Source organism: Microcaecilia unicolor, chromosome 3 (genome assembly GCF_901765095.1).
Source record: "Microcaecilia unicolor chromosome 3, aMicUni1.1, whole genome shotgun sequence".
Classification (NCBI taxonomy): Eukaryota; Metazoa; Chordata; class Amphibia; order Gymnophiona; family Siphonopidae; genus Microcaecilia; species Microcaecilia unicolor.
Genome location: NC_044033.1, coordinates 149,634,899 through 150,766,471, shown reverse-complemented (window position 1 = coordinate 150,766,471; position 1,131,573 = coordinate 149,634,899). Strand labels below are relative to the sequence as shown.

General features: G+C 43.7%; 2 protein-coding genes across 2 annotated transcripts; one reads left to right on the top strand and one right to left on the bottom strand.

Moving 5' to 3' along the window:
• Window positions 1–67,434: 67,434 nt before the first annotated feature.
• HNRNPU (heterogeneous nuclear ribonucleoprotein U) lies at window positions 67,435–158,121 on the bottom strand. Its single transcript, XM_030196462.1, has 14 exons — window positions 157,145–158,121; window positions 156,138–156,246; window positions 155,960–156,033; window positions 149,353–149,492; window positions 148,339–148,438; window positions 147,396–147,508; window positions 131,952–132,215; window positions 125,351–125,470; window positions 125,084–125,212; window positions 92,461–92,629; window positions 91,687–91,959; window positions 86,560–86,741; window positions 84,320–84,394; window positions 67,435–70,857 (listed from the first exon to the last, which is right to left on the bottom strand). The coding sequence occupies exons 1-14, from the start codon at window positions 157,752–157,754 to the stop codon at window positions 70,804–70,806; spliced, it is 2,412 nt and encodes an 803-aa protein (XP_030052322.1). The 5' UTR covers window positions 157,755–158,121; the 3' UTR covers window positions 67,435–70,803.
• A 112,133-nt stretch (window positions 158,122–270,254) lies between these two features.
• Window positions 270,255–1,070,188, top strand: KIF26B (kinesin family member 26B). The gene is made up of 15 exons (XM_030196461.1): window positions 270,255–270,317; window positions 270,903–271,307; window positions 495,760–496,296; window positions 566,751–566,917; window positions 748,159–748,342; window positions 900,261–900,467; window positions 914,238–914,331; window positions 922,008–922,270; window positions 946,918–947,101; window positions 950,351–950,510; window positions 979,138–979,300; window positions 994,715–998,117; window positions 1,049,665–1,049,867; window positions 1,064,202–1,064,352; window positions 1,069,940–1,070,188. The coding sequence occupies exons 1-15, from the start codon at window positions 270,255–270,257 to the stop codon at window positions 1,070,086–1,070,088; spliced, it is 6,333 nt and encodes a 2,110-aa protein (XP_030052321.1). The 3' UTR covers window positions 1,070,089–1,070,188.
• The last annotated feature ends 61,385 nt before the right edge of the window (window positions 1,070,189–1,131,573 follow it).

Genomic DNA, 1,131,573 nt, shown 5'->3' with positions numbered 1-1,131,573 from the left:
AACTGGCAAGACACTCAAACACACCTCATGGACTTCATCTCGAACACATGTATCTCTACTTCAAACCTTATCATAATAGGTGATATTAACCTGCACTTGGAAGATCTTACCTTAACAAGCACCCAAGAATGCAAAGAATTCCTACAAGTATGGGATCTTCACGTACCAAATGCACAACCAACACACACCAGACATTATCGCATATAAATTCGATCCAGACTTAAACCTTATACTAGCAGATACAAAATGGATACCCACACTGTGGTCAGACCACTATAGAGCATACATCTCCCTCCAATGGTGAACGAAAACCACAATCAAAAAAACAAGAACGAAAAACCTACACCACGCGAGGAAAAATAGACCCGGTAATATTCTGGCAACAGGTCTACTATAACGGATTGACAACAAAGGCAGACACAACCAAATTCCTCCTCGATTGGGACGATAAATGCAGAACAATATTAGACAACATTGCCCCAATTCAAACTAGAACCTCACACAGAAAGAACTTCATACCGTGGTTCAACGAAGAATTGAAAAAAAACACAAGTTAGGAAACTAGAACGTGCATGGAATAAAAAGAAAGACGATCCCACACTTAATGCTTGGAAACAACTCCGAAGAAAATATAAATACACTATAAGACAAACCAAAAGACTATGCTACAAAACTGAAATTGGACCAAATTACAAGGACACACACAAACTCTTCCAACTCGTGAATAAACTACTAGGCACCACACCAGTCACGAACAACAGCAAAGACACACCAGGAGCTGATAACCTCGCGAAGTACTTCAAAGAGAAAATAGTACAACTGCGACTTAAAATACCTGTCTGCCCCATCAAATACGCTGTACTCCTAGACTATCTAGACCCAGACCCTGGAGTATACCCAGCAGATAGGATTTAGACCTCGAGATACTATCGGAAGATCTCCTCTCCCAAACGCTTAAAAGATTCGCCAAATCTCATTGCAAACTAGATATATGCCCAAATAACCTTATGAAATCGGCCCCCCAACACTTTATAACAGATCTAATGAAACACGTGAATTTTATGCTACAAAATGGACTCTTCCCAAAGGAGAAAGGAAACATTCTACTCACCCCCATACCCAAAGATGCAAAGAAAAATGCGAGTGAATTAACCAACTATAGACCAGTAGCATCCATTCCCTTAATAACCAAAATAACAGAAGGGATGGTAACCAAACAACTCACAGACTATATAAACAAGTTCTCAATACTACACAACTCCCAGTCAGGATTTCGTTCTAATCACAGTACAGAAACAGTACTAGTCAAGCTCATGACTAAATTCAAACAAACGATTGCAACCGGCAAGAATATATTACTTCTACAATTCGACATGTCAAGTGCCTTCGACATGGTGGATCAGGGAATCCTACTACACATCCTTGAATACTCTGGTATCGGAGGCAACGTTCTTAATTGGTTTAAAGGATTCTTAACCACACGCCCATATCAAGTGACATCAAATTCGATTACATCAGCCATATGGACACCTGAATGTGGAGTTCCACAGGGATCTCCCCTCTCACCGACTATATTTAACCTAATGATGACACCCTTGGCCAAACTACTATCAAACCAAAACCTCAACCCATACATTTACGCTGATGATGTAACAATCTACATCCCATTCAAACAAGACCTAAAAGAAATGTCCAATGACATCAACCAAAGTCTACATATAATGCTTTCCTGGGCAGATGCCTTTCAGTTAAAACTCAATGCAGATAAAACCCAATGCCTAATACTCACCTCTATCAGAACCCATTCTAAGAGTGGTCGAGTCCAGGTACCAGTGCTATAATGTAGAGAACTTATTCCTAGAAACTGTGACTATTCCTGCCTTCTGCCGATCTGGTAAACAGAAGTCTGAATCAATGCATGACTGGTAGTTTAGAACAGACTAAAAGTACTGTTATACACAAACTGAAGGATAAAAGTTTTTACCTTTTCTGAGAGAAAGGACATTCGCTGGGTAAGTGAACGTTATTTTTCACTGTGCTTTGGTGATTTAAAGATTGGCGATGAGAGGAATTGTAAGTTTTTTGGTAAAGACAATTTGAATTTATAGCAAACTTTATTAACTAGTTTCCATGAGAGGATCATGTGATGTACTGAGAGCAGCGGCTGCGTTGTAGTTGTGCTCCGGGGCCCCCGCTCCTCCCTTTCATAATTACGGCAAAAATCGCCTTCTGGAAAACGGTCGCAGAATGCGCAGAGGCACGGGAAAGTGCATGGAACAGTATTTGGTCTCGATGCCGGCAGGAAGCTCAAGAAAAAGCGTCAAAGTGGAAAAAGGAAAAACCTCGCCGTCAAGCACAGAACCAAAGTTGGTGGAAGCCACACCGGGGCCTCAATTTGAGTTCTTAGAAAAACAGTTGGCGCAAATCTCAGCGGCGGTAGGATCTGCATTAGAGCTGAGGTTCGAAGCACTGGCAGGCCAACTGGGAAAAATGAACTCAGTGATATCAGAGATCTCAAAATGCACACTTGAGCTGGAGAAATGAGTGTCCGATATAGAAGATACATGGAATCAAAACGAACCCACACTTAAGGAAGTGGTGAAAAAGCTCAACTTTCAAAGCGAAAAATTGAATATTTAGAAAATAGAGCACGGTGCTCAAATGTCAGAATTGTGGGTTTTCCGGAATCTGTTGTGGAGAGAAGCTTAGGACCACTGCTGGAAAAATGACTGCAAAAAGAATTCGCCTTATCAGACAGCAATAGAGCGCTCTGCATAGACCACAAGCAGAAAAGGCTAAGCCGAGAGTGATAATAATAAAAATTCACAATTATACTCGTAAAGAAGAAATAATGCGTGGATTCAAGGCAAAGCGAGATTCACTAACATATGAAGGCAATAAAATATTGATTTTTCTGGACTACTCAGCGGGAGTGCAGGAGAAAAGAAAGCAGTTCCACCCGTTGTACACCACGCTGGCTGAGAAGAAGATCCGCTTTATATTAACTTATCCAGCGGTATTAAAGATTCAGAAGGATGGAAAATGGAATGTTTTTGATTGTCAATCTGGCCATGGCTTTCATCAACCAAGAGCTGGGAGGGCAGCATGAACCCCCCCCCCCCCCGATAAGTTTTGCTTGCCTGGAATTTTGATAGGATTAAGTAAATGCTGAGGACAATGGATTGTCAATTTAAGAACACTACTGGCAGATGGCAAAGTGAGATGGCTTGAACTATAGTGTGGAATGTTTGGGGGGGGGGAGCGGGGGCTCTAGCATGTATGTGATCTACCGAGATGAACGTAGGCTCGTCATGTAATGTTAATGGGTTGGGGGGGGGGGACAGTAGGGCCAGGGGGGCTGTGGGCATGGGGAGGAAGGGGAAGGCTCGGGGGTGGAGTTTGAAGAGACAAGTTTTTTGGGCAAGGGTAGTTTGGGAAGGGGATGTGGGGAGCGGGTTGGCAAGCTGTTGACCTGTGGATTTAGTTGAGAACAACTCCCTAGTTTCTTATTTTTAAGGTTATATGGTCGTAGCTCTCACGCAACAAGGAGACGGGGAGCAGCAGTGGGATGAGTTTGGGGGAAGGGCTGGGCCCCCAGACTCGGATAAATTAATAATAACCCGTGTTGAGTTTCAAATAAGGAGACATCTCAATGTAAAATTGTAACATGAAATGTGGGAGGTATCTCCTCCCCAATAAAACGCAAAAAAAACGCTCTATCAACCTTAAGTCTGTTCAAATGTGTCAATGACTTAAGGTTGATAGAGCCTGTCTCCAGGAGATGAGATTGACAGACGAGGAACATAAGAAGTTGCAGAGGATGTGGGTGGGATGGGTTGAATGGGTGTCCTTGGGAGCAAGAAGAGGGAGAGTAGCAATCCTTTTTCGGAAGTCTGGTCTATTCGACAGAAAAGACTTTACAAGATGAGAAAGGGCAATTTTTACTGATCAAGCTGTGTTGGCAGGGGAGGGAGGTCTATTTACTATCTGTATATGCACCCACCCCACATGCCCCTGGGTTTTTCCCGGATCTTTTGAAAAAATTGATGCCTTACCAGGATAAACAGTTAGTAATCGTAGGCGACATGAATGCATTGATGGATCCGGAGATGGACTGCACAGGGGGTAGGAATCTGGGGGTAGTGGGCGGGGGGAAGAGGGGGATCTTATCTTCTTTTGCAACTTCCCTGGGGTTAATTGATGTATGGAGGTCGTTACACCCAGAGGAAAGGGATTATTCTCATAGATCTCGGGCAAGACTGGATTATATCTTATATTCAAACATTTTTATTGAAGTTTCAGCATAAACAAAATAAAGCCTTCAGATACAATCAATCAATCTCAAAAACTTGCTTTATCCACACCACAAAAAATCAATTGACACCAGAATGTTTCTCCTCACCCCCACCCCTCACCAAAGCCAACTTCCCATAAATGCCCCCCACCCCCTCCCTCCCTATTCAGACACACAAACTCGCTGACATGTCAGCGTATTCAAAATAAGGCTTCTGCCTCTAAATGACAGAGTTCAAATAGGGGTTCCACACTTTCAAAAAACCTGTCCTACGTTTAAAGGAGCCTTTTGCTTTCCGAGCCTCCCAAGACAGCAACTGATGCACCATATTGCACCAATGCCAAAATTCAGGTGGGGCATCAGAGGTACAGGTCTGTAAAATACACTTCCTTGCCAATAAGCAAAGTTTACAAATCAACATTCTATGTACCACTACAGATCCACTAAAGCCCCCCGGGCAGTCCAACACTAATTGAAGAGGAGATTCAGCCACCCTACAGGACAAAATTAGCGATAAGTAGTCAATAATCTGACGCCAGAATCTCCGTATCTCCACACAGCCCCAAAACACATGAAAGAAAGTATTGTCCACTGTTTTACACTTGAGGTATTTCTGCAACGCTATACCTCCTGCCCGAAAAAGCTGTGCCTGCGAAAAATAAGCTCTATAGTAAACCTGAAAAGAACACTCCCTATAGACCTCACTGCTAGTTAGGCGGGGGATGCTCTTAATAGAAGCCAAAAAATCCCATAGACTTTAGATGTTTCTGCTCTATTGGAACAGTCACAAGAAGATATTGGATACTATTTTACTGGTGTCTTTTGTTTTCCTTTTGGATAAAGAGGCTTTATTAAGACAATACTTAAGACAAATTTCTTCTGTTATATCTATGGGCGAGAATATTCAGATTTTTCTGGATGTAACCAGAACCACACAAGAAAGGAGGAAGAAATTGGGGGCTAAATTTCAGTTAAGATTTCCGTGTAAATGTGTTGTATTTTTTGAAAATAAGACATACCATTTTTTTGATTCAATACAACTTAGATCCTTTTTAAATGCAAGAGTTCCAAAACCCCCTCAGGTATCTAACATAGGACTTTGATTTATGAGATGTAACATTCTTGACGCCTTATTTTCCTAAAATATATGTTTCTTTGTGAGATATCCTTATCCTCTATATAAGGTTTATGTATATTCAGTCTCCCACGTTAGAGGACTATGTAATAAGGAAATTATTTTCTTTTTATGAATTTTCCATAATGATATGTATATTTCTTTGAAATTTCTTATATTTCTTGACAAAGTTCAGCTTTGGGTATGTAAATTGGAAAAGATATAAATAAAGAATTTTTAAAAAATCCCATGTGTCCAGCCAACCTCCCACATCCCTTTCCCAGTTGCATTTAATACGCTTTATACCTTTGGTGCCCCAGAATTGCCATAAGGCCCTATACAAATCAGATATCGTGGGGGCATCCTCAGCGACCATCTCAAAAAAAGTTCCTCAACCTGTCCCCCCCCCTCTAGCTCCCAGGGCTTCTGACGACAGAGACCGAAAGTAGTGCTTGACCTGACAGTATGCAAAGGTGTCTCCCCATCTAATGTGTTCTTGTGCCTTTAATTGGTCCAGGGGTTTCAACTGTCCTCCCTGTCCAAGAGATGTTCCAAAGTTTTTAATCCTACTACTACTACTTAACATTTCTAAAGTGCTAATCCCACCTGTTCCCATTGGCCAAAGACTGGGTTATCCAATTCTGGGGGGAAAGCAGGATTCCCTGTAATGGGCAACAGCTCCGTAACCTGTGGATCCCCCCTAATCCTTCCAACAAAAAACCGCCATACTTCTCTAAGAGGGCTTAGAAGCACGCTGTCTCTAAAGAGGCCCGGGATCTGCGACCTCTCCACATGGAGCAGCACCGTCAAGTTATGTGGAGCAAAATATGCCATCTTGAGTGCAAGAGGAGTGAAAAAATTTGAAAGGTACACCCAATCACGAACGTGTCTTAACATGCATTATTATAAAGTTTCATATTCGGAAGACCCAGCTCCCCTTGCGCCCAATTACCCATCAAGTATGAGAAACGTAATTTTGCTTTCTTTTTGGCCCAGCAGAATCGTGAAACAAGATGATTGAAGCAGTGCAAATCTTTTTCTAATAACCTCAAGGGCAACGTTTGGAGCACGTAAAGCCACTAGGAAAAATTACCATGTGTACTAAACAAATACGCCCTATCAGAGGCAATGGCAACGTCTGCCACTTCTCCAATTGTTGCTGAGTTTGTAGTAACATCTGAGTCACATTAAGTCAGTTTAGCTCCTTAGTCTTTACAGATAGGAGTACCCCCAGATATTTAAAAGATTGATCCGCCCACCGCACAGGAAACTGCCCAGACCACGAATTCTTCATCTCCAACAGACTAGCCAAAGCTGATTTATCTAAATTTAGCTTGAATCCCTCAAAATCTCCGAATTCTTGAAAAGACTCTTAATAGGGCTCCCAAGGAAGCCTGCGGATCGGTGAGTACAACTAAAAGGTCATCTGCAAACGCAGCTAGCTTGAAACTTCCCCCCCCCCCCAATCTCCACCCCTAATATCCACATTAGAATAAATCTCCCGAATAAGAGGATCCAAGTAGAGAACAAAAAGGAGTGGAGACAGGGGGCAACCCTGCCATGTTCCACAACTGATCAAAAAATCTGTAGACCTATGGCCATTGACCATTTACCTTGGCCTGAGGAGATGCATACAACATTCTGATCACGTCTACAAACCACTCCTCAAAGCCATATGCACCCAGGGTAGCAAACAAAAACTCCCATCGAACACGGTCAAAAGCCTTTTTGGCGTCAAAGCTGATCATTATAGCAGGTTTCTGATGCTGGTTCACCCACTCTAGGGAAGTTAATATTTGTCTTAAGATTCCTTGTGACTGAACAATTCTTAACAAACCCCACTTGAGATTCATGAATGACATGAGGCAGTACCCGACCCAACCTATTAACCAAAATCTTTGCAAACAACTTCACTTCATAATTTAGTAATGATATCGGACGATACGAGGCTGGCGCAGTAGCATCCCGGCCCGGTTTGGGCAGAACTATAATTTGCGCTACATTCAAATGCTGAGGCATCTTATCTTCCGCTACCCAAGTGTTGAATATTTTTGTTAAATGTTCAACAATGCTTCCCCCAATATTTTATAAAACTCGGCTCGGAGCCCTCCGGCCCGGGAGCCTTACCCAACGGACTGGTGTTAATTGCCCCATATACCTCATCTGATTGAATAGGTGCGCATAAAGTTGCCTTAGCTACCTGTGAAATCCTCGGGAGGTCCAGACTCTCTAGGTACAGGCGCCCAGGGAGGTCGCCCGTCTCCTGTGCAGTATATAAAGTTTGCTAAAAAGATTTGAAAACCTCACTTATTGCTACATTGGAGTGCACTAACTTCCCCGTGGGGTCTTTAATTGATGGCACTGTCCTAGACGCCTGTTTCCTTGCAATCAAACGGGCCAGCAATCTCCCATTTTTATTTCCATGTTTGTAAAGTTGATATCTGTAAAAGCACTGCGATTTAACCGCACGTTCTTGAATTAAGGAATTCAAGGCTGTTTGTGTAGACAGAAGTTCACCTTTAAGAGCGGCCGACGAGTGCTCCCCAAACCTCTGTCTCAATTTCACAATCTCTTTTTCCAAACGTAAAATTCCCTATCCCTGACCTTCCTTTTGTGACTGGCATAACTGATTGAGCCTCGTAAAACCGCCTTAGCAGCTTTCCAGAATAAGACTGCATCGGACTCCAAAGCCTGGTTAAACTGAATGTACTCCACCCAGCTATCCAACAGAGTCTCCCTAAACCTCACATCAGTAAATAAAGCACAGGGAAAAGCCCAGACAGACCATGAAAGCCCCTGTCCTCCAGGCTCCCAATCTAGCCACACCGCCGCATGATCCGAAATCAAATATGGACCTATCTGGACATCCACTATGTCATTAAATAGTGCCCGAGAGGTCAGGAGATAATTTATCCTGGATTGCGTTCCATGTGCACGCGACAAATGTGTGTAGTCTTTCTCCGAAGGATGCAATACCCTCCACACATCTAACAGATCCAGCAAAGAACTAAATTGTGGAAGACCTTTAACAGACCTGGAGCTCATCCCACTTGGAGGATCAGATTTATCTAGTTGTGAATCCCACACCATGTTAAAATCTCCCCCTACGATTATAGGAATAGTGTCCTCCTTACAAAGAATGTCAACCAATTTCTTATAAAATGCAAAGTCCAATTGATTAGGATCGTATATACTACCCACTTTTACTTCTCTGCGGGCTATCATGGCTTGGCAAAATACAAAGCGCCTCCCTGGGTCGTTCACCACCTTCACAATATGCGTGACCACCCCTTTACGGAATAACAAGGCAACTCCTCCTTTCTTACCCACCGCTGAAGTGGCAACACACTCCCCCACCCACCACGATACCAATTTGGCATGCTCCACTTCGGAGAGGTGAGTTTCTTGCAGAATTGCCACATCGGCTCTAAGACGTTGGAGATACTGCAAGACTTTAGATCATTTAATGCCCCCTACATTCCATGTTACTACCCTAATCATCTTACCCATCATAAGAATGAGCTACCCATAAGAAAGCTAAATCCCTAAAAGAGAGAGGCCACCCCAGCCTGCAGCCCCTCTCCTGTCTCCTTGAAGCTCCACCTAATCTTCCCGTAATCTGTCAGTGTCAACCTATTCCATATAAGCCCGAACCCGTGTGTCACCTCAATCTCCTCCCCATCAACCCCCCCCCCCGGGCCGAAGCCCTCCCCTCCCCTCTCCCCCTACCCCCAAGGCATTCCCTAAAGGAGTCATGCTACCAACGCCTCCCCCTCCCTATCAATCTACCATGCCTATTCCATGCATATCTCTCCCAGGTCTACCTTATCCCCATGACTAAAATTACCCCCTCTTCCCAGCAAACTGACAAAAAGTGCGTGACATGCACTGTAAGAGAAACAAACAACAAACAGAGAATACTTCTTGTGTGCAACAAAAATAAAGGAACAACAACAGTACTTCTATTATCTGTGACCACATAATCCATGCTCCAAGTAATCAAACCGTTGTCAAGGGAGCCTCCTTATGATCTTAGCAGAGTCTAGCAGATGCTGCTCCTTATTCAAGCAAAACCAAACCTAAGCTTGCTATAACATCCAAGTTGCAGACAGCAACTACTAAAAAAAAACTACAAACAGCACAAAATACAGCAGCTAGACTAATATAGGGAACTGATTCGAAAGCGCAAGACCACACGCAACGCAATTGAGGGTGTGAGAACATCTCACCCTACACTTTCCAAGATGTCAAGGCCTAAAACAGAAATCCTCATACAACCAGCTTCACATACATCTGACCCAAGATATGGAACACAATCCCAAAAGTCCTAAAATATAAGGCTAACTACACAACCTTCCAAAAACACCTGAAAGTCTACTTCTGAAAGTCCAGCTGAACAACTACCCACATCTAGAATCCTGACCACTAACAGTGACTGAATAGATATGTCAACTCTTAACATCAATGTAAAATGATTTAATGGTTGTAAACTATAAGCCACATTGAACAGACAACTAGTTTGGAAAATGTGGGGTACAAATGCAAAAAATAAATTTTCAGTAGGCACTTCTAAATGTAGTGCTTGTAGATGCCAAAGTCTATATAATCAAGCTTTGAAATCAACCTTGCAGAGGTTTCAGATAACCCCCAATGAAGATGTATGAGATAGTTACATAAAATTGAAACAGTTCATGCAAATATCGGTCATATATTCATTGTGAATATCCTGAAAACTCAACCAGCTGGGAGTCCGTGAGAACACATTGAAAACTATTGGAATAAATGAACTAGAGTGGGTTCAGGTAGAATAAAACCAATGTCAGAGACATCCTCCATATATTAACTATACAGAATAACTACTGCACAAATCAACAGAAAATAGGCCCATAAAGGCAGCTGATATTTTGACAGAGCTGGAGTGGACATTAAAGATGGCCAAGAAATAGTGTAGTGCTACAGACAGATGTGAAATATTTTGACTCAAGATTAACACTTGTTTCCAGCCAAGGCCAGTGTAAGGGTATTGGGAGCCTTAAACAAATATAGCTTTTTTTGTTCCCCTCAGTTAACTTTCAGGTCTCTAAGCTTGTCTTCTTGCTCACTATTTTGATAAACTCAACAATCATGATCCTTCCACGACAACCCTGTAAAAATGCATAATTGGTTATCATACTTTTTAACGTATTAAACTTTGTTTTGTATATACATACACATAATGATAGCAATTACCAAAAGCCATTGATCTGGATGAATAGGCTATTTGGAAATTTCCCACTGTCTCTACAAGTAAAAGTATGCATTGGTGGTTCGTTGAGTTATGTGACTGCCAGGAACTATTGTTTTGCTTTGACTGCAGCTGCTCTCTCTCTCTCCCACTCAGCCTTCCACCCTAGGTAACTACCTAGATTTGCCTAATTGTTAAACCTGCCTCATTTTTTGAAAAAGGCTTCAATTAATGGTCCACCACAGGAAGTATAATATAAAAATTATATAAAATTTGAACCATTTGAAAATAACCCACCTTTGCGTCTCTAAACATGAATTTGAGAATTTCTACACAATGGGCAGAATTTGTCTTGGTAAGAAATATGCTTATATTGATTTTTAAAGAAAGTGTACTGAAGCTGCAGTTAGTGAAATTTTCCTCAAATTTCCACATCTTTCTTTAGCAAACTTCAATGAAGTAAAACCATGGGCAAAAAGGTTTCAATTTTAGTTTCTGGATGTAAAAAATAACTCAAATTAGCAAGAAAAAAAAATGTATGCATAAAATTAAGATAATTGGTCATTTGCTCGTAACATTGTGTAAATGGAAAGCCAAAGGGAACCTAGTGAAAATTAAAAAAACAAAAGCCTCAATCCCCCAGGAGAGTCCTAGACTTTTTAACAAACCTCTGTGGAGTTTCTATCAGCTTAAGCCCAACTGAAAAAACAACAGTGAAAACCAACTCTACAACAGAGAAAAGGCCAGCATTAAACCTACAATATCTCCAACAATATACGTGGACTGTCCATTAAACACAATCATAAATATAAAAAAACTACAGTTCCCCACAAAAGTTCAATATGAAGCTTGAATGAAACGGAAGATGGTATGTAGCTAAATTTACTAGCATCTCTGCATCACTTCCTCACATGTTGGCAAAAATACAGTGGCAGCAATTATAAAACTGTAATTTGTCGTTTTCAAAGCTTCTTCAAACCCCGACAAGGGTTTCATTCAAGCCTAATGAACTTCTGTGGGGAATTGTAGGTTTTTTGATATCTAGCATTATGTTTAATGGCCAGTCCATGTGTATTGTTGGGGATTTTGTAAGGCCAATGCTGCTTTTTTTTTTAATGATGGTTTCTTCTCTCTGTTGTAGAAGAGTTTTCCACCGTTGTTTTTTCAGCTGGGCTTAAGCCGATAATAGAAACCCTGTAGAGGTTTGTTAAAAAGTCTAGGACCCTTTGGGATTGAGGCTTTTGTTTTTTTTTTAATTTTCACTATGTTCCCTTTGGCTTTCCATCTACACAATGTTATGAGCAAATGACCAGTTATCTTAGTGCAGTTATAGGTTTGCTCTCCAAAGGTTATAGGGTCTAACAATGCATGAATTTCATGTCATACTCTATAAATCCAATATATTTTCTCATTTAAAGTGAGTCAAGCTGAAGCAGGATTCTACTGTGCGTCACAAATAAGAATTTTATGTTAAAAGCATTTGTCGATTTTAGGAATCAACTCAGCACTATCTATTTTTGTTCATTAAAAGTTTTGATTCTAGTCCACAAAAGATTAAGAAAATAGATTTGCAAAAGGACCTAATGTGACAGACTTTTTTAAGCCAATATAGTTCTGCCCTGCAATTGCCCTAAGTTTTAGCACTGAGGCACTGGCATCAGATGCTATTGTATAAAGAAAATCAAAAGTAGTGAAATGCCAACTCCTATTTATAGCGAAGTCCTTTTGCAAAAGAAATGTTTAACCTCAACACATTTGTTTCACACATGATATAAAACAAAGCCACTTAAACTGGCAAGGATTACTTCTTACTGGTTGCAGCCTAGTCACAAGAAACTACTGTTAAACTTAACCTGGAACGTGGAGAATGCACTTATCCACTAATTCTATAAACTTGCGTGCATATTTTAATGCATAGCACAAAATTACAGATGCAGGTTATGGAAAAATGACAGCTACACATGTTAATTAGCAAATTAATTGCTAATTTGCACTAACCAATAAGAACACAATAGTCATACTGGGTCAGACCAATGATCCATCTAGCCCAGTATCTTTAAATAAAAAAAAAAAATTATATTCAGGGGAGAGCAGCCCCATCACCATTACTCCTGCACCGGATCATGTGCTCCACTAAGGACTAGTCTAGAATTATTCCTCCTTTTGTTGGCTCCTGTACCAGCTGCTCCATAAAGTAGCTTTTGATTTTGTCAAGGAATTACCTCACTAGCATAAGTACATAAGTATTGCCATACTGGGAAAGACCAAAGGTCCATCAAGCCCTGCATCCTGTTTCCAACAGTGGCCAATCCAGGTCACAAATACCTGGCAAGATCCTCAAAGTAGTACACTTTATGCTGCTTATCCCAGAAATATTTTCCCCAAGTCCAATTTAATAATGGTCTATGAACTTTTCCTTCAGGAAACTGTCCAAACCTTTTAAAAACTCTGCTAAGCTAACCACCTTTACCACATTTTCTGGCACCTAATTCCAGAGTTGAATTACATGTTAAGTGAAGACACATTTTCTCAGATTCGTTTTAAATTTACTACTTTGTAGCTTCATCGCATGCCCCCTAGTCCTAGTATTTTTGAAAAGCGTAAACAGACGCTTCACGTCTACCCGTTCCACTCCACTCATTTTATAGACCTCTATCATATCTCCCCTCAGCCGCCTTTTCTCCAAGCTGAAGAGCCCCAGCCGCTTTAGCCTTTCCTCATAGGGAAGTCGTCCCATCCCCTTTATCATTTTTATCGCCCTTCTCTGCACCTTTTCCAATTCCACTATATCCTTTTTGAGATGCGGTGACCAGAATTGAACACAATATTCGAGGTGCAGTCGCACTATGGAGCGATACAAAGGCATTATAATGTCCTCATTTTTGTTTTCCATTCCTTTCCTAATAATACCTAACATTCTATTTGCTTTTTTAGCCAGCACAGCATACTGAGCAGAAGGTTTCTACGTATCAACGACAACACCTAGATCCCTTTCTTGGTCGGTGACGCCTAACATGGAACCTTGCATGATGTAGTTATAATTTGGGTTCCTCTTTCCCACATGCATCACTTTGCACTTGCTCACATTAAACGTCATCTGCCATTTAGATGTCCAGTCTCCCAGTCTTGTAAGGTCCTCTTGTAATTTTTCACAATCCTCCCACGATTTAACTACTTTGAATAAATGTGTCATCAGCAAGTTTAATTACCTCAGTAGTTAACCCCATCTCTAGGTCATTTATAAATATGTTAAACAGCAGCGGTCCCAGCACAGATCCCTGGTGAACCCAACTACCCTTCTCCATTGAGAATATTGACCATTTAACACTACTTTGGTTTTCTATCTTTTAACCAGTTTTTAATCCACAATAGCATGCCCTGTTATGTTTACCCAGTCAATATCAGGGTAATTGAAATCACCTATTATTATTGTGTTGCCCCAGTTTGTTAGCCTCCCTAATTTCTGATAACATTTCTACATCTGTGTGTTCATCGTGGCCAGGTGGACATTAGAATATTATGTTTGCTCCCAGTGTCCCTCAGTTCTTAAATTCTCAAATCCAACCCTTCATTTCAATAATTTGTATCTCTTAGTGTCCTCAGTTGTGCACATTACCAAGATTACTGAATGGCAATGGTTCCTGCACACCTTTCTTCATCGGTACACTTTAGCCACCATTTTTTTTTTAACTTATTTAGCACTATTCTTCACTTTTCTATTTTTTAATTATCAATACTCACCTTTGAAAAATACATCAAACTCAGGGGTTGATGTTACTGCCCGACATGCATGTTTCGCCCTTAACAGGGCTGCTTCAAGGACTGCCCCCCCTTTGCCATTTAGCGCCAGCTCTGCTCTACATTTAAAGGATCTTCCCCTTGCAAAGATGAAGAAAGGTGTGCAGGAACCATTGTCATTCAGTAATCTTGGTAATGTGCACAACTGAGGACACTAAGAGATAAAAATTATTGAAATGAAGGGTTGGATTTGAGAATTTAAGAACTGAGGGACTGTGGGAGCAAACATAATATTTTAATGCGAGTTGTTTGAAGCTCCACAGTGATTATACAGAGAAGGAAGCCACTGTGATTGTTTCATACAGGTGGACATTAGTACACGTCTATCACTATCCTTTTCCCCTTTACACATGGAATTTCAATCCATAGGGATTCCAAGATGTGTTTTGTTTCCTGCAGAATTTTCAATCTATTTGATTCAAGGCTCTCCTTAACATATAATGCTACCCCTCCACCAAATTGATCCACCCAAAGAATTGAAGCGGTGCAAAGAAAAGTTACGAGAATGGTATGGCATTTGCGATACAAGACGTACGAGAGACTTGCTGACCTGAACATGTATACCTTGGAGGAAAGGAGAAACAGGGATGATATGATACTGACGTTCAAATATTTGAAAGGTATTAATCCGCAAACGAACCTTTTCCGGAAATGCGAAGGCGGTAGAACGAGAGGACATGAAATAAGATTGAAGAGGGTAGACTCAAGAAAAATGTCAGGAAGTATTTTTTTCACGGAGAGAGTAGTGGATGCTTGGAATGCCCTCCCGCGGAAGGTGGTGGAGATGAAAACAGTAACGGAATTCAAACATGCGTGGGATAAACATAAAGGAATCCTGTTCAGAAGGAATGGATCCTCAGGAGCTTAGCTGAGATTGGGTGGCAGAGCTGGTAGTGGGAAGCGGGGATAGTGCTGGGCAGACTTATAAGGTCTGTGCCAGCGCCAGTGGTGGGAGGCAGGGCTGGTGGTTGGGAGGCGGGGCAGACTTATACAGTTTGTGCCCTGAAAAAGACAGGTACAAATCAAGGTAAGGTATACACAAAAAGTGGCACACATGAGTTTATCTTGTTGGACGGACTGGATAGACCGTGCAGGTCTTTTTCTGCCATCATCTACTATGTTACTATTGCTTTGTTGTTCCTATACACATCTTGCACAGCAGTTGCCAGTGTTAATTTGCAATCTTTTTGTCTGCTTTTTAAAGACACCTGGTCTACTATGGTCTCTATTGTAACCTCGCTATTGGGATTCCATCTTCCGTTTTGGTGACATCTTTGAAAGATACCTTGTTCTGAACCATGTGCGTTTGAACGACCGTCAGCCTACAGAATTTCTAAAATGGTGCTCAATGGATTACTTCAGTTTTAGAGGGTAGATGACAGCAGGTTAGGGTTGGATCCTCAATATCTGCTCCTTTTCCTTTTTGGTACTGGGTTGTATTGAATTTGCTGAGGAATGGGTAACCACTGCTTTATTTTGTTTTATTTTTTAGAAGGGATTAGTCTCGTATCTTTTAGCATGACAAATGAGGCGTACGGCTGTATTTTGAAGAGTTGATTTTTTTCAACGCTGTCCAGGTAAGTCCAGCAAAGATGATATTGCAGTAGTCTGTTTTAGAAATCAGTAAAGATAGGACCCAGCTGTGAAAAGAATCGTGATCCAGAAACTTACACACACATCTCAACTGTCTAGTAACAAAAAAAGCCAGAATAGAGAAGGGAGGAAATCAGTGGCGTGGGCGGGGCGGTGGGGGCGGTCCGCCCCGGGTGTCAGCGGGTGGGGGGTGCTCCGCTCCCACTGCTCCTCTTTCCTTTAAAAAAAATTTGTAACGAGGAGTTGCAGGCAGGCAGCGCCTCACGTCTGCCCTGCTTGTAAAAGAAGAAGTAAATCCATTCTCCTCGATGTCGAGCACTGAGTCCCGCCCTCCTCTGAGGTAACTTCCTAATTCCGTGAGGGCGGGGCGGGACTCAGTGAAGGAAGGCTCGACGTAGAGGAGAATGGATTTACTTCTTCTTTTACAACAAGCAGGGCAGACGCGAGGCGCTGCCTGCCTGCAACTCCTCACAAATTATTTTTTAAAGGCAGGGTGGGAGCAGAAGAAGCTGGTTGGTGGGTCAGGTTGGGTGCCCAGATGGGAGAAGGGAAGCCTAGATGGGAGAAGGGGAACTCAGATGGGAGAAGGGGAGCCCAGAAGGGAGAAGGGGATGGGTGGGGTGCCGAGATGGGAAGCCCAGATGGGAGAAGGGGATGAGTGGGGAGCCCAGATGGGAGGATGGGGTGGGGGCTCTCAGATGGGAGAAGGGGGCTGGAACTGGGGTCTGAGAAGAGGCCATGCCTGGAGCTGCTGGGAAAATGGGGCATGCCTGGGTCAGGTGGGAGAATGGGTCTGGGGCTGAAAAGGGGGGCCCTAATGCAAGGTATGTGGATGAAGAGGGCTGAAAAGGAGGGTAGGTGGGATAAGGGGGCTTGTAGTGGGACTGGGGGCTGAAAAGGGGCAGGGGCTGAAACCGTGGGGACTGGGGGCTGAAAAGGAGATGGAGAAGTGGCTGGGGCTGAAAGCTCAGGACTGGTGAGAGAAAAGGGCTGGGGTTGAAACTGGGGGCTGAAAAGGGGACAGTGAGAAGTGGTTGGGGGCTGAAAAAAGGGGCAAAGGGGACAGATCCTGGATGGAAGGGGGAGTGAGAGGGAGGGCAGACCCTGGATGGATGGGAGAGGGAGGGCAAATGGTGGATTGAAGGGGCAGAGAGAAAGGGCAGACAGTGAATGGAAGGGGGAGAGAGAGAGAGGGAAGGAAGGGGCAGAGATAGAGGGCAGATGTAGATGGAAGGAGCAGGGAGAGAGGGCGGACATTGGATGGAGGAAACAGCAGAGAGGGCAGACACTGGATGGCAGAGAGAGAACAAAGACATGCTGGATGGAAGGAAGACAGTGGAAAGCAGAAACCAGAGACAAACTGTAAATAAAATATATATTTTTATTTTTTGTGCTTTAGGATAAAGTAGTATTGTAGCTGTGTTAAATGTTTATAATAGAAAATGTAAACAAGGTAATCTTTTTATTGGACTAATTTTAATACATTTTGGCTAACTTTCGGAGAACAAAACCCCTTTCCTCAGGTCAGGATAGGATACTGTAAGCACTATACTGTATTGACCTGAGGAAGGGTGTTTTGGCCTCTGAAAGCTAAATGTATTAGTCCAATAAAGCGAATGCTACATACCTGTAGAAGGTATTCTCCGAGGACAGCAGGCTGATTGTTCTCACTGATGGGTTGACGTCCTCGGCAGCCCCCTTCATCGGAAAGCTTACTAGCAAAGGCCTTTGCTAGTCCTCGCGCGCCCATGCGCACCGCGCATGCGCGGCCGTCTTCCCGCCCGAAACCGGCTCGAGCCGGCCAGTCCAGTATGTAGCAAGACAATACACTTCAAGGGAAGACTCAACTCCAAAGGGGAGGCGGGCGGGTTTGTGAGAACAATCAGCCTGCTGTCCTCGGAGAATACCTTCTACAGGTATGTAGCATTCGCTTTCTCCGAGGACAAGCAGGCTGCTTGTTCTCACTGATGGGGTATCCCTAGCCCCCAGGCTCACTCAAAACAACAACCATGGTCAATTGGGCCTCGCAACGGCGAGGACATAACTGAGATTGACCTAAAAAATTTACCAACTAACTGAGAGTGCAGCCTGGAACAGAACAAACAGGGCCCTCGGGGGGTGGAGTTGGATCCTAAAGCCCAAACAGGTTCTGAAGAACTGACTGCCCGAACCGACTGTCGCGTCGGGTATCCTGCTGCAGGCAGTAATGAGATGTGAATGTGTGGACAGATGACCACGTCGCAGCTTTGCAAATTTCTTCAATGGAGGCTGACTTCAAGTGGGCTACCGACGCAGCCATGGCTCTAACATTATGAGCCGTGACATGACCCTCAAGAGCCAGCCCCGCCTGGGCGTAAGTGAAGGAAATGCAATCTGCTAGCCAATTGGATATGGTGCGTTTCCCTACAGCCACTCCCCTCCTATTGGGGTCAAAAGAAACAAACAATTGGGCGGACTGTCTGGTGGGCTGTGTCCGCTCCAGGTAGAAGGCCAATGCTCTCTTGCAGTCCAATGTGTGCAGCTGACGTTCAGCAGGGCAGGAATGAGGACGGGGAAAAAATGTTGGCAAGACAATTGACTGGTTCAGATGGAACTCCGACACAACCTTCGGCAGGAACTTAGGGTGAGTGCGGAGGACTACTCTGTTATGATGAAATTTGGTGTACGGGGCCTGGGCTACCAGGGCCTGAAGCTCACTGACTCTACGAGCTGAAGTAACTGCCACCAAGAAAATGACCTTCCAGGTCAAGTACTTCAGATGGCAGGAATTCAGTGGCTCAAAAGGAGGTTTCATCAGCTGGGTGAGAACGACATTGAGATCCCATGACACTGTAGGAGGCTTGACAGGGGGCTTTGACAAAAGCAAACCTCTCATGAAGCGAACAACTAAAGGCTGTCCTGAGATCGGCTTACCTTCCACACGGTAATGGTATGCACTGATTGCACTAAGGTGAACCCTTACAGAGTTGGTCTTGAGACCAGACTCAGACAAGTGCAGAAGGTATTCAAGCAGGGTCTGTGTAGGACAAGAGCGAGGATCTAGGGCCTTGCTGTCACACCAGACGGCAAACCTCCTCCAATGGAAGAAGTAACTTCTCTTAGTGGAGTCTTTCCTGGAAGCAAGCAAGATGCGGGAGACACCCTCTGACAGACCCAAAGAGGCAAAGTCTACGCCCTCAACATCCAGGCCGTGAGAGCCAGAGACTGGAGGTTGGGATGCAGAAGCGCCCCCTCGTCCTGTGTGATGAGGGTCGGAAAACACTCCAATCTCCACGGTTCTTCGGAGGATAACTCCAGAAGAAGGGGGAACCAGATCTGACGCGGCCAAAAAGGAGCAATCAGAATCATGGTGCCTCGGTCTTGCTTGAGTTTCAACAAAGTCCTCCCCACCAGAGGGATGGGAGGATAAGCATACAGCAGGCCCTCCCCCCAATCCAGGAGGAAGGCATCCGATGCTAGTCTGCCGGGGGCCTGAAGCCTGGAACAGAACTGAGGGACTTTGTGGTTCACTCGAGATGCGAAGAGATCCACCAAGGGGGTGCCCCACGCTTGGAAGATCTGGCGCACCACTCTGGAGTTGAGCGACCACTCGTGAGGTTGCATAATCCGGCTCAGTCTGTCGGCCAGACTGTTGTTTACGCCTGCCAGATATGTGGCTTGGAGCACCATGCCGAGACGGCGGGCCCAGAGCCACATGCTGACGGCTTCCTGACACAGGGGGCGAGATCCGGTGCCCCCCTGCTTGTTGACATAGTACATGGCAACCTGGTTGTCTGTCTGAATTTGGATAATTTGGTGGGACAGCCGATCTCTGAAAGCCTTCAGAGCGTTCCAGATCGCTCGCAACTCCAGAAGATTGATCTGTAGATCGCGTTCTTGGAGGGACCAACTTCCTTGGGTGTGAAGCCCATCGACATGAGCTCCCCATCCCAGGAGAGACGCATCCGTGGTCAGCACTTTTTCTGGCTGAGGAATTTGGAAGGGACGTCCCAGAGTCAAATTGGAGCAAATCGTCCACCAATACAGGGATTTGAGAAAACTCGTGGACAAGTGGATCACGTCCTCTAGACCCCCAGCGGCCTGATACCACTGGGAGGCTAGGGTCCATTGAGCAGATCTCATGTGGAGGCGGGCCATGGGAGTCACATGAACTGTGGAGGCCATGTGGCCCAGCAATCTCAACATCTGCCGAGCTGTGATCTGCTGGGACGCACGCACCCGCGAGACGAGGGACAACAAGTTGTTGGCTCTCGCCTCTGGAAGATAGGCGCGAGCTGTCCGAGAATCCAGCAGGGCTCCTATGAATTCGAGTTTCTGCACTGGGAGAAGATGGGACTTTGGGTAATTTATCACAAACCCCAGTAGCTCCAGGAGGCGAATAGTCATCTGCATGGACTGCAGGGCTCCTGCCTCGGATGTGTTCTTCACCAGCCAATCGTCGAGATATGGGAACACGTGCACCCCCAGCCTGCGAAGTGCCGCTGCTACCACAGCTAGGCACTTTGTGAACACCCTGGGCGCAGAGGCGAGCCCAAAGGGTAGCACACAGTACTGGAAGTGGCGTGTGCCCAACTGAAATCGCAGATACTGTCTGTGAGCTGGCAGTATCGGGATGTGTGTGTAGGCATCCTTCAAGTCCAGAGAGCATAGCCAATCGTTTTGCTGAATCATGGGGAGAAGGGTGCCCAGGGAAAGCATCCTGAACTTTTCTTTTACGAGATATTTGTTCAGGTCTAGGATGGGACGCATCCCCCCTGTTTTCTTTTCCACAAGGAAGTACCTGGAATAGAATCCCAGCCCTTCTTGCCCGGATGGCACGGGCTCGACCGCATTGGCGCTGAGAAGGGCGGAGAGTTCCTCTGCAAGTACCTGCTTGTGCTGGAAGCTGTAAGACTGAGCTCCCGGTGGACAATTTGGAGGTTTTGAGGCCAAATTGAGGGTGTATCCCTGCCGGACTATTTGGAGAACCCACTGATCGGAGGTTATGAGAGGCCACCTTTGGTGAAAAGCTTTCAACCTCCCTCCGACTGGCAGGTCGCCCGGCACTGACACTTGGATGTCGGCTATGCTCTGCTGGAGCCAGTCAAAAGCTCGCCCCTTGCTTTTGCTGGGGAGCCGCGGGGCCTTGCTGAGGCGCACGCTGCTGACGAGAGCGAGCGTGCTGGGGCTTAGCCTGGGCCGCAGGCTGTCGGGAAGGAGGATTGTACCTACGCTTACCAGAAGCATAGGGACCAGTCTTCCTTCCCCCGAAAAATCGTCTACCTGTAGAGGTAGAGGTTGAAGGCTGCCGGCGGGAGAACTTGTCGAATGCGGTGTCCCGCTGGTGGAGAGACTCTACCACCTGCTCGACTTTTTCTCCAAAAATGTTGTCCGCACGGCAAGGCGAGTCCGCAATCCGCTGCTGGAGTCTATTCTCCAGGTCGGCGGCACGCAGCCATGAGAGCCTGCGCATCACCACACCTTGAGCAGCGGCCCTGGACGCAACATCAAAAGTGTCATAAACTCCTCTGGCCAGGAATTTTCTGCACGCCTTCAGCTGCCTGACCACCTCCTGAAAAGGCTTGGCTTGCTCAGGGGGAAGAGCATCAACCAAGCCCGCCAACTGCCGCACATTGTTCCGCATGTGTATGCTCGTGTAGAGCTGGTAAGACTGGATCTTGGCCACGAGCATAGAAGAATGGTAGGCCTTCCTCCCAAAGGAGTCTAAGGTTCTAGGGTCTTTGCCCGGGGGCGTCGAAGCATGCTCCCTAGAACTCTTAGCCTTCTTTAGGGCCAGATCCACAACTCCAGAGTCATGAGGCAACTGAGTGCGCATCAGCTCTGGGTCCCCATGGATCCGGTACTGGGACTCAATCTTCTTGGGAATGTGGGGATTACTTAGTGGCTTGGTCCAGTTCGCAAGCAATGTCTTTTTTAGGACATGGTGCAAGGGAACAGTGGACGCTTCCTTAGGTGGAGAAGGATAGTCCAGGAGCTCAAACATTTCAGCCCTGGGCTCGTCCTCCACAACCACCGGGAAGGGGATGGCCGAAGACATCTCCCGGACAAAGGAAGCAAAAGACAGACTCTCGGGAGGAGAAAGCTGTCTCTCAGGAGAGGGAGTGGGATCAGAAGGAAGACCCTCAGACTCCTCGTCAGAGAAATATCTGGGGTCCTCCTCTTCCTCCCACGAGGCCTCACCCTCGGTGTCAGACACAAGTTCACGAACCTGCGTCTGCAACCTCGCCCTACTCGACTCGGTGGAACCCCGTCCACGGTGGGGGCGTCGAGAGGTAGACTCCCTCGCCCGCATCGGCGAAGCTCCCTCCGCCGACGTAGTCGGGGAGCCTTCCTGGGAGGTGGCCGCTGTCGGCACCGCACGCGGTACCGACGTCGGGGACCTCAACCTGGGCGATGGGCCAGCCGGCGCCACGCTCGACGGTACCGGAGGCGCAAGCACCGCCGGTACCGGAGGGGTAGGGCGCAACAGCTCTCCCAGAATCTCTGGGAGAACGGCCCGGAGGCTCTTGTTTAGAGCGGCTGCAGAGAAAGGCTGAGAGGTCGATGCAGGCGTCGACGTCAGAACCTGTTCCGGGCGAGGAGGCTGTTCCGGGCTGTCCAGAGTGGAGCGCATCGACACCTCCTGAACAGAGGGTGAGCGGTCCTCTCGGTGCCGATGCCTGCTGGGTGCCGAATCCCTCGGCGACCCAGAGCTCTCGGTGCCGACATGGGGAGGAGACCGGTGTCGATGCTTCTTCGACTTCTTCCGAAGCATGTCACCGGAGCTCCCCGGCACCGACGAGGAGGACGTAGAATCCATCCGTCGCTTCCTCGGGGCCGAGACCGAAGAGGGTCGATCCCGGGGGGGCTGTACCGCAGGAGCCCTCAGGGTAGGAGGAGACCCACCCGAAGGCTCACCGCCACCAGCAGGGGAATGGACAGCCCTCACCTGCACTCCTGACGATGCACCTCCGTCCGACGACATCAGCAGACGAAGTCTCGGTACCACCGACGTCGATGCAGTCGCCCGATGCCTCGGCGCCGATGCAGAGGTCCGATGCCTCGATGCAGTCGATGGAGCGGCAGCCAAGGAAGATGGTCCGGACGCTGACGACGTCGATGCACTCGATGCCTCCGGTGCCGATGCCGACGAAGAGCCCGAGAACAAAACGTTCCACTGGGCTAATCTCGCTACCTGAGTCCGCCTTTGTAACAGGGAACACAGACTGCAGTTCTGAGGGCGGTGCTGGGCCCCTAGACACTGAAGACACGCAGAGTGCCTATCAGTGAGCGAGATTACCCGGGCGCACTGGGTGCACTTCTTGAAGCCGCTGGAAGGCTTCGATGTCATGGGCGGAAAAATCACGCCGGCGAAATCAAAAGCCGAAATGGCGAAAATTGAAGCACCAAAATTTAGAGGGAGAAAAATCTCGACCGAGGCCAAAAGAGGCCTACCCCGACAACGAAAGAAAACTTACGGGGCAAAAACTGAGAAATACGGGAAGGGCAGAAAACCCGAAAGGGTCTTCCGGAACACTACCGGAGTGCTTCCCAAACTTTTTCAAGGAAAAAACAGCAAAAAACACGTCGAAAAGGACGCGCGAGGTCGACTCTCTGGGGCACGAACGGCGTAACACGACCGTACTGAGCGCGGACGAAAGAAGACTGGCCGGCTCGAGCCGGTTTCGGGCGGGAAGACGGCCGCGCATGCGCGGTGCGCATGGGCGCGCGAGGACTAGCAAAGGCCTTTGCTAGTAAACTTTCCGATGGAGGGGGCTGCCGAGGACGTCAACCCATCAGTGAGAAAAAGCAGCCTGCTTGTCCTCGGAGAAAATGGTATTTTTTTATTTTCTATATTTGTTTTATTTCTATTTGTTAATTTGTAAAGTGGTGATTGGTTCAAATTTACATCTACTGTCTTTATATTTTGCACAGTACTATGGGACATTTTCTGTTTCTGTGGTGTTGCATTGTAAGCAGAATCTGGCACCTTGGGGGTTCAGTTTAATTTTTGTCTAAGTAGAAAGTTTATGATTACTTATTCTATAGTGGATTAGGGTGTTTCTGTGTTTGTGAAAAAGACATGGCTTTCAATTGGCATTGACTGTGCAGGATCGACGATCTGTACTATTCTGTCTGGTTTTGTTTTACAATAGGTGAATTGATATTCTAGTGCTCACTGTAGTGTTTAAGATGCTTTCCTTTTCCTTGTGTGACTCATACAAATTACTGTTTATGGTATGGTAGAATTGCTCTATAGGTCCTGAGTGTTTTGTATTCTCGGTATGCCTAGTACTGGATTTGGGGGGGGGGGGGGGGGGGGGGGGGGGGGGGGGGGGGGGGGGTTAAAAAATGACCGGCCCCGGGTGTCAACTACCCTAGCTACGCCACTGGGAAATATGAAAGGTGAATGAAAGCTGAGAATCCAAAACTTTACACCTAAATATTGAAAGGATTGAACTAGGGTAATATTAGTGCCTAAAAGATGAAGATCAGGCATGGAACTAGCGGGAAAACTGGTGATCCAACAAGTGATTGTCCTGTTTGGATTTAGGTCCATCTGATGAGTGGCCAACCGGTGAGCAAGTGCACAATATACGAGGGACTTTGGATGACAGTAGCTAGGGGATCGAGAAATAAGTTGAATAGCAAGGGATATAATGTGGACCCTTGAGGAACACTACAGTAAGTTAATGTAGAGGAAAAGGATGCCACTTTGAAAGATTGATTAGGTAAAAAGGAAGAAAACCAGTTTAGAACAGTTCCAGAAACGCCCAATGATTGGTGAGCTAATAAGAGGGAATGATCAATAAGGTCTAATGCGGTAGAGAGATCAAGGGAAATGAGTAATGTACAACGGTTATTATCCAAATGAGAATGTATCTCACTGAAGACAGTTTTGGTACTGTAATGACTACAATAGCCCTATTGCCATGGGACAAGTGCCAGAGTTCTCAGCGAACGTGAAGAGCTGTTGAAATACAGTTTTCAAGAATTTTGGAGAGAAAACAGGTTAGAAACAGGACGATAATTGCAGGGATCAGCAGAGTCTGAGGAGGTCTTCTTTAGGATAGGACGAACAATAGCAGTTTTCCAGACATTGGAAAAATGACCACAGGAAAGATTGAGATTAATGATAGACAATATGGAAGGGAGAAGAGCTATAGAATGGCAGGTAATCTATGCGGATGGAAGAGGATCAAGCTCTAAGTAGAGCTTTATGTAACTGATTACTCGGGTTAGAGAAGTCAATGTTAGCAGCTGAAACAAACTCCATGAGAAGGAGCCAGAGGCCGTAACCAAATGAGGGGGGTGGAGGCTGGGGAGACAGAGGTAGAGAGCATTGGGAATGTAATGAATTTTTGAGTAGAGATTTTAGTGCAAAAGTATTGGGCCAGAGCATCCGATGAGGGTCTAAGGAGTGATGTTGATGTATTAGGAGAAACAGGGACTTATTGATGGTGAAAAGATCTTTGGCAGGACAAGAAGCAGTTTTAATATGATGGATATAATAGGCGGCTTTAGCCTTATTCAAGAGAAAATTAAATTCTCTGTGGCACAGTTGACAGTTTAAGTCTATCAGGGGATTTGCACTTAATCTAGAGTCTTTTAGCTCTGTGAACCTGACACTTCAGGAAGTGTAGGTCTGATCGATACTAAGGCTTAACAACCCAAGATGGAATGGGTCAAAGGGAAAGGGAGAGGGCAATTGAACCGAATGCATTGGAGAGAGAAGAGTGTAAACAATCAGTTTGAGCATCAAGAGATCTACTTGACCAATCAGTGGGTAGCAAGAAAAGGAGGAGGAGGATAGGGTAGCAGGGTCAATATATCTGAATGATATAAAGAGTCAGCTTTAGAAATGCTAGGAATGGCAGAGTGAAAGGTTACTGTGAAAATAATGGTTTAATGGTCAGGCAAGACAAAAGAAGAGATTAGCGCTAAAGATGAGTAAATTGAGGAGGGAAAGGATCAGATCAAGTAGGAAAAGGAACCCATTGGTGAAGCTCTCTTAGAAATGATAGGAAACAGGAGCATGGATATACAGGGGCTTAGACATGCACATTAAAGCCTCTTGAGAATGGAGATTGGAATATTTAATGGACACTTCAGTAATATATTGTAAAAAGAGATCCCATAAATCCGAAGGTGAGGGAGGACAGTAGCACAATAGAAACTTAACTGGAGAACAATTGTTCAGAATATGGGAAGGAGATTGAAATCTCAACAACTGGAACACAAGGAAAAATAGCCTCCCCCACCCCAATTTAGAAGCTCTGGTGGAGATGAAGTCAAACCCAGGTGGTAAGGATTCGATGAGGTAGTGTTCTTCTCCCGGTTTCAACCAAGTTTCAATAAGAAAAAGTAACTTGGATTCTAAAAGAAAGTCCTTAAGCAAAGCAGTGTTTGATCTTAGAGCACAACAGTTAAGTAAGGCAACTGAAAAAGACAAGTTGGTGTAAGAAGTAGGCATGATTTTAATCTAAGGCAATATAACTGCAGTGACCAATAAGGCCCGTTAATCAAGGGATGGTGTCCGCATAGCACAGGAATATTGCAGGCCTCCAATAGTTGACCGGCGAGGGGAACTTCAGCTAAGTAGCTAAATGCCAAGAAAGCTAGAAATAGGAGCCCAACAGCAAAACGAAAAATGGGAGCCATTACTGTGGAACAGGGCCCCTGTTTGTCCATTGTACTATATTTTGCAATGAGAAAAGCCTTGCCCCAGGTCCTTGTGCATGCACTCATGGTGTGTGCCGCTGCAGCACTGCTTTCCAGGAGTCAAACACAGTTTATGTTTAAGTGTCATGATGCAGTAGGCGGAGCTAAGGCAGTCGAGGCCCCTTTTACCAAGATGAGGCAAAAGGGGGCCTATGCTGGGATCGGCATTTTTTTGATGCGCGTGCCAAAGCTCCCCTTTTACCAAAGTGGGTAAAAGGTAGGTCTTGCTTTTCTGCAGGAAATGGCTGCCCAGCACTGCCCGATTACCGCTGGGTACACACCGGCGCTATAAAAAGACATTTATTTTTATAGCACCGATATGACAGCATGCTAGGGATGGGAAATACTGACAGGCTGCTGCATTAGCCTGGCACTACTTCCTTTTTAGCGAGCGGTAAGCCCGCATTGGGTTTACCGACGCTTTGCAAAAGGTGCCCTCAATTCGGTAGCAAGTAAAACATACACTGCAATCAACAACATTTCAGACAGATGGCAGATATGAGCACAGGCAGTCAGCGACAGCTATTTGGGGAGGCTACAGTGGATGGGGCTAAGGTGAGTTTATGGGGCACAGCTAGGGTAGGGTATATGGCAGAGTGCAATGGAATGGAGCAAATTAAAATCTTGAGTGGGGGGGAGCAGTGCCTATGTCAGCAGTAAAATTACAGTGGGACACTTTTGAACACAGTAAGGATGGAGTCCTCCACTTTGTGGCTCTGGTGCAGCTGTATCTGCTGTCTCCCCAGCACTGCTTACTGATAATTATGTGCCAAAAAAAAAAATCAAAATAATGCACCAAAATAATACATTTGCAGTATTCTAGAAATACACACAAATACTTTAACACTTGGCTCCCAGTCAGCCATAGCTCCTTAGTCTAGTATTCTTCCTATTGGCCATATGAACAAATACGTTCAGCAACACTTAACAGAAATCTTGTGGTTAATGGCAACTATAAAATGATTTGCCTATCATGGTTTTTTAAAATTTGTTTTTGTAGGTTGCTAAATGGCGACTAGGCTTTAGATCTTCTGGCCTTTAGTTTATTGTTGAGTTACCAAACATGTTTGGAATGCTTATATGTATTAACTGTACCTAACACTATAGCAGCAATCTGAGAACTAGGGAAGCCAGAGTTAAAATCCCCCTTCCGCTCCTTGAGTCATTTAACCTTCTACTGTCTTAGGTACTGATTTTAAGCCCTTCGGAGATAGGAAAATACCTACTGAAGTTGAAAATAACTCACACTGATCTACAACTTAAAGAAACATGAGCTAAATCCAAAATACTGTACTAGTCATACTGTGCAGTAATACAAAAACCTACACAATCAGTCAAGACCTATAAAGCAATTCTACCATAACAGTATTAACTTCTAGTAGTCATACAAGGGCGCCTCTCAGAAAAGGCAGCAATGTAAACATTGCAGTGGACACCAGAACATCAATACACCTATTGAGAAATTAAACAAGCTGGATTAGTACAGATCAATCCTGCATATTCAGAGCCAACAGAAAACCCTCTTTTTCACACATGAACACAAGTAGACCCTCATCAAGTATAAATAGCCATAAAGTAAAACTGGAAATAAGTAGACAAAAACTGAACCCCCAAGAAGCCAGACTCACATTCTCCTCTGTACATCCTCAAGGATTCTGTCAATGGGCACTTTCACAACTTCCTTGAGTAGGTCAAGGAATAGGAGGATGTCCAATGTTTCTGTCCTGAATTCCTCCTCTTGCCTAAATTAAATGGAACAGTTTCTGCCATTTCTCTAATAAAGTAAATGAAGGAAAGTTCTTCAGGTAGAGACTTTCTCCTTTCAATATGGTGGAGATGGATCTGATGGTAAACCAAGTCCTCCTCTTCAGAAAATCTATCTGGCTTAGAGTTCCAGGAGTGCTCAGTTTTAGGACAGGTCTGGAAAACCAGTCACAGCAAAATCAAATGACTTGATTGTGAAAACACTCCCTAGCCAGTTAAGGCCCAAGCGAGCCTAGTGAGCCATAGGAAAAATACAAGAAAACTTAAAAGTGTGGCTAAAAACCCTAATGACCTCTACCGAAACAATCACAGCCCCACACAGGAGCAACATGACATATTGAACAGAAACAGACTGGCTAGGTCCTATGCGACAGCAGCAGGTCAGAAAGCATATGCATGTGTAGCGCAATGCTCTTACTCTACAACTTTTTGAAGTATTTGCACAACATCCTTTGGATGACATCACCCAATTGTAAGAATGCCTTAATTTTCCCTGTGCATGGGAGGGTGTTGAGGGAAGGGCAAGTTGGTTCTCTTATCACGAATGTAAAGAGCAGAATGGTGTACTGGGTGATAGTTGGGTGGAAATATAGTATAGAAAGCCTAAGTGTATACCCCTTTAGATTAGAAAGATTTTAAATTGGATCTGGAAGGTTATTGGCAATAGTGCAACTTCTGGAGGTCAGGTGTAATATGGTCTTCTCCTGGCACCTGTGGAGTCTTGCTGCTGTGTTTTGGATATTCTGGAGCCTATGGGTGAACTGCTGTGGAGTCCATGGTAAAAACAATTCCCAAACCTGGTCCTGGAGGCACCCCAGCCAGTCAGGTTTTCAGGATACCCACAATGAATATCTCACAAATCTCTCATATGAATATTCATTATGGATATCTTAAAAACATGGACTTGCTGGGGTGCCTCCAGGATCAGGCTTGGGAACAACTGATATAGGGTACCACCTAGCTAATTCTTTTTTTGTGCATATGAGGCCTGAACCAAACCCATGGCTTCTATTACAAGGCACTGTGGACTTGTCACGTAACATTTTCTGCCATACAGAAGTGTGGGAAAAGTCAAGGATAGGGTTTACTTTCCTATAGTGTACTGATTTCAGGTGGCCTGAAGCTTCTCGCCTTTATCTGAGGATTAGCCATGAATGACAAAACATGGCATTCTTCTACAACATGTTATAATAGACTTATAACCCGCCAATTCCTTCAATTAAGCTTCTAAGTGGGATACAAAAAAAGATGCTGAAAAACATTTATCAGGAATTACAAGAACCAGTAGTTAGAAAACAAATGTATTTCCACCATTTTACAAAAAGGAGAAATAACTTATTACAGTACAAATTTCTACAGGAAGATCGTTTCACAGGTGAACAGCAAGAATGAGAAAAATGCTTTAAACCTTACATTTCTAACAGATGGAAAGGCCAACAGCATATAGTTACAAATCCTAGTTTATGCAATAGAACTTAATAATAAATGGAAATAGTCCTTCTGGACAACATCTAGTACCCACATGGGGTGCGTAATTTAGTCCTGTCAACTAAATGGTCAGAAAATGTAGATATTAGCGGGGTCACTTAATTAATATGACTCAATCCATTCTATAATGCACAAACATTTACTTCCTTTTTCTTCATGGTTTATTTATTCAAAAAAATGTTCATAGTAGCACTAAAAAAATCATTCTCATTTCTTCATATAACAAAATATCATCAAATAAGAAGAGAAGCTTGACTTGACTTTGTCTTCACTCAAGTTAATTTTTGGCACTTACCTTTTCAAACACAGCTAGACACAGATGCTACCACCCAACGTTTGTGCGTTATATAGGCAAAATACTGGTAAGCCAGAAACGCGTGACTGTACAACAACCTGGTCACTTCATTTGTGGTCAATGTAAGTTTTGCAAATATGCCATACAAATGAATCAAATCAAGATACCTGGTTCCAATAGAACGTTTGCTTTAAGACATCATTCAGATTGTAATAATGCCAATGTTGTTTACTGCATCGTATGTCCATGCAATCTGTACTACATAGGACAGACTAGACGAAGTATCAAATTACAAATTGGTGAACATTAGTAATTTGCGACACCATAGAGAAGCTCCACTTCCCATTGGATGGAATACAAGCATACAGAACATGATCTTAAATACACTGTGCTATTACAAGTAGAATTACCCAATGGTGGTAATATCTCCGAGGCTTTAATTATAAAGGAAGGCCTTATATATAGGTGGAACACTGTAAATCCTAACGGCTTAAACCGTGAGGTATAATGGTTATAATGAAATGACTCATAATATATTACCATATGCAAATATTGTAGTGGTAATAAAGTAATGATGTGTTGGCGTATTACGTCTCACGTTAAGGTGGGGCTACAAGCTATTTAAACTCTCGGTTCATTTAGAACTTAGTTGACAGAGTAGAATTTGGAGATCCCACAGGGTAAGTGGCCGCTTTATGGTTTTATAATGGTCCTATTATCATCGTTTTCTTATTTACAAGTAATGTATGTATACACATTTGGTTGTAATTTTTGATTGGATATAAGCTTTAGTTTCTTTGCTATGTGATTTTTGTCATTCCTCCTGATGAAGATCTGTTGAAACTCAGCTGGAACTATTAGTGAAAGATTAGTGAAGCAGCTAGAGTCAAGGATTAACAATATGGGACCATATAGAATTGCCTTTGTTTTGATACTACACTTTTTGGTGTTTGTTTTTGATTTTCACGATTTATGGATATCGGCTTTGATGGGAGAAATATTTTTTGAACTGAGTATGGATCCATCTTCATGCAACTGGCGCTCTCTTATACGTTGAAAAAGCTTACAGATAAGTACTCATATATAACGGGTTACTTAATGAGCTTATGCCAATCGGCAGACATTAACAGCACTTAACTAGTGATTTTATCACCTAGCTCTAGTCATTATGTCTTTGTAACATCTGTTTATTATCTTAGATTTATTATGTATACCATGAATAACATATCCAAATATATTTACCATCGGTAATTTTTATTAGCCTTATAACAATTGATATAACCAACAATATATGTAGTTCATTCTACATTAATTGCAATTGAAATTACTTAGGTAAGACTTTGGTGATTAATGCTTTGTTAGAGACAACATGTCTGTCTTTATATAATGAGAACGCTAAGGGTACGATGATGGTTCTCTACTCAGCCAGTCACGTTTAACTATGACTGATGTGTGAACTGAGCACTTAATATAGTAACACATTTATTCAATATATATGTTTTTTAATTTTATGATTTAGATGTATTATACAAAATAAGACTATATCATTTTGGAAAGTAATTAAATTTTAACTGCCAGACCCTCAACCATTCTTCTAACTTTTGGATATCTCTTCTCATTGTTTCTACTCCCTCCAGGGTATCCACTCTATTGGCTATCTTCATGTCATCCACAAAAAGGCTAATCTTTCCTTCCAACCCTTCAGCAATCTCTCTCACAAGTATATTAAACAGAATAGGCCCAGCACCGACCCCTGAGGAACATCTAGTGCATGTCCTTCATCCAGTTCTTTGGTCACCCAGCCAACGAAATCATTCATTTGGCAGGATTTTCCTTTGATAAAGCCATGTTGCCTCAGATCCTGCGACCTGTTGGATTCTAGAGTTAATTCCTTTCCTTCAGCAGCGAAACCATTATTTTTCTTACCACCGACACGAGGTATACCAGCCTGTACTTTCCCACGTCTTCTGTGAAGAGTTACCGCATCTGCACCATGGAACCTCTCCCATCTCTAAAGATCTATTAAGTAAATCCTTAAGAAGGGTTGTCAGGATTTCTCTGAGCACCCTGAGTATCCCATCCGGCCCCATAGTTTTGTCCACATTCAGATTTTTAAGCTGTTTATAAACGCTTTCTTCTGTGAATGGCACAATATCTACTCCATTCCCTGATATACCCTCAGCAGTTGACTGTGGTCCTTCAGCAGGATTTTCTTCCATGAATACTGAAGTATTTGTTTAGCATGTTCACTTTATTCTCATCACTTTCCATATAACTATTCTCAGGATCTTTCAGTCTTCCAATTCCATTCCTAGCTTTTCTCCTTTTGCCAATATATCTGAAAAAGGTCTCATCTCCTTTTTACATCTTTGGCCACCCAATTACCTAGGTGGTTTCCAGAATTACATACACATTAACTTCCCCAATGCCATTATGGTTTTCCTGGAGGTGACTTTCTGAATTTCCTTGCTTCCCTTAGTCACCCCCACTCTCTAGTTTAAACGTCTAGAAACATACCATCTTAATTTCTCCCCAAGGAACCTTTTTCCTGCCACAGAAAGATGTAGCCTATTACTACATCTCTCACACCCTCCCCCCCCCCCCCCCCCGCATCTGGTGTGTCCATCTCAGCGTGTTTACTTCCCCCTGCCCCACCTCTCAATGCTGCAGCGGGTCACAGAGGCAGCACTGAAAGCTGCTCTGTCCAGTGGAGCCTTTCATCTGCAGCATCCCACCTCTGATGCAACTTTCTGTGAGCAGGACACAGCAAAGGAAATGGCTCTCTGACAAACAGCAGCTTTTGGCACTGCCTCAACCTGCCACAGCATTTGGCGCTGCCTCTGCCATGACCTGCCACAGCATTTACAGGAGTGGCTGGGGTAGATACACACATACCAAGCTGAAGAGACACCAGACCCAGGACATTGGGGGGGGGGGGGGGGGGGGGAGTGCAACTTCAAGTGGCCACTACCATTGGCTAGCCCTGGGCATTTTACCAGGCTCATTCAATGGTACCTACACCCCTATTAAGGTCCCCTAAGTTGTTCAGAAGGGTTCTGAGTTTTTAAGAAGCTAAGTAGCTGGCCATATACAGGGACTGGTTGTACATGGGAAATAAAGAGCTCTTAGTTATAATCACTGTGCAAGTAACAGTTTCAAAGGGAAATTACAATTTACAAAAAAGCTGGCTCTAAGATGGCAGGAGAGAAAAGTTGGCCTGGATCCTACATTGGCAAAGGATGGGAGTTTGGGGTCTAGTGTCTAAAAGGCTGTTTAACTTGACGGGCAGAACATTTTAGAATTTCAGGCTATACCCAGTATCTTATCAGGGAAAGATTCATGTGCACACAGAAGTATATTGTGTTATTTTTTTAGCTTCTATTAAAGGGGAAAGGGAAAGCTGATGGATTTGATATATCCAAGTTTATTAAAAATGTTCAGAAATAGGGGAAAAAGACTAATAGACCAGACAACATACAATTGGGGGGGGGGGGGGGGGGGGGGGGAGAGAACTACAATCTTCAAAAAAAAAAAAAAAGGGGGGGGGGGTTAAAACAAAAAGTAGAATAGCTTCTGTTGAATGATCAACTTTGGGAGTATGCGTCTTGGAATAAAAGTTTTGAGGCAAGATTTAAATTGGGCTAACAGGAGAGCATTCCACAGTTTGAGGCCCTGTATTGAAAGTATTGTATGACGAGAGTGTTCATGATGAATTTCTCTATAAGTTTGTAGAAGACTATTATGATGTACCGATTGAAGATCATGCAATGGAATGTAGGGGGTTAAATGGGCAAGATAGCGAAGATACATACCTGTAGCAAGTGTTCGAGGACAGCAAGCGATTGTTCTTGCAACTGGGTTGGTGTCCACGGCGGCCCCAGGAACGGAAATCTTCCCTAGCAACAAAAGTTTGCTAGAGCCTTCGAGCGCGCGCACCGTGCATGCACGGCCATCTTCCCACCCGTCACGCGAGAGCCCTGATTAGTTAAATAAAAAGGAGAAGGACAACTCCAAAAGGGGAGGTGGGAGGGTATGTGAGAACAATCAGCTTGCTGTCCTCGGAGAACACCTGCTACAGGTACATATCTTCGCTTTCTCCGAGGACAAGCAGGCTGCTTGTTCTCACGACTGGGTATCACTAGCACCCAGGCTCACTCAAAACAACAAAGAAAGGTCAGTTGGGCCTCGCAACAGCGAGGACATTACATAGATTGACCTACGAACCAGAACATCTGAGAGTGCAGCCTGGAACACAATAAAAATGGGCCTAGGGGGGTGGAGTTGGATTCTAAACCACGAACAGATTCTGCAGCACCGACTGCCCGAACCGACTGTCACGTCGGGTAACCTGCTAAAGGCAGTTGTGAGATGTGAATGTGTGGATTGATGACGGAGGACTACTCTATTATGGTGAAACTTAAGATAAGCAGCCTGTATTACCAAGGCTTGAAGCTCACTGACTCTACGAGCTGAAATAACAGCCACCAAGAAAATGACCTTCCAGGTCAAATACTTCAGATGGCAGGAATGCAATGGCTCAAAAGGAGGCTTCATCAGCTGGGTGAGAACGACATTGAGATCCCATGACATTGGTGAAGGTTTGACAGGGGGCTTTGACAGAAGCAAACCTCTCATTAAGTGAACAACTAAAGGCTGTCCAGACTGCAGGGGCGTAGCTACGGGTGGGCCTAGGCCCACCCAACCTCCGCTAAGGCCCACCCAGTTTCTTTGACCGCCAATCACAGCTGCAGTCACATCACATGCAGATGTGCAAGGCAGCCTCCGGGAGTCGGTCCACCAGCAAACAAGCAGCACAGCAGCAGCTCTCCCGCAGCGCCTCCGAGCCCTATCTTTATTCTATTGGGAGTCCGTCAGCGTTGGGAGTCAGGCATTGGGGCGGGCCAACCGGGACCTGCTTTGGCAGATGACGTGGCCGCGGCCGCACGGCGAACTTCAGGATCCGCCATCCCTAGCTCGTGGTCAATTCTGCAGTGCAGTGTGATGATGCCGATGCCTGCCCAGTGACCCCACGGCCCGCGTCAACCAGTCTCCCTCCATGCTATCATAACTAAGCACAGCATTGAGCTCCAGGACTGCGGGCTGGTGAAAACCTGCTGCTGCAAAGGGCAAGATCGGAGCGGTAAGCAGTGCTGGAGAAATCGGGCACACTGTAGGAATTAGATTGGTGATCTTGGGCCTCCTCTCCAGGCTGCACTTTGCACCAGGTGATCTTGGGCTTCATCGGGGGTGGTATTGGTAGACCTCTGCAGGGACGCTCAAACCCAGGTAAAAGTTGTTTTGTGTAATGCAGGTGGGCTTTTGAGTGGGGGTGGGCTCTGTCTGCATTGCCCAGGTTAAAAAATAAAGTTTTGTATTTAATACATTGTGGGTTTTTGGGTGGAGGTGGGCTCTGCAGTATCCAGGATGTAAAAAAAAAAAAAAAAAAAAAGTGTTTAATGCTAGTGTGCTTCTTGGTGGGGGAGGGGGTAGGGAAGAGTAGGGTTGATGCCAGACAATGGGGTACGGGATAGGGTAGGGCTGGCACTAGTTACAGGGAGGGGTGGGGGTAGGAAAGGTTAGAGCTGATTCTGGGTTATATGGATGTGGGCGTAAGGGAAGGGTAGGGCTGATGTTAGGCTACAGGGATGAATGGCGGGGGGTAGGGATAATTTCAAATTTTTGGTCCTTTATTCTGTAATTGATCAGGGTTGATCTGTGTTCTGCATGTGACTGATAGATTCTACTGGCATGTGGTTAGTGTCGGGATCTATATCAGTCTGACTTGTCTGGCACTGCTTCCTTTTTAAAGATACTGTCATTGGTATTTGTGAGTTCAGAATTGTTGTTGTTAAGGTTTGCAGCATAGGCTCTGAGAAGCTTCTTCGCAGAATTTAGTGTTACTTCAGTATCTGGTAGTGAAGGAACTTTGTGTTGCTATTATTGAGGTGCTCCCAGAAGTTGAATATATTTTTCCTATGGAAAGCTGTAAGAGGAAACGTTTTGTATGCTACAGATTCCACAATAGGTGGGGAAAAAAATCTTGATATTGACAGTGTGATTTTGCTTATTTCATCAGTGAGAAAGCTGGGCTTTGCTTCATGCAGTTTCTGATGTGTTGAAGTGTAGACTAAGGTTAACATTTGTGAAAAATGTAAATGTATTAACATGTGTAAATGAATTGATATTGAAATGAAAGTAAATTCTGTTGACAGCAGTTTATATTTCCCTTGCTTCCCTTTAAAAAAAATAAAATAAAGGAGAAATTAGATCTTACCTGCTAATTTGCTTTCCTTTAGTCCCTCCGGACCGGACCAGGATTGGACTGTTGGGTTGTGCCCGCCTACCAGCAGGTGGAGACTGAGAAAAAACTCTGACTCTAGAGAGCCAATAGGAGCCCTGGCCATGTGACCTTAGCCTCAGTATTTGAATAACAAAGCAGGAAAGAAAGAAAGAACTTCTGTGCCTTATGGAATCCTAGCAGCCACAAATTCCTCGGCAAAACCGAGTACTAGAGCTCACCAGCAACTCTCACCAGAGAAGTGGTATGGCCCATTTGTATTAGAGCTCGCCAGCAACTCTCACCAGAGAAGTGGCATGGCCCATTCATATTAGAGCTCACCAGCAACTCTCACCAGAGAAGTGGTATGACTCACTTAAGGTTTCATATATATTCCATCAACTGAGCTCACCAGCAACTCTCGGCAGAGAAGTGGTATGACATATTTAAGGCTTTATATATATTTCAGCAACTGAACTCACCAGCAACTCTCACCAGAGAAGTGGTATGACATATTTAAGGCTTTATATATATTCCAGCAACTGAACTCACCAGCAACTCTCACCAGAGAAGTGGTATGACATATTTAAGGCTTTATATATATTCCAGCAACTGAACTCACCAGCAACTCTCACCAGAGAAGTGGTATGACATATTTAAGGCTTTATATATATTCCAGCAACTGAACTCACCAGCAACCACCAGAGAAGTGGTATGGACCACGCAAAGTCTTTTTTTTTTTTAAACATTCCACGTGTGGTAAAGGAACGAATACACTTCCAAACTTAATAAAAGAATCTAAAGAGTTGACAGAACATGGAAGGGGCCTGGTCCGGTCCGGAGGGACTAAAGGAAAGCAAATTAGCAGGTAAGATCTAATTTCTCCTTCCTTAGCATCCCTCCGGACCGGACCAGGATTGGACTGTTGGGAAGTACCAAAGCAGTAATCTTACGGGAGGGACAGACATTGAGAATGTGGTAGAGTCCCTGAAGACACCCAAACTAGGATGAATACGAAGCCAAAGCTTGACGATCCAAGAACTGCCAATAAACTAAATAGAATGACTACAAAGCAAAAAAGCTGAAGCTGAAAAGTCCAAGCGACGCTGAACATTGTCCCCTACCGCATCAGTGCAGCGCAAAGGACAGAGAGACTCGAGAAAAAAACGACTGAAAGAAGGATGACAAAGGTAGAAGCAGAGCCGCCTGGCAACAAAAAACTGCAATGAATCTACCTCAGCTGAGAAAGTGGAAACCGAAATCCTGAAGTACAATACTCCAGATATTGTAGACTATTGCTGACCTAGCAACAGATTGGAAGTATGTAAAGCCTGTCAGTGAGAAAGTACCTGATCACTAGAAGCTAAATAGGTAAAAACAAGAATGCAGTTAAATACTATGCAGAAGAAGAAGGTACCTAAATCCTTGCTGCAAACTAGACTGAAGGTCCAAATAAACTGACAGCCGCTGCAGTTACCCAACATGAAAAAAAAAAAAAAACATATCTCAGAGCGCAATTCAACTGAGAGAGAAAGAATCATCTGTAGCTGTTGCCTCTGCAAGCCAATCACCTGAGACTCTTGTTCTAGACCCCAATTAGTGAAAACGGGAATAAATCAACAGTAGACACTTGTTAGTACCTTTCAACTGTTAGAAACATATAGAAGTCCATAAAACACTACACAGTTCCAGGAACAACATGTATAGAATGTTTGTACGTTTAGGAATCTAGCCAGGTGCTCATGGTCTGGATTGGCCATGGACAGAAAGGTGGGCTCAATAGGACCTTTGAGCTTTTCCCAGTGTGGAATTACATATGTACTTATGTAGTAGAACTATAAATATACATATATATTTTCACAGATGCAGCCATCAAAAAACTGCTCACTGTGTATATGCTCCCGGCATACCTGCAGGAAGAATGCTCAATCTCAACCACCAGACCCAAGTGCTGCACTAGTGAGAATACAGAGGCCAACTGAGCGGAGGGATTCCATCAGAGATAAATATCTGGATACGAGAGGGCATCTATCTCTGCCGCTGACAAGTCTTTTTAGCAAGAGAGTAAGCGAGGCACATGGAAGGTCAGAGCGAAAAGAAATAGTTGTAGAACTGGGACCTCCCCTTAAGGTACTATCCACTGAGAACTCTTTTTTTTTTTTTTTTTCTTCAATGGTCACGAAATTGACAGAGTGAAAAGCTGCCCAAAAAAGACTACCGAGACTCCAAAGCGAATGAAGAAAAAATTCCTTCTTGGGAGCTAGAAAGTAAAATTTTACTCTGCAAAATAGAGCAAGGTAATGGCCGAAGGCCCAAGAACATCCAGAGAAAACAGAAAGTGGGACGCTTGTAGAGAAGACAAAAACAGTCTGCGCCAACTTGACTAAACAATGAGAGAAAAAATAGAAACATGCTATGAAATCTAATGAGATCACACGAGAGCTCAAAAGAGATCTCAAATGAGAGACCTGGCTACATGCACCCCATAACCTAGGGTGTGCCCGAAATGCACCACCCGTTGCTTGACCTGACAACTCTGCCAATAAGACTGTCTGTAATGAACCAGACATCTATGGAAAGGATGAAACGACGAGATGTAGTTTCATGAGCGCCGCTGCTGCTACGACCATAACTTAAGAAAAAAGTGCGCGGAGCCGACGCGAGACCGAAGAGCAGGGCAAGAAAACTGGTAATGAGGACCTTATCATCCTCGTATCACGGACATTACTCCTCCTATACTGAGATGAACTAAGATGTACCGACCCACATCCATAAGAAATGAATGTGGTACTTGCAACCTGGATTGACCACAACTGAGAACAGGATGCTGGGCTTAATGGACTCTTAGACTTTCCCCGTATGACCATACTCATATACTAATAGCAAAAATGCACAGGAAGTGAAAGAATCCCCTTCCAATTGAAAGGAAGGTCTGGAATGAGGACATATAGAATGAAAGTGAAAGGATCACCATATGTTGAGCGTGGACTGAGACACACTGGCCTTTAATTTTACCGGATCTCCCCAAACCTCGTATCATGTCATGCCTCCTTCCTCACTGAGATGTACAGAGATGAACAGATGCACACTCACGAGATATGAATGTGGTATTTGCAATCTGGATTGACCCCATCTGAAAACAGGATGGGGACTCTTGGCCTTTCCCATTATGGCAACACTTATGCCCTTATGGCAAAAAATGCACAGAAAATGAGTGAATCTCCTTCCAAGAGAAAAAAACTCTGGAGAGAGGAAGAATAAAATGAAAATGAAAAGGAATAGACTTGGAAAATACCTATTAAGGAAAAGGTGGTGAATTTGTGCCACAGGAGACAAGACTGTACCTGACGTCAAGAAAGCTTGAAACAAGACCCTAAAATCTGTAAGGAAGAGAAAGGGATAGCAGATGTTATGGATGGTCATACTGGACAAAACCAGAATGTTTACCATGTGCCCAGGCTGAATAGATAGAGGAAACAAAAATACAAGTAGATGGCATGAGGACCTCCCACTATCCTTAAGTGGGAGAAAATGCAAATTGACCTGATAACTTTACTCCCTAAGTGGACATATATCTTGTAAGTCCTAGAAGAAAACTAAGATAACACATGAGAAACTCCAAGACAGCTGGAAAGTAGAGAAGATGTGAATAAAACATGCCTTCTAAAGCATCTAAGAAAACTGGGTGCTCAGTAGACAGGACTGAGTCTCCTAGAATATGAGAACCATCTGAACCATGTAGCCTATGCAGCTGTCATCTGCTATGCCAAAGAGAACGCATAGCCATGAAAGAAAATTGCTGAAAGGAAGTAAGACCTTATGTCCAGAATTGCAAAGTATGCAACAATTGAGTATCAGACAATGTATTTCATTGCACATGGCATCTGAACCATATAGCCTACGCTCTAGAGAACGTTTGTTAAGATCTTAAAACACTGTATAAGAACATAGCCACAGAGGAAAATTTCCTGAAAGGAATTAAGATCTTATGTCCAGCATTGTAAAGTACCAAACAATGGCACCTGAACCAGATAGCCTATGCCATAGAAAATGTTTGTTAAGTTCTTAAAACACTGTATAACATCATAGCCATGAAGGGAAATGCTTGAAAGGAACTAAGATATTATGGCCAGATTTGTAAAGTACTAATCAATTGACTATTAGACAATGTAGTCCTATTCACCAGGAAATGAGAAAGACACAGAGTGACACACACTGGACCTCCATAAAAACTGCGCTAGACAATAGCAAAGACCTTTCCTCCAAACATCACACACAAGGGAAAGGAATAGGAAATTGGTTATTTTGGAGCTGAGATATAATTTAATTCGCCCCATTGTCTAAAACAGAGAATTCCCAACTGAGCTGCACTTTAATTCACAACATTGCTAGCAACCAAAAAGTCCCCGACGGAGAAAAAACAGAGGGAAAAACAAAATGAGCGCCATTCGCATCGTAACATTTCGGGGTTTTTTTTTTTTTTTTTTTAATAGCTTGAAAAATACATGTAAAAATTAATTGCGGGGAAAATATACTACCAATCGCCCCAACTACCGGAGAAACAATATCTCCTTTTCATTGCACAAACAGCCAAACACAGTAAAAGCAGAAAAACGCTGCCGCATCAAGGGAAATTGCAGCTGCAGGCAAAACAATGGCGGCCAAGCGCGCCAAAATGAGAAGAATAAAGTTCAGGGGAGAAAACCACTGACCAGACCGACGAAGAAGCAGGAAATCCGTGCCGCTGAAAAACAGATAACCTCCGATGCTGCACAAAACATGGTTTAGCCTCTGGCCCGACAGGAACCGTCAATACAGCTCCCAAGCTATACAGACCTGTCCAAGAGCGAGCACGCGCTTAACAGTTCGCGCCTCTTTTTTTTTTTTTTTTTTACAACTACCGCCGCTAACAACGCCGGATAGCAGAGGAAAAATAATGAAGATAACAAAAAACCGATTAAAGTCACAGACACTGACTTTTCACTTTTTTTTTTTTTTTTTTAAATAGCTCCGCCAGAAAAGAAAATAAAGACTCTTCAAACAGAATAAGACAGAAGAGCTACCTGCTCGTTATAAGCCTGGGGAAAGCAAAAACTACTTCCTTTAAAATCCTTTCAATTGAATTAATTCTTTTAATTTTCCTTTACTTGATTTAATTCTTTAAAAACAGCTGACTATTAAAAGTGGCTGCCTCTCCCAAAGACGGTACACCTTTCCAGAGAAAGGGACGGCCCTTCCCTGCTAAGCCAGGGAGATGGGGAGGAAGGGGGGTGGACTCGAGACACCCGAGTTTAACACCCCAGAGGCTGTCAAAGAAAGAAAAGAAACCCTGTCAAGCCTCTAATTACGATTCCAGGCACAGAAGAAGTATTATAAATATATCTGTGATATCTTATAGAAAAAAAGAGAGAGAGAGACTAATGGGCTCACTTCCTACCTGCTGAGAGACTGAGAAAATACTGAGGCTAAGGTCACATGGCCAGGGCTCCTATTGGCTCTCTAGAGTCAGAGTTTTTTCTCAGTCTCCACCTGCTGGTAGGCGGGCACAACCCAACAGTCCAATCCTGGTCCGGTCCGGAGGGATGCTAAGGAATTATATTTGGGCTTTTTTTTAGTTCTGCCACAGACTGCAAATTTCAGTGTGCCATCAACGTGAACATTTGCTATAAAGCAAAGTTTGAAGGATATGTGCCATTGCTATAATTATTTTGCAGGGTATTTTCATTATAGTAGACTGGTCAAGTTTAAGTTATGGGATAATGTTAACTATATTTTAAAATGTCAGTGTTTCCATTAAGTATGTATGTGGTTTATTAGAAATTCGTCATCACGTGTACTCTAAGGCATTATTTAGTACTATCCCAAGAAACATACCTATATACAGATCCCCTGACATTCACTGTTAAACCTAGATATTCAATTCCAGCCATTTCCGGCGTCTGGCATAGAATATCCAGTTTCATTTTTGACTGTGGCAACTTAACTAGTTAAAAGTCAATATTCAGTGTTAACCCATTAAGTGCTTAGCGATTAAAGATAGGCCTGCTATTTATGCGGCCTAACCGCTAAACATACTTGGTTTGGCACTGAATACTCGTGTCTAGCCAGCTATGTTGCATGATATAGCCAGTTAGTGGCTAGCCGCTAAACGTGGATATTCAGCAGGAGACGACAGGTTATCTCCTGCTGAATATCCATGGTTATGTGCTAAAATGCTATTTAACTGGCCAGGAGCTGTTCCTGGCTGGTTAAATAATTTTGAATATCAGGCCCATAGTGCCCACCCATATTAGCTTTGGGCCCACCCAAAATGTCAGGTCTGGCTATGCCACTGGTCCAGAGATCGGCTTACCTTCCACACGAGAATGAAAAGCACTAATTGTGCTAAGGTGAACTCGTACGGAGTTGGTCTTGAGACCAGACTCTGATAAGTGTAGAATTTATTCAAGCAGGGTCTGTGTAGGACAAGAGTGAGGATCTAAGGCCTTGCTATCACACCAGACAGCAAACCTCCTCCATTTGAAAAAGTAACACTTCATGGAATCTTTCCTGGAAGCAAGCAAAACCCAGGAGACACCCTCAGAGAGACCCAAGGAAGCGAAATCTAAGCTCTCAACATCCAGGCCTCGAGAGCCAGAGACTGGAGGTTGGGATGCAGAAGCGCCCCCTTGTTCTGAGGGTTGCAAAACACTCCAATCTCCATGGTTCTTCGGAGGACAACTCCAGAAGAAGAGGGAACCAAATCTGACACGGCCAGAAGGGAGCAATCAGAATCATGGTTCCACGGTCTTGCTTGAGTTTCAGCAAAGTCTTCCCCACCAGAGGTATGGGAGGATATGCGTATAGAAGACCCTTTCCCCAATGAAGGAGAAAGGCATCAGACACTAGTCTGTCGTGGGCCTGAAGTCTGGAACAGAACTGGGAAACCTTGTGATTGATCTGAGTGGCAAAAAGATCCACGCCCGAGTTGAGCGACCACTCGTGGGGTTGCATAATTCTGCTCAATCTGTTGGCCAGACTGTTGTTTACACCTGCCAGATAAGTGGCTTCGAGAAACATGCCGTAATGGCGAGTCCAAAGCCACATCCTGACCGAGATCCGGTGCCCCCCTGCTTGTTGATGTAGTACATGGCAACCTGATTGTCTGATATCTGTCTGATATTTGGATGATTTGATTGGACAGACGATCCCTGAAAGCCTTTAGAGCGTTCCAGACAGCTCGTAACTCCAGATTGATCTGAAGACCCTTTTCTTGGTAAGATCAAATTCCCCGAGTGTGAAGCCCATCAACATGAGCCCCCCACTCCAGAAGGGATGCATCCGTTGTCAGCACTTTTTGTGGCTGAGGAATTTGAAATGGACGTCCCAAGGTCAAATTGTCCACCATTGAAGGGAATTGTGAAAATCGGTGGACAGCTGGATTGCATCCTCTAGATCCCCCACAGCTTGATACCACTGGGAAGCTAGGGTCCATTGAGCTGATCTCATGTGAAGACGGGCCATGGGTGTCACATGAACTGTGGAGGCCATATGGCCTAGAAGATTCAACATCTGCCGAGCTGTGATCTGCTGAGACGCTCTGGCCATGGAAACCAGAGACAGAAGAGTGTCTGCTCTCGTCTCGGGAAGGTAGGAGTGAGCCGTCTGTGAGTTCAGCAGAGCTCCTATGAATTCTAGCTTTTGAACTGGAAGATGAGACTTTGGGTAATTTCTAACAAACCTGAGTAGCTGCAGGAGTTGAATAGTCATCTACATGGACTGTAGAGCTCCTTTCTCGGAGGTGTTCTTCACCAGCCAATCGTCGAGATAAGGGAACACATGCACTCCCAGTCCGAGTAGCGACGCTGCAATTGCTGCCAGGCATTTTGTAAAAATCCTGGGAGCAGATGCCAGACCAAAAGGCAGCACACAATACTGGAAGTGCTGTACTCCCAGACTGAATCGAAGATACCTCCTGTGAGCTTGAAGTATCGGGATGTGTGTATAAGCATCCTTTAAGTCCAGAGAGCATAGCCAATCGTTTTTCTGAATCATGGGAAGAAGGGTGCCCAGGGAAACCATCCTGAACTTTTCTTGGACCAGGAATTTGGTCAGGGCCCTTAGGTCTACAATGGGACGCATCCCCCATTTTCTTTTGCACAAGGAAGTACCTGGAATAGAATCCCAGCCCTTCTTGCCTTGGTGGAACGGGCTCAACCGCATTGGCGCTGAGAAGGTCGGAGAGTTCCTCTGCAAGTACCTGCCTGTGTTGGAAGCTGAAGGACTGAGCTCCCAGTGGACAATTTGGAGGTGTGGAGATCAAATTGAGGGAGTATCCTAGCCAGACTATTTGAAGAACCCACCGATCGGAGGTTATGAGAGGCCACCGTTGGTGAAAAAAGTTTAATCTCCCTCCGACCTGCAGATCGTCGGGCACGGACACTTTTATGGTGGCTATGCTCAGCTGAAGCCAGTCAAAAGCCTGTCCCTTGCTTTTGCTGGGGAGCTACAGGGGCCTGCCTTGGCGCATGCTGTTGACGTGAACGAGCACGCTGGGGATGAGCCTGAGAGGGCTGTCGAGGAGGATTGTACCTACACCTATTATAGGCATAGGGAGCATTCTTCCTTCCCCGGAAAAATCGTCTACCAGTTGAGATAGAAGCAGAAGGCGCCCGGCGGGAGAGGTTGTCCATAGTGGTTTCCCGCTGCGTGATCTGATCGACCACCTGCTCATCAAAAAAGTTATCCCCCCGGCAAGGGACATCCACAATCCGCTGCTGGACTCGATTCTCCAGGTCAGAGGCACTCAGCCATGAGAGCCTGCGCATAACTATACCTTGGGCAGCGGATCTGGATGCAACATCAAAAGAATCGTAAGCACCCCTGGACAGGAATTTACGACACGCCTTCTGCTGCCTGACCACCTCCTGAAAAGGCCTGGCCTGCTCCGGAGGGAGCTTATCGACCAAGTCCGCCAGTTGCTTCACCGTGTTCCTCAAGTGGATGCTCGTGTAGAGCTGGTAGGATTGAATCTTGGCCACGAGCATAGAGGACTAGTAGGCCTTTCTCACAAAAGAATCCAGGGTTCTAGAGTCTCATCCTGGGGGCGCCGAGGCAAAATCTCTAGAACTCCTGGCTCTCTTGAGAGCGGAATCCACAACCATAGAGTCGTGAGGTAACTGCAACTTCATCAACTCAGGTTCTCTGTGAATCCGATATTGGGACTCAGCTTTCTTGGGGATGGTGGGATTACTTAGCGGTTTCATCCAGTTCCTTAGAAGTGTCTCCTTAAGGACATTATGCAAAGGAACCATGGATGACTCCTTAGATGGCGAAGGATAGTCAAGGACCTCTAGCATCTCAGTCCTGGGCTCATCCTCAGAAACCACGGAGAAGGAAATAGCCACAGACATTTCCCGGACAAATGAAAAGAAAGGAAGGCTCTCCAGGGGAGAAAGCTTTCTTTCTGGAGAAGGAGTAGGATAAGAGGGAAGACCATAAGACTCCTCAGAAGAGAAATACCTGGGATCTTGCCCTTCATCCCAAGAGGCATCCTCATCGGTATCGGACAAGAGTTCCTTAACTGCAGTCCGAAACCGGGCCCGTCTCGACGCTGAGGAACCATGTCCTCGATGGCGATGTCCAGAAGCCGACTCCCATGCCGGCGGCGATGAAGCTTCCTCCAGCGATGTCGACGGGGAGTTGATCTGGGTGGCAGCTGACGCTAATGCCACAGGCGGTACCGGCGTTGGAGACCTCACCACAGGCATAGAGCCAGCTGCCGCTTCCATCGATGGAGCCGAGGGTGTTACCGGAGCAGACTGACGCAGCAACCCTTCCAGAAGACCTGGAAGAATGGCTCGGATGCGCTCGTCTAAAGTCGTTGTTGAGCAAGCCTGTGGGGTCGGTGCAGGAACCGGCGTCAGAACCCATGGAGGTTGAGGAGGCAGTACCGGGCTATCAGGAGACTGAAGCACAGACACCTCTTGTATGGAGGGCGAGTGACTCTCTCTGTGTCGGTGCTTCACGGGTGCCGAATCCTTCGACGACCCGGAGCTCCTGGTACTGTGCTTGGAAGGAGACCGATGACGATGCTTCTTCGCCTTCGCTCGATGCACTTCATCGACACTCCTTGGACGACGTGGAATCCACACGTCTCCTCGGGGTCGGGTCCAAGAGTGGTCGGTCCTGGTGCACCTGTACAGCAGGAGTCTTCGAGACAGGTGGAGACCCACTTGACAGCTCACTGCTCCCAGCGTGTGATGGTCTCCGGATAGCTATTACCTGCACTTCAGATGTCGATGCCTTCCCCGGTGCCGACCGACGCCGCCGACCTCAGTACCGCTGTCGACGCCGAGGAACCGGATGAAGCTCCGAAAAGTCGGTCCCGAAGAGCTTGTCTCGACGCTTGTGTCCGCTTTTTCAAGCTAAGACACAACTTACATGCGTCTGGACGATGGTCGGGCCCAAGGCACTGAAGACACCATGCGTGGGGGTCAGTACCTGAGATCGTCCAGTTGCACCGAGTACACTTCTTGAAGCTGCTGGGAGTCCTCGATGACATGGACAGAAAAATAGCAATGGCGAAGTCAAAATTCTCAATGGTGCCCAAAGTAAAGGGCACAAAAATGAGAAGCTGCGACGGAAGCGAAAGAAAACTTGCACGGCTAAAAACTAGGGGAAAAAAAGTTTTTTGTTTTTTTTTAGTTTTAACGGGAACAGGGTTAAGGAAGAGACTAAGAAGGAAGGCAAGAAAAAAAACGCCGAAAAAACGAATGCTTTTCAGGCCAGACGGAGAGAGACTGCAAGCAGTCACTCCCCAACCGCGGAACAAACTAATCGGGGCTCTCGCGTGGCGGTAAGATGGCCGCAAGCTCGAAGGCTCTAGCAAACTTTTGTTTCTAGGGAAGATTTCCGTTCCTGGGGCCGCCGTGTCCTCGGAGAAAAGAGGTTTCTTCAGTGTTACGGGTCTTAAAAACAGCAGAATTTTGTGTGACCCAGTATGATATAGGAAGCCAGTAAGCAATTTTGAGATAAGGTGTTACATGATCAAATATAAGGCCATTGATAAGTTTTATTGCTGTGTGTTGAATTAATCAAGGCTGGAGATGATCTTTGATGCGAATGCCCATATATAGAGAGAATTACAGTAACCTAGTTCGGTGATAGAGTGCACTAGCATATTTAATGCAGGAGGGTGTATTAATGGCTGGCTGGCTGGATCTAATTAACCTAAGCTTATAGAAATAATATTGCACCACCTGAACTATTTGATGTGGAAAAGTGAGTTTGGCATCCAAACGAAAGCCTAGTATTCGTGTAGTCTGCACTTGAGAAACAGGAAACATATTATCAAGAGGTACCGGAGAGGGTAAAATGGCTTGGTCCTGATCAGTAAGTAGTACAGTGCACTCCATTTAAGTGCACGTCGGATAAGTGCATGCTCTGTTTAACTGCATGCTGTACTTCGGTCCCGTTTTTGGTGCCAATATTTATGGGGACAAACTTCGGTTTAGCGCACTACTGATAAGTGCAAGATTCGCTTACATGCAAGGTTTAAGACCGCTCCTCTGCAGGAAAGACTCCGCATAAGCGCATGCACGGAATATGGATGCCAACTGGCGCATGACAACCAACGAGATTTCAAATTTACCGCCCCTTTAGCTGCCACAGGCAGAATAAGCGAAAGAATGTTGTTGTACACTGGGGTCGTCGTGGCGGTGGAACTGTAAGACTAACACTGACTGAACGAATAGAGGTTCTTAAAAAATTAGAAAACAAAGTCAAGAATCTATTGCTAAAGAATATGGTGTAAATCCCAGTCAAATTTCACGTTATCTTGAAGCAGAAAGACCAGCTTCTGGAAGACTGGCAAAACAATACAAATCCACAACAGAAATGAAATTGGGCAGGAAAAGCTGAGGCGGTAGAAGATGCTCTTCTTCGGTGGTTTTCTCGAGTCAGGAGCAATTTCCTGTCAGTGGTCCACTGCTTATGGAGAAAGCTAGCCAGCTTGCTGAAAGTCTTGGACTAACTGAATTCAAAGCCACTGTTGGATGGTTGGAAAGATGGAAGGAGAGGAACAACATAAAATTCAAGAAACAGCATGGTGAGAAACAAGATGCTGATGACTTTGGTGCTGAAAATTGGGTTGTTTCAGTTCTTCCTACTATCTTGAACGAGTTTGCACCTCGTGACATTTTCAATGCTGACAAAAACGGTCTCTACTAGCAAGCGATTCCTGATGGAACACTTGCATTCAAACATGCCAAATCTACTGGAGGTAAAACGTCAAAGGACCGACTGATGATCCTCCTTTGCTGCAATATGGATGGGAGTGAGAAGGTGGAACTCCTCGTTATTGGAAAGAGCAAACAGCCCCGTTGCTTCAAGGAAGTTAAGCAACCTCCTGTGTCATACGAGGCTAACGCAAATTCAAGGATGACTGGGGAAATTTGAAAGCAGTGGCTAAAGAAGTTAGACACTAGAATGTGGGCACAAAGGTGTCAGATTTTCCTGCTTTGTGATAATTGTGCTGCACACAAGGATGATGTCAGGCTAACGTCAAGGTGGTCTTCCTGCCACCAAACACTACCTCTCTGATCCTATGGATCAGGGTATAATAGCCAATTTCAAACATTATTAGGCTCTTGTGCTACGTCGTCTGATGAGCGTTATGGATGACCAGACTGGAAAGGATAAACGTGCTGTACCTTTGTGGCTACATTCAAAGTGGTTTACATATTTATATACAGGTACTTGTTTTGTACCTGGAGCAATGGAGGGTTAAGTGACTTCCCAGAGTCACAAAGAGCTACAATGGTAATCAAACCCAGGTCCCCTGGTTCTCAGGCCACCACACTAACCATCAGGCAACTCCTTGTGGAAGCCTGGAGTCTGGCCTTAGCCTTGGTCATTCTCACCACTGCCCCAGTGAGTGAGCAGCTAGAGAGGCTTGAGTGTGTCTTCATGGCCAGAGGAAGGTGCTCCAGCTGTGGTAACATAATATACATGTTATCGTATCTCCCCTTTAACCACCTTTCTTCCAGACACATTTAAATACCTCAGTGGCATAAATGCACAGAAGGTAAGTCTCTTCAGCTGAAAGAAAGTTCTGGAATGAGGAGGCATAGGATGAAAATGAAGGGAGATAGACTCAGGAACAATCTAAGGAAGTATTTCTTTAAGGAAAAGGTGATGGATCAAGATGGAAGGAGCCAAGATGGTGGCAGATACCCAACGCTCTGTGCTGTCCTACCTTGATGCTGACATTTTTCTTCTGTTTTTCCTGTCTTCAATGCCTCATACTAAGAGAAGTGGGTCGTCAGGACTGTACTCCCACTGATGGCTGTAATACCCCCGATCCAGCCCAGTATTGATGAGTTCATCATCAGACCCTCAAAGCCATTTACCAGGAGTGTTGGTTCCGCGTTGGAGATGGGCGGAGGAGCATCCTCTCCATTGGAACATGAAATATTATCTCCACCATGTCCAGCAGTATGAACGATGCTCTTCGGTGAAGAACCCATTGACAATGGTCCAGCGACGGACACACCTGGTGAGGGTGGAACGTCGAAGGGAGAGCTGGAAGTTTCAGTTGGAGGTCTGTCAGAGACTCCTGTGGCAGTTGACTTTAGAGCCTATCTGGAAGGTGCAAGCTGAGTTTCACAGTGGAGAAAACTTCAGCAGAGGTAACTGCCTTGGTGACCAAGTTAGATACTATGAATAAAAACGGAGAATTAAAATAGATTATGCAGTTCAATTGGATCAGATCCGGCTACAAGTGAAGGGTTTGCAAGAGTTTAAGAATGCTACAATTGTGGACAAATTAGCTGTTCAGAGACGGATCGAACAATTAGAAAATCATAATAGAAGGCTGAATTTTCCTAAGACATTGGTCTCCAATCCCTGGATCATTAAAAAAAAATATTTAAGTTTTCCTCTGAAGTTTTGCCTCCTGTTAATCAGATTTATTATCTTACTGCAGAGAATGTCCAGGGTGAGGTGGTAGCCCGAGTGCTGGATCCATTGTTGGACTCAATACATCAAGCTATATTAGAAGAACCTAACACAAATTACAGAAAGAGTACAACCATTAGTGTCCATGGCGTTTGAACAAGAGCTGAAGTATTATGAAACTGTATTTTAGGCACTCTCAAGATCCTTTGTTTGGGGTCTAAAATATGGATATATCTGTATGTTGCAAATATTACCCAAGAAAGGAGAAAGGCTTTCCTTGCAATGCATCAAGAAGTGAAAGACTTGGGTTCATCTTTTCTGTTAGCATTTCCACGTAAATGTAGAATTGTATATGTTCAATTGAAGTATGTTTTGTCTCTGAACAGCTGTGTTCCTTTCTGGACTTGAAAAAGATCTTTTGCTTGTTTAGACTTATACTCAAAAGTATTTTCTGTTAAATCTTGCCTTTTGACTTGTTACTGTCATTTCTGTACTATATCTTTTATGGGTTTCTCTCTCATTATTGTGGTCTAAGGAAGATTACTATATACTTCTGATTGTTTGCTATGGTGTTATTAATCTGTATTTCTGATTCAACAGAAATCTTGTAATATATATATATATATATATGGTGATGGATGCATAGAATGGCCTTTTAAGTGATGGAAGCCTATTTGAATTCAGTAAAGTATGGGACAAGCACATAAGGGAGAGGAAGAGAAGAGATAATATGGATGGGCACATGCCTAAATTATGGGTTCTAGCGAGCAATTCTCAAATGCCACCATGCCCAACTTATCTTGTTCACAGATAATACAGCTGCATAGGAATGGGGATCGCAGGAGTACCACGAGAATGGAAGCTGCTATGGGATTCCTGTGGAAGTGTAGTCAAAATCTATGGTAACTCCAGAATTAGGCTTGGAACGTATAGAGAGAAGCAGTGGAGTGCCAGAATAAGGCTTGGAATGCCCAGAGAGGCAGCCAGAACACCAGAATGCTTGGAACACTCAGTTGAATAATGAATATGACCCAAAAAACCCCCACAGGAGGCTGCTGGAGTTGGGAGGAAACAGAGGGCTGCGAGCAAGTAAATAATAGTGTTGGCTCCTGCAGGTAAAGGTGAGGATGGAATGGATCTTAGCTAGTATGGGTGGGTATGGGTTAGATTCCATTGGGGATGGGTGAAATTTCTGTCTCCGTGCAACTCTCTAACAGAGAACTTTTGTTTCAGGTTAAGTAAACTCACCTTTCTGATGTCATAAGGTGTATGCTAGTTGCTCGTCTTCACTCTCACTTAGCTGCAAACAGCTTCAACTGTAATGTGCTAGTGGGAGGGACTGTCTGGCTGATTTATCCCAGTGTTCACAGGAAGCTCCTGTTATAGGTAAATAACTTCACTTTCTCTATGGACAAGCAAGATATAATCAACCATACACATAGGCAACTCCCAAGCTGAGGGAGAGAAGCAAGTGGTATACAGATTGTTAGATAGCCCTTGCAACCCACATGTCATCAGAGACCTTCTGAAACAGGACCAAAATCCATATTCGGTCTTGATTCAGTTTCAGCCAAAAATGCTGGTACATTTTTGGCTGAAACCAACACTCATTCTGTGCCCATGGTATGTGCTCCCTCTCCCCCGAACAGAAGCAGACTCCTTTCCTCAAGATTGGGCTCACCTTGCTCACTCCTTCCTTCTCTCTCCCCCCACAAACAGTAGTGGGCTCAGCTCCCTCTGCCCCCAGCCTACCTAAGAGTCCAGCTCAGTGGAGTGGCAGGAAAGTTAAGTCAGGTCATCCCTCTGACACCTATGAAAGAATGCAATAGCGATAACAGCAACTCTGTATATTTTTTAATCTCACCTCCTCCCAGTTCCTCAGGACTTAACATATCTGGGGTTGGGGGATTGGCTCATCTCTGAACCCACCACTGCCCCTGGACACCTACCTTAAGCCACTGCCCCCAAATCTCTCTGCAGATACCCCCATGATGCATTTAACACCACCCTCCTTGATTACACACACCTCTCATCCTGCCCTGATACCCTATCTACAGCTGCCCCTCATGTACACACACTCCTGCTGTACCCAGTATAAACAAGCACTCACGCCCCAGCCCAGAATCTAATTAACATCCTACACACTCCCCTAATTATCCCAGCTACCACCTTTATATGCCACATGTACCCTCTCACCCTATCTACATCCTTTATATAACACTGCTGTCCCAGATACCCCTCAATACCCCATACCCCATAACCTGCTGTGACTGGAGCTCAATGAGAGACCCTCTGCTATCTTAAGCAATATATGTTATAAGGAGGCTCCATCTTAATTTTGTTCCACCTGGCCCATTCATTTCTAGCTATACCACTACTGATGCATGTTCACTCAATTGAAAACATGAAGGTGAGTATCCTAGTTATTTCAAAAACAATGCTGATAAAGAGTTCACAAAACAGACATATTGTGCACTTTTCTTAGTGCATGTTATATGTACATAGTGCACTTTCCCCAATAGCACACCCATGCACACAGATAGCACTCTTAACGACATTCATTTCCAATCAGAAAAAAAAAGTAAAAACATGAGTGAAAAATTTCTGGGTGCCCATCCTTACTGATAGAAGGCAAGACGCAGAAATTGGGACAGATCAAAATAACCGTATTAGAGCAGGGATAACCACAGCGATTCTCTATGTTATATGTCTGTAGCCAAAATGTGCACTGCCTCTGGTTTATTTTGCCAAGGAGTACAGGATATGTACTGTAGCAAAGACATGTCTAAGCTGGAAAAGGATTGATCAACTGGGTGAGTAGAACACAATGGTCCTATGAAACTGGGAGCATATTAGATTGTAGTCTGCATTTTCATTTCAAAGTGCAATGAGCCCAACATCTATGAATTCTATTGAGGCTGGTGGACACTGATGTATCATCTTGGTAAGAAGATGCAGACCAAGTTGGTGTTTAGCCTAGAAGCAACTGGTAACAAAAGGTGTGTTGTGCAGGAAAGGCAGAAAAATAATTCTTTAAAGTGAGAAAATGGGCAATGTGTACACTGCCTTGGGTGAATTTCTTTCAAAAATGCAGTAAATAAATCCTAAATCCTTACTGAAGTTAGGGGTAAAATAGCAAACCTCTGAGGAACTGGGTCAGCTCCTCTAGTGCTCATTGGTTCAGAACGGGAAGTATATTTGCTGTGGCCAGAATGGAATACTATAAGGCTCAATAGCAAACCTCTGAAGAACTGGGTCAGCTCCTCTAGTGCTCATTGGTTCCGAACGGGACGTATATTTGCTGTGGCCAGAATGGAATACTATAAGGCTCAATCTATCTGCATTCCACCTCAAGCTGTGAACTGTGCATACAACAAATGGGAAACAAAAGCAGAATATGAATGCACTGCTTTTCAGCAGGCCTGTGGGAACAGAGAGCTTATTGCAGCTCAGTTTTGAGTTTCATTCTGCCCTTTAAGGACACCGGAAGGCTGTCCCACATAAGCCAAAAGATCCTGTTTCTTCCAGATTGTTCAAAGATTGACCCTTTGGTTGGCAGTCTGTAAGAGGACAAACCTCCTGATTATGCAGAAGCCAAAGACTATGAAGGCATAAATCACAAAGCATTGGATGTATGCCCAGATGAGGGATGGGTTCCAGAGGGTGTATAGAGAAAGAAAACAGTCCACACTGTGGTTGATAAACTTACTTGAGGTGGCAGGGCTTGAAGCCATGAAAGTCAAACATGAGAAGTATTGAGCACTGGAGATTTTTACATGAACACCAATAAAATCTAGTGAATGGGTAGAATAAAGGGAAGAGCTGAAATTGACATTTTACTTCTGATTTATTGCAAATCTAGAATTAAAATCCAAATATCTTACAAAAGTTATAACACTATAGAAGTCAAATTGGTAGGGGAATACTTGACTCAATTTCCAGTATTGTGGCAGTCAGCAAGACAGAAGTATACACAGGTTTCTGTCCACTGAGGAACATGCCATAGATACACAGCTAGTGTTAGGGAAGGCTCAAACTCAGTACTGGGAGTGACAGAGGATTCTACATTGGTGTCACTTACCGGATTGCCATACATTTACAATGAGCTAGCCAAACCAAAGCAATGGGGCTAGATGAATCCAAGGGTACTGAAGGAACTTGGGAAAAAAAAGTCTGGTGGCTCCTGTCCCCTCATGCTAGACCACAATAAATGACCCTCAGTCAAGTCCAAGAGGTTCTTAGGGGAATTGGGATGGTTGGGAGGAGACTGGATCGAGGTGCCTATGGCAGGTGATCAGAACAGAAAGGGGGTTGATGACTAGATAGATCACCTTATGTGGGCCCTGACTGAATACTGGTTGTGCTCCATAGTGCCAGTGATGGATGTCCAACGCCAGCGCCCGGATAGCCTGGCATTGGATACGTGTGTAATTTAGCTGGTGGTAGTCAGTGCTATAAAAAATGCTGACCATCATTAGTTAAATACTGACAGTTGATTTTCTTGAATTCACCATCTAAGTCTTCCAAGTTCTTTAATATGAGTGTCCAACAAGAATATCCATTACAAGCTCCACAGATATTTAATAGACACCTCAGCTCTTCTGAAAGATGTGACAGAGGATCTAAATGTAGCTTTGAGGATGTGCTTAGAGCACGGTCACCAAACTCATAAGAGTCATCTCCCCCTCATATCTGATTATCTTAAGGTGGTCAAACAGATAGAAAAAAGCCATAGCAAAAGCCTGAAGGATGCGTTGTGCATAGGGAAAGGAATGGCTGTTCAGTGCCCCAAACTCACAGGTACTACTTTGGGCCCGTTAGGTCAGTGCCTTAATGGGTTATGGTAATTTCCTTAAATCTTACCACCAATTTCTTTTTCTTAAAAGGGAAAGATATCCATTATAGCTGGAGAGATGGAGGAGGAACAACACACAAGAACACTTGCAGATGGCCAGAAGGCCTTGTAGGGTCTTTGTTTTCATCTTTTTTCACACACATAAGAACTGCCATACTGGCTGAGATCAAAGGTCCATCAAACTCATGTATATAATTTTCAGCAGTGGCCCATCCAGACCACAAGTACCAGGCAAAAAGTTGCTAGATTCCATGCTTTTTACCTGAGATAAGCAAAGGCTTTCTCCTGGTCTACCTTAATATCAAAGACAACTTCTAGGAATTTGTCCAAACTTTAAAAATTAAAAAAAACAAACCCCATACTCAGCTACTCTGCCAAAACAGGAATTGTCACTGGAGATTGAGCATGAAAAGCCTCTTAACATTGCTCGTCTCAGGACTGGGGTTTCCCATCATGTCAGATTGGGGGAGTTCCCCAGGAACCCCATATTAACGAAACACCTCTAAGTGCAGCCTTCTAAATGCTTCTGACCACTGCCATCTTACCCCCCCCCCCATTTCTCATAATCTGTAGGCAATTTCACTTCAAATAATTTAGTGTTATCTGCAACATTTAGTGACCTTACTTTGTTCCCATTTCTGACTCTAGAGAGCCAATAAGAGCCCTGGCCATCTAAACCTAGACTCAGTATCTTGCTAACAAAGCAGAAAAAAAAGAAAGAACTACATTCTGTGCCACTACTAAAGTACTAGAACAACATGTTTGACTAGACACAGCACCGTGTCACACATTCACTGGGGCATATGTCAAACCATGCCCCATCCTGTTTACGCACAAAGCAGCTCCGTCCCCAAACCAATAAACATAACCAACAACAAACAGGAGAACCATTAACTACTCTTCAGTACTACTCACAATGAAAACGGAAGGGACCTGGGCCGGAGGGACTAAAGGAAAGCAAATTAGCAGGTAAGATCTAATTTCTCCTTTCTTAGCGTCCCTCCGGACCGACCCAGGATTGGACTGATGGGAAGTAACAAAGCTGTGCGCTTAAGGGAGAGATCCCAGAAAGCCGACCGTGAGAACCCTTGCTCCAAAAACCGCTTCATGACACTGGACATCTAGTCTGTAATGCTTAGAGAAAAAAAATGCAAGGAAGACCAAGTCACTGCCCTACAAATGTCCAAGAGAAGCACAAAAAGACCCACAAAAAAACCACTCTGCCAGCTGCTTGTCCCCTCGTAGAGTGGACCTTGACTCCATCTGGTACTGGCTTCCCAGAAAAATGGTAAGCAGAAGCTATCGTCTCCTTAAGCCACCTAGAAATAGTGGGCTTAGAAGCTGCTAAACCCTCACAGGAGACTCCAATAAGCAGAAACAGATGGTCTGAGAGTCAGAATTCCTCCGTAACCTTTAAATAGTGCTTAAGAACTCTCTTAACGTCCAGAGTCCGTAACCTCCGCTGGACTTCCGAACCTGAGGAAGAGCCTAAGACCAGCAAAACCAGACTGGGAGAGATGAAACTAAGGGACTCAAAAACACCCACTCTTCTAACTCCAAAAATGGCAATCTATAGAAGGGTTGCAATTCTGACACTCATCTAGCCGAAGCTATAGCTACCAAATTGCAAACATACATACCTGTAGCAGGTATTCTCTGAGGACAGCAGGCTGATTGTTCTCACATGTGGGTCGATGTCCGCGTCAGCCTGGGAATTAGTACATAAGTAATGCCATACTGGGAAAAGACCAAGGGTCCATCGAGCCCAGCATCCTGTCCACGACAGCGGCCAATCCAGGCCAAGGGCACCTGGCAAGCTTCCCAAATGTACAAACATTCTATACATGTTATTCCTGGAATTGTGGATTTTTCAAAGTCCGTTTAGTAGTGGTTTATGGACTTGTCCTTTAGGAAACCGTCCAACCCCTTTTTAAACTCTGCTAAGCTAACCGCCTTCACCACTTTCTCCGGCAACGAATTCCAGAGTTTAATTACATGTTGGGTGAAGAAACATTTTCTCCGATTTGTTTTAAATTTACTACACTGTAGTTTCATCGCATGCCCCCTAGTCCTAATATGTTTGGAAAGCGTGAACAGACGCTTCACATCCACCTGTTCCACACCACTCATTATTTTATATACCTCTATCATGTCTCCCCTCAGCCGTCTCTTCTCCAAGCTGAAAAGGTCGGTGGGTTTGTGAGAACGATCAGCCTGCTGTCCTCAGAGAATACCTGCTACAGGTATAAACCATAAACAACTAAGAGTGCAGCCTGGAACAGAAAAATGGGCCTGGGGGGTGCAGTTGGATTCAACAGATTCTGCAGCACCAACTGCCACGTCAGGTATCCTGATGGAGGCAGTAGTGAGATGTGAATGTGTGGACTGATGACCACGTTGCATCCTTGCAAATCTCCTCAATGGAGGCTGTGCCACTAACGCAGCCATGGCGCTAACATTATAAGCCGTGACATGGCCCTCAAGAGGCAGCCCAGCTTGGGCGTAAGTGAAGGAAATGCAATCTGCTAGTCAATTGGAAATGGTGCGTTTCCTCGACAGCCACTCCCTTTCTGTTGGGGTCGAAAGAAACATTTGGGCGGACTGTCTGAAGGGGCTTGTCCGCTCCACATAGAAGGCCAATGCTCTCTTGCAGTCTGATGTGTGTAACTGACGTTTAGCAGGGCGGGTAAGAGGACGGGGAAAAATGTTGGCAAGACAATTGACTGGTTCAGATGGAACTCCAACACCACCTTCGGCAAGAACTTAGGGTGAGTGCGGAGAACTACTCTGTTATGATGAAATTTAGTATAGGGAGCATGGGCTACCAAGGCTTGAAGCTCACTGACTATGAGCTGAAGTTAACAGCCACCAAGAAAATGACCTTCCAGGTCAAATACTTCAGATGGCAGGAATCCAGAGGCTTAAAAGGAGGTTTCATCAGGTGGGTGAGGACGACATTGAGATCCCATGACACTGGTGGAGGTTTGACAGGGGGCTTTGACAAAAGCAAACCTCTCATGAAGCAAACAACTAAAGGCTGTCCAGAGATAGGCTGACCCTCTACATGTTGATGATAAGCACTAATCGCACTAAGGTGAACCCTTACGGAGTTGGTCTTGAGTCCAGACTCTGACAAGTGTAGAATGTATTCAAGCAGGGTCTGTGTAGGACAAGAAAGAGGATCTAGAGTCTTGCTGTCACACTAGACGGCAAACCTCCTCCATTTGAAAGAGTAACACTTTGCTTGAGTTTCAGCAGTCTTTCCCACTAGAGGTATGGGAGGATACGCATACAGAAGGCCTGCCCCCCAATGTTTGAAAAAGGCATCTGACGCTAGTCTGTCGTGGGCCTGAAGTCTGGAACAGAACTGAGGGACCTTGTGTTGATCTGAGTGGCAAAAAGATCTACTGAGGGGGTGCCCCATGCTCAGAAGATCTTGCGGACTACACCCATGTTCAGAGACCACACGCGAGGTTGCATTATCCTACTCAACCTGTTGGCCAGACTGTTTACGCCTGCTAGATAAGTAGCTTGGAGAGACATGCCATGACGGCGTGCCCAAAACCACATCTGGATGGCTTGCTGACACAGAGGGCGAGATCCGGTGCCCCCCTGCTTGTTGGTGTAGTACATGGCAACCTGATTGTCTGTCTGAATTAAGATTACTTGGACAGCTGATCTCTGAAAGCTTTTAGAGCGTTCCAGATCACTCTTGATTCCAGGAGGTTGATCTGCAGACCTTTTTCCTGAAAGCACCAGGCTCCCTGAGTGTGGAGCCCATCTACATGAGCTCTCCACCCCAGGAGAGATGCAGCCGTCGTCAGCACTTTCTCTGGCTGAGGAACTTGGAATGGTCGCCCCATGGTCAAATTGGATCGAATCGTCCACCACTGAAGAGAATTCCGAAAGCTAGTGGACAGTTGGACTACATCCTCTAGATCCCCGCAGATTGAAACCACTGGGAAGCTAGGGTGCATTGAGCTGATCTCGTATGTAAATGTGCCATGGGCATTACATGAACTGTGGAGGCCATGTGCCCCAAAAGTCTCAACATCTGCCAAGCAGTGACCTGGTGAGCCGCTCAAACCATGGACACCATGGACTGAAGGTTGTCTGCCCTTGCCTTGGGAAGATAAGCTCGAGCTGTCTGAGTGTTCAACAGGGCTCCAATGAATTCCAATTTTTGGACTGGGGTGAGATGGGACTTGGGATAATTTATGATGAACCCCTGTAGCTCTAGCACCTGAATAGTCATTCAAAAGGACTCCAGAGCACCCTCCTTCGAGGTGCTCTTCACCAGCCAATCATCAAGATAAGGAAAGACATGCACTCCCAGTCTGCATAGTGACGCTGCGACTACAGTTAGGCATTTGGTAAACACTCTGGGCGCAGATGCCAGGCCAAAAGGCAGTACACGATACTGAAATTGCAGTGTTCCCAGCTGAAATCGAAGATGCTTCCTGTGAGCTGGAAGTATTGAGATGTGGGTATAAGCATCCTTTAAGTCCAGAGAGCATAGCCAATCGTTTTCCTGAATCATGAGAAGGGTGCCGAGGGAAACCATCCTGAACTTTTCTCGGACTAGAAATTTGTTCAGGGCTCTTAGGTCTAGGATGGGACGCATCCCCCCCCCGTTTTCTATTGCACAAGGAAGTACCTGGAATAGGATTCCCAGTCCTGCTTCCCCTGGTGGAATGGGTTCGACCGCTTAGGCCTGTAGAAGGGCGGAGAGTTCCTCTGCAAGTACCTGTTTGTGCTGGGAACTGTAAGAATGAGCTCCCGGTGGACAATTTGGAGGTTTGGATTCCAGATTGAGGGTGTACCCCGACTGGACTATTTGAAGAACCCACCGGTCGGAGGTTATGAGAGGTCACCTTTGGTGAAAAAATATCAACCTCCCCCCAACCGGCAAGTCGTCTGGCACAAACACTTTTTCTGAGGCTATGCTGAACTGGAACCAGTCAAAAGCCTGTCCCTTGCTTTTGCTGGGGAGCCGCAGAGGCCTTAGGTGCACGCTGTTGACGAGAACGAGCGAGCTGGGACTGAGCCTAGACAGGCTGCCGAGAAGCAGGAGTGTATCTACGCCTAACATAGGAATAGGGAGCACTCCTCTTCCCTCCAAAAAACCTCCTAGATGAGGAGATAGTAGCAGAAGACGCCTGGCGGGAGAATCCATAGCATCATTATGCTTTTTGAGCTGGTCAACCAGATCCTCTACTTCCTCACCAAAACGGTTATCCGTCCCCCCCCCCCCCCCTCGGCAAGGAACATCCGCCATCTGCTGCTGGACTGAATGATCCAGGTCAGAGACACGCAGCCATGAGAGTCTGCACATCACTATACGTTGGGCAACAATCCTAGATGTTACATCAAAAGTGTCGAATGTACCCCTGGCCAGGAATTTGCGACACGCCTTCTGTTGCCTGACCACCTGGCGAAAAGGCTCTGCCTGCTCTGGAGGGAGCGCATCAACCGAGTTCCGCTAGTGGATGCTCGTGAAGAGCTGGTATGTCTGGATTTTGGTAGCGGGCATAGTGGCCTAATACGCCTTCCCTCCTAAGTCCAAGGTTCTGCCTGGGGGCGCCGAGGCATAGCCCCTAGTACCCTTGGCCCTTTTGAGAGCGGAGCCCACCACCATGGAATTGTGAGGTAGCTGAGACTTCATCAATCCATGTTCCCCGTGGATCCGATATTGGGATTCAGTTGTTTTTGGGATCACGGGGTTAGACAGAGGGAACGACCAGTTTCGCATAAGAACTTCCTTCAGTACATTTATGCTAAGGAGGCGTTGTAGCCTCTCTAGGTGAAGAAGGATAATCCAGGACCTCGAGCATCTCAGCCCTGGGCTAATCCTCAACCACAATAGGGAAGGGAATAGCTGCAGCCATTTCCCGGACAAAGCAGGTAAAAGATAGACTCTCTGGTGGAGACAGTCTCTTTTCTGGTGGAGGGGAAGGTTCAGAAGGAATCCCATAGAACACATCAGATGAAAAGTATCTGGGATCCTCCTCTTCCTCCCACAAACGATCATCTTCAGTATCAGACAAGACATCTCTCAGAGCAGTCTGAAACTGAGCCTGCCTCGACACCCACCTGGACTCCGGTGAAGCTTCCTCCACCGACGTCGGAGAGTCGACACCAATGCCTCAGGCGGCACCGAAGTCGACACAGTTCCTTATAGAAGGTTTGTGAACAAATTGAATGGACTGAAGTTAGAGCCCAAAGTGGTGGACTGGACTAGAAATTGGTTGAGTGACAGATGGTAAGAGGGTGGTAATGGATGGAATTCATTCGAGGAAGAAAGGTGGTAAGCAGAGTGACACAAGGATCGGTACTAGAGCTAATTCTATTTGACGTAGATACAGAAAAGTTGGCTGAGGGGTGATATGATAGAAGTCTACAAGATGAGTGGAGTAGAGCGGAGAGATGTGAAGCGATTGTTTACACTTTCAAACAACAACAAAACCAGGGGACACAAGATGAAGCTAGAATATGGTAGATTTAAAACAAATAGGAGAAAGTTTTTCTTGTGACTCTGGGCAAGTCACTTAACCCTCCATTGTCCCATGTAAGCCGCATTGAGCCTGCCATGTGTGGGAAAGCGAGGGGTACAAATGTAACAAAAAAAAATGTATACCTGACCTTGATTTGTATTTACCATTTTCAGGTCACAGACCGTAGAAGTCTGCCCAGTACTAGCCTCGCCTCCCAACCACGGTGCTGCCACCCAATCTCCGCTAAGCTTCTGAAGATCCATTCCTTCTGAACAGGATTCCTTTATGTTTATCCCACGCATTTTTGAATTCCGTTACTGTTTTCATCTCCACCACCTCCCGCGGAAGGGCACTCCAAGTATCCATCACTCTCTCCGTGAAAAAATACTTTGTGACATTTTTCTTGAGTCCGCCCCCCCCCCCCCCCCCCCCATTTCATGTCCTCTAGTTCTACCGCCTTCCTGTCTCCAGAACAGATTAGTCTGCGGATTAACAATACCTTTCAAATATTTGAACGTCTGTATCATATCACCCGTTTCTCCTTTCCTCCAAGGTATACATGTTCAGGTCGGCAAGTCTCTCCTCATACGTGTTGTAACGCAAATCCCATACCATTTTTGAAAAGCACCGGTGACAATTGTTTTGGCTAATTCTATTCAACATGTTTGCAACATCGCTGAAGGGAAAGGGAAATGGGACTTGATATACCACCTTTCTGAGGTTTTTGCAACTACATTCAAAGCAGTTTACATATATTCAGGTACTTATTTTGTACCAGGGGCAATGGAGGGTTAAGTGACTTGCCCAGAGTCACAAGGAGCTGCAGTGAGAATCTAACTCAGATCCCCAGGATCAAAGTCCACTGCACTAGCCTTTTTGTGGATGACAAAAAGATTAGCAACAGAGTGGACACCCTGGAGGAAGTGGACAACATGAAGTAATACCTCAATGTCTTTATAGGAAAGGGCAAAGTCACCAACAGACCAGGGGGGGAGGGGGGGGAAGAGGAAAGCTGCCACAGGGCAGAGAAAGCTGACAATTCACACTTTGTGGTGATAAGAGAAGATTAGATTTGAGCCAAGTGGAGACCTATTTCAAACAATCATTAAAAAGAGAGACAGAAAGCGAAGGATCAGTAATGCAGCAAAGTCTTTGGACATTATCAGCATTAACAGAATGGTGTACAACCACCATGATCTAGGATGCGAGAAGCTAGACTAGGTGAGGGACCTTGGGGTGATCGTGACAGAGGATCTTAAGGCAGTGAAATAGTGTGACAAGGGTGACTGTAGCCTAAAGGATGCTAGGCTGCTACCAACACCACCATGGCTCTGATTTTATGAGCCATCATGACAACCTGCAAGAGTCAGGCCAGCCCAAGCATAAGAAAAAGATATACAATTCGCCAGCCAATTGGAAATAGCATGTTTCCCAATGGCTAATCCCATCCCGTTGGGAACAAAAGATACAAAAAGTTGAGAACTGTCTGTGAGGCTTAGTCCATTCCCAACAGAAAGCAAATGTTCGCCTGAAGTACAAGGTGTGCAGTGTGCTCTTGCCAGGTTAGCTTGAGGCCTAAAAAGAATGTTAGCAGAACTGACTGGTTGATATGGAAATCTGATAAAACCTTAGGCAAGAATTTAGGGTGGGTACGGAGGACCACCTGGTTGTGGTGAAGCTTAGTATTGGATGCAGTCACCACCAAGGCCTGAAGCTCACTGACTATGAGCTGAAGTTACAGTCACTAAAAAGATGACCTTCCAGGTCAAATACTTTTGAGAACAAGAAATCAAGCGGCTCAAAAGGAGTTTCATCAGCTGGATGAGGATGACGTTAAGATCCCAGGACACAGGTGGAGGTTTGTGAGAGGACTTTGTTAACAAACCCCGCATGAACCAAGCCACTAAGGACTGCAGAGATAGGCTTATCAATTCATTGATAAGCACCGAGATGAACCCTGACAGAGTTGATCTTGAGACCTGACACAGAAGTGAAGGAATATTCAAGGAGGGATGGTAAAGGGCAAGAAACAGGATCTAGGGACCTGCCTGCACACCAGACTGCAAACCTCTTCCATTTGAAAGAACACCTCCTGTTCATGGAGTCTTTCCTGGAAGCTAGCAAAAATACCTTCAGCAAGACAAGGAAGCAAACTAATCTCTCAACAACCAGGCTTTGAGAGACAGAGACTGGAGTGTATAAGGGATCCCTCATTTTGCATTATGAGGACCAGGAAACACTCCAGTGTCAATGACCTCCACATTGCCAGGCAGACTTCTACGGTCTGTACCCCAAAACCGGTAGGGAGACCAAGAATAAGTATACTGGTTTTTAATCATGAAGTGGAACTGTGCTGAGTGCAAGATTCAACTCTGGCCACCTTGTCAGACGGGTTGGATGGACTGTGCAGGTCTTTATCTGCCGATATTTACTATATTCTAACAGAGGAAGGAAAGCAGAGATACACACCATCCCACTCAAGAGCTCATACATGAAACCTCTGCTCTCACTGACCCAACAGAAATCTGTCCTTACTGGTATTTTTAATTCTTGTTCCTGGTGAGAAAGAGAGCTCAAATGCCATTCTTCTGCTCACCTGTCTACCTGAAACTATCAAGGCTGCACCGTCTACTGGAGACTGCACTAACTGGTTGAGGGATGCACAGAGTTACTATAGGTTCACATTAAAGTCATTAGTTCTCTTTCTCCATCTGCTGGTAGGAGTGTGTAATCCCAAGTGTCTGGGATTGGTCTGGAGGGATAAGAAAGAAGTTGGAGTTGTTGCCGCTATGACATTTCAAACATTTCCCCCCTTTATGATCAATGCTCAAACCTTTTTTTTTTGTCCACCTTGAAAAATTTCTTTTGACTGTAACAAGCCTTTTACTTTACCTTTTAATCATGCCAGCTGCCTTTTGGCTTTCATTCAAACCTTTAATATGTGAAATAGTCTGGGCTTCCCAACATTTTTTTTAAACTATCCACCTAACGTACACTTGACCTTTGGAACCACTCCATTTAGGATTAACTATTTGCTTCATTTTATTATTCTCCTTTTTGAAAGAAAAGTGAAGATACTTGCCTGTAGCAGGTATTCTCTGAGGACAGCAGGCTGATTGTTCTCACACGTGGGTCAATGTCTGCGTCGGCCTGGGAACCGAAGTTTTGCAAGAGCAAAAAATAATCAAACTTTTGCCACACTGACTTCCCGCCCGCCACGTGAGCGTGTCTCCTCAGTTAAATGAAAAAGGTAATAACTCCAAAGAAAATAAAAAGGGGAAATCTTTTTTTTTTTTAATGAAGCAAAAAAAAAAAAAAAAAAGAAAGAAAGCAAAAAACGAAGACTTTTCCTGGGTCTTGAGGAGCACAGGAGAAACCCGCCACACCTCGTCACGGAAAAAGAAAAACTGCGGAGACGCACATGCGCGCCAATCACTAGCAAAAGTTTATTTTTTTTTGTTCTTGCAAAACGCTGGTTCCTGGCCCAACACAGACGTCCACCCACATGTGAGAACAAGCAGCTTGTTTGTCCCTCTTGAGAATATGGGAGCATAGATTTCTAGTCCTTCTAGTTAAGTCAAATTTGATCATGTTATGTAACTTCTCTATCATGTCAAATTCTGTGTTCCACCAAGGACTAGGTCTAAAATAGTTCTCCTCGCCCCCTCAATTTTGTCAGTTTCTGAACCAGCTGCTTATTTAGTCTTGGAACTTTGGACTTCCTAGATGCATCTTTCTCTGGTCTCCAGAAATTATTTCTGAACTGGTTCTGTGTGTGGCTGCATAGAGAAAAAAAAAAAATCACTTCTGCCTCTATTGCATCAGGTACAAATTTAGAGTAAGTCACATGGAGTTCAGGATCAGTCAACTTTAACTTAAATTTGTAACCTGCCTTTCCTTTAAAGACTACAATGAAAGTTGGATCTAAAATTCAAAATTATACACATCTAGGTTCATTAGCAAGACAATTTACAGCCCTGATTTCACTAGCATTCAGCTGTCCCTGCTCATTTTTCTATTTACAACAGTACTATAGATCCGACTGGACTTTTATTCTAACTTCTAAACCACTATCACCACCCTGTGCCTGTCCCACATTCTCTTAAATTTCAACCTTTATTCTTTGCCTCCAATTTTTCTCAGGTCACAGCTTATGCAAACATGTATGTAACTTCAATACAAATGAAAATCTTTCAATTATCAAAGTTTCCCCCTCCCTCCCCCCCCCCCCAAGTAAAATAGTTTGCTAAATTTTTTGTTGTATGAAATTATTTACCATTTGTCTTCTGTCTCAACCACCACATCTAGACTCTTCACTCCCAGGGATGCCTCTTGTCTTCTTATCTCCACTGGCTGTCGATGTTTTCATTGACTCCTTCCCTCAAATCATATCTGTTCCTTTTTCAGTCTGCTCACCCCAACCAATCTTTCCTTCTCTTTTCCCCCCCTGTCAACTATCCAAAATTCAAATCCTTGCTCAAAAACATTACTCTTTACTGAGATCTGTGGTACAGAAACATGAATCCTCTCTCCTAATCCATCCCCAATTCTCTTCCCTTCTGATTTTGCTTTTAAGTTTGTTAATTGCCTAGAAGCCATAGCTGGTCTTTCACAGTATTATCAAGTCATAATATGAAAGATAGTTTATTTACAGATGAACTATTCTTTACCCCCCCCAACCCCAAAAAAACTTCCATCTCCGTGACCACCTATAGTTAGGCACCTACAATATTTTATGTACCACTCTGCATGCCTTCAATAATGGTAGCACTAGGTTGGGGAAAAGGGCAGCAATAGGAGAAATGGTAGCTGAAAACATCAAACTGCAGCTGAAAGGAGTCAAGAAGGATGGCACCAGAGGAAGCTCTGGCAGCCAGAAGCATGCTAGATAGTGGTGGCCAGATGCCACAGCATCATGGAAAACTGCAGACTTTGACAGAAATCTGTCAGTGGCCTGATTACCAAACAGTATACGATACACCTCCATGATATTCTCCTACCACCGGCCAGCCTAAGGGTGTGATAATCTGTGGTTCTTGAACAGGTTGGGAGGCGGGGCTAGTACTGGGCAGACTTCTACAGTCTGTGACCAGAAAATGATACAAATCAAGGTCAGGTATACATATAAAGTAGCGCATATGAGTTTATCTTGTTGGGCAGACTGGATGGACTGTACAGGTCTTTTTCTGCCGTCACCTACTATGTTATGTTACTAGAAAGCTTTGAAATTCAGTTCAATGTTAAAGTAGAATTGGCTTAAGTATACAAACTAGCCTGGGTAAGGGTAAATACAGTATCTTTATCCCTCAAAAACCTGAAAGAAGATGGTAGAAAATAATTGCTGTTTCAAATTATTTGCTAACAAAAATAAACATGACCCAGTATACTATCCTAATCAAAAGAGACAGGGGTGGGAGAAGACCATCTTCTTGTAATAATGCTGTATGCTGGTGGATACTTGGGAGAAGGATAGAACTATGAACAGCTTAAGGTAGGAAAATAATATTGTAGATGCAGAGCAGTGCCTGAAATACAGTTTTGATTGCTCTGCTAACCCAAGACTAAGGATAAATCATTAAAGCTTCTTGGTCAGCAATAGTTCTGATAGTCTACAAACTTTATTGAACAATTTAGGGAATTCCATATTGCAATAGTTTTATGCTGGGATCACATTCCCAAAGCAAGAAATTGCATTAACCACTTAAGCAACAGGAGCTCCAGACCATCAGCATATTAAGCTTTTTTTTTTTCTCCGACAATACTACAAGACCTAAAAATGCAGTTTAATATACTTAAAAAAAGCATTCTCTTACAGCGCTTAGAACCTTGAAGCAGACTTGGATGGGATACAAAGAGCTATGAAAAAGTTTAATGGAAGCAAAAAGGAAAAGTGAGGCTTCAAAAAGGTATTAAGTTTGAATTTAAAATCTACATTTTAAATATGAAAAGTATCAGACTCAAGATGGTGCACGTCTTTCGTTCATATTTGAAGTATGCAATGCAATCCAAATTACCCAAACATAACCAGAACATTTTTTTTGTAATTTTAAAAAGCACTCTTGCTTTCCTTCCTAGCAGTTATCCTGGCTTCTAATTAGCAAAGTCCTTTAGATAATGATACTTTCCTTACCTCAGTGACTTTATAAAATGCCATTTCTAGATAAAATTGCATGGAGATTACACGCTGTTCATTACAGTTTTCATTTTTAATCTTGCAGTGGATAAACATTTACTATAAACCTGCTGCAGCTTTTATTCACATTGAGGAGATTGTGACAACTGAGTTTCATGTTATCCCTGGAATAACTCCCACTTATAAGGAGATAGTTTTACTTAATTATCCAGGGATGGCCAACGATAGATTAAATGTAAGCCATTTTGGAGCCAAATTCTGTGGGGAACATATCTTAGAAAACAACAAATGGTCTGGCTTTTAGGACATCCATAATGATTATTCATTGGATCTGCATACAATGGTCCAAACACAAGGCTAGCCTGCATAGACTATTACCCTGAAAACAAGCCCTCTTTGCAGCTTTCAGTACATACAGAAACAGACAATATCAAAACTAGCAATCTTGAACTGAGTATCGAAGGCGCCATGTGTGAGAATACTATTACTTGGAATTTTGCTCCTGGAATAAAAACTAAATTCCACATACAGCAGTGTATAAGACAAATTACAAATAAGCTGCATGACTCCAAAAGTTCTGAACAGAAATCAAGCTCCCCAAATCCTATGTTACAAAACTGTTTATCTGCTCAGTGGAACTTTGGGGGTGTGTGTCTAAATACAGCCCTGAAATGGAAACAAATCATTTTCATGATTCCTTCCTACATGCTAAGAATTTTTTTTTTTTTTTTTTTTGGGGGGGGGGGGGGGGGGGGGGGGGGGCACAGGATGTCTGAATCTGCCCTCATCATCAATAACCAATAAGTATCTGTTACCATTGTTTTTCTTTTTGTTACTTTTGCTTTAATTTGCTTTATTCAAAACACTTCTATAGTAATTTATATCAATAATCAAGATTTAAAAATCAAGTGTTTTCCCTTTTTAAGCAAGCTAGTAGTTAAGGTCCCCCCCCCCCTTCAGATTCCAAGCAAATTGAAATGCAAACAGGGAAATACCATTTTATGCAGTTACCAAAGAGAGGTGAAAAAGTGATGGAAAGAGGACAAAATAAGAATTTAAGGATCATCCACTGATTTAATGAAATTTCCAACTTTTCTGTTGGTGTCTGCTACAGGCATCATAGCTTTCAGTTTAGGAAAGTGTGCCACAAATGAAACTCAGCCTGCACAAAGTGGCCTGTTAAGTTGCGTTCTCTACAGTACAGACTCCACAACTATTTTCTGCACTCTCCCTTATGTACGAGTTATTATGAACAGGAAAAAAGGTGGCTTATTGGGATCTAAAAAGAAAAACCTCAACCCACATTTGCCACATCCCCAAACCAATAAAATCTAAACACCAATGGCAGGAGAGAATAGTGTAGACAGACCTTTGAGAAGGTAAAAAGAAATAGGACCCTACTAAAGTACCACATTTATTCCCCTTCTTTCAAAACGAGAGGGGTGGGTGGGAATCACTCAATTACAGAAAATCTTGTACCATATCTATTTTAATTCCTGTGAAAGTTATTAAATTTTTCACAAGATACAGAAATGCCAAAAGATCAAGAAGCCAGGACAACTACAGTGGAAAGAAATATGGCTTTTTTCAGATAGGCAACAGCTAAATCAACTTAAGTGCCCAACCTATGGGCCAAAAATATCAAATGTACATGTCTGCATTTGCCAAACTTTATACATCAACATATTTCTCACTGCTGAAGTTTGTGCAGTCCAATAAACTAAGGTTTTAACAGCAGTAACTTTCAGACAGGTTACAGATTTCCTCCCTTTCATCTTAACTTTGAGGGATTGTGCATCATGCTAAGAATCCCAGAACACAGAATAAAATGAAATGTTTATTGCCACTGAAGGTCTAAGCTTAATCTCCACCCAACTCCTGTTAAAATCAGCAGGCAGAGGAGATATCCATTCAAGAACCAACATGATTTAAAAAAAAAAAAAAAATACTAGATAAGAAATGAGTCACTCACAATATTAGTTTACAAAGATGGTAGAGAATTACAAGCACACTAGGTATATGCTATTTTCTTTTAGAGGGGAAAGGGATTACATACACACACAGCTAACTTCATATAGATCCCATTAGACAACTGGATTTACAACAATTTTTTTCTTCTTTTTTTTTTTTCCTAATAAGAAACAGGCCAAGTCAGCCTTTTTCTTTTCAGAATCAAAATGCATAACAAATGGAGAAAATTATGGTGTTGCAACCTTCACAAGTTTCAGTATCCACAGATTAACCCAACCAAGATGCTCTAGCAAGCTCAATTTACACCCCCGCTCCTAGAATTGTTACAGCCCCCCCCCCCCCCCACACTATTTATTGCCAGGCTCTGCAAGGCTCCCAAGAACTATGCAGGAAGGACAGTAGATCATGTAAGCAGTACGCACACAAGAAATTCTAAAATATTCAAGATCATTCCAGAGCTGACTGCCAACATGATCACCATTATTGTAACGGGCTATTTTGTATTGCGAACTTGAGGAGTAAAATCCCTCAATAAAAAGGACACCAAATACAAAGCAACATCATTTACTTTTAGTTATGGTAAGAAAGGGGAAGAGAGAAAGATCACATTTTACAGATAAAAGGTAGAACCCTGAAATACTGACATTCTCTTATCGTGCATGATGCCGAGGTTCTCTTATGATTTCATTTTAAAACTGCAATTAAAAATGTACAAAAAAGGAAAACTGAAATCAACCCGGGGGGAACCTGCAGGCACTTCCTCTTGTGGAATGTTTTAAAAAGTTAGCCTACTAAAGAAAACAGTCGACTTCTTGTGAAGGTTTTGAAGAGAAAAATGTATCAGTTCATTTATATTTGAGTATTTCAGTAATAGCCTTGGTGATACTGCTGGTTCCATGGCTTCTGACCCCAAAATTGCTGTGAATAAAAAAGGAGAAAGAAAGAAAAAAAAAAAGATTAAAATTCTGAACGTTTAACTTTGATTTTCTGGAGGAAAAAGCATCACCTAACCCATGGTCAGGTGAAAACTGGCTCCTCCTGCTATATAAAACATTAACATCTTTTTAAAAACACTAATGGGCCCTACGGCAGATAACTCAAGCTAATCTTTAGTAAAGAACCATATAGTAAGTTATAAGTTTCTCACTAGAGAGCAATCTAGTATGTTCTATGCATTAGCATTACTACATTACTACAAATTGCAACTGACCACCACACATTTTTGCTCACATTTTTTATGAAAATAGAATACAGCCACACTTATTGGTGATATCAGGATACATCCATGAGGTGGTCATCTGCTCTCCCACAGCCCTCAAAACCCTAAGTGGTTTTCATGGACATGAATGCTGATTCCCACACTGATACAGCTCTACCCACCAGTCAGTACAGCGAATGATACATACCTGTAGCAGGTGTTCTCCGAGGACAGCAGGCTGTTCTCACGACTGGGTTGAAGTCCACGGCAGCCCCTCAAACCGGAAGAAAATCTCGCGGGAGGTCCCGCACGCGGGGCACGCCCACCACGCATGCGCGGCCATCTTCCCGCCCGTGCGCGACCGCTCCCGCTCAGTTAAATAAGCAAAGAAATGAGGAAAAAAACACAACTCCAAAGGGGAGGAGGGAGGGTAGGTGAGAACAATCAGCCTGCTGTCCTCGGAGAACACCTGCTACAGATATGAATCATTCGCTTTCTCCGAGGACAAGCAGGCTGCTTGTTCTCACGACTGGGGTATCCCTAGCTCTCAGGCTCACTCAAAACAACAAACAGGGTCAATTGGGCCTCGCAACGGCAAGGACATAACAGAAATTGACCTACGAAGAACAACTAACAGAGTGCAGCCTGAACAGAATAAAAACTGGGCCCAAGAGGGTGGAGTTGGATTCAAACCCCAAAACAGTTTCTGCAGCACCGACTGCCCGAACCGACTGTCGCGTCAGGTATCCTGCTGGAGGCAGTAATGTGATGTGAATGTGTGGACAGATGACCACATTGCAGCCTTGCAAATCTCTTCAATAGTGGCTGACTTCAAGTGGGCCACTGAAGCTGCCATGGCTCGAACACTATGAGCCGTGACATGACCCTCAAGAGTCAGCCCAGCCTGGGCGTAAGTGAAGGAAATGCAATCTGCTAGCCAATTGGAAATGGTGCGTTTCCCGACAGCAACCCCCTTCCTATTGGGGTCGAAAGAAAAACAATTGGGCAGACTGTCTGTGGGGCTGTGTCCGCTCCAGGTAGAAGGCCAATGCTCTCTTGCAGTCCAATGCGTGCAAATGACGTTCAGCAGGGCGGGTATGAGGCCTGGGAAAGAATGTTGGCAAGACAACTGACTGGTTAAGATGGAACTCTGACACTACCTTTGGCAGAAACAGGGTGAGTGTGGAGGACTGCTCTGTTATGATGAAATTTTGTATAAGGAGCATGAGCTACCAGGGCTTGAAGCTCACCGACTACGAGCTGAAGTGACTGCCACCAAGAAAATGACCTTCCAGATCAAGCAGTTCAGAGGCTCAAAAGGAGGTTTCATCAGCTGGGTGAGGACAACGTTGAGATCCCATGACACTGCAGGAGGCTTGACAGGGGGTTTTGACAGAAGCAATCCTCTCATGAATCGAACGACTAAAGGCTCTCCAGAGATGGCTTTTCCCTCTACACGATGATGGTAAGCACTAATTGCACTAAGGTGATTCCTTACTGAGTTGCTCTTGAGATCCGACTCTGACAAGTGTAGAAGGTATTCAAGCAGGGTCTGCGCAGGACAAGAACGAGGTTCTAGGGCCTTGCTCTCACACCAAACGACAAACCTCCTCCATTTGAAAAGGTAACTCTTTTTAGTGGAATCCTTCCTAGAGGCAAGCAAGACACGGGAGACCCCCTCAGAGAGACCCAATGAAGCAAAATCTACGCCCTCAACATCCAGGCCGTGAGAGCCAGAGACTGAAGGTTGGGGTGCAGAAGTGCTCTGTCGGTCTGCGAAATGAGGGTTGGAAAACACTCCAATCTCCACGGTTCTTCGGAGGACAACTCCAGAAGAAGAGGGAACCAGATCTGACGGGGCCAAAAGGGTGCAATCAGAATCATGGTGCCGCTGTCTTGCTTGAGCTTCAGTAAGGTCTTCCACACCAAAGGTATGGGAGGATATGCATACAGGAGGCCCTTCCCCCAATGGAGGAGAAAGGCATCAGACGCTAGTCTGCCGTGTGCCTGAAGTCTGGAACAGAACTGAGGCAGCTTGTGATTGGTCTGGGAGGCGAAAAGGTCCACCGAGGGAGTGCCCCACTCTTGGAAGAGCTTGCGTACCAACCTGGAATGGAGCAACCACTCGTGCGGTTGCATGAGTCTGCTCAGCCTGTCGGTCAGACTGTTGTTTACGCCTGCTAGGTATGTGGCTTGGAGAAGCATGCCGTGCTGGCCTGCCAGCGCCACATCCTGACGGCTTCCTGACACAGGGGGCGAGATCCGGTACCCCCCTGCTTGTTGATGAACAACATTGCAACCTGATTGTCTGTCCGAATTTGGATAATTTGGAAGGACAAACGATCCCTGAAGGCTTCCAGCGCGTTCCAGACCAGTCGGAGCTCTAGGAGATTGATCTGAAGACCTGCTTCCTGGAGGGACCACACCCCTTAGGTGTGGAGCCCATCGACATGAGCTCCCCACCCCAGGAGAGATGCATCCGTCGACAGCACTTTTTGCGGCTGAGGAATTTGGAACGGGCGTTCCAAGGTCAAATTGGTCCAAATCGTCCACCAGCGCAGCGAACTGCGACAACTGGTGGGCAGGCGGATAGCATCTTCTAGGTTCCCCGTGGCTTGGCACCACTGGGAAGCTAGGGTCAACTGAACCGGCCTCATGTGAAGACGAGCCATAGAAGTCACATGGACTGTAGAGGCCATATGGCCCAGGAGTCTCAACATCTGCCGAGCTGTGATCTGCTGGGACGTTCTGGCCTGGGAGGCGAGGGACAGAAGGTTCTGAGCCCTCGCCTCGGGAAGGTAGGCATGACCCATCTGTGAATTCAGCAGAACTCCTATGAATTCGAGAGATTGGAATGGCTGGAGATGGGACTTCGGGTAATTTATTACAAACCCCAGCAGCTCCAGAAGTTGACTAGTGCACTGCATGGACCGAAGAGCTTCCGCCTCTGAGGTGCTCTTCACCAGCCAATCGTCGAGATACGGGAACACGTGCACCCCCAGCTTGCAAAGGTACGCCACAACCACCACGAGACACTTCATGAATACCCATGGTGCAGAGGCGAGCCCAAAGGGCAGCACACAATACTGGAAGTGACGTGTCCACAGACGGAATCGCAGATACTGTGAGCTGGCAGTATCGGGATGTGAGTATAAGCATTCATTAAATCCAGGGAACATAGTCAATCGTCTTTCTGAATCATGGGGAGAAGGGTGCCCAAGGAAAGCATCCTGAACTTTTCTCGGACCAGATACTTGTTCAGGCCTCTCAGGTCTAGGATGGGGTGCATCCCCCCTGTTTTCTTTTCCACAAGGAAGTACCTGGAATAGAATCCCTGCCCTTCCTGCCCGGGTGGCAAGGGCTAGACCGCATTGGCGCTGAGAAGGGCGGAGAGTTCCTCTGCAAGTACCTGCCTGTGGTGGGAGCTGAAGGATTGAGCTCCCGGTGGGCAATTTGGTGGAGTGGAGATCAAATTCAGGGTGTATCCGCACCGCACTATTTGGAGAACCTGCTGGTCGGAGGTTATGAGAGGCCACCTTTGATGAAAAACTGTCAACCTCCCACCGGCTACTTTGATGGCAGCTATGTTCCCATGGATCCAGTCAAAAGCCCGTCCCCTGCTTTTGCTGTGGAGCTGCAGGGGGCTGCTTAGGCGCACGCTGTTGACGGGAACGAGCGCGCTGGGACTGTCCCTGAGGCCTTTGGCCCAGCTGGTTGTACCTATGCTTGCTGTAAGCGTAGGGTGAAGCCTGCCGGGCCCGGGAAAAACGTCCACCTGTGTAGGGGGATGCTGAAGGCGCCCGGTGGGAGAGCTTGTCGAGAGTGGTTTCCCGCTGGTGCAGTTGGTCCACCAACTGCTCGACCTTTTCGCCGAAAATGTTATCCCCCCGGCTAGGGACATCCGCCAGTCGTTGCTGAGTCCAGTTATCCAGGTCAGAGGCACGCAGCCATGAGAGTCTGCACATCACTATACCCTGGGCCGCGGCTCTGGATGCCACATCACAGGTGTCATAAATACCCCTGGACAGGAATTTTCTGCATGCCTTCAACTGCCTGACCACCTCCTGAAAAGGCCAGGACAGCTACGGCGGGAGCTTGTCAACCAGGTCCGCCAGTTGCCGCACATTGTTCCACATGTGGATGCTCGTGTAGAGCTGGTATGACTGGATTCTGGTCACGAGCATGGAAGAATGGTAGGCCTTCCTCCCAAATGAGTCCAGAGTGCGAGACTCCCGACCTGGGGGCACCGAGGCGGTATCCCTCGAACTCCTTGCCCTTTTGAGAGCAGAGTCCACGACCGCTGAGTCATGTGGCAGCTGAGGCCGCATCAACTCTGGGTCTGTGTGAACTCTGTATTGGGGCTCCGCTTTCTTAGACATGTCCCGGACAAAAGGGGCAAAGGAGAGGCTCTCTGGAGGTGAGAGCTTCCTCTCCGGTGAAGGCGTGGGGTCGGAGGGAAGACCCGCAGACTCCTCGGAGGAGAAATATCTGGGATCCTCCTCGGTGTTGGACATGAGCTCTCTGAGCTCAGACCGCAACCGGGCCCGTCTCGACCTCGAGGAACCACGTCCTCGTTGATGGTACCGAGAGGTGGACTCCTGCGCTGGTGGGGACGAAACTCCATTGGCGTCGACTGGGATTCCACCTGAGTGGCGGTCGAGACAGGTGCTGCAAGCGGTACCGGTGTCAACGACCGCATCACGGGTCAAGAGCCAGCCGGCGCTTCCATCAACGGCACCACGGGCGCAAGCACCCCCGGTGTCGGCACGTCCTGGCGCACCAGCCCCTCCAGGATACCTGGGAGGATGGCTTGAAGGCACTCGTCTAGGCCCGCTGTCGGGAAAGGCTGGGGGGCCGGTGCGGGTGTCGGTGCTCGAAGCTGCCCGGGTCCAGGAGACGGTACCGGGGTACCCGACGACCTGCGCATCGACACGTCTTCAATAGAGGGGGAGCTCTCCTCTCGGCGTGGGCGCTTCCTAGGGATCAAATCGTCCCTCGACGTCCCTAAGCTGCCCGTGCCATGCGCCGTGGGCGACCGATGACGGTGCTTCTTCGCAACTTTCTTTCTTTGCCCGTCATAGGCGCTCCGCGGCACGGACGAGAAGGAGGTGGAGTCTCCGCGCCCTCTGGGGGTCGGATCCGACAGGGTTCGGTCCCGATGGCCCTGGGCAGCGGGAGCAGCTGAGGCGGACTGCCCACTCGGTTGCTCACCGCCACCGGCAGGTCGTCGGGCCAAGGGAACCTGTACTCCTGGAGTCGGTGCCATAGTCGGCGTCGAAGACGTCGGTACCGATACCGAAGTCCCAGCAGTCGACACAGATGCCGCCGACGTCGAAGGGCCGGCGCAAGTTCCAAAAAGACGGTCCCAAAGAACTTGCCTCACCACCTGTGTCCGCTTTTTCAAGCCGAGACACAAGGTGCACGCCTTGGAATTATGCTCCGAACCGAGGCACTGGAGATACCTAGTGTGAAGATCAGTCTGCGAGATCTGCCGGTTGCACCGACCACACTTCTTGAATCCGCTCAGGACCTTCGAGGACATAGACGGAAAAATCGCGTCGGCGAGGTCAAAACCGTCAATGGTGGAATCGTGTCGAGATGCAGGCTCCAACTTAGACTCTGGTGAAGCTTCCGCCATCAACGTCAAGGGGCCCATGTGTGGCTGTGGACGCAGGTACTGCAAATAGTGTCAGTGACCTCATTGCAGGCTGAGGGTCCTGCGAGGCAGATGGAAGAGGCATAGTTGGCACAAGCACCCTTGATACCAATGCACTCTGCTGTAGAAGCCCTGCCTAAGCCATTTTCCATATAAAATAAATGGAAGAAGGTAAAATTATGTATAATCATACCTGATAATTTTCTTTCCATTAATCATAGCTGATCAATCCATAGACTGGTGGGTTGTGTCCATCTACCAGCAGGTGGAGATAGAGAGCAAACTTTTGCCTCCCTATATGTGGTCATGTGCTGCCGGAAACTCCTCAGTATGTCGATATCAAAGCTCCATCCGCAGGACTCAGCACTTAGAGAATTACACCCACGAAGGGACACTCTGCCCAGCTCACCACCGCCGAAACGGGGGAGGGGAATTAACCCAGCTCATCCCCACACAAGTGGGGGAGGGGAATCCGTCCAGCTCATCCCCGCGGAGCGGGGGAGGGACACCACACCCGCCGATGCGGGGGGATCTGGCTTATCCTGCAACCGCAACCGCGGGAGGAGCTGACTGACCCTAACACCGCCGAAGCGGGAGGGGTACAAAGCTGCCCTACAGCCGCACGAAGCGGGAGGGAGTGCCGGCAGAATTTATGTCTCAATCCAGCCCCGTAAAACGGAGGGGAGAGGAATGCAGCAGCTCACTGTAACACAAACTCGTCTCAACTCTTGAAGAATCCAAGTGAAAGAAGAACTTGAACACGAAGTCCTCCTGAAGTAACTGAAGGCTAAACTTGAACCTAAAATTCAACCAGAATATAAACAGTACAGATATCTGGGAGGGGCTATGGATTGATCAGCTATGATTAATGGAAAGAAAATTATCAGGTATGATTATACATAATTTTACCTTCCATATCATCAAGCTGATCAATCCATAGACTGGTGGGATGTACCGAAGCAGTACTCACCCAGGGCGGGACATAGAAATCCCTGACCTCAACACTGAAGCTCCAAACCGGGCCTCCGCCCGTGCAGCCACAGTCAAACGGTAATGCTTGGAGAATGTATGAGCCGAAGCCCCGTTGCCGCCTTGCATATCTCTTCCAAGGAGACGGATCCGGCCTCTGCCATCGAGGCCGCCTGAGCTCTCGTGGAGTGAGCCTTCAGCTGGATAGGCGGCACCTTCCCCGCGGCCACATAAGCCGCTGCAATGGCTTCCTTGACCCATCTTGCCACTGTAGGCTTAGCAGCCTGCAGACCCTTACGAGGACCTGCAAACAGGACAAACAGATGATCCGATTTCCGGAAATCATTGGTCACTTCCAAGTATCTGATGATGACTCGTCTCACATCCAGATATTCAAGAGCGGAGTACTCCTCTGGGTAGTCCTCCCTACGAAAGGAAGGGAGACAGAGCTGCTGATTCACATGGAAGCGAGAAACAATCTTGGGCAGGAAGGAAGGCACTGTGCGAATAGTCACTCCTGCCTCAGTGAACTGCAGAAAAGGCTCTCGACATGAGAGCGCCTGGAGCTCGGAAACTCTTCCGGCTGAAGTGATAGCCACCAAAAAGACTGCTTTCAACGTCAGGTCTTTCAGAGATGCCCTCGACAAGGGTTCAACAGGCGGCTTCTGCAATGCTCTTATCACCAGGTTGAGATTCCACGCAGGCACCACTGAGTGCAGAGGAGGGCGCAGGTGATTAACTCCCTTGAGAAAGCGCACCACATCTGGCTGCGAAGCCAGGGAAGCACCCTTCAGGCGGCCCCTGAAGCAAGCCAGAGCCGCTACCTGGACTTTAAGGGAACTGAGCGACAGGCCTTTCTCCAGACCTTCTTGCAGGAACGCCAACACTGAAGAAATTGGAGCAGTGAAGGGAGAAAGTGAGCCTGCTTCACACCATGCTGCAAAGATACGCCAAACCCTGGCGTAAGCAGTAGAAGTAGAGCGCTTCCTCGCTCTCAGCATAGTGGCGATGACCTTGTCTGAGAAGCCCTTCTTCCTCAGACGCTGCCGCTCAATAGCCAGGCCGTAAGACCAAAGGGAGAGGGATCCTCCATCACCACGGGACCCTGATGTAACAGGCCCTGCTCCACTGACAGCCGCAGAGGATCGTCGACTGAGAGCCTGATCAAGTCCGCATACCAGGGACGTCTGGGCCAATCCGGACCCACCAGGATTACCCTGCCGGGATGCTTTGCCACCCGGTCTAGCACCCTGCCCAACATGGGCCAGGGCGGGAACACATAGAGGAGCTCTTGTGTCGGCCACTGTTGGAGAAGAGCATCTACTCCCAGGGATCGAGGGTCCCGTCCTCTGCTGAAAAAGCGCGGCACTTGGCAATTGGCCGATGACGCCATCAGATCTAGGCTCGGCTGGCCCCAGCGCTTCGTGATGTCCAAGAACGCCTGAGCAGATAGTTGCCACTCTCCGGGCTCCAAGGTATGGCGACTGAGAAAGTCCGCCTTGACATTCATGACTCCGGCAATGTGGGCCGCTGAAAGCTGCTCCAGGTTCGCTTCCGCCCACTGGCAAAGACTCATAGCCTCCTTGGCTAGAGGGGCGCTCTTGGTACCTCCCTGGCGGTTGATATAGGCCACAGCCGTGGCATTGTCCGACAAGACCCGTACAGGCTACAACACCAGTACCGGGATGAACTCCAATAACACCAACCGAATGGCTCTGAGTTCCAGGAGGTTGATAGACCACTTGCCTCTGCAGGAGACTAGAGCCCCTGCGCTGTCCTTCCCAAGCAGTGGGCTCCCCAGCCCATCAAAGAGGCGTCTGTCGTGACGACAATCCACTCCGGGGTCACCAGAGGCAATCCTGCAGACAACTTGTCTGTCTGCGTCCACCAGCTCAGCGCCTTGCGCACTGCTGGGTCCACGGAAAGGCGCACAGCATAATCCTCCGACATCGGAGTCCAGCGCAGCAGCAGAGATAGCTGTAGTGGTCTCATATGAGCCCTGGCCCAGGGCACTACTTCCATCGTGGCCGTCATAGAGCCCAACAGCTGCACGTAGTCCCAAGCCCGAATAGGAGAGGCTACTAGGAACTAGTCCACCTGAGCCTGAAGCTTGACAATCCGATTGTCTGGCAGGAACACTCTGCCCACTTGGGTGTCGAATCGAACTCCCAGATACTCCAGGGACTGAGTCGGGCGCAGCTGGCTCTTCTTCCAGTTGATGATCCATCCCAGGGAGCTCACCAGAGCAACTACCCGGTCCATAGCTTTGCCGCACTCTGCATAAGAGGGGGCTCGGATCAACCAGACGTCCAGATAAGGATGGACTTGTACTCCTTCCTTTAGCAGGAAGGCCGCTATGACCCCCATTACTTTGGAAAAGGTCCGCGGAGCAGTAGCCAACCCGAAAGGGAGGGCTCTGAACTGGAAGTGTCGTCTCAGGACTGTAAAACGCAGAAAGCGTTGGAGAGGAGGCCAGATGGGAATATGCAGGTACGCTTCCTTGATGTCCAAGGAAGCCAAGAACTCTCCTGCCTTCACTGCCGCTATAACAGAGCGGAGAGTCTCCATGCGAAAGTGCCTCACTTTCCAGGCCCGATTGACCCCTTTGAGGTCGAGGATAGGCCGGACAGAACCTCCTTTCTTTGGAACCACAAAGTAAATGGAGTAACGTCCCTTGCCAATCTGATTTTTTTTTTTTTTTTTTTGGCACCGGAACGACCGCACCCAGGCGGATCAGGTTGTCCAAGGTCTGCTGCACTGCCACAGCTTGACCGGAGACTTGCAGGGAGAGAGTACAAACCCGTCTCTTAAGGGTTGGCAGAACTCTAGCTTGTAGCCGTCTCTGATGACTTCCAGCACCCACGCGTCTGAAGTTATAGTGGTCCACTCGCCCAGAAACGAGGACAGCCGTCCTCCAATCTGCACTGGGGCGTGGACCAAGGCCCCGTCATTGGGTACGAGACCCTGGGGGAGGACCGGAGGGAGCACCTCCGGGACGGCGGTCTCTGCGAAAGGAATGCTGCTTGGGGGAGAAATTCCTCTTGAAGGAAGAGGGGGCAGAGGAACCCGACTTGCCCGGGCGGTACCGACGGGCTTCCAGCAACCGTCCTCTGGAGGTACCGGGACGAGTACTAGCCCGAGCCCTGACCTCTGGTAATTTCTTGCCCTTAGACGTGCCGAGATCGGTCACGATTTTGTCCAGCTCGACCCCAAAGAGCAGCTTGCCTTTAAAAGGCAATCTAGCCAGGCGGGATTTAGAGGCGTGGTCAGCAGACCAATGTTTCAGCCAAAGCCACCGCCGCGCAGAGACTGTCTGAGCCATGCCCTTAGCTGAGGCTCTCAAGACATCATACAGCAAGTCTGCCAAATAGGCTAAGCCCGATTCCAGGGCCGGCCAATCAGCCCTCAAGGAAAGATCCGAGGGGGAAGCCCGCTGCACCATAGTCAGGCACGCCCTGGCCACATAGGAGCCGCAAACTGAGGCCTGCAAACTTAACGCAGCTGCCTCAAAGGACGACCTTAAGGCCGCCTCCAATCTTCTGTCTTGGGCGTCCTTTAGGGCCGTGCCACCTTCCACCGGCAACGCCGTTTTCTTAGTCACCGCAGTGATTAAAGAATCCACGGTAGGCCACAGATAGGCCTCACGTTCACTCACAGCCAAAGGATAGAGGCGGGACATAGCCCTAGCCACTTTAAGGCTCGTTTCCGGGACATCCCATTGAGCCGCAATTAAGGTGTGTATGGCATCATGCACGTGGAAGGATCTAGGCGGGCGCTACGTCCCCAGCATAATGGCAGAGCCAACAGGGGCTGAGGGAGAGACGTCCTCCGGAGAGGAAATCTTTAAAGTGTCCATGGCCTGTAACAACAGGTTGGGCAAATCCTCTGGGCTAAAAAGCCGCGCTGCAGAGGGGTCATCCGCTCCATCCGAGCGGGGATCTATCTCCTCCAAGGAATCCGCAAAGGACCGTTGGGAGACCTCAGACACGCTGCCCTCATCTACATCGGAGGAGACAAAGTCCTCCAAGGCCTGGAAATCAATCCGAGGGCGTTTACCTCTGGGAACCTCAACCTCTTTATCAGAAGAGGGAGCAGGGGCAGCGTTTTGCATGAGGAAGCCTGATGCAGCAGCAAAACAAACTCGGGGGAGAAACCCCCCAGACAGTGCACTTCCGCAGCCTGGGCAACAGCCCTAGACGCACTCTCAACCGGCGCTCGCAATAGTGGGGGAGAGACATGCTGCGCATCCAAAATGGCGTCCGGCGCGAAACTCCGTGAAGGAGCCGCGCGGGAAGAACGGCGCTTAACTTTAGCCGCTTTGTGCCGTCGCCCAAATTAAGGGCGTTCATGGCATTAATGTCTCCAACCTCAAGGGCGGCCCACGAAGAAGCCGTCCGAGCCGCGTGGCCGGCCAAGATGGCGGAGGCGAGGAGCGGGGGATGGGCGTTTATGGCGGGAAAAAAACGCCACGCCGGAGGAACGACCGGGACATTCATCGGTCACTAAACTGTCACCCATCAAGGGCGAATCAGGTTGTAAAACCCCCGCATCCCCTCTAGAAGCGCTCCAGCGATCCGGGGAGCGACCCTTTGCGCCCTCGCCCTCCGACGCCATATGCCACGAGGAGAAGAATCGGGGAACCCCCTGCCCGCTATAAAAGGTAAAATTACCTGCTTGCCGCTCCGAGCTGTAACGAACTGGTGTCCCAGTGAGTAGCTGCAATGAACGTTTAAAGAAACGTCGAATTAAACGCCTTTAAAGACGTTTAAAATTTTTTTTTTTTTTTTTTTTTTTTTAAACGGAGCCAGCGGGAGGGGGGAGAAAAGGAGGGACCTGGCACCACCAGGTTTGCACTTGCTCAAAAGAGCCCTCAACCCCAGGCCTCAACAAAACCTAAGGATTAGGCTTGGAGGCCTAGCCAGAGCTGCTGCTGTGTGTGACCACCACCTGCTGAGATAGAGAACATACTGAGGAGTTTCCGGCAGCACATGACCACATATAGGGAGGCAAAAGTTTGCTCTCTATCTCCACCTGCTGGTAGATGGACACAACCCACCAGTCTATGGATTGATCAGCTTGATGATATGGAATGGAGATTTTTTTCTTTTATATGGTTTATAAAGGGGCTGATGGAAAGCCAGCTAGACCCTCTTCAGAAGATACCTCTGGCTCAACTAAAATCCCAGGAGCACTCAGAGCCTGACCCTGAAAAATACTCAAGAGAGAGATCCAAGTCTTTGCTCGTTATCATCTACTGACATCGGTGTCAGGCATTTAGATGAGTGTGTCAAGATGCAGAGGATCTCCAATTCCAGGATTCCATACGAAGGCCCTTTTGGGTTTCCATATCAATTACTCACAAACAGGCAGTGCATAAGTCTGACAGGGTAGATCTCTTCTCATATCCACAGACAATGATGAAGCTACAGCACTACACTGAACAAAGCAGCGCCCTATATGCTCATCAATTCTCCTGAGTTACTTCTTGAAAGTTACCACTGCCAAATGTGTGGGTAATACAGGAGGAGCAACCACGTCCACCTGAGTCACTGGACTATCAGATGCTAGGTCCCCAGGTCAGCTGTTGCACCTCCTCTGATCAGTGTATAAACAATCCACATGTTTTCTTTTTTTTTTTTTTTTTGGGGGGGGGGGGGGGGTACTCTGTCAACACCAGTGACACTGGTGATCTGATGCTTAGAGAACTATGATCTGAGGCACAATCACAAAGACCCCTCCTTGGACATGTGAACAATTCACAGTAAGGAGGATCCCAGGCAAGCCCAGGCATTGCAGATACCAATTATGAGTATCTGTGATGGGACAGGGTACTGTTGCACTAAACACACTTCTTAAAGCCTCTAGGTCTTTTTTTCTGGAACATAAACAATTCTGAAAAAGACCCCAACTGGTAGCCCAAAGTCCTCCCATGAGGCCTACTATGGGCTGAGCATGAAAAATAAAGGAAACAAATACAGATGAGAACCTACAGCACCACCAGGATTGGCACTGCATGACAGTGACAGGAATGGGGGTGGGGAAGCTTATAAAACCTGATAAAGCCCAAACCACACACGAGCCCCAGTGATGTACGACTGACTGGGTCAGTAGAAAGATTGAGATTGTCACTTTGTGAGAACAGCAGGCACGAACTGTGTGCATGTGCAGTGAGGCGGCTCAAAAGCTTTGAGTAGCTTCCTATGCAAGCTCTACTGGTGACATCACCCATGCAGTGAAGACTTGCTAGCTTGTCTGTCCGCTGATAATACCAGCAACAAAAGGCAATGTTCCTGGCACACAAAGGTCTCCAAATTATATGCAATTTTTTCCACTGTACAATTTTCACACGTCAGGTAGTTAGTATTACAGCCACCCCAACCTGAGGCACTACTTTTAATACAGCAGTCTTTAAAACACTGCATAAAAGTATACACATCATATTTTTCCATACAGAAACTGATTAGTGGTACGTGCATAATTATTCACTGCACCAAATAAGATGACCAGTGCCATATCTAAACCTTGATTTGAAGCAAAGAATATCTGAATGTACTTACACCCGGCTGCTGCCACTGGCTGTAGCCCTGAGAGTGATTTTTGTAGCCACGATTATTTCCCCTTCCTCTAAAATTCTGCAGAAAGAAAGCTTGCAGTAAGGTTTTTGTGGGGGTAGGGGACATCACAACCTGGACAAAATCTAGAAATTATGTACACAAACGCTTACAAAAGTCATGTCCTGCAGTCCTTTCACAAGGGATTGCAGAGCTCTTGTATTAAGAATACTTATTAAATTCTCTCCTAGTAGTGACAAAGTGGGCACCTTCCCTTCAAGCATCTACTGGATGTTACTGAAGGTGTTGCAAGATAAACAATCTTATTCACATAGGCCTTTGGTGTCTTGCAGTTATTCACAGGAGGTGTGGAGGAATGTTCTTTTCTGTATATTATGACAGGGTACTATACCGAGGCTTTTACACACACTCAGAAAAGGAGATTGTGCATTTGATGTGTGTTATATCTGTGTTACTTTTGTGAGGTGCCTAGATGTTTTGACGAGTTGTTTAAAAAATTAAAGGCCTTCAGTTAACCAAAAAACACTACACAACTGAAAAGTGCTCTTGACTGGACTGCTCACTGCAGAAACTGAGACAGGCATGCAGATTTTACAGAACACTATAGCATTTGCATATGGGGGGGATTAAAAAATAATCAGGCTTTTGATCAATTATATAAAGTTTGGGTGAGCAAAGTTAAAATTCTCTTGCAGACTTACTTCTACCAGGTCAAAATATGTACATGTTCTGAAGTAGCATGGATATGCTTTTAACTGGTTAAAAACAGAAATCAAACAAAATAAAACATGGAAAAGAAAATAAGATCATACCTTTTTTATTAGACATAACTTTACATTTCTTGATTAACTTTCGAAGGTTGCCCTTCTTCCTCAGATCGGAAATAAGCAAATGTGGTAGCAGATAGTATATATGAGAGAAACATCAAAGCATTACTTTGACTGTCTGACAGAGTGGGGGGGTGGGGGTATGCATGGGGACATCAAAGCATTTCATTGATATTCTAACAGAATGGGTGTTGGTAGGTGAGAGGAAGGTAATTAACAGAGAAATACAGCTTTATATTTTATAATGAGTTAGAAAACCCAGATTCTTATTAAGTCCTACTTGTTGGGTGTCAAAATATTCAATCATTCTTATTTCAAAGGTCTTACGTTCCTGTATTGTTTTAAAATTACCTTTCAGTATTCTTACTGAAGTGGAGGAGTGGCCTAGTGGTTAGGGTGGTGGACTTTGGTCCTGGGGAACTGAGTTCGAGTCCCACTTCAGGCACAGGCAGCTCCTTGTGACTCTGGGCAAGTCACTTAACCCTCCATTGCCCCATGTAAGCCGCATTGAGCCTGCCATGAGTGGGAAAGCGCAGGGTACAAATGTAACAACAACAACAACAAAAAAATCACTGGTGCCGTGTTCTGGTCTTGTGAAGTGTTGGCCCACAGGGGTGGGGGCCTGACTGGCACCGGCTATTTTCATGTGATGTCAAACTGTCAGACTGTCAAAGTAATGCTTTGATGTTTCTCTCATATATACTATCTGCTACCACATTTGCTTATTTCCGATCTGAGGAAGAAGGGCAACCTTCGAAAGCTAATCAAGAAATGTATTAAGTTATGTCCAATAAAAAAGGTGGTATCTTATTTTCTTTTCCATGTTTTATTTTGTTTGATTTCTGTTGATAACCTTGGACTAACACGGCTACCACACCTCTCAACTGGTTAAAAAGAATTAGCATACAGGGCTTCCTAATTTTAGGGTACTATCTACAGACACAGGTTTTTAGCCATCAATGAAAACCTTGAAATTCCTGGTACGGAACTATCCAAACAAGCTCAAAAGGCTTCATACAAGCTCAACCACAGAATAATAGTACACCACATCAATAATCTGGCTAAGAGTGAAACTGGAGAGTAATTACCAATTTTGACTGAATTATGTTTGCAGAGTCTTAACAGTAGTTAGTGAAGGGCTTACTGGTCTACCCAATCCACCTAACTGCAAAACCTACTGGGTAGACAAACCCTATCCAACTTTTGGCTATTTTCTCCCCCCCCCCCCCCCCCCAAAAAAAAAAAAAAAATGCATTATTAAGTCTACTTTAGGCATACTTAAATTCTGCCGGTCACTTGATACTACTATATTTGCTGGTCTGTTAGTGTGTGGAAAATTTCTCCTACTGTATCATACCAAATACTTACAAGGTTATCTGGAAATATTCATTCCATTACCTGGTTATAGTTCCCCCTGCTGGGCATGCCACCTCGACTGTAATTTCCTCGGTTGGAATAGCCACCTCTGCTCGGATAAACAGGACCGCGAGGATATGGATAACCAATTGCACCCCCACCAGATCCACCTCCTCGCTGTGGCATGCTTCCCCGCCTGTTGTATCCACCACGGTTTGCTGGAACTGAAGGGAAAGAATATTAATCAGATTACAGCTCATCTATGCCAATAATTTTATCTATAGCATTCAAATATATTACCTTGGAATAAAGTGCAATATTAAAAAAAAAAAAATAGAGTAGTGAGCAAAGCAGTCAGGATAGCAAAGGACCAACCGAAAAAAAAAAAAAAGGACAAGACTGTTCTTAAAATATATGTTATTTGGAGGAAGAATTGCACAAAATGGGACTAAGGACTCAAAGAATATGCAAAAGCTGACGAGGAGAGCACCGAATTTTCAGTTCATGGCACCCTTCGTGTCCGAGCAATTTTTCGTGGCACCCCCCCCCCCCCCCCCAGCCACACAGGTCTCCATCTTTTTCTCTGCACAAATATAACAGTGCTAGGGTGTCCCTATAACTAGCCCCTCCAAATGACACACTGATTATGACTTGCAAATTATTACTCTACCTATGAAAAGTTATTCCATTATTATACTTCCTCTTTGTACATCTGTATGCTGCACAAGCCAGCATATTTAAAAATATAAGCAAGATCAAATAAAAAATGCTACCAACAATAAAGAATGACAACTCGGATGCAGCAGCTCATAGGTTGCTTGCTTTTTTGGGGGGAAACAGGGACTGACCTATTGGCTTCTCAACTTTTTGACTTCATCCAGTCTCCTGTTTTCATCCAATCTCCTTGGCAGTCGACTCTGTGAGCACCAAATGCCGCCTGCTCCGTCTCCAGTGGCCACAAAAAAAAAAAAAAAAAAAAACCCCCACCACCACGGGACCTTAGCAGCCTTCAGGCATGTGCTTTGGATCTGCTGGTCCTCTGTCCCTGCTGACGTCAACTTCCAGTTCTGGGGGCAGAGGACCGACAGAACTGACAGCACATGCCTGAAAGTTGCTGCAGCCCTGCATTTTTTTTTTTTTTTCTGCCGCTGCTGCGCACAGGCAGGATGAAGATTGGGGTTTGCACAGCACCCCAGGAGTTTGCTGCGGCGCACCAGGGTGCCACAGTGCACAATTTGGGAAACGTGGCTTAACCTCAGTGTTTGAAGGTAAAATTATGTATCATACCTGATAATTTTCTTTCCATTAATCATAGCAGATCAATCCATAGACTGGTGGGTTGTGTCCATCTACCAGCAGGTGGAGATAGAGAGCAATCTTTTGCCTCCCTATATGTGGTCATGTGCTGCCGGAAACTCCTCAGTATGTCGATATCAAAGCTCCATCCGCAGGACTCAGCACTTAGAGAATTACACCCACAAAGGGACACTCTGCCCAGCTCACCACCGCCGAAGCGGGGGAGGGGAATCCGTCCAGCTCATCCCTGCGGAGCGGGGGAGGGACACCACACCCGCCGATGTGGGGGGGGGGGGGGGGATTTGGCTTATCCTGCTACCGCAACCGCAGGAGGAGCTGGCTTACCCCAAACACCGCCGAAGCGGGAGGGATACAAAGCTACCCTACTGCCGCCCGAAGCGGGAGGGATACAAAGCTACCCTACTGCCGCCCGAAGCGGGAGGGAGCGCCGGCATAATTTAGTTATCAATCCAGCCACCGTCGAAACGGGGGAAGAGGAATGCAGCAGCTCACTGTAACTCAGAATCGTCTCAACTCGAGGAAAATCCAATTGGAAAAACTTGAACACGAAATTCTCCTGAACGGGAACTGAAGAATAAACTGGAACCTGAAAAAATATAACCAGAACAAAGAACAATACAGATATCTGGGAGGGACTATGGATTGATCTGCTATGATTAATGGAAAGAAAATTATCAGGTATGATACATAATTTTACCTTCCATTTCATCAAGCAGATCAATCCATAGAGTGGTGGGATGTACCGAAGCAGTACTCACCCAGGGCGAGACATGGAAATCCCTGAACGCAACACCGAAGCTCCAAACTGGGAAAGGAACGGGAGGCTCTCCGAATCCCCTTAACCAAGGGATCTACCTGGGGTCCCTCCGCAGAGGGAGTGGCCACCGGAGCAAACTTCAAAGTAGAGATCACCTGATCAATGAGCTCTAACTCCTCCTCCTTATGAAAAATGCGAACCACTGAAGAATCTTCCCCAGGCCTTAGCCCATCCTGATCCTCAGAATCATCTAAGAGATCCTCCTCTCCTGGGTCACTCCAAACCTCTGACCCAGGCAGAGAAAGTATCTCCATAGGCTCCGAAATATCCACCCGCGGGCGCTTAACTCCCACTGAGCTAGCAGCCTCCGGGGAACAAACAGCCTGAGAGGGGCCAGCTCTCCAGGCATTATAAAGAGACCAAACAAACTCAGGGGGGAACCAGACCCCCCCCCCCCCCGACGCTGCTGAAGCCCCAACACTTCCTGCAGTCTCTGCGACGGACCTAGGTCCATCGCGTGATCCGCGGCTAAACTAGGCGCGCTTCCCACTACACACAGGTCCCCCAGCACGGAATACTTCCCGCCAAAAATGGCTCCGTCGAGGCCGACCGGGGACGCGCAGCCAAAATGGCCGCGTTTTCCGGCAAAATTGGCCCTGCCGTTGCCGGCCCAGAATGTGCGGTCAAATCGACGCCCAACAGCTCCGCCGACTCAGGGGAAAGCACGGGGGGGTAAGAGCGCTGACAACATAGACTCCCCACAAAATTTACATTGGCCACCTATCACTTCAATGCCGCGCTTCGTGCAAAACCAACACCTCACCGGCTTAGACATAATGGCCGCGAACAGTGCAAAACCAACACCTCACCGGCTTAGACATAATGGCCGCGAACAGTGCAAAACCAACACCTCACCGGCTTAGACATAATGGCCGCGAACACAATAAAAACGAACAGTTGCTTTGTGCTCTGACAGACTAATAGGCAAAACCGCCTAAGGCAAGAACGCCCTTGAAGACGTTTTATCTCTGGCCTGCCACAAGCACGGCCAAAAATAGCCGCCTTTTAAAAACGTTTTATTTTATTTTTAAACCTCGCTGATGCCTAAACGCCTCAAGGGTACAGAACGAGGTCTGTAGCCGAGGTCAAGCAGTCCTCCAGAGGAAGAGCACAGTGGGAGGGACCCGGCCACCCGGGTGAGACACCCACAGGGAATAAGAAGCCCCTTAGGACTTACACCCTTGTAATAGAGATCCAAGTGTGGGTTCTCTAACATTTACAACCCAACCTAGAAACCCCAAACGGGCCTACCAGACTGAGTACAGTGCACAGGCCGCACACATCTACCCTCTGCTGAGACTGAGAAAATACTGGTTAGTAGAAGGTCTGCACAGGCTACTTGTATAAGAAGTTTTAGTGTTCTCAGTCTCCCTCTGCTGGTAGGAGTGCATAACCCAAGCGTCTTGAACGGTCTGGAGGATTGCTGAGGAACATGATCGTTTGGGTATAGATCCTGGGGGGCTTTGGATGCCTTAGGATCCTTGGAAGAGAAGAGGAGGGGTGATCCCATTTTAAGTAATAGGCTGTGTATAAGGACAACTTCTAAGGAGGAAATCTGCTCAGAGATGGGGTCCTGAAACTTCCCCTGGCCTCTCCATCACTGTACTGTGACCTCTGGAGTCAAGACTGAAGGGATTAATGCACCATGTAGGCACCCAGATCTAGATCAGTGCCAATTCCATGCTTTCTGCAGTTCAGGGGCTCCCCCTCCAGCTACCCTCTCAAAAGGACCTAGCACTGGAGAAATTCTCCCATTACTGGTAGTCTAATATGCCTGTGGCCTCCTTCCTCATGATCCGCAACTACTTCTCCATGCAGCTGACAACAAAGCTTGTTTTGTCTGGAGCTTTCCCCAACAACCCCAATGCAGATGAGACAGTGCTTCCTATCCTAAGCCAGTGCTGTAGCTCTTAAAATGTCTGCAAAAGTGTACAGGATTACTTTGACCAAGATCATTTTTGTCTTGTAGTACTATCTTTGATCCTGAGTTTATTATAATAGACTAGCCGTTAAGCCCGTAAAAACGGGCGAGTATTGCAGCCCTCCTCTCTCCCCTGGCCTCACCCCGTCCACCGATCCTCCCCCCCATATCCAGCGACCCTCCTCTTTCCCTTGGCCTCCCTCCCCCCCCATGTCCAGCAACCCTCCTCTGTGCCCTGCTCTCACCCCAAGTCCAGCAACCATGGCCTCTCCCCCCCCCGCCCTCCCCCCATGTCCAGCTACCCTCATCGCCGCCACTCCCTCCCCCCTCCGTGCCGGGCCCCCTGCATTGACCTGACAGCGCCTCTCACCTCCATGTGAAAGTGCTACAGGCAGCAGCAGATCACTCTACTGTTGCCTGCAGTGCTTCCACAAGGAGGTGAGAGGCGCTGTCAGGTCAGTGCAGGGGGGAAGCGGTGGCGGGGATGGGGGTTGTTTCGCGCAATGTTTTTCCAGTCGGCGGCAGCCGACAATTCGACTCCTTTTCCTTCTCTGTTCCGCCCTCTGACGTCATGACGCGAAGGCGGGACAGAGAGGGAAGTCTGTACTGCCGCGCATTTGCAAGTGAGTACTGTCACTTGCCGTTTATATGTTTGATTACTGTAATATAATCTATTTAGGATCTTCTAAACAATTGCTGAAAATCTTTATACTATTCAAAATGTAGCATATGTCCAAGCTTTTCATTACAAAAAAAAAAAAACAAAAAAAAAAAAAAAAAACAGGACAGTATTTCCTTGTATTACAGAAAGCTTCACTGGCTCCTCATTAAAAGGTATATATTTGTATACTTCAAAGCTCATTTCAAGTCTGAATGGGGTTTTGCAAGGACCATACTCCCATTTTAGCAAAAATTCAGTGACCAAGTAAGGGCAGTTCCTCCCCCCCACCCAACTACACTGATCTACTTATGAAAAGTTACAAATAAACCAGAACATAGCATAGAGGTGAGGGCAGATGTAGCTGATTTAATTACTATTAGAAAACCCTCCATATGCTTTCCTAGTATTACCATTTCAAGGCTACCGTATTCAAGGTACCGCAACCAAGCTTACCTCCACCTCGGAAGTTGCCTCCTCGCATATTGTATCCTCCACCACCACGACCTCTGTGTCCGCTACTGCCGCCGCCACCACCTCTGTTGAACTGATTTTTGCCGCTTTTCTTATTATTTTTTTTGGAACCTGTGTTCTGTTTCTTTTCTGGAGGAAGGGCCTTTTTGCTCTCCTCCTTGTACTGCTCCAAGAGTTTCTGGGCTTCATCCTTCTGCAGCTCCACATAAATGATTTCATCAAAGCATTCCCCTGCATCAGGAAGCGTGAAGTTCCCTGTGTACGAGAAGGAGTAAGACAAGTCAGGACTCACAGACAGGCAGTTTCCCTTACTAACAAGAGCACAGAATCAGATGCTAGATATGGAAACTAGAGATTCTTTAAGCAAATGTTGAATATAATCACAAGACAGGCAAGCCCTTAATGTAAAGCAGAGGGACAACATATACTTATGCTGCACAACCCTGGAGGGCCCTAGCTTCTAACAAATGTACGCAGTTCTGGCATGAAATACAGATTGCTTTGAGTTAGACAGCATGTATACTACTAGGCTGCAAGCATAAAGATAGGAAGAGCATACGGCAAAGAACAGAAAATGTTGAAAGTCTCCATAACTACAGGCTACCAACAGGCACTAGTCTCTCTCATGCTCAGATAAGCCCCCCCCCCCCCCCCCATAACTGTTGGATATAAAATAGATAAGTGTAGGTGGAGGGGGGGGGGGGGGGGGGACAGACACTGCACAGACATTTTAGATCTCAACCTGAGGATGCAAACCTTTCATTTTGAGAACAGCATGCTCAGGGAGATCCTTTCCTTCCACTTCTGCCTTCTTCTGTGTCCGCAACTTGTACTCCTCATCTGTTGGGCACACCACAACTGCTTTGCGCTGGAAGCCTGCAAACAGGCACATTTTTCTCCTCTGAGCAGCTGCAGAAACATTAGTCTGACGAAATAAAAGAACATCTCAGTGATGCTTTCAAACATTTTTTCATATAAAACATCCTTTTTACCAGACTAACCATTTATAGCTCCCTAAAGAGTCAGCCTAGCAGATTAAAACAAGTTTAACAGAACCCAGCTGCCTTAGGTCTGAATAAGATTATTTCTTAGAGGCTCCAACACATCATTTACTTGAAATACTTGGAACCAGACAGCTAATGAAGCCCAAATTCTGGTACAAAATGCTGCAGTCAGGTTATAGTGCCTTCATAGTCAAAATTCCTGTTTTCCAGTTCTACATTGGTAACTATTCATATGATACTGTGTACAGTAAATTATACATAACCTATTAAGTTCAAGAGTTAATGATGGGCTGTAGTTGGGGTGAGGTTCAAGGTTCTGGACTTTGCTTGTCATAATATTATATTAATAGAGGGTGGGGTGGGAAGGGGGGAACTTGTTAAAAGATTTATAGTCCGCATAGTTCTCTATATGAATCTTTGTGTAAGATGTGGTTATTCTGACTTGTTAATAAAAATGTTGAAATAAAAAGGGATATGGGAGGAAGGGGTGGGGGGAGAAAAGGTAAAATTATGTATCATACCTGATAATTTTCTTTCCATTAATCATAGCAGATCAATCCATAGACTGGTGGGTTGTGTCCATCTACCAGCAGGTGGAGACAGAGAGCAATCTTTTGCCTCCCTATATGTGGTCACGTGCTGCCGGAAATTCCTCAGTATGTCGATATCAAAGCTCCCTCCGTAGGACTCAGCACTTAGAGAATTACACCCACAAAGGGACACTCTGCCCAGCTCACCACCGCCGAAGCGGGGGAGGGGAATCCGTCCAGCTCATCCCCGCGAAGCGGGGGAGGGACACCACACCCGCTGATGCGGGGGGATCTGGCTTATCCTGCTACCGCAACCGCGGGAGGAGCTGGCTTACCCAAACACCACCGAAGCGGGAGGGATACAAAGCTAGCCTACTGCCGCCCGAAGCGGGAGGGAGTGCCGGCATAATTTAGTTATCAATCCAGCCACCGCCGAAATGGGGGGAGAGGAAGCAGCAGCTCACTGTAACACAAAATCGTTTCAATTCAAGGAAAATCCAATTGGAAGAACTTGAACACGAAGTCCTCCGAACAGGAACTAAAGATTAAACTTGAACCTGAAATATAACCAGAACAAAACAATACAGATGTCTGGGAGGGGCTATGGATTGATCTGCTATGATTAATGGAAAGAAAATTATCAGGTATGATATATAATCTTACCTTCCATTTCATCAAGCAGATAAATCCATAGACTGGTGGGATGTACCAAAGCAGTACTCACCCAGGGCGGGACATGGAAATCCCTGAACTGAAGCTCCAAACTGGGCCTCAGCCCGAACAGCCACATCCAAGCGGTAATGTTGTGAGAAGGTATGAGCCAACGCCCAAGTTTCCGCTCTACAAATCTCTTCCAAGGAGACGGATCTGGACTCTGCCATTGATGCCGTCTGTGCTCTAGTAGAGTGCGCCTTCAGCTGAACAGGCGGAAGCTTCCCTGCAGCGACATAAGCTGCCGCAATCGTCTCCTTGACTCAACGTGCCACAGTAGGCTTAGATGCCTGCAGACCCTTACGAGGGCCTGCGAACAGCACAAAGAGGTGATCCGACTTCCGGAAGTCATTGGTCACTTCGAAGTATCTGATGATGACACGTCTCACATCCAGACATTTGAGAGCAGGGTACTCCTCTGGGTAAACCTCCCTATGAAAGGAGGGTAGACAAAGCTGCTGATTCACATGGAAGCGAGACACAATCTTGGGCAGAAAGGAAGGCACTGGGCGAATCGACACTCCTGCCTCAGTGAACCGCAGGAACGGCTCTCAACACGAGAGTGCCTGGAACTTGGAAACTCTTCTGGCTGAAGAGATAGCCACCAAAAAGACCGCTTTCAACGTCAGGTCCTTCAGCGATGCCCTCGACAAGGGCTCAAAGGGCGGCTTCTGCAAGGCCCGTAGCACCAGATTGAGATTCCACATAGGCACTATCGAGTGCAGAGGAGGGCGCAGGTGATTAACTCCTTTGAGGAAGCGCACCACATCTGGCTGCGAAGCCAGGGAAGCACCCTTCAAACGGCTCCTGAAGCAAGCTAGAGCCGCCACCTGGACTTTCAGTGAACTGAGCGACAGGCCTTTCTCCAGACCCTCTTGCAGGACCGCCAACACTGAAGATATTGGAGCAGTGAAGGGCAATAGAGAGCCTGCCTCGCACCACGATACAAAGGTACGCCAAACTCTGGCGTAAATAGTAGAAGTAGAGCGCTTCCTTGCTCTCAGCATAGTGGCGATGACCTTGTCTGAGAAGCCCTTCTTCCTCAGCCGCTTCCGCTCAAGAGCCAGGCCGTAAGACCAAAGTAGGAGGGATCCTCCATCACCATGGGACCCTGATGCAAAAGGCCCCGCTCCGCTGGCAGCCTTAGAGGGCCATCCACTGAGAGCCTGATTAAGTCCGCATACCAGGGGCGTCTGGGCCAATCCGGACCCACCAGGATCACCCGGCCCGGATGCTTTGCCACCCGGCCTAGCACCCTGCCCATCATGGGCCAGGGCAGGAACATGTAGAGAAGCTCCTGTGCCGGCCACTGCTGGAGAACAGCATCGACGCCCAGAGATCGAGGGTCCCGTCCTCTGCTGAAGAACCGTGGCACTTGGCAATTGGCCGAGGACGCCATCAGATCCAGGCTCGGCTGGCCCCAGCGCTTCGTGATGTCCAAGAACGCCCGAGCCGACAGCTGCCACTCTCCGGGATCCAAAGTATGGAGACTGAAAAAGTGCGCCTTGACATTCATGACTCCCGCAATGTGGGCTGCCGACAACTGTTCCAGATTCGCTTCCGCCCACAGGCATAGCTTCATGGCCTCCTTGGCTAGAGGGACGCTCCTGGTACCTCCCTGGCGATTGACATAGGCCACAGCCGTGGCATTGTCCGTCAGGACCCGTACTGGCCTCAGCACCAGGACTGGGAGAAACTCTAGAAGCGCCAACCGAATGGCCCGGAGTTCCAGGAGGTTGATAGACCACTTCGCCTCCACAGGAGACCAGAGCCCCTGCGCTGTCCTTCCCAGGCAGTGGGCTCCCCAGCCCGTCAAACAGGCGTCCGTCGTGACAACAACCCACTCCGGGGTCGTGAGAAGCATTCCTGCGGACAGCTTGTCTGGCCTCAGCCACCAACTCAGCGCCTTGCGCACCGCTGGATCCAAGGGAAGGCGTACAGCGTAATCCTCCGAAACTGGAGTCCACCGCCGCAGAAGAGAGTGCTATAGTGGTCTCATATGGGCCCTGGCCCAGGGCACTACCTCCATCGTGGCCGTCATGGAGCCCAACAGCTGCACATAGTCCCAAGCCAGAAGTGTAGAGGATGCTAGGAACTGGTCCACCTGGGTCCAAAGCTTGACGCTCCGGTTGTCTGGCAGGAACACTCTGCCCACTTGGGTGTCGAATCGAACTCCCAGATACTCCAGGGACTGAGTCGGGCGCAGCTGATTTTTCTCCCAGTTGACGATCCATCCCAGGGAGCCCAGAAGAACAATAACCCTGTCCATAGCTCTCCCACACTCTGCATAAGAGGGGGCTCTGATCAGCCAGTCGTCCAGATAGGGATGGACCTGCACTCCTTCCTTGCGGAGGTAAGCCGCAATGACCACCATTACTTTGGAGAAGGTCCGCGGAGCAGTAGCCAACCCGAACGGGAGGGCTCTGAACTGGAAGTGGCGGCCCAGGACTGCAAAGCGCAGGAAGCGCTGATGAGGCAGCCAGATGGGAATACGTAAGTAAGCTTCCTTGATGTCCAAGGATGCCAGGAATGCTCCTTTTTTCACCGCAGCTATTACGGAGCGGAGAGTCTCCATCCAGAAGTGCCGTATTTTCAAGGCCCAATTGACTCCCTTGAGATTGAGAATAGGCCAAACAGAACCTCCCTTCTTTGGCACCACAAAGTAAATGGAGTAACGTCCCTTGCCATGTTGATCTATTGGCACTGGGACCACCGCGCCCAATCAGGTTGTCCAAAGTCTGCTGCACTGCCGCTGCTTTGACTGGAGACTTGCAGGGAGAGTTCACAAACCCGTCGCTCAAGGGCCGGCAGAACTCCAACTTGTAGCCATCTCTGATGACTTCCAGAACCCAAGCGTCTGAAGTTACCCTGGTCCACTCTCCCAGAAACGAGGATAGCTGTCCTCCTATCTGCTCTGGGCATTGGACCAGGGCCCTGTCATTGGGTACGGGACCCTGGGGGAGGGCCGGAGGACGAACCTCCGGGACGGTGGTCCCTGCGAAAGGAATGCTGCTTGGGGGAGAAGTTCCGCTTGAAGGAAGAGGAGGAAGAGGAGGTCGACTTGCCTGGGTGATACCGACGGGCTTCCTGAAATTGGCCCTTGGAGGAATCAGGGCGAGCACTGCCGGCCCACGCCCTGACCTCCGGAATCCTCTTGCCCTTAGATGTGCCGAGCTCCATCACAATCCTGTCCAGTTGCAGCTTGCCTTTAAAAGGCAACTTGACTATGCGAGATTTTGAGGCATGGTCAGCCGACCAGTGCTTAAGCCAGAGCCACAGCCGGGCAGAGACTGTCTGAGCCATACCTTTAGCCGAGGCTCTCAAGACATCATACAGCAAGTCTGCCAAGTAGGCCAAGCCTGACTCCAGGGCCGGCCAGTCCGCCCTCAAGGAAGAATCCAAGGGGGAAGCCCGCTGCAAAACAGACAGGCACGCCCTGGCCACATAGGAGCCACAAACCGAGGCTTGCAAACTCAGGGCGGCCGCCTCAAAGGCCAACTTTAAGGCTGCCTCCAATCTCCTGTCCTGAGCATCCTTCAGGGCAGTGCCACCTTCCACCGGCAGAGCCGTTTTCTTAGTCACCGCAGTGACTGTAGGCCAGAGAAAGGCTTCCCGTTCCCCCTCAGGCAGAGGATACAGACAGGACATAGCCCTGACTACTTTAAGGCTCGCTTCAGGGGAATCCCATTGAGCCGAAATTAAAGTCTGCATGGCTTCATGAACGTGGAAGGTTCTAGGCGGGCGCTTAGTTTCCAGCAAAATGGCTGAGCCAGCTGAGGCTGAGAGAGGGCCTTCCTCCGAAGAGGAAATTTTCAAAATGCTCATGGCCTGCACTAACAGGTTGGGCAAATCCTCTGAGCGAAAAAGCCGTGCTGCAGAGGGGTCATCCGCTCCATCCGAGCGAGGATCAGTCTCCTCCAAAGAATCCCCTAAGGACCTTTGGGAGAACTCAGATACGCTGCCCTCATCCACATCAGAGTCCCCTAGGGCCTGGAGATCCACCCGAGGGCGCTTGATCATGGAGGCCTCATCACCCTTATCAGACAGGGGAGCAGGGGCAGCGTTTTGCATAAGAAAAGCCTGATGCAGCAGCAAAATGAACTCAGGGGAGAAACCCCCCAGTCTGTGCACTTCTGCAGCCTGGGCCATGGCCCTAGAGGCACTCTCAACCTGCACTCCCAAGAGCGGGGGAGAGGCAAGCTGTGCATCCAAAATGGCGTCCGGCGCGACATTCTGCGAAGAAGCCGCGCAGGAAGAATGGCGCTTTAATTTCACCGCCTTCTTACTATCGCCCAAGTGAAGGGCGACCATAGGATTAACGTCTCCCACCTCGAGGGCGGCCCAAGAAGAAGCCGTCCGAGCAGCGTGGCCGGCCAAACCCGGGAGGGCGGCCAGCGGAGGAAAAACCGGGGAACTCTCCTGACTCCGAAAAGGGGCCCAAAAAATGCGACTCTGCCTTCGAACCCCCCGCTTCCCTGCTAGACGCGTGCACGCGATCCGGGGAGTGTCTTTTCACGCCCTTGCCCTCCGACGCCATAAGCCACGAGGAGACCGTTCGGGGAACCCCCTGCCCACTATAAAAGGTAAAATTACCTACTTCTCGCTCCGAGCTGCAACGAATTGGTGTCCCAGTGAGCAGCTGCAAGACGCCCTTTTTGGACGTTTAAAAAATACTTTTTTTTTTTTTTGTTCAACGGAGCCAGCGGGAGGGGGGAGAAAAGGAGGGACCTGGCACCACCAGGTTTGCACTTGCTCAGGAAGAGCCCTCAACCCCAGGTACTCAACAAAACCTAAATGAATAGGCTTGGAGACCTAGCCAGAGCTGCTGCTGTGTGTGTGACCACCACCTGCTGAGATAGAGAACATACTGAGGAGGTTCCAGCAGCACATGACCACATATAGGGAGGCAAAAGATTGCTCTCTATCTCCACCTGCTGGTAGATGGAAACAACCCACCAGTCTATGGATTGATCTGCTTGATGAAATGGAATTAAAGTTTGACAACGGATGATTTTATTTGCATATATTATGCTTGTATTGAGTTTTTCCACACAGTATTACTCGACATTTGATAGCATGCATTGTTGTGTTTTCTCGTCAATAGAAAACATGATAAATTAAGTTCAAGAGTTAAATTTGGATTTTTTTACCTACTTCTCCAAATAATGTTCAAGGCAATTTACAGCATTACTAGAAAATAAGTACAATACCCCTACCCAAGAAAGCTTATACTCTAAGGGGCCCTTTTACAAAAATGGCCTACAGTAGTGTAGACGCATGTTTTAGGCGCGCACAGAATCATTATCAGCGCACCTGTAAAAAATGCCTTTTTAAAACTTTTTTGCTGAAAAAGGTTCAGCAAAATGAAAATTTGTGCGCGTCCATTTTGGGTCTGAGACCTTACCTCCAGCCACTGACCTAGCTGTAATGGTCTAGGTGCGCACATGCACACCAGAAAATAAAAATATTTTCCAGCGTACATAGTGGACACACGTCAAAAATGAAACTACCACAAAGGCAACATGGTAGCCGGGCGGTAACTCAAAATTGACATGTGCTGGGCACGCGTAGGTGCCTACACAGCTTAGTAAAAGGGCCCTTTAGTACAGTACCTAAGGCATTGTTATAGCCACCAAAGAAGCAGTTCAACCCAGCCCTCACAATTACAACCTTCAACTCATTGATGACAACTGGTTTGGCTGTCTCTCTTATATATATATACATACACACCAAAAATCATAAGAGGGTGTCATGAAAGGAATAAGAGAATTGCCTCCTCTGCTGAAAATGTTTTGCCTGTTTTAGAGTCTGAAACATCTCCTGGCCCATCCGCTCACCACCTCTTCTACCTGGAGATACACTGGTGGGCTCTCCCACATTTGGTCAGAAATTAAGCAGAGATTCAATTTTGGTATCATGGAAATCTCTGATCACCCAACTTCCACACTGGTAAAAGATGAACTACTTGGGAGCATCCCCAAATCTGTACAGGTCAAAAAGGTATGTGGCTGGGAGTGAAGGCTTTATGTTTTCTGCCTCTCTCTCATTCATGGTAATCACCTGACTGGTGAACAATTTTTTTAAACCAGTGTGCTTCCTGAGGAGAGAGCTCTCTTCTACCTCCTAGGAAAGTCCCCACTTTTGAATTGTTGAGGGAGGCTTATTTCAATGACGGACAATACATGCTTGTGGTGTAGATATGCAAATTCTTGAGAGTAGTCCAAATTTGTAGCTTTAGAGAGAGCAGTGCAATCCTATACACTGACCCACAAGTTAAGCACAGGGTGAGAGTTTTAGAGACGAGCCCCCCCCCCCCCCCCCCAAAGAAAAATAACCTCCAAAACCACTGATAATTTAGGCAATTTATTCAACTTTATGGTTTCTTAATTTTTCTTTTGGACTAACAAAATTTTTGTAAGCTATTTTCTTGATGTACTTCAGTTCCCATCCCCAACTACCTTCCCTCGGTCAACACAACTGAGCTCTGAAAGGAAGGTTCGGAGTCGGAGGGTTGTATTACGTGGTACAGGGAAAAAATTAATTTAACTGACATATTGGTGTTCACTATTAAAGAAAACAATGAACAAGCCACTCCTGTAGCAACCTCAGATGTAGGGGCCTCCAAGTGTTTTCTGGTCTGTACCGAACTATTTGTCAGGTTGGGTAAGAATTTCTATAGTTGAATCCTTGTTTTAAATGATTTTTCTTGTTTCCCCGAGTGTTCTGAGGTAGAACCTAAGTCTTTTTAACCACAACAATTAAGGTACCATAGCAAGTAACAAGACCTCCTTAGAAAGTCAACTGGGGACTTTTGTATACTCCTGTTTACTTTACATGTGTCTGCATTAGTTCATAGGGCTTTCTAGGATGTGCTTATTTCTTTATTGGTTTATTTTGTATTTTATGCTCAAATCTCCTTTTGTGAATTACAGGATGACTTCCTGTTTTACGTTGGCTACTAACTAGTTGTATGCTTTTCCATTTTCCTCTTCAACCGTCACTGTTTCTTGTGTTTCAAGCTTCAAATAATAATAATAATAAAAGGTGCATGTTAGGCCTTCATCAGATCTCCTCTACAGAAGAGCCAAAATGAATGAACAGACCCTCAGAACACTGCATCCTCTAAAACTGAATCCACAGAGGCTTCTCAACTTAGATCTCCTTGGCATCAAAGGTTGCAAATACCAATTGTTGAGAAGACTTCTAATGAAGATGGAATCTCTCAACTGCCAACATCATAAAAAAGAATAGAGTGGTCTTCCAAAAATGTGGTCTCTTGAAGGGAAGCTAAGTAGATCCTTGCCTATAATCTTCCTTTTGGTGAAAAACACAGAGTGTTACCTGTAGAGGAGGTTCTCTGCAGACAGCAGCCACACTCCATGATACCATCACTGATGGAGCCTTCTGTGCCAGAGTTTTCCACTGGCTCAAAGAAGTCTGGTGTTCATCAAAGCTGATGTGGGAGCAGTTTAGTGAAGGTATTTTTGTGGGGATTGTGGGAGGATGAGTGTGGTTGCAATCCCCTGCTGTCCTCGGAGAAACTCCATTATAGGTAAGCAACTCCACTTTTTCCACAAACAGGGAAGATGAAGGATGTAGGCATACTCCATGGCGAGTCCCAAGCTAAGTGCCACAATTTCTGGTTCTCTCTGTGGCCCTAGAGATGTACTGGACGGGGGAATTGTCTAAGAATTAGCTTCAAAAAGGTTTCATAGGACTGTATGTCTCAATGCTGCATCTTGTGCCCAAGACAGATTAAGACTGCAGTACTTCATGAAGGTATGAGTTGAAGCCCAAGTATCAGCCCTCTAAATGTCTGCAATGGAAGCAGATCAGAGACTAGTAATAGAAGCAGATTGTGCTCTGAGCCGATATGCTCCAGATGCACTCTGGTGATGGAAAAAACACACTAGAGACTAGCAGAAGGAAAACATTCTGAAATCCATCTGGACAGAATTCGACTGGAAGTTGCCTAGAATCATTAGGATTTTATTTTACAAAACTTGTAAAGTCTTGTACATATCCCTTTGTAGCTTAGAAATAAAACAGAGTACACCTATAATCCAGAGACTGGAGGGATACCTCTGCCTGAATAGAGTGAGGTGGATGAAGTTAGTAGTATTATAGAGTCAGGTGGAATTTTGAAACCATTTTGGGCAGAAACTCTGGATAAGTATATAGTATATAGATCCACTCTGTGGTGGAGAAACTCAGTGAAGGATGGGTAGTGAACAAACCTACAATCCACTGATTCTCCTTACTGTGATTATAGTGGAAACAGAAAAATGTAAGCAGATACAAGCTCATTCGGGCTATCCAGTCTGCCCATCCATGCCATCTACTCTCCCTACCCTTAGAGATCCTATATACTTGTCCCAAGCTCTCTTGAATGCTGTTTGTCTCCACTACTTCCATTGGGAGGCTGGCCACAAATTCGCCATTTTTTCCGTGTTCAAGTTACACTTCTGAGTCTACTCCCTTTCACCTTAACCCTATGCTCCCTCATTCCAGAGCTTCCTTTCAATTGAAAAGTCTCTCGTCTTCTATGTATTTATGCCACATAGATATTTAAAAGTCCATTGTATCTCCCCTCTCCCACCTTTCTTCCAACGCATACATATTGAGAACTTTTAGTCTGTCCCATACGTTTTATGTCAAAGACCACTGACAATTTTAGTAGATGCCCACTGGACCGACTATCCTGTTTATATCTTTTTGAAGGTGTGGTCTCCAGAACTGTACACAATATTCTAAATGAGGTCTCACCAGAAAGTCTTATACAGGAGCATCATACCTCCTCCTTTTTCCTACTGGCCATTCCTCTCCCTATGCAGGGAAATAGACTTCTAGCTTTTGCCATCGCCTTTTCTACCTGATTGGCCACCTTAAGGTCACCACATACTGCTTTCCAGGTGAAATCTGGACGAAGCTGACAGATTCAAATGCAGCTTTCATAAGTTTGGATAAAACACTGAGGTCCCAACCTGGTGGTGAAAGCTTGACAGTCTGATGCTCATTAAATCTCTTGTGACAGGGTGGCTTTTTTTTTTTTTTTTTTGGGGGGGGGGGGGGGGGGGGGGGGGGGAGATAGGCCAAGCCCACCAGAAACTGAAGTAATCTTGAATTCTGAGTTTTACAGGGTGGATTTAGTTCCGCCACAGCTTCCTTTAAGAGACAAAGGAATCAGGGGGTTTTCAAGCCTGTGAATTTTTAATATTTTCATGCAGTGCATCTCTCGTTTGGCCAGCAGATGCGTGTTTGTTCTGTTTTAAGGCTGGTCATGGGAAGACTTTTTTTTTTTTTTTTAGCTTCAGCCCTGAGGAAAAAGTATTCTGCCAGGTAGTAACGAAGTGTTTAGATAACTGAATAAGGATCAGTATTAAAGATATCTGTTATTGCTGCTTGTTTTTCCACCTGTTTTATATCATTCACTTTCTATTTTTTTTTATAATAAACTGTTGCCCTGGACTAAGAATCCTGGTGGTTTGTGTTTTGTGTCTGTGGGTGCTTTCTAGGAACTGTGGGACCCCTGAGAGTGTGGCCCTAGTGTCCTTAGAAATCACCGGGAAATGAGTGAGACACTCACCCAGAGGCAAGATCCCGTCGGTGGGAGGAGGGTGCTAGTACAGATCACATGCCCAGGTTCAGGTGGGCCTGAGCAGTGCTGGGGAGAGACCATCCAAGGTGGCAGTGAGGATAACCCCAGATGGGTGCTAGGCAATTCATGACAACAGCTCAAAGTTTGGCAACTTGCATCTGCTTTACTTCTCACACTTCAAGCAGTCCATCTTCCAAGCCCAACAAAATCAAATACACTGAGTAAGAAACTGGACCCTCTAGTACTGTCATCTCTACAAGATTTCGGAGAACACAGATGATGGAGCTGTATTTTCATTTGGATATTTTGACTGTACCAGAAGGGAATGGCCCAAAATATAGGGAGACAAGGTTTGAATTACACTGTGGATGGCGGAGTAAGGCTCCAAGTTCGAGAATGACAGTTACCTTTTGTTTATATGGTATCTAGAATCCCTATCTACGCCGTCCTTGCATGGAGGCATTTGTAGTTACAGTTATGTCTGGCAATAGCATTTTTAATGGGCAGCCTCTGGGCACATTCGATCAATGAAACCACTACTGTAAGGGAGCTGATAAGCTGCCTGCCAGAGCTATTTGTTGAGGGATTGGTAGTGCTGGTTCCAATGGAACTTGAAATGTTACTGTAGCAGATGCATATGTAATCTAGCTAGTGTAACTACATGAACTGTTCCGTTATATGGCTTAACAGCTGGAGAAAAGAATGAGCTAAACAACCATTGCTTTGATGGCTGGAAGTTGAAATGTGCATGAACTGTCCTCTGAGAGGTATGCCCTGGCTAGAGTCGTGTCCAAGTGGGCACCAACAAACTGCAACACTTGTTTGGGAATGAGGGTAGACCTTTTTTGATGAGTAAACCTAGAGCATGCAGCACGTTGATGGTGGCTTCTACAGTATGCTGAGCACGTTTGGAAGGTGCAGAGATAATCCATTAGTCGACATACAGGTAAACAAAGCGTCCATCCTTATTGAGAGTAGAACTGATTATGAGACATGGTGAAACCTCGGGGTGCTGAGGAAAGGTCAAAGGGAAGGACCTTGTACTACTACTACTATTTAGCATTTCTATAGCGCTACAAGGCATACGCAGCGCTGCACAAACGTAGAAGACAGACAGTCCCTGCTCAAAGAGCTTACAATCTAATAGACAAAAAAATAAAGTAAGCAAGCAAATCAAATCAATTAATGTGAACGGGAAGGAAGAGAGTAGGGTAGGTGGAGGCGAGTAGTTACAAGTGGTTACGAGTCAAAAGCAATGTTAAAGAGGTGGGCTTTCAGTCTACATTTAAAGGTGGCCAAGGATGGGGCAAGACGTAGGGGCTCAGGAAGTTTATTCCAGGCGTAGGGTGCAGCGAGACAGAAGGTGCGAAGTCTGGAGTTGGCAGTAGTGGAGAAGGGAACAGATAAGAAGGATTTATCCATGGAGCGGAGTGCACGGGAAGGGGTGTAGGGAAGGACGAGTGTGGAGAGATACTGGGGAGCAGCAGAGTGAGTACATTTATAGGTTAGTAGAAGAAGTTTGAACAGGATGCGAAAACGGATAGGGAGCCAGTGAAGGGTCGAGGAGAGGGGTAGTATGAGTAAAGCGACCCTGGCAGAAGATGAGACGGGCAGCAGAGTTTTGAACCGACTGGAGAGGGGAGAGGTGACTAAGTGGGAGGCCAGCAAAGAGCAGATTGCAGTAGTCTAAACGAGAGGTGACAAGAAGAGTGTTGAAAAATTGAGGTAATTACAGAAACTCGGATGAACTGTCATAAATCCAATGAAGCAAGTAAATTATTGCAGTTTAGTAACAGAAGGATCATGGCTAAATGAGTTTATTTTGATTTTCTCCTTTTTATAAGTGAGATTGCAAAGATCAAGGATGGTCAGTTCTCTTTTTTTTTGTTTTTGGAAGTCAGGAAGGATCTTGAATAGAAACCTCAAACTTTCCTGCATTGGTTCAAATTAGTAATTTCATTTCTTTCATTAATAAGATTACATGAAGGGTTGGGTTGACAGATTCAATTACTTTGAAAGGCCCAGTTGTGGCAGTATCTTGGAAAAACTGAGTTTGTACCCGTGCACTATGATGCCAAGAACCCACAGTCTGAAGTTGCGGCTTGCCATTAGGGGAAAAAAAAAAAAAAAAGAACTGAAGTTTTTCACCCACAGGAATTGAATAAAAAAAGCTGTAGAAAGTTTAGCAGCAGTTGCTGCTGGGAGTGCTTGGAGTTTACATTCTCTGGGATGTTATTTTTGGTTACACGTTTGAGTAGACTTTCTGTGAACAGGTGGCCGAGAGTAAAGTTGCTATTGCCTTCTGGGGTAGAATTACTGCAAACATTGATACTGGCAGTTTTCTATATATATTCTGTTCCTTCTGAGGTTGTGGTCAGGAGGATGGCAAGAGAGTTCCTGAAGTATGGAACAAATGTTTTATTTGGAATACTGTATCCTTGACCTCACCAAATAGATGTCTCCCTCATAAGGGCATCAGTTTGTCCAGGACATCAGAGATCCAGAACTTGTAACAAAGCAGTTTGTTGTGCAGTAATGGCAGAGGCAGTGGCTCAGGCTGTAGTATCATTAAACAACAGACATGTATTATATAAGAGGGTTACATTAATTCTATTTGGATTGTGCCACGTACTTCTGACCTCGACTGGCCACTGTTGGCAACAGGATACTGGTCTAGATGGACGACTAGTCTGACTCAGTATGGCTATTCTTATGGAATTATGTGGTCCTGGGGAAATTGTATTTATTTCACTTGTATCCCACATTTTACCACCTATTTGCTGGCTCAATGTTACAAAGACCTGTTGTGGCATCGCCATATAGGATGAAGTATACATTTGATGTTACAAAGAAGTATACATTTGATATTACAAAGTGGAGGAGTGGCCTAGTGGTTAGGGTGGTGGACTTTGGTCCTGGGGAACTGAGTTCGATTCTCACTTCAGGCACAAGCAGCTCCTTGTAACTCTGGGCAAGTCACTTAACCCTCCACTGCCTCATGTAAAAGCCGCATTGAGCCTGCCATGAGTGGGAAAGCACGGGGTACAAATGTAACAAAACAAAAAAAAGTATACATTTGGTGTTAAAGAAGTCAAGGAAGACAAAATAATTTGATCAAGTATTTGTAGAGAGATACATTCTGCTTAAAGTTGGAAAGGTATTATTATGGTTATCTATGGGTTCTCGTGATAGGCTTTGTCATAGAGGTATGTCTTCAGAGATTTGCGGAAGTTAATTTGTTGATTGCTCTCAGGTGAGTTGGAAGTGCATTCCATAGCTGTGTGCCCATATAAGAAAAGCTGGTCGCATGAGATAGTTTGTATTTTAATCCTTTACAACTGGGGAAGTGTAGGTTGAGAAAGGTGCGGGAAGATTTTTTTGCATTTCTGGGTGGTAGGTTCATTAGGTCTAGCATGTAGGTCGGGGTAGGTCGGGGCATCTCCGCTGCAGCACTGCACGTTGATGTCAAACTGATGAACAAACTATTTTCAGTGTTAGTTAATGCTGTCGAGTCCAAAGTTTTATGGTCTTTCCCTGGTGGACCGGATACTTGGACCTTCAAATTATTACAGTGTTTTAATACTGCTTCAGAGTTGGTGCTGACCATGCCCAGGTGCAGGGAAAAAAAAAAAAAAAACATTTAAAAGTTCTAAATGTCTTGACAGTGGCGTAACGAAGACAGGGATCTTTCAGACAGACATGCTGTAGCATTTCATTAATTCGCATGGCTATAACTTCTTTGGTAACACTGAAACACTAAAGTATGGAGTGAAAAGTCCTTCCTGTTACCTGGGATTTGTACGGGCCCTAGAGAGAGTTCTGGAAATATTCTGCACAAATCTGGGGTATGAAAATTCTTCAGATGGTCCTCTCAATATCCGTCTTACCATGGAGAAAGTGGAGGTTCTGGACTAGACGTTGCCAATACCAAATGATGTCCCTGCTATGTGAGCAAGAAACTATGAAGGGAAGGAACTTATCTTGTTTTAACATAATGGTCTGAGACCATTCCTGAGGGTTGTCCTCTGAAATAACTGGCTGTGCATAAAGCTGCTGTTGGGATAAATGAGGTGGTGAGCAATTTATGCTTCTTCTGGGGTGTGCTGGTGGGAGAGAGCTGTGCGTCTGTAGGAGCTCTTTTGTTGTCACTGAAACTTTTCCCTCCGTTTGTCAAGCTGGGCAGGTTTGAGGGAGGTAGGTTTTTAATTTTTTTGCATTTTCCTCAAGTCTGAGTGCTGTGACCGATTCTGCCAGCCCACTCCTGAGTAAAGAGATTAAAAGTCGCCAGGGGTGTGGATGGCGCGACTGTCCTGAAACCGCAGGCTTTGCATTCCAGAACTCCCAATTGCTGCCTGCAAGGGAACTGCTTGTGGCTCTGCAGTCATATTCGTACATTTGCTTGTTTCTGCAACCCTTGATAAAGATGCCTGTGACAAGAAAGCACCTGCAACTGAACTTCCAGCAGAGTTAGAAGCAAAATTGAAAGTGAAACCAGCAAAGTTTGGAGTATTTGGGAAGTCAATATTTTTTTTTTTTAAAAAGGTAAGATTCATCTGTAGTTCTCCCTTTGTTTTTATCTTTGAAATGCTAATAAGGCTCAAGGGGATGTGAGGAGCACTGTTAGACATTAATGACTGGCTGGTGGAAGAGGCTAAAAAAAAAAAACAAAACAGGTTTCTTGAGTTATAGAAAAGCTGTCACATACAAGGCTCCATCAGTGATGTCACCACGAAGTGCGCCTGCACCCCCCCTCCCCCCCCCCCCCCCCCCCCCCCCCCCCGCTGGTCTGAAGGAGAACTTGCTCTTCTTGATGTTTTCCCAAGCTGACCTGAGGAGTCCTCTCTATTCTTGTCAAAGGTTGGTTAACTTCCCCCAGTACACGAGGGCTAAGAGGATTCCCAGGACATTTTTATCAGCTAATAGTATTGTCATCTCCCGGATTGTCTTATCCAAGGCCAGTGATGGCGAACCTTTCAGAGACCGAGTGCCTAAACAGCAACCCAAAATCTAATTATTTATCGCAAAGTGCCAACAGGGCAATTTAACTCATTATGGATGGGGTCACCACATGACTCCACCCCTATGACGGCCACACCCCTTACACCAGCCATGGCGTATATAAACAGACATCATTGAAAATATACTAGGATAGGAGAAAAAAAAACAATTTTTTCATTATAAATCATTTCTGTAAGCTGTTACAGCTTCAGTATGCAAAATAAGACAGCAGATGTAAACTGGACATATTCCAAACATTAAAATACTACTTATTTCTAAAGCGCTACTAGACGTACGCAGCGCTAAAATACAAATAAAATGATTTTTTTCTACCTTTGTTGTCTGGTGATTTTGTTTTTCTATCCATATTGGTCCTGTTCTCTTAACTCCGTTTCCAGGCTTCCTTTCCATTTATTTCTTTACTTTCCTCCTTTCTTCTTCATTTCTTGCCCTCCATCCATGTGCAGTTTTTCTCCTCCCTGCCCTCCCCTCCATCCACCCATGTCCAGCCACCCTTCTCCCCCCCCCCCCGCCCACCCTCCCTCCCAGCGGCAGGCCTTCCCATCCAGCACCAGGCCTTCTTCCTTCCTACCACCAGGCCTGCCACCCACCCAGGCCACCCAGCACCAGGACGGCCTGCCTGCCTCCCTCCCACCCAGCAGCAGGCACTCCTCCCGCCCACCCGGCACCAGCCCGCCCTCCATCCCTCCCTCCGAGCACGAAATGAGGGCAGGACCAGAGCTTGAGAGACGGAAGGCTGAAGGAGGCGCGCCAAGCCAGCAGCACGCTTTTCGCTGCTACTGCTGACGCTGCCTTAACTCCCGACAAGGGAAGGCAAATTTCAGGCTCGGAGGGAGGGATGGAGGCCGGGCGGGCTGGTGCCAGGTGGGAGGAAGGTCTGGTGTCGGGATGGTCGACGGAGGGCTGGAACTAGCTGAGGCGACGGCCGGCTCTGCGTGCCCTCTCTGGCACGCGTGCCATAGGTTCGCCATCATTGTCCTAGGCTAACATCAAGGAATGCCAAAGCAGACAGCCAATTCTGTCCCTGGCCTAAAGTATGTACTGACCTTTTCCTCCGCCACACAAAAATGCCACCTCAAATCTACAACACTTGCAGCATTGAAGAAAATTAAATGAAAAAGCAACTCGCCTTGGTACTTCGACACACCAGAGAAAGGGCATTGTGACAGGGAACATACACAAGAGCAAAGTGTGGGAAATGTATACCTAAAGTACCATATACACCGTTTATGCTCTGGAAAACGAGTCTGCAGCAGAACTGTATCCAGATATGTGTGTGTGACAGAACTTCTTCCTCCCTCTTTCCCCCTCCCCCCCTACTGTGAGGCAAATTGGGGAAGAATAAAAAAGTCACTTCCGAAAATTATTACCTACCCCAATAGTCCTGTTTTGACTTGCTCTATATAGCTGTTAACAGAAGACTAAGAATCTTTCCGGTTGTAGGGTGTAGAGAATGACACAGGGACCAGCGGTAACCACGGGGATGGGGACAGAGCCCATGGGGATGGGGCGGAGCCAGAGCACGAGGAGACAAGGACAAACTGTCCCCGAGTCATTCTCTACTATGAAGAACTGTTATTTTTTAATCTGTGGATGAATAATAAGTCAACAATCTCACGATTCATTCTAGCACTCTTGTCTTCCACAGTCCTTCCTGAAATTGAAAATGTCTTCTCAGAAGATGTGCTAGTAGCAGGAATGCACATAATCCTCCATGCAAATTTTGCCAGTGTGGCCAGCAATTTTGCATGTTTTTCCAAAAATGAAAACATCGCCTGCATCACTCGAACATAAATAACAGTCCAATTCATTAACAGCCTTAGGGAGACTACCACTACCCCATTAGATTGAGGAAAGCTTAAATATGTCAGATCCAGGAAAGCACATCCCAAAACCATTTGTTGATAAACTGGAATACTTCCTAGGACCATGAGAAATCTCCTTTCACACAGTTGAACTGTTACAGGAACTTCTATCCTGATTGTCTTGAGTAGATAGTACTATGCCTCTGACCCCTTTCTGACAGAGTAACTGGCCACCAAACACGTAGTGAATCAGCTCAACAGAGTCACTGTTGTAGTCAATCTTCTCGGTGAAACAGAAGCACCTATAGCTAGTTTCATATGACCCAGTAACAAAGGACTCTGGCATTGTCATGAAGATATAAACTAAATATTATATGAGGAAGAGAATCAAAATCTTCAAAACGATCACAAAACCATAGGATTCTCTATTTAGTGCTTCGTGGCTGGTGAATGGTAAATAAAAGTGTATTTTATTCCAAAATTACCAGAGGAAAAAGCCTCAAGAAGCTCACAGCTAGATGCCTCGGGAGCAGGGCGGCTTCATCATCGGCAAAAAACCTCCGTTTAATAGAAATTCAAAATCTCAATAATAATTCAAAGTTAAATGTTTTTCAGCACTTCTCTTAGAGAATATTAGTGTGTAATAGCTTATGGTACTTAGCTGAGCATTTTCTTCCCGCCACATGCCAACCGTGACCTACGATGGCCAGCATTTCGTCTAGCTACATTAGGGTCAGATGGTCGATATTTCAACAGCATTCATAATTAACTGCACTTAAGGAGGCTCGAGCCAGGAGCTTCTTGAGGCCAGAGAATCCTGTGGTTTTGTGATTGCCATGAAGGTAACCAAATCTTTATATGGAGGAATACTATGAAACTTTTAAGGAGATTACAGCTACTCCCGAACACAGCAGATAGATTAACTTTTAAGTTGAATACATTCGAAAGCGTTTCTCCACTCCTTAAAAATATTACACTGGCTTCTGAGGGCCTCTCGTATAAAGTTTAAAATTTCTTATATGGCTTTTAAATCTTTGATAGGTCAATTATCTTTTGCTTTTCTCAGGTAGGTCTTCTTGTGTAGTTCATATTTACACTTTAATGTTTCCAAGTGTTAGAGGTGCGCGCTTGAAAAGTTACTTGACCAATTGTTAAATATTTGGTTGTAAAGATCTGGAATGATAATCCCTGCCAGATTAGGTCTGTCTGTTATTTAGGAAGTACTTGAAGACTTTTATATACTCAGAAATTGATACTGTAATTTTCTTTTGTGTTTTGCTTTGTACTTCCATCTGAATGTGATGTTTTCTTCTCTTGTAGTTCGCAATGAATGCAAGTGAAATACGGCGAAATATAACCTTTGAATGGAATCTAAGCTGTCCACAGCAAGGGGAACACTCATGGACCACCTTCCTGAGAAAAAAACAAGGCGACGGTATCTGGACTTACCTGCTAATTTTCTTTCCTCGCGTCCAACCAGACCAGTTCAGAACATATGGGTTTGTACACATCAGCCAGTAGATGGGAGACTGATGAGCTGTAAGCTCAATGCTATAAAAAGAATCATGCAGCCACAGCTCAAATATTACAGCCAATGTAGACAAAAACTAATCCAGAAAAATGAAGAAAACAGAAAGATGTGCTTCCTATTATAGAGCCTAAGTTATAACCAAAAAGCATCACATCTCCATGGAGACAAAAAAGGAAAGAAAAAGCTTGTTAAAAAAAACAAACAAAAAAAAACCCTTCCTCCGGTAGCAGAGTGGGTCTCTAGACTGATCTGGTTGAAGAAAAAAACATTAAGTTTAAGTTTCTCAATTTTTGATATACCGCCTCTTTTGAAGTGCAAATTGAGGCAGTTGGCAAATGTCTTATGAAACAATTGCTTGTGACTGTGCCTAAGACATGGCCATCCCTTTAGTTGGAGTGCAAAAAGTCAGGTTTTTTTTGTTGTTTTTTTTTTTTGGGGGGGGGGGGGGGGGGGGGTGTTGAGCAGGACTCCATGCCCTTTAATACAGGCAGAAACAATTGTGTCTTTTAGCCAAATAAGCTATAGTTATCTTTTGTGGCTGTTTCCCCTTTCTTAGGCCTACCAAAAAGTGAAGATACTCACCTGTAGATACTCACAGGTATTCTCCAAGGACAGCAGGCTGATAATCCTCACAAGTGGGTTGGCGATCCATGCTGGCCCGGGAACCGGCATTCCAAATAGTAAAACACTTGCTAGAGCCTTCTGAGCGTGATGTGCATCCAACTGCACTTGCGCAGAGTGCCTTCCTGTTCGCCTTACTCCTCAGTTCAGTTAAGGGTAAAAGATAGAGAAGACAACTCCAAGGGGAGGTGGGAGGGTGGGTATGTGAGGATTATCAGCCTGCTGTCCTCGGATAATACCCGCTACAAGGTATCTTCACTTTCTCAGAGGACAAGCAGACAATCATTCTCACAAGTGGGGTATTCCTAGCACCCAGACTCACTCAAAATAATAAACAGTGGTCAACTGGGCCTCGCAACAGTGAGGACATAACATATATTAACCTGAAACTATATACAAACTAGCTGAGAGTGCAGACTGGAATAGAATAAAACGGGCCTAGATGAGTGGAGTTGGATTCTATACCCCAAACCGACTCTGCAACACCGACTGCTGTGTTGGATATCCTGCTCAAGGCAGTAATGAGATGTGAATGTGTGGACTGAAGACCACGTTGCAGCTTTGAAATCTCTTCAATGGAGGCTGACAAAGTGGGCCACCGAAGCAGCCATGACATGGCCCCACAGAGTCAACACAGCTTGGGCATAAGCAAAGAAAATGCAATCTGCTAGCCAACTGGAGATGGTGCATTTTCCGATGGTGACTCCCCTCCTTTTGGGATTGAAAAACGAACTGGGCGGACTGTCTGAAGGGCTTCGTCTGCTCCATGTAAAAGGCCAATGCTCTCTTGCAGCCCAAGGCTTTGACTTCTGCAGCAAAAAGGCTTTATACATCTGAACAACAAATTCTGGTGGGAAACCCTGCCCCAAGGCCCTCGAGAGCATTGAAAGAGGAAAACCTGCTTGCTCCAAGCTAGGAGGCTGAAGAGCAACAGGTCTGACATTTGAGACCACCTGAGGCAAAATGGTGGCATTTTGCATTGGCACACCTGAACCGCGCCCAAATCTCCCGCTGCCTCATACGCGGCCGGTGCTGCTGAAACAATCCTGGAGAGACCAGCTTCTAAAGGCGTATCCTTATCAACTGTGGTGCAGCCTGCAGATCCCCAACGCCAATGCGCCACAGACGGAGCAGCACTTCAGTTTTTCGGCCATGGCGCTAATGAAGAACGGCGGTGCGGTTTTTTTCAATCCAGAGCCGCAACGACCACAACTGACTAAAACTGAGGCGGACCTAGAGCTACCTTGCTCAATGTCACCTACAAACAGTGCTCAAGCTGTGTTTTTTTTTTTTTTTTTAACAAAACAGCAGCTGCCTCTCCCAAAACCTACACACACTTCCCCTGAAAAGGTGAAGCATGGCTAACAACCTGCAGGTCTGCAAAGGCAGGGAGATCAAAGGAGGATGGGGGGAGGGACACAGCCACCCGAGTATCTCAGCCTCCAGACACGAGACACCGGGGCACAGAAAAAAGTCAAACTAACTTTTTTTTTTTAATAGAGAAGAAAGGGGGTCACGTGACGCCATGGTGCAGGGCAGACGTTGGTAAGCTCAGCTCTGTGCACACTTATCCCAAAATTCGGCTATATTGACGAGCCCACGGAAAAGAAAGGCACAGTTTTGATCCTATAAGCTGGGGGAACTGACCCGCGATCGGAGAGTAAGAGAGAGGAAGCAGAATGGCGGCAAAATCAGTCAGAAAGGAGCGAGATAAACTCAAACAGGCTGACAACAAAATGGCCGACCAGCGTGATCTCGGAGAACTGACAGTAGGCTCTGTATGGATGACGGAGATCACAGCCGAGGTTACTGCGGCAGTTGAGGCGGCCTTGGATAAGAAATTACAACAACTTTATGATCGAACAGAAGAAGCTCATGAGCGCATCGATAGCATGAGCTTGGAGCTGGACGAAGGGTTGCAGCAAGTATCGGAGATCGAGGAGGCAGCAGAGGCACAGAAGGAGATCACTGCGAAAATGGAGAGGCGTGTGCAGAACCTGGAGGCCAAGCTTGACGAGTTGGAGAATCGCAGTAGGCGAAATAATATGAGGTTAGTAGGGCTACCAGAGTCGCTGCTGTACAAAGACTTACCTACATTCTTAGAGGGGTGGCTGCCACAGTCCCAGCACATAGAAGACAAACTACATCATTTCTGTGTGGAGAGGGCCCATAGAGTAGGGCCTCCACGTCAATCAGAGGCCAGGCCACGAGTGGTGATATTTAAAATCCTCAATTTCTGACATAAGCAAGCAATATTGTATGCGATACGTGGCGGAGGCACCCTTACATATCAAAGTAAGAAAATCCTATGCTTTCAGGATTATTCTCAACAGGTGCAAGCGCTGAGGAAAACATTCACGCCATTGTGCACGGACCTGTTCCAGAAGAAGATAAAGTTTGAACTCCTATATCCAGCAAAGCTGCGTATCTCCATTAACGGAGTTACAAAATTCTTTGATAAAGTGGAGGCAGCCAAAGAATATGTACAGCAACAAGGGATTGCGCCGGATACTTCATAAAAGAGAAAGAAACCACAGGGCCCAGAGGTGGGAGGACTAAACTATTGGATATTGCGGGTCTTTGAGTTGAAAGTCTATTATTGAGAGCTGGAAAGAGAGACCTCAAGTTTGAAAAACAAGCAGATAGAGCTGATATGGACCGATAAGCTATGTGCTGAGTGACACACCAGCGTGAGCATGGGCCAGATAGTAGGCACTAAGCGCATATTTGAAACCGCAGTGAGTTTTGTGGGCGTCCTGAGCACCAGATGGAGGCCTGTGGCTGAAAGAGCATATGGGATAATGTAAGCTTCTGAGTTTAACATTTCTTTTCTGCTTTATACAGTTGGAGGTATACACAGAACCCTGATCCAGAGAATCCATCTTCTCCTCCGAGGGAAAGACAGATAAAGCTTGATATAGTAGCTGAGATATTTTAGTTGTGCATATATCAACGTGAATTGGAGAGAGAGAGACCCAAAGAATGAAAGACTACTGTTGGAGAGACTGGGTGGATGAGATGGATTTTGAGCATGTCTCCGGAGTGAGCACGAGCCTGATAGGAGACCATATGCAAGTGTGGGAATCTGCTGATCGTATAGCGGCTGCTATGAATGATCTTCAGCTGGAGCCCTGAGAATGCAAGAGCATACTGGATCATACAAATTTCTGAGTTATAAGTTTGGTTTTACCTACTTGGTGTTATATATAGACTAATGTACCCAAAATTGGCTTCTGTCTTCCGAGAGGGAGACAGACAGCTAAAGACTAGTATGATTGTTGATTTGTGTTAGATATGAATAATATGTTGGGGATAGGAAGGGGAGTGGATGGGTAGGAGATGTTGAATGGGAGAGTGTGGGTGTTATATCGTGACTAGTTTTTGGAACGGGAGGGGTGAGGGACAGGGAGGGATAGGGAAGGGTAGGCCCTGGGTAGTCGAATCTCAACTGGCAATACAGTGTACACAGATGGGTGTGAGACAGCGAATTAATGAGAATTTGTGGGGAAGAACAGCGGGAGTGGCGCTGCTGGGACGCCGGGCCTGCTGGTCACTAGATGTAGTATATTTGACAATGCCAGCACCAGTAGATATAACGTAATGGGACTTAAAGTTTACTCCTGGAATGTGGGGGGTATATCTTCTCCTATAAAAAAGAAAGAAAATACTTCATAGCCTCAAAAAGAAAGGGGCCGATATAGCGCTCCTACAAGACACACATTTAACGGCCCAGGAGCATGCAAAGCTTCAAACCTGGTGGGTGGGGACCATGCTAGAAGCCCCAGCGGTGGGGAAAAAAGCAGGGGTGGTGATTCTATTTCATAAATCTCTTCAGGTGGAGGTAGAAAAATTATGTCTTGATGAGGAATGGAGATACATACTGGCACAGGTAAAGGTGAATGGTGGTACATGTCTAATAGGGAATGTATATGCTCCTAACGTTTACAATAAACAATTTTATCAGACCCTGATAAGTAAGATTCAGCAGTTTAATATCCAGCATAAGATAATAGGGGGGGGGACTTTAATGTGGTAGCGGATCATAACATGGATAGATCCCATACTAGTGCGGGAATGGCAGTGGAAGCTAATAAAGGCATAAACCTGATATGTGGAGCATTGGGGGTGGTAGATGTGTGGAGGTTACTACATCCAAACACCAAAGATTATACACATTATTCTAGAGCCCATCACACACAATCACGAATCGATTATTTACTGATTGATGAAGAGAGTTTTGCAGGGATCTTGGAGGCCGGCATTGATCCTACGATATCAGATCATGCGGCTATATATATATATCAAATATAGGGATCAGAACCTACAGAGCAGACAGTTTAGATGGATATTCCCATTGGATCTGTATTATGATCCAGAATTTTGGACATATATCAGGGGGAAATGGAAAGAATATACAATTCATAATGCAACCCATGTAAACACACCGATCTTATACTGGGAAGCGGGGAAGGCTGTCTTAAGGGGCGCGATAATAGCGTTTAGTGCCAGGAAGAAGAAACGGAGGAATAAAGCGATCATAAGACTGGGGAAACAGTTAGTACATTTAAGGAGGGCATATGGGCAACATTCTGAGGATCATGTCCGGGAACAACTCTTGGCCACACAAGTGTCCTTGAATGAGTTGCTGCATCAGCGAGCAAGTAAATCCGGATGGCTTTAGGGCCGAACTATATAAAATATTAATGCTAGACATAGGAGAACCCCTTGTTAATGCTTTCAATACCTCTGTTGAACTGGGGGAGCTCCCGCAGTCCTTGCGACTTGCGGATGTTATGGTTTTTCTGAAACCAGAGAAGGATCCGGCATTACCTGACTCCTATAGACCAATATCATTAATTAGCTGCGAGGCTAAATTATTGGCGAAGATACTAGCATCGAGATTGGCTAGAGTATTACCTAGGATAATGGCAACCCCTCAAGTCGGGTTTGTTCAGGGGAGACAGAGTGCGAAAAATATTAGGATGATTTTAGCCACGATGGAAAGGATGCGTAGGGAAGGAGAGGATTCATTATTAATAAGTTTCGATGCCGAAAAGGCATTCGATAGGGTTGAGTGGGAATTTCTGTTTGCCTCAATGCGAGCGTATGGATTTGAGGGATATTTCACTCAAGCGACCTCAATATTGTATAAAAATCCGGCAGCGAGAGTGTTGGTTAATGGGTCATACTCTCGAAGTTTTGTGATTAACCGAGGAACTAGACAGGGATGCCCCCTATCCCCTTTACTTTTTGCCATCACATTGGATCCCTTGATTTGGGAAATCTTAGGGAACCCAGAGGTTGAAGGAGTGAAATTGGGTAGCAGAGAATTTAAGATTTCGGCCTTTGCGGACAATATTTTAGTCCATCTGGCTAGACCGGAGCAGTCGTTGCCGGTGTTGATGGGAGGTCTTTGCCGAATACGGGGCATTTTCAGGCTTTAAATTGAAAACCCAAAAGTCGGAGGGATTGCCCACTTCCAATAAAGTAAGGGAGCAATGGAGGGGTGAGTTCCCGTTGAGGTGGGCGGATAAGGAGTTTAAATATCTGGGAATCACTCTAACTGGGGATTTGAGCCGCTTATATAGAAGGAATGTGGATGAACTGTTACATCATACGAAAATTCAGTTGGCTTTGTGGGAGGGATTGCCTTTATCGTTGAGCGGTAGGGTAGGCTTGTTTGCCATGATGATTTTTCCGAAATGGCTCTATGTTATGCGACAGCTTCCAATTCTATTACTAACTAAAGATCTTAAGAAACTCCGTAGAATGGTGTCCCGGTTCTGATTGTAAGCTCTTTGAGCAGGGATTGTCCTTCTATGTTAAATTGTACAGCGCTGCGTAACCCTAGTAGCGCTTTAGAAATGTTAAGTAGTAGTAGTGCTGGGAAGGGAAGAAGGCCAAAGTTAAGTTGGAATATCTGTATGGAAGAAGAGTAGAGGGGGGCCTCGGATTTCCTGACATCAAACAATATAATTGGGCCTGTTTGTCGAGACATCTAGCGGATTGGATATTAGAAACCGAAGAGTATACAGCATGGACCTATGAGAGAGAATTGTTTTGGCCGTATCATCCATATTATATATTACATGCTAAGAGTGAAGTGCTACCTAAGGGATGGAGTCAACATATACTATTACAACCTATGAGACATACATGGCAGTATATATTAAAACGTTTGAATAAGAATCCACATAGTACGGATATGCTTCCACTAGCGGGGAATGCAGAATTTGGGCAAGGGGGGAACCAAAAGAGGTTAATTAGCTGGGCACAGGAAGGTGTAGTGTTGGTGGCGGATGTGATACAGGAATCGGGGGAGATTATTACTCGGGAGGCCTTAGTGGATATGGTGGGAACAGAGCACGTGAGTTGGTATGACTATTTCCAGCTACACAGTTATATATCGCACTTGACAGAGGCAGGTATGATAGAGGAATATATGCCTTATTGTCGAACTTATTTTTGCCTCCGGGCAGAGAACAGACCTCGATGTTTATACTTTATAAACAGCTGGGTATGATCTCTGTGCAGCGAGATTATGGAGAGGTGGCTTGGAGGTGGTCTGCGGATATGAGGGTGGAGGTCAGTAGTGGTGACATTGTCCAATTTCTGAAGGAGATTGCATATAAAGTGACTAGTGCTCGACATCGGGAGATACAATTTAGAATAATCTTGAGAGGCTATTTCTCCCCCATACAGGCATACTATACTGGCAATATACAAGAGCCAAAGTGTATCAAATGTAATTTCCAGAGAGCTTCCTTATATCATATGTTGTGGGAATGTCCTGAAATTAGGAAGTTTTGGGGTAAAATTATGGGATTCTGTGAGACATTGATACATAAAAAGATAAGTTTGCTGTCACGAAGCATAGTGTTAGGATTGGGTGGGAGTGGGAGGGATTTGCGACACATGGAGAGATTATTCATCTATAAGGCTATTCTGATTGGGAAACAAAGTATATTACAATACTAGTAAAAGAGGCCCGTTTCAGAGCAAATGAAACGGGCGCTAGCAAGGTTTTCGTCGCCACCCCCCTCCCTCCCTGGCCAATCCCTTCGTTGTTCTGCCATTGCTCTGCCCCCAACGTCATGACGTTTGATGCGAGGGCGGGGCCCGGAGCAATCTCCACCCCGCCTCCCTCTCTGCCAACCCCTTTCATTGTTCTGCCATTGCTGCGCCCTCGAGGGCGGGGCCCGGAGCGATTTTGGTGGCTTCACCACCACGAACCTTCGAACCTTTTTGAAGGAAGTCAGGGCTTGGCTTCACTGACGTCAGTGTCCTCAGAACGTTGAGGGTGAGTTTTATTATAGTAGATTGGACCCAGGATGTGGGGCCCTCATACTGGCTATGGAGAAATATGTTGCGTTCTCTGGCGACGATGGAGGCACATAGTGTGCACAGTAGTCCTAGAAGTAGACGACGCTTTTGGGAGATTTGGGAACCATAAGTGCAGGCGCACTCAAGTAGAGCTCGTAGCTTATTGGTTAACTCACTCACTCACGCGATAGATTGGTGCTGGTTGAGGTGGGGTAAGATTAATGAATTCACCTGTGTGGGAGGGCAGGGGGGGAGTGGGGGTTTCAAAGCTCAAAGTACCATAATGAAAGAAGCTGAATCAATAAGGGAGGGAGGAGTGGGGGGGGGGGGGTTGAGGAAGGGGAGGGGGGGAATAAAGTTCAATATGGTTTGTATTCAACAGTTGCTAGCACTTTGGAATGTTTAGAAGTATCTGAAATGATGATGTAACTATGTTCTATAAATGTTTGTGTGATCTTTAATAAAAATGATTAAACAAATAGAGAAGAAAGTAATAAAAGAGAATAAGTGAAAGGGCTCACCACCTTCCACCTGCTGGAGACTGATAATACCGAGTCTAGTTACAGTTAGCCAGGGCTCTTATTGGATCTCTCTAGAGTCAGAGTTTTCAGTCTCCTCCTGCTGGAAGGCGTGCACAACCCATCAGTTGCATTCTGGGCCGGTCCAGAGGAACGCTAAGGAAAGACTGCATTAGCTACCAATCCAGTACTGGCTACACCTGATTACCGACAAAGATTTGTGGTACATATGGCATTGGGATTGTACTCAGTCAAGTGAATAGCAGAAGGGAGGAGAACACCATCGTGTATCTGAGTCACAAGCTCCTTGACAGACAGGTAGCCTATACCACTATTGAAAAAGTATGTCTGGTCTTAGTGTGGGGCCCTCAAGACGTTACAACCATATCTGTATGGGCAAGATTTTACTGTCATCACAGATCACAATCCATTGTTCTGGTTAAGTGTCTCAGGAGAAAATGGGAAGCTACTACGGTGAAGCCTGTCCTTGCAAATGTACAACTTCACCATTCAACACAGGAAAGGCAGTGAACATGGTAACGCTGATGGCCTCTCCAGACAGGAAGAGCTAGAATCACCCTGACACTGGACTATTTAGTTATTTTGATAAAAATTTGTAGCTGTAATCGCAATTGGAGTGGAGGAGTGGCCTAGTGGTTAGGGTGGTGGACTTTGGTCCTGGGGAACTGAGTTCAATTCCCAGCACAGGCAGCTCCTTGTGACTCTGGGCAAGTCACTTAACTCTCCATTGCCTACCGCATTGAGCCTGCCATGAGTGGGAAAGCGGCTCCTTGTGATTGAGCAATGGAGGATTAAGTGACTTGCCCAGTCTCACAAATTGAAGTTTTTTTTTTTTGGGGGGGGGGGGGGGGGGGGGGGTAGAATAACAACGTATAAATTGTAATTCAAAAGCAGCCCTAGGTATTGGTCTTTTTGTTTAATGTATAATGAGCGAATTATGTTTCCTAGCGTTGGACTTCTTGTCTGTACCTTTTTTTGGGATGTATTAAAAAAAAAAAAAAGTGGATAAAGGGGAACCACCAGTAGATATAGTGTATCTGGATTTTCAGAAAGCTTTTGACGAAGTCCATCATGAGAGACTCCTGAAAAAAATTAAAAAGCCATGGGATAGAAGGCAATGTTCTGTTGTGGACTGGGAACTGGTCAAAAGATAGAAAACAACCAATTCTCTAAATGGAGGAAGGTGAATAGTAGAGTGCTGCAAGGATCTGAACTGGGACTGTTGCACCTGCTGTTATACTGGTGATGTCACCACAACTTGTTGTATTTTTCTCCACCTGTTGGTGCAGGGGCATAACCCGGCTGTCTGGACTGGTCTATCAGGATGAAGAGGACATTTCAAATTACAGTTTAGTCTATATTTTTCAAGTGAGTTCAAGATTTATTGAATGTTAACTTGTGGAACAGTACACATTCAATACAGAGAAGTTTACTCTAGCAGTTATGAAGTTTCATAACAATTACAGCTAATTTTTTTTTTTTTTTTTTGCAATTTTAAAAACAATTGTGTGACTCCTAAAGAACTGGGTTAAATAAACACAGAAATTGATTTTTTCAGATCAAGGTATTTTCTCAACCAATATGGGAATGTTGAGTTCTGAGAAGAGAAGGCACAAAAATACAAAACTAAATTAAAGACTTAAGCAAGAAGAATAACTACAGAATTTAAAACAATATACTCAACATTGCAATTAAGTTCCTGTATTACATCATTTTTTACATTTTCTGCTGTCTGCTAGTTTCCACGCTACAACTCTACCACAAACTATTCTCTTGAGGAGCAAAGCAGGGCTGTCCCACCAGCTGATCTGGACCTGGGGCTCCAATGTGACACCTAAGACTTTTGCAAATGTCAAATGTGAGTTTGCGCCTACGAACAACCTCTAGGGTAGTCGCCATCTGAGCAACTAGGCTTTGAAAGGAGCACTGAGTAGTACTGAGGCCGATATGATAAGAGTCATTTACTAGTGGACTGTTGGCATTTCAAAGCCCATTAAGGAATTAGAGTGGTCATTTGCCAACTCTTGCCCGAAGTGCCACGTCCAGAGTGAAGCCAAGAAACTGGAAATAACTCCAGGCTCTCAGGGCCTGCTGAGCACAGAACTCCCTATTCTGACCAAGCAGCTTCTCTGTGTGCTCCTAGGTTAAGGAAGACTGCTCTTCGTTTCATGTTCAAACTGTCATCTTTTCATCTGGAATCTAGCCCCCAATGCTGCCTGATCAGAAAGAAGAAAACTTACACCGATAGTTCCCATTCCCCCAGGAGTACCTGCTGAGAAGTCCACCTAAAGGTTGAGACTGCCAGCTATATTAGCTATTGAGAGGTTGGCCAGTCTCTACACCGACTGAAAGACAGATTTCAGGACTAGTAGTGCTCCGTATGTCCCCTTGCTTATTGATGTACACAACTGCAGTCAAGTTGTGAGTACTTAAAACTGTTCATTTGTAACCCAACGATACCCTGATCAACTAATCATCCAGATATGGATGCATACCAATATCTCCTTGAGCAGGAATGACGCCACAAGCACCATCAACTTGAAAAAGGTTTGAAGCACCATGGTCAGATCAAATTGCATTTTCTGAACTTTGAAAATTCTGCCCCAAGATCACAAAGCAAAGAAACCGTTAATGAGGAAGCCATATTGGAATATAAAGGTAGTCATCCTTCAGGCCAAGAGCTGTAAGAAACTACCCTGCTGTAACAAAGGACCTCCATGCAGAAATGATTGGAACCTTCTCTGATCACTTCCAAGATCCAATGATCTGAAGTAAATTATGGTCTACTCCTTGAGAAAGGTGGCCAGCTGACCTATTTGCTTAACAGATTGGACTAGGGGATACATTATTCCGTTCCAAGGGGCACTGAAATGTTTCTCCCTCGCCCCCAATTCTCTCCTTTCCTGTCCCCAAGAAAGAAGGACTGAAGCAAGAAAGGTGAAAGGTGCCACATCGTCTCACAGACCTAGCCCACTATGAGCCAACTTACCAAAGTCCCTAGCCAGCGTCCAGTTGTTCAAAACAGAAAATTTCCCCTAAAGCAGTGGTTCCCAATCTTTCTCGGTTTATAGTACCCTTAGGTGTAATTGTTTCATGGCAACCCTAGGTCACACATTTTCTCTCAGGTCTCCCCCCCCTCCACCCCCCTGTGGCAGCGGCATGGTGTCCTACCTTTGCTGGTCGGAATGTACAAGCCCTGCTAGCTTAAGTGGTCTCCTGCCTAGGAATGTACGAGCCCTGCTAACTTAAGTAGTCTCTTTCCTGGGAACCATGCTGCCTACCTGAAGTCAAAGGCATGCTTCAGCCACCAACACCAGCACTCCCATGGCACGTTTGGGAGAGCCAGTGGCAGCAACTAAGTATGCCAACTTCCTCAGGCAGCATGGGACTTGGGGCTCAGGCAGTGGACCAGTCAGCTGGTGGGGCTTGGGCACCCCCCCCCCCCTCCAAGCCATTCCATGGGTGCCACAATTTTGAAGGTGGTTTTAAAATATGCCACAGCTCTCCTCAAGTTCACTGTGGCACCCTGCACAGTTTGAGAACGGCTACCCTAAAGGGAAATTTGCGAGACAAACCTTAGATGTTGCATTAGTCATCCAATTCCTCAGCCGCTGCAGCCTCCTGGCAGTGATCACAGATGACATACTCCTTGTTGAGGCCCTGACCAAATTGTACAGAGCATCGGCTGCATAGGTTAGACATGACTATGGCTCCCATGGAAACAACATTTTAAGCCTTCCAAGATCCGAGGTACAAAGTTGCTGCATCCAGTAGAGACGAGCTCTAGCCACACAGGAACTGTAAACTGATATGGATGTCTTATGATCCTGGACATTCTTCAGCACTGTGCCACCTTCCACTGGCACCAGTCTTCTTGTGATCGCTGTAACTAAGGCAGTCTTCTTTCCTTCTCTTGAGACACCAATGGATGCAACTTATTCATAGCCCAGCCCACATGAAGACTCCCATACATGGTGCCCCACTCTGTCAAGAATAAGGTCTGCAGTTTCTCACGCAAAGGAAAAGCAAGATGATTTTCCTAGTGCCCACCAGGATTGGGAGCTCCTTCTGAGCTGGCATAAGGGCAGGGTTTGAGCAACTTAGCAGTCAAGCAAGCTCTTTTTACAAAAGAGCCTAACCACTGTGCCCATCAGCACCTCTTCCAAAGGCTTCTGAACAGCCAAACGTTTGGAACACCATAACTGAGCCGCCTCAGTCACTCAGGCCCTCGGGGGACAGAGACCTGCAAGGGGAAGGGGAGCCCACCTTGCCTCCAAAACTTGTGCAGTTGAAAGGCTCTGTAGAGGAGCAGTATAAAGTCTGACTCAAATGGTCAATCATTACCCTAGTGCCACTACTGCATTCCCTGCATGCCCCAGCACCTCCTTGTACACAGCTGGGCACGAGTAACCAGGACCAGCCAGTATTGTAACTGCATGCCTACAAACTGGCTGCTATACACAAGCTCCCAGGCCCCAGCTCCCTTTGTCTAGCAAATCAACCGGGCAACCACCTCCAAGTTAGGACCGCACGTCTCCAACTTCCCAAAGGCACTGCCCCATTCAAGATACTCACACAGGACCATCCTTCATCTGCTGGAGATAAACCTGCATTCTCTACCTCAAACCACTGGTCTTGGATTGATCTGGTGAGGATGCTAAAGGAATTTAACTATCCCCTCTAGTGTGTGGTTTTTACCTGATCCAGGATAAAGTTCCGCTTTTTACGAGCAGCAATCTCAATGAATTTGCCAAGACACTGTGGGGCTCTCTGCAGCAGTGTGTTCAGTTTTCCAGTTTCAGCCATCTGCTTCTTGAAGCCAGCCACCTACAGATGCAAAAAAGATTAAAAGATTAATTTAAATACCTCCTACATATGGATTTAGTTCAAACCCAAACAAAACATCTAATGAATGTTTTTTTGAACCAAAGTGCACTTTTAACAGTGGGAAGTTCCATTACATACCATCATTTTGTCCATGATGGTATTTGTGCCAAGAATATTGTATTTTCCAGGATTTTCTGCTGCATGTTTGGAAACCCATGTTGTTTTTCCTGCTCCAGGCAAACCAACCATCATCACAACCTGTTGCAAAACAGTGGAAGGAAGGGATAAAAGAAACTAATAAGACCCCCATGCAAATCTGCTATTTGCTCAACACTCAAAACGCCCTTATCGTTGAGTTACTTTAAGACTAAACTAGTCAAAATCTTTCTAAAAGCTTGCAGGCATCATATTTTAGGCATCTTTGCACTAAGTATAGCAGGAACCTATATGGATATCATGTTCATCCATCCATCCATCTATAACCTCATTACAAGCAAAATGATAGGAAGCAGAGGCTTGTGCTTTGGTGTGATTTAAGAATGTGTACTAGTTACAATTATAGTATTATACAGCGGTCACTTTGGTAAAACTCTATAGCTACAGACTTAGTGGGAGGATACAAAAAAGTGAAAAACAACAGAAGGACGAAGCTAAAAAAGAAATGTATAACAACAATCTTCCACCCTGGACCAAAGGGAATGCCAAATGGGAAATTCTGCACAGGAAATGTGCCCAAAATGATTCAAAGTATGGCATAAGCTCCCAACAATGCTGTCCATGTGATTGCTATACCTATGCTGATCTTCCATGAGTGTAAACATATGAAGATACCAGTAAATGACACTGCCTTGGGTAACTGCAGCAGCTCTTGCACTAGGATCCTTGTCATTGGATGCGATTGTGTTGACATTAAGTAGCATACACCATGCTACATGAACTGTTATCTGAATATGTTTTCTGTTGGCGATGACTTCTGTCAATGTCCAACTGATCTTCTCGCATACATCCTTGGGTGAATTTCTTCAAAAAGGCAGTAAATAAATCCAAATAAATCTCTGAAATGGCACCATTATACACATGCCTGCAGCACTCCATATAGCAGAGTGACCACGTTAGTAGTACTATCCCTAGTGGGCTGCAGCATTACCTAATGTTGGAAGTGGAAATGTACAGAGCTCCATAGACCTGAGATAAAAGAAATTCAACTAAAAACTATGGAAACTGCTAGAGTGGTTATTTGCAATATACAGTATTTAAAATTGCAAAACCTCTGGTTAATAATGTTTCTTGTGCATACTTCCTGTGGTCTCATGAGCCACATAAAATTCAATAGTGGGCCTCAGGTTGACCACTCCTGCCATAGAGCAACCACGTCAACTAAGAACAGCAATATCCTTCAAAAAGCAACAGTGGAAACAGAGGATAAGATATACTAAAGACGCTGTCTTTTAAACAAGATTGTTAAAGAAACAAATAGACGAACAGCATTTATTCCCAAACTGAAATATACAAAAGGAAAATTAGGTTCTTACCTTGGTAATTTTCTTTCCTTTAGTCATAGCAGATGAAGCCATTACGTATGGGTTGTGTCCATCAACCAGCAGGGGGAGATAGAGAGCACTCAACTTTTCACAGTGCCTCATGGCCAGCCAGCTCCACTGCATCTTCAGTATTTGAAGCTTCCAAAGCAGTAAGGCAAACCGCAATGGGAATAACATGAACTTTACTCACAGCGAACGATAGCCCCTTAACAAGGGCATGAACTCAAAAGGAGGGAATGAACACATCCTCCTGGAGGGAATAAACTCATCCTCCAAAACAAACTGGAGGGAATGGACTCATTCTCCTATAAGTGAACATGAATCCTGAAGACTGTTTTCCAACTTTCTCCCAAGGAAGGAACTTCAGGAAACAAGAACAGAACCTGAAACAGATTCACAGCATACAATCATATAGGGAGGGCTCATGGCTTCATCTGCTATGACTAAAGGAAAGAAAATTACCACGGTAAGAACCTAATTTTCCCTTCCTTGTCATCAAGCAGATGAAGCCATTACGTATGGGATGTAACAAAGCAATCCCTATATAGGGTGGGAACAGGTCACACCACACGCTAGCACTTGTGCTCCAAAACGCACATCCCTCCTAGCAGCCACATCCAGCCTGTAATGTCGGGCAAAAGAGAGCTTAGAAGCCCATGTTGCTGCACTGCATATCTCTTGACGAGAGAGTGCTCCAGTTTCAGCCCAAGAGAAAGAAATCGCTCTGGTAGAATGCGCCTTAAAGGCTACAGGCGGAGACCGGCCGGCAAGCAGATAAGCTGAAAAGATAGTTTCTTTGAGCCAGCGGGCAATAGTGGCTTTAGACGCTGGAGACCCTCTGCGAGGACCTGATAGCAAAACAAACAGATGATCATAGATCCTGAAAGAGATAGTAACTTGCAGATACTGCAGCAGAATCCTGCGCACATCCAACAGCTGCAACTGCCCAAAAGATTCTGGAAACTCCTCCTTATCAAAGGAGGGCAAGAAAATAGGCTGGTTTAGGTGAAACGCTGAAACCACCTTAGGCATGAAGGAAGGCACGGTCCGAACCGTGACCCCTGACTCTGAGAATTGCAGAAATGGGTCTCTACAGGACCGCGCCTGGAGCTCTGACACCTGTCTCGCCGAGGTAATGGCCACTAAAAAGACGGCCTGCAAAAAGTCCAGAATCGGCGAGACAGGAGCCCGCATGGGTGTGATCGCTTTTGAAGCACACCAAGACTCAAACTGGCACCAAATCCTGGCATAAGCCACGGAAGTGGAACGCAGGAGAGTGGAAATGACTGTGTTTGAATAGCCTTTGTCCCTCAATTGCGCCCTCTCAATCGCCAGGCCATAAGACCAAAGCGGCAGGCGTCCTCCATGGCTACCAGGCCCTGTGACAACAGGTTCGGTACCAGAGGTAAATGAAGGGGAGCCTCCACTAGCATCTGTCGGAGGTCCGCACACCAAGGCCTCCTGGGCCAATCCGGGGCGATGAGGACCACTTCTCCTGAGTGCAGCCGAATCCGCAGGAGCACTCGCCCTATCAAGGGCCATGGAGGGAACACATACAGTAGGCCCGGAGGCCAGGGCTGAGTCAAGGCATCCAACCCCACCGAGCGAGGATCTCTCCGTCTGCTGAAGAAGCACGGGACTTTGGCATTTGAACTTGTCGCCATAAGATCCATCACGGGCTTGCCCCATTTGGCACATATCTGCAGGAATACTTTGTCTGCTAGTTCCCATTCTGCTGGATCGATCTGATGCCTGCTTAGATAATCGGCTTGCACGTTGCTCTGACCTGCAATGTGAGCTGCCGACAGAAACTGAAGATGTAGCTCGGCCCAGTGGCAAATCTGTTCGGCCTGTGCTCTGCACGGAGTGCCGCCTTGTCGATTTATGTAGGCCACTGCTGTCGTGTTGTCCGACATCACTCTGACAGCCAATCCTTCCAGGGTCACTTGAAAGGCCAGAAGCGCCTGAAACACCGCTTTCAACTCCAGGCGGTTGATGGACCACTCCGACTCCTCGGGTGTCCATAGACCCTGGGCATGCTTCCCCTTGCAATGTGCGCCCCAGCTCTTCAGGCTGGCATCTGTCACTACTAGACACCAATCGGGGAGCGCCATCGGCATTCCTCGCCGCAGCATGCTGTCTGAGAGCCACCACTCCATGCTGAGTCGGGCCGCAGGGAGCCAAGAAAGTCTACATTGATAATCCTGAGAAACTGGAGACCATCTTTGAAGTAGGTGCGCTCTCGCCCAGGGCACCACTTCCAATGTGGCTGTCATCGATCCCAGCAGCTGGACAATGTCCCAAGCTCGCGGGCGGGGCATCCTCAGGAGCAGACGGACCTGATTCTGAAGCTTGCACCGCCTTAGCTCGGGTAGGTATACATAGCCCGAGTCTGTGTCGAACCTGGCCCCCAAATATTCTACAGATTACAAGGGGGTCAGGTGACTTTTGGCCATATTGACGACCCAGCCTAGAGATTGACGTACTGAGACCACTCTGGCTGTAGCTTGATAGCTCTCTGTTACAGAGTCTGCTCTGATGAGCCAGTCGTCTAGGTACGGGTGAACCCTGATACCTTCTCGCCTGAGCAAAACAGCTACTACCACCATTACCTTCGAAAAGGTTCGGGGAGCTGTGGCGAGGCCAAAAGGCAAGGCACGGAACTGGAAATTTTTTCCCAATATCGCAAACCTCAGAAACATCTGGTGCAGGGGCCAAATTGGTATGTGCAAGTAAGCTTATTTCAGGTCTAGAGATGTGAGAAACTCTCCTGGCTGTACCGCAGGAATGACGGAGCGCAGGGTTTCCATGTGGAAATGCCGCACTCTCAGGGACTTGTTTAATTCTTTTAAGTCCAGAATAGGGCGAAAAGACCCTCCTTTTCGCGGCACCACAAAGTAGATGGAGTATCGGCCGTAGCCGTGTTCGGCGGAAGGTACCGGGACATGGCCCCTAACTGAATCAGACCTTGCAAAGTCTCCTCTACCGCCGCCCGTTTGGCGGGAGAACCGCATCGGGACTCCACAAACACGTCTCTTACTGGGGCATTGAATTCTATTCTGTAGCCATCTCTGATCAGGTCCAGAACCCACTGATCTGAGGAAATATTGGCCCACTTCTCGGCAAAGAGGGAAAGACGTCCTCCGATGACAGGAAGCGAGGAGGGGGCCGGTGCGGAACGCTTGTCCAAGCGAAGGGAGTTCCTCTGCTGAAAAACGGGCACGAGAAGTGAACCCAGCAGAACGCCCCGGGCGGTACCTTCTAGCTTCACGGAAGCGAGGTCTATAAGAGGAGTGGACCGCCTGGCCCTTGGAGGAAGGCCTCGGCCTATTTTCGGGCAAGCGCTGGGGTTTAGGATCTCCCAGGCCTTTAACAATTTTTTTTCCCAACTCCTCACCAAATAAAAGGCCTTGAAAGGGCAACTTCACCAACCTTTGCTTAGAGGCCATGTCCGCTGCCCAATGTCGTAGCAAAATAAGACGGCGAGCCGCCACTGCTACTGCCATTTGTTTAGCCAAAGCTCTGACAATATCATAAAGGGCATCAGCCAAAAAGGACAAGGCCGACTCCAGCCGCGGAGCCACATCCGAGAAGGGCTCCGCTCCATCTCCGGGCTGTTCCACTGCCTGTTGCAACCACGCCAGGCAGGCTCTAGCAGCATAACAACTGCATGCAGACGCCCGAACAGTAAGATCTGCAATTTCAAAGGACCGTTTAAGCGCTGCTTCAAGCCTACGGTCTTGTATATCCTTCAGGGCAACTCCTCCTTCCACAGGGAGGGTAGTTCTCTTTGTCACCGCAGTGACTAGGGCATCTACTTTAGTCATTGCAAAGTGAGCCAAATGCTCCTCACGCAGAGGGTATAATTGCCCCATAGCCCTGGAAACTTTCAAAGGTCCCTCGGGGTCAGCCCACTGAGCGGAAATAAGCTCTTGGAGTCATGCAAAGGAAAGGCTCAAGCAGGCTTTTTGGTACTAGCCATCCTAGGATTCTCAGAGGAGGCCGTGCCACTGTCAGGCTCTTCAATAGAAAGGACCTGTAGGGGGGGGGGGGGAGTTGCACCACAATCTGAAGGGAATTAGCCCTTCTACGCTTTTCGTTATGCCAATTATCAGGGAAAATAGCCTCAGCGGGCAGTCCCAGGCCAGAATCCATCGGGGGGGGGGGGGGGGGGGGAAACAATAGAAGGGGCCTCAGATGACCCTTGAGGGAGAGCTCTTCTCAGCATGTATGCTTTATGCAATAACAACACAAAATCAGGGGAGAAAAACTCGCCCTGGGCACCCAGATCCCATCCGGGGCTAGCCGCTCCCTGAACAGCCTCAATTCGAGGTCCCCCCCCCCCCCCCCGGGCTCAGGGCGTCTCTACGGAGGCCGCGCCATGCGGAGAATTCAAAATGGCGTCCGCTGCCAGCTCTGAGCGGGAAGAATCATCGCTCGCCATGCTCGGGCCGACTCTTACACCTGTTCAGCACGATTTACAGAGCCCAGCTGCTGATTTGTGCTTGCCACACACCAGGAACAGCGCTTTACATTCTCTGCAGCCATCGCCGAAAACGGTGGTAAAATTCAAAATGGCGGTTTCGCGCCAAAAACGCCCCGATCGCGGGCCCACCCCGAAGGAGTTAGAAAACACTCTTACCTCAACGGACCGAGTATCACAGCTCCGGTCCCATAGAAGAATCAAAGGAAAACCTCTGTTCCATTTTTTTTTTTTAAATGCTGTGAGGAAAGCAGGGGTAATAAGAACTCCGGAGGCTCAGATGAGTGGGAAAGGCAGGGAAAGGCGAACCAATGTGCCTGCATCCACTGGGTGGGAAAGGACAGGGAAAAGCAAGCTAATATGTCCACATCCACGGGGGCATGGGTAAGGCAGGGAAAGGGCTAACCTATGTGCCTTCAAAGTGAAGCTGCTATAGCCTCTAACACCCCGGCTAACAACTGGCAAGCCAGGAGCTACCCCCAGGCAGATTTCTGATGGAGCTCGAAGAAGCTGCAGCCACCCTGCTTGTTGAGATAGAGAATACTGAAGAGGCAGTTGAGCTGGCTGGCCATGAGGCACTGTGAAAAGTTGAGTGCTCTCTATCTCCCCCTGCTGGTTGATGGATACAACCCATACGTAATGGCTTCATCTGCTTGATGACAAGGAACAGTGTTTATTCCCAAAAATTAAGAAACTTCATTTCCATGACAATTACCTCACATTCCTTCTTCTGCTCAGGTCCCTTTGGGCCTCTGATCCGATCCTCCAGTGGAACCTTCTGAATGAACGTGTAGGCTTCAGGTACCGGAAAATATGGCTGTGCCATCTGACCAAAGTTAAATTCCACTGCGCAGTTGTGGCAGAGTACATGTGGATAAAGAACCTGATCAGTCAGGGTCTCCTTGCTGATCTTGAAGGCAACACCCAGATCTTGTCCATTCTTTGCATAGGAAAGTTCAATTTCATCATCTTCAAAGTTCTGAAAAATATAAAGCAAAAAGCGACCATTAACCGCTCACATTCACTACTGTTACAAATCAGGTTCTTCAAAATATAAATAAAATCAATTTACCGCTCAAACACGAACTACAAAAATGTGGAAATGTTATTTCTTTTTTTTAATTTTATTTATTCAGTTTCATCAAACATTTCAAGAAAACATCTTGGTAGGAAAAGCTACATAAAAAGAAAAATTAAACATATATCTATTAAGAAATTATTAATACTCAAGTCCATAAATTGGAAATCCAAGATTCAGGAATACAAGGAGAATCAAAAAAATAAATTCAGGAAATTAATTTAAATTAAAGCAAGTTCCATTGAGGTGTATTACTTATTCCTTTAGCGTTTATCCTTTTTTACCGAAGTTATAAGAGCTGATGCATGCGCGGGCTCTGTAAACACATATTTCTTCCCATCAAGTCTTACTATACATTTGCAGGGGTACCTTAAAAAAAAGGTGCCCCCCAAATGTATTATTTCAGACTTAAGGAGCAAGAATTGTTTCCTCCGTCTCCTTGTCTCCTTAGAGACATCAGGAAATAATAATATCTTATAACCCAAAAAGGGTTTTTCTCTATTGCGAAAGAAAAGACGGAAGATCCAATTTTTATCCGGTAACAACGCAACGGTAGCAACCAGAGTCGCTGTCGTTGCTAATTCGGAATCAGAAGTCTCAAGCAAAAGAGATACATCTATTGGGGTTTCAGGAATTTGATTCAGTTCTTTTCCTGGGACATAATAAACAGAAGTAAATGGTGGTAAATTCTGGTCTGATATATTCAAAATATCTCGCAAGTATCTCTAACATATCAAGAGGAGGTACTGTCTTTATCTTGGGAAAGTTTACAAATCTTAAATTATGACTTTTAGTATAGTTATCAAATATTTCCATTTTTTTTCTAAGATTAGTCAAGTCATTTGCCATCAGAGGTTGTAATGTTTCCAATTTTATAATCCTTTGATCAACCTTTTCGGCTTTACTATCCATTTCTTTAGTCTTTTCCTCCATCTTTCTTAAGTCTTTCTCTAATAAGTTCACTTTTGGAACAGTTTCATTTGCCTGTTTCAAGAAAGAATGTCCCAAGGCAGAAACTAAATCCCATAGTTTATCTAAAGTTACCTCCTTTGGTTTGACAATTAATTCCTTAGGCATTTCAAACCTCTCAGATGCCATCACATGGATCTCGCTCTGTCCTTCGGTACTTCTCCTCGCATTCCACGGCGGTAGCGTTTCTCCAACTTGCGATGAAAGCGAGTCCTCCACTCGAAGTTCTTCCGGGTCCACCCCACTTTCGTTGGGAGACCCCGTCGAGTCAGCAAGAAAGGAGCTTGCTCCAACCGGCTGGGGAGGCGGAGTCCGCATAGCGGGGCTGAGAGTGGTATCTAATCCAGGGGAGACCGAGTCTCCTAACACGCCAGACATCCCTACTGGCAGCGTCCCGCTTTCCAAAGCAACTCTCTGCGGTCGAACAAAGCGGTCGATAGGACCAGGTAAGGAGGGAGTAGGTAGCGGGGCTCTGGCTGTCACTCTCCCCCTTCGTTTAGGCATTATAGAAGCAACTATGAAACGCGACTCACAGCGCCTCAATAGACTGCGGCCATCTTGGATCTATTCTATCGAAATGTTATTTCTTAATGTTTTGGCAGAATTTGTCAAAATTCACCTATGTTTATATGGAACAGCATGGAGAGAATGCAAAATCACATTTTATTACCATCAGGCTAATTTGGCTGGGTCTAATATTGTACCATCAATGACTCTAGTTTTAAGCACACAAGAAGAAAAACCACACCTTTCTTCTAAAGGCTCCAGATGGTACAACAGGCAGCAGCTTGTCTACTTCGTGCCAGTATTTATATGCTTATCTGTCCCAGTTGTAGTAGGAATGCAGTTTGAAAAACTCATCTCAACCTCTACAGCTTGGAAAGGGCTGAGATTCTCATACATTGCTACTTAAAGCTGTATTCTATTCACTTGCTTTGATCTATCAAAGGGGCCATCTCTGGCTGAGATAGCATTATCACGAGCATGTCCGATGTCTTTTCGCTCCATTAAAAAAAGATTCTTTCCATCCCATTGTAATGTTGAAAATAAACTATAAAGAGCCTTGGAGAAGAAGGGTGGCAAAACTAACACCAAAAATGTAAAATGCAACATATCAAATTAAGTATACAGGTATATAGTTAAAAAAAAAAAAAAATAGTAAGAAAATGACTAGATGAGGAGTACCAAAGATAAACCATTCCCTCCATATGGGCCAATGTAATTCACTCACCACGGTTAAGAAATTGGACCTTTCAAAATACATTCCTTGTCTCCCAGTCCGACAGAGGTACAAACCATATGCATAACAACCTGCACAGAGGGCTAGAATTCCACAAGACACATTCTGTTTACATCCCCAACCCCGCCAAAATACCCCTGCCATCATCATCTTTCTCTGTCTGCTGGGCTGGCTCTTAATGATTCAACTGTGTATATAATTTCTTTATTGCAAATTCTACCTTGAAACCTAGAAAACTAAACCACATAGCTTCTCTAGTAATTAGTGTGACACCTAAGAACCAAATTATGCAATTTGCTACTAGTTGCTATGTGTGTGGCCCCCTAAAGGTAGAGAAGTGTGACAAATAGCTACCTGTGGTTGAACTGTAGAATCCAGTCTTTGAAATCTATTGAAAATGACTATTGGTTAGATATTTTATTTTTCATTCCAAACCAACAGAATACTCAATTCTTATCACCCCTTCTCCAGTTCAGATACAAACAGCAACATAAACATTTTAAAGTACAGAATCAGAATGTGGAGTGAAGGACAGCACCATCTGGCTATTAAGGGGTACAAGTTCACAGCTCTCTGCAGTTAGCCCTAGAACATACCTCAACAATGGCTGCTGGCAGCGCAACTGCAGGATGTTGGTACTGACTTGGAGGCGTAATTTCAAAGCACAGCCTTACAAAGTTACTATGGAACTCTGTAAGGCTAAGTGCTTTGAAAATAAGCCCCATAGTAACATAGTAAGGGAAAATTAGGTTCTTACCTTGGTAATTTTCTTTCCTTTAGTCACAGCAGATGAATCCATTAACTGATGGGTTGTATCTGCCTACCAGCAGGTGGAGAGAGAGAGAACACTGAAAAACCAGAGTGACCCTTAGACGGCTAGCCCCATCTGCCTTCAGTATTTGAAATTTCCAAAGCAGAGTGAATCATAAAGTTAGAACAACATAAAACTTCCCTCACAGCGAACAAACGCCCCAGAACAGGAGCAATAATCACACAAAGGAGGGACGATCTCAACCTCCTGTAATAAAACAGCATGTAGAAATTCTGAAAACTAGTTTCCAACTTCTCTCAATGAGATATACATCTGCATGAAAGAACTGAACAAACAACAACAAAGTCAGCCAGCCAGGGAGGGATCATGGATTCATCTGCTGTGACTAAAGGAAAGAAAATTACCAAGGTAAGAACTTAATTTTCCCTTCCTTGTCATCAGCAGATGAATCCATTAACTGATGGGATGTACAAAAGCAATCCCTACTTAGGGTGGGAACAGGCCACACCACGAGCCAATACTTGAGCTCCAAAAACAGCGTCCTGCTTCGCTGCAACATCCAGCCTGCAATGCTGGGCAAAAGAGAGCTGAGAAGCCCAAGTAGCCGCACTACAGATCTCTTGAAGAGAGAGTGCACCCGTTTCAGCCCACGAGGAGGAGATGGCTCTCGTGGAATGCGCGTTAAATGCTTCAGGCGGAGACCGACCTGAAAGCAGATATGCAGCAAAACTGACTTCCTTGAGCCAATGGGCTATAGTGGCCTTAGACGCTGGACCTCCACGCCGAGGACCTGACAACAAGACAAAAAGGTGATCAGAGGTCCTGAAGTCATTTGACATCTGTAGATACTGCAACAGAGCCCTGCGGACATCCAAAAGATGTAATTGTCCAAAGGAATCCGGAAAATCTTCCCTAGAAAAGAAAGGAAGAAAAATGGGCTGGTTCAGGTGAAACGCTGAAACCACTTTAGGCAGGGAGGGCCCTGTATGTACCGTTACTCCAGACTCGGAATTGTAGAAAAGGGTCCCAACAGGACAGCGCCTGAAGCTCAGACACACGCTGGAGAGCCTTCAACACCAACCCCAGGTTCCAGGCCGGACAAGGCGACTGCACTGGAGGGCAGAGCCGCAGCACCCCTCTGAGAAAATCGGGCAATGTCTGGATGAGCAGCAAGGGATAAGCCCGAGACTTTCCCACGAAAGCATGCCAATGCTGCCACTTGAACCCGCAGGGAATTGTAAGCCAAACCTTTTTGTAAGCCATCCTGGAAAAAGTCCAGCATCGGCGAGACTGTAGCTCGCGTGGGTGTGATCACCTTTGAAACACACCACGCCTCAAACGTGCGTCAGATCCAAGCATAAGCTGCGGAGGTGGACTGGTTGCGGGCCTGCAAGAGAGTGGAAATGACCTTGTAGCCCTTGTCTCTCAATTGCGCCCTCTCAAGAGCCAGGCCATAAGACCAAAATCGGCAGGGATCCCCCATAGACACCGGACCTTGAACCAACAGGTTCGGCACCAGAGGCAAATGAAACGGTGTCTCCACCGTCATCCGACGGAGATCTGCATACCACGGATGCCTTGGCCAGTCCGGAGCAATGAGAATCATCAATCCCCGGTGTAGTCGAATCCAAAAGAGGACTCGCCCTATCAAGGGCCTAGGAGGGAACACATACAGGACACGGTTGAGCCAGTGCATCCAACCCCGCCGAGTGAGGATCTCTCATTCTGCTGAAAAAGCGAGGGACTTTGGCGTTTGCACTTGACGCCATTAGATCCATTCCGGGTGTCTCCCATTTGGCACAAATCTGAAGAAAAACTTCTGCCAGTTCCCATTCCGCCGGGTTGATTTGCTGCCTGCTGAGAAAATCGGCTTGCACGTTGCTCTGACCTGCTATGTGAGCTGCTGACAGAAGCTGCAAGTGGAGCTTGGCCCAGTGGCAAATCTGAGCGGCCTCCGCGGCCAGGGCCCTGCACTGAGTGCCGCCCTAGCGATTTATGTAGGCCACCACTGTCGTGTTGTCTGACAGAACCCGGACAGCAAGCCCCTTCAGAGTCTTGCGGAAGGCCATAAGAGCCTGGAATATCGCTCTCCGTTCCAAGCGATTGATGGACCACCCCGCTTTCACGATTGTCCACTGACCCTGAGCATAGCTTCCCTGGCAATGCGCTCCTCAGCCCAAAAGGCTGGCATCCGTTATCACCAGGCACCAAGAAGGAAGCGCAAGCGGCATTCCTTGGTGTAGCATCCTGTCGGAGAGCCACCACTCCATAATGAGCCGGGCCGCAGGGAGTCACGTTAGTCTGTAGTGATATTCCTGGGAAATTGGAGACCGTTGTTGAAGCAGGGCAACTGCAGTGGCCTCATATGTGCTCTCGCCCATGGAACCACCTCGAAGGTGGCCGTCATCGACCCCAGCAGCTGGGCAAAGTCCCAAGCTCGTGGGCGAGGCATCCGCAGGAGACAGACCTGATTCTGAAGCTTGCACCACCTTTGGTCGGGGAGAAAGACAAACCCCGAAGCAGTGTCGAACCTGACTCCCAAATACTCGAGGGACAGAGGGGGTCAGGTGACTTTTGGGTATATTGACCACCTAGCCTAGAGTCTGCAGGACTGTAACCACTCTGGCTGTGACAAGACGACTTTCGTCTGCCGAATCCGCTCTGATGAGCCAGTCGTCGAGATAAGGGTGAACTCTGATACCCTCTCACCTGAGACAGGCAGCTACCACCACCATTACCTTGGAAAAGATACGGGGAGTTGTAGCTAGGCCGAAAGGCAAGGCCTGAAACTGGAAATGTCCCAACACCGCAAACCGGAGAAACTGCTGATGCGGGGGCCAAATACGCTTCTTTTAAGTCCAGAGACATGAGAAACTCTCCTGGCTGTACCGCCGCAATGCGAAAGTGTCGTACTTTTAGGGTCTCGTTGACTCTTCGAAAGTCAAGGATCGGTCTGAAAGACCTGCCTCTTCGAGGCACCACAAAATAAATGGAATAGCGGCTGCAGCCACGTTCGGCGGGAGGCACCGGGATAACCACTTCGAGGTGCAGCAAGACTTACAAGGTCTCCTCTACCGTCGCCTGTTTGATGGAGTGCCGCATCGGGACTCCACAAACACGTCTCTCACCAGGACACCGAATTCCAATTGGTAACCTTCTCTGATCAGGTCCAGGATCCACTGATCCGAGGTAATCTTGGTCCACTCCTTGAGAAAGAGGGAAAGCCGTCCTCTTACTGCAGGAATCAAGGAGTGGACCGGCATCCCATCATTGTGGAGGGTGCCCCTGAACTCCTGGCCGAGACCCAGCCGCTGCAGAGCGTTTGTCCAAGTGAAAGGAATTCCTCTGCTGAAAATGGGCACGTTGAGAAAACCCAGCAGAGCGCCCCGGCCAATACCTTCGAGCTTCACGGAAGCGAGGTCTGGAAGAGGAGGGAACCGCCTGACCCTTGGAAGAAGGCCTCAGGTAACCGCTGGGGCTTAGAGTCCCCCAGGTCTTTAACAATCTTCTCCAATTCCTCTCCAAATAACAGGAGGCCCCGAAAGGGTAACCTCACCAGCCTTTGCTTAGAGGCCATGTCAGCCGCCTAATGCCGCTGCCAAAGGCCGCGGCGGGCAGAAACTGCCACAGACATCTGCTTAGCCGAAGCTCTGACCAGATCATAAAGGGCGTCAGCCAAAAATGACAGGGCTGACTCCATCCGTGGGGCAACCTCAGAGAGGGACCCCGCACCATCCGCGGGCTGTTCCACCGCCTGTTGTAACCAGGAAAGACAGTCCCGGGCTGTGTAAGAACTGCAAATAGACTCCCTTAAGGCAAGGCCCTATATTTCAAAGGACCGCTTCAGCACGGATTCAAGCCGCCGGTCCTGCATGTCTTTCAAAGTGACACCTCCCTCTACTGGGAGAGTGGTCTTTTTAGTCACAGCCATGATCAGCGTGTCCACTTTAGGCATCCCAAACAGGCACCCTCATCTGGATCATCAGTCCATGAGGGCCTGCCAGATCCCTCAGACTCCCCACAGCCTGACCACGGGGGGGGGGGGGGGGGGGGGGGGGGGGGGGGGGGGGGGGGGGGGGGGGGGGGAGAGACGCGCCACTTTCAGACAGGGAGTTTACCCATCTATGTTTAGCATCCTTCCAACACTCAGGGGAAGAAAACATCTATAGCCATCCCCGGGGCATCAACACCTGCAGGGGATCCAGAATGCAACGCAGTGTCAGACACCTGCGGCAGAGTTCTTTTCAGCATGAAGACCTTATGCATTAGTAGCACAATCTCAGGGGAGAAAAACTCACCCTGACTCTCCAACCCGAATTAGGAGAAACGGAGGTAGGAGCTCCTCTAGCAGCCTCTAAACGAGGTGTCCCCCTGCACTCAGACTCCTCCGCAACAGCGAGGGTCGAGACATGCGGTGCTTCCAAAATGGCGCCCGCTGCCAGCTCCATCGAGTGGGAAGAATCATCGCTCGCCATGCTCGTACTAGCGCGAGCGTCTAAGGAGCACGTTTTGCACAGCCCCGCTGCTGACCTGCGTTTACCACAACGGGAACAGCGTTTAACTCCTTCAGCAGCCATCGCCCGACTGGGCGGAAATATAGCAATAAAATGGCGGCTTCGCGCCAAACTTACCCCGCTCGGAACACTGTCCGCAGGAACCTCCCTAGAGGAGCTGGGCACCACTCTCACCTCAGAAGACAGAGTCAACGAGCTCCGGTCAAGGTGCACAGAACCAGAATCTCTGGAGAAAACCTCAGAAATAAAAATGCTGTACAAGCGCGCACTTTTTTTTTTTTTTTTTTTTTTAACGCTGTAAGGAAAGTTGGAGGCAGGCAGCAACAGAGGGACTCCGGGAGGAATGGGTAAGGCAGGGAAAGGGCGAACCTATATGCACCACCGGCCACAACACCCCTGCTCAACTGGCAAAGCACAGGAGCCACCCCAGGCAGAAATCCAGGAGCTGATCAAGCTATGTCCACACCTGCTGGGAGATAGAGGAATACTGAATGCAGATGGGGCTAGCCTTCCCATGGTCACTGTGGTTTTTCAGTGTTCTCTATCTCCACCTGCTGGTAGGCGGATACAACCCATCAGTTAATGGATTCATCTGCTGCTGATGACAAGGAAATGATGGCAGATAAAGACCTGTACGGTCCATCCAGTCTGCCCAACAAGATGGACTCATTTACATGGTATGTGATACTTTATTTGTATACCCGAGTTTGATTTGTCCTTTCTCGGGGCACAGACCGTAGAAGTCTGCCCAGCACTGTTCTTTTACTAAGTTCTGACGCTAACGTTGAAGCCCCTTAAAATTTACACTCGTCCAGCCCTACCTATTTAGTCACGATCACAGCATAGACCGTAGAAGTCTGCCCAGCTCCCATTTTATTTCCCAATTACCTGCATCGCCACCCAATCTCCGCTAAGATTCCGCAGAACAGTGAGTGTTGAGCACTAACAGCACTGTGGAAAACGGCATAAAGAAAATAAAAGCCGCTGGTGCTGTAAGAGTAGAAGGTACCAGCATCAAAAGGCACAGAGGATCAAGTGTATTAAATATACTGCCCTTAAGTAACCTTTCATGGCCATTTACAAAAACTGTACAAGGTGTTATAAGAATATAAATGGTGTCACGAAATGCCTACAACCCACCTAGGAGGTTAACCCCGCACCATCTGAAGAGTCTGTCCCAGCATTGTTCAGGTCTGCTACCACCTGCGCACGTGTGCTACACTGACATACCCTTCCACCCTGCCTGCTGGGTTCCACTTGCCTCTGGGCTAGTCTCCCACTCAAGTTATTCCCCGGTGATTTCTAGGTTATTGGGGCCACAGTTCCCAGAAACACCCACAGACCAAAACACAAATCACAAGGATTCTTAGTTCAAGACAGCCGAGTTAATAATAAACTAAAAGTTTGTAAGGAAATTGAACAGTGAACCATATAAAACAGATGGAAAGGTTAACAGGCAATAACAGGTAACTGAATATGGATCAATTATAAAACTAAGTGGTACCTGTGAAGTTCAGGAAAAAATAGCTGCTCACAGGTTATGAAATATAACTGCTCAAAGGGCCTCAGTAAAAGAGCTCTCTCTCTTTCTACTTCCAAACCGAGACTAAAAAATTAACTCACAGCTTAGGCGGGAAAAAGGAAACTGTCAGTTCTGTAAAAACTTTACAAAGACAGTCACCTTCTGCTGACCAAACAAGGGAAATGCACTTCATAAAACAATACAGGTCATAGGTTTCGACCCCCCCCCCCCCACCCCCCCCCCCCCCCCCCCCCCCCCGTTTCGCCACTGATGGTGGAAATACGTTTGTAGCTGGGACTGACAAAAACCACTGCATGGCAGATCCAGCAATGACATCCCCGAGGATCCCCCGAGCCTGGCTCCTGGAACACTTGAGACAGGAATTAGGGTAAACGTCTTTAAACCACCTTTGAATTTCTGAAAGGATCCTTCTAAATGTAGATGAGTAGGAAGAGCATTTCATAATGAAGGGCTCATAACACTAAAGATTTTTTTTCTGATTAAGTCATAGTATAACTATTGCAATGAGGGAACTGCAAGACAGTTGGACTGTTAAGATCTGAAGTTTCTGTGCTTTTATATTTAGCAAATCCTGAAACTTTTATCCCATGTCTTTATAAAACTGTAGAATCCATTAGTGCTATATCAGGTTACTCTGTAAATTGGACAAAAACCAAATGCCCTTGAATTGTTTTTTGTCATAGATCACATATCTACCTATTAGATGGTGCCCAGATCAAATTACATATTTAGATATTCATATTTTTCCTAAGTGAGAGGGTGGGGTCCGGAGCCTTAGACTTGTATTTGGGAAGCCGCTGACCCTTAGCAAATCAGGCAGAATTGCCAAGCCAGACTCTAAAACAGGCAAAGACCCCACAAGGTCTTCTGTAGATGAAGCCTTTTGAATCCACGAAAGGCAAGCACTAGCAGCCTACTGAGGTTTGAAGATACAAAGTTGCTACCGCGTAAGCCATTTTCAGGGAAAATTCCAACTTACAATTCTGAGGGTCCTTAAGTGATGTGCCACCTTCCACTGGCAAGGCAGTCTTTTTTTGTGACCGCCGTGATTAGCAAGTCCACCGTGGGTAACCAAAAGGACTTCAACTCATCTGCTGGCAGCTGGTATAGGTGCACCATAGCCCGTAAACCAGCATCTGGTACATCCCAATGGGTCGAAATGAGAACTTTCATGGCCTCATGAATATGAAAAGGTTTTGGAGGCCTTTTTGTACCAGACATGATAACAAGGGCAGACCACGGGTTCCAGTGCAGAATCTGGGGAAGAAATGTTAAGAACCTCCAGCAAATGGATAATGAGAGCCTGAAGCTCTTCCTTCCAGAACAGGCAAGCCACAGTGGGATCATCCCCTTCTTCTGGGAGTTCACTCTTCTAGCAACTCAAGAATCCTCAAGTACGGACCCTCCTAAACCATGTTCATCATCAGCCTCAGAGAGTGCTGAAACCTCATTGACATCTCTGAACCTCCAGCTGCGGCCACTTAGGTAAACAGGGTTGCAGGACTACCAGTGACCTTTCGGAGGAGGACCCTGCAGAAACCTGAGAAAACCCAGACTGCTTTAGCAAAAAGGCTTTGTGAATTAAAAAGCACAAACTTGGGAGAAAAAGGATCAGAGGTCATGTCTCCCACCTGTATACCCTGTGTTAACTCTAAAGCCAACTCTGCCATGGAGTGTTGCTTAGCCAAGCAGCGCCCCCATCAGGAATTCAAAGGCCTGCTGAGCAGACGAAAAAATGGCGCTAGGAGCGCAAACCATCAGGCCTGACGTTCCCACCAAAAGCATGTCAGACAGTTCCCAATTCGGCCGAAGCAGGCTTGTCAGATGATTCCAGTGCTGTTGGTCCCGACATGCTAAGCGCATAACTCTCAGGTCCCAGATGCTGCTCTCCAGTTCCCACACTGGTAGAGGGACATAACCTAGACGTCTCTGGATTATCTGTGGCACACTATAGAAAAGAACTTTTTTTTTTTTTTTTTTTTAATGGGATGGGAAATGGCCACACAGTAAAACTGAACCCAGCGCGTGCCTAAAACCAGTCTGAGCCCTTACCACCACCCATGGATCTAGCGGGTAAGGGCTCACGCGCGGTGACTGGTCAGCTCACACCAACAGCCGATTACCGCTAGAAACGATGTGTGTCCGAGGAAATAAACAATCCAGGCTTTATGGGTGTGTGGCAAATCTGAAAATACCGTCGGGGGGGGGGGGGGGGGGCACGATATCCAGGCAGTAGTCTCACTAGCGCACTGCACACATGTAGAGCCTAATGCGCCTTTGTAAGAGGGCCCCTAATCTTTTGTTTAAATATATTAACTATTTAAATCATTTTAAACCTTACATCTTATGATTGCTTTGGTTTTTACATTTTTGATTGACTGTATGCCTATTTATGCTGTTCACTGCTCTGGGCTTCTTAGAAAAACAATACTTAAGTGGTCTGGGTTGGACCAGAGTTTCTTCCTGCTACTGATACCTGAAGTTTAATAAAGACTAGACTCCTTACTCCAAAGAAAGAAATGTTCCAAAAATCTAGAACATGAACCTCCGCCAGCAGTCCAAGAGGACCCATTTGACCACTGCCTTCCTTAATATTTTTAAATATCCTTTCTCCATCCTCAACATTCTTTTGGCTTCAATCAGGTCCAACCTGGGATTTCATTCATTTATAAAATATTAGATGCTGCCTCATTCTGAAAGGTATTCATCGTGGTTTACAAAAAAGCAGATCAAACAACTTCCCAAAATTTTTCCGTTTATACTCCCAACTCATTTCAGTTACTGAAATAATCCTTGCTAAAGGGCCATGTAGGAAGGCCCCTTAACGTCCTCTAAAAGCTTTCTGCCAACTCTAAACTATGCAGTTTTATTCAGATACCAAACAGCCAAGTTTGAGCAGTGTACACCTAGACTCCCTTGCTATTTTTGAGACTAAAAGTGCAGGAGTTCAAGCAACATACAACTCCAACTCATGCAGTTGCAAAACAAAACAGCTGTAGAGGTAATAGGAAGGAATTAAACTAGCTGGGTTAGAGGGGTAGGGAATGTGGACCATATGGTGAGAAACTGGCAGATGAACCAATGGAGATAAAGGGAAGAATGAGGGAACAAACTTTTAGTTGCACCACATGCTCACTGCGCACCCAGTCCATTTGCATCAAAAAGGGCCTGGCCCAGTTCAGCAAAACACACTGGATGGAAATCCCCTGCCCTCAGGATGCCAACATCTTGGCTCAGAAACTTTTAAGTACAAACAATGAATTTTTGAATAATTTCCTTGGTTCCCAGAATTCTGTCCTTGCCCATGATTCTATGGATTTCTTAATGCAAATACACTTTTGAACAAGGTGGTGTAGTATTTTCAGGAATCTCTAAATCTTCCATAAGAGTTTCCACATTTCACAAATGTAAATTGACTGCCTTTGCTGTATTTTTTGAGAACTTCAACTTTTCCCCTCTAATTTGTGCAAATGGGCATTATTAAAGATATCTTTACATTGCTTTTCATTCTCATTCATTTGCATTGTCAACCCCCCCCCCCCCCCCCCCCCCCCCAAATAAGAACTAAATATACCACAGGAATTGATTTGGCTAATTTAGCAGACATTCTGTAGTCTTCTGAGACACAAGCTTTTGTGACTTCAAACTTAGGGGCCCTTTTACAAAGGCATGGTAGGCTGTGCCAAAACGAGACCACTGCCAGGCTAGCATGCCCCCCCCCCCCCCCCCCCCCCCGCGGTAATTTCGGATTTGGTGCGCCCATACTGCAGAGACAAATGATTATTTTTTAAAATTTCCTCTGCATGAGGTTTTTCCGGTGTCAATCAGCAGTTGGTGCATGCTGACCTATCACCATGCGTGTAGCACGTGAGCACTTACTGCTAGATTAATGGGTGGCATTAAGGGCTCAGGCCATACATAGGCGTGCTCCGATTTCAATTTTACTGCAGGCCCTTTTCCTGGGCCATTGGGAGGGGGGGGGGGGGGAGTTATTTTCCCAGACACGGTAAGAATTGGCCCAGTGAGCACCAAAAACACTACCACAGGCCATTTTTTGCCGGTAGTTGACAAGGTGTCTGTGCGGTCACCAAGCTACAGTGCCTGTAGATGGCATGGCTCTCTGGGATATCCAGGATCGCCGGTTGGATGCTCTCCTCCCGGCACCTTGAGCAAGGACCTGTCAGCATCCGGGACTGGGTAAAGGTGAACCATGGATCTGGCTGGGCGAAAGGGAGAGTCTGGCACATCCCACTGAACCTGAATGATATCCCGAAAGTCCTGATGTATAGTAAAGGTCCTCCCAGAGGACCTGATACCTTTAACCAGATACTCTGGTACCAAGGGCTGCTCATCTTCAAAGTGAAGAGTGGAGGCCACCAAGGAAATGAGTTCCTGAAGATCTTCCTTATGGAAGATCCGGACAACTGATGGATCCTCACCTAGAGATTAGGTCAGGTGTCTGTGCCTGCCTCAGAGGAGACCTGACAGGCCTTCCTCCTCCTCCTCCAGGAAGGACATATCCAAGTCCAGATCTGAGCGAAGGTCCTCCTCTGGATCCCAGGCAACCCTAGATCTCTTAGCATACACTAACTGCTTGGATAAATGATCCCCCACAGAAGCCACCCCAGCACCTGAGATTTTCAATAACACCACCACCCGGTACATCTGCAGGACAAAACCAGGGGGGAACCATCCTCCTGCACCCCTCCAGAATATACCAGGGACAGTGCAGCAGTACTGGATGCCTGTAAGGAAACTGGAACCACCTGGTCCTGAGCAGAACTTGGTGACAAGATGATGGATTTCCCCACCAAAACTGAGGGCCCTGATAACTCAAGGCTGAAAGCGAGGGTGCTGACTGAGGCACAGAAGCAGAGGGGGCCGCTGCTGAGTCTACCGTACAATAGTTACAAACTCCCAGCACACAGACGCCACGCCGCTGGCAGACTGCACAGCGCTTCAGTTTCTCTGCCATAACGCTGCAGTTTTCTTTTTTAAACCGCTCTACCATGGTAAAGAGCAGGGACAGGAAATCCAAAGTGCACCGTTCCAGACACCTAAAGAGCTGACCTGCTCGTTTGTCGAGGGGAAAGCAAGAGATAAAAAACAGCACAGGAGTTTAAAGCATAGCTGCCGCTCCCTGAAGCTACAACACCTTCCCACCAAAAGGGTGGGGGGACAGGAACCCCAGAGTAACACCCTGAGGCCTGGAAAATTCCTCTAGCACCCAAAGCCTCCAAATACCGTTCCTCGGTGCACACAAGACAAGGGCTGCTATTTTTTTATCATCTCATAGAGAGAGAGGGAGAGAGAGACTGATTAAGGGCTCACCTTCTTCCATCTGCTGGAATACTGAATCTAGGGTCACCTAGCCAGGGCTCTTACTGGTCCTCTAGAGTCAGAAGTTCTTAGTCTCCAGCTGCTGGAAGGAGTGCATGACCCATGAGTCCAATCCTAGGCCAGTCCGGAAGGACGCTAAGGAAAGGCTCGTTATAGTAAAGATTTAGCTGGGAAGTGGGTTTGTCTTTTCTCTCTCATTAAATATTCCTTACAGTTCTCCTGTAATGATCCTTGGAATCCTCTATTGTTGTGGATTACAAGGAGCTTTTGAGATTGGATTTTCCATAGTTAATTTATTATTGAACATTGTGATCTTAACTTTCTATACAAATGTTATACTTGAGGGCTCATTTTCAAAGACGACTTACAAAGTTCCATAGGTTGATATGTAACTTCATAAGTCTAAGTGCTCTGAAAAATACACCTCTTGATATGTTAAAAATAGCATAAATAAATTTTTATTTAAAACCCATAGCTGATGTGAAATGAAAGCTGAAAGCATATACTTCCTCATAACTTATACTACACCACCATGCATTATACAATACCTTCCCCCTTTAGCAAGGAAGCCTCATAACAGTAAACTTCACCACCAATTTCTAAGTACGATCAACTTGAACAAGTTGATCAGTTGAAGTATTCTTGCCAAACAGGTTCTGTAAAATTTGGGAATTTTATTTTTTAATGAGGAAAAAAAACTTACAGCAAAACATGCGATGACATCGTTTTCATCAAACTTCTCACCATAGTCCTCAGTTTCACAGTTGCTTACTTTTATCCCTTTCATGGAGTAACCATATGAATTTGGCTCCTCACCTAGTTAAAAACAAAAAAAATGTATTGCAAAGCTTTTCAAAGCCAATTTGGAATCGGATTTGGAACTCTTCTTTGCTGTTCTGCATGTTACCTGAACTTTTCCAGCGACTATCCCCACTGGGGTTTTGTCTTGGGATAAGCTAGTGAACTCAGATCTAGCTTTGGGACGCTCTACCATATAAAAATCAGCACACCATCTCAAAACAGTTTTACAGGACTAAAGCTCTTGCTACTTTTTCTATTGCTAACACTGTTTTTTATTTCCAAATCTGTTACCCATACTGGGTTTTTTTCTCACTTAACATTAAAAAGCTGGCAGTTTTCCTTTATCACACACATCCCAGTTTTAAAAACTCTTCCCATCAGCCTACATTCAAATAGTTCCCTTCTTTCATTTAGCACATATGCAGCTCTTACACAGTGTATTCATAACTGAGCACTGCTATATAGAAGACACTACCAAAATATGTTCACATTTCTCTTCAGGAATAAAAATAACTAGCTACTGAACAACCTTTTTGAAGAAACTGACAACTACATTAGATGAATAAACCCTGTGTATTCTATTTAACTTATACCCTCCTGTCTCCTAAACCAAGGCTCTAATTGGAAGCACTACAAGGTACCGACAATCTAGAGAAACAAGATCAATACTTAGTACTAGATGCAAGAGAAATTGTGTGGTCCTAAAAGATAAATTTAAGGAATTACCTTTTCTGGGTATGAATGTGGGGGATGGGCCAGTGAATAGCAGTTATTAATAAGAAAACAATTGGACACTTTAAAGCACCAACTCCTTCCCAGTGGTTTCTTGACTACAACTCACTTACCCAACAGCATTCCGCTGGTACTCATGGACCAGCCCACACGCACCTCATGGATGTCAATATCTTTTGTGTACAAATGTTTGACTGGTATCTTCTCTGTAACCTGTTTTAAACAGAAGCAGCACAGACCAAATCAAATAATTAGAATTCAAGCAAAGTGAATTGTGATTGTGGCACCAATTGTTTTCTGAAAATCTTCAATGGGTTTTAAGTTTGTTATCTTGCATTCATGGCTGGTGTTACAGAAACACTGCATAATTTCTACCATTTTACTGTAAGATTTGTAAAAAACAATTAATGTATGTCTTAATACACAAATTCTCCCGTAATAAAGAATCTGAAGTCTGGGATCTAGTCTGAATATTCTCCAGAACAGATGTGTTCTGGAGGCTGAAGTACTTGTACTAGTTGGAACGAAGTACTTTCAAGTGCAGAGAGAAGATGGCAAGGACTACTGAAAGAAAATATATCACCTAACTACAATAAACAAATTTGGAGAGAAAGCCTCAGATAAAGCTACTTTCCTTTTGTCTACATAGCTGTTATCATGGTAACACAGCAACTTCGCTACACAGGAAATTTAAACACTGGGACCAGAGGCTATTCAAGAAAAAAATGCACACATTTCAAGCTTTTTCTGCCCCATCCCTCGTGTTGGCAACCCTTTTTTAAAATCTGCTGCAAACAAAGCAAGAGACCAGAATGCACAAAGTATTTACTCTGCCAAAGTTCTGCTTATTACTCTGAGCATGGCTGTTAGCTGGGCAGGAGTATGGCACTACACTAAAACCAACTCCATCAACCCAGAGGTTTCATTCAATCGGGTACAGGGAAAGAATTATTCAGAACCAAGTACTGCCATCAACAAGCTAGTCAGAGAATGCTCCAGCTGCAGTGACACAGCAGGATGCTATCACCCATGTTACTATAGAATACATGAGGATTAGGCTTTAAAAACTCAAGTTTGCCCAACCCTCTCAGTAGGTATTATATATATACTATATAAAACAGACCAACCTTCATCTCAAAGCAGACTTTGCCTTTAGAAACCCCGTAGGAAGCCCTTCCTCCAGCCCACAGGAAGGCAAAGCTTTCCATGGTAAGAGAAGATGCACTTAAACGATCTCTTGAGATTTTGAAGTGAAGATCGCAGTTATCTGTCAAGACAAACATGACAGATTATTTCGGCTCTAGTTTTCCCAAGCAGATGTCTGAATTGGATTAAGCAGAAGTTAGGTGGGCCCAAATACAGGTTTCACTATATTTAAATAACTGCTCTTGTCACCAGTGGACATTTATGGCCCAGCAGTGTTCTTAAGGTGAAACTTGGTCATCTGCTAGGCAGAGGAAATCCAGGCATTTAAAAAGGGCTCACAGCCAATACACAGAGTTCAGACAAAGACTGCAATAAGTTTGGTGCTTAAAGCACACTATCTGTTAAAGGAAGAAAAAAAGTAGACATTTAAGCATAATGCTTTCTTTACCTCAAATTTTGACTGGCAGTACTTGATTTACACAAAAGTTAATTTTTTTGTTTGCTTTTTAATTTCATGAAGTCCTCTTGTGTTTGTTTGCTGCATCATAGTACTTACATTATGTCGTCATCTTTTTTTGCCATTATTTTTTCCCATCGATGAGGTTATGTATATAAAATTTACATACCTGCTTTCTCTTGTTTCTCGATGCATGATTCCACAGTTAAAACAATTAACACTGTAGTATAACTTGGGGGGGGGGGGGGAAGCATATATGGCCAAACAGACTAAGGGAAAATATCAGAAGGGGGGGGGGAAATAGATGTGTACCTACATGGCCCCATCTATGTTTAATCAAAAATATTTATGCCTCCTCTCCGATATAAGCCATATATATACTCAGTGAACATGCATTTTGGCTCTAATTATGTGCACTGCAAAGACTACATTAACCTAAAGACATTTTTGTACAGCAAGTTATATATCCAGGTCAGACTGGCAACTTAGTAACAGGGCTGTGCACTATCATGTGCAGGCCCAGAGTTAAACTCCTGGGTCAGCTGAGTCTGGAAATATTGTATTCACAGCACATCTAGTAGATGACTACGGGCTAAAGAAAGGCTAAGGATGGAGTCCTCTTGAATAACTCCAATCCAAAGAATAATCACTTCAATGACAGTACTAAAGGAGGGGAAGGGGATATAAATAGAGTGGAAAAATGTCCTGATAGTGGCAAGTGATGATTCATAGCCAGAGGCTGGTTATAACAGCTACAAACTTAAAAAAAAAAAAAACCACACAAGATCGAAATGGATATCAAGACAAATTTTCTCTCACTCTAGCATAAACTGGCTAAAATAGTCCATAGTAACAATAATGCCTAACCCATATTTGCAACCTAAAGCAAGCAACAAAGCGACTAAAGTATATGAAAGTTAAGTATAAAAATATTAAAATTTCACATCTACCCCCAAGTCAACCCCAATACTTTCTCCTAAATCAGAACCCCAGTATCAAACTCCATGTTCATCTTCTGGGCCTTCAGAGATGTCCCGTACTAATTCACAAGCATAAACACACCATGCCCTCACTTCAGCCTTTCAACTTAGTCTAAGCAAAGAGGGAAAGACTTGGATGAATAAAAGGAAAAGAGCAGATCAGAGTACTGTACAGTAAGAGGGATGGTACAATAAAAGGCATTAACTTTAAACTGTGATCACACACAGGAGAATTATACAATGAAGCAGAAGAGTTCAATAACCACAACAGTTTTAATTTAAATAAAAAAAATTGTCTGGAACCAAATCAAAGCTTAGCTCTACGGGCAATATGTACCTTAAAATAAATAAAATCATAAAAGCCATTTCATCAAATGAAAACTGATAGGTTAAGCCTTCTGGGAGCCCCACAGTGAAATTCTTCAATTTTTATACTGTAAAGAAATCTCAAGTTGTTGCAGAGGCTGGCAACATTTTGCATGCTGAAAAAAATCTTTGTTTCTAGTATTGGTACTATGGTTAAAGAAATGCTAACCAAAAACTATTAATCAAGTGGTCAGCACTGATGTATCCAGCTAATGCATGCAGACTCCACAGTAGTCTAAGATTATTTGTTTATAGTGCACATTACACTTTCTGTGTGTGTGTGCGCACTGCAACCACATGCCTGGCACACACTGAACCAATAGACTAAAGCAGAAAATCAGAAAGAGCCAATTATAATTAACCTTATAATATGTAAACTGCATTTGATGTACACAACTATATACAAAGTTTCTAAAACATAATCACTCTCTATTCACCTATGTATTTTTTCTAATCAGCTAGTCTGAATTTGTAACTTCAAAACACTGATTGTGTTTCCTGTTACTAAACCCCCCCAAACAATGTCACACTACCCCCCCCCCCTTTCCCATGCAACGAAAGGTATTTCCTACCAAACACATCCAATTTGAATTTCCTATTCAAAACAGAGCACCAATGGGGATCATTCTATATAATAATGATGTTAATCAGGACCTTGTGCTATGATGATGGCACAGTTTATAATCTCTGTGACCCAGAATTTAATCTTTCCCACCTTACGTTGAGAATGGACTTGCTCTAGTTAACTTCACTGTACAGTGTTTTGAATCTGGCTATACGCTAGCCAGCCTTAAAAACCATGAAATCAAAAGGGAAGATAAATTTGAGCCTCATGGAAATCAGGGTTAAAAAAAACCAAATACATGCATTTGACTTCTATTTTGAAGAGGTCTTGTTACTCATGAAATGGCTTGTGCAACATTGTAAAGACAATATTTGACTCCACATATTTCAGTCAGTCTACAGAGACCCATTATATTACCACTGTGATAGGAGTCCACAGAGACACAATTAAAGTGGCAAAATAAACACAGAAATAACACCATTAAAATGTTAAACCATGTTTTAAAGTATCCTTGTTAAAATCGCAATAAACGGGGTGGAGTGTTAAGATGGCGGCTGCTAGCTGAACGGTTATTTACCTGCTAAACATGGGAAAGAGGAAAGGTGGCCAGCTGACTCAGCTTCCTCAGTCTAGACCCCAAACTGCGAGAGGCCCAATTGACCATCATGTTCTTCAACCCGGGACATAAAATTTGAGGTTCAAGTGGCACCTTGCTTGAATCCGCACCAGGAATGAGAGACTTGGGCTGTTCTCTGGGGCACAGCATCTTGCGTAACCCAGACTCGCGAGTTTTAGTGGGCCCTCTGCTTCAGAGTTTTGAAATAGGAAAATGAAACTTTGAATCTGGTGAGGATTAGAGACCCCCAGAAGTATTGGAACCACTTCAACTCAATTCACAAGCTGAAGAAAGGGAAGTAGTTCCACCGGTTTTGCATTCTGAGACTTCCAATATAGAGACTGTGTCCAGACAGAGCCAGAGAGGATTAGTTATCTCCACTATGTTTCAAACTAAACCTGCTATGGTGACTATGAACACTCTCTGGGAAGCTACAGCGGGTATAGGAAATGTGTTCACACTGCAGTTTAATGAATTGTCTCCATCTGCTCAAACCTTGCAGTCTAGTTTAAGGTCATAAAATGGAGCTTCAACAAAATTTACTCTAGATTGTTTTGTTTTAGTTTTTTTTTTTTGTGGGAGGGGGGGGCATGACTTGTTTTCAAGTGGGTGACACTCCTACCCCTTTACCAACTGGAAAAAAAAAAAAAAGGAGAGACCCTGGTTATGGCTGAAACTCTGGATACCTTTAAAAACTATTCCAATTGAGGCGAGCAGTTGCAGGTATGTAAGACTATGAGGCTCTATCTAGTGGGGGGGGGGGGGGCTTTATTTGCTTCAACACGAGCTTAGAACAGTAAATAAAGCAGCAGAGATCACTGACCACTTCATTACTGTGGTAAAGAGACTGCAAAATACAAAAGAAGTCACCAAATTCACAAAAAAAGGAGAAGAATTCACAAGAAAACCATGTTAGGTCAAGCAAGGGATGAGTATTCACTCAGTTCATGCGAAAAACCACCAAAAAAAGTGGGGGCAAGCAAGTCTTGACTTGATCGACTTACCAACTAGAACACATCAAAATCAACTCAAACATACCTAAACCTACACTACCCAAGCTGCAAAGGCCTCAAATACAAATCAATTTACGCGTCCAGCTTCTCCTACAAAAGCACACAACTCTAGAACACATTACCAAAAGCCTTGAAAACGGCGTACGAGCACCTTATCTTCCAGAAATTACTAAAAACTAACCTATTCAAAAAAAGCATACTCCGTTGATCCAACCTAAATACCCGATCTCTGCGACACATCAAAATTAAAGTACGTAATGGTCATAATCCAACTCCTCCCCTCACATTTTCCAAACCGTGGCTGCGCCAAACAAACTTTATCTTACCACAGTATCACCTTGTATTTGTTCACCGGTGCCGGCAAATGCCTCCAGGTACTATTAGGCATATTTTCAAAGCACTTAGCCTTCCAAAGTTCCATAGGTTTCTATGGAACTTTGGAAGGTTAAGTGCTTTGAAAATATGCCTCTATGTAAGCCACATTGAGCCAACAAATATGTGGGAAAATGTGGGATACAAATGTAACAAATAAATAAATGTAGGTTATATGGATTTCTGATCAATAAATCCATCACTAGAGGCATTTTTAACACCAGGGGGAAACTATGCAAGAAACAGTGAATGAATATAGGTACTAACTACCGAGGCAGCATTTTTAAGTTTTAATATCACAATTGCTTCACATTCCCTGAGAATGTCAGCAGACCTGGCCTACTTCAGTTCTATTGGGGGTCACTAGGCACATGTTTGAATGAAATTAGATGAACAATTCAAAAGTTATAGTTCTGAAAGAATGACAAAAGACAAGATACATCAGACTTCATATATACACTGATTAAAATGCTCAACAATTCAGTGTATGAAAAAAAAAGTGACCTAAAATCTCCAATAGGTTCCTAATGGAGAACCAATTGTTTAGAAACCATTAATCATGTGCATGGTTTATAATCACTAAATTTTAGTAGCTTTACTATATATATTTATTAAAATACAAAATATGCATATTCACACTTTTTATAAAAGTGGTTCGTGCATATACCTCATACTTGTATTATCTTTGCTCTGGCCTCATATCAAGCCACAAACTTTCCACAAATACTGCAAGTGTTCCAGAACTAGAACTTATTTCCACACGCTGACTTATTTACTAGACACCTCCAAGTTGACCATTCCTATTTTCCAGTTAACTACTAGAACTTACATTGACCCAACTACACATTGAAAACTAATTGTGAAGATGTTTTCTCAGACTTTGCAATCTAGTTTCAAATGTGCCATTCTCAACCATGTAATGCTAATTGTAATAAAATCACAAGCTTTTCTATAATTAAGATAATACAAAACAGCATAGCCCTTCAGACCCTCAGGGATTGGCAGTTACAAGAGAACCATCAGGACTTCCCCAGCCAATTAATCTAATCACACTGCTTAGGCACTAGGTCATAATTAATAGTGGTTTTCCCCAAAAACAAATTATACACCTTACTAACTGAAGTATTCTAACACAAAGAGGTCTGGTTTCAGAAGAAAGTTATAGTAAGTGATGGCTATTATTTTTTTTAAAGATGTTACACAAACTACATCATAAGATACTTTGCAGTGGACATGGTTTACAATCAATTAAAATCAATTAATTTCATGCAATTGTAATTTTTACACAATTATGAGCCATATAAAACTAATAGTAGCTGTAGGTATTATCAATTTTTCCCCCACTGGACAGAGGGTGGCCTTCCTTAATAAAATATTTAAAGGCCAAGACAAAATATCCTAATGATGATAGAAAAAATACACAAAAATATTCTATTTAAAGAGCACCAAACATTCTATTTAGACTAGCAGAGAATGATGTGTGCTGATGTCACTTAAAGTGACAATATACCATCTGAAAACATTTCATCACTGATCAAATATGAGTATGTCCTTTCTTGCCTTGATTAGAGAAAGAACTTAAGACATCCACTCTTTCCCTGCTGTGGGTCCATTGATCAAGTCAACTTTTATAGCAAGCACAAAAGGTATCAAGAGAAATATTAAAATAACCAGTTTCAATACTTAAGTGAAGATTGAAATTAATAATACAAGCAGTAATGATGGCTTGCCATGCATAAGGTTTAGCACTCCATATATGAGCTTCCTGTGATAAAAACAAAGCAAGCTGTGAGCTCCAAGTTTGTGAAAGAGCAAAATTACTGAGCATCATATGACTGATAGCTTAGAAAATTAATCCTGAAATCCAGTATTTATGCAAGAATTCTACTTCAGTTTTATACAATTACTCTCAAAAGCAATAAACTGGCAGTCTTCCCAATGACTCAAACTATATTACCCTATTAAGAAGTGACTAATAGACAATTATTCTCAACTATATATATGCAGCAAAAGTGAAATATGAACTAGACATCCATTTTCAATCTGAGGTCATACAACTATATGGTTATTTTCCCTCCTCTCATTATCTACAAAATACTTATATGGTCTACAAATATTTGACATTTTGCTTTAGCGATAGGCCACCCCCCCTTAAAGATAAATACCTATATTCATGCTATAAGAAAGCACTCAAATGTTGAAAATTAAGTACAACTTACAAGTATCAAGACAAACCACTGTATCATCCAAATGCTCATCCTCCTCTTCAACTGGTGGTTGAGGAGATTTGGCCCTACAATTTAATAAAAAACAAAAAAAATTAAGCCTAAACTAAAAAAAAAAAAATAATAATAATAATAAATATATTTTTTAAATAAAGTGGTAAAAAGTAATTACCTGCTATACTTATTTTCTTCAATATATTCAAAATAGCCACGGCCATGATCCTCACGTGGTCTCTTAACGCCCCTTTTCTTCTCTCCTGCCTTCTGTTCTCCCTTTCCATCTATGATAAAAATAGCAGTTTCTCAAAAGAAGGCAGATGAACTCTCAAACAGTACAGTTCAGAACCAACCACAGCGAAAGGTCCAAGCTAAGATATAAGTTTCAATTCATGTGCTGAAGCCTTCTCTTCAGACCTAGCTCAAACTGCACACAAAGTTGCCGAGGTAAAAAATCTCCTATATTTGCATAAACATAGATTAATAAAATAGTTTTCCGTACCGTACACCCAAAGACAAAAGCCACCTGCATCAAGGCATTCTATTCCCCGCGCGCGCGCAACTTTAAAACTACCGACAATTTTAAACAAAGCATGACACCTGCAGGCAGTAGGGTTTGGCAGCTCAAAACGCGCCAGGCCCTGCACATGGCGCGCGGCTCCGACAGAATTCCGAATCCGAACGCGCCCCAATTCCCTCCCCCTTATTTATTATTATCGTTCGAACCTTCCCAGGAACGTTCTAGTGACGTCACAGTCTTTAAAACCTCCTTGCCCCACACAATATACCCGTAAGACACAAAAGTCGCGCGCCCTCCCAGAGTTAATCCTCTCACTCCAACTAAAGGTGCTTGAAAAACCGGGTCTGTATCTGCTTTGAGCGCCTACAAACTGCACCTAACCTGTATGCTCCTATTTCGGTGTTTACAGACAACATTCTCTCGCTTTTCATCGACTCTAAAAGAAACCCACTCTATAATCACTGATCGAACAAGTTTCAAGACTACAACTATAAAAAAAAACCGATACAAAAAATTAAAAACCAGACAACAAAGGCCACTGCCAATGGCGGCGGAAGCGCGCTCTCTTCGCTGCTTAACATCCCGCCCCTCCCCCACACATACGGCGCCATTAAACTCAGTATGATTTAAAAACAAATCTGACGGAGAAGATCGCCTCTTACCTTCCGCAGATTTCGAGCTGCCTCCTGCTTCCGCTTTACGATCCTTCTGTAGCCCTCTCTTGTCTCCGTGCTTTGCTGAACTGCCTCCCGGGCGCTGCCCGCCGTGCCCGTTTTCATCCCCTATATCATCGTCCTCTTCATCCTCTTCACCCACAGGGATACCCTCGTCCTCTTCCTCCTCACCCTCTTGGAAGCCCTGGTCATCGCCATTCTCATCCTCCATCGCCTGATCGGCCGTTCCCTCGCCACCGCTCGCGGCCTCCTGGGCTCCCGCCTTTGGCCGGGCCCCATTCTCTCCCCCGCAGGTCGCCGCCTCCTCCCCTAGATCCATCTGCTCCCCGCCACCGGTAGCGGCCTCCTCTTCTTCCTCCTCTTCACCCGCAGCAGTCTCTTCTTCCTCCTCAAAACCTCCCTCCGCGGACTCGCCGCCGGCGCCTTCCACCGACTCCCCGGCCCCGTTGCCTGGTCCTCCGGCCTGCTCCTCGTCGAGCGCGGCCTGTAGCCTTTCCATGAGATCGGCCTTCAGCCCTTTGTCAGAAAGACGCCGTTTTTTGAGCTCCTCTTTGAGCTCAGACACTTTCAGCTTTTTTACGCTCAAAGGCGAACTCATTTTGATTTTTGTATATTTTCTCTTCGGTTCTGATAATCGATTGTTTCGTATCGTTCCTCGTTGGATCCTTTTTGCGGCCCACAAGTATGACGGCACAAATGAGAACAGGCGCGTCGCGTGCTCTCCGGATGAAAAAAAAAATCAGGTAAAATAAAAATAGGTACGGTGGACACACAAAAAGCCAAAAAAATTAAAATAAAATAAAATCGAACTGGACGGTTGGATTCGCTGGCTCGCGGAACCCCTCCTGCCTGCCTCTCTCAGCGCGCGCTGTTTGCCTCACCGCGAGGGTCTCCAAGCTCGCACTGCAGAGCGGACCCGCCTGGAGTCGACGAACTGCGCCAATTCCTTTCAGCGGGATTGAGACGTAGAAAGGGAGGGGAGCGTCTCGGGAGCACGCACGCACGCACACAACGAGGCAGCACCATTGAGTTGAGTGGGCGGGCAGATGGCGAGCTTCCGGCATCATGACTACCACGCATATGCAAAAGAGAAAAATATTCGCTTCCTGGATTTGGCCTGAAAAGAAGGCGGTAAAATAAAATCCCCCTTCATTTCACGCCGTGTAGTTCTGTAATACAAATCTGCCTTAGACGGCCAAACTCTTTAAAAGTACAGGGGACCAAAATTGGTTAATGGACTTTTTATTTATTTGTTTTGTGTGCTGGACCAGAGTTTAAACCAGTTTTAACAATAGGTAGAACTGAAACAGTAAGGATGGGGTATCCCAGAGAAAGGCGATGCAAGTAAGGGAATAATCAGATACGCTCAGGACACATAAACAGTCTCAAGGAATACTAGAGATATAGAAACTGATATGCAAGATATCAGATATGCACTTTTGCCAAAACTGACATATTCTAATTAAGAATACAATATTTTTCTACCTTTATTGCCTGAGCATTTTTTTTTCTTCATTTGCTTTGGTCCCAGTCAGTGTCTCTTCTGCCTTTTTTTTAATTCTCTTGCCAGAATTTCTTGGCCACTTGACATGTCTTCTCACTCCATGCCCACCATCCATGTTCCCTCTGTGTCCCTTATTTGTCCTATTTAGCAGTATGCCTTGTAACGCTATAGAAATTATAAATAGTAGTAGTACTCCTCACATGTTCCTCATCTACCTTCTCAATGTCCCTACCCCCCCCCCCCACCCCATATTAAGCATTGCCCTTCTGTGTCCCTATCCCATCCCATAGGTCCAGCATCTCACCATCTCTTGTTCAGCGTATCCCCTTTCTCCTCCCCTCTTACACGTGCCCCACCCTGGGCCAGCATCTCTCCCCTGGCCCCCCTTCTAGCCCAGCATTTTTCTCTATCTCCTTCCATAGGTCCAGTGTCTCACCATCTCTTCTCCCACATCCCCTGGTCTGCTCTCTTTTCCCTCACCAAGTGTATTGCATCTCTCCTTTTCCCTTCATCCTGCAGATCTGGCCATCTCTCCCTTTTCCCTTAATCCCCTGCCACAAGTCTGGGTTCTGTCTCTCCTTTAATCAGAAAAGGTGGGACCAAACAGCAAGATGGACCTGGCCAGCTGGAAGCAGCGTGCCTTCAGCGCAGCCTGCGGTTCACTGCTTATTGAGGACCGTGGGAAGAGGGAGGAGAGATGTTGCTGGCTGGACCCGCAGAAGGGAAGAAAGGAAGGAAGGGAAGAAGAGCTCAGCTGCCTTACTGCAGGGACAGGGAATGGGGAGCTTGAGACAGCAAAAAAGCAGCTTTTGTGGTGCTGGTTTTAAGTGTCTGTCGGCAGCCGGCCTGGCCAGGCTGGAAACTGGCCAGTTGACAACCATAACTGCCCAGGTATTGGAAAGTGTGACCCAGCTGGGTGTTTTGGGCTCTTTGTTGTAATATTCTTTGGTAGGGAGTCTGGGTTGTGTGGTACTTTGGTAGTAACAGAAAGTACCCCTGCCTCAGTAGCGCAATTCACATCTTTTTCCACAGCAGGGGACTTGTTACTCTGTTGAACATGTCTGGAGGTTCTTCTCTCTGATTGATTGGTCAAAAATTGAGGTGAAGGAAGCTATTAGAGTTAGAAGAACATCCTTCAGAAAATGGAAGAAGGATCCAACTGAAAATAATAGGCAACTTCATAAGGAATGGCAAGTGAAATGTAAAATGCTGATAATGAAGCAAAGAGAGACTCTGAAAAGAAGATTGCATTGGAGGCAAAAACACATAATAACGTTTTAGGTATATTAGAAGCAAGAAGCCGATAAAAAGTTCAGTTGGACCACTAGATGACCAAGGGATAAAAGGGACACTCAGGGAAAACAGGGCCCTAGCAGATATTCTTCACTTCAGCCTTCACTGAAGAAGATGTGAGGGGCATACCAGTGCCAGAAATGGTATTCAATGCTGATGAGTCAGAGAAGTTGAAACAAATTTCTGTAATCCTGGAAGTACTAGCAGAAATTACTAATGAACTTGCAGAACTATTGTTAGTAATATGTAATTTATCTTTAAAATCAAGCATGGTACTGGAAGATTGGAGGGTGGCCACTGTAACGCCAATTAAAAAAAAAAAGTAACAGAGGTGATCTGTGAATTATAGATGGGTGAGGCTGATATCGATGCAGGGCAAAATGGTAGAGACTATTATATAGAACAAAATTACTAAGCATATGTATAGGCATGGATTAATGAGACAAAACCAACATGAATTTAGTCAAGGGAAATCTTGCCTCACCAATCTGCTATATTTCCTTGAAGGGGTGAACAAACATGTAGATAAAATGAGCCAGCCAATATTGTGTATCTGGCTTCAAAAGTACCCCATGGATGACGCCCAAGAAAATTGGAAAGTCATGGGATAGGAGGTAGTGTCTTATTGTGGATTAAGAGATAGGAAACAGACAGTAGGGTTAATGGTCAATATTCTCAGTGGAGAAGGGTAGATAGTGGCAGAGGCGTAGCCAGGTTTTGACATCAAGAGGAGCAAACGTTTGTAAATTAGGCGCTAGAAGTGATTTATAGTAGTAGTACTAGTCAGTGTCGGACAGGTGGCAGTGCCGGTATTGTCGCTTAGGTGCAGTGACTGTGGCCGGCAATGATTAACACAGGCTGCTTCTACTGCATCCCACCTACAAGGAACCTGGAAGTTACATCAGGAGACAGGAGGTAGCAGAGGTCCCAGGACTGGCCAGAAAAGGCAGCCTGTCTTTTTATTTCCAGCTCTTGAAATTTGTATTAATTTTATAATGATACAGGGAAGAGAAATGAAAAGTACAAGGAATAATCAAATAGTCAAATCAAAGAATATCAATATACTAGTAAAAAAGGCCCGTTTCTGTTTGAAAGGAAACAGGCGCTAGCAAGGTTTTCCTCTGAGTGTGTATGTTTGAGAGAGTGTATGTGAGATTGACTGTGTGAGAGAGGCTTCTGTTCCTGCTGCTGTGCATTCCCCGTGTTGTGCTGATTCGCTGCTCCCTGTATTGTGACTCCGCACCTCTCCCTTCTACTGGCCAATCTGGTGTGGGTTGTGTGACGTCACTATTATCTACTCCAACTCCAGACCACCTCCAAGGGATCCACGGTCCCAGGCAGCTTCAGAATGTTGGAGGTGAGAATTATTATATAGGATATGTAATAGAGGAGAGAAAGGTAGGAAGGTAAAGGGGGGGATTAGGGGAAAGCAATATTATAAATAAATTCAAAACAGAACCTGCAATTTACATGGGAATTTATAAATTAATAATTACAATTAGAAAGGACCAAAAGGATAGGTTCAAAAAATTACAATCAAATATTACGGCGAGCTCTTGTTTAAAGAAAGATAAATTGTAAAAGGCAACCACACTTTGTCAAAATATAAGGAATTTCTAACTTTGATGGCTAAAGATAAGTCAAATTTGTGAATTTGTAAAACAAAATGCCACCAAAAGTGAGAGTTAAGAAAGGAATTATCCTTCCAATTTGCCAAAACCATTTTTAGACCTATAGCAATTAACGTATCATACAATTTGGAGGAATATTTATCTAAAACCTTTTCAATAACAAGCAAACCAAATATGATTTTACTGATTGAAAGCGTTTCAGATAAATGAAAAATATTAGAAATCATACACCAAATATTCCAAAATTTGAAAGTTTTAGAACAATTAAAAACAATATGATTGAAGGTTCCTATAGCTGATTTACAAGACCAGCACAAGTTATTATCCAAGAGACCAGCAGTTTTCATCTTATGAGGAGTCCATAATGACCTGTGATGAAGAAAGAAAAGAGATTGCAAATAATTTGCAGATGCTATAGGTCTACAGATTTTGGCCCAGAACAAACTCCACTGCTGATCTGTCAAGTGGTATTTCAGCTCAGATTCCCATATAGCTCTTAGACTACATTTACCACTGTAAAGTTAAGTATTCATAAACTTGTATAACTTGGAGACAACTACTACTACTACTATTCAGCATTTATAACAACATGACCTTTTGATGTGATTGAAAAGACAAAATCAAAGAGAGAAAGGGCAGCCAGTCGTAAGGATGATAAATAAGTCTGCATGGAGTCAAAACAATGCTTCAACTGAATCCAACAGAAATATTGGGTAGAGTGCAGGTTGAACTGAGTTTGAAGTCCTGAGAACGGTTTCAATTTGTTATTTGATAAAAAACATCTTCAACAGACCAAATGTTACTGTGAAACCATTCTTTCCATTGGAGAGGATGGTTATTTATGTGAATATTAGGGTTATACCATAAGGATGACTTCAATGAAGTGTCAGATGGAATGACCATAAGATTATCTAGTTTTAGTAAAGATGAAAACACAGAGGAAATCAAGGGATCTTGTTTTAATTTGTCCATAAGCGTTAAAGGCAGATGTGAGCTAAGATCTAGGGGATACCATTTACTTTTTTCAATTTGTAACCATGAAGGGGGGAATAGGCCAGATCACTTACTAACCACTTGGAGGCTTGCTGTAATATGAAGGCTCTATGATAAGTGAGGAAATCTGGGAATAAAACCCCAAATTTCTCTTTAGTTGATTTAAGAGTAGTAAGAGCAATTTTCGGAGTTTTCCCAGACCACAAGAACTTACTTAAAATTTTGTCAATACTTTTATAAAAGCAAGGGGGAAATAAAATAGATAACATACTTAAAACAGTTGGTCCTGGACGCCGCGGGTGTGTCGGAGGGGCTGATCGGAGGGCGATCCATCAGCGAACGCAGACTTGCCGCTGTGAACTTGGGGGGAGCTGCCACTGAGGGACGTGAACTGTTTTTTTTTAAATGCCTATAATTTGCATCTTATATTAAGATATTACATCTAGAACTGTAATCTGCCTCACTCATCCCATAGCATGATATTGTATTTAGAACTGCAATCTGCTTTAAATGCCTGTATTTTGCATCTTGAACTGTAATATGCCTATCTTTAACCTCATAGCATTATATTGCATCCATAACTGTAATCTGCTTTAAATGCCGATAATTTGCATCTCATAACATGATACTATATCTAGAACTATAATTTGCTTTAAACCGCTTTTTAAAATCAACATCTCACAGCATGATACTGCTTATAGAACTGTAACTTGCCTTTCTTAAACCTTAAAGCAATGGTATTAAGATTTGATAACCGATTTGATATCATCTAATGCTCTAAACTACATAAACTAATACACAAACTAATACTGATATGAATTCCAGTAAACTATTCCTAACTATCTACTGCCTCACCCTAATCCAACACACAATCATAATCCCTAGTATAGACAACAATAGTCCCACAACTCACAAACCACCCACACAACCCATAAACAACATGCTTATTCAAAAAATAAAAAAAGGCCACGAAAAACCTACTATCCACGGACACCATCAACAGAAAGAAAAGAAAGAACTTAACAAACTCACATATCAAGAAGACAGACAACTGATAAAAATTACCACTACCTCGAACCCAACTGAACACCACCAACTAATACAAATAGGCTACATCAATGCCAGATCGGCAGTTAATAAAACCACAACTACAGTGGTGGAAATAAGTATTTGATCCCTTGCTGATTTTGTAAGTTTGCCCACTGACAAAGACATGAGCAGCCCATAATTGAAGGGTAGGTTATTGGTAACAGTGAGAGATAGCACATCACAAATTAAATCCGGAAAATCACATTGTGGAAAGTATATGAATTTATTTGCATTCTGCAGAGGGAAATAAGTATTTGATCCCCCACCAACCAGTAAGAGATCTGGCCCCTACAGACCAGGTAGATGCTCCAAATCAACTCATTACCTGCATGACAGACAGCTGTCGGCAATGGTCACCTGTATGAAAGACACCTGTCCACAGACTCAGTGAATCAGTCAGACTCTAACCTCTACAAAATGGCCAAGAGCAAGGAGCTGTCTAAGGATGTCAGGGACAAGATCATACACCTGCACAAGGCTGGAATGGGCTACAAAACCATCAGTAAGACGCTGGGCGAGAAGGAGACAACTGTTGGTGCCATAGTAAGAAAATGGAAGAAGTACAAAATGACTGTCAATCGACAAAGATCTGGGGCTCCACGCAAAATCTCACCTCGTGGGGTATCCTTGATCATGAGGAAGGTTAGAAATCAGCCTACAACTACAAGGGGGGAACTTGTCAATGATCTCAAGGCAGCTGGGACCACTGTCACCACGAAAACCATTGGTAACACATTACGACATAACGGATTGCAATCCTGCAGTGCCCGCAAGGTCCCCCTGCTCCGGAAGGCACATGTGACGGCCCGTCTGAAGTTTGCCAGTGAACACCTGGATGATGCCGAGAGTGATTGGGAGAAGGTGCTGTGGTCAGATGAGACAAAAATTGAGCTCTTTGGCATGAACTCAACTCGCCGTGTTTGGAGGAAGAGAAATGCTGCCTATGACCCAAAGAACACCGTCCCCACTGTCAAGCATGGAGGTGGAAATGTTATGTTTTGGGGGTGTTTCTCTGCTAAGGGCACAGGACTACTTCACCGCATCAATGGGAGAATGGATGGGGCCATGTACCGTACAATTCTGAGTGACAACCTCCTTCCCTCCGCCAGGGCCTTAAAAATGGGTCGTGGCTGGGTCTTCCAGCACGACAATGACCCAAAACATACAGCCAAGGCAACAAAGGAGTGGCTCAGGAAGAAGCACATTAGGGTCATGGAGTGACCTAGCCAGTCACCAGACCTTAATCCCATTGAAAACTTATGGAGGGAGCTGAAGCTGCGAGTTGCCAAGCGACAGCCCAGAACTCTTAATGATTTAGAGATGATCTGCAAAGAGGAGTGGACCAAAATTCCTCCTGACATGTGTGCAAACCTCATCATCAACTACAGAAGACGTCTGACCGCTGTGCTTGCCAACAAGGGTTTTGCCACCAAGTATTAGGTCTTGTTTGCCAGAGGGATTAAATACTTATTTCCCTCTGCAGAATGCAAATAAATTCATATACTTTCCACAATGTGATTTTCCGGATTTAATTTGTGATGTGCTATCTCTCACTGTTACCAATAACCTACCCTTCAATTATGGGCTGCTCATGTCTTTGTCAGTGGGCAAACTTACAAAATCAGCAAGGGATCAAATACTTATTTCCACCACTGTATAACCGACTGGATTACTGATGAACATCTTGATTTCCTACTTATTAGCGAAACTTGGATCCATGACTCCAAAGATCCAATAATCCTAGAGCTCTGCCCCCCAGGATACAAAATTACCCACTGGACGAGAGAAGGAAAAAGAGGAGGAGGTATAACAATAATTTATAAATCTCAATTCACAGTCGCAACAACAGCAGAATCTATGCTTCCCCAACTTGAAATAGCTTCAGTCAGAATCAACCACCCCAAACTACGTGATCACCTAATCCTATTCTACAGACCCCCGGGCAACTGGCAAGACTCACAAACACACTTTATGGATTTCATATCGAATACCTGCATTTCCATCCAGGACCTTCTCATAGCAGGAGACATTAATCTTCATCTTGAAGACACCAACTCAAGCAATGTACGTGAATGCAAGGAATTCCTCCAACTACGGGAGCTTCACTGGCCAAGCATGCAACCCACCATAACAAAGGACACACATTAGATATTATCACCCACAAATTCTCAGCAGAACATAATCTCACACTTATAAACACAAAGTGGACAGCCACGCCATGGTCCGATCACTACAAAGCAAACCTCTCCCTCCGCTGGAGAACAAAAAAGACACAACAAAAAAAACCTACACTACGAGAGGCAAAATAGACTCACCAACATTCTGGCAGCAATTTTATACCGACGAATGGACAACGCCTACAGACTCACCCCAATTTCTCCAAGAATGGGATAACAGATGTAGAACAGTACTAGACAACATAGCCCCATTGCAAACCAGAACCTCACATAGAAAAAACTCAATACCATGGTTTAACGAAGAATTGAAAGAACTAAAAACACAGGTCAGAAGATTAGAACGAGCATGGAGCAAGAAAAAACGACAAACATACACTCAAAGACTGGAAACAGCTACAAAGAAAATACAAATACACTATTAGACAAACTAAAAGAATGTACTACAAAACCAAAATAGGGATTGAAAGAGTGAATATGATCCATTGTGCAAAGGTGGGAGCAGGGACTTCAAACCAGTGAGTTTGACATCAGTAATGGCTTGATACTTAAACAAAAAAATCTTATCTTGGTGGACACCAGGAGAAGATCCTGACAAATATACTTGATTAATCACTTTTGTGAGATCCAGTAACCATTGCCTATCTATCTGCACTTCAGTGAAGCTTTTGACTATTGCAAATATACAAAATTAATGTGTAAGGTGATTGATGTGGGAGTGGTGCAAATGATTTTACATAAATTAGGCGCTTGAGGAGCAGGACAGAGTGTGATGGTTAATGAAGGCAAGGTGATCAGTGAGGTTCCCTTGAGCTCACATTAGGTTTTAATGTTCAGATTTTGTGGTACTGATGTTGGCAGTTCCTAGCCACTTTTAATAATTTGATGCTCTTTGGTGTATAGTTGGTTAGTGTGCCAGAAATAAACCTTGATCAACAGACAGTGGGATTTGTTGTTAAAGAAAGCAATTGGCAGTATTTTCCCCTTGATAGAGATTCATTCATTTATTTTGGCCAGAAGGTCAATTTTCAGATATTTCAAGCCTTTCCCATGGCGATATCGTGTCAAAGTTGGTCCATGATCGATCTGCTGGGCTTTCCTTGGGTTTTGGATTTAGACATTCAAGGATGCTTGTGTACTCAGTTGTGTTGGTGGGTATCATGAGTCGGAGCTTTATAATTTTTTCATTGAAGTAGTTCGCAAGATTGGTTGCGGATGGGGTTTCTATGTTGTTAGAGGTAACCGGTGTAGTATTTAGGATTTTGTTTACGAGTGAGAAGAGTTTGTGTGTATTTTTGTAGTTTGGTCCTATTTTGGTTTTGTAGTACATTCTTTTAGTTTGTCTAATAGTGTATTTGTATTTTCTTTGTAGCTGTTTCCAGTCTTTGAGTGTATGTTTGTCTTTTTTTCTTGTTCCATGCTCGTTCTAATCTTCTGACCTGTGTTTTTAGTTCTTTCAATTCTTCGTTAAACCATGGTATTGAGTTTTTTCTATGTGAGGTTCTGGTTTGCAGTGGGGCTATGTTGTCTAGTACTGTTCTACATCTGTTATCCCATTCTTGGAGAAATTGGGGTGAGTCTGTAGGCGTTGTCCATTCGTCGGTATAAAATTGCTGCCAGAATGTTGGTGAGTCTATTTTGCCTCTCGTAGTGTAGGTTTTTTTTGTTGTGTCTTTTTTGTTCTCCAGCGGAGGGAGAGGTTTGCTTTGTAGTGATCGGACCATGGCGTGGCTGTCCACTTTGTGTTTATAAATGAAATCACCAACGAAATCAACCAAAGCCTCCAAATCATGCACTCCTGGACAGATGCATTCCAGCTGAAACTCAATGCAGAAAAAAAACACAGTGTCTTATACTTACCTCACAACACAACAAAAACAACTACTCCACCATAACCACACCATACTGCTCTCTCCCCGTTGCACAAAATCTGAAAATTCTTGGAGTTACCATTGAGCGAAACCTCACACTCAATGCTCACGTGAAGAACACAACGAAAAAGATGTTCCACTCCATGTGGAAACTCAAAAGAGTAAAACCTTTCTTCCCGAGATACATATTCCGTACCCTAGTACAGTCACGGTAATAAGTCATCTGGACTACTGCAACGCACTGTACGCTGGCTACAAAGAACAGACTATCAAAAAACTCCAAACAGCCCTGAATACCGCCGCCAGACTCATATTTGGAAAAACCAAATACGAAAGTGCAAAACCCCTAAGAGAGAAACTTCACTGGCTCCCACTCAAGGAACGCATTGTGTTCAAGATCTGCACAATTGTACACAAAATCATTCATGCACACGCCCCGATCTACATGCTAAACCTCGTGGACTTGCCCCCCAGGAACGCCATGAGATCATCCTGCAAATTTCTCAACCTGCACTTCCCCAGCTATAAAGGACTAAAATACAAGCTGATACACGCCACCACCTTCTCTTACATGAGCACACAGCTGTGGAATGCATTACCTACAGCCCTGAAAGCTATTGACGAAATAACCAACTTCCGCAAATCTTTGAAGACACAGCTCTTCAACAAGGCCTACAAAGAGAACCCATAACCTCACAAAACTACCTCACCAATCCTTCTAATTATTAAAGTCCACCTTCCATACTATCCTGCCTAACACCTTCCTTTTCTTTTCTCTTCTCTTATTTAATCTCTATACAATACTAATAGTGTATCTGATATCATGGAAGGACTATGTCATAACAAACTCTGTAAGCCACATTGAGCCTGCAAATAGGTGGGAAAATGTGGGATACAAATACAATAAATAAATAAAATAAAATGAACATAATTTTTGGGGAGATCATCATTTTATTGACTCCAGCTGATCCCACCAGGACAGGTAAAGAGGAGACCAGGTTTTAAGGAGGGTCTGAACCATGTCCAGTATTTTTGTAATTAGTTTCCATGGTATCCTTTAGGGAAGAAGCAAGGTCTATTCCTAGGTGTCTTATTTTACAGGATGACCAGGTAAGACCAAATGGAGCTATCATATCAGGAGTAGCTAATATATTAAAAGGAAGGACTTCCGTTTTTTGGATATTAATTTTATATCATGAAAAAGATGCATACAAATAAACTAATTAAAAAAAATGAGGTACAGAATATTCAGGGTTAGACAAAAAAAGCATAATATCATCAGCATAAGCTGAAATTTTAAATTCTAGGGATGAAAATTTGATTCCTAATATATCCCTGGAGGAAAGAACAGCTAATAATAACAGTTCTAAAGCTATATTAAACAATAAAGGGGAAAGGGGACACCCTTGCCTAGTACCTCTGTGAAGAAAAACTATTTCAGAAATGGTGTTATTAACAAGAATACCAGCTGTTGGGTTGTTGTATAAAATTTTAACCTAGTTAATGAAGTGTAAAGGGGCCCCAAACCACTGTAACGTGTGGAAAAGGAACCACCAGTCTACTCTGTCAAAAGTTTTTTCAGCGTCTATTGACACAGCAATAACGGGATCCTGATTTAACTTAGCCTGGAGTGATATATGGTGAAAGAGACGGGCATTATCCGAAATAAGTCTATTAGGCATAAAGCCCACTTGGTTAGGATGGATAATTGTGGAAACAACTTTAGATAGCCTTTTGGTTAGAATTTTTGCAAAGATTTTGTAATCCACATTTAATAACGAAATGGGCCTGTAATTGCACACTTGTGTTGAGTCTTTATTTGGTTTAGGCAGAACCGTAATAATAGCTTAATTGAATCTGCTAGGAAAATTAATGTTTCTTTCTAACTCCTTATAGAGCATTATTAAAGGGTTCACCAAGTCATTAGTCACTAGGATATCTTCTTAACTACAAGTAAAAGTAAACCTTTTTGTTCTCTGGATAACCTCAAGCTGGAAGGGCAAGATGAGTGTCCTGACCCGTTGACTGACAACCAGGGGGATGGGGCACAGACTATAAACAGAATTGACTTATGAACACAGAAGGTCTGAGAAGGATTAACACTACTCCTACAGATCTGGACACTCTCAAACAGTGTAAGGCCCAAAGACAGTGTAGTCCCTCAGAGTATACAATGTTATCGTAGCTCATAGGAGCCGACTCTGTGGGTGCTGCGGGTGCTTGAGCATCCCCAATATTGAGAAAATTCCTTGTATGTGTCCAAGGAAGGGTTATTTCCACAGGGCTTAGCACCCCCAATAATTTTGGAAAGTTGGCTCCTATGTCGTAGCTCACCCATTGTAACAGAAGAATATTGAGGATGTAGGACAGTATCTACAGATCACCTTAAAAGGTTCATTCCCAGTGGTACCAGTGGAGAAGTAAAGCAATCCACACCACACAACCTGATGAGCATTACACACATGTAGCATCTGGAGACCACACAAGACAGCGTTGTGATGAGCTTCACCCAAGGACTGTTAGACACAAATCAGATTCTCAGCAGTCCTTGGACAGTGGTTACAAAGTCTGGTCCAGAAGTACCCCTTTCCAGTCAGGTACTATTAAAATGCATGAAAGAGATTGCTGTTTAATGGACGCAGTGTATACAAATCAGGTTTAAGCATATATCTGGGAAAACAGACTGGCAAGGGGTACTCATAAGTACATAAGTATTGCCACACTGGGACAGACCAAAGGTCCATCAAGCCCAGCATCCTGTTTCCAACAGTGGCCAATCCAGGTCACAAATACCTGACAAGATCCCAAAAAAGTTCAATACATTTTATGCTGCTTAAATGGCGCATAGTGACAGCGGAGGTGCTAATATGGAACGCTAATATATTGATGAGCTCCAGCCTTAAAAGTCGGCATACAGCGTTTGGAGCCTTCAAAGCTAAGCTGATTTTGTGCATTATTTGCTAACTTATTGCAGTGATGTTTATTTTTTGATCAGTAGTACACGATAGTTTTTTATGCCTGATAATTAATAGCTTTAATAGTGGATAATAAATAATATAATATCCAGGCCTAAATATATGACAGTTATAGGGTACTACTGGTTGGCTGGGGGTGTTCGATGATTACGAATTTATACAAACTTGTGAGTTACAATACAAGTTGACGGATCTATAGTGTCCGAAAATGTTATGAGACACCCATACCACCCAACAGATACATTATGCAATAATTGCTTTTGTCCGTTATAAGTTGTGTATTTTTACAATATAATTTTTGGACAAAGCATAGCCATTACATTTGTATATTTTCTTATACATTTGTATATTTTTGTATTATCCCAGAAATAAGCAGTGGATTTTCCCCAAGTCATTTTAATTCCACTATATCTTTTTTGAGATGCGGTGATCAGAATTGAACACAATATTCAAGGTGCGGTTGCAACATGGACCAATACAAAGGCATTATAGCATCCTCATTTTTGTTTTCCATTCCTCTCCTGGTAATACCTAACATTCTATTTGCTTTTTTAGCCACCGCAGCACACTGAGCAGAGGATTTAAACATTTCATCAACGACGACGCCTAGATGCCTTTCTTGGTCGGTGATTCCTAACGTGGCACCCTGCATTATGTAGCTATAATTCGGGTTCCCCAACCCCACCCCAAACAGGCAAAACATTTTTCCTTGAGCCATCCACAGGCAGCACTTCTGATGAAATGGAGACCCCCCCCCCCTCCTCTCCGCCGAAAAAAGACAGACTCTAGAAGCAAGAAAGAAACAGAAGTCGGGGAAGTTTGAATCACAGAAGTATGATGAGAACACGACAGAGGGATGACTCACTGTGATTATCGGATTATCAACTTTCAGCAGTGGAAGAGAGGGTGTTATCTAAGAGTCGTTTGTCCCTTCTTCTAGACATTAGTCCTTTCAATATCATGTGGATTTTGAAAAGTTTATATGGTCTCTCCAGCTAAAATTATTCTTTACAGGTTATTCGGACTCCAAAGGGGCATTTTCAGACTGTGTTGCTAAAAGCTTGTGGGTTTCTCTGGGTCCAGTTAATCCTGCCTTAATTATTTTCAAGCAGTTGGTTCTTCGAGATGTGGAATGGTTGAGAGTCTTTGCGTGATAAAGGAAGAATGAATATGACTAAGGAAGAACCGTGTGATACAGAAGTTAAGTAGGGAATCTTCAATTGTAATTCATAAGGCGGATAAAGGAGGAGCCATAGTAGCGCTAAACAGGACATATTATCTTCAAGAAATTCATCGGCAATGGCAGGTGTGAATACGTATTTTTCTTTTAAAAAAAGCCATTTTTTTGTGTTTTATGCATCTAGTTATTCCTGTTCTTTACACAGTTCCGAATATTCATAAATGTTTGCATGCTTCTCCTGGTAGGCCTATTGTTTCATCTAGAAGTTCTCTGTTAAAGAGTGTGTAAATATTCAGATTTCTTTCTGTACCCTCTTGTCCAACTTATCCCCTCATAAAGATACATCTCACTTTTTACAGATTTTGGCTGGACAGCATGTAAATGATGCTACTCTGTTAGTAACATTAGGTGTTCATTCTCTATATACGTCTATTCCCCAACAAGAAGTTTTAGATACTGTGGAAATTACATTGGAAGCACATTCACATCCTCATGTGGTTCCTACTGGATTTTTGCTCAAACTCATCAAAATTGCTTTGTTTAACAATCAATTCATTTTTGATGATGAATTATATCTTCAAAAATCAGGTATTGTGTTGGGGGCTTCTTTTGTGTCTTGTATAGCCAATATTTTTATGGGTCAGTTTGAAGATCATTGTCAGGGGCATTTTCAAAAGAGAAGGACGCCCATCTTCTGACACAAATCGGGAGATGGGCGTCCTTCTCTCAGGGTCGCCCAAATCGGCATAAAGCCGATTTTGGGCGTCCTCAACTGCTTTCCATTGTGGGGACGACCAAAGTTCCCGGGGGTGTGTCGTCAGTGTACTGAAGGCGGGACGGGGGCATGGTTAAGAGATGGGCGTCCTCAGCCAATAATGGAAAAAAGAAGGGCGTCCCTCACGAGCATTTGGCCGATTTTACTTGGTCTCTTTTTTTTCACAACCAAGCCTCGAAAAGGTGCCCGAACTGACCAGATGACCACTGGAGGGAATCAGGGATAACCTTCCCTTACTCCCCCATTGGTCACCAACCCCCTCCCACCCAAAAAAAAAGTATTAAAAAAACATTTTTTCCAGCCTCAAATGTCATACCCAGCTCTATCACAGCAGTATGCAGGTCCCTGGAGCAGTTTTTAGTGGGTGCAGTGCACTTCAGGCAGGCAGACCCAGGCCCATCCCCCCTACTTTAATTGGTCCCATTTTCTTCACAACCAAGCCTTGAAAAGGTGCCCCCCTTCATCCCTAAGGGCTATGGTAGTGGTGTACAGTTGTGAGGAGTGGGTTTGGGGGGGGCTCAGCACCCAAGGTAATTTCTGAAATCCACTGCAGTGCCCCCTAGGGTGCCTGGTTGGTGTCCTGGCATGTGAGGGGGACCAGTGCACTACGAATGCTGGCTCCTCCCACGACCAAATGCCTTGAATTTGGTCGTTTTTGAGATGGGCGTTTCCATTATCGCCGAAAACCGGGGACGACCATCTCTAAGGTCGACGATCTCAACATTTAGGTTGACCATCTCTAAGGTCGACCTAAATGTTGAGATTTGGGCGTCCCCGACCGTATTATTAATATGAAAGATGGACATCTATCTTATTTTGATAATACGGGTTTCCCCGCCCCTTCGCCGGAACATCCTTAGAGATGGACGCCCTTAGAGATGGTTGTCCCCATTCGATTATGCCCCTCTATGTGTACACTTTTCCCAATTTTGTTAACGTCCAATTCTGGGGTAGATACATTGACGATATCTTTGTACTGTGGATGAACTTCAAGGATTTGTTCAATTTCTCAATTGTTGTCATGTTACTATCAAGTTTGAGTGTAAGCATCATCTTGATTACATTAATTGTTTGGATGTGCTGGTGAAAAAGGAGCTAGGGGTGCTCATAACTGATGTATATGTTAAATCCACTGATAGAAACCCTCTGTTGTCTTATAACAGCATGCATCCTAGCCGTCTTAAAAATAGCCTTACAGGAGAATTTGTGTCATTTACTATGTTATGTTACTATCCTGCTTATTTTCGAAGGAGAAGGGCGGCCATCTTCCGACACAAATCGGGAGATGACCGCCCTTCTATTAGTGACCAAATCAGCATAAGCGAAAGCCAATTTTGGCCACCCTCAACTGCTGTCCATCGCAGGGCCGGCCAAAGTTCAAGGGGGCGTGTCGATAGTGTACCGAAGGCGGAACAGGGCGTGGTTAAGACATGGCCGTCCTCAGCCGATAATGGAAAAAAGAAGGACGGCCCTGACGAGCATTTGGCCGACTTTACTTGGTCCCTTTTTGTTCACGACCAAGCCTTGAAAAGGTGCCCGAACTGACCAGATGACCATCGGAGGGAATCGGGGATCACCTCCCCTTACTCCCCCAGTGGTCACCAACCCCCTCCCACCCCAAAAAAATTTTTTTTAAATATTTTTTGCCATCCTCTATGCCAGCCTCAAATGTCATACCCAGCTCCATCACAGCACTATGCAGGTCCCTGAAGCAGTTATTAGTGGGTACTGCAGTGCACTTCAGCCAGGCGGACCCAGACCCATCCCCCTGCCTGTTACACTTGTGGTGGTAAATGAGAGCCCTCCAAAACCCACCAGAAACCCACTGTACCCACATGTAGGTGCCCCCCTTTACCCTTTAAGGGCTATGGTACTGTTGTACAGTTGTGGGGAGTGGGGTTTTTTTGGGGGGGGGGTTGGGGGGCTCAGCACCCAAGGTAAGGGAGCAATTTGTGAAGTCCACTGCAGGCCCCCTAGGGTGCCCGGTTGGTGTCCTGGCATGTCAGGGGGGATCAGTGCACTAGGATTGCTGGCTCCTCCCACTACCAAATGGCTTGGATTTCGTCGTTTTTGAGATGGCCGGCCTCGGTTTCCATTATTGGCGAAAACCGAGGCTGGCCATCTCTAAGTCTGGCCATCTCAATATTTTGGTCGGCCTAAATGTTGAGATTTGGCTGGCCCCAACAGTATTATCGAAACAAAAGATGGACGCCCATCTTGTTCGATAATACGGTTGGCTCTGCCCCTTCCCGGGGCCATCCCCGGAGATGGGCGCCCCCGTTCAATTACTTACCAATATAAACATTCTTCTGAACTGTTGAAAAGAAGATTTAAGGATAAAGGATATTCTGAAAAACTTATTAAACAATCTTTCAAACGGGCTTTATATAACCATCGAGAGACTTTGTTGGAGTCACATAAAAAAGGGAAGGAGAGTTCTACTGTGGTTCTTTGCATTTTAAGATATTCAAATAGCTCACCTCAAATGGCTGCTATCATTAGAAAGCATTGGATTGCTATGCAGACAACTGAAGATTTTCATGATCAACATCTCATGATATCATATGCTCTCAACAACAATTTACAAGATAAATTAAGTTTCTCCGATGTGTGGACAGGTCAACAATGAGTGGAAGGACAACATAAAAAATGTGGACATTGTTCCATTTGCTCAGTAACTATTGAAAGTTCTTCTTTCACTTTGAGAAATGGTATGAAATTTACATTAAGATGTAGCACTACTTGTGATTCAATAAATGTTGTTTATATTTTCCATTGCTCTTGTGATCTTTTGTATATTGGACATACTACACGCAAATTTAAAACTAGGGTGATTGAACATTGTATATCACAAATTAAATTTGAAGCTCCTATGGTGAAACATTGCTATCAATATAAACATCAATTTGATCATTTGAGGTGTATGGTGATTGATCAAGTTAGTCTGGGTAATAGAAGGGGGGATATAAAAAAAAAATTCTATGGTGTAAAGAGCAGCAATGGATTTACAAGTTGAACACTATAGAACCAAATGGACTTAACAGAAATATTGAATGGAATACTTATTTTTGAGGTGTTCTTTATAACCGGGTGTTTGCCCCAGTTTACATAGTGATTGGGCTCCCCCAGGTGTTTGCTGGTTTGCTTTTGATTGGTCAACTGGTGGGGCAGACTCTTTAAATCGCTGGCATCTGTATCTTCCTGGCGCCATCTTTAAGCCAGCGATGGCAATGGATAATTGTTTTGCTTAAGTAAAACAGTTTTTCCTTCCTGATGCAACACGGAAATTAGCGAAAAAAACGCTCTTGTTGGAGGAAGATGTGATGATTTTGACCAAGATGTTCCTTCAATGTGCTGCCTTAAATGGCTGAAGTTTGATCTGAGACTGCAAGGATAACTGCCTGATACTTCCGGAGTGACAGTTCCACTAAAACTTCTATGACAGCTACAGCTAAGTTTTATTTTTTTTGAGGGGCTGGCCATGCTCTTTTGGGTGTTTTGTTTTTTTATTTTGGCTTTTACAATACAGGTGGCTGACCTGGGGGGTTCCTGCTTGATCTTTATTTAGATGCATTTAGTTTTTGCCATTTTTGTAACTATTATTCTTGTATGATCATTCACTTCTTCCTCATTTGTGGTTGAAAAAAGGTTTGTTAAATCACCTGATTTTCTCCTTTATAAGGAGTTTTTGCAGTTGATTATTTTTTTCCTTTTTTCTTATCTTTGGGACCAATGATATTACCTTACTTCCATTTATGATAGTGGATTATGTTAATACTTTGAGTATTCATCCCTATTGGGAGTTTTGAGGTCTTGTTTGTTTAAATCTGTATGATGTATTTCCTTGTTGAAACTTTGGGGGCGCAGGTGGATGAGATACAAAATATTTTTTCAAACTTTTTTGGATAGCTTGAAGAATAATCTGAATCATAGTTACCTGATGCTAGGGTTCACCTTAGGAATCAGCACCCAAGAAAAAGATCTAAGTGTTGTAGACAATTTGCTGAAATCTTCTGCCCAGTGTGCAGTGGCAGCCAAAAAAAGCAAACAGGATGGTAGGAATTATTAGGAAAGGAATGGAAAATAAGACCAAGAATATTATAATTCCACTGTATCATTCCATGGTGCAACCTCACCTTGAATATCGCCTTCAATGCTGGTCACCGTATCTCAAAAATTATATAGCAGAATTAGAAAAGGTTCAAAGAGTTACAAAAATGATAAACGGGATGAAACTCCTCTCCTATGAAGAAAGGCTAAAGAGATTAGGCCTCTTCAGCTTGGAGCAGAGCTGAGGGGGGATATGACTGAGGTCTACAAAATCTTGAGTCCATAGTCTGTTATTGAGTTGGTCATGGGGGAAGCCACTGTTTGCCTTGGGACTGGTAGCATAGAATATTGCTACTATTTAGATTTCTGCCAGGTACTTGTGACCTGGATTGGCCACTGTTGGAAGCAGGATACTGGGCTAGATGGACCATTGGTCTGACCCAATATGGCTATTCTTATGTTCTTATGAAAGCCAGACTATCTGGGTCAAAACTGATTACAACAATGACTGGAGGAAAGCATTGCTTGTTCTTGGTCATAAGAGCATAAGCAGTGACAGCCCAAAGGTCTATTAAGTCCAATAAACCGTTTCCAACAGTGGCCAATCCAGGACACAAGTACTTCACAAGATCCAAAAACAGTAAAAACAGATTTTATGATGCTTATCCCATGTCCATCTTAAAAATGGTTTCTTTTAGGAAATGTCCAAACCTTTTTTAAACCCTGCTAACCTAACTCATTTTACCACATTCTCTGGCAGTGAATTCCAGAGTTTAATTACACACTGAGTGAAGAAATACTTTGTCAGATTTGTTTTAAATTTACTACTTAGTAGCTTTGTTGCATGCCCCCCTAGTCCTTATATTTTTAGAAAGAGTAAACAAGTAATTCACCTCTACCCATTCCACTCCACTCAGTATTTTATAGACCTCTATTATATCTCCCCTCAGCCATCTCTTCTTCATGCTGAAGAGCCCTAGCTGCTTCAGCCTTTCCTCATAGGGAAGACGTCACATCCCCTTTATCATTTTCATCGCCCTTCTCTGTACCTTTTCTAATTTCTCTATATCTTTTTCGAGATGCGATGACCAGCATCGAAGTGCGGCCACACCATGGAGTGAAACAAAAGTATTATAATATTCTCATTTTTGTTTTCCATTCCTTTTCTAATAATTCCTAACATTCTATTTGCTATCTTACCCGCCACTGCACACTGAGCAGAGGCTTTCAATGTATCATCAGCGATGACACCTAGAAGGGTATAATTGAATGGGGCGCCCAAGTTTTCCTGAGGTCATCCTCGCAGGTCGTCCCCGCAAAGGGGTGGGGAAACCCATATTATCGTCCATCTTTCGTTTCGATAATACGGTCGGTGTAATGGAAATCAAGATCATTATATATATATATATATATATATATATAGTGCTTACTTTGTTATAGAGTTACATGCTGTAGAATAATAGAAGTGTATCAGACCTTACTGCACAATATAATCACTGAGAAGAAACGTCAAATATATGTCATGCTTATAATTCACTAGGTTGTTAGCAAAGAAGTAGGCCGGAATCATCTCAGGAGTTTGGAATGTTTTAATTAACTGAGAGAATGAAGGAGGTGTAGCTGAAAGGGCAAGGAAAGGAATCATTATATTTTCTTTCTTCATGTTGTTAACCAGAACTATAGCACCTGGTGATTGTGAGATAACAGTATTCCTGGCTATTTAAGGTTACATTGAATCAATACTGACAGACTGCGGACTGAGTTTTCCTTATGCTCAGTGGTTTCCCTGCATGTAGGATTGATTTACAAATAAAGATCTTTATATGATTGAACCCAGAGTTCTGCGAGTTTCTTCGGTAAGAGGAAAATTTCCATAACAGTCGGGGACGCCCAAATCTCAACATTTAGGTCGACCTTAGAGATGGTCGTCCCTGATTTTCGCCAATAATGGAAACCGAGGACGCCCACCTCAGAAACAACCAAATCCAAGCCATTTGGTCGTTTTTGAGATGGGCGTCCTCGGTTTCCATTATGGCCGAAAATCATGGATGACCATCTCTAAGGTCAACCATCTCAACATTTAAGTTGACCATCTCAACATTTATGTCGACCATCTCTTAGGTTGACCTAAATGTTGAGATTTGGGCATCCCTGACCGTATTATCGAAACGAAAGATGGACACCCATCTTGTTTTGATAATATGGGATGCCCTGACCCTTCGCGGGGACATCTTCAGAGATGGATGCCCATAGAGATGGGCGTCCCCGTTCAAAAATGCCCCTCCACGTGTCATCAGCAAATGTAATTACTTCATTAGTTATTCCCATCTATAGATCAAGTATAAATATGTTATAAAGCAGTGGTCCCAGTACAGATCCCTGATTCGCCCCACTATCCAGTGGCATAGCTAGGGGGTGCGCAGGGGGAGCAGTTGCTCCCCCAAATGGATTTAAAAAATGGTGCCTATGCAGTTACTGGCATGGTTGGCACACTGCAGCAAGGATTAAAAAAAATTGCAGTAACTTTCTCTCCTCCCTTTCCGTCCCTTCTCATCCCACCATTCCATCAAGTCCCCAAGACCACTTTCTGTTCTCCCTCTTCCACCCCCCACCTCCCCTCCCAGATTGTCAAGCCTACTCTTTAGCAGCCCCTGCAGCAATAACACGCTGCCTTGTTTGAGCGAGCCGGTGTTGGATCCTTCCCTATGCTTGCGTGATGCACCCTTGCGTAAACAGGAAGTACTTCTTTGCGTTGAGGCGCAGATCCAACACCGGCTCAGGCAAGCAGCATGTTATCACTGTAGGGAACAGCTAAACAGAGCAGGCTTGACAGTTCCAGCAGCAGCGTCAGCAGCATCAGCAGCACTGGAAAGAGAGAGAGGAAACAGGGTGCTGCACTTGGGGAGGGGGATAGATGGCGGCAGAGAGAGAGAGAGGGAAAACAGAGCAGGCTTGACAGTTCAGGCGGCAGCAGCAGCAGCAGCAGCGGAGAGAGCGTAGCTCTCTGCTCATGAAGGGGGGATTACTGTAGATCTCATTAAACTGTTATTTAAGGGGGCCCTTTTACAAAGGCGCAGGAGGGCTAACATGCAGGTTTGGTGTGCCAAATTGGCACTACAGCTAGGCTAGCGCATGTGCCTGATGGTAATTCCAAATTTGCCACACACCGAATCCCACAGTAGAATAATGTTCTACCTTCTACCACAGGGGACATTCCCATTGGTAATAGGCAGCTGATGGACGCTGCACAGTTACCACACAGGTAGCACACGAGCCCTTACTGCTATGCCAATGAGTGGCATTAAAGGGTCAGGCCATAAATAGACATGCACTTGCTTTAATTTGGCAGCATGTTCATTTCCCAGCCCATTAATAAAAAAACCTTTTTTCCAGACACAGTAATGAAATAGCCGAGTGCATGTCCAAAATACACGCCCACACTACCACAGGCCACTTTTTACCACGCCTTTGTAAAAGGACCCCTAACTGAGCTCTGTAGTACATAAGTATTGCCATACTGGGAAAGATCAAAGGTCCATCGAGCCCAGCATCCTGTTTCCAACAGTGGCCAATCCAGGTCACAGATACCCGGCAATATCCCAAAAATGTACAAAACATTTTATACTGCTTATCCCAGAAAGTGGATTTTCCCCAGGTCCATTTAACAACAGTCTATGAACTTTTCCTTTAGGAAGCCGTACAAACCTTTTTTAAACTCCGCTAAGCTAACTGCCTTTACCAAATTCTCTGGCAACGAATTCCAGAGTTTAATTACACGTTGAGTGAAGAAAAGTTTTCTCCGATTTGTTTTAAATGTACTACATTGTAGCTTCATCACATGCCCCCTAGTCCTAGAATTTTTGGAAAGCGAGAACAGACGCTTCACATCTACCCGTTCAACTGCATTCATTATTTTATAGACCTCTATCATTTCTTCCCTCAGCCGCCTTTTCTCCAAGTTGAAGAGCCCTAGCCGCTTTAGCCTTTCCTCATAGGGAACTCGTCCCATCCCCTTTATCATTTTCGTCGCCCTTCTCTGCACTTTTTCTAATTCCACTCTTTTTTGAGATGCGGCGACCAGAATTGAACACAATATTCGAGGTGTGGTCGCACCATGGAGCGATACAAAGGCATTATAACTTCCTCATTTTTGTTTTCCATTCCTTTCCTAATAAAACTTAACATTCTATTTGCTTTCTTAGGCGCAGCAGCACACTGAGCAGAAGGTTTCAACGTATCATCAACGACGATACCTAGATCCCTTTCTTGGTCCATGACTCCTAACGTGGAACCTTGCATGACATAGCTATAGTTCGGGTTTCTCTTTCCCACATGCATCACTTTGCACTTGCTCACATTAAGAGGCAGATGCACTAAACGTTTTTCATCGTTAAATGAGCCCTCGGGGAAGAATTTCCGATCCTTTCCATGCACTTAAGCCTATTTTCCAACGACAGTAGCAGCTAACGAAAACGGAATGGAGATGAGCAATTAGTGTGAAAACCCCATTGAAACGACATGCACTAACCTTTTCCGATTGCCTTTACGCAGGAAAAAGGCAGGAAAACTAACGAGAGGTCTGGACCTCTCGTTAGGACAGCTCTGTGCCAGGAAAAAGTGTTAAGTGAAAAAATAAACAAACTTTGAGCCAATCCCAGCGCATTAGCAGAGCTAAAAGCGCTGTGATTGGTCCAAAGGACCTCAGAAAACACATAAAAAAATAAAACTAAAAAAAGGATCGGGAGGGGGCAAGGGCGCTCATCAGGAGCGTCCTGTATGGACGGCCTTGCCCCCCCCCCCGCCGCTGCTCCCCACTTTCCGCCGCTCCCCCCACCCCGAAAAAGCAAAATTGTAGCAGCCCCTGCCCCCCTCCCTTCCTCACTACTCTCAGCTCCGCCTCCCGACATCCTCCGTCTGTGCCCCGCCCCCTTTGGGGGTCGTCGCCGCCATTCCCCTTCTCCATCGGGCCCCCCTCCCTCTTACCGGGCCCGTGCAGCGCCTCTCTCCTATGTCCGAAGGCGCTGCACGGGCAAGAAGAACGCTGAATCAGCTGATGCCTGCCTTCGCGATGGCGCGTCTTTCTCCTGCTGCGCCCGCCCCTGTCTGACGTCAGTGTTACTGACGTCAGACAGGGGCGGGCCCAGGAGGAGAAAGACGCTCTATCGCGAAGGCAGGCATCAGCTGATTCAGCGTTCTTCTTGCCCGTGCAGCGCCTTCGGACAGAGGAGAGAGGCGCTGCACGGGCCCGGTAAGAGGGAGGGGGGCCCGATGGAGAAGGGGAATGGCGGCGACGACCCCCAAAGGGGGCGGGGCACAGACGGAGGATGTCGGGAGGCGGAGCTGAGAGTAGTGAGGAAGGGAGGGGGGCAGGGGCTGCTACAATTTTGCTTTTTCGGGGTGGGGGGAGCGGCGGAAAGTGGGGAGCAGCGGCGGGGGGGGGGGGCAAGGCCGTCCGTACAGGACGCTCCTGATGAGCGCCCTTGCCCCCTCCCGATCCTTTTTTTAGTTTTATTTTTTTATGTGTCAATTCAATTTGCCATGTGCTTGTGATTTGACTGTTTGTGGCATGCGCAGAGCAGCTAACATAACGCTTGGCTGCTCTGCGCATGATTTGGGGGCCGATTAACGATGTGTATTGTGATTCTTTGATACATTGTACATTTCAATACCGATTCCAGCATGTGTGACTTTTTTTTTTGGTGCATTTTTCGTTATTTTAAAATCGTTAGGGACTTTAACGATTTTGATTTTTTTACGTTTGGTTGCTGCATCTGCCTCTAAATGTCATCTGCCATTTAGATGCCCAGTCTCCCAGTCTCGTAAGGTCCACTTGTAATTTTTCACAATCCTCCCGCGATTTAATGACTTTGAATAACTTTGTGTCATCAGCAAATGTAATTACCTCACTAGTTACTCCCATCTCTATGTCATTTATAAATATGTTAAAAAGCAGCGGTCCCAGCACAGAGCCCTGGGGAACCCCACTAACTACCCTTCTCCATTGAGAATACTGACCAGTTTTTAATCCACAATAGAACACTACCTCCTATCCCATGACTCTCCAATTTCCTCTGGAGTCTTTCATGAGGTGCTTTGTCAAACACCTTCTGAAAATCCAGATACACAATATCAACTGGCTCACCTTTATCCACATGTTTGTTCATCCCTTCAAAGAAATGTAGTAGATTGATGAGGCAAGATTTCCCTTCACTAAATCCATGTAGACTTTGAGGCTTATTTTCGAAAGAGAAAAACGCCCAAATTCTGACCTAAATCGGGAGATGGACGTCTTTCTCTTGTGGGTGCCCAAATCGGTATAATCAAAAGCCGATTTTGGGCGTTTCAAAACTGCACTCCGTCGCGGGAACGCATAAAGTTGACGGGGGCGTGTCGGAGGCGTGGTGAAGGCGGGACTGAGGTGTGGTTATCGGCTGAGCAGAGATGTGCGTGCTCGGCCGATAATGGAAAAAAGAAAGGCGTTTTCAGAGAGAATTTAGGTCACTTTTGTTGGACCCGTTTTTTTTCACGAACAGGTCCCAAAAAAGTGCCCTAAATGACCAGATGACCACCGGAGGGAACCGGGGATGACCTCCCCTGACTCCCCCAGTGGTCACTAACCCCCTCCCACAAAAAAAACCCCGAATGTTAAACACTTTTTTCCCAACTTGTAAGCAAGCCTCAAATGTCATCCCCAGCTCCATGACAGCAGTATGCAGGTCCCCGAAGTAATTTTAGTTTAGTTAGTGCTGTGCGGGACCCATGCAGAGAGGAAAAATCGGAAGAAAAAAAAAAAAACAAGCAAGTGCAGTCAGGGACGTCTAAATTACCAGGATAGTAAAAGGGGGAATCGAACCAGCAACCTTCTGATTACAAGCTCAGTGCTCTAGCCAGTGCACCACTGATTAGACGTCCTTCCCTTTCCATTAAGTCCCTCCAAGTTTCTGTCAGCCAATCACCGCTGTTTAGCTGACACAGATGTCAGCTAAATGAGCTGTGATTGGCTGACAGAAACTTGGAGAGACTTAATGGAAAGGGAAGGATGTCTAATCAGTGGTGCACTGGCTAGAGCACTGAGCTTGTAATCAAAAGGTTGCTGGTTTGATTCCCCCTTTTACTATCTTTTAATTTGGACGTCCCTGACTGCACTTGCTTGCTTGTTTTTTTTTTCTTCCGATTTTTCCTCTCTGCATGGGTCCCGCGCAGCACCAACTAAAGTAAAATTGTTCTGGGGACCTGCATACTACTGTCATGGAGCTAGGTATGATATTTGAGGCTGGCATAGAGGCATCTCAGGGGGACCAGTGCACGACGAATGCTGGCCCCTCCCACGACCAAATGCCTTGGATTTGGTCATTTTTGAGCTGGGACGCTTCGGTTTCAATTATCGCTAAAAAACAAAAACGCCCAGCTCAAAAAACGCCCCAATCCAATGTATTTTCGAAAAAAAAAAGATGGACGTCCATTTTTTTCGAAAATACAGTTCGGCCCGCCCCTTCACGGACCCGTTCTCGGAGATGGACGTTTTTACAAATGGGCGTTCGCGTTCGATTATGCCCCTCTTTGTCTCATTAATCCATGCTTTTGAATATGCTCTGTAATTTTGTTCTTAATAATAGTCTCTACCATTTTGCCCGGCACCGTCGTCAGCCTCACCGGTCTCCTCTGGAACCTTTTTTAAAAATCGGCATTACATTGGCCACCCTCCAATCTTCCGGTACCACGCTCGATTTTAAGGATAAAGTACATATTTCTAACAATATCTCTGCAAGCTCATTTTTCAGTTCTATCAGTACTCTGGGATGAATACCATCCGGCCCAGGAGATTTGCTACTCTTCAGTTTGTAGAACTGCCCCATTACATCCTCCAGGTTTACAGAGAATTCATTAAGTTTCTCTGACTCGTCAGCTTCAAATACCATTTCTGGCACTGGTATCCCACCCAAATCTTCCTCGGTGAAGACCGAAGCAAAGAATTAATTTAATCTCTCCACTACGGCTTTGTCTTCCCTGATCGCCCCTTTTACTCCTTGGTCATCTAGCGGTCCAACTGATTATTTTGCCGGCTTCCTGCTTTTAATATACCTACAAAAAATTTTACTATGTGTTTTTGCCTCCAATGCAATCTTTTTTTCGAAGTCCCTCTTAGCTTTCCTTATCAGCGCTTTGCATTTGACTTGACATTCCTTATGCCGTTTCTTATTATTTTCAGTCGGTTCCTTCTTCAGCATGGAGAAAAGACGGCTGAGGGGAGATATGATAGAGATCTATAAAATAATGAGTGGAGTGGAACGGGTACACATGAATCATTTGTTTACTCTTTCCAAAAATACTACGACTAGGGGCATGAAATGAAGCTACAAAGTAGTAAATTTAAAATGAATCAGAGAAAATATTTCTTCATTCAACGTGTAATTAAACTTTGGAATTTGTTGCTGGAGAATGTGGTAAAGGCGGTTAGCTTAGTGGGGTTTTAAACAGGTTTGGTCGACTTCCTAAAGGAAAAGTCCATAGACCATTATTAAAATGGATTTGGGGAAAATCTACTGCTTATTTCTAGAATAAGCAGCATAGAATGTATTGCACTGCTTTGGGATCTTGCCAGTTACTTGTGACCTGGATTGGCCACTATTAGAAACAGGATGCTGGGCTTGATGGACCTTCGGTCTGCCCCAGTACAGAAAGATGACCCTGAGCTTTCTAATCTGAGGCAGCGATTGCAAGACACCCCAGAGAACATATACCAGCACACTCCCTTTCTCACACTCACTGTACAGAAAGACATGCTGTATGTGAGGAGGGAGGAAGGCTTAGTTATAGCTAATCCCAGAGCTCAAGGTAAAGATTGGATGCATTGGGTTCATGGGACACCCTGAAACTGAGGAAATGCTGTCTATCCTGAATATGTTGGTATGGTGGCCAGAAATTAAACATGATATACAGGATCTTGTTTCCTTCTGTGTAGTCTGTGCCTCATTTGGGAGACAACCTAAAAAGAGAAGGGGACAGTTCATGAGAGCACCTCCACATGGCCCATTTGAGAGGTTAAAGATAGATCATGTGGGCCCTCTTCCTTGAACAGCTAGGAAGAATAGAGTTTTGCTCATTGTTGTGGATTCCATTTCCTTTTCTCATTGGGTAGAAGTGTTCTCAGTACCAGATCAAACCACCAGGACCACAGCTGAAGTCCTAATTATGCAATTTTTTTACACATTGGGAAATTCCTAAGACTGTTGCTTCTGATAGTGTTCCTGCTTTTATTTCCCAGCTGATCAAGGAATTGTTTGATTTTCTAGGTATAGAATAGCAATTGCACATTTTGTACTATCCACAGGTGGCAGGGCAGGTAGAAAGAATGAATCAAATGAACAAAGCCCATATCAGACTTATGCTGAATCTGAATGGGAAAAGCTGGGATCAGGTACTTCCCATGGTCCTTATGCGTATCAGAGCTAATATCTGTAAATCTACAGGTGTTGCTCCCTATGAAGCCTTAATGGGAAGGTCAATGCCATGGTGGGAAAACCTGCTACATCCTTTTCTTCCAGAGGACCAGACAGTAATTCTTGCAAATGAGTGGATGAAATTCCCGGAAGAGCATCTAAAAGTAATACAGACCACTGTGCGGGCTAACACAGAGAAATCTAGTGATTATTTGCAGGAGGTACTTGCAAAAAGCTCTGATTTAAGGCCTCTCAAGGTTGGGAGTAAGGTCATGCTGCTAAAGCCCAGACCAAACCTCCCCTTTGGAACAGTAAAGTGGGATGGACCATACTTAGTTACTGATGCCCCAGGCTCTAGCCTATACCAAATCCTAATGCCAGATAACCAGCAGTGTTGGAAACACATCACTTAGTTGAAGCCACATGGGTAATATGTGTTTTTCAGTCTCATCTTTTGGGTGATGGTAACTATCCAGCTTATTTTCAAAAGAGAAGGCCGGCAATCTTCTGACACAAATCGGGAGATGGCCAGCCATCTCTCAAATCCGGCGAAATTGGCATAATCGAAAGCCGATTTTGGCCGGCCTCAACTGCAGTCCGTCGCAGAGCTGGCCAAGCTTCAAGGGGGCGTGTCAGCAGGGTACAGAAGGCGGGACGGGGCGTGCTTAAGAGATGGCCGGCTTCGCCTGATAATGGAAAAAAGAAAGCCGACCCTGATGCAGGGGCATAGCCAGACACCCAATTTTGGGTGGGCCTGGGCCCAAGATGGGTGGGCAGAAGAACCCCACACCATCCCACAGGTGATTTGGTCTCTCCTTCTCTCACCTGCATGCCATATATTCTCTCAAACATCTCCCCTCTCCCACAAACCTTTTAAATAGCAGATTTTCACTGGCAGCGAGCAGCAACTAATACACACTGCTCATGTTGGCCCCACAGCCTTCTCACTGACGCAACTTCCTGTTTCTGCATAGGCGGGAATAAGGCTGTGGGGCCGGAGTGAGCGGTATGTGTCAGTCGCTGCTTGCTGCAGATGAAAATGTGTGCAGAAGGGACAGATTTTGGGAGTTTTTAGCTGTCGGGGCTTGGGAATCCCTACCAGCCACATCATAGGTGTGCTGCTACAGGTTGGGCCTGAGCCCAAAGTGGGTGGGCCTGGGCCCATCCGGGCCCACCCTTGGCTACGCCACTGCCCTGACGAGCATTTGGCCGACTTTACTTGGTCCCTTTTTTTTCACGACCAAGCCTCAAAAAGGTGCCCCAACTGACCAGATGACCACCAGAGGGAATGGGGGATGACCTCCCCTTACTCCCCCCAGTGATCACCAAACCCCTCCCACCCAAAAATAAAAATAAAAAACATTTTTTGCAGCTTCTATGCCAGCCTCAAATGTCATACCCAGCTCCATCACAGCAGTATGCAGGTCTCTGGAGCAGTTTTAGTGGGTACAGTGCACTTCAGCCAGGCGGACCTAGGTCCATCCCCCTTACCTGTTACACTTGTGGTGGTAAGTGTTGATCCCTCCAAATCCCTCCAAAACCCACTGTACCCACATGTAGGTGCCCCCCTGCACCCCTAAGGGCTATGGTAGTGGTGTACAGTTGTAGGTAGTGGGTTTGGGGGGGGCTCAGCACCCAAGGTAAGAGAGGTATGCATCTGGGAGCTATTTTTTTTTATTTTTAGAAGTGCCCCCTAGGGTGCCCTGTTGGTGTCCTGGCATGTCAGGGGGACCAGTGCACTACAAATGCTGGCTCCTCCCACGACCAAATGCCTTGGATTTGGCCGGGTTTGAGATGGCCGGCATTAGTTTCCATTATGGGCGAAAACCGATGCCGGCCATCTCAAACCCGGCCATCTTTGACATTTGGCCGGCCCCAACCGTATTATCTTTTTCGATAATACAGTTCGGGACCGTTGTTTGCGGCGCCAGCCTTCTAGATGGCCGGCGCCATTCAATTATGCCCCTCCGCATTATTTACTTTTGCTGTATAGTTCAGGAGTCCTATACAGGTCTTTAATAGTTATGTCAATAAGCATTGAATATTATTTCTGTTGTTGTATTATATAAGTAGTGAGCATTAGTTTATTTGTTTCATTGTAATAGCCAGTTAAGCTTTTATGTCATGGTTTGCTTTTGGTCTTGTCTCTGCTCTCCTTTACCCAAATCTCATTACAGTAACTATCATCCGAATATGCACAATTGGTTGGGCCAACTCCACAGATGGGGTATATCACTATCAAGAAATACCCCCACCTTTTCCTGAGGGAGAAGACCTCGTTATCCTGACTTTCTGTTCTGTACAGGAAAAGCCGGAGTGCTATTCATTAAACATCACTCAAGCACAGTGGGAACCACCAGTTTCCACTTCTCTAGATAGAACACACGAATTGAACCCACCCCCAGAGCAGTACTTTCTAGGTCCTCCTGTTTTGATTCTGTATAATATTTCCTGTCAGGATAAAGGTACCTGGGAGATTACTTACACATGGGTTCAGAGTAATCAACAGCACATCACTGAGACATCTTTCTTTTTTGATGTATCTTGCTTACCTACCACCCTTCCTCCCACCTCGCCCACCACCTCGGCTCCTCTTATACTTTACCTCTCCGATATCAATCCGTTTCAGAAAAGAAAGCCTTTTCAGATTAAATATAATGCACCACATGATGTTTTATATGATGTAGAATGCCACTTTCTCACGTGGCATCTATTTCCTAAATTGTTTCTAGTTACTCACAAATATCCAAATTGCTCTCAGTTTGTTGCTAACCACATACACATGCTCAACACTTGGTTTGATATGCAGTCAGTTAAACCTCAAGCCAAACAATCCTGACACAAGCGTGAATTATTGGATACAATTTTAGATGGCACAGGGACAGCACTGGGTGCCTTTAATGCAATTAATATAGAGGTGCTCCATAATAAGATGGGAGCCACATCTCAATATGCCTCTGCTGGTTTTACCTCACAATGTATTATTCATCAAGCATCGTCTAAACTGTCCAATGTAATTGTAGATACTTTTGCTTCTATATCACCCATTATAGAACTGAAAATTGTGACCTTAGCACATGAAGAATATAGGTTGGGAAGGAATATTTCATGGGCTATGACCTGTGATCAAGTACAGATCAAGCTTATTACTATCTTAAAAGAAATTCTGATCACTTCTAAGTTAGGCCACTGGCCACCATCCCTTCTTCAGATGGCTAGCACCAAATTGTCTGAATTTGCTATAGCTCACCTTGATTTGTGGATGTCACGGTTGTGGCCGTGCCCTTATGTTCAGACCTACTGTTTCTCTGTATCTAGCTCTGTGGCCTCTTCAGTCTGCCTTTTTTTCCTGTTGTTGTTCTTCCTGTAAGCCATGCCTCGCTTTGGTGTCCCTAAAGCCAAGCCTTGCTTTGGTCTCCCTGCTTCTGCTTCATTTCCTACATGTGACATCATCAACCTACTCCTTTATAAGGACCCAGGGAGCTTTCCTGCGTTGCCTTTGCAACAGGTCTATTTTCCTTTTTCTTGTTGCACTGTTGCTTGATTCTGAAGGAACTGGTCTTCTTGTTAAACTGTGTCTCTGGGCACAGCCCTGAGCCCTGTGTGAGTGGTTTTGGTTTGAATCTGTATGGATTACTTTCCTGTTAGGTTTGCTCTCAAACAAAGCCCTCTTTTGTTTCTCTGTGTGTGTTGTTCTGCTTTAAACCTGTATGGATTACTAGCCTGTTAACTTTATTTCCAAGCAAAGCCCTGTTCTGTTTTTCTGTGTGTGGTTCTGGTTTCAACCTGAATAGATTCCTTTCTTGTTATCTAGGCTCTCTAGCTTAAACCTGTTTTGTTTCCTTGTGTGGTTTCCCTTGTTACCTTTAATTGTTCAGAGAGCCGGTTGTTGCCTTCCCAGCTGCTTTTCTTGATTACCTTGCTTCTGTGCAGCTGGGTGTACTCTGTCTCTGCCTGCCTGCCTTTCCTTTCCTGGCTGAGTTCTGGTAAGACCATTGGTTGTTTTTCCCTTTGTTTACTTTAAACCTTTGACTGCAGTGTAAGCCCTGCTTCTTTCTGATGTGTTTTAGAAGCAGCCCTTCCCTTTAGCCTGCTTTAACTCTATGTCTGCTGTGTATGTCTCCTGATTCTTGTGAGCATTGCTCCTTGTCTGATCTGTGTATGTAAAGGCAGCTTTCCCTGTTTCCTTACTTTTCCCTTTGTCTCAAGTGTCTGTTATTTAACTCTGTGGCACAGCCTTGTATATTCCTATAAGCAGCTTCCCTTGTGTGTTGTGTGGCCAGCCTTGTGTATTCTTATGAGTGGTTTTCCTTTACTTTTGAGTCCTGTATGTATCCTTATGAGTGGATTCCCTTTACCCTTGAGTGCTGTATGGTACAGCCTAGAGTGTTCCTTTGAGTGGATTCCCTTTACCCTTGAGTGCTGCATGGTACAGCCTAGAGTGTTCCTATGAGTGGATTCCCTTTACCCTTGAGTACTGTATGGTACAGCCTAGAGTATTCCTATGAGTGGCTTCCCTTTTCCCTGAGTGCTGTATGGTACAGCCTAGAGTGTATTCCTATAGTTGGCTCCCCTTTTCCCTTGAGTGCCATGTGGCACAGCCTAGTGTATTCCTATGAGTGGCTTCCCTTTTTTCCTTGAGTGCCTAGTGGCACACCCTTGAGTCTTCCTTTGAGTGGCTTCCCTTTTCCCTGAGTGCTGTATGGTATAACTTAGAGTGTTCGTTCATGAGTGGCTTCCCTTTTCCATGAGTGCTATATGGTACAGCCTAGAGTGTATTATTATAGTTGGCTCCCCTTTACCCTTGAGTGCTGCATGGCCAGCCTTGTGTATTTTTATGAGTGGCTTCCCTTTTCCCTTGAATGCTGTGTGGCACAGCCTAGTGTATTCCTATGAGTGGCTTCCCTTTTTCCCTTGAGTGCCTGGTGGCACACCCTTGAGTATTCTTTTAAGTGGCTTCCCTCTATCCCTGAATGCTGTATGGTACAGCTAGAGTGTTCCTTCATGAGTAGCTTCCCTTATCCTTGAGTGCCATGTGGTACAGTCTTGTGTATTCCTGTGAGTAGCTTCCCTTTTTCCCTTGAGTGCCTAGTGGCACACCTTTGAGTATTTCTTTGAGTGGCTCCCCTCTTCCCTGAGTACTGTATGGTATAGCTTAGAGTGTTCCTTCATGAGTGGTTTCCCTTATCCTTGAGTTCTGTATGGCATAGCCGAGTGTTCCTTTGTGTGGCCTTGTCTTGAGTTTTTCCTGTGTGATTTCTGTTTGAGTGGGTGGTTCTTCTGTTTAGATGGGACTATTAGCCCAGCCCTGTGCTACCTCTCTGTATGATTTCTGTTTGACTTGGTTAAGATTATTCATTTATAGCTGTGGATCTAGCACAGCCCTGAGTGTCCTCTCTGTTTGGCTCTGTTTGTGCTTGAGTAAGTGGTTCTTCTGTTTAGTTGGGACTACTAGCCCAGCCCTGTGCTACCTCTCTGTGTAATGTCTGTTTGACTTGGTTAGGACCATTCATTTATAGCTAGGGTTCTAAGCCCAGTCCTTTGCTGCCTTCCTGTGTGATTTTCTTACCTTTTACTTGTGGTTTCTACCATGTGAGTCTGTGGGGTTGTCTTTTCCCCTTCAGTTTCTTTGTGCCTGTGTGTAGACTTCAGAAAAAGTTCCAAGGTGCATAGCTCCCTTACCTTGTGTGATGAGCCCCCCACCCCAAAACCCACTACCCACAACTGTACACCACTACCATAACCCTTAGGGATGAAGGGGGCACCTAGATGTGGGTACAGTGGGTTTGTGGTGGGTTTTGGAGGGCTCACATTTACCACCACAAGTTTAACAGGTAGGGGGGGTGGGCCTGGGTCCGCCTGCCTGAAGTGCACTGCAGGGTTTCCTGAGGGCACTGCAGTAGACTTCAGAAATTGCTCCAAGGTGCATAGCTCCCTTACCTTGGGTGCTGAGCCCCCCAACCCCCCCCCCCCCCCCCCACAAAACCCACTCCCCACAACTGTACAACACTACCATAGCCCTAAAGGCTGAAGGGGGGCACCTACATGTGGGTACAGTGGGTTTCTGGTGGATTTTGAAGGGCTCACATTTACCACCACAAGTGTAACAGGTAGGGGGAGGATGGGCCTGGGTCCACCTACCTGAAGTGCACTGCACCTACTAAAACTGCTCTAAGGACCTGCATACTGCTGTCAGGGAGCAGGGCATGACATTTGAGGCTGGCAAAAAATATTTAAAAAGTTTTGTTGTTTAGTGTGGGAGGGGGTTAGTGACCAACTGGGGGAGTAAGGGGAGGTCATCCCCAATTCCCTCCGGTGGTCATCTGGTCAGTTCGGGCACCTTTTTGAGGTTTGGTCGTAAGAAAAAATGGACCAAGTAAAGTCGCCCAAGTGCTCGTTAGGGACGCCCTTCTTTTTTCCATTATCGGTCGAGGACGCCCATGTGTTAGGCATGCCCCAGTCCTGCTTTCGCTATGCTTCCGACATGTCCTCATGAACTTTGGTCATCCCCGCAACAGAAAGCAGTTGAGGACGCCCAAAATCAGCCTTCGATTATGCTGATTTGTGCGACCCTGGGAGAAGGACGCCCATCTCCCGATTTGTGTCGAAAGATGGGCACCCTTCTCTTTCGAAAATAAGCCTGATAGTGTAAAAATAGCATATGTGATATGCAATGTAACATGGAAAGAAATTGCACCAGATAGGTATGTGGTGGAAAAGCAAAGTGAACCTTCCTGGCAAACAGGCAGTCACTAGCATATGTGTAACCTAACAGAAAAGAAAAATAAATACTTAGAAAAACCAGGGGGGACAAAAACAACATGGGTAAAGGCATATATGTGTTAAAAATTGAGTCTGTTTGAGATACCTAAGAAGGACAGGTGTACTGAATAGATATGTGTCCCTAAACTGTACCTGTATTGATGATAGGTATTCATAATAAATGCAGAAAGGCAAATTTGTATGTCCTGTATCACGTTTGGAGTTTGAATTTGGAATTTCAGGTTTTATATTGAACCATGGTTTTATTTCTTTGCTATAGCATCAAACTAATACTGGTAACCATTCAAAAATTAAAATGCCCAAAGGCAAAAATAAGTTTGTGAATTCATGAATCCTTTGACATAAAAACCATGTTGTAAATGAAAACTAGATTGGATGGTCTGAAAGGAAAAAAAAAAAAAAAACAAAGCATGAGGGAAAAATTATGTTTTACTATCCAGAACAAAAAGGCAAATATCACAAGTCAAAAAGCCAAAATCAGCATCCCCAAAGGTTCATATGTACATATGAATATGAAAAGTAGTATAAATAGTATTGCTGAAAGGTCATCAATTCATGATTAGATTGATCAGTATGTTAGTGTATTAAACACAGGTGACTAATTCCCAGGATTAACAGATGTTAGTAAGTTAAACACTTCCTCCCCCCTTTATGGTTCAGGTTCAGGTTTATTACATTTGATTAACTGCCCTAGGAAGCAAAGTCCATCAAGGCGGGGTACGTACAAAAAAAATAATACAAAATACATAACAGTAAAGAACTCCAACATCATGATAGGAAAGAAAAGAAACTAAAAAGTATTGTCTGCTACTGTGGCTCCAGGTCCCGGCCCATAGCCCCCCAACAGCGAATCCAGCTTAACTCACAAATAAACAGGCTATGAATCAGCAAAAAAAGCTTCCTGGAAAAAAATAAGTCCTAAGTAACTTCTTAAAGGTAGGCAGGGATGCTTCAAAATGCATAAATATTGGAAGCTGGTTCCAAGGCTCTGGAATGAACCTAATTAGAAAGTGAGCAGATCAAGAAACTGGCATAGAAGTGAATCATCAACCAAAAATGGAGAGCTAAATCTTGAATATACCATGTCTAAAATATGTCCAGCACTGTGTATAGGAAATAGAAGATGTTGTTATAGGCCAAGGTCTGAAAGTAGAGTTGAGAAATGCTTATCCTGTGGATGTGAGGGATTGTCAAAATGCAAATGAAAATCATGAAGTATTAACAAGTTACGATCTTGAATCGTGGAGTCAAATACCAGTCAATATTTAGCTCGCAGTGGTCCCAGCTGATATTCAGCTAGGGCCCACATAAGCTCCAGCGACCAGTTTATTTTGAATTAGCCCTGGATATTCAATGCTGGGACATGTCTGGACACCAGCAGTGAATATCTAGGGCTAATTTAAAATAAGCTGGCTGCTGGAACTTATGTGGGTGCTGGCTGAATATCAGCTGGGAGCGGCATAAGAGTAAACAGGTGCCTCGGCCCCTCTGATTCCCCCTTTCTCTCCCCTAGTCCCAATCATAGTCCCAGCCCGAATCCCCATTCCCGCAGGCTCCCACTAAGCCTACCTGGAATCTCTCTGGTGATCTAGGGGGTTGTACAGGCAGGATCGATGCCAGTTCACTTCTGTCTGTTGCGAGTCTGGCCTCAAAATGGTCACTGCGACCCCTAGCATCAGGCTTATGGTACTGACTGCCAATATGGTTTATGATTTATTTATTTGATATACCGCTATTTCATGCAAAGCACAGCAAAATGGTTTACAATAAAAATCATAAAAAAGGAAACGTAAAAGAAAGGAAGACCATTTGCAATTGGGAAAAAAATGTAAAAACAAATATGCAAACAATCTAAAACCAGACACACAGAAACCATACATTCTCCAATAGTCAGATCATGTCAATCAATCAGTCTTTACTTATTTTAACAAACAAGGCACACTACCCAACAGCATCTCCAGGCTTAAGAGAAAATAATATTAAACAGTAGCTGAAATAAATGAGTTTTCAAAGCTGACCTAAATTTTAGGAATGACAATTCTAAACGTAAAGGAGCAGGAAGCGCAATCAAAAGGGCAAGGGCAGTACAATAAAAAGCATGATGTGTAGTGGAATCCAATCGAGCCATGAATACGGATGGAATATGCAGGTGCTGATCATTAATAGACCAGGGCAACATCGGTGGCACATACGGGGTAATAGCTGAGGACAGGTATGATGGAATTCATCTAAGTAAAATTTTATGTGGCAAGACAAGTATTTTATATTGTACATGGTAAGAAATTGGAAGCTGATGAAACCTAATGAATAATGGAGTAATATCATTTGACTTAAGGGCAAAAGCACTCATAAAGCTGTGTTTGGTACAGAATGTAAACATTTTAAAAGAGTTTGTGATATACCAGATTAGACAATATTGCAATAATCCAACTCGGAGACAAAAAAGGCATTAAAAAAACGTCATTTGTGAAGACAATAGCGAACTGCATGGAACTGACGCAGAATAAAAAAACAGGATTTAACCAAAACTAAAAGTTAGGATTCAAAACTCTCAATATTGATCAAGTATAATACCAAGCTATTAGAACTGTGTAGTTCAGTGGTTCCCAAATATTTTCAGTTCACGGCACCCTTTGTGCCCCAGCAATTTCTCGTGGCACCCCCCATCTTTGCCCACCCCGGCCACACAGGTCTCTGCCCCCTCCCGCCACACAGTCTCCATCTTTTTTGTGGACAAATATAACAGTGCTAGGGTGTCCCTATTACCAGCCCATCCAAATGACACACCGACTACGACTTACAACAAATTATTACTCTAGTTATGAAAAGTTATTCCATTATTACATCCTCTTTGTACATATAAGTGAGATTAAATAAAAAATGCTACCAACAATAAAGAATGTACACAAGTACATAAGTATTGCCATACTGGGAAAGACCAAAAGTCCATCAAGCCCAGCATCCTGTTTCCAACAGTGGCCAATCCAGATCACAAATACCTGGCAAGATCCCAAAAAAGTAAAAAAACATTTTATACTGCTTATCCCAGAAATAGTGGATTTTCCCAAAGTCCATTTAATAATGGTCTATGGACTTTTCCTTTAGAAAGCCGTCCAAACCTTTTTTAAACTCCGCTAAGCTAACCACCTTTACCACAATCTCTGACAATGAATTCCAGAGTTTAATTACACGTTGAGTGAAGAAATATTTTCTCAGATTAGTTTTAAATTTACTACATTGTATGTTCATCGCATGCACCCTAGTCCTAGTATTTTTGGAAAGCATAAACAGACGCTTCACATCTACCTGTTCAACTGCACTCATTATTTTATAGACCTCTTTCATATCTCTCCTCAGCTGCCTTTTCTCCAAGCTGAAGAGCCCTAGCCGCTTTAGCCTTTCCTCATAGGGAAGTTGTCCCATCCCCTTTATCATTTTCGTCGTCCTTCTCTGCACCTTTTCTAATTCCACTACATCTTTTTTGAGATTTGGCGACCAGAATTGAACACAATATTCAAGGCGCAGTCGCACCATGGAGTGATACAAAGGCATTATAACATCCTCATTTTTGTTTTCCATTCCTTTCCTAATAATACCTAACATTCAATTTGCTTTCTTAGCCACAGCAGCACACTGAGCAGAAGGTTTCAACATATCATCAACGACGACACCTAGATCCCTTTCTTGGTCCGTGACTCCTAACGTGGAACCTTGCATGACAAAGCTATAATTCAGGTTCCTCTTTCCCACATGCATCACTTTGCACTTGCTCACATTAAACGTCATCAGCCATTTAGACGCCCAGTCTCCCAGTCTCGTAAGGTCCTCTTGTAATTTTTCACAATCCTCGGATGCAGCAGCTCATAGGTTGCTTACTTTTTTTGGGAAACAGGGACTGACCTATTGGTTTCAACTTTTTTACTTCTTCCCTTCTCCTGTTTTCATCCAACTTCCTTGGCAGTCGCCTCTGTGAGTCCCAAACGTGGTCTGCTCCCTGTCCCCAGTGGCCACAACAAAAACAACAAAACAAATTAAAAAAAACAAGTGTGGGGCCGCAGCTGCCTTCATGCATGTGCTGTCGGCTCTGCTGGTCCTCCGCCCCTGCTGACGTCAACTTCCAGTTCCGGGGGCACAGGACCAGCAGAACTGACAGCACACGCTTGAAGGCTGCTGCAGCCTTGCACTTGGTTTTTTTTTTGTTGTTGTTGTTTTTCTGCCACTGCTGAACACTGTCTGAAGTAGCGATTCGGGCAGGATGGAGGTTGGGATTTGCCACAGCACCCCAGAGAGTTCGCTGCGGTGCACCAGGGAGCCACAGCGCACAGTTTGGGAAACTCTGGTTTAGGCGGTCAACATTTGGAAGTGTTACCAGAGGCTACGATAAAACCGCCACTCTGCTTGTAGTCTCACGGAATAAGTGTGAAGCTCGAATTTCGATAACTCCTTCATTTAGTATATCCAACATTGAAGTAGAGGTGACTCTATGGAGGACCAGTGTTGAAACACCATTTTTTATCCAGCAGGAGGGCCTGATAGGTGAATTTTTGAGCTGCTGGTGACAGACCCTGGTCCACCTAAAGCTGTGTATCTCCCAATAGGAGTGCCAAGTAGTTGAATATTTTTACTGCTGTAATTGTCTATTGTTTATGTTTGACTTATTCTTGCTGTATGTCGCCTTGAGTGAATTCTTTCATAAAGGTGGTAAATAAATCCTAAGAAATAAAGTATCCTCGTTCCATAATGTTGGACATTCCAAAAAAGTGTGCATAAGGGTACCTGGAGAGATCGGGCACTTTACACAGGGACCCTTTTACTAAGCCACATAGGTGCATATGTGCATCCTATACGCGTCAGTTTGGAGTTACCGCCTGGCTACAGCGTGGCCCAGGCGGTAATTTTGTGTTTTACGCGCGTCTGCTACATGTGCTGGAAAATAATTTATATTTTCCTGCGTGTGGTAGAAACTGGGCGGTAATCATCATTCTACTCGCACAGACAATTACCACACAGTTAACATTTGAGACCTTACCGCTAAGTCAACGGGTGGCGCTAAAGTCTCAGACCCAAAATGGACGTGCCCCAATTTTTATTTTACTGCACAACCATTTTTGGCAAAAATAGAACAGAGGCCTTTTTACAGGTGTGCTGAAAAATGGATCTGCGCACGTCCAAAACACGCGCCTACACTAGCGCAGCCCATTTTTTCAGCACACCTTAGTAAAAGGACCCCACAGTTAGAATCAGTCCAGAGCCTCACATTCACCCCCTTAGCTCTAAACATATATGCTCTGTGAATAATTTTGTATTGCATTTCCTGCAAAGAAGATGATTTCACATTTGCATATATATTATTTATTTATTTGTGACATTTGAGTTCAATGTGGCTTACAATGAAGAGTATAGGATACACAATAAAGAATAATGGTTAAGAAAGTAATTTATTGTAAGAATCCAGTTTTACAATACAGTATCATAACAATGGATATTTAACATTTAGAAAATCTATTATGAATGAGAAATTGTACATGAAGCAAAGAGAAAGTTAATGGTAAATAGAGTAATAACCAATTCAGGTAATAATTAGTTGTTTGAGATATTGCTGTTCTTTGTGAGGGTTTGTTTGAATAGGAACGATTTGAGGATTTTGCAGAATCTAGCATATTCCGGTATATTTCTTATTTTGGGTGGTAAGGAAATTATTATTAATATTATTATTATGAAAGAATTTAGTTAAATTAACCAGTGATACCTCTATTTGATGCTCTCTGCCCAATCATATGTCAGAGAGGCCAGGTGAGCATCACCAGAGAAGGTACAAAGCCTATACCAGACTGACAGCTTATTCAGATGTGGTTGGACAGTGAAAAAAATTGTGTTTTATACAAATAATTAAAAACAAAGGTTGAAAGAAATTAAGAAGCAGCTTTTCTAGTAATTATGAAGCACAAAGGAGGGTATTCTGCAATCCTGAATATATTCACTCTACCACAAGATACATGTCATTGTGTGTGCTTTAAAATGCAATAAAAGCACATTTTGGGGGAGCAACATTTTTAATGTTTTGGCGCCACATAGTGGTGAATGGATGTTTTTCCAGGGAGATTTTAAATCCCTTGCATAGACTGAGGTAGATTAGCAGGATTCCAGCACATAAAACTATTTGGATACATTATCCATATACTGTAATTGTATTCAGATTTTCAACCTGTCTAAGAAAATGATTATAAAAGGCCTAGGCACCATTTTTCTGTGTAAGGAGTGGAGGGGTAGCTTAGTGGTTAGAACAGTTGGCTTCCCATCCAGGGGAGCCTTGTTCAAATCCCTCTGCTGTTCCTTGTGAGCTTGGGCAAGTTACTTAACTTTATGTTGTTTCAGGTACAAAATTTCCAGGGACATGAAAATACCCATTGTAGCTGAATGAAACTCACCTTGAGGTATGAGCAAACTCCAAATAAATAAAGGGCAGATTTACACACATAAACTGGACTATACAGTATGTATAAGTAGCAATTATTTGAAGTATATGTTTGCTGAAATTTAAAGGAAGTGTATTTTGTGCTTGTTTTGAGTAGTCCTTAAAATGTATACATGTATTCCATGTTTTAGAATGGCAATACACATATAGTTCCAAAAATTTTCCCTTTGGGATTTACACTTGCTCTGAGCCATTCATAACCCTCAGATATCAGGGCTGGATTTAAGAGTTTGGCCCCATAGGCAGGACCAGACAGCAAATCCCAGAGAGGAGACGGAATGGGAGGTGCCAGAAGAGGAGCAGAGGATGACCATAGTGGCACTGTAGCCCCCCTTTGAAGCAGCAGGTGCAAGCTCCTCTTTGGCCCAGGTATTTCATTACTTTAAAATCTGGCCCCCTTAGGCAGCTGCCTGTGTTGCCCATGCCAACTAACTTATTTTGACTTGGAATTTGGAGGAGAGCTTGAAGGAATTGTACTCACCTCTCTGGCATTGAAAGCCACCTGCTTATGCCAAAACTTTCCGAATTCAGCTGCTTAATCACCTCCCCATAGACATGCAGGTATACAAAATCTGCCACTTATACATATGGGGCTTGATTTTATAAAAGGATGTCAATGTGAGAAGTCCAAAAAGTTGCCTCTTTTAAGCCTGTGTGACCTTATAGCCCCAAAAGTGCACAAAGGCTGATGCACAAATTTACACCTGCTCCTAAGAAGATGTAAAGGTGTGCATGCACATTATTTTCTAAAACCAAACCTGCAGCACCCCATTAAATAGCTGGCAGGGATGCCAAAGCCTCACAAGCAAAAGAAATTAGGTGCCCAAGTTGCTCCCCTCTTCCTTGTGTTGCTGCTGTAATGCGGAAGTTCACGCAAGAACTGAGCATGCTCGGGGAGTCCCGGAGTTGGCGGCTGGAGGCACGTCGCCAAATTCTGCATTACAGCAGCAGCACAAGGAGGAGGGGAGTGGTTCAGGCACCTAATTCCTTTGGCTGGTGGGGCTTCATCATCCTATCAGCAAAGGTATTTTTAGCATATAGGGGGTGGGAAGGAAAGAATGTGTTGTCCCCCCATTCCACCCTTGGGCCCCCCAAAATCAGAGGGCTGGCTATACCCCTGCTATATGATTGTATTCAGTGTTTTATTTTAGGCCTGAGAAAGATAGGGAAGGAGATCTTTGAATCCAGATGTGTTGATCCCCATGGGTAGGGAGGTAGACCACGTAAAGTAGTTGGCAGAGGCAGTGGAAGAGGAACAGCAGCAGTGTGGGAAGCCATTCAGTACAGTAGGAATGCTGTCACATGGTTCCTACTGGGAAAGAGGTCAGGCATAAGGACCCCTCTAAATCAGTGGTCCTGGCCCATGATCCTTGAAGTAGCTGGATGCCAGGAGAGGACACAGAAAGAAGTGAGAGGTGCAGGAACATTTGCAGCAGTATCATAGCAGACCTGCCAAGTCTCTTGCTTTCAGCGGGAGACTCCTGCTTTTGCAGGTCATTTCCCACACTCCCGCCGAGGAGCCAGGATCTCCCATTGAGCGGACTCCCCTTCCAGTGGTAGCAGGAGAGGCCATCCTAAAACCAGCGTTAGCAAGAAATGATTTTTTAGGAAGACCTCTTTTGATGCAGCTGGTGCTGCTGTGGGCAAGGATGGGCGGAGTTGTGGGTGGGGCAGAATTGTGGGAGGAGGAGGGTAGTTTATGGTGGGGCAGGGCAGGCCCTAAATCTCCCGCATAGGAGGTTGGCCCCTTTGGCAGCCCTGTCATAGTGAGGCCAAGAGTGTGCTAAGAGCTGCTCTAGAGCTATGGGGGTGGCAAAACAGCCATTGCAGGAAGTAGTGACCATAGGGAAAGCCACAGAGGCCAGCAGACAATGGCATCTGGTAGTAAAAGGCCATTACAACCATAATGAAGAGGAATAACAGCAGGGGGAGCAGGGCAGGGCTAGCGTAGAAGGAAGATGTCCAGCATTATCAAGAGCCCTGGAGGAAAACGGAGCACAGTACTGAACATCCTCACTCAGCTCAACTGAGTGGCGGAGTGGCCTACTGGTTAGAGCACTGGTCTTGACTTCCAGAGGTGTTGTGAGGTTAAGTGTTGTGAAAACTTCTAAGATTCTAGGTGTGGTCTTGGATTCAACTTTGACTATGGAGCCACAGATTACTGGTTTGATAAGAAAAGCTTACTTTAAATTGAAACAATTGAGAATGTTAAGATCTTATTTCTTACAAGACCATTTTAGAATTATTGTTCAACTGACTATTTTATCTTTATTAGAATATGGTAATTCATTATATTTGGGTTTGTCTCCCCGGCAACTTTCAAGAAGTCAGATCCAAAATTCAGCAGCTAGATTAATATTTTAAAAGACTCGAATGGATCAAATAACTCTGTTGTTAAGTACTTTACACTGGCTGCCTGTTCAACTTTGAATTATTTTAAAAATATTTTGGTTTGTTTTTACGTTTTTGGATGGTACAGGCCCTAAAGGTGGAATTCAGTTAGTAAGCTTGTAAAAAGTCTAGGACTAGCAATAGGGCTTGCAAATATTTGCTGTTAGCATTTCTATCTACAAAAGGTGTTCGGTTTAAAGCTGCGTTTTCTCAATTTCTCTTTTTCTCAGCTATCCATTATTTGAGTAATCTCCCTTCAAAGTTGTGCTCTATAAGTAATTATTTACTTTTTTGAAAAGCTTTGAAGACTTATTTGTTTTCTAGGTTGAGTGAGATGTAATTTTTCTTGTAATTTGTTTTTTTCATATATATACATACTGTTCAAGATGTGAATTACTGGTTGATTGTATCAGTCACTTTTTTTTATATGACCGTAACTCACCTTGAATCTTGATTAAGAGAGTTGGTGAGTAATAAGTCCTTGATAACATTGCATAGCGTATATGGTTCTTCAAGCAGTAACTGAAAAAATAAGGGTAAAATAGGCTGCATTCAAGAAATACAGAAGAACTTAATTAGAGGATCACAGAGAAGATTACCGGATTAAACTAAAAAAAGTGAAAAGGGAAATACGGCTAGTGAAAGCACAGGCAGAAGAAAAAATAACTAAAGATATAAAGAGAGGTGACGACCTTTTTCAGCTATATTGGAGAAAGGAGAAAGCTAGGAATGAACTTGTAAGACTGAAAGATGCTGAGCATAGCTATGTGATGAGGATAAAGCAAATACTTCTCTTAGGTGTTCACAGAAGAAAATCCTGGAGAAAAATTGAGGCCAGCTGCAGAAGGCGGATATGCAGAGGATATTGCACTGTTCACAGATGAAAACATTTATAAACAACTTGAAAATCTGAAAGTGGACATAACTATGGGGCCAGATGGGATATATACCAGGATGCACAGGGAGCTCAGAGAAATCCTGGTGGGACCTCTTAAGGATTTATGTAATAGATCTTTAGAGACGGGAGAGGGTCCATGGGATTGGAGATAAGTAGATGTGGTCTTTCTTCAAAATAGCGGGGACAGGGAAGAAGTGGGAAACTACAGGCCGGTAAGCCATACGTCAGTGGTAGGAAAAATAATGGAGTCGCTGCTGAAGGAAAAGATAGCTAACTTTCTAGAATCCAACGAGTTGCAGGATCCAAGGCGACGTGGCTTTACCAAAGGAAAATTCTGCCAAATGAATCTGATTTGGTTTCTTTGACTGGGTGACCAAAGAACTGGATAAAGGACATGCGCTTGACGTAATCTACTTATATTTCAGCATAGCCTTTGATATGGTTCCTCACAGAAGACTCTTGAATAAGCTGAGAGGGCTGAACTTAGGACCCAAAGTGGTGAACTGGATTGGAAACTGGTTGACTAACAGATGACAGAGGGTGGTAGTAAATAGAATCTACTCGGAGGAAAATAAGTGAGTAGCGGAGTGCCTCATGAGTAGTGAGTAGTGGGGCTGATTCTGTTTAATATATTTGTGAGAGCATTGCTAAATGGTTAGAAGGAAAGGTTTGTTTTTTGCTGATGACACGAAGATAGCCAGTAGAGTGAATACCACAGAGGGAGTAGAAACCAAGAGACGAGATCTCCAAAAATTAGAAGAATGGTCAAAGGTCTGGCAGTTAAAATGTAATGCAAAGAAGTGCAGAGTGGTGTACTTGGGGTGCAGAAATCCAAGGAGATGTATGAGATAGGAGGAAAGAGATTGATAAGCACAGCTTAGGAGAGGGATCTTGGTTTGATGGTGTCTTCGGATCTCAAGGTGATGAAACAATATGACAAGGCAGTGGCCGCGTCCAGAAAGATGCTAGGGTATATAGAGAGGGGTATAACCAGCAGAAGAAAGGAGATGTTGATGCCCCTGTACAAGCCATTGGTGAGGCCCCACTTTGTGTTCAGTTTTGGAGGCCGTATCTTGCTAAGGATGTAAAAGACTTGAAGCGGTTCAGAGAAAAGCAACAAAAATGGTATGAGGTTGGCGCCACAAGACGTGTGAGGAGAGACTTAATGACCTGAAGATGTATAGTCTGGAAGAAAGGAGAGACAGAGATGATATGATATAGACATTTAAAGGTATCCCTTTTCGGAGGAGGAAAGATGGTAGAACTAGAGAACATGAATTTAGATTTCAGTGGGGCCATCTCAGGAATAACGCCTGGAAGTACATTTTCATAGAGAAGGTGATAGATACCTGGAATGCCCTCCCACAGGAGGTGGTGAGATGAAAATAGTAGCAGAATTAAAAAATTGCATGGGAAGAACACAAAGAAATCCTGTATGGAAGGCATGGAACCCAACAAGCTTAGTGGTGATTAGATGGCAACACCAGTAACTCTGTGCTCAAATCATGGCTGGACAGATAGGACAATGCCAGACAGATTTCTATGCCCTGATTGTGGCTGGAGAGATATGAATGGGCTGGAGTGGGCTTTGATGACAGCTTCAGTAGTTGGAAAGTAAGGCTAGTGCCAGGAGATCAATAGTCTGTGCCCTGAAAATGGCAAGGAGAAATCAAGATCAAGTATGCATATGTAATATCACATCATACCTTATGCTATGAGTTTATCTTGTTGGGCAGACTGGATGGACTGTACAGGTCTTTATCTGCCATCATCTACTATGTTACTATGGGGCTCATTTTCGAAAGAGAAAAACATCCAAAAAGTGTCACAAAGCACCATTTGGAAGTTTTTCTTCTCAAAACGTCCATATCTGTATTTTTGAAACCTATTTTGCAGACGTTTATCTATGCAATTTGTCTACAGTGCGTCCAAATCACAAAGGGCCATGTCGGGGAAGTTTTGAAGGTGGGATTAGGGCATTCCTAACACTTTGATGTTTTACAGCATAATGGAACAAAACAAAAACATCCAGGACTAAAACAAAGATGTTTTGGTCTACACCTGTTTTCAGAATGAATAATACACAAAAAGGTGCCCTAAATGACCAGATGACCACTGGAAGGAATCAGGGGTGACCCCCCCAATACCCGCCAGTGGTCACTGACACCATCCCACCCCCCCAAAAAATGTGAATAAATATATGACTTACCAGCCTCTATGATAGCCTCAGATGTTACAGTCAGGTCTATTAGAGCAGCATGCAGGTCCCTGGAGTAGTGTAGTGGTTGGTGCAGTGCACTATGGAATGGAGACCCCAGGTCCCTACCCCCCTCTACTTGTCACACTTGTGGAAACTGTGACCCCTCCCAAAGTTACCAAAACCCTACTATACCCACATATAGGTGCCTTCTTCACCTGTTGTAGTGGTGTAAAGTGGGGGACAGTGTGTTTTGGGTGGGTTTTTGAGGGCTTATGGGACAAGATAAGGGAGCAAAGGTGAGATGTGCACCTGGGAACATTTTCATGAAGGGCACAGTAGCGTGCCCCATTGCTCTCCTGGGATGTCTGGGGGTCCAGTCTACTAAAAATGCTGGCACCTTCTACATCCCAAAGGCATGAATCTCTACGTTTTGTACTTTTGTTTTTCAAAAATGGACCAAAAAACCCCCAAACGTCCAAAGTACAAAACCTTATTTGAAACAGTATTTTCTGAAGAACAAAAAAATGGACATTTTGCTTTTTCAAAAATGACTTTCTTTCCTATTTGGATTTTGGACGTTTTGTGCAAAATATCCAAAGTTGGACTTAGACGCCATATCAAAAATGCCCCTCCACGTTACTATGGGGCTCATTTTCGAAACCGAAAAACATCCAAAAAGCGGCACAAAGCGGCATTTGTACGTTTTATTTGCCCAAACATCCACATATCTATTTTTATAACACATTTTAAAGACTTTTTCTATGCTGTTCATCTGCAGTGCTTCCAAATCACAAGGAGACATGTTGGAGGCGGGATTTGGGCGTTCCTAACACTTGGACGTTTTTCTTCCATAACGGAACAAAGCAAAAAATCCAGGGCTAAAAGTTAGACATTTTGGGTTAGAACTGTTTTAATAACAACTACAGTAAGTCACAAAAAGGTACCCCAAATGACCAATTGGAGGGATTAAGGCAAGACCCCCTCCCACCCCCAAAAGCAGGGCCGTGCCGATGCGGTAAGCGAGGTAAGCGCCGCAGGGGGGCGCCCACCTCTGGAGGGCGCCGCCGCGGTGCTTACCCTCGCCCCGGCCCAATCGTGGACTTCCCTGCTGCCCTCACAAGCGTAGCGCTTTTGTGAGGCAGCTCGGGCTCTCCCTCCTTCCTTACTTGGTTCCCGCTCTGGCTCCCCGATCGGCGGCAGCCCCCCCCCGCGTGTTTTAACCTTTACTCTCCGACGTGGGAGCGATGTCAATCAATGAAGAACGTAGAACAGACTCGCTTCCAACTTCTCTCTTCACAGTGTCCCGCCTTCAGCGTCAGCGATGATGCACTTCCTGTTCCCGCGAGGGCGGGACACTGTGTGAAGAGAGAAGCTGGAAGCGAGTCTGTTCTACGTTCTTCATTGATTGACATCGCTCCCACGTCGGAGAGTAAAGGTTAAAACACGCGGGGGGGGGGGGGGGCTGCCGCCGAAGGGGGAGCCAGGCCAGAGCGGGAACCAAGGAAGGAAGGAGGGAGAGCCAGAGCTGCCTCGCAAAAACGCTGCAGCCTGCCACATGTAGGGGGGAGGGCAGGGGAGAGGAGAATTGTTGGCCATGTATGGATGCAGGGCAGGGAGAGAGAAGAAATCACTGGACAGGAGGGGAGAGGGGAGAGCAGGGGAGAGAATTGCTGACATGGATGGATGGAGGGGAGGGCAGGGAAGAGAGGAGAATTGCTGGGCATAGATCGAGGGGACAGGGGAGAGAGGAAATTATCTGGAGATAGATGGAGGAGAGGGCAGGGGAGAACGGAGAGTTCCTGGACATGGATGGATGGAGGGGAGGGCAAGGGAGAGAGGAGAATTCTGGACATGGATGATTGGAGATGGGAAGATGGGATCCTGAGATGGGAAGGCGGTAGAACAAGAGGACATGAAATGAGATTGAAGGGGGGCAGACTCAAAAAAGATGTCAGGAACCAAGTGTTCTTGTAATAATTTGTTAAAACTTATAAATAAAATAATTAAAAAAAAAAAAAAGATGTCAGGAAGTATTTTTTCACGGAGAGGGTGGTGGACGCTTGGAATGCCCTCCCGTGGGAGGTGGTGGAGATGAAAACGGTAACGGAATTCAAACATGCGTGGGATATGCATAAAGGAATCCTGTGCAGCAGAAATGGATCCTCAGAAGCTTAGCTGAAATTGGGTTGCGGAGCAGGTGGGGGGAAGAGGGGTTGGTGGTTGGGAGGCTAGGATAGGGGAGGGCAGACTTATACGGTCTGTACCAGAGCCGGTGATGGGAGACGGGACTGGTGGTTGGGAGGCGGGAAATACTGCTGGGCAGACTTATACGGTCTGTGCCCTGAAAAAGACAGGTACAAATTCAAGATAAACTCATATCTTGGGCAGACTAGATGGACCATGCAGGTCTTTTTCTGCCGTCATCTACTATGTTACTATGGATGGATGGATGAATGGGGACAGGGGAGAGAGGAAATTTTCTGGAGATGGATGGAGGAGAGGGCAGGGGAGAACGGAGAGTTCCTGGACATGGATGGATGGATGGAGGGGAGGGCAAGGGAGAGAGGAGAATTCTGGACATGGATGGATGAATGGGGACAGGGGAGAGAGGAAATTTGCAGGATATGGGTGGATGGATGGAGGAGAGGGAAGGGGAGAATGGAGAGTTGTTGGACATGGATGGATGGAGGGGAGGGACGTCAGGAAGGAGATGCACATGGATGGAGGGGAGGGAAGAGAGGAGAAATGCTGGACATGGATGGAGTGGAGGGCAGGGAAGAGAGGAGAAATGTTGGACAAGGATGGAGGGAAGGAAAGATAAAGGAAGGAGATGCACACGGATGGAGTGGAAGGGAGAGAGGAGAAATGCTGGACATGGATGGAGGGAAGAGAAGACAAAGGTTGTAGATGCACATGGATGGAGGGGAGTGAGGAGAAATGCTTTATATGGATGGAGGGGAAATTGCTGAATTTAAAGGCTGGATTGGAACACTTTGAGGGCAGATGTTGAAACTGGAGAAAGGATAGGGTGGTAGACAGGACGCATAAGGACACAGAAAGATGGTGGACATGATGAGAGAAAAAAATATCAAATGGAAAGAAGACACTGGGACCAAAGCTAATAGAAAAACTAAATGCTCTGACAGCAAAGGTAGAAAACATTTTTTATTCAAAATTTATTAATTGGAATATGTCAGCTTTTGGAAATGTACATCTGTGATATTTTGCATGTAAGTTTCAATGTTTCTAGTATTGCTGCATGCTGAGTCTGACTTCTTGTATTTTGCCTTCATATCTGTTAAGCCATGTGTTTTTCATGTGTGATCAAGATGCAGTATTCTGCTAGCGTGAAGTATTTGCAGCCCTTTTTGTTTTATTTTGGTTTCACTAGGTTGTGTACTGGTGTTTTAGAGCCCGGTGTAATTATAGTGCTGCCTTTCCACACATAAAGGTTGTAGCTCGTTCTGTCCTTGGAATTAGTGCTGTTATGGTTTGGTAAGGCTATGAGTGTGTTTTGCACAAGTTTGTATATAGTGTTTTGCAGTGGAGAGATTGTGTGTTGGCCTTACTAAGTTGGCACCAAAACACCAGAAAGGGTGTACAGCGTAAATCATGACACACTACCTCTTGAAGGATCTACACATGGTCGTTAATAAAAGGAGCTCATTGTGAACACTAGCCACCCTAAAAGGGTGTTTTTTGGCTCTACACGTATCATGATATTATGATCCCTTGTTTCATATTGTTGACGGTCTGCATGTTCCGTATGGTGGTATATTGGTGTATTAGGGTCTTCCCAGTGTAATATTTATGGTACAGTAAGGTTCTGAGTGTGTTTTTGCACAAAGTTGTGCATAGTGTTTTGCAGTTGAGCGATTGTGTTTAGTATATGCTTTGAGCAACCACTTTATTCTTTGACATATGATACATATCTAATATCTAAATTTAATAAAAGGTATTAACTGTGACTTTTATTTTTACTTATTCTTTTTCTGTGTGTTGTCAAACACTTATGGAGGTAAGCTCCGCCCCTGGCCCACCCCTAACCCCGCCCCCTTTAGCCTCCCCAAACAGTTGGGCCACCGACCGCCTATGGCAGGCATGGATGGGAGGGCAGCAGCAGGGCCCAGGGAGAGGACAAATTGCTGGAAGTGGAGGGGAGAGAGGAGGATTGCTAGCTATGGATGCAGCAGGGAAGGGCAGAGAGGGACAAGGATGGACATGGGGGCCCAGGGAGAGGACAATTTGCTGGAAATGGAGGGGAGGGGAGAGAGGAGGATTGCTGGCTATGGATGGAGGAGGGAAGGGCAGAGAGGGACAAGGATGGACATGGGGGCCCAGGGAGAGGACAAATTGCTGGAAATGGAGGGGAGGGGAGAGAGGAGGATTGCTAGCTATGGATGGAGGAGGGAAGGGCAGAGAGGGACAAGAATGGACATGGATGGGAGGGCAGGACCCAGGGAGAGAGAAGAAATTGCTGGAAATGGATATAGAGCAAGAAATGAAGAAGAAAGGAGGAAAGTAAAGAAATAAATTAGCCCTGGAAATGGAGTTAAGAGGACAGATAGCAGCAGACTCAGATACTGGGCCAGCATGATCGGAAAAAGAAAGTCACCAGACAACAAAGGTAGAAAAAAATCATTTTATTTTCATTTTAGCGTTTGGAATATGTCCACTTTGAGAATTTACATCTGCTATCTTATTTTGCAATGTATAGCAATTTGTTTCTAAGAATATTGCTGACAATTCCTGTCAGTGTGGCAAGTGGTGAGCGATCATTTTCACCGGGGGGGGGGGGGGGGGGGGGCGCCAACTGATAGTCTGCAGGGGGGCGCCAGAGACCCTAGGCACGGCCCTGCCCAAAAGATGTGAAAGAAACAGAATATACCAGCCTCTATGACAGCTTCAGATATGGCCAGCCCTATTAGAGCAGCAAGCAGGTCCCTGGAGTAGCCTAGTGGTCAGTGCAGAGCACTGTAGAGAATGTGATCCAGGCCCATAACCCAATTTTAACTGTTTCACTTGTGGTGCAAAGTGTGAGCCTTCCAAAGCCCACCAAAAACCTACTGTACCTATATATAGGTGACACTTGCAGGTAAAAGAGCTATTGTAATGGTATACGGTTGGGTACAGTAGGGTTTTGATGGCTCACCATACAGGTTAACAGTGAGATGTGTATCTGGGACCTTTTTTTTTTTTTTTTTTAAATATCTTTATTATTAGAAGAAAAGACATGTAACATTTGAACATCACATTCCGGCTCAATGAAGCCAACTATTTCCAATATTTCCAATATCTAGCAGCCGATAATAACCTATGAATACAATGAATACATTGACTACATGTGTCAGCTAACAAACCTTATTGTATAACCTTAACATAATACAACTTTCAAAATGAGGCCATCTGGGACCTTTTATGTGAAGTCCACTGCAGTGCCCCCTAGGGAGCCCCACTGCTCTGCTAGGATGTCTGTGTGACCAGTCTTTTAAGAATACTGGATCCTCTTGCATTCTAATGGCTTGATTTTGTATGCTTTTCAGTTGGACTTTGTTTTTTCAAAAATGGTCCAAAAAGATAGACATACTGGGGCCAATATTGAGACCTGGAAGGGAGCCTGGTTAACTCCCATGGCCGACAGTGAAACAGGAATTTCAATATCGGGGCCATATCCAGTGACCGGCATTGAATTCTGGGTTTCTTTTTGGCCTCTAAAACATAGCTGGTTAAGCTGATATTCATCAGCTGACTGGCTACGTTATAGCGGCCAAATATAGGCCTGCTATTTACAGAGATCTATGCTGAATATTAGTGCTGAATATTAGAACCAGTGGCGTACCAAGGGGGGGGGGGCGGTGGGGGAGTCCGCCCCGGGTGCACGCCGCTGAGGGGGGTGCCGCGGCACGCGCCTGCTCCTCCGCGTTCGCTAAACTTCGTTCGTTCACTGCAGCTCCCTCTGCCCCGGAACAGGTGCTGCAACGTCAGACTCCGAACTGGATTCAACGAATCAGCAGCGTTACTTACAGCATGGCCATGGAGGAGTTGGAGGAAGACGAAATATGAAGACTGCGGGTTGGACCTCGGCTGGCGGGGGTTGGGGCCCCCCGCCAGCAAAAGTAAGCAGCGGGGGAGGGTTGATGGCAGGGAGGGGGGCCAGGGCGAAATCTGCGGGGGCCCAGGCCCCTGTGGCCCCACACAGATACGCCCCTGCTCTGAAGTACACTGCGCTCCTTGTCTCCAGCTCTGTACCATGTACAATGACATCTGTGGGTTGTCTGCAAATGCCATTCCTCACCATCTGTTTGCTGTCCTCACCTTCTGTTTGCTGGGTCTGCACATGTGAGGCTATGTAAATGAATGTTGCAAAACAAAGGTGGGTTATTTTTACCAATACACTTCCTCCACTTTTGCTATGCAGGTGATGACAGCAAGTCTGATGCAGAAGCTGGTCCAAGTGGCCACCAGCACCAGCACACTGAAGGGCAGATAGAGCAGCAAACCAGTGGGGCTGGAGGTGTGACTGCACAGGAAACCATGCAAGAACAGTCACATGGGATGGAATCACAGGACACAGCAGCAGGAGAGGATCTCCCTCCCCCACCCACAGCCTTTGCCGATGTTGCCACAGAGGAAGAAGCGGCAGAAAGGGAGGCACATCATGAGCAGAGACCATGCAGCCAGAGGAGGCAGCTGCTGCGCCTTGCAACCCAATTGCTGGGCCACAATGTGCAGCTTGAGGATTACTGGTGCCAGAAATTGGAGCTGCAAAGGGAAGGGGTACAGGCCCAACAGGAAGCAGTACAGCAGCTCCAACGGCTGAAGCAGAGCATCGAGGGCCTATGTCATGACCTCCAAGCGCATACTAGAGCCCTGATGCAGCAACAAGTGCTGACTGCAACCAGTGCACAGCAACCACTGTCAAAGCAGAGGAGGTTGAGATCCTCAGCCCCTCCCCCCCATCCACTGGTCCATCAGCACACAAGAGACCAGCAGCCACCACAGCAGCTCCCATTCTAGGTCCTGTGCCCAGGTTGCAGGGCAAAACAGAGACCACAAGGTGGCCGGACTTCCAGAGGCTGCCTTGTTGACACAGAGGACAGTGGGACCTCATCAGGCGAGGAGTCTCAACAGAGTTCCCCAGCAGCACCAACAGCTGGACTGTCAGTAGCTGCTCAGGAACACGGTGGGAAGGGTAGGAGGCCAGGGGAGGGGGAGGGGAAAGTAGGCAAGAGTATATTTGATGAGACATGCTGGGGGTGGGGGAGTGCTGGGAGGTGGGAGGAGGGAGTGCGAGGGTTGGAGGGAGGGGAATATGCACAGAGCGAGTGATAGTGGTGGGAGGGTGCACGGTGGTAGTGGTGTGTAACTAGTATGTGATTGCAATAAATGTTTACTTACTGTCACAGAAAACTTGTCTCAATGATTCTTTGCCTGGCTCAGACCCTCAGCTGGTGGGCACTCTGCTCTGTGGCCGGGAGGTGGAGGGGGTTCCTCATCATCTTGATCTGGGGCCTGCTGCTCTGGTTGCTGTGGCTCCTCTGGGAGGGCCTGTCCTCTGCGCAGGGCCAAATTATGTAGCATGCAGCAGGCCATAAAGATCTTAGCCACCTTTTGGGGGCTGTACAGGAGCTCCCCTCCAGAACGATGTAGACATCGGAACCTGTTTATCAGCTGTCCAAAGGTGCGCTCTATGATGCCACGTGTGGTCCAATGTCTGCTGTTGTAGTTCTCCTCCGGCCCTGTTTGTGGATGCACTATGGGGGTCATGAGCCAACTCCGCTGTGGGTAGCCTCTGTCACCTTTGGGGAGAAGCAGGATGAGAAAGATGAGTGTGTATTGTTTGGAGTGGGTACCTTGTGGAGGAAAGCAAAAAGGTTGTCCTAACTTTGGGTCTCTTTTACTAAACCATACTAACGATTCCCACACAGAGATGCTGACAAAAGGCCGTTCAAAATGAATGGACTTTGTCGGCATTGCCATGCTGGGAATCACTAGAGTGGTTTAGTAAAAGGGGCCCTTTATGCACTAAAGTTAGCCGGACGCTGGTTTGAATATTGGCTGATGCCCAGTTAACTGCCAGGTGACTGCTGATATCTGGATATTCAATGCCAGGAGCTGCTCATACTTTGACATTGAATATCTGGGTCAGTGAAGCTGTGGGCTGGATATCAGGCCCAGTATTCTTATCTCTTATGAATTATACTCCAGTCCAGTGTGTACAGGTACAATTATGATAACCACAATGCCTCAGTGTGAATCTGTGTTGCCTATAGGTCATCATGGAGAGCTAATTATTTACTGAATTCTATAGCCTTACTTAATTTTTGTAACTTACTAATTCAAATTAATCAAATGTGTGTCACTTTCATTTATATTTGTAATTCTAGCCACAATGGCATGTGCAGTTTTACATAATCAGAAGCAGAGGGCAATATTCAGCTGAAGGTGGATGGACACAATCACTAGAATGCACCAGCAACTGTGATTAAAGAATTTTTACCATCTTACTTGGCGCACATAGAGCAGGTTACTACAAATGTCAAATCTGCTACCTCCTGTAATCAGCTACAGGTTCTGACCCGGTGGATTAAGCCTGTGAATTCTGCACTGCACTTGAACCTTCTTGTTCATGTGTAGGTGATGGTATGGCAGTGAATGGCAATTGTACTGCTTCAGAGTCCAACACCAGTGGTCACTCAGTCAGGTTGTGTGGTGAAGCTTGCATACAGAGCTGATCTATAAAAACTGTTACAGCTGATCTATGAAAATTGTTAGAGATATGGCTGTTTGTTTACAGCAAGGTGAATGAGCAAAAACAATGCCATGCTGGCTATCGTTGCAAGAACAGCCATTTTCTAAAAAACAAAAGTTGCCAGATCGGGTGTTTCCCCTTCCACTTCAGCCACAATGGGGAAAAAGGAAGCAATTTCAAAAAGGTTCTGGGTCAGTGACAAAAGGTTCTGGGTCACACACTTGGCAAAAATCCACTATTGGTACTAAGGTTTATTGTTTAGACCAACGCTCAGGTCCCACATATACCCACAATTGAACAATGGTACATTAAATTAAAAATGAAAAATAAATAAAGATGTGTTCATAGAGGATGTATATCACCTTGTGAGTGCACAGCCAGAGAAACAGTGCCTCACTTTAGTGAAATCATAATCCACCAAAATTCTTTTGAGTATTTTAATGGTACTAGGGATGTGCATTCATTTGAAATGACATGGGTGATATGAATGACATTTCTTCATGTCGTTTTTAAGCTGAAACCACACCATTGCGTACCAGGGTGCCCTATTGCTCAAAAATGTGCACTCTTTCTCGCTAATGCACATTGTTTATTATTAAGCACAATAAGAACAGTGCATTTATTTGAGTGAAAGGACACACTATTGAACAACTGGGTGTACTATTGTGCACTAGTGTGCACTACTGATAACATTGCCCCCTCTCCCCATATGTAAAAATCTGAAAAAAATAAAAAGTCCTATAAATGACATGAGACACTAAACAGAACAAACAAATTTTGCTCTGCACACTCCTAAACAGTAGAAGAAATTAAGAGAGAGAGAGAAAAAAAAAGAAATACAGTAGAATCAGTGGAGTAGCCAGCAGGGCCGTGCCTAGGGTCTCTGGTGCCCCCCTGCAGACTATCAGTTGGCGTCCCCCCCCCCCCCCCGTGAAAATGATCGCTCACCACTTGCCACACTGACAGGAATTGTCAGCAATATTCTTAGAAACAAATTGCTATACATTGCAAAATAAGATAGCAGATGTAAATTCTCAAAGTGGACATATTCCAAACACTAAAATGAAAATAAAATGATTTTTTTCTACCTTTGTTGTCTGGTGACTTTCTTTTTCTGATCATGCTGGTCCAGTATCTGATTCTGCTGCTATCTGTCCTCTTAACTCCGTTTCCAGGGCTTCCTTTCCATTTATTTCTTTCCTTTCCTCCTTTCTTCTTCATTTCTGGTCCTCAGCTTCTGGCTATTTTCTTCATCCATGTGCAGTTTTTCTCCTCTCTTCCTTTTCCCTCATTTCATCTCCTTCATCTCTCTTCCCTCCCCTCTATGTCCAGCAATTTCTCCTCTCTCCCTGAGCCCTGCCCTCCCATCCATGCCCCTCTGTCCCCTGCCCTCTCCATTCATTCCTATTCAGCAATTCCCCTCTCTCCCTGAGCCCTGCCCTCCCATCCACGCTCCTCTGTCCCCTGCCCCCTCCATTCATCCCTATCCAGCAATTCCCCTCTCTCCCTGAGCCCTGCCCTCCCATCCATGCTCCTCTGTCCCCTGCCCCCTCCATTCATCCCTATCCAGCAATTCCCCTCTCCCTTCCATGAACCCTGCCCTCGCATCCATGCTCCTCTCTCCCCTGCCCTCCCGCTCCCATGTCCCACTCCCAACATCCCTTTCCTTTTTTTTCTTTTAAATTTACCTTCGTCCGGCAGCGCAGCTGCAGTGTCAGTGAAGGAGGCGGCACTCCCGATGTGTCTAGCCTTCCCTTCGCTCAGTGTCCCGCCTTCTTCTGATGTCATTTCCTTGCCGTTAAGTTCTGCTGGTAACAGTAAAAGTTCTGGTTTACTTGAGCCAGTCCTGCCACAGGGTGGACTAAGTGCCTGCCTAAGGTGGCAGAATTTGTGTGGTGGTACGGTGACACACAAAAGGAGACTCAGTGCAGCATAGGGCTTTCAAACAGAGGCTCACGCTCAAATGCTGCCACGGCCTCCCCCTATGCCAGTGCTGAGTTTCATTGCTGGAGGACAAAGCAGGGTGATAGGGTGGCTACAGTGGAAGCAACTGAAAAGATGAGAGTTTGGTCACCTTGGGGAAGACAGAAAGGGATGGGGAGATGCTGGCCACCTGTGGATAGGGAAAGAGGGGGTAAAGAGGGAAAAGAGAGATGTGAGACAACTTGGGAGGGAAAGGGTAGATGCTGGAAAACTTTGTAGGCAACGGAAGGGGAGATACTGGACTATGGGGTATGGGGGTGGGAAACTGAGCCACCCTGGAGGGAGGGCACTTGATTGAAGGAATGTTTAGGGCATCAGATACCCTTGGGCTGGTTCTATGTTTGCTAAACTATTTCCATTGTCACCTTTGTTTTGTTTTTTTCTTATTAGATTATTTTAAACATTTCTGTGATTTTGGCTGTCTTATTCCTTTCCTTTTTCTCTTTTCTGTTATCTGTCCTTCTATGGAGCGAGTTTCAGAAATCTTAGATGCTATTTACACATATAAAAATTGGGCTAGACCAGGGGTTTTAACCCAGTCCTTGGGACATACTTAGCCAATCAGGTTTTCAGAATACCCACAACGAATATGCATGAGATGGAGTTGCATACAATGGAGGTAGTAGGCAAATTTATCTCATTCACATTCATTGTGGATATCCTGAAAATTTGACTGGCTGGGTGTGTCCTGAGGAATGGGTTGAGAACCCCTGGGCTAGACCTATAAATAGCAGTTTTAGAACAGGTGCAATAGGGATGTAATTAAAACATATTCTTAGGGGGTCTTCAAGGCAGTGGCGTAGGAAGGGGGGGTGGTGGGGCGGTCCGCTCCGGGTGCATGCCGCTGGGGGGGTGTCGGCTCCGCTGCTTCCTGTTCCGGGGCAGAGAGAGCAGGGAACCAGCGGAGCCCATGCAGCTCCCAGCGACATGCACTCGGAGCGGCCCTCCAACCCGTCCCCTTTCCTACGCCAGTGGTAAGAATGCGCTCCGGGGGGGGGGTGCGCGTGCCGAGGTGGGTGCCGTGCTGCACCGGGGGGGGGGTGCGCAACGGCGACCCGCCCCGGGTGTCAGCCACCCTCGCTACGGCACTGCTTCAAGGTATATGTGTATGCTGTATTTTAAAACTGTAATACAAATATGTCTTGAAAGATTCACCTTTCAACATTTACTCCTGTCTAAAGTCGCTCATAACCCCCTGTGGGGGTGTGGAAACAGATAAACTCGCCGCTCTTATTCAAAACTATTTTTCATGGGGATGGGGAAAGATTGACTTTTGAAGGATGGCTCCCTAATTAGCCGCTCTTATACATGCAGGTTAACAAAATCTGCTCACAGCCGATATTCAGCGCTATTTAACAGGCCAGGAACGGCTCCTGGTCGACTAAATAGTACTTAAACTTAGCCAAGATTGGGTGGTGGAGCTGGTGGTGGGAGGCGGGGCTAGTGGTTGGGAGGTGGGGCTAGTGCTGGCAGACTTCTACGGTCTGTGCCCTGAAAATGACAGATACAAATCAAGGTAAGGTATACACAAAAAGTAGCACATATGAGTTTATCTTGTTGGGCAGACTGGATGGACCGTGCAGGTCTTTTTCTGCCGTCATCTACTATGTTACTATCAGGCTTATTTTCGAATGAGATCGCCGGCGATCTTCCGACACAAATCGGGAGATGGCCGGCCATCTCCTAAAACCGGCCGAATCGGTATAATCGAAAGCTGATTTTTGGACACACTCGTCGGCATTCTGTCACGGAGGCGGCCAAACTTCAAGGGGGTGTGTCGGCAGGGTAGCAAAGGTGGGACGTGGGCGTGCTTATGAGATGGCCAGCTTCAGCTGATAATGGAAATAAGAAAAACGGCGATGACAAGCATTTGGCCGGTTTTACTTGGTCTATTTATTTTCACGACCAAGTCTCAAAAAGGTGCCCAAACTGACCAGATGACCACTGGAAGGAATCAGGGATGACCTCCCCATACTCCCCCAGTGGTCACCAACCCCCTCCCACCGAAAAAAAAAACTTTAAAACATTTTTTTGCCAGCCTCTATGCCAGCCAGCTCCATGACAGCAGTATGCAGGTCCCTGGAGCAGATTTAAAGCCAGGTGCACTAAACTGCACAGAAGAGTCCTTCCCTTACCGATCCCTTAGCGAATCGGTAAGGGAAGGGCAAGCATGAAGGAAATCACATGCAAATGAGCTGCTCATTTGCACATGAATTTCCTTCCCTAGGAGGGGAAGCCAGTGGGCCAGCTCATAAAAAAAAAGGATCTTGCTGATCAGTTATGTTATGACTTACTTGTTTTGGAGTGCTGTATTTTGTGATACTGTTTTGAGAAATGTTCAATAAAGACCATACAAATGAAAAAAGTCCCTGCTGTGTATTTTCCCTTGATGGCCATCCCTGATGTGCACATCCCCATCTGTTTTTGTTCATAGCTTTTTTACTAGTAACAGTGGGATTTGAACCAGCCACCACTGCATTACAAGACCAGTGATGTAACCACTTGGCCACAGCTCCACTTACTTGGATGTCCCTCCCTTTTGATTATGCCCCTCCAGGTCTCTCTCAGCCACTCACAGACAGCTAAACGTGCTGTGATTGGCTGAGAGAGACCTGAAGGGGTATAATCAAAAGGGAGGGACATCCAACTAAATGGAGCTGTGGCCAAATGGTTACATCACTAGTCTTGTAATGCAGAGGTGGCTGGTTCAAATCCCACTGTTACTAGTTAAAAAGCTATGAACAAAAAGAGCTTTGATTTCCCTGTTTGGGGAGAAAGATGGCAATTAAGGGAAGTGCACGTTCATTTGCATGCGATTTCCTTTATGCATGCCCTTCCCTTACTGATTTGCTAAGAGATCGGTAAGGGAAGGACTCTTCTGTGCAGTTTAGTGCACCTGGCTTTAAATCTGCTCCAGGGACCTGCATACTGCTGTCATGGAGCTGGCTGGCAAAAAATGTTTGGCCACCTCCACGACGGAATGCCGGCAAGTGTGTCCAAAAATTGGCTTTCGATTATGCCGGTTTTAGGAGATGGCCGGCCATCTCCCGATTTGTGCCTGCAATTGTGGGAAACTGTGGGGTATAAATGAACCATAAATAAATCCCCCGATTTGTGTCGGAAGATCGCCGGCGATCTCTTTCAAAAATAAGCCTGAATATTCAGCATGAGATAGCCGGTTATTGCTGCTGAATATTAGGGGCCCTTTTACTAAGTTGCGTTGGCTCCTACACATGCCCAACATGTGTCAATTTGGAGTTATCACGCGGTTACCATGTGGCCCGTGCGGTAATTTCATTTTTTACGCGTGCCAGAAAATATATTTTATTTTCTGGTACACAGTGAAAATCGGGCGGTAACTCTGACGACAAGCGTAGGCGATTACTGCACAGTTAACGCAAGAGACCTTACCATTAAGTCAATGGCTGGTGGTAAGGTCTCAGACCCAAAATGGACATGTGCCAATTTTTATTTTGCCATTTTCGGCAAAAATTTTAAAAAGGCATTTTTTACAGGTGTGCTGAAAAATGGATCTGTGCGCGCCCAAAACCCGTGCCTACACTACTGTAGGCCATTTTCAGCACACCTTAGTAAAAGGACCCCTTAGTGGCTAACTGGCTATATCGAACGATAGAACTGGCTAGCCACGAATATTCAGTGCTTCTCCAGTTAAGTTTAGTGGCTAAAGTGGACCGCCTAAATAGCAGTCCTATATTTGGCTGCTGTAAATTTAACCAGCCAGCACTGAATATTAACTTAACTGGTTAAGTTTAAACCGGCCAAAAAAAACCCCTGGATATTCAATGCCGGTCGCCAGAAACGGCCCGACATTGAATATGTTATATTATGTTATCTGAGATTTGTCTCTCGCCAATTCTCCAATTTAGGATTCAAGGTGAGTTACAGGGATCTAACAATAAGAAGCTGAATAACAAACACTAGGAAGTACAGAGAATAAAATTAAGTGTGTAACATTCTAATGATTATTATTATGGTTTTTTCCCCTTCTTTAAAACACTACGAGTCGAGTAAACAAATATGTTTTTAAAGCTTTACGAAACTGAAGATAATTCCTCATAACACGTATTTCTCTAGGCAAATTGTTTTAATAGAGAATAGCTAGAAAAAATGATTGGGTAAACATTGCTTTAAATCGCACTTTTTGAATATCTGGCCTCGGTGCCGATTGCAGGACTTAACTGTCCTGACTCCTGCGAGCTGAATATCGGCAGGTACATATATGTATAGAGAGAGGTCAGCAGAAAGGAAATTTGGGCTATGAGCTTTCAACACGCTGCTGTTGCTGGGAGACATTTGCAGAGTGGCGACAGTGCTGTAACATGCTCTAGTCTCTTATTCTCCCCAGTGCTAGGGAAGGAAAAAAGTGCCCATTGCAAAATCTGTGCAGCCAGTCAGCTCAGTTCTGTGCTGCCACTCCAGTGAAGCTGCTGCCATGTGTAACTGCACATAAGTACATAAGTAATGCCACACTGGGAAAGACCAAGGGTCCATCGAGCCCAGCATCCTGTCCACAACAGCAGCCAATCCAGGCCAAGGGCACCTGGCAAGCTTCACAAACTTACATTCTATACATGTTATTCCTGGAATTGTGGATTTTTCCCAAGTCCATTTAGTAGTGGTTTATGGACTTGTCCTTTAGGAAACCGTCTAACCCCTTTTTAAACTCTGCTAAGCTAACCGCCTTCACCACGTTCTCCGGCAACGAATTCCAGAGTTTAATTATGTGTTGGGTGAAGAAATATTTTCTCCGATTTGTTTTGAATTTACTACACTGTAGTTTCATCACATGCCCCCTAGTCCTAGTATTTTTGGAAAGTGTGAACAGACGCTTCACGTCCACCTGTTCCATTCCACTCATTATTTTATATACCTCTATCATGTCTCCCCTCAGCCGTCTCTTCTCCAAGCTGAAAAGCCCTAGCCTCCTTAGTCTTTCTTCATAGGGAAGTCGTCCCATCCCCGCTATCATTTTAGTTGCCCTTCGTCGCACCTTTTCCAATTCCCCCTCTCAGCGGCTCTGGGTTCTGTAATAGGTGACCCCTCAACCAGAGTTATGAATCTGATAATGAATGTATATACAGTGGGGGAAATAAGTATTTGATCCCTTGCTGATTTTGTAAGTTTGCCCACTGACAAAGACATGAGCAGCCCATAATTGAAGGGTAGGTTATTGGTAACAGTGAGAGATAGCACATCACAAATTAAATCCGGAAAATCACATTGTGGAAAGTATATGAATTTATTTGCATTCTGCAGAGGGAAATAAGTATTTGATCCCCCACCAACCAGTAAGAGATCTGGCCCCTACAGACCAGGTAGATGCTCCAAATCAACTCGTTACCTGCATGACAGACAGCTGTCGGCAATGGTCACCTGTATGAAAGACACCTGTCCACAGACTCAGTGAATCAGTCAGACTCTAACCTCTACAAAATGGCCAAGAGCAAGGAGCTGTCTAAGGATGTCAGGGACAAGATCATACACCTGCACAAGGCTGGAATGGGCTACAAAACCATCAGTAAGACGCTGGGCGAGAAGGAGACAACTGTTGGTGCCATAGTAAGAAAATGGAAGAAGTACAAAATGACTGTCAATCGACAAAGATCTGGGGCTCCACGCAAAATCTCACCTCGTGGGGTATCCTTGATCATGAGGAAGGTTAGAAATCAGCCTACAACTACAAGGGGGGAACTTGTCAATGATCTCAAGGCAGCTGGGACCACTGTCACCACGAAAACCATTGGTAACACATTACGACATAACGGATTGCAATCCTGCAGTGCCCGCAAGGTCCCCCTGCTCCGGAAGGCACATGTGACGGCCCGTCTGAAGTTTGCCAGTGAACACCTGGATGATGCCGAGAGTGATTGGGAGAAGGTGCTGTGGTCAGATGAGACAAAAATTGAGCTCTTTGGCATGAACTCAACTCGCCGTGTTTGGAGGAAGAGAAATGCTGCCTATGACCCAAAGAACACCGTCCCCACTGTCAAGCATGGAGGTGGAAATGTTATGTTTTGGGGGTGTTTCTCTGCTAAGGGCACAGGACTACTTCACCGCATCAATGGGAGAATGGATGGGGCCATGTACCGTACAATTCTGAGTGACAACCTCCTTCCCTCCGCCAGGGCCTTAAAAATGGGTCGTGGCTGGGTCTTCCAGCACGACAATGACCCAAAACATACAGCCAAGGCAACAAAGGAGTGGCTCAGGAAGAAGCACATTAGGGTCATGGAGTGGCCTAGCCAGTCACCAGACCTTAATCCCATTGAAAACTTATGGAGGGAGCTGAAGCTGCGAGTTGCCAAGCGACAGCCCAGAACTCTTAATGATTTAGAGATGATCTGCAAAGAGGAGTGGACCAAAATTCCTCCTGACATGTGTGCAAACCTCATCATCAACTACAGAAGACGTCTGACCGCTGTGCTTGCCAACAAGGGTTTTGCCACCAAGTATTAGGTCTTGTTTGCCAGAGGGATTAAATACTTATTTCCCTCTGCAGAATGCAAATAAATTCATATACTTTCCACAATGTGATTTTCCGGATTTAATTTGTGATGTGCTATCTCTCACTGTTACCAATAACCTACCCTTCAATTATGGGCTGCTCATGTCTTTGTCAGTGGGCAAACTTACAAAATCAGCAAGGGATCAAATACTTATTTCCCCCACTGTAAAAAAAAAAAGATCAGTTCCAAACAAATGCATGCATTCTTTCTTTCTTTTTTTGCTAAAAAAATTAACTTTATAATTTACTTTCTGGCAGTAGAGGGAATAATGAAAAATGATTGCAGGGGCAATAAAAAGGCCACTGCAGGGACATTTTCCTAGGCTTTTCTTTTAGTAAATTATTTGGCGTTTATCATGTAGACATGTGCATTAGACTGAGACCTCCAAGTGTATTTTGCAAGGGGAAAGGGGGAGGGGCTGTCAGGAGCTAAGCAGAAGCCAGTCAAAAGTCCCAGTTCAGGCTTCTTGCACCATCGCTGCACATCTGCACATCTCGTAAATTTACTTTATCCTCCCCCATCTTATTATTTTTGAAGCATTAATGAAACAAATCAAGCTGTCATTTGAATGCTTACTATGGAATATTTAAGTGCATAATCTTGGAAGACAGATAAGTTATACATGATGCTTAAAGTGTCTCACGCAATGCCTTCTAAGTCAGAAAGTTTCTGCTCCAGTAGTTTCCTTTGAGACCATAAGCTCTCCGGGGACAGGGAAATAATTGGCATGCCTGAATGTCACTCACCTTGAGCTATTCCTGAAAAGTCTTGAGCTAAATCTCATGTTCCACTCCATCTTTAGCAGTGATACATTTTATAATGGGTTTTTAATAAAGAATTACATCTTTCAAGAACCCTATTCTACCTGTGGTAATTCCATTGCCCCAGGTTCAAAATAAATACCTGCACATAATATGTAAACTGATTTGATTATAACCACAGAAAAGCAGTATATCATCCCTCTTTCTCTTGTTCTTTGTCCTTACACTATAATTGGAAAGCTTCTGATGTTAGCAGCCCTACAGAACAGGAGAAAGAGGGCGTGCCCAGGGCCACAGAGAGGGAAGAGGATGGGGGGGGGGGGGGAAGATTCCTCAGGCCAAGCCTCCAAGGGGGAGGGGCCCGCTGCCGGCAAGGTTTCAGATCTGTCTCTCTCCTGCTCCTGTGTGCCAGGAACCCAGGTGATTGCTATAATCCACTACCGTATACAGTTCAAGCTTCTCCTATTGACCTTCAAGTGCACTCAATCTGCTGCCCCCCATTACCTCTCTACCCTCCTCTCCCCGTATGTTCCCACCCGTAACCTCCGCTCTCAGGACAAATCACTCCTATCTGTACCCTTCTCCACCACCGCTAACTCCAGACTCCGCCCCTTCTGCCTCGCAGCACCTTATGCCTGGAACAGACTTCCTGAGCCCATACGCCATGCGCCCTCCCTGCCCATCTTCAAGTCCTTACTCAAGGCCCATCTCTTCTCCCTTGCTTTTGGCGCCTAACCACCTTCCCCATTCCTGTTACCTACACTGACTACGTAGTCTGTTACCATTAGATTGTAAGCTCTCTTGAGCAGGGACTGTCCCTCCCCGTGTTTAAACTTGTACAGCGCTGCGTAACCCTGGCAGCGCTATAGAAATGCTAAGTAGTAGTAGTAGTAGTAGTACTATAACCCGGGTCCCGGCACACAGAAGCAAGAGATGACAGACCGTCGAGGGAGGAGCAGACACAGGAAGATAAGGGGGTGGGGATGGCGCTCCAAGTGTGGGGAGCAGCCTGAGTGGGGGGGTGGGGGGGTGGGGGGGAGGGAGTAGTGCAGCAGCGGGCCCGGGTAAAGGGTGCGGTCCTGCCCTGGGCCCCCCACTTCATAGGGATGCCTTTTCATTTTTATGTGCATCAAAGGAGTGGTTTTCTATATTATTTTACAGGTGGAAAAGGACCATACTAAAATAGCACAAGGATATACATTTACAAAAAGCAGGAGCAAGGAAAGATTGTGTTCTCTTTTATACAATTTGCACATAGACATTCATTGAGGGTGTAGTTCGTTGGGGGGGGGGGGGGGGGGGGGGGGAGCAAAAGCAGAGTTGTGATGTGTGTGCATTTTATTAAGGATTAGATTAGATTCTATGGGCCCGATATTCAGACCATGGGAGTTAGCCTGGCTAACTTCCATAGTCGGTGCTGAGCTTGAATATTCGATGCTGGCCTGTTTCCGGTGACTGGCATTGAATATCCATTTTATTTTGTCCAGTTCCAAGTTAGCCAGTCAAACTTTAACCATACTGTTATTATGTACGTTATACTTTACCCTACATTTTGCATATCCAATATGTATTAATTATTTTCTTTACTTCTAACTTTCTTGATATCTTATGTACCTTAATTATAACAATACTCTGTTCCGTTAATGGCGATTGTCATTGCGGCATAATGTATGCCACATTGAGCCTGCAAAGAGGTGGGAAAATGTGGGATTCAAATGCAGCAAATAAATAAATAAAATAAATAAACTGATATTCAGCACTGGCCGGTTAAATTTGAACCGGCCACAGATAGCTCTGGTATTTACATGGTCAAATATGGCCGCCAAACTTGAGCTGAAAATCGGCGGACAGCCGGTTATATCGTATGATATAACCGACTAGCCGCTAGCCGTTAACCATGAACTTTCAGTGAGTCATGGCCAGCCATGTCCCGCTGAAAATTCGTGGATAGCTAGGTGCTGATCCGAGCCGGTTAAATGAAGCTCCTTGTGACTCTGGGCAAGTCACTTAACCCTCCATTGCCCCTGGTACAAAATTGTTGGAATAATGTATTGTATTTTACATGCATTGCCTGTCACCAATTTTTTCTCTGTGATTACTCTGTGACCTCTGATGTGAATTACTTAGAGAGGTCACAGCTATGCAACTTCCTGTGGGGGTTAGGCACAGCACATGGAGCTCATGTTCTCTCCTAACCTGAGAGGATCTATGGTGGTGTGAGCATCCATTACCATCTAAGCACATGGAAAGAGCTGATAATCCAAATGTATAGTATTATGTATATATAAGCCTGTCTGAATATAATCTAACAACAAACTGTGAGTAAACAGATGTTTTGTTACTTCAACTTTAAAGTGACTCAGCAGTGAATTATTCAGGGGTGTATGAGAGAGATGAAGAAAGAAATTAACATTTCTAAAGCTGAAGCTGTGTGTATAAAATCTGCTAATTATTTACTACAAATAATCCAACAAAAGGGTTATGGGCCCAGGGCCAGGAATTGAAAAAGAAGAGAAATATTACCAGGCAGTAAAAAAGCCACATTTTTCTCTTAAGTTTTAAAAGAAAGATTCAGTCTGTCTCTCTCTCCCCCCACACACCAAACAGCAGGCAAGGCTAAGAAAATGGCTGAGGGAGGAAATTCACCATTTTTCTACTCTCTCAAGGTGCCTAAATTAACTGAATTTAATTATCAGCAGTGGGAACTAAGATTCATATGTCTCCTTCAAGCAAAGAAACTAAATATATGCTTAGACCAAAACAGAACAGCTGAAAATATGGCTGAATGGGACAATGCAAACTATTATGTGAAGTGCATGTTTTTGGAAGCTCTCTCAGAGAAACAAGCCATATTAGTGGAGGGAAAAGATACACCAAAGGACATTTTATATAAACTGAGAACTATGTATGCAACTACATATGCAAAACAGCAACCAATTTGGTTAGCAGAGTTGAATGAAACCAAATTAAGGGATAAAAGTAAATGTAATGATCACATTATGCATCTTATGTCTTCATTTCAAAAGCTAGAACTTTCTGGAATTCCCATGTGTGATGCATTGAAAAGAGCATTTCTTTTTACCTCACTATCAAAGAAGTTTGATGTTTTTAGGTCTGTAAATGAAGCCATTGAAGGGCAATCTTTTGAACAGGCAGCATCAAAACTAAGGCAGGAATGCATAATAAATGATTCTGAGGAGATGTGTTCTCAAAGCAAGTCAGAGAGAAATGAAACAAATTTCTTGGCAAAGAACAGAGGAAGGCGGAGCTATGGGAAAACTCCACCCAAGGGCAAGCTGATTTGCTATTCATGTGGAAAGGAGGGACATGTATCTAAATGGTGTAAGGAAACACAAAACACTCCCTCTAGCTCACCTAAGCCAATGGAACTAAAGAATTTTCCAAGCAGAAAATGTATGAAAGACAATGATAAACATAAGGGCTTTCTAATGGCAGAAAAATCTTTGACTATGGTAAATAATAATTCAAATGAAAGTACTTGGATTTTGGATTCGGGGAGCACATGCCATTTAACCAATTGTAAGGATTTCTTTCAGGAAGTGTGTCCAGAAGAAGGTATTCTTAAAACTGCAAACGCAGGGACTACTCAGATCCAAGCAAAAGGCATTGGATTCTTAAAATGCAAAGTGTCTAATGAAGTTAAAGAAATTCCTGTAAGTGATGTCTTGTATATTCCCCAAGCAGTTTGCAATATGCTTAGTGTATCTACATTAGATAAGAAGGGATTTGTGATTCATTTTGAAAACAGTAAGTGCACAATCTCTAAAAATGATGAAGTGTATGCTGAAGCTTTTATGCATAATGATGTTTATAAACTGAGCATTTCAGGTGAAGCCTCACATCTGGCGCAAGTAAGGAAGAATGATGGTAAATGTAGTCTGGAAATCTGGCACCGCCGCCTGGGACATCGTGATTTTAAGGTGATCCAGGATCTTCACAGTGGGCAACTAGCCACCGACATTCAGATAAGTGCAGATGCTGGTAAAATGGAGAAATGCATAGACTGTGTTACTCAAAAAGGTGTGAGACCCTCATTTCCTGCATACACAGGAAATAGGAGTAATAAAGTGCTGGACTTAATACACAGTGACTTATGTGGACCGTTTAATATCCCATCATTGGGAAATAACAGATTTGTGCTAATATTCTTGGATGATTTCTCTAGATACTGTGTGGCCTATTTGCTGAAAGAAAAAAGTCAAGTCACAGACATGCTGAAGAAATACGTAGCCATGGTGAGCAATAAATTTGAAAGAAAACCAAAGGTTCTTCAGACCGACAATGGTGGTGAGTTCACTTCACAAAGCATGCGCACATTTCTAGAACAAGAAGGCATTCAGCATATCACAACAGTAGCTTATACACCAGAGCAAAATTCTGTTGCAGAGAGAAAATTTAGGTCACTTGTGGAAATGACCAGATGTATGCTGTCAGATAGCAATCTCCCTAAAAGACTATGGGGGGAAGCCATTCTCACAGCAGTGTACCTACAAAACAGAATGCCAACTAAAGGCGCTGAGCGCACACCACATGAGACATGGCATGGTAGGAAGCCAAACCTGTCACACATAAGAACATTTGGAAGTACAGCATATGCTCATGTACCAAAGCAAAGAAGGCATAAGCTGGATTCCACAACAGAAAGGGGCATTTTAGTTGGCTATGCTCCAGGACACAAAGGATATAGAATTTTGAATCTGAAAACTGGCATTGTTGGCATAAGACATGTTACATATTTTGATGAAAACAAAAGGGTTGATAAAGGCTGGATTATCCCAGATGAGCCTTATCATCCAGAATATGAAACTAGAACCATAATAGACATGCCAGTGTATATAAATGCCATACCAAGGCAGATGTCTGAAAGCAACTCATCTGTATCTAACGAGGAACAGGCAGAGGAAGCAGACACAGAAAGGATCATTGCAGGAGACAGTACAGTTGGAGAAGGGGAATCAATTGGAGAAGGACTCTCAGATTTAGAGGATGCGGAAAGGTCAGACCAACCTGTTGTCAGACGCTCATCCAGGGAAAACAAAGGTGTTCCACCCCCAAGACTGTCTTACCTAACAAAGTCAGCAGAAGCTCAAGAGCCCTTAACATGGGATGAGATTGAGAAAATGCCAGCAGAAGAAGCTGCTGAATGGCGTAAAGCTGCACAAGAAGAAATTGATGCATTGGATAAAAATAATACTTGGATTCTGACAAAATTACCTCCTGGCAAGAAAGCTATAGGATGCAAATGGGTATTCAAGTTAAAAAGGAATGCACAAGGAAAAGTGGAAAGGTATAAAGCCAGATTAGTGGCAAAGGGATATCTTCAAAAATATGGAGAAGATTTTGATGAAGTGTTTGCACCTGTAGTGAAACACACGACAATTAGAACACTTCTGAGCATTGCAGTCTCAAAAGGCATGCAAGTCAACCACATTGATGTGAAAACAGCGTTTCTTCATGGAGATATAACTGAAGACTTGTACATGGAACAACCAACAGGTTTCATAAATACAAAACAAAGACAGCTAGTGTGTAAATTAAACAAAGGTCTTTATGGATTAAAGCAAAGTGCAAAATGTTGGAATGACAAATTGCATGAAATATTGACAAATTTAGGATTTAAGCAAGGTGAAGCAGATAAATGCTTGTACACTAGGTGCAGAAATGGACAATATGCATACATTTTAGCTTTTGTTGATGATCTGCTCATTGCAAGCGAAAGTGAGCAAGAGTACAAGGACATTGTAAAATATTTAAACCAGAATGTTGAGATAAAAGAACTTGGTAATGTGTCATACTATCTTGGTATAGAAATTGAGAAACAAAATGATGGTTCTTATCTTCTAAGCCAGAAGCAGAAAATAAATGAGCTTATTGAAAGTTTAGGTATGCAAGATGCCCAAGTTGTAAGCACTCCCATGATCACTGATTTTCTGAAGGATGAAACAGTAAGAGAACCTTTACCAGATAACATCCAATATAGATCAGCCATAGGTAAGCTTTTATATCTAACTACCACATACAGGGCTGATATAGCAAATGCAGTAGGAATTTTGAGCAGAAGGGTCAGCTCACCTACCAAATCAGATTGGACTGCTGTTAAAAGGATGGTAAGGTATTTAAAAGGTACCATTGATTGTAAATTAAAGATTTCAGCCAATAGTAATCCAAAACTAATATGTTACTGTGATTCAGATTGGGCAGGGGATCATTCTGATTATAAATCCACAAGTGGATATGTGTTTATGTATGGAAATGTACAAATTTCTTGGGCCAGTCATAAACAAAGTATTGTGAGTCTGTCTTCTACAGAAGCTGAATATGTGGCCGTATCGGAAGCATGCAGAGAACTGATGTGGATTGAAAAACTTTTGCTGGATTTTGGAATAGCTGAACAGAGACCAATCCAGATAATGGAAGATAATCAGAGCTGCATCCGACTGTCACAGAATGACAAGGTTCAGTCACGCACCAAGCACATCGCAACGAAATACCACAACGTGCGAGAGTTGGCGAAAGAAGGGGTCATCAGTCTACACTATTGTCACACCAGTGAGATGACAGCTGACATCATGACCAAACCGTTACCCAGAGAACATTTTGTGAATCTGCGTATAAAGCTTGGACTTTGTATGAATAAATAATTGCATGACAGTTATGCATGAGAAGGGGTTTGTTGGAATAATGTATTGTATTTTACATGCATTGCCTGTCACCAATTTTTTCTCTGTGATTACTCTGTGACCTCTGATGTGAATTACTTAGAGAGGTCACAGCTATGCAACTTCCTGTGGGGGTTAGGCACAGCACATGGAGCTCATGTTCTCTCCTAACCTGAGAGGATCTATGGTGGTGTGAGCATCCATTACCATCTAAGCACATGGAAAGAGCTGATAATCCAAATGTATAGTATTATGTATATATAAGCCTGTCTGAATATAATCTAACAACAAACTGTGAGTAAACAGATGTTTTGTTACTTCAACTTTAAAGTGACTCAGCAGTGAATTATTCAGGGGTGTATGAGAGAGATGAAGAAAGAAATTAACATTTCTAAAGCTGAAGCTGTGTGTATAAAATCTGCTAATTATTTACTACAAATAATCCAACAAAAATAAATACCTGAATATATGTAAACCGCTTTGAATGTAGTTGCAAAAACCTCAGAAAGGCGGTATATCAAGTCCCATTTCCCTTTCCCTATTTGAGATTCCGGAATGTTGCTACTATTTGAGATTCTACATGGAATGTTGCTGTTCCACTAGCAACATTCCATGTAGAAGCCTGCCCTTGCAGATCAGCAATGCGGCCGCGCAGGCTTCTGTTTCTGTGAGTCTGACGTCCTGCACGTATGTGCAGGACGTCAGACTCACAGAAACAGAAGCCTGCACGGCCGCATTGCTGATCTGCAAGGGCAGGCTTCTACATGGACTGTTGCTAGTGGAGGAGTAGCCTAGTGGTTAGTGCAGTGGACTTTGATCCTGGTGAACTGAGTTCAATTCCCACTGCAGCTCCTTGTGACTCTGGGCAAGTCACTTAACCCTCCATTGCCCCTGGTACAAAAATAAGTACCTGAGTATATGTAAACTGCTTTGAATGCAGTTGCAAAAACCTCAGAAAGGCAGGTATATCAAGTCCCATTTCCCTTTCCCTTTTGAATATCAGGGGGTACATATATGGAGCCGAAGAAATTGGCATGGAAAAAAACACGCTTAGCGTTATTTTATAATCCATGCCTAATGTTAGGCACAGTTTATAGAATACATGTAGTGCCTGGACCCGTGACTACATTTAAGTATGACCATTTATGCCAACTAAAACCTGGTATAAATGCATGTGCCTAACTTTATTTATTTATTGGGATTTATTAACTGCCTTTATGAAGAGATTCACCCAAGGTGGTGAACAGCAGGTATAGTTTAACATAAACCTTAACAATTTTGTTAACAGCATAACACTAGTAAAATAACCAAGAATAAGCATAAATACAATAAATAAGGTAAACTAGAAAACAGTAAATTGAAACCTAATACTACCATGAAACAGTATCAAAAGTATACACATTTAACAGCACTGGCATTCAAATACCAGAGATATAATACAATGTTAACATAACACTAATAATGCACCTAATAGACATGCATTATAACACACAGACACCTATTTCTCTCCTCTCCTGGTGCTGACCCCCCCCCCCCCCACCCCAGCATACAGGTCCAGCATCCCACCCCCTCCTGCATTTATCTTTACATTTATCTGGCTCTTCAAGGGGTCTCCAGGAGCGATTCCCACATGCTACATGAAACTGACGCTGATACCTTCCCTCTGCTACTTTATGGCAAGGTGAAATAGGATAGGCAGGGGAGAGAAAGCAATACTGGACAACAGACATGAGTAAAAAATTCTGATCATGATAAAAAAAATGTAATCGCAGCTAACATTTAAAAAAAATTAATTGCATTAATAGTGCACTAAATGCTCACCCCTATACCTAACATTAAAAAAAACCCTTTATTTAGGAAAAGCTAAATAAAACATTATAAATAGAAACATGTGTAACCCCCGGCCTCCTATGGTACCCTGTGCCAACTTATGCTTGCAGGAGGTAGGCCGGAAGACACATCCAAATGTAGGAGGCGTATGAATAGGCAAGAAGTACCTGGGATCCTCTTCTGATTCCTATGAGCGCTCTTCGTCGGTGTTGGAGAGCACCTCCCTGAGGGATATCCGAGATCGAGACCACCTTAATGTCCTCGAGAACAGTGTAGATTGGAGTGTTTTCCGACCCTCATCACTCAGAATGAGGGGTCACTTCTTCATCCCAACCTCCAGTCTCTGGCTCTCATGGCCTGGATGTTGAGAGCCTAGAATTCGCTTCCTTGGGTCTTTTGGAGGGTGTCTCCCAGGTCTTGCTGGCTTCCAGGAAAGATTCCACTAAGAGATGTTATTCTTTTAAATGGAGGAGGTACCGGGTCTGTCTGTTTTTGCTAAGGACAAGGCTATTACAGAAGCTTATTTTCTACACCATGACTGTCTGTTTAGACAAGATCGCTCGATTTTGAAGCTTTTATTGACATACTGAGGCATTGGACCTATACATCTTGCCCATTTTATAATCAAATCCTGACCCCTGAGGCAGGCATTGTTGAACGCCGAAACACGGCCCGTGTCGGGTCATCTCTCAATAAAAGACTCTTGTTGTCTCGGTCTTGAAGGCCCAGTGTTGCTTTTTTTGTTTGTATACTTTCTAAGTATGCTGTATACCCTTTCTGGTTAGTTTGTAAAACAAAATATGAACATACACTCAACACATGGAAACAAACACAAAGAAAATACAAATACGCAATAAGACAGACAAAAAGATCATACTACAAAACTAAAATAGGGACTGATTACAAAGACACTAAGAAATTATACCAACTCGTGAACAAACTCCTAAACACCAACCTGGTCATTACTACGAATTCAGACATCCCATCTGCAGACAAACTTGCCAAGTATTTCAATGAAAAAATTGTAAACCTACGCAACACACTACCCCAGGACAACACAGACATCAAAACCTTCCTTAACGAATTGGACCCAACCACTGGAGAATACCCGGCTGACTGGACTTGGCTAAACCTCACCCTCCTTACTGTTGAAACAGTCACCCAAGCGATTAGCAGGTTCTCCAACACTCACTGCAAACTAGATACCTGTCCCAGCTACCTAATGAAGTCGGCCCCTGACCACTTCATAGCAGACCTCACAGCCCACCTAAATTACATGCTTCAGCAGGGTCTCTTCCCCAAGGAAAATGGCAATATCATACTCACCCCGATACCAAAAGACACCAAAAAAACCCCAAATGAAATCACCAACTACCGCCCAGTAGCATCGATCCCGTTGGTAATCAAACTGATGGAAAGCATGGTAACCAAACAACTTACAGACTACATAAACAAATTCTCAATATTACACGAACCACAGAGGTTTCCGCTCCCTCCATAGCACGGAAACATATTTAGCTGGACCAAGGGCTTCCTAACCACAAGAACATATCAAGTAAAATCAAACTCCAGCATATCATCACCGTGGAAAGCAGACTGTGGAGTACCACAAGGATCATCGCTATCACCGACCCTCTTCAACCTAATGATGACCCCATTAGCCAAGACCTTATCCAACCAAGACCTTAATCCTTTCATATATGCAGACGATGTCATAATTTACATTCCTTACAAAACCAAATTGACAGAAATCACCAACAAAATCAATCTCAGCTTGAACATCATGGACTCATGGGCAAATGCATTTCAACTAACACTCAATAAAGAAAACCCCCCACTGTCTCATCCTCTCATCCCAACACAACGCAGACAACCCCACAAATATCAACACCCCAGACTACACCCTCCCTATCTCAAACAGCCTGAAAATCCTCGGCGTTACGGTGGACCGTAACCTAACGCTAGAGAGCCAAGTGGCATCCACAACAAAGAAAATGTTCCACTCCATGTGGAAACTCAAACGCTTGAAACAATTCTTCCTGAGGGAAACATTTTGCAACCTGATACAAACAATGGTACTAAGCCACGTAGACTACTGTAATGGAATTTATGCAGGATGCAAAGAACAAACCTTAAAGAAACTTCAGACCGCACAAAACACGGCAGCTAGGCTCATATTTGGAAAAATGCGATTTGAAAATACAAAACCCCTCCGTGAAAAGCTATACTGGCTCCCAATCAAAGAACGCATTGCGTTCAAAATCTGCACCCTGGTTCACAAAATCATCTATGGTGAAGCCCCGGGATACATGACAGACCTGATCGACCTACCATCTAGAAACACATCCAAATCAACACGAACATTCCTAAACCTGCAATACCCAAGCTGCAAAGGACTTAAATACAAATCAACTTACACATCCAGTTTCTCCTACATAAGCATGCAACTGTGGAATGCACTACCAAAATCCTTGAAAGGAGTGGCCTAGTGGTTAGGGTGGTGGACTTTGGTCCTAAGGAACTGAGTTCAATTCCCACTTCAGGCACAGGCAGCTCCTTGTGACTCTGGGCAAGTCACTTAACCCTCCATTGCCCCATCTAAGCCGCATTGAGCCTACAATGAGTGGGAGAGTGGGAAAGTGTGGGGTACAAATGTAACAAAAATAAAATCAACGTATGACCACCTAAACTTCTAGAAATCAATAAAAACTAACCTCTTTAAAAAGGCATACCCTACTGATCCAACTTAAATGCCTGACCTCTGCAACACAACCAATCTAAATTGCATAACGGACATAATCCAACTCTTCCGTTTACGATCCCTAATGTGGCTGTGCCACATGAACTTTATCCTATCATAACATCACATTGTATTTGTTCACACCGGAGTCTGCAAACGCCTCTCCGGTACTATGTAAGCCACATTGAGCCTGCAAATAGGTGGGATACAAATAAAAATATAAGGTCTCTCTCTCTCTCTTCTCCTCTGTGAAATGCAGCAGCTCACATGTGTTCATTGAAATGCTGGTCCTTTGTAAAAGTAGTATGGCACCAATAACATCAGAACCAATAACTCCAGAACAAATTCCCTTGTTAGGCTGGCGCCACTTACATTTATGCCATTGTGGTCAAGAGTCTGCTATTTTAGGAGGACTTGTTTTCAGCTTTTCCCAAGACGTTTGCACAGTTTTTGCTGGCATACCGCAGCGGATGGACAGCTAAGATCACCCCTGCCTGAGGCGAAGAGGATCGGCAGAGACCAGATCTGTAATGTTACTTAAATTGCTGCCTGCAAGTAGGGATACTGAGCTGATTTTCCAGGGTTAGTGCAGGAGCTCCACTCCCTCAAGTCTTCTCAGGCAGGAAGCATTACGTGACCCCCCACAGTCATTTTAAGGAGAGTTATGGGGAAGTTTTTTTGCAAGAGCCTCAAATTTAGCACAAATACAAAATTCACTTTTCACACTTTTTTGTGTGTTTGTTTGTTTGCTAGTCCTTAAATTAGGCCATTGAACTTTATATGAATCCCCATTTACTCCAAAACCACGTGGAGAGGCATAATCGAATGGGGCGCCCAAGTTTTCCTGAGGGAGTCCTCGAAAGACATCCTGCGAAGGGGCGGGGAAACCCGTATTATCGAAACAAGATGGGTGGCCATCTTTCGTTTCGATAATACGGTTGGGGATTCCCAAATCTCAACATTTAGGTCGACCTTAGAGATGGTCAACATCAATGTTGAGATGGTCGACCTTAGAGATGGTCGTCCCCGGTTTTCGGCGATAATGGAAACCGAGGATGCCCATCTCAAAAACGACCAAATCCAAGTCATTTGGTCTTGGGAGGAGCCAGCATTCATAGTGCACTGGTCCCCCTGACATGCCAGGACACCAACCGGGCACCCTAGGGGGCACAGCAGTGGACTAACTGATGCACTAACTGAATGGAAAAAGGCATGCAGTGGTCACTAACCACCTTCCACCCTGAAAAAAACAACTTAAAAAACTTTTGTCTTTTTTTTAGAGTATGGGTGAAGGACATCCTTCGCTATGCCTCCGTCCCTGTGATGGCAGTTGAGGACGTCCAAAATGTGGATGTTTCTGTGAGAAGGACATCCATGCCTTTGCTATGCCTCTGACACCCACTTTATTTATTTAGATTTTGGATCACAAGTAGCAGCACTGGGATTTGAATTGGCCACCTCTGGATTGCAAGACCAGTGCTCTAACCACTAGGCCACTTCTCCACCCCACTCCCTTGAAATTTGGCTGTCCCTGTGGGGGGGGGGGGGGGCAGTTGAAGACATCCAAAATGTTTGAAAGAAGGACATCCACGCCTTCGTTATGCCTCTGCTGACACAGGGACCCCCCAGGGACCTGCATACTGCCCCCCCCCAAAGGGACAGCCAAATTTCAAGGGTGTGGAGTGGACTGGAGGAGTGGCCTAGTGGTTAGAGCACTGGTTTTGCAATCCAGAGGTGATCAGTTCAAATCCTACTGCTGCTACGTATAATCCAAATAAATAAAGGGGGCATAGCAAAGGCATGGACATCCTTCTCACAGAAACATCCAGATTTTGGACTTCCTCAACTGCCATTGCAGGGATGGAGGCATAGCGAAGGACATTCTTCACCCATACTCTAAAAAAAAAAATATACAAAAGTTTTTAAAGTTGTTTTTTTCGGGGTGGGAGGTAGTTAGTGACCACTGGGGAAGTTAGGGGAGGTCGTCCCCGATTCCTTCCTGTGGTCATCTGGTCATTTAGAGCACATTTTTGTGGCTTGGTCATAAAAAAAAAGGACCAAGTAAAATCGGCCAAGTGTTCGTCAGGGACGCCCTTTTTTTTTCCATTATCGCTTGAGGACGCCAATCTGTTAGGCAAGCCCCAGTCCCGCCTTCGCTACGCCTCTGACACGCCCCCGGGAACTTTGGTCATCCCCGCGACGGGAAGTAGTTGGTTATGCTGATTTGGGCGACCCTGAGAGGACGCCCATCTCCCGATTTGCGTCAAAAGATGGGCGCCCTTCTCTTTCGAAAATAAGCCTGATAATGACCTCTCTCAGAGCAAGCAAAAAGAACATATAGTATTTCCTTGTAGGTTGAGATCCTGGTTTCATTTGCACTTGTGATTAAGAGCTTGTAAATATTTAAGCATTTGCTGCAGTGCTACTAATGGTTTCCCATTTAATTAAGCCTCAGGTCTTTCTTATTACTTTACTAATTCGTGATAAAATACAGATTTTACATGACACTAATGATTAATTAAGCTTCATTTCATTAGTGTGCAGTGAAATCAAACAGCAAAGATTTAATGTTATTTTTTTCCTAACGTGAGGCAAATTTAAAACTATTGAAACAGAACATCAGAATGGAGTCTGTGCGTCCTACATGTAGGGCTGGTTAAGGGTAGGGGCCAGGGCAAGAATCAACTGAAAACTTTGGAAACAGATTTGAACTGGAACCTAGGAATTCCTAAATTGTCTTAAAACAAAGATCCATCTAGCCCAACGAAAGTACATAAGTACATAAGTAATGCCACACTGGGAAAAGACCAAGGGTCCATCGAGCCCAGCATCCTGTCCACGACAGCGGCCAATCCAGGCCAAGGGCACCTGGCAAGCTTCCCAAATGTACAAACATTCTATACATGTTATTCCTGGAATTGTGGATTTTTCCCAAGTCCATTTAGTAGTGGTTTATGGACTTGTCCTTTAGGAAACCGTCTAACCCCTTTTTAAACTCTGCTAAGCTAACCGCCTTCACCAAGTTCTCTGGCAACAAATTCCAGAGTTTAATTATGCGTTGGGTGAAGAAAGATTTTCTCCGGTTTGTTTTAAATTTACTACACTGTAGTTTCATCGCATGCCCCCTAGTCCTAGTATTTTTGGAAAGCGTGAACAGACGCTTCACATCCACCTGTTCCACTCCACTCATTATTTTATATGCCTCTATCATGTCTCCCCTCAGCCGTCTCTTCTCCAAACTGAAAAGCCCTAGCCTCCTTAGTCTTTCTTCATAGGGAAGTCGTCCCATCCCCCCTATCATTTTAGTTGCCCTTCGCTGCACCTTTTCCAATTCTACTATATCTTTCTTGAGATGTGGCGACCAGAATTGAACACAATACTCAAGGTGCGATCGCACCATGGAGCGATACAACGGCATTATAACATCCTCACACCTGTTTTCCATACCTTTCCTAATAATACCCAACATTCTATTAGCTTTCCTAGCCGCAGCAGTACACTGAGCAGAAGGTTTCAATGTATTATCGACGACGACACCCAGATCCCTTTCTTGGTCCGTAACTCCTAACGTGGAACCTTGCATGACGTAGCTATAATTTGGGTTCTTTTTTCCCCACATGCATCACCTTACACTTGCTCACATTAAACGTCATCTACCATTTAGCCGCCCAGTCTCGTAAGGTCCTTCTGTAATTTTTCCACAATCCTGTCGCGAGTTAACGACTTTGAATAACTTTGTGTCATCAGCATATTTAATTACCTCGCTAGTTACTCCCAGCGCTAAATCATTTATAAATATATTAAAAAGCAGTGAGGAACCCCAATAGCTACCCTTCTCCATTGTGAATACTGCCCATTTAATCCCACTCTCTGTTTCCTATCCTTCAGCCAGTTTTTAATCCACAATAGGACATTTCCTCCTATCCCATGACCCTCCAATTTCCTCTGTAGCCTTTCATGAGGTACCTTGTCAAACACCTTTTGAAAATCCAGGTACACAATATCAACCGGCAATCAGAGAGTGCTTAGAAAAATTGGATAATATTTTTTTTTATTTAAAAATATTTATATTTTGCTTAATCCACAGTTCCTAGCAGATTACAAAAGTAACATACATAATTAAAATAACCGAATACGGGAGGAAGTGACGTCACAGTGCCGAATGGCCACTTGAACTGAGAGCTCCCGCACCCTCCTACCTTTAAAGGCTTGATTTGCCCTCATTAATACATTGTCTGGCTTCCTTTTCGAGCTGTGTCAAAAGTAAGCAGAATCGGAGCCACTATGAGTAAAAATTCGACACAACCCCGTAAAGATTCTGAGCGCCAAGTTTCTAGGCAACCTAGCAGAGGCCCACAGCACCACATGTCTCCGGCTCCTCTCTCGCAATCTGACTCTGACTCGGTGGTGTCTCAGTCGGAGGCGCGCCCCATTGCTGTATCGCGGGAGATGCCAAAGGAGCTGGTAAAATTCCTACAGGCGATAAGAGAGGAGTTTAAATCCTCTAAGGATGAAATACTCAAACGTATGGCGATATTAAGTACTGATTTGCGTGAGCTGGGTGGTCGCGTGGAGGATCTGGAAGGTCGAGTGGAAGAGCAGGCTGAGCAATTTACATAGTTTCAAAGATGGAGCTGGTCTCTTCTCACTATTCTGACCTCCAGTTTAAAGTGGATGATTTGGAGAATCGGGGGAGAAGGAGCAACCTTTGCTTCCGTGGCGTTCCTGACAGTGATGATGTGGAGAATGTTCCAACAGTTGTCTGGGTCATCTGTGAAAAGTTACTGGGTAAAGACTCTTCTATAGAGCCAATTGAGATTGAAAGAGCGCACAGGGCTTTTGGGAAGCCACTGGACAATAGACCGTGAGATATTATTGCAAAGTGACACATGGGAGGATTCCAAGATGGCTGCTAGCACCTAGACGTGTTTGTACCTCGCTATTCCTTGCAAAGTAATGCCGAAAAGACGAGGGAGAGTGTCAGCTCGAGCTTCCCTGATTCCTTCCTTCTTATCTTCGGGCCCGATGGACCTTTTCGTGAGGCCCCGAGGACAAGCCATGGTGGTTGGGAGCGGTCCCGTTGGAGCCGCTGGCGTTGCTGAGGAGGTTTTGGCAGCTCCTGGGTTCGATGTCACGCTGAGCCCCGACCCACGAGCGCCCCCTCCGCAGCCACAGATGACCAGCTCCCCCTCTCTGAGATCGACGGGGCCCCCGCCACGTAGTGAAGAGGGCATGCCGTCAAGAGAAGCCCAGGAACAACTAGAAAGGGGGATTCAACTGGATTCCCTCTCCAGGAACCAGACTGAGACCGAGGAGGTACATATTCCTGCTTTAGGAATCGTAGAGCAAAGAGGGACAGAGCGGTGCAAGGAGCCAGAACGTGGAGATATACCTCTCCTGCAGAAACCGGCAGAGGTAACTTTAGAATCCCTTTGGGATTTGATTTCTAATTCAATACAAACTTCTACATGCCAACATGAGGTACTAACTAAAAAGATAACAGAAATGGAAAAAAGATTTGAAGAAATAGAAGAAGATGTGAAATCTTTGGCAACTCGTGTAGAATTTGTTGAAAAGAATGTAGCTAATTTGACAAATTTACAAACGGATATGCTGTGCCTGATAAGCAGTGGCTCTTTAAGATGTTTTTCAAAAACAAGGATAAGTTATTCTTGGGACTGAAAATCAACTTGTTTCCTGATGTTTCATGAGAGACCCAGAAAAGGCAGAAATAATTCGTTACTGAAACCGGCTGTTCTCCAGATGGGACGTGTATTTTACCTAAGATTTCCCTGTAAATGTATCATAAGATACAATTCACTTAAATATGTTTTTATGGAGCCTTCACATTTCACATCATTTGTTGCCTCAAAAAGGGTTGAGATAGCTCAAATATAAGAAAAAAATTGTTTGTCCTTAGTTCTAGGTGCATATCCTTGAATTTGATTTCCTTCTTTCTCCTCAATCCTATATAATAAAATGCACCTCCAACGTTCTGAAGCCGAGAAAGTGAAGCCTTCAAGCCTTGAAGCATTCCTGCAACGTTCCGGAACTACGTGTCGTCAATTGAGGAGATGGAGCCTTACAGAGCGTACGAATGCTTCAAGGCTTGAAGGCTTCACTTTCTTGGCTTCAGAACGTTAGAGGTGCGTTTTATTATATAGGATGTGCTTGGTGCTTTTCTGTAGCACATGGGGGGAACTTAATATATGCTGATCAAAGTGGAGGAGTGGCTGGAGGGGGGCAGGGCAGATAGGACAATCGCTGGGTGGCAGGAGGTGGGTGCAGGGGAGATAGGAGAATCGCTGGGTGGCTGGAGGGGGGGCAGGGGAGAGAGGAGATTCGCTGGGTGGCTGGAGGGGGGGCAAGGGAAAAAGGAGAATCGCTGGGTGGCTGGAGGGGGGCAGGGGACACAGGAGAATCGCTGGGTGGCTGGAGGGGGGGGCAGGGGAGATAGGACAATTGCTGGGTGGCTGGAGGGGGGCAGGGGAGAGAGGAGAATCGCTGGGTGGCTGTAGGGGGGGCAGGGAACAGTGGAGACTCGCTGGGTGGCTGGAGGGGAAGCAGGGGACAGAGGAGACTCGCTGGGTGGCTGGAGGGGGGCAGGGGACAGAGGAGACTCGGTGGGTGGCTGGAGGGGGGCAAGGGAAAAAGCAGAATCGCTGGATGGCTGGAGGGGGAGCAGGGGACAGAGGAGAATCTCTGGGTGGCTGGAGGGGGGACAGAGGAGACACACTCGCACCCAGCAGTCTCACTCTCTCTCTGTCACACACACACACTCGCACATTCACTTTCTCTCTCTCACACACAGTCAATCTCACACATACTTTCTCAAACATACACACTCCGAGGAAAACCTTGCTAGCGCCCGTTTCATTTGTGTCAGAAACGGGCCTGTTTTACTAGTTTGATTATATTGAAATCCAATATTATGTGGACTTGAGTATCATTATTGGGTTATAAATAGTTCTTGTATAATTTTCTTTAGATGCTGTTCTTGATCAAGTGTGGATTCTTGATAATGTAATGTGAAAAGATTAAAAAAAAAAGATATTATTGCAAAGTTTGCTTCCTCTGCTGTCAGAGAGCGCTTGTTGAAAAGTGCCCATTAAATACCGTTTGTTGACTATAATGAAGCTAAAGTCCAGATTTTCCAGGACCTTTCTGCATTTACGCTGTCCCAGCAGCGTCTTATTAAGCCAGCTTTGGAAGTTCTAGCCAGGAGGAAGATCTCCTATAGGTGGGCCTTTCCTTTTGACCTGCACTTCACCCTAAGTGGAAAATTGCATCGAATCCGCCATCTTAAGCATGGAAGATTTTACACGAGGCGGGGTTGTCCCCGACAGCGGTTCCACCGGTGGAGATAGCTTCCTCTACAAAAGACCGTCTGTAAAAATGGAAGCGGGTTGCACCTAAGTCAAGGATCACCTCACATAATGTTTGACCTTTTCTTTTGGACTGCAAGAGGTTTTGAGTGTTTTGCTAAAAAGGGGGGTTTTGCAACTATCTTTAGTTGATTACAGATGCTTGCATGGGGGGTTTGATGTGTGTGGTACAGGGGTAGGATGCTTGGAGTGGGGGTGGTTGGGCAGGTTTGTTGGGTGCTGTGGTATCTTTTCTCCTCTTTACCCATTCTGGTCTCCTCTGAGGCCATTGTCTGGTGAGGGATGGGAGGAGGGGTTGGGTGGGGGGAGAGGGTGAGGGGAGTACTGATACAGAGTGAGAGTGTGCGAGGGGTTGTCTGGGGTGGGAGGGAGTGTCTGTTGTGTGATGTCAGGTGATGTATGTTCTGGAGGGAGTTGGGTTTTTTTGTTGTTGTTTTTTCTCTTTCCAACCTGTTCAGGAATGTTTGGTTTCCAAGACGTCCCAAGAGTTACAACAGAGATGTGAGCTGAATTTTCCATGAGTGTTGATTTAAAATTTTGGACATATAATGTCAAGGGCCTGAACTCACCCCAAAAGCGTCAAAAGCTATTTAGGGAATTGTTGTTTCATAAACCTCAAGTGGTATTTCTACAGGAAACCCATTTAAAGAGGGAACATGAGAAATTTCTGTCTCATCCTCATTACCCATATGTTTACTGTGCTTCTGCTTCTGATGCATCTAAAAAACGTGGGGTTGCAATTCTGCTTCATTCTTCCTTGCAGGTTCAGGTATTGAAAACTAGGCGTGATCCTGCTGGAAGAGTTTTGCTTTTGCATTTATTATTAAATAATCTGGCTTTTTCTTTGGCCTCTGTTTATGCTCCCAATGAATCACAGGACACATTTTTTGACAGGCTTGGTAAAGTTGTTCTTTCTGATCCCTATGGTAAAATGGTACTGGGAGGTGACTTTAACGCATCTTTTAACCCGACATTGGATAGATCTGGCTCTGTGTCAGGTATGGATATCAAGAACTTGAAAGCGCTGATTGGACTCACAAGAGTCTTAGCTACGTGCGATATGTGGCTTTTACATCATCCGAGGGAACCGGACCATTCCTTTTATTCTCATTCTCACGATTCGTATTCCTACATTGCTCTTTTATTAATTTATATTTCTTTGGTACAGGGGGGAGGTCTCTCAGGTATTGGGCCTATTACCATATCAGATCACGCTCCGACCTGGGTTCAACTTTCGTCTCTTTGTGAGGAAGATAAGGATAGGAGGTGGATCTTAAATACAACTTTGCTGAGGGACGATAAGATTTTAGCTGGATATAGAACACTCTTACGGGAATATCTTAACATTGATTTGAATTCGGGTCCTTCTTTGGGGATCGTTTGGGACACTTTAAAGGCGGTAACGAGAGGATTTTTATTACAAAAGGCAAGTTCACAGGCTCGGGCTAGGCATATGGAAGTAGCGAATTGTATTTCCTAGTTGACTCATTTAGAAGACCTTTATAAATCTTCTCACTCGGTCTCCATCTTGAGGCAGATTCAGGCCCTCCGCTTAAGATTAGATAATATTTATTCGGATCAGTTGCAATTTCTCAGGGGTCAACAACAACAAGCTCACTATTGGGCTCGTTTTCGAAAGAGAAGGACACCCATCTTTTGACATAAATCGGAAGATGGACGTCCTTCTCCCAGGGTCGTCCAAACCGGTATAATCGAAAGCCAATTTTGGATGTCCCCAACTGCACTCCGTCACAGGGACAGCCAAAGTTCAAAGGGGCGTGTCGGAGGCGTAGCAAAGGTGGGACTTGGGCATGCCTAACACTTGGACATCCTTGAGCCATAATGGAAAAAACAAGGACATCCCTGACAAGCACTTGGATGTTTTCACCCGGACCTATTTTTCTTACGACTAAGGCTCATAAAGGTGCCCAAACTGACCAGATGACCACCGAAGAGAGTCAGGGATGACCTCCCCTTACTCCCCCAGTGGTCCTAACCCACCACCCTCAAAAAACATCTTTAAAAATATTTTGTGCCAGCCTCTATGCCAGCCTCAGATGTCATACTCAGGTCCATGACAGCAGTATGCAGGCAGGGCCATGCCAACACGGTAAGCGGGGTAAGCGCCGCAGGGAGTTGCCTGCCTTCAAGGGCGCTGCGCCGTCGAGTTGTATTTTTAAAAAAAACCTTACTTCTCCGCTCCATCCCCGATTCCCCGGCGCTTTAAATTTACCTCGCTCCGCCTCCGACGTCTGTGCAGCATCAGTGAAAGCGCTGCCTGTCTGACGTCTCTCCACCAGCCTTCCCTTCGCTCGTTCGTTCCCTCTGTGTCCTGCCTTCTTCTGATGTCATTTCCTTGAGGGCGGGACACAGAGGGAACGAATGAGCGAAGGGAAGGCTGGTGGAGAGACGTCAGACAGGCAGCGATTTCACTGATGCTGTGCAGACGTCGGAGGTGGAGTGAGGTAAATTTAAATCACCGGGGAATCGGGGATGGAGCAGAGGAGGCTCAGGCTGACTGAGAAGTATGCTCAGAGCCTCCTTTGCAGGCCAAACCCAGCCATTTCATCCATCGCGCCCCAGACGGCAGCTTGGGGGAGCAGCGCTCGGCACTTTGGCATTGCCCAGCTCTTCCACGCGCCCTGGAGCCAGGCAGGTCTGGGGGGGGCGCGCACGCCAACTGATAGTCTGCAGGGGGGCGCCAGAGACCCTAGGCACGGTCCTGTATGCAGGTCCCTGGAGCAGTTTTAGTGGGTAAGTGCACTTCAGACAGGCAGACCCAGCCCCATCCCCCCCACCTGTTACGTTTGTGGAGGAAACAGGAGCCCTCCAAAACCCACCAGAAACCCACTGTACCCACATCTAAGTGCCCCCCTTCACCTTTAAGGGCTATGGTAGTGGTGTACAGTTGTGGGTAGTGGTTTTGGGGGAGGGGATGGGGCAGTGGCGTAGCTACGTGGGGCCTGAGGGGGCCTGGGCCCCAGTAGATTTGGCCCTGGCCCCCCTGCTGACGATCCCCTTGAACCCCCCTCCCGCCACCAACTCTCCCATGCTGTCGCCGCCTGCCCCGCCGCCGCATCAGGTACCTTTTTTGCTGGCGGGGGTCCCCGAACCCCGCCAGCTGAACAGAGTCTTCTTCAGCGCCGGAGTAGCGCCTTTGTTCAATGAAGTTCCTGCGATCAGCTGTTTCAACGCCTTACGTCATTGCACCGTGCATGTAGCCCCGTGCAGGACGTAAGGCATCGAAACAGCTGATCGCAGGAACTTCGGCGAACGAAGGCGCTACTCCAGCGCTGAAGAAGACTCTCTTCGGCTGGCAGGGTTCGGGGACCCCCGCCAGCAAAAAAGGGATCTGATGCGGCGGCGGGGCGGGCGGCGACAGCGTCGGAGAGTTGGTGGCAGGAGGGGGGTTAAAGGGGATTGTCGGCAGGCCGGCAGGGGGGGTCCAATGTGGCGGTGGCTCGGGGGGGGGGGGCGGCGGCAGGGGGGGCAGCTAAACAGTGCCCCTCACCTCGGGCTCTGGTCCCCCCTCCCGGCGAGGTCTGGCTACGCCCCTTGTTGGAGGGCTCAGCACACAAGGTAAGGGAGCTATGTACCTGGGAGCAATTTATGAAGCCCACTGCAGTGCCCCCTAGGGTGTCCAGTTGGTGTCCTGGCATGTCAGGGGGACCAGTGTACTAGAAATGCTGGCTCCTCCCATGACCAAATGGACGTCCTTGGTTTTGAAAATCGCTGAAAATCAGAGATGACCATGTCTAGGGATGTCCATCTCTAAGGACGACCAAATTTAAGGATTTGGACGTCCCTGACGGTATTTTTGAAACAAAAGATGGACGTCCATCTTGTTTCGAAAATACGGGTTTCCCTGCCCCTGGATCGGGATGTTTTGCAAGGACGTCCAAATCTTCTGTAATACCCTATCAATCCTAGGAAACCCCGTAACTGTTTATTTGTACAGGGAAGGGGAAATTCCTGAATACTTTTAATTTTGTCCAAGAGGGGCCTTACCTCTCCCTGCCCCACCTCATATCCCAAGTATTTTACCCTATGTTGGGCAAAGTGGCATTTTTTTTGGATTTAGGGTTAACCCTGCCTCCCTGAAGGATTTTAGGAGAGCCCGAACACGCGCTATATGGGTGCCCCAGTCTCGGCTATGGATTACGACGTCATCCATGTAAGCGGCCGTGTAATCCTGGTGGGGCCTTAGTACCCAGTCCAACAGGCATTGACAACTAGCCACCGCCAAGTTCAATCCAAAAGGTAACCGGGTAAACTGATATAGTCCTAACGGGGTACTGAATGCTGTCTTGGGCCGGGCTTCCCTCATGAGGGGTATCTGCCAATACCCCTTGGTCAAATCTAAGGTGGTGAGAAATCTATTTATTTATTTATTACATTTGTATCCCGCACTTTCCCACTAAAAGCAGGCTCAATGCGGCTTACATAGCAATAGGTAACACAGAATTTTGTTATGTAAAGTAGGAAATTAAGTATAACATAATAGAAGGATGGATGGGTAGTAATAGGATGGGTAGGTAGGTAGGTAGGTAGAGACAGGTGATAGAGAGACGAGGGTAAGGTGGGAGATAGAGTCTAGGTCAATGTCATTTTCTCTTCAGTATATGTAAGGTAGATGGGTTCATGAGATGAATCTGGGTCTTTTGGGTAGGCTTGTTTGAATAGATGGGTTTTTAGTGCTTTTCTGAATGGTAGGTGGTCATGGATTGCTCGGATAGGTCTAGGGAGAGCGTTCCATAGACGGCTGCCCAGGAAGGAAAAATTGGATCCATAATAAGTTTTGTACTTGAGACCTTTACAGCTGGGGTAGTGCAGGTTGAGGTACTTTCGTGAGGATATTTAACAGTTCATCAATACAAGGCATGGGATAAGCATCGGCCTGTGAGATAGTGTTAAGCTGATGGAAGTCAATACAGAACCTTCATGACCCATCAGCCTTGGGCACTAGCACTACCGGACTGGACCAGGGACTGTTGGACTCCTCTATGACCCCAAATTCTAACATCTCTTGCACTTGCCTAGTTACCTCCTGCTTTTTCTGTGAGGAAAGCCTATAGGACCTCTGACTCACGACTTTCCCCTCCACTGTTATAATGTCGTGTTCCAAGAGGCCGGTCTGCCTGGGGCATGGGGTTAATACATCTTCAAACTCCCCCATTAACTTCCTTATTTCCTGTTGTTGGGCCCGATCCCAGTGGGGACTAATCCCTGGAGCCTCTGGCTTAAAAATATCTATTATTTGCGGCCCCAATTCTTCCTCTGGTTCTTCCCCAGGACTAACCATAAATCCTTCTCTTTCAATCCAGGGTTTCATGAGATTAACATGGAAGGTCTGCACCTTTCCCCTATCGCTAGCCAAGGTATATGTGAAGGGACCCTGCCTCCCCTTTTCAGTCCAAGGACCCCTCCACCTAGTGTCAAATTTATGGGGTGACTCTGACACCAATATTAAAACCTTTTCCCCCCTCCTTAAACTCTCTCCACTGAGTCCCCTTATCATAATATTCCTTCTGATACTCTTGGCTACGTTTGTGAATATTCTCTCAACCTGTTTAACCGTCCCTTCAGATCATACAGGTAGGACACTACTGATTTATCCCCGGGCTCTGGGGCCACCCACTGCTCCTTTAAAATGTCCAGGACTCCTCAGGGTGCATTTTGAACATCTTTGTTCGAGTGGCCATCACCGCCATCTGTTTATTTCCTTTCCTTCTTACTTTCTCCGTTAGAGTTTCGATTTTTAACATTGAAGGCCCTTCACCTCCCTAGTTTTCTATGAGTAGAATCATAGTATTTATGACTTAGAAAAAACTTGAAAACATTTCTGTTCAAGAATGCTTTTGACAAATAATATAGGGAAGCAACTGAATTGTCCATTATAATATGGTGTAATTTTCCTCTACTTTATGGCTTTTCTATGTTATTTTATTTCACTTACTTTATATGAATTTTTAACCACTGTGATGTTATTTTCTAACAGAGGTATAGCACATCAATTCATGAATGGGCTAAACTCAACAAACTTCGCCCGAACCCAAGTAAAACCAAGCTTCTCTGGGTCCCTAACACAAGTGGATACATACCTGACATCAAAATCTCTTTTGGGAAGTACGAACTAGAGACTTGCACAGCAACGGGGTTCGCAGTTCTGAAGGGTTTCCGTGGAGATGGAAGCTACTGGCGTGTGCATGTGGCAACCTCTCAGCACAGTGCCAGTGAATCAGATACAAGTCTTACATGTGTGCACCAGTGTTCCAAGTTCCAACTTCTGTTCCTTCCTTGCCTGAAGTGCTGCGGCTTGAACCCAGAGAGAGCTGACCGGAATTTTTTTTAAATGTACCATTAAATTCTTGCAGGAATGGTGAGGACAGGTTAAACTCTTGCTGGGACGGGTGGGGACGGGGAAGATTTCTGTCACTATGCAACTCTCTAGTACGTACGCCCCCTCAAATCACAAGTCAAGAACCTTGGAATACAATCAGATTCAACCCTTACTCTGATTCCCCAAATCCAAGTAGCCTTCAAGAGCTGCTTCTACTACTTGCGACAGCTACGCTGCCTCTCTCCTTACATCCAGAAGGTAAATCTTATCCTAGTTCTGCATGCCATGATAACATCAAGATTGGATTACCACAATGCATTATACAACGGTCTGACTGCAAACGGCTCGCACCAGCTCCAATTGATTCAGAATGCTGCAGCACAACTCATGGAAGGTTGCAAGCGATGTGACCACATCACACCATTTTTGCAAAAACTGTTGGCTACCAGTACAATACAGGGCTACATTTAAAACTATGTTTGATCTTCAAGGCCCTTAAACGAAATGGCCCTGAGTACTTGAAAAATAGGATGATCCTCTACACACCACCAAGGACACTAAGGTCCTCTCAAGGACTATCACTAACCACACCCTCTCTAAAAGACATTACACGATGTGAAACCTGCAAGCGAGCCTTCTCCAGAGCAGGGGCGTAGCCAGCCTTCCGTGGGGGAGGGGTCCAGAGCCCGGGGGGAGGGGGCACATTTTAGCCCTCCCCCGGTGCCGCCCCCCCACCGCCGACATTGCCGCACCCCCTCCCGCCGCGAACCCGCCGCCGCTGCAGCCTACCTTTACTTTTGCTGGCGGGGGATCCCACTCCCCGCCAGCCGACGTCTTCTTCTCAGTCGCTTCCTGCTCTTCAATTTGTTTGCTGACGTCCTGCACGTTGTACGTGCAGGACGTCAGACTCAGAGAACAGAACTGTTCTCTGAGTCTGACGTCCCGCACGTACAATTACGTGCAGGACGTCAGCAAACAAATTGAAGAGCAGGAAGGACTGAGAAGACGTCGGCTGGCGGGGAGTGGGATCCCCCGCCAGCAAAAGTAAAGGTAGGCGGCGGCGGGGGCGGGTTCGCCGGGAGGGGGTCCTGGGGTGAATCTGCGGGGGCCCCGGCCCCCTCAGGCCCCACGTAGCTACGCCACTGCTCCAGAGTAGCCCCACACTCTGGAATGCACTGCCTGAAAGTCTCCACTTAACACAAGACTATCTCTACTTCAGGAAGCAGGTGAAAGCTTGGCTCTTCGACCAGGCCTTTAATGGAATAAGTAACTAATTTGTTAGTCTCACTCACACACACAAGGAGTGACTAGGGCTGCACATACTACAGCAGGACATGTTTATCCACTCCTACCCTAGCTGAGTTAATATTTAACCATCTCTCTGACCTTAAGTGCACCTTTGTTTAAATTAGTCACCTTACTTTCTAACTCTTCTTACTCTCTTACCTATCTATATGTTCCTTCTTTGCTTATACCCTTCACTGTCAATTAAAATGTTCTATTACGTGTTGTGTTGACATTGTATACTATGCCATACTTTGTATTGTTATTTGAATATTTTTACTGCTGTAATTGTCAATTGCTCATGTTTGATTTATTCTTACTGTACACCGCCTTGAGTGAATGCCTTAAAAAAGGCAGTAAATAAATCATAATAAATAAATAAATAAATAAATAAATAAATAAATAATAAACTAGAGAGTTGCATGGGGTCAGAAATTTCACCCATCCTTATTCATCCTCAATGGAATCTAACCCATACCCAATTGTACCCATTAAGATCCATTCCATCCTCACCCATCCCCACAATTAATCTCTTCCATCCCCACCTGTACCCACAGAAGTCAATGCTATTATTTACTTACTTGCAGCCCTCTGTTTCCTCCCAACCCCAACAGATTCCTGTGGGGGTTTTTTTGGATGGTATTTACTACTCAACCAATCAGTGTTCCAAGCCTCAGTCTGGTGTTCCAGCTGCCACTCTGAGCATTCCAAGCCTCATTCTGGCACTCCAACTGCCTCTCTCCATACGTTCCAAGCCTCATTCTGGTGCTCCAATTGCCTCTCTCAGTGCAATCCAAGTTAATTCTGTAGTTACCAGAGATTTTGACTACACTCTCATGGGAATCCCATGACAACTTCTTCCATTCCCGCGGGAATCCTGTGGCAACTTCTTCCATCCCTGTGGGAATCTAGCAGGTTCCATGGGATTCCCGCAATCCCTATTCCCATGCAGCTCTCTAAGCTATATCAAGGTGGTTTACAATAGGTCTAGAACAGGGGTTCTCAACAAAGTCCTTGGGACACAACCAGCCAGTCATGTTTTCAGACTATCCACAATGAATATGTGTGAGATAAATTTGCATGCACTGCCTCAATTGTATGCAAATTTATTTTGTGCATATTCATTGTGGATATCATAAAAAACAGACTGGCTTGGTGTGTCCCAAGGACTGGGTTGAGAACCCCTGGTCTAGAAGGTTAATACCAGAAAAATACAAGCCAAGCTCTATCAACACTGCAAAAGAAAATATAATCAAATTAAAGAAAGTATGGCACTGACATTTCCAGAAACCTGCTCACTATAAGGCAAATATACATGGCTGAATGATTAAAATGCATATATGGATCAGGCTCATAGCTAGTGAAAGTTAATGCGTTTACAATTTGTAAATGAACAGAAGGTGTTTTCAGATCACAAATCAGACTACTACAGGTTCCCCCTTTCCTCTGCCTAAGAAAAGCTAATTATCAGGCTTCCTTTTTTTCTGATTCAACAAAGGAAACCTACCAGACTTTCTTACATGGCTTAGTGAACAGTAAAGGTATTCTGTGGTTTCCAAGCAAGCAGGGAGCACTGGCTTTAAACTAGCATATGGCAGACTTACAGAAGCGTGTAATGATTACTGGCCTACAACAACTATGATATGTGTGTTTTTTTTAATTCAGAGAAGAAATTATATTCTATGTTCTGGAGGCCTTCTGTTTTCTATCTGAACTTATACAGTATATCCATCCAGTTTTGACATATAGATTGATGCCCTATAAATATCTGTAATTTGGGTTTATTTGGCTCCTTTCATACAGACAGGATCCCAAAGCTCCTTATAATTTAACATTTCAGAAATGTACACAAAGCAACTTCTATAGTGGGAGGCATATGCACCCGGCACCTGGCCTTCAGGAAAGTCAGTAAAGAGAAGTTAGGTGAGAAGGAGCAATATATTAAGGGCATGTTTCTTAGCCAATTAAAATTATGTAAACCAAAGGTAAGCTCATGCAAAGAGCTAGTGTTATCCAAATTTGTATCCCAGACCTTGCTCTGACTCTCAGTCCCTCAAGAACAGACCTAAACCTTTTCCCTTCTCCTAGCAAGACTTCCCTCAATAGATTCATGTCTGACAGTGGATGAAAATATTTTCATTGCACTGCGATCAGGATAAATTAGAGAAAAGAGAACAGTAGTATTTACTAAATGGCCTTGAACACTTCTTGGGTCAAACCAAGAGCAAAGTGGTATCAAAAGAATGAGGTAATTCATGAGTATTAGATCTCGCCAGGCGGCCGCACTTACCAGGGAATATCTGATAATATGTAATGGGTCTTAAGTGGTAACGTGGAATGTGGGGGGTATATCCTCGCCGATTAAAAGGCAGAAAGTGCTTCAAGCACTTCATAAGCAACAGACATCAATTGCACTGCTTCAGGAAACACACTTAACAGCCAAGGAGCATGAAAAACTTTGTCGCTGGTGGGTGGGCTCATACTATGGATCCCCGGCGCAAGGGAAAAAAGCAGGGGTCATAATATTAATTAAGAAGGGAGTCCAAGTCATTACACATAAGACTATAGCGGACAAAGAAGGCAGATACGTATTGGCACACGTAACGATAGAGAGACAACCAGTAGTTATATGCAACGTGTATGCTCCCAATACATACAATAAGGCATTTTACAAAAAACTTTTACATCACTTAACGAGTTTTGAGGGAATTCCCATGCTGATAGGAGGGGATTTCAATGAAGTAGGAGACCCGACACTGGATAGATCTCAAGGGGGTAAAAAAAGATCAAGCGCGGAATCTAGGGGAATAAGTGTGTTGAGCGAAGTCCTAGAACTGGTGGATGTGTGGCGCACTCTGCACCCCTTAGAGCGAGATTACACTCATTTATCTCGTGCACATGCCACTATGTCACGGATTGATTATATTTTTACTTCTCGCACACTATTCACAAAAATCAGGGAGGCAGAAATAGGACCCATAACAATTTCAGATCATGCAATGGTAAAAGTTAAATGGGATATATTAGATGGAAGCCCTGGTCAGTTTCAATGGAAATTCCCTATTAGGCTCTATAAAGATCAGGGATTTCGGGAATTTATACTAACTAAATACAAGCAGTTTCAAGACACTAATCAGGAACACATGATAACCCCAATACTATACTGGGATACAGCTAAGGCTGTACTGAGAGGTGAGATCATTGCATATGCAAGTCATCAGAAGCGGGCACGGGAGAAGGAACTGATTAGGTTAGAAAAGGAAATAACACGGACAAGACAGGAGTACGGACGCCAACATGACATAACACTAAAAGCTAAACTTCTAGAATTGCAGCAAACATTAAATGAAAGGCTCCACAATCAGGCCCAACGAAACCAAATGTATTTTAGATATCATTTATACAAACATGCAAATAGAAGCGGAAGGATGTTGGCCAGATTAGCAAATCCTAGACAAGGCAATTATAAAATAAACACCTTGTATTCCTCAAAAGGAACTTTAGAAAATAACGATGTTCTTATTAATAAAATTATGCAGGAATATTATCAGAAGTTGTATGCTCCTCCGGACCCACCCCCGATGGATGGTGAGATCTATTTGGCGGGGCAAGAGCTTCCGCAGATAGATACAAACAATCTGGAGATGTTGAACGCACCCATAACGACAGATGAGGTGTCATGGGCCATACAGCAAGGGCCATTGGGGAAGGCCCCAGGGCCGGATGGCTATAGAGGGGAATTTTACAAAATACTGAAAGATGAAGTCGTACTTCCCCTGACTTCAATGTTTAATGTCATAGTGCAGGAGAGGCAATTGCCTCTCTCACTGAGAACAGCGCAGATAATAGTACTCCCCAAACCAGGACGGGATACACAGAAGCCTGAATCTTATAGACCAATATCATTATTAAATTATGAAGCCAAACTACTCGCTAAAGTGTTAGCAAACCGCCTTTCTCGAATACTTCCAGATATCATTGAGGAATCACAGGTGGGATTTGTACAGGGTAGGACGATCACTAAAAACATGAGGAAAATATTGGTCACCTTGGAGGCGGTGTCTAAGCAGGCCACTCCATCGATATTAGTCAGTTTTGACGCCGAAAAGGCATTCGACAGAGTGGTTTGGGATTTTTTATTCAAAACTCTAGATGCTTACGGCATACGGGGATTCTTTCAGGAAGCGATTGGGGCATTGTACTATCTCCCACAAGCCCAAGTATGGGTAAATGGAATCCTGTCACCTCCCTTTGCCATACACAGGGGAACGAGGCAGGGATGTCCTTTGTCACCTCTACTGTTTGTATTAACATTAGACCCACTGATTAGAGATATTCAACAGACACCGGACGTGCAAGGGGTACGGATTGGAACAGGAACATTTAAAATAGCAGCTTTTGCTGATGATTTACTAGCACACGTCATCCACCCTGAAACATCAATGAAGGCCCTCTTAGAATGTATGACAGAATATGGGGACTTCTCTGGCTTTAAGCTTAATCTGGAGAAGTCTGAAGTGTTACAGAGGGAGGGAGTCCAACTAGGAGAATGGCATGAACAAACACCACTGAAATGGGCGGAGGAATCCTTTAGATATCTAGGAATACAACTAGCGATGGACACTGATGCGCTTTATAAACTTAATATAGACAAATTATTACAGGATACCAGAGGCACTCTTGAGAAATGGAACCATCTGCCCATCTCGTTAATGGGAAGAATAAATTTATTTAAAATGGTTATATTCCCGAGATGGCTTTATATTTTACAGGTGCTGCCAATATATATCCTTGGGAAAGATTTAAACAAGCTAAATAGGATGTGTCGGAAATTTCTGTGGGGGGGAAGGAAGTCCAAATTCCGATTTGAACATCTGTATGATGGATGGGAGCAAGGAGGATTAGGATTCCCTTGTATAAGAAGATATAACCAGGCGTGTCTTTTGAGACACCTCAGGGATTGGACACTTAATATGAATCAACATACGCCACTTAGTTGGGAATGCACATTATTTAAGCCTTGGCACTTGAATTTCCTTCTTCAGGCGAGGACAAAGAGTTTGCCGTCTGAGTGCAGGAAAAGTGTATTACTGCAACCATTGCGACGTATTTGGCAACATCTCATGCGATCCTGGAAACAAGACCCCAATATAAGTGATCAACTTCCGTTAAAAGGGAACAGGGATTTCCCCCCGGGATTAGAGAAAGGGTTATTTGAAAGATGGCAGGCATCAGGAATTACACTGCTGGAGCATTTGAGGAATGAGGAAGGGGGATTATATGGATTTCAGGACATGCAGCAGAGGTTTTCAATTACTAATAAAGATTACTATACATATAGACAATTACACCATTATTGGTTTAGTTTGGACCCAGCAGCCTTGGATGTGAGGGTGGGACAAAGGCTGCGTGAATTTCTGAGGGGAGATGCAAATGGACAGGTCTCAATATCAAGTATGCATAGAGCTTTAATGAGGCTCAATCCACCTCGAGTATATGACAAGCTTAAGGACTCATGGAGTAAAGATTTGGGGTATGAGCTGAAAGGCATAAATTTTGGTAAATTGATTAAGGACATACCCAAACAAGTGAGTGGGGCGGAGTTGCAGGAGAGTCAATATAGGATTATACTTCGAGGCTACATAACGCAATCACAAGCAGCAAAGGCCGGATGGTTATCAGATGCCCAATGTCCAAAGTGTAGTAAAGAGAAGAGCACTTTTATGCACACATTTTGGAGATGTAATAAAATTAAATCCTATTGGAAAGCAATACAAAATTATCTTGAAAAAATATCGGGGCAAAGGATGTTCCCCTCCTGGAGAGGGGTACTTTTGAATAAAAATAATGCATATGGAATTTCAGATAAAAATTTGGAGTTACTCTTCTGTAAGGCATACGCAGTGGGGAAGAAATGTATACTCAGGCACTGGACTCAGGCGGAGCCACCCTCAGTGTGGCTCTGGAGGAATAGATTACATGAGCTAATGCTTTGGGAGGCCAGATCGGCATTAAACAGTCCAAAGAGAAGGAAGCATTTTATAACAATATGGAACCCATACTTACAAAATATTTCTCATAAAGCAAGAAGTGCAGTGCTAAATAAATTGGGTAAACCCTAATTTGAGAAACACGTGGTCGAAATATACTCCTTGCATAATTAGGAGCAGATTCACGATGGATGTTGAAAGAGGACTCCATGAAGTAAGGAGCTAAGAGTAGAGGCGTTGAAGGGGGAGGGAGGGAGGGAGGGAGGGGGAGGGACATGATGGCAGGGGAGTTATCGTTAAATAAAATTGATGGTCACTGATGGAACAAGTACGAAGTGTATAAGTAAATATGCTGTATTGTTATGACTTTCATATGTTTGTTTTCTACAACATTGTTTATTAATATATGATCATCAATAAAAACCGTTTAAATATAAATACATTCATCTTGTTTCAAGAAGAAAGAGTAGTAGCATGAGCCCAACACTTTTTCAAAAATACAAAACACATTTTAGAAATTGTTTGTGCCCATCTTGCTCATTGAAACTTGCAAAGCGTTCAAATAAAAGTGAATGGATACCCAGCGATCAGGCTGTACCTAGATGTCAGGGGTGGACTGAGAGTGGTCTGGGCCCCTGGGCACTGAGGATGGTCTGGGCCCCCCGCTTGGCTGCTGCCCTACACACCCCCTACCATTGCACTGCTGCCCCCCTACCACTGCAGCCACAGCCCCCAGTGCCCTGGTCCTACCTGAAGGGTGATCCAGTGGTCTCTGCGGGAGGGAAGGGGGGCGGACCATGTTCTTTCCTGCCTGCTGTGCTGCCACTATTCCCCCACCTGCTGGCGCCACTGTGTTTTCAAAATAGTGGCCAAGACTTCCTGCGGTAGTCTCACGGGTCTCAACAGACTCACAAGACTTCTGCAGAGAGTCTCGGCCACCATTTTTAAAGTACGGTGGTGCCAGGCCGTGGGAATAGCAGCAGCACAATGGGCATGAAAGAACATGTCCCCCCCCCCCCCCCCACAGAGGCCACTAGATCACCAGCGGTGCGCCTTTAAAGGTAGGACCGGGGAGGGCTGTAGTGTGCGGCGAACATCCGGGCAGAGCCTCTGGGCCCCCTAGAGTCTCTGGGCCCTCAAGCAGTGCCCCAGTTGCCCGAATGGTCAGTCCACCCCTGCTAGATGTTCAGTGCCCACCAATATCCAGATACTGGCACTAACTATCCAAGTATTTAAAAACCATAACTGTCTGAGTTTAAATCAAACACTGACTGCACAGCCTAATATGGGGGGTGGGGGCAGATCTATAGCACTGGACTGATCCTTGTCACAGTTGGAACTTAGTCAAAGTTCTTTACCTTTGGTTCTGACTTTTCACCTGGTTTTAGTAAAGGACAATTTTCTAAGCTATCTATCCTTTTACAAAGCCAGTGCGGTAATGCCGACACAGCCCATTACCGCACGGCAGCCGCTAGTGCGGCTTAGTAAAAGGGAGGTAACGCTAAAATGTGGCCGGTGCTAGTGTCAGCATGTTGGTTTTTTGCTTGCTGCAGCCACATTTAGCATGGCGGTAAAATGGCTGCCTCACCATATTTTCTTGTAATGGCCACGAGCTAATTTCCCCATTAGTGTGTGGCCATTACCAAGGGCTCCCATGCTAATTGGATAGCATGCAGATTAGTGCAGGCATGCCTGCTCTCCGCCCATGGGCACACCTCCATTGATGGAAAATATATATTTTTAGTGCAGGATTAGCATGTGCTGAGCGGGAAACTACTGCGGGACGCCTCAGCACATCTCATGGTAGTGCCTTTTTAGCGCATGGTAGGCCCGTGTTAGGCCTACTGCACCTTAGTAAAAGGGCCCCCTAGTGTGTCATGTCGGATATCTGTCCCTATCAGCCTAGTTAAAACAAGCAAAGGTTTCCTCAGCAAGCATACTTTAGCCTGATGAGAGGGGATATCTTTACCTGGGGCAGGAAGGGAAACAGCACACATACCTGACACTTTCTAAAGTATGTGTTATTTTACTGAAGCTTTCCATGATTGTTTTAAAGTGGTCTGGTCCCCTATCTATAAGGTATTCAGCATCTAGCAGGCTGGTGGAATACCTTAAGGAAGGAGTGCTCTGTGTCATAAGTTTTAAGTATGTCTTTTGTATTTTTTGGGGGTCAATTTATCCTTCCCAATATGGTGGTTCACCCACCAATACCCAGGAAGAAATAAATCACCCAAGGCTGCATCAGTTAGGAGTTTAAGTAGATACCTTAGTTCTTATCAAGTATTTGAACAATTAGATCAGTGATATCTCACTGTGAGTACAGAACATTGCTATACAAAAGTACTGCTATATCTGAGACTCCAAAGAATATAGGAGCAATCAAATACTTTTATTTATTATTCTCCAAGTATATGTACAATCAATTGCTTATGGGAGTACAGTACCACAGCTACACATAGGTGTTCTCTGTTTCGGAGTCTCTAATGTTTTATTTAGGGTCTTTTTCGCCCTCACCCCAAATTACCAGCTAAAGCCAATTTACAGATATAAAAGACTCTACTTATGAGAAAGCAATAAGATTACTTGCCAATGCAGATACAATTGATTGGTTTCTCATGAGAGAGAGCAGCCCTGCTTGCACAAAGGTACTGGCTGTGACTGTCTCTCTCCATTGAAGTAAGAAGTACAATCATTTTTATATGTCCATTCAGGATACAGATAATATGACAGTAAGCGCACCTTATTGGATCTATGCTAATGTCATAGTTAACACTGATTGGGTATGGTAATGAGTTGATTAGTATTTACTGGAAAAGCTAACAATAGACTAGCTGTTCCTGGAAGACTAAGTCATCTTCCTGAGGAGTTATCTTGTTCTGTTTTTCACTAAAACATCTGTGACCACAATGCTGCTAAATGATGTTACTCTGTTTTTCCACTTATGCCCGTTCCTCATTCTGCTGCACAACAGATCATGAGTTCTGCAATCACACTGAAGTTCAGGTTAAAGTCATGGGCCTGTAAGGTTTTCTCTCATTTTAGATCCTGAACCAAAGTCAGGCCTTGAACCAAAGCTCATAGCTGTAATGATAATAGACATTTTACTTAAGGATTCATTTACCACTTATGCTGCTTGAACACGAGAAGCGCAAAACATTTAACAGATAAGGTTTTCCAAGGTTAAAGCCTGTTTTACAAGTGGAAAAATCCTTTTATAAAGTTGCACAGTTGTATATGTGACCTTCCCTTGAAAACTGACTCTTTTGCAGGCAGAAGGTGAGAGGGTTTCAGGGAGTCACTAAGACAACAGAGGCTGGGACAGCCAGCCTGGTAAGAGATTTTGGGAAGGGCCAGTCCATGGGGGCAGGGCCAAGAAGTAATAAAAGGCATTGCGTGGACAAAATTCTGGTCTTTGGTAACCCACCCCCATCGAGACCCATTGTACCAAGGGGGAAGTCCTGGGAACCAAAGCAGGAGGATTTTGCAGTGTGTGGTGATTTAAGCCCTTGCTACAGAACAGCGGGTGCTTGTAGAGGCTGAGTTCCTGAACTGGGAACAAAAAAGAGTGCTTGGGGAAAAAGATACCCCAGGTAGGAGGAGTGGGAGCAGGAGTGCCTCACTTCTGACAGGACTTTCATTGCATGTGTAAATGACCCTTGTTCAGGGATGGGACAGAGAATAACTGAAGAGATTATGTGGAGATGCTCTGCTCTCCTAGTGTCCCCATCTTTCCCTTTTTATAACATTGCCCTGTGTCCCCATCTTCCCCCTTTTTCCAGCATTACCTATTTGTCTCCATCTCACCCTTTTTCACCAGTCCCCATATCCAGGGCTATTCCCCCTTTCCAGTGGTACCCCTCTGTGTGCTGTCTCCTCTCCCCTTTCCAGTAGCACCCCTTTGTGTCTCTATCTGCTCCCCCTCTTTTCAGTGGTGTCCCTGTTTCCTCCCCCCTTTCCAATAGTCCCCTCTGTGTCCCTATCCCCCTCCTTTTCAGTAGAGTCCGTCACCCCCCCCTTTTCAGTAGTGCTCCCGTGTCCCTATTTCTTCTTTTTCCAGCACTGCCTCTTTGCATTCCAACGTCCCTACCCTATCCCTGTCCACTATTGACTCTCTGTGTCCTTCTCCCTCCCTGTCCAGCATTTAATATATCCTTTTCTCTCCCCATGCTAACCTTCTTCCCCATCTCTTTCAGCATTCCCCATCCTTCTTGGGGCCACATATCTCCCTGGCCTGCTCCCATGGTCCATCCTCTGGCAGCTCTTTCTCCCTTCTCCACCTCCCGCCCCCCCTGTCTTTTGCCTGCTCTTTCCTGTCCACGTGGTTGTTTTTTTTAATGCCCTCAAGTCTTTTCCGGCATTGGCGATTGACACAGTCAGCCTTCTGCCAGCATCAGAACCTCTCCTCAGGCACGTCCCACCTCTGCGGAAAACAGGAAGTTTCATTAGAGTAGGCGGGACACGCCTGAGGAGAGGCCCCGATGCTGGCAGAAAACTGACTGTGTCAATCGCCGGTGCCAGAGAAGACTTCAGGGCAGTAAAAACGAAAACACGGACGGGAGAGAGCAGGCAGATGAGAGAGGTAAAGATGCAAGACTTGCGCACCATTTTTCTAAAAGTCTGATTGGGAGAGCGATCGCTCCCCCTGCACCCCCCCTACCTATGCCACTGATTTAGATGTATATGAACTGAATGTTTGAGACCAAGGATATATGAGGGAAACTATATAATACAGAGGTGCAGCCAAGGCCCTTGGTAATCACAAAGAAATCAGCTTTTCTGAGTAATTAGGCTATGCAAATTAATCTGGTGTCTTAGGCCAAATGTACGAAGGTACATTTGATCAGTATTCATTGTGGTATTCACTGGTGGCCCTCAAGGACCAGGGCTTGAGTGGGCAGGTCTGATCTAATGACCCTCTCCAACAGGAAGAAAGAAGAGCAACTAAGCAAAACAGCAGAACTGCTAGGTGTTGACCAGCAGAGGGCTCTCTACTGGCTGATCGATTCAGTACAGCTGTGGCCTTTCTTTCAGAGCAGAAAGGCAGAAGGGTACCTAAAGTTAGGCCTCAGGATGCTGGGAACTAAGCATAAATTCGATTCTGTTATTGAATACTAGCATAAGTTGGCATTATAGCAGCTAACTCTAGTTATGAGCACTTACGGCTTGTGAAAGGCTGGTGTAAATGCTTACGCCTACATGCTGACAGTTACACATATAACTCTTGCGGTATCCTATAAACTTAGCGTGTAATTGCTTCGCATGACCCCTGCCCTGCCCATGCCCCTCCCAGGTCCATGCCCACTTGCAGCTGTCCGTTATAGAAATTAAACATTAACTGGCCGCTATTTAGCACTATTTAAGCGGCCAGGTTAAATAGCGCTAAGCTGGCTAAGCGCTAATATTCAGCGTGAGATAGCCGGTCATCTCTGTTGAATATTAGCACTTAGCGCATAGGGCCTTATTCTATAAAGGTTATGCTCTTAAATTTACATTCATAGATTTAGGAGCGTAATTTATACTCCTAAATGTATGCTAAATCTGTAAGTGTAATAGGCCCTAAATTAGGAGCATAAATTTAGGAGAGTAAATTTAGGAGCATAACCTTTATAGAATAAGGCCCATAGCAGCTAACTGCCTATACCATGTGATATAATTGGCTAGCTGCAAATATTCAGCACTTGGCTGGCTAAAATCAGGCCACCCAAAGAGCAGACCTATCTTTGGCCACTATAAACTTAACTGGTCAGCGCTGAATATTGACTTGGCCAGTTAAGTTTAAGCCAGGCAAAAAAACAAAAAAGCAGATATTCAATGCTGGTCACTGGAAGGCCTGGCATTGAATATCTGGGGTCCGTGTCGATCATGGCACTTAGCTGGCCTGCCTCCCGCAGGCTGAATATCAGCCAGTAAGTTTATAGAATAATTCATTGCCACGCAACCTGAAAACGATCCACGAGCAAAAAACCTTCCGCAAACTACTGAAGACCCACCTCTTTGAGGAAATTTACGGAAAGAACCAAAACACATAAAACCGCACTCACTGTTCAACAATGCATCACTACAGCCACTATGAATTCCCATCCCCTACCTCACCTTCTCATCCCCCGCAAACTTACCACACTCATACCTTACTCACAGAAAATGTATACCAAATGCTTGCCTGTTACTATATACCGCCCCTCCTGTTTCCCGCTGGTTCCCTCCAATGTATCGCCCCTTTTAGTTTCCCGTTCTTTCCTTCCAATGTCTCAATGATCTTTTCCATTTATATTCCTTGCTACAAGACTTGTCTCGCATAACGCTTCATAATGTAATCCATAACTGAGCTGTAACAAAATGTACTTCCAGTTTTCACAACGTATTGTAAGCCACACTGAACCCGCAAAAAGGTGGGAAAATGTGGGGTACAAATGCAATAAATAATAATAATAATTTATTTATTTATGTATTTATGTATTTATTTGTTACATTTGTATCCCACATTTTCCCACCTCTATGAAGGCTCAATGTGGCTTACATAGTACTGTAAACGGCGTTAACCGATTCCGGTATGAACAAATACAAGGTGTGAACAATTACAAGGTGATTTTATGGTAGAATGAGGTACATGTATGCTAGAGACAATTGGGGAGAACTTCTTAGAGAGGGAGAGGAAGAGTTAGGATATGTCCATTACGGTCTTTGGTTACAATAGTTACATGTATAACACCAAATTAGTGCTAATTAGTGTTTAATGCCAATTATTGGCACTTATTGCCAATTTAGCACCAATTAAATAAATAATTAAGTTATGTCTATAACTGGGCATGCCATTTAGAGAATTGGGGGAAAATGCACAGACATGAACAAAAGCCCTTATTTCTTTTTGTCTACCATGAGTTCCTCACACTGTAACAGACCTTTGCTTGCTAACCATATAACCAGCAAAGGTGAAAATTAAGTGGTCTTAAAAGTTCATATCCTATCAGGACAGGATTTACCTATTTGTCTTTGATATACTAATATGGTTGCCATGTTAGTCCACTTTAAAGGCTAATACATAGAAATAAACAAAATATGAAAAAAAAAGAGAAGAAAAATAAGACGGTGCCCTTTTTATTGAACTAACAATGCATTTATGACTAGCTTTCAAAGGCCAAGCTTTCTTCCTGAGGTCAGGAAGCTAGTCAGAAATGTATTAAGTTAGTCCAATAGAACAGATATAATCTTTTGGCTTAACTTGGGCACACACAGATCCATTTTTTAGTGCACCTGCAAAAAATGCCTTTTTTAAATTTTTGATGAAAATGGACGTGCGGCAAAATAAAAATTGGCACGCGTCCATTTTGGGTCTGAGACCTTACCGCCATCCATTGCCTTAGCGGTAAGGTCTCGCACGTTAACCGGGCAGTAATGACCTACGCACACCAAATGTCACTTGGCGCTTGTAGCAGATATGCACCAGAAAATAAAAATTATTTTTCAGATGCGCATATCAGACGCACACCAAAAATGAAATTACTGCAAGGGCCACGCGGTAGCCAGGCAGTAACTCCAAATTGGCGCATGTTGAGTGTGCATAGATGCTTTCGTGGCTTAGTAAAAGGGCCCCCTATGCTTGCTGTTGTTTAGAGGAATCTTATTGATTGTGTTGATATGATGAATATTCTCTGGATTTTCCTCCCCTTTTTTTGAATTGTGGCTTTATTTTTATTAACCTATTTAGCACACTTAGGTGCAGGAGTGGGGAAGGAGAACAAGTGAGCAGAGAGAGAATTTCCCTCTAAGGAGGTAGGATTATTAGAAGCAGTGGTGTAGCTACAGGTGGGCCTGGTTGGGCCGGGTTACTTCCTGTTCTGGGGCAGAGGGAGCATGGAACGAGTGAAGCCGACAGGCGCGCAGCACCCCCCTAGCAGGTAAAAATGTGCACCTGGGGGGGTGTCCTTTCGCCGGGGGGGTGGGGGGTCGCACTGCACCCGGGGGGGGGGGGGGGGCGCATCGGCGATCCGCCCTGGGTGTCAGCCACCCTTGGAACGCCACTGGGCCCACCCACTTAGGGTTCAGGCCCACCCAACAGTACCACACGTTTAGTGATAGCTGGTGGGGATCCCAAGCTCTGCCAGCTGAAGTCTTCCCCCTGATGGTAATGAAAATGCTACTCTCCATGATACTGGCATCTGCGCATGCTCAGTTTTCAGTGCATGCCTGCTGCAGACTGCCAAGGTGGAAAGAAGTGTTTTCTTGCCAGTTGAGATATTTTTGGGGGGGAGGGGGGCGAGAGAACACTTGGTGCCCACCCACGCCTTGCCTAGGCCCACCCAAAATCTGTTGTCTGACTACGCCCTTGATTAGCAGTGATGGCAGTGTGTGTGTGTGTGGGGGGGGGGGGGGGGGGGGAGAGGGGGGTCTTCAAACATGTGCTGTGTGCTGGGCGAAAGAGGTGCCTCTTTGTTCCAGTGTCATTTTGCCAAACAGCTTCTGTGCCAGTGCCCACAAATTCTTCCTCCTTAAAGGCACAGGGGTGGGAGGGCAGTGATTCTAATGAACCCCTCTGCTTTTAAGGAACAAGCCAGACAGCTGTGTTGCCATTTAGACTGAGTGGTGCTTGTGAGAAAATGCCATTGGGTCAGAGGAGAAGGAGGTGCCCCTTTCAGTCCAACTCCCTGAGTTACCTGTCTACATCACCTAGTGGGGAATTCTGGCTGACTACCAATATACTTGCCTTAAAAATGAGGTTTATTTCTGTCAACAGGAGTCTGAAGCTTGTGCACAGTTTCAGGGCCTATATAAAAGACAAGCAAATCTGCTATTCTTCAGCAGGGTTTGATTGTTATCATGAAAAAAAATTGTGCTTACTTTCTCTGATGATAAACTTGTCAAAGGCACACTACCTTTTTAGTAAAATGTCTCAAATACTAATAAAGCTTCCACTTAATCATCCAAAGAGTGATCAAATTAACCACTGTTTAGGGAATTAGTATTTATAGAGGAAAAGGCCTCAGATGCTGCTGGATATATTGTACTTTTTTTTTATATCTTTGTAGGAGCCATGTCAAGCATCCAACTCCACTCAGTTGAACTCTTATCATTGGCTTAAAAAAACTCTGTTTTTATACTATTCCTTTTATTTATCCCACTTATTTTTTCTTTTCTTTTTTTTTTTCCATTTCATTATCAAAGCACTAGTATAAAAGGCCCGTTTCGGTAGGCAATGAAATGGGCGCTAGCAAGGTAATCCCCCCCCCCTGCAGTGTCCCTCCTGTCTCCCCTGCAGCTACCCATCTGGTCACAGGAAACCCTCCCCACCAACCCTCCTCTCCCCCTGCAGCCATCCATGTCCAGCGACCTTCCTCTTCCCCTGCAGCCATCCATGTCCAGCGACCTTCCTCTCCCCCTGCAGCCACCCATGTCCAGCGACCCTCCCCTCCCCCTGCCCCCCTGCAGTCACCCATGTCCAGTGACCCTCCCCCTCGGCGCATCACCCAAGTCCCTCCGCCCCGGTGCATCACCCAAGCCCCTACCCCCCCCTTCGGGCACATCAACCCCCTCGCCACCCGCAGCTGCCAATACTAATGCTGTCTGGCTGCTGCTGTGTCTCCTGTTGAGCAGCAGCAGCCGGTACAAAAAGAAAAAAGCCAAGAAAAGATTTTAAACCTGAAACACGGCTCTGTAGACAGCCATCTGGCATTGGCTGTCGTCTCTGCAGCCGCTCCTCCTCTCCCCTCTGACGTCACTGTGCTCCTCTGGGGTCTTCCTGCAGGGGCAGTGACGTGGAGGGGAGAGGAGGAGCGGCTGCAGAGACGACAGCCAATGCCAGATGGCTGTCTACGGAGCCGTGTTTCAGGTTTAAAATCTTTTTTTGGCTTTTTTCTTTTTGTACCGGCCGCTGCTGCTCCACAGGAGAAGCAGCAGCGGCCGGACAGCGTTAGTATTGGCGGCTGCAGGTGGCGAGGGGGTTGATGTGCCTGAGACGGGGGGGGGGGGGGGGGGGTAGGGGCTTTGGTGATGCGCCAGGGGGAGGGTCTTGGGTGATGCATCGGGGGGGGGGGGGTAGGGGCTTGGGTGTTGCACCGGGGCGGAGGGGCTTGGGTGTTGCGCCGAGGGGGGGCACTGAGAGCTGATTCTTAGGCAGGGGGAGGAGTAGAGTTACATCACTGACATCAGTGCGTTCTAAGCTGCCTAGCAGACCACCTCCGAGGGAGCCACGGTCCCAGGCACATTAGAATGTTGGATGTGAGAATTATTATATAAGATTATAAGATTCCCCAAACATTCTTGCATTAAGGATTGGTCTGACCGCAGGAAGTGGAACAATTATCTTTCATATGGACTGTCCCAACGGGGACTGGTTTCACTCATGCTTCTTCAGGGGAAGTCCAATAATCACTCACTCTCTACAATATATATAAAAAATACAGTTGTTACTATAAATTCTTAATCAAACTGCTTAGACACTCATCTTCACAACTGACGTACAGGTCATAATTACTGCCCACTTGTTCCAGCCCCACTGCAATTTAGAAAATGGTAGCTGCCTTTTAAACTGAAGCTGAGGCATGCGTAGTAGAGAATCTCAGAAAAAAGTTGACAACTCAGTCTTATTCCTTAACCCTTCCAGTTCTAGTGATTTCAAATTAAAAATCCATCTCTGTTCCCTTTGGGTGAGTGTTTTATCTGCATCACTTCAGCTCTTTGTAGGTAATACTCTTGTCAATAACCACGCATTGAAAATCCTCTATAGTGTGTTGGAACTTTATACAGTGTGTTGTTAAAGGGGCAGTCAAATTTTTATGTTGTATGCTGAATCTATGTTCGTTCATCCCGATGTGAAATACGTACTGTTTTCCCCACGTAAACTTTCTTACATGGACACTGGAGAATATAAATCACATAATCTGATCTGCAATCTGTGCAATACTTTAAAATGTACTTCTTTTCATCAATGGGGTTCATGAATACTGTGCATTATTTCTTAATATCACATGATTTGCAACACCCACATTTCCCATGTTTTCCTATACAAACCATTCCATCTTCTACTGGTAATGTGGTGGGGCTTAAAATCTCCTTCAAATTAAACCCGCGGGAATACACCACCCGTACAATGGAGAAGGGTAGTTAGTGGGGTTCCTCAGGGGTCTGTGCTAGGACCGCTGCTTTTTAATATATTTATAAATGATTTAGAGATGGGAGTAACTCCCGAGGTAATTAAATTTGCTGATGACACAAAGTTATTCAAAGTCGTTAACTCGCTACAGGATTGTGAAAAATTACAGAAGGACCTTTCGAGACTGGGAGACTGGGCGGCTAAATGGCAGATGTTGTTTAATGTGAGCAAGTGCAAGGTGATGCTTGTGGGAAAAAAGAACCCGAATTATAGCTACGTCATGCAAGGTTCCACGTTAGGAGTTACGGACCAAGAAAGGGATCTGGGTGTCGTCGTCGATAATACACTGAAACCTTCTGCTCAGTGTGCTGCTGCGGCTCGGAAAGCGAATAGAATGTTGGGTATTATTAGGAAAGGTATGGAAAACAGGTGTGAGGATGTTATAATGACGTTATATCGCTCCATGGTGCGACCACACCTTGAGTATTGTGTTCAATTCTGGTCGCCGCATCTCAAGAAAGATATAGTGGAATTGGAAAAGGTGCAGCGAAGGGCGACTAAAATGATAGCGGGGATGGGATGACTTCCCTATGAAGAAAGATTAAGGAGGCTAGGGCTATTCAGCTTGGAGAAGAGACGGCTGAGGGGAGACATGATAGAGGTATATAAAATAATGAGTGGAGTGGAACAGGTGGATGTGATGCGTCTGTTCACACTTTCCAAAAATACTAGGACTAGGGGGCATGTGATGAAACTACAGTGTAGTAAATTTAAAACAAATCGGAGAAAATGTTTCTTCACCCAACGCGTAATTAAACTCTGGAATTCGTTGCCAGAGAATGTGGTGAAGGCGGTTAGCTTGGCACAGTTTTAAAAAGGGTAGACGGTTTCCTAAAGGACAAGTCCATAAACCACTACTAAATGTACTTGGGAAAAATCCACAATTCCAGGAATAACATGTATAGAATGTTTGTACATTTGGGAAGCTTGCCAGGTGCCCTTGGCCTGGATTGGCCATTGTCATGGACAGGATGCTGGGCTCGATGGACCCTTGGTCTTTTCCCAGTGTGGCATTACTTATGTACTTATGTAATATACTCTCTTTAAATACTGTATGTGTTTGTATAATTGCCCAATGTTTTTTCATGATCTTTGCCACCTCTTCCCCCATTCACAAATTTTAAAACACAAATATCAGTTTTGTCAGAGACGGTTTTTGGTCTAGTTGTCTGTAATAATAAACTTCTATCATTATACCAGGCTCTAGTGTATGCTTTCTGAAGGTTTTTCTTTGGATGTCCTCTTTGCTGTAAGTCTCAGCTCTTTTGATTACTGTTTAAAACTCAGGAATCATTGCACATATTCTTCTGTACCTCAAAAATTGGGAGTATGGTAGGCTCTCCTTCAGCCTTCTATAATGACAACTCCCATGCTGTAACATGGTGGTGCGATCTGTTGGTGCAAATGTGTTTCTGAAATGACCAGATGTGTTGTGTTTTAAGAATTTTACTTTTTTAGATCGTAAACTCTCTGTTATTGTTGCCAGAGAATGTGGTAAAAGCAGTTAGCTTAGCGGGGTTTAAAAAGGTTTGGATAACTTCCTGAAAGAAAAGTCCATAAGCCATTAAGATAGACTTGGAGAAAATCCACTACTTATTTCTAGGATAAGCAGCATAAAATGTATTGTATTGGTTTGGGATCTTGCCAGGTACTTGAAACCTCAATTGGCCACAGTTTGAAACAGGTTGCTGGGGGGGGGCGGGGGAATCCACTACTTATTTATAGGATAAGCAGCATAAAATGTATTGTACTGTTCTGGGATCTTGCCAGGTACGCACTTATAACCTGGGTTGGCCACTGTTGGAAACAGGATGCTGGGCTTGATGGCTCTTCGGTCTGTCCCAGTATGGCAAAGCTTATGTTCTTATATTTTCTCGGAGGCGAGAGGGGATGAGGAAGAGGATGAAATGTCGCATAGTTGGGAAACCCAGAGATCAGTTAACAAGATGCCAAAACAATATAATGGCAGTTCATCAGCTCTGTAACTACTGACCAGCAGAGGGCGCCAGCTCACCACAAACACTCCCTACACCGGGGGTGTTTAGGAATGCGGCTCGTTGCTTTTCCAAATAACAGATGAACAAGGGTTTATTTATTTATTTAACTGGTATTATTAGTATTGGGCCCCATTAACGTGTTTCTTTTTCATCTAAGTGCATTCATGCACACGGTACTTGCAATTAGATGAATTCAGGATTGTTCTCCCTTTTGTTCTATGGAGTAAACGTTGAACGCAAATGGCTTAAGAAGCAGTCAGGTGGCCAAGCAGAACTGGCACACCTCAGGGGGGCACACGGACACCTTTCACGCTACAAGAAGTGCGGCATTTAATTACAGCCCAAGTGACACAGACCTACCTGCCTTGTGCTGTTTTGAGCCGGAGATGGCGACTCAGTAGATCAATCAAGCCCCCAGCAACGTATTCCTTTTGTTTGGTTGTGGGTTTTTTTTTGTGTTGTTTTGTTGTGTTGACGTGCAATATACAGCTGTATAAAGTCGGGGAATATTTGTTTTGGGATGTTTTATATTAAAAATGAATAAGAAATAGGTAACCTCTCCCCCTTTGCCAGTGAGAAGCCTCCGAATAAGGAGGTAGAAAGGATGAAGGTGTCCATAGCTCTGCCTCTCAGGGGGCATGCAGGGCTCCTTGAAGTGCAGAGGGAGGGGGGCAGTGGCACAACTGGCATCCATTCTGCTGTAGAGCCCAGATCTTGCCCGGAATGGGCAGTAACAACGTGGTTCTATAACCCTCCTCTCTTCCCTTCTCCACCACGGCTTTCGAGCTCTGTATTAACCCCAGGGTCGCCACTTGTCAAGGACACCAGCAGTTCTGAGCCACTCGCTGGAGTAAATATGCTTTAAACCCCATATGGAAAGAGGGGACACGTATGCGACCACCGACCAATAATGTGGCCGTAGATGTTTTCCTATACGTAGATTTTAAGGGGTGGGGTGTGTGGGTCCTTGGAGCCTGTTTCTTACCCACCCCCACCGGTGGTTCCGTGGCTACCAAAGGAATTATACCTCCGGTCGATGGGAATCATAATGGGGGAAAAAAGAGAGAAGCATCTCCTATTATTTTACAGCGTGGGGGAGGGGAAGCAGTGCAGCATCGCACATGAAACCCTTAAAGAGGTTTTTCTCTTTCACCTTTGCCCTGACAGAGATCTGAAATGCTACCGACCGAAAAACCTCTATGTGCGCGTGTGTGCAAGGCATTGAAAACCAAAGATTAAAAAATAGAATAATAACAATAATTCTAATTGTGAATGGTTAAGGTGGCTCACAGCCTCTGCTTGGAAAGGCTGCCGTGGGGACCTTTATATATACCTTTTCCCAGCTGTCAAGCACAGCTCTGTCTCAGGATATTGGCTCCAAGTGACCACTGGCTCCTCCTAGAGACTAGATGCTGATATATATTTTTTAAAATTTTTTTTTTCGGGGTAATTTTTTTTTCTTCATTCAGTGTAAACCTTGGTGAAGGAAGCAAGTTACCAGTACCACAGCGCCACTGGCAGAGGCGGGGAGAAGTCTCCACTTCTAGGAGCCGCGCAGCTCTGTTTTTTTTTTTTTTTTGCGATATATCTCTGTTCCTTGGGATTTCTTTTTTGCCCCCCCCCCCTCCCCTGGATTTTAAGTTGTTGGGAGAAATAAGATGCTGATGCCTGCTTGAACGGTGCTATCATGTTTCTGCTCGGGATGGTACTGTTACAGTGAAAAGAAAAAGGAACGTGCGGGAAAGATGATGTGAACGAGAAAATTGATGGTATTTCTTCAGGAGCTCGAGGGTTTTTCCCCCCCCCCCCTTTTTAAATAAATTCTTCGTTCTGGGGAGGAAAAAAAAATACACTGCCAAGAGTTTATCCAGCGGATGGCACGGATTTGACGGAAAACATAAATTGTATCTTGGATTTTAAAGTGCAACATAAAGAGAAGAATATTCCTCTTGGCAATTGCCATGAATTCCGTGGCTGGGAATAAAGAGCGAAATGCAGTGACCAACAGAAGCCGTAAATGTGGGGTAAGAGCGGTCTGAAATATTGTGGTGGGGGACATTCCTGCATCCTTGCTCGTTCTGTCTCTGTTGCACAGCCCACAAATAGTACAGAATCAAAGTGCGTGTGAACATTTTTCACAGCTCCCTCACCACCAATTTACAAATTTGCTATGTTACAAAATTGATTTTCCTTCTCGGTTATGGCCAGCGCTTCAACAGATCCCCTAAACTTTATTTATGTTCCGCAATCGCACTGTTCTCCCCTCCTTTCTGTGGACAAGTTCCTCCCGGAATCTGCTCCGAGGTTGCCGGCGTCTGAACCGGGAGATCGTTGTGTAAAGCGATTTTAGACTAGATTAACATCACCTAGTGGTTTTTTTTTTTATTATTATTTCCTGTAATACCCTGCTGCTTTTAAATGCATAAGGCTCTGTAGCACGCGTGAACTGGATGCATAGAGCGGCTGTATTTTGCAAGAAAGGAAAATGAAGCTTGGCGCGGTAAGGAAGAGATTGAGGGGTTCGATCCGCAGCTCGGGTTTTGCGCATCGGCTTTGTTACACGAATTTGCACCGACCCTTAAATTTGTGCATCTTCTTCTGTCTTTCAGGTGAACGAGGCGTGCTCCCCCACCAAGCCCGCCGCCGCCTTCTCACCGGAGATCTGGTACCGCAAGGCATATGAGGAGTCCCGGGCCGGCAGCCGCCCTGCCCCCGAGGGAGCCGGCTCGGTACCTGGCTCCTCGGGCACCCCATCCCCAGGCTCGGGCACCTCCTCGCCCGGCTCGCTGGCGGGATCACCGGCTGGACCCGCCTCCCCAGGCATCGGCACCAGCTCCCCGGGCTCTCTGGGAGGCTCCCCGGGCTTCGGCACCGGCTCGCCAGGCTCGGGCAGCGGCGGCGGCTCGTCCCCGGGCTCCGATCGCGGCGTGTGCTGCGAGAACTGCACCGCCCGCCTGGTGGAGCTAAAGAGGCAGGCGCTGAAACTGCTCCTACCGGGGCCATTCTCCAGCAAGGTTGGTACACGTTTATTTCCACACGAGCCCAGATTTATACGTTCCCTATCGAGCACCATTGTTTGGTACTTATATGTGTAATGTTTGGAAGGAGGAACTTCTACTTCCTATGCCCCTTGCCCCAGAATGACATTTTTGCTGTGATGGTCGAGCTAAGAGACCTCGGAGCGAAATTATGCTGAAAGCTGTGGGAAATGTGAGCGATTGGGGGAAGTGGGGGAGCAGTGAACAGGAGTAACTAACGTTGATTCTACGGGCTAGCAAACTGGTGCCAAGTGTGGAACAGGCATGCAAGCTTCAGGATATCCGGGCGGTGGCAAAATAATAATAATAATATTTCATTGTTCAGGTTCTAGGCGGCGAATCCAGCTGCAGAGTGCTAGAGATGTGTGCAAACTTGGAAAGTTTTAAAAGCTAACAGGGAGAGAGGCATGCAGGGATCGCTAAAGTAAAAAAACAAACAAACCCCAGTGCAGATAGGTTCCAGCAGTGTGGCAGAGCCATGTCAAGCTCTGTTCGATGCAAATCAAGGCCAAGATTAAGGCATCACGGCCGGGAATTGAGGGGGAGGGGTTCAGGCAAAGCAACGCAGGTGGGTGAAAGTGAAATGAAAACGAGGCTGAGGCTTTGCAATAATTATTGCTGCCAACAGAGGGGAGAGAAGGGGCAGAGGAGCAATGTTAACGGGGGCAGTGCCAGTTGCACTGGTGCCGCGGTGGGGGTGGAGGATGTTGTGGATGCATTTTTCTGGTGGTATGATATCAGATCGCCAAATCCCTCCCTAACCCAGGCACCTTGTACAGGAAGTGTACACTGAGCATTCTGTTTACTAAACCAAGGCACGTGTGAGCTCTCTACAGCCAGAATTGCTCAGTATAGCAAAGGTGGAAGAGAGGATGCCTATTGCCTACAATTTTCAGTATCACGTCTGTCTCTCTGCTTATTATTTTGTTGCATTTCTTTTTCGGGGCTGTCGTTTCTCCCTTCCTCTCATTCCAGTGTATTTGGAAATGTTGACATGCCTACTAGATGATCCAAAATGTTTCCAAGGCAGAAATATTTCAAGAGCAGGCGAGAAATAATGTGTCTTTGAAAAGCTGATATGAAGGGCACCATTTCCCTGACTTTAGGGCCTGTATTTTTTGTTGAAACAGGTCCTTCTGCCCTCTCTTGCGCTTTCCCAGAACTAGCAGTGCATGGTGGGAATTGAAGCCCAGACTGTGTGTCAGATTGTTGTGTTTTCACGTTTTTGCCGATTATTTTATGGCCGTTCTGATGCACTCTGCATAGGTCAGTGCAGATAAAGGAATACATGAAATGATTTTCTGCTTCTGGGGATTTGCATGCTTGGCAAACTGGGTGGGCTTGGATTAGGCAAGAATGTCTCTAGCTTACCCCTTCAGCTTACTCCTTCTGAACAATGTGGCTCATAAAGTATTAATATTAAAGAGAAAGACAATCTGTGCATCATGTTACTGAACAAATAACCTGCAGCACTCCAAAACGTGGCAGTAATACTGATAGACCTTGGGAGTGTGAGGAGTACAATCTTAAAAAAAAGATTAACAGAAGAAATGCCATTGATGTAGGTTCATATATTTTACTTCCTGTACCTTAGTATGCTGTAAGGTTGTACTTAATTGCAAAGATGCGTGTATGTGATATTAAATGCACAGTACAAGGCAGGCATTGATCCCCCTGGACTCTATATAGTGCCCCTAAGGATCCGTGTCAAAATCCAAGTGTATTCTGTAACAACGCATGTAACTTAATTGGCTTAACAAGACAATCAGCATTGTTAACAGCACTTAACAAGCAATAATGAGCACTAATTTTCAATAATTAGAATTTATGTGCACAACTCCGTAAGAGTATTCTGTAATGCACTTTGTCTAAATTTTAATGCACACGAGGCAAAAAGGAGCATGGTTACGGCCGGGGAAATGGGCATTTCGTAGGCATTTCAAAATTTACATGTGTTGTTATAGAATATGGCCCTCTGCGCCTCAATCTACACGCTGGGATTTGTGCCACATTTTTTGTTGGTGTAAATGGAGGCACGTAGTTTTAGGCGCTAGGATATCAACTAAACATATTCTGTATACTGCACCTAAATCTAGGTGCCAGTTATAGAATATGCTTAGGTGGAAATGTTTTCCGCACGGATTTTGTAGGCGCCATATATAGAATCTGGCCATTAATGTGCAATGTTTTATTTACACCATGTGTATTAGAGTGGCGTAGCCATGGGTGGGCTTGGGTGGGCCAGGGCCCACCCTATTTGGACTCTGGCCCACCCAAAATTGTGCACTCTTGCTATGGCTTGCAGAGGTCCTCAAACCCCGTCAGCTGAAGATTTCCTCCTTCTCAGGCAGCCAGTGCTCTTTCAAACGGCAGCTGGCAGCACTTGCCTTGAGCTGAAACCAACACCAGCCCCTCTTCACATGCTTAGTTTTTATGCATGCACAGCCTGCTGGCCATGGCATCAGCTCAAGGAAAGTGCTGCTGGCTTGTTTGGAAGAGTGCTGACTGTCTGAATAGGAGGGGATCTACAAACCCCGCCAGCTGAAGATTTTCTCCTGCTCAGGTATTTAATATTGTGGGCTTGCAGGTGGAGGGAGGGATGAAGAGCAGAGCAGAGGGGGGGGGGGGGCTAGGGACAGGGGGGAGGGCATGAATTCCATGCCCACCCACCTTGGACTCAGGCCCACCCAAAAATTGGCTGTCTGGCTACGCCCTGTATTAGCTTATATAATGCAGAGCCTGCTGGTGGTGGCATGCCTGTACTGTGTTGTATCATTTCTGGGTGCTGCTTTTTGTCTGCCTTCCCTATTTCCCTCCCTCTCTCTCAACATTTTCAGCAGAGCCTTCTTTCTAAAATAACTATTATTCCAAATCTCCTTCCCTTGACTCTTCCCTTGTAGAATTCCAACCTTTTTCATTTGTGTCCTTTAAAACCTTTCAGTAATGCCTCAGAATCTGGGATAGAATGACGCCTTTAGGTTTCAGAATCTGTGTTCTTTTCCTTCTCACAGTTAATGCCTTTTTACCCCTGCTGTGAACTCAGATATTTTCTGGGTACTCAGAAAGGAGTTTATCCCACCCTCTGTCCATGAGCAGAAAATGTTGTGAATGGCAAGCACCCAAAGGACATGGTCCTTTTCTGCAGCTAATGTATCTGAGACTCGAGTTGTAAATCTGTGGAATGGTGAGCTGGTCCCTGGACTGAATGCAGAGAAGTGTCAACGGCATAGGATTCCTTCATGGCAATCCTATGAAGTGTGGTAGAGCCGTGGACAGAATATTCTAAGGCAGGGGTTCTCAACCCAGTCTTCGGGACACACTAGGCCAGTCAGGTTTTCAGGATATCTATAATGAATATGTATGAATAAATTTGCATACGATAGAGGCAGTGCATACAAATTCATCTCATGCATATTCATTGTGGACAGTCTAAATGAATGGCTATATTTTACTCATGGGGGTCCTTTGGCTATATGCTCATGGGGGGTCCTTTAACCAAGCTGTGCTAGAAAGCAGCTGGCACTGCAATTAGCACGTGGGTTCGCCGCACGCTCCAGCCACTTTATAGCGTGGCTGAAAAATGGCCACGGTCATTTTTTTAATGTCCACATGCTAATTTCTCCATTAGTGCATGGACATTATCACATTATTTAGGAGGCAGTAAGGGCTCCCGCACTACTCCTGCGCTAATTGTGTAGTCCACGGTAATGTGCCTGCGCTATCTAATTAGCGCTGGCATGCCTACTCTCAGCCCCCAGACATGCCTGCGATGGCAAAAAATATAAAATATATTTTTTACTGCAGGAGTAGCGCGCTGATGGCCAAAGTACCACATTCCACGGTAGTGTCCTTTTACCGTGCGGTAGGCCCGCATTAGGCCTACCACACCCTAGTAAAAGGACCCCATGATTTGCTGTTGAATGTCAGTAAAGTCAGCAGCTATGTGGATTTCATGGGCAAATAAGCCTTTGATGTTTGTCCCTAAAATTCAAGGGTTTTCATTGCCTCTTCTGGATGAAATAAAGCTTTAGGCTTTTTTACTGTGACAAGTCTCTTAATTTTATTTATTTTTTTATTTGTTTCATTTGTATCCCACATTTTCCCACCTATTTGCAGGCTCAGTGTGGCTTACATGGTACCGCAACGGCGTTCGCTAGTTGTGGTGTGAACAAATACAGGTGTTATTGTGGTAAAAGAAGGTTCGTGTTTGGTAGATACATTGGGGAAGTTAGGGAGGGGGGATGAGGGTTCTCAGATCAGTAATGTAGTCAGTTGAAATTGATCAAACAATTAAGACCTTTTCTTTCTAAATCAAACCTGGTTATGGTTGTCTGTGCATTGGTCACTAGTCGATTAGCCTACTGTATTCACTGTATCAGGGTTTGTCCAAGAATAGGTTTCAATTTGGTTGGCGGATCGTATTACACCTATTTTGGCTGGGCTACATTGGTTACTGATTTTAGCCAGGATTTCTTTTAAATTATTATGTTTAGTCTTCAAAGCTTTTCGTTTGGGTCAACTAGAATATCTGTCAGATAAGCTGGTTAAGTACGTGCTTTACTACTACTACTACTACTTAACATTTCTAGAGCGCTACTAGGGTTACGCAGAGCTGTACAGTTTAACAAAAAAGGACAGTCCCTGTTCCAAGGAGCTTACAATCTAATGGGCGAAATGTCAAGTTGCTGTGTTCTTCACAGTAAAAGTTATTACATCTTCCATCTTTGAGTCAAGTAAGACTAACTACTACCAAAAACGGGGCTTTTTGTTACATTGGCTCCTGTCTCTGGAATTCTTTCCCTGCTGAATTTCATGTGGTTTCTAATTATCTTATTTTTGAAAACCTGGTTGTTTCAAGTGAATTGTAGTTTTTCTGTGTTTAGATTCAAGAGATTTATACTTTCTATATGTTTTGATTTTTGATTTTGGAATTACTTTGAAACTGATGATCACTTTTACAATATTTCTGTTATATGGTATTTAATTATAATTAGTTGGTTATGAGTTTTAGGTGATTGTGCTGTTTTATGTGGGTTATTTAAAATTTTTATTGTACGTCATTTAATATATTTTTTGTAATTACATTTTTATGATATTGTGTTGTATAGCTTAAAATTTTTATTGTAAACTGCTTAAACACATTTCATGTAATTAGCTATATATCAAATACATCAAATTTAATCAAATCAAATTTCTCTTCATTTCTCCCTCATTTTTTGCATCAAAGGTATCCAGCTACAATTCTGGAAGGCTCCCGAGTATGCATGAGATATATTTGCATATAGTGGAGGAAGTGCATGCAAAATCTCTCTCATGAATATTAATAAGGGATAGCCTTTCAATTGCAGTTTGGCACCCTAGCTGTGCATCTTTCTCTTAGCACCTTGCATTCCATTCCTTCTCCCTTCATCAGCATTGCTTCTCACATCTTTTAGCTCTCTGACCTCTCTACTCCATTTTCTTATTTATGTATTTATTTGTTGCATTTGTATCCCACATTATCCCACATTTTCCCACCAATTTGCAGGCTCAATGTGGCTTACATAGTACCGTGATGGCGAATGCAAATTCCGGTATGAGACATACCCTCCCGCTTTTTTCTCTCTCCTGTCCCCTCTGCCTCCTTTTCCTGTTCCTCCATCTTCACATCGTTCCCTCATCTCTCTGCCTGTCCCATTCTTATCCCTTGTCTTCAGTTTTTCCTTCTTTAGCTTTTCATAGTTATAGTTGTGGTTTGCTGTATATCTGCTCAAGCTGTACACTACCCTGATGCCCTTGCAAGAAGCAGTATATCAAATATTGATAAATAAATATTGGGTGCCCTACGCAAACGTTCAGCTTATGCCACCCCCCTTCCCAATTAAATCTCAGGTCAATCATGATCATATATGTAGATACATTCCTAACAAGGGCAATTTCCAAAAGTCATTTACCTGGATAAATGAGATATTTGAAAACTTGCTCATACTTCACACACCCATTAGAGTTTTACATTCACTACACGATAGTCACTTATTTGTTCCCCCTGTAGGATGGGCCCGATTTTGAGTCCACACAGCAATCTGCTTTTTTCTTCCTCGGACCTTCCCTTTGGAATACACTTTCTAGGAAACTTCACATGGAGACTCCTTTCCTAAATTCGAAGCTACCCTGAAAATGCTTCTTTTTTGTTTGGCCTTCCCAGTATTTGCGGTTGTTAAGTTTCAACATTTTTTATTAAAGGCAATTCAAAACCAAGTTACACAATTTGCCACAAAATACATAACAGTACAACATAAACCAGATTCAGTAACAGCTCTATATTTATATATTCCCACCTCAGAATATGTCTAAACCCCATCCAACTTCCCACCCACCCCAACGTCCCTGCCCCTCCCCTGTGATCCCTATAGCCCTTAAAGCTCCCCCCCCCCCCCCCGTATTTGCGGTTGTTAATGGCAGACTGCAATATGGTACTCACACTGCCTTTCCTTTGACCTCCCTGCTGCAGTCCCTGATTTGCTCTGCCTTCTCTTGCCATTTTTGCTCCTGGTCCCAATATCCTTTTAATTCTTACTGTTTGGTCTCTTTCCTATTATTCATTGGTGGTAATTTCTTCTTTCTCATTTTAATTTGCTTTTCATTTGTTGTAAACTTCTTTGCTGTGCTTAATGAAAGGCGATATATCAAGTCCAATAAACCTAACGCTGCCAATTGGATCCAGATTTGGAGGTGGCTTTCCAAGTGGTAGCTGTTTAAGCTCCCTTGCGTTGTCTGATGTGGTAATCAGTGGGCGGAGCTTGATTCCACACCCAGAGCTAAGTTGACACAGAGAAACAATGGGCAGAGCGTGCTCCCACGCCACGAGAAAATATGAAAGAACAGTTCCAGTAAAAATTAAAACAAACCACAGCACAGGCAAGTTCAGCGCAACCAGTGATGTTGTAACAGGAGCTGTAGACCTGTGGTTTAAGCTCCTCACGGCGTCTGACTTAGTAGTCAGTGGGCGGAGCTTGCTCCCACGTCCAGAGCTATTTTTATGTGGTTCACCATATGCAGTTAAGTGCTGAATATTGCCCGTAACGACATAAGTGTTAGCTGGCTGCATATGCTTGAATATTCAGAGCTGGTGTCTAGACATGGCACGGCATTGAATATCCGGTAATAAAGCCGCCACAGGCCAAAAAAATGCTCACCGCTGCCAGATGAATATCTACCTTTTAGAAAGCAAATGGTTCAGATTGCATATTTTAGTCTTAACCAATTTTATTAACAATAAAAATATACACTGCAATAGAGCGGAGTAAATCTGTTTTCGTTAGGTTGTAACTGCTTTAGAAATACTTCCAGTGGAATGAGAGCTATAATGAATCTTCCTTGGTGCTTCAGCATGCTTCGGGGTGATGGAATCTCATTTCTGCCCAGAAAAGAGTGGCCAATCTGAATGGTGACTTGATTCACTGTGCAAACATTCCCAGTACCTAATCATTTTGTTCTAACTCATTGCAAGGCAGATGGGATTATTTATTTATTTATTTATTTGCAAACACTTGATACACCGCAAATTAAGCCTATACAGGCAATTAAGCAGTTTACAACAATTAAAAACAAATTCTTTCTGCAACTGCTGGTGGGGAAAGGAAAGAGTCATTGAATCAGAAGAAGGAAAAAATCTATGAAACAGATGAAAAGGCATTAGAGAAAAGGAAGGTTTTTAAAATAGCTTTGAATGATGGAAGGGACATATCAAGATCTGGGGCGTAAATAGCTAAAGGCAGTCTCATGGGAAAGGGATAAATGCAAAGCTGTTGGTGAAGGGACACAGAGTAAATTGCCTGAAGACAATCGGAGGGTACGAGAAGGAGAGTATGGGATCAGGAGCCTGTGTAGGTATGCTGGAGCAGAGAGGTTCTGACACTTAAAGATCAACATAAGAAATTTATATATGATGCGATAAGAAACTGGGAGCCAATGTTCAAGATGAAGGAGAGGGGTAACATGGTCAAAATGGGCACAATGAATACATTTTCCTGAGGTAGATTATATCAGTTGGAGCCGTTTAAAAGAGCGTAGCGGAAGACCGGCATATAGGGAATTGCAGTAATCGAGCCTAGAAATTACCAGCTCAAAAAGAAGAGAACGGATAGATGTTGGAGATAAAAAAGGCCGAACTGAACGAATATGTGTAAGTGAAAAAAATGAGGATTTAGTTACACTATCAATCTGATTTTTAAAAGTCTATTTAGAATCAAAAACTACTCCTAAAATTTGAATAGACTCCTTGTAGACAAGTGGAGCATTATCCAAGGTAGGTGGAGTGGGAATAGGTGAATTTGGATTAAAAAAAAAACAGAAGAAGAAATTAGATTTTTAAATGGCTTGGGGCAGTCATTTGTCAGCTCTTGGAAGGATTAACTCCATTAAAGTTCGGACAACTACATCTGTTCTTTAAATTCTGTCACAGGCCACTGTGCTAGTGTTGGGCGTAACTAATTTTCAGTGTGCAACGGTATCCTGTCTTTGGCAAGCGCTAGGCCTTTGGGTTCCTACTTTTTGGCAGATAGAATTATAGGCGCTTAGAATGGCTTAGATGAGTTGAAACGATAAAGGAGAGAGTTGAGGGAAACATAGCACAACGCAACTTCAGCTTTGGGATGCTTCAGAATAGAATTCAGGGTCACGTGTGGTGCAGTCAGATATTGCTGTGTAAGACCTTCTTGCTCATAAAACTGAGTAGAGTGTGAAAAGAGATCTCTGTTGTTCCTGCAGTCTGGGGCTAGTAATACCAAGCTGAATTGCTTGCTCAGCATTGATAAGGTAAAAAGCAGCTTTGATAAACTGCGGATGAGCATTTGACAGGCTTCAGTAAGGTACAGGAATCTTTCATTTTCAACTGAAAATAAGTCGCAGGACAGAGAGTCTTGATACTGAAGCTGGAGGGAGGTTCAGAGGAAATACTTGTTTATTGAGAAGAGTGGTGAGGCCTGGAATTACTTATTGGCAGAGATAACAGTTAACAATGTGGTGACAGAATTCAAGCATGTTTGGTACAGATACAGGAAAAGACGCAAGGTCAAGGGAGATAACTGGAGAATGAACTGGATCTACTGTGACATAATAAGCAAGGCCAGTTAAGTAAACTGGATGGGCCAAGTGGTCCTTATTTTTGGATAGTTACTAATGTATACTGGATGAGTGGCCTAGTGGTCAGAGCACTCTAAGAGTGTCTGGTTCAAATTCCACTGCTGGTTCTTGTGATCTTGGGCAAGTCACTTAACCCTCCATTATCTCAGGTACAAGAATTAGATTGTAAGCCCTCCAGGGACAAGGTAATACCTGCTGTACCTGAATGTAACTCACCGTGAGCTACTATTGAGAAAGGTGGGAGCAAAATCCAAATTAATAATGACAGTAGATCAGATGCAAGGAAGTGTGAAAAGACTAGGACTGACCATTCCGGACTAAATCCTTAAAGTCAGAATAGTTTAGTAACCCTATAAGTAGACTATATTTGGTTGGGACCAGGGCTAGGACTAGAATCCTTCAGGAGGCCATACATAACTTCAGACTCTTTAATAAGCCAGTCCACTCCAAAAGCTGTTTACTGAAAAGCCTTTCAAACAAACAAGTACATTATGGCAGAGGCAACAATAATTATTATATCTCTGATGCTTGATACCCTTAACTCAGAGAACGTCCAAAGTCTTTTCTCTTTTAATCCTACTACTATAGGTAGCAGGTCAGTGCAGTTCAGTATTAGCTCCACTTACAGTTACATTATATTACATTACATTACATCTCGGTTCTTGTAGTAAACAATAACCTATGTAGATCTATGCAGAAAACAAGCAAGAAGACTGGGACAATCCAAAATCATTAAGGAGACTTTTCATGTCGGCAGGAGAAGTCTGGATTATACCAGTGGAACACTTTGGTTGAAAATGAAAATCACGTGGAGTTAAGTACTTATTTTTATCCCCATTTAGGAAATTGAGCATAATATATAAAAAATGTATTAAAAAAATATATACTAAATTGCAAAGTTGGATCGATGACGATTACATGCCCACCCAGCCCAAGTTTGGCTCAAGTATAATGCCAATGTGGTGGTAGTATGCGGCTCTGACTGATCCAATGGTAACTTTCTACTACAGATTGTGAAAATATGTGATATTGTTGGGAGCTGGGTGTTTTGTTATTGATATATTGCTACTCCCTCCTTTAAGAAGCAATTTGGGTGCTGAAGGTATTGAGATAGATTATCAGGCATGTTTTAACATAATTTCCTGGATTGTCCAAGTCTTCTTGCTTGTTTTCTGCACAACGACCGTCTACCATTCAGAAAAATGTTGAAGACCTATCTCTTCAAGAAAGCTTACCCTAATGACCCAACTTAACTTTTTAAGCCCACCCACATGATTCTTGCCCCGACGATTATTATACCTTTGACCATGTCTCACAATCTCCTTATGCTCATTCCTCAATCTCTTCCTGTCCATCCTTTCTACTCCTTACCCATCCCAATCTCTTCTCCTTTTGCTCATCCTATCTTTGTTTACCTCTCCATGCTCAATTTACATATCCTCAAAACCCCACTACTACTATGTTTACTACAACTTGTAACATTCTCCTGCAAGGCTTTGTAATTCTATTTACTATGTAAGCTGCATTGAACCTGCTATGTGTGGGAAAGCGCGGGATACAAATGTAATTAATAATAATAATAATAACTTGAGTAGGGTCTGTGATTACACAATGGACGGGGTGAAGAAGACAACGGAGCATACTTTAAGGGCCAAGCGGTCATATGCCAAAGGCCACTATGCTCTGAAAGGAAAGCCTGCAGGCTGTCTTTGTACTCCAGCCAAATGGTGTTATACCTGTTGTCCAAAAGACCAGTAATAAATCTAAAATCCAAGACCAAATCCGCTGCCGCAGGATCCCACCCTTTGCGATCTGCTTGGGGCGGTCCTTAATTGATCTATTTTACTATATTTCACACTTTGTAACTGCTTACCCCGGGGTCTGCAACTACCTCTCCGGAACTATGTAAGCCACATTGAGCCAACAGATGGGTGGGGAAATGTGGGATACTAATGTAACAAACAAACAAATCAATAAATAAATATTATATCTGAATGGAATATGCATTCGTTAGTATGCCTTCGATTTGTTAATGCAAACTAAATTTATTTATTTATTGGGGTTTATTAACTGTCTTTATGAAGAGATTCACCCAAGGCAGTGTACAGCAGGTTACAGTTTAACATAAAACTTACAGTTTTGTTAAGCATTTAATAGTAAAAATGGCCAAATATAAACATGAATACTATAAATGAGGTAAACTTGAGAACAGCAAATTGGAACCTAATAATAGGAATACAATGAAACAGTATAAAAAATATACACATTTAACAGCACTGAAATTCAAATAACAGAGATATTATTCAATCTAATCAGCACGCATTAGAACATTCAATAACTACAATTAATGCATATCGATTAGAGCATGTTAAAAAGTTCTAATGCACATTACAGAATTAACCAAAAGCCCGCTGTTCTCTGTTGGTCATTGTATCTGTATTGGGAGTGGAGGAGTAGCATAATGGTTAGTGCAGAGGGCTGAGTACCCAGGAAGCTGCGTTCATTTCCCATTGCAGCGCTTGTGACCCTGGGCAAGTCACTTAACCCTCTATTGCTCCAGGTACAAATCCTAGTTTGTGAGTCCACTAGGGACAGAGAAAGTGTCTGAATGCAATATGTAAACTGATTGTACCCCAGAAAGGCATTATTTAATAGTAATGATGTGTAGAGCTCAGCTGTTGATGGAAGCCTCTGTTTTCCTTTTTCCTCTCCTAATTCACACCAGGCCACTGAAATAACAGTTTTCTGTCTTGTTTTGCTTGCTTAACTCTCTCCTCTGGGGAGAGTCTCCCTTGTTTCTGTTTGCTCAATGGAGGTGTGAAAAGGTTTTAAAGAGGATCTCAAGGGGTCTTTAGTGCCCTGCAGTGAAAGAAGGAAACATCTGGCTCTTGAAAAGAATGTTCTGTTGTTGGATTGGATTGGATTAGATTTATTTTTTTTTATATACTGCAAAATTACCTTACTGTTAAAGCAGTCTACAATCAACAATTTCAAGGAATTTTTTTTACATACGTACAATACCATTAAAATAAAATCTCCAGCATCTCAATTAAAAATACCGTTGAAATAACAGGCTAAGAATAGGTTTGCTTTGATCACACCCCTCATTCAGCTGTCTAACCTGGTAGGTGATCCTCAGATCTTCATTCCATTGGCCACTCCCTCACAGACTGTGCACATCTCTTGGCTGTCAGGATTGGTGAGTTATTGTTTTGAGATTTTTAGTGTTTATTGGTTGTATTGTAACATTTTCTTTGCCCTTTGCTGCATTGAGCTATTTGGAAAGATGGCATACAAATTAAATATATTCATTAATGAATGAATATTTTATACATGCACTGGACTTTGCCTGTTCATATGTCTAGAATGTGTTTATTTTTGTTTTTAACTCAGCAGTTTCTTCCTACTCCCTTCTGCTTTCAGCTCAGTCAGAACCCAGATTGGGATTTGGCAACATTAACCTTCATTTGCAGCTATCTAAGGATTATTTTCCTCCTGTTTTATATATTCTCCTAACTTGCTTTAGTCCAGTCACTGTGATGACAGCCCTTGGCTTGAAGCCATACACCAGGGCTCCTTCTGGAACCTGGCATTTATTGCTCCTCACCTCCCTCCCCTACAGGAATTGTGAATGCTTCAGTTAGGTAGGTACAGTACATTTTTTCTAGTTGTCTGGGAGCATAGCAGCAGGACTTTTGCAGTGAAACTGCTACTGCCGCCCCAGCTTGGCAGTGCTAATGTATTTTATACAGTGGGTTGCAAAACATTCTCAGCCCTGTCAGCCCTGCCACGGCGGATACTTTTTTTCTTCCACTTAAGAAAATAAGCATGAAATATCTGATAATTGCCATCAATCATATTCCTAGCAGTTCCAGAAAATATAAACTAGTATGCCTGATCTGAGCACACTTCCTTTCATTCCACCATGCCTTCTTTCCTTTGCTCCCCTTATTTAAGTACCTGGTTCAGCTTCTAAGACAGATAGGGGTGTTCATACCATGCTTAGCTCCCTGCCCCGAGTGACCACTTACTATGCACGTACAGTGAGCACAGAAACTTGAACAATGACAGCAGATAAAAACCAGGGCCGACAAAGTGGGCTACTCTCCAAGGTGTCAAGCTCAGGGGATGCCAGTGCGTATTGCAGGGGAGGGGTGCCAGTATTCTGCCCCACTGTTGCTGCTGCGGAAGTAGGAGCTATTGAAGTCTGTCCAAGTCTGCTAGGATGGGAAACACAATAGAGGAGACTGTAGTCTGCAGGCAGCCCAAGGCTGAGTATGTTAGCAGCTGCCCCTCTGTCCAGTTTGTTTCCTTTTGAAGATGTGGGACCCAATATTCAAAAGGAACCAGGCAGGAGAGACTCCTGCTGATTAAACCATGCTGAGCGGACTGACCGCTGATATTCAGTGGCAGTTAACTGGGCAGTGCTGCTGAATATCAAACTGGCCACGTCAAAACAAGCAGTGGAGGGGCAGTTTGAGGATGGAGTTGGGGAGGAACCGAGAGTTGTGCAAGTGCTGGTGATATTCAGGACTGGTGTCTGCATAGGTAATGATCAGATAGGACCATGCAAAAGGCCGTTCTAATTTTTATTGCTTAACTATGTGGGTGCTGGCTCCAAATATTGGCCGGCATCCACATAACTTATAGATAGTGGCCTGAAGATTCTTCTGTTCTCTCCTCCCTCTCTCACCTGAAGAAGAGCATACCCACCCTCCTAACCCCTCCATGAGCAAAGAGCCCTTCCTTGTCATACAACTTGATTATATCCTTCTCTCAATCCCCTCCCTCCACAGGAGCCTGGCCCTTTCCTGACCCCCCCCAAAAAAAGAAACCCTCATCTAGACCCTTCTATGTCTCTCCCTCCCCATGAAGAGCTCCCCATGCCCTTGGGGCCTACCTTATTGTCCCTTGTGATCTAGCGGCTAAGTTGAGAAGGAGAAAACTCCAGTCCCTCCTGCTGATGTCAGCTCTGGGTGCTAAATGGCGGCCATGACTTCTAGTGGTGGTGACCTTATATGGAAGGCTGGCCCTAGCAGTAATACTGCAAGGCTACAACTAGAGGTCACAGCCACCATTTTTGCACCCAGTCCACATTGCCAGAAGTGATGGGATTCACTGCTGCCTACCCTATCCCCCTAGACCATCTGGGATGTAAGGTGGACCCAAGGGGGCCTACAGGGGAATGGGGGAAGCTTCACGAGGGGGGAGTCATGATGGCGGAGTCCACAAAGGTGGGTTCTTGGTGGTGGGGGTGGGTGGGAAGGGGCCAGGGTCTTATTGGGAAGGGGGTTGAGAATGGGGTAAAATCTTGTTGGGAGGGTGGGGAAGGGCCCCATGCTCTTGGAGGGGTTGGGACGGGAGATTGTAATTGGGGAAAGGGGCAGCACGGACAGCTCCTCTTTTGTGGGTCCTAGCTGAATATGGGCTGGAACCCCCCCAATAAGTATCAGCGGCCAGCACACATCCAGTCTTACCCAAATACTCAGTGCTGGTGCCCGGATATGGCCTGGCATTGAATATCTGGTTCTAGTTATATGCCCCAGTAGCCTAATAAGGTTCGCCCCAAAACGCTTCATAACAGACCTTACGTCACACCTGAACTACATGCTGCAACACGGACTTTTCCCCAAGGACAAAGGAAATATATTACTTACACCCATACCCAAAGACTTAAAGAAAAAATTAAATGACACAACCAACTATAGACCAGAAGCATCCATCCCCCTGATAGTAAAACTAATGGAAAGTATGGTAACCAAACAACTCACCAATTACCTAAACAAATTCACAATACTACATGAATCACAGTCAGGATTTCGATCCAACCATAGCACTGAAACAGTGCTAACCACTCTCATAACCAAATTTAAACAACTAATTGCAACTGGAAACAATGTGCTACTCCTACAATTCAATATGTCCAGCGTGTTCGACATGGTCAACCACCAAATACTCTCGAACATCCTAGACTACTTCGGGATCGGAGGAAATGTACTAAGATGGTTTAAAGGCTTCTTAACAGCAAGAACTTATCAAGTGATTTCAAACTCAAAAACGTCAACACCATGGAAACCTGAATGCGGAGTATCAAAAGGATCACCGCTATCACCAACCCTTTTTAACTTAATGATGACACCTTTAGCCAAATCGCTATCAACCAAGGACTCAACCCGTACATCTGTGCAGACGATGTCATGATATACATCCCGTTCAAACAAGACATAACCGAAATCACAAATGAAATCACACACAGCCTCCAAATAATGAACTCATGGGCGGACGCATTCCAACTAAAGCTAAACGCAGAAAAAACACAATGTCTCATCCTGTCCTCACAATACAACATAATCAAACCCAATACCATAAACACCCCATATTACACCCTTCTGGTCTCAGACAGCCTGAAAATTCTGGAAGCCACAATTGACCGATATCTCACATTCGAAGACCATGCGAAAAATACAGCAAAGAAAATTTTCTACTCAATGTGGAAACTTAAAAGAATTAAACCTTTTTTCTCAAGGGAAGTATTCCGCAGCCTAGTACAATCAATGGTGCTAAGTCATCTAGACTACTGCAATGCCATTTATGCCGGATGCAAAGAACAAATCATTAAGAAGCTTCAAACCGCTCAAAACACAGCAGCCAGACTCATATTTGGGAAAGCGAAATATGAAAGCGCCAAACCCCTAAGAGAAAAACTACACTGGCTCCCACTAAAATAACGAATTGCATTCAAAGTTTGCACCCTGGTCCACAAAATCATTCACGGGGAAGGTCCGGCCTATATGTCAGACCTTATAGACTTGCCTATTAGGAATGCAAAAAGATCATCACGCACATTCCTCAATCTCCATTATCCTAACTGTAAAGGGCTAAAATATAAATCCACATATGTGACCAGTTTCTCATACATCAGCACGCAGCTATGGAACGCACTACCGAAGGCCATAAAAACAACACAAGACATAACCATCTTCCGAAGGCTACTGAAAACAGATCTTTTCAAGAAGGGTTACCATAAACATCCATCTTAAATATGATATAATAACGCCATACACGATCTATACAAAACCGAACTCTTATCACATGACTGAACAACCTCTTTGATATTAATGATCAAGCAAAACCACGTTAAACCTTATGTTGAACAGGGTCTCTCTCTAGTTGACGACCTAATGTATGTCACAATCCAATTTATTACTCAGGAACCTTCATGCAATACCATAAATTATTCTTCTTTACCATGTATGTATGCACATGGTATATATATATACCATGTTCCATATACGTTATGTTCCATGTATGTTATCATGTATGTATGCACCTTAACGCATACCATTTGTAACTCTGTTACCCAGAAATGGCAACCGCCATAACGGCAAATGTATGTATGCACCTGAACGCAATACCACTTGTAATTATGTTACCCAGAAATGGCAACTGCCATTACGGCAAATGTAAGCCACATTGAGCCTGCAAATTGGTGGGAAAATGTGGGATACAAATGCTACAAATAAATAAATAGTTTAGCTAGCAACAGTCAGCACTACTGCTGACCACTGCCAGCTGAATATTGACAGGGTGATTTTTAGAATTCTGCATGATACTCCAAATGAGGTCTCACCAGGGACTTAGCACAGAAACATTATCGCCTTTGCCTTCGTGCTGGCCATTTCTCTTCTTAAATAAACAAGCAAGCATCCCTATGACTTTTTCTGTTGCCTTATCTTCCTGTTAGGCCACATTAAGATTGTCAGATACAATCATGTGCACAAAAGAACTTCATCTCCTATACTGTACTGCTTTTACAGCATGCATGGCCCTGCATTTTTTAGTATTAAATCTTAGTTGCCAAACGCATGTTTGACTAGATCACTCTTCATGTTCACCACACCATCCAAAGTGTCTATATTGTTGGAAGCCTTTACCAGTAACCCTTCTTCCAAATAAGCATCAGAGTGAGTTATTTTACAGTCAGCATTTTTAGGACTGGTTTGTAAAGTCAGGGCCCCGGACCAGCAAACTGGGAGGCTGAAAAGCATTGCAGTCGCTTAACTCAGCACTCTCCCCTCATCCAGTAAGCCAGGTTTCTATCTTCTGAACCACAGGGTTTACTTTGGATGATGCAGAAAAAAAACATGGAACAAGTGCTCAACATCAACTGTTTACAGGTATGAATTTGTACTGGAGAGAGCAGGATCCAGGATCTATGTGTACATTTATGTGGATGATATAACTGTACTTGTTCCCATTCAGTCATCATTTGAAATTTCTAAAGGAATTCTTAACAGTGGTATTCAGTTAATAAGTGAATGGATGACGTAAAGTCACTTAAAATTAAATACATATAAAAGAAAATTCATGTTAATTAGTAGACAAATTAATCCTTTGTTAGGGAACTATATTTAAACTTGGTACTCAAGAGTATATTTTGTCATCAGTTATCAGAATATTAGGAATACTGGTTGATTGTCACTGGATTCTCAAATCAATTCTGTTGTTAACAAGTCCTTCTTTCTAATGAAGAAATGATGACACATTCGAAAGTTCTTTGATATGTTTCAGTTTCGGTTCTTGGTTCAATCACTTTTATTATCGCAAATTAATTATTGCAATATTATTTATTTAAACTATTCAAGAAATGCTCTTAAGCTTCAAATGACTCAAACTGCAGCAGTGAGACATATATTCATTATTTAGATGTGATCATGTATCTAGTTTTTATTTGAAGCTGGGATAGTATTTAAATTTTATTGTTTCCTTTTATGTGGTGATGCTCTATCTTATATATATGCCTTGTTTGAATTTTCCCCTGAATTATTAATATGTTTGCATATCCAAGCCTTAGAGGGTTAAGATTCTTTCGTCTGTTTGAATCCTCTTTTTCTTTTCAGACTGGAAAATTCTGGAAGATTCTTCCACCTGAGCTGTGTTATAGGTTAAGGGTTTATTGCTCATTTGTGATTTATTGTTCTGATCATGTATATGTACTGGGCTATACCTGGTTAATCTTGTAATTGTGATCCACGTTGAACTGGTCTGGTGTATGTGGAATACAAGAATAAATGCTATGCTATTAGTAGAATAACTATAACTTTTGCACCTGTCAGACTTGTGAGTTCTTGTACCAAGTAGAGCGCTGCTGAGCCCGGTACTCGAACCAGGTTCTGCTTGGTAGCTGGACAACCCCATTCCCTAGAGGTTGAGCCCCTAGGTGCGGGCGGCCTGCAGGACTTAAGAGATGGAGCTGGAAGCGGGGTGGTGAACATATCGTCCAGGCAGACAGCAGGTCAAGAGAGTAATCCACACACAGGCAAAGTCAATAGGCAGGCAGCAGGTCAAGAGAGTAATCCAGGCACAGGTAAAGTCAATAGGCAGGCAGCAGGTCAAGAGACTAATCCAGGCACAAGTAAAGTCAGTAGGCAGGCAGCAGGTCAAGAGAGTAATCCAGGTACAGGCAAAGTCAGTAGGCAGACAGCAGGCAAGAGAGTAATCCAGGCACAGGTAAAGTCAATAGGCAGACAGCAGGCAAGAGAGTAATCCAGGTACAGGCAAAGTCAGCAACGAGGGGCAAACTACTGAGCAAGTAATACCTACCAAAGTAGAAGCCGAAGCATGGAGTCCAAGAAGAGCTCAGCTGATAAAGTGCTGGCGTCTGACATCAGCAGGGACTGGCAGGGAGAAGGAGCACAGCCATAGGACAAGAGCAGGGGAAGGAGGAACCGGAAGACCAATAGGAGAGAAGCAAGGGAAGCCAGGCACAAAGAGAGCAGACCCAGGTGCATGGAAGCGAAGCAATCCAGGAGCCTGCAGCCAGAGAAGAACTACACACACATGGCTCAGGGCTTTGCCAGTCAAGTGTGCGTGTCGACGGGACCCCGTGCAGCCCGAGGACGCCGCTTGCGTTGAGGTAGGGGACATGACAGCACCCAAATGTAAGCGCCATTTGCACACTAAAATTATAGAATATAGCACTTATGCAGGTAAGGGTACACTCAACACACATATTCATTCATTCATTTATTCATTCATTCAATTAAGTATTTATATACTGCTTAGACCTAAGCGGTTTACAGTTTAATTTTACAGGTACTGGGTCTGACCCTAGTGGGCTCACAATCTAAGTTGTTCATTGTACTTGTGTTGTACCTGGGGCAGCGGAGGGTTAGGTGACTTGCCCAGGGTCACACAGAGCTGCAGAGGGAATTGAACCTGGTTCCCCAGGATCTCAACCCACTGCTGACCATCTGGCAGCAGTGGGAATACGAACCCAGTTCCCCAGGTCTGCAACCCGCTGCATTAACCATTAGGCCACTCCTCCACTCCACTCCTCCACTGCGTATACTGCGCTAGTCTGTAAAAGACGTGTGAAATTTGCTTTGCAAGTAAATGTAATGGAGGCATTCATGAGGGAGGGACATGGGCAGGGCATGGGAGAGACCAACATTTATGTATGTAACTTGCATAATACCGAATCTTGGTGAAGAGATGCCATTATAGAATTTGTGTTCAGCTTGCTGCATCTAGCTTGTGGTGCTCATTTATAGAATTGTCCCCCAGTCTTTTAGTAGGCGTTCTGCTGAACTATCTATCCTGGTAGAGGTTAGTTGCAAAAATCCTTATACCGTTTGTTGTCCTCTGGACCCTGTTTCCAGAGAGGTGCTGCTTTGCTGTAAATATCTCTCAGGTAATGGTCTCTTTGAGCGTGCAGTGGAGTGGTCCCTTCCTCTCTGGGAACTCACCTACTGAGAAGCTCAGTCCTGGCAGATCATCTATTCTAGAATAATGCTTTCATGCCTTCTCTCCTGTTGTCCTGTGAAGGCAGTGTTGTTGACTGGCCTCCATTTCATTTCCTGGAATCAGGCCCCGACGATCAATTTCCCTGTGCTGTTCCAAACAGCACAGGGAAATAACACTATTATGATCGAAGCTAATAGCATGCAAATTTATGCATGCTATTAGCTTCAATCATGGGGGTACTTCTGTGGGAGGTCCGGGCTGTCAACCCCCCCCCCCCAAAAAAAAACCCCCAAACATAACAGACAGAGAGGACTAGAGGGCTGCAGCAGCAGCACCCTTCTTTAGCACACTGTCCGCTGAGCATCGGGGAGGAATAGTTAAATTTTTTTTTTGTTACATTTGTACCCCGTGCTTTCTCACTCATGGCAAGCTCAATGCGGCCTACATGGGGCAATGGAGGGTTAAGTGACTTGCCCAGAGTCACAAGGACCTGCCTGTGCCTGAAGTGGGAATCAAACTCAGTTCCTCAGGACCAAAGTCCACCACCCGAACCACTAGGCCACTCCTCCACTCTAATGCTCTGTTTAGTATGTATTTGCATGCTACTTGCGGTCAGAGCCGGTGAGCTCATTTCACGTGCAGCTTGTGGTCAGAGCCTTCAAGCTTGTTTCACTGCTCGCCAGCTCTGATCACGGGGTGGAGGCAAACATGGATGCTAGTACGGCGCTAATAGCCTCTAGCACCTTCGTTTGCTTGTGATCATCGGGGCGTCATTGCAGCAGCATTAAGAAGTTCTGTTGTTGTTTCTACATTCCTTTTCTTCCCCTGTGCACTGACTGGGCTTAATTAATTAGGGTTTATTTACTGCCTTTTTGAAGGAATTCACTCAAGGCGGTGTACAATAAGAATAAATCAAACATGAGCAATAGACAATTATAGCAGTAAAAATATTCAAATAACAATACAAAGTATGGCGTGGAGGGGCATTTTCGATATGACGTCTAAGTCCAACTTTTTACAAAAAACATCCAAAATCTGAATAGGAAAGAAGATCATTTAAAAAAAAAAAAGAAAAACGTCTATCTTTTGTTTTCGAAAATACTGTTTTGAATAAGGTTTTGTGATTTGGACGTTTTGTTTTTTGGTCCATTTTCAAACAAAAAACATCCCAAGTGCAAAACACACAAAATCAAGCCATTGGAATGTAGGAGGAGCCATCATTTTTAGTAGACTGGTCCCTCAGACACCCCAGGAAAGCAATAGGGCACCCTAGGGGGCACTGCATTTGACTTATATAATGTATCCAGGTACACATCTCAGCATTGCTCCCCTATCTTGTCTGCTGAGCTCCCCAAAACCCACTACCCCCAACTGTACACCAGTACCATAGCCCTTACTGGTGAAGGGGGCACCTACAGGTATATGTGGGTACAGTGGGTTTCTGGTGAGTTTTGGAGGGCGTTTCCTCCACAAGTGTAATAGGGAGAGGTATGGGCCTGGGTCCATCTGTCTGCAGTGCACTGCACCCACCACTAGACTATTCCAGGGACCTGCATGCTGTTCTAGTGGACCTGAGTATAACATCTGAGGTTGGCATAGAGGCTGGCAAGTAATGTTTTTAATCAAATTTTTTGGGGGTGGGAGGTTGTTAGTGACCACTGGGGGAGTAAGGGGAAGTCATCCTTGATTCCCTACAGTGGTCATCTGGTCATTTAGGGCACCTTTTTGTGCCTTATTCATTATAAAAACAGGTCTAGCTCAAAATGTCTTAGTGTTAGTCTTAGACGGTTTTGTTCTGTTTCGTTATGGCTGGAAAACATCTAAGTGTTAGGAACGTCCAAATCCCACCCTTAACACGCCCCTGACACGCCCCTTGTGATTTGAATGCACTTCTGACGGACTTCATAGAAAAACATCTAAAAATTGGTTTTGAAAATACCAATTTGGACGTTTTTGTGAGAAAAAGGTCCAAATGCAGATTTATGCCACGTTTTGGACGTTTTTCTCTTTTGAAAATAAGCCCAATAGAATGTCAACACAATACGTAATAGAACATTTTAATTGACAGTGAAGGGTATAAGCAAAGGTGGAACTTATAGATAGGTAAGAGAGTAAGAGAAGAAGATGACTAATTTAAAGAAAGGTGCACATGAGGTCAGAGAGATGGTTAAATATAATCTCAGCTAGGGTAAGAGTGGTGCAGTCAGTGTTGGTTCAAGGGTTGTTCTACCCTCAGCCAGCTTTTGCTTTGCAGCATCACCTCCCCTCCCAGAGCCAACTTTTGCTTTCTGGTGTCCTCTGCTTGCCTACTCACATTAGCCCTTTAAACAGTGGCAGGGGCTTGCTATTTTGCTCTTGATGCTACACTCGCCTCCCTGCATGACAGCCAGCACTGCTGCAGGTTTAAATGCAAGAAATGGAAAGTACTTGGTCTTGTGTTTAAACCTGCGGCAGTGCCGGCGGCTGTGCAGAGAAGAAGCACAGTAGAACAGCAAAGCACGCTTTCACTGATGTGAAGGATGAGCTGGTGAGGCAAGCTTTTGGTTCTCTTGAGCTCTGGTGCCCTGAGCCAGTGCCTCACCCGATTCACACCTTAAGTTGGCCCTGGGCGCAGTGGCTGGGGAGCAAGAGCACTAAGGCAAGAGAGCCAGCCCTCTGATCTGGAACCTATAAGATCTTTCCAAAGTCAAACCTTCAGCAGGTGCTATTTTTGATAGAGGCACTAGAGGTCCCTGCAGTGTAGTTTCTAGCAGACAGACTTAAGTGCCCTCTACACTAATTAGGACGCTATTTACTAAGCAGAGAGAAAGTTGAGTGTTTGTTGGAGGAGTAGGGAGGTGGAGAGAATTGGGAGGGAAAGGGTTATCTGTGCCCAGTGGTGTACCAAGGGGGGGGGGCGGTCCACCCCGGGTGCACGCCACTGGGGGGGGGGGTGCCGCGTGTCTGTCGACTTCACTCGTTCCCTGCTCCCTCTGCCCCGGAACGGGTTACTTCCTGTTCCGGAGCAGAGGGAGCATGGAACGAGTGAAGTCGATAGGCGTGCAGCACCCCCCCCAGCAGGTAAAGATGCACCAGGGGGGGGGGGGTTGTTTCACCAGGAAAAGGTGTCCGTTGTTTCGCCGCTGGGGGGGGGGTGCCGTGCGTCTGTTGGCAACGCTCGTTCCCTGCTCCCTCTGCTCCGGAACAGGAAGTAACGCGCTCTGGGGCAGAGGGAGCAGGGAACGAGTGTTGCCGACAGACGCGCGGCACCCCCCCAGCAGGTAAAGATGCACCCGGGGGGGGGTGTCCGTCATTTCACCGGAGGGGGGGTCGCACTGCACCCGGGGGGCGCTGCACCCAGGGGAGGGTGCATCGGCGATCCGCCCCGGGTGTCAGCGGCCCTAGGAATGCCACTGTCTGTGCCGTGCCTGAAAGGGACAGAGAGAGAAAGAGAGAGCTTGTGTGTGTGTGGTGGGACCTAGTCAGGGGAGGAATAGGTAGAAGAGAGAAAGTTGGTTGCCTGGAAAAAGGGATACAGAGAGAATTACAGAGAGGGTGTTTCCAGCCCGAAGAGGCTAAAAGAGAAGGCTGGAAGACTTGCTGCAGGAAGGGGGATGGGGGGGAGAAGGCAGGGGTTGGAGTTTGAAGTAGTAGGGCAGAGTGAGAGGGGTTTGAGAATGGAAGAATGGAGGTCATTCCTAAAGGGGGCAGAGACAAATGCCTGGGGCACGGGGAATTGATTAGATTGTAAGCTTTCTCGAGCAGGGACTGTCTCTTCATGTTCAAGTGTACAGCGCTGCGTACGTCTAGTACCGCTATAGAAATGATAAGTAGTAGTAATAGAGATCCAGAAAAATCTTGCTTGAAGGCAGGGTGGGAGAGAATGGGCTGGTTTGAGCCTTGTGAAGCCCAGAGAAAACTGGTGAGAGATTGAGCTAGGGGATAGAGAGAAGTTGGATAACACAGAAAACTGGCAGGTCAGCTGGCAGGGGTCAACCTGGAGAGGAGAGGATACATCATGTTTAGGGAAGTGTTCAAGGCAAAGAGGGGAGAGAACTGGGGAGGTACAAGCCTGGTGGATGAAATAGCTGGGTTGGATGATCAAAACTGGGAGGGAGAAAGTGATTTGGGAAGAAGGGACCATGTCTTATGATTGGAAAACTCTAAAAAAAAAAAAAAAAAAAAAAGAGAAAAATTATGTATCTTTGAGTAATAAATCTTTTCTTTATTGCATTTAAGTTATTATCCAGATAGTGATCATATTGTGTTTGAACAAATAAAGTCTGTAGAAGTTTAAAGTATTTTGCTGAAAAATTTGATCGGTTTATATTCAGCTGGCGACAGTCACCATATGTTTGAATGCTGGCCATTGCTGGATGAATTATGCCGAGATTTTCTGTGCCAGCCGTAATATCTGGGTATTTTTGTAGTTTTCCAGGAGTTTCCTGGGCATTTCCCATATCTGGCGATGGTACCTGGATAACTGCCCTATTAACGTAGGACTGCCTTTTTGCTATCCTAAATTAACTGGATAGTTATTTGAGTACTGCTGTTGAATATCAGCATTGCCCATGTAATTCCTAGCTCTGGACCGCCTTGGCCTAACCAGAGAGTGCCACGGCAGTCAGAGCGAATATTCAGTGGTGCTGTGAATAGTAGTTGTTGGGCCAGCCAACATGGCTTAACCAGGCAGCAGCTTTGAATATTCACCCCTAAACCATTTTGTGCAGAATTCCTCCAAGAATATTACTTCCACTCTTCTGAAGAGGAATCACACCTGCCTTTCTCCAGTCCTTTAGAACTACTCCTGACTAAAGCAGGGTTGAAAAGGGCAGAAACTAAAACAATTATGTGTAACTGGCCCGCTTCTGAGGAAAAAGTAGGATTGTTCCCGAAATGTAGTTGTGGATTAGGAATTGGTTATTGGACATCAAACAGAGGGTAGGGTTAAATGACCATTTTTCTCAATGGAGGAGGGTAAATAGTGGAGTGTCGCAGGGATAGGTACTGAGAACGGTGCTGTTTAACATATTTATAAGTGATCTGGAAATCGGAATGACAAGTGAGGTAATTAAATTTGCAGATGACACAAAACTATTCAAAGTTCTTAAAACACATGAGGGCGGTTAAAAATTGCAGGAAGACCTTAGAAAACTGGAAGACTGGACATCCAAATGGCAGATGAAATTTAATGTGGACAAATGCAAAGTGATGCACATTGGGAAGAATAATCTGAATCATAGTTACCTGATGCTAGGGACAACTTTGGGAGTCAACACCCAAGAAAAAGATCTAGGTGTCGTAGAAAATATACTGAAATCTTCTGCCCAGAATGTGGTGGCGGCCAAAAAAGCAAACAGGATGCTAGGAATTATTAGAAAAGGGAATCTAAATAAGACCAAGAATACCATACTGCCTCTGTATCACTCCGTGGTGCAACCTCACCTTGAGTATTGTGTTGAATTCTGGTCGCTGTATCTCAAAAAACATATAGCGGAATTAGAAAAGGTTCAAAGAAAAGCAACCAAGATGATAAAGGGGATATAATTTCTCCCATAAGAGGAAAAGCTAAAGAGGTTAGGGCTCTTCAGCTTGGAAAAAATTCAGCTGAGGGGGGATATGATTGAGGTCTACAAAATCCTGAGTGGTGTAGAACAGGTAAAATTGAATCGATTTTTTACTTTTTCAAAAAGTACAAGGACACTCAATGACGTTACATGGAAATACCTTTAAAACAAATAGAAGAAAATATTTTTTCACTCATTGAATAGTTAAGTGTTGGAACTCATTGCCAGAGGATGTGGTAACAGCAGTTAGCGTATCTGGGTTTAAATGTTTGGACAAGTTCCTGGAGGAAAAGTCCATAGTCTGCTATTGATTTAAACATTGGGAAGCCATTGCTTGCCCTACGATTGGTTGCATGAAATCTTGCTACTCTTTGGGCTTCTGCTAGGTACTTGTGACTTGGGTTGGCCATGTTGGAAACAGGATACTGGGCTAGATTGTCCACTGGTGTGATCCAGTATGGCTATTCTTACATTCTTATGTTAGTTTTTAAAGGAGAAAGGAAAATTGTTCACTTTTGCCTTCTACTGCTCCCTAGGTGATTGTCAGCAAGATACATAGCTTTATTATTCTTACAGTTATTCAAGTATTTATTACCTAAAGACAATCCCCCCGATATTCAGCTGGCAGCACTGACCCCAGATATTCAGTGCTGGGCTGTTTCCAGTGACCGACATTGAATATCTGGGGTTTTTTTTTTTTTTTGGCCTGCAGTAGCTTAACCAGCTATGTGAATATTCAGCGCTGGATGGTTACATTAATAATAGGCAAAGATAGGACTGCTATTTATGTGGTCCGATTTGCCCACTAAACTTAGCCAGTCAGCACTTTTGCAGAATATTGCAGTCGCTGTGGTCTGGATTCTATATATGGCGCCTGAAAATTCCACACAGAAAAAAATATGCCTAGGTATATTCTGTAAAGTACGCCTATGTTTTAAAGAATAGGCTTAAATTTTCATGCGGTATATAAAATTACGCGGAGTGCCTCTCCACCCGGCAAATTTATCCCCAGGCTATTTATGCCATGTTTTATTTGGCATAAATCCCGACGCCTAAATTAGGCATAGAACGAATGTATTCTAAATCAACACGCATAGATTTTAGAAGTGCCTACGCTCCGTACCTGGTCATGCCCCCTTTTCAACTATGCGACTTAGAATTTCAAGGCACCATGTTACAGAATACACTAAGTTGTGTGTGTAAATTTTAATGCCAATTAGCGCTGATAATTGCTTGTTACTAATTGCTTGTTAACATCCAATTAACAGTGCTTATTAGCTAGTTAAAGAATTAAGATACACGCATTGTTATAGAATACATTTTGATTTACGAGTTGAAATTAAGGTGCGATATATAGAATCCAGAGGTATGCTCTAAGTGCTAAATATTCAGTGGAGATTACCGGCTATCTTGCGTTAAATATTAGCATGTAGCTGGTCGGTTAAATAGCGCTGAATATCGGACCCAATAGAGTTACTCTGTCCATGACTTCAAAACCCAAAATATCTAAACCTGCATCCCACATCCTTGGCTATTTCTCATGTTCTGAAAACTTACGATTCTTGAAACGATAGCCAACTGTAATGTTTTCTTATGCTTTTATCGTTCATTAACTTAGCAGGAAAGCCTGCTCATGAGTTGTGTTAGTCACTCACAGTCTCGGATTTCAGGCATTGTTAGCCTGAAGAAAGGTTTTAATGGAGGTCAAGTCAGCTAATAAAGAGGGACATGCAATTAGAAGGGCCTTGGGCAGAGACGGATTGCTGGTTGCCTGGGCAGGCCAGGGCTAGGAGAAAGACGGTCACTCCTTTAGCTCTCACAGCTGGTTTTATAAGCTCTCATTGCAAGAAGGGCAGTAAAATGAAAGACAAAGGCACTCCTTTAGTACTTCTAATAAGGGAATCTTCATTTATGGAGAAAGAAGCCTGTATATTAGGGCATAACAGTAGATGAAGTACAATGCGCCAGCCTCTTGAGGATGTGCTACTGAAAATTTTATTTTTTTAAAAATTATTTCCTTGCAAGTTAGATCTAAAGAATATTTTTGTCGCTGTGGTGGTTTTCATGTGGCTTATTTCAAGTGGAGGCCATGTTATTTTCCCCAGTCTGTCTGACAAAAATTAAGTAATAATATAACAAACATATGATTTGGAGGCATATTTTCAAAACACTTAACAAAGTGCAATAGTAACCTCATAAAATTGCCCACTCACTTCTGGGGGTAACAGCACCTGGGTTGGTAAAGTGGTTGAGTAGGGGCGGGGTTAGGTCAGGGAAGGGAAAATCCTCAGCTTCCATTTTGAAAGTCAAATGTAGACCTTCTGCATGTCAAGAATGGTGTCCTGTTTCCTCAAACAACTTGATTTTCAAAGGTGCTTTCAGATCTGTGGGTACAGTCTACATGTGAACCTGCAAGCACCAGGGGCTATTTAAAAATTGCCCTCAAAGTGTGGAAAAAAAGAGAATATTTTACAAAACAGTGATTATAAAATAAGATAAAATTGCACACTTCCAAAAGGATAATAATATGGACAATTTCTCAGTTATCCCTGATCAGATTGCATTTCTGGCCTGGTGTTGGGAAGCAGGATATTTTGCTACTAGGAGGGAAAGTGACAGAGATTCAGGATGGCTGCTTCCAGCAGATTTGCTTGAAGGGTGAGTTTCTTGCAATAGCTGTAGTTTCTCCTCTGCATTGTTTTGTGGGAGCGCATTGATTTTCTCTGTCTGCTTTGGGAAATCTTCAGCACAGCTATGGCAGACACAGGATAGTAATGATGGCTGGTCCTGTAGGTAAAGGAGTTCTCAGTCTCAATCCAAAGAGGAAAAAAATGGAGACAAAAAGAACCAAAATGGTATTGCTGAGAGGGTGGGCATTTGCTAGATAAGAATATGAGGCTCATGCAGTTATTAATGTTAACTAGGTCTCTTTTCTTAATGCATAAGCATATGCAGAAATGCAATGTACCATATGTAATTGTGCTTTCAGGGGCAATTTTTGTGTTTTCTGGTTGTTTCAGCTAATTTGTAAGGGAGTATTCCTTTGAAAATCCAATCTGCGAGGTATGTGGACTTTGCAACTGTTGTTTGTGCTGGTCAAGTCCAGGGGGAGAAGATACATAGAGATATATTTAAAAAGCAAATTTCCTTCATGTATTGACTCACTTCCCTCCGGGAATGCCCCTTTTCCCAGCAGGTAAAAGTACAATCCCCTGGATTCTATATTGCGTGACCAAAATTGCATGCACAAATCCAGTCATATTCTGGATTTACATGTGCAATTTAATTACTTAACAAGCCAATCATCGCCTATAATTACCAATTAACAAGCAATTATTGACACTAGAAGCACTGCGTACGTCCGGTAGCGCTATAGAAATGATAAGTAGTAGTAGTAATTAGAATTTATGCACACAACTTGCTAAACATATTCTGTAAAGTACTGCATGTAAATTCTAAGGCACATAGCTGAAAAGGGGGCATGGCCATAGGCGTGGAAAGGGTGGGTCATGGGCGTTCCAAAAATCTACCCACAGGGTTATAAAATATACCTGCTCCGCACCTAAGTTAGGTGCCAGTATTTACACCATGTTTTACTTGGCGTGCATGGATGCACCTAACATTAGGTTCATGCATAGCCGCTAGGCATATTCTATAAACCTGCTAGGCATTCACACAACTAAACTTTAGTTTTCAGTTTCGGCCTAAACCAGGTGATGGGTTTCAGCTGCAGTTTCAATTTTGGCCAAAAGCTTTCAGACAGTTTCGGTATCACTGCCCTGGAGTAATTTTATAATTGCCCTTTTATGTGCATAGAAAGGCCTTTATGCACAAAAATTCCTTTATAAAATTTCCCCTACTGTACCTTGTACATTTTTCCCATTCTGATTTCTAAAAATATAATAAAAAATGCATCAGAATAGGAGTTTATTTCATGGATCTGCAGAGCTTTCTTCTTGAGCAGACTACAAAAGATTTACAGAGTGCTTTAGCATCATGTTGAAAGTATTAATGTTCTGGCCTTGCAAAGTGTTTGTATGTCTTGCTATCCAGACACCTAAACCTACACCAACCTTCATAAGGAAGACACATGGTTTACTGGAACAAGTCAACAGATAACAGACCACTTACTGCAGTGGTTTCCAAACTATGGGTCTGGACCTCAGATGGGATCAGAAAATTGTCATTTGGGGTCATGAAATGGTGTATACAAGTCAAAGAAAAATTGGAGGAGTGTGGCCTCATCAGCCATGAAAACGGAATTATTACAGTTCCTGCTTCCTGTGCACGTGCATAAGATGATTGGCAGTGTCCTTTTGCTCTGCATGGGCTCACAGGCTGGGATTGCCACACGGTCACTGGCCTGTGAAGTTGAACCGGGCATGAGCGGATCCAGCCAAGGAGAGGATTGGCCCAGAGTAAAGGCAATGAGCAGCTGAGCAGGAAAGAAACCTGCCCTGCCCCCACCCTATTCCCATTCTTCTAGTGGAGTGGACAGGTGCCAGCACTGAAGGGCTGGGAAAGAAAAAAAAGAGAAGGAAGAGTAAGTGGGACTACAGTACAGATAGAGGTGAAGCAAGAGAAGATGGGGGCTGCAGACCGCAAGGTGCAGATGGTGGGACATCCCCTCCATTCAATCTGTCCTCCACTTTCACTCATCCCCCCCCTTACTTTGGACACATATACATCATACACATTCCCCCACACACATACCGATGCCATTCATTCTGACAAGCATGGAGGAGAGCAGAATTTGGTCAACATCTGAGGTCACATGAATTTTCAAGTGCTAAAATAGGGTCACATTAGAGAAAAGCTTGGGAAGCACTGATTTCCTGCATCCATTCTGGAGGGGATGAAGAAGGATGATAAGAATCAAACTGAGAGCTCTGGATCTGCTTGGGACTGTTCTAGAGAGTTGGGAATATGAAGCAAAAAGAAGGTACTCTAATGAAGAGAGGAGAAGACAGATCTGGAGCTGCTCATCAGAGCCAGAATGAAGACTTCTGCTTTCTCTTCTTTCCTGCACACAAGGGGAGGGGGGTAGGCATACCTAGAAGCAGAAGGCCATTCAAACTGAGGCAGACCTAAGCAGGTCTCTCCCAATGAAGAAGAAAGAAATCACATGCAAAGGGGTATAGTTATAACTAACAGGAAGTAAAGCAACTGGTAGTTCAGGATACACACTGGACTACAAATACAAAACAATATAATATGGACACACAACTGTTGGGGCAGAACAATTAAGTTTGGGCCTTGCCTCAGAACCAGGTTCACAAGTGTTCAAATGAAAAGGCTGGCTTACCTCAGCCAGGTCATAGTAGCTAGATGTACATAGTGAAGATGTGTGCTGGAGATCACTTCTTCCTTCCCCCCCCCCCCCCCCCCCCGGCCTCCTTAACCCCAGTCTGGCTCTGCCTTTTATAGTTCCTGGTTCCTGGCCTTTTGGCTCCACCCCTCCCATCTCACTTCAACTCTGGGTGGGACTAAGGGTTTTAAGGTGGCTTGCAGTACCCGAGGGATCATCATTAAGGGAGAGGGGCAGTGCTCTATATAACCCCTCACACTGCCATTGACTTGGCGTGCCAGTATTCTATAATGGAATCTTGGCGCCAAGAAGCCGTTGTAGAATTTGCTGTAAGTGCATTGCATTGGAGTTCCTAAATCTTGGTACCAATTTGTAGAATTGCCAATTTAGAGCTTAGCACTGGTTTTCTGCATGAAGCTCATAGATCAGGCGTATAAATCTAGGCAAATGAGTGGCAGGCCTAAATTGATAAGCATAGGGGGCAATTGTGTAAAGTAGCACCTAGAGGTAGGGGTCAATTATGTGCATCAAAGGTGCCATGAAATTGACAGGTGCCTATCCAGCTTATTTTCGAAAGAGAAAGACGCCCATATTTTGACCCAAATCGGGAGATGGGTGTCCGTTTCCCGTGGGCGCCCAAATCGGTATAATCGAAACCCGATTTTTGACGTCCTTAACTGCAGTCCGTCACGGAGATGAACAGAGATCACGGGGCGTGCCGGAGGCGTGGCAAAGGCGGGACTGGGGTGTGGTTATTGGCCGAGGAGAGATGGGCGTCTTTAGCTGATAATCGAAACAAGAAGGGCGTTTTTTATGAGAATTTGGTCCGCTTTATTTGGACCCTTTTTTTTCAGGTCCAAGTCCCAAAAAAGTGCCCCAACTGACCAGATGACCACCGGAGGGAATTGGGGATCACCTCCCCTGACTCCCCCAGTGGTCACTAACCCCCTCCCACAAAAAAAACCCCACTTTAAAAACTTTTTTTCCCCAATCTGTATGCCAGCCTCAAATGCCGTACCCACCTCCATAACAGCAGAATGTGTTCTATCCTCTGACAGCCTTTCCCTGGTTCTGATGTGGGTCTCGGGTGAGTGTGACACCTTTTGGGCACTGCAGAGTCACATCAGCAATGCATTGTGGTGGGTGTAGGGTATTGGGCTCCGTGAGTCCACTAACTTGTGTTAAATGCTCACGATGTTGGTAGTTGGTAGGCTCTACTCCCATGGTGCTTTTCCCTCTGCTTACTTGTTCAGAGTGTGCCCTGTTTTGTTTCCGGTAGTCCATGAGGTAGTGGCCATTTGTGTAAGACACTTTTAGATCCCTTTCATGTGTTAGCCACATTACAGAACTTAGTTCTTACCTTGAATGTTGCTGAAAGAGGGCATAGTACACCATTCTGCCAGCTCGGACCTACTGCTAATCTCAGTAGCAGCAAGACTCGTTGCCAGTGGGGCACAACCTCTGATCTGCAGTTAACAGTGAGTAAACGTGCTTGTTCAAATAAAGGACGTTTTCAGCGAGATTAGTCTTCAGGTGTGAACTGCTGTGCCAAGGTTATACAGCAGCAACAAGTCCTGTCCCTGGAGCACTTTTTATTGGGTACTGTAGTGCACTTCAGGCAGGCAGACCTAGGCTCACCCCCCACCCCCACCTGTAACACTTGTGGTAAATGGGAGGCCTCTAAAACCCACTGTACCTACATGTAGTTGCCCCCTTCACCCCTAAGAGCTATGGTAGTGTTGTACATTTGTCCCTCCCACGACCAAATGGCTTGGATTAGGACGTTTCTGAGCTGGGCGTTTTTAGTTTCCATTATCGCAAAAAAAAACAAAAAACGCCCATCTCAGAAAGGACCAAATCCATGGCATTTGGTCCGTCCAAACCGTATTTTCGAAACGAAAGATGGACGCCCATCTTTTTCGAAAATACGGTCTGTCCTGCCTCTTCACATACCCGTTTTCGGACATAGATGCCCATGGAGATGGGCGTTTGCGTTCGATTATGCCCCTCCATGTGCACTAGGCACTATTCTATCAGGTAGTGCCTAACTGCAAGGAGGATGTACAAGTGGGCAGAGCATGGGTGGCCTTGGACGTATCTCCCAGTTATGCATGTAGTCGATAGAATACTATATAAACTACTTGACTCATCTAGGCATGCCAACTTATACTTGCTATTGACATGGCATAAAAGGTTGCGCAATCTTGGTGCCAAGTTGCCATTATAGAATTGACATAAAGCACATGGCATTGGGGTATCTAGACTGAAGCGCCATTTATATAATTGCCTTTATTACTTTTAAGTCCTATATTAAGATGAATTTTCAACTGAAAATGTATGCTCATAAGTTTGGCTTACAATAGGGCATAAATTTGGGAGCATAAAATTAGGAGCTCAGCTTTATTTGAAAAAGAGTCCCTAAATTTATAAAATACATGCATACAGATCTAGATGCATAATTTGTGTGCTTTTGGGGAGGGTTTTGGGTGGCTATTTTTAAAAGCACATAAGTGCCTACGTTGCCTTTATAAAATAGGGATAAAATATCAGCATTTTTGGATTTTCCACATAGGCATTACTCTCTCATCCCCTGATATTCAACCGGTAGCAGGCTCCGTGGTTAGATGCCGCCATCGCCGTCACCCCTGAATATTCAGTTCCAGGCCATAACCGGTGACGGCATTGAATATCTGGTTTCAGTCTTGTCCACAGCAACTTAACCAGTAAAGCCAATATCCAGCGCTAACCGGTCAAGTGCTTAGTTGTTAAAGATAGGCTGCATAAATAGCAGGCCTATCTTACTGGCTAAACTTAGCCGGTTAACGCTGACTATTCGCGCGACATAGCCAGTTAGTGGCTAGCTGCTAAGCGCTAATATTCAGTGGTAATAACGGCTATCTCGTGCTGAATATTAGCGGTTAGTCAGCTAAGTGCAATTTAACCGGGTAGGAGCAGTTCCTGGCCAGTAAAATAGAGCTGAATATTGGGCCTTCAATGTGTTAAATTTATATATTTATTAAAACAGAAACCTCCACACTGCCTGTGTTCTTGGTGGTGCTGATTATTGCTAAAACAAAAACAACAGCAAAAATAGGCTGGTGGTTTTGTTGAAGTGATTCCTAGGCTCTGCAGAAATGTCTGGACATGTTACATGTAAGTAACTTACAGAAAAAGAAAGCAGGTTGAACTCATTCTTCATTCATTCATATAATCAGCAGAGAGAATTAAATTCCCACTCCCCCATCCTGAAAATATGCACCATTAGAAGACAAAAAGGCATTTAAGCATCCAAGTATCAGGTAGAGAGACTGAAGAAAGACCATTCCTGTGCCTCAACTCAGCATGTATTCTGTAAGAGGCTGGTGTTAAGGGCCTAGTGTGGTAATTCAGACCATGACATTGATAAATGGCTTCCCTCCAACAAACAGCCTGAGCAAGTTCTCAGACTGAGATTTCCCAGCATTCTCTGGTCCACTGGGTGAATAAAATCTTTGCTGAGCCATTAGTTTCCCAGCTACACATAAGATGAAGGAAGAGAGAATTAATGATTTTGAAGTACATCTTGGTTTGCTGTAGCATACTGTGTGTGTGTGTGTGTGTGTGTGTGTGTGTCCATATATATTTATTGTAAGGTCTCCACCATCGGGAGACTCTTGCAAAAGTCTCCTGCACCAGGAGACTCTTGAGTCCCTCAGCCCTTTAGCTGAGCTGTGTGCTGTAATCCATTGCTAAAGAGCACACGGCAATCCACAAGGTCAGATCATTATACTTTATTGTAATCCCTTTGTGTCAGCTGCTCCTCAAAAGGTAGTTCCCACCACAGCATTTCTCAAGAAGCATAGCAGTTCAACAGCAAAGTATTTAAAACAAAACAAAAAAAACCCAAAAGGTTCCAAAATCTCAGCAGTTCATATAAAGCAGTTATGCAAAGCAATTCTTCAAACAAAGTAGCTCCAAAAAGGGCTCAAACTCTCAACAGTTCATGTATAGCAGGTATGCAAAGTAATTCTCCAAACACGGTAGCTCAAAAAGGTTCAAACTCCCCAGCAGTTCATGTAAGCAGTTATGCAAAACAGTTCCCCAAACACAGCAGTCCAGAAAGGGTTCAAACTCCCAGCAGTTCATGTATAGCAGTTATTCCCAAAACCACCACTCCTCCTCTCTCCCTTTCAAAAGAAATCAACCTAGGGAGAATGGCAAGGGTCCCTCCCCAACCAGGCCAGCAATATACCCTGACCACCACCTGCATGATGACCCTTCTGTGGTAAACCTGTTCTCTCAGCTCCTCTCGTGGGATAGTCACCTCTTCCCTTCTTCTACCAGGCTCTCCTCTCAAGCAGCCCTCTCCTGTGTCACCTCCTTTCCTTCCAGTTTAGTCAGAGCAGCAATCTCCATCAGCCCCTCTTGCTCTAGTTCCTCCCCCTTTTCTTCCCCTTGCCAATCCATAGGTTCCTCCCCACCCCCATTGCTCAGCTGCTCTCCATTTGCTTGATTGGGCAGGTTCAGAACTCCTTCCCTCATCCTGGCTCTCTGGGTCAGGTTTTTCCAACTCCCTTCTCTTGCCCTTCTTCTGACCTCTTCTGGGGGCTGTTGGGGATTGAAGTCCCTGTTTCTACCATGGGACCTACTCAGGGGCTGCTGGGAATTGTAGTCTTTTCCTTTTCTTTAATCCCCCAGGGGAAAAGATTCCTTCCTTTCTGTACCCAGTCTCCCTCCCTCTCGAGCCTCCTCGTTCCTCCCTGTGCCTTCATTCTCCCTCTCACCCTCATATTCCTCACAATATTTTGAGAGAAAGTGCTGCTTTTTAATTCTGGGTACAGGTGATGACATCCCTCTATTGACCAGCAACTAGAAAGTGCAACAGTCATTTGCAATAACATAAATGTAATGAGTAAAAAGGTAAAGCATCATGGATTTGATATACCGCTTTTCTGTGGTGGTTTACATGTATTATATGCATGTACATTCTCGTCCCTAGTGGACTCACAATCTAAGTGGGCCTTTTTCAAAGGCATGCTAGCGTTTTTACAGTGGCGTACCGGGGGGGGGGGGCGGTGGGGGCGGTCCGCCCCGGGTGCACGCCGCTGGGGGGTGCCGCAGCGCGCGCCTGCTCTGAGTTCGCTAAACTTCTTTGCTCGTTCGCTGCAGCTCCCTCTGCCCCGGAACAGGTTACTTCCTGTTCCGGGGTAGAGGGAGCTGTAGCGAATGAGCAAAGAAGTTTAGCGAACTCGGAGCAGGCGCGCACCACGGCACCCCCCCCTTCCAGCGGCGTGCACCCGGGGGGGGGGGGAATTGTAATTTAGTGGGGGGGCGCGCTGGACCCGGGGGGGGGGGGCGCATCGGCGCTCCGCCCCGGGTGCCATCCAGGCAAGGAACGCCACTGCGTTTTTATATATTCGTATGGGCATCTCTAGCGTTTAGTGCACACTAAAAATACTACTGCACCTTTGTAAAAGACCCCCTCAGTTTTGAATCTGGAACAGTGGGAGGATTAATGCTCTTCATTTTCTCATATCTCTCTCTACACCCCTCCTCGAAAACTCCACTTGTCGAATACGTCACTCTTATCTGTGCCCGTTTCCTGCACCCCCAACTCCAGGTTCCATTCTTTCCACTTTGTTGCACCATAGGTCTGGAATAAACGTTCTGAGTTGGTGCATCAAGCTCTCTTTCTGGCCATGCTGAAATTTAGCATTTTGAGGCTGCTTTTAAACCTTAACCTCTTGTTGTCCTGTTCATTCCTATTGTATTTGAAACTAATTCCCCTAATATTGAAGCTCCCTAAGTTCTAGCCCCACTGTTTGCTAAAGCTTTAGCTCCAGTTATCTGCAGCAGGGCCCATTTTATTCCTATGGGCCTGCTGCAGATAACTCAAGCTAGCAATTCCCTAACTCTCTTATTTCTTCTGTTTGTCTCTCTTGACCACATTGTAAGTGCATGGAGCAGGGACTATCTCTTATTTGTATGTGTATGCTGCTGTGTATGTCACGTAGCACCATAGGAACAATAAACAGTAGCAGCAGTAGTATCCTATATAATAAAACTCACCCTCAACGTTCTGAGGACACTGATGTCACTGTCACTTCCTTCGGGTTCGAAGGGTTCGTGGTGGTGAAGCCACCGAAATCACTGTGTCTGGGCCCCACCCTCGTGTCAAACGTGATGACATTGAGGGCGGAGCAGTGGCATCAAAGATCGAGGGCGGAGCAATGGCGTCAGTGGATGAAGGTGGTGTGCGTTGACGAGGTGCGGATCAATGGCGGTCAGTAGCTTCACAACGCCGAAGGGGTGGGTAGGGAGGGGGGGGGTTCGGGAGGAAAACCTTGCTAGGGCCCGTTTCATTAGCTCCAGAAACGGGCATGTTTTACTAGTTACTAACTAAAACACTGAGGGGGTAATGTTGAGCTGGTGGTGGTCAAGTGTTTTTTAAAATGCTGACCGCCCTCACCAAAATCATGCCTGGATATTCAATGCCTTAAATATCCAGGTATGTGTGGATGGATGGCATTTAACCGGATAAGTGCTGGTATTCAGCCATTAACCAGATACGTTAAATAAACTGAACAAGGACAGGACTGCTGTGCCAGCTCTGCCCGCCCCCAAACTGCCCACACAATAGCACGATTCAGCTTTAGCAGTTAGAGAGGAGATATTCAGCGGCACTGTCCAGGTAGGTGCTGCTGAATATTATTGTGAAGACCAGTCAGGATCAGGGCTGGCCCAAGGCAAGATGCCGCCTGAGGCATTCTCCCCCCCTGGGCATTTTACCTGATCATGGTGACTTTCCAAACCCAGCAGTGACGGCGATTCCCATACGCTGCCCTGCCACTGCCTGCACCCGCCTCTTCCCTTTACTATGGCTGCCTGAGCAAAACAGGAAATTACTTCAGGTGACTGCAGTAAAGGGATGAGGCGGGTGCTGGAGGTGGCAGGTCAGGGTATGGGAATCGCTGCCACTGCCGGGCTTGGCAAGTCACTGTGACCAGGTAAAATGCTGCAAAGCCATCCTCCTCCCCTCCCCCCACCCCCGAGATGCTGCTCCTATAGAGTGCCGCCTGCGGCCTCAGGTGGCCTAATGCTTGGGCTGCCTCTGGTGAGGATGAGTTAACCAGGTAAGAGCCTCTGTTAACTGGATACCTCACTTTGAACATTGACCCCTGACCTTTATTTATAGAATACTGGTTTATATCTTTTTAGTCATTAGCTCATAATAACAGAGTTTGCTAGAATCATTTTTGTAAGATACTGACAGAGTAAGATTAAATATAACTTGGACACTTCTATTCAGTGGTGTGTCATCGCTTTTTTATTTGACTGTTATCCCTGTTGCTCTTTCAACCTAGAGCACCAGAACTCCAGAAAGTAACTGTTCCAGGAACTAGTTAATGTACTGAGTTGTAATTTTCACTGAGGTACTGCCATTTAGTCATGAAAAGTAATGTAAAGTTATATAATTAAAGCAGCTTCTAATTTACCCCCCCCCCCCCCTTTACAAAGCCATGCTAGCGGCTGCCGGTGTGGTAATGCCGACACAGCCCATTCACAGTCAGTGGGCTGTCTTGGCATTACCACACGACAACCGTTAGCGCAGCTTTGTAAAGGGGGGGGGGGGGGTTGTTTAGTGAAGCTGAATTTTAGCTAAGTAGATCTTGACAGGCCAAAATTCAAAGGACTCTGAGCACCTGACCTAAACACCTAAAATGTGGTGACATTTCAGCTAAAATTAGATGCCTGAGTTTCAGGCTGCAAATTTGCATAACAGGGGTTATGATAAACATCTTTCTTCTGTCTTCTATTCTATATCATATAGCCAGAAGTTATGGTTGTAGTTTATTGGAAGGCTTTACCAGCGGGTCTGAAACAAAAAGCTAATTACTTTCAGGTTAGGAGGAAGTTGAAGACATATCTCTTTAAGAGATTTTGTTTTAATTGCTTGTTTTTTTTTACTGTTTATATGTTAGGAATCTTTTTATTGTTACATCTTAGCATATTGTACTACTTTTTTTTTATTTGTAGTCCACATTAAACCAAATTGGTTGTGTAATTGAATTAGTATTATATTGTAAATGAATACTGATATTGATGTATGCGTGTGCGCACATAGGACAAAATTCTATATACGGTGCTGAAAAAAATGAGCTCTAAGCACTATGTAAATGGCGCCCCGAATTGGATACCATTTATAGAATAGCGCCTACCTCCGGGATCTGCGCCCAACTTTTATGAGCGAGGATTTACACCAGATGAAACCTGGTGTAAATCCCTATGCCTAAATTAGGCGCTGATCGGGTGTATTCTGTAACAGTGCGTGCAAATTCTCAGAACACCCGTGACTTGTCCATGTCTCTCCCATGGCCATGCCCCCTTTTCAGATGTACGCACTGGAATTTACGCTTGCATCTTTATAGAATACACCTAGCAGGATTCACGTGTACATTTTAATAGTTGACAATTAATGCTGATAATTGAATATTAGCACCCAATTATTGGCGCTAATTGGTTTGTTATTCATTTAAATTGCATGTGGAATTGGGCTCGCACCCAAATTTCTGCATGCAGTTTTGAGCACCCTGCATAGAATTCAGGGGAGAGGGGCAATTCTCAAAAGTTGCCTGAAGTTAGACACCGAGGTGCGGTGCACAGAGTGTGGATATTAGCAGGAGTCTGCAATTATATGCCTAATTCTAGGGGCAAGCACTTAGCCAAATGGCTGATATAAATGCTTTGCGCCTAACTGTAGGCAGTTAGCTGTATAACTGCAAGTTAGTCACTCAGGGGCGCTTTTACAAAGGCACACTGAAAAATGGCCTGCGGTAGTGTAGACATGTGTTTTGGGCGCGCGCAGAATCATTTTCAGCGCACCTGTAAAAAATGCCTTAAAAAAGGTTTTGCCAAAGATGGACGTGTGGCAAAATGAAAACTGCCGCGCGTCCATTTTGGATCTGAGACCTTACCACAAGCCATTGACCTAGCAGTAAGATCTCATGCGGTAACTGGGCAGTAATGATCTACACGTGTAAAATGCCGATTACCGCCCGCACGCCAGAAAGTAAAAATATTTTCTGGCGCGTGTATCGGACGTGCATCAAAAATGAAATTACCACAAGGGCCACATGGTAGCCAAGCGGTAACTGAAAATTGACATTTGTTGGGTGCGTGTAGGCGCCTACGTGGCTTAGTAAAAGGGCCCCCTAGTTAATAGCTGGGTTATAAATGAAGTAATTTAAAAAATAAATATTCTATTTTTTTTAGGTATTTTCTATACCACCTTCCTCAAGTCACATCAAATTGGTTTGCAAAACTAAAAGCAGCAAAGAATTAGGAAAGGAATTCCATTATCAGATAGGACAGCGAGAACTCTAAGCAGAAAAAAAAGGATTAATTAATATTAGGTACATTTTCCGAGCTCCATCGGGCCATCCGTAGACCCATTGATTATGTTGAAAAAGCTTGCTGAAATAAATGTGCTTGCAGAGCGCTTTTAAACTTTACTCTTGAGGCTTTGGCACGCAGATGTTGAGGCAAAGAGTTCCATAATACAGGGATGAGATTAAAAAAAATGCAGACTGATGAGTAGAATCAAACCATGCCTGGGACACAGATGGTAGAGTAAGAAGAAGCTCTGATTGTTTATTGTTTATAAAACATGCTTGTCATACTGCAAATTTCTGTTACCAGCCTAAAATTCAGAGATGAAGAAAAGAATTCCATTAAAACAGGAAAGCAAATACTTATGCAAGCAATCTAAAACTCGGAGGGAAAGAAAATAAAAGCTATTGCTTCATTCCCAGGTGACTCAGAAACCAATCAACAATCAATAGCTTAACTAATTGAAAGCCAATTCGTAATAATAAGTTTTAAGATGGGACTTAAATTTTGAGAAGGATAATTCTGAACCAGTGGCGTTCCGTGGTTGCCTGACACCCAGGGCGGATCGCCACTGCTCACCCCCCCTCTCCCCCCGGGTGCAAGGCAACACGGCACAGCACCCCCCACCCCACACAGTCCCCACTTGCCTTCCAAGTTCCAGCTCCATCCACCCCAGCGTGGCGGCGCCGCCTCCATCCCCCCAACGCAGTCCCCACCTGCCAACCAGGTTCCAACTCTGTCCACCCCAGCGTGGCGCCTCGCATCTGCAGCGCTGCTGTAAAAAGAAGAAAATCGCCTCGTCGTCGGCCCTTCCCTCACTGTGTCCCACCCTCTGACATAACTTTCTATTTCCTCGAGGGCGGGATACAGTGAGGGAAGGGCCGACGAGGCGATTTTCTTCTTTTTACAGCAGCACTGCAGATGCGAGGCGCCACGCTGGGGTGGACGGAGCTGGAACCTGGCTGGCAGGTGGGTACTGCGTCGGGGGGGGAGGCGGTGCCACGCTGGGGGTGGACGGAGCTGGAACCTGGTTGGCAGGTGGGGACTGCGTCGGGGGGGGGGGTGTGTGGAGGCAGTTCCATGCCAAGGGAGGGGGGGTGTGGATGGACGGAGCGGAGCACCCCCCCACCCGTTGACACCCAGGGCGGACCGCCCCCACCGCCCCGTCCTTGCTACGCCACTGTTCTGAACGAATGTAAGACGGAAGAGCATTCCATAGTTTTGGGGCCAAAAAGAAGAACACTGAGTTCTCATGGATTCATAAATTGCTTTTCTAGGCGCCGGTGGAACCAGCCTGTGAGAATCAATAGATCGGAGTGCTTGAGCAGGAGTGTATGGAATGACCATAGTTGAGAGATATGCAGGAGTGTTCAAGTGATATGTTTTAAAGACTAAACAAAGAATCTTGAATTCAATACAATAATGGACACGTAACCAATGTGAGGTGCGTAATAGAGGAATAACATGATCACATTTTGGGGCATTAATAAGAAGGCGAGCAGCAATATTTTGAAGTGCTTGGAAATGGGAACGGGACATGATATACCGCCTTTCCGTGGTTTTTGAAGTGCCTGGATCTGTTTCCCACTCCTGTTTTCCTGTGAGATTCTGGTGTTTTTTCCACATCTGTGATTTGTCTGCAAGCTTAGTATATGGAATCTCTGCTCTACTCTTGTAATGTGTTACAAGAGTTCTTTGACCAAATTGGGGGCCAAAGCACATGCTCTTTGGGAACCCAGCACATGCAAAGTTATCTTATGCATGTTCATTGTGAATTTTCTGAAAACAGAAAGAGATGAATTTCTGCTGACTTTCAGGTAAGCAGAACTCAGAGGCAGAGTTTCTGCAATGGCAGTCCCTCCTCTGACTCCAGTAAGACTCTTCTTCCAGTTAGCTGAGAAAATCTCCTTTTCCAAGATCACCCATGGTCCACTCCTTTCAGTTCCCAGCAGTTTTAACAAGGAACCCAAGAAATCTCCCTAGTCTTGAAGGACTAGGCACCTGAGCTTGGATCCTAGCCATCTTCTCAGGACACAAGATGGACAAAAAGCACACAAGCCAGCGTGGACTCATGAATTTTGTACCTCTTTCAAGATGCCTCCCAGCGGGGAAAGTACCAAAGAATCAGTAACCACCCACTCTTTCTTATATCATCACTCACCTTGGATTCTGTGTAGGTCAGTCAAATTTGAGTGTGGATCACGAATTCTCACATAAACTAATTAGCCAATTAGGTGTTAGCAATCAATTATTGCAGTTAACAAACATGTAATTAACAGTAATTAGGAGTTACCTGCAGATTTGCCCTATGCCCTCTATAATAGGCCTAAATTTCATAGCATGCAACTCCTAAGGGGGTGTGGTCAGCTACTCCAAAGTGGGCATGGTCATAGGAGGAGCATGGGTGGGTCGGAGGGTTTCCGGGATTTAGGCACACATTTATAGAATACTTGGATTTGCGTGCCTAACTGACTGGTTGAGCGCGAGCATTTACACCAGCTTTTGGCAGTCATAAATTCTAGCACCCTTTACAGAATACTAGCTTAGCATGTCTCATCCCCATGCCTCACTTTGGGTGCCATTTATTGAATTTAGATAACCACCTTGTTTTTCAGCTGGATTCTGGAGGCAGAAGGAGAAGATACACAGAGTCAGTGGAAGAGGGGAGTCCTGGGCATCCCTTAATTCACAGTGCAGTGCTCTAACCACTAAACCATGATTCTTCCTTTCCAAACGTTTTTACCCAACAACTTTATTGCTCTACAGTTCAATCCACTTTGCTTTTAGTAAAACTAAATTTTTGAAAATGACTGTCATTTATGCGAGTGTGCTTGTGAGTTATTAACCCAGCACAGCTAAAAAGGTTCAACAACTACACTACCAGAAAGTGAACTGTTCAGTCTGATGAAAAGTTCCTTCAAATCAGTGGCGTAGGAAGGGGGGGGGGGGGCGGTGGGGCGGGTGTCGGTGCCGCTGGTTACCTGCTCTCTCTGCCCCGGAACAGGTTACTTCCTGTTCCGGGGCAGAGAAAGCAGGGAACCAACGGAGCTGACGCAGCTCCCAGAGACGACGTGCACTCGGCGGGGCGGAGCGCCAGCGGTAGTGATGCACTCCGGGGGGGGGGGGTTGAGTGCGCTGAGGGGGGTGCCGCCCTGCACCCGGGGGGGGGGGGGGTACGCAGCGGCGACCCGCCCCGGGTCTCAGCTGGCCTCGCTACGCCACTGCTTCAAATCAGGCCAGGTTGCAATATTACTGATGTCTTCTGACTGGGTCTCCAGGTTATGATCAAGGGAATCTCTGAAACACTTGACTTCCATTTAGCAAAGAGTACTTTATCTTCGTTATTGTCATAATCTGCATTAGAAGTAGTACTGTCTAATGAATCACTTGCTTCTTCATCATTATCTTCATTATCATCAGCATGCTGTCCAATTACAAAGAAGGCTTTCACAAAGTTGGAATCATTGTTGTTCTAACAATTTTTTGTCTGATGGCAAACTCTGTTTGACTATCTTAGAGAATTGATGCAAGAACATCAAATGTGTGGCAACCCTTCAGTCTTAAGGCCAGACAAGAGATTTTCTCCCTAAAGACTCTTATCAATCCAGTGGACAGTTACCCCAGTGTAAAATTTCCCATGGGATGACGAACAGTCTGTTGTGGTAGAGACATGTCTGTTCACCAAGAATTGCAACCAGCTTCAGTTTCATCTCCACTTTAAAGAGACCTAACTCATCACTGTTCTGTTTGGCTGGAGACAACGCCACTGTTCTTATAGGTTATATTCACTGAGCAGCAAAATTTGAGATGAGATGATCAGTGTTTGCATGACAAATTTTGCAATAGTAAAATCCTGTTCTCAGTTTTTCTGTTTCATTTGGTTTACTGAGGAATCATCATTAACATCTCCCTTCCGCTTTTACTTTTTACTGCAAGTATCAGATGTAACTGAGTAAAAGTAGTAAAAATTGGCAAAATTATTACTTTAGTAAAAGTACAAGTAGCAAATGTTAACTTGTATTTATTTACAAGTAAAAGTAACAAAACGTTTACTTAAGTACAGTAACTAGTTACATTTACTTAGTTACTAGACAACACTGAATACTGGGAAGCAGACTATGGATTATTCTGGGGAGATATTTTCTTTAAAAGTTCCTTTGCAGATAGACAGGAGACCATTTGGCTTGGGGGTAGCAGACAATTTTGTCTCAGTACCACTTTGGAGGACTGGATCTCTCATGGTTACATTCTGCCTCCTCTTGGGATAAGGTGGGATGGTGTATCCTTCCAACATCTGACAATAGTTGCTGCAGCACAAATACCCACAATTCAGTAGCTGTCCTCATCTTCCTGCCATCAGAGCTCATCCACCTCATACAAATCATGGGGCCACTCTGCTGAGTTTTCAGGATATCCATAGTAAATATGTAGAAAATACATCTTCATCTATTTCAGACCCAGTATATACAAATTCAGAGATGCCAAGAGGTAACAACAGTAGGAGATTTTGACCCCACCTGTTAACCCAGTTCATGCGCAGACCCATTCTGTGCCCCAACTCCACTCCCTCTGTAACTCTTGTTTGCCGGTAGTGTGAGCAGGTTCAAATCTTCATAGCTAATACTTCCTGCCTGTTAATGCACAGTGAAAAGTGTCAGCTGTGAAATTTTGAAGTTATTTGTGTTCAAGTATAGAAAGAGAAAATGTTATGACTCCTTAGTCCCCTGTGTTCTGTGGGAGATTTCTGAGTTTGGGTGGCAGATGGCCTTCCATCCAAAACGGGAGTCTCTCACTCAACATGAGAAACTTGTCAGGTCTGCAGATTTGTCTTGTGCAGGGATGGACTGAGGGTGGTCTGGGCCCCCGGGCACTGAGGGTGGTCTGGTCCCCCAGCCCGGCTGCTGTCCAACACCCCCTAAAGCCGCTGCAGCCGATGGCCCCGCTGCCCCGGTCCTACCTGAGGAGTCCTGGTGGTCTGGTGGCCTCTGTAGGGGGGGGGGATGTTCTTTCCTGCCCACTGCGCAGCCACTGTTCCCCACCTGCCGGCACTGCCATGTTCTCAAAATGGTGGCTGAGACTTCCCACGGCAGTTTCGCGGGTCTCGACAATCTCGCGAGACTTCTGCAGGGAGTCTTGGCCGCCATTTTTTAAAATATGGTGGTGCTGGGTGGGGGAGGAGGGAATAGCAGCAGCCCAGTGGGCCGGGCACGAAAGAACATGTTCCCCCCTGTAGAGGCCACTAGATCACCAATGGTAATCTGGGCATCCGGGCAGAGCCTCTCAGCCCTTGGGCACTGCCCGGTTGCCAGAACGGTCAGTCCGCCCTTGATCTTGTGAATAGTCACAGTGGATATTCTAAAAAACTGACTAACTGAGGTTACTTTGACAAGCCCTGCCATGGAAAAATGAACTTAGGTAACTACCTCATCCTGCCATAGTTTTGGATGCATGGAATTGTAAGTCTGATTTCCCCAAGAAAATCCACCCCCAATCAGGCCGTGGCAGTCAATGTTTTTGAAAGTGCTGATCACCATGGGCTGAATTAGGCCCGGATATTCAGTGCAGGCCTACTCTGAGTACCAGCACTGAATATCAAGTCTTCAGCCATGCCTGGAGTTTATCAGTTATCTGAGGATTGGCATTGAATATCTGCGGTGCTTGGATAATATCTGGGTCTGCTCATACTCCACCCCTGGATGTCCCTGGCACAAACTGGAGCTTGCTGTGGCAGTTAAATGCTACCAAATATGGGCTCCCAACCTAAAGAATGTGGTTTAACTGGGCAGGAGTGTCTTTTGCCTGCTAAACCATTCTGAATATCTCGTGAAGTAGTAACCGTAATATGAACTCAGAATGTTCACTATAACAGAGTAGCATCAGCTGTGTTGAGCTTCTCTTTTACCTTAGACGATTCGTATATAGGCTGGCAGTACTGTGTAAAAGACATGGGTTCAGTTCTTGAGCCAGGTCTTCTATTCTCTGGACCCACTGTGTCTACAAATGGCTCAGAAGTGGTGTTTAGAGCTCCTGAGGGGAGGAGTTTCTATTGTTTTGCAAAATGGTGACTCTTAGTGGCTTCATTTGAGACCTACCTGGAATTGCAAGGTTCTGGAAGGAGCCCTGGTGCATGGCCTTCAGATGAGGACTGCCAGTATGGTCCTCTGTAGCTGTGGTTCCAATAGATCTGGAAGCCCAAAGGAGCAAGAGGAAACTGTTGATTCCTTCCCTTTCCCCCACCAAAAAAGAAATATCCACATGGATTGTCACCTCTTTGCAATAAGAACTTTAATCAGCAGTTCAATTTGTGTGGCCAATATATTCTAAATAATACTGCTGTGGCTTGGACAATACTTTGTCATACTACACTGACATAGATTTTTCAAATGTTTTTGATGTTCTCAGAGAATATCCTATATTCACAGCCATCTTTTGGGGAAGGGGTACAGGGGGTCTTCAACTGCTGTATTAGACTTATCCCTGACATTATTTTCTGTTTCTTTAGCACACTGGCAGAGCAGCACCTGCAGTGGCCCATGCCTCACAAGTGCTATGAAGTACACTGGCCCCTCATTCTCTCCTTGGTATCTGGTGCCTGGCCCAGCACTCCCATAGAGCTAGTCCTGCATATGGACTGTGCATACTTATGTTATACTTAGCCCACATAGCCCCCAAAGTCTATGAGAACAACAGGACTACAGGTCCATAAATCTGGGGAGGAGAAGGGGGAGGGTGAAACCAGGGGTTAGTGGAACATATTTTTGGTTGGAGGGGCCAAACAAACTTCTCCAGATCTACCCCCAAACTCTCCAGTTGATGATGCTGTATTAGGCAAAATATTGTTGGGGGCCAAGGGCCCTGTGGTCTACCCCATTGTGCTGCCTATTATTTTAGTCGTTTTCTTATGGTAGAGCTCTCCAGTCATCTACCAACTTTTGACATTACCTGACTCTTCTTCCCCCTCTCCCTCTCTAAGTTCCCCCCAACTGCTTCCTACCATACATATACCTCATTATACCTCAACATCACTTTGTATTCATTCATACTATGTATTTGTTCAGACCGTAATTGGCTAACGCCGTTCACGGTTATATGTAAGCCACATTGAGCCTGCAAAAGGTGGGAAAATGTGGGATACAAATGTAATAAATAAATAAATAAAATTTATTCTCTTTAAGGGATCAGTAAGTTTGGATGTCAGAGCTGTGCCTGCTGGCTTCCAAGTTATGATTGTGCAGGAAAAAAGGAGCCCAGAGTCAACAGAAGGTCATCAGAGAACAAAGGCAGCAATCCATTGCAGACCTAATTAATAGGCAAGTGTGCCAGGAAATGACAGGCCATTCAAGGAACTGACACTCATTCCCCTAATAGGCCTAGTTCATGTTTTGTCACAGTTCTCCTTTTCCCCCCTCCCTTGTCCTCCCCAGTCATACTGTGGCAGCTATCATCTTGTGTCTTAGGCTTTGTGTTTTCTTTTTATGGGTCTCCTCCTAGGTGTGGATCGAGTGCTGTCTCCCTTCCCAGCTTATCTAACTGCACCTTGAATTTCATTTTTCTTTGCTCATTTCAGTGCAGTTTGAATATTTTTCCAAGGCAAAATCATACATGAATTTATAATAACTATGGGGGTAACATTCAGCCCACAGCGCTTCCAGCTAACCCTGGATATTCAATACCAGGGCATGCACAGCTTCTGACATTGAATATCGGAGTATGTGCACTTGCCCAGAAATTAACCAGGTACCAGGGGCTGCCCAAGGCAATCTACTGCCTGAGGCAGGGATGAGATGACACCCCAGCCCCCCCGGGCATCTAGCACCCCTCCTCAAGACTCACACTCTTTCTGACAACTCTTTCCCTTCCCTGGCTACGATCTGGCATCTCCCTTTCCTTCCTTCCTCCCCGTCCCTAATCCTACCTTCTTTTTTTTTTGTTGTTTTCAAAAGTCGTCATCAGCAGTGATTCCCATACGATGCCCTGCTACCAGCACAGGCGTCTCCTCTGTACTTCAGCTCGCCTCTGAGGAAAAAGGAAGTTACATAAGCGAGGTGACCCATAATACAGAGGAAACGCCAGTGCCGGTGGCAGGGCAGTGTCTGGGGATCGCTGCTGCTGCTGCCAACTTTTGAAAAACACAAAAAGGCTGCAGGCTGGGAAGGGGAGTTGAGGAAGGAACTGGGGAAAGAAGCTGCTCCATAAAAAGTGCCGCCTGAGGCCCCAGCCTCAGTTGGCCCAATGCTAGGGCCGCCACTATTGGGTACCAACTAATATTCAGACCGGAGATCAGGTAGCTTATTGCTTAAAGATAGGGCAGCCTTTTTTTGTGTTGTAACTTTATGTGCTTACTTAACCGATTAGCGGAGATATTCAGCAGCACTGCCCGGTTAAGTGCTTCTGAATATTGGCAGCCCACCAATTCGGTGGCATTTAACCATTCTGGAGCCTCTCCTGTCTGGTTAAACCCTGTAGAATATGGTAAATATTGACCCCTATATGTAAGTAAAAATAACATAGGGGCCCTTTTACAAAGTAGTGGTAGGGCTACTGCGTGAATAGCATGTGCAGAATCAGCAATACCGTGGGGCGTCCTGACATGCCAGGACACCAACCGGGCACCCTAGGGGACACTGCAGTTGACTTCATAAATTGCTCCCAGGTACATAGCTCCCTTACCTTGTGTGCTGAGCGCCCAAGCCCCCCCCCCAAACCTACTACCCACAACTGTACACCACTACCATAACCCTTATGGGTGAAGGGGGGCACCTAGATGTGGGTACAGTGGGTTTTGGAGGGCTCGCTGTTTCCTCCACAAATGTAACAGGTAGGGGGGTGGGCCTGGGTCCGCCTACCTGAAGTGCACTGCACCCAATAAAACTGCTCCAGGTACCTGCATACTGCTGTGATGGAGCTGAGTATGACATCTGAGGCTGGCACGACATATTTTTAAAGATGTTTTGTTGAGGGTGGAGGGGGTTAGTGACCACTGGGGGAGTAAGGGAAAGTCATCCCCGATTCTCTCCGGTTGTCATCTGGTCATTTCGGGCACCTCTTTGTGCCTTCGTTGTAAGAAAAACACGACCAGGCAAAGTCGTCCAAATGTTCGTCAGGGACGTCCTTGTTTCTTTCGATTATGGGTTGAGGACGTCCTAGTATTAGGCACGCCCAAGTCTCGCCTTCGCTATGCCTCCGATACGCCCCCTTGAACTTTGGCCGTCCAAAATCAGCTTTCGATTATACCGATTTGTACGACCCTGTGAGAAGGACACCCATCTTCCGATTTATATCAAAATATGAGCGTCCTCTTTCGAAAATGAGCCCAATAGTATACTGCTTACAATTTCAACACAATATGTAATAGAACATTTTAATTGACAGTGTAGGGTATAAGCAAAGATGGAACATATAGATAGGTAGGAGAGTAAGTGAATAAGGTGACTAATTTAAAGAAACGTGCACATGAGATCAGAGAGATGATTAAATATTATCTCAGCTATGGTAGGAGTGGATAAATATGTCCTGCTGCAGTATGAGCAGCCCATGTCACTCCTTGTGTGTGTGAGTGAGACTTCCATTAAAGGCCTGGTTGAAGAGCTAAGCTTTCACCTGTTTCCTGAAGTAGAGATAGTCTTGTGTTAAGTAGAGCCTTTCAGGGAGTGCATCCCAGACTATGGGGGCTACTCTGGAGAAGTTTCGCTTGTGGGTATCACATCGTGTAATGTCTTTTGGAGAGGGTGTGGTTAGGGATACTCCTTGGGAGGATCTTAGTGTCCTTAGAGGTAAGAGCAGTCAGTCCTGACAAAGGCTTCCAGAAACTGAAGGAACACTGGGCAGCGTCCTCACAGGGGCTTAATCTGTGATGCCACCCACATGTGAGAACTTATGCTCTGCTGTCTTTGGAGAACACTTGCTATAGGTGAGTAAATTTGCTATAGGCATACATGCCAGACATGTATCTATGTAGCATTTTGTAATTACATGTATATATGCATGGATTATCAGAGTAGCCTAATGGTCAGTGCAGTGGATTGGGAACCTGGAGAACTGCATTCAGTTCCCACTGTGGCTGCTTGTGAGTCTGGGCAGGTCACTTAACCCTCCATTGCCCCAGGTACAAAATCAAACTTAAATTGTAAGCCCAGTTGGGACAAAGAAAGTATCTGCATATAATAAATGTCAACCATTTTAGTTATACGACACAAAGTCAGTATCTCAAATCCATGACCCTTTGTATATTTTACAGATGGACAGGGGGCACATTTGTGTATGTAACATATAGAATACTATAAGTTACAGGTGTAACATTGGCACTTAGGTGCACATACTTATGCCAACTCTATAGCTGGTGTAAGTGCTTGTGTTAAATACATACATGCATATATACTTGCTTATGGTTGTATTCTATAAAGGAATGTAGGCGTCTACTTTCCTTTATAGAAATTGGTGCTCATTTTCAAAGCAGATGGACGTCTTAAAATGCGTAAAAAATGTAACATCCAAATCCTGATTTTGGACTTTTCATACAACAATTCACATAGATCATAAGGGCACATGTTGTGGGCGTGTTTTGGACGGGACTAGGGAGGACCCAAAAGTAGGACATCCAACATGGATTTTCGAATGGGAAGAAATGACCATGTCTAAAAAGAAGGTCGTTTTTTATCCAGACATGTTTCAGTCACATCCAAGTTACAAAAAGTCACTCTAATTGAGCACTGACCAATGGAGGGATTAAGACATGACCCCTCCTTAATCTCCCAGTGGTTGCTGCCCCTGTCCCCTGAAAGTGAAACTGGAAAGGAAAACCAGGCTCTGTGTCATAAGAACATATGCATATAAGTGTTGCCATATTGGGACAGACCAAAGTTCCTTCAAGCCCAGTATCCATCCTGTTTCTAACAGTAGCCAATCAAGGTGACAAGTACCTGGTAAGATCCCAAAACAGAGACAGTATTTCTAGGATAAGCAGCATAAAATCTAACAAATTCTGTGGAAGTAGAGTATTCATTCAGAGTAATACTGATGGCTACATGTCACTTATCTGTATCTGCTGGTGTGCTCTCATTCCTTGACAGTTGCCTGTTTCGCTGGTATTGCTTTGTGAAGGGGGAGTCATAGCACCTGACCTGCAATGATACATTTAGTGCAGAAAATCAACAAACTTCTAAGCCTATATGTTGTAACAAATACTCTCTCACCAATAAACCCTTAGCTTACCGTTTCACTTTTCTATTGCCTTCTTATCGCCATTGATTCAAGTTACAATATGGCGACGGCGTCTTTTTAACCACATTTGAACCGGAAACAGCTGATTACACTACGTACTTCCTTCTTTCTAATCGTCATCAAAAGAAACACCCCCAATGTAAATATGTGTTTAACCCCTCTGGTTCTAGGGTATTCAGGTGATAAATCCAATACGTCTCTCTCTGTAATAATCTCCTATTGTGATCACCTCCTCTAGATGTCAGGCATATGCGATCTATCACCATGCACTGTAAACTGTCAATGGAATGGCAATTCCGTACGCAATGCTGGACTAACGGTGCTCCTATATGCTGAGCTAATATTCTTGACCGATGTTCAGTCATCCTCGCATGCAAAGGTCTGGTTGATATTCCTATATAGACTTTGTTGCATGGACATCATATGTAATATATCACACCCTCAGTCCTACATGTGGTATAATGCCTTAACTTGTATAGCCGACCATTGTGTGTGTGAAGCTATCTGCCTCTTGTGTTAGGTTGCATGTTTTGCAATGTGCTTTTTTACATTTGAAATGTCCAATTAATGATGTTAAATTCATTGCTGCTTCTTCTGGTAATTGTGCCGGACTTAATATCTCAAGTTCTTTGATCTTGAAAAAGCCGTTCTTAAATGGTGCTCGGCAAACAGTGGGTAGGACTTCATAACATCCCAGTGTTGCCTTATAATGTGAGCTACAGCTTCTCCTCCCGGGGCAAATCTCATTACAATGTCATCATAGGATCCTCATCAGCTTCTCTTTGCCGTGCTTGTAATAGAAGATCCCTGTTGTTGTACTTTGCCCTACGATATGCTCGCTTCAAACCTTTTCGCGGATAGTTCCTTTGTATTAGTTTCTCACTAAATTGTTGTGCATGCGTTTTGTATTCGTCAGGTGATGTACAGATCCTTTTAAAACGGAGAAACTGAAAAAGGGAGACTCTCCCACAACACTTTTGGGTGGCAACTGCCAAACTCCAACAAAGTATTCTTGTCTGTTGATTTCATAAATACTTTAGTGGTAAACTCACGGTGTATTAGTTATACTTCAACATCAAGAAAGTGGAACTCATTGCCGGAGAAGGTAGTGACGGCAGCTGGCCTTGCTGAGTTTAAAGGGGGTCTGGACAGATTCCTGAAGGAAAAGTCCATTGATCGTTATTAAATTTTGGGATTTTGCCAGGTTCTTGGGGCCTGGATTGGCCGCTGTTGGAGATGGAGTGCTGGGCTTGATAGACCTTTGGTCTTTTCCCAGCGTGGCAGTGCTTATGTACTTATGTACTTATAAGACCATGACAAAGTGAATTGTATTTTAGGGTGGCATCGATTGAGCCATACATGAAAATCTTTCAACTCTGCTAGGCTGCCCATCCATAATGAAAAGACATCATCTATGTAACGACGCCAGATAACTCTCTTGGATTGAAATGGACTTTGTCGCATCCATCAATCTGCCATTTTCCTGCTGTTCTTCTTCCTGTTAGCCAAGCCTCACTTTGGTGTCCCTGCTTCTGCTTTATTTCCTACTTGTTACATCATCAACCTATTCCTTTATAAGGACCCGGGGAACTTTCCTGCGCTGCCTTTGCAACTGGTCTATTTTCCCTTTTCTTGTTGTACTGTTTGATTCTGGGGGAACTGGTCTTCTTGTTAACTGTGCCTCTGGGCACAGCCCTGAGCCCTGTGTGTGTGCTTTTGGTCTGAACCTGTATGGTTTACTTTCCTGTTGGGTTTGCTCTCAAGCAAAACCCTGTTCTGTTTCCCTGTGGGTGTGGTTCTGGTTTGAAGTGGCAAGAGTGGACAGCTCTTCCATTTAGCCGGGACTACTAGCTCAGCCCTGAGCTACCTCTGTGTGATTTTTGCTTGACTTGATTAGGACTATTCGTTTATAGCTGTGGTTTTAAGCATAGGAATGAACCTCCCTGTGTGGTTTTCCTAACTTTTACTTGTGATTTCTCCTATGTGAGTCTAATTGGGGTTGTCCTTTCCCCTTCAGTTTCTTTGTGTCTGTGTGTAGGGTCTTTTGACCCCTTGTTTGTGGCTTTGTTTAGTGCAGTGTGTGTGCACTGCTTGAGTAGTACTTGCTCATGACATTCCGTTCTGTTTCTTTTCCCATCCCTCTGGTATGAGTGGGTTCCAGTTCAGCCTTGTGGCCCGTATGCTTGGACTCTGTTATGGGTGGGTTCCAGTTCATCCTTGGGGCCCGTATGAGTGTCCTTCCTTTGTTTCTGGTTCCTGCTTTTGTTAAGTTCCGTTCCTGATTTTCACTTTAGCCAGGCTCTGGTTTCATCTTGTCTTGAGTGTGCGCTGTCTATTTGCCATGTCTGGTATCTTGTCTGTATTCAGTGCCTGGTTCGCCTCTGCTCTGCGCCTCCCCAGAGGACTTGTCTGCTGAAGCCCAAGGGCTCACCATCCCGGGTTCCATGTCAACAACTGCACTTGCAGGAAATGGATTATTCAGTCTGATAAAAAGATCCTTTAAAATCAGGCCAGGTTGCAATATTACTGATGTCTTCTGACTGAGTCTGCAGATTTTGAGCGAGGGAATCTCTGAAACAGTTGACTTTCGTGTAGCAAATAATACTTTATCATCATTATTGTCATTATCATCTGCATTAGAAGTAGTGCTGTCTAATTCATCACTTGAATCTTCATATTTATATTCATTGTCATGCTGTCCAATTACAAAGAAGGCTTTCACAAAGTTGAAATCATTGTACTGGTTGTTCTATCAAATTTTTGTCTGATGGCAAACTCTGTTTCAATATCTTTGAGAACTGATGCAAGAATGTCAAATGTATGGGAACCCTTCAGTTTTAAGGCTAGACAAGCAGACTTCCTCTCTAAAACTGTCAATCCAGTGAACAGTCTCCCCAAGGTAAAATTTTCCATCTTATGACCAGCAGTCTGTTGTGGTAGAGACATATGTCTATTTACCAGGAATTCCTTCCTGGTTCAGCTTCATCTCTACTTCAAAGTGACCCAACTCATTACTGCTCTGTTTGGCTGGAGACCAGTAATCAGTTCAACAACCACAGGCAACTCTACTGTCCTTATAGACAGTATTCACTGAACAGCATCATTTAAGATGAGATGATCCACTGTTTGTGTGATGAGGTTTGCAATAGCATAATCCTGTTCCCGGATTTGCTGTTTCACTTGGTTTACTGAGGAATCATTATTTACATATTACTTCTGCTTTTACTTTTTACTTTTAACTGGAAGCATCAGAAGTAACTGAGTAAATATTAGCAAAATTATTACTTCAGTAAAAGTAACAAAAACTTATACTTAAGTACAGTAACTATTTACATTGACTTAGTACTATACAACAATGCTGGGCACATGTACATAGGCACAGAGTTATATAATTACCTCCTATGGGAGTAATTTTATAAGCAGGCATCTGTTTATAGGTACAAAGTGTGCACCTCACAAGGGTTATTTTAGATATTAACATATGCACATAAATGACCCCTTAGAAAATCATGACTAATATAAAAGTTTGCAAGATCCTCAATGGCAATAAACAAAATCTTGATTATTCTTGTTTGCCTCCGTAGATTTATTGTTATGAATGTTTCATTCTTGTGTATTTGTTTATTACAAATACTAGGTATTAGCAGTTTACAATAAACTTTGAGAGTAAAGAGAGGGAGGCAGGGTAGGACGGGAAGGGGGGTCAGAGTGGGTGCTAAAGGCAGAGGAAAGTTGGAGGGGCAGGATCAAAGAGGAAGCAGATCCTTAGAAGCCTGGACAAGGAGTTATTCAAAAACCAGATGGAATAGCCATGTTCTGACTGCTTTCTTGAATTTAGAATGAGAAGATTCCAGGCGGACGTCCCATGGGAGAGAGTTCCAAAGATACAGTCCTAAGTAGGAGAAAGCAGAATCCCTGGAGATATTGAGCTGGAGGTTGAGGGGGTGTGGTGAGGGTGGGAATGGGGAAAGGAGTGCAGTCTGAGAGGATCAAAGAGAATGACTAGGGACAAAAAGGACTAAAAGAATCGCCAGATAAGGAGGTTTACCAGTGAAGAGTATCTAGTGCACCAACATAAGGACTTTAACCTTATTATGGGTCATGACAGGGTCTTGTAGAATAATAATTTTTGTTGTAAATCTCGAGCATCGGTTTTGAAATCAATATGTTTACTAATGAACATTTTCAGTTCTTTGTATTTATTTAAAAGCATTTCTATACCATCTGTTTATATTCAAAACGGCTCACAATGTTACGCAATAACAAGAGAATTCTGTTACGGCCATATGAAAATAAATAGATCTACATGTTCATAAATATCATGAATAGAATTCACCCAAGGAAATGACAGATCTTAATACAATTGATTAATGTTCTCATATTTGCAGAAGCCAAATACTGCAAACCAACTTGGGATTTTGTACATTGTTACCTACACTACAAAACATCTCTTTCATCGTCCTTTTCAGATCTAGTTTTCATTTAGTAAACCCAACCATATGGGTTGTAGCCTTAGAAATGGGAATAGTTAACCTAGGACAGGGATTTTCAACCCAATCATTGGGTCACAACCAGCCAGTCAGGTTTTCAGAGTACCCATAATGAATATGCGTGAGATAAACTCACTTATAGTATTTTGGAAGCTCTGCTATTTCAGACATATCAGAAAATATTTTACATTTGATCACTTTAAAAGAAAAACTCAAGCTCTTATCCTCTCACAGTTAGATTATTATAATGTATTATATTCAGGATGTTCAGATAAACTATTAAAGTGTCTTCAGTCTTTGCAGAACACCACAGTAAAATTGATTTGTAATGCTCTATTGATCCAGCTTCATTAGCTGAGAATAGAGGCATGTATCAGCTTTAAGATATATACTTTAGTCCCCAGAATTCTGTTCTGGAACGCTCCATTATACATGACAGACACAATTGATAGGCCATATTTATATAAAATTTCCCATTCCTGAGATGAACTCTTATTCAGTTCCATTCAGCATAGAATTTAAAATACAAACATATTTTTTAAATTCAGTGTTTCTCTATCAGGTGGCAAAATATTACCACAAATCATTAGATTAGAATCAAATTATATCAAGTTTTGTTGCAAATTAAAAACTTTTTTTAATTTCAAAATTTTTGAATATTCGTCCCTAGCTCAGTGGCTCCCAAACCTGGTCTTGGAGGCAGCCCAGCCAGTCTAGTTTTCAGGATATCCACTTGAGGAAAAATTTGCATGTGGTGGAGGCAGTGCATACAAATCTCTCTCATGAATATTCATCGTGGGTATCCTGAAAACCTGACTGGCTTGGGAACCACTGCCCTTGTTGGTTAATAACTTAGCATGATATCCGCCAGGATGATATGCAATTGTAACATCTCAGAAATGACTAGTATCTTGTTGATCTGCGATGAACCAAATTTTGACACGGTATACAAATAACTGTCTTGTATTGTAAAAAATTGCATGCAAATCTATCTCATGCGTATTTATTGTGGGTATCCTAAAAACCTGACTGGTTTAGTGTGTCCCGAGGTTTGGGCTAGGAAGCCCTAACCTAGGGAAACAATACCAAACCATTTAATGATTGGGCTCCTGAGGCTGTACTTTTGGAATTTGTATCTGTGATGTTCAGTGTCTACCACTTGATTCACCTTCATTGGAAGGCAGTTACTCTCCCAAGCAAGTTGTTCACCTGTATAGAATTATCCTGTAACGTGTATCATCTTTTTTTCTTACAGTTCCTCACACTGCAGAGGCATTGCCTTCTTACAAAATCTTCAGTCAATAGAGATCCAGCAGATTAAGAAATATGTGCATATATTTAATTTTCTCATATCCTTCCTCATGTACATAAGTCATTTTATTTCTGTTTTTGATAGGTAATAATGCAGTGGAGGCTATTGTAGAAGGGTTGTGGGGCTTTTACACGTGTAAACAGTGGCATTTATAGATGTAAAATGACTAATGTGTAAATAACTAATTTACCCCCCTGTTTACTAAGCTGTGCGCTAATGCCGATACAGCCCATTCACTTTGAATGGGCTATGTTGGCATGGCCACGCAGCAGCCTTTAGCACTTTGTAAACAGGGGAGTTAAAAGCTGCTGTTTATACATGCAGACCCACAGAATTCATAGCTTCCAAGGGGGCACATTGTGAGTGTGTTTTGGATGGGCCAGAAAATTACATAGTAAATGACGGCAGATAAAGACCTGTACAGTTCATCTAGTCTGCCCAGCAAGATAAACTCATTTTACATGGTATGTGATACTTTATATGTATACCCGAGTTTGATTTGTCTTTGCCATTCTCAGGGCACAGACCGTAGAAGTCTGCCCAGTGTGTTCATGTACTAAAAGATATGAAGCTAACATCGAAGCCCCTTAAAATTTACACTCCAGCCCACATCCATGGCACAATCAGGGCGTAGACCATAGAAGTCTGCCCAGCGCTGGTTTTCCTTCCCAATTACCGGCGTTGCCAACCAATTTCTGCTAGATTCATGGATCCATTCCTTCTAAACAGGATTCCTTTGTATTTATCCCAGGCATGTTTGAATTCCATTACCATTTTCATCTCCACCACCTCCCATGGGAGGGCATTCCATGTATCCACCACCCTTTCCATGAAAAAAAACTTCCTGACATTACTCCTGAGTCTGCCTCCCTTAATTCATGTCCTCTGGTTCTACTGCCTTCCCATCTCTGGAAAAGGTTTGTTTGTGGATTAATACCTTTCAAATATTTGAATGTCTGTATCATGTCACCCCTGTTTCTCCTTTTCTCCAAGGTATACATGTTCAGGTCAGCAAGCTTCTCCTTGTACGGTTTGCAGTGCAAATCCCATACCATTTTTGTAGCTTTCCTTTGCACCGCTTCCAGTCTTTTTACATCTTTTGCAAGATATGGCCTCCAAAACTGAACACAATACTCCAAGTGGGGCCTCACCTTCGACTTGTAGAGGGGCATCAACACCTCCTTTCTTCTGCTGGTTATACCCCTCTCTACTCAGCATAGCATCCATCTGGCCACGGCTGTCGCCTTGTCACATTGTTTCTTCACCTTCAGATCCTCGGACACCAACACCTCAAGGTCTCTCTCCTGAATCAAGCCTACTAATCTCTCTCCTCCTATTTGGTATTTCTCTTTTGGGTTTCTGCACCCCAAGTGCATCACTTTGCACTTCTTGGCATTAAATTTTAACTTCCAGGCCCTCAACCATTCTTCTAGTGTTTGGAGATCCCTTCTCATTGTTTCTACTCCCTCCAGGGTATCCACTTTATTGGCTATCTTCGTGTCATCTGCAAAAAGGCAAACCTTTCCTTTTAACCCTTCAGCAATATCTCCCACAAATATATTAAACAGAATCAACCCCCAGCATCGGCCCCTGAGGAACTCCACTGCTCACCTTCCTTTCCTCCAAGCGGATTCCATTTACCACCACCCTCTGCCACATGTCGGTCAACCAGTTTCCTATCCAGTTCACCACTTTTTGTCCTATGTTTAACCCTTTCAGCTTATTCATGAGTCTTCTGTGGGGGACCTTATTGTAAAGGGTTGGAAAAAAATAAATATATATAAAATAAGAGTGTGTCCCCTTTAAAAGGGGTTTTACCTGGGTGTGTGTGCTGAGGGTTAGAGCTAGGGAGAAGGTTCTAAAGTGACATCACTGGGAGAACAGCTGAGCAAGCTGGCCTGATTGCCTTGGCAACGGCTTGCTGGGCAGTTGGGTGGTAGTTTTGATGCTGAGCAGACCTGCGGTGAGGTCTCTGATCAGCTGTTAAGGGGGATAACCGTTCAGAAAGTGATTAAGAGAAATTTAAGAGTGGTCTGTGTGGTAAGAGTGTGTCTTTAGGTAGTTAATTCAATTTTAAAAGCCTCTCGCGTTGTTTTATGGCTTTTAAAGTGGTGACTGAAGCTGAGCGCTAAGGTGAAAGCTTTTAAAATTACAAGCATTACCAGTTTGGTAACCTGAATAGGCTTGTGCATGTAATAATTGATCACACTAGTCGCACATGACTAAAGTGACAGTTTAAGTACACAGTCCTTGCTGTCAAGCTTAAATAGGGTTTTTGTGAATGACTTAGGAGAGAAAAACCCTGCATATGCTAAATTAAATTACTTTGGGAAGAGGAAAAGTAATTATTTTGTTTAAAAGTTTCAGAGAATTTAGAGCTGTTGTGAGAAGTTTTGGACAGAGGATTTTAAGACCTCTGGTGGTGTTTATTACTCAGTAAGTTCTGTCATAAAGAACTTGTTTTCCTGAGACCATTTAAAACTCTGGGATCATTATTTGGGGAGGGAGTAGAACAGGGATAATTAATTATATTTTTCTTTACTTGGGGAGCTAGTTAGGGGAATAAGTTGCACAATTATATAGGGAAAGGAGTTTAAAATTATAGCAAAAGAGGAATTGATTTGAGGAATTAGGCAGGTATAGGGTTTTGCCTTTTTGATTTTTTTTATAAGCATAGAGTAGTAGGTACTCAAGAGTTCCGGGTTCCTGCTTCCTGGTAACGCTGAACCAAAATACTGGCAACCTCAAAACAACAAGTGCACCAACGTTAAAGAAAGACCAAAGTTAACCCCATGCAAGAAAGGTCTACAAAACAGCTAAGTACAAACACCTACAGTGATTGAGAGAATAAAATCACTTACCTGAAGGTAGCTCAGTGTATGCATATCCACGTGGAGGAGGTTATATCCTTAAAGAGAAAAATGGAGAAAAAAGAATCAATTTCTTCATTAGGAATTTCTGTTTAAAGTAAATTTTTAGGAGTATAGAACTTAAACAACTGTATTACTTATCTGACTTGTGTTGTGAAAGTTGTTAGTGAGTCTATTTATTGAAGATGTATATATTTTCTGAAAATGAGAAAACAATATTTTAATGCAATTGAACAGCTGTCTTAGTAATGAAAATTATTACAACTTTATATTGAAATTTTAAAGAAACATTTTGCACAATAAATTATTTAAATTTCAAGTTTAGTGTGCCATAATGTCATCACTTAGTAAAACTTGAACCATCATCAAGGAAAATTCATTTACTAACATCTTAAGTTGCACACTATATCAAATATAGAATTTCCTTAATTTTTATCTGTATTTCCTCAATTGGTGAGTGTTGAGTGTGGGGCGGGGCCTTTAAACCGTGATTGTATACTCTTACCATCTGCTCTAAACCTCACCCATAGGGGATCTACAAATGGCGTCACGGACACAGGATATCTGAACATTCTAATTCAGAATGTTCTATTTCTGAACATTCTGATTTTGAATATTTTATGGTTGAACATTATAATTCAAGTTTTTTTTCTTAGAGGGAGCAAAAGGTCATATTTGCCCTTGTTCCTGGAGGGTGGTGGTGTTTTTTAAAAATTCATAGGTGTGTGAAACCCTGTTTTCCTTGGAGAGATTGTTGTGAGCCAGGACCATGGAAGACTGGAGATCCGAGATGGAGAGCCTACGCCAACGGTTGGGAGAGCAAGAGAGACTGACTCGAGAACAAGCAGAAGTAATCCGGACATTTCGGGGAGGTCATGGGGACGCTAGTACTTCGCGTCCAGAAGAAAGTATGCGGTACCCTGCTTTGTACATACCTCGAGACAAGCGAATTTTGGATTTTTCGGGACAGCCTCTGAAAGTGGGGGAACCAACCGTGGAAGAGTGGATAAAGATGACCAAATCAGCTTTGAAAATTTTGAGAGTGCCACCCGAAGACCAGTGGGAAGTGGTCCAAGATCACTTAAAAGGAGCAGCAAGTGATGTTATGAAATTGTATGCCGGAGATCAGAGACATGTAGAGGATATGTTTCAAAGACTGTTGAAGGAATTTGGAGACCGAGCGCCCTTGAATTTAAGAAAACATGAGTTTTATGGTAGGAAACAGCTACCCGGGGAGTCGGTGCGTGCCTTTGGCTGTGATCTGTTTGAACGGATGAACAGAATTTTGGCCCGGAAGCCACAGGCAATCCTGGATGTGGAGGAGGCCCTCAAAGATCAGTTAATAATGGGATTAAAAAGCGATAGTCTGCATCGGGAGATGAAGAGAAAGAACAAAGAAAATCCAGGTTTCACTTTCCAAGAACTACTTGCAGCTGCTATTGAGGGAGCTGAGGAGGAAGAGAGAATTTTTGGGGATGGAGATCGGGATAGGTTACGAATGTTGTCAAGAAGAAATGAGGGGATGGTGAGAGCCACTGCAGTGGAAGCGGACCAGACACTGTTGGCTATTCAACAGTTGACCCAGGCAGTTGATAAGATGGGTAGGAATTTAAGCCTACAGCAACAGGAGTTTTTTCAAGTGATACAAGATAGGGAGGAAGATACCAGGCGAGAATCTTCGAGGTGGAGAAGAAACGATAATCGCCAGAGTGGGAACTATGGATCTTCAGATTGGAGAGGATCCCGAAGAAATAATAGAGAAGACATAATTTGCTTCAAGTGTAACGAGCCGGGACATATTAGCCGGTTTTGTCAAAGTGAGAAAATAGTGGGAAATAAAAAAGAAAAAATGACAAATAATCAGGAAGATGACGAAGAGACAAGTCGTACCGTAGTACGAAAGGTAGAGAAAAAAACGGAGACGAGAGCGGAGTCCCCGAGACCTTCCACTTCCAGAGGGGGAGTGAAAGTGGTGGTTATAGATGAAACATCCTCTATAGATGGATTAAAGGAAAATGCAGTGGGCCCTAAGCCCATAATGGAGGTATGGATCGGTGGGGTTCCAGTTCGCTGTCTAATCGACACCGGATCCGCGGTGACCACTTTAACGGCCACTTTCTTCTACCAGAACTTGGCAGAAGGGAAGCGGTTGAAGGATGCGGCCTGGATAACCTTGACTGCAGCGAATGGGTTAGAAATTCCCGTCGTTGGATGTCTGGAGGTGGATGTGGAGTGCTTTGGGCAGAGGATCCCACAAACGGGAATTTTCATCATTCGGGATGACCCTTGGGATGCGCAGTCCGGAGAGGAAAAGATACCCGGGATCATTGGAACCAATGTTTTGCAACATATTAAGGGTTGGCTGCAAGACATGACCTGCTTAAGCTCAAAAGGGGAAAAAAGGTTGAATGGAAAAAATTATGAAAGGGGTAGACTAGTAGATGATGCAAAAATGGTAGATGTAGATGCAATTAATCTGAAAGACTTTTTGGAATCTGAAAGAGATCATAAGGAGAAAATTCAGTTGACTTCTCCTCAGACATATACAGATCTGGGAAGTATGCAGGAAAAGTACCAGCAATTAGAGAAAAGAAATACAGAATTAAATAAACAAGAAATTAAACTGGAGGATTTGCAGAATAAATTACAATCTGTTCAACACTCCCTTCAAGAGAAGAACAGAGAGGAGGAAATAAAGAAGGAAGGAATTGAACATTTGAGGAAGGAACTGGAAGATAGCTCTGCTCAAGTGAAAACTCTAACAATAGATCTGCAGAGGAAAGCTGAAGAGTATACAGATTTGAAGGAGAAACTGGCTGATGCCAAAAAGCAAATTCAGCAAGTTGAAAAAGAGGTCTCCACAATGCGGGAAGAGACAAAATTACTGACTAACAAAGTTAATGAATATGAGAAAAGCAAAGAATGGATGTCTCAGGAACTTGATATTAGGCAGCGAACAATTCAGCAACTTAAAAGGGAACAACTGGCTAATGAGAAAGTAGAAGAAGTTTCAAAGCTATACCATGACGCATGTGAAGGCCTACATGAAAAAGAAAAGAAAGTTGAAGACAAGCGGTTGACACTAATAGAACAGGAACATTGGCCTAGTTCACTCAACACCCATTATTTAAAATGGGATAAAGCATGTCAAATAGCTCCGCAATCCATGGCTAAAAATGGAGAGATGAGGAAAAAATATTATGACAGGCGGGCGGCAGGCTCTCAGCTACGGTTAGGTGACAGAGTCCTGTTGAAGGTTGGGAGGTACTCAGGAAGACATGAGATCCAAAATGATTGGGAAGATGCAATTTATGAAGTAATACAATTGGATGGAAATGTGGTTGGGATCAAAAATGAGCACAATACTAATGTCAAAAGGGTGCACAGGGATCAGCTAAGGAAAATGCCTCTGCCTATTGAAAGTTTTTCGGAGGAATCGGATTTGGTTTGTGAAGAAGAAGGTGTGGATGAAATAAAGGAACAGCCCAATTGTATCTACTTGCTGGTGGAAGAACAAGAAAATCCAGTCCTAGATCCTGACATCAGAGAAGTGTCTGTTGAAGGAGTTCCTGGTCCTGAAGATCGACAAGCGGTTTCTGGCTCGCGTCGATTTCTTAGAGAAAACAGGGGAGTACCACCACAATACTTAAGGGAAAATTTTTATTTATATTAACTCACCATGAAGTTGTGTGATATAATATGTTATTGTAGATAGAGACAAATGTCGGGACGACATTTATGTTGGGGCGGAGATGTGTAAAGGGTTGGAAAAAAATAAATATATATAAAATAAGAGTGTGTCCCCTTTAAAAGGGGTTTTACCTGGGTGTGTGTGCTGAGGGTTAGAGCTAGGGAGAAGGTTCTAAAGTGACATCACTGGGAGAACAGCTGAGCAAGCTGGCCTGATTGCCTTGGCAACGGCTTGCTGGGCAGTTGGGTGGTAGTTTTGATGCTGAGCAGACCTGCGGTGAGGTCTCTGATCAGCTGTTAAGGGGGATAACCGTTCAGAAAGTGATTAAGAGAAATTTAAGAGTGGTCTGTGTGGTAAGAGTGTGTCTTTAGGTAGTTAATTCAATTTTAAAAGCCTCTCGCGTTGTTTTATGGCTTTTAAAGTGGTGACTGAAGCTGAGCGCTAAGGTGAAAGCTTTTAAAATTACAAGCATTACCAGTTTGGTAACCTGAATAGGCTTGTGCATGTAATAATTGATCACACTAGTCGCACATGACTAAAGTGACAGTTTAAGTACACAGTCCTTGCTGTCAAGCTTAAATAGGGTTTTTGTGAATGACTTAGGAGAGAAAAACCCTGCATATGCTAAATTAAATTACTTTGGGAAGAGGAAAAGTAATTATTTTGTTTAAAAGTTTCAGAGAATTTAGAGCTGTTGTGAGAAGTTTTGGACAGAGGATTTTAAGACCTCTGGTGGTGTTTATTACTCAGTAAGTTCTGTCATAAAGAACTTGTTTTCCTGAGACCATTTAAAACTCTGGGATCATTATTTGGGGAGGGAGTAGAACAGGGATAATTAATTATATTTTTCTTTACTTGGGGAGCTAGTTAGGGGAATAAGTTGCACAATTATATAGGGAAAGGAGTTTAAAATTATAGCAAAAGAGGAATTGATTTGAGGAATTAGGCAGGTATAGGGTTTTGCCTTTTTGATTTTTTTTATAAGCATAGAGTAGTAGGTACTCAAGAGTTCCGGGTTCCTGCTTCCTGGTAACGCTGAACCAAAATACTGGCAACCTCAAAACAACAAGTGCACCAACGTTAAAGAAAGACCAAAGTTAACCCCATGCAAGAAAGGTCTACAAAACAGCTAAGTACAAACACCTACAGTGATTGAGAGAATAAAATCACTTACCTGAAGGTAGCTCAGTGTATGCATATCCACGTGGAGGAGGTTATATCCTTAAAGAGAAAAATGGAGAAAAAAGAATCAATTTCTTCATTAGGAATTTCTGTTTAAAGTAAATTTTTAGGAGTATAGAACTTAAACAACTGTATTACTTATCTGACTTGTGTTGTGAAAGTTGTTAGTGAGTCTATTTATTGAAGATGTATATATTTTCTGAAAATGAGAAAACAATATTTTAATGCAATTGAACAGCTGTCTTAGTAATGAAAATTATTACAACTTTATATTGAAATTTTAAAGAAACATTTTGCACAATAAATTATTTAAATTTCAAGTTTAGTGTGCCATAATGTCATCACTTAGTAAAACTTGAACCATCATCAAGGAAAATTCATTTACTAACATCTTAAGTTGCACACTATATCAAATATAGAATTTCCTTAATTTTTATCTGTATTTCCTCAATTGGTGAGTGTTGAGTGTGGGGCGGGGCCTTTAAACCGTGATTGTATACTCTTACCATCTGCTCTAAACCTCACCCATAGGGGATCTACATTATCAAAGGCTTTGCTGAAATCCAAGTAGATTACATCTAGCGCACATCCTTCATCCAGTTCTTAGGTCACCCACCCAAAGAAGTCAATAAGATTCATTTGGCAGGATTTTCCTTTGGTAAACCAAGTTGCCTCGGGTCCTGTAACCCATTGGCTTCTAGAAAGTTAACTGTCCTTTCTTTCAGCAGTGACTCCATTATTTTTCCTACCACCAACGTGAGACTTACCAGTCTGTAGTTTCCCACTTCTTCCCTGTCTCAACTTTTGTGAAGAGGAACCACATCCACTCATCTCCAATCTCACAGAACTTCAAAAGCAATACATGCATTCTTTAAAATTTCTGGCTGTTAGCACTTACACTTGCTCCAAAGCAGGTATGAGTGTCATCAAACCATTTATTTGAACCTAGGATTTGCACTAGTGATTAAGAGGGCACTTGTACTTACTTCTTCTGTGTTTAAAACAAAGATATTTTTTTTCACTTGATTCCTTAATTGGTTCTTCCTGGATGTGTAATAAATAAAATGTCCAACCATAGACCTCAGCAGTGCCCCTCACCCAATCATTACTTTACACCAGCAAGACTTATGCACCCACCTCCTCATTGGTCACATGGTATAAATCTCATACCATGTGACCAATGAGGAAGTGGGTGTGTAAGTCTCGCTTTTGTAAAGTAATGATCTAGTGAGGTTCACTGCTGAGGTCTTGGTTGAATTGTTTTATGTCAGAGGCTGAAGGTAAGTGGTGATAATTGAGGGCCTCTGAAAAGTGTTTTTGTGGCATATTTGAGAGTTTTATAAAATGTGACACATGCAATAGCACTTTCATATTCAAAACGCTATTCTGTTGTATTCACTAGGATTTAGAGACCACTAAATCCCAAAAAGGTTCAAAGCAACGTACAATCATAACATATGCCTAAGCAAAGTCATACAAAATTTCAGCAAAGTTAACAAATAATATTCTGAGTGATGCTGCTTTGTTTTTGAACTTCTTTCTTTAAAAAATGGCTGTTCCTGCTGGATTTGCTAGCACATGCATACATATTTCCTGGTGTGTTTTTACATATTTTACAAAAGGCTCAATGTTTAGGGGGGGGGGGAGTTATGAATGTGGGCTACTGTTAGGATGTGCTATGTTAGCACAGGGTTCCATTTTATGGGGCCATTGTAGAAGTCATGGTGGCCATTTTGAGGCTGGAGCTGCAACAGGCAGTAAGACTACCTGGAATATAACAGGTAAGCCTGGGGGGGAGGGCTACGGGAGATCAGGAGGTGTGAGCCTTTTTGGGAGGGCTCCTCTTTGGGGGACAGGAAAGGGGGTAGGGGAGAGATGGGGAATTGGAAAGGGTGAAGGCTCCTGCTTCACCTTGTGTGTGTCCCGGCTGATTTTCAGCTTGGGCCCTCATAAGTGTCTTATGTGGGTCGTGGCTGAATATTGGCCGGAATCCTCATAAGTTCCATTGGGAAGCACATGCTGACAGGGCCTTGGATGTTAAATGCTGGTGCCTGGAAGTGGCCCAGCACTGAATATCCAGGCCTAATTCTGCCCATGCTCATTGCTACCAGCTGAATACTGACTGGTAAGTTTGTACCTGAGGCAAAGCAGGGTTAAGTGACTTGGCCAAGATGACAGGGAACCATACTGGGATTTCAACACTGGCTTGCCTGGTTCTTAGCCTGTGGTTCTAACCATAAATCTACTTCAGCACTCCAGATTACAAATCTACAAGCAGGGCCGTGCCAATGCGGTAAGCCAGGTAAGCAATGCAGGGGGGCGCCTGCCTTCGAGGGGCGCTGCTGCCCTGCGGTCCCTGCCTTCCACTCACTTGCAAAATCTTTTAGCTGAAGTTGCGATCGCCCCTGCCCTAAAACCGGAAGTGAAAGCAACAGCATTATTCACTGAGGCAGGCAGGCTCTTCAAGTTATTTTAAAGAATGCAACCAAATTGCTATATATGCTGTGGTTTGTGGCTAATTCCTCACTCAGGGTGAGCTTCAGAGCTTGAACCGCATTCAAATTAAAGACAACCTGAAATTTTAAAAGTGCTAAAAATAAGTTTTAAAAGTATTTGTATTAAATCTAATTGCAGAATTCAGGTGCTGGGACTCTGTACTTGGTTGTCATGTGCTCAGATTTGTTTAAATCGTATGCAAATTAGTCCGTTTTTGGGAGGTTCTCATTTGCATATTTATGAATAAAAAATGATGGAAGTGTTTACAGCCTTAATGTTAGGGCATGGCTCTGATCAAAAGTGTGAAGTTTGGTCCAAAAACGAAGGGTTTATCTAGTGTTTTTCACTAAAAATTCCCATTACAGTGTCTGTATGTTAATCTGCATTCAAATAGAGCTCTCTGATTGGATGATCAGCTTTTGTTAGAAATCTGCCCGGAAGGGAACAGAGTGAGACAGCAACTGACTGTCGGTTTGGCCAAGAGAGACATGCAGCTGTGAGTTCCTGTGTGTGTTGACTGAAATTATAAAAGACTGCCAGATTATGTGGTAAATGAGAAAATATGAATGAAAAGAGGTTGGTGGAGATTGAAGTTTGAGATTTCTCTAGTGAAAAAGGATCTGAATATTTCAGGATTACTTGAAGTTTATGAAGAATAGAAAAGGGTGAATTTCAGTTTAAGAGTGTTTAAATCCTATAAGCTATATAAAGGCTAGGTAGATTTAAGTGACTGTAAGCAAGGAAACCTTAATATTTAATCTGAAATAAATATTTGATCTGAGATAGTTGATCAGAGACAAATGTTTGATCTGAATTATATCCTTTGTTGCAAAGGAGATTAGAAAAAGAATCTTTGGAAACTAAGAGGACTTTGCTCACATTTTGAATTAGCATTCCTATTTTGAGTTGGAAATCTTTGAAGTGTTATGAAAATACATTTTGCTTTAATGAAATTGCTAAACTTTAGAGTCAGAGCCTTATCAATGAGGGATACATACAGTGCTATTTTTTTCCTGAGGTCCAGCTTACTTGCCTGCTCCCTTCTGTTCCTGCTTTGCTAGACGGAGGGGGTGGGGGCGCCAACTGATAGTCTGCAGGGGGGCACCAGAGACCCTAGGCACGGCCCTGTCTACAAGCTCATTATCAAAGGGACATTTTGCATGGAGTTTTATTTTGAAAATATTTCCATGGATTCAGATGGCAGATATGAAAGTACTCACAAACAACGGGATGCAGTATTTTAATGGAGAGCCGAAACTAACGGACTGCTATGTTTTTGTATGCATAAGATGCTTTTAAAGTTAAGAAAAAAAAGTACCCACAAACTTCTTTGCAGCAGATGGAAAGTGGAAAACAAGTACAGTGATTATATAATAAAATTCACCTTTCCAGTTGTTGAGGGGTTAGTGGGGGAGAGGGTGAGGGGGGAAGGGTGGGGGGAATAGGGGGGATAAAAGGGTTATAAGCATAATGTTAAAATAAAAATTAAATTGTTGCATTGTCATGTGCTGGAGCCAATGGCTCGTTGTTATGTTTGAGATGTTATTTTGTTGCAGGAATTGAGATAGGAATTTGTGATGCTTCAGGAGTCAGACAGCACACACCAGAATGAGAGAGTAATCTTCTTTATTTGCCAGCAAACAAAGCAGGACATCAGTTCTAGCTCTCTTCTCTTCTCTTAGCTCTTTATGTCTTTCTCTCAGCTCTCTGGGTCTTTCTCTCAGCTCTCTGTGTCTTTCTCTCAGCTCTCTGTGTCTTTCTCTCCTTCTTCTGTCTGTTCCTTCTGTCCTTCTCTTTCTTCTGAGCTCCTTCTGACGTAAACTGCTTCTGCTCCCACTTAAATAGGGTCCTAAGCCCTCCTCCTAGCCTAGCCCCCTTTACTCCCAATTGGTTAAGAAACTGATTGGCTACCTTGCCTCAACCAATCATTACTTTTGAAATATCAGTTACATAGGTTCCAGACATCCTAAACTGACCTGTGACCTGGGGCCCCTCAAGCCAGACATTTGGTCTCCAGTCTCTTACATTCCTCATTATGATTGATGTCTCATCTATAGCTTAGACTGGATTCCCTTAGAGACCAAGAGGCCCCATCTAACATTGGTTATTCTCATATCCCTAGTCTGGTTCATACTAACTGCTAACTAAACTCTGGCATTCATTAAAGAGGTCAAAAGTCAGTCTTACTTAATAGCATACATATCAGGCTATTGCTTCCAAGACCATTTCTGCATTTTACCTATAATTAATCAAGGAGAAGAGAGCTGACTAGTTCTGACCTTTTTCACCTATCAGCTCCATACACAGAACTAGCTAAGACCATAGTTAATTCAAAACACATGTTGATCTCCTCACTGCAGCCTTAAACAGCAGACAAAGGATCATTTTAAAAGTAACACAGAGTTGAACAAACATCCTACATAGAAATTACAGAGAATAAAACATATTCTAAAATAAGCATTCTTATAAGACATATCCTAAATATAAACAGAACTTCTAAATACTAATCTATTGCCTCTCTCTAAATAGTATTTTCTATCTTGTAAACTACAATATATCTAGCTCATTCCTTTGTTCAGTCATAATAGTTTACAGCTGTGCCAGCTAGCATTGGCAATTCACAAGGGACAGAGTTGCATTTCTCACTGACCTTTCCTAACCTTAGCTCGGCAGCTAGACATTGAAATAATATGAAACATCTGGCATACCTTCACTTCAGTTGCAAAGTAAAAAGCTGATTTTGAAATAGGAATTCAAACACCACTTTTAAACCCCAGATTTTAACAGTTAATATCACTTCTTATATATATAATTTCTTTGTCCACTGCCTCATTCCCCCCTTTGAGACTAAAATCAGCTTATGCAGAGATAAGTCTCACATCTCAAACTCTGGAGACTATAGTGATCCTAACTAGGAATAGACTTGTGAATTACCATTACCCTACTTGTTAAGGTCCGACGGCATACTGCCGAAGCACATGAGGCCAGGAAACAAAACAAAAACCCTGCTAAAACTAAGACTATTAGGGAAATGAACAAGGGACGTATCCAGGAGGTCAATGACCACCACCAGGAGGTAAGGTCTAATCCTCCTCGGTAATCCTCCACATTAAGGCTGGCCAACTGTAGGACTTTATCCATGGCATGCCTAACTACATGCGTCCTATTTATGACAATAGTACAGCACTCTGAAGAATTTAGCACTGTGCAGAGGCCACCCTGAGCTGCAAAGAGATAATCAAGACCCATACGGTTATACCGAGAAACTATACTTAATTCATTAATTTGATCCTGCAATGCATTGACTACCACGTTCAGCTCATGAACTAAAACATGGAGTAGGGATTGAAGTCTCCGGGTAGCCATACCTAGTTCAGTAATACCCGCTACCGGGCCTCCAATTGGAATCCAGGCCGTGGCAGAAAGGGCTACAAGTCTCTTTTTAGTCAGAGGATAAGTAGAATTAATATACTGGAGGGCTAATTCAATCGCCTCATCCTCTGTGGCAACGGAGGAAGGTAAGGACAAAGCCTCCCGCTTAGAGCGGTGCGGGGATAGTGGCTTAAGAGGAATAACTTTAGGAAAATAATTCAAGGTTACCAATACACAAAAATCATATGTGGAGGGAAGAATCATGTGGAGGACATTATCACAGAGCCAGTAATGACCAAGGAGAGGGCGACGAAAGTTCCCAATAAATGTAGGCACAGGATGGAGATTAGGATGCCCATAATGCGAGCCCCTATCCCAGGGGGAACGAAGAAGAAATGGAGACTTTGCACACCATAGGTGCCAATCCCCAATTGTAACAGACCGCTCATATGATGCAACCCCTTCATCCCCCGGGGACTTATGAAAGTAGAAAATAGGATGGGACACTATAGTCTTCTCAGTAGTATAGTTAGGAGCCAGATAATCACCTTGGTCATAATCTACAGGTATGGTAGTAGGGCACATAGGAGTACCTGGAGAAACTACCCACACAGGTTCCTCCTTCTCTAGGAGAACATTAGTATAGTTACAGGGAATGGGAAGAACAGTTGAGATGCTTCTTGTTAAACAAAACACTCCAGAAGCTGGATAGGGAGACGTAAAAACTGGCCTTAGAGAAGAGTCAGAGGGGGAAGTAGCATTATAAAAGGACCACCAAGTATAATCCTGGCTCCAAGGGCCTGAACTCGAAAAGTAGGGAGGTATAAGAGCTGGGAGTTGCACAGGGACAGGAACAGCTGGGACATCTGTAGTATAAGGAGAAAATCGGGAACACACAATACAAGGGGAAGTAATCTTTGCCTGGCTAATTAGTTCCTGGACAGAGTGTAACCAAAGGTTGGAGCGAGTTGGGGTATTAGGAACAAGGAGGCAAGGAGTAGAAAACAACAAAAGCATCCAAACTACTAACATTTTCTTTCTTCCTAATCTAAAACAAATACAGCAAACTAATTAAGCAATAATATTTCAACAGTCTGTGCTAATCACAGATTACTCTCATATAATGTTCTCAGTCTTTGAGTTCTTATACCAGTTGGGATAGACCCTCAACTGATAAGGATCAAGCTTTCAAATTCCAAGAAAGCCAGAATCCGGCAAGAAAGAGTCTCAGTATGAAGCCGAAGTTCAGCCGCTCCTGCAGTATGCAGTTGACCCTTCTTTTCAGCTAGTAGATTCTTTGGTTCGGGTCAGGCGCAACTTCAATGGCTCCGCTGGATCTCTTTCTGCTCTCCACTGTCTAGGCTCCGTCTGATCCGTGCTGGGCTCAGTCTGGTCAGCAGACTTAATTCGAGACCAATGGACCCATGGAGTTATCCCTGCGACCTTCACAGCTGCAGGGGTAGAAAGCAAAACAGTAAAAGGTCCTTTCCATCGGGGCCCCAAAGGCTGGAGCTTCCAGTCTTTCACCCAAACTCTATCCCCTGGCAGGAAGGAATGTACCTGAGCCTGGAAGGGGACAGGGTTTATTTCTCTCACATAAGACTGAAGCTCAGAAATGATCTTACCCAAGAGGGCTACCTGCTCCTGCACCTGGGCAGACCCTAAAATCCCTATGTCTCCCTTAATTCCCTGTAAAATGGCTGGGGGCTTCCCATACACAATTTCAAAGGGAGAGAGGGCTGTTCCTTTAGTTGGGGTGCATCGGAGGCGGAAGAGGGCTAGTGGCAGTGCCTGTGGCCATTTCAGTTGGGTTTCCTGACAAATCTTTGCTAGGCTATTTTTCAAGGTTCTGTTTGCTCGCTCAACCTGCCCTGAACTCTGGGGACGATAGGCACAATGCAATTTCCAGGTAATGCGCAATGCGCGGGACAGGGCCTGAAGTGTAGCTTCAACAAAGGCGGGACCATTATCTGAACCTATGGCAAGGGGCAGTCCATACCTGGGGATGACATCCCTAAGGAGAGCTCGAGCTACTTCTGTGGCTTTCTCAGTGACTGTAGGATATGCTTCCACCCACCCAGAAAAGGTACAGACCATGACTAAGAGGTATCGGAACCTACCACTCCTGGGCATTTCTGTGAAGTCTATAACTAGGGACTCAAAGGGTGTTAGACCTCTAGACTGAACTCCTGGTGGAATACGGGGTCCCTGACGAGCATTATTCTGGGCACAGAGAGTACATCGGGCAGAGGCAGTGGCAACCAGACTATCCAATCCTTCCAGCACCACTACTCGACTGAGTAGACGGGCTAGTGCTGTTTTCCCTAAGTGTGATAGGTCATGAGCTTGAGACACTACAGGCCAAGCTAGGTGGCGTGGCACCAGAACTCTGGTATCAGGGAGATGTAACCAGCCATCAGGTCTCCTTACTGCACCTTCTTCTTGAGCCCATTTCTCTTCCATTTGGGTATACATAGGTGTCCATTCTTGCAATCGGATTTGGAACAGGGGGGTCACAATACTTGCTGGGGGTCCTCGAGCAGCTTCCTTGGCCACCCGATCAGCATGGCGATTCCCTCGGGCCACTGGAGTATCTATTCTTTGGTGTCCCCTGCAATGAATGACAGCTACCTTCTTAGGGGCCCACACAGCCTCTAGCAGCTGAAGTATTTCAGGTCCATACTTAACAGGTTGGCCTGCAGCATTTATGAGTCCCTTTTCCTTATACAAAGCTCCATGAGCATGTAGGGTTGTGAAAGCATACTTAGAATCAGTATAAATGTTGGTCACCAGTCCTGCTGCTAGCTCCAGAGCTCGTATGAGGGCCACAAGTTCTGCTTTCTGAGCTGAAGTTCCTTGGGGCAGGGCTCTTGCTTCTATCACCTTGTCCTCTGTCACCACAGCATAGCCTGCCAATCGCTTGGAGTTCTCCACATAACTGCTTCCATCTGTGAAATAAATTACATCTGGGTCCCTCCACGGAACATCTTTAAGATCTGGTCGACTGGAGTACACTTCATCCATGGTTTGGATACAGTCATGATCCGGTGGTCCCTCAGATGCTGGCAAAAGAGTGGCGGGATTGAATGTAGCCACTGTTTCCAGGTGTATCCGTGGATTCTCACACAAGCTAGCTTGGTACTTAACCATGCGGTTATTTGTAAACCAGTGGTTGCCCTTATACTCCATGAGGGTAAGAACTGCGTGGGGGACTTTAACAACCAGTTCTTGCCCCAAGGTCAACTTATCAGCTTCCTGGACCAGTAAGGCTGTTGCTGCAATGGCCCTCATGCAGGCTGGCCATCCTTTAGCCACTCCATCCAGCTGTTTAGACAGGTATGCAACAGGCCTCTGCCAGGATCCCATCATCTGGGTCAGCACACCCAGAGCAACCCCCTGTCGCTCATGGACATACAGTGAGAAAGGTTTCTCCACATCAGGAAGGCCTAACGCAGGGGCTTGGAGTAGGGCTTTCTTTATGGCAATGAAGGATTGTTGAGCAGTAGGTCCCCATTCAAATGGTTCCTTTTCACCCCCCTTTGTGGCTTGGTAAAGGGGTTTCGCCATCAATGCAAAATTTGGAATCCAAATTCTGCAGAATCCAGCTGCTCCCAGAAATTCCCTAACTTCTCTTCTGGACTTGGGTTGGGGGATTGCAGCTACCGCTTGCTTCCTACTAGCATCCAGTCTCCGACTTCCCTGGGAAATACAGAAGCCCAGATACTTCACTTCTGACTGACAGAGTTGGGCCTTTGAGCGTGAGACCTTATAGCCTGCATCCAAGAGTAGCTCCAGCAATTCTCTAGTAGCCTCAAAACACTCTTCCTGGGTCACTGCTGCAATCAGGAGGTCATCTACATACTGGAGTAAAACTCGCCTGGAAGGCTCAGATTTAAAAGTCTTAAGGTCTTGTCCTAGGGCTGTCCCAAAAATGGTGGGGGAATTCTTGAACCCCTGTGGCAGGCGAGTCCATGTATACTGAAGCTTCCTTCCTGTTACTGGGTTTTCCCATTGAAAGGCAAAAAGCAATTGACTGGCGGGGGCCACCCGAATACAAAAGAAGGCATCTTTTAGGTCTAGTGTCGTGAAATGGGTAGCTCCAGAAGGTATCAATCCTAGCAGGACATATGGATTAGGCACTACAGGATGTAATGAAATAGTGGATTTGTTGACCACTCGTAAGTCTTGGACTGGCCGGTAGTCCTCAGTCCCTGGCTTTTGAACTGGCAATAGTGGCGTATTCCATGGAGACTGGCAAGGTCGAATAATTCCATGGGATAACAGACGATTCAAATGTGCTTGAATCCCTTCCAGAGCCTTTCTGGGAATTGGGTATTGGCGAAGATGGATTGGCCGGGCACTTGGAAGTAAGTCTACATGTACAGGAGGAATATTTCGGGCCAACCCTGGGGGATTATCTTCTGCCCATACCCCACTGACCTGAAAGCTGTCTGCCAGGGGTAGGTCAACTTGGCCATGCGACTGATGCAGCCGCCATTCTTCTTCAAGAGGGCAGCAGAAACTCAGTATACCCTTAGGGCTGGATGTTGGGGGCCGAAAGGAGACTGAAGTCTGGCCATCAGAGTCAAAGGAAATTTGGGCCCTAAGCTTGGACAGCAGGTCTCGACCTAACAAAGGGATTGGACAGTCTGGCATATACAAGAATTCATGAGTGACTATGTGTGAGCCTAATTGGCATCTACGGGTTGTCAGAAAGGGCCTCCGGTTCTGCACCCCCGTGGCTCCCACCACTCGGACAGTTTTTCCAGACACAGGCGCTAATCGCTCTGTCACAACAGAATGTTCAGCTCCTGTATCAATCATGAATGGAATTGAGCGGCTCCCTATAGTTAGCTTGACCATAGGTTCCTGGGAGCCCAGTTTGTAGGAACCCGGTCTGTCCTATTCGTCCCATTCTGCCATCTCGGCTATCCCGATGATGTCAGATTCAGGAGGCTCATATCTTCCCTCTCGAACTCGGCCTCGGCTTCCTCGATCTCCTGGTCCCCTTCTCAGTCCCTGGCGCCTCTGGGGGCATTCATCTTTCCAGTGCCCTCTTTCCTTACAATAGGCACACTGATCCCTCTCCAATCTTGGTCTGGGATTCTCCCCCCTTGGCCGGGATTGATTGAAGGAATCTCGGGCCCTGGCTGGTGGTCCGGGGTCCCACTTTGGCTTCCCATTAGCTAGAAGTCGACCTCGGTTAAGGGTGGAATTAGTAATGGCTGCCGCTAAAAGGTCGGCCTTCTTCTGCATCTTCCGGTCAGCCTCTCGGCGCACCTCCTGATCTCTATTAATGAAAACCTTGGTTGCGATCTCAATTAGCTGGGTGGTATTCATCCCTGCGAATCCCTCCTGACGCTGCAACTTCTTCCGGATATCTGGCATACTCTGGGCCACCAATGCGCTATTCACCATTCTCTGGTTTTCTTGGGCTTCAGGGTCAAATGGGGTGTATGTTCTGTAGGCTTCAATTAGTCGCTCTAGAAAGGCCCCAGGGGATTCAGTTGCCCCTTGGAGAATTTCAGAGACCTTTGCCAGATTAATGGGCCTCTTTATGCCTTTCCTCATACCTTCCAGTAAGTCCCGGCAATAGCCAGACAACAGTTCATAGTGCTGCCCATCATTTGGATCCCAAGCTGGAGCTGCGCGAGGAAACCGAGCTCTAACCCACCCCTCTAGGTCCGGTGTCCTCTCGGGAGCACGCTCTCGCGTGATGGCCTCAGCATTTTGCAAAATCTTCCGCCTCTCCTCAGTTGTGAAGAGGGTCAGGAGAAGTTGTTGACAATCAGTCCAGGTTGGGTTATGGGTGGCCATAATGCTAGTCACTAGGTCCACCACTGCCTGAGGCTTTTCAGTATAAGAGGGGTAATGCGTCTTCCAATTCAGGAGATCGGTGGTTGTGAAGGGTACATACTGGTAGGCCTGTGCCTGTATAACCTGACCCTGATTATTAGGATCCGGTCGAGTGGTAGTTACCTGACGAAGTGGCAGAACTCTCGAGGAAGTGGGGATGGAACCTGAGGTAGAGCTAGGAGCTACCCTCCTATCATGCTCAAAAGTGATTGCAGCAGGTCTAACCCATTCAATGGAGGTGTGTTGAACCCCTGAGGGATGGGGAGGGGTACTCATAGACTGAGAGGTGGTCACAGGTGAGTCAGTCCATTGAAAGGGATGCCGGGCCCCTAATGAGTGGGTAGGGGTACTAGAGGGAGAGGCTGGGCTGTCAGGAGTTGAGGAGTCAGGGAGTGGAGCCCAAAGTGGGTCTACAGAGGTTAACAGGGGAGGATGTGGCACAGAAGGGTAGAGGCCAGGTGAAAAGTCCAACCTAGGGTGTGGCAGGTTTGGCACAGGAGGGGAAGAACTATCCGGAGAAGCCTGTGCTGGAGAGGCTTGGGCTGGGCGGCGTGGATCTCTGGGGGTGGCACGGAACCCCAACAATGGGCCATAAGGTGGTGGCTCAAGGTCTGAGGGGTCATCAGAGAGTATGGGTTTCTCAGACAGGGTAGGGGCGGAAGCCACCGATTGGGTGGTAAGCTTCCTGGGGCTCTTTCCCTCTTCTAGTTTAGATTTTCTAATCTTTCTTTGAACACGGCCTAACATGAATTTTACTGGGGATCCCATATAAGTTTTCAACCAGGAGGGAGGGTCAGTCACAAGGCTGTCCCAGGAATCTATATAAGGGAGTTGTTCAGAATATTCTGGTTCTCCTACAACTATGCTGTAGACCTTCCGGATTACTTCAATATCTAAGCTGCCACTAGGGGGCCACCCCACTCCCATAGATGGCCACTCAACTTCACACAAGGTTCTTAAAGTACCTGAGCTTAAAGTCTGTCCATAGTCATTAATTAAAAAGCCTTTCTTGAAATTTCTAAGCATACAATCTAGGGGGGTAACAATTTGTCTAGATGATGTCCCACCCATAATGCTTACAGTTACAACACACAAAAAGGGAGGGAATTTTTGAGAATGCAGTAAGGGGTCTGCACTCTCGAGACACTAGGTAGACAGACAACAATCGCTTCCTTCCGTTGCTGACCAATTGAACTCGCGTTAATTGGAAATGCAGCTATAAGAAGTCCGCACTCATTTAATCATTCACTCATCACACATTCCATACAGAAAATCCCACCCAACAATTTCAGATTTCTCAGATACAGATAAGCTCAAGCGTTTTCGCTTCTAGTCCCCGCGACTAGAAGGTACTAGGGCCTTTGCTGAGAATTGATCAGATTCTCCTTCCTCAATTTTCTTGAGGGGCTGGTTTACAATTTCCTAGCTAGGATTACAATACAAAATACAGAATACAAAATACATACCCGGCGAATGTTCTCCAGTCAGTTGGGTGCTGGGATTAATGCAGGATTCATCCCACCGCTGCCACCAAGAATTGTTGCAGGAATTGAGATAGGAATTTGTGATGCTTCAGGAGTCAGACAGCACACACCAGAATGAGAGAGTAATCTTCTTTATTTGCCAGCAAACAAAGCAGGACATCAGTTCTAGCTCTCTTCTCTTCTCTTAGCTCTTTATGTCTTTCTCTCAGCTCTCTGGGTCTTTCTCTCAGCTCTCTGTGTCTTTCTCTCAGCTCTCTGTGTCTTTCTCTCCTTCTTCTGTCTGTTCCTTCTGTCCTTCTCTTTCTTCTGAGCTCCTTCTGACGTAAACTGCTTCTGCTCCCACTTAAATAGGGTCCTAAGCCCTCCTCCTAGCCTAGCCCCCTTTACTCCCAATTGGTTAAGAAACTGATTGGCTACCTTGCCTCAACCAATCATTACTTTTGAAATATCAGTTACATAGGTTCCAGACATCCTAAACTGACCTGTGACCTGGGGCCCCTCAAGCCAGACATTTGGTCTCCAGTCTCTTACATTCCTCATTATGATTGATGTCTCATCTATAGCTTAGACTGGATTCCCTTAGAGACCAAGAGGCCCCATCTAACATTGGTTATTCTCATATCCCTAGTCTGGTTCATACTAACTGCTAACTAAACTCTGGCATTCATTAAAGAGGTCAAAAGTCAGTCTTACTTAATAGCATACATATCAGGCTATTGCTTCCAAGACCATTTCTGCATTTTACCTATAATTAATCAAGGAGAAGAGAGCTGACTAGTTCTGACCTTTTTCACCTATCAGCTCCATACACAGAACTAGCTAAGACCATAGTTAATTCAAAACACATGTTGATCTCCTCACTGCAGCCTTAAACAGCAGACAAAGGATCATTTTAAAAGTAACACAGAGTTGAACAAACATCCTACATAGAAATTACAGAGAATAAAACATATTCTAAAATAAGCATTCTTATAAGACATATCCTAAATATAAACAGAACTTCTAAATACTAATCTATTGCCTCTCTCTAAATAGTATTTTCTATCTTGTAAACTACAATATATCTAGCTCATTCCTTTGTTCAGTCATAATAGTTTACAGCTGTGCCAGCTAGCATTGGCAATTCACAAGGGACAGAGTTGCATTTCTCACTGACCTTTCCTAACCTTAGCTCGGCAGCTAGACATTGAAATAATATGAAACATCTGGCATACCTTCACTTCAGTTGCAAAGTAAAAAGCTGATTTTGAAATAGGAATTCAAACACCACTTTTAAACCCCAGATTTTAACAGTTAATATCACTTCTTATATATATAATTTCTTTGTCCACTGCCTCAATTTCAATAAAAATTCAAAGTTAAAAAAAAATTCACCTTTTCTTTGTACAATAAAATTCATCTTTCCTTTCCCCCATCTGACACTGCCCCTTCCTCCACAGGTTGAAAGTACATGTGCAGTGAAACTACATATAATTTTACTGACATTGAGTGTGATGGCCAGTTTTCAAAAGCTCTGTTAATTGAGCTAAACAGGAATATACCTGAATACAGTGTCCTTGAAAATTCTTTCCTGTCTCAAATTATTACCTTTTGTTTCATTTTTTGAAAAAGCCATCCTTCTATTTTATCTATCAAGAATTCACATAAAGGCAGAATACAAATATGAATAAAGAGAAAACATTTCAGTCTCCCTGTGTGCTTCCCTTTCCATATGACCCTGTGTCCCTACCTCCCTTCCCCCACTTAAAAGCCTCTCTATCTGTCTCTGTCACTGGCTCTCTTTCCACTTTTCTCTCTCTGTCTGACTTTCTCTCCAGTTACCATTTCTAACCAACCTCTAAGATCTGGCTCACAAATTGTGGAAATTTTCAGCCCCTTTCATTTACTAAGGTATTAGTGTGAAAAGATCTAAGACCTAAAATTACAGGTCATTTACCACATTTCTCCCTTCTTGCCTCTGGGTATGTTCTTATAAGCATCCAGGTGGCTGAAATGCCTTGCAGGGCTCAGTTTCCCAGTGATCATGAGAACAGTTGTTAAGGGCGGAGGAGGAATGGAACATTATTTTATAGCACAGCTGCAGAGATTTGCATTTAGGACCTTGAAAGGAAGATTTAATTGAATAGCCAAGGAACACTTTCTGTCATTAACTCCCTTGCTAGAAATCCATGTCTTGCAGCTCTAAGCAAAGATGCCATGAAGAAACAGACAGGAAGAAAGAGAATGAGGTAGAACAAGAAACAGAAATAGTGCAAAAAAAAAAATAGACTAATTTTCAAGAAGATGGAAGTCTTTGCCTAGAAGGTCATTGTTCGATAGAACACAGGGGGAAAAGTGTTATTGGACACAGTAAGACACATTAATCGTATTCATGTGAGCTCCTTGTCACAAGTTAATCACCATTTCTCTTTTCTTCTTATTGTAGACATGCATCATGTTGGTAGTAGATGAAACAAGAATTTATCAGGAGCACATGGCTTTCTGGCATGAATGAGAGAAGGAGGGAGATCAGCTCTAAAGGGCTTATTCTCAAGAACTGCTTATAAAAGGTGTTTTTAGAGAAGAGAATCTTAATAAAAATCAATATCTACTACTATAATCCAGGCAAATTTACATTAAATATGTGTTAGATAATTCGTTTTTTTAAAATTAGGGTCCATTTGAAGCAAGGTGGTTTGGATGCTCACAATTCAGAAATTATTTACATTTAATAATGGCATAGATTATGCCCAAGTAGCCTTTGCATTGTGAGTGTGTGTGTGTGTGTGGACCAAGACAGGGAGCCAAGACCAGAAAGGGTCCGGTAACTTTAATCTTCTGCTGAGTCTGCCCCTGGCTTACCTCTTTCTCCCTTTGCACCCATCTTCATTCCTTGACCCACAGCTCCGAACCTAATTGCTCTTTCTGCCACAAAACCAACACTAGTTCATCTTCTCTTCCACTCATGCAATTCATATCTCAGCTTGCTGAAACACATAGCCCTTTGTATCCATGAGCCGATGTATGAACCATGTGGATGAAAGAGAAGAGGCACTGGCATCAGCTTCACAGCAGAAAAAAATGCTCAGGTTAGGAGTTTTGGGTTGTAAAAAGTAGAGGCACGCCATCGGTGGATGTAGCAAGAAGATTACAGCTGGGAAGGAAAGCCTGGATACCACTCAGGAGAACACAGACTCTATGACTGGATGGGGACTTTGGATTGGGGGGGGGGGGGAGACAGCAAGGAATCTCAGAGGAGAGAGTTAGCAACAAACGTGAGAGCAGAGATTCCCAGATTTGGGTGGAGGGGTTGGACAACAGGAATTCCCAGCAGACTGGGCATTGTTAAGGGAGATTGTTTGGATTTAGGATATGTTTTCAGAAGTTGAGTACCTCAGATTATATTGAGGTTCTTCTCTGTGTTGAATATATTCAAGATTTCATACTCCAATAGAGAAACTGTTTGAATGATGCTATTAAATAATTATTATAATGAATGTGGGGAAAGGGTCACTTAATCCTCTATTGCCTCAGGTACAAATTTAAATGGTTAGCCCTTCAGGGACAGAAAAATGCCTACTGTATTTGAATATAACTCACCTTGAGCTACTCCTGAAAAGGGTGTGAGCTAAATCCAAGGATAAGAGCGAGAAGATCTCAGATCTTCCCAAGAGACCTCCACCCCTTCTGCTCCTAGATCAAAGGGAGATAAATAACTCCTTCTGCTCCAGGGGCCTTCTACAATATTTTTGCTCGAGAACCCAGAATTTGTTATGCCTCTGAATTTTAAGATCACACTGGAATGGGAATAGTGAATCACTTTGGTAGATCAATTTACCTTCCTAAGATCTGGTATAATCCTCCTCCTTTCTTCCCCTGTCAACAAGAAAGCCCATTTCATTCTGTTGACCAGTGAGAGAAGGAAAGCCTTAGGCTCATGCATATCCAATGGGAATGCAAATGAGAAGAAATCTGTAGACGCTTTTCAGGCATGGAGAATATTTGAGTATTAGAGGCTGAGAGTGGGAAGAAAGGGAAGGGTGCCTCCTTCTCAACCCAACATTATACTTCTGTCAGTGGGAGAAGGGAAAACACAAGAGCTTCCTCTAGATCAGCTTGCCTGGGGAGATGTCTCCTTCCCATCTCTGTTCAAATTATTTTCCTATACCTTTTCTGATTTCTTGTGCAATTTTTATTTAAGTTAGTTGCCCTTATTTCTATCTAACTCCTGTTACTCTATCTGTCTATATGTTTCACATCTGCTTACACTCTATGCTGTCTATTAAGATATTTTATTATTTATTATGTTGACAATATAAGTAGCATACTATGACAATGTATATTGTTATTTGAGTATGTTTACTGCTATGATTGTATATTGCCTATGTTCAGCTCATTCTTACTGTACACCACCTTGAGTGAATTTCCTCAAAAAGGTAATAAATAAATCCCTAATCATAAATACACATATACTTCCAATGCTAATATGGTTGCCACTATCAAGAGCATATTATTCCTATTTTATCCAGCCTTCATGAGCTGCCAATATATGGAGCATCAAGTTCAAAAGTGATTATGATAATATTTAGGGGGGAAGTTATCAACGTGGGGCTACCATTATTTTACTACGTCATGCTATTTTAGTACACAGTCTCATTGCATAAAATGGACCCTGTGATAACATAGCACAACTTATGGTAAAATAATCCATCTTAATGGTAGCCCATGTTGATAAGTTTCCCCTTAGGGTACTAAGGCAAGCCTGACCACATTATCTACAACTTGGTTATACAAGAATAATATCCCACTTGTTCCCTTCAATACAAACATAAGGCCTTACTTTTGTTCTACCTCCAAAGTCATTAATGATACTCACTTAAGGGCTTTTTCAATGGCTTGTCTAATTCTCTGAAATTTGATTCTGCTGGAACTTTTACCTCAAATTTATTTGACATTTTGTAAAACAAATTAAGGCCTAGTTTTTTTTGCATAGGCTCTTAACTATTTTTTTTTGTTTTTAATATCTAAAGGGACCTTTTTACAATGCTGTGGTAGAACTACTGTGATGTTAATGCATGCCACTCCGGCACTACTGCCAGCCCACTGCGGGAGCCAGCGGTAGTACAGCTCCCACCACGTGCCATTTTGAGCACGACAGAAATATTTTTAATTTTTACTGCCGGGTTAGCGTGTAACCCTTAGGAAGCGGTAGGCCTCCCTAGGAAATGGCCATGCAGTAAGCTTGTACTTACTGCACAGCCATTTCCTTTTTTAAAAATAAAAACCTGCTGCAGAAAAAGGAGTCAGCGCATGGCAAATCCATGTGCCAGCACCAACGCCAATGCAGAGCCCGTTTTACTGCCCTAAGGGGGTCTTTTACTAAGCAGCAGTAAGTCCAACGTGGGCTTATCGCTTGCTAAACTGGAAGTACCACTGGGCTACCGTAGCACCCTGGTAGTAGTTCCCACCCCCCAGCGCATGCCAGTTCCAGCGCCACAAGATTTTTTAAATTTTTGTAGTGCTGGTGTTTACCTAGTGCGGGCAGTTCCGCACGCTGCCTGTTACCACCGGGTTAGCGCGGGAGCCCTTACCACCACCTCAATGGGTGGCGGTAAATGCTCCCCCCACAAAATGGCTGCATGGCCAGTGCTTCACTTACCACACAGCCATTTCTTTAAAAAAAACCCAGCCTTCTACCCACTGCATTAATGGGTGCCTCAGCGCATGTCCAAAACACACGCTGATGCCAGTGCAAGCTCCCTTTTGCCACAGCTTAGTAAAATGACCCCTAAATGTCTCACTAAATTTATGTACAAAACTTATAAATCACCATAGATCAAGGTGGGATAAAATCAAACATTTACAATAAATACAAACATGAAAATGTACAAACTCAGAAGAAACAGATAGCCTTTGGTTAATTTTTAACAAAAATAAACACTTCTAAATAAATAGGCCTTTAAAAACCTACAAAAAAATCACCAACATCATCTACGTTACGGAATGCAACTGGTAGCATGTTCCACAGGGAAGGCTCATAACAAGAAAATGCTCATGGACAGGTTAGAGTAAGCCTTCCATCGACTAAGGGAGCCAAAGTGTACGCAGACTGGGAACATGCATGTAATGGCTGAAGAAGTGAGAATAAAGACAAGAACATAAGCACAATATCTATATAATAAAACTCACCCTCAACATTCTGAAGACACTGACGTCACTGAAGCCAAGCCACTGACGTCACTTCCTTTATGAAGGGTTCGTGGTAGTGAAGCCACCGAAATCACCAAGTCTCTGGGCCCCGCCCTCACATCAAACGTGATGACGTCGAGGGCGGAGCAGTGGCGTCACACATAGAGGGCGGAGCAATGGCGTCAGTGGCTTCAGAACGAAGGAGGTGATAAAGGTGCGTTGACGAGGTGCGGAGCAATGGCGTCAGTGGCTTCACAACGACGAAGGGGTAGGGAGAGGGAGGGGGGTTGGGGAGGAAAACCTTGCTAGCGCCCGTTTCATTTGCTCCAGAAAATGGGCCTTTTTTACTAGTATTGTATATGTTGCTCAAAAGACAACTGTATCAGAAGCCGTATCAGAGCTGGGGTGATATGATCTGAGTGAGCCATGACCAATATAAGCCTTTAGTTGGTGGTCTGAATATCACTACTAACAGGTAAAATACCGGCTCTACCCAAGTTCTGCCCATGGACTGCCTCGGATAGCGCAAGGTGGTTTGTGTTGATATTCATTGGCGTTGTCAAGTTAAATGCCGCTGAATATCAACAAATAGGCATACTTTGATTATTGACCTGTTAGATTTTAAGCCCTCTGGGGAGATTAAAATACCTAGTGTACCCGAATATAACTTACTTTGAACTACAATCGAAAAAGGCATGAGAGGAAAGTTGAATCTACATCCTCTTGACCTAGGGAATTGTTCTCTATCGTAAGTAAAGAGGTGTGCCGTGTTAGTCCACTCTTAAAGGTGATCAATAGAAATCAAACAAAATAAAACATGATTAGCTTTCAACTACCCATACCCATCCTGTTAGACTATCAATGAAATGAAATGCTTTGATGTACCCAACCCCCACCTTGCTAGACTGCCATTGAAATGCTTTGAAGCTTCACTTATATATACTATCAACTAACACATTTGCTTATTTCCGAACTGACGAAGAAGGGCAACCTTCGAAAGCTAATCAAGAAATGTATTAAGTTATGTCCAATAAAAAAGGTATCATCTTATTTTCTTTTCCATGTTTTATTTTGTTTGATTTCTATTGATTCTCTATCGTAGAAAGGATATTGCTACCTCCTCAAGCTTTACCTTCAGCTTTGCCATCAGGCTAATAATTCTCTAATAGTTTTCAAAAGAAGGTGGAAACTATTGTCTTGTCATTGGACCATATTGATTTATCAAAGGTAGAGCCTTCTGTTGATGATTCTTTAAAGTGAGCAGAACGTGATGAAATTACTCCAAATAAAAGTTTTTGAAGTAATCACTAAATAATTCATCTTAATTCATCTAGCAGTTTGTTCCGCTGCCATGATGAAATCTATTTGTAATGATATTGCACTTTTTGTTCCTTCAATGGCGAATAAGTCTTTCCATGAAGGTGTTGTCCCCAAGTGCCTTAAACAGGCTGTGGTCAGGCCCTTGTGAAAGGATCCTTCATTAGAACCTAAAAATATAGAATATTATAAACCAATATTTTCTGTATCTTTTCTAGCAAACGTTTTGGAAAAGTTTGTTCTTGAGGAATTGCAGAAATTTGTTGATGATCATGGATCGTTGGAACAATTTCAGTTTGGATTTAGATATAAACATAATGCTGAGACTCTGCAGATTTCTGTTTTTGACTGTATTTTTAATCTTACAGATACAGAAACATGTACATCTTTAGCTGATCAAAACCATCAGCTACTTAATTGGCAAATTATTTCAGTACTAAAATTACCACTATTAGTGATCTTTTCAATTGTAGTAGTTTAGATCAGGATTTGTTTGGGGAGATTATTCCAGTTTCAACTCCAGTAGATAAAATTTGGAAAGAATTTTCTATTATTCCATGGCCCCTAGTAAATACTTTGTTTAAATATTCTACTTCATACTGCAGATTGGATCCTTCTGCTCCTTATATTATGAAAACAGCATCTAGAAAATTTAAAATGTTGTTACTGAATTAGTTATAGTCATCTTTAGAATCTGGGATCTTTCCTTCATTCTTAGGAGAAATCATTGTTACTGCCATTGTTATGAACATCAAGGAGTCTAGCCAATTGATAACGAATTATAGACTCATTGCTTCCATCCCTTTATTGTGTAAGCTTATGGAAGGAGTAGTGGCTTCTCAGCTTTCTATTTGGATCAATGTAATAATATATTACATCTTTCTCAATCAGGGTTTAGGTCAAACTTTAGCACCAAGACCGTTATTGGTTCGCTCTTAGATAATATTCGTAAAGTCTTATTGGACCTTCACTAACATGTATAATTAATCATAGAATTTCTTGAAAAGGTATGTCTTTAGTCCTTTTCTGAACTGAAAATGGTTTGTGATGCTTCGTGTGACCTTGGGAATTGAGTTCTACCATTTAGAACCCAGGTAACTAAATCTAGCTACAGTATATAGATGGTTTTGTAAATTGCGTATCTTCATTTGGGCAAGTGGAGTAGTAGGTAATATCTTGCTTCTGGGCTTGCATTTCTAGGTGATAGTTCGATTAGGTCTGACATGTACTCTGGGGCCATGATGAACAGTATTTTGAAAATGAGGATGCTAGTTTTGAATAATAGCCTGGCCTTGATCGGGAGCAAGTGTAGCATTACAAGCAATGGGGTTGCTGTTTCATATTTTGACTTTTTGAAGATCAGCCTTGTTGCTGTATTTTGAATAGTTTACAGTGATTTCAGTGTGTTTCTTTGCACCCCTATGTATGCTGCATTACAATATTCGAGTTGTGGTAATATCAGCGATTGTGCTTTCAGACAAAATGATTCTCTAGGAAAATAGTCTCTAATTCTTCGCAGTTTCCATAGAGTTTTAAAGCATTTTGATGTGACTGCCGAAACTTGACTTTCAAGAGATAAATGTTTATCATGAATGATTCCTAGTATTTTTAGTTGTGTTTCAATTTGGTACGTTTGTTGATCGATTTAGAATTTTTGGTAGGAAGTGTGATTGTGCGGGTTAGTTAGAACCAGGAATTTGGTTTTAGTTTGTAAACCGGTTTGCCCTGTTTGCCAGTTAAAGCGGTATAGCAAGTTTGAATAAATTAATAAAGAAGACGCAAAGGGACAGTCTTCAAGGTCTAAACATGGAAGGGCAGGAAAGAGGAAATATGATAGAGACATTTCTATACCTCCAAGTAATAAATACACAGGAAACAAGCCTCTTTCAATGGAAAAGAGGTTTTGGAATGAGGTTAAAAGTAGAGTCAGGGGTAATCTAAGGAAATACAATATTTCTTAACAGAAAGAGTAGTGAATGCATGGAATGGCCTCCCAGCAGGGAAGATACTAACAAAGAGAGTATTAGAGTTCAAGAAAGGATGGGGACAAGCCCCAAGGACTTTTGTGGTAGAGGAAAGGATTGTAAATCTGAGCAGGAGGTGTGGATGGCAGACTGGAAGTGCCATATCATTACAAACTGAACCTATCCCTAAATTGGCGAAAGAAGGGCTCAAATCATACACCAGAACAAACAACTTACACTACAAGAGGGCAAATAGATCCACAAATATTTTGGCAAAAGATATATGACATTGAATGGACAACACAAACTGACTCCATACACTATCTCAACCACTGGGAGGCTAGATGCAGAAGCGTACTAAACGAAATAGCACCCTTAAAGCCAAGAATATCAAAAAGACAAAACTCGATACCATGGTTCAATGATGAATTAAAAAAACTCAAAACACAATCCAGAAAACTTGAACGAGCATGGAAAAAAAACAAAAAATGAACATACACTCAATGCATGGAAACAAATACATAGAAAGTACAAATATGCAATTAGACAAACCAAAAGGTCCTACTACAAGACTAAACTAGGACCAGATAACAAAGATCTTAAGAAACTATCGTAAATAAGTTACTAGACACCACCCCTGTCACTACATCCAACACAGACATCCCATCCGCAGACAAACTGGCTACCTACTTCAAGGACAAAATAACAAAATTACGCAGCACTCTTCCTCATCACAACACCAACATCGAAAACTTCTTCAACAACCTAGACCTAATCTAGGGCGGATACCCAGCCGACTGTATCTGGTCTACATTCAATCTACTCACCATTGAATCAGTTACACAAGCGACTCATAGATTTGCCAACACCCACTGCAAACTGGACACATGCCCCAGTCATTTACTTAAATCCACTCCCAGCCGATTCATAGAAGACCTCACATCCCACCTAAACTTCATGCTACAACAAGGTTTCTTCCCTGAGGAATATGGTAACATCCTACTTACCCCAATACCAAAAGACACTAAGAAAAAACAAATGATCTCACCAACTACCGCCCAGTTGCGTCCATCCCTCTAGTAGTAAAATTGATGGAGAGCTTGGTGACCAAACAGCTTACGGAATACCTGGACAAGCACTCAATGCTACACGACTCACAATCAGGATTCCGCTCCCACCATAGTACCAAAACTGTCCTAGTCACTCTGCTGGCCAAATTCAAACAGGAAATAGCCATAGGTAAAAGCATACTTCTCCAATTCGACATGTCGAGCGCATTCAACATGGTAAACCATAACATACTACTAAGACTCCTTGGCCACTTTGGGATTGTTGGAAACGTACTCAATTGGATCAAGGGCTTTCTAACCACCAGAACGTACCAAGTAAAATCAAATTCAAACATTTCACCACCGTGGAAAGCAGCCTGTGGAGTACCTCAAGGATCACCATTATCACCAATACTATTCAACATGATGATGATCCCACTGGCAAAGACCTTATCCAATCAAGGCCTTAACCCATTCATCTATGCAGATGTTACAATCTACATTCCCTTCAAACATGCCTTGACTGAAATAACCAGTGAAATCAACGATGGCCTGAGTATCATGGACTCCTGGGCAAACTCATTCCAACAGAAACTGAACACTGAAAAAACACATTGCCTTATCCTCTCATCTCAACATAACAACTACAAACCCGCAACCACAAACACCTCAGGACACATACTCCCTATTTCAGACAGCCTAAAGATACTCGGAGTCACAAACGACCGCAACCTCACTCTCGAGAGCCAAGTAAAAACCGTAATAAAGAAAATATTCTACTCAATGTGGAAACTCAGACGAATAAAACCTTTCTTCCCGAGGGATACCTTTGGTAAACTAATACAATCAATGGTCCTAAACCATGCAGATTACTGCAACGGAATCTATGCGGGATATAAAGAACAACTCACAAGAAAACTCCAGACTGCCCAAAACACAGCAGCCAGACTGATATATGGTAAAACACGATTCGAAAGCGCTAAACTCCTTCGAGAAAAGCTGCACTGGCTCCCAATCAAAGAACGGACCATCTTCAAAATCTGCACTTTGGTTCACAAAATCTACGGTGTAGTCCCAGGATACATGACAGACGTCATAGATCTTCCAACCAGAAACAGACTCGGATCAGCACTATCATACCTAAAACTACATTACCCAAACTGTAAAGGGCTAAAATACAAAACAACCTATGCATCTAGCTTCTCCTACATAAGCGCACAACTTTGGAATGGACTCCCATATGCAATGAAAATAATACATGACCACCTAAACTTCAGGAAATCATTAAAAATCCACCTCTTCAAAAAAGCTTATCCCACCGACTCAACATAAATCTTCACAACCAGCAACACAACATAACCAACGATCATATTGGACAACTTACTTTCCTCTTTCCCCTCGACCCCATGACACCTGATTCACTTCTACCTCATTAGTCCACAACACAATCGTATATTTGTTATCAACCGAAATGGCAAATGCCGTTACGATACCTTGTAAGCCACATTGAGCCTGCAAATAGGTGGGAAAATGTGGGGTATAAATGTAATAAATAAATAAATAAATAGATATGGTTGTTATCAATTGTCAATTGTTCTGTTTTTCTTTCCTAGTTGTCTCTGTCTCTTTTCCTTTTCTTCTCCTCATCCTCTTTCTCCCTCCATATCGTCTCTCTCTTCCCAAGAGGGACAGGGTGAGGAGAAAGAAAAAAGGAGAGGCCCAGAGATAGGAGATGACAAAGGAGAAAAGCAGCGAGGATGAGAGACTGGGTGGTAAACTGCATGAGAATAAATGCAGGGGGGAATGGAAGCCAAAGATGAAACATGGGAGAGAGGAAAAACTTCAGGAGAAGATAGCTGGGAAGAGAAAAAATGATAAGGATTAGAGCAGGGGTTCTCACCCCAGTCCTCGGGACATACCTAGCCAGTCAGGTTTTCAGGATACCCACAATGAATATGCATGAGATAAATTTGCATACAGTGGAGGCAATGCATGCAAATTCATCTCTTGCATATTCATGATTGGTTTGGTGTGTCCCAGGGCTGGGTTGAGAACCCCTGGATTAGAGGGATAGAGGAGGAGTCAGGTGTGAAGGGAAAGGGAAAGCAATAGAAAGTAAAAAAAAAAAAGAACAATGAAAACTGAAATGGATAAAAGAATGAGGAGAATAAAAAAAGATGCAGACACACCAGATAGGTTATAAAAGTAGTTTATGTAATGCAAAGTAATTTTACATAATAAATCACGTACATTTAATGCAAATTCTTGGAAGCAAACTGCTGAGTTTCAGGAGAATGTTAGCCATTCAATTTTTGAACTTTTGCTGCAGATTTTTCCCATGAGCTGCTGCAGGATGTTTGAAAAAAAAAAAAATGATTTAACTAATGAGTTTGCTATTTGAAATAAATAATTCTAGACGGCTGTCTGTAGTTGTGTTCCTGAGGGCCAGTGCCTTTGTTTAGCTGTGAATTCTGCCAGGAGAATCCACTTCAAGTTCACCCCAAAGCCCCTTTTCTTTCATAATGAAGTATTTTTGTTCTAGTCAGTGTTGGGTAGTGAAAGACATGTTCCGAGTCAAATCTATGATCTAGAGAGTCTTGGGGTAGGGTAGGATTGCCAAGTGAAAGAGGATAGACAGCTTGAAGAGAAGGCTACACCAAAAGTGCATTGCTGACAGGAGTATCCCAGGGGAATGGTGATTTAAATGGAAGTAATTGGGAAGTGTAGTCTGGTGAATTTTTTTTAGGCTATATGTTTCCATTAAGCTTTAAGTAAATACTGCAGTAGGCAAATTTCAGGGTGTCCTGAATATTCAGGTAAAAGACTAAAAAAAAACCCAAACAAACATTTTAGGCCCCACTTCAGAATGAACTTCATCCATGTAAACCAAATTAAGAAATGCAATACCCCTGAAACTTATACTCTCAACACTATTTTCAATTACAAAGCTCACACTAGTTTGAAAACTCAGGATTTAATATTCAAATAAAGCTGAGCTCCAAAATTTAGAATCCTAAGTTAGGCTTCTAAATTTATGCCCTACATTTAGCCAAGTTTATGAGCCTAAGGGCCCAATATTTACTTTGGGTTAAGGCCCTCTAAAATTGCTAAACCAGGCATCTGCTGCTGTGGCAGACAGGGATCCCCAAGCCCTGCCAGCCAGTCCTCTACTGGCTGCCTGGCGGTTGACAACACTTCTGTGGGCTACCATCCCTGTGCTGGATCCCCTCCCCCCAATGCGTACTCAGTTTCACAATATTGGGTGTGCATGGGGGTGGGGGCCAGTGTGATAGTGGTTTCCTATGGGGGGTGCTATTGGTTGCTGTGCTGCCGGTGGAGGACCTCTTCAGCTGGTGGGGCCTTAGGATCCCCCCCAGCAGCTTCAGGTATTTCAGGTCATGGGGGAGGGGAGCATAGAGAGCCAGGAGGGGGCAAAATTTTGTGCCCCTCCCATTGGGCAAAGGTCCCCACAAAATTATGGTCTGGCTACATGGCTGCTACAAGCTATCCAAAATACAATTATTTGATTAATTAAGAGAGCCTGAAAATTTCCACATGTGACACCATTGCTTAAAGAGGCACATTGGCTGCCTTGTATGTATAGGATGAAATTGAAGATAGCTTTGGCCCACAAAACATTCTATTCAGGTTTGCCACAACACTTTAGTAGAATGCTTATTCCCTACTATTCTAGAAGGACTTTACAGTCATAGTCCCAAAACCAGTTGGTAATTCCAACAAAGGCTCGAGCTAGAATAGATTTTTGGCACCATCACTGTGGAATTCACTCCCTCAGGAATTGTGGACTAAGGTGAGATTACAACACTTTAAAAAGGTCTGAAGGTATAGATAGATAGATAGATAGATAATTTATTTAGATTAGCTTTTTTTGATCATAATAACAAATTCTCTTCGCTCAAACCCTCGACGTCTCTTTGCCACACTGAACTCTCTCCTCAAAGTGCCTTCACCTCCAACCCCCCCCTTCATTTCCCCCCCCAGACTGGCTGAGTTCTTTCATGATAAGGTTCACAAGATTAAACTTCAATTCTCAACCAGGTCACCTCCACCTCTCCTTCCCTTAGTCCATTCTCTCAACCCTCCAACCCCTGCCTCCTTTTCTTCCTTTTCTGAAATCACTGAAGAGGAAACTACACATCTTATTTCCTCCTCGAAACTAACTACCTGTTCATCTGATCCTATTCCCACCCATCTACTTAACACTATCTCTCCTACTGTCATCCCTTTTATCTGTCATATCCTCGATCTTTCACTGTCCACTGCGACTGTTCCTGATGCCTTCAAACATGCTGTAGTCACACCACTTCTTAAAAAACCTTCATTGGACCCTACCTGTCCTTCCAACTATCACCCCATCTCCCTCCTCCCTTTCCTATCCAAGATACTTGAACGCTGTTCACCACCATTGCCTTGACTTTCTTTCATCTCAAGCTATTCTTGATCCACTTCAATCTGGCTTTTGCCCCCTTCATTCAAATGAAACAGCTCTTGCTAAAGTCTCCAATGATCTGTTCCTGGCCAGATCCAAAGGTCTCTATTCTATCCTCATCCTTCTCAATCTATCTGCTGCTTTTGACACTGTTAATCACAGCCTACTCCTTGATACACTGTCCTCACTTGGATTTCAGGGCTCTGTTCTTTCCTGATTTTCTTCTTATCTCTCCCAGCGTACCTTTAGTGTATACTCTAGTGGATCCTCCTCTACTTCTATCTCACTGTCAGTTGGTGTACCTCAGGGATCTGTCCTTGGACCTCTTCTTTTCTCCATCTATACTTCTTCCCTTGGTACTCTGAATCTCATCCCATGGTTTTCAGTATCATCTTTACGCTGATGACTCCCAGATCTACCTGTCCACACCAGAAATCTCAGCCGAAATCCAGGCTAAAGTATCAGCCTGCCTGTCTGACATTGCTGCCTGGATGTCTCAGCGGCATCTGAAACTAAACATGACCAAGACTGAGCTTCTTATCTTTCCCCCTAAACCAACCTCTCCTCCTCCCCCATTCTCTATTTCTGTGGATAACACTCTCATCCTTCCTGTCTCATCAGCTCGTAACCTTGGTGTCATCTTCGACTCCTCCCGCTCCTTCTCTGCACATATTCAACAGACTGCTAAAACCTGTTGTTTCTTTCTCTATAATATCACCAAAATTCGCCCTTTCCTTTCTGAGCACACTACCAGAACCCTCATCTACACTCTTATCACCTCTCGCTTAGACTATTGCAACTTGCTTCTCACAGGCCTCCCACTTAGCCATCTCTCTCCTCTTCAGTCTGTTCAAAATTCTGCTGCACGACTAATATTCCGCCAGTGTCGTTATGCTCATATTAGCCCTCTCCTCAAGTCACTTCACTGGCTTCCTATCCATTTCCGCATACAGTTCAAACTCCTCTTATTGACCTACTAGTAAAAGAGGCCCGTTTCTGAGCAAATGAAATGGGCGCTAGCAAGGTTTTCGTCGCCAACACCCCCCCTCCCTCCCTCTCTGGCCAACCCCTTCGTTGTTCTGCCATTGCTCCGCCCACAACGTCATGACGTTTGACGCGAGGGCGGGGCCCGGAGCGATTCCCCCCCCCGCCTCCCTCCTTACCTCTTCGTTGTTCTGCCATAGCTCCGCCCTCGAGGGCGGGGCCCGGAGCGATTTTGGTGGCTTCACCACCACGAACCTTCGAACCTTTTTGAAGGAAGTCACAGCTTGGCTTCACTGACGTCAGTGTCCTCAGAACGTTGAGGGTGAGTTTTATTATAGTAGATAAGTGCATTCACTCTGTAGCTCGTCAGTACCTCTCCACTCTCATCTCTCCCTACATTCCTCCCCGGGAACTCCGTTCACTGGGTAAATCTCTCTTATCTGCACCCTTCTCCTTCAAAGCTAACTCCAGACTCCGTTCCTTTTATCTTGCTGCACCATATGCCTGGAATAGACTTCCTGAGCCGGTCCGTCAAGCTGCATCTCTGGCCGTCTTCAAATCTAAGCTGCTTTTAACTCCTAACCCTTATTCACTTGTTCAGAACCCTTATTTTATCATCCTCACTTTAATATTCCCTTATCTCTTGTTTGTCCTGTTTGTCTGTCCTAATTAGATTGGAAGCTCTGTCGAGCAGAGACTGTCTCTTCATGTTCAAATTTACAGCTCTGCGTAAGTCTAGTAGCGCTTTAGAAATGATAAGTAGTAGTAGTAGTAATCTTCATTGAACCAAATGATGGGTAATAGTGGAATATAAGTATTGTATTGCATTGTATTAATTATCAAAATATTTGGAGGGGAGGGGGAAGAGAGTATTTGGACTGGCACTGGTGTGTATTATATATATTCAGCCACTCGTATACATATAGTCAGCAGTTGTTTATTGAAGTGTGGGAAGCATTTACTGCACAAATTAGCATACAGTAAAAGTTACTGCATGGTGGTGTAACATTTACCATACACTACAACATTTACTGCACACCGATTCTCATGGAAACTGCTTGCTGCATTAGGAGGTGGGAAAGGTCTGTGGGCAGTGCTTGTAGCTGGCATACAGTAAGTTGCTGTGTGCTATCACTGCTGCAGATAGCATGGGTGCACATGCCACTTTTTCAAGAGGGGACATTGTACCCCTGTGCTATTGGCTGTTGGATACATGGCCGCTGCTTTTAAAAAATCCTGATCCCTCCAGCAGCATCCCAAATACCCCCCCTCTCCACACCCCTCCCCACATCCCCAAGCAACAAAGTGATTATCCCCTCCCTCCTGAGCAGCATGGTGACACCCCTCTCAAGCAGCATGGTGAACTACTTCCCACCCACCTGACCCCTTTCTGGAACTTACCAGGGATGTTCCTTGTGGATTAGTGGTGATACAGAATAGATCCCCATTACCTGCCTGAGTTCAAAATGGAAGATCTGACCCTTAATGGTAGTGGTGCCAAATAAGAAGATACAAAAGGGGGAAAGGGAAGGGGACTTGATATACTGCCTTTCTGTGGTTACAATCAAAGTGGTTTACATAGTATATACAGGTACTTATTTATAGCTGGAGCAATGGAGGGTTAAGTGACTTGCCCAGAGTCACAAGGAGCTGCAATGGGACTTGAACCCAGTTCCCTAGGATCTAGGCTACTTCTCCACTCCTCCACTCAGTGAATGAGAGAATAAACATAAAAATCAAGATTACAAAAAGCTCAGAACTACACCCTGGAATGTGTATTTGGGATGCACTGAAGTGTCCAATCCCTGACGCTTCAGATCTGGGCTGTTTAAGATGATGTACCTTAATGGTCCTACTCACCTCACTGAGAAAAGACCAGCCCTCAAACTCCTCTGAGTCTCTTCCCCTCTCCAAACTCCTCTATTTCAGCAGTATCTGTAAATTCAAGCCTAACAAGCTCAGGGATTGCAGCACTCCCTGCCATGTATGACCTGACTGGCCATCAGAAAAGCCCCTTGGGGCTCATGCATCCTCTCCTTCTTCACTGGACTCCTGTGGTGTTCACAGCTAGACACTTGACCCTGAATTCAGCAGGGGTATTTATTCTTCCCTGCAAAAGCATTGAAGGAGACACCTCCTGACTGATGAATATAAAATCCGCCCAACTTCCATGACTTTGTATTACAGGCAGGTCAGATCAGAAGCAGGGACTCTGTGTGAGCATAGAGGGCACATTGTGGTGGTTCAGCTACAAAGAGGAAATCGTTCTTTAATCCAGTCTCTGCCTGATGCTTCCCAGTCCTTGAAAAGGACAAAGTACAGAAGTCTGCTCAAGACAGACGTAAAATGTAACTCCTTCCAGATGTTGGCTTTGGCAGTAACTTTAAAACCTATTCATGTGCATGAAACAGAGGTTTATGGGTAGAAATGGTTTGTTATACAATTGCCTGGCGTATATATAGCAAAAGTATGCGTGTAATATCCTTTCCTGTGCACTTGTAACCATGACAAGCAGAAGCAGTCTGGGGGCCAGGTTTGTGGCAGGGTTTGGACATGCACATATGTGTGGATTTTCAACAGTTTGCGTTATCAGTTGTCTAAAAACTTCTGTGATAGCAGTTGTGAACATGGGTGTAGTTCTGGTGGAATACTTTTCAAAGGGAAAGTATGTATATATTTTCCTTTTGAAAACTGATGTCACTTGAGCACATCCTTGCTGCACAAGTTAACTAAATAGCTCTTTCATTCGCTTAATGGCATTCACAGAGATGTCGTGGCACAACAAAAACTGTTGTATAAATATTAAAGGTTGAAAAAAATGGGCCCTCAGTCTCAATATGGATGATTAAGGCACTCACCGGTGCTCTATACAATGACAGCAATTGCAGGAATCAATTAGGGATCCTGCTTGCTGAAACATTAATCGTCATAATTTACATCCCAGAGTTCCACTATAACAAAATTCCAGACCGCACTCTGTGATACATAAAATATAAAACTGGTTCTCAAACTCTGTACCCAACCTATATAAGGAAACGCAAAACATGCAAAATATTTAAATTCAAACATTCAGAACAAACTGACTCAAATAGCAGATATAGTCCCATAGTAGTCAGAAAAAAAAAGTATTAACAAATAGGTATAACTCAAACGTGTCAGGCGTTGGTTGGCCCACAAGGAATTTGGATGTTTTTGGGGACTCTTTATAGTAGATAAATTGTTTATCAGTGGACTCCTGAAGAAGAAGTGAAATGAGGTTTGTTGGGTCCTTCTTATTTCGCAACGTATTTGGATTGGCCCCTGCACATTGGACAGTGTTTGCAGATAAGTCTTTTTTGGACTACTATGGGACTATCTGCTATTTGAGTCAGTTTGTTCTGAACGTGTGAATTTGAATTTTGTATATTTTACGTTTCCTTATATAGGTTGGGCACAGCGTTTGAGCACCAGTTTTATATTTTATGCATCACAGAGTGCGGTCTGGCATTTTTGTTATAGTGGAATGCTGGGATGTAAATTATGACGAATAATGTTTCAGCGAGCAAGATCCTTAATTGAGTCCTGCAATTGCTATCATTGTATAGAGCACCAGTGCACAAGTACATAAGTATTGCTATACTGGGAAAGACCAAAGGTCCATCGAGCCCAGCATCCTGTTTCCAACAGTGGCCAATCCAGGTCACAGATACCTAGGAAGATCCCAAAAATGTACAAAATATTTTATACTGCTTATCCCAGAAATAGTGGATTTTCCCCAAGTGCATTTAATAACGGTCTATGGACTTTTCCTTTAGGAACCTGTCCAAACCTTTTTTAAACTCTGCTAAGCTAACCGCCTTTACCACATTCTCTGGCAACAAATTCCAGAGTTTAATTACACGTTGAGTGAAGAAACATTTTCTCCAATTCGTTTTAAATTTACTACATTGTAGCTTCATTGCATGCCCCCTAGTCCTAGTGTTTTTGGAAAACGTGAACAGACGCTTCATATCTACCCGTTCCACTCCACTCATTTTGTAGACCTCTATCATATCTCCCCTCAGCCGCCTTTTCTCCAAGCTGAAGAGCCCTAGCCACTTTAGCCTTTCCTCATAGGGAGTCGTCCCATCCCCTTTATCCTTTTCGACTCCCTTCTCTGCACCTTTTCTAATTCCACTATATCTTTTTTGAGATGCGGCGACCAAAATTGAACACAATATTCAAGGTGCGGTCGCACCATGGAGTGATACAAAGGCATTATAATGTCCTCATTTTTGTTTTCCATTCCTTTCCTAATAATACCTAACATTCTATTTGCTTTCTTAGGCGCAGCAGCACACTGAGCAGAAGGTTTCAACGTATCATCAACGACGACACCTAGATCCCTTTCTTGGTCCGTGACTCCAAACGTGGAACCTTGCATGACGTAGCTATAATTCGGGTTCCTCTTTCCCACATGCATCATTTTGCACTTGCTCACATTAAACGTCATCTGCCATTTAGTCACCCAGTCTCCCAGTGAGTGCCTTAATTGTCCATACTGATACTGAGGGTCCACTTTTTCAACCTTCAATATTTATACAACAGTTTTTGTTCTGCCATAGTGTCGTCTCTTGTGTATGTCATTAAGCGACTGGAAAAGCTATTTAGTTATTTGATTGCTGCACAAGTTAGACAGCCTGCTACAAAGTCACTCTCCCTGTGTGCTTACTTATTCTGATTCATTGTGAATCTGGAGCCTTTGAGTGTTTAACACATCAGACATTTTGTAGTCAAATTCTTTGGTTGAAGCAGTAACTCAATTTTTTTTTTTGGGGGGGGGGGGAGGGTGTTCAGGTTCAACAGAGACTTTCAGATAACATTGCAAGTTCTGTTCTAATTCAGGGAAAAAGCAAGTTTGCTCTGGTATTTGGTTCAGGTTCAGTTTGACTCCTTAGTGTGCAGGACAACCTTTTAGGAAATCCTACATTAGATGTGACCTAGAAAAGTGCAGTAACCACTAGATGGCCTCATCGTGTGGCCTGTGTCCTATTTTCATTAAATCATGCAAGGAAGGGGAGAGAAATCCCCCATACATGCCAGAACTGTCTCTTTTGTGTTTTCTTGGACTACAAAGATAGCTTTCGGCAATTTGACCTTATGCTTCCTCTTGCAAGCCCTCCTAGATAACACTAGGCACTTCATTACCGGTTCAATAGTAGCTCACCGTCCCTAAAGTCATAGTTGTGTTCACAGTCAAAAGGTTTCAGACCTCTTGAGTACTGTGGAATCAAACAATTTAATGGTAAATTAATTTTCATTCTCTAGCCTCAAGCCACCATAGGTGCCAGCATTTCAAAATGATTTGGAGTGCCACAGACACAATGCACATTATCCCTTCCTGGACACAAATGAAATTCTTGCTCAGCACCCATTGCACCTACAGAACTGACTCCTGTACATACAACTAAACTTTATTAGTGAACGAACCAACAATTTTATTTCAAAGAGAGAGAGAGAGAAAGTCATCAATGAAAATAATCAAATTATTTTTACTGTAAGACATCACTGACTGAACAATGTTCAGGCTTTAGGATGGGCAGAGGAATGTAATACACTTTGTTAAGGAGCTGTCAGTGCATTTTGAAACTTATTTAAAGATATATTTATCTATTGTTACTAAAAGATTTCTCTTCCTATGATTGTTGAAATGTGTTTGTGTGTCAAGCGTTTCTCTCTGCAGTTAGGTTTCTTCTGCTGCTTTACTTTCATGATTTGGTCTCTTTGTGCTCTCAGTCCCCGTCCTAGGATGGAATTTTGTAGTTATTCACAGTGGGACTGTGGCATTCCTGAATAAAACAGGCAGGTGCCACTTTCTCTTTAAAGAAAACTATTTCATTAAGCTGCAAGGAAAGAATGAACTGAAGGAGACCATGAGTTTGGCACTGTAGGATTAGTTTCCAAATTCACAATCTGATTTGGCTGTCTCTGTTCAAGATGTTAGGGACTTAGCGAGAGAGCTGTGAAAAATATTCCTATTTTTAACAAGTGTTTATGAATGTGTTATTTATTGTAGAAGTTTTGTCCCTTGGGTTCACAAAGGAGAAAACATTTTCTGGCAACCAAAGACCTGCTCGTTAGGGGAGCAGACATTTTGTGGTGGAACCCACATACCCAGTGAACTTAGGCAGCATTTAAAAAACAACATGTTTGTACCTGTGTGCGGAAGGTCTCCCCTCAGCTGTAACTGAGTACTTGCTTATTAAAGCCACCCTTTCTGTCCCTTGTAGGTGGTCTAGTTAGATAAGCTTAGCTGAATTAAACAGCTGTTGTGACCAAAGGAGCACGCTAAGAATCAAGTATAGCATAGTGTGATTGCTGTGTTAGTCCATAGAAACATAGAAAAACGAAGGCAGATAAAGACCATGTGGCCTATTCAGTCTGCTCATCCAATGCATCTACCATCCTTTCCTCTTTCTTAGAGATCCTATATACTTGTCCAGTGGTTCTCAACCCTGTCCTCGGGACACACCTAGCCAGTCAGGTTTTTAGGATTTCCGCAATGAATATGCATAAGATAAAATTTGCATGAACTACCTCCATTCTATGCAAATCTATCTCATGCATATTCATTGTAGATATCCTGCAAATCTGACTGGTTAGATGTGTCCTGAGGACTGGGTTGAGAACTCCTGCACTAGTCCCAAGCTTTCTTGAATTCAGATACAGTTTTCATCTTCACTACATCCACCGGGATACTGTTCTATGAATTCATCACCCTTTCCATGAAGAAATATTTCCTCAGGCTAAACCAGCTATGTTTTTAGAGGACAAAGAACCCCAGAAAGTCAATGCTGGTCACCGGATACAGCCCTGGCATTGAATTTCTGGGTTTGCCGCTGGTGAATTAGCCAGGCTCCCTTCTATGGTCTCAATATCAGTCCGTTTGAGTCTGTCTCCAACGCTTTATGATGGAGACCACTGACCATTTTAGTAGCCACCCTCTGAGCCAACTCCATCCTATTATTTACTTATTGAAGGTGCAGTCTCCAGAATTCTACAGAATATTCCAAATGAGGTCTCACCAGGCATCATCACCTCCTTTTTCCTACTAGCCATTGCCTTTTCTACCTGTTTGACTACCTTAAGATCATCACATAAGTCCCTCTCCTCTTTCATGCACAAAAGTTCTTTGCCTCCTAAACTGTACCAATCCCTCAAGTTTTTGCAACCCAAATGTATGAACCTGCATTTTTTAGCATCAAGTCTTAGCTGCCAAATTCTAGACCATTCTTCAAATTTTGCTAGGTCTTTCATCATGTTATCCATACCATCAGGGGTATCTACCTTATTGCAGATTTTCATATGCAAAGAGGCAAACCTTACCAGACAACCCTTCAGCAATATTGTTTACAAAAATGTTAAAAAGAACCAGCCCAAGAACTAACCTTGGCAGCACACCGCTGGCTACATCCCTTTCCTCAGAATGAGCTCCCTTTACCACTGCCCTCTGTTGCCTTCCATTCAACCAGTTCCTAATGCAGTTAGTTACTTTAGGGCCATATCAAGGGCACTCAGTTTGTTTATGTCAAAGGCATTGCTAAAATCTAAGTATACCACATCTAGAGTCCTCCCTCAATCCAACTCTTTGGTCACCCAGTCAAAGAAATTAATCAGATTTGTCCAGGGGCGTATCTGAGGTTCGGCGGTAGGGGAGGCAGGGGCTAGAGTGAGGGGGCACATTATAGCCCCCCCCCCCCGGCCGCCGCCCCCCTACCGCCGTCAACCCTCCCCTACCGCCGTCAACCCTCCCCCGCCTACCGCCGTCACCTACCCCCGCCGAGGTCCGCTTCCTCCGGTCTGGTGCCTTTAAAAGTATTACTTCAGCTGGCGGGGGACCCCCAACCCCCGCCAGCCCAGCCGAGGTCTTGTTTTAAGAAGTTCTTCCATCCTCGTGCTATTGAAAACTGCCTGCCTGCATCCCTTCCAGTTTCGGACTGAGTCTGACGTCGCAGACGTGGGTTTTGGAGGGCTCGCTGTTTCCTCCACAAATGTAACAGGTAGGGGAGGGATGGGCCTGGGTCCACCTGCCTGAAGTGCACTGCACCCACTAAAACTGCTCCAGGGACCTGCATACTGCTCCGATGGACCCGAGTATGACATTTCAGGCTGGCATAGAGGATGGCAATCAATATTTTTAAAGATGTTTTTTGAGGGTGGGAGGGGGTTAGTGACCACTGGGTGAGTATTAGTAAGGGGAGGTCATCTCCGATTCCCTCTGGTGGTCATCTGGTCAGTTTGGGCACCTTTTTGTGCCTTGGTTGTAGGAAAAACTGGACCAGGTAAAGCCATCCAAATGCTCGTCAGGGACGCCCTTTTTTCCATTATTGGTCGAGGACACCCACGTGTTAGGCACGCCCAAGTCCCGCCATCGCTACGCTTCCGACACGCCCCCGTGAACTTTGGTCATCCCTGCGATGGAAAGCAGTTCGGGACGCCCAAATCAGCTTTCAATTATGCCGATTTGGGCGACCCTGTGAGAAGGACGCCCATCTTCCGATTTGTGTCGAAAGATGGGCGTCCTTCTCTTTCGAAAATGAGCCTGAAAGAGGAACAAACTTATCAATGAATAGGCAGCACTCTAAACATTACACCAGGCCCTAGAAATCCAATAGACCATCTAGTGAAGAAAAAAAAAAAAAAAAAGAACATGACTGCTATAGATCTCTACACGGAAACTACATGCTAGCAGAATAATGCACCTTGGTCACAAGCACAAAATACAGACAAAACCTCAACAAATATGAGACAAGGGACCACACATCAGTACTAGAGATATGAAGGCAAGAAACTCTGAACTGGTCCAATGGTGAAGCTGGCCCTGACCTCATTGAAGTTTGAAAAATTTAAGATAATATTAATAGCTTTGATTCTTAGCCAAGTGGACTACTTCTATGTGCAAGATGCTCAGATCTATTGATGAAGAAGTTGCAAACATTGCAAAAAAATAGACTTAAGACTGATGTACTCTGCTAATAAAGTTGATAAAGTTACATCTTTGAATATTAAGGTACATTGGATGCCAATATAAGCTTGAATTGTTTTTAAAGTTTGCAAATTAGTATTTAAGATTTTTTTTATGGGCAATCACCTCAATATGGGGTCCTTTTAATAAGGCACGTTAGAAAGTAGTCAGTGCTGCAGTTAGCTTGTGGGTTTGCACGTGCTCCGGCCACTTTCTAGCAAGGCAGAAAAATAGCTGCAAGCAGTTATTTTTAAATGGCCATTCGCTAATTTCCCCATTAACATGTGACCATTATTGCTGGGAGCCCTTACCACCATCTATTTAGAAGGTTGTAAGGGCTCCCATGTGACTCCTGCACTAATTGGGTAGCACACGGTAATGTGCCCAAGCTACCTAATTAGCGCAGTCATGCCTACTCACCGCCCCCAGACACCTCCTGTGGCAAAAAATTTTAAAATATTTTTTACTGCAGGAGTAATGAACGCTGTTGCCCAAATTACTGTGGGACGTCTTAGCGCATCCCACGGTAGTGTCCTTTTATCTTGCAGTAGGCCCACAGTAGGTCTACTGCGTTTTAGTAAAAGGGCCTCTAGAGGAGCTGCCCGACCATTAGGCCACTTGAGGCGGGGGCCTCAGGCGGCACTCTTTAGGAGTAGCGTCTCGGGGGGGGGGGGGCGGTTTCGTGGTGTTTTTACCTGGTTATAGTGACTTTTGAAGCCTGGCAGTGGCAGTGATTCCCTGCCTCCACCGACACCAGCCTCTTCCCTTTACTGCAGCCACCTGAAGTAACTTCTTGTTTGGTCATGCAGCCTCAGGAAAGGGAAGAGATGGGTGCCAGCAGCGGCAGGGCAGGGTATGGGAATCGCTGTCGCTGCCGGGCTTCGAAAGTCACCGTGACCAGGTAAAACGCCGGGAAAGGATGGCATTTCAGCATCTCAACTGGGGGGGGGGGGGGGGGGGGTGGCATTCAAATTCCAGTGTGTAAAGCTCCCGGCCACTGGGTGATTCAGAAATGCAGCCCTCTGCTGACCGGAGGAGTCTCACTTGCCAGTCTCCTCAGAGTTCCCTTGGCTCCCAAGCCCAGCTATGTATTGCAATTGGCCAAGCAAACTGCTCAGCCACAGACAGTTCTAACCAAAGCAGTTCCAAACCACCAGTGGTACATCCTGGGTAACTCCAGCAAACACAGCACAGAAGTAAACAGTTCAGAACAAAGTACTTTCCTTTATAATCCCCCCTCAGGATATTCTTGAACTAAGTCCTCTTGAGGCTCCCTAGCACTTGGCTTCAAGACAGTTTGTTAAGACACATGCCCTTTCCTGCTCTCTACCGGGCCTCAATGGCCCTGAGCTCCTGAGCAGGACTCCAGCTGGTCTTCTGCCAGTCACTGGCACGCACCCACCTCTATATCCTGGGCTCCTTTCTTACTCAGGGTGACTGCTCTGACATGCCTTCCTCCTGCTGGATATCCTTCCCTGTTATGTCCACCGTGCCCCGGTCACTCCTCTGGTTCACGGACAGTGACCCACCGCATTTCCCTGGAACTATAATTCGTATTCTCCAGCCTTCATCAATATGCAAATTAGGCAGTCCTCAAATGCAGATTCAATTTATTAGTGCCTGGATTCAGTCTTGTGGGGAACAACTTCTTTCCAGTTATTCATTTGTAAGTACACTCACTGAGCCCCCCTTTACTTTTGGGAGACAGAGGTCTCGGTGTAAAACAGCCACCACCCCTGGATAGGACTTTCTTCACTCTCGTTGACCTTACAGTCCTATCCTCCACCCCATGGCTGTTAGTTCATTTTAAACACTTCGCAAGTCTATCAACACATGGCCTGGTTCACAAGTCCATCCATCACATGGCCTGGTAAGTACCTTCACTTTGAGGGTCTCCTTCTTGCTCTCTCTTCCCCCCTTCCAGGTACTCCTCCAGCAGGCTTCCCAGGCCCCAGGTTCAGGGTTGCCAGGTAGAAATTTTTTTTCCAGCCCAATCCGGGCCAGAAACCAGCCCAAAACCCGCCCAAACACAAACCCCGCCCCTGACACCCCCACCCCCGCGTCACCGCCCCCGCCGTCACCGGCCCCGCCTCCCACGTCATCGGGCCCGCCTCCCCGTCATCAGCCCCGCCTCCCACGTCATCGGGCCCGCCTCCCCGTCATCAGCCCCGCCTCCCCGTCATCGGCCCCGCCTCCCACGTCATCGGCCCCGCCTCTCACGTCATCGGCCCCGCCTCCCACGTCATCGGCCCCGCCCAAAACGTCACTAACCCCGCCCAAAAACGTCACTAACCCCGCCCCCCGCGGCCGAAAAAAATCAAAAAGCCGCCCAAAAAGCCGCCCGGAAGCCTTAAAAACCGCCCAAAAAACCGCAACCCGCCGCGGGCAAAAATTTCCCGCGGCGGGGCGCGGAAAACCGCCCAATTGGGCGGTAAAACCGCCCACCTGGCAACACTGCCCAGGTTCCCCTCTCTTCTCCCTTTTAGCTTCTCTGGAGGTACTGTTTATATAGGGCTTCTAATAGCCCACCCCACCCCTTCTGGGCCCCTCCTCCCAGTTCTAGAAGAGTCCAGAGCCTTCTGGGTGCCCTTCTCTTAACAGGGAACCTATGCTGCAGATACTCCCTTGTCCCCATGTTCAGGCCTTAGCTGGAGCTCCCTCTGCTGGCCCCTTCAGGTCATTACCCTGATGTCCCCATTGGAGCTCCCCCTAGGGACCATAGGGCATTTTCCCCATTTCTTGTAGGAGAGCGCCCTCTAGCGGCCTTCTCAGGGTAGGTCAGTCCCTGTGTTTATCACAGGTGGCATCTTGCCTTGGACCCCTATCGGGCTTATTTTCGAAAAAGAAGGAAGCCCACCTTTCGACACAAATCGGAAGATGGACATCCTTCTCACAGGGTCGTCCAAATCAGTATAATTGAAAGCCAATTTTGGACGTCCCCAACTGCTTTCCATCGCAGGGACAGCCAAAGTTCACGGGGGCGTATTGGAGGTGTAGCGAAGGCGGGATGGGTGTGCCTAACACTAGGACGTCCTTGACCCATAATCGAAAGAAATAAGGACGTCCCTGATGAACACTTGGACGACTTTACCTGGTCGTGTTTTTCTTATGACCAATGCACAAAAAGGTGGCCGAACTGACCGGATGACCACCGGAGAGAATTGGGGATGGCCTCCCCTTACTCCCCCAGTGGTCACTAACCCCCTCCCACCCTCAAAAAACATCTTTAAAAATATTTTGTGTCAGCCTCTATGCCAGCCTCAGATGTCATACTCAGGTCGATCACAGTAGTATGCAGGTCCCAGGAGCAGTTTTAGTGGGTGCAGTGCACTTCAGCCAGGCGGACCCAGGCCCCCTACCTGTTACATTTGTGGAGGAAACAGCGAGCTCTCCAAAACCCACCACAAATCCACTGTACCCATATATAGGTGCCCTCCTTCACCCGTAAGGGCTATGGTAGTGGTGTACAGTTGTGGGTAGTGGGGTTTTTTGGGGGGAGGGGGGTTGGGTGGCTCAGCACACACGGTAAGGGAATTATGTACCTGGGAGCAATTTATGAAGTCCACTGCAGTGCCCCCTAGGGTGCCTGGTTGGTGTCCTGGCATGTGGGGGACCAGTGCAATTGAAATGCTGGCTCCTCCCACGACCAAATGAGTTGCATTTGGTCGTTTCTGAGATGGACGTCCTTGGTTTCCATTATCGCTGAAAATCAGAAACAACGAAGTCTAGGGTCGACCAAATCTAGGGACGACCAAATTTAAGGATTTGGACGTCCTTGACCGTATTATTGAAACAAAAGATGGACGTCCATCTTGTTTTGAAAATACAGGTTTCCCCGAGCCTGGATCATGATGTTCTGCGAGGACGTCCAAATCAAAACAAGGACGTCCCTTTCGATTATGCCCCTCCACGTGACAACATTGGTGGCGTGGTCACCTTTTCAGGGCTCACTACGATCTAAAAATCAAATTCTCTTGCATTTTCCATAGACTAAGGGAGTGAGATATAAAATTTGTAGCAATAATCCATTTATATCAGGCCACAAAGATGTGAAACAATCTTCCAGAGAGTCTTCGAATTATAACTGATTATTTATGCTTTAGAAAGCACCTTAAGACTTGGCTGTTTAGAAAGTTTTGTATTGTAAGAACTGATCGAATAACACTAAGTTGTGTATATGGAGTGGAGTAGTGGCCTAGTGGTTAGAGCACCAGTCTTGCAATCCAGAGGTGGCCTGTTCAAATCCTACTGCTGTTCCTTGTGATCCTGGGCAAGTCACTTAACCCTCCATTTCCTCAGGTACAAACTTAGATTGTGAGCTCTCCTGGAAGCTGTAACAGAAAATTGGGTAGCAGAGACAGTGTTTGTCCATAACTCTGAAGTGCCATTCCTATAGATGCTCTGCTTTTTTTTTTTTTCTTTAACATGAGGAATGGCTAGAATAATTCCTTTGTCTTTAGTGATCCCAAACAACTCTTAGAATTTGTGGTGTCTATGGAGGACTTGACTGTAGAGGCATGACTTCCTGCAGATGATGATTGGGGGGGGGGGGGGGGTATTTTTTATTGTTAAAGCAGCCTGTGGCCTTTGATTGTTTTTGGCATTTTCTCCTTTTATACATATTATCCATTTTTCCCGTACATCTTGGTCTTATTATATGGTTGATAATGTTTCATTTATAATGAAAAAAAAATGAGGAATGGATGTTTGGAGTCAGCCTGGTGGCTATTCTTACTAACACATATATGCATATACCTACCTCAGAGAAGGCATAAATGTGTACATGTACAAGGGTTAAATGAAAAGTAATGCCTCCACCTCAATAACTTTTGTTTAAACGAAGATATTGTAATGAATACAGAAACAAAACAAATGCTGAATCATACTCTTAATTTACTTTTCTACATATTTCTGCCAATGGACTTCACATCTGGTCTCTTCAACCAGTTATTCACGGTCCTTTTTACATCTGCATTCAAGAACAGATGCCCCCGAAGGTATTTCTTTAATTTTGGAAAAAGATGGAAATGGTTAGACTGTGAGACCCATTTTTGCAATTGCCTCTGTGCAACAAAATTTCCTTCTTGTGCTTCTAAACTCTTCCCAATTATTCTTTCAAAGTTTTCAGGGTTGCAATATATAACATTTTTAATGATCCTCTGATTGTTCATTCCAAGTGCATTAACCTTACTCATGTGAGACACTGTGATGGGTCATCGACTTTGTTTTTGATCACACAAATCAGCCCTTTCAGGTCCACAGTCTTTACATTTTCTGGCCCAGTGACACACAATATTCACATCAACACAGTCACTACCATAAACAAGCTGCATGTGGTGGTGAATTTCAACTGGAGGGATTCCTTCCACAGTCAGAAATTCTATCACGGCACATTGCTTACAACGCACCAAGTTGTCACTGCGTGCTTCCATTTCATAAGCAATAGCAGAACAGCTTCTTCACACAGGCACTTCCACCAAGTGAGATGAAGGAAGAGTTTCAGAGAACAAGTGAGTATGTGGAGTGAGTCAGTGCTGCCATCTGTTGATGAATTATGAAAGTGGAGTCATTACTTTTCATCTACCTGTTCCTCTGTTTTTTTATTTCCTTGCTCCCTCTACTAGGAATTCCCCTGCTCCCTTTATTCGATCTGACTTATCATTTAATAAGATTAAAATCTTGCTAAAAAACTCATCTGTTTGAAACAGCTTTTAAATCTCCACTGTGATTTTTGAGTTTCAAGGTTGGGTCTGACTATCCCAGGGACCCAGTTTATGTTCCCAGATCTTTCACAGATGTGTATTGTGAAAATGATGAGGCTACTGTGATAATGAAGCTCCCACCTCAGGCTCCCAGATCCCTCTTTCACTCAGGGTGAGCTGGTTCTCAATATGCAGATTTATGCAAATTAATCTACCACCCTTTTCTGCTCAGGGTGACCTGCTTCTCAAAAAGCAAACATAGTCAGGTTTCACCAATCAGGCTATTTTCATACACATCTTTATTCCAGCCTCTGGGGCACACTTCTTTCAGCTTAAAACACTTTCACAAGCTTAAACAGTTCTTCCAGCTTAACCATTTCATTTTTCTTACTCAGTGCAATCTTCCTTTAACATTTCTTCTTGCACAGTTCAACATTCATAGATTTCTTCCCCCTGAGCCCTCTCACACAGACCTTTGGGCTCAGTATTAACTCAGTCCCCGGACACAGAGTCCCCGGACACCCAGTCTTTTCCCCTGGGACACACAGTACCTCTTCACTGTTCTGAACACACAGTCTTTTCAGCTGGGACACACAGTACCTCTTCAGAACACACAGTTCTACTACCTGGTTATCTAGGGCCTTCTTACCCCAGCCAGCTTCCTTGCTTTGCACACAGTTCACCACCAGCCTAAAGGGCTCAGCCAGTACTTCACATGGGGAGCGGGCGCTCCAGCTCCCTTCTTCAGCTGCTAGCTCTCCTTTCTCCCCCTCACCACCCAGGTGGGGTATTAAGTAGTTAATGGCCAAACAGGACCCAGCCCATAACCTGCTGCACCTGTTTCCACCTCCAGGACTCTCCCCGGTCCTAGCGACCTCCAGCTATACCTCCCCTTTCGAGACTCACCCAGCCCTTCTCCCTGGACATTTTAGGGGTACAGCGCCCTCTAGGGGCCTAACCAGGGTAGGATAGCCTCTTCCTTATCACAGTATGTATGATTCTGGTTGATTGGTCTTTGCTTTCCTGTCTTATTATGGTGTTATTTTCTATTTTAATTAATTATACATTTTTATACTGCAAGCCGCTATGACCTGCCATTCACAAATATGGAGACATTAAGCTTTTTAATAAACATAAGAACATAAGAATAGCTATACTAAGTCAGGCCAATGGTCCATCTAGCCCAGAATTCTATTTCCATCAGTGGCCAAGCCAGAAACCCAAATCAAGGCAACATTCAATGCTACCAATCCCAGGGTGAGCAGTGTCTTCCCCATGTCTCAATAGCAGACTATGGACTTTTCCTCCAGGCACTTGTCCAAACCATTTTTAAAACCAGATACGCTAACCGCTGTTACCATATCCTGTGGCAAGAAGTTCCAGAGCTTAACTATTCGTTGAGTGAAAAATGTTTCCTCCTATTTGTTTTAAAAGTATTTCCATGTAATTTCATTGAGTGAACCCTAGTCTTTGTACTTTTTGAACGAGTGAAAAATCGATTCACTTCTGCTCATTCTACACTACTCAGGATTTTGTAAACTTCAATGATATCTCCCCTCGGCCATCTCTTTTCCAAGCTGAAGAGCCATATCCTCTTTAGCTTTTCCTTATATGAGAGGAGTTCCATGCCCTTTATCAGTTTCGTCACTCTTCTTTGAACCTTTCCAAATTCTGCTATATCTTTTTTGAGATACAGTGAGCAGAATCGAATGCAATAAAGGTGAGGTCTCACCATGGAACAATACAGAGGCATGATAGTATTCTTGGTCTTATTTATCATCCCTTTCGTAATAATTCCTAGCACCCTATTTGCTTTTTTTTTTTGGCTGCCGCCACACACTGGACAAAAGATTTCAGCATATTGTCTACAATGACAACTAAATCTTTTTCTTGGGTGCCGACTCCCAAGATGGACCCTAGCATCAGGTAACTATGATTTGGATTTTTCTTCCTAACGTGCATCATTTTGCATTTGTCCACATTAAATTTCACTTGCTATTTGGATGCCCAGTCTTCCAATTTGCTATGGTCTTCCTGCAAACAATTCCTAATTCATCACAGAACTTTGTCTCCTATCCCATGACTCTTTAATTTTCTCAGGAGTCTCTCATGAGGAACTTTATCAAAAGCTTTCTGAAAATCTAAATACGCTACATCAACCACCTCATCTTTATCGACATGTTTATTCACGCCTTCAAAGAAATGAAGCAAATTGGTGAGGCAAGACTTCCCTTGGCTGAATGCATGCTGACTCTGTTCCATTAAACCATGTTTATCTGTGTGTTCCATAATTTTATTCTATTTTGCCTGGCACTGACATCAGGCTTACCAGTCTGTAATTTCCTGGATCACCCCTGGAACCCTATTTAAAAATTGGTTCTATGGACAATTTTAATGACAGGTTAGAGATAACTAACAGCAGATCAGCATTTTCATGTTTGAATTCGTTCAGTACCCTAGGGTGCATGCCATCTAGTCCAGGTGGTTTACTACTCTTTAATTTGTCAATTTGGCTTAGTACATCTTCCAGGTTCACAGATATTTCTTTCAGTTCCTCCGCATTATCACCCTTGAAAACCATGTCTGGTGCTGGTAGATCTCTTACATCTTCTTCCGTAAAGACCGAAGCAAATAATTCATTCAGTTTCTCCGCTATAGCCTTGGTCTCCCTGAGTGCCCCTTTTGCTACTTTGTGATCTAATGGTTCCACAGATTGCCTCACAGGCTTTCTGCTTCTGATGTACCTGAAAAAACTGTCACTTTGAGTTTATGTTCCGCGACAAGTTTATCTTCATATTGTATTTTAGCCTTCTTAAACAATGCTTTGCATCTAACTTGCCAGTGCCTATGATGCTTCTTATTTTCTTCATTCAGATCCTTTTTCAATTCTTTGAAGGGTGTTCTTTTGTCTCTAATAACCTCTTTCACTTCACTGTTTAACCATGCTGGCTGTCATTTGCTGTTCTTTATACCTTTGTAAATACATGGAATTCATCTGGTCTGGGCTTCCAAGGTGGTATTTTTAAACAATGTCCATGCTTGATTTAAAGTCCTAACCATTTAAGTCGATCCTTTTAACATCTTTTTTAACCATTTTCCTCATTTTTTCTTAGTCGTCCACAGTGCTTTTTTTGTAGGAAAAAAGGTACTGGTACTCATTATGGGTAACCTTAGGGGCAGGGTCACTATCTATGGCTCTGCCCCTACGGTGGCCACACCCACAGTAGCCATACCTCTTTTACCAGCCAAGACACATATAAACAGGCATCTTTGAAAATTTTACACCAGTATAGGAGAAGAAAAATAACTTGTAATTTTTCTTCATTATAAATAATTTCTGTAAACTGTAACAGCTCCAGTATACCCAAAATGACACAAACCAAATTAGCACACAGACCAGGAATTAGGAAAACAGTCTTGCCAAATCTGAAACACAATATGTTGTCAAAATCTCAGAACCACAAATAGATCCCTATTCAGACACTACCTTGCAGAACAGAGATAACCTCTCTTCAAATTCTTTAAAAATTAACCTGAAATTCTAAGAAGCTAGACTCTGCATGCAGCACAATACCAGGAAAACAAAGAAACATGATTCCTCCTATACAGTGCAAAATAAAACAGCAGATGTAAATTCTCAAATTGGACATATTCTAAACACTAAAATGAAAATAAAATGATTTTTCTATCTTTGTTTACTGGTGACTTTGTTTTTGTGATCATGTTGGTCCCAGTCTCTGATTCTGCTGCTCTCTATCTGTTCTCTTAACTCTGTTTCCAGGGCTTCCTTTCCATTTATTTCTTTACTTTCCTCCTTTCTTCTTCATTTCTTGCTCTATGTCCATAAGTAAAGGCTGCGGACCTGATTAGAGGAGGTATACAGTCAATCCACCTTTTGCCTATTTTCTTCATCCATGTGCAGTTTTTCTCCTCTTTTCCCTTTCCCTCATCTCTATCCATGTGCATCTTCTTCTTTTCTCTTCCCTCCCCTCCAGCCATGTCCAGCATTTCTCTTCTCTCCCCTGCCCACCCTTCCATCCATCCATGTCCAGCATTTCTCTTCTGTCCCCTGTCCTCCCCTCCATTCATCCATGTCCAGCAATCCTCTTTCCCCTGCTCTTCCCTCCATCCATGTCCAGCAATTCTACTCTCTCCCATGTCCTCCCCTCCATCCATGTCCAGTGATTCTCCTCTCTCCCCTCCATCCATCCATCCATCCATCCATCCATCCATCCATCCATATCTATCAATTTTCCTTGCTCCCCAGCCCTCCCCTCCATCCATGTCCAGAAATTCTCCTCTCTCCCCTGCTCTCCTCTCCATCCATGCCCAGCAATCTTCCTCTCTCCCCTGCTCTCCTCTCCATCCATGTCCAGCAAACCTCCTCTCTCCCCTGCCCTCCCCTCCATCTATCCATGTCCAGCAATTCTCCTCTCCCCTGCCCTCCCCTCTATCCATCCATGTCCAACAGTTGTCCTGTCTCTCCTACTTTCCTCTTGTCTCCATCCATGTCCAGTGATTCTCTTCTCTCCTCTGCCCTCCCCTTCATGGCCAGTGATTCTCCTCTCTCTCCTGCCATCCTTTCCCATCCATGTCCAACAATTCTCCTCTCCCCCCATCCTCTCCTTCCATCCATGACCAGCAATTCTCCTTTCTCCCCTGCCCTCCCCCTCCATCCATACCCAGCGATTCTCCTCTCCCCCTGTCCTCCCCTCCCATCCATGTCCAGTGATTCTTCTCTCCCTCATCCTATCTTCTCCTCCCATCCATGTCCAGCGATTCTCATTTCTTCCTTGCCCTTCCCTCCCATCCATGTCCAACGATTCTCCTCTCCCTCTGCCCTTCCTCCTTCTCCCATTGCCTACATGCTTGAGAGTCCGGTCTGGCAGTAATCAGCCAATACAAGACCCAGCACCAGCACTGAGGAGCCTTCGTGCCCAATGCCATGCACTCAGGAAGGCCTTGTTAGTTCTGCGTCAGAGAGGCGGTACCTACAAGGCCTGCCACGAGTGGATAGACTAGAACTAAGGCTGAATGTGCTGGTGCTGGGCCTTGCTTGTACTGAGTGATTGCAGGCCCAGACTCTCAAGCAGGCAGTGAGAGGAAATGGGGACAGTGAATGGGAGGTAAATAAAGGTGCCTGTACGCTGTACCAGTGCGTACTGGCACAAAAAAAAGCACTGGTTGCCCATTCAAAAACTAAATTCTGCTACAATAGATTTCTTTTGTGACTTCACAACAGATATTAGCTCAAATTTTATCATGTTATGATCAGTGTTTCCCTGCGAACCCAATACCGTTATCTCTCGTACTATGCCCTGCATTCCACTAGATCTAAAATAGCTTCCCCTCTTGTCGGTTCCTGATTCAGTTGCTCCAAGAAGCAGTCATTTATTATGTCAAGGAATTTTACTTCCCTATCACTCTCTGATGTAATATTTACCCAATCAAACAAAAAAGGAATTAAAATCCTTTGTAAAATTATACAAACAAAAAAGGCATGGAAGGAGCCAAACCCACAGAGTCAGGATGTAAAAAAAGCTCAGTTTATTAAAAAGAACAGTCTTCTAGAAACAATATCCAATACAGGTGTACATAAGCAATAGTGTACAGCAGGTACTTCAGGATGAGGAAAACCCAACACTGCAGTGTTTCGACAAGGAATTGCCTTCATCAGGGGTCCTAATATAAAGTATAGTAATACATATGGAGGGGCATAATCGAACAGCGCCGGCCAAATAGCTGGCCGGCCATCTATGTGGCTGGTGTCGTAAAGGGGCGGAGCAAACCGTATTATCGAAAAAGATGGCCGGCCATCTTTTCCTTCGATAATATGGTTGGCACCGGCTAAATCTCAACATTTAGGTCAAATGTTGAGATTGCTGGGTTTAGAGATAGCCGGGTTCGGTTTTCAGCCGTAATGGAAACCGGGCCCGGCCATTTCAAACCCGGCGAAATGCAAGCCTTTTGGTCGAGGGAGGAGCCAGCAATTATAGTGCACTGGTCCCCCTGGCATGCCAGGACACCAACCGGGCACCCTAGGCGGCACTGCAGTGGACTTCACAAATTGCTCCCAGGTGTATAGCTCCCTTATCTTGGGTGGTGAGCCCCTCAAATCCCCCCCAAACCCACTCTCCACAACTCTACACCATTACCATAGCCCTAAGGGGTGAAGGGGGGACCTACATGTGGGTACAGTGGGTTTTGGGGTTTTTTGGAGGGCTCAACATTTATCACCACAAGTGTAACAGGTAGGGGGGGATGGGCCTGGGTCCACCTGCTTGAAGTGCATTGCACCCACTAAAAACTGCTCCAGGGACCTGCATACTGCTGTCAGGGAGCTGGGTATGACATTTCAGGCTGGCATAGAGGCTGGCAAAAACATGTTTTATTTTAATTTTGTTTGGGTGGGAGGGGGTAGGTGACCACTGGGGGAGTAAGGGGAGGTGATCCCCGATTCCCTCCAGTGGTAATCTGGTCAGTGGGGCACTTTTTTGAGGCTTGGTCTTAAAAATAAATGGACCAAGTGCAGCCGGCGAAATGCTCATCTGAGTCGACCATCTTTTTTCCATTATGGGGCGAAGCCAGCCATCTCATAACCAGGCCCCCTCCCCGCCCCCATCCCGCCTTCTGTACCCTGCCTTGAAGGTTGGGCGGCTCCGCGACAGAAAGCAGTTGGTGCCGGCCAAATTGGCTTTTGATTATACCGATTTGGCCGGGATCAGGAGATTGCCAGCCATCTCCCAATTTGTGTTGGAAGATGGCCGACGATCTCTTTCGAAAATGAGCTGGATACTGCACCAGACCATTGCAGAAACCATAAATGCTGAGTATTTGGTTTATGGGATGTTGTTTCTTCAAAGATTTTTAGCTTTCTAGTGACGTTTCTGCAGTGATAGAGAGGAAGGGATAATAGAGATTAGTAGTTGATATGAATGGGTAGACTGAATAGGCTATATGGTCTTTATCTGCTGTCATCCTTTGTGTTTCTATCATTTTAACAAAACTGTAACACAGGCGGTGGATTGCAGGTAGCTTTTACAGGCCCTGAGAGGAATAGTGGGAGTGTCAGCTGTCACTCAAGGGCAGTACCTACAACTTTTCTCAAGTGTGTACTTGAAGTTGTGGTAGGTTCTAAAGGAGGTCACAGTCTCTGCAGTCTCTGCAGAGAGCTGTTACTGCAATGGCTGAGCCACATGTATAGAGGAGAAAGGGAGTAAAACGTGGAGATTCTTCCACCCCATTTGGGTTAGTTTTTGATGGAGCTGAAAGTCTAATGCTTTTAGAGTTGTAAATGAAGATATATTTTACGTTCAGTATCCTGCCTCAAATCCATTTAGATAGAAACAGTAAATAAATACAATTTTAAGACACATTAAATTACATTAAAACAGCAGAAAGAAGCTATTGAGCATTAAAAATACATGGAATTTATACTGCTGTTCTTACAGAAATGCATTCTTAATCTACAGCGATAGTAACTTAGAAAGGATATAGGACTAGAGGAGCAAGAGGATAAAGGAATAAATCAAGGTTGGTTAGTCATGGTGGTTTTAAGATTACCTTGGATGGATGAGAACCTAGTGTTGAGAAGACAAAACCATCCAAAGTGGCATGAACACCACAAGGGTGATTTTATAACAGATCATTTAGGCTGAGAGGGGATGAAGGTGTTTATTTTATAAAGCTATATAGACACCTATGTGTATCATTATCAAATTGTTCCAGCAAAGCTGTAGAAATTGCACGTGTGTACAAATTATGCATGCAAATTTTGACGCCATCGTGCTTCACTCAAAACCTTCCCCTGAACATGCCTACACCCCAACTGCATAAAAATACAACTGTTCTTACTGTGCATACTTTGATATGTAGGGTAATTCCTCCCCCCTAATTCTATAAAGTTGCACTCCCAAATACGTGATTAGCGTGTGAAATTGTGGGTGGAATTTATAGAATAGGATCAGTCATGCATGTAACTTAATTAGCTAATGAGTTGCTAATTGGCTTTAATAACTAATTATTGGCAATAATTGTCCTAAATTAGCAGTTACATGCATAACCTCCCCTAGTCGGTATTGTGTAACACAAGTGTGCAAAATCCAGTATGTACAAATGCAAGGGGGCATGGACCTGGAAGGGATAGGTGGGTCAGGGGTGTGCCTAACAATTATATGCGCAGGTTATAGAATACTTGCATTTACTCACCTAACTGCCTACAGTTAGGCGCAAGCATTACCCCCAAGGCTGGCTTAACTATTGGAGTAGGAAAGGCTCTGGGCCAGGGTGCCGGCAATTTAAAGGAGCCAAAATACCAGGCTCTGACCTCACCTGGTGTACAGTTTAAACCTTTTCTCCCCCCCCCCCCCCACACACACTTCTGGTCTGTCCCCTCTATTTTTTCCCCTCCCTTTTTTCCGGCACTGCTTCCTCACCTTGCACTCCCCTGCGGTCCAGTAAAGTTTATGTCGGTCGCTGGTGGCAGCAGCAGCAGCAGCATGACAGGCTACCTTTAGTCAGCCCTGGGTCTTCCCTCTGCCACATCCTGCCTCCTCTGATGCAGTTTCCTGTGGGCGGGCTTGGCAGCAAGGTTTCCAATTGGGCGGTTTTCCCGCCCAATTGGGCTGTTTTCCGCAACCCGCGGCGGGAAATTTTTGTCCGCCGCGGGTCGCGGTTTTTTGGGCTGGTTTTTGGGCTTTTTGGGTGGTTTTTGTGCGGTTTTTTCGGGCCGGTTTGGGTGGGGCTAGTGACGTTTTGGGTGGGGCTAGTGATGTTTTGGGCGAGGCCAGTGATGGAGGAGGTGGGGCCGGTGATGGCGGAGGCGGGGCTGATGACGGCGTGGGCAGGGTTGATGACGGTGGGGGTGGGGTGTGAACTTTTTGGGCGGGTTTCAGGGCCAAGTACCTGGCAACACTGCTTGGCAGAGGTAAGATCTAGGGACTGGCCAAAGACAGGCTGACATGCTGCTGCTGCTGCTGCCACCAGTTACCGATGTAAACGTTACAGGACCGCGGGGGAATGAGAGAGGTGAGCTGGTAGCGTTGGACCCTCGGGGGGGGGGGGGGGATAGAGGAGGGGGAAAGAGAGGCTCGACTGGGGAGGGGAAGAGATACCGAACCAAGGGAGGGAGAGAAGCTGAACCTGTTGGAGAGAAGGGGAAAGAGGGAGGGGGTGCTGGAAGCAATGGGGTGGGGGGGGGGGGGGGGGTTGGCACTGCCAAAGCAAGTTGTCTCAGGGCGTCACTATCCTTTAAGCCAGACCTTCTTACCGCAGCCATTGAGCTGGTGTAAGTGCTTGTGCCTGAATTTAGACACGTAAATGAGGACTTATGCTAGTATTCTAGGTTGCACGCACAATTGCTGTTATAGGATCCGCGCACAGCGTGCAGCATCACAATACCCAACTTTAGGTAACCTTTTGAGAATTATTCTTTTTATGTGCATATACTGTCATACCTTCTGTACCTGAATATAACTTGCCTTGAGCTACAGCTAAAAAAAGGTGTGAGCCAAATCCTAATTAAGAAAGAAAGAAAGAAATGTGCTCTCTAGTTTCTGTAATTATCAATCTGCCAAATTTATCTGAATATATATGAGAACTGGGTAGGTGTAAATGGCTAGTTTGAGAGGAGAAGGCTTCTACAGATGTTAAGAAAACCATCTTCCGACAAATAATTCTTAGTTCACACCATAGAGGATGACTGGTTTCCAGAAGCTACAGGGACTTTGAGGTGTAATTCTCCACTCACCCTCACCCTTGCTGCTCTGTCTTTCTGATTTAACTTGTATTGTTACTATATATTTTAGGAGTAAACTGCTTAGCTATGTTAAATTTATTTGTGATATATAAGTAGAGAGGTGGTAGCCGTGTTAGTCCACTCTTAAAGGTTATCAATAGAAATCAAACAAAACAAAACATGGAAAAGAAAATAAGATGATACCTTTTTTATTGGACATAACTTAATATATTTCTTGATTAGCTTTCGAAGGTTGCCCTCTCATATATACTATCTGCTACCTCATTTGCTTATTTCCAATCTGAGGAAGAAGGGATTTCTATTGATAACCTTTGTGATATATGAAATGAATAAACCATAAACCACCTGAAGGGGAGGAGTAACCTAGTGGTTGGAGCACTGGGCTGACAATAAGGGAAGCCCAGTTCAAATCTTACTGCTGCTCAGTGGCGTAGCAGGGGGGGCTGCCACCCGGGGCGGGGCGGTTCGCCGTTGCACCCCCCCCCCCGGGTGCAGCACGATGACACCACCCCGACCAGCTCCCGCACCCTACCTTTAAAAAGAATATTGGGAGGCGAGGCGCAGCGCCTCGCGCCTGCCCTGCACTTAAATGAAATGTGGACCGTCGGGCCTCTTCTCTTGCTCTGTCTGTCCTGCCTTTGCGGAAATAGGAAGTTGCGTCAGCGGAGGGCGGGACAGATAGAGCGAGGGAAGACCCGACGGTCCACATTTCTTTTACGTGCAGGGCAGGCGCGAGGCGCTGCGCCTCGCCTCCCGATATTCTTTTTAAAGGTAGGGTGCGGGAGCTGGTCGGGGGGGGGGTGTCGATTCGCCGAGGGGGGGAGCTGGCAGGGAGCACCCCCCCCCCCAAGCTGACACCCGGGGCGGACTGCCCCTCCCGCCCCCCCTTGCTACGCCACTGCTGCTGCTCCTTGTGATCTTGGGCAAGTCACTTAAACCTCCGTTGCCTCAGGTACCAATTTAGATTGTAAACCCTCTGGGGTCATGGATATATGTAATGGCCTGAATGTAACTCACCTTGAGCGGCCATTGAAAAAAGGTGTGTCCTAAATCTAAATAATAAAAAATAAAAACGCTCAAGAACAAGAGGTCTCAAGGCAGGGTGTAACATAAGGTAATGCCTCTTCACAAGAAAGGGTAGTAGATGGTAGAAAATAGTCACCACAGGAGAGAAGGTGGAGGCCAAGAGAGCATGGGATAAGATGATTCTTGCTTGAGAAAAAATGAGAGCAAAGCTTTAGAGCAGGAAGACTGCCTGGTATTGCTTTCTGAAAAAGACAGATCAGATGGCCCTTGTGGTCCATGTCTGTTCTTTTTTTCTCAGTTTCTGTGTAATCAAGGCTAGCCATAAAGGTTAGTGAAGGATAAAGATGCAAATTTTCCTTCTTGTGAATTCCTTCCTAGCATGGCGTTTTCATCTTACGTGGTATGATATCTCCCTGTGACGATGCAGAGAAAATTGCTATGTGTCAAGCTAGAAGCTTTGAAATGTTGTCACAATTTGTGTTATAATTACATGCTGAAGTGGGTGGTAAGGGGTTCTTTCTTGGCCAGCGATAATGATTGCACATAATTGCAGTAAACAATTTGGATTTTATTAATGAGATGCTCCAAACAAGATCATGTGGCCTATTGTCTGTTTTAAATGCCAGTTCATAAGAATGAGTGTTTATAATTCTCAGTTATTTTCCCCCTTTTATACTGTAATGACTCTTGTCTATAATTGCTACTGCTGCTTGAAGCAAAAGATGATGCTTCCAGTAGGTGTCATATATCACTGTCAGAAATTACTGAGGTAAGCCAAAACAGTGTAGTATGGTATTGCTTAACTTCTGTGCTGTGGTGGCTAGGTGGCATGCTTCTAAGAACATAAAAATGTACTGGGTTACAGGGAAGCTGGGGGGCGGAGGGGGGGAGGTGGAGGAGGGCAAGATTCCCCAGACCTGGCCTCCAAGGAGGGCCCGGTGCCTGCAATCAAAAGAGACTGCTCTGCTGGCCACAGGTCCTTCTTCCTGCCATGTTCTGCCTACGTGAAAACAGGAAGTTACTTCACAAGAGGTGGGATGCGGCAGGAAGAAGGACCTGTAGCTGGCAGAGCACTCTTGCTGACTGCTGTGGGAGGGGGGAGGTGGTGGTGGCAGGGGAAGCAGCGGTGGCAGGGGAGCGGTGGCAGCAAAGGGGGCTGTGGCTACGGCAGGGGAAGGGATAGCAGTGGGGGAGGGGCAGTGGCTGTGGGGCCCTGACAGTTGTTTGCCCTGGGCCCAGCTTTGTCTCTCAGCAGCACCTGCTGGATCAGACCGAAGAGCCACTGCCCAGTATTCTGTTTCTAGCAGTGGCCAATCCAAGTCACAAGTACCTGGCAGGATTCCAAAAAAATAGCAAGTTTCCATGCCATGTACCCAGGGATAATCAGTGGCTTTCCCCTAAGCCTATTCTGAGAATGGTTAGAGGGACACTCAAAGAAGTTACATGGTACTACTTTTAAAATGAACAGGAAGAAATATTGCCAGAGGATGTGGTATCAGCAGTTAGTGTATTAGGGTTTAAAAAAGGTTTGGGCAAGTTCTTGGTGCAAAAGTCCATAGTCTGCTACTGAGACAGACATGGGGAAATCCACTGCTTATCCCTGGGATCAATAGCATGAATGTTCCTACTATTTGGGATTCTGTCAGGTACTTGTGACCTAAATTGGCCACTGCTGGAAGCAGGATACTGGGCTAGATGAACCATTGGTCTGACCCAGTATGGCTATGCTTATGTTCTTATGATTCTTTCAGAAAAGTTTCCAAACCTTTCTTAAACCCAACAATGCTAACTGCTTTGACCACATCTTAGGCAACAAGTTCCTGAGCTTAACTGCAAAAATTTTCTCAGATTTGATTTCAATGTACTACTTAGTAAGTTCATGACATGTCCCCTAGTTTTTGTACGTTTAGAACAATATATTAGGAGGGAGTATCAGGTCTCAACGCGGCCGCTGGCTGATCTGCAAGGCTTCGTTCTGTTTCTGTGAGTCTGACGTCCTGCATGTTGTACGTGCAGGACCTCAGACTCACAGAAACAGAACGAAGCCTTGTGCTGGAAGAAGAGGACCTCGGCTGGCAAGGGTTGGGGTCCCCCGCTAGCAAAGGTAGGCGACGGCGGTGGCGGGGGAGGGTTGGTGGCGGGAGGGGGGGTCGAGAGGGTCATCGGCAGGGGGGTCTAGGGCTAAATCTACTGGGGCCCAGGCCACTGTGGCCCCACGTAGCTATGCCACTGCATGGAACCAAACAAGCTTAGTGGTAATTAGATGGAAACACCAGTAATTGGGAAGCAAAGCCAGTGCTGGGCAAACTTCTGTGGTCTGTGCCCTAATCATGGTTGGACAGATAGGCCAGTGCCAGGCAGACTTCTATGGTCTACTACTACTACTATTTAACATTTCTAAAGCGCTACCAGGGTTGCGCAGTGCTGTACAATTAACAAAGAAGGACAGTCCCTGCTCAAAGGAGCTTACAATCTAAAGGACAAAAAGTGCAGTCAATCAGGATTGAGGCAGTCTAGATTTCCTGGATAGAGGTACAATGGTTAGGTGCCAAAAGCGACATTGAAGAGGTGGGCTTTGAGCAAGGATTTGAAGATGGGTAGGGAGGGGGCTTGGCGTATGGGCTCAGGGAGTTTATTCCAAGCATAGGGTGAGGTGAGGCAGAAAGGGCGGAGTCTGGAGTTGGCGGTGGTGGAGAAGGGTACTGAGAGGAGGGATTTGTCCTGTGAGCGGAGGTTACGGGTAGGAGCGTAAGGGGAGATGAGGGTAGAGAGGTAGTGCTGGAGATTAAATAAAAAAAGATGTACATTTTAAGGATTTTACATAAATGCACAAACCATTTTTTTTATTTCCCTAATTTGTTTTGGCGCTCTGACAAATGCTGCAGTTTTTCTGCCCTCTGCCTTTCAATTCATTTGTTTCACACTGTTCAAAAAGTAAGAAATGATGTGTGAAAGCAAAAATTTCAACCACAAAGCATATTCTACAGATCTGTGGTACCAGCTGGCATCCACGTTTGTTTTCCCGCTAGCCACACATGGTTGGGCAGCTAATGTCTTGCATTTGAGAAAATATATGACCCATCAAAGAAGTGACTCTTTAATCTTTTCTGAGCAATGAAATAGCTGGGGGCTATAACACAATATACATTCACTGGCCTCTTATTGTCTGCTTGTTTTTCTTTAAACAAGGTGGGACATAATGGAGAATTCTAACGAGTGACTACCAGAAGCCAAGGACAGGTGGAAATTCCAGGGATTGTTCCGGACTTCATTGTTACCTCACATCTCTGGCTTAAGAAGAGCCCTATCTGCTTTTTCCTATTTGTCTCACATCTTTGCTTCTGGCAGAGTGTCATTCCCTTATGTACTTGGAATGTGCAGATGAAGGGTTGGGATGTTTGATGTCACTGATAATTCTCATCATTTGTATTATATAGTTTAGTGAGAGATTAGAACCGTAGAAACTTAGGGCTTCTTTTACAAAGCTGCGCTACCGATTCTTGGTGCGGCAAATGAGAGGAAGCCTATTCAATTCCTATGGGCTTCCTCTCATTTGCTGCGCAGGAATCACTAGCACGGCTTTGTAAAAGAAGCCCTTAGGGCCCTGTTTACTAAGCTGCACTGTAGGTGCGCTAGCGTTTTTATTGCGCGCTAAGGCTAGAAACAACCATATGTTTCTATGAGTGTCTCTAGCGTTAGCATGCACTAATTTTTAGCACGCACTAAAAACGCTAGTGCACCTTAGTAAACAGGTCCCTAAGATTGTTGTGTGAGATTCAGATCATTTCTGGTGCAGTGAGCTGTTTGCACACATAAAGAAAATTATTGTTTCATTTACTAATATGCGTTATTTTAAATGCATAGGAGTTAATAGTGAACTGGCATGGTCACTGCTGGCACCAGTACTTAAATACAGAACTACTACTACTACTATTTAGCATTTCTGTAGCGCTACAAAGCGTATGCAGCGCTGCACAAACAGTCTCGATTATCCGACCTTCTCTAATCTGACCATCTGGCATATCTGACAGATCTTCCTGGTGATGTCATCACGTTGCCATAAAGAAGTGCACAGGTTCCCTTCCTATTTTCCGGATTCACAAGCTGCAAGGAAGCCACGTTTGATGTGATACTGTGCTTCTTTGCAAGTGAACCATGCTTTGCAGCTGATATTCCTTCGTGCATACGAATACCCGATGCCTGGTCTTCGGGAAAATATATTTTCCGTGCATTTTTTAATGGGTTACCATTGTTTTCCATTTTATTCGACTTTTCATTTATCCGACTATGGCTTGGTCCTGTTTATGTTGGATAATCAAGACTGTGCTGTACATATATTCAGTTCTGCTATCCATATAGGTAGTGAAAAATGAAGAGATAAAGACACATTTCATAATTAACTGTGAGATGTGCATTTCTTTTTTTTCTGTGAACATTGGACATTTAAGGGCCCTTTTACCAAGCTACGCTAAATGGGGCCCTGTGCTAGCGCCACGGCCCCTTTTTCTGCAGTGGGTAAAAAGCCTAAAAAAAAGAAATGACCCTGTGGTAAGTTTGCACTTGCCATGCAGCCATTTTGGAGAGAGCACTTACCGCCACTCATTGAGGTGGCGGTAAGGGCTCCTGCGCTAACCCGGCAGTAACTGGGCAGCAGGCGGCACTGCCCGATTACCGCCAGGTAACCCACTTCTGAAATATTTTCCAATATTTCCACTAGTGTCGGAAATGCTGCATGCTGGGATTGGAACTATCGTCGGCGTCCACGTTGGGCCGGCTGTAGTTTCGGATTGCTGCGTGGCAACCTTTAGTAAAAGGACCCCATGGGTGGGTGCAATTAAAAGTTATATATCTAGGGAATTCTATATATGGTGCCTAACATTATGCGCTATTTCTATGTCGATTTTCGGCACAGAAAAGTGTTTAAATGGAAGCAAGGTGCCAAAATGGACCAAAATGGCAGATCTGTGCAGAACTACACGTGCCCGGTTATAGCATAGCACCTAAGTGATTCTGCACGGAATTGAAAAGGAGGTTTAACGATTGGAGGGACGTGGGTGGTTCAGGGGCATTCTCTAGAAATGCATGCAACGTTACAGAATTAGGGGGATCTGTGCCTAATTTGTGCACTGGGATTTACACCTGGTTTCAGTTGATGTAATCATCGCACTTAAAATTGGGCATGGATTCCAGCGCTACTCAGGGTACCCATCCTTAATGATAATTCTTTGCCACCATATACTGAATCTAGCCCTATCCCCGGGATTCTATGTATGGAGCCTGAAAATCCATGCTGAAACCAAAGCGAATTCTATAACAGGAGGGTGTGCTGACCTGGCAGTAGTCTCATTTGGGTGCAAGCTGAACGCACGTAGAGCATACTGTGGCTTAGTAAAAGGGCCCCTAATTTTCTTTTTTTAAACTTGTTGGAACATATGAATTCTTCCACCCAAAGAACTTCACCACAACTTATGAAAAACACTTTTCAACTAACATCAAATGTGGTTTAAACTCCTTGTGTTACATCTAAATTCACACACCAATGAGGAAGATAAACTATGCTATGATGCTAGAGCCGGATGAGCAATAATAAAGAGGAACGAAGTGGAAGAGAGAAGCAATGAAAGTGGATGGATGTTTTTAGAGCTAGTGATGAACTGAAGTTCTGCTGGTGACTATATTTTACTAAAGAAGGAAGTACCGCAGACATACAGAGGCTTTTCCTCATTGGTATATAAGAATTGCCATACTAAATCAGACTAAAGGTTCATCTAATCCAGTATCCTGTTTCCAAGAGTGGCCAATCTAGGTTCTAAGTACCTGACAGAATCCAAAAAGTAACAAGATTCCATGCTTCTTATCCCCAGGGATCAGCAGAGGCTTTCCCCAGGTCTACCTTAATGGCTTCTGGATTTTACCTCCAGAAATTTGCTCTAAAGTTTTTTTAAACATGGTTTTTACCACATCCTCTGGCAATGAGTTCCAGAGCTTAACCATGCATTGAGTGAAAAATGGGTTTCTCTGATTTATTTTAAATGTACTACTAGATAGCTTTATAATTTGTTCCCTAGCCTTTGAACTCATTGAAAAAGTTATGCAGTTATATAGCTGACTATTCCTGTGTTTTTAACACCAGGTACATTGGTCTCGTGACCCATGTACTTGTTGAGATCCATTTAAATTTTGTGACCCTCGTACTACTGAACAGTTACTGCCAGAGCAAGATACTGGAAGAGGTAAGGAAGTGGAAGGAAGATGTTTCTCTTTTAAACAGCGTTGATAAGTTCTATGTCAAAAGGTAACTATATTAGCAGTTTATTTCTTACTAAATAAGGATTTGCTGACTTTCTTTAAATAAGCCAGAATTTTTTCTACATTCAGCAGTTCTCATATTTTATTTCATTTTAAACCTTCTGCTTTTGCATATTTTTCTTTATTACGATGACACATGAGTTCTGAATCAGGGCTTTTTTGATTTTATCATATGGATTACTAGCTCTGTCCTCTTTTGGTAGGATATTTAGGGTTTCTTTTTGGGGTAGTGTCTTCAAATGGCTTCATTTTCTGCATAACTATGTTCAGACTCAATTTCAGCAAGACCTAATGTTTATAACATATCAACAAGCTGAAAATTTTTTTCAAGTCTCTTGTGTGTTAGTAAAACCTCTTTTCCATTGGTATAACTATCGTCAGTCCTAGTACCAGTGCTTTTCAACCTTGCACATATGTATAGTAAATTGATTATTTGAAGGAAAAGACCTCTAAAGTATCAGATTGACAGCAAGTATGTCTTCAATGTCAACTCTTATTGGACTCCATTCTTATCATTGGTCACAAAAACCTCCAAAAAGATTTTTATAATTATTTTGTGGTATTATTTGTTGTATATTAATGTATATATCATACACTAAATCTCATCCACAAAGTAATTAAACAAAGAGACACTTAGCTCTCTAATACTCAACGGGTCTCTCCGTTTCACTTTTTCAAACAAGCTTCTTCAGGGGGACTAAATGCTCCAAGTATTTGAAATGATATGTATAGTAATAATCTATAAGTGTCCTCATTATATACTTTTCAAATAACCACAAGAGAGAAATGAACTTACTTTTTTCTTCCACTCGATACTCAACATGTCGCCTACTGACTACAGAACGCTGGCCTTTTCCCTGAACTGGAAGTGGAAGTGGAGCTCTGCAAATAATCATACAATAGTCGGCAAATCATAATGAGCCTCATTAAAATATATTGACTGATGGAACTGTCTTTAAAATAAACAACATATAGTTCAGAAAAAATGTGTACCAAATCACAAATTAAATCATGCCATCCTAAGCCAGAATACCTGGAACGTGATTTCAGTCTCTCGCATATACCGCTAATGTTTGTCATAATATTTGCATTGTGTCAAAGAGATCTTCCTTCTGGAGTTTATAAGATTTCACGTATATATAAGCAACTTATCCAGGTGTTCTTAAAAATACCTCCCAATAATTTTTCTGTATCTTTCTGCCACACTATTTGAAGATCTTCTCTTTCTCCACTCGATGCACAGAATATTACTACTACTAATCATTTCTATAGCTCTACTAGGCACTGAGACCTGTATTATCAGTTATCAATGCTGCTCTCATGTTTTCTCCTTTACCATAATTTCTGGTTTTCTTGCATCGAGCTTTTCATTGATTGGAATTTGAATGTCCACAAAACCTCTTCATTTTCTGTAATTCTTTTAGGATCCTGATCCTAATGCTGTTCTGGTACAGCAATGTTGTAATATTTACAAAAAGTTTCCAGTGGGTGAGACACACTAACTTATTGTGCTTTTCTGTGTGCAAACCTAGGGATTCCACTGAGGATACTCTGAGAGCTCCCATACAATAGCCAAGAGAATGAGAACATACATTTTGGGGGGGCCAGAGAGTGGAGACAGTTTGCCTAAGGATCTGTTCTGGGATTAGTGCTTTTTATCATATTTATAAATTAGGGCTATTCTTTAATCACAGTTAACTCAGTGATTAATGCATTAAATCATTAATTGCGATTAAAAAAAACTAATCACATAGCAGTGTCTCCTGTCTCCTCTAAACATCTCTTCTGCTCTCTTCCACTACCAACCCCTGTCCTCAGTGCAATCCAACAACTTTCCCCCCATCCATGATTCAACATCACCTTCCTCTACCATGCCAGTCTATCTTAAAGGTGGTCTTTTGTTGAACCTTGCCAGTAGCAGTGTTGCACATATGCTGCCTGCTGGCTGATCCAAAGCTTTCCCTCTGACCTGCCCCACCTAGGCAGAAACAGGAAGTGGTGTCAAAGGAGGCAGGATGGGCCAGAGGAAAAGCTTCAGAATAGGCCACAGGCAGCATATGTGGAACAGTTCCACTTCCAGGACCAGCAGACGACCACCTTTAAGGTAGACCAGCAGAGGTATTGAGAGCTTGGGCAGATGCTGAACCTTGGATTGGGGGGGGTGGGGTGAGGTAGGGGAGAAGTGAGAGCTGCAGACCTGCAAGCAGAGCTGGAGGGGTTATTGATGGAAGCTATGACAGAGGCAGGGAGCTCCGGAAGCCACAAGAAGAGCTTGATGCTGCTTATCACCAAGTTTGTGTCACTGTTCATGGGAATGAAGTGGAGGGAGGGGACATACTGAACAATGGAAGGAAGGAGAGAAAGAGAGAGAGAGAGAGAGGGAGATCCCTGGAAAGAGAGATAATGGACCTTGGGGAAGAGGAGAGGGAGGGAAGGATGCAAAAGGGAGAGATGTTGGATCTGGGGGTGGAAAGGAGGGAGAGTATCAGTCCTTTAGGGAAGGGGGTGGGATTTGATATACCTCATTTCTGTGGTTACAATCAAAGCGGTTTACATATTATATATAGGTAACTTATTTTGTAGCTGGAACAAGGGAAGGTTAAAGTGACTTGCCCAGAGTCACAAGGAGTGGCAGTGGGAAATAAATAAATAAAATACCTTTAATAGTATGATTAAAAATTTTAATCAAAATGCAACCCTTTAAAAAATGATCTGGAAATGGAATCGATGAATGAGGTAATCAAAATGCAGATGACACAAAACTATTCAAAGATGTTAAATCACATGCAGACTGTGTGAAATTGCAGGAGGACCTTGGGAGGCTGAAAGACAGGACATCCAAATGACAGATGAAATTTAATGTGGATAGCGGCAAAGTGATGCACATGAGGAAAAATAACCCAAACATTTACTACATGATGATGCTAGGTTCCACATTAGGAACTGACAATACATTGAAATCTAATGCTCAGTGTATGATGGCAGCCAAAAAAGCAAACAAAATGTTAAGAAGTACTAGGAAAGGAATAGAGAATAAAACAGAGGATATTATAATACCTCTGTATTGCTGCATGGTGAGACCACATTCTGAGTATTGAATATTGTGCATTTGTGGTCACTGCATCTCAAAAAAGATGTAGTGGAACTGGAAAAGGTATAAAGAGGGATTACCAAAATGATTGAGGGGATGGAATGTCTCTCATATGAGGTTAGGACTCTTCAGCTTGGAGGAGAGACGGCTGAGGGCAGATATGATAGAGGTCTGTAAAATCCTGAATGGAGTGGAACAAGTATGTGAAAGAGTGGGAAGGGGTGGGGGGGGGAAAGGAGGGGAGGGTGAAAAAGTTAAAATATGTTACCGTGACTTCATATGTTGGATAGAGTTGAATTGATGACATGTTAAGTTTACTGTTTTTACTTGCAAACTGTATCTGTATTTGAAGATATTGTTTTGAATAAAAAGATTTAAACATAAAAGTTTGCTATACTGCCCTTTCTGTCAAACAGGTCAAGACGGGTCACAATATAAAAACAATTAAACAATAAAAATAAAAGGAAGGAAAAAGGAAATCCATTAAAAATAAGACATAAGAACATAAGCATTACCATACTGGGTCTGACCAAAAGTCCATCGAGCTCAGTATCCTGTTTCCAACAATGGCCAATCCAGATCACAAGTACATGGCAAGATCCCAAAAGAGTAGCTTATCCCAGGAATGAGTAGTGGATTTTCCCAAGTCCATTTTAATAATGGCTTATGGCTAACAGTTTTTACCACATTCTCTGGCAACAAATTCCCGAGTTTATTTACACATTGAGTGAAGAAATATTTTCTCTAATTCATTTAAAATTTACTACTTTGTAGCTTCTTTGTGTGCCCCCTAGTCCTTGTATTTTTGGAAAGAGTAAACAAATAATTCATGTCCACCCTTTCCACTCCACTTAGTATTTTATAGACCTCTTTCTTATCCTTCCTCAGCCGTTTCTTCTCCAAGCTGAAGAGCCCTAGCCACTTTAGCTTTTCCTCTCGGGGAAGTCATCCCTTCCCCTTTACCATTTTCATCACCATTCTCTGTACCTTTTCTAATTCCACTATATCTTTTTTGAGATGCAATGACCAAAATTGCACAGAATTTTCTAGGTGCGATTGCACCATGAAGTGATAAAAAGGCGTTATAATATTCTCAGTTTTTTTTCTCCATTCCTTTCTTAATAATTCCTAACATTCTATTTGTTTTCTCAGCTGCGGTTTCACAGAGCCATACAAACAGAAATAGTAGTGATATAAACAGATGTTTTCAGGTCAACTGACTCCCAAAGACAGAGCAAAAGTCTAATGTAAATAAGTAAGTATTTAGTAGGACTTGAATTTTTTAAAAAGTTAATTCCTTCTGAAGGAAAACCAGAAGTGCATTGCACCATAAAGGATAGACAAAGAAAAAAAAAGGATTGACGGGTAGATTCTAAATGGGCTCGGGTAGAAGATGAGAGAACGTTGTTTGTGAATGGATTGTAGTGAATACCCAGAGACATGTTGAATGATTTATGGGGACAAATAGGGAAGAAAACCTTAATGTAATGCATGAGGGCTCAATGTGAGTATCTTAAATTGGAAACAGTAGCAAATAGGAAGCCAGAATAACCTAGTGAGAATAAGAGAGATGTGATCAAATTTCCTTGCCCTACAAAAGAACCTGGCTGTCGTATTCAGTAGATGTTTGATCTGGTATTGAGGAATGCCAGCGTATACAACATTATAATAATTTAAACATGAACGTAATCAAGAAAAGATGATAATTGTCAAAATCAAAGAATTGACGAACAGAACAAAGATGTCTGAGAACCAGGAAGACAGACTGCAGAACTGAAGAGAAGAGCTTTGAAAGATAGTTCGGAGTCAAAAGTAACTCAGATATTTAAATGTTAACTGTTTGAATAAGGAAATACTAAGGACAATTGAAGGGGCCTTAACAGTGGCGTAGGAAGGGGGGGCGGTCCGCCCCGGGTGCACGCCGCTGGGGGGGTGTCGACTCTGCTGGTTCACTGCTTTCTCTGCCCTGGAAAAGGTTACTTCCTGTTCCGGGGGCAGAGAGAGCAGGGAACCAGCGGAGCCGACACAGCTCCCAGCGACGTGCACTCGGGGCGGAGTGGCCCTCCTGCCCGCCCTCTTTGGTAAGAATGCACTCCAGGGGGGGTGTGCTCGCGCGCCAAGGGGGGTGCGCCGTGCTGCACCCGGGGGAGGGGGTGCACAGCGGCGAACTGCCCCGGGTGTCAGCCGCCCTCGCTACGGCACTGGGCCTTAAATGTCCAGTCAACCAACAGGTAGTGGTTTTGCTGAAATCAAGGACTAATCTGGTTAGCAGAAGAGGTGATGATGTGTGAATAGTAAGCTTTTTTGGCAACCTTTAAGTGAAAGTTGAGAGCCTTTTTGGCACTCACTGCATAAATGAAGAAGATCTGTGTTTCCACCAAAGGTGTTCCGCTCTTCTAGCCTGTCGTTTAAGATGTCTAAGGCCTTCATGATACCATTTGTTTTTCCTAGAATGAGAGCCAGAAAAAGTTTGGATAGTGACAATGTCATCCAGTAAAGCTGTTAGGTTCAAATTCCACTGCAGCTCCTTGTGATTTTGGGCAAGTCATTTAACCTCCATTGCCTCAGGTACAAACTTAAGCCCTCCAGGGACAAAAAACTGAATGTACACCACTTCGATGACTTGCAGGTATTCATATAGGAAAGTTAAAATAAATTAAAAGGGTCAGCAGGCTTGACTTCCTGCCCCTCCTATTCCTACTTCCACCTTTAAAAATTCCTTCTGATTACCCTTGTCCAAGGCACCCTGAGCCAGCCAAGATGACCCTGGCCTAGGTACCATAGGTCAAAGCATCTCAATCCAGCACACCTCAAGCCAGGGTACCTCTGGCCCTGAACCAGAGGGCCTCCTCTAGACTGCCTTCCTCCAGACCAGCTACACTTGCAGATCCAGAGATGTGAAAGAGGTGCTACTGTATTGATAGTGGTTGTAGTACATTTATATACAGAGGTTTAAAAGAACAGAAAAAAATCTCTAGGAAATACTAAAGCTTTGTATTTATCATTCAACACTATGAGCAGTAAAGGCATGGGTTACGCACAGAGGATCTCTATTTCCACTCAAAGCAAAACTTCCACACTACAGAAGGCTGGGGGAGGGGGGTTTAGGGGGATAACCTGCATGGATGGGTTATGCTGGTGGTGCAGATGTGTGTATTGGATGCGTTCAGGTTCATTTTTCAGCGCACCTGCAAAAAAGGCCTTTTTTTTTGTCCGGAATGGACGTTCAGCAAAATGAAAATTGGCGCACGTCCATTTTGGGCCTCAGTCCTTACCGCCACCCATTGACTAAGCGGTAAGGTCTCACGTGCTATGTGTGTGTAATCGTCAGTGCAAGTACAATGCTGATCATCGCCTGGTTAGCGCCGCACGCCGGAAATTTTCCGGCATGTGTAAAAAATGAAATTACTGCCCAGGCCACATCGTAGCCGGGCTGTAGTTCTGAATTGGCGTGCGTTGGGCGTGTGTAGGCGCCTATGTGGCTGGTAGTGGCACAGCCATGGGTGGGCCTGGGAGCACCTTTGTTATGGCTGGCGGAGATCCCCGCCAGCTAGAAGTGGTCCTCTGGTTCTCTGACGGCCAGAACAGGTCTTTCTCCTACTTGCTGCAGCTGATGGCTTTGCCCACGCGTTGCTGCAATTCCGTGCCGCCTTCCCCGCACATGCTTGGTTTTTGTGCATGTGCAAAAACTGAGTATATGCAGGAAAGGATAGGCTGGCACAGCAGCAGCGTGTAGACACTGCCGCTGACTTCAGCAGGTAGGATAAAGACCTAGTGGGGGGGTGGGGTGCTGTTTCACTATCTAATTTTCAATAGTGAGGGACAGGCAAGCTCTGTAGGACTCCAGGGAACCTCTCAGGCACACCCAAAATATCATATCTGGCTATGCCTCTGGTACCTGGGTAATAAACTGGGCACAGTTAGCATTGTATGCACTCCCACTTGTCTGGTTAGTTATCTGGACACCAGCACTGAATGTCGGAGGTCCTTGGATAAATTCAAGTCCGCCCCGACTCTGTCCCAAGACCACTCTGGAATAGGGTTACCATACATCCTCTTTAAAGAGGACATGTCCTCCTTTTGGACTTCAACACAATGAAATAAAAGTGGACTTCTTCAGATATTTCCTCTGGGTTTTTTTTTTAATTTTTAGAAAAATATTCTCTTTTTCTTTTATGTGCCTTACGTATTTTATTTATTTTTGTTACATTTGTACCCTGTGCTTTCCCACTCATGGTAGGCTCAATGTGGCTTACATGGGGCAATGGAGTGTTGTGACTTGCCCAGAGTCACAAGGAGCTGCCTGTGCCTGAAGTGGGAATTGAACTCAGTCCACCACCCTAAGCACTAGGCCACTCCTCCACTTACAACCAGCACACCTACCCATATAATGGGCAGGGGCGTAGCCAGACACCCACATTTGGGTGGGCCTGGGCCCAAGATGGGTGGGCAGAAGAGCTCCATGTAAGCCGCATTGAGCTCCATGTAAGCCCATGTAAGCTGCATTGAGCCTGCTATGAGTGGGAAAGTGCGGGGTACAAATGTAAAAAAAAAAGAAAAAAAAGATGGGTGGGCAGAAGAGCTCCGCCCTGTCCCATAAGTGATTTGGTCTCTCACTCTCTTGCCTGCATGCCATATGGTCTCTCAAACATCCCCCCTACCCCGCATGCCTTTTAAATAGCAGATTTTCACCAGCAGCGAGCAGCAACTAATACACACTGCTCGTGTTGGCCCCACAGTCTTCCCTCTGATGCAACTTCCTGTTTCCGCATAGGCGGGGAATACATCAGAGGGAAGGCTGGTATGCAGGAGGGACAGTTGTTTGGAGTTTTCGGCTGGTGGGGCTTGGGGATCCCTGCCAGACACATCATAGGTGTGCTGCTACTGAGTGGGCCTGAGCCCAAAGTGAGTGGACCTAGGCCCATCCAGGCCCACCCTTGGCTACGCCACTGATAATGAGTGAAACCATCTCTGTCCTATCAGTCAGTCTGGACAGATGACAGTGTTAAAGAAATAGAAAGACATTGCTGATCTTCTCTCTGTTTCCCTGCCAAAGCTGTTGAGGGATACCCGCTATTCTGATAAGTATGTTTGGGCTCAGGCTCAGACTCTGTCATACTCAAATCCGGAAGTTTTTGAAAAGTAGATTATTGTCTACTGCTATACTGTAAGTCAGTTGCTGTTTGATGCTTGTTCATTAACTATGATTAAATATTTCTTTAGCAAAAGTAGCGACCATTTTTTTGTGTCCTCATTTTTATCTCCGCAAATATGGTAACCCTACCCTGGAATTAACTGGCAAGAGCCATGGCAGTCAAGGATAATATTAAGTGGCACTCCCCAGTTAATTGCTGCTGAATTTTAATATTTAGGCTAGGGAAAGCTGTGTAACCAGGCAGGAGCCTCTACTTCCTGATTAAATCACTCTGAATATTGACCCCTTACTTTTCAAAGTTTGAAAAATACTGATGGATTGACATTATTATCAGCACATCTGTAAATTTGGTTCACTTTAGAGGATCATTTTCAAAGCCATGTCCACAGTTAAAGCAGTGCATTACCCTTGGACATGAGCATTTATAAGCAGAACCAGTGCAAAGCTGGTGGGCATCCTAGGCAAACCTCCTATCTTGCACCCTCCTCCTCATTAACTCTCAGGCATTAACTCCCCTAGCCTTCAATCCTCCTCCCCAAATTTTAATAATTAAACTTGACAAACATGTTCATCACACAAACATCACCTAAAAATGAAGATTAAAGTATGTGTTGATGGTTCTTTCAGTTTGTGTGGCTGTTAGGATCTATTGTTTTGATTAGACTGCAGCTGTTCTTTGGTTTCTCCCACGAAGCTGCTGCCCTAGGCAACTGCCTAGTCGTGCTTAATGGCTAGGTTGGCCCTGTTTATAAAATTGCCTGTCCAAAATGTGGGTAAAGGGATGTGCACAGTTCTATTTTGCACATACTTTTTCCCTCTGTTGGCAGGAGGGCGGGAGGTATGCCAAAGTGCTGGGTTTCAGTCAAATTTGGAACATGTTTTACTACTACTACTACTACTATTTAGCATTTCTATAGCGCTACAAGGCATACGCAGCGCTGCACAAACATAGAAGAAAGACAGTCCCTGCTCAAAGAGCTTACAATCTAATAGACAAAAAATAAAGTAAGCAAATCAAATCAATTAATGTGAACGGGAAGGAAGAGAGGAGGGTAGGTGGAGGCGAGTGGTTACAAGTGGTTACGAGTCAAAAGCAATGTTAAAGAGGTGGGCTTTCAGTCTAGATTTAAAGGTGGCCAAGGATGGGGCAAGACGTAGGGGCTCAGGAAGTTTATTCCAGGCGTAGGGTGCAGCGAGACAGAAGGCGCGAAGTCTGGAGTTGGCAGTAGTGGAGAAGGGAACAGATAAGAAGGATTTATCCATGGAGCGGAGTGCACGGGAAGGGGTGTAGGGAAGGACGAGTGTGGAGAGATACTGGGGAGCAGCAGAGTGAATACATTTATAGGTTAGTAGAAGAAGTTTGAACAGGATGCGAAAACGGATAGGGAGCCAGTGAAGGGTCTTGAGGAGAGGGGTAGTATGAGTAAAGTGACCCTGGCGGAAGATGAGACGGGCAGCAGAGTTTTGAACCGACTGGAGAGGGGAGAGGTGACTAAGTGGGAGGCCAGCAAGAAGCAGATTGCAGTAGTCTAAACGAGAGGTGACAAGGGTGTGGATGAGGGTTTTGGTAGAGTGCTCGGAAAGAAAGGGGCGGATTTTACGGATGTTGTAAAGAAAGAAACGACAGGTCTTGGCGGTCTGCTGGATATGAGCAGAGAAGGAGAGAGAAGAGTCAAAGATGACCCCAAGGTTTCGAGCTGAGGAGACAGGGAGAATGAGAGAGCCATCAACAGAAATAGAAAACGGGGGGAGTGGGGAGGTGGGTTTGGGGGGGAAAATGAGAAGCTCGGTTTTGGTCATATTTAATTTCAGGTGGCGTTGAGACATCCAGGCAGCAATGTCAGACAAGCACGCTGAAACTTTGGTTTGGATGCAAGGTGAGATATCAGGGGTAGAAAGGTAGATTTGGGAGTCATCAGCATAGAGATGGTAGGAAATGCCATGGGATGAGATTAATGAACCAAGGGAAGAAGTGTAGATAGAAAAGAGGAGGGGACCAAGAACAGAACCCTGAGGTACGCCGACAGGCAGAGGGATAGAAGTAGAAGAGGATCCACCAGAGTGAACACTAAAGGTGCGGAGGGAGAGGTAGGAAGAGAACCAGGAAAGGACAGAGCCCTGGAATCCAAGTGAGGACAGGGTTTTAACTCAGAAAATGCATGTGCACAAGTCAGTAGGGGTAAATGATTGTGAGTGCTTTTCTAGCATAATTTTCAAAGTGGAAGTAGTGGCAAGAAAAGTGCGTGTGTACTTTTCACCCACATAGGTCAATGACCCGTTAGTGTTTTCTCTAATTCTTTGCCTCCCTGAAGCCTTGTGCATATGCAGCACTATGTAGCCATCTCAGACAGTGTCAAAAATGCACCAAAGCCCTTTAGCTAACATTTCTAGGCTGTGTAATAGGACACGAAGAAAAACAAACAAAGTCAAAGGCAGAAGGAGCAGGCAGCATGTCCACCACAATGGAGAACAGAGGTGGCAGATCCTCCTAATGGGGTGGGATAAAGTTACAACTTCATTCATGCCTAACTATGAGAAAAGTGGTGTGGTAGCTGTGTTAGCCCACTTTTAAAGGTAATAAATAGAAATAAAAAGCATAAAAAAAGAAAATAAGATGAAACCTTCTTTATTGGCTAACTTTACATATTTTGAATAGCTTTCAAAGGTAACCCTTCTTTCTTATCTGAAGAAGAAGGATTACCTTTGAAAGCTAATCAACAAGTGTATTAAGTTAGTCCAGTAAAAAAGGTATATCATATTTTCTTTTCTGTGTTTTAATTTATTTATACGTGTAACTATGAAATGGCAAAAGACTGAAGTCCACTGCACTTCCATATGTCACCAAAGATAAGAGATGCACATGGCATGCATCGTTGACCGTACCGATTTTCACCCTTCCAATCATATTTGCAAAATATACCTGTGCTTGTCTTTGAATATGTAAAATGAAGCTGCCCATTTAATAATTTCATTATGCCTGATTCCAGATAAATGGAATCAAGTGTGACAAGTTGCTCTATAATTCTGGAGTGCATTAACATTCAAATGATTTTAGAGGTGTCTGGTAGTACCAGTGCATTTTTTCTAGCGAAAAAGGTGCCGGTACTCAAATGCCAGGCCACCCTTCGGGGGTGGGATGATCATTGAGGGACCCACCCCACAATAGCCAGGCCCCCTGCAACCAGTCACAGAATCTATGACAAGGCAGAATTGGTGTGTAGAGTCTGATCTCTTTCATTAAAACTTGGGAACTATGAGTCAATTTTAGCAGACAATGGAAAAGGTGCCAGTACTCAGTACCCCTAAGTACCCCCAGTACTCAGTACCCCTAAGTACCCCCTCAAAAAAAGCCCTGGGTAGTACAGTCTACTGTACAATACGAACGAGCATACCAGCAATTGCCTGACCACATGTTTCTGTTCTATGATGTTAGGAAGAGCCATGTACCAAGCCGGACTCTCGTTTGATACATAGATCACTTCTGTTCTTGTGTAATGTACCCATTGATGTTTTCTGTACTGACACATAAATTCCTGCCTTGTGAGCACTGGGCACTTTTCACCTTGTCATACAACTTATACTTTGAATAGAGTCATCTTTCAAGATGAAATGATCTATCAAGTCCAGTCATTTTATATATCTGCCCATGTGGTAGTCTTTCAGTTTGAAAATTATCCTAGGAAAACATTCACACACACTTATCCCTGCTGACTTGTGTGGATGTTTTATTTAAGTCATGTGCTGTGTTGCTAACATTTGTTTTAATTAGAGAGGTCATTTTAGGACCATCTACACATCTAAATACTGACATTTGTACGAGCAGATTGCCTGACTACATGAAACTATATATATTTTGGTCATATAGCAAATACCAGCCAATTGTTTATTTAGTCTAGGGGGATCCAGTGACATTTTGAAGTCTGATGTTCTATGTTTTTGTAAGGCATCAGAAGAACTGACCTTGAGATGCGCTTTGGAGAGGGTAGAGCTAACCTGTAGGGAAGGTTGGAGGAGACTCCGGTGACCCTTTCATGACTTGACTGTCAGAAAGACAAATCTTTCCTTTCTCTAAAAGTCATTCTCCATTTATCACTCCTGGTTTATGGTGAGAATGTGACAACCCCTGAGCGGTAGCATCCAAGCACTGCTATGCATGAAAAGAAAGTGTTTGTTTGTCAAGTCACTTATAGAAAAATATCAGCAATCTGAACTTCCTACTGGACTCTTCTTGATTTTTTTTTGTTAATGAAGGAATAGAAATATGTTTTGCAAAACCCACATTTTTAGAAGTCTGCTTTTAAATTAACAGGTGTAAATTTTTAGTGGTGGATCTGACTTCAAAATTACATGCATAATTCTGAATGTGCATATGACAACCTAGTTTTCAAAAACAACATTCTTACAGAAATTACGTGTGATTATTGAGTTGTTACGAGACTAAATAAAGACACTGTCCCTGATATTCAAAGCTATTTAACCGGGCAGGAGAGGATCCTCATGGTACTCACTAGTACCATGATGCTGCTGCTATAAGTCGCAGCAGCCATTTTGTAAAAGGAGCCGCGACAGGCGGGAGCAAGTGGACATTGCTTCTGCCCCACTAGATCACCAGGACAATTCAAAGTTGGCCTGGGGGGAGGGGCTACAGGGGTGGGAAGTGGACAGGGGGGATCAGTTGGTCCTTCTTGATGTCAGGGGTGGGCAGGAGGGGGGACAGGATCGTGGAAGAGGGAGGGGGAATCGGAGAAGCAGAGGGCACCCACATACAGGTACTAACCAATATTCAGCTGGGGTATCCATGAGAGTCTTATTCGGGTCCTGGCTGAATATTGGTTGGGACCCACATAACCTCCAGCAACCATCACAAATATAATTAGCTTCTGATATTCAATACTGGTGTCAAGATATGGCCTGGCATTGAATATCTGGGGCTAATTTTGCCCATGGTAGTCAGCCTTTTAAAAAAGGCTAAACATTGTGGGCTGAATATTAACTGGATTAACTTTACTGGTTACAATACTGTGCTTAAAGTTAGGTAAACAAACACCACACAGCGAAGATGATACAAAAATGGGAGCTAGATGATGCACAGGGTAGTAAAACTTTATTCAAAAACATCCAAGACTCAACACAAGTCGTGTTTCGGCCCATATGGTCTGCTTCAGGAGTCTTCTATAGGATGTTGTGACACTTCGCTGTGTGGTGTTTGTCCTTGAGACTGCAAGGGTCCTTTTTGGATCTTCTGCTGTATTATCAGCTTAAAGTTAGGTACACACCATTTTATAAAGATGTTTTTTTGCATGTAAAGCCTATTTTACATGAGGAAAAGATAATTTATAGAATCGCATGGCTGCTTACACATAGCGGTAAAATAACACATACTTATACATGCAACATGTGTAGGCAAGCTAGAGGGTGTAGCTTGGGTGGAAAAGGGGCAGAAATACAATGTTCCTGTGTATTTTATAAAATATGTGACTACTGACAAACAAGGCAATTCTATAACTAGGTGCCTTCATTTAAGTGCCCCACGGCCCCATGGTAGGAGCCTGTTCTGTAATGGAACCTAGGCACTTAGGGCTCCTTTTACTAAGCTACGATAGAAGAAGGCCTGTGCTAGCATCAGCATGTGTTTTTGGCGCAATACTAAGGCCCCTTTTTCCCACAGCGAGTAAAAGGCGGTCCATTTTTGAGGAAAAGAAATGGCCTTGTAGTAAGTGAACCACTTACTGCACAGCCATTTTGGTAGGAAACCCTAACCGCCACCCATTGAGATGGCGGTAGGGGCTCCCGCGGTAACCGGGCAGCGTGTGGTGCTGCTCAGTTGCCACTGGTTAAGTTCTGGCACTACAAAAATCTAAAAAATTCATTCATGTAGCGCCAGAAATGGCACACACTGGGTGTGGGAACTACTGCCAAGCCCTTGCAGTAAAAGGGACCCTTACCCTATGCTGTCTATTAAAATGTTTTATTGTGTATTCTGATGACATTGTAATGTAGCATACTAAGCCATACTTTGTATGGTTTGAATATTTTCACTGCAGACATTGTAGCTTATGTTTGAGTTCTTGCTGTACACCACTTTGAGTGAATTCCTTCAAAAAGGCGGTAAATAAATCCTAATAAATAGATAGATAGATAGATAGATAGATAGATAGATAGCATTGCAGAATACAAGCGTAAGCCAGTATTGGCTTGTCTCACATTTAAGCGCCTTGGAATGTTTTTGAGCTCACGTAGAGGGACATTGTAACCTGCTTGGTTAAAGTTTTTTGGCTTTTTCTTTATTTTTTTGAGCAGTAGTTTTTTTTCTCCTAGTTGAGTTTTGTGCTTCTGCTCCTTTTAACAAACGACTTTTGAGACCAGTGATAGTAACTTACTTCTATTGGGGATTTGATTACCCCAGAGATTTGAGATCTCCTTTGTTTAATATTTAGCTTGTTTGACAGCTGGCTGCAATCTTCCTTTGTGTGCTTCAGCAAAAATTAATATTTATTGTTTTTGGATTTTTGACATTTTGCTTCCCTGTTTAGGTTTTATTTTTCTATTAGGTGTTTAATACTTATATTGCAGCAATTCAGGAAATATTTTTACCCTTTAAGATGTAAAGGGTCTCATTTTCAAAAGAGAAATACATCTCCAAAACGGCATAAAAAGTGCTTTAAATGGCGAGATGACCACTGGAGGGATTAAGGCATGACCCCCCCCCCCTTACGCCCCAGTGGTCACTGACCCCCTCCCACCCCTCAAAGATGTGAAAGAAACAGTACATACCAGCCTCAATGACAACTTCAGATGTTATGGCCAGTCCTATTGGAGCAGCAAGCAGGTCCATGGAGTAGTCTAGTGGTCGGTGCTGTGCATATATCCCACTCTAACTGGTACACTTGTTGTGGAAAGTGTGAGCCCTCCAAAACTCACCAAAAACCTACTGTACCTACATATAGGTGACACCTGCAGGCATAAGGGCTATTGTAGTGGTGTACAGTTGGATACAGTAGGTTTATGGTGGGTTTGGAGGGCCCCTCATACAGTTTAAGAGAGTAACAATGAGATGTGTACCTGGGCCCTTTTATGAAGGCCACTACAGCAACCCCTTGGGTGCGTCATTGCTCTGCTGGGATGTCTGTGTGGCCAGTCTACTAAGAATGCTGGCCACCTATACATCCCAATGGCTTATTTTTGTACATTTTTCCCTTGGACTTTTTTTTTTTTTCAAAAATGGTCCTAAAAGATAGATGCACTGAGCACAAAATGCCTAGCCAATGGCCATTTAAAAAAAAAATAAATGTTGGACACTTTTCTGGTTTGAAAATGGCCATGTTCACTACTAGATGTTTGGACATTTTTCGTAAAATGTCCAAAATTGGATTTAGATGCCATATCAAAAATGCCCCTCAAAGTATTGTGAAAGTACCTGCTTTTTCTCTGGGTACTATTTCTCAATAAATAATTCACTTAGGGTTCTATTTACTAATGTGTGTTAAAAGTAAATACATGAGAGTTGCCCTACTGAGTCAGATGAAGGGTCCATCAAGCCCAGGGTCCTGTTTCCAACAGAGGCCACTCCAGGTTACAAGTACCTGACAGAGTCCCAACAAGTATCAAGATTCCATGACACTGATCTCAGGGATAAATAGAAGCTTTCCCCATGTCTATCCTAATAGCATATTCCCCCAGGATGTGTTCAAACCTTTTCTAAACCCAGCTACATTAACTGGTTTTACCACTTGCTTTAGCAAAGAGTTCCAGAGCTTAAACTATAAGCTGAGACAAAAAAAATATTTTTTCCTATTTACCAAATCCCAACCCTCCCACCCATATTTGTTTGTTGTATTCCCAGAGATGCCTTTTCCACGACAGATCTTTTTGATCATTCCTGTGTACAATTGGGTTGGGGCTGTAGGTGGAAGATGAGGCATTATCTGGCTGCTGTGTCAACCTTGCTGTCCATTTTTATCAGATCTGAACAATATAACTCTGTAACAACAGTCATCAAGCTGTGTTATTTCGATATTTTACATTGCATTGTCACAGCTTGGTTGAGGGCCCCTGAGCCTCAGTGGCTAGAAAGTGTAACAATATCCTGGTTACACATTACAAAGCCACAGTTCACCAGGAAGAGCAGCTGGCCTGAAGACGAGCAGATAGAGTGCCAAGCTGGTTGGCATCACTTTGCTGGCCTGGGGATCAGGGGCATAGCCAGACACAATTTTTGGGCAGGCCTGAGCCCTGAGTTGGTGGGCACAGCAACCCCACCCCCACTGCCCCTCCCCCTCCAGACAGGCAGAAACCCGAACCTGGATTTTGGACAGGTTTTGGTGCTGAATCTGAAACAGAAATTCAGTTGGCCTCTATTGCCAGCACTGACATAATTTTTGGCTCCTCCTTGACTCTGTCCCTGCAATGCCCCACTCCTGCCCACTTGCAACATGGCCAGTTAGTGCTGATATTCAGCGGCACTGCCCAGTTACATGCCACTGGATATTGGCAGATAGCTGGCCACAAGCAATTCAACTAGGCAGGAGTGTTAAATCACGTTGAATATTGACCAGGAAGTGTTTAGTTCCTTGGTGAGATGAGTCATGTCTTCGGTTAAGGGTGACATCTAGTGGCCAGATTCAGAAAGAGCCCAGCTACATGGACCTCAGCTGAGGACTGACATTTGCAATGACCAGACTAAGTGGCCCTTTTGCAATGCTGTGGTAGAGGTACCGCGGCATTGTCACGCACCAATCTGGCACTACCACCGGCCTACCATGGTAGCCGACGGTAGTGCCGCCCTCAGTGTGCCCCATTTCCTCTGCAACAGGAAATATTTTTTTTAGCGCGGGGTTAGCGCAGAGCCTTTACCGCCTCTGTAAGGGCTCTTCCTGGATATGGCCATGCGGAAAAGTGTGTACTCATTGCACAGCCATTTCCTTTTTTTTGCCTTGGGGCCTTGGCACGCAGCAAATCCATGTGTCAGCGCTACCACAGGGCCCCCTTTTTCCACAGTTTGGTAAAAGGGGCCCCAAGTGTGTTTGGGAGAGGGAAGTGTGTTTATGTCAAATAGGGTCTCTCTATAGTCGATGACCTAATGTATGTTACAACCCAATTTATTACTCAGGAACCTTCTTGCAATGCCATAATGTATTCTTCTTTACCATGTATGTACGCACATACATGGTAACCTCTGCTCACAAGTCAAATCCCTCCTCTCAGTACCCTTCTCCACCACCGCCAACTTCAGGCTCCGCCCTTTCTGGCTCGCCTCACCCTATGCTTGGAATAAACTCCCTGAGCCCATACGTCAAGCCCCCTCCCTGCCCATCTTCAAATCCTTACTCAAAGCCCACCTCTTCGATGTCGCCTTTGGCACATAACCATTATACCTCCATTATACCTCTCTACCTCCATTGAGGAAATCTAGACAACCCCAACTTGACATTTCGTCCTTTAGATTGTAAGCTCCTTTCAGCAGGGACTGTCCTTCTGTGTTAAACTGTTCAGCGCTGCGTAACCCTAGTAGCGCTCTAGAAATGTTAAGTAGTAGTATATATATACACCATGATCTGTTCCATATATATTATGTTCCATGTATGTTACCATGAATGTATGCACCTTAACGCAATACCATCTGTAATCCTGTTAACCGGAAATGGCAACCACCATTACGGCAAATGTAAGCCACATTGAGCCTGCGAATTGGTGGGAAAATGTGGGATACAAATGCTACAAATAAATAAATATAAGTAGAAGCTGTAACTGATAGTTCATGGCACCAGATCCCAGCTCTGCCTCTGACTGAGCTGGAAGTACAAAGCAACAGGAGGAAGCTGCCAGGTGAAAAACAAATAATCCAGCAACTAGATGACTGCTTTGGCTGCGTAGGAACCACTAGAGGAAAAGCTTATTGCTTGTCATAAAAAGGAACTTAATTTAAGTAGGGCTACTCTAGCATGGATTGGGACAGAGAACTGGGGGAGGAGGAGGGGAAAAGTACCTGGATAGGGGAGAGTGGATAATACAGTAAGCCTGCATTACAGCCATCCACTGAATCTTAGCCCACAGCTGCCTAACATAAAAATTTGGATCCCCAATGTTAGAAGCAAATATCAGTAGATTATAGCATAAGACTCCCAGCGTCTTTTATAACAGTAATCTTAATAGGATGTAATTTTTGTGGACCTTTAGAAGGTGAATGTGACTGAAAATGTAATAATCATCTTCAGTCCTAGCATAGGTGTAGTTTGACTGTTCCATGGGGGGGGGGGGGGGGGGGGGGGGGGGGGGGGGGGGGGGCAAAATGTGGGCTATGACACATTACCATATTGATTTGCATATATACATCTCATACATATTCATTATGGTTATCTAAAAAAAATAGACTGGATAGGAACCCAATTTATTGGACAGTGAAGAGTTTTTTCACTGAAATGAGCCATCACCAAGGGAAATTTGTCTCATGGTGCCCCCACTCACATCCCCAAGGGTAGTGCACACTATCCCTCTCCCCTTCACCTCACACACTTCCCTAGAACATCAATACACCTAGTGGGAAAACAGAACAAGTTGGACTATCTATTACAAATCCATAGGCGGAAAATATACCCTAGCAAAAACACAACACAGAATGGTCTCGACAACCCAACCACCCGACCTTCTATCTCCCCACAACAGCACAAAAGAGGCTCGGCAACCCCACTACCGACCTTCTATCTCCCTACAACAGCATAAAAGGGGTCAGGGATCCTACCACTTCTACCCCTCCCCCCCCCACACAGAGCACCTATATTTAGGTACCTGATAAGAGTCAATTCTATAAAGGAAGGTAGGCACCTCAGGGGCGTAGCCAGACAACAGATTTTGGGTGGGCCTAGCCAAGAAGTGGGTGGGCACCAAGTGTTGTTCCCCCCCCCCCCCCAACCACCACCAAAATAATATCTCAACTGATGGGAAAACGTTTCTTTCCACCTTGGCAGTCTGAAGCAGGCATGCGCTGAAAAATGAGCATGCTCAGGTGCCTGTAGCGTGGAGAGTAGCTGGCCAAGCTTGGAATCCCCACCAGCTACCGCTAAACGTGTGCTGCTTTTGGGTGGGCCTGAGCCTGTGGCTACACCACTGAGGCACCTATTTTCCTTCACAGATTAGGCTCCTAACAGGTACCTAAGTATAAAGTGCCCTATTATAAATTTCCCTTAAATTATCCCTTCCAAACCCTCTTTTCTCCCTGAAAATTGTACACAACAGTTTCCACATTTTCTTGCTCCTCATGCTGATCTCCACTTTCATCCTCCAATCCATCATAGGCAGTTAATGATTCAACTGTTTGGGGAGGTTCAGATGGGTGGGACTAAGGTAGTGGGATGGGATGGGGTAAGTTAAAATCCTTAGGGTGTGTGTGTTGGGGGGGGGGGGGAAACTCCTACATCAACAGTAAAGGTACAGTAGGGGCATTTTTGAACACAGCAAGGAAGGGCCCTTTAAGGTCTCTCTGGTGCAGAGCCAACAGCTGCCACCCCCAATTATTTCTCTTACTGATAATATGCACACTGAATACCACTCCAGGAGTGCCGAAAAGAAGAAATCTAAATGTACAGCAAAATAATACAGAACAACACCACAGTAAACAGCACAACAACACAGTGAGGGAAGTACATATTAAACAGAATAGTATTTGCAGTATTCTGGTAATACACGCAGGTAAATATATGCAATCAATTCTAACTCACCGGTCCAGCATCTTCCTGTTGGCCATGTGAACAGTAATGTTCTGCAGCACTGTAACAGAAATCCTGTGGCTTCCAGCAACCATAAACTGATTTGCCTAGTACATTACCAAATAGCCACCAGGTTTCAGATCTGCCAACCTTTAGTTTATTGTTGGGTTACCAAACATATTTGGATAAAGTATCATCTGTATTAGTTGTACCTAATGGTTAGAGCAGCAGGTTGCCAAATAGGGAAGCCAGGGTTTAAATCCCATTGCTACTCCTTGATTTTGTGGATAAGTCACAACACTCCATTGCCCCAGGTACATATTTAGACTGCAAGCCCCCACCCCAGGAAAAGGAAATGTCTACTGTACCTGAATTTAACTTGCCTTGAGCTACTAGTGAGAAAGGCGTAATCTAAGTTCAAATCCAAAATCTACTATTAGACATATTTTAAAGTAATACAAAACCCTACAAATGTCACTAATTTCTAGGAGTCACACAAGAAGGGCCTACCTAAGAAAAGCTGCACTAGAACATCAATACACCTACTGGAAAACTAAACAAGCCAGATTAGTATAGATTGATCCTGCATATGTATTCAATGCTAGCAGAATACCTGGTCTGTTCCACACAAGCAGAACGCAGGTAAACCCTCACCAAATATAGAATAGGTAACTACAGACTAAAACCAGAAATATGTAGACAAAAATTAAACTGAACTCCCAAGCAGCCAGACTTTGCACACAATACACCAGAAAAACAGAAGTGTTTTCCCTCATACTGTGCAAAATATAAAGACAGCAGGTGTAAATTTCAAAACCTGACATATTCTATATACTTTATTACAAATTAAGGGGTCCATTTACTAAGGTGCACTAATTGATATAGCACATGCTAAATCCTAAGCTGACCATTTTATACATATGGGCTTCTTAGCATTAAGCACACGCTAATCATTAGTGGGTGCTAAATCTATTAGCGTGTAGTAAAATGATCCCAAAGCATGGCATATTGTCCGAACCAGAAGAAGGTGGTTTAGTCTTTTGAAAGCTAACTGAAAAATGTATTCACTTAGTCCAGTAGAAAACCATTACCTTATTTTCCACTTTGCACTGTTTATAATATGCTAGTTTTTAAATTAGCACATAAGCACCGCCATACTGGGAAAAGACCAAGGGTCCATCAAGCCCAGCATCCTGTCTCCGACAGCAGCCAATCCAGGCTTCAAGAACCAGCAAAACCCCATGTGGAGGGGCATAATCGAAATGGACGCCCAAGATTTCCTGGGGATGTCCTCGCAGGACGGCTCCAGCAAGGGGCAGGGAAACCCGTATTATCGAAACAAGATGGGCGTCCATCTTTTGTTTTGATAATACGATCAGGGACGCCCAAATCAGCAAATTTAGGTCGACCTTAGAGATGGTCGTCTCCAGGACTTGGTCGTTTCTGATTTTCAGCGATAATGGAAAGCGAGGATGCCCATCTCAGAAACGACCAAATCCGAGCCATTTGGTTGTGGGAGGAGCCAGCATTCGTAGTGCACTGGTCCCCCCGACATGCCAGGACACCAACCGGGCACCCTAGGGGGCACTGCAGTGGACTTCATAAATTGCTCCCAGGTACATAGCTCCCTTACCTTCAGCGAGATGCACTAACTGAACAGAAAAAGCTCTTCCCTTACTGATCTCTTAGCGATTCGTAAAGGAACGGGCATGCATGAAGGAAATCGCATGCAAATGAGCTGCTCGCTGTTAGCTCATTTGCACATGATTTCCTTCCTAAGGAGGGGAAGCCAGTGCAGAACAGCCAAGCATTATGCGTGGCTGCTCTGCACATGCCAAAGACGGCTTCATACATGCAGACAAGCTGCATGTATAATAGCAGTCTACAGCCTTAAATAAATTGCCATCTACAACCTTAGAAAAACACAAGTCCAGGTGTAAAGGTCCAAGTGCTCGTTAGAGATGTCTTTTTTTTTATTTTTTAGAATATGGGTGAAGGACGTCCTTTGCTATGCCTCCGTCCCTGCGATGGCATTTGAGGACGTCCAAAATGTGAATGTTTCTGTGAAAAGGATGTCCATGCCTTTGCTATGCCTCTGACATCCCCTTTATTTATTTGGATTTTGTATCACAGGTAGCAGCAGTAGGATTTGAACCAGCCACCTCTGGATTGCAAGACCAGTGCTCTAACCACTAGACCACTCCTCCACTCTGCTTCTTTGAAATTTGGCCATCCCTATGGGGTGGGGCAGTTCAAGACATCCAAAATGTTTGAAAGAAGGACGTCCACGTCTTTGCTATGCCTCCGCTGACACACACATACCTCCCCCCCCCCCCCCCCCAAGGGACCTGCATACTGCTGCAATGGACCTGAGTATGACATTTCAGGCTGGAAAAAAAAGTTTTTAAAGTTGTTTTTTTCAGGGTGGGAGGGGGTTAGTGACTACTGGGGGAGTCAGGGGATGTCATCCCCGATTCCCTCTGATGGTCATCTGGTCAGTTCGGGCACCTTTTTGAGGCTTGGTCGTAACAAAAAATGGACCAAGTCGGCCAAGTGCTCATCAGGGACGCCCTTCTTTTTTCCATTATCGCTCGAGGACGCCCATCTGTTAGGCACGCCCCAGTCCCGCCTTCGCTACGCTTTTGACATGGCCCCGGGAACTTTGGTCGTCCTCGTGACGGGAAGCAGTTGAGTACGCCCAAAATCAGCTTTAGATTATGCCGATTTGGGCGACCCTGAGAGAAGGATGCCCATCTCCCGATTTGTGTCGAAAGATGGGCGCCCTTCTCTTTTGAAAATAAGCCTGTTAGTGTTTCTAATTGTGTTGATTCCAGTCTCTGGTTTCTGCTTACTCTCTTGCCAGGGTTTCCTTTTCCATTTGTCAATTTTTCTCTCTCCTTCTGTCTTCAATTTCTTCATTACATCCATATCCAGCAATGATCTTTTCCTTCCAGTTTCTTCCATTTATTTTTCTGCCTTTCTGTCCAGATTTCATTATTACTAACCTGTCTTCAATTTCTCTCTTTTTACTGCATCTACCTACAAGTTTCCATCTCTTTCTCTTAACCCTGTTCCCTTCCTCATATTCCCCAGACTTTCACTAACTCTGTCCTCTCCTTCTTCCGTCCTCTCTCCCCCTATACCATCCTGTTTCCTTCCATCCCCTCTTTCCCCTATTCTATCCAGCATCTTCTCCCTCTCTCTTCCATCTAGTTTCTCCTCCCTCTCTCTCTTCCCCTTTCATCCAGCGTCTCCACTCCCTCTCCCTCCCTTCCTCCTGGCTCTCACCTCCCCCTTCCTCCTGTCTCTCACCTCCTCCTTCCATCTAGCATCTCCCACCTCCTTGTTCCATCCAACATCTCCCATATCTCATCCCCTTCCATCCAGTGTCTCCCCTTTCCCCTTCCATCTAGTGTCTCCCACCTCTCTCCCCCTTTGCAGCATCTCCCATCTCTCTTTCATTCCTTTCCATCGTCTTTCCTCTTCCCCCTTCCATTCAGCATGTCCCCCCTCTCTCTCCCCTTTGCAGCATCTTCCATCTCTCTCATTCCTTTCCATCCAGTGTCTCCCCTCCCCCTTTCCTCCAGCCATCTCCTCCTCTATCTCCCCCTTCGCAGCATCTCCCATCTCTCTAATTCTTTTCCATTCAGTATCGCCCCTTCTCTCACCCTTCCATTGCCCCCCTTCTATTCACTGTCTCCCCCTCTCTATCCTCTTCCATTCAGTGTCTATCCAGGCTTTCCCCATTCCATCCAGTGTCTCTCCCTTCCATCTAGAATGTCCTCTCTCACTCAGGTGCAAAACTACTAGCTTCTCCTCCTGGCTGCTGCTGTGGCAGCCTGGAGGAACCATGAGTTTCCATGCTCTACCCTGCCATTCTGTTCCCTGCCTTTTGCTTACTCTTTCCACCCCCCACCCCCTGCACCTGATGCAGGTACAAAACAAAATAAAAACATGCGTGGGGCTGAGCTTCTGCCCACGTGCTGCCGGCTTCCTTCCTCCTCCTCTCTCCTGAAACAGGAACTTACACTATGAGGTGGGTGAGGGAGGAGGAGGGAAGCTGGCAGTGGCGCGAACAGCATGAGTACTGTCACATGCATATTTTCATTATACTTTGCCAAGGAGTGAGGGAGGGGAAGGGGAAAGAGGAGAGAGAGTGAGCGAGAGGCAGGGAAGGAAAGGGAAGAGCACGGAAGCTTGCGGTTCCTCCAGGTTGCCAGAGCAACGACCAGGAGGAGAAGCTAGTGGTGAGTGTTTGCTTTTGTCCCTACCCCTGCCCGGGTAGGGGCAGCTCACTTGGGAGGGCAATGCCCCCTCACCCCCCAAACTATGCCCTTCCTAGTTTTATCCTTATCCATTTATAGAAATTTAAATTCATTCAATAAACTTCAGTGTAACATTATCTTCTCAAAAAACCTTAAAGTCGCTTAGCTTAGATAGTTCAGGAGAACAAGAGAACAACTGCCGACATGAATCATGTTTCGACAATGCTACATCAGGGAAGATAGTCACTCTCAATGCGTCTGCAAAATGTTCATCATAGCGGCTGCAAGAAGCAAATATGCATATTAGTGTTATGTTAAGAAAAGTGTATGCTCTCAGAAATAAACATTGTAACCCCACAATAATATGCAGCTGTTTTCTACATCTAAAATTCAATGTCTCCCTTTCTGCCACTGCATAAACGAGGACTGGCTCATGCACTGATAGGAAGAGAGACATTAGAAAGAAAAACTGCCTGCCAGACTCCATGTCCTCTCTCCCCTCCAACACCCCAAAACAATCCTCAGTGTTCTAGTGGACTTGATACCCAAAAATAAGTCCTTGGTCTTGTGCTTCTGTCCTCTTTCACGGGTCCCTCATGACCAGAGCCTTCCCTTGACACAAAAAATAATCCCTGATGGTCTAGTGGACCCAACTCTCTTCCCTGACATCCAAAAATAAATCCCTGGCGATCTAGTGGACTTCCCTCCCCTCCCCTGGACTCCCTGATCCCTCCCATCCACCAGTGAAAATTGCAAGGCAGAAACGATATTCACTCACTCCTGCTTCTGTTACTGCCATCTCCTAAAATGGCAGCACTTGACCTTCAGCAGTGTTTTTACATTGATTTTCCTCTGATAATCCTGCATTAATCTTTCTATCTGCCTCTGAGAGAATATAGATATATAGAAGCTTGGAATAGTGACAAGCAGCTCCAGCTAATAACTCCTTTAAGACCAAGGATCTTGTGTTCATGTAAGTGTCCTAGGTGACTGGACAGAGAAAAATAAAACAAGGGAAGAAGTGACGTCACGTCCAGGAATGGCGGTGTAAAAACAGAGCTCCCACCTAACAGCCTTAAAGTAGCAATAAAATTTAGCAATCCACGCCGAATCGGGGCCTGAAAATCTCGTCCAGAAGAGCAGAGAGAGTGCTAGAGTGGGGTATGCCCGCTGTGAGAAATAAAATACCCAATTTATCAGCGTTTGCATATCAACAGCGGGGACAAACCGCGATGATGCAGGATGAGGAAAATGGCGCCCGCAAGGCTAGCTCGGGCCAGAAAACTTTAGAGCAATTAAACGGTGAACTCATGAGAGAGGGACCAGAAACTAATCAAGAGGTATGGTCCAAATTAAGTGCCTGGTTTCAAGAGATTAAGGCCGACATTAAGGAAATGCGCCAGGACTTCACGCAGCTGGGCGCGGAACTTAGAAAAGAAGTCTCAGAATTGGGCAGCTGTGTTGCAGAGGTAGAAAATGGCATGGAGGAGCATGGCATGGAGGAGAATAGGAGCAGGCGCTCCAATATATGCATCCGCGGGGTGCCTGAATTACCAGAATTTATTGACTGTGAAGCAGTGGTACAGGGGATAGCAGCGCAGCTCTTATACACAGCAGCGGAACCATGTACCCAGACATCCATTCGCATAGAGCGGGCGCATCGGGCTCTGGGGATGAGGAGATCCAATCAACCTAAGGACATTGTGGCCTGTTTCACAGAGTTTAAACTGAAAGAAGCAGTGATGAAAAAAGCAAGGGCAGCAAGTCCAATTACGTGGAACAGTTACCCCATTGAAATCTATCAAGATCTCTCAGCAACAACTCTTAAAAGGAGAAGTGAACTGTGTCCCCTAACTGCTCAATTGAGGGAGGAGGGGATTGCGTATAAATGGCAATATCCGTTTGCACTAACATTTTATCAAGAAGGTCAGCAGCGACGAGTGACATCGTTAGAGGAGGCCCAGGAATACTTGCACCACTCCGCAGAAGATGAGGCGAGGAAGCCGCGAGAACCAGCGGAGAAGGCGCACAGCAACAAGCCGAAATGGCAGAGAGTTTCGCATGGTAGGGGTCGCTTGAGGAGGCAACTTTCTGGAAAGCAGGCGCCATTCCAAACTGGAAAATGAGTGGATAAGGATCATTTGGGATTTGGAACAGGTGGAGCCCAGGGCCTTGAACAGTGAGTGCTGAGTGGGCTAATAACTTGGATGTGGTCTAGTAGAAAAGGCTGGTAGTGAGACGGAGACATAGTAACATAACATAGTAGATGACGGCAGAAAAAGACCTGCACGGTCCATCCAATCTGCCCAACAAAATAAACTCATATGTGTATACCTTACCTTGAATTGTACCTGCCTTTTTCAGGGCACAGACCGTACAAGTCTGCCCAGCAGTATTTCCCGCCTCCCAACCACCACTCCCGCCTCCCATCTCCGGCTCTGGCACAGACCGTATAAGTCTGCTCTCCACTATCCTCGCCTCCCAACTACCAACCTCTCTTCCCCCACCTGCTCCGCCACCCAATTTTGGCTAAGCTTCTGAGGATCCATTCCTACTGCACAGGATTCCTTTATGCACATCCCACGCATGTTTGAATTCCGTTACCGTTTTCATCTCCACCACCTCCCGTGGGAGGGCATTCCAAGCATCCACCACCCTCTCCGTGAAAAAATACTTTCTGACATCTTTTTTGAGTCTGCCCCCCTTCAATCTCATTTCATGTCCTCTTGTTCTACCGCCTTCCCATCTCCGGAAAAGATTTTTTTGCGGATTAATACCTTTCAAGGAGACGTCACTTTCTCTTCTTCAAAAGACATGTCGAAAAATGGTAATTGGGCATGTCTTAGATTGTTATGAGAGGGATGGGGGGGGGGAGAGGGATAGGGGGAGTGGGCTACATATTTGGTGGTGGCTGACTAAATTGAAGCGTGGAAAATGGTTGTCACAGTATGTTTAAATGCATTACACTGAATGTTAAAGGCCTTAACTCCCCAGTGAAGTGTAAGCGAATGTTTAAAGATATGGTACGGCTAAAAGCTGATGTGATCATGTTGCAGGAGACTCATTTAAAAAAGTGTCATGAAAAGTTGATATTCCATAAGAGGTACCCAACAGTAATACAGGCAACTAGTGCGCTACCACAAAAAAAGAGGGGAGTACTGATGGCCTTTTCAGATGCACATCCATGGCAAATAATTAAAAGCGTAGCAGACAAGGGAGGGCGATATTTATGTTTCAACTTTTTTATTGATGGTTACAAAAAACCAACACAACCATTGCATTTAACGTACAACAATGCTAGATACAAACTGCGCTCCCCCCAAAATGGAAAGCGTATTTACAAAACTGCAAAAACAGAAAAGTCCACATTCTCCCATCAATCATTTTCTCCCATTTCCCCCCTCCTTCCCTCCCTCCCCCTTCCCGTACCAACCCCCACCTCCCTGCCCCCCTCCCTATCCAGTTTGCAAAACTCCCCCCCCCTTTACCTTATGATCTGTATGACTTTTACTCTGATAGTCCCTGGATCTACCCTACCCCCCTCCCCATAGAACCTCCCTCAGTGGAGCAATGTGTGAGATATTCACGGGAGGGCGATATTTATTGGTAACAACTGCTCTTTATGGTAAGCATTACACCTTTCTCATGATATATGCTCCCAATGAAGGGCAGGGAGTATTCCTAGGGGACATAGAGCAAATAATACAGCATCATGCATTGGGTTGCCTGGTGATGGGGGGAGATTTTAACCTAACAGTGAATCTGTCTTTAGATAACTCAGCGGGGCAAGTGGGCTATGCTAAAAAGGACAGAATAGCTTTGGGAAACTTTATGGCGAGATGGGGACTGATACACCTTTGGCGACTGACCCACATGCAGGAGAAGGACTACACTTTTTTCTCACCAACACACAAATCTTACTGTAGGATAGATCTATGGTTGGGGGATGGGATGATAGCTGGGGCTCTGCAAAAGGTACATATTGAACCGCGAACGTGGTTGGATCATGCTCCGGTGGTGCTGGAATTAAGGGCTGAAAGGAGGCCAATAGGGCCGCGTTATTGGCGTCTGGATGAGGCACTCTTGAGGGAGCCCAAAAATATACCGGTGATTGAGAAATATTTAAGGGATTATATAGAATTCAATGATGTAGGGGGGATTCACCCAGCAAGCTTGTGGGAGGGTTTAAAGGTGGTTATGCGGGGACAGTTAATAGCGTTGCGGTTCATTTACTACTACTACTTATCATTTCTATAGCGCTACTAGACGTACGCAGCGCTGTACACGTGAACATGAAGAGACAGTCCCTGCTCGACAGAGCTTACAATCTAATTAGGACAGACAAACAGGACAAACAAGAGATAAGGGAATATTAAGGTGAGGATGATAAAATAAGGGTTCTGAACAAGTGAATAAGGGTTAGGAAAAAGCAGCATCATTTGGATAAGGTAAGGGAGGAGAGGGAAGAGAGGAAGTGAGAAGAACATGGATGGAGGGAAGAAGAGAGGAGAAATGCTGGACGTGGATGGAGGGGAGGGAAGAATAGGAAGGATAAGCATACTGACAGAGATGAGGGAAAGGAAAAAGAGGAGAAAAACTGCACATGGATGGAGAAAATAGGCAAAAACTGGATCCACTCTATACCTCCTCCAGTCGTCTACGCAGGACCCATCTTTTACCTATGGATGTAGAGCAAGAAATGAAGGAGGAAAGTAAAGAAATAAATGGAAAGGAAGCCCTGGAAACGGAGTAGGACCTGCTAAGGGAAGACTGATGGTGCATCCCCAGGTCTCTATCTGATTGTAGAATTAGAAAGATTTATTGTCCTCTATGCTTCAGCACTACCTACCACCCTTGGGAACACCTCAGTGCAGGGTTTTTGTATTACATAGGTTGCTGTGCTACTTGAATTGCTGTCTGTTATCTACATGTTCCCTTTACACTGCAAATTACTCTTCAGTGCCACACAAAAGAGGCTAGCATGGTATTGCACATTGACCTCTGACCCTCAGGTTGCACATTAGTGCTATAATTATACCACAAACCAGCATCAAAGTGATTTCCAGATGTTTTATATTTTGACAAGCTCAGCTCTGCAGTCTACTTTTGTAAACAACATCAAAGGGAACAGACTAAAGTAGAAGGAAAACAAAGCAGAATTTGGAGGCCTAATGTCCATGGTAAGGAGCTGAGAGTGTGAGGAGTCCGAAATGGGAAGGCTAGGGAGAGAAGAAGAGAGCACAGGGTTTTTTTTATTGAGCCTTTTTATTGCTCTTACCTTTTAACTGTTACCCTACCCCCTGCTTTCTTAGATGAACAAGGTTAATAAACACCTTTAGCAATGGGATCTGCAGTTGAGTGGAAGCATAAAGACCAACATGAAACAACTTCAGACAGTGTACTCTACGAATCGGTCCAGTTTAAGTTTATAGAGGTGCAATTTTTTTATACTGCTCACACTGCTGCAAAGTCCTTGGGTTCTTTTTGCTCATGGTCTTCACACCATTTTCAGAGTGAATGAATACCTGTAGTTTCGTTTGAAAAATGTCTAAGGAAAAGTACCTGCAGACACCTGCTTTTCCTGTAGGTACTCTTTTCTGACTAAAACAACACATGTAGTTGTTAATTGTAGAGCACCTCTGCTGGATGCTGGTGAAAGTGTATGTTTTATGGAACAAGTTATTTGTCATTGTATGTGAGGTGGGCAGTTCCCAGATAGTCCTTTTCAGTGCGTTTTTTCTAGTGAAAAAGGTGCCAGTACTCAAATGCCAGGCCGCCCTTCAGGGGTGGGGTGATCACTGAGAGACCCAACCCACAATAGCCAGGCCCCCTGCAACCAGTCACAAAATCTATGACAAGGCAGAATTGGTGTGTAGAGCCTGAGCTCTTTCATTAAAACTGGGAGACCACGAGTCAATTTTAGCAGACAATGGAAAAGGTGCCGGTACTCAAAACCCCCAGGTACCCCTAGTCCTTTTACACCTGTAAATAATTATTTATATAGGTAAATGGGAAAGGGAAGGGGAAAGGGAAATGGGACCTTTCTGTGGTTTTTGAAATTACATTCAAAGCAGTTTACATAGTATATACAGGTACTTATTTGTACGTGGGCAATAGAGGATTATGTAACTTGCCCAGAGTCACAAGGAGCTGCAGTGGGAATTGAACCCAGATTCTCAGGATTAAAGTCCGCTGCACTAACCAAATGCTTTTGGAAATTACCTTCATAATGTTTTCCAAATAAATATGTGCAAGAGCGACTTAAAAATGCAATCATTTTTGGCAGTTCAAAAATAGCCCTATTAACTAAAGGGTCAATATTTAAAAGGAATTAACATTAAACCCCGCTAAGTGGTCAAGCAGTCAATATTCAGCGGCACTTAACCGGGCAGTATCGCCAAATATCAATACTAAGCAGCCATATCAAAACTGGGCATTGGCAGAGCTGCCAAGGAGTCCCAATTTTTAAGAGGGAGATTTTAGTACACGCCCCCAGGCTCCAACCACTATATGGCTCCGCCCCCCTGACACACCTCAATCCCACAGCTATTTCAGAAAATATTTTATTTAATAGCCTAATACCCTTTTCAATTTGCGTTCAGAGGACAAAACTTTCTGCCTCTGGTCAGGTCAGGATAGTATAATGCTGTTATGGTATCCTCTCCTGACCTGAGGAAGGAAGTGCTGGTCGCTGAAGGCTAATCAAAAGTGTTTTAAAAAATCAGTGAAGTTATCACCTTATTTTCTATTTTGTGTTTTATTTGCATTTATTAACCTTCGTTATCACAGATACCACATTACTTTATCCTAAATTAAAAATAAAATTATTTTCTGTACCTTTGTTGTCTGTCCATTTACTTTTTCTAGTTGTATTGGTCCCAGTCTCTTGATTCTGCATTCCTTTGTCCTCTCTTAACTCTCTTGCCAGGGTTTCCTGTCCATTTGTCATTTTTCTCTCCTTTTTCTTTGTTTTTTACAATTTATTTTTCTGCCTCGCTCTCTGCCCAGATTTAATTCATTCTTACTATCCATTGTTTAATTTCCCCTTTTTTACTTCATCTACCTATGGCTTTTCATTTTTTCCTCACTTTTGTTCTCCCCATACCCCTTCCTCTTATTCTCAGGTCTTTCACTAACTCTATCCTCACTCCCTTTCCATCCAACATCTCCCCTCTTTCTCTCCCATCCTTTCAGTGTCTTCCCCTCTTTCTCTGCATCCTTCCATCCAGCGTCTCCTCTTTCTCTCCCAAACCTTCCATCCAGCACCTTCCCTCTTTCTCTCCTACCCTTCCATCCAGAGTCATCCCTCTTTCTCCATCCTTCCACCCATTACCCTCTTTCATTCCTTCCATCCATTGTCTCCCTCTATCTCCCCTTTCTTCTAGACAGTTCTCTCTCTCTCTCTACCTTTTTCCATTCAGCATGTCCTCTCTCTTTCCCCATCCTTCCAGTGTCTTTTCTCTTTCTTTCTCTCCTTACCCTTCCATCCAGCATCTTCTCTCTTTCTGCCCCCTCCTTCCAGCATTTTCCCGCTTTCTCCCTCCTTGCATCCAGCATTTCTCCATCTGACCAGCTAGGGTCTCCCCTAGTTTCTCCCCAGCAGCTTCTCTTTCTTGCCCTTTTCCATGCCCCTTCTTTCTCTCCCCACCTTTCCACTCATCTCTCTCTCTCTGTACCCCTCTTCCATCCAGCGACTTCCCTCTTTCTTCCCCCTCCTTCTAGCATTTTTCCTCCAACTCCCTCCTTTCATCCTGCATTTCTCCTCTTTCTCTCTCCATCTGACCAGCCAGGGTCTCCCCCCTTGCTCCCCTTCTTTCTCCTCAGCAGCCTGTCTCTCCCCTGCTCTTTTCCATGCCCCCTCTTTCTCTCCCCATCTCTCTCTGGCTCTCTCTCTGTACCCTCCAGCGTGCTCACTCTTCTTTCTTTCTCTCCCCTCTGCTCTTTCTGGACACCCTTTCCCCTTCCCATTCTAGCCATGTGTCCTCCCTTCAGCCCTCTTTGCAGCAGTGCAGCACTGTCGGCTGTAGAGAGAAGTGGCGGCTCGGAACGGTGCTTGTTTTTGTTCCTGTCTCTGCAGCGGTGGAATTCAGCGGGAGAATTGGCAGGTCTGCATTGGAGTGGCGGTGTGGAGGCAGAGTTATGGAGGAGCTGGGAGTTGTGTGGTTGCTGATAATATTCAATGCCAGTACCCACATAGCTAAGTGACCAGGTAGGACAGCCTTTTGTGTGGTCCTATCTTTGGTTGCTTATCTATGCGGGTGCCTGAATATTGACTGATACCCACATAACTTCAGGTCACAGCCTGCATCCTCACTGTGTTCTCCTCCCTCCCAACACCCCCAAATAAGATCCGACCCCAGCCAAACTTCCCTGACAAGATAATGCCCCCACATGACCTGACCCCCCCTAAGAAGAGAAGCTCCCCTCCTGTCCTCCCCCAACAAGAAAAGCCCACCTCCCACCATCCAGCAGGCCCCCTCCTCAGGACTACCCTAACATCACTGGTGTTCTAGTGGGTGGTCCAGACAGGACTGAACCCCACTCACTCCTGCCCCTGGTGGCTCTGGCTGCAAAATTACAGCAGCAACATCTAGTGGTAGTTTCATGGTACTACTGCTAGATTAGCCTTCCACCACTGGCTGAGTATTGACTGGTAAATATTTTTCTCCGCATTTTATTTTTTGAGTCACCCTAGCCACTGGTAATTACCTAGATTGCGAGACAGGCTTGGGTCACAAATGTTAATTGCAATCTTTTGTCCTATCTTGAAAGAAAACATTCATTTTTGTCTTTTTTATAATGTATTTTATTTGTAATTATTTCTTGCTGAATTGCAATTATCCTTTCAGCGAATTACAATAGCATAAAAATATTGGAAAGCAGAAAAGAAAAGCAGACACACATGGTGAAATAAAACAAAATTTATTCAGCACAGATACATAAAATCAGCATACAACTTTCCTCTAAGCGCCCCTCATTGACAAGGGCTGTGTCAGGGGCTTAACATAAAACCAGCAGAAACAGTCCGACATTGTCCCTGTCTGTTTAGTACAGTGTAGTACAAAGAAGAAAGCTCCCAAGCAGTGAGCTGTCTTTCCCAAGCAGCTGCAGCTTGACCCACAATTTGCATTTGTGAGTACCCTATGTATCAGGCTGCAGCTGCTTTATGTTAAGCCCCTGATGCAGCCCTTGAGAGGGTGAAACATGGCCATGTTGGGCATAACTACATAAGTACATAAGTATTGCCATACTGGGAAATACCAAAGGTCCATCAAGCCCAGCATCCTGTTTCCAACAGTGACCAATCCAGGTCACAAATACCCGGCAAGATCCCCCCAAAATACAAAACATTTTATACTGCTTATCCCAGAAATAGTGGATTTTCCCCAAGTCCATTTAATAATGGTCTACGGACTTTTCCTTTAGGAAGCCGTCCAAACCTTTTTAAAACTCTGCTAAGCTAACCGCCTTTACTACATTCTCTGGCAACAAATTCCAGACTTTAATTACACGTTGAGTGAAGAAATTTTTTCTCCGATTCGTTTTAAATTTACTACATTGTAGCTTCATCGCATGCCCCCTAGTCCTAGTATTTTTGGAAACCGTAAACAGACGCTTCACATCTACCCGTTCCACTCCACTCATTATTTTATGGACCTCTATCATATCTCCCCTCAGCTGCCTTTTCTCCAAGCTGAAGAGCCCTAGCCGCTTTAGCTTTTCCTCATAGGGAAGTCGTCCCATCCCCTTTATCATTTTTGTCGCCCTTCTCTGCACCTTTTCTAATTCCACTATATCTTTTTTGAGATGCGGCGATCAGAATTGAACACAATATTCGAGGTGTGGTCGCACCATGGAGCGATACAAAGGCATTATAACATCCTCATTTTTGTTTTCCATTCCTTTCCTAATAATACCTAACATTCTATTGCTTTCTAGCCGCAGCAGCACACTGAGCAGAAGGTTTCAATGTATCATCAACGATGACACCTAGATCCCTTTCTTGGTCTGTGACTCTTAACGTGGAACCTTGCATGACATAGCTGTAATTCGTGTTCCTCTTTCCCACATGCATCACTTTGCACTTGCTCACATTAAACGTCATCCGCCATTTAGACGCCCAGTCTCCCAGGCTCGTAAGGTCCGCTTGTAATTTTTCACAATCCTCCCGCAATTTAACGACTTTGAATAACTTTGTGTCATCAGTAAATTTATTACCTCACTAGTTACTCCCATCTCTAGGTCATTTATAAATATGTTAAAAAGCAGCGGTCCCAGCACAGACCCCTGGGGACCCCACTAACTACCTCCATCGAGAATACTGACGATTTAACCCTACTCTCTGTTTTCTGTCTTTTAACCAGTTTTTAATCCACAATAGAACACTACCTCCTATCCCATGACTCTCCAATTTCCTCTCTAGTCTTTCATGAGGTACTTTGTCACACGCCTTCTGAAAATCCAGATACACAATATCAACCGGCTCACCTTTATCTACATGTTTGTTCACCCCTTCAAAGAAATGTAGTAGATTGGTGAGGCAAGATTTCCCTTCACTAAATCCATGTTGACTTTGTCGCATTAATCCATGCTTTTGAATATGCTCTGTAATTTTGTTCTTAATAATAGTCTCTACCATTTTGCCCGGCACCGACGTCAGACTCACCGGTCTATAATTTCCCGGATCTCCTCTGGAACCTTTTTTAAAAATTGGTACCACGCTCAATTTTAAGAGCGGTTAGGGAAAAGTTGTATACTGTTTTTGTGTATCTGTGCTGAATAAATTTTGTTTTATTTCACATGTGGGTCTACTTTTCTTTTCTGCTGCTCTGGATTTTGCAGACCATTTGCTGGTGTGCTTTTTAAAAATATAGGGGGTAATTTTAACAGGGTGCCTAGATTAGTAGGGCTGGAAGGTGCCTATTTTTTGGTCTGTTTTAGAAAGGTACATAGACACTTATGTGTCATTATAAAATATTAGCACAAATCTTGTAGAAATCATGTCTATATACAAGATGCAAACCTCATGCCTGCTCGAGAGCAGGTTTAATTGCCAACATGTATTTTACATGGGGCGGACTGACCATTCGGGCAACTGGGCAGTGCCTGAGGGCCCAGAGGCTCTTGGGGGCCCAGAGGCTCTGTCCGGTTGCCTGCCGCCACCACCACTGCACATTGCAGCCCTCCATAGGTCTACCTTGAAGTGGCCTTTGCGGGGCAGGTAAGAATCCCACCCTTTCCTGCCCATTGCTGCTACTCTGAATGGTGGACTCGGAAAATTACTGCGGTAATTCTCAGCAGCCATTTTGAAAAACACGGTGGCACCGTTGCTGCCAGGCATAATAGCAATAGTGGGCAGGAAAGAGTGGGTTTTCTTTCTGCCCCCAAAGAAGCTACTAGACCACCAGGCCTGTCAAGGCAGTGTTACGGGAGGAGGGCAGTGACCTTTACTGCCCGGGGGCCCCGACCACTGTCAGTCTGCTCCTGAATTTACACGTGTGCACATGTTTTACAAAGTACATGCGTAAATCATGACTATGCCCGTGCGTCATCCCGAGTCTTCCCCAAAACATGACTGCACTCGATGTGCATACTGCATCTGATCTTGCCATCGCATGTACTTTATGGTGGGATAATTTAATTATGAGGCATTATATTTATGTATATTGACATATACATGTGAAAATGACTTCATAAAATTACCTCCATAATGCAGATCCAAGGTTAAAATACCTTCATCCATAAAATCATGACACCCAGAGATGGCAGTTTTGAGGGGTTTGCTCTTAAGCCGTTTTTCTGGGTCCCTTAAATGGTTTGTTGTCTTGCTGCTAAGCCTTAGTCTCCCTACTAATTTTGGGCATGAAGAAGGATAGAGTGAGGTAGTTCATCTTTGTATCTCCTATGCCAGCAATAGGATCCATGCATGCTCATGTTTGGCTGATAGAAGGTGGAATTTGCTTTGACAGAAACAAGTGAACACCTTTTTAGCTGGATAGGCCAGACAAACTCATCTCTGGGCTCACCCCCAAGCTCTCTAATTCCTGATGCTGTGTTGACCAAAACATTTGTAGGTTCATGTCCCTAGTGGTCCAACCCATTCCACTGCCTATGAGCTCAGAGACATCCTTAGGAGGAACAAGAGTGGGGAGGTGGGCTACATCTTCCTGCTGTTCCTTGAACCTTGATATTATGCTTTTCACTGGAACAGGAAAGGCCACGGGACCTGCTGTCTCTATAGTGGTTTCCAAGAACTGTGTCTTCTGAAGAGGTGACTGCTTTGCATGGTGTGGGGTGAACCCATAGAGCTGTATTCATCTTGCAGTCATGGGAAAATGGATGCATATTTTTGGAGATGCCACCCTTGGGGTGTATTCAGGAGAGGACAGAAGTTTTAGATGAAGTAGACATCATTGTGTGGAAGCTAACATTAAGACTGCGGCAGCTAGGGAGCAATTCTGATACTGGGTGCCTCCATTTAGGCACCTCAGGGACATGTGGTAGGAGCCTGTTCTATAACCACTGTTCCCTCTAAGCTGGGCAGGAGTCCTTCCAACTGCATTGCTGCCAGTGGAGGGCAGTGCTTCAGTATTGTCTTTCATCACTAGGGACTGGCAGGTTCCCTGGAGCTCTGCAGAGCTTGTCTATCTCTCACTATTGAAAATGTGATAATGAAATAGCTCACCCCACTGGCAGGACTGTAGGTGGAGGACAACCATTCAGCTTAGAGAGAACAGTGCCTATAACGACATTTGGGATTAAGAGAGCTGGCATAAGTGCAGCTGCCTAAATGTGGAAGGGACACACTTATGTGCCCATGCTCTATCCCTGTGTATGCCTCCTGCCTCCCTTGCATTTACATGCTATGTAAGTTAGGCACATCCAGGGGCGTAGCCAGACTTCGGCGGGAGGGGAGTCCAGAGCCTGAGGTGAGGGGGTACATTTTAGCCCCCCCCGGCGCCGCCGACCCCCCCCCCCCTGCCATTGCTGACCGCCGGCGCCACCACCAACTTTGACCCCCCCCCCTGTCGACGACCCTCCCCCGCCGCTGCCATCACCTACCTTTGCTGGCGGGGCACCCCAACCCCAGCCAGTCGAGGCCCTCTTCTTCCAGCGCAAGGCTTCGTTCTGTTTCTGAGTCTGATGTCCTGCACGTACACGTGCAGGACATCAGACTCAGAAACAGAACAAAACCTTTCGCTGGAAGAGGACCTCGGCTGGCGGAGGTTGGGGTCCCCCGCCAGCAAAGGTAGGCGATGGCGACGGCGGGTTGGCGGCGGGAGGGGGGGTTGAGAGGGTCACCGGCAAGGGGGTCCAGGGCCAAATCTACGGGGGCCCAGGCCCCCGTGACCCCACCTAGCTATGCCACTGGGCACATAGGTACCATGTTGGCATTGTCACAGTTAAAGGTACACGTGTAGTTCTGGTAATTCTAGACATTTATCTGTACAAGGGGCACATAAGTGCTGGAGCCTTGATTATAGAATTGGCCTTTTATAGGTTTACAGAAAGTGTTAACTTGAAGCATCTAAGCTGAAATGGTGTTATATCCCCCTTATTCCAGGTAATGTGATTTCAGAAGATATTTGTTTGTTTATTTATGACTTGATATACTGCCTTGTCTGACGAACAGAGAAAGGCCATTATTAAAAGGGACAAATATTAATCAAACATGAGAGGGAAGAATTTTGTCTCAATTGAAACTATTTATTACAGGCCATATTGGCTTTATTGATAAATCTTTATTGGAAGTTAAGTCTCCAGTGATGTCTCAAAGCTGAAATGACACTTCTGTTAAGACTGATACAATTATATCACAAAAAGTGGAAAGACTCAAAAGCCATGTGAGGAGGAGCAGTCTGAAATGTGTTAATTCTCCCTGTTTCACTAACATAGACCTTTTACTGATGTTTAAATTTACTTCAGGGAGGTATTAAAAATTCCAAATGAAGCATTTCCTCCTGTGATTATAACTTTCTAGCTGCCTGTGACAGGGTGGATGAAGGGTTACAGGAATCAACAAAAGAATGGGGAATTCTGAATACTTTAAATCTTGCTCCAATTTTAGAAACCTCTGTCATTCTCATCTAAGCCATTTCTTATTTTCATTCTGAAATTAAATGATCCTCTAGTTTCCATACATTTGCAACCAGTGATTCCATAAAATTGGTCCTATACACAAAGCATACATCTAATAGTAGCTTTTCTACTGGATTTCTCTGCTGGGTGTGGTGGGGCAGGGGGAGAAGATACTAATCTGTAAAATGATATTGGTAGGAAAGAAATGCATCTTATACTCCTGGACTGCCTCTGATCCTCCTTTGAATTGGCATTGGATTGGATTAGATTTTGGGCCCTGTTTACTATGCTGGTTGTTTCTAGCGCACACTAAAAATTCTAGTGCACCTTAGTAAACAGGACCCTTAATAATTTGATATACTGCCAAGTACATCAGTGCCGAAGTGGTTTACAATAACCAAAACACCTTATACAAAATTTCAATAATACAATCAAGAGCAATCATACATTCCTGATTTTAAAACAAAGAAAAACTCTTCCAACTTGTCGGTCTGACATAAGTTCCATGAAAATACTATCCGTCTTATAATCCTTCCTTGTTTATAATATTGCTGAAACAAAAGGGTCTTCAAGAATTTGCGAAAAGCATAGTAAGAAGACATTTCCTGAAGACCATCCATCCAAAAATTCCATTAAAAAAAAGAAAAAGAAAAAGCATGCTTTCTAGTAGAGGCTAACTTTACAGTGTCAAGACCCGGCAAATTGCAGCAGTCCTTTTGAGAAGAACTAATGCTCTCAACGGTAAATACCTAAATATTTTCTAGAAAGGTACACCTGACAATTCAAATACAAAGCTTTAAAAACAAAACAGAATACCTTAAACTCAATATGCTTTAACACAGGCAACCAATGCAATGCATTTGAAGAGCTCGAGTTCATACTCTGGCCCAACTGAAAACGACTGGGGCTAAAAGTTATCTCTCTCTATCTGGGGTCTGTATTTGCAATCTTTATCTCCAGTGGCAAGAAGCCTCATGCTGAAGAAGCTATAATTACAATACATTGGTAAATGGAAAGGAAGAAGAGTCAATTTCCTTATGGGGGGGGGGGGGGGGGGGGGGGAGAGGGCTAAATCTGGGTTATATAGAAGTTGGTATTGAGACTAAAGAGTGTGAATATATTATTTGTGGAACTGAAGCTTTAAATACCATTGTTAAGAATATTTAGCATAGAAAGGGAGGGGTCAATATTCAACTGGGGGCTGACCAATAGCGTTATGCTTAGAGATTCAATGCCAGGCCATGTCCAGGCTGCGCCATTGAATTACTGGGTTTCCAGAGCTAGCTACACCACAGCCAGTTAAGGGGATCTTTTACAAAGAGACAGTAAGCCCAAAGTGGGCTTACCGTATGCTAATCTGGAGCTACCGCTGGTTCAAAGCGGACACAGGCAGTAGTTAGGGAAAATTGCCCCATAATGTTTAGCATGGTGCTAACCCGGCGGTAATCGGGCAATGCTGCGCGCTACCCAGTTACTGCCAGGTTAGTACAGGAGCCCTTACTGTCACCTCAATGTGTGGCAGTAAATGCTCCTCCCCAGATGGCCACATGGTAAGAGCAATTTTAGTTCTTAGAAAGTTGTACTTGGATAAAATATATTAAAAAAAATCAAAGGTGAGTACTCAGATCAAATAAATATATGTTAGTGGAAAAGATCAAGCATCACCCATATTGCAGTTCTTGTACATCAGTTGGGGACCAGATTGTGACTGAAATGGTTGTGAAGTATATCATTTTTGAAGTTAAAATGATATACAAGTAGTTTTAGAATGGAGGGTGCTTGACCTTTCTAGTACCTTATTCTCTTTAATAATTTGATTTTATGTGCTTTTTAGTTGCAAAGGGGATGGGAATTAAATAAGAAAATTGAGAGACAGACTACCAGACCACAAATGTAGCCGTTTCACTTTCTGATGAAGGAACATGGTCAATGTTTAGGCTCCTGTGCTTGGGTTTCAGAGTGCATAAGGCTCTTAGGGCCCTGTTTACTAAGCTGCGCTGTAGGCGCGCTAACGATTTTAGCACATGCTAATGCTAGAGACACCCATATATTTCTATGGGTGTCTCTAGTGTTAGCACACGCTAATTTTTAGCATGCGCTAAAAACGCTAGCGCACCTTAGTAAACAGGGCCCTTAATTTGCCATATACTGAACTTAGTTGTTATAAATAATGGCCAGGTTAACCACATGGAGAGGCCAGCCTGTGTTGGAGAGGACAGTCTGTGTTGTTGTTTTCTAGGCCTCTCCATGCTTGGCTTCTCTATCAAAACCTTTGTTGAGTCTGGATGCCTGCCAAGCTCAGCAGCAAGCCTTGGAAGCAGTTTAGCTCCAAGCAAGATTTTTTTTTTCCTTTTCAGGGGTTCTTTACTATTCTGTCCTTTTATGTTTGGTAAGATAATTACCGTGTTTGCTTCTTTCCCTTTAACATTGGTTTTAAAGCATTTCTCTTTGTGCTCCTGTTTACATTTCCCTTTTCTTTATTTGACCTTTCCCCTCCCCTCCTGGCTGAGATTCTATAGCCTTCTTGGCCCTTCCGTCACCCCGCACCCACCAGATGAATTATTGCAAACCTATTCAGGGGCAGACTGAGAGGAATATGGGCCCCTGGGCAATAAGGGTCATGGAGCCCCACCCCCCAAATCCCATCCGATAGAGATTACTGTGTTCAATATCTGTTGTAATATTTCCATCCGAATGTAGAAATATAAAAAGTCTTTAAATCATACTAGCAGTGCATCCGGGGGTATACATTTGAATGATGTTTTACTACCTAAATGCTACTGAGGCTCTAGGGACAGTGGTTCTCAACCTTTTTTTTCAGTTAGAACACACCTGATGGACGATGCTCACATATGTGACACACCACATACATGACCCTCACAGCTCTTTGGTCTGACACAGCATAGCAGCTCTTATGAGTTAAATGTAACGTGCTTTGCATCCACAAAATCCAATTTTCCCCCAACCAGATGCAGATCACAACTAGGAAATTTCTCCATGGAAGTCACCATACAAAAAAACCCATTCTGATTCTTATGTCATCTGAGCAATGGCAACATATTCTGTCCATTACCAAGCACATTGCAAAACCATACAAAACCCCTCCTCTGCCTTCAGGTCCCACATCTCTCTCCCTTTCTCTCTCTCCCTCCCCTCTGCCTCCGGGTCACACATCTCTCTCTCTCCCCCTCCCCCTCCCCAGATTCCAACATCTCTCTTCCCTTCCATCCTCCACAAATGCAATATCTCTCTCTCTCTTTCTCGCTCTCTCCATCCCTGAATCCTACATCTCTTTCCCCTCTCCCCTCAGGTCCATTGTCTTTGCTGCCCTCCCCTTCTCTCCCCAGATTACATCTTTGCCCCTCATCCCCCGATTCACAATCTCGACCCCTCCTTCTGCCCTCGACTCCACCATCTTTGCCCTCCTCCATCTCTGCATTTTTGACACCACATCTCTGCCTCTCCTTCTCTAGGGTCTAACACCTCTTTCTCTCTTTCTCCCTCCTTTCAATCCTGGATCCAACAACAGCTTCCTGAGGCCAACATCTTCCCCTCTTTTCCCTCTGTTCCCGGGCCAGGCATTCCCCTGTCTCTGAACCCCCCCCCCCCCCCCGCCCCGTGTACCTCAAAGTATCCTTTTCTCCATGCAGGGACCACAGCAGCTATATAGGCCTTCTGCCGCTGATCCTGGAACTTCTCTCTTCCAAGGCCTGCACCCTTCTAACGTAACTTTCTGCTTCTGCAAGGGCATGTCATGGCAGAGAGAGAGGGGGAGTCCCGAACCTGAGGAAAGAGGGAAGAGAGGGATGTCAAACATGTAGGGAAAAGTACTGGGCCCCCTACTGTCCTGGGCCCTTGAGCACTGTTCAGTTGTCCGAATGGTCAGTCCACCCCAAACCTACTATGGCTTCATCTCTAGATTCTCTATGACAGTGCTCATCAATCTTTTTGTGACCATGATCCCATAATAGTGTCCAAATAAAACTGTGTGATGCACCCACAGAGAACTCACCAAGGTCGTGACCTATTCCATTTGGTGTCTTGACCCACAGTTTGGGAAGCTCTGCTCTATGATGTTCCTGGCATGAAAAAGGATGTATCTTTAACAGTGCTGCTGTTTTGACCAGTAATAGGGGGATGGAAGGTAGAAAACAGTCTATGAACCCATCTTGTTGTTGTCATCCATGGCTAAGCATTAGAAATCTGGCTTACCAGCTTTCACTCCTTACCAGTAGATGTCACTACATTAGTTAGACTTCAGCACATCTAGAGATGTTCTAAGCCGCTAGCAAATTGTTTTGCAGATTGAAATGACTGCCTTAGCCAATAACAGTCAACACTATTTTTTCCGAGCACTCTACCAAAACCCTCATCCATACCCTTGTCACCTCTCGTTTAGACTACGCATCTGCTTCTTGCTGGCCTCCCACTTAGTCACCTCTCCCCTCTCCAATCGGTTCAAAACTCTGCTGCCCGTCTCGTCTTCCGCCAGGGCGCTTTACTCATACTACCCCCTCTCCTCAAGTCGCTTCACTGGCTCCCTATCCGTTTTTGCAATCCTGTTCAACTTCTTCTACTAACCTATAAATGTACTCACGTCTGCCTGCTCCCAGTATCTCTCCCACACTCGTCCTTTCCCTACACCCCTTTCCCGTGCATCATCCGCTCCATGGATAAATCCTTCTTATCGTTCCCCCTTCTCCACTACTGCCAACTCCAGACTTCGGGCCTTCTGTCTCGCTGCACCCTACGCTTGAATAAACTTCCTGAGCCCCTACGTCTTGCCCCATCCTTGGCCACCTTTAAATGTAGACTGAAAGCCCACCTCTTTAACATTGCTTTTGACTCGTAACCACTTGTAACCACTCGCCTCCACCTTCCCTCCTCTCCTCCTTCCTGTACACATTAATTGATTTGATTTACTTACTTTATTTTTTGTCTATTAGATTGTAAGCTCTTTGAGCAGGGACTGTCTTTCTTCTATGTTTGTGCAGCGCTGCGTACGCCTTGTAGCGCTATAGAAATGCTAAATAGTAGTAGTAGTAACTGAAAAGAAGGGTTTTATGGATACAAGTGAGGAAGCCTTTTTCTAGTGGCAAGTTCTTTGAAGCAGTGTGACAATTTAAACCAGACAACAAACTGATAGAAGAGATGAGAATAAAAATTCCAAAAGAGAGGCAAAGGGTTGTGGAATGAAGGGAAAGCATAAACTAGTTTGTTTTCTTCTTTCTGTATGTACATGAGGCAGCAATTTTTCAGTCACTCTATGGTGAATGTTATAGTTTGGAGAGCCAGGGAAATTGAGGGAGAAAGTTATCAACATGGGCTACCATCAAGACATGTTATTTTACTGTTAACTCCAGTTGTTAGTAACTAGATCTTATTGTATAAAATGGAAGCTGTGCTAAAATAGCATAAGTTAGTGGTAAACTAACATATTTTATTTATTTATTTATTTATGGCATTTGTATCCCACATTATCCCACCTCTTTGCAGGGCTCAATGTGGCTTAAAATTCGTCATGGATACTGGAAATAGCAGTGAATATACATTTGGTTTACAGAGGGTTTTGTGTTACATGGAGGTGAAATATATCTTAATGGTAGTCCACATTGATAACTATGCCCCTGAATCAGGGATAGCATTAGAAGATAGTTATTCATAGAAGAAATGGTAGATGCATGGAATGGTCTCCAAGAAGGTCTGGGAAAAGCAAAGGAGTGAAGGGATAGTCAGAGATCAATTAGGTCTATGTAATTGCATAAGGAGATAAAGTGGTTACTCACCTGTAGCTCCTAGAGAGCTTAGCTGAGATTGGGTGGCAGAGCCGGTGGCGGGAGGCGGAGATGGTGCTGGGCAACTATACGGTCTGTACCAGAGCCGGTGGTGGGAGGCGGGACTGGTGGTTGGGAGGGTGGGGATAGTGCTCGGCAGACTTATACGGTCTGTGCCCTGGAAAAGGACAGGTACAAGTCAGGTAAGGTACACAAAAAGTAGCACCTGTGAGTTTATCTTGTTGGGCAGACTGGATGGACCTTGCAGGTCTTTTTCTGCCATCATCTACTATGTTACTATCCAGCTTATAATCGAAAGTAATTCGCCGGCTATTTCCCGACACAAATCGGGATATGGCTGGCGATTTTGTAAAAGCGGCGGAAAAGCGTATAATCGAAAGCTACATTTGTGATAGATTCGCCGCTTTCCCTTCGCCTCGCCGGCGAAAGTTCAAAGGGTTTGTTGCGGCGAAGCGAAGGCGGGACATGGCAGGCTTGGGGCGTGGCTCACCAGATGGCAGCTTTCGGGCTGGATAATGGAAAATTAAACCCGGCGATAGCAGTATTTCACCGGGTTTACTTGGTCCTTTATTTTCACGACCAAGGGCCTCAAAAAAAGGTGCCCCAACTGACCAGATGACCACCGGAGGGAATGGGGGATGACCCTCCCCTTACTCCCCCAGTGTCACCAACCCCCTCCCACACTAACAATATTAAAATACAAACCTTTTTTCCAGCCTGTATGCCAGCCTCAAATGTCATACCCAGCACCCTGACAGCAGTATGCAGGTCCCTGGAACAGTTGTTGTTGGTTGCAGTGGACTGCAGAAAGGCAGAGCCAGGCCCATCCCCCCCCCACCTGTTCCACTTGTGGTGGGTAATGTTTGAGCCCTCCCAAACCCCCCAAAACCCACTGTACCCACCTGTAGGTGCCGCTCCTTCAGGACCCCTTAGAGCTAGGGTAATGGTGCACACTTGTGGGCAGTGGGTTTTGGGGGGGGGGATTTGGGGGACTCAGCACACAAGGGAAGGGTGCTATGCACCTGGAAGCTAATTTGGTTGTTTATAAAAGATGTTTAGAAGTGCCCCTAGGGTGCCTGGTTGGTGGTCCTGGCATGTGAGGGGGGACCATTGCACTACAAATGCTGGCTCCTCCCACGGCCAAATGCCTTGGATTCGCGGGGTTTGAGAGTTGCCGGCAGTTTTTTTCCATTATCGCGGAAAAACAAAGCTGGCAATCTCAAACCCGCGAAATCCAAGGCTTTTCGCCGGCCCCACACCGTATTATCGAAAAAAAAGATGGTCGGGGACATCTTATTTGAAAATACGGTTCCAGCCAGCTGTTTGCGGCCGCCGCCAAAATAGATCGTGACGTTCGATTATTCCCCTCTATGTTACTATGTTCTCCAGAAGTCTTTGGAAGTAGCCTACTAACACATGCGTGCATCTCCCCACTCACTGTCGTTGCACGAACAAATCAGTCTAATACAGAGCTGATAGAATTCATCTCCAAGAGGAGGTGGGTGGGGCAGTAAGAATCAGAAGCATAGCCAGGTTGAGGGTGTGGGGAGAGTGGAGAGTGGAGAGTGGACAGCTGATGGCGCTGGCACGTATTTTAAACATGACAGATTGTGTGAAAAATAGGCCGCTTTCCTGGCAACCCACCTAACTAAGCCTCTGGTAAGAATATTCATCCTGTTGTCCTTCAAGGACACCTACTATAGGTGAGTAACTTTGCTTTCTCCGAGGACAAACAGGATGATGATATTCTTACTGATGAGAATACCTAGCTACCAGGCTGTCATCAAAGAAAAAGAGGAACACAACTGAGATCTGCAATAAGCAAGACCCTTGATAAAACAGAATAACTACTACTACTTACTACTACTTAACATTTCTAAAGCGCTACTAGGGTTACGCAGCGCTGTACAATTTTAACATGGAAGGACAGTCTCTGCTCAAGGAGCTTACAATCTTTTGACAGCCTGGAACAGAAACAAATGGGCCTAGGTGAAGTTGGATTCTAGACCCAAATAAATTCTGAAGGACTCTCTGACCAAAATGTCTGTCGCATCAGCAATAGTGAGATGTGAATCAGTTGGACTGAAGTCCATGTTGCAGCTCTGCAGATTTTTTCTATGGAGGCTGACGCAGCCATGGCTCTGACATTATGAGTTGTGACATGGCCCTCTAGAGTCAGACCAGCCTGGGCATAAGTAAAGGAAATGCTGTCTGCCTGCCAATTCAAAAGAGTACGTTTACTAATGGTAGCCCCCATCATGTTGCGGTCAAAGGAAATGAAGAGATGGGTGGACTTTCTATGGGCTTTAGTCCACTCCAGATAAGAGATCAAATCTCTCTTGCAGTTCAAAGTGTGCAGTGCACTTTCACAAGGATGGGCATGTAAGTCTAGGAAAAATGATGGTAGAACAAGTGACTGGTTAAGGTGGAATTCTGACACTACCTTAGAAAGGAACTTAAGATGTATGCACAAAACCATTCTGCTGTTGTAATATTTAATCTAAGGTCAGTGGGTGGCAGTAAGTGCTCAGGCGGTAAATAGCTGCACACTACTTTTCATTTTAGTGCACGGCCATTTACCGCCCCACTAAAAAAAGCCTTTTTTCCCAGCCACGGTAAAAAATGGCCTAGTGCGCTCCAAATTCACGCGTCCAGACTACGGCAGGCCTCTTTCTACTGCTACTACTACTACTATTTAACATTTCTAGAGCGCTACAAAGTGTACGCAGCGCTGTACAAACACAGAAGAAAGACAGTCCCTGCTCAAAGAGCTTACAATCTAATAGACAAAAAGTAAAGCATTTAAATTTAAAATATTTAAGCAGTCAAGCACAAGAGAACAGTCACAGAAGGACTGAAGATGTTGAAGGGTGGTCAGAGTGATTAGGTGTAACTCTGGTTGGAGTAGTGCAACTACTGCAGCTTAGTAAAAGGGCCCCTGAGTTGGCTTATCTCTGATCCACAGTTTGCAATTTGGAATAAAGCTGTGCTGCCGGATGGAGGGTACCTTGGTCATCAATGTTACTGCTGTGTTTTTACTTTGTAGCTAATGCCTTTACTTTTTCTGCTGTGCCTATTCTGTGATTTCTGCAGTTTCATGGAGGAGTGGCTTGGAATGTTTGTCTGGCAGGGTTATGCATGCTGCGAGATAAAATATTCTTCAAAGCTCAGGGTGCAGTGGATCCATATTTAGAATACTCCTGTGAATGTATCTTTATGCTGATCGAGCACTCAAAGATGGGTCTCAGGAACATTTTAATTTTTTCTATTTTTAGATGCTACCCAAGTTGTGCTGTTAGTACAAGCCTGCCCCTGCAAAGGCCCTGAGAACGTCAGATAAATTTTGTAGGAGTCAGCTTTGTTCAACAAGCTTTTTCTTATTTTGCTCTTTCAACATAATCTGAAAAAAATGTAAAAACGTTACATTGCTGTGAAGGAGGGGACACACACCTAATATAACCGATTAACACTGACAAGAAACTTTTGACCTTGGTGTAAATCAGAACACATGTGAAAATAAACCCCTTGCATTTGAATCTCTAGAAAATGCTGTTCAGGATCAATAACTTGATACACCTTCTTTTATTTTATTTTTTTACTTTCCCTCCAATCCGTTATCATTTAAATCTTATCCCTGCCTTCCTCCTTCTTCCGTTCTCTCTTATATGAAGATTTGTTGTAAGCATATTCATTGTGGTGATCTTGAAAACCCAACTAGATAGGTATGCCTTTAGGAGAGGGCTGAGAAGCAGTGCCCAAAGGACTAAATTATAAAACACTAGTAAAAAAGGCCCGTTTCTGTAGGCAAGGAAACGGGCCTTAGGCAGGCAATTCCTCCCCCCCCCCCCCCCCGTGCTACGGCCCCCTCGAACCCCCCCCTTCCACGAACCTGTCGTCCCCCCCCCGTGCGAGCGAAAACTGCCGCCACCCGCCGCCGGTTGTTCTCCCTTCCTGTAGGTTCTTCAATCATCTTGTCTGGAAGTTCTTCTGCGTGCGTCTGACGTCAGACACGCATGCGTCTGACGTCAGATGCACGGAGTTAAACTTTCTGAGAAGATGATTGAGGAACCCACCCGAAGGTAGTGCACAACAGCGGCGGGAGGGGGGGGGGGTGCGGTTTCGGCATTCCAGGGGGGGGGGATCGACAGGTTCGCGGGAGGGGGTGGGTTTCGAGGGGGGCGTAGCGCGGGGGGTGACAGCTGATTCCGAGGCAGTAGGAGGAGTAGGGAAACACGCGCAGCGTGTTTCCCTACTCCTCCCCTTGCCTCGGAATCAGCTGTGTTGACGTCAGTGACGTCCGTGCGTGTCTGCCTCGCAGACCACTTGCAGCCAGGGAGCCACGGTCCCAAGCATAGAACGTTGGAGGTGAGAATTATTATATAGGATATCGTGCATCTAACTTCCCCTACCTGGGATCCCAACTCTGGAACGCTGTACCCAGATACATTTGATCAACTAGTGAGTACCTTCCCTTTAGGAAACTATTGAAAACCCATCTATTCAAACAGATTTACCCGAACGACTTGATCTACCATAAGCAAACATAAGCAACCCATCCATTTCCGGTTCATCTTATCATTAACAACAATGACTTAGAAATCACCTCCTACCAATCTTCTTACCCTCCATACTCTTCCCCTACCTCTTCTTTATCGCTCTACTTCCTTACCTATCCCTATCCTTTCTCTCATACCTCTTTTATCCCATTTACCCTTGTTCATTTGTACTACAACATACCTCCTTTGTTGATTCTGGTACTACAGATTGTATTCTCTTGTTACTATGTAAGCCGCATTGAGCCTGCGATGAGTGGGAAAGCGCGGGATACAAATGTAATAAATAAATAAATAAATGTCCACTACATTTCTATGAAGTTTGCCTATAGTTTATTCACTTTCTATACTGCCTTTACTGATTGGCAGGCACTTTACACAAATAAATAAAAGGAAACACATATTATCATATAGGAAAGATCCTAACACAGAGAGCACATTTTTATTCATCTTACAGGAGTCCGTGAAGCAGACCAAAGGTAAACAGGGCCACAACTTCTTTTGCTCTTGTTCCCGACATCTTCACGCTGACTCTCCACTGTCCCCTGAGGACTGCTTTTGTTGTAGCTCTCTGTCACGGAGGATATCTTTGCTCCAGGGCCGCCGAGAGCCAGAGCCGGGCCCGGGACAAGGCCGCCCCCGGGCCCCCCCACCACCCGAGGCCCCCCCTCCACTCGCGGCCGGGCCCTGCACTAACCTTAAACGCCTCCTTTCAGCACGTTTGCAGCAAGCAGCAGCAGGGCAGACCTCTCCTTCCTTCCGTGCCCCGCCCTCACGGACGTTACGTCAGGTGAGGGCAGGACACGGAAGGAAGGAGTGGCCTGCCCTGCTGCTGCTTGCTGCGAACCGTGGTGAAAGGAGGCGTTTAGGGTTAAGGTTAGTGCTGGGAGCGACAGAGGGAGGGCGGGTCGGACTGTGGTGTCGCCGGGCCCCCTCCGGAGACCCGGGCCTGGGGACTTTTGCCCCCCTGTCCCCCCCTCTCGGCGGCCCTGCTTTGCTCCCACAACAGTGTGGGGCTGCTATTCTCCTGTTGCAGGTTTCATCTCCCTTTTTTCTCCTCTGTCCCACTCCTTTTTTCATTCTCGGATACTGTACTGATGATCCTTGTGACTCTTATACCTCAAAGCTCCTCGTCATAACCACCTTATTCATCTAAGAATTCATTACATTTCACTCACGAGAGTATCTCTTGGCTTGATCTTACGCGAAGGGACAGCGAGGTGGTGAAGTATATTGCTTTCAGTACATGCTCTGTATTATAAAATACAGCTGTACTTACTGTGCTAGACTTCGTGACCCCTGACGCAGGCGCTGGGCGCCGAAACACGGACCGTGTCGGGTCCATTCAAGGATTGTCTTATCTAAACCCATGATTAAAGGTTTCATTTTTCCCCTCTTCTTGAAGGCCCCTGGTACTTTTGTGTTTTGTTTTTTGGACTTTTGTTTGTACTTTGCTCCCTCTCTTTGCTACACATTCTAAAGAGAAAATTAGCACATGACCACTAATGTTGGAAATAGGAAAAAAATCGTCCATTTACACACTGGTAAAAATGGCTTTAGGGGTTCTTTTAAGCAAGCTGCAGTAAAAAGTGGACTGCTCTAGTTGGGGGCACGTGAAATTGGCGTGTGCTGGGCTATTTTTACCGTGCCGGGTAAAAAGAACTTTTAAAATGGGACGATAAATGGCTATGTGCTAATATGCAAAATAGCATGTGTCTGTTTATTGCCTGAGCCCTTACTGCCACCTATTTACTTGGTGGTAAGGGTTCACACGCTACTTGTGCTGTACTCAGGCAGTGCACGGCAATGTGACCATGCTGCCAATTACTGCAAGGAACACCCTCCTAGTAGAAAATAGAAAATTATTTTCTACCGTGGAAAACAGCGTGCACCAACTAAAAAACTACCACCGGGCGCCTCTGCTACCCCAGTGGTAGGGTCGATTTGGCATGCACTACCTACACGGTAGCCCTACCGTAACATAGTAAAAGAAGGACCCCATGGAGGCGCATTTTAAAAGCATTTAGACCAGGAGCATAGCCAGACTTCGGCAGGAGGGGGGTCCAGAGCTTGAGGTGAGGGGGCACATTTTAGCCCCCCCCACCACTGCCGCTGCTGCCTCCACCAGCACCAACTTTGACCCTCCCCTGCTGACAACCCTCTTGACCCCCCTCCTGCCACCAACCCTCTTGACCCCCCTCCTGCCACCAACCCTCCCCTGCTGCCGCCGCCTACCTTTGCTAGCGGGGGACCCCAACCCCCGCCAGCCGAGGTCCTCCTCTTCTGGTGCAAGGCTTCGTTCTGTTTCTGAGTCTGACGTCCTGCATGTACAACTTGCAGGACGTCAGGCTCAGAAACTGAACGAAGCCTTGCGCCGGAAGAAGAAGACCTCGGCTGGCGGGGGTTGGGGTCCCCTGCCAGCAAAGGTAAGCGACGGCGGGTTGGCGGCGGGAGGGGGGGTCGAGAGGGTCGTCAGCAGGGGGGGCCCAGGCCCCCGTGGCTCCACATAGCTACGCCACTGATTTAGACTTACAAAGTTCTTTAGTAACCTTTGGAACTTTGTAAGTCTAAGTGTTTTGAAAATGAGCCGTCCCTTAGTGTGCTGAAATGACACCCGAAAGCACACACTAAGGCCATTTTTTACTGCAACTTAGTAAAAGGGCTCCTAAGTAAATAAATAAATAAAATTATCAAAGGGAAGTCACCTGTTAGAAAAAGGTTTATGATAACACCAAGGCCTGTGTTTCAGTTCTTTGAGCCTCTGCATTTGCTGCTGTGCCTTCTAGGGTCTGTGCCTATGGGAAAAAAAGTTTAGTAAAATTGGCTCCTTGGTTTGGCCAAGGATTGTAGAATTCCATGCTTTGGCAAGCGCTGTACGGGAAAACTAACCTGTTCACACTGAAAATGTTCATACAAAGGGTACTATTATGGTATAAATATAAAATAATAATTAAAAAAGGATACTATTGTGGTGTAATGTCACACAAATGCCAAGATCAGAATGATTAGCTGTAGGCTGAACTTCACAGCTCTGCAGGTCTAATCCAGCCTTCCTGTAACAAATTAGATACACCGGCATGCTCTTCTCCCTTAGGATAGGACAACTAGAAGAGAATTATTTGGATGTGTCAAGTTCCGCTGTACAGGTCTCTGCTTCCTGAGGTCAAACTGCCCCATAGGCTGTATTACAGTAATTTACACTGTGTGAATTGCAGATGAGATGGGATTTTTTTCCCAAGATTTTCATTTGTTTGTATGTGACACCACTAAAGAACATTGTGCTTTTTGTGCTACTCTGTGTATAAACCTGAGTTTATATTAAATGGTTTTAGCATGTTTCGATTCACAGCATTAGTCTTTTTGCCAGGAATATTTTGTTCGTTGGGATACCTTATATTAAATCAAGGAAGTGAAAGACGTAGTAGTACATGAACTTTTCAGAGCCTGTAAGCCAATTTTCAATTTTTTTTAAATGAGGCACACAAACTTTTTCTCTTTTCTTTTAATAATACAAGCATACACTTGTGATAAAAGTATATAAGTAAATTAAAAATAAAAATAACTCTAATAAAGAAACAAAGCAGAAACTATGTTAAATAAGAAACCCCAGGAGGAGTACAACTAAAATGGTAAAAGAGAGAGAGAGAAAGAGAAGAGGAGAAGGAGACATCCTGGCAGGGTCATTATGGCAGACCTAGTCCCCTAATTTCTCAGTTTTCTAGGTACTAGCAGAAGCACTTTGCTCCAGCAAATATCTAGAACCTAGGGGAAGCCTAGATGGTGGTAGCTATTACCTGGTTCTGAGTCTTTGCTCTTTCATCTAGTTCATGAAAGTGATGTGGAAGAGTAACTTTTATGTTTCCCTGAGGAACCACGGACTGTAGTCCCTTCTGGCCCAAAGGATCACATTGTTCAGTCCAGGACTGCCCAGGAATTTTTGGGATTGATGCTGACAGGTAATGCCAGAGCCAGGTGGCATGATGCAATTTGTAGGGTCTTGAACTATCATTAAGCTCAAGCCTTTCCACTCCTACTGAATAAGAGCATTCCCCCATATGCCCTTTCTGCTGTGCAAGAAATGGGCTGAGGGAGCAATCATAGCAAAAATTCTTGGTTTGAGTGGTGGGATTGTGGTGACTGTGAACCTGCTTGTGGCAGTGGAGGTCTTCGCTGCCTTCGTGTCCTGCTGATAGGATCAGCTTGCCAGTCAGCTGTTTTCGACAAAGATTGCGAGTGGCCAGTTGTAGAGTCCTGCTTACCTACCTTCCTGTGTCTCAGCGAGTCAAGACCTAATTTTGGACTACTTAATTTTTATTCTTTTTGCTCTCTTCTCTCTGCCTACTTTTCTGATTACTTATTTGTTTAAATATTGTATTTGTATACCGCTGGTCTGGCGATCGCCATTCCAGTCTAATGTAAGCTACTTTGAGCCCACATTCTGTGGGAAAAGGTGGGGTAAAAATGCACTAAATAAATAAATAAAGGATGATTGGATCAGCAATGGAGGGCAGTACCATGATGGAGGGGAGGAGGCCTACCTACCTTACTGTCTTGGAAGGTACTGTGGCTGATTTTCCCCCTGGAGTTTTCCCAGGAAGGTATGGATTCATCTCAGATAACATTTTCCTCTGGTCCTTTTAAACTGAACCATCCAAATACATTTTCCTTATTAATTTGGGAGGTAACCTAAGCCCTGGATGCAGCACTGAGCCCACAGATTCAGATTAAACTTTCTGCACATGAGCAGAAGATTTCTCATTTACAGGAATGATTAGTGCAACAGATGGAACAGCAGGCTGAGTCCTAAGGAGGGAAAATTTCTTACTGCAGTAAACTCCACTGTGATAAAGGATGTTACGGCTTTTTGGAGTGAAGTTGTACATCTGGTGAACAGCATTAGAAGTTGTAATTTTTGTCTTCTCAATTTTTCAAAATCGCTAGAGGTTTCACCTAAAGATATGATTCAAAGATATCTATCTGCAGTCTTAAAAGTAACGCCAGAGTTAATGTCTCCTATAACTTAGGTGTATTATTTACCATCTGGCAGCAGAGTAGAGTCTCAGCCTCAGAAAGAATAACCTGTTATGGATACTTTTAGATCAAGGTTTCTCAACCCAGTCCTCAGGGAACCTCAAGCCAGCCTATTTTTTAAGATATTCACAATGAATATGTATAAGATATATTTGCATATAAAGAAGGCAGTGCATGCAAATGGGTTTTCCCGAGGATTGAGTTGAGAAACCCTGATTAGATGTTTCTTCAAGGTTGGAAACTGCAGATGTGGTAATAGGGTTGCCAACTTTTTGAGAAAGAAAACCCCTGCCTCACTCCATGCCCCTCCCATATCCATTCTCATGCCCCATTCCAAGTCTCTTGCCACACCTATTTTTACACATTTTCCCGCCCTGTTCGCACTAGGTTTGCCATCTCAGAAGAATAAAACTGCCACATGTGCATATGTTCTGTGATTATTTAATAAACTTTACATAACAGAGCTCTAATAACCGAACCCAGCATGAAACACCTTCCAGACCTACGTACAAAACTTGTTATAATAAAGCAGCACTAATGTCCAAGACTCAAATAGCAATAACTTTACCTATAAAAAAGGCAGCACCCTAGAATACCAATATACTTCTTGCTAGAAAAACAGAACAAGTAAGACTGCTATAGATTTCTCCACAGAAACTAAACACTAGCACAGGGGGTTTCAACCCAGTCCTTGAGGGACACCCAGCAAGTTGTGGTTTTCAGGATAACCCCGAGGACTGGGTTGAAAACCTCTACACTAGCAGAATGCCACACTTGGTCACACACAAAACACAGACAAACCCACAACAAATATGAAACAAGGGAGCACACATCAGTAATAGAAATGTGAAGGCAAAACACTGAACTGGAAACATGAATAAGTCAGATTCTGCATGCACATAAGTACTAGAGAAATAAAAATTGAAATACAAGATATCAGAGATACCCATTTGCCAAAGCTGACATATTCTAATTAAGAAATTAAAAATAAAAAATATTTTTCTATCTTTGTTGTTCGAGCATTTAATTTTCGATTTATTTTGGTCCCAGTGTCTCTTTTCTGCTTTTCACTGTTTTATCCTTAAATTTATTGCCACACTTTCCTGTCCATTTGACATTTCTTCTCTCTCCATGTTCACCATCATTCTGTGTCCCCTATCCATCTTGTCAAGCATCTTCTTTCTATGTGCCTGTCTCTGTCCTCCCCCCATATTCAGCATTTGGCTTCTCAGTGTCCCTGTTTCTCTCCCTGTGTCCAGCACTACCCCTCTGTCTTCCTGTCCCTGTGTTTCCTCCATGCCTAGCATCTTTTCTCTGTATCCCTGTCCCTCTCCTTGTCCAACTTTTCCTCATAGTCCAGCAGCTCTCCCTCTCTCTTTCTCTCTCCCCCTACCCGATCAAGTCTCTGTTACTCTTCTCTACTCCTTCCCCCAGGGTCCAGTATCTCTCTCCCTTTCTTCCTCCTCTCCTCCCAGATTAGTATCTCTTCTCCCTCTTCTCTGTCCCTTCCTTCCATAAATGTAACATCTTTCCTCCCCTTTCTTGGGTCTGGCATCTCTCGTAGAAACATTTAGGCAGATAAAGCCTATCCAGTCTGCCTAGCCATGCCATCTACTCTCTCTATCACTCCCTTAGAGAACCTATATACTTGTTCCAAGCTTTCCTCAATTCAGATACTACTTTTGTCTCCACCACTTCCATTGGGAGGCCATTCCTCAAATTCGCCACCCTTCTATTAAGAAATATTTCCTCAGGTTACTTCTGAGTCTGTCCCCTTTCACCTTCATCCTATTCCCCCTCATTACAGAGCTTCCTTTCAATTGAAAGAGACTTACCTCATGGTTTTTATGCCGCATAGGTATTAAATGTCTGTCATATCTCCCTCTCCCACTTTCTTCCAAAGTATACATATTGAGATTGTCTGTCCCCATACACTTTATATGAAGACCACTGACCAGTTTATTAGCTGCCCTCGGGACCAACTCCATCCTGTTTTATCTTTTGAAGGTGCAGTCTCCAGAATTGTACGCAATATTTTAAATGAGGTCTCACCAAAGTCTTAAACAGGGCATTATCACCTCCTTTTTCCTACTAGCCATTCCTCCCCTATGCACCTAAGTATCCTTCTAGCTGTGCCATGGACTTTTCTACCTGTTTGGCTACCATAAGATAATCACATACAATCACACCCAAGTCCTGCTCCTCTTACCTGATAAAAGTTCTTCACCCCTAAACTGTATTGTTTCCTCGGGCTTTTTGCCAGCCCCAATGCATGGTCCTGCATTTTTTGGCATTAAATCTTAGTTGCCAAATTCCAGACCATTCCTCTAGCTTTGCTAAGTCCTTATTCATGTTATCCACACCAGCAGGGGTATCTACTCTATTGCTGATTTTGGTATCACCTGTATAGGCAAACCTTACCAGACAGCCCATCAGTAATATTGGTTTCCAAAAATGTTAAAAAGAACCAGCCAAGAACCGAACCTTGCAGCACACCACTGGTAACATGCTTTTCCTCAGAATAACCACCATTACCACTACTACCCTCTGTTGCCTTCCATTCAATCAGTTCCTAACCCAGTCAGTCACTTTAGAGCCCATACCGAGAGCACTTATTAGTTGTCTATGTGGAACTGTGTCAAAGGCTTTGCTAAAATCTAAATATACCACATCTAGTGCTCTCTCTTGATCCAACTCTCTGGTAACCCAGTCAAAAACAATTTAATCAGATTTGTTGCCTTGGGTCCTGTAATCCATTGGATTCCAAAAACTTTACTATTCTCTGTTTTAAAAGCATTTCCATTAGTTTACTTACTACAGAGGTCAGACTTACTGGCCTGTAGTTCCCAACCTCTTCCTTACTTCCGCTTGGTGGAGGGATCACACCTGCTCTTCTTCCAGTCCTCTGGGACCAATCCCTGCCCTAGAGAAGCATGGAAAGATCAGTCAGCAGAGCTGCTAGAATGCCCCTAACTTCCTTCAGTACCCTCAGATGTATGCTATCCAGTCCCATCACTTTGTCCACCTTTAATTTAGCCAGCTCCTCACAGTCCTCCGAAAATTGTTCAGGTTCTACCACTCCTCCATTCCTATTTGTAACATCGTAACATAGTAAGTGAGATTATGTACTTGATCACATAGGAGCCGACTCTGTGGGTGCTGCGGGTGCTTCAGCACCCCCAAAATTAAGAAGATTCCTTGTGTGTATCCAAGGAAGAGTTATTTCCACTGGGCTTAGCACCCCCAATAATTTTGAAAAGTTGGCTTCTATGCTGATCATGGCCTTTCTTTGGCTTTGCTGGGACACAGACCATAGAAGTCCACCTGGATCTGTCCTTATGTTAAAACTACTGGAGTTGCCGTGGAAGCCCATTCCAGCCTATTTGAATCTGTCATGCCATTCGCGGGACGCAGGCCATAAAAGTCTGCCTGGCACTGTTCTCAAATTCCAAATTACTGGAGTTTCCGTCAAAGCCCTCTCCAGCTCATCTTAAAATGGATTGCTATATGTGGGGACAAGCCAGTCCAGCACTGGTCTTAGATTTTACGTGGGGTTAGTGCATCTGCCTCTCAGCGAAGCTATTATAACAATAGTATTCCCCAACTTCCACTTCCCCCTGGAGCTGCATTTTCAAGGTTTTCTACCTTACGTGATAGAGCTTCCTTATCCTGCACCAAAGTTCCCTGTACAATAGATAGCTGTTGGGGACTGATGTTCTAAGACTATGACCCTCCCAGCTAGCACTTGAGTGATCACATTCCTTCAGTTATAATCTACAGCAGTGATGGCTAAAGAAGCCACTGTCTTCTCCACAGAAGCAACCACAGTCCACACACTGTCCAGAGTCACAGGAGAACTAATAAAGTTGTTCTAGCTACAAAGGTTTCTAAAGCCACTCTTACCTCAGATGATGTTGATGCCCGGCATTGCATATCTAGGAGTAATACTGGCCATGGCAGTCGGTGCTTTATTGACCGGTCTGTGTTTGTTGAAAAAAAGTACCTGCAGAAAAACTAGCTGCATGTGTGTGTGTGGATTTATCCTTAGGTAATTTCAAAGTGAAAGTACATGTGTGCAGTGCTGCCCTTTTAGAAATGGGCGCAAAATTTAATACCCACGGACCTTTCAGCAATGATGGCAGTATGAAAATCGCTCTTTACAGTTAAAAGGCCAGTTCAGAAATCCTGCAGATTGGGTAAAAAAAAAAAAGCAACCTGCCAACAGCTGAACAGCTGCGCACAAGCCAGTGATAATACACTCATAATGCCAGAAATGCAGAGTTTTGACCACTAAATACTCGCCCACAGTTCCATGCAAGCCAGTAATAACACATTCATAATTCCAGAGTTAGAGAACTTTAACCACTAACCAGCTAACCCGTACCACATGCCATAACACATTTATAATGGCAGAAAGAGAAGCTCTACTACTACTCAATCATTTCTATGGCGGTATTGCTGTACACATTATATACAGGTCCTTCTCTGTCCCTAGGGGGCCTCACAATCTAAGTTTTTTGTTTTGTACCTGGGCAATAAACGGTTAAGTGACTTGCCCAAGGTCACAAGGAGCTGCAGTGGGAATTGAACCCAGGTTACCAGGGATCAAAGCCCACTGCATTATTAGGCCACTCCTCCCAGGTGGGAGAAGCTTGCCTCTCTTAGCAGCCAAGGTGGGACACTTGGAAATATCCAGCAGATCCTAACGGGGAAATCTATTCCATGTTGTTCAATCCCAAAAGTAGAATTGGCGATCTCCAGGTCTACCTGGTTAGTATTGTTAATGGACTGGCCCTCCAAAAACTAGCCAAATCTTTTAAAAATCCAGTTTGACTACATGCACTGACAACAAGCTCTACAGACAAAAACATCTCTTAAATTTATATTAAATCTATTATGTGGAATGTCTCCTAGTCCTAATACAAAATGGTAAGTAACTATTCCCTAACTTATTTACACTAGTCAAGATTTTATAAACCTCTATCTTGACTCTTCTCCAAGCTGAAGAGCCCAAACCTGTGTAGCATTTCCTTCTTATATCACTTTTATTGCCCTTTTCTGCCACCTTCTGTAATTATGCTATATTTTGATCTGGGGCAACCAGAACTACACACCAGGGCTAGGTTCATATATGGGTCTGAAAATTCCATGTGGAAAAAAAAAATACCCCTAAGCGTATTCTCTAAAGTATGCCTAAATTATAGAATAGGCTTAAATTTCCACAGGGTATATAAAATATGCCGACATTTAGGCCATCTTTTACTTGGTGTAAATCCCAATGTCTAAATTAGGTGCAGAGCAGGTGTATTCTATAATGTGCATAGATTTTAGAAAACGCCCATAACCATGCCCTCTTTTCAACTATGCAACTTGGAATTTACGCTCACCATGATACAGAATACACTTAGCGAGTTCTGCGCGTAAATCTTAATTAATGCCAAATAGTGCTGATAATTGCTTGTTAACATCCAATTGACAGTGCTGATTAGCTAGTTTAACCAGTTAGTTATGTTCATTGTTATAGAATGTGCTTCGATTTCCAGGTGAAATAAGGCGCAATTTATAGAATTTTCAGGGAATGTGATCATACTATAGAATTATACAGGGGCATCATTGCATACTTCAAATACCTCTCTAATCTATTAAGATATTTACAGTGCAAGTCCCATCCCACTGTGCAATTAAATAACTATTGTAACACCCCAGGTTGTAGTAATGTTGCCTAGGCAGCTACCTAGTGTGGCCCTGAGTGATGGTGCCAGGTACGCAAACAAATTTAGGAGCAAAGCCAGGTCTGGATTACTCCAGGAGGCTGATTAAATAGTTCAGACTTTTAGAAAACTCCACTTAATAATTCAGTCAACTCCGTGTGCTGTTCTGAACCAAAGATTTAGCTTACTCATTGAAGTCAATTATACAAGAAATATTCAAGTTCAAATGTGGCAGAGGCAGATAGCAACAACCTGAACTGTATCCAGACTTATGTACAAGTTATCTTATGGTTCACTTCTGTTCCCAACAGCATTTACTCTCTTTATAGTTTCTACCATTGAGGCCCTGATACTCAGAAGCAGGGGCGTAGCTACTTGGGGCCACGGGGGCATGGGCTCCTGTAGATTTGGCCCTGCCCCCCCCCCCGTCAGCAACCCCTTTGACCTCCCCTCCTGCCGCCAATCCTCCCCCGCTGCCGCCACCGTCGGGTACCTTTGCTGGCAGGGGTCCCCAACCCCCGCCAGCCAAAATCCTCTTCTCCGGTGCGGCCGCGTTGCTGATCTGCAAGGGCAGGCTTCTTTTTCTGTGAGTCTGACGACCTGCATGTACAAACGTACACGACGGTGGCGGGGGATGGTCGGCGGCAGCGGGAAGAGGGGGTTCAAAGGGTTGGCGCCGGGGGGGGGTCAAAGGTGGTGGCGACGTGGGGGGGGGGGTCAAAAATGGTGGGGGGGTTGGCGGCAATGAGGGGGGCTAAAATGTGCCCCCTCACCTCGGCTCTGACCCCCCTCCCGCCGAAGTCTGTCTGCGCCCCTGCTGAGAAGCAAATACAGGCGCTAGAGGCTACTAGTGCCTGTGTTTGCTGGCGCACATGCACAGACGCCCCATACCGCTGGGAAATAACGAGCTTGCCCCACACTAGCACAAATAGCAAGCAAATGTGATTTAAATTAAATCTTTTCCTATTCCCTGCAATGTTCAGAGCGCAGCGCCCTGAAGAAGGGCACCCATACTGCAGAAAACCTAATGCCAGCTTGGAACTGGCATTAGGGATTCTGAAGAGAGGAGTCAAGCTCCGATTGGACAATCTACTGGGGAGGAGGCGTGGTGGTGGCGGTTGTAGCAGGCAGTGGGGAGGTGGTATCATATCAGAATCCAAAAGGACTCCAAAGTATTGAACCAGGGTCACAAACTTTACAGAAGAATTACAGAGCACAGATTCAAGAGTCTCAAACGAGGTGTTATTAACTACTAGCATATCAGTAGTAATCCATTCTCTTTCATTCCACTCAGCAATTCAAGAAAAATGTCATTGCAACTGTTCTACAGCTTGGAAAAGGGAAATGCAAACCTGAAAAGTAACATCCTGACTCCTGAAAGTGAAACCCACAGAAGCTTGGCTGCCTCCTGATATATGCACATGTGTTGGGCATGTCCTCCCCCCCACCCCCCCCCACCTTCCCAATGCTCAGCGCTAACACTGCATATAAAATTTGCATGTCATTAGCACTGAGCATTCCGAAGTTCTTTTGGCTCACTGTAATGGCAGTATTTTCCAGTGCTGTTTTGTACAGCACCAGAGTTTTGAGCATCTGGACCAAAGCACAGTTCTCCTTTGCTTCACTCCTGCTGTGGGAGCTGACAGGCAGATTCTCTGATTAGATTAATTTATAATTCTGGCAGCAAAAACAACCGTGAGCCCTAGGGAGTTTGAGATCTGATGTTAAGTCCTCGTTAGGAATCTGTTATAAATGATAGGGAGAACTTGCAGAGATGACAATGTTCTATCCTTCAGCCTTAGAACAGTACTAAAGCACAGGGATTTGTGGCCCAGGGTGCCTTGCTTGAATTCACAAGTGCAACCCAGTTTCCCTATCGCCTCCTTATGATGAAGAAGGGTTAGATAGTGGGGTTCCTTAGCTCTGTGCTGGGACCGCTGCTTTTAACATATTTATAAATGATTTAGAGATGGGAGAACTAGTGAGGTATTACATTTGCTAACAACACAAGTTATTCAAAGTTTGTTAAATCGCGAGAGGATTGTGACAATTACAAGAGGACCTTACGAGACTGGGAGAACGGGGCATCTAAATGACAGATGACGTTTAATGTGACAAGTGCAAAGTTGATGCATGTGGGAAAGAGGAACCTGAATTAGTAGCTACGTATGCAAGGTTCCACGTTAGGAGTCACCAAGAAAGGGATCTCAGCGTCGTTGTTGATGATACGTTGAAATGCTCTGCTCAATGTGCTGCTGTGGCTAACAAAGCAAATAGTAATGTTAGGGTATTATTAGGAAAGGAATGGAAAAACAAAAGTTGAGGATGTTATAGATGCCTTTGTATTGGTCCTGGTGTGACCACACCTCGAATATTGTGTTCATTCTGGTCACCACATCTCAAAAAAAGATATTGTGGAATTAGAAAAGGTGCAGAGAAGGGCAATGAAAATGATAAAGGGGGGTTGGGGACGACTTCCCTATAGGAAAGGCTTGAAGCGTCTAGGGCTCTTCAGCTTGGAGAAGAACGGCTGAGGGGAGATATGATAGAGGTCTATAAAATAATGAGTGAAGTGGAACGGGTTAGACGTGAATCGTTTTGTTTATCTTTCCAAAATACTAGACCTAGGGGGCATTCGATGAAGCTACAAGTGGTAAATTATAATCCAATCGGAGAAAATATTCCTTCACTCAATATGTATAAACTCTGGAATCTGTTACCAGAAAATGTGGTAAAGATAGTTAGCTTAGCGGGGTTTAAAAGGGTCTGGGCGGCTTCCTAAAGGAAAAGTCCATAACTATTATTAATTGACTTGGGAAAAATCCACTGCTTATTTCTTGGATAAGCATCATTTATACTTATACTTTGCTCACACCTGAATCATAAGATGTATTGAGCTTTTCTGGGATCTTTTCCAGGTATTTTGACCTGGATTGGCCACTGTTGGGAAACAGGATACTGGGCTTGATGGACCTTTGCTCTGTCCCAGTGTGGCAATACTTTGTACTTATGATTACGAGGGGATGCAGAGGGGGCCTTCACCCTCTTGCCTCCAGCATAAGGGCATAAACTTTCCAAGGTTATGGGTCCCCGCAACTTCTATTCCATTCTTTATGCTTAATGATGTACTGCTGTGGGGTGTTACAAGCAAAAGGCAAGCTTGGGAATGGTAAACTAGAGGACATGAGCTGAGGGTGCAGAGTGGTAGACTTAGGAGTAATGTCAGTAAATTCTTTTTCACGGAGAGGGTGGTTGATTCCTGGAATGCCCTCCTGAGGGAGGTGGTAGAGGACAAAAACAGTGATGGAATTCAAAAGAGCGTGGGATGAACACAGAGGAACTCTATCTAGAAAATATATGGTATAAAACAATAATAAAAAGTTTGGATAGGCTGGAAAGGGGCTTCAATGGCAACTCAGTAGCTGGAACTGAGGACAGTGCTAGGCAGACATTTACAGTCTGTTTCCCGCAAATGACAAGATGTATTCGGATTCGGCTTTGATGGCAACCTCCAGTAGGTGGAACATAAGGACAGAGTCGGGTTGCACTTCTACAGTCTATGTCCCTGTAACACCAAAGAAAGACGGTGATAAAGTGTATAATATCACATACATTGTTGATTAATCATGAATTGATAACAAGTGTTGACTGTTGGGCAGACTGGATGGACTGTTCAGGTCTTTATCTGCCGTCACTTACTATATTATATGTTGCTATATCTTTGGGTTCTATTTTGATAAGACTTGGCTGGAAGGCTCTCCCTAGTTGATAAATGGTCAGCGGCCAAGAGGTATAAAACCTAAGACATTGCTCCTATATGGAGTCTCTGTTTTATAGTTGTGGAGAATTTTGCTGACCCCAGAGCCTCCTACAGTATATACTGGACACTCCTTTTGTTCTACCTCTTTGTTTATTATTTTAGCCCTCTCTGGAAAAGGGTCAGACACTGTACTGTCACACACTGTTTGCCTGCTTGCAGATGATGGCAGTAAAATGTTTTTATTCTATTGGTGATTTAAAGTAGGGACACTGTGAATCTGTTTCAAACAGTGAACATTGCCAGATTCCCAAAGACCTACACTATTGTTTCAGAAAGAAAAATATTGCCATCTTTCTTCATCCTTGGATCATCTTGCCATCTTACCTTTGCTGTCTTCTGAGTCAGCTCTGCCTGCTTCTTCTAATGGATGTTTCTTGTGTGATACAGTGAAAGGAATTTTCCACTGGCAGTGTCAAAATCCGATACTTGGCCAGGGGCTGTTGAGAACACTGGGATTTGAATTGATGACCCAGAGACATCCGGGGTAGAGAAGCAGAAAGAGAGTACACAGTGTATATATGACTTTTATTTCATTGCTTCTCAACCCTCACCTGGAAGCATACCTAGCCAGTCGAGTTTTCAGGATTATCACAATGAATATGCATAAGATAAATTTGCATATAGCTGAGACCCATGGTACAAATCTGTCTCGTGCGTATTTGTTGTGGTGATCCTGAAAACGTGACTGGCAAGGTATGCCAGTGCAAAACACTATTCTAAGGGAATTTCCAAGACACACATAGAAGAATGTGGTATCAGTAATGAGAAGTATATAAAGCCAACCATCATCCTAGAGGCACGATAGAAGTCTTGCAATGGTTTTCTGCTCTAGACTTACTGGTATATGCTGGAAGAGAGGAGGGATAGAGGAGATATGATAGAAACATTTAACTATCTTAGGGGCATTAATGTACAGGAAAAGAACCTTTTTCAAATGAAGGAAAACTCTGGAATGAGGGCGCATACGATGAAGTTAAGGGAAAATAGGCTTAGGAGGAATCTAAGGAAGTATTCATTTGTGGAAAGGGTGGTGGACGAATGGTATGGCCTCCCGGTGGAGGTTGTGGAGACAAGAACTTTGTCAGAGTTTAAGAAAGCATGGGACAAGCATGTGGGATCCCTTAGGAAAAGGAGGAGTTAAGGGTTATGGAGGATGGACAGACTCGATGGGCCTTTTGGTCTTATCTGCTGTCATATTTCTATGTTTCTGTGTTCCTGACCCCTCGCTGTTGGACTCTTTGCCTTGATTCCTAGGTGCTGAACTTTCTGCCTTAGCTAGAAGTTATTCTGGCTAATATCAAGGTGACATAATGTGAATTAGATCCTTAGATGTCCTTTTTAGTATTATAATAATAATTTTTAAAAAATCAAGAGGTAGGCTATAATGAGGGGCATAATCGAATGTCCGCCGGCGATCTATTTTGGTGGCGGCGCAACAGCTGGCCGGAACCGTATTTTTGAAAAAGATGGCTGGCCATCTTTTTTTTCGATATTACTGTTTAGCCCGGCCAAATGCCAGAGTTCGCCGGGATTGAGATCACCGGTTTTGTTTTTCAGCGATAATGGAAAAAACTGCCCGGCCATCTCAAACCCGGCGAAATGCAAGGCATTTGGTCATGGGAGGCGCCAACATTTGTAGTGCACTGGCCCCCCTGACATGCCAGGACACCAACTGGGCACCCTAGGGGTCAGTGCGGTGGACTTCAGAAAATGCTCCCAAATGCATAGCTCCCTTACTTTGGGTGCTGAGCCCCCCAACCCCCCCCCCCCCAAAACCCACTACCCACAAATGTACAACACTACCGTAGCTCTTAGGGGTGAAGGGGGCAACTACATGTGGGTACAGTGGGTTTTGGAGGGCTCCCATTTACCAGAACAAGTGTTACAGGTAGGGGGGGATGGGCCTGGGTCCGCCTGCCTTAAGTGCACTGCGGTACCCACTAAAAGTGCTCCATGGACCTGCATACATGCAGGCCTCTAGGACTTGTTGCTGCTGTATAACCTTGGCACACCAGTTGACACCTGAAGACTAATCTCTTTGAAAAAGTCCTTTATTTGAAAAAGCATGTTTACTCACAGTTAACTGCAGATCAGAGGTTGTGCCCCACTGGCAAAGAGTCTCCCTGGTACTGAAATTAGCAGTAGGTCAGAGCTGGCAGAATGGTGTACAATGCCCTCTTTCAGCAACATTCAAGGTAATAACTAAGTTCTATAACATGGGTAACACATGAAAGGGATCTAAAAGTGGCTGACAAAAATGGCCACTACCTCATGGACTACCGGAAACAAAACTGGACACACTCTGACCCAGTTAGCAGGGGGAAAAGCACCATGGGAGTAGAGCCCACTACCCTACACCCACCACAATGCATGCTGATGTGACTCTGCAGTGCACCTAACAGAAAAGGTGTCACACTCAACCCGAGAGCCACATCAGAACCAGGGAAAGGCTGTCAGAGGATAGAACACATTCTGCTGTCATGGAGGTGGGTATGGCATTTGAGGCTGGCAAAAAGGTTTTTAGTTTTATTGTTTTAGTGTGGGAGGGGGTTGGTGACCACTGGGGGAGTATGGGAGGTCATCCCCGATTCCTTCCGGTGTTCATCTGGTCAGTTGGGGCACCTTTTTGAGGCTTGGTCGTGAAAATTAAAGGACCAAGTAAACCCAGCGAAATACTGCTGAACGCCGCTTTTTTTTTCCATTATCCGCGAAAGCTGACCATCTGGTAGCCACGCCCATGCCCGCCCATGTCCCACCTTCGCTATGCCGCTGACACGCCCCCTTGAACTTTCACCGGTGAGGCGACGGGAAAGCGGCGATGCTGTCAAAAAAGCCACTTTCGATTATACTGATTTGGCCGCTTTTGCGAGATCGCCGGCCATCTCCCGATTTATGTCCGGCGATCACTTTAGAAAATAAGCTTGTATAATGCTTATTTTTTTAAAGGGTGTCTATCCAATGTCATTTAAATAGACAGTTATTAGACAACTACTAAAGAAACCCTTTGGTATTAGATCACTACATACCTTCTTTTTAAAGGAAAAATGGTTGGAAATGTAGCAGCTGGGGGGGGAGGGGGGAGACCCAAGGTGGCCACCATTGGGCTGACCCTGTTTGTGCTAATTTCCTGTAACTGATGATGGGCAAGTGGAGGGAAAAGAATAAGCAGAGCTTGTTGAATACCCAGAACTCAGCCCAAACCTTGATGCTTTGTTATGCAGTCCTGATGATATCTTTGGGAGCAGAGGGAGGTCTTCTGATCCTTGAGGAAGGTGTCTCACAAGTTTTCCAGCCGGTACTCCTCCCCAGCCTGCTGACACGAGCTCCCCTCTAATGGTAAGGAAGTTGATGCCCAACACCACAATGCAGAGAGTTGTTGAGTCAGTGGGGCAGACCCTGACACAGAGAGAGTATTGTTGGGTGTGGTTTAAGCACTTCAGGTTTTTCCTGGAAGAGAGCCTAGGGAAACACTTCTAGGGCTGCTATTAGTGCTTATGGAAGTTCCAGATGGATCTTTGGGCAGGTCTGTGATCCCATGAATAGGAGTATTTTTCCATCTGAACCTCTTATATTGGAAGCAGTTTGGCAGGTGATTACAAAGTGAATAAGAATTTCTCAAGTAGAGAAGAATTTAGAAGGTATATCATCTAAAATAACTGAAATAGAAACTGGCTGTATGACTTTCAACTGCTGTGAAAGATCTGGGAAGAAAATTAACTGTAGTACAAGAAGTGAAAATCAAAATGTCGTAGGACTTTTGGAACCACACCGAAGTATGAACAAATGAAAATAATATGAGGAGGTTTAATTTAAGATTTCTGAATTTTCCGTGGATGTCTCATATGTAACCTACAGACCTTTTAAAGAAATATATGGGATATTTATTAAAATTCCTTCAAAAACTTTTCTTCCTCTAAATAAAGTATTCTATCTACCTTATAAAATGCGGCAAGTCACAGAAACGATTACTGGGACTCAAAGAAGTAAAGCGGGAAATACGGCTACGAAAGCACAGGCAGAAGAAAAAATGGCTAAAAGATGTAAAGAGAGTGACAAGGCCTTTTTCAGATATATTGGGGAAAGAAGGAAAGCTAGGAATTGACTTGTAAGACTGAAAGATCCTGAGAACAGCTATATGGAGAGAAGGACCACAGTCAGATGCCATGGGTTTATCTGGGAATGGAGTGGATATTGAACTGTTCACAGAAGAAAACATCTATAAACTACTTGAAAATTTGAAAGTGGGCAAAGCTATGGGGCTGGATGGAATACATCCCAGGATACTAAGAGAACTCAGAGAAATCTTGGCAGGACCTCTTAAGGATTTATTTAATAGTTCTTTAGAGTCGGGAGAGGTTGCATGTGATTGGAGATGAGTTGATGTGATCCCTCTTCACAAAAGCAGAGACAGGGAAGAAGTGGGAAACTACAGGCTGGTAAGCCTCCAGTCAGTGGTAGGAAAAATAATGGAGTTGCTGCCGAAGGAAAAGATAGCTAACTTTCTAGAATCCAAAAGGTTGCAGGATCCAAGGCAACATGGGTTTACCAAAGGAAAATCCTGCCAAACAAATATGATGATTTCTTTGACTGGTTCACCAACGAACTTGATAAAGGACACTTGCTAGATGTAATCTACTTGTATTTCAGCAAAACCTTTGATACGGGTTCTCACAGAAGACTCTCGAATAAGCTGAGAGGTCTGAACTTACGACCCAAAGTGATGAAGTGGATTGGAAACTAACAACTTATAGCAGCAGCTTCAGAGAGCATTTTCCATCTCACAGATAGGCTGCAGAGAATACCTTCTCCTGCTTTAGACTTAATCCCGCCCACCTTACCCCTCTACCCACCCACCCCTAGAGTGACATGTCTTATATAACCTCCCTATCAACCCACTCATTACTTTCACCTCACCCATTTCTATTCTTCTATCACCTTCTCCCACTACTCCAACCAGAGTTACACCTAATTACACTGACCACCCTTCAACATCTTCAGTCCTTCTGTGACTGTTCTCTTGTGCTTGACTGCTTAAATATTTTAAATTTAAATGCTTTACTTTTTGTCTATTAGATTGTAAGCTCTTTGAGCAGGGACTGTCTTTCTTCTGTGTTTGTACAGCGCTGCGTACACTTTGTAGCGCTCTAGAAATGTTAAATAGTAGTAGTAGTAGTAGAAATTGATTGACTGACAGGTGACAGAGGGTGGTAATAAATAGAATTTGCTTGGAGGAAAGGAAGGTGAGTAGTGGAGTCCCTCAGGGGTTGGTACTGGGGCCGAATCTAGTTAATATTTGTGAGACATTGCTGAAGGGTTAGAAGGAAAAGCTGGCCTTTTTGTGGATAACACAAAGATAGCCAATAGAGTGGGTATCTCAGAGGGAGTAGAAACCATGAAAAGAGATCTCCAAAAATTAGGTCAAAGGTCTGGCAGTTAAATTTAATGTGAAGTGCAGAGTGATGCACTTGGGGTGCAGAAATCCAAAGATGATGTATGAGATAGTAGGAGAGAGATTGATAAGCAGGAGAGGGACCTTGGAGTGATGCTGTCTGAGGATCTCAAGGTGATGAAACAATGTGACAAGGCGGTGGCCATGGCCAGAAGGATGCTAGGTTGCATGGACAGGGGTAAGACCTGCAGAAGAAAGTAGGTGCTGATGCTCCTGTACAAGTCGTTGGTGAGGCCCCACTTGGAGCATTTTGTTCAGTTTTGGAGGCTGCATCTTGCTAAGGACATAAAAAGACTTGAAGCGGTTTAGAGAAAAGCGATGAAAATGGTATGGGGTTTGCACCACAAGATGTATGAGGAGAGACTTAATGACCTGAAGATGTACATCTTGGAGGAAAGGAGAGACAGGAGTGATATGATACAAACATTCAAATATTTGAAAGGTATCAAAATACAACCAAACTGTTTCCAGAGATGGTGATGTGGTAGAACTAGAGGATATGAATTTAGATTGTAGGGGGGGCCAACTCAGGAATAAAGTCAGGCAGTACTTTTTCATGGAGAGGGTGGTAGATACCTAGAATGCTCTCCCATGGGAGGTGGTGGAGATGAAAACATTAACAGAATTCAAAAATGCATGGGAGAAACACAAAGGAATCCTGTATGGAAGGCATAGAACCAAACAAGCTTAGTAGTGATTAGCAACCAGTAGTTGAGAAGCAAAGCCTTTTACAGTCTGTGCCCTAATCATGGCTGGACAGATAGGCCAATGCTGGACGGACATCTATGGTCTGTGTCCCAATCATGGCTGGAGATATTTGGATGGGCTGGAATGGGCTTCAATGACAGCTTCAATAGTTTGAGATAAGGCTACTGCCAGGCAGACTGTTATAGTCTGTGCCCTGAAAATGGCAAGGACAAATCAAGATCAAGTATGCATATTTAGTATCACATCATACGTTATTCTATGAGTTTATCTTGTTGGGCAGACTGGATGAACCATACAAGTCTCTATCTGCTGTCATCTACTATGTTACTGTGGGGCACATTTTCAAAGCACTTAGACTTACAAAGTTCCATAAGTTACTATCGGGCTCATTTTCGAAAGAGAAGGACACCTATCTTTCGACTTAAATCGGAAGATGGGCGTCCTTCTCACAGGGTCGTCCAAATCGGTATAATCGAAAGCCGATTTTGGAAGTCCCCAACTGCTTTCTGTCGCAGGCGTGGCCAAAGTTCAAGGGGGCATATTGGAGGCGTAGCGAAGGCGGGACTTGGGCGTGCCTAACATTAGGACGTCCTTGACCCATAATCGAAAGAAACAAGGATGTCCCTGACAAACACTTGGACGACTTTACCTAGTTGTGTTTTTCTTACGACCAAGGCACAAAAAGGTGCCTGAAATGACCAGATGACCACCGGAGAGAATCTGGGATGACCTCCCCTTACTCCCCCAGTGGTCACTAACCCCCTCCCAGCCAAACCAGGGGCCCAGAGCCAATTTGGGGGACCCAGGCCCCTGTGCCCCCCCCCCCCCCCCGTAGCTACGCCACTGCAGGAGATACCAATTCAACTACAGCAGTTCACCAGACAAACACAAAGCAGCAGTAGAAGACATATAAAAGCTTTAATGCACAAATAAAATCACTTTAAAGTTTTTGTACTTCTACTTCTGTTTTGCATTAGCTTGGTGGTCTGCTGTCCTTGCTGGTCATAGCGTCGCAGATCCCTGACACCAATTTATGGTCATTGGTTTTGGTGTGGTGTTGGTTTTGGTGTGGTGTGAGGGGGAAGAGATTGACACTTTCCAGATAAATAATGGATATGTTTTAGTGTATTTTAGGATTGTGGTGTTAGTATTTCATTGAAATATTATGCTGACAAGTCAGAGTTGCCATTGGGTAATTCAGCTAAACTCCTAAGTGTTTATTCTGTTGTGTATATTTTCTGCCAGCTCATTAGAACAAGCAGTCTTTGTTTAGGCTTTTGTTATTTTTACTGTTTTCTTTACTTTCAATCCCCCCAAGGATATTTTCTTAATCTGTTGGACTGCAAAACAGTATGTGTGCTGCTGTTACACTAGAAATTATGCCAAACAACAAAACACTGCTTCAGCATGGTTACCCAGATGTTAGCTTATGTACGAATGCAAATAACATCCCATTACTCTGGAAATTAAGCCAGCACAGTGGTTTCCGACATTGTTTGTTCATTTTCTAGCTTTGACACACTAACGGGAACCACCACAGGTAAAGACCTCACTGCAAATTCCAGACCGAAATGACATCTACTCTTCATTTTAGTGCTGATGTGTGCGTACAGAGTTTGTTAAAATAATTCACAAGCTATCAGATTTATTCCCTTGCTGTGGGATTTTATTTTTCTCCCCTGAGAGCGCATTCCCTGTGAATCAGCTGTAGGTTCAGGTTTGGTTGTCAACAAGCTGTTTGTTAGGGTCACATTTCACCAGTCCTGCTTTCAACACATTGAATTTCCGGACTTCCAGTTCTGTCTTTTTTTTTTTTTTTAAGAGAAATTGGAGCTACAAGTCCCCACAGAGACTATGGATTAAAATTGGGACTTCTTGGCCTGCCTCTTGTACCATGGATCTTGCTAACAGTTTTGGTACAGACTTATTCTGTGGGTCCTATGAGAATAGTATACACTGTACAGAGTACTTTGTTCTCCGTAATATTCTTGTACTGATGTCCATCAGAATATTGTTAGCAGCATCAGTTTGTGGGAAAATGTGAAATTTTTGAATCACACAAAAAGGCAAATCCATGTAGATATTCTGCCTGGCTGCTGGTTCTTTCTGTATGATACAGACGATTTGCATGGTCCAGTTAGTGAGTCTTCCAAAACCCATGAAGAACCTAGAGGGGCATAATTGAAAGGGGCACCCAAGTTTTCCTGAGGACGTCCTCGCAGGACGTCCCGGCGAAGGGGCGTGGAAACCTGTATTATCAAAACAAGATGGGCATCCACCTTTCGTTTCGATAATACTGTCGGGGACGCCCAAATCTCGAAATTTAGGTCATCCTTAGAGAAGGTCATCCCCAATTTTCGGCGATAATGGAAACCGAGTACACCCATCTCAGAAACAACCAAATCCAAGCCATCTGGTCGTGGGAGGAGCCAGCGTTCGTAGTGCACTGGTCCCCCTGACATGCCAGGACACCAACTGGGCACCCTAGGGGGCACTGCAGTGGACTTCAGAAATTGCTCCTGGGTGCATAGCTCCCTTACCTTGTGTGCTGAGCCCCCCCAACCCCCCCCAAACCCACTGTCAACAACTGTACACCACTACCATAGCCCTAAGGGGTGAAGGGGGACACCTACATGTGGGTACAGTGGGTTTTGAAGGACTCACATTTACCACCACAAGTGTAACAGGTAGGGGGTATGGGCCTGGGTCCGCCTGCCTGAAGAACACTGCACCCACTAAAACTGCTCCAGGGTCCTGCATACTGCAGTCATGGAGCTGGGTATGACATTTGAGGCTGGCATAGAGGCTGGCAAAAAATATTTAAAATGTTTTTTTTTAGAGTGGGAGGGGGTTGGTGACCACTGGGGGAGTAAGGGGAAGTCATCCCCGATTCCCTCTGATGGTCATCTGGTCAGTTCGGGGACCTTTTTGAGGCTTGGTCGTAACAAGAAATTGGACCAAGTAAAGTCCCCCAAGTGCTCATCAGGGGTGCCCTTCTTTTTTACATTATCGGTCAAGGATGCCCATGTTTTAGGCACGCCCCAGTCTCGCCTTCGCTACGCTTCCGACACCCCCCCGTGAACTTTGCTCATCCCCACTACGGAAAGCAGTTGAGGACACCCAAAATCGGCTTTCGATTATGCTGATTTGGGCGACCCTGGGAGAAGGACGCCCATCTCCTGATTTGTGTTGAAAGATGGGCGCCCTTTTCTTTCGAAAATAAGCCTGCTAGTGTACCAACTGTACACCACTACAGTAGCCCTCATGCCTGTGGGTGCCACCTATATGTAGGCACAGTAGTTTTTTTTGTAGGTTTTTGAGGGCTCACACTTTCTACCACAAGTGTACCAGTTAGAAAGGAATATGATCCTGGGTCCTCTTCTCTACATTGCATTGCACTGACCACTAGACTACAGGGACCTGCTTGTTGCTCTAATAGGACTGGCCATAACATCTGAAGCTGTCATAGAGGCTTGTATGTATTGTTTCTTTCACATCATGGGGGTGGTGTCATGGTTGTGTCCAGGTTCCTGGCTCGCAGACAACCTCGGTCCCCGGGGATTAGACCTGGGGAATGCTGCGAATGGATGGTTTACCGTTTTCCATGTTTCAGAGATATGCTGGTCCGGTCCGGATCTTCCAGCCCTCCAGATTGTTTTGGGGAGTTTTTTGGAACTAAGCAGTACCCGTACCTGGTGAACTCCCTTGTGGGCTGCCTTTATTAACCACCTGGAAGGTCCCTAGTTGCCTTGCAGCAGAGGTCCTCGGAGGAGTTTCCTTTGGTGGAAGTCGTTTGCAGTGCTGCTGAGTTTTTCTTGTTTTAGGTTTTGACCCTGCTTGTTTACTGACTTACTCTACTGTCTGCTGCCTGCCCAGACCCGGTTCCTGGCTTTCTGCTGCTGGCTGCCTGCCCTGCTCCAGCTGGGTTCCCGGTCCGTTTATCCTGCTGGTCCCTGCAATTCTGCTTTCCTGCCCAGTCCGGTAAATCCTGTGCGACCGCCCGCACTCTGGGGCTCAACCCTGAGGAACGGTGGTTAGGTGCAGGTGAAGTTGGGACTATTTCCGGTCCAGCTGGTGCCAGCCTCAGCTGCCTCGGCGGCAGCCTCATTCTGCAAGTTCCAGTCCGGTGTACCAGGAAGTCTGTTCTGCCTGTCCTGCGTTTGGGTGATTCTCCTGCCGCTGCTGCTCCTTGGCAGTGGCCCAAGGGCTCACTAACCTAGAAGTACCGTAGAAGCGTGACAGGTGGGAGGGGGTCAGTGACTACTGGGACAGTAATGGGGGGGGGGGGGGTGCATGCCTTAATCCCTCCAGTGGTCATCTCATCATTTAGGGCACCTTTTTGTGACATAGTCGTTATTGAAAGAGGTCTAGCTCAAAACATCTAGGTTTTAGCCCTGGACATTTTTGCTTGTTCTGTTATGGCAGAAAAATATCCAAAAACGCCCAAATCCCACCCCTAACACGCCCCCCTTGTGATTTGGATGCACTGCAGAGAATAATGCCTCAAATCCGGAGAAAAACATCCAAATGCTACTTTATGCTGTTTTTCAGATGTTTTTTCTCTTTTGAAAATGAGTCCCCATAGGAACAAGTTCTTGAATAGTTGCACGGTTTGAGGGGAATCGGCACTGCATATGTCTAGTAGCGCTATAGAAATGATAAGTAGTAGTAATAATTTTGTAACAGGGTGCCTTATATTAGCACTCAGAGGGTGGCTGGTTGGAGCCTTACCCATAAAGGCTCATAGATACCTACATTCCTGCAGCTCCTTGTGACTCTGGGCAAGTCACTTAACCCTCCATTGTCCCTGGTACAAATAAGTATGTAAACCGCTTTGAATATAGTTGCAAAAACCACAGAAAGGCGGTATATCAAGTCCCATTTCCCCCTCCCCCTTTATAGAATATGTCTAACTAGGTATATATGTGGTTAACATTTAAACTCAAGCAGGTGCTCCGTAGAGCTGGTGTAAGTGTTAGTACTTAAAAGCTGGAGGTACACACACAAATGATAGTATTCTATAATTTACCTGTGTATATGTATGCCTCGCCCATGCTGTGCCCATGTGTTTATTTATTTATTTTATTTGTTAGGATTTTTTTTACAGCCTTTTGGAAGGAATTTATTCAAGACGGTGTACAGCAAGAAGAAATCAAACCTAAGCAATAGACCATTACAGCAGTAAGGGGGGAAAGGGAAATGGGGACTTGATGTACTGCCTTTCTGAGGTTTTTGCTACTACATTCAAAGCAGTTTACATATATTCAGGTACTTATTTTGTACCAGGGGTAATGGAAGGTTAGATGACTTGCCCAGAGTCACAGGTAGCTGCAGTGGGAATTGAACTCAGTTCCCCAGGATCAAAGTCCACTGCACTAACCACTAGGCTACTCCTCCACCCCTTTACAAATACATGCTATGGGCTATTCTATATATGTCACCTGAAAGTTCAGTGCGAAAAAAAATACACCTAGGTGTATTCTCTAACGTACACCTACATTTTATAGAATAGGCTTATATTCCATGTGGTATATAGAATTACGCCGAGCAGCTCTCCACGCAACCAAATTTAGTCGCAGCCATTTAGGCCATGTTTTACTTGGCATAAATTCCAATGCCTAAATTAGGCACAGAGTGGGTGTATTCTATAACAACGTGCAAAGATTTTAGAAACACCCATGACCCACTCATTCCATGCCTGCTTTTCAACTATGCGACAGAATTTAGGCGCAGCACATTACAGAATATGCTTAGAAAGTAGTGCACATAAATTCCAATTAGTGCTGATAATTGTTTGGTAACATCCAATTAACAGCACTGATTAGCTAGTTAATCAATTAAGTTACATGCATTTTTATAGAATACGCTTTGATTTCCACACGGAAATTAAGGTGCGATATATAGAATTCCGAGGTATGTAAATTAAATGGGTGTATACGGAAGAACACTTAGTTGAAATTTTGGGATTTACATATAAGTATGCATGTAAATGTCATTATTCTAAACATTTATGGGCTCGATATTCAGCCAGCGGTTGGCAACGTGTTTGCTGTCTGCCGCTGGCATTAAACCCGTTAAACCTGTTTGTTAACAGACCTTGGTTGTAGGTGGTCCTGCAACTGATACACATAGACTTGGTTATTTACCTTCAATACCTGTACAGTGAAGCCATATTATTACAATTCACAGGGACTCCTGAAGCAGGCCTCTGTGGCCGAAACACGATTTGTGTTGAGTCCATTATACTTTGAATAAAGCTTCAGATGTGAACACTTTGAGTCCGTTGGACATTTTGTTTTACATCATCTTTGGTGTCACCTTCACTGTGTTTGCTTGCTTGTATTGACCTGTGTGAAGGTCTTTTGTTCTTCTGTGCTTGTCGATTGAACCCAAATATTCAATGCCGGGTCATTTCTAGTGACTGGCATTGAATATCCGGATTTATTTCGGCTGCTTAAAAGTTAACCGACTATGCTGATATTCAGTGTTAACCAGTTAACTTTTTAATGGTCAAAGATAGACCTGCTATTTAAGTGGCCTCTTTTGACCACGCAACTTTGCCAGTTTTGTGGAGAATATCAGCGCCTAACCAGATATGTCACATGATATAGCCAGTTAGCAGCATGCCGCTAATCAGGATATTCAGCGGGAGATAATTGGTTATCTCCCGCTGAATATCCATGCTTAGGCGCTTGAATGCTATTTAACTGGCCAGTTTTGAATATTGGGGGTATGTGTGTAATTGGTGCATACATTTTAGTACATATGTTCATTTATTTATTTTATTTTATTTTATTTTATTTATGGCATTTGTACCCCGCATTCCCCCAGATTCTATATATGGTGCCTAGATTCCGCGTGGACATACGCATGCAACTTAATTGGCGTAATAAGGTAGTCAGCGTTTTAACAGCACTTAACAAGCAATAACAAGCACTAATTGGCAATAATTACAATTTATTTGCGAAAATTGCTAAGCATATTCTATAAACATCTGTGCCTAAATTGCAAAGTGCACAGTTCAAAATAAGGAGCTTGTTTATGGGCATATTTATGGGCGTTTGTGGGCGTTCCAAAATTTCTGCGCATCATTACAGAATGCGGGTCAGTGCACCTAAATCTACGTGCATAGATTTACACCAGGTTTTTATTGGCATAAATGGATGCATGTAGATATAGGCGCTATGGTATCAACTAAGCGTGTTCTATATACTGTACCTAAACCTTATAGAATATGCTTAGTTCCACACAGATTTTTTAGGCGCTATATATAGAATCTGGCCCATTATCCCAAACAAGTTCGGTTTCAATCAGGCTTACATCAAACTTTTAAAGCAAATTACAATAAGAGAACTATAATGAAAATACAAAACAATAATAGGTAAAAACATCCAAGCAGTATGATGACTCATTTTGAAATAACAAATTAACTAAGGTGTACTTTTACAAAGCTGCAGTAAAAAGTGGCCTGCGGTAGTGTGGGGGCTGTTTTTGGAACACGCTGGGTCACTTTTTACTGCAGCTTTGTAAAAGTACACCTTAGTTAATTTGTTATTTCAAAATGAGTCATCATACTGCTTGGATGTTTTTACCTATTATTGTTTTGTGTTTTCATTAAAGGCCATTTTGTAATGGGCCAGGAAATGGGCATGCGCAAAAATTAAAACTAGCACGTGCTTATTTGCGGCCTGAGCCTTTACTTCCAGCCATTGACCTGGCAGTAAGGGCTCATGTGCTACCCACGCGGTAACCATGTAGCACACACCAATGTGACAGTGCTACCGATTACCGCTGGGAACGCCTCCCACTGTAGAAAATAGAAAAATATTTTCTACCGTGGGCTTCAGCACTCACCAAACTTGGAATTACCACCGGGCGCATGCGCTATAGTCAGGTAAATGACCATGCAGAATTTGATTAGCAAGTACACACAGTTTAAAGGTAATTGGAAGCCAGTGCAATTTGATTAAAAGAGGAGCTGACTCGAGGGGCTTTAAATACAAGACGAGCTGCAGTATTTTGAGCTGTTTGAACTTTTTTTATTAGAGAGACTTTTGTAGAGTTGCCCCCTTTATACCTAGGTCTTGCCTTAGGATGTAGTGTGTGACAATAGTAGATTGGCCTAGTTGCTCAGTTATCAAGTGATGTGTATTGCCATTTGAAAGGACCCTAATTTGAATCCCACGTTGGGTCTTTTGCTCCCCAGGGTTGTTATGGCAGCAGTGTTCACAGCCCATGTGGAGGATGGGAAGAAAGTCTTGCTCACTGCTTTAGGGTGACCATTTATTTATTTGTAACACTTGTACCCCACATTTCCCCACTTATTTGCAGACTCAATGTGGCTTACATAGTACCATAGAGGCGATCGCCAATAACGGTATGAACAAATACAAAGTAAAGTTGTGGTAGAGTAAAGTTCATGCAAAGTTACTTTACTTTGAGTAGCCAGATTCAGGGTCCATGATTGTTGAATTCCAGAAGAGGCTATAGTGTATGCAGGGCCGGTGTTGGTGGGGAAGGGGGGGAGAGAGCAAACAGAGCAGCTGCCCTCGGCCCCACAGCTCCAAGGGGGCCCGCGGTCCAGGCATCTATTCCCCTTCTCCCCACCACAGTCCATCTCTTCCTCCCTTCCTGAACTTTAAAAATGTATTTCCCTTAGAGGAGCCCTGTACTGCAGCCATTGTCACCCGCAGCAGTGGGACTCAAACCCAGTTCCCTAGGATCAAAGTCTGCTCCCCTAACCACTAACCCTAACTACCTCTCCACTCTGTCAAGCTACGCCTTTTGGAATGGTTTTGTTCTTTCTCAAAAAATTAGAGTGCCCATTCTTCATTCCCTGTCCTTTCCTGCCCTCTAAACTTTCTATACATTGTAGTTCCTAATAAAGTTATCAGAATAGGTTTGGGAATAAAGTCTACCCAATGCACTCTGTGGATTGACGTACAGTATAAAATTAAAACATTACGGTACAGTTTACTAAACATTTGCTGCATTAGAATCACCTTGTAGTCTAGACTTTTATGCACGTTTATGGTCTGCAATTGGGTCCTTAGGAGGGGAGTTATCAAGCTTTGATAGGGCTTTATGCCATGTTATTGCTCCTTAATGCGACTTAAAGGGCCCTGACATAGCTTGACTGGTAGTATCACAGATTACATAGTGATGAGATACAAATGCATGGAAAGCCGCTCATTACTATGTAATGGAAGTCGTGTTATGGTTCCAAAATCATGGTAAAAAAACACCTCAGCCAAAATGTAGGGTTATTTTACTGGGCTGGGAGCATTAGGCCTTAAATCTGTGGCCCAGTCTTAAAGGGGCTGCAGGGCTGCTGTTAATCCCCCCATCACTCCCCCTGTAGCCCCCCCTCCCTGAAGCTTTGAGGCCTGATGCTCCCGGGCACATAGAAAAACACTGCTTGCGAGGTAGCTGAATTCCATAGTAAATCAAAGTGCGGTAAAAGTCCTCCCCCCCACTCCCAGCTTTAATGTTGAAAACGTTTAATGAAACTATTTGTGTACAGAAAAGGTCAGCAGTGTTTCCCCCCTCCTCTTTCATTGATCTTTGTTGAACACAACAATTTGCAGTGTCTACTTTCAAACAAAAATGAAGAATGATGCTCTTCCATAGCTTCTTGTTCTTCCACTGCCATTGCTATGTAATTACGATGCTGACCATTCTTGAGGTGGCATTTTATTGCAATGCATCTTTGCTTCCCTTAGCTAGATTAGAGGAAACTGGCCGTTTTAGAGGTATTTCTTTCATCTTTGGGAATTCTAATGACCCTGTTCATTAAAGGTGATCTGCTAGTGCATGCCCTTATATAACTGCTTAAGGCATGCTTCAGTTAAAGATGTGTTCACCCGGATCTGAGTATCAGAAACAATATAAACTGTTACCTATTTGAACCTGGGGGGTGGGGGGGGGGGATGCAACAGGGAAATACAAAATAAAATTTTATAAATTATTGCCTCTGGCTAGTTGATTTACTAATGTGTTTGTGTCGGTATAGATGTTTTCCACTCATTTTTTATCAGTTTATATTGTATTCAGAATTCTTGTATCTGTTATTTTGTTGTTGCATTGTGATAAATCAGTTACTTTTATGTGTATTTTTGTTCCAGATCCCTGATGCCAAAACATGGTCAGTGTTGGGTCTAGTAATAAAAGACTCTTGACTTTCCCATGCTTGAAAGGCCCTTGGTGCTTTCTCTGCATTTGAATTGTTGTGTGCACTTTGAACCCTCTCTTCTGCTGCTTTGCGCGTTATCTGCCACAAGACTCAAGGGAATAAAACGGGTCCTGTGTCAGATGCCACGTGCCGTTCGTTCGTATATGAACCCTCCATATTATTTATGTTTCAGTCTTGTTGTAGTCAGTGCTGGAGTAGCAGTAACCTTGGGAGCTGGACTTTCCCCCCCAATTAAAGGCAATCTCCTCCTCCACTGCAACATATTTAGATATGAGTTGAGTTAGCTCACTCCTTTCCAGTACTAGTTCAACGTTTACAGTAGGTATTTTCCTGTCCCCAGAGGGATTACAATATAAGGGCCCAATATTCAATGGATTTACGCTCCCCACTTTGAAAGTTATGATCCTACATTGGCCTCTGTGAAAGTTTAATAGGGCTGAGTGCCTAAATTTATACTCAAAAGTTCACTAAACTTCTAAATTTTGGAGTATAAAAAGGGTTGTAAGGGAGAGCTTAATACTGTATTGATGTTCATCACTCATAAAGTAGGCTCATAAATATAGGCAAATGAATGGCAGTCCTACATCTCTCCTAATTTAAGATGAATTTCTATCTGAACACTTAGAGAGGCATTTTTGATTTGACGTCCAAATCTGATTTTGGACGTTTTGCAAAAAAGTCCAAAAATCCAGTGGCAAAATAGGGGCCCTTTTACTAAGCTGTGGTGAAAGAGGCCCCGTGCTAGTGGCAGTGGCCATATTTACCATGCGCCAGGGCATCTTTTACTGCAGCAGGTGAAAATAGCTAAAAATGAAAAGGTCGTGCAGTAAGTTTACACTTGCTGCATGCGATTTCATGGGGCAGCAGTGGCATACCAAGGGGGGGGTGGGGTGGTGGGGATGGTGCACACCGCTGGAGGGTGCCGCGGCGCGCGCCTGCTCCTCCGAGTTCGCTAAACTTCGTTCGCTGCAGCTTCCTCTGCCTCGGAACAGGTTACTTCCTGTTCTGGGGCAGAGGGAGCTGCAGCGAACGAACAAAGTTTAGCGAAGTCAGAGGAGCAGGCGCGTGCCGCGGCACCCCCCCCCAGTGGTGTGCACCCGGGGGGGTGTCATTTCACCGGAGGGGGGGAGGTGTCATCTAGCGGGGGGGGGGGCGCATTCGCCGCTCCGCCCCGTGTGCCATCCAGGCCAGGAACGCCACTGGGGGGGGAGCACTTACCACCACTACTACTACTACTATTTAGCATTTCTATAGCGCTACAAGGCATACGCAGCGCTGCACAAAGATAGAAGAAAGACAGTCCCTGCTCAAAGAGCTTACAATCTAATAGACAAAAAATAAATAAAGTAAGCAAATCAAATCAATTAATGTGAACGGGAAGGAAGAGAGGAGGGTAGGTGGAGGCGAGTGGTTACAAGTGGTTACGAGTCAAAAGCAATGTTAAAGAGGTGGGCTTTCAGTCTAGATTTAAAGGTGGCCAAGGATGGGGCAAGACGTAGGAGCTCAGGAAGTTTATTCCAGGCGTAGGATGCAGCGAGACAGAAGGCGCGAAGTCTGGAGTTGGCAGTAGTGGAGAAGGGAACAGATAAGAAGGATTTATCCATGGAGCGGAGTGCACGGGAAGGGGGGTGTAGGGAAGGACGAGTGTGGAGAGATACTGGGGAGCAGCAGAGTGAATACATTTATAGGTTAGTAGAAGAAGTTTGAACAGGATGCGAAAACGGATAGGGAGCCAGTGAAGGGTCTTGAGGAGAGGGGTAGTATGAGTAAAGCGACCCTGGCGGAAGATGAGACGGGCAGCAGAGTTTTGAACCGACTGGAGAGGGGAGAGGTGACTAAGTGGGAGGCCAGCAAGAAGCAGATTGCAGTAGTCTAAACGAGAGGTGACAAGGGTGTGGACGAGGGTTTTGGTAGAGTGCTCGGAAAGAAAGGGGCGGATTTTACGGATGTTGTAAAGAAAGAAACGACAGGTCTTGGCGGTCTGCTGGATATGAGCAGAGAAGGAGAGAGAAGAGTCAAAGATGACCCCAAGGTTTCGAGCTGAGGAAACAGGGAGAATGAGAGAGCCATCAACAGAAATAGAAAACGGGGGGAGCGGGGAGGTGGGTTTGGGGGGGGGGGGGAAATGAGAAGCTCGGTTTTGGTCATATTTAATTTCAGGTGGCGTTGAGACATCCAGGCAGCAATGTCAGACAAGCACGCTGAAACTTTGGTTTGGATGCAAGGTGAGATATCAGGGGTAGAAAGGTAGATTTGGGAGTCATCAGCATAGAGATGGTAGGAAAAGCCATGGGATGAGATTAATGAACCAAGGGAAGAAGTGTAGATAGAAAAGAGGAGGGGACCAAGAACAGAACCCTGAGGTACGCCGACAGGCAGAGGGATAGAAGTAGAAGAGGATCCACCGAGTGAACACTAAAGGTGCGGAGGGAGAGGTAGGAAGAGAACCAGGAAAGGACAGAGCCCTGGAATCCAAGTGAGGACAGGGTATCGAGAAGTATGCTGTGATCGACAGTGTCAAAAGCAGCGGAAAGATCAAGAAGAATGAGGATGGAATATTGACCTCTGGATTTAGCCAGTAATAGGTCATTGGAGTCTTTAGTAAGCGCAGTTTCGGTTGAGTGGAGAGGGCGAAAACCAGATTGTAATGGGTCAAGAATAGCATGTGAGGAGAGAAAATCAAGGCAGCGGCGGTGAACAGCACGCTCAAGTAATTTGGAGAGAAAAGGAAGGAGGGAGATGGGTCGGTAATTAGAGGGACAAGTAGGGTCAAGTGAAGGCTTCTTAAGGAGAGGTGTGACCACAGCATGTTTAAAGGCAGCAGGGACAGTCGCAGTGGAAAGTGAGAGGTTGAGAATGTGACAGATAAAAGGAATAAGAGTAGGAGAGATGGCATTAAGAAGGTGGGTGGGAATGGGATCAGAGGAACAGGTGGTACACCGTTAAGGTAGCTGTAAGGGCTCCTGTGCTAACCCAGTGGCAACCGGGCTGCATGCAACGTTGCCTGATTACCACCGGGTAACCCCCTGTGGAAATAGTTTTTCAATATTTCCGCTAGCGCCATAAATGGCACATAGAACCAGAAAAATATCTATCTTTTTGGTTTGAAAATCACCCTGTTTTAGATGTTTTTGTCCTCGGTGCATCTTTCTTTTAGGCCCATTTCAAACAAAAACGTCCAAGGGAAAAACTCACAAAAACAAGCCATTGGGTTGTCTGGGGGCCAGCAGTCCTACTAGATTGGCTACACAGACATCCCAGCAGAGCCGTCGGGCAGGCTAGAGACACTGCAGTGAAATTCACATAAAAGGCCGAGGTACACATCACATCATAACCCCGTTACATTGTAAGGTGAGCCCTCCAGGAATAGGTATTTTGTAGTTTTTGGGGCACTCACAATTTCCAGCACAAGTGTTCCAGTAAGAGTGGGATATGGGCCTGGGTCCCCTTCTCTACAATCCACTGCACTGACCACAGGCTATTCCAGGGACCTGCTTGCTGCTCTAAGAGGATTATTCATTATATCTGTAGCTGTCATGCAGCCTGGTATGTACTGTCACTTTCACCTCTTAGGGGGGTGGGAGGGGGTCAGTGACCTCTGGGAAATTAAGGGAGGGTCACGCCTTTATCCCTGCAGTGGTCATCTGGTCAGTTTAAGCACTTTTGTGGCACTTAAGTCATTATCGAAACAGGTCTAGCTAAAAAGTCCTATTTTTTGCTAAGGACATTTTAACAATGTTCCATTATCGCAGAAAAACATCCAAATTGTAGGCCCGCCCTAGTCCCGCCCAACACATGCTTCCCCCTTGAAATTTAGCCGAACTGCATAGAAAACATCTTAAAAATGAGTTTCAAAAATAGTGATTTGAACACTTTTTTTTAAATGAAAAAATGTCCAGCTGCTGCTTTGTGCTGTCTTTTTGGACATTTTTCTGTTTCAAAAATGAGCCCCACAGGCTCCTAAGTTTGGCTGAAAATAGGGTACAAACTTAGGAGCTCAGCTCTTTTGAATACCAGGCCCTAAGTTTGTACCTGGGACAGTGAAGAGTTAAGGGACTTGCACAAAGAGAGTCAGTGGGTTTTGAACCCTGACTTCCCTAGCCCTCAGCTTACCAGTGGCGTACCAAGGGGGGCGGTGGGGGCGGTCCGCCCCGGGTGCACGCTGCTGGGGGGGGGGTGCCGCACGCCTGTTGGCCGAGTCCGCTTGTTCCCTCCCTGTTACTTCCTGTTCCGGGGCAGAGGGAGCAGCAGGGAATGAGCGGACTCAGAGCCGACAGGTGCACGGCACCCCCCCCCCCCAGCAGGTAAGAATGCACCCGGGGGGGGGGGGGTCGCGCTGCACCGGGGGGGGGGGGGGTGCGCATTGGCGATCTGCCCCGGGTGTCAGCCAGCCTAGGAATGCCACTGCAGCTTACTGCTTTAAGTGCTAGGCTACTCCTTTATGCCTTAACAAGATACATAGTGGAAAAAATATCCATTTTGATGAGATATATATGTATATTGATTGTGAACCATCTATTTCTTATATAATTTGATTGTGACTCCTTAAGCAGGCGGCTGTGTTCACCAAAACACAGACAGTGTCAGGTCCATATTTTCTGGTGTTTTCAATAAAGAACTTTGAAATTCATCTCCCTGGTTGGTCGTCATTTGTGTCATCCTCTACTACTTCTTGGTTCCAATTGAAAAGTTTTGACATGCATTAAAAAATGTTTATTAGCATGAACCTATGAAACAAACTTATAAAATCCAAAAAGCCAAAAATTAATCAAAAATTTTCCCTGATTTAGTAACATCTGTTGGATTGCAATTGAAGGGAAGATGGTGCTGATAGGAGATTTCAACCAGGAAGATATTGATCAGAGCATCCCTGTTGTTGAAACAGAAGTTGAAAGGGATCCTTAGCTCTTTACAAACAATAATTGGCAAGAACCTATTAATGCTGAAATTCATACATGGGCAAAAAGTTTCTTATGCCACACAGTAAGTGGCCAAAAGAGCTCCAACGATCACCAGACATGCAGTCTGTTTAATATAAAAGCAGAGGAGATGTTCTGTCAGTATGAGAGATTTTAAGAGTAGGACCAGGATGTAAAAGGGAAAGAGAAGATAAAAAGTCAGGAGGTATAAATCGAAAATGCTTCATTGCTGCATTCAGTTAAATTCTTGAGCTGGAGCCCTTTCAACTAGGCAGACTGCAACTTTTACAGAGTACAGCTGCTAAAATGATCTTTTGGTGTAGTAACTATGACAGGGTCACTTCATTATTAACAGATTTGCACTTGAATGCTAGGATTGTTTATACGGTCTCTTGTTTGGTTTTTAAAGCTTTACACAGTTTAGCATCAGTTTTTTAAAAAAATATGATCTGTTTTATTGTTCTTCATCACGATCTTAAGGTTTAAAATCAATAATATTATTTTTCCACTGATCTATTGCCTCACGTCTAAAAGAAACTATGAAACATCTTATTCCTATCAGGCCGCTTTTTATTGGAAATCCTTCCCAATTGATTTAAGACATGAGAATTCTTATGTACAATTTCGTAAAAACCTTAAAACTGTTTTGTTTAACCAATATTTACTGGTCAAATTAGGTAAAAAATATATTTTTAATTGAATATTCATTTTATGTTTCTTTTATTGATATTTTGTATCTGTTCATTTTGATGTTTCTTGTAAACTGCTTTGGAACCTTGGGAATTTAGTGGTATAGAGGTGTCGGATTAGATTAGATTCATTTTGCCCTGCCATCTCCTCCTTCATTATGCCATCTGGAGGCACAGAAGGAGCAGAACTCACATAACTGATGGGAAGCACTTCAGAATTAGAACAATATGATGGCTTGCCTTTTTTCTACTCCCACCCCCACCCTCGTTCCTGTCTTCTTTCTATTCTGCAGGATCCTCAGCTCATCTGAAACCCATGTAAGGGTGTATTTCTGATTTGAGAGCTTGGTTAGGTCACTGGATGTCCTTTCTTCCTTGTTTTTCCTTGTCAGAGTCACTTTGGGAATATTTAGGAGAGATTTGTAATCTTAGCCTTCATCAGACCACACAAGTCAAGCGGTTCATGCCCTCATGGACTTGTCAGTGGTTGGCCTTCTCAGGGCTAATCAATATTAGAGCTGCAAGGTTAGCCCACGCTTGGAAATCAGCACTACAGGGCCAGCAGAACCATGCTGCTTAGTACTGAGAATCCATTACATGGTTATTTCTTGTTCTGATTTGCAGGGACTGTGTCTGAGAATGGAGACTTGGAAGGGGGGGGGGGGGGACTGGTTTGGGAAGTGGCTGACTGGCCTCACTCAACACTGAATGTATTCATTGAGCCCCTGCTGAGAAGACTTTTCAGCTGAGACCATTCACATCCTGTAGTAACCAGACAGGTTAGGGACTTCTGTTTTTTGGAATGGCTGGGGGAGACAGGAAAAGGAACTGGATACTGCAACAACCAGTTTTAGGATATTTTATGAAATGCTTTTAAAAAATTCAGTTAACTGTGAAGCTTTTAACATATTTGAAGAAGCTGAACTATATCAATTCTAGAGCCTTCCAGCAAATTGTCAAAAAGCCGTTGTCTATTTTTTAGGTATTGAAATGAATATAAACTGTAAAAGTACTCTACCCCTGGTTCCTTCTTTTCCACGTTTCGTCTTCTTTGTAAGCTTCTATCTTTCAACTTATACAGTCTCTCCCTACCTCCTTCTTTAATTTCTCACATTGTCCATCTCCTATTCCCTCCTTCCTCTCTCAAGCTATTCTCTCTCCCTCTGCTCTCACACTTTTGTTTCTTAAATCTTTGTCCTTTCATTGTCTTCTTTTTTTCCCCACCTTTCTGCCTCTCACCTTCTCCTTTACCTCCCTCTTCCCTTCTCTCCCCCCATTTTCCTTTCACCAACTCTTTATCTTCCCCAGCTAGCAGGAAGGCAAGGGCACCTTAGGTAATCTCCATGTCACCTCTTCTGCCGAGTTTAATTTGCTTAGTTTGAGCTACAGGGTCCCTGCAGCTTTTGCCCAACAGATGAAACTATGTGAAACTGAGCCACTGAAAGTGGGGGAGGGGTGTGTGCGAGGGATCAGTGCTTACACTTGCCCACTTCCCCCCCCCCCCCCCGGATTCTATATAGTGTGACTTAAGTTGTGTACGCAAATCCAGTTGTATTCTGGATTTGCGCTTGCAATTTAATTACTTAACAAGCCAATCAGCGCTGATTACTGCCACTTAACAAGCAAAATTATTGATACTTATTGGAGTTAATTAGAATTTAAACGCAGAAGTGTCTAAGCATATTCTGTAGCATGATATGCGTAAATTCTGAGTTGTATAGTTGAAAGGGGCGTAGCCATGGGTGTGGAATGGGTGGGTCATGTACATTTCTAAAATCTATGCAGGTTGTTATGGAATACACCTGATACGTGTGTAATTTAGGCGTCGGCATTTACACCAAGTTTTACGTAGCGTAACTGCCCATGACTAAATGTAGTCACACAGAGAGGTGCTTGGTGTATTCTATAAACCATGCAGAAATGTAGGCCTATTCTATATAGTATGCCTACATTTAGGCGTACTTTATAGAATATACCTAGGCATATGTTGTTTCGGTGCCCATTTTTTAGATGTGATATATATAGAATCTAGTCCCTTGTGGGGGATTTTATATATGGTGTTCCTTTGCCTATACTTAGGCATCCAAAGGGCACCTATCTGACATCTATTCTATAAAGAAAAGTATATGCCTACTTTCTTTTATAGAGTACTAGCATAACCAGGTATATGTGCACATATGCAGTTCAGAATGAGCATTTAGAGCAGGTGTAAATGTTTGCACCTAAATGCCGGAGATACGCGGATAACTCTTCTATAAGTTAGGCTCATAACTGTGAGTCCCACCTATTCTCTGTGAAGACTCCTCCTGTGTACATGCATTGCCATACTGGGACAGACCGAAGGTCCTTCAAGCCCAATATGCTGTTTCCAACAGTGGCCAATCCAGGTCATTAGTAACTGGCAAGATCCCAAAAGAGTAAAACAGATTTTATGTTGCTTATCCTAGTAATAAGCAGTGGATTTTCCCAAGTCCTTCTTAATAATGGCTTATGGACTTTTCTTTTAGGAAATTATCCAAACCCTGCTAAGCTAACTGCTTTTACCACATTCTCTGGCAATGAATTCCAGAGTTTATACACACTATGGAAGATATGTGTATATTTTCAGAATAGCACTTAGGCCTCTACTTGCTGGGGGGGGGGGGAGATGGGTCGGGGGGCTTATTTTTTTAACAAAGCAAAAAAAGGTTATCGGGGTCGTGGCCCGATATTCAGCTGTGGCTGCATAACTCTTATGCAGCCTCAGTTGAATATTGGCCGGACCCGTATAACCTCTGAGAGGCCAGGCTGCCCAAAGTTATCCCCCAGCTCTGACAACTGGAGACAGCCTGGCTATCTCCCGCAGTCTGAATATCAGGCCCATAGTTTATAGAATATTGTAAATTACGCAAGTCACTTGGTGCATCTAAGCACGCCAACTTACGCCTGCCATTGGCATGGCATAAGAGGGTGCACCTAAACAGAAGCCCACCAATACTGATTTATACTAGCATTCTATAATGGAATCTTGTTGCCAAGGTGACATTATAGAATTGATGCTAAGTTCAGGACGTTGGGCCTCCTAGACTGAGGTACCGATATATAGAATTGCCCCGGTAACCTCCAGTCCCAGTACTGATGTCGAGCTCATGAGGCTGTAGTTTCCTGGATCATTCCTAGATCCTTTTTTAAAACTGGCATGATATTGGCCACCTTCCAAGCCTTAGCTGTTGTAGCCATTTGAAGTGATAGGTTATAGATTACTAGTAACAAGTTAGCAATTTCATGTTTGAGCTCTTTCAGGACTCTGGGATAAATTCTAGAGATGTACCGAATAGCATATTTTACTATTCAGCCGAATACAGATAATGAAAAATATTATTTAGCTGAATACGAATACTGAATACGAAGAATGGGCGTTGAGCTTTAACATAACAAAGAATAAAAGAAGCAATGTGAAATCAAAGATCAAGTGTTTATTTCAGTAGGATTTAGCATGGTAGAGCCCTGGTTTATTTGTATTTGAATTTAAATCACTATTCGGCTGAGTACAAATAATGTATTTGGGGCACTATTCAGGGCCGAATGGAATCGAATACAAATATTTGGTACAGCCCTAATAAATTCCATCCAGTCCTGGTGATTTATTGTTCTTTAGTTTGTCAGTTTGATCCATTACATTTTCTACACTGACAGTGATGTGCTTTAGTTGTTCCAAATCATCTCCATCATGTTTTGGCATGACTTGAACATCCTGCCTGGTAAAGACCAAGGGGAAGATGCACTAAAAAATCGTTAGAGCCCTTCCCTTCCCTTAACGAATCGGTAAGGGAAGGGCATGCATCAAGGAATAGGAATGCAAATGAGCTGCTCATTGTAGCTCACTTGCATTCTCTATTCCATCGGTAAACAGTCTCCCGTGGAGCATGCACAGAGCATTGTTTATATTAATAAATCACGTTTTGTTTGCCTATGATCTGCTCCATTTGTTTTCCATCTTGGATTTCGCAGACCGTCTGCCTCTGTGCTTTCTTGGGCATGCACAGAGCAGCCAAGCATTATGCTGGCTGCTCTGTGCATGCCAAGAACGTCCTTTATGGACGTGCTTCACCTTAAAAAACAAAACTTTAAAAACCTGTACCTCGGAAAGCTGCACAGTCACAGCAAGAGAGGGCTCAGCAGTTCCCCTTTCACAGGCTCCCTCCCTATGTGTGTGATCGGGATCCAAGAAGAAGGTACAGCTCCCTCCTTCAGGTCTATCTCAGCCAATCACAGCGCGTTTAGCTCGGCTAAACGCGTAGTGATTGGCTCAGGGACTTCCAGGTCTCAGCTGAGTGAAGCACTGCCAAAAAATACATTTTTATTATTGCAGGGGGGGGGGGGGGGGGGAATGACGGCCAAATGGACGCCCATCTCAAAAAAAAAAAGTGTATTTTGGCCGTCATTCCCCCCTGCAATAATAAAAACGTCTTTTTTGGCAGTGCTTCACTCAGCTGAGACCTGGAAGTCCCTGAGCCAATCACTACGCGGTTAGCCGAGCTAAACGCACTGTGATTGGCTGAGATAGACCTGGAGGAGGGAGCTGTGCCTTCTTCTTGGATCCCGATCACACACGGAGGGATGGAGCCTGTGAAAGGGGAACTGCTGAGCCCTCTCTTGCTGTGGCTGTGCAGCTAAACGTGATTTTTCCTTCTGCTCTGCCTCCTCTCGCTGCTCCGTTTTACGCTTTTCTCTTTTAAAGCATTTTTATTTGGCTTGCGCGCATACTTAACGAGAGGTACAGACCTCTCATTAGATTTTCCAGCGTTAAGGCAATTGGAAAAGGTTAGTGCATCTCATTACAATAGGGTTTCTACACAATTTGCTCATCTGCATTCCGTTTTCTTTAGCTGCTACCCTTGTCAGAAAGAAGTCTTTAGTGCATGCCAGGGTTTACTACTTGCTCCTTAATGGCTCGTTAAAGGCTCCTTACGTTTAGTGCATCTGGCCCCAAGGCAACAAAATCATGTAGTTTTTCTGCTATTATCTTATCTTCTCTGCTATCAGACTCTACCCTATAAGGTTAACACCATCAGGATGGGAACTCCTTATCATTGGTCTTGAAAAAAAGCTCCAATACAAAAAAATGCCAAAATGTATCAAAACTGATTATCAAAACCAAAAAAGGCTGGTTAGAAACCTGAATTAACACAGAATTTTTTAAAGGCAAAGAAAGGGTCCTTGAGTATGCATCAAAGCCTATTAACCAACAGGTTGATATTCAGCCTGCGGTGCTGAGCGACTTACAAGCTGCTTCTACCATATGCTGAGTTAACCCCTGATATTCAATGCTGGGGCATCTCAGGCTCCTGGCATTGAATATCTCAGTATGACTACTGACCTGGCAGTTAATTGGGCACTGCCGGTATTCAGACCAGTGCTCAGTTATCTCACCACATTTATTTATTTGTAGCATTTGTATCCCACATTTTTCCACCTATTTGCAGACTCAATGTGGCTTACATTTGCCGTAATGGCGGATGCCATTTCGGGTAGTAGAATTGCAAAGATTATTGCGTATGGTGCATACATACATGATAACATACATGGAACATAACATATATGCCCGTCTCGTCTTCCGCCAGGGTTGCTTTACTCATACTACCCCTCTCCTCAAGTCGCTTCACTGGCTCCCTATCCGTTTTCGCATCCTGTTCAAACTTCTTCTACTAACCTATAAATGTACTCACTCTGCTGCTCCCCAGTATCTCTCCACACTCGTCCTTCCGTACACCTCTTCCCGTGCACTCCGCTCCATGGATAAATCCTTCTTATCTGTTCCCTTCTCCACTACTGCCAACTCCAGACTTCGCGCATTCTGTCTCGCTGCACCATACGCCTGGAATAAACTTCCTGAGCCCCTACGTCTTGCCCCATCCTTGGCCACCTTTAAATCTAGACTGAAAGCCCACCTCTTTAACATTGCTTTTGACTCGTAACCACTCGCCTCCACCTACCCTCCTCTCCTCCTTCCTGTACACATTAATTGATTTGATTTGCTTACTTTATTTTTGTAAGCTCTTTGAGCAGGGACTGTCTTTCTTCTATGTTTGTGCAGCGTTGCGTACGCCTTGTAGCGCTATAGAAATGCTAAATAGTAGTAGTAGTAGTAGATCATGGTATACCATGTGTACATACATGGTAGAGAAGAATAATCATGGTGTAGCCTGAAGGTTTCAGAGTGATAGATTGCATTATAATCTACATTAGGTCAACGACTGTAGGGAGATCTTGTTTTATATAAGGTTTAGGGTGGTGATGTCTGTCATGTGATAAGAGTTCGGTTTTGTATAGCTCGTGTGTAGTGTTATTAATTAGTATTTAAGATGGATGTTTATGGTATGCTGTCCTAACATTATGTGGTTACTTAGCTAGTTAGTGGACTGAAAATCGTTAAAGCTGCTAACCAGCTAAGTTTCTGCTGGGCCCAAATTTCACCCCTGGACCACCCACAAAGTACCTGATTTCAGCATAGGCTGTTAGAGGGATATTTAGCGGCACTATCCGGTTAAGTGTTGCTAAATATCCTCAGATATCCCAGCACAAGTGATTTAAACTGTCAGGAGCCTCTCCTGGCCATTTAAATAATTTTGAATATTAACCGCTAATTTTTAAAAAACTTGTTTTTCTAGGCCAATGATAGAGAGAGGGGGGCTGATATTCAGACTGTGGGAGGTAGCCGGGTTGCCTCCCGCATTCAGCGCTGAGCCCAGATATTAAGGGGGTCTTTTACAAAGGCACACTAGAGTTTTTAGCGTACGCTAAATGCTAGAGACACCCATATATTCCTATGGGTGTCTCTAGCATGTCATTATATGGGCTGAATCCAGTATATGTGGAGATTGCCACCATACTGGTACACCCAAAACAATAGCAAACACTATTGAAAACAATACTAAAAAGATTATTAGAAATAATGGACTGCCTAAGCATGGTCCAACTGTAAAAAGTCTAAAGCTGTTCCTGTTGGATAGGCAGTGCCTTAAAAGGTGGAGGACACAATATTTTATTTTTTTACTTATTTGACATCTTTTTAATTTATTCAAAAGCTTTCCATATGTAAACATAAATATCATGAAATAACAACTGAATATCACTAAAACAGCTTAAAAAATTATTGCAGCTGGTAGAGAAACAGCAGTTATAAACTCTAATTTTTGCTCATTTTTCTACATTGTTCTGTATAATACAGATGGGCAATTTTCAGTGAGGATATTCTGTTTCTTGATGGTTCATCTTAACTGTTGTTGTAATCTGCCTCAGGAAGCCTGATGTTATAAAGATGGAATATACTGAAATCAAATGGAAGTAAAATTAAACTTCCTTTTATTGGGGCACATGGAATCACATCTGCATCTGTTTTGTAGAAGTTTACATTTTAGATGCACAAATTGATTATTCTGTTTTGAACATGTTTCAGGGACAAGTGGTTCTATAAGTCAAAATAAAAATAAATATTTTGTTTCATGCATAACATAATGACTGCAAGCCCCTAATGCAGTCCATTGGTTTTCTTGTATTTTGTTCTTATGATGACTTATACTGTGCCAAAACTGAAAACTTTCATTCTATCTGGCTGATAATAAACCAGTGCCACAATTTTGGAGTGGGCTTAAGCTCAAAGTGTTATGTCTCTGGGGGGGAGTAGATGCTGGATAGAGGGTATAATAGAGTGAACTGAAACACTCTCTCTTACCCATCCCTGCTGTCACTGGTGTAAATAAAATATTTTCTAGAATGGCCGTGGGTCAGAGGTGTGCTGGGGCAGAGCCATGAGGTAGAGAGGGTGGAGTCAATGCAGAATGGGGCAGGACTGGGGGGCATGTACTAAAATCTCCCTCTCAGAATTCAGGACCCCTTGGCAGCTCTGTCACCCCGATCCAAGGTCTCTCTCCCTTCCCTGACTACCTTACATCGTATTCTTGTTGACAGGAGATCATCGGTGTGGCATCGATATTCTGATACACTGCCTGTGACTGTCCCAGCTATGTTCCTCTGCTGCCTTCCACCCCTCTTCTTATGCAGCTTCCTGTTTGGAATATGGCGGCGGCAGAGGAACAGAGCTGGGACAGTCATAGGCAGCGTATCAGAATCACTGCTGTGCCAAAGCCGCTGATAATCTCCTGTCAACAAAACATGATGTAATCAGACAGGAAAGGAAGGGAGACCTCAGATCTGAGTGGCAAGAAGAGGGAACAGATGAGGGACCATGGGGGCCCCCCTGGGGCTATTTTAAAGTAGACCAGGAGGAGGAGATGGTGGAGGAAGAAATGATGGTCCTGGGAACAGGAGGAGAGAGAGAAGGCAATGGAGAAGGAAGGAAGAGAGAGGGAAAGATATTGGACTCAGGAGTGGTGGGGAGGGAGAGAGAGACGCTAGATGGAAGGGCAGTTGAGAAGAAAGAGAAAGATGTTGGATCCAGGGAAGGAAGGGAAGGAGAAGTAGGTGGTGAAAAATGGGAGGGGAGGAGGTAGGGAGAAATGCTGGCTTATGTGGGATAGGGTAGGAGGGGAACAGAGAGAGAGAGAGCAATGTTGGACCATGGAGGGAAGAGAGAGGAAGAGTTTGAGTGGATAGAGAGGCTGAAAAGAAAAAAACAAGGTAAGACAGATAAGGGAAGGATCAATATGTCAAAGACAGGTGTAGTGAAGGAATAGAACAAGACAGGGGAGAGAAGAAAAGACAAATGGACAAAAGTCGCTGGATCCTCCACTTTTATCCCACTGTCAGTTGGTGTACTTCAGGGATCTGTCCTGGGACGTCTTCTTTTCTCCATCTATACTTCTTCCCTTGGTACTCTGATCTCATCCCATGGTTTTCAGTATCATCTTTACACTGATGACTCCCAGATCTACCTCTCCACATCAGAAATCTCAGCAGGAATCCAGGCCAAAGTATCAGCCTGCCTCGCTGACATTTCTGCCTGGATGTCTCACCGCCACCTGAAACTAAACATGACCAAGACTGAGCTTCTCATCTTTCCCCCTAAACCAACCTCTCCTCCTCCCCTATTCTCTATTTCTGTGGATAACACTCTCATCCTCCCTGTCTCATCAGCTCGTAACCTTGGGGTCATCTTCGACTCCTCTCTTTCTCTGCACATATTCAGCAGACTGCTAAAGCCTGTCATTTCTTTCTCTATAATATCACCAAAATTTGCCCTTTCCTTTCTGAGCACACTACCAGAACCCTTATCCACACTCTGATCACCTCTTGCTTAGACTATTGCTTCTCACAGGACTCCCACTTAGCCATCTCTCTCCTCTTCAATCTGTTCAAAATTCTGCTGCACAACTTATATTCCGCCAGTGTCGCTATGTTCATATTAGCCCTCTCCTCAAGTCACTTCACTGGCTCCCTGTCCGTTTCCGCATACAGTTCAAACTCCTCTTATTGACTTATAAGTGCATTCACTCTGCAGCTCGTCAGTACCTCTCCACTCTCATCTCTCCCTATACTCTTCCCCCGGGAACTCCGTTCACTGGGTAAATCTCTCTTATCTGCACCTTTTTCCTCCACCGCTAACTCCAGACTCCGTTCCTATTATCTTGCTGCACCATATGCCTAGAATAGACTTCCTGAGCTGGTACGTCAAGCTCCATCTCTGGCCGTCTTCAAATCTAGGCTAAAAGCCCACCTTTTTGATGCTGCTTTGAACTCCTAACCCTTATTCACTTGTTCAGTACCTTATTTTATCTTCCCCACCTTAGTAATTCCCTTATCTCTTGTTTGTCCTGTTTGTCTGTCCTAATTAGATTGTAAGCTCTGTCGAGCAAGGACTGTCTCATCATGTTCAAGTGTACAGTGCTGCGTACATCTAGTAGCGCTATAGAAATGATAAGAAGTAGTAGTAGTAGGAAAGAGAATTAGCAGAAGACAGAGAAACGAGGATCAACTTGATGGAAAAATAAAATGTCCAGCCAGCAAATGTAGAAAAAAAGTGTTTTATTTTCAATGTATTAACTGGAATTTAACTTTGGGATTTGTGTATCACAAATGACTTTGTATTTTGTTTATTGGTATAGCCAGATGGTTGATTGGGGGGGGGGGCTTAACTTAAGTGGGTGGGCACCAAATTCTCTCCCTCCCACCTGCCTCCTGCCCCCCTCTGCCTGAATGCAAAATATAAATATGTGAGCTGGCAGGGATCTCCAGGTCTCTCTGGATCTCTCCAGGTGAAGACTTCCTCATCCTTTGCTGCTCCAACAGCCAGAACGCTTCCAAGGTCTGCAGCCAATGGCAGTGTCCCCAAGCTTCTGCCGCTACTGCTGACCCAAGCCCATAAATGCTTGGTTTTTCTGCATACATGAAAACTGAATATGCATGGGTGGGGGGCAGCAGTTGCGGAGGCAGGAGCTTGAGGACACAGTCACCAGCTGCAGAGCTTGGAGCTCTGGCTGCCGGACCAGAGGAGGTAGTCTTCAGCTGGCACAGTTTGGGGATCCCTGACAGCCACAGCAATGGTGATGACTGATTTTGGTGGGTCTGAGCCCAAAATGTGTGTGTGTGTGGGGGGGGGGGGCACAGGCCCCCCGTAGTGATGCTACCAATTGTGTTCAATACAAAAAGGAAGTGCATTTCTGTTTTTATTTCTTCAGTGTTTGCAGTACTTGCTATGTTTCAATTTTGGTGTTCATATTTTCATTTTTCTAGTTTCTGATCCCTTGTTCTGTATTTGGTGAAGGCCTGTCTGTGTTTTGTGTGTGAAGAAGTCATTTAAAGTTGTTTCATATGTGGCAACAGTGGTGGGTGGGGAGATTGGGGGAGGGGGCCGCCTCCTTAATTTCTGGCCTGGGCCTAAGTTTGCCTAAAATCGTTCCTGAGTTCAGGTATTATGGGCATTCTTAACAAAGCATGAAGCAAGTCTGAGGAGTAGCTTAATAGCTAGTTCAGTGGAGTTTAAACCAAGGGACTCAGGTTCAAGTCCTACTTTAAGTATTTTAATTTTCTTTCATTGTGAACCCTCAAGGAACAGAGAAATACTTACTGTACCCAAATATATAAGCCATCTACAAGCCTGCAGGCTATTGAAGTGGTGTACATTCAGGTACAGCAGATATTTTTCTGTTCCTGTAGGGCTCACAATTACAAAATAAGAGTTGAAGTGGAATTTGAACCTTGGTCCCTTGGGTTACAGTCCACTAACCACTTGGGTGCCCCTCTGCTGTGTGTAACCATTTTCAAAGAACGCTGCCATACAGATGCCTCCCCCCATTCATAATTTGGACATTCCAGTTTGTAAAATGGCTGTTCATGCTGGACATATCCAGCATACAGACGCCCATCTCACCTATTTTCGATCAAGAAATCACTATGAAAATATTCTGACTTGGATGTCCTTTCAAAAATGCCCCTCCATGTTCAACCAAAACCACACAAAACAAAAAGAATAACAAACAATATAAAAGCAATGAAAAATTTCCCCATTGCACACAACTAATCTATTGTTAGATAGATAGATAGATGGAGGAGTAGCCTAGTGGTTAGTACAGTGGACCTTGATCCTGGGGAACTGAGTTCAGTTCCCACTGCAGCTCCTTGTGACTCTGGGCAAGTCACCTGGCTAACCCTCCATTGCCCCTGGTACAAAATAAGTACCTGAATACATGTAAACCACTTTGAATGTAGTTGCAAAAACCTTAGAAAGGCAGTATATTCAGGTCCCATTTCCCTTTCACTAAACAGGCTGCCATCTGCATTCAAGATACCCCCTTCAATATAGTTTTTGTATTTCATGTGTCTTTATGTCCCATGAAGTTGTTGTTGTTGTTTCTTTAACACGGTTCTCTTTTTCATTTTTATCCAGGGGTGTAAAATATAGCATTAGGTTTAAGCCCAATTTCCTGTGGTTAATGAACTAGACAAGAATAATGGACTAGCATTAATAGCCAACTGTGCTGTCTGCCCATGAAGAGCAGAGCTGCCAGGAGGCTTTACTGCCTCTGCTTATAAATAGGCAAAGTCTCAATGTATAGATAGATCCTTGTCAGCTGTGCTCTCTAGGGTGTCTAAACAATTCTCTCCCTGCATTGCTGAAACAGGGAAAAAAAAGTGGGTTAAGGCAAAGTTATATTGCATTCTTCCAAAAATACATGTGTTTTTGGAGACTGATTGAAAGGTTGGGCAACCTTAACTTTCTCACTAATGCTTCTTTTGCGAATATGGGAGGGGAGTGGGTGAGAGGGACCGGGGTTGGGGGACAGAGAGTGGAGGGTTGAAAGCAGCACTCTGTGATGCATGCCTTCCTGACATACTTACCCACTTTGTGGTAATATTTTCAGTATAGTGGAAGTGGTCAATCCGAAGGTTTGCTGAGATGAGGGTTCCCTCCCTCCACCCACCATTGTTTTTCATCAGTTTCCTTGCCTGGCCCAGGTTTCTGCAGGCTGAGTTGCTCCTTTCACTGTTCTGTGTATGGGGGAAGGTACAATGATTTATAAATCAATTAAGCACTGCATGCTGGGGAGTTGTTCACGGTAGTTGAACAGTAAAAACAAAATGCTTGAGCATATAATAATGATGGGTCATAATTAACAATGATCCTCCCATCCTTGGTCACCCCTGTCCACTCCCGGCAGCTCTGCCAATAATTTGTAGTAGGTGGGGGTTACAAAATCAGGCACAGGTTACTACTACCTAGAAAGCTTTTGGTTTTTTACTATGCAGTAATGGTGTTTGAAACAGTCTCTAGCATCTGATACATCATAATTGTGTGTGGGGGAGTGCATGGGGAGTGCCAAAAACAGCGTCTTGATTCCAGGAGGTTTTTGTGAGTTGTGAGATGTGAAGATGAGGTCCGGGGTCGGCTTGGCCATTGTGCATATTAGGTGGTCACCTAGGACAGCAGGCTCTAGGGGGTGGCAAAAAAATCAGCTGCAGTCAAGACAGCAGCACAAACTCAAAGAATCATCAGCACATGCTTTTATCTGCAGAAAGAGTGGTCAGTTTTCAAATTGCCTATGTTCCTGGATAAATAGATATTTGCCCAGGTGAATAGCTTTTGGAAATTGACTTCAATACAGACCAAGTTTAAAATTTAAAAGTATTTAACGTCCAATTATGTGTGTTTTAAGCCTCATTCTAAGAAAGATAGTGTTGAGGTGATTAAGATTGTTGAATGTAATTATCTATAATCTCAGGAGGGAATGTACAGGTTAGAAAGTTAACTGGGGAGAGGGCAAGGCTGCAAATTTTCCCAGTGGTCCTAATACCTTTCCACCAGCCCTGAAGAGGGTAGTGAAAAGCAGTTTATTAATATTTAATCTATGCCCCCAGTCTTCTCTTTTTCATTTACAGCTATGCTGCAGAGAATATTCACATGGGAAATATATTACACTCATGCTGTCTTTGTTTCTGCCTTTGTAAGCACATCTCAAGTGGATTTTCTAAATGCATCATCAGCAACAGTATTCTTCACAGGGCCTTCTGCTTCAAGCAGATGTTTTAATGCTGTTTTCTTGTTCTGTTATTCTTGCAGGACCCAGCTTTCTCCACCGTGATTCATGATAAGCTTCAAGTACCCAACACCATTCGGAAGGCTTGGAATGAGAGGGACAATAGGTGTGATGTTTGTGCCACCCACCTGAACCAGCTAAAGCAAGAGGCCATTCAGATGGTGCTGACACTCGAGCAGGCCTCTAGCATTGAGCATTGTGATGCTGGCTCCCCCGGCTCTCCACCACCACTATCCAGCATTCCCACGATGGTGGGCTCCCGACACATGGGCAACTTGCAACCCAGAGACTGGGTATATATGCCTACACCATACACTACAACTACTTATACAGGCTTCATCACCAATAAGCACAGTGTCAAACCCAATGTTCTTGGAATTGGCAATGGCCAAGAAAAGAAAAATGGTTCACCTGGACACCAGGCCAAAGTTAGCCTCCAGATGGCTACTAGCCCAAGCAATGGCAATATCCTGAACTCTGTTGCTCTGCAAGCCCACCAGTACCTAGATGGCACCTGGTCCTTGTCAAGAACAAATGGGGTCACTCTATACCCCTATCAGGTAAGTGGCATTTCAAAGTTAAGAAACATTAAGATGGATTTTCAGCTGAAAACTTGTGCTCCTAAGTTTAGCTAAAATCAGGGCATAAATTTAAGAGTTCATTTTGTTTTAATATCAGGTACATAATACAAATCCAGTATTCAGTAAAATGGTAAATGCAGATTTAGGGCTTCTTTGTAGTTACAGTCTAATGACAGCTATATGGAACATCATGCTTTTTTTCATACCATAAACTAACAAGTCCGATATGTTATCAGCTTGCAATGTACACAGTCATTTTCTGTTATTTCTTCTGTGTAAGTCTGGCTAATATTTGCATGGCTGTTGCAAGAAGCAATGCTGACGACATAGTTGGGAGACTGCAGCACCAGATGCTAATAAGTGTGAAGGAGACCTTAAATTGTATACCTTGGAGGAAAGTAGAAACAGGGGTGACATGATATAGACGTTCAAATATTTGAAATATATTAATCCGCAAACAAACCTTTTCCGGTGATCCCACACTACCGCAGGTCACTTTTTGCTGCAGCCTAGTAAATGGACCCCATGTGCCAATATTCAGCACTTAACCGGCCATGGTAACCACATAAATGGGACATCATAAAACATAGTCCTACCTTTATGTGGCAACCCATGGCCGGTTAAGTTCTGAATATCGACTTAACTGGCCATGTGTTAGCTGGTGCCACATAGATCAGATAATCAATGGCGAAGCCCAGACATAGCCTGGCATTGAATATCCAGGAATAATGCTGACAGTGGTCAGCAAAACTTCCTCTTCCATTGCCTGAATATTTATCCCTGTGTTTCTATGGGTTTTTCCCCCCATAACATCAAAACATAGGCGTGGAATCACAAAATCAATGATGATAACTTCCAAACAAAATGATCCACTGAAAACTAAAGATTTATATAAAAAAAGGAAGGAAAAGCCTCAAAGAGCTCCAAATCCAAAGATTAATAGAGCTAAGTGTGATCACTAAGGGCTTCTTTTACAAAGTCGTGCTACCGATTCTCGGTGCGGGAAATGAAAGGAAGCCTATTCAGTTCCTATGGGCTTCCTCTCCTTTGCTGCGTGGGAATTGCTAGCAAGGCTTTGTAAAAGAAACCCTAAGATCTACTCTTCATCACTGGCAAAAAGCCTTCCATATAAACATATATTTTTTTCATTTTTCAGAAAACATTTCAGTATACAGCAATACTGAAGTCACTTTTTCAGTAAAAGCAGTCCACAGCTCTCATATATTCAGTGAGAAAATCCTCAGTTTTGGAAAATGGACCCCCTCCCCCCCCCCAAAAAAAACCCCATCCAAACCACAAAACCTGGTTCAATACAGTACTTAAAAAAAAAAGATAGACATTTTTCTTTTTCGAAAATGACTTTCTTTCCTATTCTCTCCCCGATACTTTTCAACCTTATGATGATCCCCTTGGCCAGAATACTAACCAAACATGGTCTAAATCCTTTCATTTATGCCGATGACGTCACCATATATATCCCCTTTAAATTCAATCTATCTGAAATTCACGACAAAATCAATACTGCCATTACCACTCTAACCTCCTGGGCTAATGCTTTTAAAATGAAATTAAATAAAGAAAAAACGCAGTGCCTAGTTCTCTCTTCCCAATACTCCCCTTATCTCCCGACTACTCTCAACACCCCTGATGTCAAACTCCCCATATCTGACAACTTAAAAATACTGGGAGTAACGATAAACAGACATTTATCTTTTGATAACCACGCTAAGCTCACCACGAAGAAAATGTTTAATATGATGTGGATATTGAAACGAGTGAAGCCTTATCTCCCACTCAACACTTTCCGGAACCTGATACAGTCTACTGTTATTACCCACGCCGACTACTGCAACAGTGTCTTTTTAGGATGCAAAACCCAAATACTGAAAAGACTCCAAATTGCCCAAAACACAGCTGCCAGACTCATTTTGGGCAAATCGAAATTCGAAAGTGCATCACCTCTTCGAGCAAAGCTTCACTGGCTCCCCATCAAAGAAAGAATAAATTTTAAGATCAACACAATGACCCACAAGATCATCCACAGCGAATCCCCTGGCTACATGAATGAATTGATCGACCTCCCTGCTAGAAACAGATCTAATTCTTCACAAACTTATCTTAACCTACACCTTCCCAATTGTAGAGGAATTAAGTACAAGACCTACTACGCATCCAGTTTCTCCTTTTTGGGCAGCCAGCTTTGGAACGCTATACCCAGACCAATCCGATTAATAAATGACTTCTTGCCTTTTAGAAAAATGCTGAAAGCTCATCTCTTTAAGCAAGCCTACCCAAATGCCCCAAGCTAATCTCGCCAACTTCCACCCCCAATTCTGTTCTGACTTAAATACCAACCTCCCATCCTTCTCTTTCCATCTCTCCTTAATTTTATCCCTCCTTACCCTTTCTCCCAAATTACACTATCCTATCCTGTCTACCCTCTTTTATCCTAGTCATATATTATCTAGCTCAACTTATCATACACTACTAAGCCCAACTTTACATTGTTTTACTACTGTTTTATTAAAATTCTATTAACTTTGTATTTCAAATTACTATGTAAGCCGCATTGAGCCTGCAGTATGTGGGAAAGCACGGGGTACAAATGTAATAATAATAATATTCGAATTTTGGACATTTTCTGCAAAACATCCAAAACTGGACTTAGACGTCATATTGAAATTGCCCCTGTATGTGAATCACTGTATACACTCCATTTTGGGCCTGATTTTTTAGGGCCAGTAGGTATGTGTGTATTTACAATTTTAAAATGGAAATACATACATACTTATAAAAAATCTAGATATTGACATTTACACTTTCTCCAAGTTTTCATTATAGACCTGGGATTTGCTTGAGTGACTGAGCGGGCAATTGTGCTCACCTCCCTGGTGTTTAAAACCACCTCAAACATTGAAGATTTAGATCTTATTTCTGCATTGAACACTCTTTATTAGCTCTGACAAACTTATCCATATTTTGCAAGATCAACAGAGAGAGGTACTACTTATCTCGTTAGACCTTACAACCATAATTGACTTAATCATTCACATTGCTTGCCTGTCTAACTGATTCGGGGATCTCCGGGACTGTATTAACTTGGTTTTCTTCCTGCTTAAAAGATAGGACTTTCCAAATTTCCTGGTCCAGCGCATTTTTGGATGTATTTAATCTTACCTCTGGAGTCCCACAAGTATCAGTGCTCAGAGAAGTCTTGTTTTATATTTTCCTTGCTCCACTGACCCTCCTATTTCAGACTGTAGGTATAACCTTCTTCATATACTCCAATAGTATACAGTTATTATATACATTTGATTCCTGTACATCGTCTACCACTTGAAACTTATGAAATAGCTTGCTGAAAATGGCATAAAGTCAAACACCTCCAAGATAGTTGCTTCATTTTTTCACTTTTTATTTTGCCCTCATTGCCATATCTCCCAAGTGTACAGGGAACACTAATTCAGCCTCAGCGTTCTGTTAAAATTATTGGAATCACATTAGATGATAAATTGACATTCTGTGATCACATTGCCTCTGTTGTCAAGAAATCTTTTGTATGTTGTGTGTCAAATTTGCGCTGCCAGGTCCCTTCTTGACGTTTCATCTGTTTGTTTACTGATTCATTTATTAGTCATAACCCATTTGGATTACTGAAACTCACTCATGCATGGTGTTCCTCGATTAAGACAATTTCAGTTAATGTAGAATACAGCTGTCAAACTAATTCATAGAGCAGAAAAGTTTGATAGTGTCAGCCCTCTTTTTTAATTTCAGAACACAGGCTCCCCATACATTATCAATTAATTTTCAGAACTTTGATATTATTACATCAAACACGTCACCATGGGTTACCTTGGTCCTCTATAGATGTCTTATTCTATATTCACCTTCTCGACTTCTCAGATCATCACAACAAAACCTTATGGTAATTCCAAGTCACTTTAAGATTCGCTCTTATCAAGCCAGAACATCTTGCTTTGAAGTGGTTGTGCCTTCTCTTTGGAATTCAATTCCATTAAAATTTCAACTTTAGCTATCATTTAAAAAGTTTGTAACCATCCTGAAAGCACATCTTTTTGTATGGACCTTCCCTTGTACTCAGTCCTAGTTCATTTTTAACTTGCAATGCATCTGCAATTCCCTGTTCAGCAACTATCACTTGTTTCATTTATCTCTTTCACATCCTTCCTTCTAGCTCACTTTCTTAATTGGCTTTTCCTGGACATCTAGTTTTATAAAATCCAGAAGTGTAAGTTATGACATGTACATGCACAGGTTGTAAAATCAGAACTTACACCTATAAGTTTGATATTCAAAATCCTGAGCAATACCAGAGGCCAAACGAATTTCGGTTTCAGTTTCGGCACCAAAACTGGCCTGGAATTCAAACTTTATGCTAGCTCCCCTAGCTCTCCTCCCCACTCCCCGGCAAACAGAATGAGCTCCCCTCCCTCCCTGTATACAAAATGAGCCTCCTTCTTTCACCCTCCCTGTTCACAGAAAGAGCCCCTCCAGAACCCCCTCCCCTTGCGTACTATCCATCCTTTGGTGGCTTAGTATGTAGTGGGGCAGGAGCGATCCCCAGTTACTCCTGCCTGTGTCCTCTCTGCTGCATAAATGGCTGCTGCAAACTCAGTGGCAGTCTCATGAGATCACAACAGCCCTGTTGAGATTGGAGCTAGCATAAGGAGGGAGGCTTATTTTCTGCACTCGGAGAGGGAGGGGAGAGGGAGTGGTTGCTTGTTTCTTGCAGGGGCTGGTCCCTAGCTGTTGGTTTCGGCTTTGGCTGAAATTGAGTGGCAAATTTCGGCTGCAGATTCATATTCAGTGTCCCTATAAACGATGCCACTCTTTTTGAAAGTACTTCTTTCTAACTATATAAGCTGCAATCAGCACATGCATTTCCCTCATCCTTACATGTATGTTAGAAAAGACTCCACGTGCAGCAAGCCTTCTGTAAAATATCCTGGACATTGCGCTTATCCCGATCTTGACGTCCAATCTCTATCTAGTGATCTTATGCAAAATCATGTTTCACGCGCCTCTTATTGATCATGTCATGTAGACACCCTTGCACCGTCCGTCTCCCGTCCCACAAGGCGTACCAATCCCCAGCCCTGGCTGACCCCTTGCACCCATTACCTTCGCTCCTGCGCCCGTTCGGCTGAACGCCTCTGGAGGAAATCTCGCGCCCATACTGACTTCATTCACTTCAAATTCATGCTATCCTCCTTCCAATCCTCCCTATTCCTCGCTGAACAGGACTATTACACCCAACTGACTAATTCCCTCAGCTCTAACCCACGTCGTCTCTTCGCCACCCTCAACTCCCTCCTCAAAGTGCCCTCCGCTCCCACCCCCCCCTCACTCTCTCCTCAATCTCTGGCTGACTACTTCCGTGACAAGGTCCAGAAGATCAACCTCGAATTCACCACCAAACCTTCTCCTCCTCTTCATCCTATAACCCACTCTCTCAACCAACCTACCCAGGCCTCCTTCTCCTCTTTTCCTGCTATCACCGAAGAGGAAACCGCCCATCTCCTCTCCATCTCGAAATCCACCACCTGTTCCTCAGACCCCATCCCCACCAACCTACTTATCACCATCACTCCTACTATCACCCCCACCATCTGTCATATCCTCAACCTCTCTCTCTCTCCACTGCAACTGTCCCGGACACCTTCAAGCATGCTGTGGTCACACCACTCCTCAAAAAACCATCACTTGACCCTACCTGTCCCTCCAACTACCGCCCCATTTCCCTCCTACTCTTCCTCTCCAAGATACTTGAACGCGCCATCCACAGCCGCTGCATTGATTTTCTCTCCACTCATGCCATCCTCGATCCGCTTCAATCCGGCTTTTGCCCCCTACACTCGACAGAAACGGCACTATCTAAGGTCTGCAATGACCTGTTCCTCGCCAAATCCAAAGGTTACTACTCCATCCTCATCCTCCTCGACCTATCCGCCGCTTTTGACACTGTCAATCACAACCTACTTCTTGACACACTTTCCTCCTTTGGGTTCCAGGGCTCTGTCCTCTCCTGGTTCTCCTCTTATCTCTCCCATCGTACCTTCAGAGTACACTCTCATGGTTCTTCCTCCTCCCCTATCCCGCTCTCTGTTGGAGTTCCTCAGGGATCTGTCCTTGGGCCCCTTCTTTTTTCAATCTACACCTCTTCCTTAGGCTCCCTGATCTCTTCTCATGGTTTCCACTATCATCTTTATGCTGACGACACCCAGCTTTATCTCTCCACACCAGAAATCACTGCGGAAACCCAGGCCAAGGTATCGGCCTGCTTATCCGACATTGCTGCCTGGATGTCCAACCGCCACCTGAAACTGAACATGGCCAAGACTGAACTTATTGTTTTCCCACCCAAACCCACTTCTCTTCTCCCTTCACTCTCTATCTCAGTTGATAACACCCTCATCGTCCCCGTCTCATCTGCCCGCAACCTCGGTGTCATCTTCGACTCCTCCCTCTCCTTCTCTGCGCATATCCAGCAGATAGCCAAGACCTGTTGCTTCTTCCTGTATAACATTAGCAAAATTCACCCCTTCCTCTCCGAGCACACCACCCGAACTCTCATCCACTCTCTCATTACCTCTCGCCTTGACTACTGCAACCTACTCCTCACCGGCCTCCACTTAGCCATCTATCCCCCCTTCAGTCCATTCAGAACTCTGCCGCACGTCTTATCTTCCGCCTTAACCGATATACTCATATCACCCCTCTCCTCAAGTCACTTCACTGGCTTCCGATCAGATACCGAATACAGTTCAAGCTTCTCCTACTCACCTACAAATGCACTCGATCTGCAGCCCCTCCTTACCTCTCTACCCTCATCTCCCCTTACGTCCCTACCCGTAACCTCCGCTCTCAAGACAAATCCCTCCTTTCAGTACCCTTCTCCACCACCGCCAACTCTAGACTTCGCCCTTTCTGCCTCACCTCTCCCCATGCTTGGAACAAACTCCCTGAGCCCATACGCCGGGCCCCCTCCCTACCCATCTTCAAATCATTGCTCAAAGCCCACCTCTTCAATGTCGCCTTCGGCTCCTAATCACTACATCTCTTCTCAGGAAATCTCATCTACCCCAACTTGACATTTCATCGTTTAGATTGTAAGCTCTTCCGAGCAGGGACCGTCCTTATTCGTTAATTTGTACAGCGCTGCGTAACCCTAGTAGCGCTCTAGAAATGTTAAGTAGTAGTAGTAGTATGTTGAACTGCACACACAAATCTTCCCAGCACTTTCATATTTATTGATGGCCTCACTACCCATGTGTCCCGTAATGAAAGTACCATAAAAGAAATAGTGGAACAGTAAAAAATTGAAAGCATAGACTTTGCATTTTGCTGGTGAAATATTTTATAAATGCAATAATCGTCTCTCCAACCTTTCGTGAGTTGAAGATAACTCAATTATACCGTGTTCCACAGTGCAATTGAGTGTACCAAATGCAACTGTGGTTGTGGCATTTCTTTTGGTATAGGTAAAACGTCTGTACTACCTTAGTATTCGGGGGCAGGGAGGGGGCAATAAGTCATTTCTATGATAGAAGGCAATGCATTCCTTCCTTGTCAGCAGTACAGTATCCTTTAACATAACCTCCTCAAAGTAATGAGTAAGAACAGGGGCGAATGGGACTGGCTAGACTTACTGGCTCCTGGTATGGTCATTCTTCCACTGTAAATTAACATTAGGCAGTCTGGACAACTTGTTTGAAATGGTTGAGTGCTTTGAAAGCCAACCTTAGTTTTTCTGCTTATGTGTAACCTACTCTTTCTTTCTCAGTGGAACAGAAAACTACAAACACAGCGGAAGTGCAGGGTGATACTCAAAACACCGGAAAAGACCATTTCACGACAAAACTTACACATATATATTCACATATTAGGTACAAGGGGACAGATACGTGGCAGTAGTTTTATAGAGCTTTATCCACATGTAAAGTCTGATTTTATAGACTTGCACAGCCCCGTATACACTTAAAAGGAGTAATTCTCAAAGTGGTAAAGTTCATGTCCATTTTGGGAAATTTTGATCATTTACTCACAGATGTCACCATGTCTGCATGAGAATGACCCCTTACAGAATACCAGTGAGTTGAAAAAGAGGCATAATGTCATTATGGCACATACTTTTCCAGTGGATATGCACAGAGGCAAGTTTGGGCAGAGTGTGGGTGACACATACGATATTCAGACTGCTGAGCTCGGATATTCAATGCTGAGCTGTTTCTGGTGACCAGCCCTGACTATACGGTTTATTTTTGGTCGGTTTAAACATAACTGGCCAAGCCAATATTCAGCGCTGGCCGGTTGTGTTTAAAACCAGCCAAAGATATTCTAGGTATTCATGTGGCCAAATATGGCTGCCAAACTGACCCTGAAAATCGGCGGATAGCTGGTTATATCGGGTGTTGTGGAGGGGCATAATCGAACGTGAACGCCCATCTCCATGGGCGTCTATGTCTGAAAACGGGTATGTGAAGAGGCGGGACAGACCGTATTATCGAAAAAGATGGGCGTCCATCTTTCGTTTCGAAAATACGGTTTGGACGGACCAAATGCCATGGATTTGGTCCCTTCTGAGATGGGCGGTTTTTTTTTGTAGCGATAATGGAAACTAAAAACGCCCAGCTCAGAAACGTCCCAATCCAAGCCATTTGGTCGTGGGAGGGACAAATGTACAACACTACCATAGCTCTTAGGGGTGAAGGGGGCAATTACATGTGGGTACAGTGGGTTTTAGAGGCCTCCCATTTACCACCACAAGTGTTACGGGTGGGTGGGGGATGGGCCTGGGTCTGCCTGCCTGAAGTGCACTGCAGTACCCACTAAAAGTGCTCCAGGGACAGGACTTGTTGCTGGTGTATAACCTTGGCACAGCAATTCATACCTGAAGACTAATCTCGCTGAAAACATCCTTTATTTGAATAAGCACCTTTACTCACAGTTAACTGTAGATCAGAGGTTGTGCCCCACTGGCAACGAGTCTCGCTGGTACTGAGATTAGCAGTAGGTCCGAGCTGGCAGAATGGTGTACAATACCCTCTTTCAGCAACATTCAAGGTAAGAACTAAGTGCTGTAACATGGCTAACACATGAAAGGGATCTAAAAGTGTCTTACACAAATGGCCACTACCTCATGGACTACCGGAAACAAAACAGGGCACACTCTGACCCAGTAAGCAGAGGGAAAAGCACCATGGGAGTAGAGCCTACCAACTGCCAACATCATGAGCATTTAACACAAGCTAGTGGAATCACGGCGCCCAATACCCTACACCCACCACAATGCATTGCTGATGTGACTCTGCAGTGCCCTTAACAGAAAAGGTGTCACACTCACCCAAGACCCACATCAGAACCAGGGAAAGGCTGTCAGAGGATAGAACACATTCTGCTGTCATGGAGGTGGGTACGGCATTTGAGGCTGGCATACAGGCTGGGAATAAAAGTGTGTAAAGTGGGGTTTTTTTGGTGGGAGGGGGTTAGTGACCACTGGGGGAGTCAGGGGAGGTCATCCCCAATTCCCTCTGGTGGTCATCTGGTCAGTTGGGGCACTTTTTTGGGACTTGGACCTGAAAAAAAAGGGTCCAAATAAAGCGGACCAAATTCTCGTCAAAAACACCCTTCTTGTTTCGATTATCAGCTAAAGACGCCCATCTCTCCTCAGCCGATAACCACGCTCCAGGCCCGCCTTCGCCACACCCCCGTGATCTTTGTTCGTCTCCGTGACGGACTGCAGTTGAGGACGCCAAAAATCAGGTTTCCATTATACCGATTTGGGCGCCCACGGGAAACGGATGCCCATCTCCCGATTTGGGTCAAAATATGGGCATCTTTCTCTTTCGAAAATAAGCTGGATAGCTGGCTAGCCACTAACTGTAAATTTTCAGCAGGTCCTGGCCAGTCATGTCGTGCTGAATATTTCCAGATAGCCGGTTATGGTGCATTTAATCGGCCTGGTGCCGATCCTTGGCAGTTAAATTCTTTTGAATATCGGGGAAATACATTATAAAATTCTATAATTTATTCACCTACCTGACCAGAATTGATGCAGCTATTTAGACCCACCCTAAGGGTGATTTAAATGTCTGCACCTGCTACTTACATTAGTATTTCAGAAAAATAAGTTCCTACTTACCATCTTGCTCTCATTATGTAAACATGCAGAAAGAGTGTATGTACTTTCAGAGATGGGGCTGTTACTTTTTAAAAGTACTTAAGTAAAAAGTAAAAGTACTGGCTTCAAAAGTAGTGAAGTAAGTGCAGAAAGTGTTATTAAAAAATACTCACATACAAGTAATAAAGTACAGCTCTTAAAGGTACTTTTTTTACTACAAAGTAAAAATTGTTCTTAACGAGTTGGACCACAGAATCTAGTATGTTTACAAGCAAACTTTCAGGGGGTCACACAAGGTCCTTCCTAGAATAAAAACAACACCCTGAACATTGCAGTGGGCAGAAGAACATTAATATACCTATTGGAAACAAAACAAGCTAGATTAGTACAGATTAGTCCTACAAAGATACTTGATGTTAGCAAAATACCCAACCTTTTCCACACATGAACAGAGGTAGCCCCTCATGAAGTGTAGACTAAGAGGGGCATAATCAAAAGAGGCATCAAGTTTCCTGAGGACGTCCTCGTAGGACGTCCCGGCGAAGGGGCGGGAAACCTGTTTTATCGAAACAAGATGGGCGTCCATCTTTTGTTTCAATAATACGGTCGGGGCCGGCCAAATCGCGAAATTTAGGTTGACCTTAGAGATGGTCGTCCTTAGAGATGGTTGTCCCCGATTTTCGGCGATAATGGAAACCGAGGACGCCCATCTCAGAAACGACCAAATCCAAGCCATTTGGTCATGGGAGGAGCCAGCATTCATAGTGCACTGGTCCCCCTGAAATGCCAGGACACCAACCGGGCACCCTAGGGGGCACTGCAGTGGACTTCAGAAATTGCTCCCAGGTGCATAGCTCCCTTACCTTATGTGCTGAGCCCTCCAACCCCCCCCCCCCCCAAAACCCACTCCCCACAACTGTACACCACTATCATAGCCCTAAGGGGTGAATGGGGGCACGTACATCTGGGTACAGTGGGTTTCTGGTGGGTTTTGAAGGGCTCACATTTACCACCACAAGTGTAACAGGTGTGGGGGGGGGGTGGGCCTGGGTCCGCCTGCCTGAAGTGCACTGCAGTACCCACTAAAACTGCTCCAGGGACTTGCATACTGCTGTCATGGAGCTGGGTATGATATTTGAGGCTGGCATAGAGGCTGGAAAAATATTTTTTAAATTTTATTTTGAGGGTGAGAGGGGGTTAGTGACCACTGGGGAAGTAAGGGGAGGTCATCCCCGATTCCCTCCGGTGGTCATCTGGTTATTTAGGGCACATTTTTGTGGCTTGGTCGTAAGAAACAAAGGACCAGGTAAAGTCGTCCAAGTGTTCATCAGGGACGCCCTTCTTTTTTTCATTATCGGTCGAGGACACCCATGTATTAGGCACGCCCCAGTCCCACCTTCGCTACGCCTCCGACACCCCCCGTGAACTTTGGTCATCCCCGCGACGGAAAGCAGCTGAGGACGCCCAAAATCGACTTTTGATTATGCCGATTTGGGCGACCCTGGGAGAAGGATGCCCATCTTGCAATTTGTTTCAAAGGATGGGCGTCCTTCTCTTTCGAAAATAAGCCTGTAAGTAACCACAAACTAAAAATAGAAATATGTAGACAAAAATTAAACTGAACCTTCGAGAAGCCATACCCTGCATATAGTGCAAAACCAAAGAAACAGAAACAGTGACGCATCAGTTTATACCATGCAAAATATAAAGAAAGCAGGAACAGGTAGGTAACTTATAATTTTATAACTTGATTAGGGACTTCTTTTACACATTGAGGCATATTTTCAAAGCACTTTGGGAGGCTAAGTTCCATAGGTTTCTATGGAACTTTGGGAGGCTAAGTGCTTTGAAAATATGCCTCATTATGTCAATTTACTGATTTACAATGGTTTTGTTTATTTTCTTTTAACAGGATCTTCATGCACCTTTTCCAGTCCACCTCCCTGCACAAACACACACACACACAGAGCCGCCGAGAGACACAGCCGGGCCCAGGGCAGAACTGCCCCCCCCTTGGGCCGCCACTGTATCACGTGCCACTGCCGCCCTCTTACCTTCCTGTGTCACTCTGCTCCTCCCTCAGTCTCCTGCTCCTGTGTGCCGGGACCTGGATTATCGCATTAACGCAATCATAATCATTCGGGTCCTGGCACACAGGAGCAGGAGAGAGACAACCCCACCCAGAAGCAGGCAGGCAGGAAGAAGCTTCTGCTCCCTTGCACTGGGCCCCCCTTGGAGGACAGGCGCGGAGAATCTTGCCCTCCCGCCCCCCTCTTGGAGGCCATGCGCGCACACACACACACACACACACACACACACACACACACACACCATTTTTTCCCCCAGCCTCTCACATGCCCCATTAGACTGTAAGCCCTCTGGGGACAAAGAAATTTCATTTTAAAAAAAACAGATACCTCCTTTGCTAATAAGTTTAAATGCAGAAAAAGCTTCTGATCGTGGGGCATGTACGCAGTATAAGAGAGATATGGTATCGGTGATTACTGGTACTTTATGTTGGATTATTTGTAGTAAATAATTAGCAGATTTTAGTACACACAGCTTCAGCTTTAGAAATGTTAATTTCTTTCTTCATCTCTCTCTCATTCACCCCAGAATAATTCACTGCTGAGTCACTTTAAAGTTGAAGTAACAAAACATCTGTTTACTCACAGTTTGCAGTTAGATTATAATCAGACAGGCTTATATATACATATTACTATACATTTGTATTATCAGCTCCTTCCATGTGCTTAGATGGTAATGGATGCTCACACCACCATAGATCCTCTCAGGTTAGGAGAGATCATGAGCTCCATGTGCTCCATGTGCTGCATGTGCTGTGTCTGCTGTGTCTAACCCCCACAGGAAGTTGCATAGCTGTGTGACCTCTCTAAGTAATTCACATCAGAGGTCACAGAGTAATCACAGAGAAATAATAGGTGACAGGCAATGCATGTAAAATACAATTACATTCCAACAAACCCCTTCTCATGCATAACTGTCATGCAATTATTTATTCATACAAAGTCCAAGCTTTATACGCAGATTCACAAAATGTTCTCTGGGTAACGGTTTGGTCATGATGTCAGCTGTCATCTCACTGGTGTGACAATAGTGTAGACTGATGACCCCTTCTTTTGCCAACTCTCGCACGTTGTGGTATTTCGTTGCGATGTGCTTGGTGCGTGACTGAACCTTGTCATTCTGTGACAGTCGGATGCAGCTCTGATTATCTTCCATTATCTGGATTGGTCTCTTTTCAGCTATTCCAAATCCAGCATAAGTTTTTCAATCCACATCAGTTCTCTGCACGCTTCCGATACGGCCACGTATTCAGCTTCTGTAGAAGACAGACTCACAATACTTTGTTTATGACTGGCCCATGAAATTTGTACATTTCCATACATAAACACATATCCACTTGTGGATTTATAATCAGAATGATCCCCTGCCCAATCTGAATCACAGTAACATATTAGTTTTGGATTACTATTGGCTGAAACCTTTAATTTACAATCAATGGTACCCTTTAAATACCTTACCATCCTTTAACTGCAGTCCAATCTGATTTGGTAGGTGAGCTGACCCTTCTGCTCAAAATTCCTACTGCATTTGCTATATCAGCCCTGTATGTGGTAGCTAGATATAAAAGCTTACCTATGGCTGATCTATATTGGATGTTATCTGGTAAAGGTTCTCTTACTGTTTCATCCTTCAGAAAATCAGTGATCATGGGAGTGCTTACAACTTGGGCATCTTGCATACCTAAACTTTCAATAAGCTCATTTATTTTCTGCTTCTGGCTTAGAAGATAAGAACCATCATTTTGTTTCTCAATTTCTATACCAAGATAGTATGACACATTTCCAAGTTCTTTTATCTCAACATTGAGGTTTAAACACTTTACAATGTCCTTGTACTCTTGCTCACTTTTGCTTGCAATGAGCAGATCATCAACAAAAGCTAAAATGTATGCATATTGTCCATTTGTGCACCTAGTGTACAAGCATTTATCTGCTTCACCTTGCTTAAATCCTAAATTTGTCAATATTTCATGCAATTTATCATTCCAACATTTTGCACTTTGCTTTAATCCATAAAGACCTTTGTTTAATTTACACACTAGCTGTCTTTGTTTTGTATTTATGAAACCTGTTGGCTGTTCCATGTACAAGTCTTCAGTTATATCTCCGTGAAGAAACGCTGTTTTCACATCAATGTGGTTGACTTGCATGCCTTTTGAGACTGCAATGCTCAGAAGTGTTCTGATTGTCGTGTGTTTCACTACAGGTGCAAACACTTCATCAAAATCTTCTCCATATTTTTGAAGATATCCCTTTGCGACTAATCTGGCTTTATACCTTTCCACTTTTCCTTGTGCATTCCTTTTTAACTTGAATACCCATTTGCATCCTATAGCTTTCTTGCCAGGAGGTAATTTTGTAAGAATCCAAGTATTATTTTTATCCAATGCATCAATTTCTTCTTGTGCAGCTTTATGCCATTCAGCAGCTTCTTCTGCTGGCATTTTCTCAATCTCATCCCATGTTAAGGGCTCTTGAGCTTCTGCTGACTTTGTTAGGTAAGACAGTCTTGGGGGTGGAACACCTTTGTTTTCCCTGGATGAGCGTCTGACAACAGGTTGGTCTGACCTTTCTGCATCCTCTATATCTGAGAGTCCTTCTCCAATTGATTCCCCTTCTCCAACTGTACTGTCTTCTTCAATGATCCTTTCTGTGTCTGCTTCCTCTGCCTGTTCCTCGTTAGATACAGGTGAGTTGCTTTCAGACATCTGCCTTGGTATGGCATTTATATACACTGGCATGTCTATTATGGTTCTAGTTTCATATTCTGGATGATAAGGCTCATCTGGGATAATCCAGCCTTTATCAACCCTTTTGTTTTCATCAAAATATGTAACATGTCTTATGCCAACAATGCCAGTTTTCAGATTTAAAATTCTATATCCTTTGTGTCCTGGAGTATAGCCAACTAAAATGCCCCTTTCTGTTGTGGAATCCAGCTTATGCCTTCTTTGCTTTGGTATATGAGCATATGCTGTACTTCCAAATGTTCTTATGTGTGAAAGGTTTGGCTTCCTACCATGCCATGTCTCATGTGGTGTGCGCTCAGCGCCTTTAGTTGGCATTCTGTTTTGTAGGTACACTGCTGTGAGAATGGCTTCCCCCCATAGTCTTTTAGGGAGATTGCTATCTGACAGCATACATCTGGTCATTTCCACAAGTGACCTAAATTTTCTCTCTGCAACAGAATTTTGCTCTGGTGTATAAGCTACTGTTGTGATATGCTGAATGCCTTCTTGTTCTAGAAATGTGCGCATGCTGTGTGAAGTGAACTCACCACCATTGTCGGTCTGAAGAACCTTTGGTTTTCTTTCAAATTTATTGCTCACCATGGCTACGTATTTCTTCAGCATGTCTGTGACTTGACTTTTCTCTTTCAGCAAATAGGCCACACAATATCTAGAGAAATCATCCAAGAATATTAGCACAAATCTGTTATTTCCCAATGATGGGATATTAAACGGTCCACATAAGTCACTGTGTATTAAGTCCAGCACTTTATTACTCCTATTTCCTGTGTATGCAGGAAATGAGGGTCTCACACCTTTTTGAGTAACACAGTCTATGCATTTCTCCATTTTACCAGCATCTGCACTTATCTGAATGCCGGTGGCTAGTTGCTTACTGTAAAGATCCTGGATCACCTTAGAATCACGATGTCCCAGGCGGCGGTGCCAGATTTCCAGACTACATTTACCATCATTCTTCCTTACTTGCGCCATATGTGAGGCTTCACCTGAAATGTTCAGCTTATAAACATCATTATGCATAAAAGCTTCAGCATACACTTCATCATTTTAGAGATTGTGCACTTACTGTTTTCAAAATGAATCGCAAATCCCTTCTTATCTAATGTAGATACACTAAGCATATTGCAAACTGCTTGGGGAATATACAAGACATCACTTACAGGAATTTCTTTAACTTCATTAGACACTTTGCATTTTAAGAATCCAATACCTTTTGCTTGGATCTTAGCAGTCCCTGCGTTTGCAGTTTTAAGAATACCTTCCTCTGGACACATTTCCTGAAAGAAATCCTTAGAATTGGTTAAATGGCATGTGCTCCCCGAATCCAAAATCCAAGTACTTTCATTTGAATTATTATTTACCATAGTCAAAGATTTTTCTGCCATTAGAAAGCCCTTGTGTTTATCTTTGTCCTTCATACATTTCCTGGTTTGAAAATTCTTTAGTTCTATTGGCTTAGGTGAGCTAGAGGGAGTGTTTTGTGTTTCCTTACACCATTTAGATACATGTCCCTCCTTTCCACATGAGTAGCAAATCAGCTTGCCCTTGGGTGGAGTTTTCCCATAGCTCCGCCTTCCTCTGTTCTTTGCCAAGAAATTTGTTTCATTTCTCTCTGACTTGCTTTGAGAACACATCTCCTCAGAATCATTTATTATGCATTCCTGCCTTAGTTTTGATGTTGTCTGTTCAAAAGATTGCCCTTCAATGGCCTCATTTACAGACCTAAAAACATCAAACTTCTTTGATAGTGAGGTAAAAAGAAATGCTCTTTTCAATGCATCACACATGGGAATTCCAGAAAGTTCTAACTTTTGAAATGAAGACATAAGATGCATAATGTGATCATTACATTTACTTTTATCCCTTAATTTGGTTTCATTCAACTCTGCCAACCAAATTGGTTGCTGCTTTGCATATGTAGTTGCATACATAGTTCTCAGTTTATATAAAATGTCCTTTGGTGTATCTTTTCCCTCCACTAATATGGCTTGTTTCTCTGAGAGAGCTTCCAAAAGCATGCACTTCACATAATAGTTTGCATTGTCCCATTCAGCCATATTTTCAGCTGTTCTGTCTTGGTCTAAGCATATATCTAATCCTTTTGCTCGAAGGAGACATATGAATCTTAGTTCCCACTGCTGATAATTAAACTCAGTTAATTTAGGCACCTTGAGAGAATAGAACAATGGTAAATTTCTTCCCTCAGCCATTTTCTTAGCCTTCTGTCTGCTGTGTGGGGGGAGAGAGAGACAGACTGAATCTTTCCTTTAAAACTTAAGAGAAAAATGTGGCCTTTTTTTCTGCCTGGTAATATTTCTCTTCTTTTTCAATTCCTGAGCCCTGGGCCCATAACCCTTTTGTTGGATTATTTGTAGTAAATAATTAGCAGATTTTAGTACACACAGCTTCAGCTTTAGAAATGTTAATTTCTTTCTTCATCTCTCTCTCATTCACCCCAGAATAATTCACTGCTGAGTCACTTTAAAGTTGAAGTAACAAAACATCTGTTTACTCACAGTTTGCAGTTAGATTATAATCAGACAGGCTTATATATACATATTACTATACATTTGTATTATCAGCTCCTTCCATGTGCTTAGATGGTAATGGATGCTCACACCACCATAGATCCTCTCAGGTTAGGAGAGATCATGAGCTCCATGTGCTCCATGTGCTGCATGTGCTGTGTCTGCTGTGTCTAACCCCCACAGGAAGTTGCATAGCTGTGTGACCTCTCTAAGTAATTCACATCAGAGGTCACAGAGTAATCACAGAGAAATAATAGGTGACAGGCAATGCATGTAAAATACAATTACATTCCAACACTTTACTAGTGGAATACATGCCTTATATTAAAATCCAAAAGCAGGAGAGCAGTACCGGAAAAGCTACAGTCTGCTGACAGGCACCTACCAGGACAGGAGCACTCTTTCCATCTTAGGACCCACCCTGGGGATATAGTCCTTGCTGTGCCACAGAACATGGCTGTGGGTGCATGCCTGAAGGGGTGTGAGCCTTCGAAGCCAGGAGTCGGAGGATTCTATTAGTTTGTTGAATTATAGTTAAACAAAAGAACAAGATTGCCAGAATATCGTTTGGTAAAGTAGACCCGACTAGTGGTTTGGGTCTTATGCAGAGGCGTAGCTAGGTGGGGTGCCAGGGGAGCAACCGCTCCCCCAAACTGACTTCAGACAGCGACGGCGCCTATTTTTCAGGCAGTCCGTCGCAGCTACGCAGTGCGTGCGTGTGCCTGTAAGGTGTACGTGTACGCCTCTCTGCTCCCCCTGGCATCACAACCTAGCTATGCTTCTGGTCCTATGGACCAACATGTAACTCTATTGTACCAATATGTTACTTCTGTTTGGAACCCCTGTCTCCTTTGGAAGCCTCACTATCTTTGGGTGATTGAACCCCGCCCTCTCAACCTGCGATGAAATTAGAAAAGGCCAGATCCTTACTGTCTGAAGATTTTAGGTCATCAGTGATGGTAAGGATCTTAAGGGATCCCTTCAATCCTCGAATCTGATGAGACTCCATTTAGAATACTGTGTACAGTTCTGGAGACTGCACCATCAAAAAGATATAAACAGGGTGGAGTTGGTCCAGAGGATGGCTACTAAAATGATGGGTGGTCTTTGCCATAAAGTGTATGGGGAAAGCAGGGCCGCCAAGAAGAGGAGGGGGGCAAAATTCCCTAGGCTTGGCCTCCAAGGTGGGGCTTGGGTTCAGGCCCGACGCCGGCAAGCTTCTTCCTGCCTGCTTCTGGGTCTGTCCTCTCCAGCTCTTGCGAGCCACCCAGGACCAGGATGATTACATTAATTTTAATATTGCGTTAATGCAATCATCCGGGTTCCAACTCCCGGCACATGGGAGCACTGGAGCAGGAGAGGACAGAGCAAGGGAGCAGCACAGCAGTGACTCAGAGACAGAAAGGTGTGGGGGCATCTGGGGTGGTGGTGGTGGTTCAGTCCTGCCCTGGGCCCAGCTGTGTCTCTTGTTGGCCCTGGGGGACAGACTTAAAGATCTCAAAATGTATAAAGGCGGGAGGCGGTGATCTGATAGAGACATTTAAATACCTTTATGGCATAAATGCACAGGAGACGAGTCTCTTTCTCCCCTTGCCCTCTCTCTCCATCCAGCATCTCTCTCCTTGCCCCTTCTTTCCCCATCAACATTTCTCCCCTTTGTCCCCTCTTTCCCCATCCAGCATTTCTCTACTTGTCCCTAATCTCACCATCCAGTATTTCTCGACTTGTCCCTTGCCCTCTCTCTCCATCCAGCATTTCTCTACTTGCCCCTTTTCGTCGATCCAGTATTTCTCTACTTGTCCCTTCTCTCCCCATCCAGTATTTCTCCCCTTGTCCCTTCTCTCCCCATCCAATATTTCTCCCCTTGTCCTTTCTCCTTTTCATCCAGTATTTCTCTCCTTCTCCCCTTACCTCCCCATCCAGTATTTCTCCCCCCCATCTCCTCTCATCCCATCCAGCAACTCCAGAAGCGGGAAAATCAAGGAGCAAAGCCACAAGAAGCAGCACCAGCACCAGCAACGCCACAGGCACAGGCACAGTGCTAGGACACGCGCTGTTGTCTCTGCTGATCCTCTGCCCTTCTGATGTCAACTTCTTGTTCTGGGGCAGGGGATCGGCAGAGACAACAGCATGTGTCCTAGCACTGCAGCCTTGCGCTTGCAATGCTGAGCCTGTGGCGCTGCATCTTGTAGGAATCGGATAAACAGATGTGGCCGCAGGAGATGAGCAGGGTAGGGAATAAAAAGGTGCCGGTACGCTGTACTGCCCCGTACCGGCACAAAAAAGCACTATTTTGTCAAAATTCTAACTTCAATGACCGATTATTTATCATGGGGCATACTGATTTTCAACCTGGACTAGAAAATAGTGCATTCACTCACTGGGCTACAGTTGGGATAACATGGATTGATAAATCATGCTAAGCCAGACCTTCAGTCTGTCCCAGTATGGCAAATGCTTATGTTCTTATGGTCTTAGACTAGACCAGGATGAATTTCTGTCTCTCAATTACATGCAGCTCACTGTAGGGTTGCTCCCCCTAGGGTCTTTAGTGGTGTCCTTGACAGATGGGAAGTGGAATTAGAATGCTCAATGGATTCAATTACAGTTCATATTGGGGGAGATTTGAGTGGGTGGGAAGAGGGATCTGGGTTTGGACTAGCCTTGTGCAACTAACGTGAAATTGCTTTAATGAGGGGAGGCTGAACACTGTAGAATTAAATGTAAGTCTCTTATAATACATGTTTCAATTGTTTCTGTATAACTCAATGAGTACAGACATCTTACAGCTTGGACAGAATCTTATGACAAGAGGTTTGTTTTGGAGGAAAAGGAAGGAGAAGAGGAGAAGAGGTTGGGGTTGGAGGAGGCATGTGTTGTCAAAAAAATTATGATGACTGATACATGTAGCTCCATGTTAATAATGTATGATCACTCATTATTGGTGGTGACTTGTTGGTCATCAATAAAAATTTTAACTTAAAAATATGAAAATGTGTCCCATACTCCAGACACTTTACAACCCCTATGGAAAAAGCATAGACTGTCCTGCTTTGTCTTTTTCTTTGAACCCCAGTTCTGGGATCTATCTTCTGCTAAGGCACAAGCTTATGGCCTATATGATCCCTTTCTTTGAATCATGTATCAACTGCCAGGGCAGAAACATTGTGACTCCGGTGTACCGTTTCTTCTAGCTACTCAAAAAGAATTAAACAGCCAGCTCCAGCTTCTAGCGACGTCCATAGCTGAGACATACACGGTTCAATCCTTCCCTTTTCACGCTTTTGCTTGACTTTTAAATTAACTATTGAATATTTATACCAAATGATTATTTCTAATTAAATTAGATACACAGTGACATAAGTTGGGTCATAAGTATTCTACTGACCTCTTTTACTGATGGAATGAGTTGAGTTTTTGTGTAAATTAGGTAATTGGATTTGACATCCCATGTTGCCTGCCTAGTTACATCCAGATTTCTTTAAATGATTTAGAGAGTTTGAATTCTGGGCTATTGCCAAGATTTGTATTTAATAGCTAGGCCTTCTGAAGGAAACTAGGTCATTTTAAATTTAAATGTGTACAACTTCACAGAGTAAGAATCAGGGCTGTGTTATCGGAGCAAGAGTCGTTAAAAAGGTACCAACTCCAAGTCCAGCTTCAAAATAAAAACTTACAACATGATAAAGCCTAATATCAGTAGAAGTTGGACTTAGAATCCAACCATCTGACCATAGAAAGACAGAGTCAGAGTCGAAGGGTTGGTGTGCCAACTCCACAGCTCTGGTAAGGATCAGTGGGGCCAATAATCAGCATGCAAGGGAAATGGGGGGGAAAAAATAATTCCCCATCCATTTTCTCCCTTGCTTGACCACAGGGCAATGGGAGAGGGAGCTGGGGATATGTCACATAGGGCACAATTTTGGCTTAGGACACTCCTGCTCATCTAACATGCCTGTGCCCTTCCTGGTCCTTTTGTGGCATGACTGCACATTCCCTGAACTGGCCATTAATATTCCAACTTGTCCCAACGTGGAGAGCTTTGCAGTACACCAGGAAAGAGGAACCTAGAATTGAGCTGCATTCTGACCTGTGCCTGTCCTTGGCTCCCCTACCCCCAGTAACTCCTAGAAAATGTCATGGGTTAATATTTTACATCTATTTTTGTAACACCATTTGATAGGGCATTTATGGAGCTTTCCTGAGGGAGGTGTAACTGAAGTAAAAGGCAAAATAGAATGAGGAAAAATGAATTCTAAACAAGCAGAAGATGGATTATGATGTCCAATATAATCTAATAATTTTCTGTTATCTCCCCTCCGTGGTTGTCTTTTGGCTCTTGATCCACCCTTTCAAATTTTTGGCAGTTAAGCAAAGGCAAAAAAAAAAAATATCATGATTTTTCCTGCTGCTGATGTTGCAGTACATGACTATCAGAGGAATCTGCAACTTTATTAAAAACAAATTAAAAAAAGACATTGCAAACCAAACAGATGGAGAATGTCACACATTTTCTGTGGGGTACATCTTTGTTTTTCCTACCAGTAACCTAAGAAGAAAGAGAATGTGGGAGTAGGCATTTCATGGAGTCTGAGATGCTGTCAAATACCAATACTAAGGCGTTTCACTGCAGAGTTGCATGCGAAATCCAGAAAGCTGGGAATAGCCTTTATTATCTCTTTCCATAAACTTGGGATTTAGATAGTGGTTTAGAAGGCCAGAGGCATTTAAAATCTGCAATGTATGGAACTAGTTTCACAAAGGGCCAAAGGATAAACAGAAGAGTGGACAGTGTTGGAAATTGAAATTCCTGAGAAGAATACAATATCTTCCTCAGGCTATTCTATTTGTCACTGACCATCAAGCACCCCTAAATCACCATGTTCTACTGCTTGAGATACCTGCTGTGGTATTCTTGGGAGGGAGCCTAATTAGATGGTAGATTAGGGGTTTAGACAGTTTAAGGATTATTGACCAGCTCTGGGGGAGTGGGGAAAAGAAACAGGCACCTATAAAATTTCTTTCAGGCCCAGTCTTTCAGCTCAAGTTTCACTGCTCTCTGACCTAGTCAGTTTGCACAGATACCCTTCACTTTTTTTTACATTTGTACCCTGTGCTTTCCCACTCATGGCAGGCTCAATGTGGCAGGCAATGGAGGGTTAAGTGACTTGCCCAGAATCACAAGGAGCTACCTGTGCCAGGAATTGAACGCAGTTCCCTAGGACCAAAGTCCACCACCCTAACCACTAGGCCACTCCTCCACTCCAATTTCCATAAACTATAAGGCCTTGATGCAGTATCTGTGGCCAGAGTTTGAAAGTGCAACTGATTATCCCCGAGCTGTGCCATTATTGTTTATAGGGCCTGGTTTGCTTTAAAAACTGACAGTTCATCTACAGCATGTTTGAGCTGAATAAAAGAGGCCGAAACAGCCTCTGACCTGGGAAACAAGGTTTAAAAAGTAGGACTTCTGTGAAAGAGAGCCTGGTGAGAGACTGAAGTGGACACCGACTTGTGCCTTATCTCCCTGGCAGTAGTTGGGCGACTGAGTGGTCACAAATTGTGTTTAAATGTATGTTAATGAGGTCCATAAGCATTCTTTCGCATTGCACAGATGGAAGCACTGCAATGTGCAGAAGGAAATGATGGCCTATAAAGCCAAAAAGATTTTGCCAGGTCAGGGGCAGCGTTGAAGGTTTTCAGAAGATTTCATGTCAATTTTGTCACATTGAGCTGTGGGTTTTGTCTTCTTTTACAAGCAGAAGCAAGCCCGTGCAAACTTGAAGCGCTGATAGTGAGAAACTAATATGTGTGCGCGTCTGAGTAAAACTGAAAGTGAAAGCACACATCAGTGGCTATTTTTCTGTCTTTTAAAAGTGCAAACAATTTTTGAAAGGCTCATATTTAAGAGCACTGAAGATCAGCTCCAGTGTGTGCTTGCATTTTGTCTGGGCATGGAGACAAGAGCCACGCTTACCGCAAAACAGGGGCGTAGCTACGGGTGGGCCTGGGTGGGCCCAGGCCCACCCAATCGTGGCCCAGGCCCACCCAGCTTAAGCGCCAAAATGTTGCAGCCCACTCAGCCACCTCCCACCTGCTTTTTGGCAGAGGCAGCTCTTCTGACTTCTGGTCCTCAGCTTCGGCCAGCGCTGCATTGCCATCCCGCACTGCTCTCGCTTCTCGCGGCCGTGCTAAACGTAGTCTCAGCTGCTGCTGCGCCTGCGTCGCTCTGCTGAGTTCAGCTGCACGCCACGCCAGCGGCGCGCACCACGCTTTACTGCCTACTACCTGCAGTGTGCATAGCACAATCGCACCAGCACCGCACACAGTGCCGCAGGGGAAAGGCTGCCGGTCCGGCTTGTTATGGCCATGTCTCCTTGGAATCCACACTGTGCCTGCCTGCCTGCCTGCCTGCCTGCCCTGCCGGCCAGGTTCTAGATATCATTTTTAGAATCACCATAGCGTAGCAGCACTCCCCTGCGGCACCCGACACAGGACACAAACAACACAGGTACAGGAGCCAGGGAGCTCTGCACCACGTGAAACTACAGGCAGCTGCCCAGAAGGTAATATATATATTTTTTTTCATTTTTTTAACTTGGCATGTAATTGTAATCAAATAAATGCTGGCTAGTGGTGGTGGGCTTCTGGGTGGGGTAACTAAGACCATTATTGCCTATGGCAAAAGAGGTATATTTAATGATAAATATACTTTTTTTTGCCCTAGGCAGTGAAAAGCCCACCCCTACCCAAAAGCCCACCACCAGCCAGCATTTTGATTTACTGTTGTAATCAAAATGATGGCTCTGGTGGTGGGCTTCTGGGTGGGGATGGACTCTTCACAGCCTAGGGCAAAAAAAGGTATATTTAATCATTAAATATATCTCTTTTGCCCTAGGCAATGAAGAGCCCATCCCCACCCAGAAACTCACGGACAATACATTTTAATAGTGCCCAAATTAATTTTTAAAAAGTTGTCTATTTCTCATGTTGGTAGGTTTTGGGGTGGGGAAGGTCTCTGCAGTGCCAAGGTTAAAATTAAAAAGAAAAGCTTAGGCAGCTTTCTCTGGGTGGACCGGTGGAGGTGGGCTTTGCAGTGCCCAGGATATAATGCAATAGGGGTGGGTAGGAAGTAAGACAGGGCTGATGCTAGGCTACAGGGAGGGGTTGGAGTGGTAGGATAGGGCTGATGCTTAGCTATGGGATGGATAGTGGGGAAGGGATGAATTGATACTGGGCTACAGGGATGAATGGGTGGGGGGGGGGGGGGATAAGGTAGAAGGACTGATGCTGAACTAAGGGGATGGATAGGCAGTAGGGAAGGGAAAAGCTGATGCCGGGCTGCTGGGATTGATTGGGAGAGTGGCAGGGAAGGGCTGATGTCGGGCTACAGGACAATTGTTTTATTTTTGGTCCTCTATTCTGTAATTGATGAAGGTTGGTATGTATTCTGCATGTGACCGAGGTGAGAGATTCTGCTGGCATGTGGTTTGTGTGGGGTCTATGAGTCTGATGTCTGAATTTTTCAATGGAATGTGTATTGCTGCCATGTATATTCACTGTTGCCTTTATAAAAGTACTGTTGTTGATATTTTGTGTTCAGAAATGGTGTTAAGGTTTGCAACATAGAGCTCTAAGAAGCCAGGCTTTAGTGTTGCTTCACAAAGTACCTGGTAGTGAACGGATTTTGTATTGCTATTATTGAGGTGCTACCAGAATTTGAATACATTTTTCCTATGTAATTATATTGCAGGATCCTGCCATGTGTGTTGAGAGATTTGCTATTGTAGTAGACTTATGTCTGGCCAATTTTAATATATGGGATAATGTAATTATATTTAAAAATATCAATTTTTACATTACGTATGTATGTGGTTTATGTTGATGCAGGGCAGCTGTTGGGCAGACTACTTAGAAATCCATCATCAAGTGCATTCTAAGGCATTATTTTGTAGTATCACAAGAAACATACTCATACTTATATACACAGTGCCCACCCATATTAGCTCTGGGCCCACCCAAAATGTCAGATCTGGCTACGCCACTGCCGCAAAACCTTTGTGTACATGTGCTAGGCACGTTTCTCCCCTTACTTTCGGTTTGTTAGCACACATTAACCATGCATACTATTTGCATATAATGTCATTTGAGCATCGCTTTGCTATTCTTATGCATTGCTGTTGTGTTAAGGGCTTACGCGTACGGCTTTGAACATCAATCTCTAAAACAGATAACAGAAAAGATCTTGTAAGGTTTAGTAGTTATAGGATAAAACCTCTTTGAGCCTTAATCTGTAACATACAAGCAAATGGATTTATAGTCTGTAGTCTCACAAGGGTCCAGTGGTATAGTTTACCAATTGAGATGTCTATAGTGGCATATTGCTGCCATTGTGCATCAGTACTGCTGAAAATAGTTGCTGGAAATGCATCTTCATAGAAAGTAACAAACAGTCAAGCTTCCAAATATTTGCAAAACATCACAAGGTCATCCAGCAATTTTTTTTTAACTTAAATCTTTATTAGACTGTTTTTCCTTAGAAAGGATGATATCATTGAGAAAACATTCAAAAAGCCACATCCATCGTGTATACATATAGTTAAGTGATATCATTAAAAGGAAACAAGTTCATAATAAACCACAATAAGGTCCAAAAAATCCAATGACCAAACTTCAAGTGGCTCATAATCCTACTATTTAGCATTTCTATAGCGCTACAAGGCATACGCAGCGCTGTACAAACATAGAAATCCCCCTTTCATTAACTTCCTCTCCCTCCCCTCACCCCCTTATTGCTAATCTAAAGTGGAAGAGCAGAGGGACATACTTCTAGAGTGCTAGTTGGTATCCAGATAAGTCTGTAAAAGAAGCCACAAATTCTGAAATTGATGCTCTTTGTCTTAGAACATAACATAAGAACATAAGCACCGCCATACTGGGAAAGGACCAAGGGTCCATCAAGCCCAGCATCCTGCCTCCAACAATGGCCAATCCAGGCTTCAAGAACCCAGCAAAACCCATTAAAAAAATTAATCTTTAATAATGTTCAATGGACTTTTCCCTCAGGAATCTGACCAAACCCCCTTTAAACTGCTGTCACTACATTTTCCGGCAACGAGTTCCAGAGTCTAACTACATGCTGAGTAAAGAAAAACTTTCTCCTGTTTGTTTTAAATCTGCCATATTCTAGCTTCATCTTGTGTCCCCTGGTTCTATTGTTGTTTGAAAGTGTAAACAAACGCTTCACATCTGACCGCTCTACTCCGCTCATTATCTTGTAGACGTCTATCATATCACCCCTCAGCCACCTTTTCTCCAAGCTGAAGAGCCCTAACCTTCTCAGTCTTTCCTCATAAGGAAGCCGTTCCATCCCTTTTATCATTTTCGTTGCCCTTCTCTGCACCTTCTCCAATTCCTTTATATCTTTTTTATATGTATTATGGCCATCATTTTCTCCATCAGCAAATAATGTTGCAATCTGGTTTTCCAGTCTATCAAGGAGGGTGCAAGACTTGCTTTCCATAATCTAGCTATTTCACTTCTTGCAGCGGTAATGAAAGTCAATATTTTTTGGAAAGAAGTATCTAGCTGTTGCACACTCACATACAGAAGACACAGTTTGGGGGGGGGGGGTAACTCCACAAAGAGAGGTTCACCAAGAAAGAAACGTAATCTTCAATTCAACCAGCAATCTTAACTCTAGTGTCAAAGTGTGTCATAGGCAGGGTGTTGTGACAGAAAAGGCACAATCCCACAGACTGCAAAGCCTGTCCTGGTCTCTGTCCCTTTACTAACTCCTGAGGGTAACCAGAATCCATGCCCTTGAAAGGCTTTAGAGACATAAACCAAGATTTTAAATTGGCACCATGCTTGTACTGGCAGACAATGTAAAGATTTCAAAATCGGAATCACCCTGGCTCTGTACCTCAGCAGTCCAATAAATGACTAAATAAAGAAATAAAAATAAGTATACACCATTTTCAAATTCTCACTAAGAAAAGGGTGCAACTAAGGAACCATGTGCTGCCATCCAAATCAGAATCTCACCATAGTGGAGATGTATAACTTGAAGGTAAGTAGAGTATCAAGTCTTACTCGAAGGTCCCAAACAGGCTTGCCAACCGACATCAGAGGACCTCTGCTTAGCACCTGAAACACAGTAACTACTTAATTCCTAGGCCATAGTATCTCTGAATTTTTACTAGTCAGTCTTAATTCACTGTCCTCCACCAAGCCATTGATAGCCTATAATCACCTGCTCAATTTAACCTTTGAGCCTCTTCCTCTATACTCTCTTCCTCCAGCAGGACTATAATTTGCAGGTCATCAGCCCTTGATAAACCATTCTAAGCCAATAAATTTAGTCATGTCTTTTTTCATGCATTTATATTTATTTATTCATGCATTTAGGTTTATAACATTCCTTTTTAAAAATCAGTTTACATATTACAACCAAGGGAAATCCTTGTTGAGAAGAATGCTAAAAAAAGCCAGATAATTAAAAAAAAGAGGGATTTATTACTGCCTTTTTGAAGGAATTCATTTGAGGTGGTGTACAGCAAGAATAAGTCAAACATAAGATAACGTAAGACACCTGTGCAGTAGCCTCCTCCCCCCCCAATAAAATTCTAGGAGTCCATATTTAAAAGGACTGATCCAGGTAGCAGCACTGCTACCTGGACAAGTCTCACTGAGACAGATATTCAGTGGCACTATCTGGATTGCGCCAATGGTCCAGGGGCAGAGCCTGGGTGGAGACCAGAATTTTACTTCACTATGGGCTGCATTACAATGGGCATGCCACATACCAACCCGGAACTACCACCGGCCTAATGCGCCCTCTGGCAGTAGTTCCACCTTGAGCGAGCGCCATTTCCGGCACAACAGTGCTGCCCGGTTCTTGCCGGGTTACCACAGGAGCCCTTACCGCCACCTCAATGGGCTGTTGTAAGTGCTCCCAGCCACATGGCCACGCAGTAAGAGTACTCTTACCGCATGGCTATTTTTTAAGGGGCTTTTTTCCCACTGCGGGGAAAAATGGCCCCTGCCACTACCGCAGGGGCCTTTTTCCTGCAGATTAGTAAAAGGACCCCTATATTGTAGGGCATTTCCAATAGTATTGCTTGTTATTCATCATCAATTTGTGATTGTGTGTCATATAGGTCTTTTACACTTTTATAGATTTTTTATATCCTTGATTGCAAATGTTTTGCAGAATTTTGCATCACTGGATGTGAAAGGTACCCAACCATCGCTTCTATTATATTATCCTCTGCAGTTTACATTGCATTTTTCTGTGGTCCATTGAGTTGTCTATTCATTTTTAAACCTAGATGTTTATGGCTGTAATGTTTTAATAAGAGTCACATTTTAAGTACGTAAGTATTGCCGTACTGGGAAAGACCAAACGTCCATCAAGCCCAGCATCCTGTTTCCAACAGTGGTCAATCCAGGTCACAAATACCTGGCAAGATCCCAAAGTAATCATTCAGCCTTTGTTTTTCATTGATTGTTTTGTAGAGTAAGCATGCTATACATGTGTTTATAGATATATCTTTTACCTTAATTTTAAAGATTTATTATTCATTGATGTCAAACCATCAAGCGCACCATTGCTATCTATCTATCTATCTATCTATCTATCTATCTATCTATCTATCTATCTATCTATCTATCTATCTATCTATCTATCTATCTATCTATCTATATTCATATCTGTCTGTCAATGTATTTCTGATTGCCCTTGTTCATTATGGTCTTTTATCTTTTTAACATCTAATATAATAATTTGCACCTCCAACGCTCTGAAGCTGACTGCGTGCCAGCTTGGAAGTGAAGCCGTGAAACCTTGAAGTGTTCGTAGGCTTCGTAATAGCTCCGCCCATGGTAATGCGACATCAGAAGAATCCCTCCCTCCGATTTCTAGGCCCCCCTCCGAATTCCTGACCCCTGGACCCCCATGCTGCGACCCGCTCGAGCCCAGCTTCGTGCCGCCAACCCTACCCCGCCGCCGTCGCGTACCTGTGCTGGCGGGGGACCCCAACCCCCGCCAGCCGAAGTCCTCTTCTCGGCCGCGCGCGGCGTGGATGAATCATCGGATCAAGTTTTAATCTGTTTGTGTGCGTGCATCTGACATTCTGTGTGCAGGACGTCAGATGCACGCACAAAAACAGATTGCAGCTTGATCAGATGATTCGTCCACGCCGCGCAGCCGAGAAGAGGACTTTGGCTGGCGGGGGTTGGGGTCCCCAGTGAGCACAGGTACGCAACGGTGGCGGGGGAGGGTTGGCGGCGCGAAGGGGGGGCTCGAGCGGGTCGCGGAATTATTAGGAAAGGGATGGTGAATAAGACCAAAAATACTATAATGCCTCTGTATCGCTCTATGATGCGACCGCACCTTGAGTATTGCATTCAGTTCTGGTTGCCGTATTTTAAAAAAGATATAGCAGAATTAGAAAAGGTTCAAAAAAGAGAGACTAAAATGATAAAGGGGATGGAACTCCTCTCGTATGAAGAAAGGCTAAAGAGGTTAGAGCTCTTCAGCTTGGAAAAGAGACGGATGAGGGGAGATATGATTGAGGTCTACAAAATCCTGAGTGGTGTAGAACGAGTACATAAGTACATAAGTAATGCCATACTGGTAAAAGACCAAGGGTCCATGGAGCCCAGCATCCTGTCCACGACAGCAGCCAATCCAGGTCAAGGGCACCTGGCAAGCTTCCCAAACGTACAAACATTCTATACATGTTATTCCTGGAATTTTGGATTTTTCCAAGTCCATTTAGTAGCGGTTTATGGACTTGTCCTTTAGGAAACCATCCAACCCCTTTCTAACCTCTGCTAAGCTAACCGCCTTCACCACTTTCTCCGGCAACGAATTCCAGAGTTTAATTACACGTTGGGTGAAGAAATATTTTCTCCGATTTGTTTTAAATTTACTACACTGTAGTTTCATCGCATGCCCCCTAGTCCTAGTATTTTTGGAAAGCGTGAACAGAAGCTTCACATCCACCTGTTCCACTCCACTCATTATTTTATATACCTCTATCATGTCTCCCCTCAGCCGTCTCTTCTCCAAGCTGTATAGCCCTAGCCTCCTTAGTCTTTCTTCATAGGGAAGTCGTCCCATCCCCGCTATCATTTTAGTCGCCCTTCGCTGCACCTTTTCCAATTCTACTATATCTTTCTTGAGATGCGGTGACCAGAATTGAACACAATACTCAAGGTGCGGTCGCACCATGGAGTGATACAACGGCATTATAACATCCTCACACCTGTTTTCCATACCTTTCCTAATAATACCCAACATTCTATTCGCTTTCTTAGCCGCAGCAGCACACTGAGCAGAAGGTTTCAGTGTGTTATCGACGACGACACCCAGATCCCTTTCTTGGTCCGTAACTCCTAACGTGGAACCTTGCATGACGTAGCTATAATTCGGGTTCTTTTTTCCCACATGCATCACCTTGCACTTGCTCACATTAAACATCATCTGCCATTTAGCCGCCCAGTCTCCCAGTCTCGTAAGGTCCTCTTGTAATTTTTCTCAATCCTGCCGCGATTTAATGACTTTGAATAACTTTGTGTCATCAGCAAATTTAATTACCTCGCTAGTTACTCCCATCTCTAAATCATTTATAAATATATTAAAAAGCAGCGGTCCTAGCACGGACCCCTGAGGAACCCCACTAACTACCCTTCTCCATTGTGAATACTGCCCATTTAACTCCACTCTCTGTTTCCTATCCTTCAACCAGTTTTTAATCCACAATAGGACATTTCCTCCTATCCCATGACCCTCCAATTTCCTCTGTAGCCTTTCATGAGGTACCTTGTCAAACGCCTTTTGAAGTAAGTCAATTTTTTACTCATTCCAAAAGTACAAAGACTAGGGGACACTCAAGGAAGTTACATGGAAATATTTTTAAAACAAATAGGAGGAAATATTTTTTCACTCAACGAATAGTTAAGCTCTGGAACTCTTTGCTGGAGGATGGAGTAACAGAGGTTAGCATATCTGGGTTTAAAGAAAGTTTGGACAAGTTCCTGGAGGAAAAGTCCATAGTCTGCTTTCTCTGTGCTAGATGGACCATTGGTCTAACCCAGTATGGCTACTCTTATGATCAAAGACGTGACATGGGGCCATGTTTCAGCAGGTAAAACACCGTCTGCTTCAGGAATCACAAGCACGTTGTAGTTGCAATATACTGTGGTCAGAAGATATCAGAGAGTAAAAAATAGATATGATGGTGCAACAATAAAATGTTTCTAACGGACCTGAAGTGCTCAGAGATTAAAATACTGAAAAGATGCTGCTCCCTTAAATAGTTGAGCCGCTAGTCCAGTTTCTTGAGATCTTGCCAGTTACTTGAACCTGGATTGGCCACCGTTGGAAACAGGTATGGGCCTGAAGGATCTTTGGTCTGTCCCAATATGGCAACGCTTGTTCTTATGGGAATTCTCACTGGGTACCTGGAGACATAGAAAGTAGAGTAAATGAGCTACTCTTGTGGATGAGTTAGTTGCTTTTCTGTGATATTAATGGAGTTCCTTTCTTTTATGTTTTTATTTAATTTTATTGTATACCATTGCGATCTTTCATGCCAGGCGATACATGAAATTTTAATAAACATAAACATATCACTACAGTGCAGCTTTTCTCCCCACAGCAGCAAGTTCTGTCACAACACGTCTCCATTTTCTTGCCCTTTTTCCCTCTCTCTGTTCCCATTACTTATGCTCCTATCCTGCTTGTTAGAAGAGGAGGAGGAGAAACAGTCATGCTTCGAATTGGGCAAGACAGTATAGTGTTATGTGGTTAAAAGTGAGACTTGCTGGGCCTACTGGCAGAGGAGGATGTGGCTGAACCACTGTCCTGCCATGATTGTTCTCCTCCCAGCAAACAAGATTAGCTTGTGGTAGGGAAGAAGGGAGACATACCAGGACCACTGAAAATATCGCAGGCCAGGCAGCAGAGAAGAAGATCATGGCCTGAGGCCTACAGAGCTGCCATCTTTCTCTTCTCAAGTACTAGCATCGAGTCACTGACACTTCTGCTGCCACCATTGACACTATGGGCTGTCAACTCACCATACAGTTAACTAGCTGAAGATCTGCACTGGGGACAGCCACACTGATTGGGGTTCTTTTAAATTAGGTGGACTGGCTGCATAGAGAGGGGTATAACCAGCAGAAGAAAGGAGGTGTTGATGCCTCTCTACAAGTCGTTGGTGAAGCCCCACTTGGAGTATTGTGTTCAGTTTTGGAGGCTGTATCTGGCTAAAGATGTAAAAAGACTGGAAGTGGTGCAAAGAAAAGCTGTGAAAATGGTACGAGGAGAGACTTGCCGACCTGAACATGTACACCTTGGAGGAAAGGAGAAACAGGGGTGATATGATACAGACGTTCAAATATTTGAAAGGTATTAATCCGCAAATGAACCTTTTCCGGAGACGGGAAGGCGGTTGAACTAGAGGACATGAATTGAGGTTGAAGGGGGGCAGACTCAGGACTAATGTCAGGAAGTATTTTTTCACGGAGAGGGTGGTAGATACGTGGAATGCCCTCCCGCGGGAGGTGGTGGAGATGAAAATGGTAATGGAATTCAAACATGCGTGGGATAAACACAAAGGAATCCTGTTTAGAAGGAATTGATCTATGGAATCTTAGCGGACATTGGGTGGCGACGCCGGTATTTGGAGAATAAAACTGGTGCAGGGTGGACTTCCACGGTCTGTGCCCTGAGAAAGGCAGGGACAAATCAAACTTGGATATACATATAAAGAATTACATACCATGTAAAATTAGTTTATCTTGTTGGGCAGACTGGATGGACCGTTCAGGTCTTTATCTGCCATCATTTACTATGTTACTATGTTCATCAGGATAAGCCTTAGAAATGGAATCCGACCTCAGGCAGAAAACATTTGTCTGGAAAAGGTCTGGTAGAGGTCAGTTCTTAAATGACTCAGCTGTTTCTAATATCTCAAGATAGTGTATATGGCGGGGCAGACTTGGTGATGAAACAAAAACTCAGCCTGGTTGTTTAGCTTTGAGATTGCAGCTAAATGTTAATAGCGGATTATAGAGAAGCTGGATTGTGTTGATGAATACTCTGACATAGTAAATTGAATTTTAATGTAGATAAATGAAACATGGTACACATGAGGCTGCAGATAAGACATGAAAAACAAAAAATAGGTTCGAATCAGAGGTGAAGGGAGCTAGTTATAGAGTTCAAAGATATTGAATGCTCCTGCAAACCTCTGCACAGGGTGGCGGAGCAATTAAAAGATCCAGTGGAAAGTCCTATTTACAGCTAAAAGGGCAGAATATTTGTTCTAGAAAGTCTCAAGTATGCTTACATAACTCTTCATGTTGAGAGACATATTTCTGACTGTTTAGTTTTGGTCCCCTTGGCAAAGGAAATAAATATATTAGAGTGTTTGAAAGGGGCTGTAGAATGATAATTGCTAATACAAAACACTGATATTTTGGATGTATGAAGTCCAGCTTTTACAAAAGAATAGTGTATGACTGTGTGCAGAAATAGGTTGAATGGTCTGCTGTTAAAAAAAAAAAAGAAAAAAAACCCATTTTGTCATGCTGTTTTTATTCTCTACTTGCTTTGGAATTCATATGTAACCCTGGGCCACCACTTTCACAGACTCAGGAGCATATTTAAGAGCCATGGGACCATTTCTAATGTGTAGGGGCTACCGGTTCCGTCCCACCTTGGGGAGGGTGAGAGAAAGGGATGTGGGAAGGACAGATTAATTATCCATGGCCCTTAGGCTTAAACTTCTTCAGTAATTGCTCAAAAAACACTCAGCCACACTGATTGGGGTTGTTCTAAATCAAAAATTGATATAGGGGCCCTTTTACTAAGGTGACCCGAAAAATGGGCTGCCCTAATGTAGGCGTGTGTTTTGGGTGCGCACAGATCCATTTTTCAGCACACTTGTAAAAAAGGCCTTTTTAAAATTTTTGACAAAAATGGACGTGGCGCTAAATAAAAATTGGTGCACACCCATTTTGGGTCTGAAACCTTACCATCAGCCATTCACTTAGCAGTAAGGTCTCACACATTAACCGTGCGGTAATTGTCTATGCACGTAGAATGATGATTACCGCCCAGTTTTTGCTGCATGCCAGAAAATAAAAATTATTTTCCGGTGCGCATAGCAGATGCGCATCAAAAATGAAATTACCACAAGGGCCGCGTTGCCCAGGCGGTAACTCAAAATTGACACGTGTTGGGCGCACATAGGTGCCTAAGCATCATAGTAAAAGGGACCCTTAATTATTTGAGTGAGATGGATAATATTATAAAATATGCATGTGAAACAGAAAATTTCATAACAAGGGCCAAACAGCAGTTACAAAGGATTTTCTGTGCTCTGACACTCCTAACCCAGATATTTTTAGAGATCCTCCCTACTGGGGGCAATTCTATAAGAGAGCACCTATGTGGCACCTGTTCTATAAAGAAAACTAGGCACTTCCTTTATGGATTACTAATGTAACAGTCGAAATATAGTACATGCCTATAATTTAGACATGAACATATCTCCAGTGGTATAGCTAGGAACTTTTTTACAGGGTGTGTGTCTCCCACACAGCCCTCCCCCTCCCCCAGTACCTTAAAATCATCTCTGCTTCAGTCTTCGGCTGGGCAGCAGCAGCAGCACTAATAGGCTGCTTTCGGCCTGCACTAGGACTTCCTCTCTGAACCGTCCTGCTGCCCTTCACAAAACAGGAAGTTGCACCAGAAGAGGCGGGATGGTTCAGAGAGGAAGTCCTGGTGCAGGCCAGCAAACACTGGAGCAGAGATGATTTTAAGGTACAGGCGGGGGGGGGGGGGGGGGGGTTTCTGACAGAAGGTGCGTATGTAACACATGTACCTTGAGTAAATACAGCACTGCATATGACAGCCATAGAATGGCATTAAGTGCTAATGCCTGAATGCCAGAGAAATGTATGTATGCATTTATTTTTAAAATTTATATTCCACATAGGACTGAATGGCTTATGGAAAAATACACATAAAATAATCATTCACAAACAAATTAAATTAAAACATTAGAAATAAAACATAAAAATACCAAAGAACTGCCTGGGAAAAAGCTTGCTTACAGAAACCCTTAAGGGTATTCATCTTAATATTGTAAAGCATAACAATACAACCCCATGCTTTGCCCAGATTCTACTTATGAGAACATCCATCTGTCAAACATGCTATGTAGGATATGTGCTTTATTTATAGAATAGTGCGTAGGTGGAATTTTGGCATTTATGTGCTTATATGCACAGATATGTGCTTATATGCCATTGGTCTATTCATGGGTGCCGACATTTCAAATTATTGAGGGTGCCAAACACAATATAAATTACCCCTCATTGCACACAAATGAAAAACCATGTTCAAGATTAGGGTGCTCAGCATGCACTGTACCCACGGAGCTGGCTCCTATGGCTCTAATCATATGCTCATATAATCAGTTTATAGATTCTAGCACCCACTTTATAGAATTACCCCTCACCTGTCTAGTAATATCATTACCACTGACCAGCTCATTGAATGTTAGCCCCAAAGAAACCAACACATGAGGCAATATATACAGAGAGAGGTGTGTACCATTGTATATATATATTTTGAACATGGTTATGCTTTTCTAATTTTTATATAAGCCACATTGAACCTGAGTTCTACTCTGGCTAATGCGGGATATAAATGTCATAAATATATGAAATAAAATTTGCAAACACACATACAGTGTGATATGTTCAGGTACAGGTTTCAATTAATTTTCAAAAAGGAATTATGCATGTATTTCCACTTTAAAAACTACCCCAGAGAAACAGCTTCCCTTTACACCTGTTTTTTAACATACATTTTTAGGGTTAATTTAACATACACACACTTGAGTTTCAAAAAGTATGTGCACAGGGAATGCCTTTGCTTAGTCTAGGAAGGCTTACAAGATGTATGAATCTTCACCCGCATATCGGATGTGTGGGCAGGCAGTGTTATGAAAGCTCATTTCTGCACTGTTTTACCTGTGGAGATGCTTTAGAAAATCACCCCCATTGTGTCCTCTGAAATAAGAAATGATCTGTCATTTTCAACAATGGGAAATCAGACATTCTAGCCATACATCAATATTCAGGTAATTTAATCTGACTGTTTCAGTGAATGTATGCAAACAGTTAGTTATGCACAGGAGTGGATCCCCGTGGGATAGAACTGAGTTCTCTACTCTTTCCATTTAAGTGGCTCAGGAGATTTGGCAGAATTGAGGTCATCCCTGGAAGCCATGTTTATTCTGAAACAGAGGCAGAGGAAAAGGAACGAAGGAAGGAAGGAAGGAAGGAAGGAGGAGGAGTAGAGGGCTCTGTAAGGGAAGGAAGGAAAGAAAGAGCTCAGCAGCCAGTCAGTCCTTCTCACCTTCCTAACCACCACATTCTGCAAAAGCACTGTTACAGCTTTTAGTCCAGCCAGTACTCAACCCACGGGAGGCAGATTGGCTAAGTGCTACGATTGGTGCTGAGCCCGGATATTCAATGCTGGGCTGTTTCTGGTGACCAGCACTGAATATCCATTTTTTTTTTGTGCAGCTTAAACTTAACCAGCCAAGTTAATATTCAGCGCTGGCCGGTTAAGGGGTCCTTTTACTAAGGTGTGCTGAAAAATGGCCTGTGCTAGTGTAGGCACGTGTTTTGGACGTGCAGATCCGTTTTTCAGCGCACCTGTAAAAAATGCCTTTTAAACATTTTGGCTAAAAATGGACGTGCGGCAAAGTGAAAATTGATGCACATCCATTTTGGGTCTGAGACCTCACCACCACCCGTAGACTTAATGGTAAGGTCTCACACATTAACTGGGCGGTAATGGTCTATGCGCGTACAATTCCTTTTACTGCCCGGTTAGCACAGCGCGCTGGAAAATAAAAATTATTTTCTGGCACGCGTAGTGGACGTGCATAAAAAAATGAAATTATCACCCGGGCCACGCGGTAGCCAGACGGTAATTCCAAATTGACGCATGTAGGTCACATGTAGGCGCCTACGCGGCTTAGTGAAAGGGCCCCTAAGTTTATAGTGGCCAAAGATAGGACTGTTATTTAGGCGGTCCAATGTGGCCACTAAACTTAGCCAGCGAAGCACTGAATATTCACGGCTAGTCAGTAATATTGCATGATAAATCCGGTTAGCTACTAATTCGGTAAGCCCTAATATTCAGCAGCGATAACCAGCTATCTCATGCTGAATATTACTGCATAGCTGGTTAAGTGCTGTTTAACCAGCCAGGAGCCATACCTGGCCAGTTAAATAGCACTGAATATCGGCCGGGGTGTCTTTATGTCTGAAGCAAGCACAGCTGCCAGCCTGCCTCCTGGTTCCTAATGATTTGCTCTTCTGCATTAATAAATGGAAGAGGCAGAAAGTTACGTGTGGAACTTATAGAATATTATATGTTATCCACTGAATTCTATAAGTGGCACGCAAATTTCTGCGCACAAAATTGTACATTATCCTCAAATGTGTGTGCAACTAATGAGCCAATTAGCACCAATAATTGGGTGCTAGCAATCATTATTTGCTAATCTGTTACTCTCAGTTTTCAGGATAATGTGGGATATAAATGTCATAAATAAATAATAAATAAAATTGTTGGCGTTAATTGGCAACATTTTATATTTTCGCTTGTATCCTTCTAAGCGCTATTCATTAAAGATCCGCATGCAAATTTTATAGTGTGCAGCTCAAAAGTGTTACGTTTGGTAGTGAGCTCCTGGAAAAAAGGCCGAAGCCTATGTCAGACAGAACCCATGCTGGAAAAGGGAAACTAAAAGGCCGTAAGGCCCAGCACACACAAAGAGACCAGAAAGCAGGACACAGGAGGAAAAGCTAGAACACTCCTATGGGCCGCAAGGCCAAACTAGAACCCATGCTTAACAGAGTCCAGGCACACGGGCCGCGAGGCCGAACTGGAAGCCAAACAACAAGGAAGAAAATGAAAAAGAGTACAAGAAGTGGGTGGAAGCAAGCACTAGGCTAAAGGCAAGCCCACACAAACCCAAGCAGCCACACGCTGCCTAGAAATACTCAGCAAACACAAGAATAATGGCGAACCCACACTGTCACAGCAGCACACACTGTGCTGAAACTCTCACAGACACAAAGTCAAGAAGCAAGCTTGCACAAACTCAAGCAGCAGAACACTGCCTAAGAGATACTCAGCAAACACAGGGTTATAGGCAAACCCACACTGACACAAGTAGCACACTCTGCACTACTAACTCACACAAGGTCAAGAAGCAAGCTTGCACAAACTCAAGAAGCAACAGGCTGCCTAGGAGATACTCAGCAAACACAGGGTTAAAGGTGAACCCACACTGACACAAGCAGCATATGCTGCGCTGGTAACACACACAGATGCAAGGTCAAAAGCAAGCTTACAGTCTCAAGCAGCAATACGTTGCCTAGGAAATACTCAGCAAGCACAGGGTTGCAGGTGAACCCATACTGAGACAAGCAGCACACATCTCAAAACCTGCAGTACCTGACAAACCAAGGCTGGGGCAGCTTTGGCACTAGAGTGTTTGATTCAAAGTTTGGCAGGATTAAAGTGGGTCCAGTGTCTGACATCATCCGAAACAGACGCTGGCCCAACTTTAGACTCCTTCTCATAGGCCAGCCTGGTCCTAGGATGCCACCAAGTCACGGTAAGACTGTGACAAAAAGGGGGCATGGGCAGGTAAGGGGCTAACAATAAAGATGCAGTATCACTGTAAACTGGGGATCCACGCTTAATGTACGCGCCAGGATTTATATCAGGTTTCAGTTGGTGCAAATCCTTGCATCCAAAATTTGCATGGAATCAGCTCTAAGCACTATTCTAGGAGCAATACACAACTTAGAGCACCATTTATAGAATAACACTCCCACGGATTTTTTTCAGCACCGTATTATGAGTGCCATTTACTGAATTGATACATACATTTGCTCATGTTCTATGGCTGGCATAATCGCTCATGCCTAAATTATAGGTGTTTATTTTCACTGTGATGCTAATGTTCTATAAAGAAAGCTGGGTGCCTGCATTTCTTTATTGAATAGGCTCCACCAGGAAAATAGGCATCCAGTTATAGAATTTTCCCATTCTGGACAGTGCTTCAGAATATCCTGGACAGTGGCAGTTAGATGGATAGCAGGTACTGCTTTTCAGATTAGTATGTTTGTGTATTAACCCAAAGATATTTTAAACCTTGGTTTATAAAAAGAGCTTCTAGTCTTAGGTATGTATAAATTATATTTATTTATTTCAAACTTTTTATACCACACAATCCAAACGTTCTCAGCGGTTTACAAAATATACATACATAAAATCAAAATACAATTCTTCACACTGACATAAGATAGTTAAACTAACTAAAATAAAATAACAAAAACAATCAATATAAAAATCTTTTAAAACTTCAAACTCTTCAGTAGGAGTTCTCTGAGGGTAAAAAAATTGTTTATCCATGTTTTTGTGCCACCGGTACTGTTACATGGTACCAGACCCAGATTAACACTATTTTGGCACTAGCTAAACATACATTTGTTGGGCCCCCTACCATGGATCCCCATTAATTTCTTTTTTATTTTATTTGTTTTTATTTATTGTTTCAATATTGATATACTGCAATTCGTTACCAAATCATAGCAGTTTACAATTAAAGTTAAAACTGATATGAAACAAGTACCGACATTAAGACAACAACAGGAAGGGAAAAGTAAAAATGGGCTAGAGTATCATTCCGTTACTATACATTTAGCTGAAAACAAAAATAATAGGGGATGCCAGTGTGAAACAAAGTGAGTGCACTATAAATTAAACTGTATATGAAGACTCAAGAGAAAGTCCTAGAAAGTAGCCAGCTGTTAAGAGAAACTTTGAATTTCTTCTCTGAAGGTTCCAATCGAAGTTGGGTTGGTAATAACTTCCATAGACCAGTGTCGCGAGTTCAGTCTAGAAATATTTTTGACAAGGGATAGACATGAAAAAGATTCATATTTGCCGAAAAGAGTGTGCAAGACAAAGTGTATGGAGCAAGCAAAAAGGATAGGTAAGTGTATAGTAAGCCCTGTGTATTTTATTTATTTATTTATTGCATTTGTATCCCACATTATCCCACCTATTTGCAGGCGCAATGTGACTTACAGAGTATGGTAATGACATAATCATTTCATTTCATGATAACAGGTATGGTTCTTAGTGTTTGAGGATTAGGTAAGGGAGGGTCAACAGAATCGCTTCATGATAACGGGAACAATTATTAAAGTTTGAAGGTTAGGTGAGGGAAGACAGAGGAAGGTGTTAGGTAGGATAGAGGCGAGCTGTATTAATTGTGTGGATTGTTGAGGTAGTTTGTAGGTTATGTGTTTTCTTTATAGGCTTTTTGGAAGAGATGTGTCTTCAGAGATTTGCGGAAGTTTGTTATATAAGTATATAAGTATAAGTAGGAGAATGTTGTACAAGATCCTAAAACTAATAGGTAGCCAATGTTGAACACAGAGTAGGAGTGTAACATGATTGTAATGCCTAGCATTGAAGAGCAATTTAACAGTAGTATTTTGTATTTACTGAAGCCTGATTGAGTAAAGAGATAGGCCAACTAATAGAGTTGTAGTATTCTAATCGGATAAGAATGAAAGTACGAAGAAAGGTCTTTAGAGATCTATTATCAAGAAGAGATTTAAGAGAACTGATTTTCCTAAGGGCACAAAATGACCTTTGGATCCTCTTAGAGATGATCATCCCCCTAGAGCAGTGGCACAAACACAGTAGCATCTTGGAGGGGAGACCAGCAGCAGGAAACCCAGCCCAGTGGCAGGAAACATGGCTACACAAACCCTGACACTGTACTCTTTCTCTAGGTTGCTGGCAGCAAAATGTGCTTACCGGGTTTTCACTTCCAGTACACAGAGCCACCCGAAGTGAAGCATGGTTTGTTGCCCACACGACCCGAGAAGAAGCTTAGGGTCAGGGTTCATGTAGCAACATCTCCTGCCTCTGGGCTGGGTTTACTGCTGCTGCTCTCCCTCCTCAGTCACTGCTCTGATCAATACTGAAGCTGCACACAGGAGAGAGAGTGGACAGGGAGTTGCTGAACCATAGGGGTGGCAGGGAGGGGAGGGAAGGGATTACAGGGAAATCCTGGACCATAAGGATGGAAGCCTGGAGACAAGGAAATGCTGAGCCATAAGGATGAAGGGAGAGGGGAGTTGCTGCACCATAGGGGTGGTAAGGAGAGGAAGGAGTACAGGGAAATGCTAGATTATAGGGGTGGAGGGGAGGGGAGAAACGACAGGGAGATACTGGAGCATAAGGGTGGAAGAGAAGAGGATAGGGATATGCTGGACTATAGGGATGGAGGAAAGAGAGAGGGACAGGGAGATTCTGGGCTAAAAGTGAGGGGGAGAGAGGGGGACAGGGAATGCTAGCCTACAAGTATGGTTGGAGAGAGAGAGAGGAGATGGTAGGCTACAAGGGTGTTGGAAGTGAGAGAGAAGGGAGATGATGGGCATGGTGGAACCATGTTGGAGAGGCCACAGGGGTTGTCAATGAGATGAATAAGAGAATGATGGTAACCAAAGAGGGCAAGCAGAATAGAAAGAAGGAGAAAATATGTCAGAGACAGATGTAGTGAGGGAATGGAAGAAGATAGGAAGAAAGTGGAGAAATGGCAAATGGACAGCACCCATTGGAAAGAGAGCAGAAGATAGAGAGGAAAGCAGAAAAGAGAAACTGGGAACAAACATAAGAACAAAAGAATAGCCATACTTGGTCAGACCAATGGTCTATCTTTCCCAGTATCTAGCACTGTTTCCAACATTGGCCACTCCAGGTCACAAGTACCTGACATGGGAAAAATAAAATGCCCAGACAAGAAAGGTAGGGAAGAAGTGTTTATTTTGAAATTATTAAGTGAAATATGTTAGCTTTGAGAATTGTGCATCATGAATGTCTTATGTTTGGCTTTCAAAATGTTATATGATGACTGTCCTTTCTAGTTCTCTGACCTATTAAAAGTTCGTTCTTGTACTACTTCCACCTGACAGATCCATGTGAATAAGTTTGAACTACCCTTACCTTCTTCAGTAAGACTGCTTTCTTCTTTAAAAAAAAAACCAAAAAAACAATTTAATTACACAATTCCATCTATGTGGAATGCATTGCCGCTATCCATTAGAAGTGAGGCTGATTTTTTAAGGGTCAGAAAAAAACTGAAGGCCTGGTTGTTTGATAAGCATTTTAGATAATTTTACTCTTTTATTTTATATAATTAACTAGCCGTTAAGCCCGTAACAACGGGCTAGTTCTTTGTTTTCCTATGGCCTCCCCCCGTCCACCAACCCTGCTCTCTCCCCTGCCCTCCCCCCAGCATCTGTTTCCCTCAGTTCCGCCCCCTCCCTCCTTCCCTCCCTGCTCCCTCCTCCTCCGATTTCCACGCCCATGTCCAAGCCCTCCTCCCTATTGGGCTGTACTGCTGGTGGAGGCGGGGCTTGGACTTCTACACTCTCAGCGTTCCGACTCTACTGCGCATTTGCAGGCGAGTCGGTCACTTGCCGTTTATATGTTTGATTTTAACTTCTGAGGTAATTTTCATAATCTTATTTTTATTGTATTTATTTTATGTTTTATGTAATTCATATAATCTTTTGTAAACCAATTTTGAGCCAATGGTACAGATGGTATACAAATCCATTGTTGTTGTTTTCTGTTTTGTTCAATAAAAGAGTATGTACATTTCTGTTTTTATTTCTTCAGTGTTGCAGTACATGCTGAGTTTGACTTCTTGGGGGTTTCCAGTTCAATTTTTGTTTTCATATTTCTATTTTTAACTTGTGGTCCCTTGTTCTGTGTTGGGTGAGGATCTATCTGTGTTTTACATGTGACCGAAGTGAGGTATTCTGTTTGCATGTAGTCTCTGTGTAGAACTCTGTAGCAGTCTCACTTGTTCTGTTTGACCAGTAGTGGGTGTATTGGTGTTCTAGGACTCTCTGTAATATTTGTAGTGATGCCTATTCTTCAGTAGAATTCATGTTGTTTGAATCAGCAGTCAGAGTTTGTACAGCAGTTGGGACCTATTGTATTGCTATGACTGTAGCTGTTCTTTGCTGCCTTCCCCTAAAACTGCCACCCTCAGCATCTGCCAGTCTCCCTAATAGTTAAGCCGGCCCTATCAATGCTGCAGACCTCACACATGCAACAGATTGCGCTACTCTCTGGTGGCCCCTTCCTGAAAAGAGAACTCATGACAGTTTGGCTCCTATGTTTATTTTTATTAAAATTTTATGAATCGCCTTTTTTAACGCATAAATCAACACGATGTAGATAAGAAAATAAAATAATCAATAATAAGAAAATGGCATTAATTAACAGAAAAGATCACACTCATATCAAGAACACATTCATCAAATAGTAGTATAGCTGATTGCCAAGCAGTTCCCTGCCTCCAGGGTACCCCTCCTGGGTTAAACATAAGCATAGGAACACAGGTGAATTTTTAAGGTATTCTTAAATTTCTTCAAGGATGGTTCTGATCTAATGTTGAGGGGCAAGCTGTTCCATGGGAATGGGACCATAAAATAAAAGTCAAAGGAGGGAAATGAATGGTTCCACAACAGTCAAACAAACCAGCACAGGGTGGAAGGGGATGAAAGGTTTCAAGAACTCAAGAATTTCAATGTCTTCAAAGCATGGAATTTTTAATTCTTCAAAAACAGTCGATTCTGATCCAACATGTTCCGTGTTTCAGCAATAAGCCTTCCTCAGGGGTCTTAACTGTGCATAAATGCTAATTATTTATTTATTTAAAGCATTTATAACCCATATTTTCCCACTGGTTGTAGGCTCAATGTGGCTTACTTCAGCTATATTAGGACTACAGTACAATAGTATATTAAAACAGTACAGACAGTAACTTAAAGTTTGGCATTATATTAAACAGCAGAATAGTAAAGAAAATAAATGTAAGTGTTTCTGGATTATCTGAAACCGAAGAAATTGATCTGATTATGTTGTTTCTGGAGAGTAGACCTTTTTGAATAGGATGGATTTTAATAATTTTCTGAACTTGATAGTTCTGGGTTGATTTAACTAATTTAGGCAAGGCATTCCACAATCGAGTACCCAAGAAAGGAAAGTTGGTGGCATATGTAGATTTGTATTTGAGGCCAAAACAATCCGGATAGTGTAGGTTTAAATAAGATCTGGAGGAATTAGATCTGTTTCTGGGTGGTAAGTTAACCAAATCTAGCATATATTCTGGAACTATGTCATAGATGATTTTGTGAATCAAGGTGCAGACCTTGAAGGCAACTCGTTCCTTGATGGGAAGCCAGTGCAATTTTTCCCGAAGGGGCTTGGCTGATTCAAATTTAGATTTTCCGAATATCAGTCTTGCTGCCGTGTTCTGGGCAGTCTAATTATGACAAGGAGAATAAGCTTAGTATCAATAGAACTGTTAAAAACTTCCGACAGCACAATGTGTGATCTTGCAAAAAGCTTTGAAGACACTGGACTTCTTGAGTTCTTGGAACCTTTCATCCCCTTCCACCCTGTGTTGGTTTGTCATAAAATAAAAGGCACTTTTCCGCATAACCTCCCAATAAGCCTGGTGAAGATTGGGAAGAACAAGTCTAAAATCATTCAAAGATCGTAAATTACTAACAGGAACGTAAGGAATAGTAAGGGCAGCCAAATACTCTAGCAAGCCAGTATGCACCAGCTTAAGTGCTAACGTAAGAATTTTAAACTGAATCCTGTAGTGAATAGGAAACCAGTGAAGTTTTTCAAGCAGAGGGGTAGCATGGTCCCTCTATTGGCAGAGCAGAGTAATTGTGCTACAGTATTCTGGAGCATTTGTAAAAGTTTAAGTTCAGAATTAGGAAGCCCGGCATAGATGACATTGCAATAGTCTAACCACAATCTGATAAATGCATGATATAATGTATGCAGAGCGTCAAAATCAAGGATACTCTTAACTGGCTTAAGTCTACAAAGGACAAAGACTTCAAAGCTTGAGGATATCTGAACAGTAAACTTTAGTTTGGAGTCAAATATGACTAGTAGGCCCCGATGATCAAATCCCCTGCACTGTTCTAAACAGCGCTGAAAAATTAGTGCCAGAATAGGGCAGGGGATTAAAGCCTTTATGATCAAAACTATTAGCATGCAAATTCATGCGATCTATTAGTTTTGACCATGGGGGTACTTCTGCGGGAGGATTGTGCCTGGGCATAAAGTCCTTCTTCAGAACTTGTTTGACAGGTCCGGGCTCTCAAAAAAAAAAAAAGCCCAGACCTGTCAAACAGGAGGTCTCCCTCCACCAGAGCCTCAGCTACTGGGGGGTCCAGGGGTCCACTGGACCCCCGGGACTGATGGTGGCAGCCCAGGCTGACAGTGACAGTCCGAGCTGTCTGGCATGGACGGGGAGGGAGGACAGAGGGAGCTTTAACCCTAATACCAGCTCTGAGCTGGCATAGGATTAAGGCACTCTTCTGCCCGTACGATCAGAGCGCTGTTCTCTGATCGTATGGGTGGAATACAGCAGAACTAATTTAAATCTAATTTAAATGAACTCTGTGGTATTCTCTGGCATGGGCACTATAGACCCCTCTGAGTGGAATGGAGGTGTGGCCTAATGGTTTATGCAGTGGGCTTTGATCCTTGCAACCTGGGTTTGAGTCCCACTTCAGCTCCTTGTGACCTTGGGCAAGTCACTTAACCCTCCATTGCCCCATGTACAAAAATTTAGATGGTGAGCCCTCTAGGGACAGAGAAATTACCTGCATATAATATGTACAGCACAGCATAGGTCTAGTAGCGCTATAGAAATGATTAGTAGTAGTAGTGGAGAACAAAAAGTAGCGTGATCAACACAATACTTCCAAAAAACCAAGGAGACAAATAGTTTAAAAAGTAGTTTAATAAAGGATGAGACCCGACACATCACTGTGTTTCGGCAAACAGCGCCTGCCTCAGGAGTCTGTATGTTGTTAATGCCAGTAAAAAGTACAAACCGAATAAAGCCTTTAAAAAGGCTGATTGGTAAGCATACCAGGCACGTGAGTAAAAGAAAAACCAAAACCATGAGGATAATCAAATGCAATAAGTGCCCAACAGAAAAATCACTGTGTCAGCAATGAAGAAACTGGTGCTGGGAAGGGTATTTAAATGGAGAAAGGCAGCAAAAAAAACCACAGTTTTGTTTTTTCTTTTACCCACGTAACGGTTCTCAGGTCATTTCACTGGCTTCCAATCCGATACCGCATTCAGTTCAAGCTCCTCCTTCTTACCTACAAATGTACTCAATCTGCTGCCCCTCACTACCTCTCTACCCTCATCTCCCCTTATGTTCCCACCTGAAACCTCCGTTCACAGGACAAATCCCTCCTCTCAGTACCCTTCTCCACCACTGCCAACTCCAGGCTCCGCCCATTCTGCCTCGCCTCACCCTATGCCTGGAACAACCTTCCTGAGCCCCTACGTCAAGCCCCCTCCCTGCCCATCTTCAAGTCTCTGCTTAAAGCCCACCTCTTCAATGCTGCCTTCGGCACCTAACTCTTACCTTCAGGATATCCGGACTGCCCAAATTGACTGCCCCCATCGTATCGTCTACTCACTTGTCCTTTAGATTGTAAGCTCTTTGAGCAGGGCCTGTCCTTTTATGTTAAATTGTACAGTGCTGCGTAACCCTAGTAGCGCTTTAGAAATGTTAAGTAGTAGTAGTAGTTTCTCCACTCTGGTGGTTGCTTTTTGTCTAGTAGTAGTAGTGATCATATGTGCAAAGGTAAATGCAGGTGCTAGTGGCTTTTAGCAGCTGCATTTACCTTTGATCATCAGGGCCCTAGATATTTAAATTGAGCAACTTGCTGAATCAGAGTGCCAAATAAGACGGGGCAATAGAAAGGTAGTTGCATTCCCAACAAGCCGCATTGAACCTGCTTTTAGTGGGAAAGTGCGGGATACAAATATAATAAATAAATAAACAAGTCAGCAAGCTATAGTTTTGTTGGAGTTAAGAACCAAGAAATGTTTTGCAAGCCAATCTGATACCGTGTCCAAGCAATCTTGAAGAAGAGAGAAGTCAGCTATGGTTCACAGTCCCAGGAGTTGCTAGACTGATTGCCTCTGCCATTCTCCGATTTTTTAAAATATGTGTTTAGCAAAGCAGGAGCCATTCTGTTTCTGCAGCATAGCTGCTTTTCTTGATCTCTCTTGGTAGAGGTAAGGAAGCCAAAAATCATTGTTTTGCTTAGTTTCTCATGTCATTTATGAGATTTTTTTGTATCGTTTTGTTTTTAAAAGTTTGTTTTTTATTTTAAATTTCAGGGGCAATATCATTAATAGGGTACAATATTGCTCACATATTTTTATTTAGCTCCCAGTGAGTTACATTCAGATGCAGTAGGTATTTCCCTGTCCCTAGAGGGCTCACAATCTAAGTTTGTACCTGAGGCAATGGAGGGTTAAGAAGTGACTTGCCCAAGATCATAAGGAGTAGCAGTGTGATGTGAACTGGGCTTCCTTAGATGTCAGCCTAGTGATCTAACCACCAGGTCATGCCTTCATTTTAGAAGTGCTCACTATTCCTTAATTGAGTAATAGGGTGCACTGCTATGGAATAATATACTATTGATGACATGGATTTCTTCCTGTTGTTTTGCCATGGCCCTACTTTCTGGGTCCTCCTTCACAGACACACACAGCTGGTCACAGTGACTTTAACTTCCATCCTTCCACAGGAGCATCTGATGCAGCAATCAGAGCTGCCTTCACCATCTGTTTCTGGCTTCTACATAGCCCGGGATGTTTTGAGTTCATCTCTGCTATCGTGCCCACATTTCTGGAGCTAAGCACCCTCCTTCCGCCTACACTATGGTAAAGAGAGGTCTCAGCCAGATGCATAGAAAGGAGGGCCAAGGATGACATATGGGGCTTGTTTCCTCAGAGCAGTGGAAATGGTATGGTAGGAGGGTGCTTGTCAGTGCTTCAGGGGGTGGGGGGTGCTGCAGAGATGGCATGAGGTTTGGTCTGCTGGATGACTGAATTTGGCAAGTGGAAAACAGATGTGCCATGTGTTTGACACCCCTTTAGAGGGCATTGAAATGATTTGAGAAGAAATTTCTAGTTTAATAGATTTATAATAAATTCTTTGGCATTGTTCCTTTTTCCATTGATCAGTCAAGGTAAGCATGGGTAGCAGTATCTTTCCTTCAGCCTGCAGAATGAGTGCTCTGTAAATGTCAGTTGAAAATCTGTAGACATCCTTTCTTTAAACTTCTCAACAAACCCAAAGCCTCAGGGGAAGGAATGGGAAACATGATACTCCTGGTGTAAGGCTGTAGGAGGAAAGATGAATGATACCCCATGCAGACGTAAACACAGAAAATCCTGTGTAGGTAGCAAAGGTCATGGCATGTATTTTGAAATGCTGGATCATGTCATGATAATGCGATGTTCAGGCACCCTCATTTTGTTATGATTTCCCAGACAGTATTAGATGGTTGTTGTACATTTTCTTAGAGAGCTGAAAGAAACAAGCATTGTCCCTGAATGTGCTGGGTGTTTCTGGTAATCTCAGCCTTTCAGGCGGCATTGTGTTTTCCCATTCCTGCAAGCCAATAAAAAATAGTGACTAAGCTCCTGAAATGAAGTGCTTTTTAGGGATGGGCTGTCATTTGCAACAAAACATTGTTCGCTGATAACAGCGAGCACTTTTCTTTAAAAGTGGGGTATCTATGGGGTATTCTATAAGTTACGCCTAAAAATTGGCGTGAAAACTTTAACGTGCTTTGCTCAATTCTATAAGGAGTATGTGTCCTTTATAGAATCACGCTTAGGGCATAAACTGTACCTAATGTAGGTGCTGCATTAGGCAGTTTGCCTTTATTCTATATCAGTGTGCATACCAGGGGCGTAGCCACGGGTGGGCCTGGATGGGCCTAGGCCCACCCAGTTTGGGTTCAGGCCCACCCAGCAGCGGAGCGGAGGGAGCAGGCAGCGCTGATCCTGCATCTGCCTCCATCTCTCTGACGGCAGTGCTTCCCAGACGCTGCCTCCGCCGCCACGATCTACCTCCTCCCTCTGTCTCACTCAACAGCAGCGGTAGCGTCGCGATTCAAACACGCTGCCTCCTGCTTCTAACCCGGAAGCTTCCGGGTTAGAAGCAGGAGGTAGCGTGTTTGAATCGCGACGCTACCACTTCTGTTGAGTGAGACAGAGGGAGGAGGTAGATCGTGGCGGCGGTAGGCAGCGTCTGGGAAGCGCTGCCGTCAGAAAGAGGGCGGGCAGGTGGAATGGGAGGGAAGGCTGCATGGGGGTGAAGGAGAATCGCTGGACACATGGATGGGAGCGGGAGGGGAGAGAGGAGAGTCACGGGATGGATGGATGGAGGTGGGGGTCAGGGGAGAGAGGAGAATTGCTGGGGATGGATGGAGGTGGGGGCAAGGGAGAGAGGAGAATTTCTGGGGATGGATGGAGGTGGGGTCAGGGGAGAGAGGAGAATTGCTGGGGATGATGGATGGATGGAGGTGGGGGGCAGGGGAGAGAGGAGAATTGCTGGGGATGGATGGAGGTGGGGGGCAGGGGAGAGAGGAGAATTGCTGGGGATGGATGGAGGGGAGAGGAGAGTTGCTGGACATGGGTGGATGGAGGGGAGGGAAGAGGAGAGAGGAAGGTTGCTGGACATGGGTGAATGGAGGGGAGGGCAGGGGGCAGAGGAGGGTTGCTGGACATGGATGGATGGAGGGAAGGGCAGGAGAGAGGAGGCTGCTGGATATGGATGGAGGAGAGGGAAGGGAGAGAGAAGAAATGCTGGACATGGATGGAGGGGAGGGAAGAGTGAGGAAGGAGATGAGGGAAAAGGAAGAGAGGAGAAAATTGCACATGGATGAAGAAAATAGGCAGAAGCTGGATCCACTGGACAGTCAAGTCTGCGGAGGACCCAGAGCAAGAAATGAAGAAGAAAGGCGGAAAGTAAAGAAATAAATGGAAAGGAAGCCCTGGAAACGGAGTAAAGAGGACAGATAGCAGCAGAATCAGATACTGGGCCAGTATGATCAGAAAAACAAAGTCACCAGACAGCAAAGGTAGAAAAAAATCATTTTATTTTCATTATAATGATTGGAACATGTCCACTTTGAGAATCAGGTGCTCAACATTAAAAGTTTATATTTATTTACTTATTTATGGCATTTTATCCCACATTAAACATGAATTAGATTGGAACCTGGGATCATTTAATGTTTTTTTTCCTGGATAGAGTAATGCATTGCCTCCCCCACCCCCCAGGCTTTTCCCCGGCTATAGCCAGCTCTGCAATTTTGAGGGGAGGTGCACAGGTGGACGGGGGGGAGGGGGGGCGCAGAGGTGGACCGGGGAGAGAGCCTGTTGTTAAACATTTACAGGCACACCACTGTCTAGTGCCCACCCATCCAACCTGTTGGCCCACCCAAAAATTGACTTCTGGCTATGCCACTGGTGCATACATTTTGGGAACACTCCCAGAAACGCCCATATCTACTCTCCCAAATATTTATGCATGTTAGGATTTACGCGCAGATTGTTAAAGAATACGATATGCTCATACATTCTGACAATTAGTGCTCATAATTGGTTGTGATCATGTGACAAAGCTAGCACTCGGGGCTCCACAGAGAAGCAGCTAATCCCTGAACTACGATTCCCAGAAGCCCTTGCAAGCAGGAGAGAAGAGGGTAGCCCCAAAAGGGTGGAACGGATTTCCAACCCCAGCAGGGGGAGCAGTGGCTCAGTGCTAGGGGAGCCAGATACTCTCTTCCCCACTAGAGGGAGAAGGGGAGGTGAAGCTCAGTCCCTTAGCTGCATCGCCGGTATATAATTCCCTCCAGCTGTGAGAGGGGGAGAGATTTCTGGGTGGCTCCCAGCCACCAGGTGGGAGAGAAAACTGATTGAGAGAGAAGCTGCCATGGAGTAGGTGGAGGACGGAAAGGGCCTGCCACTGGAGCTTCCCTGGGGGGGGAAGAGTAAGCTGCCATGGAGTGTGAGAATGTAAATATAGCCCTGTCCAGCACATGAAGGCAGTGTGTGAGACCACAGGGGTGTGGTGCTGTGAGGTAGAAGGAAAGCTGCCAGCCCTGTTTGGTACAGGGTCCTCCTGGGTGCTGTGAAGAGGACAGGGGCATTAAGAAGTGGTTTCCTTTGAAGAGACTGTTTGTGAAAGGGTTGAATTATTGGGATGTATAGAACAGCAGGCTGAACTTTGACTGAGCCCATCTGAGGGAGAGGGGAAGGTAGTGCAAAGGAAGTGGGCCTGAACTGTTAAGGAACTGAATGTTGGCTGGAGTTTTGAACCCGGCCTGAACCCTGTTTGTGAACTGCATTTCAGTTTTGAGAGTGAAAGTGAATTGAGAATAACGCACTTTGGTCTTAAGTCCGTATGGCAGTCTGGTTCTTTGCTGGAAACCTGTGAACCTAAAAGGGCTGCCGGCCCCAACCCAGAGTGGAGGAAGCAGGTCCCCTTTACAATCACCCAATTATCAGCGCTGACTGGCTCGTTACTCAATTAAGTTATGTGCTTAAATTAGGCGTGAGCCCAATTTAATGCACATCTCGTAGCACCATATATTGAATCTGGGCCTATAGGGGTAATTCTATATAGGGCAGAGTGTCCCAAGTCGGTCCTGGAGGCAGTGTATGTAAATCAATTTCATGCATATTCATTGTGGATAGCCTAAACACCTGACTGGCAAGCGGATACTCCAGGACCAACTTGGGAAACACTGATACAGGGCACCCTATGGGGGTCTTTTACTTAGCCATGGTGGCGTTTTTAGCTCACGGTAGAAATCAACTGGCAGTAAACGCCGAGACACCCAGGGTTACCAAGCGCGCACCATTTCTGGGAGATGGCTTGCGTGGCGGTAAGCCGGTGGGAATCGGGCATTGCCGGCTTAAGCGTGGGAGCTCTTATCGCCACCTCATGGCCGTGTGTATCTGAGGGTTTTTTTCCCGCAGCTTGGTAAAAGGACCCCTAAACTACGGTAGGCACTAGCGTGTGGCTAATGCACATCAAAAAGCACTGCCGCAGGATGCGCTGAGGCATCCAGAAGTAGTGTGCCCATCAGCACATGCTATTCCTGCGCTAAAAATTTGTTTTTATTTTTTGACATGGGGTTAGCCTGGGAGCCCTTAGCCCCTACTAAATAGATGGTGGTAAGGGCTACTGCAGGGACGTAGCCAGACCTCACGGTGGGAGGGGGCCAGAGCCCGAGGTTGGGGGCACATTTTGAGTGCCGCCATGCCTCTTCCTGTACATTAATGCCCCTGGGATATTTAAATGTTTCTATCATATCTCCTCTTTCCCTCCTCTCTTTCAGCATATACATGTTGAGGTTCATAAGCCTGTCCTTATATGTTTTATGTCCAAGACCGCTTACCAATTTTGTAGCCGTCCTCTGGACCGACTCCATCCTGTTTATATCTTTCTGTAGGTGTGGTCTCCAGAATTGCACACCGTACTCTAAATGGGGCCTCACCAGATACTTATACAAGGGTACCATCACCTCTTTCTTCCTGCTGGTCATTGCTCTCCGTACACACCTAAGCATCCTTCTGGCTTTGACCGTCACTTTTTCTACCTGTTTGGCCACTTTAAGGTCATCAGACACAATTACCCCCAAGTCCCTTTCTTCCATTGTACACAGAAGCACTTCACCCCCTATATTGTTCCGTTCCCTCGGATTCTTGTGACCCAAGTGTATGACCCCTTTGTGTCTTTGCAAAATTTCCCCACCAAAGCTGCAGTAATCACAGCAGGTGTAAATGTTTGCATCTAAAGTACACATGAATGTAAGTACTTTATAAAAGCACACATTTAAATTAGGAATCCATTTTCATTTCACCCAAAATAGGTCCCTGAAAATGCCGACTACAAAATCATCTGCTTTTCGTATCACCTTGCGGAGTGATTTTATAAGCAGCATACTACAAGCACATACTGGCATATACACATGAAAATGCCTCTCTAAAATGATTCCCATAGGGGATAATTTTATAAAGCGGGTGCTATCATTTGCACGCTGATTATGCGCATAAATGATTAGAATAATGGGATTTATTTATTTTTAACATATTTTTAACATTTCTAATCCGCTTATACTAAGCAGGTTACATAAGTACATAAGTAATGGCACACTGGGAAAAGACCAAGGGTCCATCGAGCCCAGCAACCTGTCCACGACAGCGGCCAATCCAGGCCAAGGGCACCTGGCAAGCTTCCCAAACGTACAAACATTCTATACATGTTATTCCTGGAATTGTGGATTTTTCCCAATACATAGATAATAAAACAATCATATACAAACACATAAAAAACAAAAATCATATCAATTAAACCACTCACTCAACCACCATCCCACATCATCAATATTACTCACAGGATATATGCATGCTATGTGTGCACATTACATGACTGAATGCAAAACTTCCACCTAAATGCCATTCTGTAAATATGCAAATATCTTACTTAATGCATATTTTACAGGTAGGTGTATACATACCCCTGGATTCTATATATGGCACCAAAAATTGCATGCACAAATTTAGGCGCTTGCCCAATTTGCACACGCTTCTTAATTAGCAAGCCAATAACTAGCAATAATCGGGTACTAACAACCAATTATTGCAGTTAATTGGTTCCAATTAGGATTTACATGCGCATCTTGCTAGGGGCCCTTTTACTAAGCAGCAGTAGGGCTAATATGTGGGTAGCGTGTGCCAAATCAGCACTGCTGCTGAGGTAGCGCGGGTGCCCGGCACTAATTCCAAAGTTGGCGCATGCTATTTCTCGCGGTAGAAAATAATTTTCTACTGTGGGGGGTGTTCCTGGCGGTAATCGGCAGCACAGCCACATTTCTGCGTGCTGCCCAATTACTGCATGAGTAGTGAGTGAGCCCCTACCACCAAGTAAATAGGTGGTGGTAAGGACTCAGGCAATAAATTTGACACAATTTGATGCAATCTATGGTATTAAGCCAGATGGACTGTTGTAACGGTATCTATGCAGGCTGCAAAGAACATCTACTCAAGAAACTTCAAACTGCTCAGAACACTGCGGCAAGACTGATCTTTGGAAAATCTAAATTCGAATCTGCCAAGCCCCTTTGCGAAAAACTGCACTGGCTTCCTATTAGAGAGCGAGTTGCCTTTAAGGTCTGCACCTTAATTCACATGATCATCTGTGGGAAGTTCCAGAATACATGCTTGAATTGGTTGACTTACCACCCAGAAATAGATCCAGTCTCTCACGATCCTACTTAAATTTACACTACCCAGATTGTGGTGGCATTAAGTACAAATCCATCTATGCCTCCAATTTTACATTCATAGGCACGCAACTATGGAATGCTCTACCCAAATTAGTTAAATCTACCCAGAACTACTTAAATTTCAGAAAATTATTTAAGTCCGTCCTGTTCAAGAAGGCTTATTCTCCAGGTTCAACATAATTCTGATTAACTCCTAGTTTAACAAGATTCATGGACACTAATTTTCTTTATTATCTTCTACATATTGTTGTTTAAATGATGTTTACTATCTTACTTTTACACTGTGTAATTGTACTTTTCTGTACTGTAGCCTTCCTACAGATTTGTGTAAGCCACATTGAGCCTGCAACTAGCGGGAAAATGTGGGGTATAAATGTATTAAATAAAATAAAAATAAATAAATAGCAGTGCACTACTTTTAATATTAGCACACGGCCATTTATGTCCCCATTTTAAAAAGGCCTTTTTAACTGCCACTGTAAAATATGACTCAGCACATGTCAATTTCATGCACCCACACTTGCGCAGGCCACATTTTACTGCAATTTAGTAAAAGGGCCCCTTAGCGTGCAACTGAAAAGGGGGCATGGCCATGGGATGTTCATAGGTGGGTCAGGGGCATTCACTAAAGATGCATACAGTCAAGCTCTGTTCCTGGTTTCTGATACAGTAAAGCTCCGTTCCTGGTTCCTGCCATAGTCAAGCTCCATTCCTGGTTCCTGCTACATCCAAATTCCATTCCTGGTTCCTGCTACAGCCAAGCTCTGTTCCTGGTTCCGTCTTTAGTCTGCTTCTGTTTGTTCCTGTTGCCCAGCTCCTGTCGCCAACACCCCCCCCCCCGGCCAACCCCTTCGTTGTTCTGCCATTGCTCCGCCCCCAACGTCATGACGTTTGACGCGAGGGCGGGGCCCGGAGTGATTTCCCACCCCCGCCATTGCTCCGCCCTCGAGGGCGGGGCCCAGAGCGATTTTGGTGGCTTCACCACCACTAACCTTCGAACCTTTTTGAAGGAAGTCAGGGCTTGGCTTCACTGACGTCAGTGTCCTCAGAACGTTGAGGGTGAGTTTTATTATAGTAGATATTATCCTGAAAATGGGTTTGAATTCATTGTGGCTTACAGATTGTAATTAAAGATACAGAGTATTGAGTGCGTCAATATTGAAAACAATATTCTATAGTGATAGAGAAATTTGGACAATTTGTAAATATTAATATATTCATAAGTGAACAACTAATTTAGTAAAATTGATTCATGATAATAACTGAGGACTGGAATTATCAACTGTTTATTATAGTATAGTCTAGTGAGATGGATTTTGAAAAGAATTTGAAAAGAAATGGGATTTCAACAGTTTGCGAAATTGTAGGTAATCTGGATGAGATCTAACAGATTTAGGAATAGAGTTCCAACATTTGGTTCCAATATAAGTGAAATCAGTAGAAAGACCAGATTTATATACTATATTTTTTAAAAATTTGGTGGACAAAATAAAAGGGAACCTCTGGCATCAAGTGAGGCTTTGCGAGGAGATATCTCTGTTAAATGGTTCATATAATCTGGTGCACAATTTAATGATATTCTGGCCTTAATGGGAAGCCATTAAAGTTTCATTAATAAAGTAGTGGCTCTTTTGAAATGAGGAAGTGTGAAGATGAAATGAGCAGCTGTGTTTTGTATTATTTGGAGTCTTTTTAAGATACTCTCCTTACTCCCCGCATAGATGGCATTATATTAGTCCAGCTGGGAGAGGATTAGAGATTGAAGTAATAATCTTAAAGCTCCAGCAGCAAAGTAGGGTTTGATGCATTTTAACTTTCAGAGGGCTGTGAATGATTTGGAGATGACTTTGGAAATGTGTTGTTCAGATGTTGGATGATTATCAATGAAAACACCTAGGATCTTCAGAGAGGGCTCAAGAGGATAGGAAATCTGATCAATGGTGAATGAATTAAAGAGAGTGAGATCATAAGGATTAGTAATGACCAGAAATTTGGTCTTGTCCCTATTGAGTTTTAGTCTGAATTCTGATGCCCAGGACTCCATTAGGTCGAGGCCTAATTTAATTTGATGCAGGATTTCAGAAATGTGTTTCATCAAAGGGAAGTAGATAGTGACATTGTCTGCATATATGAAGGTTTTGAAACTAGCAGATTCCAATCTACTACCTGGGGGGTGGGGGGGCATCATTACGTTGAATAAGATGGGGAAAAGGGGGGGAGCCTTTAAAAATTTTAAAATGAGTTTTAAACATCACTTCACATTAAAAATGTGAACATTAGAAAAAAGAGTTCAATAATTAAATTTTATAACACAATATTCTTTTTATATTAAGTGTCATTTCAAGATTATACATACCAAAAACAAGACATCATATTGAAAATGTCCCTCAATGTGACTTAAAAATTATATGTGAGAGGAACCCTTAGATAAAATTTTCACCAAGATATGACTCCTTGTTTAAGTGAGTTTTAAATATGGTACCAATGAGGATTTTGTTCTCCTATTCTGACCTTTCTAGGTGTCCTAAGTGCATTTGTATAATGGTGCATGTAAGTGCTGGGGTACACAACCCCAAGGGGGCATATGCATTGGCAGAGAATGGGTGAAGTGTGGGTGGGGCTCCCATTACATGCATACCCCTGGATTCTATATAGCGGCCTAGAGATCCGAGCTGAAATCCAGGATTATAAATAGCAGAATAGAAAAGACTAGTAATTGTGAAAGTATAGGAGAGACATAGTTAAAGTATACAATTCTCCAGTAATCCTAGCCACAATATTTCGTAGAATCTGTAACCTTGTCCAAGACCTTTGTGGAAGACCCAAGAAACAGATTTGCAATAGTCTAATCCTATTAACACCATCGCCTGCACTCCAGTTATCAAATCTGAAAAAGACTCATAAGGTCACAATATTCATTATCCCCCAAATTCTATAAAAGTCAGTAAAAATTGTGCATGCAAATTTAGATATGTGCCCAATTGGCGCGCACAATTTAATTGAATAACGAGCTAAATTAGTGCCGTTAATTGGCTTGTTAGCAACCAATTATTAGCACTAATTAGATTTAATTGAAATATACATGTGTAAATTTAGTCACGGGATCCATGCCTTAACTTTATGCATGAGTTCATAAAGGGGGGTGCAGAAATTGGAAGGGTCATGGGTGGAACGGGGGCGTTCCTAACATTTACACGTGTTGTTTTAGAATGAGGGGGACACATGCCTAATTTAGGCCCATACTTTTGCACCACTTTTCAGTTTGTGCAAGTGGCCACCCCTAAAGTTAGCTGTGATTCCTGGGCGTAAACAATATTCTATAAACCACACATAACTTTAAGCGAAGTTTATAGAATAGCGCTTTTTTGACATGTTTTTGAAGCTATATATATAATTCATCTCTATATATGAAGTCGTACAAAACACGATCAACTCACAACAGAGACTTAGTGATGCAGACTTAAAGAGGAATCAATTCACACTCCATGATCCTTTACCTGTGACACCAATAGAAAACAAATGTTATCCAAATATTCATATCTTGTGAGAGACTTTTGACTTCAATCCACATTGCCTCTCTTTTAAAGACATTCTGCTTTAATTGATGTTCCCAGAGCCAAACATTCACCTTTTCCAAACAACAAACCCCCCATCCCCTCACACCCCTCTTCAACAGGGCAAAGCATATGTCATCTGAGAAAAGGTAATAAGTGCAGCCCAGTTTTTCAACACATCACGCAAAGGTGTTATAAACAGATTAAATAGCTAAGTGGAGGGCAGAGAACCTTGTGGAACTCCCCTAGACAATTCCCAGCGCTGGGAGGTATATGGACCTACAGCCACCTGCTGTTGGCTGTGCTCCAACCAAGACCTAAACCATGTGAAAACTGATCTTCTAATCTCTTCCATCCATAGCTGACATAAAAGCAAACCATAGATAAACTGTTGTCAAAAGCAACAGTTAAATTAATCAACGATAGAACTGCACCCTGGCCCGTATCTGTCCAGTGCAGCAGATCATCAATTACCTATAATAGTACATCTTCTGTGCCATAGTTATGCCTGAACTGTGATTGAAAAGGATTCAATAAGTCATGAGTGTCTATAAAGTTCATCAGTTGATACATAGCCAGTTATTCAGTTTATCCACATAACTCTCATAACTCGCTTGATCAGATTTCAATGGTGTCAACAAAGGCTTTATGACTGTCTGCTTCAATCTGTCAGGGAATATTCGCCTTTGCAATGAATAACTTACTCCCCAAGCCAACTAGTCATTTATACCTTCCTCCTCCTGAGCCCCCTAAACAACCAGGAGGGACATAGATCATCTATAGTAGATTCTACTATAAACTCCACTGATGGAGAGTACACTGAGATAATCAGGTTTATTTTGCTATGGCAGGGATAACACAGGTATGATGAGCTTTCTGGGCATTTTGCAGACTTGGTGTGTGGCTTTTTACCTGGTGGGACACTTAGCTGTGTTGTGGCATAAACCTGTTGGGCATTGTCACTAACTAGCTGACCATAATTGGGGTCAGAGAAAAGAAAGTAAATAAAAAAAAAAAAAGTCTGTGGGAATTAAATCTAAATATTTGCAAGAACAAACTCAGTAGGAAATTCCCCTGGCAGCTCAGTTGTTGTAGTCTAGCAAAACTGAAATAAAGTTCAAGAATTGCATCACTGTGTGGAAACTGTCTAGTAAAGATAAAAGACAGAAAGCAGTTATGATTATTACTCATTCTTTTTTTTTTAAACTTTATTTATTAGTTTTAAAACAATACAGTGCTTATTACTCATTCTGACCAGGAGCTTGACTCCATGTGGCAGTGAGTTGCTTGCCTAAATATAGAACCTTAAAACTGTCAGAAAAAGCCATAGAGAAGGCTGATTCCCCAGAAATATTAGCCATATGTTTAAAAGGACAGAATGATTGTTTCACTCTTGATTTGAGTATATAGGCAGTGGAATGGGGTAGGCCACTAGGCCAGGGTCCCACCAACATTTTGTCCCACATACACCAGAAACTAATTAGCTTGGGGATGAGGTATGCAGGCTGGTTTGTTTGACCTCCTCCAACTGCCTTTATTTCAGCAATTACTACTACTACTACTTACCGTTTTTATAGCGCTACTAGACATATGACGCATTATACACTTGAACATGAAGAGACAGTCCCTGCTCAACAGAGTTACAATTTAATCAGGACAGACAAACAGGACAAATAAGGGATAAGGGAATTGCTAAGGTGGGAATGATAAAAAAGACATGGGTACTGAACAACTCAGACATGGGTACTGAACAACTGAATAGGATTTAGGAGTTAAAAGCGGCCTCAAAAAAGTGGGCTTTTAGCCTAGATTTGAAGACGGCCAGAGATGAAGCTTGATGTACTGGCTCATGAAGTCTATTCCAGGCATATGGTGCAGCAAGATAAAAGGAATGGAGTCTGGAGTTCGCAGTGGAGGAGAAGGGTACAGACATAGGAGCCGGCTCTGTGGGTGCTTGAACATCCCCAATATTGAGAAAATTCCTTGTATAGGTCCAGTGAGGGGTTTTTTCCACTGGGCTTAGCATCCCCAGTAATTTTGAAAAGTTGGCTCCCATGGGTACAGATAAGAGAGATTTACCCTATGAACAGAGTTCCCGGGAGGAGTGTACGGAGAGATAAGAGTGGAGAGGTACTGAGAAGCTGCAGAGTGAATGCACTTGTAAGTTAATAAGAGGAGTTTGAACTGTATATTGAAACAGATAGGAAGCAGTGGCGTACCAAGGGGGGGGGGGGCGGTCCGCCCCGGGTGCACGCCGCTGGGGGGGGGGGGGGGGTGCTGCGTGCCGGTAAGCTTCGTTCGTTTCCATGCTCCCTCTGCCCCGGAACAGGAAGTAACCTGTTCCGGGGCAGAGGGAGCATGGAAACGAACGAAGCTGACCGGCGCGCGGCACCCCCCCAGCGGCGTGCACCCGGGGGAGGGGGTTCTTTTGCCGGGGTGGGGGGGGGGGGGTCCTTTTGCCGGGGGGGGTCGCGCTGCACCGGGGGGTGGGGCGCATCGGCGATCCGCCCCGGGTGTCAGCCCCCCTAGGAACACCACTGATAGGAAGCCAATGAAGTGACTTGAGGAAAGGGCTAATATGAGCATATCAACACTGGTGGAATATAAGTCATGCAGCAGAATTTTGTACAGACTGAAGGGGAGAGAGATGACTTACTGTGAAAAGCAATTGGAATAAGAAACTGGATGCTGTCAAGAGCAAAATTAAAAGTACACAGGAGAGATTAGTAAGGTCCTTGGACTAATAGAGTATGGAAGACAGAGTAGTCAGGATGTAAATAAAAATTCAATACCAGGTTCAAGCTGCGCCCTTACAAGTGCACTGAGCCCTGGACCGAATCCCTGTATCTCTAGTAGTTGTCAAAGTCAGGGGTGTAGCCACGGATAGGCCTGGGTGTATTTGCATTTGTGTTTTGTGTGTTTGATGAAGGTATTCTGTTAGCATACATTTTTTATGTAGCATTCTGTAGTAATTTGGCTTGTTCAGTTTTACTACTACTACTATTTAGCATTTCTATAGCGCTACAAGGCATACGCAGCGCTGCACAAACATAGAAGAAAGACAGTCCCTGCTCAAAGAGCTTACAATAAATGTATTGATATTATCAGGGGCATAGCCAAACCTCAACAGGGAGGAGGGCTAGAGCCCAAAGTGTGGTGGGGGGCACATTTTGGCCCACCTCCCTGCCGTCACCCCCTGCGCTACTGCCGCCCCCTGCACTGCCGCCACTACATGATGGTAATACCTTGGCTGGTGGGGGTCCCCAACCCCTGCCAGCTGAAGCATTTGTCCCGCGCTGGTCTCACATTGCCTGCCTTGCTCCGTTCTCAGTCACGCCATGCATGCTCATTATAATTCACTAAAACGAACGTGCACAGCGCGACTGAGAAGTACAGGGTAGGTAATGCAGTGAGACTAGCATGGGACAAATGCTTCAGCTGGTGGGAGTTGGGGACCCCGTCAGCCAAACCAGGGGCCCCAGACTCATTTGAGGGGCCCAGGCCCCTGTGGCCCCCTGTAGCTACACCACTGGATATTATAGGGCCCTGCTTTAATTTTTAGGGCCATAAAATATCATGAGTAGAATCCTCCTTTTTCCACTATAAATGGCACACGCTCGGGGCAGAACATCCACTGGTGGCTTTATTGGGCCAGCGACAGTCCGGAAAGAGTGAGCGGTAAGCCCGCGTTGGGCTTACCGCCGCTCTGTAAGGGGGCCCCTCAGGCACACTCGCTTATGCCAGTTTTAGACCTGGTGTAAGTGTACACCTAAATGTAGGAGCACCAATGCTGACTTTTGCTAGTATTCTATATGAACACTTAAATAGGCATCTAAATTGTGGCAATTATATTTTGCACCACTATCTGGAAAAGCAGCAGTGCTGGAGATAGAAAGCACTTGCTGTTAGCAGCTGTATTATTATTAGTTAAAGAGCAGTAATTCACCTGGACTGGATGGTGTACACCCCAGAGGACTGATATAACTCATGCTCACTCTCGTTTGCAGCTTATGAAGCAGCAACTCTGTCAGTTGGAAAGGTGTTAGCTTAAGTCACAGATGCCTGTCTGTCTTAAAATTCACTCAGTTGCATATATATATATATATATATATATATATATATATATATATATATATATATATATATATATATATATATATATATATATATATAAAGAAGCATTTCCAATGCTGTGTGTGAAAATGATTCTAAACTTATTCAGCATGATCCAAGGTTGTTTAGATTTCTGCACCATATGATTTCCTGCACTTCTCAAACCTTACCCATTTCTTTAACAGCTGACCAAATCACTGTAGGTTTTCAAAATGAGGTTCTTATGATCCAAGCCTCCCTGCAAGCCATTGGCAATCCCCGTATTGCTTCTTCTTCCCCTTTGGATTGTTTCTTTTCTTCTAGCAGTCTCACTGCATTTAGTGTTCCAACTCCTCTTGCTTTTAACTAAAGTGTTCTGTGTGCTCCTTTACTTCACCTTCAGATCCGCTACCAACTCTGTTACTTAAGCATTTCTCCAGCCTTTTCTTTACTATCTCCAAACAATGGTATCTACCAGTCTAACCTAAGGGCTGATACCCCCTGACTGGAAAATTGCTTGGGTTTTCCCTTATTTGAAAGACAAAAGAGCTGATTCTTCTAATGTTACCACCCTTACTTTTATCTCAAAAGTCACAGAGAAACTGGTCTCTACTCAATTATGCTGTTATGTAGACTATATTAATGCTTTGCATCCTAGGCAAACTGGATTCCACTCACGTTATAACACAGAATCTACTCTCCTGGCTCTTTCAGACTTTGTCCGCCTGAACTATTGACAGGGGCCATGATATCCTTTGTTTTTTGCTTGATTTATCAGCAGCTTTTGACTTGGTCAATCATTCTGCTCTTCTTCACTGTCTTAGAGATTTTGGTGTATTTGGAACTGCTCTTGATTGGTTCCACTTCTTATTAACAGATAGCTAAAGTTCATTGGCAAGGTTCTATTTCAGCTTCCCTCCCTTTGCAAAGTGGGATTCCTCATGGTTCCATTATTGGTCCCATTAATTGTAATATTCATCTTGCTCTCTTGGCTCTTCTTCTTCAATCTTTGGGTTTTATTTTCTTTATTTATATAGATGACATTCAGTTGCTTCACCCAGTTGACTCTGGTCTTACTTCCTGTATTTCTGATATTTCTGCTTAGCTAGACAGGATTGCCAATTTCCTTGCTGATAATGGTCTAACACTTAATCCTTCAAATGGCTGACATATGCTTTTTTTCTGGTTATGACTCCCCTCCATTGCCTACAGCATCTTCTATTTGTGGTATCCTGATTCTGCTGAGTGTGATTCTTTTAAGATCTTAGAGGTAAAGGTAATCTTTGAAGTAGTCTGTCTGTCAGTTCATGGATTTTTGATATAGTACAAAAGTTTTTCTTTATACTCTGTGCCAACTATGATCTTTACGACACTTACTGCATTCCCTAATCATATCACATTTGAGTTTTTGTTATTGTCTGCAATCACAACTTCACAAACTACAGATTGTTCAAAACACCTCTATCGGATTACTTTTTGTGGCTAAGAAATTTGATAGAGTGTCTCCTGTCCTCTGCAAGGAACACTGGCTCTCAATTGCATACCACGTATACTTTTCAAAATCCTTATTCTTACTCATCAGGCCCTTTACTCCAGCCATCCTCCATTTCTTTACATCCCAACTCAAATTTTACATTCCTCCCACCAGCATCTCTTGATTGTCACAACTCATATGCAGATATGTCTAGATTCTTCTTGTCACTCATACTTCCAAGTTGTAGCCCCTGTACTTTGGAAGAAGCTCCCTCTTTACATTTGCTCTGAGACATCATTTGTTAAACATAAATCTGCCTTGAAAACTCTTTATTTCACCCAGACCTTTCCCTCAGTTTAGGCTCTTGAGCACTTATGGTACCTACCCTCTGCCTCTAGCCAGCTTCAGGATTAATTATGTACTGTCCATGGGGGTCTTTTGCTAAGCCGTGGTAGAAGGAGTATATACTTATCTGACAGTTTCACTGAAATGTTCCTGTACCAGTTTGAAGTTCCTAAGGAACACATTCTGTTATGAGATAGTTCTGGTAAAAGAGGAAGAATAGAAAAGAAAGGAGACTAAAAAAATATATAGAAAAATAGAAAAGGAGAGAGACAGCAATAAATAGGAAAGAGAAAAAAAAATGCATGAGAGAGTTTACTTCTGGGGGTTCTTATAATAATACAGGAACAAGAGTTCAGTGTGAATGCTGAATAAAATAAGAGTTAGAATTGATATTGTTCAGATTTAGCAGTCTAAGGGCCTCCATTATTAAAGGGCTTTAAAGTTTTGCATGCGTCACATGTTAACAGCAAAAATTAACATGTGGTTAGTGCAAAGTCTGTGTGGTAAATGCAGGGAATATGCCTTGTATTGACTTCACAGTGCAGACAGGTACGGGGGGAGGGGGCACTGTGTTACATGTATTTGCAGATAGGGGCCCTTTTACAAACTGGTGGTAGGGCTATCGTTGGGGTAGCATGTAGTGAATCAGCACTACCGCTGGGGCCTAGTTCTGATAGCGCTACACGCCGTTTCCCACACTAGAAAAAATATATTTTTCTAACGCAGGTGGGCTGGGAATAATTGTGCCTGGCAGTAATCGGGCAGTAGCGCGTGCTGCCCGATTACCGCTGGGTTACCGCAGGAGCCTTCACCGCCTACTAAATAGGGCTCAGGCAGCAAATGGCCGCACACCAGTTTTATAATTAGCACACAGCCATTTACCACCACCATTTAAAAAATGGCATTTTACTCGCCGCGACAAAAGGTGACCTCAGCACGCTGCAATTCCACGTGCTGACACCAGCGTGGGCCACTTTTTACTGCCACTGGTTAAAAGGGCCCCAAAGTGCAAGTGCACTTGTGCTACCTTCCAATGCATGTAACACAGTGCTGGCCCAAACAAGTAGCCCACCTTCCACAGTGACAGCACCTGATCCTCCCCATCCCCTCTCCCAACTCTGGTGACAACACCCAAAGCTCTGTCCTTGCCCTCAACCCCAGTGTTAGCACATGATGCTCTGATGTCGCCCCCATAGTGCCAAGCTCCACCTCAATATCCACAAACTCCAGCTCTCCCCAGCGCCCTAACCCATTCCAGCCACTTAACGCCATGTTTCGCTGGTTTCCAGTGTACAGGACAAGAATAATCCCTCTCCACTGCTGCCCTGGCTGAGCCCCAGATTCAAAATGACAGATCTGACCCTTAGCGGTAATCTCACAGTACTACCGCTAGGGGTCAGTCTGCTTTATCTGCCAGATTCTATATATTGCACCTAGAGTTCCACGCCAAAATCTAAGTGTATTCCATAACAAAACGCATAACTTAAGTGGCTGAACAAGCTAATCAGCGTTGATAACAGCACTTAACAAGCAATGATGAGCACTAAATGGTAATAATTAGAATTTATGCGCATAACTTTCTAAGCGTGTTCAGTAACATACCGTGCCTATATTCTAATGTGCGCAGTTCAAAAGGGGCATGGTCATAGGCAGGGAAGTAGGCGTTTCATAGGCGTTCCAAAATTTATTAGCATTGTTATAGAATATGGCCTCTGAGCTTAAATCTACGCACCAGGACTTATGCCATATTTTCATTGGTGTAAATGGAGGCGCATAGATTTAAACAGTAAGATATCAACTAAGTGTATCTATATGTCACACCTAAATGTAGGCGGAATTGTGGGGGGCATGGAATTCAGAGGACGGGGGGGGGGGGGAGGGAGGGGGGTGATTCTCCATCGATTGAATTCTCACCTCCAATGTTCTTTTGGTGGCTGGTGCTGGTTTCCCTTTCCTCTCATTGATCTGCCCTCTGATGTCATCACTTTCCGATGCGAGGGTGGACCAATGGGAATTGTGTTATGAACCCAGGCATCCAGACATAGAACGTTGGAGGTGCAAATTATTATATAGGATATACCTGCTTCTCTTAGGGCTCCTTTTCCTAAGTGGTCGTAAGCCCAATGTGGGCTTACCACTCGCTATAACAGAAGTACCGCCATGCTACCGTAGCAGCCCGGCGGTACTTCCCACCCCTACCATGCCATCATTTCCGGTGCTACAAAAATGTATTTATTTTTGTAGCGCCGAACTGTACCCAGCAGTAATCACTGCCCGGTTACTGCTGGGTTAGCACAGGAACACTTACCACCACCTCAATGGTTGGCGGTAAGGGCTCCCCCCTGAAATGGCCACATGGCAAGTGCTTTACTTACCACTCAGCCATTTCCTGCAGGAAGGCGAGACCTTCCCTTTTACCAGCTGTGGTAAAAGGGGGACTCGGCGTGCATGTAAAACATGCACCAGCACCGGCCCGCCCCCCTTTGCCACAGCTTGGCAAAAGGGCCCCTTAGTAATTTTTTTTAGTGCATTTGTTGTGCTTGTCCAGATTATTCACAGATTACATAGCCAGCCGTCATGGGACACTTATGCTTTGGGAACGGATTTCAGAAGATACGTTGATTTTATAGCTGCAGACACGAAAGGGTGGAGGAGAGTAAAGGTTCTTAACTGCCTACCACTGGGGTCACCTCAGCCCCTTAGTACTGGGAAACTGGCTGCATTAGGAAGTACTTGTGGGTTCTGCATATCTAAGTCAGTGGTTCTCAACTCAATCCTTGGGACACACCTAGCCAGTCAGGTTTTCAGGATAACCGCAATGAATATGCATGAGATACATTTGCATAAAATAAAAACAGTGCATGCAAATTTATCTGATTGTGGTTATCTTGAAAACCTGACTGGCTGGGTGTGCCCCAAAGATTGTGCTGAGAACCTCTGGTCTTGGGTGATCATTATCTGAATATAGTTGGCATAGATAAATGGAGAGAATTCTCTTTTTTATATCAAACTTGCCAGTATAGCCATAAAGATATTAAAAGGTATGGATGCTAGAACCTAGCCCTAGGGGACACTATAGGGTAAAGAGCAAGGAGTTGAGAGAGCATTCTGCCAGTTCACTGTAAAAGATCTGTTCTCCAAATATAATTGAAGCTAATCAAGGACTGTTCTCAGTCATACCAGTATCACAGGAGTCAGTTAGGAAGCACAGTATGATCTATTTATTAAATGCTGAAGAAAAGCTAAAAGCTAATGCTCATTCAAGAGCCCTTTTACTAAGCTATAGAAATGATAAGTAGTAGTATAGTAGTAGTAAGCTGTGGTAAAAGGGGGCCTGTGCTAGCGTCAGTGAATGTCTTTGATGTGCGCTGAGCATAGGCGGTCGGTGGCCCAACTGTTTGGGTAGGCTAAAGGGGGCGGGGTTATGGGTGGGGCCAGGGGCGGAGCTTACCTCCATAATTGTCTGACAACATACAGAAAAAAATAAGTAAAAATAAAATAGTCACAGTTAATACCTTTTATTAAATTTAGATATTAGATATGTATCATATGTCAAAGAATAAAGTGGTTGCTCAAAGCATATACTAACCACAATCGCTCAACTGCAAAACACTATGCACAACTTTGTGCAAAAACACACTCAGAACTTTACCATAAATATTACACTGGGCAGACCCTAATACACCAATAAGGAGGAAAACAAAACAGAAAAATTTAAGCAGATCACAAGAAGAAACAACGGAGCCCCAAACGACCACTTGTCTGCTTGAAGAATCCAGACAGACCTGTTCCTTTAACATCAAATAGATAAGTTCAAAGTTAGCTGCAGGGATTCATCTTCTCTGAGCTTCAACTCAGCTCAAAAACTTCTTACATAAATATTCCCATTTAATGTAGATAAACTACTAAACCCTAATTCTGCAATGTCGAGGGAAAAGGACGCCATCACTTTTCATCCCCTTTCTCCTAAACTACTGGATGTACAGCGCAACCAGAAATCAGAACTTGAAGTCATGTTAAAAGAATTCAAAACCACCTCCTTGGATTTTCTGGATTTAGTCTACACCTCCAATTTATCGTTATTACTATACTTCGTTTAAAAAGAAATCCAGAAAATCCCCAAATCGCAGTGGCTGTGGGCAGCCTCTGGAGCCCGCAGGTCAAACCGCCTGTGATGTCATAGGAAAGGTGAGTGTGAAATCTCTGGCACAGGACTTGGACAAGGGGGGGGGGGGGGGAGCAACAGACAGTGCAAGGTCCATGCTGGGTTAGGAAAAACAAACCATACTGTACACACACACAGACACATTCACAGTATCTCTGGAAAGGTAATATAGTACCTGGTCCATGCCAACGCTGGTTAAATCGGTGAAAGCACAAGAAATAATTAAACTTGTATTTCTTTTAAATAGTACTGAGAAGTCTGGGAGCAACACAGTTCTTGTCTGCTTTGGAAGTGCAGATCAATATTGGCAGAATATTGACGCGCAGAATAACACGTGACTGGTTGCCTTTGCTACCTAGAGATGCCGTGCATGTCTATTTCCACACTGATCTGTCTGGACGGGTTTTTTTTTTCAAATTTCTGTTTCATCCAGATATTGTAGATTACCAAAAATAAAAATAATAAATGAAAAACAAAACGTTGTATTATTTTACCGGGGAGCACTTTTGTTCTGGTTTTTCTAACAGACGATCGCACGAATTAAACCTGTTTCCAACGGGCTGGCAGAAAATTAAAGAGAGACTCTAGGTCAAGAGATGTCGGGGTTTGTCTGCTCCACCGGGCTTTCCTTGCTTCTTAGTTTCCTAGTGACGAAAAGAATAAGTTTATAATTACACATGCATATTTGAGAATGCATCACAACTCTTGACATGCCGCCAGGATTTACTGTTACTTAAGTAAGGCATCTATGAAAAAAAGAAGAAGAAAATATTGCTAAAATAGTTGGAAGCAAACGCGATGCTCTCACAGCATGCTGTGCAGGGCATCGGAAACTGTTTATGCCTTCATAGAATGCAACTTTGACTGCAAGCTTAAGGGCCTCTTTAATCTAATTTCCCTCCCCCCCCCTTTAGTTTCAGGACAGGAAAGAAGGCCGGTTTCTGCTGGGTTGATTTATGGCACGGCTCTCGGCTCTCCGATCGGCAGTCCCCCCCCCCCCCCCCCCACGTGCGTTTTAACCTTTACTTTTTCCATGGCAGCGACGTCAATCAATGAATAAAAAGGCACTTACAGGCTCGCTTCCAGCTTCTCTCTTCACACAGGGTCCTGCCTTCAGCGATGATGCATTTCCTGTTTCCGCGAGGGCGGGACCCTGTGTGAAGAGAGAAGCTGGAAGCGAGCCTGTAAGTGCCTTTTTCTTCATTGATTGACGTCGCTGCCACGGAAAAAGTAAAGGTTAAAACACGTGGGGGGGGGGGGGGGGGCTGCCGATCGGGGAGCCGAAAGCGGGAAGGAAGGAGGGAGAGCCAGTGCCCAGAGCTGCTTGGCAAAAGCGCTTCGCTAGTGAGGGCAGCACTGCAGCAGCCAAGGGAAGTCGGAGGTCCACGATTGGGCTGGGGAGGCTTAGCCTCCCCAAGCCTCCTATACGGGACGCCTATGGCGCTGAGGCCCTCTTTTACCTCAGCGGGCAAAAGGGTTTCTTTTTTTGAGGAAAAGAAATGGCCGTTCGGTAAGTGAAACACTTAATGTGCGGCCATTTTGGAAGGAGAGCCCTTACCACCACCCATTGAAATGGCAGTAAGGGCTCCTGTGCTAACCCAGCGGTACCGGGCAGGGTGTGGCACTGCTCATTTACTGCTGGTTAAGTTCTGGCAGTACAAAAATAGATCATATTTGTGTAGCGTTGGAAATGGTGTACACTAGGGGTGGGAACTACCTCTGAGCTCCTGCGATAGCTCGGCGGTAGTTCCGGATTGGGTCACAGTAAGCCCGAGGTGGGCTTACCGTCGCTTAGTAAAAGGATCCCTCAGAGAACAAAATGGCCTGAGGTGCATAAAATGGCCATCAGCTGAACTACTGAATTAATCACAGTAAGGAAGAAGAAGGCTGAGTAGGGAATCACAGCTATTGTTTCTCTTGTCTACCTAGATCTCTCAGCTGATTACTGAGACTGGTCGAGAGGGCCTAACTGAAGCAGTGCTGAACCGCTACAATGCAGACAAGCCCTCCTTGTACAGCTTCCCTGCTCCTCAGAGCAGCTATGTGGCCAGCGATACATCTACAGCCTCATCAGTGGCTGCCTCTTTCTTTGCCAGGTAAGGCCTTATCACTTCTCTTGGCTAATTTTGTAATAGTTAAACATTGTCATGGAGGGTTACTGTTGGACTCAGAGTAAAATGCAACCTTACTATGCATATTTCGCATACATGCACATGTGAGCTGGTAAATATTTTGGTACATCCAGTAGGATCATTTAGTAGCCACAAGTCTATTGCATCAGATTGGTTAATAATTATTTTACTGTTGGTTAGGTGAAAACTGCTAACCAAAGTACAGACATCCTTATGTACTGAAATTCTTAGCTATGGATGGGTCAATATTCAGCCAGCTGGGGGTCAATGTTTTAAACACTGACCACCACTGGGCTAAATTAGACCCAGATATTCAGGGCCAGATCATTTCTGGGCTGCGGCATTAAATATCTGGATCATTGGTGGACTCAGAAGTTATGCAAGTGCTAGCCAATATTTGCATACTATTCAGGCAAAGATAGGACTTCTTTTTATGTGGTCCCATCTGCCCACTTGGGAATGTGGGCACCTTTCACTGAACATTGTTGATGCCCCATATCTTCTGGTTTCACCCTGAGTAATTGCCTCTGTGTAACCAGTGCCATTGCACTCACAGATTATTGTGTCCTATCATGTACCCATTTTATTTACTGTTGAAGAATCTGATGACCCCTGACGAAGGCTTTATTGTCGAAACTTGGTCAAGTTGGGTCCTTCTTCAATAAACTTGAATCATTGGTTGTTCCTCCTTCCTGGACCACCTTTGCTGTCTTTGTGTCTTTTTGGCTTTTCAGACAAGCCTTTGAGGATTAGAGTGGTCCAGGGATTGCAGCCAACCAGTCAGGTCAAGTTACCCCTACTTTTATTATATGTTTTATTGCCTTCTTCTGTGTCTGTACCTCTTTTCCTTTTCTATGTGCTTGTTTATGTGTCATATCATTATTTGTAGTTCCTTTCTTTTTCTGTATGCTTTTAGTTTTCTACACCGCTTTGCTGTGCCCAGGCAGCTAGGGCAGTTCAGCAAATTCAATATAACTATTGGCTTTGCAAAGGTTGCATTCCTCTTTTTTCTGACCAGGACAGTCAGACTTCCAGAACTACGTAACCTAATGTAAAAATAATTTTATAAAGTCGTTTCAGGGGGTCTTTTACTAAGCCGCAATAGCCTTTTTAGCTCACGGTAGAAATCAGGTGGCGGTATACACCGAGATGCCCATAGGAATATAATAGGCGTCTTGGCGTTTACTGCCAGCTGATTTCTACCCCTTCAATGCATAAAGCCTGCTTTCTAAAATTGTACAGCCACATATGCACTTAGACCCCCAGATTTTATAAATGTCGCCCATTTGCATGCAATCCTCAGATCCGCATGCAAATAAATTAGACAACAAACTGCTAACAATCAATAATTGATGTTAATTGACACTAATTTGGATTTGCACGTGGATCGAGCTGTTTTCGATTCTGTAAAGATCTGCAGCCAAATCTTCGTGCATGTAACCCAAAAGAGAGCATGGCTATGGGAAGGGCATGGGCGGGTCAGGGGCATTCAGAAAAGATGTGCGCAGTATTACAGAATTCCGTGGATTTACGCCCAACTTGCGCACCGGGATTTCCACCAGGTTTCAGTTGGTGTACGTCCTTGCACCCAAAGTTGGGCGTGTGAATCCCCGCTAGGTGCTATTCTATAAAGAATGCTCATCCTAGAATAGCGCCAAGTGCCAATTTCTCCAAGAGCCTATTTTTTAGGTGCCGTTTACTGAATCCAGCCCAAAAAGTGGGTGTGTGCAGAGAGAGTACTCCTATTTTATGTCACCCTCGTATGGCAGTTTCAAGGGCATAGTTTGGATGAAACAGAGGCAGAGTTGCAATGGACGTGTGTTTTATAAAATACTTTCAAGACACAGAATCACTTTTCAGAGGTCCTCAATTATCACCACGTGTCTTCAACCTCCAATCTATGACAATTGAACTATGGACCTCAGTAGTGCCCCTCACTGAATCATTGCTTTACACCAGCAAAACTTACACACCCACCTCCTCATTGGTCACATGGTACAAATCTCACACTGTTTTGAACTTTTTTACTTTTTGAAAAAAAAATTTGTTAAAAAATTTTTCTATCTTATAATTCACTCTTAAATATAGCTTAAATATGGTTTAAAAAACAATACTCATCTTAAGTCCCCCATCTGATTGAATTAACATCTTTAAGATGAGTATTGGTTTTAAACTATATTTAAGGTAGAAAAATTACTTAACGAAAAAATGTTCAAAAAGTAAAAAAAAAAGTTCAAAACAGTATGAGATTTGTACCATCTGACTAAAAAGGAGGTGGGTGCGTAAGTCTTGCTGGTGTAAAGCAATGATCCAGTGAGGGGCACCGCTGGGGAGCTCCATGGACAATCGTCTCATATTGGAGGTTGAAGACAAATGGCATTTTATAAAATATTTTTCACATGGGTAAAGTGCATGAACACATTTACACCTCTTTTAGAGTAGGAATAAATTTGTATATGGGCCTTTGCACACTGTTGGTGCTGGGTATGGGTGCCTTTCTTATTAAAGTACACGGGCACTATCCAGCTTATTTTCAAAAGAGAAAAACGCCCAAATTCTGACCTAAATCGGGAGATGGACGTCTTTCTCTTGTGGGTGCCCAAATCGGTATAATCGAAAGCCGATTTTGGGCGTTTCCAACTGCACTCCGTCGCGGGAACGCATAAAGTTGACAGGGGCGTGTCGGAGGCGTGGTGAAGGCGGGACTGAGGCGTGGTTATCGGCTGAGCAGAGATGTGCGTGCTCGGCCGATAATGGAAAAAAGAAAGGCGTTTTCAGAGAGAATTTAGGTCACTTTTGTTGGACCCGTTTTTTTCACGAACAGGTCCCAAAAAAGTGCCCTAAATGACCAGATGACCACCGGAGGGAACCGGGGATGACCTCCCCTGACTCCCCCAGTGGTCACTAACTCCCTCCCACCAAAAAAAACCGAACGTTAAACACTTTTTTCCCAACTTGTAAGCCAGCCTCAAATGTCATCCCCAGCTCCATGACAGCAGTATGCAGGTCCCCGAAGTAATTTTAGTTTAGTTGGTGCTGTGCGGGACCCATGCAGAGAGGAAAAATCGGAAGAAAAAAAAAAAAAACAAGCAAGTGCAGTCAGGGACGTCTAAATTACCAGGATAGTAAAAGGGGGAGTCGAACCAGCAACCTTCTGATTACAAGCTCAGTGCTCTAGCCAGTGAACCACATTATTCAGGCACTTAGATGTCCTTCCCTTTCCATTAAGTCCCTCCAAGTTTCTGTCAGCCAATCACTGCTGTTTAGCTGACACAGATGTCAGCTAAATGAGCTGTGATTGGCTGACAGAAACTTGGAGGGACTTAATGGAAAGGGAAGGACGTCTAATCAGTGGTGCACTGGCTAGAGCACTGAGCTTGTAATCAAAAGGTTGCTGGTTCAATTCCCCCTTTTACTATCTTTTAATTTGGACGTCCCTGACTGCACTTGCTTGCTTGTTTTTTTATTCTTCCGATTTTTCCTCTCTGCATGGGTCCCGCGCAGCACCAACTAAAGTAAAATTGCTCTGGGGACCTGCATACTACTGTCATGGAGCTAGGTATGATATTTGAGGCTGGCATAGAGGCATCTCAGGGGGACCAGTGCACTACGAATGCTGGCCCCTCCCACGACCAAATGCCTTGGATTTGGTCGTTTTTGAGCTGGGACGCTTCGGTTTCGATTATCGCTAAAAAACAAAAACGCCCAGCTCAAAAAACGCCCTAATCCAATGTATTTTCGAAAAAAAAGATGGACGTCCATTTTTTTCGAAAATACAGTTCGGCCCGCCCCTTCACGGATCCGTTCTCGGAGATGGACGTTTTTACAAATGGGCGTTCGCGTTCGATTATGCCCCTCTATGTTGCCATCATAAAATAGGTGTTATTTGAAATTACCTCCCGCATGTCTGGGGGCACTCCTACTAAAACACGGTAAGCACTTATCCCCCAGATTCTGTATATGGGGCTAGATTCTATGTATAGCGCTATGCTATAAGCTGCGCTTAAAATTAGGCGCATTTTATAGAATAGTGCTTATGCCTGGGAATTACGCCTAACTTTAGGCAAAGTCATTTGCACCAACTGGACTATCTCTGCTCTGTTTTGCTTTTTTGGATGTTTGTGCAGAGTACTTTGCTTCTGTTTTCATTGAGCAAATGTACGCACCTAAATTAGGCGTGTATCCCCATTATTCTATAGTAATTATCATACATTTTAGGAATGCCTCAATTATGCCTATGACCTGCCCATTTCTGCGCCTCCTTTTTCAGATCACATGTAATTTACATACATAAATTCCAATTAAATCTAATTAGTGTCAATAATTTGTTAAAAAGCTAATTATTGGCACTAACTTGTGTATTATGTAATTAAATTGTGTGCATAATTTTTGACATATAGAATTAGGGGGATGGCACCCAGATTTGGATGCCCTAATTTGGGCGCACCCATCTTAATTGGCTATCAAGCTATTAATGAGCATTAATTGGATGCTATCAGCTAATTATTGTCATTAATTGACACCAATTGGGATTTGCACGGGTATCTGGCTGCAAGCTGTTCTATAATGCTGGGTACCCAAATCCAATAGCATGCAACTCAAAAGAGGGCACGTCCATGGAAGAAACATGGGCATGTCAGGAGTGTTCCAAAATGTTGCGTACGCTGTTACTAAATAATAGGTCAGCGCACTCAACTTGGGTGGCAGCATTTACAACAGGTTTCAGCAGGCCTAAGTCTGGCGCCCAACGTTAGGTTGTGGGAATTGGCGCTAAACACGATTCTTTATAGATTCACGCTTAGTGCTGACTTTTCTGACACCCATTTTTGAGGGCCATTTACAGAATACAACCCTTTCCCCCTGATTCTATATATGGGCACTGAAAATCTATGTGGAAATCAAAGCATATTCTATAACAATGCATGTACCTTAATTGTTTAACTAGCTAATCACTGCTGTTAATTGAACGTTAACAGGCAATTATCAAAACGAACTGTCATTAAGATTTACGCACACAACTCGCTAAGCGTATTCTGTATCGTGGTGCATGTAAATTCTAAGTCGCATAGTTGAAAAGGGGGTGCGGCCATGGGCAAAGCGTTTCTAAAATCTATGTTCATCGTTATAGAATACACCGCTGTGTACCTAATTTAGGCATCGGGAGTTACGTCAAGTAAAACATGGCCTAAATGGACACAACCAAATTTGGTTGCATGGAGAGGTGCTTGGCGTATTCTATATACTGTGCGGAAATTTAAGCCTATTTTATAAAATTTAGGTGTAGTTTAGAGAATACTCCTAGGCCTATTTTGTTACAGCATGGATTTTTCAGGTGCCACATATACAAATCTGGCCCTTAATGTACATTTTACTATGTGGCAACCCTAACGCAGAGCCACATGAATGGGCTTTGTGGTATTTTCATGGTTAGCGTCAACTCGACAACACTAGCCAATGTGTTTTGTGGTGCTGCACTGAAATGGAGCCATTCCGGTGATTTTCACTGTGTGATGGGAGGTGGAAAGCAACCAGTGCTAAACAATTATCCTTGCAATTTTATCTCTCCTCAGCCATGGAGAATTTCCCCCTGGTTCCTAGGAAGCTGTGGTGTGGCAGTAGTGAACATGGCAGTGGGTTTTGTTGGCCATAATTTATCTTTAATTGGAGGCTGTTTCCTGGTGGGTCTCCTCACCTTCCCACACAGTTCTGCTGAAAACAGTCAGCTTTTGGATGCTGTTCATGTTTTTATAGACTGTGCTTTTGCAGTTGAGGAGGATGACTTGTCACATTCATTTTGAGAATGCATTTGCTAGCTATTATTTAATTATTTATTTTATTTATTGGGATTTATTAACCACCTTTATGAAGAGATTCACCCAAGGCAGTGTACAGCAGCTATTACAACTGAGCCTGTACTTTGACTCTAAGAAAAAAAAAAAAAGCAGCTTCACCAAGTATCAGCAAATCAGTGGATCCCCTGTAGAACCACAGTGAAGAGCTCTGGTATTTGAAAAGGAGTTAGAAAAAATGTGTCATGAACTTGTTACAAGGGCCCTTTGAGGTTCCTAGTTACTGCAATTTGGGGCCTTTTTACTAAGCTGTGGTAAGTGGGGCCCTGCGCTAGTGGTGGTGGCCATTTTTGCCGCTTGCCAGGGCTCTTTTTACTGCAGCGGGTAAAAAGACCGAAAAAGAAATGGTTGTGTGGTAAGTTCACACTTGGTGCGCTGCCATTTCAGGGGGAGCACTTACCACCACCCACTGAGGTGGCGAAAAGGGCTCCCACGCTAACCCGGCCGTAAATTACTGCCGCATAACCTTCTGCTAGGGTAATAGGGGCGGTCCGCCCCGAGTGCAGGCAACAAAGGGTACACTGAGCAGTTGAGTGGCTGATGGCTCTGCTGGTCTTCTGCCCGCTCTGTCCTCAACTTCCTGTTCTAGGACAGGGGACCGGCAGAGCCAACAGCCATGTGACTGCTCAGTGCACTCCTTTGCTTGGAGAAGGAAGGGTGGGGAGACACGCCTGGAGGACAGGGTTGCACTGCCTCGGGTGGCAACCAAGGTAGGTACACCACCGGTAGTAATATTTCTAAAACTCCCTTTAGACAAAAACCTGATGTAGAAATATACAGTCTTTAAATCATGCTAATAATGCATCCAGGATTATATATTTGGAATGATCGCTATGTTGTTTTCATTCTAAATGCTGCTGAGGCTCAACCTTTGTCATTTGGGTAAATCCTGGTTCCGCAATGGAGTGCGGTTTCTAAAACAGCCAACTTTATAAGACTGAGCATATATGGAGAAAGTCTAAAACAAAGGCCAATTTAGAATTCTATAGGCTTAAAATCTGAGATTATCATTTTTATCTTAGACAGGCCAAGACCCAGTATTTCACCATTTGTCTTATAAGAGCTCCCAGTTCATCTAAGCAGCTTTATTCTATTTTTCACTCATTACCATCACCTGTTCCAAATGCTAGGCTTTCCCAATTCTTTGCTTCCAAAATTTCTGTTCTTCGAGACACCCTGTCACCAGCTACTCTCTCAGCCACCAGTTTCCCATCTTTCCTGCCTGCTTCGCACTCTCATTCAGGAGGTACTTTACCTCTGCCTAACCTCTGTTCACAAGGCTCATCTTCAGCTTCTGCTCCTTTGGACAACACCTCTTTGGCTGTTAATCTATCAACCTGGTCTTCTTTTGAACTGCAGTCACTGCACTCTCTTTCTAAAACTCTCTCAGGAGCTCTTTCTGTTCACTTGACCCTTTTCTGTCTCCGGGGTTGAAAATTTCAGAGCTTAATCTATTACCTAAAATTCTTTCTGTTATTAATAGGAGTCTTGAATCTGGTCAGGTCCCACTTCTCTGGAAATCCGCTATCGTCCGTCGTATTTTGAAAAACTCTTCTCTAGATCCCTAGGTTTCCTCTCCAAAGTTTTGGAGAAGATAGTCTATAATCAAGCCTCTTCTTCTTCTTTTTTTTTTTTTTTTTTAAATCTCTTACCCTTCTTCCCAAACAATCAGGATTCTATGCTTATTTTAGTACAGAAACAATATTAACAGCATTACTAAGCAAGATTCACTTCCATTTGGATAAACATAATATCATGCTTACTATTTCACTCGACCTTTCTGCAGCATTTGACTTAATTGACCACTCCCTCCTTCTAGCTCACCTAGCATCTTTGGGCTTTACAGGTTCTGTTCTTTCTTGGTTTTCATCTTTTCTAAGAAATCGTTCTTTCAAGGTTGTTACGTCTTCATCGCTTGCTTGTTCCTTAGACTGTGGGGTTCCACAGAGCTCTATTCTGTCTCCTCTCCTTTTCAATCTCTTTCTTAGCCCTCTGGATACTATCATTCAATCTACAGGTATTTCTTTTCACTTTTATGCAGATGATATTCTTCTAATTTATCCCAACAACCCATATTTTCCGTCCATTGGTTCTCTTCAGGATTGTTTGACACTAGTATCAAAGTGGTTGCTTGACCATAGGTTAGTTCTCAACAAACATAAATCAGTGGCTTGTTAGTTTACCAGCAAACTCTCCTCACCTACTATCCCTCTCAATTTCTTTGGCTCCCAATCAATCTAGTTGACTCCTTTCACTTTTGAGAGTTATCCTAGACTCTCAACTCTCTTTTGCTCCCCAGATTTCCAACCTATGCAAAACTAGTTTCTATATCCTCCGTCAACTTCAATCAACTAGAAGATACTTTGACCACAATACTTTCCACTCTCATATCCTGCCTCTACTTGTTACCAGGTTAGACTATTGCAATATAGTCTACTGGGGCCGTGCACAATTTCAGCTCAAGAAGTTACAATCTCTCCAGACAGCCATCAGGCTACTTTGCCACACACGCATATTTGTCCGTTTGTTTCCCTTATTCTATAAGCACCATTGGTTCCCTGTGGATAAACGGATTATCTTTAAAACTCTTACTCTTGCCTTTAAAGCCCTCAGATTCAGTTTTCCTTTTTATCTTGCTAGTCTCACTTCCGTATTCCCCGGTACACCTTCTCTGCTCTATAAATGATAACCGTCAGTGTCTTCCCAGCCCCAGGCTCCTTTAGTTGGAATCTACTAGACATCATGCTTTTTTCTTCACTGCTCCTTTTCACTGGAATTCTGTACCCCTTCCTATATGGTGTGAACTCTCTTTTAAGAAATTCAAATCCACCCTTAAAACTTGGCTGTTCCACTAGGCATTTGGTCCCACCTAGACTAGGATTTTTCCACAGTTTCTCATCACCTCTCCATCTCCAATTCCCCTCCTTAATCCCATTCTTATGTATTTCTAAGTTCTTTCTTCCTCTCTCAGTTTGAGAGGCTTTTTCCTATTTCAGATTGTAGTTCTTTTCCTTTTCTGATCTGCTGTTAATTTTTATGATTGTACTCTGCTATGATCTGCCAGATTATAGTAAATCCTAATAAATAAATAAATAAAATAAATAAAATAAACAAACATGACCGATGAGGCCAGCTTCAGTAAATGGTACTAAAAAATCAGTTCCAAAAAAATAAATCGGCACTCAGTGCTGTTCTATAAAGGACGCTCCCGGATCAGTGCCCTTTATAGAATAGTGCGCAGTGCTGATTCCCATGCCCAACTTTGGGTGCGAAGACTTATGCCTGCTGAAACCAGGCATGCAAGTTGGGCATGAATACCAAGTATTCTATAACATTGTGCCCAAATGTTTGGAATGACCCTGACCTGCCCATGCCCCTCCCATGGCAGTCCCCCCTTATGGGTTGTGTGCTATAGGATTTGGGCATCCAGTGTTGTACAATAACATGTAGGTAGATGCATATGCAACTCGTAATTAGTGCCAGTTAACATCAATAATTGTTAGCATCCAATTATTGCTTGTTAATAACCAATTAAGTTGAACGCACATCTCAGGATCATGCTCAAGATGGGATTGTGCTCAAACATGGGCAACCTTTATAGAATCCAAGGGATGATGCTTACATTAGTGACACACTGCATTCATGACCCTCATGACCTCACAGCAGAGCGGTTCTTATGAGTAACATGTAAACATGCTCTGTATTCGCAAAAATCCAAGCAGCTCCCCAACAACAGATGCAGATCAGAACTAGGAAATTTCGCCATGAAAGTCACCGTATATGATTTAAACATATATGAAAAATAATTTTTTTGAAATATTTTTTGGTAAAAAGATTTTCATGATAGTTTTTGCTTTATGGAACTGACGATTATGCCCACAGAAGACAGTCCTAAATGCTTGTATCTGTGAGGAAATTTAAGCTTCTGATATGATGGTCCCAAAACTTCATTATATCTATCCATTCATTTGTTTTGAAGATTTTTATGAATAAAACTTGAGTTGTTTAAAAGTGTTATTTTCTTTTTGATGGTTTGTTATTTTTATGTAAACCACTTTGATCTGTTGTGTGAAAGGCGGTATATAATGTGCTAAATAAACTATAATCTATTGATTCACCTTTGTTCAGGATTTTTTTTTTAAAGCTGTTATACAAATAGTCTTAAATTAAAATGGGTGTCTTTTTGGTCTTTTTACATAGATGCCCTTTCACACAGTAAAATAAAATCTGTAGTGTTCAGTTGCATGTTAGGAAGGTCATGACCAAAGTGGCCATGGCCACCAGTTCTGGAGCCTGATTCCAGAACAGCCATTAGTTCGCCCCTTTTCAGTAAAGCCTATAATAACTGCTCGCCTTCCTCTGTCAGCCTTAAGTGCAGTTCTGTCAAACTGTTTTCTTTCGGAACATAATTTATAGTTTAAAATAAAAGACACTTTTTCTGCACAGTTTAACAAATTAGCCAGAGAAAAGGAAGTTGAACATTAAACAATAACCTCTGTGACAAACCTGATATTTTGTTATTGTACAAAAATCTGTAGATATCAAAGCATGTGACAGGTTTTGTGAATGCCCTGGGGGTTGTTTCACAATTATATTGAACTCTTGTCCCTCCTGACTTGCTTCGGTTGAATCTTGATGGAAGGGTGCAGACATCAATTTCCGATCACATCTAGTGTACCATAACAAATAGAAAAAGTATTAGTTGTATTCTGGTGTGGTCCACTGGATACAGCAGACTTTTGAATAAAAGTTCACTCCTTCCCTCTTAATGAAGAACATGTAGGACAATATTTTTAATTAAGGGTGCCTCACTGGAAATGTCATCTACACACTGCAGGCGCTTTTTCTTGAATTGAACTTGAAAATCAGGTTGTTATGTGGCTGATTGTAACAATGAACATTCAGGGGAAACAAAGCAGGGTGAAAATTAGCTGTGGTAGCAGAATGCCCTTGAATAATACCTCCCCAGTGCTTCTTTTTAATGCAGTTCATTTTGTAGCTGTTGTGAAAGTATGTGCATACTTTCAGATGGTAAAACTGCTATGTTATGTTTATATTATGGTGTGCTTGTATACTGCTATAAATTAAAGTACAAAGGTTGAGTGAAAATTAATGCCTCCACCTCCATAATTCATCAACAGATGGCAGCAGTGACGCACTACACCTGTTCAGTTGCTCTTTGAAATCTCTTCCTTCACCTCAGTTAGTGAGAAGTGTCTGTGTGAAGAGACTGGAATTTAAGCTCGCAGTCTTACTCTGTTCACCATGCCACCCAGATTCATCGCCATGCGATGTCCTTCTTCTGCCAAAATTGAAGGAGTAGTTTCAGGGGCATCTGTTCGACTTGAATGCCAAGGTGGCAAGTACTGTGAGCAACTGGTTGAAGAGTCAAGATGTGCAGTCCTTTTGTGACAGCTTTCAAAAACTTGTCGATCGTTGGCAGAAATGTATGGCGGATGGTGGTGACTGTGTAGAAAAGTAAATAGATGTAATAGAAGAGAAACTTTCAAACATTAATTTCTTTTTTTATTCATTCAAATGTCTTAATTTAAACAAAAGTTATGGAGGTGGAGGCATTACAAAGTAATCAAACACAGAAAAATAAATATTAACAATTGCAAGCTACATCAGTAATCTAACCTTGCACCAATTATGTGCAGTTACTTTTTGTTTTGATAAGTTTCTGACCCCTTCTTGGGGAGTATGGACGATTCTTTTGGTGCATCAATGTCTTCTACTTACTCCAGGAGATAGAATAACAACATGTTTCACTTAAAACTTGCATAAATTTAATTTATGAGCGTTAACATTTATGTTTACCTATGGAAAGGGAGACGTGGAGGGGCATAATCGAAAGGGGCATCCAAGTTTTCCTGAGGACGTCCTCGCAGGACATCCCGGCGAAGGGGCGGGGAAACCCATATTATCGAAACAAGATGGGTGTCCCCGATTTTTGGCGATAATGGAAACTGAGGACGCCCATCTCAGAAACGAGCAAATGCAAGCCATTTGGTCATGGGAAGAGCCAGCATTCGTAGTGCACTGGTCCCCCTCACATGCCAAGACACCAACCGGGCACCCTAGGGGGCACTGCAGTGGACTTCACAAATTGATCCCAGGTGCATAGCTCCCTTACCTTGGGTGATGAGCCCCCCCAACCCCCCCCAAAACCCACTCCCCACAACTGTACAACACTACCATAGCCATAAGGGGTGAAGGGGGGCACCTACATGTGGGTACAGTGGGTTTCGGGTGGGTTTTGAAGGGCTCAAATTTACCACCATAAGTGTAACAGGTAGGGGAGGGATGGGCCTGGGTCCGCCTGCCTGAAGTGCACTGCATCCACTTAAACTGCTTCAGGAACCTTCATACTTCTGTCAGGGAGCTGGGTTTCACATTTAAGGCTGGCATAGAGGCTGGCAAAAACTATTTTTAAAGTTTTTTTTAGGGTGGGAGGGGGTTAGCGACCACTGGGGGAGTAAGGGGAGGTCATCCCCGATTCCCTCTGGTGGTCATCTGGTCAGTTCGTGCACCTTTTTGAGGCTTGGTCATAAGAAAAAAATGGACCAAGTAAAGTCGGCCAAGTGCTCGTCAGGGACGCCCTTCTTTTTTCCATTATCGGTCGAGGATGCCCATGTGTTAGGCACGCCCCAGTCCCGCCTTCGCTATGCTTCCAACACGCTCCCGTGAACTTTGGTCGTCCCCGCGACGGAAAGCAGTCGAGGATGCCCAAAATCGGCTTTCAATTATGCCAATTTGGGCGACCCTGGGAGAAGGACGCCCATCTCCCGATTTGTGTCAAAAAATGGGCGCCCTTCTCTTTCAAAAATAAGCCTGTAAGTGGCCTAATTAGTTATTCATTTTTATTTATTTTAAATGTATAGCGAACTCAATCCACTATGATTAAAATAAGAAATGGTTATAACACAACTTAAACTCTGCAGAGTTTTTCAAACATGCCTTATGCAGAATTTAAATACTTCTTGTATATTCTGTGCCATTATCTGTAAAAGTGAAAGTGCTACATATATGTATAGAGTAGTAAGTACTGCCACCGTGTGGAGAGAGGCATTATGCAGTTTAATTTATGAGAGCTTTTTGGTGTCCTAACTTAAACTGCTTAACTATATGGTTTCACATATCTTACCTAACCAGATAAAGGATAGCTGGCTGCACAAACCTGATATTCAGTGCTGGTGCCTGGACATGTCCTGTCATTGAATATTCTGGCATGACTCCAGTGGTTACCGAAAAAGCACTGACTGCGACCGGCTTCATATTTACCCCAATGTTTCCTGACATCTATGTTGTTCAAGATAATACGCTGAAATCTTCTACTCAGTGTGCGGTGGCGGTCAAAAAAGCATATGGGATGCTAGGAATTATTAGGAATTACCTGGTAAATAAGACCAAGAATACTATAATGCCTTTGTATCACTCTATGGTGCGTCCGCACCTTGAGTATTGCATTCAGTTCTGGTTTCCGTATCTCATAAAAGATATAGCGGAATTAGAAAAGGTTCAAAGAAGAGCGACCAAAATGATAAAGAGGATGGAACTCCTGTTGTATGAGGAAAGGTTAAAGAGGTTAGGGCTCTTCAGCTTGGAAAAGAGACGGGTGAGGGAAGATATGATTGAGGGAACCGGCGGAGCTGACAACCAAGTGACTGCTCCCTGCACTGCCAGGAGGTAAGAGCAATGTGCTTGGGTGATGCACTGGGGGAGTATTGGTGATGCGCCCGTGGGATGATGCACCAGGGGGGAGGTACAACAGCGGTCCGCTCCGGGTGGCAGCCGACCTAGGAACACCACTGTTTGGCAGGTCAAGACTGTACACACATTTGGCACACTGTTGGAAAATAAAGGTTTTTAGAAGCTTTGTACTTTTTCATTGACTGATATCCTGGAACACCACTCTTCCACCCTTTTTTGTTTCTGTTTAAAAACTGCCCACCATCCCTGCGAGTAAAAGAATGTGCTGATAGTTCTTTCAGTTCATGTAGCTATGAGAACCTAATATTTCATTTGACTGCAGCCGCCTTGTGCCACACTATAAAAGCTGCCACCCCAGTTTATCACCTAGTCTTGCCTAATGGTTAAACCAGCCCTGACCCTTTCAATTTATGGTGATGGGAAGGAGAGGTATAACAAATCCTTCTCAGGCATCCACTCACAAACTGGTCCAACCTCAGTTGAGAATGTGTCGGAGAAATAAAATGAGAGTACAGCAGCACTTGCTGCTCACTTTCAGGGCATTCTTGTAGTTTTAAGATAAAGAAAGCTTTGAGAATAACATGGGAATCATTCTTACTATGTTTCTTCTTCTTTGCTTAGAGATTTTTATCTTAAGTGAATTGGCAAATTTAACAATAAAGTGCGTGACACCAAATTCTGGTATAGACCCAGCTGCCTTGAATGATCACAAGACAGACAGTGCAGGAAGGTGATTTACTGTTTTGTGTATTTCTTATTTCCGATAAAGTTTCAACACAGGACAAGGACAGATTTATTGAGTCTGTAGCCTGGGGCTGGAGAGAAGAAAATGGAATAAGGATATATTGCCATGCTGCTTTTCACTTCCTGCAGTAAGCTTACAACTTAACAATGCCAGACTGTTACAAGACTGAGAACCATTAAATCCAAATTAGGAAAAATTGTGTCCTGTAGATATGAAATTTCAGGTCTCTGCCATTTTTTCCCTAGGTATGGGTCAGATATTCAAAAGGACTTATCCACAAAGTGGCAAGAATGGAGAGAGTAGCCTGATGCAGTGGATATTACCACTACTACTATTTAGCATTTATATAGCGCTACAAAGCGTACGCAGCGCTGCACAAACATAGAAGAAAGACAGTCCCTGCTCAAAGAGCTTACAATCTAATAGACAAAAAATAAATAAAGTAAGCAAATCAAATCAATTAATGTGAACGGGAAGGAAGAGAGGAGGGTAGGTGGAGGCGAGTGGTTACGAGTCAAAAGCAATGTTAAAGAGGTGGGCTTTCAGTCTAGATTTAAAGGTGGCCAAGGATGGGGCAAGACGTAGGGGCTTAGGAAGTTTATTCCAGGCGTAGGGTGCAGCGAGACAGAAGGAGCGAAGTCTGGAGTTGGCAGTAGTGGTGAAGGGGACAGATAAGAAGGATTTATCCATGGATCGGAGTGCAAGGGAAGGGGAGTAGAGTAGGGAAGGACGAGTGTGGAGAGATACTGGGGAGCAGCAGAGTGAATGCATTAAACGACAGGTGACAAGGGTGTGGATGAGGGTTCTGGAACAGTGTTCAGAAAGAAAGGGGCGGATTTTACGGATGTTATAAAGAAAGAAACGACAGGTCTTGGCGATCTGCTGGATATCAGTAGAGAAGGAGAGAGAGGAGTCAAAGATGACCCCAAGGTTACGAGCTGAAGAAACAGGGAGAATGAGAGAGCCATCAACAGAAATAGAAAACGGGGGGAGCGGGGAGGTGGGTTTGGGGGGAAAAATGAGAAGCTTGGTTTTGGTCATGTTTAATTGCAGGTGGCATTGAGACATCCAGACAGCAATGTCAGACAAGCACGCTGATACTTCGGTTTAGATGCAAGGTGAGATATCAGAGGTAGATAGGTAGATTTGGGAGTCATCAGCATAGAGATGGTAGAAAAAGCCATGGGATGAGATTAATGAACCAAGGGAAGAAGTGTAGATAGAAAAGAGGAGGGGACCAAGAACAGAACCCTGCGGTATGCCGACAGGCAGAGGGATAGAAGTAGAAGAGGATCCACCAGAGTGAACACTGAAGGTGCGGAGGGAGAGGTAGGAAGAGAACCAGGAAAGGACAGAGCCCTGGAATCTAAGTGAGGACAGGGTATCGAGGAGTATGCTGTGATCGACAGTGTCAAAAGCGGCGGAAAGATCAAGAAGAATGAATATGCATGAGATAGATTTATATAGCAAGAAGGCAAATCTATCTCATGCATATTCATTGTGGATATCCTGAAAACCTGACTGGCTGCATGTGCCCTGGACTGTGTTGAAAACCACTGGCCTAATGATTAGAACAGTGGGCTACAAAGCAGGGAAGCCAGTTTTCAAATTTAGCTGTGGCTCCTAGTGATATTGAGCAAGTCATTCAATACTCAAAGGACTTATGCTCCTACAATGGTCGCTGAAAATTTGCTAAGGCTGAGTGCCTAATTTTATACTCAAAATTTCACTAAACTCCTAAATTTAGGAGCATAAAATGTGGGTGGCAAACAGGAGCGGATTTAGGGCAGGGAAACATGTAGGAGTTTAGCACAGATTCTGAGCACTGGGCTCAAAAATAAGGTTCTTAAATAAAGGCACATGAATGACAAACCTAAACTTATAAGTATACCATCAGATATTCAAAGCGATTTCACGAGAGGGCCCTGCAAGGGTAAATTGCTTTTGACAGCCTAAGTAGTGATATCACCACACACTATCCGGTTAGTGCTTGGGGGGAGGGGTCCGTATTCAGATCACTACCCAGGTGGTCTAGGGGGCCATACAGACAGGAGTGATGCCCACTCGCTCTTGCCTGTTGCAGGTCTGGCCACAAAATGGCCACTGCAACCCTTGGTAGCAGTCTTGTGGTACTCATAAATACCACAAGACTACTGCTAGGGGTCGCAGCAGCCATTTAGAGGTCAGACCTGTGATAGGCAGGAGCAAATGGGCCTCGTTTCTGCCTGCATGCCCCCCTAGATAACTAAGAAGAGCTTCTAAATATTCTGGGGGCATACGGGGGGGGGGGGGTTGGGCTCAGACTGGGATCATCTTTTGCTTCAGGGGGAGGAGGGAGGGGAATTGGAAATGAGGAAGAGGGGAGCTTGGGCCAGGAGTACATTTTGCTTCGGGGGGGGAGGGGGGGGGGGGAAGGGGAGGGAGGGAGGGGAATTGGAACCGGAGCAGAAGAAGGGGAGGATCAGAGGGGCTGAGGCACCTCTCCCATTATGAAGGTGTCAGCCACTATTCATCTGGGGCCCACATAACTGTCTCAATATGAATTAACCCTGGATATTCAGTGTGGGTGAATGGGATTGGCCCAGCATTGAAAATCCAGGGCTACTTCTGTCCACAGTAGTCAGCATTTACAAAAACACTGACTGCTATGGGCTGAATATAAGCTTGTTAGGCTCCTAAGTTAGGCAGAAATTTAGGAGCTGTGGCAGCGTGGCTAGCGGCTGGCTGCAGGACCTCACACAAATGTGGCAGACTCACACACAGGTTACAGGTAAAAGTCAAAAGTACTTTATGTACACAAAATGGTTGTAATAATCTCTGTTACTTCACAGGCTTAGTCTTATTAAGTAGAGTCTCTCTCTCTCTCTAATCAGTGCCAGTCAGTAGTCCCCATGGGGCTGGCTCCTAGCCAGGCCCATATATTCTGGCAACTAATGCCACTTCTAGACACACATCAAATTTATATACTTTGGAATACACTGCAAGGTTCTCTCCTACTTTGGTAGTCTTCTGTCCATGCATGATTAACTTTTGGAGGCTGAAGTGACTGCTTACAGTTTCCCTCCCCAAGGGAACACTTACCTCAGAGAAGTAGCTGGCTACTTCTCTTCCCTGGCACTCCCCTCACGTACTGTAGCCTCATTTGCCATTTCCTTAGAGACCTCTTGACTTGGAGCCAGATGCACTAAAGTCGTCGTTAGAGTCGTTCCCTACCGAATTCCATAGCAAATCGGTAGGGAATGGCTATGCATCAAGGAAAGGGAATGCAAATGAGCTACTCGTTGTAGCTCACTTGCATTCTCTATTCCATCGTAAAATAGTCGGCCAACCGGCCGGTCGAGCATGCGCAGAGCAGCAAAGCGTTATACTGGCTGCTCTGCGCATTAAGACGCTGCGCCGCTCACCCCCCCCCCCACCGCAATAATAAAAACAAAAGTGCAGTTGAGGTCGGCCATCGAAAAAAGCCATCCGTTTTCGGCATCATTCACCTCCGCAATAATAAAAAACGTCTTTTTTGGCCATGCTTCACTCAGGTAAGAGACCTGGAAGTCTCTGAGCCAATCACAGTACGTTTAGCTCAGAGACTTCCAGGTCTCTCAGCTGAGTGAAGCACGGCCAAAAAAGACGTTTTTTATTATTGCGGAGGTGAATGACGCCGAAAACGGACGGCTTTTTTCGATGGCCGGCCAACTGCTCTATTATTACGGGGGGGGGGGGGGGGGGGGGGGGGAATGACTGGCCTCAACTGCACTTTTGTTTTTTATTATTGTGGTGGGGGGCGGAATGACGTTGAAAACGGACAGCTTTTTTTGATGGCCGGCCAACTGCTTTATTATTGCGGGGGGCGAAATGGCCAGCTTTTTTCGATGGCCGGCCTCAACTGCATTTTTGTTTTTATTATTGCGGCGGGGGGCGGAATGACTTTTATATCGGTTTTTCATCAGTTTTCAATCCCACGCAGCCCCAACGAGAGGTACAGACCTCTCGCTAGAGTTTCCAGCGTTAAGGCAATCTGAAAAGCTTAGTGCATCTCATTACAATAGGGTTTCTACACAATTTGCTCATCTGCATTCTGTTTTCGTTAGCTGCTACAGTCCTAAAATGGCTTTTAGTGCATGCCAGGGTTTACTACTTGCTCGTTAATGGCTCGTTATTGGCTCCTTAGGTTTAGTGCGTCTGGCCCTTGGAAAGCTTTTAAATTAGGGTCTCTTTGAAGTGTTCTACCTCAGGGCATTTAACCCCCTCCCTGCCTGAGTCCTGCTCCTCTGACTCAGGTTAGTGCCACCTGCCATAGGGCAGTTCAACTTCAGCCTCAGTGAGGGAATGACCCTGTGGAAGGCCAGCCACTCCGTCAAAGAACCTAATTTAGGATCTCAGAATTTTTTGACTATTGGGCTCCAGATTGTAAGCCCTTTGGCACAAGGAAATATCTACTGTACTTGAATGTAACCTTTCCTTTTTGTACTGTGCTCTGTACTTTCTGTGACTGAAAGAACAGATATTACATTTGATACAAAATAAGTCCTCTGTGCATGAATTTTCATCAGCACAATATGGAGAGTGCTGTGAAAGTTCTCAGACTGTTCCAGCATTATCCAGACAGTGCCAGAGTGGAGTGATAGGGGTTCCATCTAACTATACAGGTGCTATGATTTCTGCCACTTACGCTATCATTTTATAAATACAAGTAGAAGCCTATCTGATTACTGTAATTGTTTTTGCTTTTTTGCCTATTTATTTATTTATTTTATTTGTAGCATTTGTATCCCACATTTTCCCACCTATTTGCAGGCTCAATGTGGCGTACATTTGCCATAATGGCGGTTGCCATTTCCAGGTAACAGAATTACAAATGGTGTTGCATTAAGGAGCATACATACATGGTAAGATACATGGTGCATACATACATGGTAACATATATGGAACAAATCGTGGTATATATATAAATCATGTGATATATACATGGTATAGAATACATTATGGTAGTGCAAGAAGGTCCCTGAGTAATAAGTTCGATTGTAACAGACATTAGGTCGTCGACTGTAGAGAAGTCCTATTCAGCATTAGGTTTAAAGTGGTAGTGCTTGATCATTAATAGCAAAGGGTTGAGCGGTCACGTGAATGAAAGTTTGGATTTGTATAGATCGTATATAATGTTCATATTTAGTGTTTAGGATGGTATGCCTTCTTGAAGAGGTTTGTTTTCAGTAGTCTGCGGAAGATGGTTAGGTCTTGCGTTGTTTTTATGGCCTTCGGTAGTGCGTTCCATAGTTGCGTGCTGATGTATGAGAAGCTGGTCGCGAATATGGATTTGTATTTTATCCCTTTGCAGTTAGGGTAGTGGAGATTGAGGAATGTGCGTGATGATCTTTTTGCGTTCCTGATAGGCAAGTCTATAAGGTCTATTATGTAGGTCTGGGCTTCTCTGTAGATGATTTTGTGGACCAGGGTGCAGATTTTGAACGCAATTCGTTCTTTTAGTGGGAGCCAGTGTAGTTTTTCTCTTAGGGGTTTGGCGCTTTCATATTTTGTTTTCCCAAATATGATTTACTATAATTGTTTTTGCTTTTTTGCCTATTTTATAATGTATTAATCTGTTTGGATGGTTTTATCAATGGACAGTATCTCTACTATAATAAAAAGCACCTCCAACGTTCTGAAGCTGACTCCGTGGCTTCACTGAAGTGAAGGGTTCATAAGGTTCGTCAGATTCGTCAGTCTGTCACCATCTCTCTCGTCAAAACGTGATGACGTCGAGGGCATCGGACCTATCAGAGGCGCGAGGGCGGGGCCGAGAGAGATGGTGATAGACTGACGAATCTTACGAACCCTTCATTTCAGTGAAACCACGGAGTCAGCTTCACAACGTTGCAGGTGCGTTTTATTACACTACACAGCTCCCTAATTTTGCAGTTAAACATCACAGGGTGGCTGGAGGGGGGGAGGGGGAGAGGGGGCCAACGACCCTGGAGCTGGGAGGGAAGGAGGGAGGGGGTGCAACGACCCTGGAACTGGGTGGGTGAGTGGGTGGGTGGGAGGGAGGGGGGTGACCCTGAAACCGGGAGGGAGGGGAGAGGGCCGACCCTACAACTGGGAGGGAGGGGGGAAAACCCTGGAACTGGGAGGGGGCGGGGCTACCCTGGAACTGGGAGGGAGGGGGGGCCCCTGGCACACACTCTCATTCTCACACACACTCTCGCACCCAGTCTCACTCTCTCTGTCACACACATTCACACATTCACTCTCTCTCTATCACACACTCACTCTCACACACACTCTGTAAAACACACACACTCCGAGGAAAACCTTGCTAGCGCCCATTTCATATGTGTCAGAAACGGGCCTTTTTTCCTAGTTTCATTTAAATGTGAAACTTGAAACTCACTCTTAAATTAGGCTCCCTGTTATAAATGTACCCTCCACATGTGTAAGTCTCATGTCCATGGATTTTCAGTGATTATACAACAAAAACAAATTCAGGAACAATCCCAGCAATAAATAGTTTTGTGAAGCGAGAAACAATACGCACCAAAGAATAAACTCTCTTTAATATACAGGGACATTACTAATCCAACAAGTGCAGAGACCCTATAATGGTTCAAAGCAAATCAAAAATATATAATATTAACATAAAATTAATTTTTCATATTTTTGTTGAAATGTGAGAGACTGTAAGTGTAATAATTACAGGTAGAATGTGCTAGAAAACACTGTTTCCAAATTAAATGTAACTGTTGTGCTATATAGACCATATATATTCAGTGCATGTTTCCCAAAGCAATTTACGTTTCATGAAAGAAATTTACCTGGCCGGTGACAAGCAGATAGATCAGACGATGTGCCGCATTTCATCATTTTCCTCAGAGATCTTTCTTGTGCTCCCGTCATTGCTGAATACTTTGAAAGTCACTCTGCTTTTGTGGATGAAACATAAAAAATATAGCTTTATGTGAATTTCAGTGGCACTAGCTGGATGCCAGGGTAAAATTAGGGCACAGCAAATTCAGAACAACCAGCCATATGGATAGGGGTAATATTCAGCTATTATCCTTTGGCTAAGCAGTTTAATTTAGGCCTCTTTAAAATCTACCCTCTATGTGTATTCTGCCTCACTAGCTATCTGTATAGTAGTGCTAAATAGACATATGTTTTTAAATTCTGCATCCCGTGTTAAAAAAAACAGGTTCCCTGTTTCTTCTACTTGTGTTGCTGAAAATTGACCCAGCAGTTTTTTGCCCTTTAGTAATATTTTACAACAATAAGTCCCTTTTTAAATTTGACAGAGCATTTTCTTATGTGAGGATTTTTTTTTTAAATTTAGACACATTTTATCCACGCCTCACTCACTAAAGTGTAGGAACCTGTGCATTTTTGCACAGGCATTGGGCATAGAAAATTGCACCATAGAAAGGTTGCTGATCTCACTGGTTGCCATACAGAAGAGTACTTTTCAGTAAGCTCTGAGATTGCGTCAGTAACCAGAGGGAATGGGAGTGTCCCAGACCCTAACTGATGAAAGCTAGGAGGATTTTCAGTTCTGAATGGAAAGTTAGGAAAATATATAAGGGAGCACCTAACTTTGAATTTTGTTTGTTGGCCTCTCGGATCCTGACCCATATAACTGGGAGAGCCCACCAACAAGATGTCTCCAGCATTTTAGTAGTAGTAGTAGACACAGAAGACATACCTACAGCAGTGTTATTATAACCCAGTCAACACATAGAAGCTGTTTCTTTGTATAGACAGGATTCAGACTTGTCATTCAGACCTCTGACCTGCTGTGTTTTGCCTTTGATGTGAGGCTGGAAATAGGGGCGCCACCTCATTACCTTTGGACTATACAAGAAGGAGAAGGAGAAGATAGTACTTGTATCTTATCTATTCTCTAACACAGCATTTTTCAACTGGTGTGCTGTGGCTCCTTCCCAGGTGTGCTGTTGGGATCCCATGTGGATCCGCTCTAAAGAGATATGCTGCATCTTCTCATGCCCCCCACCTGAACCAGCGTCTTTCACCTGTGCTGCACACCCTACCCCCAAATCGGCATGTTTCACCCACGCCCCTCTCCACTGAGGTCCACCAACTTTTTGTTCCTTTCCTACTTCCGCAGTGCTCTTCCAGCCTTCTCATTCAGTACCAGCAGTGTCAGCGATCAAGGCAGTCTGATCCTGGAAGCTTTCTTTCTGCAGTTCCCACCTCTACTGATGCAACTTCCAGTCCACGCATAGGCGGGAGCTGCAGAAAAAAAGCTTCAGGGAGTGGCCTGCCTGGATCACCGATGCTGCTGGCACTGAATGAGAAGGTTGGAAGAGTGTCAGGGAGAAGAGGAAAGGCATAAAAATATTTGCTGGACCCGGGGGAGGGGGGGAGGCATGGGTGGAAGATGCCGATTCTCAGAGGGTCGGGCATGGGTGGAAGATGCCGATTCTAGGGGTGTATGGGCATGGGTGGAAGATGCTGGTTCTGGGGGGGGGGGGGCTGGAGTGGATGGAAGATGCAGGGAGGGGAGAGGGCAAGAATGGAAAATGCTGATTTTGGGGGGGGGCTGCGTGGTTGGAAGATGCCTGAATTTAGGGGGAAGAGAGCAGAGCAGTACAAGGTGGGCAGGGAAACAAAGATGACTGACCATGAGGCAGGGAGGGAGAGAGATGCTGGGGAGGGGGAGGTGACCTGGAGATAAGAGAGAGATTGGATAAAGTAGTGAGAAAGAGTGGGAGAGAGGCTGGAGAAATGGAGGGAAGGAGAGAAAGAGAGAGAGAGAGATGCTGGGGGGGGGGGGGGGGGGGCAGGCGAGCAGAGGGAAGAGTGGGAAAGTTGCTGAACCCAAAGATGGAAAGAGAAAAATCAAGAGTATTGCCTGCCCTTGGATGAAGGGAAAGAGCTGGGCAATAGAAGGGTCAGGGACACAAGGGGAGTGGTGGGGGCACAGTGGGCAGGTACTAGAGAGGACAGGGCGCAGAGGGAATGATGGTGGACATGGAGAGAGAAGAAATGTCAAATGGACTGGAAACCCTGGAAAGAGCAGAAGATGGGACTCAGGGCTAGGGAATCGGAGCAGAAGATAACTGGGATTTGGGGATTGAGTTGAGGAGTGTTTGGGGGGGGGGGGGGACTATGGATGGGAGAGATGGAGAAAGACCTTTGAGGGGATAGTGAGGATCTGGCAATTAGTAGGTAAGAGTGAGGGTGTGTTGATAGTTTGGGTTGGGAGAATGAGTGAGGGTATGAAATGGGAAGGGGTAAGAGAGAAGAGATGAACTGTGGGGGGAATGCTGAGATATAGTGTAAATGACCTGGTAGACTGGAGAGAGGATGAGAGGCATTTAAAAGGGATGGGGGTCCTGAGGAGGGGTATTGGAGGAAGGGTTGAGCGGGGATGGAAATGGGGTTAAAAAGGTGTTGAAAGAGAGGCAATATGAGTTAGGTAGAGAGTAAGAAATTAAAAGCATAGTGTGGAGGCAAGAGAAGAATGGAGAGACAGGGATGGAGCTGGGACTGATGAGGGGATGAAATGCAGTGCAGGGTAGGCGAGGGTTGAGAGGGAATGCACAAAGGATATTGAGCAGACTGGATGGACTGTTCAGGTCTTTATCTGCCGTCATCCACTATTTTACTATGAAATGGAGGGCTAGGCAGAGAGAGTGGGAGCAAGAGGAATACTGGAGAGGGGATGAGAGGGAAATGGAAAAAACGGTAGATAGATGAGAATTAAAAAGAAGGAGACTAAAAAGAGGGTGAGAGAGAGAAAGAATTAGGGTAAAATCAAATAGGTAAATATAAAGGCAGAGAAGGGAAAAGTGGAAAAAAACAGATCAGTGGCAGACAGATGTAGAGAAAGAAAAGAAGAAGACAAGAGAAGAGAGAAAAAATGGAAAAGCAAACCGAGGAAAATCTTTGAAGACTGACACAAGGGGTCAGGGAGGGAGAAAGATTCTGCATGAGGGGCAAAGAGAAAGAGAGGTGTTGGGCAGGGAGGTCAGTTAGGGAAGAGAGAGAGAGAGAGATCCAATGAGTTGGGTGAAGAGAGGGCATGATGTGTAGAGTCCAGTACCTCTGCTTTCAGTTTTTGCATGTTTTTTGTGGTTTCCTGTTTTGTATCCGGTGAGAGTCATATTTGTATCTGCAACTGAGGTGAAGGATTCTGCTGGTATATGGTGTCTGTGTAGGAATCTATAGCAGTCCGTCCTGCTCCAGCTTCCCAGTAGCAGGTATATTGGCAAGGCCGCGCCCCAACCCCCAGGATCGCCGCTGCCCTGCCCCCGCCCCCGCCCCCGCAAGGATCGCCACCCACCCCTCAATCACTATGTCTGTCGCCTCCCTCTCCTGCTCCCAGTCCCTACGTACTCTCTGCTCCCTTCTGCCTGCCATCCAACCTCCTTCATTTAAATTTAAAAAAAAAATCTCTAAAGCAGCAGGCACAGCGTCTTCTGTATGAAATCGGCAGATCTCCTCGAGCGGGCCTTCCTTCACTGTGTCCCACCCTCACAGAAATAGGAAGTTACATCAGAGGAGGGCGGTGCCTAGTGAGGGAAGGCTCGCCTGAGAAGGGAGCTGAGTGTAGACAAGTGGAGACGGGACTGCAGCGCCAGCGGCCTGGGAGCAGGAGAGGGCGAGAGACCAGCGCTGGGCCCTCCTTGGCAGCCCGGGCCCGGGGAAGTTTGCCCCCCCCTGCCCCCGCCTCTCGGCATAATTAAATTAAATAACTACTTCTGAAGGTTACAGGTATAGGTAGGGATGATGTAGCGTTCATGTACAACGGGTAAAGTTGTGTGTCTTACAGGACACACAACTTTACCCTAGTGGTTTGTCCATCAACATTCTTGGCATTATTATACACCAGCATTTTTGATGCTGTATTAGTGGATGTATTTTTTGTCACACTATTCTGCAGTTATCAACTTTGGATGACACTGTGCAATTGACGCCTGAGGCAGGCGCATGTGGCACCAAAACACAGTTCTGGGTCAAGTCATTTTTAGCCAATAAACCACTTGCTTTGGAACAACATTGGTCTACCCTCTTCTTTTTGTTGGTGTTTGTACTTTGTTGTTAAGGGAACTACTTCTGCTGTGTTTTTCTTATTGATCAGCCTAAGACAGCACACATCCTTCCTTTGAATCAGGCACAAAAAATATTACCGCATCATGGCATCTGCTCACAGCAGAGTTCATGAAGGTCAGTGGAGACTTAAGATGCAATTGGGAAGATTTCAGAATAAAGATTGAAGACTATTCTTTAGATACAGACTTACATGAAAAGCCAGCTGAGGTTCAGGCAGCTACACCAAGGAGGGTGATGGTGCTAATGCTGTGATATTTATAAGAGGTCAAACCATTCCTTTGTTTGGGTGGGCTGCTAGTTCGAAATAGCTACCGAATTTTTCAAGACAGCAGCTAAAGGTAAAACCTGCGTGTGGAAGAGTTCAACTACAGCTTATGGGGTTGACGATGCGTGCTGTGCGTGTGACGGCATCCGCTACTGTGGAGCCCAGGTGTCTCCGAGCTCACAGAGGTTCTATAAATTGGTGGAGCTACAGCCTTCGATCATAGAGCAAAACAGCGTCACTTCTGTTTGATTCACTGATCAAAGCACAAGGGGACCAACTTTTTTCCTAATGTGCTGAGTGATTAGTTTGTAATGTGCATGGGAGGAAGCTCTGTTGCTGCACATTGAATTCATTACGTGTCAGAACAATTTGACCCCTGATGTAGGCGCTGTGCACCAAAACACGGTCCGTGTTGGGTCATGAGTGGAAGGCTGATTTTTAAGTCATACAATTAAAGGAACTGTTTCCCAGTTTAGAAGGCTCTTGGTGCTTCTTTTCGTTTTTTGGACTTTGTTCTGTACTTTGAACCCTCTCTGTGCTGTCATGATTTTGAATACAGCCATTAAAACATGTCATACCGGAGAACTCACTAAGGGCCCTGTTTACCAAGCTGCGGTAAAAGGGGCCCAGCGGTAGCATCAGTGTGTGGATTTGCCATGTGCCGAGACCCCCTTTACTGCAGTGGGTATAAAGTTGTTTTTTTTAAAGGGAAATGGCCTTGCGGCAAGTGAAAACCACCTCTACGAAAATCCAAGGATATCAGGAAGAGTAGAGATGGCAACACAAGTAACAGCTCCGGGAGTGTTTATAAGGAGATCCCACATGGGTAGAAATCCAGGAAAAACACCTTTATTGACTCCAGTATAGACCCGAGATGGGGCCCTGTTTTGGTGGGATCTACCTGCCTGCCTCAGGGGTTGAAGGAACACTTTGAACAAAATAATATGTTAAATATATATAAAAAAACATCAAACTATGTAATAGAATAAGATTACACAACTAAAAAAAAGTGAACAGAAGCTTCACTTTTAAAAGTGCTAATAACAGTGGAGTGCAGAGATAATACATAATGACTGACTTCCTACAACTCACATCAAATAAATTAACATCCATGTTGCAAATAGCATAAACTAAAAAACATTGATACAGATGCTCGTACAAATGTAACTTGAGGTACATGGATTAGCATTATGAAGAATACATTGATAATCTTTATATTGACTAACTATATATTCAAAATAATGTATTAAATGTGAAATGAATAATAACATTAAAAAGGGTCACAAATGCAAATCTTATGAGAATAAAATATAATCCATATAGAGCAACATTTGTCGTTATAATAAGTTCAAAAGAACTAATGTGTAAAAAAATAACTTGTGTAAAGTAGGTAAAACTGAACTGGTTGATGGTAAATAACATGTAGTCCTGGAGCAGTAACGTGTAAAAAATAACTATAAAACAAAAAACATGTATGAAAAATGTATACAATATAGGACAAAAATGTACAAAAATGGTAAGATATGAAAGTGCAAATAAATTAAAGGTATAGAACGCAAAAAAAAAACAGAAGAAAAAAAGGGGGCATGAATGTCATGAAACAATGGAGGGAATATATAAAAAGTGTACTGGGTAAAAATGTCGCTGTCTATAGTGCAAAAGAGATCAAAAGGAACACTAGTATCTAATGGAAGTCCATAAAATATTAGGCTCAATAGAATAGAGCATACAGTGACAAAACTGGAGTTGTAAAAGGGCTCCTAAGAGAATTATAGAAAAGGAGCAGCAGGCTGACAGTATTAATGCAACAGACAAGCATCAAGTTTCAACCATATTCAGAACTTGATATACCATTGGCAAGTACCATCTAAGCGGTTCACAATATAATAATAATAATAATAAACAAGGAAGAAAAGAACTACAATATTGCAGAGAAAAGAAAAAGATTAATATGTTGTTACTGTGTATCCCATATAGATTGGGTCTTGTCACGTTTTATGGGTGAAATTCTGCTTGTATACCAGTTGATCAGGCTGATATTTGTAAACTTGTAGTTAAGGTGTCACATAGGAGATAACATCATGCTTCTGAAAGGTGCCAACTGTCATGTGACTTTTACACATTAACAGCTAACAACTTTTGCAATGTCTCACTACAAGTCATTTAGTTGAACATCTCTGTAACCTTTCACATAGCATTACCCAAGAATGACTGGGAGATTTCATCCAATTGCTTCTCAATTTGACTCCCTACAATTCAAAACATAAATGTAAACCTTCATCATGGTAGATTTTACTTTTCTGAATAACCAGGTGTGAGCATCTGCTTAAAATCATGAGATAGGCACATTTCAGTTATAAAAAAACATATTAAAGTCCTAAGTACTTGTCCTAAGAAAACTAATTAACAAAGAAGATTAGGTCAGTTTCCTAAAAAGGCACTTTCCTTTTTTCTAGAGCTGCATACAACAGTTTCAGGCAAGGTACATACTCTAAAAGCTCATCAAGATACACTCTTCCTGGGAGTTATCACTCCGAAATCTCAGTTACCTGGGGTACAGAATGTATATATATATATATCATGAGACCTAAGAATTAAACACATTTAATATTTAAAGGTAGAATCAGTTGCGTACAATCTTATTAGGGCAACAGTTCGGCTGGACAGTGAAATCCTGTTTTGTTATAAACCTCACAGTCAAGTTACAGCAGATAATATGGTCCCTTGTTGTTTATCAGAGAGGAATGCAACCAGCTGAAAATAAGGAAACTGCATCACAAAAATTAGTATGCCATCAGAAATACAAGAGTGTAAAATTTTGCAACATGTAAACTCTTTCAGGTGTACTGTGGGCAGCGCCACCGTGGTCCATGATATGAACTTCGACCAGGCACCCACTATGGGGTTAAATTAGAGTCCAGATCCTGTGTCACATACGGGCCTTCCTCAATTCTGTAAGCCTTTTACCACCTTTTGGTTGGCTCTATGGCAATTCCTAAGCTGTGAAGGAGGTCTCTCCCTAATAGATTACTTGGACAGATTTTGGATACAATTATGTGACATGTACTGCGTCTACCACATTCAGGCTCAAAACCCTCTATTAATTTAGACAGCAGTTCCTTTATTATGCTACCACCTGCATTCTTTACTAGAATAGTCTCAGAGAATAAAGGAATTCATTTTGTATCATCACATTTTCTGGATGCATCTTATGCATAAATTTAGCATCACTGGTTAATGGTGTGCCATAATTATCACGGCAGTCAGAACAATCAGCATAAACAATTACAAAATCCTAATTTACAACACAAATTTCCCATTTGTCCGGACAATCAACAAAATGCTCTTAATTTCCCCTTTTTTTTCTTTTTTTTTTTTTTTTATTAAAAATTACACCGGTGAGTTCCCAGAACTCTGTCTAGACCGCTGTAAGGAAAATTCCCAGAACCTCGGGCTCCCTGAACCTGGTCTGGACTCCTATTACAGCTTTAAAGTGTACACCGAGTTATTTATTGCAATAGCCATCTCGCACAGGCTGTGGTCTTAGATGAATCCCTGATTCATCTCACAGAAAACAAAACTGACAACAAAACAAAAAAACAAAAAAAACTAACAACAAAAACCCACAGACTTACCCAGAATCCTGTGAGCTGTCTCCAGTCTAAATTTGGATTGGAACCGTCACCTTCCCGGGCCAAAGAAAGGTCAGTCTCTTTTTTCGGTATTACCACTGGAGGACTTTCTATAGGGACGGTCTTCGTCCGTGTGTGCAGTTTCAATCTCGACCCTGTAGCCAGGGAAGGATATTGGTTTCCGGCTCGAAGGACCAGAATGTTATGGAAATTTTCCCTTTACCAAAGAAACTCGCAGAACTCTAGGTTCAATCATATAAAGATCTTTATTTGTAATCAAACCTGCATGCAGGGAGACCACTGAACATAAGGAAAATTCAGTCCGCAGTCTGTCTATACTTCACCAGGTGCTATAGTTCTAGTTAACAAATAACAAGAGAAGAAAGAAAATATAATGATTCCTTTCCTTGCCCTTCTAGCTGCTTTTTTTTAGATAAGGCACATATACCTCCTTCATTCTTTCAGTTAATTAAAACATTCCAAACTCCTGAGATGATTCCAGCCTACTTCTTTGCTAACAAACTAGTGAATTAAAAGCATGACATATATTTGACCTTTCTTCTCAGTGATTATATTCTGCAGTAAGGTCTGATACAATTCTATTATTCTACAGCATGTAAACTCTGTAACAAAGTAAGCATGATCTATCTATCTATCTATCTATCTATCTATCTATCTATCTATCTATCTATCTATCTATCTATCTATCTATCTATCTATCTATCTATCTATCTATCTATCTATCTAATGATCTTGATTTCCATTACATCCTCTTACCAACCCCAGTAACTCCCCTGTCACCCATTCCCTCTCCAGCTTCAGCCCCTGTGTGTCTTACTCCCACATTCAGGCTTCCATTTCCCCTTTTCTCTATGTCCACCCCTTTTCACTTCTTTCAAAGATTTGTCCCGCACCCTCTTCATAGCCCTCACTCTCTTTGTTTTCTCTTTCCCCCTCATCATTGGCCCCTGCCTCTTCTCCCATACTTCCTTCTCAACTTCTCCAGCATATGTCCACCTGCCTCCTCCAGTATTCATTTACTCTACCATAACCTCAGTACCTATTTATCTGCCCCTTCATCTTCACCTTCCCCTGCTTCTCTCTCTTTCACATAGTATCTGTCCTTCTTTTCCTTCTCCCAGCCCCCTCTCTAAGGGCTAACATTAGAACCATCTGATCCCCATCCCCAGTCTGATATCTTTGAGCCCCCCTCTCCCTGTCCCAACCCTAGCATCAGCCCCCCCCCTTCTGGCATCTGCCCCCAGCATCAGACCATTGTTATCCCCTGCCTTGCACAAGCCCTCAGCCACCTTCTAGCCCCTATATCAGGGCTCCTCTGAGCCATAGATTAATTACTTCTGGTTTCACGAAATTGGAAGTAGTTAATCTGTAACTTAGAGGAGTAGACAGTGTTGGCACACCAGACCCATTTGACTAGAAGCAGAGCGATGTCAGTAAAAGAGGTGCTCCCATCGCTCTGCTAAGTATTCCAAAGAGCAGAGCAGCTGGGGAGGACTAAAGCCAGTGGTGTGCCATGATCTAGGGTTGGTGCACCGGGTAAGCATTGACAGTTTTTGGTGCCCCCAAATGTTGGCACCCCCCTGCCATGCTTACCCCTCTTACCATGTTGCGCTGGCCCTGACTAAGACATTCATGTTGGAATGAAGAATCACAAATAAGTTTAATAAAAGTTAAGTGAAAAGTTACAATCTTAACATGATGAGAAATCACCAAAATAACAATAGAAAATATAGCAAAATTTAAACAAAACAAAAAATAAAAATCAAAGACATTGGACTATGATATAAATCAATTGTTAAATGAGTGTACAGGGACAATTTTGTCATTGGAAAATGATGAATTGTGGAGATTGAACCTTGGAAAATGTTATTACTGTAAAAAAGAAACCTGACATTCATTACTATTATCATTAATATTATTTATTCTCATCGTTATGTCTTACATTTGGGATTGCTTTAGATGCTAGGTAATCACCATTAATCAAATTGTCTATGGTCTTCTGGCATCTGCTCCATTAAATATCCATTCACGGTCATGCAGCTTTGGTCAGAGTCTGGCTTTGCTCTGGTTTTAGTGGGCTTGCAATTCTGCTTGCATACCTTTAATCATCAAGTGTCATGTGCACCAACCCCAGAGACACGCTCCTTTATGCAGTTGCTTCAGGTTCATGGGGGTCACTCCTATTCCACAAGTTGATGCCACACAATATCTTCATGGTATTGTGCTGTAGGTCTGGTTGTGAGATGTTATCTTTTGGATCTGGTGATACTTTGTCTTAACCCAACATGCAAGCCAAATCAAGAGGAACTTTCCAATTAATACCACCACAATGGGATGGAATAACTAGTCCCAGGGTTGGTCTTAGGCAGCGGTGACAGGGGTGGTCACACAGGGCCCCACGCTTCAAGGGGCCCTGCATTTTTGGCACATCTGTCCTCCTATCTCGGGACACCTCCCTGCTCCATACCTTAAGTACATCCACATTTCAGTAGACAGCATCAGGCAGCAGCAGCAATTTTCATATCCCATCAGCTGCCAAGTCCAGAGTCTCCTCGCTGCTGTGTACCACCCCCTTTTGATGCCACTTCCTGCTTCTGCAAGGGTGTGAGGCTCTGGACTCAGCAGCTGATGGGATATGAAAATTGCTGCTGCTTTCTACTGAAACATGGTGGATGCTCATCAAGGTATGGGGTGAGGTGGGGTTCTGAGAGCTCTAAACCTTTTAAACTTTGATAAATTATGGCTTATTGTGGTGGGCATGGGGGGGGAGGTGTGGGCGGGGGGGGGGGGGGGCACTGAACTGGTCTGCACTGGGCCTCCCAATTGCTAAGACTGGCCCTGACTACTAACTGATGTATTACTTTTGTATCCTTGATGATTATCTCAGTTACTATCTTGTTTTTCTTTTTAAGTTGCTCCAAGGACCTCTGTATAATAGGGTGATCCCATACAGACTAAGTATGTAATAGGTAATAGTTCAGGAGTGGGTGTGGATAGGTTAGTGGAAGCATATTGCATCATTAGTCTGAAATAGCTAAAATAACATCCTTTAATCCTAGTGACATCACATAAACATAGATTCAACCCTTCAATTACTGTAAACATCGTACTATTAGCAATAATAAATGGACAAGTAGTTCTAATACATAAATAAGAATGGGACTATGGAACCTACTATACTACTATTATCATTAGAAAGATGAAAGAAACATATACCATTAAGCATGCAATTATCATAATAACTGTCTAGGTTACTATCAAATACAAAATAATTATTTCTGTCTAGTGGCAGACAAAAGGAAAAACAGGATCATGGTACGGTAACATGAGATGTCCTCTGGGTAAAACCAGTCCCAGTAGGATTACTGGAAGGCCAAAATGTTCTGTTCAGTCATGTATGTAATAATAGTGATTAAACAAAAAATTTCATTATGGTGTAGGTTGGAAAACAATGATGTCAGCAGCCACCATTTAACAGTTAACTTTTCCGAGGAAGAAATACCTTGTTCCAGCAAGCTTAGGATCTCTAATGAAATGAGTCCATGTTCTGTAGTCCTGATAATGCTACGCAGCACCTCTGTCATAAACTGTTGTGCTTGTGCGCAGCCACAAACACCAAGAAAGGCCAATTCCGTACAAGAACAAGTCCACAAAAACCAGAAGAGCAGGGAAGGGATGATGGCCAACCAAATAACAAATATAGTCCAGAGGTAGGTTGTAAGGCGACATGTAGGAGGCCTGTGAGGGAGTGAGTGGTATAGCGGCAGGTGTCCCTAGGAACACTCCTTCACTTAAGTTGTAGGTTAACCACCTTGCAGCAGTTTAGTTGCCTGAAAGCAGGTGGTGCTAAACTACCAAAGCAGGTCCTAAGGACGGGGCTCCGAGGGAAGGAAAATTAAATGCCCTGGAGCACAGTGGATCAGGGAGGTCCCGAAGCAAGACTTCCTAGGGTGAGCCCACAAGGCAAAAGGTCTGTGGAAGGAAGGTGTTGAGAGTAAGGATCCGTCCAGCATGTCCTTTTGGTTGTAGTACCTGGGGATTGCCTGGAGAAGTGGAGTGGCCTTCAGTGGACAGTGCTACCCTGAGTTTGTGTGAGGAAGAGGTTCCAGTAAGGTAGGAGAAATTTCTTTGAACCTAAGTTAAGAGACTCTGAGAAGTGACTGTTTAACCTTTGAGAGCTGTGACTGAGACAAGCTACAGGGCATAGGCGGTCTGTGGCCCAACTGTTTGGGGAGGCTAAAGGGGACGGGGTTAGGGGTGGGCCAGGGGCGGAGCTTACCTCCATAATTGTTTGACAACACAGAAAAAAAAATAAGTAAAAATAAAATAGTCACAGTTAATACCTTTTATTAAATTTAGATATTAGATATGTATCAAATGTTAAAGAATAAAGTGGTTGCTCAAAGCATATACTAAACACAATCGCTCAACTGCAAAACACTGTGCACAACTTTGTGCAAAAACACACTCAGAACCTTACTGTACCATAAATATTACACTGGGAAGACCCTAATACACCAATTTACCACCATATGGAAAATGCAGACTGTCAACAATATGAAACAAGGGATCATAATATCATGATATGTGTAGAGCCAAAAAACACCCTTTTAGGGTGGCTAGTGTTCACAATGAGCTCCTTTTATTAAAGACCATATGTAGATCCTTCAAGAGGTAGTGTGTCATGATTTACGCTGTACACCCTTTCTGATGTTTTGGTGCCACCTCAGTAAGGCCAACACACAATCTCTCCACTGCAAAACACTATACACAAACTTGTGCAAAAACACACTCATAGCCTTACCAAACCATAACAGCACTAATTCCAAGGACAGGACAACCTACAACCTTTATGTGTGGAAAGGTAGTACTATAATTACACCGGGCTCTAAAACACCAGTACACAACCTAGTGAAACCAAACCAAAACAAAAAGGGCTGCAAATGCTTCATGCTAGCAGAATACTGCATCTTGATCACACATGAAAAACACATGGCACAACAGATATGAAGGCAAAATCAAGAAGTCGGACTCATAATGCAGCAATACTAGAAACATTGAAACTTACATGGAAAATATCACAGATGTACATTTCCAAAAGCTGACATATTCCAATTAATACATTTTGAATAAAAAATGTTTTCTACCCTTGCTGTCTGAGCATTTAGTTTTTCTATTAGCTTTGGTCCCAGTGTCTTCTTTCCATTTGATATTTTTTTCTCTCACCATGTCCACCATCTTTCTGTGTCCTTATGCGTCCTGTCTACCACCCTATCCTTTCTCCAGTTTCAACATCTGCCCTCAAAGTATTCCAATCCAGCCCTTAAATTCAGCAATTTCCCCTCCATCCATATAAAGCATTTCTCCTTACTCCCCTCCCCTCCATCCATGTGCATCTACAACCTCTGTCTTCTCTCCCCTCCATCCATGTCCAGCATTTCTCCTCTCTCCCTTCCACTCCATCCATGTGCATCTCCTTCCTTTATTTTTCCTTCCCCCCATCCTTGTCCAACATTTCTCCTCTCTTCCCTGCCCTCCACTCCATCCATGTCCAGCATTTCTCCTCTCTTCCCTCCCCTCCATCCTTGTGTATCTCCTTCCTGACTTCCCTCCCCTTCATCCATCCATGTCCAACAACTCTCCATTCTCCCTTGCCCTCTCCTCCATCCATCCACCCATGTCCTGCAAATTTCCTCTCTCCCCTGTCCCCATTCATCCATCCATGTCCAGAATTCTCCTCTCTCCCTTGCCCTCCCCTCCATCCATCCATGTCCAGGAACTCTCCATTCTCCCCTGCCCTCTCCTCCATCCATCTCCAGAAAATCTCCTCTCTCCCCTGCCCCCTCCATCTATGCCCAGCAATTCTCCTCTCTTCCCTGCCCTCCCATCCATCCATGTCCAGCAATTCTCCTCTCCCCTGCCCTGCCCTCCGCTCTTGTCCAGCAATTTCTTCTCTCTCCCTGACCTGCCCTCCATCCATACATGGCCAGCAATTCTCCTCTCCCCTGCCCTCCCCTCCTCTCCCCTCCTGCCCTCTACAGCAGTCTGTTCTCTCCCCCTGCCCTCGCCTTCTCTCCACATCCAGCTATTCTCCCTGCCTCCCTCAGCTCCCCAACAGCCCTCCTCTCTGTTCCTTTCTTTCCCCCCCAACCCTTTTACTCTCTGTGGCAGGCTGCAGCGCTTTTGCGAGGCAGCTCTGGCTCTCCCTCCTTCCTTCCTTGGTTCCCGCTCTGGCTCCCTGATCAGCAGCCCCCCCCCCCCCCCGCGCATTTTAACCTTTACTTTCCAACGTGGCAGTGACGTCAATCAATGAAGAAGAAGGCACAACAGGCTCGCTTCCAGCTTCTCTCTTCACACAGTGCCCCACCCTCAGTGTCAGCGATGATGCATTTCCTGTTCCCTCGAGGGCGTGGCACTGTGTGAACAGAGAAGCTGGAAGTGAGCCTGTTGTGCCTTCTTCTTCATTGATTGACGTCGCTGCCACGTCGGAGAGTAAAGGTTAAAATGCGTGGGGGGGGGGGGGGGGCTGCTGATCGGGGAGCCAGAGCCGGAACAAAGGAAGGAAGGAGAGAGAGCCAGAGCTGCCTCGCAAAAGCGCTGTGCTTGTGAGGGCAGCAGGGAAGTCGGAAGTCCACGATTGGGCTAGCCTCTTATACGGGCACCTATGCTACAGGGGCCCTGATGTACGAGGGAAAACAGTGTATGAAGTGTGAAACCTGTTGGAGACAGAGTACAAGGATTGAACTTGAGAGATTTTGTTGTGAGTGCAGACACTGTGGAGAAGTAAGCCTGCGTGAATTTTCCTTTTGTACAGAAATAAAGTTTTCCTTTTGACCCTTCCAATACCCAATGTCTGTATTTTATGAGGAGTCCAAGCCTTCCCCTCGCTCACAGTTTCGCAGGGCCCTTTTACTAAGCTCTGGTAAGCACGTGGTAGTTTTCAGATTTGCGCGCACTTCCCATGCGCTAAAAAATACTTTTTATTTTTTAGTGCTGGGTGTGTATTTGGGGGTGGAGAGTAGGTGTGCCCAGCACTAATTGGTTAGCGCAGCTACATTGCGCATGCTAACTGATTAGCACATGGCTAGTGTGGGAGCCCTTACCACATAGGAAATAGGTGTCAATAAGGGCTCCAGTGCTAATAGCCACAAGCTAATTGGGAAATTAGCATGTGGCCTTTAGTTTATTTATAACAGGGATAAATAATAGAGATCTTAGTAGCAGGTGTATTTAATGAAAGAAAGTGGACAATGGGGGTAGGAGATATCAAAAAGGATTTAGCAGCATTGTATCTTACAGTATAAGCATCTCTATATCCTGGAATAGGAGATCTATCAGGAGTAGTAACAGTAAAATGTTTGAACTTGATATGGCTATTCAGAATTAGGGTTATTGTATCAATGTGGAGGTTCCTCATTCTTGCTGTGACTGGTATTCTCAAAACACAAACCCATGGATATGTTTGTCATGGTGGACAATGTGAGGTATCATTGGTTCTTCCTTGCTTACCATTATTACAATACTAGTAAAAAAGGCCCGTTTCTGTTTTAAAGGAAACGGGCGCTAGCAAGGTTTTATTTGAAAGTTTTTTTTTGTAACCAAACAGTTGTTTGAAAAGTGTTATAATGAGAAGGAATATTTGTGTTTGTATAATGTAGAAGATGATCCATGAGTGTGTAATTGTTTTTTTTGTTTAATGTGTAAATCATGTGTTGCTGTGTTGTACCACCGTGTGCAGTAAGTTTTTTTTTCACATTGTGTGTTGCGTTCCTGTGTGTGTAATTTCACAAATGAAATGGGCACCATGAAGATTTTGCTCATACTGTGTCTAGTTGAGAGTGTGTGTGTGAGAGTGACTGTGTGTGAGAGAGGGAGAGCGTGTGTGTGCGTGACAGAGTATGTGTGTGTGTGCATCTCCATATCCTCCTCCTTCCAGCAAGCCCTTGCAGGAGCACAGGGGTGTGCAGTGTGTGAGAGTGTGGGTGTGATAGAGAGACAGAGTGTGTGTGTGTGTTTGAGAGAGTGTGTGTGACAGTGACACACAGAGAGTGAAAGACTGTGTGTGTGTGTGTGAGAGAGAGTGTATCTGTGTGTGACACTGAGCTAACACAGCCTAGCAAACCACCTCAGAATGTGGCTTCATTCCAGGCACAGAATGTTGGAGGTGTTGTGTGATGTCATAATGCGTCCGACGTCATCTAATCTACATAGCCTAGTAGACCACCTCAGAATGTGGCTTCAAGCCAGGCACAGAACATTGGAGCTGAGAATTATTATATAGGATATCCCTGTAATATTAACAGTTCATGGTTGTATTGTGGGTGGCTGACTCCGGGAATGGTGATAATATTCCTGCTTGAATCATGATACAATAGGTGCGTATCGCAGTGGCGTAGGAAGGGGGGGGGGGCGGTGGGGCGGTCCGTCCCGGTGCACGCGCTGGGGGGGGGGGGGTGTCGGCTCGCTGGTTCCCTGCTCTTTCTGCCCCGGAACAGGTTACTTCCTGTTCCGGGGCAGAGAAAGCAGGGAAGCAGCAGAGCCGACGCAGCTCCCAGTACGTGCACTGGGGGCGGATCGGCCCTCCCGCCTGCTCCTCGCTGAAAGGTAGGGTGTGTTTCGGGGGGGGCACTCCGGAGGGGGGGGGGGCGCCGTGCCCTGCACCCGGTGGGGGGGTGCGCAGCGGTGACCCGCCCTGGGTGTCAGGCACCCTCGTTACAGCACTGGCGTATCGCACACAGTTATTTCAGTGCCTGTCTTGCTCTTAGATCCTACTCGTACATGCAAAACATCTCTAAATATATCAGCAACCAATGTGTGCAATTGGGCTAGCCTACAATAGCAGTCAGTTTTATTATCAGCAGGTGTGGGATTGGAGATAATTGCTTCTACACTGGTGATGTTTTCTATAGGGTAGGAAGTAGGAACTATAGTGGAAACAGATAAAGGAGTAGTTGGAGGAATTGGTGTAGTGCTGGTCACATCTGACAAATCCCATATTGGCTAGTGTGCTGTACCCCTGGATCTAGTGTTCGCGTGGTGTAGTTCTATTCGCCCCCATCTCAAAAAGAATATAGTGGAACTAGAGAGAAGAGCACCAAAAATGATCAAGGGAGACATAATATGTTCCTTATGAAAAGAGGCTGAACAGATTGGAAACACTCCATGAAACTAATATCTAGCAGATTGAAAACAACTCATAAAAAGTATTTTGCTTCACAGCACATAATTAAGTTGTAGAATCTGTTGCTAGAGGACATGGTGAAGACGACTACATAGTAACATAATCAATGACTGCAGATAAGGACCTGACCGGTCCATCCAGTCTGCCCAACAGTCACACTCATTATCAAGTCATGATTAAACCAGTAATGAATGTGATATAAAATACTTGATCATTGTCTTGGCATTTCTGGGACACAGACCATTGAATCCGCCAAGCCTTGTTCTTAGTTTTGAACTACTGAAGTTGCCGTTGAAGCCCGCTCCAGCCTATCCAAATCTGTTTTGTCAATTGTGGGACACAGACCGTAAATGTCTGCCCGGCACTGTCCTCACATTGCAAATTACTGGAATTTGTTGAAGCCCTCTTCAGCTTATCCTAAACCAGATTTCCACATACTGGGCTCAGACCGTACAAGCCTACCCTCTAAAGTGTCACTCGACTTGCAAACACATTTGCAACCATTTAAGTTTTTTTTTTTTATACCATTCATTTTCTAATTAGAGATTCTCTGTGTTCATCCCACACCTTTTTGAATTCTGTCACTTCTGTCATCACTTTTTTCTCCACCACCTCCCTCAGGATATGGCATTCTAAGTATCAACCACTCTATCCGTGAAAAAGAATTTCCTGATATTTGTCCTAAGTCTACCATCTGGCAACCTCAATTCATGTCCTCTCATTTTACCGTTTTATTTATTTATTTATTACATTTGTATCCCACATTTTCCCACCGATTTGCAGGCTCAATGTGACTTACATAGTACCGTTAGGCATTTGCCAAGACCGGTAGAGAAACAAATACACCTTGAAAATCTGACCTTTAATGGGTATCATTAGAAAATCTAGTTTCCGGCATTCTGCTGACAACATTTAGGTTTTTCTCTTTAGTAACCGAGAGAGAACTGTGTAAATGACTGCCTTGCAGAGGTCTGGAACTTAGTTTCTGTTAACAATAAAATCCAGCTATTAATTGTTGGTAGCTTCTTGGACTCCTTAGTGCATGGAAGGCTAATACTGGATGGTGTTTCCTAACTTCCAAATCTGAGGTAGCCGAGGCATTCTACTAGATTCCAAGTTAAATCTGGGCTCTCACATCTCTATAGTTACAAAGAATGCTTTTTTCACCTTTGTTGCCAGAAGCAAGTGAAATCTCATGTCAATACTGTAGACCTAAGCTACCCTCATAAATATGTTTGCCATATCCCAAAAAGACTAAGGCAACATACTGTATGCAAAGCTTCCTCAAACTACGGAACTATTGTGACACATGTTCCTCTATCTGAGATTTTGATGATAAAGCAAGTAAACTGATGGATCAGTTTTTACAGAGGATACCCAAATGCAGTGATAATCTGAGCATGTAAAAAGCGAAATAATTCAGTAGATATTTCTGCCAATTCTAACCATCAACAAGAATGTTAATCTAGATTGACTTGCGTTCTGCTTTATACTTCGGAGATCCCCTCTGTAATGAAGGTATTACGTAAATTTTGATATGTTTTCCTTCTCTGGAAAATATTTGTTTCTATATTAATACCTTTCAAGTATTTAAATGTTTGTATCATATCGCTCCTGTCCCTCCTCTACTCTAGGGCAGTGTTTCCCAAATCCAGTCCTGGAGTACCCCTTGCCAGTTAGGTTTTCGGGATATCCACAATGAATATGCATGATCTTGATTTGCATTTACTGCCTCCATTATATGCAGATCTCTTTTATGCATATTCATTATGGATATCTTGAAAACCAGACTGACAAGGGGTACTCAAGGACTGGACTTGGGAAACACTGCTGTAGGGTATACATACTCAGGTCTTCCAGTCTTTTCTCATACTTTTTTGGTGTAAGCCCCATACCATTTTTGCCACCTTCCTCTGGACCACTTCAAGTGTTTTTACATTCTTAGCAATATACGACCGCCAAAACTGAACACAATACTCCAAGTGGGGCCTCGCCAATAACTTGCACGGGGACATCAATGCCTCCTTTCTTCTGTTGGTTACGCCTCTCTCTATACAGCCTAGCATCCTTCTGGCTATGAGAAACGCCTTGTCACTGTTTCATCGCCATCAGATCCTCAGATACTATCACCCTAAGGTCCCTCTCCCTATCTGTGCATATCAGCCTCTTACCTCCTAGCACATACAGCTCCCTTGGATTTCTACTCCCTAAGTGCATCACTTTGCACTTCTTTGCATTGAATTTTAATTGCCAAACATTAGACCATTCTTCTAACTTTTTAGATCCTTTTTCATGTTTTCCACTCCCTCTGGGGTGTCCACTCTGTTACATATCTGGGCATCATCCACAAAAAGGCAAACCTTACCTTCTAACCCTTTGGCAATGTTGCTCACAAATATATTCAGCAGAATCGGCCCCAGCACTAATCCTTGAGGCACTCCACTACTCACCTTTCCTTTCTCTGAGTGAATTCCATTAACATAGTTGGTTTTCCTAAGAGGTGTGAATAAGTTCCTGGAGGAAACATGCATAAAAAATTATTACCCAGGTGGACTTGGGAAAGCCTACTTTTTTGGATCTATCCAGTAACTGTGACCCAGATTGGTTGCTGTCAAAGTTAGGGCACTTGACTCGCTTGACCTTAGTCTTACTTATCATGGTTTTTCTTATATTCTTATGTTCATTTGTAGCTACTCAGTATTTTCTTTTCTGTTCTTTATTATTTCTTTTTCCGCTTCCACCTAGCTAGATAATTCACCAGTAGTCCACTAACTGACAGACCAGGATTGTAATTCCCTCTAGAACTCAGAATGAAAACACTTTTCAGATTACTAGAATGTATTACTCCTGGACTCCCTCCCTGCTGGGGGAAGTGAACCATACCACTGTATCATCATCAGCTCCAAGGTTCATTACTGTCATGGTATGCACAAAACTAACCCATTTGGAGACATTGTCCCCCCCCTCAAAGAAGAAACATGAACTGAGTCATCCAGATGGCAGTACTATAGGATGACCCATTGTTACTAGGCCATTGGGCTTGCCCTGACATGCTGTCCTTTCCATGGTAACATACTTAACCCATGGCTTACTGAAAGCCAAATTCTGGCATAGGCAAAACAGGCATATAACTAGGACAGCAAATTTTGAAGGTGGCCAAAAACTATGATTCCTCCCATCTCCAGTTTCTGAATGGGATTCTAGAACATCCTCCTCCCCTCCCCAGTCTTCCTTATATGCTTCATAATAAAATAAAATAACATAACATTGGAGTCTGTATTCCAGTTGTAGTTAAACAGTTCTAAGTGAATTTAAGACATATTTAATTTAAGACATATTTGCAAAACAGTATAGTTTTATCTTTTCTCCTAAAATCTAACCCCACCAATATTCAAAACCATTTAACCGGCCAGGAAAGGCTCCTGGCCGGTTAAATGCTACAGGGAGGGGCATAATCGAAAGGGACGCTCAAGTTTTCCTGGGGACGTCCTCGCAGGACGGCCCCGTAATGGGGCGGGGAAACCCGTATTATCGAAACAAGATGGGTGTCCATTTTTTGTTTTGATAATATGGTCGGGGATGCCCAAATCCTGAAATTTAGGTCGACCTTAGAGATGGTCGTCCTTAGACTTGGTCGTTTCTGATTTTCAGCGATAATGGAAACCGAGGATGCCCATCTCAGAAACGACCAAATCCAAGCCATTTGGTCGTGGGAGGAGCCAGCATTCGTAGTGCACTGGTCCCCCTGACATGCCAGGACATCAACCGGGCACCCTAGGGGGCACTGCAGTGGACTTCACAAATTGCTCCCAAGTGCATAGCTCCTTTACCTTGTTTGCTGAGCCCCCCAACCCCCCCCCCCCAAAAACCCACTACCCACAACTGTACACCAGTACCAAAGCCCTTAGGGGTGAAGGGGGGCACCTACAGTGGGTTTCTGGTGGGTTTTGAAGGGCTCACAAGTGTAACAGGTGGGGGGGGATGGGCCTGAGCATAGGCGTAGTTTGACTGTTTCATTTGGGGGGGGCAAAAGATGGGCGGAGCATATTATCATATTCATTTGCATATATACATATGCAAATGAATATGCTAATATGGAGGAAGGAATTGAAATTTACAGGCAAAATATCACAGATGCACATTTCAAAAAGCTGACATATTTCAATTAATAAATTCTGAATAAAATACTTTTATCTACCTTTGTTGTCTGATTATTTAGTTTTTGTATTCGCTTTGGTCCCAGTGTCTTCTGTTTTATGCAGTGTCTTCTTTCCAGTAGGCTTCCCTCTGCTCCCCACCCTCCCAGTCCCATCCATCTCTTGCTCCTTCCCTCTGCTCCCCACCCCTCCCAGTCCCATCCATCTTCTGTTCCTTCCCTCTGCTCACCATCCCTCGTTCCCATCCATCTTCTGCTCCTTCCCTCTGCTGTGCCTGACCTCTCCCAATCCAATCCATCTCCTGGTCCATCCCTCTGCTCCCCACCCCTCCCAGTCCCATCCATCTCTTGCTCCTTCCCTCTGCTCCTCACCCCTCCCAGTCCCATCCATCTCTTGCTCCTTCCCTCTGCTCCCCACCCCTCCCAGTCCAATCCATCTCCTGGTCCTTCCCTCTGCTCCCAACGCTCCCAGTCCCATCCATCTCCTGGTCCTTCCCTCTGCTCCCAACGCTCCCAGTCCCATCCATCTCTTGCTCCTTCCCTCTGCTCCCAACGCTCCCAGTCCCATCCATCTCTTGCTCCTTCCCTCTGCTCCCCACCCCTCCCAGTCCCAACCATCTCTTGCTCCTTCCCTCTGCTCCCCACCCCTCCCAGTCCCATCCATCTTCCATCTGCTCCCCACCCCTCCCAGTTCCATCCATCTTCCTTCTGCTGCCCCCCCCTCAAGGTCCAGGATCGTGACTCCGTCTACCCCCCTGTCTTCCTCCCTCCCTCCGGTGCAGGCAGCAGTCTTTTTCAGCGTTCCTGGCAGCGGTAGCGATGTACACGCTGCCTTCGATCTGCCCCGGAAGCCTTCTCTTCAAGTTCCTGTTCCCACCTATGCGAACAGGAACTTGAAGAGAAGGCTTCGGGGCAGAGCCAGAGGCAGCGTGTACGTCGCTACCGCTGCCAGGAACGCTAAAAAAGACTGCTGCCTGCGCCGGAGGGAGGGAGGAAGAGAGGGTGGTAGACGGACATGCTCCTCTCCGTCCGCTTGGCTTCCCTGCCCTCTCTGTCTGCGTCCCGCCCGAAAGGAAATGACGTCAGAGGAAGGCGGGACGCAGACAGAAAGGGCAGGGAAGCCAAGCGGACGGAGAGGAGCGCGTGCCTGCTTGTTTTTTTTTTTTTTCTTAACTACTGGCGCGGCGGCGCCTCTTCGTCATTTGGGGGGGCATTGCCATGGGCCTGGGTCTGCCTGCCTGAAGTGCACTGCACCCACAAAACTGCTCCAAGGACCTGCATATTGCTGCACCGGACCTGAGTATGACATTTGAGGCTGGCACAAAATATTTTTAAAGTTGTTTTTTGAGGGTGGGAGGGGGTTAGTGACCATTGGGGGAGTAAGGGGAGGTCATCCCCGATTTGCTTCAGTGGTCATCTGGTCAGTTCGGGTACCTTTTTGAGGCTTGGTTGTAAGGTAAAAAGGGACCAAGTAAAGTCGGCCAAGTGCTTGTCAGGGACGCCCTTCTTTTTTCCATTATGGGTCGAGAACGCCCATTTGTTAGGCACGCCCAAGTCCCACCTTTGCTACGCCTCTAACACGCCCCCGGGAACTTTGGTCGTCCCCGCGACGGAAAGCAGTTGGGGACGCCCAAAATTGGCTTTCGATTATGCTGATTTGGGCGACCCTGGGAGAAGGACGCCCATCTCCTGATTTGTGTTGAAAGATGGGAGCTCTTCTCTTTCGTTGGATACTAGTAGAAATGAAAAACTCAGCAAACAGTGCATCTCTAAGTTGTGCAATCTATACAAAATTAAATGAGTGCCGTCCAAAATCCACAATCAATGCAATCTTCTCACCCAGTTTCTTCACCAACCGTTTTCTTGCAAAATCACTCTGGGGGAGGGACCTGCACTGGGTTTTCCCCATATGAGCATCTTTATATCTTGATTCAGAATCTTTTTCTTCATTAATAAATTGGAATACTGTAGATCAGCCTCTGCTAAATCTCTATCAGTGAGCAACACAGTAAAATTTCTGTCTTGCTGTACCTCCCCATTAACTCCAAGTAATTCCTCAGTGAACAAACAAGGTGTATGGCTCTAACTCCCTTTTCACCAGCTTTAGCCTCTGATTTCCTCAGTTTCAGGATTCCCATCAACCAATGGATTCTGTATAAGTCTCCCAAATTTGGGTGTGGATAACAGATCTGTGTGTAAATTAAGTAGCCAATTAGGTGCCACCAATCAATAATTGGTTCTAACAGGCACTTGATTGGCAGTAATTAGAATTACATGTGGATATGCCCTACACCCTAGTCTATATAACATGCACACCTAAGTTTCACAGTTCTTGATTCCAAAGTGGGTGTGGCTATGGGAAGGGTTTGGATGGGTCAGAGGTATTCCCAGAATTTAGGCTTGATGTTATAGAATAATGTGATTTATATGCCTAATGGCCTTTAGTTGGGTGCCAGCATTTACACTAGCCTTTGGCAGGCATAAATGTTCATGCCCAAAGATAGGCACAAAGGACCAGATTCTATATATGGCACCTAAAAAATCAGAGCGGAAAATATTTCCGCCTAAATGTATTCCATAAGTGGCGTCTACATTTAGGCATGGTATGTAGAATACACTTTGTTGATATCCTAGTGCCTAAAACTACGCACTTCCATTTACACCAATGAAAACGTGGCATAAATCCTAAAGTGCAGATTTAGGCACAGAGGGCCCTGTTCTGTAACAGTGCACGTAAATTTTGGAATACCCATGAAATGCCTATTTCCCCGCTCATAACCTTGCCTCTTTTTGGCTATGCGCATTAAAATTTAGGCACAGTGCATTACAGAATACACTTAGCGAGTTGTGCACTTAAATTGTAATTACTGCCATTTAATGCTCATTATTGCATGTGAAGTGCTGTTAACAATGCTGATTAGCTTGTTAATCCAATTAAACTATATGGAATGCTAGGTGCGCTATATAGAATCTGGGAGAAAATGCTCGCTAAGCTAGTATTCTGTAAAGGTCATTCTGCATAGAGCGCCTTTTGCAGAATACCAGCTTAGAGCCTAACTTTGGATGCCATTTATTGAATTCTGCCTAGAATGTTTTAGGTTGATGTGTACTGTCTTTGTATTTTTATTGGAATGAACAATATAACAGAAATGTCAAGTACATCCTTTTAAATGAACCAGTTTATAGGTCACAGTGAAAAAAACTAACAATATCTGAATTGAATTCAAGACACACATTGACGCTGAACTCCAACAACAAAACTTTTTTTTCGATTTGTTTTTATATTTCTCTACCCTCCCCATCCCTCTGGCAAAGTACAAAACCCCCCCACAAAAATAAAACAACTTTATCCCCCACCCGAATCTGGTGGTGGTGCTTACACTGGATCCAGGGTTAAGCATGCCCAGTAATTCCATTCAGTCTACAGAAAAACTATTAGATATCCAAAATCCAGCTGTGAGCCCTGTGTGGCATAGCAAGCTATACTGGTTCCCAAATTATTTGAAAGCATACCCAACGCTGTGGATTATTCTATCTAACCTTGTGTCTCTCCATCACCAGCATTGCATAAAGAAGGTTGAGCTACTGCATAACAGATGGTGATCATGATTACACCATTGCAATAAAATATATATTTTTTTTCAAGCTAGAATGAACATACAAAACATTAGTTCTTTTTCCTCTGCTTTAGCAGAAGATGTAAGAACAAAAAAATCTGCAAAATAAATACAGCTGTGGGAGAAGTGAGAGAGTTGGAGACCCTTTGTCAAAATTGTTTTGTAATTGGACATGACCAGAATGAATGGCCCAAATTAGCCATGTCCACCCCACAGTTGCTGTCTCTCACTATGTGCATTTTAAAAACACAGGAAGGAGAGATATATGCTCAGAACATGAACTTGTAATTCAGTTTCTTGTTATAATTTTGTATCTAATTTGTTTTATTGTTAATTATTTCTGTTTAATTGACTATGGTGTATATTTTTGAAGCATATAGACGTCTCAACATGCCCAAATGGATGTCCATGTGCTGAAATGTCCACATTCCCATTTTGCAAAGCCAGAAAAGGGACATCCAAAACTGCAGTGTGTCCAAATAGCATGGGGACATGTCATGGGCATGTTTTGAGCGGGACTAGGGAGGGCCTAAAATCAGGACATCCAACAGCGATTACCAAACGGGAAGAAACGTCCAAGTCTAAAAAGAAGCATGTCCTAAGTTAGACCTGTTTCAGTCACATCCAGGGTACAAAAAGGTGCCTGATTGAGCAACTGACCACTGGAGGAATTAAGACATGATACCTCCTTAATCCCCCAGTGGCTACTGTCCCCCTCCCTCTAATCTGAAGGTGAAACTGAAAGGGGATACCAGGCTCTATGACAGCTTCAGGTGTTATAAGCATTCTTAGCAAAAAACATAAGAGTAGCCATACTGGGTCAAACCAATGGTCCATCTAGTCCAGTATCCTGTTTTCCAAACAGTGGCCAAGCCAGGTCACAAGTACCTGGCAGAAACCCAATTAGCAGCAACATTTCATGCTACTAATCCCGGGGTAAGCAGACTATGGAGTTTTCCTCCAGGAATTTGTCAAACCTTTTTTAAACCCAGATATGCTAACCGCTGTTACCACATCTTCCGGCAAAGAGGTCCAGAGCTTAACTATTCGTTGAGTGACAAAATATTTCCTCCTATTTGTTTTAAAAGTATTTCCATGTAACTTTCTTGAGTGGCCCCTAGTCTTTGTACTTTTGGAACAAGTGAAAAATCAATTTACTTCTACTCGTTCTATACCACTCAGGATTTTGTAGACCTCAATCATATCTCCCCTCATCTGTCTCTTTTCCAAGCTGAAGAGCTCTAACCTCTTTAGCCTTTCCTCATACGAGAGGAGTTCCATCCCCTTTATCATTTTGGCTGCTCTTCTTTGAACCTTTTCTAATTCTGCTCTATCTTTTTTGAGATACAGTGACCAGAACTGAACGCAATCCTTTTTGCTTTTTTGGCCTTCGCCACACACTGAACAGAAGATTTCAGTGTATTATCTAGAACGACACCTAGATCTTTTCTTGAGTGCTGACTCCTAAGGTGGACCCTAGCAGGAGGTAACTCTGATTCCAATTATTCTTTCCAATGTGCATCACCTTGCATTTGTCCACATTAAATTTCATCTGCCATTTGAATTCCCAGTCTTCCAATTTCCTAAGGTCTTCCTGCAATGTTTCACAGTCCACTCGTGTTTTAACAACCTTAAATAGTTTTGTGTCATCTGCAATTTAATCACCTCACGTGTCGTTTTGATTTCCATATCATTTATAAATATGTTAAATTTCACTGATCCCAATACAGATCCCTGTGGCACTCCGCTGTTCATCCAGGCAACAAGTCTGAGGAGTAGCCTAGTGAGTAATACAGGGCCCCTTTTACAAAACAGCAGTAAGCCCATTGCTGTTGCACTTTGATCCAGAGCAGTGTCTGTTGACAAGCACAGCTTTTTTTGAAGGGGTATGTTGATCACCCCTGATTTTTAGTTTTAACCCTGACGCAGCCTGAGGGCGAAACGTGGCCACGTCGGGTACTGCTTTTATCTTGGTTTGAATAAATTATTTCTTTGTTTTTATATATGTGTATCGATCTACTTTTTATAATAGCCCATTGCGGGCTTACCGCTCGCTAAACAGGAAGTAACGCTGGGCTACCGCAGCAGCCCGACGGTACTTCCCACCCCCAGCGTGCCATCATATCCTGCAGTACAAAAATATTTGTAGTGCTGGTGTGTACCCGGCTGTAATTGGGCAGTGCCATGCGCTGCCTGGTTGCTGCCAACGCGAATACAGTCCCCCCCCCCCTTTTTTAAAAAGTATTTATTGTGAGCCCTCAGTGATCAGAAAAACTCTTACTGTACCTGAATATATAAGCTGCTTGAAGGCTATTGAAATGGTGTACATTCAGGTACAATACGTATTTTTTGTTCTTGGAGGGCTCACAATTGCAAAATAAAAGAGTTGAAGTAAGACTTGAACTTGAGTCCCTTGGTCCGCAATCCACTACACTAACCATTAGGCTGCCTCTCTAACTTTACATGGATGTCTATGTAGCCATTTGCTAAAAAGGCTGCCATGGAGTGGAGGAGTGGCCTAGTGGTTAGAGCACCAGCCTTGCAATCCAGAGGTGGCCAGTTCAAATTCCACTGCTGCTCTTTGTGATCTTGGGTAAGTCACTGAACCCTCCATTGTCTCAAGTACAAACTTAGATTGTGAGCCCTCATGGGACAAAGAAATATCTAGTGTATCCAAATGTAACTCACCTTAAGCTACTACTGAAAAAGGTGTGAGCAAAATCTAAATAAATAATACAGATGTTTATGTCCCTTGTTTCTTGCCATTCATAATTGGAACGTTCCAGTTTGTAAAATGGCTGCTTATGCTGAATGTTGTTTATCTCATGTATTTTCAAACAGGATATCTTGATGTTTTTCCTGTTCAAAAATACCTGTGAGATGGACATCCATTTTGGATATTGTGATCTATATCGATGCCCTTTTGAAAATGCCTTTTCACGTATACAGTACAGTCTCAGTTATCCGACCTTTGCTGATCCAACCATCCGGCATATCCAACAGACTTCCAGTGATGTCACACAGCTTCTCTTTTCTTTTATCTGTACTTGGGACCCTACTTTTACCACCATTGTGAGCTAGGACCCTGCTTATATTGCCTTTGTTTCTGCATTGTTTGACTTCTCTTTCCATTTTTCTAACCCAGGACCATACTTTTACCATCCCTGTGAGCCAGGACCCTGCTTTTACTGCCTTTGTTTCTGCATTGTTTGAGGGGTTACCATTGTATTATCCGACTTTTCATTTATCCGACAACGGGTTGGTCCTGTTTAGGTCCGATAATCGAGAGCACACCTCTGCTACAGGATGAAAAAGACCAAAAGGGGCTCTCTTTTTTTCTTGGAAACACTCTTTGAAGACATCTCCCAATTGGGAGTGTCTGAGATACAGTACTACACACTCCTTCTCGTGACTTAATCTCTCAGGAACCAATGCAGAAAACCATGTGTTAGAGCTCTGCATTAAACCTCAATACAGGATTTCCTAATGCTTGTGTAAAAAAAGAATTGTACCAAATGCAGTAAGCAAATATTATTCAAATAAGCTGTAAACAAAAACTGTGCATTCTAAATGCATATGCAAATGGGTCTGTGTTAGCAGCAGTTATATTTTGTATACAAAAAAATTGTATTAGCTCCACTTATGAGCAAGCTCTCCTTAGGTTTGATTGCTTGATCTTTTCTGTTATGACTCATTGGCGTTCCTTTTCCCTTTATTTTGTTTTAATTTTGGAAACTGCATTGACGTACTGGATAGCTAATTGCGATATGTCAAAACTTGATAATAATAAACATAAACATAGTTCTATGCGCACATCTGCTGTTCTCCGCATTCCCAAGTTTAGCAATAATCATAAAACGGAGGTCAGTGATGCTACTCAGAGGCGTTTAAACTTTGTTACCAATGAGATTTCTACACCCACCTCGTCACAGGTGTGATTTAAGAATCCCTTATAAAGCACCTCAAAGTATGATTAAATAACTTAGGGGTCCTTTTGTTGGATTATTTGTAGTAAATAATTAGCAGATTTTAGTACACACAGCTTCAGCTTTAGAAATGTTAATTTCTTTCTTCATCTCTCTCTCATTCACCCCTGAATAATTCACTGCTGAGTCACTTTAAAGTTGAAGTAACAAAACATCTGTTTACTCACAGTTTGTAGTTAGATTATAATCAGACAGACTTATATATACATATTACTATACATTTGTATTATCAGCTCCTTCCATGTGCTTAGATGGTAATGGATGCTCACACCACCATAGATCCTCTCAGGTTAGGAGAGATCATGAGCTCCATGTGCTCCATGTGCTGCATCTGCTGTGTCTATCCCCCACAGGAAGTTGCATAGCTGTGTGACCTCTCTAAGTAATTCACATCAGAGGTCACAGAGTAATCACAGAGAAATAATAGGTGACAGGCAATGCATGTAAAATACAATTACATTCCAACAAACCCCTTCTCATGCATAACTGTCATGCAATTATTTATTCATACAAAGTCCAAGCTTTATACGCAGATTCACAAAATGTTCTCTGGGTAACGGTTTGGTCATGATGTCAGCTGTCATCTCACTGGTGTGACAATAGTGTAGACTGATGACCCCTTCTTTCGCCAACTCTCGCACGTTGTGGTATTTCGTTGCGATGTGCTTGGTGCGTGACTGAACCTTGTCATTCTGTGACATTCGGATGCAGCTCTGATTATCTTCCATTATCTGGATTGGTCTCTTTTCAGCTATTCCAAAATCCAGCAAAGTTTTTCAATCCACATCAGTTCTCTGCACGCTTCCGATACGGCCACGTATTCAGCTTCTGTAGAAGACAGACTCACAATACTTTGTTTATGACTGGCCCATGAAATTTGTACATTTCCATACATAAACACATATCCACTTGTGGATTTATAATCAGAATGATCCCCTGCCCAATCTGAATCACAGTAACATATTAGTTTTGGATTACTATTGGCTGAAATCTTTAATTTACAATCAATGGTACCCTTTAAATACCTTACCATCCTTTTAACTGCAGTCCAATCTGATTTGGTAGGTGAGCTGACCCTTCTGCTCAAAATTCCTACTGCATTTGCTATATCAGCCCTGTATGTGGTAGCTAGATATAAAAGCTTACCTATGGCTGATCTATATTGGATGTTATCTGGTAAAGGTTCTCTTACTGTTTCATCCTTCAGAAAATCAGTGATCATGGGAGTGCTTACAACTTGGGCATCTTGCATACCTAAACTTTCAATAAGCTCATTTATTTTCTGCTTCTGGCTTAGAAGATAAGAACCATCATTTTGTTTCTCAATTTCTATACCAAGATAGTATGACACATTTCCAAGTTCTTTTATCTCAACATTGTGGTTTAAACACTTTACAATGTCCTTGTACTCTTGCTCACTTTTGCTTGCAATGAGCAGATCATCAACAAAAGCTAAAATGTATGCATATTGTCCATTTGTGCACCTAGTGTACAAGCATTTATCTGCTTCACCTTGCTTAAATCCTAAATTTGTCAATATTTCATGCAATTTATCATTCCAACATTTTGCACTTTGCTTTAATCCATAAAGACCTTTGTTTAATTTACACACTAGCTGTCTTTGTTTTGTATTTATGAAACCTGTTGGTTGTTCCATGTACAAGTCTTCAGTTATATCTCCATGAAGGAATGCTGTTTTCACATCAATGTGTTTGACTTGCATGCCTTTTGAGACTGCAATGCTCAGAAGTGTTCTAATTGTCGTGTGTTTCACTACAGGTGCAAACACTTCATCAAAATCTTCTCCATATTTTTGAAGGTATCCCTTTGCCACTAATCTGGCTTTATACCTTTCCACTTTTCCTTGTGCATTCCTTTTTAACTTGAATACCCATTTGCATCCTATAGCTTTCTTGCCAGGAGGTAATTTTGTAAGAATCCAAGTATTATTTTTATCCAATGCATCAATTTCTTCTTGTGCAGCTTTATGCCATTCAGCAGCTTCTTCTGCTGGCATTTTCTCAATCTCATCCCATGTTAAGGGCTCTTGAGCTTCTGCTGACTTTGTTAGGTAAGACAGTCTTGGGGGTGGAACACCTTTGTTTTCCCTGGATGAGCGTCTGACAACAGGTTGGTCTGACCTTTCCGCATCCTCTAAATCTGAGAGTCCTTCTCCAATTGATTCCCCTTCTCCAACTGTACTGTCTTCTTCAATGATCCTTTCTGTGTCTGTTTCCTCCGCCTGTTCCTCGTTAGATACAGGTGAGTTGCTTTCAGACATCTGCCTTGGTATGGCATTTATATACACTGGCATGTCTATTATGGTTCTAGTTTCATATTCTGGATGATAAGGCTCATCTGGGATAATCCAGCCTTTATCAACCCTTTTGTTTTCATCAAAATATGTAACATGTCTTATGCCAACAATGCCAGTTTTCAGATTCAAAATTCTATATCCTTTGTGTCCTGGAGCATAGCCAACTAAAATGCCCCTTTCTGTTGTGGAATCCAGCTTATGCCTTCTTTGCTTTGGTACATGAGCATATGCTGTACTTCCAAATGTTCTTATGTGTGACAGGTTTGGCTTCCTACCATGCCATGTCTCATGTGGTGTGCGCTCAGCGCCTTTAGTTGGCATTCTGTTTTGTAGGTACACTGCTGTGAGAATGGCTTCCCCCCCATAGTCTTTTAGGGAGATTGCTATCTGACAGCATACATCTGGTCATTTCCACAAGTGACCTAAATTTTCTCTCTGCAACAGAATTTTGCTCTGGTGTATAAGCTACTGTTGTGATATGTTGAATGCCTTCTTGTTCTAGAAATGTGCGCATGCTTTGTGAAGTGAACTCACCACCATTGTCGGTCTGAAGAACCTTTGGTTTTCTTTCAAATTTATTGCTCACCATGGCTACGTATTTCTTCAGCATGTCTGTGACTTGACTTTTCTCTTTCAGCAAATAGGCCACACAATATCTAGAGAAATCATCCAAGAATATTAGCACAAATCTGTTATTTCCCAATGATGGGATATTAAACGGTCCACATAAGTCACTGTGTATTAAGTCCAGTACTTTATTACTCCTATTTCCTGTGTATGCAGGAAATGAGGGTCTCACACCTTTTTGAGTAACACAGTCTATGCATTTCTCCATTTTACCAGCATCTGCACTTATCTGAATGCCGGTGGCCAGTTGCTTACTGTAAAGATCCTGGATCACCTTAGAATCACGATGTCCCAGGCGGCGGTGCCAGATTTCCAGACTACATTTACCATCATTCTTCCTTACTTGCGCCATATGTGAGGCTTCACCTGAAATGTTCAGCTTATAAACATCATTATGCATAAAAGCTTCAGCATACACTTCATCATTTTTAGAGATTGTGCACTTACTGTTTTCAAAATGAATCGCAAATCCCTTCTTATCTAATGTAGATACACTAAGCATATTGCAAACTGCTTGGGGAATATACAAGACATCACTTACAGGAATTTCTTTAACTTCATTAGACACTTTGCATTTTAAGAATCCAATACCTTTTGCTTGGATCTTAGCAGTCCCTGCGTTTGCAGTTTTAAGAATACCTTCCTCTGGACACATTTCCTGAAAGAAATTCTTACAATTGGTTAAATGGCATGTGCTCCCTGAATCCAAAATCCAAGTACTTTCATTTGAATTATTATTTACCATAGTCAAAGATTTTTCTGCCATTAGAAAGCCCTGGTGTTTATCTTTGTCCTTCATACATTTCCTGGTTTGAAAATTCTTTAGTTCCATTGGCTTAGGTGAGCTAGAGGGAGTGTTTTGTGTTTCCTTACACCATTTAGATACATGTCCCTCCTTTCCACATGAGTAGCAAATCAGCTTGCCCTTGGGTGGAGTTTTCCCATAGCTCCGCCTTCCTCTGTTCTTTGCCAAGAAATTTGTTTCATTTCTCTCTGACTTGCTTTGAGAACACATCTCCTCAGAATCATTTATTATGCATTCCTGCCTTAGTTTTGATGTTGTCTGTTCAAAAGATTGCCCTTCAATGGCCTCATTTACAGACCTAAAAACATCAAACTTCTTTGATAGTGAGGTAAAAAGAAATGCTCTTTTCAATGCATCACACATGGGAATTCCAGAAAGTTCTAACTTTTGAAATGAAGACATAAGATGCATAATGTGATCATTACATTTACTTTTATCCCTTAATTTGGTTTCATTCAACTCTGCCAACCAAATTGGTTGCTGCTTTGCATATGTAGTTGCATACATAGTTCTCAGTTTATATAAAATGTCCTTTGGTGTATCTTTTCCCTCCACTAATATGGCTTGTTTCTCTGAGAGAGCTTCCAAAAGCATGCACTTCACATAATAGTTTGCATTGTCCCATTCAGCCATATTTTCAGCTGTTCTGTCTTGGTCTAAGCATATATCTAATCTTTTTGCTCGAAGGAAACATATGAATCTTAATTCCCACTGCTGATAATTAAACTCAGTTAATCTAGGCACCTTGAGAGAGTAGAACAATGGTGAATTTCTTCCCTCAGCCATTTTGTTAGCCTTCTGTCTGCTGTGTGGGGGGGGGAGAGAGACAGACTGAATCTTTCCTTTAAAACTTAAGAGAAAAATGTGGCCTTTTTTTCTGCCTGGTAATATTTCTCTTCTTTTTCAATTCCTGGCCCTGGGCCCATAACCCTTTTGTTGGATTATTTGTAGTAAATAATTAGCAGATTTTAGTACACACAGCTTCAGCTTTAGAAATGTTAATTTCTTTCTTCATCTCTCTCTCATTCACCCCTGAATAATTCACTGCTGAGTCACTTTAAAGTTGAAGTAACAAAACATCTGTTTACTCACAGTTTGTAGTTAGATTATAATCAGACAGACTTATATATACATATTACTATACATTTGTATTATCAGCTCCTTCCATGTGCTTAGATGGTAATGGATGCTCACACCACCATAGATCCTCTCAGGTTAGGAGAGATCATGAGCTCCATGTGCTCCATGTGCTGCATCTGCTGTGTCTATCCCCCACAGGAAGTTGCATAGCTGTGTGACCTCTCTAAGTAATTCACATCAGAGGTCACAGAGTAATCACAGAGAAATAATAGGTGACAGGCAATGCATGTAAAATACAATTACATTCCAACACCTTTCACCAAGCTGCGGTAAAAGGGGGCCTGTGTGTTTTTGACACACGCTGAGGCCCCCTTGTACTGCAGCGGGTAAAAGGCTGTCTTTTGTTTTTTAAGAAATGGCTGTGTGGCAAGTGAACCACTTGCCACATGGCCATTTGGGGGGCAGCACTTACTAGCACCCATTGAGGTGGTGGTAATGGCCCCCATGCTAACCCAGCAGTAACTGGGTAGCACATGGCACTGCCCAATTACCACTGGGTAAACACCGGCGCTACAAAAAATAAAAAATTTTTTGTAGCGCTAGAAGTGGCATGCTCTGGGGGTAGGAACTAGCGCCGGGCTTCTGCAGTAGACTGGCTGTAGTTTTGGATTAGTGTTGGGCTTACTGCCGCATCATAAAAGACCCCCTTAGATGCATATTTTCAAAGCACTTACTTACAAAGTTGCAGAGTAACCATGGAACTTTGTAAGTCTAAGTGCTTTGAAAATGAGGTATCTTATTTTCAAAAAAACGTAATATTTTATTTTGAATAAACTTTCTGACTCAGGTCATTTCAACAAATACGCATCTCCAGTTGCGTTGGTAGCACAGACTTAAGTGCAATCAGCTGGGGGGGGGGGGAATGAATCATCCAATATGACTCGTGTTTCACCAAAAAGGTTTTCTCAAGGAGTATCCTCTCACAACACTGACACTGTCATTCCTGACCAGCTAACTTCCACTGCTCAAGAAGGTGCACGCAGGTTTTGCAATACCAATATTTATGTGCAGAATGGCATTCAAGGTCCTCAGACAAAATGGCCAGAGTACTTAAAGAATAAGTTAGCTCTCTTTTCAAGGTGCATCACTATCTGTAGCCTCATCAAAAGAAATTGTATGATGTGATACCTGCCAGTGAGCCTTCTCAGGAGTAGCCCCCACACTCTGGAACTTACTCTCAGAGAGGCTACGTCTAACTCAAGACTACCTCTACTTCAGGAAGCAGGTGAAAGCCTGGCTCTTCTTCCAAGCATTTAATACATGTGGTTACTGACTATTCACTCACTCTGTACCTGAACTAGCTTGCTGCACACCCTGTAACTTAGACCAGTTCATAGAAGTTGCTACTTGCCTTGAGTTTAGCCACCCATCTATTTATCCCAATGAACTTTGTACTAGCCATCTTGTTTCCATCAATATATCTCTACTTGGTCCCTCAGCTACACAGTAAGATGTCTCATATTGTATGAAAAGCATTAGCATCATATTTATTTGAATGTTCTAATTATATTTTTCATTGGTATTATCCTGACATCATATTATAGCTATGGTGCTCATTTTCAAAAGAGAAAAATGTCTTGAAAGTGGCACAAAGCACCAGATGGACGTTTTTCTCGCCAAAACATGTAAATTGGGATTTTCAAAAAGGCAGAATTGGGAGGTTTTTCACTGAGTTCATCCAAATAACAAGGGGATGCGTTGGAGGCATGTTTTGTGGGACTTGGGCAAGCTTACAATCTGGACATTTTATCTGTGATAATGGAACGGAAAAAAGGTCCAGGGCATAAAAGAAGTATGTTTTTATCTAGAATTGTTTCAGTCACGACTAAGTCAGAAAAAGGTACCCTATCTGACCAGCTGATCAGTGGAGGGATGAAGGCATGACCCCCCCCCCCTTTAATCCCCCAGTGGTCATTTGTATTGTATGGCATTTATTATATTTCTGTTATGTGATTGTTCTGCAGTGCTATTAAAATGTATACATACTTGATACTGTATCATGTTAGTCCTGTTACTAGGTTTCAATTTACCATGTCCAAGTTTACTTCATTGATTGTATTTATGATCATATCTGAGCATTTTACTGTTTTATGCTGTTAACAAAATTATAAGTTTTATGTTAAACTGTACCTGCTGTACACCGTCTTGGGTGAACCTCTTCATGAAGGCAGTTGATAAATCCCAATAAATAAATAAAATACAATTCCAGCACATGCAACTGTTAGTGTCAATAGAATTTTTGCCATATCAACATAGGCGCCCGGTTAAGAGGCTTGGGGAGGCTAAGCCTCCCCAGCCAGAAGTGCAGCAAGGGCGGGGCGGGTGCAGCAAGGGCAGGGCGGGTGCAGCAAGGACGGGGCAGGTGCAGCTCGTTAACATCTCCCTCCCGTCCCCCCCCCCCCCCCCCCCGACTGGTGCGCGACGGTCCCGATCTTTACCCCCCCCCCCCCCGTCCTCCCGACTAGTGCGGTGCCGCTCTCCCCCTCCGCTCCTGTCACGTCGTCTTTCAAGGAGGCTTCCTTCCTGTAGCATCAGCAATGATGTAAGCGCCGCTGCTTTCAGCCTGCCCCTGAAGCCTTCTCTGGACAGCGTCCCTCCTACGCGGGAAGCTGTTCAGAGAGTGCTTCCGGGGCAGGCTGAAAGCAACGGCACTTACATAATTGCTGCGGTAGACACGCAGCTCAGTAAAAGACCCCCTGTATTACATCTGCCGTATCACTTTTAAAATTTGCGCCCATCATCTATGGCGAAGCCCCAGCATACATGCACACCCTGATCAACTTGCCACCAAGGAACTCACACAGGTCTGCACGATCGTATTTAAACCTCCATTACCCAGTATATTCTGGACTTAAATACAAGAGAACCTACGCATCAACTTTCTCCTACACTAGTGCCCATCTCTGGAATGATCTACCTAAGCTAGTGAAATTTACCACTGATCATCCTACCTTCAAGAAGCGCCTCAAGACCTTTCTGTTTGGCAAAGTGTACACACCACTACCGTCTGGCACCTCTAACTTCTGAACTGTCTTCCCCGCTGTCATATTACCACCTCTGCTTCTTCTCTTTTTCTTCATCTCGCTTCTGTCCTTTCCCATTATACTTCTAGGACATTAACTGTTTTGACCTTGCCTGCTGTATGATTATGTAGATTGTTGTAAGCCACATTGGGCCTAACCTTGGGTGGGAAATTGTGGGATATAAGTGCTGTAAATGAATGAATAAATAAATAAATAAATAAATAAATAAATAAATAAATAAATAAATATTATTCACCAAGGCTCAGAGCTTTGGAATAAACTACCTAAGGACATTAGAGAGATCACTTGTTACTCTACTTTTAGAAAAGAGATGAAATCTCTCCTGTTCAATCAATATTTAATGGATTTCTCTGCTGATAGTTAGATCTGTTTGTTTGATTGATTTATTGTACTTCAGTGGATCTGTCTGTTTACTTTTTTCTTGGGATCTGCCTTTAGCCTTTCAGGTAAAGAGGAATAGAAAGGTCCAGATTAGATTAGATTAGTAGGAACACTGATGTCAGTAGTAAAGAAGACTTTCATGCCAGTCTTCTGTGTGGACACTCAGGTTTGTGTGAGTTTTCTGATTGAACCGAATTAGGTATTTTATTATCGTATTGAAAGGATACAGAGAGTCTGTAAAGGAGGCTAGTGTAGGAAAGTGTGATGCTGTTAGTATGGCAAGTAGATGTTATGTTTTCTGTATTCATGGAGCCTGCAAAGCATAAAATATGGACTTTGGCATTTGCAAAACAAAACCGACCTCCTTTTCTGAATGCTGCAGTTTTTAGCTTTTATATGAATGAACAGAAAAATCTCATTTGGTCCCTCTGAGGGAGTTTTTTTTTTCCCCAGTTTTCCAAGTGGAAAAGGGTCAATAGGAGAGTCCCCCAAGGATATGTATTAACATCAGCTTAATGGTTAGAGCAGTGGGATGAGAACCAGGGAAACTAGGGTTCAGTTCTCACTAATACTCCTTGTGATCTTGGGTTAGTCACTGAAGCCTTCCATTGCCTCAGATACAAGTTTAGATTGTAAGTCCTCAGGGACCAGGAAATTACTCTGTACCTGAACATAATTTGCCTTCAGTTACTACAGAAAAAAAAAATCCAAAATGATCTGTAGGAAGGAGAAACAATTAAAGGGATCAGATTTGCAGATAATATCAAGTTATTCAAAATCATTAAAACAATGGAGGATTGCTAAATTACTGTACATTATGTTTAAAAGTTAATGAAAAGATTGAACTAAAAGCAACAGGACTGTGAGGGACAGATCATCTTAGACAAGGAGAATGCGAATCTAAATGGTAGATGAAATTTCACATGGCAAATGGATAGTGATGTACATAAGGAAAAATAACCCAACTACAGGCACAAAATGTTAGGTTCTGAATTAGGAGTCTGCACTCCTCCCCCCCCCCCCCCCCCCCCCACCAAAGTTCTTGAAGTCATTTGGGCCATACATTGACATTTTCATCCTGTGATGTCACTGCTACCCAAGAAACAGAACATTAGAGATTCGAAAAGGGATGGGGATAAAATTGAGAATAGCATTACATCTCTATATAGATCCCTAGCCACTTTTGTGACAGTCATACATGTACACTCTTCAGTTGTTCTGCCTGAACTGAATTGAACTGACGAAACAGTGTGACAAGGTGGTGGCCATGGTCAGAAGGATGCTAGGCTGCATAGAGAGGGGTATAACCAGTATAACCCTGTACAAGTTGTTGGTGAGGCCCCACTTGGAGTATTGTGTTCAGTTTTGGACTTGAAGCGGTTAAAAGAAAAGCAACAAAAATGGTATGGAATTTGCATTGCAAGACGTATGAGGAGAGATTTACTGACCTAAACATGTATACCCTGGAGGAAAGGAGAAACAGGGTGACATGATACAGACGTTCAAATATTTGAAAGGCATTGATCCGCAAATAAACTTTTTCCAGAGATGGGAAGGCGCTAGAACTAGAGGACATGAATTGAGGTTGAAAAGGGTTCCAGATTCGGGAATAATGTCAGAAAGTATTTTTTCACGGAGAGGATGGTAGATACCTGGAATGCCCTCTTGTGGGAGGTGGTGGAGATGAAAACAGCAACGGAATTCAAAACTGCGTGGGATAAACACAAAGGAATCTTATTTAGAAGGAATGGATCCAAAGAAGTTTAGTAATAAGGAAGCAACACTGGTAATTGGGAAGCAAAGCTGGTACTGGGCAAACTTTTATGGTCTGTTCTCTGATTGTGGCCGGACAGATTCAACTTCAGCTTCAGAAGTTGGAGAACAAGGACAGTGCTGGGCAGACTTCTATGGTCTGTGCCCTGAAAATGGCAAAGACACATCAAGACCAGGTATACATATGAAGTATCACATACCATATGTAATAAATTTATCTTATTGGTCAGATTGGATGAACCATACAGATCTTTATCTGCTGTCACCTACTATGTTACTATGACTTAGACAGCATAGCATTGTAAGCATACTTTGCTTTCTAAACTTGTTTGACGGGAAGAGGATAGTGTAGCAGAGAGTGATGCTGCTAATATGGCAAGTAGATGCTATATTTCCTGCATTAGTTGAGCCTGCAAAGCGTAAAAGGCGTCTAACAAGGGATCTGCAAAACAACAAAGGTGACCTCTTTTTCTAAATGCTGCAGTGTTCAGCTTTTCTATTACTGAACAGAGTGTTCAGCAAGCTAAATACTCATCTCTTTAACAAAACAGGATCTGTTAGGCCATCTGTTTCTTAAACATAATCTTAACATGTGAAGGGCAATTCTATAACTAGGTGTCCCACATTTATGTGACATTTTCACCTGTCAGTGTACAGAAAATCAGCACTTTTGTGGGTAAATGTACCTTTACCCACGTAAGTGGCAGCAAGTGACCAAGTGCTATTTTGTAAGGGCACATGCAGGTTGCATAGGAGGGAATGCTATAAATGAAGCTCAAAATTCAGTGCTGAAATAATTAAGTGCAAAGCACTATCCCCCCAATATTCAGTTCTATTTAACTGGTCAGAATGACTGCCGACCAACCGGCTTAACTGGCTATCTGCCAATATTCAGCAGGGGATAAGCAGCTATCTGAAAGTTGGGAGTATAAATCTTTTGAATATCGGGTCCTAAGTTTTAACCAAGGCAATGGAGGGTTAAGCGGCTTGCTCAAGATCACAAGGAGCCACAGTTGAATTTGAACCAAGCTTCCCAGGATTTCAGTTCGCTGCTCTAACCATTAAGCTACACTTCCACCCCATCTTCAGTTTTTTTAGTATAACATTTCTCCAGATTATGAATCTTTTTGATGCTTCACTTGTTCTTGTTTGCTCTTTGTTTTTGGTAGGTATGTGAATAGTAATTCCTGTAATGCATCTCTAGATTTGAAAATGAAAGAGAAGGCAAGAGAGAGGATGGATTTGTGGATGAAAAGTGCCATTGCATTTCCTTCACTATGAATCATCCTGTCTCAACATGGGACGGCAGAGCCAACCACACAGGGTCTAAATTAGCAGGTGGTGATTAAACTTGGACCACAGCACATTTCTGATTTCTCCTGCATGATCTCATCACATCAGCCCATTGTTAACAGTCAGGAATGCAGTCCTGGTTTGAGAGACATGACATAAGGTAGCGTCTCCAAAACTCCTGTGCCTCTATAGATGACTCACCTGATTTTGATGATTAGCTTCAGTATGCACTGCCACCAACACCAAATTCAGGGGGGCTGTGTCTGGGGATTGTATTTGTTTGCTGACCTTGTGGTGGCCTAGATTCGTAAAATATTAGGCCAGGTCTTAAGTGATATGAGTTTGCGGGGTTATACCTCAGCTAATTGTCAGTAAGCTGCTAAAGAGATCTAGGCATGAAACATCCCAAGCACAGTCCTGCAGAGAGAGGGCAATTAGAGAGCATCTGCCTGCACTGAGAGGGGCTTAGCACTAGAAATTAATTAAACCCTGACATTCCCATGAACTAAAGATGATTCAGTCATTTTAAAACAGCTACAAAAGTTTTTCATCGCAGGGATTACAGACACCAATTATTTTCAGTTTGATTGGCTTTTTTTCCCCTTTGATTTGTGAATGTTTTTCAGTTGGTTTCATACATCTGTTTTTTTTTCTTTGTAATGTAGAATGCATTTCTTTAAATTGGTGCTTCCATTTAGGTACACTGATGCCAAGCACTGGGCGCCAAATTCTATAGCAGCATCTGGTATCTGGGTGCCAAGATGCCATTGTAGAATAGTAGCGTACCTCGGCGGGGGTGCATCTAATTTTAGGCGTGATTATTTATGTCATGTCAGTGTCAGGTGTAAAAAGGACATGATTACAAGGGGCATTTTTGATGTGATGTCTAAATCTGATTTGGGCCTTTTTGCTGAAAACGTCCAAAAATCAAGTGGCGAACATAGTAATTTTCAACCTGAAATGGCCATTTTCTAGATGTTTTGTAGACATTTTGTGCTCAGTGCGTTTTTCTTTTGTGACTATTTTCGAGAAACAAAAAAAACGTCCAAGGAAAAAAATGCACAAAAACAAGCCACTCAGGCAACCCAGCAGAGCAGTGAGGCATCCTAGGGGGCGCTGTGTATTGGACGCGTGCAGGTCCATTTTTCAGCGCACCTGCAAAAAGGCCTTTTTTTGGGCCATAAATGGATGTGCGGCAAAATAAAAATTGGCGCGCATCCATTTTAGGCCTGAGACCTTACCACCACCCATTGACCTAGCGGTAAAGTCTCACGCGTTAACCAGGCAGTAACGGTCTACGCGTGTACAATGATGATTATCGCCCGGTTAACGCTGTGCTGGAAAATTTCTGGCACGCTTAGTGGATGCACGTAAAAATGAAATTACCGCCCGGGTCACTTGGTAGCCGAGCAGTAGTTCAAAATTGGCTTATTAAAAGGGCCCCTATGTAAGTAACACAATGCATACCACTGGACAGACACGGGCAAAAATTTTAATAAGTAAATATATATGTGCAGCTGCGTTGTGGTTGAGGAATTATTTTGCAAACACAGCAAGGAAAAACTACCTGTAAGGTTTGCAGAAATGAGGGAGCAACTTGGAACTTGATTTTGAATTTGTTCAACTTGATACTATTCTGAGGTATGCTTCCTTGATACCTGTGTGGGTTATGACTTATCAGAAGCCTAAATATAGGCGGGTCCACTTTTTAAATAATAGGTGTTTATACTCAGAAGATTGAGGTAATTATTCGTAATAGAATGTTTTCTCAACAGTCATGTTATAGTGACTCCTTTAATACAAAATCTTCAAAATTTCACCTTAAAGGCATTCTTATGTTAAGCTGATAGAGATTGATCTATCATTACTAGTTAGTAATGATCTCACTCCTGTCCCCTTGATATATCTTAATGCCAGATCTATAAAAAATAAATTGCTACTATTGAATGATTTTGCTGTTAGTTCTGATGTAGGTTTTATGTTTATTTCTGAAACCTGGTTATCCAAACAAGATAGTTCTCTATTTTCTCGTGTATGTCCCTCAGGCTATAATATCATACGTTCTCCTAGAGTGGGTAAAATGGGTGTTGGTTGGCTGTGATGCACAGGTCTTTATGCTTTCTTTAGTTCACACATGTATGTGCCCAGGTTTGGAATATATGATATATACAATTCAAGATGATTTATTATCTACTTCCAATTCTATAGGCATGATGCTTATTTATAGACCTCCTTGTCTTTGGTTCAACATAGTATCTATATAAATAAAATCCCCCCTCAGACGTTCTAAAGCTCACTCCATCTGTCCTGAACTCCTGTCCTCCTGGTAGGCTAGGCTATTCGGACTACTCACCCTCAGTCTCAGCCACGCCCATCTAGGCCGTAGGCCACGCCCCATCTGCACATAAAAAGCACCCTCAACGTTCTAAAGCACACTCTGAGGCTTTAACAGTTCATATGTTCGAAGCTCTGTAACCATCTAAAGCACACTACATCTCTGCCCCGCCCTGACCTATCAGAGAAGGGAGGAGTGTCACAGCTGCACCGCTCTGACCTATCAAAGGGAACTGAAACAGGAAAAGGGAGGAGCGTCACACCGAAAGACGGACCTGTCAGAGGGAAGTCAAATAGAAGAAGGGAGGAGCGTCAGAGGCCAAGGGGACGGCCGTATCTACGTCTCATAGGTTTCCTTGCTTTCTTTTCAGTGTATTGCAGCTGCAGCCACTTAGGTAAGTCTAGCAAGCCTGTCAGCTACTGAATACAGAAAGCAAAAGATAGCAAGTGGGAACTTGCTCCATTTTGTTCTTTGGAATGCAGTGATTATTATACAAATGATCTTGCTTTCATTATTTTGGTAGGGGCCGCCTTCATGACTGTCCACAGTCCCCCTAGTCCTGACACCTGACAGGGGAGACAGGGAAGGACACTCACTGTCTCACATACGCACTCGCACACACTCATTCTCACATACACACACGCTCTCTCACAGATACACTCACACCCACTCTCTGTCACACACACACACTTGCACATTCTCACTCTCACACAGTCACTCTCACAGACACTCTCTCCGCGCAAAACCTTGCTAGCGCCCGTTTCATTTCAGCCAGAAACGGGCCTTTTCTACTAGTATTTATTAATAGAATCATTTTGTTAGGCAGTTACTCAGTTCTCAAGATTATTAATTATTGGAGAGTTGAATCATTTAGATGACGATCTGGATCTGAATGTTAAAAATTTTAAATTGTTCTTAAATTCTTGTGATTTAACTTTGTTAGGTGAGGGACCCACTTAGGAAAAGGATCATTCCCTGGATTTCTTAGCGGTTTATCCTTCCAGTTTGTCAGGTTCTGCCATCTGGTCTGTAATCCCTTGGTCTGATCATTTTTTTGCTAGATTTTTCTTTGAATGTTTGTTTAGTTAGAATTCTATCTAAGAGATTTTCTAAAATTATTTGTTCCCATGGAAACAATGAAATTTTCTGGCCTAAGATGGCCGACATGCTGTTATCTGATGTTTCAAATAATTCCATTAAATCTCTTTGGGATCAAGCTTCCAATGCTGTCTTGGATGAGATTGCTTCCCTGATAACTAGGAGGATTAGAACAAATAAAAATTCCTCTTGTTTTTCAGAGGAGCTTCTAAACACAGTTACCACAGTTACCACAGTCACTACCATTTGGTCCATTCAGCTAAAGAATTCCCTTGATAGCAACACTTAGCTGACCCATTGGGACTTAAGCACCCCCACAGCTGGGGGCAAGCAGGGTTGGACTCAAACTAAAGGACATACCACTTTTACTTCTAACTTCCAGGTGCTGGGACTGAACCAAACTCCTACAAAAAGGACAGGTTTATTCTGACCCCTAAATCCCATACTTCTCAAATTGACTGGCGTTAGGTGAGAAACCTACCTGATATTGTCTTAAATTTTTAAGGCTTAATCAATTTAATTAGCACTGGGAAACCTCTCTTTCTGTCTGTCTGTCTTTCTTTCTTTCTGTTCCTGCCAAACTCTGATAGAGGGGAGGAGCATTTTTACATAGCTGCTACACTGCTATAATTATTGGCAATATCTAGATTTATTTAAAAGGAAAGTTATTAATATCTAGGGCAGTTTTAAAAAGTAAAATAAAGTGTAAATCCTGGATCAGACACTACCATTTGGTCCATTCAGCTAAAGAATTCCCTTGATAGCAGCACTTAGCTGACCCCCGACACAATTGGAGGAACTGGATAAAGATCTGATCGCTGATATTCAAAAGTTGGGGAAGAAAAGAGAGGTGCTGTTGTTGGGAGATTTTAATCTGCCGGATGTAGATTGGAAGGTTCCTTCTGCAAAATCGGAAAGAAGTAGAGAGATTGTGGATGCTTTCCAAAGTGCTCTGCTCAGACAAATGGTGACGGAACCCACAAGGGAGGGAGCGATGCTGGATCTGGTGCTCACGAATGGAGATAGTGTGTCAAATGTCCGAGTGGCTGCGCACCTGGGAAGCAGTGACAATCAAACGGTTTGTTTTGATTTAACGGCTCATGTGGTTAGCGGCCACTCTAAACTCAAAGTCCTGGACTTCAAGCGAACTGACTTTAACAAAATGGGGGAATACCTGAGGAAGGAGCTGATGGGCTGCGAGAACGCACAACATGTGGAAGGACAGTGGTCCAAGCTGAAAGAAGTAATAAACAGGGCCACAGACCTTTATGTAAGGAGAGTAAATAAAAGCAAGAGAAAAAGGAAACCGATATGGTTTTCAAAGCAAGTAGCTGAGAAAATAAAGGCTAAAGAGTTAGCGTTCCAGAAATACAAAAACACTCTAGTAGAGGAACACGGGGAGGAATACCGGATGAAACTGAAAGAAGCCAAGAGAGAGGTACGTCTGGCGAAGGCGCAAGCGGAAGAACAAATGGCTAGAAATGTACGGAGGGGAGACAAAAACTTCTTCAGGTATATTAGTGAAAGGAGAAAGACTAAAAAGGGGATTGTGAGACTAAAAGATACAGCAAAACGCTATGTAGAAAATCATGAGGAAAAAGCCAATTTGCTAAATAGATACTTTTGTTCTGTTTTCACTGAAGAAAATCCTGGGGAAGGACCGAGAGGGGCTGGCAAAAGTACACCTGAGAATGAAGTGGATAGAGCACCGTTCACGGAAGAGAGTGTGTATGAACAACTTGGAAAGCTAAAGGTGGACAAAGCCATGGGGCCGGACGGGATCCACCCCAGAATACTGAGGGAGCTCAGAGAGGTTCTGGCGGGTCCTCTCAAAGATTTGTTTAATAAATCCTTGGAGACGGGACAGGTTCCGAGGGATTGGAGAACGGCGGAGGTGGTCCCTCTTCACAAAAGTGGTGATAGGGAAGAAGCTGGAAACTACAGGCCGGTAAGTCTCACTTCAGTTATTGGAAAAGTAATGGAAGCCATGCTGAAGGAAAGGATAGTGAATTTCCTGGAAGCCAATAAGTTGCAAGATCCGAGACAACATGGTTTCACCAAAGGGAAATCGTGTCAAACGAATCTCATTGAATTCTTTGACTGGGTGACAGGAGAATTAAATCAAGGACGTGCTATGGACGTCATCTACTTAGATTTCAGCAAGGCTTTTGACACGGTTCCCCACAGGAGGCTCTTGAATAAACTAGAAGGGCTGAAGATAGGACCCGAAGTGGTGAACTGGATTAGGAACTGGTTGACGGGCAGACGCCAGAGGGTGGTGGTAAATAGAGTTCGCTCGGAGGAGGGAAAGGTGAGTAGTGGAGTGCCTCAGGGATCGGTGCTGGGGCCGATTCTGTTCAATATATTTGTGAGTGATATTGCCGAAGGGTTCCAAGGTAAAGTTTGCCTTTTTGCGGATGACACCAAGATTTGCAACAGAGTGGACACCCCGGAGGGAGTGGAAAACATGAAAAAAGATCTGAAGAAGCTGGAAGAATGGTCTAACATTTGGCAATTAAAATTCAATGCGAAGAAATGCAAAGTGATGCACTTAGGGAGTAGAAATCCAAGGGAGGCGTATGTGTTAGGTGGGGAGAGCCTGATAGACACGGACGGGGAGAGGGATCTTGGGGTGATAGTATCTGAGGACCTGAAGGCGATGAAAGAGTGCGACAAGGCGGTGGCCGTAGTGAGAAGGTTGCTAGGCTGTATAGAGAGAGGTGTGACCAGCAGAAGAAAGGAGGTTTTAATGCCCCTGTATAAGACGTTGGTGAGGCCCCACCTGGAGTATTGTGTTCAGTTTTGGAGGCCGTACCTTGCGAAGGATGTTAAAAAAATGGAAGCGGTACAAAGAAAAGCTACGAGGATGGTATGGGAGTTGCGTTCCAAGACGTATGAAGAGAGACTTGCTGACCTGAACATGTATGCTCTGGAGGAAAGGAGGAACAGGGGTGATATGATACAGACGTTCAAATATTTGAAAGGTATTAATCCGCAAATGAATCTTTTCCGGAGATGGGAAGGCGGTAGAACGAGAGGACATGAAATGAGATTGAAGGGGGGCAGACTCAGGAAAGATGTCAGAAAGTATTTCTTCACGGAGAGGGTGGTGAACACTTGGAATGCCCTCCCGCGGGAGGTGGTGGAAATGAAAACGGTAACGGAATTCAAACATGCGTGGGATAGGCATAAAGGAATCCTGTGCAGAAGGAATGGATCCACAGAAGCTTAGCTGAAATTGGGTGGCGGGGGGAAGAGGGGTTGGTGGTTGAGAGGCTAGGATAGGGGAGGGCAGACTTATACGGGGACTGTGCCAGAGCCGGTGATGGGAGGCGGGACTGGTGGTTGGGAGGCGGGAAATACTGCTGGACAGACTTATACGGTCTGTGCCCTGAAAAAGACAGGTACAAATCAAGGTAAGGTATACACATATGAGTTTATCGTGGGCAGACTAGATGGACCGTGCAGGTCTTTTTCTGCCGTCATCTACTATGTTACTATCCAGCTTATAATCGAACGAGAAAAACGCCCAAGTTCCGACCTAAATCGGGAGATGGGCGTTTATCTCACAAAAACGAATAACGCGGTATAATCAAAAGCCGAATTTGGGTCGCTTTCAACTGCACTCCGTCGCGGATGCGGACAAAGTGGACGGGGGCGTGTCGAAGGCGTGTCGAAGGCGGAACTGGGGCGTGGTTATCACCCGAACAGAGATGGGCGCCCTTCGCCGATAATGGATGCGTTTGTAGCTAGAATTTAGGGCACTTTTCCTGGACCCTGTTTTTTCACGAATAAGGCCCCAAAAAGTGCCCTAAATGACCAGATTACCCCCAGAGGGAATTGGGGATGACCTCCCCTGACTCCCCCAGTGGTCACTAACCCCCTCCCACCACAAAAAAATGATGTTTCACAACTTTTTATTTTCACCCTCAAATGTCATACCCTCCTCCCAGGCAGCAGTATGCAGGTCCCTGGAGCAGTTGTTAGGGGGTGCAGTGGACGTCAGGCAGGTGGACCCAGGCCCATCCCCCCTACCTGTTACAATTGTGCTGCTTAATGCTTATTAGTCGTCCAACCCCCCCAAACCCACTGTACCCACATGTAGGTGCCCCCCTTCACCCCTTAGGGCTATAGTAATGGTGTAGACTTGTGGGCAGTGGGTTTTGAGGGGGATTTGGGGGGGCTCAACACACAATGGAAGGGTGCTATGCACCTGGGAGCTCTTTTACCTGTTTTTTTGTTTTTGTAAAAGTGCCCCCTAGGGTGCCCGGTTGGTGTCCTGGCATGTGAGGGGGACCAGTGCACTACAAATCCTGGCCCCTCCCACGAACAAATGCCTTGGAGTTATTCGTTTTTGAGCTGGGCGCTTTCATTCTCCGTTATCGCTGAAAAGCAAAAACGCCCAGCTCACACATTGGCGAATAAAACATGGGCGTCTATTTTTTTCGTAAATACAGTTTGGTCCGCCCCTTCACGGACCCGTTCTCGGAGATTAACGCCCATGGAGATAGGCGTTTCTGTTCCATTATGCCCCTCTATGTATGTTACATCCTCCGGCATCCTCTCATCTTGAAACAGGATTGCCAACATTCAGAAAGGCTTTGTTGAGGGGATAAATTCCTATGAAGACTCAATTTAATTTTTAAAAAAGAAAAATTCCTGAAGTAAGAAAGCCATATTATAGTAAGATAGTTTGATCTTGCTCCCTTGATTAGATATGGGCCAAATAGTTTTAACACCAATACCCAAAGGAGCTGGGCTGGACCTATCTTGATCATCTAATTTTTGTCTAGTAGCAAGTATCCCTCTTTTTACTAAACTTACTGGGTCTTATGTGAGCAGACTACACTTTGCTTCAATTTGATATCGGCCATTTTCAGTTCTGTTGACCATATCCTGGTGATTGAAAGATTAAGGGAGAATGGCCTTGTAGGCCCTGTTCTTAAATGGTTTCTGTTGGAATGTAATTGTATTTTACATGCATTGCCTGTCACCTATTATTTCTCTGTGATTACTCTGTGACCTCTGATGTGAATTACTTAGAGAGGTCACACAGCTATGTAACTTCCTGTGGGGGTCAGATGCAGCAGATGCAGCACATGGAGCACATGGAGCTCATGATCTCTCCTAACCTGAGAGGATCTATGGTGGTGTGAGCATCCATTACCATCTAAGCACATGGAAAGAGCTGATAATACAAATGTATAGTAATATGTATATATAAGCCTGTCTGATTATAATCTAACTACAAACTGTGAGTAAACAGATGTTTTGTTACTTCAACTTTAAAGTGACTCAGCAGTGAATTATTCAGGGGTGAATGAGAGAGAGATGAAGAAAGAAATTAACATTTCTAAAGCTGAAGCTGTGTGTACTAAAATCTGCTAATTATTTACTACAAATAATCCAACAAAAGGGTTATGGGCCCAGGGCTCAGGAATTGAAAAAGAAGAGAAATATTACCAGGCAGAAAAAAAGGCCACATTTTTCTCTTAAGTTTTAAAGGAAAGATTCAGTCTGTCTCTCTCTCCCCCCACACAGCAGACAGAAGGCTAAGAAAATGGCTGAGGGAGGAAATTCACCATTTTTCTATTCTCTCAAGGTGCCAAAATTAACTGAGTTTAATTATCAGCAGTGGGAACTAAGATTCATATGTCTCCTTCGAGCAAAAAGATTAAATATATGCTTAGACCAAGACAGAACAGCTGAAAATATGGCTGAATGGGACAATGCAAACTATTATGTGAAGTGCATGCTTTTGGAAGCTCTCTCAGAGAAACAAGCCATATTAGTGGAGGGAAAAGATACACCAAAGGACATTTTATATAAACTGAGAACTATGTATGCAACTACATATGCAAAGCAGCAACCAATTTGGCTGGCAGAGTTGAATGAAACCAAATTAAGGGATAAAAGTAAATGTAATGATCACATTATGCATCTTATGTCTTCATTTCAAAAGTTAGAACTTTCTGGAATTCCCATGTGTGATGCATTGAAAAGAGCATTTCTTTTTACCTCACTATCAAAGAAGTTTGATGTTTTTAGGTCTGTAAATGAGGCCATTGAAGGGCAATCTTTTGAACAGGCAACATCAAAACTAAGGCAGGAATGCATAATAAATGATTCTGAGGAGATGTGTTCTCAAAGTCAGTCAGAGAGAAATGAAACAAATTTCTTGGCAAAGAACAGAGGAAGGCGGAGCTATGGGAAAACTCCACCCAAGGGCAAGCTGATTTGCTACTCATGTGGAAAGGAGGGACATGTATCTAAATGGTGTAAGGAAACACAAAACACTCCCTCTAGCTCACCTAAGCCAATGGAACTAAAGAATTTTCAAACCAGGAAATGTATGAAGGACAAAGATAAACACAAGGGTTTTCTAATGGCAGAAAAATCTTTGACTATGGTAAATAATAATTCAAATGAAAGTACTTGGATTTTGGATTCGGGGAGCACATGCCATTTAACCAATTGTAAGGATTTCTTTCAGGAAATGTGTCCAGAGGAAGGTATTCTTAAAACTGCAAACGCAGGGACTGCTAAGATCCAAGCAAAAGGTATTGGATTCTTAAAATGCAAAGTGTCTAATGAAGTTAAAGAAATTCCTGTAAGTGATGTCTTGTATATTCCCCAAGCAGTTTGCAATATGCTTAGTGTATCTACATTAGATAAGAAGGGATTTGTGATTCATTTTGAAAACAGTAAGTGCACAATCTCTAAAAATGATGAAGTGTATGCTGAAGCTTTTATGCATAATGATGTTTATAAGCTGAACATTTCAGGTGAAGCCTCACATATGGCGCAAGTAAGGAAGAATGATGGTAAATGTAGTCTGGAAATCTGGCACCGCCGCCTGGGACATCGTGATTCTAAGGTGATCCAGGATCTTTACAGTAAGCAACTGGCCACCGGCATTCAGATAAGTGCAGATGCTGGTAAAATGGAGAAATGCATAGACTGTGTTACTCAAAAAGGTGTGAGACCCTCATTTCCTGCATACACAGGAAATAGGAGTAATAAAGTGCTGGACTTAATACACAGTGACTTATGTGGACCGTTTAATATCCCATCATTGGGAAATAACAGATTTGTGCTAATATTCTTGGATGATTTCTCTAGATATTGTGTGGCCTATTTGCTGAAAGAAAAAAGTCAAGTCACAGACATGCTGAAGAAATACGTAGCCATGGTGAGCAATAAATTTGAAAGAAAACCAAAGGTTCTTCAGACCGACAATGGTGGTGAGTTCACTTCACAAAGCATGCGCACATTTCTAGAACAAGAAGGCATTCAGCATATCACAACAGTAGCTTATACACCAGAGCAAAATTCTGTTGCAGAGAGAAAATTTAGGTCACTTGTGGAAATGACCAGATGTATGCTGTCAGATAGCAATCTCCCTAAAAGACTATGGGGGGAAGCCATTCTCACAGCAGTGTACCTACAAAACAGAATGCCAACTAAAGGCGCTGAGCGCACACCACATGAGACATGGCATGGTAGGAAGCCAAACCTGTCACACATAAGAACATTTGGAAGTACAGCATATGCTCATGTACCAAAGCAAAGAAGGCATAAGCTGGATTCCACAACAGAAAGGGGCATTTTAGTTGGCTATGCTCCAGGACACAAAGGATATAGAATTTTGAATCTGAAAACTGGCATTGTTGGCATAAGACATGTTACATATTTTGATGAAAACAAAAGGGTTGATAAAGGCTGGATTATCCCAGATGAGCCTTATCATCCAGAATATGAAACTAGAACCATAATAGACATGCCAGTGTATATAAATGCCATACCAAGGCAGATGTCTGAAAGCAACTCATCTGTATCTAACGAGGAACAGGCAGAGGAAACAGACACAGAAAGGATCATTGAAGAAGACAGTACAGTTGGAGAAGGGGAATCAATTGGAGAAGAACTCTCAGATTTAGAGGATGCGGAAAGGTCAGACCAACCTGTTGTCAGACGCTCATCCAGGGAAAACAAAGGTGTTCCACCCCCAAGACTGTCTTACCTAACAAAGTCAGCAGAAGCTCAAGAGCCCTTAACATGGGATGAGATTGAGAAAATGCCAGCAGAAGAAGCTGCTGAATGGCATAAAGCTGCACAAGAAGAAATTGATGCATTGGATAAAAATAATACTTGGATTCTTACAAAATTACCTCCTGGCAAGAAAGCTATAGGATGCAAATGGGTATTCAAGTTAAAAAGGAATGCACAAGGAAAAGTGGAAAGGTATAAAGCAAGATTAGTCGCAAAGGGATATCTTCAAAAATATGGAGAAGATTTTGATGAAGTGTTTGCACCTGTAGTGAAACACACGACAATCAGAACACTTCTGAGCATTGCAGTCTCAAAAGGCATGCAAGTCAACCACATTGATGTGAAAACAGCGTTTCTTCATGGAGAAATAACTGAAGACTTGTACATGGAACAGCCAACAGGTTTCATAAATACAAAACAAAGACAGCTAGTGTGTAAATTAAACAAAGGTCTTTATGGATTAAAGCAAAGTGCAAAATGTTGGAATGAAAAATTGCATGAAATATTGACAAATTTAGGATTTAAGCAAGGTGAAGCAGATAAATGCTTGTACACTAGGTGCACAAATGGACAATATGCATACATTTTAGCTTTTGTTGATGATCTGCTCATTGCAAGCAAAAGTGAGCAAGAGTACAAGGACATTGTAAAGTGTTTAAACCTGAATGTTGAGATAAAAGAACTTGGTAATGTGTCATACTATCTTGGTATAGAAATTGAGAAACAAAATGATGGTTCTTATCTTCTAAGCCAGAAGCAGAAAATAAATGAGCTTATTGAAAGTTTAGGTATGCAAGATGCCCAAGTTGTAAGCACTCCCATGATCACTGATTTTCTGAAGGATGAAACAGTAAGAGAACCTTTACCAGATAACATCCAATATAGATCAGCCATAGGTAAGCTTTTATATCTAGCTACCACATACAGGGCTGATATAGCAAATGCAGTAGGAATTTTGAGCAGAAGGGTCAGCTCACCTACCAAATCAGATTGGACTGCAGTTAAAAGGATGGTAAGGTATTTAAAGGGTACCATTGATTGTAAATTAAAGATTTCAGCCAATAGTAATCCAAAACTAATATGTTACTGTGATTCAGATTGGGCAGGGGATCATTCTGATTATAAATCCACAAGTGGATATGTGTTTATGTATGGAAATGTACAAATTTCATGGGCCAGTCATAAACAAAGTATTGTGAGTTTGTCTTCTACAGAAGCTGAATATGTGGCTGTATCGGAAGCGTGCAGAGAACTGATGTGGATTGAAAAACTTATGCTGGATTTCGGAATAGCTGAAAAGAGACCAATCCAGATAATGGAAGATAATCAGAGCTGCATCCGACTGTCACAGAATGACAAGGTTCAGTCACGCACCAAGCACATCGCAACGAAATACCACAACGTGCGAGAGTTGGCAAAAGAAGGGGTCATCAGTCTACACTATTGTCACACCAGTGAGATGACAGCTGACATCATGACCAAACCGTTACCCAGAGAACATTTTGTGAATCTGCGTATAAAGCTTGGACTTTGTATGAATAAATAATTGCATGACAGTTATGCATGAGAAGGGGTTTGTTGGAATGTAATTGTATTTTACATGCATTGCCTGTCACCTATTATTTCTCTGTGATTACTCTGTGACCTCTGATGTGAATTACTTAGAGAGGTCACACAGCTATGTAACTTCCTGTGGGGGTCAGATGCAGCAGATGCAGCACATGGAGCACATGGAGCTCATGATCTCTCCTAACCTGAGAGGATCTATGGTGGTGTGAGCATCCATTACCATCTAAGCACATGGAAAGAGCTGATAATACAAATGTATAGTAATATGTATATATAAGCCTGTCTGATTATAATCTAACTACAAACTGTGAGTAAACAGATGTTTTGTTACTTCAACTTTAAAGTGACTCAGCAGTGAATTATTCAGGGGTGAATGAGAGAGAGATGAAGAAAGAAATTAACATTTCTAAAGCTGAAGCTGTGTGTACTAAAATCTGCTAATTATTTACTACAAATAATCCAACAGTTTCAATAGTTCCTGGGTAACCGCAGCTATTGTGTCAGGAAAAACAATTTGTTTTCTCAATATTGGTCCCCTGGCTGCAGAGTGCCTCAAGGCTCACCTTTGTCACCACTGCTTTTTAATTTTTTTTGGCCTATCTGGGAAATATCAAATTAAATTCTGAAGAATTATTACTGTCTCATGCAGAAGACATATTGATGCTCTTACCTTTGTCACCTGATCTGAATGATACTCTTACAAAAAATAGTTTTCTGTATAAATAATAAATAGAAATAAAACAAGACAAAGAAAAGAAAATAAGATAACTTTTTTTTTTTACTAACTTCATACATTTAAAGACAGAGATAAACACCTCAAAACCCTGGCTGAATCCTTCATACAAAAAGGATACAACCCAAAAATAATCTCCAAGAAGATTGCCTCTTCCCCGAAAACACCCAGAGAAAGTTTACTGAAGTAAAAACAAAAGAAAATCACAGAGAGAGTGCCCTTTGTAGTGACATACAATCCAATGCTAGAAAAACTGAGAAGAATCATAAAAGATCTACAGCTTCTACTCCAGGAGGATGAATTACTGAAAGAGATATTCCCAGCTCTGCCTATGCTGGCCTATCGACAGTCACCAAATCTGAAACAAAAATTAGTGAAAACAAAACTCCCAACAGAAACTGAAAAAGAGAATGGCACATGTCCCTTCAAGATATCAAGTTGCAAACTGTGCCAACACATATCACAGGGCCCCACAGGGAAAAACATTCAGCACACGGGGATCCTGCACATGCTCTTCTTCAAACGTAATGTATATTATTCAATGCAAAAAAAAGGTGAAAAAAAGATGCTATGTTGGAGAGACAGGCCAAATACTTTAGACGAGATTGAATCTACACAGACACTACATCAGAAACCATAGTGCTAACCAGGGTGACACCTCTATAGGACAGCATTTTACTAGACCAGAGCACTGCAATGACATTATGGTGAGAATACTAAAAGGAAAATTAAAAACCATTCAGGAACGTAAAACGTTTGAAGCTAAAATGATTAAATATTTTGGCACCCACCAGACAGGATGTAACAAAGATCTGGGTTTCCTATCACATTATAAATCATAAAATTATACTGCTTTGTCAACCAATGATCACCTATCCATCTCTCCATGTTTTTCACCTCCCTCCCCCGTACGCACCCCAACCTTCCCCATGAGATTGTCATTGGAATGCTTTTATATTTACAGATATATTCTGATATATGTCATCATTTGCACATTTCTGAATTTCTGATCTGAAGAAAGGTTACCTTCGAAAGCTCATCAAAAATATATAGTTAGTCCAGTAAAAAAGGTATCATCTTATTTTCTTTTCTTTGTCTTGTTTTATTTCTATTTATTACCTTTAAAAGTAGACTAAATAAGATACAAACATGGACCTTGGATAATACACTGAAACTTAATTCCAACAAGACTAAAGTTCTTTGGTTTAAAAATCCTGGGATTATTGCTCCAACTGTGATTGAACTACCTTTCGTTAAGAGTTTACCAGCTGAAGGCAGGTCTAGGGTCCTTCCTCTCTGATGTTTGAACCACAGGTGAACCAACTCTGGAAGCATGCTTTTTTTAAGTTTCGTCAACTGAGGTTTGATTAAATCTTACTTTGATTAACCAGCTTTTACATTGTTAGTTCAGATGTTGATTTTGTCATCTCTCAATTATTATAGTGTGCTATACTTAGGCCTTTCAGCTAAACTGCTGATGAAACTTGAACTAATTCAAAATACTTCAGACTGATAAATGGGCTTAAAACATTTGAGAGCGTTTCTTTCAATACTTTCAATATTGTGAGGCGCTATTGGCCTTCAGTTTATGAAAGAATTCTATTTAAGGTGGCCTGTTTAATATTCTAGTACATTTACAGAATAGGGTCTGAATTAGTGACAAATCTAGTGAGCATCCTTCTTTTTAGATTTCATTCTCTTCTGCAAAATTAACTTCTTGTCCTTCCTCCTGTTGTTAAGGGATTACGGTTTTCCAGGTTAGTGAATTCTCTTTTTTCTTTTTTGAACATTTCTTGTTGGAACTCTCTTCCTTTAAGAATCAGAACAGAGTTGAGTTATTATGGTTAAAAAAATCCTTAAAACATTTTTATTTGATAGCTTTTAAGGAGTTTATCATTTTTTCTGTTAATTCTGGTTTGTATGCTAATTTCATTTTATTAGGCTGTAAACTGATCTGAACCCATTTTGGGGGAATTTAACAGTAATGAGTCGTATTGGTATTGATATTATTGGCTCCCTGATTCTCAAAATGTTTCAGTTAGTATGCACGTAGGACTTAGCATACCCTTTATGTCCCTGTCTACACTCCACCTAGATGCCATGTGTGCATCCACTATACAGGGAATCAGAATTCAGAATCCTGCCTGTTCTTCCTCTCCCCTCCTTCCCTCCCTTCTCATTCCCCCCTCCTCTTCTTTTCCCTTTTGCCTCCTATGACCCATCCTACTTGCTGCTCTTTAGCTTGTACATTCTTCTTAGGTGTGAATGATTTATTCCTTTCCTGTCTTATATTGTAGTTCCTTTCTGACTATTTATGTACCCTTAGTTTTGTAAACCACTCAGGTCTTCAAGTTAGATTGAATGGTATAGTAAATTTTAATAAACTATAAACTTAAAGAATAGCACTGAGGTGGCATACTGGTATATACATACATATGTACACACATGCATGCATATATACTAGTTTTCTAATGATTTATGTGTACATGTTCCACTGTGGTAATGTGAACGAGGGCAGGGCCCGGAGGCCAAGTAAGACAGAACCACACAGTGGTTGCAGACAAAGAAAAAAAACCATTTATTAAAGCTATAGGTCAGAGACCCTGTTCCATTCACAGGTCGGAGAAAAAAGTAATATAAAACTAGTCTGTAATGCAACCATGCCCTCTTTTGGCCTGTTCCTGTAGGACCTCTATGTAGCTTACTGTCTCTCAGCACAGTAGCACTCCTTACTTGTCCCTCCCTTACCTAGTTCCTCAAGTACTCGGGTCAAAATAAAACTCTGCAAGGTTCCAAGTGAGAGTGAAATGCACTGCTGACTTGAGCAGCACAGGCGGGACTTGAGAGAAGACTTCTTTGGCTGGCGGGGCTTGGCATCCACCAGCAAAGGTATTAGGCGTATTTTGTTTTCATGCAGAATTTTCAGGCGCCATATATAGAATCTAGCTCTTAGTATCTATTTTTTCAGCATAAATATTTGAGCATCATTTATAGAATTTCTCCCTGAATGTACAAACTGTGATGATGTGTTTCAAGAGGTTGTGTTCAGGTGAGGGGAGGAATATAATGCATGCTTTATAATATTTTCATAAGTATACAAAGAGGCATATTTTCAAAGCATTTAGACTTACAAAGTTCATAACCTATGGAACTTTGTAAGTCCAAGTGCTTTAAAAATTAGCACCGTAGTGTCTTACCTCTCATGGATGAAGTGGGTGTGAAACATGGGGTCTGCTGTTAGTACCCACTCTTTATCTTTATTTTCCATGATAAACCACCTGTATAATTCTTTTTTTAACTTAGCGTAAAGTTTGGGTGCATACTTTCCAGGCGTGCAGACGGTTTGAAAATTCCCTTCACTGGAACGTATGTGCACACATTAGTGATTTTCTCACCTTTTTCAGAATCAGCAGTGTGGACTCTCATGTGTACTGAATGCAGAGACAGATCGGGGACAAAGATGTAAATTAAACCTGAAGAATATAGACTTTGCTTTCCTCTTTCAGTACATTCAAGCTGTTACTATTTTGCTCATAAGACTGGTTTCATATGCATTCCTGAGAATTTAGAAAACTTAGCATTGTGGCTAAGATGTTTTATATCAATGCATTATACACCATGGAGTGTAGGAATTCCACCTAGATTTATATCAGTTCAAGCTCTGACCTCTAAAGTTACCTTATCAAGAAAACTAAAAGTGAAAAGGGTGAAAGAAATACCCTTTGAGCTTAAAAATATGGCTTCCATGAAAGGCAAATTTCACCTACCCTTCCAAAAATCTGGTAATGGTTTAGCAACTATCCTGACAAACAACAGAATTGTCTTTTGAAGAAAATGAAAAACATGTCAAAAACATACAAGAGTATGAATGCAATCACTGATTGGAGTTCTGGGCTACAGAATCAGTTGCTGGATGAGAGACTATGGTTCTGAGGCAAGCCGTGAGCAAAATCTGCATTTTGCAGTTAGGAATGGGCTGAGGGTTTGTTTATCATCTGGGATTACCACCTTCTATTTTTATCAGACATTAAAGAACATACAGCAGACAGAACAGGACAGAACATTCCTGTGTGCTTTTTTAGTGTGATAAGAGTTTTAGTGGCTCTGTTAGTCCATGTACCAAGCCACCCTGAAGCGAGAAGAAAACACTCTGTAGGCTGTGATAAATTTTCAAAGGACCAGAGGGGAACAAAATTGATGTGGTAACCAATAAGTTTGCAAGACCTCACAAGTCCCTTCCTTAGATGGATGCGGACATCATAGCACCTTTCTTGTTGTCCGCATCAAAGAAGTATCACAACATATAGAGTTCACTTTTTCTTGTGTTTTTTTTTTTTAATTTGGTTCCAGGGGGTTTTGCATGAGTATTTTAAATTCAGAAGTGAGGAGTCCAGACATCATCTACTCTTGAAATTTGCCCTTTTCTGTTCTTTCTTTTAACAAGCCACGGATATTCTCTTTCCTTTATATTTCCCTTGTGTATGACAAAATAAGCCATGGCACACATTTATTCAGGTTTTGATTATAGCTGAGCCATAGAGGACAGGAAGGTTTGCTATGAGGTTGATCCTACTTGAGCACATCTTAGTAATGTTTCAACTGCCAACAGAGCATTCTCCTTCCTGTCAGCAGTGGGGTGTGCTTCAGGCTCTATGTAACAGACTGGAGCAAGGGATCTCTTTACACCTTTAGCTGATGCAGAATGAGACTTTGTCTTTGGCTGCAATTGTGACTTCTCTCATATGGACATTTTTCTAGAAGGGAAGATCACTTTCAACCAGTTGCTCAAAGTGCATTGACTATTAGATGAGTCATTAACACTGTAATAAAATGATGATTAGTTTTAAAAGACTACCTCAGCATTTCCACTGTTGGCTAGAAAGAAAAAACCACTAATGGTTGATGAGTTCTCCTACATTAGTATCCCAAATGAACTTTGTATTTCATGATTTATCCTTTACATGTGTTCAGCTTGCATTCCAGAACTACAATAGAACACTAAGTTGTCCCTTCCCCATCATCCAGAGACGATAGTGAGATTAAGTCCAAAATGTCCACTGTAGTCCAATACTTTCTTTTTTTATATTGAACCCTTTTTGCCCTTGTATGTTAAAATGCTAAAATCTTGATTGAAGTTCTTCATTATTCACCCACTTTGATTCCTCCTATAAATAAAATATACTATTTACCGATTGCCTCAAAAAAAAACCCAGGGCGTAATAGAAGGAGTTGGAACTCAAATACAGTCACAAGTGGATGACAATATAACTCTGGATGTTTCAGCACTCCTGGATCAATCTCTTAGTGATATAAAAACTTGAGCTACATTACTTGTGTCATTTATATTTGAGCAGGATGTTAACTCTGTAATGAAAATCTATTTTAAGAATACTTTGACTCTTTTTTTGTGGGGCCAGGATTTGGATATATCCGGATATTGCTAAAACTACCCAAGAAAGAAGAAAATTATTCTTGGCCCTAAGAGAGGACACTAAATCTATCGGTGCTAAGTTTCTTCTTCAATATCCATGCAAATGTATAATTTATTATGTTAACAACAAGTATGTTTCCTTCGACCCTGCGCAGCTCAAAACGTTTTTGGAGCAAAAGAAAATATCTGCCTAAATTAGAGATTAATGTATACGAGCTATGAGATAATTTGTGTTCTTTAGACCAGGCCATAATGCCTCTTTAGTTTTTTCTTCTTTATTATCTCCTATACTTTGTTCGCCCCCCTTTGCTCTTTTGTGGTCTGAGGCAGAGGGTTTATCTTTATAAGTGTTTAAATGTTTGGGAAATGAAGATCACGTGACGCCATGGCGGAGAGCAGACGCAACTAAAGAGCTCTCCGACCTCGATCCTCCCTCCCAGAATTAACGAGCCGAAAACAGACCCAAAAAACACATCAAAAAGCGCCAGAACATAGGCGGATACTTACTAAGCAGCACTTGGACGACAGAAACGGGGTATGGCCACGAAATCTGCCCAGAAAGACAAGCTGCGGCAAAAACAAACAGAAGCCAAGATGGCGGCTACACCCGGCGTTCCAGATAATGCGGCTAATCCGTCGTGGGTGGCAGAAATAACGGCGGAAATGTCCGCGGTTATGGAGGAGCTGCTAGAAAGGCGATTCGCTCCCATCGATGCAAATTTGGAGAAGCTGCACGCACGTATGGACGACCTGATGACAGAATGTGTGGCCTGCCAGAATCGGACCGGGATAGTCGAAGATAAATTACAGGAAATGGACACGGAACAAAAAAGAGCGAGTAAACAATTGGAAGCCCTAGAACAAAAGCTGGAAGAGCTGGAAAATCGATCCAGACGCAATAATTTGCGTCTGGTAGGGCTCCCAGAGGCTATGGGGGGCAGAGATTTAATCGCAGAACTAGAGCGCTGGCTCACAGCAAGAGTGGATTTCCCGGCACACTTGGGCCCACTGAGAGTGGAGAGAGCACACCGGCTCGGCCCCCGCAAAGACAACAACAGCAGACCTCGAGTGCTTATCATGAAAATTTTAAATTTCAACCATAAGCAATATATTCTACAAGCTTCAAGGAAGGATAAGGTACTGTTGTACGAGCAAAAAAGAATCCTGTGTTTTCAGGACTACTCGGCCGGGGTAGCGGGGAGGAGAAAAGCCTTCTCCCCGATATGTACTGAACTATTTAATCGGAAGATCAGATTCAATTTGTTGTACCCAGCCCAACTGAAAATCACCCATAAAGGAGCAACGCACATGTTTGAGGCGGTTGAGGAGGCGTGGCAGTTTGTGACCAAAATTGCAACAGACGACATGGGAAATGGCGAAAATGATAACGTGAATTGAAGAGACCAATTAATGATAGACTCACGATTAGAAGGAGCCCTCATGGATATAATGACATAAACAGTGACAAATTGAGGTGTCCGGGTTGGGGACTCAGGGACTGAAATGTTGAAACCCACCGGAAGCATAGAGGAGGCTCCGGACGCTGTCAATTACAAAAGAGACTGTGTGGCCTGTGGAGCCAGGGAGATCTGAATAATTACAGGTCTCGGGCCAGTTGGTAGGATTCCTGCAGGGTTAAATAAACCTGGACCCCAGACAGGACACCTGAAGAACCGGACACTATAGAATATAAGGCCACGAAGTCACAACAGACATGAAGACAGGTTAAATGTATATAAGTTTAAAGTTGCAATATATTCAAGGAGGGGAGCAAGTTATACGGGTTAAGCGAACATATCTGAGGGTTACAATGTATGTTGGAATTTGTCTGAAGGGCAGGGGGGGCAAACGGAAAGAAGGGTTTGGGGCGGAGTCCATAGGACGCAAACATGTCAAGGATGGGAGGGAGGTCGGGAGGCGGGAAAAGTGATCTGTTCCCATGTGGGGGAACATCAAATGGAGGGAGGGGGGTGGGAGGCAAAGGCCGAATACAGGCAGGGTGGGAGGGGATAAGGGGGAGGGAGAGACAAAGGGGATTCAGATTCTTTTGAATGGGAGGGAGGGAGCCGCCACACGGGACAAAAGCAGGAAGGATAACCATAGAGATTTGGAGGGGGGCGTGGGCTGGGACGCCACCCTAAGAAAAATAGATAACACCGGAAAGCCGCAACAGATAACAAACACACCGGTAGATTATGGTTAGACTTGTCACGTGGAATGTGGGTGGGATTAACTCGCCCATAAAGAGAACAAAAATACTACAACAACTACACAGGAATAAAATAGATATTGCCTTATTGCAAGAAACTCATCTCAACCAGGAGGAACACGCAAAACTTAAGACATGGTGGGTAGAGGAATGTCTCTCGGCAGGAGCACAAGGGAAGAAAGGAGGGGTGGCGGTGTTAATACGCAAGGGACTGCCAGTGGTGCCGCGCCTCATTGAGGCGGACGCCAAAGGCCGCTACGTAATGGTGGAACTGGAGATAAAGGGACGGAAAACATTAATATGTAATGTGTATGCCCCCAATCAATATGACAAGCAATTTTACAACCACCTGACACAAAGCTTGCTCTCATATCAGGGAGAGCAAATACTGGTGGGGGGAGATTTCAATACGGTTTGGGATGCCTCGCTGGATAGCACGCAGGGCAAGAGAAGTGACTCAGTGGCATCTCATAGAGGCCTGCAAAGATTAGGACAGCTGTTAGAGCTTATAGATGTGTGGAGGGTATTGCATCCCAGTGACAGAGACTATACTCACCATGCACGAGCACATGCCTCTCAAGCAAGAATTGATTATATCCTTATACCAGGAAATATGCTCGACAAGGTTACAGATGCACGCATAGGGCCCTATACGATTTCGGATCATGCCTGGGTGCTTCTTGAGTGGGAATGGGGAGACGGGAAACCACAAGGTAACTTCTGGCAGTTTCCTTTAGACCTAGTGGGGGATGAGAAATTTAAAGTTAAGTTACAAGAAAAATGGGAGGACTATGCGGCATTAAATCAAACTCATCTGGAGAATCCAGTCTTGTATTGGGAAGCAGCGAAGGCCGTGCTACGGGGGGAAATAATCAGTTACCACCACCATTTCAGGTTAGCCCGCAATAAAGAGATAATAAGGCTAAGCAAATTAATGTAAGGCTCGACAGATGTATGGTAGAACACATGCTGAGGCTCATCGGGCTAATCTCCTAGAATTACAAGCCACATTAAATATGTTATTACACCAGCGGGCCATGAAATCCCAAACCTACTATAAATTCCAATTACACAAATTTGGGAACAAGGCGGGCCACCTGTTAGCAAGATTGGCCACCCCGAAAGGGAGCAAGAGACGGGTCTTACAAGTAAAGGGAGAAAATGGGAGAATGGAACAGAAAACGGAAAAGATATGCGAGGCTTTTGTTAAATACTATCGCACCCTCTATGCGAGACCAAGGGACCAGGGACTATCGGAACATATATACTTGAATAACCTAGCAATACCAAAAATCAACCAATTAGACAAAGACCAACTAAACTTACCAATAACGGAAGAGGAGGTGACACTAAGCATAAAACAAGGGAAGCTGTTAAAAGCACCCGGCCCAGATGGTCTGCGTATAGAATTTTACAAGATACTAAGTAACCATATTGCCCCGGCCCTAACTAAATTTTACAACAAAATAATAGACATGGAAGAACCCCCGGAAGGCTTGTCTCTTGCAAGGATAGTGGTGTTACCAAAACCAGGTAGAGACCCACAAAATGTGGAGTCATATCGTCCAATCTCCCTTTTGAATGTGGAACTTAAAATACTTGCAAAAATAATGGCCAACCGTATGAAAAAGGTCTTGCCAAAGTTAATACATGAATCCCAAACTGGATTCGTAGAAGGCAGAGTAATAGCTAAAAACTTAAGGAAAATAATAGGGGCATTAGAACGGAGGAAATATGAGGACAGGCCAGCCCTGCTGATTAGCTTCGATGCTGAAAAAGCATTCGATAAAGTCCACTGGACATTCTTGTTCTCCACACTGGAAAAATACGGATTTGATGGCAGATTTGTCTCAACAGTGAAGGCCCTATATCACGAACCCAAAGCAAGAATACGAGTCAATGAGATGGAATCTGAGGAATTCCCCATATATAGGGGAACAAGACAGGGCTGTCCTTTGTCACCAATGTTGTTTGTCCTGTCTTTAGACCCATTGATTCGGGACATTGTAACAAGTCCAACGATACAAGGAATGCGCATAGGTCAGATAGAATTCAAAGTAGCAGCTTTTGCAGATGATCTTTTAGTTATGATCACAGACCCCAAAAATTCATTTTCGGTGTTAATAGAGACATTAAAAGAATATGGAGACTATGCAGGGCTGAGCCTAAACCTGAATAAATCAGAAGCACTAGCCTCTTCTGAAGTAGTGAGAAATCTATGGGACCAGGACTTTCCTTTAAGTTGGGCAAAAGGATCATTCAAATATCTGGGAATTCATTTGACTATGGATCCAGAAAAACTACACGATTTAAACATCAAGGTCCTTTTAGAGGGTACAAAACGTAAGCTGGGCAGCTGGGAGGGCCTGCCACTGTCCCTGAATGGTAGGATAAACTTAATACGTATGGTAATATTCCCAAAATGGTTGTACCTCATGCAGACTTTGCCCCTGCGATTGAAACAAAAAGACCTCACACACATAAATAGAATTCTTAGCAAGTTTTGTTGGGCAAATAAAAACCCCCAAATACAAGCTAAAATAATGAAGGGAGGATGGACCAGTGGGGGCCTGGGATTGCCAGACCTAGCTTTGTACAACCAAGCATGTCTACTTAGACACATAGGAGATTGGATAGGCCAATCAACTACATTTACCCCACTAGAGCTGGAACGGGAATATTTTGCCCCATACAATGTCATAACACTGCTGCATTTAGTTCAGAGACAAATACCGACACAGTTCAAACATTGTCACCTGTTGCAACCAATGCGTAAGGCCTGGAGGATATTTGTCAAGACCATGGGGGGCATGCCAGAGACCTCAGAACTTTTAACGATCAGAGGGAACCCGAGCTTTGACCCTGGCCAAACAAATCCGGCCTTCCATAGATGGGAAGTACAGGGAATTACTAGAGTGGAACACCTGCTCAGCCAAGGAGGAGGCATTATCAAATTTGAGGAATTGCAAAATAAAATAGGAAATGCCTGGGGGGATCACTTTGCGTATGTACAAGTTAAACATTACATTTTGAGTCTTAACCAAAACGCACTTAGACTGAATATGGGTGAACAGATCACAAGTTTTTTTCAGGCCTTGGAGGTGGTAGGACTATCAGTATCAACTATAATTCGAGCTCTGGCGCAGAAGGTTCCCTCCAAGGATTTTGGATACATCAAAAATAAATGGGAACAGGACTCAGGGGAGAGTTTGGGGGAATGGGAAGTAGAGGCCACGCTGAGACGCATTCCGAAACTCACCATAGATGAGAGGCTTAGAGAGAAGGGATACAGAGTGATAATGCGTGCTTACATCTCAGGACAACAGTGGGGACATATGGACCCCACTAGAGAAGTAAAATGTATTAAATGTGATAACGTAGCTCCCACGCTATTCCATGCTTTTTGGGCTTGTCCGAGAATTCAGAGGTTCTGGAAACAAATTCAGAATTTCTTAATCAAAACTGTACAGTTAAAAACAAGGGGGACATGGGACCATTATGTGTTGGACACACAGTCTGCCTTTGGCGCGCAGGCGAAAGGGCCTAGGCTATGGTGTCGGAAGGTATGTTTGCTGGCCAGAAAGACCATACTACAAAAATGGGTGTCCATGGATCCGCCAGCATACTGGCATTGGCGGAACCAGATACATGAAATGGCAACCTGGGAGGCCAGAGAGGCGAGAAGCAACCCAAAAAGGAAAAAAATTTTCTTGCAAATATGGGGTCAATATATACAAGGGCTGAGCCCACGAGGAAAAAGCTTATTGATTAACCACTTATGACTTGTCTTTAGATGATCGAATTTCTAAGTGAGGCTGTTCTTGCTGTGGTGGGGGGGGTGGGGGAGTTAGAAGGGAGGGAAGGGTAGGGGGGAAGGGGGAAGGAGAAAAGGGAAAGGAGGGGGGAGGGAAGGAAATAAGATATACTTGGTGGTTGTTAGCGGTTGAATGAATGTATCAGGGTATGAATAAAAGGACGAAGTAATTTAAAAGAAGTTAACGAGAGTGTAAATCCGGGGCACTAACTTGCAGAAATGTCGAGTTATGAACGAGGGGGGGAGAGGGAGGGGGGAAGAGAAGGGATAGGGATTGGGATGAAAAGTGGTAAAAAAGGTTTGATGACAGATCTCACCATTTAGTTTGATAGTGAATTTTGTTGTTGTAAGCTTTATTTTGTTTAGGCTGGAGTGGAATGTTTTGTTCTCAGTTGTCATCAATAAAAACGTTTAAACATAAATGTTTGGGAAATAATTTTGTGTTAATTTCCTTATCATTGGTTCTTATTAGTGATTATATATAAGCCTAAGCATAAAAGATTTGAAGATATCTTAGCTCTATATTTATTTTTTATTTTATTTTTGTTACATTTGTACCCTGCGCTTTCCCACTCATGGCAGGCTCAATGTGGCAGGCAATGGAGGGTTAAGTGACTTGCCCAGAGCCACAAGGAGCTGCCTGTGCTGGGAATTGAACTCAGTTCCTCAGGACCAAAGTCCACCACCCTAGCCGCTAGGCTACTCCCCCACTCTGTATACAAGATGGAAATGCTTGTAAATTTAATAATTTTCAATAAAAAAAATGCTAAAATCTCTTAGGATTGGTTAGGGGGGGGGGGGGGAGAAATGGTCAGAAGCAGTGGGAATGACATAAAATTCAATGTACAGCTGCTGGCAGAGGGAGAGAGATGTAAAGGGTAAGGACATTTTACAAGGTCAGTCCAGTGCTGCTAGATAGCAGATCTCTTCATTCCTATTCCAATCCTTTGTCTGGATAAGAGCAAACTGCACTGTCTGCCTTCTGGATATTCCGGAAAGTGAAAACAGATTAAAAAAGGGATAGGAAAGTTTTGAAACTTGGTCATCTGGGAAAGCCATGTCTTTATTTATTTTGAAATTTATATTCTGCGCTATCTACCAGTTCAAGGCAGATTACAACATTACTACATGCATAAAATAAAATAATGAAATAAAACAACAGGATAGCATAAAAACAAAATAGCAGTACAGTCTCCATCTATATTATCTTCAGTACATGATAGCCTGACCATTACCCATACAATATATACATTGTATAGTGTTAACAGTTCAGTTGCACATACCAAAACAGTAACAAACATATCAGCAATTGAAGGGGACCACAAAGATTGGCTCCCGTTCCTCTGCCTGTCCTGTTAGTGTTGCAGTTTTGAAATCCTTGACATTCAGACTCAGTTTTAGATTGCTGGAATTCCTCTTTAAATGGGCTCAAGTGGTGAAATCGAACATGGTATTTCAACATTTTTATAGCCTATGGGGCCCTTTTACTGAAATGTAGTAATGTTTTCCACTTACTGCACTTTAACAGCAAAAGCTATGCAGTACATGCAAGGGTCATGCCAAACAACTGCCCTGCATTTACTGCACAGGGCAGATATCTCATAGGCACCACATTATGGAGGAAATTCTGTAAGAGGGTGCCTCCACTTAGGTACACCTATGCCATGTAACTTAGGGGTCCTTTTACAAAGGTGCACTGAAAAGTGGCTTGCAGTAGTGTAGGCACGGGTTTTGGGAGTGCGCCAATCCATTTATCAGCGCGCCTGTGGAAAAGGCCTTTTTTTTTCTTCCAAAAATGGACGTGTGGCAAAATCAAAATCACCGCGCGTCCATTTTGGGTCTGAGACCTTACCGCCAGCCACTGACCTAGCGGTAAAGAATCTGGGCGGTAATGACCTATGTGTGTCAAATGCCACTTGGCACATGTCCGTTACGCGCATCCGAAAATAAAATATATTTTTCAGACGCGCGTATTGGACGCGCGCCAAAAATGAAATTACCGCAATTGCCACACGGTAACTTCATTTTGGCACACGTTGGGCACACGTAGACGTTTACGCGGCTTAGTAAAAGGGCCCCATAGTAACATAGTAAATGAGGGCAGATAAAAACCTGTACAGTCAGGGCCGGTCTTAGGCAGAGGCGACCAAGGCGGCCGCATAGGGCCCCGCGCCTAAGGGGGCCCCGGTCTGCCTCTGACCTCCGCTCGCCTCGGATGACTGTCCGCATCATTCATGATGATCCTGCAGCTCGGCCACTCCACTTCTGGGGAGGGGAGGTTTCATGATAGCATTGTGCTTATTATTTCAATCAGTTTTTTTTGTACAAGTTTAGCTTCATTTGTCTTTACTTGAAATTTCATAAATAAAAAAATTTCTAAAAATGGAATAATCTTATCAATGGGGCGGAGCTAGGGTGGGGCGGGGCTAGGATGGGGCCCCACCAAATTGGTCTGCACAGGGCCCCGCACTTGCTAAGACCGGCCCTGTGTACAGTCCATCCAGTCTGCCCGAGAAGATAAACTTATTACATAAGCTATGAGGTGATACAACATATGCATACCTGATCTTGATTTGTCCATGCTATTTTCAGGGCATAGACCATAGAAGTCTGCCCAGCACTGTCCTTGTTCTAAAACTTCTGAAGTTGTCATTGAAGCCTTTGAAATGCTCCATTCCAGCCTATTGCAATCTTTCCAGCCATGATCAGAGCACAGACCAAAGAAGTCTGCCCAGCACTGGCTTTACTTCCCAGTTGCCAGTGTTGCCACCTAGTCTCTGTTAAGCTTCTTTGGATCGACTTCTTTTAAATAGGATTCCTATGTGTTTATCACACACATTTTTGAATTCTGTTATGGTTTTCATCTCCACCACCTGCTGTGGGAGGGCATTCCACCACCCTCTTGGTGAAAAAATACTTCTTGACATGTGGTTCAAATCTCACTGCAGCCTGTGATAGTTTTTATTTTTTTTTAATTGTGAGCCCTCCAGGGACAGGAAATAAAGAAGTAGAGGAGTAGCCTAATGACTAGTGCAGTGGGCTGAGATCCTGGGGAACTGGGTTCAATTCTCTCTGCAGCTCCTTGTGACCTTGGGCAAGTCACTTAACCCTCCATTAGCCCAAGTAAAAATACTTGAAATGTGAGCCCACTAGGGACAGAGAAAGTACCTGCATATAACATTATAGCACTGCATACATCCAGTAGTACTATAGAAATGATAATTAATAGTGAAATAGTAGAAACACACTTACCATGATTTCTCTTACTCCATCCAGTGGATTATAGAAATGATAATTAGTAGTGGAATAGTAGAAATATACCTATATGGCTTCTCTTACTCCCTCCAGTGGAGAACTGCTCAAATAGCATACCCTTCTGTAAATCGGATGTTCCAGGTCTAATATAAAGTACATAAGTACATAAGTAATGTCAAGGGTCCATCGAGCCCAGCATCCTGTCCATGACAGCGGCCAATCCAGGCCAAGGGCACCTGGCAAGCTTCCCAAACGTACAAACATTCTATACATGTTATTCCTGGAATTGTGGATTTTTCCCAATTTCATTTAGTAGTGGTTTATGGACTTGTCCTTTAGGAAACCGTCTAACCCCTTTTTAAACTCTGCCAAGCTAAATGTCCAACCTTTTGGATCAAAGAACGTATCAACTTCAAAGCCCAGACTTTAATCCACAAGATAATACACGGAGAATCTCCGGACTATATGATAAATCTGATCGACCTCCCAGCAAGAAACATGTCTGTATCCTCGCGAAAGTACCTCAACCTGCACTACCCTAACTGTAAAGGTCTCAAGTACAAAACTTATTATGGATCCAATTTCTCCTTCCTGGGCAGCCAACTCTGGAACGCTCTCCCTAGACCTATCTGAGCAATCCATGACCACCTACCATTCAGGAAAGCACTAAAAACCCATTTATTCAAGCAAGCCTACCCAAAGGACCCAGATTAATCTTATGAACCCATCTACCTTACATATACCGAAGAGAAAATGACATTGACCCAGACTCTATCTCCCACCTTACCTTCCTCTCTATCACCTATCTCTACCTACCCATCCATCCTATTACTACCCATCATTACTATGTTATACTTAATTTCCTACTTTACATAACAAAATTCTGTGTTACCTATTACTATGTAAGCCGCATTGAGCCTTTCTTTTAGTGGGAAAGTGCGGGATACAAATGTAATAAATAAATAAATAGATGTCCCTTCCCCTTCTGAAATAGGATTTGGACTTCTATATTTTGGCCCCTCCCTAGTCCTGCCTAAAAAGTGCCTCAACCACATCCCCTTGAAATAATTGTATACGATTATGTGCATTCTTGTCATCACAGATAATTCTATGTGCAGGATAATTTGTAAGAGGTCTTTGACCTGTGAAAATGCCTTTATAAAATTATTCTCTAAAGGTTAATTCTATAATCCAAGTGTCTGCATTTACATGTTCACTGTGCATATAAATATCTAGGATACTAGTACTTACATGCATAAGTGTACATTTACCTGCAGAAATGCCAGTATGGTGCCTAAGCACTGTTTTATAATGGGTGTTTAACATACTGTATAAATGCAAGGGGGCCTACACATGGGTGGAGCTTGGGCAGGAAGTGGGCAGGGCTCCAAGTTACTTGTGTACACCAAGGAGGTTGGAGAAAGAACAGGAGACAGCATGCCATCACAAAGCTGAAGCCGGTTTACCAAAGGAGGTTTTCATTCTCCTCAATGCAGCCTCCACCATCTTGGTACACCTAAAACAATATAATTGATAGGGCAACAAGACCCGCCTTCTGGCTTCAGCCCACATAATAGGCTAGATAGGCTCATGCTGTCTCTTGTTCTTTCTCCAACCTCCTTGGTGTACACACTTCCCTGCAACATTTGGTGTCCATACTCTATGGCTGGTGTACCTGCAGGCGACGAACTGTTAGATGTGCCATTACTGGGTACCCCAGGTGCCTTTATAGAATAGGCTCTTACTGTGTGTCTTTGAGTTGCCTAAATGAAGGTGCCCAGTTGTAGAATTGTCCCCACAGGCGAAATTCTATATATGGCGCCTAAAAAATTGGTGCTGAAATCAGTGCATTCTATATGTGGTGCCTAGATTTAGGAGCTGATTATAGAATACACTTATTTTTTTTTTGTTATATTTGTACCCCGCGCTTTCCCACTCATGGCAGGCTCAATGCAGCTTACATGGGGCAATGGAGGGTTAAGTGACTTGCCCAGAGTCACAAGGAGCTGCCTGTGCCTGAAGTGGGATTTGAACTCAGTTCCCCAGGACCAAAGTCCACCACCCTAATCACTAGGCCACTCCTATTTCAGCTCCTAAACCTATGTGCATCCTTTTACACCAATGAAAATGTGGTGTAAATCCCGGTGCATAGATTTAGGAGCACTGGACCATATTCTATAACTATGTGCATAAATTTCAGAACACCCATGAAACACCTATTTCCCCACTCATAACCACTTCCCTTTTTGTTGCACACGTTAGAAGTTTGGTGTACTTCATTACAGAACACACTTAGCGAGTTGTGCGCCTAAATTCTAATCAGTGCCAATTAGTGCTCATTATTGCTTGTTAAGTAGAGAAGTAGCCTAATGGCTAGTGCAGTGGGCTGAGATCCTGGGGAACTGGGTTCAGTTCCCACTGCAGCTCCTTGTGACCTTGGGCAAGTCACTTAACCCTCCATTAGCCAAAGTAAAAATACTTAAAATGTGAGCCCACTAGAGACAGAGAAAGTACCTGCATATAACATTACAGCACTGCATACATCCAGTAGTACTATAGAAATGATAATTAATAGTGAAATACTACTACTAATAGTAGAAAAACACCTACCATGACTTCTCTTACTTCCTCCAGTGGATTATAGAAATGATAATTAGTAGTGGAATAGTAGAAAAATACCTACCATGACTTCTCTTACTCCCTCCAGTGGAGAACTTCTCAGAGCACCTTTCTGTAACCTGGATGTTCCAGGTCTAATATAAATGTTCAGCCTTTTGGACATAGATGCCCCTTCCCCTTCTGAAACCGGAGTTGGACGTCTATATTTTGGCCCCTCCCTAGTCCTACCTAAAAAATGCCTCAACCACATTCCCTTGCCATAATAGTATACGAGTGTATGCATTCTTATCAGTGCTCATTAGCTTGTTAAGTTACGCGCGTTGTTATAGAATCTGCTTGGATTTTGTCACTCATCTCTAGGCACGCTATATAGAATCCCCAGGATAGTGGGTAAATAGGTCCCACTTAGAATAATGGGGCTTGTGTTACATAACCTATTTTAATGTGTGTTAATGCAGGTTAGGAAATGAAGCTACTAGACAGTAAGGAGGAAATTCTATAAATGGTGCTGAAAAATTCAGCACTAAGCACTGTTCTTTAAAAGGCACATGCCTTTTATAGAGTAGCGTTTAGCGTGAATCCTGTGCCTAATTTTTGGGAGCTGAACTTACACCTGCTAAAACCTGGTGTAAGTGCTAGCACCCAAGTTAGGCGCAGTAAGGCAGTATTCTGTAAGACATAAGCATTGCCACACTGGGTCAGACCAAAGGTCCATCTAGCCCAGCACCCTGTCTTCGACAGTGGCCAATACAGGTCACAATCACCCGACAAGATCCACTGAGCAAAGCATTTTGTACTGCTTGTCCCAGGAATAGTGGATTTTTCCCTACGTCCATTTAATAACATTCTATGGACTTTTCCTTCAGGAAGCCATCCAAACCTTTCTTAAACTCTGCTAAGCTAACCACCTTAACCACATTCTCCAGCAATGAATTCCAGAGTCGAATTACGCGCTCAGTAAAGAAAATTTTTCTCTTATTTGTTTTAAACTTACTGGACTCCAGCTTCATCGCATGCCCCCTTGTCCTAGTATTTTTGAAACGCCCCAGGCCACATCCCAGTTTCCAATACACGCTATGAGAATTAGGCATCAAGCCGTATAGAACAATGCACATCTAGTTGCACGTGCATATCCTAATTAATGCCAATTAACCACAATAATTGGTTGTTAGGACCCAATTATTGCTAGTTAAGGGCTCATTAATCAGTTAAGTTGCACGCACAACTTGAGTGTCTGCCCAACTGTGGGTGTCATATATAGAATCCAGGGGAAAGCTATTTGAGGCAGGGAAATATCTACCATATTTATTTCATTTCATTTATTAATCCAGCTAATCTAAGCAGTTTACATATTAACATACATAAAAATACAATCAATAAAACATACAAGAGCATAAACATAGTCAAAAACATAGAATCAAATAAACATAAATCATTTAAAAGCGTCTCCAAATAAGAAAATCTTTAGCTATTTATAAATTCAAGGTATGGTAGGACACAGATTATCCAGACTAACCTCTGCAGAGAGCAGTCCAAATAAAGGAAAATCCGGATGATTGGACAACCCTTTTTGAAAAGAGCATACACTTTGAGCATTACATGCTATTATTTTTTTGTTTTCGATAATAAATGGGAAAAATACCAAACTATTTGTGATGTTATAATTTTTTTTACTTTATATCAGGCATCATGTGATAACTGTAATACAGAGGTTACGATAAAAAACAAAAACAAAAACTGAAACAGTCCAGATAATTGGACCCCTGGATAATCAGAGTTCGGATAATTGGTGTCGTACTGTACTTCATATCTGTATGCAAATAAGCTGGTAACCAAATTCCACCTTTTTGGAGCAGAACTTGATAACTTGCTCAGAATTGGCAAGGTGGGTAACTAACTTAAATCTAGTGATGTAGATGCAGGAAGTGCAATTCTGTGAAGGGTGTGAGTGTACATGTGTATGAATTTGCTGTTTTCAAAAGAATAGACCTAAGAAAAGAAGCTGCCAGCCGATATTCAAAGCGAGTTAACTGGCTGGGAAGGGCCGCTAACCAGTTAACTCAATTCTATACGGCTAACTGGTTAATGGCGCTGAAAAGGACCGATTAGCACTGAAGTGGCAGCCAGCTACATCGGAGGCATTCTGGAGATGTTTCAGGGGCAGAGTCCAGTTAGCCCTCAATATTAAGAGCTAACTGGCCATGTTTAACACATAAATAGGACCACATAAATACCTGTCCTGTCTTTATGTGCTAGCCCATGGCCAGTTAAGTCTGAATATTGACTTCTGGGTATGCACTAGCTGGGTTTTAAAAAACAGGATATTAAATGTCGAAGCCCATACAGCGTCCAGCATTGAATTTCCGGTTTTAGCGCCAGCAGCGGACAAAAAAAAAACACTGTCTACCGCTGGCTGAATTTCAAACATTCATTTACATAGAAAATAGCTTTCTACTTTGAGGGGAAGGTTTGTTCTAACACAATATAACAACTTTACAAAAACATCATCTTTGTCTCTGTTCTTTGGGCTTCTAGTTAATGCAACATTAGAAAGGATGGACGAGCAGCAGAAGAATTTTATGTCTTGGCAAATCAGATATTTAAAATGGTCCAGCAGCGTAGTACTTGGAACCATGTGCTGTATATTATTGCTTCATAAATTAATACATTGGCCAGTGTGAGAGAAGGCTGAAATGCTGAACTGAAAGTGATTTGCAGTTATTGGCTGCCTTTCTATGTTTGCCCAACCTTGAATACAGATGTGTCAGAATACTTTTTCAGTGAATTCCACTGGCGACTATAAGAAGACTGCGGAAGCAGTTAATGAATGCAAGTAAAGAAAAAATAGAGCAGAACAAATGCTGAGCATTGCACAATGCAAGTCTAATGTCGAGCGCTGCTGAGGAGACTCCAGACTGACTTGTGTTGCAAAGTGGGCAGATATAATACAGGGAACCCTTCTCTTGCTAGTTCTCACTGACTAGTAAATGCAGATTAACTTTGCAGTGTGGGAACAGTATCCTTTCTTTTTTTTTTTTTAACTCTTTATTTGGTTATATATTATTCCATACAGAATTAATATGGCAATTGTAATATGACAAACATTTAGTAATTTATAAAACATAAATGAAAATTATGATCTATTCTATCGACCTCACTTAAATATAGTAAATTACGATCCAAAATAGATATGAAAAATAAAAATAAAGTAATTATTCAAGTAGATATACTACATGGGATTCTCTATGACCTATTCGCCACTCTCAATGATCTCTAACAGTGTACATTCTCAAACCACTAATTTGCATTCAGTCCTTCTTTAGAAATCAAAAACTCTTCTAGTTGTTTAGGTTCAAAAAATTGGTAATTCTTAGATTGATATATAATTCGGCAAACACAAGGAAACTTTAATATAAAATTTACACCAAGAACAACAGATCTTTGACGGAGTGCCAAGAAGGCCTTTCTCCGTTTCTGTGTTTCTTTGGATAAATCCGGGTAAATTCTTATTTTAGATCCTAAAAACATTGAGTCAATATTCCTGAAAAAAAGTCTCAAGACAGCATTCCTATCCATTTCCAGGGCAAATGTCACCACAGCTGATGTTCTTTGCGTGATAACTTCTAAGGATGACTCAAGGAAATTTGTTAAATTCAAATTATCACATTGTTTATCTCCGTCATAGGTAGACTGAAAGTGTTGAACCCGTACTAATGGGGGTAATAAATCCTTTGACATACCCAACACTTCGACCAAATATTTTTTAAACATTTCTACCGGTGCCAACACTGGCGACCTAGGAAAATTAGTCAGTCTCAAATTACAACGTCTTAATTGGTTTTCCAGGTATTCCATTTTCTTATATGTAAAACTCTTTTCTTTGGCCGAAGTTTGAGTAACAGTCTCTACTTTTCTCAATTTTTCCTCAATTCTTTCCATCTTGGAGGTTTGAGCTGTGTTTATTTGATCCTGGATCAGGGCAGCTTCTGACAAAGTCTTAATTCCCTCTATATTTTTAACAATCATTACTTGTAGTGCTGAATGTAAAGTGTGATTTTGGTCCCAAAGTGACTCAAGTGTCACAACGGTTGGTTTACTTAACTGCCCCACTGAAATCACCGGGGGAAGGGGGGTTTTGAGTGTTTGGTTCAAAATTGTAATAATATTATCAGGAATTTTTGAAATGGTTCCTACCGATTCACTCTCAACCAGTTCTGCTTCCAAGTGTGGGCTCCCTCTCTGTTCACTCCTCTCGACCACTTCGGACGGCTGAGCGTCAGGCTCCACTTCCTGGTTCCGTATTCCCGGCTGTGGGGGAGCCGCTCGTTCGACAGGGCTTAGGGAAGCCCCGTCTCCACTGTCGGCCGACGCTAATAGCTCGGCTCCAATCGGAGAGGAAGCTGCTACAGGTCCCGACGTTACCCCAAATCTTTCCAGCGTCGGTTGCTGTCGAGCTGGTGTTCCGGCCGGGGTTGAGGGCAATTCCCGAACCTTTCCTCTTCTTTTCACCATCTTACAATGGTCAGAAGGGGCCTCGGCTGCTATGACGCGGAGAGATTTTCGGGAGCGTCTGGTAAGTGAAATCTCTATGACGCCATTTTGGATCCGACCGGAACAGTATCCTTTCAACATGGATTTTAATAGAAATGATAGAACAACCAAGCTGTATATGAAGCACTTGTTTTTGATTGGGCTAACTATGGGGCCCTTTTACTAAAGGGTGTTAGGTAGGGTTACCATATTTTGACCCCCCAAAAGGAGGACACATGCCCCGCCCCACCACGCCCCCTTTCACACCCCACCCACCCCCTTTCACACCCTCACTCCGCCCCCTGTCACATTTCCCCTCCCCCTGTCACACACCCCGTCACTCCCCCTCCCCCTCCCCGTCACCCCCCTCCCCTTACCTTACTACTGTCCTGGTGGTCTAGTGACCTCTTCGAGGCAGGAAAGAGCCCCCTCTTTCCTGCCCAGAGCGCTACCCTGCATGCATCCTTCCTGTTGCGCCGATGCAAAATGGCCACCAAGAGTTGAAGTCTCGCGAGGTTACTTGAACTCTGGGCAGCCATTTTGAATCAGCGCCGAGATCAGCAACAGGAAGGATGCATGCAGGGCAGCGATCCGGGCAGGAAAGAGGGGGGCTCTTTCCTGCCCCGAAGGCGGAAGAGGTCACTAGACCACCAGGGCAGTAGTAAGTAAGGGGAGGGGAGGCTAGCAATCTGCCCGTTTGTTCAGAAATCCGGACAAATGGGCAGATTGGCAAAACCCGCTCGGTTGCCCGAACATGTCCTCAAAAATAGGACATGTCCGGGTAAATCCGGACATATGGTAACCCTAGTGTTAAGGCCTTAATGCGTGATTATTATACTGTAACAGGCTACTTCACAAACCTGTTAAGGGATTGTGTGATGGTTTGGCTGTTACTGCACGTTATTGTATTTCTTAGAATTTTTGTCTCAGGGGGCATGGCATGGACAGAGAATGTGCATGGAGACATTAGCTGGCTAGTTCGTTACACTTACCCCCCGATTCTATATAGTGTGCCTAGAGATCTGCGCTGAAATCAGCGAGGATTCTATAACAATGTGCGTAACTTAACAACTTGACAAGCTAATGAGCGCTGATAACAGCACTTAGCAAGCAATAGTGAACATTAGTTGGCACTGATTAGAATTTAGGAGCACAACTCGCTAAGCGTATTCTGTAATGATGTGCACTGAACTTCTAATGCATGCAGGCAATAAGGGATGTGAAAATTTATGCGCCTAGTTATAGAATACGGCCTAGTGCTCCTAAATCTACGTGCAGGGATTTACACCAAGTTTTCATTGGTGTAAATGGATGTGTGTAGATTTAGGCGCTGAAATATAAACTAAGCGTATTCTATAATAGGTGCCTAAATCTAGGCACCGATTATTTATAGAATATGCTTAGTTGGCACTGATTTCAGCACCAATTTTTTAGGTGCCATATATAGAATTTTCTCTGTAGCATGTGCTAACTGACGTTAATGTGGGAGGACTTATTTATTTTTATTTATTTAGATTTTGCTCACACCCTTTTCAGTAGTAGCTCAGGTTATCTAAGGTATTTACTTATAGATTATACTGCATCACAGGTTCTGAGCTTACCCTAAAAGGGTCTATTGACAAATCTAACCTGTTAGATTGGCATCTTCCCAACACTATGCTTTTCATTGCTTTGCCTCTGAATTCTGGAATATGCTTAAACAGACCTGTGTTTTGAAGTTTGCTATCCACAATTTCCTAAATTAGTTACTGCAAATGCTGGCTTTCTCCCTCTCTCATCATCATCACTGGCAGTCATTCTCTCTCTCTATGAGGATAGACTATAATGGCTAGGGTTTTTCAGCTTGGAGAAGAGACAGCTGAGGGGAGATATAATAGAGGTCTATAAAATACTGAGTGGAGAGAAACAGGTAGACGTGAATCACTTGTTTACTCTTTCTAAAAATACTACGACTAGTGGGCCCCACAAAGAAGTTACTAAGTAGTAAATTTAAAACGAACTAGAGAAAATATTTCTTCACTCAATGAATAATTGAACTCTGGAATTCATTGCCAGAGAATGTGGTAAAAGCAGTTAGCTTAGCAGGATTTTAAAAAGGTTTAGAGAAGAAAAGTCCATAAGCTGTTATTAAGATAGACTTGGGAAAATCCACTGCATATTCTAGAATAAGAAGCATAAAATCTGTTTTACTGTTCTAGGATCTTGCCAGGTCTCTATCTCTCTTTGGCTTAGCTGGTAAGATGGTAGAGAGGACAGCAGTAACAGAATTTAAAAGTGCGTGCGATAAACACAAGGGTTTCCTATATGAAAGAAGAATGAAAGCAAGATAAACTTACTGGTGCTTAGATGGCAACTCCTGTAATTGGGAAATAAGGTCAGACTTCTATCATGGTCTGTGCTTCGATTATGGCTAGAGAGATTTGGATGGGCTGGAATGGGGCTTCGATGGCAACTCCAGTAGCTGGGGAATAAGACCCGTGCAGGGCAGACTTCTTCGGTCTGTGCCCCGAAACTGGCAAGAACAGATCGAGATCAAGTTTGCATATGTTGTATCCCAACATACCATATGCTATGAATTTATCTTTTTGGGCTGATTGGATGGACCGTGCAGGTCTTTATCTGCCGTCATCTGCTATGTTACTATGAGCTCTGCTCCCAGAGGACACACCTCCGAGCATATAATTGAATTGTGCTGGCCAGATCAGCTAAAGATGCAGCCTTCTTCCCAGGGCTAAGCACTAGCACACAGCCGTACTGTCTTCCTAACGCTGGGGAACTGCAGGCTTGCTCATGGCTATGTGCTGCTCTCAGCAGCTCAGCCTCTCCTACCCTTACACCTCTGATAACTCAAGGGACTTTGGCCAAGCCAACTGCAACATCCTGATGCTCTTGCAGTGTAGGGATGTAGTAATCAGCCCATATCAGAACTGCTGTCTTCTGCAGTAGGAGGACCAGGAGGAAAGTGTTGGATGGGGGTTGGAATTGACTGCATGCCTTGCCTTATTTTCTCTCTTATCTGCTGGAGACTGTCTGGGGCACCAGAATCAGTTCATGCCCTCTGCTTTGCTTTGCATCCTGTACCGTGCCCCAGGCACAGCCTGTTATGTGCAGCATCTGTGTTTTCTTCTCCTGATGTTCTGTTCAGCTGCCAGAATGCTGTGAACTGTGTGTGTATTTGCTTTGCTTTTCTTGCAAGTTGCAAGTGGGCGGGCACTGGCAGATCAGGTATCCCTAGCAACCCTACCTCCCAGAATGCACTCTGCCTGCTGGCACCACCTAGAGCCCCGGAGGATCACAGCAGCAAGAGCAAATGTTACTGCTATTTTACTCCTTCCATCCAATTATTTCACAGAGTCAAGATGGATCAAAATCACCTGAGTGCCACACAATTTGGCCAGTAACTGACCTGGTTATAGAAAAAATGACCAGGTTTACTGAAAACCAGCCAGCTGATATCATCTGCTTCTCTGCTTGCTTTCTGGACAATGAAAAACAGGAAGAAGGGGAGAAACAGATTAGGGAGCAGAGTGAGTATTCTTTGTTCTGCTCTGTCCACTGTAACCTCAACCTCCTCGTGACCTGTTCCCCGCATACTGCCTGGGAGGGGTGGAGTTGGAGCAGGAAGTAGAGGGCTCTTCTTTATCAATCTAGGCACTGACCAATAGATCCACTGGGAAAATGCACTCTGTGCTCATGCTAAGGAAAGTCTCTCATTCACCCCCCAAAATTATTGAACTGTAGACCAGTGGTTTTCAACTTTTTCCTGAGGGACCTCTGAACAGTTTGGTTTTCAGATTGTACTATAGGTGCAGATACAATGACAGAAAATCACTCAAATAGTGATTACTCTGGACTCGTATTGCAAGACATATGACTGCACCTAAGGTGGCCCTAAAGTCCTAGCTGGACTGTCTCCAATGAAGGAATAATGCCAGTGTGGAAATATATATATATTATTTATTATAGATAATAAAAATAAGCAAATATGGCAAGCATGATACAAAAATATACTGAGCACAAAAATATACTGAGGATTACACAAAATAGATACATGGATATATATGTAATTACACAACTACATTACTATCCTGAGAAATTAAATCTCAGCAGCAATATTAGGCTATAGACCATGTGTCTGAGTAATAACCAATCCTTTGCAAGCAAACACAAGCAGCTGGCTAACCCTGAACCATAAAGGAAATCCCTTTCTCTCACCCTTAGAGGTCCATAGCTTCAGCGTGCAAGAGAGTGATGAACTGGTTTCAGGGCTCGAGCTGGTTCCTCAGCGAACCCCAACTGACTGTATCAGGTATAGTCTGACGTGTCCTTGTCCTGCAAAGTCAACTGGATTCTCAGTCTGGTGGCAGCCTTAAAACAACTCCTGGATCATTCCTTGTGCTGATTTAGCACAGAAAGAAGCAGTTCATAAGTGTTACTGACAATTCAGTCCCTCTCCTTAGAGAGATGCATACACCATCTGATCTTCTCTCCCTTCTATCTTCTCTTTTCTTCTCACCCAACTCTCCCTCAAGCTCCCGGGTTGGTACTGTTCCCAGGGTCCACAGGTGATGATTTGGGACCAATCAGGAACCGTATACATCTGTCTAGCAGGTGTCATAAAGTCACCACAGTGAGCAGCCTTTGGGCTTCCAGAAGGACCACCTTATCAGTAGTACAGGATGTCTCTCCAATGAGGTAAATAACAAGCATGACCTTGTCCCTGGCTTTCTATGAACCTCTCTCCTCCACAGCTTCACACGAGATAGACTGGAAGGCTCTGTGTTCCTGTGAAACCCTCTCCTCCACAGCTTCCTATGAGATAGCCTAGAGGGCTAGTGCAGGTGGCCTGCATGTCCTTGAATGATGTCAGCTAGCGCTGCGTTGCCAGGAAGTCATGCAGAATCCATGATAGAATGGTTCAGGCCTACAAAAGGTGAGATATAGGGAATACCCCTACAGTATGCAGATCCAGCTCATGTATATTCATTGTGGCTACCTGAAAAAAAACACCTGGCCTGGCGGTCCTCAAGGACTGGGTTGAGAACCACTGCTCTAGACAATGCATGTGAATGCCCCCATAGGTCTGATGAAAGAAAAAGAAGAGATACAAAGTGTTAACCATTTGACCAAAGTATTAAAAACAGCAGACACAAACCAAACCAAGAAACCACGTTCATCTGGGGGAAATCTAAAAGAAAATAGTCATAATTTACATTATGTGAACTGATATAATATATGTATCTAAATCTCTTAAAAGACTGCTGAAACTGCTCATCAGAGGATATCCTGTAAATTATTGCTAATTATTTTATGGTAACAAAGAGTATCTCACTGAGTGTAGAATAGTAGGTGAGAGCGCTCCTTAATAGGAAATTTATAGCCCCTTACTGGCCATACTTAAGGGAACAGATGTAAGTATGTGAGAGGGACAAATTAAGCTCTACTTTTGGAAGTGTAATATTTCCTGACTTGTCAGAATACTTCACAGTGGTGTTTAAAGACCATCCATTTTACAGAAATATCAGATCCAGTTATGTGGCAGAGTATAGGAAACAGTTGAAACTTTCTTCTGACTGGTGGAGTTTAGTGGAATATTTATAAGGATGGTAAGAGTGCATATGCAATTTGTTTGCACAAGGGGTCCTTTTACTAAGGTGCACTAAAAGGTGGCCTGCGTAACCTTTACTGCATGGGTTTCCCACTTACTGCAGCTACCTTTAGTGCACCAGTAAAATGGCCCTGTTTGTGTTTTTGTAATGACCGTGCTCAAATTTCCTCATTAGTATGTGGCTATTACCATAGAAGCCCTTACCACCATCTATTTAGGAGGTGGTAAGGGCTCCCACGCTACTCCCGCACACAGTAATATGCCTCTGCTACCTAATTACTCTTCATCCCGCGCTAAAAAATTAAAAATATTTTTTATTGTGGAATTAGCACATGCTAAGCAGAACATTATCACGAGATACCACAGCGCATCCCGCCATTATGTTCTTTTAGCGCATGGGAGCCCGTGTTAGGCCTACTATGCCTTAGTAAAAGGACCCTCCTAGAGTGGGAGCAACCATTTTACAAACATACCTATGGAAAAATTAAGTGACATGAACCCGGAAGCTTCACATAGATGTGTCAGCACTTCCAAGTGTAAGTGGAGTGCCTCCCAACTGTAGCTGTCCCATTTTACAAACCTAGATGTGTAAGCACTGCCAATTAAGTAATGAGGCTGCAATTTTCTTCATCTAGGAGGCGGAAATAAACACTTGGGGGATTAAGTAGAATTATTCCCTTAATCCCTCATTTAAAGCCCTGGTTGAAACAAGCACTTTTAAAAAATCTGTGTATATTTTTGAGTTGGTTGGTAAATATTTTCCCATAAACATGTATTCCCTTTCTAAAATGGGAAACACATGTAGCTTTTGTCTTGTCCAAGACATGCCCTCACCACACCCTCTTGAAATCTCTACATGGTGTGGATCTCCACTTGTAAATAGCAGCTTTCTGAAATTGCCGTTTATAAGTGTGTGCAATCTACATGTGCAAATGCTACTACTGTATTTGAACACAAAGATGCTTCCAAAATACCCTCCCATAGAATATTCACATGTGCCTTCCAAATGACTTTCACATTCTAGTAAAACAGGATGGCTAAACCTTTCTCAGTGGTGTGGTGTCTTAGATTCCGTGTATACCTTGCAAGTTCCAACACGGATTTCAAAATCAATAGAAGATAAGCTAGAAATAGCCCAGAGAATTACAATTCCATAAAGCATAAAATTAGCATACCATAAGGCCTAAATATAAAACATACACTAATCAAGATGTAGTTTAAATAGCCATGTTTTGAGTTGATTCCTGAAACTCAAATACACAGCTAGATGCTCTTAGGTAAATTATTCTGAACACTTGGTAGCATATAAGTTAATGATGATTTAAAAACAGTTAAATATTTAACACCTTTCAATGATGGAAAATGAAGGATCATTGGATCATGTCACTTAGGTAGCATTTCGATGGAAGGATGAGTCATCAAATAAAGCATGTATTGTGGAGCAAATCCGTACAGTATGTTATATGCTGTTATACAAAGCTTGAAGGTTACTGTGGCTTGAATGTGAGCTCTGATCAGAAGTGGAATCGCCATATCAAATTTTTCAGCTGAAAAAGAACAGCTTGACCGCAATATTTTATAAAGTTTGAAGTTTCTTCAGAAGAGATTTATTGCAATTAATATAAAGAGAGTTGCATTAATTGACTCAAAATTAACGATTATGTCAAGAACTTGAACTGAGAGTATTGAAAGCAACTCTTCTTAACCATCTTAGACATAAAACGACCCTTTTGGCAAGTTCAGCAGTGTGTTTATCAAAAGATAAAGTGCTATCTAAGATTATACCTAATATCTTCATTTCAGAAACCAAAACAAAATTAGATGAATTAATAATCAAACTCTGATACAAACCAGGTTGGTGTGTTGAATGAGAAATAAAAGAACTTAGTTTTCTCCAAATTTAATTTCAATTCATAAATTGTTACCCATTTTTCTACTATGTTTGCACAATGTTCAGCTGTAGTCCTCAGATCAAAATCAGATCTAGGAGGGATTAACCGTTACCCTGGATACTTCTGCAGCTTTTGATACCATTGATCATTCTATTTTGTTGAATCGATTATAATCAATCGGATTATCCAGTTTCGTATTAAGCTGGTTTAAGTCTTTTCTGAAAGACAGCAAGTTCTGTGTGTTCGAAGGAACAGAAAAATCGGAGTCTCTGGTCTGTTTGACCAGTGTTCCACAAGGCTCCTGTCTTCAGTAGTGTTATTTAATCTTTTTCTTTTACCTTTATGTACATTGTTGAGATGTTTGGGAGTGCAATACAAGTTCTATGCTGATGACATACAGTTTGTACTACCTGTTGAGAACTCATTTGAAGACACTTTTGTTAAATTGAGATTTTACCTTTCAAAAATTTTGCAATGGATGGAGGGAAATCGTTTGAAATTGAACATTTCAAAAACTCAGATTCTTTTCCTGTCCATCACATTAGAAATTTGGGGGTACAACTTGACACTACATTATCTATAAAAAACCAGGTTGGAAACATAATAGCAAAGGTATTTTATAAATTAAGAATTGTATGGTGTATTCGATCACTGGTTTCTGTTGAAAACATTCGTAAAATTGTTCGGTCTGTAGTTTGTCCACTGTTAGATTACTGTAATGGTTTGCTAATGGGGATTACCGGTAACATGCTGAAGGCGCTACAAGTAGTTCAGAACACTATAGCCCGAGTGATTAAAGGAGGCTCTTGTTATGATCATGTTACTCCAATTTTGAAATCACTGCATTGGCTCCCTGTAAAATTTCGCATTGAATTTAAAATCTTATTGCTAGTTTTCAAAATATTGAATGGTAATATTTCACCAACTCTTAGTGCCACTCTAAGATGTTATCAACCTACTCAATCTCTGAGATCATCTCAAAAACAGCTACTTGACGTGCCTTCATTTCATCAGGTTTATTTAGAAGAATGCAGATCATTTATTTTCTACATCAAAGGTCTGAAATTATGGAATGCTTTGCCCATTGAACGTCATTCAATACAAAATATGACCCAGTTGATGATACGTTGAAACCTTCTGGTCAGTGTGCTGCTGCAGCTAAGAAAGCAAATAGAATGTTTGGTATCATTAGGAAAGGAATGGAAAACAAAAATTAGGATGTTATAATGCCTTTGTATCACTCCATGGTGCGACCGCACCTCGAATATTGTGTTCACTTCTGGTTGCTGCATCTCAGAAAAGATATAGTGGAATTAGAAAAGTTGCAGAGAAGGGCGATGAAAATGATAAAGGGGATGGGACGACTTCCCTATGAGGAAAGGCTAAAGCGGCTAGGGCTCTTCAACTTGGAGAAAAGGCAACTGAGGGGAGATATGATAGAGGTAGATGTGAAGCGTCTGTCTATGCTTTCCAAAAATACTAGGACTAGGGAGCATGCGATGAAGCTACAATGTAGTAAATTTAATACGAATCAGAGAAGATTTTTCTTCACTTAACGTGTAATTAAACTGTGGAATTCGTTGCCAGAGAAGGTGGTAAAGGCGGTTAGCTTGGTGGAGTTTAAAAAAGGTTTGGACTGCTTCCTAAAGGAAAAGTCCATAGACCATTATTAAATTGGACTTGGGGAAAATCCATTATTTCTGGGATAAGCAGTATAAAATGTTTGTACTTTTTTGGGATCTAGCCAGGTATTTGTGACCTGGATTGGCCACTGTTGGAAACAGGATGCTGGGCTTGGTGGACCTTTGGTCTTTCCCAGTATGGCAATAATTATGTACTTTTGTACTTTATTTCTTCAGGCTTTTGGTTCCTCTGATGTATAAATTATTTTAATACCATGTAAATTTTAATCTGCTGTATGTTTGAATTGTAGAGTTTTTTGTATATTTTGTTGTGTAAAGAAATAATTTTTATTGCTTTGTTTTTTAATATTTTGTATGTGATTTGTTCCCCGCTTAGACATTTAAAGATATAGTGGGTTATAAATAAAGTATTATTATTATTAACAGGGTAACAGCCACATAAATAAAATGCTTAATACCCTGTTTATCTAACTCCCTACCTAAAGAAAACAATACCACATTAAATAGAAAAGGTGAAATGTTGGTATGCTTGGTAGAGTCCAAACACCATCATGCTCATTTCACTTGGTGGGACCACTTAAAAAAAAACCAAATTGTTCAGTGTGCTGCTGTTGCCTAAGAGATGATGAGGAAGCTGAGTCCCAGACATGCAACATAAAGTTTGGGCTTTCAAATTCTTCTTTGTCTCTTGGAAATTTCAGTATTTAAATACCGCCTAGACTTAAGCGGTTTTCAATTTTTTTTACAGGTAGTGGCACTGTTCCTAATGGGTTAACAATCAAAGTAGTATATATTACTAGTAAAACAGGCCCGTTTCTGACACAAATGAAACGGGCGCTAGCAAGGTTTTTCTCGGAGTGTGTATGTTTGAGAGAGTGTGTGTGAGAGTGACTGTGTGAGAGAGAGAGAGAGAGAGAGAGAGAGAGAGAGAGAGAGAGAGAGAGTGAATGTGCGAGTGTGTGTGTGTGACAGAGAATGAGACCGCTGGGTGCGAGTGTGTCTCCTCTGTCCCTTCCCCCCCTCCAGCCACCCAGCGATTCTCCTCTCTCCCCTGCTCCCCCTCCAGCCACCCAGAAATTCTCCTCCCTGCCCCCCTCCAGCCACCCATGAAATCTCGTTCCCCTGTTTACCTCCGTCGAAGCAGCCGCGTCTTTGAAAGCCGTGCCCGTCTGTAGCCTTCCCTTCGACTTTGTTCCCTCTGAGTCCCGCCTGCTGACGTCATTTCCTCTTTCCGCGAGGGCAGGACTCTGAGGGAACGAACTTGAAGGTTGGTCTGTGCTGTTTGTGATGAACCCGGAAGTGTGTGACGTCAATTCAGGAGATGGATACAGTGTTACAGGCAGCACGAACCCTTCAAACTTTCACTGCCAAGGAGTCAGCTTCAGAACGTTGGAGGTGCTTTTTATTATATAGGATATCTGATTCTCACAAAAGTAGGGCTAGATTTACTAACATGAATGTAATGTGCATTAATGTGAGCCATGTGCTTAGTTAGTAAATAGATCCCCTTGAGAATTCTGGAACTTAAATTAAATATTATGCATTGAATCACGGTATTGTAAAGTGTTTTTATATATCCTTTGTTCTCCTTCTTGCGGAATTCGGAAGGACTTTGGAAGATATTGTGACTCTGAACTATTCATTTTGGTAATTGAAGTTTGATAAGATGTGCTTTAGTAATATATCAGTGTTAACTGAGAGGGGAAGATATAGTGTATTACAGAATAATAATTATTATAAAAATGTAAGAAAAAGTGGATTGGTTTCCGTCACTTTATCAGACAGTTCTTCTAGGTTACTGATTGAGAATTATAAATTGGTTTTAATTAATGCTAGGTTAGTAAGGAATAAAGTTCCTTTAGTTTTTGATTTAACTCAGGACCAAGCTGTTGATATTCTGTGTGTAACTGAATCTTGGTTGGAAGAGAGTGACTTGGTGATTACAAATCAATTGTGTCCCTCAGGTTATACAGCTTTGTTTCAGCCTAGAAAAGAAAAAAGAGGTGGAGGAGTATTGTGTATTTTGAGAAGTGATTTAGATTTTTAAAAAACTTGATTTTAGATTAATTTGTTCTTAAAAGGTTGTTAATCCTTTTAAGTCAGGTATTAGTAGGAAGTATCTTTCAAGGGGTAAGATTGAAGGAGAACTATTTTGGAAGGTAAACTTAAATAAGCTGGCATCACAGGGTATGATAGAATTTTTGACAGTGGGATAAAGTTTGCAGTGAAGTTCTGGATGATATAGCACCAGTTCAGATGAAAAGAGGTTCTGGCAAGAAAAATCTTTATAGTATAATGAGAAATTGTTGGAATTAAAAAGAACATGTCGTAGGTTTGAGAGATTGTGGCACAAGGGGCATTTGAATAACTAAAGGCAGGAATGATGTGAAGTTGTTGGTATATATAAAGCTGCCATAAGACAAACTAAGTTAGATTATTTCTCCGATTATGTTGGGTAAGAACGTCTTGACACCAAGAGACTCTATTATTTGGTAAATACTTCATTGTGTACCGATGGTGTACTAAAAGCTAATAAGGAGGTGCTATCAGCAGATGAGCTTGCAGTATTGTTTAGAACTAAAATTGAAAAAGCCAGAAAGGAGATTTTTCCACAGTTAATTACACCACTGGATTTCATTCAGAATCTAGATTTAACTAACAACATTATTCATGCTGATAGAGTTTTGAATAATATTTCCATTCCAGCTGTTCCTTTAGTTCAACAATATTTGCATAGATACTCAAAATCTCATTGGTTGTTTGATGTTTGTCCAGCAAATTTGATGTATAAAACACTCCCTCAATTCATATGGTTCTTGTGTCAAGGTTTATTGGAAATGTTGGATAATGGTAAATTTCCAAAGAAAAAAAACGTTTAATTATCCTTACTCCTATCCCCAAAAGTCCACCAGTGCAATCTAGTGTAGTTTCAAACTATAGACCAATGGAGGACTTGTAGCACAGCAATTGACAAATTACTTATCTTGTTATGATATTTTACATGAATCTCAGTCGGGGTACAAGAGGTTTTAGCACTGTTAATATGTGTTACAACTTGAGACCCATCCACTGGAATAGTGGTGGGCCGAGTTCTATAGCCTAACCTGCTGAAAAGCACTGACTAGGCCTGAAAATCTGATGATGGCCTTGCAGCTGAGTGCCTGCGGAAGCAGGACCGCTTGGCAAGCCTTATTAGGATCTAGTGTGACATTCAAATGCAGTGTAAGGGCCAAGATGGAGGAATTAATGGCTAAAATAGTAAGAAGATTGGTTCATAAGATGGAGTCTGCTTTTGTAAAGATGGCGTCCTGGTTCATGAGATATGAATACTGATCTCTGTATATTAGGAAAGATGTTTACACTTCAGGAAATGACAGTTATTAAGAAATATCAGAAAGGAGGGAGGAATGGGCACCTGATCTGCGGTTAAGCAAACTGTCGAAAGTATGATTCACATATGAAAAAAATTGTGTGCCCATTGAATTGAATGGCCAGCAGATGCTACTTAAGGTCTGCAAATCTAGGCGGAGTTTGGAATTTTTCCCCAACTCTACCCAGAGGGCAGAACTATGGTCGGTCCACCTGAGAATCTGACTGATGAGTGTGCCAGATTGAAGTTCCAATTGGTGAGAATAAAGATTATTTCTAACACTTACTCACCTAGTCTGTGCCTACATTCCTTGATTGCCTATCTGTTTCTCTGAACACCCCTACACAAATAGTGTTCATATAAGTAAGAAGGCACCTGATCTTTAGTGCATTATGTGGGAGAATAAATGTCCTAAGATACACTCAGACACAAGGAGTCAGAAAGCCGAGGTCCGGGGTAACAGACTTAAAATGAGCCTTCTGAAACCCCCTCTTTATCTCCGTGGGTACATGGTAAGGAAGAGTAGATTATGGAATTGCATGAAGGTTCCTGAGTAATAAATTGGATTGTTACATACATTAGGTCATTGACTATAGTGAGACCCTATTCAGCATAAGGTTTAAGGTGGTATTGCTTGATCATTAATATCAAAGAGGTTAATCCGTCATCTGAGCTTAAGCAAGAAGTTAGTACGGATAAGAAGGTTCTTTTGATGCAACACAATCTCTCTTGTGCATTTGATCTAGTGGATCATATGATACATCTATTTATTTTGGATTTTTATGGGGTGGGAGGTATAGTTCTTCAGTGTTTTAAAGGTTTTTCATTAACAGATGTTATAAAATAAGGTTTTATGGGTCTCTGAATGGATTCCAAAATATGAAGTCTCTCAGGGTTCTCCTTTGTCCCCCATTCTTTTTAATTTAATCATGGAGTCTTTGGATAAAAAGCTAGCTGGGCTGGACTTTAGAATTTTACTGTATGCAGATGATATAACTGTTTTTATTCCTTTTGAAGGCCACCTGTCGAATGTAGACCCTGCATCTAAGGTGATTAATATTATAGAAGAATGGGCAACTACTTTTAGACTTAAAATGAATAAGGATAAAACAAAGTTTATAGTGATTGATAGCAAATGTCTACCCAGGAAAGCTAGACTGCCCCAACTTGACATTTCGTTCTTTAGATTGTAAGCTCCTTTGAGCAGGGACTGTCCTTCTTGGTTTATTTTGTACAGCGCTGTGTAACCCTAGTAGCGCTCTAGAAATGCTAAGTAGTAGTAGTAGTAAATGTAATATAGGAAGTGAGAACATCTTATGTATTGATAATATTGATTTTTCACTGGAGTCTTCCTGTTACTGTCCAGATCAGCGTCCAGAGCTACTGTCCAGTGTTACTGACCAGTGTGACCTTACAGTCAGTTAAACCTCCTCCTCTTCCCTGAGTAGATAACCTTACCACTAGACTCTCCGTTCTTAGGCAAATCTACTTTATTGCAATTCTCCCTATACACAAAGAGACTCCAATTTACAATTCAGCTGCCTATAAGAACTGTGCCTATTGCAACATGGAGTCCCTGCCCAGCCACTTCAGAGGCAAGGAGAGGCCAGATCTCAGCACTGTGCTGAGAGGCAAAGCTGTAAACTGAAACAGGGAGAAACACAGGGAAAATGCCTTTTACAGCAACCTATGGGAGAAGCCTCTAAGAGACTTGTGAAGGGATTTGCTATAAGGAAAGAGCCTAAACAAGAGAGAGAGAGAGGAGAAAGAGAAGGTAAAAAAAACCTTGATGGAACCACAGTGGAACTAAGAAAGGTCAGCTCTCAGAAAAGCATCTAACACACAGACTGAGCCTCTCACACCCCAAGGAGGTTTAATAAATTGGAGTGGAAGTGAGCCTATCAAGTCCATTGTAGCCAAGGAAGCCAATTAGGATAGTCTGAGTTTCCCCTTCCCAGCATAGCCGTCATCCCTGTTTACTCAAAACAAAGACAAGCAAACCTGTGAGCTGCTTTATCCACATTGTTGTTTTTTTTTTATTGTTGGTCCATCTGTAACAAATCTAAAGCTGTTTTGATTGGATAGGCAGTACCTTAAAAGGTGGAGGACAAAAGTTGTTTTTTGTTTTTACTTATTGGACAGCTTTTTAATTTATTTGAAAGCTTCCCATATGTAGATATAAATATCATGAAATAACAATTGAATATCACTAAAACAGCTTAAAAATTATTATAGCTGGTAGAAACAGCAATTTTAAACTCTGTATTTTGTGCTAATTTTACTACACTAAAAAAATAAACAAATACACTATATACAATACAGATGGCCAAATTTCAGTGAGAATAGCCTGTTTCCTGATGGATTCATCTTAAATGTTGTTGTAATCTGCCTTGGGAAGCCTGGTGTTATAAAGATGATGGAATATATTGAAATTAAATGGAAGTAGAATTAAACTCTCCTTTCATTGGGGCACATGGAATCACATCTTCACCAGTTTTGTAGAACTTTACGTTTTAGATACACAAATGGATTATTCTGTAGTTTGAGAATGTTTCAGGGACAAGTGGTTTATAAGTCAAAATAATAAAAATATTTTCCGTCAAACAGATCTCTCATTTGTGGAAACATAACTAAATGGGCTATAAGCCTCTAATGCAGCCCATTGGTTTTCTTATATTTTGTTCTTTTGATGGCTTATACTGTTCCAAAACTGGAAATACAGTGAGACAGAATAATAGAATTCAGTAACATCCAACACTTATTTTTTATGTTTTAATCATCTTTATTAAAAGCAAAACATGTTGGTTGATAAGCTTCATACAGAACAAGAAAAAAACAGTAAACCATCCAACATAGCACAATAAAAACCTTTACTTTTACCCCAAGAACCCTTCCCCTCCTGTACTCCCCTCTCCCTATAAGCCCAACTGACTGTTTCTACCCGCCAAAATAACACATGTGCAGATCAGTAGGACTCAAAGCATTTTATAACAACTAAAGTCATAAACAACACAGTTTATACCAAATTGTTTAACCACACTTTGGTTTTGCCTTTGGGTTTAATAAGCAATACTATGTGCATGTAAGGTCTAGATACACAAATGTAAACAATCTATGTTTAAGGCATATCCCCTAAATATGTAATACTTGGTAGCAATAATTAAACAGTGATGGAATATTCACATAGCAGGCAGCCAACAGATTTATTTTCCACTGAAAATAATCAACTTTGTATAAACTTGGCGACTAATAATGTGCTTGCTTGCTATTTTGTATTTTGGCGGCGTATTGTTTGCCTACATAATAAAATTGCACTTGCAAATATTTTTCTGATATGACTTTAATTAACAAAAGCTACCATAAGAAGCAGACACGGTCGTATAATTAACATTATAATTTTATTTGTATTTGGGTAATGACTGAGAAAATTGCTATTAAAAATTATATAACAAAGCATGAAGTCGACTTGGTTAACATCTGCTGTATATCAACCAGTAGTAAATAATAGTAATAACTTCATTAATGACACTGCATTCTTCAAAACAGAAGGAGAAAGTTCCCACAAACCATGTAGGCACAGGTAAAAAAAAAAAAAAGCTTTCAAATGCTCCTAGGTTTCAACCTAATACATGTTAAAGGTGGGACATGAATGTCATAAAATAGATAGAAACTCTGAATGCTCAACACCTGATTCTCATAATATGATGTCTGTTTCCCATTACCAGGAGAAAAAAAATCTCTTCAACCAGCCCCTCCAACTGACCACTGATTAAGATTTATAACAAATTACTACTCTACCTATGAAAAGTTATCCTGTTTTTATGCTTCCTCTGTGTACATCTGTATGCTGCACAAGCTGGCATATTTGAAAATATAAGTGAGATTAAATAAAAATGCTACCATACGTTTGCTTGCTTTGTTTTGAGTATATGGGGATGACGACTGTACGGGGAAGGGAAAACTCAGATTAACCTAACTGGTTTCAGCATTTTGACGTCACTTCATCTCCTGTCTATTAAACCTCCTTGTCACATCCAGCCTGCAGGGCAAAGAAAGAGGGCTGGCCCTAGCTCAGTGCCAACAACCAATAGGAACAAGCTCACAAGGAGCCAATCACAGCACACTGCAACTATAGACCGGTGGAGGGGAAGCCCCAGTAAACAGTGCTGTCTATACAAATAATATTCCCATTAAATATACACAATAGTGCCCTTAGCCCCCATGAATATGGGATCAGCACACTTCTATTAAAATTTTAGGAGTAATACGATTAGGGGGGTAGGGAGGATGAAGATCATTGCAGGGAGGGAGGGGGGGGGCTGAGAAGGGGAAGGGAGGGGTGACAGGGAATGGGGGGGGGGAAGGAAAGATAAAAGAATGCAGATAGTGCGCCTTATTGTATAATTGATGAAGACAATTCTTGTTAATAACGGTTAAAAGCGCTCTATCAATGTTTATATATGTTCTGGTTGCCATTAACACACTTGATGGAAGTTCATATTAAACTTTAGAGGGGGAGCCACAAGAGTAAGGGCTCCTTCTCAGAAATGAAGTTGATCACCGAGCCAAATGTTGCAGTCAGAATGGATGGGACGAGATTAGGACATGGGGTTGGAGTACAGCCTGAAAGATTGAACAATTCCATGATTACACTCGTTAATTGTTAATTTGTCAATTTCACAAAACTTGAAAATTGGGGGGAGGGGTAAAGGAGTGAGAAGGGGGGGAGAAAAATTAAAAAATTATTGATGGCAAATATTAACTCACTTGGTTTCACGAATGCTGTACACCCTACTTTATTGTATATTGAGTTGACTGGTTGTTGATTCTTCAGTAAAAATGTTGAAACATAAAATTTTAGGAGTAAGTTTTGGTAAATATCTCCCGTTTGAAGAGCAGTTGAAGACAGTAGCCTGTAAGGTGTTTATTGCGTTTGTGGAAGTTACACCACATAAGATCAAATTTTACGTTGTAAGTGTTTAGATTGATTGCACAAGCAATTGTGCTGTCACATATTGATTATTGTAACATTATTACATAAGAACATAAGAGTAGCCATACTGGGTCAAACCAGTGGTCCATCTAGCCCAATATCCTGTTTACAACGTGACCAAGCCAGGTCACAAGTACCTGGCAGAGACCCAAAATAGTGGCAACACTCTGTGCTACCAATCTCAGAACAAGCAGTTGCTTCCCCATGTCTGTCTCAATAGCAGATTATGGACTTTTCCTCCAGGAACTTATCCAAATCTTTTTAAAGCACAGATACGCTAACCGCTGTTACTACATTCTCCGGTAAAGAGTTCCAAAGCTCAACTATTCATTGAGTGAAAAAATATTCCTCCTATTTGTTTTTAAAGTATTTCCATGTAACTTCATTGAGTGTCCCCTACTCTTTGTACTTTTGGAATGAGTAAAAAGTCGATTTACTTCTACTTGTTCTACACCAGTCAGGATTTTGTAGACCTCAATCATATCTCCCTTCATCCATCTCTTTTCCAAGCTGAAGAGCCCTAACCTCTTTAGCCTTTCCTCATATGAGAGGGATTCCATCCTTTTTATCATTTTGGTTGCTCTTCTTTGAACCTTTTCTAATTCCGCTATATCTTTTTTGAGATACGGTGACCAGAACTGAACGCAATACTCACAGTGAGGTCACACCATGGAGCAATACAAAGGCGTTATAGTATTTTCGGTCTTATTCACCATCCTTTTCCTAAGAATTCCTAGCATTCTGTTTGCTTTTTTGGCCACTGCCACACACTGAGCAGCAGATTTCAGCGTATTATCTACAATGACCTCTAGATCTTTTTCTTGGTTGCTAACTCCCAAGGTGGAACCTAGCATCAGGTAACTATGATTCAGATTATTTTTTCCAATGTGCGTCACCTTTTATTTGTCCACATTAAATTTCATCTGCCATTTGGATGCCTAGTCTTCCAGTTTCCTAAGGTCTTCCTGCAATATTTCACAGTCCACATGTGTTTTAACAACCTTGAACAGTTTTATGTCATCTGCAATTTAATCACCTCATTTCTCATTCCGATTTCCATATCATTTATAAAGATGTTAAATATCACCAGTCCTACTACTGATCCCTGCGACACTCCACTGTTGATCCTCCTCCATTGAGAGAAATGACCATTTAACCCTACCCTTTGTTTTCTGTCCCATAACCAATTCCTAATCCACACTGGAACATTGCCTCCTATCCCATGATTCAATTTTCTCAGGATTCTCTCATGAGGAACTTTATCAAAAGCTTTCTGAAAATCTAGATATACTACATCAACCGGCTCACCTTTGTCCACATGTGTATTCACACCTTCAAAGAAATGAAGCAAATTGGTGAGGCAAGACTTCCCTTGGCTTGACCCCATGCTGACACTGTCCCATTAAACCATGTTTGTCTATCCTGCTTATAATCGAAAGAGAAATATGCCTATATTGCGACCCAAATCGGGAGATGGGCGTTTTTCTGGCAAAGGCGCCCAAATCGGTATAATCGAAAGCTGATTTTGGGCGTTTCCAACTGCACTCCATCACGGAAACAAATATAGTTGACGGGGGCGTGTCGGAGGCGGGAGTGGGGCGTGGTTAGCAGCCGAGGAGAGATGGCCGTCTTTAGCTGATAATCGAAAAAAAAGGCGTTTTTACCGCGATTTTGGGTCACTTTTTTGGACCCTTTTTTTCACGAACAAGTCCCAAAAAAGTGCCCCAACTGACCAGATGACCACTGGAGGGAATCGAGGATGACCTCCCCGGACTCCCCCAGTGGTCACTAACCCCCTCCCACCAAAAAAAAAAACACACTTTACAAACTTTTTTTCCAGCCTGTATGCCACCCTCAAATGCCGTACCCACCTCCATGACAGCAGAATATGTTCGATCCTCTCACAGCCTTTCCCTGGGTCAGATGTGGCTCTCGGGTGCACTACAGGGTCACATCAGCATTGCATTGTGGTGGGTGTAGGGTATTGGGCTCCGTGATTTCATTAGTTTGTGTTACAGTCTCACGACGTTGGTAATTGGTAGGCTCTTGTCCCATGGTGCTTTTCCCCCTGCCTACTGGGTCAGAGTGTGCCCTGTTGTGTTTCCAGTAGTCCATGAGGTAGTGGCCATTTTTGTTAGCCAGTTTTAGATCCCTTCCATGTGTTAGCCACGTTAGAGAACTTAGTTCTTACCTTGAATGTGGCTGAAAGAGGGCATTGTACAGCATTCTGCCAGCTCTGACCTGCTAATCTCACTACCAGGGAGACTCGTTGCCAGTGGTGGGGCACAACCTCTGATCTGCAGTTAACTGTGAGTAAGCGTGCTTATTCCAATAAAGGATGTTTTCGGAGAGATTAGTCTTCAGGTGTAAACTGGTGTGCCAATGTTATACAGCAGTAACAAGTCCTAGAGGCCTGCATGTATGCAGGTCCCTGGAGCACTTTTAGTGGGTACCGCAGTGCACTTCAGCCAAGTGGACCCAGGCCCCCCCCCCCACCTGTAACAATTGTGCTGGTAAATGGGAGGCCTCCAAAACCCACTGTACCCACATGTAGGTGCCCCCTTCACCCCTAAGAGCTTTGGTAGTGTTACTACTACTACTATTTAGCATTTCTATAGCGCTACAAGGCATACGTAGCGCTGCACAAACATAGAAGAAAGACAGTCCCTGCTCGAAGAGCTTACAATCTAATAGACAAAAAATAAATAAAGTAAGCAAATCAAATCAATTAATGTGAACGGGAAGGAAGAGATGAGGGTAGGTGGAGGCGAGTGATTACAAGTGGTTACGAGTCAAAAGCAATGTTAAAGAGGTGGGCTTTCAGTCTAGATTTAAAGGTGGCCAAGGATGGGGCAAGACGTAGGGGCTCAGGAAGTTTATTCCAGGCGTAGGGTGCAGCGAGACAGAAGGCGCGAAGTCTGGAGTTGGCAGTAGTGGAGAAGGGAATAGATAAGAAGGATTTATCCATGGAGCGGAGTGCACGGGAAAGGGTGTAGGGATGGACAAGTGTGGAGAGATACTGGGGAGATAGTGTTGTACATTTGTGAGTAGTGGGTTTTGGGGGAGGGGGGGTTTGGAGCTCAGCACCCGTGGTAAGGGAGCTATGCATGTGGGAGCTTTTTCTGAAGTCCACCGCACTGACCTAGGGTGCCCAGTTGGTGTCCTGGCATATCAGGGGGGCCAGTGTACTATGAATCGTGGCCCCTCCCACGACCAAATGGCTCGGATCAGGACGTTTTTGAGCTGGGCGTTTTTAGTTTCCATTATCCCTAAAAAAAACAAACACCCAGCTCAAAAATGTCCATTTTTTTCGAAAATACGGTTCGGCCCGCCCCTTCACGGACCCATTCTTGGAGATAAACGCCAATGGAGATAGGCGTTTCCGTTCGATTATGCCCCTCCACGTGTTTTGTAATTTTATTCTTTATAATAGTTTCCACTGTTTTTCCCAGCACTGCTGTCAGGCTTACCAGTCTGTAATTTCCTGGATCACCCCTGGAGACCTTTTAAAAAAATCGGCATCACGTTGGCCACCCTCCAATCTTCAGGTACTACGGACAATTTGAATCACAGGTTACATATTACTAACAGCAGATCAGCAATTTAATGCTTGAGTTCTTTGAGTATCCTTGGATGTATGCCATCCGGTCCTAGGTTGTAAGGATATAGTGTTAAAAAAATGTCAAACTTTATTAAATACAACTGCATGATTGATATTTAGGGTTTCTAGATTTAGCAAAGTTTTCCCATTATTGATACAGTTGCACTGGTCGCCAATGCAAGCACGAGTTGTCTTTAAGCTTTGTTGCCTTGTTTTTCGAATTGTGCACGGTGAAGTACCAGAGTATATGGTAAGTCTGATACGATTATCACATAGAAATATTACACCTGGCTGGAGATGTTTTCTACTTTTACAATATCCAGATCCAAAATAGGTTGTTTATAAATAGGTTTTCTCTGGCACATTTGCTTAGGAGTGGAGGAGTAGCCTAGTGGTTAGTGCAGTGGACTTTGAGCTTGAGGAACTGAGTTCAATTCTCACTGCAGCTCCTTGTGACTCTGGGCAAGTCACTTAACCCTCCATTGCCCCTGGTACAAAATAAGTACCTGAATATATGTAAACCGCTTTGAATGTAGTTGCAAAAACCTCAGAAAGGTGGTATATCAAGTCCCATTTCCCTTTCCCTTATCTAAGAAGGCAATCTGAATATATGGTTTTTCAAAAACTGTTGAAAACCTTCTTAAGAAAGTTTTAATGAGTCAGTGTTATTTTTCTTGATGGTTATTTGACTATCGTGTAATATTCCTGGAGTTGGTTCAGTTTACTCTTTTGTGAGCCACACTGAAATTTTGTGGGATACAAGTGTAATGTATTATTATTATAGTGGAATTGAAATTATATTGTTGTCATCTTTTAAGTTTAACCTTATTTTGGTATATGCTGTCCCTGGGGTTTTATATAGGGATTATTCAATGTTAATTGAATTCATTACTGCTTCTAATATGGTGTTATCAAATGCTACCTTGATGGAGGATTTTAATTTAAGGGTTGAGTTGGCGAACAATGATGAACAGATTGAAAGCATTCTAGAGTGTTTAGAGGCTTTAGGATGAAGGCAGAAAATAGAAGTTCCAACACACACTGCAGGGCATACATTAGATTTAGTTTTTGAACCAAAATGTAGGAAACAAAGGTTTTTGAATATAAAATCAGTGCAGTTTATACCCTGGTCAGATCATGGTTTTAATCACAATGGAAATGGAGGTGTTTTGTGATGGGGATGCACTTTCATTTTCTCTGTCATAAAATTCACATTTTAGAGATGAATTTGCAAGGGTTTTTTTTTGTTTTTGTTTTAGTTTTAGGTGCTTTTTTTTTTTTTTTAGAAAAGGTGAAATGGATCACAGATCAATTCGATCAGTCAAAATTTCCATATGAGATGTTGAGTACTTCACAGGATGAAGAACTTTGGGCTATTTTTCTGGAGGTATCCCAGGAAATCATTGAGCATACCTTTTCTAAGGCGACTAATAGTATTTGTAGAAATGATATTGCTAGTCATCTGTGTTGAAACGGCTGAAGGAAATAACTATCCCTGTGTTTACTAAAATCATTAAGGGATGTTTGGAAGCTGTGGTAAATGTACTGATCTGGGCTAGGTGAGGTCACAAAGCTTCAACAGCCAGCTAAACCATTCCCAAGTAAAAACATTACCAATAGACTCTCAGGGGTCCTTTTACAAAGTCGTGATAAAATGTGGCCTGTGGTAATGTGGGTGCATCTTTTAGGCATGTGCTGGGCTATTTTTTACCATGGCTGGGAAAAAGGCAATTTTTTAATGGGTCGGGAAATGGGCCTTTGCTAATATTAAAACTAGCGTGCGTCTATTTGTGGTCTAAGCCAGTGGTTCCCAAACCTGGTCCTGGAGGCAACCCAGCCAGTCAGGTGTTCAGGTTATCCACAATGAATATTCATGAGAGAGATTTGCATGCACTGTCTCCACTGCATGCAAATTTCTCTCATGAATATTCATTGTGGATATCCTGAAAACCTGACTGGCTGGGGTGATTCCAGTACCAGGTTTGGGAACCACTGGTCTAAGCCCGTACCGCAACCCATTGACCTAACAGTAAGGGCTCACGCGCTACCCATGTGGTAAACAATGTGGCCGTGCTGCCGGTTACTGCCAGATACGCCCCCCAATATAGAAAATAGAAAATTGTTTTCTACTGCAGGATTTAGCACACACAAAAATTGGAATTACTGTTGGACACATGCGCTACCCCGGTGGTACTACTGATTGGGCGTGTACTACCCAGACGTTAGCCCTCCCGCACCCTTGTAAAAGGGCTCCTCAATTCTTAATCCCACTCTTCTTTAATATAGCAATCATAGCAAACAAAGAAAATCAATTTACAGTTCAGTTGTTTGGAAAAAATGGTTGCCTTCTGCAAAACAGAGTCCGTGTCCAGCCACCTCAGAGGCAAGGAGATGGCCAGAACCTCAGCCCAGCTAAGAGGAAAAGCTGTAATATTCAAGGAGGGAACTGCGGGAATATTGGTGTCAGACTTTTCAGTTCTTGTACCAAGTAGAGCGCTACTGAGCCCGGTACTTGGACCAGGTTCTGCTTTGTGGCCGGACAATCCCGGGTTTCACCTGCGCTGACCGCAGTTCCCCAGTGGTTGAGCCCCTAGGTTAGAGTGGCCTGCAGGACTTACGAGATGGGGCTGGAAGCAGGATGGCGAACGTATCAGCCAGACAGGCAGCAGGCAAGAGAGTGATCCAGGTACAGGCAATGTCAATAGACAAGCAGCAGGCAAGAGAGTAATCCAGGTAAAGGCAAAGTCAATAGGCAGGTAGCAGACAAGAGAGTAATCCAGGTAAAGGCAGTGTCAATAGGCAGGCAGCAGGTAAGGGAGTAATCCAGGTACAGGCAGTGTCAACAGGCAAGAGAGTAATCCAGGTACATGCAATGTTAATAGGCAGGCAGCAGGCAAGAGAGTAATCCAGGTACAGGCAAAGTCAATAGGCAGGTAGCAGACAAGTGAGTAATCCAGGAACAGGCAAAGTCATCAACAAGGGACAAAGTAGAGAAGAAGCAAATAACAGAGCAAAGTAAACACCTACCGAAGTAGAAGCCAAAGTCTTGAGGCAGGGAAGGGTTCCACAGAAATAGTGCTGGCATCAGGCATTCACTGGAAACAGCCGAGAAGGAGAGTAGGCATTGGAAGAAGGGGAGCAAGGGAAGCAGCCAGGCATCCAATACGGAAAGAGCAGAGGAGGCAAGGGAGAGCCCATATGGTAAGGGCTGAGAGCTGGACAACCAGGACACCAGTCACGGGAAGCCAATCCCTATGGAGCAAGGAGGCGGGGCAGAGACGCCAGGAATTGCCCAGCCATCGTCCGCAGGGGAGAGGAGCGGAGCACCGTGGGTTGACAGCGCCGGCAGGTGCGCGCACACACGCGGATGGACAGATGCCAGCGTGTGCTGCTGAAGGGAACCCTGGTCCACACGGACGGGGGGAGCGCCATTACCGGCAAGGTGAAGGGAGTGACAATTTGAAATCAATTGGTGAAGAATTTATTTATTTATTTGTTTTTTTTTAGAAATCTTTATTGAAAGCAGGAAACAGAGCCAAATACAGAAATCAAAAGCAAAACAGTACCCCCAATAGAAAGTAAAAAACATCAAAATTTTCTAACCACAACGCATACTAGAGAACAGAGAACACTTCTATACATTTGTAAGATTTGTAAAAAAACAAAAAGAAAATAAAAAGAACCCCCCCCCCCCACAAGTGTAATTTCCCCAACCTGCCCACCTGCTGCAGAAACAGGTGAAGCGTAAGTAACAATTAAACCATCAACAAGAACAACACCTCAAAAAAGGTTCCCAAATCCCCTCCCATTTAGCCAGAGTTCAAATGCGAACTACCAGAAGACATTCCAAAGGAACAGATGGCTGTTTCCAATGAGCTGCCAAGGTCATTCGTGATGCGCACGTAGCATGGCGCATGAACAGGACTTGTGGCTGGGTAAAACTGTTCACTCGTCCTCTAGATTGTTCACTTGTCTTTAGTTTGTTCTCTTGTCTTTTAGATTGTAAGCTCTTTGAGCAGGGACTGTCCTTCTATGTTTGAATTGTACAGCGCTGCGTAACCCTAGTAGCGCTTTAGAAATGGTTGTTGTTGTTGTTGGCTTCTTTGGAAAGAGAAAGTAAACTGGAGACCACCATACCACACTCATTCAGCAAATCCCACTCTTTCTCCCTCCTTACAAACACACATCAAACACCAAACAGAAATCCCCAAGGATCTCTGAATGTGAATCTGAGGACCTAACTCATAACACCAAACTGACTCCACCAGTACCCTCCCCCTCACACACACCCCCATTCCAGTCAGCAGCTCAGTAATCACCACCATCCAACCATGCAGTTACACAAACAAGCACACCACAGAAGCAAAAGTCACCCACACGAAAGCCAATGGCATGCAACAGTAAAAGTTAAATGTCCCAGACCACACTAGGCAAAGGCAATATACCAAACAAAAGTCTCAGCAACAGGGGTTAAGCAAGAGCATTCTCTCCAGACTGCTTGTGGAGCTTCCGAAGGACCGAAGCCTACTGAAAGCACGCTGCCACTTCTGGAATTTGGCCCTGGTAACGGGAGGCCACGGCACTAAGAGGTAGGGCTATCAAAGTCAGCCCTGCTCATGTAGAATCTGCCACGCAGCTGCCAAGGTACAAACTCGCTGTAATTTGCTATTCACAGCAAAGCAGAGAGAAAATGAAAATGCCCACCAGTAAGTTATCTTCTCCTTATTGAGGATCTCCAGAGCAGGCTTCAGAAGCCGTTGCTGCATTGACGTGTGCTGGGATAAGTCCTGGTATATTGACACCTGTGCCTCCTTATAGTTCAGGTGCGGGACCTGGTATGCATGCTGCAAAAAACGTTCCTTGTCAGTGAATTTAGCAAAACAGGCAATGATGTTCCGGGGCCGATTCTCCACAGGCTGACCCAAGGACCGATGCACCCATTCAATCTCCACTGCTGCTGAATCAGCATATTGGCCCAAAGCTTTGAACAAAGCAATCGTACCAGTGCTGGAACATCTTCTATGCCTCCTCCCCGAGGAACTCCATGAAACCAGAGGCTTTTACGGCACCCCTGTTTCTTCAAGTCATCCAGTTTGTTTAGTAGCTCCTCATACTGAGCTGACAGCTGGAGCATTTGGGTGTCAGCTGTGGTGAGTAACTTGGCGTGCTCCTCCACTTTAATTTCGAAGTCCTTCAAGCGGCCGCCCAGTTCGCGCAAGTCCCAACTGAGAACATCCATATGTTCCAAAATCTCTTCTGTAGAAGATATAATCTCAGTGCATATCTCGACTAAGTATTGCTTTAAGTCCTTCGGGTCAGCTCTTTTTACCGAGCAAGCTAGACAGCCATTCGGCACCGTGACATCACTTCCTCTCAATTGGTGAAGAAATTTTATGGAATCACAGTAGATTCAGGAGGGATCAGCCCCTAGAACAGCTGCTGATCACAAATGTAAGCTAAGAAGACTGAGGCTCTCTCACGCAGCCCCCAGGGGCAGAGAAGGAGGGCTGGCCCTAGCTCAGAACTAAGAGCCAATAGGGAGAGCTCACAAGGAGTCAATCACAGGATACTGCCAACTATAGGGATAGCAGCCCTAGTACACAGCATTTTCTATTACACAATGTAATTAAATACAAATATTACTCATACTAAATATACATAACAATGCACGCTTCTACCATGAATATGGGGGCAGAACAGTAAGCACTAATATGTGCTTACCGCAGAAAAAAATGGCTTACTGCGGAGTGTATTGAGATGTCCCACAGTAATTTGGGGAAGTGCGCGTGCTATCCATGTACCAAAAAAAGGTTTTAGTGCTGGGGGTAGGTCTGGGGATGGAGAGCAGGTGTGTTCTGCACTAATTAGTGCAAGGTCATTGCTGCACACTACATGATTAGCCTAGGTTTATCATTTGAGTCCCTACCGCCTACCAGATTGGTGGTGGTAAAGGCTCATGTGCTAATGGGTTAAATTAGCATGTGACCATTAACTTGAAAAATACGAAAATCGGCCGTTTTACCCCAGTGGTAAAAATGACCTTTGTTCATAGGAATGACTTGTGTAGGGGCACGCTACTTTTTATTGCTGTTTGGTAAAAAGGGCCCTAAGTTTGCTTGTATTTTGTCTCTTTTATTTTTTTTTAGTATTATGGATATGAAGTTGTACACTACCTAGAACCTGTGATAGAGTAGAATAAAAATGTTTTAAAATAAATAGATATCCTGTGGTCAGAGGATACACGTATTTCCTGATGATCTGCAAGCTACGCAGGCATGAAGGAAATAATTTCTTGTTTTGAAACCACTGGCATTAGACATTGGGACTGACTTTGTTTTATGGCCCCACGTGCATCCTTTCTGTAGTTTCTAGGCAGGAAATATGCATTCTTTGACCCCTTACATCTAGATAACTATATTAAGGGTCAAAAAATAAGACTGGGGATTACTGCAATGGAGTCAGTAAGTTGGGACAGTGATTGAAGAAGGTTGAGAGGCCATTTTACCAAACAGCGGTAAGCCCAACACGGGCTTACCGCGTGCCAATCTGGAGCTACTGCCGGCCCAATGTGGGCTTACCGTGTGCCAATCTGGAGCTACTGTCAGCCCAACGCGGGCACCGACGGTAGTTCCAGCCCCAGTGGCTCCATCTCCAGCTCTAGGGAAATAGGTCCCTATTTTAAGCACAGCAATTACCTGCGTGGTAATCGGGCATCACTGCGCACTACCCGGTTACCACCGGGATAGTGCAGGAGTCCTTACTGCCAACTCAATGGGTGGCTTTAAGTGCTCCCTCCCCCACATGGCCACGCGGTAAGTGAAATCTTACCGCATATCCATGTCTTTTTTCGGCGTTTTACCCACTGCGGTAAAAAGGGCCTCAGCATGCTTCAAAAACCTCCCCCACCGCTAGTGCAGGGCCCTTTATATGAAGCTTAGTAAAAGGGCTCCTTAATTTGTTGTCTCTGTGTTTTTCTCTTTTTCCTTTTTGTATTTTCTTCTTCTTCTTGATGTAGACTTTTGGATTATCTGTGAATAATTGATGTAATTTTTTGTTGATATCTTTTTCTTGCTCATGTGGGTTGTAAAAATCCATCAAATTAAAATAAATAAATCACATTAATCTAGCTCTATGTTTGTAAACTGAAGACAGAGAATACCTGCCAGTGAAAATTGCAGCACATAAGAGGAGCCCAGTGACTCAGATCTCATTACTGGTCTCCCCAAACCGGTCCAATTGACTGCACAGACAGTTAGGTATTCAGAATATCCACAATAAATATGGAGAAGTTGGCATCTGTTGGGCTTTACTGTATACAATTATATCTCATGCATATTCAGTATGGCTATCCCTAAAAATAAAAACTGTCTATGGGACATCCAGGATAGATTTAGGAAGCCCTGAATTACAAATAAGATCACAAATTGTTAGGTGCACCAGCATCAAATCATATTTCATTGAAAATATAGTGCATTCATCTGACCAGATCATCCATGGGACCAAATGAAAATTATGCTTAAAACAATGGGGCCAATATTCAGCAGTAGTGGCAAGTGGATTAATTTAGATGCTGGTGATGACATATAAATTAATAATTATATTCAGCACTGCTGCATATATAGGGGTCCATTTACCAAGCTTTGATAATCACTAATGCGTGCTTACTGCGGCTTAAAATGGCGTACCGTGTGGCGCACTGAGGGATTCTGCAGTAAGGTGCACATATGCATGTGCTACCCACGCAGTAAAAACACATTTTGTGGGGGCCATGGGAGTATGTCTGGGGATGGAGAGTGGGCATCTGTGCTAATCAGTTACTGCAGCCACATTGCCGCACGCTAATTGATTAGCGCATGATTAGCACGTGAGCCCTTATCACCTACAAAATAGGTGGTGATAAGGACTTACCTTTATTTATTTATTTTACTGTATTTATTTATTTATTTATTTATTTATTGAAAGATTTATATTCCGCACTATCGCCAAAGTTCTAGGCGGATCATAAAATTACACACACAATAATACAGCTCATACATATAAGATGAAATTTATTTATTTATTTTACTGTATTTATTTATTTATTGAAAGATTTATATTCCGCACTATCGCCAAAGTTCTAGGCGGATTATAAAATTACACACACAATAATACAGCTCATACATATAAGATGAAATTTATTTATTTATTTTACTGTATTTATTTATTTATTGAAAGATTTATATTCCGCACTATCGCCAAAGTTCTAGGCGGATTATAAAATTACACACACAATAATACAGCTCATACATATAAGATGAAATTAAAGAAACTCTAAAGTGGACTATTTTAGAGTTTCTTTAATTTCATCTTATGAGTCTCATGTGATTCACAGTTTCTTTGGATGTTTATCTGTTGTGTACATGGTTTTTATGTCTCTGTCCTTAATGTTTTATCAGTCATTACCGTTTATATGATTGTTCTAAGTTTTATACATTTTTGTGTACTGCTGTTTATATGACTCTTCTGAGTTCTATTTATTTGAATGTATTATAATTGTATACCTTTCTTGACTTGTAGACTCCTGAAGCAGGCACTTTTCGCCGAATCACGGCTCCATGTTGAGTCTTTTTAAATTTTCATTTAATAAAACATTTTATTACTCATACCCACGGTGTCTTGGGAGTGTCATGTTGATCTCGCTACTTTTTGCTGTTTTTTCTATTTTTATCCACGTAGCGGATCCAGTTTCTCCACTTTTTGTTGGTTTTTGTTTAAACATTTATGTATGCAATAAGCACATAAACATTAATGTCTAGTTTACAGAATTGCCCTTATAGTGCTGGATTGGTCAGAGCCTGACCCTACTTATATAGTGGCCAAAGATTTATGGATAATGAAGTTATGCATTCACCAGTCACCAGGGGTGACATGATACAGATATTCAAATATTTGAAAGGTATTAATCCGCAAAGGAACCTTTTTCGGAGATGGGAAGGCGGTAGAACTAGAGGACATGAATTGAGGTTGAAGGGGGGGCAGACTCAGGACTACTTGTCATGGAGAGGGTGGTGGATATGTGGAATGCCCTCCCATGGGAGGTGGTGGAGATGAAAACAGTAATGGAATTCAAACATGCATGGGATAAACACAAACGAATCCTGTTTAGAAGGAATGGTTCCATGGAATCTTAGCGGAGATTGGGTGGTGACGCCGATAATTGGGAAACAAGATGGGAGCTGGGCAGACTTCTATGGTCTATGCCCTGATCATGACTGAATAGATAGGGATGGGCTGGAGTGTAAATTTTAAGGGGCTTCGACGTTAGCTTCAGAACTTAGTACAAGAACAGTGCTGGGCAGACTTCTACAGTCTGTGCCATGAGAAAGGCAAGGACAAATCAAACTCGGGTATACGTATAAAGTATCACATACCATGTAAATGAGTTTATCTTGTTGGGCAGACTGGATGGGCTGTACAGGTCTTTATCTGCCATCATTTACTGTGTTACTATGTGTAACTCCATTTGAATATCAATATTTTCAGAATGGAAATTGCATGCACAAGAAGCATGATACGATATTGAAAGTGATTTCTGAAAGTGGAAATGCTGTCTGTAGCAATAGCCTGATTTCACCATATATGAGTATTTTAATTTAACAACCCATTAATTTCTCTCACACTAATCCTATTAGAAACTATTTGCTTTCAGCAATTCACAGGAAATATTTCTTAGATCAGTTAGCTAGAAAGTGAATGATTTTCAGGGTACAATGGCCTAATCACTGTGCAAACTCTGCACCTTCATGGGACGGCTGCCTCTAGAGGGTGGCATAGTCGGCCCAGTGATCCTGCGAGGCCCAAATTCAATAGGGCAGCAGGTGGTGGTGAAGCTGAAAACTTCTTTGAAAAAGTAAAATGTTATTTGAGGTCATAGATTCCGCACACTGCAAGTCCAACACATCTCCAGACCTTCTGCCATAAGATCCTGTTACCAAGGGGCAGGGTTGCGTTGGACCTGCAGCATATGCATGGGCTCAAAACGCCAACATTATTTAACTTGTTTATAGTTGGTGGTGGTAACACAACAAGGCAGGGGGAGGGAGAAAGCAGAGACAGTTTTGATGGGGTGGAGGGGAGAAGGAGATAAAAGCTGAAGGTTGAAGGGAGAGGAGATGCTGGATGGGGGTAGGATAGAAGGGAAGAGAGAAGGATCCACAGTTAAGCTCATCATAATTGCTCTTAACGTTTATGGCTTCAACAGAGCCCATAATCCTTCAAGACTGTAGGGAGATGCAGGACCATAGGAGTGAAAGGTGTGGGGAGATATCATGCTATAAGAGAGATAGAAAGAGAGAGGAGAGATGTTGGGCTACAAGGGAGGGAAAGAGAAAGAAGGGAGATGCTGGTTCATTGGGGAGGGGATAGGGGAATACTGGACTGTCAGGGATTGGGGCTGGGTTGGGGAGAGAGAGGGGAAGATGCTGGACACTGTAGTACTGTGTGAGAGATGCCATGGGAGTGGGGTGTTTAGCAAGATGAGGGAGAGGAGAATGGTAAGCACAGAGGATGGAAATGTGATAATGAAGAGTGGGTGGAATATAATAGAATGAATTTGGGGAGATGACCAAGGCAGGAGTTGAGAGAAGATGGGAAGTTGATAAGTAGGTGAAAAGTAAACAAAGGAAATTGAGGGCTGGAGGGAGAACAGGAGGATGAAATTTGAGAGTAGTGAAGCAGAATAGAAAGGAATGGAGCCTAGGGAAGTGTTAAAAAGGAAAGATCATTATGTTAGATACAGTCGTGGGGAAGGAATAGAAGAAGACAACAGGAGAGAGGAGCAATGGCAATTGGACAGAAGCCACTGGAAAAAGAGAAGACAAAGAAAAGCAGTGAAGAGAAAATAGAACCAACCTGACTGGAAAACTTAGATGCCTAAAGGTAGAAAAAAGTATTTTATTTTGAATTTATGAACTGGTGTGCATTAGCTTTGGGAAATGTGCATCTGTGTATTTTGTTCAGCACATGAAGAAATGCATTTCTGTTTTATTTCTATAGTAATATGGTACATTCCATGTTTTACTTCTTGGGGTTCCCAGTTCAATTTTGTCTGCATATCTCTATTTCTAACTTGTGGTCCCTTGTTCTTGATTTGGTATGTTCTACTGAAGTGTGGTAGTGTGTAGTTTCTTTGTAGAGGAGATCTATAGCTGTCCTATTTGTTCTGTTTTCCCAGTAGGAGATGTATAGGGCCCAAAGAAATAACTATAGTGCTGCCTTTTCATAGGTAGGGTTGGTGCTATGTGAGTCCTGGCAGTAATAAGGTTTGCTGAACACTCCAAGTAGCCCTTTTACATAGTTTTATAATACTTCCTAGTGATCTTGCAGCCGACACTAGAGGGAATCCATTTAGAGATGTGGAAGCCTTGCTCTATGTATAAATGATATTCAAATACTCATACACTCTTTAAGGGGTCCTTTTACTAAGCCTCGGTAAAAGGGGGCCTGCGCTAGCATCAGCACTTGTTTTTGATGTGAGCTGAGGCCCTCTTTTACTGCAGCGGGTAAAAGGCCGTCTTTTTTTTCTCAAAAAGAAATAGCCGTGCAGTAAGTAAACCACTTGCCACGTGGCCATTTCGAGGGGGGAGTGCTTACCACCACCCATTGAAGTGGCAGTAAGGGCTCCCGCACTAACCCAGTGGTAACCGGGCAGCGATTACTGCTGGGTAAGCACTGGCACTACAAATCAGAAACTATTTCTGTAGCCTGGCGGTAGTTCTGGATTGGTGCCTGTTGCTGCATGCCCTGTTATTTTTGGAATTTATGGGGTGGGGTGGGGAGACACAGTAATAATTTGCACAGGGCAGCAAAATTGGTATTACTGGCTCAGATCACTGCTGCCTAATCATTAGGACCTCCAAGAAGTAAGAAACCAGGGTCATTCCAATTCTAACCAATAGAAAGCTGAATGGAAGAAAATCTGACGTAGTAAAGGGAGGGGAAAAAAAACCCTACCAGAACCACATTGATTGTAAAGGTGGCAGTTGCAAGACATTATGCTGTGTATCAGGTGGAGAGGGAAAAGACCCTCAATATTAACTTCTAAATGTTCCATCATTTAAACATATTCATTTGGAGGACTGTAGACAACAAATGTTTTCTGTTGAAGGTTTTAGACTGTGGAACACACTTCCAGATGAATTGCGTCATATGAGACACTATTTACAATTTTACAAATTATTAAAGGCACATCTATTCCAGCAGGCTTTCAGTGTAGCATGACTGATGAGGTTGTTTGTATTTTTTTGGTGGTAATGAAGGAGTTGATGGTGTTTAATGTACACGTTATCTTTTTAGTGTTATTGTGATTTTATATTAATAGTCATGTATGTGAGCTTCTATGTTGCTTAGGACTATAGATGGGTATGGGTTATAAACTGTGGAAATAGATAAATATATGCAATCAGAGACCAAGAAATTGTGGCAAAATATACGAAAGAATTTCCATTGTATTAAGTACCACAGGCTTGATGGGAAGGAATTTTCAAGCACACCTTGAAATGCTGCCTATATGTAACTGGTGGTTAAAAAAAAAGTTAAATAAAGAGGGTCTCACAGGCTTGGAAGACTCGTCAGCAAAGGCACGCTGAACATGCGCACGACCTTTAGGGGTGGGCTCTGGCAAGGTGCTAGGAGGTCTGAGTAGGTTGCATTTAGCAGCGGAAAGTACTTGGACAGCTACAGGGATTCGAGCAGGCTGAGAAATACTGAATGCAGCCTGACATGGAGGTGGGAGCTGTGCAGGAGCCATAAAGGCTCCATTTCAGGCTTGGCATATTGGTCAGACAGAGGAGTAACGTGATCAACAAAACTCTTCCAATAATACCAGGGAGACGAATGATGTCATATACACTTTATTCCATAAATAAGATGATGTTAAAAATGATGACTCAACACGGCACCGTGTTTCAGCTAAAGTGCCTGCCTCAGGAATCTACAAAGTACAAGTAAACAAATGAACAACCATGGTAGTTGACCCTTAGCCTTGGTATGCTGACAGAGGCCCTAGCAGATAGAAGGAGACCAAGAGGCATGGAGCAGTGAAGCTGACTGGGGAGAACTGTGACACTGGCAAGGTAAGAGGCGGGGCTCTGGCAGGTCTGGGTTGGAGAAAAGGGCTGAGGGTGAGCGGCAGGAGATCTGTCTAGATCTGAGGTGTCAAGATGTGCAGAAGACAATCAGGGGTGAGTTTGGGGTAGCGTACAGGGGCTTGAAAAGTGCTAGATTAAGGGATGCATGGTTAGCTGTAGCTAAGGTTTGGCGCATACCGGCAGTGATATCGAGGCGTATTTTCAAAGCACTTAGACTTACAAAGTTGCATAGCAACCTATGGAACTTTGTAAGTCTAAGTACTTTGAAAATGAGCCCCATCATCTACCAAAATGGCAGTGTAGGGTTCTAAATCTGTCTGTTAGTGCAGTTGGGAAGGAAGCCTGGTAGGATGTGTGAGGTCTGTGAATATGTCTGATTTTAGAAGTTTTAACTTAGTATTAATAAATGTAAGTGAATGAGTTGTGTATTTGCCTGACATGTGATAGCCTCTAATTTGATTTGTACATCAAATTAGAGGCTAGAGATCCAACACAAGTGGCTCAGTGGCTCTTCAGGTTAAAAAGTGTTTGACTGTGAGAAGGGAACCTATAAAAACCAATATATTTAGACACTGATGGCTATTATCAGGTGGCTGTTAGAATTATTATGCCAGTTTGGGCTTTAAAGAAGCTGAGAACAGCTCCTAAGCAAGCCAATACTGATAGTTTAAAAATAAAGCAGCACTGACAGGATCAGGGCTGGCAACTAAAAGGGAGGCTATACTGGCTCTTGTCATTAAGGTAGCTGAAGCCAGTAAATGCAGAAGCAGTTCTTTGAGCTGTATAAGCTGTCTGACGCTGCTGAGTGTCCACATGAAGTGCTGCACTAATATAAGAATTAGTTAAAGACCAACTGGCACTTTCATAAAAATTGAGCCAAAGCCACAGAGCCACCTTTATTAAAAACAAAACATTTCAAGGTGCTTCAATTGACTTAGCTTTACTGCCAGCCAAGATATTTTAAGTCATTAAAGTTCCTTACCAGAAGCGAGGCAATGGTTAGAGAAAATAAAAGATTCAGGCTGCAATCTCTGTGGGTGGGCTTACTTAGGGGCATTTAATTATTGATTTATTTTCTGGGGTAGTTAGCTCTCACACCAGCGTTGTTTACATAGGCTAGGTCCTACCAAAAATAGGAAAGCTTAAGCACCTCGTAGAGTTTCAAACACTAGTGAGATCGTTTTTTTTTTCTTGTAAGTTGATTAAAGTTAGGGAGTAGGTTCAGAAAAGAAGAAGAGTCACCAGAGAACAGTGGAGAGCGAGCATCGGACTCTGAGGAAGAAGAGACAACCATCGCAAGAGAGCAGCGAACCGGTCAAGCAAGGTTATTTTTGATAAAAGGACTGAGACAAGACAAAAAGGGGAGAAGCAAGAAACAAATTTAGAGTCACAGAGACAGAGAGAATCATAGAAAGACACAAAAGGCATACATACATACATAAGGTAACACTTATCTGAAAATTTGCAGCCAGCGTAGATTCGTATCCCTGTAGAAAAAAAAAACTTTTGAGGAAAGAAATAACTTTTATAGGGGTAAGAGTATTAGAGAGAGGCAACAGTACTATAGAACAAATACTTATCTGATGGTTTAAGTGAGTTCATCTTCAGAAAACTGATTGAAGGTTACATTAGGTAATCACTGAAGGGTAAAAGCTTAAAGAGAAAACACAGAAAGATATGGATGCTAAAAATTGTTTTGGGAAGATATTGGCGTTTATATGTAAGAAATGCTTAAATAATTGAGCAAAGTTTTACAGACAATTTATCCTTTTAAAGTTTATTGAAAACTTTTAGCGCCTGTTGTGCAATAAAAGTATTATGTTTACATTTGTGCCTTATTGTAATACTTTCTTCCCAAAGTCTATAGAGAATAGCAGTTTAGATATAACATCCCACTGTCCTAATAATACTTACTTACTAGGTCACAATCATTATGAAACAAGTCCACAAACATTTGTTTTGGCATCACTGTGACAATAATGGGGGAAGCCGCGGATTTGCCTAAGAAGTTCACGGCTGGGGTACATATACAAGTAACATCTTATGAGCTACTACTTACTACTACTTAACATTTCTAAAGCGCTACTAGGGTTACGCAGCGCTGTATAGTTGAAGCTCCAGAAGGAAGCTCTCTTTGATATGATGCATGTTACAGTTTAACAGTAAGGCTTAGCAGTAAATTTGAGAGTCTGAGTCTATACTCCACATACTCAACTAATTCATTACTCTTATGCAGAAAATTTAAAAAATATTCAATGGAAAATCTGAGTGACAGGAATAAGGTTATAAAAAAAGACTGGCTGAGTTTGTGGAGTTAAAAGAACAGATGAAGAACCCTCTGCAGCAACTTCCTTTAGTTACCACTGTACCGGCTGCAATTACCAATTAACCTTCCTCACTCAGAAAATATGAATTTGTAAGATTAACCACTTGGTGTTTTTCTTATTTTCTTTGAGATTGTTTTCCTGATCTTGGATCCCCCAATTGTGGACAATTATATATGTTGTTGAGAGAAAATGTTTTTTCTTTTTCCTTATATTAATTTCTGTTTTTCCTTACATTTACGTGATAAATGTGAATGTAATTAAGTAAAATGATAAAAAAAAAATAAAAAAGACTGGGTTGGCTCCACATTAGCAAATAGACAAAAACTCCACAGTGGAGAAAAAAACCTCAGAACCAGAATGCTCAATAACGTTCCATAGCATATAACATGCAGCAGGTAAGCTTGACTAATTAGTCAACATTAGTTTCAAAATAGAAAAAAACTTTTCAAAATTCAAAATTATTGTAGCAAATGTCCACAGAAAAATGCAGAAGCCAAAATCAGTTTGTGTGTAGGATAAGCATCATTATGACAAAACCACCTTCTGGATGATTCAAACAAGTATTACAATAATCATTATTGTGATATCTTGCTGTAAATACTTGTCCACCAAAACAGTCATCAAAAGAACAACATCTTCTCTATAGCCATGTTGAAAGGTGCACTCAAATAGATCTCAACATAATCTCTGTTTCGCTTAACTGCTGCATCAGGGCAGTAATGCCTCTCTCTCTCTCTCTCTCTTTCTCTTTCTCTCTCTCTCTCTCTCCCTGGAGGATGATTCAAAATGGCAGAAAATTTACCCATTTGGAGACATTGCCCCCAAAGAAACCTAAAGCAAGTTTGACATGGAGAACCAATATAAGGAAACAGAGAAGTCACATCAAGAAACAGGGGCATACAGATTGCAATCTGAGAGGGCTTCTAGCTCCAACTGGCTAGAAACATATTCATGGGTCAACCTGATGGCTTAGTGGCAATGTTATACACTGCCACCCAGAAGGACTTGGTTTCAGTTCCTGGCTCAGGCCTTCCACTACTCAGGATAGCTGGGGGTGGATATGCTGCATCTACATTACCTTGGAGAGAGGGAATTGTAGTCACTTCACATTAGTGACACCTACTAGGCTGTATCTAGTGCCAGTGATTATGGGGTCCTGAAATGAGTCCTAGTGCAGAGCACGCTGTTGTCATGGCTGAACTAAAGCAAGCCGTGTACTTCTTCCCTTTGAGTCAGCTGCCAGTGATCTCTTTCCACTCTCAAAGAGGTCATGTATCCCCAAGTGTGCTAGGATGTAAGAGTTGTGGTAGGATCCAGGGAATTGAGGGAAAGTGTTAGTGATCTCCTCTTGAGAAAGTGGAATACCTTTCTGTTGTGGTAGATCAACTTTCTTCCTTTGGGGGGCCTGAGAGCTACATGAGTGCAGTCAGTGACATAGAGGGCAGAGGGGAAGCAGCCAACCACATAGAATTCGGTCACTGTGTATTGACTCTGCTGCTGGGTCTGGAGGAATGCTATGTAGTCAGTGGTGTGTGTGAGAAGGGCCAAGAGTCATTTCTGGCTGGTTAAATCACATATTTAAGCATTTAGCTCAGTGATTCCCAAACCTGGTCCTGGAGGCACCCCAGTTAGTCAGGTTTTCAGGATATCCACAATGAATAGCCATGAGAGAGATTTGCATGCACTGCCTCCACTGTATGCAAATCCCTCTCATGAATATTCATTGTGGATATCCTGAAAACCTGACTGGCTGGGGTGCCTCCAGGACCAGGTTTGTGAGTCATTGATTTACGACAAGCCTTTTTCCAAGGCGAGTTACAGTCAGGTACAGTAGATATAAACAACAATAAATACATAATAGTGCACATACTTGTGAACTTCACTCATAATCTGCCCAAATTCTACCTCTGGGCATGCCCAGTGGCAAAGTATGCCTATCATGTCACACCTTTAAGCCTATTGACATTTTATAGGAGGTCACTTATGCACATATGTGATCGCGTATGCATGGTAATCACTATTATTTTATTATTATTGTAGATTTAGATTATTTAGATTTAGCTCACACCTTTAGCTCATTATATAAAATGATCTATAAAGAGGGTAATTTTATAAACAATTTTTGCACACAAACCCCCCCCCCCCCGGATTCTATATGTGATGCCTAGAATGCACGCCCAAAGTTAAGCCCTGTATTATCAATGATGGAGTCCTAACAACCAATTATTGAAGTTAATTGACATGCATTAAAATTTGCGAGTGCATCTGGCTGGGTGCTATTCTATAACGCATAGCGCCTAACTCTATTAGCGCTTAACTGAAAAGGGGGCACGGCCATAGGCATGTCAGGGGCGTTCCAGAAAGCTGCACGTGTAATAATAGATTATGGCCTTACTCCAATTTCTGTAAATGGCGCCTTATGTTGTGCGTGATAAATTGGCCGCATGGCCAAATTGCGAGCACAGCTTAATTAATAAGCCAATCAGTGCCGATAATTGGTACTTAACCAATTAGCAGCACTAATTGGCTTTAATTAGAATTTACGTGCACAACCTTCTAGACATGTTCTGTAACACGGTGCGCATAAATTCTAATGTGCACAGTCAAAAAGAATGCATGGCCATGGGCATGGAATGGGTGGGCTGTTGGCATTTCAAAAACTATCCTGCTCATTTTAGAAAGAGAAGGGCGCCCATCTTCCGACACAAATCAGGAGATGGGCTCCCTTCTCTCAGGTGCATCCTGAAAAAGGGGGCAAAATGGCAGAGCCATGGGCAGTTCAGGGCAGATCATGGAAGTGGTTTTTGGTTATACGTGCAATCATATAAAAAGGGGGCTCCGAGCCTAAATTGAGGTGTAAATATTTGCACCACGTTTGTGTTGGTGCAAATGGACATACCTTAATTTAAGTGCAACCTCCAGGCTTTGAACGCCATTCTATAAACCACACCTAACTTTCAGTGCGGCTTATAGAATAGTGTTTAAGCAGGGAGGGGGGGTCAGCGCCGATTTATTAGGCACCATTTATAGTATACACCCCAATGTGTGCCTGTATTTTATATGATCAAGCATATTGTACTCATGTACATTTACACCTGCTCTGTTTGAGATTCCTTTTACCTGCAATTTCTATATGATTTTTGCTAGTTTTTTTATAGACACTTAGGATCCTATGAGGCATAATTTCAAAGCAGTTTGGGAGGCTAAGTTCCATAGGTTTCTATGGAACTTTGGGAGGCTAAGTGCTTTGAAAATGAGCCTCTATGTGTCTTCATAAAATAGGCACCTTCCTAACCTGTTAACTTATGAAATGACCCTCACACAGTATTCTACATACCAGTATCTAAAAATGTACACTGAAGTATACTTTAGTCTGCCTGAGGAGAGAATTCTTGAACTATCTAGCAGGCGAGTAGTGGGTGTTCCAGCAAGTAGCTCTGTGTTCCTCTCTCTCTTTCTGTCAGTCTCGCTCTCATAAAACCGTGGAGAAGAGCAGAGAGAGGGTGCAGTTCTGTCTGTGAAGCAGGCTTGGCTGTCTGTGTTAGCAAGGCTTCAGCGCCACTTCTGAATCACTGTAGGCGGGGAAGTGCTGCTATTTCTGGGAAGTTGCATAGTAGCCATGAAGGGGTAGGATTCTGGGACAGAGCTAGCACAAAACAAAAATGGCTCAGTAGACTTGATTTCTGGGTCCATCCTGGGGCTTGCAGCCCTTGTTGGCTGTCAGTATGCTTCATTCGTGCTGAACACTTTCCACTGTTGCATCACTAATTGAAAGGACCACGTATCTGCAGGAATGATCTGAAAGGAGCGGTCTCCTAAACCAATATGAAGGAATGGACCCAGTATTAAATCAGTTAGCCTTTCATTTACCAAAGATGATGGACTGGACAGTGATGTAAGTAGTACAATTATGATTGTTTCTCTAATGAGTCATGTGCGTTTTCTGCCTTTGATTCTCAATTTGTTTGTATGACTTGTACGGAAAGGAATAACTTCAGTCCTTAAATAGTTTAGGGGCTAATCTGCTTTTGCCTGACTGGTACATGCAGTGGGCATAATTACCTAGGAAAATATCTTTTGGATTGAAGGACAGTCAAATGCTTCTTGAATGTGTACAGAAACTCATTGTACGCCCTTTCAACCCTTTTGGGTATGATCCTATCTGTAATTATGTGATCTATTAAAATAAGAGATTACTTTTTCTAAGCAGACCTGTAAGTCTCGTACTTGTTGTGGATTTTTTTAAGACCTAGATATACCAGCCCGGAACGGCTCCTGGCCTATTAAATAGCATCCGGCTAAGCGCCAGTATTCAGCGTAAGATAACCGGTTATCTCCGGTGAATATTAGCACTTAGGGCATACCCCCCCCCCCCCCCAGATTCTATATAGCGCGTCTAGAGATCCACGCTGAAAGTGGCTTGGATTCTATAATAATGCGCACAACTCAATTGACTTAACAAGTTAATGAGCGCTGATAACAGCACTTAACAAGCAATAATGAACACTAATTGACATGGATTAGAATTTAGGCACAGAACTCGTTAAGCGTATTCTGTAATGATATGCGCTGAATTTCTAACGCACGCAGGCAAAAGGGGCGTGGTTGTGGGCAGGGAAATAGGCGTTTCATGGGTGTTCTAAAAAGTTCCATGCCTACTTATATAATACGGCCCAGTGCACTTAAATCTATGCACCAAGATTTACGCCACATTTTCATTAGTATAAATGGATGCGTGCAGATTTAGGTTCTGAATTATCAACTAAGCATATTCTATAATTGGCGCCTAAATCTAGGTGCCGATTATAGAATACGCTGATTTTTTAGACGCCATATATAGAATCTCCCCCATAACAGCTAACCAGCTATATTGTGCAATATAACCATCTAGCCGTGAATATTAGGGCTTTGCTGGCTAAGTTTAGCGGCCGAATCTGACCACCTAAATAGCAGTCCTATCTTTGGCTGCTATAAACTTAACCAGCCAGTGCTGAATGTTAACTTGGCCTCTTAAATGTAAGCCAGCCAAACAAAACGGCCATCCGATATTCAGCCCTTGGGAGGCAGGCTGGCTAAGAGCCATGATCGGCGCTGAGCTTGGATATTCAATGCCAGGCCATTTTCAGTGACTTACATTGAATATATGGGGTTTTTATGGCCAGCTCAAACTTAACCACCTATGTCACTATTCAACACTGGCTGGTTAAGTTTATAGTGGCCATTTAGGCGGCCTGATTTAGTCGCTAAACTTTGCCAGTGAAAGGCTGAATATTTGCAGCTAGCCAGTTATATTGTGCAATATAGCTAGTTAGCTGCTATCTCCGGATTCTATACATCACTCCTAGGGTTCTGCGCCAAAATCCAAGCATATGCTATAACAACAAATGTAACTTAATTGGATTAAGCGATAACAGGTCTTAGCAAGCAATAATGAGCACTAATTGGCAATAATTAGAATTTACATGCACAACTCGATAAGCATATTCTGTAATGCAGAGTGCCTAAAATTCCAATGCACACAGTCAAAAAGGGGCATGGTTATTTGTGGGGAAATGGGCGTTTTGTGGGTGTTCCGAAAATTTACGTGCACTGTTATAGACTATGCCCCTGTGTGCCTAAATCTGCGCGCTGGCACTTATGCCACATTTCCATTGGTGTAAATGGATGTGCATACTTTTAAGAGCTCTGCTATCAACTAAGCTTATTCTATATACCATGCCTAAATATAGGCACCACTTATAGAATACGTTTAGGTGGAAATTTATTCCACGTGGATTTTTCTGGCATCATATATAGAATCTGGCCCTGTGTGCTAAGTGCTAATATTCAGCGGAGATTACTAGCTATCTCACACTGACTATTAGTGCTTATCAGGCTAAGTTCATAAAATTATTTATGGAGAGGCTCCATCTTATGCATACCATATGTCTTTATGCCTTATTATCGCCCTTTAAGCTCCCATTGTCTCCTTCCAACGTTTCAATGTTTGTGCTCCATTGTTACATTCCTTAACGACACCTCGATTGTCTCGCATAACTCTGCACAATGTAATCCATAACCAATTTGTAACAAACTGTATTTCCATCATTCATCTCATATTGTAAGCCACACTGAACCCGCAAAAAGGTGGGAAAATGTGGGATACAAATGCAATAAATAATAATAATAATAATCTTACATGTCTAACTAACAATAGACTTACCAGCAAGAAATAACAAAAGTTCATCACATACTTTCTTAAACCTCCACTATCCCAACTGCAGAAGACTTAAATACAAATCTATACACGTATCTCGCTTCTCCTATATCTGCACACAACTATGGAATGAATTACCAAATACCATAAAAATAACGCACGATTTGACAACTTCCAGAAACTACTAAAGACTAAATTGTTCAAAAAGACTTACAGTGGTGGAAATAAGTATTTGATCCCTTGCTGATTTTGTAAGTTTGCCCACTGACAAAGACATGAGCAGCCCATAATTGAAGGGTAGGTTATTGGTAACAGTGAGAGATAGCACATCACAAATTAAATCCGTAAAATCACATTGTGGAAAGTATATGAATTTATTTGCATTCTGCAGAGGGAAATAAGTATTTGATCCCCCACCAACCAGTAAGAGATCTGGCCCCTACAGACCAGGTAGATGCTCCAAATCAACTCGTTACCTGCATGACAGACAGCTGTCGGCAATGGTCACCTGTATGAAAGACACCTGTCCACAGACTCAGTGAATCAGTCAGACTCTAACCTCTACAAAATGGCCAAGAGCAAGGAGCTGTCTAAGGATGTCAGGGACAAGATCATACACCTGCACAAGGCTGGAATGGGCTACAAAACCATCAGTAAGACGCTGGGCGAGAAGGAGACCACTGTTGGTGCCATAGTAAGAAAATGGAAGAAGTACAAAATGACTGTCAATCGACAAAGATCTGGGGCTCCACGCAAAATCTCACCTCGTGGGGTATCCTTGATCATGAGGAAGGTTAGAAATCAGCCTACAACTACAAGGGGGGAACTTGTCAATGATCTCAAGGCAGCTGGGACCACTGTCACCACGAAAACCATTGGTAACACATTACGACATAACGGATTGCAATCCTGCAGTGCCCGCAAGGTCCCCCTGCTCCGGAAGGCACATGTGACGGCCCGTCTGAAGTTTGCCAGTGAACACCTGGATGATGCCGAGAGTGATTGGGAGAAGGTGCTGTGGTCAGATGAGACAAAAATTGAGCTCTTTGGCATGAACTCAACTCGCCGTGTTTGGAGGAAGAGAAATGCTGCCTATGACCCAAAGAACACCGTCCCCACTGTCAAGCATGGAGGTGGAAATGTTATGTTTTGGGGGTGTTTCTCTGCTAAGGGCACAGGACTACTTCACCGCATCAATGGGAGAATGGATGGGGCCATGTACCGTACAATTCTGAGTGACAACCTCCTTCCCTCCGCCAGGGCCTTAAAAATGGGTCGTGGCTGGGTCTTCCAGCACGACAATGACCCAAAACATACAGCCAAGGCAACAAAGGAGTGGCTCAGGAAGAAGCACATTAGGGTCATGGAGTGGCCTAGCCAGTCACCAGACCTTAATCCCATTGAAAACTTATGGAGGGAGCTGAAGCTGCGAGTTGCCAAGCGACAGCCCAGAACTCTTAATGATTTAGAGATGATCTGCAAAGAGGAGTGGACCAAAATTCCTCCTGACATGTGTGCAAACCTCATCATCAACTACAGAAGACGTCTGACCGCTGTGCTTGCCAACAAGGGTTTTGCCACCAAGTATTAGGTCTTGTTTGCCAGAGGGATTAAATACTTATTTCCCTCTGCAGAATGCAAATAAATTCATATACTTTCCACAATGTGATTTTCCGGATTTAATTTGTGATGTGCTATCTCTCACTGTTACCAATAACCTACCCTTCAATTATGGGCTGCTCATGTCTTTGTCAGTGGGCAAACTTACAAAATCAGCAAGGGATCAAATACTTATTTCCACCACTGTATAAAAAGGATCCTCCATAAACCACACCAGAACTAACTTTATTGAACTCTCCTAAGTTGATTACTTTAATCGCATTCTCATTATTGAACATTATTTCTTGCCCTGCTCTCATCTATGTTATGAATTATCTATTTATCTACTTCTGCACCTTATTTGTAATATAATCTGAACTTCTTACTCTGTTAATGTGATTGCCATTGCAACATAATGTAAGCCACTTTGAGCCTGCAAATAGGTGGGAAAATGTGGGATACAAATGCAGCAAATAAATAAATAAGTGATATTTAACTGGCAGGAGCCTTCCTGGCTGGTTAAATAGCGCTGAATATCGGCTGACAGATATTCAGTGTTGGTCACTGGAAACGACCTGGCATTGAAAATTTATTGATTGATTAGGATTTATTTACTGCCTTTTTGAAGGAATTCACTCAAGGCGGTGTACAGTAAGAATAGATCAAACATGAGCAATAGGCAATGACAGCAGTAAAAATATTCAAATAACAATACAAAGTATGGCTTAGCATGTACTAAATCTAATGCAGAAGGTCATAGTGTGTCAGGCTATTTTTTCCATGCTAAGCATACATTGGTAGTTAACACAGGGGGAAGGGTGGAGGAATGGGACTTGATATACTGCCTTTCTATGGTTTTTGCAACTACATTCAAGGTGGTTTACATAGTATATACAGGTACTTATTTGTATCTGGGGCAATGGAGGGTTAGTGACTTGCCTGGAGTCACAAGGAGCTACAGTGGGAATTGAACCCAGTTCCACCACGATCAAAGTCCACTTCACTAACCACTATGCTACTCCTCCACTGTACTCCACACCTTAGTAAAAGAGTCCCAAGTTTATACTGTGAGAAATACAGTTGGAAAACGTGGAATTTGAATCCTAGCTGCTCTAATCACTAGGCTGCTCCACTCCTTGATGAAGCAAAGAAGGTTTATGAGTGCAACCACAACAACAAGAAAACATCACATAATTAAAAAAAAAAAAAAAAAAGACGAAAAAGACAGGTAGTTTGTGTGTGAGTCCAGTCTGCTCTGGAAATGATGAACATGAACCTTGCTATTTTCTTCCTCTTGTGGATTGGCACCTTTTGCAAGACTTGACATTTATGTGTAGAATGTACCGATAATACGTGTTTAATATCAAATGGTACAGGATGGTTGTAAAGCATGTTGTAGAATAGCAGAATGCTAGTGCTCTGTAGTTCATGTGAATTCTCCCACTTCTTGCTCTCTAACAGTGTTCTTATCAGACCAACAAACTACTTTGATTTCTGGAATTTATGCAACTTATCAGCTGAAAAATACCTAACAGAGGGAACAGATAACAAAAAAACAAGACCAGATACTTGACCTTGGATTAATTTCGGAGCTCAGCAGTCTTGGTGTTCTTTATACTGGTCTAATTCAATCTGCAGTATGCTAAAATTGATTCTGAATGAAGCAAATTCATTGTTTAGAAATGTCCCAGCAGCCAGAGGCTCTGATAATGCCATACAAACTATTTATTCTTCTGAACTTTGCCAGAAGATATTCAGAGAATAAGGATGTGCAGTTTATGTACAGAAGAAATTATTTGTATTTTTCCTAATTTTTGGACAATTATTTTCTTTTTGCTTCAAACTTTTTTGGTAGCCTGACCCTCTAACAGTAGCCAAGGCCGCCATTTTGAGCCTAGGAGCTGCCAGGGCATGATCACCTAGGAGTTGCTCCTCTCCCCCCCGCCCCTATATTATATCCAACAGAGAGACCTCCTGGTAGGTACCAGAGGGTGAAGCATGAGTTTTTGAGAGAGGATTGAGCAGATGGAGAACATTTTTTAGTTCACTGGCCTCTTTAATTTGTTTCTGGAGAGAAAAGATATCAACACCTCTTGATATCGTATTTTCTATGAATAACAGTGAGGTTTCATGCAAGCTGTGTTACTCTTTTTGCATAAAAATTAGTTGTTTTCCATACATTTGCATGGTTGTCATCTCATTATTAGTTAATGTGTGTTGCGGTAAAAAATAGTGAGCATTAAGGGCAAATAATGCACATCTTAATTAATAATGTGTATTATTTGTCACTTAGAAAATAAATAAAAGTGCAGCCTTGAAGAGGGATAATTTTATAACTCCTCACCTATGTGAAGGCCAAGTAGGCACCCATTTTGGGGTTGCCCAATAGAGACAACATAGGTGCTGATTTGTTTTTATAAAATAGCCTCAGAAATGTTGCAATAATCATGTGTAAAACATAACCACTCTGGTACCGAACCTGTTGTCGCAGGGACCGGTGGCCATGGAGGACGCCTGCCGTTTTGGTCTTACGGCATGGCTATTGAGAGGGCGCAATTGAGAGGCAAAGGCTATTCCAATAATGTTATTTCCACTCTCCTGCAGGCCCGCAAGCGGTCCACTTCCGTGGCTTATGCCAGGATCTGGCGCCAGTTTGAGGCTTGGTGTGTTTCAAAAGCGATCACACCCATGTGGGCTCCTGTCTCGCCGATTCTGGACTTTTTGCAGGATGGTGTACAAAAAGGCTTGGCCTATAATTCCCTGCGGGTGCAAGTGGCAGCATTGGCCTCCCTTCATGGTAAGGTTGCAGACGTGTCTTTAGCTGCTCATCCTGATGTGGCACGGTTTCTTAGAGGGGTGCTTCGGCTCCGTCCTCCCGTGCGGGCACCTTGTCCAGCTTGGAACCTGGGGCTAGTTTTGAAGACTCTGCAGGGTTCTCCTTGTGAGCCGCTATGGCGAGCTTCAGAGAAAGATTTGATACTAAAGGCGTTTTTCTGGTGGCCATTACTTCGGCGAGACGGGTGTCAGAACTCCAGGCGCTGTCCTGTCGAGACCCATTTCTGCAATTTTCAAAGTCTGAGGTCACGGTTCATACCGTGCCTTCCTTCATGCCTAAGGTGGTTTCAGCGTTTCACCTAAACCAGCCTATTTTTCTACCCTCTTTTGTTAAGGAGGAGTTTCCAGAATCCTTTGGGCAGTTGCACCTGTTGGATGTGCGCAGGACTCTGTTGCAGTATCTGCGAGTTACTAATTCTTTCAGGACCTCTGATCATTGGTTTGTTTTACTATCAGGTTCTCGCAGAGGGTCTCCAGCGTCTAAAGCCACTATTGCCCGCTGGCTCAAAGAAGCTATCTTTTCAGCTTATCTGCTTGCCGGCTGGCCTCCGCCTGTAGCCTTTAAGGCACATTCTACAAGAGCAATTTCTTCCTCTTGAGCTGAAACTGGAGCACTCTCTCTTCATGAGATTTGCAGTGCAGCAACATAGGCTTCGAAGCTCTCATTTGCCCGACATTATAGGCTGGATGTGGCTGCTAGGAGGGATGCGCGTTTTGGAGCACAAGTGCTAGCGCATGGTGTGACTTGTTCCCACCCTATATAGGGATTGCTTTGATACATCCCATACGTAATGGCTTCATCTGCTCGATGACAAGGAAGGGAAAATTAGGTTCTTACTTTGGTAATTTTCTTTCCTTTAGTCATAGCAGATGAAGCCATGAGCCCTCCCTGTATGGTTGTCTGTATGATGTGAATCTGTTTCAGGTTCTGTTCTTGTTTCCTGAAGTTCTAATCCTTCCTTGGGAGAAAGTTGGAAAACAGTCTTCAGGATTCTTGTTCACTTATAGGAGGATGAGTTCATTCCCTCCAGTTCATGTGTAGGAGGTTGAGTTCATTCCCTCCAGGAGGATGTGTGTATTCCCTCCATAAATACAAAGAGGAAGACGAGTTTATTCCCTCCAGGAGGATGTGTTCATTCCCTCCTTTTGAGTTCATGCCCTTGTTATGGGGCCATCGTTCGCTATGAGGAAAGTTCATGTTATTCCCATTGCGGTTTGTTATACTGCTTTGGAAGCTTCAAATACTGAAGAGGCAGTGGAGCTAGCTGACCATGAGGCACTGTGAAATTTGAGTGCTCTCTATCTCCCCCTGCTGGTTGATGGACACAACCCATACGTAATGGCTTCATCTGCTATGACTAAAGGAAAGAAAATTACCAAGGTAAGAACCTAATTTTCCCTTTTGAAAGACGTGCCATAAATGAGTTGTATTAAAAATCCACAAGCCACCAAATGCCTCCTAATAAATTGTGGGGATTTTCCTAATAAATTAAGTCATTGGTTGCCAAGTGCAGTGTTCCTTGGGGAGACAGGGAAAGATTTATTTTAGAAATGATCTGATTGGAATGATTGAAATCACTGAACAATAAATATGTGAATTCAAGAGGAGGGGATAAAGAGAATGAGTCACAAATGAACTCTTTACTATGTCTCTCCAGGCTGTGACACTTTTCTGTTCAGAGCCCAGAAAGAGCAGCTGATATGGGAGAAGAGACTTCAGCAAATCAGGCCCAGAGCCAGCTCGACTGTAAAGTCCTAAACCAATCAATAACTTTCAGAAGGCAAGGAGCTTACATTTGATCTAATGCTGCTGGCCAGGAACATGCTTTAGATAAATTTAGGAGCTGTTTAATCTCATTAAGTAACTGTTGCCCTCATTACTACCTGCCCTTTCACAAACTGTCTCTAGTGTTTAAACCCATAAGCATGAATTTAAAAGTTGTACTTGGAGAGATGTGAATTATTGATGGGGAGAAATGGAAGCATAAACTAGGATCAGAGAATACTGTATAAATTTGCATTCTATAGCTTTTTAACCTGTAAATCAGATGACAACATCTGAATAGGTAGAGATTGCCAGTCCAGGTAATAAATAAATAAAAGTGAAGTCTGTCTGATTAGAACAGGTTGAAATGACTCAAATTGCTATTCAGTGTCCCTTAAAGTACTCCTTGAGGATAATAGAAGATGAGTAAATAAATAGTAACATGGAAGCCTATCAGGCTGATATTTAAATTTATTTATTTTAAAAAAGGTCTATCCCACACTTTCCAAAATTCTAGGCAGCTCATATTAAAGCGTACATAAAATGACCATAATAACATCAAACTGATAACATTTAAAATAGTAAATGTCTGACAATGTGCACACTATAGGCAGACATAAAATCATTATTACACAGAGTACTAAAGAATAAAAAAGTTTCACTCAAGTCCTGCTATAAGCCTTTTCATATAAATTAGTTGTCAACTGCCAAAGTTATGTGCGCAAATCCATTCGTACCGCGTGCAACTTAGGGACCCTTTTACAAAGTGGCGGTAGAGCTACTGGGCATTTAGCGCTTGCCAAACCGATACTACTGCCCGGTTAGTGCACCCACCTGGTGGTAATGTCGAAGCTGGCATACGTTGTTTCCTGCAGTAGAAAATATTTTTCTATTTTCTACCGCAGGGGGCATTCCTACTACTACTACTATTTAGCATTTCTATAGCGCTACAAGGCGTACGCAGCGCTGCACAAACACAGAAGAAAGACAGTCCCTGCTCAAAGAGCTTACAATTCCTAGTGGTAATCGGCAACGCAGCCACATTAGCGCGTGCTGCATGAGTACTGCACATGTAGCGTGTGAGCCCTTACTGCTAGGTCAATGGGTAACTGTAAAAACTCAGACAGTATATAGCCTTGTCCTACTTTTAATTCTAGTAGCGCACGGCCATTTACTGGCCCCATTGAAAAAAGCCTTTTTTCCCAGCCACGGTAAACAATATGGTCCAGCGCGTGCCAAAAACACACCACCGCACTACTCAGGCCACTTTTTACCAGATAATGAAAGGTAATATGAGTAATGAAGAAGTGATTGCTGCATGTAAAGAATTTGTGAAAGAGAAAAACAAAGACCACGGTGCAAATCATATATGTGGAAGAAATCAGAGAAAATATTGAAAAAGAGGAAGTGATATGCAATGAGGATCACACAAGATCAAGTACCTGTATGAATAGGCAACTCTATGCAAAACAGATACAATATGCTGAAAAATATAAAGTATACATATGTGTATGCATATGTACTAAAACAGGAAGATCATAAAAATGACGGATGGCATATTAAGTACTAAAATGTACCTAGATACCAATAACAATGGATATATAAAGAGGTAAATAAGACCTCCTCTAATTTTTAATGGTGCTGTACCAAATATAGGAAAATGAAAACATGAAAAGTATCAATAACTTAAAAGAAACATTTGAAATCATATCAGATGATATGCCACTTAAAATGTGCATTCTGATATGTGGCATTATAATAAAGCACTGCAGTGGGATCGAAATCATTAATCACAAAAAGATGGCGCAAGAAAAGTAAAAGCTGGAATGTGGCAATGTAAACATCTGTACATACAAGATGCCGCTGAAAATAAGCCACTCCATAAATGCTGTGATATTGCGGTGTTGCGATGGAGTTAAAATCACAGTGGGAACTTTATTACTCATACGATCACTTTACACCTTTGTATTTGTTATCCACCGACTGGGCAAACGCCTTTGATGGTACTATGTAAGCCACATTGAGCCTGCAAATAGGTGGGAAAATGTGGGGTACAAATGCAACAAATAAATAAATAAATATTATCTGGTAATTGAGGTTCACATTAAATTCACTATCCACATTTTAATATATTTATCACTTAGGGGCCATTTTACGATGCTGCGGTTTACCGCTCACTAAAAGTGAAGTAACGCCGGGCTTCCACAGCAGCCCAGCGGTAGTTCCCTCCCCCTGCGCGTGCCATTTCTGGAACTGCCAAAATATTTCAATTTTTATAGCACCAGTGTGTACCCAGTGGTAATCGGGCAATGGGTGATAAGTGCACCCCTCTGAAATGGGTGCATGGCAAGTGCTTCACTTGCTGCATGGCCATTTCTTGAAAAAAAAAAAACGCCTTTTACCCACTGCGGTAAAACGGGGCCTCGGCACGTGTCAAAACACGCACTAATGCCAGCGCAGGCCCCCTTTTGCCGCAGTTTCATAAAAGGACCCCTTACATATTTAATCAGTGATGTTATTTTTAGTTCACTTATTTTTACAGTTATAGTGTTTTGCCCCTTTTTATAAATATTTTGTCACCATTTTATAGTGAATTGTCACTATTTTATATAAAAGTAACAAATACAATGGGAACAAAAGGGTCCGCTCGCTTTGATAATCTTCCAACAACAAAAAATAGCGGATCAAATCATAAAGAATGCAAAAAATGAATTGATCATGAATGGGGGACAGGACCTCAGACAGGTAAACATAGTAGATGACGGCAGAAAAAGACCTGCACGGTCCATCCAGTCTGCCCAAGAAGATAAATTCATATGTGCTACTTTTTTATTTGTACTGTCCTCTTCAGTGCACAGACCGTATAAGTCTGGCCAGCCCTATCCCCGCCTCCCAACCACCAACCCTGCCTCCCTCCACCAGCTCTGGCACAGACCCTATAAGTCTGCTCAGCACTATCCCCGCCTCCCAACTACCAGTCCCGCCTCCCACCACCAGCTCTGGCACAGACGTATAAGTCTGCCCAGCACTATCCCTGCCTCCCACCACCGGCTCTGGCACAGACCGTATAAGTCCGCCCAGCACTATCCCTGCTGCCCAACCACCAGCCCCGGCACAGACCGTATAAGTCTGCCCAGCACTAGCCCCGCCTCCCAACCACCAGCTCTGCCACCCATTCTAGGCTAATGTGTATCATTAGGAAAGTACACGTTATTATATTTCCCACTCAAGCCTTGCCACCAAGAATATCTCCACCTAAAATGCGTTGAACAGCAATATACATCAATTTACCCACAGAAAGGGTTGGCAATTTTCAGAAAGCTTTTTTACCTGGTTCAATAGCTACACTGTAAACCCCCTATAATGTCGACAATGACCACATTATAAATGAATCCACTTTAGATCCACAGTGTAAAATGATAATAGCCATTCCATGTTATACTGGCCTGTATAGTCTAGTGTATTTGAAAATGCCTTTTGAAAAGTGGCTCTCCCCCCCCCCCCTTTTTTTTTCAGTGAAAATTAAGTGTTTCATTTATTTTGAGTACTATAATCATGGCATTACTACACTGAAAAATTTTGATTTCCAGAATTACAATTTAACTTGAATAAGTCAAGAACCTTCCATAGTTGTTCACTGATGAAGCAATAAGCCCACAACTCGGCGTTCTGTCTTGGCACTTTATCCTCAATCACTCAATCTTCAAGCCAGGATTTAATTCTGTACCCACCTGCATCTTCTCCCCAGGTGACAACATAATCTTGATCTTATATAATAAGATTACATACATACAATGCCACCATATTCTAATCATAGGTCACTACCAACCTCCTTCCACAGTGTTCGCATAAGTTAAATATATAATGCAAAAAAGCAGCCAAAATACAGAGCAAGGCTACTTAGCTTTGTTGTAGCTTCGTTTTGGCTTAAACTAAGGGCCTCCCCTAAGGGAGATATTCAGATCACAGGAGGCAGCCTGCCTAACTCCCGCAGTTGGCAGCGAGACCGGATAGTCAATGCCAGGCTGTTTCTGGTGACCAGCATTGAATATCTGGTTTATTTTTAGCCAGTTTAAACTTAAATGGCCAAGCCAATATTCAGCGCTGGCTGGTTAAGTTTAAACCAGCCAAGGATAGGCCTGCTATTTGGGCAGCCCAATTTAGCCACCAAACTTAGCCAGCAATGTGCTGAATATTAGCAGATAGCCGGTTATATTGCGCAATATAACCATTTAACCTCTAAGTGCTGACCGGGAGTATTCAATGGGAGATAACCCATTGAATATCCACTGAATATTCGTGGATAGCTGGTTAATTTAACCAGCCAGGAGCTGTATCTGGCCGTTAAATAGCACTGAATATTAGGGATGTGGCCATGGAACATATATAGGAGAGCACAAAATGGGTGAAGGTGAGGAAAGTACTAATAAACCAAGGTAAAAACAGTAGTAAGAAAATCCAAAAATTTAATCCAAAATCAGCTGACCCAAATAATACCCTAGACGGGCCATGTTTCAGCTAAAACACCTTCCTCAGGGGTCGTAATAGTTTAACTGAATTGATATCGGAGAGTCAGTGAAAGCAGAAAATGTAGAAGCGCTGGAGCAATATGTGCTGCGTGGCTAACCACACAGTCGACTCTCTGAGAATGAAAGAAATGTTATAGAATATCTGCTTTTGCTCACCTAATTGCCTTCAGTTGGACATGAGCATTTATACCAGCCTTTGGCAGGCATAAATGCCCAAAGTTAGGCGCAAAATATGCACTAACCCCCAAATTCTATAAATGGCGCCTTACGTTGTGCGTGCTAATTTGGCCACATGGCCAAGTTGCATGCACAACTTAGTTGATTAACAAGCAAGTCAGTGCTGATAATTGATACTTAATCAATTAGCAGCACTAATCGGCTTTAATTAGAATTTACACGCACAGCATTCTAGATGTATTCTATAACACAGTGTGTGTAAATACTAATGTGCACAGCCAAAAAGGGGGCATGACCATGGGTTTGGAATGGGCAGGTTGTGGGCATTTCAAAAAACTATTTGCACTATTATAGAATACACCCGATCTGCGCCTAACTTAGGTGCAGATATTTAGACCTGGCTTTAGGTGGCCTAAATGGATGCACCTACATTTTAAACGCAAGAATGGTGTGTGCACATAATTTATAAACTACATCTAACTTTAGATGTAGTTTATAGAATCACGATAGCCGTATGGTTTTTCGGCACCGATTTTTAAGGTGCTGTTTTTTTGTTTTTGTTTTTGTTTTTTTGTTACATTTGTACCCCGTGCTTTCCCACTCATGGCAGGCTCCTAAGGTAGTATTCTGTTCAGGTCACCCCGCACAGAGAGCCCTTTACAGAAAGAAGCTTAGCATGGATCATCCTTGTGTCTAACTTTGGGTGCCATTTATTGAATTTCCCCCATAGTGATTGGTCAAAAAATCTGACTGAATAGCTCAAAATTGTCTTTTTAAGAAGGCCTCTGGGTTTGGAGCAAAGGAGGGCCAAAAAATTATCCAGATACTGACAACATTCAGCCACCATTCAGATAAGTTATGTTTTCTTTATAATGAATATCAGGCCTAAACTAAATGGATATTACCAGCCTGGCACATTGACGGCATCATCCGTTTAGTCAGTGCTGCTACCTATACAGACAACTAGGCTGAATATATTGATTAATTTAAGCATCAACAGTAGCGCTAGCTGAAAACCTGGTCCTATGTGCTTATGGTATATTTTGCATTTCTTTTATATCACCTTGGGCTTACTGTAGGTAAAGCAGTTAAAAATTCTGAATACATAATAAGATAAAACCCTTTTCATCTCTAACAAGTATAAATATGCATGATGTGATACATTATATTAAGAGGAGCTGAAGTGGGAAAAGAATGTAAGTTTGTTGGGTGGGGAGGAGAACTGTCTTGTCTTTCATCCCTCCACTTTCTCATTATCCTCTCTGTGACAGAACAGTATGTTTTAAACCTGTAAAATTGCCTTTATTAAGTCATGAAGTTCATTTCTCTAGTTTGGCCAGCAGGTGGTTCATGTTTTACGTTAAAGCTGTTATAGAAAAGTGCATGCCCTCTTTTACTTAGTGAAGAAGTAAATCTACAGTACTGTGAGCAGTATACTTTTAAAACTTGTTGACTGGGCTCTGATTGTCTTGGAGTTTGAAGTTACCCAGCAGTTGTTGCTGGTTGTTGCTTCAGTCTTAGCCCGGGAGAAAAGAGATACAGATCCCTTTGCTGAGGCTCGGTGAATTTTATGTCCTTATCTTCCCAGGTACTGTTTAGACAGTATGCAAATGTTTAGTTAGTGTTATAATTGATCCATATTTCAGTTACCTGTTATTGTTTGCTAATTGCACTTTGCTTGTTCCACTGTTCAGTTTTTAAGACAATAAACAATATTTAGTTTATTACCTCTCTGTCTGGACTGATAAAGAATTCTGGTGGTTTGTGTGTTGGGTCTGTGAGTGGTTCTGGTAATTGTGGGGCCTCTGGGAGTGTGCGTTGCAGTGAATGTTGGAGTTTCACTTTTCATACTCTTTGAAGCAGCACAGAGGGTTAAACTCCTAGGTATTTTCTAGCTGGGTACCCAATTGGATGTGTCCCAGGGGAGGATTTAGATGGGTTCCTTAATCTATTTAAGACTCCATTTTTGGAGAAAAGAGTCTTTTCTCTGCTTCCCAGTTGCAAGTGCAGGCCAAAGCCTTGTAGGGCTGGGCCGTCAGAAATCATTCAGATTTCAGGGCAACACAAAAAAATCAGCAACCAGGAGAGGAAGTTTCAGATGATATATTCCTGCTGCCCAAGAAGATTATTTATTTAATAGGATTTATTAACTGCCTTTATGAAGAGATTCATCCAAAGTGGTGTACAACAGGTAAAGCTTGATATAAACAATTTATTGCAGTAACAGTGTAACTAAGGATACCATATTTGCCCTAAGAAAAAAGAGGACACATGCCCTGCCCCATTGCACCTGCCCTGCCCCCTGTCACACCCTGCCCAACCCCTTTTCACACCCCACCCCACCCCCTGTCACTTTGATCCCCACCAGAGAAAGCCAGATTCCCTCTCTCTCCCCCCATGTAGATCCCCTCCCCAATTTTCAAGCCTCCCTCCACCTATATGACTCCATTCACTACCCCTCCCCTCCTTTACTTTATTTTGATGCCCTGGTGGTGTAGTGACCTCTTTGGGGCAAGAAAGAGCCCCCTCTTTCCTGCCCAGCGCATCTCCAGACTGCCTTTCTCCCGGCGCCAATTCAAAATGGCTGCCGAGAGTTCAAGCAGTGACCTTGCAAGACTTCTGCGTGTCTTTTTGCAGAGGCTTTTGTGCATAGTGCTAGCCTTACAGAAATGACATGAAAACTTTAATATAATTTTAGTTTTTCGCAATATCAGACTCTAGTAAAAAAAAGGCCTGTTTCTCAAAAAAATGAAAAGGCGCTATCAAGGCTATTTTGCAATGGTGATTATGTTTTTAAGGCTCTTGTCGAAGCGATTTCTCCTCTTTCCCCTGCCCTCTCCTCCATGTCCAACGATTCTTCCCTCCCCTCCCCTCCCATCCCCTCCATATCCCACGATTCTGACCTCCCCTCCATGCCCAGCGATTCTCCTCTACCCTGCCCTCCCATCCATGTCCCGCGATTCTCTCCTCTCCTCCCATCCCATCCATCGATTCTCCTCTGCCCTGGCCTCCCCTCCATGTCCAGCGATTGTCCTCTGCCCTTGCAGACCCTCCATGTCCAGCGATTCTCCTCTGCCCTGTCCTCCCATCCATGTCCCACGATTCTCTCCTCTCCTTCCATCCCATCCATGTCGATTCTCCTCTGCCTTGCCCTCCCTTCATGTCCAGCGTTCCATTGCCTTCACTTGTCTTGCTTGCGTTCGTAACATCCTGACGACAGCTCACCTCCAGCGTTCCCTTCCCTCTCACTGTTCCGCCCTCTGACATCATTTCGTCTTTACGTGAGGGCAGGACAGTGAGGGGGAATGGAACGCTGGAGGCTTGCTGATGTCAGGATGTTACGAACCCAGCCAGCCAGCCAGCCGTGGAATGTTGACGGTACAATTTATTATATTAGATAGTTTTAGAACATTTTGCAGGATCCGATGTGTGTTGAGATGGTTGTCTTTATAGCAGGTTTAACATTATGAGACCCTGCTCCTTGAAAGATCTTTAAATACAGTTCCGACTGATATTTAAAACCATCTAACCATCCAGGAATGGCACCTGGCCAGTTAAATGGTGCCTAACTGGCTACGCAGTGATATTCAGTGGGAGATAGCCGGCTATCTCTCGATATACTATATCACACGATATAACTGGCTATCTGTGATATTCAGTGTATCTCCAGCTACGTTTGGTGGCCAAATTTGTCTGCCAAAATTGCAGGAATATCTTTGACTGGTTTAAACTTAACCAGCCAATGCTGCATATTGGCTTGGCCAGTTAAATTTAAACCGGACAAAATATACCCGGATATTAAATGTCGGTCACCGGAAATGGCCCAGCATTGAATGTCTGGGCCCAGCTGAATTGTTTTTATAGATATGTATATTTTTTGGTGTTGGTAAGTGCTTGAAATAATTGAGTTTAAAATATGTAATGTTACCCATTATGCAGAAATCCATTTTTAGGTGCATGAGAAGACATTACTTGTCAATAAGAGTAGCCAGAAGCTATTCCTCAGATCTTAGTCCCTCCACCATTGTGCCAAATTTATACCCTGAATGTTCCAGAAGAAAACCTTGCTCATTGGCCTTCAATCTCACTATAGGATGGGCCACCCTTGGCATCTCTGGGTTTTACAAAACTGGATGCCTCAAGAAGAAACAACTAAGGAGCTAAGCTAAAAATGAACTGCATTATTTATTTATTTTTAATTTTATTTTTAAGGAAATCTTCTAGCTTAATAAGATCCCAAAGAACATACACCGCCCCCCCCCCCCCCCCCCCCCCCCGATGTTCAGTGCTATTTAACCGGCCAGGAACTGCTCCTGGCTGGTTAAATTGCGCTTGGCCGGCTGAGCGCTAATATTCACCATGAGATAGCTGGTTATCTACACTGAATGAAGCTAGAATATGGTAGATTTAAAACAAATAGGAGAAAGTTTTTCTTTATTCAGCGTGTAGTTAGTCTCGAACTCGTTGCCGGAGAATGTAGTGACAGCAGCTGGCCTTACGGAATTTAAAGGGGGTTTGGACAGATTCCTGAGGGAAAAGTCAATTGAACATTATTAATTTTATTTATTTATTTACATTTTTTTTTTTTTTTTTGGGGGGGGGGGGGGGGTTGCTGGGTTCTTGAAGATTGGATTGGCCGCTATCGGAGACAGGATGCTGGGCTTGATGGACCCTTGGTCTTTTCCCAGGATGGCAGTGCTTATGTACTTATGAATATTAGCGCTTCGGGCTAGATTCTATATATGACGCCTGAAAAATCTGTGTAGAAAAAAACATGCCTAGGCTTATTCTATAAGCCTAAATTTCTGCCTGGATTATAGAACACGCTGAGCGCCAGTCCGCATGACTAAATTTAGTCATGAGCAGTTATGCCGAGTAAAACTTGGTGTAAATCCCGATGCCTAAATTAGGCGCAGACTGGGTGTATTCTATAACAACGTACATAGATTTGAGAGAAATGCCCATGACCTGCCCATTCCATGCCCATGGTCACGCCCCCTTTTCAACTGTAAGACTTAGAATTTATGTGCATCACATTGCAGAATATGCTTAGACTGTTGTGCACGTAAATTCTAATTAGTATCAATAATTGCTTGTTAAGTGGCAGTTATCGGCGCTGAATGGCTTATTAACAAATTAAGTGGCATGTACAAATCCAGAATATGACTGGATTTGTATGAGCAACATAAGTCGTGCTATATAGAATCCAGGGGTTAGTGCATAGTGGGTAACTGGTTATATTGCGTGATATAGCCAGCTATCCATGAATATTCAAGCACTAGCTGGCTAAAATTTGAGCTGGCCTTAAAAAAGAAGATATTCAATACTGGTCACTGGAAACAGCCTAGCATTGAATATCCAGGGTCAGCGCTGATCGTGGCACTTATACACAGTCTGAATATCGGGGCCAACAGTATCTAACCCCTTGGAAGGACACAAGACATTTGAAGAATACTTTAAAAAAAAGTAGTACCCAATGTTAACACCTGGATCTTCAGCTGAAGAAATGTTTTCACACAAAACCTGTGTAACCTTGCAACCATCATGGAACAGAAAGATTTTTTCGCTGTAAAAATGAACTTCTCTTTTTCAAAGAAACATTTCAAAATTTTACCTTATCACTTTCACTTAGAAACATAACTAGTAGGGTAGCCTAATTAGGAATATTATTTAAAGAGGATTATAAAAATCTTCACAGTTCCATACTGCCAGGAGATGATAGAAAAGTTTGGCCCCCTTCTGACTCCTAGACAATACAGAATAAATTTTGGAGTTACCATTTTTGAAAGAATGCCTAAGTTGGAATTGGGACATCCTACTCCTAACATCCCCCCCCCCCCCAAAAAAAAAAGTCCATCTTACAACTGTTTTTGAACCGGAAAAATGTTGGGATGTCCTATTCAAAAATACATGAGAAGGATCCATTTTCTTTCAACTAACTTTCTTTAAGTTATTTTTCTGCTTTTCTATCCACTCAGATTTCAGCCCTCCTTATCATTCAGTTTCAACTGCCCTCTTTTTACAGTACTACTTTTTCATTTTCTATCTACATATTTAAATTATATTTCAGAAATAGGTATAACAACAAAGTTTCAAAAATAAACAAATTCTATTATACAATATTCAAAGCAAAAGACACACAAGAAAACAGAATATCGTAGGAATTCATAATTAGACCATAAATAAAGAACTAAGAATCGGAATCCAGAGGAGAATGGATTAATACAGCAGAAAATCCCCACCAAAAATCCACAGGCCACCCTATGTACCCACTGGTGGAGACCCCTTAGAATTAAAGGAAAATTTCAACTGAGATGGCTCAAAGAAAACATACATAGTATTCTGACAGTGAATGATTCACTGTCAGAATACTGAAACGTAGCACTTAAGGCAAGCACTTCTTGACTTAAACCAAGAAATTTCTTCCTTCTCTCTTGAGTTAATCTCAATATATCTGAAAACATCTGCATTCTTTATCCAAGAAATAAAACATCAGGAAACTTGAAATATACCTGTCAATATTCAGCCTGTTGCAGTCAGTGATTTTTAAAATGCTAATCACCATGGGAAGAATTAGACCCAAATATTCAATGCATTGCCATGTCCAGGCCCCAGCATTGAATATCTGGGGTAATTTGACATATGCTAGCCACTGGAAATATGTGGGTCCCAGCCAATATTTAGCTTGGACTCGCATAAGAGATTTAAGTGGGTTCTTGCTGAATATTGGCTGGAACTGACATAAGAGTATCTTGTCATGTCCTGCTCCCCCCACCAAAGATTCTTATTCCCCCTCCCAACCCCTGAAACATGAAAAAAAGCCTCCTCCCTTACGATCCCACCTCTCTCCCTCCTATCCCCCCCCCCTTCCTGGAACATGAACAACCCGCCCCCCACCCCCAGGATCCTGGGCCTACGTTCTTGATCCTTGGTGGTCTAGTGGGGAATGAGCAGGAGCAATGCCCACTCTTTTCTGCCTGTCATGGCTGTCTCTTCAAAATGGCTGCTTTGGCCTCTAACTATAGTACTGAAGAGTTTGTAGCAGCCATTTTGAAGAGGCAGTCAAGATGGGCAGGAATGAGTGGGTATCGAACCAGCCTATTCCCCACTAATCCACCAGGGACTGAGCAGATAGGTCCATGAAAATCCAGGGGGGGGGGGAAGGGGGTTTGTTGCAGTTTTAAGAGGGATGGAAGGAAAGGAAGGGGATCAAAAGGGAGGGGGCTTTCTTCATATTCCAAGCATGGGTGGGAGGGAGATGGATCGGAAGAGGTCTTTCTTCATGTTCTGGGGGGAGGAAAGGAGGGGGATCAGAAGGAAGATCTTCATGTTTCAGGGGGATAGGAGAGAGGGAAGGGGGATCAACACACTATAGGCTGGTACTTGGTAGCTATGTGGGTGCCAGCTAATATTCAGTGCATTGCCAGCAGTCGCATAGCTGCCAGCTTCTCCCTGACTTCACCCTCGGAATGCCCCTCTCTGACGCACTTAAAAAATGGCCTGGTTAAGTGCCACTGAATGTCAGTGGCCAGCTCACAGAGTGCAATTGAATCAGACAGGGGTCTCTTTTGCCCACTTAAATCATTTTGAATATCGACCAGATAGTTTCTACAGCATTTCCTGTTCTTGCAGAAAGACAATACCATCAAAAGTCTTCCTAATCACAACTCTTGTCCAAAATAGCAATTAAGTCCAGACTACCAAAGGAACTTCTATAAGAGAGTGCTCCCCTCACTCCTCACTTATAGTAAACATTTTTCAAGGGACAAAGTCCATTCTCAGGGTATTTCCTTATTTGTCTCAAGAACCTATGAAACACATTCTTTGAGAAGATGCCACCATTTGTGGAAAGTTCAAATCCTTAAGTTCAAGATCCTAGTATAATTATCAACATTTTCAATTTTCCTCTGGAGAAGCCTTTCATTCTGAAACATTAATGCTTGAATCATCTTGATTTCAGACGCAGAAGATTTTAGTTCTTCCATTTGAGAAGCTTGATTAGAGAGCTGTGTTCCTAGGTCCCAAATCCTAGTTGAGTTCCTTAAGAAATAGGTAATGAAACCTGCACAAACTCTGTGTGGAGACTCCAGCACAGTCCATATTGTGTCCAAAGTGATCTCCTGAGGCTTTACTAGAGGCTGCAAACAAATCTCTGATTGGTATTTCCCAAAAAAGAGGCTGTCACTATGTCTAGCAAGCCCATACTGTGGCATCCATACCACCACACAATAGAGTGACTGAGCCAATCAGGCTGAGTGAAATATCACTCTTCTGCGCTTCTGCTCTGAGACTGGCGCTACAGTAAGGGCAAAGATCCTTGGGCCATTTGCTGAAGGAGAGGGGGCCCCCTCAGCCTCACCTTCTACTTGGGCATATAAACAAAGAAAAGCTCATGGTAAATTTAAAGAAAACACTTATTTTCACCAGAGCTTCATCTCAATGTCTTACTCAGATGCCTTCTTGGTCACCAGCTTAATATACTTATAGGTATGAAGCAACTGTGCAATTGTGAATGGAAGGAATTGAACATGAAAGTGAATTTTGACTGTGAATTTTAGTGTTATAGTATAGAGAGCACTCCTGAGTTAGCTAGACAGGAAGCAGCCATAATTTGACATCCGTACGATTGAGTCCTCCCACCTCTCCCAGATCTCTTCCTGACTCACGGGCTATCCACAAAGAGAACAGTGGTTGAAAGAACATTCAAGAGCCCGTTTGATAAAAGGTTGGAAAAAGAATCAGTGCAGAGCTGCAGAGCAGTGTCATCACAGCATCAGTGGTTCTGTTAGGGATGGTATGGCCTCAGTAGCAGAAATCCCCCTTAAAACCAGTAGTGGTACAGAGAAGAGCCCTGATATCTGATCAGCATCAGGGATTGCAAAAGACAAGGATTTACTGTAGTGGCATCAGTAACAGGCTATGGAGAAAGCATTAGACTGAAGAGCAATTTCTCTCCAATTCCTCCTGCTTTTGGCCTACTGACCCTAATTGTATTTATTTAGATTTTTCTCACACCTTTTTCAGTAGTAGCTCAAGGTGAGTTACATTCAAGTACACTGGATAATTCTCTGTCCCAGGAGGGCTCACAATCTAAGCTTGTATTTGAGGTAATGGAGGGTTAAGTGACTTGCCCAAGATCACAAGGAGCAGCAGTGGGATTTGAACCAGCCACCTCTGGATTGCAAGACTGGTGCTTTAATCACTAGGCCCCTAGGCCACTCCTCCACTAATGGCTTTGAAAGCACCTCTTATAATTGACAAAGCTTTAGAAGCCTAGAGTCTAAGCCCTGCTGACCAAAGGTCTAATTTCTCTAGAGATTCTCAACAAAAATAGCACCTCTAATACATAGTAACATAGTAACATAGTAGATGACGGCAGAAAAAGACCTGCACGGTCCATCCAGTCTGCCCAAGAAGATAAATTCATATGTGCTACTTTTTTATTTGTACTGTCCTCTTCAGGGCACAGACCGTATAAGTCTGGCCAGCCCTATCCCCGCCTCCCAACCACCAACCCCGCCTCCCACCACCAGCTCTGGCACAGACTGTATAAGTCTGCACAGCACTATCCTCGCCTCTCAACTACCAGTCCCGCCTCCCACCACCAGCTCTGGCACAGACCGTATAAGTCTGCTCAGCACTAGCCCCGCCTCCCAACCACCAGCTCTGCCACCCATTCTAGGCTAAGCTCCTGAGGATCCCTTCCTTCTGCACAGGTTGTACCAGATGCATGTCAAACCCAAAGCTGCTGCACTGTAATTTACAGATAGCATTGCCCATTGTCTGTGACAAGGGCAAAATCATATTTTAGGGGGATGATCGGACTCCTATTATTGTACATATGGCAAAGAGGAGCAGAAGCAAAAAAATGCTAAATAGTAGTAGTAGCAGTAGTAATATTCCTCTAAATAACCCTGTTTTAGATTGAGTTTGCTACAAGGAATTCAGAACAAGCAATTTCCCTCCTGAAAGAAAAGAAACCTAGTATGGTTTAAAGTGGCCACTTAGCATGGTATGCGGCACTGCCACTCCAAAAATGGAACAGGACGGTCAAAGGTACAATGCCATAACTGAACTTAACAAATAGATAATGGAGAGTGACCCAGGAGGCAACAGTCAAGATGACAAAATTCCCAGAGAAATCTTTAACATTGCTATCAAAGGTCTATCTGACTAGCTCTCTAAGTCTAGCAGACTGTGAGTCTAACAGAGATGTTTCTAAGCCAAAGAAAACATCAGGGCATAAATGGTTTTAAAAGAAACATGTGGGAATAAAACTGAGGTTTCTTAGAGAATTTCCAGGTCTCCGAGACACTTCAGAAAATGAAGTAACTATTGGTGTGATAGTGAAACCCCCTTTATAAAAGGGTTTTCAATATGACATGTTTTGTATACTAAAAAAAGAAGACTGGCACTTGGTTTATGAGACTCTTCTGTGAAGCAGTTTTACTAGGAAAGGGGATGGGATTTGATATACTGCCTTTCTGTGGTTACTGTCAAAAAAGTTTACATATTATATACAGGTTACTTATTTTGTACCTGGGGCAATGGAGGGTTAAGTTAAGTGACTTGCCCACAGTCAGAAGGAGCTACAGTGAGAATCAAACATAGTAACATAGTAGATGACAGCAGAAAAAGACCTGCACGGTCCATCCAGTCTGCCCAAGAAGATAAATTCATGGTTCCTTTGGTTCTTAGGACACTGCACGAAATGTTTTGTTTCTTGCTGTCCCTAGAACCTCAGTGTGTGCTATAGGAGAAAGGTCACACCCTTATGCAAATTACTGAACTTAGTGTGTGAAAAGATCCCTAGCAGTGATCAAATTGTACATATAAAGTGAGTATAACTGCTAAAAGTAAATGATTACAAGAAGGACACAAACTGTGCGGGCATAACAGAAGTGTTTTTGATGGTCAGGTAAATGCCTCACCCTGATACTAAGAGAAGGCAAGTGAAGTGACCCTAGAGAAGCTGTGCAAGTTATATGGATGGGGTGTAGGAGATGAAAACAAGGAAAATGGATTGGATTGGATTGGATTAGATTGGATTGGATTGATTGGATAGAGTAAAGGGTTTACCAAAAGGCTGCAATTACAGAGTACTTACAGGAACTGGCTAAAGAGTGCATTTAATAAACTATGAAATCTGTGATACCTGCCAGAGCAGGACTAAACAAAGATCACAGGTAATTAGGAAAAATCCTAACTGTTAAATTCACAGATGTGTTTATTAGAGTTTTTCTGGGAAGACAGGAGAGAAATCTCAACTCAGGTAGAGGAACCAGGTGCCACACATACAAAGGCTGTACAGAGCTGGCCCAGGGGGTGCTCCTGCCAGGTCAAGCCTGAACCCAGGGATGCTCCAGAGGGGGCTTTACAGTAGGGAATGGAGTTACAGAAACTCAAGAATTCATTTGGCAGTCTGACTAGAGAAATGGAGTCATAGATAGCATATCTCAGTAGCCTCTTTGGATTTTAATGAGCTGAAGGAGAGCCGCCCAGTATCTTTCCGTGTGGGGCCATGAACAGCATGTATCAATGACATCCAGCCCACCTTCAAACTTCATTGGGGGTATCCTCAAGGTTGTAAACATTTCAAATGCATTCTCTTTTATGTACTGAGAAATGCCTTTTCCTTCAAGCATGCAGCTCCTCCCACCATCCACTTTCCCCTTTCTATCCTGATCCTGGTAGAGAGGCAGAGTATCAGGAAAAAAAATCAGAAAGACAATTGGCAGAGTAGCAAAATAAAAAAGTACAGAAAGACAATGGGGGCCGTCCCAGAGGTCTCCAGGGGCTGTCATTGGCTCCCAGGCCTTGCATTGAGGAACACTGGCATGTCAGATTCCAAATCTGTTTGTGGTGACATCCCACATTTCCCTAGTGCAAGCTAACAGTCCTTGCTACATGACAGTCAGTGTGAATATTGTGCTTTGCTCCGTTGCTTTTCTAGCTCTTCACTTGTCCTCAGCAACACCAGATATGAAGAAAGGAGCATATGAATATTTACTTACTGTTGGTAAAGGATCAAGAGCATATAAGGAATAAAATGGGTGATAACAAAAAAGAGAGTGAAAAGAGGGCTAACATAGGGTGCCGTGTGGTAATAACGTTTGTACTAGATTTCCACATTTTGAAAAAGTAGTTGAGCAGAAGACATCTGAAGTTTGCTGTTTATTGTTCCAGCAGGAGTACATTTCCCAGGGCTTGCAATTCCTTATAAGAGCCTTCCAAGATAAAACCAGATGAGAAGCACCAAATCAACCTCAATATATAATAAAAAAAATGATTATTTACTCCTTCAGAAAGTAGTGGAATTATGGGTCATTCCATGAAAGTAACTGATAGCAGATTAAAAATAAACTGGATAAATCACCTTTTCACTTAATGAAAAACAGCTTTGACTAAGCTGCAGTAAGCACTAACACGTGGTTACTGCTGGGTAACAAGCATTACCGTGGGGCACACTCAAGCATCCCGTGGTAGTTCTGGGATTGGAATGTATAAACATAGAAACATGATGGCAGATAAAGGCCATATGACCCATCCAGTCTGCCCATCCTCTGTAACCCCTAATTCTTCCTGTTCCTAAGCGATCCCACATGCTTATCCCATGCCTTTTAAAATTCTGGAACAGTCCTCGACTCCACTACCTCCACTGGGAGGCCATTCCACGCCTCCACTACCCTTTCTGTGAAATAGTGCTTCCTTAGGTTACTCCTAAGCCTATTCCCTCTTAACTTTGTCATATGCCCCCTCATTCCAGAGCTCTCCTTCATTTGAAAAAGGCTCTCTTCCAGTACATAAATGCCCTTGAGATATTTAAACGTTTCTATCATGTCTCCTCTCTCCCTCCTCTCTTCCAGCGTATACACATTGAGGTTCATAAGCCTGTCCCTATAATTTTTGCATTCAAGACCGCTTACTAATTTCGTAGCCGCCCTCTGGACCGACTCCATCCTGTTTATATCTTTCCGTAGGTGCGGCCTCCAGAACTGCACGCAGTACTCCAAATGAGGCCTCACCAGAGACTTGTACAACGGCACTATCACCTCCTTTTTCCTGCTGGTCATGCCTCTCTTTATGCACCCAAGCAGCCTTCTGGCTTTCGCCGTCGCTTTTTCTACCTGTTTGAAAGCTTTAAGGTCGTCAGACACAACCACCCCCAAGTCCTGCTCTTCCTTCGCACACTGTACCGTTCCCTCGGATTTTTGTGACCCAAGTGCATGACCCTGCATTTTTTGGGATTAAACCTTAGTTGCCAAATGTCAGTCCATTCATCTAGCTTCGCTAGGTCCTTCCTCCATTCTAAAAAAAAATAGAATTTATTTTTTAGCGCTGTGGATGTGTTTGGGGAAGAGAGTAGGCATGTACTGCGCCAGCTGGTTAGCACAGCTACATTGCTGCACACTAAGGGGGTCTTTTACAAAGGTGCTCTAGCATTTTTAGCGCATTCTAATCATTACTAGGTGCTAAAGGCTAGAGACATCCATAGGAATATATTTGGATGTCTGTAGTGTTTAGCCCACGCTTATTTTTAGCGAGTGCTAGAAACGCTAGCACACCTTTGTAAAAGGTGCCCTAACTGATTAGCACGTGGTTAGCACGTGAGCCGTTACTGCCTACAAAATAGGCGTCTGTAAGTGCTCACATGCTAATGGGGAAAAGAGCGAGTGGCCATTAATAAGAATGATGGAAAATGAGGCCATTTTACCACCATACTAAAAGTGGTTACTGACACTTTGGTTACTGACGGTTTGTAATAGGGAAAGGGGAAAGGGAATGGAACTTGATATACTGCCTTTCTGTGTTTTTTTTGCAACTACATTCAAAGTGGTTTACATAGAGGGGCATAATCGAACGGCGCCGGCCATCTTCGGGGCAAGTGCCGTAAGTGGGCGGAGCCAACCGTATTTTCGAAAAAGATGGCCGGCCATCTTTTTCTTCGCTATATACGGTTGGGCCCAGCCAAATGTCAGAGTTTGCTGGGTTTGAGATGGCCGGCATCTGTTTTAGGCCATAATGGAAAATAATGCTGGCCATCTCAAACCCGGCCAAATCCAAGGCATTTGGTCATGGGAGGAGCCAGCATTTGTAGTGCACTGGCCCCCCTCACATGCCAGGACACCAACTGGGCACCCTAGGGGGGCACTTCTAAAAAATAAAAATAGCTCTCAGGTGCATAGCTCCCTTCCCTTGGTTGATTAGCCCCCCCCCCCCCAAACCCACTCCCCACAACTCTACACCATTACCATAGCCCTAAGGGGTGAAGGGGGGCACCTACATGTGGGTACAGTGGGTTTTCGAGGGCTCCCGTTTAACACCACAAGTGTAACAGGTAAGGGGGGGATGGGCCTGGGTCCACCTGTCTGAAGTGCACTGCACCCACTAAAAACTGCTCCAGGGACTTGCATACTGCTATCAGGGAGCTGGGTATGACATTTGAGGCTGGCATAGAGGCTGGCAAAAAAGTTTTTTTTTTTTTTTTGGGTGGGAGGGGGTTGGGGACCACTGGGGGAGTAAGGGGAGGCGATCCCAGATTCCCTCCGGTAGTCATTCGGTCAGTTGGGGCTCCTTTTTTAAGCTTGGTCGTGAAAAAAAAGGGACCAAGTAAAGCCGGCGAAATGATTGTCAACCCTGGCTTTTTTTTTCCATTATCAGGCGAAGCCGGCCATCTCGTGAGCACCCATCCTGCCTTCACTACCCTACCAACACGCCCCCTTGATGTTTCGCCGGCTCCGTGACAGAAAGCAGTTGAACCCAGCCAAAATCGGCTTTCGATTATACTGATTTTGCCGGGTTCAGGAGATCGCCGGCCATCTCCTGATTTGTGTCGGAAGATGGCCGGCGATCACTTTCGAAAATGAGCTGGATAGTATATACAGGTACTTATTATTTGTACCTGGGGCAATGAAAGGTTAAGTGACTTGCCAAGAGTCACAAGGTGCTGCAGTGGAAAAGGACCTCAGAGAATGGAATTTGTTGTCAGTGGATCTGGTCAAGGCATCTATCATAGCTGGGTTTCATGAAGGTTTGAGTAGGTTCCTGGAGCAAAAATCCATAAATGTTTATGAGTCAGGTAGACTTGCAAAGCCACAGTCCTGGGAGCGACATCAAGGAATCAATCTATTTTTTGCAATCTGTCAGGTACTTCCTGGTGACCCTAATTAGCTGCTTTCAGAGAAAAGATGCTGGGCTCAGTGGACCTTTAGTCCAGCCCAGCATGTGATGTTTAATGTTTTTATGCAGGATGGAAGTCTGCAGAATATCATTAAGGAAATAGAACAGAGCTGGATATTAGTCCTTTTAGGGGAATGCCCTGTTTTAGCCTGACCATATGTAAAAGGATTTGTATGCAGGTGAGCAGAGGGCTAAACTCAAATTCAGGTTGATATGTAATACAGACTTTCTAAATGTACTGAACAAATTAACTGGAAAATCTATAGTACAACTTACTGGGTGATGTTGTGGAATCAAGAATAATAGTCTCAGGTCCTCAAATTGTCAAGAACTGTTTTGAGTACATCTGCTGAATTGCTGGGTTAAAAAACAATGCTTTCTGCATGCTCTGGAGAGTCATGAAGGTGAAGCTGAGTTGTAGAGCCTTCAGAGTCCTAACCCAGAAACAAAATGGAAAATCTGATCCATAAGAGAAAATTCCCATGATTCTCTGACTCCTACCTAACATTCTTCTACCAATCAGGAACCAGAATACTGGTCTCAATGCAAAAAGAATCAAAGCAGATGTGGATGCAGGAATTCTTTGCAGATAGCAACATAGCATAGGTGTTGCATTGTGGGAGGGGCAAGGAGGAAGAGATATCCTGCATCATGGGGGGGGGGGGGGATGAGGGAGACAGTACTGCATCATGAGGGGGCAAGGAGGGATACAGGTGCTGCATCGTGGGGGGGCACAAGGAGGGAGAGAGATGCTATATTGTGGGGAGCAAGGAAGGTGCTGGACAGGGAAGTCAGGTAGGGAAGAGAGGAGGTGCAGAGAGGGAAAGAGATGCTGGACTTTGTGGGGGGGGGGGGGGGGGGGGAAGAAAGGAGAGGTGCTAAGACCTATGGGGATAGAAGGAGAGGTGCTGCTCCTGCAAAGGGAGACAGAGCAGGAGCGGAAGAGAGATGGAGAGATGCTGGCCAGGAGAGACAGGAGGGAAGGAAGAGAGAGAGAGAGAGATGCTGGCACATGTGGGGGGAGGGGGAATAGGGACACAGAAGAGTTATGTTGGACAGGACAAGAAGGGACATAGAGAAGGGAGATGCTCAACATGGTGGAAAGACAGGGGTGATGATGGGTCAGATAGATAGGGATGCAGAGAGAAGATGGATGGTGGACATGGAGAGAAAAGAAGTTCCATATGGACAAGGAGATGCTGGCAAGACAGTTAATAGAAAAAAAGAGGAAAGCAGAAACCAGAGACTAGGACCAGCACAATAAGAAAAATGAAATGACCAGACAACAAAGGCAGGAAAATAATTTTATCTTCTATTTATTGATTGGAATATGTCAGTTTTTGGAATGTTTTAGACATGGCTGGAGCCCACAAGAAAAATCTCACTAATTGGCCTTCAGTCTTCAGCATTGCAGTGGTAACTCTCCAGTACTGGGATGGGCCACTTTTGGTGTCTCTGTTACCTCCCTGGTGGTCTAGTGGCTAGTCAGAGCAAGAGTAATGCCCAGTTGCTCCTGTCCATTCTGTGTCTGCCGTCAAAATGGCTGCTAGGACTCCCAGCAAGCTTCACAAGAATGTTGCTGGAAGTCATGACAGCCATTTTGGGGTTGGAGCCAGCATGGACAAAACTTGTATGCACAGAAGAGCATTCCAGCACATGGGGCCCATCCAGACTCGACTCAGGCCTACCCAGTCTCAGTCTGAGCCAATCAGGTGCCTTGTCTTCTTATGCACCGGTAACCCTGTATAGCCGCTGTACTGCCTGAGTCGCATTCAGCTATGTGCAAGAAGCATTTCCTGTGAGCACATTGCAGCTCCGATTTACTTAGTACTCCAGCCTCTAGCAAGAAAGCAGCAGCCCTTCTGCCTGCCTTGTATGCTGCTGTTCGGGCCTGGTGTTGGACATCGGGAACCTCCGCTACAAGTTTAGTTGTGCTGACTATGCTCTGCCTCAACTTCCCCATGGCTGCTGCTGCTGTATTGTAGGCAGATATTTTAGTCTCTGCTCCTCACTGATGCCTGCCCCCGTAGCCCACATACACTAGGTTCGGCACAGCTTGGCTCTGCCACAAAAGCGACCCAGGAAGTTGGTACTCGGGAGCCCCGGCGCTGTTTTTTTAACTTAGCTGGCTGGCTCCCATCCCGTGCCGCTGGAGAAATCTAGGCACTCATCAGACACCAGGAGTCAGCAGCCACTACACTGCAGCGGCATTCCCCCACCCCTCCGAGTCAAGCCTACTCTCCTAAATCCTCCTCTCCAGTACACCAATTAGGGCTTCATTGGGGGCTCTGCAGTAGACTTCTGCAGGGAAGTGCTGCCAAGATAAAGGTTTTCTGTGTAATGTTGGTTTGCTGGTGGGTTTCTGAGTGGGTGTGGGCTCTGCACTGGCCAGGTTAAAAAAAAAGTTTGATATTTAATGTTGGTGTGGTTCTGGGTGAGGGTAGGGAATTGGGAAGGGCAGAGCTGATGCCGTAGGGGGTGGGGCAGGGCTGATGCTGGGCTATAGAGAGCGGTGGGGGGTAGGGAAAGGAAGGGAAAGTCTAATGCCAGGTTACAGGGAGGAGTGGTGGGGGTAGGGTAGAGAAGGTAAGGGCAGGGCTGATGCCAGGCTACTACAGGGATGGATGGTGAAGTAGGGTAGGATAGGATAGGAAAGGGCAGGGCAGGGCAAGGCTAATGCTGGACTATGGACAATTTCTAATTTTTGGATCTATATGAGTCTGAATTCTCTGGCTTTTCCAATGGAACACGTATTACTGTTGTGTACATTCACTGCTGCCTTTTTAAAGGTACTGTTATTGGTATTTCTAAGTTCAGAATTGGTGGTGTTAAGGTCTGCAGCATTGGCTCTGAGAAGTTTCTTTGCAGGATTTAGTGTTACTTCACAAAGGGGGTCTTTTACTAATGGGCACCGACACAGAATATAGGGAATTTTGGGGGGCGAGCTGGGTGCCCGGCACTTATGCGTGCCTGGCCGATATTAAGCCACAAGGAACAGGATTGAGGGGGCTGTGCTCCTGCCTCCAATGACCCTGCTGGACCACCAGAGATACAGGTAGACCCGGAGGGAGGGTCTGCCTGCAAGGCTGGAGAGGCGAGGGGTGAATGTGGGCTAGGAGGTGGGAGGGAAAGAAGGGGACATTGGCGGGGGGGGGGGGGGGGTTGAGGGGGCTCTTGGGCTATCCTAAATGAAGCCGCCTAGCTATGCAAGTGCCGGCACTGAATACTGCAGGCATCCAAATAGGCTGGGGATCCTCCCCAGTGCTGCCCCCAGCGCTGCCCCTGACCCACCCAGTTTTAGTTTGGGTGGTCTCAAGGGACATTGAATGGCAGTGTCCTATTAAGTGCTGCTGAATGTCTCTGGTTAGGCGCCGGAAAGCTATTTAAGCGGGCAGGAGAGGCTCCTGTCTGCGTATATTGCTTTGAATATCGCCCTCATAGTGCCCAACCATATTAGCTCTGGTCCCACCCAAAATGTCAGATCTGGCGACTCTGATCACCGATACAATCAGCCTTTTACCATACAATTATTGAGAAACACTTTTTTTATTAAATCGGATGCATTAGGAAACCCTGCACACACTTCTGCATTGATCCCTATGTTTTTTTCTCACGGACTTTAAAAAAATCAAGCGTAACAAACGTGAACTAAACATTAGCTCACTTCAAGTAAAATCTCCAGTTGATGCCTTCCTCCCTAACACACACGTCCATATGTCGCATGTCACCAGATCTGAAAATTAATTAGCTGTTTACCAGAAGATGTGGGTAATGAGTTGGGACCCGAGGATTAAAAGCTTCAAAGTCTCTGAATATTCATTTATTCAATTTATAGCCCTCCTTTCCAAAATTCACTGTCCTTGTCTGTCACATGCTTTCACTCAGTGTGATAGATCAAGGCCTCATATTGCTGTTGTATGCAGAGTGCATCGTTTCATATCTTCTCCCATCCTGCTTAATACCCTAAATTTACTCTTCTACTGTTATTTCTAAGTGACAGCAAACAGTGGTAATGACTTCAACACATTTTTTCCAGGTGATTTATTTTTTCATTAGAGCTTATTTGAAAAAAGTACAAGCAAGTAATTAAAGAAAAAAAAATAATCAGTCATCATCAAGTTCACTAGCTGCCTGACTAGGATGGTTCATTGGGTGAAAAGGAAAGGAGGTTAAATAATATTTTTAGCAGGACCGAAAAGATAGGCAAGCAATGGCACACAATATGATGTACCTGAAAGAGTATGGATGCAAATACTGGACTGGCCACTGTTGGAAACGGGATATTGGGTTAGATGGACCATTGGTCTGACCCAGTATGGCTATTCTTATGTTCTTACTGAGGGCTCTTTTTTTACAAAGCTGCACTGGCGATTCCCATGCGGCAAATGAGAGGAAGCCCATAGGAACTGAATGGGCTTGCTCTCATTTGCTGCATCGAGAATCGGAAGCAGGGCTTTGTAAGAGGCCTTGAGTACTTTGTGGTGCACAAGATCAGAGACAAAATGCCTTGAGCATTTAGAAACTACACTGAGACCACTGGATATGCATCTAGGAGCAAAAGGTTTTAACAATCTATTTTTTATACTGTTCTCTATTTTTAATCATGATATTTCACTGGTCGATATTCAGAAATCTTTGATAAACAGCACCTGCTATCCGGATAGTGGCAATATTCAGTCTGATATCCAGAAGACTTATTCAGATATTCAGCACTGGAACATCTGGGTATTTTTCGAGTGCTGCAGCCAGCTTTGAAAAAAAAATGCTAACCACGGCAGCGAAATATTGACCCGCAAATGTTTATTACCCACTTTTCCAATAGTCTGCCCATTATAGTGCCCAGTCAAACTTGCATTTCCTTCTGGAACCCAGGAGTTGTGTGATGTCAAGGATGCCTTCCTTTCCGTTCTCCCAAGGGCAGGGCTCATGGTTTCCACTACCCTCCTGATCCTTGGTGGTTTCAGAAGGAGCCAAATTCTAACTGGAACAAAAAGACTGACATTTAAGTTTATGTTTATTGAAGTGCTTAATATACTACCTTTCAAGGGGATAGCAAGGTAGTGTCCAGCCACGTATAAACACTCCATTTGCTGAAAAGCAAAGTTCTGGAAGCTTCTTTCAGGAGTTGCCAACCCTCCATGTGATGGAAATCATCTAATATCACCAGATTTGGCAAGAATTATCTGTAGTTTCCTCATATTTTACTAGATGTCCTCAACCCAATCCTTGGATAGACTCAGCCAGTCAGGTTTTCTTGATATCCACAATGAAGATGGATGAAATAGAGCTGAGTACGAAAGAGGCAGTGTATGCAAATCTGTGTCGTGCATCTTCATTATGGATATGAAAACCAGACTGGCAAAGTGTCTCTAGAGGACTGGGTTGAGAACTACTGGTCCAAATAGTTATTTTTTAACCACTGAGCTGATCAGATATGAACTGAAGTGACTGAGCAGAGAGGCAGTCCAGAGATCTCATTTTTACAGCAAATTTCCAAAGGGGCTCCTTTAATCCTTTCTACTGTAGATTCAGCTGTCTCAGGGGAAATTTTGGTGAAACAAGAGCACATTGTGAGGTTAGTAGAATTTATCCTTCCTGCTTTGCCATTGGTAACATTTTGACTACAGTAAACCATTGCAATAATGGTTGTATTTCTGGCAAATAATGCTTGATTTTTCTTATCCTTTATATAGTGAAAATACAAATCATATTAAGATGTCGTGTTTTTGTCAAACATTTATTTTGTATAAGGAAGGATAACAACTTTATTTGCAGCTTTTTCTGTCTATATATAACACTAGGGGGCTCATTTTTCAAAAAAGAAAAACATCTAAAAAGTGGCATAAAGCAGCATTTGGATGTTTTTCTCACAAAAACATCCAAATCAGTATTTTTGAAACCTATTTTTAGATGTTTTTCTATGAAGTCCGTCAGCAGTGCGTTCAAATCACAAGGGGCGTGTTGGGGGCATTTTGAAGGCGAGATTTGGATGTGCCTAACACTTGGACGTTTTTACAGCTGTAATGGAACAAAAATGTCCAGGACTAAACTGCAGTAAACAGTGGCCTTAACGTGTGCTTACATGTGTCTTTCCCATGCTCTAAAGCCACTTTCCCGAATGGGTAAAATGGCCAAATTTTCTATTTTTTAAATGAATTTCCACGTGCTAATTTTGCCATTAGCATGTAGCCAACAGCGCGTGAGCCCCTACTGCCACCTATTTTGTAGGCAGGAAGGGCTCACACGCTAACCATGCGCTAATTGGTTAGTGCGCAGCAATGTAGCTATGCTAACTAATTAGCGCAGTACACACCTACTCTCTGCCCCGCCCCGTGTTCTAAAAATTAAATTCATGGGAAGGGGCTAACTGACAGTGGTCAGGGCACTGGACAGTAAGCATCATTGGGCCCCCTGGCCACTGCCCGCCACCCCCTCCCAAATATCATATCCCCCCACCATCGCAGTTGCCGCCCTCCTTCCACACACTACAGACCCTGCAAGTGAGTCCTATTTTGAAGGGCCCTGGTGGTTTAGTGACTTCTTTGAGGGCAGGAAAGAATCCCACTGTTTCCTGCCTGCTGCTGCTACTACTCTGCCTGTGCCTGGTGCTACAGCCGCCCGTATTTTCAAAATGGCTGCCAAGACTTCCTGCGGTAGTCTCACAAGTCTCAGCAGTCTCGACAGCCATTTTTAAAGCACAGCGGTGCAAAGCACAGGCAGAGTAACGGCAGAGTGGGATTCTTTCCTGCCCCCGCAAAGGCCATTAGACCACCAGGGCCTTTCAAGGTAGGACCGCTGGGGAGGGCTATAGTGTGCGGCGGTGGGCAACCAGGCAGAGCCTCTGGGCCTCCTAGAACCTCTGGGCCCTCGGCCGTGCCCAGTTGCCCGAATGGTCAGTCTGCCCCTGATTGTGGGATGTGCATTAAGATGCCAGAATTACCGCAGGATGCTTTGCGATAAGGCAATGAAAGCTGTGGTAAGCACACGTTAGTGCTTACCGCAGCTTAGTAAAAGAACCCTAAGTGACTGGATCATGTAAAACAGGGTTTTACATGTGCAAATAAGCATTTTATAAAATTTCCCCATCATACACAAATAGGAAAGGAGGCACTGCAAAGACATAGTTCCTACTTCTATGTGATATATGCACAAGCATTCATGGAGGCAGAGAGATCAGTACTTATGCGTTTATCCCATTAAGGGTCCTTTTACTATTCTTTGGTGAAAGGGTGCCTGTGCTAGTGTCCACGTGTGTTTTTGATGCACGCTGAGGCCCCCCTTTACCGCAGTGGGTAAAGGCTGTCTTTTTTTCTCAAAATAAAATGGCCGTGCGGTAATTGCTGTTCAGCCATTTCGGGAGGAGAACTTACCACCACCCGTTCAGGTGGCGGTAAGGGCTCCTGCTCTAACCTGGCAGCAACTGGGCAGCACACGGAACTGCCTGATTACCGCCAAGTAAGCATGGGCACTACAAAAATAGAAATTATGTTAGTAGCACCGGAAAATGGCTCACGTCGGGTGTGGGAGCTACTGCCAGGTTCCTGCGGTAGTTGTGGACAGGGGTGTAGCTACGTGGGGCCACAGGGGCATGGGTCCCCATAGATTTGGCCCTGCCCCCCCCCCCTGCCGCCAACCCTCCCCTGCCGCCGTCGGGTACCTTTGCTGGTGGGGGTCCCCAACCCCCATCAGTCGAAGTCCTCTTCTCCAACGTGGCCGCATTGCTGATCTGCAAGGGCAGGCTTCTGTTTCTGTGAGTGTGCAGGACGTCAGACTCACAGAAACAGAAGCCTGCCCTTGCAGATCAGCAACGCGGCCGTGCTGGAGAAGAGGACTTTGGCTGGTGGGGGTTGGGGACCCCTGCCAGCAAAGGTACCCGGTGGCGGGGGAGGGTTGGCGGTGGCGGGTAGAGGGAGTCGAAAGGGTTGGCACTGGGGGGGGTCAAAAGTGATGGTGGTGGCGGCGGCTGGGAGGTAAAAATGGTGGGGGGGGGTCGGCAGCAGCGGGGAGGAGCTAAAATGTGCCCCCTCACTTCGGGCTCTGGACCCCCCTCCCACCGAAGTCTGGCTACGCCCCTGGTTGCAGATTGGTGTGCAGCAATCCTGTTGCCACGTGCCAACCGTTTAGTTAAAGGGCCCCTAAATACAAAAGAAGTGTGAATGCTCACTGGCACATAAACAAATAACTTCTGGTGCAGAAAAGTTATAATTCTATGTAGCAGCTTTCAGGTAGGCAATTCACAAAGACCCACATGTTGACTTTATAAAAGAGATGCAATATGTCTATGTGCCATCCCAGCTTTATTTATTTAGATTTTGCTCACACCTTTTTCAGTAGTAGCTCAAGGTGAGTTACATTTAGGTACACTGGATATTTCTCTGTCCCAGGAGGACTCACAATCTAAGTTTGTATGTGAAGTAATGGAGGGTTAAGTGACTTGCCCAAGATCACAAGGTGCAGCAGTGGGATTTGAACCAGCCACCACTGGATTGCAAGACTAGTGCTCTAACCTCTAGGCCACGATGCTTGGTTGTAAAATTACCCTCATATCGAGAAAAGCCTTACAAGCAGCCAAGTCAAACCTGGCTCCCCTGTAGTTCTGGAAACATCAGTAATCCTTGATACAGATACGTCTCAAAAGGCAACCTGGAATGTTGGACCAGCATGCACACGGAGCCACCGGGACCCTTAGGAAAAACTGCCTCTAAACATCAGAAGAAAATCACTATTTTGTCTCCAGTCTTATTAAAAGACTATTCATCAGTAGACGCTGACTTTTTAAACAGCCTGACATTCTGCCGCCCTTCTTCCGCAAAGCAGATAAATATTTGGCATGAAGAAATGGCTGTAACACAAGCCAGAATGTCTATACATTATTACAATTCAGTCTTTAAGTCCTTGTAGAATCAGTTAACTTTTAAACATCTTAATATTTGGTATAAGCTTACAATACAATTATTCATCCAGTTGTATTTAAATAGGTTACTAAGCAACCATAGCAGTAATTGATAACTATCTCTGATTAGATTTAAGCGCTTACTAACATATGTGACTCTTTCCTCCTATAATCTACTAATCATAACTGCCTGATTTTATTTGTCAAGTTGAGGGCTTTAAGTTGATTTATTTATTAAACAGTGTGGTACATGTCTGGCTTCCAAGACCGATTTAATCATGCACCATTAAAAAAGTACAAGGCAATGGCAGGCAATGCTGTTTTACGTTAGGGGTGTTGTATATATTATGTGTTAAAAGCGTGCTATTATAATCAACAAAGTATAAAAGTAAAACTCTTGATGACCTGTTTCAGGTCTCTCAGGCATTTTGAAGATTTTTTTTCTGATGTTTCATTTTGATAAAATAGGACATTTTAAAGAAAACTGAAATAGAACAGGAGAGTAGTAATCTTAGGGGAACCTTTCTAAGCTGCATTAGGTGCAGAGTCCATAAAACAGTTTATCTCTACTATGTATCTTGTGTAATATTTATATAAGGGTCTTTTGAGATTAAAAAAGTGTGGGTCCAATATCACAGGATTTATACTTCTAACTTTAAGAGTTCTGCTCCTAACTTGGCATCTTTGAAAATTTACTAGGGCTGCTTGCCTAAATTTATCCTCAAATTTCACTAAACTCCTAAATTTAGAAGCTTAAAAAGTAGGCGGCAACAAGGGCAGATTTAGGGGTCCTCATACTAAGGCAAGCTAAAAGGTGGCCTGTGCTGCTTCCCGTGCGCTACATCCTCCTTTAGTGCACCAGTAAAATGACTGCGTTTGTGGTGTTTTTGTAATTTCCTGTATACTGATTTCTCCATTAGCACATAGGGGCCCTTTTACTAAGCCGCGGTAAAAAGTGGCCTGTGACAGTGTAAGTGCGCACCGGGACAGTTTTTACCGTGTCTGCAAAAAAAAAGGTTTTTTTTAATATGACGAGAAAAGGGCATGTGGTAAAACTGAAACCAATGAGCGTCTAAAACCGGCCTGAGCCCTTAACACCACCCATTTAATCTAGCGGTAAGGGCTCGCATGGTACACGCACGGTGACTGGTCGGTGCATGCCAACTGCCGATTACCGCTGGAAATGGCGCACGTGGGAGGAAATAAATAAATAATTCATCCATGCATTATGGGCACACGCCAAATCTGAAATTACCACCAGGGGGCACACTGGCCTGGTGGTAGTCTCATTTTGGCACACGTGCATAGAGCCTACAGCGGTTTAGTAAAAGGGCCCCTCAGTGATAACTGCGGGAGCCCTTATCACCACCTATTTTGGAAACGGTGAGGGCTCCCACACTACTCCTGTTCTAATCAGGTAGCAGTATTGTGCCCATGCTGCCCGATTAGCACAGGCATGCCTACTCTCCGCCCATGGGCACGCCTCCTATGCTTGAAAAATAAAAAATATTTTCCAGTGCAGGATTAGTGCACGCTAAGCGGAACACTACTGCTTGACACCTCAGTGCATCTCACAGTAGTGCTGTTTTTGCGTGTGGTAGGCCCGCATTAGGCCTATCACACCTTAGTAAAAGAGCCACTTAGTTTGCGGGAAAAAATTAGGATCTTAGCATTGATTTTCAGTATTAAGAGCCCTTTTACCAAGCAGTAGTAAAAAGTGGCCTTAACATGCTCGTACGTGGGTCATTAACACCCGCTAAGTTTTTACTGCTGGGGTAAAATGGCCGATTTTCAGAATTTGTGAATAATGGACACCCAATAATGTTCCCATTTTGTTCCTATTTTGTTGGCATTAGGGACTCGCGTGCTAAATCTGTGATAATCAGTCAGTGCAAGGCAATGTAGCTGCGTTAACCAATTAGCACAGTACATTCCTACTCTCCACTCCCAGACATACCCCCTGTGCCAAAAAAGAAATTTTATTTCGTAGCATATGGGTAGCATGCGCACATAGCAAAATTCCCACGAGATGCCTCAGCGCGCCTCAAATACACCATTTTTTGCTGCTGTAAGCATGCTCTAGTGCTTACTGCAGCTTTATAAATGGGCCCCTTAGATTCATAAATTAGGTTTTTAAATATATTTTATTGTTTTAATAATCATAGAGAAATATAAACAAAACAATACTATACATAAAACAAATACGAGTAATAATGAAAATAATGGATGAGGGTTCAAAAAATTAATCTTCTAGAGACATTAAAATTAGGATTTTGCTAAATAATCATTTATAGGGGGTCCTTTTACAAAGATGCACTGAAAAATGGCCTGTGCTGGTGTAGATGCATGTATTGGACACACGCAGGTCCATTTTTCAGCATGCTTGAAAAAAAAAGGCTTTTTTTTTGGCCGAAAATGGACGTGCGGCAAAATAAAAATTGGCGTGTGTCCATTTTGGGCCTGAGACCTTATCGCCACCCATTGACCTAGCAGTAAGGTCTCACGCATTAACCGTGCGGTAATGGTCTAAGCAAGTATAATGCTGATTACCGCCTGGTTAGTGCCACGTGCTGGAAAATTTCTGGCACGCTTAGTGGACGCACTTATAAAATTAAATTACCACCCGGGCCACACAGTAGCCGGGCAGTAGTTCAAAACTGATGTAAGTAGGACGTGCATACGTGCCTACACAGCTTAGTAAAAGGGTCCCTAGGTTTCCTAGAGGCCGATATTCAAAGTGATTTAAACAGGCAACAGCCTACTGCCCACTTAAATAGTTTCCCAGTTCCTAACTGGGGATATTCAGCGGCACTTAACTGGACAATGCCGATGAATATCCGCTGAGACCACCCAAATAAAAAGTGGGCAGGACAGGGGAGGTGCTGGGGGCGGCACTGGGGAGGAGCCCTGGTTATTAGAGTGCCGGTACTATTCTGAATATCAGCCAGGACCCGCATAACCTCCGGCAGCCTGCCTGTCCCAAATTATCCCCCGATATTCAGGGCCGGTGCCCGGACATGGCCTGGCACTGAATATTTATTTATTTATTTTTCTGCATTTATATCCCACATTTTCCCACCTCTTTGCAGGCTCAATGTGGCTTACAAATACCGTAGTGGCGAACGCCATGTCTGGAATAGAAATACAGAGTAATATTCCAGTAAAGAATTTAGTAAGTACACAATAAAATTAGAAGAAAATAGATAAACAATTCATTTCAGGTATTTGAGAACAAGGGTAGTGAAAAGCGTTCAATAATAACACTGTGATAAGTAACCAAAAAAGAGATAATTTAGCTGGCGACGATCAGCGTTAAAAAAAAAACCCTTTACTGCCGCTGGCTGAATACTGGGAGGGGTAAATGTTTAAAATTTTTGCATAATTTTGTGTTTTTCTGTCTGCTTTTAATTCATTTTTGAAGATGGTACAAACCATATGCTAAACACAAACACAGCGAAGGTGACTCAAAACAGTAATAACCAGATGATGTAGAGATGTGAAATATTCATTATTTTCTAGGGCCCTACAGTAAAGCAATTCAGGAAATAGATAAATCCTTCAACTATAATCCCAGCATATAATTTTTTCTTTAGGCACAATGATCATCAATTCTTCAACAGAATTCACCAGTCTAAAAACTAAGGAAAAATAAATGAAATGGACTTTCAGAAACAGCGTACATTTCACTTGTTAACTGCCATAAAAATAACAGCAAGATGCTTTCACTTGTCATCCGTCCACAGAACGTTTTTAAAAGCATTTTTCCATCAGTCTTAATCTTCAACTCTTCTGAAATTTTAAGCAAATATAATATATTCAAAACTCCATTCGACAAAAGTAAAGCTCAGCACTTAACTTTCCAGATGGACTCACTGCAAACATAGCCAATGTTTCGGAGCCTTCCTCAGGGTAGCGGTCCACTGTAGCCCTGGTGGTCCATGGTGGTCATTGAGGGCAGGAGCACATGAGTGTACCTGCGCATGTTTATACACACTGGTTACACCTGCCTCAGAGCAGCTATAAGTTTGGATATGCATTTCAGTATGCTACTTGGGATCATTCTGTGAAGGGCCCTTTTACCAAGCTGTGGCAAAAGGGGGCCTGCACTGTCATCGGCGTGTGTTTTTGATGTACGCCAAGGCCCCCTTTTACCACAGCGGGTAAAAAGGTAGTCTATCTTATCTGCACAAAATGGCTGTGCAGCAAGTAAAGCAGTTGCCGCGGCCATTTCAGGGGGGAGCCCTTACCGCCAACCACTGAGGTGGCGGTAAGGGCTCCCATGGTAACCCAGCAGTAATTGGCAGAGCGCAGCACTGACCTATTACTGCTGGGTACACACCGGCACTACAAAATATATATATTTTTGTAGCACTGGATATGACAGCACACTGGGGGTGGGACGAACCGCCGGGCTGCTGTGGTAGCCCAGCAGTACTTCCTTTTTAGCGAGTGGTAAGCCCATGTTGGGCTGTACTATAAAGAGAGCAGTGGTGCTTAATATTTGGGACTTTAAAGGAGGTTTTTTGACAAATGAGTGAAATTTTGAACTGTGTTTATGAAGTTACTGGTGTCTTTGAACAAGGTTGGTGTTTACATAAGTACATAAGTATTGCCATACTAGGAAAGACCAAAGGTCCATTAAGCCCAACATCCTGTTTCCAACAGCGGCCAATCCAGTTCACAAATACCTGGCAAGATCCTCCAAAAGTAGTAAACATTTTATACTGCTTATCCCAGAAATAGTGGATTTTCTGCAAGTCAATTTCATAATGGTCTACGGACTTTTTCTTTAGGAAGCCGTCCAAACCTTTTTAAAACTCCGCTAAGCTAACCGCCTTTACCACATTCTCTGGCAACGAATTCCAGAGTTTAATTACACGTTGAGTGAAGAAACATTTTCTCCGATTCGTTTTAAATTTACTACATTTTAGCTTCATCGCATGCCCCCTGTCCTACCGTGTTTCCCCCAAAATAAGACACTGTCTTATATTAATTTTTGCCCCCCAAAATGTGCTAGGTCTTATTTTCAGGGCTGTCTTATTTTTTGGGGAAACATCGGGGTTGGATCGGGGTTGGCCCGCCCGCCCTCCGTCGCTCCCGGAACTAACCTTAATGCCCTCCTTTCATCACCTTCGCAGCAAGCAGCAGCAGGGCAGGCCACTCCTTCCTTCCGTGTCCCGCCCTCGCCTGACGTAACGTCCGTGAGGGCGGGGCACAGAAGGAAGGAGAGGTCTGCCCTGCTGCTGCTTGCTGCGAAGGTGAAAGGAGGCGTTTAAGGTTAGTTCTGGGAGCGACGGAGGGTGGGTGGAGGGGGGGCCCGGCGACCTCGGGTGGGGGGCGGCCCGGGGGCAGCCTTGTCCGGCTCTGCTTTCAACCAAAAGTTTGCTAGGTCTTACTTTCGGGGGAGGCCTTATATCTACCAATTCAGGAAAACCTCTACTAGGTCTTATTTTCGGGGGATGTCTTACTTTCAGGGAAACAGGGTAGTATTTTTGGAAAGCGTAGACAGACGCTTCACTTCGACCCGTTCAACTCCACTCATTATTTTATTGTATCATCTGTTTGATAATCACAGCCAGCTGAGGTCTTTTCCCTCCATTTCTCAAGATTGTAAAATGTATGTATTTTTTTTTCTTGCTTCTTACATTTACAATCTGAGAAGAAGGGATTTGCATTTTCCACTTCTGGATTGTTCATGTGCTGTTGTTGCCATTAGCAAAAATTAGCATGTAAGCCCTTACCGCCACCTATTTTGTAGGCGGTAAGAGCTCATGTGGTAATCCTGCGCTAATCAGTTAGCACATATCAGTGCTGATGCGCTGATTAGCTCTGAAATGCCCTCTCTCTGCCCCACCCAGACACACCCTTTTGGTTAAAAAATAAATATTTTATATCACTATGGGAAGTGTGCACACATTTGCAACTTACCACAGGATGCCTCAGCTCACCCCACATTACACCATCTTAAGCTGTGGTATGCACGCGTTAGTGCTTACCACAGATTGGTAAAAGGGTCCCTTAAAAAGCTGCACAACTTCATGAGTAGGGTGGTGCCCCCAAAGTCTGCATTCATGAAAGCTTAAGTTTTTAAAAAGTGAGTTTTTAATAATGATATGAATTTTTTTTATAAGAGAACTCACAAGGAGAAATAGAGGAAGACAGTTCTATTCTGTTGAAGCTAGAAAACAAAATATGACTTTGTGGTTTTGTTCCTTTCAGGGCTGCTCAGAAGTTGAACCTGTCTTCAAAGAAGAAGAAAAATAGGCCTTCACCCTCATCAGTGTCTGAGCCACCTCCCTTCTCCACCAACTTCAGTGGAATCCTGCAGATATCCCCTCCACCTGCACCACCCTGCCTGTTGCGGGCAGTCAACAAAGTGAAGGACAACCCAGGACTGGGCAAGGTAGATTCCTCTGAAATGACTTATTTTAAAAGGAAATATTGTACTGAAGGTTATGGTAGAGATGCTGGGATATTTAACAAAATCACGTAATAACCAAAACAGAATGCAGTGTGCTGTAGCAAAAACGTATGAAACAATACTAGATAGAAACTACAGCCTAAATTATAAGTGTTATGTTGGTATAACAGAGAAAAGCCCTCAGAAACCGCTGGCAAAAAATGTCTGCGGTTTAGTGCAAGGTTATATATAATTCAATTCATAACTCCTGCAGCGTTTCTATCATTGGGCAAAAACTCTGTAACAACAGGGCTATATATTTACAAGCCTCAACTGAGATTATACTGACTGACAGCAATAATTTTTAAATTATCAGGCCCCACTCATGACCCGAATCAAATCAGCAAGAAAAGACTTAGCTTTTGGACTGAAATTGAGCACTCGTCTTTGTCCGTTCGACGGGGATCACCGTTTCACCTAAGACCACGGCTTCATCAGGAACGGAGTGCTAATGTGCTGAAATCTGAAACAAACATTACATATAATTATGAATTGCTGTCAAAAAATGAAAATACAAAACACAGAGAAAATCACACCACGGACAGACGTACTGGAAGGCGTGAACTTTTCCAAAATGGCGCCTCAGCGTTTACGTTCGAACAGCTGGTTAAAATACTGTCGTCACCATGACGTGTTGAACGCTAGTAAAAATTGAACCAATCAATTGAATTGTTCAGCCCATTGGGCTCTAAAGTGTCCCATTCAAAAATCAGCTTTGCTTCTTTCCTTGCTAGTATTAGCTTGCGGTTGCCACCCCGATGTGGCAATTTGATCCAATCAATTGCCACGCATTGTAAGTCCTCAAATTTATGTTTGTACTGGATACAGTGTTCAACGATGGGTTCCTTAATCGCTGATCTTCTAAGATTAGATCGGTGTTCAAGTATTCTGACCTTTAAAGGTCTCGTGGTCATCCCTATATATCCCAAGACCAAAAAAATTTATGACTTATTGCATTTTACCAATTGCCTTTCTGACCATGTAATATATTGTCTCACGTGCCCCTGTAATAAAAAATATATAGGGATGACCACGAGACCTTTAAAGGTCAGAATACTTGAACACCGATCTAATCTTAGAAGATCAGCGATTAAGGAACCCATCGTTGAACACTGTATCCAGTACAAACATAAATTTGAGGATTTACAATGCGTGGCAATTGATTGGATCAAATTGCCACATCGGGGTGGCAACCGCAAGCTAATACTAGCAAGGAAAGAAGCAAAGCTGATTTTTGAATGGGACACTTTAGAGCCCAATGGGCTGAACAATTCAATTGATTGGTTCAATTTTTACTAGCGTTCAACACGTCATGGTGACGACAGTATTTTAACCAGCTGTTCGAACGTAAACGCTGAGGCGCCATTTTGGAAAAGTTCACGCCTTCCAGTACGTCTGTCCGTGGTGTGATTTTCTCTGTGTTTTGTATTTTCATTTTTTGACAGCAATTCATAATTATATGTAATGTTTGTTTCAGATTCAGCACATTAGCACTCCGTTCCTGATGAAGCCGTGGTCTTAGGTGAAACGGTGATACCCGTCGAACGGACAAAGACGAGTGGCCTCAATTTCAGTCCAAAAGCTAAGTCTTTCTTGCTGATTGATTCGGGTCATGAGTGGGGCCTGATAATTTAAAATTATTGCTGTCAGTCAGTATAATCTCAGTTGAGGCTGTAATATATAGCCCTGTTGTTACAGAGTTTTTGCCCAATGATAGAAACGCTGCAGGAGTTATGAATTGAATTATATATAACCTTGCACTAAAACCGCAGACATTTTTTGCCAGCGGTTTCTGAGGGCTTTTCTCTCTGTTATACCAACATAACACTTATAATTTAGGCTGTAGTTTCTATCTAATATTTAACAAAATCCCTGTCTTCCTTAAATGAACCTATTTCATATACTTATATATATACTAGTAAAAGAGGCCCGTTTCAGAGCAAATGAAACGTGGCGCTAGCAAGGTTTTCGTCGCCACACCCACCCCTCCCTGGCCAAACCCCTTCGTTGTTCTGCCATTGCTCCGCCCCCAACGTCATGACATTTGACGCGAGGGCGGGGCCTGGAGCGATTCCCCCCCCCCCCCTCCTGCCAACCCCTTCATTGTTCTGCCATTGCTCTCGCCCTTGAGGGCGGGGCCCGGAGCAATTTTGGTTGGCTTACCACCACGAACCTTCGAACCTTTTTGAAGGAAGTCAGGGCTTGGCTTCACTGACGTCAGTGTCCTCAGAACGTTGAGGGTGAGTTTTATTATAGTAGATATTTCTTACAATATATTCTTATTTCATGGAAAGCACTGCAAATGTTGATTATCCATTAAAGATGTTTTATTTTCTAAAATCACAGTTGGATTCCTTTCTGACTATAATATTTTTATTGGACCAACAGAAGAATTATGCAAAGTTGCTAGTGTGCATGACTTTTGAAGATCATATGGACCCCTTCTGATACCATATGAAGCATGAAATGATTCCTCAGATGCAAAATAAAAGCAATTAGTGAATCAAGTCTGTATATAATGGCTTTCCAACAATTTTAAGAATATTGGGTGAACATATTTTTCAGTTAACAAATAGCACACAGTTTAAAATAAACTATTCTAGATACACATTTTCTAAGCATTCTAATTATTCTGCAATACTGAAGTAATTTTTGTGAGATGATTCCTCTATTTTCTTTTGCCATGTGATGAAGGAATTTTTGTGATCTTCAGAGTTTATGTACGGCTTAATTTTTGGATACCAATATCAGAACCTGCAAACAATTTTTATTTTTGCTTGATCAATATGGCTAAGTAAATTGTGCATTATTGAAACCCTAAGTCATCTTTTGTACTGTCCTCACAACACATGCTGGCTGAGTTGCTAGACAGCAAGTTAAACCAAATCAACATCTGGATGAGAAGACTTGCTTTCTTAATTTCCAGTTGTTATTATTGTAGCTAGTTGAAATCAAGAGTTTTACAATGATTCTAGGTCAATACAAGCATGTTGAGTCTTTCTGTAGACATTTCAGTTCAATATAGTGAATGATAATGCACTAGTGCTTACAGGGCAGAGAGGGGAGACATCAGTGAGGCAACTTTCAATTTCTTTGTCTACAATGGAGATCTCTGACCAAGGGGAGATGGAAATAACGGGTTACCCACAATGACTAGGGGTCTCTACAGATTACCAATAGGGTCCAAAAGCAGGGAATAGCCATAGGTAGGCCTGGGCAACCCAGGAGCATCCTTTAGCATCTACTCTGCTCCATGGTACCACTTGACGTCTCAGTTGTCTAGATTTATATACATGTAAATGCTGAAAATCTACTTAATTACTATTTTGTAAATACACACCAACTTACATAGCATATATTTGATAGGTAGGCATACACATGTTGGAGTCTGGTGGGTGCATAGGCAAAACACGCACTTAATGTTTGTAACTTTAGCAGTTATAAACTGCACTGTGGTGCTCGCTTTTTCTTTTTGAGCATATATTCTACATCCAAAGAAACCTCTCTCCTAACAGTGGGTGCAGAGCAGAACCAGAAAATTTTCCCATAGACTTCCACAGGTAAAAGAAATGTCTGATTCTGGTGTCATCTCGGTTCCAGCAACATAAACCATCTCAGTAATACGCATATTACAAAACCCTACAAAAGTCACTCAGGACCTATAGACCAAATCTACCATTCCATAGCAGCACTAACTTGCAAAAACAAGCCTACCCAAAAGATCCAGATTAATCTAATGAACTCATCTACCTTACATATACTGAAGAGAAAACGACATTGACCCAGAATCTATCTCCCACCTTACCCTCCTCTCTCTATCACCTGTCTCTACCTACCTACCCATCCATTTACTACCTATCCATCCTTCTATTATGTTATACTTAATTTCCTACTTTACATAACAAAATTCTGTGTTACCTATTACTATGTAAGCCGCATTGAGCCTGCTTTTAGTGGGAAAGTGCGGGATACAAATATAATAATAAATAAATAAATATAAACAGGAGCCTACCTAGAAAAAGACAGCACTGTAAATATTGGCAGTGAGATCAAGAACAGTGCGTAGCTTGGGGGGGGGGGGGGGCACCAAGGGAGCAGCCACTCCGCCAAATGGACTTCTGATGGCACCAGCACCTATTTTTTTACTTGATCTGTCATGTTTAAAACACGTGCCGGTGCCATTAGAAATTTGCTCTCTGCTTCCCCGGTGTCTTCAACCTGGCTATGCTTCTGATCAAGAACATCCATAGAGCTATTGGGAACACTGAACAAGTGGCGGAGTTGCAGATCCTTATGACTCTGGGCAACGCCATTGATCTGGGCAACTCCATTGATCCAGGTACAAAAGAAGTACCGGAATATAGTATGTAAACTGCTTTGGTTGAAACCACAGAAAGGCAGTATATCAAATCTCATCCCCTTTCCCGATTACTATAGTACAGATCCCTACCAAGAAACTCCATGCTAACAGAATACCTGGCCATAATCACACAAGCTGAATACAGACAGACCCTCACCAAGTACAGAATTAGTGATCACAGACTAAAAAAAAATGTGTACATAAAAATTAAACTGAATCCCCAAGAAAAAGACCCTACATGAAGTACAAACAGAAAAGAAATAAAAACAGTGATGCATTTCCCCCATACTGTGCAAAATATAAATTTAGCACCCACAAATTCCAAAACTGACATATTCATTAAGAAGAATTTCCAAACACACTTGAGTAGGTTGCCTATATATGTAACACCTTATGAACTCAAGAAGGAAGCTGTCTTTGACATGTTGCAAGTACTGCAGTGAACTTTATCGTAAATTTGAGAGGCAAAGAGAGACTGATAAGGAAAGCAGAGAGAGACTATTGGGCTCATTTTCAAAAGAGAAAAACATCCAAAAAGTGATATAATTCTGCATTTGGACATTTTTCTCACAAAAATGTCCAAATCAGTATTTTCGAAACATATTTTTAGAGTTTAATTTCTTTTATTGGTTTTCAATACAATACAAATATAAGCAAGAGCTCACAACATAACAACATGCAACATTTTACAGGTTATGGCAATACTGGAGCTCACATTTAAGAAGTAACTATCCATATCTAGAATCAAATTAAGAAAAAGGGAGGAAAGAGGAAAAGGGGGAGGACTGAAGGATACAAATCAAAGTATAAAGCACACATAGGCCGCAAAATACATCAAATTTAGTGCTTATCGCTGTACCGAATCAAAATAAGATACAAATGGTAGCCATTTTTCCCTATATGAAGCGAAGCGATAAGATTTCTTCGCAAGGTGTAATTCGAATTTGTACATTTGGAGCAATAAGTTCCACCATTCCCGATAAGTGGCCTGATGTAAGGACTTCCAATGGGAGAAGATTACCTTCAATGCTAAAGATACCATGGCGCTAACAAGAGCCCCTTCACTATGGGTTAGCAGACTCAAGTACTGATCCCTGAGAATCACAAATTGACAAATGATTGAGCCATGTCTACCAGTTGTGACCAGATTTCTAGCCAGTATGTATCTCATACATATTCATTATGGTTATTCCCTTCTCCCTTCCTTCCTTCCTTCTTTCCTCCTTACCCAGCACCCCCTCTTCCTCTCCAGTAGTATTTCCCCACCCCCTTTCCCATACCTTGCCAGTAGACCTTAGAAATGCATAAGCTCTATACGCAGATCCTTCAAGAAGTAGTGTATCATGATTTAGGCTCTAAAACCCTTTCTGATGTTTTGGTGCCACCTCAGTGGCTAATATGCCCCGCCCCATCCTTTGCCCCCCCCCCCCCCAAATGAAACAGACTACGCCCATGCACATAAACCAGTATTCTCAATGAAGAAGAGTAGACAGTGGGGTTCCCCAGAGGTCTGTGCTGGCACCGCTGCTTTTTAACATATTTATAAATGATCTAGAGATGGGAATAACTAGTGAGGTAATGAAATTTGCTGATGACACAAAGTTATTCAAAGTTGTTAAATCGCAAGAGGACTGTGAAAAATTGCAACAGGACCTTACAAGACTGGGAGATTTGGCATCCAAATAGTAGATGACATTTAATGTGAGAAGGTGCAAGTGATGCATGTGGGAAAGAGGAACCCAAACTAGCTACATGATGCAAGGTTCCACATTAGGAATCATCACCCAGGAAAAGGATTTAGATGTCATTGTTGATGAGTCATTGAAACCCTCTGCTCAGTGTACAGCGGTGTCTAAGAAAGCAAATAGAATGTTAGGAATTATTAGGAAAGGAATCAAAAATAAAAATGAGAATTAGAATAAAGATGTCTTTGTATTGCTCCATGGTGCAACCGCACCTTGAATACTGTGTGCAATTCTGGTCACCGCATCTCAAAAAAGATATAGCAGAATTAGAAAAGGTACAGAGAACGGCAATAAAGATGATAAAGCGGATGGTACGACTTCCCTGTGAGGAAAGTCTAAAGCGGCTAGGGCTCTTCAGCTTGAAGAAGAGACGGCTGAGGGGAGATATGATAGAGGTCTATAAAATACCGAGTGGAGTGGAATGGGTAGAAGTGAATTGCTTGTTCACTCTTTCCAAAAATACTAGGACTAGAGGCATACAATGAAGCTACTAAGTAGTAAATTTTAAACAGATCAGAGAAAATATTTCTTCACTTAACGTATAATTCAACTCTGGAATTCGTTGCCAGAAAATGTGGTAAAGATGGTTAGTTTAGCAGGGTTTAAAAAAGGTTTAGATAAGTCCATAAGCCATTATTAAAATAGACTTGTGGAAAATCCACTGCTTATTTGTAGGATAAGCAGCATAAACTCTGTTTTACTGTTCTGGGATCTTGCCAAGTACTTGTGACCTGGATTGACCACTGTTGGAAACAGGATACTAGCCTTGATGGACCTTCGGCAAAGCAGCGCTTATGTTCTTATGCTATACCCTAGCTTAGGAGTAAGGATCATTACTGTCACAGTATGTACAAAATGTAACGTTTTGGAGAAATTGCCCCGTGAAAAAACATATTACATTCTCTCTCTCTCTCTCTCTCGCTCTCTCTCTCTCTCTCTTGTCCCTGCTGTCCACAAGCAGCAAGCTGTACACAGTTTATGGGGCTACTAAAAATGTGATGGTTTCAATGGCAGCCCCTAAATGGATTAAGGTTGCCAGTTCCACTCCTGCCCATCTCAAGGCAGTGAAGAATTGACTGGCTTGCCAAGTTCACAAGGAACTGCCTTGTGATTTGAACCTTGGCCCTTTGGTTCCTAGCCTGCTGCTATAATCATTAAGCTGCCCCTGCACTGATATTATTGGGCCTAATATTAAAAACTATTAATTATTTATTAAAATAAATTTATGTTCTGCACTATCGCCGGTTAAATAACTGTTTTAGCGCCTAACTGCAGATATTCAGCAGTAGACAACTGGTTATCTCCCGCTGAATATCCACTAACCAGCTATATCACATGACATAGCCAGTTAGGTGCGAAAATTCAGCGCCAAACCAACTATGTGTAGCCGCTACACTTTTATTAGGGTCAATTTACCCCTCCCAATATGGTGGTTCACCCGCCAATACTTAGGAAGAAATAAATCACCCAAGGCTGCATCAGTTAGGTGTTTAATTAGATTCCTTAGTTCTTATCAAGTATTTGTACAATTAGCAGATCAGTGATATCTCACTGGGAGTACAGAACATTGCTATACAAAAGTACTGCTATATCCGAGACTCCAAAGAACATAGAAGCAATCAAATACTTTTATTTATTATTCTCCAAATATATGTACAATCAATTGCTTATGGGAATACAGTGTAGCGGCTACACATAAGTGTTCTCTGGGTCTGAGTCTCTAATGTTTTATTTAGGGTCTTTTTCGCCCTCACCCCAAATTACCAGCTAAAGCCAATTTGCAGATATAAAAGACTCAAGGCTACTTATGAGAAAGCAATAGAATTATTTGCCAATAATTGATTGGTTTCTCATGAGAGAGAGCAGCCCTTCTTGCACAAAGGTACTGGCTGTGACTGTTTCTCTCCATTGAAGTAGGAAGTGCAATCACTTATATACGCTCATTAACATAACAGGTCATACATAGGCAATCTGACAACAATCTCATCTATTGGGTATATGCTAATGTCATAGTTAACGCTGATTGGCTATGGTAATGAGTTGGTTAGTATTTACTGGAAAAGCTTAATAATAGACTAGCTGTTCCTGGAAGACTAACCAGCTTATAATCGAAAGTAATCGCTGGCTATTTCCCGACACAAATCGGGATATGGCCGGCGATTTCGCAAAAGCGGCGAAAAGCGTATAATTGAAAGCTACATTTGTGATAGCTTCGCTGCTTTCCCTTTGCCTCGCCGGCGAAAGTTCAAAGGGACGTGTTGGCGGCAAAGCGAAGGCGGGACATGGGCATGCTTGGGCATGGCTACCAGATGGCCGGCTTTCGCGGATAATGGAAAAATAAAACCCGGCGATAAGCAGTATTTCGCCGGGTTTACTTGGTCCTTTTATTTTCACGACCAAGCCTCAAAAGGTGCCCCAACTGACCAGATGACCACCGGAGGGAATGGGGGATGACCTCCCCTTACTCCCCCAGTGGTCACCAACCCCCTCCCACACTAAAATTATTAAAATACAAACCTTTTTTGCCAGCCTGTATGCAGGTCCCTGGAACAGTTGTTGTTGGTTGCAGTGGACTGCAGAAAGGCAGAGCCAGGCCCATCCCCCCCCTACCTGTTCCACTTGTGGTGGGTAATTTTGAGCTCTTCCAAACCCCCCAAAACCCACTGTACCCACATGTAGGTGCCCCCCTTCAGCCCTTAGGGCTAGGGTAATGGTGCACACTTGTGGGCAGTGGGGTTTTGGGGGGATTTGGGGGACTCAGCACACAAGGGAAGGGTGCTATGCACCTGGAAGCTAATTTGGTTGTTTATAAAAGATGTTTGAAGTTCCCCCTAGGGTGCCCGGTTGGTGTCCTGGCATGTGAGGGGGACCATTTCACTACAAATGCTGGCTCCTCCCACGGCCAAATGCCTTGGATTTCGCCGGGTTTGAGAACGCCGGCAGTTTTTTCCATTATCGCGGAAAAACAAAAGTGGCGATCTCAAACCCGGCAAAATCCAAGGCATTTCGCCGGCCCACACCGTATTATCGAAAAAAAAGATGGCCGGCCATCTTTTTTTGAAAATACGGTTCCGGCCAGCTGTTGTGCCGCCGCCAAAATAGATCACCGGCGACCTATTTTGCCGGCGACGTTCGATTATTCCCCTCTAAGTCATCTTCCTGAGGAGTTATCTTGTTCTATTTTTCACTAAAACATCTGTGACCACCATGTTGCTAAACAATGTTACTCTGATTTTCCACCTACTCCCATTCCGCATTCTGCTGCACAACAGATCATGAGTTCTGCAGTCACACTGAAGTTCAGGTTAGAGTCATGGGCCTGTAAGGTTTTTTCTCATTTTAGATCCTGAGCCAAAGTCAGGCCTTGAACCAAAGCTCATGGCTGTAATGATACTACTAATAATAATAATAATTATTATTATTATTAGCATTTGTATAGCGCTGAACACCTGACATAAAGAGACAGCCCCTGCTCAAAAGAGTTTACAATCTAAATAATATAGACAGACAAGACAGTTACGGGTGAGGGAAGTAATGGGTGAGAAGGAAGGAAGGGACAAGGGGAGGGCAATTGATTATTGGCTAGGAGCTAAAAGCAGCAGTGAAAAGGTGGGTTTTCAGCATAGATTTGAAAACAGGTAGAGATGGAGCTAGACGTATAATAGACAGCGGTTAAAATAGGCCACATTAGTAGCAGGCCTATCTATAATCGCTAAGCACTTAACCAGTTAGCGCTAAATATTGGCTTAACTGGTTAAGTTGCCATGGTCAAAAATGAAACTGCAAATTCAATGCCGGTCCCCGGAAATGACCCAACATTGAATATCCAGGTTTAACACTAGCAGTGGACAGCAAAAGCGCTGCCAGCTGCCAGCTGAATATCGGGGTGACAATGTGTAAATTGAAAAAAAGAATCACCTTTGTTATCTGGCCGTTTTTCTAACTGTTTTGGTCCCAGTCCCTGGTTTCTACTTTTTTCTGTTGTCTCTTAACTTTGTTTCCAAGGTCTCTATTCTTTACTTCCTCCCTTACATCAGTCTTCGACACTGATTTTTGCCTTTTGTCTCCTTCCTCAGCCCCCTGTCCTGCAGCCTTTTACTTTCTTTCTTTCTCTCTCTCCCTCCCCCCATGTCCACCATCTTTGTCCCTCATTTCATCCCTCTCTCTTCCCCCACCACCTAGTATCTTGTCCCCTCTCCCATTAGGTATCTTCTCTGTTTGTCCCGTTATTGTTTCCCTCCTCTCTTTCCCTATCCCTACTGGATCCAGCATTTTCCCCTTTCTCTCTCTATCATCACTGTGTTGATCTTCCTCCTCCCTTCTCTCTATCCTCATGTCCATTTTGTCCCTTTCCCCCATGTGCAGCATCATCCCTGCCTTCTTCCTAGGGATGTCCTTAGTCTGCCAATATTGCAGTGCTTAAGGGCCCAGAGCAATAGGGACTCGTTCTCCTCTAACCAGTTGGATGGGTAGTTAGGTACCCAGGACATTTATTGCCTTGGGTCCCAGTTCACTTTCAGTCTACCTCTGCTTCTCCTCCCTCTTAATGTCCAGCATCTCTTCTGTCTTCTCCCTATCTCCAGCATCTTCCCTTTATTTCTCTATCTCTATTTCCCATTTCCATATTCACCTCTCAATCTCACTCTGCCCCTTCCCCCATGTCCAAAACTTTCCCTTTGACCCTCTCTCTCTCTCCCCCATGCCCTGCACCTCTTCTCCATTTTCTTATGTCCCCTCTCCGCATCCTATATCTCCTATCCATCACCCTGGTTCCCCCTGTTTCCAGCATCTTCCCCGTTGTCTCCCTTCTTGGTTCCATGTCCCATATCTGTTCTCTATCTCCCTATCCTCCACCTCCCCTGAGATCCACATTTCCTTTCTGTACAACCCCAATCCCCCTTTCACATGGTCCAGGCTGCATCGCTGTTCCAACTTTGTCCCCCATCCCAGCATTTCTCTTCCACCTCCCCCCTTCCAATTGTTGCTATTGCTACCACAATAGCATCTGCACAGGCAACGGCAAGAAAAGATCAAATAAGCACTGGATCTTTCTGACCCAGGTGCGTCTTGAAGGCCCTGCTGTTCCTGACCCTCTGATGTATACAGTAGAATTTCAATATAAGGGACTGATAAAAACTGTCTCATATATCCGAGGTCCCTTATATCCAAACTGTACATTAATGAACTTGTTTACTCAATCACAGTCTATTGTTGTTAATATCAAAATGTGCAGTATATGTAAATGCAAAGAAGTTTAACAACACTTACATTTCAGCCCATAGAGATGTTTGTTTGTTTTAAACAGTTCACTTGTGTCCAGTTCACAGTGTCCTTTCTGAGCACACTACCAGAACCCTCATCCACACTCTTATCACCTCTCGCTTAGACTATTGCAACTTGCTTCTCACAGGTCTCCCACTTAGCCATCTCTCTCCTCTTCAATCTGTTCAAAATTCTGCTGCACGACTAATATTCCGCCAGTGTCATTATGCTCATATTAGCCCTCTCCTCAAGTCACTTCACAGGCTTCCTATCCGTTTCCGCATACAGTTCAAACTCCTCTTATTGACCTATAAGTGCATTCACTCTGCAGCTCTTCAGTACCTCTCCACTCTCATCTCTCCCTACATTCCTCCCCGGGAACTCCGTTCACTGGGTAAATCTCTCTTATCTGTACCCTTCTCCTCCACTGCTAACTCCAGACTCCATTCCTTTTATCTTGCTGCACCATATGCCTGGAATAGACTTCCTGAGCCGGTACGTCAAGCTCCATCTCTGGCCATCTTCAAATCTAAGCTAAAAGCCCACCTTTTTGATGCTGCTTTTAACTCCTAACCCTTATTCACTTGTTCAGAATCCTTATTTTATCATCCTCACTTTAATATTCCCTTATCTCTTGTTTGTCCTGTTTGTCTGTCCTAATTAGATTGTAAGCTCTGTCGAGCAGGGACTGTCTCTTCATGTTCAAGTGTACAGTGCTGCATACATCTAGTAGCACTTTAGAAATGATAAGTAGTAGTAGTAGTAGCTCTTGTATTGCAACAGCAGTGTCAGTCAAACGGTTTGGTTTGATATGACGGCTGAAGAGGAGGGTGGCCACTCAAAACTCAAAGTCCTGGATTTCAAGCATGCTGACTTTAGTAAAATGGGGGAATACCTGAGGAAGGAGCTGATGGGATGGGAGGAAATACAAGAAGTGGAAGGACAGTGGTCCAGGCTGAAAGAAGCTATAAATAGGGCTACGAACCTTTATGTAAGGAAAGTAAATAAAAGCAAGAGAAAAAGGAAACCGATATGGTTCTCCAAGCAAGTGGCTGAGAAAATAAAGGCTAAAGAGTTGGCGTTCCAGAAATACAAAAAAACTCAAGAAAAGGAACACGAGGAGGAATACCGGATGAAACCGAAAGAAGCCAAGAGAGAGATACGTCTGGCGAAAGCGCAAACGGAAGAACAAATGGCTAGAAATGTAAGGAGGGGTGGCAAAATTTTCTTCAGGTATATTAGTGAAAGGAGAATGACTAAAAAGGGAATTGTGAGACTAAAAGATACTGCAAACCGCTAAGTGGATAATGATGAAGAAAAAGCAAATTTGCTAAATAGATACAGAAGAAAATCCTGGAGAAGGACCGCGATGGACTGGAAAAAGTACAAATGAGATTGAAGTGGATAGAGCACCGTTCACGGAAGAGAGTGTGTATGAACAACTTGAAAAGCTAAAGGTGGACAAAGCCATGGGACCGGATGGGATCCACCCTAGGAAATTGAGGAAGCTCAGAGAGGTTCTGGCGGGTCCTCTTAAAGATTTGTTTAATATATCCTTGCAGACGGGAGAGGTTCTGAGGGATTGGAGAACGGCAGATGTGGTCCGTCTTCACAAAAGTGGTGATAGGGAAGAAGCTGGAAACTACAAGCTGGTAAGCCTCACTTCGGTTATTGGAAAAGTAATGGAAGCGATGCTGAAGGAAAGGATAGTGAATTTCCTAGAAGCCAATAAGTTGCAAGATCTAAGACAACATGGTTTTACCAAAGGGAAATCGTGCCAAACGAATCTCATTGAATTCTTTGATTGGGTGACAGGAGAATTGAATCAGTGACAAGCTATAGACATGGAGGCATATTTTCAAAGCACTTTGGGAGGCTAAGTTCCATAGGTTTCTATGGAACTTTGGGAGGCTAAGTGCTTTGAAAATGAGCCTGATGATCTACTTAGATTTCAGCAAAGCTTTTGACACGGTTCCCCACAGGAGGCTCCTAAATAAACTGGATGGGCTGAAGATAGGACCCGAAGTGGTGAACTGGATTAGGAACTGGTTAACGGACAGATGCCAGAGGGTGGTGGTGAATGGAATTCGCTCGGAGGAGGGAAAGGTGAGTAGTGGAGTACCTCAAGGATCAGTGCTGGGGCCGATTCTGTTCAATATATTTGTGAGTGACATTGCCGAAGGGTTAGAAGGTAAAGTTTGCCTATTTGCGGATGATACTAAGATCTGTAACAGAGTGGACACCCCGGAGGGAGTGGAAAACATGAAAAAGGATCTACGGAAGCTAGAAGAATGGTCAAAGGTTTGGCAATTAAAATTCAATGCGAAAAAATGCAAAGTGATGCACTTAGGGAGTAGAAATGTACTGGAGACGTATGTGTTAGGCGGGGAGAGTCTGATAGGTACGGATGGGGAGAGGGATCTTGGGGTGATAGTATCTGAGGATTTGAAGGCGACGAAACAGTGTGACAAGGCGGTAGCAGTAGCTAGAAGGTTGTTAGGCTGTATAGAGAGAGGTGTGACCAGCAGAAGAAAGGGGGTGTTGATGCCCCTGTATAAGTCGTTGGTGAGGCCCCACCTGGAGTATTGTGTTCAGTTTTGGAGGCCGTATCTTGTTAAGGATGTAAAAAGAATTGAAGTGGTGCAAAGAAAAGCTACGAGAATGGTATGGGATTTACGTTACAAGACGTATGAGGAGAGACTTGCGGACCTGAACATGTATACTCTGGAGGAAAGGAGAAACAGGGGTGATATGATACAGACGTTCAAATATTTGAAAGGTATTAATCTGCAAACGAACCTTTTCCGGAGATGCGAAGGCGGTAGAACGAGAGGACATGAAATGAGATTGAAGGGAGGCAGACTCAAGAAAAATGTCAGGAAGTATTTTTTCACGGAGAGGGTGGTGGATGCTTGGAATGCCCTCCCGCGGGAGGTGGTGGAAACAAAAACAGTAACAGAATTCAAACATGCGTGGGATAAACATAAAGGAATCCTTTTCAGAAGGAATGGATCCTAAGGCGCTTAGCTGAGATTGGGTGGCAGAGCCGATGGCGGGAGGCGGGGATGTGCTGGGCAGACTTATACGGTCTGTGCCAGAGCCGGTAATGGGAGGCGGGACTGATGGTTGGGAGGCGGGGATAGTGCTGGGCAGACTTATACAGTCTGTGCCCTGAAAAGGACAGGTACAAATCAAGGTAAGGAATACACAAAAAGTAGCACATGTGAATTTATCTTGTTGGGCAGACTGGATGAACCGTGCAGGTCTTTTTCTGCCGTCATCTACTATGTTGCTATATGGTTCAATGAAGTCTTGGGACTGTGTAAAACGATCTCTTAAAACTGGAAGTCCACTATAATCGAGTCAGTCTTTTATATATGTGGTTCAATGAAGCCTTGGGACTGTGTAAAATGGTTTCTTATAACTGGAAGTCCACTATATTCAAGTCCACTACAACCAGGGCTTTTTTTGAGGGGGTACTTGGGGGTACTGAGTACCGGCACCTTTTCCATTGTCTGCTAAAATTGACCCATGGACCCCAAGTTTTAATCAAAGACCTCAAGCTATACACACCAATTCTGCCTTGTCATGGATTCTGTGACTGGTTGCAGGGGGCTGGCTATTGTGGGGTGGGCCCTCAGTGATCACCCCACTCCTGAAGAATGGCCTGGCATTTGAGTACCGGCATCCTATTATCTCAGCCAGGACTAAAACTTTAGTCTACTATATCCGAGTGTCTCTTATATCAGGGTCCCTTATAACAAAGTTCTACTGTACTTTCTTTGTCAGAGGGAGCAGGACTGGCAGGGCCTTTGAGATGCACTTGTGTCAGAAAGGCCCATCATTTATTCTGTCTTTTGTTGCCACAGTAGCCCTAGGTCCATACAGATGCAGCATTGGTAGCCAGAAGCAGTCTGTCAGTGATCTGGGTCCCCAGGCAATAAGGGTCATGTGTCCCTAATCTCCCAACAGACACAGATTACTGGTTCTGCATTTGAGGCAATATTTCTAAAGCTCATTTTAGAGAAAAATATAGGGGCTCAATATTCAAAAGGGTTTAACCAGGCATGAGAGGCTTCTGCCTGTTTAACTCTGGTGAGCTGGCTATGCTCAGATATTCAGCGGCACTTAACCAGATGGTGATGCATAATATTCCCTCTGACAGCTGAAGCACTAATTGGCTAGATTAGGGGTCAGTCTGGGGGCAGAGCATGGGTAGAGCCAGCACTCAACCAGCTAGTGGCAATATATAATCTGCTAACTGGTTAAGTAAGCTGAAAGGGCGTCCTAACTTTATTCACTGAGTTAACTAGTCTCCGTGTCTATATCAGCAGGTGCCTGGCTACTTCCGGGTTGCCACACTAACCCAGATATTCAGTACCAGAGGCTGGACATGCCTTGACATTGAATATCTGGAGTTAATTCAATCCATGGCTGTGAGTGGCGTACAGGGGTCTGGGCTGCTTTTCGGAGGATTTTTTAAAAAGGGATAAGGTGAATGGGAGTATCAGGGGTGTTATTTTTATTTAAAAGAGATTAGGGGTGGTGATGGGTCCCCAAGAATTGATGTGGGTGTGAAAGGACTTTACATTTTTTTTAACACGGATTGGTGGGGGGGTGGGGCTTTTTTTTTTTTTTTTTTTTTTATTGTGTCAGTTTCATTAACTTGCTACTGGTGGAAAGTAGCTTGTGGAGTTTACCGCAAGCTGTGTAGCTAATTTTGTAGAATGATGGATTGCTTTGCATTCATTTCCATGCTCTGAAGGTCATTAATATTTAAAATGCAGTGCATTAAAATTTGATATTCTGTTACGTTATTGGTAAACTATGCAGGTTAATAGCACTTAATGTGTGTTAATTGACAGGTAACGTGCGTTGTTGACATAATACAACTTAATATATAGAGGCCAGTGTTTGCAGTCACCAGACTACATGGAGTAGTAGTTTTGATTAACAGTGTGCATCTGCCTAGGATGGCAGAATACCAGGCGGGGAGGGGGCATGACACCGGCACAACTGGCATGAGTCAAGACAGCAGGAAGTTTTCATTGGAGAGGGTGTGACCTGGCAGCTCTTCAGTGCATGCAAGCACTCAAGGCCCCACACTGCACTGAGTTTTACTATGATGCAGCCTCTGGTGAGGATGGAAACAAGATGTTGACAAGGGAAAGAGAAGGTACTGGAGATATGAGTTATGAGAGTAGGGAAGGAGAGATGCTGGACCCATGGGGTGATGCTGAACAAAAGGAAAGAAGTGGAGAAAGAGAAGAGAAGGGGAGATACTGGACTCCTGGGGTTTAGGGAAGGGAAGGGGAGATGCTCAACATTGGAGGTAGGGTAAGGAATGGAAGGAGATATGCTGAACACCTGGAGGGGAATAGAAGGGGAGCTGCTAGATTATGGGAGGGGGTAGCACATGGCTGAAGGTTTGATTTCCAGCTTGGGCTGGCCCTGGGTGGAATAAGGCTCTGTCTGGGAAATGGTATCATATGAATACCAGATACATCTGTGATTAAACTGTACAGAGGGCTCTGGGAAGGCTGAATGTATATTCAATGCCAGCTGAGGTTGGGATAAAATACTGTGAGCACACTCTTCCTGGGGGGTGAGTGGATCTGCTGAGTTAGTGTTCTGAAAGAAACACACAGCTGGAGACTGAGAGTTTTATGAGAAGAAGGGCAAAAGCAGCCTAGACTGAGGACAGAGACACTAATTTAAAATGCATTTTTCTTAGTTAAGGCAAATAGGATTTTTTTGGCAGCCACAGCATGATCGGGAATTATATTGTGCTTAAGCAAAGGTTTGACATTTGTTTGTTCAACAAGTGAAATAATTGAACAATCTGTGCCCTGCTGCTGAAAAGATAAATGTAATACATGCTTATCCCTAGTACACAAACACCTCCTGGGGGCTAAAGAATTGCTTGCTAATTCACATATTACATTAATAATAATTTGTGCTGCAAGTCTTACTCACAGCAAGGCGGTTTTATTTTTTATGCATCTGTATATTTTGTAATCAAGATTTTCATTTAGCTGAAGCGAAAAACAGAATCTCAGGCTTCATGTTTCCCAGCATTCTCCAAGTTTATGGAAAGCACTGAGGATTTTTCTTGTGAACTGGATTCCCATTCTTTTCTTGTGGCCATCACTGATTCCACTCCTCAGTTATAACTGATCCTTTTCTATTCTTTCCAACCCAGCGGAATGCTGGAAAGAAAGTATTCAAACCAATGTTGGTCCAACTATCTAAGGGCAAGATAGCTCTCTGAAAATTTAACAGAATGGGATTAACATTTAGCAAGGATGAAATATCATTAAAAAAATCCACAGTACTTACCCATACCGACTACTGCAACAGTATCTTCTTAGGCTGCAAGGCCCATATCTTGAAAAAACTTCAGACTGCCCAAAATACAGCAGCAAGACTCATCTTTGGCAAATCACGATTTGAGTGTGCAACTCCTCTTCGTGCAAAACTTCACTGGCTCCCTATTAGAGAACGAATCAACTTCAAGATCCACACATTAATCCACACGATTATCCACGGTGAATCCCCAAATTATATGCTCAATCTGATCGACCTTCCAACTAGAAACATGCGTGAAACTTCACGAACTTACCTTAACCTACATTACCCCAATTGCAAAGGACTCAAATACAAAACCTATTATGGATCCAACTTCCCCTTCTTAGGCAGCCAACTATGGAATGCCCTCCCCAGACCCATCCGATCTATCAGAGACTATCTATCCTTCCGGAAATCACAAAAAACCCATCTATTCAAACAAGCCTATCCAATTAACCCAAACTAATCTTATGAAGCCATATACCCATCCCTCCTGACTCCATAACCTACCTGACCAACTCCATAACCCTCCTCCCATGTTCACCTACCCCATGCTCATTCCTTTCCTTTCCTACTCCCTTCTCCCTCGACCATCTCTACCTACCTATTTGTTTTATTATTCTGCCATGCTTCACTTACATCTTCTCCATCAATATTCTGTATTCTTACTATGTAAGCTGCATTGAGCCTGCTTTGAGTGGGAACGCGCGGGATACAAATGTAAAAAATAAATAAATAAAAAGACACACCAAGTTTGAAAATGGGCCAGATCAGACTGGGAGTTCTAGAAAAATAAGACCCCCATATACATGAGAATTATACAGGTAAGGATCCTTTCAGAACCCTCACTAGCCCAGTATACTCCTAGTTTCAGGACCATACTAAAGTAGAGGGGCATTTTTGAAAGAATGTCCAAGTCAGAATTGGGACGTCTTGCTCATAATGTCCAAAAAACATCCATCTCACAGCCATTTTCCAACAGAAAAAAATGTCTGGATTTCCTGTTTGAAAATATGTGAGAAGGAGGTTCATATGCTGAAAATGTCCAAAATGAACAACCATTTTCCAAAATGAAATGTCCAAAGTATGAACACCAAAAAAGCAGGCACAAACACGCCTGTCGGGTATCATTTGTACAAAAATGGTCACACAGACAACCCTGCAGAGTAGAGAGGCAGCCTAGTGGTCACTGCAGTGAACTTTAAACATTGGGACCACAGGTACAATTCTATAAAAAAGTGCTAAAAATTGTGTGCGCAAATTAATTGAATTACGAGTCAATTTGTCCAGTAATTGAGATCGCAACAAAAGCAATTATTGGTGCTAACTGGATTAAATCAAAATGTACACGTGTAAATTTAATTTAGGTGTGGGTCCAAAAAAGGAGGCCTGGCCATGGGTGGATCATAGGTGAATCAGGGGTGTTCCTTTAATTTATACACGCTGTGATAGCGTAAAGGGGATATGCACCTAATTTAGGAATGGGGATTAACACTAAGGCGTAATTGGTGTAAATGGTCGTGCCTAAATGTAGTTGCGGTTCCCGGCGCTAAGCGTGATTCTATAAACGACACCTAACTTTAAACACCATTTATAGAATAGCACTCAGTGGCGTAGCCAAGGGTGGGCTCGGGTGGGCCCAGGCCCATCCACTTTGGGTTCAGGCCCACCCAGTAGCAGCACATCTATAATGTGGCTGGCAGGGATTCCCAAGCCCCACCAGCCGAAAACTCCCAACTGTCCCTCCTGCATACCTTTTAAATAGCAGATCTTTGCCTGCAACAAGCAGCGACTGATGCATATTGTTCGCACCGGCCCTGCAGCCTTCCCTCTGATGTATTCCCGCCTATGCGGAAACAGGAAGTTGCATCAGAGGAAAGGCTGTGGGGCCAACATGAGCAATGTATTAGTTGCTGCTCGCTGTTGGTGAAAATCTGCTATTTAAAAGGTATTCAGGGAACGGCAGATGTTTGAGAGACCATATGAATGCAGGCAAGAGAGGGAGAGACCAAATCACTTGTAGGACAAGGTGGAGTTCTTCTGCCCACCCATCTTGGGCCCAGGCCCACCCAAATTTGGGTGACTGGCTACGCCCCTGATAGCACTTAGCGCTATTTTTATCGGCACCGCTTTTTTAGGCTGTGTGAATCCTGGAAGTTACTGTTATGATATGGTAGAATTGGTATATCGGTCCTGAGTGACATTTGTAGGGTTGTGCTGGACACATGGAGATGGGGCAGAAGAGGGAAAAATAGAAACTGGACTGGATGGAGGAGAGAGAAAGAGATGCTGAACTCATGGGGGGGGGGGGGGGAGCGGAGAGAGAGGGGGTACCAGAAGCATTGTGATGGGGGCGTCACCAAAGAGTTGGCTCAGGGCGCCACTATGCCTTGAGCCAGCCCTGCCACCTCCTGTATTTCTACATGCTCCTTACTGGACCACCTTCATGGAGGAAGGAATAAGGTAACTCCCTTAACTCAGAGTTGTATACTTCCATTCAGAAACTTAATCCTGTAGAGCCACTTTCTCAGGATATGCCTCCCACTATTCAGATTTGATTGGCACCTTTCTGGAGCAGGGGCCCAGAATGTTCTTCCTGCGGCTGCAAAGGAAAAATATTTTGGCAGCTTGATTTACAAATATACACAATGAAAAAATGAATGACACAGATCTGACAGTTTTAATATTTTATTGGGATTTAATAACCGCCTATATGAAGAGATTCAGCCAAGATAGAGTAGAGCAAGCATTGCTTCACATAAAGCTTGTTGGCATTCACACAGGGAAGTGGAAATGTTACAACTTACATGTGTAAACTGGCACCGCTTTCACATGTAGCTGCCCTGTTTTACACACCCACACATGTAAGTGCTGCCACATAAGTAGTCAGGCTGGAAATAAGCTACTTGGGATTAAGGAGAATGACTCCTTTACTCCCTCATTAAAAGCCCGGGCCAAAACAAGCACTTTTTAACACCCTGTGCATGCCTTTGAGCAGGTGTAAACCCAGTGTGGAAGTTTTTTTCCCATACATATTTATCCCCTTTGTAAAAAATAAAAAAACAAAAAAGGGGAATGCATGTGTAGATTTTAGTCCTGCCCAAGGCATGCCCTAACTATAAAATCTCTGCATGGTGTGGATCTCAACATATAAATAATAGAATTTACATGTATGTGATATACACATGTAAATGGCAAAATTTACATTTGAATCTAAAATTTACCCTTGAATCTGTCTCTAAAATAATGGCCTTTGTTTCATTATATTATTCTTCCAAAAGGGAAAGGAAATGGGCCTTGCTATACTGCCTTTCTGTGGTTTTTGTGATTATTTTCAAAATGGTTTACATATTAGAGTTACAAGGAGCTGCAGTAGGAATTGAACCCAATTCCCCAGGATCAAAGTCTGCGTCACTAACCACTTGGCTACTCTAGATTGTAGAGTTGTATACTACTCCATTCAGAATGTTCCATCCTCCTCCTCCTCCAATGCAGAGGCACATACAGATAACACAGATATATTCATGCACATACATGCACACAGAGGGTTTGCAATGAATTCAGTGAGCCATGTGCCACATCCTTTCCAATTGTTCTTGTAAACACAGAGTGGGAACAAAACCTTAATAAATCAGACCTCATACTGTAAAATAATGCAAAAAGGGTTTTCAGTAAGGATCTGCATTCATTATAAAGCTAATAGAAAACACGATGAAGAACAACATTTTTGGTTCAGTTCCTGTAAGCTAACCAATTGGGTCTTGATTTAGAAATGATTTGTATTCATTTGTTTTTAGGTTCATTATTATCTACTAGTAAAAAAGCCCCGTTTCTGATGCAAATGAAACGGGGGCTAGCAAGGTTTTTCTTCAGAGTGTGCATGTGGGAGTGTGTGTCCCTGCCCTCTGCCCTCTCTCCCTCCCCCTCCCCCCTTGGAGTCCAGTCCTTCAGTGTTAAGTTTCCTGCTGTTCTGTGTTACAGAGAGAGTGAGGGCATCTCTCTCCCCTCCCCCTTTGAGTCCTTCACTGTTACAGAGAGAGGGATTTCGTGCTGTGCTGTTTTCCTTCACTCATGGGGAAACCGGATATCTCTGGCGCTTCACACTTCCGGCTGGAGGCTTCATAGAACGTTGGTCTTGCCTTTTATATATATAGATATAGATGGGGCTTATAAAGCAGCCTTCTCTGTGATTGGCCAGGCATAGCAGAGCCATCTGAGGAGGAACAATAAAGAAGCAGGAGTTCTTTCACTGATCATGTCAAAACTTTTTGACAAGCAGATAAACAAACCTATCCCAGTCTCACTTCTTCCACATCCTGTGGCTGCTGATGTTAGCAAGAACCTGAAAACAGACAGCAACATTTTCTGTTCATTTTCCCCTAGTTTTCAGAAGGATAGGGTTATTTGTTACCTGTAGGCTAGAAGCATTAAAAGAGAAATAACAATTGAAAAATATTATCAGCCTTAGAGAGAAATAAAGTTAATACTAGCACCCTCAGAGTATTTTAAATTTAGGAATTTAGGAGTATTGTGGGAGTTTGTTTTCAGATTAGGAAAGCTAGAGGTAAATAGGAAACTTTTATCAAACTACATATAATGAAGCAGTAGCAATTATTTTTGTATTTGGATCAGCTGAAGAAGGTGATTTAGTTGATGGTAGTTGCTCATTTAGATTATTTAACAATCTTTTTGTGGACCTTCCCACACAACATAGCTGTTTGATAAAGTATAGGAGGATTTGATTATGAAGTTATATATTCATTATCTTTTTGATTTAATGGTTTCCATATTCCATTTTGGTAGTGTTTTGCAAAGGGCTATTTACAAGTCAATACATTTTTGTTCTTGAGTTTGTTCTTACTACCTATGCAGTACGTTGTCGTTTTTGTTTCTCTATTGCCAGCATCTGTTTATCTAGTTGTGCTGTGCCTTAGTGCATAACGCTGTGTGGCAGTTATGTGTAATAAAGCAATGGATAGAGAGATTGCAATGGTGGGAAGAAGGCAGACCTGTGTCACTGACACAAAAGCCTCAGCTTAAGGTCAGAATACATGGCAATATAAGGAAAACCCACAGCCCACTCAGACATGTTCCTATCCTTGTTCCCAATCGCAAGCAGTGGTGTAGCCACTGGTGGGCCTGAAATTTCATCTCCCTTAGTGTGGCTCACAGGGATCCCCACCAGCTGAAGCCCTCCTCCCTGTAGAAAGAATTTACAACTTGGGCGGCTGCCAGCACTGTTCCCGAGCCACTGCTGCCATCTGCAGCCCCCCCCCCCCCCCCCCCACCTCATGCATGCTCAGTTTTCATGCATGCATGAAATTGAGAATACATGGTTGGCAGCAGCTCAGGGAAAGTGTCTACAGCCGCCCGAGATATAATCTCGATTGGCAGGGAGGTCTTTGGATGACAGGGCTTGGGGATCCCCACCAGCATAGGTATTTTATTTATTTGGGGGAGGGGTCGCCGGGAGGGGAGGTAGAAATTCAATTTGGATTTTGCTTTAGTTGGGGGGAGGGGGGCAGATAAGAAATTTTTGCCCCACCCACTTAGGACGGGCCCTCCCTAAATTGGCTGTCTGTCTACGCCACTGTTCCCAAGGATGTTAGACATGGCTAATTTATCTTTGCTTTTTAAATTTGATTTCCCACCGCCTCCTCCATTGCTTATATTTTATATTTTTCCCCTCTCAAGTGCTAGATCATGGAAAACTTCTCTTGATAAGATTGGTCACAATGCATAACTCCAGGTTCCCAAATCTGTGTGTTTTGTTTTGATTTTCATCCCTCCTCCCCCCATTTTTTTTTTTAATGTTCATGAGTTACGCAAGAAGGTAGCTTATTGATAAACTGCTGTTAGTTTTATGGGTGCCATGACACGATACGTGCTGTCAAGAAATCTGCCAGAGGCAGCAGGGCTCTTGCAGAGTGTTGGTTGGGCCACATAAAAGGTGAAGGCATGTGTGCTGACTGTTAATAGCATGTGCAGCTGCAATAGGTAAAAGGAAGCCCAGATACCTTTTTTTCTTTCCAGAAACCAAATAGCAACGCCAAAAAAGAAAGTGCCAATTCCCTAAAGGCTTGTATGCCCTGTGCAGGGGGAAATTGAAGATCTTTGTTTCGCTGATGGATGGAGACATTTATTATGAGAACAATTATGCCATGGGGTTGTGCTAAAACCGAATGCCGTAAAACCTGCTTTAGCCTTTATCAGACTTATTAATAATGCAGTAGAAACAAGCAGAGTACAAATTGACTATCATAATGTGACCAAGACAAGGGAAATCATAGGAGGCACGACTGAGAGACCAGGGATGCCTTTAATCAATTCATTTTAGAGCTTATACTGCATCATGCTGTTGTTAAGGAAAGAAAATGTGCTTTTGAAAATATGGTGGAGTGGAGTGGAGGAGTGGTCTAGTGGTTAGAGCACCAGTCTTGCAATCCAGAGGTGGTCATTTCAAATCCCACTGTCAGGGCCGCCGAGAGACTAGGCTGGGCCCAGGGCAAGGCCCCCCCGCCACCGTCGCTCCCCTGCTGCTGCCGCCCCCATCGCTCCCCCCCCCCACTGCTGCCCCCCCCCCCCCGCTGCAGTCTGCGGTCTCACCTGCCTGCCTTCACAGCTGCGGGTCCCCTGCATTCAATGCAGCAGTCGCAGATCGCCTCTCTTCTGGCCTTCCCTCCCTGTGTCCCACCCTTGTCTGATGTAACTTCCGGTTTCCGCGAGGGCGGGACACAGGGAGGGAAGGCCAGAAGAGAGGCGATCTGTGACTGCCGCATTGAATGCAGGGGGCCCGGAGCCGTGGAGGCAGGCAGGTGAGACCGGGAACTGCAGCGCCGGCCATCTGACCCCGGCGCCACGCCCCCCTTGGAGGGCCCGGGGAATTTTGCCCCCCCCTGCCCCCCCCTCTCGGCGGCCCTGCCCACTGTTGCTCCTTGTGATCTTGGACAAGTCACTTAATCCTCCATTGACTCAGGTACAAACTTAGATTGTGAGGGACAGAGAAATATCCAGAGTACCTGAATGTAACTCACCTTGAGCTACTACTGAAAAAAGGTGTCAGCAAAATCTAAATAAATAAAGTGGTTAGCTTACTGTACATACCTGGTAATTGTGTGGAATTTAAGAATCTATCCATACAAAGTGATCTACTGCATTTCATGTGCAGTGTTCTCTGTAGTTTCTCTGTAGTTTCCTTGCTATGTAGTTGCGAGAAGAAGAGGACCTTGGCTGGCGGGGGTTGGGGTCCCCCGCCAGCAAAGGCAAGCGACGGCGGGTTGGTGGCGGGAGGGGGGTCGAGAGGGTCGGCGGCAGGGTGGGCAAAGTCAGCAGTGGTGGAGGGGGGGTCGGCGGCGCCGGGGGGGGGGGGGCTAAAATGTGCCCCCTCACCTCGGGCTTTGGATCCCCCTCCCGCCGAAGTCTGGCTATGCCCCTGGCGCACACTGGGCCATTTTTTACAACAACTGGGAAAGAAGGCATTTTTGAATGGGGCAGTAAATGGCTGTACGCTAAAAATTAAAAGTAATGCATGGCAACTTACTGCCTGAGCCCTTACTGCGACACATTAACCTAGCAGTAAGGCCTCACACGTTACTTGTGTGGTGATCAGGCAGCACGCACCAATGTGCCGATTACCGCTGTGAACGCCCCCGTGGCGGAAATAGAAAATTATTTTCTGCCACGGGAAACAGCGCATGCCAACCTTGAAACTACAGCAGGGTGCCCGAGCTACCCCTGCGGTAGTGCCAATTTGGCGCATGCTACCAGCACATTAGCCCTACTGCTGCTTAGTAATAGGGCCTCTAAGGTAGGCGCTACCATTTATGCATTGTCAATGATTATATTACTAACAGATGTGCGTTTGTGTGTACATGTTCAATTAAATTTGCATTACAAACCGTACGAGGAGAGACTTGCTGACCTGAACATGTATACCTTAGAGGAAAGGAGAAACAGGGGTGACATGATACAGTCAAATATTTGAAAGGTATTAATCCACAAATGAACCTTTTTCGGAGACAGGAAGGCGGTAGAACTAGAAGACATGAATTGAGGTCGAAGGGGGGCAGACTCAGGACTAATGTCAGGAAGTATTTTTTCACGGAGAGGGTGGTGGATATGTGGAATGCCCTCCCGCGGGAGGTGGTGGAGATGCAAACGGTAATGGAATTCAAATATGCGTGGGATAAACAGAAAGGAATCCCATTTAGAAGGAATGGTTCAGCGGAATCTTAGCGGAGATTGGGTGGCAACGCAAGTTAATTGGGAAACAAAATGGGAGCTGGGCAGACTTCTACGATCTGTGCCCTGATTGTGACTGGATAGGGATGGGCTGGAGTGTAAATTTTAAGGGGTTTCGGTGTTAGCTCCAGGGCTTACTACTACTACTTATCATTTCTATAGCGCTACTAGATGTACGCAGCGCTGTACACTTGAACATGAAGAGACAGTCCCTGCTTGACAGAGCTTACAATCTAATTAGGACAGACAAACAGGACAAACAAAAGATAAGGGAATATTAAGGTGAGAATGATAAAATAAGGGTTCTGAACAAGTGAATAAGGGTTAGGAGTTAAAAGCAGCATCAAAAAGGTGGGCTTTTAGCTTAGGTTTGAAGACGGCCAGAGATGGAGCTTGACGTACCGGCTCAGGAAGTCTATTCCAGTCATATGGGGCAGCAAGATAAAAGGAACAGTGCTGGGTAGACTTCTGGCATCTGTGCCTTGAGAAAGGCAAGGAAATCAAACTTGGGTATACATAAAAAGTATCACATACCATGTAAATTAGTTTGTCTTGTTGGGCAGACTGGATGGACCGTACAGATCTGTCGTCATTTACTATGTTACTATGTAAATGCCGGATATGCACCTATATGTTCTTCTGTATCTATGACACAACCACAAAATGGAAAAGGAACCCCTACATATAAAACAAGCAAGCCTTGGAGTAGGGGTGAACCAATTAGACACTTCCAGCCAAACGGGTAGTATGCAAGTCTTTATTCGGCACCACTTATTATAACACCCGACACAGGGCCATGTTTCGACGGGAAACACCCGTCTGCCTCAGGGGTCGCTCACTCAGAAGAGGGTATCTTATGTGGGTCAGTGCAAAATCAACTCTGTAGAAAACTGGAACTGCTAAACTCTGCAGTATACAGCAAGACGCCATCAAAACCATCAAATTTTGAGTGAGCCACCCCTGAGGCATTCTGGTGTTTCCCATCGAAACACGGCTCCATGTCGGGTCTTGTAATGAGTGGTGCCAAATAAAGACTTACATACAACCCACTTGGCTGGAAGTGTCTAATTGGTTCACTCCTACTCTAAAGCTATTCTGGAGTGGAAGAGTGGCCTAGTGGTTAGGGTGGTGGACTTTGGTCCTGAGGAACTGAGTTCAATTCCTACTTCAGGCACAGACAGCTCCTTGTGACTCTGGGCAAGTCACTTGACCTTCCATTGCCCCATGTAAGCTGCATTGAGCCTGCCATGAGTGGGAAAGCACAGGGTACAAATGTAACAAAAAAAAAACTATGCACATATCTTCAATAGCGCATAGTTTGAAGGTGGGTTTATGCATGGGTGGGGCACCTTAATGTGCACAACTTATACTCCCACAACTAAGTCAGTAGCGTACCCAGACTGCCAATTTAGAGTGGGCCTGAGACCAAAGTGAGTGGGCTAAAATCTTTATGTCCGCCCCTCCGCAACTAAAGTAAAACCTGAATTTAGGGCCCCTTTTACTAAGCGGCGGTAAGCAGAATGCAGGCTTACAGGTCGTTATACAGGAAGTACCGATGAGCTACCGTAGTAGCCTGGCAGTACTTCCCACCCCTAGTATGCTGTCATTTCCGGTGCTACAAAAATGTATTTATTTTTCTACAAAAATGTATTTATTTTTGTAGCGTCAGAGTGTACCCGGCGGTAATCGGACAGTGCCGTGCGCTGCCCGGTTTCCGCTGGGTTAGCGCGGGAGCCCTTGCTGCACTTCCATTTCCGGTAGGAAAGCGAGACTTCCCTTATACCAACTGTGGTAAAAGGGGGCCTCGGCATGTATGAAACACACATGCCAATGCCAGCACAGGCCCCCCTTTTGCCGCAGCTTGGTAAAAGGGGCCCTTAATTTCCTCCTCCCCTCCTAGCACCCTCCCCTCCCTAAAAATAAATGAAAAATATCTGTGCTGGCAGGGATCCCCAAGTTTCTGCCTCTGCAGCAAGTTTTTCTTCATATTCTCTTTTAGCCTTCTTTGTCAGTGCTTTGTAATAAATTTGTGCATCTCAGCTGCATGCATAAATTTGGTCACCATATAAAGAATTTGGAGGTATGTCTCTTATGCACACCATTATGGAATACCTCTTAGACACCAAGTTGGCACATTCACAGGTAAGTGCTAGTATTATATTCATTTATGTATGCAAGGTGCTGTTTTTGACAATGAACTTCACCTATTCAGATGTCGCTCTTTTCTTCTCTGTAATGTGTTATTTTATTCTGTTGCCAATCAGTTCCCACTGCTGCAAATCTGTTAGTTCCAAGATACAAAAATAGAAATGTGAACAGCGACGATGGCACTGCTACTGCATTTGACTGAATTACTAAGCAAGCAACAGGCTTAGGACGGATCTGGGTATTTTGCAGTGTTGCAGAATACAGAACAGCTGCAAGCACAATCTGGTTTGCTGCCAAGCCCAGTGTTCCTGCAATTTTGTGGAGGGGCCTTTGTACAACGACGTCTGATCTTGTCTTGCTTTTGGGTAGCTTCAGGTTCCTCCATCTTGTGCATCATGTTAAAGGGAGTGTCTTTGTTTGAAACAATGCGTACTACCCAGGAGTGGACTGACCATTCGGGCAACCAGGCAGTACCTGAAGGCAGTGGCATAGCTACGTGGGGCCAGGGGGGCCTGGGCCCCCGTAGATTTGGCCCTGGACCCCCCTGCCGACGACCCTCTCAACCCTCCCCTCCCACTGCCAACCCGCCGTCGACTGCCTTTGCTGGCGGGGGACTCCAACCCCCACCAGCCAAGGTCCTCTTCACGCAAAAGGCTTCCTTCTGTTTCTGACGTCCTGAGAAGAAGAAGATTCAGCACTTAACCGGCTATGGGTTTCTGCATAAAGATAGGGCTGACTTTTATGCGGTCCTGTTTATACAGTTAACCTGGCTGGTTAAGTGCTGTATATCAGCATTTAACTGATGAAATGCCGCCTCTGCCTCCGGAACGCCTCTGAAATATCTAGTTTTCAGTTTGGTGCTAACCAGTTATTTTCAGCAGTACTCAGCAGTTAAGTCAGTGGCGTAGCTACGTGGGGCCTGAGGGGGCCGGGGCCCCCGCAGATTCACCCCAGGACCCCCCTCCCGGCGAACCCGCCCCCGCCGCCGCCTACCTTTACTTTTGCTGGCGGGGGATCCCACTCCCCGCCAGCCGACGTCTTCTCAGTCCTTCCTGCTCTTCAATGTGTTTGCTGACGTCCTGCATGTAATTGTATGTGCAGGACGTCAGACTCAGAGAACAGTTCTGTTCTCTGAGTCTGACGTCCTGCACGTACAACGTGCAGGACGTCAGCAAACACATTGAAGAGCAGGAAGGACTGAGAAGAAGACATCGGCTGGCGGGGAGTGGGATCCCCCGCCAGCAAAAGTAAAGGTAGGCTGCAGCGGCGGCGGGTTCGTGGCGGGAGGGGGGGCGGCAATGTCGGCGGTGGGGGGGGGCGGCGCCGGGGGGAGGGCTAAAATGTGCCCCCTCCCCCTGGGCTCTGGACCCCTCACCCACGGAAGGCTGGCTACGCCCCTGAGTTAAGTGCTGCTGAAAATAAGCAGTTAACCCCAAACAGGCGATTTAGCCAGCCAGGAGCCGATTCTAGACAGTTTAAATCGCTTTGAATATCGACTCCTTTGAGCAAACATTAATGCACTCAGCCCTAGTAAATGCTCAAATAGACCAATTTATGAGCATAACTCTCAAAGTTAGGAGCATAAATTCTTTGAATAATGATTTTTTTTAGCTTATGTCTTTTGGTTTATTTGAATTTAGTTCTTGCCTTTTCAAAAGTAGCTCAGTGCGAGTATCATTTTTCTGTTCCCAGAGGGTTTACAATCTAAAGGATAGATTTACTCAAAGGTGCTACTATAGGTCCCATGTTATTCAGTGGAACCTCATTATTGATAACACGGTAGAATATTTTAGTAAATCTATCCCTAAGTTGTACCTGAGGCAATGGAGGCTTACATGGGAATCGAACGTGGCTTCCCAATCCACTTCTCTAACCCCTAGGGTATCCCTCCACTCTGAAGTCATACAGCTTATATTGGGAGGGTATAGGTGAAACCCATTTGAAGAACCCATCAATACATATTACTAAAAAATTAATTTAAACAACCTACCCAATGAAATGACAAACTACAAAAAATGATTATACCAAGAAAATATAGTTTGTTAGGTAATAAAGCTATACCACAGTGATAGTGGGTTGTAAAATTGTTGAGATTTTTCTTATCGGGAGATTTGAGGTTCCAATTATTTAATACTAGTAAAAAAGTCCCGTTTCTGATGCAAATGAAACGGGGGCTAGCAAGGTTTTCTTCAGAGTGTGCATGTGGGAGTGTGTGTCCCTGCCCTCTGCCCTCTCTCCCTCCCCCTCCCCCCTTGGAGTCCAGTCCTTCAGTGTTGTTTCCTGCTGTTCTGTGTTACAGAGAGAGTGAGGGCATCTCTCTCCCCTCCCCCTCTGAGTCCTTCACTGTTACAGAGAGAGGGATTTCGTGCTGTGCTGTTTTCCTTCACTCATGGGGAAACCGGATATCTCTGGCGCTTCACACTTCCGGCTGGAGGCTTCAGAACGTTGGTCTTGCCTTTTATATATATAGATGTTATATACAGGAAGAGTGGATGTGGTTTAGCTTTATTGCTTAACAAACTATGGGGCCCTTTTACTAAGCCGCCATGGGCGTAGTTTGACTGTTTCATTTGGGGGGGCAAAGGATGGGGCGGAGCATATTAGCATATGCTCCGCCCCATATGCTAATATAGAGGAAGGAAGGGAAAAAGAGCTGGCTTTTTTGGGGAATAACAATAATGAATATGTATGAGATATCAAACCAGCTCTTGAACTTCCCCAGCTGCAAAGGACTTAAATACAAGCAGGCATATGCCACTACCTTCTCGTACAGAAGTACACAGCTATGGAATGCACTACCCAAAGCCCTGAAAACCATGGATAATCTAATCAACTTCCGCAAATCTCTGAAGACACATCTCTTCAACAAAGCCTAGAACCCTTAACAAAACCACCCACAAACCCACCCAATTATCAAAATACATTTCTTACATTACCTAATACCTCCCTCTCTAATCCCTTATACACCTTCTGCTTATTACCAATTGTATCTAAGATCCTGTCATGACTTCGTCATAACAACACTCTGTAAGCCACATTGAGCCTGAAATAGGTGGGAAAATGTGGGGTACAAATGCAATAAAATAAATAAATAAGAGAGATTTACCCAGGGAACGGAGTTCCCGTGGAGGAATGCAGGGAGAGATGAGAGTGGAGAGGTACTGTACTGTCCAATCTTGGTCCTCATGGGTCACAATCCAGTTGGGTTTTCAGGATTTGCCCAATGAATATGCACGAGATCTCATGCATATTCATTGGGGAAATCCTGAAAACCCGTGGCGAGGGCCAATGTTGGAAACCCCTGCTGTATACTAAGGAGTTCATTTTCTACGCACTTAAGACTTACAAAGTTCCATAGATTACAAGTGCTTTGAAAATATGTCTCTATATCTCATTAAATATATAATAGTTTAATTTATACCTCTTACTGCAAAAGAAAAGGCTGGTTTCAATTAAAGAATGGTGGTTAAGTACTTCTAATTTTGGCTATTACACTGGGGTTCACAAACTTCCTCAGTACTGTAGCTCATGTGTTATTAGTCAGTCATGGAGTACTACAGCCAGCATCCTGCAACATACGCAGAATCTGTGGACCAGTAAACTGGACTACTGCTAAAACGTAAATGCAGTGCAGAATGAATTTCTGTGAAACATAAGGCCCGCATGAATGGATTTCCATGGGGAAAACAGCAGAAGCATGTGATTATCACTCACCAGTCTCAGTCTGTCACGTTTTGCTGCCCACTCTAAAGAAAGCAGAGGAGATTTAGAAATGGATGAAGCCTTTGTCTGCATCAAGGGGTTAAAAATGACCATACCTTTATAAGATAACCCCCGTCCCGATCTACATCCAAACTGGCAACTCCGTCCTGAGGAATCATGGACCAACAATAAAGAAACAACACGTGGTGGTGGATTCAGGCAGGCAGCAGCAGGTTTGCTTGCTGTTTGCGCGGCCCGCGGGGGAGTGGAGGAAAGTGGAAACACAGACTAAAGATTATATTTAATTTTTACCTTATGAGGACTGGACTGCTGCTGGCTCTGTGGCTCACTAACTTCGTTCCGGGGCGAAGGGAGAACTCCGATTCCGAACTGGCGGTAGTAGCGCCAAACAGGAAGCACCTCAAACTCCGTCCTTCGCTTCCCTACCCTCAGCATCCGGTCCCGCCTTCCTCTGATGTCATTTCCTTTGGGTGGCGGAACGCTGAGGGCAGGGAAGCGAAGGAAGGAGTCGTCGAGCTGCCTGTTTTGGTGATTTTCTACTAGCGCAGCGCTACTAGCCCCGCAACTTCTGGTAAAAACGCGACTTCCGGTAAGAAGAGTTTGGGGGGCAATGCCCCCCCTCGCTCCCCCAGTCTACGCCCATGTAAGCCACATAACCGCCCGACTACCGTGTGGCTCTTGCGGTAATTTCATTTTTGGCGCGCTTCCAATACGCGCTTCTGAAAAATATTTTTTTATTTTAGGGCACGCATAAAGGACACACGCCAAGTGGCATTTGACACACGTAGGTCATTACCACCTGGATTCTTTACCACTAGGTCAGTGGCTGGCAGTAAGGTCTCAGACCCAAAATGGACGCGTGACAATTTTGATTTTGCCGCATGTCCATTTTCGACAAAAAAAGGGCCTTTTTTACAGGCGCACTAAAAAAATGGATTGGCGCGCGCCCAAAACCCGCGCCTACACTACCGCAAGCCATTTTTCATCACACCTTTGTAAAAGGACCCCTATATTATTTTCCTAGAAAATTCAAAATGAAAAAGAGAACTCACTATTAACATGCTTTTACAGGTGCTGAATTTTCCTTCAGAAACAAATGACATTAAAAAAACAACAAGATGTCTGTATCTTGTGCACTGTTGCTTTGGGTTGTGTTACATAAAGCAGCATTTCCTAACTGACTAATGTTCGCTGTCTGTTGTACAAGAAGACACCTATTATTGTGGGAATCATTTAAAGGCTTCCATTTGCCAGGCATAAAGGCTATCTCAGTCTGTTGCCAGGGAAATGACTCTGATGTTGGCCTCTCCGGGATTAAGGTTTCATTAATGATTCAGCAAGTTAAAAGAATGGGACAGGCTTTTCTATCGGCTCCACAATTTTCAATACTTCACAGTAAGAGGAGAGAAAATGTAGAAAAAAAATATAAAAATCCACATTTAGCACATAAATTATTAATAGAAGGAAAAGTAGGGACAGTGATAGATGCAGACTGAGCATCATTTCCTGAGGTATAACTGTAAACTGCGGAACACCTGACAGAAAGTAGAATAGCTGTTATTTGTGGTGCTGGCTGACTTGGGCTGGTATGGTCGGACTTGATGCTTTTGTAAAGTAATTTCAGAGAAAACATTTTTTTCCCCAGCCCTTTGAACAATGCTACCATAGGTGTCCTGAGATACTAAATAGTGGCACACATGGACAGGACAGTGTGTTTCTCAAAATATGTAGGAAATGATGCAGTATAGGTTAAATCAACATCTTCCTCCAGCCAGGAGTTTGTACACCCCTCCACCGCCCACTGCTCTCAGGCATGTGCTGTGTACTAGGGACAGAAAAAGTATGTGCATGTAGAGCCGGATTCTATATATGGCACCTAAAAATTCCATGCGGAATACATTTCCGCTAAGCGTATTCTGTAAGCGGCGCCATATTTAGGCGTGGTATATACAATACACTTAGTAGATATCACAACACTTAAAACTGCATGCATCCGTTTTCACCAAGAGAAACATGGCGTAAATGCTGGCGTGTAGATTTAGGCGCACAGTGCATGTAAATTTTGGAACGCCCATTCCCTGCCCATAACCATGCCCCTTTTTGGCTGCACACATTAGATTTTAGGTGTAGTGAGTTACAGAATATGCTTACCAAGTTGTGCATGTGAGTTTTAATTATTGCCAATTAGTACTCATTATTGCTCATTAAGACCTGTTTTCATCGCTGATTAGCTTGTTAATTATTATTTGTTACATTTGTATCCCACATTTTCCCACCTATTTGCAGGCTCAATGTGGCTTACATAGTACCGTTAACGGCGATAGCCGATTCCGGTATGAACAAATACATGGTGTGAATAATACAAAGTGATATTGTGATGGAATGAAGTACATGTATGGTAGGTTGGATTGGGGGGTCTTAGAGAGGGAGAGGGGAGGAAGAGTCAGGTAATGTTCATTAAGGTCTTTGGTTACATTGTGACGTAGGTGTCCAGGTATTTTATGTTGAGACTAGTAACGAAGGCCCGTTTCAAATCGCAATGAAACGGGCGCTAGCAAGGCTCCCCTCCGTCCCTTTGTGTCTCCGTGTGTCGCCGGCCCCCCTGCAGCCTCCGTGCGAGAGCTACAGTGCAGTACAACGTTGGAGCTGAGAATGTGCTCCGCCCTCAACCTCATAACGTTTGACGCGAGGGCGGGGCCCACAGACTGTGATTTTGTGTGGCTTCAGAGCTTCGAACTTACGAACCTGGCTTCAGTGACGTCAGTGCAAATAGAACGTTGAGGGTGAGTTTTATATATATAGATGGTGGGGTATGCTCTTCTGAACAGGTCTGTCTTTAGTGCTTTCCGGAAGTTTAGATGGTCGAGTGTAGTTTTTACTGCTTTTGGCAGTGCGTTCCATAGTTGTGCGCTTAAATAGGAAAAGTTGGTTGCATAGATGGATTTGTATTTGAGTCCTTTGTTGCTTGGGTTGCTTAAGCCAATTAATTTACTTGTGTTGCTATAGATACACTTGGATTTTGGTGCAGAACACTAGGCGCGATATATAGAATCGGGGGATACTGTGCACAGCCCTGCGTACGTCTAGTAGTGCTATAAAAATGATTCATAGTAATAAGACATGGCGCACATAGGGGTCCTTTTACTAAGGTGTGCTGAAAAATAGCCTGCAGTTGTCAGGTTCTCAAGGGTAGTCTGGAATCGTGAGCCCTTGGGCTGCTGACGAGGAGCGGCAGCAGCAGGCAAAACCCTCCAACCAGGACTGGACCAACAGGACTGGAATAGAAGCTGTAGGCAGGCTAGGCAGGAATAAGCAGAACCGGAATGGACTTGGCTTGGCAGGGACCAGAATCAGGAAACACAAGCAGGATTCAGGAACTAGCGTGACTGGAACAGGACTTCACCTGCGCTTGACCGCCGTTCCCAAGGGGTTGAGCCCCTAGGTGCAGGCAGCCGGCAGGATTTACTGGACTGAGTGGGGAGAAACAAGCTAGACTAGACAGGGTTCAAGATACAGGGTCTCAAACAGACAGAATACAGACACAAGCTTGGCTAGAACAGGATTCAAGTTACAGGGTCTCAAACAGACAGGGATACACACACAAGCTTGACTAGAACAGGATTCAGGTTACAGGGTCTCAAACAGACAGAGATACATACACAAGCTTGGCTAGAACAGGATTCAAGTTACAGGGTCTCAAACAGACAGGGATACACACACAAGCTTGGCTAGAACAGGATTCAAGTTACAGGGTCTCAAACAGACAGAAATACATACACAAGCTTGGCTAGAACAGGATTCAAGATACAGGGTCGAGTGGAGGAGTGGCCTAGTGGTTAGGGTGGTGGACTTTGGTCCTGGGGAACTGAGGAACCGAGTTTGATTCCCACTTCAGGCACAGGCAGCTCCTTGTGACTCTGGGCAAATCACTTAACCCTCCATTGCCCCATGTAAGCCGCATTGAGCCTGCCATGAGTGGGAAAGCGCGGGGTACAAATGCAACAAAAAAAACAAAACAAAAACAGACAGGGATACTTACACAAGCTTGACTAGAACAGGATTCAAGATAAAAGGTCTCAAACAGGCAGGATACAAACACAAGCTTGGCTAGAACAGGATAGAAGATACAGGGTCTCAAATAGGCAGGATACAAGCTACACAAACAAAAGGGAAAGGAAGCCAAAAGCAGACAGGGAAGGAACAATCAGGGCTGGATTGAAGACAGGATTCAGGAGACTCAAACAGGCAAGAAACACAGTCTAGGAACACTAACTAAGAAACAAGACAAGACCTGGACCTTTGGCGTTGCAAAGGCAAAGCAGAAAGTTTCCAGGTGGTTAATAAAGCTCAGCAGCAGCTGAGGCTCATCTGCAGCAATCTCAAGGCAGCTAAGGGTGAGGCTAGCTGCCAAACTTCAAACCAAGTCTGGAGGGCTAGAATATCTGTACCGGACCGGAAAGAAAGTCTGGCATGTATAGGGAGACAGCAAGACAGTCTACGGCAGCCACCAGCTCTGGCCACCAGAGGGCGAGGCGAGCACAGCTAAGGAAAACAGTCATAATCGTGACAGCAGTAGTGTAGATGTATGTTTTGGGCCCGTGCAGAATCATTTTTCAGTGCATCTGCAAAAAAAAATGCCTTTTTAAAATTTTTGCCAAAAATGGACGTGCGGCAAAATGAAAATTGTCGCGCGTCCATTTTGGGTCTGACACCTTACCGCCAGCCATTGACCTAGCAGTAAAGTCTGATACGGTAACTGGGCGGTAATGACCTTACGCACACCAGAAAATAAAAAAATATTTTTTGGGTGCGCATAGCAGATGCGCTCCAAAATGAAATTACTGCAAGGCCACGCCGTAGCTGGGCGGTAACTCCATTTTGGCGCACGTTGGGCACATATAGACGCTTACGTGGCTTAGTAAAAGTGCCCTATATTTATTTACTTATTGGGATTTATTAACTGCCTTTATGAGGAGATTCACCCAAAGTGTACAGCAGGTACAGTTTAACATAAAACCTACAATTTTGTTAACAGCATAACAATAGGATATAAATGCTACAGCGTGTACTGCAAGGAGGGGGGTGTACATGACAGCAGAACATGGGAGGGGGCGTGAGCTTGCCTCCAACATATACATAGACACACCCACTGGCAAAAACAGGGTGGAGGGATGTGCCTAAGAACAAGCAGAAGTCAAATATCTTCCAAAAGGTTTATTCTCCTTATAGAATCACATAATTTTTTTTTTGTTACATTTGTACCCTGTGCTTTCCCACTTATGGCAGGCTCAATGTGGCTTACATGGGGGCAATGGAGGGTTAAGTGACTTGCCCAGAATCACAAGGAGCTGCCTGTGCCTGAAGTGGGAATCAAACTCAGTTCCCCAGGACCAAAGTCCACCACCCTAACCATTAGGCCACTCCTCCACTCTTGTTCTTAGGAACATCCCTCCACCCTGTTTTTTTGCCTGTTTCATTGCAATGGAAGGACTTTCTCGCCCTTTCTCCCTAGACACACCCATTTACACCTGACAATGACCTGGCATAAATGGTCACGCTTAAATTTAGATGTGCCAATTTGGGTTTATGCTAGTATTCTATGATAGCATCTTAAGGCACAAATGTCATTACAGAACTGGCACACAGCGCGTGGCATTGATGTGCCCAACTGGAGGTGCAAAATTATAAAACTGCCCCCTAGGTTAGTACCTGAGAAAATAAACATCAGAATTCTGATACTGGATCAAACCAAAGGTCCATTGTATGCTGTTTCCAACACTGACAAATCTAGATTCAGGGATGATCTCAAAAAGTAACAGGATTTCATGCTGCTTACCCCCAAAGTTATATGGTAGCTTTCCCCAAGTCTATCTTGGTAATAGTTTATGGCAGGGGTGCATGACGTTGTTCCTCGAGGTCTGCAACTCAGTCTGGATTTCCCCAATGAATACTGTCACCACTAGGGGGTGCCCTAGGGTGCACATCCCGGTCCTGATAACTGGTTAAGGTGAACGGGCAGTCCCTGAAGGATCTCATGCAGGAACGCCTGGTCCTCCTATTATTATTTTCCCCCCAGAACTAGCTCAACCTAACCTTATCCTAAAATAACCACAATCCCTAGCATTTCCCAAAACAATCTTTTATTGTGGTTATAACATACAGAAAATATAAGCCTTTATTCTTGGCATTTTCTCATAGGGCTTCCATAATACACAAAGTTACCAGTAACAAAATAATACTTCCCCTTTCTTTACAAACAGTAGGATATCAAACATGTACCAGTGAGGATTCTCTCCTACCAATGGCCCTTTCTGGTTCCACATCACTAGTTGTTCTTAGACACTCCTCCTCTTCCAAGAGGATTCTCCCTCCCCCCTCTCTGTATCCAGCAGTTGGGGTGGGGGGGATTCTATATACGATGCCTGGAAAATCCATTCGGAAATCATTTTTTGCCTAAGCGTATGCTATAAGATTTAGGCACGGTATGTAGAATACACTTAGTTGATATCCCAGCTCCTAAAACTATGTGCATCCATTTACACCAATGAAAATGTGGCGTAAATCCCTGCACGCAGATTTACGCAGACTGGGCCTTATTCTATAACAAAAGGCATAAATTAGGGAGCACCCACAAAGCGCCCATTTCCCTGCTCATAACCACACCCCTTTTGGATGTGTGCATTAGAATTTAGGCGCAATGAGTTACAGCATATGCTTAGCGAGTTATGTGCATAAATTCTAATTATTGTCAATTAGTGCTCATTATTGCTTATTAAGTGTTGTTAACAATGCTAATTGGCTTGTTAAGCCAATTAAGTTATGTGTATTGTTATGGAATATGCTTAGATTTAGGTGCGGGACGCTAGGTGCGATATATAGAATCCAACAGTATGTGCTCTTAATTGTTAGCACTTCTGTAATCCTTTACCATATGAATAAACCTAGTTACACATAATCCATGCCAAGTCCTTTTTTCTGGTATCTCTATTCCCCAATGTGAATAAAAACGAACCGGTTGATTTAGTATATCTAGATTTTCAGAAAGAGTTTGACAAAGTCCCTCATAAGAGACTCCTGAGAAAGAGTCATGAGATAGGAAGCAATGTTCTGCTGTGGATTAGGAATTAGTTGATGAATAGAAAAAGAGGGTAGGGTTAAATGGCCATTTTTCTCAATGGAGGAGGGTGAGTAGTGGAGTGCTGTTGGGATCTGTAGTGGGACCAGTGCTTTTTAACATATTTATTAATGATCTGGAAATGGGAATGACGAGTGAGGTGATTAAATTTGCAGATGACACAAAACTATTCAAAGTTGTTAGAATGCATATGGATTGTGAAAAATTGCAGGAAGATCTTAGGAAATTGGAAGACTGAGCATCATCAAATGGTAGATGAAATTTAATGTGGACAAATGTAAAGTTATGCACATTGGGAAGAATAATTCCAAACATCATAATTACTTGATGCTAAAATCCACCTTTGGAGTCAGCAGCCAAGAAAAAGATCTAGGTGTCATCATTGACAATACACTGAAATCTTCTACCCAGTGTTTGGCAGCAGCCAAAAAAAGCAAACAGAATGCTAGGAATTATTAGGAAAGGAGTGGCAAATAAGACAAATAATATTATAATGCCTCTGTATCACTCCATGGTGCGACTACGCCTTGAGTATTATATTCAATTCTGGTTGTCTTATCCCAAAACATTATAGAGGAATTACAAAAGGTCCAAAGAAGAGCAATCAAAATGATAAAGGGAATGGATCTCCAAGACAACCGAGGAGGGATTTCATAGAGGTCTACAAAATACTAAGTGATGTAGAATAGGTAAACGTATACCAATTTTTTACTCTTTCAAAACGTAGACAGACTAGAGGACAGACAAGGAAGTTACATAGTACTGCTTTTAGAAGGAACAGGAGGAAAGTTTTTTTTACTCAATGAATACCTAAGCTTTGGAACTCATTGCCAAAGGATGTGGTATCAACAGTTAGTTTATTTGGGTTTAAAAAAGGTTTGGACAAGTTCCTGGAGGAAATGTCTATAGTCTTGTCCCTGCTTGTCCCTGGGATCAGTGGCATGAATCCTGCTACTATTTGGGATTCAGTCAGAGGTACTTGTGACCTGAATTGGCCACTGCTGGAAGCAGGATACTGGGCTAGATGGACCATTGGTTTGACCAGAATGGCTATTCTTATGTTCAAACTACAGCTTTTTTCTTCCCCAGCACAAACCTCCTTCTTGCTGTCTTTCCAGGCTGCAGTAATCCTTTGTACTTTTCCAAAAACTTTCCTTTCCCAGCTCCCACTTCCAAGATTGTAATAATCCTTTAACCTTTCCCAAAGGCTTTTCCTTTCCCAGCCCTTAATTCTAAAGCTGTAATAATCCTTTAAACTTTCCCAAGGCTTTTCTCTCCCAGCCTCTCTTTAACTTTCTGGTTGACTCATTGCTTTAGAGTCTGTTCACTACCCAAGGAATTTCACCCTGTGGAACACCTTTATTTTGGGTCCTATTCACTAGCCCAGGGGGTTTCAGCCTGTTTTTGTGTTCTTCTCCTTGTGCTGAATCTAGCCTTCAAATACTGCCTGCAGCGTGTGTTTTCAGCCATACCCTCTTGCTTCTGCCAAGGGAGTTAATGAGCTATCTGACCCAGCTTTGGAGAGACTAGCTCCTGGACTATCTGTCCCAAGAGGCTCTGCTCTCTGCCCCCAGCTGGCCGCTGGCGGTACTTTCTGTAGTTCTAGGTCAGTTTCAACCTGGATAGTTCCTACTCACCAATTCCCATCTGGACAGTTGCCACCTAGGACAATTAACCACTGAACCAATTCCCACCACACCAAGGAGGACAATTCACATCCATAACAACAACAAAAAAAACCCAAAATGCCAAACACATCCCTTTCCCCTTCCAGACATGCAGTTTGTGGGGAGGGGGGACAATGCCCCCCACACCCCCCAAAGCTACACCCATCCAAAAAGAAAAGATTTAAAATTATCTACCCCAAGCTCAAGACGCACTCTTTTTACGTTTGGAAGTATTTCATTTTTTGTCCACTCCTGCTCAAATCCATTTTTTTTACACTATTTCCTCTCAAATTAACAACAGCATTTCATGCAAATACATCTTTCCACTCCCGTTCAATTCCACATTTTTACACTAACCTTCCAGCTTCCAGCTAGTATCTATTAGTGTCTGAAAGACTTTTGAGAGTTTACACGGAAAAGAAAGACCCGATTCAAGAAAGAAAAGGAAAAGAAAAAGAAGCTATGGTAAAAAAAAAAAGGCTAGGAGGGTGGGAGATGACTGGGGGGAGGGGAAGTCCTTGGTGGGAATTGTCCCGGGGGGGGGGGGGGGGGGGGGGAATTGGTGGGTGGGAGCTGTCTGGGTGGTTACTCACTGCCGGATACCACCTTCTGTATGCTACTTCTTTCTGCTACCCTTTCCAATGCCTTCTGCTATGCCTGATTACAGGGAGTTCCTTAGAAGTAGACAAGCAGTTAAGGATATATTACTGAAAGTTTTCCATTTAACTTTCCTGGAAATAGAGGATGTCCCAGGTGATAACAAGGTTTAAATCCTAATCTCTCCGCTCCCAGGGGTTTTGACCCAGCTTGCTGGTCACAATATGCATAAGATCTGTTTGCATGCACTGCCTCCATTGTATGCAAATGGATCTCATGCATATTCATTGCAGAAGTCCTGAAAACCTGAGCATCTCAGGTTATGGCCTTTCCTCTAAGACAGGGTTCTCAACCCATTGCTCAGAGCACTGTAGCCGGTCCGGTTTTCAGGATACCCACAATGAATGTGCTAGAGATAGATTTGCATAGAATGGAGGTAGTGCATGCAAATGTATCTCATTCTTATTCATTGTAGATATCCTGAAAACCTGACTGGCTAGTTGAGTCCCGAGAACTGTTTTGAGAACTCCTTGTGCTAGGATCTTGTTCAAACCTTTTTAAAACCCAGCTATGCTAACTGCTTTTACAAGGTCTGGCAACAAATTTCCAGAGCTTAATTATGCCCTGAAAAGTATTTTCTCCTATATGTTTTAAGTGTGCTATATAGTTACTTCATGCTGTGTCCTCTAGTCTTTGTACTTTTGAAAGAGTAAACAATTGATTTGCAGTTACCTGTTCCACTTCACTCATTGATTTTATAGTCCTCTATCGTACCCTCCCCTCATCTCTTTAACTTTTTCTCATAGGGGTGTCACTTCCTCCCCCTTATAATTTTGGTCACCCTATTCTGCACCTTTTCTAATTCCCCCACATTGTCAGTTGGTAGTGGTGATGACTTGAGCTACTGCTCACAGGGGGTCTTTTACTAAGCGACGGTAAGCCCAACGCAGGCTTACCACTCGCTAAACCAGAAGTACCGCTGGACTACCGCAGCAGCCCAAATGTACTTTCCACCCCCAGCATGCGCCATTACCTGGCGGTAATCGGGCAGTGCTGCTCATTGCCCGGTTGCTGGCGGGTTAGCATGGAGCCTTGTACCGACCACCTCAGTGGATGAGGTGCTCCCCCCCACCCCCCCTGAAATGGATGTGTGGACAGTGCTTCTCTTACCGCATGGCCATTTTCTTGAACAACCCCCCAGCCTTTTTACCAGCTGCGGTAAAATGTGGGCTTCAGTGCATGTCAGAAACACGTGCTGACCGCCAGCGCAGGCCCTCTTTTGCCGCAGCTTAGTAAAAGGCCCCCTGCTGCTACCTCATGGGTCCAGTACAGTGAACCCTCGGTTTTCGTTGACTTCGGATTTCGTTGGTTACGGTTATTGTCGATTTTTTTTCAGGAAAATTTATCTCGGTTTTCGTCGATCGCCTCGGATTTCGTCGGCGTGCCCACGCAGCTAATCTTGCGTTCTCACGTGTCGTTCTTCTGGGGCGTTGTTTTCCGGTTGTGGGATCCACACTGCTGCTGTTTTCTGACCCAAATTTCGTCGTTTTGCCACAATACTGCTACTGCTGGTTGAGGTGCCTGTATCAAAGTCCCTGCAGGTATTAGGACCCAAATTTTGTCGCTTTGCCACAAATACTGCTGCTGCTGGTTGAGTGCCTGTATCAAAGTCCCTGAAGGTATTAGGACCCAAATTTTGTCGTTTTGCCACAATACTGCTGCTGCTGGCTAAGTGCGACAGAAACAACCTCTTTGGACAACATTTCTTGTGCGGCATGGGTCCACAGAACTCTGAAGCAGGGACCTAGTGGCAAAAGACAAGAAGGGAAGTGACCCCCCAGAGATGGTCCTAGTGGCAAAAAAACAAGAAGGGAAGTGACCCCCCCCAGATAGTTTCCTTATGGAAGGGGATCCCCCTTCAAACATAATCTCTGCTCCTCTCTCTCCATCTTCCATACACAAGAAGAGTCTTCAGAAAGGTAAATTCCATGTTAATGTTCATTATTCTATACACTAGTCTTTTTTATTCATTTAAAAAGAAAAATTGCTTGTTTGCCTCGGTTTTCATCGGTTTTTCGGTTTCGGGTCGATAGTTTCTCGGACGAATGATCGACGAAAACCGAGGTTCACTAGTATGTAAGGTAAAGGGTCATGGGATTTAAAATATCACCTTTCTGTGGTACAACCAAAGTGGTTTACATATTATATGCAGGTATTTTCTCTGTCCCTAGTGGGCTCACAATCTAAGTTTTTATATCTGGGGCAATGGAGAATTAAGTGATTTACCTGGCTCACAGGGAGCCACAGTGGGAATCATAATCAGGTTCTTCCAGGTTTTTATCCCCATTGCCCTAACCATTGCTACTCCTCGGACACTGGTGTAACTCACATTGGAGGAGGAGTCTAATGGTTAATACAGTGGGCTGAGATCCTGGGGAACTGGATTCAATACCCACTGCAGCTTTTTGTGACCTTGGGCAATTCGCTTAACCCTCCATTGCCCCAAGTACAAATAACATCTTAGATTTTGAGGCCAATAGGGGCAGAAAAAGTACCTGCATATAATGTGCACAGCACTGCGTATGTCTAGTAGTGCTATAGAAATGATTTGCAGTAATAAGGCATAGTGCACATATTTATTGGGATTTTTTAACTGCCTTTATGAGGAGATTAACCCAAGGCGGGTAAACAGCACAACAATAGTAAAAATGACCAAATATAAACATAAATACAATAAATGAGATAAACTTGAGAACAGCAAATTAAAACCTAATAATAGGACTACATATTTATTAACCACCTTTTTGTGTGTGTAAGTGGCGCTTTTCTGTGCACTTATGAGTGTAAAGCTCGTATAACTGCACATGCACAATTCTAGAATTACCTGTTTAGATTGTAAGCCCTCTGGGACAGGTATATATTTAAGACATCAGCCAAGGGCCGAACTAGACCCAAATATTCAATGCTGGGCCACGCCCAGATACTGGCATTGAATATCCAGAGTGAGCCACAGACCAGGAAATCATGCAGTGGCCAACATTAGTCAGTGCATTCACGTAACTAAGTTGGAAAGATCTGTCTGTTTAGCCATGCAGGCACCAGCATTGAATATGGCTAGTGCCTGCGTAACTGCTACCTTCTCCCACCTCTGCCCCCAGACCACCTCAATACTAACCAGACAGAAGGGATGTTTGACAGCACTGCCCAGATCAATGTCACTGAATATTCCCTCCTGGCCTACTGTTTGGTGTTTAAGCAGGCAGGAACCTCTCTTGCCTTTTAATACCCTTTTAAATATCTACCCTGTAATATCTTTTTTTAGGCAGCTTCTATTTGCTGTAATATTTAAGAGGCCCACCTTGAATAAGTGGAAAGTAAATTTTAAGTTTAATAAACAATTAAAAAAACATTAAAAGCCAAAAATAATCAATATAAACCAATAATTATGATTCATTTATATTGCAATTTTCATTATTTACAAATGCATTTAGGGCCTGTTTACTAAGTTGTGCTAGCGTTTTTAGTGCACACTAAAAATTAGCACGCACTAATTATAGAGACACCCATAGGAATATATGGGTGTCTTTAGCATTAGCGCATGCTAATTTTTAGCATGTGCTAAGAACGCTAGCACACCTTAGTAAACAGGGCCCTTAATTTTTAGGTAAAGCATGATATCCCCTGTAATGTGATGCCCTCTAAACTGTAGCTTATCTAGCTTATAAGTAAATCTACCCCTACCTAGGACACAGAGATTTTTTTAGCAGGTGTGACTGGAATTGTGGTTTGGGCATGCTACAAAATAGACATGTATTCTCTTTTTACAATGGGAAGACACATCTAGAATAAAAAAAAAAACATTCTAATTGATTTTTGCATCTGCCTTGATATACATGCAAGTGTTATCTCCCAGAGTAGACTTGGGGTGTCAGTCAACGAGCAGGAACAAAAACCAATGGTCCCCCAACTCTCCCAGACCATCTCCGACACCATGCATATGTGCCTGTTCCCCCACCCCCACTCCCTGGATATGTTCAATAACCCTTCCTTTGATCTCCTGGACAAACTCAATATCCACCCCCACCCCGATTCCCCATAACCACCAGATGAACCCTCGTGCTCTTACCAGTGGTCTCCCTGGAGTCTGTTTGGGAGCAGGAGTGAACCCAATTGCCTATGCTCTGTCAGGTGCCCAGGTTGAAAATCATGCATCTGATACTCTAGCGTACTCTTGATGTTTCTGCATGAGAGGTCAAACTACAGGTCATAAGGGGTGTCATTGTGGAGAATGGCTTTTGAAAGATGTTAAGGATCTTTTAACACTTGCTAATATCGATTGTAGGATATAATTCTGAAAATATAAAATCAGAGTTGCCACCCATTGACAAGATGGTAATTATTGTGAATATTTTTGTTGTGGGCTGGATTTGCAAGAATTAGGGAGTGGCATTAAAGTACTTGCATTGCCTTGTCCACCCCCCCCCCCCCCCCCCCCCCTCCCCCCCCCCACACACACACACACACAAACAAACAAACTTTGTCTATTTTTAACCCCTTTCAAAGCAGATAAGGAGGGGAAGGTCAGAAATGAATACATTCTTGTCTTCATGCAGTTCAGCATCATGCCAGTAATGTATCATTGTTTCCCTTCACAACCCCCATCTTGAGAAAAGGGACATAATTGCTGCATTAGGCCTGAAATTGTGGCTTAAACTTTGGCTGCAGATGTGATAGATCTGCCCTCAGCCTGTGCTAAGGGTAATAATCGCAATGCAGTGATTAATCAGATAGTCTGCCTTGTAAAGCATTGGTCCGCATGCACTGTCTGGGAAGGCTAGACTGAGGAGATAAGTTAGGAACATAAACAGAGCTGTACAAAGTATAGCAGAAGGCAGAACATTAATATTTCCACTCAAAGATTTCCCAGATAGTGTCTGGTACGGGTAGGATTGCACAGATGAAGTGAGAAGTAGTCGCTACTATGTGAATTCTGTTTTTTTCCTTTCAGATTTTATGTGTGCAAAGTTCAGCTGAAGTGTTGAAGTTGCAATTAGCGAGCAAAATATTTCCCAGTTTACATACTAAAGGGGCTTCCTTTTATCCCATTTACTTCTGAATTCCTGCATCAGAAAGGGCTTTTTGGTAGAATGTGAAGACAGGCACCCAGCAATTGCATATTATTTATTTATTATTTATTTATTTATTTATTTGTAGCATTTGTATCCACATTTTCCCACCAATTTGCAGGCCTCATATGGGGCTTACATTTGCCGTAATGGTGGTTGCGCATTTCGGGTAACAGAATTAACATATGGTATTACGTTAAGGTGCATAATACATGGTAAGGAAGAATAGTATTAGGGAATGCACATTAAGGTGCCTGAGTAATAAATTGGATTGTTACATACATTAGGTCATTGACTATAGTGAGACCCTATTAGCATAAGGTTTAAGGTGGTATTGCTTGATCATTAATATCAAAGAGGTAATCAGCTCATATGATAAGAGATCGGTTTTGTATAGATCGTGTGTGGTCTTATTATGTAGTATCTAAGATGGATGTTTGTGGTATTACAGGGAAAGGGGCAATGAGTACTCTATGAAGAGGGCAATTCTATGTTATTATAGATTCTTAATATTTTTGCTTTTCTGTGGTACAACCAAAGTGGTTTGTCTATTACATTAGGTATTTCTCTGTCCCTAGTGGCTCTCAATCTAAGGGGCCCTTTTACTAAGCGCGTTGGTGCCTACGCATTCCGACTGCATGCAACATTTGGAGTTACCCGCTCGAGTACCGCGTGGCCCTTGCTGGTAATTTCAATTTTGGGGCGCTGTCCGCTACGTACGTCTGAAAAATATTTTTTATTTTCTGGCTCGCGTAACGGACGTGTGCCAAGTGGCATTTGACACGCGAAGGTCATTACCGCCCAGATTCTTTACCGCTAGGTCAATGGCTGGCGGGTAAGGTCTCAGACGCCAAAATGGACGCGCTGCAATTTTGATTTGCCGCACGTCCATTTTCTGCAAAAAAAGAGGCCTTTTTTACAGGTGCACTAAAAAATGGATTGGCGCATGCCCAAAACCCACGCCTACACTACCGCAAAGCCATTTTTCAGCGCACCATTGTAAAAGGACCACTAAGTTTTTGTACCTAGATCAGTGGATGGTTAAGTGACTCACCAGGGGTCGCAGGAAGCCACAGTGGAATCCAAGTTCCGCCAGTTCTCAACTGGCTGCGCTAACCATTAGGTTGCTCCTCTGCTCCACTTGTATAACAGTACCAAAATAAAAATATTATCTACATATGAGTATAAATGATAATTAGGAATTTTAAACAACTTACCCAGAGTACTCATATATAAACTGAATAAAATGGGGGACAATGGCAAATCCTGAGCGACTCCATATGAGGGAAACCAATTATAAAAGTGGACTCCATTTTTAAAAGCATAATAAGTTCTAATATGTAGAAATTTTTGAACCAGTTTAAATAGCAACAATAGATTCAATCTCACTCAGCCTTGACAATAATAATGATTTACAGTGTCAAAGGCTGCTAATATATCAAATTGCAGTAAAATCATTTATTCTCCATAATACAGAGCCTTTTTCATTTCTGAAACTAAAATAGTTAAAAATAACTCTGTACTAAAATTAGATCTAAACCCATAGTTGTACCTATCTGAAAAAGCTGGAGAGTTGCTAAGCAACTAATGATTCCAACAGTTTAGCTAACAAAGGAATGCTAGCAATAGGACAGAAATTGCTTGGGAGAGCCAGGTTCAAGCCCTTGGCCTTGGCTAATGGAGTTAATATATTTCTTAGAACAGAAGGGAAAGTGCCCTGGCCTGACATACAATTCATTAGGTGAGTAAACCAGGTTATTAAGCCCAATGGAATCTCCCTCATCATAAATGAGGGGCATGGATCCAAGTAGCAATGGGTGGAAGAGAACTTGTCAACAGCACATTAAACTGTTAAGAGAAGAAACATGAGGAAAAGAAATATCTTCTTGCTCATCCAAAGGTCTAATAACAGTCTGGTCAATATTCAGCCAGCGACAGTCAATGGTTTTAAAGCACTGACCAGCATGAGAAAAAAACAAGTCTCAAAATTCAATGCCAGGCCATGTGCAGTCTCCAGCATTGAATATCGGCAGCTGACTGGAGTGTGTCAAGTAAAGACTTCCCCTCACAGCTCCGCCCAACAAGTCAAGACCCCCCCTCCCAGCCCCCTTGCCAAGCAAATCCCCCCCCTGTCACAGGCACCCACTCAGAATAGATCTCCTTGGACATAAGTACATAAGTATTGCCACACTGGGACAGACTAAAGGTCCATCAAGCCCAGCATCCTGTTTCCAACAGTGGCCAATCCAGGTCACAAATACCTGGCAAGATCCCAAAAACAGTTCAATACATTTTATGCTGCTTATCCCAGAAATAAGCAGTGGATTTTCCCCAAGTCAATTTAATAATGGTATATGGACTTTTCCTTTAGAAAGCCGTCCAGACCGTTTTAAAACCCCGCTAAGCTAACTGCCTTTACCACATTTTCTAGCAACGAATTCCAGAGTTTAATTACACGTTGAGTGAAGAAATTTTTCTCCAATTCGTACTAAATTTACTACTTTGTAGCTTCATTGAATGCCCCCTAGTCCTAGTATTTTTGGAAAGAGTAAAATGATTCACTTCTATGTCAGACTTGTGAGTTCTTGTACCAAGTAGAGCACTTTGAGCCCGGTACTCAGACCAGGTTCTGCTTGGCGGCTGGACAACCCCGGGTTTCACCTGCGCTGACCGCCGTTCCCCAAAGATTGAGCCCCTAGTTGCAGGCGGCCTGCAGGACTTACAGGACGGAGCTGGAGGCAGGACGGAGCTGGAAGCAGGGTGATGAATGTACTGGCCAGGCAGGCAGCAGGTCAAGAGAGTAATCCAGGTACAAGTGGCAGTCAGTAGGCAGGTGGCAGGCAAGAGAGTAATCCAGGTAAAGGCGAAAGTCAGTAGGCAGGCGGGCAGGCAGGCAAGAGAGTAATCCAGGTACAGGCAAGTCAGTAGGCAGGCGGCAGTTAGAAGGGTAATCCAGGTACAGGCAAAGTCAGCAATGAGGGACCAGTAGATAAGAAGCAGACTACAGAGTTAGAAACACCTACCAAAATAGAAGCCAAAGCATGCAGGGGGAGCTCAGCTGATAAAGGGCTGGCGTCTGACATCAGCAGGGAGAAGGGGCACAGCCATAGGACAAGAGCAGGGGAAGGAGGAACCAGAAGACCAATAGGAGAGAAGCAAGGGAAGCCAGGCAGAGGAAGAGCAGACCCAAGTGGGTGGAAGCAAAACAATCAAGGAGCCTGGAAGCCAGGCAGAGAGAGAGCAGAAACAGGTGCATGGAAGCAAAGCAATTAAGGAGCCTGCAACCACCACTCTCTGAACAAACCCAGAGAGGGCTACATACACATGGCTCAGGCAGTGCCAGTCAAGTGTGTGTGTCGATGGGACCAGGCGCCGCCCGAGGACGCCGCTTGTGTTGAGGTAGGGGAAATGACAGTCTTCCAGTTCCATTCCACTCATTTTATAGACCTCTATCATGTCTCCCTTCAGCCGTCTTTTCTCCAAGCTGAAGATCCCTAGACACTTCAGCCTTTCTTCATAGGGAAGTCGTCCCCTCCTCTTTATCATTTTTGCCACCCTTCTCTGTACCTTTTCTAATTCCACTATATCTTTTTTGCGATGCGGTGACCAGAATTGAACACAATATTCGAGGTGCAGTTGCACCATGGACCGATACAAAGGCATTATAACGTCCTTATTTTTGTTTTCCATTCCTTTCCTAATAAAACCTAACATTCTGTTTGCTTTCTTAGCCGCTGCAGCACTCTGAAGAGAGGGTTTCATCATATCATAAACAATGATGCCGAGATCCATTTCTTGGTCGGTGACTCCTAACTTGGAACCTTGCATGACATAGCTATAATTCGTGTTCCTCTTTCCCACATGCATCACTTTGCACTTGCTCACATTTAACATCATCTGCCATTTAGATGCCTAGTCTCGTAAGGTCCGCTTGTAATTTTTCACAATCCTCCCGCGATTTAACGACTTTGAATAACTTTGTGTCATCAGCAAATTTAATTACCTCACTAGTTACTTCCATCTCTAGGTCACTTATAAATATGTTAAAAAGCAGCGGTCCCAGCACAGTGCCCTGGGGAACCCCACTAACTACCCTTCTCCATTGAAAATACTGACCATTTAACCCTACTCTGTGTTTTCTATCTTTTAACCGGGATTTATTTTGTTCAACCTTTTTTCAAGAGAGAATCTGTTCAACCATCAGATGGAGTGACTAATTTAGATGCTTCATATGATTTGTTAATTCTGACTCAGGTTATAGAAACTGGTTTGCCAGTTGTTAAGCCAACAACACTGATTGTTTACACTGTATTAGATCCTGATCGGACTGGGTATTAAGGCCATTTAACCCTACTCTCTGTTTTCTATCCTTTACCCAGTTTTTAATCCACAATAGGACACTACTTCCTAACCCATGACTCTCCAATTTCTTCTGGAGTCTTTCTTGAGGTATATTGTCAAACGCCTTTTGAAAATCCAGATACACAATCCTGCTTATAATCGAACGAGAAAAACGCCCAAGTTCCGACCTAAATCGGGAGATGGACGTTTATCTCACAAAAACGAATAAAGCGGTATAATCGAAAGCCGATTTTTGGACGTTTTCAACTGCACTCCGTCGCGGATGCGGACAAAGTTGATCGGGGCGTGTCAGAGGTGTGGCGAAGGCGGAACTGGGGCGTGGTTATCTGCCGAACAAAGATGGGCGCATTTCACCGATAATGGGAAAAAAGTATGCGTTTTTAGCTAGAATTTAGGACACTTTTCCTGGACCCTGTTTTTTCACGAATAAGGCCCCAAAAAGTGCCCTAAATGACCAGATGACCACTGGAGGGAATCGGGGATGACCTCCCCTGACTCCCCCAGTGGTCACTAACCCCCTCCCACCACAAAAAATGATGTTTCACAACTTTTTATTTTCACCCTCAAATGTCATACCCAGCTCCCTGTCAGCAGTATGCAGGTCCTGGAGGAGTTGTTAGGGGGTGCCGTGGACTTCAGGCAGGGGACCCAGGCCCATCCCCCTACCTGTTACAATTGTGCTGCTAATGCTTATTAGGTCGTCCAAGCCCCCCCAAACCCACTGTACCCACAATGTAGGTGCCCCCCTTCACTCCCTTAGGGCTCTAGTAAATGGTGTTAGACTTGTGGGCAGTGGGTTTTGAGGGGGATTTGGGGGGCTCAACACACAAGGGAAGGGTGCTATGCACCTGGGAGCTCTTTTACCTGTTTTTTTGGTTTATGTAAAGTGCCCCCTAGGGTGCCCGGTTGATGTCCTGGCATGTGAGGGGGACCAGTGCACTACGAATCCTGGCCCCTCCCACGAATAAATGTCTTGGATTTATTCGTTTTTGAGGCTGGGCGCTTTCATTTTCCATTATCGCTGAACAACAAACACGCCCAGCTCACACATTGTGTGATAAAACAATGGGCGTCTATTTTTTTCCCAAAAATACGGTTCGGTCCGCCCCTTCACGGACCCGTTCTCGGAGATAAACGCCCCTGGAGATAGGCGTTTTCGTTCAATTATGCCCCTCAATATCAACCAGCTCACCTTTATCCACATGTTTGTTCACCCCTTCAAAGAAATGTAGTAGATTGGGTGTGGCAAGATTTCCCTTCACTAAATCCAAATCGGGAGATGGGCGTCCTTCTCCTAAGGTCGCCCAAATCGGCATAATTGAAAGCCGATTTTGGGCGTCCTCAACTGCTTTCCATGGCAGGGACGACCAAAGTTCAAGGGGGGGTGTCCAGCAGTATACCGAAGGCGGGACGGGGGCGTGGATAACAGATGGGCGTCCCTCAGCTGATAATGGAAAAAAGAAGGGCGTCCTTGATGAGTATTTGGCCGACTTTACTTGCTCCCTTTGTTTTCACGACCAAGCCTCGAAAGGTGCCCGAAATGACCAGATGACCACCAGAGGGAATCGGGGATGACCCCCCCTTACTCCCCCAGTTGGTCACGAACCCCCCTCCCACCCAAAAAAAACTTAAAACACATTTTCCAGCCTCTATGCCAGCCTCAAATGTCATACCCAGCTCCATGACAGCAGTATGCAGGTCCCTGGAGCAGTTTTTAGTGGGTACAGTGCACTTTAGGCAGGCAGACCCAGGCCCATCCCCCCTACCTGTTACACTTGTGGTGGTAAATGGGAGCCCTCCAAAACCCATCTGAAACTCACTGTACCCACACGTAGGTGCCCCACTTCATCCCTAAGGGCTATGGTAGTGGTGTACAGTTGTGGGTAGTGGGTTTTGTGGGGGGGGGGGGGGTTGGGGGTTCAGCACACAAGGTAAGGGAGCTATGTACCTGGGAGCAATTTATGAAGTCCATTGCAGTGCCCCCTAAGGTGCCCGGTTGGTGTCCTGGCATGTGAGGGGGACCAGTGCACTACAAATGCTGGCTCCTCCCACGACCAAATGCCTTGGATTTGGTAGTTTTTGAGATGGGCGTCCTCGGTTTCCATTATCGTCAAAACCGAGGTCGCCCATCTCTAAGGCCGACCTAAATGTCAAGATGGTCAACCTAAATGTCAAGATTTGGGCGTCTCCGACCATATTATCGAACGAAAGATGGACGCCTATCTTGTTTCGATAATACGAGTTTCCCCGCCCCTTCGCCGGGGCATCCTTAGAGATGGGCGCCCTTAAGATGGGCGCCAGTTTGATTATGTCCCTAATAGGTAAGTAACTATTGATATTCAATACGTGCCATATATAAGTTGGCTAATGAGGGGCAAATGTAGCCCCCATCACCGTACCAATATTTGAAAATAAATAAACCAACCCATAGCAAAAAAAAAATCTTTTTAAGTGCTAAAGAAAGTACAAATTTGTTTGGAACAAGGTGTGGCTCATCTCGGTCCTCCAAATACTCATTTAAAACCTAAGTACTGCAGTTTGTAAAATTACTATGTACAGTGACCGAACATCAAGAGTCACCATATAAGCTATTGAAAGTCAGAAAAAAATGGAAAGTATTTCAAAATTGAGTAGTACTTTAATAAAATAAGGTATATCAAAACCTCTGAATTCAAAACGTATCCAATTAAACCTACTTTTCTCCAGCAATGAATAGTTGTTGGACAGCAATCGGGTATCCCAGCGGACTATGCAAAGTTTTATGCGTTTTCAGTAACACACAAAAAAACTGGTATTCTATAAATAAAAGGATTTAAAAAACTAAAGTCCTTTGACAAATCTTTTATCTATCTTTTGAATAACTCCAGTAGGATCATCATCCAAGCGATGGCAATATGCAGTATTGTATAACTGTCACATGATTTCACTCTTATGTATTGCCCTTGTCCGTTGCTAGCATGGCGTCCCTGTTATGCGCTCTTTTAAAACCAGTGAGCTATCTTGCTGTGACTGAGTAATAGCTGCTCCTTCAATCCTAGTTACATTATGGTCCTGTTGATATGATGTCTCTTCCACTTAACTACATCATTAAGCACTGTTTTTTTTTTTTAATCAACAATGACAGCTCCAAAGGACTAGGGGATGTCTGCAATGATTTATTATATACAAATGATCTGGTCCATTGGTAAAATCTATATGCCAAGTACAACCTCAGCAGTAAAACTCAAATAAACTTTTCAAAATCAACACAAAGTGAAAAAGGATCATACAATAATCTGGAACAAAAGTCAAACCTTTGGACAAAAGCAGTAGCTGTGGCTCAGTCAAGTTATGACGTGACAAATTAATCAGTCTGACGGAGCTGCACTGCAAATAATTTGCCAATGTGAATGGTTCCCTTTGTCTAAGAAAGGAACATTTACATAAACATCTTCTCACTACTTGATTAACTATCAGATGGTATGTTTAAAACTAACCACCCAATATGTGCCGATACGATCAACCATCCTCATACAGGGATAGATTTCTTCTTTCTTATAAGGAAATTTCATAGAGATAAATGGATTTTGTCTTCAGTTCAGCCTGGAAAATGGTCCAAATTAAGTTGAAAATCCTTATGCTGTTTCTCTTAATCAACATGTTCTTTCAATTTAACTAATTCAGAATCCAGCGTGGCTTGTAGCAGTTCTTGTTTAGTTTTAGTGGTTTCTATAATTAGTAGCATTAAATCCAATACACATTTGTTTAGAATGTAATTCAACTTCTTCAAAAAAGATTTGTCATCTAAGAACAATTAAGGGGCTTTCAATAATGTGGCAACCATGAGGGATCAACCACTTCTTACAATAATGAATGATAATGGCTCCATAGAGCTGGTGTGTTAATGCCTAAATGCTGAAGGTACCTGTAAGGTACATGCATTAAACTGAGCCCTGCTCCACCAATGTGTACACACCTTTGCAAATATGCACTTTGTAAATTAAAGACTAGATTCTATATATCACGCCTAAAATTCGATGCCAAAATGAAATTTGCCTAAGCGTATTCTATAAAGTATGCCTTAATTTAGGCTTACTTTATAGAATAAGCCTAAATTTCTGAGTGGTTTATAGAATACACTGAGTACCAGGCCGCACAACTAAATTTAATCACAGGGCAGTACGCCAGACAAAAAACTGGTGTAAATCCCGACGCCTAAAGCAGACATGACCAGATGTATTTCTAAAACACATATAGATTATAGAAATGCCCAGAAGCCACTCATTTCACGCCATGGCCCACCCCCCCTTTCCAAACTATGCAAACTTAGAATTATGCACATCACATTATAGAATACGCTTAGACAGTTCTGCATGTACATTCTAATTAATGCCATTTAGTGTCCATAATTGCTTGTTAATTGCAGTTCTCAGCGCTGATCGGCTGTTAACTAATTAAGTTTTGTGCGCAAATACAGAATATGACTGCATTGGCATACGCAACTTAATTCATGCTATATAGAATCCTGGGGTAAGTGGGTATTTACCAAATAGAGCTTAGGCGGAATTTTGGCAGTTTAGGCACAAATTGTACACATATTTGCATAATGCCATTATTTAAAGCAGTTACATATGTAATTGGTGCATAAATGTCAGAGTCTATGTTATAGATTTGCACCCATGGGACAATTCTGTAACTAGGCACCTGGTCAGGAGCCTGTTCTATAAAGGAACTCGGTGGCCAAGGTTTAGGTTGGAATGACTAAGGGCCCTGTTTACTAAGCTACGCAAGTATGTGACTCGCCCACAATTTGCCCAGACCCCACCAATATGTATGCCTATGCAAACTATTTACTAGTGAAATTATGTGAAGTGTTTAAGCAGTACCGCGTGTGTGCGCACACATTCGAGCATGCAAAACATTTGCACACATGGTAGGTGCATAGCCCCAAAGTCTATAAATGTGCATGCAAATTTGGGTGTGTGACCAATTTGCGCTTGCATTTTCATTGAATAATGAGCCAATTAGTGCTGATAACTTGGCATCCTAACAAGCAATTATTTGTGCTAATTGGTTTTCATTGAAATGTACACGTGTAAATTTAGGAACAAGATCTGCGCCTCAATTTTACGTGTGAGTGTAAAATGGGGCTGTAGAAATGGGAGGGGTCATGGGGGGTTCGGGAGGGTTCCAAGAATTAACACACATAAGTTATAGAATATGGGGAAGTGTGCCTAATTTAGGAGCAATGATTTGCACCACATTTGGTGCAAATGGCTGTGCCTAAAGTTAGGCTACATTCTACATATTTTGTATTTGTTATCAACCATAACGGCAAATGCCTTTACAGTACTTGTAAGCCACAGTGAGCCTGCAAACAGGTGGGAAAATGTGGGGTACAAATGTAAAAAAAAAAAAATAAATATGGCACTTTAAAAATCTGGGTGGAAAACATTTCCGTCTAAACATATTCTATAAGTGGCCACCTAGATTTAGGTGTGGTATATAGAATACGCTTAGTCGGTATCCTAGTGCCTAAAACTACACGCCTCCATTTACACCAATGAAACATGGCGTAAATCCCAGTATATAGATTTAGGCGCAGAGGGCTATATTCTATAACAACGCATGTAAATTGTTGGAATGCCCACAAAACGCCCATCTCCCCACCCATAACCATGCCCCTTTTTGCTTGAGTTCATTAAAAGTTAGGCACAGTGCATTACAGAATACAGTGCATTATAAATCCAGTGGTACGCGCTTACCTTGTCATTCCTACATTTAGGAACGACTATATAGAATTCCCCTCCCCCTCACACTTCTTTCCTCCAATGAGCTTCATAGGTGCTTATAGAAATTTACTGGATTTGGGACTCATGTTTGTTCCCCAGTTCAGACTTCCCTGCAACACCCAGCATGTCTAGAGATACAGGCTGACACAGACTTCACTGACACCCGGCCCACATTTAAAAGGACATATCATACTCCTTTACTTAAAAGAAACAAAAAAATGTGGCCCTGTAACTGGCTACAGCACTATGCTTTGTGGTGCAGGGTGTCCAGATTTGGATCTCCTATCCTCTGTGGCCAGTTGGACCAAAGCATGTCACGAGTTAGTGTCATCATTTCCAGTACTCTGGTGGAGCCTGTGGACCTAAAAGAGGCACTGAAAAGACATGTTGAAGTATTTCTGTAGCCAGGGCCGGTCTTAGGCAGAGGCGACCGAGGCGGACCGCATAGGGCCCGGCGCCTAAGGGGGCCCCGTGCGGCCCGCCTCAAGTCTGCCTCGCCTCTCCTACAACCGCCAATGCTCGCCTGCCCTCCATGTCCAGCGACGCGACTCTCCAGTCCTCGTTCCCCTGCTCCACCTCCCTCCAGCCGTCTGAGCCCCTCCCCATCTGAGCCCCCCTTGCCCGACTCGGCCAAACGACCCTTGTCTACCACCCGAACCGCCGGCACCTCACCTGACCCAGCATTTTTAAAAAAGCTACAAGCAACAGTGCCTCCTCGCGTCTGAGACTGTAAAAGAAGAAAGTCGCTTCGTCCATGGCCGGCCTTCCCTCTGTCCCGCCCTTGCGGAAGTTACATCAGAGGGCGGGACATGAGGGAAGGCTGGCCAATGGACGAAGCGACTTTTCTTCTTTTACAGTCTCAGACGCGAGGAGGCACTGTCGCTTGTAGCTTTTTTAAAAATGCTGGGTCAGGTGAGGTGCCGACGGGTCGGGTGGTAGAAGAGGGTCGTTTGGCGGGTCGGGGAGGGGGCTCAGGTGGCTGGAGGGAGGGGGAGCAGGGGAACGAGGAGAGTCGCGTCGCTGGACATGGGTGGAGGGCAGGGGCACAGGAGGGTCGCTGGACATGGGTGGATGGCAGGGGAGGGGGGGCTTCTGGACATAGGGGGGATGGCAGGGGAGGGCAGGGGGCACAGGAGGGTCGCTGGACATGGATGGATGGCAGGGAGGGGGGTTTCTGGAAATAGGTGGATGGCAGGGGAGGGCAGGGGGCACAGGAGGGTCGCTGGACATGGGTGGATGGCAGGGGAGGGGGTTTCTGGACATAGGTTGAGGGCAGGGGCACAGGAGGGTCGCTGGACATGGGTGGATGGCAGGGGAGGGGGGTTTCTGGAAATAGGTGGATGGCAGGGGAGGGCAGGGGGCACAGGAGGGTCGCTGGACATGGGTGGATGGCAGGTGAGGGGGTTTCTGGACATAGGTTGAGGGCAGGGGCACAAGGAGGGTCGCTGGACATGGGTGGATGGCAGGGGAGGGTTGTTTCTGGACATAGGTGGATGACAGGGGAGGGCAGGGGGCACAGGAGGGTCGCTGGACATGGGTGGATGGCAGGGGAGGGGTTTCTGGACATAGGTTGAGGGCAGGGGCACAGGAGGGTCGCTGGACATAGGTGGATGCAGGGGAGGGTAGGGGGCAACAGGAGGGTCGCTGGACATTGGGTGGATGGCAGGGGAGGGGGTTTCTGGACATAGTTGGAGGACAGGGGGCACAGGAGGTTCGCTGGACATGGGTGGATGGAGGAGGAGAGGAGGAGAAGAAATGCTGGACATGGATGGAGGCGAGGGAAGCGTGAGGAAGAAGATGAGGTGAGGGAAAAGGAAGAGAGGAGAAAAAGTGCACATGGATATAGAAAATAGGCAGAAGCTGGATCCACTGGACAGTCAAGTCTGCGGAGGACCCAGCTTTTACTTACGGATGTAGGGCAAGAAATGAGAAGAAAGGCGGAAAGTAAAGAAATAAATGGAAAGGAAGCCCTGGAAACAGAGTTAAGAGGACAGATAGCAGCACAATCGGATACTGAGCCAGCATGATCAGAAAAACAAAGTCACCAGACAACAAAAGTAGAAAAAACTATTTTATTCAGGATTTATTAATTGGAATATGTCAGTTTTTGGAAATGTGCATCTGTGATATTTTTATGTAAGTTTCAATTTTTGTAGTATTGCTGCATGCTGAGTCTGACTTCTTGAGGTAACTTTCCAGTTCAGTATTTTGCCTTCATGTGTTTTTCAGGTGTGATCAAGGAAGGTGCAGTATTCTGCTAGCCTATAGTTTGAATCCCTTTTTGTTTGTTTTTTTTCACTAGGTTGTGCACTGGTGTTTTAGAGCCAGGTGTAACTACAGTTGCCTTTCCACGCCACGCATAAGGTTGTTAGCTCGTCCTGTCCTTGGAATTAGTGCTGTTTATGGTTTGTTAAGGTTATGAGTGTGTTTTTGCACAAGTTTGTGTATAGTGTTTTGCAGTGGAGAGATTGTGTGTTGGCTTGTACTAAGGTGGCACCAAACATCAGAAAGGGTGTAGAGCCTAAATCATGACACACTACCTCTAAAAAGGGTGTTTTGTGGCTCTAGATGAGAATTGTGATATTATGATCCCTGTATATCTTTTCATTTCATTTTTATTTTATTGCATATATGGATTACAGAATAATAGGAGAATTTGAAAGTACTGAATCTTTTCTTAATATTTTTCCTTTATTCTCCTTTGTTATGAGAATTGGAACTACTAATTGTAGTGGACTTGAACTGAATAATTTCTGGGGAGGGGAGGTTTCATGATAGCATTGTGCTTATTATTTCAATCAGTTTTTTTGTACAAGTTTAGCTTCATTTGTCTTTATTTGAAATTTCATAAATAAAAAATGTTCTAAAAATGGAATAATCTTATCAATGGGGTGGAGCTAGGGTAGGGGCGGGGCTACAGTGGGGGCGGGACTACGGTGGGGCGGGGCTAGGATGGGGCCCCACCAAATTGGTCTGCATAGGGCCCCGCACTTGCTAAGACCGGCCCTGTCTGTTGCCTTCTAGTGAACGGAAGGGGGTAGAAAAGATCACTGAAGGGATTTCATGGGAGAAAAGATGTTTCCTGGACAGGTATGAATTCTCTGTAAATTCTCTGCCCATCATTAACCTTTAATGAATCTTCTTTAATTATTTATTTATAACCTACACCATCCAGAGTACTAGATGACATATGCATATTAAGTTATATAAAAGAACATACAACTATGTAAGAAATTTACAATGACGTTTGAAATACATAACACATACTACACTCATCTAACATACCCAAATCAGACACAACAAAATGCAAAAAAACACCAAAATCACCTCAAAACTTCTGCTTTGATAGGGTGACAATGAAAATACAGAAGAAAGAGATGGCATGCTGAGGATTGCAGGAAAAGGAGCTTAGAAACTAATAGGGAAAATTCACTATGGTGAGTTCTCTACCACCTCACTCATGGCCCTTGTGTGTCAACATCACTATCAGAGGCCCAAGCTTCTTGTTTGATCAGAGGGTAGACTTCCAGCTTGTTTATATTGATTAGTTTGTCATTTTCTTGATACTGCTTCAGGGTGGGACATTTGCCCCTTGTGTCCTTGAAAGTAAACATCATTTCTAAATGAAAAATTAGTTGCTCTCTAATCAAGGATTTCAGTCTGGCATTCACAGTGATAAAGGACTAATCGTCTAAAAAGCAGACAAGCTTAGTTGGCTTTCTTCTTTATGGTGCTTTGATTGAGACGAGATGAGAACACAAGAACATAAGAGTAGCCATACTGGGTCAGAACAATGGTCCATCTAGCCCAGAATCCTGTTTCCAACAGTGGCCACAAGTACTGGCAGAAACCCAATGCTGGCCTTTGCAGTGGATAATTTTTGTTGGAACAGTGTCCTCCAGAAATGGCTTATATCCACCAAGGATGATGAGTACGGCAAATTGCATACAAAGCCCAGACCTAGAGGCCTCTCTAAGAGAGCCACCAGACTTTGAGAGCGCAATGATGCTGTAATGCAGGAGCTGCTGTGATAAATGAAGCTGCTTCATCCAGACCAAACCTCTGCAGCACTTCTCTCCTTTCTGTATAATATTAATCTCCTTGAGTTCTGCATAGAGGCCTTTTTCTACCACTGCTAGCTACTACAAGATTTATCCGTGCATTACTCTTTTTAAGATTGAAAATGAGCAATTTCTCAAGAAGAACAAAGCTTGTGATACAACAGCATTGAAAGAACAAAAAGATAAATTGCTGCATGAACCTATACAGAATGAAAGTAGTAATACTACTAACACTTATCAGTTCACAGAAAGAAAGTGCATTTGTGTGGGAGGGGGGAGGAGGGGAGTCCAAATATCACAATATAAGAAGAATAAGTATGGGGCCCTTTTACTAAAGGGTTGCAGCTCGGCAACCCGGAACTACCGCCAGCTCAACACGTTGGTAGTTCCGCCCCCACATAGTTCGTCGCTATGGAAAATTGTTCAGTATTTTCCACTGCAGCAGTTACCTGGCAGTAATCACTGCCTGGTTACTGCTGGGTTAATGTGGAAGACCTTACCGCTATCTCAATGGATGGCGGTAAGTGCTCCCCTGGAAATGGCCATGCTATAAGTGCAGCCTTACTGCATGGCCATTTCTTTTTTCCACCTTTTTACCCACTGCCACAGCTTAGTAAAAGAACCCTATAATAACACAAATCAAATCAGTTCTTGCCTATCGCTAATATCCCCTTTTCAGGGTTCAGTGCGGTTTACATTCTAGGTGAGACAAAAGCCGATAAAGTTAGTTGTTAAGATGAGTTGAAACACTGGTATATCTATTCAATCTGTATATTAGTCTAGCAGCTGTATTCTGTATGATTTGCAGTTTTTTCTGATATTGACAATACCAAGAAATCGAACGTCACAGTAATCCAGGTGAGGTAGGACTAACATTTGGATTAGTAGTGCAAAGGCTTTTTTGACAAACAATGATCTGGCTAGACGTAGGTGTCTCATTTTGAATAGTGTTTCTTCCATAACTGGTTAATATGGGAAGAAAAGGTGAGTGAAGAATCAAGTAAGACCCCTTGTACTCTGTTTCATACTCAACTGTAAAGCTTTGATCATTAGACAAAGATATTGATGATGGGACCTCAACTTCCTGATTTTCGGAACCACAGGACCTTGGTTTTTTTGTGCATTCAATTTCAGTTTATTGGTCAGAGCCCCAGGTGCTAACAGCAGTCTTGCCATTCGCTACACCTGGGTCTTAATGAACTACTATTATCCTATGCTGATGACATCCTGCTTCTCTTTCCAGTGACAGCATCAGACAAAGATACAACTCAAAGACCCAGGTGTATTGAGGCAAGGGATGACATAAAGAGATTGAACAGGATAGGTGAGAGGAGAGATCCCTGCGGGACCCCCATAGTCAGGAGACTAGTTGTTGGAAAGTTAGTTGTTTTGCCTGACAGAATAGCTTCGATTTTAAAGGAATTTACTGCACCATTTGATCACAGTTCCTGTTATTCCTATCTGAGCCAGGCTTTCGAGTAGCAATGTGTGGTCAACCACATCGAACGCTGCTGATATATCGAATTAGAGAAGAATTACTTGGTCACCTTTGCATAGGTATTTTTTGACATATGTAGTTAGAACTAGCAGCAATGTTTCTGTTCTATTTGACTGTCTGAAGCTAAATTGTGACCAGTGTAATGTAGAAAATTTTACCAGATATAAAGAGTTGTTTACTGATGTAGGTTTCTAATACTTTAGTAAAAACGGGTGTGCTTGCCAGTGGACAGTAGTTTCAGGTGATGTTACATCTAGCCCAGATCCCTTCAACAGTACATGGACAGTATTTAACAGCTCATTGAGATCATCGAGTAACCAGTTTACTGCTTCCAATAGGGATGGATTTGAGTAGGTATTTTAGGCATTGATCCAGGGAGCGGTTGGCTTGGGAGCATTTCAACAGCAGTGATCTTACATACAACACAACAGGTAAGAGGAATTCCCTAAGTGGGAGAACTTCTTCATTAACATCTTAAGCACACTTGAGCAAGTCTTTTGAAGTCTGCACAAATAAACCAGTTTTTCAGAGTTAGATCATTTTCTATAACAGTGAGGGCACTATTTTTTTCCAGTGGTATTCAATATAAAAATCATAATTTCATTTCCCTAAATATATCACAGCATGAATGACATTTTGTTTATTCCCACTTGGCTTGGCTCTAAAATGGTATCTTCGATGTGAATCAATTTTTCCTGTCTTAAAAATTAGTTGACAATTTATTTTCTCATTTGTTTAAAGTGCTCTTTTAGCTCATTTTGGTATAGGCATTGTGGGGCCCTTTTACAGAGTGGCGGCAAGCCCAACGTGGGCTTACTGACTTGCTTTTTCTGGGACTACCGCAGGCCCAACACAGCCGCTGGTGGTCGTTCCATCCCGAGTGCACACCATTTCGGGGAAAAATAAAAACCTCCAGAAATGGCTTGCATGGCGATAACCCGACAGTAATCAGTGGGTGGCAGAAAGGGCTCCCCACTACATGGCCACGCAGTAAGAGTTATCTCACCGCGTGGCCCTTTAGGGTGGGCTTTTACTGGCTCGCAGAAAAAAAATGGCCCTGGCACGGGGGAAAAACAGCCCCTGCTGCTATCACAGGGCTCTTTTTCCTGCAGCTTAGTAACAGGACCCTGTATATGTTCCCCTTCTTCTCCTGCTTCTCATCCCCCTTCCTCCAACTGCCACACATCTTTGTTCTTGTGTAGATAAAACCTGTTAATTATAGCTGCCGAGTATAAGGGTTGTTGTTTTTTTTAGTTTCTACAAAAATCAGTGAAGCGGTTTTCATGTATGTGATTTGCATGAAGGGATAAAGTATTCCAAGTCTGGGGAAAATAGCCACTAGTACTGGGGCTTCTGTTAATTTAGATTTTGGTTGAAATGCACCTCGGTGGAATGTGGATCATTCCGGTACATAGATGTTTATCTTCATGTCTTCTAGTTTATGTTGGTCTTTCAAATCAGTTACAGCAATGAGTTGCAGTATGGATCCCCAAGAAGCTTGTTTTGTATGTAGAGTATTAAAGTCTATTTTTTGCCAAACAGCTTTATTCTGCCTCTTCTCTTATGGGAATCAGGTCTACAGCTGGCAAAGGGCTAGTAGTAGGGAAGCCATCCCAAAGTTTAACCTTTTAGCAGTACTTTTGGACCATAAGAACATAAGAATTGCCAAAGGTCTATCTAGCTCCACATCCCATTATCAGTAGTGGCCAAAGTAGAGAGCTGCACGGGGGACAGAAATCTTACCCCCCTCTCCCCCCGCCCGTCCCTACTGGACTCTTACCTGTCCCCATTGGAATCTTACCCATCCCCGAAAGAATTTAACCCATCCCCACCTGTCCCCGCAAGAATTGAACCCGTCCCCACCCATCCCCGCAAGAATTTAATGGTACATAAAAGAAAATTCTGGTCAGCTCTCTCAGTCTCTCTCTGGATTTGAGCCACAGCACTGCAGGCAAGGAAGGAACGGAAGTTGGAACTAGGAACACTCTGGTGTGCACATGTATCTATTCACTGGCACTGTATGCTAGAGATCGCCACATGCACGTGCCAGTAGGTAGGCGACATCTGATGCTCGTGCCTGTGTTAGAGCTGAGGTCTCTGCATCAGCCAGGACTAAAGAGGATTCATAGAAACATAGTAAGTGATGGTAAATAAAAACCCTGATGGTCCAATCCAGTCTGCCCAATAGTTACACTCATTATCATCCATGATTAAATCAATGAGTGTGATATTATATACTTGATTATGGTCTTTCTTTGGTGTTTCTGGGACATAGACCATAGAAGTCTATCCGGCCCTATTCTTATATTCCAACTATTGGAGTTGCTGTCGAAGCCCACTCCAGTTTATTCCCTTTCTCATTTGTGGGACACAGACCGTAAAGTCTGTCCAGCACTGTCCTCATGTTCCAGCCACTAAGTTGCTGTCTAAGCCCTTTCTAGCCCATCCTAAACCAGATTGCCATATACGAGACACAGACCATACAAGTCTGCACAGTATCGGCCCTAGTTTATCATAGCCAGAGTTGCCATCTAAATGTCATTTGACACATCTACACATATGCAGCCATTTTAAATTCTGTCATCATTTGTGTCTCTACCACCTTAATGGAAGACTTTCCGCATTTGTGCTGTTAAAGTAAGGAGGAGGAGGAGACAACACTCAAAAAACTTGGTACTTGGTAGATGAGAGGCTGGTGCAGGTGCAGCTTACACTTCCATGGTAACCTCACAGGAATAGTTTCTATCCCCACGAGGATTCCCGTAGAAACTACTTCCATCCCCATGGGAACCCCGCAGAACTGCTTCCACCCCCGTGGGAACCCTGTAGAACTGCTTCCATCCCCGTGAGATTTCCGCGGAATTCCCGTGCAGGTTCTCTAAATCCAAAGTCACAAGTATCTGTATATTAGAACGTCAAGTATTAAACTTCCATAGCTCCTAAGAAATCACAGTCCATATAAGATTAGAGTTTTTCCTGATGTATCAAGGACTACAGAGGAGACGCCAGGAATTCTTGGCTCTTCGTTCTCATGCACAAGCCCTGAAAATGAACTTTTTGCTTCAGTTTCCTTGTACTTGTTGCCTTAGTTTCTGAATAATTCCTATGTCTTTTACTGATCCTAAGCAATTGTTGACGTTTGTGGTTTCTAGAGAGAATTTAAAAGTTCAGACGTGAATCGTGAAGTGTATGGGAAGATCGTATAGTTGCTAAGGACTGTCCCTGATTTTTGGTGCCTATTCTGTTTACTGTTTCTGTGATTCTATTTTTCTTAATATCTTGGTTTTATTTACTAAATTGTGGACAATCTATTTATCTTTTTCCTTATAATTAATGGTTTATTCTTTTTTCAGATTTCTTTAGTTGCATTGTAATATGATTGTACATTTTGAAACTAAAAAAATAAAATTTAAAAAAGTATTAAACTTCTATTTAACGGGGTTTGATTTAAGAAAATATTAGAAAGATATTTTTAATTTCAGGTAGTATAATCTGGAATAATTTACCCTATGGCCATAAAATAGCCATCTTCTTATTTTAGAAGTACCTGATTTATGATAATTGTTATTGATAATTATGTTTTTGTGTATTTGAGATTTACTGTTGTAAACTGCTTATTGGGATTTTACTGTTGTAAACTGCTTATTGGGATTAAGTGGATTATAAGGCTTGTAGATTTAATTAAATTAGATCCTTATTATCATTCTCTCTTCTGAGCCCCTTGGTTGTCTGAGAACACAATTTCCACCACATGCCTAGTTTTAGGACTGTGCACAGTTAAAAACATTTTTCAGTTAGTCTTCACCGGAAAATAAATTACGTGTTTTTAATCTCTCTTCACATATTTGTGTTTTGTGCATATTATATATGCAAGAACTGTTTTGCATATGCAGATTCATTGTATGCATGCCAATTTGTAGGTATATGAGGCTACAAGCAAGCAGTTTGGCATGCACTTAAAATGTTTAGGCACACGTGTGAATTGAACATGTGGTTACAAATGTACATCCCTATTCAGTTTTGAGCAGCTTCGGTTGGAAGGGAGATCCTGAAAGTAGGTCAATTGCATTCTCCCTGTTGCTTGCTCTTTGGAAGCTATAGATTCAGCTTTGCATAGGATCTTCTATTGCAGTGATTCCCAGCCGAGGCTGGTTGACTGTTCAGCGTATTCAGAATTAATATACATGAGAGATAATTGCATGCATTGCCTCCATCACCCTACTGTTGTTGTTGATTGATAAACGTTTTTTTTCTCTGGATGCTACTCAAAGAAGCTGTACATTGTGCCAGATAGTAACATTGTAGCACAGAAGATGACAGCAGATAAAGACCTGAACGGTCCGTCCGTCCAGTGTGCTCAACAGTCACACTTATTATCAATTCATCATTAAACCAGCAATGAATGTGGTATAAAACCAACAATGTATCTCAGCAAGCTGTTATTTTGGAACAACCCCACCTTGTGTGGTTTGTAAAGAAGCATTGACAGACTTGCTTCTACACCCTTAAGGCTTCTCCCCTTGTTGGAAGAGTTGGGATCTCCGTGGCATGTCCGAATGAGCTGTAGGTAGGTGTACTATCCTAGAGATAAAACTTCCAAGTCTGCAATATCTAGGGAATAGACTTGGCAGACAGCTAATAAGCAAATCCAGAAATGTTCTCTTATCAGTAGTTTGTTCCTAATTTCTAACAACTTATTAGTTCCTAAAGCTGAATAGACCAAAATATCAGAAAATCCAATTCACGTTTCCATCACAGGATAATTTATCTGACTCCCTTGCCCTAAAAAGAATGAATTAAATCTTTAGGGCAGAAGACCACCATCTCGGTAAGGGCTTCTGCAAGAGAGTAGCTGAAATGATTCTTCTAACCGCAGGCTGCCTCCAAATTTCAGATGATAAGCCTTCATCTAGGGCATCCAGAGGGGACAGGTAAACAAAGTCCCATGTTTATCCATAACTAAAACATTAAACTTATAAAGGAAATTATCTAATCATGTTACCAAAGGAAAAATGTGTCTTTTTAGTTTACAAAAACACTGAGAGATCAAACTGTTGGTTTAATCCAACTGGTATCACTATATTAAATCTGAAAATTAACTTTTGCTCCTCCTGCAACAATAACCTATCAATATCACCTCCTCTCCAGTATGATGCAATCTTACGTTTTGCTACAAACCTTAATTCTTCAAACCTGTGATTATTGAGTATGATATGTTCCACTAGTGGATTATCAACAGATGTTCTCTTAATGGCATTAATGTGTTCAATAATCCTTTTATTCATGATTTTTTTCATTTTACCAATATATATTAGTTTGCATGGATATATCACAATATAGACCACTGTTCTGTCTTGCAGTTAGAATAGTGTCTCAATTCATAACGTTCCCCACTTGAGGAATGTATTTTTAAAAAAACCCTTCATTTTGAGATTTACATGGCAGACATCCACAGCATGGAAAATGACCCTATATTGTGTGACACCGGTAGAGCAGAAGGTGCTAAGATATCCTTCAGATTTTTATATCTTTTGAATGCTATTAAAATGTCCTTATCTGCAAAGTGATGTATAGTCTGAATCATTGGCCAGTGCTTCCTGAGAATCTCTATAATGTCATGAGATAAATGATCAAAAATATTGGACACACTATCTTATCCTGACTTTTTTTCGATTGCACTGTTAATAAGGAGCTTCGGTCTTTCATACTGGCCTTATTAAAGCCTTCCCTTACATATTTGGTTGGATATCCTCAGTCTCAAAACCTTTGAAACATATTGCTGGCTTCTTGGATTAAATCATCTTGAGCTAAACAAATTCTCCTTACTCTCAGAAACTGACTGTAAGGTAAATTGCGTTTCAGAGGCATACTGTGACAGCTATTGAAATGTAGAAGTTTGTTGACATCTGTAGGCTTATGAAATAAAGTCATCTCAAACCTTCCTCTTATGTGCTTAATCTTAATGGCCAGGAAGGATATCTCTACTGCATCATAATTCAGAGCAAACTTCAAATTATTATCTTTAGTATTCAGCCGTGTATGAAATTCTGGTAGTGTATCTTTTTAACCTTTACAGATCACAAAAATGTCATCTATAAACCTGCACCATAGCATGATATTATCCTTATATTGATAATCTGTTAAAAAAAAGCTTCTCAAAATTTGCAACATATAAATTAACCATTGAGGGGGCCATTGTTGCCCCCATTGCAGTACCTTTGATTAGTTTGTAAAACTTACCCTTGAACCAAACATAGTTCTCCTGCAAGGCTATAAATGCATATTCCATTATGTATTCAGTTGGTATCCTAAGATTGAAGGTTCTTTGTGAACATGAATCTCTGACAATCGTTAATACTTCTTTCTAGGGGATGTTAGTGTTGCTGTAGTATCCATGGTGACTGACAATATCTCTGCATCTGTTTTTTTCTATATTACTTAATATATTAATCACATGTGTGGAATCTCTAATGTAAGAAGGAATCTGGGGAACCAGAGGATGGAGGAAAGTATCAGTGAATTTTGATAAAGGTTCCTGGACAGACCCTATTGATGATACTATGGGTCTGCCTGGTGGATTTTCTAAAGGTTTTGGATTTTTGGTAATATATAAATTACTGGAATCCTAGGACAAGGAACTGATAGAAACCCAAATTATTTGGAGGTTAAATAGCCTGCCTGCTTTCCTAACAACAGAAGAGAATCAATTCGCTTTTTCAAATCTCCAGTAAGGTCTCTGTCAAGTACCTTATAGAAATTGGGGTCCAGAATTTGTCTTTTAATCACCTCTATATATTTTGTTTTATCCATCTTGATTACTGTACCCCCTTTATCTGCCTGTTTGATAACAATACTATTATCTTCTCTCAATGTATGAGTGGCTTGTGTTTCCTCTTTTGTCATATTGTAAAAGAGTTTCTTGTTTTTGGATTCTAATGCTGTAATGTCATTCAAGACTATTTATCATTGGATTAGTAACTCCTGGTGGGTTCCATATGCTATCTCTTTTTATCACTGATATGTCTGTATTTGGGACATTTTAATTGGAAAAGTAGTCAATTATCTTTAATTCCTTGTTAATTTAAACACATCTACTCTGGTGTTAAAGGCATTATATTTAGAAGTAAGAACATATGACATTCCTTTCTAATACTGAAATCTCTGACTCTGATAATCTTCTCATTGATAAATTAAATACCTTTTGTTTGGGTGATTCTAAATTGCCATTACTATCTGTTTCTAATATCTGTTTATTCCTTTGAAATTGACTGTCTTGATATCTGGACTGATTGTACATCAGACCTCCGCTTTCTCTCCTTCCTCCCCTTCTTCTCCCTTGTCCCATGCAATAAAGTAATTTGCCTCTCTGCATCCATGGTTGTTGCATCATAGGTGTATCTGTTATTGAGCCCCTTTTTCAAATTTTGCCTAGCTGAAAAATCTATTCAGATAAATTTGCCCCGGGAGATGGGGTATGTAACGGTGACTCTGAGTAAATCAATTAACCCTCAATTGCCCCAAGTTTAAAAACCCTTTATTACACAGAATAATTTGAGGTGTTTGGTGCACAGTTGACTTTTGGAGCCCAGAAGTATGATTCTGTGACAAGTTTTGAACTGATATCAGGTAGAATTTACGACATAAGATATTAATTATTACGGGTTGATATTCAGAATGTCTTAACTAGGTCCTGCCTGGTGAAATCATAGTGAAAGAGCCATCTCGGGATTTTCAGAGGCACGTTAACTGCCTGTGCAATTGAAAATCCAGGCACTTTCCAATTAGTGCTGGGCAGTCCAGGATCCAAATCAGGGAGGAGCTGGGAATTATATAGATACCGACAATATTCATTGCTAATTAGGCTTGTAGGACAGCAGAAAAGGCAGTCCTAACTGTGACTGGTTAGTTATGCAGAGAGCGCATCGAGGGGCCCTTTTATAAAGCTACAGGAGGGCTAACACATCAAATTGGCACTACCTCTGGGTAGCGTGTGCACCTGGTGGTAATTATGAGTTTGGCATGCGCTGAATCCCGTGGGGGGGGGGGGGTGTTCCTGGTAGTAATCAGCAGCAAAGACATGTTGGCACGTGCTGCATGGTTACCACACGAGTAATGCATGAGCCCTTACTGCTAAGTCAATGGCTGGTGGTAAGGGCTTAGGCCGTAAATAGCATGAACTAGTTTTAATTTTTGTGCATGCCCATTTCCCATGGCCTTTTTCCCAGCCACGCTAAAAAGTGGCACAGCGTGCGCCCAAAAGATGCGCCCATACTACCACAGACCACTGTTTACTGTGGCTTTGTAAAAGGACCCCTGAATATTGGCTGTATCCGTACAACTTCTGGCACTGCTTAACACCCAGATATCAGTTTCAGAGCGCCTGGATAGGGCTTGGCACCAAATATCAGGGTCTAAATTAGCCATCGATTGTCAGCATTTAAACACTGACCACTATCAACTCAATGTTCTCTTAATTATTTTTGGATTTTAAGAGTTTTCAGTTAGGATGCCCGTGTATTTGTCAAAGCGGTTAGGGGAGAATGAGCTGAGATATTATATCCCTGGTAAGAGGGGACATAGGATAAGGTGAAAGGGAACAGACACAGGAGTAACCTAAGGAAATATCTCTTCACGGAAAGGCTGGTAAATTCATGGAATGGCCTTCAGGTGGAGGTAGTGGAGACGAAGACTGTATCTGAATTCTAAAAAGCTGAGGTAAATACATAGGATCATCTATGAGAGACCAAGGAATTAATAGATGGCATGGGCAGACTGGATACACCACATGGTCTTTATCAGCATTCATTTCTCTATGTTTCTACTACAATCTAGTGGTCAAAATCTGTATTTTTCCAGAGGGAGTGGAGATTGGAATGCATACGACAAGAGAAGATTGATAAGATAAGACACACATTTCTTGCCATTGAGTCTAACTGCTTTAATGATTATTCTAGCACTTTAAATTCCTGGCCCAGGTGGACGGGTAGAACTAAATACGTGGTGTGGAAGCACAACAATATCCAAAACAATCAAAAAATCCAGAAAATGAAAATGACTCTGTTTACAGGGAAAAAGCCTCAAAGAGCTCCGAGATCAAAATTAATCTCACGGAGCTAAAGCAGACACAATGGTCTTCTCTTCATCATAGGCAAGAAAAACCCTGGTACCACAGATCTAAAAAAGTTTTTTCTGTGTTCAAAAAATATATTCAGTAGGAATTATATATAAGTATTTTATTTTGTTTTAAAGAAATGATATGTCTTCTGTACGTAGACCACTACTGGAGCATACCACGCTATCCAATATGCACTATTGCACTTATCTTTGTTGAGTAGTGCTCGTTGGATGCTACTCTCTGCTCTCCGCTGTGCGGTCCTTCACTTGCTGCCCTGAGCCGATGATGGCCAGCGTTTCGCTGCTTCTTCAGAGTCTCTTGCTGCAAACTGGACACCTACGCAGCTCTGCCGTGGAGGCACTATTTTATAACCTTAGTGCCTAGTTTCTATAGCATGTAACTGCAAAGCAGGCGTTACATGAGAGGGACATGAGCGGGCTGGGGTGTGTAAAGCCGCTTAGGCGCTGATCCCCTAATTTAGTGGTTCCCAACCAGCCAGTCAAGTTTTCAGGATATCCACAATGAGTATTCATGAGAGAGATTTGCATGAGGTGGAGGTAGTGCATGCAATTCTCTCTCATGAATATTCATTGTGGGTATCCTGTCGCCTCCAGGATCAGGTTTGGGAACCACTGCCCTAATCTACAAAAGTTGCCAAAAATTGTGTGTGGAGATTTGGGTGCACGCCCAATTTGCGTGTGCAATTTAATTGAATAATGAGCAAATTAGTGCCAATAATTGGTTTTTAACAAGCAATTATTAACACTAAGTAGATTTCATTGGAGCTTACGTACATAAATTTAGACGTGGGATCCGCGTCTAAATTTTATGGACGAGTAAAAAAAAAAAAGGGGTGCGGAAATGGGCAGAACAGGGGTGTTCCTAGAATTTACGCCTGTTGTTATACAATATGGGGGATATGTACCCAATTTAGGGCACGTACATTTGTACCACGTTTCATTTGATGCAAATGGATGAGCCTAAAGTTAGGTGTGAGTCCCGGGCGTAAGCACTATTCTATAAACCGTGTCTAACTTTAAGCATGGCTTATAGTGCTTTTTTGGTGCCATATGTAAATACTCTAGCCCTATGTTTATAGAATACTGTCAGTTTGCATGCAACTGACAACATGTAGGCACGAGCATTTACGGCAGCCTTTGACATGTGGGCAGATTCAGGAAAAGGCGCCAAAAAGTAGGTGGAAAAAAATGTGAGGCACTATGCAAGTATTCTGTAATGGCAACGTTGGACGCTGAAGCCATTATAAAATACTAGCCTAAGGCTGCATTTGAGCATCTAACTTTAGTGCAAGCATTTACTCCAAACGTCTGACCCAGAATGGTGTACCCTTAAAGTTCTTATGTTGTGTTCTCACAAAATTAATGTGTATCTCCCTCTTGATGTGAGTTTTTTTTTACTCCTCTCTCTGTTATTCCTTAAAAATAAAACAAACATGTGAATACATTTCAAGATGATTTTCCTGGATGCAAGTCAAAAACCTGCACAGTGAGAAAGCTGACTTTGGAAGCAATCCAGAGTTCTTGTGATTAAAAAGAGAGGTTCTGTTTTCTTAACTATTTTTGATAGTAATGATATATTTGGTTAAACATAGAAAGACAGTTGGTTATTAATTTTTTTTGGATGGGAGGGGGGGGTGAGAGTTGTTTGCTTTGTCAAACTCCAGTGCTACGGGTATGCAGCATAGAAATGGTGTGGACCTGTCAGATAGGTGCGGGCTGAGGGTGACCCCAGAGGTGGGTACCTTATTATAGTGCTGTACAATGTCCTTAAAAACCTCTCCCAAAACACACAAACCAGTAGAGCCCCCCCCCCCCCCCCCCCCCGGATAGCTGGTTATTTAATTAAAATAAGTAATCTCTATAGGCACACTAAAGTCACTTAGGATCCCTTTTTAATTAAAGGTTTGCCGCGTAGCAACCCGGAACTACTGCTGGCCCAACGTGGCTGCCGGTGGTAATTCCGCCTTGAGTGTGCACCATTTCTGGCGCTGTGGAACATAATTCCGTAACTTCTAGCACAACGCTAACCTGGCAGTAATCTGCCTGGTTACTGTTGGGTGACTGTAGGAGCCCTTACCGCCATGCTTCCCCCGCATGAACACGCAGGAAGAATAATCTTATCATATGGCCATGTCTTTTTTAGAGGCTTTTACCCTCTGAGGTAAAAAGGGCCTTGGTGTGTGGCAAAAACAGCCCCTACCACTACTGCAGGGCCCTTTTTACCGCTGCTTGTTAAAAGGACCCCTTAATATAAAATGACTAGGGAGACTGATATTATTTATTATAAAATCAACCTCCCTCCCCCCGCCCAATATTTGAAACCATTTAACCAGCCGGGAACAGCACTTACACTGTGGAGTCCTGCAAGACTCCATCCTTCTCTCGTTTAACCTGTTCTTAAGCCCTTTGGAAACATTGATTCAAGAATCTGTAATCTCTTTCCACATCAGTGCAGATGTCATTCTTCTTCTGTTTCAAACTAAACTGGAAAATCCCGATATCAGACCACTGCAAATCCATTTAGATAAGATTGCCCAGTGGCTGTCAGAGAACCGTCTTATTTTAAATCCAGAGAAAACCATAGCCTGTTGGCTAACAGGATTCTTGTCCTGTCCTGTCCATCATTCAATTTGCAGCTCCCGGGAAAAATAGTAACACTGTTATCTCGGAATTATTTATGATTGCCAACTGTCCTTTGCTCCTCAAGTTTTGACTCTGTGTAAAATGGGATTCTCTATGTCAATTACGGATCGTACGCAACTTCTTCGATATTGACTCCTTCCGTGCTCTTCTTCTTGCCCTTTTTATGACAAGGCTTGATTATTGCAATATTGTTTACTCTGGTATTTCACAATCTCTTTTGAAGAAATTGCAGATTCTCCAAAACTGTGCAATACTGTGACTTATTTACATTCTAGTTGTTTTGCCCATGTTTCACCTGTGCTCCAGGGTAGCATTTTCAGAGATTCTTTCTGTTCCACACGCAGGACCCAACAGGCAGGCAGAGCTCCAAAGTCTCAATGTGTGGTTGAGTCGATGGTGCAGGGATGAGGGATTTAGATTTGTTAGGACTGGGCAATGTTGTGGGAAAGAGGAGACTGTTCTGAAAGGATGGGCTCCACCTTAACTAGGATGGAACCAGGCTGCTGGCGCTAACTTTTAAAAAGGAGATAGAGCAGCTTTTAAACTAGAATGGGAGGGGGGAGAAGCCGACAGTCGCCTAGGAGCGTATGGTTCGGTGTGGATTATCCTTGAAGGATACAGGACATTTAGGGAATCCCAGTAGAGAGGTTTCAACAATGCTGAAAGTAAGCCAGGTGTGCTTAATGAGAAAGCAGGATAAAGGTTGCACAATATCCCCTCAACTTCTAAGCAGCTTGTAGATCAAAGGAAAAAGTACAATTTGAAATGCCTGTATACAAATTCTAGAAGCCTAAAAAAATAAGATGGGAGAGTTAGAGTATGTAGCGCTAAATGATGAGGTAGATATAATAGACATTTCAGAGACTTGGTGGAAAGAGGACAGTCAATGAGACACTGTGTTAACAGGGTACAAATTGTATCGCAATGATAGAGAGGATCAAATTGGAGGGGGAGGGTTGCACTATATGTTAAAGAGAGAATTGAGTCAAATAAAATAAACATTCCACATGAAACAGATAGCAGCGTAGAATCACTATGGATAGAAATTCCACGTATGAAGGGAAATATTCTTGTAGGGCTGTACTATCATCCGCTGGGACAGAACAAACAGACAGATGAAGAAATGTTTGCAGAGATTTGGAAAGCTGGCAAATTGGGCAATGCTATAATAATGGGTGATTTCAATTACCCCGATATTGACTGGATAAATGTTATATCAGGGAGTGCCAGGGAGAATAAAATTTGTAGATGTAATAAATGACTGCTTCCTGGAGCAACTGGTCCAGGAACCGACAAGAGGGGGAGTAATTTTGGATCTGGACCTTGGTGGTGTGCAGGGCATAGTGTGAGAGGTGGCGGTGTTGGGTCCCTTGGGAAACAGTGATCATAACATGATCAAGTTTGAGCTACTATCTGGGATGAATCTGCAAAGGAAATCTACTGTAGTTGCATTAATTTTCAAAGTGCAAGTATAATAAAATGAGGAAAATGGTTAAAAAGAAAATAAAAGGATCAGCTGCAAAGGTTAGGACACTAAATCAGGCGTGGATGTTATTCAAAAATACCATCGTGGAAGCCCAGGCCAGATGCATTCCACGTATTTGCAAAGGTGGAAAGAAGAGAAAACGATAGCCAGTATGGTTAAAAGGTGAAGTAAAAGAGGCTATTACAGCTAAAAGATTGTCCTTCAAAGAATGGAAAAAGGATCCAAATGAAGAAAATAAGAAGCAACGTAAGTACTGGCAAGTCAGATGCAAAGCATTAAGGCTAAAAGAGAATATGAAGAGAAACTTGCCGCAGAGGCTAAAACTCACAGTAACAACTTTTTCAGGTACATCAGAAGCAGAAAGCCTGCGAGGGAATCCATGGGACTGTTAGATCATGAAGGAGCAAAAAGGGCATTCAGGGAGGACAAGGCCATAGTGGAGAAACAATGAATTCTTTGCTTCTGTCTTTACGGAAGAAAATGTAAGAGATCTACCTGTACCGGAAATGATTTTCAAGGATGATGATGTGGTGGAACTGTAAGAAATCTCAGTGAACCTGGAAGATGTACTGAGCCAAATTGGCAAATTAAAGAGTAGTAAATCACCTGGACTGGATGGCATACATCCAAGGGTACTCAAAGAACTCAAGCATGAAATTGCTGATCTGCTGTTAGTAATATGTAACTTGTCGTTAAAATCGTCCATAGTACCTGAAGATTGAAGGGTGGCCAATGTGACGCCGATTTTTAAAAAGGGTTCTAGGGGTGATACAGGAAATTATAGACCAGTAAGCCTTACGTCAGTGCTGGGCAAAATAGTGGAAGCTATTATAAAGAATAAAATTACAGAACACATAGACAAACATGGTTTAATGGGACAGAGTCAGCATGGGTTCAGCCGAGGGAAGTCTTGCCTCACCAATTTGCTTCATTTGTTTGAAGGAGTGAATAAACATGTGAATAAAGGTGAACCAGTTAATGTAGTTTATCTAGATTTTCAGAAAGCTTTTGATAAAGTTCCTCATGAGAGACTCCTGAGAAAATTGAAGAGTCATGGGATATGAGGCAGTGTTCTGGTGTGGATTAGGAACTAGTTATTGCACAGAAAACAGAGGGTAGGGTTAAATGGTCATTTCTCTCAATGGAGGAGGGTGGAGTGCCACAGGGATCTGTATTGGGACTGTTGCTATTTAACAAATTTATAAATGATATGGAAATCAGAATGACGAGTGAGGTGATTATATTTGCAGATGATACAAAACTATTCAAGGTTGTCAAACATGTGCTGACTGTGAAATATTGCAGGAAGACCTTAGGAAACTGGAAGACTGGGCATCCAAATGGCAGATGAAATTTAATGTGGACAAATGCAAGGTGTTGCACATTGGAAAGAATAATCTGAATCATAATTACCTGATGCTAGAGTCCACCTTGGGAGTCAGCACTCAAGAAAAAGATCTAGTTGTTGTTGTAGATAATACGCTGAAGTCTTCTGCTCAGTGTGCAGCGATGGCCAAAAAAGCAAACAGGATGCTAGGATTATTAGGAAGGGAATGGTGAATAAGACCGAAAATACTATAATGCCTTTGTATCGCTCCATGATGCAACCACACCATTAGTTCTGGTGCGCTGTATCTCAAAAAAGATATAGCAGAATTAGAAAAGGTTCAAAGAAGAGCGACCAAAATGATAAAGGGGATGAAACTAAAAGAGACTGATGAGGGGAGATATGATTGAGGTCTACAAAATCCTGAGTGATGTAGAACGAGTAGAAATGAATAAATATTTTACTCATTCCAAAAGTACAAAGACTAGGAGACACTTGAGGAAGTTACAAGGAAATACTTTTAAAACAAATAGGAGGAAATATTTTTTCGCTCAACAAAAAGTTAAGCTCTGGAACTGTTTGCCAGAGGATGTAGTAACAGTGGTTAGTGTATCAGAGTTTAAAAACGATTTGGACAAATTCCTGGAGGAAGAGTCCATAGTCAGCTATTGAGACAGACATGGGGAAGCAACTGCTTGCCCTGGGATTGGTAGCATGGAATGTAGCTGCTAATTGAGTTTCTGCCAGGTACTTGTGACCTGGCTTGGCCACTGTTGGAAAACAGGATACTGGGCTAGATGGACCATTTATCTGACCCAGTATGGCTACTCATATGTTCATGCCGGGCCCTGGTGATCTTGCCCCCCTCCCCCGCCCCCCTTTCGGCAGCCCCATGTAGCTTTATAAAATAAGCAAAAAATAAGCGCCTTCCTGTCCTATTAATCTAGGTGCTCTGTTATAAAATTACCCTCAGTATATCTTTTCCCTGTTTCCCATGCTAAATTTGATCCTATTTCATTATCCAGCTTATAATCGAAAGGCAAAAACGCCTATATTACGACCTAAATCGGGAGATAGACGTTTATCTCACAAAAACGAATAAAGCGGTATAATCGAAAGCCGAATTTGGACGTTTTCAACTGCACTCCGTCGCGGATGCGGAAAAAGTTGATGGGGGCGTGTCAAAGGCGTGGTGAAGGCGGAACTGGGGCGTGGTTATCGGCCGATCAGAGATAGGCGCCTTTCGCCAATAATGGAAAAAAATATGCGTTTTTAGCGAGAATTTAGGGCACTTTTCCTGGACCCTGTTTTTCCACGAATAGGGCCCCAAAAAGTGCCCTAAATGACCAGATGACCACTGGAGGGAGTCGGGGATGACCTCCCCTGACTCCCCCAGTGGTCACAAACCCCCTCCCACCACAAACATATGCCGTTTCACAACTTTTTATGTTCACCCTCAAATGTCATACCCACCTCCCTGGCAGCAGTATGCAGGTCACTGGAGCAGTTATTAGGGGGTGCAGTGGACGTCAGGCAGGTAGACCCAGGCCCATCCCCCCCCCCCCCCGTTACACTTGTGCTGTTAAATGGGAGCCCTCCACACCGCCCCCCAAACCCACTGTACCCACATGTAGGCGCCCCCCTTCACCCCTTAGGGCTATAGTAATGGTGTAGACTTGTGGGTGGTGGGTTTTGAGGGGGATTTGGGGGGCTCAACACACAAGGGAAGGGTGCTATGCACCTGGGAGCTCTTTTACCTTTTTTTTTTTTGTCAAAGTGCCCCCTAGGGTGCCCGGTTGGTGTCCTGGCATGTGTGGGGGACCAGTGCACTACGACTCCTGGCCCCTCCCACGAACAAATGCCTTGGATTTATTCGTTTTTGAGCTGGGCGCTTTCATTTTCCATTATCGCTGAAAAACAAAAACGCCCAGCTCACAAATTGTCGAATAAAACATGGACGTCTGTTTTTTCCCAAAATACGGTTCGGTCTGCCCCTTCACGGACCCGTTCTCGGAGATAAACGCCCATGGAGATAGACGTTTTCGTTCGATTATGCCCCTCCACGTGTTCCCGGCTGTAATTGGACAGTGCTGCCCTATTACTGCTAGGTTACTGCCGAAGCCCTTAACAGCTCCTAATTAGGAAGTGTTAAGGGCTCCAGCGGGTAAAGGCCACACAGCAATTTTTAATTACCGCACTGCCATTTACTGCATCCTTGTGAAAAGCCACTTCACTGGTGGTAGTAAAAAGTGGCCTCAGCGTGTGGCAATCCCATGCGCTGATGCCATTGTGGGCCTCCTTTTACAGCTTAACATAAATCTTACAGTTTTGTTAACAGCATAACAGTGAAATGATTGAACATAAGCATAAATACAATCAATGAGGTAAACTTGGAAAGGGCATATTGAATCCTAGAAATAGAATTAACATAATACAGTATGAGAAATATAAACATTAAATGATGTTTCCTTTTCATTATTGGTCAAAAGGTCTTCTGGATCATAGCCAAATTTTCTGTAGTTCTGAGCTATGTCTGATTGATATACCATAAATGAGGAAGAAATTGGTTTACTTTCTGTGTATATTTCCATTCCCCTGTTTTACATATTCTCTACAAATGTGGAATAATGAGTAGAAATTTGATAATGACAGGCATGAATTGTGAAGGTTGAATTTCAAAAACATTGATTTCAAAGCATAATAATTTTTTTTCTCTACTGCTAGTTTTAACAAAATTTACTGAGCAATTTCATTTCCTCTCTGGAAGTATTTCCTGGTATATAACAACTGTATGGGTCTAAGTGGGTTAGTCATCAGACCTGTTAACCCAGGAGCACTTAAGTTAACAACGTGGGCTATTTAAGATGGGTTATTTTACTGTAACCTGTGTTATTAGTAATTAGGTATCATTGCACGTTGTATAAAATAGGATCTGTGCTAAAATAGCATAAGTTAGTAATAAAATAACCCTTCTTAACACTAGCCCATGTTGATACCCCTCCCCCAGTGTGCTTTTTACTTCCAAAATGCTTATTGATTATATCTGTACTCATAAAAGATCATACAAACAAACCTGATATATATATATATATATATATATATATATATATATATATATATATATATATATATATAACCCCTGACGAAGGCTTTGGGTGCAGAAACATGGCCCGTGTTGGGTTTAATCTGTCAGGATTTGGAAATATTCAGTGTCACAACTTTGGATGAATAAACGACTTTGTGATCCACTTGAGGATTGTGGTTTCACTTCTTCCACTCTTGTGCTTTGTCTGGTTCCTTTGTGGAAGACAGTTTTTCCTGTTTGTACTGTCTAATAATGGTTAACACATACACTGTAAATTGGGGGAACTAACTCTTGGGCTGTGAACTGGAATCCCTTCTCTTCCACTGACTGTGTGCAATCTTGGCTAAGACAATTTGAGGCTGATATTTGAAGCCAGTTATCAGGGTGGCAGCACCTGCTACACAGATAACTAGCACTCACCAGGCCCAGGCAGTGATATTCAGCACTTGATAGTACTACTGAATATCATATCTGACCGCCTCAGCACTATCTGGGTAAAGCCAGGGTAGTCTAGGGGGGCGGAGCTGGCAAAGCCAGAAGTTATCCAGGTAGTGCCAGTAACAGGATAGCTATTCAGGCAAATTAGTTGTCCTGGATAGCTATCAATTTAGAAGCACGGAATATCGGTGGTACCCGGATAAGTTCTAGCTACTGCCAATTAACTGAATATTCAGTGCCAATTGACCACCACATGTTTAATATTACCCCCATTATCTTTCAAAGCTTAGCTTTTACATTATTACATACTGATAAATGTATGAGTTAGATTATACATTTATCACTATGTAATAATGTAATAGAGATACCAAAGGTACACATTGTATTACCTATCAGCAACGGCGTACCAAGGGTGGGGCGGTGGGGGCGGTGGGGGCAGTCCGCCCCAGGTGCTCGCTGCTGGAGGGGTGCAGAGAGCAGCCGCGCGCCTGTCGGCTCCGCTAGTTCCCTGTTCCCTCTGTCCCGGAACAGGTTACTTCCTGTTCCGGGGCAGAGGGAGCAGGGAGCCAGCGGAGCCAAGAGCCGCACGGCTGCTCCCGGCAGCTAAAAATGCACCCCGGGGTGGGGGGGTGCCATGCTGCACTCGGGGTGGGGGTGGGGGGTGCGCATCGGCGATCCGCCCCGGGTATTAGCCGACCTAGCATCATCACTGCCTATCAGCCTTAGAGGTTTATATTTCATGGCACAGGGGAAGGGCACCAATGTGCGCTTGCACTTCCTGTTGTGCCTGGCACATGTGCACAGGAGTTTCACAGTAAGCACAGTTCTTGTACGCATGCATCAGTCACATTGCTCCCACTTGCGTTTGCTTTATTAGCGTGCATAAAATTTGCATCCCATTTGCTTTGGGCAATAGGGAGCTAGTTTTCAGCATTATTCTTGCGCTATGGGATATGCACTCTTGCCTCTAGTGCCGGAGCTTTGAACATCGGGCCCCAAGTTTTTTTGTGTGTATTGTCAATAGTACACACTACTTCACAATACTATACTGTGCACTCTTTGAGCAAAAGGGCACACTATTTTGCAATATTTATTTATTTATTTGGATTTAGCTCACACCTTTTTAAGTAGTAGCTCTAGGTGAGTTACATTGAGGTATACTAGCTGTATTCCTGTCTCAAAAGGGCCCTTTTTATTAAAGGGCATTAAGCTCTAACATGCGGTGAACGCATAAGAAAAGGATTACAACAAAATGCATTACAGTTTGGTGGTAATTTCTCTGTTGCTGTACACTAATAGCATGTTAACTCTTTTAAAAATATATTTTTGGAGGGAGGGGTGCCATGGGCAGAGAGTGGGCATTCCTGCACCAGCTGGCCAGCATGTTATGATTAGCGTGTGCTAACTGGATAACACAGACTTAATACGGGAGCACAGGACCTCAGATTATCTCCAACTCTGAGGAAGTCCGTCTCCGGTCCTTCACTACCTCAATTCACAAAGTGAACAGCATGGTGGCCTACAAGGTCGATTCCTTACAGTGACCAGGCAAAGACTGTTCTCTGGAGATACTGTTGGTTGCTGTCTGTTATTCGGTTCACGTTGACTGCAGTAATCTGTTCTGTGCCCAGCAACTGCCACCTGTAACTAACTTACACAAGACTAGTAGTTTGCTGCTTCTGATTAAGCCTTAAAAAACTAAACCCCTCTTTGTTCAGTCTCATGTAGATTTTTAATGTGCTCCTGTAGGGAGTTTTCAGGCCCAGGGGTTGATGGCACATGGTTCTTGTTCCAAATCTACTATCCAACAAGAGGACTGGTACAGTGACTCATCTTGGAACACGTCCGGCAGCAGAAGCCTCTTCATTTTGTGTTCTGTGATGTCAGCTTGTCCATTTCTTCCTCTTTAAGGCAGCCAGTGGTCAGTGCCACAACTCTGTTTTTGTTTTATAAATCTGTCCCCAGTACTGAACCTGGACATTGCTACTTCTCTTCCATCACTGTGTAGTGCTGCTTTCACTAGAATTTGTGCTCTTCATACGTGGTGCCAGAGCAGTACCCGGAAGATATAATGTGTAAATATGTTGGTGTGGTATGTGTGTGTGTATCATCTCTTTTTATACCTTTTTAAGTAATAAAGTTTTAAATACCTAAATACCAGACCACGAAAATTTACCAGAACCAGACAAAACCGAACTCTCTATACCTGACTGCTTAGTCACTCTGTCACTAATGAACGTTAACGCATTACCACCTTATTTCTCACGCTGGAAATGAACTGATTATCTAACTTACTCTATAATTTACCCTATCATTTATGAACTTTAATGCAATACCACTTTGTATTTCCCATTCCGGAAATGGCGATCGCCATTACGGCATAATGTAAGCCACATTGAGCCTGCAAAAAGGTGGGAAAATGTGGGATACAAATGCAATAAATAAATAAATAAAATAAAAAAGCATCAGCTAAATAGGAGGTGGTAAGTGCTCCCACATGAGAGACCCTTTTACTAAATGGTTGGCACTCAGCAACAGGCTTGCTATGACCAATCCGGAACTACTGCCGGGCTTCTGCAGGAGCTCAGCGGTAGTTCCTCACCCCCACCATGTGCCATTTCCAGTGCTACAAAAATATTTTCTATTTTTGTAGAGCAGGTGCTTACCCGGCAGTAATCGGGCAGTGCTGTGTGGTGCCTGGTTACACTGAGTTAGCGCGGGAGCCCTTACTGCCACCTCAATGGGTGGCGGTAAGTGCTGTCCCCTGAAGTGGCCATGCGGCAAGTGGTTCACTTACTGTATGCAGGGGCGTAGCTATGTGGGGCCACGGGGGCAGGGGCCCCCACAGATTACACCCTGGCCCCCTCTACATTTGCCCCCCCGCCATCGCTGCCCGCCCCGCCACCGCATCAGGTACCTTGTTTGCTGGCGGGGGTCCCCAAACCCCGCCAGCCAAAGAGTTTACTTCAGCGCCGGTCAACTCCGGCGCCCTCATTGTGGGATCATCTGTTTCTGACGCCTTACATCCTGCACCGTGCATGTAGCCCCGTGCAGGACGTAAGGCGTCAGAAACAGATGATCCCACAACGAAGGCACCAGAGTCGACCAGCGCTGAAGAAGACTCTTCGGCTGGCAGGGATTGGGGACCCCCGCCAGCAATCAAGGTACCTGATGCGGCGGTGGGGCAGGGGGCGGGCGGGGGTTTGCGGTTACAGTGACAGTCCAAAGTGGCGGGGGGGGGGGGGGTTTGGCGGCGGGGGATGCGGCTAAACAGTGCCCCCCCACCTCGGGCTCTGGCCCCCCTCCCGCTGAGGTCTGGCTACGCCCCTGACTGTATGGCCATTTCTTTTCCATAAAAATGGCCAGCCTTTTACCCGCTGCAGTAAAAGAGGGCATCAGCGCACGTCAGAAACACACACTGACACTATCACAGGCCCCCTTTTACTGCAGTTTAGTAAAATGACCCCTTAATTTTTTGCAGGTCTCGTGCTCTAATGACAAGCCAACTTTGTAGAGCCAGTCATAATTTTTTTATTGAAGTAGAAATTACTTGGCAACAAATATCAGTTTGAAATTTTACTAGCAGATGTTCAGAACTCATTTATATACCCCCTTGTTTACTATGGGCTGTGTCGGCATTGCCTCACGGCAGCTGCTATGGGGTTAATTTTCAAACTTCCCAACCCTAATTTTAAACAAGTATACAAATATTTTGAATGAATAAATGAATCAAAAAAACTAATATGTTCAAAAGAAACTTTATTATTATTAATAATAATAATAATAATAAAGTATTCAATTTCTCCTTTAAAAGTATTAGAATATTAAATCTTATCTGATAGTGTTGTTCCATAAGAACAAAATGGGTGAGTGCCTTTTATAAATCAAGCCCATTTACTCAGTTGTCCTTGATCTACAGAGATAAAACACAACAGCCTGTAATGATTTCAGCTATTTTTCTAATCACCAAAATGTCTGGAATAGTTGTGCAGTGCCACAATAAACAATATAGATTTGAATTTTAAATAAACATGAAACCACCATTCATGGCAAGGAGTTTGACATGGCTTGTAAATTAAATGAACCCTTAACTGGGAAGTGATTTGCAGGCGAAAGCAGCATAATTAGGAGGGTTTGCAAGAATTCTCACTACTGTTTTGAGATGTTCTGACAAACCCCTGTTTCTTTTCAACAGCTCACTGAAATGCCAACCTAAATGCTCCTGTTTGAACTAGGGAGATTTGTGGTGGGGAGGACACGTCTACAGAATCCTGCTGCTCCCTAACTCCTCTAGCGAAGCCCATTATAACTCGCTCCAGGTCATAGTCTGTTTGACACAGAGGAAATCAAGAGCAGAAACAGATGGCGTAACTGTTTTAGTCACTCTTAGCTTCCTCTTGCAGCCAAGTTTGGGCATTCCCAGTTTGGGTGTCTTCTGCTTCCTAAATCTTTTTTTTTTTTTACCTTTTTGTTGATACAAATCAATGAAAATAGTTTACCGTATATCTGAAAGGCACCAGTCCCTTCACAGTAGGAACCATGTGTTTTTTTCCTCTCTTCACAAACTACATCACTCATTTTCAAAGCACTTAGACTTACAAAGTTCCATTGGTTACTAGGGGGTCCTTTTACAAAGCAGCAGTAAGTCCAATGCAGGTTTACCACTCACTAAAAGGGAAGTACCACTGGACTACCACAGCAGCCCGGAGGCAGTTCCCTCCCCCAGCGCGCGTCATATCTAGCACTACAAAAAGTACAGGCAGGAGGGGCGGAGTCAATACCTGGGAGTTTAAAAGACAGGGCCAGGCTAAGGTTAGGGAGGCCCAGGGAAGGAAGAACTGAAGCCCAAGTTTATGCCTTTACTGAAAGCATTTATTTTATTTATTTATTTATTTATAGCATTTGTATCCCACATTTTCACACCAATTTGCAGGCTCAATGTGGCTTACATTTGCCCTAATGGCGGATGCCATTTCCGGGTAAAAGGATTACAAATAATATTGCGTTAAGGTGCATACATACATGGTATCAGACATTTAAGTGCTGTGACCTGGCTGAAGTAAGCCAGCTTTGTTTTTTAAGGCTTGCAAGCCTTGCTGAGGTCTGGCTGGAGCCAGACCTGAGAGTTTGCAGGCTATGTTTGGAGTGGGGCCTCCCCTAGCCAGAGGCCTATCCAAGACTGTTATTAAACCAGAGAAACTGTTGCATCTGAGGTTCCTGGCCTGTGAGGTAACAGGTCCCAGGGCTCAGGTGAAAAGAACATTTACTTTTGCAATTATATACCTTGTCTGGCTGAGTTATTCCCAGGGCCACCCCAATAACCCTCGCCTGGGGTCTCACAGGAATGTTGTCATGGAAGGACATGGGCGGGTCAAGGGTGGTCTTACAATTTGTATGCAGTCTTTTAGAATACAGCAGATCGCGAGGATTTACACCAGGTTTCAGTTGGGCACGGATCCTGTCACTAAGCACTATTCTACAAACAGTACCCAACTCAGAGTATCATTTATGGAACAACGCTTACCCCCAGATTCTATATGGCGTGCCTAGAGATTCGTGCTGAAATCCAAGCGTATTCTATAACAACACATGTAACTTAATTGGCTTAACATGCTAATCAGAGTTGAAAACAAACAATAATGAGTACTAATAGGCAACAATTAGAATTTACGTGCACAACTCGCTATGTGCATTCTGTAATGCAGTGTGCCCAACTTCTAAAGTGTGCGGGTAAAAAGGGGCATGGTTATGGGTGGGGAAATGGGTGTTTCGTGGGCATTCTGAAATTTATGCATGTAGTTATAGAATATGGCCCAGTGCGCCTAAATCTGCGTGCCAGGATTTACACCACATTTTCATTGGTGTAAATGGAGACGCGTAGTTTTAAGTACTGAGATATCAAGTAAGCATATTCTATATACCATGCCTAAATCTAGGCGCCGCTTATAGAATAAGCTTAGCATTGATTTCCGCAATGACTTTTTAGGTGCCATATATAGAATCTCCCCTTAGCACTCACTTTTTTCAGCGCCCAAATTTGGGCGCCATGTACTGAATTTAGGTCATAATGTCTCAATTTATCCTCCTTCCATGAGCATATCTTCTTTCATGACTTCCAATCCCCAGCTGGTACCAGTGGCGTACCAAAGTCAGGGCAGTGGGGGCGGTCCATCCCAGTTTCACGCTGCAAGGGGGTGCAGGGAGTAGCTGTGTGGCTGTCGGCTCTGCCAGTTCCCTGCTCCCTCTGACGCTACTTCCTGTTCCGGGGCAGGGAACCATCAGAGCTGACAGCCGCGTGGCTACTCCCTGCACCCCAGGAGGTGATACGCCGGTGGGGGTGGATCCACCTGGAAGTGATGCACTGGGGCGTTGATATTCCGGGGGGGGGGGGGGGGGTGATGCGCCAGGTTGCTGCGCAGCGACGATCCACCCTGGGGTGGCTACCGACCTAGGAATGCCACTGGCTGGTACGATACACTTGTCCTCACACTTCCTTATAAATTTGTCTTTGTCCCGTGTGGGGGACTTTGCTTTGGAAAGTTAAATGGAAATTAAATCCAAGATGGTCTGTCCAAGAGAGTGGGCAGGGTTTACCAAGTTCTCAATCAAGTAATAGCCTACAGGAGTCAGAAATAAAAAATGGATCCAGTAGATGTCTTTCCTGGTGGGTAGGTTTCATAATAACCTGTTTAAGGTTTCCTAACACGAATATATGTGTGAAAAGTGAAGCTCTATTATCGCAGGGATTTTCAAAATGTACTTTGAGTTCTCCCAGTAGTATGAAATCTTGGAAACAAAGAGGGGCATAATCAAACGGGGCACCCAAGTTTTCCTGGGGCCGTCCTCGCAGGACGGTTCCGTGAAGGGGCGGGGAAACCCATATTATCGAAACATGATGGGTGTCCATCTTTCATTCCGATAATACGGTCAGGGACGGCCAAATCTCAACATTTAGGTCGACCTTAGAGATGGTCCTCCTTAGGTCGTCCTTAGAAATGGTCGTCCCCGGTTTTCGGCGATAATGGAAACCGAGGACGCCCATCTCAGAAACAACCAAATCCAAGCCATTTGGTCGTGTGAGGAGCCAGCATTCGTACTGCACTGGTCCCCCTCACATGCCAGGACACCAACCGGGCACCCTAGGGGGCAATGCAGTGGACTTCAGAAATTGCTCCCAGGTGCATAGCTCCCTTACCTTGTGTGTTGAGCCCCCCAACCCCCCCCCAAAAAAAAACCACTCCCCACAACTGTACACTACTACCATAGCCCTAAGGGGTGAAGGGGGGCACCTACATGTGGGTACAGTGGGTTTCTGGTGGGTTTTGGAGGGTTCACATTTACCACCACAAGTGTAACAGGTGGGGGGGGGGGGCTGGGTCCGCCTGCCTGATGTGCACTGCACCTACTAAAACTGCTCCAGGGACCTGCATACTGCTGTCATGGAGCTGGGTATGACATTTGAGGCTGGCATAGAGGCTGGCAAAAAAAAATAATTTTTTTAGGGTGGGAGGGGCTTGGTGACCACTGGGGGAGTAAGGGGAGGTCATCCTCGATTCCCTCCGGAGGTCATCTGGTCAGTTCGGGCACCTTTTTGAGGCTTGGTCACAAGAAAAAATGGACCAAGTAAAGTCGCCCAAGTGCTCGTCAGGGACACCCTTCTTTTTTCCCATTATCGGCCGAGGATGCCCATCTCTTAAGCATGCTCTAGTCCCGCCTTCACTAAGCTGCTGACACTCCCCCATGAACTTTGGTCGTCCCCGCGACAGAAAGCAGTTGAGGGCACCCAAAATTGGCTTTTGATTATGCCAATTTGGGTGACCCTGAGAGAAGGACGCCCATCTCTCGATTGTGTCGGAAGATGGACGCCCTTTTCTTTCGAAAATATGCCTGAAAGTCTCAACATTAGGATCTTTCCCACCAATCTCTTCCATGTATCTTGGGCTAAGGCTAATGGACAGTATACTAATAAGAGAGCCAACTCAGTAGAGGAGGTCATTTTTAGCAATAGGCCATCTGCTCAATTGATGAATCCAGTTTTTCCTGAGCCCACAGTAGGAGGTTCTTGATTATGACTGCGACCTCTCCCTCCTCTGATCCCTAGAGGAGAGATGCCAGTACCTATATCCCTGCAGACATAAGAATACCTTATTCAGGTTGCCACTTTCACCCAAGACTCGGTTATAAATAGTACATCAAGCTCTTCAGATTTTATGAGGCCCCCAATGAGATGCTGTTTTCCCACTAGCGACCTCACATTTAGTAGCATACATTTAAGCTTGTTTCTCTTCCCAGTAATCCCTGGAGAACTTGTTCTGATCTGGGGCCTTTCTCTTTTCCCCCTCTATATCTGCCCCTACCTGCTACATATTGAATTCCCGTTTCCCTCATCCTCCTGTTGTTTCCCCCTCCCCATATAAACACATATATTTCCTGAAAACACTAAATTCACCTCTGTCTGCAGGCAGTGTACAGTATCACTGGAACAACTGCATCATATGTGATTCTGATATTATAAAAGAATAGCCTAACAATTTCTTTTGGTAATGGCCAGGGGAACAATGGGCCCTGACAATATAATCCTATAGCCTCATTAACACATTATTCCTGCATAGCCTTGTCAGAGTTGATTGCTTTGTTTTTAGTTCATTTATATGATTCAGTAGATACAGGTGGTTAATATCAGCACGTTAACACATGTGCCCCTATTAACCAGATTGCTGTTTTCTTAGTTAAGTAAAAATACAAATTTAATGTCTGCTTGAAATTGGCTAGCTCGGTGTATTCTGCAGGAGTGCTGTTTGATAGTTTATTTTAAATTGTAGACAAACTGCAGAGTAGTCATATGGCTAATGCTAAAGGTATCCGTACAACAAAGAACCATTACTGCTATAATTATACAGTATTTCCAAGGTTGTAATTATATCTGTTGATGTCATCTATTGCCATGGTCCATGAGGAAAGCTGAGGGATCATATTAGACCCCATTCAAGGGAATCTGTCCAGGCTATTTGCAGGACAAAGCAATTTTGGTTTTTATAGCGCTGGTAGATGGTAGCCAGGGGCTATCCATCTCTACCCATGATAAATGGTTTTGACATTTTCCACCGACGCAACTTGCGAGCAGGGCTTTTTAGTTTTCAGATGGTGAACTCTACATTATTGATCAGGTGCCATTCATTAAAGGTTGCTAGAAGGAATTACATGGCAGTCCCTAAACTACATTGTGTAATGAATTATAACCTGCTCCTTTCATTCCATGTCTTTACTCTGGTCTGTGGTAGAAGCGGAAAATCAGGAAACAGAGGTGTGAGGAGGAATAGGAAGGGAAGTCATTAGCACAGTTTGGTATAGACCTAGACTGCAATATTAAAAAAAAAAAGTTCAATCTGAAACAAGTAGCAGACTATGCTGGATTGCATTTACCTTTTCAGTGGTAGCTCACAGTGAGTTACATTTAGGTATAAGTATTTCCCTGTCCCTGATAGGGCTTACAATGTAAGGAGCACTTTTACTAAAATGCATTAAAAATGGGCTTAGTGCATTTTAATGTGGGGCTTTCCTGCACACTAAGGGCTAGATTCTAGCTATAACGCCTGAAAAATCAGCACAGTAAAAAAAAATACGCTTAGGCGTATTCTCTAAAGTACCCCTAAATTTTATAGAATAGGTTTAAATATCTTTACAGTATATAGAATACACTGAGCACCTCTCCAAGCAACCAAATTTGGTCACCTCCATTTAGGCCATGTTTTACTTGGCATAAATCCTGATGCCTAAATTAGGCGCAGAGTGGGTGTATTCTATAATAATGCACATAGATTTTGGAAACGCTCATGACCCACCCATTCCATCCCCATAACCACACTCCCTTTTCAACTATGCTACTTGGAATTTATGCGCATCACGTTATAGAATACATTTAGCGAGTTGTGATTGTACATCTGAATGCCAATTAATGCTGATAATTGCTTGTTAACCTCCAATTAACAGCGCTGATTAGCTAGTTAAGCAGTTAAGTTACACGCATTGTTGTAGAATATGCTTGGATTTCCGTGTGGAAATTAAGACATGATATATTACTACTACTACTATAAATCATTTCTGTAGCGCTACCAGTCATACGCAGCGCTTTACAATTGAACATGAAGAAAAGACAGTCCCTGCTCAAAAGAGCTTACAATCTAAATCAGGACAGACAGACAGGACCAATAAGGATAAGGGTAGGACAGACAGAAGGACACATAGGGAAAGGGACTATTGAAGAGAGGAAGAGAAGATAAAGGTTACGAGCAAGTGACAAGTTAGGAGTCAAAAGCAGCATCAAATAGGTAGGCCTTTAGCCCGGATTTGAAGGCGGCCAGGGATGGAGCTAGACGTAACTGCTCAGGAAGCCCATTCCAGGCATAAGGTGCGGTGAGACAAAAGGAATGGAATTAGAATTTGAGGGTAATATAGAATGTGTCTATAAAATAAGGCTTTTCCTGTTTTTGTTTTTATTTGCAGGTTGTCCCCCAGTGTTGTCATTAGTGCGTGGCAACTGCAAATAATTATCGTGGGAGCACTTACCATCTCCAGTCTCATTCCCCACTAATGGTGTGTCCCCTCTAAAAAAAATTTCTGAAAAAGAAAACACGCACTTAGCAAATAGGAAATGACAAACTACTGCAAAATGCTGTAACAAATTTTCCAGTAAGCATTTTCTCACATGCTAAGCACCCTTAAGGGCTTAATGCTCTTTAGTAAAAAGGCCTTTAAGTTTGTACCTCAAGAAATGGAAGGTTAAGTGACTTTCCCAAGGTCATAAAGATCCTCAAGATCTGAACCCTGGCTTTCCTGGTCCTCACCAAAGGAGCATTAACTGAGCTTGCGTCTCCACAGCCTTCCTTTCCACAACTTGCTCCTTCATCTCAGATTTTTTTTCTATCTGTGGAAAACTCACCTTCTTGTAGTTATTGAATCCTGTTGAATAATTGCACCAGCAAAATGAGAATATTGTAAGCGGACTTCTTCTTAGTCATGTAGAGCATCATTTTAAAAGGTATTTCTGAGAATGAAACTGCATTTCATGTGCAAAAAGACCGCTTCTAAACTTGTTTGGGGTATATGCATCTATCCACATACAACCTGTATATACAGAAATTTAACCTGAGTGGAGATGATCGCAGGAGCCTGATTTGTACAGAGTTTGGTCATGCATATATTTTATAAAATATCTCCCGGATTCTATATAGTATGATTTAAGTTGCATGTGCAAATACAGTCGTATTCTGTATTTGTGCGTGTAACTTAGGAGTCATTTTACAAAGGCACGCTGAAAAATGGCTTGTGGTAGTGTAGGCATGGGTTTTGGGCACGCACCGATCCATTTTTTAGCGTGCTTGTATAAAAGGCCTCTTTTTTTTTTTTGCCGAAAATGGACATGTGGCAAAATCAAAATTGCTGTGTGTCCAGTTTGGGTCTGAGACCCTACTGCCAGGCTAGCGGTAAAGAATCTGGGCGGTAACGACCTCCGCGCATCAAATGCCACTTGGCACGCATCCGTTACGCGTGCCAAAATTGAAATTACCACAAGAGCCATGTGGTAACCGGGCAGTAACTCCAATTTGGCACGCGTTTGGCATGCGTAGGTGCCTATGCGGCTTAGTAAAAGGGGCCCTTAATTAGTTAACAAGCCAATCAGTTCTAATTGCCAATTAACAAGCAATTTTTGACACTAATTGACAATAATTAGAATTTATGCGCACAACTGCCTGAGCGCATTCTATAACGTGATGCACATAAATTCTAAGTTGCATAGTTGAAAAGGGAACATGGCCATGGGTGTGGAATGGGCAGGTCATTGGTGTTTCTAAAATCTATGCGCTTTGTTATAGAATACACTCATCCACACGTAATTTAGGCGTTAGCATTTACACCAAGTAAAGCGTGGTGTAAATGGCTGTGACTAAATTTAGTCATGTTGATGGGCTCTCAGTGTATTCTATAAAACGCGTAAAAATTTAAACTTATTCTATAAAGTACTCCTAAATTAAGGCATACTTTAAAGAATAGACTTAGGCTTTAATTTCAGAGCCAGTTTTTTAGGTGTGATATATAAAATGGAGTGGAGAGGAGGAGTGGCCTAGTGGTTAGGGTGGTGGACTTTGGGCCTGAGGAACTGAGTTCAATTCCCACCTCAGGCACCGGCAGCTCCTTGTGACTCTGGGCAAGTCACTTAACCCTCCATTGCCACATTGAGCCTGCCATGAGTGGGAAAGTGCAGGTTACAAATGTAGCAAAAATAAAATCTAGCCCTATATGCACAAGTGCATAAAATTAAAGAACAGATTTATTATTATTTGTTATTTATTTGTTACATTTGTATCCCACATTTTCCCACCTATTTGCAGGCTCAATGTGGCTTACAATTTTCTGTCATGACTTATGTCATTTCAGAATACATACATTTGTATATGTATTTTCTATGGGACAGACAAACAGGACAAACAAGAGATAAGGGAATATTTAAGTGAGGATGATAAAATAAGGGTTCTGAACAAGTGAATAAGGGTTAGGAGTTAAAAGCAGCATCAAAAAGGTGGGCTTTTAGCTTAGATTTGAAGACAGCCAGAGATGGAGCTTGACGTACCAGCTCAGGAAGTCTATTCCAGGCATATGGTGCAGCAAGATAAAAGGAACAGAGTCTGGAGTTAGCAGTGGAGGAGAAGGGTGCAGATAAGAGAGATTTACCCAGTGAACGGAGTTCCTGGGGAGGAATGTAGGGAGAGATGAGAGTGGAGAGGTACTAAGAAGTCATTAGATGGCCATTATTCTTGTGGGGGTAATTTGATTATTTTTTTTCCATGTGTACAGCGTATTTTACGTGCAGAAAAGGGCTCTTCTACAATTGCACAACTGTAGACATATGTAAAAAATGCATGTACATGCCTACGCTTAAGCGATCTACATGTAGGTCTTACCAGAGGCATAGTTTGGGCGGAGTGGCCCTATCAGTATATTCCTTCCCTTCACACCTGGAATTTCTATTCATATAGATTCCACACTTCTATCCATTTCATGTAGAATGTTTATTTTGTTAGACTCAATTCCCTCTAACATATAGCGCAACCCCTCTCCAATTCGATCCACTCTATCATTGTGATATAGTTTGTACCCTGCTAATGCAGTATCCCATTGATTATCCTACTTCCACCAGGTCTCTGAAATGCCTATCATGTCTACCTCTTCATTTAGTGCTATATACCCCAATTCACCTATCTTATTTTTAAGGCTTCTAGCATTTGTATATAGACACTTCAAATTGTCTTTTTTGTTTGCATCTACAGGCTGCTTTGAAGTTAATGGGATAATTTGCATCCTTTACTCTGTTCTCCCATTGAACAATTTTGGTTTTCATTCGCAGGATTCCCTAAAGATCCTTTTTTCCATAGTATCCTTCAAGGATATTCCACACTGAACCATGCACTCCTGGGCGACTGTCGGTTTTCCCACCTACCCCCCCCCCCCCCCCCCCCCCATTTTAATTTAGCTCTATCTCCTTTTTAAATGTTAGCGGCAGCAGCCTGGTTCTGTTTTGGTTAAGGTGGAGCCCATCCTTTTGGAACAGGCTCTCCCACCCCCATAATGTTGCCCATCTAAATCCCTCATCCCTGCACTTTCGTCTCCACCATACATTGAGACTTTGGAGCTCGGGGAACATTTCTGAAAATGCTACCCTGGAGGATCTGGACTTTAGCTTTCTACCCTGGAGCCTAAATTTGGTTTCCAGAACTCCCTCCATTTTCTTATGACATTGGTACCCACATGTACCAAGACAGCCGGCTCCTCACCAGCACTAGGTGACGCATGACGTCTGCCACCTTTGCACCAGGCAGGCTAGTGACCAGGCGATCCTCATGTCCACCAGCCATCCAGCTATCTACATGCCTAATAATCAAATCACCAATTACAGCAGCCGTCCTAACCCTTCCCTCCTGGACAGAATCTCCTGGAGACACATTCTCAGTGCGAGAAGATATTGCATCCCCAGGTGGGCTGGTCCTGGCTACAGGATTATCTCCAACTTCACCAGGGTGATGCTCTTCTTTTAGGAGACCCCCCTCCTCCAAGGCAGCAAAGGGGCTGCCAGGCTGGAGGTGGAACTTCACTACAACGTCTCTGTAGGCCTCCTCTATGTACCTCTCTGTCTCCCTCAGCAAATCTGCTACTCTAGCCTCAAGAGAATGAACTTGGTCTCTGAGAGCTAGGAGCTCTTTGCATCGAGCGTGCACATATATCCTCTCACCAAGTGGGAGATAATCATATATGTGACACTCAGTGACTGGATATTACCCCTCACGCTGCTGGACTGCTTTCTGCATCTTAGTATTATAGAGTTGTTTAATTAAAACTTCTTAAGGCACTAGGGATATTAGATGAATAAAAAGACCCTTAAGATTATATGGTATAAGGTGTAATTTTTTTAGTGTTTGCTTCTCAGAAACTAATTAAATGTAATTAAAACTCTAACAATAAAAACTCTCCTCTTCTTATCCTAATTAGAATAATTGACTATAAATGAAGAGTTGTGCTAGGGGTGAGTGGGAATGAAGACTGAGCTAGGTACTGCTGTGCCTGCTAGAGGCTGTTAATGCTGTGGTACAAAGTTCAAGTTTTAAAGCTAGGGGGAAAATGGTATGGAAACTAGTTGATAAAGTTTGCTTTGTTTTAAATTCTGTCTATCAATAACCTACAATTCCTCCCCAATCTTTAAGTTCCCAAAGCACAGAGCAAAATAATGTTTACTTACCAGAGAAATGTCCTCTTCTCTCAGATCTTCTGAACTTAGAAGACGATAGAGGGGCATTTTCGATATGACGTCTAAGTCCAACTTTGGACGTTTTACAAAAAACGTCCAAAATCCGAATAGAAAAGAAGGTAATTTTCTAAAAAAAAAAAAAAAATGTCTATCTTTTGTTTTTGAAAATACTGTTTCTAACAAGGTTTTGTGCTTTGGACGTTTAATTTTTTGGTCCATTTTCGAAAAAAAAAAAAAAAAAAAGGCCAAGTGCTAAATGCACAAAATCAAGCCATTGGGATGTAGGAAGGGCCAGCAGTTTAAGTAGACTAGTACCCCAGATATCCCAAGAGATAAATGGGGCACCCTAAGGGGTACTGCAGTGGACTTCCGAAACATGCTCCCAGGTACACATCTCGCTGTTGCTCCCGTATTTTGTCTGCTGAGCCCCCCAAAACCCACCGAAAAACCACTACACCCAAATGTACACCACTACAATAACTGTTATGGGTGAAGGGGACACCTATATGAGGGTACAATGGGTTTCTGGTGAGTTTTGGAGGGCTCACAGTTTCCACCACAGATGTGACAGGTAGAGGGAGATAGGGACCTGAATCCCCCAAGCCTTGGTGCACTGCACTTACCACTACACTACTCCAGGGATCTGCATGCTGCTCTAATTGACCTGGCTCTAACATCTGAGGCATCATATGACATTTAATGTGAACAAGTTAAAAGTGATGCATGTGGGAAAGAGGAACCCAAATTATAGCTATGTGATACAAGGTTCCACATTAGGAGTCACCACCCAGGACAATGATTTAGGTGTCATTGTTCATCAAACGCTGAAACCCTGTTCTCAGTGTGCAGCAGCAGCTAAGAAAGCAAATAGAATGTTAGGAATTATTAGGAAAGAAATGGAAAACAAAAATTTTGTATCACTTCATGATGCAACTGCACCTCGAATACTGTGTGTAATTCTGGTCACCGCATCTCAAAAAAGATATAGCAGCATTAGAAAAGGTACAGAGAAGGGCAATGACAATGATAAAGGGGCTGGGACGACTTCCCTTTGAGGAAAGGCTAAAGCAGCTAGCGCTCTGGTCTATAAAATACTGAGAGGAGTAGAACGGGTAGACGTGAATCACTTTTTTACTGTTTCCAAAAATACTAGGACTAGGGGGCACACAATGAAGCTACTAAGTAGTAAATGTAAAACAAACCAGAGAAAATAATTCTTCACTTAATGTGAAATTAATCTCTGGAGTTTGTTGCCAAAGAATGTGATAAAAGTAGTTAGCTTAGCAGGGTTAATAAAGGTTTGGATAATTTCCTAAAAGAAAAGTCCATAAGTCATTATTAAGATGGATTTGGGAAAATCTACTGCTTATTTCTAGGATAAGCAGCATACAATCTGTTTTACTGTTCTGGGATCTTGCCAGGTACTTGTGACCTGGACTGGCCATTGTTGGAAACAGGATACTAAGCTTGATGTACTTTCGGTCTGTCCCAGTATAGCAATACTTATGTTCTTATGTTCCTCCTTTCTCTAAGAGATCTCATGTGCTTATCCCAGTTTTTGTTTCCACCACTTTCACTGGGAAGCTGTTCCTCACATGCACAACTCCTTCTGTAATAAAGTATTTTCTTAGATTACTTCTGAGCCTACCACCTTTTAATGTCATCCTATGCCCTTTCATTCCATTGTTTTTCTTTATTTGAAATAGACTCATCTTCTGTACATTAAAACCACGGAGATATTTAAATGTCTCTATTATATCTCCTCTCTCCTGCCAGAGTATACATATTGAGGTCTATAATTTTGTCCCAATATGCTGTATGGCAGAGACAACTGACCAGTTTTGTAGCCACCTTCTGAACCAACTCCATCCTTTTTATATCTTTTTGAAGGTGCGATCTCCAGAACTGCACACAGTATTCTAAATGGGGCCTCACCAGAGACTTATACAAAACCACTATCACCTACTTTTTTCCTGCTGGCCATTCCTCTCCCTATGCACCCGAGCATCTTTCTGGCTTTGACCGTTGCCTTTTCTACCTGTTTGGCCACATCAAGATTGTCAGATACGATCATAAATTTGCAATTATGCACATAAATGATCTCTTAAAAAAATACCAGCTAGTGAAGAATTACACACCATGATTTGACGGTATCTATTTTGTCTGCAGGCATGGTCATGTGTGTGGCACACAATACACATGTATATTACAGTATTCTAAAAATATTTGCTGTTCTGGCTAGCATCTAGGTTTGGGTCTTTACACCAGTTATAGGGCTAGTTTAAGTGATCATGCTTTAAATGTAAGTTGCCTTTTCTGCCTCTTGCACCTGTATTCTTTATAGGGTAGCTTTGAAATAGGTACCTGTTTACCCTCTTATTCTAGATGTCCTGCTCTGGAATTACTCTCCATGTGACTTAACCAAGATCACACGGAGCAGGGATTTGAACCCTGGTTTCCAGCTCCTCCACTCTATAGAAAAAGGGATCTTGTATAACTGTACACAGTTATACGTGTGCTGAAATATACTGTCTAGTTTTATGTGGACTATGTGTAGGAGTTTCCTGGAGCATATGTTGAGTGAAGCTGGAATGGAGTAGCAATGTACACGTCTACTGCAACAAATACTTGGGTACACATTAGAGTACATCAGTGGTGGAACTAGAACTTCTTTTTTGTGTGAGGGACCAAGGTTAATCATGGGGGGCACTAGACATATGGTCTGAACCATGTTAATTATACTTTTACTAGTAAAAAAGGCCCGTTTCTGACACAAATGAAACGGGCGCTATCAAAGTTTTCCTCAGCTCCCCTGCAGCCACCCATGTCCAGCGACCCTCCTCTCCCCCTGCGCCCACTGCAGCCACCCATGTCCAGGGAACCTCCTCTCTCCCCTGCCCCCCCTCCAGCCACCCATGTCCAGCGACCCTCCTCTCTCCCCTGCCACCCCTCCAGCCACCCATGTCCAGCGACCCTCCTCTCTCCCCTGCCCCCCTCCAGCCACCCATTTCCAGCGACCCTCCTCTCTCCCCTGCCCCCCCCTCCAGCCACCCATGTCCAGCGACCCTCCTCTGGACATGGATCAGCTGTGAGGCATGTTTTTATTTTCTCCCGGGTTCTGAAGTTGACATCATAATGGCTAGGGTGATGTCAGCCTGATCTACAGAGCCTAGCAGACCAACTCGGAATGAGCCACGGTCCCAGGCAAGTCAGAACATTGGAGGTGAGAATTATTATATAGGATTGACAAATAATGCATTCAAGTGCACCTAACAATTCAACAGTTGTGCTCAATTATTTCAAATACTTACTAGTACTTTTTGGCAGGGCTGGTGCTACCTTTTTTGCTCCCCTTTGGAAGTGATTACTGTGCTATCTCCGCTCCTGGATGGGTTCCAGTGGATCCCTTTACAAGCTTCTTTTGTCCCAACAATAACTTCATGTGTGCAAGGTAGGAGGAGGGGTCAAGATGGTAACAAAGCAAGACACATTTGGTGAGAGCTCCTGCTAGCTTTCTGCTTGTTAAAATTTGCCTATTTTTAAACTATGCCTAAACATTGGGTCAAGACTAAGGGTTCTCCCCACCTCCCCCGCCTTATGTTCCCCGATTGCGCTTAACTACAATTATCTCCTTTGCGATTTCTTCTACAATGGGCATTGCTGCTGTTGGGGCTAGGAAGAGCCTCAGCCTGGCCATTGGGGTTTCACGAAGTTCTCACAGTCCCAAAACTCCTCCATGACATGGGTTGTCAAAGTCATAGCAGAAGCACAGTACAGAACAGTCCACCAGTGTGGCAGGAACTGCCCTTCAGGGTGTACAGTTGATCCCAGAGTATATCGATCACTTGCTGATGTCCATAGGACTGGAGACGCCACCTATGGTGGGAGCTGCTTAAGGTGTTGAGAGCTCAGTAGACAGTCAAGAAGGTGTGAGTGTGGGGAATCTTCTTATAACGTTGGTTTCATCAGTGACTATGGCAGCACCTCTGGTTAAATCTGAATTAGTAACTTTGGAAATACTTTGGATCTCTATGAAAAAGCTTTATACAGTCTGCGCTTCCTTTATAGCAATATTTGTTTCTACCAGAAACAACAAAAATATCAAAACTTAAGAAAGCATACATGCCTATAAAAAATTGGGACTTATCTTCAACATAGATGGTTGTATAACTTCAGTATTGTTCCCAACTGAAACAGTATCCAGTAGGAATCTCCGTATCTTGATGCAATTCCAAGATTACACCCGAGAATTCAAATGCTCAGATAGGCCGCACACTGCTTTCCAAATAATAATACTCATCAAGGTTGCATTGTTTCGTGATTAACTTGCTGCTTCAGGAGGAAACCTTCTGCATAGAACTTTCAGGAACATGAACCAAGATGGCCACGGACTTAAAAAAGGCACCTATATTTCACTGTCCAATCAGTGTACTGCTACCATTTAAAGAAGAATGGCTATCAAAAGAAAGCATTCTATTCAGATTTCTTATTTAAACCCTTTGGTTCAAATGTAGCCAAATCAAAAATCCATCACTGTTCTCTTTTCCACAATAATTTATTAATATCCCCCTCTCTTACCCATTGAAATATGATCAGTGACCATACATTTCATTTGATCAAAATTATGTCCTAAATGTTGTCAATGTTTTGCCATTGGTGCTTCTAATTTGTTATTAGTAATACAATGCTTGTGTTTTAAATTTAAGTGTAGTATGGCCAATATATAGCATATCACACAGATATTGAAATAGATAGATTATATTTTCTGAATCACAGTTAGTTTGGCGTTTAAGATATATAGGGGCCCTTTTAATAAAGTGTTGGCGCACGACAACAGGCTTGCCGTGCACCAAGCCGGAACTACTGCCGGGCTACCACAGGAGCCTGGCAATAATTCCTATCCCCAGCACACATCATTTCTGGTGCTACAAAAATATTTTCTATTTTTGCAGCGCCAGTGCTTACCTGGCGGTAATCATTGCCCAGTTACTGCCGGGTTAGCGCAGGAGCCCTTACTGCCACCTCACTAGGTGGTGGAATATATATATTCCATGAATGATAAGCTGCCCCGTATCCACTATAGAAGATTACTCTTCTTCGTGTGAATATGTTGCGAGCTCCTCATGAGTCAAAAAACGTCCTGGATATTTTAAGCCCTCCACTGTATTCAGGGTTCTAAATGTTTTAACTCTTATCGTTATTAAGGGGTTGCAATAATGCTCAAAGCTCTATAAGAGTTAGTGAAAAAGGCACTTATCTGGGCTGTAGCATGGTCGACTAGGAATGCTCTTCAGAGAGCCCCTGTTTCGCAAGTACTTCTTAAGGAGCTGTGCCCTCAGCCACTGCACATGCCATAAAAAATGTGCAAATACACACACTTAGAGAGAGAAAGTAGGAAACACAGCGACATAGAATATATTTCTGCTAGGAATATTGCCTAGTTTTTTGTGTCCGCCTTCTTTTCTCTAGGGGACTCCTAACTGCAAGATGGCGCCCTGGTTTTAAACGGACGCCCTAAGAGTCCTCCAATCAGAGAGGCTCTGATTTCTTAAAGGGATGGACTGAAATAAGCCATAATGAACTGAAAAAGAACTTAATAAGGAACTTATTACAGAAAGGCTTTCCACTCTATGCGGTTGTTGAGCCCATTAGGGGCTAAAGTTCTTAACTTGTAAATTCAGCATTGTTCTACCTGGATAAGTGTGTGATCGCGGTCTCCTCCCCTTATGGACTTAGTTATATGGTCCCTAAAATATTTTGGATAAGGGCAGGAAAAACAGCTCTTAAATAGTAAGATCCACTTAATAAGAGTCAAGCTAATTTATTTTACTCAAAAATAGATTAACCCTGACCTATGCTGCAGAAGATAGTTGTCTGTTTGACAGAAGTGAACATAAAAACAGCAAGATATGTATACATGTAGTGTCTGTTTACCATTGGAACAGTTGCGCATGCCATGTAAATACTGATTAATACTGAGCCGCTGTCACAAATTAAACTTTTCTCATTCATGTTTATGTCAGTGAGCAGCATTGTCATTTTAATAGCTCTCACCCAAATAAGCTTTCTTCAGATGCTGACCAGTTGCACAGCACTGTCATGTTAAATCATTTGCAGGACCAGTGCATTATGTAGATTCCTCACCAGTCAGCTCATACCGTGTTAATTACTGAGCGATCAATCTGTCATGGTGGCTTTGGTTAATACGTAAGTATTAGGTGAGAGAGCAGGGTTGCGTGGATAATTAGTTTGAAAGCAATAAGATTATTCAATGTGAAAGCATTGAGAACTTGAAGCAAAGAATGTAAAGTTTTATTGACTCAGGACTGTACATTAAGTACATTTTGAGCATGATGTAATTTTGGGCAACAAATATTCTCAGAGAATTAAACGCAGTCATTATGGTTAACTGTCTTTTTGCAGTACAGTCTGTACAAATCACCATTATTCACCAAAGTATGGTAACTCATGCTAAATAAATACTGGCTGCTCTAACTTGAATGAGGTTTAACATACACATTAAGGGCCTTATTCTATAAAAGGTTATTCTCCTAAATTTACACTGCTAAATTTAGGATCATAATTTTTGCTACTAAATGTATGCAAAATCTATGAGCGTAATAGGCCCTAAATTAGAAGTATAAATTTAGGAGCATAGATAATGTTTGTAATTTAGAAGCGTAAATTTAGGAGCATAGCCTTCACAGAATAAGGCCCTAATTGCCACAGCCAGTGGCGGCCCTACCATTAGGCCAACTGAGGTGAGGCCCTCAGGCGGCACTCACCCAACCCTCTTCCCCACATTTACCTTATTTTTTTCTTTTCCAAAAGGCGGCAGTGGCAGAGGCAACGTTTCCCATAGGCTGCCCTGCCGCCACCACTGGCCTCTTCTCCCTACTGCAGCCTGCCTCCTGACGTAATTTCCTGTTTACTTATAGGCAGGACGTAGTAGAGCGAAGAGGCCTGTGCTAGCGGCACCATGGCAGGGCAGCCTATGGGAATCGCTGCCTCTGCTGCGTTGTGGAAAAGAAAAAATAAGGTAAACATGGGAAGAGGGTTGAGGAGGGAAAGGGGGAGATGCCAGACATGGCAGGAGCGGCATCATCCCTGACTCAGACAGCAGATTGTCTTATGCTGTCCCAGACCATCACCCTTGCAGTTTGACGAGGGCCAATTCACTAACCCAAACCGTTATACAGGATTGTGTGAGAATATTATTTTTCAAAGTCTGCCTGTGGTGTGACAATATATATTGGAATTTTTTAGCAATGAATAGGCAGCATAATTTAGTTTAGTGTTCCTCTTCCAAAGAACATTTCCATTTTTGCTTGCAGTTTTTTTGTGCTGACTAGTACATGAAGGTACAGTAAGAGCTTTGAATTTGTGTACAATATGCTAATTACTAGTGGAAGCAGGGATGGAGTTTCACGTATTTTGATTGCAAGTCAGATGATGTGGTGGGGCATTTTCGATATGACATCTGTTTTGTGGAAAACGTCCAAAATTCCAGTAGCAAACAGACATTTTCAAACCAGAAAAACATCCAACTTTTTGTTTCAAAAATGACCGTTTGCTAGATGTTTGTGTGCTCAGTGCGTCTTATCTTTTTGGACTATTTTTGGAAGAAAAAAAAAGAAGTCCAAGGGAAAACCACACAACAACAAGCCATTGGGATGTACGGGGATCTAGCATTCTTAGCACACCGACCACACAGACATCCCAGCAGAGCAGTGAGGCACCCTAGAGGGCACTGCAATGGACTTCACAAAAGGATCCCAGGCAGTGGTGTGCTGGTAAATTTTTAACAACAGGCTCTCTCCCCGGTCCACCTCGGCGCCCCTTCCCCCCCCCCCCCACCCCCGTCCACCTCTGCGCCCCCGTCCACCCCTGCGCCCCCCATCCACCTCTGCGCCCCCCCCCCCCAAAAAAAAAGATTGCAGAGCTGGCTATACCTGGGGGGGGGGGGGGGCAGCAGCCAACACATTACTCTCTCCAGGAAAACAAAATTAAATGATCCCAGGTTCCAATCTAATTCATGTTTAATATGGGATAAAATGCCATAAATAAGTAAATAAACATAAACTTTTAATGTTCAGCACCTGATTCTCAAAGTGGACATATTCCAAACACTATAATGAAAATAAAATTATTTTTTTTCTACCTTTGTTGTCTGGTGACTTTGTTTCTCTGATCATGCTGGTTCAGTATCTGATTCTGCTGCTCTCTATCTGTTCCCTTGACTCCGTTTCCAGGGCTTCCTTTCCATTTATTTCTTTTCTTTCCTCCTTTCTTCTTCATTTCTGGTCCTCCGCATACTTGACTGTACAGTGGATCCAGTTTCTGCCTATTTTCTCCATCCATGTGCAGTTTCTCTCCTCACTTCCTTTTCCCTCATCTAATCTCCTTCCTCTATCTTCCCTCCATGTCCAGCATTTCTTCTCTCTCCCTTCCCTCCCTCCATCCATGTCCAGAATTTCTCTTGCTCTTCCCGCCATCCATGTCCTGAAACTCTCCTCTCTCCCCTGCCCCTCTCTATCCATCCATACCCAGCAATTCTCTTCTCTCCCCTGCCCCCTCTGCCCAGCAATTCTCTCCTCTGCCCATCCATGCCCAGCAATTCTCTCCCCTGCTTCCCTCTGCCCATCCATGGCCAGCAATTCTCTCCCCTGCCCCCCTCTGCCCATCCATGCCCAGCTGTTCTCCTCACTTGCCTCCCTCTGCCCATCCATTCCCAGCAGATTTCTCCCCTGCCCCCCTCTGCCCATCCATGCCCAGCTGTTCTCCTCCCCCTGCCCCCTCTGCCCATCCATGCCCAGCAATTCTCTCCCCTGCCTCCCTCTGCCCATCCATGCCCAGCAAGTGTCTCCCCTGCCCCCCTTTACCCACCCATGCCCAGCAGGTCTCTTCCCTGCCCCCCTCTACCCACCCATGCTCAGCAGGTCTCTCCCCTGCCTCCCTCTACCCACCCATGCCCAGTAGGTCTCTCCCCTGCCCCCCCTCTACCCATCCAGCGATTCTCCTCCCTCCCCTGCCGCTCCGAAGCATGTCCAACGATGTCCTTCGCCCCCACCCTCCCCTCTCGCTCCCCTCCGTCTTTTTTTAATTACCTCCGTCGAAGCGCCGCCATTTAAAGCCCTCCTGCGTGCTGGCCGTCTCCAGGGCTTCCCCTGCTTCATTCGGATGATGTTCGTGCCTTAGTCCCGCCTTCATTCTGACGAAGGCGGGACTAAGGCACGAACATCATCCAAATGAAGCAGGGGAAGCCCTGGAGACGGCCAGCACGCAGGAGGGCTTTAAATGGCGGCGCTTCGACGGAGGTAATTAAAAAAAGCGAGAGGGGAGGGTGGGGGCGAAGGACATCGTTGGACATGCTTCGGAGCGGCAGGGGAGGTAAGCATGGCCTGTGATGGCGCCCTCCTGCCATGCTTACCTCCCCTAATGGAGCCGGCTCGCCCCCAACAACAACCGGCTCGCAAGAGCTGTCAAAATTTAACAAGCGGCTCTTGCGAGCCGGTGCGAGCCGGCTCCAGCACACCACTGATCCCAGGGACACATGGTGAGCCCTCCAAAACCAACAAAAAAAATACTGTACCCAACAGTATACCACTATAATAGCCATTAATGTCTGCAGGTGTCACCTATATGTGGGTATAGTAGGTTTTTGGTGGGTTTTCTAGGGCTCACATTTTCCACCACAAGTGTACCACTTAGAGTTGGATATGGGCCTAGGTTCCCTTCTCTATGGTGCACTGCACTGACAACTAGGCTACTCCATGGACCTACTTGCTGCTCAGACAAAACTGGCCATAACATCTGAAGCTGACATAGAATCTGGTATGTACTATTTTTCATATCTTTGGTGGGTGTGAGGGGGTCAGTGACCACTGGGGGAGTGGTCAATTAGACCACTTTTTTGTAACTTAGTCTTGATTGAAACAGGTCTGGATTAAAACATCTAACTTTTAGCCCTAGACATTTTAGAGGCCCTTTTACTAAGGCATGTAGGTGCCTATGCACATCCAACGCATGTCAGTTTGGAACTACCGCCCAGCTACTCTGTGCCCTAAGCAGTAATTCCATTTTTTACGTGCGTCTGATAGTCACGGCAGAAAATATTTTTTATTTTCTACCACGTGGCGCTAAGCAGGTGGTAATTGGCAGTGTACTCACACTGGCAATTACTGCCCAGTTAACAAGTGAGACTGTGCTCACTAATGGAGGTAGTGTTTCCGATATCCGGGTGGGTGCCCAACTATATAATAGTGATCATCACACCGTATGGTTTGATATAAGGGCAAAGGCGGAGTGTGGACGCACAAAACTCAAATTACTGTATTTCAGACATACTGATTTTGATAAAATGGGGGAATACCTGAAGAAGGAGCTGTTGGCGTGGGAAGGCCCAGGAGAAGTGGAAAAACAGTGGTCCAAGCTAAAGGCTGCTATAAATATGACGACTGATCTTTTTATGAGGAAAGTAAACAAAAACAAGAGAAGCAGGAAGCCTATATGGTTCTCCAAACAAGTAGCTGAAAAAATAAGAGCAAAAGAGGCTTTGTTCAAGAAATACAAAAAAACGCAACGAGAGGATCACAGAAAAGATTATCGGATTAAACTCAAAGAAGCGAAGAGGGAAATACAGCTAGCGAAAGCGCAAGCGGAAGAAAAGTGGCTAAAGATGTAAAGAGAGGTGTCAAGACTTTTTTCAGATATATTGAAGAAGAGAAGAGATAGAAATGGAATTGCTAGACTGAAAGATAATGAGAATGGCTATGTGGAGAGTGATGAAGATCAAGTGAACTTGCTAAACAATTATTTCTCTTTTGTGTTCATGGAGGAAAATCCTGGAGAAGGACTGCGGTAGGCTGCTGAGGGAACATCTGGGAATGGAGCGGATACTGCGCCATTTATGGAAGAAAGAGTTTATAAACAGCTGGAGAATCTGAAGGTGAACAAAGCTATGGGGCCGGATGGGATACATCCCAGGATACTGAAGGAGCTCAGAGAGGTCCTGGCGGGACCTCTTAAAGATTTATTTAATAGATCTTTAGAGACGGGAGAGGTTCCGCGAGATTGGAGATGAACTGATTTGGTCCCTCTTCACAAAAGTGGAGACAGGAAAGAAGTGGGAAACTACAGACCGGTAAGTCTCACGTCGGTGGTAGGAAAAATAATGGAGTCACTGCTGAAAGAAAGGATAGTTAACTTTCTAGAAACCGACGGGTTACAGGACCCGAGGCAACATGGCTTTACCAAAGGAAAATCCTGCCAAACGAGTCTTACTGACTTTTTTGACTGGGTGACTAAAGAACTGGATGAGAGACGTGTGCTAGATGTAATCTAATTGGACTTCAGCAAAGCCTTTGATACGGTCCCCCACAGAAGACTCATGAATAAGCTGAAAGGGTTGAACTTAAGACCGAAAGTGGTGAACTGGATAAGAAACTGGTTGACCGACAGGTGGCAGAGGGTGGTGGTAAATGGAATCCACTTGGAGGAAAGGAAGGTGAGCAGTGGAGTTCCTCAGGGGTCGGTGCTGGGGCCTATTCTGTTTAATAAGCAAGGTTGTGCACCGGAGCCGCAGATGTTACACAGTGGCGTGCCAAGGGGGGGGGGGGTGGGGGCGGTCCGCCCTGGTTGCACGCCGCTGGGGGGTGCCGTGGCGCGTGCCTGCTGCGAGGGTTCGCTAACGTCTCTTGTTCGCTGCAGCTCCCTCTGCCCCAGAACAGGTTACTTCCTGTTCTGGAGCAGAGGGAGCTGCAGCGAACGAGCAAAGTTAGTAAACTCGCAGCAGGCGCACGCTGCGGCACCCCCCCCCCCCAGCAGCATGCACCCGGGGGGGCTCTTTCGTCAGGGGGGGTCCGCACTGCATCGGGGGGAGGGGCGCTGCACCCGGGGGGGGGGGGCGCTGCCCCGGGTGTCTGCCCCCCTAGGAATGCCACTGATGTTACAAGCTGCAGTCTAATCAGTAACTATTGGAGTTGGGATTCTGAACGGACCAATTAAAAAATTTCTCTGACACAGAGTTCACCCTATACCAAGATAAGTGTCGCGTGTTATACCTGGTTGATATTTACAACTTAACAACTTATATTCAACCATAGCATAGCAATTAAGACAATTAAGAGAAGGTGGAGGTAGGGGTGCGATGATGTCAGAACGGGAATAATCACAGTTCATTACTGTGAGTGGGTCCAGCTGGTTTCCCTTATCACTGAGCACAATAGCAAAAGAAAAATAGAAAAATAAACACATATTATACACTAGGAGGTTTTCCAGAATATAGTGGGGTTTTTTTTAGGTAGTATTCAACAGTTAAAATTTAATGCCAAAAAGTGTAGAGTGATGCACTTGGGGTGCGGAAACCCAAAAGAGAGATACCGGATAGGAGGGGAGAGATTAGTAAGCTCGACTCAGGAGAGAGACCTTGGGGTAGTAGTAGTAGTAGTGTTGGTGTCAGAGGATATGAAGGTGAAGAAACAATGCAACAAGGCGACGGCCGTGGTCAGAAGGATGCTAGGCTGCGTAGAGAGGGACATAACCATCAGACAAAAGGTCGTTGGTGAGGCCCCACTTGGAGTATTGTGTTCAGTTTTGAAGGCCATATCTTGCTAAAGATGTAAAAAGACTGGAAGCAGTGCAAAGAAAAGCTACGAAAATGGTATGGGATTTGCGTTGCAAACCGTACGAGGAGAGACTTGCTGACCTGAACATGTATACCTTGGAGGAAAGGAGAAACAGGGGTGATATGATACAGACGTTCAAATATTTGAAAGGTATTAATCCTCAAACGAACCTTTTCCGGAGACGGGAAGGCGGTAGAACTAAAGGACATGAATTGAGGTTGAAGGGGGGCAGACTCAGGACTAATGTCAGGAAGTATTTTTTCACGGAGAGGGTGGTGGAGATGTGGAATGTCCTCCCGCGGGAGGTGGTGGAGATGAAAACGGTAATGGAATTCAAACATGCGTGGGATAAACACAAAGGAATCCTGTTTAGAAGCAATGGTTCCGTGGAATCTTAGCGGAGAATGGGTGGCGACACCGGTAATTGGAAACAAAACGGGAGCTGGGCAGACTTCTACGGTCTTCGCCCTGATCGTGACTGAATAGATAGGGATGGGCTGGAGTGTAAATTTTAAGGGGCTTCGATGTTAGCTTCAGAACTTCAGAACTTCAGGGCAGACTTCTACGGTCTTTGCCCTGAGAAAGGCAAGGACAAATCAAACTCGGGTTTACATATAAAGTATCACATACCATGTAAAATGAGTTTATCTTGTTGGGCAGACTGGAGAATTCCTTTATTAAATGAAAGCGGAAAATCAAATTTCAATACATTACACTGTGCAGTTATAAAGCCAGCCCCTCTATACTTTTATACAAAAATGCAAATTTTACACAAAAAACCGTCCCCCCCAACCCCCCCCCAAACATTCAACTCAACTTCAAGCGTACATGCTTCCACCAAACCCCAAAGGTCTTTACCCCCACCTCCACCCGTTCCCATCGGGCCACTTCCTGGACAGCTCGGACAACGTCCCAGGAGACCTGCTCAGCAGACCTGCACTCCTGGCCCAGGGACACCCCGCAGCGAGCCATCCATAGGCAGTATCTGATGATAACTGAGATTAGAAAGGCGGTACCTGGCTCTAGCCGCCCCGTCTCCCCCTGCCTCCCATACACCCAGTCCGCATAGGTGTAGGACGTGAAGCTGGGGATGGCCAGCAAGGCAGCCACTCTCCGGCAAACCGCTATGGAGAATGGACACTCCTTCAGGAAGTGGTCCATGGTCTCCAGCCGGCCAGCACACTCCCCCCTCGGGCAGTCTCGGTCCTGCTGGTTCCTACACCGAAGGTTTGCCCTAACATACAACCTGCCATGTAGGGACAGCCAAGCAATGTCCCTGTACTTGTGTGGGATGCGTTTGGATGAAATAAACCGCAGGCCCTGCCTCAGCACGGGCTCCGGAGCATCCCTAAGAGCCAGGGGAGAGGAGAAGCGTTGGGAGCGAACCCGCTCCACCCAGATCTCCCTCTGTCCTGCCCTAACTTCCTCCCATGTAATGTCCCACAGCCGAACCAGCTTTACCAAAGATTTATAGTAGCCTACCCCCTCCGGGAACCCTTTCCGCAACCGTCCCACCCTACCTCCCCCCAACCAAGGACCCCAAAATCCCTCCCACCACTGGACAACACTGTGTACCCATCCTGGGGCATTCAGACCCCCCGCCCGCCCCAGGTTAAACTGGATGAAGAGGGAGGAGAATAGCAAGACTGGGTTTACCATTCCCACCCCCCCTTCCTCCCGCGACCGGTAAGTGAAATTACGTCGAACTGGGTTCATCCTGTTCCCCCACAGGAGTTGAAAGAACACGCTGTAAATTGCCGTGAAACAGCGTTCCGGCAGGAGACAGATGTAGCTCAGGAACAGGAACATGGGGACCACCTGGCTCTTCAGCAACCGGACCCGGTCCTCCATGGGCATCCGCCACCCCTTCCAGCGGTCCACCTTCTCCCTCGCCTCCGCTATCCTTTGTTCCCAATTTTCCCGCCCGTAATCCCCTCCCCCAAAATACACTCCCAAAACCCTCATTTTCTCTATCCCATCCGGGAACCCTCCACCTAAATTAAACCGCCGTCCCTCTGGCCCCACCCACAAGCTGGTGCTCTTGCCCAGGTTTACCCGAGACCCCGAAGCCTGGGAGTATGCTGCAAGGGTCTCCTGCAGCCTCCTCCCCTCCCTGCGATCCGCCACCCAGACGGTGATATCGTCCGCATAGGCGATGACTCGCAACACATTCCCTTTGCCTACTTCCACTCCTCTGAGCCCGTCCTCCCCCCCCCCTTCCAGCCTCCTCACCAGGGGATCAATGGCGAAAGCGTACAGCAGGGGGCTCAACGGGCACCCCTGCCGCACCCCCGCCGAGATCCCCACCTCCGCCCCCCTCCATCCATTCACCAGGGGAAAGAATCGCGCCCCCGCATACAATAACTGAAGTTGCGCGATCCATTCCCCCGGGAATCCATAGTGGTCTAGGACCTTCCATAAAAAACCCCACTGCACTCGGTCGAAAGCCTTGTCCTGGTCCAAGGCCACGACCAGCCTGCCCTCTCCCACCCGACTACGTTCCAGGCCCTCCCTCACCCAGGCCACTGCCTCTAGCACCCCCCTTCCCGGGACCCCACACCCCTGCGGGGCTGCCAGCACTTCCCCGGAGATCTTCCTCATGCGGGCAAGGAGCATGTGAGCGAAGATCTTCCGGTCGGTGTTCAGAAGTGCAATCGGCCGCCAATTTGCCACATCCTGGGGGTCCTTGCCTTTGCTAAGAAGGACCAAAGCTGATGCCCCCATCGACTCAGGCAAGGATCCCCCTGTTCGTGCCGCCTCCCAGATTGCCAACAAGACTGGCGCCAACTGATCCCTAAACTGCTGGTAGAACTCTGCCGGGAGTCCGTCTGGCCCCGGCGCCGTCCTGCGCCGCAAGGCCCCAATGGCCTCCTGTACCTCCCGCAGCGTCCACGGCCGCAGCAAGGCCCGAAGATGAGGCCCCCCCTTACCCACCCCTGGGGTTTCCTCAATGTACCTCGCCATGGCCTCCTCCCCCAAACCGTTGGTCCAAAAAGGCCCGCCCAAAGTGGGTCCCCACCACCTGCAAGATACCTTCCCTAGACTGCTGGAGCGTCCCCCCCTCATCCCTTAACCCCTCTACCACCCTCCTCTCCCTTCTTTCCTTACAGCAGTCATAAGGGTTCGGGCTGAGCAGCTTCCCGAAGTCCCGCTCATAGACGAGGGAAGAGTACCGATTGTATTGTACCCGTTCCACCTCCTGCTGCAAGGCCTCAATGTCCTCCCTCTTCCCTCCCCTGGAAATCAAATTGTCCCTTCGCTTCCTCAGAGCAGTTCCTAGCCGGGTGACCTCCCTCCCCTGCCTCCTCGCCTGACGGAGAAAGAACCCCCTGGTGCGGTGTTTCAAAACTTCCCACCAGTCCCCTAGGGAAGGGAAGACACCCTGAATGGATACCTGGTCTGCCAGAAACTCCAGATACTCCTGGTACAACACCCCCTCCCTCAACCATTTCTGATTTAAACGCCACAATCCTTTCCCCAATCCGTGAATCCCCCCTCCCCCCAGCTCGACCAGCACCATCTTGTGGTCTGAGAAATCAACCTCTACCACCCTTGGTGCCTTCCCACACGCCCCTCCCCGAACTAAAAACCGGTCGATTCTACTTCTACAAGTGCCCCGGGCAAAAGTGAAACCCTGCGTCCCACCACCAAACTCTATGTGCGCGTCCACCAATCCCGCTCCCTTCATGATCCCTGCTAGCCGTACCCCATCGTAACCTACTTGCGCCGCCCTCCTCCCCCTATCCTCCTTCCTCAGGACTGTGTTAAAATCCCCCCCCCCAAACTAGCTGCCGTGAGGTGTAAAGGTACGGCCGAATTTTCCCAAACAGTGCTGCCCTTCCCCGTTTGCTTTGCGGCCCGTAGATGTTAATCACCCGCAAAGCCACCCCCCGCAATCTCACATCTAACACCAGACACCTCCCAATTCCCAGCTCCACCACCCTCTGGATCTCTACTTTAAATGTTTTGAAGAGGATGCCTATCCCCCCATACCGTTCCCCTGCCAGACCCCAAATAGAGGGCCCCCATCTCCAGGCCTGCTTTGCCCGCCGAACCTCCTCCAGCGTTCGCAGCCTGGTCTCCTGCAGAAGAAAACAGTCCACCGCCACGGCAGAGAGGCCATCGAACGCCAAGCATCTCGCCCTCTGGGAGGCGACACTAGCCACATTAAGTGTGGCGAATGTTAACAGCAGTCCAGCCATCATTGTGCCGTTCCATACCCCCCGCCCTCCTGGCTACCTTCCCTCTGCTCCATACTACCTCCAGGGATCCCTTCCCCTTCACCCTCCCCTTCCTCGTCCGCCCAGTCCCGGACCCCTAGCTCAAAAGCCCCCCCCCTTTCCTTACTTTCTTCCTCCCCTTCTTCCTCTTTTCTTCGCCCACCTCCCTCCCTTCTTGGGAGTCGTCCACTGACCCTCCCCCCCCTGCCTCCTCTCCCGCCCCTTCTGCCCCTTCTTCGACCCCCTCCATCAATCCTGCCTCCAGCCCATCCTCCCTCTCCTCTCTTGCCTTCATCCCTGCCTCCTGTCCTACCCTCCTTTTCTCCCCCACCCTCCCTTCAGCCCCCCCCAATCTGCCCCCCACCTCCCCGACCTCCTCCACTACCATTTCCTCCTCTTCGTCCCTCAAAACCTTCTCCCTCTTCTTCTTCTTCCTTTTACCCGCTGTTCCCTTTCCAGCGTCTGCCATGCTTTCCAATCCATCCTGCCGGCTCATCCCATCCTCTCCTTCCTCTCCTGCCAGTTCGTCACCCCCTTCCTCATCTTCCAATCCCCTAAATCTGTTCTCTACTTCTATCCCCATTCCTGCCTCCCCTCCCCCTTCCTCCCGTACCCCCTTCACCTTCCGTTGTTTTTTTGACACCCGCGTCCAACCCTCATCTGCCCCGTCCTGCCGCTTCCGCCCTTCCCCCAACCCTTCCCCACCTCCCACTCCCTGTCCCTCCGCAGCTCCTTTCCCCCCCACCCCGGGAACCTGATCTCGCCCTACATTCACTCCCCCCCTCTCCCTCTGAACTGGACCGCCCCCTCCCATGTCCTCCTCTCCCCCGTTATGGGAGGCCCAAGGGCAAGCTCTGAATGCATGCCCCAGACCCCCACACAAATTACACCGGATAGATGCACAAGACTCCGTAGGATGCTCCTTAGACCCGCACTTCCCACACTGCCGTACTGGGCACGACATACTAAAATGTCTGAATGACCCGCACTTGTGACATTGCCGCGGCTGCCCCTTGTAAAAGCAGAGGATCCGATCCCTGCCAATGAACGCCGCGGAGGGAATGTGCTGGGTCACGTGTCCTGCCTGCTTCAGCCTAACCTGCGCACACCATCCTCCCGCCCACACCCTACTGGGGTCAGGGAGTTTGGACAAGGGGGTACGCAATTCTGCGTACCGCTGTAGCCAGAAGGCCAGGTCCGCCCCTGAAATGGATTCATTTCGGACCAGCAGGGTTACCTGCACCAGGTCAGGTCTGCTGATCGGTACGGCCCTAAAGTTTCTCCAATCCCCTTTCCCCCTTACCCCCTCGTATTTCTCCCAGAAGACCTCCATGCCTCGCTGGGTCAGAAAACTAACATCATACTCTGGGATATTCACCGGGTGGATACAGGCATAGAGGTCCTCTGGGAGAAATCCTAAACCCAAGACCAACTTCAGGGCCTCATCCCTACTTGGCATCCCCCCCTCCCCCACCCACCTTAACTGAATCACATTCCTCCTTTTGGGAACCTGGCCCCCCCACCCTCCCCCCCAACCTTCCCCAATGCTTCCTGCCCCCCCATTCCCCCTGCGCCCGCCCCTCCCACCTACTACCGCCGCAAAGGATGGAGCACCCCCCCACCGTCCCCCTCCTCCATCTCCTGCACTGAGACCCCCCTGCTCCTGCTGCGCCGTACCCCCCCTCTCTCTCTTGCCTCCCCTCTCAGCCTCCCTCCCTTCTCTCCCTTCTGTCAGCAGACTTTGCACATCCCCTGCCTTCACAGTGTGCTTCTGTACCATTTCCCCTGCAGCAAAAAACCTGCCATTGTCCCCTTCAAAACGTTCGCTAGAGACAGTGAGAGCAGGTTCCCCTAAATACTTGTTCCCCTCCCAATGCCCCTGACCCCCTCCCCCGCCCACCGAGCCAACCCTCCCCTCCCGGCCCGAACACTCCCCCTGGCTCGCACCCCCGCAGCCTGGCCAACTGCAAAGTCAAAGGTACCAGTCAAGTTTCCTTCTGGCGCACACTGCAAGGCAAACACCTCCCGCTCCTCCCCCCCCTCCTTCCCCCCCGGAACCTGCTCTCTGTGCTGGGTCCCTCCTTGCAACGTGCTGCTCCAGCTTTCCCTGTGCGGGCCCGCTGTTTTCCTGGGAACTGGTCTCCCCTCTGGCGTCCTGCTTCGTTGGGACTTCCTGCTCTGCCGTTTTGCAAAGTAAGAGTGGCTTCCCGCACTCCAGCACCACTCGCTCTCCCAAACATGGGGAATCCTCCTGCGCTGTAGCATTCTCCTCTGCGGCCATCCCTGCTCCTCCAGCCCGATTGGCTGGCGCCTCCTGCTCCAATGTGCTGGGCGGGCATGGCATCCCGCCACCCGGCAGCGCAGTTCCTTGCCATTCTGAACCTTTATGTGGGGAACACTGTGTGGCCTCCTGTGCTTTCTCTATGGAAAACCACTCCTTGTCTTCACCTGCCTTTCTTCCTGCATTCTCCTTTAAGAGGCAGCTCCCTGCTGGAACATCTCCACTTTCAGTCCTTAGCCCTGCTGCAGGCTGATTGGCTGGAACATCCTGCTCCTCAGAGCTTTGTGGGTGAGGCCTCCCAGGCATTTTTTCCTTGCCGTCTGCTTTTACTACAGGCAATGGGAACAGGACAACCTCCTCTTCTCCAGGTAAGTTCTCTGTTTCAACTTCCACCACCACTTCTGTGGAAAAAGGTCTCTCTCCTGAAATTGCAGCCTCTGTTTCAACAATGTGAAAAGTCTTAGTGTTTAAGTTTTTTTCCTGTTCTGTTCTCCCACACTCAGGTGCTCTCAATGAGGCTTCCACAGCCCCACCTTCAGTCCTGCTTACTCCAGAAGCTGCCTGCAGAGGCCCTGACTGACTAGCAAGGTATTGCATGAATTTCAATGTATTTTGGGTGCTAGTTCCTGGCAGCTCCCCTGATGCTTCAATGTTCTGGGGTCCAAAGCCTGGGCTGATTCCTTCCTGCTCTGTTTGTTGCTTCCACTGTACCGAGGCTGACGGGGCCTGTCCCCCCGAGGCCATCCTGTCTCTGTTGATATAGAGTTCTCTCAGAGGATTTCCAGGGCCTTTCCTCAGGGCCCTCAGCAGCTGTTCTTTTCTCTGGAGAAGCCTAAGCAGCCTGGTTTCCTCTTTCATATAGGTTTTGCGATGCTCTGCTGGGGCCAGCCTGCTCAGGGCTTTTGCCATTTTGACTCGCTTCCCCAGGTCCACCACCTCCTTCTCCGTACTTTTAATTCTCTTCACCACTTTAATTATGCCACTGGCCGGGTCCTCTGGATCCTGGCAGTAGTCCACAAGCTCTTCCTCCTCTAGATCGTCACTATCCTCACTGCTTTCCTCCTCCACCTCCGGCAGGGCCTCTTGACAGATCTCCATTACCACTCTTTCCTTCTCAGACCAGCTCTTCTCTAGGGTCTCCGCCAGCTCTCTCTCCCCCTCACCTGCTGGACGTCGTGCGGCCGCGAGGGGGGTACCAGTCCGGCTTCCTCCCTTGGAGTCTGGCCCTCTTCTATCCACAGGGCTCCTTTCCCTCCTCCCTGCGGCACTGCAAGGGAGGAGACCGCTTTTCCTGACCCTCTGGTCCCTGAGCCCAAGAGGCCCCATGGCCTGGGCCTGTCCTGGGGAACGCTCCCCAGAGGCCCTCCACATCCTTGGGGAGGGAGTTAGGCCTCACTCTCCTCCCACTGGAAGTCTGCAGAGCTCTCTGAAACACCTCCTTCCACCTCAGCAGACTGGATGGACCGTAAAGGTCTTTCATTTACTATGTTACTGTCCTGCTTATTTTCGAAGGAGAAGGGCGGCCATCTTCTGACAAAAATCGGGAGATGGGCGTCCTTCTCCTAAGGTCGCCCAAATCGGCATAATTGAAAGCCGATTTTGGGCGTCCTACTACTACTACTACTTAACATTTCTAAAGCGCTACTAGGGTTACGCAGTGCTGTACAATTTCACAAAGAAGGACAGTCCCTGCTCAAAGGAGCTTACAATCTAAAGGACAAAAAATATGCAATCAATCAATTTGGGGCAGTCTAGATTTCTTGAATAGGGGTATAATGGTTAGGTGCCAAAGCGACATTAAAGAGGTGGGCTTTGAGTAAGGATTTGAAGATGGGCAGGGAGGGGGCTTGGCTTCCCGTCGCGGGGATGACCAAAGTTCAAGGGGGCGTGTCGGCAGTGTACAGAAGGTGGGACGGGGGTGTGGTTAACAGATGGGTGTCCTCGGCCGATAATGAAAAAAGAAGGGCGTCCCTGACGAGCATTTGGCCAACTTTATTTGGTCCATTTCTTTCATGACCAAGCATCAAAAAGGTGCCTGAACTGACCAGATGACCACCGGAGGTAATTGGGGATGACCTCCCCTGACTTCCCCAGTGGTCACTAACCACCTCCCACCCCAAAAAAAACAACTTCAAAAATGTTTGTCTTTTTATTTTTAGAGTATGTCCTTTGCTATTCCTCCGTCCCTGCAACGGCAGTTGAGGATATACAAAATGTGGATGTTTCTGTGAGAAGGACATCCATGCCTTTGCTATGACACCCTCTTTATTTATTTGGATTACAAGTAGCAGTAGTGGGATTTGAACTGGCCATCTCTGAATTGCAAGACCAGTGCTCCAACCACTAGGCCACTCCACCACTACTCTACACCACTCCACTCCACCTCCTTGAAATTTGGCAATCCCTGTGGGGGGGCAGTATGCAGACCCATGGGGGGGCAGGTATGTGTGTGTCAGCGGAGGCATAACAAAGGCATGGACGTCCTTCTTTCAAACATTTTGGACGGCCTCAACTGCCCCCCCCCCCCCCACAGGGATGGCCAAATTTCAAGGGAGTGGAATAGAGTGGCCTAGTGGTTAGAGCCCTGGTCTTGTAATCTAGAGGTGGCTGGTTCAAATCCCACTGCTGCTATTTGTGATCCAAAATCCAAATAAATAAAGGGGGGGTCAGAGGCATAGCAGGCATGGATGTCCTTCTCACAAACACCCACATTTTGGACATCCGACGGTAAGGGAAGGCCTTTTTACATTCAGTTAGTGGGATCAGTGCACTACAAATGCTGGCTCCTCCCACGACCAAATGGCTTGGATTTGGTCGTTTCTGAGATGGGCGTCCTTTGCTTTCCATTATCGTCGAAAAACCGGGGACGACCATCTGTAAGGTCGACCTAAATTTCATGATTTGGGCGTCCTCGACCGTATTATCGAAGCAAAAGATGGATGTCCATCTTGCTTCGATAATACGGGTTGCCCCGCCCCTTTACGGGGGCCGTCCATAGAGATGGGCGCCCTTAGAGATGGGCACCCCCATTCGATTATCCTCCTCCACGTGGCTTTATAAGATAGACTTCTGCAAATACCTACAATAGCACACAAATTTACACCTAGTCCGAACAAGGTGTAAATGCATTGCATTTTATAAAATGCACATATACATCATAACTTCGCCCCAGTTCTGCCCAAAATATGCCCTAAGAATGCCTATTTCACTAACTGTAAAAGTAGGCACACTCATGCAGTGTGTTTAGTATATCCACATGCATATCTGCACACCATTTTATAAGAACCTGTTTCCTTGTGTACCAGCTAGCTTTAAGGGCTAGATTCCATACATGCCTCGGGATTATATATATGGCGCCTAAATGTCTGCGCAAAAATTGAAGCGTATTCTATAACAATGTGCATAACATAATTGATTAACTAGCTAATCAGCATTGTTAATTGGATGTTAACAAGCAATTATCAGCATTAATTGGCATTAATTGAGATCTATGTGCACAACTCACCAAGTGTATTCTGTAACGTGTGTGCGTGGGCGTTTCTAAAATCTATGTGCATTATTATAGAATACGCCTGATCTGTGCCTAATGTAGGCATTGGGATTTACACCAAGTCAAATGTGTCCTAAATGGATGCGACCACATTTGGTCGCATGGAGAGCCACTCTGCATATTTAGTATACCGCGTGGAAATATAAGCCTATTCTATAAAATTTAGGCGTGTTTTAGAGAATACATCTAGGCCTGTTTTTCTTTCCATGTGGATTTTTCAGGCGCCATATATAGAATCTAGCCAATGGTGCCTAAAAAGTCAGCACCAAAAAAACCCCTCTTTTCTATAAACTACGCTTAAAATTGGGCACTGCTTATAGAATAGAGCTTACGCCCAGGAATTGTGCCTAACTTTAGGTGTGGCCATTTGCACCAACTGAAACATGGTACAAAATCCTTGCACCAAAATTAGGTATGGATCCCCTTATTCTATAATTACACATGTACATTCTAGGAATGCCCCCAATCCATCCAGACCCTCGCATTTCCGCAACCCCTTTATGAACTTGCACGTAAAAAGCGTACATTTCAATTAAATCTAATTAGTGCCAATAGTTGCTTGGTAGCAAGCTAATTATTGATGCTAATTAGCTTATTATTCAATTAAATTGCACATGCAAATTGGGCATGCACCCAAATTTGCACATACAACTTTTATAGCTTTTTATAGAATTGGGGGGTTAGTGTCCAGTTTATTTAGGTTTGATATACCACATATGTACATCTATGTGCTTTACAATAATAAAATAAAAATACTTATAGGACTGGATTTTATAAATGGCGCTTACAAATCTGCACCAAAAAGCGCTGAGTGCTATTAAATAAAGGATCCACGCCTTTTATAAGATAAGGTCTATTCTGTAACAATCCACATCAATTCTGGGAACACCCCCCTTGAATTTACATGTGCATCGTTATAGATTATGGTGCGTAAAATCCCAATTGAGGCCAGTTAACACCAATAATTGGTTGTTAGCAACCACTTATTGATGCTAATTGGCTCATTAATGAATTGATTAATTTGCACACACAAATTGTCAGTGCACGCTGATTTACGCACACAAATTTAGTTGCCATATATAGAATCCGGGCGATAGTGGAGAAAAGAATGCTGTTTATCAGATAGGTTAGAAGAAAAATTTTAGATAGTTCCTTCTACAATCTTAAGCACCCCAGTCCAGAAGCTGTTGCAGGTTTAAGTGTTATCAATCCTCCAAACCTGATTGCACTGTTATTTGTTATACTTACTGGAGTGTGGATTATTATTGGAAATGCAGTCATGTAGATCATCTAAATGAACCAAAACAGTGAAGATTTCAAAGTCATGTTTTGCAGTGTACCATGCTATACTGTACATCCCCAGTGGACTTAACACAATTGCATAGTTGCTTCAGGATAACATCATTAGAGCAAACATAATGCATTTTTATAATGTCTGATAACCAGAAACAGAAATAGCTTTTGCTATATGATCTTATGCTATTAGATAATAAGCTGCTCTCTGTGGCTCCTTATAATTAATAGGCTGATATTCAAAACCACTTAACTGGGGCAGGAGCAGCATCAATAGGAAAACCCAGCACAAGAATTATATTATGATATGCATTTTATACTTAATATAAAGAACCATCAGAAATGGCGTATCTCAAGCATACAGTATATAACTGCTTAGCGTCTGCCTTATGTTGTCATCGGTCCATAAATCAATTTTTAGTGCAAAACTGTGCAAAAACAGTATTTTACAAGAACATTTGTAATCCTCTGTGGATAGTCTTAAAACTCAATACACTTAGGGGTCTTTTTACTAAGGCATGCTCATGTTTTTAGTGTGTGCTAAAAATACACATGCGCTAAACACCAGCGATGCCCATATATTCATCTGGACGTCTCTAGCATTTAATGCACACTAATGATTAGCCCACACTAAAAATGCTACCGTGTCATTGTATAAGACCCCCTTAGCTTTTCATTCACAGACCTACTGCCGACATGGCCAGTGTCTCAAAAACTTCTTCAGGGAAGTGGTCATTTTCTTCCAGCGATAAGAGATTTTTTTTCCTGGGACATATGTTATATGAAAATTGTACTGACTGCATTTAATTTTTGTCTATCTAATTGAATAATCAATTATCAACACTAATTGGCCTCATTTTTAGTCATGTGAATCTGCGCAGCTCTGAAAAAGGGGTGCAGTTATGGGAGGGTCATGGGTAGAACAGGGACATTCCTAGAATTTATGTGCGCTGTTAGCGAATAAAGGAGATCAGCGCCTAATTTAGCCGTTAGGATTTACACCAGGTTTTAATTGGTGCTAACCCTTAGATTCTATATAGCATGACTGAAAATGCGCATGCATATCCAGCCATATTCTGTATTTGCATGCACAATTTAATTACTTAAGCCAATCAGCGCTAATTGGCATTTATTAGAATTTACATGCAGAACTGTCTAAGTATATTCTATAATGAGATGCACGTAAATTCTAAGTTACATAATTAAAAAGGGGGTGTGACCATGGGCGGGTTGTGGTTGTTTCTGAAATATATGCGCATTGTTATAGAATACACCCGATCTGCGTGTAATTTAGGCGTCAACACTTACACCAAGTTTTACTCTGCATATTCTATAAACTGCGTGAAAATTTAGGCTTCTTAATACTGCATTAGTTTTGGGCTTGCCATGCGTTAAAATCCTGTGTTATAATGCGTTAAATCCCAAACATAATGCACTTTACTAAAAAGGCCCCTAAATCAGGTTCCCAAATTTGTCCCTATTTTCAGGGATACATAGGAGCCGCAAAGTGATGCTGTTAAATTTAGGACTGTCCTTCATTTTCCTAGATCTAGAAGCTTCAGTAGAGGTGCCTAGTGCTGAAAATCAGTACTGAGTTCCTAATTCCTCCCCCCTCCCCCATCAATCTGCTCCCTGCCACTTTTTAGAATCCTAAATTAAAGAGTTTAGCAGAATCAGGGGCATAAATTCAGGCACACGTTCCATTTAAATTTTCAAAGAGGCCAATTTTGGATCCTAACTTGCAAGGTCTACTAAGCTGCGGTAAAAGGGGCCGTGCGCTAGCTGCAGTGGCCATTTTTGCCACACACTGAGGCCCTTTTCACCACAACAGGTAAAAAGGCCAAAAAAAGAAATGACCATATGGTAAGATTGCACATAAGGGGGGAGCAGACTTACCCCACCCATTGAGGTGGCAGTAAAGGCTCCCACGCTAGCCCAGCTGTACCTGGCCAGTGTGCGGCGCTGACCAATTACCACTGGGTAACTGCTCCGGTAAAAAATAGGGACCTATTTTACCTAGCGCTGGAAATGGTGAGCATTAGGGATGGAACTACTGCCGGTGCCTGCATTGAGCCAGCGTTAGTTCTGGATTGCCCTGTAGTAAACCTGCAGTGGGTTTACTGTTGCTTAGTAAAAGGGCCCCTAAGTTAGGAATATACACTCTGAATATTAGCATTTTTGGGCCCAGTATTCAGCTGGTGATTCTCAACGTTTTGCTGACCACCACTAGCATTATACCCAGAAATTCAATGCTGGGCCATGGCCAGGGTTCGTCATTGAATTTCTGGGTTTGTGAAGCTAGCTAACATATAGCCAGGTAAGTGCGATATTCAGTATAAGGTAGGACTGACTTTATGTGGTCCTATTTATGTGTTGACCTTAGCCGGTTAAATGCTGAATATTGATACTTAACCTCCCAAATGGGCAGACTAACAGTGATCTGGGCCCCTGGGCAGAAGGGGTCATTGGGCTCCTCCAGGCCCTCGCCCCCACCTTGTTTCTAGCACCGCCCTGCACACTACAGCCCCACCGGCCTACCTTGAAGAGCCTTGTGGTCTAGTGGCCTATTCAGGGGGCAGGAAAGAACCACACTCTTTCCTGTCCGCTGCTGCTGCTCTACCCATTGCCGCTGCTGCTACTTCTTCTTAATGGCTGCCAAGGCTTCCTGCGGCATTCTTGTGGGTCTCAACAGCCATTTTGAAGATGCAGCGGTTCCGGACAGAGCAGTGCAGCAGGCAGGAAAGAGGGGGGGGGGGTTCTTTCCTGCACCCGAAGAGGCCCCTAGACCACCAGGGCCCCTCAGAGTAGGCCTAGGGAGGGCCCACTGAGGCTTGGGGGGGCTGTAGTGTGCAGGGGGAGGAGAGAGGCACAGGGCCTCCAGACCCTCTGGGCCCTTGGGCATTGCTCGGTTGTCTATATGATCAGTTCACCCCTGCAGTGCAGACTCCGCCCCCAGAACTCCTCCAAAATAGCTGGTTTTGACATATTATTATTATTATTATTATTATTACATTTGTACCCCGCACTTTCCCACAGAAGCATATTCAACAGTACTAACTAGTTAAGTGCCACTGAAAATGACCAGTTAGCCCCAAACAAGTGGTTTAACTAGCTAGGATCCATTTTTGGCTGGTTAAATCACTTTGCGTGCTGACCCGTACGTTTTTATACCAGCTGAGCAACTGTTTCTATAAGGAGCATGGCTGACTCCCACCAAAAAATGAGTGCTTCCCTGAGACCCAGTTACATTTTTTACATTCATTTTTTCTTTACTTTGCATCTGCCACATTTTCTCTAACTGTAAATGAACATCCCCTCTTTTTTTAATACTGTGAGGGAGTCTATAGGACACTGCCACTTCCCCTTAAGAACACTCCTTCATAGTGTGACGCCACCTTAAAATCCTTAGTCCTGCCCAAGGGGGAAGTGACATGGGGGTAGGGGGTGAAGCCAGGATGCATAGTCCAGGAAGTATAAAAGACTGGGTTAGAGCTAAGTTAAGGAGGCTCAGAGGAAAGCAGCAATGCCCACCGCAGATACCTCCACCTCAAAGCTAAGAAAGTGCAACCACTACATTTAGGTAGGCCAAGCACAGCTTGGAGCTTTGAAGAGTTTGTATTTTGACCTGGCCAACTGCAGGCCAACCTTGTGTACCTACTAGAGACTGTACTGGTAACTCTGGATCCAGAGACCAGGCCAGAGACCAGTAAGAGTTGCTTCTGAGTTGAGGGACATCAGAGCTGCCAAGGGGTCCCAATTTTGGAGAGGGAGAGTTTAGTGCACGCCCTCAGCCCCGCCTCACTTTGCCATGGCTCCACCCGCTCTACATGGCTCCGTCCTGGCACACTTCAAACCCACGACAATTTCAGAAAATATTTTATTTAATAGCCTAATACCCTTTTCAACTAGGTTTCAGAGGCCAAAACCTCCTGCCTTAGGTCAGATCAGTATAATTCTGTTATGGTATCCGCTCTTGACCTGAGGAAGGAAGTGCTGGTCTCTGAAAGCTAATCAAAAACGTTTTAAAATCAGTGAAGGTATCACCTTATTTTCTATTTTGTGTTTTATTTGCATTTATTAACCTTTATTAACACAGCTACAACATTATCCTAAATTAAAAATAAAATTATTTTCTGTACCTTTGTTGTCTGGCCATTTACTTTTTCTAATTGTGTTGCTCCTAGTCTCTTGATTCTGCATTCCTTCGTCTTCTTTTAACTCTCTTGCCAGGGTTTCCTGTCAATTTATCATTTTTCTCTCCTTTTTCTTTGTTTTCTTTAATATTTTGCCTCTCTCTCTGTCCAGATTGAATTCATTCTTACTATCTATTCTTTAATTTCCTTCTTTTTACTTCATCTACCTATGGCTTTTCATCTTTTCCTCACCCTTGTTCTCCCTAAGCCCCTTCTTCTTATTCTTTCACTACTCTGTCGTCTCCCTTTTCCATCCAGCAGTTCCCCTCTTTCTCTCCCCATCCTTCCAGAGTCTCCCTTCTTTCTTTCTGCATCCTTCCATCCAGCGTCTCCTCTCTTTTTCTCCCTACCCTTGCATCTAGCATCTTCCCTCTTTCTCTATCCTTCCACCCATATACCTTCTCTCCTGATCCTTCCATCTAGTGTGTGTGTCTCTCTCCCCCCACCTTCTATCCACTGTCTCTCTATCTCTCAACCCTTTTCTGTTCAGTGTCCCCTCTCTCTCTCCACATCCTTCCAGTCTCTCCCCCTTTATCTTTGCATCCTTTCATCCATCTCCCCTTTCTCTCCCTATCATTCTATCCAGCGTCTTCCCTCTTTTTCTCCCTATCTTTCCATCCAGCATCTTTCTCTCCCCATCTTCCATCCGTTTTCCCTCTTTCTCTCCCCATTCTTCCATCCATCTTCCCTCTTTCTCTCCTCATCCTTCCATCTGCCTACCCCCTCTCCCGATCCTTCCATCCAGTGTCTGTCTCTCTCTAGCCCCTTCTTTCCATCCAGTGTCTCTCTCTTACTACCCTTTTCCATTCATCATGTTCCCTCTCTCTCCCCCCATCCTTCAATGTCTCTCCTCCCTGCCCTTCCTTCCAGCATCTTCCCTCTTTCTGCTCTCATCCTTCCAGTGCCTCCCCCCTTTCTCTCCCTCCTTTCATCCAGCATCTCCCCTCTCTCACCATCTGTCCAGCTAAGATCCCCCCTTTCTCCCCATCCTTCTCTCCAGCAGCTTCTCTCTCTCATCCCTTTTCCATGCCCCCTCCTTCCCTCCCCATCTTTCCACTCATCTCTTTCTCTCTGTACCCCTCTTCTATCCAGTGTCTTCACTTTATCATTTCCTCCCCACTCTCTCCATTCTGCCTTTTGCTCCCCCTTCCTCCTGGTAGCCATTTCCTGGCCACTGCTGCTTCTCCTGTTGGGCAGCAGCGGCCGCGACAAAAAACAAACAATGAAAAAAAAGCAAGCATGGGGCCACAGCAGCCTTCAGGCATGGGCTGTCGGCTCTGCCGGTCCTCTCTCCTCTCTCTGCCCCCCGGAGCAGGAAGTTGATGTCAATTGTCAACTTCCTCCTCCAGGGGCAGAGAGAGGAGAGAGGATCGGCAGAGTCGACAGCCCATGCCTGAAGGCTGCTGCAGCCCCGTACTTGTTTTTTTTTTTTTTTTTTTTTTTGTCGTGGCCGCTGCTGCCCAAGAGGAGAAGCAGCAGTGGCCAGGAAATGAATACCGGGTGGAAGGGGGAGCGGGAGGCAGGAGTTTTACCACCGCTGCTGCTCACTGTGAGAAGCAGCAATAGTGAGAGAAAAGGCGCTGACCCGCGGTGTCTCAGCGGGAGACTTTCCCACTTTGGTGGGAGTGCGGGAGATGACCCGCCAAAGCGGGAGTCTCCCGCTGAATGCGGGAGACTTGGCAGGTCTGAGGCATTCATGTATGCTGTGGCCCTGCAAACATATTGATCTATTTCAGCCATTAACAAAGGCAGATCAGAAATATATTTTTCATGAGTGCATTTATTTTATTTTCTTCCAAGTGACTTTTGAAATGGCCCAAGAATTTGACCTTTCCCCCTACCCCAAGCTAGTCTCAAACATAAGGTACAATGGCAGAAGAGTGAACATGAATTTTGATCTTTAGGAAAAGATTTACCTCACGAAATATATAAGTGAAGAGGGTGAACACTTTAAGCTGTACAATATGCACCCACTTTGGCAGTATTTTATTAATTTATATACAGATGTGGCTACATATAAAATACCAATCAGCACAACAGTACACACTTTGAAATGATGGTGCATACTTTATTAGTGGGTGGCGCGTGCAAGTATGCGCATACATAAGTACATAAGTATTGCCATACTGGGAAAGACCAAAGGTCCATCAAGCCCAGCATCCTGTTTCCAACAGTGGCCAGTCCAGGTCAAAAATACCTGGCAAGATCCCCAAAAAGTACAAAACATAAAATACTATAATGTATGTGCATACTTAATAAATATTGGCACAGATATCTATACTAGCTCTAGGCTGGAGTAAATGTCTGCACCAGCCACTTGTGCTAATATTTTATAAGACAAGTCTTTATATTTTTAAAAATAGGGGTGACGTGAGGCACCTGAAAAGGCATTTTAACTAGGTACCTTCTTAAAAAATTTTCTCCATACCGTGGAAGAGTTCTTCAATGGAAATTAAAAAAAAAAAAGATAATAGATACCAATATATGACAGCTACATCTCTTCATTAATGATCTAAATTACAAGCGACATTTCCAAGTATCTAGAAAATAATGTACCTTTAAATGCTGAACACAGTATTACCTGATCCTCCTGAGATATGCTTGACTGCAAGCAACTACTCTAGGGTGCCCATTCATCATTTGACAGTACAATAAAACGTAGATGCAGTGAGTGACTCTAGAGCCTGTTTGGGTAGGCTGTAAATTTTACTGTACTGAAAGAGGCTACAAAGCCCAAAAAAAAAAAAACAACAACCCTGCCATCATTATTTAAATATCAGTAACAATGAGAAATTACAATGCCTGCTGTTCATTAACCTCTGATAAGGCAGATTCTGTGCCTTGTGATTGCCACTCCATTGATGGAGTGCTAACACAGCTCACTAGTCATGCTTTGCCTGTCTTTGCATTACATGTAATCTTTTTTTTTCAATCTTTATTTATTTTTTTTTATAATACAAATCATTTCAAACCACGTGATGACATTCAAGTAGCCGCACTACTTGGGCTTTGTTTTAGTCTTGATGTACATTGATTGCTACTTCTGTTGGAAACACTTCTGCATAATTCAACTCAAATAACTCCATCTTTAACAAACAACCTTCTTCTGCATTCCCAATTCTAATCCATAGTCCTTGCAATTCCAGATGAGTGAGAGAAACACATCCGCAGTCTTAGACAGTGCATGTTGAGGACTATGCTTTTTTTGAGGGGGGGGGGGGGAGTCCAAGAAATTGCAATTCTTCTTATAAATTCACTGTTTTCTGATGGTTTCCACACAGCTCTAAATTGCACAAGATGACCATCCTGCTTATTTTCGAAGGAGAAGACCAGCCATCTTCCCGACACAAATCGGGAGATGGCCAGCCTTCTCCTAAAGCCAACCAAATCGGTATAATCAAAAGCCGATTTTGGCCGGCTTCAACTGCTTTCCGTCGCAGGGCCGGCCAATGTTCAAGGGGGCGTGTCGGCAGTGTACCGAAGGCGGGACGGGGGCATGGTTAGAGATGGCTGGCTTCGGCCGATAATGGAAAAAAGAAAGCCGGCCCTGACAAGCACTTAGGCGACTTTACTTGGTCCCTTTTTGTTCACGACCAAACCTTGAAAAGGTGCCCGAACTGACCAGATGACCACTGGAGGAAATCGGGGATCACCTCCCCTTACTCCCCTAGTGGTCACCAACCCCCTCCCACCCAAAAAATAAAAATAAAAAACATTTTTTTGCCAGCCTCAGATGTCATACCCAGCTCCATGACAGCAGTATGCAGGTCCCTGGAGCAGTTTTTAGTGGGTGCAGTGCACTTCAGGCAGGCGGACCCAGGCCCGTCCCCCCCTACCTGTTACACTTGTGGTGGTAAATGGGAGCCTTCCAAACCCCCCACTGTACCCACATGTAGGTGCCCCCCTTCATCCCTAAGGGCTATGGTAGTGGTGTACAGTTGTGGGTAGTGGGTTTTGGGGGGGATTTGGATGGCTCAACACACAAGGTAAGGGAGCTATGCACCTGGGATCAATTTGTGAAGTCCACTGCAGTGCCCCATAGGGTGCCCGGTTGGTGTCCTGGCATGTGAGGGGGACCAGTGCACTACAAATGCTGGCTCCTCCCATGACCAAATGCCTTGGATTTGGCTGGGTTTGAGATGGCCGCCATTAGTTTCCATTATCAGGGAAAACCAATGGCGGTCATCTCTAACGCCGGTGATCTGTAAGAGCGGCCCAAATGTTGAGATTTGGCCGACCCCGACCGTATTATCGAAACGAAAGATGGCCGGCCATCTTGTTTCGATATGGTCGGGTACGCCGCTTTACGGGGCCATCATTAGAGATGGCCGCCCTTATAGATTGCCGGCCCCGTTCGATTATGCCCCTCCATATCACTGAGCTGAATCTGCTTCCATTTCTTTCAGCCAAAGTACCTTGGATCTCCATGGGGCTGTGGTCAACGAAGAACTTTTGTACAATTTTATTTTTATTTATTTTTGTTACATTTGTACCCCGCGCTTTCCCACTCATGGCAGGCTCAATGCGGCTTACATGGGGCAATGAAAGGTTAAGTGACTTGCCCAGAGTCACAAGGAGCTGCCTGTGCCTGAAGTGGGATTCAAACTCAGTTCCCCAGGACCAAAGTCCACCACCCTAACCACTAGGCCACTACATTACATTAATCTCACCGTTCCTACCCCAGCCCCTCCCCCATATCCATATGATGTCCAATAGAATGTGCCAAAACGAGCAGCTCATAAAGACCAGCAAAGTGACCAGAGCAACAGCTGTCTATCTCTATGTAGCTGTGGATTACGTAAGTGAGCTTCTTTGGAAGTCTTACCATTTAGGGTGGAAAGAAAAACAGCCTTGTTGTTAAGGCAAGCCGGGACAAAGTAGGGCAGGATAGGCACAAGAGGATGGGTTTGGGCAGCTGGGGGCCAATATATCTTCCCCACATATCCGGCATCTCTCTCTCTCCCCTTTCTCCTCCATCCCGGGTCCAGCAGTACCCTTCATTCTCACCCCCTCTCCTGCCCGTTGTTCAGTATCTCCCCTGTCTCCAACTCCCACCCCCCTTGCATTTACCTCAAAAGTCCCTTTCTCTGTACAGGTCCCTGGCATTGGCTGTCTGCCGCTGACTGGAACCTTCTCACTGCCACAACCCACCGTTATGGAAGCAGGAAGTTATGTCAAAATGGGGTCAGAGGTGCGGACACACAATCTCTCCACTGGAAAACACTATACACAAATTTGTGCAAAAACACACTCATAACCTTACCAAACCATAACAGCACTAATTCCAAGGACAGGACAAGCTACAACCTTATGCGTGGAAAAGCAGAACTGTAATTACACCAGGCTCTAAAACACCAATACACTACCTCGAGAAAAAACAAAAAGGGCTGCAAATACTACACGCTATCAGAATACTGCACCTTGATCACACATGAAAAACACACGACACAGCAGATATGAAGGCAAAATACTGAACTGGAAAGTTACCTCAAGAAGTCAGACTGGGCATGCAGCAATACTAGAAAAATTGAAACTTACATGCAAAATATCACAGATGCACATTTCCAAAATCTGACATATTCCAATTAATAAATTCTGAATAAAATACTTTTTTCTACCTTTGTTGTCTGATCATTTAGTTTTTCTATTCGCTTTGGTCCCAGTGTCTTCTGTTTTATGCAGTGTCTTCTTTCCATTTGATATTTTTTCTCTCACCATGTCCACCATCCTCCTGTGTCCTTATGCGACCTGTCTACCATCTGTAGCCCTGTCCTTATCCTTTCTCCAGTTTCAGCATCTGCCTTCAAAGTGTTCCGATCTAGCCCTTAAATTCAGGAATTTACCCTCCATCCATATCTAGCATTTCTCCTCACTCTCCTCCATCCATATGCATCTACTTCCTTTGTCTTTCCTCCCTCCATTCCTGCCCAACATTTCTCCTCTCTCCCCTGCCCTCCCATCCATGTCCATCCTTGTCCATCGATGCTTCTCTCTCCCCTTCCCTCCTCCATCCATCCATATCATAAGTACATAAGTAATGCCACACTGGGAAAAGACCAAGGGTCCATTGAGCCCAGCATCCTGTCCACGACAGCGGCCAATCCAGGCCAAGGGCACCTGGCAAGCTTCCCAAACATACAAACATTCTATACATGTTATTCCTGGAATTGTGGATTTTTCCAAGTCCGTTTAGTAGTGGTTTATGGACTTGTCCTTTAGGAAACCGTCCAACCCCTTTTTAAACTGTGCCAAGCTAACCGCCTTCACCACTTTCTCTGGCAACGAATTCCAGAGTTTAATTACACGTTGGGTGAAGAAAACGTTTCTCCGATTTGTTTTAAATTTACTACACTGTAGTTTCATCGCGTGCCCCCTAGTCCTAGTATTTTTGGAAAGCGTGAACAGACGCTTCACATCCACCTGTTCCACACCACTCATTATTTTATATACCTCTATCATGTCTCCCCTCAGCCGTCTCTTCTCCAAGCTAAAAAGCCCTAGCCTGCTTTGTCTTTCTTCATAGGGAAGTTGTCCCATCCCCGCTATCATTTTAGTCGCCCTTTGCTGCACCATTTCCAATTCTGCTATATCTTTCTTGAGATGCGGCGACCAGAATTGAACACAATACTCAAGGTGCAGTCGCACTATGGAGCGATATAATGGCATTATAACATCCTCACACCTGTTTTCCATACCTTTCCTAATAATACCCAACATTCTATTCACTTTCCTAGCCGCAGCAGCACACTGAGCAGCAATTCTCCTCTCTCCCCTGCCCTCCCCTCCATGTCCAGCAATTTCTCCTCTCTCCCTGGGCCCTGCCTTCCCATCCATGTCCATCCTTGTCCCAGTGGCATAGCCACAGGTGGGCCTGGGTGGGCCGGGGCCCACCCTCTTAGGGCTCAGGCCCTTCCAACAGTAGCACACGTTTAGTGGTAGCTGGTGGGGATCCCAAGCTTCGCCAGTTGAAGACCTCCCCCTGATGGTAACGATAACGCTAGTCTCCACAATAACGGCACCTGCGCATGCTCAGTTTTCAGTGCATGCCTGCTGCAGACTGCCAAGATGGAAAGAAGCGTTTTCTCACCAGCTGAGATATTTTTTGGGTGGTGGTTAAGGGGAGGGGGAGAGAACACTTGGTGCCCACCCACTTCTTGCCTAGGCCCACCCAAAATCTGTTGTCTGGCTACGCCCCTGCCTTGTCCATCAATGCTCCTGTCTCCACTTCCCTCCTCCATCCATCCATATCCAGCAATTCTCCTCCCTCCCCTCCATGTCCAGCAATTAATCCTCTCTCCCTGGGCCCTGCCCTCCCATCCATGTCAATCAATCAATGCTCCTCTCTCCCCACCCATCCCTACCGCTCCCATGTCCACCTGCCCAACCTCTTCTCTCTTCTAGTATTTAAATTTACCTACGTTTCAGCAGCTGCGCAGCGTCAGTGAAAGCACCGCTGTCTGACGTCTCTCCACCAGCCTTCCCTTCGCTCTTTCGTTCCCTCAGTGCCCCGCCTTCTTCTGACGTCATTTCCTCAAGGGCAGGACACTGAGAGGGAACGAGCGAAGGGAAGGTTAGAGACATCGGGCAGCGCTTTCACTGACACTGCGCAGCTGCTGCGACGTCAGAGCGAGGTAAATTTAAATACCTGAGCGCCGGGATGGAGCGGAGGAGGCTGACTGAGGCGCGCCGCACGGGGCCCCCTTAAGCGCGAGGCCCTATGCGGCTGTCTCGGTCGCCTCGGCCTAAGACCGGCCCTGCCTAATTGGTTAACAATCCAATCAGTACTGATAATTTTCAATTAACAGGCAATTATTGAAACTAATTGGCATTAATTAGAATTTATGTGCAGAACTGTCTAAGGACCTACAGGGTGGCTTAGTAAACAGGGCCCTAAGTGTATTCTATAATGTGCTGTGTTTAAAATCTAAGTTGCATAGTTGAAAAGGGGGTGTAGGCATTTCTTAAATCTATGCACATGGTTTTAGAATACACTGTCTGCGTATAATTGAGGTGTCGACATTTACACCGGGTTTTACTTGTCTTAACTGCCCATGACTAAATTAAGGCACACTTTATAGAATGCACTTAGGCGAAATTCATTTTGGCGCCACACTTTTAGGTATGCTATATAGAATCTAGTCCTATGGGGCTCATTTTCAAAACTGAAAAATGTCCCAAAAATGTCATAAACCACCATTTGGATGGATTTCTTCTCACAGTGTCCAAATTGGTATTATCGAAACCTCTTTTGCTGATATTTATCTATGCATTTCATCTGTAGTGCGTCCAAATCACAAGAGGGCATGTTGGGGGCATTGCAGAGGCGGGATTAGGATGGGCCTAGGCCGTACCTTAGATGTTTTACAGCCATTATGGAACAAAACGAAAACGTCCAGGGCGAAAACTTCAACGTTTTGGTATAGACCTGGTTTTATTTATTTATTTATTTATTTGTTGCATTTGTATCCACATTTTCCCACCTATTTGCAGGCTCAATGTGGCTTACATAGTACCGTGAGGCGATCGCCTTTCTGGTATGACAAATACAGAGTGATATTATGGTATAATAGAGTGCATGTGTGACAGACACATAAGGGATTTTGCTCACACTTTTTCAGTAGTAGCTCAAGGTGAGTTACATTCTAGAACAAATAAGGCATAAAAAGTTGCTCTAAATGACCATATGACCATCTGGAGGGAGTCAGGGATGACCCCCTTACTTCCCCAGTGGTCACTGACCCCTCCCACCCCCAAAATATTGTGAATAAAAATAGTACTTACCAGCCTCTATGACAGCATCAGATGTTATGGCCAGGTCTATTAGAGCAGCAAGCAGTTCCATGGAGTAGTATAGTGGTCATTGCAGGACTCAGACCCGTATCTCTCTACCTGTTACAGTTGCGGTGGAAAGTGTAATTCCACCAAAACCTACTGTGCCTACATTTAGGTGACCCTTTCACCCATAAGGGCTATTGTAGAGGTGTACAGCTGGGGGCAGTGGGTTTTGGAGGGTGCAGGAGACAAGATAAGGAAGCAACGGTGAGATGGGTACCTGGGAGCATTTATATGAAATTCACAGCAGTGCCCCCTAGGGTGGCCCATTGCTCTCCTGGGAAGTCTGTGGGACAAGTCCATTAAAAATCCTGGCTCCTCCTACATCCTTATGGCTTGAGTTTTTACATTTTTCACTTGTACCTTTTTTTTTTTTTTTTCCAAAAATGGCCCAAAAAGATAAACACACAAAGCACAAAAAGATGTTACATACGGTATTTTTGAGAAAATATAGACATTTTGCTTTTTTGAAAATGGCTATATTTCCTATTTGGATTTGGGACGTTTAGCACAAAACATCCAAAGTCCGACTTACATGTCATATCGAAAATTCCCCTCTGTTTCTTATCTAATTTGGATTCCAAACTAATCACTTTTTGTTCCACAATCATTGTTTTCTGTTCCAAAGTAGTGAACTGATTCATTTCTTTGGAAAAATGCGAAAAAAACTGCCATTAACTTTTGGGACGGGGTGCCTCCATCCCAGCCATAGCATCCCAAAGGGAATGCAAAGTTATCTCTATAGGCTTTAGAGGAAAAGATGACTTACTAAGGTTATCGTGCAGTTGGGAAACACTCACCTCCTAGACCAAATGACCTTAGCAGCTCCTCTCCGGTTCTCTGGCCTCCAATCAACTGAGCTACTTCTCCAGAAGCAGCCTGAGAAGGTGTCTCATCTAGCCAGGTCAGCACTGCTGAGAGTCTCCCACTCTCCTGAAATGGTCTAGAGAGCAACTCCTGCTTGCACTGGAAATAGTTTAATACAGTGATTGACGTAGATATTCCCCGTCTATTGCAATTCATATCCAACATCCTGAAAAGCACTCACCCAAAAAGGAGCAAAGCAGTGGTTCTCAATAGAGTCTTCGGAACACACCCAGCCAGTCATGTCTTCAAGGTATTGACAATGAATATGTATATACTGCCTCAACTGTATGCAAATTGATAGCATGCATATTCATTGTGGACATTCTGAACATTTGATTGACTGGGTATGCCCTAAGGATTGATTTAGGAAACCCTAGAGCAAAGGAAGGTGGAAAACTGAGAAAGACATGTACAGGGGAATTCTATGAATGGCTCTTACTACTACTACTACTACTACTACTATTTAGCATTTCTATAGCGCTACAAGGCGTACGCAGCACTGCACAAACATAGAAGAAAGACAGTCCCTGCTCAAAGAGCTTACAATCTAATAGACAAAAAATAAAGTAAGCAAATCAAATCAATTAATGTGTACTGGAAGGAGGAGAGGAGGGTAACATTGAGCATCCAAATTTGGGCACATGCCGAATTTGCGCGTGCAATTTAATTACGTAATGAGCCAGCACCCATAATTGGGCACTAACTATCAATTATTGGTGATAATTAGCAACAGTTTGGATTTACGCACACAGATGGCTCACGTGCTATTCTATAAAACTGCATGTATAAATTCTTTAGTGCGTAACTGGAAAAGGGGGCGGGGCCATGGGAGAGGCATGGGTAGGTCAGGGGTGTTCATCAAGAGCACCATTTATAGAAAAGTGCTCAGCGCTTTTTTTTTTTTTATGCCCACATTGGGGCACCATTTACTGAATTTAGTTCTATATCTGCTTCATGATTGGTGTTGTATAACATTGTATAGCATCGACCTTCCATCTAGAGTGTGTATTCCTAGATCCCTAAGCAAACTAAAGTGATTTCTATGTGTTAGTAGTCAGTTCATTATCAGAACACAAATGGCATGGCATGCATCCAATATTTATGTGAAGGGCCCCATTCCTGATCTTTCAGCTCGCCTAGGAATAGGAGTGCTGCTGAGGCATCATTCCCAGTTCCGAGATGGCATTTTTCCTGTAATGATGTCCAGTGGACAGCTCCAGGGTCCATCTGCATCACAGTTCATGCCCTTGAGCAAGGGGCCAACCACTGCAGACACATGGAGTCAGAGGAAATTGGTGAGCCAAGGGGGGAAAGTTATACATTCCCTTGTTTAGTAAATTGAAAACCAAACGACATTGGTTTTGGTACTTTGCTAAATACTAACTTTTATGAGGTGCCTTGCTGGACCCCCCAAACAGATCTGACAGAAAAACATCTCCCTTTGTTTAGTTTTATGCTTGAAACTTTCTTTCTGTGTGGCATGTTTATTAGAAGTTTGCTATATTTAAGGGGCAAACAGTAAAACAAATATTGTTATTCTTCCTTACAATAGACGTCTCATCCAAATGTGAGAAGCTGATTCTGACCCAGCTTTGATTTAGTGACTTCTACTCATGAAAGCAATAACTCTCCCAGCCTGTCCTGAAGGAGGATCTCTGGTTGCCACAGTCCTGGTGCCGCTGTTATCCTCCTTAATCTGGCTCTGGCTTTTAGAAAAAGACTTAATGCACCAGCTTTTGTTCAAGCACAACCCTTATGTAGGTCCTGGTTTAAATTGATCGTCGGAACGTTTTGCTTGTCACATCTCCTATAGCACAGTTTAGTCACAGATTATGTAGTTGCTTTGGGGATGTGAATTCTTGGCACTCGCTTTGCTGTACATGAATCAGGAACATTGTAGTGCATTGAAAATATCCCACTGCTTGGATTTAATGCTGTCTTTCCTTCCAACATACACTGCTCTTTTTTTGGTTCATTTGTTCTTCAAAAAAACAACAGGGCAGCTGATCTGCAAGATCCAACGTGGTGCAAAAAGAGAAGATCAAAAGAACTGGTCCTTACAGAAATATGTATTTGTAACAACAATTAAAATAAACAGTAGCCTGACACAGCCATGTTTCGCCCCTTCTGGGGCTGCATCAGGGCTGTTAAAACCACTTAATGTATAAGATGTCACCTAGATGGTAAAGGTAAACTTTTGTGAATCAACATTATAAGGAACTGCATGCTGCTGTTGCACAAACATTTTCCTTTACCATCTAGGAGACATCTTATTCATGCATCTAGGATTTTTTAATAGCCCCTGTCGCAGCCCCAGAAGGGGTACATGGTGGTATCAGGCTACTTCTTAATTGTTGTTAAGAATAAATATTTCTTTGAGAACCAGTTCTTTTGATCTGCTCATTTGTTCTTTCTTCAAAGCTAGTACATATGTTTTCCATCAGCGTCCCATGCAAATTCAACATTCATTGCCTGGATCTTTGTTTCCAGTTTTAGAATACGAAAATGCAGGACAGCTTGGAATTTTGTATTCAGAGAGAGAGAGAGAGTTTTGCTGGTTTTAATAATGCAGAAGTTGCATCTTTTCTAAGATGCACATCTCACTGTGCTTGTAGTTAGAGACAGAGGGTTCCAGCTGATAGATCTACTGGGTGCTGTATAATGAGTTGCTCTGTAACTACACTTTTAAGACCAGAGATGTAAAACAAAAAAGTCCCTGTCAAGGAGCACATGTAGCATTAGAAAGGGTATTCCAGTTATGATTTCTGACTCGGGACTTTTTCTCCCTAGGTTGGTAGGGGTCTTTCTTCATGGGCTCAGGGGAATCCTCAATCTTCCTCTTTTCCTGCAAATCATTATTATATAATGCAAGTCCCAAAATGACAAGAGTCATGTTTACTAAAGCTTAGTGTACACTAAAGATATCAATATGCGCTGAGTGCTGTCTAGCCTGTAGGAATAAAGTGAGTTGTGTGACACTTAGCACACTTTAAGCTTGAGTAAATATGGCCCCAAATCATTCCCACCAAGTACCTGTTATGTCTGTGCTACTTGCCCTTCTTATAAAACCTAAAAATTTCAAAATGCATTATTGGCAAACCCTCTGCCAAAATACTCCAAACTCCCTTGACAAAAATATTCAAAAATCATCCTGGTAAGCCACTGTCAAAATACTTAAAACACCTGTGTACCTGGGATGCACCAGGGTTTGCTCCCTCACAACACAGACAGGACTTCTCAGTGTATAAGGTGGGGTGTACCATTATTGATACCACTAACCCCAGCAACTATACTCCTGCAGGAACACTTACGTAAGTCCCTTTAGACCTCCACTGCTTTGATGGCTGCTCCAAGCTGTTACTCCACTATAATCCTATTCTCACTCTGGGACAGATGCAGCAATCCTCAAGGTAGAGCCGAAGCTTTACCGCAAAATATCACACAAAAAATACCACAGCAGGCTATAATCAATGAGCATGCTAATTACTGCCATGTTAAAATCGTGGCAGTAGTGCACAGCTCATTGATAAATGTTACCCTTCCTGTCAGTGCCTGAACGCTGATTGGCTCAGACACTGACAGGAAGGCAGAGTGACATTTAAAAAAAAAAGGCATGTCATGGCATTTCTCCTGACTCGACCCTTGAACAGTCCTTTCTAGTGGCATCCCTCCATGACCTGACCCGTCACCTCCCCCCCCCCCCCCCAAAGAGTCCCTGGTGTCTAGGGCACCCCACACACACTCGCTCATTACTCCTCAATCCTCTATCTTTTCTTTAAATATCTCTAGAGATATCATTTTTATTTTAATATAAAAGACAAAAACAGAGAAATTGCATATGTGTGCAGGCCTAGTAAAAGAGGAAAAAGGAGAACCACCCTTGAAGACAGTGTGATACACAGTCATGTAGATTTTAAAAAATGATTCAATTACAGTGCATAAATGTCAGTGTTGTTCTAATGGGTAGAACAGTGATGAGTGATGAGTACTAGCACTGTACTTTAAAGATGGAATAAAATTAATGCTCTAATGTTTAATTACGTATTTTCCACAATATTTGATGTCAAACCTCTTAGTGAAAAAAAAGAAAGACAGACACATCCTGGCATCACTTTATAAGTTAGTTATGTTGGTAACAGATAGTATGAATGCCCTGGTGAGTCAGTCAAGGGTATTTGATTGTCATGCTTTGATCTCCTGTGTCTTGGCTCTGCTTTATTTGCCAGCCTGACTTGAGAAGACACATTAGAAGTAAATAATTATATCGCCTGTAGCAAAGAATGAGGAGTGAAGGGAGGTGAAAAAGAAGATAATGACAAGACAGGAAGGGTTTCGCCAGGACAGAGGATCACAAAAAGAACAGCGAGGCAAGACTTGGGAGAACCGGGAAACAAATCTTTCACCATTTCCAAAAAAATGACAGCCAGCTTTTAATACATCAAGGGCTTGTGAAATACAAAGTGAAATGACAGAAAGGGTGGTCCTTGTGTATGTTTCAAGAAGATTGACTCGATTCACTTGTACTAGAATTTGCACACAGTAGAAACATACAACGTGTCTGATATGGCTGACTCACTTGGGAAAAACCTTTGTGTCTATAAAGGTAGCAGGAATAGGCTGGTAAGCACAGCAGGAACAAAGCATTTTAAGTAGGTTTCGAAGAACTGTGGTCGCTGTGTTAGTTCACTTGCCTAATGCTAAATAGTAGTAGTAGTAGTATGTGGAAATAAGTGTAGTGCAAGATTAGTGATAACAGGGAGAGCTGCTATTTCAGTAGCTGGACCACTCTGTGGTACAATCTATCTGAGACCATTAGGCTTGAGCAACATTATTTAGCATCCAGCATAGGCGCCAGCTCTGTGGATGCCGGTGATGAATTCCCAGCATTGCCTAGATATCGGAGCTGAAAGCTTCAGGATACAGAGCTGCAGGGGAAAGCAGACAAGAAGGTCCTGTCTTCTACTGCTTCTGTCTCTCCCTGAAACCTATTGGTTGGCTAAGGAAAGTCTGACCAATGGGCTAACAGGAGGCGCAGAGAACAGTAATAATGTAGGCCAGAAAGGCTTCCTCCCTTTGGTCTACCATAGAGAGAAGAAGAAAAGCTAATAAAGATACCTTGTAATGAGTAGCTGATACAGACAAGAGAAGGCAAGGAAGGGCTGAGAGAGTGCTAGAGAAACTGTGAGAAGTGTGAGAAAGCTGCAGGCTGAGGAGCTAATAGAGGGGATGCAAGCTCTAAAAGAGAGTACTGGCTAGGAGATATAATACTGCTATAAGGGTCTGGGGGAGTAACCAAAAGAAGAAATCCTGGCTGGGAAAGGAGGAAAAGAGGCTGATAGAGGGTGAAGGAGAGGGAGAAGAGTAGACACAGGCACTGGGAGCTGGAAGACACATGGGTTGAGGGAAAGAGAGGCTGAGAGATGGGCTGTGAAAGGGAGAACAGAGCTGAAGTGAATGCAGCTTGGGGGCAGGGCATGGACTGTGATACAAAGAGAAGTAGATAAATGGTTGGATGAAAAAAATAGAAACAGATAGTTGAAGAGGACTGTGAGAGGAATTTTGCTAGATTTAGTGAGAAGGGGGCTGATAGAGGAGATAGTATTTATTCTGGTCACTTCCTTCACTGTTCAGAACAAAATACTTTTTTGAAATTTTTTTAAATGGCCATATGCTAATGCTAACAGTAGTGCACAGCTGGAAAAAGATAAAATAGAAAATTGCCTCTTATGGCTGTGCGAGGGCATACTAAGACCATTTACAAGCTCAGTTTAGTAAAAGGACCTCTTAATGGGTCCTTTTACTAAGGTGCACTAACAGATTTAGGGCCCTTTTACCAAGCTGTGGTAAATGGGGCCCTGCACTAGCGGCAGTGCATGTTTTTGCTGCGCGCCGAATCCCCTTATGCCACAGAGGGTATAAAGGCCAAAAAAAGAAATGGCTGTGCGGTAAGTTCACATTTGTGTGGCTATTTTTTTTGGGGGGGGGGGAGCACTTACCATCACCCATTGAGGTGGCAGTAAGGGCTCCCACGCTAACCTGGTGGTAAAAATACAGAAATATATTGACGTAGCGCCAGAAATGGTGCGCGCTGGGGTGAAATTACCACCGGGCTGCTGCGGTGGTTCCAGATTGGCGCACGGGAAGACTATTGCCGTGTACCAACTCTTTAGTAAAAGGGCCCTTTAGTGTGCACTAACGATTAGCGTGCACAAAATGATAAGATGCCCATAGGAATATAATGGGCATCTTATCCTATAGCATGCGCTAATCGATAACACGTGCTAAATCTGTTAGTGCGCCGTAGTAAAAGGACCCCAGTGTGTGTTAATTCATGGTGCGCCGTAGTAAAAGGACCCCAGTGTGTGTTAATTCATGGGGGTCCTTTTACAAAGGTGCACTAGCGTTTTTTAGCGTGTTCTAGTTTGGAAAATGTGGTGTACAAATGCAGAAAATAAATAAATACACCTAGCAGGTTTATAGAATATGCCTAGTGACCATGCCTGTGCCTAACTCTAGGCGCGTTCATTTATGCCAAGTAAAATTTGATGTAAATACCAGCGCCTAAGTTAGGCACAGAGCAGGTGTGTTCTATAACCATGCATGTAGGTTTTCGTTACAGCCATGGTTATGACCATGCCCCCTTTTTGGCAATGCACGTTAGAATTTACGCGTACCACTTTACAAAATACGCCTAGCAAGCTGTGAGCGTAAATTCAAATTAATGCCAATTAGTGTCATTAATTGCTTGTTAAATGACAATTATCAGCACCGATTAGCATGTTAAGTAATTAAATTGCGCATGCAAATCCAAACTAAGACCTGATTTGTGTACACAATTTCAGTTGTGCTATATAGGATCCAGGGAATAGTGAATAACCGGCTATATCGCACGATATAACCAGCTAACAGCGAATATTCAGCACTTGGCTGCCTAAGTTTGGCGGCCAAATCGGGCCACCCAAATAGCAGGCCTATCTAAGCCGGCCAAAAAACTCCCAGATATTCAATGCCAGTCACCGGAAACTGCCCGGCATTGAATATCTGGGCCAGAATGTGTGTACATCATAACTGCACCCCAGTAGTACCCAACTACACCCATAGGAATGTTTGTACACAGATTGCATAAGCATAAGCTCAGTATAGGGGTATGCTTACTTTTATTGCGTGTATAGCAACGTGTAATTTTGTTACTGCCATTCTCCAAGAATAAGGATATGGAGGCTGATGTTCAGCCCGCGAGAGGCAGGCTAGGTATCTTAAATATTCAATGCTGAGCCGTTTCTGGTGACTGTCATTGAATATCCAGGGGGTTTTTTTGGCTGCTAAAAAAATAACCGGCTAAGTTAATATTCAACGCTGGCCAGTTAAGTTTATAGTGGCCAAAGATAGGCTTGCTATTTCAGTGGCTCAATTTGGCTGCTTAACTTTTCTGTTGAAGCACTGAATATTTGCGGATAGCTAGTTATATCATGCAGTATAAATGATTAACCACTATGGACGAGATTCTATATATCACGCCTAAAATTTTGATGCCAAAATGAAATTTGCCTATGCGCATTCTATAAAGTATGCCCTAATTTAGGCGTACTTTATAGAATAAGCCTAATTTTCCACATGGTTTATAGAATAGGCTGAGTGCCTATCCTCACGACTACAGTTAGTCATGGGCAGTTGCGCCAAGTAAAACCTGGTGTAAATGCTGATGTCTAAATTACAATACACAAACCGGTAGAGATAGTAATGGGAGCTTCTAGAATCTTGTAGATAAATGTATATAATCTTCATAGTATGTTAATATATATCAATTATCTTATGTATGTGTCAAGTGGGGAAGTCTCATATGGTCACCAGGGTACTGCTTTTATCACCGATGTAGGTGAACCCTTATTGCGTGACTGATTGTAATCATTGACTGACCCCCTCCTACCACTATTGCAATTTTTTCTAATTTTTTCTTTTTTTTAACTTTTTTTTGTCGTATTTGATGTGCTTTGTCTTTCAACGTCTCCTAACACTCTTGTCTATTTAGACTTTCAATCTCACTTGCTTTCACTACAAGACCTCTGTCTCCTTCCTTATGAAATCATACATCTGACGGTGTTGGAGAACCATTATAGCTGTACTCATTTGTGTGCCTGAAAATTTTAAAAAATTAAGTAGCACACATTTAGCATGCGCTGATAGGCAAATTATCATAAAATTATTATTATTTTTTAAATTATTTATTGTATTTGTACCCCACATTTTCCCACCTTTTTGCAGGCTCAATGTGGCTTACAGAGTATGGATATGAGAACGTCATTACATGTTTTACAAAAATAGTTGATAATAAGCTGAAGTGAAAGAGGATTAAGATGGAAAGGTGTTAATACTTTAATACGTTAATACTTTAATATTTTTTGTTTTAAGCCTTTTTTTTACTGCATTAAGGGCTATATTCTATATATCACACCTAAAAAATCAGCACTGAAAAAATATGCCTAAGCATATTTTATACACTATGCCTAAATTTTCAGTTCCATATCTTAGAATTTACATACATCATTTCATAGAACACTCTTAGACATTTGTGCATGTAAATTCTAATTATTGCCAATTAGTGTCAATGATTGTTTGTTAAGTTCAATTATCAGTGCTGATTGGCTTGTTAAGCTGATTCAGTTGTGTATGCAAATCCAGAATATGACTAGATTTGCGTGCAGCTTAAGTTGCACTATATAGAATCCGGGGGTCAGTGGGCAATAGCGATGTGGTTTAATAAAATGGCCCCAAAGTGAGAAAACAGGACAAACGGGTCTATTACAGATCTCTACACAAAAACTACATGCTAGCAGATTACCACATTTCAGTCACGTACAAAATGCAGATAATCCCTCAATGAATATGGAACAAGGGACCACACATCAGTAATAGAAATATGAAGGCAAAAAAACTGAACTGGAAACCTCAAGAAATTAGCATGTTCAGCAATACTAGAGAAATTGAAAATGAAATGGAAAATATCACAGTTGTGCATTTCCCAAAGCTAACATATTCTAATTAATTAATTCAGAATAAAAATACTTTTTTCTACATTTGTTGTCTGAGCATTTCATTTTTCTATTCACTTTGGTCCCACTGTTTCTTTTCTTCTTTTTCTCTGTTTTTTTCTAACTCCCTTTCCAGGGTCTCCTGTCCATTTGACATTTCTTCTCTCTCTGTCTGTCCACCGTCCATCTTCCCTCTGTGTCCCTATCCTTCCTATTCTCCGCCCGCCCATATTCAGCATCTCCCTCTGTGTCCCTATCTCTGCTCCTGTGTCCAGCATCATTTCTCTGTCTCTATCCTCCCTTGTTCAACTTTGGTCCTCTGTGTTCCTATCTCCACATGTTCAGCATTACCCCTGTATGTGTTCAGTCATAGAATTGACTTTCACATGCGCACTTTAAATTCCAACTTGCTTTTAGATCCCCAATAGCCCTTTCTCATACGTTGGAAGGCCTTAGTGCAATTTATAATTGCAGTAGCTCTGACCTTGAGTGGCTGTTTCCCACAAGTTAATGTCATTGTCAAAGAACTAGATGCGGCATTTGCATTGCAGTTATGAATGGCCAGATGTTAGTTACATAGTAACATAGTAGATGACTGCAGAAAAAGACCTGCATGGTCCATCTAGTCTGCTCAACAAGATAAATTCATATGTGCTACTTTTTGTGTATACCTTACCTTGATTTGTATCTGTCATTTTCAGGGCACAGACCGTATAAGTCTGCCCAGCACTATCCCCGCCTTCCACCACCCAATCTCGGCTAAGCTTCTGAGGATCCATTCCCTCGGAACAAGATTCCTTTGTTTATCCCATGCATTCCCATATGGAATATGTCTGGTAATTCTGCAGTTGCCTGTATGATGGGCTGATGAGCGTTTGGGCTTGCTCCGTGACTTTGGAGTTTGATATTTTATAATTTCAGGAGACATTAGAGATGTACCTCAGGCAGCACATGCAGAAACTGTTTAGCCACTTCTCTTTGTGCAGGTACAGTGTCCATGTCTCACTATTGGAAAGAGAGCCCTAACAAGTACAACACATGCATTATAGACACTGATTTTGATGTATTCCTTAATCTTGCTGTTCTTCCAGACTCTTATAAGCCTAGAGAGATTAATCATATCTTCAGTGTGTTTCTTGACCCATCAGTGTATATTTGCGTATGATGGAGGGAACACATGCATATATCTCAGGTATAGTCACATGTATTATTGAAAACCAAACGTATTGGCAGTACTTGAAAAACCAGGAAAAGGCTGAGACACAAAGGGGCATTTTCGATAAAACGTCTGACTCCAATTTTGAACAGTTTACTAGAAACATCCAAAAATTGAATGGTGAACATTTTGGAACATGAAAAATGTCATCTTTTTGGTTCAACAATTGCCTTTTTCCTACATGTTTTGAGCTCAGTGTGTTTTTCTTTTGGGACCATCTTGGAAAATAAAATGTCCACGAGAAAAGCACCCAAAAAACAGCCATAGGGATGTCTGGGGGGCCGTCATTCTTAGTAGACTGGCCACACAGACATCCCAGCAGAGTACTGGGGCAGCCTAGGGGCACTGCAGTGGACTCACATAAAAGGTCCCAGGTACACATCTCACCATAACCCCTTTATATTGTATGGTAAGCCCTCCAGGAGCAGAAAAAATACCCACTGTACCTCACTATACACCACCACAATATCCATCAAGTTTGCAGGTATCACTATATGTAGATACAATAGATATTTAGTATATTTTAGAGGTCTCACACATTCCATCAAAAGTGTACTAGTTAGAGTGAGATATGAGCCTGGTGTCCCCTTATTTACAGTCCACTGCACTGACCACTAGGCTACTCCTGGGACCAGCTTGCAGCTGTAATAGGAATAGCCATCAAATGTGAAGCTGTCATAGAGCCTGGTATGTACTGTCACTGTCACATGTTAGGGGGCTGGGAGGGGATCAGTGACCACTGGAGAAGTAAGGGGGGTCATGCCTTAATCCCCCAGTGCTCATTTGATCATTTAGGGTATCTTTTACTCACTTAGTTGTGATTGAAACAGGTCTAGCCAAAAATGTCTTAATTGTGGCCCTAGATGTTTTAATTTTCTTGCATTATTGCAGAAAAATGTCTATCTTTTGGGGTCGCCTTATTAAATCAAGGTCATTTTTAGTAGGGTATGTGCCAGGTTCATAATCCTCCTTCCCCATAAGTTTGGACCTGCATTTTTGAAAATGTTATTGTTTTATTACTGCATGAACAGGCATATCATGGATTAAAAGGCGCACTGAAAAATGTCCTGCTGTAGTGTAGATGCGTGTTTTGGGTGCACGTAGAATCATTTTTCAGCGCACCAGTAAAAAATGCCACTTTTTTATTTTTGCCGAAAATGGACATGCAGCAAAATGAAAATTGCTGCGCGTCCATTTTGGATCTGAGACCTTACCGCCAGCCATTGACCTAGTGGTAAGGTCTCATGTGGTAACCGGGCAGTAATGGTATATGCTCATAAAATACCGATTACCACCTGATTACCACCCATGCACCAGAAAATACAAATATTTTCCGGTGCATGTAGCGGAAGTGCATCAAAAATGAAATTACCACAAGGGCCACTTGGTAGCCGGACGGTAACTCTAAATTGACACGGCTTAGTAAAAGGGCCCTTCTATGAAATAGTAGTAGTGGAGTGAACTGAATAAAAGTAAGTGCCCCGTATGTAAGCTCCCTCTTGCCTGTTCCATTCCCACCTCCAGCTCTTTCTGTATGCTTTGTATTTCTTCAAAGGCATAGTCTTTGTACATTAATGCCAGTATTGAATCAGTCTTTGTACTAAAATGGCATTGACATTTCCAACTCCATGGCATTGTGAAGTAGTCAGTTAACTTTTAACTTTTAGAGATGTGAGAGAAAAGTATTTGCATATATATTTGATTTCTTGACTTACGATTAGATTTTGTATTATGGAAGAGTGTAGGGAGAGGTTATTGCCGATTTCACCCTCATAGATATATGCTTTGGAGCACTTACTCATATTACATTTATAAAAGGAGCTGTCTAAAGCCAGTGGTTGTCTAGAGATGGTGCTCTCAGACAGAAGCTAGATATTACTGAAGGAAGGAACCGTTTACTTTCAAGTCTGGTTATATGTTTTAATTTGTCCAGTAGAGTAGGTTAGATCAGATCATGTGTGTTGGAATTAAGCCGTGGCATCAGGAATAACATCCATAGCCCCATGAAAAATGCCATCAAACCTTTAGTATTCATAAAGGACTCAAGACATGGCTTCAGTAGATTATTTAATATACAAATTAGCACCTCAGCTGGGTAATATCCTCCCCAGGCATGATAGCCATGCATTGGTCTACACTTTTTGTTTTTTTAAGGAGAAAATTACTTCCTACAGAGCAACACAGACTTCCTACAGCATCCAGTGGTTTATGGAGATTTCCTATCCATATACTGAACAGGTTCAATCCTGTTTAAATTCTGAGATTGCATAGATTAGTACCCATAGGAATATAGGTTTACCATAGTCACAGTTTTGCGGCATACTTGAGCTTATTAGGCTATAAAAAAAAAACCAAAGCAAAAAAAGAGCATGAGCTCTCTCTCTCTCTCTCTCTCTCTCAGGCATCTATAGCTCTTTCTTTTGTAGATTTGTTTCTGCATCTGGAGGGCATTTCCATAAGGGGGCACCAGTGTTAGGAGCCAGTTCTATTATTATAGAATACTAGTGCAGCAGGGCAAATATGTCATATATTTTAGGCGTGACTATTTACATGAGCCAAATATCTCAGCTTGAATACAGATTCCCTGTAACCAGCCCCTCTACACAATGATTTATAATTTAGAACTAATTACTCAATGCTTCCCCTGTGTACATCTGCATGCTGCAAAGCCGGCACATTTGAATATATAAGCGAGATCAAACAAACATGTTACCAACCATAAAAAACAAAGCAAAGAAGCTTCTCAGAACCTATGTAGCAACCTCTAAAAAGTCAACAGTGAGTATACAGAACCGCAGTATGCTTCCTATTGGAAAAGCCAGACAAGTCAGACTCCTATGGATCCACACACAAATTACATGCCAGCAGAATCTCTCACCTTGGTTACCCAGAGAACACAGACCAGTTCTCACCAATTATAGAATAAAGGGCCAAAATTAGAAAAGGAAACACAGAGAAATCACATTCTCTGCAAGCAGTACAGCACAGGAGAAATAAAAATTAAAAGGAATTATCTACTGTAGAGAGCAAAACACAAGATCACTTTCTACCCCAAATCAGGGGCGTATCTGAACTGCGGCGGTAGGGGGGGCCAGGGCCAGAGAGGGGGGGCACATTATAGCCCCCCCCCCCGCCGCCATTGCCGATCCCCCTCCCCCCAGCCGCTGCCATTGCTAACCCTCCCCCTCCGTTGCTCGCCTACCTTCGCTGGCGGGGGACCCCAACCCCCGCCAGCCGAGGTCCGCGTCCTCCTGCCGCTGCCGGCTGCCTTTGGTCCTTTCATTTTTTCACTGAAGCTGGCGCCGACGAAAAAGTTTCTTTTGAATCTGACGTCGCTGCACGTTGCACGTTGTACGTGCAGGACGTCAGACTCAGAAACAATTTCTGAGTCTGACGTCCTGCACGTACAACGTGCAGCGACGTCAGACTCAAAAGAAACTTTCGTCGGCGCCAGCTTCAATGGAAGAATTAAAGGACCAAAGGCAGCCGGCAGCGGCAGGAGGACGCGGACCTCGGCTGGCGGGGGTTGGGGTCCCCCGCCAGCGAAGGTAGGCGAGCAACGGAGGGGGAGGGTTGGTAGCGGTAGGGGGGTCCAGGGCGAAATCTGCGGGGGCCCAGGCCCCTGAGGCCCCACGCAGATACGCCCCTGCCCCAAATTAAAACCCACAAATAAATTATCCGGATACCCATGAAAAGTTAAAACTTGTGGGACAACAGTGAGCTGCATTTTCAAAGAGCTTAGACTTACAAAGTTATAGATAGTAACCTATGGAACGTTAAGTGCTTTGAAAATGATCCCCAGTGACTCCAGCCAACTTATTAGTGGAACATAACCACAGAAGCATGGTATTGGTCGCATTTTCAACATGGTAAAACTAAAGCCCAGCTAAGGAACAGGTTATTTTGAGTTAGTCTTCACTGGACCAAACTTGCTTTCCTTGTGCCATCACCATCCAGCTGGATAGGCAGTGTCTTAAAAGGTGGAAGTTAAAGGATTTTTTTTTTTACATTTATATCCCACATTATCCCAAGCAAACTTGGGTTCAATGTGTCTTACATTTGAAAATACAGCAGACAGAATAATATAATTCAGTTATATCATGGGAGCAAATAGATGGATATGTCTGAAACATTTAACAAAGTTGAGATTAGCATATATACCCAACTGGGCATTTAAAAGTCTGTCCTTTAATGATGTCGCATGTTAAGAAATCGTAGCCATATGTATAGACATGCACATACAAGAACAGGCATCCATACACACATTGCAAAAATGAACAACTTCTACAGAGTACATCCAAAGCTTAATTTTTATTTTCTCATTTCCATCTTCCAAAATTCTAGACAGCAGACATACAGATCAGTAGGACCCAAAGGAATCCAAAACAAGTAAAGCCAGAAACAACACAGTTTATACCTAATTGTTCAATCACCCCTAAGATTCACCTTTGGGTTTAAAAAGCAAAACCAGATGCATATAGGGACTGGATAAACACATTAAAACTACGTTTGATCAAATGCCCTTAATATGTAATACTTGGTAGCAATAATGAAACAGTGATGGAATATTCACATAGAAAGCAGCCTGAGCCAACAGATCTATTTTCCATTGAACATACCTTTAAATGCATCTACTCTATGACCCCTCATTACCTCTCCTCTCTCATTTCTCCCTACATTCCTCCCCATGAACTCCGCTCTCTGAGCAAGTCTCTCTTGTAGTCCCCCTTCTCCTCCACCGCTAACTCCAGACTTCGTTCCTTTTATCTTGCTGCACCTTATGCATGCAACCGTCTTCCTGAGCCCATACGTCTAGCTCCATCTCTACCTGTTTTTAAATCTATGCAGAAGGCTCACCTTTTCACTGCTGCCTTTGGCTCCTAGCCACTACTCATTGCCCTCCTCCTCCCTTGTTCCTCTTTACCCTTTAATTCCCTTGCCCGTAATGTCTTGTCTGTCTGTTTTACCTAGATTGTAAGCTCTTTGAGCAGGGACTGTCTCTCTATGTCAAAATGTTCAGTGCTGCGTGTGTCTGGTAGCGCTATATAAATGCTATTAGTAGTAGTAGTAGTAGTATGAACTTGGTGGCTAACAGTGTGCTGAACTGGATAATGTTGGCACATTTAGACTGCCTCTGGACAGAACTTCTGCATGAAGGAAGCCTCTACCTCATTATTCAATACCTGTCTGTGAAAGTAGTAATAAAAAAGGCAAGTGCATTTTTATAATAACCACTGCATTCCACAAAACAAAAGGAGCAAGTTCCCACATGCCATCTTTTTCTTTTGATGTAGACACAGGAAAAAAAGCTATTAAATGCTCCCAGGTCTCAACCTAATTAATGTTTATTTTAAAAAATTGTAGTTATAAATAGTAAGTTTGATTGTTAATCACCTGATTCTCATAACATGATATCAGTTTTTGTGGCCCTTTACTATGTGAAACATCTCTGCACGAATACAGAGAGTCCCTATAACCAGCCCCTCTAAATGACACAATGATTTACAATTTAGAACTAATTATTCAATACTTCCCCTGTGTACATCCGCATGCTGCAAAGCTGGCACGTTGGAAAATATAAATGAGCTCAAATAAAAGTTTTACCAACCATAAAAAATGACACCGTGGATAAAGCTGCTCATAGGTTTGTTTGCTCCTGTTTGTATAAACGGGAATGACCAACAACTACGCAGAGGAGAGGGAAAAGGAAACTTACCTAATTGGCTTCAGCTTTTTAATGTTGCCTGTTCTGTCTCCATGCACTGTTGCCCTTCTTCAATTTTCCAGGCTGTCGGCAGCATCAGTGAGGTAAACACACTGCCTTCAGCTGCCCCGGAAGCTCTCCCTCTGTTGCAGCGTCCCACCTATGCGGGACAGGAAATTGTAGCACAGAGAAAGCATCTGGGCTGCCGAAGTCAGTGTGTTTACCTCACTGATGCTGCTGGCAGCCTGTAAAATTGAAGGACAGTGGTGCAAGGAGCAGTGAAGAACAGCGGTGCAGGGAGCAGGAGGGCAGCCAGTAGTGCCTAAAACAGAGGCACTTGACTGGCCACCAGGGTTGGGGGGCCTGAGGCTGAAATGGGGGGGCCTGGGCCCCCAAGGCCCCCCATAGCTACACGACTGGCAGCTACATTGCCACATGCTAACTTATTAGCGCGGGATTACTATCTACAAAATAGGTGTCAGTAAGGTTCACGCTCTAATTTTTAATAATGGTGACACGTTAATGGCAACATGGTGCACTTAATGTTTTGTGATTGGTTTAGGGAGGGGTGGGAGGGTTTGGGGAGATGAGGAGGATAGGTTTTTTTTTTACTATATTTATGGGTGCTATGTTTTATGTACGTTTTATTGTGCTCTGCCTCAGATAGAAGCATCAGTTCAAGTGTAAATGCTTGCATACAGTTGTATAAGCGCCTGTTTCTACATGTAAACATGCTGTACACATGAAAGAGGAGCTTTTTAAAAGTACCCCTTGTGGTAATGTGGCTTTGCAGCTGCAAAGGGCAGCTATAGAAGTGATAAGTAGTAGTAGTAGTAGTATAAAATCAAAGGAAAATCTTTATTGGTGAACAAGTAATTAAAGCAAGATCTAATCTAGTCTGTGGTTTATATACCACACTCATCCCAACGAGAGGTTTGGGCTGGTTTACATTGTAAGAGCAGTGTAGAGCGGGAAGGAATCGCAAGAGTTTAAAGGTACTAAGGAAGGATGGGGGAGGAAGGAAGCTTTGCATGGATGCATGTAGGCGAAGACAGAGATGTCAAAGAGCAGGGTCTTCACTCTCCAGCATCATATGGATTGGTAAAGAGTTCCATTCGGTTATAGCACAAAGGGAGAACTTGGAGTTGGTCTGACGTTTGAGTCTTGCGCTATTCAGTGCTGGATATTTCAGGAGTACATTGTCACGCAGATGGATCAATTTATAGAAGCATTGTGAGAAGAGTTGGGATAGCAATTTGGAACAGTTCCTGTGTAGAACTTGGAAGACTAGACAGATGAATTTGAAGATAGTCAGTTCCTGTTACAGGCTCACTTCCACCCTGGGCAACAACCTTCTTCAATATTGTTCCAGTTAATCATATATAAATCCGGCTAGGAAATTCAGGACCTGCATCTTCACAGAAAAATAAAGGCACTCTTGTTTTTAAAGTCTTCTGTTCTTTCTCTTGCAATTCCTGGGCCACTACAGGGTGAAAGCCTCTGATCTAGGGCCACTCCTTACTTCCCTGGGACTCCCCCACAGGTACTGCAGCCCAGTAAACATTTAGGGAATATTCCTTTATTTGGAGCCTCCCTCCAGGAAATCTCTTCCATTGGAGCCTCCCTGATCCTCTCTGCTCCAGGGCACTTGATTTAACCACCTCCTGGCCTGAGCCCTACCCCCCTGATTGAGACTCTGACATGGCAGGTTAGCGCCATCTAATGCGAGGTGCCTAAACTGCAACTTCAGTGAGGGAGTGTTCTTAGGAACACCTGCTGCTATACCACTCATACCCCTATAATGTTTTGCTCAACTTTGGAGAGGACTGGAGTAGAGCAGAGATGTAGCCCAGTAGTTAGCACATAGGTATATACACCAGCAAAGTCAGTGTTCAAATCCTGCTTCCCCAACTGACCTTCAGCAAGTCACTTAACCCTCAAGTGCAAACTAAAGGGATTCAGCTGGCAGCTCACACCTTTTTCAGTAGTAGCTCAAGGTGAGTTGCCTTCAGGTGCACTGGGTATTTCCTTGTCCCTGGAGGGCTCACAGTCAAAGTTTGTACCTGAGGCAATGGAGGGTTAAGTGACTTTGGAGTTTGGAGCGCACCGAAAACCCACGGTAGAAAATCATTTTCTATTTCCCACCGCGGGGGTGTTCCTGGCAGTAATCGGCAGTTGGCGCATGCTGGACAGACCACATGGATAACACATTATCCCTTACCGATAAGTCAATGGGTGGCATTAAGGGCTCAGGCCGTAAATAGATGAGCGCTGATTTTAATTTTCCCGGCCAAAACCCCTCCTTTTTTCCAGACACAGTGGAGAAATGGTCCAGCTTGCATCCAAAACACATGCCCACACTACTGCAGGCCCCTGAGTTACTATATGCATTCCTCAGGCTTTCTTGGATGAATTTCTGCCAACCAGGAAGATGACTTGGACATCCCTGATAGGTGTTTCTTTAGGCATTTACACATGTTGTTACTTACTTATTGTGGTAAAAAGTCACTCTTAAGTTTGTGGTTTGAAAAAATGTTTACGTTGAAAATATTTTTTTAATCAGATGTTTTATGATATTTTTAATGTATGTGTTTTTTACTGTCAATGATTTGCATAATTTATGAGTCAAGCATATTCTTAGAGCTCTTTTGAACCTTTATTTGCTTTTACATGTGTTTTATTTTATATGGGTAGGTACATATTTTATATGTAGACGTTTTTTCTAGTTTACAGCTTTTAAATATGTGGATGTTTTATTTTTGATAGTTTGTTGTATTTACCCCTGATGCAGCCATATTGGCGAAACATGGCCACATCGGGACTAGCGCAATAAAGATATTTTTGGACTTATACAATACATATTTTTGGACTTCTATCTTGTCTGCTTTGGTCTGTCCTTGTGATTTGCTGCGGACAACAAGAGCCTCTTCCTGTTTGCCATATTTTTATTTATACAGAGTGAAAAATCAGTACTCGATTTGACTGTCTCTTTTTCTTTCTCCAGCTTCCTACCTTGCAGTCCTAAAAATGAACTTGAGGCTTAAAAGCAACCTATCATCATACTAATTTGGGTTATCCTCTCTGTTTGCTAATAGGTCAAAGTCATGGTGCGCATTTGTTCCACTCTTGCCAAGGACACCTCGGAGTCCAGCTCTTTTTTAAAGATTGATCCCCGTAAGAAGCAGATTACTCTCTACGATCCGTTGTCCTGTGGAGGCCCCAGCGCCTTCCAAAAGAGGGGCAGCCAGGTCCCACCGAAGATGTTTGCGTTTGATGCTGTCTTCCCCCAGGATGCCTCTCAGGTAAGCAGTTTGTTGGGATAACGGCTTTTCTGCAGAAGGCTGGGATAGACCATTCTGCTCATTACTAATTTAGTCGGAATGAAAGGACAACATTGTATATCAGATACAGTTGTCATTAATACCAGGCACCTTAAATCAGAGCTTATTACTGTGGGTTTTAGTAGCATACTCTTCCTGGTATTAAATAACCATCCTTAACATTTACGTGCTCCATAAATCTGAGTTACCGATATAAAGTGCCAGGCCAGCACTTGGTATATGTGCACCGCTGCTGGTTAGTTCTCATGTTGATTGTTACAGTGTTGGAATTCATGAATGGTAATGAGGCTAGCTCTGCTTTGCTCAATCCTCAAAGGAGCCAGCCATCCTTTTCTGCGAGTGCTTGCTGTGAAAGAGTAAAGAGTGCAAAGAACAAATCCTACGCTTTTTCTTTTCAGGTTAGTGGTTCTTCCTTATGTCTCCAGAAGCCTTTGCCTCAGGTTGCTGAAGCCACAAAAACAAACAAACAAAAAAACAACAACAAAAAAAGATTATATCCTTAAACTGTGAAAACTTGTGTATTGCTTGTGTGTCTACCACCTCACACCACCAGGATTTAATTAGGTTACACATGGGCTTTGCTGTTTTAGATGTTTCACGTTTCAATTTTATTTGATATACCAAAAAGTCAATAATATATCTAAGCTGTTCACAATTAAAATGCAGGGGAAGAGAGGAGATACAGCAACACATAAGGAAACCTAGGTTACAATGGTATAATAATACAAAAATTATAATAACAATAATAGTGATATTAATAATAATAATATGGCACATTAGGAGGGACAGTAATTTAAGTATTAGTATGGGGTAGCGTGACCCCGCTGTCAGGTTTGAAATCCTCAGAAATACAGCCATACAAAGGGATGGAAGCAACACACAAACACTTTTATTGTATTTTTATGTATACAAGCTTATTTAGCTCACAGACTGGATATAGTAATGTCTCTTTATCTTCCTACAGTCTTCTTACAGTCCTGTCCCTGACAGGTTCCATAGTCTTAATATGCACTCAAGGTTTCTGTAAACTTCGCATAGTCCTGTCCCTGACTGGCCCAACATTAAACACACCCATGTCTGCCTATAGCCTAGCTTCAAAGGTTAATAACTCATAGGGTTTTAGGTAAACCTCCTACCTGGAATAAGCATCTACTGTTTATAGCTAGTTGATACAGGTGTCTGCTGAAAGGCCACTCTGCTTCCATTCCATTCCATTACATGATATTTATACCCCACACATGCCTCCCAAGTTCAGTGGGCATCCCTAGGAGCATTAAACATGAAACATTATATAAGAAACAATAAAATCTATAAAAAAAAGTCAAGCGTCCCACATTAATGACCCAAATATTTCCTAAACATAAAGGTCTTCAATAATTTGCAAAAAACACCATAAATTTCACATGGCAGCTTATTCCAAGAGCAAGCAGCCTGATATGCAAAAGTATGTGAGAAACAAGTCATACGCTATCTTCTTAGGGTCTGGATAATGACATATTAAATAGTCCCTCGATTTTAAACTTGCATTTCTAGATGATAAATGGATAAGATATATAACTAGGAACAGAGCCATGCAAGATTCCATATCATCATGCTGATCAATCCATAGACTGGTGGGTTGTGTCCATCTACCAGCAGGTGGAGATAGAGAGCAATCCTTTTGCCTCCCTATATGTGGTCATGTGCTGCCGGAAACTCCTCAGTATGTTCTCTATCTCAGCAGGTGGAACTCAGAGCCATTCGGTTGGCGCTTTTGGAGTTCATCCCGGTACTGGCGTTGAAGCCAGTACGGGTCCTGTCGGACAATGCCACGGCTGTGGCCTATGTCAACCGCCAGGGAGGTACCAAGAGCGCCCCTCTAGCCAAGGAGGCCATGAATCTATGCCAGTGGGCGGAAGCGAACCTGGAACAGCTGTCAGCGGCCCACATTGCCGGAGTCATGAATGTCAAGGCGGACTTTCTCAGTCGCCATACCTTGGATCCCGGAGAGTGGCAGCTATCTGCTCAGGCGTTCTTGGACATCACGAAGCGCTGGGGCCAGCCGAGCCTAGATCTGATGGCGTCATCGGCCAATTGCCAAGTGCCGCGCTTTTTCAGCAGAGGACGGGACCCTCGATCCCTGGGAGTAGATGCTCTTCTCCAACAGTGGCCGACACAGGAGCTTCTCTATGTGTTCCCGCCCTGGCCCATGTTGGGCAGGGTGCTAGACCGGGTGGCAAAGCATCCGGGCCGGATAATCCTGGTGGGTCCGGACTGGCCCAGACGTCCCTGGTATGCGGACTTGATCAGGCTCTCAGTGGACGATCCTCTGCGGCTGCCAGTGGAGCAGGGCCTGTTGCATCAGGGTCCCGTGGTGATGGAGGATCCCTCCCCCTTTGGTCTTACGGCCTGGCTATTGAGCGGCAGCGTCTGAGAAAAAAGGGCTTCTCAGACAAGGTCATCGCCACTATGCTGAGAGCGAGGAAGCGCTCTACTTCTACTGCTTACGCCAGGGTTTGGCGTACCTTTGCAGCGTGGTGTGAAGCAGGCTCACTTTCTCCCTTCACTGCTCCAATTTCTTCAGTGTTGGCGTTCCTGCAAGAAGGTCTGGAGAAAGGCCTGTTGCTCAGTTCCCTTAAAGTCCAGGTAGCGGCTCTGGCTTGCTTCAGGGGCCGCCTGAAGGGTGCTTCCCTGGCTTCGCAGCCAGATGTGGTGCGCTTTCTCAAGGGAGTTAATCACCTGCACCCTCCTCTGCACTCAGTGGTGCCTGCGTGGAATCTCAACCTAGTGCTAAGAGCCTTGCAGAAGCCGCCTTTTGAACCCTTGTCAAGGGCATCTCTGAAAGACCTGACGTTGAAAGCAGTCTTTTTGGTGGCTATCACTTCAGCCAGAAGAGTTTCCGAGCTCCAGGCACTCTCATGTCGAGAGCCCTTTCTGCAGTTCACTGAGGCAGGAGTGTCTATTCGCACAGTGCCTTCCTTCCTGCCCAAGATTGTTTCTCGCTTCCATGTGAATCAGCAGCTCTGTCTCCCTTCCTTTCGTAGGGAGGACTACCCAGAGGAATACTCTGCTCTCAAATATCTGGATGTGAGACGAGTCATCATCAGATACTTGGAAGTGACCAATGATTTCCGGAAGTCGGATCATCTGTTTGTCCTGTTTGCAGGTCCTCGTAAGGGTCTGCAGGCTGCTAAGCCTACAGTGGCAAGATGGGTCAAGGAAGCCATTGCAGCGGCTTATGTGGCCGCGGGGAAGGTGCCGCCTATCCAGCTGAAGGCTCACTCCACTAGAGCTCAGGCGGCCTCGATGGCAGAGGCCGGGTCCGTCTCCTTGGAAGAGATTTGCAAGGCGGCAACTTGGGCATCGGCCCATACCTTCTCCAGGCATTACCGCTTGACTGTGGCTGCTCGGGCGGAGGCCCGGTTTGGAGCTTCAGTGTTGCGGTCAGGGATTTCTATGTCCCGCCCTGGGTGAGTACTGCTTCGGTACATCCCACCAGTCTATGGATTGATCAGCATGATGATATGGAAGGTAAAATTATGTATCATACCTGATAATTTTCTTTCCATTAATCATAGCTGATCAATCCATAGCCCCTCCCAGATATCTGTATTGTTTATATTCTGGTTGCATTTCAGGTTCAAGTTTAGTCTTCAGTTCCTGTTCAGGAGGACTTCGTGTTCAAGTTTTTCAATGGATTCTTCAAGAGTTGAGACGAATTTGTGTTACAGTGAGCTGCTGCATTCCTCTCCCCTCCGTTTTACGGGGCTGGATTGAGACTTAAATTCTGCCGGCGCTCCCTCCCACTTCGTGTGGCAGTAGAGCAGCTTTGTACCCCTCCCGCTTCGGCGGTGTTAGGGTCAGTCAGCTCCTCCCGCGGTTGCGGTTGCAGGATAAGCCAGATCCCCCCGCATCGGCGGGTGTGGTGTCCCTCCCCCGCTCCGCGGGGATGAGCTGGACGGATTCCCCTCCCCCACTTGTGTGGGGATGAGCTGGGTTAATTCCCCTCCCCCGTTTCGGCGGTGGTGAGCTGGGCAGAGTGTCCCTTTGTGGGTGTAATTCTCTAAGTGCTGAGTCCTGCGGATGGAGCTTGGATATCGACATACTGAGGAGTTTCCGGCAGCACATGACCACATATAGGGAGGCAAAAGGATTGCTCTCTATCTCCACCTGCTGGTAGATGGACACAACCCACCAGTCTATGGATTGATCAGCTATGATTAATGGAAAGAAAATTATCAGGTATGATACATAATTTTACCTTAGAAAGACCAATGAAAGCAACTTAAAAACAATATGTGTCTGCACAGCTACCCAACATAATTGCAACAACGAGGGTGTGGCCCTTTCAAACTTTGATATTTTAAAGATCAACCAGGCTGTGGTACTGCAGCCTCAGTGTGGGAGGATCCCTTCCTCTTGCTCGTGGCCTCCCCGTCCTGTTCTGCCAGAAGGCTTTTAACATTCTCTGTTTGAGCCCCGGCCTTCTGGTCAGACAGGTTAACTAAGGGGTCCTTTTACTAAGGTACGCCGAAAAATGGCCTGCACTAGTGTAGGCACATGGATGCGCTCAGGTCCATTTTTCAGCATGCCTGTAAAAAAGGCCTTTTTTTTGTTGTTGTTGGCCAAAAATGGACATGTGGCAAAAAAAAAAAATTGGCGCGTGTCCATTTTGGGTCTGAGATCTTACCGCCACCCATTAACTTAGCGGTAAAGTCTCATGCGTTAACCAGGCGGTAATCATCAGTGTGCGTACACTGCTGATTACCACCCTTAGCTTTGAGTGCCAGAAAATAAAAAATATTTTCCGACACATGTATTGGACGTGCATAAAAAATGGAATTACCGCCTGGGGCACGCAATAGCAGGGCAGTAGTTCCAAATTACTACTACTACTACTACTACTACTTAACATTTCTAGAGCGCTACTAGGGTTACGCAGCGCTGTACAATTTAACAAAGAGAGACAGTCCCTGCTCAAAGAGCTTACAATCTAATAGACAAGTGAACGGTCGGTCCGATAGGGGCAGTCAAATTGGGGCAGTCTGGATTCACTGAACGGTAAGGGTTAGGTGCCGAACGCAGCATTGAAGAGGTGGGCTTTAAGCAAAGACTTGAAGACGGGCAGGGAGGGGGCTTGGCGTAAGGGTTCAGGAAGGTTGTTCCAAGCATAGGGTGAGGCGAGGCAGAATGAGCGGAGCCTGGAGTTGGCGGTGGTGGAGAAGGGTACTGAGAGGAGGGATTTATCCTGTGAACGGAGGTTACGGGCGGGAACGTAAGGGGAGATGAGGGTAGAGAGGTAGTGAGGGGCAGCAGACTGAGTGCATTTGTAGGTAAGAAGGAGAAGCTTGAATTGAATGCGGTATCTGATCGGAAGCCAGTGAAGTGACCTGAGGAGAGGGGTGATATGAGTATATCGGTTCTGGCGGAATATGAGACGTGCAGCAGAGTTCTGAACAGACTGAAGGGGGGATAGATGGCTAAGTGGGAGGCCGGTGAGGAGTAAGTTGCAGTAGTCCAGGCGAGAGGTAGTTCCAAATTGACACACTACTACTACTACTTATCATTTCTAAAGTGCTACTAGATGTACGCAGCGCTGTACACTTGAACATGAAGAGACAGTCCCTGGTCGACAGAGCTTACAATCTAATTAGGACAGACAAACGAGATAAGGGAATATTAAAGTGAGGATGATAAAATAAGGGTTCTGAACAAGTGAGTAAGGGTTAGGAGTTAAAAGCAGCATGAAAAAGGTGGGCTTTTAGCTTAGATTTGAAGACGGCCAGAGATGGAGCTTGATGGACCGGCTCAGGAAGTCTATTCCAGGCATATGGTGCAGCAAGATAAAAGGAAAAGAGTCTGGAGTTAGCAGTGGTTGGATGTACATAGGCACCTACGCGCCTTATTAAAAGGTAGCTCAGTTCCAGCCTCAATGTGGGTGTATCCTTAAGGAAACCCTACCTTGTACCACCCACTCCCTCATAGAGTAATACAAGGCAAGAAATATTGCTGGAAACTGAAGAATGATGATATCCAATAAGTAACCTAAAATAAAACTAACCAAGAAAAGCCTGGCCAAAATAGTAAGATTTTGGAGCTGATCAAAATTTCTTATGTGGTCTAGAGATTTCATTTAAGAAATTTTGATCATCTCTAAAACCTTACTATTTTGGCCAGGCTTTTTAAATGTTGATGCCAGCAGCCTGGATAAGGTGGAGCCCATCTTTCCGGAATAGGCTCCCCCTTCCCCAGAATGTTGCCAAGTTCCTAACAAATCTAAACCCCTCCTCCCTACATCATCGTCTCATCCACGCATTGAGACTCCGGAGCTCTGCCTGTCTCTTGGGTTTTGTACATGGAATGGGGAGCACTTCTGAAAATGCTACCCTAGAATTTCTGGGTTTTAGCTTTCTAAGAGCCTAAATTTGGTTTCTAGAACCTCCCTCCCACATTTTCCTATGTCATTGGTACCCACATGTATGAAGACAGCTGGCTCCTCCCTGGCATTGCCTAAAATCTTATCTAGGTGTTGCATGAGGTCCGCCACATTTGCACCAGGCAGGCAAGTGACTAAGCGATCCTCACGTTAATTCCTAACATTCTATTTGCTTTCTTGGCCATCACAGCACACTGAGCAGAGGGTTTCGTCAATGATGACACCTAAATTCTTTTCTTGGGCAGTGACTCCTAATGTGGAACATTGCTTCACGTAACTATAGTTTGAGTTCCTCTTTCCCATATGTAAGCCCATATGTAAGGCATGTCTGTAAGGCAGGGTGTTAAATATTAATAAACTTGAAACTTACATTTAAGGTGTGAGCACTTATACTAGCCCAATATCGGATGTATGTGTTAGGGAACACATGTAATTATAGTATAATATAGTTTATTAAATCTTGATATGCCGCAACAGCATCGATCACAGCAGTGTACAATTAAAAAATATAAAAGAAAAAACACCATAAATCAACAGGACAGTGCCATACATACCAAGAAAAAGAGTAATTAACGCACGTACTTGCGCTCTCCGCCCATGTGCACGCTCACGGACAAAGTATACATGCTCTCTTCTTGCAGGCAGCATTTTATATGGTCATTTATGCACATAAGTGGCTACGTAACCACATAAATGAATAAACTACTGCTCTGTGTGTCTTTTTTGTGCCTATACCTTGGAACCACCTTATAGAATTATCCCCACAATATGCACACAACACGAGTGGAAAACCAAGAAACATATACAAACTGCAAAAGAAAAACAAAACAAAAATGATGTAGCGAAAACTAAACTAACCAGTCTTCCAATTTCCTAAGGTCTTCCTGCAATATTTCACAATCCGCACGTGTTTTAACAACCTTAAATAGTTTTGTATCATCTGCAAATTTGATCACCGCACTATTCGTTCCGATTTCCATATCATTTATAAATATGTTAAATAGTACTGGTCCCAGTACAGATCCCTGTGGCGCTCCACTGTTCACCCTCCTCCATAAAATGAAAGTGGTTCAAAAACATGAGACATTTAAAAGAGATCTTAAAACCTTTTTGTTCCAGTAGGCTTTTGGTATGGATTAATTATCATAGGAACATTTTATATGGAGTAAACTTTATACTGATGGAGCATTCTTGCACTATTGTTTTATGTTGTGTAGTTTTATCGTTGTTGTATATGGACATGATGATTGTGTATGGGCCACTTGTTATCTGCTGAGAATATGCAGATTATGTGGGCTATGAGTACTGTAAATAATTAAAATAAACTAATCTGGGAATGAGATGGAATAACCAGAAAAATATTTTGTAAAGAGCAAAGGGAGCGAGTGGATGAATATGTATAAGTAAACTAAACTCAAAGGAAGGCAGCCGTATAAAACCTGAATGGGTAATGACAAGGATTTTGAATATAATTTGAAAAGAAATCAGGAGACGATGCTCTTCGATCAAGAGGAAAGTCACATGTGATATTTTCTTGAGTCCAAAGAGCAAGTTGACTAAAATGTTCTGTATTAGCTATAGCCTTCTGATGTGAGAGAGTTTCAAACCCTGAAGTAGTGAGTTACAGTAATCTAAGTATGATAACACCAAGAAATGGAGGAGATGATACAGAGTACCAGGGTCCAAAAGTGAATGGATGTTACACAACTGTTTCAGGATAAAGAAGGATTTCTTTACAAGGTTAGAAATGTGTAAATCAAAAGTTAGGTACCTATCTAAAGTGATACTCAGAACTTTCACAGAATTATGAAATTGAATCTGAGCACCATTAAATAGCACAGAATAAGAGTTGAGAGAGGAGTCATGCCAAGGGAGCATAACTGTGACAGACTTGGAGGGGTTGGTTTAAATCCATTATTTGACAGATAGCGAGTAATTTTCTCTAACTGTAAGGAAACACTGGATGACAAATCAGTGATGAAAAGTCAACAGTGGTCTGAGGCTAAATGCTGTCAGCAAAAATGAAAAATGAAAATCCTGTTGATTGGATTATCAGTGTTATGGGCCTGGGATTATATTGAAAAGAATGAGGCCTAATATTGAACCTTGAGGCATTCCATAAGATAGGTCCTACAGAGCACAGGTAAATTGGGACCAGCTTACCTTAAAGAAGCAATGTTCTAACTAGGAATGGAACATTGAAAATACAGCATCTGAGATACAAAAGTCTGAAAGTCTTTAGAGGAGAACGGCGTGATTCAGTAAATTGAATTGTGTATTGCTTAGGTTTGATGTACTCTTACTGTACACCGCCTTGAGTGAATTCTTTCAAAAAGGTGGTAAATAAATCCTAATAATAATAAATAAATAATATGACTAGTGAAATGTTTTACCTTTATCAAGATTGTTATGAAGGTAGTCTATAATTTCAAGAAGAGTATGCCAAGTGTTGTGATGGGAATGAAAGCCAGTTTGCCTGTGATCATGTAAGGCATTGACTTTATCCATATATGGTGAAAGCTGGATCACAATAAGCTGTTCTTTCACTTTACAAATAAACAGTAAATTTGAAATGGGCTGGAAATTAGATGTAATTGTATGATTCACTCCTGGGTCTTTTAACTGGAGGTGAATAATTGCTTGTTTATATGCTAAAGGAAATATGCCATCTCTGAGACTAGTAGTAATTATAGCATGCAATTGTGGATGGAGGCAGTAAGAAACTGCTTAAGAAGAAAATTAGGGATCGGATCTGTTATAGTGCTGTGCAAGAGTTCATGGCTTGCATTATGCTCTCAACGTTCAGCGCAGTGGCATAGCCAGACAGCCAATTTTGGGTGGGCCTGAGCCCAAAGTGGATGGGCACAAAATTGTCTCTGCCCCGCACTAACCCCACCTCAAAATATAAATTACACTTTCTCTAAAGGTGGCCAGAATTCCCTTTTACCTTGGCAGGCAGCAGCATCGTCCCTAAGCCACCGATGCCGGCACTCCACGTACGTTTAGTTGTCGGTGGCTCAAGGATGATGTTGTCATCTGCAAAGCTTGGGAGAAGGGAGTGCTGCCTGTCTTTGGATGAATTCTACAGCTGGGGATACTTGGGGATCCCTACCAGCTTTGTGAGCCATGCTAGAGCCCAGGTCAGAAACTAGAGGAGAGCATTGCATTCAATTCTGGTCGCCGTATCTCTCTCTCTCTATCTATCTATCTATATATATATATATATATATATATATATATATATATATATATATATATATATATAGCGGAATTAGAAAAGTTTCGATCAAAATGATAAAAGTGATGGAACTTCTCCCATATGGGAAAAGGCTAAAGAGGTTAGGGCTCTTCAGCTTGGAAAAGAGACGGCTGAAGGGGGATATGATTCAGGTCTATAAAATCCTGGTGTAGAATGGGTAAAGTGAATTGATTTTTCACTCTCAAAAAGTACAAAGACCTGGGGTCCCTCAATTAAATTACATGGAAATACTTTTAAACAATTAGGAGGAAATATTTTTTCACTCAAAGAATAGTTAAGCTCTGGAACTTGTGGCAGTAGGATATAGTATCGGCATTTAGCATATACTACTACTACTTAACATTTCTAGAGCGCTACTAGGGTTTTAAAAAGGTTTGGACAAGTTTCTGGAGGAAACGTCCATAGTCTGCTATTGAGATGGGAGAAGCCACTGCTTGCCCTGGGATTGGTAGTTTGGAATGTTGCTACTAATTGGGTTTTTGCCAGGTACTTGTGACCTGAATTGGCCACTGATGGAAGCAGGATACTGGGCTAGATGGACCACTGGTCTGACCCAGTATGGCTATTCTTATATCTTTTTTTTGTCAAAGGTCACTTTATTGCACCATCACATACAATCAAACAAGCAGCAACAAACTACAAAGTGAATAAAAACACAATAAAGTGCACGGTTCCAGAACAACTAACAACAGACATATACCTTTGAGTTTTAAGTTTCAACTTTTTAACAAAAAATACCCCACCTATTCATCCCCAACAAACTCAACTTGCAGTTACCCCAATCCCTCTCCCATTCCTGTGATGCACTGTAAGAATAAGTAGAAGAAGAAAATATAATGAAAAAGAAAAAGGTCAAAATCAGGCAAAACAAACCGCAGGGAACACATAACAAAAAATAACAGCCCCCCCCCCCAAAAAAACTTCAAACTGATCAGAGGCACAGAAGAGGTCCACACGATCAGCCACAAGTGCTGGCAGATAAAAAAAAGATGACCAGATCCGCTCCCAAATACTCAAGGAATGTCTTTGAACAGCTAACAAATGCTTTATTTCACATGCATGCCAGTGCTTATTATACCGTTTAACTATAAATGGAATGTCTGGCTGTTTCCGGGCACCAGCAATCAGCCTAGCAGTGTTAAAGCAATGCAGCGTTGGGCGGGCTTGAGAGCAGGGACTGGCTTATTAAAAAGAAAAAAGACAGGGTCACAATCAGTGTTGGACCCGCACATATACAGTTTTCCTGACAGCCCGCACTTTGAGACTGGACCACCGTATGTGTCCCATTGTTCCTTAAGCACCACAACGCCTCCAACAAAGTGGCAATACCGCTGAAAAGGAGTGATGAAGACGTACTAGTGTCAGATACTAGTGGTAAAGAACTTTTACACAGTTCTCCTGAATATTCACACCTGTAGAAACTCGCGGCTAGGCACATTCAAATTCTTCCCATTGAGAGTCCTCATATATAGAACCCAGTTCTTGTTACCATTGGCAATGATGGGCCATACTGCTTACTTCAAAGATGGCGGTAAAATGCTGAAATTAAGAATTTGGTACCATGAAAGTCTTCACAAAGACCTTCCAAAAAGGTCTCCTCCTGAGTCAATTTGGGCTTGATATCCCAAATGCAACAACTGGTTATAAGCATGAAGATCGAAAGGTGGCAGCTGAAAATCCTTAGACAAAGTAGCAAATGGTACAAGAGCCTCCTCATCCCACAACTGACCCCAAGTTACCAAACCCCAGTTCCTCCACCGAGAGAAAACAGAAAGGTCCCTACCTAAAGGAAAAAGAGGGTTATTAGCAACTAGGGATTTTTGTAGAATCCATGCTTTCCCAATATTTAAAGTTGTTCAAAATTGTAACAGGGAGATCATCTGGGAGACCACAATAATGTGGGGGTAGCCACAACAAGTATGCTAACGAAAGCAGTTTTCCAACCAGATGTTACTCAATATGAACCCAAACTTTATGTGAGTGGCTTTGAAACCATTCATTAGCAGATTTAACTTGAGCGGCCCTGTAGTAAGACTGTTAATGAGGGACTCCCAGTCCACCCAGTTTTTTAGGATTCTGATACAGCAAATTTCTAGGCAGACAAAGCCATCTGTTCTGCCAAATGAAGCGTGACAGACAACTCTGGAATTGGACCAAGTAAGTCCTAGAAACCGAAATCGGCAAAACTGAAAACAAATATAGCAGCCGAGGCAAAACATTCTTTATGGTAGCTATATGGCCATACCAGGAAGATTGAGGGAGACCCAACGATCAAGATCTACATAAAGCATATAAATGAGAAGAATATAATTGACTGTAAACAAATCAGAGCGCTTAGGAGTTAACATGACCCCCAAATATTTTAAGCTCTTGTCCACCCGTTTAAAGGAAAAAGAGTGTTGCAAGCTATGAAGAACCTCCAGGGAAATTCCAATACGCAAATCCTCCGTTTTGGAAAAATTAATTTTAAAACCTGAAACAACCCCATACTGATGCAATTTCTTAAACACATTAGAAAGCAAGAGCAGAGGACATGAAAGAGCTGGGCTAGATGGACCATGGGTCTGACCCAGTATGGCTACTCTTATGTTCTTAAGAGTGAGAAGGATATCATCATCAAGCATCACCTGTTTATAATCTGTCTCATCCACTCTCACGCCCAGAATGACCCCTTTCCGACGAATCTCTGAAGCCAGTGGCTCCATGGAAAGGACAAACAGCAGAGAGGACAGAGGACATCCTTGCTTCACATCCTGCCCTAGATCAAACATAGGGGAAGTGTTACCACTGATTCTGAGCAACATAAAATACCTTAATCCAGCCTTGAAAATAGGGTCCAAAGGAGAATCTATCCAGCACAGCATGCAAAAAGTCCCAATGGACCCTATCAAGCGCCTTTCAGCATCAAAACTTACAGAAGAATCCTCCTGCTTTGGGCTACTGCCATCAAGTCAAGAGTGTGCCTAATGTCGGAAGCCTGCCTATGAGGAATAAATCCCACCTGGTCTGAATGAATCAGGAGGGGCAACAGTTCTGCTATAGGCCTGCATCTTTTAACTCCACGGTTTTTTGCCTCTGCGACATTGTTCAGGTTTGTCCAGCACCCAAGGAGAAGTTGGGAAAGCCGAATGGTGGGATAAATACCTGATTATAGTGAAACTATCACTGGCTACTCGGGAGCTCCAGTTCTAGGTGTCCATTCAGGTCCGTGACATCACCTCCTCCATTGGCTATTCTTATATTCCAAGTCTTTGAGGAACACAATCCAGTGTGTTTATTTTATTAATTTATTAATTTAAAATTTCAACAAGAATAAATGAAGAGTGTGTTCCTTCTGTCAGCGGGTCTTGCAGACTAGTTCCTTCTCTCCCCAGTGGATAAAAACCCCTGGATCCCTCTCATGTTAAAGAGTGGTATATAGCTACATCAGATTAATAATATAAATAAACATAGTTAAAGCTTAATAAATAAAAACAACAAAAAAGAAAATAATATGATACTTTTTTATTGGACTAAATACATTTTTGTTGAGTTTTTGAGAGCTAAAACCCTTTTCCTCAGGGCAAGACATGTCACCTGAGGAAAGGTGGTTTAAACTCCCAAAACCTAGCCAAAAATGTATTAAGTTAGTCTAATAAAATGTATCAATTATACTTTTTGTTTTTCTTTATTAGTATTTATTTCTATACTTTCAGCAAGCACACTAGTTTATATATAAACAGTAAGAGTATTTTGCCACAGATTAGTATTCAGGTGCCCAGACTGCTGCTTTGAAAACATCTGTGGTACCAGCTGGATGATCTGCCACTTATATTATTTTTTTCCCAGAATGATGTTCTTTTAAACTCCTTGTTATTTGTGTAGCAAAAAAAACCACAGGAAAAAAAAAGCTGAATTCTTTTCTCAGCTGGAGGTTTGTTGTTTTCTGTTGGGCACAGTGCCTATATTACATTTAAAACCTCAATGACAATGCATTGCCTCATAGGTTTTGGTAAATATCAGCGAAACATATATTCGAAGTCCATAACCTCACATTCTTCTTTTCTCCTTCTAACAGGCTGAAGTGTGTGCCGGGACAGTAGCAGAAGTCATCCAGTCTGTGGTGAATGGAGCAGATGGCTGTGTGTTTTGTTTTGGACATGCCAGGCTGGGTTAGTATTGCTGAGCCAAACATTAAAAAAAAAAAAAAGTATTATAAAATGTAATTGTTTTTTTAAGGGAATGCCTGACCCCTTTTTTCATATTTCCCTGCTTTGTAAATGTTTCCATACCCCCCCCCCCCCCTTTATTGTGTGTCTCTTTAGGAATACATGTGTTCCCAATGAAGCAACAAGCCACAAAAAGGAGAATGAAAGCTTTTATGGCTGGTGGGGGGGGGGGGGGGGGGGGGGGGTTGAAAACTGTAAAAGAAAACCAAAGGATTGCTTGAGGGCAGAATTCCAAAATTCCTTTCCAAAAAACTAATAGTAGCCTCTATTTTTAAAGCATCTCCATGTGTAAATAGAAGCATGTGCACATGTAGATTGTAAACATGTGTAAATAGCAATTTTAGGAAGCTGCTATTTAAACATGGAGATCCATACCATGCAGAGATTTCAAGAGAGCACAGTGATGGTGGCATACCAGGCCAAGATTCAATTTTGGGGGGTGGACTGGGGGGGGGGATGCATTTTTTCCTTATTCACCCCCCCCCCCCCCCCACACACACACACACACCTGCCATGTTAATAACTTTACCTTTGCTGGTGGGGATGCCTAAACCCTGACAACTGATGAGATCCGCTACCCAGAACTGCACCAGTGCTTCCTCAACAGTGAAGAAATCGGTGGCTTCTTTTCCAACCTCTGACGCCAGCACTCATTTCACTCCAGAACTGAGCATACACAAGGAATAACTGTGTTAACAGCTGGAAAGGAGACCACCAACTTCTTCGCTGGTGAGGCAGCACTGGGGCAATTCCGGACAGCTGATCTCATCGGCTGGTGGGGATTAGGCATCTCCACCAGCCATTCAACAGGAACTTTGGGTTGTGGAGAGGGCCTGAGCCCAAATTAAGCCCCCCTCCCCCCGAGACTATGCTGATTTTTAAAAAGTGCTTGTTTCGGCCAATGCTTGGATTTAGAGAATATTTCTTCTGTTGTTTAGTCCACCTCCAAAATGAAACCGAATTAAAACTATGGCCTCAGTATTTAATTGGCAGCCCTTACATGTGTAGGTCTGCAAAATGGGGCAGCTTCACATGCAATCAGTACCACTTACATATAGAAATAGCAAAATTGCCACTTCCACGTGGAAGCTGCTGGTTGTGTGCCATTCATTTTATCCACATGAACATTTCTAAAATGGCTGCGCCTACTGTACTTGCTGACCAATACGTTCTTTGTAAAATGGGCCTTCACGTTCGGTTTCTTGTTTCCTTTCATTGTATTTCTTTCATACTATATGTGGTTGTTTTTTGTTTTGTTTTGTTTTGTTTGTTTGTTTGTAGTAGCTTGTTTAGTAGGGACAGTGGTGTGCACCATTTTGTCAACTACAAATCATGAGCAGAATCTACCAGACCAAGTAAAGAGGCGATCAAAGGCAAAAAAGTTTTCTTATCAATTTTACTCCTAGAACTAAAGAATTTACAATACGCAACTAATTGTGACCTAGACATAATGGAAATCTGTAATGAACCCAAAAAAAGATTCAAGACTGATTACATTTGGGTCATCAAAACTTGCAGCGTGGTCTCAAAGATTTGAAATTGAAAATTCACCCACGTTCTAGGAGGTCTGTATATCAACATTAGTCTCGAAGGACTAGTAGAAGAATCATCCTTCAACTGACATATCAGCAACTCTAATCCTGGAGTTGTAATAAAATCTGCTAGAGACACAGAGGAAAACAGAATCTTTAAATATCAGTGCAAGACCACCTCCTTTTTTACTTATTCTTGGGCTGTGAATAATGCTATAGCTAGATGGATAAAGTTCTTGCAATACTGGGCTATTTTCTTGCAACCAAATTTCCACTATAAATGCAAATCCTACCTCAGAATCACCATACAAATCTTTCAATAATAGAGCCTTATTACAGAATGATCTAGCATTAAAGTAAAGACAAGGGACAGGATTAGGATAAATCAATGAAAGAACTGAAATCTCCTGAGAAATCATTCTAAGAAAAGAATGTTTTCTATAATCAACAAAGTGGCGTTTCTTCTAAAGTGGTCTTTTACCATATACTACTTCAATGTTACACAGCATTAATAAAAACAGTCCACTAGCCCACTATTCTCCAATGCCTAATTTGTTTAGGTCTAGATTTGCAATATGTTTACAATAACTGGGATTTCCCAAGAGTAGCAATTATTAATCTTCCCCTCCTCACCATTAACCCTAGTAGGCAAAACATGATAAGTAGGAACCAACACAAAATTGCTATTATCTTAACTAATACAACTGTAAAATAGGTCTAAGATATTAAAGTAAATCTTAAGATCAAATTAGCATATTAAGTTTTGAACTAAACCAGTAAATAATAAGTGTAAGCTCTTGGCAATTAAAAAACAAAAAAGCAAACTAAATAAATAAAAGATAAAAACTATTTCCTCATTAAACTGCCCACAATGTATCCTGCTAAGGGGCAGGTCATGCTCCTTAAGCATGGCCCTTCAGTGGTGTGTGTGTCGCAGCTCAGGGAACTTTTTGTAGTCTCAAGTTGCTGCTGGTAACATCGGTAAGGTGTGGAGCCAGTGCCACATCACCTGATTTTCCAGTCACACTAAGCACTATTCTGTAAACTGCGCTGAATTGTAGGCACTATTTATAGAATATGCTTATTCATAACAATTTATATCAATTAAACCCTGGTGTTAATCTTCGCACCTAAATTAGGCGCAGATTACTCTTATTCTGTAACAGCATGCATAAATTGTAGGGATGCCCATGATTTCCCATGACCCGCCCATGGCCACATCCCATTTTTGGAGCCGCACGTAAAATTTACACGCAGATCCTGGCACCTAAAAATGTGCATATAAATTTTAATTATTGCCAATTAGCACCAATAATTGATTATTACCACCCAATTAGTGATTCTAATTGTCTTGTTATTCAATTAAATTGCGAGTGCAAATTAGGTGCACACCCAAATTTGCACATGCAATTCTGAGTGCCATATGTAAAATATAGGGGATAATGAACGCTTACATGCGTAAGTGCTAAAGCACTATTCTATAATTTATGTACACGGGTTCCTTAGCACATAAGGGGCATACACATGGACTGGGCTCCCAGTTACATGTGTAACTTACAGAGTACTGTAGGTCAGTGTTTCCCAAATCGGTCCTGGATAGGGTTACCATACGTCAGGATTCCCCGAGACATGTCCTCTTTTTCAGGGGACTGCCGGGAGTCTGGGCGGTTTTTACCTGCCTGTCCGTTTGTCCAGGTTTATGGGTGGACGGGCGGGCTGGCAGGCAGGCAGATGGACAGATGCCTGAACCTACCGTAACATACCCTGGTGGTCTAGTAGCCTGCTGCCGCTGGCTTTAAAATGACTGCCGAGACTTCAAGCGGCAGCTTCATGAGTCTTCCACGGAAGTCTTGAAAGGTCACCACTTGAAATCTTGGCAGCCATTTTAAAGAAGTGGCGGCAGCGGGCAGGAAACAGTGGGGTTCTTTCCTGCCCCAAAGAGGTTCCTAGACCACTAGGACTGTTAAGTAGGCTAGGGGAGGGAAGGGGTGTTGATATGCTGCCCATGGATAGGGTGGGAGGGGAGGGGGTTCATATGCTGTACATGGATGGGAGGGAGGGAAGGGGACAAGCTGCTCATGGATGGAAGGGAGAGAAGGGGACAAGCTGGTCGTTCTTGGGAGAGAAAGAACGGGGCAAGCTGCATGGAATGGGAGGGAGAGAAGGGGACAATCTGCACGTGGATGGAAGGGAAGGGAGAGAGCGAAGGGGAAAGGGGGAAATGCAACACATGGATAGGAGGGAAAAGAAAGGGGAACATGCTGCTCTTGGATGCTTGCTTTTTTAGAAATGTACATATTTTCTATTTAGCAGAGTACAGAAGAAAATGCTTTTCTGTTACTTTTACCAGAATTTTCACTGCTTATGGAATTTGGCTTTCTTGGGGGGGGGGGGGGGGGGGGGGTCAAGGTAACCGTGTGGCAGGGTGCAATGCGGGGCTGGGGGTGGGGCAGGGCAGCATTTTATTTTTTTTGTGTCCTCTTTTTTTGTCTCTGCAAATTTGGTAACCCTGGTCCTGGAGTACCCCCTTGCCATCCAGGTTTTCAAGATATCCACAATAAATATCAATAAATATACACAAAAGAGATTTGCATATAATGGAGGTAGTATATGTAAATCAAGTTCATTCGTTGAGGATATCCTGAAAACCTGACTGGCAAGGGAAACTCCAGGACTGACGTGGGAAATACTACTATACGTTGTGGGCCACATTCTTTATATGGTACCAAAAAAATCCCATACTACGTTATTCTATAAAACTCGCCTAAAGTTAGACGTGGATTATAGAATATGCATAGCGGCTATTCTGTGACTAAAATTTAGGTGCAGGAATTTACGCCAACTAAAACCTGGTGTAAATGGCCTTGTCTTATTTAGGCACGGATTGGGCATACTCTGTAACTGCGCATACATTTTCAGAATGCCCAGACCCGTCTATGCCCCTCCCATGGCTATGCCCCCTTTTGTAGTCCACGCGTTAAAATTTACTCACACCACTTTACAGAATACACTTAGAAAGTTGTGCGTAAATTCTAATTAGTGCCAATAATTGCTTGTTAGTGGTCAATTATCTGCACTGATTAGCTTGTTAAACAATTAAGTTGCATGCACAAATCATCTAAGCATGCAGGTTTGCATGTGCAACTTTACTTGCCGTTTATAGAATCTGGGAGTATGTGCTAAAGTGCCAAATTTAGACAGTTACACCTGCCATATACCTGGCATAATAGTTCACGTCTACAGTTAGGCACATCGATGTTGACTTAGGCTAGTATTCTCTACTGGCATCTTGGTGCCATTATAGATTTGGCGTTTAGCATGCAGCATCGACACGCATAAATCATGGCACCCAGCTATAGAATTGCCCCCATAAAGTATAATAATTCATTCACACATAACATTTCCAAATCAACCAATAAAACTGCCAGCAATAGGTATAGAAAAAAAGAAAATAAATGGCTACGCTCCACCTTAAAGTTGTTGTAATCTACACAAATTGAATAAGGAGAGCTAATAGACTCAACAGCAGTGTATTGAAAGTATATATCTATATATGAGTATAGGTATAAAGGGCGTCTCATCCAGTCACAACGACACTTGTATGCGTCAGGCTTTTGTTATGCCTATATACTCGTGCCAAAATATAATCATTGACCGCCCCCAACCACCTGTGATGCACCAGAATTATTTGCTGTGCGGTTCCTTATATTAAATTCTTATTGTGTGTGCTTCAATAACGCATTATAACCATCACTCTTTTTTTGTGTGATTTTTTTCTCACTGGTGCATTCACGGGGTTTGAAGTCTTTCCTTACAATACCAATTGTGCTGTTGAAGTCAAATAAAACAGTATGAAACGGACAAGTATAAACTTATCTCAAATATCCTTGGAAGCTGTGGGTTCTTGCTTTGTTTTCGGTCCAGCGATTGTTGTACCCTCAGACTTCACTAATAAAGCTTGTTCTAATCTCCGAAATTAATGCCAACCGACAGGAGCCTGTTTCGCTAATATTTGCTTTGTCAAGGGCGATAGGCATCAATTTTATCAGAGTTCTATGTCGGCAGATACTGCCGACATAGAACTCTGATAAAATTGATGCCTATCGCCCTTGACAAAGCAAATATTAGCGAAACAGGCTCCTGTCGGGTGGCATTAATTTCGGAGATTAGAACAAGCTTTATTAGTGAAGTCTGAGGGTACAACAATCGCTGGACCGAAAACAAAGCAAGAACCCACAGCTTCCAAGGATATTTGAGATAAGTTTATACTTGTCCGTTTCATACTGTTTTATTTGACTTCAACAGCACAATTGGTATTGTAAGGAAAGACTTCAAACCCCGTGAATGCACCAGTGAGAAAAAATCACACAAAAAAAGAGTGATGGTTATAATGCGTTATTGAAGCACACACAATAAGAATTTAATATAAGGAACCGCACAGCAATAGGTATAGAGCAGCTTGGGTGTCACATCAGTGAGAGCAACAGAAACTACCTCCACTACAAGAGTAAGAAATAACAAAAACTCGCAAATAGACACTCAGACTGTACTAACCCTACCTATGAAAGTCAGCACTGCAAATATTCTAGAAGACCAGTTCGCCTCCAGCTGGAAAAAGAGAACAAACGTACACAGAATCTACATGTTAAAAGAATTCATCTTTGTGGTTACAAAAGGAAAACACAGACAGTCACCTAGTAAAAAAATAAGGGGCCCTTTTACCAAGCTGCGGTACAAGGGATCCTGCGGTGGCATGGTGCGTGGATTTGCAGTGCGCCGAGGCCACTTTTACTACAGTGGGTTTTTAAAAGAAAGTGGCTGTGCGGTAAGTACAAACTTGCCATGTGGCCGTTTCCTGGGGGAGCCCTTACCACCTCCAATTTAGGAGAGGCGGTAAGGGCTCCCACGCTAACTAGGTAGTAACGCTGCCTGATTACTGCCGGGTAAATGCCCGGTGGTCATGCCGAAAATAGCGCATGCTGGAGGCAGCACTACTGCGGCTCCAGCGCTAGGCCAGCGGTGGTTCCGTATTGGCATACTGTGATGTTGTAGAAGGGCCCCTAAGAGACTAAAGATTAAAAACAAATACTTAGGCAAAGAATTAAATTGAAACCCCCCAAAAAAGCTGCTGAACACTGAAAAAAAAACCCCAAGGGAGATCTTTTTATCTGTAAGAACAAAATAGAAGCTATCCACATTTTCAAATCTAGCATCTCATTTTTTTTAAATATAGAAAAGAAAATTTTTTGTACTTTTGTGGTCTGACCATTTTGTTTTTCCACTTGAGTTGATCTTGGTCTTCTTCCTTTCTCTTATATGTAACTCTGACTCTGATCCTTCTGTTTCATTTTTTTCTCCATTTCTCTCATTACTTTTTTTTTTAACCCACCTCTAACTAGATTTTATTCCTCCTTCTTCCCTGCTCCCAGTCCTTAGTCTCCATTGTTCACCTGTTTTCTAGCTTTTTATTCCTGTGTTTACCTCCTTAGTTCTCACATTTTTGCTTGTGTCCTATTCTTTTGCCAGTCTCCTATTTCCTGTCTTTCCACTTTTTCGTCTCCAATTTCCACCCTTTGCATTCATTGTTCCCCAGTTTATGTCTCCAACCAACTAAAGCTCCTTCCCTGTCTTCTCCAGCTCCAGTAGTTAATCTCTAATGCGATACCCGTAGCCAGATCCAATGGAAGGTAAGCAGCGCAGTGGCAGTGAAAAGAGACACTCCCATCGCTCTCGGCAATATATTTTTAAATGCAGGGCTGGTGGGAGAAGACAGCTGAAAGGGGGGGGGGAGCAAGTGGGGAAAAAAGCAGCTGCAGTGAACTCTAGTGACCCTTCCCTTTCAATGCCCATGCTCCTCAGGGTTGGTGCAGCTTGTGGTGCCCCCCTGCCATGCTTGCCATGCTTACTGTGTTGCGCCAGGCCTGTTCTCATTTCTCTTATATGGTATTGTTTACATATAAATTCTGTTTGTTTAATTTTTTTATGTTGCTAGTTAATCATTTATCAATATCAAGGAGCAATGGTACTTCACTGATGGTCGAAAGTGTGACTGAAACTCTTTTTTTCTTTTTACTTCTTGACTGCTAGGAAAGTCATACACCATGATGGGGAAAGATGATTCCATGCAGACCCTGGGAATAATCCCGTGCGCTATTTCTTGGCTCTTTAAGTTGATCAACGAACGGAAAGAAAAGACAGGAGCCCGGTTCTCGGTCCGAGTTTCTGCAGTGGAAGTGTGGGGTAGAGAAGAGAACCTGAAAGATTTGCTGTCTGAAGTAGCTACTGGCAGCCTTCAAGATGGCCAGTCCCCAGGGGTCTATCTTTGCGAGGATCCAATCTGCGGGATGCAGGTAAACACTGGGGTGGATTTTGGAGCTTTCAAAAGCAGACTAGCTTCTAACTTTAAAAACTTAACACCAAATTACATTGGTTTTTAATTTTTGTAACAAGGATGGCCATTTTTAAGAGTATTTACCCAAGTACATGAGCCTGCCTGAAAACTTCCATCCTCAAATGTAAATAAAAGTCTGTGTGAACAGGAAGAATACTTGGCAACCTGACCCCTAGCTATAATACTGTGAAATTACAGCTAGGTTTTATGGCTGCCATTTTCCATGAAGAGCAGGAGCAACTGGGGATAGCTCGTGCTCATCTTAGACACCAGGGACCCCTAGTAAGACTGGGGTTAGAATTGGGGGGGTGGAGATGGGGGGGATAGGAAGAGGTCTTCTTGTGTCAGTGGGCATAGGGTGAGGGATTCCTCAAGGAGAATTGAAGTGAAGATTGTCTTTTAAAGGGGGGTAGAATTGGATGATGCAGTGGGGGGATGGGAATTAAAAGGGATCTGATTCTTCAGGGGACATCGGGAGAATGATATCAGGAGTGATTGGGGAGAGACTGAGGCTGTGCTGTCAGGGTGTATGGGCAGACAGGAAGAAGCGATTTTGTAGAGCTGCTCCTATGCACATGTAGGCTAGGTTTACTTGTGTAAAGTATAAGGGTTTAAGGTTTATTAATCTGTATTCCATCTATGCCTAGGTGGAGTACATAAAAACATACACAAATATAAAAAATATATGCATTAAGAAAAAAATATATAAATAAATATAAACAAATAGCAGCCAATCAATGCTGCCATAATTTTAAATTAATGATACAACAAGCCTCCACTCTTTAATAAACAGCACTCAATCACACGCTGACTGTGTCCTCCAGCTATATGAATAACCAGATGACATTTTAGCAGACTTTTAAATGTTGTTTCTATAGCTGACCTAATACTTAAAGGAAACTGATCCTACATCATAGATCCCACAATTGAAAAAGATCTCTTATGGGTTTCTTCAGAATGCACTTTCCTTAGAGCTAGAATAGACAGATGATATATGTCCCTTCTGATCTGAGACTCAGAGGCCCTTTTACACAATTGCAGTAGGAGCTAACATGTTCCTAATGCACCTTAAAATGACATTCCGCAGGGCGCACTCAGAGAACCCCGTAGACTCATGGAGTACTTCTCTTTATGCAAACAGTAGGTAGGGCGAGTACTTCTCCCACACTCGGTCTCCTGTCTCCACGAAAGTCTTTAACGTTATCTTTAACTAGTAAGAAATGCCCATTTCGGAAAAAAATGAAACGGGTGCTAGCAAGGTAATTTCCCGCCCATCATCCTCCCTCCCTTCCCAGTTCCAGACCCCCCCCCCTCCATCCCTCCCTTCCAAGTTCCACACCCCCCCTCTCCCTCCCTCCCTCCGTCCCTCAATCACTTGGTTGCGAGTTTGTGATTAAAGTTCGCAGCGCTGTCCCTGCTGCTGTCACTGAATGTGTGGGACTCCCCGCTGCTGTCACTGAATCTCTGGAACTCGTGCGTTTTGACGCGAGGGCGGAGGTACACTGACTGCAGGCCCGTCCCGCCCTCTGCGTCATCGCGTTTTGACGCGAGGGCGGAGCTACACTGACTGCAGGTCAAACTGATATCTCGGCGCCTCACATTTCCGGCTTGAGGCTTTATTGGAACGTTGGAGGTGCCTTTTATATATATAGATGTCCCATTAAATCTCTCCACCAATAGGATCGATAGGACTAGTGTCTCTGTACAAGCCCCCTTTCCATAGGATATGATCTTTGCAAGTCTCACTGATTAGTTGACCAGCTCTCTGCCTCAGGGCTTCCAGTTCAGGGTCAGAGCGCTGTGCTTCCTGAAAAGCATGTCTCTGTCCTATATCAGTATTCATATCTGAAATGGTCTCTGCTGGTGACTCTGACAAATCAGGGTCAATAATCTGATCAATAGGTGTGTCAGTTTAGTCAGGCTGGTCCATACTCATGGCCCTGGTCACCTCTGGAACTGATGCTGTTGGAAGCACTGAGGCACCTCCTGTCACTTGGACAGGCCACCCAGGCCTGACTATGGGTCACCATAGTGGAAATGCTGACTCCGCTATCAAGGGTAATGTTCATTGGACCCATGTCAGTCTCACACAGCATTGGTACCAGCATGTTTTTCATTATTCCTATTTCCCTTTATCCAGGCTTGGTACCCCAATCCAGGAATACTCGAGCGATGGATACAGTCTGTCTGGATCCATTGGCTAACACTACCTCCGCTGTGCATCCTGGAAGAATAGCATCTTCTGGCACTAGCGCTGGTCGTAATAAAGTCATGCTAGAGACACTTTCCACAAGCCCAGCTACTTGGGTCTGATTCACAGTTACTGGGGTGCTGTAGTGTTGTGGGAATCCATCTGCTTCCTGGCTTGATGAATGACCAGTAACTTTTGTGCTATGGCAACTGCATGGACCTCCTTCTTGGAACTGGAGCCACCCACGAAAGCCACCAGCTTTGTTGCAGGAACTAGAATGCTCTTCCTGCACCAAAGCTGGTGGCTTTCATGGGTGGCACATGACTAAAACAGGAGAAATGTATAATTTAGAAGATAAATTTTTACAATTTTATTTTAATTATGCATTTGAACTTAGAAAACAAAGAAAATCTTTGATGATGCACAACCTAGTCATATATAAAAAGGAAAATAGCAATACAGTCAAAAAATAAATTTAACTGTTGCCATCTAGACTCAAGCCCACAATATTATCACAGAAAATACAGGGGCAGATATAAATATTATTCAAAAAAGAAATTTAAAAATACAATACTAATCAAACAAAGCGAAGGGAGAGTAAGAAAAAATAATATTCAAATTCTACCATTTAAAAAGATAATTTTGAAACTAAGCTTAGCCCCAAACTATGAACTTTGATCAGGAATTTTAACAGGAACATCTACTCTGTTGTGATGATACTTAGGGCCTTGTATACTAAGCTGCACTGTACTACTACTACTACTTAACATTTCTAGAGCGCTACTAGGGTTACGCAGCGCTGTACAATTTAACAAAGAGAGACAGTCCCTGCTCAAAGAGCTTACAATCTAATAGACAAGTGAACGGTCAATCCGATAGGGGCATACACTTTTTAGCGTGCACTAAAAATTAGCTCTCACTAACAATAGAGTCTAAATTTATGCAACAAGCAGGGCATTATATTGATCTTGGCTACTGGTTTGTCTCCTGAAGAAGCCTATAGTGAAACGGAGACTCTCTGTTGAGCAAACCGACATGTGAGTCTGACTTAAGATAAGTGCCCCTTTACATTTTCAACTTCATACTATTATCAAAAATAAAAATTCACCGGTGATTTTTCTGACTTGTGTTTTTTTATTTACCCCTCTATAGACCCCCGTGGGATCCTTCCACACGGAGGTGTACAGAGGGTTTGTTCTACTACGATCTTGCGGACCGCCTCCCTGAATTCCAGTGACACCCTTTCCCATGGGTATCGCTGTTGGGGAGGCATCAGAAGGCTCAGTTCAAATCTAATTCCCATGACCACAGCTTTCTGTCTATTAGGATCTAAGTGTATCTTGGGCCATTTATGTTCCCACATATATACTATTAAAAATCAACCCAATTTGATTCAGTGAGTGCGTCTTACTTGTGTGTGGATTATTTTGTAGAACAAATGACAGGTATAGAATAAATAGAAATAAAGACAGAGATAGTTCACAGAAATAAGAGTTTTATTCTTACCAAAATCAAATCTTCAATTCGGTACATTCATCAGACAGATTTTAGGTTCAACTGCACAGAGCTCTGCCGTCGGAGAAGCGTTGGGGAAAGTTCCAAAGATCTGTCTAATTCTCATCTCTTTTATAGTCTTTGGTCCCAATACAAGTCTATGGAGAGGGATTTTTTTTCTCTAATATTACTTAATCTGTGAGTCATGACCTCCGGTCAGGTGCCCACCTGCCCCTCCTCCCAAAGATTGCTTAATAATTTCAACTTTTACACTTTCACTTCCTCTTTTCCAATCTTATGACAGAGATCATGTGTTTTTATATCTTGTGATACCAGGAGCCATTTTCTCAAAGACATTCTCCATCTTAAGAACCAAACTATTACCATTTTTATCTCTAATTTCCTCATCTTAAGTGTTACACTCAATTTGAAAGTTGTACCAGGTTTCATTAAAACTCACCAAGCAGCTCTGCTCTTGCAAGCTCTCTGCTATAAGGCCATCAGTAGGTTATTGGGCCTAATTAGTGCTTTCCATCTGTTCCAAGCTGTGCAGCTTGGCCCACCACCATTCCAGTGGATAGGTCTCAAGCTAGAACACATATTAACATTCCCCTCTTCACCCTATCTCATAGGGTGACACCAGGGTTAAGGAACCATGGTACCATCCATTCCAGAAGGTATCCTATTAAATTATAGAATCGACTGAGTCTAATTGAAAACTGGTATAGTCAGATTTGTTTGAATTAAAGTTATAACATAGGCACTACTTCGGTAACATACTATAACTACAACAATAATATTTCTAAACCTATTAATATGCAGGTTCAATCTTACTCTTACATATATGGAGATATATATATATTGATAACAATCAATAATTCTTTGGTTATATACTGATTATATCTTGAGTATACATTCGCATGGATTACATAGTCATACTGATTATTGATTACATCCTTTCATCAGGCTTAACACTATTATATTGCATTCCTGTGTGCTATTACATGATTATACTGTTGCAGACATTTCTACATTGTCTCTAGGATTTGCATAGCGATTGGTCCATCTCATAGGGAGATAGTCTAACGTATTATCCCCTGTGGTGTTGGGAAGGAGATTTTCATACAGGGCATATTGTCCTGCGGTTGTCTTTTTTGTTATTGCGGTTTCAATTAAGCGTTCTACTAAGCCTCTAGCACAAGGGATTATGCAGCATCCTACTAATACAAAAATTGCAACCACTATGATTATGGTGGTGGCCGCAGAAATGATAAATGTCTTCCATTTACCAAAAGCTTTATCCATCCAACCGGTCCAAGATGTATCGACACCAGAGTTCTCTGCCAATTCTTGCGACAGTGAGGTTAAACCTTTCAAAGCTCTGGTAATTGACCCATCTGGAGCTGTATTGTTGGGGATAAAGGTGCAACACTGTGTACCTATTTTGTGGCACACTCCGCCATCTGCTGCCAGAATCTGGTCAAGCACTAATCGGTTTTCTAACGTCATTCTGCTAGAGGCGTCTAATTGTGCTGCGATTCCTTGAACCGCATCTCTAGTATAGTTTACAAATCTCTGCTGGTTGTAATATATATAGTTAATCCAGTCTACGTTTTTATTAATAGTAGCCCACCAAAAGAAGGCAGATTCGAACCCTGCAGCAATCTGGTTTCTGGCTTTGAACTCATCAGGTACCCCTCTTGGAACTCCAATTGCATCTATATAGACCCGATCATCAAAAGATCCAGGCATTGCATCTCTCTTCACTCGTGAGGAAGAGCTGCTATGAGGAGGGATTAAGGATGCTATAATGATTGGAATTACTAATTTGACTAAGGCACATCTGCCTGTCCAACTTCTGTGAAGTGTATGGTGGATAGTATGGGTTCCACAATACCACCATACATCTGCTCTAGCTTGTGAGAAGTCCGTAAGGTTCAGACCCCTCAGGGCTCCCTTTGCTAGGGAACTATTGCAATTGGTCAAATTTCCCAAAAACCGTGAATTTTTCACTCCATATCGTTCCAGACATGTATGATATCTGGTACCAGGATCTGGAATCCTGAATGCAGGCGGTACCCTCATCCGAGGGGGTAAGTAGGGGTGATGTTTGTCAAGATGCTGACAAGACTGGTTAACTTCAGTTGTTACCTGTAGTAACTCTAACATACACCAAAAACCATCTGGATCGTTGTAAAGATCTAAAGGAAAGGGGACTACTGTTGGTTCTGCTCTTGCATGGGCACAAAAATAACAATTGGAAACATTCAAACTCTTGGTGGTATAGTGGGCCCATTCGAGCCACAGGTTGGTATCCCCAAATCCTGTTTCTAGTGCCACTAAATCTTTAGAATTATTAGTTGGTACAATCTGATAGGGAATCTTTACTTCTGGGATCTTGGTTGGCATCAAAGGATTTTGTTCTGGTTGGGTTGTGGGTGGGGGGATAATCTGAAAGGTTCCCACAGGATCCCGGCCTGTGGCATCAATTCCCAAGGAATAGGTTCTGTACGTGACAGCAGTTACTCCTCTGAAAGTGATAGCCACTTGATTACATTTGGTCATCGGACAAAGGGCAGTCACTCGCAATTTCATAATGGAAATGCTCTTTTTGAGATCTGGAATCTCACTACCTGAGTAGGGAGTCCATGAACCTGTGTACCACCATACTTGTGCCCAACTTCCGCAATTAGAGAAGGGACACAGGTATATTTCAAAAGCTGACAGATACTGCTGCACAGGATGTTCACCACACATAGTATAGGCACACACATCTAGGGTTATTGTAACCGTGTCCTTGGTAGTGGGTAATGTTACTTTGTATTGGGGCATGAACTTCTGCAAAAAACTTTCTAAATGCTGTGTTCCTTGTGCAATGGGTATAGTGAACACACACACAAAGAGAACTAGGCACATCATGTTGGTAATCTTCATGATTAGGCACTGGGTTGGGACTGTATAAAAGGCAATTGGCGGCTAAGAATTAAGGTGAGTAACAGAATTAACCCTAGGGTTTTGGCAAGAGCTGCAATTACAATTATCACTATCCCAAAATATACCAAAATATACCAAAGCTCTCCCAGCGTTCAAGTGAAGATAATTCTGTTTTTGACAGCCGAGCATCTGAAGTCTTTTCCTCCGGTGTACAATTGAAGTCAAATATATAAAGTATAATGGAGTATGGAAGTCCAATGTTTTGAAACACGAGAGGAATTGTTACTTGCTTATTTATAAAATTAGAAACATAAAATATAAATAAATAAATTGAACTACTAAAAGACAGTTGCTATTCCTATAGATATTTCTCCTGCTGTTTTTGTAAATATCTACTTTCCTTTTCAGTGTGTGTGGGGGGGGGGGGGGGGGGGGGAAGTGTCTCTACTTATGATCTTGGTCTTCAATTGCCTAAAACTTTGGAAACGTTATATGATGTCAATATTAAGCCTTTAATGATATTTACAAAGAATTTGTTTCAAAATTGGTCAACTTTACCATTATCTATGATAGGACATTTAGCATTGCTCAGGATGGTGATTTTTGCCTAAATAGCATTATATATTTCAAACTACTCCGATTCTGTTACATAGAAAAGATAAGCTTCCACTGTAACAAGGCGGTTTGGGATTACTGGATTTGGATCTTTACTGTAGAGCCTGTCATTTACAAACCACAGATTTGGATGAAGATGACTGATCATTACACCCTGATTCAATTTGAAGCTGCTTTGGTCTCACTACAAGCTATGTTTTGTGTGCTGCACTAGACAAGTTACCCAGTTATCTAAAAACAAGCTGCTTGACTGCACCTTTATGGAGAGTCTGGTCATGGCTTTATAAGGCAAAGCATATTGACGGAAGAATAACAACTTGACTTCCACTTCGGTGTAACCAGGACTTTCCAGTGGGAATCTCCAGCAAGTCCTTCCAAATTTGAGCTGAAAAAGGCATCTTACTACTGAAGCATTATGTCAACGCTGATGGGAAGCCATTTCCTTTTAATAAACTTTGTGCTGACTACCAAATTGTGAATACTGACAGTTTGGCTTATCTGCAAATGAAATATTATATGTCTTTTGTTGCCTGTAGAGGCATTGTCTGAAGATGCATCTGAACATGATGAAGTCTTTCTTTTGGGTGATGATAGTATCCCAAGAGTGTCCTTCTATTTTAGGATGCTAAGAGTTGACGTATCACCTTTGAGATTTCAGAAATCAGCTGAAGTTTGGTCCAGAGATCTAGGCACAATAAGTTCGGCAAACTTACTTCAACAACTTTTATGTAAACCTTTAGTAAAATTGACTTCGACACTATATAAAGAACAACAATATAAACTCCTCTACAGAGCTTACATATCACCTCACGAGCATTTTTGATGGGAGTAGCTCAATGAAGTCAGTGCTTAAAATGTACGGAACGCGAAGCAACTTTAGGACACATGTTCTGGTCATGCCCAGTAATGCAACACTTCTGGGGAGAGATCTCAAATAAAGTTCAACAGATCTTTGATTTTCATCTTCCACTTCTACTTATGGTTTTCTTGTTTGATTGCTATGATACTGTTACACCCACACCAAACTCTCCTACATTACTTGTTTTTGATTGTGGGGAGAGTCATCTTGGTACAGTGGTTAAGTGAAACTGCATCTAATCGAGCTCAGTGGTTGAACCCACTGTATGTTCTGATGGTCATGGTACACCATAGGGCTGGTTGGAATCACCCCGCTCACTAGTGGAAGTTTCACCAAATATGGGAACCCTTATGAACAGTCTTACTACATAGGGCACACAGTTGGATTTTAAATTGTTAAATTTACAGTTACCTACATGACTGTCAGGTTATTGTGTTTAATTTCAGGCTTGGATAAGAAAGCCTGGAAGTTCCAATTAATCTTCGGGGATGAGGGGGAAGGAGAAAGGGATGTGGGTTATGGGGTACTAGAGATATACTTGAAAATACTTCTGTTATTGCTAATTGTTACTTTGCTGTTTGTTGATTCTGAATAAAATGCATTTATACAAAAAAATCTAAAAGCTAAACAGTCCTCTACCAAAAGACCAAGGCAAAATCAGGCAAAAAACACACTCCATATTTTCCAAAACAATAATTTCAAACGGGTTGTCTACAGGCAAAGAAACCATACGAAAACCAAGTATAGGTTTAAAACAAAATTAATACTCCTCCTCCCCTCCCTACAAACCTGTTTCCATGAATACTTAGATGGACAACATTGCTTCACTAACACTAGGTCAAATGTTTGAAGCCATAATTCTATGATACATAATACATCAACAGAATTTTTAACTATTAAATCATACATTAGAAATGTTTTATTCCATACCATTCGTGCATTTATTAAAACAAACTTCAAATAATCTGTTCTAGGACTACCATGATCAGTCTGGGCAGGCACAATGCGTAATCATCTGTGCTCGAAAGTTAAAGGAGACCTTTTATAATGACAGGTTTTACTTGGGAGGTGCCCGTATCATACATTTTATTTTATTTATTTATTTAGGTTTTGCTCACACCTTTTTCAGTAGTAGCTCAAGGTGAGTTACATTCAGGTACACTGGATATTTCTCTGTCCCAGGAGAGCTCACAATCTAAGTTTGTACATGCACACAAATAGCTGGAATCATACACATTTTACCACTGACTCAGCGTTATCTGCATAAATTGCTTCAAAAGTTCGTTCCAATGTGCAGCTTTTAAAATTTGGTGGCCCTCTGGACATGGGGAGACATTTTACCCCTTCTTCTTATCTCAGTTACCCTCAACAGTTTTGATCGTTCGTGCACCTGTTTTACAAGCAGAGCGTGTTTGGAGGAAATCGGGGGGGGGGGGGGGGAAATGGAGGCGATTGTTCTTTCATTATAATTATGAGATTAAACAGGCTAAGAGGGAATATTATTTGGATTGTCCAAATTTAAATAAGTTATTTGGCATTATGAAACAATTGACTAAGGGGCACATTTTCAAAGCACTTGGACTTACAAAGTTCCATAGGCGTACTTTATAGAATACATCTTTCCACATGGTTTATAGAATACACCAAGTGTACGTTTGTGTGACTACATTTACTCTCTGGCAGTTATGTCAAGTAAAACTTGGTATAAATGCCGACACCTAAATTAGGTGCAAACTGGGTGTATTCTATAACAACGCGCGTGGATTTTAGAAATGCCCATGAACTGCCTATTCCACGCCCATGGCCATGCCCCCTTTCCAACTATGCAACTTAAAATCTACCCTTATCACGTTACAGAATACGCTTAGACAGTTGTGTGTGTAAATTCTAATTAATGCCATTTAGTGTCAATAACTGCTTGTTAATTGGCCAATCCAGGTCATAAATACCTGGCAAGATCCCAAAAAAGTACAAAACATTTTATACTGCTTATCCCAGAAATAGTGGATTTTCCCCAAGTCCAATTTAATAATGGCCTATGGACTTTTCCTTTAGGAAGCCGTCCAAACCTTTTTAAAACTCTGCTAAGCTAACCACCTTTACCACATTTTCTGGCAATGAATTCCAGAGTTGAATTATACGTTGAGTGAAGAAAACATTTCTCCGATTCGTTTTAAATTTACTACTTTGTAGCTTCATCGCATGCCCCCTAGTCCTAGTATTTTTGGAAAGTGTAAACAGACGCTTCACATCTACCCTTTCTACTTCACTCATTATTTTATAGACCTCTATCATATGTATAATTATTTGGAAGCCCAGGCCTGAGACTTAGGTTCAGGCTCTAAAAATGACAAGAAAAGTACAGGCCTTTAGCCGAAATTTGAACTCTGAAGTTCCAGCAAGCTCCTGAGCTAAATGAGGAAGGACCATGCAGCAGAATGAGGAAGAAGTTAGGGTGCAGAAACCTCATAAACAGGATACAGATGGCTCCTCAAACTAGGTGTAAGATCGTGCTTAAGTTTGTGGTTAAGCAAGCTAAAGATGAGAACATGTTCTCACGATAGAGCTACTCATTAGCATGAGCCAATCAGTGGTAACCATGATATTAGCATAGATCCAATCAGGTATATCTACTGTCATATTATCCATATCCTGAGGGCACCTATGAAAATCAGGGTATTTCCTGGTTTAAGCTAGAGAGAAGGGTTGCCACTCACTCTCTCCAGGGGAAACCAATGTGACCAGCAGAATTAACAAATTACCTAATTGCTTTCCCTTGTAAAACCTTTTGATTGGTAAAAGAAATTATAAAAGACTAAGATTCAGATAGCACCTGTTTGCAGCTGGATTATTATATTCCTATAACTAATTGATTGTACATGCCTGTTAGTAAGTAAATAAATTGATAACTCTTGGAACTAAAATATCTCTCCTACTGTTAATTGTATAATCTGTGAGATCTCTGATATCACAGTTAATCACTGATTTGGCTTGTATCTTGGCAAATAAACTCCTCATTCCAAATGATGTTCTGTGGGCTTCACTTAATGATCAAAGGCTGTAAGTATAAATGCTTCTGCTTTATCAGGCTTTCTTTCGCTGCATTGTATAACCTGTAGCCTAAATCCAGTTTGTCAAAAGGCTGGTAACTTTTCCTTGCCAGTGCTGAGAGGTGGACTAATGCGGGTCCCTTAGACCTAACGTCTCAGTGGCAATTCCTTTTAGAACTGCACAACTTTTTGATTACCTCAGTACTAGTGCTATTTAGAGTTGGAGTCAGATTTGAGGTCAATCCAGCCTTCTTGGGGGTTCTCTCTGCCACTGGACAGCTGGGCTCCAGTACCAGACAGAACCTAGGGGTCTCTGAACCCCGAAACAAAACACTCCCCTCAGCCATCTTTTCTCCAAGTTGAAGAGCCCCAGCCACTTAGTCTTTCTTTCCTCATAGGGAAGTCGTCCCATCCCCTTTATCATTTTTGTTGCCCTTCTCTGCACCTTTTCTAATTCCACTATATCTTGTTTGAGATGCGGCAACCAGAATTGAACACAATATTCAAGGTACGGTTGCACCATGGACTGATACAAAAGCATTATAACATCCTCTTTTTTGTTTTCTATTCCTTTCTTAATAATACCTAACATTCTATTTGCTTTCTTAGCTGCAGCAGTACACTGAGTAGAAGGTTTCAACACATCATCAACGACGACACCTAGGTCCCTTTCTTGGTCCGTGACTCCTAACGTGGAACCTTGCATGATGTAGCTATAATTTGGGTTCCTCTTTCCCACATGCATCACTTTCCACTTGCTCACATTAAACATTATCTGCCATTTAGATGCCCAGTGTCCCAGTCTCGTAAGGTCCTCTTGTAAATTTTCACAATCCTCCCACTATTTAACTACTTTGAATAACTTTGTGTCGTCAGCAAATTTAATTACCTCACTAGTTACTCCCATCTCCAGGTCATTTATAAATATGTTAAAAAAACAGAGGTCCCAGCACAGACCCCTGGGGAACCCCACTAACTACCCTTCTCCATTGAGAATACTGACCATGTAACCTTACTCTCTGTTTTCTATCTTTTAACCAGTTTTTAATCCACAATAGGACACTACCTCCTATCCCATGAGTCTCCAATTTCCTCTGGAGTCTTTCATGAGGTACTTTGTCAAACGCCTTCTGAAAATCCAGGTACACAGTATCAGCCGGCTTGCCTTTATCCACGTGTTTGTTCACCCCTTCAAAGAAATGTAATAGATTGGTGAGGCAAGATTCCCCTTCACTAAATCCATGTTGGCTTTGTCTCATTAATCCATGCTTTTGAATATGCTGTGTAATTTTGTTCTTTATAATAGTCTCTACCATTTTGCACTGACGTAAGACTCACCAGTCTATAATTTCCCGGATCTCCCCTGGAACCTTTAAAAAAAATCAGCGTTACATTGGCCACCCTCTAATCTTCCGGTACCATGCTCAGTTTTAATTTTAAGGATAAATTACATATTACTAACAGTAGTTCTGCAAGTTCATTTTTCAATTCTATCAGTACTCTGGGATTAATACCATCCGGTCCAGGAGATTTGCTACTCTTCAATTTGTCAAATTGCCCTATTACATCCTCTAGGTCTATAGAGATTTCTTTCAGTTTCTCCGACTCGTCAGCTTTGAATACCATTTCTGGCACTGGTATCTCTCCCAAATCTTCCTCGGTGAAGACCGACGCAAAGAATTCATTTAATCTCTCTGCTACGGCTTTGTCTTCCCTGATCGCCCCTTTTCGGTGCCAGTTTTTTAGGCGCCATATATAGAATGTAGCCCATAATGTTCAAATATTGACTCTATAAACGTCTACCAGAGGATATTACAATTGTATCTAAGGATCCAACACAGATCTGTGTCTTTGTTTCGTATAAGTGATTTATTGGTCCACTGTTGCCACCATTGAGGTTTCATCTCCATCTTTTCATTTGTATCAATCAGATTTGGTGACCCCTGAAGCAGGCATCCACCCTGAAACACAGATCTGTGTCAGGTCCTTGGATGCAATTGTAATATCCTTTGGTAGACATTTATACAGTCAATCTTTGACTGCATTTAGTGTAGTATAATTTATTAGGCATTTGCTTAACCACCTTTCAAGTTACAACCAAAGGGGTGTACAATCTAAACTGAGAAAGGAAAAGAACTCCAGTGTCCAAAACAGAAAAGAATAGAGTAAGGAAAGAGAAAAAAAAAACATATGCTGGATTTTTGGATTTTTATTATGACTTTTTAAATTAAAGACATGATTCACCATGTATGGTGTTCACCTCTTGTTTGTGCATTGGGGCCCTATATTTTGTGCAGTATTAGCATGATAACCTGATTTTAACATGCATTCAGTCTTGATGTTGGTGTTAACATATGTTGCTACTACTAATCATTTCTATAGTGCTACTACACGTACGAAACACTGTACTCATTTTATATACAGGTACTTTCTCTGTCCCCAGGGGGCTCGCAGTCCAAGTTTATTTTTGTACCTGGGGCAATGAAAGGTTAGGTGACTTGCCCAAGGTCACAAGGAGCTACAGTGGGAACCAAACCCAGATTGCCAGGATCAAAGCCCACTGCACTAACCATTAGGTTACACCTCCACTTGCTGCATTATTGAAGGTTAGTAAATAGGTCCCTTGGGGATTAGGCATATTGTGAGGAATATGAGGGTGTGAGGGAGTAATGAAGGCACAAGGAGGAACAAGGAGGCTCGAGAGGGAGGGAGGTTGGGTAGAGAAAGGAAGGAGTCTTTTCCCCTGGGGGATTGGAGAAAAGGAAAAGACTACAATTCCCAGCAGCTCCTGAGTAGGTCACATGCTAGAAACAGGGACTTCAATCCCCAACAGCACCCAGAGGAGGTCAGGAGAAGGGCAAGAGAAAGGAGTTAGAAAAACCTGTCCCAGAGAGCCAGGATGAGGAAAGGAGTTCTGAACCTGCCCAATCAAGCAAATGGCGAGCAGCTGAGCAATGGGTGTGGGGAGGAACCTATGGACTGGCAAGAGGAAGAAAAGGGGGAGGAACTAGAGCAAGAGGAGCCAATGGAGATTGCTGCTCTGACTAAACTGGAAGGAAAGGAGGTGAAACAGGAGAGGGCTGCTTGGGTGGAGAGCCTGGTAGAAGAAGGGAAAAGGTGGCTATCCCACGAGGGGAGGTGAGAGAATAGGTTTACCACGGAAGGGTCATGCGGGTGGTGGTCAGGGTATAATGCTGGCCTGGTTGGGGAGGGTCCCTTGCCACTCTCCCTAGGTTGATTTCTTTTGAAAGGGAGAGAGGAGGAGTGGTGATTTTGGGCATAACTGCTATACATGAACTGCTGGGAGTTTGAACTCTTTCTGAACTGCTGTGTTTGGGGAATTGTTTTGCCTAACTGCTGACATGAACTGCTGGACAGCGTTTGAATCCTTTCTGGAGCTACCGTGTTTGGAGAATTACTTTGCATACATGCTATACATGAACTGCTGGGAGTTTGAGCTCTTTTTGAGCTACTTTGTTTGAAGAATTGCTTTGCATAACTGGTTTATGAACTGCTGAGATTTTGGAACCTTTTGTGTTTTGTTTTGTTTTGAATACTATGCTGTTGAACTGCTGTGCTTCCTGAGAAATGCTGTGGTGGGAACTACCTTTGGAGGAGCAGTTGACACAAAGGGATTACAATAAAGTATAATGATCTGATCTTGTGGATTGCCGTGTGCTCTTTAGCAGTGGATTACAGTGCACAGCTCAGCTAAAGGGACGAGGGACTCAAGAGTCTCCTGGTGCAGGAGACTTTTCCAAGAGTCTCCTGGTGGTGGAGGCCTTACAATATCCATCAACCTCTTTGAAAATTAACTAGGGCTGAATGCATAAATTCAGGTGCCTATTTTCATTAGAAAGCTAAATTTAGGTACCTAAAAAGTAGATGGCTGCAAGAGCAGAATTAGAACAAGAAAAAGACAGATTCTTACTGCTGAATATCTGCACTAGGCACCTAGCTCAGGGGCTTATGTGTTAAAGGTTTCTTGTATCTTCAAGATATTTTTATAAAGCCCTTTCCAAGTGCAAAGCATGTTTTTATATGCAGAAAAAGGCAGGTGTTCCTGGGAGACATAGTCTGGACATACTTGGAATGGAGTTGCAGTATTCCTGTTTTGTAAAATACGCATGTAACACATAGAAAGTAATTTTATAACAGAATGCCTACAACAGGCGTGAGTTATGGCACCTATTTAGGCCTTGCCTATAAAGAAAAGTAGGGACCTGAGAACCTGTGTACATATAGGTGTGGCTACTTACCCTAGCTGTAGGTGTAACTGCCTGCACCTAGATGTATGCATGACTATGCATAAATTATAATATTCCGTGTACCTTGTTCTCTTCTATCACCCTCAGAAAGCTTTTTGACTGAATTCCTCTCAAATATTTGTGTTACGTTTGCTAATGTTTTATTAGTAGGTGATATTAATTTACATCTTGATAACCCTTGGGATGTTAAGACAAAGAGCTTATTTGATTTTCTCGCCTCCTGGTGATTCCTTCTGCCACATTCCCAATCCTCCCACATTAGGGGTCATCTGCTGGATCTGCTGGCTTATAGAACTGTACATATGGAGAATTTCTAACTGGGTGACCCATCCTGATGCCATGACCCTTGGTCAGACCGTAAGACTCTGGAGTTCACTCTTTACTGGAGGGAAGCTACTAGATCTTTTCAGTCCACTGTCACCTCTCCTCCTTTTACATTGAGAGGCAGAATTGATCCTGTAAAATTCTGATCTGCAATCTTTGGTAGTCCATAGCATCCAGGCGCAGACAGCGAAGATTTCTTGTGTAAGTGGGATATTTATGTAGTTCTACCCTGGATAGTATGGCTCCCATCCAACTCACCCATTAGGTGTCATGTCACCCTGGTACAATCAAGATATTCTTTTCTTCAAGAGGTAATGTAGAAAATTAGAGAGAAAGTTGTCCAATCATAAATCTGACGAGAACAAAATGCTTTGGAGGAAGGCTATCAGGGATTATAAGAAAAAGACTGTAGACGCTAAAACCCTCTACTATTGGTTTCAACCACTTAAATACCCATAAGCTCTTTGGCCTTCTTAATAGGCTTTTGTTGACCGAAAACATCAGTAACTGTATCCACTCCCTCTGCTAATCAATTAGCCACATACTTCAAACAAAAAGTAACTAAAATTGGGGGGGGGGGGGGGGGGGGGGGGGCAGGGGCATAGCCAGATGGCCAATTTTGGGTGGACCTAAGCCCAAGGTGGGTGGGCATGGAATTTGCCCCCCCCCCCTCCGGTTTGCTCCTCTCTCCACCCCTCCCTGCCCACAAACCCCAAATATTAAATAATTGAACTGGATCCCCAAACCCTGCCAGCTGAAGATTTTCTCTTCTTCCTTAAGCAACCAGCACTCTTCCAAACAGCAGCCAGCAACACTTGCCTCAAACTGATGCTGCTACTGGCAGGCCATGCGTGCTCTGTGCTTTTGCATGTACAAAAACTGAGTATGTGCAGAAGGGCTGGTCTCAGCATCAGCTGAAGACAAAAGCTGCTTGCTGGCTGACCTTTGGAAGAGCGCTGGCTGTCCAAGGAAAGAAAATCTTCAGCTGGCAAGGTTTTGAGATCCCCACCAGCCACAGCAAGAGTGCCACAATTTTGGGTGGGCCTGAGTCCAAAGTGGTTGGGCCCTGGCCCACCCAGGCACACCTGTGGCTACGCCACTGGGGGGGGGGGGGGGGGGGCTGTACTGCAACAAGGCCACTAGCATTCAATCTTGCATCAAGCAGCCTAGTCTGGATGCTGGTATTATAGCTGACCGATTGTGGGCCTCCTTTCTTCTACCCACTCATGAGACCGCCAAATCCTTTCCAAAAAAGTATTCTTCCTCACAGTGCCTTCTGGATGCTTGTCCGAGTCATTTATTAAAAACTGCACCAACAGGATTCATTGACCTTCTTCAAGCTCATATCTCATTTATGCTGACTCAGGGTGCACCCTTAGTGGAAAGGTTCCATAATACTTTCCTCAGTGGAAAGGTTCTATAATACTTACCCCAATCCCTAAGAGCACCTTGGCTTCATTGGGAGACGTTACTAATTACAGGCCTAATTACACTCCACAGATACCAAGGTGCCAAGCAGGGGCGTAGCCAGACTGCGGTGGGAGGGGGGTCCAGAGCCCGAGGTGAGGGGCCACATTTTAGCCCCCCCCCCGGCGCCGCTGCCTCCCGCCACTTTTGACCCTCCCCCGGCACCGCCGCCCCTCCCCTTTTGACCCCCCCTTCCCCCCACCGCCATCCCTCCCCCGCCGCCACCGTCAGGTACCTGTGCTGGCGGGGGTCCCTAAATCCCGCCAGCCGAAAGCCTCTTCAGCACCGGTCTACGGGCTGGTGCGTTGCTGCATCTGATCTGGAAGGATTCTGTTTCTGTGTCCTCCTGGCGTCCTGCACGTTCCTACGTGCAGGCTGCACGTAGGAACGTGTAGGACGTCAGGACGACTCACACAGAAACAGAATCCTTCCAGATCAGCTGCAGCACAGGTACCTGACGGCGGCAGCGGGGTAGGGTTGGCGGCAGTAGGAAGGGGGGGTCGAAAGGGTCGGTGGCGGGGGGCCAAGGCCAAATCTGGTGGGCCCATGGTCCAACGTGGCTACGCCCCTGGTGCTAAGTGGCAGTACTTACTGCCAGTAGCAATCAAGGGTCAGCCTGATTACTTGGTATTTCATAAAAGACTGAAAACTTTCCTCTTTCAGAGGTTTCTGCCCATTGATGGAGTGTGTTAGATTGTAACTGGCCATCAGTGGTTTATTATTTAGTTCTTATTTGTATCTTGTTTGTGCTACTCTGTTCTTACTTGATATTTTGTTTATGGTATTGTAAACCTTGCCTGTTGTTTTATTTATTGTAAGCCATATTGAATTTGAGTATGTTCGGGATAATATGAGGTATAAATGTCAAAATAAATAAATAAATACGTTCATTCTGATTTCTGTTTCATCACTAAAGAGTTGTTAGTGCTTGAAGGCGCCAGAAGAGCTTAGCTACATAGTAAGATGTTTCATTGTATTGTATAAACAGCATCATATCTGTGTTATTTGAATGATCTAATGAGTGATTATTAGGTGTTTCATTGGTGTTATGCTGACATTCCGCCTTATTTTTGAAAGTGATGGACGCTCAGATTTCGACCCAAATCGGGAGATAGGTGCCCATCTCGCAAAGGCGCCCAAATCGGTATAATCGAAAGCTGATTTTGGGCGTCTTCAACTGCACTCCGTCGCAGGAACGAACAAAGTTGACGGGGGCGTGTCAGAGGCGTGGTGAAGGCAGGACTGGGGTGTGTTTATCGGCCGAGGAGAGATGGGCGCCTTTGGCCGATAATCAAAAAAAGAAATGTGTTTTTAGCACGAATTTAGGTCACTTTTTTTGGACCATGAACAAGTCCCAAAAAAGTGCCCTAAATGACCAGATGACCACCGGAGGGAATCGGGGATAACCACCCCAGTGGTCACTAACCCCCTCCCACCAAAAGAACCCCAACTTTAACAACTTTGTTCTCCAGCCTGTATGCCAGCCTCAAATGCCAAACCCAGCTCCATCACAGCAGTATGCAGGTCCCTGGAGCAGTTGTTAGTGGGTGCAGTGGACTTAGTAACATAGTAGATGACGGCAGAAAAAGACCTGCACGGTCCATCCAGTCTGCCCAACAAGGTAACTCATATGTGCTACTTTTTGTGTATACCCTACTTTGATTTGTACCTGTGCTCTTCAGGGCACAGACCGTATAAGTCTGCCCAGCACTATCCCCGCCTCCCAACCACCAGCCCCACCTCCCACCACCGGCTCTGGCACAGACCGTATAAGTCTGCCCAGCACTATCCCCGCCTCCCAACCACCAGCCCCGCTTTCCGATCTCGACTAAGCTCCTGAGGATCCATTCCTTCTGCTCAGGATTCCTTTATGCTTATCCCACGCATGTTTGAATTCCGTTACCGTTTTCATTTCCACCACCTCCCGCGGGAGGGCATTCCAAGCATCCACTACTCTCTCCGTGAAAAAATACTTCCTAACATTTTTTCTCGAGTCTGCCCCCCCTTTAATCTCATTTCATGTCCTCTCGTTCTACCATCTTCCCATCTCCGGAAAAGGTTCGTTTGCGGATTAATACCTTTCAAATATTTGAACGTCTGTATCATATCACCCCTGTTTCTCCTTTCCTCCAGAGTATACATGTTTAGTTCAGCAAGTCTCTCCTCATACATCTTGTAACGCAAATCCCATACCATTCTCGTAGCTTTTCTTTGCACCGCTTCAATTCTTTTTACATCCTTAACAAGATACGACCTCCAAAACTGAACACAATACTCCAGGTGGGGCCTCACGAACAACTTATACAGGGGCATCAACACCCCCTTTCTTCTGCTGGTCACACCTCTCTCTATACAGCCTAACAACCTTCTAGCTACGGCCACCACCTTGTCACACTGTTTCGTCGCCTTCAAATCCTCAGATACTATCACCCCAAGATCCCTCTCTCCGTCCGTACTTATCAGACTCTCCCCGCCTAACACATACGTCTCTCGTGGATTTCTATTCCCTAAGTGCATCACTTTGCATTTCTTCGCATTTAATTTTAATTGCCAAACCTTAGACCATTCTTCTAGCTTCCTCAGATCCTTTTTCATGTCTTCCACTCCCTCCCGGGTGTCCACTCTGTTACAGATCTTAGTATCATCCGCAAATAGGCAAACTTTACCTTCTAACTCTTCGGCAATGTCACTCACAAATATATTGAACAGAATCGGCCCCAGCACCGATCCCTGAGGCACTCCACCTTTCCCTCCTCCGAGCGAATTCCATTCATCACCACCCTCTGGCGTCTGTCCGTCAACCAGTTCCTAATCCAGTTCACCACTTGGGGTCCTATCTTCAGCCCATCCAGTTTATTTAAGAGCCTCCTGTGGGGAACCATGTCAAAAGCTTTGCTGAAATCTAAGTAGATTCCATCCATAGCTCGTCCCTGATTCAATTCTCCTGTCATCCAATCAAAGAACTCAATGAGATTCGTTTGGCACGATTTCCCTTTGGTAAAACCATGTTGTCTCGGATCTTGCAACTTATTGGGTTCCAGGAAATTCACTATCCTTTCCTTCAGCATCGCTTCCATTACTTTTCCAATAACCGAAGTGAGGCTTACCAGCCTGTAGTTTCCAGCTTCTTCCCTATCACCACTTTTCTGAAGAGGGACCACCTCCGCCGTTCTTCAATCCCTCGGAACCTCTCCCGTCTGCAAGGATATATTAAACAAATCTTTAAGAGGACCCGCCAAAACCTCTCTGAGCTCTCTCAATATCCTGGGGTGGATCTCGTCCGGTCCCATGGCTTTGTCCACCTTTAGCTTTTCAAGTTGTCGATACACACTTTCTTCCGTGAACGGTGCTCTGTCCACTTCATTCTCATTTGTACTATTTCCAGTCCATCGCAGTCCTTCTCCAGGATTTTCTTCTGTGAAAACAGAACAAAAGTATCTATTTAACAAATTTGCTTTTTCTTCATCATTATCCACATAGCGGTTCGCAGTATCTTTTAGTCTCACAATTCCCTTTTTAGTCATTCTCCTTTCACTAATATACCTGAAGAAATTTTTGTCACCCCTCCTTACATTTCTAGCCATTTGTTCTTCCGCTTGCGCTTTTGCCAGTCGTATCTCTCTCTTGGCTTCTTTCAGTTTCATCCGGTATTCCTCCATGTGTTCCTTTTCTTGAGTTTTTCTGTATTTCTGGAACGACTTCAGGCAGGTGGTCCCAGGCCCATCTCCCCCCTACCTATTACACTTGTGGTAAATGGGAACCCTCCAAACCGCCCCCAAACCCACTGTACCCACATGTAGGTGCCCCCCTTCAGCCATAAGGGCTATGGTAATGGTGTAGAGTTGTGGGCAGTGGGTTTTTGGGGGGATTTGAGGGGCTCAGCACCCAAAGGAAGGGAGCTATGGACTTGGGAGGTATTTGACTTTTTTAAAAATTGTTACAAGTGCCCCCTAAGGTGCCCAGTTGGTGTCCTGGCATGTGAGGGGGACCAGTGCACTACAAAACCTGGCCCCTCCCACAACCAAATGCCTTGGATTTGTTCGTTTTCGAGCTGGCGCCTTCGGTTTCCATTATCGCTAAAAAACAAAACCGCCCAGCTCAAATCCGCACAACTCCAATGCATTTGCCGGGCACAAACCGTATTATCGAAAAAAAGGTGGGCGGCCATTTTTTTTTGAAAATACGGTCTGTCCTGCCCCTTCACGTACCCGTTCTCGGACATAGACGCCCATGGAGATGGGCGTTCACGTTCGATTATGCCCCTCATTGTGTCATAATCTATATTATGTGAATGTTCTTCCATGCTGTCTATTATGATATAATTTGTAATGTATGACATTTATTATATTTCTGTTATATGATGTTCTGTAGTGCTATTAAATGTGTATATTTCTAATACTGTTTCATATTAGTCCTGTTGCTAGGTTTCAATTTGTTATTTGCTAGTTTTTGAAAGGGAAATTATGGGCCATTCCCCCTCCCTCCCTGCTCTTTTGAGAAATTGTAATGGCAGCCTAGCTTTCGGGCCTGTTTGAAGATGGTAATTATAGGGAAATCTGGGGAATTTTAGTTGACATGTTTTCTTAAATAAACATATTCCACTGTGGTATAATACATTAATGTATCAGATTAGTTGAGGAGTTGCAGCTGATTTTTCTTTTAAGTATTTTTTATTAACAACATACCAGCAGATAACTTACATGGAGATACTGGTAACAAGAGAATAAATGTTAATGGCATAGCATCAACAAAAAATACAGTTTTAGTTCTGGAACAAATCTTTGTAACCCCTCCCTCTTCCCGCCTGTCCACATCCCTTCTCAATTTATTTTTATACCTAGAGCTGTACAGAGAGAGAAAGAGAGAGAGAGAGAGAGACAATGCAGGACATGGGGGGTTAAGGACAGGGGCAATGCTGATCACAGGGAGAGGGATAGAGACATGGGGGAAATCCAGGAGAGGTCAATGTAGGCACACAAAAGGGAGATGCTGAATATATAGGAGAGAATTGGGACACTGAGAGGGCAGATTCTGGGACACTGAGAGGGCAGATTCTGAACATGGAGGAAGGGATAGTGACGGGGACATAGAGGGGAGATGCTGGACAAGAGAGATAGGGATGCAGAGGAAAGATGAATGGTGGACATGGAGAGAGAGGAAATATCAAATGGACAGGAGATCCTGCAAAAACAGGAACAAACAGATAAAAGCAGAAAAGAGACACTGGAACAAAAGCAAATTTTTAAAAAAGCTCAGACAACAAAGGTAGAAACAAGTATTTTATTTAGAATTTATTAATTGGAATATGTTAGCTTTTGGAAATGTAGACAAAACATGAACAAAATCCTCATGAAGAAGTTAATATAACAAAATGGCAAGGATAACCTAGAAAGAGTCAGGATAGTCCAAGGACGAGTGCAAAAAACTTCTAGTTGAAAAAAAGTGCTTTATTAATGTCCATTACAAGTCCATAAAACCACAATCATGTACTCATAAAGGGCTGACATACAATGATTGCAGAACAGATGTCTCAATTGAAGAGCAAATACTCAATATGGCTTTGTTTCAGTAAAAATGACTGTGTCAATAGTCATGGTGCCCGTAAATTGGACCTTGGCATGGGTGATTTTGTGTCATCCAAATGTTTCTGCAGAGAGAAAGAGAGAAAGAGGTAGACTTGATGTAGACAAGTGGTATGAGAGAGCGAGGCAGACTGGCTGCAGGGCCTCTATGGAGGGGCAGGCATCATCTTCATACACTTTTCTCAATTCACTTTAACTTATATATACACTGAAGTTTTCTACTGTTTCATGTTCTTGCCACTTTATTCTTTGACATATGATACATATCTAATATCTAAATGTAATAAAAGGGATTACTTGCACCTGTTTTACTGACCTTTCTTTCTGTATGTTGACGATTATGGATGTTGGCCAGGCCGGCCCCACCCCTGACCTCCCCTTTAGCCTCCCCAAACAGCTGGGCCACCGACCGCCTATGGATTCGGAGTACTTTATTTTTCAACAGAATAGAGCTCCAGTGCATTGAGCTCTCAAACCAGTTGAGCACTTAATTAATGAAACTCCAGAATTCATTAAGCCAAGAGCTCAGTGGCATCGAAAACTTTGTCAGTGTGTCAAGGTTGAAGGAGGACGCGTTGAACACAAATTATGAATTAACTAAGAAAAATCCCCATTATACTAATGTATTTTCAAAGGTCATACTAAATGTTTAAACAATTGCAAAGTATTATGAAACTATGTAAGCGGTCCTGTTATTTCCAGACACCTTGTACATATTAATTTAAGTACTGACGCCAGCACTTAAATTAATACTGTCATCATTATGGCTTTAAATGCACCTCTGTCTGGTTACTTTAGGGAGCCAAAATGTGGTCATTTTTCTGAAAATCAGTCTGCTTGTTATAGTGATGCAGAAAAGAAAGAAGGCAACATCAGAGTCTAGAAACTGTCAATGATTATAGGTTAGTGTTGCCTAGTCTATGCCAAACCTATTGGGAAGTAACCCATGAAAGTGCTTTTTACTTTTTGTCTCGTTATCTCAGGAAGAACCTTCCCCTTGACCTTAAAGCAGAATCATTCTGGAAAATTTTCAAGACTAACTTAAAGATCTACCTTTTTTTTAGAGCATTCCAACAGTGAATCTAGCAGGAACCGGAGATCCCAGTGCAGAAATATGGATTTTTTAAAATATTTGTTTGATCCTATGTGTGTTTGTTCTGTGTCCTATAATTTTATGGCATTCTTTTTCATACCTTTTTCTGCTTTTCTGAATTTTTTAAAAAGTAAAATCGCCTTGACTTACATGTTAAAAAAAAAAACGATCCATCAAATTTTAATAAACTTAAGGGTCCTTTTACAAAGGCGCGCTGAAAAATGGCTTGCGGTAGTATAGGCATGGGTTTTGGGCGCGCCGATCCATTTTTTAGTGCGCCTGTAAAAATGGCCTTTTTAAAAAATTTTTCCCGAAAACGGACATGCGGCAAAATAAAAATTGCCGTATGTCCATTTTGGGTCTGAGACCTTACCGCCAGCCATTGACCTAGTAAAAAAGACTCACACGGTAACCAGGCGGTAATGACCTATGCGCATGAAATTCCACTTGGCGTGCGTCCGTTACGCATGCCCGAAAATAAAAAATATTTTTCGTATGCGCATATTGGACTCATGCCAAAAATGAAATTACCACAAGAGCAACACAGTAGTCGGGCGGTAACACCATTTTGGCGTGCGTTGGGCGTGCATAGATGCTTACACGGCTTAGTAAAAGGATCTCATAAACTTTACGATATGGGGAATCTGACTGGAATGGTAGAATTGACTTTCAGGCACAGAAAGAAAGCCTCTTCTCTAATGTCATTTTTGCTGTGGTATGATCTTGCAGCTTCAGAATCAGAGTGAACTCCGTGCCCCCACGGCGGAGAAAGCTGCCTTCTTCCTAGACGCTGCCATTGCCTCCCGGCGTAGCAGCCAGCGGGACTGTGATGAGGAAGACCATAGGAACTCCCACATGCTCTTCACTCTGCACATTTACCAGTACCGAATGGAAAAGTCTGGGAAAGGGGGAAGTAAGTAAACTGAAGTTTCTCAAACTTACAGGAAGTAAAATGTGGAACCATTTGAAAATCAGGAGCCAGCTTCAAAATTTACCAGGTGCCTTTTTATAATAGATTTATAATAAGATTTCCCACTGCACTTTGAACTGTTTTGTTTGCCTCAGGTCAGGACTATACCAAGGGCTGTATGTGCGGTGCGGCTGCATAGGGCACAAATAAATGAAAATTAAAAAAAATAATAATAATTATGGGTGCAAAAATTGCTCTCAGACCACCCCTCTCCTCTCATTGGCAGTGGTGAAGGGGGCAGGGTGATGTTGGGGGGGGGGGGGGGGGTTGCAGGGTGCCAGTGGCAGGGTGCAGCTATAGCTCCGTATGATCCTACCTCATATTGAAAGTATGTAGATCTAGTTCATCTTTCAGCTCTAGAATTTGTTGCCAGAGGATGTGGTAACAGTTAGCTTAGCAGGATTTAATAAAGGTTTGGATATCTTCCTAAAAGAAAAGTTCATAAGCCATTATTAAGATGGGCTTGGGAAAATCCACTGCTTATTTCTGGAATTAGCAGCATAAAATGTATTATACTGTTTTGTGATCTTGCCAGGTACTTGTGACCTGGACTGGCCACTGTTGGAAACAGGATACTGGGCTTGATGGACCTTTGGTCTGTCCCAGTATGGAAATGCTTATGTTCTTATGTGGAAATCAAATTGCAGTTTTGAGGTTTGCCTAATGGATGTATTCAGCATTCGTACTAAATCAGGAGAGTCAGTTATACTAGATTGCTGAGCTGGTGGCATTTTCTCTCGCAGCCAAAGTTGCCATCTCAAAACAAACAGGCTGATCTGGCCTTGGATTTACCTTTGCATGCGTGGACATTTAGGAGGAAATTTTATAAAAGGACACTTCTATGACAGACCCAAAAAAGGTGTTTATTTTAAGCATGTTGTATAAAGGCAACATAGATGCCAGTGTGCCTTTACAAAATAGCTGCCAGAGCCAGCCACAGTAGTTCACAACTGCCCACATAGAAATTTACAACTGTGACGAAGCAGATGTGTGTATATTGTCGCTGTATGGATAGCAGTCAATAGTGAATGCGTATATTCAGTTCTCCTGGCTGTCTGTATAATGGCACTAAATAATCTATATTTTTAAAAAGCAGCGACTGGCATTTGAAAAACATATTGACTGTTCCTTCTGAAAATACACACAAAGGTTTCTTCAAGGACAAACAGGATATAACATCCTCAATATTGGCCAATGTCATGTAATGGAGCCCAGCGTAGTGCAGTGAGTGGCAAGCACTAGGTTTTTAGATCTAGCACAGACTGCATCATTGTGCAGGACCACCTCCAATTTTTTTTATCCCTGTGGAGCCCCCAAGATGCATCTCTCCACAGTCTGGTATTTTTCTTGATAGTGTGAGTAGCTTTTTCACATTGGTAACATTTGGCTGCTTCAGTGAGTTCTCTCCCTCCCTCTAGTTTACTCTAATTAAGCTGATGGATCTCTCAGGTTTTCTTCATTTTTTTTTCACATGTCCGCAGCCTGCTGCAGTTCAGGTGCATCAAGCGACATCAGTTTCCGGTGACCAGCATTGAATATCTGGGTGTTTTTTTGGTTGGTTTAAATTTTAACAGGCCAAGCCAATATTCAGCACTGGCCGGTTAAGTTTATACTGGCCAAAGATATTCCAATTATTTTGGTGGCCTAATTTGACATCCAAACTTAGCTGGCGATGCACTGAATATTAGCAAATATCCATTTATATTGCGTGATATAATTGGCTATCTGCTAAATGCTAACCAACAATATTCAGCGGTAGATAACCGGCTATCTCTCGATGAATATTGCTGGATAGCCACTTAAGTTGGGCAGACTGGATGGACCATGCAGGTCTTTTTCTGCCGTCATCTACTATGTTACTATGTTAAGTGCCATTTAAGCAGCCAGGAGCCGTCCCTGGCCGGTTAAATGGTTTTAAATATTGGGCAGAGAGAAGCCATAATAATTAATATGCATGGTGACCATAGGTGACAATTATGGGACTTAATGCACTTCAGTGACAACATCTATCCGGTCAATATTCAGCCAAGTGCAGTCAACCATCTCGAGCTAAATTAGGCCCTGGACCTTGTTCTGGGTACTGTCAGTGAATATTGGCATCTGACCAGACTTGTGTGCACTCTGTAAAAGAGTGTACATTGGGCTAGATTCTATATATGGCACCAAAAAAATCAGCGCCAAAGAAAGCGCTATTCTGTAAGTCACGCTTAAAGTTCAGTACGGTTTATACAATAGTGCTTAAGCCCGAGAATTGTGGCTAACTTTAGGTGCAGCCATTTGCACCAACTAAAACATGGTGCAAATGTACATGCCTAAATTAGGGTGTATCCCCGTTATTCTATAACACGCGTAAATTTTAGGAACATCCCCATTATGCCAATGGCCAACCCATTTCCACGCCCCCGTTTACAGTAGAGGAGAAGGGGACAGACAAGAGAGATTTATCCACAGAACGGGTTACTCGAGAGGGGGCGTAGGGAGAGACAAGAGTGGAGAGGTACTGGGGAGCGGTAGAGTGAAGTCACTTATAAGTCAGTAAGAGAAGTTTGAATTGAATGCGGAAACGGATAGGGAGCCATTACATGCATTATTGACAGCACACACACCTCTACATGTGTAACCCATGGGGTAACTTTATAAAAAGCTGTTCACACATGAGAGAGGTTTATACAGTTACCTCATATTACATTTTTAATATGAGTAGCATATAACTGATGCCGTCTTAATATTGTATATAAAGAACTGTATCGAATAAGCTCTCATTGTTCAAATGTGGTGTTGTTACCGTTATTCTAATTTAAAACCCAGTAAGGTGTATCGACCTCAAAAGTTAAACTCACCATCTGAACCAGTGACATTAAGTGCTAAGTATGGTTATCATGTTCATTTGCAACACTGAGTAATTCTTATTTTTTTCAGCTGGCATTTCTTTCATTTCAAATAGTCACATAAATCGGATAGCTGTGGATAGAAAAGACAAAATGGGTGCATGAACTCACAACCAATTGCTTTTTTGTTTCAAGATTATATTGTATTTATGTCTATTGCCTGTAATGTCTCTAGTAAGATACTTTGCCTTAGAAAGCCCTAACAAGAAATGCTTGTGCTTTATCAGGAAACCCTTTCAACAGGGATAAGTGCAATTTATGAACCACCCAAGGCTAATCACTTTCTCATTTCCATATATGGCAGTGTCTGGAGGTCGCAGTCGCCTACATCTAATCGACTTGGGGAGCTGTGTGAAAGTGCTGAGCAAAAATCGAGATGGAGGATCAGGGCTTTGTCTCTCACTCTCTGCCCTGGGCAATGTCATTCTTGCCCTTGTCAATGGCAGCAAACACATCCCATACAAGTAAGTGATATTAAGAAGAAGAGGGGAGGAACTTATACTGGAGCTCTGGGCCTGTGTGTTGAATGTTAGAAATGTGGGGTACTGACAACTGGGAAACTGATAACATTGAAACGTAAAGGCACTTTATGGTTTAGAGACAGAGTTGGATACCTCCTCCATAATCTCATCCAGTTTTTTAAGCCTTAGAATGTACTCTGATATTTTTGTATTAGTTGCTGAAGACCAAGGGGCAGTCATTCTACTAAAGCAGATCATGACTCTAGCCATATTTCTAGCAGCAAGTGTACAGAAAATTTGCTCTAAAGTACTGAAAGGCAAACTTTGTCTGAGACCTCAGTTCCCACTAGTAGAATGCAAACAATTGTAAAAATAAAAAGAAAGAAAGAAAGACACATTAAAACAAAATGTAATTCTTCCAAAATTTCTCTCAAGACTCCTCTTTTTCTCTTTCATAGAAGAAAAAAGGGGAGCCCAAGCATGGCAAAACATGGCCTTCACTGTACTCAAGGGTCACCCTCTTAAGGGTGATCCAACACCAGCCCCTTTCAACATCTAAGTTTGGAAGCCCTAAGAGTACTAGTAGTAGTACTCACTTGCCCTGTCCTTTTATCCTCACCTCTTTATTCCCTTACCCTTAATTATTCTGTCTGTTTACCTGTCTTATCTAGATTGTAAGCTCTTTGAGCAGGGACTGTCTTTTTGTGTATGGTGTACAGCGCTGCATATGCCTTGTAGCGCTATAGAAATAAGTAGTAGTAGTAGTAGTAGTGGGGGACCTGTTAATAACCCTCAACCAAGAGTTAAATGTTCACCCCTCTCAAAAGTGACCAAAAAAATACATGCCATGCTTACACATGCCAGCCAATCAATCTTTTCAAAATATTCAGCTTCTGTTATAGGAAATCTTATCCTCATATGAAGGTATATTAAATCATACAACAGTGGTTCTCAAACCTGTCCTGGGGGCCCCCCCAGCCCATAAGATTTTCAGGATATCCACAATAAATTTTCATAAGAGAGATTTGCATGCAGCGGAAGCAGTTCATGCAAATCTCTCTCATAAATATTTATTGTTAAACATTATAAACAACTGTTTTACACATTTTAAATACCTTTATTAATTACATAAATATTATAATAACCCTATTTTATCACATTGTTTTAAAATCCAATCAACTCCTTCCAAACATACACACACATCCTAATATCTCATGCATACCCATAAACTACATATAAATAACAATATATAAACCAGGATTACTGCAACAGTGGATTATCAATACTGAACAGCCAACATGCTGCTGTACTGTTCTGATGTGCCGATAGAGATCAATAATATCTCATTTTTTCCACCTCCATTGTCTTTTCAAAGTCAAAATCAACCGTTAAAAAACGGCCTGAAATGTCAGTGTGTCTCTGTCGATTATCTCATCAGAATCTCACCGAGATGGTATTTAAATGCTCTCTCCACATTAGTCTAGTTTGATCATACAGACTAGAAACGCCAAGTTCGCGCAGCTTCATTCCATACTGCCGCGCGGATATTTAATTGAAGATTCAGCTATACAAATGTTTTCAGATACACTTTTTTCACAAGCTGTTTCATATATCGACTAGAACTATTTGGCATACAAATCCAAATTAGAGACTCTGCATGGTGAGAAGACTCCTGACGCAGGCCTCTCCAGCCGAAACACAGCTGTGTCGAGTCCTATTCTCCTTTACCCTGCAATATATTTTTGTGCTTAATAAAGATTTTTAAGTTTTATATCTTTTGTAGTGTCGTCTTTTTATATTTTCATTTTTTATTTTTTACTTTACATTTTTTGTTTTTTTATTTTTTTGTTTTGGTTATCTTCGCTGTTTTGTCTATTGTGTTTTTTGCGAAGACTGGTTTCTTCTGGTTTTTTTTGCAGCAATAAGTGTTGCCATTTACATGTGAGGATGCTTCTAAAACAGGGGTGTCCAACCTCAGCCCTCACTAGGTCAGGTTTTCAGGATTTTCCCAATGAATATGCATCAAATCTATTTGCATACTATGGAGGCAGTACATTCAAATAGAACTCATGCATATTCATTGGGGAAATCCTGAAAACCTGACTGGATTGTGGCCCTCGAGGACCGAGGTTGGACAACCCTGTTCCAAAATAAGGGCCATTGTGTTAAGGTTAAGCACTCAACACTAATTTCCCATTCTCGATAAATGATTGGCTGAAAATATGTGCTTAATTTAGGAACTACAATAGGCTTCTAAATTGAGAGACTCAGCAATCCTTGAATATTAACTTACATGAATGTAAAGTATGTTATAATTTGTCTTAAGTCTAATCCCATCACCACATCTAGCTTAGAAGCTGGTGTTTTGAAGGACCCGTGCAGTTGTCTGCTTCCTAATGTCTAACATCATGTACTGTTCCTCAGAAGTGGCACTTGTTCAGGAGCTGCAGCAGCCCATGCGTACAGTGCACCCTTTCCCCACACTCCACTCTTGGAACCCCTCCCTCTGCACTTCAATATCTTGCAGAAGGGCCTTGTGAGGGAAAGGCAGTTGACACAATTCATGTTCAAAACAGGTATGTAGTTAATGGCAATAAGTCTACATAATTAAAACACCTAATCGCAGGTCTCAAGACTCAGCCCTCCTTATTTACTGAAAAGAGAGACGGCCCATCAGAAGTATATAAAATGCAAAAGTTTATTTAGCAGAGCAATTTAAATAAATAGCAAACAGCAGAAAAGACTCTTGGAACATTTTCTAAGTATCATTAATTCCTTTGATTCCTAATAATAATACTTAAGACTTAACACACATTTCAATTTCTGGTAAAAACCAGCTAACTAAACTCAGATGTAAATATGATCACAGAACTTAAAGCATACAATCTGCAGATGGCAAATGCAATCTTTTCCTCTCTCAATGCTGATGGGAACACGAACAGCAGCAGGCCTGGTGACAGGAGGTTATACCTTGAGGTGATACTCTGGGGTTGCCTTTTTTTGACTGGTCTTTGCATCTCTCTCTCTCTCTCTGTATATATATATACAGAGAGAAAGAGAAATATAGATATAAATAGATATATAGATGTATATGATAGAGATAGATGTATTGTTTGTTATCAATCATCTGTGGGTACATTTTCCTTACGCACTTGTCAAAATGAAAGTATGTGCCTACTTTTATTTTGAAAACTGGTTCTAAGTCCACAGGTAAAAAGTGCTCGCAGGCACTGCAGTTATGCAGGAAGTATGAAAATTGCTCCTCTCCTCCCATATTAAGCTTTAATGTCTAGTATGCTAAAATCATGAAATGAAGAATGCAGTGGTTTTGTAAATGACCATGGTAAACTGAACGTGGCCATTCTTAATACCGCGTTGTCCTCTACAGCCTGCATTAACTGGCTCTGAGAAATGTGAGTCATTTAACATGAGTTGCAAGGGACATATTGCAAGGAGGAATTGGGGGATGTTCTTAAATGCAAATGCTCTCTATTCCCCACCTATTAAGATAAATAGTAGAACCTCAAGACCATAATCCTCAACCTCCACACACCAAAAGGGGTCTTCTAGTTCTCCATTCCTGAACACTGAAAGGATTGGCCACTGTTTGAAACAGGATGCTGGGCTTGATGGACCTTTGGTCTGTCCCAGTATGGCAATACTTATGTGCTTATCCAAATTGTACTGCCAGCAGTCTGAAGCAGGGATAGACAATGTTTAGTCCCCATAGACAGCAGTCCACTCAAGTTTTCAGGATATTCCCAATACAAATAGATCTGTATACAATTAATGCGACATGCTTGCAGACTTACGTCCTACATATTTGTTACGGTAGCAATATTCCCAAAACCCAAATAAATTTGTATCAACAATGGACTGGAGGTTGCCTACCTCTACTTTGACGTCCACACTAAAGCATGTGCAGGTAAAAGTATCATCTCTGGAGAAAGTTTGATATAAAAGGGGTTGGAAAGAGCATGGAATTTTGTATGATTTTTTTTCAAGGGGTGGGAGTCTAGAGACCTAATGTGTTGTTTCAGAAGATGAGGGTTTTATACCTGGGGGGGATCCAAAAATATAAGCATTGCCATACTGGGACAGACTGAAAGTCCATCAAGCCCAGCATCCTGTTTTCAGCAGTGTCCAATCCAGGTTACAAGTACCTGGCAAGATCCCAAAACAGTGTAATACATTTTATGCTGCTTATTCTAGAAATAGCAGTGGATTTTCCCCAAGTCCATCTTGATAATGGCTTATGGAGTTTTCTTTTAGGAAGTTATCCAAACCTTTTTTTAAACCCGCTAAGCTAACTGCTTTTACCACATTCTCTGGCAACAAATTTTAGAGTTTAATTATCTGTCGAATGAAGAAATATTTTCTCCAATTTGTTTTAAATTTACTACTTTGTAGCTTCATTGCGTACCTCTCGTCCTAGTATTTTTGGATAGAGTAAACAAGGGATTCACATCTATCCATTCCACTCCACTCATTATTTTACAGACCTCTATCATATCGCCCCTCAGCCGTCTTTTCTCCAAGCTGAAGAGCCCTAGCCTCTTTAGCCTTTCCTTATAGGGAAGTTGTCCCATCCTCTTTATCATTTTCATTGCCAATTTCAGTTGGGTGCTGAATCTATACTTTCTAAGTTGTATTTAACTTTTCATCCTTAGATAGATAGAGTTAAGCCTCACAGGTGTTAAACAAACTATAGTACATTCAATATTAATACCTAATGAGGTCATTAACATTTTAAAAGTTATTTGCATGCATACTGGTGTCACCCTTTGGGAATGTGCAGCTCAATATGCACTAAAACAGCACTTGTTAATGCAGTTTATACTTGAGTATTAGCAAATATCTACTAACATAAGCTGCAATTCTAGCACCTCTTGGTACATTGGCTCCCAAGTGTCTGAATATAAGGGAAATGGATTTGTATTGTAAAACTATTATAGAGGAAAAGGCTAGAAATCTAAATGCTAGTACTGATTACATTTTGTTAGATTAATGTGGGCTGTTCTCTAATGGGAAATACAGTATTTACTCTGATTTGTGTGGTAATCTTTACTGCAAGTAAAAAGAATAAAACATTACATTGCAGAATTTACTTTACATCTGTATTATCTGCTTGTGAATTCCAAGATGAATGCCTCTCTTAAGTCCCCAAATGACTTGAGATACCAGCGTACAGCTCATCGTTCCCAAAAAAAACCCCCTCTGGTTACCAGGCAACAGCTGTGGTGATAATTTATAGTAATGCAGTTTTAGAAGTCATAAGTTTTAATACATTTTAATGAACGTAAGGATGCAGAATCACAGTTCTTGGAAACATACAGATGAATGCAAATTGTCCACTTATTGTGCTATGACTTTCAGCTGGTACGTGAAGCTCTTAGACCTTCCCAATTGCTGTCCTTTCCCAGCATCCTAGTCCTCCTTTCATTTACTCTCTAGTCCCTCATTTCCGTTCTCATACTCACCACTTCCCACAACATCATCTGCTTTCCACGGACTCATTCCCTCACCAGTCCCAGCTCCTTCCTTATCACTCAAATGCTCCTGGAATTCATCCTCTTTCTACTCTGTTACCATATATCCAGCTTCCTATTCCTAGGGTTACCATATGGCTCCAGAAAAAGGAGGACGGATTGAGCCAGCTGGGTTTTACTTCCATTGCTTTCCATTGAAATCAATGGAAGTAAAACCCGGCTGGCTCAATTACTTCCATTTAAAGCAATTGCTTTCCATTGAAAGCAATGGAAGTAAAACCCGGCATTGAAAGCAATGGAAGTAAAACCCGACTGGCTCAATCCGTCCTCCTTTTTCTGGAGCCATAAGGTAACCCTACCTATTCCCCCTCTTTCAACTCCAATCTCCAGTCCCCTGTGTTTTCTCACTCCCCTCTCAACTTCTTCCTATACCCTCAAGATCCTTCACACTATCTCTCCCAGATACTCTTCCCCTCTATCTCAAGACTCTTGCTTTCACACTTGCCAGCTTCAGATGCTACTTCCCCTCCCCCCTTCAAATACTCTTCCCCTTTCTCACCCCATTCCTTTAATCATTTTCCACCTTGACACCTGATTTTTACATCAGTACATAAGTATTGCCACACTGGGACAGACCAAAGGTCCATCAAGCCCAGCATCCTGTTTCCAGCAGTGTCCAATCCAGGTCACAAATACCTGGCAAGATCCCGAAAAAGTTCAATACATTTTATGCTGCTTATCCCAGAAATAAGCAGTGGATTTTCCCCAAGTCAATTTAATAATGGTATATGGACTTTTCCTTTAGGAAGCCATCCAGACCTTTTTTAAACCCGGCTAAGCTAACTGCCTTTACCACATTTTCTGGCAACAAATTCCAGAGTTTAATTACATGTTGAGTGAAGAAACATTTTCTCCAATTCGTACTAAATTTACTACTTTGTAGCTTCATTGCATGCCCCCTAGTCCTAGTATTTTTGGAAAGAGTAAATAAACGATTCACCCCTTCCACTCCACTCATTATTTTATAGATTTCTATCATATCTTCCCTCAGCCATCTTTTCTCCAAGCTGAACAGCCCTAGATGCTTCAGTCTTTCCTCATAGGGAAGTCATCCCATCCAGGGGTATAGCTACGTGGGGGCATGGGCCCCCGTAGATTTTGCCCTGGCCCCCCCTACCGCCAACCCTCCCCCGCCGCCGTTGTGTACCTTTGCTGGCGGGGGTGCCCAACCCCCACCAGCCGAAGTCCTCTTCTCAGGCGCGGCCGCGTTGCTGATCTGCAAAGGCAGGCTTCTGTTTCTATGAGTGACGTCCTGCGCGTTGTACATTGTACGTGCAGGACATCAGACAAGAAGCTAATATCTGGTTTGACATCTTTACAATGTAGGATCTGGACCTTAGGAATCCGTTGAACCATGCTGCAACTTCTCTGTAAATTTTCATGTTGTTGAGTAGGGCTATTAGTTTTGAGTGATCTACTAGGTCGAACACGCTTGACATATCGAATTGTTGTAAAAATATATTCTGTCCTTGGCATATTAGGCTTCTGAACTTCATTATCAGGGTGGTTATGACAGTCTCAGTGCTGTGTTCTGGTCTGAAACCTGGTTGGGAGTTGTGAAAGACTAAGAAATGTGTCAGGCATTCCATTAGTTGCTGTGTTACCAGACCCTCCATCGTTTTGGTCAGTAATGGTATTGAGGCCACTGGTCTGTAGTTTGTGATGTTGTTGATCTTGCTGGATGAGATTTTGGGGATTGGGGTGAGTACGATTTCACCTTTGCCTTTTGGGAATTGACCTCTTTTAAACATATATGTGAAGTGTTTGGTGAGGCAATTGTTTAAACAATTCTAGTGGGTCTTTCATCATGTAGTTGAGGCATTTGTCTAGCAGGCAGTGTGCGTATTTTGTCAGTAATGTCGTTACTGTGTTTACTTTGGGTGTTTTGAAAGAGGTCCATATTCTGTCTGCCACAGAGTGGACATTGCTTGTTTCACATTCTTGTAAAAAGTCTGTGATGGGTGTTTGTGGGGATTTTTAGGTTTGATCTTCTTTTTGTTAGTTTGTGTTCAAAATATTGTGTGAGCTCATCTGCAGTGATGTTTTAGTTGTTGCTAGTATGTCTTGGGTTTTCAGTAGGCTGTTTATGAGTTTGAATATTTTTTTTCGTGTTGGTCTGGTCTGGCTTGGCATATGTGCTGTAATATTCTGCTTTAGCTTTCTTTATTTCAGAACAAAACCATTAAATTTGTAATCCAACTTGATACCTTACAACAGTAAGTCCAGAGCCAAACTCAGGGATGTGGTGTAAATCCTTCAGTTCAATTTGTAAATCCTACAGTATGTACATATTTACAACTCCTCCTGTCGTTTACCCATCCCTTCTGGGTGAAACAATCTAAGGCTGTTCCTGCAGCAATGGTGCAACAAGCGATCTTCTCCCTTGACCAGAGTCCCTGGTCTGTCCACTCTTTTCCCCAAGGTGTACCCCTCTGAGCTACTACGTTGAGCTCCAACAGAATCTATCCTGCTCCCACTCCGAGGCTGGGATCCTCTACTTCCTACCTGGAGCACTTCACCACATCACGGTTACTGCTTTGACTGGCAGAAACCTCTCCATATCAAGTTTAGAATTCTTATATGAGCACACAGAGCTTTCTACATTGAGCTTCTGACCTGCTTGTTTGATTTAATAATAATAATACCCTGCATTACAATTTGAGCCCTCTATTTGCAAGATCAACATTGTCTAGTGGACCCAACAACTGAAAATGGGGCTAGACACTACCCCTCAATTTGCATTATTGTTCTTAGCTCCACCTTTATGCAAGTCACTGCCTCAGTACCTCGGAGCTGCGGCTGCCTTAAAAAAATTAAATTAGGTCTAAAAAAGTAAATATTTTCGTTACTTTTCAGGGAAGAGAGGTAGAGGAGGCTTTGAGAATGCTCCAGTGGGGGGTTTTCTGTGTCTGTTTTTCTTTTTTTTTACTGTTATGTGCAATGTGACTCACTCTGATATTTTCAGGAAGGGTGATATAGCAAATAAACACAATAATTTGGGATACTGCTGAAAACATCCTCACATTATTTAAAACATATATGATAGTCTGGATGACATCATATTTTCCTTTGTTCTTGGGAAATTTATCACCTACAACCTCCTTGATTTGCCTCATACCATTTTCTTTGCAGCCGTTCATTGCATTTGGCATGTCTGGGTTTTTCTGTCTCACATGTAATTAATAATGGCTTCTTTCCATTTATTCCCCTGGCTGTCCTTTCACTGATGGAAGCACAATTCTGTCTTTCAATTTCAAAACTCATCTGCTGTCATGATCATGTCTGTTCATTTTCAAGAAGAAGATCTGATTGGCCATTGAGCTTTCTAAATGAAAGGTAGGGGTGAGCGGGAGTTGATTAATCTTTCAAAACCACACAGTTCAACTCAGTGCGCTATTTATTATTCTAAATGAACAAGTTCATTCAGCAGAGAATAATTCCGTATATCACAATGGAGACTTTTCCTTGCTGCTGTAAGGTAACTTGAAGGTTGCACAGGGTGAGTGATGACGTTTTTGTCTATCTGCATTTCTGTTTGAACAGAGATGCCTAAATAAACTTCAGGCAACAGGCTGTCTTGTAGCAGAAGACACTATTTCTTATCTTCTGCTACAAAGCTGCATTGGCTGGCTAGAAGCCAACACAGACTTCACTGCGGTAGAACCACGATAAGACCATTTTGCTTGGAAATAATCAGTCATTGAACTAGTTGTGGTTTTTATTTTTATTCCAAGAGGCAGGCCTCAGTGAATGCTCAAGCAGATTGTTCTTCAAATGAGGCTGTTCAATCAGCTCTTAACTGGATGTGTCATCAAGTGTTAATACCCAGAAAGACAGTGAATAAAGTGTCCAGGACCCAGCTAATTTTTCAATATGTTCATTGACAGTCTGAGTAAATGGGATGTTTAACAAGTGTACCAGAAGTAGAATACTTTATTTAGTTAGTTAGTTATTTATTTATTTAGTTAGTTAGTTAGTTGTTTATTTATTGTGATTTCTTAACCGCCCTTATGTAGAGATTCACCCAAGGCAGTGTATAGCAAGTACAGTTTGATATAAAACTTACAATTTTTGTTAACAGCATAACAATAATGAAATGTTCACATTAAATATTTATAGAGATGAGCCACATCAAAATACCTTATACCAAATTTAGTCAGCCTGTTTTTGTATGACTTAGAGGAGGATAATCGAACGGGGGGCGCCCATCTCTAAGGACGGCCCCCCATAAAGGGGCTGGGCAACCCATATTATCGAAACAAGATGGACGTCCATCTTTCGTTTCGATAATACAGTTGGGGACGCCCAAATCATGAAATTTAGGTCAACCTTAGAGATGGTTGTCCCCGGTTTTTGGTGATAATGGAAAGCGAGGACCCCCATCTTAGAAACGACCAAATCCAAGCCATTTGGTTGTGGGAGGAGCCAGCATTCGTAATGCACAGGTCCCACTAACTGAATGGAAAAAGCCCTTCCCTTACTGGAAGGAACGGGCATGCATGAAGGAAATTGCATGCAAATGAGCTGCTTGCTGTTAGCAGTAGCGGCGAGGGCTGTTTTTGTCTCGTACCAGGGCCCTTTTTACTGTAGTGGGTAAAAAGCCCCTATAAAAGACATGGCCATCCAGTAAGATTATGCTTATCGCATGGCCATGTGGGGGGGAGCACTTACTACCATCTATTGAGGTGGCAGTAAGGGCTCCCACGGTAACCCGGCGGTTGCAAGGCAGTGCGGGGTACTACCCAATTACCATTGGGTTGGTGCCACGCTAGAAAATATGGAATTATTTTCTGTAGTGCCAGAAATGGCACCAGTTCAAGGCGTAACTACTACTGGCGGCCATGTTGGGCTGGTGGTAGTTCGTTGCCATGTTGCAACCCTTTAGTAAAATGGCCACATACTGTGTTATTGTAGGTCGCTATTTCTGATGGTCCAAAAAATTTTTCTTTCAAAAAAAAGTTTTCCGTTGTATTGAAGAAGTTGAAATATAAAAATTGTATGAATGCATGAACGACAAATAGCTATTAGTTGAATCTGCTGTGACTGGTATATTGTCGTGTGGTGATGACCTTGCAGCATACTGCAGTCAAGGGAACACTCAGTCTTCCTGTATAGAGTGCAATGCTCTGATTGAATAAAATAAAGAAATGGTATTTTGTAAGTATTCAGGCACCGTTCCACACAGTACAGAATGCTGTACATTTACACATTCAAGTTGCAAATAAATTCAAGCTCCCAGGTATAAAATTACCCTTTATACAGATAGTGCTACTAAAAACGTTCTCTGACATATCTGGTTATTTCTATATGGTGCTGGGGTGGACTGAAGACAGAGCATGGATATTTCGCTCAGCTACACCCATAACATTGATAGAATAGAAACAGAGAAAAATTAAGGCAGATAAAAACCATATGGCCTTTCCAGTCTGCCGATCCATGAACTCTGTTCTCCCTTTCACTCCTTTACAGGGCCTATGTACATATTCCCCCCCAATATAAGCATTTAACCAGCCAGGATCAGAACCTGGCCGGTTAAGTGCCCCAAAACCTGCTATGCACAAATTTTCAGCGGGACATGGCAGGCCATGACCCGCTGAAAATTTGTGTCTAGTGGCTAGCCAGTTATATCAAATGATAGATTGTAATTAGATTGTAAGCTCTGTCGAGCAGGGACTGTCTCTTTATGTTCAATTGTACAGCGCTGCGTACGTCTAGTAGCGCTATAGAAATGATAAGTAGTAGTAGTAGTAATATAACTGTTTATCCGCCGATTTTTAGTGCATGTTTGGCAGCCCTATTTGGCTACATGAATACCAGACCTATCCTTGGCCAGTTCAACCGGCCAGTGCTCAAGATCGGCTTTGCTGGTTAAGTTTGAACCGGCAAAAAATAAACCAGATATTCAATGCCAGTCACCGATATTCACTTTTTATCCATATAGCTATGTGGTTTCAGTTACACCACAAAAATTGTTTTCCTCATGTTTACTAACATGGTGTCTGAATATCGCTGCTATCCATGTAGCCAGCAGTGGCAAATGCTGTCCACATACAGTCAGCGCCACAGTCTATCCAAATAGCAGCACTGAATATAGGTAGATTTTTTTTAAAAAGCAACAGCTTGAATTTAAACAAAGAGTTCCTGCATTGTTTATAAATGACCCAAATGTTTATGTGTTTCACGGGGTGTTCTAACAAGACGAATCAGCGGGACAGTGAAATCATAATAAAAGGGAAAAAAATGCTACATGTTTAAGGATTAGAAAAGCTAAAAACTGTTAACAGCCTGGTGATAAGATAGATGTCTTGCGAAGTCCTCTGCATGAAAGGATCTCTTATATCGGCTTAGGCTATGCTTCTTTGATAACATGCTGTCCTGCAAGGTCATAGTCGTCTATACTGAAAGGCAAGAGTGCCTGTTATTATACAGACAATGGGGTGCACAATGGGGCGTTTATTGGGTTAGCAATTCTGTGGAACCTGAGTTCAGCTAAGCTTTGTCCTCCTAGGGATGTAATTACCTGGATATAATCATTATCAAGCTCTCACAATGGTGGTTTGGGAAGTGGATTCTGAATGGGTCTGGTTTGAATTCTTTCTTCAGGAATCATTAATAAAGGTTTTTATGTCCTCCAGAACTCGGAGATCTGACCCAGTTTTGAAAAATGGGATTTCAGTTATTTTTCTAATTCCTTTATATCCTTTTCTGTTTACAACTGAATTATAAAGTCATTTTTCATACTTTTTAAAATTTTAAATGTATTACGTTTATAAAAATTAACTTTGTGATGGAAAATGCATATTAAACAGAAACAACACAACTATAAAAATAGAAGTGTAAGAGAAAAAGAGAATAAAAAAAATATTAAGACATTACGGCTCAATAATTAAACCCCAAGAACAAAGAATTTAAATATGTTAGGATCAATATGCAGTTCTATTTAATTGGGTAAGAGAAGTTTCTGAAACTCCCTCCCAGAACAATTATGCCTAGAACCTACCTATGCCAGGTTTAAAGTTGCCCTTAAGGATCTGTTCCAGCCAGGCCTTTCCAAACTCCTGATACCTCTTTATTCAGCTCCCTCCTCCAACTCTTTCCTCACATTTATCCCTCCTCTGTGATATACTATTAGTACAACTTTTATTTGCCATTGGCTTGCTATTCCTCCCTCCATTCCCCTTTGGATTACTCCCTCTATGACTCATGTCTGCGCCTTACCTATAATTACATCATTGGAGTTCCTTTATTTTATTGTAAACCACCTCGACGCCAGTTCAGGCTTAAGCAGTATATTTATTTATTTTATTTATTTATTGCATTTGTATCCCACATTTTCCCACCTATTTGCAGGCTCAATGTGGCTTACATGATTATGTTAACATTGTCATATCAGGATATCAGATACAGTAGGATTGTGTATAGTTTAAGTAAGGGAGGGTGGAGGATGAAAGGGAGTGATTAGAGTAGTTATAGAGGGTGGGCTTTCATAACTGATTGGGTTGGTGAGGTATATTAGTGATGCTGCTGGTTATCAGATCTCGTTGTAGGCTTTGTTAAAGAAGTATGTCTTCAGAGATTTGCGAAACATAGTTATTTCGTTGATTGTTTTCAAGTCTGTAGGTAGTGCATTCCATAACTGCGTGCTCATGTAGGATAAGGTAGTGGCATGCATCAGCTTGTATTTTAGTCCTTTACAGCTGGGGAAGTGCAGGTTGAGGAATTTGCAGGATGATCTTGTGGCGTTCCTGGGAGGTAGGTCTACGAGGTTGAGCATGTAGATTGGGGCGTCTGCGTGAATGATCTTATGTACAATCGTGCAGATCTTGAACGCAATTCGTTCCTTAAGTGGGAGCCAGTGAAGTTTCTCTCTTAAGGGTTTTGCACTTTCATATTTAGTTTTTCCAAATATGAGTCTGGCGGCAGTATTCTGGGCAGTTTGGAGTTTTTTGATAGTCTATTCTTTACAACCAGCGTACAGTGAGTTACAGTATTCTAGATGACTTATTACCATTGACTGTACCAGGGTGCGGAAGATGTATCTCGGGAAGAACGGTTTTACTCTTTTGAGTTTCCACATGGAGTAGAACATCTTTTTCGTTGTGTTTTTCACGTGGGTATCGTGAGGTTTCGATCAATGGTGACTCCAAGAATTTTCAAGTTTTGAGAGACAGGGAGAGAACAATATGGTGCGATTATGGTGGAGACATTTTTTGTGTTGTGTTGTGAGGTGAGTACAAGGCATTGTGTTTTTTCTGCGTTGAGTTTTAATTGGAATGCATCTGCCCATGTGTGCATTGTGTGGAGGCTTTGGTTGATTTTGTTGGTGATTTCATTTAGATCATGTTTGAATGGGATGTAGATTGTGACGTCATCTGCATATATGTAAGGGTTGAGCTTTTGGTTGGTTAGGAGTTTGGCTAAAGGTATCATCATTAGGTTGAATAAGGTTGGTGAGAGGGGGGATCCTTGGGGGACTCCACATTCAGGTGTCCATATGAGCGATCTGTCCGTGTTCATTGTTACTTGGTATGATCTTGTGGTCAGGAATCCTTTGAACCATTTGATAACTGTGCCTCCTACTCCGAAGTATTCTAGTATATGTAATAGTATTTCATGATTAACCATGTCGAAGGCACTGGACATGTCGAATTGTAGGAGGAGTATGTTGTTACCAGTTGCAATTGCGAGTTTGAATGAGTATATCAAGTCCTGTGTATAAATGTAAAAAATAAATAGTTCTCTGTGGGTCGGGCGCAGCAATTCAGTAACACTTAACCAGAGAGATCCTTAGAATATCTGCTCTGACCACCACGGCTAGTACTGCAGTGATCCAGGGGCAGAGTTATCCAGGCACTGCCAATATTCAGTGCTGTTGTCAGGATATCTATCTGAGCATGTAAGACCACAGAAATAACAGAACAACAATCAATAACCTGTAAACCGTGCTAATAAAACAAAAACCAGAGACTCAATTGGAAGAAAAAAAAAAGAATACACATTATCCTGAAGTGCTACCACCACGGTACCTTATACTGTTAATATTCAAAAGATTGCCTAAACAGCCGTTTTTTGAAACCTTTTTTAAACCTTAGGACAGAGGCCTCCATCCTCTAATCCAATGGAAGTGCGTTCGAAAGAGAAGGTTCTACAATGTTAAAAGCTTTTCTAATTGAAGAGTTAAACTATAGTCTTGAACAAGAAGGGATAACTAGAAAATTCACTTGTGAAGACCAAAGTTGTCTGACAGTCTGCTAAGGAATTAAGATCAAATGTAAATATTGGGGTTTACTAGGACAACTGCTTGATGTGAAAGAGCCAAGATTGTATATTTAATTCAAGCAGCAACCGGTAACCGATCTTGATCTCTTCTCAAAGGCATCACATGATCCCTCACCTAGGTCTCAAATAACAGTCTAATTACACGCAGTACTGAATATTGAGGGATGAATTCAGCCCATGGTGATCAGCATTTAAAAAAAAAAAACATCACTGCAAATTGAATGTTTATTTTGACCTATTTATGTCATAGAAGCAGTGGTGCTGAGTATACATACAGACCGCTGACCACCACCAACAACTGTCCACCCAATACTGAACTGTAGCAATCACCATCTAAGCAAAATGGCGGCTGCCATGGTTCAAATAAAACTGGATATTCAATACCAATACCTGGATATCTTGATTCAGCACTAACCCAGAAGTACTATCTGGTTAGAGGCAATACTCAGACCACTAACTGGATAGTTAGCTAGACAAATATTTATTTATTTCACCAAGCTTAATATACCGCAAGATGGCCAGTGAGGGCAGATATTCAGTTTACAACACACAAACATTAAAGGCAGAGCAGTGGTAAGCTAGGAAAAGAAGACTCGAAAGGACACGACAGGGTAGAGTTAGGATGTGAGTATGACAAAGGCAGGGCTTTTTTTGAGGGGGTACTGAGTACCAGCACCTTTTCCATTGTCTGGTAAAATTGATCCATGATCCCCAAGTTTTAATGAAAGATATCAGGCTCTACACACCAATTCTGCCTTGTCATTGATTCTGTGACTGGTTGCAGGAGGCCTGGCTATTGTGGGGTGGGTCTCTCAGTGATCACCCCACCCCTGAAGGGTGGCCTGGCATTTGAGTACTGGCACCTTTTTCACTAGAAAAAATGCACTGGACAAAGGACTTGGTAAACAGATGAGTTTTGAGGAGTATTTTAAACTTGAGCAGAAAAGATTCAGAGTAGAGCTGTGCCAGAAGAGAGTTCCAAAGGAAAGATCCAAGATAGCTAAAGGCTGATGCGCAGAAGATATCAAGATGAAGAGCCTGTGGTGAGGGGAGTGCAAGGAGATTAGAAGAGGAAGAATAGAGGATGTGAGGATATAAGAAGAGTTCCATCCCCTTTATCATTTTGGTCACTCTTCTTTGAACCTTTTCTAATTCCACTTTATCTTTGTTGAGATACAGCCACCAGAACTGAACGCAATACTCAAGGTGAGGTTGCACCATGGAGTGATACAGAGATATTATAGTATTCTTAGTCCTATTTACCATCCCTTTTCTAATAATTCCTAGCATGCTGTTTGCTTTTTTTGGCCGCCGCCACCACACTCTGGACTCTATATTCATTTATTGGTCAAAAAAACTGCACTCATATCAAAATGTCCCAGACAGTGACTACAATCATTTCATATTATTATATTAAACAAGCAACAAAGCCCGTTTCGTGACAAATGAAACGGGCCCTAGGAAGTTTCTCATCTAAGCGATTTCTCCTCTCTCCCCTGCCCTCCCCACCATGTCCAGCAATTCTCCCCTCTCATCCATGTCCAGCGATTCTCCTCTGCCCTCTCCTCCCTTCTCCTCCAATCCATGTCCAGCGATTCTCCTCTACCCTGCCCTGCTTTCCCATCCCATCCATGTCCAATGATTCTCACCTCCACTCCCCTCCATGGCCAGTGACTCTCCCCTCCCCTCCCCTCCATTTCCAGCAATTCTACCCTCCTCTCCCCTGCCCTCTTCTCCTTCCTGCTGCCCTGCCTCAGGTTGCAGCGGCGGCAGGCTCAGCTCGCGTTGCCTCCACCCTCTCAGTGTCCCGCCCTCCTCTGATGTCATTTCATCTTTCCGCAAGGGCGGGACACCGAGAGAGAAGGGAACGCTGGAGGCGAGCTAACGTCAGCTCATTTGCATGCTGTTACGAACCCAGCTAGCCAGCCATCCAGGAAAGCAGAGTGACCAATTATTATATAGATGAGTCCAGTCTCTAAAGAGTCCTTTTACCAAGCTGCGATATTATTAAATGGGCTTGGGGAAAATCCACTATTTCTGGGATAAGCAGTATAGAATGTTCTGTACATTTTTGGGATCTTGCCAGGTATTTGTGACCTGGATTGGCCACTGTTGGAAACAGGATGCTGGGCTTGATGGACCTTTGGCCTTTCCCAGTTTGGCAATACTTATGTACTTATATGTAAGGGGGCCTGCACTGACATCAGCATGTGTTTTTGACACTCACTGAGGCCCCTTTTTACCACAATGGATAAAAGACTGTCTTTTTTTTTCTTAAGAATGGCCATGTGGCAAGTGAACCACTTTCCATGCAGCCATTTCAGGGGGGAGCATATACCGCCATCCATTAAGGTGGCAATAAGGGCTCCCGGGCTAACCTGGTGGTAACTGGGCAGTGTGCGGCACTGCCCAATTACCACTGGGTAAACACCGGCGATACAAAAATTAAAATATTTTTGTAGCACCGGAAATGGTGCGTGCTGGGGGTGGGAACTACCGCCAGGCTTCTGCGGTAGCCCAGTGGTAGTTCCAGATTAGCGAGTGGTAAGCCCACATTGGGCTTACCGCTGCTTCATAAAAGACCCCCTAAATGTTCCAAGTAATGTGGATTATTCCCACATAAATTTTAAAGCAAAAAAATAACAATTATCTTCAACATGCACCACTGCTACTTCAGTCCATAGTTCCGACAGGAATCCTGTTTCGCAGTCCAAAATTGCTGCCTCAGGGAAGGACTGGAATCACATCAGCAACATCAAAGGTTCACAATGATTCTGTTGTGCTCTTTGGAATGGAGAAATCTACCTTTGAACCATTTTGGGACTCTCTTACTTCAGTGGCAAGGAGCAGGATCCTGAATTCATAGACAAGTGGTGACTTCTGGACTTTAACAAGAGAGGGAGGGGTTAGATGGGGTGAGATTGAGATGTTGAAACCTGGGGAAACATACAAAACACAGTTACTCCTGCTTTATGTTGCCTATTTTGCTGTTGTCCTTGATATTCAATAAAAACATTGTAAAAAGCTTAAAATAAGGACCAACAAGGCCTTTACACAGGTACCCTGTTATAAAATTACTCTCCACATGGAAAACTTAGCTGGTTAACTCTGACCACAGAAATACAGGAATAAACTTATGCAGATAAGTTATTTGTACAACTTTGTATATTATAAAAAGTATCTGATTTAAATGGAATGGATCACTAAAAATGTTGATAAAATGCAAGCCTCTCTCTAACTTTGCCCCCAGGAATTCTTTCATTCAATCCAGGTAAACTTACACACATACCTCCTAATTCTATATAGCATGCCAAAAGTCTGAAAAAAAATAACTCTGTTATCAGAGTCTCAGTTTGTGGTCTAAGTGTCAAATTATAGTAGAATCCAAAAGGACCCCTTAAACATCGAACCTGAGTCACAAGCTTTCCAGAAGAATTACACAGTACAATCAGGGGTGGCCCAAGGCAAGATGCCACCTGAGGCAGGGATGAGATGCCACCCTGGGCTACTAAATATTACATTTAAAACAAACTGGAGAAAATATTTCTTCACTCAATGTATAATTAAACTCTGGAATTCATTGCCAGAGAATGTGGTAAAAGCAGTTAGCTTAGCAGGGTTTAAAAAAAGGTTTGGATAATTTCCTAAAAGAAAAGTCCATAAGTCATTATTAAGATGGACATGGGAAAATCCACTGCGTATTTCTAGGATAAGCAGCATAAAATCTGTTTTACTCTTTTGGGATCTTGCCAGGTACTTGTGACCTGGATTGGCCACTGTTGGAAACAGGATACTAGGCTTGATGGACCTTCAGTCTGTCCCAGTATGGCAAAACTTATGTTCTTAAAGTTAGGCATGAATAATTACACCAACCAGAAAACGAAATATGCCTGTAATATACAGTATTCTATAAGTTGTAGGTGTAATTGTGAGTCCCGTCTGCATGCCCCCCCCCCCCCCCGTGTGTACATGGCATTCAAAATTCAGCACTGAAAAAAATTGGCGCTGAACAGTATTCTATAAATGGCATTCTGGGATTTGTGCTCTTTTTAGAATCGCACATAGCACCAAGATTCACACTCAACTTTGGGCGTGAGGAGTTGCACCAACCAAAACCAGGTGTAAATCCTGATGGGCAAGTTGAGTACATTATTCTATAGCACTGCACGCATGTTAAGGGAACACCCTTGAACCGCCCCTGCTCCTCCCATGGCTGTACACCCTTTGCAGATCTGCGTGGAAACAGGTGCTATTCTAGAAATTGGCGTGTGGATCTGCCTTGTGTGTGTTAGAATCAGGGGCGTAGCCATGGGCGGGCCTGGACGGGCCCAGGCCCACCCACTTTCCCTCCAGGCCCGCCCAGACAACATGCTTATACCGAAGAGAGGGGCGGTCCGCATCAGCTCCTTCCACTGTCAGACGAGATGACCCTCTTCTCCAGCACCTAGCCTTTAAAAAAAAAAAACTTTTAAAACTGTGTCCCGCCCTCGAGGAAATAGGAAGTTACATCAGAGGGCGGGACACAGTGAAAGAAAGGCCGATGACACGACGAAGCAATTTTCACTGTACAATAGTGCAGAGCCAACGCGAGGCGCTTCGCCGATTTTTTTTTTTTTTAAGGCTGGGTGCTGGAAAAAAGACTACGTGTAGCTGCCCAAGATGCAACGCAATTAGGAAAAGAAAGAACGAGTTGGAAAAACAAGTCGGGGAGCTTCAAGCAAAGTGTTCAGATCTGGAAGAAGAGAGATATGAGGCTGTGGCAAGAGTGCGAGACAGCATGCAACTGCTGGAAAAAGCAAACTTACAAAAAGATCAAGTGAGATAATGTCATTTGTTCATAAAGGCTGAATACTGAGGGGCCATTTTAGTAAGTTTAGTCCTCACTTTGGTATTAATACAGAATTAACATGCTTTACAGTCTGTATGTTAACACTGATTCAGTCCGGTTTTTATATTTTAATAATACTGACTTCCTTGTTGAAATTTAAATAATTTGATTAATATTAAAAAATATAGTGCATATCAGCTTTAAACATTGACACAGCTTGGTTTAATGCAGAAATCTATGTTAACTTTTCACCTTCATGATTATATTAACTGTACCTCCCTGTTTCAGAGTATTGGCAAACTAATATGCATGCCATTACTAAGCCCTTCCTTCCTTCCTTCCTTCCTTCCTTCCTTCCTTCCTTCCTTCTGCTGTCCCTCCCCCCCCCCCCCCCCCCAGCAGTTTTCATAAGGGATTGCCAGGCAGCCCAAGTATTGACAGGTCACCCCCCCCCCCCCCCCCCCCCCCACACACACATACACAAACACACCACAATGACATCCCAAGGTTTAAAGAGACTTGGAGCCCTGATTTCTCTTCTTTTTTTCACCAGAGCTTCAAGGGGAATTCCAGATCCTCTCTTTTAACTCCTTTTAAACTGCTTGTAACTCCTAACCTTTATTCACTTGTTCAGAACCCTTATTTTATAATCCTCACTTTAATATTCCCTTATCTCTTGTTTTTCCTGTTTGTGTGTCCTAATTAGATTATAGGCTCTTGTCGAGCAGGGACTGTCTCTTCATGTTCAAGTGTACAGCGCTGCGTACGTCTAGTAGCGCTATAGAAATGAAAAGTAGTAGTAGAAGAGGGTCGTCTGACAGTCTTACGAGCTGGTAGGCAGGTGGGGACTATTTGGTGATTGGTATTTGCTAGTTTTTTTTTTCAAATTTACATCTGCTGTCTTTATATTTTGCACAGTACTAGGGGACATTTTCTGTTTCTATGGCGTTGCATTATATGCAGAGTCTGGCACCTTGGGGGTTCAGTTTAATTTTTGTCTAAATAAAAAGTTTATGATTACTTATCCTATAGTGGATTAGGGTGTATCTGTGTTTGTGAAAAAGACATGGCTTTCAGTTGGCATTGACTGTGCAGGATCGAGGATCTGTACTATTCTGTCTGTTTTCGTTTTACAATAGGTGAATTGATGTTCTAGTGCTCACTGTAGTGTTTAAGATGCTTTGCTGTGTGACTTGTAGAAATGACTGCTTATGGTATGCTAGAATTGCGCTATAGGTCCTGAGTGTTTTGTATTCTTGGTATGCCTGGTACTGGATTTTGGAGGGGGGTGTTAAAAAATGACCATCCCCAGGTGTCAACTACCTTAGGTATGCCACTGTTTTGATCGCTGTCGCTGCCTATTCTCTCGTGGCTGATGCCAAACTATGGGGGAGGGGGAAGGGCAGGGTTGATGCCAGGCTACAGTTCCAGGCTGGAGATTTTGGGACAGTCCTGCATTTCTGACCATCCCATTGATATGGGACTTGCAGCACTGATTTCCATGGGCAGAATCAGGCACTGCAAATCCCACACTGATTTGGGTTATAAAGTTTAAATCAGGACTGCACAAAATCTCAACCCTGGAACTGGGTAATTTGCCATCTCTGTGATTTCTAATTTTTTGTGTTTTATTCTGAAGTTTGTAAGGGGTGGTCTGTTCTGCATGTGACCGACGTAAAAGATTGTGTGTGCATGTAGTTCGTGTGGGGATCTATATAAGTCTGACTTCTCTGGCTTTTTAAATGGGAATGTCAGTTTCAGAATTTACCTGTTTTATGAATACAGCTTAATCAGGCATTTGCATTAGTTACAAAGCAAAGTTTGAAAGATATGTGACATTGATATGTTTGCCTTATAGCAGTCATATTTGGTCAAGTTTAAGATATGGGATAAAATCACTATATTTAGAAATGTCAGTGTTCCATGAACCAGGTATGTGGTTTCTGTTAATGCAGGAGACCTGTTGCACAGACTGTTTACTTAGAAATCCATCATCAAGTGCACTCTAAGGCATTATTAAGGAGTATCCCAAGAAACACTACTCACACCTAGTGCCCACCCATATCAGCTCTGGGCCCACCCAAAATGTCAGGTCTGGCTACGCCACTGGTTAGAATGCTTTTCTGTGCTTAATTTTTGGCATGAAAGTAGCGCTTAATATTTGGCACCTTATATAGAATTCCCTGATAACGGGAGCATACATATAAGCATCCATGATATAGAATTAACCCCTTAGCATGCACTTTTCAACTTGTTCTACTTAAGATTGCCATCATCTGTTATGCCTAGTGATAACACGCAAAAAATTAATCACTTTGAGATCGCTTTGGGAAGGAAAGACACTCAGATATATGAAGGTTAAGCACAGCATCTGAATTCTTAAGCTGCTGTAAAAATGTTGACAATTGTAATTAATCAGAGTCTAAAAAAATATCTTGAGTGGTTTTAGCAGTAAAGAAATATCCATTTCAGATTGGCACTATCCACTTACCAAGCTTTCAGTGGCTTTTAATCATAGCATAAAAGCTCTCCATGATCTCAGAGTTAAACGTCATTACATTATAATTACTTAGTGTTTATTAATTCTGCACTGACGTATTTGACTTTATTACTTGGTGCCTAATTGCAGTCATGTCTAGGGCACAGGAAAAAGTAACAAGTTTGTGTTTTCTAAGTGTAACCATTAATTTGGCAATGCCTGACGGTTGAGACACATTGCATTAGATTTCTCCTCTCAAGTAAAATTGACTGTACTCTGCCATGCTTGAATGTGTATGATTTCTAATGGACTTTTCCACCAACACTGTTGTAGTCATTGCTTTGTGGAATCACACGTAAACTCGAGAATTTGCCTTTGAAGGGCTTTATTCAATAAAGAGGTTTTTTTTAATGCATTAACCAGGAAACATTCTTTCTGAAGCAAGTCTCTAGTCTCAAAATTCAGGAGATGGCAATGAGCATTTTGCTGACCACTACTAACCAGACTAAAGTTGCTAAGTAGTAAATTTAAAACAAACTGGAGAAAATATTTCTTCACTCAACATGCAATTACAATCTGGAATTCATTGCCAGAGAATGTGGTAAAAGCAGTTGGCTTAGCAGGGTTTAAAAAAGGTTTGGATAATTTCCTAAAAGAAAAGTCCATAAGCCATTGTTAAGATGGATTTGGGGAAAATCTACTGCTTATTTCTAGGATAAGTAGCATAAAATCAGTTTTACTGTTCTGGGATTTTGCCAGGTACTTGTGACCTGGATTGGCCACTGTTGGAAAAAGGATACTGGGCTTGGCCCAGTATGGCAACGCTAATGTTCTTTTGGCCTGATGCTGTCCAGATAGTACCAGAGCACTCAGGAATGATCTCCAGCGGCATCATCTGCATAGTGCCTGAAAATCAGTGGCTGGTCCCAGTTAGTAGCATTTACCCAGGTAGGGTCTGCTTCTACCCTGATAAGTGCTGTTAAATACTGGGCCCATGATTTCTGCAGTTTTGCTGGGTAAATTTTATAAAACAGGCATCTGTGTATCTTTGTAAAATAGCCTACAAATCGATGCTTTCTTTCCCTCTCAACCTAAATGACCTGTTATAAAATGACCCTGTAGTAGGGCAATTCTATAACATATGTGCTAACATTTATGTGCCCATTGGGCATGTAAATGTTTAAAATAATGGTACATATATCTGTAGGTGTACATATGTGTGTAACTGTCAAAATTCTGCCTGACTACTATTCTGTAAATCGCCACTTAACATACATACCCTTTGATTCTATATATCGCGCCTTTTAACTTCTGCATGGAAATCAACTTGTATGCTATAGCAATGCATGTAACTTCATTGGTTAACTAGCTAATCAGCACTGTTAATTGGATGTTAATAAGCAATTATCAGCACTAACTGGCATTAAGACTTATTCGCACAACTCGCTAAGCATATTCTGTAATGTGGTGCGCCTGAATTCTAAATCACACAGTTGAAAAGGGGCCATGGGCATTTCTAAAATCTATGCTCTGTGTTATAGAATACACCCACTCTGCGTAAATGGCCACAACTATGGTTGCTTGGAGAGGTGCTCAGAGTTATTCTATATGCCATGCAGAAATTTAAGCCTAATCTATAAAATATAGGCGTACTTTATAGAATACTCCTAGCTGTATTTTTTCCCGCGTGGAATTTTCAGGCGCTGTATATAGAATCTAGCCCATAGGGCATTTCCTCGCCTTCAGTTTAGCCACCCATCTATTTGTCCCAATTAACTTTGTACTACCCATCTTGTCCCTGTCTATATATCTGCAGTTGGCCCTGGCTAATTGCTAAGATGTTTCATTGTATTGTAGGCAGTGTTGGGCAAGTTACTTTCTAAAAATAATGTATTAAAGTTACCAGTTACTGCAAGGAAAAAGTTATATATTACAGTTACTTGTTTAATGAAGGTCATATGTTAGTTTTAGTTATTATTTTAATTCTTGGATATAAACAGTTGTTTCGACATGACATAAAATTAATTCTAGCAATTGGAGATCCATCCATTATCAAAGAAAACATCTAAACATAAAAAACCCTGATTCTATAAAAGACACCAAAAATTCCACGTGTAAATTTGGGTGCGCTTCCAATTTGCGTACAGAATTTAATTGAATAATGAGCCAATTAGTGCCAATAATGGCCTTTTAACATGCAATTATTTGCACTAATTAGATTTAATTAGTATTTATGAGCATAAATTTAGGCACGGGTCCATGTCTACATTTTATGTGCGGCTCAAAAAAGAGGGCTTGGAAACGGGAGGGTCATGGGTGTTTCAGGGTGAAGCTTCATGTGTGTTTGAGTTACGTGCGCAATTGGGGCAACGCATCTAAATTTAGGCGTAGACATTTGTACCACATTTGCGTTGGTGCGACTGGCAGTGCCTACATTTACGCATGATCTCCGCACTTAAGCAGTATTCTATAAACCACTAATATACATGAATAAATATGCATAATTTCCAAAAAGATGACAACAAACATAAATTGTGATGATATGCACTAAACATACAAAAATAGTGGATTTAACAGAAGTCTAAAACAATAATTAAGTAGATAATTAGTGAAATGTGTATAAATACTGTGTCAAAAGTGAAATACATAACATATGTATATGTGCTAAGTGATCATAAACAAATAAAGGGCCCCGTTTTCTAGAGGTGCGCTAGTTCTTTTAGCGTGCGCTAACCATTAGCATGTGCTGTGTAGGCACCCACAATATTCCTATGAGCGCCTGCACAGTTTGCGCACGCTAATCTTGTGCATGCACTGAAAACGCTAACGTACCTTAGTAAACAGAGCCCAAGGTGTTTTAAAATCTGCATGCAAATGAAAATGTGCACCATATAAAATTGTAAAAAGTACACGTAAGTACTTTGGGGCCCTTTTACTAAGCTGCAGCAAAAAGTGGCCTACGGAAGCGCAAGCACGTATTTTGTCATGTCCTAGAAAAGGGTCTTCTTTTAAGGGGCCGGAAAATGGACATGCGGCAAAATAAAAACCAGCATGCATCCAAAAGGGGGTCATTCAAACATCTTTATATCCAGTTAAAGTTCATCCACCATCCTTCCATATAAATATAGAGTAATTCCCAAAATTTCAACTTCCTGATAAATAGAAATATATATATATTTTTTTAACAGTCTCTCATAAGTGACCTCAGTGACACTCACCATCCACCACCCTCACAGGAATTACATGGAGGTATCATAAAGCGTCAATCATCTTCACTGGTACACTTTTCTCACATTATTTTCAGTGTCAGAACAACTCGCTCAATAGTTATTCATTAGTTCACTTATCTTTTAAAGACTTTCATTAGTCGGACCAAGGGGTTCAAATGCCCGACATGTTTCGCTCGCTACACGAGCTTCCTCAAGGACAACCCCTATAACAACAAAAAAACATCTTATCAGTCTCATCTCTCCCCCAGCCTCCACATTTAACAGATAACTAGGGCAGAGACGTTCTCTCCCCCCACCTTCCTTATAAATTTTGAGTATCTTACCCTACAATCTTTCTCAGCGCCAGCTCTGCAAACATTTCTTAACAGCAAAGATGGCGGCAGAGTCTTTTCAGACCTATTTAAATACCACCCCTTTTCAATGACGTATTTAGTCCCGCCCCCGTGACTCCCCGTGCTTCAAAATTAAATCAGGGACGCCCAATCCAATTCAGCATGTAAACCCAAAGGTATAACTGTTTGCAATTTAAAGATATACCATTGCTCTCTGTAGTTTAAAATTTTTTCATCCGAACCACCCTCCCTCTTCTTTTCTACAACTTTTACAATTCTCCTGCGTATATCCTCAACTGTATGCTGTTTACTAAGCCATTTATCAGGAAGTTGAAATTTTGGGAATTACTCTATATTTATATGGAAGGATGGTGGATGAACTTTAACTGGATATAAAGATGTTTGAATGACTATTGTATTGGATCCAGTAGAAATTATAGACATAATTATTGCCTAATTTTTGAGCTGTCCAAAAGGGGGTCTGCATTGGAATCAGGTTATATTTTTGACACATGCCAAGGCCCCCTTTTACCTCAGCGGGTAAAAGGTAGGTCTTTCTTTTTTTGAGGAAATGGCCATGTGGCAAATGAAACACTTGCTGCGCGGCCATTTTGGGGGGAAGCCCTTACCTCCACCCATTGAGGTGGCGGTAAGGGCTCCCGTGCTAACCCAGCAGTAACCGGGCAACGCTGGACATAGAGAGACAGAGCTTACAACCTAACTAAAGAGAGAAGGGGAGGGACCGGACTGGGGGGGGGGGGAGGAGGGGGAAAGAAAAGGTTTAACCTACAAGTGAAGTGAGAGGCTGTTTTGGTGCCCTTAAATTGCCAGCACCCTGGGCCAGAGCCTCATCTGGTCCAATGGTTAAGCCCCCTGGCTGCAAACACACATTACTACACCTCTCTAAAATGGCATAGAGAATTTTTTTTAAGGCGGCACTTATCATTCTCTGCTCGATAAGCTACAAATGCATGATGTGCCTCTGGAAGTTTTTCTCAGTCATGTTTGGACTAGGCAAACGTGCAGTCCCAACGTGCAGTCCTCAATAATTTGCTTGCTTTCATTTGTAGCAGCCTGTCCCTGAGTGACCTGGATCTGTCAGGTAACTCATAAAATTTTCACAGTCAAACTATAGGAGCAACTACAGCTGAAAGCAAGCACATTATTAAGGACTGCATGGTTGCCTAGTCCAAACATGACTGAGAAAAACTTCCAGAGGCTCATTGTGCATTTGTAGCTTATTCAGCAGAGAATGATAAGTGCCACCTTTAAAAAAATTAAAATGCTTTCTTTAGCATTAATTTGATCCCAGCTGTGCTCCTTGCCAGGTAGTAGCAGCAAGTGGCACTTTTTGTGATTTTAATTCCGGTGTACATTGATGTGCTCAGGCCGTGTAATATCCATGTTCTTTGTGTATGTGATCGAGGTGAGGTATTCCACTGATATGTAGTTTCTGTGAGAAAATCCTGTATCTTCTATTTTCCCAATAAGGGATGCATTGGTATAGTCTAGAACATAAGGTTCCCAACACACAGTGCCCTGGATTCTATATATGGTGACTAAATTTGTGTTTGCAAATCAGTTCGCATTGCTCATAGGCATGCGCAACTTTATTGATTAATGAGCCAATCGGCGCCAGTAATTGGCTGCTAACAACCAATTATTGATGTTAATCGGCCTTAACTGTGATTTACGTGCCAATCATATTCTATAACACTCTGCACATAAACCCTAAGATGTGTATTTTTTGGCATTGTGTTTAGGGGGGGTGTTCCTATGAATCCTGCACATCCTTATAGAATACACCCGATCAATCCAGGCTTAATTTAGGCACCACCATTTACACCTGCTCTCATCAGGCGTAGGCACAGATTCGGTGCTATTCTATAAAGAGCAGATACGCTTTGTAGAATACCGCTTAATACATATTTTTTTCAACACCGATTTTTCAGCACAGTTTACTGAATCTAGTCCAGTACTTGTAACCCAGGGGGTACACAGTGCAAGACAGAAAATCGACCAATGTAAGTGTGTTTTTCTGCCACTGCTGGTTACTCATAGGTGTTTAGGTGCCCTGTATAGGAGGCTTGGGAAGGCTATGCCTCCCCAGCTCAGCCTATGACCTTTCCCTCTCTCCTACTGCTTTCCCAGATGTGCAGCTGTGGCATAAATACTGTGAAAATGCACAGGACCAGTACCTTGTGAGCAGTGCTGCCAGGTCTGCCAAGTTATGCCTCCCTACCTGTAATATAACTTTCTGCACTGGAGGAGTGTGACTGACAGAGTTGGCTGTGGAGCACAGAGAAATAGTCCCATGCGTTTTCACGTTGAATTTACTGTTGATACTGCTGCCGGCCTGCCGCCAACCTAAGAAGGCTGTAAGAAGATGAATGGGAGGGAGGGGGAAGAAAGAGAAAGGGGGCGATGCTGAATGGGGTGAAGAGACACACAGAGAGCTGGGCTGATGCTGGATGGGGGGAGGGTGGAAAGACAGTAATATTTGCAATGCTAACTTTTTTATGTGTTGGTGTCAAGGGTGTGGCTACTGTGGGGGGGGGTGTCTACTGTAGGGATGGAGCCATGGATAGTCATCCCATCTCCTCTGAATACTGGCATCTCTTTTCCACTGCTCCCTTAATCTGTTTTATATATTCTGAACAGATCAGTTTGGTTGTACTTGATTTTGTGTGATTGCCAATTTGAGGCACCTGGGTCAGAGAACACAAATACCCTCAAATTCAGGTGCGTTTATTGAAAGAAGGATAAAGAAAGAATTAGAAATATGGATCACTCTTTGATTAAATGTATTTTCAACTCGCTTGATTGTACACATATCCCCCAAACTACAGAATGATATGGATTATCTGTCACACACTGGCTTTGGATGCAAAACATTTTTCACTCACTTAACTTGAATAATTTTTGCTTTCCAGGGAGAGCAAATTGACCATGTTGCTCCGGGAATCTTTGGGAAATATGAACTGCCGCACCACCATGATTGCTCACATTTCAGCAGCTGCGGGTAACTATGCAGAGACACTGTCTACTATCCAGCTTGCTGCCCGGGTCCTAAGGATGAAGAAAAAGAAAACAAAGGTAAGAATGAGACACAGAACTTCCATTACCTGTTTAGATTGGTAAGTCAGAAAACTTAAGAGCCCTCTGTCAGACAGCAGGTGTAAATGTCCATGGTGTCAATCTAGCCGTGATTTCTGCTGGTTTGTCCATAGACACGTGGAGGGGCATTTTCAAAAGGACATCCAAGTCAGAATAGAGACATCCAGCTCGTAGCTTCCAAAATGGATGTGCATCTCACATGTATTTTCCAACAGGAAATATGTGAGATGGACATCCGTGGGCTGAGGATGTCCAGCATGAACAGCCATTTTACAAACTGAAAAGCCCAACATATGAACAACAAAAAAGTGGGACAATGACATCTGTCTGACAGCATTCTTAGAAGAATGGCCACACAGATATCCCTGTAGAGCAGAGGGGCAGCCTAGAGGTTAGTGCAATGGGCTTTAAACCAAGGGATCCAGGTTCAAATCCCACTCTAACTCTTTTATTTTGTAATTGTGAACCCTCCAGAAAAATACCTACTGTACCAGAATGTACAATTCAATTCAAGCTTCTGCTACTAACCTACAAATGTACTCAATCTGCAGCCCCTCCTTACCTCTCAACCCTCATCTCCCCTTACGTTCCTACCCGTAACCTCCGCTCTCAAGACAAATCCCTCCTTTCAGTACCCTTCTCCACCACCGCCAACTCCAGGCTCCGCCCTTTCTGCCTCGCCTCACCCCACGCGCGGAACAAACTCCCCGAGCCCATACGCCAGGCCCCCTCCCTGCCCATCTTCAAATCCCTGCTTAAAACCCACCTCTTCAATGTCGCCTTCGGCACCTAACCTCTACACCTCTACCCAGGAAATCTTGACTGCCCCAACTTGACATTTCGTTCTTTAGATTGTAAGCTCCTTTGAGCAGGGACCGTCCTTCTTTGTGTATTTTGTACAGCGCTGCGTAACTCTAGTAGCGCTCTAAAAATGTTAAGTAGTAGTAGTACACTACTTCAGTAGCCTTCACGTTTGCAGGTAACATATATTTAGGTAGAGTAGGTATTTTTCTGTTTCTGGAGTGCTCATAATTAAACAAAAAAAAGAATTAAATTGGGATTTTAACCTGCGTCCCTTGGCTTAGCATCCACTTCACTAACTACTAGGCTACTCCTCAGACCTGCTGCTTGGTTTGCTAAGAATGCCCATAATGCCTGAAGCTGTCATAGAGCCTTGTATTCAGGGCCAGCATTTGGGGGGTGGGGGGGGGGGGGGCAGCAGCACAGCTGCTCTGGGCCCCACAGCTCTAGAGGGCCCCCGTGGGCCAGCATGTGATCCCAATCTATCCACCCCTATCTGGCATCTCTCTTACGTTCCCGGTCTAACTTAAACATTTTTTTTTTTTAGGCATAGGGTTTCCGGCGCAGGAGCATTAAAAGACTCTGCCTTTGGCAAAACAGCCTCCTCGGCACTCTTCCTCTGCCACCGCGGTCCGACCAAGTGGAAACAGGAAGTAATTGTGTTAGAGGTGGGGGCAGACTGCAGCAGCAGAAAAAGAGTGCTGAGGATGCCGAATTTCACCGAAGGCAGTGTGATTCAGTCACTCCCGCATTGGAAACCCTCTGCCTAGAAAAAAAAACATTTTTAAGTTAGACCGGAAAGGTGAGGGAGACGCCTGACCGGGGTGGAAAGAAGGGGAAGGCACGGAACAGGTAGCACTTCAGAAAATGATCCCTGTGGCACTCCACTATTCACCCTTCTCCATTTAGAAAAAAGGGCCATTTTACCCTATCCTCTGTTTTCTGTCCAGTAAACAATTCCTAATCCACAGAAGTACATTGCTTCCTATCCCATGACTTTCTAATTTTCTCAGGAGTCTCTTATGAGGAACTTTGTCATAAGCTTTCTAAAATTTAGATACACTACATCAACCAACTCACCTTTATTGACATGTTTATTTATGCCTTCAAAGAAATGAAGCAAATTGGTGAGGCAAGACTTCCCTTGGCTGAACCCATGCTGACTCTGTCCCATTAAACCACGTTTGTTTGTGTGTTCCATAATTTTATTCTTTATAATAGTTTCCACTATTTTCCCCGGCACTGAAGTCAAGCTTACCAGTCTGTAATTTCCCAGATCAACCATGAAACTCTTTTAAAAAATTGGCGTTACATTGGCCACTCTCCAATATTTAGGTACTGTACTATGGATGATTTTAATGAGACGATACAGATCACTAACAACAGATCAGCAATTCCATATTTGAGTTCTTTCAGTAACCTGGGGTGTATGCCATCCGGTCCAGGTGATTTATCACTGTTTAACTTGTTAGTTTGACTCAGTATGTCTTCCAGGTTCACAGATTTTTTCCAGTTTCTCTGTATCGTCACCCAGTGGCCTGGATATTCAGTGTCCATGCCCAGATATGGCTCAGTACTGATTATCTTGGTCTAATTTAGCCGAAAGCAGTCACTGCTTAAAGAAATGCTGATTACTGCTGGCTGAATATTGATCCATAAGTTCATAATATCTGGGTACAGGCCTGCCTGTATAACCCTGTTTTACACACTCAATTCACATAAGTACATAAGTACATAAGTAGTGCCATACTGGGAAAGACCAAAGGTCCATCTAGCCCAGCATCCTGTCACCGACAGTGGCCAATCCAGGTCAAGGGCACCTGGCACGCTCCCCAAACGTTGAGGAATTTTTCCAGTCCATTTAATAGCGGTCTATGGACTTGTCCTTTAGGAATCTATCTAACCCCTTTTTAAACTCCGTCAAGCTAACCGCCCGTACCACGTTCTCCGGCAATGAATTCCAGAGTCTAATTACACGTTGGGTGAAGAAAAATTTTCTCCGATTCGTTTTAAATTTACCACACTGTAGCTTCAACTCATGCCCTCTAGTCCTAGTATTTTTGGATAGCGTGAACAGTCGCTTCACATCCACCCGATCCATTCCACTCATTATTTTATACACTTCTATCATATCTCCCCTCAGCCGTCTCTTCTCCAAGCTGAAAAGCCCTAGCCTTCTCAGCCTCTCTTCATAGGAAAGTCGTCCCATCCCCACTATCATTTTCGTCGCCCTTCGCTGTACCTTTTCCAATTCTACTATATCTTTTTTGAGATACGGAGACCAGTACTGAACACAATACTCCAGGTGCGGTCGCACCATGGAGCGATACAACGGCATTATAACATCCGCACACCTGGACTCCATACCCTTCTTAATAACACCCAACATTCTATTCGCTTTCCTAGCCGCAGCAGCACACTGAGCAGAAGGTTTCAGCGTATCAATAAATGTATGTGAAAACACTCAAATATATATCTTCTATTGAAAGACAGAAAAAGCCTCTAGGACCTCCTGACCATAACGGTCTAGCAGGCTACTGGCGATCAATACGACCTAGCAATTCGTCAATTTTGATCTGTCCTCATCATAGTTTTTAAAAATACCTTCTTCTAAAGACTTTCAAACAACGAGTTCAAAAGCCCTTGTGTTAAGCGCCTTCAAATTTAAATATTTAAGTTTATATTCAAATTCAGGCTAGTAATTAACTTATAATCCACAGTTCACGCTGCTGCTGCTGCAGTCTCTCAGTGACTGGAACAGTTTTGCTGCGGAGCACCCCAGACCAATGGTGGCCAGCGTTTCGCCCCAATTCCAACGGGCTGTGCTGCATCAGGGTCCAAACTGACGGAGGCTGCAAATAAATCAAAAGTTCTTAAGCATCCATATATCCACTGCGCGTTCATTTCACATTTAAATCTACTCATTCTTACTTCAGTGACAGCATTCCAGTTACAAACTACAGTCTGGCGGTACCACATTTGTAAAAATGGCGGCTTTAAATAGCTTTCAAAGACGTCAGACGCTTCCGCCAAGTCTGACCAATCAGAGCAATATTCAAAGGAAATGACTCCATTCAATACGGGAGTTTAACCCTTCAGGTTCCAATGACTTCAAGCAAAAAATCCATTCTTGTTCCCACTGAAGTAACACCCTTCGAAAATCACCTCCTCTCTTAGGAGGAAAAACCTGTTGTAGCACTAAACATTTTACATCTTCAAGAACATGTCAATGAGCAGTATGATGGACTGCTAAAGGTAAATTGACCAATTACTAGGTCATATTGATCGCCAGTAGCCTGCTAGACTGTTATGGTCAGGAGGTTCTAAATGCTTTTTCCTTCTTTCAATAGAAGATATATATTTGAGTGTTTTCACATACACTTATTCTGTGAATTGAGAGGGTCATTTGTACAGTTACTCGGATTTTGAGATTTACGACTCCACCACCACTTTTTTTGAAGTATATAGAGGATTCTAATAACCCTGTTTTACCCACAGGAATGGCCTAAAAAATTGCATTTATAATGTTTCTCTAAAACCTTTTGAAAGTGAATTAGTTCATAAGGTACACTGCACTCAGAAAGTCAACAACCTAATAGTCTCTAAAGACTGGCATTGTGAATAGCGTTATTAAGGGCTAAATTTAATTCATTATTTTTAGGCCTATCTTCCTTAATTTTTCAAAGTTATAAATAAAAATTAGTATTTCTTTACTCAGACTAGAAAGCATGAGGTCAGTTTTCAATGGCAGAGCCACCACATAACTTTAATGGGGTTGTTTACTAAAGCTTAGCTCGAGTTATCTGCAGCAGGGCCCATAGGAATAAAATGGGCCCTGCTGCAGATAATTTGAGCTAAGCTTTAGTAAACAGGGGTGGGGGTAAATATTTATGAAATCTGTTTAAAGTTATGTGGATTTTCAGTCACTGAGAACGTGCAAGTGCCTCTGCTGAAAATCTTCATAACTTTAAAAGGCTTGCTTATCCATTTATACCTGCCATTTACACATCACCACAGTAAAAGTTAACTATGATGAAAGTCTTGCATTTTCTTTACTTCGTGGCTGCAAAATCTGATCGCTGCCATAAAATTTCCATTTTTAGTGTTATAGTATTTTTGAAAAATCACTAATTTTACCTTAATTCTGTGAAAGGAAAGAAAATGGCTTGAAAGCAGAGATTACCTTATGAAAACAATTATTAAAAGACAGAGCAAAGCAGGCAAGCTAATTATATCTATGGTAATGAAATGCAGAAAATTCTTTTGTCTTCTATGAGAGACTAAGGGGCCAAAACAAGAAGCCTTGTGGTAGAGCCAGCACAGCATGCTACTCTACCATGACATTAGCAATCAAAAAATACTGCTGCATGCTATAAGCAATGAGCATGCAAATTAATGCTGCATTGCAATCGCAGTAGTAATCTGCAGCTCTTTGCTAAATGTTACCTTTCTTGTCAGTGCCTGAGCGGTGATTGGCTTAGGCATTGACAGGAATGGATTTTTTTTATTTTAAGTTGAAAAACACAAGAAACTAGGAGCAAAAAAAGCATGCTGCTGCATTTTGCATCACCCCCTCCCCAAAGCAATGCCCTGACAAACCACCTCACCCCTACCCTAACCCCCCAAAATACATCCATGGTGTCTAGTTCCCCCCCCCCCCCACTGACCCCATGACATTATAAAAAAAAAATCCCTGGTATTTAGTGGCATCCCCGAAGCCCACTTGACTTTATTAAAAGTCTAGTGTGCACCCTCCTAATATGACCAACCCTCCCCCCCCCCCACCTGACTGACTCCCTCTTGCTCTGACCTGACCCCCCCAAAAAAACATTGTGATACCCTTCCCTCCCACCTCCAACCCATGAAAAACATTGAGGCCCCCTTCCTCTCTCCTTCCCTCTCACTCCCCAACCTAACTTGATTTTACAAAAAAATGTTCCTGGTGTCTAGTGGTAACCCCCCCAACCCCTCACCTAGTCCCCCTCCAACCCATACCTTAAATAAGGAAGGATCGATGCCCACTCGCTCCTGCCTCCCGCACCATCATCTTCAAAATGGCAGTGACTGGACCTACACAGTGCATCCTGGGATACACCAGACAGGGTCAGTCTGCCATGTAAAGGATCTAAATGTGCGTGCACACCTAGGGTTACCATATGGCTCCAGAAAAAGGAGGACAGATTGAGCCAGCCGGGTTTTACTTCCATTGCTTTCAATGGAAGTATTTGAGCCAGCCGGGTTTTACTTCCATTGCTTTTAATGGAAAGCAATGGAAGTAAAACCCGGCTGGCTCAATCCGTCCTCCTTTTTCTGGAGCCATATGGTAACCCTATGCACACCCTGCAGCAACCATGTGGCTGAGCTTGCGGTAGCTTTTATGTCGGCCCCTAGGAACATGATTGTACTTAGATGTTTTGGAAAGGAAGTGAAACAAAAATAGTATATAAGATCAAGCCCTATTTAATATTTCTGTTCAAAATATGCTCTGCATGTTAGATAAATGAGTGAATGCGGATGGACAAAATAATTTCAGTAGTATATTATTCCTCCTACAATGGCAATTTGGAAAGGTTAAGCAAATATCATTAAAGCAGGGATATTTAAAGAATACTGCATTAATCTTAACTTGATTACATATTAGAAATGAAGTAGCTGTCATAATACATTTTTCTTTTTCATATGCAAGGAACTTTCACTACTTAATGACTACATTAAGGCTTATTTTACACTGGAAAAACTGTCAGAAAACTTACAGATTTGTGCACAGAATTTCATGCACCCTGCTGCAGAATCTACCTGCGGATTGTCGAAGTTAGCCAGGGGTTTCAATTATTACATGAAACTTTGGGGCTCATTTTTGAAACAAAAAAACATTCAAAAACCGGCACAAAGTGGCAGATGGACTTTTTTTTGTCCAAATTGCTATTTCCGAAACAATTTTTAAGATGTTTTTCTATGGAGTTCATTTACAATACGTCCAAATAACAAGGGGGCTTGTTGGGGGCAAGATTTGAGTATTCCTAAAACTTGGACATTTTTCTGCCATAATGGAACAAAGCAAAAACCTCCAGGGATAAGTTAGATGTTTTGGTCTAGACCTGTTTCAATCATGACTAAGTCACAAAAAGGTGCCAGATGACCACTGGATGGATTAAGGCATGACCCCTCCCCCCCCACACTTTCTACCTCAGTGGTCACTGACCCTCTCCCCCCCCCCCCCCCCCCCCCAAAGATGTGAATAAAAAAGTACATACCAGCCTCTATCACAGCTTCAGATGTTATGGCCAGTCCTATTAGAGCAGCAAACAGGTCCTTGGAGTAGCCTAATGGTCAATGCAATGCACTGTAGAGAAGGTGATCCAGGCCAGTATCCCACTTTAACTGGTACATTTGTGGGGGAAAGTGTGAGCCCTCCAAAACCTACCAAAAACCTACCATACCCACATATAGTTGACACCTGCAGACATAAGGGCTATTGTAGTGGTGTACAGTTGGGTATAGAAGGTTTTTGGTGGGTTTTGAAAGGCTTACCATACAATATAAGGGGGTAACAATGAGATGTGTACCTGGAACTTTTTATGTGAAGTCCACTGCAGTGCCCCCTAGGGTGCCGCAGTGCTCTGCAATGATGTCTGTGGTGCAGGTCTTCTAAGAATGCTGGCCCCTCCAAATGTCCCAATGGCTTGTTTTTTTTGTGCGTTTTTCCCTTGGATGTTTTTTTCCCCCCGAAAATGGTCACAAAATTAAATGCACTGAGCAAAAAATGTCTACAAAATGTCTAGGAAATAGCCATTTTTTGAACCAAAAAGATAGATGTTTTTCTCGGAAAAGGCCATGCTTGCCACTTGATTTTTGGGCATTTTCAGCAAAACATCCAAAATCAGATTAAGACATCATATTGAAAATGCCCCTTCACAGTTCCTCTTATTTTAGATAATGAAATTCTATTAAAACAGGTGACTTTCAGGCTCATTTTCAAAAGAGATAGACGTCCAAAAAGTGACATAAGTCAGCATTTGGACGTTTATCTCACAGAAACATCCAAATCAGTATTATCAAAACCTGTTTTTGGACGTCTTTCTCTGAAGTCTGTCAGAAGGACATCTAATACTCAAAGGGGCGTGCCAGGGGCATGTTGAAGGTGGGACTTGGGCATTCCTAAGACATAGACGTCTTTCAGCAATAATGGAAGAAAACAAAGATGTCCAAGACTGAAACTTAGATGTTTTGAGCTAGACCTGTTTTTATTATGGATAGCTGCAGTGGGACTTGAACCCACTTCCCCAGGATCAAGGTCTGCTGCACCAACCACTAAGCTACTCCATGCAAGGTGCCCCAAATGACCAGATGACCACTGGAGGAACTCGGGGATCACCTCCCCTTACTCCCCCAAATCACAAAACATTTTTCCAAACAGCACTTTCAAAAGGAAAAGATAGACTTTTTTTTGAGAAAATGACCTTTCCTGTTCTGATTTTGGACGTTTTACAAAAAACGTCAACATTCAGACTTAGATGTCATATCCAAAAATGCCCTTTCTGTATTTGACTTGTCCAAAGTCTCAAGGAGCAGCAGTGGGAATTGAACCCATGTTGCCAGGATCAAAGCCTGCTGCACTAACCATTAAGTCACTCCTCCTCTGTTTTGGACATCTTGCATTTGGATGTTTTTTGTTCAAAAACGGACCAAAAGAAAAGCTGTCCAAATCACAGGACTTCCGTGGTATTTTTGAAGCGAAATATGGACGTCCATCTTTTTCGAAAATGACCTTCTCCCCGCCTCTGAATTTGGACGTCTTTGTAAAATGGCCAAATTCAGACTTAGACATTTCTTTCGAAAATGCCCCTCTTTGTCTTGGGAATATTTCTAGATGCGAATCTGACATTTCAGGGATGCACTTTTCAGTTGACTGTTTCTTCTTCAAGCAAGGAATTTGATTATTGTGACCTTACTTAGACCAGAAAGATGTATTCTTGTTACTACAGGCCTGGGTGCTTAGCAGGTTGTACTATAGGATTGGTGTTCTTGCAGGTTTTACTGCTCATTCTCTTAAATGGCTTCAATTAATACAGAATACAGCAATTTGACTGTTACGTCATGTTCATAGATTTGAGCATGTTTTTCATTTTCTTTCAAAACATCACTGGCCTCCCAACAGAGCAAAAGATTCACTTTAAGATTTTAACATTAGTTGTACTGTGCGTATTCCATGCATTATTAAACAGTTAGCTAAACCAGCCAAATATCCAAAAGGAAGACTCGCTTTTCTTGACAAGGCAGTGGCTGTTGCCCAAAGAATACTAGGCTGCATAGAAAGAGGCATAACCAGCAGAAGAAAGGAGGTGTTGATGCCCCTATACAAGTCGTTGATAATGCCCCACTTAGAGTACTGTGTCCAGTTTTGGAGGCTGTATTTCTTCAAGGACATAAAAAGACAGATGGTTCAGATGAAGGTGACAAAAATAGTACAGGGTTTGTGTCTTAAGTTTTATCAGAGTAGACTGGAGGACTTGAATCTGTAGACAGTAGAGAAAAGGATGGAGAGAGGTGATGTGATATAGATATTTAAGTACTTGAAAGGTATTAATATTCAACAAACCTCTTTCAGAGATGTAGGGGTGTAGACCTAGAGAATATGAATAGAGGTTGCGGGAGGTAGACTTAGGAGTAACATCAGGAAATACTTTTTACAGAGAGAGTAGTAGATACCTGGAATGCCCTTCCAGGAGAGGTAGTAGAGTCAAAAATGGTGAGTGAATTCAGAATTGCACAGGATAGACACATGGGATGCCTGTATAAAAAGAGAATGGAAATACAACATGGCTGTTGAGAAGTTATCTTAGGCAAGAGTGGTGGGAACTGATGCCGATACCAGGCAGACTTCTACAGTCTGTAACCCACAAATGGCAAAAAACTGAAAGAAGATTAGCAAAATCCAGCATGGGAGACCTGAAGCTGATGCCGGACAGACTTCTACAGTCTGTGTCCCCAAAATGGGAAAAAACTGAAAGAAGATTCGGCAACTCTAGCATTGGGGGCATTGAGGCTGATGCAGGACAGACTTCTACAATCTGTGTCCTGTAAAAGACAGGTGAAGCTTCATCAACTCCAGAAAACCCTAAGTTGTAGATCACTTTATTGTCACGTGCTGCAAGTGAGGATGCTGTGCAGCTCAGGGGGGAGAAGACATCTTGACTAGTAGGTTGAATACTGTCAGCAATACTTGGAGTCCTGGTTATAACCACGTATCATTCCTATCATGTTTGGCTGCCTATATGCTTGGCGTGGTGGAGACTTGACAACCAATATTTAAGCATGGGTGACTGACCGCCCGCACAGAGTGGCAGGCGCAGCTCTGGCCGCCTTGCTGGGTAGACTGGATGGACCGTGCAGATCTGTATCTACACACTGTGAGTTCCAATCTCTATTACAAATAAGTAAACAAGCAACTTACTGTAGGTACTTGAAACAAGAGTTCCACCCTGGCAGTATGAGTCCTTTATAATTGATCAGTTGGCTAACAGGCTGACAGGCTAAGTGGGTGGATGTTCAATGCCTGAAGAGATGAATTCTGAATTATTGTACAGAGTGATATGGAACTGATTGTCTGTCTATTTGACTGGAAAGATTCTGAGTTAACTGCAAAGATGGATGTTGAATGCCTAGTGGAAGGAGGATTCGTGTCCCAAGGGTAGAAAGGGAGAGAGAAAGAGAGAGAGAGAGAGAGAGAGAGAGGCTGTGAACTGCTTGCATTCTAAGGCCGAGATGGAGATTTTTACCTTATAAAGCAGTGATCTTCAATGCAAGGCCTGCGGGTCCTTGGTGGTCCTTTGTGCAGTTCACATTATCATCCCTTTTTTTCTCCACAGTAGAAGGAAAGCTTTAAGTCAACCCATAGCCTGGGCAGAGAATTTTATTGTGGTGGCAATCTTTCCTCACAAAATTCTGGCTTTTCCATTTCCAGTTAGCTCAGGACATCACTGTGATATCCAGCAACACAGATACAGTGGATGTAGAATTTGTGCTTCAAGTGGGCTGTGTATCAGACTGCCATTGTCCTGTTATTGCTTTTGTAACTGATACCATAGCTCTTTTGGAGGACACACAGCTGCTGCAGTTTAGGATTATGAGAAAAGAGTTTGCACAAATTGCAATTATTTCCCTGTGCCTTTTCTAATCCTCAAGAAGATGGAAAAAATAGCATTGTGCTTTTTCGGATTTGTGATGCAGTTTGCCTGGAGGCATTGTTCATTTATTTTTCAGGTGAGGATGTAATTGTTTCTTATGTATTAAATAGGGAAGTGTTTTGTGTGTAACAAAATGCATTGTATATTAATTCTTTTCATAAGCAATATGACCCCCAAGATATGCTTTCCAGTTTCTTTTCAGTGGGGTTTTATCGATTTTTCTCCTTTTGGTGTGGTTGTCTTTGTCTTCACCTCGCAAATGTTACATGCAGTGAGGTCATTTTTTTGCGTATCTTATTGCATTCCTTTGTTATTTCTAGACTGGATTATGGGAATGTGTTGAATTTGGGACTTCCCCAGCACTCATTAAGATGACTCATAATTACAGAATTATGGCTATTAGAGGGGGGATGAGTAGGGCCTAGGGAATATGTGATACCGTTATATAAGTGGTTCCATTGGCTGCCAGTCAAGAATAGGGCTTATTATAAGATACTGACCTTTGTATATAATGTCTTATGTGAGGGGATCCCTTTTTATTTGGCGCCATTGATTCAGTTTTATGTTCCAGGGAGGATATTGAGATCTGGAGCTATGTCTTTACTTACAATCCCAAGTAATATGAGGGCGCATTTAGTGGTGACTGAGAAAGTGCTTTTGTTTTTGGTGGGCACCTACGTTGAGAATGGATACATCGTTCAAACAGTTTAAATTGAAATTAAAAACTCACTTTTTTCAGACAGCGTTTAGAGTGGATGTGACATAAAACTGTGGGAAAATCTGCAGACAATGACTTCATGGTAGAGTTTTTATTTAATTTAATTTATTTATTTGGAGATTGAGCGAGATGGTGGCTGGTCTTGTTGAATGAGTCCTTTCCTGTTAGTTGTGGTGTTCTTTTCTATATATATATATATATTTTTATTATTATTGTAAACCACTTTGATTATGTTAGAAAAGTGGTATATCAAGTTGTTTAAACTATTATTAATTAATAAGGACTTCCTGAAAGCCCCTGGGAGTCCAGCACGTATCACTGTTTAATATAGCATTCACAATTTCAGTTGAAAAAAGGTTTTGGTGGACGGGGGTGGGCTTTGGTGTGCTGGTAAATGTTGAACAACAGGCTCTCTCTCCCAAAGAAAAAAAGCAATATATATGGATGTAAGTTTATTATACATTTTATTGGTACAAAGGTACAGTGTAGCAACCGATTTACAAATAATATTAAAATATACAAAATTGTTTACTGTAAATTCCATATGGCCATGCAACCCAAAGAACCCTTTCCCTCCCTTACTCCCCTCCCTTCCTATAAACCCACCCGACTGTTTCCACTCAACAAAATAACACAACAGATGTACAGATCAGTAGGACTCAAAGCAGTACAAAACAAGTAACGTCATAAACAACACAATTTATAATAAATTGTTTAATCACCCTTAGATTTTACCTTTGGGTTTAACAAGCAATACCATGTGCATGTAAAGTCTAGATAAATTAATTTAAACAATCTATGTTTAAGGCATATGCCCTAAATATGTAATACCAGGTAGCAATAACGAAAGAGTGTTGAATATTCACACAGCAGGCAGCCAACGTATTTAATTTCCACTGAAAATAATTAACTTTGTATGAACATAAATGTCATTCAGCTCCAGCTATTCTACCGCTGCTTTCCCTTAGCCATCATTATTCCCAGGACTCATCTATATACAAACGCACAGCCAGAAGACAAAGATTAACCCCCCCCCCCCCAAAAAAAAAAACATGCCTTTTACAACCAAACAAAACTTGAAGAAGAAATAAATATATACCACAGAACCAGAAAATGTTGACATGTTTAGAGTGACTCTGGACTTCTGCATGATGGTAGCTCTGCCCTCATTATTCAATCTCTCTCTTTTAAATATTAATAATAAACAATATTAAGTGCATTTCTATAATAATATACCACTGCATTCCAACAAAACACAAGGCAAAAGTTCCCACAAACCATCTTTCTCTTTTGATCTAGGCACAGGAAGAAAAAAGATTTTAAATGCTCCCAGGTTTTTAACCTAATTCATGTTTAATGTGGGATATAAACAGGTCTTTTTTTGAGGGGGTACTTGGGGGTACTGAGTACCGGCACCTGTTCCAGTGTCTCCTAAAATTGACCCATGGACCACAAGTTTTAATGAAAGAGCTCAGGCTCAAGACACCAATTCTGCCTTGTCATATATTCTGTGACTGATTGCAGGGGGCCTGGCTATTGTGGAGTGAGTCCCTCAGTGATCACCCCACCCCTGAAGGGTGGCCTGGCATTTGAGTACCGGCACCTTTTTTGCTCTAAAATTTGCACTGGATATAAATGTCATTAATAAGCAAATAATTAGATAGAAACTCTGAATGTTGAACACCTGATTCTCATAACATGATGTCTGTTTTAGTGGCCCTTTACCAGGAGAAAAAAAAATCTCTTCACGAATATAACAGTGCTAGGGTGTCTCTATAACCAGCCCCTCCAAATGACATTTACAACAAATTACTACTGTACCTATGAAAAGTTATTCCATTATTATACTTCCTCTGTATACATCCGTATGCTGCACAAGCCAGCATATGTGAAAATATAAGTGAGTTTAAATAAAGATGCTACCAGCAATAAAGAATGACAACGTGGATGCAGCATCTTATAGGTTGCATAGAGCTAACACAGCATCATCATCTCCCTCCCCCCAACCTGTCCTGCATACCTCTTTCAGTTTCCCACCTCAGATGATCCATTTCCCTCACCAGCCAACCTTCAAATCTCACTACTCTTCCAGCAGCTCTAGCGGTAACATGCTGCCTGGCCAACCTGGAGCCTTTTTTCTGCCTTGTCCTGCTCCGCTGGTGCAAATTCCTGCTTACACATGGGTGGGATCTGGCAGAAAAAAGCTCCAGGTTGGCCAGGCAGCGTGGAAGAGAGTGGAGGCACAAGGTGGAGAGTTAGAGAGAGAGCAGTGGAGCATGGTGATGTGGTATGAGAGAGATTGGAGGTACAGAGTGCAGAAGGTTTGACAGAGACAGAAACTGACAGCAAAGGACAAGGGGGTTGAGACAGAAAGAGAGAGAGAGAGACTGTTGGAAATATGATGTCATCAGCAGACATTGGTCAGCAACATCGCGGCCCTGCATGGGACGATATTTGTAGGCTCTCATTCATCCACATTGGAGCCAGAGTTGGCCTTACTTAAAGATGAGTGAAGGTCACTGTCCTAGAGGAAGGGATGAAAAGAAGACTCATAAGAACTAGCATCTCTGTAAATAACTAATAGGATCAGAGGTTGTACCCTAGGCTAAGGCATGAAGCCAGGCAGGTCTCATGAGATTTGAAGGAATGGGTCACATGTAACATGTAACCTATAAGAACTGAGATTATAAGCTCTAGTAGAAAGTTCCTTGCAGATCAGGACGTCAGAAACAGAAGGAAGCCTTTTGCGAGAAGAAAACCTCGGCTGCTGGGGGTTGGGGTCCCCCCGCCAGCAAAGGCAGGTGACGGCGTGTTGGCGGCGGGAGGGGGGGTTGGGCGGGTCGTTGGCAGAGGGGTTCAGGGCTAAATCTACAGGGGCCCATGCCCCCCCTGGCCCCACGTAGCTATGCCACTGATCTGATTACTTCGGCATTATCTGGGTAGTTCCAGGGCAGTCTGGAGGTGGAGCAAAGGTGGAGCTGGAAGTTATCCAGGTATCTTGGATATTCAGCACTAGTATCTGAATAGCTATCTGGGCAAATTAGCATAGCTTTATACCCAGTACCGGTATTTGGGTGTGGCCCAGCACTGAATATCTGGATATAAAAGTAAACACCACAGTCAGTGTTTGAAGTCAATTCTGACTGCAGTATTTACATTTCAGGGGGCTGTTTGTTTAGGCAAGCTTTTAAGGATATTGTATAACATGTAGTGTTGAAGACACTTCTAGTTTCCCTTGCTGAGGATTGTGATTCTGATATGTGGGCTGTAATTTGCTGCTATGATGTATACTTTAACTTTTTTATATATATATATTTTACTTTGATTTTTTTTTATTCTTGCTGTTATATATATTTTATTTATATTTATATTTTGATTTTTTACGTTTTTAGCTTTATGTTTTTTCTATTCTTTTGTTTCTTTTTTTGGTTTTCAACTTGTTTTATATTGATATATATTTGAATTATTTTTAATCTGTTAATTTATGTTTAAGCATTGCTTCTAAGGTTTTGTTATTTTTAATTTCATCGTGAACTGCTTTGGTATATTGTGAAAGGCAGTATATCAAATGAATAAACTGAACTGAAATGACCTGAACTGTATTTAATTTAATTTCATCTATAGTTTTGACAGTGTTAATTCCTATTAGTAAGAACTTAATTTTTATCTCATACTCTTTATTCATAGTATACTTCAAGCTCTTCTGGAGGAGAAAGTTCCTGTGAGGAAGGAAGAATGCGCAGACCAACTCAACTGAGACCATTCCATTCCAGAAATGTAGTAGATGACCCTGACTTTCCACTTCTAAACCTATCAAGTGACCCTGACTACTCTTCCAGCAGTGAGCAATCCTGTGATACAGTCATTTATGTTGGGCCAAATGGCACAGCGCTTTCTGACAAAGAGCTGACTGATAATGAAGGACCACCTGATTTTGTTCCCATAGTCCCTGTGCTTCAAAAAACAAAAAATGACATCAAGCTTGAGGAAGCTAGTGAAACTCTTTCCAATAAATCAGAAGGTGACTGCCTGAAATGCAACACTTTTGCTGAGCTGCAAGAGAGGCTGGACTGCATAGATGGTAGTGAGGAAACCAACAGGTTCCCCTTTGAAGAGGTGCCAGCTCAAGTAAGTGCAGACCAGACAACAAAGTGCCCCATTTCAACCCAAGTGGCAGAGCCAAAGTATTTATCAGATTCAAATAAAGTTGATAATGTAACAGAGAGGCACCATCCTGAAAAGGAGACAAGGGAAAATATTAATCCAGCAGCTAACAAAATGCAAAGAAATAACTCACCTGTCTTGTCTGGATCTCTGACGAACATTTCAACCCCTTCATCTCCTAGAAGTGTAACTGGGAGTTGTAGCAGTCAAGGCAGTTCTTCACAGTTAGTACACAGTACAAGTCTGCAGGGAAGCAGAGAAGGCCTCCATACTTGTGGATTTGTTGAAGGAAAATCCAGACCCATGGGTTCACCACGCCTTGGCATAGCAAGTCTCTCCAAAACTTCAGAATATAAACCACCAAACTCTCCTTCTCAGCGGTGCAAGGTCTATACTCAGAAAGGAATATTGCCTAGTCCTGTACCACCATCATCTTTGAACAAGGACACAGTGATCACATCTAGTGATTCTTTGCTACAGCCAGAAATTCGAACACCACCAGTAGGAATGAGTCCTCAAATCCTGAAAAGATCTGTGTCTTCCATTAGTGGCGGTTCTGTGGAGTCTACGTTTGATGATCAGAAGTCAAAAATTTCATTTGAGCCCAAGAAAGAAGTTCTTAGTACCACCATGGTGACTGTGCAGCAGCCGTTAGAGCTCAATGGAGAGGATGAGTTAGTATTCACCTTAGTTGAAGAGCTAACTATTAGTGGAGTCCTTGAGAATGGGCGCCCCACTAGCATCATTAGCTTTAATAGCGACTGTTCCGTGCAGGCCTTAGCTTCTGGTTCCAGGCCCGTTAGTATTATCAGTAGCATCAGTGAGGATCCTGAGTGCTACTCTAATGCAGCACCCATTTCAGAGGTCAGTATTACACAGTTCCTTCCACTTCCTAAAGCAGGAATAGATGAAAAAATCAGAGACCATGGCAGCAGACGCTCATCCATTAGCTCTTGGTTAAGTGAAATGAGTACTGGAAGTGATGGCGATCAGTCCTGTCACAGTTTTGTTGCACAGACATGCTATGGTCACGGTGAAGCAATGGCAGATGCTTCCAATCTTGAGTTGGCAAATGCCATTCAAAATACCAGTATCGATATGCAAAATTCCATAACTGATGATTTGTGCATCCTATCAGAAACATCAGCAGAAATGTTCGATAAAGCATCATCCATTAGGGGCTGCAAAATATCATCTTTGGGAAAAACTACTGTCACAATTTCAAATACATCAAACTTGAGTGGTTGTGAAGGCTATATCCCTATGAACACCAATATTACTGTTTACCCATGCATTGCTGTGAGTTCTTTTAATGATAAGGAGACTGATGCTGTATCAATGGACGTTTCACCGATTAATGTCCCCCAACCTCAGGAAAGTAAAGACTTCAGCAACAGGATGCAAATCACATTTGATGATCCCTGGCTAAAACGGGAGGATGATGTGAAAAAAGACCGCACTGGCTCCAGTGATGGAGCAAGGCTTAATGTGGTGGTCAATGCAGTAAAGCCTGGAGAAAGCAGAAAAGAAAACTCAACTGACAGGTTTAGCAGTAGTAGTGGAGAGGGCGCCACATCACCATTGTCCGATAACTTAAAAAGGATTGTAGATGGGTGTGAGATGACATTGCCAAATTCTGCCAGTCACAGTCCTATTCATACAAATGATGGCTTCAAAACAGGCAGTCTACCACAAGAGCTGCCGAAGTATATGAAACAGGAAGATGTAGAGAACAATTCTTTCAATTTTGTTACTGAAAACAATGGAGATTGCTCTACTGCTATTTCTCAGGCATCTAAGTCTACCTTAGAGAGGAGAGTTGCTTCTCCCAAGCATTGCCTTCTCTCTCGACCCAAGGGTTCACCACCACTGCCTCCTGTAAGAAAGTCTAGTTTAGATCAAAGGAACAGGGCTAGCCCTCAGCACAACACTTGTAGCGACAGCCCATCTAACCAACCCTTGTCTTCTCTGGCTATTTTTCCAGATGAAATCAATGGTAAGCCAAAGGGTTTGGGTGTGGACACCAGTACTAACAGCAGTAGCAAATTGTTCAGTGCCAAACTTGAACAGCTAGCCAGCAGAACTAATTCATTAGGACGGTCTAATCGGAGCCACTATGAATGCTTATCATTGGAAAGAGCTGGAAGTTTATCTTCAGTAAGTTGTAGAATGAGCCCTGTTAAAGACAGCACCATGCCACGAACTGGCCGAAGCCTCAGTCGTAGTATATTGTCTTCACCTACTAATTCCTGTATTTCCCAGTCTGCAGGTGCTTCACCAAAGTCCAGTCCATCTAAGATATCAGCAGTGAGCAAGCTGCTTCTGGCAAATCCTAAGGCTCGCAGTTTGTCTGCTTCTACCACTAAAACTCTCAGCTTTTCCACCAAGTCTTTGCCACAGTCTGTAGGACGAAGTTCAAGCTTGCCTCCCAATGGGAAAAATTTATCCTGGTCAACCCAGTCTCTAAGCAGAAACAGAGGCACTGGACTTGCTTCAAAGCTTCCTCTCAGAGCAGTCAATGGGAGGATTTCAGAACTTTTGCAAGGAAGCACCATCGCTAAGAGTTTGCACATGAGAGGAAACTCAGACACAGATGAACGTGGCAGCCTCCATAATGATGAAAGGCCCACTGTTCACACACTGCCTTCACCTTACAGCAAAGTCACTCCTCCTCGGAAACCACACCGTTGCAGTAGTGGGCATGGGAGTGACAACAGCAGCGTTCTGAGTGGTGAGCTGCCTCCTGCGATGGGGAAAACTGCCTTGTTTTACCACAGTGGTGGAAGTAGTGGTTACGAGAGCATGATGAGAGACAGTGAAGCAACAGGGAGTGCATCTTCAGCACAAGACTCTATGAGTGAGAACAGTAGTTCTCTTAGCGGGAGGTGTCGAAGTCTGAAAACCCCCAAGAAACGATCAAATCCAGGTAATGCATGCAGTTTTATATTTTAAGCAATAACATATAACAAGACACTACACCTCATGAGGTAATATGTAAGGCTACCACTTGACCCCTGTCAGTCTTGAAAAGGCTGAACCAATTCTGGGTTTGTCTTATTGCATTTCTGAACTCATAGTTAGCTTTTGTGTAAGGTATAACACCCCCCTGTATCTTTTTTTTTTTGGGGGGGGGGGGGTTGTATCTTCTAAATCTTACTTCTCCTTACACTTACTGCTCTCTGATGGACTATGAAACCCGAGTTGGGGTTGATTTGATATTAAATTATTCATGTTTTCTTTTGAGAATTGTACAATTAATGTTCTCTTAGGCTTCCACAGCTGGCTTCACACCCTGAAGAAAGCCACAGAATGATGGCTGAATCATCAGTTCTACTTACTCAGATTCGGCAAGACAACTGTTTTTGTTTTATTTTTATAAATGAGTATTATACAAAAGAAAGTCAAGACTACAAATTCATAGATGCAAATAGTGACAGAGCAGGATCGATGTGTCAGGGTAAACCTAGTGCAGATGGTAATACTAAAAATTGCAGTTCAGACAACATTTAAGGCAGTGTTTCCCAAGTTGGTCCTGGAGTACCCCCTTGCTAGCCAGGTTTTCAAGATACAATGAATATGCAGGGAAGAGATTTGCATACAGTGGAGGCGGTATATTATTATTATTATTATTATTATTATTATTTGTGGCATTTATACCCTGCTCTTTCCCGCTCGATAGCAGGTTCAGTGCGGCTTACAAAGTATGGTACAAAGTATCACAGAGATAATACGAAGTATCACATAGATGACATAATTACATAGAGTAGGCTTACAAAGTATGGTCATAGTTACATAGAGTAGGCTTACAAAGTATGGTACAAAGTATCACAGAGATAATACAAAGTATGGAACAAAGTATCATATATGCACATCAATCTCACGCATATTTATTGTAGATATCCTGAAAATCTGAGTGGCAAAGGGTTATTCCAGGACTGACTTGGGAAACATTTATTTAAGGCAAAGGTCCTCAAATCCAGTCCTTGAGGTCCACAACCCAGTCTGGTTTTCAGAATTTCCACAGTGAATATGTATGAGATCTATGTGCATTGTGGAAATCCTGAAAACCAGGCTGGGTTGTAGACATCGAGGACTGGAGTTGAGGACCACTGATTTAAGGTATGAGGGAAAACTTAGTGCATCATCCACCCCAAAAGTAACAAGATCCCATCGATCTTCTAGAATGCAATATTATTACTGAGGACAATTTTCAAAGCCCTTTACCAAGGTAAAATCTGCCCTTGTTGCTGTTTTCTTTTTAGGATCTAAATTTAAGAGACTAGTAAAACTAGGAGCATAAACATAGACAACTCATCCTTAGTAAAATTTCTAAAAGAACAATTTAGGAACACAGCTTTCAAAATTAGAGATTAAAGTCTTCGGATATTGGCTTCCATTGGCCCAATATTCAAAAAAAGTCAAGGATTTAATATTCAAAGCAATTTAATAAGGTAGGACAGGCTCCTGCCCAGTTAAATCACTTGGGGCTGGCTAACCACTGATATATAGCAGCATTAAACCAGGTTTTGCTGCTTGATATCAGCAATGAGTGCCCTCGCCTTATCAAGGAACTGCTCGGTGGAGCCAGTACTGGCAGTATTCAGTGCTGGTACCCAGCACAACTAGTCCTATCCTTGACCAGTTAGCTATCTAGGCATTTGCACTAAATATATGCTGGTGCCTGGATACTTCAGGTAGTGGCCCCAGGTTCCTGATGCCCCCTCCTGAGCAGCATTCTCATTCCCAACCCCCCTACAAGAGCTGAGCCCCTCCTCAAGCCCTCCCAGAGCTGCTTCCCTCTTGGACCCCCAATAAGAGTCCCCTAGCACCCACCCATAACCCGTCAGGACTGCCTTTGACTCCCTGGTGATCTAGGGGTGGTTGGGGCAGGAGCAAACCCCAGTCACTCCTGCCCATGCCATCTCCTGTCACAAAATGGCTGCTATGACCTCTAGAGTTGTTTCACAGTACTAGAAAGAACCACGCATCTACACCTGGAGGTCATGGCAACCATTTTGCAACAGGAGATCACATGGGCAGGAGCAAGTTGCTCCCTCTACCAATACTAGACCTCCAGGGAGCCAAGGGGGCCAAGAGTGGGCAGGTGGGTGGGGCCTCAGGGGGAGGGTTTCATGAAGGGGAATAGCTCATGTGGGGTGCACTGGAAGTGGGGCACACTGCTACTGGGGAGATTGAATAGAGCCCTTGGCCAGGAAGGAGGATCAAAAGGGGGGGAGAATTTTCTCAAGTGGGTCCTGGCTGGCTATCGGCCGGATTCTGCACAGGAGCTAGTAGCCAGCACTTGTCCATAGCTTTAGATATTCACTGTTGGTTCCTGGACATGGCCTACCATTGAATATCTGGACCTAATTCAGCTGGCAACAGTGCTTAAAAAATGCTGAGCACCATTGGCTGAATATTTGCCGGTAAGTTCCTAAATTTAGGCTCCTAAATTAAGTGCCTAAATTTGTTCCTTATTAATCCGAGTGTAATCTCGGGTTTAAGTATTGATTTTGGAATCTAGGCTAGGGCCGTCTAAATATCTAAGAGGTCAAATAAGCAGTTCAAACTTTTTTATAAACCTCCACTCAGTAATTCAGTTGACTCCAATAAAGTTGTTTTGAATCAGAATTTTGCTAAGGGCCTTCTCCAAGTCATTTATCATTTGTAATAGTGGCAAAGGCAATCAGCATATAGCAAACAGAATGTTAACAGTAGCAAAAGTATTTCCAAATGTCCCTTCAGCACTGCACTTCTGTTTCTCAACAGTGCTCCACTGCCTTAACTCCTGTGTCCTACCACTGGAGGTGGCAGGGGTCAGAAACAATTCTTGTTCTTGTTTCCATTGCAGGGTGCAGATAGAATTATCAGTACTCTTAACAGTTTGTTACCACCTACACTTAGCTGGAAATCTTGGTGAAACTCAGGAAGACTGAGTTAATAGTGACTCTCTGATTAGGATCCCTTTGGCTGTGTTGGAACCCACAGATATTCCTGAAGAGGCGATAAGTACTTTAATCCTTCAGCCTTAAGATTTTCCTGGACCACAACAGATGGTGTCAAGGGAGCCTTGCTGGTATTCACAGAGTATCTCAGATTCCCCTTCTACCCTCTTGCGTACACACAGGTCAACAACTTTCTGTTTCTGCACTTCAACATCACTCTTTAGGCCTAACTAGCTACTAGTCTGGGTGACACAATAATAGACTCAATATTTCTGAGACCTGCATTGATAAGGCTTGGCCTAAAGGGTCTCCCTAGCAGATGGAAGGATGTGGTTTAAAGGGAGAGTCTCTGTAGTATAGTCAGAGGAGGATTCTGATGCCACCAGAGCCTCCCACTGATAATACTGGACACTCCTGTTGTTCTACTCCTTCCCTCATCTTCCATCCTTCTCCGGAAAGTCAGAAAGTTCATCTGCCTGCCTACAAATGAGGTCAAAAATAAATAAAGAAACTAGAGAGTTGCACGGGGACAGAAATCCAACCCGTCCCCGTAGGGAATCTAACCCGTCCCCGTCTGTCCCCATGGGGAATCTAACCCATCCCCATCCATCCCCACGGGGAATCTAACCTGTTCCCACAAGAATTTAATGGTACATTAAAAAAAAAACAACTCCTGTCTGTTCTCTGGGTTCGAGCCGCAGCACTGCAGACAAGGAAGGAACGGATGTTGGAACACTCTGGCATAGCCGCTGAGAGGAGGGGACAGGGGGGACAAAATTCCCCGGACCCGGGCCTCCAAGGGGAATTTTGCCGCGTCCTGGAAAAAGGGCCTTATGGATGTGTGGCAAAATAAAAGCCAGTGTGCGTCCATTTTTGGCTTGAGACTTTACCGCCACCCATTGACTTAGCGGTAAGGTCTCACGCGCTACCCGGGCAGTAGGCATGCGGGGCGCATCCACTGTCGTTTACTGCTGGGTAAGCGCCACACAGTAGAAAACAGAAAATATTTTCTACCATGTGTTTTCGGCACGCGCCAAATTCAGAATTACCACCCGGGGCATGTGGTAGCCAGGTGGTAATGCTGATTTGGTGCACGCTGGACGGGCATAGGCCTTTATGTGCCTTTGTAAAAGGGCCCCTAAGTTTTCAGCAAAAAAGTCACCAAAATTTAGGTCTTGCTTAATTTAGGTGGCTAGTGCGTAAAATCAATGCTAAGCATTTCCCCATTCTAAGATCACCCCTGTTGTCACTCCTTTTTAGGCTCCTAAAGTGAGGAATTTCTTGCAGCCCTAGTAAATTTTTAAAGAGTTTCAAGTTTATTCATTCTTATTATTATCAGGGATACCAGCTAAGTGGTTTATAATACTAAAATTAAGATAGAAAAGACTGAAAGAAAGAGAAAAGTTTACATTCCCAATAGAGGAGTTAAAGTAGTTAGTAGAAAAAAAATATTTCTCGGTGAAATTACATGCCAACTGATGGAACAGACCAGGTAACCCCTCAACCAGGAAAGAGGGGCATTACCCAGAGGGGGCTGGATGATCCTTCAAACTGGAAAGAAGAGAAGTGTAGCCAGGTTGAGACTTCAGGGGGAGAGGACTGCATGAAAAATAGGTGCTGGTGTCAGTTACCTGATAGGCGCTGTTATTGTCGGAAGTCCGTTTTCAGTCGCTCCCTTTGCGCCTCCTCCCCCCCCCCCCCCCACCAGCTACTCCTCTGGAAAGAAGGGTATCCCCAAAACCAACCCTGAGAGTGAAACACTGAGATAAGGACAGAAAAATTCCCATCTGTGAGATGGAAGTAACAAAAGTGCAAGCTGAAAGTTCCTATAATGCTATATTGACTTTGTATTAGCATGCAGAAAGAAAATTGAGAGATCAAGAGGCATTGAAGAAACCACAGAAAAAACCCAGCCATACACAACACCATAGTAAGAAGAAAGTTTCTTACCTGGCACCAAGTGGTAACTGGTATCCTTGGGCAATCCAAAACAGTCCAATTCAAAGACTCCAGATTCTCATCCACCAGCGCTGGTAGAGAATTAAATATTTATTTATTTATTTAGATTTTGCTCATACCTTTTTCAGTAATAGCTCAAGGTGAGTTACATTCAGGTACGCTGGATATTTCTCTGTCCCAGGAAGGCTCACAATCTAAGTTTGTACCTGAGGCAATGGAGGGTTAAGTGACTTGCCCAAGATCACAAGGAGCAGCAGTGGGCTTTGAGCCGGCCTCCTCTGGATTGCAAGACTGGTGCTCTAGCCACTCCTCCACAAATAACCAGTGCCCACAGTTCTTATTGTAGTGGCACTGAGAGAGAGGAATTCAGCAACCAGATTCACTGTCTGAATTAGAAAGCATTGTGCTGCACCTTTTATAGCGTTTACAATATTGGGATTTCCATAAGTACAACCCAGAATAATACATAGATGGCTTGTTAATGCATACACGTAATACTGATTGTTAACATAACACTTGCTAATCTTCTTAACTGCCCCTTGCTAATGATTGATGCCCTTTAGCACTACCTATTTTGGCAGAAGGTGCACAAAATGGTACAGGCCAGACATGCATAGTTCTTGCAGAAGTCGGTCAGGAGGTAGTTTGAAGAGGTCAATGTCTGACCTCTCATGTCTTCACACACTTTTGAGGAAAACAAATTCTGCCTAAAATCAGTTTGTATCGATATAATAGGGCTATACTATGTGCCAGGTATTTTACATAAGGCACATCCCCGTTATTTACATAACTTCTACGTGACCATCTCATTTCATTTCTCTTGTATGTTTGACATGGCCTTCAGTGTGTATCACTGAATACTTGCTACTGTTCTCCCCCACATTCTTTCACTGAATGACTGTACAATTCATAATAGCAGAAAATATAGGCCTATGATTTTCTTCACAAGACATACATATACAATCACTCTTCTCACACACTGAGCCATCAGAAATGAAATGCTTTCTCCAAAAAAAAAAAGTTTTCAATACACTCTTAAATTTCTGAAAAGAAGTTCCATAAAGTCGGTTCTATAACACTGAAGATAAAAGGATGAATTGTGTTAAATCTTATTTGTCAAAGGGCTGGGATGTCTTTGATGTTGTGAATGTAGGGCACTCGATGGTGAATAAGGTATTAGTCAAATGGAAAAAAATGATGGTAGGCCACTGCATTGAATTTAATAAGCTAACATGAGGATCTTATAAGGAATCTGAAATGAGAATGGAATCCAATGTTCCCGCTTTAAGAAAGGTGTCATTTGATCCCAGTGTTGTGCACCCATAAGTAGTTTAACTGTCATATTCTGGATTAGCTGCAAGCTTTTTAATTCTGTGGAATGGAATGCATTGCAGTAGTCTAACTGGATAAGAACCAATGAATGAAACAGTGCACGTAGTGACTTTTGGTCAAAGAGAGAACCTATAGAATGGATCATTTTTAATTAAAAAAACATTTCTATATTAAAGAGGAAATATGAGGATGAAATAATAATGTGTTGTCGAGTATGACTCCCAGGATACGTGATGATGCAACTATTTCAATGTGGGTTCCTACCATAGTGAGTGGGTGCAGTAGAGTAATAGTGTCTGTTCTACTGAAAATGAGGGCTTTTGTTTATTTGGAATTCAATTTTAAGTTTGTGAACATGTAACCAATCTATAATCTTGATTAGTTTCTCATTCACTGTTGGTATATCTTGAGATTATCAAAATTGACCTCAGTTGGCCTGAAAATGAAAGATTTATGTTCCTAACTGTGAGAGTTATGCTACTAAATTGACTTCTTTGAAAATTTACTAGAGCTGTATGCCCAACTTTATACTCAATGAGGCCAATATTCAAAGCGATTTAAGCGGGCAGGAGCCTCTCATGCCCGCTTAGCTTCCCGCCACCTAACCAGTGATATTCAGTGGCACTTAACCGGACAGTCCCACTGAATATCCCCTGAGACTGCCCAAACAAAAAGTGGACAGGTCAGGGGTGGTTCTGGAAGCTGCACTAGGGAGGAATCTCAGGTAATGTGGGTGCTGGCACCTACGTAGCTAAGCAGCTTCATTTAGGACAGCTCAAGAGCTGTCCTAAATAAGGCTGTTTAGCTATGTGGGTGCCTGCTCTGAATATCAGGCCGGCACCTGCATAACTTTTTTTTTCTTTAAAAAAAAACTCCAAGCCCCCTTCCCCTGACAATGCCCTCTCCTGACAAGGACGACATTATAATTACCCTGATCCCCAAAAAACACCCACTAGCAAGATCAATGAACTCACAAACTATAGACCAGTGGCTTCAATACCATTACTGACCAAAACAATGGAGGGTCTAGTACACAATTTATGGATTATGTGACATATTTCTCAGCCCTACATAGCTCTCAATCAGGGTTCAAACCATTATATAGTAATGAAACAGTCATAACCACCCTGGTAACAAAATTCAGAAGACTAATATGCCAAGGTCAAAGATCCTACTACTACAATTTGACATGTCAAGTGCTTTCGATCTAGTAGACCATGCTACATTAATGACCCTGCTCCACAACATGGGAATTAGTGGTGCAGTAGAAGCCTAGTTTAATGTTTTTTTAAGGACAAGATCCTACATTGTAAAGATGTCTAATCAATTCTCAGCCTCTTAGTCCTCCAAATGTGGGGTACCATAGCGTTCCCCAATATCATCCATTCTGTTCAATATTATGATGGCTCCACTCGGCATTAAATTGGAAAAAACAGAGTTTAATCCATTGATATATGCGGACGATGTCACCATCTATGTACCTTTCAACAACATCACAGAAATATTGGACAGGGTTAAACTAGGGCTGGACCTTATGGAAAAATGTGCCACAATTTTCAAACTCAAATTAAACAGAGATAAAACCAAATTTCTGTTCCTAACTAACCCGCATGATCACACTTCCTACCAAAAATTCAAAATCGACCAACAAACATGCCAAATTGAAACACAACTAAAAATACTAGGAATCATTCTTGATAAACGTTTATCCCTTGAAAGTCAAGTTTCGGCACTCACATCAAAATGCTTCAAAACTGTATGGAAACTGCAAATAATTAGAGACTATTTTCCCAGAAAATCATTTTGTCTGATAGTATAATCACTGATATTATCACAACTATTATATTGTAATGCAGCATATATAGGGTGCAAAGAAAACACACTGAAACCGCCGCAAACCATTAAAACACAGCAACAAGGCTGATCTTCAATAAGTCAAAATATGAAAGAGCAGCCCCATTGCTTGTAATCCTACACTGGCTCCCAATCAAGGCCAGACTATTATTCAAAACTATCATCCTCATTTTCAAAATACTGTTCATCATAGCCTCAGAGTGCATGTCAGACCTGATCGCCTCAGAGTGCATGTCAGACCTGATCGAACTATCACCTAGAAATGCAAGCCCAGAAGCAAAAGGTTACCTACTACTCCACTTGCCCAAATGCAGAAACACAATTTACAAAACCATCTATATAGCTAGATTTAGTTACCTGGGTTCTAAATGGTGGAACTCAATTCCCAAGGTCACACGAAGCATCACAAACTATCTTCAGTTCAGAAAAGAACTAAAGACATACCTTTTCAAGAAATTCTATGATTAATTATACATGTTAGTGAAGGTCTAGGCTACTTACAACTGTAATACACCAATGTAATTTCTCTTGACTGTCAACTGTAAGCCACATTGAACCAAAACTTGTTTTTGGATAATTGTGGGATACAAGAATGAATAAATAAATACATTTAAATGTGCAGCCTTTAGTAAAATCCATGTGTATGTGCCAGCACTTTAAGCAAAAGCACCTACAGTATTTTATTAAGAAAAATGTTCCAAAGAAGAACAGCATCACTCCAGTTTTCTATGTGTAAGTGCCTCAGAAAGGATGGAGGAAGAGAAGTGGAGTTCATTGATAGACCTTCCAAACACACTTAAGAGAGTTCTTCAAATGTATTTAGTACGGTATAACTGAACTGTATTTTGGCATTGCTGCCTGCCTCAGGAGTCTACAATAAATACACATATACATGTATGTATACAAATGTACATATAAGAATAGCTACGCATATAAAGGATCTAAGGGTACCATCAGTAGTGGCTCTTCTGATCCTCCACCTTGGTGGTTTTTTGAAAGGGTCAGTTTTATAACCTACGCATGGAAGTGCCGGATTTTACAAAACTGAATATCCAGGAAAAGTCAGTGAAGGAAGCTAGCAAAGATGCTCTTTTTTTAAATTTCTGAGGGGGTGGTTTTATATACCAAGATGGTATGGCCAATTGCTCTTTCAATCACTCATACAAACCAAAGGTCTCAGTGAGCAGTTATCTGGCACTTATGTCTGCCTTACAGCAAGTGAAAATGTAATTGTATAAGGTTTTCTTTTTCAAGTATGCATTTTACCATTTCAAAATCAGAAATATACACACTGAAAACGTATCTACAACTACCCCCCACCCCCCCTCCAGGCCTAGAAACTAGGCATGCTGCAGATCAACACATGCAAATAACATAAAGTAGTTACTTACACATTAAAAGCTTCTAAAATGGCCCCTCATAATCATCTTCTCGATGTAAAACACTGAGAGGTGGTAAAATATGAGGATGCTGAATCTGGCTGCCTAACTCCCAAATGTTTGTGACTACAACGTACCTTGTACTGTCTTAGAACCATGTGTTTTTAAATGTATGTCAAATAGAAGGAGGATTGTCATTGTTTTGGTATGCTGCACTTTGGCCTACTGAAAGATGCCCATGTGATATCAGGCAGGGAAATGAGGATCTTTAAATTCCTGTGCTGTCAAAGCTTTGCACATACAATGAAGTGTCTCTTTTATATCTACCTTTTCTTTATGAAGAAATCAATCCTGCAAGAGTTTATAGTTTCATGATGCTTTAATACAAAGGCGCGGGAAGAAAAAAAGCATCCATCCCCTTGAGAGATGCTTTCATAAATTGGATTTTTAAAAAAAATAAAAGTACCAATGAAAAGATTTTGTTGCCTTTCAATATATGAACTGTATTTCACCATATGAGTGTCAAGAGCAATGAACCCCCTAGAGGTTTGTCATCAATGATGTACTGTGCCATAAAGAATATGGTGGCCTAGATGTGCGCATTTTGGGTCAGGCGACCTTGTCCAGCTTATTTATGATTATTATTAACTGAAATGCTTTCTGTCAGACATAATCGGCATGAATCAACAGAACCACTGAAAGAGAGGGCACACTAGCTTAAAGGGAATTGCAAGTCATCTTGTCAGATTTCTCAACTTCTGTTGAAGTTCAGACGTGTTATAGGAGGCAGACATGAGGCTGATGTATTAAACAGCATAAATATGAACACGTTCCCTAGAGGGGTTTTTTCGATGCACTATTTACTACATTTAATTTTGCTACGAACCTTTCACTATATAGAGACCAAAAGGAGAGCTTTTTCCTGTCATAGGGCTGAGTTTATTGAGCTGTCTTCCAATGATGGAAAGATCGGTGGAGGAGGGGCTTAGCTATTTCAACAAGTTTTAAGTTGAAAATCAGTATATGAATGCATTAGGGCTGGAAAGCAGATGTGTTAAGTTTATTTTGTGGCTGTGTTAATTGCAGGTGAGGATTGTAAAGCACTTTGAACTCTGAGAGGAGCGGTTGCTAAATATAAATAGAGAAATAAACAGGAGTTTTATCTAGACCTTACAGAAATGTAGGGAAACCTTTTGCAAAATAGTATTGGCAAACCTATTTTATTCTGCTCTTGTATTTAATGAGCTGCTTTGCATAATTTTGCATGGCACTGAAATCACTGTTCCCTCTAAGTTGAGCAGGCGTCCTCCAACTACAGTCCTGCTATCGGACAGTGCTGTTTCACTATCATATTTTCAATAGTGAGGGACAGGCAAACTCTGCAGGACTCCAGGGAACCTTCCGCACCCTCCCCCCCAAGGGCAGCAATGCAGTTGGAGGACTCCCACTCAGCTTACAGGGAACAATGGCACTCAGGCCCAGATGCATCAAACTTTAACGAGCCGTTAACGAACAAGTAGTAAACCGTGGCATGCACTAAACAGTTTTTTCCAACGACGGTAGCAGCTAACGAAAACGGAATACAAACGAGTAACTACCATTGTAATTTGGACGATTCGGGATGCACTAACCATACCGACGATTGCACCGAATCATTTACCGCAATATATTTAATTTGTGGTCACAGCTGTCGGTAAGGCCTGAGCTGTCATACAGACACATCATAACACGTCCTTGTAGTGCGTGCGTCTTCGACGCATATATATACGTGGCTCGCGCGTGTGCACAATTGTCGGAGAAGTCATGGCTACACAAGGGAGAAAGCCAAACACAGCTCATCCAGGTGAACGAGAACCGCCTTTTCCCCCGCCCGGGGATAAAGCGAAATATTATTAAAATGGACCAAGGCTGGAAGGTCCTCCAACGGCTGTGTAAATACTTGTGTTTTTCTCTTTTTATATATGTCAAACTATTTTTGTTATTGTCGTACATGTGGACGTTTGTTATGTGCGTGTAGGTGTTTTCTAGAAGGTAGGGGTGGAGCAACGGAGCATGACAGTATCATTGCTTGGTTTATACATAATTACATATGTACACATGCGCATATTAGCCATGCCGATACTGTGTGCTTCCAAATGAATCTGTGCGCATGCGTTTCCTACTCCGCTACACCAGATTAGCGAAACTTTCATGCATCCGACTTTTGAATACCGTACCGAACATTTCTGGGGTGTGTTTTTAGTGCATTCTTTGTTTTTTCAAATTCAGTAAGCACTTTTATGTTTTAGATTCTTTTACGTTTGGTTGATGCATCTGGGCCTCAGTCCTAGTAAATTTTCAAAATACCTCTGTGGGCATCCTGTTATAATATTACCCCCTGATACTCAAAGCCATTTAACCAGCTAGGATCGGCACCTGTCCTGTTCAATGACCTATAACCGGCTATCAATGAATTTTCAGCGGGACATAGCCGGCCATGACCGGCTGAAAATTTGCGGTTAACCGGTTATATTGCACGATATAACCGGCTATCCACCAGTTTTCAACACATTGCTAAGTTCGGCAGCCATATTTGACCACCTGAATACCAGGTGGTGGAAACGGCTCGGCATTGAATATCTGGGCTCAGGGCCGACCGCGGGAGTTAGCCGGGCTAACTCCTGCAATCTGAATATTGAGCCCTTGACTTCTACATGCACGTAAGTACATAAGTATTGCCACACTGGGACAGACCAAAGGTCCATCAAGCCCAGCATCCTGTTTCCAACAGTGGCCAATCCAGTCACAAATACCTGGCAAGATCCTGAAAAAGTTCAATACATTTTATGCTGCTTATCCCAGAAAAAGCAGTGGAATTTTCCCAAATCATTTTAATAATGGTCTATGGACTTTTCCTTTAGGAAGCCGTCCAGACCTTTTTTAAACTTTGCTAAGCTAACCGCCTTTACCACATTCTCTGGCAACATGTTGAGTGAAGAAAAATTTTCTCTGCTTCGTATTAAATTTATTACTTTGTAGCTTCATTGCATGTCCCCTAGTCCTAGTATTTTTGGAAAGGGTAAACAAACGATTCACATCTACCCGTTCCACTTCACTCATTAATTTATAGATCTCTATCATATCTCCCCTCAGCCATTTTTTCTCCAAAATGAAGAGCCCTGCCCGCTTTAGTCTTTCCTCATAGGGAAGTCGTCCTATCCCCTTTATCATTTTTGTCGCCCTTCTCTGCACCTTTTCTAATTCCACTATATCTTTTTTGAGATGCGGCAACCAGAATTGAACACAATATTCGAGGTGTGGTCGCACCTTGGAGCGATACAAAGGCATTATAACATCTTCACTTTTGTTTTCCATTCCTTTCCTAATAATGCCTAACATTCTATTGCTTTCTTAGCCACCGCAACACATTGAGCAGAGGGTTTCAACGTATCATCAACAACAACGCCGAGATCCCTTTCTTGGTCGGTGACTCCTAACGTGGAACCTTGGATTATGTAGCTATAATTCAGGTTCCTCTTTCCCACATGCATCACTTTGCACTTGTTCACATTAAACTTCATCTGCCATTTAGACGCCCAGTTTCCCAGTCTCGTAAGGTCCTCTTGTAATTTTTCACATCCCTCTCGCGATTTAACTGCTTTGAATAACTTTGTGTCGTCAGCACGTAGCGGCCTTTTCACAGTTTTGAACTGTTTAGTACATCAACCATCTTGCCTTGCAGTGTTTTAAGTGGAGGAGTGGAGGAGCCGCCTAGGGGTTAGTGAAGCAGACTCTGATCCTGGGGAACTGGGTTTGATTCCCACTGCAGCTCCTTGTGACTCTGGCCAAGTAACTTAACCCTCCATTGTCCCAGGTACAAATAAGTACCTGTATATAATATGTAAACCGCTTTGAATGTAGTTGGAAAAACCACAGAAAGGCAGTATGTAAGTCCCAATCCCTTTCCCTTAAGTGCTTTCTTTGGATTGTTAAAGTCCTTACACAGCAGTGAGTACCAGGTCAGCTCAAACCATACAATAACAGCTTTCCCAAGATAACCTCAACTATTAATTTCACTAGGTGAGGTTATCTTTGGAAAGCTGTCATTGTATGGTTAAAAAGGTGTTAAAACTGTAACTGCCTGGTAATAAAGTCCTACTCATTGCTGTCTGTATCTCTTTATGTGTATCTGTTAAGTGATCAACCATTTCTTCCACACCTTCTTTTAAACCATAATCTCTTATCTGTGGTGACAGCATCATCACGCAAACAGCACTCCCCTATAATTAGAAAACACATCAGCCTTGTTTAACCTATTCTTTATTGGGTCGTTGGTTCTCGAAGGTCAGCATTTGAGTGCATTAGTGCTCTGAACTAGACATGTTACATTACGTTTGTGGTGGTTATAATTGCAAGTGTTCCAGCTATAGAATACAGGTATGAGGTAATGTGAGTTAGCAGAACTAATACATTTCTGCTGAGGAAACAGTGTGTTTCTTTGTAAGAAAAATAAAATGTCGAATAGACAGATACAGTAGATATATCATAAATAGGATTAATTTTTTTAAATCTCCTTTTAGCAACACAAGTGCAGGTGATGTGTGTCAGTGATCTAAACCATTTAAGGGGAGTAGTTACTAGTATGCATTAAGGCAGTAACACACAGTATTTGCCCCGTAATTCATGTCAAAAGGCAATAGCATGCATTATATTACCATAACGCATGTTAGTATAGGCTTTGCTCTTATATGGCAACCTAACCTCTAACGGTAATATTGTGATACTACTGTCCAGAAGTCTCAGGCACCATTTTGAACAAGATGCCAGCAAGAGAAGGAGTGATTGGGAATCATCCTTGCCCAGCGTACCTTCTGGCTTAAGGTAGGCATGAGAAGGCATACAGGAGGGATGGAGGCTCTTCGGGAGGGTGAGGGTACCGATATTTGTTGGATGGGGTGTAGCTTGGCTGTATTATGTAATGTGTTTGTAGGTGGTGGAGGAACTGGGGGCTTGAGGTGAATCAAGGTATCTTCAGGGAGGCAAAGGGAAAGGAGGAAGCTGCTCCTGTTTCTCCCCCAACATCTTCTTTAAGAAATTTTCCCCTGGGGCATGGCCTGTGCATTAGCAGCTCAATGCTTTACTGCAGCATAGCAGTCTTCTTCCTAAATGTTTTAAATGATTTTTATTGAGATAAAATTACATGTTGATCATTGCAGCAGTCCAGGTCACGCTGCCAGTGGCCTAGGCAGGTTTTGGTGTCAGGGAAAGCAGACTTTTGTAAAATAGACACCAGTGCAAGACTGAAGGGCTAAGAGAGAGAGGAGGGTTAAAATCCGCATAGGCATAGGTGGTCGGTGATTCCGATTTTTGAAGAGGCTAAAGTGGGTTATGGAACTGGGGTGGGGTGTGGCCGATCAAGTTTAAATCCTTAGGGTGGTGACAGCAGTAAAGGAACAGTGGGGGCATTTTTGAACACAACAGGGAAGGACCCCTTCACTATATCACTCTAGGGCAACTGCACCAGCTGTCTTCCCCCTTCCCCCAACAACCCCACCTTCCACCTCCTTTACTGATGGTAATATGCACATTGAACATATTCCATTGCATTATGTGTCAAAAAAGAGCACTGTAACAGAAATCCTGTGCTTAATGGCAACAATAAAATGATTTGCTTATCCATGTTTTTAGTAGACTGCCAGATGACCACCAAACTTATTTATTTCCAAGATTTGTATACTGCTCTTTCCTACATCCTAGGCGGATTTATAATAAATACATACAGATGTACTGCCCTTTAGTTTATTGTTGAGTTTCCAAACATGTTTGGAATATGTATTAGCTGTATTAACTGTACCTAATGGTTAAAGCAGCAGGCTGATAATCAGGGAAATTAGGATTCAAATTCAACTGCTGCTCCTTCAGATCTTAACCATTCACTGCCTTAGGAACGAACTTCGATTGTAAGCCATCCAGGGACAGAGATATATTTACTGTACCTGAATACAACTTGCATTGAGCTACAACTGAGAATGGCATGGGCTAAATCCAAATCCAAAATAGACACTCAAACTGGACTAACCCTACCTATGAAAAGTCAGCACTTCCTGGAAGACCAATACTCTTCCAGCTGCAAAAAGAGAATTGAATGTAGAATCTACTTTGGCATTTCAGGCAACAAACTGACAAAGTTGTTAAAGGGTTTACTTAGGGCCGCTTTTACAAAGCGGTGGTAAGCCCAGCGTGGGCTTACCACTACCTAAAAAGGAACTACCGCCAGGCTAACGCGGCAACCCGGCAGTAGTTCTCACCCCCAGCGCTGTCATATCCATATTCATTTTTATAGTGCCGGTTTGTACCTGGCAGTAATTGGGATCATCATCTAAAACACTAACAGGCTTATTTTCGAAAGAGAAGGGCGCCCATCTTTTCGACACAAATTGCAAGATGGGCGTCCTTCTCACTGGGTCGCCCAAATCGGCATAATCAAAAGCAAATTTTGGGCGTCCTCAACTGCTTTCCGTCGTGGGGATGACCAAAGTTCATGGGGGCGTGTCGGAGGCATAGCGAAGGCAGGACTGGGGCATGCCTAACATATGGGTGTCCTCGACCAATAATGGAAAAAAGAAGGGCATCCCTGACGAACACTTGGACAACTTCACCTGGTCCTTTTATTCTTATGACCAAGCCACAAAAAGGTGCCCGAACTGACCAGATGACCACCGGAAGGGAATCAGGGATGACCTCCCCTTACTCCACCAGTGATCACTAACCCCCTCCCACCCTTAAAAAACTTTTTAAAAATATTTTTTCCAGCCTCTATGCCAGCCTTAAATATCATACCCAGCTCCATGACAGCAGTATGCAGGTCCCTGGAGCAATTTTAGTGGGTACTGCAGTGCACTTCAGGCAGGCGGACCCAGGCCCATCCCCCCCTACCTGTTACACTTGTGATGGTAAATGTGAGCCCTTCAAAACCCACCAGAAAACCTTTGGGCTTTGGTGGGGTTTGGGGAGCTCAGCACACAAGGTAAGGGAGCTATGCACCTGGGAGCAATTTGTGACGTCCACTGCAGTGCTCCCTAGGATGCCCGGTTGGTGTCCTGGCATGTCAGGGGGACCAGTGCACTACAAATGCTGGCTCCTCCTATGACCAAAGGGCTTGGATTTGGTCGTTTCTGAGATGAGCATCCTCGGTTTCCATTATCGCCAAAAATCAGGGACGACCATCTCTAAGGTCAACCTAAATTTTGCGATTTGGGCGTCCCTGACCGTATTATCGAAGCAAAAGATGGACGCCCATCTTGTTTCGATAATACAGGTTTCCCCGCCCCTTCGCTGGGACATCCTGCGTGGACATCCTCAGGAAAACTTGGGCACCCCTTTCAATTATTCCCCTCTAAGCGCCTCTTTTATCAAACCACACTAGCAATTCCCGCGCAGCAATGCTGACAAAGCCTGTTCTAAGTGAATGGGCTTTGTCAACAATGCCGCACCAGGAATCGCTAGCGCAGTTTAGTAAAAGGGGCCCTAAGAGAATACCTAGAAAAAAAATGAAATAAACCCAAAAAACAGATTGTGAGCAGCAGAACACTGAAATAAAAAAGAGAAAGGCATTTCCTCCTGTTCCAAACAAAATACAAGAAATCCACATTTTAAAAGCTGACATCACATTTCTCTAAATATTAAAAAGCAAAAATGTATTTGTACATTTGTTGTCTGAACATTTTCTTTCCCCACTTGGGTTGATCCTGGTCTACATCCTGTTGTTGGTTTTCTCCTAAGTCCTTTCCCAGGATCTAATTTCTATTTTCTGCTGTTCACTGTCTATCTTCTTCCTTTCTTCTCTTATATCTTACTCTGACTCTGATCCTTCTGTCTCATTTTTTTCTCCATTTCTCTCATCTACCTTTTTTTTTTTTACCTACCTGAAGCTAGATTTTATTCCTCCTCCTTCCCTTCCCTTAATCCTCAGACTTTGTCTTTCACCTACTTAGCAGCTTTTTATTTCCTCTGCTTACCTCCCTAGTTCTCCCATTCCTATGTGTCTTATTGTCCACCAATCTCCTATGCAGAAGCATAGCCAGGTTGAGGGTGCAGGGGGAGTGGAGAGTGGACTGATGACATCGGCACGTATTTTAAACATGCCAGATCGCATGAAAAGTAGGCACTAGCACTGTCGGAAGTCCGTTTGGGGGAGCGGCCGCTCCCCTGGTGACCTACCTAGCTGCGCCTCTGCTCCTGTGTCCTGTCTTTCATTCACTTTCTAGTCTCCCATTTCCACTTGCTGTATTCATTGCCTCCCTAGCTTATCACCCCTTTCCAACCCCAGCTCCTTCTGTTATTTATTTCCTCTCCAACTCAGGTTTCAGGTTTATTAAAACTTGATATACTGCTCTAGAGAGCTCCAGTCCCTTCAGTCTTATACCATTATTCAGGATTCCATTTCCCCTTTTGCCTTTCGTATTTCCACCCTTTCTCACCTCCTTCAAAGACCTGTCCCCTTCTTTTGTCCCTCACCCTCTTCACAACCCTCCATCTCTTTTTTTCTCCTTTCCTCATCATCCTTTGTCCCTGTCTCTTCTCCCATGCTTCCTTCTCTCCTTCAGCATTTGTCCACCTACTCCACCTTAACCCCAGTACCCACCCCTGTGCCCCTCCATTTTCACCTTCCCCCACATGTGCCCTTAGTTCTAACCTCCCTCTTACAGTATCCTTCTCGCAGCCACTGCAACAGCTTCCAACCCTTATATCCCATCTGCCCCTTATCAGACTTCAGCCCTTTTCTCTCATGCCTAGCATTAGATCCCTTCACTCACCTCTATCCCCAACCCCAATCTGCTAGCTCTGAGCCACCTTTTGTCTCTGCCCCCAGCCCTATCATCAGTTTCTTCTTGCATTTCTATCACATCCACCAGCTGCCAGAATCAGCCCTCTTTTGCTATCCTCAACCAACTTCTTCTAACTCCTCATTTAGGGCCATTTCCAAGTTCCAGCCACGTTCTCCCACTTGCCCTACTTTCCAACTCCAACCCCCTTCTGCCTGCCCCCCGGGTTCCACCCAGCCCCCATTCTCCCATCTGCTTCCCTTTTCAGCCCTCAGTTTCAGCCCCAGTCCTCTGTTCCCACCTGCTCCACTTTTCAGCTCACAGATCCAGCTCTAGTCCTCTCCTACCATTTCAGCTCCCAGCTCCAGCTCCAACCCCCCTCCCACCTGCCCTCCTTTTTAGTCTCAGTCCTTTGCTCCCACCTGCTCCCCTTTTCAGCTCCCAGTTCCAGCCCTCTCCTGCTACCTACTCCCCTTTTCAGCCCCCAGTTCCAGCTCCAGCCCCCTTCCCCCATCTGCTTCTCTTTTCAGCCCCAACTCATTCTCCCACCTTCCTACCTCCTTTTTCAGCTCCCAGTTCCAGCCCCAGATGCCTTCTCCTTCCTGTCCTGCACTTAAAATATCATTTACCTTGTCTTTACGACAGCAGACAGTGTGACTGAAGCAGGCTACCTCGGGCCTTCCGAGCCCACCCTCGCAGAAATAGGAAATTGCATCAGAAGAGGGTGGAATCCAGCTGAGGGAAGCTGATGAATGAGCTGTAGGGTGTTTATTTTTAAGATTAATAAAGATTATTTTTCATATCAGACTACTGTTTTGTAAATCTGTTGTTGTCTGCTGAGTATGCCGTAGAATAGATCCTTGCTGAAAGAGAAAATACTGTAGAACTGAAAAATACGATGATTTTCTATAAGATCCCCATTATCATAGGGAGCTGAGAGCCCCACATCCATCCTGTACTCCCGCCTCTACAAAAAGTACCTGTCATAAACTCACAATGGTGGTGTCAATTTGGCCGGACCTTTTATTAACAAACATGATAAACCAAAACCGGGTAATAACTGTGTGCAAGGCAGCCAAATGATGCAAAGTAATTCTTTCGTCTGCCCACTTTAAGGCTAGCAAAGTCACTGTCAATGCTGCTGTTTTCCAGAGCCCTCACCATAAAGCAAAGCTATCCCAATAGGTATATCTAATCCCAGCTTGTGTCATATGGTTCTTTGGGGTTCTCCAACAACTGCCATAGCTACTTTGAGTCATGGAATCACCACTGCCATAGTCAAATTTATTATCCTTGGCTCAAGTACACCACCACTGAGTAGCTACATCAGAGCAAGCCTGGCAAAGTGCACAGGGCTGTCTGAAGAGCATTCACTATAAATGAAGCACCTATCAATCCCCTGATTAAGCCGAGAGTGAAATGGGCCCCCGTAGGGATCTTTATGTTAATATAAGTGATCCTTTTTTCTCGCATGAAAAAGTTCATTTTTGAAGACGTGTTTCCATTTTGTCCCAAGGATCAGTCCAGACAAATGGGTTGTGACCATCCACCAGCAGGTAGAGATAGAGAACACTAATGAGTTGTACCTTATAAGGTCCTGAGTATAGCAACCAACTCAGTATTCTCTATCTCCAGCAGGCAGGATAGCAGCTCCTGTGCAGTATGGGGACTTCTGTGTGGTCTCCTACCCTGCCTGCAGGTTCAGTAGAGTTTGGAGTTGAGAATATCCTGTGCCAGGTGTAAACCTAGTGGTCTAGGGCTCCCCCGTTGCCACGTTCTACCTCTTTCTGTCTTCTCTATTCTTTCTCTGCCTCTATAAAAAAAAAAATTAGCCACTGTGGTTCTCTTTTGGAAGGGATTGTGCTGTGGGAAGATGGTGGGGTTTCAGTGCCTTGGAGGTCACAAGACTGGCTGCTTCTGTGAGTATATTTTTGATTCACCATATCTGAGTCCATTAAGTCTTGTGCACGCTGAGGGAGTAAGCTGTTGGCTACCGGTTCCAGCACGCTATGCTTTATATCCGCGGACTTGCCGCTGTTCCTATTTTGGCCGTTGATACTCTGTCTCTGGGAGTTCAAACAGGCTCTGCTCCGATGGCGGTTTTGACAGGCTCAGCAGCAACAGCTCCTGCGCTCCGCGATGCTTTGGTGTCAACAGGTTCCTCGTCTGCTACTGTGTCCTGGGATGTTGGTTTTGTGAGGGTTGAAGTTTCTGCCCTGCCATTTTCGCCTGAATTTGTTCTTTTGTTACATCAGGCATTTTTACTAAAGTCAGCTCAAACTTCCTCTGCTTCTCCCTCTCATGTTATTTCAGAGGGGCACCTTCCTAAGGAAATAAAATGTTCTGTTTCACAGGATTTGGAGAATGTTGCTTCTCGGGAGTCAGAGGAGTTTTTTTTACTGTGGATTCAGACCGCTCTGGTTCTGCTGATGTCCCTGACTTGGAAATTTCAGGGGCAGGTGGGGGTGATGATCCTAATGTAGCTAGTTTGATTTTCAGAGCGGAGTTGCCTCTTTTAATCCCAAAGTCTATGGAGGCTTTACACATTCTGTCTTCTGCTTCTCAGCCCTCTGCTCCTGCTCCCTCTATTATGTCAGGTACTAAGAGGCCTCCTATATCTTTACATATTCATGAGGCTATGCAGAAGCTTATGTCAGCTCAATGGGATACCCCTGACTCTACCTGACACGAGCAGTTATTTGACATACCACTATCCCTGTTGAAGGCGGTACTGCATTTGGGTATGCATGACCTCAAGCTTGAGGCTTCTTTGAAGTTTACCTTTCAAATGGCTGCTTTCAATTCTCAGACAACAATTTCTTCTTCTTTTGTGGTCAGGGCTTCTTTATCGGGATTCAGCAATTGTCCACAATGGACTCGCCTCCAGATTTTCTTCCTTCCCTTGAGGCAGGGTTGTCCTATTTGTCAGATGCTCTTTATGATATTCTTCAAGAATCGCCTAAAAGTATAGTCTTGGCTGTTTCGGCGTTGCACTGGCTCAGGTTGAGACATGGGCCACTGATGTGGCATGCAAGTCTTGTCAGGCTAAGTTACCTTTTCAGGGGAAACTACTCTTTGGTGCGGATTTGAGAAGATTGTTAAGGACCTGGGAGATTCCAAGGTCCAGCGGTTACCTAAAGACAAGCCTAAGCCTCATCTCCAAGCATCTAGGTCTCGCTTTCAAGAAGCACAGAGATATAGACCAGGGAAGGCTAGTGTTTCATCTAAACAAAAAAAAAGTCACTTTTTTCAGACTCAGTCTTCCTTTTGTGGAGGCAAAAATTCCTTCTCCATTACCTCTAGAACCTCTCCCTCTTCACAGCCCTCCCAATGACAGGGTCAAGGTTCATTCTTTTTACATAGGCTTAGGTGGGCATCTTTCCCGCTTTTACAAGGAGTGGACCACTATCACTACAGACTTGTACGGTCTGTGCCAGAGCCGGTGGTTGGGAGGCGAGGATAGTGCTGAGCAGACATATACGGTCTGTGCCAGAGCCGGTGGTTGGGAGGCGGGGCTGGTGGTTGGGATGCGGGGATAGTGCTTGGCAGACTTATACGGTCTGTGCCCTGAAGAGCACAGGTACAAATCAAAGTAGGGTATACACAAAAGTAGCACATATGAGTTATCTTGTTGGGCAGACTGGATGGACCGTGCAGGTCTTTTTCTGCCGTCATCTTCTATGTTACTATGTTACTACAGACTGATGGGTACTAGCCTTCATTCTTCAAGACTCCAAGCTGGAATTTTCCAAGCTACTTGCAGATCTTTTCTTGCTGTCCCCTTGTGGCAGCTCTGCCAAGAGTCAGGCAGTGCTAACTACCTAGGCACCTTTCATGCACATGGAGGGCTATTCAGCCCATTTCTCTGGCAGAGGTGGGCACAGGCCAATATTCCATCTATTTTGTCATCGCAAAGAAAGAAGACTCTTTTCCCCAGTTTTGGATCTCAGAGGGGTAAACAAGTCTCTTAGTGCTACACTTCTGCATGGAAACTCTTTGACCTGTGATAGCCTCGGTCCAGCCAGGCAAGTTTCTCACCTCATTGGACCTCAAGAAGGCTTATTTTCATATCCCAATTTGGCCTCCTCACATGAGGCTTCTCTGATTTGCGATCCTGGGAGATTATTATTAATTCACAGCCATGCCTTTTGGCCTCACCACTGTGCCTCATGCTTTTTCCAAAGTTATTGTGGTGGTAGCAGCCTTCCTTAATAAGGGAACCAGGTCCATCCTTACCTGGACAATTGGCTGATTCGAGCACCTTTTTATCACAAGAGCCTTCAGAGTTCATAGAGAGTACTATCTTTCTTTATACACTGGGATGGGTGGTGAATTACAGCAAGAGTCATCTCACCCCCACTCAGACCCTAGAATTTCTGGGAGTATGCTTCAATACTGTGGTGGGGAAGATTTTTCTTTCCCAACATCGTCTGCTGAAGCTCAGACAGCAAATTCTCGGCTTCTCTCTCTTCCCTGCCAGTGGGCGTGGGATTATGCTCAGGTTCTCGGTTCTATGGTGGCAACTTTGGATGTTCTGCCTTGGGTGAAGTTCCATATGTGGCCCATACAGTCTTCCCTGTTGAACTTGTGGTCTCCGGTCTCAGAGGATTTCAACCAGTTGGTGCCATGGATGCTTCAAGCCAGACAGAATCTGATCTGATGGCTTCTACCTGCGCACACTCAGACGGGGTTGCCCTTTCAAACTCCCACTTGGTGTGTTCTCACCTCTGATGACAGCTTCTTCAGATGGGGAACCCTTTATCCCCACCCCTCTGCGCAGGGCCACTGGTCGAGAGTAGAGGCTTCCTGGTCCATCAACAGATTGGAACTTCAAGCTGTCCACAAAGCTGTTCTCGCCTTTGCACCTCTTCTTCACAGGAGACTGGTGTGAGTGTTCTCGGACAATGTGTCAGTGCTGTCTTACATCAACAGACAGGAGGGAACAAAGATTTTGACCCTAGCCTAGGAGGTTTATCTTCTTTTTCTGTGGATGGAGTTGAACATTCTGATAATTTCAGCATCCCACATTGCGGGTTCCATGAACTCGCAAGCGAATTTCCTGAGTAGGTTGTCTCTGGACTCAGGAGAATGGCAACTGTCAAAGCCTGCATTTTGCCTCACTTCCATGCAGTGAGGCCTTCTGGTTCTGGACCTCATGGCATCCAGACTCAATGCACAGGTCCACAATTTCTACAGCCGCTTCAGGGAGAAGGAATCCCTGGGGATGGATGCTCTGGTACAGCCTTGGCCGTGAGACGGCCTCCTTTACATGTTTCCTCTGTGGCCACTTCTGGGAAGGATGTTCCACAGGATTGCTCGTCATCCCAGGAAGATCATTCTCATAGCTCCGGACTGGCTCAGTGTCTTTGGTATGCGGACCTCATCCGTCTTCAAATCGCTCCTCGGTTGATTCTCCCTCCACAGATGGGCTTGTTGCACCAAGGTCCAGTGCTAATGGAGGATCCCTCCTGCTTTGATCTTACGGCCTGGCAATGTAGAGGGCATGATTGAGGAAGAAAGGTTACATGGATGATGTTATTCCTGCATGGCAGCAAGCACGGAAGCGATCCACTTCTTCTTACGCTAGAGTGTGGAGAAGTTTTGAGAGCTGGGCTACACAGAGTGATATTTCTCCATTTCATGCTTCCTTGTCTCTAATTTTATCCTTCTTTCAAGAGGAATTCAAAAAAGGTTTGGCAATGCACTCAAGGTTCAAGTGGCAGCATTGGTGTGCTATAGATGCTAACTACAGAATGTCTCATTGGTTGCTCATCCTGATATTGTGTGGTTCCTTTAAGGAGTCATTCATCTGCATTCCCCTCTCCACAATATTTGTCCTTAGTGGAGTCATCAAGTGGTTCTTAAGACTCTTCAGTCAGCCCCCTTTGAGCCTTTTCATTTGGCAAATATCAAACATCTCACTTTAAAGGCAGTTTTTCTAGTTGCCATGTCATTGCCACGGAGTTTCGGAACTGCAAGCTCCTTTTTGCACAGATACTTTTCTCTGCTTTTCTGACCGGGGGGGTTTCAATTTGGACAGTTCCATCCTTTTTGCTAAAGATTGTATCTCTGCTTCATGTCAGCTAGACTGTGTTTCTTCCCTCTTTTACCAAGGAGGTCTATTCTACAGAATATGCTTCCCCGAGGCTGTTGGATGGTAAGTACATCCTTATGCATTCTCTTTCTGTTACCAGTGATTTCTGATCATCTTTTAGTCCTCTTTGCGGGACCTTGGAAAGATCTACTGGTGTCTAAAGCAACAGAGGCCCGATAGCTTAAGGAGGCTATTTCTTCTGCTTACATTCTGATACATAAATCTGCTCCCATACATGTTTAGGCTCATTCTATCAGGTCTTTGGCAACTTTTTTGGCATAGTCCATGGCGATTTCCTTGGCAGAGATCTGTGGGTCAGTGACGTGGTCGTCTTCTCATTCATTTGTTAAGCATTTCTGTCTGGATGTGTCTGCTCAAGCGGCACCCATTTGGCACCCAACACCTGCTCCCACTGTCCCCCTCTCCCATCACCTAACCTTCCCTTCCTCTAGATGTGGGGGTATCAACCAGGGAATTCCCTTAAAAATCTAAACTTTCTTTTTAAATCTGTTGTAAGTCTTTTTTCATAAAGATTTCAAATATCTGTGTCACAAATACAAGAAGGTTCCCCCACAGTCATTTCTTGGGAAACTTGAAAACCTTTCCTAAACAAGTACTTCACACGTTAAAAAAAAATAACACTGAAATATTTGGTATATACAGTGCATTTGTTCTAGCAAAAAAGGTGCCGGTACTCAAATGCCAGGTCATCCTTCAGGTGTGGGGGTGATCACTGAGGAACCCACCCCACAATAGCCAGGCCCCCTGAAACCAGTCACAGAATCTATGAAAAGGCAGAATTGGTGTGTAGAGCCTGAGCACTTTCATTAGAACTTGGGGACCATGGGTCAATTTTAGCAGACAATGGAAAAGGTGCCGGTACTCAGTACCCCCAAGTACCCCCTCAAAAAAAGCTCTGGGTATATATGAGGCTAGTGCTTAGGATCCCTGAGACAAGTTTGGGTTTCTGACACCCGTACAACAACTACCCCAATTGTTTAACATACTTGCTGTGAGGGAGTGTTCAGATTAAGAGAGGGAGATGAATCTCTGTGTGTCAGTGACCCCTTTTAACATGTGACAGCTGACTTGAGAGCGTGCATCCTAGAGGCAGAATAACCCTACCTCACTGTTTTTTCTTTTTGATTCATTAAAACAACAGCATTGATTTTCCCAGGTCAAAACTAGGTCATTTCATGCAGCATATCTGTAGTGAAAGAGATGCAAGTAATCATTTTGTACACGCTTGATTTCCAGATGCTGGCGGTGAGAATAATGGCTGAAAACATAGGGGAGTGATTTAATGGCAGAAATCAATATGTGATTGAGTCAGGCACAAGTTAAAGCCTACGTTCTGTGCATGCAGCGAATTAAGTGTCCTTCCTGGCTCTTGCGCTGTCACAGCCAAAATTTCCTGCCCTCCCAGGCATAGTCAACTGAGAGAGTGGCTGTGGTCCACAGTAACAGCCTACCTCCCTTAGTACCCTTTAAAGAAGAAACAATGAAATTACTTGATGCATCAGCGCTTCTGCTGAGCTCCAGGTGGAATCTCTCTCATTCATGTCTTTTGGATGAAAATCAGCATTTTCTTCTACCAGAAACCTAACATATCATAGTTCAGGTGCATGGACAGTTATATAAAAAAGGCTGACTCTGGGATGGCGGCAAAAATGGGGAAAAAAGATGAAGACAAAGTCAAAACTGCAACACCAGAGGGACCCAAGATGACAAAGGCACTGCAGAAGACAGGGGCCGGCAATACAAGTTTCATTCAGGAAATCACAGCGGCGGTGGTATGCACACAAGGCTAAATTTACAAATCTTACAGATGAGTTTAATTCTCTTAAGCAAAGAGTGATGAATTTTTGAAGTCACTTAACTGAGTACGAGCATCGCCTCAGTGTCACAGAAGATCTCACAGCAACTGCTCAGGCTGAATTTACTATTCTAAAAACTGCCTTCAATAGATATAAATCTAAAAGGAGGATCTTAAAAACTGGTCATAGTACAGCAACATTCGACTGGTGGGGTTACTGGAATACTTAGTGAGTTGCTGGGATTTCTGGAAAAATGGCTGACAGGTGAACTTCTTCTCGGGGTTCCTTTGTGACTATTGAACATAGAGCATATACACAGGCTCAGGTGCGGGGTGGATAGTGGTGGCTAACTCCACGCAGTGATTCCTTGTGTGGTAAATTTTGCCCACAAAGAGTTGCTGCTGTGGAATTATCCGCAACAACAAAAGGAGTTCTGATATCAAGGCACGGAAGTTCTCTCTCAGGATTATTTGGCGGGTGTGGTAGCTCAGTGCCACAGTTTTGCACTGCTGTGTAAGCAATTATTTGACAATAATATTTGTGTTATGCTGCAGTATCCTGCCCAACTTAGAGTCATGAATAATGGTGTGGCCACTGTCTATGATACCCAGCAATCAGCTCAGGAGCAGTTGGTGACACTTCTTGAGAAATTCACTTCAGCTTCCCTGGAGCGGTCACCAGCGTCTCTGGGATTAGGACAAGCCCCATGAGGCCATGCTGCAGGCAGTTTAGACTTGCTCCTTGGGTATTTTCGGATGTCTATAGCTTCATATTTGATACTCCCGAATGGTAACTCCAGAAACCAGCACCATATCTTTTTAAATAAATTATTGCTGTAATCTTCCTCTTCCTTTCTCGCAGTTGTGTGAAGTAGGGGTTCTAGATCAGTTCTCACCTGGACAGTTCCCACCGGACAGTTCTCACCCACCAATTCCCATCTGGACAATTCCCACCTATGAATTCCCACCACACCAGAGAGGACAATTCCCACCCATAACTCAAAAAATACAAAACACACAAGGCAAGTAATCTCCCTCCCTTTTTCTCTTCCAGATTGTACCCCCTCACACCCAACCACAACATTATCTTTTATGCATCCCTTTCCTCTTCCAGACATGCAATTCATGTGTGGAGGGTGGGCAAATGCCCCCCACACCCCCAAACTAGGTTTCAACCTAATTCATGTTTAATCCGGGATCTATATGTCATAAATATGTAACTAAATAAATAGATAAATTCAAACTGAAGTTCATGTGGGGGGGGGGAGCAATACCCCCCACAGCCCCAAACTAGGTTTCAACCTAATTCAGCCCCTCAAAATGACACACTGATTATGATTTATAACAAATTACTACTCTACCTATGAAAAGTTATTCTGTTATTACTTGTCCTCTGTGTACATCTGTATGCTGCTCTAACTTCCTTGTTCCAGACCTGATACAAGAAAAAAGCTACGGTCGGTAAAAAAAAAAGAAAAAGGCTAGGGAGGATGGGAAATGACCGGGGGGGAGTGTCCTTGGTAGGAATTGTCCCCCTTAAGTGGGAATTGTCCCGGGAGGAATTGTCCTAGGTGGGAATTGTCTCGTGAGGAATTGGTGGGTGGGAACTGTCCAGATGAGAACTCACCTAATACCGAAGTAGGAAGGTGGGATGTTGTGTGAATGGGTAAAAGAGTGTTTTGAGTGAATGCATTCCTGGGCTGCAAGTGTAGATGCTTTTGGGGAGATATTTGATGTAGTCTACTTGTACAATGTTGCTGAGGAGTCAGGTGGGGGAGGGTAAGGTTGGGAAGGTTGATGTCCTTGTAGAAGTCGTTGGTGAGGCCCCACCTTGAGTATTGTATTCAGTTTTGGAGGCCATTGTTTTTACTGCATATACACTACATATGAACCTGTATAAAAATAATGAATATTTTAAGATGCAGACTTTTGTGTTGCCCAAATCTTATTATACCAATGTTACTAACTGGGAATAGAAAATATTCTTATATATGATCCTCTGGATCTTTTCAAGCGGAATGCACTGGATCTAACTTTTACCTGTTTCCCAAGCATCTCAACCCTCTCATTTCTTCATGTTGCTTCATGCGGCACCATTGGGAGGTGGGTAGAGAAAAGGCACCACTAAGCTCCGCTGGGTAGCTTGGCCTCATATTGACATGCACACAAATGCATGCATGCATGCGTGTCAATGTAACCATGCATGGCATGCAAGCACATGTGACCCAGTGAAGCTTTGTGGGGCCTTTTCTCTACCTGCCTCCCGACAGTGCTGCACCCTTCAGGTGAGCCAATTCCATTTTTCTGTCTTGGTTATGGGCCACAAAAATGGACTTCCAGGGCCGCATGCAGCCTGTGGGCCATGTGTTGGAGACCACTGGCCTAGAGGAAAGAAGGACTAGGGGAGAGATATAGACTTTTAAATACTTGAAAGGTATTAATGTAGAAAAAAAAATATTTTGCAGAGAAGGGGAAATGGTAAAACTAGAGGACATAAATTGAGGTTGTAGGGTGATAGACTTAGCAGTAATGTCAGGAAATTCTTTTTCACAAAGAGGGTGGTTGATGCGTGGAATGTCCTCCCGAGGAAGGTGGTAGAGACAAAAATGGTGACAGAATTCAAAAAGGAGTGAGAGGAGGATCTATAATTAGAAAATGGATGATGTAAAAAAAAACCCCATAAATGGTTGCATGTGTGTGGATGTGTCGAGTGGCGATTAGATGATGACTCTGACTGTGAAGAACTAAAGCTGGTGCAGGGCAGACTTTATGGTCTGTGTTCCATATGTGGCAATCCAGTTTAGGATGGGCTAGAGAGGCAGACCTCTACAGTCTATGTCCCAGAAATGCCAAAGAAAGTCCATGATCTAGTATTTTATATTACATTCATTGTTGATTTAATCATGAATTGATAACAAGTGTGACTGTTGGGCAGACTGGATGGACTATTCTCTCCTGCCCCCAGTGACTCCCATGGACCACCAGTGAGGCTGGGGATGGGGGGCCTCGTTATGGGGCAAAGGAAAGGACTTTAAGTATTGCAGACTGGGGATGGGAGCAATTTGGGAAGCCGGGAAGGGGATAGGGGGGAGCTTTCAGAGCTGACATTAGTTATGCCTGTCTTAGGCAGGCTGGGACCCGCATAGGCTCCGGAGGCCATTTCCTTTATATCCAATATTCAGTGTCAGTGCCTGGACATGGCCCAGCACTGAATATTGGGAGCTAATCTAACAGCGCTGACCGTTGATGGCTAAATATCAGTCAGTAAGTATATAAAGTGTTAGGAAGAGGGAGCAAGATCAGGCTGTCAATTATGGGGGTATCCACTGATTAAGATATTCTAGGAGGTGATCAAATCTTGTGTTCTTCAAGTTTTGAAGGTGAGTCTTCCCTCTGTTTCTCAGCTTTTCGTGCTTGATGGCAAGTCAGTACTGGAACCACCTACCTCTGCTGTGACAAAACAATTATTATATGTTTATTATGGCGAAGAAAGCTATTTTATTATATTAGCATGATGAACTTCCACCCTTGATTACGCATTGGAGAAACTTGTATGAGCTGATGATACAGGGCGGGGTGGTCTCGTCCACTTAGATAGCTAAAATATAGGAAAGTGTTGGAACCAATCTGGTGGGCTTTGTCTTATAGAGCTCAAAGGTGGGCATTAAATTGTTAACTGTTCAAGTTCTATGATTGTTACGTGGTCCCTGGGAAGGTTAATTTTGTTAATTTTGGCATAGGATGTTCTATTTTGGACAATGGGGGGAGGGGGAAATAGGGTTGGGCGGTTTGAGAGGGAACGGTAGGATTCTTTGTATTAACAAAGTCTACTGTGTTGTCATTATTTGGAATTGTTTTGTTACTTAATAGAAATAATTATTCAAGAAGAAAAAAAGAAGAAAAAATGCTGAGCCACAGCATCATTATATAAAGAGACATTGTAGAAGAGACCCCCCCCCCCCCCCCCCCCCACTGCTGAGGAAGAAAAAGTAGTAGTACTGGGACCAATTAGGGATCCAGCATGGGGGAGCGTGGAGGAAGGGCAGAAATTACATAGTATATTCATCAAATTATGTAATGCATGGAAGACATTCCATTACCATCATTACATATAACAAATTTCACCATTGTTTATTGTGTTTGATGTACAGTTTTGTCTGGCCAGCAGATCAAAGCGGTGTACAATAAAAACTAATTTTAAGAAAAGAATGCCATAGTTAAAACAAGAAAGGTAAACATGCAGACAAGAGATTGCATTGTATCATCTTGGATGGCTTCCTCACCCTCCAGTTGAGAAGAATACACCTCCATGCCAATAAAAACATAGGTTGGAGGAGCCCTTTGTTATCTGCTGTGTCAGCTGGGAAAAACCATCAAACAGCAACAGTTGAGGAGTGACACAAAGCTGCATTTGCAGTATCCGGTAGGAAAAAGAGAAACTTCCCTATGTATATCTCTACAAGTCTGGAATAGGTTGCCCAAAGTGGCATTCTCTTCCCCACATTTCAAAAATGTACTGTCTGAGGTGATTTTCAACTTGACAGCTCTTCTAGGGGATATATACACTCTTCATTCGATATTCAAAGCAATTGAAACGGCCCGGAGAGGCTCCTAGCTGTTTAACTCGCTTGTCCTTGGCCAGTGGGGGCCCTACCATTAGGCAAACTGAGGCAGGGGCCTTAGGCAGCACTAATTATGGAGCAGCATCTATCCCCCTTCCTTCCTGAACTCCCCTCCACAACCTACCTCCTTTTCTTTGTTTTTGAAAAGTCAGAGGCGGCAGTGATCCCCATACGCTGCTCTGGCACTGGCACAGGTATCTCCTGTACTGCAGCCCACCTCTCTGACATAGCTTCATGTTTTCTCGGAGGCGGGCTGCAATACAGAACCAGCAGCAGGGCAGTGTATGAAGATCGCTGCCGCCTCTGACAGCAACAAAAAAGAAGGTAGGCTTGGAGTTGGGGGGAGAGATGCTAGACCATGGCTGGGGGTGGTGGTGCTGGTGGGCCAGGGTGCCATTTCATCCCTGTCTCATGCAGTAGATTGCCTTGGGCCACCCTTGTCCTTGGCTAACCATGAATATTTAGTGCCACTGACTATTTGTTGTTTATTTATTTAGATTTTGCTCACACCTTTTTCAGTTGTAGCTCAAGGTGCATTACATTCAGGTACTCTGGATATTTCTCTGTCCCAGGAGGGCTCACAATCTAAGTTTGTACCTGAGGCAATGGAGGGTTAAGTGACTTGCCCAAGATCACAAGGAGCAGCAGTGGAATTTGAACCGACCACCTCTGGATTGCAAGACTGGTGCTCTAACTACTAGACCACTCCTCCACTGAGCCGAAGCCAGCTAACTTGCGGGCATTCCAGGGGCAGAGTTGGCACTTACACCATTCAGTGCTGATATTCAGCCCTAAACCATATAACTGCTTAAATTGGGCTGCATAAATAGCAGTCCCGCCAGTGCCTGGACATGGCGCGGCATTGAACATCCGGGAATATAGCCAGCGGCAGCCTTAAAAACACTGACTGCTGCTGGCTGAATATTGGCTGGTCTGTACATAAATTTTTGATTTTTTAATCTTTATATGGTGTCTGTGCAGAAGATCTTTCACAATCTTTTAAAACCTTACAATCGAATACTCGGTTTCAGACTTGTTATTCACTAATTTTAGCTTATCCTTCTGTTACACAAATTAGATTTAAAGCTATTTTTTCTCATTCCTTTCATTATCTAATGGTTTATTTATTTATTTATTGCATTTGTATCCCACATTTTCCCACCTCTTTGCAATCGCCTTCCGGTTGGTCTTCGTCTCTTGAGGCATCTTTTAAATTTCCTTAAGGCTTTGAAGACTTATCTATTTACATCTATGTAATACATGTTTCAACATTTTTTATTGTTATTTATAATTTCTGATGATTGTATCAGTTTTTATTAATTTGTATCTCGTTTTGAATCCTAATCGGAGAGTTGGCGCTTTATAATTCCCCTTGTAATGTAATGTAATAATACCATTCCTGAATTTCCACATTAATTAGTGTCATGGTGGATTTTTCTAAGGATTTTTGATGCATCTTTGTGAATCTAAAAAAGGACATATACAAACAAATTAAAAAATAAAATACAAAAAAAGCATACCCAGATATGCATATATCAGATGTAAATGGTAGTACAGGTCACAATATGCAGTATGAAACCTATATAAAAGTCAAAATAATGAATCAAAGCAAAGAGGCACAAATGAAATAAAAATGCAGTGTGTGATGTACGAGCCCAAGTACAAAAGAGAAGCAGTGATCTGCACACAATTTAAACAGCAAATAATACAAATTAGATCAGCAAAATATGAATTAAAAACAAGACACCTGATGTGGACAAATTATATCTGAAAAAGATATGAGCTCAGACATACAAAATGATCATCGTCTATATCAAGTCTGAGCTCAAAGAAAACATGCATAAAAATGAAAAATAAATGAAATGTATGGTGAAAAACACCCAGCATGAGCAGGATGGGGATGGGACGACTTTCCTATGAAGAGAGGCTGAGAAGGCTAGGGCTTTTCAGCTTGGAGAAGAGACGGCTGAGGGGAGATATGATAGAAGTGTATAAAATAATGAGTGGAATGGATCGGGTGGATGTGAAGCGACTGTTCACGCTATCCAAAAATACTAGGACTAGAGGGCATGAGTTGAAGCTACAGTGTGGTAAATTTAAAACGAATCGGAGAAAAGTTTTCTTCACCCAACGTGTAATTAGACTCTGGAATTCGTTGCCGGAGAACGTGGTACGGGCGGTTAGCTTGACGGAGTTTAAAAAGGGGTTAGATAGATTCCTAAAGGACAAGTCCATAGACCGCTATTAAATGGACTTGGAAAAATTCCGCATTTTTAGGTATAACTTGTCTGGAATGTTTTTACGTTTGGGGAGCATGCCAGGTGCCCTTGACCTGGATTGGCCACTGTCGGTGACAGGATGCTGGGCTAGATGGACCTTTGGTCTTTCCCAGTATGGCACTACTTATGTACTTATGTACTTATGTATTCAAACATGAAAGTGACTAAATACAAAACATTGTTGGAAATTTGACGTTTCACACTACAGTTTATCCAAAAAGCAAGGGGGCATGTTGTCGGCATGTTTTGGGTGGGACTAGAGAGGGCCCAAAAGTAGGGATTTTCAAAAGGAGAAAGGTCCATATCTAAAAAGAAGGACTTTGTATTTAGACCTGTTTCAGTCATGTCCAAGTTACAAAAGGTTGCTCTAATTGAGCAGCTGACCACTGCAGGGAGTAAGGCATGACCCCTCCTTAATTCCTCAATGGTTGCTGTACCCTTCTCTCTCCTGTTTATTTTTAGGGTGTATTTATCCTTCTTAGTATAGTGGTCCAGCCACAAATATCCAGGAATGAACAAATCACCCAAGGCTGCATATCTCGACTCCCTAATCCCCAGAGTAGTGCACTCACTCTGAATAATTCAGGAGACAATAATTCGAAGAAAACAGTGGATATGAGAAATCAGCTCTCAAGTTTATTAATACAAGACTATTAATACTCACCCAGCAATATCTATAAGATCAGTTGTTATAGCAATCAAAGCATATTTCTCACAGGGAGTTCAGATAGTGAATCAAACAGATATCACATTTACTGAGTTCTCCAAAGACTACTCTAGCTGTCAGGTTATATACCCATTTATGTCCTATCTTTTACATTACAAAAGTGAAAAAATGGAGAAGATATGAAAACACAACTAGCGTTTTTTGACCTAAAGGTGTTGCCTCAAAAACCCCCGGCTTTGTATCAAACAAGCTCGCGGGGGCTGGGCTGTTTCATCACAGGCAAACACCTCGGGTATAAAGTAATTTTTTGTATAAATATATACTCATTTCTTCTATCATTGATATTTAGACCATAGAGAGCTATTTTGCTACTTAGCTTACACTTAGCTTTTCAGAAAGGTCCGAAAATACAATTTTTCTGTTTCTTGATATGACGCCAAACTCGACCATGACCTAGGTCATGGTCGAGTTTGGCGTCATATCAAGAAACAGAAAATTTGTATTTCGGACCTTTCTGAAAAGCTAAGTGAAAGCTAAGTAGCAAAATAGCTCTCTATGGTCTAAATATCAATGATAGAAGAAATGAGTATATATTTATACAAAAAATTACTTTATACCCGAGGTGTTTGCCTGTGATGAAACAGCCCAGCCCCCGTGAGCTTGTTTGATACAAAGCCGGGGGTTTTTGAGGCAACACCTTTAGGTCAAAAAACGCTAGTTGTGTTTTCATATCTTCTCCATTTTTTCACTTTTGTTATATAAACAGCTCTAATAGGAGGAGATTATCTTCTAAATTTACTATCTTTTACATTAACATCTGTTAGTCACATCTAGCAAATATCTATAACAATTATTAGTTTCGACCACAATGACAATTCTTGTCTTCAAGTTTCAGCCAGCCCCTTCTCAAAGTTCTGTTTTCTTGCACCTGGCTAACTGCTCATCTATCTTTGCAACATATCTTTGACTGCAGGTTCTCGTTATGCCCCTGTCCAGCTGGTATTTTTTCATTAGCTTAGCTCATTTTGCACCCTTGCCAAGTTTCGCTTGTCACAACTCTGTGTTGCAGTAATTCTGTGAAATCTTGGGTCAGACACAGCTTTTCATTTTAGAGGCCTAGTTGTCAGCTGCAAGCCTCTTGACCTGTTTTTCACAGAAGACAAGTGATGACAATATTTTACACTCCCCTGAAAGTGAAACTGGAAAGGAAAACCAGGCTGTATGTCAGCTGTAGATATTATGGCCATTCCGAAGAAAGTAGCAAACAGGTTACAGGAATAGTTTAGTAGTTGGTGCAGTGGACTGAGGGCCAAGGGACACAGGTTCAAGTCCCACTTCAACTCTTCTTTTTAGTAATTCTGAGCCATCCAGAAACAGAAAAATATCTACTGTACTTAAATATATAAGACACCTGCAAACCTGAAGGCTATTGAAGTGGTGTACATTCAGGTACAGTAGGTCTGTTTCAGGTCCTGGAGGGATCACATTTACAAACAAAAAGGGTTATAGTGCAGTTGGAACCTGTGTTCTTTGGGTTACAGTCCACTGCATTAACCACTAGCTACTCCTCTGTTCTGCGTGGCAGTCTTGGTGGCCATATTTTTGAAACTGATGCCAGACAGACATTCATGTCCCTGGTTTTTTGTTGTTTAAAAGTTGGATGTTTCACTTGGAAAATGGCTAGTCATTTTGGATGTTTTCAGTGCAAAAATGTCCAATCTCGCATCCCTATTCAAACAAGAAATCTAGATGTTTTCCTGTTTGATTATGGCTTGAGATGGCTGGTTTTCTAGGAAGTTTTGAGCAGGATGGTTTCTGTGGGGGGACTTAAACGTTTTTCTTTTTAAATGCCCCTCAAGGTAACCTAAACAGCTGTCAGGCTGAAGAAACTGATACACTCTGGAGTCACGCTGGTTCATGAGTGTATGTGCTGAAAATCAGAAAAACAGCTGAAAGCAATGGATTCAGCACCCCAACCCAGAGAAGAGTAATGCTAGACATAGGAGCCAACTTTTCAAAATTATTTGGGGTGCTAAGCCCAGTGAAAATAACCCTTCCTTGGACACAAACAAGGAATTTTCTCAATAATGGGGGTGCTCAAGCACCCACAGAATCGGCTCCTATGGTGCTAGAGTTTGTTTTCAGCAAATCTAGTAAACTGCTGATTACAAGAAACCAAACAACTTAAACAATAGATACCATGTCCCGGCAATGCCAGTGCGGCTAATAGTAATTTGTGCAGACACAGGCAATTAAAAAATGAAACATTCCAAGATAAGAATTAGATAATGTTAAAAGGCAATTGGCAAGTTACTCTAGCCGAGGAAAAGTACCTGTGCCAGCAGATCCAGGATCTAAAGTAACGCGGTAAACATGGTGCATGCTCTCTCGGGTCTTAAAGACCCAATTTCGCACCCTTCAGCTGATTGACAGTGGTGTGCAAGGGAGTATAAGGAATTAAAAATAGGTGATGAAAAGTAAAAAAAATAAAGCATGCATAACAAAGCCATGTGAACCTATTTCTTGAGTTTATATAAACAACACATTTAGGGGCCCAATTACCAAAGGGTTGCCGCATGACAAGCCAGAACTACCGTTAGCCCAATGCGGGTGCTGGTAGTAGTTCCACCCCTTGCGCATGCCATTTCTGGTGCTAGGGGAAATATTTAAAAATATTTCTGCAGGGGGTTACCCGGCAGTAATCGGGCAGCGTCACGCACTGCCTGGTTACTTCCAGGTTAGCATGGGAGCCCTTACTGCCACCTCAATGGGTGGCAGTAATTGCTGTCCCCAAAATGGCCACACGCCAAGCGTGAACTTACCGCACGGCCATTCCATTTTTTGGCCTTTTTACACGCTGCTGTAAGAGGGGCCCCGGCGCATGTCAAAAACAGCCACTGCCACTAGTGCAGGGCCCTTTTTACCGCAGCTTAGTAAAAGGGACCGAAAGAGATAAAGAATAAATGAAACTAAAAATAGTACAGTCACAACATTGTACTGTCAAAGAAATGCTGATGCCCTGTGTGCCGATATGCTGCTAAGCCAATTGAAGAGTGTCTAATAAAATTTGTCAGCTGAGAATAATAGAAGAAAAAAAATTACATAATGATGTTTCCTCTTTCTCAAATTAACATTATTGTGTAAAGTTTAGAAGACAGTGTTGATACAAGACACTGATTTTCAACCTTTTTCATCTCACAGCACACTTACAAAGCACAGAAATTGTCACAGCAGTGGTCAGAGCTGATATTCAGCAGTACCGTCTGTTGAAGTGCTGCTTAATTGACTTCTGGCCCGCTCATGATGGTTTAAATGAGCAGGAGCATCTCCTGCCATCAGAAACCATGCTGAATATTGACCCCTCATTATTCAGAGCAGGATTTTGCCATGTTTTCCAAGTCTTTTAACATATTTGTAATTTTCCATGATTTCTGATGTTTTTTTAAAGCATCAAGGGTCAGATTCTCAAGAATCAGGAAAAATTATAGGCAAAAGTAATAGAACAGAATGAAACTCAGATTTGGGGTATGAGAATATGTGGGATTACAGTAAACAGAGTGTAAAATGAAGAAATTATGTATTAGTTCCACACAGTGGCGTTCCTAGGGGGGCTGACACCCAGGGCGGATCACCGATGCGCCCCGCCCCCCCGGGTGCAGCGCCCCCCCGGAACAGCGCAACGCCCCCCCCCCCCGGCAAAAGAACCCCTGATCCCCCAGCGAAAGAACCCCCCCCCGGGTGCACGCCGCTGGGGGGGGGGGTGCCGCGCGCCTGCCGGCTCTTCGTTTTCATGCTCCCTCTGCCCCGGAACAGGAAGTAACCTGTTCCGGGGCAAAGGGAGCATGAAAACGAAGAGCCGACAGGCGCGCAGCACCCCCCAAGTGGCGTGCACCCGGGTGCGGACCGCCCCCACCGCCCCCCCTTGGTACGTCACTGGTTCCACATGATGGAATCCTGGCATTGCATTTGTTAAGACAGTGTTTGCTTTATTTTTCTTATATGATTTTAACAGGCTTATTTTCGAAAGAGAAGGGCGCCCATCTTCCAACACAAATCGGGAGTTGGGCGTCCTTCTCTCAGGGTCGCCCAAATCGACATAATTTTGGCGTCCTCAACTGCTTCCTGTCGCGAGGACGACCAAAGTTCACGGGGGCGTGTCAGCACCATAGCGAAAGTGGGACTGGTGCATGATTAAGAGATGGGCGTCCTCGGCTGATAATGGAAAAAAGAAGGTATCCCTGATGACCACTTGGCCGACTTTACTTGGTCCATTTTTTCTTGCGACCAAGCCGTGAAAAGGTGCCCGAACTGACCAGATGACCACCAGAGGGAATCAGGGATGACTTCCCCTTACTCCCCCAGTGGTCACAACCCCCTCCCACCATAAAAAAATTTGCCAGCCTCAAATGTCATACCCAGCTCCATGAAAACAACAAGACAGATGATCTGCAAACTCCAAGATGGAAAGACAACAAAGCAGATCAGCAGAAGAAAACCATAAATTTATTGAACAAAAAACCAGGGCTGCGTCAGGGGCCACACAGTTTTCTTTTATTGTCAGGGTTAATGAGATATGTATACTGATGTAAAAAATGTACAGAGGTCTTCTAAAATGTAATTTAAAAATGGCCAAATAATTAAAAAAGTGATGACATGCAATCTGTCAGATACACTAGCAAAAGTTGTTCAATGAATTTATGGTTTTCTTCTACTGATCTGCTTTGTTGTCTTTCCATACCCAGCTCCATGACAGCAGTATACAAGTCTCTGGAGCAGTTTTAGTGGGTGCAGTGCACTTCAGCCAGGTGGACCCAGCCCCCCCCCCCTACCTGTTACACTTGTGGTGGTAAATGTGAGCCCTCCCAAACCCACCCGAAACCCACTGTACCCACATGTAGGTGCCCCCTTCACCCCTTAGGGCTATGGTAGTGGTGTACAGTTGTGGGGTTTTGGAAGGCTCAGCACCCAAGGTAAGGGAGCTATGCACCTGGGAGCAATTTGTGACATCCACTACAGTGCCCCCTAGGGTGCCTGGTTGGTGTCCTGGCATGTGAGGGGGACCAGTGCACTACGAATTCTAGCTCCTCCCATGACCAAAGAGCTTGGATTTGGTCGTTTTTTGAGATGGGTGTCCTCGGCTTCCATTATGGCCGAAAACCAGGGATGACCATCTCTAAGGTCAACCATCTCAACATTTAGGTCGACCATCTCTAAGGTCGACCTAAATGTTGAGATTTGGGCGTCCCTGACCATATTATCGAAATGAAAGATGGACGCCCATCATGTTTCGACAATATGGGTTTCCCCGCCCCTTCGCGGGGCCATCCTGCGAGGACTCCCTGAGGAAAACGTGGGCGCCCCGTTCGATTATGCCCCTCCACATGAAAAAGAAAGTAAAACAAAGTGCAAGAAGCCTGCAGGTCTGTTTATTTCCCAAGTTACCAAGTAGCTCATCTTTTGCCTAAGCCAAGGTTTAATTTCCTGCAAGTTCAAGAAAGGAAGAAAATCTCCAGAAAATTAACTGTACAAGTAAGCTTGTCTGGTCTCCAGGACTACATTTAAGAATTGGACATAAGTCCTATCGCATTTTTTTTGTTGTTGCATAAGTTTATATTTCATGTTTGATTTTCTTGTCAAAATTTTTAAGTACAGAGGATACAGAAAAGTGAAGCCTCATGCAAAACAATCTTGTCTCAAACTTGGCAAGCAAACTTCACAGGTTTTGTTCACTGTTTTTCCCTACTTTTGACTAATTCAAAAATCTGACTTTATATTAAATTTTTTTGAAAGGATTTATTAATGGTCTATTTTTGTGATCAGCATCGGTGCCAACCTTATAACTCCCGGTGCATTATTTTCACACTTACCGCTTTGGTGGCAAACCATGGTTAACTGGCACTGTGCAACAAGTCGTCCGAGTCCTCACTTCAATAATTCAGAGCAGCCGCTCTTGCTCTCTGCCTGGGCTGATGCAGCAAGGTTCACACTGACACATGCGTGGTCCAGTTGCATGTGGAGATCGTCAAACACACGTACCAGTAGAGCATAAGTACATAAGCATTGCCATGCTAGGACAGACCAAGGGTCCATCGAGCCCATCACCCTGTCACCGACAGCGGCCAAAAGAACAAGCAATTTGTCCCGCCCATCCTAGAAATACTGCTTTATTCCCTCGTCCATTCAATAACATTCTGTGGCTTTTTCCTCCAGGAAGCCGCCCAACCCTTTTTTGAAGTCCGCTAAGTTAACCGCCTTAACCACCTTTTCCGGGAGCGAATTCCAGAGTTTAACTACGTATTAAGTGAAGAAAAATTTCCTCCAATTCGTTTTAAATTTACCACACTGCAGCTTCATCACATGCCCCCTTGTCCTAGTATTTTTGGAAAGTGTAAACAGAAGCTCCACATCGACCGTTCCATTCCACTCATTATCTTATAGACTTCTATCATATCTTCCCTCAGCCGCCTTTTCTCCAAGCTGAAGAGCCCCAGCCTCTTCAGCCTATCCTGATAGGGAAGTCGTCCCACCCCCTGTATCATCTTTGCCGCCCTTCTCTTCACCTTTTCCAATTCCGCTATGTCTTTTTTTGAGGTGCGGCGACCAGAATTGAACACAATACTCGAGGTGCGGTCGCACCATGGAGCGATACAGTGGCAGAATAATATCCTTATTTTTGTTTTCAATCCTTTTCCTAATGATACCCAACATTCTATTTGCTTTCCTAGCCGCAGCAGCACATTGAGCAGAAGTTTTCAACGTATCATCAGTGATGACGCCTAGATCCCTTTCTCTGTCCATTACTCCCAACGCTGAACCTTGCATGACGTAGTTATAGTTTGGGATCCTCTTTCCCACATGCATCACTTTGCACTTGTTCACATTAAACGTCATCTGCCATTTAGATGCCCAGTCTCCCAATCTCGTAAGGTGACCTCTGATGCTGCTGGCCTATACATGTGTCAGTGTGAGACTTGCTGCATCAGCCTGGACAGAGAGCAAATGCAGCTGCACTGAATTATGGAAGGGAAGAGTGTTACGTCTGTGCTTTCCTTGCCCTCTAGTGGCCAGAACGGGTGGCTGCTATGGACCATCACCTGTTCCAGATTTTAGCTCAGTCCGGTCCGGATCTTCCAGGCTGCCAGGTTTGCTTGTGTTGTTTGAGCCTGCACAGCACCCGTAGCTGCCTGGTGATTGCAGCAGCTGAGTCTCAACTGCTTCTGGGCTTATTAGCCATCTTGGAACATTTCTGCTGGCCTTTGCATCGTCTAAGGCCCTGGTATGTTGGGGTGCTGGTGCACTTCTGCTGAGTCCAGTTCTAGTTTGGTTTCCTGCCTTGATTCGTGTCTGTTCTTGCTAGTCTGTGGATAGTTGGATTAGATGGTTGGTTGGTTGTTTGCTTGTCTTGTCTCTGGGTTATAGTTTTGTGTGTAGTCCTTGTCTGTTTGTATCTTAGTGGCTGCTCTGCAGCTTTTAGTTTTGTGTCTTGTTAGTCAGTGTTTTGCTCCCTGTTTTAGTGGCTGTTTTCAGCTTTCAGTCTGTCCTTTATTTTACCCTTTCCTTGCCCTGCTGTCCCTGTATGTTCCTTTCCCCTCTGACCCTCAGTCCCTGTTCAGTCTAGTTGAGATCCTGTTCCTGCCCTGTCCTACAAGTCCTGCCGGCCACCTGAAGCCAAGGGCTCAACCCTTGGTGAAAAGTGGCCAGGTGCAGGTGAAGCCTAACTGTTCATTAAGCTCTGCCTTGTCTCCGGTGTGGGGGTGGTTTTGCCTGCCACTGCTGCTCCTCGGCAGTGGCCCAAGGGCTCACAAACCAGTCTCCAGCTTTGAAAACGTGACAAAGAGGAGGCAGTACTTGGACATCTTGGAGGATCCTGGGTAGGTAGGTGGTCACTGAGAGGCTCGTACACTCCCAAGGGAACCATCCCCATGGGATTCCTGCAGACCTAGAGGGGATTCTCACGGGTTCCCTATGGACTCTGTGGGATTCCTGCAAACCTCGTTTCTGTGTAGCTCTTGACCATGGCACACCTGGGGAGCAGCATGGTACACTGGTTGAAAAACGCTGATATAAGCTGTGAGACAGCAGACTTTATAAGAAAGATCTATAGTCTGTTTCAAGATTGAGGCCATGTACAGTAGGTGGATTGTGTTTAATTGAAAAATACAGCATTGTTCTTCATGCAACAGTACAATGTCAGTGTCTCCACCTCTCCATTTCTCTGGTATCACCTTAATAACAAAAAATCTCAAATTGATGATAGTGTCTTGCTGTATTCCAATGGTCAACGATTAGTGAAGTCTGAATATTCCTGCTTATGCAGCTTCTGTTTTCTATTATCTTGGATTTTAAAATCCTGTAGGTTTTCCCTACAAAAACCAGTGTGGGGAGGCTGGGGCAGCCTTCTGTTTCCTTTGGGGGTGGGAGGAGAAATCATAAGGGGGGCCCGACAGACCCTATGTGAGTTTAACTGGACACCGGCCAATATTCAGCCTAGTGGCCAGTTAATCTCAACACATAAAGTAGGACAGCATTTTTTCTTCTTTTTTTTAAATTAAAATTTAGCAATTACAAAGCAGACAAATTAAATTTCAAAACCAAATAGAACTTTCCATCATCAACTGGAAGGAAAAACACCTAGTAAAATTTTAAAAAAAAACCACACATCCTGGGATATTGACCAAAATATACAGAAAAGGAGAGAAAAAAAAAACTAATATTATTGGGTTACATAGATGATATTAACTTCTCTCAACTATTTACCCAACTTCCGTAGAAAGAAAAAGGACAAACTACTTATTCATAAGAAAAGCCTCCAACTGAGAAGGATCATTGTAAATGTAATTAGCCTGTTGATAGGAGGACAGCACTTTTTCTGTCCTAGCTTTGGGGCCCTTTTACTAAGATTTGGTAAGCTCGCTATTCCGGAACTTCCCGCCAGGCTACCTTAGGAGCCCAGAGGTAGTTCCCAACCCCAGTATGTGCCATTTCCAGCGCTGCAAAAATATTTCTATTTTTGTAGCGCCAGTGCTTACCTGGTTGTAGCCCTTACTGCCACCTCAGTGGGTGGTGGTAAGTTCTCCCCCCCCCCCCCCCCCCCCCCCGAAATGGCCGTTCGGCAAGTGGTTCATCTACCGCATACCCATTTCTTTTCAACCATCAAGACAGCCTTTTACCTGCTGCAGTAAAAGGGAGCCTCAGTGTGCGTAAAAAACACACACGGATGCTGACGCAGGCCTCCTTTAACCACATCTTGGTTAAAGGAACCCTTTATGATTAGCAGTCTGAATATCGCTGTTAACTGGCTAAGGCAATGCTCCACCCAGTCTTTGTCCCCGGCCCACCCCTAATCTCACCTGTTAAGAGTTGGCTGTTTAGTGGCAATGTTCAGCGGCACTGTCCAGTTAAGTACCGCTGAATAGTGCCAGTTAGCCCTGACCAAGCAATTTAAATGGCCAGGAGACTTCTTTCCTGCTTAAATCGCTTTGAATATTGGGCAGAAAGTTTCTAGGTTTGAAGGTCATTTATCATTTATTGTGCCTCAAAACAAATATCTGCATGGTTTACAATACTTGTTTAAATAAAGTAGTTCAAAGTAATAGTTAATACAAAGAAATACATGAAAATCCATGATCCGGTTCAAGTATTTTGGAAGTCCAGTTGATATCGCTCCAATAGCTCCATATTACCATTGATTTTTCACTCCAAAGTCTTTTGTATTCTAATTCGTAAATCACAATGGTTTGTTATTTTTTTCCAGCTGTTTTTAATCAATTCTATTATCACTATGATTATTATTATTCTGATGTGATCTGGACAGGCAAAGATGACATTATGAGAAAGAAAATGAGCGTGGGGGATGGAGAGAGAGAGTAGAGTTGAACTTTGTTTCCATTTGCAGTTTAATAGTAAAATTCTACCTGCAGAAGACCCTTGAAAGGAGTAAGTGTGTGAGGAAAAAAGCCCCTGAGGTTGACATTATGACAGACTCCTCTCTCCAGTGAACTCAGCCTAAGCCTGTTTGATGAGTCATCTTCTTTGAGACTATCTTGTAGGCTCATAGATTTATGTCAGTACAAGAATAAAAAAAATCTCTCTTCTGGTTTTCAGAATTCTTTTGTTAGTAAAATCATATTTATTATCCTTTGCATACATTACATTTCATAGGTTTGGTAAAAGATAAGGTCCTCAGACTCTGTTTATGCTTTAGCAGAAGAAGTAGTGTGTTAAAACTAGATATGGTTGAATGTTTTCCAAAAAGGTTTAAAATCCGTAGTAAAATTTACAACTATCTAAGTCTGATCTGCTTGAATTTAATTTGTCAGTTTCAGCCTGGGTCAAATATGACTCCAGGATTATTTGTTTCTTTAAAGTAAACATTTAACATAAGGCTGATTCTATACAAATCTACATCCAAACTGGTCAGAATGAGCTGAACTAGATAAATATAGAGATGAAAGAAATTTTCTTTGCCTTATTTTGGATGGGTTTTGGATTTTATCCAAGCTGACTCACATAACTGAAATATGTTCTTAGGCCCAGTGCCAATGTTCTGCTGTCATAAGCTGGGATTCAGTATTTGAATTCCCACTCTCCCCCTATGTTTGCAGTACATCACTCCCAGGGTAAGGTTCATTTTTTACTTAACATTTATATAGGGGTGAATTGTTAAGGGGGCTGAGGTGCTGAGAACCTAACCTAAAAAATTCAAATCTTGGCTGGTTAGGTTTAGGTGAACGTTTTGTCCTAAATCTAATGCCCTATCTAATTTTATGGTTGCCTTTTGTGTATTATGGTGATCTGTCCAAATTTACTGAAAACTGGCACGAGATGACAAACTTTTCCTATGTCTGTGGCAGGAATAAATCTAAGGCTGTATCTCAACAAAGCTGCTTCATAATTCATACCTTATTGCAGTTGTTCAAATAACCTCAAATGCTTCAGCGCAATTTTTATCCACATAGCCTTCCCCACTAGTATGCACAGTGCGTGTTTTCTAGCAAAAAAGGTGCCAGTACTCAAATGCCAGGCTACCCTTCAGGGGTGGGATGATCACTGAGGGACCCACCCCACAATAGCCAGGACCCTGCAACCAGTCACAGAATCTGAAAAGGCAGAATTGGCGTGTAGAGCCTGAGCTCTTTCATTAAAACTTAGGGATCATGGGTCAATTTTAGGAGACAACGGAAAAGGTGCCGGTACTCAAGTACCCCCTCAAAAAAAGCCCTGATTATGCATCACTGATAAAGCAGAGGTATCAGAAGTTTTAATATCCAAACTTCCAATTCTTATAGTTGTAAACTATTTATTCTATGCATCAGATCTCAAACATCCAAGTTTTTGACTGCTTTTGAAAGTCTTTCACATCAGACATCAAGTTTAGGTCTAAAGGTAAGGTATTCCAAAGGTAGGGCCTCAAAAAACGATTCTGTGTCTGCAACTTCTCTTCCACTTGCAAAGAAGGAATGGACAACAGGCCCTGACCTTGTGACTGAAGAGTTCTCACAGACTCTCTTATGAATTAGCATACTAACCACAATGGGCTGTTGTATTGCATTGTATTGTATTTGGCACTTCTGTTTAGTAAAAACACTCTATAATATTATGGTAGATTTGGCACTTGAATCAATTGTATATGGATATGTATATCTTTTATAAAATTAGCCTCAAAAGCCCAGGGTACCTTTAGAATAGGACACCACTGTATTGGCTAGCATCATAGGCTCCTCCACCTTCCAAAAAAACCAACAGAGTAAAAACTTCCAGAGGCTAATTTTATAAAAGATATACATATCCATATACAGTTGATTAACGTGCCAAATCTACCATAATATTATAGAGTGTTTTTGTTTGATAGTTTCTATATTCATATACACTCTCAACAGTTTTTGATTTTTGACTTTTGTTTAGTGCCAAATGCTTGAATTTACTCCAAGTCATCATGGATAATAAATGTAAATTGTATAAGATAAGCAAATTGGGGCCAATTTTATAACTGAATGCCTCTGATTGGGCACCCAGAACCTATTTTGTAAGGTAAAATAGGCACCAGCCAGGAATGGCTCCTGGCCAGTTAAATAGCCCTTAACCAGCTATTTACGATTATTCAGCGGGAGATAACCATTTAGCGGCCAAATTGGGCCACTGAAATAGCAGGCCTATCTTTGGCCGCTATAAACTTAACCAGCTAGTGCTGAATATAAGCTTGGCCGGTTAAGTTTAAACTGGCCAAAAATAATCCGAATATTCAATGCCGGTCACTGGAAACGGCCTGGCATTGAATATCCGGTCTCACCACTGACCGCGGGAGTTAGCTGAACTGCCTCTCACGGTCTGAATATAGAATGCCAAATTAACCAAGTATTAGCGTGCTTAACATTTAAGTGCATGAACTTATGCCAACCATAGAGCTGGTGTAAAAGTACATGCCTATCAGGCTTATTTTCAAAAGAGAAGGGCACACATCTTTCGACACAAATCGGAAGATGGGCGTCCTTCTCCCAGGGTCGCCCAAATCTGCATAATCGAAAGCCGATTTTGAGCGTCCTCAACTGCTTTCCGTCACAGGGACGACCAAAGGTCAAGGGGGCGTGTCAGAGGTGTAGCGAAGGTGGGACTGGGGCGTGCCTAACACATGGGCATCCTCAACCGATAATGGAAAAAAGAAGGGCGTCCCTGAAGAACACTTGGATGACTTTACCTGGTACTTGTTTTCTTATAACCAAGCCTCACAAATGTGCCCTAAATGACCAGATGACCACCGGAGGGAATCGGGGATGACCTCCCCTTACTCCCCCAGTGGTCACTATCCCCCTCCCACCCTCAAAAAAAATTAAAAATGTTTTTTTGCCAGCCTCTATGCCAGCCTCAAATATCATACCCAGGTCCATGACAGCAGTATGCAGGTCCCTGGAGCAGTTTTAGTGGGTGCAGTGCACTTCAGGGAGTCGGACCCAGGCCCATCCCCCCCCCCCCCCCACTTGTTACACTTGTGGTGGTAAATGTGAGCCCTTCAAAACCCACCAGAAACCCACTGTACCCACATGTAGGTGCCCCCCTTCACCCATAAGGGCTATGATAGTGGTGTACAGTTGTGGGGAGTCAGTTTTGTGGAGCTCAGCACACAAGGTAATGGAGCTATGCACCTGGAAGCACGAATGCTGGCTCTTCCCACAACCAAATGGCTTGGATTTGGTCATTTCTGAGATGGGCGTCCTCGGTTTCCATTATCGCCGAAAATCGGGGACGACCATCTCTAAGGTCGACCTAAATTTCACAATTTCGGCGTCCTTGACCGTATTATCGAAACGAAAGATAGACGCCCATCTTGTTTCGATAATATGAGTTTCCCCGCCTCTTCGCCGGGACGTGCTGCGAGGACGTCCTCAGGAAAATTTGGGCTCCCCTTTCGATTATGCCCCTCTATGTGTGGCAGGGATGCACGTAATTTATAATATTCCAGAATATTTCATTTGTCAATCTCTTTGCTAAAATGACTAATGGGCCCTTTTTCTAAGCTGTGTAAGCGTTTACCTGCACCGGGCACCCAACACGTGCCAAAATGGAGTTACGCTGTTATGGTAATTTCATTTTTGCTGCGCAGCCGAAAAATAATTTCAGTTGCGCGTATCAGACGCACGACAATTGGCATTTGGCGCATGTAGGTCATTACCAGCCAGTTACCGCAAGATTTTACTGCTAGGTCAATGACTGGCAGTAAGGTCGCAGATCCAAAATGGACGCCCAGCAATTTTGATTTCGCCGCACTTACATTTTCGGCAAAAATTTAAAAAAGGGCTTTTTTACAGGTGCGCTGGAAAATGGATTGGCGCGCAGCCAAAACCCGTGCCTGCACTACTGCAAGCCATTTTTCAGCGCACCTTAGTAAAAGGACCCCTAAGGATCCAAAGTATGAAATATTATGATATATATGTATCAGTAAATAAAAAAAGATTTGGGATGTTGTATAATACTAGATAGATAGATAGATAGATAGATAGATAGATAGATAGATAGATAGATAGATAGATAGATGTGGTACCGCATCAACATTACAGTGATTCAAAATTACAGTACCTTCAACACAGAATGAACAGGAAATCTAAAAGGTTTGGCCTTTTGTTTAGATTGGACTAATAATGGCTTTCATATTACAGTCCAATATGTTAGTGTCTCATTCAGTTATATTATGGAACTGATAGGGTACCACACCTGAAACCAGCATGAGCTAAGATTTCCACAATAAATTAGCATATGTGACAATATGTCTTTCCCAAACATACCTGACCAACAGTTGGGCTTTGCATTCTTATAAACTTTAGTCACCTTACAAGGGGACCATATTGTCCAAGGGGCTATGAAGTAAAAAGATTGGATAAAGAAACGGGTAAAGAGACCCAGTTTGAGGAATCCTGGAATTTCTCCAACAGTTCAGATGACAATCTCTCCTTCATCTCCATTTCCAAAACCTTTTTCCATGCCTATGCAATGGTTTGGTATCTTAGCTTGTAACAACTCATACAGTAAATGAGAAGTTGCATGATTGGAAGTACTATATTTTTTACAGATTTTTCTCTAGAGTCCTGTTCTCAGTTATAATACTGGGATAAACCATATTAGTCTTTAGACAATAATAGAGTTGGTGACATTTTTAAAAAGTGTTTCTGTGGAAGGTCTAATTCACCTGCAGTTCCCTAATGGATTTAGGTTAGTCCCCAGTAAGTAACTGACCTATAGTCCAGATGCATTTATCTTGCCAAGATTTCCAGGAGGTTGAGATTTTATTTTGTGAAGATTAAAATACCCAAAACAAAAATAATAAAGACCATAGAAACTAGAGTAGTCAATTTACTACAGAGTAGTCAATTACTAATTGTATCTGATATCTTGTTACGATAATGTCAACAGATCTATGTAAGCCACATTGAGCCTGCAAATAGGTGGGGGAATGTGGGATACAAATGCAATAAAATAAATAAATAAATACATTTAAATACATCAATTGATAAGTACCAACATTTCTTATAATTGTATGGAAATGCTAATACCAGGAGCTAAGTGGCTAGGGATCAAGTCCTCCACCAACAGCTACACAGGTTTTAACATTTTTTGTTGAAACCAAGTTCCTGACAAAGTATGAATGCCTAGTAGTATAAGTAGAAATGTGGGAAATTTGCACCACTTAGAAATGTGAACTAAATTCAGTTAATACAGTGCAGTGCTAGGAGTTTTATTTTTCAAGAGAAATCTGGGCAGTGAAGCTTCTAATTTCTTATGTACTAAAAGTTAAGAAAGAACAGGAGAGAAACTGAGCTCAGAATGTAACTGAATTTGGGAAAAATAACTATTCCACTAAGACGTATAGCGGAGACCATTTGAGAAGGTCTCTAGCAACAGAATATGGCTCAGCTGCTTTTAAAAATCAAGTTGCTTCCAATGTTAGAAAGAACCATACTCCCACATAACATAACATCCTTATTCCAATGGAAGGAGAAGGGTGTAATAAGTTCCTTAGTCATATATTTATTGGAAGAGCTTATGATTTGTCCCAGTTTGTTATAGCCAGAGATACAGGAAAGATTTTCAGTGAGTTCCAGTGGTCTAATAATAGGTCTGATGGTAACATAGGCCATAATGTCATCAGCATAAATATAAATTTCATAGTGAGTCATAGAGGTCTTTACCTCTATTATTACAGAATCTTGATTGATAGCTAGAGTCAAATATTCTTGGGCTACATTGAATAGAAGAGGTGATAATGGGCAACTGTGTCGTGAGGTCTTTTGTAAGAAGATTTGAACTGAAAGGAGAGTACTAGGTGTTTCTACAAAAGCTGGATCATTTGAAAAAAGACATGCCAAAACCATACCAACAAATGTCATGGAATAAGTAAGCCCATTCATTATGATCAAATGCCTTTTTGGCACTCAGACAGACTGCTAACATAGGGACTTTCAAATTCTGGGCCAATGGCAGACCTCAATGGATTATATTATATAGGACTTTATTTAACCTCTACATGAGAATCTGCATACATTTTACAGTTCAATAATAATAACAACAACAACAAAGTTTATATCCCAATCAAGCCTTGCAGTTCAGAGTGGTTAGCAAAAAAACAAGAAATGGTCAGGTCCAGGAATTACAATAATAAAACAACCAATAAAGTTTAAAAAAAAATCTCATCAATTATCAAATTATGAAGGAGTTCAAACATACTTTCTAAACTGAAAGATTTTAACATTTGATCGAAATTCCCCTTTTGAAGAAGACAGACTAATTATAGGCGAAATCTTTCCCAAGTGTTGCAGCCTGAAAATCCAGAAGGTTGTCAAAATGTTTTGACTTTTTTATACATTTAGGTGATGGGGAAAAAATTATCATTCCCTTTTCTGTAATTCTTCTTTCCTTCCATTATCTTAAAATAGCCATGAAAATAGGAAGGAATCAAACCATATAAAATTTTATATAAGAAAACATGACAATGTAAATAAAATCCTCGCCTCCACAGGTCGCCAATGTAATATATTATAATACTGGGACAATCTATCTGATTTTTCAGAGAAAAATCAAACGAAGAACTGTATTTTGAATAGTTTAGATCCTTTTTTGTAGATATTTTGTACTGACCAAATAGGCGATATTACAGTAGTCTAGCTGACTTTTGGTCTATCCATATTATTAAATTAGTGAAAGTCTTTGCTCAATTTTTCCAATACAGGGGCCCTTTTACTAAGGCGCGCCCAAAAGTGGCCTGCGCTGGTGTAGGCATGTGTTTTGGGTGCACCTGAAAAAAAAGGGATTTTTTTAATGTGCTGAAAAATGGATGTGCAGCATAAGGAAAACCAGCGTGCATCCATTTTTGGCCTGAGACCTTAATGTCACCCGTTAACTTAGCGCTAACTGCTGATTACTGCAGGGTAAGCACCCTGGGGTAGAAAACAGAAAATATTTTCTACCACGTCTTTTGGGTACACACCAAAAATGGAATTACAGCCCAGGGCATGCGGTAGCCGGGCGGTAGTGCCAATTTGGCACGCATTGGATGTGCATAGGCGCCTATGCACCTTTGTAAAAGGGCCCCACAGTGATCTTTGCTTCTGTAAAGAATTTGGCAACAGTGTTTAAGAATTCCCAGTATAAGCTGATTAAGAAAGCTCTATAGAACTCAACTGAAAATCTATTGGGACCTAAGGGGTGGAGATTTTATAGTTCCTTTGATCTCATACTCACATATTGCCTCCTCTAAGGGTTCTGTTTGTTTGTTTAACTACTTAAAAAAATTATATTCCGCATGATCTGCAATTCTCAGCAGATAAACAAAATACACATAACAAAATGTTACAGTGAGAGGATGGGTAGAGTCAGACCTCTTAAGAACACTTTTCCATGTTCCAGAGAGGAGGAGACTGCCAAAGTGAATTCCAAATAGTACAGATTGAATTTTTTAATAATATCTTTATCATTGTAGGCAGTAGAACACATAAGTGTTAGTATAGACTGGATTCTGTTTCCGTTTTTCCTTGCCTTCAAACACTGTGCCAGCAAGTGCCCAGATTTATTTTTTTTCCTCAAATCTTCTAGCCTGATGGGTAAACAGAAGATAGCCAGCTTTCTGGCTAGATATGGTATTATAACAATACTTTAAATGATGCAACTTTAGAAGAGTTTTTAAATTATATTTTCAATATCTTTACCAATGAATGACCAAATACATATATTTTCTTAGGTTCTCAAAGAAGGAGGCTCATTCCAGCATTGTCACTTGACGCAACTTCCCCAGTAAGAAAACCTGCCAACAGCCCAGGAGTCCGCTGGGTGGACGGCCCAATGCGAAATGCCCAGAGAGGGATGGGTGAGCCCTTTGAGATCAAAGTCTACGAGATAGATGATGTGGAGAGACTCCAGCGGAAGCGAGGGGGAGATGGCAAGGTGAGAGCATCGAAGGGGACTTGCTTTCCATTTCTATTTGTCAGTAAGAAATGGAAAAGAAAACCATTTATGCTTTATATGATGGTGCTGCATTCTGAATACCATGGGGGAAGTTTTTCCAATTGTCCACACCAGGGCAAAGGTTGTAGGAAAATTACTTGTTAATCAAACTGCAAAGTACTTATCTGGAGATGGTGACCTGGGTCACCGCTTTCATGAACGTGACGTAATCCGTTTTCCAGAGTGAATGATAAACGTAGATGATTACGTCACGTTCATGAAAGCGGTGACCCAGGTCACCATCTCCAGATAAGTACTTTGCGGTTTGATTAACAAGTATTTACAATCAAAAAAAGACTTTTATGCCAGAAACTGGAGGTAGGGAGGGCCACAGTGCAGTGATGTACGGATGATCATATTATATATCCAGTCATTCGGAGTGATTGATAATATGCACTACTGAGCACTGTTTAATTTAGTATTTAGCTACTTAAAGGTAGCTCTTGATAGTAGTATTATATAGTAGTGGAATTAAAGAGCATATATATAAAAAAAGAAAAAAATATTTTCAAGGGTTTCTAATTGATATGAGCAGTTAAAATTTAATGCCAAGAAATGCAGAGTGATGCACTTGGGGTTCAGAAATCCAAAAGAGATACACCAGATAGGAGGGGAGAGATTGGTAAGCTCGGCTAGGGAGAGGGACCTTAGGGTGATGGTATGCGAGTACCTGAAGGTGATGAAACAATGCGACAAGGCGGTGACCATGGTCATAAGGATATTTACCTGCCAAGAGAGGGGTATAACCAGTAGAAGAAAGGTGGTGGTGATGTCCCTCTACAAGTCATTGGTGAGGCCCCACTTGGATTATTATTGTGTTCAGTTTTGGAGGCCATATCTTACTGAGGATGTAAAAAGACTTGAAGTGGTTCAAAGAAAAGCGACAAAAATGGTATGGGATTTGCGTTGCAAGATGTACAAGGAGAGACTTACTGACCTGAACATGAATACCCTGGAGGAAAGGAGAAACAGGCGTGAAATGATACAGACGTTCAAATATTTGAAAAGTATTAATCTGCAAACAAATCTTTTCCAGAGATGGGAAGGCGCTAGAACTAGAGGACATGAATTGAGGTGAAAGCTTGGCTCATCAACCAGGCATTTAATGGAAGAAGTAAATGACACCAGCTGCACATGCTATAGCAGGACATGTTTACCCACTCCCACCCTAGCTAAGATAATATTCAATCACCTTCCTGACCTCATTTGCAACTTTCTTTAAATTAATCCCCTAACTTGTGCTGAGTTAATCGGGCACCAGTCTGAATTGCCCCTCACGGGGGACCGCACGAGGCAGCAGATGGCGCTCGGGGAGCCTGTGCGGGTCCAGCAAATGGCACCGCTGTCGCCCTCGGAGCAGGGAGAGGCATCCAAACCTCTCCCCACGGGGGACCACACGAGGCTCGCAGAACAGCCACCGCGCACCCGACTCTGCCTCCTTACCCACCCGCCCACCCAGAGCAGAGAGAGACGATTAAGCCTCTCCCACGGGGGACCGCACGGGCTGTGTGAAAGCGGTCGTGCGCCCGGCTCTGCCTCCTCGCCCGTCCGCCCGCCGGTTCCTCAGACAGCAGCAGGAAAGGGGAGCACTGTCTGGTGGAGCTGCCCCAGGAGCATGGGAGTTATGTAGGCGTGAGGGAACCGCTGAGGGCTCAGTCGACAGCACTGAGACCAGAGCGCAGCAGCAACAAGAGGAGAAGGGGCAACGCGGCGGAGGCCCCGGAGACAGGCTCCGAGGGGCTCAGAGCAAAGCAGTAGCAGCAGCCTGGGGCTTCTGCCCCCCTCTGGTGTCTACCTCCAACATAGACACAGCTCCCAGGGTTGCAGAGTCTCTGTGCCCTGGGCAAAGCGTCCGATCACCAGAACGTGAGTAAAGTGCCAATTATAATTCGAGATATTGAGACTTTACAACTGACAAGGGTTGAAAGGCCTGACAGTAAAAACCAAAGTAAAAACTGAATAATTGCTAGTGAACTGAAGACACATTTAGCAGGACGGGCGTGCCTGAGAAGGAGCCTTTTGCATTGCATTTGATCAACCGGAGAAGGCAGGCTTGTGAGGAGAGCAGATTGGGGCAACACGGTCTTAATAGAAACCACAGGAAATATATACCATAATGAATACCCTCAAACTACTCCTAATAATCTACTCCCTAACACTGATCCACTTAACACTAACCACCCCACTTGCAGAAAACAACATCATACCCATACTACACAATCATCATAGATTGATCAAATACACCACACCTCACCAAACTGTTAACAACCTAAACAAAGGAAGAACACTTATATGCGAACAACCACAACAGAAGGGAAAGAAGGGCCCAAACAAACTCACCTCAACAAAGAAATGACAACTAACAAAAGTCCACTTAACACCAAATACAGAAGACCCATTCCAGACAATTTAAGTGGACCACGTCAACGCCAGATCCGCTGTAAATAAAACAGCAATACTAACAGACTGGATCATGTCAGAAACCTCAACCTACTCTTCCTCACTGAAACTTGGATCCATGCCCAAAAGGACCCTATAATCCTAGACCTGTGCCCTCCAGGATACAAAATCACACACTGTACCAGAAAAGAAAAGAGAGGTGGAGGCATAGCACTAATCTATCGGTCCCACTTTTACCACCGAAACCACTGCCGAGTCCATAACACCTCAACTTGAAATTGCCTCAATCAGAATCCACAACAAACCCCTACGCAATCATGTGAATTGTGTCTTGTTTTACAGACCTCCAGGTAATTGGAACGAAGGCCAGACCAACTTCATTGTTTGTCCAAACTGTACATACAGTGGTGGAAATAAGTATTTGATCCCTTGCTGATTTTGTAAGTTTGCCCACTGACAAAGACATGAGCAGCCCATAATTGAAGGGTAGGTTATTGGTAACAGTGAGAGATAGCACATCACAAATTAAATCCGGAAAATCACATTGTGGAAAGTATATGAATTTATTTGCATTCTGCAGAGGGAAATAAGTATTTGATCCCCCACCAACCAGTAAGAGATCTGGCCCCTACAGACCAGGTAGATGCTCCAAATCAACTCGTTACCTGCATGACAGACAGCTGTCGGCAATGGTCACCTGTATGAAAGACACCTGTCCACAGACTCAGTGAATCAGTCAGACTCTAACCTCTACAAAATGGCCAAGAGCAAGGAGCTGTCTAAGGATGTCAGGGACAAGATCATACACCTGCACAAGGCTGGAACGGGCTACAAAACCATCAGTAAGACGCTGGGCGAGAAGGAGACAACTGTTGGTGCCATAGTAAGAAAATGGAAGAAGTACAAAATGACTGTCAATCGACAAAGATCTGGGGCTCCACGCAAAATCTCACCTCGTGGGGTATCCTTGATCATGAGGAAGGTTAGAAATCAGCCTACAACTACAAGGGGGGAACTTGTCAATGATCTCAAGGCAGCTGGGACCACTGTCACCACGAAAACCATTGGTAACACATTACGACATAACGGATTGCAATCCTGCAGTGCCCGCAAGGTCCCCCTGCTCCGGAAGGCACATGTGACGGCCCGTCTGAAGTTTGCCAGTGAACACCTGGATGATGCCGAGAGTGATTGGGAGAAGGTGCTGTGGTCAGATGAGACAAAAATTGAGCTCTTTGGCATGAACTCAACTCGCCGTGTTTGGAGGAAGAGAAATGCTGCCTATGACCCAAAGAACACCGTCCCCACTGTCAAGCATGGAGGTGGAAATGTTATGTTTTGGGGGTGTTTCTCTGCTAAGGGCACAGGACTACTTCACCGCATCAATGGGAGAATGGATGGGGCCATGTACCGTACAATTCTGAGTGACAACCTCCTTCCCTCCGCCAGGGCCTTAAAAATGGGTCATGGCTGGGTCTTCCAGCACGACAATGACCCAAAACATACAGCCAAGGCAACAAAGGAGTGGCTCAGGAAGAAGCACATTAGGGTCATGGAGTGGCCTAGCCAGTCACCAGACCTTAATCCCATTGAAAACTTATGCAGGGAGCTGAAGCTGCGAGTTGCCAAGCGACAGCCCAGAACTCTTAATGATTTAGAGATGATCTGCAAAGAGGAGTGGACCAAAATTCCTCCTGACATGTGTGCAAACCTCATCATAAATTGACGTAAATAAATAAATGGACTTCATTTCAAACACTTGTGTAACCAACTCCAATATACTAGTATTAGGAGACATTAACCTCCACCTAGAAGACCCAAACTCTACCAACACACGAGAATGCAAGGAATTCCTCCACTCATGGGATCTTAAATGGCCACACATGCAAGCAACCCATGTCAAAGGGCACACACTCGACCTCATCTCACACAATCTGTCCACAGACCAGAACCTAATAATAACAGAAATTAAATGGACAGAAACACCATGGACCGACCACTACAAACTAAACCTATCGCAAAAATGGCGGAAAAATGGTTCACACCGTATACAAGAACATGTGAAGGGGCATAATCGAACGCAAACGCCTATCTCCATGGGTGTTTATCTCTGAGAACAGGTCCGTGAAGGGGCGGGCCAAACCGTATTTTCAAAAAAATGGACGTTTTTGAGCTGGGCGTTTGTTTTTTTTAGCGATAATGGAAACTAAAAACGCCCAGCTCAAAAACGTCCTAATCCGAGCCATTTGGTCGTGGGAGGGGCCAGGATTGGTAGTACACTGGCCCCCCTGATATGCCAGGACACCAACTGGGCACCCTAGGTCAGTGCAGTGGACTTCAGAAATAGCTCCCACATGCATAGCTCCCTTACCACAGGTGCTGAGCTCCCAACCTCCCTCCCCCAAAACCCACTACCCACAAATGTACAACACTACCATAGCTCTTAGGGGTGAAGGGGGCACCTACATGTGGGTACAGTGGGTTTTGGAGGCCTCCCATTTACCAGCACAATTGTTACAGGTAGGGGGGTGGGCCTGGGTCCACCTGGCTGAAGTGCACTGCAGTACCCACTAAAAGTGCTCCAGGGACCTGCATACTCGTAGGCCTCTAGGACTTGTTGCTGCTGTACAGTGCTTTTTTTGTGCCAGTACGCAACGGTACGGCGTACCGGCACCTTTTTCTCCTCCTCCCCTCCCCTCCCATTATTTCCAGCGATTCTCCGCCTCTCTCCTGCCCTCCCATCGACGTGCAGTGATTTTTCCGTCCCTCCCCTGCCCTCACCTCTCCATTTCCAGCGATTCTTCGTCTCCCAGCGTCCTCCTTCATTGCCTGCAGCCAGCGTCGGACGCAGAAGCGAACGGTGCAGGCAGCAATTGGCTGGCAGCGTCGTAGCTTCCCTCTGCAAGTCCCGCCTATGCGTAAACAGGAAGTTGTAGGCGGGACTTGCAGAGGGAAGCTACGACGCTGCCAGCCAATCGCTGCCTGCACCGTTCGCTTCTGCGTCCGACGCTGGCTGGCAGGCAGTGAAGGAGGACGAAGAATCGCTGGATATGGGAGAGGTGAGGGCAGGGGAGGGACGGAAAAATCGCTGCACGTCGATGGGAGGGCAGGGGAGAGGCGGAGAATCGCTGGAAATAATGGGAGGGAAGGGCAGGGGAGAGAGAATTGCTGGACATGGGAAGGGCAGGGGAGAGAGAATTGCTGGACATGGGATGGGAGGGAAGGGCAAGGGAGAGAGAATTGCTGGACATGGGAAGGGCAGGGGAGAGAGAATTGCTGGACATGGGAGGGAAGGGCAGGGGAGAGAGAATTGCTGGACATGGGAGGGAAGGGCAAGGGAGAGAGAATTGCTGGACATGGGAAGGGCAGGGGAGAGAGAATTGCAGGACATAGGATGGGATGGGATGGAAGGGCAAGGGATAGAGAATTGCTGGACATGGGAAGGGCAGGGGAGAGAGAATTGCTGGACATGGGATGGGAGGGAAGGGCAAGAGAGAGAGAATTGCTGGACATGGGATGGGAGGGAAGGGCAAGAGAGAGAGAGAATTGCTGGACATGGGATGGGAGGGAAGGGCAAGGGAGAGAGAATTGCTGGACATGGGAAGGGCAGGGGAGAGAGAATTGCAGGACATGGGATGGGAGAGAAGGGCAGGGGAGAGAGAATTGCTGGACATGGGAGGGAAGGGCAAGGGAGAGAGAATTGCTGGACATGGGAAGGGCAGGGGAGAGAGAATTGCAGGACATAGGATGGGATGGGATGGAAGGGCAAGGGATAGAGAATTGCTGGACATGGAAAGGGCAGGGGAGAGAGAATTGCTGGACATGGGATGGGAGGGAAGGGCAAGAGAGAGAGAATTGCTGGACATGGGATGGGAGGGAAGGGCAAGAGAGAGAGAGAATTGCTGGACATGGGATGGGAGGGAAGGGCAAGGGAGAGAGAATTGCTGGACATGGGAAGGGCAGGGGAGAGAGAATTGCAGGACATGGGATGGGAGAGAGAGGGCAGGGGAGAGAGAATTGCTGGACATGGGATGGGATGGGAGGGAAGGGCAAGGGATAGAGAATTGCTGGACATGGGAAGGGCAGGGGAGAGAGAATTGCTGGACATGATATGGGAGGGAAGGGCAGGGGAGAGAGAATTGCTGGACATGGGATGGGAGGGAAGGGCAAGAGAGAGAGAATTGCTGGACATGGGATGGGAGGGAAGGGCAGGGGAGAGAGAATTGCTGGACATGGGATGGGATGGGAGGGAAGGGCAAGGGATAGAGAATTGCTGGACATGGGAAGGGCAGGGGAGAGAGAATTGCTGGACATGATATGGGAGGGAAGGGCAGGGGAGAGAGAATTGCTGGACATGGGATGGGAGGGAAGGGCAAGAGAGAGAGAATTGCTGGACATGGGATGGGAGGGAAGGGCAGGGGAGAGAGAATTGCTGGACATGGGAAGGGCAGGGGAGAGAGAATTGCTGGATATGGGATGGGAGGGAAGGGCAAGGGAGAGAGAATTGCTGGACATGGGATGGGAGGGAAGGGCAGGGGAGAGAGAATTGCTGGACATGGGATGGGAGGGAAGGGCAAGGGAGAGAGGATTGCTGGACATGGGATGGGAGGGAAGGGCAGGGGAGAGAGAATTGCTGGACATGGGATGGGCAGGGGAGAGAGAATTGCTGGACATGGGATGGGAGGGAAGGGCAGGGGAGAGAGAATTGCTGGACATGGGAAGGGCAGGGAAGAGAGAATTGCTGGCCATGGAGGGGAGAGAGGTGAATCGCTGGATGGGGAGGGGAGGACAGGGAAGAGAGAATTGCTGGACATGGAGGGGAGAGAGGAGAATCGCTGGACAGGGAGGGGAGGACAGGGAAGAGAGAATTGCTGGACATGGATGAGAGGGGAGAGAGGAGAAATGCTAGAAATGGATGGAGAGGAGAGCAGGAGATAGAGGAGAATTGCTGGACATAGATGGATGGAGGTGTTGGCTAGGAGAGAGGAGAAATGCTGACTTGGATGGAGGGGAGGAGAGAGGAGAAGTGCTGGACATGAATGGAGGGGAGGAAAGAAAAAAGAAGATGCACATGGATGGAGATGAGGGAAAGGGAAGAGGAGAAAAACTGCACATGGATGGAGAAAATAGGCAAAAGCTGGATTCATGTTATACCTCCTCCAGTCAATTCCATGGAGGAGGACCCAGCTTTTACTTATGGATGCAGGGCAACAAAAGAAGAAGAAAGGAAGAAAGTAAAGAAATAAATGGAAAGGAAGCCCTGGAAATGGAGTTAAGAGAACAGATAGCAGCAGAATCAGAGACTGGGACCAATATGGATAGAAAAACAAAGTCACCAGACAACAAAGGTAGAAAAAATCATTTTATTTTCATTTTAGTGTTTGGAATTTGTCTTATTTTGCACTGGGTATACTGGAGCTGTAACAGCTTACAGAAATTATTTATAATGAAAAAAAATCAAATTATTTTTTCTCCTATACTAGTATAATATTTTCAATGATGTCTGTTTATATGCGCCATGGCTGGTACAAGGGGTGTGACTAATGTGGGTGTGGCTATAATAGGGGCGGTGCCATGTGTGGTGACCCCGCCCACAATGAGTACCGGCACCTTTTTTTCTACAAAAAAAGCACTGCTGCTGTATAACATTGGCACACCAGTTGACACCTGAAGACTAATCTCTCCGAAAACGTCCTTTATTGGAATAAGCACATTTACTCACAGTTAATTGCAGAGGTTGTGCCCCACTGGCAACGAGTCTCCTTGGTACTGAGATTAGCAGTAGGTCAGAGCTGGCAGAATACTGTACAATGCCCTCTTTCAGCCACATTCATGGTAAGAACTAAGTTGTCTAACGTGGCTAACACAGGAAAGGGAACTAAAACTGGCTTACAAAAATGGCCACTACCGCATGGACTACAACAAGAAACACAACAGGGCACACTCTGACCCAGTAGGCAGGGGGAAAAGCACCAACTACCAACATCGTGAGACTGTAACACAAGCTAATGAAATCACGGAGCCCAATACCCTACACCCACCACAATGCAATGCTGATGTGACCCTGTAGTGCACCCGAGAGCCACATCTAACCCAGGGAAAGGCTGTGAGAGGATCAAACACATTCTGCTGTCATGGAGGTGGGTACGGCATTTGAGGCTGGCATACAGGCTGGGAAAAAAGTTTTTAAAGTGGGTTTTTTTTTGGTGGGAGGGGGTTAGTGACCACTGGGGGAGTCCGGGGACGTCATCCCTGATTCCCTCCTGTGGTCATCTGGGCAGTTGGGGCACTTTTTTGGGACTTGTTCGTGAAAAAAAAGGGTCCAAAAATAGTGACCCAAAATCGCGGTAAAAACGCCTTTTTTTTTATTATCAGCTACAGACGCCCATCTCTCCTCGGCTGATAACCACGCCCCAGTCCCGCCTCCGACACGCCTCCGACATGCCCCCGTCAACTTTATTTGTTTCCGCGACGGAGTGCAGTTGGAAACGCCCAAAATCAGCTTTCGATTATACCGATTTGGGCGCCTTTGCGAGAAAAACGCCTATCTCCCGATTTGGGTCGAAATATAGGCGTTTTTCTCTTTTGATTAGAAGCTGGATAACCTACAGCACAAGAGGCCAAATAGACTCGGAAACATTCTGGCAAGAGATATACAAAAACGAATGGACAGCACAAACGGACTCTATATACTAACTCTCAGAATGGGATAAAAGATACAGAAGCATACTGGACGAAATAGCACCCTTATGAACAAGAACCTCACGTAGGCATAACTCGATACCGTGGTTCAACGAAGAACTGAAAAAAATAAAAACACAATCCAGGAAACTCGAATGAGTTTGGAAAAAAAATAAAAGACGAATACACACTCAATGCATGGAAACAAATACGCAATAAGATAGACTAAAAGATCATACTATAAAACTAAAATAGGGCCAGATTACAAAGACACGAAGAAATTATACCAACTCGTGAACAAACTACTAGATATCACCTTGGTCACCACAACCAATACAGACATCCCATCTGCAGACAACCTTGCTAAATACTTCAATGAAAAAATTGCAAGCCTACATAACATGCTACCTCAGGACAACACCGATATCGAAAATTTCATCACTGGCTTGGACCCAACCCCTGGTGAATACCCAGCGGACCGAACCTGGTCAAACTTCGCTCTCCTCACCGCGGAAACAGTCACCCAGGCGATTAATAGGTTCTCCAACTCTCACTGTAAATTGGATACCTGCCCCAGCTACCTAATAAAATCCGCCCCCCACCGCTTCATAGCAGACCTTACATCCCACTTAAACTACATGCTTCAACAAGGTCTCTTCCCTAAGGAAAATGGCAGCATCCTACTCACCCCAATACCGAAAGATCCCAAGAAAAAATCAAACAAAATCACTAACTACCACCCAGTAGCATCAATCCCACTGGTGGTCAAACTGATGGAAACCATGGTAACCAAACAACTTACTGATTATATAAACAAATTCACAATATTACATGAATCACAATCAGGTTTTCGCCCCTCCATAGCACTGAAACAGTACTAATTACCCTCCTAGACAAATTCAAGCAGGAAATAGCAACAGGCAAAAGCATACTTCTCCACCAATTCAACATGTCCAGTGCGTTCCACATGGTAAACCATAAAATACTACTAAGACTCCTAGATTACTTCGGGATTGGCGGACACATACTTAGTTGGATCAAGGGTTTCCTAACCACTAGAACATATCAAGTGAAATCAAGCTCAAACATATCACCACCGTGGAAAGCAGAATGCAGAGTACCTCAAGGATCACCACTATCACCGATCCTTTTCAACCTAATGATGACCCCACTAGCCAAATCCTTATCCAACCATGGCCTTAACCCTTTCATCTATGCAGACTATGTCACAATATGCATTCCTTACAAACATGATCTGACAGAAATTACCAACGAAATCAAGCTCAGCTTGAATATCATGGACTCATGGGCAAACACATTTCAACTAAAACTCAACACAGAAAAAACATACTGTCTCATCCTCTCATCCCAATACAATACGAACAAACCCACAAACATAAACACCCCAGATTATACCCTCCCTATCTCAGACTGCCTGAAAATTCTTGGTGTTACAATCAACCGTAACCTCACACTAGAGAACCAAGTGAAATCTACAACAAAGAAAATGTTCCACTCAATGTGGAAACTCAAACACGTGAAATCATTTTTCCCAAGGGAAACATTTCGCAACTTGATACAATCAATGGTACTAAGCCATGTAGACTACTGCAACGGAATTTATGCGGGATGCAAAGAACAAATTATAAAGAAACTTCAGACCACTCAAAACACGGCAGCAAGGCTTATATTTGGAAAAACGCGATTCGAAAGCACCAAACCCCTCCGGGAAAAACTGCACTGGCTCCCAATCAAAGAACGTATTGCTTTCAAAATCTGCACCCTGGTTCATAAAATTATCTATGGCGAAGCCCCGGGATACATGACAGACCTCATAGACCTACCAACCAGAAACACAACAGGATCAACACGAACATACCTAAATCTCCACTACCCAAGCTGCAAAGGACTCAAATACAAATCAACCTATGCATCCAGCTTTTCCTACATAAGCACACAACTATGGAACGCATTACCAAAAGCCGTGAAAACAACTTATGATCACCTAAACTTCCGGAAATCATTAAAAACTAACCTGTTCAAAAAGGCATACCCTACCGACCCAACTCAAATGCCTGTACCCTGCAACACAACGAAACCAAAGCTCGTAATGGACATATAATAAATCTTTCTCTCTACAATTCTCTTCCTCTCTACAATTCCCTAATGTATCTGTACACACAAACCTTATTCTACCACAACATTACTGTATTTGTTTCCTTACCGGACTTGGCGTATGCCATTACGGTACTACAGTGGGGGAAATAAGTATTTGATCCCTTGCTGATTTTGTAAGTTTGCCCACTGACAAAGACATGAGCAGCCCATAATTGAAGGGTAGGTTATTGGTAACAGTGAGAGATAGCACATCACAATTAAATCCGGAAAATCACATTGTGGAAAGTATATGAATTTATTTGCATTCTGCAGAGGGAAATAAGTATTTGATCCCCCCACCAACCAGTAAGAGATTTGGCCCCTACAGACCAGGTAGATGCTCCAAATCAACTCGTTACCTGCATGACAGACAGCTGTCGGCAATGGTCACCTGTATGAAAGACACCTGTCCACAGACTCAGTGAATCAGTCAGACTCTAACCTCTACAAAATGGCCAAGAGCAAGGAGCTGTCTAAGGATGTCAGGGACAAGATCATACACCTGCACAAGGCTGGAATGGGCTACAAAACCATTAGTAAGACGCTGGGCGAGAAGGAGACAACTGTTGGTGCCATAGTAAGAAAATGGAAGAAGTACAAAATGACTGTCAATCGACAAAGATCTGGGGCTCCACGCAAAATCTCACCTCGTGGGGTATCCTTGATCATGAGGAAGGTTAGAAATCAGCCTACAACTACAAGGGGGGAACTTGTCAATGATCTCAAGGCAGCTGGGACCACTGTCACCACGAAAACCATTGGTAACACATTACGACATAACGGATTGCAATCCTGCAGTGCCCGCAAGGTCCCCCTGCTCCGGAAGGCACATGTGACGGCCCGTCTGAAGTTTGCCAGTGAACACCTGGATGATGCCGAGAGTGATTGGGAGAAGGTGCTGTGGTCAGATGAGACAAAAATTGAGCTCTTTGGCATGAACTCAACTCGCCGTGTTTGGAGGAAGAGAAATGCTGCCTATGACCCAAAGAACACCGTCCCCACTGTCAAGCATGGAGGTGGAAATGTTATGTTTTGGGGGTGTTTCTCTGCTAAGGGCACAGGACTACTTCACCGCATCAATGGGAGAATGGATGGGGCCATGTACCATACAATTCTGAGTGACAACCTCCTTCCCTCCGCCAGGGCCTTAAAAATGGGTCGTGGCTGGGTCTTCCAGCACGACAATGACCCAAAACATACAGCCAAGGCAACAAAGGAGTGGCTCAGGAAGAAGCACATTAGGGTCATGGAGTGGCCTAGCCAGTCACCAGACCTTAATCCCATTGAAAACTTATGGAGGGAGCTGAAGCTGCGAGTTGCCAAGCGACAGCCCAGAACTCTTAATGATTTAGAGATGATCTGCAAAGAGGAGTGGACCAAAATTCCTCCTGACATGTGTGCAAACCTCATCATCAACTACAGAAGACGTCTGACCGCTGTGCTTGCCAACAAGGGTTTTGCCACCAAGTATTAGGTCTTGTTTGCCAGAGGGATTAAATACTTATTTCCCTCTGCAGAATGCAAATAAATTCATATACTTTCCACAATGTGATTTTCCGGATTTAATTTGTGATGTGCTATCTCTCACTGTTACCAATAACCTACCCTTCAATTATGGGCTGCTCATGTTTTTGTCAGTGGGCAAACTTACAAAATCAGCAAGGGATCAAATACTTATTTCCCCCACTGTATGTAAGCCACATTGAGCCTGCAAATAGGTGGGAAAATGTGGAATACAAATATCTATATCTATATGTTCTATCTTTGCTTATACATCTTTGCTTATACTGTAGGATCTCTATGAAAATGTTTTATTATGTATTGTGTTGACATTGTAATGTACCATTCTATGCCATACTTTGTATTGTTGTTTGAATATTTTTACTGCTGTAATTATCTGTTGCTTATGTTTGACTTATTCTTGCTGTACATCATCTTGAGTGAATTCCTTCAAAAAGGCAGTAAAGAAATTCTAATAAATAAATATAATATAATATATAAACCTATCACTATTGTACCAGGATTGAGCCTGGGCAAACTAAAAGGGCCTTATAGTCTTTAAGTGACTTCATATCTTGCTTCTGTTTTTCTTTTCTTTTTTTTTTAAATACCATTTCTATTACATTTTTTACGAGAATAAGATTCTTTAAGAAGCAGTCTGTTTTCATATTTTTCCATATTTTCCCCGTCCTTTGAGTAAAAATCAGCAGGAATATCTTTCTTTAAAAAACTTAAAAGAAAAATGCTACAGGCAACACAACAACCAGAATATCTAAGGTTAACAAGGACTTTCATTCTAGAGTAATGGTTATCTGCTCTGTCCTTGGGGTACACTCAAACTGTCAGGTTTTCAGGATACTCACAATAAATATGCATGAGATAAATTTGCATATCATGGTGGTAGTCCATGCAAATTTATCTAATGCACATCCATTGTGGATATCCTGAAAACCAACTGGTTGTGTGGTTGTGTGTGTCCTAAGGATGGGTTGAGAACCCCTATTTTAGAGGGATATGACAGCTTGGCCCTTTAACAAATATCTATAGGCCCTTTCCTATAGGGTCATGCCCAGTGCATCTTTTCTAGCAAAAAAGGTGCCGGTACTCAAATGCTAGGCCACCCTTCAAGGATGGGGTGATCACTGAGGGATCCACCCCACAATAGCCAGGCCCCCTGCAACCAGTCACAGAATCCATGACAAGGCAGAATTGGTGTGTAGAGCCTGAGCTCTTTCATTAAAACTTGGGGTCCTTGGGTCAATTTTAGCAGACAATGGAAAAGGTGCCAGTACTCAGTACCTCCAAGTACCCCCACAAAAAAAGCCCTGGTCATGCCCATGATGGCCGTGCTAAATGCAATACCGTAAAGCACTGTTCTGAGTACAGCTATGCAGTAGATTTGAATTTTGATGGCTAACACCTTTATACTGCTGTGACAAGTAACTTTTGTGATGTTTTCGAAAAGTTTTCTTGGCTAAGTGTTTTTCCTCTCCAAAACCTTCTCCTTATATTTTGCCTTCTATGCTTGTTCTTTAGGGTATGGTATGCTTCAATGCCAAGCTGAAAATCCTGGAGCACCGCCAGCAGAGAATCGGTGAGGTCAGAGCGAAATATGAGTGGCTGATGAAGGAGCTAGAGGTGACAAAGCAGTACCTGATGTTGGATCCTAATAAATGGCTTAGTGAATGTAAGTGCTTTGTCCTATTGAGTGTAAAGAACAAGCTTAACCTGGTTAAGTTTATCTAATACTAGCTCATGAGCTTTCATGTTGGTACCATGCCATGAGCAGGTTTCATTTAATGGAATTAATATCAAAGTAAGTTTATCGAATACTAGCTCATGAGCTTTTATGTTGGTACCATGCAATGAGCAGGTTTCATATGATGGAATTAATATCAAAGTAAAGTTTTAAAAATAAAGAAGTTCACGTGACATACTACTACTACTTAACATTTCTAAAGCGCTACTAGGCATAGGCGGTCGGTGGCCCAACTGTTTGGGGAGGCTAAAGGGGGCGGGGTTAGGGGTGGAGCCAGGGGCGGAGCTTATAGCCACAATTAACACAGAAAAAAAATAAGTAAAAATAAAATAGTCACAATACCTTTTATTAAATTTAGATATTAGATATATATCATATGTCAAAGAATAAAGTAGTTGCTCAAAGCATATACTAACCACAATCGCTCAACTGCAAAACACTATGCACAAATTTGTGCAAAAACACACTCAGAACCTTACTGTACCATAACACTAGGCAGACCCTAATACACCAATATACCACCCATATGGAAAATGCAGACCGTCAACAATATGAAACAAGGGATCATAATATCACAATTCTCATGTAGAGCCACAAAACACCCTTTTAGGGTGGATAGTGTTCACAATGAGCTCCTTTTATTAACAACTATATGTAGATCCTTCAAGAGGTAGTGTGTCATGATTTAGGCTCTAAAACCCTTTCCGATGTTTTGGTGCCACCTCAGTAATGCCAATACACAATCTCTCCAATGCAATACACTATACACAAACTTGTGCAAAAACACACTCATAACCTTAGCAAACCATAACAGCACTAATTCCAAGGACAGGATGAGCTACAACCTTATGCGTGGAAAAGCAGCACTGTAATTACACCGGGCTCTAAAACACCAGTACACAACCTAGTGAAACAAAAACAAAAAGGGCTGTAAATACTACACACTAGTAGAATACTGCACCTTGATTACACATGAAAAACACATGACACAACAGATATGAAGGCAAAACTGGAAAGTTACCTGAAGAAGTCAGACTCAGCATGCAGCAATAGTAGAAAAATTGAAACTTACATGCAAAATATCACAGATGCACATTTCCAAAAGCTGACATATTCCAGTTAATAAATTCTGAATAAAATACTTTTTTCTACCTTTGTTGTCTGATCATTTAGTTTTTCTATTAGCTTTGGTCCCAGTGTCTTCTTTCCATTTGATATTTTTTCTCTCAACATGTCCACCATCCTCCTGTGTCCTTATGCGTCCTGTCTACCATCTGTAGCCCTGTCCCTATCCTTTCTCCAGTTTCAGCATCTGCCCTCAAAGTGTTCCAATCCAGCCCTTAAATTCAGCAATTTCCCCTCCATCCAAATCCAGCATGTTTCCCCTCCCCTCCATCCATGTGCATGAACTTCCTCTGTCTTTCCTCCCCTCCATCCATGTTCAGCATTTCTCCTCTCTCCTTTCCATTCCATCCGTGTGCATCTCCTTCCTTTGTCTTTCCTTCCCTCCATCCTTGTCCAACATTTCTCCTCTCTTCCCTCCCCTCCATCCATCCATCCATGTCTTTCTCTTCTACCCTTCCATCCAGTGTCATCCCTCTTTCTCTCTCCATCCTTCTACCCATTACCCTCTCCCAATCCTTCCGTCTATTGTCTCCCTCTCCTTCCATCCATTGTCTCCCTCTATCTCCCCTTCCTTCTAAACAGTTCTCTCTCTCGACCCTTTTCCATTCAGCATGTCCTCTATCCCCATCCTTCCAGTGTCTTTCCTCTTTCCCTCCCTACCCTTACGTCCAGTGTCTTCCCTCTTTCTGCCCCCTCCTTCCAGCATTTTCCCTCTTTCTCCCTCCTTTCATTCAGCATTTCTCCGTCTGACAGCTAGGATCTCCCCCAGTTTCTCTCCAGCAGCTTCTCTCTCTCTCCTGCCCATGTCCCCTCTTTCTCCCCCCATCTTTCCACTAATCTCTCTCTCTCTCTCTCTCTCTCTCTCTGTACCCGTCTTCCATCCAGCATCTTCTCTCTGGCTCTCCCCTGCTCTCTTCCATGTCCCCTCTTTCTCTCCCCATCTCTCTCTGGCTCTCCCCTGCTCTCTTCCATGTCCCCTCTTTCTCTCCCCATCTTTCTCTGACTCTCTCCTGCTCTTTTGCATGTCCCTGGCTCTCCCCTGCACTTTTCCACTTTCTCTCTCTCCTCCAGCGTCCTCATGCATCCCACCTTTCTCTTCCCTCCCTTCTTGCTCCCATCACTCTCACTCCTTTCTCCACCACCCTTTTGCCATTCCCTGCCATTGCTTTCCTTCCTCCCTCTTCCCCTTAGATGTGGCACCTCACATCCTCCTCTCTCCACCCCCTTTCCCTTTGGTCTGGCAGCTGGCTGGCATGATGCATCGCTCCCCCCCCCCCCCCCACGGACTAGTTCGGTATCGCTCTCCCCCTCCGCTCCTGACATGTCTTTGAACGTCGAGGATTCCTTCCGGTAGCGTAGCAGCAGAATCGGCAATGATGTAAGCGCTGCTTTCAGCCTGCCCCAGAAGCCTTCTCTGGACAGTGTCCCTCCTACGTGGGAAACTGTACAGAGAGTGCTTCCAGGGCAGGCTGAAAGCAGCGCTTACATCATTGCCGATTCTGCTGCTACGCTACCGGAAGGAATCCTCGACTTTCAAAGACGACAGGACAGGAGCGGAGTGGGAGAGGGGTAATGATCGTGCGGTCCACGCACCAGTCGAGGGGGGGAGGGAGGGAGATGTTCAAGGCAGTGGGAGCTGCACCCGGGGCGGTCCGCCCCGCCCCGCCCTTGCTGCACTTCTGGCTGGGGAGGCTTAGTCTCCCCAAGCCTCTTATACAGGGCGCCTATGCTACTAAGGTTACGCAGCGCTGTATAATTTAACATGGAAGGACAGTCCCTGCTCAAGGAGCTTACAATCTAAAAGACAGGTGTACAATCTAAAGACAAGTGTACAATCTAAAAGACAGGTGTACAATCTAGAGACAAGTGTACAATCTAAAAGACAAGTATAGAGTTAATCTGATAGGGCATACTATATTTCTCGAAAGGTTAGGTGCCGAAAGCAGCATTGAAGAAGTGAGTTTTAAGCAGAGATTTGAAGATGGGTAGGGAGGGGGCTTGGCGTAGGGGTTGAGGAAGAGTGTTCCAGGCATAGGGTGAGGCAAGGCAGAATGAGCAGAGCCTGGAGTTGGCAGTGGTGGAGAAGGGTACTGAAAGGAGGGATTTGTCCTGAGAGCGGAGGTTACGGGCGGGAACATAGGGGGAGATGAGGGTAGAGAGGTAGTGAGGAGCCGCAGACCGGGTGCATTTATAGGTAAGGAGGAGAAGCTTGAATTGTATGCGGTATCTGATCGGAAGCCAGTGAAGTGACTTGAGGAGAGGGGTGATATGAGTATATCGGTTCTGGCGGAATATAAGACGTGCGGCAGCGTTCTGAACGGATTGAAGGGGGGATAGATGGCTAAGTGGGAGGCCAGTGAGGAGTAAGTTGCAGTAGTCAAGGCGAGAGGTAATGAGAGCGTGGACGAGAGTTCGTGTGGTGTGCTCAGAGAGGAAAGGGCGAATTTTGCTGATGTTGAAGAGGAAGAAGCGACAGGTCTTGGCAGTCTGTTGGATAGATATGTGCAGAGAAGGAGAGGGAGGAGTCGAAGATGACATGACCTTGGGTCGGCATCGTCTGTATGTCTTAAAAAGTGGACATTTTATTCATCTTGGACTATGATGGTAACACCGTCCTACTGAGAGCTGAATAATAGAATAGGAATTATAGTTACAAATACGGCCATGTCAAGATTAATGTTTTAGGTCTACAGAGCCAGAAATCCTCCTTTGGCACAGTGCAAGTACTACAGTGAGCATTATCAGTAAATTTGAGAGATCAAGATCATATTCCACATACTCAGGCCTAGGAGTGAGGTTTATTACTGTCATAGAATGCAGAAAAACAACTCATTTGGGGACACAAATGCCAATGTATGTATGCATTTACACTTGCTCCAAAGTTGATGTAAATGTGTTCTTCTCTAAGTATGTACACATCTAGTTTATATAATACGTACAACATTGTAACTCCTCTACTACTACTACAACTACTTATCATTTCTAAAGCACTACTAGATGTACACAGCACTGTACACTGAACATGTAAGAGACAGTCCCTGCTCCACAGAGCTTACAATCTAATCAAGACAGACAAACAGGACAAATAAGAGCTAAAGGAATTACTTAAGGAGGGAATTATAAAACAGACAAGTGAATAGGAGTTAGAAGTTAAAAGCTGCCTCAAAAAGGTGGGCGTTTAGTCTAGATTTGAAGATGGCCAGAGCTGGAGCTTTATGACCTGATTCAGGAAGTCTGTTCTAGACGTATAGTGCAGCAAGATAAAAGGAACAGAGTCTGGAGTTCGCAGTGGAGGAAAAGGATACAGATAAGAGAGATTTACCCATGAATGGAGTTCCCAGGGAGGAGTGTAGGGAGAGATAAGAGTGGAGAGGTACTGAGGAGCTGCAAAGTGAATGCACTTGTAAGTCAATAAGAGGAGTATGCTCAGAAAGGAAGGGATGAATTTTGGTGATGTTATAGAGAAAGAAACAGCAGGTTTTAGAATTACGTTGCATATGTGCAGAGAAGAGAGAGAAGAGTCAAAGATGACCCAAAGTTATGAACTGATAAGGCAGGGAGGATGAGAGTGTTATCCACAAAGAGAATGGGGGAAGAGGAGAGATGGGTTTATAGGGAAAGATAAGACGCTTAGTCTTGATCATGTTTAGTTTCAGATGGGGTGAGACATCCAGGCAGCAATGTCAGCTAGGCAGGCTAAGACTTGGGCCTGGATTCCTGCTGAAATTTATTTTGTGGATAGGTAGATATGGAAGTCATCATAAAGGTGATACTGAAAACCATGGGAGGAGATCAGAGCATCAAGGGAAAAGTATAGATGGAGAAAAGAAGAGATCCCAAGACAGAGCCCTGAGGTACACCAATTGATAGTGATGGACAAGGATCCACCAAAGCATATACTAAAAGTGTGATGGGAGAGATAAGAAGAAAACCAAGAAAGAACAAAACCCTGAAATCCAAGTGAGGATAGCGTATCCTTTGGTTCACTCAAACCGTGCCCTCAGGAATGCCTGCAATGTCGATTGGATAAAAGTAGTCACATACTTTCCATGCAAGTACTTTATACACACATATATGGTCACACAATTTTATTCAAATCTTTTTCTGTGACTAAAAGAGGTGGCTTTACATGTAGAAAAACCTTTATAAAGTTACTTCCCATTATGTCAGCATTCTACGCATTTGTAAGGATAGACTTTGTGAAACTTTAATAAATCAGAGCTTTTTTTGGATTGCAATATCTTGTTTGTATCATAAGCATCTTCTACTTCTGTGTTATGGAGAGACTAAGGATGAGCAGACAGAGTACAGCAAATCTATCCTAATCCTTTTTCTCACTGCCCTCAATAGCTGGCTAATTTGTTTTCCTCTTCTTCTCTTTTCTGTTCAGTTGACTTGGAACAAGCATTTGAGACAGATTCCCTGGAGTATTTGGAGGCTCTGGAGTGCGTGACCGAACGCCTAGAGAACCGTGTCAATTTCTGCAAGGCCCACCTCATGATGATAACATGCTTTGACATCACATCCAGACGCCGATAAGACAACCAAATGAAACAAACAAATCCTCCCCTTGTTGCAACATCCAAAGACAATGGAATGAGGATGAAGGTTGGCGATAAGTGACTCTGAATTGCGTGTGAGAGAGGAAGAAGGAAAGAAAGGAGAGAGCTTTTTTTTTTTTATTTATCAAGAAACAACTAAAATAGAGCATATATATATATGGAAAACAGAATGTTCAGATGTAAAGATGTCTAGAAGACCTTGAGGAACTTGTGTTTGTAAATACAGACTGCTGGTAGATGGGACCCTTTCCACCTGCATAAGCTGAGGAAGAGAAGTGTAGGGTGTAGGACTGCTGCTGAGGGCTTGAAGATATTAATAATAATACACAGAAAGACTGTTTAAGTGCCTTGCAAATCTTTATTATCCAAACATTTATGTTCATACTTTCTTGTGTACAGATGGTGCTAGTAGGAAAAAGATCAAAAGAAAAAAACTCACTTTTTAAGATGTATTAACAGCTTGTTTTCTCTTGGTGTTTTATCTGACTTGCTGTTTATAAGTAACTTGTGTTTGTAGAGACATTTGCTATTTGGAGCAGCATATGAATAAATGTTTACTGTCTTTTATGGATAACAGAGTAAGGCCACTCAAAGAACATTTTAATCTCATGTTTGGTAGCTGACAAGTTGTATTTGTTTTCCATTGAATTATGAAATTTTCTTGCACTTTTAAAGTGTTATCATTCTACGGCTAGATTAACTCAGGTGTGTTACTGTGTTAGAGTGCACTAATGCAGGTAACACACATTAGCATGTTGTTTAAGTTTTGCGGTTACTGCACATTCATTGCCAGAATGAATATGTAGTAACTGCAAAACATTTGTGTTAACTTTTTGGGGTGTGCTCAGCAGTGGCGTAGCTACGTGAGGCCACGGGGGCCTGGGCCCCCGTAGATTTGACCCTGGACCCCCCTGCTGACAACCCTCTCGACCCCCTCCCGCCGCCAACCCTCCCCTGCCGCTGCCGTCGCCTACCTTTTCTGGCGGGGGGACCCCAACCCCCGCCAGCCGAGGTCCTCTTCTTCCAGCGCAAGGCTTCATTCTGTTTCTGTGAGTCTGACGTCAGACTCACAGAAACAGAACGAAGCCTTGTGCTGGAAGAAGAGGACCTCGGCTGGCGGGGGTGACTCACAGAAACAGAACGAAGCCTTGCCCCGGAAGAAGAGAACCTCGGCTGGCGGGGGTTGGGGTCCCCCGCCAGCAAAGGTAGGCGACGGCTGTGGCGGGAGAGGGTTGGTGGCAGGAGGGGTGGTCGAGAGGGTTGTCAGCAGGGGGGGCAAAGTTGGTGGTGGCGGGGGGGGGGGGGGTTTGGCAATGGCGGGGGGGGGGGAGTCGGTGGCGCCGGGGGGGGGGCTAAAATGTGCCCCCTCACCTCGGGCTCCGGGCCCCCCTCCCGCCGAAGTCTTGCTACGCCCCTGGTGCTCAGCATCGTCACATGTACCATGCGTTAACTAATGTGGAAGCATTTAACAGCACCGATTGAGGTGTTAAATGTTTGGTGTTATCTACTGCATTAAGAGTAAACATACGATAGCAGTCTGCATATCAAGGGCCCTGTTTACTACTGCAGCAGTCCAACGGTAGCTCCCACCCCCCAGGGTGCTGTCATATCTAGCGCTACAAAAATGTTTATTTTTGTAGGGCTAGTGTGTACCAGCAGTAATCGGGCAGTGCCGCACGCAGCCGGTTACCGCTGAGTTAGTGCGGGAGCCCTTAGCACCACCGCAATGAGTGGCAGTAAGGGCTTCCCCCCAAAATGACTGCTCAGCAAGTGCTTTACTTGCCGCACGGCCATTTCCTGTAGAAAAGAAAGACCTACCTTTTACCCGGCTGGGATAAAAGGTGGCCTCGGCGCCCATGAAAAACATGGGCCAACGCAAGTGCAGGCCCCCTTTTGTTGCAGCTTGGTAACAGGGGCCCTTAGTGCGTGCTAAAAATTAGCACGCGCTAACTGTGTAGACGACCATAGGAATATTATGGGCTTCTACACTGTTAGCATTCTAATGCTTAGCGTGCATTAAAAACATTAACACGCTTCTAGTGCAACGTAGTAAACAGAGCCTGAAGTGTAAGGCAGAATCCCAACCCACCCAATGCCCCATTCCACATTTGTCAGTTAAAGCTGGAATTAGCACGTGTTAAGTGTCAAGCTACTGCATAAACTCTTAGGATGGGTGTATTCCTGCATTAACTCCTTAATGCACTTTAGTAAGGGACCCTTATTAGTAAATAGATCCTACTGCATGCACTAGGGCCTGTGGTAATCCTCTTATCATTTTCATCACCCTTCTCTGTACCTTTTCTAATTCCGTTATATATATATATTTTTTTTGAGATGCAGTGACCAGAATTTCACCTACTCTTTATGTGCATTATATGTTCACACAATTTTATAACACCCTCTTAGGACTAGATTCAGTAAATGTGCCAAAAAAAATGATTGCTGAGCGCTGTTCTATAAACCGCGATCATATTGTAAATCCTCAGCCTAAATTAAGTGTGGATCTCCTGTATCTTTAGTGAACGCCCCTGACCTGCCCATGCCCCTCCCACGACCATGCCCCCTTTTCAGTTGCATGCTACAAAAATTATGCCTGCATCTTTATAGAATAGTGCCCAATTATTGGTGCTAATTGGCTCATTACCGAATTAAATTGAATGCCCAGATTAGGTGCACAATTTAATTGGGTAACAAGCCAATTAGCACGAATGATTGAGTGCTAATGTTATTGGCACTAATTGGCAATAATGTGAATTTATGCAAGCATCTTGCTAGGTATTATTCTGTAAAGGCGGGTGTGTAACTTTGAGTGCCATTTATAGAATTTGGGGGTTTATGTTCATAGAATTTTATCATACCTTTTTTGTGTTTACATGCAGAAAAAGCTTTATAAAATTACTCCCTACATGCATATGAGTTCCACATTACATATACATGCACACATAGATTACTATCAGCTAGCCCTACATTCCATATTCAGATTTACTGTTGACCTGAGACTCATGAACCCTACCAGTGTTATATGGCTGACTCATTGTCTATCAATGTTATGATCCTATTCTGTGTATATTTTTTTATCCCTAGTGTATAAACCAAATTTGTTAGTGTTGATCATGGTTTCCATTCATGTTAAGCTGTTTTTGTCATTTGGTGTTAATGGGAAAAATAGATAATCTCTTGTCTTTATTTCCCATATTTCCCATGTGTTTGCTGACCACATTTGAAGGATTATTGATTCCATATGATGTATTGCATCCAAATTTCTTGAAAAAATTATTACAAAAGGTTAAGGTACCAATAATACATTTTAACTATTAACATTAGATGACATATATAGTCATAATCACTATGCTGCCTGCACCTGTTACAGTACATCTCCCTATTGTCATACATGTATTTCAATCTGAACTGATCTCCAGTAAGTTTAGCTTCACAGGAAACAGAATTCACATTTTAGCTCGCAAACCTAGCAAAGGTATTTGCTCTCTTGGTTGCAGAACTGATGCTTTGTCTGTCTGTCTTTGTTTTGTAATTACTGCATGCCCCGAATAAGCCAACACCTTGTCTAGCATTTTATAACCACATAGTTTCGGTGTTACAAAAGCTATATGTAGTAGGCATAAAACTGGCTGGACGTTGAATGGCAAATACTACGTAGCATTGTAGTTTGAGTGTAAACGGTATAATTTCATCCGGATGCTTAACAACATGACTATGATGACCTGTGCATTCTGACAAATCTAGGGGGTCTTTTACAAAGTGGTTTTAGTGCGCATTAATGATTAGCGCTCACTAAACGCTAGAGATTCCCACAGAAATATATGCAACAAATAGCAAAAACCCAGCCAAAAGGATAGATGAATTCGTCAAAAACAAAATCTAACTTTAAGAAAATTTCTTTGGAATTATAACAATAGACAACCAACACTTCTGACTGAATATGTAGGGAAAGATGCCAAAGTATATGATAAAACAGCACTTATCTTAAATAAATAGAAACAGGGCACTGCTCGACAGAGTCTCCATTTCGTATTCTTCTTCAGGAGCAGATTCCCTCTGAAACAAATTTTGGCGTGCTACAACAGTTCGGCCATGGCGTCTTGTGTATTTAATTCAAGATGGCACACTGACAGCGTCACTCTGCCTTTTAGGGAATACTTGAATCTGGTCCAGCTTGTACTTTGGGGGCCTCACTGACCCGGATAAGGTAGCCAGCTTATTCTCTTGCTGGCCAGCTCTTAGAGGGTTCTCTCCTTCCTTTATTGTGGCTATTTAGTATTTCTCACAGAAATATATGGGCGTCTCTAACATTTAGCACGTGCTTATTTTTAGCATGCGTTAAAAACACTAGCACGCCTTTGTAAGAGGACTCCATAGCTCCTGAACTGACCTTTTGCCCACGTGCTTTAGAACACTTTTGTTTTCTTCAATTTCTGATTATGGCTATATCCAATGTTAGTGATGTTACACTTTCCCTTGGACAGATAATTATACTCAATGAGAATAATCACCTGGAAGCAATGCAAACCAAAAGAGAACCATACCAGTAATGATTTAATGGATGCTTGTCAGCACACCCTTACCCTTCCTCACCTGGTACAAGCTTTGATTCCAGTTCCCTTTGATCACCATGGATATCAGATCGCACTTTCTTCTAGCTTCTTGTTAATATAAAAACAAGATAATAAATAGCCTCATCGTTGCTCTTTTAATTAGTATTATTTTATATGTTCTGTTAGATCTAGCCCAATGAGTTCTTCAATAATAGTGAGGAGAATACACAGAGGAAAATACAGAATATGCGTGCCACACGGTTGATTTGATTTATTGACGTGGTGGGGCAATTTTGATAGAACTTCTAAGTCCGATTTTGGACGCTTTGCTAGAAACGTCCAAAAATTGACTGGTGAACATAGCCATTTTGGACTTTATCTTTTTGGTTCCAAAATCGCCTTTTTCTAGATGTTTTGTGCTCAGTGCACTTTTGGTTTGGGACCATTTGGGGGGGGGGGACATCCAAGAGAAAAATACCCAAACACCAGCCATTAGGATGTCTGGGGGCCATCGTTCTTAGGAGACTGGTTGCACAGACATCCCAGCAGAGTAATGGGGCACCCTAGGGAGCACTGCAGTGACCTTCACATGAAAGGTCCCAGCTACACATCTCACCATAATCCCTTTATATTGTATGGTGAGCCCTCCAGGAACAGAAAAATACCTACTGTACCTCACTGTACACTACTACAATAGCCCTCAAGCTTGCAAGTATCACCTATATGTAGGTACAGTAGGTATTTATTGTATTTTGGAGGGCTCACACATTCCATAAGAGTACCAGTTAGAGTGAGATACGAGCCTGGGTCCTCTACTGACCAGTAGGCTACTCCTGGGACCTGTTTGCTGCTCTAATAAGGAATGGCTATAACATCTGAAGCTGTCATAGAGCCTGGTATGTACTGTCACATGTTGGGGGGGGGTTATGCCTTAATCACGCCAGTGATCATTTAGGGTACCTTTCAGTCACTTATGGCCTTTTTGCCAATGTACCAAGCTGCCGAAAAAGGGACCCATGCTGGCGTTGACGCGAGATTTGATGCAAGCCGAGGCCCCCTTTTACCGCAGCTGGTAAAAGGGAAGTCTAGCTTTCCTACAGGAAATGGCCGTGCGGCAAGTAAAGTACTTGCCGGGCGGCCATTTGAGGGGGAAGCCCTTACTGCCGCCCATTGAGGTGGCAGTAAGGGCTCCCACGCTAACCCGGTATCATGAATAGAAACAAGTTTTGAAAATGTAATAATCCTAATGGCAGTTGACAGTACTAATATAACACTCTGGTAACATGAAAAACCCCCCACTACCTCCCAAATGCCTTCTCAAACCCACTCCTATACCCACCCCCATTACTACTGCAGATAATCCAGGATAACCTTACATCTGTCTTCAAATTCGTCTAAGTGATTGTAAAGCTTTGCAGTCAATTTTTTCCATTAGCATTATGTTGCTTCTTATGATGGAATATTTCTTTCCATATCAAGACATCTTATTCAATTATTTCTGTTTATTTGAAAAATATGTCTCTTTCTCATTTATTTGCATTTTTCTGTATCTCTATCTCTCCCCACCCCCATCCTCCCTCTATCTCTGTATAAAAGATATTGTAACGGATAATGAAAACTTCCAGAAGTGTAACCATGTTAGTCTTGTAGCAGAAAAAAATGACAAAGACTATTGGCACTTTATAGACTAACAGATTTATTGAGGCATGAGCTTTTGAGGACAAAAGTTGACTTTGAGGCTCATTTTCAAATCACTTGGACTTACAAAATTCCATAGGTTCCTCTTTGTCAGCTGCATTGTTCAAGCTGTAATCTCTGTAAAACAGTACGACTGTTGAGAAGTGTTAACATATGTACCTATAAGTATAACACACATAGCAAGAGTTTCTGGCAGCTTCCTGCTGTTCATTTACTTCTAGCTTAGACTGTGCCCCCAACCAAGGCCAAGAAGCCACAGCTCTCATTCACATCTACCTGGTTAATTTTTATTGCCTCTCTGCCCTTCTGCCTAACCCAGGACTCCCTCTCTGAACCCAGGCAGGGATGGGGGCTTGATCAAACCAATAGGGGTCACTGTAGAATCATGGTCTCTGCAGCATCTCCAGCCTAAAGTCTAGGCACCTGGTTTACGAACCAACTCTGGGCCTCTTACAAGGTTGGGCAATCTGGCAAGACAAATAAACCATTTTTATGACCATGCTTTCCCTAAGCTAGTAGACTATTTCCTTTTTGTCATTCCTATGAAAAAGAAAGAACATTGGAACATCTCTCCTGCTTCCCTTCCTCTTTCCCCAGATTCTTCAGTAAATTAAGGTATTGTTGATATAAATTTGAAGATGAAATACCTGGAGTTATAATTTAATGTAGCTGTATGTAAATAATAGATATATGACAGATGACATTTAGGTATTGGTGAATAAAAGTCATGGGCCTTGCTCAATAACAGTTTTTTTTCCCATAGGTCCACCCTCTCCTTAATATCAAGTCTTACTTTGAGTGGTCCTACTCAGCAAGCATATTTTGCTAATATTGGTATAAAATGGTGCTTAAGGCAGTTTCAGCTATATCTTATCTATATTTACATATAATCTATATACCACAGATACATATGTATTCCATATATATATATTATACATGTGTATATTTGAATACACATCTATTTTATATGTTCCTATAAAGTAACTTTTCTAAACCTTGTGATAGCTGAAGCTGCTTACAATTCTGTCTCCCATCCCTGGTCTCAATATGAAGGCTATAATTTATTTGTAAACTCAGGATGTTCTCGTTCTATAGACTTGCTTGAGTTTTTATGAGTTATTTATGCATCATGGTTGTAAATGCTCTTCTAAGTGCTTTGCCTGGAAATGCACATTGGCTGATCATTTCATTCTAGCTGTAGCTGTTTTTTTCTGATTGTAATTGGGGCAGTTTGTTAAAATTAAACTGGGGGAGTGGACCACAGCAGTGGATAGAAAGAATTCCCCCACCCACCCGGCAAACTCGTTAAAACAGTCCCTGAGAGGGACATCCATTGTGTATCAGTAGCACATGCTGTTCATCAGCTGACTTTAATAACATAAAAATGATAGACCCAACTGCATGAGCAAATCATTTCAGCCAGCTGTTGGCCAGATGAATACACTGAACCCGTTGCCATAAAAATAAATAAATAAATGTCGTTTTGTTTGCTGGTTTAAAGCCATTTCTATTTTTTTGTGGCATATGAGACGTGCAATGTATTGTCAAAATGATGATGTTTGAATCAAATTTACAGTGGCATTAAACTGTTTCCATTTTTCTCGCTGATTCTTGTAACTTGGAGACCTGACGCTCTGCTCGGAGTGAAAGAAAGAAATGCTGCAGATGTTTTTAGTTGTGCAATTCATAGCTTCTGCGTAGCTGAGCTGCTGTTGTGGTGACAGCTTTTACGACTATTTATACAACGTAAATGGGGCATCTAGGCGCATTCTGTGCCCTCATTCCTTGTGGTGCAAGAATTTCACAATTTTGTGTTTTGTTCCTCTCTTGCTGCTGTTGAATACATAACACAGCTGTAGGTGAATGTTTTGGTTTTACATTTTGTTTTCATGTTGTACTGCAGTAATGCCAGAAACAATCAATAAAAACTTGAGCAGAAGGGAGCTTCTTTGGTGAATTCAACCCTGCTCATGAATATCTACAATGCACATTGATAAATTAGTACTAGATGCTTTCTTCCCTCCTTTGCACCATTTCCTTGACACCGTAAGATTTCTGAAGTCATTTCCCCAAGAAATAAAACTAACCCACTTCTTTTCCATTCATCCCTAGTTCTGAGAAGTAAATATGGTTTTCTTCTTTCTTCTGTCCTCTGCCACAAGGGATTTGTCTTCTCCTCTCTGATCAATAATCCCGAGTATTCATTCAACAGGTTTTGTAGCTCCCAAAAGCCATTCCGTACACTTCTCAGCAGAGAACAGCGTGGCAGGCTTTCCTTCCTCTCATCCTGCTCTAGTTCTACATGTGATGAGATGGCAGCAGAAAGCTGGACTTTCACAGTTGTACTGGAAACTGTTGCTGTTTCTATTCTCCTCGTAACGAAACTCCCTTCAACTTGGTTTGTGTACTACAGTGGCTTGGAGATAGCTTCTAAGGAAAATTCACAAACAAAATATAAAAAAAAAAAAGAAAAGTCACATACATTGCTCGTGTACAAATATCATGACATAAATAATCTAAAGGCAAAACTCAGCAATGTCTACCTAGGACCACAACATTCATTTGATTTATTTGCTATGCTGCTCCCTCCCCCCCCCCCCCCCCAAAAAAAATATATATATATACATGTCAAGTGGTTTTTATAACCAATGCAAAACAATAAAATCAACATTAAAATCATATATACACAAAACCTCAAAGTATGATTAAACCCATTTTAAAGACACAAATACCCCCATCCATTTCAACCATTTTCCTCAAATGCATGGGTTTAAAAACAAAAAACCTTTCCTTTGCTTTTACCACCCTACCTTTCCCAAATATTGTGATTCAAAAAGACTACATTATAGTTCTATTGAGCAAATGCAATCTCTCTTATATGTGCTACACATACCTGGTAGTGCTCTAGAAATGAGTAGTTTAAATGATAGGCCTAAGACAGGCAAACAACTTGCCCTGTCTGAAATCTTTGGGTTGCTTTTCTTTCTGATATAAGTACGTATCAGCAGACTGTCTGGACCTGCATAGCCAAGACATTTATGAACTATGAGTACTACTACTATTACTTATCATTTTTATAGCGCTATTAGATATACACAGTGTTGTACGCAAAACAAGTAAGAGACAGTACCTATCTGACAGAGCCTAAAATCTATGCAAGACCAACAGTACAAATAAGGAGTTAGGCCCTCCAACATTCAAAAGTATTTAACTGATCAGGATTGGCACTTGGCTGGTTAAATGCCCCATAGCTGACTATCCTTGAATTTTTAGCGGAACATGGCCAACCATGACCTGCTGAAAATTCGCAAATCGTCCAATATAACTGGTTATCCACCAATTTTCAGCGCATCGCCAGCTACGTTTGGTGGCCATATTTGGTCATATGAATACCAGGTCTATCTTTGGCCAGTTTAAACTTAACCAGCCAGCTCTGAATATCGGCTTGGCCGATTAAGTTTGAACCGGACAAAAATAAACCGGATATTCAATGCCAGTCACCGGAAACGGCTTGGCGTTGACCACAGGAGTTAGCTGGCCTAACTCTCGCAGTCTGAATATTGGGCCCAGGAAGTTAGTTATTGTGGGCATGATTAAAACAAACATAGGGCTCCTTTTACTAAGTGGCTTACCACTCACTATACAGGAAGTATCGCCGAGCTACCGCAGCAGCCTGGCAGTACTTCCCACTCCTTGCGCAGGTGGCGGTAAGGGCTTCCCCCCAAAATGGACGCACGGCAAGTGCTTTACTTGCCACCCGGTCATTTCCTGTAGGTAAGCGAGACGTCCCATTTACCAGCTGCAGTAAAATGGGACCTCGGTGCGCATGTAAAACGCATGCCGATGCCAGCACCGTCCCCCTTTTTCCATACCTTGGTACTTAATAGGTAAACAAGCATTTAGGAGTGGAGGAGTGGCCTAGTGGTTAGAGCACCAGTCTTGAAATCCAGAGGTGGCTGGTTCAAATCCCACTGCTGCTCCTTGTGATCTTGGACAAGTCACTTAACCCTCCATTGCCTCAGGTACAAACTTAGATTGTGAGCCCTCCTGGGACAGAGAAATATCTAGTGTACCTGAATGTAACTCACTTTGAGCTACTACTGAAAAAGGTGTGAGCAAAATAAAAGCAGCCTCAGAAAACTAGTGACACTGACAGAGGACCAGCCTGCCTGTGCCTTTTTGCTGCCTTCACTTTGCTCAGTATGTGGCTCTAGTCTAGCGATGAAGTGAGGCCGGCACAAACAGTAACGGCTCAAATGGGAGAGTTGTAGCAGCAAACCCAGTCTAGCTTCAGGAGATGCAGCTACACTGATCCCAATGCTCCTTCCTCAGGTTGCCAGCAGCAAATTATGCTTACAAGGTTTTCACTTCAGTTGCACAAAGCCACTGGAAGTGAAAGCCTGCTAAGTGTGGTTTCCTGCCTACAGAACTCAGGAAGGAGTGCAGTGTTGGGGTTAATACAGGCACTTTTTTTTTGTTACATTTGTACCCCGCGCTTTCCCACTCATGGCAGGCTCAATGCGGCTTACATGGGGCAATGGAGGGTTAAGTGACTTACCCAGAGTCACAAGGAGCTGCCTGTGCCTGAAGTGGGAATCAAACTCAGTTCCCCAGGACCAAAGTCCACCACCCTAACCACTAGGCCACTTCTCCTGTTTCTGGGTTTCCTGCTGCTGCTCTCCCCTCTCAGCCACTGAACAGTACAGCTGCACTTTTTAGGGGGGCGGATGGAGAGAGAGGGGATAGAGAACTGCTGAACAACAGGAGAAGGGAAAGGAGACAAGGAGTTGCTGGACCACGTGTGGAGGTGGGAGAGGGAGTTGCTACATCATAAGGGTGGAGAGGAAGGGAGAGGAGACACAGAGTTGCTGAGCCATAGAGGTAGAGGAAAGGGAGAATGGATAGAGAGTTGCTGGACCATAGGTTTGGAGGGGAAGAGAGAGTGGACAGGAAGCTGCTATAGGGATAGAAGGGAGGGAAAAGGAGGGGAAAGTGGACAAGGAAATGCTGGATCATAAGGATGGAAGGGAAGGGAAAGCAGACCACAGAGTTGCTGAATCATAGGAGAATAGGAGAGAGGACAGATAGATGCTGGACCACAAGGGTGAAGGAGAAGGGAGGGGGGACAAGGAGCTGCTGAACCATAAGGGTGGCAGGTAAGGGAGAGAGGACAGGGACCATAGGGTAAAAGGGGAGGAAGATTGCTGGACACACTGACTAAAGAGTAGGGTGGATAGGCTCTTCCATAGGACACGGGAGAAACTGTACTTCTGTGCATAGTATTTTATTGAAAATACACCAAAAGACTCGCCACCGCAGCTGTGTTTCGGCAATAGCTGCCTGCCTCAGGAGTCTGAGAGTATGTTTTGTGGCTGATCTCTCCTGTTTGCATCAAAGGAATTGCTGGACCATAGGGGTATAGGGGAAGGGAGAACAGACAGGGAGTTTCTGGACCATAAGTATGGAGGGAAAGGAAAGGAGGGAAATGCTAGACTATAGTGATGGAGTGGAGTGGAGAGGGGACAGGGAAATGCTAGAACATAGGGGTAGATGAGAAAAAAGGGACAGGTAGATGCTGGCCTAAAAGTGTGGGAGGAGAGAAGGGGGGCAGGGAAAGGCCAGGTTGCAAGTGTGGGGGAGAGAAAGAGCAGGGAAATGCTGGGCCACAAGAGTATAGAGAGGGAGACAGTGGCGTACCAGGGGGGGGGCAATGGGGGCAGTCCGCCCCGCATGCATGCCGCTGGGGAGGGTGCTGCACGCTGGTCAGCGTCGTTCGTTTCCATGCTCCCTCTGCCCCGGAACAGGAAGTAACCTGTTCTGGGGCAGAGGGAGCATGGAAATGATCAAAGCTGACCGGAGCGCAGCACCCCCCCTCCCAGCGGCGTGCATCTGGGGGGGGTTCTTTTGCCGAGGTGGGGGGTGTCCCTTCACCAGGGGGGGTCACGCTGCATGGGGAGGGGCACTGCACCCGGGGGGGGGGGCGGGGCGCATCGGCGATCCGCCCTGGGTGTCAGCGCCCCTTGGAACGCCACTGGAGGGAGAGGGAGGTGAGATGCTGGGCATGGTGGATGTGGAAGACACCATGAGGATTGTCAAGGAGATGAGTGAGAGAAGGTTGGTAAGTATGGAGAGTAGAAGTAATGGAAAGTGGGTGAAAGAGAAAGGAATAGGATGCCAAGGAAGGAGTGAGACTGGAGAAATGGGAGAGCTAGAGGGTGAGAGGAGGAGATGGATAGGTAAGTAAAATAGATTGAAGACTGAGAGGGTGAAATTTGAATGGCAAATAGGAAAGAAAGAAAGAAGGAAAGAAAGAAGAAAGAAAGAAAGAAAGAAAGAAAGAAAGAAAGAAAGAAAGAAAGAAAGAAAGAAAGAAAGAAAGAAAGAAAGAAAGAAAGAAAGAAGAAAGAAAAAGAGGAAATGTGATTAAAAATATTACTTGCCAGCCTCAGATGTTATACTCAGGTCCATTAGAATAGCATGCAGATTCCTGGAGTAGTCTAGTAGTGGTGCAGTGCACTGCATACAGGTGGACCCAGGCTTCTACCTCCCCCTACTTGTTACACTTGTGGAGGAAACTGTGAGCCCTCCAAAACCCACCAGAAGCCCACTGTACCCACATATTGGTGCTCCCTTCACCTGTAATGGCTATGGTAGTGGTGTACAGTTGGGGGTAGTGGGTTTTGGGTGGTTTGAGGGGGAGCTCAGCAGACAAGGTAAGGGAGCAATGGTGAGATGTGTACTTAGGAGCATTTTATAAAGTCCACTGCAGTGCCCCCAAGGATGCCCTATTGCTTTCCTGGGATGTCACTTTCCACTATTCTATCTGATGCCAAACTTTCTATTTTTTTTTTTTTTATAACATCCAAGCCTTGTGTCTATTGTTTATTGGTAGGTTTGGGCTTTGAATTCAGATCTATAGATAAAAAGAAGGTCTCATTACATATATCTAAATACCAGAGTGCTATTTTTCCATACTTCGTAGCAAGAGTGTATATTCCCTAATAATCTGTCCCAATGCAGCTGAAGCTTTTACCTCCTCTGTGCGTGTAAGTGGTTTCATCCCTGTGTGGATTCTCTCATGCCATGTGAGGCTTTCTTTCCAACCAAAGCTTTTACCACACTCAGGACATGTAAATGGTTTCACTCCTGTGTGTATTCTCTGGTGCATTGTGAGGTTTACCTTCTGACCAAAGCTTTTACCAGACTCTATACATGCAAATGGTTTCTCTCCCATGTGGACTTTCTGATGCACTTTGAGATTTACATTACAACCAAAGCTTTTACCACACTTAGAACATGTGAATGGTTTCATTCTATTATAGATTTTCTTGTGTATTTTGTACGTTATGCATTTGGATGTTTTTTGTTTGAAAATGGACCAAAAAATTAAATGTCCAAATCACGAAATGTTTTTCCAAGCAGCATTTTCAAAGGCAAAAGAGAGACTTTTTTTTTTGTACAAAATGACCTTTCCTGTTATGATTTTGGACGTTTTACAAAAATGTCCAAATTCAGACTTAGACATCATATCCAAAAATGCCCCTTGTGCATTTGACTTGCCCAAAGTCACAAGGAGCTGCAGTGGGACTTGAACCCAGGTTACCAGAATCAAAGCCCGCTGCACTATCCATTAAGCCACTCCTCTATTTTGGACATTTTGCATTTGGACATTTTTTGTTTAAAAATGGACCAAAAAATAAAACGTCCAAATCACAAAAACATTTTTCCAAACAGTATTTTTGAAAGGGAAAGATAGGCGTTTTGTTGTTGTTGTTGTTGTTGAAAACGACCTTCTTTCCTGGTCAGGATTTGGATGTTTTTTTCTAAAACGTCCAAATTCAGTCTTAGCCGTCATATCGAAAACGCCCCTCCACATTCCTTTTTCCACAACGGGGAAAAGCCAATTTTTGTTTTCTAGTTGTTGTTGGCCATGTGGTAACATCAAAATTAGCGTGCATCCATTTACTGCCTGAGTCCTTACTGCAACATATGAAGAAGGCGGTAAGATTTCACGAGCTAACCTGACAGTAATCAGGCAGCATGCGGCAATGTGCCCACACTTTCTAATTACTGCCAGGGATGCCTACTCCCCACCCCCAAGCTAGAAAATAAAAATCATTTTCTAGCATAGGAAACTGCGTGTGGCAAACTCAGAACTACCCTACTGCCATGTGGTAAAATAGTCCCAACATTTCAGGTATGTTTTTACTCATGGAATGAATACATAATTAGCTTTCCCACTCATCGCAGGCTCAATGCGGCTTACATAGTAACAAGAGAATACAATCTGTAGTATCTGAATCAACAAAGGAGGTATCTGGTAGGACAAATGAACAAGGGTAAGTGGGATAAAAGAGGTATGAGAGAAAGGATAGGGATAGCTAAGGAAGTGGAGCGATGAAGAAGAGGTATTCAGCAACATTTTATATAGTTATACATAAATGTAGTATTTAGCTCACCTCTTAATTTCAGTACTGAAAGGTATGTTGCATTCAGGAACTGTAGGCATTTATTCAGTAAAAGAGACACATTCCATGCTTTAGGGAATATGAGTCCTAGATCTAATTGGCATGGTTGTTAATTGATAGGCGCTGATGTAAAACTTGGTGAATTTTTGGGGTCAGGAAGGTTGCTATTATTTGTGAAATAAATTGTCTTGCATCCATAATGATTTCGCTGACCTATTGATCACCACAAAGAAATAATTGCCCAAACATGACGTATTCGAAGAGCCGAGTTTAATGATCTGATCTTCTTATAGGGTATTTTAATCATAGGACAGGAAGTCAGAATTAGATATTACAGATCCTGAGTAGTAATAAATAAATAATGCTTTAGGAAAAAAAAAAAAGAAGAGAGTTTGAAGGAATAGTGGACGGAGATTTCATGCTACTAGTAGTATGGACATGGGAAAATGGTCAGACTGAAATTATAGATAACAAAGAAAGATTTATTTATTTTAAAATGTCTATTCCGTCTACAACTAAGCAGATCACAATAAAACATACACAATAAAAGCATACGCAAATAAAACTCATCTTACATCTGTCAAAAACAGAAATTTCAGCCCCATGCTTTCACAAACAGATGTGTCTTCAATAATTTACGAAACGATGCCATACTGCTCACAGTCTTAAAACCCAGGTAAAGCATTCAAAACCTGCAGACCAGCAATAGAAAATGCTGCATTCCAAGCACAATCACATTTCACAGAATGCAAGTCTGAAGTCGCCAACAAAATCATATTCTCTGGCCACAAGGCCCTTAAAGGCCAATACACAGAAATAATTTCTTTAAGATACCATGGAACATGTTCAGAATACAGTGTCTGATGAATCAAACATGCAATCTTAAATAATACTCATTACATTATAACACTATACACTTAAGGGCTTTTTTTACTAAAGCTTTGCCTGCACTAATAGAATTATCACATCCCAGTGGTGGTTCTACCATTAGGCCAACTAAGGTGGGGGCCTCAGGCGGCACTCTCCACGGGTGGTACTCTCCCCTTCCCTCTTCAAACCTCTTTCCCACATTTACCTTATTTTTTTCTTTTTCAAAAGGCGGCAGTGGCAGCAGAAGTGATTCCCATAGGCTGCCCTACCACCGGCGGCCTTTTCTGTGTACTGTGATCTTTCTCTTGACCTAACTTCCTGTTTCCTCAGAGGCAGGATGCAGTAGAGTGAAGAGGCCGGTGCCAGTGGCGCCGTGGCAAGGCAGCCTATGAAAATTGCTGCCGCCTTTTGAAAAAGAAAAAAATAAGGTAAGCACGGGGAAGAGGGTTGAGGAGGAAAGGGGGCAGATGCCAGACTGGGTACAGACAGAGGCGACATCTCATCCTTGCCGTGGGCCGCCCCCTGGTGCATCCTAAATGCTAAGAAGCCCATTTTATTCCTATGGGCTTTTGTAGGATTTAGGAGGATTTCTATAAATGGTGCTTAGAAATGGGTACTGGAAAAAATAGGCAGTGCTGATTCCCGCGCCTAAACTTTAGGCTCCAAACTTAGGCTCCAAACTTATGCCTGCTGAAACCTGGTATAAAAGCTGGCGCCCAAGTTAGGCATGCTGACCTAGGGGCCCTTTCACTAAGGCGCACTGAAAAATGGCCTGTGGTAGTGTAGACGCATGTTTTGGGTACACGCAGAATCATTTTTTAGCACACCTGTAAAAAATGCCTTTTTTATTTTTGCTGAAAATGGACATGTGGCAAAATGAAAATTGCGTCCATTTTGGGCCTGAGACCTTACCACCAGCCATTAACCTAGTGGTAAGGTCTCACGCGATAGCTGGGCGGTAATGGTCGATGTGCATATAATGCCAATTACTGCCCAATTACCACCTGCGTGCCACAAAATAAAAATATTTTCCGGCGCACGTAGAAAACGTGTGTCAAATATAAAATTACCGCAAGGGCCATGCGGTAGCTGGGCAGTAACTCCAAACTGACACATGTTGGGCACCCGTAGGCGCCTTTGCAGCTTAGTAAAAGGGCCCCCCAGTATTCTATAACTACACGTGTAACCTTTTGGAATACGCCTCCCATGGCCACACACCCCTTTTGAGATACACTATGGGAGTTAAGTGCCTTGCCTTATAGAATAGCGTGCAACCAGATGTGCACGTACATTTTAATGGGTGCCAATTAGCATCAGTAATTGGTTGTTAGCACCCAACTGTTGATGGTTCAGCATTTGTTATTCAATTAATTTGCATGCGCATCTCAGGCGCACACACAAGTCTGGGCACCATATATAGCATCTGTGGTTAGTGTGCACTAAGCTTTAATAAAAGGGACCCTTAGAGAGTAAATCTATAAGAAGTCACCTAATTTTATGTGGCAGGAAGGCATGTAAATGATGGTATTTTAGTCGATTCATTCCACCACTATCCAGATAGAGCCAAAGTGGTCTATAAAGATTATTAGTGGTACTATCTGTCTAGGGTCACTGAAAATACATGAATAGGGCCACCTGGGCTACTTACATGGATAGTGACTGACCACAAGGCCATTTATGGGTTTTAATGACCTCTTATAGAATACCACCTAACAGGCAACTAAGTACTATGATTTGATGGTGTATATTTTGTCAGCTTTGTGCATGGGTGTAATTTAAGTGGAGTATGGGCAGAGAGCTCAGGTAAACACATACCGGCTAATATTCAGCGCTATTTAACTGGCCAGGAACAGCTCCTGGCCAGTTAAATAGCATTTAGCTGGATAACTGCTAATATTCAGTGCAAGATAGTTGGTTATCTGTGCTGAATATTAGTGCTTATTGCATACCCCTGGATTCTATATAGCACACCTAGAAATAGATCTGTGCCAAAATGCAGGCAGATTCTATAACAATACATGTACCTTAATTGGATTAACAAGCTAATCAGCATCATAGATGCTGACTCCGTGGGTGCTGTGGGTGCTCGAGCACCCCCAATATTTCACCCGCCAGAACAAGAAGTTCCCTTTGCCAGCCCAACCTGCCTGGTGCCCGCCCTCTTCTCCCTCAACAGTCCTTTGCCGGTTTGCCCTCGCCTTCCTGCGTGCCGCCCAGAATTTTAAAAGTCATCTTACCTCGGGGTCCCGGCAGCAGCAGTGAAAGGCGAGCAGGCTCGGCGCTTCAGCCTTCCCTTCTCTCTCTCAGCTCTGGTCCCACCCTCATTTCCTGTTTCCACAAGGGCAGGACCAGAGCTGAGAGAGAGAAGGGAAGGCTGAAGCACTGAGCCTGCACGCCTTTCACTGCTGCCGCTGGGACCCCGAGGTAAGATGACTTTTAAAATTCTGGGCGGCACGCAGGAAGGCGAGGGCAAACCGGCAAAGGACTGTTGAGGGAGAAGAGGGCGGGCACCAGGCAGGTTGGGCTGGCAAAGGAGAGAGGTAGGGGCCTGGAACTCAGAGGGAGGGAGGGGGGCCTGGAACTCGGAGAAGAGGGAGGGGGACGGGGAGAGGGGGAGGTGGAGGGAGGAGGAGGAGAGGGAATGCACCACTTGTAAAAAAAATATTTCAGCACCCCCAATCATTTTGAAAAGTTGGCTCCTATGATCAGCGTTGTTAACAGCACTTAAGTAATAATGAGCACTAATTGGCAATAATTAGAATTTATGTGCACAACTCGCTAAGCGTATTCTGTAACGCACTGTGCCTAACGTCTAACACATGCAGACAGAAAGGGGCGTGGTTATAGGCGGGGAAATGAGCATTTCATGGGTGTTCTGAAATTTGCATGCCTGGTTACAGAATATGGCCCTCTGTGCCTAAATCTACGCACTGGGATTTACACCATGTTTTTCATTGGTATAAATAGATGTGCATAGGTTTAGGTGCTGGGATATCAACTAAGTGTATTCTATATACCCCGCATAAATCTAGGTGCCACTTATAGAATATGCTTAGACGAAAATGTTTTCCATGTGAATTCTTTAGGCGTCATATATAGAATCCCTCCCATAGTGGCCATGCCGGTTTAGTGGCCAAATTGGACCACCTAAATAGCAGTCCTATCTTTGGCCGCTATAGACTTAAGCGGCCAGCGCTGAATATTAACTTAGCCGGTTAAGTTTAAGCTGGCCAAATAAAAAATGGATATTCAATGTCGGTCACTGGAAACAGCACAACTTTGATTATCTGACCCCAGCGCCGATTGCAGGACTTAGCCAGCCTTCCTTCTGCAGGCTGAACACCTGCAGCATTAACTATAGAATTCTATCATTTAAGCACATACATCTAAGTGTAGCATCTACATCAGCTATAGGGCTAGTGTAAGTGTTTGTGCCTTAATGTATGTACATTTTCAGCCATTTGCATTAGTATTCTATAAAGAAGGTTGGTGCAAGTGTTATACTTGCGGAGAGGGAAAAGTAAAAAGGGGGCAAAAGGTAGAGCCACTGGATTCACGAGGAAGTGGGGGACAGTGAGACCATTGGTCCTAAGGGGGAAGGTGGATGGATAGAAAGGAAAAGGTGCTGGTCCTGTGGGAATAGGGGGACAGGAGAAATTATGGACCTGTGGAGTGGGGGAGGTAGGAGAGATGCTGCACTACAGGTGAGGGAACCAGAGAAAGATGCTGGACTTTGGAATGGGATATGGAGAGAGTAAGAGAAAGAGATGCTGGACTGCAAGGGATGGATGGAAGAGAGAGGGAGAGATTTGGAACACACAGAGGTAGTGAGAGGTGCTGAACCCTGGAGTGGGGGGAGAGGGAATGGAAGAGAGACAGAGAGACATAGCAGCTGGTAGGGAATGGAGGGAAGAAAGGTGGAGAGATACTGTACCCCAAGAACAGAGGAAAAGATGCTGGACAGAGGTTGGGCAGAGAAGAGAGAAATGGAGACATGCTTGACCACTTAGGAAGGGGGAAGGTTAGGGCAGAGAGAGAGAGAGGGAGAGAGAGACCATGTTGGGCAAAGAGAGAGAAGAAGCTGGACAAAGGGAGGGATAGGGACACAGAATGGAAACGCTGGGCATGGGGGAGCATAGGAACATGGACACTGAGGGATGATGCTGGACAGGAGACATAGGGACACCAAGCAACAATGCTGGACATAGTAGTGTATGGACACAGGAGAGGTGCAGGAGATGGTGGGGGATATGGGGACACAAAGAGATGATGCTGGACATGGAAGGATAAGGAAACAGGAATGATTCTGAACACAGGGGAAGAGATACGGACACAGAAGGGATACGCTGGACAAGGGAAGAAAGGGGCACAGGTAAGGGAGATGCTGAACGTGGCAGGAGTGCAGGGGCACAGAAAATGGAGATGTTGAACATGGGAGGATGATAGGGACACAGAGGGAAGATGGATGATGAACATGGAGAAAGAAGAAATGTCAAATGGATAGGTGGCACTGGCAAGAAAGTTAAGAGAAGACAAAGGAAAGCAGAGACCAGAGATTGAGACCAATATAATTAAAAAATTTAAATGACCAGATGACAAAGGTGGAAAAGCAATTTTATTTTCTATTTATTGATTAGAATATGTCAGTTTTTGGAATATACAATTGCCAGAGCTGGTGTTAGACATAGCTGGAACCAGGGAAGAAATTTGGGAGGGGGATCCCAAAATGAACTGCCAAGTTCTGCTTTCATAAGGCTCAGGCATACTTGGAGCTCTTTCTGGCTAGGGGCTCAAGGGCAATTGCCCTAGTTACACCCTCCCCCCTACACACACCATCCCTGACATCTGCTATCTTTATATTTTTCAAAGAACAAGGAGAATTGCATCCGTTTCTATATCTCTGGTGTTGTGTTATATGCAACAGCTGACTTCTTGGGGTTTCAGTTTAATTTATCTACATATTTCTACTTGTACTTTTAAGTTTTGGGTCAGCTGTTCTGTGTTCTGTGTGTGTGACCAAAACCATATATTCTTTTAGCATGAATTTTCTATTTAGCAATCTGTATTAATTTGGCTTATTCAGTTTTCCAATAGATGTACTGAAGCTCTTTGGAAAACTCTAAGCCAACAATAGAAAACAACACTGGTATGGCATTGTTGGCTTGGACTTTTTTCCTCTCATCTTGTTCACCTACAGTGCTACCTGCCTCTTGTTTTTAATTCATCTGAAGCTATATGGCCCACTGTAATATTTAGGTCACTGTCTTTTCATAGGTAGTATTTTTTTTTCTGGAAGTTCATACTGGCATGGCTCTAGGTCCTAAGTGCCTTTTTTGTATATACTGTAAATCGTACTGAGTTCCCTAATTTCAATCTGATTACACTTATTTCTATGCTCACCAAAGTAATCACCACTATCAATATATATAATTTCAAACTACTTTATTGACCATATACTTTAAAATAATATTTAATATTGTTCACATGTTCTAAAACTCTGTAATCCAAACCTCACCTCATTCATTCACCTTTTTTTTATATATAGAGAGAGTTGTATTATTTCACAATATGCCTGGTACTGAGAGGGTTTATGTTGCTGTTAGTGAGATTACACTAGAATCAGAAATGTTTTATATGGTGAATGTCCAAGCTCTGCTCTGCACCCATTGTTAGGGGAGGGCCAGGGGTTTCTGTGGATGCAGAATTTGCATGGCTGTAATACTGTACGGGGGAAGCATATGTTTCTTGGGAGGCTCAATGAGAACTAAAGAGCACAACCTCGTGTACTTCCCCTACCCCTCAGCCCTCAATGTGGCCTTCAGGTGCTAAATTCTATGCTTCTGTCCTAGCTGCAATTATTTATGAAAGGCAGATCAGGGGGCAGAACTTGAGTGTAGCAGGTGGCGGGTTTTTGTCTTCCAAAAAATTAACAACCCTAGACAGCCCAATCCCTGAGAAGCAGCAGGAGTCCCCCTCCCCCACCCCCATACACAGCCACAACATCTCCACAGGTTATTGAAGGAGAAAAAAGAGAGATTGGGTCGTCATCATCATCATCATGGTGGTAGGAAGAGAATGACATTTTTTGGCCTGGTCAGATGTAAGGACTGAGGGGTGTTTAAGGAGTGAGAATTGGAGGAGGGGCAGTGGGGCACAAAGAGGTCAGTGTGGGGTGGGGTTTGGTCTTGGAAAGGTAAGAGAATAGGAATAGAGGCAAAAGAGGGTACAGATGGGAGAGTTTAGAAAGGCAAGAGGGGAAGAATGATGAGGTTAGAGCTGGGGCAAGATAGAAAGAGGGGGTGTGGGTTAAAAGGAGGGGAAGGAGGGATAGTGGGCAGAATGAGGGACATTCAGGGCACAAGTGGGATGAGTAAAGGGATAAGGACAGAGAGGAGTGTGTGGGGTTGGTTTAAGATAGGAAGAAAGAGGGCATGGAAACAGCAGAGAAAGAAGGAATGAGAGGGTGGGGAAGACAGGGGCAGGATAAGGGACAAGGGAGTATGGCTGAAGGGATGGGAGAAATGAATGAGGGGACATGCTAGGGATAAGAGATACAGCAAGAGAAAGAAGCTGTTGGGTACAGTTTACAGGGGGAAAGAGGATTGGGACGTGATACGGGTGGCGTTTTATTTGGGCCTCTGAGTCCCACTATCTCCACTAGGTGTGAGGACTGTTATTTTGGGGTCACCGAGTTCTTCTTGTTGTTTTTTAGGTTAGGCCCACCAAGCCCCTCATTGTGCCCTTGCTGAAATGGGAAATAATGTTGCTTTTACAAGAGTGGAAAGTACTGTGTACAGGCTGCCAAGCCTCTCTTTCTATTTTTGTTAGGGTGGGAGGTGGTATGTTGGTGCCATTGAACCCCTCTTGTTGTTTGGCACATTTGCTGAATCCCCTGTTGTAAATTTTTGACCAGTAAAGGATGGTAATGTTCAATGTATTTGCTCTGGTCAATATTTATCTCTGGAGGCCATGTTTCAACCACATTTTACTGTGGCAATCATTTTACTGTGATATGTCTCATCAACATCTCTTGTTGACCTTTAAGTGAACTGGTGAAATCTGTAGAACTGTGTCTGGGCTGACAAGAAGTGCCAAAGCAACCTAATTCATCATTAAGACCCTTATTTACTAAGAGAAATAACGTGGTATTTGTAATTAACGCACTGTTCTGTATGTTATTTCCTGGGAAGGAAAGAGATGAAGCACAAAAGTAGTCTGGTGTAACACCCCTCCCTGCCCAAACCACAACAACCATCTCCCTGAAGTCACCAGCAATATCCCTGTATCACTGTTCACTGATACACAGCAGGAAGAACCAAAGACTGCCATGTTTCAGTATCACAGGCCTGTGGAGAGGTGGTGAAGGGAAAAGAGCCTATAGACAGCACTCCCTGGTGGATATGAAGGAGGATCAATTAAAATCCAGGGAAGGTGGCAAGACTATGAATGAGTCCAAGAGTCCAAGGAGGACCAGCTGTGGAAAGCAAATGAAGAGGCAACAGTTCATTCCTTCCTGTAACTTTTCCTTTCCCTCTTTTTGCTGGATTCTTCTCTCCCCTTTCACTTCCTGCATGTCTTTCTGTTTCTTGACTATTCTTTGCCATTCTGCTCACTCTATCGCAGAAAAATATATAGCGGAGCTGGAAACTGTTTGAAAAAGAGTGACAAAAATAAAGAAAGATTAAACAGGTTATGGCTCCTCAGCCTGGAAATGAGATGACTGAGAGGTAGTCTGATAGATGTTTATAAAATAATGAGTGGGGTGGAACGGCTCACTAGGGGACAGTTGTTTAACCTGTCAAAAGCACATTAAAATAAAAGAACGCTCTCTGAAACCAACAACCAGAAGACTGAAAACAAAGTGCAGAAAGAATCAGATCAATATTTAAACATGGCAGTCAGCATTTTTTTTTTAAACACCAGCTACGGATAGCAGTGAAATTCAGTCTGCTATCTGAATAGCTACAATATCTAAATACATTTAGAACAGCCTTTATGCCGGCATAAATTTATCTGGATAACTTGCAGACAGCAAATAGAAGCGCTAGGTAAGAGCACTTTTATTAGTAATGTGGTTTCTTCTTCAGTATAGAGTCCAGTTTTCTTGAATAAATATTTTTATCAGTTGGAATGGGATGTCCTAGATGATCACAGCTTCATTCTCTAGCATTCTGTCGGGCTCATGATCCTAGTGTTTTGCTGGTAGAGTGCTGTTAAATAGTTTATCCAAAGGTCAATTTTGAGCCAGTGCAGAGACCGGCTTAAGTTAAACACCAGCTACAACCTTAAATAAACACATAAGTTATCTGCAGAGCAGTTGAATACTGCTACTATCTGGATAATTTTTCAGCACACCTGGACCTGCTCCTAATATGGCTCCTCTTATAGGGTAGGCAAGTTACTATATTTCCTCAATTCTAAGACGCCCTTGATTCTAAGAAACCCCTCCTTGCATACAAGGGGGGGGGGGGAACACTCAATTCTAAGGCGCCCTTGATTCCAAGATGCACTCACATTTTGCCCATGGCAGCATGCGTCCAGATGTGGAGAGTGTAGCGTACAGTTCTGTTCCCCGCCAGCCCTTCAAAAGGTATACTACCGGTACTGGTTGGGGGCAGGTCCCCAAGGCCCCCAGTGGATATGTGGAGAGAATAAAGAATGAGGCCACTTGATTTCTAATTTTGGACCTTGATTCTAAGATGCCATTGAATGAAAGTTGCACCTAGACGTCAAAACTGGCAAAAACAAAATGCATCGTAGAATCGATGAAATATAGTATATGTTCGCCAAGTGTCAGTGAACAAACTTCTATATAGTTGGGCAAAGCACCTATAGTCCACCTTTACTTCAGCTCTATCCAAATTGTGGTGGAGTAGATGAGTCTGTAAAGATTGTCAGTGGCTCTATGTGTCTAGGGTTGCTGACAATCCATGGATACAGCCACCTAGACCACTTATATGGATAGTGGCAGACAATATCGAGATCAACGCCTTTGAATATCAGTGCCTATCCTTTCATGCAGCACATAATTAAGAAGTGGAACATGTCCACATCTTTTTAAAACCCAGCTATGTAAACTGCTTTTACCACATCCTCCAGTAATGAATTCCGGAGCTTACTTGTGCATTGAGTAGAAAAATACTTTCTTCAATTTATTTTAAGTATGCTTAAGTAACTTCATAGTGTGTCCCAGGCCCACCCCTTGCAACACTCCTTTCCCGCCTTCAACTAATAACTGCAATGAGGGCATCAGTTCAGGATTCAGCACCTAAGAACATATGGACATAAGTGTTGCCATACTGGTACAGAACAAAGGTCCATCAAGCCCAGTATGCTGTTTCCAGCAAGGACCAATCCAGGTCACAAGTACCTGGCAAGATCCCAGAACAGTAAAACAGATTTTATGCTGCTTATCCTAGAAATACTTAAATTAAGTAGGCCAGTGTTTTTCATGTGGGGACTTTATAACCAATATCACATATATTTTGTCCCAAACAACAGTGTATTCTACCAATCAATTAATTTCAATTCCTTTAACCGTTATTCAATCAGTATTTATCTCATCACATTTTGCAATAGTCACTTTGATGTACTATCTCCATTCTTTTGGGGATCCTCAGATCTTAATGCTGATCTCACCATACGAACATAATATTGCAATGTTCATCCAACAAAATGGCTGAGGCGCAAATCCTCATAGATGTTTATTTTCTCTGAATCTGCCCACAGAGATGAGACGGGCCACTGCTTCCGCTGCTTGATTAGCAAAGGCAAAGTTACATATACCCTCCAAATATCTAGCTTTCCCAACCTTGAATCTGCTCATGGCAGGCTCACACCGTCAGGCAGTATGGACTCTTGTAATTAGAAAGGAACCCAGTATGTAGTAGATATAATAAGATAGTTTATTACAATCTTACCAATGGTAATACAGGTAGGTTAAGCATTCACATAATGGAACCGCATATCATGGCACGTCCTCTCTCTCTAGCCTTCTGGAGTCTCCCTTCTCTGTTCGTCTTCTCCTCTCGTCTCCTTCTTCTTCTCATCTCGTCTCGTCTCGTCTCGTCTGAACTAATACTCCTCAAACTGCTGCTTATATACAATTTTGGCCCTATTCATTTCAATGGACCCCAGCTGTCTCAACAGGGCTCCTAGTCCTCATCAGTTGATCAGAATGACTTCATATGTTCCCAAACCTTCCTGTAGCCCCCCCTTTGGATGTTCTCACCTGGGGTGCAGCTGACCCAGCACTATCTCTACGTAACCATAGCAACTCTTGCTTATGACGTCTTGCAGGTGCCAATCTCAGGATTCTTTATAGAGTAGATTGCCCCCACCCTTGCCAGTTCAGTACTTGCCATAGTGAAATGTAACTGTGTCAAAGGTGATCTCTGATTTTTACAAGCTAGCTCTCTTGTATCAGAGATGATTCTGATTTTAAGAAGCCTAGCTCTTATTATGAGCCATTGGCCTGTATTTTACTGAAAGCAAGGGCTAGCATAACTCTTCATAGATCAACCCAATTATCTTCTAGAAAGCTTGATTTTTGCTTTTTTTAAAAACATTTTTTTCTTTGCTTTTTTTATATTGTCTCGTAATTCAAGTGGATATATCTTAAGTGCACTTTAACTGCTTAAAGTAAACTTAAGAGCAGCACTTATCTTTAGTAACGGCAACAGCTTAAATGTTGCCATTACTAAAGATATGTGCTGCTCTTAAGTTTACTGTTGAACCTTTGTGCGCATATGTCTAGCATGTCCCTCCCGCAATTAGCGCACATGTTCTGCACACTTGAAATTTCCATCTCATTAGCTTACCTTGCGAGACTGGGAGAATGGGCGTGCAAGTGGCAGATGAAGTTCAATGTTGACAAGTGCAAAGTGATGCATGTGGGTAAGAGGAACCCGAATTATAGCTACGTCTTGCAAGGTTCCGCGTTAGGAGTTGAAGCTACAGTGTGGTAAATTTAAAATGAATCGGAGAAAATTTTTCTTCACCCAACGTGTAATTAGACTCTGGAATTCGTTGCCGGAGAACGTGGTACGGGCGGTTAGCTTGAAGGAGTTTAAAAAGGGGTTAGATAGATTCCTAAAGGACAAGTCCATAGACCGCTATTAAATGGACTTGGAAAAATTCCGCATTTTTAGGTATAACTTGTCTGGAATGTTTTTACGTTTGGGGAGCGTGCCAGGTGCCCTTGACCTGGATTGGCCACTGTCGGTGACAGGATGCTGGGCTAGATGGACCTTTGGTCTTTCCCAGTATGGCACTACTTATGTACTTATGTACTTATGTACATCATTACCAAAATATATTCTATCAGTAATTTCACGATAAAAGCTGTGTGCCGCTGGCTGAGCTTCTGGCTTCTAAGTTCACGACATTTTTATTGATTAAATCAGTAAGAAGCTGCAAAATACAAAAATTATTATTATATATAATATATAATACAAAAACAGAACAAAATCCACCAAACAATGGCAGAATTAACAAACAGCAAAATATAGTCCAGGGAGTCATGTCAATTGGTGTGAGTATCAGCTTAATTAAATCAAGACTGTAGAATAAATATGAAACACTCAAAATAATATTTTCAATGGTGTAAATTTAGGAGTGAACATATGATGTAATAGGGGACCAAATCTTCTCTATAGAACTATGGGCCCCTTTTACCAAGTTGCGGCAAAAGGGGGCCTGTGCTGGCATTGGCGCATGTTTTTTGATGCACACTGAGGCCCCCTTTACCACAGCGGCTAAAAGGTAGGTCTTTCTGTTTTTTAAAGAAATGGCTATGCAGCAAGTGAAGCACTTGCCATGCGGCCATTTGGGGGAGAGGAGCCCTTACCACCACCCATTGAGGTGGCGGTAAGAGTTCCAGCGCTAATCCGGCGGTACCCGGGCAGCGCCCGGCACTGCCCGATTACCACCGGGTACATGCTGGCGCTACAAAAAATATATATTTTTGTAGCACCAGATATGACAGCACATTGGGGTTGGGAACTACCACCGGGCTGCTGTTCTAACCCAGTAGTACTTCCTTTTTAGCGAGTGGTAAGTCCATGTTGGGCTTACTGTTGGTTTGTAAAAGGGACACTCTGTCTATGAGTGTTATCCACAGCTTTACATTCAAATCTATGTATCTTAAGCAGGGGCATAGCTATGTGGGGCCACGAGAGCCTGGGCCCCTGTAGATTTGGCCCTGGACCCCCTGCCGATGACCCTCTCGACCCCCCCGCACGTCACTCAGAAACTGAACTAAGCCGTTTCGTGGGAAGAAGAGGACCTCGGTTGGCGGGGGTTGGGGTCCCCCGCCAGCAAAGGTAGGCCGCTGCAGGGGAGGATTGGTGGCAGAAGGGGGGTCAACATTGCTGTTGGTGGAGGGGGGGTTCGGCAATGGCAGTGGGGGTCAGCAATGGCGATGGGGGGTCTGCAATGGTGCAGGGGGGCTAAAATGTGCCCCCCATACCTCGGGCCCTGGACCCCCCTCCCGCCGAAGTCTAGCTACGCCCCTGATCTTATGTATAGTAGACCACCAAAAAGTAATATTTATTAAAGAACAAGATTTCCAATTATGCAAGAGCATCTGAATAGTTACAGCTATTAAAATATCAGATAATTTGTTTTGCCATTTATCCAGTTTATCAAGTAATGCTAAAGAGCGGAATAAAATGATATCTACTGTGAGAGGAGTAGAAATGGGGAGAATGTTTTCAATATTATTCCAAACAGCAAGCCAGAAAGGATGAACACAAGGGCAAAGATAGAGCATATGTATTAAATCACCCAAATGTGAATTACAGTGCCAGCATTGATTGGATGTATTTAGTTTGGCACGATATAATTTGCTGGGAGTCCAGATAGCTCTGTGGTATAAAAAGTAGAGTGATTGCTTTAAGCTGGTAGAAGCAATAGGCCGCATGACATATGAAAAAGTGGTACACAGCTTTACTGTGTTGCTTTCTGAATCAGCCTCTTAGTTAGGTCAACAGACGTGTATAGTACCTCTAGTGATGATGATAGGAGATCTCATTGCCAGAACACCTGAGTGCTTGGAGGAAGGGGCAAATCTCTAAATTTCAATACAGTATAAGATGTTTTTCTGCAGAAATTTCTGCCTTGGTTTTATGAACACTGGTGTCCTTTATACATGACTTTTCTCCCTACCACTATGCAATCTATCTGCGCCTATTACATTTCTGCCTACTGGTTTCGATTTTGTCTAAAATCAATAAACAAAAAGTGAAAAGCATATCACACATTTGCCAAGAGCAACAACTTGGCTGGTACACTGACATATGTCCCACTGTGCACGCAGAGAATGAGTCTTGTACTTTCTGTTTCTCTTGCTGCTTACTGCCAGAAGCAAAACTCTCCTTAAAGTCTTGCAAGATCCTTGAAAAAATTACCACTGATGGCACTCCAGTAAAAATGAGAGAGAAATAAAGAGCATGAAAAACAAAATATTGTTTTGTTTATTGACTTCATTTTGGATTTACATTGCACCATTCCAATCCCCCCCCCCCCCCCCCCCCCCCATTTTGGAATAGGTAATAAATAGAAATAAAGAAAACATAGAAAAGAAAATAAGATGATACCTTTTTTATTGGACTAACTTAATACATTTTTTTGATTAGCTTTCAAAAGGTAACCCTTCTTCTCCAGATCAGAAATGAGAACATATTGACAAATATCAGAATATTTGGTATATTACAGGGACATTTGCCATTCTCTTCTTTTTGAGCTTGTACTGGGAGCTTGCTTTTCACTAATTAGTGTTTCAAATTAGGTGGCTTGTCAGAAGGCCAGCACTGGTGGAGCTAGGAATATCTCTTTCAGAGGTCCTTTTACTAAGGTGTGCTGAAAAATGGCCTGCAGTAGTGTAGGCGCATGTTTTGGGCAAGCGCAGATCCATTTTTCAAATGCGCCTGCGGCAAAATAAAAACTGGCGCGTGTCCATTTTGGTTCTGAGACCTTACCGCCAGCCACTGACTTAGTGGTAAGGTCTCACTCATTAACCAGGCGGGAATGGCCTACGTGTGTGTCAAATGCCACTTGGCGCGTGTATCAGACGCACGCCAGAAAATAAAAATGATTTTTCGGATGCTTGTATCGGACACGCGCCAAAAATGAAATTACCACACGAGTCTCACACAGTAGCCGGATAGTAACTCCAAATTGGTGCGCGTTAGGAGCGCGTAGACGCTTCACGCGGTTTAGTGAAAGGGCCCCCTCAGAAATGTATCCACCTGGAGTAGTGGCTGTAGATCTTTATCGATTCTTCTCAATGCTTCCAGCCCTGGATTGTATGTCACTACAAGGGGGATTCTCTCTGTGGCCTTCTTTTCAATAGTTTTTCTCTGAGTATTTTAAGAGAAGAGGAAATATTCTTGGAGATTATTTGGGAGGTTGTAGCCTTTTTGTTTAAAGGATTCAATTAGGATTTTTTTGTATGTGGAAGCTGGAGTTGTAGGGGTAGCTGCATCTGTCTGTAGGTTTCCAATATACTGTATATATCGCTATTGCTGATGGAAACTGAATACTCCCCAGAGAAAGTCAACTTTTTAGACAACTCAATTTTGAATTTGATTGTAGGATGGTATGAACTGTAAAATTATTTGTGAGTCTCTTCTCCCTCAGTCCAAATCATAAAAATGTCATCAATATACTGGTTGTATTTTAGTCTGAACTGAGACTTCCTGTGCCTATCAGCTGTGCTTTATACTGAAATTATAGTAATTTTAAAATAGCCCCCTTAAATGCTAACCTATGGAACTGTAACAGAGACTTTAGGACTCATATTCAAAAGAAAAAAACATCTAAAAAGTGACAGACATCAAAATTTGGGGTGGAGGAGTGGCCTAGTGGTTAGGGTGGTGGACTTTTGTCCTGAGGAACTGAGTTTGATTCCCACTTCAGGCACAGGCAGCTCCTTGTGATTCTGGGCAAGTCACTTAACACTCCATTGCCCCAGTATTTTCAAAACATATTTTTCAGATGGATTTCTATGCTGTTCATCTGCAGCACGTCCAAATCTCAAGGGGATGTGTCGGGGGTGTGTTAAGAGCAGGATTTGGGCATTCCTAAGACTTGAAGATTTTTCAACCGTAATGCAACAAAACAAAACCTTCCAGGACTAGAACAAAGTCCCTGGAGTAGTCTAGTGGTGGGTGCAGTGCACTGCAGACCAGGGTTGCCAGATGGGAAAACTTTTCCCAGCCCTAAACCCGCCCAAAAAACGCCCAAAGTCAAACTCCGCCTCCCACATCACCAACCCTACTTCCCACATCACCAACCTCGCCTCCCACATCACCAACCCCACCCCTGTCACCCCTGATGTCTTTAACCCCACCCCTGGTGTCACCCCTGACGTCATTAACCCCACCCCCGATGTCAACCCCGCCCCTGAAAAGCTTCTATTGGACCACATCGGACCAATAGAAGCCCCAGAAAAGCTTATATTGGACCAAATTGGACCAATAGAAGCCCCGGAAAAAAGCGCCCAAACCCACACAGCGGCCATGGGAAAACCGCCCAAAAAACCACACCCTGCAGCCGCCAAAAATTTCCCGCAGCCGCTTGCAGAAACCCACCCAATTGGGCGGGAAAACTACAACCCTGGCAACAATGCTGCACACATGTGGACCCAGGCCCATACCCCCCTACCTGTTACACTTGTAGTGGAAACTGTGAGCCCTCCAAAACTGACCAGAAACACACTGTGTCCACATGTAGGTGCCCCTTTCACCCTTGTAGTAGTGTACAGTTGGGGATAGTGGGTTTTGGGGGGCTCAGCAGACAAGATAAGGGAGCAATGGTGAGATTTCTACCCAGAAGCATTTATTTGAAGTCCACTGCAGTGCTCCCTAGGGTTCCTTATTCCTCTCCTGGGATGTCTGGGGGACACTTCTACATGCCAATGACTTGATTTTCTATGTTTTTCAATTGGCCACTTTAGTTTTTTCAAAAATGGTCCAAAAATATGTACAAAGCACATTGTATTTTCAAAAATGACTCTTGTTTCCTATTTGGATTTTGGATGTTTTGTGCAAAATGTCCAAAGTTGGAGTAAGATGTCATATCGAAAATGCCCCCCCCCCCCCACATATGCTAAGAAAAACTATTCCTTAAACTCCTTGCTAACCCCCCTGTTTACTAAGCTGCACTAGCAGCTGCCATGCACTAATGCTGACACAGCCCATTCACTTTGAATGGGCTGTGTCGGCATTGCCGCTCGGCTTAGTAAACAGGGCTGTAAGTGAGCAGAGTAGCTTAAAATGAAGTCCCTGAGGTTACCTAACCGTTTCCCAAGTTTAAAAACAATTTCCCAGCAAATTCTTACCAGTGAAGATCTCTCCCTTTCTGGAAGTATAGCACCTCTTCTGGACTGAGGGTAACTGCGCCCTGCCTTACATATGTGCTTGTGCTTCACTGATGATTCACACTGCAATCAGTGTGGTTTGATTGACCGATAACTGAACACAGTGTTTATCTTGCTGTCTAAAAGGAAAACTCTTAGAAAGTAAAGTAGGGTCATACATGTGAAAATCTAGTTAAAATTATTTGCTAGAGAAAATAACCTTTACAGAGAGCATTTTACGTTTGTATTGATAGAGATGTCTTTGAAATGGCTAAAGTTTAAAAGAAATGTCTAAACTGAGGTTTCCTGTGCCTGTTAGCTGTGATTTATACTTTATAGTAAATTTAAAATATCCCCCTTAAATGATAGCCTATGGAATTGTAACAGACTCTTGTCTCTCCCTACACCCCCCTCGGGTACTCCGTTCTGTGGATAAATCTCTCTTGTTTGTCCCCTTCTCCTCTACTGCTAATTCCAGACTCTATTCCAGGTGTGAGGTGCTGTGAAAAAAAAGGAACGGACTTCCCGACCTTGTACGTCTAGCTCCGGCCGTTTTCAAATCCAGGCTAAAAGTCCACCTCTTTAACACCGCTTTTAACTCCTAACCACTACTCACTTGCCCTGTACCCCTTTTATCTCCTCTTTAATTCCCTTACCTCTTAGTTGTTCTGTCTGTGTGTCTGTCCTACTTAGATTGTGAGCTCTTTGAGCAGGGACTGTCTTTTTATGTATGATGTACAGCGCTGCGTATGCCTTGTAGCGCTATAGAAATGATAAGTAGTAGTAGTAAAGTAAAGTCCCTGGGGTTATGTATTTAACTCTAAATCTACCTTTTCCCAAGTTTAAAAACAATTTCCCAGTAAATTCTAGCCTGTGAAGGTCTCTCCCTCTCTGGAAGTCCTTTCACAGCACCTTTTCTGGTCTCTTCTTACATTTTTTGCCAGCAGCACAGCCTCTTGGACTGAGGCTTAGACTGCTTCATTAATTACATGTTTTAGCTATGTGCCAAAATCTGTTTAAAACCTCAGATGTGATCTCTTCCTTGTGTTAATATACAAAGCAATTTCAGCTCAATTAATTTTTCAGAATTGCTGTAAGTTCTGATAAAGGTTGTAGAATTCTTAATGCCTAAAGCAAATGAATAATTCAGGTACAATAATTAATTAGATTAGATCTCATTTATAGACTGCCTGCAGACAGTAGCCCTACTCACTAAAATCAGACATTCCAAAGCTGCAAAGAATATTGGGTCTCAAGAACAAATCACTGGATCAATCCTTATTGTTCATATTGATAACAGATGTATAATGAATATTTTTCATACACAGTTAGGAATAGATTACCTACGGCCTATTTCTGCTGGTCAAGCTGATTCAGTCTCAGTTTCACTCCTTTGCATGTATGAACTTGGTTCTGATTTTCCCCAGAAAGGCAGCACTATATGCAACAGGGTAACATTAAGACAGGACCATAAAAATGAAGCTAGATAGCAAACCTATACACAGGACTATAAAATTCATGACTATATTTATTTATATTCATCTCCCTGCCCCCAGAAAGCTTACAGTCTAAGGCAGGGGTGGGCAGCTTTTATGGATGTCGGTTCTATTCCTAGTGGGCTGAACACAGAAAATTAACAAATGAGTGGCCTAGTGTTTAGAGCACCAGTCTTGCAATCCAGAGGTGGCCGGTTCAAACCCCACTGCTGCTCCTTGTGATCTTGGGCAAGTCACTTAACCCTCCATTGCCTCAGGTACAAACTTAGGTTGTGAGCCCTCCTGGGACAGAGAAATATCCACTGTACCTGAATGTAACTCACCTTGAGCTACTACTGAAAAAGGTGTGAGCAAAAATCTAAATAAATAAAATGTGCCATATAATTCATTGGCAACAAAACTCAATGGGATGACTGAACAAACATAAATCATTACCAAAACAGTTTTTTTTTTTTTACCTTGCAATATACTTCTGTTTTGCAAAACAGTTGCTAACAATGTCAAACAAGTCTTGTCCCCTTGTTGTATCCTTCATTGATTCCACTGACAACAAAACTCTGGTTAATGATGTGTTTGTCTTTAAGATCGCCTTAGGATAAAGTCAGGAAGAATGATGTTCAGAATTTTTTTTCTATTGCTTTTGTGGTTTTCTTTTTCTGCTTTTCTGATGACATTAGCACTGTTCTCCTTTCTGTGATGTGGATTAATATTTTTCTGAGTAACTTTGTTTGTACTTAAACTGAAATTTCAATTTTAAAAAGAACTCTGATTAATGATGTTTGTGCAGGCCATTTTCTGCATATACATCCCAAGGTTTTGCAGGCCACAGGTTCAATGCTGCTTTGTGCATGATAGCAATTAAGACTGGAAAGAAACCTTGCATTTTATTTGTGTGTGTGTTGGGGGGGGGGGGGGTCTGTCCTTTTAAGTTAGGCTCACATTTAGCTGAGCTCTTACATAAGAACTTAAGAGTAGCCATACTGGGTCAGACCAATGGTCCATCTAGCCCAGTACCCTGTTTTCCAAACAATGTCCAAGCCAGGTCACAATTACCTGGCAGAAATTCAAATCGTAGTCACACTCCATACTACAAATCCCAGGGTAGGCAGTTGCTTCCCATGTCTGTTTCAATAGCAGACTATGGACTTTTCCTCCAGGAATTTGTCCAAACCTTTTTTAAACCCAGATATGCTAAACGCTGTTACCACCTTCTCCGGCAAAGAGATCCAGAGCTTAACTATTTGTTGAGTGAAAAAATATTTCCTCCTATTTGTTTTAAAAGTATTTCCATGTAACTTCCTCAAGTGTCCACTAGTCTTTTTACTTTTGTAATGAGTAAAAAATTGATTTACTTCTACTCATTCTACACCACTCAGGATCTTGTAGACCTCAATCATATCTCCCCTCATCTGTCTCTTTTCCAAGCTGAAGAGACCTAACCTCTTTAGCCTTTCCTCATACAAGAGGAGTTCCATCCCCTTTATCATTTTAGTCACTCTTCTAATTCCGCTTTATCTTTTTTGAGATACGGCAACCAGAACTGAACGCAATTCTCAAGGTGCAGATGCACCATGGAGCGATATAAAGGCATTATAGTATTTTCTGTCTTATTCACCATCCCTTTCCTAATAATTCCTAGCATCCTGTTTGCTTTTTTGGCCGCCATCACACACTGGTTGCCCTTAGTAATCTCTGCAAATATTCTTGTATCAGCTTTTTTATTTTGGTAACTGAGTCAGTTTTCAATAACTTTACTTTTGCTAGTTTATTCTCTCACAGAGGGTCTCTTTTATTAAGCTGCGGTAAAAGGGGTCCAGTGCTAGCGGCGGTGGCTGTTCTTTCCGCGTGCTGGTATTCAAGCCTCAGAAGTCCATGCTAGGGACTCTGGAGCCCTTTTACTAAAGGTTTGCCGTGAAGCAAATCAGAACTACTGCAGGCCTAATGTGGCCTCCAGCAGTAGTTCCGCCCCCAGCGCATGGCATTTCTGGTGCTACCGCAAATTCCAGAAAAATATTACCGCAGAGGGTTACCCGGCAGTAATTAGGTAGCACAACATGCTACCTGGTTACTACCGAGTAAGTGCTCAGCCCGAAATGGCTGCGCTGTAAGTAAAAACTTACCGCATGGCAATTTCTTTTTTTGGCCTTTTTAGCTGCTGCGGTAAAAAGAGCCTTAGCATACGGGAAAAACGTCCACTGCCGCTAGCTCAGGGCCCATTTTACTGCAACTTAGAAAAAGAACCTCTCTGTAAGAGAATAAACCAGCAAAAGTAAAGTTATTGAGAACTGACTCACAAAGGCATGCTGAAAAATGGCTTTAGCACGCCTGTAAAAATGGCCTCTTTTGGGGTTTTTTTTGGCCGAAAATGAACGTGCAGCAAAATCAAAATTGCCGCACGTCCATTTTGGGTCTAAGACCTTACCGCCAGCCATAGACCTAGTGGTAAAGAATCTGGGCGGTAATGACCTAGGTGTGTCAAATGCCACTTGGCGCATGTCCATTACACTCCAGAAAATCAAAAATATTTTCCAGACGCATGTAGCAGACGCGTGCCAAAATTGAAATTACCGCAAGGGCCACATGGTAACCGAGCAGTAACTCCAATTTGGTGCGCGTTTGGTGTGCGTAGGCGCCTATGCGGCTTAGTAAAAGGGGCCCATAGTTACCAAAATTAAAAAGTTGATAGAAGAGTTCAGCTAAATGTGAGTCTAACTTGAGGCACTCCACTACTCACCTTTCCTTCTTCCAGTGAGTTCCATTAACCACCACCCTTGGACATATGTCTGGCATCCAGTTTCTAATCCAGTTCACCACTTTGGGTCCCAACTTCAGCCTGTACAGTTTACTCAAGAGCATCTTATGAGGAACTGTGTCAAAGGCTTTGCTGAAATCCAAGTAGATTACATCTAGTGCATGTCCTCGATCTAACTCTCTGGTCACCCAGTCAAAGAATTCAGTCAGATTCATTTGGCACAATTTTACCTTTGGTAAAAACCACGTTGCCTTGGATCTTGTAACCCATGGGTTCCAGGAAATTCACTATCCTTTTCTTTAGCAGCACTTCCATTAATTTTCCAATGATCAAAGTGAGGCTTACCAGCCTGTAATTTCCAGCTTCATCTATGTCACCTTTTTTGTGAAGAGGGACCACATCCATTCGTCTTCAATCCCTCAAAACCTCTCCCTTGGTCCCATGGTTTTGTCCACCTTCAGTTTTTCAAGTTATTTATAAAAACACTTTCTTCTGTGAACGGTGCAATATCTACTCCATTCTTATATGTACCTTTGTCAGCCGATCATGGTTCTTCTCCATGATTTTCTACCATGAACATTGAAAGATGCTATGAACCGCTATGTAGATGAAAAAACAAATATTTCTTTTCTGTCTTACAATTCCATTTTTAGCCTTTCTTCTTTCACTAATATACCTGAAAAAATTTCCTGTCACCCCTCCTTACATTTCTAGCCACTTGTTCTTCCACTTGTGCTTTTGTCAGCTGTATATCTCTTTTCACTTCTTTCATTTTCATCTAATATTCTTTTCAGTATTCCTTTTCTTGAGTTTTTTCTGTATTCCGTGAACACCGGCTCTTGTGCCTTTATTTTCTCAGCCACTTGTTTGGAGAACCATATCAGTTTCCTTTTACTCTTGCTTTTATTTACTGTCCTCACATAAAAGTCAGTAGCCATTTGTAGTTCCTTTCAGCCTGGCCCACTGTCTTTCTACTTGTTGTATGTCCTCCTATCCTGTCAGCTATTTCTTCAGCTACTCTTCCCATTTAGTCAGCATGCTTGAAATCCAGGAGCTTGGATTTTGTGTGGCTGCCCTCCCCTTTAGCTGTTATATCAAACCAAACTGTTTAATGTCCAAGTGGGAGTCCATCTGGGCAGTAGTGATCAATAGACACATTTTCCGCATTTGTGAGCACCTGATCCAGCATCGCTGTTTCCCTTGTTTATTCCATTTGTCTGAGCAGAGCATTTTGAAAGACAGCCAGGATCTCTCTACTTCGTTCTGATTCCGCAAATAGAACTTTCCAATCTGCATTCGGATTTTGGATTTTTATCAAGCAGATGTAATTTATCCTTAAAATCGAGCGTGGTACTGGAAGATTGGAGGGTGGCCAATGTAACGCCAAATTTTTTAAAAGGTTCCAGAGGAAATTATAGAGTGGTGAGTCTGACGTTGGTGCCGGGCAAAATGGTAGATACTATTATAAAGAACAAAATTACAGAGCATATTCAAAAGCAAGGATTAATGACACAAAGTCAACATGGATTTAGTGAAGGGAAATCTTGCCTCATCAATCTATTACATTTCTTTGAAGGGGTGAACAAACATGTGGATAAAGGTGAGCCAGTTGATATTGTGTATCTGGATTTTCAGAAGGAATTTAACAAAGTATCTCATGAAAGACTCCAGAGAAAATTGGAGAGTCATGGGATAGGAGGTAGTGTTCTAGTGTGGATTAAAAACTGATTAAAAGATAGAAAGCAGAGAGTAGGGTTAAATGGTCAGTATTCTCAATGGAGAAGAGTAGTTAGTGGGGTTCCCCAGGGGTCTGTGCTGGGACTGCTGTTTTCTAACATATTTATAAATGACCTAGAGATGGGAGTAAATAGTGAGGTAATTAAATTTGCTGACGACACAAAGTTATTCAAAGTCGTTAAATCGCTCCTTCAGCCAATTTACAACTTTTTGCAAACTAGTTTGCGATAGGTACAAATCAGGATTATTGGTAGTAGTGTAGTGAATTAGAAAAATATTGTTGGCATAATAGTAACCATTTGTCCCTGTGGCCTGTACTAATGAGGCAAGGAAGCTAAGAAAAAGGCTAAACAATATAGGGGATAAAAGTGATCCTTGCGAAACACCGCAGAAAAGGGGAAAGATACCTGAAGATCCCTTAGAAGTAAATACCATAAAGGATTTGCCTTGAATGAAAGTTGAAAACCATTGGTAGACAGCATCTGAGATGCCTATAGCTGAAAGTTGAGATAGCAGAAGAGAGCAATCAATCAAACTGAAGACGACCGAAAGATCTAAAGAGACTGCCAAAGCAAAAAAGCCGTCGTCCAATTTATTATAGACTTCGCTTAGCAGGACCATCAAAATAGTTTCAGTGCTATACCGAGGCCTAAAACCAGACTGATGAGGAAGGAAGATACATTACGTTGTTGATAGTTATTAGAGATTAATAATTGCATTAATGAAGATATGCTCTCCAGGGTATGGTCATCTAGAGTTTTTTAAATTAGGCAGCAAATTTTAAACAGTATTTGAGTGCTCAAAGGTAACCAATGAAGCTTGACCCAAAGAGGTGAAACATGGTCAAACTTTGATTTTCCAAATATCAATCGAGCAGCCGTGTTTTGAATCAGTTGAATTCTATTCATCAATTTCAAAGAGATAGTAGAATAGAGAGAGTTGCAATAATCTAGCTGAGAAAGGCCCAACAGCTGGACAAGCACTCTGAAATGATCTTCATGAAAGTATGAGTGAACCAAACGTAACTGTTTATGTTTAAAATAAGTTCTTTCTATCAGATTATTAACCTGGGGAGCCATACTTAAGAATCCAACATCAACCCCCAAACTATTGAGTTCTTTTCCACATTCAAGGTAACCTCATCACCGCTTGATATAGTTTGAAATTCCTGCAAGATCAAAACTAAACCAGATAATTTTGGCTTTATCAATGATCAGCTTAAGATAATAAGAAAAAGACCAATCTTTAATTTTCTTTTTAGCCAAATCTGAACTGACAGGAACCAATACCAAAATATCACCAGCGTATGACAACATAGATTCCTCAGTTTCCAGGGTAATTGATCCTAGTGAACTCATGTATAAACTATACAAAAGTGAGAAAATAAGCAACCCCTGTGGTACGCCACATGGGGAACTCCAAGAAATCAAGGACATACCTCCTTGAGAAACAAAATAACATCTATTTTTCAGAAAAGTACTAAACCAATTAAAAACAATATTAGTAAATCCAAAATCAGATAGTTTAGTTAACAAAATAATAATTGTCTACAGTATCAAACACTGCTGAGATATCAGATTGCTGCTACATCAGCAGTAGCAATTCATATCCTCTGTCTGTGCTGGTCCTGCAGGCTTCTTTCTGCTGCGTCCCACCAGAGAGGAAACAGGAAGTGAAGTCTAGATTTGTTGATAGTATGCGATACAATGCTTTAAACACATAAATAAAATAAAGGGGAGGGGGTTCAGAGAGTGGGTAGTTGCCGGGCCGTGGGCAGAGGAGAGGGACACAAGGGAGTGAGGTGGCCACTGCTGAAGTATTTTGGGGGCCTTATTGACCACTGGACAGGATTGGCCTGTGCCATAAGTAGCTTGGCTTACAAACAGCTCATTGTTTTGGAATATATGTTCAAACTAGGACTAGCAAAAAATACTCATTTCTGGTACTACGTAACTTGGCAGCTCTGGTTTATTTTCTATCAAGCTTCTCACTATGATGTCCTTCTGCTCTTCACTACATCATATAACCTGAATTTTCTCTGGTGCACAAACTCAGTCTGCGCGTAGCCCTGTGTATGCTGTTGAGTTTCTCTCTAAGGCTGATATTTGTACCCCTTTTCTCTCTGAAAACTACATCTTCCTAACATAAGCTTCTCTCCCTCTGAAATCCAAGAGAAAAATGGTGCTCATCCCAGTCTCATGATGACATCATCAGTCATGGGATTTTGGATGTGAGGCTGAGGTAGTCTGTTTTGGCTGCTTGTCATAAACTTTTTACATAGTAGATAAGGTGCTCATTTCCAAAGCACATAGACTTACAAAGTTACGTGGAGGGGCATAATCAAACGGGGCGCCCAGGTTTTCCTGAGGGCGTCCTCACAGGACGTCCCCAGAAAGGGGCGGGGAAACCTGTATTATCGAAACAAGAGGGGCAGCCATCTTTTGCTTTGATAATACAGTCGGGGACGCCCAAATCTCAATATTTAGGTCGACCTTAGAGATGGTCGTCCCTAGAGATGGTCATCCCCGATTTTCGGCGATAATGGAAACCGAGGATGCCCAGCTCAGAAACGACCAAATGCAAGCCCTTTGGCTGTGGGAGGAGCCAGCATTCGTAGTGCACTGGTCCCCCTGACATGCCAGGACACCAACCGGGCACCCTAGGGGGCACTGCAGTGGACTTCAGAAAAAGCTCCCATGTGCATAGCTCCCTTACCTTGTGTGCTGAGCCAACCAAAACCCACTCCCCACAACTGTACACTACTACCATAGCCCTTAGGGATGAAGGGGGCACCTACATGTGGGTACAGTGGGTTTGTGGTAGGTTTTGGAGGGCTCACATTTACCACCACAAGGGGGGGATGGGCCTGGGTCCGCCTGCCTGAAGTGCACTGCAGTACCCACTAAAACTGTGCTAGGGACCTGCATACTGCTGTCATGGAGCTGAGTATGATATTTGAGGCTGGCATAGAGGCTAGAAAAAATATTTTAACATTTTTTTAGGGTGGGAGGGGGATAGTGACCACTGGGGGAGTAGGGGGAGGTCATCCCCAATTCCCTCCGGTCGTCATCTGGTCATTTAGGGCACATTTGTGTGTGGCTTGGTCGTAAAAAAAAAGGACCAAGTAAAGTCGGCCAAGTGTTCGTCAGGGATGCCCTTCTTTTTTCCATTATCGGTCGAGGACGCCCATGTGTTAAGCATGCCCCAGTCCCACCTTCGCTATGCTTCCAACACGCCCCCAGGAACTTTGGTTAGCCCCGTGATGGAAAGCAGTTGAGGGCGCCCAAAATCGGCTTTCAATTATGCCGATTTGGGCGACCCTGGGAGAAGGATGCCCATCTCCCGATTTGTGTCGAAAGATGGGCGCCCTTCTCTTTCGAAAATGAGCCCAAAAGTAACCTATGTAACTTTGTAAGTCTATGTGCTTTGAAAATGAGTCTCTTTATGACTCCTGACTCTTCCTATAGTGGCTCTATATGACATTACAGGAGTTGAACCCATGATCTGCAAAACAGAGGCTAAAGCCGGTTAAAGCCACAGAAACTGTACAGGCAGGGTAGAAATGAGTAAACCGTTATCCTCTAGAGAGCAGAAGATGAACCACACCTCCAAAGGAAACCATTGGACCAGCATGGGTATGTCGTTAATTAGGTACCAAATGCTGATCCAATGTGCTCCTCCAGTGGCTTGATGCTCAGATGATAGCTATTCATTACTTGATTGTTCAGTTCATGTGGCTTTAGCTGCAGGTCTCTAGCCTTCACTCAAGGGTCATGTTTTTGATCCCCAGTGACCCTCACACTGACCAAGCAAAAGACAGCTGCTCTTTTCCTGGTGCATAGTACTGAATATAAATGGATTTTTGGATCATTCCATATCAAAAAGGAGTAGAGGATGGATAATGGACACTCCAACACAGGAACTGGTGCTTAACAGTTGCTTTATTCAGTATTTGTACAGTAGGACCCAACATGGTCCGTGTTTCGGCGTGATGAAACGCCTACCACAGGTGTCACAAAGGTTTTCGAACAGAAGTCAATGTGTAGAACTATCAAAAGACTTCCATTCTCAAAGTGTATGAATGAACAGCACAGCCTGAAAGCGTCAGCACAATATCAATATTGTGACCCCTGAGGTAGGCATTTCATCATACCGAAACACAGACCGTGTCGGGTCCTACTGTACAAATACTGAATAAAGCAACTGTTAAGCACCAGTTCCTGTGCAGTGTGCATTATCCATCCTCTACTCTTTTTTGATTGGATTTTCTTGTGGAGGCTTTTTCCTGTTTGCTTTTGGCTCTCTGGATCATTCCATACCCATGTCCATTCAGTTTGTTTAGAGATATATAAACAAAAAATGGTCTCATTCATTGTGTTTTGCCTTTCATCTGAAAGCAAATGCACATCCCTGCTGAAAAACTAAATGTGTTAAATCAGTTATTCTGTTCTAGAAGACTCCTCCCTTGGTACAGTTTCCCTGATTAATCAGAGGAGGGCAGTAGATATATATTCAAGCTTGTTTCTAATTTGAAAATGCTGTTGTCATGTCTCTTTTTTCATTAGTGGAGTCCCATATGCCTTGACCCAAGGCTGCCACTGTAAATGATAATCCACATACACAGAAGGACAGAGATGAGATGTTCATGGAAGATGGAGAGGAACCCTTTAAGAAGGCCATATGTGAAAGGATGCTAAGAGAATTCCATGTTAAGGCTCTCTTTAGGTTTATTACTCCTAGATGGGCAGAAGAATGCTCCTACAAATTCTGGTCATGTCTGCAGGTGTTAGGGACCAGGCATTACCAAATAGGATGTCTCTAGGGCCAACCTACTGCTTAAGAGCTGTTGCAACTCATGCCCCCAGACCCAAACTTTTAAGGTACACTACACAGACAGATCAGTTGCCATTATTCAACTCTTCTCAGCATTTTGCTCAATGTGGCCTGTGATCACCAATCTCTTCATACCCTTACATTAATGCAGCCCTTTCTTTACAAAGGCTATACCAGACAGTTGCACTTTCACAAATGGCATTTTTATTTAGCATTACAAGACACTGTATAGCCAGAGGCTCCTGCAATTTCAGTATATTCTGACATAACAACCATGGTCCTCGAGGCAGTCACTTCAAATAAATTGAAACATGCTCTTCTCCACAAATCCCTGTAGATTCTCTGGGCAATAGAAAAAAGCCAAATAGTATCTGAGCAATGCAGAATCATGTTGAGAAGAGCCAGGTCCCGGCCTTCCCTTTCACCTCTCGTTGTAACTACTCAGTTGATATGAAGAGAGTCCAGGCTTTGCCCATGGACCGCAATCACAGAGGATCAGAAGCTGAAGTGAAAATGATGCCTGTAGTAGGGATGAGCAGTCCAAACATTTTTGCTTCGTTTTCCATATCATTTGCAGCTTGCTTAGTGTTGTGTCATTAGTCTGCTCATCCCTACTACAGGCATAGTTTTCACTTCGGCTTCTGATCCTCTGTGATTGCGGTCCATAAATGAATTTATTGTTGCAGGGCTAATGTCATTAAGAGTGCCTTCTTTTTGTAAGTATGTACTGCTTGTGTTTGTACCAGGGGCATAGCCAGACCGGCGGGAGGGGGGGTCCAGAGCCCGAGGTGAGGGGTACATTTTAACCCCTCCCGGAGCCTCCACCGCCACCACCACCACCACCAACCTTGACCCCCCCCCCCCCCGCCGATGACCCTCTCAACCCCCCTCCTGCCGCCAACCTGCCGTCGCCCACCTTTGCTGGTGGAGGACCCCAACTCCCGCCAGCCGAGGTCCTCTTCTTCCGACGCAAGGCTTCGTTCTGTTTCTGTGAGTCTGACGACGTCAGACTCACAGAAACAGAACGAAGCTTTGCGTCAGAAGAAGAGGACCTCAGCTGGCGGGGGTTGGGGTCCCCCACCAGCAAAAGTAGGTGACGGCGGGTTGGCGGCGGGAGGGAGGGTCAAGAGGGTCATCGGCAGGGGGGTCCAGGGCCAAATCTAGCCCCCGTGGCCTCATGTAGCTACGCCACTGGTTTGTACACTCTTGATATATGCAGGAATAGTGCACATTTGCAACAGACGTTTGTGGAACTTTGTCTGCCAGTGCTCAATAACAGCTGCCAGTGCCTGCCTGCTGCTGGTCTCTAGCCAGTGCCCAGCCTGCCATCGCTGGTTCCTATCCAGTGCCCTGCATGCCACCAGTGCCCACCAAGGCAGTTTTCTTTCTTTCTTCTCTCTTCCTCTGTTACCTGCACATTTCCTCCCTGTTGAGAAGGACATGATTGATATACCTGCCCTTATGAGTAAGTAGCACTGTGCTGAGAACACACACACACACACACCACAGTGGGCACTGTGCTGTGTGACTGCCTTTGCTTGAAGCACAAGACCAGAAATAAACTTGTGCTCTGCCAAGACTGATGGCTTTCTGGCTATGTGGCTTGGGGGGGGGGGGGGGTGCTTGCCGCTATGAGTGAGTAGTACTAGCACTGTGTGCTGCTCTGACACACACACACACACACTTTGCACAATGGGCACTGCTATGTCTCACTGCTCCTGACTCAGGGCATGTCAAATTGGAACTACCGCCCAGCTACCTTGTGCCCTGGGCGGTAAATTCATTTTTGGCACACGTCCAAAACAGAGGGTAGAAAATATTTTCTATTTTCTACCGCATGGTGCTTACCTGACGGCAATCGGCAATTCACGCGCGCTGACGATTACCATCCGGTTAACGTGTGAGACCTTACCGCTAAGTCAATGGGTGGCGGTAAGGTCTCATTCCGAAAACGGACATGCGCTGGTTCTAATTTGACTGCACGTCCATTTTCGGCCACAAAAGAAGGCCTTTTTCTCCAGGTGTGCTGAGAAATAGACCTGCGCACCTCCAAAGCACGCGCCTACACCAGCGCAGGCCATTTTTCAGCACGCCTTAGTAAAAGGGCCCCTCAGTGCCTCGACCACACAAAGACAATGTTGTAGTCTTTTGTGCTCTGCCAAGACTGATGCCTTGCTGGCTATGTGGCTCACTGAATGCCGCCTGCCCCTATGAGTGAGTAGTAACACACACACAGCACAGTGTGAAATGCTGTGTCTCACAGTTCCTGCCTCAAGAACGAATACAAAGTTGTAGTGCTCTCTGCTAATTTTGATGCTTTTCTCTGGGCAATTCCTCCAAATGGGTTCATTTTGCGCATAGCAGAAATGCTCATCAAGGAATTGGATCAGCAGGGGAGAAACAACAAAAGCAAAGGGGATTTGATACACTGCTTTTCTGTGTTTACAATCAAAGCAGTTGACATATTATATACAGGTACTTATTTTGTACCTGGGGCACTGGTGGGTTAAGCGACTTGCCTAGAGTCACAAGGAGGTGCAGTGGGAATGAACCCGGCTCCTCTGGTTCTCACTAACCATTAGGCTACTTCTCCACTCCAAGTGGCAAATGCATAAATACAGTGGGAAATACAAGATGTTACTTCAGGAACCATTTGTGGATCAACGTCAGATACATGACATTTTTTTTAAGGGGGATGGGTCTCCTTTCTGTGGTTACAATCAAAGTGGTATACATATTATATACAGGTACTTAATTTTGGACCTGGGGCAATGGAGGGTTAAGTGAGTTGCCCAGAATCACAAGGAGCTGCAGTGGGAATCTACTACTACTAATAATCATTTCTATAGCGCTACTAGACATACGCAGCACTGTACACATTATATACAGGTACAGTGGTGGAAATAAGTATTTGATCCCTTGCTGATTTTGTAAGTTTGCCCACTGACAAAGACATGAGCAGCCCATAATTGAAGGGTAGGTTATTGGTAACAGTGAGAGATAGCACATCACAAATTAAATCCGGAAAATCACATTGTGGAAAGTATATGAATTTATTTGCATTCTGCAGAGGGAAATAAGTATTTGATCCCCCACCAACCAGTAAGAGATCTGGCCCCTACAGACCAGGTAGATGCTCCAAATCAACTCGTTACCTGCATGACAGACAGCTGTCGGCAATGGTCACCTGTATGAAAGACACCTGTCCACAGACTCAGTGAATCAGTCAGACTCTAACCTCTACAAAATGGCCAAGAGCAAGGAGCTGTCTAAGGATGTCAGGGACAAGATCATACACCTGCACAAGGCTGGAATGGGCTACAAAACCATCAGTAAGACGCTGGGCGAGAAGGAGACAACTGTTGGTGCCATAGTAAGAAAATGGAAGAAGTACAAAATGACTGTCAATCGACAAAGATCTGGGGCTCCACGCAAAATCTCACCTCGTGGGGTATCCTTGATCATGAGGAAGGTTAGAAATCAGCCTACAACTACAAGGGGGGAACTTGTCAATGATCTCAAGGCAGCTGGGACCACTGTCACCACGAAAACCATTGGTAACACATTACGACATAACGGATTGCAATCCTGCAGTGCCCGCAAGGTCCCCCTGCTCCGGAAGGCACATGTGACGGCCCGTCTGAAGTTTGCCAGTGAACACCTGGATGATGCCGAGAGTGATTGGGAGAAGGTGCTGTGGTCAGATGAGACAAAAATTGAGCTCTTTGGCATGAACTCAACTCGCCGTGTTTGGAGGAAGAGAAATGCTGCCTATGACCCAAAGAACACCGTCCCCACTGTCAAGCATGGAGGTGGAAATGTTATGTTTTGGGGGTGTTTCTCTGCTAAGGGCACAGGACTACTTCACCGCATCAATGGGAGAATGGATGGGGCCATGTACCGTACAATTCTGAGTGACAACCTCCTTCCCTCCGCCAGGGCCTTAAAAATGGGTCGTGGCTGGGTCTTCCAGCACGACAATGACCCAAACATACAGCCAAGGCAACAAAGGAGTGGCTCAGGAAGAAGCACATTAGGGTCATGGAGTGGCCTAGCCAGTCACCAGACCTTAATCCCATTGAAAACTTATGGAGGGAGCTGAAGCTGCGAGTTGCCAAGCGACAGCCCAGAACTCTTAATGATTTAGAGATGATCTGCAAAGAGGAGTGGACCAAAATTCCTCCTGACATGTGTGCAAACCTCATCATCAACTACAGAAGACGTCTGACCGCTGTGCTTGCCAACAAGGGTTTTGCCACCAAGTATTAGGTCTTGTTTGCCAGAGGGATTAAATACTTATTTCCCTCTGCAGAATGCAAATAAATTCATATACTTTCCACAATGTGATTTTCCGGATTTAATTTGTGATGTGCTATCTCTCACTGTTACCAATAACCTACCCTTCAATTATGGGCTGCTCATGTCTTTGTCAGTGGGCAAACTTACAAAATCAGCAAGGGATCAAATACTTATTTCCACCACTGTACTTTCCTCTGTCCCTAGGAGGCTCACAATCTAATTTTTTTTGTACCTGGGGCAATGGAGGGCTCAGTGACTTGCCCAAGGTCACAAGGAGCTGCAGTGGGAATCAAATCCAGCTCCCCACAATCAAAGTCTGCTGCACTAACCACTAGGCTACTCCTCCACTCAAGGTGAATTGAAACCTTTCTCCAGCTACATGCCAAGCCTTGGTTTTCTTAAAAGGATATATGGATTTTCTATCTAGTACAGGTTCTTGTATCAAGTTAAAATCATCCCATAGAACAACAGGTGAATCTCCATCAGCAAGAATTAAATCAGCAATGAGATGAAAAAATTCTGGATTATCTCCATTAGGAGCATAGAGATTAGTGTGAGAGGATTGTCATCAATTGTTACATTCATTTTAACCCATCTGTCAGCAGCAATAGATGATTTCTTATGAATTGTTCTATATTTTCTGTTTGTTTTATTGTAACTTTCTTCTTCATTCCATAGTTTTGTGTTTTACACTTTCCCCCCACTTCCCCCCCACATTTCTGCATCCCACTTTGTGCGTGCATCAGAGACGCGTGTGCCAATAAAATGAGTAACGAGCTCAAAAACATCAATAATAGGCTGCTGACAGTCAATTATTGCTTTTAATTGGAAGTCAATAGTTTGTGTATGCATCTTGCTGCAATAAAGCATGGAACCTAACTCCAATTGCACTTATCTGAAAAGAGGGTGTGGCCAGGGGCATTCCAAAACGTTGCAAAGTGTGCCTAAGTTGGATGCCAGCATTAGTTGCGGGATCCGCTCCAAACACAGGTGCACTCTCTTTATAGAATGGTACTTAGCACTCAAACGTTTCGGTGCCATGTATTGAATTCTTTCCTTTGTATTTTTATATTATCACTACAAACACCCAGATGGCAACACCAATGGGCAGTTTATCAAGATCTAATAAAACTTGAAACTAGGGGAGGTACTTTGTATTCAACATGTTGAAATGTCGGTGCCTATGCAAGCCCCTTACACAGCACAGGGTTGAGCCAATGTTCTTCCCCAGGGGCGTAGCCAGCTAACAGATTTTGGGTGGGCCTAGGCAAGAATTGGGTGGGCACCAAGTGTTCTACCCCCCCCCCCCCCAAAAAAAAAATCTCAGCTGGTGGGAAAACGCTTCTTTCCACCTTGGCACCAGGAATGCACTGAAAACTGAGCATGCGCACCTGTGGCTACGCCACTGTTCCCCACCCTCCAATGTAACAGAAAAAGCCATAATTAGCTTGAACAAACACACAGCTACACAGAATCAATAAGTATTCAGAAAGAGCAAGGTGCACGAGAAATGACCTTGCAGGTGTTCAATTGTCAATTAGGCAAATAGTGGGGGTGGGAATGAGGAAAAAGCAAAGGGCTCTTTTTGGTTCCGAACAACATGAAATGACATGAGTTACTTCATTGACAATGCCTATGTCATTTCTAACTTTAGCCTATCACTAAAGTAGACCCCTTCAATGATGTGAAAAGTGGGCCTGGCGTCTAATGACAAGAGTTGGCATTGTAAGACACACATACGTTTTGAATGTCCATTGTTACAGGCCCTTTGGATGGACGTGTGGAACAACATCTACAGGATTTTTTTCTTTTGTTTTCCTGTTAACGTCGATGTTGGTAATCATTGAGGCTTAAAGCTTTGCTGAGTAAGAAGGCTGGAAAGTTTGATTTGTTAATGAATATTGCTTGGCAAATGGTTTGTACATACAGTAACATAGTAAGAGATGGCAGATGAAGACTAGCATGGTCCATCTAGTCTGGCATGCACAACTAACCACCTTGCTGGGCAGTCTGTGTAAAGCAAGCAGATGACCTCTTCCATACCCTTGTTTAGGATGATACCTGCTGCTCCATGAGGGTTACTCCCCTCTATGTCATTTATTTTGTTTGAACCCACCCTTTTGGAAACACGCCACAAATTTATCATGTACATTTTGGTGGAACACTGTATGTCAAATCTATAGATATGAGAAGGGGATGGGAATCAAATGGCAATCATTGCGGATGACTTGCCAGATGTTGAACATACAAAACAAGCAGAATTACTGCATGCTTTGCTTGGTGATTCTATGATTGATTACGCTGTTTAGAGTATTTGATTGACTCCTGAGGCAAGTGCTATGGGCACCGAAATGCAGAACTGCGTTGTCTGTTTTTAGGTTTTGTATTTATTAATAAATGCATAGTTTGGATATACATTTGGTCTACCTCCTACTTCTTTCCTTATCTATACTTTTTGCCAGATGTTGCAACCACAAGACTTCATAGCCTCCTTGTGACTCATCCCTTCCAACTGCTCATCACATTGAGATCATTAAGCCTCTTCTTTATTATTGTATAGATGAGATTGTTCACTAGCTCACTCTCCAGGTTTATTCTATTAATTTCTTGTCATTGTATATCAATCTTTAAAATCAATAAAAAAAAGTCTGTAATTGTACATCCATGCCATGCTTCTCTTTGTTTAAAAAGCTAACTATTAGCAAGGAAGTAACCTAAAACAAACCATCTAAATACTCTGAGGGCATCACTTAAATGATATACACAGGGCCAGTTCATTGCTGCAGCTGTGCCAGTGACTCTCATTTCATTAATCTACTGTCATTGTAAATTCAAAGTCCTTTTAACATCAGTAACTTGAAACTATTAATTACTCTTGCAGAACTGAGTACACATTTTAAAACAGAGAAAATGAACACAGTGGGAAAATTTACGGCCGACGGATGTGATTGGAAATAAAGAACCTCCTTTCACTTTGCTTGAATTTGTTCCAGTGCATGCAGCATCCCATTGCAAGGAGCAATAAATTAGCACTGTTTCATCAACACATAGCATGGAGTTTAGAGAATGTTTACCGAACATTTGGTTTCTCTGGAGTGTTTTCTGATCTGGTAAGCATCTTTTGCAGCTATTATGCTTTCCTTATACCTTCTAATGCTTTCAACGTGTAGAATACACCCCTAAAACATAACAGGGAATGCTCTTGCAAAACCTGACCATTGCAACATGGATGCATCATGAAACATGAGAGTAGAGGCAAAATATCTCAAACATAAATAAACTTAAGCCTGATATTGTTAATCAACAGTCTAGAACCATATAATACCCGTATTCACTACCCCAAATCTGCCCCACAACCAAACGAGTATTCTCCACAAATAGGGCCATTCAACATGATTGAAAGCTTTTTTTCCGCATCGAAGGAAAGAGCCACCACTGGGGTATTGCTACTGTCAGCAACATACAAAAGAATATGGAACAAATAAGCATTATGTCCTATAGTACGTATCTTACAGCCATGAAAGCCCCATCTAGTCAGTATGAATAAGGGTGCCCAACACATTTTGGAATCCAGATGCCAGTATATAAGCAAGAACTTTATAATTTATATTCAAAAGAATAATTCCGTGTCAATGTGGCATTCCCTACCATGAGGCAGCCAAGTCCAGAACGAATAGAATCCTGCTCCCTTGGAACAATAGCGATGACTTTGATTGGTGCTGAGCCTGGATATTTTTTATTTGTTGTTGCATTTGTATCCCACCTTTTTGCAGGCTCAATGTGTCTTACATGGTACTGTAATCGGCGTTAACCGATTTCGGTATGAACAAATACAAGTTGCGATTAATATCAAGGTGATATTATGGTAGAGCGAGAAACATGTATGGTGAAGACATTTGGGGAGAACTTATTAAATGCCAGGCCATTTCTGATGACTAGCATTGAATAACAGGGGTTTTTTTTTCGTCAGCTTAAACTTAACTGGCCAGCACTGAATACTAACTATGACAATTAAGTTTATAGTGGCCAAACATAGGACTGCTATTTAGGCGGTCCGATTTGTCTGTTAAACTTAGCCATTGAAGGGCTGAATATTCGCAGCTAGCCAATTATATCACGCAATATAGCTGGTTAGCCACTATGCAATAAGCTGGCTATCCCAAGCTGAATATTAGCGCTTAGCCAGCTGAGTGCTACTTAACTGGCCAGGAACTGTTCCTGGCTTGTTAAATAATGCTGAATATCAGCCAGGAGGTCTTGGCTTTGTCCTTTGGCACCATTTTCTATGGCATAAGTGGATTGCTTTTATGGCGTTTAACACCTGATGCCACTGTGAATGTTGGCTCATTCTTCACAGATTTAGAAAGCGCATCCTTTACATGGTTTTGCTCCATGTTGAGATGGGCACCAAGGGAGCAAATTTATCTTTAAATAAGGCCTTGTTTTAGAGGAATCAGATTTTGCAGGGTCTTCATTCAAGCTCCACAACTCCCTCCTTGCATGGATAGATGGTTAATGGATTTAAATCTCAGAATTTAATTGTTTGGCGGTATGAAGGAAAATAGTTGTCTTAAAAGGGACAAACAGGGTGGTATGCTAGAATTGAAGAGTCTCCTGAAGCTCTAGAAGAGCCAGAATTCAAAGCCATTTACCTCAAATAAATGGCTCAGTCAGGCCTCATCAAACATATAAACGGCAAGTGACCGACTCACCTGCAAATGCGCAGTAGACTCGGAACGCTGAGAGGTAGAAGTCCAAGCCCCGCCTCCACCAGCAGTACAGCCCAATAGGGAGGAGGGCTTGGACATGGGCGTGGAAATCGGAGGAGGAGGGAGCAGGGAGGGAAGGAGGGGGCGGAACTGAGGGAAACAGATGCTGGGGGGAGGGCAGGGGAGAGAGCAGGGTTGGTAGACGGGGGGAGGCCATAGGAAAACAAAAAGTAGCCCGTTGTTACGGGCTTAACGGCTAGTATATTTATAAATGACCTCTTGTAAAATACTGACTGACATCAAAGTTTGTGTTTTGAAATCAGACCTGTGAAGTCTCCCACTTTCAATGGAAGACTCCCATTTTTGTAGGTAAATCTCCTGCAATCCCGCTGGGGAGTGAAGATCTCCCACTCAGCAGCCTCCCAACTGGCTGGTTTTATAATGGCAAGGCCTGTTGCTCTCTCTTATCCCTGGATGCAGCTAGCATCCCTCTTTCCACCCTCAATTCCTGAGTCTGGTGTTTCTCATCTCCCCCTCCCCCAAATAAGTCCAGAATCTATCCCTATGTGTTGACTAAGCAGCAACTCAACTGTGGCCCAAGGGCTCACCCCAGGTCATGACAGATTGCAAAGGCCATGAACTCGGGTAAGTCACCCACCTTGCTGCTGGCTCCAGCAACTGGCCCTCCAGCTCCATCAACTTTCCGATTCTGTTCAGGATGTGACCAGCCACATGGAACAGCTCCAGCATCTCCAGAACCTAGCCCAGGAGGTCCAGCAGCAACGGACTCAACTTCAGCAGATTACGGAAACCCTTCAGGGGGAGTCTATGCTCAGCTTGTGGCGCTGCAAACTATAGGAACTCCTGATCCGAACTCGCCTCCAGGATCTGCTCTAGCGGTGCCACCTCCAGCTTACCCAGTATCTCAGCCTTAACTTTTGGCACCTCTGCGCTTTGATGGAAACCCCAAGGCATGTCAAGGATTTATTAACCATTGTTTGATGAACTTTGAACTACAGCCCTCTAGCTTTCCTTCGGATTGAGTCAAGATTACCTTTGTCGCTCTTCTTTCTGGGCAAGCACTGGCCTGGGCCTCTCCTCTATGGGAGCAGAATGACCTGCTTCTATCCAACGTGGCTGCCTTCCTCGTATGCTTCTGGCAGTATTTTTTGAGCCAGGGTGGCTTTCTCTCCTGCCTCTATAACAAAGGGCCCTTACTATGGGCCAGTATGCCATTAAATTCCAGACCCTGGTTTCTGAATCAGGAGTCGCAGGTGGCCATCTTTTGGCAGGGCCTGGCAGACCACATTAAGGATGAACTGGTGGGACAGAATCTCCCCACCAGTTTGGGTGACTTCATTTCCCTATGCATCAAGATGGATATCATCTTTCAAGAGAGGACTAAGGATCATGAATGTAAAAGCCGCTCTACGTGGTCAATGCCCCAGTTGCAGGATCTCATAGACTTACAGATGCCAGCTTCTCCTACACCCATGGAGGAAGAAGTCCCTATGTAAATAGGACAATCTTGAGTTTTGGAGGAAGAGAAAAGGTGTCGGAGAGCGCAAACCTCTGTCTATGTCGACCTGGGACATTATGTTAAGTGATGTCCCAGGAAATCGGGAACACTTCCAGACCTAGGAGTTGTGGGGGAGATGTCCCTAGGTCATTCCCGAGTTATGACCTCCTTCTGTACTCTCCCTGTCATCCTTCTATGGGACAATAAACTGATCGTAGTCCAAGCTCTCCTTGATTCTGGTGCAGCCAGGACTTTGTAGATAAACTGCTGATACTCCAGTATGACATTTCTGTGAATCCTCTCAGAGAACCCCTTTGCATTTCCTCAGTCTACAGAGACCCACTACCAGGGCATCTGTGGGCTATGACTCAACCTATTTCCCTTCGGGTGGGTTCTTAACATCAAGAGATAATAGAGCTTTAGATACTCCCCAGATCTGTCCATCAGATCATTTTGGGGCTTCCTTGGTTACAGAAACATGAACCTGGCACTCTGGTGACATTCTAGCCTAGCGTTCAACCTGTTCTCAGTCTTACTTAACGTCTGTTCAACCTCAGCTAAACCTGCCCACATTGGATTTACCCCAGGGCAAGCCTTCCATCTTGGAATCCCGACCCAACATAGACCCTGCAAAAATTCCTGCTGTCTCCCAGATTATTGTATGCCAGAAATAACTCCAGACCCCAAGCGGTCAAGGAAGTGAACTTTGAATGGGATGCATAACTTCAAGTCTACAGGATACTCAGGATATTCTGGATGTCAGAAGGATAAGGAGGATGATAGGTGGAAACCTACTATCAGTGTTCATGCCCCTACACTTCTTTAGCCACCCACCTTATCATCTGTAATTGGAAGGAAAATTCTAAACTTAATGTTTCTGAATGGTGTGGAGTCACTTAAGTGCTATTAGAAAATACAAATTAGCCATTGCAACTAAATTTCATAATGTCTCTTCAGTCTATAAAACCTGGGCACCTCTGGACTCTTTTTGCAGTGATAATGTTTAATGAGCTTATATCAAACTTCTGTATATGTAAATAATTATTCTCCAGTACTCTATGAATAACCACATGAACTATAGATGCCCTCTCAACATTGCACAACACTATTGTAACTCCACTAAAATGCAAATTGTAAGCCGCTTTGAACCAAAACTTGTTTTTGGATAATAGAGGGATACAAGAATGCATAAATAAATAGCTTTGTATTGTCATTTGATTGGAAGCACCTCTGTTCAAATTGTCTAGTTATTCCTCTATACTTTTAGAAAATTTCAATAAAATATTGAGCTAAAAAAAAGTTGGAAACCTATCCATCTGCAGTAGGAGATGCACTAAGAAGACATCATCTCCTGCTGCCACGGAATAAGTCTTATGATACGAGCTGCAAATCTCACAGCTCTTATTGTGAGACTGGTCCCTTAGCAGCAGGACATGTTGTTTTATTAAGGTATCTCCTGCTGCCAGAGGGGGAGGTGGCTTGCTGCTGTGGCCTGCAGAATTTTGGTGAGGCAGAGTCAGAAGGTAGTGGGTAGGGCTGGGGCATGGTTTGGGTTGAGTGGAGTGGAGTGGGGCTGTCAGCAGGTCTTAAATCTTCCTCTCAAACATCAGGCCCCCTTGGCAGCTCTTTGAAATGATGGAGCATTCTTTGTTGGTGTGCATGCACAAGGGTGGAGTTTTGGGCAGAACAGGCATGTAGACTATAAAATACTATAATTTATTCATGTACTTGACAATTATTGGCACAGACATTTATAGCACCTTGAGTATTGTGTTCAATTCTGGTCACCGTATTTAAAAAAAAGATATAGTGAAATTAGAAAAGGTTCAAAGAAGAGCGAACAAAATGATAAAGGGGATGGAACTCCTCCCATATAAGGAAAGGCTAAAGAGGTTAGGGCTCTTCAGCTTGGAAAAGAGAGAGCTGAGGGGAATATGATTGTAGTTTACCAAATCCTGTGTGGAGCGGGTGGAGGTGAACTGATTTTTCACTCATTCAAAAAGTACAAAGACCAGGGGACATTTGATGAAATTGCATGGAAATACTTTTAAAACAAACAGGAGGAAATATTTTTTTCACTCAAAGAATAGTTAAGCTCTGGATGTGGTGATGGCAGTTAGCATATCTGGGTTTAAAAAAGGTTTGGACAAGTTCACGGAGGAAATGTCCAGAGTCTGTTATTGAGATGGACAAAATTCTTTACTGTTTTCCCAGGTCATTCTCCAAAGTTTATCCTTACTTTCCCCTTTGAGTATTACAGCTTTTTCTCTCAGCTGGGCTGAGGTTCTGACCATCTCCTTGCCTCTGAGGTGACTAGATGTAGACTCTGTATGCAGAAGGCGACAATTCTTTCCAAGCAACTGAAGTGTAAGTTGATTTTACTTATTTGCTTTGATTACTACATTAAATAAGAGTAGAATTAAGTCTACTGTTGAATTTTTTTTATTTGGGAATGGTTTATGCTGGCTGTTGAAGCTTTGTGGCCATCACCTTTGCTAGAACAGCACACACAACTTGTGTAAATGCACAGAACGCCAGTCTAAGAAGTCCAGGGTCTTGGGGGTACTTTTAGACCCACCTTTAATGATGGAACTTCAGATTAATGCTGTAGTTAAAAAAATCTATGTTTAAATTGATGCAATTACTTTTAATTTGATCTTTATTTTTTCCTCAACATTTCAGAGTATTGGTTCAGGCTGTCATTTTGCCATCCCTTTATTTCACTAATGAGCTTATTTTCAAAATAGAAAAATGACCCCAAAAAATCACATAACAGGTAGATGGATGTTTTTCTAGCAGAAAAACACCCAAACCGTATAATTGAACAAAAAGAAAAAGCCCGGCCAAGACCACAAGTCATTCATGATATAATATCCACAGAGGGGGCATGACATGAGCAGTCTTATGCAATGAACATCTCCAACCCATAATGGATAGCAACACAAATTCCTAGTGGCAGGAAGAAAAACATCCAGCGTTTGACCTGCTTTAAAAGCGTCTTAGGTAAGGATAAACTTTAGACCCATTTGTGATGCTGAGTTAGAAAGTGGAGAGCTGAAACTGATCATTTCTGAGAAAGCGTGGAGAGGTGCTTAGTGCTTTGTTACCTTTGTCTGTTTGCCCCAAGCTCAACCTTTTCACCTTATCGTTTATTTGTTTACTATACCATCACTTATTGCATAGCAAGCCAGAACGATTTACACATGTTTCCTGACTTGCTCCTCTGTGTCTCACCTTCTGAGCCTTTTGCCCACACCTGCTACCCACCCCAGCCACACCCATCCCTTCCTCTGTATCTCGCCCCTTCCCCCACTAAACACCCGTCATCAAACCCCACCCACACCTCCCATTCCACACCCCTACCTTTTTTTCCTCTGTGTCTCAATGCTCCTGTTTGTTCACTAATACAGACCAATTTTCATTGAAGGTATGTGCCTCATGTATTTTTGTGCAACACCTCTCCCATCCCCCACAACCCTCTCTGTGCACACACCCCTCCCCCCAGCACACAAACCACCACAGAAAACTAATGATGTGGCTAACAAGCCTAATTCTCCTTCCCCTCCCTCTCCTCTGTCCCCTGCAAGCAGCTCCTGGCTGCATCACCCTTCACCTCTGGAGGAGCCTGCAGTGGCTGTTGCCTGCTGGGATCTTCCCCAGGATCTGAGGGGGTTGTCTTCACCTGCAGAGGAAAGGTAGAGGAAATGTGCCTGTTGAAGTACCTAATGTGGCAGCCTGTGCAGAGGTATCCTGGCTTCCCTGGCAATGGATGCCCCCCTGCATCCCACTTGGAGATATTCACAATGTTTAAACCTGATAGGTTGGCCCAGCCTTGTGTTGCATGTCTCTTTATAGCTGCCTCCATTTTCTTTTGAGGTCCTTTATGGACCTACGTGCATGGTAGATGGCATCGAGTCTCTAGTGACCCACTCTCTTTCCTTGGTATACGTACAAATGGTGTGCCCTTTGGGGCAAAGTGATTGGCATGGCATGACATGCTGTGATCTCCTTACCAAGAAGCTCAATCTCCCCATCACTAAATGTAAGTTTCCTACTTGGGGCTGCCTTCTTATATGCCATAGCAAGAATGGGATGTGGAGATTTGAAAATCCCGAGATGAATGTTTATATAGTCCACCGTAGACATTTCAGTTGGAGCAAATTAGAGGTTTGGGAGATGGAATTGTTTTTTTTCCCCCCGATTATGACCCACACATGAAAACATCTTGGGGAGATTGTGTGGAAGATGGACATTTTTGTTCATGATCCACACCTGGAATGTTTTGAGGAGAATGATGTCTAAATCTTGTGATTTAGATTCCATTTTGGATTTCCCCCTTCCCTTAATGTTTCCAAGGTGGGAGGTGGCTTATTATCAGCTTCCAATCTTCTACACCTGGGAAAGACATTTGCTTTCCATTCTGTCCCCCCAGCATCAGGCAGAAGAACCTAGGAAGCCATGAGCCAGCTGAACTTCACTCTTGCCACTGTTTGCAGGTAAGCAGATACCCCTCATCTTGCCCTTCCCCTAGGAAGCTGACCTGAGACCTGGTCTATTTTGGGTCTCTGCTAACCAGAAACTCCTTTTTTGCAGGACAAGATAGAGCACAGGCACTGTTCAGCAGGAATAAAAAAGGACAGCACTGTACTGTGATACAAACTGTTTCAATGCAATCTATTTCTGGTTTTTCCAACAGACAATATGGGACTGTGGAGATACGGACAGCTGTGAATGTCCTGGAGACACCAATTTATGGCTGCCTGCCTGACCAGTGGGGGAAGGAGGAGTGATGCCCTGGAAATGGATCTGTGCACCATGTTTTCTACAGGTGTGAGGTTCATGGGGTCCACACCTGGTGCTTTCTTTCCAGCCCTAGCCTTCACATGTCTCCTTGGCTGTCTTCTGTTGGTTAATGGCAGTCCTCTACATCTCCATTTCTCTGCTATACACCCCATTTAACTTAGTGCTTGTGCCCACCAATACTCAGGGTTGAGAGGGGACCTTTGTATATATTGATTGCCAATACCTAAATAGTTCACTCACCCCCACAATCAATAGGGTTCCTGCATTTCTAACCTTCTCCCTGTCCTGCTCATGTTCAGGGTCCCTCACCCTCTACAAGGCCATCTGCATATTCCATCTGCTGAATACAGATTTAAGACTAGTATGCCCTATGGACAAGCTCACCTGCTGGTTACTGACTGGTTTCTATTGCTAAAACACTTAATACTTGACTATTTTGGGCTGGAAAATCGGTCCAGGTAGAGCACAATAATATCAACACAAATTGAACTGATGTATCACCATTGTTTATAGTACATGAATAAATTTGTTTGTTTAAAGGAAAAGACCTTTTCCCTCTCTTTTCCAATAAACAAATTTATTCATGTACATGGTAATACATCAGTTCATTTTTTGTTGATTCTATTGCCAGAAAACAGACGTCTAACGGTTCCTTTCTCTCCTCATATGTATATCCCCCAAAGTTGTACATACTTGCTTTCCCTGCTCTCCCATCTAATAAGCACCATTACTGTAAATATGTAAATGTATATATAGGAAGCAGCTGTTTGCACATCTTCCCAAGCCCTCAGCCATGTTGGCTATAAGGAAGCATGCAGAACAGAGAGCAAACTAGAGTCCAGGCACTGCCTCAGCATATCTACTGGTTGGTATCAGGTGGGTTGCTAGTGTGAGACAACATACCTTTACTCTGAGTAGCTCTTTGTCATGTGTCAAAAGGGTGTGGGGCTGCAGGGTCAAGGAGGTTTATGGGGCTAGTCTCTTGAAGCAAGCTGTAATCAACAGACAGGGAAGTGCTTTGAGTAGGCAAATTGTGGCCCACATCAGTACATGTAGCCCCCTACCTGGGATCAGCAGGGCACCAATATATCTAGAATCTTTGGCAAAAGACACCTTTGATGTGACCCATGTTCCAGCCTCCAGCATGCCAGGTGTCCGTCAATGCTTCTGTCACAGACCATGCAACCCCAGCATTTCCTCACATTGGATATCTGGTGACAATATTGGTATTGAAGAAGGGTCTGATCCATCTGTGTTCCTCGCAGATTCATGCTCCCTTGCAGTTGGGGGCTCTGGAATTTGTAAGTGGGTTATAGAATACCGACTAGGTGTAGTTATGTGTATAACTGCTAATTACTGCCAACAATTGGTTGATAATGCCAAAGCATCTTGTTAGCTAATTAAGTTATGCACATAACTGACCCTATTCTATAAAATTACATGCACAATTTTGCATGCTAGTTGCTAAGTTGGGCACACTACTATATAGATTAGGAGGTCAAGGAGTAATTTTATAAAAACTCTATCGTGGTGTGAATATCGTACTTAGCTGGATCCGGAAGTCCAGAAATTCAATGCCAGCATCTGGACATGGCCCAGTATTGAATTTATGGGTTTAGTGCCAGCAGTGGTCAGCAAAACACTGATTGCCACCGGCTAAATATCGGGCCCTTAGTGGCTGTGTTGACCTCCTTGATATTTTAGATGTTTATGGTTATAAAATGGGTGCACCCCCTGCAAGTAACCTCTGTATAAATGTTCATTCCTCAATGTATTTTAGAACAAGATCTATATCAGCAGATTCTATTCTAAACTATTAGTGGAACTTCAGATACCCAACCTGGACATCTCAATTCCGATTTGTATACCCTTTCTAAAATGACATTCCAGTATATTCCAATGAACAAGACAGAACAGAGAACAAGAATTTAATGCAAATGTCTGTAAATTCAATTTATTAAGTCTAGCAGGTACCAATAAAAACTTTGTAACAATTAAACATCAAAGATTTTCCATCTGACGTTTCTACTATCTTAGAACAACCATGTAGACAACAATCTGTTAGCAAACTGGATATATATTTAAAGACATGAGCACAACAATTTTTATTAGAACATTTAGAAAAGCTTAAGTATAAAAATACAAACAACAAAACAAGGAACAAAAAAAAGGGGAGAGATACAATAACAAATATTTTAAAAAATGTCATCAGATAGCAATAATAAGTGTATCTACTAATAATATAGGTAATAATAGTAAGAAATATTCAGAAAACATATTACTAATGAACTAGAAAGAGATAACTCAGTACATCAATGGTTGCTATAGGAGAGTTTTAAAGGACACCAGATTTTATCAATAATGTGTTGTCTGTTAAGAGTATTCAGCAGCTTTACATTCATATATATGAATCATGAAAAGATCCATCCACCAAAAGGTAGTATTAAGATTTGCAGATTTCCAATTACATAAAATCATATGAAGTGTTAAAGCAATCAGAGTATCAAAAAAGCGTTTTTGCCATATAGTTAAATCATCAGGTAAAGCTAAAAAAACGGAATAATAATAATATTGGCAGTAAAGGGAGAAGAAATAGGTAACAACAACTTAATCTCGTCCCAAACTAAGGACCACAAAATAGTAAGACAAGGACACCTATTTAACATAAATAAGGTCTCCCAGATATGAATTACAGTGCCAATATAAATTAGCAGCACAGAGTTTAATTGGTGTGCATAAAGCTTTATGAAATAAAAAATACATGGATTGAGATAAACTGTCCAACATAGTGGATCTATTAGTGGAGGTAAAAAAAAAAAATATATATATCCTATATAATAAAACGCACCCATCCAACATTCTGAAGCTGACTGCATGGCTGAGGCATTCCTGTTCTCTGTATCCATCTCCTGAATTGACATCACGTACTTCCAGGTTCGTCACAAGCAGAAGTGACCAACCACACGAGGTTTCTCGGCTTCAGAATGTTGGAGGTGCATTCTATTAAATAGGATTGGTCAGTTCCTTGAAGCACAGCCAGAGCTCACTGTCCTGCACAGTAACGCTCAGACACCAGAGAGAGAGGGGGGGGGGGCTGACACCAGGGGGGGGGGGGGACAGATATCTCTGTCATACACACACTCTCTCTCTCTCTCACACACACACTGTCTCTCACACACTCTGTCTCACACTGTATCACATTCACTCTCTATGTGTCACACAAGCACTCACACACTCTCTTGGTCTCATACACTCAGCCTCCCAAAGTTCCATAGAAACCTATGGAACTTAGCCTCCCAAAGTGCTTTGAAAATATGCCTCTAAGTGCTTTGAAAATGAGCCTGACAGTCTCACTAGAGAGTGTC

Bases quoted from the DNA above. Each gene is read 5' to 3' on its own strand.
- HNRNPU (XM_030196462.1), bottom strand. From the start codon at position 157,754: ATGAGTTCGCCTTTGAGCGTAAAAAAGCTGAAAGTGTCTGAGCTCAAA. The intron at 156,247-157,144 runs GTAAGAGGCGAT...TTTTTATCATAG, and splicing joins CAGCTCGAAATCTGCGGAAG to ATGGAAAGGGAGAACAGAAG. The intron at 86,742-91,686 runs GTAAGCTTGGTT...CTTTCCCTTCAG, and splicing joins AGGCAACTTCCGAGGTGGAG to TTCCAGCAAACCGTGGTGGA.
- KIF26B (XM_030196461.1), top strand. From the start codon at position 270,255: ATGAATTCCGTGGCTGGGAATAAAGAGCGAAATGCAGTGACCAACAGA. The intron at 566,918-748,158 runs GTAAGGCCTTAT...TGTTCCTTTCAG, and splicing joins GCTGCCTCTTTCTTTGCCAG to GGCTGCTCAGAAGTTGAACC. The intron at 947,102-950,350 runs GTAAGTAAACTG...CATATATGGCAG, and splicing joins AAAGTCTGGGAAAGGGGGAA to TGTCTGGAGGTCGCAGTCGC.